Here is a 1,149,002-nt window from a genome sequence, read left to right as displayed (position 1 = left end):
TGCCCTAGGTACAAATAAGTACCTATATAAGCCACATTGAGCCTGCCATGACTGGGAAAGCACAGGGTACAAATGTAACTTAAAATAATGCATGCATTTGTAAAAGTTGCATAATTAATTTAGAATCATTTGTGTCCTTGCCTGCAACTGGATGCAATGTTATATCTTCTCTTGTTATATCATGCACAAACGCAGTCTGTGATAAGTTTGGCAAAGAAGGAATTGAAAATTCAACACAATTCTACAGCTCTTCCATCCTCTCCCCTCCTTTTCAGCAAGTGAACCTGCCCTGCTGCTTCCTGTGTCACTAACATCACCGGCAAGTTAATCAGCTTCCTGATGATTCCAGTGGCGTAGCCAAGGGTGGGCTTGGGTGGGCACAGGCCCACCCACTTTGAGCTCAGGCCCACCAGTAGCAGCACACCTATGATGTGGCCGGCAGAGATTCCCAAGCTAAAAACTCCCAACAACTGTCCCTCTTGCATACCTTATAAATAGCAGATCTTCACCTGCAGGAAGCAGCGACTGATACATACTGCTTACACCGGCCCCACAGCCTTCCCTCTGACGTATTCCCGCCTATACGGAAACAGGAAGCTGCATAAGTGGGAAGGATGTGGGGCCTACATGAGTAGTGTGTATTACTTGCTCCTCACTGAAAATCTGAAATTTAAAAGGTGTGCAGGAGAGGAGGGATATTTGAGAGACCATATGGCATGCAGGCGAGAGGAGAGACCAAATCACCTATGGGATGGGGTGGGGTTCTTCTGCCCACCCATATTGGACCCAGGCCCACCCAAAATTGGGTGTCTGGCTACGCCCCTGGATGATTCTCTCAGTTCCACTGAACAACCTCGTGGTGGAAGGGCCAAGGTTCAGGTCAATCAGGGGTTGGATCCAGTCACTGGGAAGGTAAAGGAGACAGGAGCACTGGGAGGCAGATCTAGTCACAGGATGAACCTGGGAACTTCCTGTATTGTGCAAGTGAGGCTTCTACATAAGGTGGGGGAGCTGGGCTCTCTGCAAGGGGCACCAAGCTGACCTTGGAGACAGGGTCGTCGAGAGACACAGCTGGGCACAGGACATGACCACCCCCTACCTGGGCCACCAATATGCCGTGCCCCACCTCCACACTCAGGCTTTCCCCCTCACCTATGCCCTACCCCTTATCTTCCTGTGTCTGCTCCTCCCTCAGTCTGTCATCTCCTGGTCCTGCATGCTTGGACCTGGGTTATCGCATTAAGGCAATCATCTGGGTCCTGGCACACAGGAGCAGGAGAAAGACAGACCTGGAAGCAGGCAGGCAGGAAGAAGCTTCTGTTCCCCCAAACCCTTGCCGGTGCCAGGCCCCTCCCCCTTGGAGGCTGGACCCAGGGAATCTTGCCTCCCCTGCCCCCCTCCCAGCGGCCCTGCTTGGAAAGAGTTATGGAGTATCCTGGAAATGGGGTAGAAATGGAAGAGGGATGGAGGGGAAATATGGAGGCTGCTGCAGGCTGAGCTGGTTGGAGGAAGAGGGGCAGGCGGCAGCAGCAAAACACCAGAAATGTGTACCTGAAAAGGGAGAGTGTGAGACTGTTCGTCTGTGTCTTTCTCTGCTGAGGACGGTGTCATATAATTTGTCTTTCAAAATTTGGGATATCATGCAGAAGTGCAGAATTTTTAGACCAAGGAAAGGCTGTGCATGAATGGAAAGGAGGGGGGCAAATGTACATAAATGGAAGGGCGAGGGGGAAATGTACATGGATGGAAGGGAGAGGGGGAAAGGCTGCATGTGAATGGAATGGGAGGGGGAAATGCTGCACTTAGATAGGAGGGCAGGGAGAGGGGGACATGCACACGGATGGAATGGATGGAATGGAAGGGAGGGGGAGGATGAAAGGCTGCACATGAAGGGAAGGGAAGAGGGAAAGCTAGATAGATTTGAGAAAGAGGCAGAAAAATTGAAGAAAGCTGAAAGTGAAAGAGGCAGGAAGTGAAGAAGAAAGGAGGTGAGAAAAAAAATAACAAATGAAATGAAAAGGAAGCCCTGGAGACAGAGTTAAGAGCCAGACAGAGGAAAAACAGAAACAGAGAATGGGAACAAGATAATTAGAATAATAAGATCACCAGACAAAGGTAGGAAAAATGATTTTATTTTCAGTTTAGTGATTGAATTATGTTGGGTTGAGAGTTTACATCTGTCAGCTTTATTTTGCACTGTACAGTAGGACATGTATTTCTTTCTATTTCTCTTGTGTTGCACGACATGCAGTCTGCATGTTTTTTGTGGTTCCCTATTTTGTATCAGGTGAGAGTCATATTCTGCATCTGCAACTGAGGTGAAGGATTCTGCTGGCATGTGGTGTCTGTCTGTGTAGGATTATGTAACAGTCCATCCTGTCCCAGTTTCCCAGTAGCAGGTTGTTTTGGTAGACTTGGGAATGACACCTCTCACTACTGATTAGTGCAAAGCGGGTTGCAGACCTGAGGAACTAAGTTTGATTCCCGCTGCTGCCAGATGGTCAGCAGTGGGTTGAAATCCTGGGGAACCAGGTTCAATTCCCCCTGCAGCTCTGTGTGACCCTGGGCAAGTCACTTAACCCTCTGTTGTCCCAGGTACAACAGTAGTACAAAGTACTACTTCGATTGTGAGCCCACTAGGGACAGACCCAATACCTGTAAAATGATACTGTAAACAGCTTAGGTCTAAGCGATATATAAATACTCCTGATTAGAATCTGAGAACTGCTATGATTCTGTTTATTATGTTAATATATAACTGTGTTTTTTCAGAGCAAGAAAGATCACTTTAGAAGTACAGTGATACCTCGGTTTTTGTCGCTAATCCGTCCGAAAACAATCGGCAAAATCTGAAACCGACGAAAACCGAGGCAATTATTTCCATACGAATAAAAACACTGGAAAGCAATGGAATTGTTTGGCTAGACGCGCGGGGTGATGCTCACACAATGAGAAACAACGCCACACTGAGCAGGAGAACGCGTTTTCGCAAAATTAGCAAAAATCGACAAAAACCGAAACCGACGATAACCGAAGTCAACGAAAACCGAGGTATTACTGTATAGTTTTGTTGTTTCGGTTGTTTTAAAATGTTTTATGGAAAGGAAGGCTCACCATCGATCTTAAATTAAAAGTAATTTTTAAAAATTTGTGTAATTGCGGTGGGACTAGGTAGGGGCACAGGGTCCTGCATTTGCCAAGACCGGCCCTGTATGTTAATAACATTGTACATTTTATGTTAAACTGGACCTGCTGTACATCGCTTTGGCTGAATCTGTTCATAAAGGTGGTTATAACTAAATAAATAAAAATAAAGTATGAATGTTGGGCAGACTGGATGGACTATGCAAGTCTCAATCTGCCGTCATTTACCTTATGTTACTATATGGGGTGATGACCAGATAATCTGCCACAAGCGGAGGACTCGAACGCCCCACGAGATAATACAGGTATGAGAGAAACTGTTTTAAGAATCCATTGCTCCAGTCTTCGATTTTCCATGGTCAAACATCCCACTTTCTCTCATAACTATATGGGGTGAACCACTTGCCAAGAAGAGACTATTTTTTTTTCCATTCAGATAACATGGCTCTAGTAAACAGTGAAATGTACTGACTAGATGAGACTAATAAGGGAGGTAGGCCCAGCAGGCAAGGCAATTACATTTAAAAATAAGAGTGAAACATGTCCCAGAAATTCATGAATTAGTTGGTGTTTTATCTTATTTTAAGAGGTCAATATTCTGGGCAGAAGAATAATATGGACCAGTACACCACCTCGGGGGCAAAGTGTTGAAAGCTGGATGAAGAAAGCTTTGGTGCCAAGTACATAGAGACCCTATTAATGAGGATTATTGCTGTTTTTGTCCTTTCAGAGCAAGGAGGGACAGCACAAGGACAAGTTAAATCAAGAGGACCATTTTGTGTGAGCTTCCTAAGGCATGCCCATTAAATCAGGTTGACTGTCATTATGGCAAGGCAGAAAGTTAAGGCCTACAGCAGACCCAATGGCATCATTCCTTTTGAAAAAGCTACCACAAGTCTGAGCTAGGAAAGGCCGAGAAAATAAGCGTGATAACTGGCATAGGCTAATCATGCATCACACCTTAGAAAGGACTTTGTAGGTAATAGCTCAACTGGCTTAAAGGTATCCAATGCCCCCCCCCACCCCCACCCCCGGGCACCTCAAGTCCCTTCCCTTCCTCATAGTCCAGCATCTCACTTTCCTTTTCCTAGCCCCCACTCAGTTTTCCAGCATTTCATCTCCCCTTTGGCAAGATGTCCAGAATTTCATCTCCCCTTCCCTACCCCCATGTCCTGCATCTGTTTCTCCCTTCTCCCTGCCACTGTGGCTGCCACCACCACCACCCTACCTCCACCTGAGCCAGAAGCCAGAGCACAGGCCAATTCTCAAATGCTGCTGCTTTTTGTCCCTCTATTGCAAACTTTCTGTTGGAGGGGACAGCACCTGGCAGGGCTTGAGCATGGCCAGTCCTGAAGGAGCCCATGCCACACTAAAAGCAGCTTTAACATACTGCTCTTCTGCTGCAGGGGTGCCGTGGCATTGATGCCCAAACTCTTTCACCCTAGGTGGTAGGACCAGCCCTGGGCAAAAGCCAATGTATGTTTGTCAATGTACAAAACCATGTTGTCTAAATGGCATGTTTGCAGGCTTTAGTGTTGGTGAGTTGGTGCCTTCCTCATAGTAGCATGCTAGTTCCAATTGCAAAATGGCTGCCAGGACCTCCTGCAGCAGTCTTGCAAGGCTGATATGAGAATTCCCTGTAGCAATTTTGGCTGAGGAACCGGTCGGGGCAAGAGTGACTGGGAATCACTCTGGCCCGGAGGAGGCTACTGGACCACCAGGGCATTTAAAGGTAGGTATGGGGAGGGCCTTTCAGGTGGTAGGGTTGTAGTCAGGGGGGCATGTGTTTAACCAGCCCAGAAGGACCCACCCTCTTCCAGGGGGGTGGCTGGCGTCATAGTAGCCCGTGAGGCCTCTGCTCTCTGTCAGGGAGGGTGGGTGTCAGGCCGGGAGAACCCACTCTCTGCCAAGAGGGTGGTGGCATGGGAACACACGCTCTGTGCTGGGGGGTGGAGAAGCACCATTTTTGTTTCATTTTTGATTTTGTCCAAATCCGAATGGCAAATATTGGCTGCTGATCAATTTTGATCAAACCGAGAACCTCTGCCACTAACCAGATAGTGCTACAATAGTCACATCAGATTTCTGCATGACAGGCTGTATGCACTATAAACTTTATGGTAGATGTAAGTTTAATTCATAAATTGTCTGGATTATTTGGAGGAGTCCCAGCATTATCCTTCAGATCTTTGGGTTTCCAACAATGAGGGGTATAGCACCATGAGCCTTTATTTACAACTGTTTTATAACCTATATCACCACCACTGTAGCAACTTTCCTCAGCCAGGGTCCACAAACTAAAGCTCCTTCTGGAACCCAGTATCCCTCAGATTCTATATAAGTTGCCCAAAGTTGGGCATGCAGGGCACATGTACATGCAAATTAATAAGTTAACGAGGTGTAAACAATAAATAATTGGAGTTAATTGGCATCAATTTAGATGTGCACGCTCATCTAGTCTAGATGCTATTCTATAACATCTGCACCAAAATTTTATAATGCACAACTCAAAAGGGGGTGTGGCCATGGGAGGGGCATGGGTGGGTCAGAAGTGTTCCCAGAAATTAGGCATAATGTTATAGAATACTTGGATTTGCATATCCAACTACTAGCAGTTGAGTGTGAGGATTTACACCAGGTTTCATTCAGCAGGCGTAATCCCCCGTGCACAAAGTTGAGTGTGGGAATCTGCTCTAAGCGCTATTCTATAAAGATCACTTAGCACTTTATAGAACTGGCATTTAGCACAGATCTTAATGGCACCTACCTTTGAGCACCATTTACTGAATTCGGCCTATGTGTTCACTCAAAGTGATCATAATTGTTAGTGATGTGCATTCATTTGAAACAACATTGAAATGTGCACTATTGCTCAATAAGACAGATTATTGGAGAAGAGTGTGCACTATTAAGTCATAGCATTATTGAGGACATTGGCCCTGAAATGACAAAAACGGTTTTTAAAAACCCCAAATAAAATGAAAAATCCTGTAAATGGCATGAGAAATTAAACAAAACAGAAATGTTTGGCTTGTACACCTAATAATTGTGCAACAGCTGAGACTCCCTTCCTTAGGGGCTGTGAATTTCCGTCTTTGCAGCATCAAAAGCTATGGCAGTGCTTAGTATGATCAGTAAGCCAGAATGGGGGGGGGGGGGGAGTCCTTTTTGAATAATACCTACAGAGATCACTTTAATACGACCTCTTCTCTCTCTCTCTAAGTAAACTCAGGAGGGTTAAAACTAACAATCTGAATAAATCTCGGTATAGTTTGGGGTTTGGTTTGCTTCAGAGATGATTAGCTTTTCTTTTTTTAATGATTTGTTTCCTGGTTTGTTGTCTGGTGCACAAGATAACTTGAAAAGTGAATTATAAATGCTGGGGTATGAACTTTGCTTTCGAAAGCCCCAGACACTTATCCTCAATTTTATGACTTTCTCCATATCATTCTCATCCTGTGCAACGCGGCAAACAAACCCTGGAAATCAGATAAACCAAAGATGATCATATGCAGAGCAATTCTATAAATTGGCATATCAGTCTAGGCACCTCAATGCCATGCACTTGGCACCAATTCTAATGGCATCTCGGTGCCAAGATTCCATTATTTATTTATTTGCTGCATTTGTATCCCACATTTTCCCACCTATTTGCAGGCTCAATGTGGCTTACAATGTTCTGTCAAGGCAGTTACCATTCCAGAGTGAGATATAATTGGTATTACATAAGAACATGGATGATATAATAGAATTAAGTAACTGGTATAGAGGGAAAAAACATTCAGAATAATTAGGTAAGTGGAGATGCATTACAGGTCCTATGAAGGATCGTTGTGGTATGCTTTATTGAAGAGAAAAGTCTTCAATGATTTACGAAAGTTAATAATGTCGCACATTATTTTCAGATCAAGTGGCAATGCACTCCACATCTGCGTGCTTAAGTAGGAAAAGCTAGACGCATGTGTTAATCTGTATTTTAGTCCTTTACAGCTGGGGAAGAGAAGATTCAGGAATGTGCGTACAAATCAGCATTGGCGCACCCATAGGCGTAGACTGGGGGGGCGAGGGGGGGCAATGCCCCCCCAAACGACGCGAAGCGCCGCCGCGCCATTAGTTTTAAAAAAAAAACACATGCAGGCACGCGCTCCTCTCCATCCGCTTGGCTTCCCTGCCCTCTCTATCTGCGTCCCGCCTTCCTCTGACATCATTTCCTTTCGGGCGGGACGCAGACAGAGAGGGCAGGGAAGCCAAGCGGACGGAGAGGAGCGTGTCCGTCTACCCCTCTCTCTTCCTCCCTCCCTCCGGCGCAGGCAGCAGTCTTTTCCAGCGTTCCTGGTAGCGGTAGCGTTGTACACGCTGCCTTTGGCTCTGCCCCGAAGCCTTCTCTTCAAGTTCCTGTTCCCGCATAGGTGGGAACAGGAACTTGAAGAGAAGGCTTCCGGGGCAGACCGAAGGCAGCATGTACATCGCTACCGCTGCCAGGAACGCTGGAAAAGACTGCTGCCTGCGCCGGAGGGAGGGAGGAAGAGAGGGGGTAAACGGAGTCACCATCTTGGACCTCACGGGGGGGTGGGGAGCAGAGGGAAGATGGATGGGACGGAGGGATGGTGAGCAGAGGGAAGGAACAGAAGATGGATGGGACTGGGAGGGGTGGGGAGCAGAGGGAAGGAGCAAGAGATGGATGGGACTGCGAGGGGTGGGGAGCAGAGGGATGGACCAGGAGATGGATGGGATTGGGAGAGGTCAGGCACAGCAGAGGGAAGGAGCAGAAGATGGATGGGACGGAGGGATGGTGAGCAGAGGGAAGGAACAGAAGATGGATGGGACTGGGAGGGGTGGGGAGCAGAGGGAAGGAGCAAGAGATGGATGGGACTGGGAGGGTGGGGAGCAGAGGGAAGCCTACTGGAAAGAAGACACTGCATAAAACAGAAGACACTGGGATCAAAGCGAATAGAAAAACTAAATGATCAGACAACAAAGGTAAATAAAAGTATTTTATTCATAATTTATTAATTGAAATGTGTCAGCTTTTTGAAATGTGCATCTGTGATATTTTGCCTGTAAATTTCATTTCCTTCCTCCATATTAGCATATTCATTTGCATATGTATATATGCAAATGATATGCTAATATGCTCCGCCCATTCTTTGCCCCCCCAAATGAAACAGTCAAACTACGCCTATGGGCGCACCTTATGGCAGGTGTAGGTTGGCACTTCTAGGTTCACCACATGATGCATGTAATTAAACTATGAATGTAACTGGGAGACACGCCTATGGCCTGTCCATGTGTACACACCCCTTGCAGTTAGGCACTATCAGGCTTATTTTCTAAAGTGATCGCCGGCGATCTTCCGACATAAATTGGGAGATGGCCGGCGATCTCTCAAAAGCGGCAAAATCGGTATAATCGAAAGCAGCTTTTTTGACACCATCGCCGCACTAGCAAAAGTTCAGGGGAGCACGTCGGCGGCGTAGCGAATGCGGGACATAGGCGGGCATGGGCGTAGCTACCAGATGGCCGGCTTTTGCGGATAATGGGAAAAAACAGCGGCGTTAAGCAGTATTTCGCTGGGTTTTCTTAGTCCTTTTATTTTCATGACCAAGCCTCAAAAAGGTGCCCCAACTGAACAGATGACCACCAGAGGGAATGGGGGATGACCTCCCCGTAGTCCCCCCCAGTGGTCACCAACCCCTCCCACACTAAAACAATAAAAATAAAGACCTTTTTTACCAGCCTGTATGCCAGCCTCAAATGTCATACATACCCAGCTCCCTGACAGCAGTATGCAAGCCCCTGGAGCAGTTTTTAATGGGTGCAGTGCACTTCAGGCAGTCAGACCCAGGTTCATCCCCCCCTACCTGTTACACTTGTGATGCTAAGTGTTGAGCCCTCCAAACCCCCCCAAAACCCACTGTACCCACATGTAGGTGCCCCCCTTCACCCATAAGGACTATGGTAGTGGTGTAAAGTTGTGGGGAGTGGGTTTGGGGGGATTTTGGGGGCTCAGCACCCAAGGTAAGGGAGCTATGCACCTGGGACGTATTTGTATATTTTTTAAACATTTTTAGAAGTGCCCCCTAGGGTGCCCGGTTGCTGTCCTGGCATGTCAGGGGGACCAGTGCACTACAAATGCTGGCTCCTCCCACAACCAAGTGCCTTGGATTTCGTCGGGTTTGAGATTGCCGGCATTTTTTCCATTATCACTGAAAAACAAAATGGCCATTTCAAACCTGGCGAAATCTGGCATTTGGCCGGGCTAAACCGTATTATTGAAAAAAAAGATGGCCGGCCATCTTTTTCAAAAATACGGTTCCGGCCAGCTGTTACGCTGCCGCCAAAATAGATCGCCGGCGACGTTGGATTATGCCTCTCCACGGCACTTATGCAGTACTTACAGAATAGTGTCTAGTGTACACAGGCATCTATCAATTAATGGCGCCTTTAATGCACTTAAGTGGCTCGTACCTCTAGGCAGCAGCTTATAGAATTGCTCCGTAGTTCTTTGTCTTAGACAGTGAAGTGGAATGAATTGTATGAATGTGTTGCTAGTTTCTCAACAGGGGAGAGCCTATTGTATAGTACAGCAATTAATTGTGCATAGCCCCCCCCCCCCCAAAAAAAAAAGTTAGGCCCATGTTCTTATTTTTCACATTTTTATGTGGTTTTCATGTTTTTTCACATGTTCATTGTATGCACATTAACTCCCTAATTCTATAAAATTTGCCCAAAATTGTGCATGTAATTTGAGTAATGAGCTAATTAGCATCAATAATTGGCTTTTTAACAAGCAATTACTGGCACCAATTAGATTTCATTGGAATAACTGTCTTATGCGGGCCCTAGCTGAATATTGGCTGGGACCTACATAAAGTCCAGCGGCCAACCCCATCAGATTTAGCCCCCAATATTCAGTGCCAGTGCTCGGACATGGCCCGCATTGAATATCTGGGGCTAATCTAGGTGCCAATGGTAAGCATTTTTTTAAATGCTGACCGCCGCTGCCTGGTTATCTGCCGAATGGTTTTCTCACACTCGAACTGTTAAGACTACTCAAAACTATCATATATAATGGTTTTTTATTGAGTAAACCTTGTTTACTGTATGTTGTTTTATCTAAGTAATTTGTATCTGTTTCTACCTAGTAATAAGTGCCAAGTTATTGAATAAGGGGGTAAATCTTTTTTAAGCATTCACATCAATTTTATGTACGTTAACTTGTAGCTTTATGTGAGCATAAGCAATTTGCATGCACAACAATGAACTGAATGTGCATTAATGAATATGCAGACCCCAAGTAGCCAAGCTTTGAGAAACCCAATAGTACAGTAAGGTAGTAAGGCTTATACCGCCCATTGGAATGACCCTCTGAGTGGTCTACAATTAAATATATAAAATCAAGAAAGGAGCACCATAATTAAAATAGGAAAGAACAGTGAATCATAAATATAGAAAAAGAACACAAACACACTACATACAGCACATTTCACATTCACTAAAAATCATATCCAGGTCGATAAATCCAGTCCAACTCATCAAGTCAACAAGTAGTAAATGAGTACATTATTCCCCAAATGCATCTCGGAACAGGTGAGATTTTAATGACCTGAGGGGTCCTTTTACTAAGCCATGGTAAAAAGTGGGCTGCGGTAGTGCAAGCGCGGTTTTTGTGGACGCGCCGGGCCATTTTTTACCGTTTTTAGGAAAAAGGGCCTTTTTTAAGGGGCTGGAAAATGGACGTGCACTAAAATTGAAACCAGCTTATGTCCGTTTTTGGCCTGAGACCTTACTGCCACCCATTGACCTAGCGGTAAGTTCTCACACGCTGCCCACATGGTAAGCATGCAGCGCGCGCCACCTGTTGTCTACCATCGGGTAAGCGGCCCGAGGTAGAAAATAGAAAATTATTTTCTACTGTGAGATTTGGCGCATGCCAAATTCAGAATTACCGCCCGGCTCACATGCCAACCAGGTGGAAGTGCCGATTTGGCATGCGCTGTATGCGCATAGGCCCTCCCACGCCTTCGTAAAATGGCCCCTATGTTTGGTAATGATCACTGTACTGTACTTTTTAGCTAAGCAATGGAAAACCTATCAAAGCACACTGTATATTATTTGAGCTTTGGAAAGACAAGCGCCTATTGCAAAAGTCAGCATAAGCCTCAGAAAAGCCAGCAGTGAATATTACAGGGTATTGTGAGGTACCTAAACCAGGATGAGCGGAGCTCGGCAGACAGTGTATAATCTTTGGAAAGGATAATAGACCCCCGTGTCGCAATGGTAAACAAGATGGCAGGTTCCAATAATTCAAGGATTCCTTGCCAATTATAATACAAATTCGTTCCCCAGCAAGAAATAAAAATAACTCTGGAAACACATGATTCACTAATGCATTTCATCATTTCTAAATATAAACGAGTCAAACTGAATCAAAGCGACAGTGAGAACAAATGATTGTGACCAGTTTGCAAGAACAGACTTTTTATAGGCTGGGAAAGGCAGCTGGCCAGTTACTTGTGTTTTTTTTTATTATTATTATTATTTTTGTTTTGCTGAGAGAGGATGAGGTTTCATATCTGAAGAAAAAAAAAAACAAGCATGTGTTAAATACATGGTAACATTCAGAAAAAAAAAGTTGGAATATTGGAAAACTGAAACTAGCAAGCGGTTACAGAGATCATCAAGGTTTCAACTTTGCTTCCCATGACAGGTGTCGCTGCTCACATGTTTCAGACTTGTGCTTGACCTCTTGTCTATATGCCAACAACACAAAGATGGTGATTTTATCCTGAAATGAGTTAAACTACACACACAACATAGATTCAGTCACCGTGAGTAATTTCAAACCTGAAATGCATCAAAATTAGTCATCATTTCAAAATTCACATAGGCAAAATAAGTCAGGTGGTTGTTGGTTTTTAAACAATGTCCATCACTTATTTGACATTTTAAAGTGCAACATGTAATTTAACTTATAAAAATAACTATAATGAGTATTTAATGTTTACATGAACAGAAATAACAAAAGCAGCTGTATACTATGATTATGTTATAATATACCATAACCTAATAAAATTGCCCACGTTTAATATCTCTGTCTTTGCGGATGCGTATAAAATGATTGTTCCTGCTATTGGCTTGTTTTATGCATGAAAACATGATTTGCCTTTCTAGGTACAGTAAAGTAAGGTGAAGAGTTAATGTATTTGTCCTTAAAAAATGCTATTTTTACAACTAAGGTTTTCCACTTTCTGATTCACTCTAACACTTTTTAACTACATATTCCCTATCATTAGCTGGCAACTTGCATGCAGTGATAACATTTTTCTGAATGCTATGCTGCCACCAAATGCTAGAAAAGTAATTAAAAATGCATTTTGAAAGGACAAAGATCAGAATATATTAGCAGTATATTATGTGTCTCATGATACCCTGCTTCTTAGCATTCTAGAAAAAAAAAACCTATTATAATCTCAGAAAAAAAAAAAAAAAACGAGGGAAAATGGAGAAAATAGAGCCATAATCACCTTCGGGGTCTATGTATTAAACATGTGCTAGGAAATGGGTCTTTCTGAAAATAATATTGATATACTAAAGCTATAATATTCTGACTGTGTCTGCTCTGCATATCATTTTAGTGCATCCAAGACCATCACAAGGGATGGGCAAGAAGGGTAACAACCCTGGATGCCCTTTGGAGTTCGTTGGCAACAGCACTGGTGCAAAAGTTAAGGGGAGATGAAATCAACCTTTGCCCAAGTGATGTTTTGTCCATGAGTAACCCTGAGCACATCTTCTTCAGGGCTCTTAATAGCAGTGGAAGTAACCTGTTCCGGGGCAGGGGGAGCACGGAACGAGCGGAGCCGACAGGCGCGCGGCACCCCCCCAGCGGCATGCACCCGGGCGGACCGCCCCCCTTGGTACGCCACTGCTTAATAGACTACTATCATGCAAAATCAGCAGGGTAGCAGCTTACAAATATAGTGTCACTTCCAGAAAGGGTGACGACCATGGGGAGATTAAAAGGTTGACCCTCCCCAAATAACTCCAGTGAAGTGCTGGTCACTCTGTGCGCCTTTCAATAACCTGGATGTTCCCAGAAGCAGATCTAAATGCCAACATCCATCCTTATGAATATAGACGTTTGGCACAACATATCTTTAAAGATGTTTTTTGAGGGTAGGAGGGGGTTAGTGACCACTGGGGGAGTAAGGGGAGGTCATCCCGATTCTCTACGGTGGTCATCTGGTCAGTTCAGGCACCTTTTTGTGCCTTAGCCATAAGAATAACAGGGCCAGGTGAAAACGTCCAAGTGTTCGTCAGGGAAGTCCTTGTTTTTTTTCGATTATGGGTCAAAGACATCCAAGTGTTAGGCACGCCCAAGTCCCGCCTTCGTTACGCCTCCGACATGCCCCCTTGAACTTTGGACATCCTTGCGATGGACTGCAGTTGAAGACATCCTAAATCGAGCTTCGATTATACCGATTTAGACGTCTCTGGGAGAAGGACGTCCATCTTCTGATTTATGTCGAAAGATGGATTCCCTTCTCTTTCGAAAATGAGCACCTACTGCCATACTTTGTATTGTTATCTGAAAATTTTTAGTGCTGTAATTGTCTATTGCTTATGTTTATCTATTCTTACTGTACGCCGCCTTGAGTGAATTCCTTCAAAAAGGCGGTAAATAAATCTTAATAGATAAAATAAACTATGGTCTTCATCATAAAGGGGGAATTCTATAAGTGACACTCAAATATCAGCATCAAAGATTGGAGCTAAGCGCTATTCTATATAAGAGCATGTGTCTTTTATAAAATAGCATTTAGCACCAATTCCCATGCCCAACTCTACTGAAACCTGGTGTAAATTCTGGCGCATGAGTTGGGCATGAAGACCCATTATTCTACAACACTATACCCAACTTTTCAGAATGCCTCTCTCATGGCCATGCCCCCTTTTGGGTCGCACGCTATGAGATTTAGGTACCAGCATTAGAGAATAACATGCAGCCAGATGCATGCACAATTCCTAACAGGTGCCAATTAATGGGAATAATTGGTTGTTAGCATCCAATTAAGTTCCATGCACATCTCAGGAGTGCACCAAAATTCGGATTCCATATATAGAATCTGGGGGAAAGCATATGGGAACAGACTTAAAGATATCAATGTGTATACTTTGAAGGAAAGGCAGGAGAGGGGAGATATGCTAGAGATATTTAAAAATCTCTGTGGCACAAATGTCCTCTTTGAATTGAAAGGAAGCTCTGAAATGATGGGACGTAGGATGAAGGTGAAAAGGGATAGACTCAGGAGTAATCAAAGGAAAGGATGTGGATGCATGGAATGCCCCCCTCCCCCAGTGGAGATGGTGAAGATGAGGATTGTATTGAATTCAAGAAAGAATGGGACAGAACAGAAGATCCCTAAGGGAGAGGAAATGATTGTAGAGCTTTATAAGTAGGCCTGGATGGGCAGACTGGATAGGTGGTCTTTATCCACCATCATTTTTTATGTTTCTATGTGTATATATCTGCAATTGCATATTAGTCATTATTAATCTGGGTTACCACTTGGTATTCCTAACTACCTTGATCGTTACTCACTCTGCTGCTCCCCAGTATCTCTCCACACTCATCTTTCCCTACACCCCTTCCCGTGCACTCCGCTCCATGGATAAATCCTTCTTATCTGTTCCCTTCTCCACTACTGCCAACTCCAGACTTCGCGCCTTCTGTCTCGCTGCACCCTACGCCTGGAATAAACTTCCTGAGCCCCTACGTCTTGCCCCATCCTTGGCCACCTTTAAATCTAGACTGAAAGGCCACCTCTTTAACATTGCTTTTGACTCGTAACCACTTGTAAACACTCGCCTCCACCTACCCTCCTCTCTTCCTTCCCATTCACATTAATTGATTTGATTACTTTATTTATTTTTTTTGTCTATTAGATTGTAAGCTCTTTGAGCAGGGACTGTCTTTCTTCTATGTTTGTGCAGGGCTGCGTACGCCTTGTAGCGCTATAGAAATGCTAAATAGTAATAGTAGTAGTAGTAGCATACAGTAAATGCCACATTAAAAAGCTAACATTGATCAAGCCATATTACTGGTCATGCCATTAACTTGCAGTATCAATGTTTTTTTCCCTATATTAACTGCACCACAGCCTTCCCATAAATGCTGGGAACATCTCCAACAATTAACACACAAGTTTTCAGTTACTGTATGTTAATTTTGATTATTGCCACAACAAAACTTTAGCTTCCTTTAGTCAACAGGGGTTTATAGGAACACAGTGATACACTGCATGCAGTGGAATGTATGAAACTTATGCATGCAGGCGATAACAGCATTTATAATTCGCTTGATCGTAAAGCAAACTGTTTTTGTTGTTAAGTTCATACATTTTTATTCAATTTTGCTTTTTAATTTGTCATGGAATTCTGGAAAAGACATCAGAGCTCTCTTCAGAGTGATGTTTTATTAAATAATCTGTGATGTCCAGCAGCTAATTAATGTAATACATACTGTACCATCTACAGTATATTTCTCCCAGTAGCACATTACGACAGAAGGCAAGCTGCAGAAAAGCAGCTGCAGGTGTAACACAGTTCAAGAAAACCCATTTCAAATGACCAAGAGACTGCCTGAAACAGTTTTCAACCAGTGTGTTCTGAGGCGTGTTTCTAGATAACTGGGTTCCTGGGTCCCTGCTGCTAAACATGTTATTAATTGGTATTCCAGAGCTGCTGCTTTAAGTGATTATTACATGACTAGTGCTGGCTTTTTCCTCTAAACCATTTTTGTAAGGCATCAAGTACTCTGTCTTTGTTTTCTAGAATACTTCGGCAGTTTGTTTTCCAAAGCATTTTCAAAAGCAACTAAGTAGGGTTGCTAAGTGGCTCCAGATTCACCTGACAGGTTGACCCAGTTGAGGTTTTTCCCCATTGCATGCAGGGACATAATTTTTCTTTTCTTAGGGAACCCAGTTTGGAAATTAGAACTGCAAGTCCCTGCATGCAGTGGAGTAAAACCTGGAGCCAGTTGGCAACCATACAACTAAGGGACCATATTGAAACATCAGCCAGAGGAATGGGTTTAAGCTTGGGTTTCAGCTTTTGCTGCTCTTGGGTGCTGTTAGTGTTATGCTGCCCTTCCCTCACCCCTGTCCTTCCTGGTATCACACGCACACACACCTACCTATACACACAGACACCCCTACGTACTTACACATGCATACACCTACCTACACACCTTAGTCCCCACATTCACTATCTGAGACCTAAGTGGAATAAGAGCATAAGTGTTGTCATACCAGGACAGACTGAAGGTCCATCAAGCCCATTATTCTGTTTCAACAATGGGCAATCCAGGTTACAAGTACCCGGAAAGATCCCAATACAGTAAAATAGATTTTATGCTGCTTATCCTACAAATAAGAAGTGGATTTTACCCGTCCATCTTAATAATGGCTTATGGACTTTTCTTTTAGGAAGGTATCCAAACCTTTTTTATACCCTGCTAAGCTAACTGCTTTTACCACATTCTCTGTCAATGAATTCCAGATTTTAATTACACGTTGAGTGAAGAAATATGTTCTCCGATTTGTTTTAAATTTACAACTTAATAGCTTCATTGCATGCCTCCTAGTCCTAGTATTTATGGAAAGAGTAAACAAGCGATTCACGGCCACCCATTTCATTCCATTCATTATTTTATAGACCTCTATCATATCTCCTCTCAGCCATCTCTTCTCCAAGCTGAAGAACTCTAGCTGCTTTAGCCTTTCTTCATGGGGAAGTCGTCCCAACCCTTTTATCATTTTTGTTGCCCTTCTCTGTACCTTTACAAATTCCACTGTATCTATCTTTTTTTGAGATACGGTGACCAGAATTGCAAACAGTATTCGAGGTGCAGTCACACCATGGAGCAATACAAAGGCATTATAAAACATTCTCATTTTTGCTTTCCATTTCTTTCCTAATAATACTTAACATTCTATTTGCCTTCGTAGCCACCACTGCACACTGAGAAGAGGGGTTCAAAGTATCATCGACGATGACACCTAGATCCTTTTCATGGTCGGCGACTCCTAATGAGGAACCTTGCATCACGTAGCTATAGTTTGAGTTCCCCCAAGGTATTCACAAAAGAACAGCAAGAAAGAAACTCAGCAAAATCACTGGTACAGTACAAAGAAAGTGGATTCAAAAGAAAGTACTTTGGGTTAAATATTGTTACCTTTCTCTGCAACAGTGCTTCTCAGGCCTCTACTGGAAGCTCACCTAGCCAGTCAGGTTTTAAGGATTACGACACTGAATATGCATGAAATAGATTTGTATGCAGAAGCAATCCAGTATAGCAAGATACCAAACTGTACTTTCCTCATTGCCAAAGGATGTGGTAGCAGCAGTTAGCGTATCTGGGTTTAAAAAAGGTTTGGGGAGGGAAATTTCAATAGTCTGCTATTGAGACAGACATGGGGAAGCCACTACTTGCCCTGGGATTGGTAGCACGGAATGTTGCTACTATTTGGGTTTCTGCCAGGTACTTGTGACATAGATTGGCCACTGTTGGAAACAGGATACTGGGCTAGATGGACCGTTGGTCTGATCATTGCACATAACAGTTCCCGTTATGTGAATATTTTCTTTCAACAGCTTTTGTGCCAAGCAATGACCAGTATATAGGTGGTATCCATGACTAGTGTCCACTGCATCAGTTCCTTACATAGACGAAATACAACGTGAGCTGTAAAGGTAAGTCTGGCCTTGGTAGGCTGTGCATACAGACAGCCAGTCATACAGTCACAAGTAGGAACACATGAAGTCCCCATTTGTGTGGGCTTCTGAGGGTTATACATTTTAAATTTGTGTTCTTCCCTTGAAGCTGATTGTACTTTTGTCTATAACTATATTCCTAAATGGAATAAACAGCTTCAAGCATCTTTTCTTCATGTGCTCAGTCATATTTTTCAATTTTACTGCCTCTTAGTTTGTCGACCGGCATCACCGTTGCTGGGTGGTTGAAATTTTAACATCCAACTGATTTGTTGAAATCTTTCACGAGAAAACACGTCACCAAAAAAAAGGCAAGTATATCCACTGGCATGAAAAAAAAATGTCCTGTATTATCCCTTATTTTTGCATTGCCATCCGGAAAATTACACCATGGTATGCCTTCATTTCTGTTACAGTCAGAACAGTACAACTGTGCTATATATATCACAGTTCCAGCTCATGGTTCCAGTCGATCTCATTGACAATTTCTTGCCACACATCTGGTGTGAAAAAGAGTTTTAAAATAACCCCCCAACAGTATCTGGGATATCTGCACCACTAATTTGCACCCCAGCATTTTTTGTTTTTACAGCAAAGGGTAACTGATTCAGTGTAACATTACTGGAATGCCAATATTTCACTCATTGTCTGGAATCAGTTTCAGTTTCGTCACTGTTCTCCTCTTCATTGTCACTGCTACTGTTGTCTCCATTTGACAACATCTGATCATTTTATTTTATTCAACACATCGCTGTCATCTGCAGAATCACCAGTATCATAACCACTTCCTAAGCTTTCTTCCGTCACTAATTTTGCTGCTCGGGCAGTTGGAAAAATGTTTTTTGGGGGGGTTTTTGTTCACCATTATTAAGGACTATGGCCACTTTATTTATAATTTATAACTACTTCCAACTTCTTACTTCTGGTTTGTGGGTATATTTGTTTATTATATCTGATTGATCTGATGATGAAATGGCCAACAGAGCAGGACTTATGACCCTAACACTTGCATAGTGTTTGTAACTTCCGCAAACTACTGAAAACCCATCTCTTTAACAAGGCATACCACAAAGATCAACAAATGTAAACTCCACATAGATAACCAGAATTGTCTTATAACATTTGCTTGTTACACTACTATCATGTTTTATCATCATCATGTTACCCAAGATCCTTCTATAATACTAAATGTCTATTTTCTTATATATTTACACCATTCATAATGTATTGTAAGCCACATTGAGCCTGCAAAGAGGTGGGAAAATGTAGGATACAAATGCAATAAATAAATAAATAAAATAAATGTATAAGTCTCATGGCATGGGACATACGAATAGAACAGAAAAATAAAAATATCCCCCTCTGCGGGACAGTTGAGTGGATTAGGCATGTGACACACACATCTGGCCCCGTTCTCCAACTCACACAAAAAGGCCTCCTCCTCTCATGCATTTTATCAGTGGCAGAGGGAGCTAAGATGTAAAAGAAGGGTGGGACCTTTCAGCATAGGTTGCACTGGAGGCCTGCCATATCCCCACCCACTCTGTATCAGGAAGTCTGTACCAGAGTGGAAAGGTCACAGCAGGCCTCCAGTGTGACTTAGACTGAGAGATCCCTTGCTTCTTTTTCATGAATTATGCTACTGATTACAGTGGCAAGGTAGGGGAACTGCTGGTGAAGGGAAAAGGGGAGATACTAGACTGGGGTATAGAGAGGAGAGCACAGGGAAATTCTAGACTGTAGTAGCAATGGGGAAGGGGAAGGGAAGGAGAAGAATATACAGATAGTATGGAGAGTTTCTGGGCTATTTGGGGGAAGAGGGATAGGGAAATGTTAGCCTGCAAGGGGGAAGAAGATGAGATGGATAGATGCTGGATCACTGGGGAGGATAGGATGGTGCTGGGCAGGGCCGTGCTAACCCAGTAAGCGAGGTAAGCATGGCAGGGGGGCGCTTCCCTCTGGGGGGCGCCGCCGCACCATGCTCACCTCGCTCGCCCTCCCCCAACATCCCTTTTCTTTTTTTTTCTTTTTAAATTTACCTCCGTGGTGGCGGTTCCGGCAGCGCAGCGTCAGGAAAGGAGGCGGCGCTCCCGACGTCTCTAGCCTTCTCTTCGCTGTGTTCCGCCTTCTTCTGACGTCAAGGATGACGTCAGAAGAAGGCGGAACACAGCGAAGGGAAGGCTAGACGTCGGGAGCGCCGCCTCTTTCCCTGACGCTGCGCTGCCGGAACCGCCGCCACGGAGGTAAATTTAAAAAGAAAATAAAAAAGAAAAGGGATGTTGGGGGAAGAGAAGAGGGTGGGCAGTTGAACAATGGGAGCGGGAGGGCAGGGAGAAACGACAGCAAGGATGCGAAGGGGGGGGCATGGATGCGAAGGGGGGGGAGAAGAGGGCGGGCCACGCTGGGACATGGGAGAGAGAGGAGCATGGATGCGAGGGGGGGTCATGGAAGGGAGAGAGGGGAATTGCTGGAAAAGGATGAATGGAGAGGGCAGGGGACAGAGGAGCATGGATGGGAATGGATTGGGAGGGCAGGGCTCAGGGAGAGAGGGGAATTGCTGGAAAGGGATGAATGGAGGGGGCAGGGGACAGAGGAGCATGGATGGGCATGGATTGGGAAGGCAGGGCTCAGGGAGAGAGGGGAATTGCTGGAAAGGGATGAATGGAGGGGGCAGGGGACAGAGGAGCATGGATGAGCATAAATTGGGAGGGCAGGGAGAGGGGAATTGCTGGATAGGGATGAATGGAGGGGACAGATGGGCATGGATGGATATGGATTGCAGGGCAGGGCTCAGGGAGAGAGGGGAATTGCTGGATAGGGATGAATGGAGGGGGCAGGTGACAGAGGAGCATGGATGGGCATGGATTGGGAGGGCAGGGCTCAGGGAGAGAGGGGAATTGCTGGATAGGGATGAATGGAGGGGACAGATGGGCATGGATGGATATGGATTGCAGGGCAGGGCTCAGGGAGAGAGGGGAATTGCTGGATAGGGATGAATGGAGGGGCAGGTGACAGAGGAGCATGGATGGGCATGGATTGAGAGGGCAGGGCTCAGGGAGAGAGGGGAATTGCTGGAAAAGGATGAATGGAGAGGGCAGGGGACAGAGGAGCATGGATGGGCATGGATTGGGAGGGCAGGGCTCAGGGAGAGAGGGGAATTGCTAGAAAAGGATGAATGAAGGGGGCAGGGGACAGAGGAGCATGGATGGGCATGGATTGGGAGGGCAGGGCTCAGGGAGAGAGGAGAAATTGCTGGACATAGAGAGGAGGGAAGAGAGATGAAGGAGATGAAATGAGGGAAAAGGAAGAGAGGAGAAAAACTGCACATGGATGAAGAAAATAGGCAGAAGCTGAGGACCAGAAATGAAGAAGAAAGGAGGAAAGGAAAGAAATAAATGGAAAGGAAGCCCTGGAAACGGAGTTAAGAGGACAGATAGCAGCAGAATCAGATACTGGGCCAGCATGATCAGAAAAAGAAAGTCACCAGACAACAAAGGTAGAAAAAAAATCATTTTGTTTTCATTTTAGTGTTTGGAATATGTCCACTTTGAGAATTTACATCTGCTATCTTATTTTGCAATGTATAGCAATTTGTTTCTAAGAATATTGCTGACAATTCCTGTCAGTGTGGCAAGTGGTAAGCGATCATTTTCATGGGGGGGGGGGCGCTGCCACCGCTGCCGCCGCCAACTAATAGTCTGCAGGGGGGCGCCAACTGATAGGCTGCAGGGGGGCGCCAGAGACCCTAGGCACGGCCCTGGTGCTGGGCTACATGAGGGGAGGTATTCTGGACTGCAGGGGGAGTAAAAAGAGTGAGAGAACGTTCATGGACTGGAATGGAGGACTGAGGGAAGTAGAGAGAGAGCAAGGAGATGCTGGACCATGAACATATAGGGAAGAGGGGATGGGGAAATACTAGACTAAGAGGTGGAAGAGAGAGAGAAGAGATGATAGATTGGGAGAGGGAAAATAAGATGAAAGATCCCTGCCCTTGAGAATGAAAAGCAAGAGGAAGATGCTAGACTGGAGAGGGGGTGGGATGGAAGAGAGAGGGTGGGGGGGAGATGCTGGCAAAGAAGTACAACAGGCAAATCTTTTCAAACTTATACACCAAATGCACTGCAAGAAAATCCTCACTCATTGGTCTTCAGTCTCACTCATTGAAGCAGTATCTCACTCTTTGGGATGGACTATCCTTAGCATCTCTCTGTATGTCTGTGACCTTGAAGTGAGAGGGAAGGGATGTTTTAACAGAGCAGTTCCCAAACATTCCTTTGGTTTGGAAAGAACAATAAAATGAAACCAAGTGTGATAAGATATTTAACCATTATCATATTAAGAGATTTCAATGGAAGGATTTTACAATTTAACCACAGGATATTTCTGTCCCACAGTAACTGGTAGTGCTGTGCTTTTTCTACAACTGGTTAGCAGTTCATAGCAACCAGTAGCAAACTAATCAGTTGTCACAGTACATAGCAACCATGATTTGTTCACCACATTTCCTATACCTTAAAGCGCAGAAAGCAAAAACACTTAAGAAAATATTTGCAGCCTTTCCAGTTTTCTTTGCTACTTTGAATGTTGTAGAGTCAGCTCACAGCAAAAACCTACACATCATATGATTTGGTGAGATATGTGGCTAGGAAAAGGCATGTGCATGGAAGAATCTAGTCCAAGAATTCCTGGTACAATATCTCTATATATAAAAGGCACCTCCAACGTTCTAATTGAAGCCTCCAGCCGGAAACCTGAGGTGGCATAGATATCCGGTTTAGCAAGTACACAAAGGAAAACAGAGTAGTAAATCAAGCACACAGAAATAGCTGAGGGAGATAATTGTTTTCTCAGGCACCTGGAGTGGTTGCCCTGGGTGATTAACAAGGTCAGCTGGGGTGCACAGCTCCTTGCAACTGAAACAATTAACTCCTCCCAGAGTCTTAGGAGCTTGCCTTTACTCACCCACACTGCCCTCATTGCCATACACTCTAAACCAAACAAACCTAGCAGCTGCTGCTCCACATTGTCGTTTTTAAATTGTTGCTCCATCACAAACAAGTCTACAGCTGTTTCAACTGGGAGGGAAGGTGGCCCTGGAACTGGGAGGGTGGGGACTCTGAAACTCTGAGGGACGGAGGGTGGGGGGACCCTGAAACTCAGACAGACCCTGGGACTGGGAGGGAGGGAGACCCTGGAACTGGGAGGGAGGAGGGAGTGATGGACCCCTGGCACACACTCTGATTCTCATTCCCTCTCTCTCACACAGTCAATCTCACACACACTCTCTCAAACATACACACTCTGAGGAAAACCTTGCTAGCGCCCGTTTCATTTGTCAGAAACGGGCCTTTTTTACTAGTTTTGAATAAATGTCATATACAGATGTTGCACTGCATAGTGGTAGCAAAAGAAATAAGGCAGAAATAACAGCATGCAGGTCAATGAGGAGGCCACTAGACCACAGGGAAGTTAAAGGTAGGCCTTGGAGGGGGGATAAGGGGAAGGTTTGGTTCTCTCTCTTTCTGATTGTTAGGTTGAGGACTATAAGAGTCCAAGTTTCTAACCTATGATATGGTGGGTGTTTTTCTTGGGTGGATGGGTTGGGGGGAGGGGTTGTGTTGTTTCTTAATCTTTGTATTATTGCCGTTGCTCATTGCTCTTCATTTAATTCATGTTTATGTACTACTGTTCTGTTCAATTTACTTATTATTGACTAAAAACAGATTTTGAAATAAAGGTAGGCCTGGGGAGGGAATGGGGGGTGGGGCAGGGTAGGTGGCTGGCCCAGCCTGTCTGGGCCACGTTTCTGTGGGGGGGGGGGAGGGGGCAGTGGTTAGTGTCAGGGTTTGGGGGCCATTGGACTCACTCTGGTAGGGGAGGAGGGAAAATTTCAGTTTCAGCCAAAAATGCACATGCATTTTCGGCAGAAACCCAAACTTGGATTTGGGGCCCGTTTCGGTTCCAAAACTGAACCCGAAATTCAGTTAGCCTCTAGGGAGGATGGATTTGTATAAACATTCTGTTATAAAACTTCCCCCACAGAGAGTAGGCAATCCTAACATTGTGTTATATCTCTGGTATTTGAATTCCAGTGCTGTTAAATGTGTATATTTTTAATACTGTTTCACGGTAGTTCTATTATTAGGTTTCAAAGTTTACCTCATTTATTGTATTTATTTTTATTATTGGTGATTTTACTATTGTTATGCGGTTAACAAAATTGTAAGGTTTATGTTAAACTGTACCTACTGTAAACTGCTTTGGGTGAATCTCTTCATAAAGGCAGTTAATTAATCCAATAAATAAATACATGTTTATTATAGCAGAACTGAAGGATCAGAGCACACAGTTCTCTAGCAAAGAAGCACTGTAAATTTCTGCCTAATCATAATCAGTTTACCTTATAAAATCCTTTTCTTACTCGTTTGTGATGTATGATCTTATCTTATTTCAGTCCTCTAATTCCCATTTGTTTTACCACTTACAGTATATTTTCACAATCCTACTTGTATCCTTTTTCTACTTGCTGTACTTTCACACTGCCCCTGTTGATTCTGTAAAGAATTACTTTACTTGAGTTTCTTGCTACACAGACATATCAGCATAGAGGGAAACTGTGCTCTGAGAATCTGCAGTGTGTGGGGTGTGGGTAGCGCCCAGGGGTCTTTTGCATATGCAGCTAACTATCATACAAGATCATTGGATGTAATACATAGAAATAACACAAAAACAAAACATAACATAAGTACATAAGTAATGCCACGCTGGGAAAAGACCAAGGGTCCATCGAGCCCAGCATCCTGTCCACGACAGCAGCCAATCCAGGTCAAGGGCACCTGGCAAGCTTCCCAAACGTACAAACATTCTATACATGTTATTCCTGGAATTGTGGATTTTTCCCAAGTCCATTTAGTAGCGGTTTATGGACTTGTCCTTTAGGAAACCGTCTAACCCCCTTTTAAACTCTGCCAAGCTAACCGCCTTCACCACGTTCTCCGGCAACGAATTCCAGAGTTTAATTACGCGTTGGGTGAAGAAACTTTTTCTCCTATTTGTTTTAAATTTACTACACTGTAGTTTCATCGCATGCCCCCCATAGCAGCATAGTAGATGATAGCAGAAAAAGACTGTCTGCCCAACAAGATACTATATGCAATGGGTTTATGATGTGACACTTCATATGTATACCTGACCTTGATTTGTCCTTGCTATTTTCAGGGCATAGACCATAGAAGTCTGCCCGGCACTGCCCTTGTTCTAAATTTCTGAAGTTGTCGAAGTCCCCAGCCCATCCAAATCTATTCAGCCACAAAAGAACATAAGAACAATAGCCATACTGAGTCAGACCAATGGTCCATCTAGCCCAGTATCCTGCTTCCAGCAGTGGCCAATCCAGGTCACAAGTACCTGACAGAAACCCAATTAATAGCACCATTCCAGAATCCCAGAGAGCAGCAAGATTCTGGAACCCCAAAGAGTAGCAAAATTCCATGCTACCAATCCCAGGGTAAGCAGTGACTTCCCCTATGTCCATCTCAGTAACAGACTCTGGACGTTTCCTCCAGGAACTTATTCAAACCTTTTTTAAACCCAGATACACTAACCACCATGATACATTTTTTAACAAGCTTTCTAAGGCAGAACCTTCTTCTTCAGGTAGGATATGAGCAAAAGATGACAATATCAAAATGTATACAGTATGTGAGACAACATTCCAGTGACAGTCTCAAGGGGGAAAGTGGGTAGCGTGAGGAGTGAGAAACAGAGAGAGAGGTGGATTAGTAATCAGAAAGTGACAACGCAGTATAATTTTATGGTTTATAATGTAATAAGAAACCCCATATCTTTGATAAGTCCCTGCCGGGTGGGTGTCAAAATATTTCATCATCTTAATTTCAAAGGTCTTACATTCCTGGATTGTTTTAAAGTTACCTCTTAGTATTCTGACAATAAGGTCATCGATGCAGTGTCCAGATCCTGAAAAAAGGTTGTTAAAAATGTATTAAGTTAGTCTAGTAAAAAGGTATTATCATATTTTCCTTTCTTTGTTTTGTTTTATTTCTATAAAGTTGACTATTATGGAAACCTCATTATTTTATCCAAGTAATGAAGATCTTGGGATCTTTCCAGGTACTTGTGACCTACTTGTGACCTGGATTGTCCATAGTTGGAAACAGGATACTAAGCTTAATGGACTTCAAGTCTGTCCCGGTGTAGTGATGCTTATGTACTTATGAGTACTGCAAATATGATAAAATCATATTCATAAGAAACTAGCAAATAAGAAAAACATTATTTTCTGTTCTGTAACCCCAATGATAGGGGAAAGGGGCTCAAGTCAACCAGTGATCAATTTTTGGCGTCAGTGTGGAGACTCTTTATAGCATCTCAAGCTCTGGCAATGTGTTTCTCAACACTGTCTGTCTTATCTGGGATGTAGGTACAACATCTATATCTTTAATCACAGCACATACGCCTCCTTGTACGGCTAGAGCATAATCTAGAGCCAAATGGTTCTTTCTCGCCATTTTATGCGTTGCTTTTACCCCAAAGGTAAACACATCAAGAGGATCTAGAGGTTCATTGAAAGCTTTTTCTATAATCTGAGATAGTTCTTATTCTTTTAAAGTAGCACTTGTTAGTCTTTAGGATTACTCATCTCTCTATATAAAAGGCAACCCCAAAGTTCTGAAGCCTCCACGGAAGTTGAGGCGCCCGAGATATCCGGTGTGCCTTGGAGTGTCTGCACCGCCCTCGCGTCAAAACGTCATGACGTTGAGGGCGAAGCTATAACACTCGAGGGCCGAAACGCGAGGCGAACGTGAACCCCGAACAAGTAACGCAAGTAGCTCCGAGGGACGGAAGGAGGGGGCACCTTGCTAGCGCCCGTTTCATTGCACTCAGAAACGGGCATTTTTTCCTACTCTATCATAATTCACAACCCCAACGTTCTAAATGAAGCCACCACTGGAAGTTGAAGCTTCGAGATCAGCCTTCCCCACCGGAAGTTGAGGCGTCGAGAGAGCCACTTTCCCCATCAGTGTGTGCCCCGCCCTCGCATCACGAGGGCGGAGCACTGACACTGGACGAAACGGAGCGCCAGCACCAATGAAGACATAACCGCTCACTTACACTGCAGCACCAACAACACGAACAGCACTGACAGAAGAAATCCATTTTGATGGCCATGCTCCTGCTCTGCGTATGTGAGTCACCCCCCCCCCCCCCAAAAAAAAAAAACAAGCTAGCGCCCGTTTCATTGCTCTGAGAAACGGGCTTTCTTTACTAGTTTTCAAGATATTATCATTCCAAATGTCTGCCCAGTCATTAAAAACTTAGTGGCCCTTTTACCAAACTGTGGTACAAGGGTCCCTAGGGTGACGATGTATGTGGATTTGCCATGCACCAAGGCCCCTTTTTCAGCAGCAGTTTTTTTTGAAGGAAATGGTTGTGCGGTAAGTACAAGCTTGTCACGCGGCCATTTCCTGGGGGAGCCCTTACAGCCTCCTCTTTAGGAGGGGGTAAGGGCCCCTGTGCTAACCCAGCGGTAAAAATTAAAAATATTTCCAGTCACACCAGAAATGGCACGAGGTGGGGGCAGCACTACTGCCGGCTCCTGCTGTGGCCGCCGGTAGTGCCAAACTGGCGCGAGCCAACGCCATGGTAGTCTACTACAGCATTTGTAAGAGGTCCTGTATGTGCTCTCATTGTGCACACATGACCCACTGAGCATGTACACACTACAGGGAGAAGAGTGCACCCATTTCCCAAATAGCGTGCACACTCTTGAAAGAGCATGAACTCAACTGCATTGCTCCCTTAATGAAAGAAAAAAATGGCCAGTGGAAACAATTGAAACAAACATTCCCAGAAATGACAGGAAAAGAGATGAAACAAACATTTTCTGGCTGCTCATCCCTATTCCAGATACCCCCTACATACTTTCACATCCCCCCCATCCCCCATACACGTTCCTGTTTCAGGCACCCATCTACACTCCCTCTCCCCCACAACCCAGATATTTCCCAAATCCCACATACTCCTCCAGTATCTTTGTTGGGGAAGGGGCATTTCATCCCTCACCTCAGGCAACAGATTGTGTGATGAGGTAGTGGTGCAGAAGGAAGCTTCAGAAAGTGGAACCGTGTTGAGGAATGGTGTTTGGGAGGGCAATGTCTAGACAGAGGTTAGGGGAAAGGGCTCCCCTACTGTGAATGACACCAAAGCCGCTGGCTAAGATACTAGTTATCTGTTCACATGCAATACAATGGAGTCACAGAGTACTTTACGCTCGGAAAGAAATCTAAATCCTGTCTCTTTACGCACTATACCATATTAGGAATTTAATGCAACTAACGCAATTTCCCTGCTACAGAATGTAAATGAATCACTATGTGAAAACAACATTTGCAGTTAATCCTTTGTAGCTCTTTCCTACTGATTGCGTTAGCACAGTTTGCCTTTGCTATGTTTTATTGTAAGAGTCCGTGATCATGCGGTTCATAAATGATGGTGTTTCGCACAAGGATGCAAACTGTAATGTGAAATAGCAGGGAGAAGCCATGGATAAAGATGATGAGAGCAAATACTGAGTGGGAACAGAGATGTTCTGTGACTATTATTGTTATTTATTAGTTTTATTATTATTATTATTATAATTCAGGTTTAGCTCAGGCCTTTTTCATTGGTAGCTCAAGGCAAGATACATGCGAGTACTCTGACTACGTTCTATTTAATCTAGTACTATCTTATGTTAACAGCACCATTGGGAAAGGGACTTCTGCATGTACAGATATTACCACGGATATAAATACCCACACTGCAAGAAACAACTTGGAGGTATGTTCTGAAGTTTGGGGTTTTATTTCTCTTTAAGATTAGAGATACTGAGACAGAGAAAGAGAAATATAGATATAGTTATGCAAAAAAATTTTTTAATGTCCTTTAATAATTCTCTTTCAAAGTAAGACTACAAATAGGAATGATTTAAATGTTCATCTCTCTTCCTTTTACTGTTGCAACTTAACCCTGTATAATCAGGATCTGCCTTAATAGTTGGCAAGTGAAGCAATAACTCCAACCCATGTACTCACACCTGTTAATCTCTAAGGGGGTCTTTTACTAAGCCGCGGTAGCATTTTTAGCACGCGGTAGAAATCAGATGTTGGTTCACGCTGAGAAACTCATGTCTCTGTGTTTACCGCCAGCTGATTTCTACCGTGTGCTAAAAATGTTACCACGGCTTACTAAAAGACCCCCCCCCCCCCCAAGAGGATAATTCTATAAAGGGGTGTCTCTGTTTAGGCACCAAAAATGCACCTACCTGGAGCCTATTCTTTACTGAAAAGTAAGTGCCTAATAGCGTAATAAGTCAAAAACACGCTCCCCCCAATATTCAGCCGGCAGTGGACAGAGTTTTTTTTGTCTGCCTCTGGCACTAAAACTAAAAATTTCATACTGGGCCCTGTGTGGGTTTCAGCATTGAATATCCGTTTTAAAATGTATTTATTTAAAATATTTATAGACGGCACAATCCAAAATTGATCGGTGTTTCACAAAGAAATACATTCATAACAACAATAAAAACAAGCTTTTAAATGCCAGCTAGCGCATACCCAGTTGTCAATATTCAGACTTAACCGGCCATGGGGGCTATCGCATAAAGATAGGCAGCTATTTATGCGGACCTATTTATGCTCTAAATCTGACCAGTTAGGTCTGACTATAGGGATCTAACTGGACTCCACCCCCCACGAAACACCCCCAGAATGCCCCTGACATAGCTGGCTTGCAGTTCAGCGCTAACGGTCATTTTCAGCAAAAAGAACCGGTTAAATACTTCTGAAAATGACCAGTTAGCTGCCAGCAAGTGAGTTAACCAGTCAGTGACCGTTCCTGGCTGGTTAACTCACTCTGAATATCAGTCGGACTGTATTTTAGGCACAAGCACTTATACCAACCACAGAGCTGGTGTAAGTGCTCACACCTAGATTATTAAAGAATGTGCATAACTTACATATTCTATAATTTACACATGTAATTGTGTACCTCAATCATGCTGCACCAAAACTCCACCCATGTGAATGCCTACCTGCAAAGTACACGCCACCCAAAGATTGGCGTGTGCCAAACTATAGCCATTTACAAATGATGCGTCCCCATATTCATGTAGATGAGCTAAGTGGCTCCTTATTGAACTACCCCCTAATTGTCTTCTTCCTGTCTAGCAAATCAGTAAGGTTGTCTCAAGGGGTTGTGGCACCAAAGCCAACCTTTGATTTACAGCCCCATTTTGGGGCCAAACAGGCAGTATGAACTATGCAGACGTCAAGGCTCATAATATGAGAGTAACCCAACACTGAAAGATACCTGTGTTGTCTGATTATTTGTCAGGTTGGGTTGGTCCTGGTTTTGTTGGTTTTGTAATATCATTTTCCAGAATTATGCTTACAGTATCTATTTCTGTATTCTCCTTGCCTTCTTCACTTCCTCCCCTTTATCTGTCTCTGCCTTGATTGTTTAGTTTCATCTTTTTTCTCCATTTTCATCTACCTATAGCTAGATTTCATTCCTCTTCATCCCCACTTGTGTTCAGCCTCCCCTTTTTTTCAGCTTTTACCTACTTACCAGTTTTCCATTGCCTACTCTTACTTCCCTAGTCTTCCCATTGCCCACCTCCGTCTCTCATTCCTTCCCTAACCTCCTATCCCCTTCATCTTTTAGGGCTGACCTGGGTGAAATGGCAATCCTTTTCCAATACAATACAACCCTTTGTCTAGAGTTTATAGGAGAACTCCAGTCCAAACCTTGGTTCAACATGCATTTTTAAAGCTCTTGAGTTTTCTGCAGATGTATAGATAAGGAGGGTGTAAGTAAAATGCGGATCCTGAACGAGGTAGACCCCAGTTGAAGAGCAGCTGTGATCAGTTTTGACCTAACAGTGGATATTTTATACTTTCAGCAAGTTCCAAAGGGGAATGTGTATAAGGCACTTTCTCTTTGAAACATTGTGCAGATTTGGGTACAAAATACTTATGGTCATTGTCCCAAACTGGAGAGTTTGAAAATTGCCCCTAAAAAAGACCAAGGTCAATAAACCAAAACACAAACACTTTTTTTTTTTTTTTTACAGTAGAAAGATTAGCTCCTTAAATTCTACTTATCACCTCTCACTGGTCTTCCTCTCAGCTATCTCTCTCCTCTCCAGCATGACTTATTTTCTGCCAAAATCGTTATACCCACTCTAGCCCACTCCTCAAGTCACTTCACTGGCTCCCTGTCCACTTCCGCATACAATTCAAACTTCTCTTACTGACCTTTAAATGCATCCATTCTGTAGCTCCCCATTACCACTCCACTCTCATCTCTCCCTACATTCCTCCCTGTGAACTCCGCTCACTGGACAAATCTCTCTTGTCGTCCCCTTTCTCCTCCACCGCTAACTCCAGGTTTCGTCCCTTTTCCCTCACGGCACCTTATGCCTGGAATAGACTTCCTGAGCCTGTACATCTAGCTCCATCTCTACCTGTTTTCAAATCCATGCTAAAAACCCACCTTTTCACCACTGCTTTTGGCTCCTAGCTACTACTCAATTACCTCCCCTTGTTCCTTCTCACCCAGTACTTCCCTCGCCCTTAATTGTCTTGTCTGTCTGTATTATTTTTAGATTGTAAGCTCTATTGAGCAGGAACTGTCTCTCTATGTCAGGTGTTCAGCGCTGCGTGCGTCTGGTAGTGCTATACAAATGTTAATAATAATAATAATAATTCTAAGATGATATGCAGTTTTTTTTTTACAGAGGAAAGATTAGCTGCTTAAATTCTACTTATCACCTCTCATTGAACTTTTGAAGAGTCTCGCTCATGTTCAGAATTCACACTAGGTTCCTCAGGGAGGAGAGTGTTCTAATGGTAAGAGCACTGGATTCCAGAGGTGGTTTAGGTCACGAGTTCAGCAATTCCCTCCATCTTTTGTGATACTGAGCAGATCAATTCATTTTCCTGTAACTCTAGGACCAGTAATAAACAGAACTTTTGTGATAAACTATCTTTCCCATTAACACATTCTTTTTTTTTAATCTATATACCACTGTACTGTATGACCTTCCATAGATGATCAGAACAGGATTTTCCATTTGTGGAGAGTATCAAAGGTATTAATGTTGGAAGACCTGTTAAAAGAGTATTTATACGATAGTGTATTAGTACTGCTTTTAAACCTATCCCTCATGAATAGTATCTATGGATTTGGGGACTGAAAAACAGTCTATTAAGGAAGGATGTGCATTGGCTTATTTCAATTTATTTCATTTAGTGTGTCCATCTGAGCTCTCAATCCTCTTTTCCTCTATAACTCCTGTGTTCAGGACCACTGCTATAAATCTTGGTTTCTTTTGAACATAGTCCCATCTCATTCTCCTTCCTTCAACACAGCAGCTCCTCTTCAACCTGAAAAATACTTGGAGGTACTTTTCACTTTCTCCCTTGTCCTCTCTATGGTTCCCAGATCCCACAGACATTACAGTGTGTCAATCACCCTCAACTTCCAGCATAAGGCAGTGCTGGAGAAAGTGTGACATAAATAGACAAGTTGTTGTGGCGAAACAGGGAATTTTCCTGCTTGTAAATTAGATAGCTACTAGGAGAAAATGCCCGTTTCTGAGCGCAATGAAACGGGCGCTAGCAAGGGGCCCCCTCCCTCCGTCCCTCCGAGCTACTTGCCTTGTTCGCTGTGGCGTTTCCGTTTCGGCCCTCATCGAGTGTCATAGCTCCGCCCTCGACGTCATGACGTTTTGACGCGAGGGCGGTGCAGACACTCCAGTGCACACCGGATATCTCGGGCGCCTCAACTGCCGTGGAGGCTTCAGAACGTTGGGGTTGCCTTTTATATAGAGAGATTGTTTATGATGTGCATTTCCTTTGTTTGGTGGTGACTGTCATTTGTTTGTAAAGTTGTTACAGAACTGTCTGTTTTTTCTTCCCGCCAAAAGCTGTTAGCTTAAGCTATGAAGTAATTTTTTTATTTTTTTAGTTGCAGATAAGGGAGTGGAAAGAGAAGGGTTTTTTTTCCTGAGACCCTGTGAACAGTTAGACTTCATAACCTGTGAGCAGCTATATCTTGGTCCTGAACTCCCCAGATACTATTTAGGTAGTAGATAAATGTTTACATAGTGACAATAAACCTTCTTTAGTTTATTTCCTCTGCTTGTCTGTACTAAGAATCCTGGTGGTTTGTGGTTTTGAGTCTGTGGGTGCTTTCTGGGAACTGTGGGATCACTGGGAGTGTGGACCCAGTGGCCTAGAAATCACCGGGGAATACCTGGAGAGTGGGAGTCTCACCCAGAGACAGTTGGGATCCAGTCAGTGGGAGGAGGGTGCTAGTGTAGAGCACATGCCCAGTTGCAGGTGGACCTGAACTGTGCTGGGGACAGACCCTCCAGGTGGCTGCAGAGTTAGCACCAGGCAAGTGGCTAGGCGTTTCATCACAGTTGTCTTCTCTGTCTTTGAAGGGAAGATCCACATTACATAATTGACTGTGAGAAGAGCATTTCTTCTTTTTTTTTCACTGACCATTGGAAACTTGAATATTAATGTTTGCCCCTGATAGAGGCATAAGCCAAAATGTGACTGCATTGGGCTTCTTTTACATCAAGTGAATATGCTACATTCTTGTGACTGATGTCCAACTCTACATTCTGTCTGATCCTTTTCTAAAATACATGCAGGAGTGCAAGAATATTTGCCAACATATAAGGTGAGAGAAGCCAGTTTACAAATAACCATGCTGGAAAAATGAACGGCACAGACCGAGCAGGTTCCACATAGATATGTGGCACTTCCAGATGGAAGTGACAAAGTTTACAACTTCCAAGATGGAAGTGACAAATTCACAGCTTTCACATGGAAGTTCACAGTTTCCAGTGCTGACACTTCAAGGTGTAGTTCCCCATTTTGAAAACCCTACATGTGTAAATGTTGCAAAGTAAGTAACAAGGGTACAATTTTAATATAGTTTCATTTCACAAGTGGGCAAGAACTACACGGGATTAAGGAATTTGGCTCCTTTAATTCCTAATATAAAGCCCTGGCTAAAAGATGCACTTTTTTAACCCAACACGTGCCATTGATCAGGTGTAAAAGGCAACATGGAACTTTCTCCTCATATACTTGTATTTCCTTTGTGAAAGGGGAATATGTTCTTAGAAAATTACTACATAGTATGGAATTCATATGTAAATAGTGGCTCTAAATCAGTATTTACATATGTATACAATGCATATGCATCACTGCTGGTATTCCCACATAGAAATCATTAATAGGGCTTCTAAAATAATCCCTTCAGTATATTAGACAGGATGTCTGTTTTGTTTAAGGAAATTGCTAATACTATTAATCACCCTGATGTGTTCTGTCTGGAAAGGGTGGTATATAAATAAATAGCGACAAGCAATCATTGACATGTCAAATGACACGTTCCCATATCTTTTCATATAATTTTAAATCTGAAATGACTGGGGAAAAAAACTGAGGGCCCAATTGTCACAAAAAATGCTGAGCTCCAGATAAGTTAGCCTCCTAAGGGGTCCTTTTAGCAAGTTGTTGTGAAAGGGCCCTGCAGTAGCATGGGCGCACAGGTTTGCTGCGTGCCAAAGCTCCCATTTACTGCAGTGGATAAAAGGCCTTTGAAAAAAAGGAAACAGCTGTGCAGTAAGTCAACCACTTGTCGCACGGCCATTTCCCAGGGAAGCCCTGCGCAAACTCAGCGGTAACCAGGCAGTGCATGGCACTGCCCGATTACTGCCGGGTAAGCCCCCAGTGATAACCCCGTAAATAGCGCACGGTAGTGCCGGATTGCTATACAGTGGGTTTGCCGTGCTTTAGTAAAAAGACCCCTAAATTTGTCCCCTATTTTCAGCCAAACTTAAGATCATAACTTTTCAGCTGAAAATTCATCTTAATTAAGGAGCTTAAAAGTTATGATCATAAATTTGCCCAGATTTATGAGCCTAATTTATGCACCTAATTCTGAAAATCTGTACTAAACTCCTAAACTTTTTCTACGATCTAAATCCTCCCCTATTGCCACCTACTTTTTATGCTCCTAAATTTAAGAGTTTAGGGAGATTTTCAGTAAAAATGTAAGCACTCTGCCCTAGTAAATTTTCAAAGAGGCCAATTTAAGAGCAGAACTCTCAAAGCAAAGAGAATAAATCCTTTGAATATCGGGCCCTGAAATTTTGAGTTCTCTGTGTCATCAGTGCACACTATTTTGCAATAGTGAGCTCTATTCCAAAATAATGTTCACTATTGCAAACTAGGGGCCCTGTTTACTAAGGCATGCTAGCATTTTTAGCACATACACAAAATTAGTGTGCGCTAACTGTGTAGGAATATTGTGAGCACCTAGACAGTTAGCATGTGTGCACTAAAAATGCTAACGTACTTCTAGGGTGGCTTATTGGCTCATTTTTGAAAGAGAAGGACGCCCATCTTTCGACATAAATCGGAAGATGGACGTCCTTCTCCTAGGGTCGTCCAAATCGGTATAATCGAAAGCCGATTTTGGACGTCCCCAACTGCTTTCCGTCGCAGGGACGGCCAAAGTTCAAGGGGGCGTATCGGAGGTGTAACGAAGGTGGGACTTGAGCGTGCATAACACTTGGACGTCCTCAACCCATAATCAAAAGAAACAAGGGTGTCCCTCACAAACAGACGACTTTACCTGGTCGTGTTTTTCTTACGACCAAGGCAAAAAAAGGTGCCCGAAATGGCCAAATGACCACTGGAGAGAATCGGGGATGACCTCCCCTTACTGCCCCAGTGGTCACTAAACCCCTCCCACCTTCAAAAAATATCTTTAAAAATATTGATTGCCAGCCTCAGATGTCATACTCAGCTCCATCACAGCAGTATGCAGGTCCCTGGAGCAGTTTTAGTGGGTGCAGTGCACTTCAGACAGGCGGACCCAGGCCCATACCCCCCCCCCCCCACCTGTTACGTTTGTGGAGGAAACAGCGAGCCCTCCAAAACCCACCACAAACCCACTGTACCCACATCTAGGTGCCCCCCTTCACCCATAAGGGCTATGGTAGTGGTGTACAGTTGTGGGTAGTGGGTTTTGGGGGCTCAGCACACAAGGTAAGGGAGCTATGTACCTCGGAGCAATTTATTAAGTCCACTGCAGTGCCCCCTAGGGTGCCTGGTTGATGTCATGACATGTCAGGGGGACCAGTGCACTACAAATGCTGGCTCCTCCCATGACCAAATGGCTTGCATTTGGTCGTTTCTGAGATGGACGTCCTTGGTTTCCATTATCGCCGAAAATCAGAAATTACCAAGTCTAAGGACGACCAAATCTAGGGATGACCAAATTTCAGGATTTGGACGTTCCTGACCGTATTATCGAAACGAAAGATGGACGTCCATCTTGTTTTGAAAATACGGGTTTCCCCGACCCTGGATCGGGACGTTTTGCGAGGACGTCCTCATCAAAACTTGGGCGTCCCTTTCGAAAATGCCCCTCCACATATACAGGGCCCTAGGGCTCAGCACTTTGAAATAGTGCTATTTCACTACAGTGCTCAGTAATGTGAAACTGATGATACTGGCCCAAAACAAAAATAAAAAATCCCTTAAATGACAAATACAAATGAAAATTTTGCCCTGCACACCCCTAGAAAAATAGCAGTAAATAAGCACAAATGAATAAGATGGGTGAGTCTATGGTACTTGTGGAGGAGTAGCCTAGTGGTTAGTGAAGTGGATTTTGAGCCTGGGGAGTTGGGTTCAATACAGTGGCGTAGCCAGAAAACCAATTTTGGGTGGGCCTGAGCCCAAAGTGGGTGGCACAAAAGTTTCTCTGCCTCGCCCTACCTTCACCTCAAAATATAAATACTTTAGCTAATGAGGAACCTCAAACTCTGTCAGCTGAAGACTTCCTCTGAAAGTGGCCAGAACTTCCCTTTACCAAGCTTGGCAGGCAGCAGCAACATCCCTAAGCGACCAAAGCTGGCACCCCTTGCATCCTCAGTTGTCAGTAACTCAAAGATGTTGTCGCCAACTGCAGAGCTTGGTAGAAGGGAGCTCTGACTGCCTTTGGAAGATGGATGCTTGGGGAGCCCCACCAGCTATAAAGCAAGGGTAAGGGCCAGTGTTAGACAATAAAGTAGGGCACTCTCTCCAATCCCCTCTCTTCCCTGCCTCCCTTCTGATTTCTGTACCTGCCATTACTATCACACTGACAGACCCTCACCAAAAACAGAACAAGGGATCACAAGTTAGAAATAAAAATATTTACACAAAAATTGAATTGAGAACCCCAAGAAGTTAAACTTAACATGTACTACAACCCTGAAGAAATAAAAACAAAAATGCATTTCCTTTGTACTGAACACAATGCAAAGACATTTGCTATGCACTTTTCACAAAGCTAGCATATTCCATTTAAACATTCAAAATAAAATGCTTTTTTCTACCTTTGATGTCTGGACATTTTATTTTTCCATTATGTTGCTTCTAATTTCCTGGCGTCTACTAATTCTCCTTCAAGTGACTGCTGTGCATTTGTCTTTTCTCCTCTCTACTGTCTATTCCCTCACTACATCTACCTCTGACATACTGATCATTCCTTTTTAGCTGCTTCCTCTTTTTTTTTATTTTCTGCCTGTCAACTCAAATTTTAGTCTCTTTCTCGCCTTTCTCCTTCTTTTTACTTTACAGCTGCCTATCAGATCGTCATCTTCTTCTCTCACCCACTACCTCTCCCATTACCCAACTCACTCCTTCTCCAGCCATTCCCTTTCATCTTTAATCTACTCTCCATTACTATATTTCTATCTTCTGTAATCACTATCCTCTCATCCATTTTCTTGCCACCCTCATCCTCCTCCCCCCTCCAGCATCTCCCACATAGTTCCACCATTCCCAGCATCTTCCTCCATCCACCCTTCTAGCTCCCTGTCCCTTATCTTCTCTCCACCCCTGTCCCTTCTCTTCTCTCCTCCCCATGGTCCAGCATTTCTCCCTCTCTCTTCCCTCACTCCCATTGTCTGGCACCTCTCCATCATTCTCATTTGCTCCTGGATCCAATATCTCCCTCTCTCCCCTCTCCTAAGAATCTCCCCTGCCTCTCATCCAACCCCATGTCCTACATCTCCCCCTCTCTCCCATTGTCCACATCCTTCTTTCCCCCTCCCTTGTACCCCAGATCCAATATCTGTCTTCCCCCTCCTTCCCATGCAGCATTCTCTTCCTTCCTCCACCATGTCCAACATTTCTGTCTCTCTCCCACTGTCTACCATCTCTGTCTCCCCCTCCCTTGTGCCCCAGGTCCAATATCTCTTTCTCCTCCTCCCATACAGCATCTCTCCCTTCTTCCCATCCACTGTCATGCCCAACATTTCTCCCTCTCTTCTCCGTGCACCATCTCTCCCTCCCCTCCACCCCCATATACAAGATTTCTCCCTTTCTTGCCCCCCTCTACCCCTTTGTCTCTCTCTCTTCCTTCCCTCCACCCTCATGCACCATCTCTCCCTCCTCTTCACCTGTGTCCAACATTTCTCCCTGTGTTCTCCCTCCCCCTCCATGCAACATTTCTCCTTCTCCATCTACCCCATATCTCTTGTCCCTATCCCCCTCTCCCTCCAGGCAGCATTTCTCCCTCTCCTCCCACTATACAAGATTTCTCCCTCTGCTCCGCTGCCTGCCCGGTACCTTGGCTGAGATCCAAATGTAGCTATGCGCACCTCTCCCCAGGCTCCGCTTTGCCGCATGATCATCACTCCCTGCACTCTTCCTCTCGCCCGCCACGCTGCACGCAGCGCCGCCATTCACACAGGCAGCTGCTCTCCCCCCGCCGCGTCCATCCGGTCCTCTGATGCACTTCCTGTTAAGACCGGATAGACGCGGCAGGGGAGAGTGCAGCCGCCTGCATGAATGGCAGCACCACGCGACAGGCGAGAAGAAGAATGCAGAGCGATGCAGCAAAGCGGAGCCTGGGGAGAAGCAGCGAGCGAAGAAGGATGTGAATGGGTGCCTGGGCGGGTCTGGAGGGAAAGTGGGTGGGCCTGGGCCCATCCAGGCCCACCCATGGCTACGCCTCTGGTTCAATTCCCACTACAACTCCTTGTAACTCTGGGCAAGTCACTTAACCCTCTATTGCCCCAGGTACAAATAAGGACCTGTACATACTATATAAACCACTTTGAATCCAGTTGCAAAAAACCACAGAAAGGCAGTATATCAAGTCCTATCCCCTTTCCCTTATCTGGAAACATCTTTCATCTTTCTACATTACATGGCTATTTTAATTCCTCTACATATCTAAAAGGATGTGAAGGAACTGAAAAAATCTTGGTGAACTTGGAAGATGTACTGAGCAAAACTGACAAGTTAAAGAGTGATAATCACCTGGACCAGATGGTATACATCCCAGGGTATTGAAAAAACTCAGATATGAAATTACTGATGTGCTGCTAGTGATCTGTAATCTGTCATTAAAATTGTCCATAGTACCTGAAGACTGGAGGGTGGCCAATGTGACACCGATTTTTAAAAAGGGTTTCAGGGGAGATACAGGAAATTACAGACTGGTAAGCTTGACTTCAGTGCCGGGGAAAACAGTGGAAACTATTATAAAGAAGACAATTATTGAACACGTGGAGGGGCATAATCGAACGAAAACGTCTATCTCCATGGGCGTTTATCTCCGAGAACGGGTCCGTGAAGGGGCAGACCAAACCATATTTTCGAAAAAAATAGATGTCCATGTTTTATTCGACAATTTGTGAGCTGGGCGTTTTTGCTTTTCAGCGATAATGGAAAATGAAAGCGCCCGGCTCAAAAACAAATAAATCCAAGGCATTTGTTCGTGGGAGGGGCCAGGATTCGTAGTGCACTGGTCCCCCTCACATGCCAGGACACCAACCGGGCACCCTAGGGGGCACTTTTACAAAAACAAAAAAAAAGGTAAAAGAGCTCCCAGGTGCATAGCACCCTTCCCTTGTGTGTTGAGCCCCCCAAATCCCCCTCAAAACCCACTGCCCACAAGTCTACACCATTACTATAGCCCTAAGGGGTGAAGGGGGGCACCTACATGTGGGTACAGTGGGTTTGGGGGGGTTGGACGACTAAGCATTAAGCAGCACAATTGTAACAGGTAGGGGGGATGGGCCTGGGTCCACCTGCCTGAAGTCCACTGCACCCCCTAACAACTGCTCCAGGGACCTGCATACTGCTGCCAGGGAGGTGGGTATGACATTTGAGGGTGAAAATAAAAAGTTGTGAAACATCATTTTTTGTGGTGGGAGGGGGTTAGTGACCACTGGGGGAGTCAGGGGAGGTCATCCCCGATTCCCTCTGGTGGTAATCTGGTCATTTAGGGCACTTTTTGGGGCCTTATTCGTGAAAAAACAGGGTCCAGTAAAAGTGCCCTAAATTCTAGCTACAAACGCATACTTTTTTTCCATTATCGGCGAAAGGCGCCCATCTCTGTTCGGGTGATAACCATGCCCCAGTCACCACGCCTCCGACACGCCCCCGTCAACTTTGTACGCTTCCGCGATGGAGTGCAGTTGAAAACGTCCAAGTTCGGCTTTCGATTAAACCGTGTTATTCGTTTTTGTGAGATAAATGTCCATCTCCCGATTTAGGTCGGAACTTGGGCGTTTTTCTCGTTCGATTATAAGCAGGATAGACAAGCATGGTTTAACGGGACAGAGTCAGCATGGGTTCAGCCAACGGAAGTCTCACCTCACCAATTTGCTTCTTGCTATGTCTTGCAAGGTTCCGCGTTAGGAGTTACGGATCAAGAAAGGGATCTGGGTGTCGTCGTCGATGATACGCTGAAACCTTCTGCTCAGTGTGCTGCTGCGGCTAGGAAAGCGAACAGAATGTTGGGTGTTATTAGGAAGGGTATGGAGTCCAGGTGTGCGGATGTTATAATGCCGTTGTATCGCTCCATGGTGCGACCGCACCTGGAGTATTGTGTTCAGTACTGGTCTCCGTATCTCAAAAAAGATATAGTAGAATTGGAAAAGGTACAGCGAAGGGCGACGAAAATGATAGTGGGGATGGGACGACTTTCCTATGAAGAGAGGCTGAGAAGGCTAGGGCTTTTCAGCTTGGAGAAGAGACGGCTGAGGGGAGATATGATAGAAGTGTATAAAATAATGAGTGGAATGGATCGGGTGGATGTGAAGCGACTGTTCACGCTATCCAAAAATACTAGGACTAGAGGGCATGAGTTGAAGCTACAGTGTGGTAAATTTAAAACGAATCGGAGAAAATTTTTCTTCACCCAACGTGTAATTAGACTCTGGAATTCGTTGCCGGAGAACGTGGTACGGGCGGAGTTTAAAAAGGGGTTAGATAGATTCCTAAAGGACAAGTCCATAGACCGCTATTAAATGGACTTGGAAAAATTCCGCATTTTTAGGTATAACTTGTCTGGAATGTTTTTACGTTTGGGGAGCGTGCCAGGTGCCCTTGACCTGGATTGGCCACTGTCGGTGACAGGATGCTGGGCTAGATGGACCTTTGGTCTTTCCCAGTATGGCACTACTTATGTACTTATGAAGGCATAAATAAACATGTGGATAAAGGTGAGCTCGTTGAAGTACTGTATCTGAATTTTCAGAGAGCTTTTGAAAAAGTTCCTCATGAGAGAGTCTTGAGAAAAGAAAAAAGTCATGGGCTAGGAGGTAATGTCCTTCTATTGATTAGGAATTGATTATTGGACAGAAAACAGAGGGTAGGACTAAATGGCCATTTTTCTGAATGGAGGAGGGTGAATAGTGGAGTACCGCAGGGATCTGTACTGGGATTGGTGCTATTTAACATATTTATAAATGATCTGGAAATTGGAATGATGAGTGAGGTGATTAAATTTGCAGATGACACAAAACTATTCAAAGTTGTCAAAACGCATACGGATTGTGAAAAATTGCAGGAAGACCTAAGGACACTGGACCACTGGGCATTCAAATGGCAGATGAAATTTAATGTAGACAAATGCAAAGTGATGCTCATTGGGAAGAATAATCCAAATCATAGTTATCTGATGCAAGGGTCCACTTTAGAAGTCAGCACTCAAGAAAAAGATCTAGGTGTCGTTGTAGACAATACACTGAAAGCTTCCACCCAGTGTGCGGCGGTGTCCAAAAAAGCAAACAGGATGCTAGGAATTATTAGGAGAGGGATGCAAAATAAGACCAAAAATATTATAATGCTTCTATATCACTCCAAGGTGTGAACTTACCTTGAGTTCAATTCTGGTTGCCTCATCTCAAAAAAGATATAGCGGAATTAGAAAAGGTTAGCAGAAGAGCAACCAAAATGATAGAGGGGATGGAAAGGCTAAAGAGGTTAGGGCTCTTCAGCTTGGAAAAGAGACAGCTAAGGGGAGATATGAATGAGGTCTAAAAAATCCTGAGTGGTGTGGAGCAGGTGGAGGTGAATCAATTTTTCACTCATTCAAAAAGTACAAAGACAAGGGGACACTCAATGAAACTTCATGGAAATACTTTTAAAACAAATAGGAGGAAATATTTCTTCACGGAAAGAATAGTTAAGCACTGGAATTCGTTGCCAGAGGATGAGGTAATGGCAGTTCGCGTATCTGGGTTAAAAAAACATTTGGACAAGTTCCTGGAAGAAAAGCCCATAGTCCATTGAAATGGAAATGAAGGAAGCCACTGCTAGCCCCCAGAATTCGTAGCATGGAATGGTGCTACTAATTGGGTTTCTGCCACATGACCTGGATGGGACACTGCTGGAAGCAGGATACTGGGCTAGATGGACCATTGGTCTGACCCAGTAGGGCTATTCTTATGTTCATATGTAACACCATCCAGTAGGTTTGACATGAGTGGTAAGATAGCTGAAATGTTTCATTTTTGAATTTTGTTTAGGGAAACAGTTAAGAAACGTGGAAATCAATGAACGGAATCATATGATACACTCCTCATTTAACACTGCTGAAAAAATCTATTCCATTTACGTTTCAAGCTCATTACTCAAATATATTTGAAGCTCAACTGGAATGCATTTCACAGCTATCTGAGTGAGTAAAATAAGGGCTGTACTGTAGGGAATAATGTACGGCATCTGGTTCCATAAAACTTATTGTTCTATGCTAGGTAGCTTGATTAAGTTGAAAATAGGGCAAATGGATAGCATTCTTCTCTTTGTTAATGTATTAGGGGAAGCCGATAACATTAATTGCATTTTTCAAGACACAAGTGGTTTAAAGGTCCTTACAGAATGAAATTTTGCTATTTCAAAGGAAAATTAAATGTGACATCTCTTTCTTCTAGAAACATGCGTAAAACCTAAAACTGGTTAGCGTTACAGCATTTTGAGAGTAGCACAAAAAGAAGAATGTGACAGCCATTTTACAGAAGTTCGCAAACGTGTGATAGGTTCTTTAGAGTCGTGCAATAGATTCTTAAAGTTTCTTTGCCACAATTCAAACCTTTAGATTCACTAAGGGGCCCTTTTACTAAGCCAAGTAAGCATCTATGCGCACCCAACGCACGCCAAAATGGAGTTACCACACGGCTATCATGTGGCTCTTGCGGTAATTTTATTTTTGCCTTGCGTCCGCTATGCACGGCTGAAAAATAATTTTCTGCTGCGCATATCGGATGCGCGCCATGTTGCATTTGGTGCGCATAGGTCCTTACTGCCCGGTTACCATGTGAGACTTTACCACTAGGTCAATGGCTGGCAGTAAGGTCTCAGACCCAAAATGGACGTGCGGCAATTTTCATTTTACCACACATCCATTTTCAGCAAAAAATTTTAAAAGGTCTTTTTTACAGGTGCACTGAAACCTGTGCCTACACTACCGCAGGCCATTTTTCAGTGCACCTTAGTAAAAGGACCCCTAAGTGCCCCTTTTACTAAGCCTGGATAAAAGGAGCACTGCGGTAGCGTCGGCGCGTGGATTTGCAGTGCGCCGAGGCCTCCCTTTTACCGCAGCAAGTGAAAGGCTTTTTTTTTTAAAGGAAATGGCCGTTCGGTAAGTAAACCACTTGCCATGAAACCATTTCCCAGGGGAGCCCTTATCATCACTGATTACAGCTGGGTAAGCCCAGCACTTGAAATGGTGCACATTGTGGGCAGGCATTAATGCCAGGCTCCTGCAGTAGCCCAGCAGTAGTGCCGGATTGGCACGTGGAAAAGCAGCGGTACAGATACTACCACTTTGTAAAAGGAGCACTAAGTATTTGTTGCATAGAGATTTTGCATGCAAGATGAAATGCATTACTATATTTTATCAGATCCAGAGAATGTACTATTTATTTATATTCCATCTAAGATTTTAGGTGGATTACCATTATACACACATAATCAGCAGGTGAAATTATAAGGCGTGAAGGGGCAATTTCAAAAGAGACGTCCAAGTTGCGATTTGGACGTCCTTGCAAAATGGCAAATCCAGGGGCGGGGAAACCTGTATTTTCGAAACAAGATGGACGTCCGTCTTTTGTTTCGAAAATACCGTCAGACATCCAAATCCTTAAATTTGGACGTCCCTGGATTTGATCGTCCCTAGAAATGGATGTTTCTGACTTTCGGCGATTTTCAAAACCAAAGACGTCCATGTCAAAAACGGCCAAATGCAAGCCCTTTGGTCGTGGGAGGAGCCAGCATTTGTAGTGCACTGGTCCCCCTCACATGCCAGGACACCAACCGGGCACCCTAGGGAGCACTGCAGTGGACTTCATAAATTGCTCCCAGGAACATAGCTCCCTTACCTTGTGTGCTGAGCCCCCCAACCCCCCCCCCCCAAAAAAAAAAACCACTACCCACAACTGTACACCACTACCATAGCCCTTACGGGTGAAGGGGGCACCTAGACATGGGTACAGTGGGTTTGTGGTGGGTTTTGGAGAGCTCGCTGTTCCCTCCAGAAATGTAACAGTAGAGGTGGTATGGGCCTGGGTCCGCCTGCCTGAAGTGCACTGCACCCACTAAAATTACTCCAGGGACCTGCATACTGCTGTCAGGGAGCTGGGTATGATATTTGAGGCTGGCATAGAGGCTGGCAAAAAAATTTAAAAACAATTTTTTTGAGGGCGGGAGGGGATTAGTGACCACTGGTGGAGTAAGGGGAGATCATCCCTGATTCCCTCCGGTGGTCATCTGGTCATTTAGGGCACATTTTTGTGGCTTGGTCGTAAGAAAAAAAGGACCAGGTAAAGTTGTCCAAGTGTTCGTCAGGGACGCCCTTCTTTTTTCCATTATCGGTGGAGGACGCCCATGTGTTAGGCACGTCCCAGTCCCGCCTTCGCTACACCTCCGACACACCCCCGTGAACTTTGGTCATCCCCGCGACAGAAAGCAGTTGAGGACGCCCAAAATCGGCTTTCGATTATGCCGATTTGGGCGACCCTGTGAGAAGGACGCACATCTTGCGATTTGTGTCGAAAGAAGGGTGTCCTTCTCTTTAGAAAATAAGCCTGATACTGAGTCAAATTGACTCAAAAATGAAATTGCTGATCTGCTATTAGTGATCTGTAACCTGTCATTAAATCGTCCATAGTACCTGAGGATTGAAAGATGGCTGATGTAATGCCAATTTTTCAAAAGGGTTCCAGGAGTGATTGGTAAAAGCAGTTAGCATATCTGGGTTTTAAAAATGTTCCTGGAGGAAAGTCAATAATTCACTATTAAAATTGACACAGGGAAAGCCACTACTTATCCCTGGGGATCTTACTACTCTTTGGTATTCTGCCAGGTATTTGTAACCTGGATTGGCCATTGTTGGAAACAGGATACTGGGCTAGATGGACCATGGGTCTGACCCAGTGTGTGTTATTCTTCTGTTCTTCTATCAAATTTGAGATAAGTATATATTTCTATTGTTCTAGATGTAAGTTTTAGTAGTATATTGTTATGTTCAATTATTTATGTATTTTATAATGTATTTAATTGTTCATTTATTGCTTATTGTTTATTAGGGGGCCCTGTTGACTAAGCTGTGCTAGAGGTGCGCCAGCATTTTTAGCATATTCCTATGGGCGTCTACATGGTTAGCGCACGCTATTTTTTAGCACATGCTAAAAATGCTAGTGCACCTTAGTAAACAGGGCCCTAGATCTTTCTTGATACTAACACATATTTATCTATTTGTTTATATGGTCTATTTGCCTCTGATGCAGCCCATTATTGGGCAAAACATGGCCATGCCAAGCACTGTCTATTCACTCTCCCCTCTCCAATCGGTTCAAAACTCTGCTGCCCATCTCATCTTCCGCCAGGGTCGCTTTACTCATACTACCCCTCTCCTCAAGTTCCTTCACTGGCTCCCTATCCGTTTTCGCATCCTGTTCAAACTTCTTCTACTAACCTATAAATGTACTCACTCTGCTGCTCCCCAGTATCTCTCCACACTCGTCCTTCCCTACACCCCTTCCCATGCACTCCGTTCCCTGGATAAATCCTTCTTATCTGTTCCCTTCTCCACTACTGCCAACTCCAGACTTCGCGCCTTCTGTCTCGCTGCACCCTACACCTGGAATAAACTTCCTGAGCCCCTATGTCTTGCCCCATCCTTGGCCACCTTTAAATCTAGACTGAAAGCCCACCTCTTTAAGATTGCTTTTGACTCGTAACCACTTGTAACCACTCGCCTCCACCTACCCTCCTCTCCTCCTTCCTGTACACATTAATTGATTTGATTTGCTTACTTTATTTTTGTCTAATAGATTGTAAGCTCTTTGAGCAGGGACTGTCTTTCTTCTATGTTTGTGCAGCACTGCACAATGTAGCGCTATAAAAATGCTAAATAGTAGTAGTAGTAGCAGTAGTATAGTAGCATTTAATGAACATCAGTTTTATTTCTCGTCCAATCTGCTATCCTATTTTCACCATGTCTATTTCGACTCCATTTGTATCTTTGCTTCTCCTGATATGGTTGTTTGTCAGCCTCTTTCTGTGATCTCTTGTAATTTATGAACATAACCTCTTTTTCCTTACTTTTCAGCTATTTCTTTTGAAAATCATAGTAGTTTATTTTCCCTCTTACTTTTATTTACTTTCTCCTAACAAAAAGGTTTGCTGCGATTGTGCCCTTGGCAACGAACAACCATGTATCTCTATATGATTCATAACAATGGAAAAGAAAACAACAATTCAATTAAATAAAAGAGCAAGAAAGTGCCAAACTAATAAAATCTCAAACAATACAGAGCAAATACAACAGTAGATCAACTGGTGTGAGAGCCTGAAACCCATTGTAGTATTTTAATCAATACTGAACATAATTCAAGCTTTCTTGCCCTCCCCACTACCCTACTTTCCCTCAACTACCCCTGCCCTAAATAATGAAGACCATTGCACCATCGTGTCCTCACTACTTTGGACAAGAAATAGTGACAGGAGCAAACACAGAGAGAGAGAAAAGAAGCTGGCAAATATTTACCAAGATCTCTGCATGTCATCCTCTCTCAGAAGAGGTAGGTGTTGAGAACACTCCCGATCAAGATGGCGGCGCTAACGGTCGTGTGAGCGCTGAGCTCCTGAGCCTAAAGAGAGTTGCGGTGCCAACAGAAGCTCTTACTCCGTCTCTTTTCAATCGAGATGGGGAAGAGAAAGGGGAAAACTCAGGTTCCTACCTCCAAGGCCTTGATGTCAACCCCAGTCTCGCGGCAGGCACCTCTTGAGAGCTTTGGAATCAGCACTCTGGGCGCTCGGATTCCTACTTCGACTGGCTCGACCCCGCAGGGGCTTGAGCGCAGCGCTGAGGGAGCGACGTTGAGCCCTCCTGATTTCACCCCTCCTCCACAGCCCGGAAGTAAGCTGGCGCTGGCGATTCCGCAGCAGCTCGAGTGTGTGTCTCCTGGGGATGGAGGATCTCTCAGCGCTACTATCCCGGTGAACGGAGCAACTATGCAGGGTCAGTTTCAGGCCGCTGCACCTATTCCCCGAGGACTACCTCCTGGAGAGAGTGGAGATTTGACAAGACCAATCCGGGTGACAATGGAAGTACTATGGGACGCAATCCAACAGGTGAACAAAACGTTACTACAGATGAATGTTTCTATGACTGGCGAAATTAAGGAATTAAAACAGACTTCTCAAAATTTGTCCATAGAAGTTCAGGAACATAAGCAAAAACTTGGGGGTATTGAGGAAGAAGTTAAACAATTGAAGGACTTAACAGTGTCTATGATAAAAGATAAAGAAATTCAAGAGAGAAAGATAGAATACTTGGAGAATAACGGAAGGAGGAATAATCTCAGGTTTTTGAGGTTTCCTAAATCTCCCTTGATTTCAGCTACTGATATTCTTAAGAAATATTTTAATGAGATATTGGGGATACCTATGGAGGCTTGTCCTCCTATTACGAGGACTCAATACATTTCAGGAACTGAAAAAGGGGAAAATCAACCACAGAATCCTCCTGATTTAAATCTTACTGAGTTTCTGGAAACCTCTCTGGAGATAGTCACAGAGAGAACTACGCTGATTGTCTCCTTCGCTCTTGAACTGGATAGAAATAACATTTTAAGACTTTACTTTCGTCATTTAAATGATATATTTTTGGGGGGGAAAATTCAAATTTTTCCAGATTTGGCAAGAAGCACTCAAAGAAGGAGGAAGGAATTTCTATCCTATAAAACCAGAGTGATTAATTTGGGTGCAACTTTCCTGTTAAAGTTTCCATGTAAATGCTTCATAACGTATGAAGCTAACAATTACATATTCTTTTCCCCTTTAAAATTATTACAATTCATATCATCTAAGGAAACAGTTAGATCACCTGTTGCCTTGCCTCCCTAATTTAAGCGCTGTTAAAGTTGGCTGTAGATATTCGAGCTGCCCCCTCCGTTAATTATTAATTTTTTCTTTGTTGATTGAAATATTTCCTAGTATCTTGATCCTATTATTGGGGACAAATGTAAATTAGTGTGTTATACTTTAACCATCTGGTTGTAAGTACTGGTTTTTCTTTTTTTGCCTTAAAGTCAATTCTGTTATTTCTAAGTCTATGTATATGGATGTACACTTTATTATTAATAATAAAAAAAAAAAAAAAAAAAGAGGTAGGTGTTTAGGATTCATATCCCCATGAATATTGCTCATATTAGCCCTCTCCTCTAGTCACTTTATTGGCTCCCTATCCGTTTCCACATACAGTTCAAACTCCTCTTATTGACTTACAAGTGCATTCAATCTGCAGCTCCTCAGTACCTCTCCACTCTTATCTCTCCCTACACTCTTCCCAGGGGACTCTTCATTGGGTAAATCTCGCTTAAGTGTACCCTTCTCTTCCACTGCCAACTCCAGACTCCGTTCTTTTTATCTTGCTGCACCATAGACCTGGAATAGACTTCCTGAATCAGTACATCAAGTTCCAGCTCTGGCCGACTTCAAATCTAAGCTAAAAGTCCACCTTTTTTGAGGCTGCTTTTAACTCCTATTCACTTGTTCACTATCCATTTCTGTTTTGTGATTCCCACCTTAAGTAATTCCCTTATCCCTTATTCGTCCTGTTTGTCTGTCCTGATTAAGATTGCAAATTCGTCAAGCAGGGACTGCCTCTTACATATTCAAGTGTACAGTGCTGCTTATGTCTAGTGGTGCTATAGAAATGATAAGTAGTAGTAGTATATTCTAAGGGCCAGCATCCTACTGCTGAGTAATACCAAACAGTCATCCATATTTAGCTAACACAGAATCAACAACAGCTGGAGTCTGGCAGGCAACAGCAACACCTATTGGAAGAGACTGGAAGTAATGGTGGCAGAAGAAGAAAAATAGTGATGATCAGATTCTGAGTCAGGAAGGTTCACAAAGGAGGCCAAAGTAGCCATGACAGTGAAGAGGTGGCAGGAGACCATAGGGGAAGCTTTGTGGTTGGAGTAGGTGGAAGCAGTGGCCACTAGGTGTGAGCAGATCGTTTAGGGCACCAAAGCACAATACTGTACAGCCAGAAAATATTTCTTTTGACCAACAGAAACAATCTGTCTGAGTGTATGACAAGGGCAAAACCATAGGGGAGCCTCAGGGATCTGGGTCCCCCCCCCCCCTCACGCACCCATACACACACACACACACACACACACACACAATTTGAGCTCAGGTCCCCTTCAAAACTGTGGCATCAGATGCATGGCTGGCACGAATGCTCAAGCCCTACCAACCAATGAGATTCACCGCCTGTGCCCCTGCATATGCTGCCTGAGCAACAAGAAGTCAGTGGGGTGCTCCAGCCACTGATGTCAGCACTTCCACACATGCTCAGTTCATACATTGACCCTAAGCATGCGCAGAAGTGCTGGTATCAAAGGCTGGTGCTCATGCAAGCACAGGCGGGGGCTCCAGCAGAGAATCTTGAGCATCTCCGCCAGCAAAGGTACAATTTGGTGGGGGAAGGGAAAAGAGCTGAGAGGAAATGCTTCCCCCCCCCCCCCTCAAAATTGAATTCAGGCTATTCCCTTGATGGACGACATTCTATTTAGCTGCCATGGGCAATCTACTGCTCTGAGCAGTTGTCTTTGTTTTATGTACTGTAACATCAGCCTTAATTGAACATCTGTAGTGTAGCTAGGATCAACTATAAACTGTAAGTCTTAACAAAAATACAGCAGTTAGGAGCCCTTTTACTAAGCTGCACTAAAAAAGTGGCCTGCAGTATCAGTAGCGCAGGGCTTTCCCACATGCTGAGGCCACTTTTAGCGCAGCTGTAAAATGGCTGCATTTCCTATTTCCCTATTAATGGCCACATACTAATTTCGTAGATATAAACTAAACTATAAATCGGGGTCGAGATACCCAGAACTGCTAATAGTCACAACCAATTAATGGGGTTCTCTTAGACAATGAATACACACTCTGTGTTAGTAGAGGAAAAGCCTTGAGAGGCTCCCAGACATTTATGCTGTCTTACGGGAGAGGGACTCACTCATCATCGGCAAAAACCTCTAGGGAATAACTAAGCTGCTCTCACTAGGCATAGATTTAGTTAAAGTAGAAAAACTTAGCTTAGTTTAACTGGTCTCCATGTTCTTCCCAAGGCCCCAACTGTGATCGACGATGGCCAGCGTTTCGCTTCTGCTTCAGGATCACAGGCCAGCAGGGATCTATAACAGGAACACAGGAGTATTAATCACAGTGCTTCTCCATCCTTCTTTATTTACATCCTTGCCGCGCATCAGAAGTGTGCTTACACCCGTTCAGTAAAGCCGACGGAAGCATAGGAGACACCCATCCCGGAAACAGGGCTATTCTTATAAAGAAGATGTGACATCATCCGCTGTCAGCGTCTCGACCAATCCCTGTTCTTCAGGGGAAAAGGCCATATATTTCCTAAGAGCAAGGGGCCATAAATCTTCTAAGAAAACGGCAAACAATTACCGTCATTTCACTCTCTCTCTATCTCACTTACAAAAAATGGATCCACTCGACCTTAGAGTTAAGTCCAGCATTCAATCGAAATATCCATCTTTCTTCGTTCTCCAGTAAGATTCAACATCTGTCTACTCCTCTCTGCCCAGACGTTGTGATCTGCTGTAAAACCAGGCAGCGAAGAGAACCAAAATCATGTTCAAGATCATTACAGTGAAGAGCCAAAGGAGAGGTGCTCTTCATCAATCTTATCACACTCTTATGTTCAATTAGTCTAATGTAAAGACTTTGTGACTTTTTTCCTACATATATTTTCTTGCAAGGACAAATAATGCAGTAAATAACATAATCAGATCTACATGTCGTGTTAATCTTTAATTTAAATTCTCTTCCCGTGGTCGGGTGTTTAAAAATTGTTGTTTTCCACCATTATATCACACATCACGCACTGATCGCACCTCTTATGTCCTTCATAGACTGGTATTATTGGGTGTTCTTGAGGAAGGACCAATGGGCATAATATTTCTTTTAGATTGTTCCCTCTACTGTACGCAAACAGAATTCTTGATTGTGAGAACATGGGGAGCGTCTGAACTACCTTCCAATGATCTTTTAAAATCTGAGCTACTTTCCCAGATTGTTGAGTGTATTTCAAAACACACATATGCCTTGAACTCAGCCTTGAACTAGGTTGTAAAAATAGTTCTCTGTTATTATATTTCGCTCTCCTATAAGCTGTCCTGATCACATTCTCTGGGTAACCTCTGTCCAGTAGGCATTTATTCAATGTTTTGCTTGGATCTGAAAGTCCCTCTCCTCTGAACATATTCTCTTATACCTTAAGAGTTGAGAAAACGGGAATGACGATATTGAGGCCCTACTAGGATTAGTGAGGTACCTCAATGGTTGCCATTCGAAGATCAAGTTCACAGCCCAATATGATTTTAAGATGACCACTTTCCTGGATATAATGATTGAGAAAGATAATTCAGGAATGGGTCACTTCAAAACTAAGGTGCATAGGAAACCCATACAAGCAAGCTGACAGAAGAAGCAACCAGGAACTAGCAGAGTCTTTGGGCAGGCAGCAGACAATAGAATAAACCAGGAGCTAACAGAGTCTTTGGGCAGGCAGCAGACAATAGAATAAACCAGGAGCAAACAGAGTCTTTGGGCAGGCAGCAGGCAGAGGAATAAACCAGGAGCAAACAGAGTCTTTGGGCAGGCAGCAGGCAGAGGAATAAACCAGGTATAACAGAGTCAGGGCTGAAACTTCAGCAGCTCCAAACGCAGAGCAAGGCAAAGGAAGGACTAGCGGTCCACAGACACAAAACAGAAGGGCAAAAGCCCACACGGAAGGACCAGCAGTCCACAGACACAAAGCAGAAGGGCAGCGCCCACACAGAAGGACTGGCAGTCCACAAACACAGATAGCAGATGGGCAAGAGCCCCAGAGAAAGGCTAAGTAGCAGCGCAACAGTGCTGTCACTAACCTCACGGTCTTTTGGCATAACACACTTGCCATGAGTGGGAAAGCGCGGGGTACAAATGTAACAAATGTAACACTTACTTACTATGCAAAGGCCCTGAATGCAAGCACAGCACTTCCTTATGAAGGCTGTCACTGATGATGTCACCCACTGCAGGACAGAAGCAGGGAACACACTCACACCAATGAAAGGCTTGGAACACATAGGAAAAACAGGCAGGAGCCATCTTGGAAGCTGGCACAAAACAAGCGGGAGCCATCTTAGATGCTGGCTCCTCAGAGAGGCATAGCCCATACAGGTGAGGTCTAGTGAAGCAATCAGCACACAGAGACAGAGACAAGACTAACACAGAAACAGACAGAAGCCAGCATAGATGCTGAGCCCCAGAAATAAAGTAAGTCTGAGGGTGGTCACAACCACAGACGTGACAGGTCGGCGGCGTGGGGGTGTCGAAAGTGGCGGGGGGCAGCTAAAATGTGACCCCTCACCTCGGGCTCTGGATCCCCCTGCCGCCGAGATCTGGCTACGCCCCTGACCTGCAGTACACTCATTTTCAAAGCACCCAGACTTATAAAGTTACATAGGTTATTATGGAACTTTGTAAGTCTATGTGCTTTGAAAAAGAGTCCCACAGTGTTCTTGTTTAGCAGGGCAGCATAGGAGGAAACTTCACTCTGCTCTTGCTCTGATCTGTAAGAATCTATATGAATTTTCAGCAGCACTATCTATATAGTGCCTTAGAAAATTCAGAAGTAGGGCATTTATTTGCATTGGAGGAGATTCTATATATGGCACCTAAAAAATCAGAGCTGATCAGTCCCAACTAAGCGTATTCTGTAATCAGCACCTAGATTTAGGTGCCAATTATAGAATATGTTTAGTTGATATTTCAGTGCTGATATTTGCTCGCATTCATTTACGCCACCGAAAGCCTAGTGTAAACCTCAGCACATAAATTTAGGCGCACTGGGCCATATTCTATAGCTAGGTGCCTAAATTTTGGAACACCCATTCCTCCGCCCATAACCACGCCCCTTTTTGCCACCGCACATTAGAAGTTCAGCACACATCGTTACAGAATACACTTAGCGAGTCCACGGGAGACGTATGTGTTAGGCGGGGAGAGTCTGATAGGTACGGGCGGAGAAAGGGATCTTGGGGTGATAGTATCTGAGGATTTGAAGGTGACGAAACAGTGTGACAAGGAGGTGGCCGTAGCTAGAAGGTTGTTAGGCTGTATAGAGAGAGGTGTGACCAGCAGAAGAAAGGGGGTGTTGATGCCCCTGTATAAGTCGTTGGTGAGGCCCCACCTGGAGTATTGTGTTCAGTTTTGGAGGCCGTATCTTGTTAAGGATGTAAAAAGAATTGAAGCGGTGCAAAGAAAAGCTACGAGAATGGTATGGGATTTGCGTTACAAGACGTATGAGGAGAGACTTGCTGAACTAAACATGTATACTCTGGAGGAAAGGAGAAACAGGGGTGATATGATACAGACGTTCAAATATTTGAAAGGTATTAATCCGCAAACGAACCTTTTCCGGAGATGGGAAGGTGGTAGAACGAGAGGACATGAAATGAGATTGAAGGGGGGCAGACTCAAGAAAAATGTCAGGAAGTATTTTTTCACGGAGAGAGTAGTGGATGCTTGGAATGCCCTCCCGCGGGAGGTGGTGGAAATGAAAACGGTAATGGAATTCAAACATGCGTGGGATAAGCATAAAGGAATCCTGTGCCGAAGGAATGGATCCTCAGGAGCTCAGTCAAGATCGGGAGGCGGGGCTGGTGGTTGGGAGGCAGGGATAGTGCTGGACAGACTTGTACGGCCTGTGCCAGAGCCGGTGGTTGGGAGGCAGGGCTGATGGTTGGGAGGTGAGGATAGTGCTGGGCAGACTTATACGGTCTGTGCCAGAGCCGGTGGTTGGGAGGAGGGGCAGGTGGTTGGGAGGCGGGGATAGTGCTGGGCAGACTTATACGGTCTGTGCCCTGAAGAGCACAGGTACAAATCAAAGTAGGGTATACACAAAAAGCAGCAAATATGAGTTATCTTGTTGGGCAGACTGGATGGACCGTGCAGGTCTTTTTCTGCCGTCATCTACTATGTTACTATGTGTGCCTAAATTCTAATCATTACCAATTAGTGTTCATTATTGCTTGTTAAGTGCTGATATCAGCGCTCATTACTACTACTACTACTTATCATTTCTATAGTGCTGCAAGGCATACGCAGCGCTGTACACCATACATGAAAAGACAGTCCCTGCTCAAAGAGCTCACAATCTAAATAGGACAGACAAACAGACAGAACAACTAAGAGGTAAGGGAAATAAAGCAGTGGGGATAAAAGGATACAGGGCAAGTGAGTAGTGGTTAGGAGTCAAAAGCAGCGTTAAAGAAGTGGGCTTTTAGCTTGGATTTGAAAATGGCCAAAGACGGGGCTAGACGTACAGACTCGGGAAGTCTATTCCAGGCGTGAGGTGCAGCAAGATAAAAGGAACGGAGTCTGGAATTAGCAGTAGAGGAGAAGGGGACAGACAAGAGAGATTTATCCACAGAACGGAGTACCCGAGGGGGGGCGTAGGGAGAGACAAGAGTGGAGAGGTACTGGGGAGCGGTGAATGCACTTATAGGTCAGTAAGAGAAGTTTGAATTGAATGCAGAAACAGATAGGGAGCCAGTGAAGTGACTTAAGGAGAGGGCTAATGTGAGCATAGTAACTCTGGTGGAAAATGAGTCACACAGCAGAGTTTTGGACTGATTGAAGAGGAGAGAGATGGCTATGTGGGAGGCCAGTGAGAAGGTTGCAATAATCTAGGCGAGAGGTGATAAGAGTGTGGATAAGGGTTCTGACAAAGTGCTCAGAGAGGAAGGGACGGATTTTGCTGATGTTATAGAGAAAGAAACGACAGGTTTTGGCAATCATTAGCTTGTTAAGCCAATTAAATTACGTATGGTGTTATAGAATCCGCACCGATTTTGGTGCCTAAATCTAAGTGCACTATATAGAATCCGGGGGATTATGGCTGGCACGTGCATGGCTAAGTGCTTTTCACTATGGGAACTTTTGTTTCCCAAATTGAGTCCTCTCCAATCATATATAAAGTAGGCTGCAGATGGAGCAAGACAGTTCTACCAGTTTATCACTTTCATAGTAAAATATTGTACACTGGTAAAACCTCAGCTAAATTTTCTGTTATTCAAATATAAACCAATACTTGGCTTTTGCAAGAACAATACTACAAAATGAATGAGAAAAATGCTAATCTGTATACTTAATTATAAAAGATGTAAGTTTATGATCCTATGTTGTAATTTTTCACTAAGGGTTGAAATTATGGAAGCAAAGTAAATTGGTGAGAATATATGTTTAAATCACTCATATTGCTTCAACTTTATAGTCCTGTGCTTCGCACAGATCCAATGAATATATTATAGACTTTCAGGAACAAATGGTGTCTGCCCACACTGACTGAGTCAGATAAAAATCAGAACGTGAATTCTTAAATCTAGAAATAATCGATGCCATTCCTTTTCTCCCTAGCAACAGGGACCTGAGTTCTGATCGACTGATTCCAAGGGATATCTACAAAACATTTCGTTCATAGATCCTTAGCTTCAGAAGGCAAGGGTATGATGTAGAGGGGCATTTCTGATATGACATCTAAGTCAGACTTTGGATGTTTTGCACTAAACGTCCAAAATCTGAACAGGACAGGTAACCATTGTCGAAAAAGCAAACCTGGGGATTCTACGTGCGCCTAGAGATCTGTGCTGAAATCCAAACAGATTGTATAACAACGCTAGTAACTTAACAAGCTAATGAGCACTAATAAAAGCACTTAACAACAGTGGTGCAGCTACGTGGGGCTAGGGGGGCCTGGGCCCCCATAGATTTGGACCTGGACCCCCCTGCCGACGACCCGCCCAACCCCCCCTCACACCGCCAACCCGCTGTTGTCATCACCTGCCTTTGCTGGCGGGAGACCCCAACCCCCGCCAGCCGAGATCCTCTTCTTCTCGCAAAAGGCTTCCTTCTGTTTCTGACGTCCTGCGGACGTCAGAAACAGAAGGAAGCCTTTTGCGAGAAGAAGAGGACCTTGGCTGGTGGGGGTTGGGCTCTCCCACCAGCAAAGGAAGGCAACGGTGGGTTGGCGGCAGGAGGGGGGTCGAGAGGGTCGGCGGCAGGGGAGAACAAAGTCGGCAATGGCGGGGGGGTCGGTGGCACCGGGGGAGGCTAAAATATGCCCCCTCACCTCGGGCTCTGGACCCCCCTCCTGCCGAAGTCTGGCTACGTGTGGCCATGTGTGCTGGGGGCTTTTTTACCCGCATCTGGCTGCACATTATTCTATAAGGCATGGCGCTTAACTCTACTAGCACATAACGTATAAGAGGGCATGGCCATGGGAATGTCAGGAATGTTCTGAAAAATCGCATATGCAGTTACAGAATATTGCCACAGCATACCTAACTTGGACTCCAGCATTTACACCAGGTTTCAACAGGTGTAAGTCTGGCACCCAAAGTTAGGTGTGGGAATTGGGCACTAAGCACAATTTTATAAAGGGTGCCAAATGTTGAGTACCATTTATAGAATTCTCCCAAGAGTGTACTGTTATTTATTATGTGTGCAATATTTGCAATTAAGTCTATGCCATGTCACTCCAGTGACTGCACAGTATAGATGATGGGATACAGAGGAGTTGCCATCAACAATGACAAGAACCCAGCGCTGAGTCCTCAAACTTTGTTAGGCATGCATATAAAAATTACGTTATTTTAAAACGAACCTCAGTAACAACTTTTTTCACATGGGGTTTTTTCAATCTGGAGGTTGATTGGTCTGCATTAATATGAAACCATATGGTTGATTGGCCATGGCTGGCCATGTGATTATTTTAAAAGGATGGCGTTAAGATAGGTCCACCATCTTGGACTGAAGTAACAAAGTGAAGAAGCTGTGGCATATTGCCAGGTAAAGTGTAACTTTGTAGGCACATTATTTTATGTATGGAGATTTAGGTTAAAGATTTCTTTTAAAAAATTTTATGATTTTTTTGGACCATGCCCTGATGTAGCATAGGCGAAACATGGCCCATGTGAGCTAGGGCCCTGATGAAGAAAGTTAAATTGAGAAGTTATTTAACATCTTTTTATAAATATATGAACAAACTGAGTCATAATTAGGTTAACAAATGAAGAAATATGAAGTGCAGTAAAGTTAGGATGGACCAATGAAAATTTCAGCGAGTCATGAGTCTGAGTAAGTACTTCATGTGAAAAAAGTTGCTACTGAGGTCCATTTTTTTAAAAAACATCATTTTTATATGGGTGCTAATGAAGAATGTTTGAGGAGCGCTGGGTCTTTGAAGTGATTGTATTTTAATACCCACACTGATTCTAACATTAGAACCAATAAGCATCGAGTCAGCAATGACAAGGAAATTGGGGCATGTTTTTTTCACTGGCTGGCCCTGGAAATAAGGGGGAACTAGAAGATTCATCTTGGAAGCTGAGTGTGGCAGTGGGATTCTGGAGACAGGGAGAGAGGTTCCACCATTATTTTGAGGGGTTCATCAAGGGAGAGGAGGGCTTATTTAGGGTAGGCTGGGGGGGGAGCTAGGTTTACCCTGTCATTTCATGACAGACTTTCCTAATAGTTAGTATATGTTTGAGTCCCTAGAGAATTAAAACTTACTGTGTTATATTCGGAGTGGCCAAGTTACCTAGTTCCAAGAGGGAGCATTTAAGTGAACCCTGAATTTCTAACTACCCTGTACTGTTGGATTATGGGATCTGTGCCTTCTTTTCAATAGCTATAATCAAGGGCTACAAATACTGCACTGCTTTAGGATGTAAGTTCAAAACCAGTACTGGACAAAACACCATCCTTCTGGAACAGGATATCTTGGCAGCTCTGTATATTGGAACAGACAGCTTGTAATGACCTGGAACCATCTTGTAAGCTCTTAATTAAAATCACAGTGCTGCAATGTTGTCAGTAAGTATAAGGTTTAAAACCAGAGAGAAATTTAGGGATATCATAAAACATTAATATTATTGACAGAAACTTCTCTAAAGAAATTAAATTGCACATCTGTTGTTTTGGTCTGGAATCTGGAAATGAAAATCCTGGAACTGTTACATGTGAATCGTATGACATTACACGCTGCTGCAATATTAGGTATGTTAGAGACACTGCCAAAAGAATATTTACACAAATAAGAGCGATGTTATTTTGGCACACACCAAGGAGTCTGACGTAAATATATTAAGGAGAACTACTATACATATTTGTTATTAAAGTCTTGCAGGAGTACATCAGATGAGTTCAAGAAATCCCGGGAATCTATTTTGGAATTTATTTTATGAATTTCTTTTAGCTATTTTCCTGTGAATGTCTAGCATGTTATTTAGGTTTTTTTTTTTCAGCTGTTCACACAAGTATAAGGGAAAGTTATACCTCAGCTGCCTTAGGGGCCCTTTAACTAAGCTGTACTAAAAAGTGGCCTTTGCTATGATTAGAGCATGGGTTTCCCTGTGCGCTATTTGTTAAGTAAAAAATATTTCCTCCTATTTAATTCTGCACCAACTTTTTGGAACACCCCTGACATGCCCATGACCACGCCCCCTTTTGAGTTGAACACTCAGTTAGGGACCATGCCTTATAGAAAAGCGTGTAGCCAGTTGCGTGCACAAATTTTAATGAGTGCCAATTAACATCAATAATTGTTAGCATCTAATTATTGATGTTAATTGCCTCTCTAGTCAATTAATTTGTGCACACATCTTGGGTGACCACAAAAATGTGGGCATGCAATTCTGGATGCATTGTGTAGAATCTAGAGGTTAGTGTTAAGCGGGGTATAAATTTTAAATAAATAAAATCTTCCTACATTCCTCTTAGCTGCTTTCTCTTCCTCTTCTGTTTTAGCAGATAGCAAGAGAGATCATAATCAAACCTTGTGCTTATCCGTTTTCCTTCAAGAAACAATCTTGGCTGAGTTCTGGTTAAAGGGCTTCTCTGGAACTGAGATTGTGGAATCATGATACAGGAACCCACTCCTTGTCTGCTTTCATGAATATTTAATTACACAAGTGACACATGCCTAATCAAACATACAAAGAGCTATCCTCCTCTTTCAGCTCCCATTGCTCAGGCCAGAATATCTCATCTCTTTTGTTCCAACTGGTCTGCAAGCAGATGGGATATTTTTCTTCCAGTTGCAACTTCTAGATACAAATCCACCTCAGGGAAGACCTGGCACATTGAACCTGGGGTACATTTACAGTCACAGCTCTTTCCTGGGTTACAAAGCAGGAGGAGCCTAGCTGCAATGTGACCTACTCTCCCTTGAAAATTCTGCAGCTCTCTGCCTAAAGCGGCAGTAGGCACACAAACTGATATAATACAGCCCCCACTTTAACTTGCAATGGGGAAAACTCTGTTTTTGTGGTACGATTTCTCTTTGCCCTGATTCTTACTTTTTTTTTCTTTGCATGAAAACAAAAGAACACCTTTCATAATTATGTTCTAATTAGAACTAATGAAATAGTCCTGAGTGTCTACGGTCAGGAGAGAATGATTCAAGAAGACAGGATGTTTGAAGGTGAAGTTACTTGATGGAAGAGGAATGCAGGAGCAAATCAAACTCACTATGACAGTGCAAGGTATAGGGAGTTTCTTTGTAGTTTGTATGTTTGCACACACAGTAACACAGTAGATGATGACAGATGAAGACCTGAACAGTCCATCCAGCCTGCCCAACATTCACACTCATTATCAATTCATGGTTAAACCATCAATGAATGTGGTATAAAATACCTGATCTTTCTTTGCCATTTCTGGGACATAAACCATAGAAGTCCACTTGGCACTGTCCTTAGATTCCAATTACTAATTGCCATCACAACACACTTGCTAGCCATGCTTAGCTGTTACAGTACTTATTTTTCTCAGTATCTCATATCATTATTTATTTGCATTTTGCTCACACCTTTTTCAGTAGTAGCTCAAGGTGAGTTACATTCAGGTACTCTGGATATTTCTCTGTCCCAGGAGGGCTCACAATCTAAGTTTGTACCTGAGGCAATGGAGAGTTAGGCAACTTGCCCAAGATCACAAGGAGCAGCAGTGGGATTTGAACTGGCCACCTCTGGATTACAAGAGCGGTGCTCTAACCACTAGGCCACTCCTCCACTAGCAACATTCTATGTAGAAGCTTGCCCTTGCAGATCAGCAATGCAGCTGCGCAGGCTTGTGTTTCTGTGAGTCTGACGTCCTGCACGTATGTGCAGGACGTCAGACTCACAGAAATAGAAGCCTGTGCGGCCGCGTTGCTGATCTGCATGGGCAGGCTTCTACATGGAATGTTGCTAGTGGAATAGCAACATTAACATTCCATGTAGAATCTCAAATAGTAGCAACATTCCATGTTCCACTGCACTAACCACTAGGCTACTCTTCCACTAGCAACATTCCATGTAGATTCTCACATATTTATTTATTTAGATTTTGCTCACACCTTTTTCAGTAGTAGCTCAAGGTGAGTTACATTCAGGTACACTGGATATTTCTCTGTCCCAGGAGGGCTCACAATCTAAGTTTGTACCTGAGGCAATGGAGAGTTAGGCCACTTGCCCAAGATCAAAAGGAGCAGCAGTGGGATTTGAACTGGCCACCTCTGGATTGCAAGAGCGGTGCTCTAACCACTAGGCCACTCCTCCACTCCAGTGTAGAGCAGTGATTTTCTACCCAGGTTATTATGATTTAGTCTTCACTGGCCCAAACTATGGGCCCACTAGCATTTTTAGCGCACACTAATGATTAGTACACTCTAAACGCTAAAGTCACCTATAGAAACATATGGGCGACTCTAGCATTTAGTACTTGCTAATTTTAGCCTTACTGTGGCTTAGTAAAAGGGTCCCTAACTTATACGGCAAGAATCGCTTCACCCTTGCAGGCAGGGACATGTCACAATTGGTGTACTCTACTATGTTTGCATCACTTATTTTCTCACACATTATTTATTTTCATACAGCTTGTTTATTGTATGAAACGCTAGAGTTGCCCATATGTTGTTGTTTTTTTAATTTGATTGAGATTCTGCAATAAAGACCACTTTGGACTACTTACTGATCTGCTTTGTTTATTTCCACATTGGAGCTTGCCGATCGTTTGCCTTGTTGCTCAATGGAAGAAGTGCGTGCTAACACATATTATGAATATTCATTGCGGATATCCTGAAAGCCCGACGGGCCAGGCTGTCCCTGAGGACTGAGTTGAAAATCACTGGTCTAGAGCATGGCCAGGGTTATGCACAGGCTGAAAAAAATATGTGGCAAAATTTTTAGCGAAGCGGGTTTTTGTGATTTCTGTAGTTTTCTTTTGTAGTTTACAGTTCAAATAATAAAGGGATAAGAAAACCTCGACAAGAAATCCCATAGACATCAATACAAACAAGTACCTTCATAGAAGTAAAAAATTTATAACCATTAGCAGTGGCACATCAACTTGATTAAAATCAAACCGCTATTACTGTTAAAAATTACTAGATTGTTGTTACAACAGTGTAGTGTTTTAAAAATGTTTACATGTTGCAATTACATACTAAAAGGAACTTGGATAAGTATCACAGAAACAGATTTGTTTCCTCAATTATATTTTTATTAGGATTAATAGTAATAATAATATAAATTGGATGTGCAAACCTTCATCATCCCAAAACATGTTACAATATGATACTTCACAATGTGCCAGAGACACCAGTGGTACAGAAAGTTTAGTAATTAAGCGGTTAATTAAGCTGAACTAAACATGTATACTCTGGAGGAAAGGAGAAACAGGGGTGATATGATACAGACGTTCAAATATTTGAAAGGTATTAATCCGCAAACGAACCTTTTCCGGAGATGGGAAGGTGGTAGAACGAGAGGACATGAAATGAGATTGAAGGGGGGCAGACTCAAGAAAAATGTCAGGAAGTATTTTTTCACGGAGAGAGTAGTGGATGCTTGGAATGCCCTCCCGCGGGAGGTGGTGGAAATGAAAACGGTAACAGAATTCAAACATGCGTGGGATAAGCATAAAGGAATCCTGTGCTGAAGGAATGGATCCTCAGGAGCTTAGTCAAGATCAGGAGGCGGGGCTGGTGGTTGGGAGGCGGGGATAGGGCTGGGCAGACTTATACGGTCTGTGCCAGAGCCGGTGGTGGGAAGCAGGACTGGTGGTTGGGAGGCGGGGGATAGTGCTGGACAGACTTGTACGGTCTGTGCCAGAGCCGGTGGTTGGGAGGCAGGGCTCGTGGTGGGGAGGTGAGGATAGAGCTGAGCAGACTTATACGGTCTGTGCCTGTGCCAGAGCCGGTGGTTGGGAGGTGGGGCTGGTGGTTGGGAGGCGGGGATAGTGCGGGGCAGACTTATACGGTCTGTGCCCTGAAGAGCACAGGTACAAATCAAAGTAGGGTATACACAAAAAGCAGCAAATATGAGTTATCTTGTTGGGCAGACTGGATGGACCGTGCAGGTCTTTTTCTGCCGTCATCTACTATGTTACTATGTTACTATGGTTAATGTTCAACCGGTGACACAGCGTTTTTTAAAATGCTGACCACCACTGGCATCTCTCCCCTTTTCTTCTTCTCTGCCTCCCAGTCCGGTCTCTCTTTCCCCCAGTGCACCAATCTCCTCACAGGTCCAACATCTGTCCTTCTCCTCTCTCCCCCTTCCCCACGGTTCTGTAAACCTTGTGTGAGTTGCCTTGCCGGCAGCAGCCTGAACACAATCTGCTTTAGGCCAGGCCCTGGGTCTTCCCTAAGCCATGTCCCACCCACAGTCAATTGTATCTGAGGAGGTGGGGCGGCAGCGGGAATTCCCAGGACCTGGTTAATTGCAGCCCGTTTCCAGGCTGCTGCCGGCAACTGGTATAAAATTTACAGGACTGCAGGAAGGAAGGGGAGGGGAGGGACAGGGAGAGAGAAGAAGGAGCAATGCCAGATCTGCAGGGGTGGAGGGGGCAAAGAGAGACCAGGCCAGGGGTGGAAGAAAAGAGGAGAGATGATGGACTCATGGGGAGGAAGGAGAAGAGAGAAGGCTTTAAACTTTAGACCAGATGAGGTCAAAGGCTAAGGATTTTGGCACCCTTTATGACCAATTCCTTGAGCCAGTGCCTCACCTGGTCCAATGGTTAAGCCGGCCCTGACTCCAGCACTAAGCAACTGCCGCAGAAAAGCAGATATTCAGCAGCACTGTCCACTTAAGTGCCACTTAATATTTCCTCCTGACCGGCTCAACATGAATTAACCGGGCAGGAGCCTCTCCTGCCCAGTTAAATTGTTTTAAATATCAGGCCCTAAAACCTGAACTATGTGACAAATTTCAAAGGGGCTAAAATACAGAGCAATATTTTACTACCCAATTAAAGTGAGATATGCTAGAGCACAGCGAGATAAAATGACTTCCAAAAGAAAAAGAGGCTGATGTAATAAGCTGTGCATTCACGTTCAGTGGATAAGTTCTTAATGCTTGTGTAAACACAATTTTTTTTACACACAATGCAGTAAACAAGCAGTATGAAAATAAATGTGTGAGAAACTAAGCGATGCAAACATAGTAGAGTACACCGATTGCGATTCCTGCCAGAAAACAACCTTTTAGGGTGGATAGTGTTCACAATGAGCTCCTTTTGTTATCGACCAGATAGAAGAGATTGAATTTTCAGCTTTTTTTATTTATTTATTTATTTATAATTATATTTATATAGTTACAAGTTAAATCACTTGACAGAAAAATAATGCAAATACAAACAATATCTCTTAGGAAATTTAACACATATAAGTTGAAATTCCTTATTAGCATCATATCAGTCCACAATTTAGGAGTCCAAAAATACAACTATGGAGATCAAAAGGAAAAAGAAAATACAAACTATTCATTAGATCAAGACGTAAGCGTTTGCAAGCTAGTTATATTATATCCTTAAGAGGCTTTTTTCTTATTATGAGATGTTATAAATAGGGACAGTTGCGAAGGGTCAAAATATACATACTTTACAGATTGATATGACACCAAACATTTGCAGGGATATTTTAAATAAAAAGTTGCCCCAAGTTGAAGTGTTTCTTGTTTCATTTGTAGGAATTTCTGTCTACGCTTTTGTGTTTCTCGTGCCAGGTCTGGAAATACTCGAACTAATAATCCTTTAAACAATTTTTCTCTAACTTGAAAAAATTTTTTTTGTATCCAGATCTTATCTGTAAGTAATACAAAAGTCACTATTAGGGTAGATGGTGTTACTTGTTCTGAATCAGATGTTTCTAAAAACGCCGAAACATCTAGGGGCTGATTATTTCCTTGTTCCTGTAAGTTCTTTTCAGTCTTTATAGGGATATAGAAAGCCTGTGTCATTGGAGGAATAAGATCTTCATTTATATTTAGAATTTCTTTACAATAGAGTTTCAGCATTTCCCTGGGTGAAATCAGCGCATGAAAAGGAAAATTTGTAAAACGTAAGTTATTGCCTCGAGAGGCATTTTCAAGAAACTCTGACTTCCTCCTCAGGTTTGCCAAATCTTTAATCATCGTTGTTTGTATTAGGTGTGTCTGTTGAGTTTCTTTCTCGACCTTATTTAACAATGTTTTAGATTCAATTTCGATTTCTCTCACTTTCCCAGCTATTACAACTATTTCTTCTTTCATTTGTTTCATTTGGGGGCACAAAGCCTTACCAAGATCCGCTATCAACATCCAAAGACTTTCTAAAGTTACTTCCACAGGTTTTTTTTGAAAACTTGAAATCAAAATATCCACTGGCTCACCAATTAGTTGCTTTGTCTCCGTCGCAGCTACTCCCCTTTTATCCTCCATTGTTCTTGAAACGGCATATGCAGTTAAAGTTGGAGTTATAATACTCCCGCTTTCATCCAATATTTGTGGACTTGCCTCCCGTCCTGAAGGCCCCTCTAACACTTCGGTATTCGGGTCCTCTGGGGCCGATATCGGAGAACTGGTAAACGCCGGTTGAGGAGGTGGCTCTCTTCCGTCGGGGCTCAAAGTAGCTTCTAGCCCATTGCTCTGCCCGCTATCTCCATTCGCGGGTTGAGCCTGCAGACCGCTCACCGATGGCGTTACGGAGCTTGCGGCCCTCTGCAAGTACTGCGTTATCAAACCCGATGAGGCAGACGTTCGCTGCTGGGAGGCAGCAGCGGCAGCTCGTCCTCTCCTCTTCGGCATATTTAGTAGGAAAAAAGAAAATCAGGGGAAATGCAGAGGAGCACTTAAACACGTCCGTCTAGATCGGCGGCCCTGAATTTTCAGCTTTGTCGCAGTGTAAGTCATCACAAGAACAAAATATAAGAAAACCAGTGGATTGCATTAGGGGCTTATAGCCCTTTTTTTTTTTTTTTTTTTTGTTACATTTGTACCCCGTGCTTTCCCACTCATGGCTGGCTCAATGCGGCTTACATATTGTATACAGGTACTTATTTGTACCTGGGGCAATGGAGGGTTAAGTGACTTGCCCAGAGTCACAAGGAGCTGCCTGTGCCTGAAGTGGGAATTGAACTCAGTTCCTCAGTTCCCCAGGACCAAGGTCCACCACCCTAACCACCAGGCCACTCCTCCACTTATGATTAAACAAAAGAGATCTGCATGAAACAAAATATTTATTTTTGACTTATGAAACCACTTGTCCCTGAAACATACCTAAGAACAATCCATTTGTGTATCTAAAATTTAAACTTCTACAAAACAGATGATGATTCCATGTGCCCCAAAGAAAGGAGAGTTTAATTTTACTTCCATTTAATTTCAGTATATTCCATCTCTATAATTCCAGGCTTCCCAAGGCAGATTACAAGTGAATATGAACCCATCAAGAAACAGGATATCCTCACTGAAATCTCGCCATCTGTATTATATAGAACAGTGTAGAAAAATGAGCACAAAATACAGAGGCTACAACTGCTGTTTGTACAAGCTATAACAATTTTTAAGTTGTTTTACTGATATTCAATTGTTTATTTCATGATATTTAAACTTCTACAAAACAGATGCAGATATGATTCCATGTGCCCCAAAGAAAGGCAAGTTTAATTTTACTTCCATTTAATTTCAGTATATTCCATCTTTATAATTCCAGGCTTCCCAAGGCAGATGAACCCATCAAGAAACAGGATATCCTCACTGAAATCTCGCCATCTGTATTATACAGAACAGTGTAGAAAAATGAGCACAAAAAACAGAGGCTGTAACTGCTGTTTGTACAAGCTATAATAATTTTTAAGCTGTTTTACTGATAATTGTTTATTTCATGATATTTGTATCTAGATATGATGAGAAGCTTTCGAATAAATTAAAAGATCTCAAATAAGTTTTAAAAAAATCTTTTGTCCTCCACCTTTTCAGGCACTCCCTATCCAACTGGAACGGCTTTACACTTTGTACAGGTGGATCACGCGTTTATGTTTAACAATCTTATGCTATTGGTTTTGGGTGAACTAAAACGGCGTCAAGCTCCGCCTACCGGTTTCAGTCCGTATAATGGGCTAGATAGGACGGAACACCCCGTCTCCAGTTTCCTTCAGCCTCCTCGGCTGGTACATCTGTTTGGTTACGTCATGACGAAAGTCCCAATTCCCTCCCGTCCCAGGCCACGTGGGCGGATGACGGAAAATGTCGGCGTCTGGCATGCCTGTGCTCCTAGTAGACAGCACTAGTCGCAGGTGGAAACCGTGGCGGTTAGGGAAGGACGGGGACGGGGTTGATGATTCCCTGGATGGCAGGGTGGAGTCGCATATCCGGTGTTCGGTGGTTCTGGTTCCGCACATCTTTGTCCCACAATGGCCGAAGGGCAGGAGGTTTTCCTGAGATCTTGCAACAGAACGTTTACCGCCTTCAGTGCAGGTAGTACGCGCGCCTTCCCGCCTCCTCCTGCTCCTTCTGGAGCCTGATTCCGTGGAAGCAAGGAAGAGCGGCTTAGAGCGCCCTTGTACCATCACTCTTCTCTGAGGCCAAAGTACAGGTCAAGTTACGTAGGCCCCAAGGATGTCACCTAAATCTCTGGCGACAGGGCAAAGCAGCAGCAATACGTAGACCGGGAACCATAGTTTGCTTCCACCTGCAAAACATAAAGTTCCGATTAATCCAATTATGCCTCGCCCACTGAGCGTTAAGAACCTGTTTTACCCCCAAATGAGTCTTCACACGTGCTCGAAGGTGTTTGGGAATTGATTTAGTTACCTTGTGTGTGAAATTAAGCATTTGTGCTGAAGTACATATTTATGTGAATTAAATAGGAAAATTCGTAGTGGAAGTCAAGTAGGAAAGACAACTGCATGGGAGTTGCTACATCTGGATGTAACTTTCTGAGAATATTGAGAGATCATTGTACTCTTCTACATACGGGGCTGGTACAAGGGTGCTAGGTAGGCAGCCTTAGTAAACTTTCAGCTTAGTGCCTTCTTAACTTCTAGGCACATAGATTCTCCCACTGAAATTTTGATCCTCGGCACCATCCACACACAAGTATAATTTTAAATCTTAATCTGTGCTTTGCATACATCAATAAAATAGGCAATTTTACCCATGTAAATAGTTAACCTATCTTCCCTGTAGGAAAAAGTATATCTTGATGTTTGTTTGCCTGGCTGTCAATGCTTTTTTGTGCTTTGAATGTAGCTGCTGCCTAGTGTACCTAATGGTTAAGCTGGCAAGATGAAGGCCCATTGAGAGGTTAATTCTATAAAGTATCTGCTAAATTACTTACTGTTTATAAGTGTAACTAAGTTACATAATCTCAGGGATTCTCTAACAATGTACATAATTTAATTGTTTAGCTAATCAGCACTGTTAGATGGTAACAAGCAATTAGCACAAAGCATTAAGATTTACATGTACAACTCGCTAAGCATATTCTGTAAAGTGATGTGCGTAAATTCTAAGTTGCATAATTGAAAAGGGCGTGGCCATGGGCATTTCTAAATATGCACATTGTTACAGAATACACCCACTCCGCCTAATGTAGGTGTCGGGATATACACTAAGTAAAATATTGCGTAAATGGCTGTGACTAGACCTGGTCAGGTGGAGGGGCCCTCAGCTTAATCCTATATACCGTGTGGAAATTTAAGCCTATTCTACACCAATGTAACACGCCAGAGAAGCGATCTGCTAAACCACAGTTATATTTATCCATTCTTGTATCCCACTATTATCCAAAAACAAGTTTTGGTTCAAAGTGGCTTGCAGTTAATTAGGTGAGATTGTAGTGATGCATTTCAGGTACAGTATAATGTGAGACATAAGTGGTGCGTATAATAATTTCCTGAAAAGATAGGTCTTTAGTTCTTTTCCGAACTGTAGATAGTTTGTAATGTGTAGTTCACAAAGGAGGATGTATCACGCCAAAAAAGTGATCTGCTAAACCGCAGCTCATAAAAGAGGATGTATCACACCAAAGAAACAATCTGCTAAACCACTTCTTTGTGAACTGCGGTTTAGCAGATCGCTTCTTTGGCTTGTTACATTGGTGTTTCTTTTTTCATAAGTTGTGTCAGTTGGTAACGCTACCTCCTTAGATGGTGATTAATGCAATTTTTGCTTCATCAAGACTACTACAAATAATTGATTATACTAATTCATCCCAAAGACTCCTGAAGCAAGCACCTTTAGCGCCAAAACACAGGACTGCGTTGAGTGATATTTAGAGTTTTCTTTATATATTGTTCAATAAATATCCCAGAGTTGGAACCTCGGTGGTGACTCCCCTTTTTCTGTTTTTTTTTTGTTGTCTTTCCAAAAGGAGTCTCTTCTGCTCTTGTTTTTTCACTTATTTGATATACTGCAAATCGGTCAGAAACATCATAAATTTTATTGATTTCCTGTAAACTGCTCAAGTAAAACAAAACCATGGGAAAGGAAGAGGAGCAGGGAATGGGGTGGGGAGCAGGGCCTGCAAAAAATGACGTTGAATGGTATTTAAAACACATTATTTGCACTGAAATAACAAATGAAAATCTTTGTGAATTAGAAATGCTGTTTTGTTTTGTTTTTTTAATAAAGTATGTGCCTATTTTCCTTTTTAGAGTTAGCTCAACAATTAGGCACTCCTTTATAGAATTACCCTCTTGACTTTTCGAAATTGGAGTAATTGGGAAGTTAGTTTAGTGCTAGGCAAACTGATACAGTCTGTGTCCCAATTATGGCTGGTGAGATCTGAATGGACTTAAGTGGGGCTTTGGCAGCAACTCTAGTAGTTGGGGAATAAGGCCAGTGTTGGGCAGACTTCTACAGTCTGTTCTCCAATTATGGCAAGGACAGATCAAGCTCAAGTATGCATATGCCAGTGGTTCCCAGTCCTGGTCCTGGAGGTGCCCCAGCCAGTCAGGGTTCCAGAATATCCACAATTAATCTCCATGAAAGAGATTTGCATGCACTCTCTTCATCCAAATCTCTCTCTTGAATTTTCATTGTGGATATCGTGAAAACCTGACCGGCTGGGGTGTAGGGTTGGGAACCAGTGCCATGTGCTATGAGTTTATCTTGTTGGGCAGACTTGAAGGGCCACGCAGGCCTTTATCTGCTATCTACTATATTACTATGTTAATCACTGTAATACTGCTGCAGGATGTGCTGTACTACTACTATTTAGCATTTCTATAGCGCTACAAGGCATACGCAGCGCTGCACAAACATAGAAGAAAGACAGTCCCTGCTCAAAGAGCTTACAATCTAATAGACAAAAAATAAATAAAGTAAGCAAATCAAATCAATTAATGTGAACGGGAAGGAAGAGAGGAGGGTAGGTGGAGGCGAGTGGTTACAAGTGGTTACGAGTCAAAAGCAATGTTAAAGAGGTGGGCTTTCAGTCTAGATTTAAAGGTGGCCAAGGATGGGGCAAGACGTAGGGGCTCAGGAAGTTTATTCCAGGCGTAGGGTGCAGCGAGACAGAAGGCGCGAAGTCTGGAGTTGGCAGTAGTGGAGAAGGGAACAGATAAGAAGGATTTATCCATGGAGCGGAGTGCACGGGAAGGGGTGTAGGGAAGGACGAGTGTGGAGAGATACTGGGGAGCAGCAGAGTGAGTACATTTATAGGTTAGTAGAAGAAGTTTGAACAGGATGCGAAAACGGATAGGGAGCCAGTGAAGGGTCTTGAGGAGAGGGGTAGTATGAGTAAAGCGACCCTGGCGGAAGACGAGACGGGCAGCAGAGTTTTGAACCGACTGGAGAGGGGAGAGGTGACTAAGTGGGAGGCCAGCAAGAAGCAGATTGCAGTAGTCTAAACGAGAGGTGACAAGGGTGTGGATGAGGGTTTTGGTAGAGTGCTCGGAAAGAAAGGGGCGGATTTTACGGATGTTGTAAAGAAAGAAATGACAGGTCTTGGCAATCTGCTGGATATGAGCAGAGAAGGAGAGAGAAGAGTCAAAGATGACCCCAAGGTTTCGAGCTGAGGAGACAGGGAGAATGAGAGAGCCATCAACAGAAATAGAAAGCGGGGGGAGCGGGGAAGTGTAGAGGCCCAGTGTGCAGAGCTTACCAGCAAAACTGTATTGAAATTGCCCAGGTGCATTAGACGGAATCACTTTGCTGAACTGAATTGGCACTAGAAAGAGAAGAGGACTAGAAAAGACTAATTAGCACTTTTGGCCACTTCCTAACTCATAAATAGTGTGCATTTTGGAATCTGAAGAACTAGCCGTTGAGCCTGTAAAAACGGGCTAGTAAAGGAAGGGGGGGGTTGAAAGCCCCCCCCCCCCCGGGGTCGCCGCCCCCCCCCCCCCCCCCCTGGAGTCCCCTCCGCCACCCCTCCATCCGGGCTGGGTACCTGGCTTCACTATTCAAACCGCCGAAACGCAGCACACAGCTCATGTGAGCTGCCGTCGGCCTTCTTTCTCTGCGTGTGTTCCGCCCTCGTGTGACGTAACGTCGGTGAGGGCGGGACACAGGCAGGTAAGGAAGGCCAACGGCAGCTCAGATGAGCTGTGTGCTGCATTCCGGCGGTTTGAATAGTGAAGCCAGGTACCCGGGCCGGGTGGAGGGTGGGTGGCGGCGGCGACGACTCCGGGTGGGTGGGGGGAGCGGTAGCGGCAACCCTGGGGGGGGGGAGCGATGGCGACGGCGGTGCCCTCATTCACAGGTGTGCAGGTGTGCCGGTTCCCTCTCTGTCACGCCCCCGTCATCACGTATTGACGCGGGGGGCGGGACAGAGAGAGTCTCTACTGCGCATTTTGCGAGTGAATACGCCTCTTGCCATTTATATGTTTGGTATGGTTTGCCTCTTTTTTTTTTTTTTCTTCCAGCCAGAATAGAGCTTATCTACTGGAAAAGGTAGGGGTTGCAATAGGATGAACCCTTTTAGAGAAATTAAAATAGGAGTGATGAAGTGCATTGGAAATGAATAAAAACAAAAAAAAATGACAAGATGACCAGGTTTAGGATTTTGGAAAATGTTTCGTTCTTTTGTTTAGCTGCAATAGCAGTGAGAGATAAAACCATGATCATTTGTCACGTTTTCTGCGGTGAAATTCTGTTTCCTTACCAAGTTAGAAGTGCTGGAGTTGATTTAACGCAGAGCATGAACCCAGTTCCCAGGTGTGCAGTGTGACTTGTATAGTATTGGAGTGGCACAACAATGAGCACTAATTGGCTGATACGCATAAAAAAATGGATATAACATTGGATGCTGCATATGAGAAAAATGGATTTGTTTTTAAGTGATTGTTAAGCAGACCAGGTGGTAGTTTGTTTAGCAAGGTAAAACTGGAGAATTGGAGAAGATGCTATAGAAAGTAATAATACTAATAAACAATAATGCTTTCAACACTTTAGTGCATTTAATAATATTCTGATTGTCAATAAATTATATCAGAGATGCCACAGGCTCAGAATATGTTGGCTTCACAAGTTTAAGTATTTAATGTGTTGAATGTGTATTAAGGATACTTGCAATTGAAACTATATTTTTAGGAACAATAATTCCAAGATCAAATTCATACTGCTTCCTACAGGTAATATAAAATGAGATGTTATTAATTTTAGACTGCGTATTAGTAAGCAGGTCACTGGACTTTCTTGTGTATTGCCTACAGTGACACATCTGGCTTTTCTTGTTTCTCTTCTGCAATGCATAATTTTTTTTTTTAATTTTTTATTTATGAATTTTATACTTTTACATTTATGTAATCTCTATATATAAAAGGCAGCCCCAACGTTCTAATGAAGCCTCCAGCTGGAAGTGTGAAGGGGGAGAGATATCCGGTTTCCCCATGAGTGTCTGCCCCGCCCTCGCTCTCTCTGTAACACAGTGAAGGAAAACACAGCACAGCACGAAATCGCTCTCTTTGTAACAGTGAAGGACTGGAGGAGGGAGGGGAGAGAGGGCAGACACCTTCACTCTCTCTGTAACACAAACAAACTCAGCACAGCAGGAAACTTAACACTGAAGGACTGGGGGGGGGGGGGACGGAGAGCAGAGGGGAAGGGAGAAAGGGCAGAAGGCAGGGACACACACACTCCCACATGCACACTCTGAAGAAAACCTTGCTAGCCCCCGTTTCATTTGCATCAGAAACGGGGCTTTTTTACTAGTATAACATAAATTCCAAAATCAGAAAACATATCAAAAAAGAAATTCAAACAAGCAGAAAATAATTCCAATTATTTAGTCCACTAATAATGGATCCAAGATCTAGGAAATAAAAGAAAATTATTGTATCTAATCAACAGAGAAAAAAATGCAATGCATAATTCTAATATCACACGAGCAAAAACAAACCCTCACACTAAAGAAGCTTAAAATCTACGAAATTCATGCCTTGCAGTGTCACTCTGATAATACCCTAATGACAAAGTTAAACAGACCTCAGAGGTAAAGCTTGCACGGTAGGCTAAAAAAGCTAAAGCTCAGAGTGACACTGCATAGCATGAATATTGTAGGTTTTGAGCATCTTCGTACATGCCCAGCTGTGGCAATGAATGAGAAATTTAAAAACATAAATGTTTCCTTTTATGTGGTAGTGCTTAGTACTATATTTAAAGGGGAAGTTGATTGGTTTGGGGTGAGTTAGGGAGGTCCCCGTGTCTGCGTTAAGAGAGTTGTACCGGTACAGAAATCTAACCTGTTCTCACTCATCCCTGCCCCCACATTGGTGATCTGCAAGGGCCGACTTCTAGTGGAATAGCAACATTCCATGTAGAATCTCAAATAGTAGCAATGGTGGAGGAGTGGCCTAGTGGTTAGGGTGGTGGACTTTGGTCCTGGGGAACTGAGGAACTGAGTTCAATTCCCACTTCAGGCACAGGCAGCTCCTTGTGACTCTGGGCAAGTCACTTAACCCTCCATTGCCCCATGTAAGCCGCATTGAGCCTGCCATGAGTGGGAAAGCACAGGGTACAAATGTAACAAAAATAAAAAATATTAATGGCTAAACCAAGTGAAGTAACACTGTCCAGTTTATGGACATTAATTGTAGTGCTTTTCCCAGCTCTATCTCCACAGGTTAAAAAACCGACTCAAGATTTATCTGTACTAGAGCAAAGGACAAAAGATATTGAGCCAAAAATGGATATAATAGGAAATAAGGAAAATGAACTTAGACACAATCACTCCAAGAATGTATGACCAGAGATTTAATATTCCTTAGAAGAAAAACTGGATCCTTGGAAAATGCTATAAGAAATAATAATCTTCGCTTTCTGAATTTCCCCAAACAATTTATGACTTCTCCAAGGGATATGCTAAGGAAATGTATAAGAGATATATTGGGAGTGGCCGAGGAGGCCATTCCCCCATTTTCTCAAATCTACTATTTGCCAACAAAAATGAGGGAGAGTCAGATTCAAGAACTCAATGTCTCAGAAATTCTAGAAGCTTCTGACAATGAACTTTACTTGCAACTGTGGCATTAATGCCAGATAAAAATTGGTTAATGAATCTAGACTGCCCCTATTTGACTGACTGTACATTTGTCCTTTAGATTGTAAGCTCCTTTGAGCAGGGACTGGCCTATGTTAAATTGTACAGCGCTGCGTAACCCTAGTAGTGCTTTAGAAATGTCAAGTAGACAACAATTTCTAATGATGAAGCCTAGGGTTCTTCACTTGGGGGTGACATTTTTTTAAAGATATCCATGTAAGTGCGTTGTTAAATATCAGACAAATAATTATGTTTTCTTTGATCTTCCGCAACTCACCACTTTCTTAACATCTAAGGAATTTATTGGGAGGGGTGAGAATAGTTCAGTGTAAAATAAACTGGAATCTTTTTGGGAATCAGATTCTGCAAATTCCTCTTTTGTCTTTCTAGTTATTTGAACTAAATATCCATATATGTAACATTTTGAATCTCCAAATTGTGGACTTGAGGATTATGTGGTGAAATGTTTTCCTTAAATGTAAAACTTTGAATTTTTTTCTTTTACATAATGTATAATCGAATCTAGGTAACCTTTCTGTACAAGTATAATGCTTGAATGTTAATTAAAATTTATAAATAAAATAATTAAGAAATTACCACAAGAGCCACGCAGTAGTTGGGCAGTAACTCCATTTTGGCGCTCGTTGGGCACGCATAGATGCTTATGCAGCTTAGTAAAAGGAGCCTATATTTTTTGTTTTGCATCAGTTATCCATTGAGAGTCATTTGTTTTTTGTTTTTTTAAGTAGCCAGTTTGGCATACGGGTCTCTGTATTGAGATGTTCCAAGTTTTCTGACACCTTGTTAATTCTGGTATGAACCTCAAAGGGAGTTGCACTCCTCCCAGTCATACCTTCATTATTGGAAGTTACAATGTCTTTTACTCAGGAGACAGCTTTTAGTTACATGACTCCCAAAATGTGGATTGATCTCCCATCAGATATACATTTTCTATCTTCTTTTTTGTTTTTTAGGAAGCAGCTGAAGGCCTGGCTTTTTCTCCAGGCCTATCCTTCAGTTTAACTTAAAGGTATTCAATTGTAAATTTTTCTAATGTATATTTTATGTTTTGTCATTTGTATTTGTGCGTTTAATGTGCAGCTGTGAATTTTTCTAATATATTTTGTTTTGTCATGATTTGTATGTGTGTTTAATGTGCAGTTGTGAATTTTTGTAATGTATATTTTATGTTTTGTCATGATTTGTGTGTTTTATGATTTTGTATTTTATTGTGATCTCTTCTGTGGCCTTTGGGTGTAGGGCAGATAATTACATTTTATTAAACCTAAACATTCCATAAAGCCACTTTACAAAAAAAAAAAAAGGGAGGGGGCAGAACATCATCATTTTGGGCATTTTCTTTTTTTTTTGGGGTGGGGGGGTTCACACAAAGTGGCTTCACACTTTATTATGATGGTTTTCTATTAGTCCTCTTAACATATAGACTGTTAACCAAATCTTGCTATATGCAGAAGAAAGGAAATCCACAACTCAAGTCCAAGAGGGTTGATTTCCCAGGATAACCAAGCTGTGTCAGTTGTTTTAAACTAGGGGTTTTTCAAACCCATCCTGTTGAATCTGTTGTCAGGTTTCAAGGTATCCACTGTGAATGTGCATGAAATATATTTGCACATGCTGGTTCTCAGATAGAAAGAAAAAAGAGCAGAAGTGTTCCTCTAGTAACGGTCCAAAACACAGAAACAAACACAAAAAAGGGGGCAGACCAATATTGTTCCCAATTATTGAAGGATTACAACTAAAATGTCTCAGACTTGACACAGTTCTGCATTTTGGTTCCAATTGCTCCTGCTTCAGGAGGCAAACAATTTGTTCTGTAAGAGCAAAATAACAAAATACAAAACAGGAAAAACCTCTACGAGAAGAAAGCACAACAGGCAAAAGTAGAGGCTGACAAAGGACGAATTACCACTGGAGATATAAATCCAACAGTATTTAAAATGAAAAAGAAGGACCCGACACGGGCTGTGTTTCGACGCACGCAAGCATCTGCATCAGGGGTCAAACTGTACATTCCAGGGCGGTGCTCAGGACCACAGTCCTGCTGTAGTACAAAACTGTAGATCGTATACAAATATTGCTGCGATCGAAGCCAGCTAACTAGCGTCTTGAATATGCTGTGAAAGCTGAATCGCATATTCAAGACACTAGTTAGCTGGCTTCGATCGCAGCAATATTTGTATACGATCTACAGTTTTGTACTACAGCAGGACTGTGGTCCTGAGCACTGCCTTGGAATTTACAGTTTGACCCCTGATGCAGACGCGTGTATGCGTCGAAACACGGCCCGTGTCGGGTCCTTCTTTTTCATTTTAAATAAAGACTGTTGGATTTACATCTCCGGTGGTGATTCGTCCTTTGTCAGCCTCTACTTTCGCCTGTAGAGCAAAATAACGTATATTCATATGATAAAATATATAAAACATCAAAAAGAAAAACAAAATGGGCTGTGCAGGTGAAAAACATAATACAAATACATAAAAAGTGTGACTAAAATTATTGCACACATTAAATCAAGAGAGCATATATAAATATAAAAATAAAACTATTATAAAAAAGCAAAATATTAATGAAAACATGAAAATGTAAATATGCAAAGCACATGTAAATTACTAAATATAAAACAGATAAAAATAGCAAATAATATTGGTCTGCCCCTTTTTTGATTTTGTTTCTGTGTTTTGTGCTCTCAAGTATATACGAATTTATCACATGCATTGAGAAAGCATATTTTCGGAATGCAAACAAAAGAAAAATTGAAGTTGGTTATTCAGCAAATTTTCTTTTGCATTGCTAAAAGTGTTTTTAATTCTTTTTTCTAAGATGATGAATCTCAGTGGAAAGGCCCTTTCTACTTCATCCTGGGAGCAGATCCTCAGTTTGGTCTTATGAAGGCCTGGTCTGTTGGCGACCCTGATAATGGAGGAGATGAATGGGAGCAAGAGATCAGATTGACAGAGGAAGCTGTGCAAGCTATTAACAAGCTAAATCCCAAACCCAAGTTCTTTGTATTGTGTGGTGACCTCGTGCATGCTATGCCAGGTAAGACTGTTAGAATACGCAAGACCTATGGATTTCTCTTTTCTCTAACTAATAATATATAAATGTTACTGTATACGTTTGGTGGGAGAGGCAATACATAAATGAAATGAGCATTAATATAATAATATACTAACATTATAAATGACAGCAGAAAACTTGTATGGTCCATCCGGTCTCCCAAAAAGGTGGCCATAGTTAACTCTGTTTAAAGTGTGAAAGTCATTTAATTTTGTTTTAATTCCGTGCTCTTTCCACATAGGTATCTTCTATGTTTATTCCATGCATGCATTTATCCCATGTATAAAGGTAATTATAACTTAAATAAAAAGAAGATTTTGAGTTATGATTTTTGTTGTAGTTGTGCCTCAGGGCGCTGCATCACTGTGGTGTGGCACGTATGTCAGGATTTGCTCTCTAGATGATAATGAGGGGCATAATCGAACGAAAAAATCTATCTCCATGGGCGTTTATCTCCGAGAACGGGTCAGTGAAGGGGTGGACCGAACCGTATTTTCGAAAAAAATAGACGTCCATGTTTTATTCGACAATTTGTGAGCTGGGCGTTTTGTTTTTCAGCGATAATGGAAAATGAAAGCGCCCGGCTCAAAAATGAATAAATCCAAGGCATTTGTTCGTGGGAGGGGCCAGGATTCGTAGTGCACTGGTCCCCCTCACATGCCAGGACACCAACCGGGCACCCTAGGGGGCACTTTTACAAAAACAAAAAAAAAAGGTAAAAGAACTCCCAGGTGCATAGCACCCTTCCCTTGTGTGTTGAGCCCCCCAAATCCCCCTCAAAACCCACTGCCCACAAGTCTACACCATTACTATAGCCCTATGGGGTGAAGGGGGGCACCTACATGTGGGTACAGTGGGTTTGGGGGGGTTGGACGACTAAGCATTAAGCAGCACTATTGTAACAGGTAGGGGGAATGGGCCTGGGTCCACCTGCCTGAAGTCCACTGCACCCCCTAACAACTGCTCCAGGGACCTACATATTGCTGCCAGGGAGGTGGGTATGACATTTGAGGGTGAAAATAAAAAGTTGTGAAACATCATTTTTTGTGGTGGGAGGGGGTTAGTGGCGACTGGGGGAGTCAGGGGAGGTCATCCTTGATTCCCTCTGGTGGTAATCTGGTCATTTAAGGCACTTTTTGGGGCCTTATTCGGAAAAAACAGGGTCCAGGAAAAGTGCCCTAAATTCTAGCTACAAACGCATACTTTTTTTCCATTATCGGCGAAAGGCGTCCATCTCTGTTCGGGTGATAACCTTGCCCCAGTCCCGCCTTCACTACGCCTCCGACACGCCCCGTCAACTTTGTACGCTTCCACGATGGAGTGCAGTTGAAAACGTCCAAGTTCGGCTTTCGATTATACCGCGTTATTCGTTTTTGTGAGATAAACGTCCATCTCCCGATTTAGGTCGGAACTTTCGTTTTTCTCGTTCGATTATAAGCAGGAATGTCTCCTCACACCAGGGCATGGGTATCAACAACATAGGAAGATGCTGGAAGGAGGTTCTGGAGGCCACATTTAGAGTTTTAGGTATAAAGTGGAAGTCATTGCCTCTAGGGTAACATTCTTAGAAATGCTCCCAATTCCATGCTTAGGATCCATGAGTCAGGTAGCACTCCAGAGTCTCAATGTGTGAATGAGACAATGGTGCCAAAAAGATGGCTCGAGATTTGTTAGGATCTGGGCAGTTTTGGTGAAGGGAGAGCCTGTTCCCAAAGGATGAGCTTAACCTTTTTATTTATTTATGCGCTTTCAAGATGGCAGATGGAAAACTGCATTAGGCCTAGATTGTACATCCATTACATTAAAAAATAAAAAAGCAATATTTAGAGGAAAAAATGGAAAAGATTCCTGTAAACCCACAATATTGGGATGGGGGGGAATCATTAGGAAATTAGGCTGTTTATAAAATGCAATCAAATAAGGACATTTTGCATCTAAGCTTAAACAAGACTCACTGGTGTCGCAAAATTCAATTTGTGACTATCAAACATATAAATGGCGAGTGTCGTACTCACTCACAAATGCGCAGTAGAGACCCTCTCTGCCCCGCCCCCACGTCAATACGTTATGATGGGGGCAGAACAGAGAGGGTCTCTACTGCGCATTTGCGAGGGACGAAACCGCCGTTGCTAACGCTTCCTCCACCCGGCCAGGCCCTCGCTCCACTATTGAAACAGCGAGGGAACGCAGCACACAGCTCTGCTGTGAGCTGCCATCCTTCCTCCTTCTTCTCTGCCCTCGACGATGTTACATCACACGAGGGCGGGGACACAGGCAGAGAAGAAGAAGGAAGGCCGACGGCAGCTCAGCAGAGCTGTGTGCTGCGTTCCCTCGCTGTTTCAGTAGCGGAGCGAGGGCCCAGGCCGGATGGAGGGGTGGCGGCGACTCGGGGGGGGGGGCGAGCTTGGTGGCGGAGGGGGGCCTTGCAGCGGCGACGGGAAGGGGCTTTCAACCCTCCCCCCCCCTTCCTGTACTAGCCCGTTTTTACGGGCTCAACGGCTAGTCTTATACATAGTTGATTACAACACACCATTAATCCCCCATGACTACCTCTGTTGACAATATTGTTTGGTCCCTATTACCAACAAAAGTCTTTAGTTGATTGGGATTACAAAATATGCAGTGATCATTATCAAGCTGCATTAAACATCTACATGGAAATCATAAAGAAGAAATCAGCACAAAATGCCCACGTTTTCTGACACGTAGAAAGGAACTGGCTTCATTTTTTTCTCTGTAATAATGCAATTATTGGAATATCCCACACTTTTTCTCCCCAAAACAGCTTCTGATGACTCCTAAAATAGTCTCAAAACCCATTCTTTATCAGGTTCCAAGACAGACGATAGTAGCGAAGTTGATCTCCCAACCATCACCATTACTAGTACTATCAATGGTTCTTCTCCTTCATGACAGATCATAGACAGTTGTTATATCATCTTCTTCCTCTTCTCCTTTTCGGCTTGCCTATGGGGTCCCATAGGGATCAGTGTTGTCCCCTCTTCTGTTTAATGTTTTCCTGCATCCTCTTATTACGTCGATTCGGACTAAATAAATTGTTTGCATCAGTATTTACTGAGTAGAGTATTGGGGAGTATCTGTGCTGGAAGCATTCTTTGAAGGTGACAAGTCGACCTGAAGCAAATCACTACCAACCAGGAAAATGTAATAGAGCAAACTGACAATCTTAAAGGTAACATCACTAGAACCAAATGATATCCACCCCAGATTACTGAAAGACCTCAAAAAATGAAATTGCAGTAGCGTATAACTTCTCATTCAAATTGGCTACACTAACTTAAGATTGGAGCGTGAGCAATATAATGCCTTTTTTTTTTTTTTAAAGGGCTTCAGAGGTGTTCTAAGGAACTCTCAACCTGTGATCATGACATTGGTGTCGGGCAAATGGGTAGAAGCTATTCTTAAGAACAAAATTACTATCTAGATGATGGGACAAAGCCAACGCAGAATTAGGAAAGGGAAGTCTTGCCTTATAAATCTCTTAAGGCCTGATGTGCAAAGAATTTATGTTCTCAACTTTGAGAGTTAACTTCTGAATTGGCCTCCTTGAAATTTACTGTGGCTGAGTGTCTAAATTTACACTCAGAATTTCACTAAACTTCTAAATTTAGGAGCACAAAAAGTGAGTGGCAACAAGAATGTATTGCGAGCAGGGAGCACTAATTTTCAGCTCTAGCCTCATTAATCTATGAAAAAATGAATGGCATGCCTAACAAGATGAATTTTCAACTGAAAAGTTGGGCTCGTATGTTTGACTGAAAATAGGTCACAAATTTTGGAGCCTAACTTTGAAGCATAAATTTAGGAGCTCAGCTTTTCTTGCGCATCTATTTTTTTTTTTGAAGGGGGATATTGTTTATTTCTTATTAGTAGGGCCCTGGCATCTGCTGCCCATATAGAGAAGGCAGATCTAAGAAATAAACAATATTAAACACTGCGGACAGTATCATGACACATCTGTATTAATTGTGAGACTGTACCTTGTGTATTTTATGCAGTTCTGGTCACCGCATTTTAAAAACACGTGAAGGCGTGTTTTCAAAGCAGTTTGATTTACAAAGTTAAGGGGTAGCCTATGGAACTTTCTAAGTCTAAGTGCTTTGAAAATGAGCTCCATAGTGACACTGGAAAGGTAGAGAGAATTGCAACCAAAAATGATAAAGGTGGTGGAATGGCTCGCTCCCCTTTGAGAAAGGTCTGAACAGATTAGGACTTTTTAGCCTGTATTATTTTCTTCTTTGCTAAGTCTGGTTTCTGTAGAAAGAGAGTGGTTTTGTTATGGTTGATTATCTGACGATGAATTCGTATTGACTTGAGGTGTATTTTTTATATTTTATTTATTTATATGCATTCTTGTATCCCACTATTATCCAAAACAAGTTTTGGTTCAAAGTGGCTTACAATTTACATTTTGGTGGAGTTACTGTAGTGTTGTGCAGTGTGGAGAGGGCATCTATAGTTTGTGTGGTTATTCATAGAGTGTTTGAAGAGGTAGATCTGAAGAGTTGTAGAGTTTTGGTGGTATTTATTCATATATTTTTTGAAGAAGTAGATTTGAAAGGAAGGCGACAATATCTTTGTGATTAGCTGTAGTATTTTTGAAGAGATAGATTTTAATTTCTTTTCTGAATTGGAGGAGATTTGTGATTGCTCTTATGGTTTTTGGTATTGAGTTCCACCATTTGGAACCCAGGTAGCTATATCCTGCTGTCTAGATAGTTTTGTAGATGGTGTTTTTGCAGTTGGGCAGATGTAGGAGTAGGTAGTTTCTGTTTTCTGGGCTGGCATTTCTTGAGGATAGTTCAGTCATGTTAAGCATATATTCGAGTACCATTCTGAATAGTGTCTTGAAGGTTAGGGTGCTCGCTTTGAAAAATATTTTTGCCTTGACTGGTAGCCAATCTAGTGTTTCAAGCAGTGTGGTTGCTCTTTCATATATCGATTTCTTGAAAATCAGTTTTGCTGCCGCATTTTGGACTGTTTGCAGCGATTTTAGTGTATTTTCCTTGCACCCTACGTATGCTGCATTGCAGCAGTCTAGTTGCGATACTATCGTTGATTGAACCATTATCCAGAAAGATTGTCTAGGGAAATGGTCTCTTATTCTTAGTTTCCATAGTGTTCTAAAACATTTTGATGTTACTGCTGATATTTGATTGTCCAGTATTAGATGTTTGTCAAGAATGATTCCTAGTACATAAGTATTGCCATACTGGGACAGACCAAAGGTCCATCAAGCCCAGCATCCTGTTTCCAACAGTGGCCAATCCAGGTCACAAATACCTGGCAACAGCCCAAAAAAGTACAAAACATTTTATACTGCTTATCCCAGAAACAGTGGATTTTCCCCAAGTCCAATTTAATAGTGGTCTATGGACTTTTCCTTTAGAAGCCATCCAAACCTTTTTTAAACTCTGCTAAGCTAACTGCCTTTACCGCATTCTCTGGCAACGAATTCCAGAGTTTAATTACATGTTGAGTAAAGAAAAATTGTCTCCAATTTGTTTTAAATTTACTACTTTGTAGCTTCATCGCATGCCCCCTAGTCCTAGTATTTTTGTAAAGCGTAAATAGATGCTTCACGTCTACCTGTTCAACGCCACTCTTTATTTTATAGACCTCTATTATATCTCCCCTCAGTCGCCTTTTCTCCTAGCTGAAGAGCCCTAGCTGCTTTAGCCTTTCCTCATAGGGAAGTCATCCCATCCCCTTTATCATTTTTGTCTTCTCTGCACCTTTTCTAATTCCGCTATGTTTCTTGAGATGCGGCGACCAGAATTGAACACAGTATTCGAGGTGCGATCGCACCATGGAGTGATACAAAGTATTTTAAGTTGTGTTTCAATGTGGTATGTTTGTTGGTTGAGTATGAATTTTTGGTAGGATGTGGGGTTGTGTGGGCTGGATAGTACTAGGAATTTGGTTTTGTCTCTGTTCAGTTTGAGTTTGAAAGTTGTTGCCCATTCTTCAAAGAAGATCCAATCCTTTTTTTATATGTTTGTGATATTGTTTTGAAAAGGTATGAAGATGGTGATGTCGTCTGCATATATAAATGGGTTCAAACCCATTAATTCCAGTTTTTTTTTCCGAGTGGCATCATCATTACATTGAACAGTATTGGTGATATTGGCGATGTGGTACCCCGCACTTAGAGATCCTTGAGGTTGATGTTTGGTTGGACATCTTTACAATGTAGGATCAGATCTTTAGAAAGCCATTGAACCATGTTGCCACTGCACCGCTAATTCCTATGTTGTCGAGCAGTATCATTAGTTGGTGTTGTCCACTGGGTCAAACACACTTTACATGTCCAATTGTAGTAGTAATACATTTTGTCCTTGGCATATTATGCTTCTGAATTTCGTAATCGGAGTGGTTATGACCATTTCAGTGCTGTGTTGTGGTCTGAAATCTGATTGGGATTTATGAAGAATTGAGAAGTTCAAGTATTCTGTTGCTGTGTTACTAGACCTTCCATCATTTTGGTCAATAATGGTATTGAGGCTACTGGTCTGTAATTTGTGATATTGTTACTGGTAGTGTTTTTGGGAATAGGTGTGAGTACTGTGTCGCATAATACCGTTTTAAAATTTTTGCTGAAAATGGACGTGCAGCAAAATGAAAATTGCTGCGCGTCCATTTTGGGTCTGAGACCTTATCGCCAGCCATTGACCTAGCGGTAAGGTCTCACACGGTAACCGGGTGGTAATGGTCTATGCACATAAAATACCGATTACTGCCTTTGCGCCAGGAAATAAAAATATTTTCCGGGACACTTAACTGACATGCGTCAAAACAAATTACCGCAAGGGCCACGCGGTAACTGGGTGGTAACTCAAAATTTACACACATTAGGTGTGCATAGGCGCCTACACGGCTTAGTTAAAGGGCCCCTAAGTTATTAGTTCAAAAAGGAGGTTTTATAAATTTTTGCTGTCTGAGTGTGAAAAATATTTTTATATTAAAAATGCAAAAGTTGTACAGTCTCTTCTGTCACTGAGCTAGTTCTCCTAGATGGACAATATAAGGATTTCCTTGCAGCATGGTGTCATGAAATAGGAAAAAGTGTAAAAAAAAAAAAAACTTACAGTACCATCTGTAGTGTCGAGTGAACAGCCTAGTTTCATCTACCTATATAAAGTAAAAGACAACAATAAAGTGTCCGTGGTAAATCTCAAGAGTCAAAAAGGAGAGCTCAACAGAGCCAGAATTTTGTTTGAAGAGTATGAGGGAGCCTCTTTTAAAACAGAGAAGTCAGCAGTGATCCACTGCATTTTCAAGTGATGGCAATCTGTCTACTGTTTCTCTGAATTGCTTTCTGATACCAGGAGAGTATATCTACAACAAGCATGATAAAACTGGTGTTCAGCAGCCAATCCAGAAAAGGCTACGTTTAGGCGTGGCCATGTACGCCAATGGAAACATGAAATGCTTGTGTCTAAATTAGACACAGATCCCACCTTATTCTATAATTAGGTGCTTAACCAAATGGGACACCCCCGATGTGCCCCCTTTTTTTGACCCAAGCATAAAATTTAGACGTGGATCCTACACCTAAATTTACATATGTACATTTTAATTCTAATTAGTGCCAATTGCTTGTTAAGCAAATTATTAGCACTAATTAGCTCATTAAGCTAAATTGCACATGCAATTTTTTTTGCATTTTTATAGAATTAGACTGTATATGACAGGGCTGTCAAAATTGCAGCTTACAGGCCAAGTTCATATGTATAGAAAAAATGTGCTTGTCTGACCTTCAAACAAATAGGCCATCAAGACGGTTACAAAAAAAATTTTAAAGCACTAAAATAATAAATATTACAACAAGGATATAAAAGAAATTCAAAATTGAAACAAACAAGCAACCACAAGATTAAACAACGAGATTACCAGCATTCATCTCCTCCTCAGTCAGCCATTCCAAAGGTCACCTGAAAAAAAAAAAAGTTTTTTCATACCCCTTTTGAATTCTGAAAGATGGAGAGCATCGGTGTATAGATAGTTTCTCTACTACTACTACTTAACATTTCTAGAGTGCTTAGGTGCCAAAGGTGACATTGAAGAGGTGGGCTTTGAGCAATGATTTGAAGATGGGCAGGGAGGGGACCTGGCATATGGGCTCAGGGAGTCCATTCCACGCATGGGGTGAGGCGAGGCAGAAAGGGCGGAGCCTGGAGTTGGCGGTGATGGAGAAGGGTACTGAAAGGAGGGATTTATCCTGAGAGCGGAGGTTACGGGTAGGAACGTAAGGGGAGATGAGGGTTGAGAGGTAAGGAGGGGCTGCAGATTGAGTGCATTTGTAGGTTAGAAGCAGAAGCTTGAACTGAATGCGGTACCTGATCGGAAGCCAATGAAGTGACTTGAGGAGAGGGGTGATATGAGTGTACCGGTCCAGGCGGAAGATAAGGCGTGCAGCAGAGTTCTGAACGGACTGAAGGGGGGATAGATGGCTAAGTGGGAGACCAGTGAGGAGTAGGTTGCAGTAGTCAAGGCGAGAGGTAATGAGAGAGTGGATGAGAGTTCGGGTGGTGTGCTCAGAGAGGAAAGGGCGAATTTTGCTAATGTTTTAGAGGAAGAAGTGACAGGTCTTGGCTATCTGCTGGATATGCGCAGAGAAGGAGAGGGAGGAGTCGAAGTTGACACCGAGGTTGCGGGCAGATGAGACGGGAACAGTGAGGGTGTTATCAATTGAGATAGAGAGTGGAGGGAGAGGAGAAGTGGGTTTGGGTGGGAAGACAAGAAGTTCGGTCTTGGCCATGTTCATTTTCAGGTGGCGGTTGGACATCCAGGCAGCAATGTCGGATAAGCAGGCCGATACTGTGGCCTGGGTTTCCGCAGTGATGTCTGGTGTGGAGAGATAAAGCTGGGTGTCGTCAGCATAAAGATGATAGTGGAAGCCATGAGATGAGTTCAGGGAGCCCAGGGAAGAGGTGTAGATTGAGAAAAGAAGGGGTCCAAGGACAGATCCCTGAGGGACGCCAACAGAGAGCGGGATAGGGGTGGAGGAAGAACCATGAGAGTGTACTCTGAAGGTACGATGGGAGAGATAAGAGGAGAACCAGGAGAGGACAGAGTCCTGGAACCCAAAAGAGGACAATGTGTCGAGAAGTAAGTTGTGATTGACAGTGTCAAAAGCGGCAGATAGGTCGAGGAGGATGAGGAAGGAGTAATGACCTTTGGATTTGGCGAGGAACAGGTCATTGCAGACTTTAGATAGTGCCGTTTCTGTCGAGTGTAGTGGGCGAAAGCCAGATTGAAGCGGATCGAGGATGACATGAGAGGAGAGAAAGTCAAGGCAACACTACTGCTGTTGGCACACTGTGAATTCATGAAAATATTAAAGTAGTATGATATGAGGGCCATCACAGTGTTATATACTTTAACCAGCGTTAATACCTAACAAGCCCATTATAGTTTTATTTGTGCACATATTTTGAATAATGATGGCCAACCCTGTCTTGGATCTCACCTGGCTTTCTTGCTCTATAATTAATGTGGCTATCCAGAAAATCAGACTAGTGTACTAAGAACATAAGAGTAGCCATACTGGGTCAGACCAATGGTCCGTTTAGCCCAGTATCCTGTTTTCCAAACAGTGGCCAAGCCGGGTCACAAGTACTTAGCAGAAACCCAATTAGCAGAAACATTCCATTCTACTAAACCTGGGGTAAGCAGTTGCGTCCCCATGTTTGTCTCAATAGCAGACTATGGACTTTTCCTCCAGGAATTTGTCCAAACCTTTCTTAAACCCAGATACGCTAACTGCTGTTACTGCATCTTCCGGCAAAGAGTTCCAGAGCTTAATTATTGTTTGAGTAAAAAAATATTTCCTCCTATTTGTTTTAAAAGTATTTCCATGTAACTTCCTGGAGTGGCCCCTAGTCTTTGTACTTTTGGAACGAGTAAAAAAAAATTGATTTACTTCTTCTCGTTCTACACCACTCAGGTTTTTGTAGACCTTCTTTTTCATGATGCCTCCCCCACATAAAATTATTATTACTCCAGTAGTCCTATCTTGCTCAGGACACAGCACGGCCACAGACCGGTTGGGAATCTGGAGACCTCAGCAGATTAGTCTCGTACCTATCTTGTAACTTTTCTGTAACCAGTGGAGTTACTTTCTTCTTTTTTAAATTTAATTTTATTTGATATTATAGCAATTGTACACAGTTCAGAAGGCACCCAATGGGGCAGTATATCAAAAATAAACTTGAAACTTGAATAGACAGGGATGGAGATAAATGATTCAGTGGGAGAGTTATGATAAGCAGGTTGCCGCACTCATAAGTGGGCAGTGATTAGAGAGCAGATAAGAGTTTGTTAATGTGTTCAGAAAGGAAATGATGGATTTAGGTGGTGATACAGAGAAAGAGGTGTCATGGTTTAGCAGTATTTTGGATGTATACAGGCAGAGAGGTGGGAGCTGAAGATATGATCCCAGTATTGCAGGCTGTGGAGAATGGAGTAGTTTTTTGATCAGTTATTATTTCATTAACTATTTTTCTATCATTTTTATTCAATAAGCTTCTATTGCACTTATTCCATAAAGAGTGTTTGAGGTGAATTACATTCATCATATAAAATAATGGTTAAAACAAAACATACTTAACAAATCTGTGTATATATATATTTTTTTTCTAAAGTTTGCTTGAGGTTTAAATTTCACTCCCTGTAAAATCCACAAACAGTAATATAATTCAGCGAGAGAGAACACATTAGATAATGGTAAAATGCCAACGAACACCTAAACTTTTATGTTGGGGCGCTCTAATCTGAGATCATCATTAGGCTCAGAGGTAGATCCATCAGAGCCAACAGGCCCTTGGACTACCGTAGCACTTAAAAATAAAGCTAATTGCTCCGGATCAAAAAATATATGTTTAAGCATATTTTAATTACACATTTGAAAGGAAGTTTAATCAAATATAATGCCCAATTTGCAAAACTTTAGGGAGCAGAAGGAGTAGGGCTGCACTTTAATCGCAGTTAACTCTGTGATTAATGCATTAAGGGACCCTTTTACTAAGGCGCACCTAAAAGTGGACTGCGCTGGTGTAGGCGCATGTTTTGGATGTGAGCTGGTCCATTTCCTCAGCGCACCTAGGAAAAGGGCTTTTTTTTTTGTACTGGAAATTAGATGTACGGGAAAATTAAAACCAGCGCGTGTCCATTTTTGGCCTGAGACCTTACCTCCACTCATTGACTTAGCGGTAAGGTCTCGTGCTAGCTGTGCATTAAATGTTCAACATGCCGGCTAAGTGCCACACGGTAGAAAATAGAAAATATTTTCCACTGTGTGTGTTATTTTGGGCGCACAGCAAAAATGGAATTACCTCAATTTGACGCGCATAGGTGCCTATGCGCCTTAGTAAAAGGACCCCTAGATCATTAATCGTCATTAAAAAAAAAAACCTAATTATATTGCAGCGTCTCTTGTCTCCTCCAAACATCTCTTCTGTCTTCCACTTCCAGCCTCAGTCCTCGGTGCAATCCAACATTTTTCCCCCGTCCATGTTTCGCCAAAGCTGTCTCAAGGCACCCCAAAAGAATAATACTTTTTTAGTTAAGGAATGCGTCCCTCACACTTAGAGCTACATGACTTAAACAAGACCATGCCGAAACCCTATCTGTTGCTTCTGTTTTGGCAACTTAAGTTCACATTAATTTTTTTTCACAATTTAAGTTTGGCTCTTTGGGCTATTGGTTGAAGAGTCGTGCTATGATAATTAGCCCAGACATAGAAAAAGACTGTTGCGTTTGTGGTTGTCCGTTGTATATATGAGCACATCTTCTAAAAAGTATAGTGTGTTTTGAATAAGCTTACAATTTTTGCAACTTTATGGATGAAGGTTGGGAATAGTTTTGTGCAAAGGATAAATCAAGAACAGGTATACATACCATATGTAATGAGTTTATCTTATTGGGCAGACTGGATGGACCGTACAGGTCTTTATCTGCTGACATCTACTATGTAAGCCTATGGTTTGTGCTTTGAAAATGAGCCTTACAATCCACTACATAATGTTATTTTACTAGTTGTGGTAGAGGATTTGTATTTAGGGAGATGTATGCCTATATTTATCTGTTGCAACAATAAAAATGTGCTTATCCCTAGATATAAGGATAATTTTATAAGTACATAAAATAGCATTTTATGTTCATAAATTGTCACTTATTTTTATGCAGTAAACACATTGGTGTTCCTTAGGAGTCTGAAGTTGGGCAAAGTGGCATTTGTGTTACAAAATATGTGCATATCCATGCAAACCTAGGTTGAGCAAGTGTAATTTATGTGGGAGCTTTCACAATCAAGACACTCATTTTATTCTGGGTTTGTGAAAACTTGAGGATGGCCCCAGTTGGTTCAAGAGCATGGAATGTCAAAAAGAATCCAGTTCATGAGTTGAGTTTGAAAGAAAATAAGTTAGTGATTTTAATTGCATGCATAATGCATAATGGGAGCTCATCCCTTTCCACAATTACCAGCTTCTCTGTCCTTTTCTTAAAATGTTCCCTGTTGTGTTAGGTCAAAAAGGCATAATAACTCTACATGTAATGCCACATGAAAATTAAGAAAATATTCAGAATATGCATATACCAGATACAATTTATTGCTTGAATTGTTCAAGCCACCAAGGTGCTCAATTTGCAATGAAGTAAAAACTTTTGCATTTGAGAATTAAAATAAAAAGTCAGCTGTGATGAAGTAACAGTCTCTGCGTGTGGAGATAACGAGTCAAAGCACCAGGCATAATTATAGAAAATCCATGAGCATTAGACATCAAAAGGCCATATGGAAGCACTGAGAATTTAAAAAGCGAAATTTGAGAGCACTATAGATTATAATTTAATGAAAGCAAATGAGGATGTAATTTGCTCCTCAGCTAAGTGTACTTTCAGCACAGAAAACTCCACTTCTGAGAAAACAAAGTCTTACAGGATGATAACTTTGATATTTTAGACTTAAGACTTTATAAGATGGCTTCTAGAAAACTTTAAAATATAGCTTAGCATGACAACGTTGGGGGGGGGGGGGGTTTGTTTGTTTTTTGATTTGGATTACGAAAAGGAGGTATATCAGAAAACGAAACCAGATTTTCTACTTCTGTCATCAAAGCATACCTACTGCAAAATGTTCCCAGAACAACTACTAACTTTTCTTTTTTATGATGGGTGGCGGTAAAAGCTCCCCACCACATGGCCACACGGTAAGAGTTTATTTATTTATTTGTTATATTTGTATCCCACATTTTCCCACATATTTGTAAACTCAATGTGGCTTACATAGTACCGGAGAGGCGTTTGCAGACTCCGGTGAGAACAAATACGTAGTGATAAAGTTCGTGTGGCACAGCCACAATTAGGGAATCGTACAAAGGAAGAGTTGTTTTGTCCATTACGTACTTTAGTTTTGTTGTGTCGCAGAGATCAGGCATTTAGGTTGGTTCAGTAGGGTATGCCTTTTTAAACAGGTTAGTTTTTAGTGATTTCCGGAAGTTTAGGAGGTCATTCGTTGTTTTCAAGGCTTTTGGTAACGTGTGCGTATGTATTATTTTTATTTTTGTTACATTTGTACCCCGCGCTTTCCCACTCATGGCAGGCTCAATGTGGCTTACATGGGGCAATGGAGGGTTAAGTGGCTTGCCCAGAGTCACAAGGAGCTGCCTGTGCCTGAAGTGGGAATCGAACTCAGTTCCCCAGGACCAAAGTCCACCACCCTAACTACTAGGCCACTCCTCCACTCCATGTAGGAAAAGCTGGATGCGTAAGTTGATTTGTATTTGAGGCTTTTGCAGCTTGGGCAATGCAGATTTAGATATGTTCGTGTTGATTCTGATGTGTTTCTAGTTGGTAAGTTGATCAAGTCTGTCATGTATCTTGGGGCTTCACCGTGGATAATTTTGTGAACCAGGGTGCAGATTTTGAAGGCAATGCGTTCTTTGATTGGGAGCCAGTGTAGTTTTTTACGGAGGGGTTTTGCGCTTTTCAAATCGCGTTTTCCAAATATGAGCCTAGCTGCCGTGTTTGAGCGGTCTGAAGTTTCTTTAAGGTCTGTTCTTTGCATCCCGCATAAATTCCATTGCAGTAGTCTACGTGGCTTAGTAGCATTGATTGTACCAGGTTGTGAAATGTTTCCTTCGGGAAGAATTGTTTCAAGCGTTTGAGTTTCCACATTGAGTGGAACATTTTCTTTGTTGTGGATGCCACTTGGCTCTCTAGTGTTAAATTACGGTCTATTGTAACGCCAAGGATTTCAGGCTGTCTGAGATAGGAAGGGTGTAGTCTGGGGTGTTGATAGTTTTGGGTTGTTCGTGCTGTGTTGGATGAGAGGATGAGGCAATGTGATTTTTCTTTATTGAGTTCTAGTTGAAATGCATTTGCCCATGAGTCCCATGATGTTTAAGCTGAGCTGATTTCGTTGGTGACTTCTGTCAGTTTGGATTTGTATGGAATGTATATTATAGCATTGTCTGCATATATGGAAGGGTTAAGACCTTGGGTGGATAAGGACTTGGCTAGTGGGGTCATCATTAGGTTGAAGAGAATCGGTGATAGCGGTGATCCTTGTGGTACTCCACAGTCTGCTTTCCACGGTGATGATATGCTAGAGTTTGATTTTACTTGATAGGCTCTTGTGGTTAGGAAGCCTTTGATCCAGCTAAGTATGTTTCCACCAATCCCAAACTTATCTAGTAATCTTATTAATATTAATACACTGCTAGGGGTGTAGAAGGCCTCCTTCAGACTTTGTCAGCAGTGGGAGTTATCTTACCATGTGGCCATTTTTTGGAGGGCATTTTACTGGCTGCGGTAAAAAGAGCTCTGGCATGTGGGAAAAACGGCCGCTATTAGTAGTAGTAGTAGTAGTACTGCAGGACCTTTTTTCCCCCGCAGCTTAGTAAAAGGACCCCTTAGACTTACAAAGTTCCATAGTTTGTCTTAGTGCTTTGAAAATACACCTCAATGTGTACTACTGTTTGAAAATGTATATATATATATATATATATATAAGAGTTTAATTATTTTGAAGCATCCACTATGTTGGCCATTCAGTGTCACAGTATTACTTTTACAAGAAGATCATTAAAATTGTTTATAATAAAAAGACAAACGAGTAGATTCTTGATTATAACTAAATCAAAGAGCCCAATAAATATTTTGCTAAACCGGGGTTTAGTAACTTGAAAGAAGAGGGTACTATAAGCCTTAAGAACACAGGAGACAAACGTGATGAACAGAATTATGATAGACTAAGTTAGGAAGCCTTCAGGCAGAATACCTGGAATTATTTACCACTTCAAATCCTTCATATATGCCATTGAAGTAGCTAACTAATCAGTGACTGTATTCAAGCCTGTAGATGCTGATTAGAAGTGGTTGGAGCTAATTCGACTAATATTCCTAATTAAGAAATTCAGAGTACGATTTCAAGAAATTGTCTTGATTGGGATAATGTGTTCATAAACACTGTTTCTAAAAATATTCATAATCTCTGATTTGGTACCTAATTAAATATTGTAAAACTTGTAATTTCGGATATACATTGCTATTCATATCTGCATCAATATCTGAAAGATTATATCATTAACTGCTGAGCAAGAACATTAACCAAATCATAAACTCAAGGAACAAATATTCTTTCTTCCACAGGATACATTTTGCAGAACCCACAGCAGTGCATATCATTGGTGCATTGATATAAATGTGCTGTAGCTGATGGTAGTTTTCTTATAGTTTGGTATTATGGATCAAAAATTTTAAAACTAATTATTCTTTCCAAATATTTCCCCCCTCAAATATTTATGTTTCTCATCATAATATGGGTGAAAGGTTTTGTTTGTATCTTGGAAGGAAGGTCACTAAACTTATTAAGGTGGACCTGGGGAAAGCCACAACTTATCCTTGGGGTAAGTACAGTACAAGTCCAAAAAATCTGTATTGCTTGGGGACTGAGTCAATCCAGATTTTCTGGAATCCAAGGCAGTACTTTTTAAAATTCAAATCCAGCATCTCTCTTTTCCCATCCAGTGTCTCTCTTCCCCAAAGGAGGGGGCACAGTCCCCCTCCTCCCATGGCAATGCCTACCCTCCCAGCCCTGCCCTTGGTGCGCTCTCACTCCCCTGGTGTACAGTACCTTTTGAGAAGTCTTCCGTGCTGTAACACCAACGGCAACCTTACAGGCTGCCTCTGGCCTGCACTGGACCTTTTACCTCTGACCCGTCTTACCCTTCCAGACACAGGAAGTTGCATCAGAATGGGCTGGGATGGGTAAGAGGGAAAGGCCTTTTGTTATCGCTCATCAAAATCTGAGGCGATGAAAGATGAAATGGTGTGCCCAAGGTGATAAGGAGCATCACCTGGAGAAGCAGGATTTGAAACCTGGTTTCTCTGGTTAAAGCAATTAGCTTAGCAGGGTTTTAAAAAAGGTTTGGCCAAGTTTCCATAAGCCAGTATTAAAATGGACTTGGGGAAACCACTGCTTATTCCTGGGATAAGCAGTATAAAATCTGCTTTACTCTTTTGGATCTTGCAGGAACTTGTGATCTGAATTGACTACTGTTAGAAACAGGATACTGGGCTTGACTAACCTTTGGTCTGTCCCAGTAATGTGATGCTTATATTCGCAGCCTGCTCCCCTAGGCTCTAAGCCACTCTTCGGCCAGTATGTACTAACTGGAGAAGAGCGGTATCAGATAATCTATCAGGACAAGGATATAAGAAATTTTCTTCATAAAAAAACCAGCTTGAGCAGCTCAAAATAGCATATCCTGCGTGACGCCAGCTCAAGCTGGTTTTTTTATGAAGAAAATTTCTTATATCCTTGTCCTGATAGATTATCTGATACCGCTCTTACTCAAGAAAGATATAGACTAGCCCCTGACGCAGCCCTATTGTTGGGCGAAATACGGCCTGTGTCGGGCATTTGTCTTATACACTGTATCTTCAATAAAGTTTTCTGGATATTATACTGATCTGCTAGTTTGTTTTCCACGTTGGATTTTGCAGATCGGTTGCCTTGTTGTTTTTCTGGGTCATTCAAGGTGCAATACATGCCAAAAACTCTGAGGCCCTTTTACTAATGTTAGCTAAGCAGGTTAGCATGTTAATTAGCAAGTGGCAATGGGGACAAGCTAAACTAAAATCTTCCAATTTGTAAAAAAGAAAAAAATTGGGCAATCCTTACAGGGCCAAAACACTTTGCTCTGATACATATGATTTCTGTTGGTGTGTATTGAAAAAAACAATCTTTAATTAAATGCAGGATATTACTTTGCAGACCCCAGCAACGTCTGTTGTGTGTTGTTTACTTTAGTACTTTTTGGGATCTATTTATTAAGCTGCAAGAGCTGTTAATGTGGCAGTTAACCAACTCTTTGAGAAGATTGTACCAAAACCAGATTGCACTGGGAGCAGGGGTGTGCTGGTAAATTTTTAACAACAGGCTCTTTCTCCGGACGTAGCCAACTCTGCAGTTGGAAGGGCCAGGGGTGGCCGGGGGCGGGGAGGAGCAACACTTGCCTCTCTCTCCTCCCTCCCTTCCTTCGTGCGGGCTTGCTAGGCATACCTTTGCTGGCAGCCAATAAATGGACTGCCACCACTCCCAACATCTTGCTCTGAGCAGCATGCTGGAACTTCTTTCACATGCTCGAGAAGTCCCAGCCTGCTGTCCAGAGCTGGAAACAAGGAGCGGGGAGCAGCAGTAGTCTATTTACTTGGCTGGCAGGGCTCAGCATCCCCACCAGCAAAGTAAAAGATAATTCAGCAGGGGGCCCAAGCCCACATTTTGGGAGCCAGTTGTTAAAGTAGCCATGGAGGGCCCTACTTTAACAACTGGCTCCCAAAATTCTTAAAAACTTAACAACCGGCTCTTGCAAGCCTGTGAGAGCCTGCTCCAGCACACCACTGACTGGGAGGCTGAAGTCCATCATCAACAACACAGGATCCTCTATAATCCACATTCCCAGAAAGCGTCACATCTGTGGAAGAGCCCCCCACCCCCCCAAATGAATGAAAATGGATGTTAGTAGTTTTCTGAGTGACTTTTATGGAACACAAAACTTGCACAGGGGATTCTGTGCATTCCTGCTACCAGCAATCTTCTGCGAGAACATTTTGTATTGCGGGAAGGACTGTAGAAGACAGGAGAGCTAGACTGAATCCTGAGATTGTTGATGACTTATTATTCATCCATAGATTTAAAAAATCATAGCAGTGCTTCATAGGACATATTTCTCCCCCTCTAGAGCATATAGGGTGGGTGTATTTTGTCCCCCTGGACATTTTAACAGGGCGGATTAGGATTCCGTGGGGTAGTAAAAGGCAGATTATTGTTGGGGTTGGAAGGGTAGAGGGTGGCGGGGAGGTGTTATTTCAGTTGCTGGTTGTTATTGTGATTTATAAACAACAGTTATACAGAATATTGTTTGTTTTTATAGTTTAATAAAAAGATTTAAATATAAAATCATAAGTGTTTGAGGCTTGTGCAGATGGGGACAGAGCCTGCAGGCACGGGGACAAACTTTGTCCCCATGTCATTCTGTACTCAATAGTTAACACAAAAAGATCCATTAAAGTATTTCACTTACCATATGTTAGAAGCAAAAATGAGTATGTGATAATTGCAAAGCCTATGCGATAACTGTTAGGGTATTCTCAGCATACATATTCCCATACGTTTACGATAGAGAAAAAAAGCTTTACCATGTGGTAAATGTATTTTGTCACCAGAGCAGATACCACGGATGCACTTGCCACCTTCTAAAGAGGAGGCGGTAAATGCATTAATGCTATTAGTAACCCGTAGCTTCATAAACTGAGTTACAGATGGCACTGATGTATTTACTGCTTCCTACTTAGAAGTGCACCTCAGCTATCTGTATCGGTAACAGCATGCCGTAAGTTACCATTAACTTAACTGCAAAGTGTAGTCAATGCCCATTCCCTGCCCCTTAACAGGGTATGCAGTGAGCACATGAATAAGAAGAAACTAACACAGCCATTCCCACTTGCTAATTAACGTGCTAACTGCTTAGCTAACATTAGTAAAAGGGCCTCCGAGTTTTTGGCATGTACTGCAGCTTAAGTAAATATGGCCCTTTATTTAAAACATAAAACATCTATCGTTGTTGCTTTTGATATATTTACAGTCTTTATACTGGTTCATAACTCTTGACAAAGTAGATAGATAAAATACCCCAATCTATCCACCCTATCAGACTAACTGTTCACTCGTCCTCTAGATTGCTCACTTGTCTTTAGATTGTTTCTGTCTTTTAGATTGTAAGCTCTTTGAGCAGGGACTGTCCTTCTATGTTTAAATTGTACAGCGCTGCGTAACCCTAGTAGCGCTTTAGAAATGCTAGTTAGTAGTAGTAGTAGATCGAAGAATGTGTTATAGTAGTCAAGTCAGACGCACTTCAGTTTAGAACAATGATTCCCAAACTGAGTTCTACAAACTCGCTTCAGGAGTTCCTCGAGAAATTAGATTGTAGAATCTGTCTGTATATATGTTTACATAAATTAAGGGTTCCTCAGTATATGAAAAAATATTTTAGGGGTTCCGCCTTAGTAAAAAGTTTGGGAATCACTGGTTTAGGATATTGCATACCTTCCCAAAACCTCACAACACTGCCAAGATTTATATCTGCCCACTGCTAAGTAGTCCAGTGAGGATATTAGCAGCTACATTGTGCACATACTCTATGAATTTCGTGGCAAATTACAGAGATAAAATAAACTATTATTATTAGCATTTGTATAGTGCTACCAGACGCCCACAGCGCTGAACACCTGATACAAAGAGACAGTCCCTGCTCAAAAGAGCTTACAATCTAAATAATACTGACAGACAAGACAGTTACGGGTGAGGGAAGTAATGGGTGAGAAGGAAGGAAGAGACAAGGGGAGGGCAATTGAGTAGTGGCTAGGAGCTAAAAGCAGCAGTGAAAAGGTGGGTTTTCAGCATAGATTTGAAAACAGGTAGAGATGGAGCTAGACATATAGGTCCAGGAAAGTCGAATCCAGACTAAGTGCTGCGAGAGAAAAGGAGCGAAGCCTGGAGTTAGCAGTGGCGGAGAAGGGGGATGACAAAGAGAGATTTGTCCAATGAGTGGAGGTCACGGGGAGGAATGTAGGGAGAGATGAGAGTGGAGAGGCAATGGGGGGCTGCAGAGTGGATGCATTTAAAGGTCAGTACGAGAAGTTTAAACTGAATATGGAAGCGGACAGGGAGCCATTGAAGTGATTTGAGAGTGGGCTATTGTGTGGTATAACGATTCTGATGGAAAATAAGTCGTTCTGCAGAATTTGGTGCATTCCAATGAAACTAATTTCAATCAATAAGTTTGCAAGGACGAATCTCTCTTAAGATACAGAGACTTCAATTCTCTGCTTGATACGGAGGAAAGAGTTCAGATTCACTGCTTTCGCCCTGATTCTGTTCCCGGATATAGCAGACTGCTGCCTACCCAATAAGACCATAATTTGTTGTAATGGGAAATGGTGCAGAATCGTCATCAGTCAGAAACCTCCAGCTAAGATCTGATGTGCGGATTAGACACCAATATTCACTTAGCTTAATTCTACCTTATCCTTGAGAATTCACTTATCTGGGCAGTAGCGTAATCCGATCGGGACACGCTCAACAGAGGAGCCCCTGTTTCTCCCCGTGCTCCTCAGGAGCTGTGCCCTCGGCTATATTCATTCCCTACAGACAACATGAACACCTCAAATTTTAGAGAAAGGACACAAGGAAATACAGTATGAAGTGTAACACTGCAGGGAGCCTACCTTGGGAAGATCCTGTGCGTTCTGACGTGCAGGATTCTTCTGCCAGTCAGGGATTTAAACCCCTAAACGCTCCTGTCCCTCCAATCAGGAGAGACCAAGAACAAATTTTTTTTAAAGGACAACCCATCTTCAAAAACCCAGGAGACAGCCCCTGTGCTCGTCATGTTAGAAGCTTATAACGTGGGCGACCAAAAGTTTAATATTACCCACCAGAGCAGAGACGCTCCTTAACTGGCTCATTGTATTAGACAAGCAGCACACCTTCATGACTTTAAATTGCACTGCTCCTGATCATGTGTCAGATCTCTAGGGGAGGTCATCAGGATCAGGCATTGGTACAAATTGAACAACGTTGGATCTTCAGGTTAAATTCTTCAGCTCCCAGAGGCTTGAATAACATTTTATAGGTTTCCAGCATCTGGAATATGTTCTTTATAAGCTTCTAACGTGACTAGCACAGGGGCTGTCTCCTGGGTTTTTCGGTCTAAGGAAGAGATTGATTGTGGTTAATAGTTCTATGAGATTAATTTCTATTGGTTTTTGTTTGTATACATTCTCTCTCTCTATTTCCTTTTGCAAGTGAATCTTGTAAAAAAGATAACTGATAAAATAAAATTTAAAAAAAAGAAGGTTTTTTTACTCATGATAGACCACCTTTCTATAGTACAGCCAAAGCAGTCTACCTGTTACATACAGGTACTTTCTGGTTGTCCACTGAAAATTGAGGGACCCACTGAACTCCTTATGTTACTCAATACATAACCTTCTTTCGAACTTGTATTTTCGGGTGCATTTAAAAAAGAGTTCATTTTAGACATTGACCATTCATGTATCTTTCTGTTTAAACTAATATTAAGGCATCAGGTGAAATTTTGAGGCAATCAATGAAAAAATATCTGCCTTACTACATAGGGGTCCTTTTACTAAGCATGATAAAAAGTGGCCTTTGTAGAGTGGGTAAGCGCTGGACCATTTTTTTTTACCGTTGGCTGGGGGAAAAAGGGCTTTTTTACTGGTGCCGGGAAACGGGCATGCGCTGAAATAAAAACTAGTGCGTGCCTGTTTACGACCTGAGCCATACTGCCACCCATTGACCTAGCGGTAAGAGCTCACACGATAACCATGCAGTGTTTACCAACTTCTGATTAACGCCGGGAATGGCCCCCGTGGTAGAAAATAGAAATTATTTTCTACCGTGGGATTCGGCGCGCACCAAACTTAGAATTACCGCTGGGGCACATGTGCTAGTCTGGCAGTAGTGCCGATTTGGTGCTCGCTACTCGCGTTTATCCCTCCCGTACCTTAGTAAAATGGCCCCATAGTAATTAAACATAATTAACATTAATACTGAAAAGTTAAGAAATCAAAATATACCATTGGAAAAGTGAAGTTCTCCATGCAGTTATAGAATATTCAGTAAGCAATTTAAGTATGAACTTGAAAATCTCTAGAAGTCTCTTTGTGCAGTAGCAAATGCAAATTTGTATTGTGATGAGGTCCTTATGTACTCTTGCTTAAACTGTTCCCTTGCTACTAGCAGTAATTGCTTAAGATAATGAATGTTGTAAACAAATGCAGCAACAAAAATTATTAGAGTAATTTAAGTCCTCCAGTTTTTCTACCAATATGTAATACAGAATTTGCTGTAGAAATATTTTCACATTGCAAAAAAAAAAAAACCCGCATGTTTTACATTAAGTGGAAAAAAAACAACCTGAAAGTTGCCTCAGAATTACGAGGTTTCTTCTTTAGATATTATCACAAGCAATTTAGACACAACGGGTAGGGCCAATCCATGATCCTTTTAATAAGCTGTAAATATTTGACTTCTTAGAGCTGAAAGTGTGACGGTAATGTATTTAAATGTGTCTCGAGCTATGCTGAATAGCATATTTTGCTATTCGGCCTGAATACGAATAATGGGCATTGAGCTTTAACATAATGAATAATAAAAGAAGCATCAGGAAATCAGAGATCAAGTGTGTATTTCGGTAGGATTTAGCACAGTTTGAGCCCCAGATTATTCATATAAAAATTAAAATTGCTATTTGGCCGAATACGAATAATGTATTTTGGGGCACTATGCGGGGCTGAATCAAATACAAATATCGGTATAGGCCCTACTAAATATGTAGATCAGGAGTTCCCAAGCCAGTCGGGTTTTCAGGATATCGGCAATGGGTATGCATGAGATAGATATTGCATACCAAGGAGTTAGTGAATATTCATACCATCTCACAACTTCATCATGACCCCAGAGGGGCAGGACATGCCCCTTGGGCATTCGTCTTTGGCTGCATGCCACAGAGTCAGCCACCCCTTTCACGGGGTTCCAGTGCTGTTTTGGAGATTGATGGTCTATCTCCCAGCCTCACAGGACTTCCCAGCAGGTACTGAAAAGCTGCTTCCCTATTTTTTCAGTTTTTAAGATGTGTATTTAACATGAATACTGAAGTGTTAATATTGAATGAATGTGGGTAGATCCAAGACAGTCTGCTTCTAGTAAGGATTTGGCATTTAAATATAATAGTCTAGAAAACGTATTTGTTTGCATATATACTTTGTTGGTCCATGAACTATCTAGTGAAATAAACCCAGAATTTTATGTAGTACCCATGGGGCTCATTTTCAAAAGAGAAAAATGTCCTAAAAGTGTCATAAAGCACCATTTGGACGTTTTTCTTCTCAAAACATCCAAATTGATATTTTCGAAACCTATTTTGCAGATGTTTATTTATGCAATTTGTCTTCAGTGCGTCCAAATCACAAGGGAGCATGTTGGGAACGTTTCAAAAGCGGTATTAGGGTGCGTCTATCACTTAGACGTTTTACAGCCATAATGGGACAAAACAAAATGTCCAGGACTAAAACCAAGATGTTTTGGTCTAGACCTGTTTTCAGAACAAATAAGACACAAAAGATGCCCTACATGACCAGATGACCACTGGAGGGAATCAGGAGTGCCCCCACCCCCAAAAATGTGAATAAAAATATGACTTCCCAATCTCTATGACAGCCTCAGGTGTTATAGCCAGGTCTATCAGAGCAGAATGCAGGTCCCTGGAGTAGTGTAGTGGTGGGTGCAGTACACTATGAAGTGGGGGACTCTGGTCCTTATCTCCTTCTACCTGTCACAATTGTGGTGTAAACTGTGAGCCCATCAGAACTCACCAGAAACCCACTCTGCCCACATATAGGTGCCCCCTTTATTTTATTTGGATTTTGCTCACAGTTTTTCAGTAGTAGCTCAAGGTGAGTTACACTCAGGTACATTGGGTATTTCCCTGTCCCTGAAGGGCTCATAATCTAAGAGCCTCGCTACCGATCCTGGTGCGCCAAATGAGAGGAAGCCCATTCAGTTCCTCATTTATTGCTCGGGAATCGCTAGTGCGGTTTTGTAAAAGAAGCCCTAAGTTTGTACCTGAGGCAATGGAGGATTAAGTGACTTGCCCAAGATCACATGGAGCAGCTGAGGGATTTGAACCGGGTACCTCTGGATGTCAAGACCAGTGCTGTAACCTCTAGGCCACTCCGCCACTCTGTTTTCACATAAGGGCTATTATAGTGGTGCGGGTGGGTTTTGCAGGACTCGGTAGACGAGTCCACTTCAGTGCCCCCTAGGGGGTCCTGTAGCTCTCCTGGGATGTCTGGGGGAACCAGTCTTCTAAAACTGCTGGGCCCCCTCCTACATCTCAATGGCTTGAATTTGTGTGTTTTTAACTTGTGCATTTTATTTTTCAAAAACAGCCTAAAAAGATAAACACACAAAGCACAAAACCTTGTTCGAAATGGTATTTTAAAAAAAAAATACGTTTTTGCTTTTTTCGAAAATGGGTGTATTTTCTATTCAGATTTTGAATGTTTAGCGCAAAGTGTCCAATGTCCGACTTAGACACACTATCAAAAACGCCCCTCTGTATCATAAATATCTTTTATTTTCTTATTTGCATTTCTTCAACCCTAAAAAGATGTGGATGTGTCATAATTTGCATTAGCAAAGTACTGTTACTTTCTCTGTTATTCTTTGTCTAAATTTTTGAACCAGTAGCTTACTACCATATAGGTTCCTTCCTAAAAGTACAGTACTGTTAGGAATCATTTTAGTTTTGCTCAGTTGATTGCATTTATTTGGGTGACAGAACAAGTGTTACAGTAAGTGCACAGCTGTGACCTGCAAACGTCTGTTAGCTCCTGCTGTAATAAGATGGAGCAGTTGCAGGCCAAATTAATTGAGGCTTGTCTAATAATGTGTGTAATCGAAAAATCAGTAGAACCTGATTAAGCTCAATCTGTTAGTAATGTGATAACGAATCAGTGAGCAAGTAATGTTTATACCACCTCAGTTTTAGTTCAATGAACTTGTATTCATATGTTAATTGAAAAACAATAAAATGCACCCAAATCTAAAAACTTTTTTGACATTTTAGATTCAGGGCAAATAAAAGTGCTAAATATATGTGCTGTATTGGAGTAAAATCAAAGTTGAGTCCCTTCTCATTACATAACACACAGCAAAAATAATTACAATCCCTGAGCAGTCTAGGTAGATGTGGAGGGGCATAATCGAACGTGAACGCCTATCTCCATGGTCGTCTATGTCCGAAAACGGGTACGTGAAGAGGCGACACAGACCGTATTTTCGAAAAAATGGACGTTTTTCAGCTGGGCGTTTGTTGTTTTTAGCAATAATGGAAACTAAAAACGCCCAGCTCAAAAACGTCCTAATCCGAGCCATTTGGTCGTGGGAGGGGCCACGATTCGTAGTACACTTGTCCCCCTGACATGCCAGGACACCAACTGGGCACCCTAGAGGTCAGTGCGGTGGACTTCAGACAACGCTCCCACATGCATAGCTCCCTTACCACGGGTGCTGAGCACCCAACCCCCCTCCCCCAAAACTCACTACCCACAAATGTACAACACTACCATAGCTCTTAGGGGTGAAGGGGGCACCTACATGTGGGTACAGTGGGTTTTGGAGGCCTCCCATTTACCAGCACAAGTGTTACAGGTAGGGGGGATGGGCCTGGGTCCACCTGGCTGAAGTGCACTGCGGTAACCCACTAAAAGTGCTCCAGGGACCTGCATACACGCAGGCCTCTAGGACTTGTTGCTGCTATATAACATTGGCACACCAGTTTGACACCTGAAGACTAATCTCTCCGAAAACGTCCTTTATTGGAATAAGCATGCTTACTCACAGTTAACGGCAGATCAGAGGTTGTGCCCACACTTGGCAACAAGTCTCCCTGGTACTGAGCAGTAGGTCAGAGCTGTCAGAATGCTGTACAATGCCCTCTTCAGCCACATTCAAGGTAAGAACTAAGTTCTGTAACGTGGCTAACAATGAAAGGGATCTAAAACTGACTTACCAAAATGGCCACTACCTCATGGACTACCAGAAGCAAAACAGGGCACACTCTGGCCCAGTAAGCAGGGGGAAAAGCACCATGGGAGTAGAGCCTACCAACTACCAACATCGTGAGCATTTAACACAAGCTAGTGGAATCACGGAGCCCAATACCCTACACCCACCACAATGCATTTCTGATGTGACTCTGCAGTGTGCATAACAGAAAAGGTGTCACACTCACCCGAGAGCCACATCAGAACCAGGGAAAGGCTGTCACAGGATAGAACACATTCTGCTGTCATGGAGGTGGGTACGGCATTTGAGGCTGGCATAGAGGCTGGGAAAAAAGTTTTTAAAGTGGGGTTTTTTTGGTGGGAGGGGGTTAGTGAACACTGGGGAAGTCCAGGGAGGTCATCCCCGATTCCCTCCAGTGGTCATCTGGTCAGTTGGGGCACTTTTTTGGGACTTCGTGAAAAAAAAAAGGGTCCACAAATAGTGACCCAAAATCGCGGTAAAAACGCCTTTTTTTCGATTATCAGCTAAGGATGCCCATCTCTCCTCTGCCGATAACCACGCCCCAGTTACGCCTCCGACACACCCCCGTCAACTTTACCCGTTTCCGCGACGGATTGCAGTTGGAAACGCCCAAAATCGGCTTTCGATTATACTGATTTGGGCACCCATGGGAGAAAGACGCCCATCTCCCGATTTGGGTCGCAATATAGGCGTTTTTCTCTTTCGATTATAAGCAGGCTAGTAGAACTTCAGTTCCCTATCAACCTATTTAAATATCTTCTATGGCTATTTGTTAGGCATCATTTGCCAGTAAAGTCAGTAACAGATGTGAACTTTTCTTAAGAATAAAATTCTGACATGCAGCCATATATATGCTTGACCTGAGCATCATGGACCCTATTTTCAAAAAGATTTATCAAATTGGGTATGTGGTACAGCTTCTAGTGGAGGTGATAGAGACAAAAGTGATATCTGAATGCAAGAAGCCAATGGACAAGCACAGAGGATCTTTGAGGGCAAGGAAGAAATTGTAGAACTTAGTAGGTGATATTTATTTATTTGTTGCATTTGTATCCCACATTTTCCCACCAATTTGCAGGCTCAATGTGGCTAACATTGTTCTGTCATGGCAGTCACCATTACAGAGTAAAAGATACAATTAGTATTACATAAAGAACATGGGTGACATAATAGAATTAAGCAATTAGTATGCAGAGGTCGTATGTGGAATAATAGATAAAGCGTAAATGCGAAACAGTTCTTATGATGGATCGTTGGAGTATTCTTTGTTGAAGAGATAAGTCTTCAGTGATTTCCAAAAGATGATTGGATCGCGTATTGTTTTCACATCAAATGGTAGTGCATTCCACAACTTCGAACTCATTTAGGAGAAACTGGATGCATGCATTCATTTGTACTTTAGGTCCTTTGCAGCTGGGAAGTGGAGATTCAGGAATGTGCATGCTGATCTTTTAGTATTCCTGGGTGGTAGGTCTATGAGGTCTGACATATAGGCCGGGGCATCTCCGTAAATGATTTTATGAACCAGGGTGCAGACCTTGAACGTAATATGTTCCTTGAGTGGAAGCCAATGCAGTTTTTCTCTTAGGGGTTCATATGAATAGGCTGTATGCGTATTCTTATGGTAAAAAAAAATCTTCAGGAAAACGAGAGGTACTGTACATATCTATATATATAAAAGGCAACCCCAACGTTCTGAAGCCTCCACGGAAGTTGAGGCGCCCGAGATATCCGGTGTGCCTTGGAGTGTGTGCACCGCCCTCGTGTCAAAACGTCATGACGTCGAGGGCGGAGCTATTGACACTCGCGGGCCGAAACGGCCCACAGCGAACAAGGCAAGTAGCTTCGAGGGACGGAGGGAGGGGCCCCTTGCTAGCGCCCGTTTCATTCCGCTCAGAAATGGGCATTTTTTCCTAGTTTATGTATAAGTCAAGGGCAGTTTAGGGACTAAAATGGTCAAAAATGCTGTCACCCATGTATGTCAAGTCTGGGTCCCACATTGCTCCCTCACCTCCAGGTCCAGCATTGGTCCCTCTCTCTCCCTCCCGAGCAGCGTTTCCCCTTCCTTTCCCAAACCCACCCCCTCTGTCCACAGCTTCACAGATTTCAGCAGGGTCAGAACAGACTTAGCCAGAAAAAAACAGCTAAATCATCAGATTTCAGTATATGAGAATATTTGTCCCTTACTGATAAGTCTCTCACTCTAAGTTTGGCAAGTGCACTAAGCAAAATATGTTTTCACAAATCACTCACCCTTCCTATCCAAGGAGAATGTTTTATTCAGGAGTCGGTATTTTTCAGCACCCAGATACACTCCTGTTTTTCTTTTACTCCAGCCTAGTCATTCTTGTGGCATGGTATCGACCTCACAGGCTGTGGTATGCTGATCTAATCAAACTGTTAGTGGGGCCTCCCCTGACACTTCCTCATGATCTGCATCTTCTTCAGCAAGGAACCCTCTTCATGGAGGTATTGGATCCCTTCTGGCTGGCCCTTGAAAGAGTAGGTTAGTGTGGAAAGGTTAAAGGCGGTAAATAGATCCTATTAAATACATAAATACATGTTCAGCAGCTATGGTTGCTGCTGTCCTGAAGGCTCAGGGGTCACTTGCTGGCTGTATCCATGCCTGGTCTTTGTTTCAGTTGGTGTTCAAATCATGAATTGTTGCCATAAGGAATATCCCTTCCATTTTGGCCTTTTTGCTGGTAGGGCTGGACAGTGGTTTGACATTCAGCTCTCTAAGGGTGCAGGTGGCAATGTTAGGCTGCTGTAAAGGTTTAGGGGAATTTTAACGACAGCGTATTCTCATTTTTCTGAAAAGAGTTGAACAAATCCATCTCCAATATCATCCCGTGGTTCCCCAATGGGATATTAATTTGGTTTTAAATGCCTTAGTAGCCCCCCCCCCCCTCCCGTAGTGATCTGTTCTGCTAGATGCATTTCAGAGCTTCATACTGTATCGTATAGGGATTCTTACCTCGCTTTTTGCCACAGACTTTGTATCTGACACACCAGTTCCATCATTTTTGCCAAAGGTTCTCTCACTGTTCCATCTAACTTTAGTTGGTCAGACTTCCAGGGTAGAACAAGATGTTCGGAGGATTTTACTCTATTTCAAAGTAGCAAACTTCTTCCAGAAATTGTATTCTCTCACTGCTTTGTTCAGTGAGCAGTGGAATGGCGATTTTGGCTCCTAAGTCTTCATTTTCCATTGGATTACACAGTAAACGACAGCAGAATAAAGACCTGAATGGTCCATCTAGTATGCCCAATGAGATGGCCAGAGTTTTACCTGCCATTTGTGCTTGTTACAGTTCTTCTACTACTACTACTACTACTTAGCATTTCTATAGCGCTGCCAGGGTTACGCAGCGCTATACAAGTTTAACATGGGGAAGGACAGTCCCTGCTCAAGAGAGCTTACAGTCTAAAGGTTATAAACTATGTAGTCAGTGTAGGTATCATGAATGGGGAAGGTGGTTAGGCGCCAAAAGCAAGGGAGAAGAGATGGGCTTTGAGTAGGACTTGAAAATGGGCAGGGAGGGTGCATGGCGTATGGGCTCGGGAAGTCTGTTCCAGGCATATGGTGATGCGAGGCAGAAGGGGCGGAGTCTGGAGTTAGCAGTGGTGGATAAGGGTACAGATAGGAGTGATTTGTCCTGAGAGCGGAGGTTACGGGTGGGAACATACGGGGAGAGGAGGGTAGAGAGGTAATGGGGGGCTGCAGTTTGAGTGCATTTGAAGGTTAATAGGAGAAGCTTGAACTGTATACGGTAGCGGATCGGGAGCCAGTGAAGTGACTTGAGGAGAGGGGTGATATGAGAGTATCGGTTCACGCCGTAGATAAGATGTGCGGCAGAATTTTGGACAGATTGAAGGGGGGATAGATGGTTAAGCGGTGAGGCCAGTGAGAAGAAGGTTGCAATAGTCAAGACGAGAGGTAACGAGCGAGTGGACGAGGGTTCAGGTTGTCTGTTCAGAGAGGAATGGGCGAATTTTGCTAATATTATAGAGGAAGAAGCGACAGGTCTTAGCTGTCTGCTGGATATGGCAGAGAAGGAGAGGGAGGAGTCGAAGATGACTCCGAGATTGCGGGCTGAAGAGACGGGGAGGATGAGGGCGTTGTCAACAGAGACGGAAAGTGGGGGAAGAGGAGAAGAGGGTTTGGGTGGAAAGACAAGGAGCTCAGTCTTTGCCATGTTCAGTTTCAGATGCCGGTTGGACATCCAGGCAGCGATGTCTGAAAGGCAGGCCGAAACTTTGGCCTGGGTTTCAACCGTGATGTCGGGAGTGGAGAGATAAGCTGGGTGTCATCAGCATAGAGATGGTACTGGAAACCATGTGATGAGATCAGCGAGCCCAGGGAAGAGGTGTAGACGAGAAAAGAAGCGGTCCAAGGACAGATCCTTGAGGAACCCCAACAGAGAGCGGGATGGGGGTGGAAGAAGAGCAATTAGAATATACTCCCAAGGTGCGTTGGGAAAGATACGAAGAGAACCAGGAGAGGACGGAGCCCTGGAACCCGAATGAGGACAGTGTGTCAGGAAGTAAAGTATGATTGACGGTGTCAAAGGCGGCAGATAGGTCGAGGAGGATGAGGATGGAATAGTGACCTTTGGATTTGGCAAGGAACAAGTCATTGCAGACTTTAGAGATGCTGTTTCTGTTGAGTGTAGTGGGCGAAAGCCGGATTGAAGCGGATCGAGGACGGCCTGAGAGGAGAGAAAATCAAGGGCAGCGGCTGTGGACAGCGCGTTCAAGTAATTTGGAGAGGAAGGGTAGAAGAGAGATGGGGCGGTAGTTGGAGGGACAGGTGGGGTCTAGTGATGGTTTTTTGAGAAGTGGTGTGACTTCATGATTAAACACTGGTTTCACAAACAGGCAATTGGCAATATGATAAATCCAACAATATTGCTAGCAACATTTTCTTGCTAGTTTATACCTTATGATGTCTTCCCTTCCCCCATTGAGATACACAGCACCCGCACTCATAGCGTGTGGTATGAATGTGATATAGCATATGCATACTTGATCTGCCTTTGCCATTTTCAGGACACAGTCTATACCGCTATACCCAGCACCATCACAGCAGTATGCAGGTCCCTGGAGCAGTTTTTAGTGGGTACAGTGCACTTCAGGCAGGTGGACCCAGGCCCATCCCCCCCTACCTGTTACACTTGTGGTGGTAAATGTGAGCCCTTCAAAACCCACCACAAACCCACTGTACCCACATGTAGGTGCTCCCCTTCATCCCTAAGGGCTATGTAGTGGGTTTTTGGGGGGGGGGGGGGGGGCTCAGCACACAAGGTAAGGGAGTTATGTACCTGCACTGCAGTGCCCCCTAGGGTGCCCGGTTGGTATCCTGGCATGTCAGGGGGGCCAGTGCACTATGAATGCTGGCTCCTCCCACGACCAAATGACTTGGATTTGGTCGTTTTTGAGATGGGCGTCCATTATCGCCGAAAACTGGGAACGACCATCTCTAAGGTCGGCGATCTCAACATTTAGGTCGACCATCTCTAAGGTTGACCAAAATGTTGAGACTTGGGCGGCTCCGACCATATTATCGAAACGAAAGATGGACGCCCATCTTGTTTCGATAATACGGGTTTTCCCGCCCCTTCACTGTGCCGTCCTTACAGATGGGCGCCCTTACATATGGTCGCCCCTGTTGAAAATGCCCCTCAAAGTGGACTACCCCCCTGAAGAATCTCCAGTGGATAGAATATGGACAGCCTTCCCTCAGCTCTTGAAAGAGTAGCACAGGCAGTGAGAAAATTCTCCTCTGCCTACTGTATGCTAGACACATGCCCCAATTCTATTTATGAAAGCTCCCCCCAGACTGATTCATCGACCAACTCGCCACTCACGTCAACTTAATGTTTCGAGAAGGATGATTCCCAGTGAATAAAGGCAACATATTGCTCAAGCCTATTCCACAGGATGCAAGAAAAACATCAAAGATATCTATAACTACAGACCAGTAGCATCTAGACCTCTAAAGTAATGGAAGGTATAGTGGCAAACTAGCTAGTTGACTACATAAATAAATTCTCCATCTTACACGATTCCCAATCAGGTTTTAGGGTTCGCTTCAGCACAGAAACAGTGCTGATTACATTACTAACGAAATTCAAAAAGGCAATCACAATAGGGAAAACAATTGGGAGTGGAGGAGTGGCATAGTGGTTAGGGTGATGGATTTTGGTCCTGGGGAACTGAGGAACTGAGTTCAATTCCCACTTCAGGCACAGGCAGCTCTTTGTGACTCTGGGCAAGTCACTTAACCCTCCATTGCCCCATGTAAGCCGCATTGAGCCTGCCATGAGTGGGAAAGCGCGGGGTACAAATATAACAAAAAAAAAAAAAAAATTAAAATCCTCCTATTACAGTTCAATATATCCAGCGCATTCACCAAATCTACAAAGAATAAACAAAATAGTAATCGGAGGGAAGATACTGGGATGGTTCAATGGTTTTTTGACCACTGTAGAAATATGCAGGTCTTATCAAGTAAAGATGAATTCCACAACCTCCTCCCCATTGAAAGCAGATTGCGGGGTCTCCCAGGACTCACCACTCTCCCCGATACTATTCAATCTAATGATGTCACCCCTTGCCCGATCACTGTTCAAACAAGGCTCCAACCCCTTCATATACGCCAATGATGTGACAATATTCATCCCTTTCAAGAAGAAACTATCTGAAATCACTACCAAGATCTCAGGGGCTGTTCAGCTTGGAGAAGAGACGGCTGAGGGTAGATATGATAGAGCTCTATAAAATAATGAGTGGAGTGGAATGGGTAGATGTGAATCCTTTGTTTACTCTTTCCAAAAATATTAGGACTAGGGGGCACCTATTGTGCATATAAGTTATAGAATACTAGCACTTATATGCTTAAGTGCCAACTGCACACAGCAGTATTCTATAATTTTGGTGCACAACATACTTAGGAGTAGATTCTATATATCATGCCTTAAAAAATAGGCACCAAAATTAAAATACACCTAGGCATAGCACAATTATAGAATATGCCAAGCTCCCATCCACGCAACTAAATTTAGTTGCAGGCAGTTACGCCAATTAAAACTTGGTGTAAATGCCGATGCCTAAATTATGCGCAGACTGGGTGTATTCTATAACAATGCGCATAGATTTTAGAAATGCCAATGACACGACTAGGCAGGTGAGAAGTTTACAAAGTAGAGCAATATAAATATTAAAAAGTAATGATGAAAGTGTGGAACCCTGTGGCACCCCAGAACAAATATCCAGCCACAGAGATGTCTTTGAACCTAATTTAACCTGGAACTGTCACTCATCTAGGAAAGACTCAAAGACAACGTTGGAAATACCTAAAGCTTTCAATCATATGAGTAACAGTTAATGGTTTACAGTGTCAAAGGCTTCCAAGATATCTAGAGTCAACGACAAGAGCTCAGTGCCTCAATCTAAACCATGATGAATGCAATCCAGAGTGGAAATAAGAGTTCGTGTTATGTTTGTACCTGAATCCAAACTAAAATAGATCTAAAAGCCTGTGACTACCGAAGTTTTTTTTACTTGTTCGAGTACAAGCTTCTCAAATACGTTTCCTTAAAAAAGGAGAAAAAATCGGTCTATCATTTTCTGGATTAACTGGATCTGAAGATTGGCGGTTTAACCACAGCTTGTTTAAGGGGCCTGTAGTTTTTTGGCGTTTTTTTAAATCAAATATGCTATGGTGCACTCGGATTTTGTACCAGATAGAAAACATGCATTAGAAGGAGGGGCAAGGAAACTTTTTTTTTTTTGGTTGGAGGGAGAAAACAAACGAATCTTCAGGCCCACACCTAAGCTCTCTAGTTGCTGATGCAGAGTTTTGAGTAAAATATTGTTAGGGCCTGGCCGCAGTGGTCATCCCTTATTGCTGCCTGTGATTAGAATTATTGGAGAATTTGGCATCTTTTTTTCTGTATAATCTAATATCATATTTATTGATTGAAAGATAAAAACCCATGTAACCCATTCTCTCTGCTCAATTACTCATGTACACTGCTAAGGGTATATCCCAGCCACAGATCAGATTTTATACTTTTTCCTTTTCTCGTATTCCACCCTTAGAGGAAGGTATACATCCACAAGATCCATTTAGTCTGCCTGGTTCTTAGCCTTGTTTCGTAAGTTTCATCCTGACTAAACGGTAACCAAGTTGTAAAATAGGGAGACCAATTGAAAATCACGAGCCTAAGTTATTTTTAAGACTACATATAAGGAAGGGACCTGTTTGGTCTTGAAAGCATAGATTACAACTTCTCTCTTGTCCAATAAAAGTTATCACAGTCTACAAAGTTAGAAAATAATACTGTTGGTCTGATGCAGGCAAACTTTTATGTTTACAGATACCATTTTGTCTGTTAGAGTAGATTTGTAAAGCATGAGTTATATGGCTCCCTTATATGGATTTTACAATGCTTCTTGAGAGATCACATTCACCCAGCAACAAGCGAGCTGTCACAAACAGAAGATGGTGATAGATTTATCTGAGCAGCATGAACAAATGCACTAGAAAAGGCAAGTATTGTTATATATAAACATGAGGAAGGAGAAATGGCCAAGAATTTATAATCTGGGAGCTGAATTTGACAGTGATAAAACATTTTACTTTTAGGTGCTGGAAGTTTTGTCATTGGGGATGCAGTATTTCTGAAACAATCTGTCAGTTGAAAACATTTGCACAACATAACAGTTGCTCAGGCATGCATGATCTAGAGTGAGATATCTTTGAAGGATACCATCAAACTAGGAAGTTAGGGCATCCCAATAGCGAGGTTTCACAAAGGCAAAAGTAAACCTGGTGTCCTTAAAGGTAGAGCAGACAGAATAAAGGTTGTAAATTATCCCTGTCGACTGTTAAGCGAGTTGTAGATACAAGCATAAGGAAACACATTTTGAGTGCTATACATTTATTCTCCCATCTTATACTTAGGCTTCTTGCAAGTCAATGAGAGATAGATATAATAACCATCTTGGAAATCTGATGGAAAGAAGATAACCAGTGGGACACTGTGATACCAGAGTACAAATTATATTGCAATGATAGGGTTGATTAGATGCAGGTGAATGGTGCTATATGTTAAAGAGGGGCTTGATACAAACAGAATAAAAATTCAGCAGGAAGCTGATTCCAACAAGAAATCCATATGAAGAGGAGAAGGCAGCAGTGGTGGGACCATGCCACCATCGCCTGAAAAGAATGAACAGGCACATGCTGAAATGTTAATGGAGATTAGGGAAGCTAACAATTTTGCAAGACTATTGAATAGTGATTTCAATTACCCCAGTATGATCAGGAAATGCTAGAGGGATACAATTTCTAGATGAAATAAATGACTTCTTGATGGGGTACCTGGTTCAGGAACCAACAAGATGGGGGGGGGGGGGGAGCTATTTTAGATCTAGTCCTTGGTTGAATGCAGGGCTTGTGCAAGAAGTAAGTGTTGGGACCTCTTGGCACTAGTGATCATAACATGATCAAATTTGAGATAACTGGAATGAAAACATTAAGGAAATCTGCTGTCGGTATTTAACTTTCGAAAGGGTAACTGATAAAATGAAGAAAATGGTTTAAAAAAAGAACAGCTGCAAAGGTTGTGAGTTTAAATCAGGCATGGATGTTGTTTAAAAATAGTATCCACTAAATGTAATTAAATTAGGATGTGGAACAACACACAATCGCTAGATATAAACAGACAATGCCATCCATGTGATGAAAATGTATTTAACTGCAATAATGTCTAACCACTTATGATGAAGGAAAAATGGCCTCACAGGAGCTCTGTGAGGCCATTTGTTCCTTCATCATAAGTGGTTAGACATTATTGCATTTAAATACATTTTCATCACGTGGATGGCATTGTCTGTTGTTTAAAAATACCATCCTGGAAGACCAGACCAAACCAGATGCATCTCACTATTTAAAAAAAAAAAAAAGTGGAAAGAAGACCAACTGAATGTTGGCATGGTTCAAAGGTGTGGTTAAAGAGGCTATTAGAGCCAAAAGAACATCTTTCAAAAAATGGAAAAAGGATCTCAATGATAAAAAAGAGAAACGGCAAAAAATACTTGCAAGTTAGATGCACAGCACTGATATGGAAAGCTAAAAGAAAACTTGAAAAGAAGCATTCAAATGGGCTGTGTAGGCATTACCACACTGCTTTGTAAAAGAGGAGGTAAATTAATTCTTTGCTTTGGTCTTTACTGGGAAGGATGTAAGTGGAACACCCATACCAGAAATGGTATTTAAAAGTGATGGTTCAAAGGAACTGAAACAAATCTCGGTGAACATGGAATCTACTATAATAAAACTCACCCTCAACGTTCTGAAGACAACGTTCTGAAGTCACTCCCTGAAGGGTTCATGGATTCATGGTGGTGAAGCCACAACACTGACCATGTCTCTCTGCCCCGCCCTCGCATGACGGACCAATCAGAAAAAACACCCTCAACATTCTGAAACACAAAGGACCATCACAACACCGTTCCCAGGCAACACTAGGCAACGTAAGACGGACCAATCAGAGGAAAGTACATGACAATAAGGGAGGGGCATTCCCCAGCAGAATGGCTCATTATCTGTGCAGCACGGAGAGCACAGAACCACCGTTGGAAAAAACAAAACAAAAAAAGACGCACATCAACAACCTGCACACACACCACACACTCACACACACACACACAAAATAACTCTGTGACAAGTACACACACACAAAAAAAGCCACATGCTAGCGCCTGTTTCATTGGTTTCGGAAACGGGCCTTTTTTACTAGTATTTAATAAGACAAATCAACAAGCTTGAAAAGCAGTAAATCATTTGGATCAGATGGTATATACCCCAGTAGAATTTAGAAATGAAATTGCAGGTCTAGTTTTATTAATGATTAAAATCATGTAAGGTACCTGAAGATTGGAAAGTGATTAGGAAACTAAAGACAGGTGACACTCATATCAGTGCTGGGCAAAATGATGGAAAATATTAAACAAAGTTATTAAACACTTAGACAAACGTGGTTTGGTGGGACAGAGTCAACATGGATCCAGCCATGGAAAGTCTTTCCTCAGTTTACTACATGTTTTGGAAGGCATGAATAAATGTGGGTAAGTTAACCAGTTGATGTTGAGGCTCATTTTCAAAGCACATAGACTTACAAAGTTGCATAGGTAACTTTGTAAGTCTGTGTGCTTTGAAAATGAGCACCATAGTGTATCTAGATTTTCATGAGAGACTGCTGAAGAAATTAGAAAGCCATGAGATAGACAATGCTCTGTTATGGATTTGGGAACTGGTTAAAAGATAATAAAGCAGAATAGAATTAAATGGACAATTCTCTCAATGTAGGTGGATGAATAGTGAAGTGGTATAGAGTTCTGTACTGGGACTGGTGCTTTTCAACATATTTATAAGTGATCTGGGAATGGGACCAGTGAGTGAGGTGATCAGATTTGCAGAGGACACAAATCTATTCAGTGTTATTAAATTGCATGCATACTTCGAAAACTTTCAGGAGGAGCTTATGAGACTGGAAGAGTGGGTATCCAAATGCTAACTGAAATTGAATATAGACAAGTGCAACACGATGTACATTGGAAAGCAATAACCCAAATTATAGCTACATGATGCTAGGTTCTACATTAGGAGTCGCCACCCAGAGAAAGATGTAGGAGGGTGTTTTGATGAATAGTATGTTGAAATTTGCTGCTCAGTGTGTGTCAGCAGCCAAAAGAGCAAACAGAGTGTTAGGAATTATTAGGAAGGAATAGAAAGTAAAATAAAGAATATCATCATGCCTTGGTATTGTTCCATGGTGCGACCACACCTTGAATATTATGTGCAATTCTGGTCGCCACATCTCAAAAAAAAAAAAAGTAGCAGAATTAGAAAGGTACAAAGGGCAACCAAAGTGAAAAGGGGGATGTGGAACGACTTATATGAGGACAGACTAAAGAGGTTAGGGCTTTTCAGTTGGATAAGAGCCAAGAGGGGATATAATAGAGTTTCTACAAAATCCTGCTGCATGGAGTGCAATGGGTAAACATGAATCCATTGATTACTCTTTCAGAAAGTACAAAAACTAGGGGACACACCATGATGTTAGATAATAATACTTTTAAGACAAATAGAAAAACTAGTTTTTTCTCTCAATGAAAAGTTTAAGCTCTGGAACTCATTGCTAGAAGATGTAGTAAAAGCAGTTAACATAGCCGGGTTTAAAAGAAGGTTAGAACTAATTCTTGGAGACAAAGTCCATAAACCATTACGATAGTCCCAGGAAAAACCACTGCTTATCCCTGACGATAAGTAGCATGAAATTTTGCTACATTTTTGGAGACTGCTAGATATTTGAGATCTGCCTTGGCCATTGTTAGAAGCAGCATACTGGGCTAGGTGAATCTTTCATCTCACCGAGGGCAGTTTCTCCAAATGAGTTAATATTGTGCATACCATGACCATTCTTCCCAAGATCCGCCTTCCGAAGCCTAGTGCAATCACTCGTGCTAAGCCATCTGGACTACTGCAACTCACTGTACGCAGGTTGCAAAGAGCAAGTACTGAGGAAACTTCAAACAGCCCAGAACACAGCAGCCAGACTCATCTTCGGGAAACCAAAATATGAAAGTGCAAAACCCTTACGAGAGAAGCTACACTGGCTCCCACTCAAGGAACGCATCACTTTTAAAGTATGCACACTAGTCCACAAAATCATTCATGGTGAAGCCCCAGCCTACATGTCTGACTTAATAGACCTACCACCCAGAAACGCTAAAAGATCATCCCGAACTTACCTCAACCTCCACTTCCCTAACTGCAAAGGCCTAAAATACAAAGTGCTGCACGCGTCAACCTTTTCTTATATGAGCACACAATTCTGGAACAAACTACCACGAAACCTGAAAACGATCTACGAACTAACCAACTTCCGCAAACTACTAAAGACCCATCTTTTTGAAAAAATCTATCGAAAGGATCAAAACACATGAAATCCACACACACTGTTAGCAATGCATGTACGCTTATCCCCCACAATTTGAACACATCTAACCCAATCTACAGGTAAAGACAGAAAATATTACACCTGAACGATCTCTTGCTATTGCTCTGATGCCCTATTATTATCCGCTACTATTCTATTGTTCAGTTGTTCTTTTCCATTGTTTTGTTCTAGTTTCCTTAACGATACTTGGACTTTGTTTTAACTTAACTCCTCACAATGTAACCATAATTATGTTGTACCAGATTGTACTTCCGTTACTACAACGTATTGTAAGCCACATTGAACCCGCAAATAGGTGGGAAAATGTGGGATACAATTGAAATAAAATAAATAAATAATAAACCAAGCCAGTCTAGGAAATTTACTGCTACCTTTGCCATAGTACTTGCATTGTGCTAAAGAGAGCTTCCTTGAGTTCATAAGATGTATCATGGATAGGCAATTTATCCAAGTTCTCTTACAAACATAAGTGTATTCTTTTTTTTGGGGGGGGGGGGGGGGGCGGGGGCAACCTCTTGGCCAGTGTTCTGAATGAGAGGACCTTCCCTCCCTGTTCCCTAACCAGAGCTTTGAGGGGCCCCCTCTTTCGGGTCCCTTATGGGGGGAGGTCCCATGTTATCCCTTGTTCAGGCAGTAGATTGTCTTGAGCCACCTGGGGTGTCGGATACGCTTTGGCCAGCTCTGGGAGTTGCTAAGGTATTCATCATTTCATCCTGTTTAGGATTTAGGCTACCATTGAAGTACTAGAAAGTGTGCATGTATGATTAACTCTGTGATTTTTCTTATTTTTTTTTCATTTACTCCTCCATGCAGCAAAGCATTTTTGAGTGAAATTGTTTTCATGCAGAGACTATTTTGCTTAATCGCATGCACAATGTGGTTTAATTTGCTTATTGTTTAATGTAGTAATCAGTCTTGCATATAACGTAGCTGTGGAATCTTTCAGGAATATTTTAACGAAAAAAAATTACTTAAAGTAAAAGCTACAGCCTGCTTAGTACACTGAAAATCTGTACGAGAGCTAATATTGTCTGATACATAAACATTTGTTAGTTGATGGTGTTTTAAAATATGTTCTGGGGAAATATAATTTTCAAAGCAAATATTTGCCTCATTCTGTAGTTTCTCATTCTTTCTTACCTCCTTCGCCAGGGCTTACAAAACCTGTCTTGACCCCATAGTCAGTTGGGTTTTCAAGGTGTCCTCATTGAATACGTATAACTTCCAATAAAGTAATCATTGAATACGTATGAGATAAATTTGCAATCATTGGAGATCTACCATAAGCATATTCATTTTGGATATCCTGAAAATACAACTAGCTGTGAGGTCTCCAAGCCAAGTTTAGGAAGCCCTTTACTCTCCTCATTATCTCCATTTGTCAATTTGTCTTTGTACCCTGTTGTTGTACAAAAACATAAATGTCCCTCTCTTTGTCTCCTCCCCGTCCTTGAATTCCTCCACAGATTTCCTTCTCTTCTGTCTTGCTTCTAAAAATGATGTGTAATTGTTTGTTTTCATTTGGGTTGACTGGTGTGATTGTGAAAAGTTAAAGTTTTGCCAGATGTAGCAAAGGCTTTTCTGACTTATTGCAAATTTTTTATGCATATGGAAATAAGCAGATGATGACTTTAATAACGCATATGTGGTCATCCCAGGATTTCATACCTACACTTATTCATCTTTTACAGGAGAAAAGTGGCGGAAAGAACAAGAGCAAGATTTAAAGAATATTCTTAAGAAGGTTGACCAAGGAATCCCATTGGTGTTTGTCAGTGGGAATCACGACATTGGCAACACCCCAACACCTGAAACAATAGAAGCTTATTGTAGGAGTTGGGGTGATGACTACTTCAGCTTTTGGGTTGGAGGTGTTCTTTTTCTTGTGCTGAATTCCCAGTTGTATTTTGATTCTTCAAAATGCCCAGAGTTAAAGGAGGCTCATGACAAGTGGCTGAGTGAGCAACTAGCAATAGCGGAACAAAAACGGTGTAAACATGCTATAATATTCCAACACATTCCGTTATTCCTTAAAAATGTGAAGGAAGATCATGACTACTTCAACATAGAAGGATCACTTCGGCAAGAGTTACTGGCAAGGTTTCATAAAGCAGGTATAGTATATTTATTTATATTCATAAGTAGTAATCCAGCAGCATCTTCCCCCAGTCATTGATGGTTTGATCTTGCATAGGGATGCTCAAGAAATAAACATGTTTTTCATTCCTTAGTAATACTTTGTTAAAGTTTTAAGGAACGGTAGGAAAACTAGAAAAGATACAGAGAAGAGAAAAAAGGGCAGTGAAGCTTACCTGTTAAGCCTGTGAGCCAGCGAGCAGATAGCTAGTCAAGGGCGTACTGAAGCTGAAGGATGTGAAAGTTGACTGGGTTGCTGGAGCAATAACATTGTCCCTTTTAGTGACATCATGCAAGAAAGTTGGTTTTACTGTGGCTTGCGGCTGCAGGCACATAAGTAAAGGGATGCACACCTTTGGTGGCAGAAAGGCAAAGGTAAAAAGCAGGCACTGTGTATGGCATCCTTCTCTTCCCCAGTGTCTATAGAAATCACTTCTTTATCTCTGCATGCAAGGTTCTTTTTTGTATGTCTAGAGACTAGTGTTGATAGAGTGCAAATAAGCAGTTATCACGGCCGAACGGAAACACCGATGAGTAGTAACACCAGTCATTTTTCATTTTTATGCTGTACCCAGGAATAATCAGTTTCAGCACACCCTTGGTTATGAAATTGTTTTTCTCCCCTTAGGTCACCTGACACACACTTAGTGACAGACTTTAGATAGAGCAATCCCAGTCTACATAGTACATGTTTTTTGGTATTTTTTTTTGTTTTGTTTTGTTTGAAGGGGCAAGTTTCTATACATTTAGGACTAGAGTTACTAAAAAGGCACTATCGTGTTACCATGTACATATATGTATTAGCACACCTTATTTATCACAGGCCATGTATTAAATGGAACCTATTTCTTTATCCAGTAGCGTAGGAAGGGGGGGGGGGCGGTGGGGCGGTCCGCCCCGGGTGCACACGCTGGGGGAGTGTCGGCTCGCTGGTTCCTTGCTCTTTCTGCTCCGGAACAGGTTACTTCCTGTTCTGGGGCAGAGAAAGCAGGGAAGCAGCAGAGCTGACGCAGCTCCCAGTGACGTGCACTGGGGGCGGATCGGCCCTCCCGCCTGCCCCCCCCCCCTCCCACTGAAAGGTAGGGTGCGTTTCGGGGGGGGGGCTCTCCGGAGGGGGAGCGCCGTGCCCTGCACCCGGGGGGGCGGTGCGCAGCGGCGACCCGCCCCGGGTGTCAGGCACCCTCGCTACGGCACTGTCTTTATCATAGTAACACCCTTTAATGGTGTTAGCTCTTTCTAACGCAATAGCACACTTTAGTAAATTTAGCCCTTAGGAACCTGTTTGCTAAAGTGCATTAAGGGGCCCTTTTACGAAACTGAGGTAAAAAGTGGCCTGCACTAGTGTGAACACGTAAAATTGGCACGTTCTGGGTCATTTTTGACCGTGGTGGGTAAAAAGACCTTTTTAAAAATGGGGCAGTAAATGGCCGTGTGCTAATATTAAAAGTAGAAAAGGGCCTCAAGAACAATGGTACAATCTTTAATAGGAAAGAACCCGACACGGGCCATGTTTCGGTGCCCAAACGCGCCTGCCTCAGGGGTCTGATAAGAAATTAAAATACAAAATGAACATAACATATATATAAAATCATTTTATACACAAGTAACATGTATATTCAAATCATACAAAGTATAATAAAATATATTCTGATTACAGACATATTTTTTTAACTGTTAAAAGAAATCTTTGTGTGAACTATTTTTTGGATGTCATAATGACGTATATGAGGGTATTATGCAAAACACAAACTACAGGTAAAAACAGAGACAAGTTTCCATGCACTCCAAAAAATAAATAAATAAAAAAATGGCATAAAGAAATTTAAAATCAGATCAGTTATATATATATATATAGAGAGAGAGAGAGAGAGAGAGATTATGTTTTTTTAGTGTAGTCTGTACATCCAAAGTGATGGTGGACATCCATTTTGTTACAATAATGCATTCATTAAAAAGTTAAGAAGTGATAAAAACAAATTTTGACACCTTACCAAACTGCAGTCAGTCTTCACAAGCTACAAACAATATAACAAAGAGATGTGGTGATGGGATATCGTGTACGCGTATTAACACCATGTAACTCAACAGAGTGTGCATACATATTGTTTCTGACTCTTTTTCAGCCATTTTAAGTTGGTTACAACGATTTCAATCTCAGACCACATTGTACTTTGATTTAAGGAGTTAGCCACTAGCATCACTGAAGACTAATATGTTGTGTACTTCAATAATTGTAAAGTTTAAGCTAATATCAAAGATAAGGTTACAAAATATATAAGTAAATATATATATATAAAACGTTGAGAATGCCCTGTCCGCTCCGATGTCTTATCAAATGCTTCTTTTAATGTTATTTCTTCCTGATATTTGCTTTAGCATTATCTATTTCCTAATGAATGAGGTGCATTTGTGGCGCAGGAAAAAAGCATCTTATATAATATCGCTTTCTTTCTGTATATGGGAAACGGGGTACTGCGAGTGAGAGGCTCAATCACGTACAAACAATTATAACATTTGGATTGCATGGTAATACTGTTTTCTAAGAAGTTCAACAGGTGGTACCTTCCAAATATAAAAGTGTATATCTATATATTGACGATCTACTGTAAATTGACTACAGATATTAGTGTGATATGCGCTGTTAAAACAGTGTCTATTTTTCGAATAACACCTTTTTTTTTTTATGGGAAAACAGTACTGCGACTAGGAATTAAACAAATCAAACATGTTGAATGCATAGTGATACTATTTTTTTAAACTAAATTGACAATTTGTACCTTTCCAATAAATATATATGTTGACGGTCTAAATTTGTGCGCGCTGTAAAAAGCGTTTACTTATTTTTTAAGCTGACTGTACCAGAATCCGTACAATGTTCTTTTGAAAGAACCGCCAAAAAAGAGAGTGGCATGTGCAATGCTTAGCTTAAAATACGTCATGACAATTAGGGTAATTAGATAAATGTATATTCCAAAAAAAGGGGGATAAAATATGTATTTATCATTTTAAAAGTAGAGAAACAGTCCATTTAGATGATCCGATAATGTTAAGATGTGAGTTTGCGTGTTGTAAAAAATATGTAGGGGAAATCTTAATAGATTAAAATCACCTGTAGTTAAAAATGATTCATAAAAGGAGGGTATATAAATCCTGTCAACCCATATAAAAACTATACATATATATTGATCAGTTAGATTTTGTTATCTGATGGTGTGCTTAAAAACCGTGTCTATAAAGGATATAAAAATACATCAGCATCACAGCCTAAGCAGATGTATAAAATACTAGTAAAAAAGGCCCGTTTCCGAAACCAATGAAACGGGCGCTAGCATGTGTTTTTTTGTGTGTGTGTGTATGTGTCACAGAGTTATTTTGTGTGTGTGTGTGTGAGTGTGTGAGGGTGCGGTGTGTTTGCAGGTTGTTGATGTGTTTTTTTGTTTTGTTTTGTTTTTTGGTTGGGGGATGTGCTGTGCTGTGCTGGCAAAGTGGGTTGGATTGGTGTGTGGCTTTGAGGGTGTGTTTCTGTTGTATTGTGTGTGTGTGGTTTTGTCTGTCAAGGAGGTTTGTGGAGGGGGGTCTTTCTGTTGGTGAAATGTAAATGTGAAATGTAAATGTAAATTTTTGCACATACCCACAGCAGGAATATTCTTCTCTCGTTCCAGCGGTGGTTCTGTGCTCTCCGTGCTGCACAGATAATGAACCATTCTGCTGGGGAATGCTCCTCCCTTATTGTCACGTAGTTTCCTCTGATTGGTCCGTCTTACGTTGCCTAGTGTTGCCTGGGAACGGTGTTGTGATGGTCCTTTGTGTTTCAGAATGTTGAGGGTGTTTTTTCTGATTGGTCCGTCATGTGAAGGCGGGGCAGAGAGACATGGTCAGTGTTGAGGCTTCACCACCATGAATCCATGAACCCTTCAGTGACTGACTGAGTGACTTCAGAACGTTGTCTTCAGAACGTTGAGGGTGAGTTTTATTATAGTAGATGAATTGGTCCACCAATCAATTCCAAAAAAAAGGTGATAATAAATCTAACCAAAAAAAAACAAGAGTTTTGTTGTGTCCCGAATTACAAATATCAGTCTTTATATCTAAATAAATTCTGATGTAATCAATTCTTATCAGAACTTTTAAACAGCAGCTACTATATATACAGAGAAATGGATTTAAGAATGTTTAACATTATTAGTATATGAACATGGAAAAATAAACAGTGCAATATTTTTATTTTTTTATATATATTTTTAAACATTTTCTTTGATTCTCTGTGTGGCTTAGACTATTGGGTACTAGTCTAAGCCACATATCAGATAAGTGCCTTTTTGTATCTCTAATAAAAGTATTAGATAATAGAATCAAAGAAAATCTTTTCAAAAAATATTTTAAAAAAATAAAAATTTAATGAGGCACACATGAAGAGGTTTTTTTTGACTCATGACGACGCTCACCAGTAGTTTACATCCAAAAAAACTAATTTTCTAAAGTAAACTCTGAGCAGCGAGGTATCCACAATAAGAGAGGCGATGGTGGTTACCGAGCATCTGAAGTCTTTCCCTCCCCATTTAATTAACGGTTTAGAGAGTGAAATACTTCCAAATTAACATATGAAATTGTAAAACCTCTTTGTTAACTGTTGGGGGCGTTCACAACATTTTCCCAGGGAAAATGTCTTCACCATGCAATAACAGCATTGCAGATAATACCATACAGTAGGCCACAGATATTCAGGTAGCACTAACGTTGCCATGTTATCTGCTGTGGTAACAGTTAACCTGCTATAACTTACTGTGCATTAACTATAAGGTGCAGTAGCTGTTCATTTGCCTTCCTTTCCCTGCCCCATTCCGCTTTAGGAATTTAACATAGGAATTATTCTTGCTGTCAAGTCACTGCACAGTTAGCCTGTGCTAGCTCCCTCCTTGTTAACTACTGAGCACAACTTAGTAAAAAGGTCCCTTAATATTTATACCCATTTACCTAACTCTGTTGAATACCTGGAAAAAAATATTTGGGCTTTTCGCTAAAAGTGTTATGTATTTTGTGTGCTGATGCTTATACTGTACCTTAATTTAATTATTGAAATGTGCTTAAACTACTAAAGATGTGCTTGCAGCCACCCCATGCAAAATTCCTCAGTCTCAATCTTTTCTTAAAAAAAAAAAAGATTAAAACTAATGATAAAAAGGTCAGAAGATTTAAAGGTAAAATACATTATGCTCTCTGATGCTAATATGAGCATAAGACAGATGAATGGTTGAAGGTGAAGTAGTTCTTCATTTGCCTTGTCAAGGAAATTAGAGAAAATGAGTATATACATATTAAACATATCCTTACTTTCAACTAATACAAGCTCACTCCAGGACTTCTATGGTTTATTCATGTTTGCCATACCACCTTTCCTGGATACATAATAAGGCAGTTTGCAAACTATACAAAGTTGAGAAAAGAAGCACCATAAATTTGACAGGAAAGATGAGGAAAAGAAAATCAACTATTAATCAAAACCTAACAAAACATAACCGAGCTAAAAAAAAAAAAAACGTTTATCTATGCAATTCATCTAAATCACATGGGGGCGTGTCAGAGAAAGGCTTAGGGCGTTCCTAACGTTTCGGTCTAGACCTGTTTTTAGAATGAATAAGGCACAAAAAGATGCCCTAAATGACCAGATGATCACCAGTGGGAGTCAGGGATGACTCGCCCTTACTCCCCCAGTGGTCACTTAACCCCTCTGAGACAAAGATGTGATTAAAAATATTACCAGCCTCTATGATAGCTTCAGATGTTATAGCCAAGTCTATTAGAGCAGCAAGCAGGTCCCTGGAGCAGTATAGTGGTCAGTGAAGTGCATTACAGAGAGAAGGACACAAGCCCATATCCCACACTACCTGTTACACTTGTGGTGGAAAGTGTGAGCCCTCCAACAGTCCCCCAAAACCTATTGTACCCGCATATACAGTGGGGGAAATAAGTATTTGATCCCTTGCTGATTTTGTAAGTTTGCCCACTGACAAAGACATGAGCAGCCCATAATTGAAGGGTAGGTTATTGGTAACAGTGAGAGATAGCACATCACAAATTAAATCCGGAAAATCACATTGTGGAAAGTATATGAATTTATTTGCATTCTGCAGAGGGAAATAAGTATTTGATCCCCCACCAACCAGTAAGAGATCTGGCCCCTACAGACCAGGTAGATGCTCCAAATCAACTCGTTACCTGCATGACAGACAGCTGTCGGCAATGGTCACCTGTATGAAAGACACCTGTCCACAGACTCAGTGAATCAGTCAGACTCTAACCTCTACAAAATGGCCAAGAGCAAGGAGCTGTCTAAGGATGTCAGGGACAAGATCATACACCTGCACAAGGCTGGAATGGGCTACAAAACCATCAGTAAGACGCTGGGCGAGAAGGAGACAACTGTTGGTGCCATAGTAAGAAAATGGAAGAAGTACAAAATGACTGTCAATCGACAAAGATCTGGGGCTCCACGCAAAATCTCACCTCGTGGGGTATCCTTGATCATGAGGAAGGTTAGAAATCAGCCTACAACTACAAGGGGGGAACTTGTCAATGATCTCAAGGCAGCTGGGACCACTGTCACCACGAAAACCATTGGTAACACATTACGACATAACGGATTGCAATCCTGCAGTGCCCGCAAGGTCCCCCTGCTCCGGAAGGCACATGTGACGGCCCGTCTGAAGTTTGCCAGTGAACACCTGGATGATGCTGAGAGTGATTGGGAGAAGGTGCTGTGGTCAGATGAGACAAAAATTGAGCTCTTTGGCATGAACTCAACTCGCCGTGTTTGGAGGAAGAGAAATGCTGCCTATGACCCAAAGAACACCGTCCCCACTGTCAAGCATGGAGGTGGAAATGTTATGTTTTGGGGGTGTTTCTCTGCTAAGGGCACAGGACTACTTCACCGCATCAATGGGAGAATGGATGGGGCCATGTACCGTACAATTCTGAGTGACAACCTCCTTCCCTCCGCCAGGGCCTTAAAAATGGGTCGTGGCTGGGTCTTCCAGCACGACAATGACCCAAAACATACAGCCAAGGCAACAAAGGAGTGGCTCAGGAAGAAGCACATTAGGGTCATGGAGTGGCCTAGCCAGTCACCAGACCTTAATCCCATTGAAAACTTATGGAGGGAGCTGAAGCTGCGAGTTGCCAAGCGACAGCCCAGAACTCTTAATGATTTAGAGATGATCTGCAAAGAGGAGTGGACCAAAATTCCTCCTGACGTGTGCAAACCTCATCATCAACTACAGAAGACGTCTGACCGCTGTGCTTGCCAACAAGGGTTTTGCCACCAAGTATTAGGTCTTGTTTGCCAGAGGGATTAAATACTTATTTCCCTCTGCAGAATGCAAATAAATTCATATACTTTCCACAATGTGATTTTCCGGATTTAATTTGTGATGTGCTATCTCTCACTGTTACCAATAACCTACCCTTCAATTATGGGCTGCTCATGTCTTTGTCAGTGGGCAAACTTACAAAATCAGCAAGGGATCAAATACTTATTTCCACCACTGTATGTACTAGTAATACTACTACAATTTATCATTTCTGTAGTTCTAATGAATGTACACAGCACTAAACACAAACACACAAGAGACAATCTATTCAAGACAAATAAACAGGACAAATATTGATTTAGGGAGTTTCATTTATTATGAGAATGATTAAAATAGCATGGGTTTTGAAAAGATGAATAAAGGGGTTAAGAGTACAAAGCAGCCTCAAATAGGGCTTCTAACCTGGATTTGAATAGGGCCAGAGGCGGAACATAATGTACCAACTCATGAAGTCTATTCCAGGCATATGGCACGGCAAGATGGAAGAAATGGAGACCCAGCTGCACAAAGGTTCCGGTAAAGAATTGCTGTGTATCTTTTAAAGCAGCTTTAAAGTTAGGTAAAGAAAATTCACCTCTTACCTTCTGTGTTAGCGAATTCCACAAACGAGGTTAAAAAAAATGTAGTTTGTCATGTGGAGCAGTGGCATAGCCAGAAGGCAAATTTTTGGTGGGCCAGTGGGTAGGTTGGGTGGGCATGCATGTCCTCTTCCCTTACCACCACCCCTCCCAACTTTAAAAATTAAATACCTTAGCTAGCAACGATACCCAGCCCTGCCAGCTGAAGACATTCACAACCCACCAAGCAGTGTTTAGACAAGTGCAGCAGTTAAAGGCAGTGATCTGAGCCACTGACACCAGCACCCTGAGGTATGCTTAGTTCTCACACATAAACTGAACAGACATGAGAATTGAGTATGTTTGTGGTGCTGGTGACTGTAAACTAATAGAAATATATAGATAAAAATCCAGCTGAAACCTCAAGAAACCAGACTGTAGCAGGTAGTACAATATGATATATATATATATATTTCCCCTTGTACTGTAAAAAAATATAAAGCTAGCAAGATGTCAGGGGCCAGCACTTGGGGGGAGGGGGAAAGTAGTTGCAATCAGGGCAACTACTCTGGGCCCCAAGCCTGCCTGAAGCTAAAGAAGGCACATCCAGGTAACAAGCTTTGGGGTCCCTTCCCAAATTTGTACCTTGGACCCTAGTGATGTCTAACACCAGCTCTATACATTACAAAACCAGACATATTCCAATCACTAAATAGAAAATAAAATAATTCTTTCTGCCTTTGTTGTCTGGCCATTTTATTTTTCTGATTACGTGGCCCCAGTCTCTGGTTTCTATATTCCTCTATCTTCTCAAATCTTTTTCCATATCTCCTGTCCATTTGACATTTCTTCTCTCTCCATGTCCATCATCCATCTTCCTTCTGTGTTCTTGTAATATCCTCCCCTGTGTCCAGCATCTGTTTCCTTGCTTTTACCCTTCCACAGGTCCAGCATCTCACCATTATGACCCTGCCGTTATCCTTCTCCATGTCCAAATCTCCCCCATTCTTTCCCTCATGCCCAGGATCCCCTATGGCCTGTGTCTGGAATCTCCACCCATTTCTTTTCTCATCCAGAATCTCTCACCCATCCTTCTTTTGTGTCCAACAAACCCTCTCTGTGTCCTATCCCTCCCTGTGTCCAGAATCTCCTCCATTCCTTCCCTCAGGCTCAGCACCCCTCTCTGTGTCCTGTCCCTCCGTGCAGCCAAAATGTCTTGCATATTTATTTCCATGACTGGCATTCCATTTCCTTCTCTGTATCCTCTCCTCCCCCCCCCCCCCCCCCAATCTAGCATCTCTTTATTTTTTTATTTTTTTTTGTTACATTTGTACCCTGCACTTTCCCACTCATGGCAGGCTCAATGCGGCTTACATGGGGCAATGGAGGGTTAAGTGACTTGCCCAGAGCTGCCTGTGCCTGAAGTGGGAATTGAACTCAGTTCTTCAGTTCCCCAGGACCAAAGTCCACCACCTTAACCACTAGGCCACTCCCCCTCCTAAACTGCTTACATCTTTAGGTCATATTTCCAGGCTGGACACCCCCCCCCCCCCCCCCCCCCCGTCACATTACATCCCCTCCCCTCCCTCACTCCCTCAGCTCTCCTCCAGATCTTTCTGTCCCCTGCAACCCCGCCAGCCCTTCAGCAGTAGCTGCCACTGGATCACCCAAAGACCTGCAGGCAGCCGCGATGTCATCCTCAAAAGCAGAACGACACTTCCCAGCTGCATATGCGCTAACAGCTCTGCAGGATCCCGACCTTATGGAAACAGGAAGTTTGTGTTCTAAGGGGTGGGACACTGCAGATTCATCAGCGTACATGTAGCTAGGAGGTCTCGCGCTACCTTCAGAGGATGAAATCGCAGTGCCTGCAGGTCTTCACATGATCCGGTGCAAATAGGGACACCAGCAGAGGAGGGAGTGAAACTGGCAGTCGGCAGAAAACCAGCACTTAAATGGCTGGATTTCTGTTGTGCTGGCTTCTCATAAACCGTCCAGATCTGGAGGTCCCATTCTCAAGGCTCAAGCAGACTGCACGCTCCACTTCAGGCAAGAAAAATTAGACAGATTGGATGACAGAGGGCTGCTGTTATTCGCTGCCGCTGTGCCAACGCTGATTGGAGGGTCAGAAAGAATGGATGGGCCTGGGCCCACCTGTAGCTACACCCCTGATGTGGAGTCCAGATTAGCATGCAATGGGGGGTGATAGTGTAAGTAATAAATCATTAGAGAACCATAAATCCTGACACAAATTGTACATACAGAGAAGTGAAAAGAGATTAGATGCTGATCACGTTTCAGTTATGGAGCCGAAACTGTCCCAGAATCATTTCTCTGCTTGGTGTTGCCCCTCCTCCCTCTCCCCCACCCCCCGACCTATCTTACAATCCCTGGTGGTCTAGGGGTAAAGTAGGGGGGCAAGAGTTATTCCCAGTGTCAGTTCCGGCTCAACTCTCAAAATGGCTGCAGTGACTGGGGCATTTCTCCCATCCTGACTGGACCACCAGGGATTGTATGGTAGTTGGGGGGGGGGGGGGGGGCGGAGGGCTACTCTGTATTTTTATTCTTTTTTTTTTGTACTGCGATTGCAAGTAATGCAGTTGTGATCTCGCACAATAATTTATATGCGAAATAGAGTGCTCCAAGTAAATGCTTTTGGTACAAACTTTTAGCAGGAATTTAATTCTGTAAATTTGGGCTGATAAGCTCCTTAGGAATTAGCCTCTCTGTGGAGTTATGATGTCAGCTGTCACTCCCAAGTGTGGCATAGCATCAGCCATTATTAAAGCACCCTGGCTTTTAGTTTGTTTTCCTTAGCTGCGTTCCATGTGTGTGAAGGCCAAATAGTCTTGCGTTATTTAAATTATTATATTCTGGCTTGGATACTATGGGTTTAGCAGAGGGATGCAGACGGCAAGCTCTGAAAATCCCCAGCGACCCTCGCTGATTCATATTCACACAATCAAACTTGAGTTTTCAGTTGAAACCAGGTGATGTTTCAGCTGCAGTTTTGGATTCAGCCAAAACTGAAAACGCTTTTGGTCAGCCTCAAAAAGAGATATTTTGCTTTACTGGTATGAAGTGCCTTATGAGTAAGCAGAAGTATTTTAAACTTATAGTGATGTTATAGAGGAAGCAGGTGGCTCTGAAAAAGTAACGGGGAGACATGATCTGCATGATCCTGAAGGAAAAGTCCGTTGAACATTATTAATTAAAATTTTTGTTTTGGGGTTTTTGTCGGGTTCTTGAGGCCTGGATTGGCCACTGTCGGAGACAGGATGCTGGGCTTGATGGACCCTTGGTCTTTTCCCAGTATGGCGGTGCTTATGTTCTTATGCACGACAGAGAATTCTAATAACTGTGTTTTGAACTGTCGGTAGACATCTATTAGTATGTTGTGGTAAACCAGCTAAAACTATGTTAGAATAACCAAATCTGGAGATTACCAATGTTGATAATGTGAACTGGGCCAATTTGTCAAAACTACAAATTGCTCTTAATTGGCGCAAAGCATAAAAGTCAGCGTTTTACAAGCAAATATTTTTAAACATATTTCTGTGAGTACAGTGCTATTTTGCTTAAAATCTTTAGCACAGCACACATGACTTACTAGAGTTTCAAAAAGCCAATTTTAGTAGTATTTTTGGATTATTACTTTTTAAAATCCTGGATGAAAAGACCAACAGCAGAAGCTACATCTGGTGTGCAGTAATGAAACACATTTCTCACATGAGAGGTATCCCTAACAGTTAGGCTAATTAAAGATGAAATCATGTCTTACAATAAATATTTATAAGTTAAAAATCTGGCAGTGAGTAATGTGTACTATGACTTTTGAAATTAAAAATAGTGTGTATATGTATTTATATATGTGTGTGTGTATATATATATATAGAGAGAGAGAATAAATACTAAGAAAGGAAATGACTTTTAGGTCCAAGTTCCCCTTTTTTCTCTTCTTTTTCATCATAGTAAAGTGACTTGATGGAGAATCACTTTAGATATACTCAATTGCATAGAATTAGAAAGGCCATCTTATTGGTTTTTGGTTTAACAGCAACTGTCTCTTGTGCTAAATTAAGGGGGTCTCTTTCTAAAATGCAGTAAATGTTTGCACATACAAATTGGAATAAATACAGAGGAACACTATATAGAAAAAAGGATGGAATCCAGTTAAAACAAAGCTTAAATGACCTCATAACTGGAGTGAGTTTTGACAGCAGCTTCAGAGTCTGGGAATTAAGACCAAAAGCAGGCAGACTTCTGTAGTCTGGGTCCCGTAAATGGCAAAAAAAAAAAACAGATCACGATCAAGGCTGGCATGGACTTTGATGGCAACTCCAGAAGTTGGGAAGTAGGACTGGTGCCAGGCAGACTTCTATGGTCTGTGCCTCAAAATTGGCGAGGAAGGATGGAGAATAAGAGGGGCATTTTCAATATGACTTCTACGTCGGACTTTTTTTTTCCCCAAAAAATGACCATGTGCAAGATGTTTTCATGCTCGGTGCGTGTATCTTTTTGGGCCATTTTTGGGGGGAAAAAAGCCCAAGTGAAAAACTTAGAAAATCAAGCCATTGGAATGTAGGAGGAGCCAGCATTCTTAGTAGACTGGCCATACAGACATCCCAGGAGAACAGTGGGACACCCTAGGGGGCAATATAAGAGCTCCCAGGTAGACATATCACCGTTACTCCCTTATACTGTATGTTGAGCCCCCAAAAACCTAGTGTACCGAACTGTAAGCCACTGCAATAGCCCTTATGGGTGAAAGGGACATATACAGTGGGGGAAATAAGTATTTGATCCCTTGCTGATTTTGTAAGTTTGCCCACTGACAAAGACATGAGCAGCCCATAATTGAAGGGTAGGTTATTGGTAACAGTGAGAGATAGCACATCACAAATTAAATCCGGAAAATCACATTGTGGAAAGTATATGAATTTATTTGCATTCTGCAGAGGGAAATAAGTATTTAATCCCTCTGGCAAACAAGACCTAATACTTGGTGGCAAAACCCTTGTTGGCAAGCACAGCGGTCAGACGTCTTCTGTAGTTGATGATGAGGTTTGCACACATGTCAGGAGGAATTTTGGTCCACTCCTCTTTGCAGATCATCTCTAAATCATTAAGAGTTCTGGGCTGTCGCTTGGCAACTCGCAGCTTCAGCTCCCTCCATAAGTTTTCAATGGGATTAAGGTCTGGTGACTGGCTAGGCCACTCCATGACCCTAATGTGCTTCTTCCTGAGCCACTCCTTTGTTGCCTTGGCTGTATGTTTTGGGTCATTGTCGTGCTGGAAGACCCAGCCACGACCCATTTTTAAGGCCCTGGCGGAGGGAAGGAGGTTGTCACTCAGAATTGTACGGTACATGGCCCCATCCATTCTCCCATTGATGCGGTGAAGTAGTCCTGTGCCCTTAGCAGAGAAACACCCCCAAAACATAACATTTCCACCTCCATGCTTGACAGTGGGGACGGTGTTCTTTGGGTCATAGGCAGCATTTCTCTTCCTCCAAACACGGCGAGTTGAGTTCATGCCAAAGAGCTCAATTTTTGTCTCATCTGACCACAGCACCTTCTCCCAATCACTCTCGGCATCATCCAGGTGTTCACTGGCAAACTTCAGACGGGCCGTCACATGTGCCTTCCGGAGCAGGGGGACTTTGCGGGCACTGCAGGATTGCAATCCGTTATGTCGTAATGTGTTACCAATGGTTTTCGTGGTGACAGTGGTCCCAGCTGCCTTGAGATCATTGACAAGTTCCCCCCTTGTAGTTGTAGGCTGATTTCTAACCTTCCTCATGATCAAGGATACCCCACGAGGTGAGATTTTGCGTGGAGCCCCAGATCTTTGTCGATTGACAGTCATTTTGTACTTCTTCCATTTTCTTACTATGGCACCAACAGTTGTCTCCTTCTCGCCCAGCGTCTTACTGATGGTTTTGTAGCCCATTCCAGCCTTGTGCAGGTGTATGATCTTGTCCCTGACATCCTTAGACAGCTCCTTGCTCTTGGCCATTTTGTAGAGGTTAGAGTCTGACTGATTCACTGAGTCTGTGGACAGGTGTCTTTCATACAGGTGACCATTGCCGACAGCTGTCTGTCATGCAGGTAACGAGTTGATTTGGAGCATCTACCTGGTCTGTAGGGGCCAGATCTCTTACTGGTTGGTGGGGGATCAAATACTTATTTCCCTCTGCAGAATGCAAATAAATTCATATACTTTCCACAATGTGATTTTCCGGATTTAATTTGTGATGTGCTATCTCTCACTGTTACCAATAACCTACCCTTCAATTATGGGCTGCTCATGTCTTTGTCAGTGGGCAAACTTACAAAATCAGCAAGGGATCAAATACTTATTTCCCCACTGTATATGCGGGTACAATAGGTTTTGGGGGACTGTTGGAGGGCTCACACTTTCCACCACAAGTGTAACAGGTAGTGTGGGATATGGGCTTGTGTCCTTCTCTCTGTAATGCACTTCACTGACCACTATACTGCTCCAGGGACCTGCTTGCTGCTCTAATAGACTTGGCTATAACATCTGAAGCTATCATAGAGGCTGGTAATATTTTTAATCACATCTTTGTCTCAGAGGGGTTAAGTGACCACTGGGGGAGTAAGGGCGAGTCATCCCTGACTCCCACTGGTGATCATCTGGTCATTTAGGGCATCTTTTTGTGCCTTATTCATTCTAAAAACAGGTCTAGACCGAAACGTTAGGAACGCCCTAAGCCTTTCTCTGACACGCCCCCATGTGATTTAGATGAATTGCATAGATAAACGTTTGCAAAATAGATTTTGAAAATACTGATTAGGACGTTTTGAGAAGAAATTCATCCAAATGCCGCTTAATGACACTTTTTGGATGTTTTTCTCTTTTGAAAATGAGCCCCAAGGTATACTGGCATTTAATCTTGAAGAAGTAGAACCTGTGAGGAGGGCCAGATTCAACTCTAGCCCCCTTGTCGGGCAGATTGGATGGACTGTGCAGGTCTTTACGTGCTGACATTTACTATGGGGCCCTTTTACAAGCCACGGGAGGGCTAACGCTCGGGTAGCGTGTGCAAAATCGGCACTACTGCTAGGGTAGCGCGTGTGCCTGATGGTAATTCCATGTTTGGCGGACGCTGAATCCCGTGGTAGAAAATTTTCTTATTTTCTACCACAGGGGCATTCCTGGCATGTTCGGTAGCTCGGCCTGCGTGGCTACTTCACCGGTAGCACATGAGCCCTTACCGCTAAATCAATGGCTGGTGGTAAGGGCTCAGGCTGTAAATAGGCGTGCGCTAGTTTTCATTTCTGTGCACGCCCATGAAAATAATGGTCTTTTTACCATCCACAGTAAAGAGTGGCTCAAAACGCACCCAAAAGACGTTCCCACACTACCACAGGCCACTTTTTACTGTGTCCTTTGCAAAAGGACCCCTGAGTTACTATGTTAAGAGCAAAACTTAACAGTTGTGCAGTGCGTTAATTGCTGGGAGTATGCCCAGTGTGTTCTCTGCAGTGAGGGGGCCCTTTTACAAAGCTGCGGGAAGACTAACGCACGGGTAGCACGTGCCAAATCGGCACTACCGCCAGGGTATTGGTGTGCGCCAAATCCTGCGGTGAAAAATATTTTTCTATTTTCTACTGCGGGGTGTTCCCAGCGGTAATTAGCAGAGTGGGCCACGTTGGCACAAGCTGCATGGTTACCGCTAAGTCAGTGGATGGTGGGCTGTAAATAGGTGCACACTGGTTTTAATTTTTGCGCATGCCCATTAATAAATGGCCTTTTCCCAGTCACAGTAAAAAGTGACCGCAGGATGCCGTTTTAAGTGTGCGTGAGGGGCCCCTAAATGAACAATTTATAAATACCTAAGAACAGAAGCTTGTCCATATTTTAACACAAGATGACGGTAGGCTATTATTAACCCAATAGTGCCCAACGAGCTTATAGTGCCCAATGAGCTTATTATGGGAACATTGGGCACTAAAGGGTTAAAGTATTGGTTATCCAGTTCTGCTTTGAACTGTGGTCTTGCAGGGATGGCCGTTCCTTGTTTCTCATTCTCTAAGGGAGTCTTTTACAAATGCATGCTAAGTTGTAGCACGCATTAAACACTAGAGAGACCCATATATTCCTATGGGTGTCTCTAGTGTTTAGCTTGTGCTTAGTTTTAGCATGCACTAAAAACGCTAGTGCACCTTTGTAAAAGTACCCCTAAATTTATTTATGATGTAAGTGCAAGTTGTATGTAAACCACATTGAACCCATGCTTGCTTGGGATAATTTGGGATATAAATGTCAATCAGTCAGTTAATGAATAAATACATTTGCCGGGAAGATGTCATATCAGGTAACCTACCCAATTATGAAAGTCTGCTTTCCATACTTACCCGCCTCACACTTTTCCTCTTTCCTCTCCCTTTCTTAATCTTTGTACATCACTAATTGTATCTGATATCCTGGAATGACAGTGACATAACAGGACTCTGTAAGCCACATTACATAACATAGTAGATGACGACAGAAAAAGACCTGCACGGTCCATCCAGTCTGCCCAACAAGATAACTCATATGTGCTAGTTTTTGTGCATACCCTACTTTGATTTGTACCTGTGCTCTTCAGGGCACAGACCGTATAAGTCTGCCCAGCACTATCCCCGCCTCCCAACCACCGGCTCTGGCACAGACCATATAAGTCTGCCCAGCACTATCCCCGCCCTTCAACCACCAGCCCCGCCTAGGTGGGAAAATGTGGGATACAAATGCAATAAATAATAATAATAAATAATAAAACTTGATTATAAGAGGAAGTGGTTTCCTTGATTATACTGTCAGATATCTTACATGTAGGGAAAGCACAGTTACTAAAGTCCAAGTGACACAGATACTTGAGGAAAGTTGTAATATGTAACCGTAGCATGAAGTGTCATTCGGTAATTCTATATCATTGGTTAAGTGTAATTTTTATTCCAAAATGAATGATTTTCCAGAAGTGGTATCACTTACTTATTTTACACCACGGGTGTACCATTACAAAGTAGATTCAACAGTCACATGGGGCTTTCATTCACTTCCATAATTCTGCTCAGAAGGAATGGATCCTAAGGAGCTTAGACGAGATTGGGTGGCAAAGCCGGTGGCGGGAGACGGAGATGGTGCTGGGCAGACTTATACGGTCTGTGCCAGAGCCGATGGTGGGAGGCGGGACTGGTGGTTTGGAGGCGGGGATAGTGCTGGGCAGACTTATACGGTCTGTGCCAGAACCGGTGGTGGGAGGCGGGGCTGGTGGTTGGGAGGCGGGGATAGTGCTGGGCAGACTTATACGATCTGTGCCCGGAAAAGGACAGGTACAAATCAAGGTAAGGTATACACAAAAAGTAGCACATGTGAGTTTATCTTGTTGGGCAGACTGGATGGACCGCGCAGGTCTTTTTCTGCCGTCATCTACTATGTTACTATGTATAATACATCATACAGTATTATTTGTAGATCTGTCAGGATTGGTGTTTCACCACTTTCATTTCTTTCACCCAGGGTTTTCTTTTCTGTTCCCATGGCTGTGTTACATAATCGCTAGATTGTACTGGCTGAGGATCAACATGTAGAGAAATGGGCAGTATACTGTGCAGATGCTCCTGAAAATAATGTTTTAGGATTGTTAATAAAGCTAATTGTTAATGTTTTACAAACAAAATTCTACAGTAAAACCGTACAATTTATATGTAGATTTACCAGGGAAAGCACTGTGAGCATGCTGTAATGTTGTTTTCCCACCCAGGATAACGAAAACAAAAAATCCCAAATATCTCTAAGGGTACTCTTCCTAAAAAATCTTTAAAAATCTCAAAAAAATATTTAAAAAATAAAAAGTATTTGGGATAACTTGTATAGGTAAATATGAAGAATTAGTAGCATTTGTCCTGGTTTTTGTTTGCAGTTGTTTTGCCATCTGGTACAAGAGGGTTTAAGGCAGAATAAGATAGGCTAGGATTAGACACAGCCCAGAGAGCTTGTAATAAAAAGCCTAGAGTAGAAAGCGTGTACATTTGATTTGTATTCCGAATTATATTTGGAAAATGATGCCTTTCTGCTTAATTCTCATTTGTAAGTCACAGTTTTCTGAAGTGATTTGCACTCATTTGGAAACCTATTCACATTAGCAATAATTAAATATATATGGTGATTTCTGTTTAAATAACAGTATTTTTAGTCATCCACAGTGGCTATTCATGTGGGTTGCCCTACTTTGCTATTTAAATTGGTAGTGTTAAATATTTATGCAGTACTTAAGCTGAAGTTTATATTAAGCTATGTTGTTCAAATGTGCTTATATTGCTTCTATCAAACAACATGGCATAATTCTCTTGAATTTCTTCCTTCCCAGGCAAGCAGAGAGTGAATAGACTTAAGCACTTCTTTTCATTCATTGTTTTCATTCACTAGTATGTACATAACATTTTATTTTTTTCTAAATTAAACTGAATATGCAACGTTTTCAAGCCTTTCAAGAAAGTTAAACAATCATTTAGGAATTAAAGAAGCAATCTATTTTACGTGAAATCTGTTTCGCTGGCAGTTGCAGTGCGTCAAAATTTGTACGGAGCTGCTGGGTACCACTGCAGTTGTTAGCAACAAAATTTATTTATTTATTTATTTGCTGCATTTGTATCCCATATTTTCCCTCCTATTTGCAGGCTCAATGTGGCTTACATTATATAGCAATGGCATCACCATTAACAGAGTAAGAGGTTCAGCATATTGTTACAATTAATGTACAAGAATAACAGGTAGGTAGGCAGTGGCGTTCTTAGGGGGGGGGGGGGCGGTGGGTGCGGTCCGCCCCGGGTGCACGCCGCTGGGGGAGTGCCGCGCGCACCTCTCCTTCGTTCGTTCCATGCTCCCTCTGTCCTGGAAAAAGGTTACTTCCTGTTCCGGGGCAGAGGGAGCATGGAACGAATGAAGGACAGGCGTGTGCGCGGCACCCCCCCCAGCGGCGTGCACCTGGGGGGGGTTCTTTCGCGGAGGTGTGCTTTCGCCGGGAGGGGGGGGTCATGCTGCATCCGGGGGGAACGCCACTGTAGGTAGGGTAAATAAAATGAAAATACATAACATACAAGTGAGAGTAGGAAAAAATGTTCATGTTCAATAATGATAATATGTTAAAATAATCAAATCAGAAGGGATCAATATTGGTTGGTTCTGGTATAGATTAGGAAACAAGTCATTAAGAAGGATTCAAAATTGTTGTTCAGATATTATTTTTACTCCTTATCCTCTGCTTATCACCCTCCAACCCTTTTTCTGGGGTCATTCATGAACAGCTCCAAATCCAAGTGCGTGCCAATCGGGCTGTGTCATGGTACGATCAGAGAATAAGCCTTCTAACAGAGAAATTAGACTGCACCTATGTATTATTTATTATGTATTGTGATTTATTTACCGCCTTTATGAAGAGAGTCACAAAAGGCGGTGCACAGCAGGTTCAGGTTACCAAAAAAAAAAACCGTACAATTTTGTTAACAGCATAACAATAGTAAAATAACCAAGAATGAACATAAATACAATAAATGAGGTAAACTTGAAAACAGTAAATTGAAACCTAATAATAGAACTACCGTGAAACAGTATCAAAAATATACACGTTTAACAGCACTGGAATTCAGATATAATACAATGCTAGCATAATACTAATGATACACCTAATGATGTATTAATACAAGTGAAAACTAGTAACAGAATGTTGTTTTATAATTAGTGCTAGCAAAAATGGAAGCCGAAGTTTCACACAGGCTGAGCAATCATTACATACAAAAACTTTGTCAAAAACTCAAGACTTCATGGCTTAATGAGATCAATTTATGTAATGTAAGTGCTGTTCAGTTTTTAAAACAGAAAACATGAACATGATTATCCTAAAGTGCTGCACCGCAAACCACTGACCAATTTTATTTAGTGCTAGAACAGGGAAAATACTGTATTTTAAGGCACAAACTCAAAACTGTAACCTGAATAGAAAACTTCACAAATATTGATCTGTTTAGAGACGCATCATTTTCATGATAGAGAAGTACACTCCCTTTTACTAAGCCACGTAGGCGCCTATGCGCATCAATTTGACTGGCAAAAAGTTTTTAGTTTTTTTTAGGGTTGGAGGGGGTTAGTGACCACTGGGGGAGTAAGGGGAGGTCATCCCCGATTCCCTCCGGTGCTCATCTGGTCAGTTCGGGCACCTTTTTGAGGCTTGGTCGCAAGAAAAAATGGACCAAGTAAAGTCGGCCAAGTACTCATCAAGGACGCCCTTCTTTTTTCCATTATCAGCCGAGGATGCCCATGTGTTAAGCACACCCCAGTCCCGCCTTTGCTATGTTTCCGACACGCTCCCGGGAACTTTGGTCGTCCCCGCAACGGAAAGCAGTTGAGGATGCCCAAAATCGGCTTTCGATTATGCTGATTTGGGTGACCCTGGGAGAAGGATGCCCATGTCCCGATTTGTGTCAAAAGATGGGCGCCCTTCTCTTTTGAAAATAAGCCTGATAGCAATATATAATGTGATGTAGCCTGGATTTCCTGATTACCAGCACTTTCTCGTGCTGTTCCACTTCCTGGCACTACACTTTACTGCTAGCCCAGTTAAAGGCAGTATGTTGACATTTTATTGTTGTATGACTACTTGATCTGTAGTATTGGAGGTAAGAACCTTGTGTCTAATTGTCTAATTTGACAGTTATTGTATGGTAGCTGAACCAAATATAAATACAGAAGCTGTCCACGGTACACATTGAAGTACACAAACACAGTTATAAATCAGTGGTTCTCAACCCAGACCCTGCAACACACCCAGTCAGTCAAGATTTGTACCCCACGCTTTCCCACTCATGGCAGGCTCTATGTGGCAGGCAATGGAGGGTTAAGCGACTTGTCCAGAGTCACAAGGAGCTGCCTGTGCCGGGAATTGAACTCAGTTCCTCAGTTCCCCAGGACCAAAGTCCACCACCCTAACCACTAGGCCACTCCTCCACTCCACATATTATGAAGTCGATTTCGCTACTATTTGGGTTTCTGCCAGGTGCTTGTGACCTTAATAGACCACTGTTGGAAATGGGATACTGGGCTAGATGGACCATTGGTCTGACCCAGTATATCTATTCTTATGTTTTGCATACAGTGGAGGCATATGTATATTAATTTATTAGATTGTTATAGAATACATTCGCTCCATGCCTAATTTAAGCATTACCAGGTTTTAGTTGACGTAATTGACCGCGACTACATTTAGTTACGCGGAGCAGCATTCGCCTTATTCTATAATGTACACCTAAATTAAAGCATATGTTATAGAATCCGCTTTGATTTCCATGCAGAAATTGAGGCGCGATATATAGAATCTAGTTCATGATGAAACATAAGCATCATGAAGGTAGCGATATACTTAAACGTGTAAAAATATTTCAATATCATTAGATAAGTACATAAGTACATAAGTAGTGCCATACTGGGAAAGACCAAAGGTCCATCTAGCCCAGCATCCTGTCACCGACAGTGGCCAATCCAGGTCAAGGGCACCTGGCACGCTCCCCAAACGTAAAAACATTCCAGACAAGTTATACCTAAAAATGAGGAATTTTTCCAGTCCATTTAATAGCGGTCTATGGACTTGTCCTTTAGGAATCTATCTAACCCCTTTTTAAACTCCGTCAAGCTAACCGCCCGTACCACGTTCTCCGGCAATGAATTCCAGAGTCTAATTACACGTTGGGTGAAGAAAAATTTTCTCCGATTCGTTTTAAATTTACCACACTGTAGCTTCAACTCATGCCCTCTAGTCCTAGTATTTTTGGATAGCGTGAACAGTCGCTTCACATCCACCCGATCCATTCCACTCATTATTTTATACACTTCTATCATATCTCCCCTCAGCCGTCTCTTCTCCAAGCTGAAAAGCCCTAGCCTTCTCAGCCTCTCTTCATAGGAAAGTCGTCCCATCCCCACTATCATTTTCGTCGCCCTTCGCTGTACCTTTTCCAATTCTACTATATCTTTTTTGAGATACGGAGACCAGTACTGAACACAATACTCCAGGTGCGGTCGCACCATGGAGCGATACAACGGCATTATAACATCCGCACACCTGGACTCCATACCCTTCCTAATAACACCCAACATTCTATTCGCTTTCCTAGCCGCAGCAGCACACTGAGCAGAAGGAGGAAGGAGGAGCAGATTAGGAGGAAGCACTTTACTTTGGGACTTCAGCTTGTATTGTGGAGAACTATTTCAAGAAATATCATCTTTAGACGTACTCCTCAACATTCAAAATGGTTTAACCGGCCAGGAACGGGTCCTTGCCAGTTAAATAGGGTTTAAGCACCTAACCGCAGATATTCAATGGGAGATAGCTGGTTAGACGCAGATATTCAGTGTCTAGCCGAATATGTTGAGTGGTCAAAAAAGGCCGCTTAAATAGCAGGGCCTATCTTTTTGACTTCTAAAATGTTAACCGGTTAGCGCTGAATATCGGCATAACCGATTTAACTTTTTAGTGGCCAAAATAAACTTGGATATTCAATGCCGATCACCGGATACAGCCCGGCATTGAATGTCCGGATTTAACGCCAGTAGCTACATGTGCAGTGGAATCAGTTCCAGGGGAAATTATGAACATAAGAACATAAGTGTTGCCATACTGGGACAGACCGAAGGTCCATCAGGCCCAGTATCCTAAGTAATGCCACACTGGGAAAAGACCAAGGGTCAATCGAGCCCAGCATCCTGTCCACGACAGCGGCCAATCCAGGCCAAGGGCACCTGGCGAGCTTCCCAAACGTACAAACATTCTATACATGTTATTCCTGGAATTGTGGATTTTTCCCAAGTCCATTTAGTAGCGGTTTATGGACTTGTCCTTTAGGAAACCGTCTAACCCCCTTTTAAACTCTGCCAAGCTAACCGCCTTCACCGGCAACGAATTCCAGAGTTTCTAACAGTGGCCAATCCAGGTCTCAAGTACCTGGCAAGATCCCAGAATAGTAAAATAGATCTTATGCAGTTAAATGTGGGTAGGATCACATAAGCGGTGTGTAGCATTTTGAGTTTAAAGTAAGCATTGTAGTTGCCGTGATAATTTACGTGGATTTATAGAACACAACCACAATAATTTGCTCACGATTGTTGACCACTGGTGAAAACTACTAATGAATATCTTCGGGAAGAACTTTTCCTTTAGAGCATTGTTACCTTCTAATAGGTTTAGATCTCTGTAATTGTGACAATTTTTTTTTTAATAACAGGTATTAAAGCTGTGTTCTCGGGACACTACCACCAGAATGCTGGTGGGACACACAATGGCCTCGATATGGTGGTTTCATCAGCAATAGGATGTCAGCTTGGAGAAGATACACATGGCCTCCGAGTTGTGATCGTTACCGCTGACAAGATTATTCATAAATACTACAGTTTGACTGAACTGAACAATCAAGGAATAGAAAAAAAGCTGATGGATTTGATTAAACAAAAGTAAATGTGGCAACTTTTGACAAGATTCTCCAAACTCTCAACTGTTCTGGTTCTTGGCTATTATGCTTTGTGCTTGGCTTCTGGCCTTTCTTCTTTCCTCTTCTTTGTTGTATGTTCATGTATCTATCTGAAGTAAAAACAAAAAAAAAATGATATTCATCCCATTGTCTTTTTCTTTTTGAACTAGTTGGTGCCATTTTTCTATTTTGGGATAAGTTTCAAGCTGCCCACCTAGGTGGAAAGGAAAATACCCATAGAACTTGTACCTAATTTTCCAAGGTACCTATTTATTTGCAGGCCAGATTTCTGAAAATAATGATGGTTGTAAATTTGAAAATACAATCGGTGTGTGTTGTTTTCCAGTCGCACCTAAAACACATTCCCAGAAATGCCTCGTCTCAATCTGGTATGAAGTGCATGGGTTATGGAACCCTGTGTGTTTTTGAGGCCAGATTGAGTGAGGACAGTTTTTAGACAGCTATCTAACCCAGGTGTAAATCGCTACTTACCCAGAAATGTAGCTTTGAAAATTGCCCTGCACGTGTATATCAATGTGGAGGAGTGGCCTAGTGGTTAGGGTGGTGGACTTTGGTCCTGGGGAGCTGAGGAACTGAGTTCGATTCCCACTTCAGGCACAGGCAGCTCCTTGTGACTCTGGGCAAGTCACTTAACCCTCCATTGCCCCGCGTTGAGCCTGCCATGAGTGGGAAAGCGCCGGGTACAAATGTAATAAAAAAAATATCAATGTGATGGCTATTCTGATCAGAATCTATACTGCAACATCCTGGATGTATTTAATTCACTCATAGGAGGAAGTTTTTAAACTCCAGCCACAGCTTCCTTTTTTAATTTAATGATCTACTTATTTCCTGATTTGATATCATTTTATTTGTTTTAACTGCAACCAAATGATCTAAATTGAATCAAGTACTGTTTTTTCTGGCATGGTTAATATCCTCAGTTATGTAGTTTGATGTGGATGAAGGAGGCTTTATCAAACCTACAGTACGCTTAGGCTTATTTCTGGATTCATCTCCTTTCTCAACTTTTTTACTATTCATCTGTTCCCTATGATTGTTCCCACTTCGGTTAAACGTGAGGGCACCCAGCAGGGTCTGCCGAACCTTTGTTTTGCATTCCTAGAGGCAGCAAATTGTTCTTATGAAATGCCAGGCAGCTTTGTAGATAAAAACATACCCCCAAAATATCGGAACCAACCAAGAAATGTCACCCAAAAATATATAATAGCACTGCCATAAATTAACCTTGAAGTGACATATATAGATATCATTGTGGAATATGCCATCAGCCTAACCTTGACTGTAACGATTTTATGGTCTGCTGCCAACTAAAGCCCACAAGCAATCTTTAATCATTTACCTCACTCTGGGGGGCCTTTGCTAGCTTGACACGCGCTGAGGCTCCCTTTTACTCTAGCAGGTAAAAGGCTGACTCTTCCTTTAAAAAAAAAATGGCCGTGCGGTAACCACTTACCGTGCAGCCTTTTCAAGGGGGATGCACTGCCACCCAGTGAGGTGGCGATAAGCGCCACTGCGGTAACCGGGTAAACACCGGAGCTACAAAAATAGAAAAAGGTTTTATGGCGCAAGAAATGGCACACGCCGGACTCCGGTAGCCCGGCAGTAGTTCCGGGTTGGCATGCGCCAAACCTTTAGTAAAGGGCTCCTCTATTAGGTATTCATTGATGTTAGAGATTTTTAGAACTTGCTTATTTTAATCACGTATAGACAAAATTGTTATTAACATCTTGCTGTTGCACAAATATGAAAATTGCCTTTAATATCCAGAGTTAAGCAGTCTTATGTGCACATAAAAAAAGTTTTTTAAGCTCATCACTGTTACGAAGATCAGTTTTTTACTTAACTTGTTGCTGGACATTCTTTTGACAAACCTGACACCAAATCCAGGTGTCAGAAGGTGTTAGGCAATGATTCCCTGCCTAGGGAGCAATTCCAACCTCATAGCTACATCTTTGATATCCTTGAAAACATTACCTCGTGTGACAGAAACACAGGGTAAACTTTCAGCAGAACGTTTCAAATTATTCCTATAATCAGTGGCACTAAGGAGCCCTTTCACTAAAATGCGCTGTAATGGATTCTCCCATGCACTAATCCCAGGTTTAATGTGGCGCTTTTCAGAGCATTTGTTTTGTTGTGGTAGGTTGTGCTCTAACGCTTCTATTAACACAGAACCTGCAAAATATTATTGTCAGTGCACTTATGCCTCCTATTTAAGAGGCTGTTATCCAGTTAGCGTGCGCTAATCATAACATGGGAACACCCATGCCACACCCCCCTCAGAGGAAAATTCTTTAAAAATAATCATTACTGCAGGGTTTAGGGTTTAATGAGGACAATATCGCAAAATGCTTTTAATGCATTTGTGCAGTGCCATGTTTTTGTGCGTTGCATACGCATTAAGTGTTTAACGCCTGCAGTAAAAGGTCCCTTAAGTTCGATCACTAAACAGAGAGTGTCTGGGCCATTCCATTCAGTATTCAGTGGCACTAATCACTGAATTGTGCTGGGTGGCCAGCTCTGTGGGGTTTAACTGGGAATGAGCTTTTGAATATTTGGTCCTAAAGGTTCTGTGTGGAGTTTGCTCAGTGCATGTCACGGTATGTCCCCTTTTGATTGCTCAATTCTTCCTATGCATATAATTTTATTTCCAGTAAGTGAAACATCTGTGCTTTGTTTCTTCCTGGTTTCTCCTCTTAGGAGCTAAACATGTTAACTTTAGCTTGGTGTTTCTTTATCTTGTGGATCACGGTTTGTATTGGGATTTCGTTATCAAAAATGTATTCTTGTATAACTACTTCAAATTCATAAATAATCATTTAAAAATAATTCAGCAATCCCCATCTGCCTTGGACATGTGTAACAGTTAATGAGTATTGCATTTGTCTCCCATTTAAACCTATGGTCGTACTCCATTCATCAGCTCATTATGTATCCCCAGCTTCTGAAGAGAATCTTAACCTGGAAGCACTTTTCCCATAGCAACCTGACAACTAGCCACTCTTCCATGCAAAAGGATTTTCATGTTTTACCAGTCTACCAAATGCAGAGCTGCTTCTTTTTTCTTTTTTAACTCGAAATGAGAACAGAAATGAAAACATACTGGCCGAAGCAACCTGGAGGCACTCCCTCTAGAATTCTTAGTGATGGAGCAATACTTGGTCAAAATTTTAAGAGCTTTGTTGGGAAAGAATGAAAAGCTGGCCTGTTGAACACCCCTGCAGCTAATTTCTACCTGACTGCGTTACTGCTGATGCAAGCTCTGTAGACCCAGATGCGCTTGCTGATTATCTCCTTGCCAGCAGAAAATCTTGAGCTTACATGATCAATGACACTAAGGCAATCCCCATTGTCACAGCTGTATTGTTAATAATGCTATTGCAGCCTTGTTTACAAGAAAGCATCTCTTTTTTTTTTTCATTTTTATCCACTTGATTTTAAAAGTTGTTATGCAGCCAACACTAAATGTACAGCTTCTCTGCTGAGGTGAGGGGGTTCTTGTAAATGTACGTGTTTATTTTCCAACAAATTTTAGGTTTTTTTGAGCCTATATAAAATAGGGGTGTGCAGCCCAAAAGGTTTGGTGCCATTTCCCATGTTGTATCCAGGGATTTTCATTTTGTTTGGGGTTTTCTCCTTTTGTTATGGGAGCTGTATAATTAAGAATGCATGCACTGTTCACATATCAAGTAAGTCCCAATAAGCTTTGAAACATGACCTGACTCAAAGCCAGCACTAATTGTATGCTTAGACTGTTCATATAATTTTCTTTTTTTTTTTACTTTTATTTATAGTAATTTTCAAATTACATCCAAGACAACACTCGGGTACAGAAATAAAGCAATACCATAAGGATTACAGAAAGGCAACTATATTAAAGGAAATAACATCCTAAGGGGACCTTTTACTAAGCTATGGTAAAAAGTGGCCTGCGGTAGTGTGGGTGTGTACTTTTGGCACGGGCTGGGCCATTTTTTTTACCGTAGCTTGAAAAAAAGACTTTTTTTTTCAATGGGAGCAATAAATGGCCATGTGCTAGAATTGAAAGTAGCATGTGGCTATTTACTGCCTGAGCCCTTACTGCCACCCACTGACCTAGCGATAAGGACTGACGTGCTACATGTGTGGTACTCATGCTGCTTGGGTCAAGGTGGCCACACTGCCAATTACCGCCAGGAATGCCTCCGCTGTAGAAAATAGAAAAATATTTTCTACTGCGGGAAACAGCACACACCAGCTTCGACATTACAGCTGGGTGGGCGCGCTACCCGGGCAGTAGGGTCGATTTGGCACGCACTGTAGCCCTACTGCTTTGTAAAAGGGCCCCTAAAATATATAGTCCATGACATTGTGGGGGAGGGAAAAACCCAGAAATACTGTGAGGAAAAATATCAAAGAAGATAACTATCTTACAATTAAGCACCAAAAAGCTTAGAAACGCCAACTACTAATCACATTAACAGACTTCAAACTGCAGCTCTATTCTGAGAACTAGATATGACAATATGACTCTTCTGCTATTGATGAAAGAAGTTAATTGAGATGGATCAAAAAAAACGGATTGAAATTTAATTATACATTTACATGGGTACTTAAGGAAAAAAGAGTGTTCCAATTTGGAGGACTCCAGGTTTCTCTTTTTCTGTGTCTCTTTACACAGGTCAGGAAAAGTCCTGACCCGTGAACCCACGAAGTAACCATTCTTGATCAAAGGCCAAAGCTTAAGTTAATATCAAGGTGGCCAAGGATACGGATTCAGTTCCAGAAATCTCCAGTATTTCAGAAATATTTAATGCATTCACTTCAGGGACTTGCTCCCCTTGTACTGCAAGTTATTGGGGACATAGGCTCCTCTAGCACCTGTAAAATCTCTCTCCTGTACCTTTTAAACATGTCCCTTAGTGACATTAAGGGTAATTTAGGAAAATTTATTACCCAAAGATTATGTAGGCTAGTATGTTTTTCTAAACTCTAAATCTTCCTCCTCATGGTGCTATTCTTGTTCATAATAGAAGCATTAATCGCCTGAAACAATTTAATCCGACTAGCATGGTCAATACCCATTTGCTTATCACAGGATACTTGCAACTGTAAAGTGTTAGCGAGGAAGCATTAGTCTGAATTTTAGCATTAACTGCCACAGTCTGTGCTGAGAGGGCCTTACCCATCTCTGCTACTACAGTCCAGATTGTCTCCATAGAAAAATTGGGGGCCTCTGGAGTGAGATCTCAGCAAGCTTCACCACTATTGGCACACTTTCTCCAGGAGCAGAAGCCCCATCTGTGTACGACACCACTCCTAACAACAGTTGACCCTAAGAAAACACTTCATCCTGTGATACTCCATGGGCTGAAGATGCCAAAGTCTTGCATTAAGCTCCAGTCTTGGAGGCCAGTGATACGTCAAGGAGCGGTTGTGGTGGGGGAGTCAGAGAGATGTCAGACCCAAAGTCTGGCAGCATACCCCCTAGTCGTGGTGTCAGCTCAGCTGTGACCTCACTGACAAGAGATGGAGTTTGGCTCGAACAGAGGTAACAGTCCATCAGACCCACAATCGGAGAAGAAACTTGGGGATGAGGTTCAGAGGGATAAACCCTCTGCTTTCCTTTCTCCTTCACCATGATAGAAAGCAAAGCACCAACTTAGCTGCAGGTGCCATCTTGACCCTTCTCCCATAATTTTCATATGTGGAAATACATTCTATAGCCATAAAAGAACCTCGATAGCGACTTGTTTCACACAAGGTACACAGCCTTGTTCACTCATCATCGGCTCCATTTATATGGCTTCATTGCATACAAAACTTGCTATTAAGGGGCCTTTTACTAGGCCATTGTAGGCTCTATGTGCATGAAGTGTGCACCAAAATGAGACTACCACCTGGCCAGCATGCCCTCCTGACGATAATTTCAGATTTGCTGAGGGCCCGTAACGCCTGGATAAGTACATAAGTAATGCCATACTGGGAAAAGACCAAGGGTCCATCGAGCCCAGCATCCTGTCCACGACAGCGGCCAATCCAGGCCAAGGGCACCTGGCAAGCTTCCCAAACGTACAAACATTCTATACATGTTATTCCTGGAATTTTGGATTTTTCCAAGTCCGTTTAGTAGCGGTTTATGGACTTGTCCTTTAGGAATCCGTCCAACCCCTTTTTAAACTCTGCTAAGCTAACCGCCTTCACCACTTTCTCCGGCAACGAATTCCAGAGTTTAATTACACGTTGGGTGAAGAAAAATTTTCTCCGATTTGTTTTAAATTTACTATACTGTAGTTTCATCGCATGCCCCCTACTCCTAGTATTTTTGGAAAGCGTGAACAGACGCTTCACATCCACCTGTTCCACTCCACTCATTATTTTATATACCTCTATCATGTCTCCCCTCAGCCGTCTCTTCTCCAAGCTGTATAGCCCTAGCCTCCTTAGTCTTTCTTCATAGGGAAGTCGTCCCATCCCCGCTATCATTTTAGTCGCCCTTCGCTGCACCTTTTCCAATTCTACTATATCTTTCTTGAGATGCGGCGACCAGAATTGAACACAATACTCAAGGTGCGGTCGCACCATGGAGCGATACAACGGCATTATAACATCCTCACACCTGTTTTCCATACCTTTCCTAATAATACCCAACATTCTATTCGCTTTCTTAGCCGCAGCAGCACACTGAGCAGAAGGTTTCAGTGTGTTATCGACGACGACACCCAGATCCCTTTCTTGGTCCGTAACTCCTAACGTGGAACCTCGGGTTCTTTTTTCCCACATGCATCACCTTGCACTTGCTCACATTAAACACATTTATTTTCTCCACGCACCAGTTCCGGCAGTAATCTACAGTTGACATGCACCAACGTGTCCCCTTGTGTAGCGTGTGAGCCTTTGCCGCTAGATCAATGGTGTTAAGGGCTGAGGCCGGTTTTTGGGCGCACGATGGTTTCATTTTTACCGCAGGCCCTTTTCCCATCCCGTTAAAAAAAGAACATTTTTTGTAGATGTGGTAAAACCTGGCTTGGCACATGCCCAATACATGCGCCTACACTACCGCTGGCCACCTTTTACCACAGCTTAGTAAAAGGACCCCTTAATTCTTTTAAATTTCAAACCTTTTATGTGAAAAGTTGAGATGCAGATCCTGAGAGGTGAAAAAGTGGTTTAGTGTGTTTTCTATAGTGTCAAAGTAATTGCTTTTTGTATATTTCGCGAAGCATGGTCATGTTGGCGGAGGTCCTGTGTCTGATGACATATTGAGCATTTTAAGATAAGTTTCATGAGATTTCTCACACAAAAGAAGAATATAATACCAAATTTTGTATGCAATGAAGCCATATAAATGGAGCCAATGAGCTGAATGAACCACAAGGCTGTATAACTTGCGTGAAAGAAGTCACTACTGAGATTCTTATGGCAATAGAATATAATTCCACATATGAAAATTATGTGTACATTCTAAGCATATGATTAGCACTGGGTTTTGAGTCAGTTCATGCACTATTCACATGTGCATATTGTTTGTGCATGCATGCACTATCAGGAACGAGGGCACACTATTTCAGAAAGAGTGTGTCCTCTCCGCAGATAGTGCACATTTAATGGCATAGGAAAATGCTGAAGTTTGGGAGGGGAGAGCAACATGAAACAAACGAGAGAATGTTTTCAAACGAATGTACATCCCTAATATAAAGTCATTGTTTATCAGGGATTTTGCACTACAGGCACCTACTGCTGGGTACTGTTTTCAGGTGAGTCAATACTTCTGCAGCTGACCAGTCATCAATGTGGGGAAGCAGAAAAACAGAGCGGAGGAACCAAGGCAGGGAGGGACAGAGGTGAAAGAATGGGAAGGCAGCCAATGTTTTTCTGGTGTTATTAAATGAAACACCTTTTTTTTTTTTGCAGCAGAAGGGATGTTTTATTTACATTTATTGATTAACCCCCAAAGTCAGAAAACATAATTATATGACAGATTGGAAGATACCAGGTTATGTTCAGCCAGTAGCTCTAGAGTTAATGTTCATGAGCAATTCCCCTTCAGAAACTTCCCATGAGACTCAGATCATCATTATACAACATAAACCTGTCAATATGCCTGTATGTTTTCATTACTTTGCTTCAAAACCTGTTCTGGGGGAGCCTCAGACAGTCAGGTTTTTAGGATATTCACAGTGAATATGCATGAGATATATTTGCATACCAAGGAGGCAGTGTATACAGATTGATCTCCTGGATATTCATTGTGAATATCCTGACAATCTGAGTGGCTGAGGTTTCCACGAGACAGGTTTTGCAATCGCTGGCTTATACAGTAGTACAGAAGGGGAAAAGACTTGTAATTACTCCAGGAAATTAATTTCTAAAGTAAACTACTGTTTTAACATGTACTAACATTATTAATAAGCATGATCAATAAATAGTTGTCATTGCATATTATCAGGCTTATTTTCGAAAGTGATCGCCGGCAATCTTCTGACATAAATCGGGAGATGGCCGGCGATCTCTCAAAAGCGGCGAAATTGGTATGATCAAAAGCAGCTTTTTTGACACCACCGCTTTCCCATCGCTGCGCCGGCGAAAGTTCAAGGGAGCGTGTCAGCAGCATAGCGAAGGCGGGCATGGGCGTGGCTACCAGATGGCCAGCTTTTGCAGATAATGGAGAAAAAAAGTGGAGTTAAGCAGTATTTTGCCAGGTTTACTTGGTCCTTTTATTTTCACGACCAAGCCTCAAAAAGGTGCCCCAACTAACCAGATGACCTCCCCGTAGTCCTCCAGTGGTCACCAACCCCCTCCCACACTAAAAAAATAAAAATAAAAACCTTTTTTTACCAGCCTATATGCCAGCCTCAAATGTCATACCCAGCTCCCTGACAGCAGTATGCAAGTCCCTGGAGCAGTTTTTAATGGGTGCAGTGCACTTCAGGCAGGCAGACCCAGGTCCACCCCCCCCTACCTGTTACACTTGTGGTGCTAAGTGTTGAGCCCTTCACCCCCCCAAAAAAATCCACTGTACCCACATGTAGGTGCCCCCTTCACCCATAAGGGCTATGGTAATGGAGTAGAGTTGTGGGGAGTGGGCTTGGGGGGGATTTAGGGAACTACGCACCTGGGAGCTATTTGTGTATTTTTTTTAAAAAATTTTGAAGTGCCCCCTAGGGTGCCCAGTTGGTGTCCTGGCATGTCAGGGGGACCAGTGCACTACAAATGCTGGCTCCTCCCATGACCAAATGCCTTGGATTTCACCGGGTTTGAGATGGCCAGCATTTTTTTCCATTATCGCTGAAAAACAAAACCGGCGATCTCAAACCCGGCGCACTCTGGCATTTGGCCGGGCTAAACCGTATTATCAAAAAAAAAGGTGGCCGGCCATCTTTTTCGATAATACGGTTCCGGCCGGCTGTTGCACCGCCACCAAAATAGATCGCTGGTGATCTATTTCGCTGGCGACGTTCGATTATGCCCCTCAACGAGAACTATGGTAAATAATGTGTGTTTGCCTGCATGTTAGTAAATCTAGCCCTAAACCTGATAGGCTTAGTTAGGTTTTTCTTGAAAGTGAATCCCTACTAGGCCTCCAAAAATGGATGTACTGAGCGCTAAAATGGGCAGTCTGTATGTAGGTCAATTTTTGTAGCCTGATGTATTTGTTGTGAGACTCCATCTGTGATTAATAGTCTTGGGCTTGATGGTAAACAAACCACCTTTCCAAACTATCAGACCTGGTTTGCTATAAATTTGCACAGCTGACATCCTAAATCAAAACTTAGGCAATACAGAATATGATCTTTCTCTCCCACCCCCCCCCCCCCCCCACCCCGTTGGATACTTGTCTTCTCCAAATAGTCTGATGAAGGGCTCAAATGTTAATTGTGTGACTTATGCAAGAAAATAACTCAAATTCTGCTTTTATTACAGTAGGTCCACATTTAAATCAGGTACCAGCTGTGTACTCTGACAAACGCATTCGTTTTTTTAAATACAAGGTAATAAGGATTCCATTAAATTCATTAACTTTGTAACAGATTTGCTCTGAAGGCAAAAATGCAGAACACAGAATTAGTTATAAATCTGTAAATTTGCAAGATACAAGAACATAAAATCATCTATGATATACTGTGCTGCCTATTTTTGTGTCAATTTGTTGCATATTGAGTGATGCTTTTAAAAATGCTTTTTTTTTTTTTTTAGAAGAACATATATGTAGTACTTCTCCTATGGGGTCCTTTTCAAAACCTTACAGTAAAACATGGCTTTAGTGTGCCCTTCATTGGTCTTTCCTTCACTAAGGCTATTTTTACCACATCTTGAAACCAGGCAATTTTCCATTTTCCCAAGTAATGACCATGTGCTAATTTTCTATCATTATGTACTGTGGATAGGGTATCTTTGCTTAACGCTGCTCACAAAGATATAAGTATGGAGGAAAAAGGCCGCAAAGGTCTGTCATGCTCAACGATCAATGTCAAAGAAACTTTAGCGCTGCCACAGACATATCCTTCATCACTGGCCTGAAAAGACTTCCATAATAAATTTACTTTTTTCTTTTCAGCTATTATTTTTATTCTATTTTTTGCCAATTACCATAAAATAAACATTCTTCGTCACAGCAAGATGTAGGTACAAGCTTTAAATGCTCAAATAGCACAGCACGGGGTCCTGTTTCACATTCTGCTTTATCAAGGGAAGGCCTTTAAATGTGCCATCTTTATTTTAACGTCTTTAATTTCTTTCATGCCGGAACATTGTGTTAAGCAAAGACACCCTTTCCATAGTACATATTGATAGAATGCTCTTGATAATCTGTAGATTAGTCTGTGAATGTACATATGCTAATGTTTCCATTAGCAACACTTTGTTTAGAGTGTGGCTCCTCCCTATTTATACTATTTCAAATATATCTGATACCGTTATGTTGGTGGACCAGCTTTAATCTACACAATGAGGAACTGACACTTTTGCTTGCTTTAAGTCTGAATGAAATACAATGGGACCACTTCATGTTTTGTTCAAAGATAACATAGGAGCCTTTTTACTAAGATATGCTAAGAAATCAGCTTAGCACGTTTTAATGTAGGACTTTCATGTGAGGTAAGCCCATTTCTAACGTGTCCCTAAAATAAGACTTTTCATTTTTCCATTAGCGCATAAGATCCGCAAAAATATTAGCGCAGGAGCATTTGCTGCTTACTACTGTTCAGCAGGTGCTAACACGGAGGCTGTAAGTGTTTCTGCGTTGTCTGTGTTATCTAGTTAGCATGTACTAATGTGAACATGCTATCTGGGTCATGCTGCCACACCCATTCCCTGCTGTGACACACCCCCCTCCTTAAAAACATTACAAAAAAAATAGCACACTCTGACAGGCAAATTACCGCAAAACACTTTAGTGCTTTTTGCAGGCAGACGTTTCTCACAAACTGATGGTCCCTTTTACCAAGCTGCGGCAAAAGGGGGTCTGCACTGGCATCAGCATGTGGTTTTTCATGTGTGCCGAGGTCCCCTTGTACCGCAGCGGCTAAAAGGGAAGTCTCTCTTTCCTGCAGGAAACGGCCGTGCGGCCATTTCAGGGGGGGCACTTACTGCAACCAATTGAGGTGGCGGTAACCAGGCAGCGCGCGGCACTGCATGATTACCGCTGGGTACACTCCGGTGCTACAAAAAATTTTGTAGCGCCAGATACGGTGGCACGCTAAGGGTGGGAAGGGTTGCTGTAGTAGCCCAGTGGTACTTCCTGTTTAGTAAAAGGGGCCTTAAGTCCATGTTAGGGCTTTCCAAACTTTAGTAAAAAAAAGCCCCATAATCTTACGTTAATCACATTTTAACAAACAGAAATATAACTGCCTTTAGAATCGACAGATCCAGCTGGTGTGCAATCAAAGTGTTGAGTTTTGTATCTTACAGCGCTCAATGTGACTTGCAAATTTACTGAATTGTTATGAACTAGTTGGTTTTACTCATTTCTTTTCATTCTCAATTTATTTTATACTTTTTTTTTTGTTACATTTGTACCCCGCGCTTTCCCACTCATGGCAGGCTCAATGCGGCTTACATATTATATACAGGTACTTATTTGTACCTGGGGCAATGGAGAATTAAGTGACTTGCTCAGAATCACAAGGAGCTGCCTGTGCCAGGAATTGAACTCAGTTCCTCAGGACCAAAGTCCACCACCCTAACCACTAGGCCACTCCTCCACTGTTGCTACTATTTGAGATTGAAGTTGGCCCTTGCAGATCACCAATGTGGCCGCGCAGGCTTCTACATGGAATGTTGCTAGTGGAATAGCAACATTCCATGTAGAATCTCCACTAGTAGCAACATTCCACCTAGAATCTCCAATAATAGCAACATTCCATGTAGAATCTCCAATAGTATCTATTTTATTTTTGTTACATTTGTACCCTGCGCTTTCCCACTCATGGCAGGCTCAATGCGGCTTACATATTATATACAGGTACTTATTTGTACCTGGGGCAATGGAGGGTTAAGTGACTTGCCTAGAGTCACAACGAGCTGGTGGTTTTACTTTATTTTGTTTTTATTATAGAAATGATACTGTGTGATTGTGTAATCTAGATTATTTTATTAGGGTTGGATTGGTTGTTGTATATTTTTGCTATTTCAAATTATTTGACTGGAACACTTTTGGGCTAAACAGTACCAGTATGATAACATTCAGCAGTTTTCTATATATGTTAGGTTTGTCTTTGATATGTTAAGCCAGACTGTTATTGGAGTGTATTTCAGTAGTAGACGTGAGTATATCCAGCTGTGGAAGCCTCTACTGAAATGAACAGGTCTGAATATACTACTAAGCCTGTTCATTGTCCTAGATTTGAATACATTTTACCTTTCAACTTGTCACTGCTCGGCAAAATTCAGTGGCATTCCCTGCCATCTGCTACAATGAAGTCCCATCTGTGTTTCTATATCTCTCTGTTATGCAAAGTTTTTGATAAAGAATGTGTTTGTGCCATGATAGGGTGCAAACAAGCCTTTATGTCCAGGCCAATTTTTGAGATTTATATACATCTTCAGGGAATGTCACTGCAGTGAGGAGATTTTTGCTGTTTCAAAATGGGGCCTGTTTGACAAAAAAAAAAAAAAGCGAAGCCTATCAGCAGACAAAGTGACAGACACCCGGTAAACCGCCATCATCCTGTCCCACCCCCCACCTCCTTCAAGCTGGCTCTCCCTCCTTGCTTTCTCCAGTGTATTGTGTGTGGTGCTAATCTGTTTTCTTCCAGCACCACATAGCTTGTGGTAAATTTGAACTGCATGGTACTCTCTGTCTTCTGAAAACAGAGTAGGATTTGGGGCAGCATTTAGCTCAAGCTCACTGACAGCTGTATGGTGCAGATATTAAACAGAATAACTGGGATGGACGGATTCCAGCAACAAGCCTGAGGAAGAGGTGAGAGGAGATTGTGTGCTGGGGAAAGAGTGAAGGAGTCACGCTTATCAACGGAGCTGCCACTGATCCCCCGGTCTTACATTGAAGAACACTGCTATGGTGCATATACTTTTTATTTAATGAATTATATAAGAGATTATAAGCTGAAGCAGTATCATGTGTATGTGGCTTTAGGGTTCTGGAGTTTCCAGTTTTGTGATCTAGAAAAATGGCTTCTTTATTGGAAAACAATGAAGATTTAGTAAAATAGTTCTTAAAGTAAAGAAGTTTCTATTTAAGACAAATAACCATATATCAACAGAACTGTTAGAATATAATGTTATATGCTGTAAGAATCTTTTTACTGAATACCTCCAAAGTTTCTTCTTTATGCAAGTTGTATTCAAGTTGTTCAATTAATTATCCCTTCAGAGGCCCTCAACTGTATGTCCCAGCTGGTTTGAGTACATGTGTAATATTTTGTAATATACAACTTCTATATGTTTTGATATTTATATACCCCAATTATGTGGTTGTTGCCACCAGTAACCAGGTCATTCGTTCAGCATCGTTCCCTCTATGCAGAGTGGGTGCAGTAGGGCATGGTGCTAGAATATTGTATTTTCAATTGCTAGGCAAAGGCAAGTTCCCTGGAGTACTGCAGAACTTGCCTAACCCTCAGTATTGAACATGTGATGGTGAAACAGCAGCCTCCACTGGCAAGACTGTAGGTGGAGGATTCTCGCTCAGCTTAGAGGGAACAATGCCATGCAGGCATCAGGCCTACCTTCAGCTGATGGGGTAGAATTGGCTCTGACGATGGGTAACTCACGAGCCCTTTTACAAAGCCGCGTAGGCACCTACGTACACCCAACATAGGCCAATTCGGAACTATCGCCTGGCTACCACACGGCCCGGGCTGTAATTTCATTTTTACGCATGTCTAGTACACGCACAGCGGAAAAATTTATTTTATTTTCCAGCGTGCAGTGCTAACTGGGTGGTAATCGGCATTGTACACGCGCTGACGATTACCACCGGGTTAACGCGTGAGACCTTACCGCTAAGTCAGTGGATGGATGGCAGTAAGGTCTCAGGCCCAAAATGGACGTGCACCAATTTTTATTTTGCCACACATCCATTTTCAGCCAGAAAAAGGCCTTTTTGCAGGCGCGCTGAAAAATGGACCTGCGCACGTCCAATACACATGTCTACAACAGCGCAGGCCATTTTTTGGCACACCTTAGTAAAAGGACCCCTCAGTCACACTTCATGAACATCCCCTGTGGCAAGGTGCAGCAGGTGATATCAGCTGGTAAAGCCGGTGGAATAGTCGAAGCAGTTTTTCTTTAAAGCTCTGTTGATTCCTACAGGGAAAAAGAAATAGAATATTGCCTGTGTGGTATTAGAGATACTATGGTGCTTATCTTAAGTAGTACCATTTGCATTTTAAATGTATAAACATCTAACTTCCAGTTTACCCACAAGATAAATGTTTAGTTTCTGATTTTACAAAACTGAAATGTATATAGTAAATAGGGCTTGGTCCTCCTTCTTTCCACCTACTTTAGAAACACTCAAATGCTTCCTTCATAGGCATGCTTCTTGCCATTGATCCTTAGATACATGCCCGACCTACATCCTTAAGACAGCGCCAGACCAATTTATGAAATGTTTACATTCATACCTTCTTATATATTCTCACGCAGCTTATTCCTGAGAATGATGGTAACATAATTGTCACCCCTATCCCAAAGAATCTTCAGACCAGTAGGAGCGAAGTTTCTAATTATAGACCAGTTGCCTCCATTACGATTCTAATCAAGGTTATGGAAGGCCTAGTATCCCATCAACTTATGGAATATCTTCAAGCATTTTCTATTCTTCGCTGTTCACAATCTGGTTTCAGACCCTCTTACAGCACAGAGACAGTACTAACTACTCTGCTAGCCAATTTCAGATCTGAACTAAGCATGGGCAAAAAGTTTATAATTCTCCAATTTGATATGTCTAGTGCGTATGACACAGTCAACCAGAACATTCTGTTAAACCTATTAGACTACTGGGTTTATTATTATTTATTGCACTTGTATCCCACATTTTCCCACCTATTTGCAGGCTCAATGTGGCTTGGAAAGATCTGTTATGGCAGCGCCATAGCAGGGAAGAAATACAATTGGTGTTGTAAAGAGATAAAAGAAACGAGAGGATCTGGTTATGTAGCTATACCGTGAGATATTCTGAATGAAGGGAGTGTAAGGGTTGTGTTCAAGTAGTTATGGGTTAGTGGAGAAGTCCTGCAGTTGTTTCGAAGGCTTTTTGAAATTCAGATCCCTATCTGTTTCCTTATCCTCTCTGTGGATTCCTAGCTGTGGAGTCCCACCAATATTTATCACCAATATTGTTCAGCATTATGGTGGCTTCTCTAGGACATCTACTTGAATTTCATGGTTATAGCTCCTTTATGCAGATGTTACAGTTTATATCTCTTTTAATAGCAACAGTCAAGAAATCCTATCGAAGATTAAAAATGCTCTAATCCCAATGGAACCCTGGGCCTCTGATTTCAAGTTGAAAAGTAACAGGAACCAAACAAAATTTCTAGTACTAACCAGCTCTTATCACCCCCACACCTCACAAAAACTTCACCATTGTCAAGTCATGCTCCCTTGACCAAACAATGAAAATGTTGGGCATTATCATTGTTCAGTACCTGTCGTTTGAACCCCACATTTCCAAGGTGGTATCATCTTCCACACACTGTGGAAATTGAATTGATTGAGACCTCTCTTGTCCAGCTCACTCTTTCACCCTACCACCCAATCCCTAGTACTTTCCAAGCTTGATTATTGCAATGCATTTTATACAGAATCAAGGCCACCCTCCTCAGAAAGCTGCAAAGAGCTCAAAATACCACAGCTCGCATTGTTTGTAGAGCTTCTCACCATGACAGTGCTTCTCATCTGTTATTGAAATTACATTGGCTTCTTATGAATGAAAGGGTCACCATCAAGGTTTGCGTATTTGTGTACCAGATTCTATGTGGCTTCTCGCCTTCATAATTGAACTGCCTTACGTAATGCATTACCCTAGCTGCAAAAAGATACAATGCAAATCAATCCACAATGCTGGCCTTCTTATTCCAAAGTGCCAAGCGCTGGAATTCACTACCAAAACAATTGAGATCTGTAGGCAATTACTTATGATTCCACAAATTACTGAAAGCAGTCCTGTTAAACTCATCTTTCATCAAAGAATCTGACTCTAGTTTCTTGGCACAACTTAATTAAATCCCTTCATTTAATTACATCTAATTCTGTTCAGTGCAACAGTGCATTCTGTCTGTACTAATGAGTACTAAATGTCCCAAATCCAAATAGGAAGCATAGCCATTTTTGAAACAGCAATAAAATGTATCTTTTTTTTTTTTTTTTTTTTAATGACCACATGCTAGATTGTTTTGTGCTCTGTGCATTTAGCTTTTGGTCCACTTTCTAAAATAAAAATAAAAAAGTCCAAGTGCAAAATGCACAAAATCAAATCATTAGGATGAAGGAAGAGCCAGCATTCTCAGTAAACTGGTCACACAGACATCCCAGGAGACTGTGTGACCAGGGACACTGCAGTGGACTTCATATGAAAGATCCCAGGCATACATTTTTTTTTGTTACATTTGTACCCTGTGCTTTCCCACTCATGGCAGGCTCAATGCGGCTTACATGGGGCAATGGAGGGTTAGGTGACTTGCCCAGAGTCACAAGGAGCTGCCTGTGCCTGAAGTGGGAATTGAACTCAGTTCGTCAGTTCCCCAGGACCAAAGTCCACCACCCTAACCACTAGGCCACTCCTCCACTCCATAAAAAAAAGCATGTATCTCACCATTACCCCCATATACTGTATGCTGAGCCCTCCAAAACCAACCAAATAAAATGAGTGTACCCAACTGTACACCACAATAGCTCTTATGAGTGAAGGGGGTCACCTACATGTGGGTACAGTAGGCTTTGGGGGAATGTGGGAGGGCTCACACTTTCCACCACAAGTGAAACAGGTAGAGTTGAATATGGGCCTGGGTCCTCTTCTCTACAGTGCAATTCACTGACTATTATAGTACTCCAGGGACCTGCCTGCTGCTCTAATAGACCCGGCTATAACATCTGAAGCCGTCATAGAGGCTGGTAAGTAATATTTGTAATCACATCTTTGGGGGTGGGAGGGGTTAGTGACCAATGGGAGGTTATCCCTGGTTCCCTTCAGTGGTCATCTGGCCATTTAAGGCAGCTTTTTGTGCCTTATTCATTCTAAAAGCAGGTCTAAACCAAAATGTTGAAGTTTCAGTCCTAGATGGGTTTTTGTTTTGTTCCGTTATGGCTGTAAAACATCCAAGTCTTAGGAATGTTCTAAACCCACCCCCAACACACCCCCTTGTGATCTGGATGCACTTCAGACGAATTGCGTAGATAAATGTCTGCAAAATAGGTTTTGGAAAATTACTGCTTTGGACGGTTTGAGAAGAAATTCATCCAAATGCTCCTTTTGGGACATTTTTCTCTTTCAAAAATGAGCCCCAGTGTATATTTAATTACTCAGCTTGTGTCTGTGCCACTAATACAACACTACAACTGACATATTTATATGAAGCGTTTGTAGTGCCTGCATATTCCACATATTATTTTCCATAAACAACTGGTGACAGCAGAGATGCAGGATCTACAGAAAAGAGAGGAGATGAAGCTCCCCAGTACATAAGTTGTATCACAGGACTGAATCACTCATCACTACTTCATCAAAGTCCTGTCAGATACATGTTAAGTTGTATAGATTGCTTTTCTGTCTTTAGCTAGTTTGGGTGTGTGTATATGGCAGAGGTACATAAAGGAAAAGCAGGATTTATTGCTGCAGTTAGATCTGAGCTCAGCTTTTCTTCTGGAGGACCATGAAATATTAACGTCACACCTTAATGACACTGGATGATCTGGTAACGTATTGAGATGGGTTTCAGCTTAAAAAAAACACACACACACGCACAATACAGACTTTAAAAGAATGATCAGTTCTCGGAGTACTGGTTCCAAGGTTGTAGTGTTCCCCAGAGGTCGCCTTAAACCCCTTTTTTGTTTAATATAACTTTATATTTGTGTCTGCTGGGTAAAAATGTTGCATTTTATTTACACAGATGATGCTTAAATTATGTTTCCCATTCAATACTCTTTGGAAAAATCATATAAAATTTTGAAAATTTGTTTAGATAAGGATGAAAAAATGGGGGGAAAGACCTCAGAAAAACGTGACACACAGCAAGAATGCTGGAACGTTTCCTAACTTGGACGTCACAGTACAATTTCAGAAAAAATCCCAATCCAACCTATGTGTGAATTGTCAACATTACTAATTTTATTTGTTTTTAAATTTGCTTAAGTGTGCATAAATAACTTAGTTGCAAGCTCAAAACACTACGCTAAATTGCTGTATTAGAAAAAAATGAAAAAATCAACTTAGCTGACTGGGCAAAACTGCATGCAGCGTCTTAGGCAGGCGTCCACACCCGACGGACCTGTTTCGCCGTGGGGCTTCTTCAAGGGATAAGAACGCCAAAGTCCTAGCTGAAGATCGCTGCTCCAGCAGAGCTTTGAGCTTTCAGAGAGGTTCTTCTATAGAACTACTGGAGTAGTGATCTTCAGCTAGGACTTTGGCGTTCTTATCCCTTGAAGAAGCCCCACGGCGAAACAGGTCCGTCGGGTGTGGATGCCTGCCTAAGACGCTGCATGCAGTTTTGCCCAGTCAGCTAAGTTGCTTTTTTCATTTTTTTCTAATACAGCAATTTAGCGTAGTGTTTTGAGCTTGCAACTACGTTATTTATGCACACTTAAGCAAATTTAAAAACAAATAAAATTAGTAATGCTGACAAGTCACACATAGGTTGGATCGGGAGTTTTTCTGACCAATGATTAAAGAAATTATACTGTGACGTCCAAGTTTGGAAAAGTTCCAGCATTCTTGCCATGTATCACGTTTTTCTGAGGTCTTTTCCCCTGTTTTTCCATTTTTTTTCTTGCTGAACCTATATTGTTAATAGGCTCGTTTCTTGACAATTGTTGTGTTACACAGGCTTGAAGTGAGCCCCCTTTAATTTTTGTTATTTAGTTAAGATGGCAAATTGATAGGTCCTTTTACTAAGCTGCAGGGAAAAGGGCCCTTTTACCTGCAATGGGTAAAATGCCCCCCCCCCCCCCCCCCCCCCCCAAAAATGGCCAGGTGGTAAGATAACCCTTACTGTATGACCATGCAGCGGGGAGTTCTTACCACCATCCGTTAAGGTCTCCCACAGTAGCCCGGCAGTAACTGGTCAACACACGGTGATGCCCGATTACTGCCATGTTAGCACAGTGCTACAGAAAAAAAATTTCCGGAGCACCAGAAATGGTGTGTACTCCAGCCAGAACTACCACCGGTGGCCATGTTGGGCCAGTGGTAATTCCAGATTAGTGAGTAGTAAGACCACGTTGGGTTTACCACCATGTTGTAATAGACTCCTTGAGTGAGAACACGTTTTCTTCAATTGAATGCAGATTAGACCTTGATTTTTTGTGGAGGGTGTGAAGTACATTCTATCTCCAAAACAGGCCCTGCTATTGGAGGTACAGAAATACCTTTGCAATCAGTAATCTGAAGTTTAGGAATTTAGATTAACTCATCTCTGGAGTTTGAGCCACAGATTAGTCAGATTATCAAAGCCTACAACAAATTCATTGATTGTTCAGGCCTTAATGTTCTTTTCAATTTGACTATTGTAATAGTCTTTTTCTTGGGCTTGTAAAAAAAGCACTTTGAGTCCAACTAGTTCAGTCCAACTAGTTCAGAATACTGCCGCCAAAATTTTGTTACACAAGAATAAACATGACACCTTTACTTATTTTTATTTTTTAATTTTTTAACTTTTATTTATAACTTTCAACAAATACAATAAACAAGTATGCAGTTCTTTATGAAAAACAGTTTACAAAATTGTAAAATATGAAGACTCTAAGAAAATGATTAGGAATAAACAATGAAAATACAAGATCAATTATATAATGTGAATCATCAAGGTATAACAATATTCAAAAGGAAAACAAAATAAGCTTTCTTAGACCCCAATAAAGGGGGAAGTGGACAGAAAATTTAAATAGAGGCCATTGAAGGAAAAAGAAAAAGGTAAAGGCTGCATCTACTTCATTGTCCAACTTGAACCTGAATCTTCAGACCTGGAACTCGCTTCCCATCCAAAAAGGACCACAATCGTTCTGGCCTAAAAAATACATAATGAATCTCACCATATGTAATTAAACACTTGCATGGATAAGATAACAAAAACGATGCTCCAGTATCTTTAGTCTCTTGCCTCATGGCAAGAAAAGCCTTCCTTCTATCTTGAGTAGATTAAGGGAGTCTTTTACTAAGCCATTGTAGAGTTCTTAGTTTGCGGTAGAAATCAGCTGGCGGTAAACACCGAGATGCCCATAGGAATATAATGGGTGTCTCGGTGTTTACCACCAGCTGATTACTAAAAACCCTACTGTGGTTTAGTAAAACATCCCCTTGGTGATGTCAGCATGACCACAAAACTAATTCCTAGCATTCCAAAAATAGAATTTCATCACATTATTAGGATCTTGTTCAAATGCAAAAGATATAACCAAAGTAGCTCTCTGCTATGTCTGATATTAATTCCTCTAATGTAGCTGACAAATTATTCAAGTCTAAACCACCTTCTTTAACTTGAACAGCCTCCGGTTCACCATTCCCTGGTTCTTTAGAGGTAGTTGGAATGAAGAAAATCCACGGAGGTATAGTTTCAGGCGTAAACTGAAGAACTTCAATTAAATATTTCCTAACTACATCCCCAGGAAGCACACCAGTCAGCTTAGGGAAATTCAGAAGACTGAGATTTAACCTCCTATTATAATTTTCAAGCTGCTCTGTCTTCCTATGAAGAAGTCATTTATCCTTTGCTATTGTTGTTTTAAAACCTTGTAAATCTTTTACTTCTTTTAATTGTTGAAACTGATTTGCACAATCCAGCTTAATAATATCCATAGCAGATGCCAAATCTTGGGGCCCTTTTTTGCCCAAAAATGGCCTGCATTGGTGTAGGCGCGTGTTTTGGATGCGTGCAGGTCCATTTTTCAATGTGCCTGCAAAAAAGGCCTTCGGGGGGGGGGGGGGGGGAATTGAAAGTGGACGTATGGCAAAATTAAAACCTGCGTGCGTCCATTTTCAGCCTGAGACCTTACTGCCACCTACTGAGTTACCGGTAAGGTCTCACACGTTAACCGGGCAGTAATCAGTGCGTGCACGCTGCCGATTACTGCCGAGTTAGTACCACGCGGTAGAAAATTTCTACTGCGTTTTGGATGCACGTCAAAAATGGAATTCTCACCCAGGGTACGCGGTAACCGGGCAGTAGTTCCAATTTGATGCATGTTGGATGCACATAGACACCCCTTAGTACAAGGGCTCCATTGTATTTTAGTAGATAAAGATTTTACCTCCTTGGTTGATTCAGCCACAACATTGCTTAAAAATTGAAGGCCTTTCCAGATATGCTGCACAGTTACCCCTATGGAGGGCAGTGAAAAACCACCAATGGATCTCACAACCGACTTCCTCTCCAAACCAGCTCCCTCTTTGTTAAAGCTCAGGGAAGCGCCTTCCATCTCCTGAGCCCCCGCAGACTCTGCAGGAGCAGTTGGTGGACACGGGGGGGGGGGGGGGGAAGGTTGGCATCAGGAGGGGAGAGAGAAATCGCCAGCCCCAGAACAGAGCAGATAAGAGAGATTTACCCAATGAACGGAGTTCCCGGGGAGGAGGGAACTGATTAGCATGTGGTTGGCAAGGAGCCCTTACTACCTAGAAAATAGGTGTCCGTATGGGCTGCTGCGCTAATGATCATGCACCAACTGGGAAATTGGCAGAGCTGGTGGTGGGAGGCGGGGCTAGTGCTGGGCAGACTTCTAGTCTGTGCCCTGAAAATGGCAGATGCAAATCAAGGGAAGGTATACATAAAAAGTAGCACATATGAAATTATCTTGTTGGGCAGACTGGATGGACCGTGCAGGTCTTTTTCTGCTGTCATCTACTATGTTACTATTAGGGCATGGCCATTAATTTTACAGCCGTAATAAAAGTGGCCTCATCGCACGGGAAACCCACGCACTAGTCATAGTGCAGCCTGGTAAAAGAGTCCCTGAATGAGGGCACCATGTGGTTTTCAGAGATACAGAGGTCCTTTTTACTAAGGTGTGCTAGACATCTATATATTCTTATGGGTGTCTCTAGTGTTTAGTGGATGCTAATCATTACCGTGCACTAAAAACGCTACGGCGCCTTTGTAAAGGACCCCCACAAAGAGCATCCAAGCCACTTTTTAAAGAAAAGATATGAAGACTTTTCTTGTTCAAAGTTGACAAATATTTTTCTGATGGAATTTTTTTTTTCTAAGTCTTGAATTTGGTTGAATCGAGCCCTACAGCTTTAAAGCAAAAAAACATTGTCCTGTTTGATAAATATATTAATAGCTGTGGCTGGAGTGGAGCTGCTTTATGTAATGGTGTTTGTATCTGTACATCGTGAGGCTCTCTGTTCTTTATGTTGCCAGAGGCTCTGACAAGCCAGCAACATACTTCACAAGATCTCTCCTTCTCCCTACTTACTAATAAAGCAGCAAAAATAAATAATGTATAGCAAGCAATCAGTAAATTGTTTTCCCCTCTTTAAAAACCCAACAGGAATTTTGCATTTTTTAATTCATGTATTCTCAAGAATAATAATTTTAAAAGAAAAGGCAGAAGAAGAAAAGAAACATATTTCTGGAGCCAGTCCCAGAATGGAAGAGGGAAGAGGGGAGGCATGTCAGAAAATTACATTTCTTAGTAATATTATTGCTTTAGAGTTATCAAAAAGATAATTTTCAAATCCACAAAAAATAGAAAGAATCTCACATATAAAATTTGAGGTAGTAAATCTATACTTTTTACCCAGAATGTTTTTACCCAATGTTATGTAAAATATGATACAGAGACACAAGGATTATAATAGTTGAGCTCAATATCATTACCTTACTAATCCAGTAGACAATGTCCCTCGGATTTTATAAAGGTCATCCAATGTTGGGTGCGGATCCCAGAACAATGTCCAAAATGATTAGTTGATGGGCTCCAACAAACTCTTAATTGGCACAAATTATTATTTGGGTGCCCATCTGGTTACACACTATTTTGTAACAATGGGCACCTAAATTGGATCGTGCGCAACTCAGAAGAGAGTATGGCCCAGGGGCGTAGCTACGTGGGGCCAAGGGGGCCTGGGCTCCTGTAGATTTGGCCCTGGACCCCCCCTCCTGCCACCAACCCACCATCGCCGTATGCTACCTTTGCTGGCAGGGGACCCCAACCCCCACCAGCCGAGGTCCTCTTCTTCCTTCATTCTGTTTCTGAGTCTGACGTCCTGCCCCATCCTTGACCATCTTTAAATCTAGATTGAAAGCCCACCTCTTTAACATTGCTTTTGACTCGTAACCACTTGTATCCACTCGCCTCCACCTACCCTCCTCTCCTCTTTCCTCTACACATTAATTGATTTGTTTGCTTTATTTTTTGTCTACTAGATTGTAAGCTCTTTGAGCAGAGACTGTCTTTCTTCTATGTTTGTGCAGCGCTGCGTACGCTTTGTAGCGCTATAGAAATGCTAAATAGTAGTAGTAGGGTCAAGAGGGTCGTCGGCAGGGGAGGGTCAAAGTTGTTGGTGGTGGTGGCAGCGGCGGCGGCAGGGGGGGGTCTAAACTGTGCCCCCTCACCTAAAGTCGCATGTTTTGTATAGATATTGATAAAAATGTTGCCGCTTTATAGGATGTTTAAATAATTCCTCATTCTCCCTTTGGTGAAAGTAAGGACCAGGTTAGAGCGGAAGAGAATAAAACTTTCTGATTCCAGTTTTCCAAAAATGTCGCCATGCTTGTTGCAGAATTGAGTTTATGAAGTGTTTGGTTTCTTCACTATGTTGAAAACAAGATAAGTACACATTTTTTTTTTTAGATTTGCTATAAGCAGCATATATGGACTATTAAGCAATGATATTAGGAGCTATATTACCTACAGGATTAATAAGGCAATGATATTCAGCTCAGCTCTTGTCCTCCCTTTATATACATACTAATTTGCAATATATTGGTTTAATAGGTGTTGTTCTGTTTACGAAGTAGCGGACATTCTACAAAAAATGCTATATTTGAGAATAGTACTACTTTTTTCACGCTTCAGATAATGAATAAGAGATCAGCAAGTAGGGGAGAAAATCTTATTAGACCACATAATGGAAGGAGGCAAGAAAACAAAAATAGAAAGAAAAGATTTCACAATACTCACATGCACTTGACTCCATAGACCATTCAAAATATACAATACTCAATTTTAAAAAAAAGGCTAACAATGAAGAGTAGAAAATCCTAATACAGTGACTGTGGAGGAGTGGCCTAGTGGTTAGGGTGGTGGACTTTGGTCCTGGGGAACTGAGGAACTGAGTTCGATTCCCACTTCAGGCACAGGCAGCTCCTTGTGACTCTGGGCAAGTCACTTAACCCTCCATTGCCCTGTGTAAGCCGCATTGAGCCTGCCATGAGTGGGAAAGTGCAGCGTATAAATGTAACAAAAATAAAATAGATACTATTGGAGATTCTACATGGAATGTTGCTATTCCACTAGCAACATTCCATGTAGAAGGCTGCGCAGGCTTCTGTTTCTGTGAGTCTGACGTCCTGACGTCAGACTCACAGAAGCAGAACCCTGCGCGGCCACATTGGTGGAATAGCAACATTCCATGTAGAATCTCAAATAGTAGCAACAGTGGAGGAGTGGCCTAGTGGTTAGGGTGGTGGACTTTGGTCCTGAGGAACTGAGTTCAATTCCCACTTCAGGCACAGCAGCTCCTTGTGACTCTGGGCAAGTCACTTAACCCTCCATTGCCCAAGTACAAATAAGTACCTGTATACAATATGTAAGCCGCATTGAGCCTGCCATGAGTGGGAAAGCGCGGGGTACAAATGTAACAAAAATAAACCCATAACACAGGCAGGTTACTCAGACAATTTACCAACAAAAAAAATCTTCAAATGATCTGCTTCCCAAAAAATATAACAGTTCCCTTGGAACTTAAAAAGACATTTATGAGGGAATTGAAGAAAAAATTGAGCCTCTGACAATCTAATGGACACAACAGCTAGAAAGCCCAGCAGTTACTCTGAGTCGAGAAATACAGGTGGTTTCAACCTAAGAAGAAATAATCCTCTTTTATGAAAGGTTTTCAAAACTAAATCTCTATTGATGACTAGTATAAAAGTCACCAAAAGCATAGATAGGACATTATCCAAATCTAAAGGAGTCTGAAGTAACCGAGAGACATCCAGACTGTCCATCAATACTTTTTCTAGAGGTTGACCCCCCTCCCTCCAGTACTTTCCTTAGATGGAATATAACACATTTTTTTTCCACCAGCACCAATGCATCAGGGTAGAACTCCAGCAATTCAAGCAAATATTTTTTAAACATTGAAAGACCCTTATACCAAAGCGTTAGTGTGTGGCAACAGGCTTGCCGCGTGCCAATCCAGAACCACCATCAGGCTACTGCAGGAGTCTGGCAGTAGTTCCCACCTCCAATGCATGTCATTTCCCATGCTACAGTAAATTTTTAGATTTTTGTGGTGCTGGAAATAAACCGGCCGTAATCGCTGCCTGGTTACCGCCATGTTAACGCAGGAGCCCTTATTGCCATCTCAATGGGCTCCCCACCGAAAATGGCCACTGCAGTAAAAAGGAGGGGGGGGGCCCTCAGTGCACATCAGAAACACATGCTGATGCTAACATAGGCCTCCTTTACCACAGCTTAGTAAAAGGACCCCTGGATGAGCCGAGGCCAAAGAATTACAGAAAATTAAGAATTCTTAAATTAACTTCCTCTGAGAGTTTTCCAGATCTTCCATTTTGGACCACATTAGAAGATTTTCCTCAGGTCAGAAACCCCTCACTCCAGTGTCAGTCTTGCCCACATGCTCCAAATGTATGCTATCACAAACTGTAGACTTAGCATAAAATTCCTTGGAAACTATTCTTAGCTGATTAAGGGCCTCTTTTATCAAGCCATGCTAGTGGCCCAGGTGCAGTAATGCCAACAAAGTCCATTCACTTTGAACGGGAACCGCTAGTGTGGCTTGATAAAATAGGCCCTACATATTTTGTTGGAACTGAAAGTCAAGGACCCAATCACAGTCCATATTACTTCCAAAGTCACAATTTTAGGTTTGGATAAAATAAATTGGTCTGAATTAAAACAAGGCTGATCCTCCAAAACTCAAGGTTTAGCTATTCCAGCTGCAGCCTCCCCAGAAACTTTACCCAGTAATTGAAAATCATCTCTGGGGCAGTCCACACTGAGCTGCAGAACCTTCAAGACACATAAAATCTTCAGCCAATAATAATTGGAGTCCAGCTAGTTCTACACCTGGTCAGGTTGCTGTCTTCAGTGTCTCTCCGCTAGAGAAAAGCTGTGCACCATCTGGCATGTTGCCTACAGTGGGAACACCACCTCCCTCTGCACTGGGTCACATTGGAGATTGTAACTGTTCCGGGTCGAGCATGGTCTCTAAGGGCCTCTTTTATCAAGCTACACTAACAGTTCCCATCCGGCAATGCCAACAGAGCCCAATCAAGATGAATGGGCTTTGTCAGCATTACTGCACTGGGGGGGGGGGGGGGGGGGTCCTTTTACAAAGGCATGCTGAAAAATGGCCTGCGGTAGTGTAGGCACGGGTTTTGGGTGCGCGCAGAATCATTTTTCAGTGCACCTGTAAAAAAGGCCTCTTTTTTTGCCGAAAATGGACGTGCAGCAAAATCAAAACTGCGCTCGTCCATTTTGGGTCTGAGATCTTACCGCCAGCGTTAGACCTAGCGATAAAGAATTTGGGCGGTAAGGACCTAGGCATGTCAGATGCCATTTGGCGTATGTCTGCTATGCGCGCCAGAAAATAAAACATTTTCCAGATGCGCGTAGTGGACACGTGCCAAAATTGAAATTACCACAAGAGCCACGCAGTAACAGGGCGGTAACTCCAATTTGACACATGTTGGGCGCACATTGGCGCCTACGCGGCTTAGTAAAAGGGGCTCTGGGAGCTGCTAGCGCAGCTTTGGAAAAGAATCCCTAAATTCATACCACCGGTACTCATGGTGTACAGCAAAAAATTGCTCAGTTCTGTTCTTCAGACTAAAGGGCGCACTGATAAATGTTCCAGTGGAAAAACCCTTACTTTCACCTTCCTCTTGAACCTCACAGTAAGTCTTTAGGTTGAAAGTAAGAATGTCAATGCACCTGTCCTTATTCTTCGTGCCATCTTGCCAATGGTTAGAGAAGTTCACTCTTTGGGTTCAGAATAGTTTTATATTTTTTCTTGCAAAAGTGAAATCAAATTTTAGAAGGCTGAAAGAGAACCTGAAGAGTTATACATGGAACAGCCCACAGATTTTCATGGAATGCCTATAGTTATCCATATTAATCTGTTCTATGCGTTCAGATCTGCTATTAAATCTGTTTGTGTGTAAAATCTGTTGACCTTCAGGACTAATATTGTCTACATTTTGGAACAATGTAAGTCAGTTAATTAACAGTATAACAATTTTAAGATACTGCAAATTTTTTTAGACTACAATACCCACCCAAAGAAGTGAGAAAGTAGATTAACAGAACCAAATACTTAGGAACAATCTTTTACAGGACCATCCCAAGAAAGAAAATTACACTACCTCTCATAGAGATGTATTTTCAAAATACTTAGACTTACAGTTACGTGGAGGGGCATTTTCGATATGGAGTCTAAGTCGGACTTTGAATGTTTTGCACTAAATGTACCAAATCTGAACAGGAAACATACCCATTTTCGAAAAAAAGAGAAACGTCTTTTTTCTTAAATACCGTTTCAAACAAGATTTTGTGCTTTGTGCGTTTATCTTTTTAGGCCATTTTTTAAAAAACGCACAAGTTAAAAATGCACAAAATCAAACCATTGAGATGTAGGAGGGGACAGCATTTTTAGCAGACTGGTCTCCCAGACATATCAGGAGAGTAATGGGGCACCCTTGAGGGCACTGCAGTGGACTTCAAATAAATGCTCTCAGGTACACTGTTGCTCCCTTGTTTGCTGAGGCCTCCCAAAACCCACTACCCCCAACTGTACACCACTACAATAGCCCTTATGGGTGAAGAGAGCACCTATATGTAGGTACAGTGGGTTTCTGGTGAGTCTTGGAGGGATCACAGTTTCCACTACAAGTGTAACAGGTAGGAGGAGGTATGGGTCCTCGGTCCACTTGTCTACAGTGTGGTCACCCAGAACTGAACTGGGCACTGACCAATATTCAGACTGGTGCCCAGTTCGCTTGGTGGATAAAGTTAGGGACAGCCTTTATGTGTGCAAAGTTCTGCATACAAATTCTACAATAAGGTCAGTTGTGGGAGCAACTCAGTTTAATAATTTGCTGTGAATTGGAGTTAACAGTCAATGTTTGGCTATAATCAGCCTTAATTGGTACTAAATGGCACCAATTAGCAGTTATGTGCTTAATAGTCCTTAGCGTCTTTTCTGTAAAGTTGCATGCTCAATTCCAGAGCACGCAACTTCAAAGAGGGCATGGACATGGGAAAGGCACAGGTGTGTCAGGGGCGTGTCAGGCCTACACCAGCCTCTGAGATGGCATAAGTGCTCACCCCTAATATTAGGTGCCCTAGATGTGGACTTACGCTAATATTCTGTCAACAAGCTACCTGTTGTACCCGTGGTTTCTTTGCATCCTTCAGAGTTGTTTAGATTTGGCAATCTCCTCCATTTTTTTTCTCCTTGACCATTGCTAGACCCCTGACGCAGGTGGCTTTGCCGAAACACGGATCTAGCCAATCAGTTTTGAGTTGATGCTCCCATTCCTGAAGGTTCCTTGTGCTTTTGTTTCTGCTCCTGTGCAAGTGTATTTTGATTTCCCTCTCCTGTGTTACCCATAATAGAATTCACGCTCAGAGCACCTTATCCCAGCTCCTAAATGTCTGCGCCATTTCTTAAGTAGAGAGGTGTGGTAGCCGTGTTAGTCCACTCTTAAGGTTATCAATAGAAATCAAACAAAATCTTGAATTTACCCCTTACTGTACAAGTATATGCCAGCTTGTATTGTGTGAATTTGTAGGCATGACCAACAGACAGTCTTGACCCCTTACCTATAATTCTTTCCATCTGCTGTTGGGTCGGAAAGAATAAAAAAGTTATCACGTAAGTGTTGATAGTCAGGTTTTCTTTTAAGGAAAATAGAAAAATATCTGATGTACATAAAATTTTTAATATCCCATTTACATGTGTAGAACGCTGTTTACATGCAAATGTGGTTTATAAAAGCACCCCCACAATGGCTGGTTACATCTATTTGATCTGAATTTGAGCTGATACAATGTGAATCTGATAACCATCATCATGTTTGTTATGAGAATGGTATTCATCCAGTGCCCATCTACTGCCCCAGAGAACTGTTGTCTCTGGACTAGGCACCTGTTCAATCAAAGAATCATCCCAAGCTGCACTTCCAAGTTAACTGTTCTTAATGTGGTAGATTTTTGTGTGAAAGCACTCGTACTCCAGGTAAAATGATTAATTTGGTTCTTTTGTCATTATAATTTATAACTACTCTGAGTCCAGAAAAGTACTTTGCAAAGAACTGAAATCATTTTGAAGAATCTTCTGTACTCTTTCTAAACTATTATAATGCTAAACCACATCATTTGCATAATAGCGCATAGTGAAAACAGAAATGAATTGTGAGGCATCATTTACTATAATTATTAGCTTAGTTTGGTAGGACTGGTCCACTAATAAGGTGATTTCTGATGTTCAGCGATACCAATCTTTTCATTGCTAACTAGTAAATGTAAAAGAAGGGTGAACAGATACCATAGAGCTATTGTGCTATATAATATAAAGATTTAGTTTAATTTATTTCACTTGATATACCGCCATAGGGGGAACTCAGTGGTTTACAATACATAATAATCAATAAATAAAATACACATAATATACATTAATTACAGGTGTAGCCGAGTGCAGCGCCAGGGGAGCCACTGCTTCCCAAAATGGACTTCTGACGGCACCGGCACCTACACAGTGTGCGCATGTGCCTACATAGTCCATGTTCTGCTTTCCCTGGCATCACAACCTGGTTACGCTTCTGTCCGGCATATAGGTCTTCACCTTTAGAGACGTTTGGATCCCTGATGCAGGCCTTTGGGCAGAAACACGGTCCGTGTTGGATCCTGGATTAATAAAATTGATGAAATAAAGGACTTTTATGTGACTGCACACCACTGTGCAAGGGTTTTTCTTTCTCCACTGCCCAACCTTGCTTGGACTTTCTTGTTGAGTTTTTTTTTTTTGTCTTCCTGTTTTTGCTTGTTATTTCTCTGGTGCCCCAAGTCTGCTCTAGCCAATTTTCAAACTCAATGTGTCTTTTCACTGACCTTCCATCTATACTAAAGTCGCCCCCTTTCTGTTAAACTTCAGTTTATTTTACCCCAGAAAGCCAACAGACAGTCTTGACCCCTTGTCTATAATTCTTTCCATCTGCTGTTGGGTCGGAAAGAATAAAAAAGTTATCACGTAAGTGTTGATCATCAGGTTTTCTTTTAAGGAAAATAGAAAAATATCTGATGTACATAAAATCCTTACAAGAATCATAACAAGATGAGACAAGACCATTTATGAATACTTTCAATGACAGAAAACAGATTTACATCTGGTTACTTAGGCAAAATTATGTAGTTAAGATAGCATGAATTCTGAAGCTTTGTCTAATCGGATCTGGCAGAGGTTCATGTGGTCACAGTTCCTCATTGTGTTTATTTATGTAGAACAAAAGAGTCCATACGAAGCTGACTTATGAAATATTCCACCTATAGAGAAAAGTTAATTTTCACCTAACAAAACAAGCTTTTGATGGTACGTTGACATTTTTTTATTATATCCAGTGGAGCTGATAATTTTAGGTTTCAGAAACTGCATGATTGCCTTTTACAAATCTGGAATTATTAAAAACTTGACTGCAATTAAACTGATCAAATCAACGTTTAAGAAGAATATAAGTCTGTGAAATTAACTTTCTTTGAAGAGATCCCTCCCACTCTTCATGTCTCAGCTCCAGAGTTTGTAATAACCTAGACAGGTACTACAAGTATAAGAGGCTGTTTCTCTAATATTCGCCCTCCGATGACCCCATGAACTTACTAAATAGTGCTTGGCCATCAGCAACCTTTAGGCATCTGCCCATAAACACTGGTTATTCCGCCAGCTCTCATGCTTCAGAATACACACTAGGCAGCCGCCCGGGGTGACCCCCAAAGGCCAGGGCTTACACTGGAATAATTTCTGTGACAGCGGTCAGCATTTTTAAAAAATTGCTGTCGCTTGAATATTAATCCCTGTGTGTTTAGAAGTGCTTACAAATGAACTAATTCAATTACTCCCGAGGCAGATTTTTGCTTTGGGAAAGCAGCTACTGGAAGAGTGTGTGTGTGCAGGAGGAGTCAGAAGAGCCACCTTTACCCGTAGAAGTCTGGGCCTTGTCCTCCACTTGGAAGGAGAAGCCCGTGAACCGAGCTCTCACCTGCTGCTTTCTCTTTTGCTGGCTTTCTTCTCTAATCAGAACCTCATGGGGGGCCTGTTTGTGGGTGTTTTTAAATGGATTTATATTATAGGGAAGACCATAGTGTGTTTGCATTGCCTAGTGCTTACCAAAGGGTTAATCCTACCCTGATGATCCCTTGTCCTTGAATTTCCTTTTCCTGTCAAATATATGAATGTTTCTTTCCAACAGCAAAAAGTAGAGGTGGCCAAGGGGATAATGACGTTACTGGAGCCTACATTGAGGTTATTATTTTTATTGTTGACCCGACATGGCCATGTTTCGGTGAGTGCCTGAATCAGGGGTCCTTGTTTTTCAAAGTGAGTAAACTCAATATATGTTCACAAACTTCAGCCTCTCATGTAATTGATTGATCCAACCAAGAAATTGATACCCCATTCAAAATGGTATTGAAACTGAAAGTCTTCACAAGCTCGCACGTTCCTGATCACTGATTAAACAAAAACTAGGGATGCCAACACATGCGATCAAGCACTCGCTGACACAATTTCGGGTCAACAATAAAATTAATGACCCGAGTGTGGCTCTGGTGACATTATTATCCCCCTGGATGTTTCAACCTTTTGCAGTTTCTGTTTTCTTCTCCTGTTTCCTTTCCTTTAGCTACATTTTGAGGAGCCAATGTAAGGAGCCAAGTGTGGGATGTTTAGTGTACAGCTTAGCACGGGTTCTGTGCAAGACTTTCTATGCCATTATGGCCACCCTCTGCACAAAAGGAACTTAAGCATACAAGAAAACTGTGTGCAAAGAACTGCATGCATACCAGTGCACTGATCATCTTGCCCTCCTGCAATTAAAGCACACTTAAATGACATCCTAACTGGAGTATTTTGATGGCACCTTCAGAGGTTGGAAATAATGACCAATGCCGGGCAGACTTCTATGGTCTGTGCCCCAAAATTAGCAGGGAGAGACAGAGATTGAGTATATTAAAGGCCCTTTTACCAAGCTGTGGGGAAAAAGGGCCCTGTGGCGGCAGTGGGGGCCCTTTTTACCGCAGTGGGTGAAAAAGCCCCCAACACACATGGCCATGTAGTCTTACTGCATGTCCGTGCGATGGGGAGCCCTTACTGCCACCCATTGAGGTGGCGATGGCTCCTGCGCTAACCCAATGGTAGCCAGGCAGTATGCAACGATACCCAACTACCGCCATGCAAGCCATTTCTAGGGGTTTTCTTCTTCCCAGAAATGGCGCGTGCTTGGGGCAAGACTACCACTGGTGGCTGCGTTGGGCCGGCGGCAGTCCCGAAAGAACGAGTGGTAAGCCCACGTTGGACTTACTGCTGCTCTGTAAAAGGACTCCTTAGTGTTTAATCATTTGACAGATTCAACTCTGGCCACATTGATGGACAGACTCGATGACCAGGCAGGTCTGTATCTGCTGACATTTACTATGTTAATATGTTACTTAAGTCCAGTGGTATTAAAGTCAGGTGCAAAGAGGTGCACACATGACTCAAAGGCTTGCCTAGGTTTTTATTGCTGAGGATTTAGCATATGGCTCAGGGGCGTAGCCACGGGTAGGCCTGGACGGGCCCAGGCCCAGCCACTTTTGCTCCAGGCCTGCCCAGCTTTTTCTGCCCGCTCTCCCCGTCCGCGTGGGTCTGCTCACTTTTACTGCCCTGAAGCGCCGTTCTCCCTCCAGCACCGGTGATTCCCATAGCCAGCCTTCTGCCAGCGCGCGTCGTCAGGGCCTCTTCTCAGGCACGTCCCGCCTACTCTGCAACTTCCTGTGTCCCACCTTTGCGGAAAACAGGAAGTTGGAGAGTAGGCGGGACGCGCCTGAGAAGAGGCTCCGACGACGCATGCTGGCAGAAGGCTGGCTATGGGAATCGCTAGTGCTGGAGGAAGAACGGTGCTTCAGATCAGTAAAAATGACCAGAACTGACCATGTGCAGGGGTTGTCGCGGGGGGGGGGGTAGCGGGTGGAGAGAAAATGCGGCGGCAGGCGGGCAGGCAGGCGGGGGAGGTGGTAGCGGGTGGAGAGGAAATGCGAGGCCTGTGCCCACCCAGTCCACCTCCAGGCCCATCTAAAAATTAAACTATGGCTACGCTACTGATGTGGCTTGAGGAGAAGTAAAAAGTTAGCTCATTTTTCTGTGGCTAGCATTAGTGAGTTCACTTCTCTAACCATCAGTCTACTCCTCCGCTCTGCATGAATGTTTATGTGGCCAGTTTACACCATAGATATCCACATGATGCCCGGTTCATAATTTGGTCGTTTGAGTTTGTAAAATGGATGTTCATGTATTTTAGAACAGGCAGTACTCGGCAGATCCTATTCGAAAATACAAGCAACTTTATTGACCTGAACGTCCTTTATTCTGAATTGTGCAATACAGCATGTGACTAGCAGAGCTACGGAACTGATAAATAGTAGATAGTAGTAGATGTGTTGACAATATATATTTTTTTAACAATGCTGTATGTTATATAGCAGCAGTGCATTTATTTAGCCTAGTGGTTAGTGCAGTGGACTTTGATCCTTGGGAACTGAGTTTAATTCCCACTGCAGCTCCTTGTGACTCTTAACCCTCCATTGCCCCTGGAATGAAAAAAGTACCTGAATATATGTAAACCGCTTTGAATGTAGTTGCAAAAACCTCAGAAAGGCGGTATATCAAATCCTATTTCCCTATTTGAGATTCTACATGGAATGTTGCTACTATTGGAGATTCTAGATGGAATGTTGCTACTATTTGAGATTCTACATGGAATGTTGCTATTCCACTAGCAACATTCCATGTAGAAGCCTGCCCTTGCAGATCAGGAATGCGGCCGCGCAGGCTTCTGTTTCTGTGAGTCTGACGTCCTGCATGTACGTGCAGGGCATCAGACTCACAGAAACAGAAGCCTGCGCGGCCGCATTCCTGATCTGCAAGGGCAGGCTTCTACATGGAATGTTGCTAGTGGAGGAGTAGGCTAGTGGTTAGTGCAGTGGACTTTGATCCTGGGGGACTGAGTTTGATTCCCACTGCAGCTCCTTGTGACTCTGGGCAAGTCACTTAACCCTCCATTGCCCCTGGTACAAAAATAAGTACCTGAATATATGTAAACCATTTTGAATGTAGTTGCAAAAAAGCTCAGAAAGGCGGTATATCAAGTCCCATTTCCCCCTTCCCTACCCTCTGATCAGGATCATGTATCTGGGTTGATTTGCAGTATTTTCTTAATAGTTAGCAATTGGTTATTGTTAGATGTAATTGTTGCCATTTGTGCTATTGAAATATGGTACAGTTATAAAAAGAATATTATTTCTTTCATTTGGTAATCTATACTTCCTGGATTAAATTAAAAAAGCATGGATTCAGGTTGTGATAAAATGTACTATATATTTTTTTAAGCCATAACTAACAGGAATGTAAGGTTTGCAATTAGTTCTCATTTCCAGCTCACTGAGAGTAGAAAAGGCCAATTCGTTAGACGAGAGTGTAGGCGAAAGGAAAGAAGAAACCAAGTTTTAAATTCAAGTTCAATGGAGGTCAACGTTGTAATGTCTCAATTAGTAGAGTGTTAGGTAGGTCTCAGATGAGGTTTTTTTTTTCTCCCCTTCTTCTTTCCTAATAAGTAGCTGAAAGGTATCGACTCCATTCTAAGGAGCCATTTGGCTCTCAGTAGGGGAAGTTCAAGCTGGTTACCTGTGATTTTGAGTACATTAAAGTAATGAGCATGTGATGAAGGCAGTGAACTGATTCCAGCATTCCCACTTGAGGAACATAAGCACCCCCCCCCCCCCCCCCCCCCAGGTTAGAGTTCTTCAAATTTACAGCTTCTGCATTAAAATGACTGTCTATGCACTGCTTTTCTAGTTCATCATGTATCTGTTTACCAAACTGGTGCTTTTATTTATTAGAAAGTGGCTATATTTGGGGGCAAGGGGGATCCCCAAGAAGGCCATATGACCTGCTGTATTGAGCCTTCTTTCTGCTGTTCCTGAGGACTTACTCTCCTTTTTACATTATATGTTACCAACTGGTACAGTCATGAAGAAAAGGAAAGCGGAAGGTAGTGTAACCTGTGGTTAAAAATATTTATTTTAGCCTTGGAGGGGGGGTCCTGGAGGATGGTGGTAGGCATCCAGAGTGCCCATGGATGGGACCCATGTGATTCACAGGCCTGCCGTGGGTGCTCCCATTTTGGGCAAGGAGAACCCATTTCCCAGGCGTCAGGGGCTTGTTTAGTGCTGGGGAGGCAAGGCAGAAAAGGCCCTGTGTAGGGAGCCTGCCGTGCATGTGCATGGTGGCATCACATATGTGCAGCGGTGACGTCACAGGCTCGCACATGTGCGGAGGCCCCATTTTCATCCCGGAGGTGGGGGAATAAAAATAAATAATTGGGGGGGGGGGTGTCTGGAGACCATATTTAAAATTAAATAAAGTAAGGCACGATTCCCGGGCCTAAGCGTTATTCTATAATCCATGCCTAACTTTAAGTGCAGGATATAAAATAGTGCTTTTTTGTGTCAATTTTTTCGGCACCATATAAAGAATTCACCCTAAGGGCCTGAGCCCTGATTCCTTTAAGCACCTGTAATGCATCTGCTCACTGCCCCACTTCTCCTTTCTAGGAGAGGACGGTAGGGTCAGTGGCATGGCAGGCTAGGCACATCTCTCACTCACTCTTCCTGTCACCAGCTTCTCTTCTGGCACAGATTAGATACAGAGACCTGCTTACTGTATCTAAACTGTAATTTGCCTTTAAGCACAGGGTTGGAAAATGTGATCCATTTAAAAGGCAGAAATTTGTGACAATATGACACAGTAATTCATGAAATGATTCACCCAAAACATTTTGACCAGCAAACAGCAATTGTGATAAAAGCAGATATTTAGGAGACCATCATCCAAAAAGAAAGATATTAGTCATAGCCTGAAATAAGATATTTGTAACGTGCAAGGGGAGGGGCACCACAGATACTCCGTTAATCCCTTCCACTCCCCCCACGAACAGCTAGTGAAGCAAAAATACAAGTTGCGAAATTACCAACATAAACTGAGACTAGACCAATGTCATACAGCTCCTAATATTTTCCCAGAGACCAATTCCGGTAATTTTCAGTACAGCACCTAACTAGCCTTTTTAACCCATGCTGATCCAACCAGTACTCAGACACTAGTACCCAGGTATTTCATGTTTGCACATTGTGAAGTAAATTCTATAAAAGGCACCAAAAAAATCAGCACTGGAAAAACCCCACTTCATCAATATTCAATGAGCCATGTCTACAGTTCGGCACAGTTTATAGAACAATGCGTAAGCGGAGAGATCGTGCACAAATTTAGGTGACATTTTCACCAACGAAAATGTGGTGCAAATTCCCATGCCTACATTTATGCATGGAGCATCCATATTCTATAATTGCATATATAATTCAAAATCACACCCCTGATCCACCCCAAAACATCCATGACCCTTCCGTTTCCATGCCCCCTTTTTCAGGCCGTGTGTGCCTAAAGTTTTGCACATTAAATGTAATTAGTGCCAATAATTGCTTGTTAAAAAGCCTGTTGGAACTAATTGGCTCATTCACACCCTTGTCACCTCTCGTTTAGACTACTGCAATCTGATTCTTGCTGGCCTCCCACTTAGTCACCTCTCCCCTCTCCATCGGTTCAAAACCCTGCTGCCGTCTCGTCTTCCGCCAGGGTCGCTTTACTCATACTACCCCTCTCCTCAAGTCACTTCACTGGCTCCCTATCCGTTTTCGCATCCTGTTCAAACTTCTTCTACTAACCTATAAATGTACTCACTCTGCTGCTCCCCAGTATCTCTCCACACTCGTCCTTCCCTACACCCCTTCCCGTGCACTCTGCTCCATGAATAAATCCTTCTTATCTGTTCCCTTCTCCACTACTGCCAACTCCAGACTTTGCGCCTTCTGTCTCGCTGCACCCTACGCCTGGAATAAACTTCCTGAGCCCCTACGTCTTGCCCCATACTTGGCCAACTTTAAATCTAGACTGAAAGCCCACCTCTTTAACATTGCTTTTGACTCGTAACCACTTGTAACCACTCGCCTCCACCTACCCTCCTCTCCTCCTTCCTGTACACATTAATTGATTTGATTACTTTATTTTTTGTCTATTAGATTGTAAGCTCTTTGAGCAGGGACTGTCTTTCTTCTATGTTTGTGCAGCGCTGCGTACGCCTTGTAGCGCTATTGTAGAAAAGATCCTGCTGGTCCTCAGCTCAGAGCCCTTTTCCTCTGTTGTCCTACTTCCTTAGGGATCTTTCAACTCGAAACCCGGCTCCCTGGGGAGACAGGCTGTTTCCAGCACCTTTCAATTTACAGCAAGGCTTTTACACCCAGTTCCAATTGCAGCAAGGCCTTTCCAAACACAGCCCTAAATGTAACCTGGCTTTTCAAACACAGTCTCATAAAGTAGCAAGGCCTTTAAACACAGTTCCACTTGCAGCAGGGCTTTTCCAAACACAGCCCTAAATGTAGCCAGGCTTTTCAAACACAGTATCACAAAGTAGCAAGGCTTTTAAACACAGTTCCACTTGCAGCAGGGCCTTTCCAAACACAGCCCTGAATGTAGCCTGGCTCTCCAAACCCAGTCTCATAAAGTAGCAAGGCCTTTAAACACAGTTCCACTTGCAGCAGGGCTTTTCCAAACACAGCCCTAAATGTAGCCAGGCTTTTCAAACACAGTATCACAAAGTAGCAAGGCTTTTAAACACAGTTCCACTTGCAGCAGGGCCTTTCCAAACACAGCCCTAAATGTAGCCTGGCTTTTCAAACACAGTCTCAAAAGGTAGCAAGGCCTTTAAACACAGTTCCACTTGCAGCAGGGCCTTTCCAAACACAGCCCTAAATGTAGCCAGGCTTTTCAAACACAGTCTCAAAAAGTAGCAAGGCCTTTAAACACAGTTCCACTTGCAACAGGGCCTTTCCAAACACAGCCCTAAATGTAGCCAGGCTTTTCAAACACAGTATCACAAAGTAGCAAGGCTTTTAAACACAGTTCCACTTGCAGCAGGGCTTTTCCAAACACAGCCCTAAATGTAGCCTGGCTTTCCAAACACCAGTCTCAAAAAGTAGCAAGGCTTTGCGCGGGCTCAAAGCCTCCGGGTCCCACCCTCTTGGTCAGCCTTTTCTCCTGACCTCCTCCCGCTTGACCCGGACAGCCCCTTACCTCCTGCTCTGACTGAGTCAGAGCCAACAGCTCCATCGGTTCCTCAGGGACCTCCTCTGGCTCTCCTTGTTCCATTGCCTCTGGCTCCTCTCCTCCTCTCTCCTCTGGAGCCCAGTCCATTTTCTCCTCTCCCCTCCCCCCTCCAGCTGATTCCCTTTTCCCTCATTAACCGGGTTCTGGGGTGTTTCTTTCTCCGCCCCTTTTTTCCCACCACCACCTTTTCCACCAGGGTAGAGCTTCAGCTTTCTCCCTTTTTGGTTGGCCCCCTTTTTGGAGCCTCTGGGAGGTGCAGCCTATTGTCTCCCCCTACCAGGTGCTCTCCTGGGCTTTCTGGGACTGTAGTGTTCTACTCTTATGTCCCTTTTGGGCAGGATCGGAACCCCCACCGTGTCTTCTTTCCCTTTTTGGTAGCTGGGGTTCCTCCCCACCCCCTTTCTTTCTCCAGACTCCTTACCATACTCCTTACACTATAGAAATGCTAAATAGTAGTAGTAGTACTAAATTGTGTGTGCAAATCGGGGGGCGCATCTAAATTTGTTCACGCAATTTTCAGCAACTTTTATAGAATCAGGGGGTGTATGTTATGAAGCTAAAATCATCCACAACTAAAGTATATCCATACATTTTAGGTTTAAACAATGTTTATTGATGATTCAACATTATTAACAAAACCAATAACGTAACCTTGGAAAAATACAATGCATTTGGGTATACGCATCCATATCTTTTATCATCAATGATTTTATCATTTCCCCCCCCCCCCCCCCCTTACAACCAGATCCCCATAGCCAGCACTGTTTTGCCACATGAATATCCACTATAACATTGATATCTCCCGAATACGCTGCTCATACATTTTGTGCTTGCCTTATCATAATCCCCGCTCTCCCCCCCTCCCCCAATAACTACTGCGAATGCAAAGAAACTTTCATGAACTCTACACCTCATTAAGCATAAGCAATACATGCCACTAGACAGAAATAAACCAGTGTTCTGAGACCTATACATTTGAGGAGACTTTCCCCCCTCTCCTTTCTGTAGATCATTGTCATCAAAACCTGGACTTTGGCCACCTCCGAGAAGTAGACAATACCCTATTGCATGAATTGCTGTGAACTGCCAGAATCAGTATCTTTATAATGCGAACATTCCACTTAACTGTCCCATCAAAACTGCCCGCCCCACACAAAAATTAAACAGCCCCTACTACCCTCTACCACACCCTACCCGAACATACCAGACTTCTCTCCCTGCCCCCTACTCTCTTACCGATCCCACCTTCCGCCCCCCCCCCAAAGAGAAAAAAAAAAAAAACCACTACCTGCTCTTCTCCTTCTTTCCTTCCTTACATACCATTTAATACTAAACTTCGTGCCCTAGCCGACAATGATTGTATATACCCCGCCAGATTTCTCATAAATCTCTCTCTTGCCTTTGGGGAGGGTCCCATTGCCCGATGCTCATGCAGCAAAAGATCATGGAGTTGATTTCTCCAATACCAAAAATCTGGAGGATCAACGCTAAGCCACCTATTCAAGATCAACTTTTTACCTAGGATACAGGCTTTACGTATAAAAAGCCGGGTACCCCTTCGTTGATATCCAAATAATTCAAATTTGTCTAATAATATCCCTGAAGGGGACATGGGAATCCTAGCTTGCAATAGTCCCTCCAGATATTTAAAGATCTGCCTCCAATAGTTCTGCACTAGGGGACAGCCCCAGAGGTAATGATAGAATGTGCCCTCTGTCTGTTGGCACTTAGAGCATAGGGGGTCTGGCACCCCCCCCCCCCCCCCCCCCATCTTGAATACTTGGGCCTTGGACATATATGCTCTATACAAAATTCTATAATGGCATTCTCTGAGAGCTGCATTGATCGATATGGCCGGGACACGGGCCACCAACTTTTTATAGTCTAGGTGGATATATCCATACATTTTAAAACTTACATATACACGTAGGAGGCCGGTTTACTAAAGTGTAGCCAATTTTTGCACTTACCACATGTTAAATGCAAAAATGAATGCACAGTAAGGGGTGAATTCTATATATGGTGCAGAAAAATCAGTGCCAAAAAAACTGCTATTCTATAAGCCACGCTTAAAGTTAGGTGCAGTGTATAGATTGGCGCTTACACCCAGGAATCGTGTCTATCTTTAGGCATGGCCATTTGCAGAAACTGAAACATGGTGCAAATGTACATGCCGACATTAGGCGTGAATCCCCGTTATTCTATAACAACACGCGTTAATTTTAAGAGAATCCCTGTTATGTCCATGACCCTCCCATTTCTTCAACCCCTTTTTCAGATCGCACATAAATGTTAGGCGTGAATCCCACACCTAAATTCATGCATGTAACACCAAGAAATTAATTAGCTGGTTATTGATATTCAACAAAACAAAATATGATAGTGCTACACCTCTTCGACTGAAACTGCACTGGCTCCCTATCATGGCCCGCATTACCTTCAAACTTTGTACTCTGGTCCACAAGATAATCTACAGAGCAGTCCCTGGTTATATGATTGCCCTGATTGATCTTCCAGCCAGAAATAGTATCAGATCATCTCATACCTATATGAATCTTCATTATCCTAATTGCATTGGTCTTAAATATAAATTGTCCTACACGTCCAATTTCACCTACTTAAGTACTCAAATATGGAATTCATTACCAAAAAGAGTGAAAACGATACATGACCATCTAGAATTCCAGCGAACTTTAAAGACCTATTTGTTTTGTAAGGCCTACCCTTCTGAATCTGTCTAGCTGCCTCAACCCTGCACTGATTTAAAAGACTATTATTTCTTATTTCCTTTGTCATTTATTGTTCCCATCTACCTCTACCTTCCCTTACCCTAATTCTGATTGTATTTGTTTAACATCAACCCAATACGGTGTCTTGTAAGCCACATTGAGCCTGCTAGTGTGTGGGGACATGGGGGATACAAATACTGCAAATAATTAATTAATTAATTAAATTGTATGCCCCCACATTTGTGCATGCAATTTTGGGTAACTTTTATAGAATTAGGGTATAAGTGTAAAGACTGCACATTAACTGCTTGGGGCATGCCCAGCATGTCCAAATGAAGTTCTCATACAGAAATGTTTTTATAATCATGCCTTAAATGTATTTGGCCCAGATGCACTTAATGCCTCCCCTTGCCCCAATTAGCATGTCAATTAGCCTATGCTGTCATGCCAACACTGATAATTACCACGCTCTTACACTAACAGGAGATATAATCAAATCAGGTAGAGGTATATTTTGGAATGGGCCTGCCACTCTGCTCACAGGATTTCTTTTCTGGATCTTTGCTATGGTGGCGTCATAGTGCACTTGAAGTGAAGCAGCATTGAATGGGATGGGTGAAGTTGGAGCAGGTGAGGTACTGGTGTGAGGAATTGGGAACCCTTTAGAGAAACCCGAGATGAGGCTTGTGCCCTATCTGGGTATTGTGCAACCAAGGGAGCATAGCTTCCAGCTTAACTGGGGATGACGCTATAGGACTGCTGCTGCGCTGGGGGACACCTATCTTTTTGTGATCCATACTGGGTGAGGAACTCCGCAATGGGAGCAGGTATGACAAAACCTAGAGGGGTTCCATGTGCATTGGGAGGTATTGTATTGCCTGCAAATCCTTTTGCTATAGGGGGTGGGAATTCTCTGGCTCGCTGACAAGGAAGTGTTGACAGAGGATGGAAATCTATCCAGGCTGAATGGCCCGGATAATGTCATCTCATCCAGCCATAATCAACGACCTTATGTCGCCAAGAGTTAGATGCGTCCTCCGCCATGCTCTTCCTGACTCAATATTTTTGTAGTGCCTGATATGACATGTGCTGGGGGTGGGAGCCCAGCAGTACTTCCCCCATAACCACGATGGTGCAGACCGCATTCCATATGTATTCAGCAGCACTGAATATACATAATCATTTATGTGTTGGAGCAAATATTTTTTGATTAGCTTTCAAAGGCTGAATGTTTTCAGTTAGTCCAATTAAAAAAACGTATCATCTTATTTTCTTTTCTATGTTTTCATTTTATTTCTATTTATTACCTATGAAAGAGACCTGCATATAATGGAGGCAGTGTATGCAAATCAAGTTCATGCCTATTCATTGTGGATATCCTGAAAACCTGACTGACAAGAGGTACTCCAGGACTGGACTTGGGGAAGCACTCTATGCTTCAGACAGCCCAGAACACAGCAGCTAGACTCATATTCGGTAAAACAAAATATGGAAGTGCTAAACCCCTAGGAGAAAAGCTGCACTGGCTCCCTCTTAAAGAATGCATCACATTCAAAATATGTACCCTAGTTCATAAAATCATCACGGAGATGCCCCAGCTACATGTCAGACCTGATAGACTTACCACCCAGGAATGCTAAAAAATCATCCCGCACATTCCTCAATCTTCATTTCCCCAACTACAAAGGTCTAAAATACAAACTAATGCATGCGTCAACCTTCTCCTACTTGAGCACACAATTCTGGAACGCACTACCGCACAACTTAAAAACGATCCAGAACTACTAACTTCCGCAAACTACTGAAGACACATCTCTTTAACAAGGCATACCACAAAGAGTAACAAATGTGAACCCCTCCACAGAAATGTCTCATAACATTTGCTTGCTATACTAATATCATGCTTTTTCACAATCATGTTACCCAAAATCCTCTGTAATACTAATGTTTATTTCTTATACTTCTCCACCATTCATGATGTATGTAAGCCACATTGAGCCTGCAAAGAGGTGGGAAAATGTGGGATACAAATGCAATAATAAACAATAAATAAATTAGAGAATGCAGGGGCAATCAGAAGTACAAGTCCCTGCATGCAACAAGGATCCAGTTGGCAGAAATACTGTAGAGTGCACACCCCCTTATAAAATCACCTGATTCATTTATCGTTTGTTGAATTTAATATACTGCATTTTTTGAAGGACAAGTCAGACCGGTATACAATAAAAAAGAAGAAAAATATAAAATATAAAAGCAGAACTCCACAACATAACAGGAAAGGAACAATCATCCAAGATGTACATAAAATATTCATCCATTCAAAAACTGTGACCTCACCATTGTGCTTATGTTGCCATAATAAACTTGGCTTAAAATAGGTGCCTTTTAAAACTTGTCACTTAGACATGCTGTTATTCAAATGAGGCCAATCATATAGGATATTATACATCAGGATAAATCATTTTTTAAAAATAAAAAAAATGCCAAAAATCACCGTTTCTAAGACAACGCTGACAAAAATATAGCCCAATGGATGAATAATAATTTGTGCATTTTAATCATTTGTTTGGCTGCCTGGCACATGTTTTTCCTACGATTCAAACTGGAACTGCTGCATTTTTACAGATTTCTTATTTGACTAGAATTGGACCTCTCTACACATACTATTTTTCCAACTTTTACTCCCTTGGAAATGCAGAATTCATTTGAGAAGCTGGGCAATACAAGGGAAACTGTGAGAGCCGATGTTTTAGGATAAGTCCTATACAAGACAATATACTATATTTATTTATTATTACATTTGTGTCCCGCGCTTTCCCACTCAAAGCAGGTTCAATGCGGCTTACGTAGTAATAGGGAATACAGAATATTGGTAGAGAAAGTAGAAGTTAAGTATAACAGAATAATAAAAGAGATAAGTAGGTAGAGATAGGCAGTGGAGAAGGGAGTAAAGTGGGAGAAATAGTCTGGGTCAATGTCATTGTCTCCTGGGTATGTGTTGGGTAGATAGGTTCATGAGATTAGTCTGGGTTATTTGGATAGGCTTGCTTGAATAGATGGGTTTTTAGTACTTTCCTGAAGGGTAGATAGTCACAGATTGATCGGATAGGTCTGGGGAGGGCATTCCACAGTCGGCTGCCTAAGAAGGAGAAGTTGGATCCATAATAGGTTTGTATATTCATTTTCCCAGTGATATATCAAACAATGTATTTCTAATCTTGAAGAATAGAGGTGTGTTAGCCGTGTTAGTCCACTCTTAAAGGTAATCAATAGAAATCAAACAAAATTAAAACATGGAAAAGAAAATAAGATGATACCTTTTTTATTGGACATAACTTAATACATTTCTTGATTAGCTTTCGAAGGTTGCCCTTCTTCATCAGATCATTTGCTTCTTCATCAGAACATTTGCTTATTTCTGATCTGACGAAGAAGGGCAACCTTCGAAAGCTAATCAAGAAATGTATTAAGTTATGTCCAATAAAAAAGGTATCATCCAGTGGCATAGGAAGGGGGGGCGGGGGGGGGTCCGCCCCGGGTGCACTCTGCTAGGGGGTGTCGGCTCCGCGCTGGTGCACTGCCCTCTCTGCCCCGGAACAGGTTACTTCCTGTTCCGGGACAGAGAGAGCAGTGAACCAGCGCGGAGCCGACACACCCCAGCAACGTGCAGTCGGGGCGGATTGGCCCTCCCGCCCGTCCCTCGCCGCAGGTATGCGCTCCAGGGGGAGGGGGAGGTATGCGCTCTGGGGGGGGTGCGCTCCAGCAGGAGGAGGGTGCACCTTGCTGCACCCGAGGGGGGGTGCACAGCGGCGACCCGCCCCGGGTGTCAGCTCCCCTCGCTACGGCTCTGGTATCATCTTATTTTCTTTTCCATGTTTTAATTTTGCTTGATTTCTATTGATAATCTTGAATAAAAAGTACAGTTCTATAGAAGAGAGATCTCTTTAGAAGTGAAATGCATATGGAAGACAAGGTGAATAAATAGGAGCCATTAGGGAGAAAGAATTTTCTAGGTGTTAAAATACCTGTCTAGAATTCAGGAGAACTCTTATGAGAGCCATTTCCCTTTCCCCTCCTCCTCCTCCTCACACCTTCTCCATAACCATGCTTCCTTGGACAAGTCAATATTTTCCTGAGCTTCAAGGACCTACTGAAAATCAGATGTTTTGTTAGTTGGCTTTTTTAATCTGCAAATTTATATATATATATTTATACACACACATATATATTTATCCCACTTCAATGTCCAAATATCAAAGCTAAACGCTTCTATGAATGCAGATGTTCAACGCGGCTTGATGTATTCTTGCTGATATTCTTAAATTTTGAATATATCAGCAACAGCACATCAAGTCTTGTTGAACATCTGCATTAGTAGAAGTGTTTAGCTTTGAGTTTTAGGCATTTACATAGGATGAGTTGTCATAATGTAAAATGCTGATGTACCAGATTTTCATTTGTCAGAAATACTACTTTCTCCTCACTCACACACACACACACACACACACACACACACACACACACACACACACACACACACACACACACTAACCAAGCCTGTTCTATGTAATGGAAAGTATCAGGACTAATACCCAAAGTTGCCAGTTTTCAAAGGCACTTGGTGGGGGGGGGGGGAATTATCAACATGGGCTACCATTAAGATGTGTTGGTTCAGTGTTAACCCCACTTGGCATAAATGGGACCTATGCTAAAATAGCCCATGTTGACAGCTTCCCCCCTTACTCTGGCACAGGGGTTCTCAACTCAGTCCTCGGGACCTAGCCAGTCAGGTTTTCAGGATATCCACAATGGATATGCATGAGATAGATCTACATACCAAGGAGGCAATGCATGCAAATCTATTTCATGCATAGTCCTATTAGGGAGGAATGTTAGGGGTTAGTGATAGTGTTCTAATATCACCTTCAGGTATGGAATATTATTATATGATTTAGATAAAGCATCAGCGTTCTCCATCCCTTTTGGCATATATAGGGTAATCACGTAACATTGTACCTAAACATAGCTGCTGAGAGGGGGGCAGGGGGGACAAAATTCCCCGGGCTCGGGCCTCCAAGGGGGGCCCGGCACCACAGTCCCACCCGCTCTCCGTCGTTGAGCGTCTGCCACCAGGCCGAGCCCCCTGCATTGAAATCACAGCACCTCTCACCTCCGTGTGAAAGTGCTGCAAGCAGCAGGGCAGCAGATCGCCTCCTTTCGGCCCTCCTTCCTTCTCTGTGTCCCGCCCTCGTCTGATGTAACTTCCGTGAGAGCGGGACACAAGGAGGGAAGGAGGACCGAAGGGAGGTGATCTGCTGCCTGCAGTGCTTTCACACGGAGGTGAGAGGCGCTGTGATTTCAATGCAGGGGGCCCGGCCGGTGGCGGACTGAGGGGGGGAGCGGCGGCAAACTTGGGGGTGGAAGGGGGAGCGGTGGCAGTGACCTCAGTGGGTGGGGGGGGGAGCGGCGACCTTGGGGGTTGCGGGGACGGCCTTGCCCCAGGCCCGGCCCAGTCTCTCGGCGGCCCTGCACCTAAATTTAGGGGCCCTTTTACTAAGCCACACTAAAAAGTGGCCAGCGCTGTTGTCAGCATATGGGTTTCCCACATGCTGCAGCCACTTTTAGCATGGTAATAAAATGGCCACATTTCCACATTTTTCTTTAACGGCCACACACTAATTTCCAATTAGCGCATGGCCATTACCATGGGAGCCCTTATAGACACTTATTTTGTAGGTGCTGTAGATGCTGAGGGCTCCCACGCTAACCCCAGTAATCAGACAGCTTGCGATGCCCATAGTCATGCCCCCCATGCTGAAAAATTTTAAAATATTTTTTGAGCACACTACCACAGGATGCCTCAGTGCATCCTGCAGCAGTGCTTTTTGCCATGTGGTAGGCATGCACTAGTGCATACTGCCACTTCCTTAGACCCTTAGAGGGTGCGATGTTAGGATTCTATTCCATAAAGACACATAGGTATTTACTTTCCTTCCTAGAACACTAGCATATCCTGATGTACACATGCTTAGGCACACGCACTTCTGCCAGCCATAGAGCTGATGTAAATTTAACATAGTAAATGATGGCAGATAAAGACTTGTACGGTCCATCTAGTCTGCCCAACAAGATACTTTATATGTATACCTGAGTTTGATTTGTCCTTGCCATTCTCGGGGCACAGACCGTAGAAGTTTGCCCAGCACTGTTCTTGCACTAAAAGTTCTGAAGATTCTGGAATCCTAAAGAGTTACAAGATTCTGGAATCCCAATTTGTAGCAACATTCCATGTAGAACCCCAAAGAGTAACATAGTAACATAGAAAAATGACGGCAGATAAAGGCCTCCACTCATTATTTTATGATAGAGGTCTATAAAATAATGAGTGGAGTTGAACGGGTAGATGTGAAGCGTCTGTTCATGCTTTCCAAAAATACTAGGACTAGGGGGCATGCAATGAAGCTACAATGTAGTAAATTTAAAACGAGTCGGAGAAAATGTTTCTTCACTCAACGTATAATTAAACTCTGGAATTCGTTGCCAGAGAATGTGGTAAAGGTGGTTAGCTTAGTGGAGTTTAAAAAAGGTTTGGACAGCTTCCTAAAGGAAAAGTCCATAGACCGTTATTAAATGGACTTGGGGAAAATTCACTATTTCTGGGATAAGCAGTATAAAATGTTTTGTACATTTTTGAGATCTTGCCGGGTATTTGTGACCTGGATTGGCCACTGTTGGAAACCGGATGCTGGGCTCGATGGACCTTTGGTCTTTCCCAGTATGGCAATACTTATGTACTTATGACCTGTACGGTCCATCCAGTCTGCCCAACAAGATAAACTCATTTTACATACATGGTATGTGATACTTTATATGTACACCTGAGTTTGATTTGTCCTTGCCTTTCTCCGGGCACAGACCGTAGAAGTCTGCCCAGTATTGTTCTTGTACTAAGTTCGGAAGCTAACGTCGAAGGCCCTTAAAATTTACACTCCAGCCCATCCCTATCTATTCAGTCACGATCAGGGCGTAGACCATAGAAGTCTGCCCAGCTCCCATTTTGTTTCCCAGTTACCAGCGTCACCACCCAATCTCCGCTAAGATTCCGCGGAACCAAATTTGTATGCCTACATAGCAGAGATAACTCATAGTATTCCATATGTTATGCATTGAACTTTTTACCCCACCCTCACTCTGCTTACTACACGCTATCAGAGATATGCACATAGGGGCCCTTTTACTAAGCCACGCAGGTGCGTACACACATCCTATGCAGGTCAGTTTTGAACTACCACCCAGCTACCGCATGGCCTGGGCGGTACGCCCCCCGGAAAATTTCTGTTATGTGGCACCAGCTGGGCAGTAATCAGCATTGTACGTGCGCTGACAATTATCGCCTAGTTAACACGTGAGACTTTACCGCTAGGTCAATGGGTGGCGGTAAGGTCTCAGGCCCAAAATGGATGCGTGCCAATTTTTATTTTGCCACACATCCATTTTTGGCTATAAAAAAAGGACCTTTTTTGCAGGTGCGCTGAAAAATGGACCTACACCAGCACAGGCCACTTTTCAGCGCACTTTAGTAAAAGGACCCCATAGTTATAGAAGAGTGCTTAAGCAGAATGCTATCATTTATGCACACATATGCACGTAAATGTGTGCATATCTGGCACCCAGGGGCATAGCTGCTATGGGGCCACGGGGGCCTGGGCACCTGTAGATTTGGGCCTCGACCCCCCTGCCGGCGACCCTCTCAACCCCCCCCTCCCACCACCAACCCGCCGCCTGCTACCTTTGCTGGACGTCAGCAACGTGCAGGACGTCAGACTCAGTCAGAAACCAAAGGAAGAAGACTTCGGCTGGCGGGGGTTGGGGTCCCCCCGCCAGCAAAGGTAGGCAACAGCAGGCGGGGTGGGTCAAGAGGGTCATCGGCGAGGGGGGGTCAAGGTTGTTGAAGGTGTCAGCAATGGGGGGGTCGGCGGCGCCGGGGGGGGGGCTAAAATGTGCCCCCTCACCTCGGCTCTGGACCCCCCTACCGCTGAAGTCTGGCTACACCCCTGCTGGCACCTAAATGCAGGTTCCTTCATTCTAGAATTGCCACTGAGTGCTTAGAAACAAAATATCTAGCAATGTTTCTACCATGAATATCGTTATCTTGGGAGTCATTATTAACTCGTCGTTTTCTTTTAAACCTCATGTTAGCAATATCATTCAGAAGACAAGTTCTAATTAATTAGACAATCTGCAGTCCACAAGTTGAGGAAGATGCGCTAGATTTACCCTCTTTGAATTCTCTATAGTGAACTTGACACTTTCAGCTGATTTGTTGTTCTAGAGAGGCTATCCAGTTACTGTTTTTACTATTCTGTATCAGTTTTGTTATAACATATACTGCTCGCTAATAAAGAGATTTTTGTTTTAAAAAGGACCTTTTGTCATTTAACAATTTTTGATCTGTATGTATTAAAAGCCTTGATATTATCAATTTCAGAAATACATTGCAAGTTTTACAGAAAGCCCAAAATGCAGTAGCAAGGATGTCTACTGGACTGCCACATTCAAGTCATACTACTTCAGTCTTTAAAAGATTGGAATTGGCTTCCAATATATTCCAATATATTCTCAAGTCCAGTTTAATGTGTTTTCATTAATTTTACAAGGCTCTGAATAATGAGGTGCCTTTAGCATATCAGCCAAATCGTAATCTGAGATCTTCTGATAAATTGCTTTTGGGTGTTCTGACTTTTAGACAGATAAGACTTGATATTTATAGTTCGATAATTGTCCAGGTAGAAGGTGCTCAACTTTGAAATACATTACCATATGAGTTACAGAGTATTAGTTTAATACTACAGTTTAGAAAGCAACTGAAAGCTTATCTCTTTTCTCAAGCTTATTGTACTTAAGAACAGCACTTTATCTATCCATTTGCTGGTTGTTCAACTCAGAAAGTAACACAGCTGACTATTCTGCTTATAATCGAAAGAGAAAAACGCCTATATTCCGACCTAAATCGGGACATGGACGTCTTTCTCACGCGGGTGCCCATATCGGTATAATCGAAAGCCGATTTTGGGCTTTTCCAACTGCACTCCGTTGCGGGAACGAATAAAGTTGATGGAGGCGTGTCGGAGGCGTGGTGAAGGCGGGACTGAGGCGTGGTTATCGGCTGAGCAGAGATGTGTGTGCTCGGCCGATAATGGAAAAAAGAAAGGCGTTTTTAGAGAGAATTTAGGTCACTTTTGTTGGACCTGTTTTTTTCACGAACAGGTCCCAAAAAAGTGCCCTAAATGACCAGATGACCACCGGAGGGAACCAGGGATGACCTCCTCTGACTCCCCCAGTGGTCACTAACCCCCTCCCACCAAAAAAAAAACGAACGTTAAACACTTTTTTTCCAACTTGTAAGCCAGCCTCAAGTGTCATCCCCAGCTCCCTGACAGCAGTATGCAGGTCCCCGAAGTAATTTTAGTTTAGTTGGTGCTGCGCGGGACCCATGCAGAGAGGAAAAATCAGAAGAAAAAACAAGCAAGTGCAGTCAGGGACATCTAAATTACCAGGATAGTAAAAGGGGGAATCAAACCAGTAACCTTCTGATTACACTCAGTGCTCTAGCCACTGCACCACATTACTCAACTGCTTAGATGTCCTTCCCTTTCCATTAAGTCCCTCCAGGTTTCTGGCAGCCAATCACAGCTGTTTAGCTGACACAGATGTCAACTAAACCAGCTGTGATTGGCTGACAGAAACTTGGAGGGACTTAATGGAAAGGGAAGGATGTCTAAGCAAATAAATAACCTGGTGCAGTGGCTAGAGCACTGAGCATGTAATCAGAAGGTTGCTGGTTCAATTCCCCCTTTTACTATCCTGATAATTTAGACGTCCCTGACTGCACTTGCTTGGTTTTTTTTTTCCTTCAGATTTTTCCTCTCTGCTTGGGTCCCGCGCAGCACCAACTAAAGTAAAATTGCTCTGGGGACCTGCATGCTACTGTCATGGAGCTAGGTATGATATTTGAGGCTGGCATAGAGGCATCTCAGGGGGACCAGTGCACTACAAATGCTGGCCCCTCCCACGACCAAATGCCTTGTATTTTCGAAAAAAAAGATGGACATCCATTTTTTTCGAAAATACAGTTCGGCCCGCCCCTTCACAGGCCCGTTCTCAGAGATAGACGTTCTTACACATAGGCGTTCGCGTTTGATTATGCCCCTCTAAGTATTGTATGGCCTATGATGATTTTGTCTCGCATTTTTAGGTTTTATGTATGTTTTATATTGTACACTGCCTAGAATTGTGGACAGTGTGGTTTATAAATATTTTACTTTATTTAAAGTGTGAAACTGAGATTTTCATATTTCTGAAATTATATTTTACTTATGGAATGTAGTAAGCATTTAGTATATTGTTCCTGATGTGCTGTTATTTAGAAAACTGTTGGCAAAATCAATATCCTATACAATACTTTGCACCTCCAATGTTCCATGGCTGGCTGGCTGGCTGGGTTTGTAACATCTCCTGTCATCAGCCAGCCTCCAGTGTTCCATTCTCCCTCACTGTCCCGCCCTCGCGTCAAGATGTAATGATGTCAGAGGGCGGAACAGTGAGAGGGAAGGGAAAGCTGGAGGCAAGCTGACGTCAGAAGGGATGTTACGAATGGAACGGAAACCAGTGCCAGCCAGCCAGAGAACGTTCAGGTACAAATTGAGGGGAGGAGAGAATCGCAGGACATCGAGGGGAGAGGAGGGGAGGGCAGGGCAGGGCGGAGGAGAATTGATGGACAGGATGGGAGGACAGTAAAGGAGAGAATCTTGGGACACGGATGGGAGGGCAGGGAAGAGGAGAATCGCTGGACATGGAGGGGAGGGGAGGGGAGGGAAGGGAAGAATCGCTGGACATGGAGAGGAGGGCAGGGCAGGGGAGAGAGAAAAAAAAAAGCTTACATCACAGCCTTCCTAGGGCCCGTTTCATTGTTGAGGAAATGGGCATGGTTCCACTAGTGTATTCATATTTTAAAAACAAAGCATAGCAAGCATGAAATACTGGATGAAACTACAAAGGGGTAAATTTGATATAGGGAGATAAAAATTAGACACCAACTGGGTGCTTATGCCCAGGAATCGTGCCTAACTTAGGTGCGGCCATTTGCATCAACTGACATGTGTTGCAAATGTACATGCTTAAATTAGGCATGCATCCCCCTTCATTCTATAACAATGCACATAAATGCTAGGAATGCCCCCATTCTGCCCATGAGCCTCCCATTTCCACACACCCCCTTTTTTTATTCATACCTAAATTTACGCATGTAAATTCCAACTGAATCTAATTAGTGCTAATAATTGCATGTAAAAAAAGCCAAGTATTGGTGCTAATTAGCTTGTTATTCAAGTAAATTGAATGCCCAAATTTGCACATGCAATTTTTGGTGACCTTTTATAGAATTAGGGGATAAAACGTATAAAATCTAGCACAAGTCTGTAGTTATGCACCAAACTTTAGGCATGATCACTTATGATGTGTTTATGGCTGGTGTAAATGGTAAGGGAAAGGGAAATGGGACTTGATATACCGCCTTTCTGAGATTCTTGCAACTACATTCAAAGCGGTTTACATATATTCAGGTACTTATTTTGTACCAGGGGCAATGGAGGGTTAAGTGACTTGCCCAGAGTCACAAGGAGCTGCAGTGGGAATTTAACTCAGTTCCCCAGGATCAAAGTCCACTGCACTAACCACTAGGCTACTCCTCCACCCAGTGGCGTAGGAAGGGGGGGGCGGTGGGGCGGTCCGCCCCGGGTGCACGCCGCTGGGGGGTGTCAGCGCCTCGCTGGTTCCTTGCTCTCTCTGCCCCAGAACAGGTTACTTCCTGTTCCGGGGCAGAGAGAGCAAGGAACCAGCGAGGCGCTGACACCCCCCAGCAGCGTACACTCAGCGGATTGGCCCTCCCGCCCGCCCCTCACCGCCTTCCAGGTATGTTCTCGTGGGCGGGGGGGGGGTGCGCAGCGGAGACCCGCCCCGGGTGTCAGCTGCCCTCGCGACGCCACTGCCTCCACCTAAATGTGGCAGTTGGGTGCATGAAGGCATCTATTTTATAAAGTGTGCACAAGAATAGTCAGAATGCCCTTGGCACACCCATGCCCCTCCCACATTAATGCCCCCTTAGCATTTGGGCACAAGAGAAGTTAGGCACACGTTTTATAGAATGGGGCATAAGTTACTTGTGCAATGGCAAATTACTGCCAATTATGGGGAGATTTTATATATAGTGCCTAAAGAATCCACATGGAAAACATTTCCGACTATGTGTATTCTATAAGTGGCGCCCAGATTTAGGTGCAGTATATAGAATATGCTTAGCTGATGTTCCAGCACCTAAAACCACATGCCTCCATTTACACCAACGAAAACGTTATGTAAATCCCTGCATGTAGATTTAGCACAGAGGGCCATATTCTATAACTACACATGTAAATTTCAGAACACTCATGAAACGCCCATTTCTCCACTCATAACCATGCCCCTTTTTGCCTGCACACGTTAGAAGTTAGGTGCACTACTTTACAGAATACACTTAGTGAGTTGTGTGCGTAAATTCTCAGTGGCAATCCAAGGGTGGGGAAGTGGGGGCAGTCTGCCCCGAGTGCACCCTGCAGGAGGGGTGCTGGGAGCAGCCGTGTGGCTGTCGGCTCTGCTGGTTCCCTGCTCCCTCTGCCCTGGAACAGGAAGTAACAACAGAGGGAGCAGGGAACCGGCAGAGCCAACAGCACCCCAGCAGGCAAGAAGAATGCACCCGGGGGGGGGGGGGGGGGGCTTGAAGGTGATGTGCCTGGGGGGGTGTCGTGCTGCACCCGGGGGGGGACGAATAATGCTGCACCCGGGGGGGTGCGCAGCAGTGACCGCCCCGGGTGGCAGCCAACCATGGAACGCCACTACTAATTATTGCCAATTAGTGCTCATTATTACTTAAGTGCTGTTATCAACACTTAATAGCTTAAGCCAATTAAGTTACGCACATTGTTATAGAATACGCCTGGATTTCTGCGTGATCTCTAGGCACATTATATAGAATCTGGGGGTTAGTGCTTAACACCAATTATTGCTGTTTATCACCATGTATTTGCCAATTTAGTGCCAATTAGTTAATTATCAGGCTTAATTATTAAAGTGATCGCCGGGCATCTTCCGACATAAATCTGGAGATGGCCGGCCATCTCTCAAAAGCGGCGAAATCCGTATAATCGAAAGCTGTTTTGACAGAATCGCCGCTTTCCTGTCGCTGAGCCGGCGAAAGGTCAAGGGGGCGTGTCAGCGGTGTAGCGAAGGCGGGACATGGGCGGGCATGGGCATGGCTACCAGATGGCTGGCTTTCGCGGAAAAAAAGCGGCATTAAGCAGTATTTCGCCGGGTTTACTTGGTCCTTTTATTTTCACGACCAAGCCTCAAAAAGGTGCCCCAACTAACCAGATGACCACCGGAGGGAATGGGGGATGACCTCCCCGTAGTCCTCCAGTGGTCACCAACCCCCTCCCACACTAAAAAAATAAAAATAAAAACCTTTTTTTACCAGCCTATATGCCAGCCTCAAATGTCATACCCAGCTCCCTGACAGCAGTATGCAAGTCCCTGGAGCAGTTTTTAATGGGTGCAGTGCACTTCAGGCAGGCAGACCCAGGTCCATCCCCCCCCCCTACCTGTTACACTTGTGGTGGTAAGTGTTGAGCCCTCCAAACCGCACCAAAACCCACTGTACCCACATGTAGGTGCCCCCTTCACCCATAAGGACTATGGTAGTGGTGTAAAGTTGTGGGGAGTGGGCTTTGGGGGGATTTGGGGGGTCAGCACCCAAGGTAAGGGAGCTATGCACCTGGGAGGTATTTGTATATTTTTTTAAAAAATTGTAGAAGTGCCCCCTAGGGTGCCCGGTTGCTGTCCTGGCATGTCAGGGGGACCAGTGCACTACAAATGCTGGCTCCTCCCATGACCAAATGCCTTGGATTTCGCCGGGTTTGAGATTGCCGGCATTTTTTTCCAAATATCGCTGAAAAACCAAAAAAAGCCATCTCAAACCCGGCGAACTCTGGCATTTGGCCGGGCTAAACCGTATTATCGAAAAAAGATGGCCGGCCATCTTTTTTGATAATACGGTTCCGGCCAGTTGTTGCGCCGCCACCAAAATAGATCACCGGCGATCTATTTCGCCGGCGACGTTCGATTATGCCCCTCCACGTTACACGAGTAACTGGCCCTATTCTATAACTGCGCATACAATTATGTGCCTACCTTTAGAGGACATTTATAGAATTGGGGGGGGGGGGGGGGGGAAGGAGGCTAATGTAAAGACCTCATACTTTAACTGATCCTGGCACTAAATTACATATTAACATTAATACAACATAGTATCATGCTTCCCCTAAGATGATCCTTGGATTTGGTGACAAATATTCATGCTTTACTCTTGGAGGATACAGTTACTGTCTTCTTTCTTTATCTGCATATGATGATTTGCAAGTACTTGAAGGTTTTTCATCATCACTCTCTGCTTGAATTTCATTTATGGGATTGAGGTTATTTGATTTTCTAGGTCTCTAATATTTGGGTAGCTCTGGAAGGAACAAATGATCTTGGCATTCACATCCCAGGTAGTACATCAGAAAGAAAAATCTCCCTTGGCAGTTATAAATTAGCTGGCTCACAGTAGTATACCTAATTAAAAGCCTTTACATGTGTACGTCTATTTAAACAATGACTTGATAGCTGGCTATTATCCACTTTTAGAGAATTGGCAAATAATTGATCCTTTCCTTTCAGTAAACAGGATATGTTGATTTGACCTAAAAAATGTCTGTATGTAGGGCAAATTTAAGAAAGAATGCTGTGTATCCCTCTTATGAGGACAGACATAGCATATTCTGTGTTCCTGCCAAAGGCATACAAATGGAAAATGAAAAGAATGCTTATGTGTATATGGCTATGTTTGGTCAGTAGATGCAGAACACTATATATATATATATATAGCCATGCAACTTAAAAACGATTTATGAACTTACTAACTTCCGCAAACTACTGAAAACATCTCTTTGACAAGGTATACCACAGAGATCAACAAATGTGAACTCCTTCACATACATCTAGATTTGTCTTATAATATCTGCTTGTTATACTATTTTCATGTTTTTCTATTATCATGTTACCCAAGATCCTTCTGTAATATTACATGTTAATTCTCTTATATATTTCCACTATTCATGATGCATTGTAAGCCACATTGAGCCTGCAAAGAGGTGGGAAAATGTGGGATACAAATGCAATAAATAAATATATGCACAAGAGAAAGTTAGGAGGTCAGTAGTAAGACAAGATCTCCAACAGAAATATCCTCAAAAGATACCAGATTACTAGTGTGGAAGGAACAGTAGTAAAAACTGAGCTTTGGCAAGTAGCATCTCACTGGAGGACACCAGAATTCCCAAATCTGTGCTTCATGGACTAAAAAATGGGCATAGATCATAGGGAAGACCAGCCAGCTTATTTTCGAAAGAGAAAAGTGCCCTTATTTCAACCTAAATTGGGAGATGGGCGTTTTTCTCACAAAAGCGCCCAAATCGGTATAATCGAAAGCCGATTTTGGGCGTCTTCAACTGCACTCCGTCGTGGGAATGAATAAAGTTGATGGGGGCGTGTCGGAGGCGTGGTGAAGGCGGGACTGGGGCGTGGGTATCGGCTGAGGAGAGATGGGCGCGCTCAGCCGATAATGGAAAAAAGGCGTTTTTAGCGAGAATTTAGGTCACTTTTTCTGGACCCTGTTTTATCACGAACAGGTCCCAAAAAAGTGTCCTAAATGACCAGATGACCACCGGAGGGAATCGGGAATGATCTCCCCTGTCTCCCCCAGTGGTCACTAACCCCCTCCCACCCTAAAAAACAAAATGTTTAAATATTTTTTCCAGCCTCTAAGCCAGCCTCAAATATCATACCTAGCTCCATGACAGCAGTATGCAGGTTCCTGGAGCAATTTTAGTTTAGTTGGTGCTGCACGGGACCCATGCAGAGAGCAAAAATCGGAAGAAAAAAAACATGCAAGTGCAGTCAGGGAGGAGGGATGTCCAAATTAAAGCAATAGTAATAGAGGGATTTGAACCAACCACCTTCTGATTACCAGACCTGTGCTCTAACCACTACACCACTTATTCAGCTGTTTAACTGCCCTTCCCTTTCCATTAAGTCCCTCCAAGTTTCTGTCAGCCAATCACAGCTGTTTAGCTGACACCGATGTCAGCTAAATGAGCTGTGATTGGCTGACAGAAACTTGGAGGGACTTAACGGAAAGGGAAGGGCACCTAAACAGCTGAGTGAGTGGTGCAGTGGTTAGAGCACGGGTCTTGTAATCAGAAGGTGGCTGGTTCAAATCCCTCTATTACTATTGCTTTAATTTGGACATCCCTCCTCCCTGACTGCACTTGCATGTTTTTTTTCTTCCGATTTTTGCTCTCTGCATGGGTCCCGTGCAGCACCAACTAAACTAAAATTGCTCCAGGAACCTGCATACTGCTGTCATGGAGCTAGGTATGATATTTGAGGCTGGCATAGAGGCATCTCAGGGGGACCAATGCACTACTAATGCTGGCCCCTCCCACGACCAAATGCCTTGGATTTGGTCCATTTTTGAGATGGTCAGCAGTGGTTTCGGTTATCGCTGAAAAACGAAAACACCCAGCTCAAAAAACGCCCACATCCAATGCATTTGGCCGGCACAAACCATATTTTCGAAACTAAAGATAAACGTCCATCTTTTTCGAAAATACGGTTCGGCCCACCCCTTCACAGACCCGTTCTCGGTGATGGACGTTTTTACACATGGGCGTTTGCATTCGATTATGCCCCTCCAGGTCTCAGTTTCAAGGACATCTTCAAGTACAACCATGTTTTGTTTGTGTTAATGTTTGTGCTTTATGTTTTGATAGTGTTTGAAGTGATGTGATCTACCGAGAACTTCAGATCGAGCAGAATAGAAATTTTGTAAATCAATCAATAAATAAAAGTGTGCAAGGCAGACCTCAACAGAATGAGGAACACAGCCACGAACAGGATCAGATGTAAGCAGCCTTGTCATTTAGCTGCCCAAATCCAGAAAATTAAATCATGTCAAGTACAAAATGAAAAGAATGAGAGAAGAAAGGTCAACTCCATGAGTTCATCAACTGCAAGTTCTATCTGCATCACCCACAGTTTCACTTGTGGTTCAAAGATTGTTCTTTTATCATGGCAACAGACTCATAAATAAACTTAAGAGTTGCTGAAAATCATACAGTGGCATTGACAGGAAGCTCTATCATCACACAAAGAGAAATCTAATTTTCTTTTTCTTCTATGAGACAGATAGATGAGACGAGGGTGGTGCATCACACTGGAAAATTTCTGGTGCGCGGCACTAACCAGGCGGTAATCAGTATTGTATGCGCGCTGATTACTGCCTGGTTAACGCATAAGATCTTACTGCTATGTCAATTAGTGACGGTATGGTTTCAAGCCCAAATTGGACGCGTACCAATTTTCATTTAGTTGCACGTCCATTTTCAGCCAAAAAAGGCCTTTTTTGCAGGTGCACTGAAAAATGAACCTGACCGCGTCCAATAAGCGCAACTACACCAGTGCAGGCCCATAGATCTTTGTAGCACTTTAGAGCACTGTGTGGTGTGTTGGCGTTGCCTTCACTGTGTATGAGATTGGTGTCCTTCAAGACTTGCAGAGGTTTATTCTTCTCTCTTTTTGTCTGATCCTCGTGTAGAAAAATGTTATATATATATATGTATATATATATATATACTAGCCGTTAAGCCCGTTAAAATGGGTGAGTATTGGTCTGTTCTATTTTCACATCTAATTCTCTCCCTCCCAGCCCCAAGGCCCCATTCCCTCCCTCCCTCCCTCCTCCAAGGCCCCCCTCCTTCCGAGGCCTCCCTCCCTCCGAGGCCCCCTCCGAGCTCCAGTCCACCGCCCTCCAAATTTTAAAAGTCATCATACCTCGTCGGGTTACAGCAGCAGTGAAAAGCTTGTGAGCTGTGAGCTTCAGGAGCCTTCTTCTCCCCATTGGTTAGCCTCGCCCAGCTCGCCGCAGCAGCTCCGCCCAGGAACATCACACTTCTCTCCGTTGTTTAGCCTCGCCCAGCTCTCCGCAGTGGCTCTGCCCAGTAACATTGGGCATGATGTGGCGCGCACTCGCGCCACCACCTTTGACCCCCCCCCCAGCATCGATCCCCCCCTCTTTCTGCCTTTGCTGTGTTACCTCCCGTGAGTCCTGTCGGCAGTTCGCCTCCATCGCTCCGTCCGTTTCCCTCTCAGTTCCACCCCCTCCTCCTCCGATTTCCACGCCCATGTACTGCTGGTGGAGGCGGGGCTTGGACTCAACGTTCGGTCTCTACTGCGCATTTGAAGGTAAGCCGATCACGTCTCATTTACATAGATTGATATATATATATATATATATATATATATATATATATGCAGCATTTCTCTGGGAAGAAGAATTGATGAAAGCTTCAGCTACATGATGAAGTTACAGTTTGTCATACTATATAAATGAGGTCTTCCAATACTACCCAAATGCAGCTTTACAAAACACTGGCGTCATCAGTCAAGGACCCTCAGAAGATCAATATGAAATGCATGAGTCATTGTTTCTCAATTACATTTTTTTGAAGAAATTTATAAAGGCTTTTGTTCATTAATAATAACAACTTTAAAAAAGTGTTCACCTATTATGGATTATTCTTGAAGTATAATTCATTCTAATCTAAGAAATTTCTGAGATCTTTTCCATCAATTATAGGAAAAGTGGAAATCTGGTTTATAGTTGTGACATTATTCTAAGCCAAGACTCAATCCATCCTCAATCAGGTGCAAATATATATTTCTCTCTCAGCCCATCTGAAAGCAAATAAATTTTGGTGAATAAATATTGGCAGATATAAACAGAGCACCTATAGGTATGTCTGCTCCACTGCACTAAAATGTTTGCTTTTACTGAGGTAAATATCTCATGAATCTCTCTCTTTGTGATAGTTGCTATTTAGAAGACATATTCCAGAAACTGATAGGAGCACAGACCCTAACCAGTCAATTTGAAGATAAAGCTTATTTTTGGAAGAAAGCTACTATTCTACAGAAAGAAACGTGCCTTCAGCACTCCTTGTATTTTATATCTTGGGCCAACTTACCCTTCACTATTGTTAGAAAGAAGGAAATAGTTGGGAGCTTCCCTTTCAGTTGGCCCAAATAACTAATACATGTCATACGGTGAATTAGCTTTGGGAAGCATCTTCTTAGTGGCAGTGAGGGTGTGTACACCAGAACTGGAATCATTACTGTTTCTTGAAGCTGGTGCCCCATCACTTGCTCTTAGTATGGAGAGAGAGCACTGTCTTGGCTCTCCCCAGAAGGGAATGGTCATTATTGGTGCCACTAGTTTCAACAGATGAAGGAGGGTCATCTTTTCACACCAAAGAGCTCCAAGAGTCAGTCCAGACTTTTGAGTGAGGATTTTCTCCATCAGGAACAGGCAGCTCCGTCAATAGGACCTGATTTAAAACCAAAGCCAACCTTGCAGTGGTTTGGAGAGGCTGCAGGTGAGTGCATGATAGAGTCCAGCCCAGATATACAGACAAGCGATTGTTTAGAGACCTTGTGTACTGTATGAAAGAAGATGGAATGAGTGATCCAGTAAGAACAAAGGTGACATCCTTACACTCTATCTGGATTCCCATTAGGGTTTTAAAGATCTAAACCTTTTGAAGAAAAGACTATCTTCTAACACATTGCTAGAATTTGAATAGTGCTTGAACAGCAAGTTATGGAAGTTTCCAAATTGAATTAATGTTTGTTTGAAGAAAATATGTTATGGAAGTTTCCAAATTGAATTAATGTTTGTTTGAAGAAAATATGTTCTTAAACTTAAAAACTTAAAGTTTTCACAAAGGAGGTATAATTTGAGAGCATTAAATTTTCAAAAAATAAAAATGTTGTCGGCTCAAGAAATGTTCATAAATATTTATTGAAATCTTTAGATTATTCACCTGAAACATTACTTCACATTGAAAAAAATGATATGTTGCAGAGGAAAATTAGAGAAAACCTGAAGGAAGCACAGCCAGCCACCCAATTACATTTGGATAGTCTGGAGCTGTCTCAACTGTGATAAACATCCTTGGAAGTTGAAAACGTTTCAGCAACACTTCGAGCCTCTTTTGTGCTGGAAATGAACAGATACTTTTTCGTTTGAGAACTTTCTTCTGTTGTAGAGTAGAGGGAAGGTATCCTTGAGGGACCTAGTCCTTCTATTTTTCCAGATGTTTCCAAGCATACAAAAGTTTCTCTCAATGTGTTCTCAAGTTCTATCTAACAGAGCACAATAGTTTCTTAGGTTTCCTTATGTGTGCCTGATTAAAATTCAAGGTGCGAGATATATTTTTATCATTAAGATAATTCTGTCAAAATATGATTTTGGTCTTGGTATCTACCGTGGCTCCCTGAAATGTTTGAGTCTTCTATATTGTTTATTAAAGTTGTTCTCTCTCTTCTTTTCAAACTTTTTTGTCTGATCTGCAGTATATATTGCAAATTCTTTTATTTTCAATTTTCTTTTTAATCTTGTTCACCCCAGGATGTGAGCAACAATACCTGTTGCATGCGGCTTTATTTCTTTTTTTATTTCTTCTGCGTGTACAATTCTTATTTCTGTTTGTAAGAAGTGTTTCTATAGATCTAGGCTTCATGTTTGAAAATGCATTGTGAAATGTTAACAATTATCAAGTTAAAAATAAAAGCTTTTCTCTTTTTGTTGTGAGCTACTTACCTAGATTGATATCAATATATAGATCGTGATATATTGATAGGGATAGAGATAGAGGTGCTGACTCCTTTAAAAATCAGGAGTGAATGTTAACCCAGTTTTTTAAGGTAAATCTGCACTGATTTGATGATGCCATGAATTTTTAAGATCACGTAGGACCTTTCTTCAGCTGTGACTAATGTCCCTAGTAATACAGATCATGACATCATTTAGGGAAGGAAGAGATTATTGGGGAGATCAGGGCTTTGGGGAAAGAGGGCAGCAGCAACTTTTGAAAGAGGATAGGGACATAGCAGACTGTGCAGGTCCTGAAGGGAGGAAGGGAGAGAGGAAAGGAAAAAGGAGAATTTGGAGGGAGACAAGATAAAGAAAGATGGAAGAAAAGGTAACACGGAGGGAAAGAAAATGAAAGAGAAGGGGGAAATGTGATGAGAGAAAGGGAAGACAGGGGGGAAACCTGGGAGAGGAAAAAAGTATTCACTATTTCTTTCTTCTAAATTTCCCTACCGAAGCAGGGGCTTAGTCTCTGACCCTCATTCCTCTTCCTAAGGCTAAAAACCCATCATTTCATGAAGACTTTTGGGGTGTTGCTGGAAGACTGCAAAGATCACTAGGTAAGTATTTATGCCTCACAACATTGCAGCATTTTTGGATTTTATATATATATATATACAGTGGTGGAAATAAGTATTTGATCCCTTGCTGATTTTGTAAGTTTGCCCACTGACAAAGATATGAGCAGCCCATAATTGAAGGGTAGGTTATTGGTAACAGTGAGAGATAGCACATCACAAATTAAATCCGGAAAATCACATTGTGGAAAGTATATGAATTTATTTGCATTCTGCAGAGGGAAATAAGTATTTAATCCCTCTGGCAAACAAGACCTAATACTTGGTGGCAAAACCCTTGTTGGCAAGCACAGCGGTCAGACGTCTTCTGTAGTTGATGATGAGGTTTGCACACATGTCAGGAGGAATTTTGGTCCACTCCTCTTTGCAGATCATCTCTAAATCATTAAGAGTTCTGGGCTGTCGCTTGGCAACTCGCAGCTTCAGCTCCCTCCATAAGTTTTCAATGGGATTAAGGTCTGGTGACTGGCTAGGCCACTCCATGACCCTAATGTGCTTCTTCCTGAGCCACTCCTTTGTTGCCTTGGCTGTATGTTTTGGGTCATTGTCGTGCTGGAAGACCCAGCCACGACCCATTTTTAAGGCCCTGGCGGAGGGAAGGAGGTTGTCACTCAGAATTGTACGGTACATGGCCCCATCCATTCTCCCATTGATGCGGTGAAGTAGTCCTGTGCCCTTAGCAGAGAAACACCCCCAAAACATAACATTTCCACCTCCATGCTTGACAGTGGGGACGGTGTTCTTTGGGTCATAGGCAGCATTTCTCTTCCTCCAAACACGGCGAGTTGAGTTCATGCCAAAGAGCTCAATTTTTGTCTCATCTGACCACAGCACCTTCTCCCAATCACTCTCGGCATCATCCAGGTGTTCACTGGCAAACTTCAGACGGGCCGTCACATGTGCCTTCCGGAGCAGGGGGACCTTGCGGGCACTGCAGGATTGCAATCCGTTATGTCGTAATGTGTTACCAATGGTTTTCGTGGTGACAGTGGTCCCAGCTGCCTTGAGATCATTGACAAGTTCCCCCCTTGTAGTTGTAGGCTGATTTCTAACCTTCCTCATGATCAAGGATACCCCACGAGGTGAGATTTTGCGTGGAGCCCCAGATCTTTGTCGATTGACAGTCATTTTGTACTTCTTCCATTTTCTTACTATGGCACCAACAGTTGTCTCCTTCTCGCCCAGCGTCTTACTGATGGTTTTGTAGCCCATTCCAGCCTTGTGCAGGTGTATGATCTTGTCCCTGACATCCTTAGACAGCTCCTTGCTCTTGGCCATTTTGTAGAGGTTAGAGTCTGACTGATTCACTGAGTCTGTGGACAGGTGTCTTTCATACAGGTGACCATTGCCGACAGCTGTCTGTCATGCAGGTAACGAGTTGATTTGGAGCATCTACCTGGTCTGTAGGGGCCAGATCTCTTACTGGTTGGTGGGGGATCAAATACTTATTTCCCTCTGCAGAATGCAAATAAATTCATATACTTTCCACAATGTGATTTTCCGGATTTAATTTGTGATGTGCTATCTCTCACTGTTACCAATAACCTACCCTTCAATTATGGGCTGCTCATGTCTTTGTCAGTGGGCAAACTTACAAAATCAGCAAGGGATCAAATACTTATTTCCACCACTGTATATATATATATATATATATATATATATATATATATATATATATATATATATATATATATATTTTTTTTAGCTCGGTTATGTTTTGTTAGGTTTTGATTAATAGTTGATTTTCTTTTCCTCATCTTTCCTGTCAAATTTATGGTGCTTCTTTTCTCAACTTTGTATAGTTTGCAAACTGCCTTATTATGTATCCAGGAAAGGTGGTATGGCAAACATGAATAAACCATAGAAGTCCTGGAGTGAGCTTGTATTAGTTGAAAGTAAGGATATGTTTAATATGTATATACTCATCTCCTCAAAGTGGTAATGAACAAGGACAGACTGTCATGTTCTAAGAAGTCATGTATTTGATAGATTTGGCATTAAACTGTCCATATCGCTGCTAAAGAAACACAAATTGCAGCAATGGGGAAGTGGTGGAACAAGAGGACATGAATTGAGGTTACAGGGTGTCAATTTAGGAGTAAGATCAGGAAATACTTTTTCACGGAGAGGGTAGTGGATGCCTGGAATGGCCTCCCAAGGAAGATGGTGTAGACAAAAACAGTCACTGAATTTTAAAATGCATGGGATAAACCCAAAGGATCCCTATATGGAAAGAGGATGGAATAAAAAAAAATACTTAGTGCTCAGACAGTAACTACAGTAGTTGGGAAGAAAGGCCAGCGCTGGGCAGATGTCTACGGTCTATGTTCCAAATATGGCAAAACAGGATAGACTTCTATAGTCCATGTACCTCTTATGGAAAAGGCAAGGCAGATCTGAATGGGCTGGTGTGGGGTTTGATGGCAACTCTAATAGTTAGGAATTAAGATCAGTACCCAGCAGACTTCTACGATCTGTGTCCCCAAAATGGGAAGGACAAATCAAGATCAGGTATGTGTATTTTGTTATGATTCTGCTAGACAGGCAGGGGAATGACTGGGACTCGCTTCTGATTGGCCTGTTAGGGATTGAGCTGATGTCTGAGGCAGCAGATGTCAGAAGCCAGATCTATTTAAACCTACCTTTCTCTATTGATCCCTGCCAGCTGAAGCCTGTTACCCTCTCTCTGTCTGTGCTAGTAGCATACCGTGCTTTCGTGGGAGTTTGTTTACTCCTCTCTTTGCTCTGTCTCCGTGTGCTGGTTGTTCCCAGCGTATGCTTGTTTGTTTCCCTGATTACCTTACTTCCCTGCACCTGTGGGTGCTGTTGCTCTGTCTCTGTGTGCTGACTGAGTTCTGTTTTTGTTAGCTTTTATCATTTAACTGCAGTGTAAGCCTGCTTCTCCCTGACTTGTGTTTAGCAGCCCTTCTCTTTAGCATGCTTGTATGCTTTGTTTGCTGTGCTTGTTTCCTGATTCTTATGAATATTGCCCTTATCTGTTTGGTGTATGTAAAGGCAGCCTTTCCTGTTTGTTTGCTTGCTTTCCCTTTGCCTCTAGTATCTGGTATCTGACTCTGTGGCACAGCCTTGCATACTCTTCTTGTGTGTGGATTCCCTTGACCCTGAGTGCTGAGTCGCACAGTCCTGTGTATTCCTTTAGTAGTTTCCCTTCTCCTTGAGTGCTGTGTAGCATAGCTTTGTGTATTCTTTTAGGTGACTTCCCTTTTCCTTTGGGTGCTGTGCGGCACAGCCTAGTGTATTTGTGTGCTGTATGGTACAGCCTACTGTGTTCCTGTGGAGCTTCGCTCTTATAGAGTGTGTGTCCCATTCTGTCCTTGACTTTCTCTTCCCCTGGTCTTAGCTTGTACCTGCCAGCTCCTTGTCTGTTACCCTTCCCTGATGTCACTAGCTAGCGCTGTGTGCGTTGCATGTGTGCCAGCCCCTTTTGGGACCCCTCATTGTTCTTGTTCCCTTTCCCAGTGTGTGACTTGGTTTCAGTTCGGCCGTGAGGCCTGCACGCTTGGACTCTGTATGAGTGGGTTCCCGTTCGGCCATGAGGCCCGCCTGAGTGGTCTATCTCCCTTTTCTGGTGTTGCTAGTTGTTTGTCCTGAGTGTGTGGGGCTTTGTGGCCGGGGTTTTGCTTAGCGCCTGTTTGGTCCAAGGTCCTTCCTAGTCTCAGCCTGGGCACAAGGGCTCACGAACAGTTTAACATATTTTACATTATATTAATATCATATGCTATGAGTATCTCAGAGGGGGAAGGGAAGACACCTTAAGGTTGATAGCAAGTAAAATGTGGTCAGTTTGCAACATTGTTGGATTATTGGCTTAATCAAATATTGACAATGAATGTGACTATGCTGCTATCAAAATTATAAAACCACTCTCTCATGATTGTGTCAAATATAACTGCATTAGGGCAAATTGTGATGCCAGTATTTGATCATGGAGTGTAACCCATACAGAGTGGCAAGTGGGATCAGTGGCCTAGTTACAACTGGGCCTGGGTGGGCTAAGGCCCATCCAGCTGTGGTGCCTCACTTCTCTCACTTCCTCTTCTCCTCCAGTGGCCCGGCATCTGCCCTGTCTCTAAATTCCCCCATCCTTCCCCAATGTACCTCAGAGGTGGCCCAGCAGCCACAGCATTTCATCTTTGCTGCCTGTGCAAGATCCTGCAGGCTTTCCTCTGCTGCATCCCACCAGTGAAGAAACAGGGAGTGATGTCAGCGAGGAAAGGATGTGGCATAGGAAAGCCTGCGGGGACCAGTGCAGGCAGCAAAGATGAATTGCTGCAGCCACCAGGAGGCCTCTGAGGTACACAGGGGGATTTAGAGAGGGAGCAAATGCCAGTCTTTGGGGGTGGGGGTTTGGGAATGACACAGGAAATGCTAAGCTAAGGGGGAGGGTTGTAAGGGCCCACCGAAATAGTAGGTCTGGTTACACCACTGGGTGGGACTCTGGCTGCCTTGTTGGGCAGATTGGATGGCCTGTGCAGGTCTTTTCTGCCATCATTTACTATGCTACTTTGATATATTTAAGATTATATAGTAGTGAAAACAAGGTGACAGAGATGTAAACACACATTATTTAAATGCAATACTTTATTTTACAATTTAATTTTCATTAGGCTGATAAATATGAAATAAAATCATGAAGGACAAGACTTTGGAAGATGGAAAATTAGGTTGACTGTGACTCTTTAAATACAGTATTTATTCTCTGCTCAAGTGGGTGCTTTTGAATTTTCTTCCATAAGAGAGTAGCTGTCTACCAGGAAATGGCAAGCAATGATACTGATATCAGTTGGGCACCATCTTCCCTTATTATATTTGCATCTCAATGAAGAACATTACTGTCAGCCAATAATGCAGAGATGCAGTAATTTCCATCTATTTATAATGCTTGACTTGAAGAAGTCAACTGCATAAACCACGCTGAAGAAGCAGTATTTAAAGGGTAAAAGGCAAAGGGTTGTGGATTTGATATACCGCCTTTCTGTGGTAGAACCAATGCAGTTTACATATATTATATGCAGGTACGATCTAAGGGCCTCCTTCTACAAATCAGCGCAACTAATTAGCAGTGCACCGAGGGGTCCTTTTACTAAGGTGCGCTGAAAAATGGCCTGCGGTAGTTTAGGCGCGGGTTTTGGGTGCACGCAGATCCATTTTTCAGTGCACCTGTAAAAAATGCCTTTTTAAAATTTGTTGCCGAGAATGGACGTGCAGCAAAATGAAAATTGCCACACATCCATTTTGGGTCTGAGATCTTAGTGCCAGCCATGGACCTAGTGGTAAAGTCTCATGTGGTAACCAGGCGGTAATGACCTACGCGTATCACATGCTACTTGGCACGTGGCCAAAAATAAAAATTATTTTTCGGACACGTGTATCGGATGTGTGCCAAAAATGAAATTACCGCAAAAGCCACACGGTATCTGGGCGGTAAGTCCATTTTGGCGCACGTTGGGCGAGCATAGACGCTTACACTGCTTAGTAAAAGGGCCCCTGAATGTGAAGAAGCCCATTTAGTTCCCATTGGCTTCTTTGCAATTTGGTGCATGCTAAGCTATGTAAAACGAGCCCTAAGTTTTTGTACCTGGGGCAATGGAGGGTTAAGTGTCTAGCCCAGGATCACAGTTTTTAAAATGTAACTCACTCTAAGGTAAAGTCTTAGTTTACCTTTCTGATGCTCTGCCATACAAAGTACATTTTGTGTTGAATCCTCAGTTATTTTTAACCTTCTACATGCAATTATCTATTTTCAGCACAAGCGGTATATTATTAATATTCTACCACCTGCATCCCCAAGACAGCTTCATTACACAGAGATTTATATTGCTCCTTCAATACATCACAGGAATTCTGTAGACCAGCATTTAGAAAGAGCAGATTACCCACCAGAGACGGTCCATTTCTACAGCATTTTACCTGCCGTTATCAATGGTACTATACTGAATGACAGTTTTAAAAGGGTAATTTAACACCAACTATTTATAAAAATTCAGTCAATAATCCAGGGCACCAGGATTACGGATCATATTTAGGGACCCTTATACTAAGCTGTGTTAGGTGCTGATGCACGTCTAACCGAACTTAAAATGGCATACCACGGGACCAGGGGAGTAGGCAGACACCCAATTTTGGGTGGGCCTGGGCCCAAGATGGGTGGGCAGAACCCCGCCCCCCAGGTGATTTTGTCTCTCCTCTCACCTGCATGCCATATGGTCTCTCAAACATCCCCCCTCTCCCGCATACCTTTTAAATAGCAGATTTTCACCAGCAGCAAGCAGCAACTAATACACACTGCTCATGTTGGCCTCACAGCCTACCCACTGAAGCAACTTCCTGTTTCTGCATAGGTGGGAATAGGTCAGAGGGAAGGCTGTGGGACTGGTGCAAGTAACGTGTATTAGTCGCTGCTTGCACAGGCGAAGATTTGCTATTTACAAGGTATGCAGGAGGGACAGTTGTTGGGAGTTTTCAGCTGGTGGGGCTTGGGAATCCCTGCCAGCCACATCATAGGTATGCTGCTACTGGGTGGGCCTGGGCCCACCCAGGCCCACCCTTGGCTACGCCACTGCACGGGACGCGCTCAGGCATCCTGCGGTAACAGCCGAATTCGCACTAAGGGGCCCTTTTACAAAGTGGCGGTAAGTACGCCAATATGGAGCTACTGCTGGCCCAACATGGCTGCCGGTGGTACTTCCAGCCCTAGTGTGCGCCATTTCCCACACTGTTTTCTAGTGTGGCAGTTACCCAGCGGTAATTGGGCAGCACCAGTACGAAAAATCTTACCGTATGGCCATGGCTATTTTCCGCATTTTTTACCTGCTGCTGTAAAAAGGGCCATATGGTGTGCAGCAAAAACTGTAAAGGACTAAAATACAAAACAACTTACGCATCTAGCTTCTCCTACATAAGCGCGCAACTATGGAATGGACTCCCAAAAGCTGTGAAAACAATCCACGACCACCTAAACTTCAGGAAATCACTAAAAACTCACCTCTTTAAAAAGGCCAATCCCACCGATCCAACGTAAATCTCCACACCCAGCAACACAGCATAACCAATGATCGTACTGAACAATTTACAATCTTCATTCCCTTCGACCCCATGACGCCTGATTCACACCTACCTCATCTGACCACAACATAACCTTGTATTTGTTATCAACCGAATTGGCAAATGCCTTTACGGTTCTATGTAAGCCACATTGAGCCTGCAAATAAGCGGGAAAATGTGGGGTACAACTGTAACAAATAAATCAAACATATAAACAGCAAGTGACCGACTCACCTGCAAATGCGCAGTAGAGTCACTCAGAACGCTAAGAGTGTAGAAGTCCAAGTCCCGCCTCCACCAGCAGTTCAGCCCAATAGGGAGGAAGGCTTGGACATGGGCTTGGAAATCGGAGGAGGAGGGAGCAGGGAGGGAAGGAGGGGGCGGAACTGAGGGAAACACGCCAGGGGGAGGACAGGGGAGAGAGCAGGGTTGGTGGTCCCGGGGGGGGGGGGGCATAGGAAAACAAAAAAGTAGCCTGTTGTTACGGGCTTAACAGCTAGTAAATGAATAAACCGGCCCCTGCCACTAGCGCAGGGTCCTTTTTATCACAGCTTAGTAAAAGGGTCCCTAACTGCGTGGTAAAATTTCTTTTTTGAGGGGGAAGTATCAGTGGGCATTCCTGCACTAATCATTTATCATGCGGTAATGAAGCTACTCTATGTGATTAGCACAGCAATACAGCGCAAGCCTTCACTGCCTACAAAATGAATGGTGGTAAATGCTCACGCAGTAAAACCTTTTCATGGCCACGTATAATGCCAATGTTAGCACACGCTGGGTATGAACTAAATCAAAACAAAAGGGGGAGATCGCTGCAAAATAGTCAATCTATCCAAATATATACAAAAGGGATACTCATTCAAGGGTCTGACTTAACAAAATTATTTACGAGCGATAGGAGGAAAAAGCCTCAAAAAGCTCACGGCGTTATTAAGCAGCGGGAGCAGGACTGCTTCATCATCGGCTCAAAAAACCTCCTGTTATCTCTATATCGCCCCTTAATGTATGGCCAAAAGGTTTGTAATGTTTGAGCTTACTGCCAAACACATAGAATTAATGAGCTCTGCTTCCTTTTCCACAAGTAGGGACCGTGACCTACGGTAGCCAGCGTTTCGTCAGCCTGCGTCAGGGTCTGTTGGTAAAAGAGTTAGCATGGAACCTCTGCACGTATCTTCGCAGAGGAGGACGGCCATTAATACAAAACATACAAAAAGGCCATTTTTACAGGTGCAGTAAAAATTGCCTTAGCACATGGGAAAAACCAACATAAGGGGGTGGTAAGGCCACTTTTTACCACAGTTTGGTAAAAGGGCCCCTTAGTTTGCAGCTTGCAGATGGTGGGTGGGTTTGTGCATCTTCGCAAATCTCCTTTCTCCCCCCTCTGATCCCTGATCCAGTTTTTCTTTCCCTCTCCCCACAAGTCTGGCACTGCTCCCTCACCTCTCTCATTCCCACATGGATAGGCTGCCTTCACATCCTACCTTTTTCTGATGCAACTTCCTGTGCATGGGACACAGCAGAGGGAAGACCCAAGGGCTGGCTGAAGACATCCTGTCATGCTGCTGTTGCTGCCGCCGCCACCGGTGACTGATAAACTTTATAGGTCGCGGAGGGAGTGACAGACATGGAGCAGTGCTGGACCTGCAAGGGGTGGAGCTGGACCTAAGCGGGGCGGGGCTTAACCTGCAGACCAGGTGAGGTCAGAAGTTGGGTATTTTAGTACCCTTAATCGCTGGCACCCTGGGCCAGAGCCTCACCTGGCCCAATGGTTAAGCTGGCCCTGGGATTTAGTAGTGATAAACTGAAAGGCCCCTTCAGTAATAGTGAAACAACATGAGATCCCAGGATGCGCTTTTAGAAAAATTTGCTCTGCATTCCAAAATAGGAAAGCAATTATACATTAAAAATAATTAGGATTAATTAATGTCAGTTCTCCACTCACATGTGTAGTCCTTTGTTCTCAAACAAGGCATCACGACATGTTTTAGCGCTGACTGAACACTTGACACCAAAAAATACACACACACTTGAGACAGAGACCTAATAGCAGAGCAAAATAATTGAGTTAAGCTGAATTTCTAACCTTCCACTTAATGATCATTGAACATACAGCATAACTTAAACAGCCACACTCCTTTTATACCACAGCAATTATCATCAGTTGATTAAGTAATTAGGGCAGTATAAAAATTACAACAGAAAATTATTTAACAGTACACATTACACACACACATATATATATATATACACACACACACACACACATATGCATATACACATGGGCACTGATATTCAGTGGGATGAACCAGGCAGGAGTGGCTACTACCTACAGAAGTCCCACTTACTGGGTCATACCTGAACTCTTAGCAGCACTTATCTGCATAATACCACTGAAAATCCAGTTAGACCACCTCAGCACTATACAGGCAATTCAAAGATGGATCCAGGAGTGGAGTCTAGGCACAGCTGTGCGTTGGCACACCAAAAAGGCTGTTCTACTTTTGCCTGGATGGTTATCAGAATACTAGTCTGAATATTATCATTACCTGGATGAGTGCTGGTAGCCACATTATACTTGGTTATTCAGTGCCAGTGTCTGGGCACAGTATGGTATAAAAAGCCCACTGCAGCTGGCATGATCTTTTATTTTTAACTTATTTATGAGGGTGCATTTGAATGTAAATTCTTTGTGTATCCTCATGACCAGAATTTTATAGTGCATGCAAACCTGATCAGTGGGTGGTAGGCACCACATGGCTAGACGCTTGTCACGATTGACACATCTCCACAGGACTTTGTTGCTATTTTCCTTTAGTGTGTCACAATTAGAGAAGCTTCAAACTTGCTTAATGACAGTCATAGTCACACTTCACCGCTATGCTTCTGTGAATGAAAGAGCTCTCTGTGCTAATTGCAGAGGTTTACATTACCATTGGAATCCGGGTTCTAGCACAAACAGCAGAATGCCCGCTCAATATTTATTTCTATTTTAAGATCTGAAAAAAGTGCAAATGTACAATGATAATGCCTCAACATGATATAAAACAGAAGCATATTGATCTAAACCGTATTTATAAAAATGTCACGGTACTGCTTTGGGGTAATGTGTCGGAAAGCATACTCTTGTCCATGGTTTCTCAACCCAGGGCACACCAAGCCCCATTGGATTTTCAGATTATCCACAATGAATATGCATGAGATAGTACATGCCAATCTTTCTCTTTAGTATGCAAACCTATCTCATGCATCTTCATTATGGCTATCCTAATGAAGATGCAGCGGAGGAGTACCCTTGCGGTAAGTGCAGTGGACTTTGATCCTGGGGAACTGAGTTCAATTCCCACTGCAGCTTATTGTGACTCTGGGCAAGTCACTTAACCCTCCATTGCTCTTGGTACAAAATAAGTACCTGAATATATGCAAACCGCTTTGAATGTAGTTGCAAAAACCTCAGAAAGGCGGTATATCAAGTCCCATTTCCCTTTCCCTATTTGAGATTCTAGATGGAATGTTGCTACTATTGGAGATTCTAGATGGAATGTTGCTACCATTGGAGATTCTAGATGGAATGTTGCTATTCCACTAGCAACATTCCATGTAGAAGCCTGCCCTTGCAGATCAGCAACGCGGCTGCGCAGGCTTCTGTTTCTGTGAGTCTGACGTCCTGCATTCCTTGGCGAGAATGCTGACAGCATACTTAGATGAAATTCAGTTCAGTATGATTTGCATATGTATTTTTTATTAAGTTAAAATGTATGGTTGTTTTCATTTATTATATATGTGCTGTTGTAATCCACTCAAAATTGTAGATGGGATATAAATAGTTTTAAATAAATAAATAAAATCCCTGTGGTAATGTGGGCTTGACTGCTTTGGTGTCCAAGGAGGGCATCTGTAAGTTTGTCAGAAGGTAGTGGAGGCGTAGTCTAGTGGTTAGTACAACAGACTGGGTTCAATTCCCACTGCAGTTCCTTGTGATGGGCAAGTCACTTAACCCTCTATTGCCCCAGGTACAAATACCTGTATATACTAAGTAAACCACTTTGAATGTAGTTACAAAAATCACAGAAAGGTGGTATATCAAGTCCATTTCCCTTTTCCTTCTCCCAGGTGAGTGACCTGGAGGGAGTTCCAATAAGGGTAATCCAATGAGTAACCACAGGCACTGACAGTTATAAATCCTGACTACTCAAATCAAGGCAAACGCGTGTATCAATAGGATATGTATATTAAAGAGTGCTAGTATATGGACTTAACATGTGCTAATGCAGGACTTTCCCATGCACTAAGATCATTTCTAGTGCACCCAGGAAATATGGAAATTTCCTGCATTTCTCTTTCAGGTTGTATGCTCATGATCGCATTAGCACGCAGAACTTGGCCAAAATTTGACGGGGAGTATTTACCACTTCCTATTTAGGAGGAGCTAAGAACTCTCATATTATGGATTTGCTAATCAGTTAGGGCTTCTTTTACAAAGCCATGCTAGTGATTCCAGTGTGGCAAATGTGACAAAGCCCATTCAATTCCTATGGGCTTCATCACATTTGCAGTACCAGAAACACTGGTATGGTTTTGTAAAAGGAGCCCTTAGTGCGCAGTATTCAGAATGCGCTAGCTGGATAGTGTGTCCACACCCATTCTCTGTCCCAATACGGCCCTTCCAGAAAAGTAATACAAAAAATGAATACTGCGCACTTAGAACGTGCAAACAGCTTACTTACCACAAAATGCTTTGAATGAGCGTCGTCAGCATTGCTGTACAGGAATCATTAATGCGGTTTGGTAAAGAGGCCTTTTGTGCGTACGAAGCAGGGACTGTCCTTCCCCATGTTTAAACTTGTACAGCGCTGCGTAACCCTAGCAGCGCTATAGAAATGCTAAGTAGTAGTAGTAGTAGTAACATGTTTTAGTAGATATACCCCATGTTGTTCTTGTCACATTACAGTTTTATTGGTAAAGGCTTACTAATTATTTGCAGACAAATCTTTACTGTACGTTTATCATGGATGCATCCCGTTAACCTCATAAAAATATATGCCAATTTGTTACTCCTGCCATTAACTGTTGAACTATTATAATTCTTGACTGTGGAGACAAATGAATTTCTGTGTTCAGAGAAATTTAACCTATGCATTTGTTGATCATAAAGCATTTTAATGTATTATCACCAGTCATGATTATTGCACATAACATTGTCAATACCATTTTGAACAAAGTATTTCCACAATATGACAAGCCATTAACATAAGTTTTTCATTGTTTGCAATATAGCATTTTTGTTAATAAAGCCTGAACAGTTTAATCATGTTGTAACAAAGTAGTAGAAATAAAAAGGAATGAATAAATGGTATTTTATAAAAAGAGGTTAGTGTAAACATTCCATTGATTTTTTACTACACATTTCTAGTAAATACTTAAGGCAAGAACTAAATCAGTTCTGAAAAGGTTTGGAGACGCAGAAACAAAGTAATAACAAAAAAAAATGATTTCCAATTAGCTGTTGTCATTTACTTTAATTTACTGAACTTTTGGCTTCCGAGGGCACTGTCTATTTCTCTTATAAGCAAGTCTTACAAGGCAGCACACAATTCATCAAAATAAAAACAATGAAACCCAATAACTCTAAATCTAGGAGAGAAACACTCGACTTCTCTTTGTCAGCTCCTCCTGGAACACAATCTACACTGATGTAAAGACAGATTTTACAGAGGACTCACACATCTTAGAAATTAAATCATGATGTATTGGTACAAGCTCAGTTTATAAAGCCTTGAAAGTTGCTGTAAATAAATAAAAAAAAAAGATACAACATCAAATAATGCAGTATCTTTGCAAAAAGAAACTCGTTCTTTGGCATTTTCTGTCATTTTTCTCAGAGACAAGAAAGCTGTAATAGCCCTAGGTGTGTATCAATGTTCCAAAGCAGTAACAGTTGATCAAAGTAACTAACACAGCCAGTAAAGTCTTACAGCTACATGCTTTAATTTAAAATCCTTCTGAACTATTGGAATACGGTCATCATGAATTGCTACAGGTCAACATAAACAGATGTCACTGTTAAATACAAGAATAATCTGCAATATCTCTCTATATAAAAGGCAACACCAACGTTCTATGAAGCCTCCAGCCGGAAGTGTGAAGGGGGTGAGATATCCGGTTTCCCTATGAGTGTCTGCCCCGCCCTCTCTGTAACACAGTCAGTGAAGGAAAACAGCAGAGCACGAAATCAAATCGCTGGCTCTGTAACAGTGAAGGACTCAGAGGGGGGAGGGGAGAGAGGCCAGAGGGCAGGGACACACACACTCCTACATGCACACAGAAGAAAACATTGCTAGCCCCCGTTTCATTTGCATCAGAAACGGGGCTTTTTTTTACTAGTGCTTTAAGAATATGCAATTTTGAGAACACACAGGTAAGGGACTGTCTCTCAAATTCTATATATGGCACCTTAAGTTGTGCGTGCTAATTTGGCATCATGGCACACAACTTAATTAACAAGTCAATCAGCACCAATAATTGGTACTAAACCAATTAGCAGCACTAATTAGCTTTAATTAGAATTTATGCGTACAACTTTCTAGGCATATTCTACAATACGTAGTGTAAATAAATTCTAATGTGCAGTCAAAAAGGGGGCATGGCCATGGGCATAGAATAGGCAGATTGTTGGCATTTCAAAAATCTATGCACACTATTATAGAACAGACCCGATCTGCGCCTAACTTAGGTGCAGGTATTTAGACCTGGTTTTAGGTGACCTAAATGGGTGCGTCTACATTTTAGTTCCAAGGAAGACGCTTGAAGTTATTCTATAAACTGCATGTAACTTTAGGTATAGTTTATAGAATCACATTAATCGTCTGGTTTTACGGCACCATATATAGAATCCCCCCCTATGTGGCCCCAAAAGCTCATGTACAGCAGCATTCATATATTGGTCCAATAAAGATATGGCAGTGAGAAAGCAGCCAGAAGAACCAACTAGTAGCAAACAAACAGGGAAAATTTATTTAGAAGCAATCTTCAGTGTCAAGGTGTGTAATGTACTGTCCTATCACACAGATGTTTCAGTCATTGCTAAATTTTGAAGCTGTCCATACTAGCCTTGATGAGCCCAGTGTAGGCAAACTTTATATATTGAATACCTGTTTTAAGGATTGAATGTGTCCCTGATGTAAGCAGTCCTGCTGCCAAAACATGTTGGGTGATGACAAACATCTTTGTGTGATAGGACAGTACATAACTGTTTGCCACTAGATGGTTCTTCTGGCTGCGTTTTTATTGACATTTGGACTTCTGTTGTGACTTTTTTGTGCCTCTGTGTTTTCCAATAAAGATATCACAACCTACAAAGAATTCAGTTTTATCTGGGAACAAATATGTCTACTAGAGCTCTGCACATTGTATAAGAAAAAAACGACTTCCACTTAATAAAAGCTGACATGTCAGAGAAGACTGTCAAGCTCATTTTCAAAGCACTTAGCCTCCCAAAGTTCCATAGAAACCTATGGAACTTAGCCTCCCAAAGTGCTTTGAAAATATGCCTCATCGTGTCATATTTTGTGTGTTCTCTGAGTAGCAATGTCTCTTCTGAAGAATTGTACATTCTTTGATGGTCTAACGAGCAATTGCTTATGTAATATTTTTAATGAGGCAGATAGAGTGCAGATGATGACTGAGCTAAGAAGGCATCCAAAACCTACTGGTGTGGTTAGGACATTCTGGTATGGACTGTGGGAAAAATATAGGAGGTACTGTACATAGAGGTGAGGTCAATACAGTCAACATTTTGGCCAGTCACAGTACAATATATTGATTTTTCACATGTTACTGTAGCTAAATCTCAGCATCCTTTTTTAAGTAGTTTGGTAAAACCAGTTATACCTAAGAGAATATGAATCCTATATATAAAGTAAAATAAGATATAGGAAACATTATTGTCATTTAAATGGTCCCATATACCCTGCATGTCCTTGCTTAGTTTTAAATATTTCCTTCCAGTCAATGATAGGCCAAGTTATTTCATTACTAAAAAGAACATGAACTATCATAGGTATAACAAGTTATTCTATAAACACTTCTGTATTTCAGTGATGTGGCATTTATAATGCAAAAAATACTTATGCAATTACAATGGGGTCCTTTTAATAAGCTGTGGTAAAATGTGGCCTTAGCACACCTTTACGCAGGTTTTCCCCACAAGCTAAGGCCATTTTTACCGCAGCAGTAAAACGGCTGATTTTCCAATTTTTGTATTAATGGTCATGCGCTAATGTTGCCATTAGCAAGTGACCATTTAAAAAAATTAGCATATGTGCACTTACTGATACCTATTTTGTAGGTGATAAAGGTTCACCGTGGTAAGCCATTTTAAGTTGCGGTAAGTATGTACTAGCGCTTACTGCAGCTTAGTAAAAAGGCCCTAATGAATTTGAAACCAGAAATAAGGCAGTCTTTAATGGCTGGATTTCTAACACTGGAACTTTAGTAAGTGTTATAAATATATACAATAATAAATACTATAACAATCTACATAGAAATTAAAAGTGCTGTGTTTTAGACTAAGGAGATTCAAAATATGGTTAATTTTATAACTGAGTGCATGCATAAATAGTATTTGTATACATTTTGCTGGGTAGGTACTGGCAAATTATGTGCATAAAAGCAAATCCTATCCGCTTCATTCAAGCATAGTTATAAGCGTAAAGCTGTCCACGTGCAATTTTGTGTGTCTATCATATGCACAATTTTAGCGGCTTCTGTGAATAAAATGTCCTTCTAAAATTGAACTCAGTTTTAAAAAAGAAACAGATAGTTTTTACTTAGTCAACTTTAGCCAAATGCTCAGCTGAACCTAACAGACCCAAAATTCACCTGAACCTAGCCAGACCACATTTTTCCAACTAGATTTAGTTCAGCTATTTGAACCACCAGTGTGGTCCATAAAACTTAAGCAATTAGAAATGAAAACCTGCCCTGACAAGCTGAATTGAAATCCCACCCTGGAATTACCCAGATGGACCTCCTTGCTGACCAGCAGCCTGTGAATATGGGAAGACGGACAGCTTAAAACAGACATGCATGTGATTTTATATATAACAGAAAGCCGTGTGTTTACTTCAATGAATCATTTTCAGTTTTTAATATATTTTTGTCCTCATTTTTATGCTTATTTTGCATTTTTTCTATTTTATTTTGTGTTGCACCAGTTCCACTCTCTACGTTTCTTTCTTTATAAAATAGGCTTGTACGATGGCTCCCTGTAGTACACAACTATCTCAGGCAGATTTGCACCTGCTGTCCAGGGGCAATCTGTTCATACACTCAAGGAACTGTGTGCCTATATATAGGTGCCAAAGAGAGTCTGATTGGTGCATCAAACATATAAACGGCGAGTGACCGTACTCACTCGCAAATGTGCAGTAGAGACTTCCCTCTCTGTCCCGCCCCCGCGTCAATACGTGATGACGGGGGCGGGACAGAGAGGGAAACTGCGCGAAGGGGAGGGAACCGCCACTGGTAGCCCCCCCCCGGAGTCGCCGCTGCCGCCACCCCTCCACCCAGCCCATCTCTTTGCTATTCAACTTACATCTCCGCAGCAGGCAGATCAGCTGAGCTGCCGTTGGCCTTCCTTCCCTGCCTGTGTCCCGCCCTCGCCGACGTTATGTCACACGAGGGCGTGACACAGGCAGAGAAGGAAGGCCAACAGGAGCTCAGCTGATCTGCCTGCTGCAGAGATGTAAGTTGAATAGCGAAGAGACGGGCCGGGTGGCGGTGGCTCGGGGGGGGAGGGGCCAGCGGCGACCTCAGGGGGAGGGGCCAGCGGCGACCCACTAGCCCGTTTTAACGGGCTCAACGGCTAGTATTCTATAAAGGAAAGAAGGTGCCTACTTTCCTTTAGAGAATACTAGCATAACTGGGTATATACATGCATATGTGCAAGCCAGGTACGTAGCCAGACCTCAATTTTTGTTTTTTTGGGGGGGTGTCAAATTTTCCCCACCTTCTCACTGCTCTCCACCCCCGCCGCAACCCCACATACCAAGGCCGGGGGGGGGGGGGGAGGTCCCCTAATACCCCCAGCAGAAGCCTTCCTCCAGCGCTGTTTGTTGCCATGCCGCCTGCTCTGCTTCCCCCTGCAACATGCATGCTCGATTTTAATGAAATAATTTCACTAAAACCAAGAATGCATGGGGGGGGGGGGGGGTGGGGAGAAAAGCAGGATAGGTAGAGTGGTAGCAAATGGCACTGGAGGAAAGCTTCTGCTGGCAAGGCTTAGGGACCCCCCATCAGCCAAACCAGCAGCCCATGGGGAGCCTGAATCCAATTTGGGGGGACCCAGGCCCCACATGGCTATGCCATAGAGCTGGTGTAAATGTGTGCATTTTTGTTCCAGAGATATGCATGTAACTTCTAGAATTCTATATGTTATATATAAGACTCGCCCATGTGTATGCCCACCTGCAAATTACACATATTTAGAGAATAGTGCTTAGGCAGATTTTTGGCATGTACATGTGTTTATGTTAGTGTTCTACATATATATGCGCAGGTAACTAGTAGTATCTAGTTTACAGAAGTACCCTCTTATGTGTGTGCATGCATATTTTATAAAATGTATGTAGACTGCAAATCTCATCCAAGCTCTTCGCTAACTATACGATCAGGAATACAGATCATGTAAAAGTAAGCACTATCTTGTGTGCATCTACTTTTTATGCATGTATACTTATGCATAACAACAGCAGCCTTTTAAAACATGAAAAATATGCTTTTAAAAAAAATGTATTGTATTTTATCTTTTTTATAACATGTATTGTTTAAGTTTATGGATCACTTGTATTTAAAGTTGGTGGTGATCAGCCTTAGTCAAGTTTTCTCTTGCAAAGAGCAGAATATAAAAATTAAACTTACGTTAAATTAATAATGTTGTACATTAATGTAAGAGGGAAAAATGATTTGGGTCATGGCACTGGATTTTAAATTCTGTAAATGATTCTTATTGTAATATATAGGGACCATTAAACAAGAAGGTTCCACCCAGATCCAAAGAACCTGTTTTCTAGGACACGTGGCTCACAAATATACTTGTATTTGAAAAATAAATTCCACCCGTGTCAGAGTTTTCATGTCCTTCCTCCACCTCCCTCCCCCCCCCCCCCCCCCTTAAACAAATCTAGAAAAATTTTGTGTTGATAGGACACCAAATAAAAATATTATTTGGGACATACACACTGACACAGAAATTCCAAAAAGTTGTCTTTTCCTTTGGAAAGACCAAAGGAAGTACCTGAATATACTATGTAAACCACTTTGAATGTAGTTGTAAAAACCACAGAAAGCACATCATACAAAAGGCCTTGTATTATATATCTAGGGCTCCTGATTTTAGGTTTTAACTAATTAAACTCTGATAAAATGCCCCCAGTGCATCTTGGAGACATCTATATCTGATATTGAACAACGTAGAACCCTTTTAATATCGTTTGTCTTTGAGCAAGATTTGAATGCTGTATTGAAGTTATATTTCAAAAATGCTTTGACAATCTGTTGTGGTCAAAGAGTGTGGATATACCCGGATGTCTGTAAAACAACTCAAGACAGGAGAAAGAAATTTTTATTGTATAGAGAAGAGACCCGAGCCTTGGGGGCAACATATCTATTGGCTTACCCATGTAAATGTCTGGTTAAATATTTGGGTGTAAAATATACCTTTTTTTGAACCGGAACATCTTAAAGCATTCTTGGAGATGAAAAAACTAGCTAATAAACCTGTAGAGTAACTGATATCATTTAAGTATTAAAGTAATGGGGGTAGATAGGCCAGGCCATATATGCATTTTCTTTTCCTTTCTTGTTTAAGATCTCCTATTATCTAAATCACTCCCCCCTCAGGGTAGAGCTGTGGTCTAATTAATTGTATAACTTCCTCTTTTCTTTTATTGAAAGTATTGTAAGTTTAATGTCGTAATTATTTTTGTTTTTCATCAAGTTGTACAATGTATTTCATATTGCATGTTCCGCATGTAAAAAAATTTAAATGATAAAAAAAAAAAATGCCCCCAGTGCTTAAAAATGGCTTACATTAGATAAACTAACATCAAATCTAAGAGCCACAGAGGATAACACTACTTCTATAGCAAATCAATCAACAATATCCTCATGATTTTTTAAGTTCCTAAACGTGATCTTACTGCCGCCTATCACCTCTTCTAGATTAATGTAGGAAAAGCCTCAACAGACTCCTTGTTGTATGGCTCACTGGCCTTCAACTATCTGAAGCACTAGCTGTCATCATCGGCACAAAAACCTCCATAAGTCTGTTTAATGTTATAAACTATTTTAACACTTATTTTAGTATAAATGTTGCAGAATACAATGATAAACACCAGAAAAACACCCCTTCCCCTAATATTCTTTCATCTGCCTGCCTTGGATCCTCATTTTCATTTTTGTGTTTTTTCACACTGACGACTCTCAGATGCACAAAAGTTACAATCTGATTCAGCCCGAAAAGGTACCAAGCAATGGTATAAGCAAGGTACCCAGTTGTAGTGTCTTTATTGCAAAGACATCAACAAACACAGGAGCCGATATTTAAAGGCACTTATACGGTTAGCAGATAACTTCCGGCGAGAGGAATATTTAGTGGATTTTATTTATTTATTTGTAGCATTTGTATCCCACATTTTCCCACCAATTTGTAGGCTCAATGTGGCTTACATTTGCCGTAATGGCGATTGCCATTTCCGGATAACAGAATTACAAATGGTCTTGCGATTAAGGTGCATGCCCTCTGAACAACTTGGCAAAATTGAGACAGGGGCAGGGCAGTCTGTGGGAGGAGATTGAGCAGAGTTAGAGGTTATTCAGCTAGCAGTCATATTCAGACCGCTAACTGGATAACAAACCAAATAAAGTTTTATTTATTCATTTTATGTGGTAGTTTATATACCACACTATCTTATATTCTAGGTGATTCGCAGTATGTCATATCCATAATATAAACACAAACCATCTGACATCATACAAACAAAACCATACATATTGTTTAAAAAAAAATCCCAATCCCTTCACCTCCCCCCTCAAAAATCAGAAATCACAAGCTCCTTCATCACTGGACCAGGTCTCTACATACCTTCATAATTCAATTCAAAGGCACTACTAAATAAAAAGGCCTTTAAATATTTCCGGAACTGTAAATAATGTTTCAAATTGTGAATTTTCTCTGGAAGTTGATTCCACAATTTAGCACCCTGTACCTGAAACACACGTAACCGATTATCATTTAAGCAAATTTGCTTCATTGACGGATCTTCAACAACAAGTTAGGACAGATACAAATGTTTTAACTTTATCTGGTTCAATATCCTCTTCGCAATCTGATTATGGTCATTAACTGGATAGCACTTCCTGGTCGACACTATGAGATGGTATTATTTTTCCTGCCTAAAAGCATTGGGTTGTGATGCTCCCAGATGTCTTCTTAAAGAGGATGGCGCAGTAGGAACAGTAGCATGGTCCCCCTTCCCCTAGCAAAGAATCCCCCCTCTCCACGCAAAGACATTCAGAATATTTAGGCCCAACTCCTGTACCTAACAGAGGGTTTCCTGGCAGTGGTGTAGCCACAGGTGGGCCGGGGCCCACCCACTTAGGGCTCAGGCCCATCCAACAGTAGCACATGCTAATGAAAATGCTGCTCTCCACAATACTGGCACCTTCGCATGCTCAGTTTTCAGCGCATGCCTGCTGCAGACTACCAAGCTGGAGACTGGAGAGAAGCATTTTCCCACCAGCTGAGATATTTTTTTGGTGTGGGGGTGGGGGAGGGAACATTTGGTGCCCACCCACTTCTTGCCTAGGCCCACCCAAAATCTGCTGTCTGGCTAGGCCCTTGTTTCCTGGTGTCTAGAACACCTGTTCTCTCTGGCAGTTGATATGACAATAAAAGCATTGAAAAGTAACAACGCTGTGGGACCAGACCACATCAGATTCTGGAAGAACCAAAGAAACATGGAGGGGCATAATCGAACACGAACGCCCATCTCCATGGGCGTCTATGTCCGAAAAAGGGTATGTGAAGAAGCGGGACAGACCGTATTATCGAAAAAGATGGGCGTCCATCTTTCATTTCGAAAATACGGTTTGGACGGACCAAATGCCATGGATTTGGTCCCTTCTGAGATGGGCGTTTTTTTTTTTTTAGCGATAATGGAAACTAAAAACGCCCAGCTCAGAAACATCCCAATCCAAGCCATTTGGTCGTGGGAGGGACAAAGGTACAACACTACAACGCTACCATAGCTCTTAGGGGTGAAGAGGGCAACTACATGTGGGTACAGTGGGTTTTAGAGGCCTCCCATTTACCACCACAAGTGTTATAGGTGGGGGGGGGGGGGGGGAATGGGCCTGGGTCTGCCTGCCTGAAGTGCACTGCAGTACCCACTAAAGGTGCTCCAGGGACAGGACTTGTTGCTGGTGTATAACCTTCGCACAGCAGTTGACACCTGAAGACTAATATCGCTGAAAATGTCCTTTATTTGAATAAGCACGTTTACTCACAGTTAACTGCAGATCAGAGGTTGTGCCCCACTGGCAACGAGTATCGCTGGTACTGAGATGAGCAGTAGGTCCGAGCTGGCAGAATGGTGTACAATGGCCTCTTTCAGCAACATCCAAGGTAAGAACTAAGTGCTGTAACGTGGCTAACACATGAAAGGGATCTAAAACTGTCTTATACAAATGGCCACTACCTCATGGACTACTGGAAACAAAACAGGGCACACTCTGACCCAGTAAGCAGAGGGAAAAGCACCATGGGAGTAGAGCCTACCAACTACCAAAATCGTGAGCATTTAACACAAGCTAGTGGAATCATGGAGCCCAATACCCTACACCCACCACAATGCATTGCTGATGTGACTCTGCAGTGCCCTTAACAGAAAAGGTGCCACACTCACCCGAGACCCACATCAGAACCAGGGAAAGGCTGTCAGAGGATAGAACACATTCTGTTGTCATGGAGGCGGGTACGGCATTTGAGGCTGGCATACAGGCTGGGGAAAAAAGTTTGTTAAGTGGGTTTTTTTTGGTGGGAGGGGGTTAGTGACCACTGGGGGAGTCAGGGGAGGTGATCCCCGATTCCCTCCGGTGGTCATCTGTTCAGTTGGGGCACTTTTTTGGGACTTGGACCTGAAAAAAAGGGTGCAAATAAAGCGGACCAAATTCTCATCAAAAACGCCCTTCTTGTTTCGATTATCAGCTAAAGACGCCCATCTCTCCTCGGCCGATAACCACGCCCCACTCCCGCCTTTGCCACGCCTCCGAAACGCCCCCATGATCTTTGTTCATCTCCGTGACGGACTGCAGTTGAGAATGCCAAAAATCAGGTTTCGATTATACCGATTTGGACGCCCATCTCCCGATTTGGGTCGAAATATGGGCGTCTTTCTCTTTCGAAAATAAGCTGGATAGTTGTATTAGAATAGTAAAAGAACTAACAAGACTACTGAGCTTAGGTTGGATTGCAGAATGTGTCCAAGAAGAAGGGAGGTAAGGCGGGATTGCCAAGTTACTTGGAGGGTCTTTACTACTGTGCTGCCTAAGGGGTTGCAGCATGCTGTGATGTCATCCTGCAAGATGAGAAAGCAGGTTTTTACAGTAGGCGATCATGCACCGAGCAAAGTTTTAAACTGTGGATCATCACTGAACAAAGCCTCGAGTTTCAAAAGCTACTGTTAATAAATTTTATTGACTTCAAAGAGGCATTTGATAGAATGCACAAGGAATCAATCTAGAGCATTACAAGAATATGTGGTATCCTTCAACAGTACATTTTTTAAAAATTTTATTTGGGATTTTTTGCTCATAACTTTTTCAATAGTAGCTCAAGGAGATTTACATGCAGGTATACTAGGTAATCAACATATTTAAGAACATTGACCTTAATTTGAGTTTCTATGTAAACACAGACATCTGAGTTCCAAAAAAGTATGCATGTTCTGTTCAGCATGTGTACTTTTATGCATGGAGTAGTATCTTAAGTGGCATTACTGGCATATACATGTGAAAATGCTTTCATAAAATTATCCTTTATCATTTTTTGGCGTGTATATGCCAGAATATGAACGTATAGGGCTAAATTCTATATATGGCACCTTAAAAATCATCGCCGAAAAATAAAATACACCTAGGCACAGTCTATAAACTATGTCGAAATGTAGGTGTGGTTTATAGACTATGCCTAGCGCCTGTCCATGCGACTAAATTTAGTTGCAGGCAGTTATGCCAAGTAAACCTTGGTGTAAATGTCTCAACCTAAATTCAGCATGGACCGGGTGTATTCTATAACAAGGTGCACAGTTTTTAGAAACTCCCACGACCCGCTCATTCCATGCCCCTTTTTACTAAGCCGCGCTGTAGGTGTGCAAACCTTTTAGCGCACACTAATGCTAGAGACACCCATAGGAATATAATGGGCGTCTCTACCATTAGTGCACACTAATTTTTAGTGCGCACTAAAAAGTTAGCTCACCTACAGAACCTTAGTAAACAGGGCCCTATGTGCCTTAGAAATAACATGCATTACTTTACACAATACACTTAAGACAGCTGTGCGTGTAAATCCTAATTAATGCCAATTTCTGTTAATAGTAGCTTGTTAATTGGTAATTATTGGCACTGATTGATTTGCTAATTAAGTTGCATGCGCAATACAGAATATCACCTCATTTGCGCAAACAATTCTAGTTGCACTAAATAGAATCTGGGGGAATAATGCCATTTATAAAATTATGTCCTGCGTTAAAAGTATGCACAGTGACAAAAATGCACATACTTTTACTCAACTTGGGTGTGAGCGTATTTGGGGCTGGATTTTGGGAGTTGTGCAGGCAGAGGCATGATTTTTCACACGCACATTATAAAATCGCATACGTTGTATGTAAACATTTACACTTGCTCCTGAGAAGGTGTGAATATCTACAACTTCGTTTTAACCACAATTTCAGCTACTTTTGTGGGACAAATTTATAAAGACGCACAAGTGTCTTTATAAAAATAAACCAAAAACAGGTGCCTAGTTGCCCTCCCAAGCTAAGCAACTTAAAATTACCCTCTATAACCCATCAGAAATTAAATTTAAAAAAAACCAGCTTGAAACTCTGAATTCAAGGTGATTTATATTCTAGGTACACAAGCTATTTCTCTGCTCAAGTAAGCCCACAATCTAAGTTTTACCTGACACAATTGGGGGAGGGGGGTGAAGTGACTTGCCCAAGACACAAAGGGCCCTGTTTACTAAGACGCACTAGCATTGTTAGCGCACACTAATTTTTAGCTTACAGCGCGGCTTAGTAAACAGGGCCCAAAGAGTGTTAGTGGGTTTCTTTTTTTCAGGTCTCCATAAAGTGGACTTGTATGCAATGATTTTTTGCTTCCTTTTAAATGTGCTTATACTGACATGGTTTATTATATGCATATTTGTTTTATTAGGTAATTGTACATAAATCAAAACGTTTAATTAAAACAAAAACGTGTTAGTGGGAGAACCAGGATCTGAACCTTGGTTTCCTTGATTCATAAAGTGCTTGTCTAACCAGCGGGCCACTAATTTCAACTGCCAACAGAATAATCTACATTTGTTTTTCTTCTGCCTAATACTGATGGTTAAAGGTCAAAATATTGTTGCAATTAATTTTCTCTGAATAATTAAAGTAACTAAAAAAAGAACAGTTTTTCTCCCCTTATTTTGCAAAGATCCTGCACATGCTTATCTTTTTATATCCCAGGTCTATCCTTGCCAAAGCTGTTCCCCACCAGCTGCAGCTTTTCAAAGAAAGAAAGAAAGAATTTTTTTTTAAGTGCCATGGATGGTGGGCTGCTGTTTCTGAAGATATATCTAGCTGCTTGTTGAAAACAAGTGAATATACATCCAAGAGTTCCACAAAAGACTCTATGCAACATGATACTTTCAGTTCATTGTCACTGTATTTTGATGCTAATAAGCAGTACTGGGCGCACAAAACTACAGATTACAATCTTTTCACTCATCTTCAAGCACCTACATCTCATTTTTAAGATGTGAAAGTGTGATCTCATTGTGCATTTTCCACGAACTACCTTCAGAGATATCAGCTTAGAAAAAGTCGGTAGGCATTCACTCATGCAGCTACACATCTGATTCATTTATCTATAGATTATACACATTAGGAAAATATGCCGCAGTATTCATATCCACTAACAATGCAGTGGATCATCTTTACGTTCTTCCAAATATCTAACCCCCTGGACTTTACACAAATGCTCTAATGCTGATATGTGGGACACACTGTAATGGCAGAAACCTGTCCTAATTTAGAAGTATTACCTTTCTTTCTTTGCACAGATCTGGTTTTGGCTAGGTTGTTACATGTTCTCTAGAAAACACTTATCATCCATTCGTCCATTTATTATTCTTTGTAATCTATATTCTTTCTTTTATCCCAATTAAGATTTTCTGTCACAATCAAATTTCTTGATCTATGCTTGTACAAAAAGACATTAATCGCATATTTTATTTTTATGGATACTTTTCTCACTATTGATCTAGACTACAATATGGCAAAATGATAGTGCTTTAGCAAAATATCACTTACTCATATATTATGTAAGAACAACCTTATGAGATGATTTGTACTTTTATTTTATATATCTATATATAGATATATAGTATTTTTAAAGAAAATGTGAGTAAGTGCAGATTACAACATATATGTAAAGATAACTGAGGTGTATTTTTAAATCCTGAAGAAATACAGTTATTGTGAACTCTCATCCCACATATGTAGCATTAATTCTGCAGGTTTCTTTAGTTATCTTAACCCTTCACATATGGCACAAAACATGCATTTTCCATAAGGATTTCTGAATGTTAATTAGGCACTTTTACATTAGAAAGGTCCTTAGTTACATAATTGTTTGTGATGTAGTAGGAATGAGATATCCACAACATTTATGTATTCTAGTGCTGAAATGGTACCTTTAGCAAAGAAAAGATGCAGTGAAAAATCAGACTAGCAGAATGAAAAATACCTTTGCGTTTCAACAAATGTTCCAATACTTCCATTTCTTCCTGAAAAAGAAGTTATAAAATAAAAAAATATATATAAAACCAAAGGAAAGAACAACATAAGCTAAGAGCCCTGATTACTAAGCTACACTGTAGGCGTGCTAACCTTTTAGCGTGCACTAAAAATTAGTGTGCACTTTAATGATAGAGACACCCATTATATTCCTACGTGTGTCTCTAGCATTAGCGCATGCTAAAACGTTTGCGAGCTTACAGCACGGCTTAGTAAACAGGCCCTTAATTTGATAGAATCGCCCTGTGTGTAAGTTTAGCCACCATGGGCTAAACCGATTTTTAAAAACCCGTTGTACTGCAAATATAAATTGCTCTTCAAAAGTGGTTAAAAATTACTGCAAGAAGCGAGAATTATGTTTAGAGAATTTAACAATAATTTGATTTCTGAAAGGAATGTATGATTTATATATTTATGTGTATTATAATGATGGCTAATACTGTGTTACGATAAACCAGGAATGAGTTTGTAAAGATAACAGTAAAAGAGAAGATATTTTTTTAAAACATACCCTTGATTCTGGCTGTTTGTGCATAATCTAACACCACATTGCAATATAAATTCTAGCTGAAAACAGTATGCTGAAAAAAAAATAAGGTGGTTAGGTGAAAGTTAGTAGTGAAGCAATTTTGAAATTGCAAAAGAAACAGCATATGCAGTGGTTTACAAAATAAAAGTGTGTAGTGATTTGCTGTAAAAAGGTTTCAATTCCTGTGAGAAAACGAATGCTGCTCTGGAAGTGACCCGGTTAATCAGAACGCCGAACTTGAGAACTCAGAGTCTTCTTTCAGAAATTAAACCTAGTGCAGGTGGATTCTCCTCTGGAAAGAGTATAACCACATGTAAATTAAAAGTCAGAAATCACAGGGCAGCCTGAAGGATGCAATGCTGGGGTTCACAGTCAAAAAAAAGGGTCAGAGGTCACCACTCTGAGGTTCCAAGTTTCGTGGTTCTCGTTGATGGCTCCGAGATAGTTTTGGGAAACGTGAAGTTACTTTTGCTTGGCTACTTTTGCTGGCTCTCTCTCCAGAAGGTTGCATGTCTCTGGGAAAAAAATAAAAAAAAAGTAAATTGATGACATATAAAAACTACCTTGTAAATAGAAACATATAGGTTGCATTAGTCTGGTATATGAATGTTGCATATCCTACTGACAGCAATGGTGCAAAGCATTCAACAATGTCACATTACAGCACCAAGAGTTTAGCACCAAACTAAATTGTAACAAAGTTGATGGAAAGTGTATACCAGAATATCTGTCTATTTATAATTCTAAGAATTTATCAGTTACCTGACTAAAACATGCTCCAGGTAACGTAAGGGAACGGGAAACTTACAAAAAATATGAAAAAAAAAATAGAATAATGAAAAACAAAGTCAGAATAAAACATAAAATGCTTCAAACAAATAAGAAACACAATAATAATCTATCATCATAAAAAATGTGATTGTATCGTACAAATCCTTCAGATTACCAAATATAATGTAAGATTATGTTAACAACCACAAGATTTGCCTTGGGGGCTAATATTTTCATTAGAACAAATCTTTAAAGGGGAAGAATTTCAGTATACAGAGACCAGTTTTCTGCTAACAGCAGGACTGAGTCAATGATGTCATCTGAACTGCTCTCCCACAGCTTCGAACTTAAGTGTGTCCCTTTCCGCACAGCTGAACAGGTTCAAAATGAAGCTCTCCCTGATAAACTAAAAAGTGTGTATTATATGTCTGTTTATGGACAACTAAAAACAATGCAATTTAAAAACAAAACAATGCTACTTAAGAACAAAAACTGTGCTGCTCATAAACAAAGATTATACTCCCAAACGGATGTGACATCCTTTAAAAAATCTGTCTAATACAGCTGACAGAACAAGAAAGAAGTAAAATGCTAGGCGTGCAAGAGAAACATTTTACTATGGAGGCCTTTTACTAAAGGGTTGCCGTGCGGCAATCCGGAACTACTGCTGGCCCACCAAGGCCTCTGGAGGTAGTTCTGCCCCCAGCGCACAGCATTTCTGGCGTTGCTGGAATTTTCCAAAAATTATCACCACTGGGGGATACTCAGCGGTAATCTGCCCGGTTACCACTGGGTTAGCATGGGAGACCTTACCGCCACCTCAATGGGTGGAAGTGGTCCTCCTGAAATGGCCGCATGGCAAGTGCAAACGTACTGCATGGCCATTTCTTTTTTCCACTTTTATCCGCTGTGGTAAAAGGGGACTCTGAGCGTGGCAAAAACTCGTGCCTGCTGCCAGCACAGGGCCCCTTTTACCACAGCTTAGTAAAAGGAGCCCTATATTCTTATTCTGTTGGCTGTATTAGACGTTTTTTTAAAGTATGCATTGTTTTAGATAGCACCGGTTGTCCATAAATGGACATTCAGCATAATACACTTTTTAGTTTATTAGTGCTTCTGCCATTTGATTTACATTATTTTGGCTTTGATAGTCAGGTAGTGATGAGATACATAACACATTTTTAAAATCCTTTTTAGGCTCTCACCATGTTTATTAGGATTTATTTACTGCCTTGTTTTAAGGAATTCACTCAAGACGGTGTACAGTAAGAATAGATCAAACATAAGCAATATGTAATCACATTTCTCTTTGCTGTAAAGTGATATGGTTTCACGAACACTGATGCAATAGGACTCCTGTAAGGTCTGACTTACCTGTAACTGTCTTGTCTGTCTGTATTATTTAGATTGTAAGCTCTTTTGAGCAGGGACTGTCTCTTTGTATCAGGTGTTCAGCGCTGCTTGCGTCTGGTAGCGCTATACAAATAATAATAATTTTTTTATTTCATTACAAGGGATTGCATTAAAAGTTACTCATTAAGACATTATTTATAAAGGTTCCCTTTACAGCATAGGTTCTTTTCTTATTTTATTTATATGGGAATGAATTCACATACTTCTCTTTGGTTTAACAAATTTTTTTTTTTTTTTTTTGGGGGGGGGGGGGTCTAAGGTGTGCCACCTGATTTTTAGCATGAGCTATAAACACTAGTGCACTTTAATAAAAGACCTCCCATTGTTTTATTACATGTTAATGTTAGGCTTTATGTGTTTTTATCTGCCTATCATCTGTTTGAAATGTTTATTTTGCATTATTTTTATTAGAATATTTTAGGCCCGATTTCTTCTGATTTGCCTTTATTTTATATATATATATATATATATATATATATATATATATATACACACACACACACATGCGTGTAATATTATGCTTGTTTCATTTAGGTTAATTTTATGTATATGTTCTTTTATTGTGTATTGCAAATATGAGATTGAGGTTTTTTTCTTTATATTAATTTTATTTATATGTTTATATGTAGATTGCTTGACTCCTGATGCAGATGCTGTGCGTTATTGTTCTGATGCATGTGGTGTCCAGACACAGTTGTTGCTATCAATAAAAGTTTATATATCATCTACTTTCAAGTGCATCCTCTGGACTTTAATGCGAGATCATTCGTCCATCCCTCCTTTTTCTTTTTGTTAACATCTCAGATTCACCAGCCACCTTTATCATGGACTCAACCTCCTTCAGGTCATCTCAGTCTCCTATAAAAAGTCTACCTTCTCCTCCAGGCCAAAGTCATATACCTTGTTCCACCAAAGAAGAGAAATTGAGATTTCTACTCAAGGTGCTTTCTCATCCTTCCACCCCCGCAACCCCTTATACTCTATCAGTGGTTCCCACACCTGGTCCTGGAGGCACCCCAATCAGTCAGGTTTTCTGGATATCTACAATGAATATTAATGAGAGAGATTTGCATGCAGTGGATACAGTGCATGCAAATCTCTTTTAACAATATTCATTGTGGGTATCTTGAAAACTTAACTGGCTGGAGTGCCTCCAGGACCAGAGATGCAGGCCCATTTTTTCTTTTGCTCAACAAAGCAGATTGGATATGCACTCTGCATCTCAAGAATGTATATGCACATTCCAAATCCATCCTCATTACAAGGAGCACCTCAGGTTTACCCTTCAACCCAACCTTTTCTAGTACAAAGTCTCCAGTCTCTCATCAGCCCCCAGGGTGTTTTTCAAGTGCCTGGTCGTGGTGGCTGCCCACCTGCACAAAGAAGGCCATTCAGTATTCCCATATCTGTATGACTAGTTTCTAGTGGCTTAGTTAGAGTCACATGCCTTATCTATCCTGAAGAAAACAATTGCTTTTCTTTAGTTTCTGGGATCTCCAATCAACTTTCAAAAATCCACCCTATAGTTAACTAATATCATTTCCTTTATAGGAATAGTCTTGGACAACATCCAATCCAACGTTTTTCTTCCAGAGGATAGGATCCAGATGCTGATAATTCACATTCATGCCAGTCAGTGGCCAGGGTGACAGCCAGGGTGGTATCGGAGATACCAGGACACATGGCCATAGCTGTTCATGCCATTCCCTTAGCCCGTTAAAAAATGCAGCATCCAGAGGGATCTCAAATTCCAATGGGATTAAGTGTTCCCAACCGCTTTCCTTGGTACTTCACTCACAAACCCATCCTAGCAGTTGGCATACCTTTTGCACCACGGCAGCATCATTTAATCTTGATAAAGATGCCTTGAATTTAAGGCGGGGAGCTCTAGGATTGTGGGCAAAAAGAGAGACAACTCTTCATATCAATCACTTAGAACTCAAAGCAATTTTCTATGCCCTATATGATTTTCTTCTCTGCATTCATGATTCTACTGCATGTATTCAAAACAATCAAATGGCAATATTTTATGTGAACTAACAAGAGGACACAGGCTTTCTGTGCCTTTGTCGAGAAGCAGTCAGAATCTAGGACTCTGCTAGAGCCAACTACATCCAGATACAGATTACCTACATCCCTGGTCCAAAGAATCAGATAACGAACAAACTCAGCAGAACTTTTTGACCTCACAAATAGCCCTGAGATGCACCTATTCTCTCTTTCAGGATCCTGAACACATGCATTTACATGCAGAGGGATTTGAAAGAATTCCATGAGTCATGCAATGCATGCTTTCTCTATTTGTTATACTGGCAACTGCAAAACTAAAGCAATGTAAATTAAATTCATTGTATGGGCTATTTAGTAACGTGTGGTAAAAACACACAGTGAACGCCAACAATTAACATGTGATAACTGCAAAATCTCTATGATAACTGTTGTGGTGTTTCCAGCATCTTCCCATACTGTTAACAGAGGAAATGTCTGTAACAGTAGATAACATGATGCGGTCAGCTACAGTGGGGGAAATAAGTATTTGATCCCTTGCTGATTTTGTAAGTTTGCCCACTGACAAAGACATGAGCAGCCCATAATTGAAGGGTAGGTTATTGGTAACAGTGAGAGATAGCACATCACAAATTAAATCCGGAAAATCACATTGTGGAAAGTATATGAATTTATTTGCATTCTGCAGAGGGAAATAAGTATTTAATCCCTCTGGCAAACAAGACCTAATACTTGGTGGCAAAACCCTTGTTGGCAAGCACAGCGGTCAGACGTCTTCTGTAGTTGATGATGAGGTTTGCACACATGTCAGGAGGAATTTTGGTCCACTCCTCTTTGCAGATCATCTCTAAATCATTAAGAGTTCTGGGCTGTCGCTTGGCAACTCGCAGCTTCAGCTCCCTCCATAAGTTTTCAATGGGATTAAGGTCTGGTGACTGGCTAGGCCACTCCATGACCCTAATGTGCTTCTTCCTGAGCCACTCCTTTGTTGCCTTGGCTGTATGTTTTGGGTCATTGTCGTGCTGGAAGACCCAGCCACGACCCATTTTTAAGGCCCTGGCGGAGGGAAGGAGGTTGTCACTCAGAATTGTACGGTACATGGCCCCATCCATTCTCCCATTGATGCGGTGAAGTAGTCCTGTGCCCTTAGCAGAGAAACACCCCCAAAACATAACATTTCCACCTCCATGCTTGACAGTGGGGACGGTGTTCTTTGGGTCATAGGCAGCATTTCTCTTCCTCCAAACACGGCGAGTTGAGTTCATGCCAAAGAGCTCAATTTTTGTCTCATCTGACCACAGCACCTTCTCCCAATCACTCTCGGCATCATCCAGGTGTTCACTGGCAAACTTCAGACGGGCCGTCACATGTGCCTTCCGGAGCAGGGGGACCTTGCGGGCACTGCAGGATTGCAATCCGTTATGTCGTAATGTGTTACCAATGGTTTTCGTGGTGACAGTGGTCCCAGCTGCCTTGAGATCATTGACAAGTTCCCCCCTTGTAGTTGTAGGCTGATTTCTAACCTTCCTCATGATCAAGGATACCCCACGAGGTGAGATTTTGCGTGGAGCCCCAGATCTTTGTCGATTGACAGTCATTTTGTACTTCTTCCATTTTCTTACTATGGCACCAACAGTTGTCTCCTTCTCGCCCAGCGTCTTACTGATGGTTTTGTAGCCCATTCCAGCCTTGTGCAGGTGTATGATCTTGTCCCTGACATCCTTAGACAGCTCCTTGCTCTTGGCCATTTTGTAGAGGTTAGAGTCTGACTGATTCACTGAGTCTGTGGACAGGTGTCTTTCATACAGGTGACCATTGCCGACAGCTGTCTGTCATGCAGGTAACGAGTTGATTTGGAGCATCTACCTGGTCTGTAGGGGCCAGATCTCTTACTGGTTGGTGGGGGATCAAATACTTATTTCCCTCTGCAGAATGCAAATAAATTCATATACTTTCCACAATGTGATTTTCCGGATTTAATTTGTGATGTGCTATCTCTCACTGTTACCAATAACCTACCCTTCAATTATGGGCTGCTCATGTCTTTGTCAGTGGGCAAACTTACAAAATCAGCAAGGGATCAAATACTTATTTCCACCACTGTATACTTATTCAGGAGGCATTAACTGCATTATATTATCTGTTGTTGTAATGCACCAAGAAAACAAGAAGGCAGATGATCCGCAAAATCCAACGTGGAAGCAAACAAAAGAGCAGATCACTAGGTGGTATTAATAAGACTTTATTGGAGAAATAATCGCCCGACACAGACTGTGTTTCGCCCACAAGGGCTGCATCAGGGGCTCTAAAATAACAAACAGTAATAAAATAAATGAATCAACAACATATATAACACCACTCATAATATATATAGAAAAATAAATAAAGAACTTAAGAAAGAAAGTTAAGAAAAAAATAATTAAGAAAAAAGAAAGAAGTACATACGATACCACGACATGTGCAATAACAAAATCTCAAATGCATCTAAATATTCACTACAAAAATACATAATCATAATTAACAAATAATAAATACAAATTATATAACCAAAGGAAGACTACTCAATATTAAAACAATAATCCTCCTAGTAAAATGATCACATATTCAAATTGTATATCCATAAATATAAAAGACAGCATAATGACCATATACAAGCGATCATATACTACAGCATAGCGCAATAAAAATATCAAAATTACAACATATAATAAAAGATATTGGACATTCTTCTAAACTAGTATAGAAGACAGTAACGTTATCCATAAATATAAAGGACAGCCTAATAAACATATCCAAACGATCATATACTACAGCATAATGCAATAAAAGTATTACAATTTAAACAAATTTATATTTATGGATATACAATTTGAATATGTGATCATTTTACTAGGAGGATTATTGTAAATTTAAGCACAGCCAACTGCACCAAGAAAAACATGGTGCAAATGCCCGCACCTAAATTTATGCGTGGCACACCTATAATTACATGTGTAACTCAAACCAATGCCCCAGCTCTGCTCCAAAATGCCTATGCCTCTCCCATTTCCATGCTCCCTTTTTTAGGCTGCAGATAAATTTTAGGCGTGAATCTCGCACCTAACTTTACATGCATTGATCCCAATTAAATCTAATTAGTGCCAATAATTGCTTGTTAAAAAGCCAATTATTGGCACTAATTGGCTTGTTATTCAAACATTGTGCGCATAAATGGGGAGCGTGCCTAAATTTGAATGCACAATATTTGGCAACTGTTTTTTAGAATCAAGGGGTTAGAGTGCATCATCCTGGCACCTAAATTTTGGCAGTCTTTCTTGAATCTACCCCATGGTGATTAAGTTATGTATACAGGAAGTGTTAATGTGATGTGTGTTATCAAACTCAGTAAACATATATATACATGAATATTTAGTTATACATGTGTACTAAACCTAGATTTAAAAAAAAGAATTGCTTCTCTGTTCACACATACACATTTCACACTTGGTGGCACTGCATTTCAAAAATACATATATTAATGCAGTGCACATCATTCTGCCTAGGAGAAATGTTGTGGTAGTTGAGTTTTATCTTTCACTTTGCCAGTGATAACCATTCCTACAACCTTGATAAACACAGCACTAATATCTTCCACTATCTTTCCCCAATATAATAAAAACAGCAAAATATAACCTGAAGGATTCAAAAGTCATTGGCTTCCCGAACGAGCATCTGGTCAGCCAACAAAAATGTTTTATTAGTGACAGCACAGTGGTTTGTAGCCCTAAAGAGCTTTCAGAAGAGCAGTTTCAAGCAGCCTCATTTAAAAAGACAGCCTGAAGTTCGAGGTATTGATTTTACCAAATGCTGGCTACTACTCCTAATACAGTACTTATACTTCCTATATGGCTCGCCTGACCTTTACATGGGAAAATGTCTTACTATCCCCATCAATCACAATTCATTAGCAACAGTTTACCACCAGTGCTTTCCATGCACAATTTAAGAACTATGGAAAGTCTGTCATGCCTTTAAACAGTGATTCTGAACCTGAGCGCACCTGATCAGTTTGGTTTTCAGGATATCCCCAAGGAATATGCATTATCTTCCAATTAAGTAACCACTATAAAAACATTTTATGCAAAACCTATGTTTAATATATATCACATTAATTTTTATTAAATTTTAGCATATCCTACTTTCCCTTACCACACATCATTCATACCATTCATACCATACTGCCTCATACTTTTTTTCATTTATGTTCACAGAACTTCAAGACCATAAATCTCACATCAGGATGCAGTTGTATCTATACATTATTTCACTGTTATCTAGTGGTTTGTTAAATCACATATGAACTTTGTGTCTGAATTCCTCAGTACACGTTCTTAACTTCAGTCTTTCAGTTCCACCAGTAATGATGCTAAAAATTAATAAAAAATAATGTGATATATATTTATATAGAAAATAAACATAGATTTTGCATAATTTTTTTTTAGTGGTTACTTAATTGGAAGATATTAGATTATATAGGGTAACCCCTAAAAGTAATGTGAGCTCAGGTATTGGGGATTACATACAAGGAATATGCATGAGATGGATTTGCATTCAGTGGGGACAGTGCATGCAAACCTCTCCCAAGCATATTAACCGTGGATATCCTGAAAACCAGACTAGCTGACTGCATTCTCAAAACTGGGCTCAGAAGCAGTGCCTTAAAATATAGATAGATTCTTTCCAGGAGTGTGCTGGTAAATTTTTAACAACAGGCTCTTTCTTAGGACGTAGCCAGCTCTGCAGTTGGAAGGGCCAGGGGTGGCCGGGGGGGGGGGGGGGGGGGCAACACTTGCCTCTCTCTCCTCCCTCCCTCCCTTCATGCGGGCACACTAGGCATACCTTTGCTGGCAGCCAATAAATGGACTACCACCACTCCCAACGTCTTGCTCTGAGCACCATGCTGAAACTTCTCACACATGCTCGAGAAATCCCAGCCTGCTGCTCAGAGCTGGAAACAAGGAGCGGGGAGCAGCAGCAGTCTATTTACTTGGCTGGCAGGGCTCAGCATCCCCACCAGCAAAGTAAAAGAGAATTCAGCAGGGGGCCCAAGCCCACATTTTGGGAGCCAGTTGTTAAAGTAGCCATGGAGGGCCCTACTTTAACAACCGGCTCCCAAAATTCTTAAAAACTTAACAACCGGCTCTTGCGAGCCTGTGAGAGCCTGCTCCAGCACACCACTGATTCTTTCCTTTTTGCAAACTACAAGGGTTTTTGTTCTTTTTAAATTTGCACAGAGACCTTACCCCCCAAGCTCCCTAGTTGATGATTCTGTATAGGGCAAAAAGCTGGATGGATCATGGTTCCAGTAGTCCTCTACATTCTACTATCTAAAAATTAACATTTTAAAGCATAATGATGAAAAAAAAATAAGTTCTGATTCAAAGAAGAAGCCCCTCCAACTGTATGCTAGGAGAACAGTATGTATGACATAGCAGGTTGGAAGTTGCACATAAAAAAGAATAACCAAAGACTGCAGGTAAAGCTATATTGCCAGTTATGGCAAAAATATAGCGACAGGTTCCCCAAAAAGAACATACCTAAGGGAAAAATGCAGACAGGGGTGTGCTGGTAAATTGTTAACAGGGGGCTCTCTCTCGCCAGCAAAGTAAAAGAGAATTCAGGAGGGGCCCAAGCCCACATTTTGGGATCCATTTGTTAAAGTAGCCATGGAGAACCGGCTCCCAAAATTATTAAAAACTTAACAAACAGCTCTCGAGAGCCTGTGAGAGCCTGCTCCAGCACACCACTGAATGCAGAGCACGGTGGGATGGGCTGAGGGGGGGGGGGGGGGGGGGGGTAGAGGGTACTGCCTGGACTTAACAGTGTGCAGAAGTATGGAACAGTTTCATAAGAACTTGAAAACACATTTGTTTGTAAAGGTATGGGGTTGATTCCTTTGTCATGGACTTCAGAGTAGTTTCTGTCTGTTTGTGATTTTATTATGTCTGTACTCTGTGATCCGTTTAGCTGTAGGCAGAATAGAAATTTTTAAATACATAAAGAAAAGAAAGAAAGGGGGGGGGGTTGCCGGACAAAATGAGAGGAGATAAAAAATACAAAAAAAAAAAAAGGAAAATGGATAAGGAGGGCAATTTATTTTTGTTATATGACTTGTTGGATTTCTGGACTTTGTTTATAGTCTGGTTATGTGGACAATACAATATATATTGTGCAATGTGCATCTCTCCTGTTCATTAAAAAAGATATTTACAAAATAAAGTGATCCTCCCATATTATTAGATCCACTAACCACGTATCAATTAAATAAAAAAAAGGAAACTGTCAAACACAAAGGCGATCTAGGAGCAGTCATCTCAGAAGATATCAAAGTAGCTGAACAAGTCAATATAAAAAGATCAAATGGGAAAGTGATGATGGATAGCAAGGCTTATCGAGGGACTCATTTATTCATTGGGCCTCTTCTGGGCCTCATAAGCAAATCAGAGGGGAATAAACAACACAAAATGTTAGGAGAAAGAAGCATATCAGGCCATAGAAGAAACCATATGACAGACTCAGAGGTCGAAAGGAAGCAATATTTATTCAAAACATGACACGGCTCATGATTCAGCTATCGCCTGCATCAGGAGTCAGTCTGAAGTAAAACCAATCAAAGTTTAAAGAAATCTTTTTGGATTGTACATTTTAGTCAATCAGTCAAAGAGAGAGTAGAATCAACCCACACACTTAGGTATTTCAAACTATAGACAATAGGAATCTCCAAATCACCTAACACAAAAATCTTAGGTACTAATGAAGGAGAGAGAGACTTTACCAGAAAGAAACAGAATTTGAGATTTTGACAAGTTCAGTTTAAATCTATTGGTTGTAAGCCACACCCTTACAGATTGAAGACAAACACTCAGAAATTGAAGGGCATTATCCACAGTGGTAGTGATTGGAAAAAAGAATGGCATGTCATCTGCGTATAGGTGGAATTGGACATCTCAGCAATACAAAAGACAATTAATTGGACTGATATAAAGGGGGACACCAGAAAAAAACTTTAACCCAATCAGAACAATCATCAGTTTGAACTCTAAATTTTCTACTTTTCATTGTTGATAATACATTGAAATCCTCTGCTCAGTGCGCAGAAGTAGCTAAGAAAGCAAATTATTAAGAAAGGAATGGAAAATAAAACTGAGAGTATTATAATGCCTTTGTGTCACTCCATGGTGAGACTGCATCTTGAATATTGTGCAATTCTGGTCAATGCATCTCATAAAAGAAATAGTGGAATTAAATGTACAGAGAAGGGCGACCAAAATGATAAAGCGGATGAGATGACTTCTCTATGAGGAAAGGCTACAGAAGTTAAGGTTCTTCAGCTTGGAGAAAAGACAGTTGAGGGGAGATATGATATAGGCTATAAAACCCTAAGTGGAGTGGAATGGGTAGACATGAATCACTTGCTTACTCTTTCCAAAGTGCAAGGACTAGGAGGCATGCAGTGAAGCTAAGTAGTAAACATAAAACAAACTAGAGAAAATAGTTCTTCACTCAATGAGTAATTAAGCTCTGGAATGCACTGCCAGAGAATGTGGTAAAAGTGGTTAGAATAGCAGGGTTTAAAAAATGTTTGAACAAGTTCTCAAAAGAAAATGCCAAAAACCATTATTGAGGTGGCTTTGGAAAAATCCACTGCCTATTCCTGGGATAAGTAGTATAAAATCTGTTTTACTCTTTTTGGGATCTTGCCAGGTACTTGTGACTGGATACTAGGCTCGATGTACCTTCAGTCTCTAATGCATGGTATGGTGATACTTATATACTTTTACTATATTTATGATATGTTTTACAGTCCTTGAAGCCTAGATATGGTACTAATTTTATTAATCAAAAATGGAATTTATTACAAGACTAGTAAAAAAAGGCCCGTTTCTTACAGAAATGAAACGGGCGCTAGAATAATGATGATGTACTTGCAATTATTGTTTTAACAGAACCATTACCCAAAATCAGGGTGTACAATGAGTAATGTTTTTTTGTATATAAATGTGTGTGTATATTATTGTGTTTGTGCACAACAATTTTAGAGCCTGATGAATTCTAAACTGTATTTTATTTTTAATGCAGAAAAGCAGCGCTACCCTACTTTTCTGAATGAATCAATCAACTGTGACTATTTATTGCAGCTTTAGTTTTCCTAAATGCATGAGGCATTGCATGCCTTAAAGCTTCATTGCTTGGGAGTGATTATGAAGTTGCACTGTTGTCAATTAGAGCAGAAATGGCAGCCAAATTTCACCTTGAAGATGCCTACAATAATCTGCCTCTCTATCTCTTTTTCTCAGGCCAAGCACCAGTTCTACAAACAATTTTCTACACTGTTATGGTCGCCTTCTGCATAGAGAAATTTAGCGCACAAGAAAAATGCACAAAGAAATGCGTAGACATCAGCATACTGTTTACTTAAATTTTGTGATAATGTGGGCTGGGGGCCAAGATGGCGTATGAGCAGGACGTGTCGGTGAGGGCTCCTGCTTCTCTGGCTTTTATTATTACTTTATCGATTTTACCTAGTCTTCTTCGATGCGCAAGAGAAGGGGGACACAGCGGGTTTTCCCTCCAGCCATTCCTGTTACCTTGTCTCCCTGTCAGACGGTAATTACTTCTCATACCATCTCTACAATTTCTGGTATTTCCGCTGCCGGGCTGGAGGAAGAGCCCTGCTTAGATGGTGAAGTTTCGCTCCCGCTGTTCAACTGTCAGTGAAGTGGCCCTGAAGCGGCTCCTGCTCTTCTTTTTTTCCGGTGCCGTTCTGTGAGCAACGTCTCTGCCCGCTCTTCTTTTTGCCAGTCGCACGCTTCCCGCGTCTCTCACTGGGATCGTAACCACCTCCTGACATCAAGCAAGCAGGTTTCTAGTACTGGCCAGTGACGTCAGTGAGACACATTCGAACGTTCAAGGAGCAAATTATTATATTAGATACTAGCCATTGAGCCTGTAAAAATGGGCTAGTATAGGACGGGGGGGGGGGGGGGGGGGGTTGAAAGGCCCCCCGCCCCCGCCGCCGAGCTCGCCGCTGCCCCTCCGAGGTCACCGCTACGCCCCCCCCCCACCTGGGCTGGGCCCTCGCTCCGCTATAGAAACAGCGCGGGAACGCAGCAAACAGCTCAGATGAGCTGCCGTCCTTCTTCTCTGCCTGTGTCGAGGGCGGGACACAGGCAGGGAAGGAAGGCCGATGGCAGGTCAGCTGAGCTGTGTGCTGCGTTCCCGCGCTGTTTCTATAGCGGAGTGAGGGCCTGGCCCAGGTGGAGGGTGGGTGGCGGTGGCGACCTTTGGGGGGGGGGAAGCGGTAGTGACGGCGGTTTCGTCCCTCCCCCTACACAGTAGAGACCCTCTCTGTCCCGCCCTCGTCATCACGTATTGACGCGGGGGCAGGACAGAGAGAGTCTTTACTGTGCATTTGCGAGTGAGTTCGGTCCCTCGCCGTTTATATGTTTGATATCACTAGGGGGGTCTTTTACAAAGGCATACTAGAGATTTTAATGTGTGCTAAAAATTCATGTGCGCTAAATGCTAAGATGCCCATAGGAATATAAAGGGCATCTTAGCATTTAGCGCATGCTAATTTTTAGCGCGCACTAAAAATGCTAGTGTGCATTTGTAAAAGGGGCTCTATACACTAGACAGCCATAAAGGGTCAGATTCTATATATGGTGCCTGAAAATTCTGCACAGAACAAATTTCCATCTAAGCGTATTCTATAAGCAGTGAATAGTGAATATCCCAGAGCCTAGAACTACATGTATCAATTTACTTGTTAAGTGTAGCTAACGCTGATTAGCTTGTTTAGCCAATTAAGTTAAACGCATTGTTACAGTATACGGTTGGATTTTGGTGTGGAACACTAAGCTCAATATATAGAATCTGGGGGCTAGTGTGGTTGGGAGCCCAATATACCATGATAAAAAAAAGTAAAAACTTTCAAATTTGGGCTACCTTTTTAGAATATTTGTTCTATTTTTGTTTTATATCATTTGCCCAGTTTTGGATTTCAGTTTTAAGTTTGATTTTTATTGTTGATGTTGGGTTGTTACTAATTTAGAAATTGTTTAAGATAGGCAAATTATAAATATAATAATAAAAGTAATCTATACAGGAACATAAGCCATATAATTTAAACCAAAACTATTACTGACTGTATACAGTCAAAGAGAAATAAAAGTAATATTTATGCAAACAATATAATGTAAATAATAATGGATAAAGTATTATGTTACAAAAAAGACATTATGCAAAAGGAAGAACATTTTGGCCCTTAGTTCTAAAACATTTATCACTTCAGAAGAAATAAAAGTTTGATTCCATAAAAGATATCATTTATAGACATTTGAATAATATTTAAATGAAGCTTGCTTACTTATCAAAGGTCAACTAATCTGTATTTGCAAAATGTACATTTTATACACATTTATTTTTAATGCTCTTTTACTATTTTCCTTAATCTTGATTTAACAATTTTGAGGATTTATGGCTTCCTGTGCCCTTTTGTTCTTGTGTAATCTATGAACAGATGTTAAGGTTTTTGTTTCCCGTTGTTTCCTTTCCAATGTTCCAATGATCTTTTCCATTGTTATATTCCTTAATGATACTTGACTTTGTCTCGCATAACTCCTCACAATGTAATCCATAACCGAGTTGTAACAAACTGTATTTCCATCTTTCATAACGTATTATAAGCCACACTGAACCCGCAAAAAGGTGGGAAAATGTGGGATACAAATGCAATAAGTAAATAAATAAAATGTAGCAGTGGTTTTCAAATGTACACATGGAATGTATGGCGGTGCAAGTATATACCATGAAAAGTTAAATACTATCAAAGGCAATCTGCTAGTGCTTGTAAGCAACTCCATTACATTACATGGTGCTGCACAGAGAGCCTTTTAGTTCTTTAATGGTAAACAATGTAAGATACTAATGGAATTCTGACCGGAAAGCGTCTGTACCACTATTAAGCTTTGAATTTTGCATTCTGATACTATTTAGTCTTGTTTTTCATAACTTTTGTACTTTTGTATATGGAGTTTAGGCTATTTTTATAATATTTCTGTATTTCTACAGCTATGATTCATTGTATAATGATCTAGCATAGGTGTAGCATATGATCTATAGTGCTCAATGGATATGCAAATGATATATAGGGCTCTGTTTACTAAGGTGTGCTAGCGTTTTTAGCGCGTGCACAAAATTAGGACGCGCAAACTGTGCAGGCACCCATAGGAATATTGTAGGTGCCTACACAGCGCGCTAATGGTTAGTGCGCACTAAAAACACTAACGTGCCTCTAGCGCGGCTTAGTAAACAGGGCCCATAATTTGCTATTCATCCTGATACTTTTTCATTGTTGAAGTTTGTTAATCCTATTCTAGTAGATGGAATGAGCTAGTTCAAACAGAAAATTCAATTAATTTTTGTATTAAGCACCTATACATAGTATTTTGAATAAAATGTTATTGAATACTTGTGTACATGTTTATCAGCTACAGGATTACACAGGTCAATCACATACAGTTTTACAAATCATAAAGTAAAAATATCTACACAATAATGAGAAAATAATCATCTTTGAATATAAAAGTAGAATACTAAATAGCCTCTCTCAGGGAATAAAAAGTACTTTAAATTATGGCTTGCTTAGAGAAAATTGGTTTATCTAGATTCTAGAACATTAGTTTTGCTGTCTTCCTCCTGAGCTATAATTTTAGCTAAAAGCTGCCCCGTGGATGGTCCAGAAACTGAATGGTTTACACAGCTGCTGGATATAAAATGATTTCAATTTCTTTCTTCAAAATAATTTTTTTTAGTGGCACTTTTCTGGTTAGATACTAATTTTCACAACTGCCTGTCTACAATACACATTTAAAAAGAAATCAATTTGAGCGAATACAATCTAAAATGTGCCATTATTCATGTAAATAACAAAGAATAAATTCTCCAAAAAAACAACTTTTTTACATAAACATTAGGCAGAGGTAATAAAAAGTATATCACAACTGACATGCCCTGAAAGTTCCGTTCATTTAAATACAGGCTTATGGATGAGGGATTTTTCTAATTTCATGGGCTGCTAAAAAAATAAATATAAGGACCTAAAGTCACTTTTTCTTCAAAACAAGAGTCAAAACAATGCATGTACAATGAGTTTTATAGTATTTTTCAACTTTGCACTACACCGATACTGCTGAATTTCAATAGGGTAAAGTTCAAGAATCACAGCTGGCCGCCACATGAGCTGACTGGTTAATTTTAACTAAAGTTATTGATCCTCCAGATAGACAGACACTGAGAGCCCTGTTTACTAAGCCGCGCTAGCATTTTTAGCGCTAATGCTAGAGATCCATATACAAAAGTATAAAAGTTATGAAAAACAAGACTAAACAGCATCAGAATGCAAACACTTGAAAGGTTCAGATGCAAAATTCAAAGCTTAATAGTGGTACAGATGCCACCCGGTCAGAATTCCATTAGTATCTTACATTGCTTACCATTAAAGAATTAAAAAGGTCTCTAGGCAGCATTAGCGCTAATGGAGGAGACCCATAGGAATATATGGATTTCTTTAGCTTTAGAACGCTAAAAACATTAGTGCACCATAGTAAACAGGGCCCTGAGACAGGTGTAACTGCATCTTTGTAGCAGTAAGAATCATACATTTATAAGCATTTTACAAAGTACACATGTTGGACCCAATATTCAAAAGAGTTTAACCAGGCAGGAGAGTAATAGCAATTGAAAATGAACAAGAACTCATTTCTGAAAAATTTATTTTACTGAGGGCCCCTTTTACCAAGCTGCGGCAAACGGGGGCATGTGCTGGCATTGGCGCATGTTTTTGATGAGCGCTGAGGCCCCTTTTTACTGCAGTGGGTAAAAGGTAGGTCTTTTTTTTAAAGGAATGGCCGTGTGGCAAGTGAAGCACTTGGTGTGTGTCCATTTTAGGGGAGGAGCCCTTACCGCCACCCACTGAGGTGGCGGTAAGGGCTCCCGAGTTAAGAAGGCAGCACACTGCATTACCCGATTAGCTTCGGGTGCACACTGGATATGGCGGCGCACTGGTGCAATAGCCTGGTGGTACTTCCTTTTTAGTGAGCGGTAAGCCCACGTTGGGCTTACCGCCACTTTGTAAAAGGGGCCCTTACTAATGGTATGGATCAATGCTGCATGCCTTCAGATCTCAATGATCTGCGTAGCCTATAGATTTTCCAAATTATTGACAAATAGTGTGAGGCATCATTCTGCTGGGCCCTATGTATCAAACTAAAATTCTGTTACGAATTCGAAATTTTATAAGCAACCATTACGAAAAAAAGGAGAGGCTAGGAATGACCAATGCAATAAGTCAGGCTAAAAATATGAATCCTTTATTCATATATACATCAGCGTTTTGCTTGAAGACAGCACATTAGAAAAGAACAATAGGCCTGAGAATGGTCTCAACAAGGCCTGTGTTTCGGCCTATGCCTTCTTCAGGAGTCATTATGAGCATAACAAACATATGAAAAAGGAGAAAAACGTGACTGAGAACATATATAATTTCAAAATATCTATAATGTATCAAAACAACTATTTCTAAGCAAAACGTTTCTAAAAAAAAGGGTAACCAATACAACATTTTTAAATGAGAAATGTGATGATCCCATGGTGTACCTGTCAGTACAATACTTGCATATTTAGCTGAGAAAGCCCCAGTTACAGTACTCAAGTTTTGAAAAATTTACACTTTGAAAAATATTTCTAAAACTGTCGCTAGACAGCATGAGCTTAAGGGCTTCTTTTACAAAGCCTCACTACCAATTCTCGATGCGGCAAACGAAAAAAAGTCCATTCAATTCCTATGGGATTCCTCTCATTTGCCGCACGGTAATCGCTAGCGTGGCTTTGTAAAAGAAGCCCTAAGTTTGTTCAAAAGCCATAATCTAAAGAACACTAACTAAACAACTGCCTTAATTTGTGCTCTCATTAAGAATGTGGAATACAGAATGGCCCAAAAACTGCAAATCTGTAGCAATAGTGAGTTCACTATCCATATAATTAATTGCTAAAGTTAGGACCGCTTTTCAGTCATCTTTGTCTTTATCCAGATAGTTATCTGGTTAGCAGACTGAATATTACAGCTAACCAGATCATTTCTGGCTCTGCTTTCACTCCTCTCTCCCCAATACAGATATTGCTAGGGTCTTCAGTAATATTTTTCCGCAGCACTATTTGGATAGGCATAAACTAAATGGACAACTCCAGCCACTGATTATAGCTTCCTCAGTGGCGTACCAAGGGGGGCGGGCGGTGGGGGCTGTCTGCCCCTGGTGCACGCCGCTGGGGGGGGGGGGGGGGGGTGCCGCGCACCTGCCGGCTCTTCGTTTTCATGCTCCCTCTGCCCCGGAACAGGTTACTTCCTGTTTCGGGGCAGAGGGAGCATGGAAACTAAGAGCCAACAGGCGCGCGGCCCCCCCCCCCAGTGGCGTCCACCCGGGGGGGGGGGGGTCTTTTGCCGGGGGTCGTGCTGTACCCGGGGGTTATTTCACCGGGGGGGGGGGGTCGCTGCACCCGGGGGGTGGGGCGCATCGGCAATCCGCCCCGGGTGTCACTGCCCCTAGAAACGCCACTGACCTACCTATTTTTAGCAATCAATAGAAAACTCAGGGGATTTGGATTCATTTTGGATTTTACAACTAGCAGGATGCACTCTTCTAGAGTGAATAGTCTGAGTAATTTATAGGACTTGTTAACCTGGGAAAGGCCGTAGCTTAGAAGTCCCTTTGGTCATGGTTTTACTTGATTTTTCTACTGGCAGCATTAATATGATGGAATCATTTTCTTGCTTTCCTGTTGAACTCTCTTGCAAGTCTACTTTTGAGTTCTTGAAATATTTTAATTGTTCTATTTTCAGTCATAACAACATAGTAACATAGTAAATGATTGGAGATAAAAATTAACGTGGCCAAACTAGTCTTTCCAGTAAGGTGGGTAGGGTTGTACCTGCTGATGCGTGCATTTTACCTCCCCTCCCCTCTCCCCACCCAACGCCTCTTTTGCAGTGTGAAAGTCATTTAAGTTTTGCTTTTAGTGGAAATGGTCTACTACTTTGGTATCAGTACAGTATATTTTGCCTAAACAAGTGCTGTTGAACCCCACCAGCACTGGGCAAACTCCTTCAATTTGCCCAGCAAAGAGCAATTTGTGCTGAGCTGGACATAATCATTCTGTTAAAAATGACTCATATGGTCTAACAATTCATTCTGTAATGTTGGACTGATATAAATTTCCAGTTCCTTTCTTAGAAGATGGCTATTTTCCTTTTCTGGAGTATTATTAGTTGGTTTCTGTATGCTTATTTATTATACTTAATATTTTCTTTTGCTGTAGCTTCATGTCCTGCCATGGAAATCTGATGATTTTTTTCGTTTTAATTAGCACAGTTCCCCATGGTTACTGCAAAACTTCTATGATCTTTTCCAGTCTATTCCTATGTGAAACACTATTCCAATTCAAGACATACTATCACAGATTTATTTCTCAGGGGCAAAATAAAACAAGAGATATTAAATTCCTAAATTATATTGACATTCATTTAAAAATGCATGTGATAGATAATCAATGCCCATAGGCCAATAAAATATGTGATTTATTTACATGCACTGTATGCTGTTTATTCTTTGACAATTTGAAAAATACTGCTTACATTGGCTTTATGACCTGCTACTATGTTTTTGCTAGTTGTCTTCAAAAAGGGGCTTGTTTAGAGTTAGGCGCTGGCATGCTGCACGCTAAGCACAAATTCTATAATGGAAATTGCACGTGCAATTGCCGTTACAGAATACGAGTTTAAGTCCGCACATACATGCCTAACTTTACATGCAAACACATATGCTTGCTCGATGGCTGGTGCAAATGCTTGCATGCAACTGTTAGTATTTTATAACCTGTGTGCACAACCCATACACCCCTCCTACATCCACACCCCCTTGCAGTTGTGCACTGTGGATTTTCCACAGGATTCTATATAGCACGCCTAGAGATCCATGCCGAACTCCAAGCGTATTCTATAACAACATTCGTAACTTAATCGGCTTTACAAGCTAATCAGCGTTGATAACATCTAACAAGAAATAATGAGCACTAATTGACAATAATTACAATTTACGTGCACAAATTGCTAAGTGTATTCTATAACACAGTGTGCCTAACTTCTAACACACACAGGCAAAAGGAGGTATGGTTATAGGCGGGGACGTGGAATTCCAAAATTTGCATGCATAGTTATATAATATGGCCCAGTGCACCTAAATCTATGCGTCGGGATTTACACCATGTTTTCATTGGCATAAAAGGATGCGCGTAGTTTTAGGCACTGGAATATCATAGTAACATAGTAGGCGACGGCAGAAAAAGACCTGTACGGTCCATCCAGTCTGCCCAACAAGATAAACTCATATGCGCTACTTTATATGAATGCCTGACCTTGATTTGTATCTACCATTTTCAGGACACAGACCGTAGAAGTCTGCCCAATACTAGCCCCGCCTCCCAACCACTAGCCCCACCTCCCAACCACCGGTGCTGCCACCCAATCTCCGCTAAGCTTCTGAGTTTCCATTCCTTCTGAACAGGATTCCTTTATCTTTATCCCACGCTTTTTTGAATTCCGTTACCGTTTTCATCTCCACCACCTCCCTCGGGAGGACATTCCAAGTATCCACCACTCTCTCCATGAAAAAATACTTCCTGACATTTTTCTTCAGTCTGCCCCCCTTCAACCTCATTTCATGTCCTCTAGTTCTACTTGCGTCCCGTCTCCGGAACAGGTTCATTTGCGGATTAATACCTTTTAAATATTTGAACGTTTGTATCATATCACCCCTGTCTCTCCTCATATGTTTTGTAACGCAAATCATACCATTTTTGTAGCTTTTCTTTGCACCGCTTCAATTTTTTTTACATCTTTAGCAAGACACGGCCTCCAAAACTGAACACAACACTCCAGGTGGGGCCTCACCAATGACTTGCACAGGGGCATCAGCACCTCCTTTTTTCTGCTGGTCACACCTCTATCTATACAGCCTAGCAACTTTCTGGCTACGCCTTGTCACACTGTTTCGTCACCTTCAGATCCTATCACCCCAAGATCCCTCTCCCCGTCTGTACATATCAGACTCTCACCGCCTAACAGATAAGTCTCCCTTGGATTTCTACTCCCTAAGTGCATCACTTTGCATTTCTTTGCATTGAATTTTAATTGCCAAACATTAGACCATTCTTCTAGCTTCTGCAGATCTTTTTTCATGACAATATTCTATATACCGTGCCTAAATCTAGGTGCCGCTTATAGAATATGCTTAGGTGGAAATGTTTTCTGTGAAGGTATTTTAGACGCCATATACAGAATCCCCCCCCCCCCCCTTTGCGTGTTAACTGGTAATTAATGCCTATTAACACCAACTATAGCCAAGAATTGGTTGTTGACACTAATTAGCAGCTATATTAGGTTACACGTGACTCTATTCTATAACGTGTGCATTCAACTTTGCATGCTAAGTGTCAAATCGTGCACATAAGTTTATAGAATTAGGGGGTAAGTTCTTAAAGTGCAATTAATGCGTGGAAACAGGCTATGGCATGACTGCATTAAGGGATTTTGTGGAAGTTTGTATGTTTCCACATGTTAAACCACATATTCCTGCATTTTTCAGATTATTTTCAAGAGGGGGTGTGGCATGGACAGATAGTGGCCATGGAAATATTAGCCAGCTAGCAGATTACAATTACCATGCACTAACTGCCTAAAGCAGAGTTAACACAGGACCACTAAATAGTGGTCCCATATTGACTCTCAGCAGGTTCTGTGCACTAATGGGGGCATTAATGTCTGACCTGCAATAAAAGTAGTGGGAATGAACCTAAAAGGTACCACATAAAATTTGGGACTACTGAACAGCATAATCGTAGGCTGTGGTAACTGCAAATTTTCGCACATTTTAGTAAAAAAAGCCCCAAAATAAGTGACCCAAAAATAGGTGAGCACCTGGCCAGAGGAAATATACACTGAACGGGCTAACGGGTAAAAATATACTATAATCTTGATTAAAAATATCTGTTAGTAAAGGTGTGTTTTCCATCATTACACTTTCTCCATTTCAGATAACTAATTAAAGGATCCCCTTTTACATAGCTGAGGTAAAAAGTGGCCTTACAGGGCCATTTCCATGGGTTTTTCCTGTGCATTAAGCCATTTTTACCACAGTCATAAAATGTCCGTCTTTCTATTTTCTTGTATTAATGGCCATGCACTATTACCATTAGTGTGTGGCCATTAAAAAAAAAAATAGCAAATGAGCCCTTACCACCAACCATTTTGTGAGTAGTAAGGACTCATGTGGTAATCCTATCACTAATGTGAATGTGCCGTTTAACACAGAAATGCCCACACTCTCTGCCCTGTAACATGCCCCCCCCCCCCCCCCATTTTGTTTTGTTTTAGTGTCTGGATTAGCGTGCGCTAATTTGGCAGTTACCACAGGATACTTGACTACATCCCACAATTGCCGCTTTAAGATGCGTTAATTAGCACCTAATGCAGATAAGTAAGAAAGCAGAGCATTAGCACCTAATGCAGATAAGTAAGAAAGCAGAGCAGCGGAATTTATTGGTAAGTGAAAAAGGGCAAGGATGATCTTTCTTTAATCAACAATAGATTAGGAAAGTCTTTACCATCCCTTAGGGAACACAAAACAAGGATATTTTAAAAGATGTATTTTACCACCATCTATTAAATATGTTGTATTCCTGAATGGCTGATGCATTTCAGCATTTAAGGGAACATTATCAATGTGGACTACCATTAAGACAGGTTATTTTATTTTAGATTATTACTTCATTAGGTAATTTGGGGGTGTGTCCTTTCAATTTTGAATTACTTCGTTGATAGTTTAGGGAATCTGGTTTGATCTAGTAGTCCCCTAATTGTTTTCTTTTTAGTTTTTTGTTTTTCACTTTGCAGTACACGTCTCTCTTGACGTGGGCTAAGATATCCTTTTCTGTTTGGATGAAGTAGATGTGGTCATGCTTTTGCAATGGATATATTTGCTTTACATATTGTTTGAAATTTCAAATAAAAAGTGATTAAATAAAACATCTATAGGAATCATTTTAAGTTAATTTTTTAAAAACTTTATTTATGCAAGTGAATTCGGTTTCAAGAACAGCAAAGAGTCAACCATCTTATCATTTATCATTTTGTCATACCACCCATATTACACTTACTTAACCCCAAAGACTAGGATAAACCTACCCACATCGAACCCTCCCCCCCAAATTCCCTCTCCCGCTCCCCATTCCACCTACTCCCTCCCCTGGAGGACATCAACCATTCAAAATTCTGCTATAGGCAGTTGGTGTTAAGGTGTCCCAGAAGGGGGACCAACACTGGAAAAGATGGTCCCCTCGCTGTGAGGCTAAATCCCGAACATCCTTACGCTCCATCACGCTCAGGGAGATCATAAGGAACAGCCACTATTGAATCGTAGGGCGGTCGGTGAGCAGCCAAACATTTAATATAGTTTTTTTCCTCATCATTACCGCCCGCCTTAAGAAGGCTATCATCTCAAAGTTAACCCCGGTTGGATGTTTTAAATGGGCCTTATTGGCTTGTTGGTAACGGCATTCCAACAGGAGGATCCCCTGGGTGATTCTCCTGTTTCGCGCACTCACATAGCTAATGATCTCCCCCCGCATAACTGCCTTTGATGTTTCCCAAAACAAATCCGGGGCTTCCCTATGACCAGCATTAGTTTCCGCAAAGAGTTCCCATTTTTGAATTAAAAACTCCCGAAAATCAGTGTCATCCGAAAGATAAGATGAGAATCTCCAAGTGCTCTTTGTCCCTACATCTAGGCCTAGAGATAAATCCACCCAGATAGGCGTATGATCTGAAATCACCAAAAGGCCCAGGTCCGCTGACACAACCCGCGAGAAGATCGAGGTAGCTAGTAGGATATAGTCAATACGAGACCAAGTCTGGTGGGCCCGACACAGATGTGTATGATCACGCTGCGTTGGGTATAATAATCGCCACGGGTCCACCAGGTCCAGGAGCCTGCAGAGATAGGGCAAACCCCTGCCCTTGGTTAACACACTCCATGCCCCAGGAGAGGAGCGGCCTAAAGATGGGTCCAGGACCTGATTAAGCCGCATTCAGCCTGCCATGTGTGGGAAAGCGCGGGGTACAAATGTAATAAATTAAAAAAATAATAATTAAATTCACCCACAACAATCCACGGGGCCGCGTCATATCTAAGTCCCAAATTGACAAGTGTGTGAAAAAAACTACCTTCATATACGTTAGGCCTATACACTGCGCATAGATAATACTCTTGACCCATACAGTTTAAATGTATTAAGACATATCTGCCCTCAGAGTCTCTTTCCACTAATCATGACACACAAGGCAGACCCTGTTTTAACAAGATCGCCACTCCTCCCCGCCGGCCAGCCGAGAAGTGACATTCCCCCAACCCACTGCTGGCGCAGCTTCTGATGTTCTGCGTCTGAGAGTTTTGTTTCCTGTAAGCATGCTATGGAGGCTCCATGGCATTTAAGGGTCGATAAAATTTTGGTATGCTTAATAGGAGATGTAATCCCTGCTACATTCCAAGAGACTATTCGCACTGGTGGGGTCCTAGGTATACCAATCATTCAGATCCCATTTTGCAAATGATTTCAGGTCTCTATCAGGCCCCCAGTTGCCCAGCCTCAACCAGGGAATATCCAAGCAATCTGAAAGGGTGTACGACGCCCTCTGCATGACACTGACATCCATATGCCCACCATACACATCTACCATTACCCATTACTGCAACCCAACAGTCACACCATCCTCCAGTCAGCTCCCTTCCCCATAACTCAAACCAGCCCCCTCCCTTCCCCCCACCTTCCTTTCCCCCTCCCCCCCAAACATAACAAACCTCAGATTCTTACCCTACTCCTAGGTAACTATAACCACCCCTTCTTATAAAAGGGCAGTCAAGAAAGGTCTAGAACACTGTGGGGTCCCCATCCCCAGTCTTTTAACATAAAATTAAGAACAAAATGCATGGCTCTCAGAGGAATAACAGAGTCAATGTCTGAATACATATTAACCAGGAACGTTCACTCTTCATGAAGCAGCAACTCACTACACAGAGGACCAAGCTTGTTGATCACCCACATCCTGGCCTCTCCTGCATACGGGTCTACCAGCCACGCTCGAGCCTATCAGATGGACTTTGCGATCATCCAGTGTCCTTAGTTCAACATTCATACTGTAATCCAATTTCGAACTCAAATAGTGGAGTCCCAATTCCGAACTCATCAAACTGATCCATGGCCAACTTGGCAACCAACGGAAATGTTCTCTCAAGCACAAAGCGACATTTGGTCCCAGGCATTAACCAAATCACTACTCAAGTATCCGGTTGGTTAAGCCACTCTGACACTTCTTCAGGCGTGACAAAGGATTTCCAGGTGCTATTAATCAGAACTTTCAAGGAGGCCGGGTACTGCAGAATGAAACGGAGTTGTTTTTCCACCAGTTTAGCACAGGCTACAGAAAATGCGCGACGTTTGACCGTCAGGGCCGGAGATAGTCCTGAAAGATTCTTATCAATTCGCCATCGAATTTTGTGTCCTCTCTACAATTCTTGTAAAATCGCAACAGAGTAGCTTTCTGAGAATAGCAGTGAAATTTGGCAATCACCACCCGAGGCCATAGATCTCTCGTAGGCTTTTTGGCCTCCGTTCAAGGCGGATCGCCCTTCCCTCTCCCGCATCCGGGAAAGTGGCCAGGAGCCAGGTTTCCAGTGTCTGATTGAGTTTCGTTTCAGCATTGGATTCCGGAAACCCGACAAACCTCAGATTATCACGACGGGAGCAATTCTCCAGATCTTCAAGCTTCTGGTGGTATTCTTGTGTCAAGTGTTCCAACTTTTCTAACTCCCCTGCATGGGGTTGTTGCACATCCTCCACCTCAGACACTCGCGCCTCCAACTCCCCAGTTCTGCGAGTGAGTTCCAAGGTTAAAGCTGTGAGTCCTGTAAGTTGATCTGATAGTTGTGTAAATCTAGGATCCAGGGCACGCACCACTGAGTTGGTAAGTTCTAGAATAAGATTGTCAGGAGGTGAGTGGGGCAGCGAGGACGCTGGAGAGGCAGCCACCATTTTGGGATCCAAATGCTTCTGTCACTCCTCTTTTCGTTTCGAATATTTAGGAGCCTGTGCCATCGCAGCTTAGGTTAGATATTTGTCCATATGTTGTTAGCTACTCATGAGTCGAAAAATCTAGTTTCTAAGTTCCAGGAGACATGTGAAAAAGTCAAACTGCGGATGGGGCCCCGAGCAGCTGAAGTGACTCGCGTCTTCCACCGCTCAAAGCATCACGTGACCCCCCATTTTAAGTTAATTTTAAACATTTAAACAATTTATCATCTATATCAACTGTACTTTTGGCCATAATCATAATGAGGATAAATTTCATTCCAGATTTACACACTCTGGAATGCTATCATTAGACAAAGAAATATATATAAGAATTATTGCAAATTATTCTGTATACAAGACAAAAATTTGTTGCACTGCTTATTATAAAACAATAGCACTTCAGAAGGTTTCCGCATATTTCAATAAAAGTGAGCATGTCACTGCTCAACTTGGCATACTGAAATTTGACAACTTGCAGGACGATATTGCAGCATTAATATGAACTGTCATGTTAGATCAACTGGAGTATTTGGAAAACTTCAAATTAACACAAACCTTTCCAACTCGACAGAACGTGTCAAATGTGTATCTTCTGTAAAATGTCAGTGTGCTTATGTCAATTCATATAGGGGGATTACGATACTTTATGTAGTTGAAGCATAGCAGTTTAGAAACACTATAATAGCACCATAGCTGCCCATTTTCCTTTTCTGGTGTACTGTCTCACAATCCACCTGACCCTAGGGCTTTATGTTTGCTTACATGATGCTAAGCACCCTCCATGCTTAACCCATGTGTCCTGGAATTCTGATCATTTGTACATTCTTTTTGCCCCCTTTCATATCATCCCTTTGAAAATTCACCTTCTCTGGCAACACTAATAAAATTCATGAGAAACCTGCTGCCCCCCAGGAATGACGAAATGTCCAAAGCACTCAATCTGAAACAAAAGTGTATGTGCCCCTGTTACTATGGAAACAACAGCAGTCATGTAATGACCTAAAACTTTAGCCAGCTGTTGCATATTCTATTTTGAGATGACACAGTTAACCTTTTCCTAGGTTAATGGACAACAAGAGATATCATAAAACTGACTTCCAGTGTCTAAGAAAATCATACCCAAACAGGGACTTGGGAATAACTGCATCTGTTAACTGAGGAATGAGCAAAGGAAAAGAAAGATAGGAGAGAACTGGAAAGCAGATATGTGGCAAGAACTGCAACTGTTTCTCCTGATGTATGCATCAGGCAATAAATAAACATATAATACTATATAAAACTCTTTTTTTCCTTAATTAAGTAGTGGTGAAATTATATTCGAAAGCATTTCTGCAGTTGGTGGCAAGTACTAAATGCACTGGTACTTTAACAAAAATTCCCTGTAATTTATATGGATTAATTTTGGTCATATCTAATATAATAATTTGCACCTCCAACGTTATGAAGCTGACTCCGTGGCAGCGTGGCAGTGAAGCCGTGTAGTGTTCGTAATTGCACTCCCGATCACTGCCCCGCCCTTGAGGGAACTCTGTGTAGTTGCCAGGGAAAGAAACGCGACTTCAGAAGGTGAAGGGACCAACCACAGGCAATCGCACTCGCTCTCACTGCCCCACCCTCGGAGGGAAGGGAAGGGAAGGCTGCATAGTAATGCCACGGCCAGAGAACAGAGAACCACGGTGGCGGGAAGCAGACAAACCACCTGACAGGACTCTCACTTTCAAGAAAGTTGAACTCTGAGGTACGGACAGTGCACTACAAATGCTGGCCCCTACCACGACCAAATGCCTTGGATTTGGCCAGGTTTGAGATGGCCGGCATCGGTTTCCATTATTGGCGAAAACCGATGCCGGCAATCTCAAACCCGGCCATCTCTGACATTTGGCTGGCCCCAACCGTATTCCCACGACCAAATGCCTTGGATTTGGCTGGGTTTGAGATGGCCGGCATCGGTTTCCATTATCGGCAAAAACCGATGCCGGCCATCTCTGACATTTGGCCGGCCCCAACCGTATTATAGAAACAAAAGATGGCCGGCCATCTTTTTCGAAAATACGGTTCGGGACTGCTCTTTGCTGTGCGGCGCCGTTCGATTATGCCCCTCCACGTGAATCTCTCTCTTCCACTCTCTGAAAATGAACTCCAAGGTACAGACATCAAAGGAGGAGGCAAGTGGAGAGAACGGAAGGGGAGAAGAATCTTCCCTTAAAAACATTAATGGCAGAAGGTCATTACCTTGCTAGCGCCCATTTCATTTCAATAAGAAACGGGCTTTATTTAATAGTAGATTATTAAAGAGGAAATTCTATAACTGGGCATTAAAATTATATGCCAAAAGTAAGCAGGTAGTACACCTATACTAAACAGTAATTACACATGTAATTTCCATTATAGAATACTAACCTAAATTGACATAAATATGCCTAAACTGAGGCAAACCAAACTTACACCAGATCTACGGTTGATGTAAATGTTAGTGCTTACATGCAGCTTTTTAAGGCATAACTTACAGTATTCCACCTATGCTTCTTACCAGCTAAGGATCCCATTGCATTTAAGCTCTAAGGAGTCGTTTTAGTAAGGTACACTAACGGATTTATTAGTGTGAATGGGCTGTGTCGGCATTAACGCATGACAGCCGCTAGCATAGCTTAGTAAACAGGGGGGGTTTAGAAATTAACGCACACTAGTTCATTAGCGCATGCTAAATCTGTTAGTGCATCTTAGTAAAAGGACCCCTAAGACATAGTATCATAGAATACCACTGAGCATACAGTTTTCACATATGTGCCTAAGGGGCCCTTTTACTAAGCTGTGGTAAGGCTAACGTGTGGGTAGCATGTACCAAATCAGCCCTATCACCACGATAGCTCAGGAGCCCGGCGATAGTTCCAAAGTTGGTGTGCGCAATTTCCCACGCTAGAAAATAATACCACTAGGTCTCAGAAAAGCCTATTACATCCATTTTTTCATTTAGTACATTTTATTTCTTAGGCTTCTGGCATTTGTACATAGACATTTCAAACTATGTTTGTTGTTCCTATTTAGATTTTGTTCAGCAGCTGACAATGATAATGTGCAATCTTGAAAATATGTCTGCTTTTTATTTAAAGACTCCTGGTCTACTATGCTCTCTATTGCAAGCTTGCTATCAGGATGCCCTACCTTCCTTGTTTCGGTGATATCTTTGAAAGATACCTTATTCTGAACCATGCACTTTTGAGCGACTGTTGGCCTTCCCCCAGTTTCTAGTTTAAAAGCTGCTCTATCTCCTTTTTAAATGCCGATGCCAGCAGCCTGGTCCCACCCTGGTTAAGGTGGAGCCCATCCTTTCGGAATAGGCTCCCTGCTCCCCAGAATGTTGACCAGTTCCTAACAAATCTAAATCCCTCCTTCTGGCACCATCATCTCATCCACGTATACAGACTCCGGAGCTCTGCCTGTCTCTTGGACCCTGAACGTGGAATGGGGAGCATTTCTGAAAATGCTACCCTGGAGGATCTGGATTTCAGCTTTCTACATAGGAGCCTAAATTTGGCGTCCAGAACCTCCCTCCCACATTTTCCTATGTCACTGGTACCTACAAGTACCAAGACAGCCAGTTCCTCCCCATCACAATCTAAAATCCTATCTAGATGACACATGAGCTCCGTCACTTTCGCTCTAGGCAGGCAAGTCACCAGATGATCCTCACATCCACCAACCACTCAGTAATCTACATGCCTAATAATTGAATCACCAACTATAACAGCTGTCCTAACCCTTTCCTCCTGAGCAGAAGCTTGGAGACACATCCTCTGTATGAGAGGATATTACATCCACTGGTGGGCTGGTTCTGGCTACAGGATTATTTCCAACTTCACCAGGGTGATGCTCTCCTTTTAGGAGGCCTCCCTCCTCCAAGGCAGCACAGAGGCTGCTAGATTAGAGGTTCTTACAGGTTGATCTTGTTACTCAATATGGATGTGAAGTTGCTAGTGCATATACTTGATGATCAACTGTCTGAGTATTTGCTTGCGGTGTTGGGAAGTGATCAGACGGGTTTTGTGTCTGGCCGAGAATCAGTCCATAATATCTGCAAGGCATTCTTCGCCCTAGCCTACTGTAAACATCGTAAAGTGTCCACACTTTCAATCAGCTTAGATGCTGCCAAGGCCTTTGATTGCGTGAGTTGGTCCTTTTTGTTTCAAGTACTGAACCATGTACGAATTGCTGGTTAGTTCCTGAAGGCAGGGCAGGCTCTGTATGCACACCCTCAGGCCTCCCTGTTGGTCAATGGAGTTCATATTCCGGCCTTTTCTCTTAAGCAGGGCACGAGATAGGGCTGCCCGCTTTCCCCCTTCCCTTTTATTTTATCCTTGGAACCTTTACTATGTACTTTATGGGCGGCTGAAGTACGGAGTTTGGAAGCGGGGAAGTCTACTTTGAAGACTTTGGCATTTGCAGATGACCTGCTCCTTATCCTTACTTCCCCACAACAGTCATTGCTGGTGGTATTAGAGCTAATGGAAACATATGGCTTTTTTATCCAACTTTCAGTTAAATTTAGGTTATGCCTTGCCGGCTCTTCCCTCAGTTCCAGCATATTGAACAGGGTCCTTTCCACTGCAGTGGGCGCAGAGTAGTCTTAAGTACTTAAGAGTGTTTGTTCCTGGCAAATTATTCCACTTATACTCCCTTAATGTGGGTCCCTTGTTGGCAGACACCAAGTCCAAGTTGCAGACCTATCCCCTTTCCTTCCTGGGGTAGGTTAGTCTCTTTAACATCTATCTATCTACTTATCATTTCTATAGCGCTGTATGTTCTTGGCACCCTGCTGGTTGTATGGGTTTCAAAAGTTGCCCTTATATTTGAAAGCTAAAGATTAAAAGCAATTGAATACCCTGCTGCAACGCTATTTGTGGCAGGGGCGGTGTCCCAGGCTTCCTCTCAGGGTGGCAGTTTTGCGACAGGACAGAGGGGGTCTGGGTCTGCTAAATATTCGATTCCCTACTATAAGTTATGGTATGCAACACCTCAATGACTGGTTCCAAAACATAGACTATTTTACTTGCACTCTCCTTGGAGTTGGAATTGCGTGGGCACCTTCATTTTAGTTATTATTTACATGCACCTCCATAGGCTATTCTGGTTATACCACAGGATTATGTGCATTTCAGGCCACTCTGAGCTACCTGGTGCTGATTGTTTAAATTTCATTAGCTAGAGCCAAGGTCACCCCTCTGTTACCAATCCACAACAATAGGGCATTTTTGCCTGGCATGGACTCAAAATTCTTGGCCATCTGGATCTCAAAAGAAGTACACTACATTCATCAAGTGCTCTACGATGATGGCACTCCCATGACATTTGACCTTCTGAGAATTGAATTTCACCTGTCTTGTAAGGAGACATTTTCCTATCTGCAGTTACGGCATTATTTAGCCACCCTGGATTGGACCAAACTCACCAGAGAGGTATGTGAGACTTTGCACACTGCTTTGATGTTGGAATCCCAATGGAAGATCCCCCCTCACATTTCACCATCGCCACTTGAAAAACAATGCAGCACCACCTGACTTTGAACATTTGGAACAGGCCTAGGCAGCCGACTTGGGTGTTCCTGTGCCAGCAGGCTGTCTCCTGGCTGGGATTAAATGATGCATACTTTTATGGATCATGTGTTTTACCAGGAGCTCCAATATAAAGTAAATCTGCACTTGTATTACTCTCCCAAATGTGCTTATTTGATGAAGATTTGCACTACAACGGCTTGCCCCAGATGTGGCCTTGTGAAGGACTCTTTGGCAATATGTTGTGGACATGCCCCCAGTCAGCTGTGACTGCTTACTTTTACTTCCTGTATTTTACATGCATCAGTGCTAGCATCACCATGTCTGCTTTTTGGACAAATACCCCAGCTTACATCCCACAGATGGGACATGGCTAGGTACCTGCAATGGACAACTTTGGTGGATCTAAAGGCGATCATGCAATCCTGGCTATCCACGAAACCCCCACTGAAAAACACTGGCACTTTTTAATGATTCAAGTTCTTTCCTTAGAACAGTGCTGTGTACTGTCTCTCATCTCCCCAGCAGAGCAACTTCAGGACACCTGGAACCTTTTTGGACTACTCTCACCCATGCTGCAAGTAGTAGAATTCTGAATTGCTGAAGACTCCCCTTTTCTGTCCCGATTTGCATGTTGGCTTACTGGGAGTTTGATATTATTGGCCTATCTCCTGGGGAGGGTGGGAAGAGAGGGGATGGGGGAGGGTCAAGGGGTGTGGTTGTTATCAAAAATTTTGAGTGTGCTTCTTGCATCTCTGGATTCTTGTTCTTTTTTTTTTTTTTTGTTACATTTGTACCCCGTGCTTTCCCACTCATGGCAGGCTCAATGCGGCTTGCATGGGGCAATGGAGGGTTAAGTGACTTGCCCAGAGTCACAAGGAGCTGCCTGTGCCTGAAGCAGGAATCAAACTCAGTTCCTCAGGACCAAAGTCCACCACCCTAACCACTAGGCCACTCCTCCACTTGTTTGCTCTGGCCATTTGTTGGCCTAGTGATATTTATATGTTCTTGTTGGTTAGCACGCAATAAAAATGATTTAAATATAAGACCTTTGCAACTATCAGCCTGCAAAGTAAATAAGCCTATTTGTTATTTGAGGGGAAAGCCAGTATAACTAATGAGTTTTGAGAGCTGTTTTAAATTTCTAAAAGAAGTTTTTTCACTGGATCTCAAAAGGAATTGTGTTCCAAACTATAGGCAACACCACACTGAAGTAAGATTTTCTCATGGAATGTAACTGATTATGTAGATGGGAAAGGATGACCAGTTAAGCAGGTCCGCTTTTGAGTTCTTCAGATTTGGATAAATAACAGCAATTTTCCCTGCTGAGGTTAATATCCTAGTGCTGAGACTAGTTTAAATTATAGAGTAGAGGTATGGAAGTACTAGATAGTGAAATCACATCAGACAATAAGCTGGAAGTGGATCCATTGGTGAAGTGCAACAACCCACTCCAGGTAACACCTTAGAAAGTTCGAATTGACTACGCATGTTAAAGGTAGTAAAGCCACCCTGGATTTGGGAAGAGAACTGAATTATTGGTGGTAGGTTAAAGCTGTAGACAGCAGAAAGGCTTGAACAGACACTGTCTTTTTCTAACAGCAGCAGCAAAATCATCAACTCTCTGGGGCAGAGTTATCTAGCTGTATTAGGGAAGGGCTTGTCACCTAGTGCAGAACCTTTAAAAGCCGTGAAGGAATTGTGCCCTTTTTGAATAGACAAAGAAAATCTTTCCTAGCCTGGGTAACACACGCTCTATAATGTAATGTCATGTCTTTATAAGCCACCAGATGAAATAGATAGAGCCTTGCACCACTTACGCTCAATATGATGAAGCTGTTTCTTCTAAAAGTGGAGACCATGGTGATTCACAAAGCTCCCCCTGCCCAGCATGAATAAACATTCTATCTGCATTACTCTCAGATTCTGCATATTTTTGTTATACTGTGTTCCTACAGCATCCGAGTGCCTTAGTTGTCCTAGATAGCTTGTGGTCTATAAAAATAGGTCAAGGATGTTCTAGTGGTTAACTCCACTTTCCTGGCACAAGATGTAATCTTGCCCAATTGATCACCCTGGAAGCAGGACATCTTGGGGAAGCTGTTGCTCCAAGCACTAATCCTCTATTGCAGACAAGGTTATCCTTGCAGAAAACAACATGCTTGAACCCCAGGAGTGTATCCCCTTTTCACACTGAATTCCAATCAAACCTCATCACAGCTGCGTAGACTTTGCCTTTGGGATAGCTAACTTTAATTATATCCTAGTATACAGTAAGTTCTTGCTTCTTCAGTTATTCTCTAGATAAAATTGTTTGAAGTTAAGAAATAGGTCTTTGGATCTCTGAAGTGGAACTGAAGTACCTGTTAGCTATTTGCCGTAACTGCACAGCAGCATTGTGCAGCAATTGCAGAAATAAATAAAATATTTTCAAAATAAAACAATCAATCCTACAGTACTTACAGAACCATACAAACTTAGAACCTAGCCAGAGACAAATACCATTGCTACATGGCCTTCCTTATGGGTATACTAGTCCCAGAACAGCAAACCCAAATGACTAGTTTGCTACTTCTCACAAAACACCACAAGCAACTGGATATCTATTATTAGAGGAGAACCCAATTGTTCAGAGACAATTTAGACTTTAAAAGACAATGTTTTCTCTGACATTTTATATTTTGGTTATTTCCTTTCCATTGAGATACCCAAGCAATGTGCCATAATGGCCAATGTAGCCACAGAATGCAACAGAACAAATCATCATGAAAATGAATACAGCTATATTATTTAAAAAGAAAACATCTTAGAGCTGACCCAGTGGCAAGTGCTGTGCAATGTGAAAGACCTGGATTTCATTCCTTAGCCGGGCTTCTGTTCTGAGGCTGGATACGCTACAGAGGTAATGACCACAACATTACAAAGGGGGTCTGTCATTACTCAATGGCAATAGCTAGTGGTTAGACTTTGGATCCACATTAACCCAGTTCTGAAGGAAGCCCAAGTTTGTAGCCCTTGACTGTCATTATTTGCTCAATTTAAGACTGTGATATTATTATAGTTCTTACCTTACTGCGGCTTTTAACATAGTAGATCATAACATTCTATTATATAAATTAAGTCTCTCAGGCCTTGCAGGCAATGTCTTAACTTGAATAAAGTTTTTTATTCACAGGCGTTATCAAGAAAAAATGAAAAGTACATTCTTCTCCTACTGGCAACCACCTTGTGGAGTCCCTCAAGGATCCCCACTCTCTCCAACATTATTTAATATTTATATAACTTCATTTTGACCTGGTTTTCTTACATTTGGTACAAAATGTTTTTCTTACGATATGTTCCTGTTATTTTCTAGTGAGAAAGAGAGTCTCTCTACCCTATGTAATATTATATCATGTATACAGAGAATTGAGAAATTAAGTGCTGCTCACAGCTTCAAACTTAAAGATAAGACAAAATTATTATGGTTAAGTCACGTCAATATACTTCCTGTTTCTAAAATAGTACTGGATAACGGACTGTCTCTTGATACTGAAAAAGTTTCAAAGGTAATGGGAGTCAATTTAGATACTACTTTACTGTTAGTTGTACAAATCAATCCAGTAGCAAAATCAATTTTCTTGGAACTCCATCTACTAAGATCCATTCGGTCTAATTTATTGGTAAAACATTTTGCAGTGATGGTTCAATCATTAATTTTGTCCCATTTAGACTATTGCAACAGTTTATACTGTTTCGTTTCATCTACTCTGTTCTCCTGGTTACAGGTATTACAAAATACCGCAACTAAATTAAATGTAAGGTATTAGTCACCATTAGAATTTTCTTTTCCTTACCAGGCAGTAAAGTCCTGGTGCTTTTTGTCTATTCCTCTCAGAATTTTACCAACATACTTAGGTTTTTGTATAAACTTGAAGACTTACTTATTTCAGAAATTTTATGGTTAATTTTTTTCTTCCATATTTTTTGTCTTATTTTTTCTAACCCGCTTTGAACCACTAGTTGGCAGTCTATAAGAATCATGTCACATCACATCACTTTGACAGCAGGGCTAAGCCCCGAAGGGGATAAAAAAAATATACTGGGAAAACAATTGAGCAGCTCAATATAGGGTAGTTTAAATTGAGCTTAAGTCCAAAATGGAGCAAACTACTGGACACAAGAAAAACACAAGAAAAAGTGCCATAATGAATCTATTCTATTGATTTTTTTTTCTTTTTAATTTGAAAGCATTGCTTCATTCAAGAATTTGAAATATTGGCATGCAGTGGTGGCAGATTTTTACCCTTGTGTTTCCTCCCCTTGATTTGCCCGACAGGATTGCCATGGGTGACTAGAGTCCCTTTTTGATGAAATGCTAGGAAAGAATATCTGCCAAATGTTACCTTTCAGTGCCCTTTCTTGCCAGTAGGTGTCGCTCCAGCTACAACCAATCACTGTGCCTTTTTTTTCTTCTGTGCCTGAGTATATCAAAGCCCATAATGTACCCAACAATTCTGAACTTTAAATGACAATTTTAAGATGCTGACATTTGAAAAAAATCAATATAGTGTACATCGCAACCCACAGATATCAAGAGTGGCACTTTTCATCTCATACTGTTATATAGCTTTTAGCATTTTTAATCTAGTTGTTTATCAAACTTGGCCCCAGCAGAGGATCACTGGCATCATTTATAAGGCAAATTACAAATATGGGCAATAATGCTATTTTACTATCCTCTGCAGTTCTATGTTCAATTGTGGCGAGAGGGATTAAAAAAAAAAACCAAACAAACCGAAACACATCCTAAATCCAGAATAAAATCAGTCAGCTCAAAAAGGGATAGATAATACAATGGAGACCTATACCAACATGAATCAGCAGAGAATAACATACTGAGGACAAGCATCACTGGAACAGAGTAGAAGAGAACTTAAAAGACACTGATCAAAAGGAGTGGAGGAGTGGCCTAGTGGTTAGGGTGGTGGACTTTGCTCCTGAGTTCGATTCCTGGCACAGGCAGCTCCTTGTGTCTCTGGGCAAGTCACTTAACCCTCCACTGCCTGCCGCATTGAGCCTGCCATGAGTGGGAAAGCACGGGGTACAAATGTAATAATAATTAAAAAAAAAGATAGCTCTGTGCTCAGCCAGAGCTATTATTGAGATAGAATAAAACAATACATCCAATTGAAATGATGCTGATATGAGCCTAATATATGATTACTTCCCTAACAGACGTGTCATGAATGTTGTGGTTGAACTACACATATTTGAAGAAAACCTACTAAGGTTTCCAAGAACCCTGAGTAAAGGAACTCACAGCAGGTATCTTCCTGTCACTAGAGGACTCACAATTAAAAAAAAAATTTACAAAAAGCCACAGTACTACTTGAACTGGCAACCTCAGATCTCTGCTCTGGTTGTCAACTGGTTGCTCTAACCATTAAGCTACTCAACCACATGTCCCTTGTTTTGTCACGCTTGTAGTTTTTCAGACGTTTCAGTTTGCAAAATGGATGTTCATGCTGGAAGTCCATTTCTCATGTATTTTAGAACATGTTGGGGGCCCTTTTACTAAGCTTCAGCAAAAAGTGTCCTGTGGCAGAGCGAGCACAACTTTTGGGCGTGCACAAGGCCAGTTTTTACCGTGTCCTGGAAAAAGGGCCTTTATTTAAGGGGCCAGAAAATGGACATGGGGCAAAATAAACCAGCACGCATCCACTCAGACCTTACTGCCATGCACTGACTTAGCGGTAAGGTCTCACTCTCTACCTAGGCAGTAGAAATGCAGCGCATGCCCACTGCTATTACTGCCGGGTAAGTGCCATGAAGTAGAAAATAGAAAATATTTTCTACCGTGTGTTTTCTGTGCACGCCAAATTCAGAATTACCACCTGGGGCACGCAGTAGCCGGGCAGTAATGAGACTTGGATAGCCATATTCTGATTTGGATGCTCTTTCTAAAATTCCACTCACAATGTATAGCATCAAGCAATAATATCCCTTGTAAGTCCCTGTATAGATACAGCTTACTTTACAAATATTTCTTTTTAAGTATAAAGGCTGCTATCTCACTACATTATATAGAAATACTATATGGCAAGATACAATTGATCTGAACACATGCTACACATACTAGAGTGGTTTGTTATTTCATAAATACCTCACAGTAAAAGCAGGTTGTTAAGCGTTTTCACTTTTATTCATCTAATTTCCTGCAGTAATACTGGCTTGATATTGCTGTAAAGTATCTGTGAGGTGGTTTTTATGTAGAAAGGAATTACAAAGGTTAAGTAATGCCTCCACCTCCATAATTCATCAACAGATGGCAGCACTGACATACTACATATGTTCACTTGTTTGAAATCTCTTCCTTCACCTCAGCTGGAAGGAAGTGTCTATGTAAGGCACCAGCCTCTTGAAGCTGTGGGGAAGACATTGATTACATCAGAGGGTTGATCTCAACAGTGCTCGATGGCTGGAGACACTGGAATGCCACTTCACCCACAGCTGGTAAGCGAGATGGGGATTCCACACACGCACCAACACTACAGGCTTCTTCTGACCACCCCACCAAAGCTGCCAGCCTCTTGAAGCTCTGGGAAGACATGGATGACGTCAGAGGGCTGTCCTCAACAGTGCTCGATGGATGGAGCATCAGAACACCATTGAAGGCTCACACTCCACCCACAGCTGGTAAGTGGGAGAGGGACTCCCTACACATACGCCAACACTGCAGGCCTCTCCCCCCATTATAGGTCTTTATACAATGCTGCATCAGGTATGACTATCATTATCATAACAGTGATGAATACCGGTATGTCAAATGACTAAATAGATAAAGTAGTACAATATTGTATGGAAATATGTTAGAAACCAAAGATCTCAATTTACTTACAAATCTAAGGTCTGAAATTAGGACCTGATAATTAATGAAAACATTGTGCTAAGGATGTATGGGAAGCAGATTAACATTGCCCCGGGCAATGAATGCACAAGCGATATATGGGTCATAAAGGAAATGTGATCTGTGGCGATACTGAAGACTTGTAAAACCTCAAGTGGGATTCACACAGAAACTTTAGGAAATACAGCAGGGGTTCTCAACCCAGTCCTCAGGACAAACCTAGCCAGTCAAGGATACCCCAATGAATATGCACAAGATAAATTTGTAGCACAAAAGAGTGGCAGACCAGCGTGATGAAATAAAACAGGATTTATTCAACACAGATAAATATAAAAGCCACAAACAACTTTCTTTAATCGCCCAACATGGCCATGTTTTGCCCTCTTAAGGGCTGCGTCTGGGGCTTAACATGAATTGTAAAACAAACAAATAAATAAAAGGCCATCAGAAAAGTTATTATTACCAAAAGCAGCTTAAAACATAATGAACCTCAAAATAGTAAAAGCCAATTGCATAATGATCTATAAAAAAAAAATCAGAACAGCTCTAAAACAACACATCAGCAATTTAAGTCAAAATGAACAGTATTACATACCCAGCAGGAGCTATTCGATGGCTTCCCTATCTGGTTTAAACAAAAATAAAACTTCTATAAAACCCAAATCAATCACCAGAATCAGATAAATAAATAGAGTATCATTACTCACCAAAGCAACATTCAAGTTAAAACTCAAAAGCATATTGGCATGCTCCACTTTTGTGGTGTTCTGGATCTTGTAGACAATCTGCCTGTGTGCTTTTTGAGATAAATTTGCATACATTCCCTCCTTGGTATGCAAGTCTACCTTATGCATATTCCTTGTGGGTATCCTAAAGACCTGACTGGCTAGGTGTTTCCCAAGGACTGGGTTGAGAACTCCTGAGCTAGAGGGGCATCTTCAATGTGGGGTAAAGCTGTGCCAGATTCTTCTTACCTCCACCCCCTCCCCCTCGAAGATCTGAAGAGCCTGAAGACTTCTATTTCTACTTATTCCTCAGATACAACTAATTTAGTAAGGTCTTTTCAACAACTCTCACACTGTTATCCTTGGAGCATGAAGAGAAAATCCAAGTGATGGAAAGGGCTATGGTCATAATTAAGACCTTTAATTTGGCTGCTTTATGGAACGAGTTAGAAATGCAGAGTAAATCAGAGCAGCTGGATAACTTTTACTACACATCTCAACTTGTCGTTTCTGAATTTCCCAACGTTGTGTCCATATTTCCTTCAGAGACTTTTAAAACCTGTTTTAAAGGGAATATTGAAAATTCTATCAGCTATATTACCATTTGTAAGCAAAGCATAGTTTCTTTGAGTGAGGAAAACGGCTGGAATCCAGGGTTAGTAAGGCTTCCTTCTGGAGATTCTTTGTTCAAGGGCAGTTTAGATATATCTGGCTTCATAGAAATGGCTATGAAGGAAATGACCAACAAAGCAACTCTTCCTGTAACGTTTGTTTATAAGCAAGACTTAAATATTGTAATGTATTTGTGCTTTAGAACAAACATATGTTATTTATTGGTCAAAAGATCTGAGTTTTTCCAGATCTCTCTAATGCCAACACAGGCAAGAGGAGTTTTTCTTACAATGTGCCAAGAAGTTAGAACTCCTGGCAGACAGTAAATGTGTTGAGATTTCTAATGTGAAATAAACATGCCTTGACCCTGGCCACGTAAAATATCTCTTAGATGCCAAAAGAGTGGGAAAGACAGAGTTGAATCAGGCAGGACGTGACTCTCTGTTTCCCAGATTATATAACTAGATATTCTTTGTATAGTTTTCTTGTTCTTATTTCTCTGATAACTGCAGGACTCAACTCAAGTTGCACTAACAACTGCACATAAGTATCTTCATGTAGAGTCCAAAATATCACAATAACTTTAGCTTTCATTCACTATATAATAGGCAGCAAATGTAGATGACTTTAAGGTGGTACTTGTATACAGTAACCATAGCTGGTCACCACACGGCACAGCATTTTAATTTTGTAATACAGATACCAAGCCCCGGGGGGGCAGTAGTTACTAGCCTATGTTAACGTAATAATGCATAATATTTGCCTCTTAATGTATGTTAAACAGCACAATTGTGCATTATTTTATTGTAACATTAATTTAGATCACAAAAGACTGTATAATGAGATGCAACATATGCAAATGCATTAAAATCCCTTCATTATTAGGCAAATCAAACATAGCTTCCACTGAACTGCAGGCACCATCCTTAAGTGACTAGAATATTAATAAAATTCAGCTTGAGCCCCCATCTCCCTCTCCTGCAGCAAAAGCTCCCCCCCCCCCCCCAACAGAGACCATCTCCAAACCCCCAGTCCAAGTTACCCTCATCTGTAGGGTCGCTCAAGCCTCTTTTTAATTTGTACTTAGAACCTTTAGCAAAACTATTGGATAGCTGGGAGACTGACTTTCATCTGTTTGCTGATGACATCTAGCTTATTGTTTTCATAGACGTGCTATCAGGAGGTAGTTACTTGAGTTCAATGAAAAACTTCAGATTCTAACAGACCGGATATATGACCATGATTTAATTTTAAATGCAGAAAAATTATCAGCAATGTGGCTACATGTTTTCCAAGAAGTGTGTGGTAAATCTCTTCCACTTCTGCAGGATATAATTACACTAGGTTTTCGTTGTGACAATTCATTGAAATGTAATCTGCAGATAGGCCCTATGGTAGTAAAGTCTTGCCTTTTTCATCTTTGAATGTTGCATCAATTAAAGCCTGCATTGACTGAAAGTTAACTTGATAAAATTGGTACATCTAATCTAATCTACACAAATCCCAGCTAGAGGTTTGAGGTGGCTTACAGAATAAGGATCTGTACAGAGCAAGACGAGCAGAAGCATGAATTTAGGATAAGGTCATTGTAGTGACTTCAGTTTATGAATGACTGCACGTAGTTCAGACTAACAGGAGAGACTAGCAGTGGTTAAGGTTTGTCGAATAATAGGGTCTTCAGTTTCTTGCGCAGCTGCAAGTAGTTCAATTCTGAATGGATTGTAGCTGGTAGAGAGTTCCACTCAGCAATGGCATGAAAGGAGAACATAGAGTTGATCTGCCGTTTGTCACAAGTAGACTTGATTATGTTAACTCTTTTGTCTGCACTGAGCAAATCCAGTCTTCAACGGTTGCAACTGGTGCAAAATACAGCTGCACATTTAAGAAATTGGACCACGTCACACCAGTGCTTCATCATTTACCGGCAGTATTTTAGGGAATCATTTCACCTCAAATAATACTTGATTACATGATGAAGAATTTTGAATATAAGGAACAGATATTATTGTGTTTACTCTGTAGGAAGTAAATTTATACAGGTTTTTGCACCTAAATCCTGCTTTACAAGCTCCTGCAAAAAGGACAGGTTTATTCTGACCCCTAAATCCCATACTTCTCAAATTGGCTGGCTTAGGTACTGGGACTGAAGAACCAAGCTCCTGCAAAAAGGACAGGTTTATTCTGACCCCTAAATCCCATACTTCTCAAATTGGCTGGCTTAGGTACTGGGACTGAAGAACCAAGCTCCTGCAAAAAGGACAGGTTTATTCTGACCCCTAAATCCCATACTTCTCAAATTGGCTGGCTTAGGTACTGGGACTGAAGAACCAAGCTCCTGCAAAAAGGACAGGTTTATTCTGACCCCTAAATCCCATACTTCTCAAATTGGCTGGCTTAGGTACTGGGACTGAAGAACCAAGCTCCTGCAAAAAGGACAGGTTTATTCTGACCCCTAAATCCCATACTTCTCAAATTGGCTGGCTTAGGTACTGGGACTGAAGAACCAAGCTCCTGCAAAAAGGACAGGTTTATTCTGACCCCTAAATCCCATACTTCTCAAATTGGCTGGCTTAGGTACTGGGACTGAAGAACCAAGCTCCTGCAAAAAGGACAGGTTTATTCTGACCCCTAAATCCCATACTTCTCAAATTGGCTGGCTTAGGTACTGGGACTGAAGAACCAAGCTCCTGCAAAAAGGACAGGTTTATTCTGACCCCTAAATCCCATACTTCTCAAATTGGCTGGCTTAGGTGAGAAACTACCTGATATTTTGTCCTAAATTTTTAAGGCTTGTTGCTTAATCAATTTAATTAGCACTGGGAAACCTCTTTCTGTCTTTCTTGCTTTCTTTCTGTTCCTGCCAAGCTCTGATAAAGGGGAGGGGCATTTTTACATAGCTGAAACTGCTAGAATTATTGGCAATATCTAGATTTATTCAAAAAGAAAGTTATTAATATCTAGGGTAGTTTTAAAAGTTTAATAAACTGTAAGGTCCTTGATCAGACACTACCATTTGGGTCCATTAAGCTACAGAATTCCCTTGATAGCAGCACTTAAGCTGACCCATTGGGACTTAAGCACCCCCACAGCTGGGGGCAAGCAGGGTTGGACTCAAACTAAAGGACATACCAATTTTACTTCTAACTTCCAGGTACTGGGACTGAAGAACCAAGCTCCTGCAAAAAGGACAGGTTTATTCTGACCCCTAAATCCCATACTTCTCAAATTGGCTGGCTTAGGTGAGAAACTACCTGATATTTTGTCCTAAATTTTTAAGGCTTGTTGCTTAGTCAATTTAATTAGCACTGGGAAACCTCTTTCTGTCTGTCTTGCTTTCTTTCTGTTCCTGCCAAGCTCTGATAAAGGGGAGGGGCATTTTTACATAGCTGAAACTGCTAGAATTATTGGCAATATCTAGATTTATTCAAAAAGAAAGTTATTAATATCTAGGGTAGTTTTAAAAGTTTAATAAACTGTAAGGTCCTTGATCAGACACTACCATTTGGGTCCATTAAGCTACAGAATTCCCTTGATAGCAGCACTTAAGCTGACCCATTGGGACTTAAGCACCCCCACAGCTGGGGGCAAGCAGGGTTGGACTCAAACTAAAGGACATACCAATTTTACTTCTAACTTCCAGGTACTGGGACTGAAGAACCAAGCTCCTGCAAAAAGGACAGGTTTATTCTGACCCCTAAATCCCATACTTCTCAAATTGGCTGGCTTAGGTGAGAAACTACCTGATATTTTGTCCTAAATTTTTAAGGCTTGTTGCTTAATCAATTTAATTAGCACTGGGAAACCTCTTTCTGTCTTTCTTGCTTTCTTTCTGTTCCTGCCAAGCTCTGATAAAGGGGAGGGGCATTTTTACATAGCTGAAACTGCTAGAATTATTGGCAATATCTAGATTTATTCAAAAAGAAAGTTATTAATATCTAGGGTAGTTTTAAAAGTTTAATAAACTGTAAGGTCCTTGATCAGACACTACCATTTGGGTCCATTAAGCTACAGAATTCCCTTGATAGCAGCACTTAAGCTGACCCATTGGGACTTATAATCCCACCCACCCTCCCTACAACCCACCCACCCCAGGGTTTTCTACACCTTTATAGACAAACCAAATCCTCATTAACTTTACTCCTCAGTCATACACAGGCAGTCTTGCAGGCTATTACTCCAACATAGTACACCTGTTCATACCCATTTCAACCAATCAGGATGACTTTTATTCTCTGCAATAATTGTGCTGCTTTAGTTTCAAGGCAAATCATCTGGAAACTTAAAGCTTGTCCTATCTGTCTTCAGATATCTACTTTAAAACAAGAGCTCTATAAAGTAATGCAAGAATTAGATACAATTAAACCAACTTATAGGACTTTGCAGAATCATAACTTCTCACCACTGCCTCAGAGAATAAAACCACAAAGGAACAGATGGCTCACAGTAGGCTCAGGCAGAATTAGTCATGTGACACAGAAGCATCCACCCGCACAAGTGTTGCCACTACAAAATTCTTTTGCTCCACTACAGCACTGTGATGTTCCTGAAACTAAAATTGAAGCAGAAAAAGCAAGGAAGAGGCAACAAAAAGAAGAGAAGGTACCCAAAGAGAAAAGACACTCACAATTCACTAAACCCAAAACACATACTAGGAAATGTAGTTGGAAAGCAATGACCACAAATGCTCACAGTCTAAGCAATAAAATTCATGACCTTCAAGCCCTGATGTTGGAGACTGACTTGGACATAGTTGCAGTCACAGAGACATGGCTCCATGGTTCCCATGAATGGGATGTAAACATACCAGGCTATAACCTTTTTAGGAAGGATAGGGAGGGACGTAAAGGTGGAGGAGTAGCTCTGTATGTGAGAGATGATATCGCAGCAACTGAAATGACAGGGAAGTGGGGAAAGGAAGAAGCGATATGGATCACCTTAGAAAGAGAGGATAGAACCTTGGTCCACGTGGGTGTTGTCTATAGACCCCCGACACATTTGGAAGAACTAGATAAAGATCTGATCGCTGATATTCAAAAGTTGGGGAAGAAAAGAGAGGTGCTGTTGTTGGGAGATTTTAATCTGCCGGATGTAGATTGGAAGGTTCCGTCTGCAAAATCAGAAAGAAGTAGAGAGATTGTGGATGCTTTCCAAAGTGCTCAGCTCAGACAAATGGTGAACGAACCCACGAGGGAGGGAGCCACGTTGGATCTGGTGCTCACGAATGGGGATAGTGTGTCAAATGTCCGAGTGGCTGCACACCTGGGAAACAGTGACCATCAAACGGTTTGTTTTGATATAACGGCTCATGTGGATGGCAGCCACTCTAAACTCAAAGTCCTGGATTTCAAGCGAGCTGACTTTAACAAAATGGAAGAATACCTAAGGAAGGAGCTGAGGGGCTGGGAGGACATACGAGAAGTGGAAGGACAGTGGTCCAGGCTAAAAGAAGTAATAAACAGGGCCACAGACCTTTATGTAAGGAGGGTAAATAAAAGCAAGAGAAAAAGGAAACCAATATGGTTTTCAAAGCAAGTGGCTGAGAAAATAAAGGCTAAAGAGTTAGCGTTCCAGAAATACAAAAAATCTCAAGTAGAGGAACACGGGGAGGAATACCGGATGAAACTGAAAGAAGCCAAGAGAGAGGTACGTCTGGCGAAGGCGCAAGCGGAAGAACAAATGGCTAGAAATGTACGGAGGGGAGACAAAAACTTCTTCAGGTATATTAGTGAAAGGAGAAAGACTAAAAAGGGGATTGTAAGACTAAAAGATACAGCAAAACGCTATGTAGAAAATGATGAAGAAAAAGCCAATTTGCTAAATAGATACTTTTGTTCTGTTTTTACTGAAGAAAATCCTGGGGAAGGACCGAGAGGGACTGGCAAAAGTACACCTGAAAATGAACTGGATAAAGCACCGTTCACGGAAGAGAGTGTATATGAACAACTTGGAAAGCTAAATGTGGACAAAGCCATGGGGCCGGACAGGATCCACCCCAGAATACTGAGGGAACTCAGAGAGGTTCTGGCGGGTCCTCTTAAAGATTTGTTTAATAAATCCTTGGAGACGGGAGAGGTTCCGAGGGATTGGAGAACGGCGGAGGTGGTCCCTCTTCACAAAAGTGGGGATAGGGAAGAAGCTGGAAACTACAGGCCGGTAAGCCTCACTTCGGTTATTGGAAAAGTAATGGAAGCCATGCTGAAGGAAAGGATAGTGAATTTCCTGGAAGCCAATAAGTTGCAAGATCCAAGACAACATGGTTTCACCAAAGGGAAGTCGTGCCAAACGAATCTCATTGAATTCTTTGACTGGGTGACAGGAGAATTAAATCAAGGACGGGCTATGGACGTCATCTACTTAGATTTCAGCAAGGCTTTTGACACGGTTCCCCACAGGAGGCTCTTGAATAAACTAGAAGGGCTGAAGATAGGACCCGAAGTGGTAAACTGGATTAGGAACTGGTTGACGGGCAGACGCCAGAGGGTGGTGGTAAATGGAGTTCGCTCGGAGGAGGGAAAGGTGAGTAGTGGCGTGCCTCAGGGATCGGTGCTGGGGCCCATTCTGTTCAATATATTTGTGAGTGACATTGCCGAAGAGTTACAAGGTAAAGTTTGCCTTTTTGCGGATGACACCAAGATTTGCAACAGAGTGGACACCCCAGAGGGAGTGGAAAACATGAAAAAAGATCTGAAGAAGCTGGAAAAATGGTCTAACGTTTGGCAATTAAAATTCAATGCGAAGAAATGCAAAGTGATGCACTTAGGGAGTAGAAATCCAAGGGAGGCGTATGTGTTAGGTGGGGAGAGCCTGATAGACACGGACGGGGAGAGGGATCTTGGGGTGATAGTATCTGAGGACCTGAAGGCGATGAAACAGTGCGACAAGGCGGTGGCCGTAGCGAGAAGGTTGCTAGGCTGTATAGAGAGAGGTGTGACCAGCAGAAAAAAGGAGGTTTTAATGCCCCTGTATAAGACGTTGGTGAGGCCCCACCTGGAGTATTGTGTTCAGTTTTGGAGGCCATACCTTGCGAAGGATGTTAAAAAAATGGAAGCGGTGCAAAGAAAAGCTACGAGGATGGTATGGGAGTTGCGTTCCAAGACGTATGAAGAGAGGCTTGCTGACCTGAACATGTATACTCTGGAGGAAAGGAGGAACAGGGGTGATATGATACAGACGTTCAAATATTTGAAAGGTATTAATCCGCAAACGAATCTTTTCCGGAGATGGGAAGGCGGTAGAACGAGAGGACATGAAATGAGATTGAAGGGGGGCAGACTCAGGAAAGATGTCAGGAAGTATTTCTTCACGGAGAGGGTGGTGAACGCTTGGAATGCCCTCCCGCGGGAGGTGGTGGAGATGAAAACGGTAACGGAATTCAAGCATGCGTGGGACAGGCATAAAGGAATCCTGTGCAGAAGGAATGGATCCACAGAAGCTTAACTGAAATTGGGAGGCAGGGGGAAGAGGGGTTGGTGGTTGAGAGGCTAGGATGGGGGAGGGCAGACTTTATACGGGGTCTGTGCCGGAGCCGGTGATGGGAGGAGGGACTGGTGGTTGGGAGATGGGAAATACTGCTGCACAGATTTATACGGCTGTGCCCTGGAAAAGACAGGTACAAATCAAGGTAAGGTATACACATATGAGTTATCGTGGGCAGACTAGATGGACCGTGCAGGTCTTTTTCTGCCGTCATCTACTATGTTACTATGTTACTATAGGAAAGGTTTTTTTTAAAAAAATATATAAAATTGTATAGCAGTATATGTACATATACTGGGAAATTCTATATATGGTACCTAAAGTTAGGTGCTAATTCCACGCCCAAATTTTGACACAAAAACATATTCCAATGGGTGTGAGGCACTGAAATGGGGCTGAAACAGCAGATCAGTGTAGAAATACATTTATGTGCCCAGTTACAATTATAGTGCCTAAGTGTATCCATGTATAACTGCAAAGGGGGCATTCCCAAGGGAAAGGGCATGGGTGAGTCAAGGGTGTTCCGGAAAATTGCATGCAGTATCATAGAATACTGCGGATATGCACCTAACTCGTGCACCAGATATACACCTGATTACAGTTTATGTAAGTCTTTGTGCCCAACACTATTCTACACTCGTTAGGTATTACTATTACCCCTGTTCGAAGTTTCTGTTATCTCTGTGTTATTCTGGATTCCCAGCTCTCATTTGCTCCGCATGTCTCTTCTGTTTGTAAATCTAGCTTTTTTATTCTGCAACAATTAAAATCCATTCGTTCCCTCTTTTATCATGAGACATTTCATTCATTCATTTTATCTCAGATTATCACAAGGACTGACTATTGTAATATCGTCTACATGGGAGCCACTAAATCAGTTCTTAAAAATATTAAGAAACAGAACTATTTGTCTCCTCTGTAACTTACATAAGACAGACCATGTTACCTCTGTTTTGAAGCAACATCATTGGCTCCCTGTCGAATATAGAGTAAACTTGAAGGTTCTATTATTAGCCTTTAAGGTCTTTCAAATGGATGTTCTTTCCTACTTATCCTGCTTCACCATTCTGTATACACCAACCCGTGTTTTTAAAACCATCAATGACCATCGTATAGTCCTACCTGGACTTTGAATGGCCCAGCTAGAGAATACTAGGCATTCTGTATTTTACTATATGGCTCCTGCCATATGGAATGCCCTACCTCTTGTGATCCAAGGAGAGCTATCCCTAAAATGCTTTAAGCTGGCAGTTAAATCCTGGCTTTTCCACCAGGCCTATAGCATGTGACACCAGGTTGTTTTTTTGGTTAATCTGGTCATGTTCCCTGAAACTAGTTTGTCCTCTTATGTTGGTATGTTTGGGCGCGTTTTACTATTTTTTTCAATTTTCTCAATTTCTTTTTATGTGTTTTTAGCTTGTAAACCGCTTTGTCCTGCTTAGTCACTTTAAACAGTATAGTAAGTCAACCATAAACAATAAAGAGTGCTCATCCCAGTGCGCCCCTTATAGAATAGCACTGGAAGCCATATATTGAATCTAGGCTATGGTATGTAAGATGGCATGTACTTATACATTTACAACTTGTAGGTATTCCCGGGGTGTAATTCGAGCAGAGAATGGATCGAGTTGCCATGTACACTCATGTGAATACAAGCATAGAGCTCATGCATACAGTTACACCAACAGCCCATCCAACTTTGGCTGCTTCTGGTACACATTTATACTATCTTGGCTACTTATTTATAAAGGCATGTAGACCTCTATGTTGCTTTTATAAAACACCAATATAGATAGCCCAAAACTTAGTTGTATGGAAAACTGGACCATCAGACAGTGACTCTAGTATGTATATATCTATCTATATCTATATATATCCTATATAATAAAACGCACCTCCAACATTCTGAAGCTGACTGCATGGCTGAGGCATTCCTGCTCTCTGTATCCATCTCCTGAATTGACATCACGTACTTCCGGATTCGTCAGAAGCAGAAGTGACCAACCACACGAGGTTTCTCGGCTTCAGAATGTTGGAGGTGCATTCTATTAAATAGGATTGGTCAGTTCCTTGAAGCACAGCCAGAGCTCAGTGTCCTGCACAGTAACGCTCAGACATCAGAGAGAGAGGGGGGGCCTGGCACCAGAGAGAGGGAGGGAGGGAGGGGGGCATCTCTGTCACACACACACTCTCTCTCACACAGTCAATGTCTTTCTACTACTTCTACTACTACTACTTATCTCTCTCTCACACACTCGATGTCTCACACTGTATCACATTCACTCTCTATGTGTCACACAGTCACTCACACACTCTCTTGATCTCATACACTCAGTCTCACAGAGAATCTGTGTCTCATACACACTCTCTCTCTCTCGCACACACTGTTATCTGTGTGAAACACACTCTCTCTCTCTGTGTCTCACATACGCACTTGCACACACTCTCATTCTCACACACACACTCTCTCTCTCTCACAGACACACTCGCACCCAGACTCACTCTCTCTCACACACAGTCACTTTCACATACACTCTCTCAAACATACACACTCCGAGGAAAACCTTGCTAGCGCCCGTTTCATTTGTGTCAGAAACGGGCCTTTTTTACTAATATATATATATATATATATATATATATATATATATATTAATAACAAGCATACACAAAAGTTCTCATAGGTCTTTCAGTTGCAAACATTAATCTTCAACCTTTTCAACTCCAATCTGTGAAACAATGATTTCACTAAACAGCACTTAGCTTAGAAAATGAGTTCTCGTTCTGAGAATGGCATACTTAGACTGTGAGCCCACTAGGGACAGACCCATTACCTGTAAAATAAAACTGTAAACCACGTAGATGTAAGCGGTATATACACCGCCTTGAGTGAATTATTTCAAAAATGCAGTAAATAAATACTAATAAATAAATAATATGTAGGGTCCCATCAATATTGGTATTTTGGAAGACCTTGTCTTCCCAGCAAGGAAATTTTTTGACACCACTATTTCTAGCAGTGTGCTTTTATAAAACATGCCTAACATATGTGCCTTTTTGGACTTCTCATGCAGAAGTCTTGTTTTGCATACTGAAACATAAGTCTTTTGAAGATCGATTAGCATAGATAAGACATAATCTATGGTAGTAAAGACAAATATACTGACATATTCAATTGCAAATGATCTTGGACAAATAAGGAGTTCTAGAGAAATTTTTGGTGAATTATAAAAAAACCAATATTCTATAGGGTTCTTTGTTAAAAAACCGGAGTCGGTTATTATATGTATCTCCACTAAAGACTCCAGAACTTATAAACAATCTTTTATTTTATTAACAATAAATATATCAGTCACTCATACACAATTACATATATTCACCATTACATATATTGTATAACATGGTTTCACTTGAATAGCCTTACGTTACTGCCATCCATATATTTATACACAACAATGTGTGGTTATCAGTGATTCTCTCAAGACCAATACATCAAGTCATGAAAACAAATTTAATCTGATGCCAAGTACTCAATCGTTACTTCCATAATATATGTGGGTTCTAAACGAAACCCGCGTGATCTATTGTTCATTGTTCCATTAAAGCATCGATCAAAACAAATGTATGTAGGGTTGGACTGTGCTGCCAACCACAGTGATGTTATTTGTTGAGAGTAAATATCGCTGAAAATGTCCAAAACCCACACAAAATGGAGGCTAGGAGCGTGTATCCAAGTTTGAAAACATCTCTCTATGCCAGTTCCTCGATGCTGATCGGCATTTCGTCTCCTTCGTCAGGAGGAACCACAACTGCAAGAACATTAATACCATTTGTCTTCTATATGTCCCTGTATATTTAAACCTAACTTACATATTAAATATCTTTCAAATCAATTTAATTGCACTTACTAATAATGTTATCTCAGGCTGCACACCGCGTGGGAATCGGCCGGACTTCCGCCCCAGGACCGCATCACCGGAAACTGTTCAAACATGAACAGGGAAGCCAGCGTTAAATACCCAAATAAGAGCAAACGTAACGTCATATCGTCACACCCATTCGACCTCCAAATTGAGGCCATTCGGTGCTACTGTACCCCATGTGTAGATGTATCGCTGTTCCACCTGCAGTAGACGAGCGCTAATGTCCCCACTTCTGTTATTAGGTACAATCTGCGTCAATACAGCGCACTGAAGTTGTTCTATCGTATGATTGTATCGCTGCCAATGAGCTACTAGCGGACTTTCTTTTTTCTTTAATCTTAAATTACTAACATGTTCCGCCAGACGATTCTTCAATTGTCTTTTTGTATGGCCTATGTAAAAAAGTGCACACGGGCACCATATACAATAGACTACACTTTCACTAGTGCATGTGGTATTTTGTCGCAGAAAAAATTTTTTATCACTATGTGGGATGTTAGTAATACTAATATCTGCTGAATAGCAACAATATACACATCTACCACAGGGGGAGTGTCTACCCAAGCTATTTTGACGTGTGTGACGTTTAAGTAGTTCCCCTATATTGGCCTGTCTTGTATAGGCCACTTTAGGACGTTCCCTAAATTCTGAATGAACAGACAATACATGCCAATACCTATGAATAATTGAGGAAATGCCCACCGCTCTATGTGAAAATGGAATAATGCATGCCATAGCGTTATTAAAAGACCCTTGTGCTGTGTGAAACAACCAAGGACGGTGGGCATATAAAGCCCTCTTGTATGCATTTCGTATAACTTGCTTAGGGTAACCACGCTCTATGAATCTATCTCTCATGACTGCAGCTTGACTTTTAAATTCATTAACAGATGAACATATACGGCGTAGCCTCAAAAATTGACCCACCGGAACACCCTTTCTCAGAGCTTTATGATGAAAGCTCTGATAATGTAAAAGGGTGTTCCTATCGGTGGGTTTACGGTAAATTGTAGTAGCAAATCTACCATCCAATGTTCTAATAATTTTGATATCCAAAAAGTCAAGTTCATGAGTATTCCATCTAAAGGTAAATTTAATATTGGAATCAGCATTGTTAAGGCCGTCAATAAATGCATTAAGGGTGTTAAGAGGACCACGCCAAAATAGAATGACGTCGTCAATATACCTTTTCCACATGACAACGTGGTGATACCACCGTGATGTATAAACATGCATGTTTTCAAATTGTGTCATGTATAAACAGGCGAGGGATGGGGCAACTGTAGCACCCATCGCCACTCCCCGGGTCTGTACATAAAATTGTTCATTGAATTGAAAATAATTGTGCCCTATCACTAGAGTCAACAATGTTTTTAACACTTCAATTTTAGAAAAAGGTAATTGTAGATCAATAAAATGATCACAAGCTAATTGAATGGCTTGTGTTTGTGGAATGTTCGTATATAGAGCAACCACATCAAGCCCCACCATATAAAACTCCTCGCCCTTGCACTCTTCTATATGATCTAATATCTGAATAAAGTGCATGGAATCACGTACAAAAGATGTAGCTTGTTTGACTATAGGGTTAAGTAATTTGTCAACATATTTAGATATAGGTTCTAATACCGAATCACGAGTGGATACTATGGGGCGACCTGGCGGGTCCACGGGAGATTTATGGACCTTAGGGACAAAATAAATATATGGTACTTTTGGACTAGGATGACATAAATATTTTTGATCAGTACGAGTAAGGACCCCATTCTGTACTGCCCTTGCTACACAGTTATATATTTGATCCTGCAACCACTTGGTGGGATCATGATCAATGGGGGTGTAATATTGTGTCTGATTTAATTGGCTCAAGCCCTCAGCCATATATTTGTCCCTGTCCATAATTACCGTGGACCCGCCTTTGTCTGCCCGTTGTATTATGATGTTAGTATTATTAGCCAAATCTTTGATGCTTTGGCGTTGTTTATGCGACAAATTGCTTGCTTGCAAACAGTCATAAGTTTCTAAATTGTCTACTGCCGCTAAAACCAGTTTTTGGTAGGCGGCAATAGAAGGATCAATGGCTCCAGGAGGCATCCATCGGGATTTAGTTCCTGGTTTAACAAGAGGTCTATTACCATCTGTCTATTACCAATTGTGGAGTTTGCTCTTATTTGGGTATTTAACGCTGGCTTCCCTGTTCATGTTTGAACAGTTTCCGGTGATGCGGTCCTGGGGCGGAAGTCCGGCCGATTCCCACGCGGTGTGCAGCCTGAGATAACATTATTAGTAAGTGCAATTAAATTGATTTGAAAGATATTTAATATGTAAGTTAGGTTTAAATATACAGGGACATATAGAAGATAAATGGTATTAATGTTCTTGCAGTTGTGGTTCCTCCTGACGAAGGAGACGAAATGCCGATCAGCATCGAGGAACTGGCATAGAGAGATGTTTTCAAACTTGGATACACGCTCCTAGCCTCCATTTTGTGTGGGTTTTGGACATTTTCAGCGATATTTACTCTCAACAAATAACATCACTGTGGTTGGCAGCACAGTCCAACCCTACATACATTTGTTTTGATCGATGCTTTAATGGAACAATGAACAATAGATCACGCGGGTTTCGTTTAGAACCCACATATATTATGGAAGTAACGATTGAGTACTTGGCATCAGATTAAATTTGTTTTCATGACTTGATGTATTGGTCTTGAGAGAATCACTGATAACCACACATTGTTGTGTATAAATATATGGATGGCAGTAACGTAAGGCTATTCAAGTGAAACCATGTTATACAATATATGTAATGGTGAATATATGTAATTGTGTATGAGTGACTGATATATTTACTGTTAATAAAATAAAAGATTGTTTATAAGTTCTGGAGTCTTTAGTGGAATTATAAAAAAAACCATGCCTTACATGTATAATTAGATTAATTATAACAGAGAAAAATTTGAAAGAGAAGTTATTGCTATTGTAAAACATAAAAAAATATATTGTGACAAGAATTATTCAGATTCCTTAACAATTAATATTGTTATTACAATTCAGACAGTCGATTTGCTCATATTATTATTCTGGGATTTTTAAGGTTTACAACAGTTAATGTTGAGTAATTCTGAGTTACAATCTTATTTCTGTTTTGACACTTAGGAGCCTTTTTACTAAACTGTGGTAAGCAGTTACCATGTGAATCAGAATGTGAACAGCTGCAACATTTACCATACACTAGTTCACACACTAATTGCTTGCTGTACGGGGGAGGGGGAGGAAATGAATGGAAAATGGGCAGGTTATGCGAATGGACAGCAACTAACAGCTTACAGTTACTTGTAATGCACCTACTGCAGGCCAACGTTCCTTAAATAACCCTCCCATCTTCTGACAGGCATTACTGTATCCTCACACTCCTCCATCCCCTCCAGCTCTTTCATAGAAGATTCAACCACCATAGATTGTTATGGTAACTGCGCTTTAACTTAACAGCCTCCTAGACAGTGCACATAGTGTTCACCTTCTTTTCCTTTTCTATATATCCTGGAGAAGTTGGTGGACAAGCACTGTCATCAGCTATTTAAGGATGGTCCCAAATAACAAAAGGCAGTTAGCAAATGCCAGACTAATTTGCTCTCTTCTCGCTAATCAGCTATTTAGGGACATAAACTGAAAAGGGTACCTCATATCACTTGCCACCTCCAACTTGCCTATAGAGGACAGAGATCTAATGTGAGGTCAGGAAATTGCTCCTGATCAAAATCAGGATCCCAGGAATAGTAAGTCAGAATCCAGGCGTTTTCAGACTCAGATTCTGAAATTGCAAGAGGAGAAGATGTCAGGGGAGGCACCAACCCTACAGTATTACCCTCTGAGGGTATATGAGTGGACGATTTTAGTCTTGAAACTAATCAATGCTAAACATTTAGACAAGCTTCCTACTCAGAAGCTCTTCAAGTATGACATATTGTGGATGGCAACAAAGAAAGCATGGTCTTGAGGTCTCCAGGATTACTTCCATAGGCATCACAATCAATATATTCACTTGTTCAAAATGCTAAGAGACCATCTCAAGGATTCTCTTACCAAGCTTCTGCTTAAAAGTTTCTGAAGCCAAAACTCGGGGAAGTAGGTGAGGATACATCCTCCTGAGTAACAATGGGATCTATACCAACATAAGTATTGCCATACTGGGACAGATCAAAGGTCTGGCAAGCCCAGCATCCTGTTTTCAACAATGGCCAATCCAGGTCACAAATACCTGGCAAGATCCCAAAAAAGTAGAAAATTTTTTATGCTGCTTATCCCAGAAATAAGCAGTGGATTTTCCCCCGGTCCATTTTAATAGTGGTCTATGGACTTTTCCTTTAGGAAGTTGTCCAAACCTTTTTTTAAAACCCCGCTAAGCTAACCGCCTTTTTCACATTCTCTGGCAACAAATTCCAGAGTTTAATTACATATTGGGTAAAGAAAACTTTTCTCCGATTCGTTTTAAATTTACTACTTTACAGCTTCATTACATGCCCCCTAGTCCTAGGATTTTTGGAAAGAGTAAACAGACGCTTCATGTCTACCTGTTCCACTCCACTCATTATTTTATAGACCTCTATTATATCTCCCCTCAGTCATCTTTTCTCCAAGCTGAAGAGCCCTAGCTGCTTTAATCTTTCCTCATAGGGAAGTCGTCCCATCCCAGTTATCATTTTCGTCGCCCTTCTCTGCACCTTTTCTAATTCCACTATATCTTTTTTGAGATGCAGTACCAAAATTGAACACAATATTCGAGGTGCGGTTGCACCATGGAGCAATACAAAGGCATCATAGAGGGGTATAATCGAATGGCGCCGGCCATCTATATGGCCGGCGCCGCAAAGGGCGGTCCCCAACCGTATTATCGAAAAAGATGGCTGGCGATATTTCGTTTCGATAATACAGTTGGGGCCGGCCAAATGTCAGAGATGGCCGGGTTTGAGATGGCTGGCATCGGTTTTCGCCGATAATGGAAACCGATGCCAGCCATTTGGTCATGGGAGGGGCCAGCATTTGTAGTGCACTGGTCCCCCTGACATGCCAGGACACCAACCGGGCACCCTAGGGGGCACTGCAGTGGACTTCACAAATTGCTCCGAGGTGCATACCTCCCTTACCTTGTGTGCTGAGCCCCCCAAATCCCCCCGCAAACCCACTCCCCACAACTGTACACCACTACCATAGCCCTTATGGGTGAAGGGGGGCACCTACATGTGGGTACAGTGGGTTTGGGGGGCTCCCATTTACCACCACAAATGTAACAGGTAGGGGGGATGGGCCTGGGTCCACCTGCCTGAAGTGCCCTGCACCCACTAAAAACTGCTCCAGGGACCTGCATACTGCTGTCATGGAGCTGGGTATGACATTTCAGGCTGGCAAAAAAATGTTTTTGTTTTTTTGGGTGGGAGGGGTTGGTGACCACTGGAGGAGTAAGGGGAGGTCATCCCCGATTCCCTCCGATGGTCATCTGGTCAGTTGAGGCACTTTTTTGAGGCTTGGTCCAAGTGAAGCCGACGAAATGCTCGTCAAAGCCGGCCTTCTTTTTTCCATTATCGGCCGAAGCCAGCCATCTCGTAGCCACGCCCCCATCCCGCCTTCCATACCCTGCCAAAACGCCCCCCTAAACTTTGGCCGGCCCTGTGATGGAAAGCAGTTGAAGCCGGAAAAAAATCGGCTTTCAATTATACCGATTTCGCTGGCTTCAGGAGATGGCCGGCCATCTCCCGATTTGTGTCGGAAGATGGCAGGCCTTCTCATTCGAAAATAAGCAGGATAACGTTCTCATTTTTGTTTTCCAGAGGTACTATTTATCTACAAACATCAAACACATTGATACATACTAGACTTACCACGTAATTCATTCTTTATAAAATAGCACTGCTTCTGCAGTTCTGGAATATGGGAATCTTGTATTGCTAGCTTTAAGCAAATACCCTGATCCCATATGACAGCAGTTCCCAAAGGGAAAGAGAGCTGATAGTTTCCTGCAATTTTGCTGCTGTGGCAACAACCAGAGATTGTGCCTTCAGGCACTACTAAAATCATAATGTCTGCCTGTCCCCACCTCCTCAGTACCTTTTGAATAGTTCATTCAGATGTCTGACACAAATAGTAGAATATCCTATGAACTGTAGCTCAAGGTTATTGAGTGCCCTTAATGCCCATACAATATCTGTTTTCCTTTCTTTCTTATAGAGAAACAAGCCAGTTTGGTTATAACTGAAATCTCACAGAAATCAAGTATTTCAAAAGCTGTCTTGTCACTGACTGATTGAGCTGTTTGGAATATATCCTGTCATTGGTTAGTGGATACAACCATAAGCAAATGTCTACCAAAGGGGAAACTAAGCACAATGTGGTTATGCAAATTCTTGTTTATTTTTGGCTCAGCAGTTACCTCTTGTTCACTTGGACTTTTAGCTCAATAGGATCTGGTTTCTACTGCGGACATGGTGCCACAAGATTTCATTCACAACTATCCACTCCTACCTAGCCTAGCCATCACAGCCGCAATCCTCAGGTTAGAGACCACAGACTGTGGATCCATCCAGAACCCATTATAAACACTCCTAGACTGTGGCCATCAATTATAGTTGTTGTATGACAGCTGAATATTCTCCCGTCCCCACCAATCTTAGATAATGTAAATGCTGTCTCTCCGGCATCCTCAGCTCCAGTCAACACAGAAGTTGGAGTTGGCAATAGTGCCCGAGTCTCCTCTATGGTAAAGAACAATACTGCTATTGAGCCATCAGGAAGCATCCAACAATTATTTTTGTAAGTATTGTTTGCAATGAGAACTTCCTATAGACAAAAGCCTTATGTTTCCTATCTAACAGGAATGCCATTTCTATTTAGGCAGTCAGCTTTATAACAGCTTCTTGACATGCATTTACCCATAGGGACAATAAATGCTGGGGAATTATGTTGGCTAATATTGCACATTTTGGAATGACAACTTATCTGGGGAACAAAGCTGTCCCTAAAGCTTTCTATTTTGGCCAAGTTTGGCTTAGTCTTGACTATTGCAACCTTCTTCTCGCTGGCCTCCCGCTTAGCCATCTATCCCCCCATCAATCTGTCCAAAATTCCGCCGCACGTCTTATCTACCGCGTGAACCGATACTCTCATATCACCCCTCTCCTCAAGTCGCTTCACTGGCTCCCGATCCGCTACCGTATACAGTTCAAGCTTCTCCTATTGACCTTCAAGTGCACTCAATCTGCAGCCCCCCATTACCTCTCTACCCTCCTCTCCCCGTATGTTCCCACCCGTAACCTCCGCTCCCAGGACAAATCACTCCTATCTGTACCCTTCTCCACCACCGCTAACTCCAGACTCCGCCCCTTCTGCCTCACATCACCTTATGCCTGGAACAGACTTCCCGAGCCCATACGCCATGCGCCCTCCCTGCCCATTTTCAAGTCCTTACTCAAAGCCCATCTCTTCTCCCTTGCTTTTGGCGCCTAACCACCTTCCCCATTCATGATACCTACACTGACTACATAGTTTGTAACCTTTAGATTGTAAGCTCTCTTGAGCAGGGACTGTCCTTCCCCATGTTTAAACTTGTACAGCGCTGCGTAACCCTGGTAGCGCTATAGAAATGCTAAGTAGTAGTAGTAGTAGTAGTTAGTCTCTGAATGCACTGATCTTAAATTTTCTATTGTTTATCATTCATTTGATGAGGTCCTTTCTTGCTTAAATTCTCATCCCAATCTCAGTATGGCCATGCAAAAAAATGGAATACTTATAACTTAAAGTTACAAAATACTGTATCACATATGAACATTTTTTTAAAATTTATGTGAAAAATTTGCTAACTTATATTTAAAGGGATAGCACAACACTCTGAAATGCCAAAGAGTGGTGATATGTGGGAGTGTGGGGTTGCGAGAACTACAAAGTGATGTTAAGCTGTCAAACAAGTCAAAAAGATAAGTAAAGAAAGGTTTATTTCACCACAAATGTTGCATTAAAAACCATTAAGTTCTACATCTAGGCAGAAAGGTAGAGAAGGCTATCGATGGGAGAGAAAAATAAAGGTCTGCTATTTATATCCTTTTAAAAATAGGGTTTTCGTTGTCTAACCTCTGAATATAGAATAATGATTTTCAACCTAATCCTGAAAACACACCCAACCAGCTAGCTTCCAGGAGATCCATAATGAATATACACAAGGTAGATTTGCATTCAAGGGAGGCAGTATATGTAAATCTATCTCATGCATATTAGTTATTGATATCTTGAAAAGCAGAATTGACTTGATGTGTCCCAAGCACTGAGTTGAGAATCACTGATATATAGGATCAAACACAGAAAAAAGTTTTACACTTTTCAGAATGAAGAAATTAAATCAGTGAGACATTTTAATGGTCCTCCGGTTTCAATCTGTTAATTAGGGTTTCAAGGTAAATCAGAACTGTCTTCTGTTCCATTACAGTGTACCGTACCTTTTTACCTGCAACTACCCAATGTTTCTTCCTTACTTAATTACCCCTTTTCTCCCATCTAGTTTAGCTATTGCAGTGATTGAGCTTGGCCAGACAGCAGAAACATGGTATGTATACACTATAAGTCTGATCATTAGGTTATTACCACTGTGAAGTAGAGCTGTATTGAATAGCATATTTTACTATTCAGCTGAATACGAATAATAAAAAATATTATTCAGCCGAATAGGAATAATGGGCATTGAGCTTTGTTCTGTCTGTTTGCCTGTCCTATTTAGATTGTGAGCTCTTTGAGCAGGGACTGTCTTTTCATATATGGTGTACAGCGCTGCTTATGCCTTGTAGCGCTATAGAAGTGATAAGTAGTAGTAGTAGTAACATAAATAATAAAAGAAGCAATGAGAAATCAGAGATGATGAGTTTATTTCAGTAGGATTTAGCACAGTAGAGCCCCGGATTATTCTATTCGAACTTAAAACACTATTCAGCCGAGTACGAATGATGTATTTGGGGACGAATCAAATCTGAATATTCGGTACAGATTTTCTGTGAAGTGGTGGAGATTCTCTCCAGCCAGGGGCTATGAATGCTGTCTCTATAGTATCTCCAGACAAGGCCTGATGGAGGAAGCAAAATCCAGTTCAGAAAATCCAACAAGTTGACTTCATCTTGATTTATGATAATAGACATGACCACATACTGTAAGGCTCATGGGCTAGCAAGATGAACTAAAGATCAAATCTTTGGTAAAATCAATAATGATTTAGGGTAAGAATGTGCTACGAAGCAAAAGCTTAATGTAGTAAACAAAATAGTTCATAGCTTAAATGGGCTTTATTTAATAAACACTGCTGTTTCATCAAAGGCATGAAAGCCAGCATTGAATCTAGCAATGAACTGGAAAGAAAAAAGTTAGACACTTTCATTTGAGTAAGAACATTTGGCACTTACATAAAGAAGGGCATCAGGTGAATAAGGGTCTCTTTTTGGGGGTTAGATGTGAACTCTGGCACAGTCTGAAAGATTTTGTTCATAACATTTCTTAAGTAATTCTGCAGTTGTTTCCGTCTTTCTTCTACAAATTTAGCATCCTGAAAAGAGAAAGGAAAAGAAGCCCAGATAAACATTTACAATCTAAGATAATGAATTAAATATCAGAGCAACAATCCCAGCTACTGTTATCTCCTGTCTTTCTTACTAATGTAGATCTTTAGCTACTGTGTAAAATCAATATCTCATACTAAAGCCTTCTTGTACTCCATATAACCAGCCATCTCCAGCAATATTTTCTTCCTCTACAGACAATGAATTATCATTGGTTAGTGGAAAAATGAGTTTGCATGCAGTACTATAGGTTTCACAACAGTACATGAATAACTTTCACTGATACAACTTCATATTTTGCAAAATAGCTACGACTTATCTTGTACATTAGTACAGACTGAAGAGAATAGTAAAACTCCACAATCTTGAATGAAAAGGAAACAGTGAGCAAGTTACTAGGCCAAAATTATTTTCAACACCCACAAGACAACACTTGACAATATAGGGGCTCGGCAGGGATTAGTAGTCATTATCCTCCAGATTCTATAAATGGCAACTAAAGTTCCATGTGCATATCAGCACATATAGCCGATTTGCACGCAGAACTTAATTGGTTAACAAACTGGGTTCAATTCCCACTGCAGGCAGAGGCAGCTCCTTGTGACTTTGCGCAAGTCACTTAGCCCTCCATTGCCCCAGGTACAAATAAGTACCTGTATATAATATGTAAGCCGCATTGAACCTGCTATGAGTGGGAAAGTGCGGGATACAAATGTAACAAAAATTAAAAAAATAAAAAATAAAATCAGCACCAATAATTGCATGTTATCACGCAATTATCGGTACTAATAGGGATTAATTAGGATTTATGAGTATAACTCGCTAAGTGTATTCTATAAAGTGATGCATGTAAATTGGACCACACAGATCTCTAAAGGGGCATGGCCATGGGCATTCTGAAAATTTACATGCACTGTTACAGAATATGCCTGATCCATGCCTAAATATGTGGGCATCTACACCAGGCTTTAGTTGTTATAAATGCCTGCACCTAAATTTTAGTCACGGGACAGCTGCTATGCATATTCTATAAACCATGCCTAACGTTAGGCGAGATTTCTAGAATAGAGCTAACTCGTTTTTTTCAATCACTGAATACAATGATATGGTTATATATTTGGGATAGATGTCATTGCTGTGTTGTGGGTTGGACTTCTATATTCATATTGGGTGTGTGATGGCAGTCTTTTGGAAGTTAGTATGTTTTAAATATTTAGTAGTGTTTGGGCACTGGTGGGTAGCAGGTACCACTCACTAATGGTAACATTAACGCATGACCTGCGTTAGTGTTGGGTTTGCTGCATGTTAAAATCCTGTGTTAAAGCATGTTAAGCCCAAAACTATTAGTAAAAGAGTTCCAAAGGGATCTACCAATAAGATTAAAAGTAAAACAACAAACAGATATTTAAAGGCATTTAGATGGTACAGCATTAAAGTTGATACAGATGCAGCAAAAGCATAGCTCAAGTTTCATTCTGGAACAAATCTAGGTGCGCCTGGGGTGCTGGCATGTTACCTGTACTGTTTACTGAAAATTAAAAGCAATTTCCTTTCTTTCCATAAATGAACTGGGAATCTAAAAAGAAGACAATAGCTAATTCATGCATAAAGGACCAGAATACTGGCATATACATGTGTGTGTGTGTGTGTGTGTGCACATACGCATGTAAATACCAGAAATCCAACTACATGCTATTTTACCAATATATCGTCCATAGCACATATTTTTATGTGAGCTTTCACATGGGCAGGATTCACACACGCATAAATTTATAGAATACTACATTACTACTACTAATACTCCTGAATCTAGGGGTTTAAGCATTTGCACCTAACTGCATATGTGCATATATAGTCCTGTTAAGTTAGCATTCTATAAAGGAAAGTAGGCACCTAGAATTGCCCTGCACATGCAATAGATAAAACGGGGGGGGGGGGGGGGGGGGGGGGGGGGGGGAGGGGGAGGGTATCAATATGAAATGCTACATTTTGGCTTTTCTCTTGTTAGAACAATTATTTTTTTCTTTTACGTATGCACATCTACCAGCAATTAATTTTATCAATTTAATCATAGGGCAGTCTGGTATTACCAACTTTATATTTATTGTAAGAAACATTATCTATGTCCTCTTTGAAAAAAAGGTAGTCAAGGTGCCTTTACTTTTTTCATCTACACAAATTTACTTCCTGGAATAAAATCACAGTATAACATGAGATTATTCATCATTATAGAGTGAGTGGCTACTTGGCAGCCAATCCAGTAAACAATAAAGGGACCTTTGGTTCCTTATATTCTGGTGCCAGCAGTGAACAGAGCTGTGTCATGTTTAGTACGTAATTGCATTTTTGTTTCTGCTTTATTTGAACGTTTGTGAAAAAAAGTGGTACTCTACATAAGCAGTAGCTAAATACCAATTTCACAGGAATCAGAAAGAAGAGTGACCATCTCACTTTCACATGAAATGTACAAAAAGTAATGTTTTTAGTAGGCCGAACTAAAACTGTACTATTCAAATGTTATTAACTATAAAATTTCATTTACATATTATTTTAATCAATTTAAGTTCTGTTTACAGTAACTTCAATTGTAGAACTAAGGGACCCACTTACTAAGCTGTGTTAAACAGTGAATGAGTGAATTAGCACAAGCAAATGGTTAACACAGTGGCTTGACAATTGGGTATTTTCAAAAGGATCTCCAGGTCAGAATAGCGACATCCAGGACATAACATCCAAAACAGACGTGCATCTCACAGGTATTTTCAAACAAGAAATACATCCAGATTTCCTGTTTTAAAATACGTAATATGAAGAACCGGTATGCTGGATCTCCAGCATGAACATCCATTTCACAAACTGAAATGTCCAAATTATGAATGGTGAGAAACAAGGGACACGGAAATCAGTATGACAGCATTCTTTGCAAATGACCACATAGACATCCATCCTGAGCAGAGGGGCACCCTATTGGTTAGCAATGTAGACTGTGAAGGGACAGAGGGAGGGATACAGCAACTACTGGGGGATTAAGGAGGTGTCATGCCTTAATCCCTCTAGTGGTCAGCTGCTCAATCAAAGCAATGTTTTGTAACCTGGCTGTAATTAAAACAGATCTAACTTAAGACATCCTTCTTTTCAGACTTGGATGTTTTTTCCCATTTGGTAATCGCTGTTGGATGTCTTGATTATGATCCCCCCTCCTAGTCTCACCCACAACATGCCCCCTTCCTATCTGGACTACTGCAGTGTTGGACATCACTTTTCTGTCTTTGCAAAATTGGGATTTTGATGTTTCAAGCATATAGATGTCCATTTTGGAGCATTTTGGGACATCCATATGCTTCGAAAATAAGCATCTTACAGTGCACTAATTCCTACAAACTGACGAGAATGGGGTGGAGAATGGGCAGGGAAAGGGTAGTAATTATGCACATTACTACTGAAGCAGAACATAATGCGTCCTTTAATGCCACCTGAACAGGTGGTGCTAATTCATCTGCATTATCTGCAGTGCAATTAACATGCAACTACAGTGTATTATCTTTGCATTAACTCTTTAGGGAAATGTAAGGAGTGCCCCAACAGTTAATGGTGGGTTATACTACATACAGTAATATTTCATAAAGAAAAGTAGGTGTCTACTTTTCTTCATAAAAATGGTATCTACTTTCAAGTTTAAAGTAGGCACATCCATATAATATTACTACCCCCCTTATAATGCATTGTTAAAATAACCTTATTGCCTTTGGAGAAAACATTATTTTTTGCTGTTTAGTACAGCTTTTATTGACCAAACATGGAAGTTAGTCAGTGGTGCTGTACATGAGTTTTCAAAAGTGCAGAGATCCCTTCTAAATAGTGTTGAAGGATTAAGCACATATCTGGAGGTCTTATGTTGCCCTAATAAAATAAATCAGAATACAAAAAAATCTAGGCTATGCCTTAAACTTACATTCATACATTTCTCTTTCTAACGATAAATACAGAATCTGACCAGGGTATAAACTATAAACGAGCAAGAGTACAAGAATATTATATACTCAAAATAGTCATACTTCTCACAATTAGTGCATGTCTTCATGTTTGCATGCTCAGTTCATTGGTATTGCACTGTATTACTGGTGTAACTTTTAACAGTGGCAGCCAGAATATTTACTTAAATGCCAACCATGGCCACCGGACACACTTCTGGAAGCTGGTTTTCCCATTATTAGTGTTGTGGGGTTCATTCCTCTTGCAATGGATCAGCAAATCCTTGGATTTTGGAAAAATATCTGAAATCTCTAATTAAAGTTGCATCCAGTTCAGTTTAAGGGTAGTCAAATTCCCGGTATGGATACCGTCACTCTAAATGTCCTTTTCTCTCTTAGCACAGAACTCAGACTTGGAACCATTCAGTATGCCTCCAAGCTACTTCAATAACTGCAGTACAAAAATGTCCTTCTACACCAATTTTTAAGGGTCACACGAAATTATTAGCATTTTAGTTGACAACAATTTGCCTTCTTTATTTCCACTTTGTTTTTTGTCTAACTTTAGTGCGTAACAGCAAAGAAAACTACAATTCTACTGCTGGTTAAGAAAAACAGAACAGCAAATCTTTTATTCTGTCTGCATAAGTCCCCTCTTTTCAGCTTCAGCTCAGCCAGTGGCGTTCCTAGGGGGGCTGACACCCGGGGCGGATCACCGATGCGCCCTGCCCCCTGGTGCAGCGCAACCCTCCCCCTGGCGAAAGGACACCCCCCCCCCCCCGGTGAAGGACCCCCCCCCCCGGGTGCACGCCGCTGGGGAGGGGTGCCGCGCGCCTGTCCGCTTCATTCGTTTCCATGCTCCCTCTGCCCCAGGGAGCACAGAACGAACGTAGCGGACAGGCGCGCCGCACCCCCTCAGCGGCTTGCACCCGGGGCGGACCGCACCCACCGCCCCCCCTAGGAACGCCACTGAGCTCAGCACCAAGGAACTATGTTTAAGTAGCACACCACCCTTCGTAGCAATTACACATTACTATGTTAAAAGCCACTCACTATGCTGCACAGGCACAACCACAATAAAACTCAATTCTATTTCCTCAATGTTCATGTCAGCAAGACTGAGAGTCTATATCACCCTTCATGTGTTGCTGATCTTTCTCTGGCTCCATTTGTTCTTAAAGCATAGGCTTGTCTGGAGGATACACTTTCACTGCGGGACTCCAAGGAGTAATTTATATAGTGCCAGCAGTGGCGTAGCCAAGGGTGGGCCTGGATGGGCCCAGGCCCACCCATTTTGAGCTGAGGCCCACCCAGTAGCAGCACACCTATGATGTGGCTGGCAGGGATCCCCCAGCCCCAGCAGCCGAAAACTCCCAACAACTGTCCCTCCTGCATACCTTGTAAATAGACTGACACATACTGTTTATACCAGCCCCACAGCCTTCTCTTTGATGTATTCCTGCCTATGTGGAAACAGGAAGTTGCATCAGAGAAAAGGCTGTGGAGCCAACATGAGCAGTGCGTATTAGTTGCTGTTCGCTGCGGTGAAAATCTGCTATTTAAAAGGTATGCAGGGAAGGGGGGATGTTTGAGAGACCATATCGCATGCAGGCGAGAGAGGGAGAGACCAAATCACTGGTGGGACAGGGTGGAGTTCTGCCCACCTATCTTGGACCCAGGCCCACCCAAAATTGGGTGTCTGGCTACGCCCCTGAGTGCCAGGGAGACTGTTGTTTGTCCTCCAAATCAGGACAGTCAGATGTTTGCTATGTCATGCCTACATTGCTCTTTTATTTATTTAGATTTTGCTCACACCTTTTTCGGTAGTAGCTCAAGGTGAGTTACATTCAGGTACACTGGATATTTTACCCCACTTCTGCTGATTTCTTGGGCTTGGCCATCCTCCTTTCTTGAATGGTTCTTCTACTGGTGAGGCTTGAGATATTCTCACATTTACCTAGGGCTTTACTCTTCTGATGAAGCTATCTTCTAATTATTTGCTGGTTTATTGCTGTTCCTTTCATTACCACGATATATCTGAATCTTGTAAACCAATGAAAGTACACACTTATTCATAGTTCAAGTTTCTCATAAGAGGTACACCAAAGACATTCATATTTCCTTCTACGAAACCACTCAGTAAAGGGCAACATTTTACTGCATGAGTACACATGCAATAAACTGGGAGTAACTTATTATAAGCTCTTATGGTAAAGCTCTGAGTGTCCCCAATCAAACACAATGCTAACAGTAACAGATCTGGATAGAAGCCCAGAGCAGAAAAAAAATGCCAGAATACTCCAGTAAACACTTAATGATATCCAACAGCTTGCGATTCCACTGATATTCTGCCACTGCAGGCCACTGTAATACAGTTCACATTTCAGTATTCAGCTACTGACAGAGAACACTATGTGCCAAAGAGAACATTTCAGATTTAATGCTACTGTATTGTTGCTCTAGGTATAGCCATTTATGTTTAGCTTTTAAATGAATAACAGTTTAGGTTACAAGAAGTATTTAGGCTGCTATAGATAAGTATTAAGGCCTAAGTCCCAAGATGTTTTCAGTTATAACATGGGGGAGGGACAAAATCCAAAATCAGTGTTTCTAGTTAATATATATATATATATATATATATATATATATATATATGTCAAATTTATGAGCTGGTTGATGAATATCACGTCAAAAAACACACTAAAATTCCTTTAACTGCTGCATCACATGGGTAGTAACACAGCAGTCTTTTAAATTACAGAAGGTTCACATAACCATTTACATATCTCCATACTGACTTTGATCAAACATTTACTTAGGTTGTATGAAATTTGTAAAACAGGACAGAGTGATATGAATCAATACTCTCTTAAAATTACATTCAATCAGATCCATGTCACCAAACAGTTTATTGAAAGAGTAAAATTAGTCTACATTTAAACCCCGTAGTACAGCTAGAAGTAACAGCAATGTGTGCTGTACTCACTCCCTTCTAAACTTTACAAACATTATATATGCCCCATGGGAAGGGAGAAGAAGCTAGGAATATTCTATGAACCTCCATGACATCCCTTAACAACTCCCTGCAGACTTGAGAAATCTCCCCTCCACTGCAGGCCTACCTTAGGGCACCTCTCTCCACTGCATCCCTATGCCTGCAGACCCATATATCCCCTCCACACCCTTCCTGCAAACCTCGGACACCTCCTGTCCACTGCACCTACCACACACCTTCTGTGGAGACCCAACTCAGACACCTCCCCCTGACTGTACCACCACTCATGCAGAACCTCTCTCAGACCAGACACGCTGCATATGCCTTGTAGCGCTATAGAAGTGATAAGTAGTATTAGTAGTATAAAATAACCCCTCATTTTATAACTTGGCACCTACATTTACATGCCAAGTACACATGTAAGGTATACAATACTAGCACTTATACTCATGACTGTAATCGTTACATGCATAAGTGCTAGTTGGTGCTAAGTGGTATTCTATAATTTTAGTGCACAATTTGCTTAGTGCATATATGCAAGGTGGTGTCCACAGGGGAGAAGCATGGGTGAGCCCAATATTTATACACATCACTTACACAATACTATAAGTTTTACACTAAAGTGCACACCCAGTTACATCTGCTATTATCACAGTGTAAGTGGGTGTGCCTAAATGTAGGACACAGATGCTGACTTACGCTATTATCGTACAACAGAATCTGGCTGCCCAGATGCCCTTATAGAATTAGTACTCAATGTGTTGCATTTTGCTGCCAGATTTGTGGTACACAGTGGTAGAATTGCTCCCTAATGGGGGTCTTTTACTAAAGATTAGCTCAAGTTATCTGCAGCAGGGCCCATTTTATTCCTATGTGCCCTACTGCAGATACCTCAAGCTAATCTTTAGTAAAAGACCCCCTAAGTGTCTAAAGAACAGCTGGCAAAGCAGCTACTAAATAATAATGAATATATTTTTTTCTTTTAGGTAAGGATATACATGCACCAGCTTCACATGGAGATTTTACATCTTTTTTCATACAGAGAACTAAAACAAACTCTTCTTTGTTCCACTTCCTAAAGCAAGAGTACAACAGAGCTTTCAGTTATTTGTAAAAATATTCTATGACTCGTCTAACACATTTTCTCTGTGTGATATTCCTCATTAATAACTACTTTGATATGTAAATAACCCAGTACTGTCAACATCAGAGGGTAATTTTATAAGCCATTTTTCTGTGTAAATGAGCTCCTACAAAATTAGATCGCACCAAAAAGTATAGTAGGCATGCTCAGGGGTGGAGCTGGCCACAGCAAAGGAGGGGGTGCAATTGCCGTGCATATTTTATAAAATATATGTATAAAGTATATGCAGTATTACTCACTCTCTAGAGTTGCAATTATAATGCAAATATCCAACTTTATTATATCATAATTTAAATACAATACATGCCTTAACCCCACTCATTCAACGTTATTCATACTCCCTACTTAATCATATGTCATTTCACTTAATTTTACTTATCACACCTTGTGCTTCATGGGACCATTCTTGCAGAATTTCAATAATTTCAATTCTCATTCCCATAGTCAACATAAAGTGATTTCAACCATTGTTCTTTTAATCACGATGTTCTCAAAGTTCACTAGCTCATCAGCTCCTTGAACTCAAAAAATCTTTCAAAACAGCATGTGAAAACTGCCCTTTATGTGCTATTTAAACACTGCAATGATCTCTTGCTGACATATATCCATATCTCCGGTAACCATTCATCACTATAAAACCAATGATGAAAACACTCCGCTTTCAACTGATGATCACACAATTCTTGTCCTCACGAAAACCACAAGACTAAATATCCACTCCCGAGAAAAGTAATTTTATTCTGTCATCTCAGCAATCCTCTTCCGCATGTTGTTCCAAAACCTTAAATAGCTTTATTTGCTCCCCAATACGGAACCATAGTTCAATTTCTTCATCAGGAGGAACAACATATCCTTCAACAAATCAAGGCATGTATTAAGCAATATTTTAACATATTTTTACAAATATAATTTCAAACTCTTCATAATTATCATCTTAAAACTTGGGCTGCTAACCGGGGGAAACTGTGTCCAAATCCTGCCTCCTAAACTCCGGTACAATGACTGGTTCACTCCCATCAGCTTTCATTAGGAATTTTTTTATCTAGAAATAAGGTGGGTGCTAACCCCACGGTGTGTGTCATACCCTATTTTATTCAGGCTACAGCGATTACTAAAACAATTCACAAACATTGGGAAGTTCTAGGAACATCCAAGGGTTGCATATAAGCTTGGTGCAAACTTGGGGGAGATTTTGAAGCGGACTTATGGTGATCAGCATAATGGGAATCATTCCCCCTGTGGTAATTGTGTGTACTCCGCTTATTCACTTACGAACTATGTATTGGTCCCTGGTACAACAAAAACATTCTTTTTCAAACAGATCACCACCACGTGACACATGGGGGGGGGGGGGTGTATTGTATAATATGTCCGTGCCAATTATATTACATCGGGCAAACCGGTAGAAAGCTGAAACAGCGTGTTGCTGAGCATTTAGCATTTAAGCTGTATACAAAAGGGGCATGTAGAAGCCCCACTAGTGGCCCACTGGCAAGAAGCAAAACATTCAATAGAGGAACTGCAATTTACAGCCTTGGTACATTTGATTTTGAGGCAAGGTGGTGACATTAGTGAAGCGTTGAGAATACAAGAACAAAGGCTAATTTTTTCATGGCGCACAGTGGTTCCCCATGGATTAAATTTGGAGGTGGAGTGGTAATTGCAAAAGGCTGGCGGTCAATAGATCCTAATTAGGGGGTGGTGACTCTGCCTATAAAATTCCCATCAAAGCTGATGGGAGTGAACCGGCCATTGTACCGGAGTTTAGGGGGCAGGATTTGGACACAGTTTCTCTCGGTAAGCAGTACAAGTTTTAATATGTTAGTTATGAAGAGTTTGAAATTATATTTGTAAAAATATGTTAAAATATTGCTTAATTCATGTCTTGATTTGTTGAAGGATATGTTGTTCCTCCTGATTAAGAAATTGAATCACGGTTCTGTATTGGGGAGCAAATAAAGCTATTTAAGGCTTTGAAACAATATACGGAAGAGGATTGCTGAGATGACAGACTAAAATTACTTTTCTCGGGAGTGGATATTTACTCTTGTGGTTTTCGTGAGGACAAGAATTGTGTGATCATCAGTTGAAAGCGGAATGTTTTCATCATCAGTTTTATAGTGATGAATGGTTACCGGAGATATGGATATATGTCAGCAAGAGATCATTGCAGTGTTTAAATAGCACATAAAGGGCAGTTTTCAGGTGCTGTTTTGAAAGATTTTTTGAGTTCAAGGAGCTGATGAGCTAGTGAACTTTGAGAACATCGTGATTAAAAGAACAATGGTTGAAATCACTTTATGTTGACTATGGGAATGAGAATTGAAATTATTGAAATTCTGCAAGAATGGTCCCATGAAGCACAAGGTGTGATAAGTAAAATTAAGTGAAATGACATATGATTAAGTAGGGAGTATGAATGATGTTGAATGAGTGGAGTTAAGGCATGTATTGTATTTAAATTATGGCATAATAAAGTTGGATATTTGGCATAATTACAATTGAAACTCTAGAGAGTGATTAATTCAGTTTAATAGAACATTCTCTGGTGTTAATAAGTGTCCCCTTACTAAGGGCATTATTAGATATAAAGTATATGCTGACATTTATACCTGCTCTTGAGTACGTGTAGTGTCCACACTCAATTTCTGCTGGACTTGTGCTAGTATTTTATGAAGAATCATGACGGGCAGGTGTATAACTGCTCATGTAAATGTGGCAAAAAGGGCCAACTCTGCTTGCTATGTAGTAAGGATATACGTAAATGGCATAGTACATAACTGTACAATTTTTATTAACAATTAGTTTAGATTTTGCACAGCAGGGCATAAAGGACTTAAGTAATCAAGACTTAATATTTCTATAATTGCTCTTTCATGTTGAAAGTGTAGGATATGTTGCATAGATCAGTGAAACCAATTCCTACTTTAATTAATTTTAAATTGTATTTAATAGGCAGCAGAATGTGACAAATGTTCAAGGATGTGAAGACTTTTACAATGCAATGTATTTTATGAAGGCAATATCCCCCAGATTCTATAAATGGTGTGCAAATTTCCATGCACAAAACTGCATGCTATCCTGAGATGCATGTGCAACTAACGAGCCAATTAGCCAATAACTGGGCACTAACAATTAGTGGTGTTAACTGGCAATAATTTGGATTTGCGCATGCATCTTGCTAGGTGCTTTTCTATAAAGATCCGCATGCAAGTCTTATAGCATGCAATGAGAGGGGAGGGTCAGGGGCGTTCACTAAAGATGCATGCAGTATTCTGAGGATCCGCACCTAAATTACATGCCAGGATTTACACCAGGTTTCAGCTGATGTAAATCCTTGTGCTCAAAACTTGGCACAGATATAGGCTCCAAGCACTATTCTATAATCAGCGTGCAACTTGAAGCACCGTTTATAGAATAGTGCTCTGTGAAGATTTTTTTTTTGTGCTGTTTTTTTTTAGTACCATTTACTGAATCTAGTCCTATATGTGTCTTTAGGAAATAGGCTCCTACAGTAATCCCCAGTTCCTGTTCTCAGGTATATGCAATTATATGTTTGTATATGTACATGCATACACAAAATATAGCTCTTGGTGAGCATGCAGAATTTTATTGTTAATATTCATCACAGTTTTTTTTTAATTATTTATTGAATTTTAATTTTTACAAACAGATAAAAGTTTGCATCACAGTTTTTTTAACAAATTAATTCCTGAAAAGAAAAGCATAAAACTAAGCAATAAAATTCATTAGAACGTGGACAACTGGGCCAACTAGGTGAGTCAGAAGTCCACTGTGCAAAAGGCTTTAGCTAACATAGTGCCAGGTACAGGAGCAGCAGGGCTGGCGGTTTGGAGAGGAGAAGGGAAAGAAGCAAATATTAATAACTATAGGAAAGACACTCCTCCTTCCACACCCCACCCCTATTTTTTGCACCAGTCTACCTCTGCTGGTTACCCATAGTTAGATGCCCCAACTAAAGGAAGGAATTCTATTGTCTCTTAGTGCTGTTAAATCTGGATGCAGATTGGCTGGTGCTGCTGTAATAATGGTTCTACAATGATATTATTAGCATTTATATTAGAGTCTGTACAAAATATTTGTCAAACACAGTGGCAATGTTAAAAGTCTCCTAACTGGTTGTTAGTATCACAGTTGCAAGTAATACACCATCAGGAAACAAAAGACAAATGTATTTACTTAATTTGTGCCTCTGAACCACCGGCAATAAACCCTGTGGTGTCAATAAAAGAAATGCATGTTATGGTCTGAAATGCCTCAGATCTGTTTAGATGCAAATTGTACTTGCAATTTATTTGTTTTTTGTAGCACCAAACTCACTTTATCATAACCAGGATAATGTTATCAAAATGTTACATTTGTCATTCTTAATTTCATATTATGACAAATATCATAGCAACATAAAACTCCATAAAGTAAAAATAACTACACAATAACAGCTCAACTAACAATAAACGTAGTTACACATTAATAGCGAAAGAACCATCATATTTAGTTAGTACATAAGTAATGCCATACTGGGAAAAGACCAAGGGTCCATCGAGCCCAGCATCTTGTCCACGACAGCGGCCAATCCAGGCCAAGGGCACCTGGCAAGCTTCCCAAACGTACAAACATTCTATACATGTTATTCCTGGGATTTTGGATTTTTTTCCAAGTCCGTTTAGTAATTGAGGAACAGAAGGCAGAAAAGAGGGTGATCAAAAATGGTGGTTTTGGTTTCAATCAAAACCAAATCTGTGGCTGAAATTTCCTGCTCGTTTTGGCTGGAACTGAAGCCAAAACAGTCACACCAATCCCGACTGCCCCTGCCCCCCTTCCCAGCAGAAGACGGGTTCTTCTGGGCTGCTGCTGCCCTCCTGACAGAGAACTGCCCCCCACCAACCACCTGTAGGCCTTCCCCACCCTTTCCAGGCCTATCTTAAGAAGCCCTGGCCTCCTTCAGGGGCAGGAACGACGCCCACTCATTCCTGCCCTATGCCACTGCTCAGTCAAAATGGCTGCCAAGAGTGCCGTGGGAGGTCCCAGCAGCCATTTTGAGATTGGAACCGGCATAAGAAGGAGTGACTAGAGATTGGAATGGACAACAACAGGAGCAATCTGAAAATGGCTGCCAGACCTCTAGTGGCAGTCTCACAAGGCTGCTGCGGGAAGTCTCAGCAGCCATTTGAACTGAGCAGCGGTATAGGGCAGAAACAAATGAGCTTTGTTCCTGCCTTTGAAGAGGCCACCAGACCATCATGACTTCTTAAGGTAGGCCTGGGTAGAACCAATGAGTGGTCAGGCGGCCTAAGGGGGGGAAGAGTTTTGGTTTCAGCTGAACATTCATTTGCACTTTTGGCCAAAACCCAAACATTGGGCCGGTTTCAGTGCCAAATCTGAAACCAAAATTCGGTCAGCTTCTAAGGCAGTATAGACAGATGCACAAAGACTCAACTTACCTCACAGCCATTTACTTTTTTTTTTTTTTTTTTGCCTTTCACCTGCTGTAGTAAAGGGGCCTTGGCACACAGTAAATCCATGTGCCAACGCTACCGCAGGGCCCCATTTATAGCAGCTTGGTAAAAGGGGCCCATAATAAGTAAACCACTTGTACCACAGAAAAGCAGTATATCAAATGCATGACTCACACCCATACCCATTTGAAAAATCTCACTCTCTGGTCTTCAGACTAACTCTTTGGAATGGCTCACCTTTGATATCTCTGCTATATATTTTCTAACTGAAAAAAATACTTACAATCATTTTTATTGAAAAACATGTTTTCTAATTGCAGTTAGGCACTCCAGGGAACTACAATGAGATCTTGAAACTTTTCAGTTGGTTGCCTAAATAAGACACACACATACAGCCTTCAGTCTAATTGCTAAAATAAATCTCACTGTCTAATGTGACCTGATGAAAACGTCACAAGAACTATCATTATCAGTTGACATTATAAATTTGCATGAGAAAGAAACTAACAAGCTCCTGATACACTCAATCATTATTAGACACATGCTGATTGACAAACTAAGACAGGTTCACAGTTTTCCAAAAATAAGATGGGATTAGAATACAAGTTACTCATTGATTTCTGCAACATATAGCATGACTTGCTTTCAAGATAAAGTAATCTGGTAATGGGAAAGAGGTGATGGAAAGATTGATCAATATGAAGAATAAATGAACGTTCACATTGTACAAATGAAAAATGTATGATGCTGTATTTAAAGAGAAAAAATATATATGCCAATGCTTAGCAATGAAATAAAATATGAGAATATGGAGCATCTCCAAGTGTTATTTCAGGAAAGAAATTTCTGCAGGGATGTCACAAAAGCCAAGTTTTAACTAGCATGATTGTGTGTTAAACATATTTTAAAGGAGGTCTAATACAGAAATTTTTTGTAAAGAATATTACTCCAAGTGAATTCTGTTGATGTGTACAGCACTTATTTTAAAAAAATCCCTTTAAAAAATATATTTCATCAACATTGACATAGTTACAGCATTTCTTAAGGAAAACTATGGTAAAGATCAGAATGCAATTTCATTAAAAAAAATCTGATATTCAGATATAATATCACATCACAGTATCACAATGACATTTTACTCAGGTGAAGTTACCGTACTGGCATTATTGCCAAATATCAATTGCTGGAACAGGAACTTTTACTCTTGTAGGATTTCCTAAAGCAATTTCCTAACTTTTCAATATTACATAAAAGAGTAACATGCTACGTTTGCTGACCTACTTTCCAACTTCAGCCTGTAACTTACTGAGTAGGTTACAGAAGCTGCTGAGTCTGAAACTGCCCTTTGACTTAGAACTGAAATTTTCTAAATTACAAGTTGTGCAATTGCATTCCTTTGGAAATCTGATTTACCAGTTGAAGTTCCTCTATTACTTCTTTAGGAACTAGTCAGGGTTCCCCCCCCCCTTCTTTTCTTTCCATTCTAACATTGTTGGAAAGAAATTATACTTAAGGGGGTTCAGGATGTCTGTCTGGGGATGAAATAACTCTCCAAAAATGTAGTGCAGTGACATTAACGCCCAGTCCTCAGGGCTGCCAACAGGCCAGGTGTTCAAGATATCTATAATGAAACAGTAGAGGTAGCAGGAATGTAAATCTCTCTCATACATATTCATTATATAGTTTCCACTATCTGAGCTCTCCTTATTTTTAGGGGTTACCCTTATATTCTCATATCTACCATCTACGTAACCACTATAAAAAGATTTTTACAAAAACTTCATTTATTTTTATATATCCAATAAATTCATATAAATTTGTAGCATATCCTACTTTCCACATCATACCTCATTCATACATACCACACATACCATACTCCTGTTTCTACATTACCATAAAACTTCAAGACCGTAGTTCTCACAATCAGATACAGTTATATCTGATACAAATCCTTATTATCTCTTTATACATTGATTATAAACTTAGTGTCTGAATTCTTCAGTGCACACTCTTAACCCAGTCTTCCAGTTCCTTCGTTAATGATGTTTAAATCTGGATATCCTGTTATGATCCTTTCACTGTATCCAACAATGTGAATTCCTTGTACTCCACACTGATGTTCTATTCCCAGCTCCAGTCTTGAAATATATAAATGTTCACGTGAGCTATATCCTTATAGACTCACTATGCTACTATTGTAGCTTAAATATATATCTGACTTGTTTCCAAGTTACTCCTTTCCAAATCGCTGCTGTTGCACCCTACGCAATCGATGCGTTTCACCTCTCTGGCATCATCAGGGGTTCAACTTTTGGAGTTCAACTCTTCAAATTTATCGGCACATTTCACAGGTTTAGTACTCCACAGAAGTCTGCACAAAAATGGCGCCGTTCATCCCTATCCCTACATATTCATTAGGGATATCCTGTAAATCTGACCAGTTGGCAGCCCTTGAAGACTAGGAGTGAATAACAAGGATGCAATGGAAACAGAACCAAATTTGGTGTGGGGGAAAAGGACTGAAAAGATAGAGTTTGAATTGGACCAGGGACCCAGAGAAATTGAGTTCCATAAAAATGGCCTGCACACACACACTTATAAACCCTTATGAATACTTATAAAAACAAAACATAGGCACAGACATACACACAGAACACAGGTACATATAAGTAGGTGAACTAGAAATACTTCCATGAGGCTTGCTCTGCATGCTTTCCCCACTTATATCTCTCGTGAGCTGGTTTTTAGTGATTTAGATGTGCATTTAATTTTCTTTGTTGTACACTTTACTGTGAAGACTAGAAAACTGTATGGCTTTCTTCATAGTTGCCATGTACAAGTGAAACCTAACAAGTACATACATAAGTGCATAAGATCCATCGAGCCCAGCATCCTGTTTCCAACAGTGGCCAATCCAGGTCACAAATACCTGGCAAGATCCTGAAAAAGTTAAATACATTTTATACTGCTTATCCCAGAAATAGCACTGGATTTTCCCCAAGTCAATTTAATAATGGTCTATGAACTTTTCCTTTAGGAATCTGTCCAGACCTTTACCACATTCTCTGGCAAAGAATTCCAGAGTTTAATTACACGTTGAGTGAAGAAACATTTTCTCCAATTCGTATTAAATTTACTGTTTTGTAGCTTCATCGAATGCCCGCTAGTCCTAGTATTCCACTCCACTCATTATTTTATAGACCTCTATCATATCTCCCCCTCAGCCGTCTTTTCTCCAAGCTGAAGAGCCCTAGGCGCTTCAGCCTTGCCTCATAGTAAAGTTGTCCCATCCCCTTTATCATATTCGTTGCCCTTCTCTGTACCTTTTCTAATTCCACTATATCTTTTTTGAGATGCGGCGACCAGAATTGAACACAGTATTCGAGATGCGGTCAAACCACGGACCGATACAAAGGCATTCTAACATCCTCACTTTTGTTTTCCATTCCTTTCCTAATAATACCTAACATTCTATTTGCTTTCTTAAACCGCCGCAGCACACTGAGCAGAGGTTTCAATATATCATCAACAACGACGCCAAGATCCCTTTCTTGGCCAGTAACTTCTAATGTGGAACCTTGCATTACATAGCTATAGTTCGAGTTCCTCTTTCCCACATGCATCACTTTGCACTTGTTCACATTAAACGTCATCTGACTGAATGTGTAGTTTGTTACTGTTTACAACATTCTTGTGGTAGAGAAGCATAGCAATACTTGGAGAGTAGCATCTGGTGGTTAAAAAAAAATCATCCTTTGAAACATATTGATAATGTCTAAGCATTAGGTATCATATAAATCACAGGAAAATACTTTCATGAATCATACCATTGGATTATCATATGCAATTATTTATTTCTAAACAAATCTTATTTACTCTTCTTTTCAAAACCCTTTTCTATACAAAAACACAACAAAGCTATCATGACCATCTAGAACATATTCCCACATTCATTCATTCATTACCCACATCTATAGCAAATTTAAAAACCTCATCCAGGGTTTAGGAATCAGTCCGTGATGAAAGTTTTTCTTCTTAATGAATCACCAGTCCTCCAGGTGAACCCACATCCGGTTCTACCCATCACACAGTCCCAGTTTTTTTAACCAAGGATATCTTCCCAAACTTCTCGATTATCAACTAGTCTAGAGTCAAACATCCTTTCCTTCCAGAAGATTGTCCAGCCCGACACAAAATTTGGTTTGAAGCAACTTTTGTGTTTAAATCTAGATATGTTGCTAACATTCCCATATGGAGACGCTTTATTGATGATAATTTTTTTTGTGTGGTCGGGGGATGAGAGTGGTTTAAAAGCTTTTATTGGTTATCTGAATCAATGTGATGAAAATATCAAGTTTGAGGAAACTATAGCTGCTGATTGTATTAACTTTTTTGGATATTTCGATTACTTTAAGTGGTGGCAAATTTAGCACCACACTGTTTAGAAAGGAGACAGATCGTAATTCCCTTCTTCATTATCGAAGCTTTCACCCTAAAAATTTAAGAGATGGGATCCCGATGGGCCACTGTTAAAAGCAGTGGCGTAGCCAAGGGTGGGCCCGGATGGGCCCAGGCCCACCCACTATGGGCTCAGACCCACCCAGTAGCACCATACCTAACAACTGTCCCTCCTGCATACCTTGTAAATAGCAGATCTTCGCCTGTAGCGAACAACTGATACAAACTGCTTTCACCAGCCCCACAGCTTTCCCTCTAATGTATTCCTGCCTGTGCAGAAACAGGGATTTGCATCAGAGGGAAGGCTGTGGGGCCAACATGAGAGTGTGTATTAGGTGCTGCTCGTTGGTGAAAATCTACTATTTAAAAGGTATGTGGGAGAGTGGGGATGCTTTAAAGACCATATGGCACGCAGGCAAGACAGGGAGAGACCAAATCACTTGTGGGACAGGGTGGGGTTCTTCTTCCTACCCATCTTGGGCCCAGGCCCACACAAAATTGGGTGTCTGGCTACGTCCCTGGTTAAAAGGATGTGTTCAGATGAAGAGGATTATAATCGGCAAGCATCTGTAGTATTAGACTATGTATTTTCATGTTAGAAATTAGTCAATAGTTTTCATCTTAATTTACAAAAAAAAGCCTTTAACAGAAAATGGATTTCTGTCACAATTATGATTATAAAGTTACCTGAAAATAAAGAGCAGCAAAATGACAAGTAAATTAATCTGTATGTAACCTTCTTGAAGGGCTACCTGGATTATGAAACTCTTGCTATCTCAATTCTGTGCTTGTGGGATGAGTAAGGAGGTGGCCCACACCAATGAGTGTGGTTGAGTCAATAAAGTTACTGGGGGGTTTTTTCACTTTAGCTGGCTGCAGCAATAGCACAAATGTCAGGACCTCTGCTTGTATACTTTTCAGATGGTGATGCCATTTTCTCACCAGCAAATTTTCCAGGCACTGTATTGACTGACTTGCAGCAAGCATTCTATATACCTGGCTGTAAAGTACCAGCATCTGAATTTCCTCAGCCTAACACTACTCTGCTTTCCCTCCCCTAGTTGACTAAGCTAAACCAGCCACTCTCATCCCAATTCCACTGTCACATAACATTGCCTGCATCTCTCTATGCCTCCTGCCTCATTGTTGCTTTGTTCCTGGATCCTAGTAAGCTAGCTAAGTAAAATCCAGTGTGTGGCTCTGGTTGCTATATACTATTGAGACATTACATATCCTCTCTGTGTTGTACATGCACAATCTTTTTAATGCTAAAAAAAACAACTGATTAATCTATAAAACAGACCTGCAAGAGTTTCTCTTCCTTATACTGGCGTAAGCTGAAACATGGCCATGCTGGGTTTTATTCTGGATTAAATTTTTAATACAGGCTATTAAATGTTGTTTATGGGATTTATATTAAACTGAAATTAATATTATTGTTAAGCTCTGGGGTATGGTTTTATTTTGTTTTATCCTCTTCCCTTTTCCCACCCACAATTGTGCTTAGTTGGCTTAACATAGAGCTTCCCAAACAGGGTCACATTATTCTGCACATCAGATGTGTGAATTTAAACAAACAACACAATTGTGATGCTACTGTGAAGAAGGATAACCAACAGTATGCAAATTAATTAGATCTTCAATCTGATGTGTTTTAGACAGTTTTTGCTACCTAGGTAGATTATGCAGATGGTATTTTCTGTAATTGACTTTTATCTTACATGTGGACAACTATGGGAGGGAGATTTTCATTTCCTTTGAACACAGATCGCCTTGGTTAAGAGCCTACTTCATCAAAGTCTAGAAAAATACTCCTTAAGATCTGCCCAGCTTTGTAGTAGGACAGAACATTTCTAAGATATAGACAAAAAGTCCCTCCCTATAGAGGTTTTAATACTGAATACACTGGACAACACCTCCCCTGATACTCTTAGAAGGTGAAGAAATGGTAGCACGGTTATGGATTAAGGGATGTTGTTTAAAGGAGAAGGCCGACCAAACTAACAGACATCACTGTAGCTAGAATGGTATGTGAATAGGAGTTCAGGGACCAGAACATGAGATAATAGAAATGTAGCAGGGAGTTTATGGCTGTACAACATAAGAGAGAAAGATGATGAGTGAAAAGAATGAAGTAATGTTTCATGAAAAGGCTTTGTGTAGAATCAGTATTGAAGTAGCAGCGTGATTAGTAAATGTTTGAGACAGTCTCAGCCAATACTTTTGTATAAGCAGAACTGTATTCCTATGAGAAAAATTATTTTAATTCTGTATGCTCTATTGGTAAGTTAATAAATTGCTTTTCTTATACATGTGACCTGGTCTTTTATCATTCCAATCTTTTATACGTATGGTTATTGGGATGGTGGTAAAAAGACCTAAATCTCTTAATTACATTGGTGTCCCTGACGTGGATAGGAGGGATCGTCCGTTACGAGTTGCACACGGACCCTCCGATTGACACAGATTTTGGGTCAGGGCACAGTGACAAAAAATTAAACAAAAAAAAGAGGAAAAACAAAATAATACAGATCATAAAAAGTACAAAACAAGTTCTCTATATAAAACGCACCTCCAACGTTCTAATGAAGCCAGAAGCCGGAAGTACCGTGTAGTTGTGTAGATCGCTGTTTGCCCATGAGTGTCTGCCTCGCCCTTGTGTCTAAATGTGATGACGTTGAGGGCGGGCCCCGCCCTCGCGTCAAAACGTCATGACATCAAAGGAGGGTAACACAACGTTACCAACACAAAACCTTCAAAGAAACCACGGAGTCAGCTTCAGCACATGGGAGCTGCTTAAAGTTTGGAACGCTGGGTGGCTGCACGGGGGGGGGGGGGGGGGGGGGGGGGCAGGGGAGAGACCAGAATCGCTGGGTGGCTGCAGGGGGGGCAGGGTAGCACAGCAGAATCACTGGATGGCTGCAGGGGGGCAGGAGAGAGAGCACAATCGCTGGGTGGCTGCAGGGGGGGCAGGGGAGCAGAGCATAATCGCTGGGTGGCTGCAGGGGGGCAGGGGAGCCAGCAGAATCGCTGGGTGGCTGCAGGGGGGCAGGGGAGCAGAGCAGAATCGCTGGGTGGCTGCAGGGGGGACAGGGAAGAGAGCAGATTCGCTGGGTGGATGCAGGGGGGGCAGGGGAGACAGCTGAATCGCTGGGTCACTGAAGGGGGGGCAGGGGAGAGAGCGGAATCGCCGGGTGACTGGAGGGCGGGCCAAGGGAATAGCTAGGTTGATGGAGGGGGAGCAGGGGAGATGACAATCACTGGCTGGCTGGAGGGGGGGGCCAGGGGAGAGAAGAGAATCGCTGGGTGACTGGAGGGAGGCAGGGGAGAGAGGACAATCACACACACTCTCTTCTCTCTCACACATACTCGCACACAATCTCACACTCTGTCACACACACACACTCGCACGGTGCTGCCAACCACGCAGAGGGGGGGAGAGGCAGGGAGTCCTGAGACCGCGGGGGGGGGGGGGGAGGAGGTCCTGACACCACACAGGGAGGGGGGAGGTATCTCTGTCACACACACACTCTCTCACGGTCAGTGTCTTACAATCTCTCACACTATGACTCTCATTGTATCACATACACTCTATATGTGTCACACAGTCGGTATCACACACACACTCTCGGTCTCACACACTCGCTCTACTACACTCTCAGACTCACAGAGAGTCTGTGTATTGCACACATACTCTCTCACACTCTGTCTCACACACACTGTATCTGTGTAAAACACACTCTCTCTCACAGTCACTGTCTCACATACACACTCGCACACATTCTCTATCTCACATACACACACTCGCACCCTCACTCTCTCTCTGTCACACACACACACTCGCACATTCACTCTCTCTCTCACACAGTCACTCTCACACACACTCTCTCTCAAACACACACACTCCCAGGAAAACCTTGCTAGCACCCGTTTCATTTGTGTCAGAAACGGGCCTTATTTACTAGTAGTAAAAAGAAAATAAAAAGTGGATCATTTTCAGTGTTATTACTGCTAGGTCCTAGGTCTGACTTTTGCACGCAGACTAGGGGTTTTAAGCAAGTGAAACAAGTGAAATACCGGGAGCACTCCAGAAGGAGTCATCGACTCAGGGACGCCTGAACCGACTCGGCAAGACGAAAAGTGACTGAATCCAGGGAGTACTGGATAGGCCGGCCGGCGATCGTTTCCACAGGAGTGGTCACGCGCTTCCACATTAGCACGTCAATATAGAGGATCGGCTACACCACTAATTCCAGCAGTGGACGAGATGCCCAGGTGCGTGTGGCAAGGACAGTGGTAAGTAGAACCTTTATTTTTCACAGCATTAAGTGTAAAATGGTCATATGTCTTGTGAGTTAGTAATTAAATGCTTTCCATTAGAAAATACAGATTTTACTAAGACTCGTACTAAATTGCATAAATGGAACCAAACACAAACTTATTTTTGTTGGCCAGTGCACAGATCTTTGGATCCGCCCACTTTAAAAGCATTAATTGATTCTAATGAATAACACAAGCAAGGCACATCTCGTGTCTAGTACACTTTAGTTTTGGCCAATGCTCCTATGAAATCACTAAAAAGAATTAAAGTTATCCCATGAACATGTTACCAAAATGGGTTTGTTAAAATTCATTTCTCTGGATAAGAATTCCGTAAATTTACTAGGCAGAGACTTATTGACACAATTTAACTTTTTAATTCATTTTGACATCCAGAGCCAACTCAGAATAACTGTTTGATATTTGCTATAATAACTCTTATTAAATATATCTTTAGGTTTTGTTCCTAACTATGCTTTGCTCTGACTGCTTGGAGTACTAAAATTGCAGTGCTCAATAGTAAACGAGAAAACACAAGGGCACAGGATTGCTACAGAGAATCCCTTCTATGTGGTCACGGAAGGCTTTCTTTGTCATCCTTGGGGTTTTTTTTCCATGTTTGATTTTATGGCTCTACAGCACTGTAACTAGGAACAGAGTTTTTTTTCCTTTTCAACACCCCTTTTTTTTTTCTTTCTTTTCTGAGAGCATAGCTGCTGTGTAAGGTCATGATATAGCTAGACCACTGGCGGAACGTAAAGAAATACTTTCTTGTTTTTTTTTTTACTTATTTCTATGCACCTTCAGATTACTGATAATACCTCCCCTGATACTCTTAGAAGGGGGACATATTTTACATAAGAAATCCTTCTCTCCATTCAAAGCAAGCGGGAGGTAGGGCTGCCTCAAAATCATAAAATTCCCTATGCCAGCAAAGATTGAATTAATTTCTGAGGCTTATAATTAGTAGGAGCATTCTTCACTCCTTCTACACATCTTAAAGCGTCAACAGAAAGAAAATCTTAAAGAAACCATTTCAAATACAAACTGGAACAGTTTTATTGCCAGCCATCAAAAAAGTCACACAGAGGCCAAAGCAAAGCTTATTCATTAAAACATAAAATTCAATTTAAGGTACTGCACAGATGGTACTGGACTTCACAAAAATGATTGAAAGTGGGCCTCAGTATGATGTTTTACTTTTTCTATCTTCTGTTGAACAGATTCGCCCTGCAGCAGTTCATTTGATTACTCAGTCTTAAGGCTATAAGATCAACTGGTCTATGTCGGAGTTAATGCCAACTGAATGAACGTTGCACTCACACTGACATATTTGCTTTTGATTTTAAATGGGCTAATAGTGGCATCAATATCTTGGAGTGGAACTACTTGAGTGATCTTGGGGATATGAAACAAAGAGCAATGGCACATAGAATCTATAATTTCTCAAGCCATCAATACCTCGCTTATGAAACATTATTTTTGGTAGGGTCATCGGGATTCCATCAAGATGGCATTGGTCCTGCAAATAAATGATATTCTGTGTATGTCACCTTTCCTATTCTTACTGGTCTTTTATAAGACTTGTGAACAAACCATAGCTCTCTCCTTATGGAGAAGTAAACCGGCTAGGATTGTTTTACATAAGTTTTAAAGGGCGAGTCTCCCAGAAGGTGCGAATTTTCCTGACTTCTAAATGTACCATAACACCTTCTTACTATACTATGGACTGTGTTGGCTTGATCATGCTGACACCGCTAGTGCCCTCCTACTGGGCTTCAACTGGAACTTGTTGCATCTAAAGACGTACCTTTGGAGCTCTTCTGAGTCTCGGCTAAACTTTACACCAGCACACGTCAGGCTCTGAACCTTGCTGATAAAATTACAAACAGTTCCCTGGTATAAAAGTTCCTCCGTGTATGGGGTGCAAATGGGGGCTCATGAAGTGAAGGTTTTAGCTTTTGTTGATGATCTGCTGTTGGTATTGCCCCATCCCTGGGACTCTTTGCAGGGCCTACTTGGCTCAATGGAGTTTTCTTACTATTTGAGGTTTAAATTCAATCTGCACAAGTCCACAGTTCTACCTCTGCAGCCAGAGGTGCAGGCCAGGTGGGAGGGTGACTTTCCCTTACAATGGGCTGATGGGGATGCTGCTACCTTGCAACCTTTCTACATTGTATGCTATTAATTTTCAGCCCTTGTTTGACCTTACAAAAACCACACTCAACACTTGGCGAACTTTCCCCCTTTCACTTTTAGGAAAAGTGGCTTTATATAACAAGGTGTTGCTACTCTGTTGATTGTATTTTTCTCAAATGTTACCAATACTTATTACAAAACTTCAGGACAAGGCGCTTGCCAGACTCAATTCTTATTTATGGAATGGAAAACAAGTCCATATGCCTCTGTCTCAAGCATATTTGCCCAGGGAGAGGGGGGCCTTGGATTATTATCAATTAGGCTTTTTTTTAATCTAATATGTAGCACATTAATACCGTACGGTCTCACACTTTTCTTATACTCCTGTTGAGACCTGGCTGACCCGCCCTTTCCATTTTAATTACATGCTTCAAGTTGGGTCTCCACAGTTGGGAGCAGTGGGATGCACTTACTTAATTTTTATATCTGCCATAGCCACATGGAGGTGGCTGTGTTGCACTCCGCAACAGCACCATACAGTCACTCGGCAGCCATTTTTAAAAAGCAATGCGGCAGCAAGAGGGTCAGCGGCAGCAGGCAGGAAAGACTGGGGATCTTTCCTGCTCCAAAGAATCTACTAGACCACCAGGGTGGCTTGAGGTATGTGTCGGGAGGGCACCCTGTGGCTCGGGAGAGGAGAGGCAAAGCTTAGATCGCCGTGCATTCCCCCCACTCCCATGCAGCTTTCTAAACAGGAGAGGAGACGGCAATAGCAGGGAGCAGGAGGTAGATGCTAAGGCTTCAACGGGGCCCCTGGGAGCGCAAACCCATGTGCGACTGCCCCTAAGACCGGCCCTGTTCCTGCCAGTGGGGGTGCTATTTCAGTATCACATTTTCAATCGTGAGGGACAGGCAAGTCTTGCAGGACTCCAGAGGACCTGCCTGTCCCTGGTGATTGAAAACACAATATTGAAGCACCACACCCCCCCCCCCCCCCCCCCCCCACTGGCAACAATACAGTTAGAGGACTCCCACACAGCTTAGAGGGAACACTGCAATGAATATATCTGAAAAACGTTATCTAGGTAACTTTAGGAGTCCAGCTTACCTTCCTGAGAAGATTTACATGCATAATTTTAGCTAAACAGTGCTGAATGTTACTAACCAGATAATGCCTCCAAATCATGCCTCTGGGCAGGCAAAGCAGCGAGTGTAGCTCTGGCCACCTTGTTGGGCAGACTGGATAGACCATGCAGGTCTTTATCTGCTGTCATTTAGTGTTCTATGTGGGTAAAATGTGTGCAGGCAACACTTTGTCCAACAAGCTTTACTGTGGAATAAGGGGTAATTTAAATCCTGAAGATTTGTCAAGCTAACACCCAAAATAAGCCAGACAATCTTCAGAATACTAGCCTCACTGCACTCTGTTTGCAGACATTTCAAAATAGTCAGTAGTAATTTTTGTCAGCTACAATATTAAGTGTTTTCATTCATATTCATGAACCAGAATATTTTTGTGTGGGCTTATAAGACTTCACATGCTATTTTATATTGATTAATGTTTACAAAATTCTAAGTCTCCTTTCTTGATACCTATGGTACATAATCTGAATCGCTTTTGGTACCTTGTTTCCAATGGCTTTTTTTGGTGGGAAGTTGAATGTCCTCACTTGAGGAAATTTGCTTAGTAACTTCTGATGTAAACATCGGAACTCTGTATATCTCCGATAGACGTTCCATTCATCATCTTTAATCCTGACGTACACCTATCATACAACAGATAGGAAAAGAAATGAGTTAAGCTGCCACTATAAAGTAATTTTATTTATTCTTTTCTGTTACAGATATATAAATAGAACATCATTCATGATGCTACAGACACTGGCTTTTGTATGTTAAGTAGTTAAGTTCACAATCAATTAAAATAAAATAAAGCTTTCAACCATTAAACAAAAATCATATAAATACAAACATTACTCAAAAGATAATAAAAGATTCAAATAATACTATAATTGTTTAGGAATTACCATATATTTGGCTGCAAGTATCACAAAGGGTTACAATATCCTAAATTACATGACCTCATCAAATCAGGTATTGCCAGAACCAGATTTGAAAACTAAAAGTCACTACATGTACTACTTACCAACAGGTTATTTTGTGACATATTACAATCCAGCTCTTTGATCATGGTCTGTGATCTACCTTTTAACGTCCAGCATTTGTATGCCCAACTGGTTTTAAGACATTATTTTATTTTAGTAAAATAAGTTTGAAAGTATATTAGAGGAGATTCTATATATGCTGCCCAAAAAAAATCCATGTGGAATTAAGCATATTCTACAAAATTCAGGCACAGTATATAGAATATGTTTAGTTGACACCATAGTGCTTAAATCTATATTGCCTCAAATGACCATTTTATTCCTTATTTTACACAAGTACCCCTCCCTTACCTGACCCTATTTCTTATTGACTTGTAAGCCACATTGAGCCTGCTTGTGTGTGGGAAAATGTGGGATACAAATGCTGCAAATAAATAAATAAATAAATAACCACATGTATGGACGATTAAAAGTATATGTTCATAATTTATTTATTACATTTGTACCCCACATTTTCCCACCTATTTGCAGGCTCAATGTGGCTTACATAGTACCATCAAAGGCGTTCGCCAAGTCGGTTGATAACAAATACAAGGTTATATAGTGATTGAATGAGGTAGTTGTAAGGGTCGATAGAATGAAGATTGTATATTGTCCAGTACAATCATTGGTCATGCTGGATGAAGGGGTTTCTGTTGGATCACTGGGGTAGGCCTTTTTGAAAAGTTTGGTTTTTAGTGATTTCCTGAAGTTCAGGTGGTCATGGATTGTAGGAGAAGCCGGATGCGTAGGTTGTTTTGTATATAAGTCCTTTGCAATTTGGGTAATGTAGGTTTAGGTAGGATCGTGATGATCCGATACTGTTTCTTCATGGTAGATCTATAAGCTCTATCATGTATCCTGGGACTACGCCATATATAATTTTGTGGACCAGAGTACAGATTTTGAAGATGATCCGTTCTTTGATTGGGAGCCAATGCAACTTTTCTCGGAGGGGTTTGGCCCTTTTGAATCGGGTTTTACTATATATCAGCCTGGCTGCTGTGTTTTGGGCAGTCTGGAGTTTCTTTATGAGTTGTTCTTTGCACCCCGCATAGATTCCGTTGCAATAGTCTGTACTTAAGTCTTGGGAGATACACCCCCGTATTTTTATTGTATAAGGGATCATTTGTGCTTTACGGTCATTACATTAAAGTATGCTAGACATGTTCCATTATGTTGGTAACGTGCGCTTATTTGTATTACAATGTATTCTTAATATTGGAGACATAGCATCAAGGAAAAATGTCATTTTTAAACTTAAAACAATGGCACTGGAAACATAGGATCATTAGTATCACAACAGGAACAAAGCAACAGTGTTGCTATACCCATGTGAACTCACGTCTAGAATTATGTTTCAATTTCTATCCTCTGGTTTCATTCTAACCATCGAATAATGCACAATGTTACTACTGATGTTTCTTTTAGTACTACTTATGATTATGTCGTCTCTGCCATCATTTCTTCATTTTTTCCTAAGCCACTGAATATTTTTTCAACTCTCCATGGGTTTTTGAGTTGTTTATCTTTCTGCCTTTCTATAGGTATTACAAATCAAACCTGACATCTGCTCCCACGGAGCTCCCCACCCTGACTCCATACTTGGGTAAGACTGTTTTACACCAGCACTCGTTTGTCATTATTTTTATCATTTCTCCCTATTATCATTTAAAATAGTGTGCTGGATCTATTTATCACGAATTACTTTAGGCTATGTTTAAAAGTGTGAACGTTCTAATTAAACTCTTACTACACATGATTATCTTTTGTATGTGGAAATATTTAATACAAATTTTTTTTATATATGTGATTGAAATTTTTAGTTATATTTGTGATTGCATTAACCTGACGCTGTATGTCTTTTTTATAATTGACATCGTTCACTTGAGTCACCGTGTGCCCCCATATTAAGATCGTTTTATTGGACGCTGTCTATATTTATATATGTGTATATAGATAACCATATTATTTCAAATTTGCATGTATATACACCCTCAGCCCTTATTAATTTGGTCATTTATGTGTTTGTTTATGAATACTGTCCATGGTTATATTGCTCATTTTTATAAATGATCTTCTTTATATGAAAAAATTAATCTGAAGCTGTATGTCTTTCTTTATGCTTGACGTTCCTATTGATCTGGGTTATCATTCATTTGTGTTGCTGTGTGCCCCCCATATTAAGATCATTTTACTGGACGCTGTTTATATTCATATATGTATATATGCGTATATTATTTAGCCCTCATTAATTTGGTGATTCATTTCTTTATGAATATTGCCCATAATTATGTTGCCCACTTTTATATACGATATATTTTCAATATAATTTTAATATATATTTTTTTATATTTTATTAGCTTTTCATTGTTATCTGTGGGAGAGGGGTGATTGGTGAGCTGGACCTTGGCATTGGAAGCTGAGCATTAAAGAAGGCATTTGTGCATACCAGGGGCATACATAAATGCTGACATCTATATTTTTCCCCCTTCTATGATGGTACATCTATGTCAATATGGTAGGCCAGCCCTGGCTATTCCCATTCCTCTACCAAGCTTCCTGGCAATATAAACGTGGTGAGCATCACAATGTGTAAATAGCACTTTTTCTAAAATGGCTTTTACATGTATATGCCAATCTATGCTATGTATAAATGGGGATACTTCTAGAATAAGGGCCATAGCCTTATTCCTCCACTTCTAAGCAATATATAGCGATGTTAAAGATCATTTGATGATTCACAGAACAAGGACCTTCTCAAAAACAGTTTACAATCTAAACTCAAGCCCAGGAGCACAAAAATAACTTGATCAAATCAGAGTGAAGGGCAGGATAACACTTGACCTTGGGCCTATTTTGATTTAGTACAACTCCATATTGTGGAACATTAAAAATAACAAGCAAAACTTAATTTGTGTCTTCTCATGACATTATCAATCTGCTATTGTGACTGTTAACTTTAGTGTGACATCACAAGAAAAAAAAACTGCTGTTCAATTTTCACAAACTTGTATGACTGAAAATAAGTACTGACTTGTGTACTGTATGACTGGTTTAGTACACTAGGAAAATGTAAGCTAGAATACATTCAAATCAGTAGTATCACATTTAAGACTTACTGCCATTAGGCCTTTTACAAATAATATTCTACAATAGTGGTTCTCAAATCTGTCAAGGGGGACCACCAACCAGTCAGGTTTTCAGGATATCCCTAATGAATATACATGAGAGAGTCTGGCTTGACTACTGTTTCTATTATATGCACATCTCTCTCATGTATATTGATTAGGGATATCCTGAAAACCTGAATGGCTGGTGATCCCCCAGGACAGATTTGAGAACCACTGATCTAAAACAATTTAAATAAAGGACAATGCGTACCTCGAACTGGATGTTAACAGAGTTTAAAGCTGACCCTAAATGGAATACTGAAGGCTCTTGATTTTTCATTAAAAATCTCTTGACCTACACTTTTTTAAACTTGCCATGTACTCACACTACTAGGAGTATATAATTCAAGATGAATTACATGAAATCTACTTTTCATTTTACTGTAGTTTATTTTACAAGCTCTTACTTGGTTCAGTTGATTGAGCAATCCTGTTAACTAGTGAAGTCAATGGAACATACTGCAGAATCATCAGCTGAAAATGTGTGGATATGTGCAGCAAAGCCATGACAGCTTCTATTAATTTCAGTTTTACCATGCCTGTCCGCTTCTTTACAGTGAAAACTGAATAATGAACTACACTACTTATATTGAAACATATCAGTCATTATCACCAGCTGCTTAAAGTGAACATCACATCTAGTAAATTACCTGAACTTTTAGTATTTTAACTTGCAATAGCTCTGATGCATTCCAACTATCATTTACCTGCACTACTTGTATCATTTAATAACATAAGAGCCAAGCTTTGTTAAGCCAAGGTCCACTGAGCCCAGCATCTAGTCTCTGACAGTAGCCAGTTCAGATCACATGTACCCACCCAGTCACTCCTGTCCTTGCTAGTGCCATCATCCAGAATGTCACTACTGACCCAGAATGGTAGACTTGCGGTACTATAACTACGGGTCCCTTTTCATACAAGGGTTTATATGGAAACATGATCCTTAATGGTAGCCCCGCATGACTACAGCTAGAGGTCGTAGGAGCCAGTTTGGATGACATAAGTAAGGGAAGGAGTGACTAGGGATTGCTCCTGCCCAGACCAGTATTTACCAGAGACTTTACAAAGATAAGCCAAGGGGCCTTGGATGGGGTCTTATACTGGGGAAAGAAAAACTTCTGCATGAGGGGGATATTTACTGCTAGAGGGAGGCTTTTCTGGTTGTGGGGTGTACTATGGAGGGTGGTCTTGATTTGGGGGGCACAAGAGGGAGTTTCAGCTTAGGGGTGCACTCTGGCTACCACTACATTTGTTCAGTTATCGGCCACTTTAATACGTGGCCCAGGAGCCCACAGTCAAAATCATGAATGCCAGGAAAAGATGAGGGCATCCTCTTACCTCTGGCCTATGTTTGTGAAAATAAAAATTTTAAACTTAAAAAAAAGTTGTTGCATATTCCCCATATGGAAAAGGATTCAATGCTAAAAAAATATTAAATGTAAGTACTAGAACAACCCAAACCAGCCTTTTCTGGTATGCAAGCTCTCTTGTACAGGATAGAGGTACCACCTCTGAAGATTTGAATCCAGTCATTTTATTTGACTGTGGAAGAACTCAGTTGCTAAGAAAGAACTGTTCATTATAGTCTGAAGGAAACTGACCACTTTTTACAGGATATCCAATTCACACTTGTTGAAGTTGTTCTTCAAGATAGCAGAACAAAAATATACGCTTCAGCACACATCAAATAACATTCTACCTTCATGACATTTTGTCAACTAATAATTAAAAAAAATACTAAATTCTTCTACTTTCATTATACTATCAATCAGATGAAAATAGATATATTGCCATTTTTGACCACAAAAGTGCTAAATATATGAAAGGTGATCATTAATATTAACTGCTCTTTAAATACAAGAATACATATGTCAAGAACACTAGCACTTAATTCAAATATGATGTTTAAAAGGCAATGCAATCGTGCATTTTTCAGGTTAACATAATCAAACTATCCCAAATCTGATCACTTCTAACCCAAGACCTGGTGTATGGAACAGCATTTGCACACAATGAACACACATCACTATTCTTTCTCTGCTGTCAGTGCTGGGCAAAATGGTAGACACTATTATAAAGCAGAAAATGATGGAACATATACATAAGCATGGATTAATCAAAGCCAACATGGATTTAGTCAAGGGAAATCTTGCCTCAGCAATCTACTATATTTCTTTGGAGTCAATATTGTGAATCTGGATTTTCAAAAGTAACTCATAAAAAATTCATGAGGAAATTGGAGAGTCATTGGATAGTAGGTAGTTTTCTATTCTGGATTAAAAACTGGTTAAAAGATAGAAAACAGAGAGTAGGGTTAAATGGTCAGTATTCTCAATGAAAAAGGGTAGTTAGTGGGGTTCCCGAGGGGTCTGTGCTGGGGGGACTGCTGCTTTTTAACATATTCATAAATGATCTAGAGATGGGAGTAACTAGTGAGGTAATTAAATTTGCTGATGACACAAAGTTATTCAAAGTTGTTAAATCGCAAGACGACTGTGAAAAATTACAAGAGGACCTTACAAGACTGGGATTCCAAATGGCAGAAGACGTTTAATGTGAGTATGTGCAAAGTGATACATGTGGGAAAGAGGAACCCGAACTATAGCTACATAATGCAAGGTTCCATACTAGGAGTCACCGCCCAGAAAAAAGATGATACATTGAACCCCTCAGCTCAGTGTGCCATCCCAAAAAGAGATATAGCAGAAATAGAAAAGGTACAGAGAAGGGAGACGAAAATGATAAAGGGGATGGGATGCCTCCCTATGAGGAAAGGCTAAAGTGGCTAGGGCTCTTCAGCTTGGAGAAGAGACAGCTGAGGGGAGATATATTAGAGGTCTATAAAATACTGAGTGGAGTAGGTAGATGTGAATCGCCTATTTATTCTTACCAAAAATACTAGGACTAGGGGGCACGCAATGAAACTACTAAGTAGTAAATTTAAAACAAAAATATTTCTCCACTCAAAGCGTAATTAAGCTCTGGAATTCGTTACCAGAGAATGTTGTAAAAGCAGTTAGCTTAGCAGGGTTTAAGAAAGGTTTGGATACTTTCCTAAAAGAAAAGTTCATAAGCCACTATCAAGGTGGACCTTGGAAAATCCACTGATTATTTCTAGAATAAGCAGCATAAAATCTGTTTTACTGTTCTGGGATCTTGCCGGTTACTTGTGAGCTGGATTGACCACTGTTGGAAACAGGATACTGGGCGTGAAGGACTTTAGGTTTGTCCCAGTATGACAACGCTTATGTAATTTTTTTTTAAGTTAAAGTCCCATGTGAGCTCAGATTCAAAGACACTCTGAAAATTATATAAACAAATTGTTTATATAGTTATATCATATTTAAAAAACTCAGAAGGCTTTGTAAACAGGAGTGCTCAGAACCAAGAGAACTCACACAATTCCAAGGTTGAGAAATTGAGTCGGCTTAGCATATGGCTTACACTGCTGTCTCACTATATTATCACTGTATACGCTGTAAAAAAATGTCCACTTGAAAAACCTTTCTGAATTCAACAGCTTCATTTCTTTGACTCATTAAAAAAACATACACACACACACACACACATATATATATATATATATATATATATATATATATATATATATATATATATACAGTGGGGGAAATAAGTATTTGATCCCTTGCTGATTTTGTAAGTTTGCCCACTGACAAAGACATGAGCAGCCCATAATTGAAGGGTAGGTTATTGGTAACAGTGAGAGATAGCACATCACAAATTAAATCCGGAAAATCACATTGTGGAAAGTATATGAATTTATTTGCATTCTGCAGAGGGAAATAAGTATTTGATCCCCCACCAACCAGTAAGAGATCTGGCCCCTACAGACCAGGTAGATGCTCCAAATCAACTCGTTACCTGCATGACAGACAGCTGTCGGCAATGGTCACCTGTATGAAAGACACCTGTCCACAGACTCAGTGAATCAGTCAGACTCTAACCTCTACAAAATGGCCAAGAGCAAGGAGCTGTCTAAGGATGTCAGGGACAAGATCATACACCTGCACAAGGCTGGAATGGGCTACAAAACCATCAGTAAGACGCTGGGCGAGAAGGAGACAACTGTTGGTGCCATAGTAAGAAAATGGAAGAAGTACAAAATGACTGTCAATCGACAAAGATCTGGGGCTCCACGCAAAATCTCACCTCGTGGGGTATCCTTGATCATGAGGAAGGTTAGAAATCAGCCTACAACTACAAGGGGGGAACTTGTCAATGATCTCAAGGCAGCTGGGACCACTGTCACCACAAAAACCATTGGTAACACATTACGACATAACGGATTGCAATCCTGCAGTGCCCGCAAGGTCCCCCTGCTCCGGAAGGCACATGTGACGGCCCGTCTGAAGTTTGCCAGTGAACACCTGGATGATGCCGAGAGTGATTGGGAGAAGGTGCTGTGGTCAGATGAGACAAAAATTGAGCTCTTTGGCATGAACTCAACTCGCCGTGTTTGGAGGAAGAGAAATGCTGCCTATGACCCAAAGAACACCGTCCCCACTGTCAAGCATGGAGGTGGAAATGTTATGTTTTGGGGGTGTTTCTCTGCTAAGGGCACAGGACTACTTCACCGCATCAATGGGAGAATGGATGGGGCCATGTACCGTACAATTCTGAGTGACAACCTCCTTCCCTCCGCCAGGGCCTTAAAAATGGGTCGTGGCTGGGTCTTCCAGCACGACAATGACCCAAAACATACAGCCAAGGCAACAAAGGAGTGGCTCAGGAAGAAGCACATTAGGGTCATGGAGTGGCCTAGCCAGTCACCAGACCTTAATCCCATTGAAAACTTATGGAGGGAGCTGAAGCTGCGAGTTGCCAAGCGACAGCCCAGAACTCTTAATGATTTAGAGATGATCTGCAAAGAGGAGTGGACCAAAATTCCTCCTGACATGTGTGCAAACCTCATCATCAACTACAGAAGACGTCTGACCGCTGTGCTTGCCAACAAGGGTTTTGCCACCAAGTATTAGGTCTTGTTTGCCAGAGGGATTAAATACTTATTTCCCTCTGCAGAATGCAAATAAATTCATATACTTTCCACAATGTGATTTTCCGGATTTAATTTGTGATGTGCTATCTCTCACTGTTACCAATAACCTACCCTTCAATTATGGGCTGCTCATGTCTTTGTCAGTGGGCAAACTTACAAAATCAGCAAGGGATCAAATACTTATTTCCCCCACTGTATATATATATAAACAAGTTTGAGATTCGCCAAAATTAATTTCTGCCTCTGTAGGCCATGGTGAACAATATCTGTAAATTTTTCCCCGTTTACCTCAAACAAAAACAAATTTACAGAACCACTTGAACTTGTGCTTTGTGTTTCATACACAGCTTTATAATAAATGTGTTAATATTTCCACTTTTATTACTTATCCCAAGGTACTATCAACAAATCATCTCCTATACTTCTACTGCAGTGAACTGTTCAGTATACTGTAAACAAATGTGCCAAAACTTTCAAAACAAAATTTAGAAAACGAAATACTATACATTAGATGTGTCAAACTGTAATTAAAATAATTACATAATTAATGCTTAATTGTATCCATAATTTAGACATACATATCTATAATTATCTCTCACATCTCCTCAAACATGAGCTTCTACTCTACAAAATGTCTGAGTCATGTAAATGGTCACATACTTGAAAATATCTATTAAACTTTTGGACCAGGAAAAGTTAGATTAAGAAAATGTCTGGTATTCAAATGAATACCAAAAGGCAACATGAAAGCAATATACTTCAAGTAAAATATTAGATTAACAGTGGAAGTGTCCATCAAAAATGGCAGGCAGGGGATCATTCCTGCCTGAACCCACTAGTCCCCAGAAATTGTGCACAGTAGGCTTGGGAGGGCCTATAGGAGAAAGGGGACATCTTCAGGGAAGTAAAACTTAATTGGGGGGATGCTGGCAGGAAGGTGGAACTTCTTTTCGGCTTGGCTGAACTCTTTAAGAATGTTACAGCCTAGTTATCCAGGCCCATTCAGACCAGTATACAGACATGTTAATGAGAACAAGTGGACTATACTACAGAAGAAGGAGTTTAGAATGAGATCTTCTATTCTAACACAGCAAACGCTTGGTGGGGTAAAGCAAAGGATGAAGCTTGAATAGGCTTGTGGTAGACTGGCCCCAGGAATGCATGCTAATGGTAAAGGCATTACCACATTCTGTTCTATTAAGAGCCAAGGAGCTTTTTTTTTTTTTTGAGGCTTCCGATCACATGCTGCTCTGTTTTAGAATGAAGGCTTAGTGATAGATACAAAAGTCTTGGAAGTTAGCCCTTCCATTATCTTTAGAGAGCTTAAGCTTCTGTAAAAGCAGGTAGCACCTTACAGACTAACCAATTTATTGGGACACAAGATTTTGAGGACTAGAATCCATTTTGTCAGACTAACACAGCTACCCTTTTGAACGTTTTTAAGCTTCTGTAGAGTTAATATGAGGACATTTATCCTGCTATAGAAAGTAGAGCTGAATGCGAATACTGAATACAATGGAGTGGAGGAGTGGCCTAGTAGTTAGAGCACTGGTCTTGACATCCAGAGGTGGCCGGTTCAAATCCCACTGCTGCTCCTTGTGATCTTCGGCAAGTCACTTAACCCTCCATTGCCTCAGGTACAAAATTAGATTGTGAGCCCTCTGGGGACAGGGAAACACCCAGTGTACCTATATATAACTCACTTTGAGTTACTACTGAAAAAGGTATGAGCAAAATCCAACAAAATAAAAAAATAAATAATGGGCACTGAGCTTTAACATAACAAATAATAAAAGAAGAAACATGAGATCAAGTGTTATTTCAGTAGGATATAACACAGTACAGCCCCGGCTTATTCAAATTTAAAATCACTATTCATCTGAATATGAATAAAGTATTTGGGGCATTATTTGAGGACAAATCAAATACAGATATTTGGTACAACCCTAACAGAAACTTAGGATAGCATTCACATACTAACACAGTAGATCATAGTAACATACTAAATGATGGCAGATAAAGACCTGAACGGTTCATCCAGTCTGCTCAACAAGATAAACTCATTTTACATGGTATGTGATACTTTAAATGTATACCCGAGTTTGATTTATCCCTGCCTTTCTCAGGGCACTGTTTAATTCTGAAAGTGAGGTGAGAAGCTGTGGCTCTGCTCCCATATTTTTTGCCTTTCAGGAGCTGCCGTTTGCACTTTTGGATGTGCAATTACTAGCTAGGGGAGGATTTGCTTTACCCCTTTGTTAGTGTTTAGTAAACCCCTGATGCAGCATATTTGGTAAAACGTGGCCACGTCGGGTCTATTCTAATAAAGATTCTATTGAACTCCTGGTCTACTCTGGTTTGTTTAGATTATTCTAAACTGTCTCAGATTATTTAAAAATTATATCAATCAAGTCTGAATTATTTACAGCCTTTTTAACCTAGCAATTTTCCAGTAATCTTCTGAGAGAAGCTACACTGGCTCCCACTTAAAGAACGCATTACCTTTAAAGTATGCACATTAGTCCATAACATCATTCACGGTGAAGCCCCAGCCTACATGTCGGATTTAATAGACTTACCACCAAGAAACGCCAAAAGATCATCCCGAACTTTCCTCAACCTCCACTTTCCTAATTGCAAGGGCTTGAAATACAAAACACTGCACGCGTCAACCTTTTCCTACATGAGCACGCAGTACTGGAATTCATTGCCACGCAACCTGAAAACGATCCACGAGCAAAAAACCTTCCGCAAACTACTAAAGACCCACCTCTTTGAGGAAATTTACGGAAAGAACCAAAACACATAAAACTGCACTCACTGTTCAACAATGCATCACTACAGCCACTCTGAATTCCCATCCCCTACCTCACCTTCTCATCTCCCGCAAACTTACCTCACTCATACCTTACTCACAGAAAATGTATACCGAATGCTTGCCTGTTATTATATACCGCCCCTCCTGCTTCCCGGGGGTCCCCTCCAATGTATCGCCCCTTTTAGTTTCCCGTTCTTTCCTTGCAATGTCTCAATGATCTTTTCCATTATTATATTCCTTGTTACAAAACTTGTCTCTCAAAACGCTTCATAATGTAATCCATAACTGAGCTGTAACAAAATGTACTTCCAGTTTTCATAACGTATTGTAAGCCACACTGAACCCGCAAAAAGGTGGGAAAATGTGGGGTACAAATGCAATAAATAATAATAATAATAAGATATCAATTTTACTCTTCTTCTAGAGTTTGATAAGTATGCCCAAATCAAATGTTGAAGGTCAAAACTGTAAACATCAGTAGTAGCATGATTAAGAGAATCTAGTCCACTTTGAGTGGGTGTGCACTACAGTTTTGGTCTTTGATTCACTGTTTGATTTGGGTGGCCACAAATACATTCTAAATTGTCTTTGTATTTCCACTTGAATACACCTAGTACTTACATTCCTGTTACAATTACATATGTATGTGTTAGTATTCTATAACTTACACGTATCATTGGCACTTAAGTTTAGGCAACCTGTTACAGAGTGAGGGGGTAATTTATTTTATTAGGGTGGAAGTGATTAACGTGGGCTACTGTTAAGTTGGGTTATTTTAGCACAGGTTCTCACTGCATAAAATGGGATCCTGTGCTAAAATAGCCCAACTTGTAGTAAAATAACCTGACATAATAGCCCACGTTGGTAACTTCCCCCCTTACTGAATGTGTATATCACCTTTCTCCACAGGCTCCAAAATGGTTCACAGCAAATTAAAATCATCAGAACAATATCATCATCATAAAACATACAGTAGTAGCAATTTAATCAAAATGCAATGCAAAAAAAAATAAAAAAACAAGCCTCACAATTTTTAATAAATAAATATTGGTAGCTCAGTCGCAATGTTCAGGTCCAATTGCTCCGAGTTCCACAAAATAGGTTCTCTACAGGAAAAAGCTTTTTGTTGCATAATTACAAGCAAAATATATGTTGTTCATGCTACCTAGAATTTGTTTAGTGTATGTCATATATACCACAGAAATGGAAAATTCATCACTCCAATTAAAGTGACATCAGATTCTTTCTAAATTATGACAGATCTCAGAATACCACCCAGAACAGTTATTTTTTTTTTTAATGAGCTCCACTTACATCATGTTGCAATTCCAGCACATTTCAGTTTCACAAGACACAAAAGAAAGAGCTCAAAAGCTAAATGGAGGATTATAAGGCTGAAGCATCATCTGCCAACATAATGTGACAGGAAAAGTTAGATTGACAATAAAGAATGGGACAAGGTGCCAAATTCTTAGTATACACTCCAGCAGGCACAAAGCACGCCTTGCACACTAGAATGGCAGACAGAATGCTCATTTAAAGCTCTTATCAGAATATGGTACTTTACTATATCATTTTGTTTAGAAAAAAAGATAAAAGTACTGCCTCAGTGAAAGAAATTACACTGAGGCAGTACTGTCATCTTTTTTTCTAAACAAAATAGTAAAGTGGAAGAGGAGGGATCCGGCATTATTACTGCTGCTCATTTCAGCAACCCCCCCCCCCCCCCCAAGCCACCCTAATTACTTAAGATTTACTTTCTTTAATTTTAACATTTTTCTCTGCTTCTCAGACTGGCTGCTTTTATTTGTAAGAAAAATTGTGCCGAAGGATTATTAGGACTATCACTGAACAATTATAGAGACATATATATACAGTGCTAATCTCTTCTTATATAAATTATTAAGTTCACAATACATATTTATCAACTTGTTTTTCGTCACTTAAGAAAACTGCATTAAATATACTATGATGGAGCTGATTATGACCTTACTAAGCATTAGATGCAGCTGCACTAAGGAGCCCCTTTTACTAAGCCACAGCAAAAAGTGGCCTGCAGCAGTGCGAGCGCATCTTTTGGGCACACGCTGGGCCAGTTTTTGCCGTGTTCTGGGAAAAGGGCCTTTTTTAAGGGACAGAAAATGGAAATAAGGCAAAATAAAAAAAACAGCACGCGTCCATTTGCGGCCTGAGACCTTACTGCCACCCACTGACATAGGGTAAGGTCTCACATGCTACCTGGGCAGTAGGCATGCAGTGCGTATCCACTGACATTTACCACCGAGTAAGCGCCATGCGGTAGAAAATATTTTGAACATAATTACTGTGTTTTTGGCATGCGCCAAATTCACAATTACCACCTGGGGTACACGATAGCCGGGCAGTAATGGTGATTTAGTGCACGTTGGACGCACGTAGGCCCTTACATGCTTTTGTAAAAGGGCCCCTAAATCAGAAGCTATTTGCCACCAGTAGCTCCACAGAGCAGTGAGTCACAGGTTTTTCATTGGCTGAACACTAAAGGGAGCTGAAGAGCAAGTAGGAGAGCTCTGAAGGAAAGTGAGATCACATAGAAAAGCAGCTTGGGAACTGCATAAAACCAACAGTGGCTCACAGCAGGGCCACCGAGAGACAAAGCCAGGTCTGGGGAAGGCCTACCCCCCCCCAGACCACCCCCCTTGCGCCCCCAAGTCTACAATTGACAAAACAAAATCAATTGCAGTTGGTCTCTCCTTTGCTCCTGTGTGACAGGACCTGGGTTATTGTGTTAACGCAGCTCTGCCGCCATAGGTCCTTCTTCCTTACTCTTGAAGCAGGCATTGAATTGCCAATACATGGTTCCATGCCGAGTCTGATTGTATCTAATTGACCTTGGGTAATAAAATTGGATTTCATCTATACTGACCTTTGGGTTTGGTTCCTTTATAGTAGACCATTGGTCCTTCCCTGCTGCCTGAGGGTCTGTCATTTTGTCCTTCCGACACAAAATTCAGTACTGCTTTGTCACCCCCTTATCACTTATCCATCTCTCTCTGTTTCTCTTCCCCCCCCCCCCCCCCCTTTCCCCATGAGGCTGTCATTTGAATGCTTTTATGTTTCACATATATGTCGTCATTTGCTTAGTTCTGATCTGAAGGTGGCATTGCTTTCAAAAGCTAATAAAAATGTTATTAAGTTATTCCAATAAAAATAGGTATTATCTTGTTTTCTTTTCTTTGCTTTGTTTTATGTCTATTTATTACCTTCAAATTTACCCAAACTGAAAGCAACTGAGAAGAACCTTCTGAGCTTGTGATGTTTTTCATATAAAGCCTCAGAATTTCTGATAACACCTTGGAATAAGTGGTGAAAGCAGAAACATCCATTGCATCTTTTAATATTTCTTATACTTGTACTGCATATGTTGCCATGAAAATTCCTAACTAGAAACCAGTGGTAAAGCATACACTTAGATCTATAAACAAAGCATATTGGGCAAGTCACTTAACCCTCCATTTACTCAGGTACAAAATTAAGATTGTAAGCCCTCCTGGGACAGAGAAATATCCAGTGTACCTGAATGTAACTCACCTTGAGCTACTACTGAAAAAGGTGTGAGCAAAATCTAAATAAACAAACAAACATCCGTGGAAAAGAAAATCATTGCTGGCTTCCTATACCAGAGTGCTAACCTAGAAAGTTTGACACGTGACAGTTAAAGGCAGGGCCAGATTTACATATAAGCTAGTCAAGCTACTGCTTAGGGACTCACATTCCAAAGGGCCTAAGGTCTCACTGTCATGGAAATCTATTAAACCTAAAATGTACTTAAATCAAGAGACTTAAGAGACCTCTCTTGATGTAAGTAGGAAATACATTTTAGGTTTAATAGATTTCCACACCAGTGAGACGTGAGGCCCTTTGGAATGTGAGTCCCTAAGCAGTAGCATGACTAGCTTATATGTAAATCTGGCCCTGCATTATTACAGCTTAGGGGTCACAATATGCATAAAATCAGCCCTGGTTAAAGATTTAATGAAAAGTCATGATCTGGGTAGATGTCCGATAGAGATTAAGTTCAGACCTAGATTTTTATGCAATGTTAACATTTCAACATTTTTATGTCTTACTCTGCAGTTTACAAAAGACACGGAATGCTACTATGTTTTTGAACCTCACTGTTCAGGTAAAGAGCCATAACTAGCTTAAGACTTAAAATCCCAAAACTCAAATGCAGAGAAAGGGTCATGGATCCAATAAATAACTTAATTTTCTCAATATAAGTTCATAATTTTGAAATGTCTTTAGCATAATAATTGCCAACAATGTAAAACATGGAAGTCATGGTTTAATTTTTATTTGACTGCAAGATTTAATTAGCACAACTGGACAATCTTTTGGAAGATCAGTGAAATGGGAAATATTACTACATTAAATTCATTGCTGCTTTCTTTATGAGTTTCAATCTTAATTTAAAATGAAAGCATTTTCTCAACAGGATATTATTAACAAATTGAGCAGCATTTATTAATTGTATAAATCAACGGGATTACTTAGAAAGTTGCACATAATGCCAAGAATTTTGCAGCTCAACTTTATATTTGCCAAAGGATTTTATCCTTGCACCTTTATTTATTAAAGCCTTTGATGTTCAGATGATTAAAACAATTTCTTGCTCCTAGAGTACATTCAGGTGTTTTCAGAAATAATTTACAGCTAAAGGGTAATGTTCCCTCTAGATTTTGTTTCAGAAGCAGTGACGGTGTACCCACACGGCTTTTCGGTGAAATCAATACAGGCATAGGCATAGTTTGATTCCTTTGTTTGGTGAGGGGCAAGGGATAACGAGGTCATATGGTAGCGGGGAAGTCCCTCCCACCACCTATTGGCAGAAATTTGCTTTTTCTCTCCCAATCTTCTTGTAGACACACTCTCTCATTCAGAGTCACTCTCTGTCATCCCATCCTCTTCACATTCATCTCAACCTTACTACCTGTTCAGCTGTAGCTGCAGCAGGATCACAAATTATGCTCAAACCTTTGTATTTCTTAACCTATTGTCTTCCTTTATGTTTATATTTTATTTTTATTTAGCTTTATTCTCATTTCTCTAGCCTTTCCTTTATCCACAATTCCTTTGTCATCTAATTTTTGTTTTCTTTTTTATCCATTTTATTATCTTACCATTTCCTCTTCATTTTTGTGATGTGATAATGTGATATGACATATGTCTTATATCTCTCTATCTCCTACTACCCAGTGGGTCAATTGTTATCTTCCTTTTGCTTATGCCATTCCTAGATTTCATTTCTTTTGTTTTTTCTTTTTCTTGTGCTTTTCTTTTTACTATTATCCTCTTCCCCCTTTCTGCCCTCACATATCCCTTGCTCCCCCCCCCCCTTACACACACATTACTCCTCTCCTCTCACTCTCCCTTCACCAACTCTCTCATCATTTCCTTATCCTTTACCTCTCCCTCATCTATTCCTCTACCCCTCCTTTCTGCTCTTCTTCCCCTATCCTTTCTCCTTCCTGTTGCCTTCTCCTATTTCTTTCCTCTGTCTTCTTTATTTCCTCCCTGCCTACCTCCCTCTTATTCTAACCTATATTTCACCATTCTCCTCCAGAGCACACACTCTACCCCCACCCTCCTAATACATTCTCTCCCCACTCCCATTCCTCCTAACGCATTCTTTCTCTTCCCCACCTCTCCCCCAAGTCTCTCTTTTTACCTCCCCTTCTCCCCCCCTATCTAGGCACTCTCTCCATATTTTCCCTCCTCTCCTGGCACACTCTACCACCCTCCTCCAGGCACATTCTCTCCCCCCCCCCCCCCCCCCACCACCAATGCCTCTCTCCTTCTCCTTCCTGCCTCTCTCCAGGCACTCCTGTTTCTTCTCACTTCCCCAGAATTAGCTTCTTCTCCTATCCCCACCCCTACTCCAAGAAGCTTTGTCAGCCCCCTTCTCCCAGCCTTAGCATCTGTCAGCATCAGCACCCTTCTCCCAGCTCCAGCATTTGCCAGCATCAGCCCCTAGCCCCCTTCTCCCAGCCCCAGTATTAACTAACATCCCCCCTCCCACCCCCAGGCATTAGTATCTGTCAATGTCAGCCTCAGCCCACTTCTTCCAGCCCCTGCCTCTATGTTAGCCCACAGCCCATTTCTTCCAATTCCAGTCCCCATACAAGCCCCTAACCACATCTTTGAGCTCCAGTTCCCACATCAGCCACAAGCACCCTTCTTGCAGTCCCAGCATCACACCTTTCTCTCAGACCCTAGTCCTAGCATAATCCCTCTTCTCCCACCTGCCCCCAACATCATCCCCCTTTTTTCATCACCTTCTCCCATCCATATCTCAAGCATCAGCAACCCCCCCCCCCCCCCCCCCAGCATTTTTCAGCATCATCTTCCTTTAATCTACCTTCAGTTGGTAATTCTTTTCAGCAGTGGAAATTTCCTCCTTTGTTGACCGTCACTGTGTCAGGGTCAGCTGGGTTGCCTCATTGTTGAGCACATTTCCAAATTCAAGGGCAGGTATTTCCAGAATCTCCCAAGAAACAGTAAAGTTCCTACCCTTGCGTTTGGAAATGTGCTTGTGAACAAGGCAGCCCAGCCGAAACTGACATAGCAGCTGCTGAAAGGAGGTCAGAACTTTGGTCAGATCAGGACCTATGTGACCTGCCCTGTCCTGCCTCAGCACACCTTTTCTACTGATGCTGCAGCTCTTCAGCTGACACAACAAAAATAGAACCAATAAGGGCATGACTCACCAGGATTTGGGAGGGCATTGCCCCCTTGTCCCCTCATCTCCCCTCCAAACTATGGAGGGCCCTTCACGAAACTGCTTTAAGCACTAATGCGCACTTTAGGCCCCTTTTACAAAGGTACGCTAGCGTTTTTAGCACATGCTAAAATAAGCGTGCATGAATCATTAAGAGATGCCAATATAGTCCTATGTCTAATTTATAAGACAGTAGATTTATTGTACAGTGCTGCGTAACCCTAGTAGCGCTCTAGAAATGTTAAATAGTAGTAGTAGTATTGTGTGGGGACTCAATGCAATGTAATTCAAGTTTAATGTCCCAAACACTCATCAGTAGAATACTCTTTGTTGAAAAATAACTTATCCACAATCAACGTTTATCATATCCAAAGCTCCATTGCAATATTAATTCACATTTGTATGAATTTTTCTAAAGGGGATCATCAGAGTATCCTGCAGCACACACCATGTGGGAACTACGTCCCTTTGTGATAATGGTGTGGTGCAAATCGTCATAGATCCGCTAATATATTTTGTTGTTGTTATTATCTTAAAGAGAAATTTTTTAAAATCTTAGTTATATCTTTAGCATTCATGCTCTAAATTCAATAGTGGAAATGAGATGAAAAGGGTATGCACATATTATAGCACAGCACTCCTGCATAAGAAAGAAAATGGCAACCATTTTCTTTCCCATGCAGGAGTGCTGTGCATTATGTACTTTTTTTTTTGTTACATTTGTACCCCGCGCTTTCCCACTCATGACAGGCTCAATGCAGCTTACATGGGGCAATGGAGGGTTAAGTGACTTGCCCAGAGTCACAAGGAGCTGCCTGTGCCTGAAGTGGGAATCAAACTCAGTTCCTCAGTTCCCCAGGACCAAAGTCCACCACCCTAACCACTAGGCCTGAAGAAGGAATCTGAAACCTGGTCATGTTGGTGGAGGTTCTCCATTGGTGAAAAATCGCTACCAGTTAAGTGCTATAATATGTGCATACCCCTTTTCATCTCAATTCCACTATTGACTTTAGAGCACGAATGCTAAAGTTATTTTTCAACAAACAGTATTCTACTGATGAGTGTTTGGGACATTAAACTTGAATTACAATATATTCCTATGGGCATCTTTAGCGTTTAGCATACACTAATCATTAGTGTGACCTAAAAATGCTACAGCACCTTAGTAAAAGAACCCCTTAATGCGGTAAAAATGGCCAAATGCAGGACACGGTAATGTGTTTTGCGCTGAATACCGCATATGGCAAAACTATTTTAAAAATATTTTTAGAGGAGGTATGTCAGGGTGGAGAACGGACATGGAAGCACTATTCAGCTGCTGCATTAACATTAGTGTATGCTAACTTAACGCAGGAGCCCTCAGCACCTCGGAAATAGGAGGCGATAAGTGCTCCTGTGTTAATTTTTTCAGTGGGCATACCCTAATGCTAACTTTAGCACATGGCCAGAAAAAGCAATAATTTAAAAAGGCTGAATTTACAGCCACACTAGAAACAGGCTTAGAGGGTTGGAAAGTCTTGTGCAATAAGCCCATTTACTAGCATAGCTTACAAAAAAGACCCCTGTATCTCAGGATCAAGAGGCCCAAATCACTAAACAAGTAACTGTTGATAAGTCTTGATGCCTCTCAGATTTTCCAGACTTCATTAGAATTTTATATTGTTTCCTGTACATTAGCTGGTTTTACTTTTACCATGGATATAGACTATGCTTTAAAAACCTTTTTTTATGTGGGTCTTCTCCGAAGACAAGCAGGGGAGATGCAGGCATACTGTATAGTAATATATTCATAATGAACCCAGTGTGGGGTGCTCTCCTCTGGCTCAGATATTCCTAGGGTAGGCAGACTTCCTTCTCCCACTTCAGTCTATAACAAAGCAGGTTTTGATTATATTCTCAAAGAGGGAAGGAAGGAGGGGAAATGTTGCTGCATTCCCCTGCTGTCTATGGAGAATCTCCCTTATAGATAATGAACTCTGCTTTCTAGGATATAAGTCTTCAGGATTTTATCATGTATCTTGGTCCACCTAGTCAAGCGAATGGCATTTCTTGCCCTTAGGCCACTTGCCCAACAGACTGGAGCTCAGTTGTTTCTCTGCTTTCAAATAAATGATTATTTAAATTTCAGAGGATTAAAATATATCTTTTGGGATTCTTAACATCTAAAGCAGTTTTTGTATGATAAAGTGTCAACAGGAATTTGAGTTTTGGCCTCTAGGCTTGACTTCGATTACAGTTAGGCGGCAGCATTAGGTTATACATTACCTCTATGTGAGAGATTTTTCCTTTTTATTTTGACAGTGAGCGATCTTTACTTTTCAATTTTCTGTACTCTCTCCTCCAACTAAAAGGACTTTTCACAAAAAATATAGTTTTCTGTTTGATATTTTTGGCAGCTATTTCTGTTGATGGGATGTTATTCTCAATGTAATTTACAATGTAATACATGGAAAATTCAACAAATAAAAAAAATGTGAAACAAAAGGCAAACTGAGGCCATGTATAGAGCCTTCAACATAACATCTACACTATCAAATACAGGATCTCCTATGTAACATTGTTTTTATCACTTTAGACTTACTGGAAAACTTCCTTAGCAGATGAACATTTTGCAGTTAGCATAATAAAAAATTTTAATAAAACACAAATAAGAGTTTAATTGTAAAGCAGGCATACTTAATAATGGTAATGATTTTTTTAAAAATCAGTTGAAATGCTGCAACTGGCTTTTACTGGCCAAATTTTTATTAAAACAATATTTGGCAACAGAAAAATGGATGATACTATATTATAATGAAACTAATACACTGATTAAGATCACTTCTTCAGCCATTCAAGTTTAGGACTGTCCTAAAAGCTTTAGTATTACTAGCTGTGGACCACTGTAAAACACTATAGCTTTGTGTTGCTCAAACATTACTTTCATGCTCCAAGTAATCTAAAAAGGTGCAACCTTACTACAGGCTGTGGCTGTACAGACCACATTACACCAGTGCTTTACAATCTTCACTGGCAGCCTGCTGCTGAAGAATAAACTTTAAAAATTTTGATCGTAATCACAGGCTGCGAACCAGGGAAGCCAGTGTAAAATTCCCACTTCTATAGTGGCGTACCGAGGGCGGGGCGGTGGGGACAGTCTGCCCCGTGTGCACTCTGCAGGGAAGGTGCAAGGAGCAGCCGTGCGGCATTTGGCTCCACCAGTTCCCTGCTCTACTACTACTACTACTATTTAGCATTTCTATAGCGCTACAAGACATATGCAGCGCTGCACAAACATAGAAGAAAGACAGTCCAAGCTCAAAGAGCTTACAATCTAATAGACAAAAAATAAAGTAAGCAAATCAAATCAATTAATGTGTACAAGAAGGAGGAGAGGAGGGTAGGTGGAGGCGAATGGTTACAAGTGGTTACGAGTCAAAAGCAATGTTAAAGAGGTGGACTTTCAGTCTAGATTTAAAGGTGGCCAAGGATGGGGCAAGACGTAGGGGCTCAGGATGTTTATTCCAGGCGTAGGGTGCAGCGAGACAGAAGGCGCGAAGTCTGGAGTTGGCAGTAGTGGAGAAGGGAACAGATAAGAAGGATTTATCCATGGAGCGGAGTGCACGGGAAGGGATGTAGGGAAGGACGAGTGTGGAGAGATAATGGGGAGCAGCGGAGTGAGTACATTTATAGGTTAGTAGAAGAAGTTTGAACAGAATGCGAAAACGGATAGGGAGCCAGTGAAGCGACTTGAGGAGAGGGGTAGTATGATTAAAGGGACCCTGGAGGAAGACGAGACGGGCAGCAGAGTTTTAAACCGATTGGAGAGGGGAGAGGTGACTAAGTGGGAGGCCAGCAAGAAGCAGATTGCAGTAGTCTAAACAAGAGGTGACAAGGGTGTGGATGAGGGTTTTGGTAGAGTGCTCGGAAAGAAAGGGGCAGATTTTACGGATGTTGTAAAGAAAGAAACGACAGGTCTTGGCGATCTGCTGGATATGAGCAGAGAAGGAGAGAGAAGAGTCAAAGATGACCCCAAGGTTTCGAGCTGAGGAGACAGGAAGAATGAGAGAGCCATCAACAGAAATAAAAAACGGGGGGAGTGGGGAGCTGGGTTTGGGGGGAAAAATGAGAAGCTCGGTTTTGGTCATGTTTAATTTCAGGTGGCATTGAGACATCCAGACAGCAATGTTAGACAAGCACGCTGAAACTTTGGTTTGGATGCAAGGTGAGATATCGAGGGTAGAAAGGTAGATTTGGGAGTCATCAGCATAGAGATAGTAGGAAAAGCCATGGGATGAGATTAATGAACCAAGGGAAGAAGTGTAGATAGAAAAGAGGAGGGGACCAAGAACAGAACCCTGAGGTACGCCGACAGGCAGAGGGATAGAAGTAGAAGAGGATCCACCAGAGTGAACACTGAAGGTGCGGAGGGAGAGTAGGAAGAGAACCAGGACAGGACAGAGCCCTGGAATCCAAGTGAGGACAGGGTATCGAGGAGTATGCTGTGATCGACAGTGTCAAAAGCAGCGGAAAGATCAAGAAGAATGAGGATGGAATAGAGACCTCTGGATTTAGCCAGTAATAGGTCATTGGAGACTTTAGTAAGCGCAGTTTCGGTTGAGTGGAGAGGGTGAAAACCAGATTGTAGTGGGTCAAGAATAGCTCTCTCTGATGTTACTTCCTGTTCTGGGGCAGAAGGAGCAGAGAACCGGCAGAGCCGACAGCGGCAACTCCCAGCACCCCAGGAGGTAACAGACAATGCACGTGGGGGGAGGGGTGTGTGTCTTCAGATGATGCGCCAGGGGGAAGACGACGCTGCACCTGGGGGGGGGATGGCACTGCATCAGAGGGAGGGAGGTGCACAGCAGCGATCTGCCCCGGGTGCAAGACGACCAAGGAACACCACTGCACTCTTTTTAATGTTGGGACAACAATTCCCCAATTCCCCCCCCCCCCCCCCCGCCAATTCTAAAGAAGCACTGAAAAGCTCGGACAGTGAGGATGCCACAACTTCCCTAAGTTCTTTCAGTATTCTTGGGTATATGTCATCTGGCCCCATGGCTTTGTCTACCTTTAGTTTAGCTAACTCCTTATGAACACAGTCTTCTGAAAATAATTCAAGGTCTACCTCACTTCCATTCCTATTTGTGTTTGACTTCTCCAATATCACAAACTAACAAGATTCCAGTTAAAGATAAGAAGCCACTGAAATTTTGTGTTTCTAGGAGTCGTATGCATGATTCAAAACTATCCATGCCAAAACTAAAACATGGAGTAGGAAGGTTGTCAATTTTGGCAAAAGCTTATCTAGTTAAGTCATGCTTATTACTGGCAAGTTATTCCTTTCACAGGAAGTTTTATAATGACTGGAAAACAGAATCAGGAAAATAGGTCAGAGAGGCTAATGATTGTAGACAGCTTGAAAAACTGATTATGTGAAACCACTTGGCCAAATGATTTAACATATTTGTGTTTGCAAAATATGCAGAAGGCTAACCATATGTGATTCTGGCGTTGGCCTTTGTTATGGCTATTCAGCAATAATATACATATTTCCCCTTCTAAGAACTGCTAGCAATATTATATTTCTGCTATGATAGTCATTCAATTAAGATTAGCTGTGTTTTGATACTTCTGCTATTAGCAGCAGCCAGAAATTAAACCTATAGTCCACAACATGATTTTTCTAGTCTTAAAAAATTTACATGATTTCCCTACGTTTGTAAATACTCAGTGTAAGAACACACTGCCATCTCCAGCATTTTGTACTGTATCAATCTAATAGTGTTATACAAAAATTAAGTATTAACATTTTAAGCTTACATGAACACAAAAAGAGACTGCATTTACTGATATTGTACATTTTTATTAACCCGCTCCTCTTTTAGATTTCCTTGCTTTCTGACATATTTTCCCCACCAGAATGTATTGTCACAAATATATTTTCAGTATTTGCTAACTGGCTCTGCAAAAGACAGTATTATTTAAAAATAACTTTTTCTTAATCTATGCCTCTCTAAACATTTTTAATTGAAGGAAGATGTATTAATTGCCTTGATGAACAAACTCTGCCAACAGGGTTGTCCAACAGCATCATCTTAGTTTAGTTTATTCCAATATTTGTTATACCATCCTTTGCCAAATTGACATCATTTATAATCTTGTCCTCAAACTTTTCTTTGCATGAAAAAGGCTACCTACCAGTACTTTATTGAAGCCTGCTTGATATTTGACTGTTTGCATCATATTTCTACTTTCCCTTCTTTTTTTCCACGACAGTACACCTTCAGCATCTTTAGTGTTTTATACTGCAGGCTAAGCAACTTTTAGGTACCCTAACTTTGAACTGTCTTCACCATTATTAGTGCATAGCAGAGTGGCTCATGTCATGCAAGACACTTCCAACTGTTATAATCATTACTTGGGCACAATTCTGCATTTCTTTCCATCGTCCCATTCAAAGGAAGGCAACAAGAAAATCAAACTTTCCAACGGATTGTCTTAACTTCAGTAAAGACTGAATATTTCACTGTAGATTGACAGCGAGCAACCTATTATGCACACCTACTGCTCAGAAGTTAGAAAGCATTTGAAAAGCGCTGTTTATCAGACTTTTGCAAATGTTCATGCTTTCTTCATCACCCATTACAAGGCTTAGTTTGATGACCATTATGTTGAAGCACGCGTTTACTGGATGTAATGCGCATATGTCATCCACCTGGCTTTGATTATGATAAGCAGCCTTTTATGGAAAGTCAAATTTATCTCAGCTTTAAACAGCCACAAGCACAATTTCAGGATAAGAAAGAGATGGTGAGCCAATAAAGCAACAGAGTTCTAAAAAGCAGGAGACAGACATGCCATAAAGAGATTTTATGATAAGAAAATTAAGTGATTATTATTATTATATTTGCTTTTATAACCGACTTTTTCCCCAAAAAAGGGTTCAAAGTGAGGTAACAAGAAATGCAGATCAATCAAAATTTTAGAAGATGTACACCAAAAAGATTATTAGTTATACGAGATGTTTAGAAAACAAGTAGTTCTGGAAAAGTTTACAAAATTGAAAGAAAGAATTACAAGATTGTATTTCATAAGGAAGAGCATTCCAGACCTTAGCGGACTGATTAAAAAAGAGCCTTCGTGGAACATTTTAAACTCATACCTTTAACTGAAGGAAAACTGAAAAGATGATAATCGATGATTCACTGTAGAGAACTCAAGTGTAGTAAACACATAGAAAAAGATAAATTCTCAGTAGAATGACCTTCCAGAAGCTTAAAAACCAAACAGATCTTAAATAAAATATGACCTTTTAAGGTAAACAGTGAAGTTGCACCAGCAAAGGGGAAACACGATCAAACCTATTTTCTTAAATATCAATCATGCTGCAGTGTTCTGAATCAACTGAATCCTAGTTAGTAACTTCACTGAGTCCCCAGTGTAAAGAGAATTATCCAATTAAGAAAGAACCAGCAACTGGACCAGCACAGCAAAATGATTAACAGAGAAGAATAAATGAACTAGATGGAACTGTTTAACTTTAAAGAAAGTTTTCTTAACAAAGGGGGTCTTTTACTAAAGATTAGCTTGAGTCATCTGCAGCAGAGCCGATAGGAATAAAATGGGACCTGCTACAGATAACTTGAGCTAACCTTTAGTAAAAGACCCCCTAAATTAACAACTTGAGGTTTCATACTTAAAGCAGAATCCAATACATTTCCGAAAACTCTCAGGGGCCCTTCACCAAGCCGCATAGAGGCATACGTGTGCCCAACGCATGTCAATTCGGAGTTACTGCCCGGCTACCCCATGGCCTGGGTGATAATTTAGTTTTTTACTTGTGTCCACTATGCGCACTGGAAAATCATTTTTATTTTCTAGCACGCTGCAGAAACTGGGCGGTAATCATCATTCTACATGCATAGATGATTACCACATAGCGCGTGAGACCTTACCGCTAAGTCAATGGGTGGCGATAAGGTCTCAGACCCGAAATGGATGCGTGACAATTTTCATTTTGCTGCACGTCCATTTTTGGGCAAAAAATTAAAAAAAGCCTTTTTTGCAGGTGTGCTGAAAAATGGACCTGCGCACGTCCAATAAACGCATCTACAATAGGGCAGGCCATCTTTCGGCCATTTTTCAGATGTAGAGTTCCATCACTATTCAAAATAGAGTTTGGAATGTCTTTAATATTAGAACTAAACCAGTTTTATCAGTACTGAGCTTCAAAAAACATGAAGACCAATCTTTCATTTTCTTTATTCAATGTTCTATACTAAAAGAAAAATTATCCAGATTAGAACTTACAGGAAGTAACACAAAAATATCATCTATTCTGCATATGAATACATGGTTTATTCTGCTTCCAAATCCATAAATCCTAGTGAAGGTTCATGTGTGATAAACGAGACTTGATTCAAAATTTTAACATGTTACCTTATGGCTACTGATTATATCCGTTCTCTTTGCAGATGTTTTACTTAACTTTTTAAACACTGTATGCTTCCTAGATGAATATTGTTGGGGGCAAAAGCAATCCCTGCATAAAAAGCATTTTATTCTGCCATTAATTTTCATCACTATTTCTTTTACTGGTGGTGTACTCAACTTTTTAAAAATGTGTCTGTTTCCTAGGTAAACACTGCTAAAAGAAAATAAAAGTTTGCTTATCAGCAACTTTTTTCCCCAGCTCTGAAAAGCAGGGAGGAACAGCCCTTAGTGTTCACACTAGTTCTGGGGGCTTGCGGTTTAAAAAAAAAAAACAGCTCTGTTACAATCTCTTGAAAAAGCAGAAAGGAAAGGTACATCTGCCTTATGGCTACTGATTATGCCAACACTTTTTGGAAGGGATAGAGCTGGGATTCCCGGTAAGTTTGCTGATGGCTAGGGAAAAGGGGAGGGGGGTCGTGGTAGAAGCTGCATTCCTATTGATCTCACAGAGACCGAGAACAGCATACTTACTGAAAAACTGAGAGGGGGAGGAGAGATTGAAACCACCTTTTTTAAAACAGCCAGATTTGCAAATAGCACAGCATTATACAAAAGGGATAGGGTTTGGAGTGGGGATATGCAAATAGGGCAGGTTAGGGGCAGAGTTATACAAAAGAGGTATGGCTTGGACAGGGCTGTGTGTGATGTCATATCTCGTGACATCATCAAGAGGGCAGGGTATGGGCAGTGACAAAGGGGGCAGGTAATGGGTAGAGTATGGGCAGGGCTTAGGCGTGTCCTTGCTTCCAATTGGCTGAGAACTCGGAAGTGGCCATGCCACTTATCAAAATCAATTAGTCTGACAAATGCAGATGAGATATACTGCTTTCATATGATGGCTCAATTGATCCAAAAATAATTCTTTGCAAATTTTACCCCTCGTAGAAAACGTCTTCTTTTGTGAAGGATAGAGTTAAATTAAAATTCAAAGTAAAATTACAAAGATAATGGTCAGATCAAGGAACTGGAAGCCAAGCCAAATGAAACAAGAGCAACTGAGAGGCAGTAATAGCAACTAAGTCTAGGGTATGTACTTTTTATTCAAAAAAGCTAGAAAATGTAGTACATTTTTGTCAGTTTGAAACTCCATGTGTAAGTTAGAATCCTCTAAAATTAATACTTGAGAATATTTTATAGAGCCTTGAAAAATTTCTTCATACAGATGAGAAGACACATGAGACCAAGGGTCACAAGGCCTATATACTAATAAGATACTTAAAGAATCATCAGAACTATCTCTAATTAATTAACATAATTGTTTCATGCACTCTGGGGCTCTGATCATGGGGCAGTAACAAACGTAGGTGCTAGTATGGCACTAATAGCCTCTAGCGCCTGCGTTTATGTCTGATCATCAACCCCATTAATGACTAGCTTTTGAGAGCTATGTTGCCTTCATCCAGTCCAAACTACTGTCTTGTTCCTGTCTGGTTTGCAAGTCTATGTGAGCCCTTGGGTCCTTCCGGTGAGCAAAGGTGACTAGAACCGCAGTCCTCCAGAGGACAGCCGACCAACCCCCTATCTTCACCCGTGGTGACCGCCGTTCACTGGGAGTTGAGCTCCCAGCTGCAGGCGGCCGACGGGACTTCTGGAACTGCGGGGGTGATGGATTGACCAAGGGTAGAGAGGACAGGGACCAGGCAGTGGACCTGAGAGTAGCAGCCGAGGCTGATCAGGAACTAGCAGAGGACGAGGCTGGCAGCAAGCAGGGATCGTCAGAAACTAGCAGAGGTCGAGGCTGGCAGCAAGCAGGGATCGTCAGAAACTAGCAGAGGTCGAGTCACGTCAGGGTCAATAGCAGACTGTCTGGAAACAGCATACGGGAGCTAAGTCCTCAGAGACGAGAAGCCGAAGCAAAGACCATGAAAAGGGCGGCTCCTTAAATAGCCCTCCCCATCAGGGAAGAGAGAAACAGCTGGAGACCATAGAAGACGTCAACCGAGGAGCCTCCAGGAACGGTGCAACGTCAGACCCTAGGCGAAGCTTAGCCTCCCGCAGCCAACTAGAGGATCCCAAGGCGAGGTCTCGCTTCCCGGGCTCCGCAGCCGGAAGAGAAGCTGGCTAACAAATGCCGGCGCCATGATCGAGGACTCAGATACCGGAAGCCCAATGGCCGGCCCTCGGAAGCAGCGTAGCCGAGATGGCCAGCAATCGGGAGCGGAAGCCAGACAAGCTGGCCAACGACATGGGGAGAGGCGGCCATTCCCGGAGCGCGTCCCGCACAGACGCGGCACTGCCCAGGTGAGAAGCGCGACAGGCGAGGGACGTGACAACTTCTTATCTTGCTTTCTAATGATGGCTCTTCAAGTAGTGTCAAACTTTTCTGTTGCCCTTTATTTCTGGTAATTATACTATTTTCTATAATAAAACTTAAGACTAGATAAACTAAAAAGTGTGTCAGTGTGTATTTCCATGCTGGGACACTTTAGTAAATCTAGCCCTTACTGATACAACAAATATTGTAAAATATTAGGTGGCCACAAAAATCAGCCATAATAAAAACAAGTAGAAGCAAAAGCTTCACGGGTAAGTGCAACAAAAAGGAGTGAGGTCCAAGAAAAAGTCCAAGATATAACAGTCACATCAATTTATTAATAATCATACTATCACACAGCTGTGTTTTGGCACAATGGCATACATCAGGAGTCCACCATCACAACTATTGATGCTATCAGTCTGATATATATACATAATCAGGAATAAAGATCAAACATTTTTTCAAAATGAGAGGAGGGTCTGTGTGCCTATTTAAAGTTAATAGTGTTTCTTCCACAGCATAACAGCATGAGTCAAATTCCTGATGCAGGCTTCTGTGCTGAAACACAGCTGATGTGACTTTTACATCTTGGACCTCACTCCTTTTTGTTGCCACAAAAATCAACAATTTCAGATAATAAACTTTTTTATGAATGTTCCATCAGGGGTGCTTGTTGTTAGAAGCATGAATCCATAAAAATAAGCCTAATAGTTGAAAAAAATTCTTTTCATTAAAACATTATAATCCCTCTAAAGGGTATATATTTATTTATTTATTTTTACTAGCATTACATTTCTGCACAGATGCGTTTGTAGTTAAGCAACTATAATTTGAATATTGCAGGTTGAAATGCTGCTTTAAGAGAATAATTTTCAAATGCAGTATCACATTTTTCAAAAATACCACGAGAGCATTGAATTTAGTCACAAAACTGAGAAACAGAAATCATAAAAGGGAAATATGAAGTCCTTCAATCAATATTATACAGTTTTTCATTTTATTTCTTTTAACATAGAACCCACACACAATACTAGTAAGGATTAACAGTTCACCTTAAGTGAATCGATGATAGATAGTAACGCCTGAGTTGCTTTTTTTCATTCATAAATTGAGATTCTTGCATTTATATTTCAATATAAAAGATTTTAAAGAAGAATGATTAAGTACCTGGCAAAATCCCAAGTAAAACAGATTTTATGCTGCTCATCCTAGAAATAACCAGTGGATTTTCTCAAGTCCATCTTAATACAAAATTGTCCAAACCATTTTTAAACCTTGCTAAGCTAGCTGCTTTTACTACATTCTCTGGCAAAGAAATTCCAGAGTTTAATTACACATGGAGAGCCTCTTCTACTAAGCCTTGCTAGCGATTCCTGGCATGGCAATTGAGAGGAAGCCCATTCAAATTCCTATGGGTTTCCTCTCATTTGCCACAAGTGAATTGTTAGTAAAATAAGCCCAGAGTGAAGAAATATATTTTTCAGATTTGTTTTAACTTTACTACTCATCAGCTGAATCATAAAAACAAAATTATGTGGCAATATGGTTCAATTATTCAAAAATAATGTATCAGTATTTCAGATGAAAAGTTACTAGATTGTCCCAGTTATTACTACAGTTTATTACACCTATCTTTTTGAGAAAACCTCTCCTATGGTAATATACAACATATGAAATGGAAGTGAATTAACAGAGGGCAAAGAAAGTGTTAAATGGCAGAATATCCAAAAGGTAATTAAAGTCAACAATGTATCTAACGTAGCCAGCTTTAGAAGGGAACCCTACAATAAGGAGTTTACCTTAAGAGACACAGGACAACTACAACAACAATATAAAAAGTTCTTGCCAGATTACCCTGTTAAGATGTTGCATGCAAATCATTACATTATCTGAAACAAAAAAGTGGTTCAACCGTTACTTGCAAGGAATCAGAAAACAGGTGGGAACAGGGGCAGTGTGTCTGCATAACTTGACTTCTGCCTTTGGACTACCTCTCCCCTTTTCCAGGGTGACTGACTATACCCCATTCTGCACCTGGACTAGCTTGCTACACACGCTGTCACTTAGATCAGTTCCTTATAGTTTGTTTAACTGTACAAAGAACGTGCCTTGACTTTAGCCACCCATCAATATATCCCAACTGACACTGTATCACCCATCTTGTCCCCATCTATATATCTGCACTTGGACCCTCAGCTACATGGTAAGCTTATTAGGTGTTTCATTGGTATTATACTGACATTGTATTATATCTATTTGAATTTCACTGTTGTTAAATGTGTATATTTTTGAAACTGTTTTATGGTAGTCCTATTATTAGGTTTCAATTTGCTGATTTCAAGTTTACCTCATTTATTGTATTTATGTTTATATTTGACCATTTTACTATTGCTATGCTGTTAACAAAACTGTGCGTTTTACGTTAAACTGTACCTGCCATACACAGCCTTGGATGAATCTCTTCATAAAGGTGATTAATAAATCCCAATAAATAAATAAAATATCAGCAACCCATGGATGCAAGGAGGGGCAGAACTCAGAAGGTAAGAGGAGATAGCATGGGGAGTAAAGTTAGGCTACAGCAAAGTGACAGATTAGTAGCAAAATCAGATGAAGGAAAAGCAGGCTCTTTATTGCTGTTCTTAGGGGCGACTCAAGGCAATTTGCTGCCTGAGGTGGATCAGCTTCCCCCCCTCCCAGTCCTACAACAGCAAAAGGCGAAACGATAAACATGAGGCCTATGAGACCCATGTGTGCCTTCAAGGCCCTGCCAGTCATGCTCCCCTGTTATATAAAAGTATGCATACATAGAAGTTTAATGCATTTATGGACACCAGTATAATATTACAAAACAAGTTGGAAAGTGCACATGTAGTGTGATAAGATGGCATGTTCCCCCTTCCTTCATTTGCAAACTCAATCACGCATGTGGGAGAACTACAGACACATGGTAAGTGTTAAGGCACATGGTAAAGTGTGTCTTACTGGGTAACAGGGACTGTGTAGCTTCTCTGCAAATGGTTTTCTGTATAAATCTTTCTCTATTATCATTGTGTATATGGGAGTGTGGGGGGTCAGGGGGTGTTGAGGGGGGCATGTGGGGATGGGGAGAAAGGTTAGGGTCCCTGTTGGCATGCTCCTTCACTGGTGCTGCCTTGCTTTCTACTGCCACGTTGGCAGCTTCAACACTGGCAATGCAGGACTCCTTAGTGCCTCCTAACTATAGATGCCCTCTCAACATTGTACAACACTATTGTAACTCCACCAAAATGTAAATTGTAAGCCACTTTGAATCAAAACTTGTTTTTGGATAATAGTAGGATATAAGAATGCATAAATAAATAAACCTTTTGGGGTGGGGGGGGGGAGAAATCAATTTGCAGAGCGATTGGGGGGGCATATTGTCAACCTTGACATTTGAGGGAGGATCGAGATCCTTTAGGATGCTGATCTACAGAGAAATGCTAGATGAGGGTGGGGGGAGGGGTTCTTTTCTCCACTGTGATAAATATTCAGTCTTTCAAGCAGCTATATTACCTTAGATAATGTATAGATATGAAAATACAATATATGTGATTTATTTTTAACCCATCCAATGAAACACACTCATGGAAATGCCTCCAAATAGCTTGCAGACAGTAGCTGAAAAATAGCCTAATCTGTGTAAAACTAGTCAGATACCTGAGCTGCTCAGGAGTTCTTTAGGAATTTATCCAACTGCAATAAAATATATTTGGCATGATGCTTACCACTTATTAAACCCTACAATTATGCTTTTAATGTTAAATCTGATACACAAACAGCTGTAAAGGACATATGGTAATACTAAGGAAAACATTTTAAATTCTTATCTACTAACATGACAGTCAAGCTAGAAAGTATAGTCGCCAATTTTAACTTTTGACCTAAAATAATAATAATTCTTGTCATAGAATAGCTGGGTGTTATATATTTAGAGAGCAAGTTCAAACATATGTTCAATATTAGTGATGGTTTAAAAAACTGACTTAATGGCAAATACAGTCGTCTGTGCTCTAAGCTGCTTCTTTTTTTTTTTAAGTATGTAAAGGGTGTGTTCTAATGTAATGATCCCCGACTGTCTTTAGTCCAGATGAAGCTTCTGAACTAGATGCTTGTTGGATACATGATCACACTCCCTTTAAAGATTTCTATCATGCTCGACTGAAGTTTCTGGATGGGTGAGTTTAAATGTGGACACTAATTATACCCAGTGGGATACAGATCAGAAGACGATTCAATATAATTTCTGCTGGATAAGATTAGAAGCAATACTGGACCAAAAAAGTGAGGCAAAAAGAGATATCAATGTCCTAATACGTATAATTAGTGAACATTTTTAAAACTACTACTAATCTTTGATGGAATAACGTGAGGCCACATTTACAATGAGTATGAAGCTTTTGAATATCAATTTAGAAACTTCAGAGCTATATCAATAAAGTATAAATACTCTGTCTCTACACAGGGCAATTTTCAAAGCCATTTATAAGGGTAGAGAGTATTTAACAACATATATAGAGATGTCTGAAAATTGCCTCAATCTATCTAAAAGTCCATAGGTGGTTTCAAAATATACAAACATGTAGCCACATTTGGGAGAGACATTCCTGTTTAGGAAAGGACTTGAATACAGTGCACATAGATTGCATTTTTAAATCTATACGTAATATTTTCTATGGAAAATCTACTCACATAAAAAAGCAAGAAGAAAGGTTCAAGTTTACTTTTGGGCTCATTTTTGAATGATAAGGACGTTCATCTTTCAACATAAGTCGGAAGATGGACGTCCTTCTCCCAGGGACGTCCAAATCGGTATAATCGAAACCCGATTTAGGACGTTTCCAACTGCATCGCAAGGACGGCCAAGGTTCAAGGGGGCGTGTCAGAGGCGTGGCGAAGGAGGGACTCTGGCGTGCCTAACACTTGGACGTCCTTGACCCATAATCAAAAAAAACAAGGATGTCCCTGACGAACACTTGGACGTTTTCACCCGGACCTGATTTTCTTACGACTAAGGCACAAAAAGGTTCCCGAAATGACCAGATGATCACCGGAAAGTATCAGGGATGACCTCCCATTACTCCCCCAGTGGTCACTAACCCCCTCCCACCCTCAAAAAATATGTTGTGCCAGCCTCTATGCCAGCTTCAGATGTCATACTCAGGGGTCCATGACAGCGCATGCAGGTCCCTTGAGCAGTTTTAGTGGGTACTGCAGTGCACTTCAGACAGGCGGACCCAGGCTCATACCCCCCCTATACCTGTTACATTTGTGGAGGAAACAGTGAGCCTTCCAAAACACACCACAAACCCACTGTACCCACATCTAGGTGCCCCCCTTCCCCCGTAAGGCTATGGTAGTGGTGTACAATTGTGGGTAGTGGGTTGTGGGTAGTGGGTTTTGGGGGGCTCAGCACACAAGGTAAGGGAGCATGTACCTGGGAGCAATTTATGAAGTCCACTGCAGTGCCCCCTAGGGTGCCTGGTTGGTGTCCTGGCATGTCAGGGGGACCAGTGCACTACAAATACTGGCTCCTCCCACGACCAAATGGCTTGCATTTGGCTGTTTTTGACATGGACGTCTTTGGTTTCAAAAATTGCCGAAAGTCGGAAACATCCATGTCTAGGGACGTCTCTGACGGTATTTTCGAAACGAAAGATGGACGTCCATCTTATTTTGAAAATACGGGTTTTCCTGCCCCTGCATTACGCCGTTTTGCAAGGACATCCAAATCATAACTTGGACGTCCCTTTCGAAAATGCCCCTCCACGTATCCAAAGCAATTTTCAAAAAGAATGTTAATACCTACTTTCTCTTTGAAATTTGATACGAAAGCCACAGATAAAAAGTACTTGGAAGACTTTGCAGTTTGAAAATTGCTTGCTCATGTACGTTGGGAATTTGTTTGCTGACCATCAGCAGTCTTACTCATTTGATGTGCTTAAAATAAAGAAAATAATTTTTTTTGTTACATTTGTATCCCGCGCTTTCCCACTCATGGCAGCCTCAATGCGGCTTACATGGGGCAATGGAGGGTTAAGTGACTTGCCCAGAGTCACAAGGAGCTGCCTGTGCCTGAAGTGGGAATTGAACTCAGTTCCTCAGTTCCCCAGGACCAAAGTCCACCACCCTAACCACTAGGCCACTCCTCCACTGTTGCTACTATTTGAGATTGAAGTCGGCCCTTGCAGATCACCAATGTGGCCGCGCAGGCTTCTGCTTCTGTGAGTCTGACGTCCTGCACGTATGTGCAAGACATCAGACTCACAGAAACAGAAGCCTGCGCAGCCTTCTACATGGAATGTTGCTAGTGGAATAGCAACATTCCATGTAGAATCTCCAATAGTAGCAACATTCCATGTAGAATGTCCAATAGTATCTATTTTATTTTTGTTACATTTGTACCCCGCGTTTTCCCACTCATGGCAGGCTCAATGTGGCTTACATGGGCAATGGAGGGTTAAGTGACTTGCCCAGAGTCACAAGGAGCTGCCTGTGCCTGAAGTGTGACTTGAACTCAGTTCCTCAGTTCCCCAGGACCAAAGTCCACCACCCTAACCACTAGGCCACTCCTCCACTGTTGCTACTATTTGAGATTGAAGTCGGCCCTTGCAGATCACCAATGTGGCCGCGCAGGCTTCTGCTTCTGTGAGTCTAACGTCCTGCACGTACGTGCAGGACGTCAGACTCACAGAAACAGAAGCCTGCGCAGCCTTCTACATGGAATGTTGCTAGTGGAATAGCAACATTCCATGTAGAATCTCCAATAGTATCTATTTTATTTTTGTTACATTTGTACCCCGCGCTTTCCCACTCACGGCAGGCTCAATGTGGCTTACATGGGGCAATGGAGGGTTAAGTGACTTGCCCAGAGTCACAAGGAGCTGCCTGTGCCTGAAGTGGGAATTGAACTCAGTTCCTCAGGACCAAAGTCCACCACCCTAACCACTAGGCCACTCCTCCACTGTTGCTACTAGTTGAGATTGAAGTCAGCCCTTGCAGATCACCAATGTGGCCGCGCAGGCTTCTGCTTCTGTGAGTCTGACGTCCTGCACGTACGTGCAGGACGTCAGACTCACAGAAACAGAAGCCTGCGCAGCCTTCTACATGGAATGTTGCTAGTGGAATAGCAACATTCCATGTAGAATCTCCAATAGTAGCAACATTCCATGTAGAATCTCCAATAGTATCTATTTTATTTTTGTTACATTTGTACACCGCGCTTTCCCACTCATGGCAGGCTCAATGCGGCTTACATGGGGCAATGGAGGGTTAAGTGACTTGCCCAGAGTCACAAGGAGCTGCCTGTGCCTGAGGTGGGAATCGAACTCAGTTCCTCAGTTCCCCAGGACCAAAGTCCACCACCCTAACCACTAGGCCACTCCTCCACTGTTGCTACTATTTGAGATTGAAGTCGACCCTTGCAGATCACCAATGTGGCCGCGCAGGCTTCTGCTTCTGTGAGTCTGACGTCCTGCACGTACGTGCAGGACGTCAGACTCACAGAAACAGAAGCCTGCGCAGCCTTCTACATGGAATGTTGCTAGTGGAATAGCAACATTCCATGTAGAATCTTCAATAGTAGCAACATTCCATGTAGAATCTCTAATAGTAGCAACATTCCATGTAGAATCTCCAATAGTATCTACTTTATTTTTGTTACATTTGTACCCCGCGCTTTCCCACTCACGGCAGGCTCAATGCGGCTTACATGGGGCAATGGAGGGTTAAGTGACTTGCCCAGAGTCACAAGGAGCTGCCTGTGCCTGAAGTGGGAATCGAACTCAGTTCCTCGGTTCCCCAGGACCAAAGTCCACCACCCTAACCACTAGGCCACTCCTCTGATGAGTAACACTGCTGATGAGTAGTAATTTGAAAATGAAATAAGAAACAAGACATAAAACAAAGTGTTCATTAGTTTTTTTTCAGTTTTTTGAGACTACTTTTATAACAAGAATGAAAACTTGCTACTTGTTGTACTACTGAAGAACAAAAAAATGAAGTCATATATAAAATTCATAACAGGAACGTAGATCAGGTAAAGACTTAAACTCAACATATCCAATGGCAGTTATTTCAGATGGCTAATTCTTAAGTATTATAACTAAAGAACCTGCAGATAATGTCTGACAGACAGCTGGATGTTCTCACCTGATAAACATGAAAGGCATTTCCAGCTTTGCCACGAAGAAAAACAGATGGAATCCAAACATTTACGAGGGCACGATACGATCTACCAAAAGAATATGGAAAAAATAAATATGCATACTGTATACTCACAGTGCCACATACAGAATAAAATGAAAGCAAAATAAGATTGTCTAATAAACAGTGAAACTAAAAAATTAACAATACTTTAATCCTGGACTAATGATATTTCGTACTAGCTTTCCAGAGCTATGTCCCTTCATGAAGTCACTGCCCATTTCAGAGGAAGCATTTGTTATGAAATGCTTAACTAGTTATAAAGTAAATGAATGGTTGTGGGGATTCTTGGAGATGAGTTAGAAAAGCAGCAGAATTTACAGCTACTGGTTGACTATTGGGAGTAATTTCAGACTTATAAAGTTCCATAGTAACCTAAGGAAATTTGTAAGTCTAAGTGCTTTGAAAATGAGTCTCTATGTCTGGTAATAGGTAAGGAAACCAGTATTCTTGTTAAGTCCATTTCTGTTTGTTTGAAAAACATGATCATTTTAATTTTGAATTTTACCTTTTTGGGGTAGATTTGAATTTTCCTTTTAGTTATCCTTATTATGACATCATTGATGAGGTAGGCTGACAAGGAAAAATCCACCACCTTCCAAGAATGTCACACCTTGGTCTTTCTCTGTTATCTTGTGCTTGGGAAGGCTTACTGTTTTTACCTCATATCCCATTTCACTAACATACTAATACAATATGCCTATTCCCATTTTCTCCATTGGATAATACATACTAATACATTAATAAACCACAGCATAAATGTGAAAACCTTAGGCTGAATGTCAGGTCATTTGAAATGTGCATCTTACAGGGTTTTGTGTCATTTTCTACGTTTCAATTTGTTTGAAGCTCATGGCTTCCTAGCTCATCCTCCACATTAGGTGAATGCCGGAAACAATGAACTAAGGGGACAGGGAATATTTCTTTCGGCAATTTATTCTCCAGTAGTAAGATGTAGGCCTTTCAAATTTTCTTATTTTTTCTTGTACTGGGTTTTATGTTACAACAAAAGTTAGATGCTCCATCCATGGCTGCTCTCTTTATATTGTACTAGATTTCCTTCTGAGTGTTTAAGTGAAAATATAATTTTCTTGAAGTAGATTTTGGGGTTATAGACTACTTGAAGGATTTATTAAGGATCCAAGCTTTTTAAAACACATGCCCCCAGACAACCATTGTAATACAACCTGTAATATACTTTTATATTCTTGAATCATTATACAGACCCCATTCTGCAATGATGAAGGGAGTATCTCCCTAAAGCTAGTCACAGATGACCTTAGGGACCCCTTTTATTAAAAGGCGTTAAGCCCTAATGCATGCTTAGCATGTGTGATAATGCTTACCACAAGAGTGTTAAAGCATTTTACAGTAATTTTGCATTTTCCATGCATGCATTAATGAACTTTTAAAAATATTGTTTTGTATGGGAGCATGCAATGAGCAGGGAATGGTGTGTTGAACGGGAGCATGCACTAACTGGTTAACGCCGAGTTAACGTGAGAGCATTTAATGCCTCTTGAAGGAAGGAGTGTGTGCTCCCGCATTAAGTTTGGGTCTTGTGCATGAATGGAAAATTTAGTACAGAACCTGCAAAAAAGAAAACAAAAGTCTTATTTTGTGGCAGTGTTAAAAATGGGCTTAGCAATCCGGAAGGTCCCACATTAAAACACGCTAAGCCCATTTTCTAATGCATTTCAGTAGAAGGGCCCCTTTGTTTATAAAAAGATATTGTCTTCAGCTTATTCATTGGCCTTTATTTCTATGTATCCAAGTCGATTAGTAGAGTACAACTTTATTCACTGATAAACAATGAATTGGGTTTAGGAACAAAAGAACGCGCAGGTCATTGTATAATAAAAATGGCAAATGAGGAAACTAAACATTCATTTGCAGCAAAACTAAATCATACCAAACATGTAGAAAGCAGAATTCCTTACAAGATGCTGTGACTAAGATCATAAAAAGGGGCATAATCGAAAGGGGTGCCCAAGCTTTCCTGGAGAAGGGGTGGGGAAACCCGTATTATCGAAACAAGATGAGTGTCCATCTTTCATTTCTATATACGGCCGGGGACGCCCAAATCTTGACATTTAGGTCGTCCCTAGAGATGGTCGTCCTTAGACTTGGTAGTTTCTGATTTTCGGCGATAATGGAATCTAAGGACGCCCATCTCAGAAACGGCAAATACAAGCCCTTTGGTCATGGGAGGAACCAGTATTCGTAGGGCACTGGTTCCCCTGACATGCCAGGACACTAACCGGGCACCCTAGGGGCCACTGCAGCGGACTTCAGAAATTGTTCCCAGGTACATGCTCCCTTACCTTGTGTGTAAAGCATGCCAACCCCCCCCCCCCCCAAAACCCACTACCCATCACTGTACACCACTACCCTTACAGATGAAGGGGGGCACCTAGATGTGAGTACAGTGGGTTTCTGGTGGGTTTTGGAGGGCTCACATTTACCACCACAAGTGTAACAGGTGGGAGGGGTGGGGCCTAGGTCCGCCTGCCTGAAATGCACTGCACCCACTAAAACTGCTCCAGGGACCTGCATACTGCTGTCATGGAGCTGGGTATGATATTTGAGGCTGGCATAGAGGTTGGCAAAAAATATTTTAAAAAACTTTTTTCAGGGTGGGAGGGGGTTAATGACCACTGGGGGAGTAAGGGGAGGTCATCTGGTCAGTTCGGGCACCTTTTCGTGGCTTGGTCATAAGAAAAAAGGACCAAATAAAGACATCCAAGTGCTCGTCAGGGACGCCCTTTTTTTCCATTATGGGTCGAGGACGCCCATGTGTTAGGCACGTCCAAGACCCGCCTTCGCTACGCCTCCAAAATGTCCCTGGGAACTTTGGATGTCCCCACAATGGAAAGCAGTTGGGGATGTCCAAAATCAGCTTTCGATTATGCCGATTTGGGCGACCCTGGGAGCATGACGCCCATCTCTCGATTTGTGTCGAAAGATGGGCTTCCTTCTCTTTCGAAAATAAGCCTGAAAGTGTCCTTTTCAATTTTAACATTCTGTAGTTAAAAAGTAAAATTCAAAATGTGTTAAAGTAGGAGTTTATTTCATTATCTACATAACATATTCTACCCTTTCAATATGAAAACAATAACAGAAATATTCATAAAGTAATTAAGAAGCCAAAATATTGATTGCCTAAGTCTTTACACCTCTTGACACAGAACTTCATGGTACCTCCTTCTGCAGCAATAACAGCCATGGTCAATTAGGGTAAAGGGCTAGATTCAGTAAATATTGTCTCAAATGTAAGCGCATTAGAATAATGCACGTAGCGCTATTCTATAAACTGTGTCTTCAGTAAGACACAGTTTATAGAATAGCGTACATTTAGGGGTGGCCATTTATGCCACAGCAAACCTGGAGTAAATACCTGCGCATAAATGTACATGCATTCCTCCGAATTCTATAACAAGGCACATCAATTTGACATCCCTGACACGCCTACATTCCTCCCATGACTGAACCTCCTTTTCAGCTACACGTTGGAATTTACACACGCCTCTTTTTAGAATATGCCTAAAAAGAAGCACGCATAAATTCCAATTATTGCTAATTAATGATAACTGGGTATCGGCCAATTATCATCACTAATTTGCTCATCATTCAATTGAGTAGCACATATAAATTGGTTGCGTGCATAACTACATGCACGCTACTCTCCGCACCTTATATAGAATCCAGCCAAAAAAAGTCTAACAACTTGCAGAGCAGGATATTGCAGTTTTTGCAAAGTCTCAAGCTCTTTCATCTGTGGACTGCAGCATTCAAGCCTTGCCACAGGTTTCCCATTGGATTCAGGTCTGGATTTTGACCAGGACACTCAAGGATATTCACTTTTTTCTTGAAGAACCACTCCATTGTGGTTTTGCTTTTTTCTGAGGATCACTGTCCTACTGAAAGATCAATCTTACCTAGTCCCAGGTCTATGACAAACTGCAACAAGTTTTGCTCCAGGATCTGTCTCTATTTTGTATCATCTATCTTCACAGGCCAACTTGTCCCCACTGCTGCAAAGCATCTCCACAGCATAATGCTGACACCATTATGCTTTACTGTAGGAATAATGTCAGTGCATTTTGTGTAGCAAAAAAGGTGCCGGTACTCAAATGCCAGGCCACCCTTCAGGGGTGGCGTGATCATTGAGGGACTCACCCTACAATAGCCAGGACCCCTGCAACCAGTCATAGAATCTAAGACAAGGCAAAATTTGTATGTAAAACCTGAGCACTTTCATTAAAATACGAGAACCATGGGTCAAGTTTAGCAGTGGAAAAGGTGCCGGTACTCAGTACCCCCAAGTAACCCCTCAAAAAAAGCCCTGAATAATGTTAACAGGTAATATGCTGCGTTTGTTTTACACCATGCATATTCCTTACGATCAAGACCAAAAGATTCCTCTTTGCTCTCATCAGACTGCTAAACCATCTACTCAATGTGTGTAGTGTTCCCTAGGTTTTTCTTTACAAACTAGTTGACACATCATATGGCTGTTTATCAGCAGTGGCTTCCTTCTGTCACCTTCCCAGCAGGCCATGTGATTGAAGCAATCTTGAAACTGATGAAAGTCAACATTTTCCCTACTGTCAGGTCAAACAGTAACCTTCCTCAGCAGTTCTAATAACACATAGCTACTGACCTTGTAGGAATAGCCTGATTAATGCAGTGTTTTGGTGGTGCCAATCAATTTTCACTTTATAATGATGGTCCTAAGGCATACTGAAAAATACTGAAATTTTCTTAAAAGTTTTTTTACACTCTATACCTTTGAATAACTTTACCAGCTCTTTATTTGGCATGTTTAGATCTTTCCTTCAAATACAGTTCATACAACAGAAACAACTTGACTCTTCATTAAGGAGTATTCACACCACCTCAAATACTGTGACTGGACATAGGTTCTGTCTAACTTATTAAGGGTCTTCTTAAGCCAACTTTTGGAAAAGGAACTAATTTGGATTTGCTTTGACAACAGGTGTGAAGATTTGAGGCTTATTTGAATTACTTTATGACTATTTCTATAATTGTTCGTTCATGTTGAACATGTAGAGCATCTTGTGTAGATCAGTGAAATAAACTCCAATTTCAATGCATTCTGAATTAGGAGTGTGAAAATTTTGCAAGGTGTGAAAACTTTGGCAAGACTATATATACCCTTCTAGAACACATATGAAGAAAATGCCAATGCAGCCAAAGCTCATAGTCAACAAATTTCATTGATTCAACAAAAGATGCCATAATATACATAGAAAGGAAAAATAATAGAAAACAAAGCTCCTCTACTAGTGTTATTTACTTTATCCACAATAATATATAACTTTCTGAGAATTTTGTAAAGATAACATTATAATTAGAAGGTTTTGTTGTCTAAATTTTAAATAAGCACTACTATAACAGTCCATGTATACAAAATAACAATGTTTTTAGTGCTACAGGAAGTATGAATTAACAAAACAGGTTCTTATATCAACAGTATAAATTTTAATAATTCAAAACAGAATATGTAATGTGACTCGGGAAAATCTGAAATAAAGTGGGACAAATTGTAATATTAACATTATGGAATTCACTAGACCCTGGTTAGCCTTTTCAAGTCTCAGCATTGTTATTATTTATTTTTACAGTGTAAGAATCACAGCTTGCCTCAGAATTAGTTGTGTTACATGGACCATACACTTTTTCTTATTAATTAAACTAAAGGTCATATTTAAAAACAAAATTTCTCTGCATTATGGATAAAGCAAACTGCTTTTCAAGCAAAGAAAAAGGAAAAAGAAAACTGCCCAATTAGTGTCAAGATAGCTTTTTCATCAATTTGTTAGCTCAATAAAATTAACCTCTGTTTCCTGCATTAGGAGATCAGGAGTCTAAAGAGTTAAAACACCGCAAGTCCCAGATACTGCAGGAAAGTGAAAATCAGATGCAGAGAAGTATGTATGATTATTCATACTGCCCAACAAGACAGTTATATAGTCTGAACAGTCACCTGGGATGAATTATGAGAAATGACTGGATTCAGAACTCATTGGCACTCACATGCACTATCTCTCTAATGAAAGATTAAAATTATATCTGAGTTAAGAGAGAGAGAGAAAGAGCGAGCAGAAGATGTGCTGGCTTCTAGGAAACCAAAGAGTTTGCTTCAGTTAAAGAAGAGAACACTGCTGACTGCTCAAGTTTCCTGTGAAGCTAAAATACTCTTCCTATCTGAGTTTTGTTTCAGTGTTTTCTGAACTTGGAAAATAACAATAGCACTACAGAGAAGCAGTACAACATGTCAGTACCACATGCGTGGGATAAACATAAAGGAATCCTGTGCAGAAGGAAGGGATCCTCAGGAGCTTAGCCTAGAATGGGTGGCAGAGCTGGTGGTTGGGCGGTGGGGATAGTGCTGGGCAGACTTATACAGTCTGTGCCAGAGCTGGTGGTGGGAGGCGGGACTGGTAGTTGGGAGGCGGGGATAGTGCTGGGCAGACTTATAGGGTCTGTGCCAGAGCTGGTAGTTGGGAGGCGGGGTTGGTTGTTGGGAGGCGGGGATAGGGCTGGCCAGACTTATACGGTCTGTGCACTGAAGAGGACAGTACAAATAAAAAAAGTAGCACATATGAATTTATCTTCTTGGGCAGATTGGATGGACCGTGCAGGTCTTTTTCTGCCGTCATCTACTATGTTTACTATGTTTAAGAAGACCACAAGTTAGCTGCTAGAGGACTTTAATAATTTGAACTTTCAGTTCCACTTCTTTTGCCTCAGACAGGAGGCTAGAATTATTTATAGGGCCAGAGTCTTAAATTGGTGTTGTAACATTAATAAAGCGTAATAAAAAGCTATTACACAAAGTTCAATATGAAGCCCATCTCTAGCATTGTTTCCTTACCTTCTAGTCACCCTTGTACAGTAACATTTCTTGTGCATAGCAAACAATACTTTTTAAACCACTCAGCTATAATTCTAGACATTGGTGTTTTTTTACATTTTAGAAGTGTTTCCAATTATGCACACCTTGGATTTTATGTAGATTAAAAGTAAATGACAACTTTTTTAACTTTATTGTTTTGTTTTTCTTCCAATAAGTACATCCTTTCCATGTTGTCTTCTCGAACCGGTATTTGAATTTCTGCTTATTACTCTACAGAACTGTTAGTTATGGAAGGAAGAAACTGTGAAATATAATTCTAAAAAGGTTTCAGTCAACAGCTGGGAGCATAATTGTATTTCACTGCATTTCTGTTTAGTACAAGATGACAATTTTAAATTTAAGATCCTCTGCTAAATGTAGTTATAAAATAAAATGTATTCCAAAATCTGATACCTGCAGTATATTGATTAAAGACATTCCATTTAAGTTTAAAAAAAAAAGACAATCTCTCTCAGGGAATTCTATCCTAGAAAACAATATGAGCTCTATCACCAAATATTTACCTGCAGTTTGGCAAAAATAATATTTTAATTAATGCTATCTTACAGGTTATATTTCAATACAAAACTACATATTAGGTTCTATGTTTCAACAGTTTTTATTTGACGACAAAGCAGAAGATACAAATTCACCTTAGCACATTAATAGCACTTAGGACAAAAACACAGCAGATACCCAGCTTAGTTTATAGTCAGACACAATGTTAAAGCTTAGATGAGGGCATGGTCTAGTGGTTAGAATAATGGGCTGGGATTCAGGAGACTAGCATTTAAGTTCTGCTTTTTCTGTTGATGTTAGATGTGACCTTGGGCAAAGTCACTTTACCTTCTGCTACCTCAGGTTTAAGATTGATTGTATTAGTTTTACTGTACACTGTGAAGAGCATTATTTATAATCTGCAGTATAGACGAACAACTATAAATAAAAAAAATATTCTCCAAGAAAGGGACTCATTACACTTACATAGTGCTATGATTTAGGTATCATACAAAACAATAAAAAGTCACTGACACTGGATGTGTGAAACAAGGCACACACCATATTAAAATTCAGTGAGGCAGATATTCAAAACAATTTAACCGGGCAGGAAAGGCTCCTGCCCAGTTAAATTGCAAGGGCTGGCTCTGCCACTGATACTCAGAAACACAAACTTAGGGGTCTTTTTATTAAGATGAACTAATAAATGGGCTTAGTGCATCCTTATGCAGGCCTTTCCCATGCACTAAGCCCATTACCCAATTTGTTTAGGGCAAAGAGTGAGTACAGAAGACATTTGACACATAGAGCCTCTTTTACTCAGCTGCGGCAAAAGGAGGCCTGCATTTGGCATTGGCGCGCATTTTTCACATGCGCCAAAGCCCCCTTTTACCGCAATGGGTGAAAGGGAGTCTTTCTTTCCTGCAGAAAATGGCCATGCGGCAAGTAAAGCACTTGCCACTCGGTCATTTGGGGGGGGGGCCTTACTGCCACCCATTAAGATGGCAGTAAGGGCTCCCACACTAACCCAGTGGTAACCGTGCAGCACACAGCACTGCCCAATCACCTACATAAATATATTTTTGTAGTGCCGGATATGAGGGCGCGCTAGGGGTGGAAAGTACCATTGGGCTGCTGCAGAAGCCCAGCAGTACTTTCTGTTTAGCAAGCAGTAAGCCCGCATTGGGCTTACCACCGCTTAAAGGGGCCCTTAATGCCTGCAGTTTCCATGAACTAACTGCCTAACACAGAGATAAAATGGGACCACTTACCACCTCCTAAATAGGAGGCCTTACGTAGCATGTACTAATCCAAACACATGATCTGCAATAAAAAAAATACTGGGAACACTCCATCTTGATACATTAGTTTTGGGCTTACTGCACCTTAAAAGCCTGCGTTATAGCATGTTAAGCCCAAAACTTAACACACTTGGTAAAAGGGCCCTTAACTGGACGGTGCTGCTGAATACCAGCTGTGATCACCACGGCTTTATCTGGTAAGTGCCAGAGCAATCCAGTGGTGCAGTCAGGCACCAGCAAAAACCCTACCCCATTAATGACAATTTTCAGTTTGCAATCTGGGTAAATGCCCGGATAAAGTCAGAACAGCAAAAACATTATCCACTTAGTTATCCAGGCACTGGTCTGAACATTGGCAGCACCCAGAAAACTGCCAGCAGCTATACATGATCCAAATATTCAATTTAGGTGTCCAAATTAGGCCCAGTATTGAACATCCATGTCTAATTCAGCAGTGGCTGTCAGCGGCTTTAAAACTGCTGACTGCAATGGCTGAATCTCCGGGGGCATGTTTAATGGGAACTTCCAGTTCAAAATCTCACTCAAATTTCATTCCATTTAATGAGAGTGATCAATAATGGTATTAAATATTAACAATGTAATTGTGGACTTTAGCAGTAATTATCATTTAATAGATTTTCTTTATAAAATATTTTCTTGTATGGTATGATAATACTCCTTTTCTGTACAAGTGTATCTTGTAAAATTCATTAAAATTACAAAAAAAAAAAAAAAAAATATTAACAATGTTTTATTCCTTATTCAATGAGCATTTACAAACGCAGTTTACAACTTTACCAGATCTGCTAACAAGTCCTGTTCTCAGCCTTGTAGTAAAAGAATTACACAGAGTCAAAAAGCAACCCGACATTCCTAAATCTCTTAGCATATAAATCACTCCATAGCCACAGATTATTGGAATAAAATAAAATGAGTCCCACCTTCATACCTGAGCAGCACACACTCAATATAATACAAAAAAATGTTTTGAGTCTACTGTAAACTTACATTTCAAAATCTGACAAACTCTGGTCTTCAGATGTCTGACTCAAATCTCCTGGGACCTGCCAAAAGATGATCATCTATCATTTTTTATGATTCATTAGATAATTGAGATGAAGTTCATAAGTAAAATGGCTAAGAGTTTAGATTTTAGCAAACACCTCAGAGGCTGTTTTTGTAGAACAAAAGGTAACAAAGAAAAAAAAAAAAAGATTGTCAAATCATAGCAGCAAGCCTACAGTGAGAAATCTCAATTAACTTCAACCAAAAAGCTTTTGATCTTATTTCAGATAATCACAAGCATGCAAAAGTATGTAATTTTCAGGAAATAAAAAAGTAATAACCTCAGAAAAGTTATTAGACTTTTAGAGGGAATGGCAATCTACAATTCATACAGGCAGCTGTCTCACTAGACTTGATAGCTGTCTAAAATTATTATAAAGGTTGATTGTAATAAATGGGTAGTGCAAGGGCTGGGTTCTGGATTAAGTATGGGAACATGCATACTCATCTGCCCATTACTGGTTAAGTGGTCTAAACATTTATATCTGTGCAACCTGGATAGGTCAATTGGTCATTATTTGCCATTATCTAATATGTTACTGCATTTTAGATTAAATAAAGACAAAGGGAGGGTAATTTCATAACAGATCACATAACTTGTGTGGCAGGTTCAGTTACACCAATTTTCCAACAGAAACTAAAGGTATAATTTACCTTTCAAATTTTGCACAATTTTAATCTTCTTATATTTTGTCTAGCAATAATAACAACTGATGTGTTTTGGTAAACAAATGCGCATACATATCTGAAGGGGAAATATAGCGAAGATACTTACCTGTAGCAGGTATTCTCCGAGGACAGCAGGCTGATTGTTCTCACATGTGGGTCGATGTCGGCCCAGGAATCGGCATTTTACAAGCAAATATAAAAAAAAAGTTTTGCCAGAGTCTTCTGGTGTGCGCACCGCGCATGCGCGGACCGATTTCCCGCCCGTTGCATGAGCGCGTTCCCTCGGTTAAATCAAAAAGCATAAAAAGAAGCAAATAACAACTCCAAAGGGGAGGTGGGCAGGTTTGGGAGAACAATCAGACTGCTGTCCTCGGAGAATACCTGCTACAGGTAAGTATCTTCACTTTCTCCGAGGACAAGCAGGCTGCTTGTACTCACATGTGGGTAACCCTAGCAACAAGGCTCACTCAAAACAATGAACACTGGTCAATTGGGCCTCGCAGTGGCGAGGACATAACTTAGATTGACCTGAAACCATAAACAATTAACTGAGAGTGCAGCCTGGAACAGAACAAAAATGGGTCTAGGGGGGTGGAGTTGGATTCTAAACACCGAACAGATTCTGCAGCACTGACTGCCCAAACCGACTGTCGCGTTGGTATCCTGATGGAGGCAGTAGTGAGATGTGAATGCGTGGACTGATGACCATGTTGCAGCCTTGCAAATCTCTTCAATGGAGGTTGACTTTAAGTGAGCCACTGACGCAGCCATGGCTCTAGCATTATGAGCCGTGACATGGCCCTCTAGGGTCAGCCCAGCTTGGGCATAAGTGAAGGAAATGCAATCTGCTAGCCAATTTGAGATTGTGTGTTTTCCGATGGTGACTTCCCTCCTGTTGGGATCGAAAGAAACAAACAACTGGGCGGACTGTCTGAAGGGCTTTGTCTGCTCCACATAAAAGGCCAATGCTCTCTTGCAGTCCAAGGTATGCAAACTGCTTTCGCCAGGGTGGGTATGAGGATGGGGAAAGAATGCTGGCAAGACAATTGACTGGTTCAAATGGAACTCCGACACCACCTTTGGCAGGAACTTAGGGTGTGTACGGAGGACTACTCTGTTGTGATGAAATTTGATATAAGGTGCTTGTACTACCAAGGCCTGAAGCTCACTGACCCTACGAGCTGAAGTAACAGCCACCAAGAAAATGACCTTCCAGGTCAAGTACTTCAGATGGCAAGTATTCAGTGGCTCAAAAGGAGCTTTTATCAGCTGAGTGAGAACGACGTAGAGATTCCATAACACTGGTGGAGGTTTGAAAGGGGGCTTTGACAAAAGCAAACCTCTCATGAAGCTAATAACTAGAGGCTGTCCAGAGATATGCTTACCCTCTACACAGCGATGATAAGCACCAATCGCACTAAGACGAACTCTTACGGAGTTGGTCTTGAGACCAGACTCTGACAAGTGTAGAAGGTATTCAAGCAGGGTCTGGGTAGGACAAGAAAGAGGATCTATGGCCTTGCTGTCACACCAGATGGCAAACTTCCTCCATTTGAAAGAGTAACACCTCTTCGTGGAATCTTTTCTGGAAGCAAGCAAGACTCGGGAGACACCCTCTGAAAGACCCAAGGAGGCGAATTCTTAGCTCTCAACATCCAGGCCATGAGAGCCAGAGACTGGAGGTTGGGATGTAGAAGCGACCCCTCGTTCTGAGTGATGAGGGTTGGAAAACACTCCAATCTCCACGGTTCTTCAGAGGACAACTCCAGAAGAAGAGGGAACCAAATCTGATATGGCCAGAAGGGTGCAATCAGGATCATTGTTCCACGGTCTTGCTTGAGTTTCAGTAAAGTCTTCCCTACTAGAGGTATGGGAAGAGTTTACAAAAGGCCTGCCCCCCAATGTAGGAGAAAGGCATCTGACGCTAGTCTGTCGTGGGCCTGAAGCCTGGAACAGAGCAGCTCAATAATAAGAAAATGTATAAGAACAAGCCTGTATTCACGAAGTATCTTTTTTTTTCACTACCCAGAAACTTTTCACATGGCTGCAGTATATGTTTAAAGGAGCTGCTGGCCCAATTTCAGAAGCCAGCTTCCCCTTTAAGTGGTCCAGAGGAAGGCAACAAAAATGGTATAGGGCTTGCAACAAAAGACATATGAGAAGAGACTGGAAGACCTGAATATGTATACCCTAGAGGAAAGAAGAGACAATGGAGATGTAATGGAGACATTTAAATATTTGAAAGGCATTAATATAAAAACAAATCTTTTCCAGAGAAGAGGAAACAGTAAAACTAGAGGACATGAATTGAGGTTATAGGGTAATAAGGCTTAGGAGTGACATCAGGAAATTTATTTTGCATGGAGAGGGTGGCTGATGCCTGGAATTCCCTCCCGAGAGAGATAGTAGAGACAAAAACAGTGATGGAAGGAGTGAGACAAACACAGAGATCTCTAATTAGAAAATGGATGGTATAAAAAAAAAAACTTAAATGGCTGCACGTATGTGGATGTGTCAAGTGGCGTTAGATGGTAACTCCAGCTGTGAAGAACTAAAGCAGACGGATTACATACTGATTTGCTTTTCCAATGGCATTTAGTTTTGGCAGGGTATTATGTCATCAAAGTAAACCTATACCTAATGAAGTTTGTTGTTTTTCCACAGCTATGTTTGAAAAAGCCTGGGTTGAAGACACACAGAAGAATCCCCTAAGGCAGTGATAGAGAAAAACAGTGCCCTGCTGGGATTTTTGTACTAGCACTATATTTCATGAATGAAGATAAATATTAAACTATAAAAAGTACTCATTTGATAACAGTTTTTTTCATTAGCTTGATACATTAAATAAAGTTGTGAAAAAATTGAAAGCTGCCTGATTTTGATATATATGAGTTCTCCTGTTTTGTAAGTGAAGGTTTTTTGACCTATGATTAAATACTTCCAAACAAATAGTTATATGCACAGAGGGTTGAGAAATTTTCACAGAGGTCTTTCTTCTCTACTTGATAAATTCTACTTGAACTTGTTTATTTTATTTAGCAATTTTTTGAGCACTAGAATTTACATGGTGTGTACCAGAGTACACTTAATTGATTTACTTTGACCACCATACTTCAGATTTTCAAGTTTTGGCTCATATTCTCCTTTAGATTTGGTTGAATAGTTCCTGCCCCATTCTGAATATGGCCCTTTGGGAGCAAGTCAGGAAGAGTCTCAAGATATCCAAGGCTCAATGTTTTTTTTTAAAAAGAAATAGTAGGCTTTGGTATGAGGGGATGGGGTTTATTGGGAGAGATCCCATTATTTTTGCACACTGAGCCCCAGAGCAGAGCTGAGTAACAGGGTTGGAGAGAGCCACTGTCCTACCAATGACTTGAAGTCCCCTATGGCTGGGGCCATAGGGGCCACTGACATGGAACTAAACAGCCTCCTTTAAATGTTTAGTCTCATAATGCAAAGACAGCAGATTTATTTCAATTTTTTGTGTGTTGCTACAGATGAGAGCATATGGAGTTCCTAGTTGTGACAACTTGAGAGGCTCATTTGTATCCACTGCAAAATGTTAGGAAAAAAAATCAGCCACTAGCCCACAAAGGTTTCTTTACTTATTATGTCAAGCCCTTTATGTTTACTACCAACTGTCTAGGTTTTAATGAAAATCTATATATGTAACACACTTACAAGAAGTAGTATCTGTCAGTAACTGATACAGTGCAAATGTGCAAACTACCATCCACAGAGCCAGCCCAACCATTAGGCTAGACCAGACAGTCACTTAGGGCAGCAGCTGCAGACAAGGCAAAAGAACAGGTTCTGGCAATCTCACAAACACAGAAAAAGAATAGTAGGTACTTTTATCAACAAGAAGGGTGGGCAGTTTTAAAATAGGCCACTTAATCAGATTATTTTGGGAAGAGTGGTGATGGGATGATCAGGATTGTTGGAGGGGGTGTCATGGAGCCTAAATTAATCGGAAGGGGCACAAAGCTGAAAGTTTGCCTAGGCTAAATAACCCCCTGTTTACTAAGCTGCGCTAGTGGCTGCTGTGTGAAATGCGGACAATTGCCGCATGGCTTAGCAAACAGAGGGGTAATACACTTAGACCGGCCTTAACCAAGCAAGCATACTCTTCCAAAGAATAGACAATGTTATTCAGGCACCCACCAAACATATTAAACAGACCTTGCACTATCCCTTCCCTTCCCTGGCACTAGCAAAACTCTCCTCTTCCTCCTCTACTCTCATGCTCCTACAGCTGCCTCTTCCAGCCAGTTTAGGTCAGTGGATCCCAAAGACAGATGATTCCTCGCAGAGGTTGGAGGAGATATACTGTAAGTACTAGCACAATAACAGCTAGAGAAAGGGGACAGCTGCACAGTTCTATCAGGCAGGGGGTGGGGGCAAGCGCTAAGGCCACTGCAAGTGCTCCGAGGAGCAATATAAAAATTACTATCAGATACCTGCAGGGAACAACCTACAATGTTTCACTGAACTCAACCATATCTCTTAGAGACTAATTTCGTTCCCTACTTCAGCATTACAATTTATAACCATTTTATTTCTGCAGCTAAAAATTGCTTCTGTATGCTCATAATAATCCTCTTTAATTTACTTCAGTCTTTATATCAAATGACTCACTATCCACTTAGATACATTTCTTTATTTATTTCATTTGTATCCCACATTATCCCAATAGATCAGGTTCAATGTGGCTAACAACGTACTGTAATTAACAGTACAAAAAGTAATGTGGGATATTATACATTTAGTAATAACAAAGTAAATGAGGATTGAGTATTACATTACGTAACATGGAAAAGAATGCTAAATGCAAAAAGGTAACAATTTATGTACATTAAATATCATCAAGCAAAATTTTCCATGCTTAAAATTAAATTTTAAAAGGGCATTAGCAGGATTGTTAAAATGGGAATTTGAAAACTGTTTAAATTTGTTTAAAACCATGCAGAATGCAACAAGGATATGCAAAGTTAAGAGGACTGGACTATGTCACTGAGGATAAGCAAAGCTCAGGAGAGAAACCTTGGAGTGATGGTGTCTGAGGATCTTAAGGTGACGAAAAAATGCAACAAGGCGGTGGCCACAGCCAGAAGGATGCTAGGCTGCATAGAGAGGGGTATAACCAGTAGAAGAAAGGAAGTATTGATGCCCCTGTATAAATCACTGATGGGGCCCCACTTTTGAGTATTGTGTTCAGCTTTGGAATCCATATCTTGCTAAGGATATAAAAAGACTTGAAGCGGTTCAGAGAAAAGTGATTAAAATGGTATGGGTTTTGCATCACAAGAAGTATGAGGAGAGATTTGAACAACTGAACATGTATACCCTGGAGGAAAGATGCACTCTGCTAATTTACCTCTTACCATCTAGCCCCCTCCTCCCCGAGCATTCGTAAGAAACCCCAACTTTTCCTCTATGTGCCGCCCTACCCCCCTTTTTTCTATCCTATCAATAATGGAGTTCTACCCCCTCTTCGCCGCTGTTTCCCTGTTTTCTGTTAACTATAGGATTGTAAGTCACCTAGATGGTTTTCCTTTTGACGGGATAGTAAATACTAATCAATTTGGAAACATGATATGATATAGATATTCAAATATTTGAAAGGTTTTAATCTACAAACAAACCTTTTCCAGAGACAGGAAGGTGGTAGAACTAGAGAACATGAATGGAACATGAATGGAACATGTATGGAACATGGCTGTCACTGCTCCAAATCAATCTCTTTTCTACTGGGAAGGCCAGGCCTCCCCACTAGCTCCTTCACCCCATTCCTTGGTGTTCAAGGGGGGGCGGTGGGGGCAGTCCACCTGGGTATCAGTGGGGGGGGGGGGGGCTCTGGCGCTGGCGGCGCTGCAGTCAGCAGCACTCATCTCCTGCAAGAAAAAGCAAGCAGCGTGGCAGGCAGTGCCTTGTGTCTGCCCAGCTTGTAAACGAACGAAGTAAATCTCCTCATCGTCGACTTGGCGGGCCTTCCCTCACTGAGGGCGGGACCCAGTGATGGAAGGCCCGACGAGTCGACGACGAGATTTACTTCGTTCGTTTACAAGCAGGGCACTGGGCAGACGTGAGTCGTGGCCGCGGGACAACTGTGAGGGAAGGGCCTGAAGGTGATGACAAGAAGAGAACGGTGTGGGGGGACCTTCTGAGAAGCGCCGTCGTCGGGGCTCTGAGGCAGCTGCTAGGCGCGCGCGCTGTGCGGATTGGCTCCCTTGGTTTCAGATGAGAGAGGGAAGGAGTTTCAGATGGGAGAGGGGGTTCAGTGGAGCTGAAACTGGGGGCTAAAAAGGGGGGGCAGGTGGGAGATGTGGGCTGGGGCTAGAACTAGGGGCAGGTGGGATAAGGGGCTGGAACTGGGGACTGAAAATAGGGGCAGAGAGAGAGAGAGGGGCCAGATCCTGGATGGATGGATGGATGGGGGGGGGGGGGAGGGCAGACCCTGGATGGATGGATAGGGGGGAGAGGGAGGGCAAATGGTGGATGGATGGGGGGGAGAGGGAGGGCAAATGATGATTGAAGCGGGGGAGAGGGAGGACAGACTGTGGATGGATGGATGGATTGGGGGGGAGAGGGAGGGCAAATGGTGGATTGAAGGGGCAGAGAGAAAGGGCAGACAGTGGATGGAAGGGATAGAAAGGGCAGACGGTGAATGGAAGGGGAAGAGAGGGCAGATGGTGGATTGAAGGGGCAGAGAGAAAGGGCAGACAGTGGAAGGAAGGGATAGAAAGGGCAGACATGAATGGAAGGAGGAGAGAGAGAGGTTACACAGGAGCAGATGATGGATGGAAAGGGCAGGGGCAGAGGGCAGATGTGCATGGAAGAGGCAGGGAGACAGGGCAGACATTGGATGGAGGGGACAGCAGAGAGGGCAGACACTGGATGGCAGAGAGAGACCGAAGACAGATGCTGAATAGAAGGAAGACAGTAAAAAGAAGATGAGGAAAGCAGAAGCCAGAGACAACAAACTGTAAACAAAATATATATTTTTACTTTTTTTTTTTGCTTTAGGATAAAGTAGTATTGTAGCTGTGTTAATAAATGTTTATAATAGAACATGTAAATAAGGTAATCTTTTATTGGACTAATTTTAATAAATTTTGACTAACTTTCGGAGAGCAAAACCCCCTTCTCAGGTCAGGATAGGACACTGCGAGACTGGGAGAATGGGCGTGCAAGTGGCAGATGAAGTTCAATGTTGACAAGTGCAAAGTGATGCATGTGGGTAAGAGGAACCCGAATTATAGCTACGTCTTGCAAGGTTCCGCGTTAGGAGTTACGGATCAAGAAAGGATCTGGGTGTCGTCGTCGATGATACGCTGAAACCTTCTGCTCAGTGTGCTGCTGCGGCTAGGAAAGCGAATAGAAGTTGGGTGTTATTAGGAAGGGTATGGAGTCCAGGTGTGCGGATGTTATAATGCCGTTTGTATCGCTCCATGGTGCGACCGCACCTGGAGTATTGTGTTCAGTACTGGTCTCCGTATCTCAAAAAAGATATAGTAGAATTGGAAAAGGTACAGCGAAGGGCGACGAAAATGATAGTGGGGATGGGACGACTTTCCTATGAAGAGAGGCTGAGAAGGCTAGGGCTTTTCAGCTTGGAGAAGAGACGGCTGAGGGGAGATATGATAGAAGTGTATAAAATAATGAGTGGAATGGATTGGGGTGGATGTGAAGCGACTGTTCACGCTATCCAAAAATACTAGGACTAGAGGGCATGAGTTGAAGCTACAGTGTGGTAAATTTAAAACGAATCGGAGAAAATTTTTCTTCACCCAACGTGTAATTAGACTCTGGAATTCGTTGCCGGAGAACGTGGTACGGGCGGTTAGCTTGACGGAGTTTAAAAAGGGGTTAGATAGATTCCTAAAGGACAAGTCCATAGACCGCTATTAAATGGACTTGGAAAAATTCCGCATTTTTAGGTATAACTTGTCTGGAATGTTTTTACGTTTGGGGAGCGTGCCAGGTGCCCTTGACCTGGATTGGCCACTGTCGGTGACAGGATGCTGGGCTAGATGGACCTTTGGTCTTTCCCAGTATGGCACTACTTATGTACTTATGTACTTATGTACTGTAACAGCACTATACTGTATTGACCTGAGGACGAAGGTTTTGGCCTCTGACAGCTAAATGTATTAGTCCAATAAAATGGTATTTTATTTTCTATATTGTTTTATTTCTATTTGTTAATTTGTAAAGTGGTGATTGGTATTTGTTAGTTTTTTTTCAAATTTACATCTGCTGTCTTTATATTTTGCACAGTACTAGGGGACATTTTCTGTTTCTGTGGTGTTGCATTGCATGCAGAGTTGGGCATCTTGGGGGCTCAGTTTAATTTTTGTCTAAATAGAAAGTTTATGATTACTTATTCTATAGCGGATTAGGGTGTATCTGTGTTTGTGAAAAAGACATGGCTTTCAGTTGGCATTGACTGTGCAGGATCGACGATCTGTACTATTCTGTCTGGTTTCGTTTTACAGTAGGTTGATGTTCTGGTGCTCACTGTAGTGTTTAAGATGCTTTCCTTTTCCTTGTGTGACTCGTAGAAATGACTGCTTATGGTATGGTAGAATTGCTCTATAGGTCCTGAGTGTTTTGTATTCTCGGTATGCCTAGTACTGGATTTTGGAGGGGGGTGTTAAAAAATGACCGGCCCCGGGTGTCAACTACCTTAGGTATGCCACTGGTTGTTGCATGGTTCAGTTCCTACAACAGTACTTTGTATGTTCATATACATTTTCCTAACAGTGTGGCGCCAGATTGTTTTGGTAAAAGTATACACACTGTTGATCCCCATATACACTTTTACTTGGGTAAATGGCTTTTGAAAATTCTTCTTCTTTAGCCTAAGAGGAATGTGTATAATATACAGATGATGCCCCAACCAAAAATAAGAAGCAGCTTACTGAACACATTTAAACTACCACATAAAACTGAAGTCAATTTCTCAAATATCCAGGTTTAGAGGTTAGAAAATATTTACTGCATCAACCATCATTTCATGAAATAAAAAATATATGCATATTTGAAATCAAAATGATTTGACTTCCAAAAGGCAAGAGAAATAGCAGTAGTTGTGAAATGACATTGATTACATCAAGCCTCCATCATGCCTTGCCAAAAGGAGACGAGTAAACTGCACTACTCTTTTCCCCCATGTTTATTACTATGCCCAAATTTCAACTAATGCTGTGTGCTGGCAAGGACAGTGTTGCATTTCATTCTCAGTTTTGGCTCCTGTTCTTTGGACTGCACAATTTTGGGAGGACTGAACCAGCACATCAAAACTTGTCTGTTCTCCAGCTGCTGATTTTTTTTTCAAAACAATCTTTTTGGGGACATTGCTACCATCCAGTTTTGCTGTTATCAAATTTACTACTACTACTTGACATTTCTAAAGTGCTACCAGGGTTACGCAGTGCTGTACAATTTAACATAGAAGGACAGTCCCTGCTCAAAGGAGCTTACAATCTAAAGGACAAATTTAACCCATACTGTGCATGTTAATTGACTGTGAGCTCATGTAGCATGGTGATATCAGCTAGTACTGGCACTGCTATGGTACGTCACCACAGATGCACCACCAAAGTGAGTTTATCAAAGGGCATGCCCATTGATGCCCCTCATTGTATGACTGGCATGCAACCTGGACATTTTAAGATTCAATTGCTGGATTTCCTTGCTGGGGTGCCTTATCTACTATAATAAAAAGCACCTCCAACGTTCTGAAGCTGACTCCGTGGCTTCAGTGAAGGGTTCGTAACGTTCGTAAGTCTGCCACGCCCTCGCATCAAAACGTGATGACTTAGCGGGCGGACCCTGCCCTGGCGTCAAAACGTTATGATATCGAGGGCAGGTAATCAGAAGGCAGCACTGAGGGAATGAACTCACCTCCAACATTCTGAAGCTGAATCCGTGGACGGCCATGGCTTTCAATAACGCCGCCATTTCGACAGAGCTAATCTGGGGACACAGTACAATCGCTGGGTGGCTGGAAGGGGGTGGCAGGGGACAGAGGAGAATCACAAGGGTAGCTGGAGGGGGCAGGGGACACAGGACAATCACTGGGTAGACTGGAGGGGGGGGCAGGGGAGAGATCAGAATCACTGTGTGGCTGAAGGTGAGCAGGGAGAGAGCAGAATCACTGGGTGGCTGGAGGGGGGGCAGGGAGAGAGCAAAATCGCTGGGTGGCTGGGAGGGGGGGGCAGGGGAGAGAGCAAATTGGCTGGGTGGCTGGAGGGAGGGCAGGGGAGACAGCAGAATTGATGCATGGCTCAAGGGGGGCAGGGGATACAGGAGAATCGCAGGGGGCTGGAGGGGGGGCAGGGGAGACAGCAGAATTGATGCATGGTTCAAGGGGGGCAGGGGATACGGGAGAATCGCAGGGTGGCTGTAGGGGGCAGGGGACACAGGGCAATTGCTGGGTGGCTGCAGGGGGGGCAGGGGACACAGGACAATCGCTGGGTGCTGAAGGGGGACCAGGGGAGAGCAAAATCGCTGGGTGGCTGGAGGGGGGGCAGGGGAGAGAGGAGAATCGCTGCATGGCTCGAGGGGGAGCAGGGGATACAGGAGAATCGCTGGGTGGCTCGAGGGGGGCAGGGGAGACGAGAATTGCTGGGTGGCTGCAGGGGGGGGGGGGCCAGGGGAGAGAGGAGAATCGCTGGGTGACTGGAGGGGGGTCAGGGGAGAGAGGACAATCACACATACTCTCTCTCTCTCACAGACACACTCGAACCCAGTCTCCTCTCTCTCTGTCACACACACACTCGCACGCTGCTGCCAACCACGCAGAGGCAGGGGGTCCTCAGACCTGAGAGGGGTCCTCAGACCTGAGAGGGGGGAGGGATACTGAGACCGTGGGGGGGGTTCTGAGACCACAGAGGGAGGGGGGAGGTATCTCTGTCTCACAACACACTCTCTCACAGTGTCTTTCTCTCTCTCACTCACACAGTCTCTCACATTATGTGTCACAACTGTATTACATTCACTCTCTATGTGTCACACAGTCACTCTCACACACTCTCCGGTCTCACAGACAGTCCTGTGTATCGCACATATACTCTCTCACATACAGTGTATCTGTGTGAAACACACTCTCTCTCAGTCACTGTCTCTCACATACGCACTCGCACACACTCTCATTCAAACACACTCGCACCCAGACTCCTCTCTCTCTGTCACACACACACACTCGCGCATTCACTCTCTCTCTCTCACACAGTCATCCTCACACACACACTCTCAAACATACACACTCCGAGGAAAACCTTGCTAGCGCCAGTTTCACCTTGTGTCAGAAACGGGCCTTATTTACTAGTTTAACATAAAACACAGAAATCAGAATTGACATGTTGAAGCTGGGATGTGCTCAGTTCTATAATACCTGCAGCACTGCATGTGAATTGCCACCGCATGCAGCAGGAAAAAACATTTTACAAACATGCACATTGAAAAAATGAATAGCACAAACCCAACATGTTCCATGTGGAGATGTGAACCACTGGTCAACAGCTAATATTATTTTTGTATTTCCAAGATATATGCAAACAGAACCACTCAGACAAATCAGATAGAACACTCAACTTTACTGCATATTGCAGTAGTTCCCAACTGTTTCAGTTTGTGGCACCCCTTTGTGTACAATCTTACCCCCCCCCCCCCCCCCCCCCCCCCCCAGCCACAGAGGTCTTCATCTTTTCTCTGCACAAATATAACAGTGCTAGGTGTCCCTATAACCAGCCCTTCCAAATGACACACTGATTACGATTATAAGAAATGACTACTCTACCTATGAAAGTTGTTCCGTTATTATACTTCCACTTTTCACATCTGTATGCTGCACAAGCCAGCATGTTTAAAAATATAAGTGTTATTAAATAAAAAATGCTACCAACAATAAATAATGACAACTTGAATGCAGCAGCTCATAGGTTTGCTTGCTTTGTTTAGAATGGGAAGGGACCTATTGGCTTCAACTTTTTGACTTCATCCCATCTCCAGTTTCATTCAACCTCCTTGGCAGTCGCCTTTGTAAGTCCCGAAGGCCGTCTGCTTTGTGTCCCCAGTGGCCGCAACAACAAAAAAAAGCAGACGTGGGGCCGCAGCAGCCTTCAGGCATGGGCTATTGACTCTGCTGGTCCTCTGCCCCCGCTGACAGTCAACTTCCAGTTCCGGAGGCAGAGGACCGGCAGAACCGACAGCACATGCTTGAAGGCTGCTGTAGCCCTGCGCTTGCTTTTTTCCTTCTGCTGATGTGGGTCTGCAGTAGTGGATTCAGGCAGGAGAGAGGTTGGGATTTGCCACGGCACCCCAGAGAGTTTGCTGTGGCGCACCAGGATACCATGACGCACAGTTTGGGAAAATACTGGCATACTGGATATAGGGCAGGTGAAGCATATAACGGCAATCAGGTACAGCTATCAATGATCAGATACACAGTCACAGCTAGCCTAAATCAAAGTCCTGCACAGCTTCAGATGCTAGAAACAGGGCAGCTGAAGAGAAAGGACACTTGTTGCTGAGGTCATGAAATCCTCTTTTGCATATGAGCAGGTGTCTCACCAAATAGCAAAAACACAGTAAATATTGTACTCTCTGTGGTTTAGAAGGCAATGGTGGCATGAGACAATGGAAAAGCATATATTATGAAAAAAAAACATGTTTGCTATTAGGTTGCTGCTAACAGCTGCATGAGCTCGGAGAAAGATGGATGAGTGCTTCCTAGTCCTATGTGTGATGATGCCTAGCTGTGAAAGCCCTGTTTTTCTGTGATAGCCTAAGAGCTTCCTAGGCCAGAGTAAAAATATGTAGCTTAAACAGATATTGTGATGGAACAGTGGGTATTTTAAGTCTGTAAACTGCCTTAATTATTTCCTGAAGTGTATTTTTTCCAGTGGCCAACAGGTGGTGCATGTTTTATGTTAAAGCAAATGCTCCCTCTTTAGTTTCACTCAGTGAAGAAGTGATCTACAGTACTGTGAGCAGTATACTTTTAAAACTTGTGTTATGGGCTCTGATTGGCTCAGGAGCTCAATTTCATTTGGATTGTACTGACTTTTGCCCCAGTCTTAGCCAGGGAGCAAAGAGAGACAGATCTCCTTGCAGAGGCTCGGTGAACAGTTATATACCCTGATCTTCCCAGGTACTTTTAGACAGTAAACAGATGTTTAGATAGTCTTACAATTGATCCATATTTCAGTTACCTGTTATTGTTTGTTTATTGCACTTTTTTTGTTCATTGTTCAATATTTTTAAGACAATAAACACTATTCAGTTTATTGCCTCTGCTGTCTGGACTGATAAAGAATCCCGGTGGTTTGTGTGTTGGGTCTGTGAGTGCTTTCTGGGAACTGTGGACCACTGGGAGTGTGGCCCAGGTAACCTAGAAATCACTGGAGATAATTTGAGAGTGGGAGACTCGCCCAATCAATGGGAGGAGGGTGCTAGTGTAGAGCACAAGTGGCAGGTGCAGGCAGACCTGAGCTGTGATGAGGACATACCCTCTAAGTAGCTGCAGGGTAACCCCAGGCGGGTGGCTAAGCGTTTCGTGACAGGCAGTAACCTAGTAATATATGCTAACTTTACCTAGGCCTAATCTTTCATGTATTGTTTCAGTTCACATCTCATGGGCACTGCTTTAATGTACTGGCAGAGAGCGTTGGAGCACCTGCACTGCCGAAGTATATAAGACAGTAATAACCCAAAATGGAAAAAAAAGAGCCACCACAGTGGAGCAACGCCCAATGTGCCTCTTTTAAGGTCCCAATCTGATCCCACACACACATATAACCCCCAATCAACCCCCTCCCCCCCCAAAGGCAGGTAGTAGACATGGTGGGAGCACCACAAAGCATACCAGGGCAAGTTCTCTGCTTACCACCCCCCCCTAACACTGGCCAATACTGACCTCCCCCTCCTCCATCCGCTGAATCCCCTGGACTTACTCAGCTGTCTCCCTTGGTAGTTTCAAGTTTAATATATTAGATATACCAGCCTTAGAAACATAGTAGGAAAACAAATACACCATAAGTATATGAAAAGAAGGGGAGGAGGATTGGTAAAGTGAGACAGAGGAGATGCTGCACAGATATACAAGGACTCAAGAGAGAATGGATGGAGGACATGGAGAGAGAACAAATGTCAAATGGACAGGAGACCCTGGAAAGAGCAGAAGATGGATGAAACTGGGAGGGGGGAGAAGGGATATGGGTTGGAGAAAGGATCAAACATTGGGCCTAGGAGCTGACAGGTGGTAGGCATGGGTTGAAGGTTGGGATGGAGGGGGCTGGAGGATGAGGACAGATACTGGGGGGGTGGGAGGTGAGAGAAGCATGGGCATAGCGCAGGAAAAGGTTAAGGTAGAAGAGCAGAGGGGCAGGGATGGAATTGGGACGGAGATTGCACCCCATCCTCAAACAAGAAGGCATACTACTGTCCCTGTTTCCCAAGTTATTTTGCAATATGAAGAACAATATATCTTCAGATGGGACATTCTCCTTCAGGACTGTCTTGTCTTTGATGTAGTCAACACTATTTACTTTAAGTCTACAATCCTGTCTTTTTATTTTCTGTGCTATTTCTACATTAAAAAAATTATTTGGTTATTTTACTTTATGTTATAAACTGCTTAGTTATTTTTAACATGGTATATAAATAAATGTGAAACTTGAATAGCAGGGATTTTTATAAACATACTGTTAAAATGACATGCAGCAGTTAAAAACTTTTTTGTGTGTGTGCGCTTACCAAAATGGTAAGTAGGCGGTAAGGGCTCACTCGCTAATCCTGCACTAATCGCACACAGAATACGCATGAGATCTATTCGCACACAATGGAAACAGTACATGCAAATCAAATCAATCTCGTGCATATTTATTCTGGAAACCATGAAAACCTGACTGTGTTTGTGGTGACCCCACCTCTGATCTTTTGCACCAGGGCCAGGTTCCGCTTCTTACAACAGTACTTTATCTATGCCAAGCACCAGTTGTTCAGTCTAACAGAGGCCATAGTAGTTTATTGTGGCAGAAAGCCTCAGGCCACTGCTGGTAGCAGCAGCACTCCTTCCTTGTACTACAAGTTTTTCAGACGACTTTCAGCAAGTCACAATCTTTTTCTCCTCTCCTCAGGGTTTAAAGATGACTAGCAGGCAGCTGACAACATGAAATTGGTGTGGGACTACATATGGTTCATGGACTGTCATTCAGCTATTCTAGGTATACATCATAAGTATTTGAAATATAGAAATAACAATATAGAGAGACATTAGGTTTTGCCTATAGCCCATTAACAACAGTAAGAGGATCATTTTAATGGCACAAGTTAGACTTTGCAGATACCACAATTAACGAGCAGTAAATCTAACACGGCAAGTATTGGGAGCATAACCAGCATTTTCTTTTGCAGGTCAAATGTTAACAGTTGCATTAGCACTGGTAACCAGATTATAGTTAGCACAGAGACACTTATCCCCCGCACGTGGGTTGTCACATATCTTAATTAGTTAACAAGTTAATCTGTGCCAATAATTGACCACTAACAAACAATCAATGGGACACTGTGTTATCAGATTACAAATTATATCACAATGAGAGGATCAAATTCCATGTGTGAAGGTTATCAATAGAAATCAAACAAAATAAAACATGGAAAAGAAAATAAGATGATACCTTTTTTATTGGATATAACTTAATACATTTCTTGATTAGCTTTCGAAGGTTGCCCTTCTTCGTCAGATCGGACGATCTGACGAAGAAGGGCAACCTTCGAAAGCTAATCAAGAAATGTATTAAGTTATTGTCCAATAAAAAAGGTATCATCTTGGATTCAGATCCAAGATGGCGCCTGAGACGGATTGTGCGAGCGGACACCTCCTGAACGCCAAGCGATTCCCTTGAGCATTGGACCTTTCTAACACCCATTATGGGAAAAAGAAAGGGGAAAACCCTTGTGCTCACCTCCTCGAGACAGGGAGAATCTTCCACCAAGCGGCAGGGACATTGTACGCAATGGTGGTGCGCACGCCGGGATCCTCGTTGAGCGCTTCGACGGCTCCGACGCTTTTGCCGGAGCACAGCTTGGAGGGAGTCCTCTCTGAGGTCCTCCCCCTTTCACAGCCCCTCCGAGACCTACAGTGAAAAAGCGGCGTCGGAGGAACAGCCTCATGAGGGATCCGGAGAGTCGGTTAGCCCCTGGGGCTGTAGTAGGAGGCCCCGTCGCAATTTCTTCTCCCGCGGAGACATCAGGGCAGTCAGGACTTCGGTCCGGGAGTCTGCTGTTGCAGGAGTCGCCTGCAGGAATTATCGGGAGACCGAAACAGAACGGCTGTGGTCACCCTAGAGATGGTATGGGAAGCCATTCAAGGCATGAACGCTACTCTAGAAAGAATTTCCAAGACCAACACAAGTGGAACTGTTGGAGATTAAAACGGAGCAGGAGAATTTCAAGATCAAACTTGAAGCCAGGACACTAAAATGGAGGCTTTGGACAGTGAGGTACAAACTTTTAAACATTTACTGCTTTAGTTTCCAAAGAAAAAAATATTCAAAACAGGAAATTTGAACATTTAGAGAACCAGCTTCGTAAGAATAATTTGCGGATACTGAACTTCCCAAAATCTCCATTAATTGCCCATTGGAGATGTTTAAGAAGTACTTGAAAGAGATTTTACATATCCCGGAGGAAAATATACCACCAATGACCAAAATTCAATATATAATGGGAAGTCGTTCGGCTGCGGGGTAAAACCCCACAATGAACTTAACAGAATTTCTCCAGGATTCACTTGAAGTAATAACTGAGAGAACTACTTGTTAGTGTCCTTCACATTCGAGCTAGACCGTAATAATGTCTTTAGTTTTACTTTCGTAACAGAAATGAAGAATGCCTTAGGGCGCAAAAATTCTAATGTTTCCTGACCTGTCCAGGGATACTCAAAAAAAGGAGGAAGGCGTTTCTAACTTTGAAGCCTAGGCTGATTAGTATTGAGGCTCGCTTCCTCCTTAAATACCCTGTAGAGTGTGTAGGTAGTCAGATTTAATTCTCAGAATTATGTTTCTTTGAGCCTGAGAAGCTTCAGGAATTTATTAGTGGTAAAGAGTAGAGTTCATGCCTGGAATTAAAGAGCTGAGATCGGCTGCGCTCAAAAAGAATTCTTCCTTCTTTGTTTATAGTTAAATAATTCTTCAAATATTTCTTTGAACTTGGATCCAGTGTTGTGTCTAATAATTTAGGAAAAGAGAAGGAGTAAATACTTTCCTTTTTCAATTTCCTGAGTGATGTAAATATTGAATTCTCTCCTCTTTTCTGTATTTCTGATTTTATGTATGTGCATAAATTGATAATGTAAAAATGATAAAAATTAAAAATAAAAAAAAAGGTATCATCTTATTTCTTTCCATGTTTTATTTGTTTGATTTCTATTGATAACCTTAGAGTGGACTAACACGGCTACCTCACTCCTCTACATGTGTGAAGGGAAAGAGTATACTGGTAGGGTTGTACTATTCCGTCCAACGGGACAGAATGATACACAAATGAACAAATGTTTACAAAAAATTAGGAAAGCTGGCAAATTGGGCAACATTATATAATGGTGATTTCAATTACTCAAATATTGACTGGATAATACTACATCAGGGGAGTGCTAAGGAGGTAAAATTCTTAGATGTAATTAATGACTGCTTCTTGAAGCAACTGATCCAGAACCAACGAGAGAGGAGCTATTTTAGATCTAGTCCTTAGTGGAATGCAGGGCATGGAACGAGAGGGTAACGCGTGTTGGATTCGCTGGGAAACCATGATTGTAACATCATCCAATTTGATCTGATACCTGGAGCAAAGTCACTAAAGAATCTAATGTAGCAGCGCATTTAATTTTGAAAGGGTGAGTACAAAAAAATTAGGAAAATGGTTAAAAAGAAGCTGAAAGGGTCGCCACAAAAGTTTAGGACTTTACATCAGGGCAGAGACTTGTTTAAAAAAATACCATCGTGGAAGCCCAGAGCAGATTGTATTGCACATATCAACAAAGGGTGGAAAGAAGAAAAACGACAGCCAGTATGGTTAACAGGTTGAAGTGAAAGAAGCTATTAGAGCCAAAAGAGCTATCCCTCAAAGAATGGAAAAAGGATTAATTAAATACAGAAAATAAGAATCAACATAAGCAGTGTCAAGCTAGATGCAAAACATTGATAAGGCTAAGACAGAATACGAAGCAAATCTTGAAGTGGAGACGAAAAACTCATAGTAACACCTTTTTCAGGTACATCAGAAGCAGAGAGTCTGTGAGAGAATCCATGGGACCATCACATCATGAAGGAACAAAAGGGGCACTCAGGGAGGACAAGGCAATAGCAGAGAGGTTGTATGAATTCTTTGTTTCAGTCTTTACGGAAGATGTAAGTGATCTACTTGTACCGGAAATGGATTTCAAGAGTGAAGATGTGGAGGAACAGAAAGAAATCTTGGTGCGCCTGGAAATGAACTGAACCAGGCATACACCCCAGGGTCCTGAAAAAAAAATCAACACAAAATTGCTGATCTGTTGTTAGTGATCTGAAACCTGTTGTTAAAATCATCCGTGGTACCTGAAGATTGGAAGGTGGCCACTGTAAAACTGATTTTTAAAAAGGGTTCCAGGGTTGATCTAGGAAATTACAGACCGGTAAGCCTCTCTTCAGTGCTGGGGAAAATAGTGGAACTATTATAAAGAATAAATATAAACACATAGACAAACATGGTTAAATGGGACAGAGTCAGCATGGGTTCAGCCAAAGGAAGTATTGCATCACCAATTGCTTCATTTCTTTGAAGGCATAAATAACATGTGGATAAAGGTGAGCCAGTTGATGTAAGTGTATCTAGATTTTCAAGAAAGCTTTTGACAATGTTCCTCATGAGAGACTCGCTGAGAAAGTTACAAAAATAATGGGATAGGTGGCATTGTCCTTCTTGTGGATTAGGAATTGGCTATTGAGTTAATGGCCATTTGGTGAATAGTGAAGTGCCACAGGGATCTGTACTGGGATCAGCTGCTATTTAACATATTTATAAATGATCTGAAAAATAGAACGACGAATGAGGAGATTAAATTTGCAGATGACACAAACTATTCAAAGTTGTCAAACCACATGCGGATTGTGAAAAATTGCAGAAAGACCTAGGAAACTGGTAGACTGGGCATCCAAATGGCAGATGAAATTTAATGTGAAACAAATGCAAAGTGATGTACATTGGGAAGAATAATCCAAATCATGTTTACCTGATGCTAGGATCCACCTTAGGAGTCGGGACTCAAGAAAAAGATATAGGTGTCATTGTAGACAATACGCTGAAATCTTCTGCCCAGTGTGAGACAATGGCCAAAAAAGCAAACATGATGCTAGGAATATTAGGAGAGGGATGCAAATAAGACCAAGAATAGTATGTCTCTGTATTGTTCCATGGTGCAACCTCACCTTGAGAACTGCATTCAATCTACTTGCTTTATCTCAAAAAAGATATAGTGGAATTAGAAGAGGTTCAAAGAAGAGCAATCAAATGATAAAGGGAATGGAATCCTCCCATATGAGCAAAAGGCTGAAGAGGTTATGGCTTTCAATTTGGAAAGAGATGGCTGAGGGGGAAACTGATTGAGGTCTATAAAATCTTGAAGTAGTGTAGAACGGGTAGAAGTGAATCGATTTTTCACTCTTTCAAAGAGTGAAAAAGACCAGGGGACACTTAATGAAATACATGGAAATACTTTTAAAAACAAATTGAAGGATATTTTTTTCCACTCAAAGAATAGTTAAGCTCTGTACTCATTGCCAGAGGATGTGGTAATAGCGGTTAGCGTATCTGGGTTTTACAAAAAGGTTTGGACAAGTTCCTGGAGGAAAAGTCCATAATCTGTTATTGAGATGGAAATGGAGGAAGCCACTGCTCGCTCCAGGACTGTAGCATGGAATAGCTACTAATTGGGTTTCTGCCAGGTACTTGTAACCTAGATTGGCCACTGTTGGAAACAGGATACTGGGCTAGATGGAGCACCTGGTCTGACCCAGTATGGCTAGTCTTATGATCTCAACACTAATTGGCACTAATGAGGAATTACGTGCATCTCTCTCTACACGTGTATTCTATAAAGTTGCTGGCGCGCAGTTTGTGAGTCGATCAAATGAAAAGGAGATGTGATCAGGGGGCATGCCTACTAGTTTATGCAGCCTATTATCGAATCAGGCTTGACTGTGCGCTAAAATGGCTGCTAAATCATAGGCCTGCTCTTAATAGGCCTAGCCTAACTGCTGGCACATACATATTTGGCATGGTTTGGTGCTAAGTGTGATGCTGTACAACGCGGTTTTCAGCAGAATGTTCTTGTCAATGGGGTTTAGATCAGCATGAATTATGTTGAGGAACCTTGTCATAAGAACATTCTTAGCTGTGCTGAAGGGTTTAGGGTCATAGTTTAAACATGTGCTGGAACTTGGTCAAATATCTTGGATATCTACTCTATGCAGTGCTATGGGTCCCTGTTGTCCAGTGGCCTAGAGGTAACTGCTCGGGATTGAGAGTCAGGCGAACAGGGTTTGAATTCCACCTCATCTACAGTTGACCTACTCACCCAACTATGTACTAGTGTTTTGGGACTGACCGCCTCTGGGAAAAGATGTTTTAAGCTGAACATTGGTAATCTGCAAAATGGGCGTGTGGCCATCGGAAGGGTTCCTTAAGTAGTATTGCCAAAGTGCATCCATGGAAACCTCTCCTTGCCACATAGAAGGATGTGTTTTGGACTCTTGTATAACAGGTTGGTTGGTCCTCCAGACTTCAGAGAACCTCAGTGTTTGTGCCTGCAGACTGTAGTCACCCTTCTCCACAGATATATGCACTTTTACACTCAGAGATGTACATTGTCTCTTCTAGACCTATCACTACAGATGTCTGTGTAGTTACAGCTAGGTAGTAGATGAGGTAAACTAGTAGTTAAAACAGTTGATCCTATCATTCATGAGTGGTGGGTTCAAATCCCTCGGAAGTCAGGTGTGTCAGTGAAACATCTACATGGAACATGTGGCTCCAAAGAGGCAGAAACGAATGCACAGTGTCTTTTTTTCAGTGCAGAACTGGGCAACCACGTGCATGCTGTGCATACTTTTTCGAAAATTTTTACCTAAAATGTGGCAAGGTTCAAAACTGCTTAATTAACTTCCTACTATCTCTGATCCAAACTTCCTTTCAAAAGTAAGTGAACAGCAGACTCTTTGAAAATCACTTTCATACGTTGTTCCAATCAGACCCATGAATGATTAACCAGAGATGGACCTAAACTAACAGATAGTGCATTAAAGACAAGAAAATTCACTGTGAGCATGCAAAACCTGCTAACTAAACAGACACACTACAGATTCATAAGAAATGGTTACTCATCACGTTGTTAGCCACCAACTTCTGATGCAGAATAAATTGACACTATCATCCGTTTGGAAACTGTGCAACAAAAGTTACTTCCACTATACTATAAAAGGCACTGAGATGCCTGAGCCTATAGATAATTGTAGAGAACCGAGAGGTTGTAATCACCTGGGACATTCCTATTCTGATAGAAAGCTTGAGCTGAAAACCGTGATAAGGGGAGAAAAAAACATGAGAATGACTGATAATAGAAGTGTCAGTGCCAAGTGATTATTCTGTACATCATGTGTCGAGACACATGCTCCTCAAAAGCACAAAGAGAGTACAGAGAACAAGAAAATGTGTTGAAAGCACACAATATGTTCCATTTTGCTGGTGCTACAGGTCATTAAAATCAATTTCTAAGCATATCTTGATAGTTGCCTATGCCATCAAAGGGGAGCAATGATGAGGAGCCTGTTCTATTCATAAGATTCCTGGTGATCTCTAGCAGAGTGTCTGCTCTCTCATTCAGGAGAAAGACCTTCCTATTAAGTATATTAGGGCTCCAATGTAGTGAAGTCTCTGAGACGATGATAAAGCTATATCTGGCTAATTTACAATTAAATGCAGGAGCAAGGATAGAGGTACAAAACACAAAAGGTCAACCAGTAAAACAAATTAAATCCTTGCTCTCATCAAAGGTGGAAAAAAAGACCCAAAGTGAAGTGGAATGTTATATAGTATATATATATAGCATATGCTCCTAAATGCACAGAAAGACAGCATTAAATGCACTCTTCTATAAGATAGAATGAAAGTGCTATGGCGAGTAATTGCAAAGTGGTATACACATGGGTGAAGCCACGTCTCTAACTTTCAGCACATTTAATAGAATACTGTAAGGTATGCACAATGCAAGACGCCTTACGTACGCCTCTCACTGACATGGCTGGTCTAATTTAGGTGTGCCACTGCAGGTTTACGCTAGTATTCTATAACGTCAGCTTGATGCACAGATTTTGTAATAGAATAGGTGCTCCCATGCTGCACTTCAGCACCTAAAAGAGACACCTTATCACATAATTGCCCTTTAGGTGTCCAGAACAAAATGACAATGGAAAAATACTTCCCAACACTTATGCAATCATTACAGCACCAATGTAAACAAAAAGGTAAAGAACAGAATAAAAAACAGAAGTTAAAATCATTCAACAATCAAAACGTAGTTATCTACAATAATTATACATGTAAAACAATTTAAAAAATTTCTTACTATACTATATAAGATAGTTAAAGAATCTTTATATAAGTAACTTGAAGAGGAATTATTATTTCTAGAGAAATATTTTATGTAAAACATATGTAATAAGACTGATTATCCCAATCTTCTAAGGTCTACTTGTAATTCAAATTTGAGGTTATATGGTTTTTTGCCCTATGAGGGCCATACAAATGTCCCCTGAATCTTTGCCTTAATAAACATCACAGCAGAATAAACATTAGAACATTGAAGCTCCTTAAAATGGAAAACTTATTAGAGACTGGTGGATCATATACAGGGTTGACTGGCAACACAGGTGATCATGATCACCAGTTAAATTAGAGAGAGCAATTTTGGATTTTTGAAAAATGAAATCAATATATCTTGCTAGATTAAATGTGGATAATGAATGGCTCTCTCTTGGATGATTATGACATCTGCCATTGTGGATTAGTCATTTTAATTCTGACTTTCTGATTGGACTAAATTTGTTTTAGATGCTTGGCATATAAGAATACCGTCATCTTGTCTTCAAGTTCGGAAAAATCAGACCAGAAGATTTGTGAGTAGCGTTTCCCTGAAACTAGAGAGACTAAGTGGTGCTTACACCAAACTGCGGTAGAAAAATAGCCTAGTGCGCGTTCCTACTACAAACTACTACTACAAATCATTCTATAGCGCTACCAGACGTACACAGCGCTTTACAATTGAACATAAAGAAAGACAGTCCCTGCTCAAAAGAGCTTACAATCTAAATCAGGACAGACAGACAGGACAAATAGGGGGAAGAGGGTAGGACAGACAGATAGGACACATAGGGAAAAGGGAACTATTGAAGAGAGGAAGAACAAGATAAGGGTTAAGAGTAGGTGACAAGGTTAGGAATCAAAAGCAGCATCAAACAGGTGGGCCTTTAGCCCGATTTGAAGGCGGCAATGTTAATGTTAAGGCCATTTTTACTGCAGCATAAAATAAATAACCTATTTCTAATCTTTCCTTTAATTGCCATGTGCTAATATCACCCATAGAGCATGCCATTTAAAAAAGATTGCTGCAGTAGCACTTACCTACACCTATTTGTAAGCAGTAAGAGTTCCTGTGGTAATGCTGTGTTAACTGATTAGTGCAGAAAATGCCCAGTCTCTGCCTCCCCCAGACACATCCCTCCACGTAAAAATAAAAAAAAATATTTTTAGCAATGGTTAGTTCTCATCAATTGGGAACTTACCGAGGGATGCCTGAGCATGGTCCCGCTGTAAGCCCTTTTAAGCTGTAATAAGTGCACACTGGCGCTTACCGCAGCTTAGTAAAAGGCCTCTAAAGCTGGAAACAAATTCATATTGGGATGTGGTTTACATTGCTGAAAGCATTCTGACAGAATGGACACTTAAAAATGCTTTTGCTCCAGTTCTTTATGAATTAAGGCTCTCAGTTTGTGGTGAAATTCTATGACATATTAGATAAAATACATTTTCTAACTATTTATGACTTTTAAAAATGTATTATTGTTCGGAATGATGATTATGCACTCTGCTGAAGAATCTCTGTAGGCTGTTGCCAAAAGGTGATATTCTACGTTTGAAGGTCCTCTTTTACTCTGAACTGATATTAATTGGGAGTTCTTTTTTATATATTTTGCCTACATTATTTAACTCCAGGATATGAGGCTTTTCTAATAGTTTAGGGGCCCTTTTACAAAGCTGCCTCATGAGGAAAGGCTAAAGCGGCTAGGGCTCTTCAGCTTGGAGAAAAGGCGGCTGAGGGGAGATATGATAGAAGTCTATAAAATGATGAGTGGAGTGGAATGGGTAGATGTGAGAAGTCTGTTTACGCTTTCCAAAATACTAGGACTAGGAGGCAATGCGATGAAGCTACAATGTAGTAAATTTAACACGAATGGAGAGAAAATATTTCTTCACTCAACATGTAATTAAACTCTGGAATTCATTGCCAGAGAATGTGGTAAAGGCAGTTTAGCTTAGCGGAGGTTAAAAAAGGTTTGGACGGCTTTCCTAAAGAAAAAGTCCATACACTATTATTAAATGGACTTGGGGGAAATCCACTATTTCTGGGATAAGCAGTATAGAATTGTTTTGTACTTTTTTGGGATCTTGCCAGGTATTTGTGACCTGGAATGGCCACTGTTGTAAATAGGATGCTGGGTCTGTGATGACCTTTGGTCTTTTCCCAGTATGGCAATACTTATGTACTTATGTAAAAAAAATGTTGTTACCAAGAGACGCGCCAAGGCATCCTGCAGTAATTTTGGATGTGCCTTGAGTTTTTGGCACAGGGGGCATGTGTTTCTGCACTAATTGGTTAGCACAGCTACATTGCCGCTGCTATCCGATAAGTGTGTGCTTCGCGCGTGAGCCCTACCACCTACATATGGGTGGCAGTAATTCTTAATGGCCACGTGCTAATGACAAAGTTACACGAGGCCATTAATATAAAAATAGGAAATTCAGCCCTTCTACCCAGGAGTAAAAATGGCCTTAGCGCGTGGGAAAGGAATGTGTAAAGTGACCAAAGGCCACTTTTTACCGCTGTTGGTAAAATAGCCCCACAGTATTTTATAAATGCACTATGTTCCCATGTGCTTTTAAAAAGTAGAGTGGAGTAGTGGCCTAGTGGTTAGGGTGGTGGAGTTTGGTCCTGGGGAACTGAGTTCGATTCCCACTTCAGGCACAGGCAGCTCCTTGTGACTCTGGGCAAGTCACTTAACCCTCCATTGCCCCATGTAAGCCGCATTGAGCCTGCCATGAGTGGGAAGCGAAGGGTACAAATGTAACAAAAATAAAATAGATACTATTGGAGATTCTACATGGAATGTTGCTACTATTGGAGATTCTACATGGAATGTTGCTATTCCACTAGCAACATTCCATGTATGAAGGCTGCGCAGGCTTCTGTTCTCTGTGAGTCTGACGTCCTGCACGTACGTGCAGGACGTCAGACTCACAGAAGCAGAAGCCTGCGGCTGGCCACATTGGTGATCTGCAAGGGCCGACTTCAATCTCAAATAGTAGCAACAGTGGAGGAGTGGCCCTAGTGTTAGGGTGGTGGACTTTGGGCCTGAGGAACTGAGTTCGATTCCCACTTCAGGCACAGGCTGCTCCTTGTGACTCTGGGCAAGTCACTTAATCCTCCATTGCCCATGTAAGCCGCATTGAGCCTGCCATGAGTGGGAAAGCGCGGGGTACAAATGTAACAAAAAAAAGAAACAAACCCCAACAACGTGTAAATACCCACACACAAATTTAAGTGTGTACTATACCAGCATATTTGACACCTACATCGCAAACTCTTGTCTTCAATCCACCTAAACTATGCCCCCAGGAACACCTCCATGCAAACTGAATAAAAGTAGGCACTCATTCCATGTGCCTACTTTTTATGCACGTATGCAGTCATGCAATTTTATAAAAGCCTTTTTCTGCACGTAAATAAGTTTTACATGTGAAAAAGCTTTATAAGACTCCTGTAGATGCAGATTTTTTTTTGTCTGTATGTTTTTATTTAGCAAACTGGGGGGAGAAAGGGATTGTACTTGGCATCAGATACCACTTCTATGACACTATGCAGAGAAATGTTCTAAATGGTACTGTTAAGATTTAATAAGAAAGCACATTCACAACCTAAAAATACTCACTGGACCCCTTAGATCAATGAGTTCCTGTCTCATGTGAGATACAAGAGCCTCCTTGGCTATCAGAGCACGGTGTAGGCGTTCATTGAATTCAATAAGCTTCTCCATGCATTTCTGCCACCTGAAAAACCATACAGACAAAACAAAATTACATGTAACACGCAATCAGCTTGAGACTCAATCCACTGAAAAGATTAGAAAGCTAATAAATACTTTAAGCCTGTCACTGAATAAATATGTTCAACCAATTTAGACATAATACTTTTTTTAGAAGCTAAAGTATAACTATTTACCTGTTCAGGTAGGTTAACTGAACTCAGAGTAAAAGCTAGAATTCTATACACAGTAAACATTATTACATATTCTCTAATTTAATCATATAAACTCCTTATAAGTAGTTACCGAAAAAGCAGGAAATTGTTAATATAAAGCTAGGGTTTTTCAAAAGATTATAGTCAACTTGGATTAGTGATTAGCATAACAAACTTAGAGCCTCTTTTACAAAGGCCGCACTAGTGATTCCTGAGTGGCAAATGAGAAGACAACCAATCAGTTCCTATGGCCTTCCTCTCATTTGGTGCATGGGAATTGCTAGGGCGGTTTAGTAAAAGAAGCCCTTATTATATCATACAGCTTTTTTTTTTTTAAGTAGCAGTTTCCTCACACTCAAGAACCAACTCCTAAACCTTATCAGTATGCTGACTGATAAGACTTCTTTGCCCTGGAAGGAATGAACCATATCCTCACTGCATCGCGATCCAGACTGTCTTGAGGAGCAGAAGCCATGCTCAGGAATCTACCTCTGGTTACTTGCATGTTCATGTGCAGCAGTGCTTCTGGGCCAGTTCAATAAAATAATTTCAAAAGGCAATGTGAGCAGGCACACTGTGACCCAGAAGTCATCCCTTAGTTATATATGTATGAAGTAATAAAATAACATTTATACAGATCACTACATATTTATACAAGGAAATGAGTACCAAGTTACATGTACCTATATTGCTTTATTTTTTTTTAATTTACTGGATGTTCGATATAATCTATAAAATGTGCATTGTGTATATATGTAAGTACAATCAATTTCAGACACATATAGGGGGAAATTCTATATATGGCATTGAATGTTTGGCGCTATTTCTATACCAAACTTTCAGTGTGGAAAAGCATGCTAACAGATGAAAGCCATCAAAATGGTGCAGAAACAGCAGATCCGTGTGAAAACACACTTGTTCATCATAGAATAGTGCATAAGTGTTTCTGCAAGGATCTGCAAAGAGGCTTTGGCCATGGGAGGGGAATGGGCAAGTCAGGAGCATTCCCTTAAAATGCGTGCAGCATTATAGAATTTGGGAGATCCGTGCCCTAACTTGCTCGCCGGGATTTATACCTGGTTTCAGTTGGTGTAACTCCTCGCACCCAAAGTTGAGGGAGATGCTGGTAATGCATTATTCAGTAAAGGACACCGATCCTGGAATGTCAGTTATAGAATACCGTTCAGTGCTGATATTTTTGGCCCCTTAATTTTAGTGCCATTTCCCCTACTGTATATCCTATATATAATTCTCACCTCCAACGTTCTATTGGTCTTGCTTGCCTGTGTTCGTGACTTGGGCTTCGAGTTGTGTCTTTCTAGGTACTCCGTAGCACAGGTTGACGTCACACGCAGCACTGACCAACTGCACGAGGCTCCACCCCTGCCACCCTCGCCGCCACGCCCCCCCAAGAGTTGCCGCCGCTCCCCCCTCACCCCCCCCTGAGGTCGCCCCTCCACTCCCCCCCAGGGTCACCACATTCCCCCTCCACCCCCCCTCCCGAGGTCACCACAGCCACACCCCCCACCACCCCCCCGAGGTCACCGCCACCTCCCCTCTGGCCGCCACCCGGCCGGGCCCCCTGCATTGAAATCGCAGGTCTCACCTCCGTGAAAGCAGCGCTGCAGGCAGCAGAACGCTGCCTTCGGCCTCCTTCCCTCCTTGCGTCCCACCCTCGCGGAAGTTGCGTCAGATGAGGGCGGGACACAGGAAGGGAAGGAGGCCCAAAGAGAGGCGTTATGCTGCCTGCACCGCTGCTTTCACAGAGGTGAGACTGCGATTTCAATGCAGAGGGCAGACGGTTGACGACGGAGGGCGAGAGGGGGTCCTGAGACCAGAGTGGGGGGGTAGGAGGGGGTCCACAGCAGAGAGGGGGGAGGGGAAGGGGGTCCTGAGACCAGAGAGGGGGAGGGAGTCCTGAGACCAGAGAGAGGGAGGTGGAGGGGGTCCGGAGGGGGAAGAGGGAGGGGGTCCTGAGACCAGAGAAGGAGGGGGGTATCTCTGCCACACACACACACTGTCTCTCTCACACACTCTCTCCTCACAGTCAGTGTCTTTCTTTCTCTCTCTGTCTTACACACTCTATGTCTCACACTGTATCACATTCACTCTCTATGTGTCACACAGTCCCTCTCACACACTCTCTCGGTCTCATACACTCTGTTGGTCTCACAGAGAGTCTGTGTATCGCACACATACTCTCTCACACTCTCTCTGTCTCACACACACTCTCTCTCTCACACATACTGTATCTGTGTAAAACACACTTTCTCTCTCTCACACTCACTGTCTCAGATATGCAGTTGCACACACTCTCATTCTCACACACACACTCTCTCTCACAGACACACTCGCACCTAGTCTCACTCTCTCTGTCACACACACACACTCGCACATTCACTCTCTCTCACACACACAGTCACTCATACACACACTCCGAGAAAAACCTTGCTAGCGCCCGTTTCATTTGTGGTCAGAAACGGGCCTTTTTACTAGTTATTTATAGTTTATTAATTGCGCCACCAAAAATATTTAAAGCTATTTACAAACATATGGCAATCATGAATGTAACCACAAAAGCCCACATAATCAGTTACCATCATTATCACTTAAAATATAAGCAGGGAAAGCAAGCGAAGCGTGGCTTACAAGTTCTTTCCAATGCCTGTGCATGTGTGTACCTGTGGTCCTTGGTTGTGTTTTGATCTAGAGGGAAGGGATAGTTTGAATGGAGATGCTCCAAACATTTCATAGGTTTGAAAGAATAATAAAATTAAACCAAAGGTTAAAATGTAATGAACCATTAGATGCCACTTTCACAGATGCATTTTATGTTTAAACCACAGGATGTCACTGTATCAAAGGAATAGGTATACTATGCTTCTCCATCACTAGGAGGCTGTACAAATAGCAACCAGTAGCAACTAATCTGTTCAATTACTAGGCATCACTGTAAATGGCAACCATTAAGAATGTTATACAGTTCAATCACTGTGATTCACAGCAGAATTTACAGAAAGAAAAAAAAACACACACACACCAGAATGATTATGAGCCAGGGCTAGGGTGTCATTGGCTTCAAACTTTACACATGTAAATTAAAATTCTGAAAAATGTCCAGCCTATTTAATATTCTCTTCCCCTACATGCCATCCCAAGCACTGCACTCTTAGGAAGACAGGTTACTCTCCTGTTTTCCTCAACCTGTGATTCAGGAGACAGTGGTGTGTCACAACAGCTGGAGGTATGTCACCAAAAATTTGACAAACAGTATCCTTGTACTTTTCTTAATGTGTGTAGATGGGTTGGGGAGATTTGAGAACCAGGAAGTCAAATACTTAATCTCCACAACTTGTCCCTACTCCTGTCATCAGTCCCAACTGGAAATGCTGCAGGCCTATAACACACCCCTCTCCTCTACCCCAGCAGTCACCACTATTGTATCTGTATTTCTCTTGCATCATTGTCAGCAGCAGTGAAATAATATATATATTTATATATATATAGGTTTTTTTTCTTTGTTTACTTCTAATTGTAGTTTTTAGTGTGTCATGCACTGTGAAAATTACCAAAAAAAGAGGACACATGCCCCGCCCCCTTTCACACCACAACCCGCCCCCCTTTCACAGCCTCGCACCGCGCCCTGTCACATACCACGTCACCCCCCTTCCCTTACCTTACTCTACTGCCCTGGTGGTCTAGTGACCTCTTCGGGGCAGGAAGAGCCCCCTCTTTGCTGCCCTGCATCCTGTTGCTGATCTCGGCGCTGATTCAAAATAGCCGCCGAGAGTTGAAGTCTCACGAGGTCGCTTCAACTCTCTGCGGCCATTTTTAATCAGTGCCGAGATCAGCAACAGGATGCAGGGCAGCGCCCGGGCAGGAAAGAGGGGGCTCTTTCCTGCCCGACTTTCACCCACTGCACAGCAACCACCCGCTAAGAAGAGGAGCTTCAGATCCTCAGCCTCCCCAGCCACTGTCCAGCAGCCACCACACCAGCTTCTCTTCTGGGTCCGGGTCCTGTGCCTAGGTTTCAGGGCAAGCACAGAGCGCAAGGTGGACGGACTTCCACAGGGCAGCCGAGGCAGCAGGCTGCCTTGTAGACAAAGAGGAGGAGAGTGGGAGCTCATCAGCGGACTCTCAACAAAGTTCCCCTGCAGCACTGCTGCAAAGGAACACGGTGGGAGGGGACGGGAAAAGTGATGGGACATGCTGGGGGAGTGGGGGGTGAGGGTTGGAGGGAGGGAGGGAAATATGCACAGAGCAGGTGATGGTGGTGTTGGGGGGAGTGGTGGTGGTATGTAAATACTATGTCATAGAAATAAATGTCAACTTACTCTCACACAAAACTTCTCTCGATCAGTCTTTGCCTGGCTCTGACCCCCAGCTGGTGTGCACTCTGCTCTGCTCTGTGGGCGGGAAGTGGAGGGGGGTTCCTCATCCTGTTCATCTGGGGCCTGCTGCTGTGGCTCTTCTGGGAGGGCCTGTCTTCTGTGCATTGCCAAATTATGTAGCATGCAGCAGGCCAGCAATATCTTTGCCACTTTTTGGGGGCTATACAGGAGCTCCCCTCCAGAACAGTCCAGACATCAGAACCTATTCTTAACTTGTCCGAAGGTGTGCTCGATGATGCCACGGGTGGTCCGATGTCTACTGTTGTAGTTCTCCACTGACCCTGTTTGTGGATGCACTATGGGGGTCATGAGCCAACTCCACTGTGGGTAGCCTCTGTCACCTTTGGGGAGAAGCAGGATGAGAAGATGAGTTGTATTGTTTTGGAGCGGTACCTTGTGGAGGGGGGGGGGGGGGGGGGGGGGGGGGGGAGAATAGTGGGTTGTGGAGGGTTGCCCAGTGGAGGAGGTATAGTTTGGGCAGATCAATGCTGCACTTACCTAGGAGCCATCCGCCGGTGATCTCCCCTCGCTCAAACCTGCGGAAGATTCCTGAGTGCTGCAATATATAGGCGTCATGGGTGGAACCTGGGTATGGGGCACACACATCTAGAATCTCCCCCTGGGTCGTCACACACAACTTGCATATTCAAGGAGTGGAATGTTTTCCTGTTCCTATAAGTGGCCTCTCGTGCCCGGGGGGTTCTGAGTGCGATATGTGTGCGCCTATGACTGAGGGGAAGCGAGCTACAGCATAGAAGTCAGCCATGTTGTTCTGCAGGGCCTGGGGGGGGTGGGGAAGATGATGTACTAGAGGTGTGGATAAGGAAGGCATCAAGGAACTGGGTGAGGCAATTAGAAATAGAAGCCTGGGTGAGACCCGTGTTCACAGATAGGACAGACTGGAAACTCCCAGTGGCCAGAAAGATAGAGAAGCAGTGATCTTTAGGTGCACAGGGATGGGGTTGTTCCTACGGGTCCTGGGCTGCAGGAGGGGTTGAGCTGATCACAAAGGTGCTGAATGGCAGCCCTATCAAAGCGGTACCTAGAGAGACACTGCAGGTCAGTGAGGTCTAGGAAACTGCTACGGGGCCTGAAAACTCTGGGGCATGATTACCTTCTACGGTGCCTCCCCTCTTCCTCCAACATGTAAGCTATCTGTGGCATTTAGTGCCTCCATTTCCCCACACTACAGGTGCAATGCAGTGCCACACAGTGCTCACCTCCCTATCAACTTGGGTGAAACACAGCAGCAACAAAGAGAAGCTGACACTCACTCTCCCACCACCGACAAACAATAAGGTCACACACAGCAGAGCCACACTGCAAGCACTCTCTGACCCAGTACAAACTCTCCTGCCACACCCTCTAGCCACTCACTCTCCAAGCAGCAAACAACAGTCTTCACAAACATGCTGCAGCAGTACACAGGACAGACAAACAGAGACTACAAACAGGTAAGGGAATGAATTATGAACTTGGAGACAGTGAATCGAGAGGGATAGGGAGAGGGGAGAGGGGATGGGGGAGATAGAGGAAGGAGTAGTGGTGTCTGGGTTTGGGGGCTAGAAGTGGTAGGGAAAGCTGAAAATGTAAAACACAAATGAGGCAGGTGAGGGTGAAAACATTCCGACTACGGCACACAGAACAAAGGTAACAGGTACTCAACAAACTCTCAGCTTTCTCTCCCAACAACGCTCTCACCACTCTCCAACTGCACAAAATCGCTAATGGGTCTAAAGACGACTTCCCCTTACCCTGGTCGCTTTATTTCAGGTCTAACTAAGGACGCCATGTTCCGACCCATGCAAAACCATTTCGCAAGCTGTTATATGCTGGGGGCACCCATCTCTTAACGCCGTCCATAACACGCCCCCAACACACCCCCTATGGGGACGACCATAGATGGGCATCCTCGCGCTGAGGACGCCCTTACGGCCGGTTTCGACTATTGGATTTGGGCGACCTTCTTTCACAGGGACACCCATGTGCCTTTTGTGTTGCTTTTTGGACGCCCTTTTCTTTCGAAAATGAGACTGATTGTGTCCTTTTGCCAGAATCCAAACAAAGGGGTTTTTTTTTTTCTTGTTTTTATGTTGAACAGTTTTTTTTTTAAGTTTCTTAACAAAGGCTGCTTAATTGTGCAGTACTGTATCCAATTCACAATACTTAATAGCCGCTAAATAATATAATTGCCAGTTGTGGCCTTCAATTATAAGCAGAGAAAACGTAGCAGACAGTTGGAAGCCAAAGAACTTCCAAAACTTCAGTAAAATGTGAAATGATGAATCACAATAGCAGCTTTTCAATAAGCCTCTTGTTCACTACTTTATATTGCAACACTCAATTATTCACTTTTGTAATGAACTGTTTTTATAAAGTCATTTTATAGATTATTTTCAGCAATTGTTGTATAACCTAAAATTGCAATATTTTAAAATAAAGCAAGAGTCACTTTCGGTTGCTAAGAGATACCTGATACTCTTCTAGCAGGGTTTGAAGCAGAGAAAGACATAATAGAAAAAACTAAAACGTTCAGAAGTTATTACTTCTAGTCAAGTGTATGCGTTGATGTCATGTGTTCATTTCATAGGTCAATTTTCAAAACTGTGAGGGCAAATGCAAGGGTTTGCGGGTACTTTTAATCATGAATTTAGAATCAATTTTTTAATGGAAAACTGACAAAAAGAATAAATAGTCACAAAGATCTGCACCTGTTTTTTCTACAGCAATTTTACCCAATGAAAATAATACACACAGTTTTGAAAATGCAAAACTACATGTATTGTTGCCTCCAGTGGCTTAACCCCACTTTTGTAACATCTCTGAAAAAAATGTGGGTAAATGTACATGCATTGTGCCAACAATGCTATAAATGCTGATTTTTCAAACATAGAATGATATACAGTAGAACACCGATTATCCAAATGCCGATCATCGGATGTCCCAATTATCCAGACCATATCCACCCGATAGTAATGTACCTTCCCAGACCAATCTTCGCAGTCCGCTCAGTATGCTGCAGGAAAATGTGAACAGGAGCAGGGACGCAGAAAGTGAAAAGCCCTGACCCTTTCCTGACTCATACGCAGCAGAAAAAAGCCCTTTCAGCCTTGACACGGCAGAGAAAATAGCCTTGTTCGTTCAGCATGTGGAGATATTGCACAAGAAACTGCTTTGTTCATTCAGCATGCAGAGATGTGGCAGAAGAAACAGCTTTGCTCTTTCAGCTTGCGGGGACGCGGCAGAGGAAACAGCCTTGCTCTTCAGCTTGCTGGGACGCAGCAGAAGAAAGACTTGCCCTTTCCTAACTCATATGCAAGAAATACTGCACTGCACTGTGCTTTACTTTTAAATACAGTACTGTACAGTATTTCCTTTTTTTGATTATAAATACAGTGCAATTACAACTGTATGTTGTATTTTTTCTGTCAACTAATTGATGAAAATAAAGCTAATATTCAATATGTCATGCTCTCAAACTAATGTTCAATATGTCATGCTCTGATTGTGTTTTCCTTAGAAAAATTTGGTATGTCCAATTATCCAGATATATGATTATCCGGACCACCCTCTGCAGAAGATAGTCCAGATAATCGGTGTTCTACTGCATCCAGTACGTTGTTTGTTCACAAAGGCTCAAGAATCTTTAACCACTCACTCATAATACTACTATTGTTATAATCTCATACATGGTTCTCGAGTTACTGATATCAGAGGTTGTTAATAACCGGATCAAGGAAACATGATCATGTGACTCCCCTCCTGTGAGAGGAGAACTGGTACCAGTATCTCATAGTATCTCCTTCAACATCTTACCCACTAGTATATAAGATACACTACTTGGGTCCCCCCTGTGGCTCTCCTGCTTACTGATTCCCTGCTCTCCACCCAGAACTCTTAGATCTTCACAATAAAATCGTCTCACCAGTCCCACTTAGAGAAATCTGTCAACCCAGAATTTTCAATTAGGTTTCACATTATGTAGCAGTGTCCCCGCCCATCCTATATGGAAAGGTCATTTGAGAAACTCTAAACCAGACTAGAAACATTTCTCTTTTTAGATGCATTTGCCCACTGAGTTCTCTGTCCTCACATTGTTGGAACTTGACTATGAGGATCTCAGAAAAGGTGATCGATGAGTTTGGCTCTATAGTAAGACTTCTCTCTTACTATATTGTATTGTATAAGACCTTCACAGATACGGAGGTTGGTGCCACTGCGAGTGCATCAGGCGGGATGGCTCCAGCAGCTGCAGCCCCCAGATTTTCCAGGTCTCCGGGTAGTCCATGCAAATGAGAAGAACTTGACTGGTGGTGCGTTACCTCTGGGACCTGAGGAAAATACTTTTAAAAGGTCAAGATCAAGGATGTCAGCCTTAGTGAGGTCTGGGAGGCCACAGGTGAATTGGAACTGGCTCTGGTGGGTCGTACTGAAAAAATTATAGCAGTTTCTGGATATGCCTCTGTCTCAGATGAAGCAACAATAAGAACAACTAAACACTTAACAGGAGACTACAGAAACTTCAAAAAGCCTGGGACAAATTCAGTCTTTCAAGTTGCACTTATTAAGGACAAAGGCTTAGTTTATGAAAGATTAGAGATGTTTGATAACTTTAACTTTAACAGTTGTTTAAATTTACGTCTAGTTAATTTCTCTAAAAGGCCCACAACATCGGCTATGGACATGGCTAGAGATATTTTCAAGAGGTGCTTCAGAGGCCTAAAGAATCTCTTCCTCCTCTTACAAGAGCATACTATAGAGATCTTAAAGGAAGATTAATGAAGAGCAGAAAAGAGAAAATCAAGTTGAAACATCAGGACATACATTTTTTTTAATCTAACTGGCTTTTTGGGAAACTCCAGGCTGAATTATGGTTAAATTTACATTGTCATCTTTGCTTAGAGCTCGATAGAACTGGATTGTAAGATTATATTTTCACTATAAGTCAAAAGCCAGCTACTTTTTATGGTTTAAATGTGATGATTTTTTTCTAATTTATCCAGGGAGACACAAGCGAGCTGGAAGGCCTTTCTGACCAAATGTCAGCTGGTTTTGCCCTTGGGGCATCAGTTTTCTTTTTTTTTTTTTTTTAAGTTCCCTATAAATGTTTTGTGAAGCTTCATAGAAATTAGGGCTGTACAAAAAAGAATATTTTACTATTCAGCCAAATACGAATAATGAGAAATATTATTTGGCCAAATACTGAATATGAATAATGGGCATCGAGTTTTAACACAACAAATAATAAAAGAAGCAATGTGAAATCAGAAATCAAGTATTTATTTCAGTAGGATTTAGCTCAGTAGATCCCCAGATTATTCGTATTTGAATTTAAATGACTATTTGGCAGAATATGAATAATGTATTTGGGGCCGAACAGCCTTAAACGAAATAATTATGTATTTTCTGATCCATCACATTTGCAGAATTTTCTAGATGCTATGTCCAATTCCCATTGCTATATCCTCCCCCATAGCTATGGACAATGATCTTGATTAATATGAAACCAAAGTACTCCCTTTTTCATTAGTTTTCCTTTTTTCCGAGGGAAATCCTTAGTAGTCTCTCTTATTTTTCTCCTCCTCTCTCATTGTGGTGTTATTGATGTATTTGCTTATTTGCCTTTTTAAATGCATTAATAAACAAGTATAGTTTCCTCTCATTCATTCAATTGTCTGACTTTAGTGATTAACCGGAGGGAAAAACTTCAGATGCTCAGCTTTCACTAATTTGAATTATTCAATATGAATACTGGGCGAACATCCTCATTAGTCAGAAAAACCTCCAGATATTCAATAACTATTTTATTAATTAATTAATTTTTATTTTTTTTTTATCTACATTAGTAAAACTTTTTCTTTAAATGTGTTTTTTAATAATAGGCACATCTTGAAGACAAACCAGTAGCCCTTCAGTGTCTTGCCCTTCTTGCTGTATCAGTACTTTCTTCTTCAGGTTTGTCTCCTGAAGAAATTAAAACTGAAATGGAGACTCTCTGTAGAGGAAACCATGTTATATTAGCCACGTTCAAGGTAAGTGCCCATTCAGTATTAAAAAACACATACTGAATAAATCAAATCAGTGAAAGCCACGCATCTGAAGTCTTTTCCTCCAGTTAATCACTAAAGTCAGAGAATTGAATGAACGAGAGGAAACTATACTTGCTTATTAAGGTATTTGAAATATATTAATTTGCAAGTACAATAACAAAGTGGAGCTAAAAAAAAATAAAACTATAGCAGTAGTTAGCAGATACAAAAATACAGTGCATGCAAGGTGATTAACATATTAGAAAATAAGCCTTTTCTTTATTCCTTTTCCTATGGGAATCAGGGACGAGCTATGGACGTAATCTACTTAGATTTCAGCAAAGTTTTTGACACGGTTCTCCACAGGAGGCTCTTAAATAAACTGGATGGGCTGAAGATAGGACCCGAAGTGGTGAACTGGATTAGGAACTGGTTGACGGACAGACGCCAGAGGGTGGTGGTGAATGGAATTCACTCGGAGGGAAAGGTGAGTAGTAGTGTGCCTCAGGGATCGGTGCTGGGACCGATTCTGTTCAATATATTTGTGAGTGACATTGCCTAAGGGTTAGAAGGTAAAGTTTGCCTATTTGCGGATGATACTAAGATCTGTAACAGAGTGGACACCCGGGAGGGAGTGGAAAACATGAAAAAGGATCTGAGGAAGCTAGAAGAATGGTCTAAGGTTTAGCAATTAAAATTCAATGCGAAGAAATGCAAAGTGATGCACTTAGGGAATAGAAATCCTCGAGAGATGTATGTGTTAGGCGGGGAGAACCTGATAGGTACGGACGGGGAGAGGGATCTTGGGGTGATAGTATCTGAGGATCTGAAGGCGATGAAACAGTGTGACAAGGCGGGTTGTTAGGCTGTATAGAGAGAGGTGTGACCAGCAGAAGAAAGGAGATGTTGATGCCCCTGTATAAGTCGTTGGTGAGGCCCCACCTAGAGTATTGTGTTCAGTTTTGGAGGCCGTACCTTGCGAAGGATGTAAAAAGAATTGAAGCGGTGCAAAGAAAAGCTACGAGAATGGTAAGGGATTTGCGTTACAAGACGTATGAGGGAGAGACTTGATGACCTGAACATGTATACTCTGGAAGAAAGGAGAAACAGGGGTGATATGATACAGACGTTCAAATATTTGAAAAGTATTAATCCGCAAACGAACCTTTTCTGGAGGTGCGAAGGCAGTAGAACGAGAGGACATGAAATGAGATTGAAGGGGGGCAGACTCAAGAAAAATGTCAGGAAGTATTTTTTCATGGAGAGAGTAGTGGATGCTTGGAATGCCCTCCCGCGGGAGGTGGTGGAAATGAAAACGGTAACAGAATTCAAACATGCGTGGGATAAACATAAAGGAATCCTGTTCAGAAGCAATGTATCCTAAGGAGCTTAGCCGAGATTGGGTGGCAGAGCCGGTGGCGGGAGGCGGGGATAGTGCTGGGCAGACTTACACGGTCTGTGCCAGAGCCGGTGGTGGGAGGCGGGGCCGGTGGTTGGAAGGCGGGGATAGTGCTGGGCAGACTTATACGGTCTGTGCCCTGAAGAGGACAGGTAAAAAATCAAAGTAGGGTATACACAAAAAGTAGCACATATGAGTTTATCTTGTTGGGCAGACTGGATGGACCATGCAGGTCCTTTTCTGCCGTCATTTACTATGTTACTTCTTGTTGACTTAACAGGATTTTCACAAAGACAAAAGACACAATAAAATTTTGCAATGGCTAATATGATGACTTGACATGTTTTTCAGTAAAAATAAGTAGGTAGATAACGTACAGCCCTATGAAAGAATATGCCAGTTTCAAAATTTCAATCTGTCCATAAAGCGGACTTATCAGGTTCTTCTACAACACCCTGCAAGTGCTAAGGCCCAATTCAGTCTGGACATTTTACTTTAGAAAACTACATTAACAGTACATCAGTGAATAACACATGAGAATCGTATTTTTTTTTAAGAATTTTCTTAAAACAAAATAAAGAAAAGGTCAACCTTACCAGGGTAGTTTTATAAAGGAGTTTTCCTGAATAAAGTCTTTCTTTTTTTAAAGCACATGAAAAAGCTTTCATAAAAGTACCCTGGGGTTGTACACATAAAAATACATATGGTGACTTTTACAAAACTGATATACGCACACTCAGGGGAGGAGTTTGAGCAGAAACGTGGGTGAGTCACAATTTACGCACATTAACTGGATTCTGATCTGAAGAAGGGTTAACTTAAAAGCTAATCAAAAAATGTATTGTTAGTCTAATAAAAAAGGTTCTATGTTTCATTTTATTTCCAGTTATTACCTTTAAAAGTGGACTAACATGGCCTACCACATCACTTTACCCTGGATTCTATCAAGGGTGCCAACATTTTAGCGCAGATCCCAGATCGGTGCCCAAAATAATTAGTTAATGGACACCAATGATTTAAGTATTGGCAATAACAAGCACTTAATTGGTGCTAATAATGATTTGGGTGCCAATCTAGCTGCGCACTATTCTGTAAGAATGGATGCTAAAATTGGATCATGTGCAACTTAAAAGGGGGCATGGGCAAGTCAGGAGCATTCATGGCGTAAATCCTCACACCCAAAGTTGAGACTGGAAATCAGCTCTCAACTCGAAATGCCCTTTATAGAATAACATTCAGCACCAATTTCTTTTTTTAATCGGCACCTAAATTTCAGGACAATTCATAAAATTATCCCCATTGTTTATAAAATGTTCACTAACATTTATAGTTACTTGCTAACAGGTATAAATATCCACTGCTTTAACTAGGCACAAATTCTGCTATATTCACCCTCCTATTTTATAAAGGCAGATAGATACATATGTATCTTTATAAAATAGGCTAGAAATTGGCACCTTCTAAGATCTCACCTTAGGTAACCTGTGATAAAATTACCCTCTATAAGAGGAATCCTACTAGTCTGATTCAAAATACTGAATATTTACTTTTTTTGTCCAGGTTTTTCTTCATAGGTAATACCGTGAGTTGATATTAGATTAAGTAAAAGTGTCTTAAAATATTTCTTTGTTTTCTTTTATTTATGGATCCATTTACCAAGCTGCGGTAACAAGGGCCCTGTGGTGGCGTCAATGCATGATTTGCTGTGCACCGAGGCCCCCTTTTACCGCAGTGGGTAAAAAAAACGTTTTATTTTTAAAAAAGGGGAAATAGCCGTGTGGTAAGTTAAACACTTGCCACATGCCCATTTCCTGGGAAGCCCTTACCACCACCTATTTAGAAGGCTGGAAGGGCTCCCTCACTAACCTGGCGGTAAAAATATAAAAATATTTTTCATGTGCCATTGGGGGCAAGAACTACCACCACACTGTGGTAGCCCAGTGGTAGTGCCAATTTGGCATGTAGCAAGCCTATGGTAGGCTTGCTGCACCTTTGTAAAAGAGCCCCTTGATGTTTTAACTGGAGAATCATGGGTGCTCATTTGTATTTTTATTCTATGTATGCTTTATGATGTAAACAGCTTAGGTTTAAGCACATTAGAAATGTTTAAAATAAATAAATACATGTAAGCAGATGATACACTGCCATGTGTTCCAATCTTATTCAACAGGGAAAAAAAATGACGTTAAGAAAATATAAAAATAAAACACAATATCTACGGTAAACAGAGGCCAAATTTCTATACACACATACAGGGTCTGTTTACTAAGCGGCACTAGTGGCTTCCGCACGGCATTGCCGACACAGCCCTTTCAAAGTAAATGGGCTGTGTCGGGCACTAGAGCACAGCCAGCCGAGCTAGCGGCTTAGTAAACCCCAGCACTAATGTTTTGGAGGTTTGTTTCAATTAATGTGCCATACTAGAAAGTGCAAATCCTCTTACTTCTTAAGGAGCAGAAGGCTACTTTTTACAAGCCTCTTAGAAATCTTTCATGCTAATAGTTACAGCTTGCTTCTCAGACACAGACTTACAAGATGGAAAAGAAAAGCCTTCCCATACATCACCGAAGCACTTCGCAGAGTGTAGTAAGTGTATGTAATACCTCAAAGGCATTCACGACCTAATTTGTTCTCATAACTGTTGCTGCCAGGAAATTTCTCTCAAACACAGGAAAACAACTCTAAAATAAGCTCTCTCTACAGCTCACTTTTACTGAGCTGACTCGGCATACACAACATGAGCATGTAAGGTCTAAAATTTTCACCAATAATCAAATACTTAAGTTGGTTAAATGAGAAATAGATATAAAGCTCTATAATATTAAAATTATCTTAGATTATTGTACATAATGGTAAACTAATGCAATAATTATATTCAGTTATTATTAGGGGAATTCTGAATCACTGCGCATTTCAGAATTGGCACAACATTTACTACTTTCACTGCAAACTTTGAACTAAATCACTCCCAGACAGTGGAAAAGGGAGTTGTCACTTCACAGTCTTTGACAGACTAGAAAAACAGTATATAAGCCCGAAATTGAAATTCTTTCCCTAAACTTGATCATTCCTATTCACCTTTCTGCAACCAAAGACTAAGGGGCCCTTTCACTAAGCTGCGTCTAAAAGTGGCCTGCACTGGTGTAGGTGCATGTTTTGGATGACTGCTGGTCCATTTCCTCAGCACGCCTGGAAAAAAAGGCATTTTTTGTGCCGGAAAATGGACATAGGGCAAAATTAAAACCAACGCGCATCCATTTTTGGTCTGAGACCTTACCGTCACCCACTGACTTAGGGGTAAGGTCTCCCGCACTAACCATGTGGTAAGCATTCAATGCGTGTCAACTGCCAAAGGCAGGTCTGTCAAAATACAGCCGTGTCGAGTCTTCGGACAATTGGCTTACATTACTTTTGAAGCAATAAATACCTGGTTCGTTGGACCTGCTTTTGCTTCCTCACCCGACTGTTGTGGTAAAATAACCTATCTCAACCGTAGCCCATGTTGATAACTTCCCCCCTCAATACTTTAAACTGCTCCTAACATACTGGATCATAAGAGGCCTGCTTAGTCTTCATGCAGCTTCTCCTGAACATGTATACCCTGGAGGAAAGGAGAAACAGGGGTGATATGATACAGACGTTCAAATATCTGAAAGGTATTAATCTGCAAACAAACCTTTTCCGGAGATGGGAAGGCGGTAGAACTAGAAGGCATGATATGAGATTGAAGGGGGGCAGACTCAGGAAAAATATCAGGAAGTATTTTTTCACGGAGAGAGTGGTGGATGCTTGGAATGCTCTCCCACGGGAGGTGGTGAGAGGAAAACAGTAACGGAATTCAAACATGCATGGGATAAACAAAGGAATCCTGTTCGAATGGATCCTCAGAAGCTTAGCTGAGATTGGGTGGCAGAGCCGGTGGTGGGAGGCGGGACTGGTGGTTGGGAGGCGGGGATAGTGCTCGGCAGACTTATATGGTCTGTGCCCTGAAAATGAGAGATACAAATCAAGGTAAGGTATACCCAAAAAGTACCACATATGAGTTTATCTTGTTGGGCAGACTGGATGGACCGTGCAGGTCTTTTTCTGCCGTCATCTACTATGTTACTATGTTTTTCCTAAAAAATTACAATATACTTGATATTGATAAAATCAGAATTGTGCAGGTATATTTACTTGAAATATTCTCTTCTTCTAAAGACACATTACTTCTCTTCTCAATTTTCTGTTGCATCTGCTGTATAAATGCACTTCATTGTGGCCTTGCTTTCATTAACAACATTGTACTTCTACAATGTTCTATAAAGAAAAAAAATCATATTACATTAATGGAAAAGATGTGTAACAAAATAATGTTCCATCAATCTACTCAGCTTTCAAAACTATCGGTATTGTTCCCAACTCTGAATTTGGGATCTTGTAGTTGGGTCTGCTGCAAATAAGTATATGAATTATCTTCTATCAGTGAAGATTTAATAAGTAGAAAAGAAATGTGATTGTCTTTGCTATTAGGATTATATAATTTCTGGAACAGCATCTGCTTTATACCTACTGAAAAGTGAATCATGAGAGAGGAATATCAAGTATTAAATAAACGTGGAGGTGGATTTTAGAAAGGACCTACAAATCGGAATTAAGGCATCCAGGTTGGGACATCTCAGTTTATTCATAAGTCTCCTAAGAGGAACTTAGCAATACTGGGTCAGACCAATAGTTCAGCTAGCTCAGTATCCTGCTTCCAACAAGTGGCCAATCTAGGTCACAAGTACCTGGCAGAAACCCAATTAGTAGCAAGATTGCATGCTACCAATTGTGGGGCAAGCAGTGGCTACCCCCATGTCCATCACAATAACAGACTATTGACATTTCCTCCAGGAACTTGTCCAAACCTTTTTAAAATCCAGATACGCTAACCGCTGTTAGGGGTTAGAGAGACGCCGTGGCCATCTTTGCAAGGGGAAGATCCTTTAACTGTAGAGCAGAGCTAGCGCTAAATGGCAAAGGGTGAGTGAGAGGTTTTAGAACGGTGGGGTGATGTGAGCAGTTAAATATATGTCTCTGTCACCATATCGTTGAAGTTAATTTTTGTGTATGATTTTTTTGTAGGGGGCAGTCCTTGAAGCAGCCCTGTTAAGGGCGAAACATGCATGTCGGGCAGTAACATCAACCCCTGAGCTTGATGTATTTTTCAAAGATGAGTATTGATAATTAAGAAATATAAAAGTGAAGAATAGTGCTAAATAAGTTTTAAAAAAGGGTGGATAAAGTGTACCGATGAAGAAAGGTGTGCAGGAACCATTGCCATTCAGTAATCTTGGTAATGTGCGCAACTGAGGACACTAAGAGATAAAAATTATTGAAATGAAGGGTTGGATTTGAGAATTTAAGAACTGATGGACCTGAGTATGACATCTGAGGCTGGCAAAAAATATTGTTAAAGATGTTCTTTGAGGGTGGGAGGGGGTTAGTGACCACTGGGGGAGTAAGGGGAGGTCATCCCCGATTCTCTCCAGTGGTCATCTGGTCATTTAAGCCACCTTTTTGTGCCTTGGTCGTAAGAAAAACAGGACCAGGTAAAGTCGTCCAAGTGCTCGTCAGGGACGCCCTTTTTTTCCCATTATGGGTGGAGGACATCCATGTGTTAGGCACGTCCAAGTCCCGCTTCCGATACGCCCTCTTGAACTTTGGCCGTCCCTGCGACGGAAAGCAGTTGGGGACGTCCAAAATCGGCTTTCGATTATACCGATTTGGACGACCCTGTGAGAAGACACTCATCTTCCGATTTGTGTTGAAAGATGGACGTCCTTCTCTTTCGAAAATGAGCCTGTAAGTAATTTTGTGTCATCTGCAAATTTAATTACCTCACTCAGGGGTCCTTTTACAGAGGCATGCTGAAAAATGGCTTGCGGTAGTGTAGGCATGGGTTTTGGGTACGCACTGATCCATTTTTTAGCGCCTGTAAAAAAGGCCTCTATTTTTTTTGCCGAAAATGGATGTGCAGCAAAATCAAAATTGCTGCGCGTCCATTTTGGGTCTGAGACCTAGCAGTAAGGAATCCGGGCAGTAATGACCTATCCGCATCAAATGCCACTTGGCAAGCGTCCGTTAAGCACATCCGAAAATAAAAACTATTTTTTGGACGTGCGCCAAAAATAAAATTACAAGAGCCATGCAGTAGTCAGGTAGTAGCTCCATTTAGGTATGTGCTGGGCATGCGTAAACACTTACGCGGCTAAGTAAAAGGACCCCTCAGTATCAAAAGCTTTCTAAAACTAAGTACACCACATATTCAATGCATGCCCTCAATCTAATCCTATGGTCACCAATCCAAAGAAACCAGATTTCTTTGGCATGATCTTCCTCTGGTAAAATTATGTTGCCTCAGATCATGCAACCCACAGAAAGTTCTCTACTCTTTAGGGGCTCTAGAGCCTCTTAATTCTCCTGACAGCTTGGACCTTTCACAACTTTTGCAGTCCTCTCAAACAAGCTACACTGATAGTTGTATAACAATCAGCGATGTTAAAGTTGGAAATTTTGAAAGCATATTTTCCTAAAAAAGTAATTCCATTTTTGTGGACAAATTATTTATATGTTTCCAGATGTTGCTAGGTCAACTCAGTTAAAGAGGGCAGCCCTTTTTACAGTTGAAAATTAAAGTCCTAGCTATAGATGCAAGTTTCTTAAGTTTCTATTTAAATGTTTAGTCACTCATCAGAATAAGCACTATGGAGCTCATTGTCAAAGCACTCAAACTTACAAAGTTACATACAGGCATATTTTCAAAGCACTTAGACTTACAAAGTCTAAGTGCTTTGAAAAGGAGCCCCATAGTAACCTATGGAGCTTTGTAAATCTAAGTGCTTTGAAAATACACCTCTAGGGGGGGCTGACCAAGATGGCATCGAGATCGAACGTGCTAAGCTGAGCTCCGGAGAGATTTGCCTAAGTTCTTTTTTTTTTTTACTTGTTTCACTATGCCTAAGAGGAAGGGAAAAGTAAGAGGAGGTATCTCCTTACCCTCTGCTGACCCTACTCAACGGCAGTTACCGATAACAGCCTATGCGACGCCGATTACATCGAGGGACATTCCGTTGCCCGGATTTGAGAGTAGTCCCAGCCTGGAAAGTGAAGTTTCACTTAGTCCCCGCAGTCCAAATCGTCAGGTTCCCGAGGCAGAAAGCAGACTGGGTGGAAGTCCCATCCAACTGTCAGAAGTCGCGGCGGTGAGACGAGACAAGGAGAAATTCCCCCAGGATATGGCGACGCCTCATGCGGGAGAAACCCGTAAAAATCCGAACCTAACGTCTACCCCTAAAGGGAATTGGAAGCGAGGAGAACGTTTTGGAGGAAAGATCTGCCGCTCAGCTGGTAACAGAAACACGGCCTAACCCAGAAGCGCTACTATTACCTTTAGAGAAACCAACAAAGAGGGGAATAATCGAACGGCGCTGGCGAAATACATGGCCGGCGATGTATTTTGGCGGTGCCGCAAACAGCTGGCCAGACCCGTATTTTCAAAAAAGATGGCCGGCCATCTTTTGTTTCGATAATACGATTCCGGCCAGCCAAATGCCTTGGATTTGGCCAGGTTTGAGATGGCCAGCGTCGTTTTTTAGCGATAATGGAAAGTTATGTCGGTCATCTCAAACCCCGGCCAAATCCAAGGCATTTGGCCGTGGGAGGAGCCAGCATTTTTAGGGCACTGGCCCCCCTGACATGGCAGGACACCAACCGGGCTCCCTAGGGGTCACTGCGGTGGACTTCAGAAAAGCTCCCACGTGCATAGCTCCCTTACTTTGGGAGCTGAGCCCCCCAAACCCCCCCCCCAAAACCCACTACCCACAAATGTATTACACCCACTAAAACTGCTCCAGGGACCTGCATACAGCCTCTAGGACTTATTGCTGCTGTATAACTTTAGCACACCAGTTCACACCTGAAGACTAATCTCATTGAAAAAGTCCTTTATTTGAATAAGCACGTTTACTCACAGTTAACTGCAGATCAGAGGTTGTGCCCCACTGGCAAAGAGTCCCCTGATAAGCAGTAGGTCAGAGCTGGCACAATGGTGTACAATGCCCTCTTTCAGCACCATTCAAGGTAAGAACTTTCTCTAACGTGGGTAACACAGGAAAGGGAACTAAAACTGGCTTACAAAAATGGCCACTACCGCATGGACTACAACAGGAAACAAAACAGGGCACACTCTGACCCAGTAAGCAGGGGGAAAGCACCAGGGGAGTAGAGCCTACCAACTACCAATACCTACAGCCACCACAATGCATTGCTGATGTGACTCTGCAGTGCAAATAACAGAAAAGGTGTCACACTCACCCCAGAGCCACATCACAAGCAGGAAAAGGCTGTCGGAGGACAAAACACATTCTGCTGTCATGGAGGTGGATACGGCATTTGAGGCTGGCATACAGGCTGGAAAAAAAGTGTTTAAAGTGGGGTTTTTTGGGTGGGAGGGGGTTAGTGACCACTGGGGGAGTACGGGGAGGTCATCTCTGCTTCCTTCCGGTGGTCATATGGTCAGTTTGGGCACCTTCTTGAGGCTTGGTCATGAAAATAAAAGGACCAAGTAAACCCGGCGAAATACTGCTTAACGTTGTATTTTTTTTCCATTATCGGCGAAAGCTGGCTATCTGGTAGCCACGCCCATACCCACCCATGTCCCGCCTTCACTTCACCACCGACACGCTCCTTTGAACTTTCGCTGACAAGGTGACAGGAAAGCGGCGATGCTGTCAAAAAAAGCAGCTTTCGATTATACCGATTTTGCCGCTTTTCCGAGATCATCGGCCATCTCCCGATTTGTGTCGGGAAATGGCCGGCGATCACTTTCGATTATGAGCTGGATAGGTAACTTTAGATTCCCTCTGGGGTGCAATGGAGTCTTTGCATAAGGTATGACTTACTTTTGTTACTAATACAAATTCTAACTCTTCTAAGATTGATTCTCTTCAAGCCCAAATTGCTTCTCAAGAATCTAATTTAAAGCAATATGAATTATCTTTAACTCAAGTTAAAGAACTGGAGAGTAAAATTACTTCAGAGCCCAGACTTGGTACATCGCAAATTAGGGAATCTGGAAAATGGGGCTAGATCTTTGAATTTGAGACTTTTAAATTTTTCTTCTACTAAATATACCCCAGTAAGAAAACTATTTCAAAGATTTTTAAAAGAGGCTCTTCAATATCCAGAAAATGGTTTTCCTCCGGTGCAAAAGCTTTATTATTTGCCTGTTCGAGATCCCAAAACAAGGGAAAAATTGCCTTTATCTACTCTTTCTGAAAGTTTGGATATATCAGCGCTTCATGAACAATCACAAGAAGAAATAGATTTTAGATCTACCTTGTTGGTTTCATTTGTTTTTCTTCCGGACAAAGAGGCATTAATAAGACTTTATTTAAGACAGACTTCTCCAGTTTGTTTATGGGAGGAAAAATCCAAATATTCCTGGATGTTTCTAGAATCACTCAGGAGAGAAGGAAGAGATTTCTATCTATGAGACAAGAGACTCTGAATTTGGGAGCTAAATTTCAATTAAGATTTCCTTGCAAATGTGTAATTTATTTTGAGAATAAGACTTACCATTTCTTTGAACCATTACAACTTTGTTCATTTCTTAATGCAAGAACTCCTAATCAACCATAGGGACCCTACTGTTTTTGGACTTTTTGTTATAAGATGTAATTATACTCAACGTTATCCTTCTTTATGATAGTATTTCTTGTTAGTTTATCCTTATCCTCTTTTTAAGGATTAATGAATCAGCCCCCCACTACCATTATTTTGTGGACTACAGCATACATGATACTAGTTTAAGGGAACATTCCCATAATATGTTTATTTCTCTTGAAGATTTTGCATATTTCTTGTCAAGGTTCGCTTTGGAATTGTAGAAAGAAAGAAAGAAAGAAAGAAAGAAAGAAAGAAAGAAAGAAAGAAAGAAAGAAAGAAAGAAAGAAAGAAAGAAAGAAAGAAAGAAAGAAAGAAGAAAGAAAGAAGAAAGAAAGAAAGAAAGAAAGAAAGAAAGAAAGAAAGAAAGAAAGAAAGAAAGAAAGAAAGAAAGAAAGAAAGAACACCTCTATGAGCTTTTTGATGCAATGCAATTGGAGGTTTTCTTACGAGATAATGCAACAGTGGAATAAATTAGGTTTTTCTCTATGTATATGTAGGGAAGATTTAGCAATTTGGGTTCTATGCATTTGATTACGTGTCCTTAGCCAATTTTTTGTTTTTCTTTCTTTAAATGTATATCCCTTGTTGTTCCCCTATAATGTGGGCTTTATACCTATTTTCTTATGGAGATTAGTTTTTTCCTTGTGGTATTTTCTTGTATTATTATTATTGTAATACAAAAGATTTATAATTACAATTTTAAAAATACATCTTTTCGGGACATAACAAAACCTCTCAAAAGTTCTCTCAGTATCCTAGGATACCTTTCTCTCATTAGGCCCCATGGCTTTGTCTAATTTTAGTTTTGCAAGTCGTTCATAAACAATTTCTTCCATGAATGGTGTGCTATCCACTTCATATTCATGTGTGCTTTGTCAACATTACTTTGAGTTTTCCTGCAGTTAGTTAATGAGGAATGACATATAAAAGCTGACAGTGTATGCGCTGGTGTTTTTGTAAGCTGTCTCGATTGTAGTTGGGTTCCATCACTGGTTAGCCAACAAGTGAGTTTATAATGATTTGCTGAAACAAGTACAATTTAAAAGCACAGTTTGATGGAGCAGTAGATTTGGAGTGAATCTCATTGAAATTGCACTTTGTTTCGCTTTTTGATTCATGTCATACACAGATAAGTTCTCCTGAGGACGCCAATTTATGGCAAAACATGGACCATGTTGGGAACACAAGAAATGAGATTTGTGGATTATACGAGATGAGATCATAAGTATTCTATAGTCACAGAGATACGAGTCACAATGGAGAGTTACGACGGAACGAGGGAACTTCAAGTATCAAAAAGCGTTACACTTAATTCATCATTGACCAGGATCAGTATATCACCACACCAGGAATCACTTCAAGATAAGTGGAACTGTTTACAAAATTCAACTACCTGATATTGAAATAGTTCATTAGTTTGTGAATGAAAAGATATGAGAAACAATCAGTACAGGTAGGCACAAAAGGACAATGATGCTATGATGATGGATTGGTGACATTATAAATGAGACGACGCTGGTCAGTGTAATGCACCAAAAACGGAGCACTCATAACAATATTATATTACACTTTACTGGTTTAAAAATTGCTAATTTAAGTAAAATATTAATGAGGTTTCTGAATTTTGGTTATAGTTTAATTTCAACTGCCAGACCCTTGACTGTTCTTCTGGCATTTGGAGATCCATTCTCATTTTTTCTACGCCCTCCAGGGTATCCACTCTATTGATTGTCTTCATGTCATTTGCAAAAAAGGCAAACATTTCCTTCAGCAATGTCTCGCACAAATATAGTAAACAGAATAGGCCACAGCACCAACCCCTGAGGCACTCCACTACTCACCTTCCTTTCCTTCAAGCGTATTACCACCCTCTGCCGCCTGTTGGTCAACCAATTTCTAATCCAGTTCATCACTTTGGGTCCTATGTTCAACCCTTTCAGCTTACTCACGAGTCTTTTATGAGGGACCGTATCAAAGGCTTTGCTGAAATCCAAGTAGATTACATCTAGCTCACCTCCTTCATCCAGATCTTTGGTCACCCAGTCAATCAGACATAGCCTTTGGTAAAGCCATGTTGCCTTGGATCTTGTAACCCATTTGCTTCTAGAAAATCAACTATCCTTTCCTTCAGCAGCGATTCCATTATTTTCCTACCACTGACCTGAGGCTTACCAGCAAGTAGTTTCTCACTTCTTCCCTGTCTCTGCTTTGTGAACAAGGACCACATCATCTCATCTTGGAACCTAACCCATCTCTAAAGAACTATTAAATAAATCCTTAAGAGGTCCTGCCAAGATTTCTCTGAGCTCTCTCAGTATCCTGGGGTGTATCCTATCCGACCCCATAGCTGTGTCCATTTTCAAATTTTCAAGCTGTTTATAAACCCTTTCTTCCGTGAATGGCAAAATATTTAAAATTTTTATGTACTGTCTTCCTGGGTATTTGTCATCCAGAGCAACTAACGAGTCAATACAAAAGTACGGGAATTAATGTACATTTTAAAAATACTGCCCATTGAAATGTATGCCTGCTATAAGACATGCATGTCAACTACCAATTGTTTGGACTTGGAGTCTCTATCAGTGATTGAGGGAGCACCACCTCCCTCAGGGGACTGAGGGAGCATCACCTCAGAAAGTTCTTAATTGGCTTCTTTTCTAAATCTCTACAAGAATGCGGTACCATCACACTCACCATGAAAACAGCTCTACAGCACTTCAGGAGTGTTCTCTTCCAAACACTTTTAGTTGCTCAAATTTTCCCATCATAGGCTTATTGCCTTTAAAACTATTTGTCCTGGGGTGAGGCAAGGAAGATTAACAGAAAGCAAAGCGCTATGACCCTCAATTAGTGTGCAATACAGTATGTAATTCCTCCCAATGTCTGTTAAATCTGCTTCCAAGGGACAGCAGTCTTCAAAACTACTATTACAAGACCTATGCTTGACATTTTAAGTATTGAGCAAGGAAAGTATTAAGAAAATCTCTTGGATGATGCATGGACTCTACTTGCAGTGCCCAACAGCAAAAAATGAAGCAGTAACAAAGGCAATAAAAAGCTTTCAGCATAATTCTACGTAAACAAACAGGGGTTGATTTTCAACATGTAACTTTCCTATCCATCGACATTCAGACTCTATACAAATAACACTGAGCTGAAAGTATATCTAGCCACCCTGACATTATCTGTATGGTGAAGGGGCAGCACCAAGAAATTATGGGTTGGATATTCAAAAATACTTCTCCATTTAGCAGAAGCCACTATTCAGATTAGTCCTCCATCTGTGAATTTTCAATAGTACTATATGGATAGTGCCACTGAAAATTCTCTGATGCCCTGTCACTGTCTATAAAGTAAACACACAAAAAGAGGAATATCCTAGACAGAAACCCAAAAGCCACACCAAGTGAGGATGCCAACATTAGAGTATTAGAAACAATAAAAAAGGGTTATTAAAAACAAGCCTTTATTGTAAAAAGCCCTACATAGATGAATTTTCATTGTAAATTGGAACCCAACAAGGCCATGTTTTTGGCTAGTACTATATAGTACCAGGACACAGTGATGGCATTTCATGCTGCTAGATGTGGTGATAGTCAGCCACTATTTGTATAACTGAGTAAAAGAGCTTTCCTAAAAGTGCTCATTTATATCGATAGTGGTTGTATATCACCAGCAGTCATCATCATCTACATACAACCAATGTTGCCACCGCCACCACCTACCTGGATAGCAACACTTAATATGCATGATTTATTTAAACACTGCAGACAGTGTTTGAAGCAAATGTTCACCACAGGACTAAATGTCGATCTGTATCAGTACGGTGGAAGCATTCCACCATTATTCCCTCATTCTATAGTAGGGCACTTAAATTTATATGCCAATTGAGCACACACATTTATAGACTTTTGTGTGTATACATGGCAGTATTGTGTGAAAATGCTATCCTAACTGTCAGAGGGCATTCACATAGATGGTCCATAGGCAGGGCACCCACTTTCACATTTAACTTACAGAATACTGTAAGTTATACATGTAACTGTTGAATTTAGGCCCTAACATTCAGGCCAGCCATAGACCTGGCATAAATATTCACATCTACATTTAGGCACGCCACTGTCAACTTATGATAGTATTCTATAAGAACACCTACACATATAAGTGTTTTATAGAATGAGAGCACTGCCTGTAGAAATATGGCACCTAAATTGTGCCAATTTATAGAATTGCCCCCTTTATGGATTGCTTATATGTCTGTCCAATTTAGGCCTACTTAATAGTAGGCTTAAACAGATAGCGGTGGAACCACTCAAACTGCCACCTTATTTTAACTGAATAAATTTTGTTTCACCAATCAATTGGCAAGATCTATATATATAGCAGCACTAAACACATGTAACTATTTGAACTCCGCAGCCAGCATTTAAATGGTTATGGTCACCCACCACTGAAAACCTGGCACTCAAGTTATATTCTTTAGTACTGTATAGATTATGGCTGCACTAAAAGCTTTAGTATTCTTTATTCTTGAAAGCTGCATTTCTATATGTATTCTTTTAATATAAACTGATCACATTCGTGGCTATACTATTCATTCCTTTTGCTGCCCTCAGGCCTCTTTCCCTTCATGCCTAATATTTTATTCTTTACCAGTTTATATGTAACGGAAATAAATTAAATAGTATTGATCACCTGTTTGAATATTAAATTTTCATTTTATTACAGTCAATCCCATTTATTAAAAAAACAACAACAAAACATACTTCTTGGTGCTATTGTTCAACTGACAGCAACAAGGGCTGAAGTAGAATAGAAAAATTTTAGCTTCCCAAATCAATAAAGAAAACATATATTAACATATAGGCGAGGTTGCAGTTTTAATGCCTACATTTCTTTGCTCTAGCTGCCTTAGTGATAGCCTCCAAAAGACAACACAATCCACTTGGGATGCCACCAGCTGACCAGGTCCCTGCACTCCACTTTAAGTAACATTGTATGGAAGATATGCAATGGATTTAAGCTGTGAAGCATTTTAAGATATGCTACAAATGAGTATGAATATGGTGATAAATATTTTTTAAGAATAAATTTTCAAGTTGGTTGGAATACAAAAGAAGTTGGAATCAAGTGATGTCATAAAATTAATTGAAGTGACTAACAGCTGGGTGGATGATTGTTTACATATAGAGATACCTTTGCAGATTTCTCAGACCAATTAAGGAGATTCACCAGCTGACCAGGTGGCATGTCCTATAGTATTACTTAAGGCTTGTAGATTTTACAAATCTTTATCTCCAAGGACTCTGCTACATCCTTTCTTCTCAATTCTAATGTTTCAAACATCATATCAACTGTGCCCCATTTTTCACATTTTTTAGCATTCACATATTTGTCCATAGGACCTTGAGGCCCTCCAGATACCATCAGAGACTTTCCCTTATTCTTCCTTTTGACCATAATAGCTTAAAAATAAACAGTACCTGCAGAAACAACCAACAAACCAAAACACTCCAATGAACCTGTGATTAAAATCCCTATATCCTCCACTTAGGCTCTTTTAAATGACAGGTGAAAGATTACTAGAACAGGTTATAAAGTTCATGTTTGAGCTCATTCAGAAGTGTGGAGTGAATACCCCAGGACCTTGGTAATCTGTTACTCTTCAGTCTTCTATTATCCTCTATTACATCTTCTAGATTTACAACCGTTTGTTTTAGTTGCTCTGAATAATAACCATCAAAGGAAGCTTCCAGTGTGGGTATGACCCCTATTTTGTGTATGCAAGCTAAATCTTACAAGGCAAATCTGTATAAGGCGAACCTGCACTTAGGTATGTTGAATGTGCATAAATGCAGCCTCGATGATACTTATGCATTTATTTGCACGAAGCACTATTCCGTAAAGCTTACATATAAGTGGCATAGCACGCAACTGAAAAGGGGGCATACATATGGAAGGAATATGGGCGGAACATAGGAGTGTCACCTATCGACCTGCACATCTTATAGAATACTGTTAGAAGCAGGGGCGTAGCCAGACAGCAGATGTTGGGTGGGCCTAGGCAAGAAGTGGGTGGGCACCAAGTGTTCTTCCCCCCCCCCCCCCCCCCCCAACACAAAAACAATATCTCAGCTGGTGGAAAAATGTTTCTCTGCACCTTGGCAGCCTGCAGCAAGCATGCACTGAAAACTATTGTGGAGAGCAGTGCTTTTGTTACCATCAGGGGGAAGTCTGGCCAAGCTGTTGGGTGGGCCTGAACCCTAACTGGGTGGGCCCAGGCCCACCTGTGGCTACGCCACTGGTTAGAAGTGCACATTGATTGGCAAATCTAGGCTTGCCTTCCCACATCCTGGTAAGGGATTACATGCTAATCTCCTGCACTAATCAGTTAGAGCACAGTAATGTAGCTGCAGTAACTGATCAGCATAGAAACGCCCACTCTCCACCTGTTGACACACACTCTCTGTGGAAAAAATAAAGTTTTAGCACACAGTTTGCATGCTCAAATCTCAAACTTACTGCAGGACGCCTGAGTGCATCCCATGGTAAAGCCATTTTAAGCTGTGTTAAACACACACTAGCGCTTACTGAAGCTTAATAAAAGAACCTCATTCTGTAAACCAACCACTGGTGGGACCACAATAAGCATATGTTTACAAAACTATTATTTTTTTTTTTATTTCTCATGTTAGAAACTTTCTATGTCATCTTGATCTTTTCCTTCCCAAGTCTAATGGGAGCTATAAAGCGCAGAAAGATGATTTGTTTAATTAGCAAAGAGGAATCACAATTAAAACAAAAATGACTACATATAATACACAGAAATGCATCAATACAGAACTGGAAGCGCTGAAAAATACTAATTGGTTTGCTATATGAAAAAAATGTCATCAATTTATATAGAACTTTAGATGTTTCTGGCCATCTAGTGTTTTCTTTTTAAAACTTCACTGCAGGTATAAATGCTGTTGATGATTAAGTTCAGTAAAACGCCAGGGGCTGACATGACCTTACCTGTGCCATCAACATTTTATTTGGAGTCCTACAAGTAGAGAAAATAAATTTCCACACACCAAACTTATTGTTCCTGGACAGTTAGAAGCCACCTACAGCTTTGATGTATTATAGCATTTGAAAAGCAGCATGCCTGTGCTGTGGTTTCCCATGGTAACTAAAAGGAAACCCACAGAACTGATGGACCATGTGATCACTTTAAGACTCAAGAATCAGAGTGCATTTTATACTTGGAGCCAAGCCCTGTTAAACACTGCAAATGCGACTTTTCGGCACATCAATGTTCACCCCAGAAATTTTTGCCAGCTAGATGGCATGAAGGAGTAGGTGAGTGGAGGAAGGGGGGCACTGCACAGTATTATAACAATTTCTGTTAAAGAGGTGGTCAGTAAAGTCAAGCAGGTGGTGTGCCCAATCAAAAAAGAATACAGGACATGATCTTTTGTTATCATATTCTATACACTTAGTATGATTTCTAAAAACGTTTCCAAAAAAAGTATCTACCATAAAAAATGTAAACCTTTTCATTGCTCAACAAACAAAGTATATTAATGTATGTTCCAATGTTAGTTTATAAAGATAGGAATACATATTTTGGGGTAACCCTTTTCTCGTATTGTGTTTTTGCTCAAATTTTTACATATTGGGTTTAACCAACTAGATTATTGTAATACATTTTGACCTTATTGTTGATGAGTGTCAGTCTATGGACAATATACCAAGGGCAAAACAACAGCTGGTGAAATTCCTCAGGCAGCAAGTAAGCAAACTCCAAGAGGAGATGACCAGGTTAAGAAGAATCTGAGAAAGGAAAGGTTTTATTTGTAGATCTTACATAGAAACCTCAGTGTCTCTCATGAACAGCCAGCTACAATGACAGCTGAGGAAGTGGAAAGGAAAGAGGCTATTCAATTCTCATGTAAATGGGATGCACCAACAGTCACTTACAACATTAGAGGGTACACCACCTCTGAGCCTCCTTTAGTTCAGTCACAGGACAAAGAAAGTAGAGCCCTCCAGAGGCTACAATAAAGATGGGACATCCTGTTGTTGGTGACCCTGTTCTAAGCAGTACAGAGAGATCCAGCTGTAGACCAGATATGCTTCTGCTAGACATTCAAATCCAAGACATTATACAATTAGGTTGCCAAAACTCATCAGGCCCTGATTACTAACCCCATTGGGTTAGTAATGAAATTACATGGACTACATGGCACCCAAAGCATAGATAAAAAGCAGGGAAGCCAAGTGATCTCTAACCTATCCTTTCAAGGAAGAATAAAGATACAGCTAAGAATGAACTCATCCTGGAGATGAATATATGAATACATGGATATAAAAAAACGACTTTGGTTTCTTGCATCATAGTCTGTTATTTAATGAAGGAAATCTGTTGAAAAAGATGAGACATTCTTTCTTGAGAAATGTATTTTTGTTCACAGTTGTCAACTTGATGACAAAAGCCTGAAGTTAGGGTCATCAGAGGATAGTAACATAAACCCAAAGACATATAGGACAAGTACAAATCAAAGTGAAATAGTGGAAACAGGTTGGTATATACAGAGTCCTGTCTTAACAGGTGGATACTCTGAAGCTATGGTAAACCAGAAGTCATCTAAAACAGCAGATATAAACTGGAAGACTGAACTGGGGAAGGCAGGAGGTCAACTAAATCTGGAAGAACTTATATAATTTCTAGAAAAGAACAGACAAACAAGATAAACAGAAATTGGGTGGGTATTTTGGTGTGGGAAGCACAAGAAACGCCTGAGGCTACAAGACCAGCTCCTCTCTTGTATTCCTCATGCACTGCCTCTCCTCAGCCCCCAATCACCAATTGTGCCCATGTTTCCCTGTCCTAGCCAATGGAAGAAATGCCCTTTTCAGATATGGCTTAATCATGGGACCATAATCATAGTCTGACAGAAGTCATCCAGGGGCTCATTTTCAAAGCACTTAGACTTACAAAGTTCCATTCATTACCATGTAACTTGGAAGTCTAAGAGCTTTGAAAATACGCCTCACAGTCTACCAGAAGGGGGTGAATCTGAAAGTGCCAAGCCTGCAGTATAGATTTCCACCTCGCATTATTTGCTGCAGGGCAGACAGGTACACAGCCAGATGTTGCACATCACATTCATGCACAGGGCATGACACCTGTTATGATTCTGCTGGTTTGGCTGAGGGGGAGGGGGGGACGTCTCTTCTGATTGGCTGCCAGGGGTTGTGCTGACGTCAGGGGATAGTACTTTAGCCTGCAGCTGAAGAGTTTCTCTGCTTTTGCGTTACTTACTTGGTGGTAACAGGCAAGCCTAATAGCTTTCTCTCAGAACGTGCTCTAGGTTCTGACAGGGATCTGTGTTGTATTACAGTATTCTTTTCCTTCCCTCTGGGTTAGCTGCTGCTGTGTGTGTGTGTGCGTAGCTCTGTAATCAGGGTCAGCTGCTCGTTTGTTTAGTGGGGGCTGGGCATTGCTCAGCCACCGGGGCTCTGGGCTGAGTGAGAGCGTTCTCCTTTGTTTGTTTGTTTTAAGGATTTCTCTTCCCAGTGTCCCGGCCTTTGTGTACTGTGTGTATTGTATTCCTGCCTCTGCCAGTGTGTTTGTTGGATGGGCCCCGCTCCCTCTCGGGAGGGGAAGCATTCTCTCTGATTGTTTGTTGATTTATGGCACTCTCTCTCTGCTGGCTCTACAAGCTTAACCCTTTGTGTTCTGTGTGCCTCTGTCTACAGTGGGTTTGAGGCAAAGGCTTTCTGCCTTCCTTTTTTGTCTGGTTCCTCTGGCTTCTGCCTGGGGCTCCTACCCTGGTGGGGGGGGGGGGTTGCTGTGTTAGTTCCCCTGTCCTGCGCTAGTCCCCTGGGTGGGCGTGGCCCGCTCTGGTCCTTTGTTTCCCCCTCTGCCCTATTGCTGGTGTTCAGCGCGTGTCTGGCATCTTGGGGCCCTCTGGGTTCTTTCACCCCTCCCTGTGTGTGATTGGGTTCCAGTTCAGCCTTGAGGCTCGCACGAGTGGCTCTGTGTGCGTGGGTTCCGGTTCGGCCGCGAGGCCCGCCTGTATGCCTATTTCCCTTCTTCCTGAGGGACTGTGGGGAGGGGTAGCTTAAGGGGTATTGTGTAGCTGGGGTGTGCGGTGGTGGGTCGGTCTCCCCTTGGCCTGGGTCGGCGCCCTGCTGGCCTCAGCCAGGGCCCAAGGGCTCACGACCAACCCAACGGATTACAACTCCATTCTTTCAACAGTATATCAGTAAGCATCTCTTACACTACCATAACATTTGATTACCATATTAAGTTTTGCCATTGGTGTGTCCTTAGCTGTCACATGAAACATTGTTCTTTTTTTTGGAGGGGGGGATTAAGAATCTCCTAGCTGTCAGACAAATAAAATAAAAAAAACATTTGTGTTATCCCTAAAAGCCACAGTACCCTGTAGTTGTTATATCATCATTTTAGAACATCAAATCATCATCATTAAGGGCTCTGTTTACTAAGCCGTGCTAGAGGAGTGTTAGCATTTTTAGTGTGCGCTAACCATTACCATGTGATAACTGTGTAGGTGCCCAATATTTTTACTGCTGTAATTGCCTATTGCTCATGTTTGATCTATTCTTTCTGTACACCGCCTTGAGTGAATTCCTTCAAAAAGGCGGTAAATAAATCCTAATAAATAAATAAAATAAATATTCTTATGGGTGCCTACACAGTTAGCGGGCGCTAATTACGTGAATGCACTAAAAACGCTAGCACACCTTCTTAAACAGGGCCCTCAATGTTTTAAAAAAACAGCCTTCAGCTAAAGTCACTTTAAAACAATTTATTACTTTTCCATAAACTGTAAATGAAGTCACTCAGATTTCTAAGCCAGTATTTGAGTGAAGTAATGTGGATACTGTACTAATCCACTTGAATATCTGGATATAAAGATCAACATGCTACGAATCATACTCTTATGCTGGACTAACTCAATGCAACTCTAATTAGGTTTTCAAGAGCTAGGTTTACCTCCACAGATTAGTGAAGGGATTAGTCAAGTTATACTAGATACACTTCAGAAAATTACATGATTATGTGAATGTATAAATTCTTCTATAATCAGGGAGGTCACATAATTTCACATAATTATCCTGGAAAACCATCAAACTTCCCACTGAAGCCTCCAGTTTTCCCAACCTCTTTCACCCCTCCTGGACTTCCCAACAACCCTCTAACTCTAAAAGCACACACAATGTCACTGACAGCCACTATGCTCTGCCCTGTCACACCTATGCACCACCCATTTAAGTGTTAAACAGCTAGACAGCATTGCACTGCACTGGCTGTTTTAACATGTTAAACATCAGCACAGATGTACACTAATGTTTACCAAATGGTAAAATCCATGCTAACTGCTTAAAGCAACTTAGGAAATATGCTCCTATATGCTCTGCCAAGCAAAAGAAAAAAATTATGGCAACCATTTACCAGTTCTACAATGTATCCATGGGAAGCAGATCTCTCCAGGAACAAAGAATGATAAGATCAAAAATACTAGATAGGACTGGTTATGGATACAGATATAGCATCTGGATTACGATTATGTAGAATTACTTGCTAGGTATACATATTAGCAAGAATTTATATTCAATATAATTTGGAACTGGTCTTAAGTCAGCAGATCTTTGTATTAGTGACAGTTCTTGTGTCACAGTTGTAAGTCACCTTGATAACCTTTGGAGAACAGAAACAGGGCACATATGACGGAGCTCATTTTCAAAGCACTTAGACTTTGAAAATACGCCTCTTAAATCAACTAGACTAAACTTTGTTCCATATGGAGTAACTTTATAAGCAAACTGAGCATACAGAACAGTGTTTTGTATGTATGGTCAAGTAGGTGCATATAAAATTGCCTGGCATATATACACATAAAAGTAGGCATTATAAATACATAGTGCTTACTATTATACACTTGTAGGTATTAAGCTGAATTTTATGACATGCATCCATAAGAAATTATTCTTATTGACACATCACAAAATACCTGCCTCAGAAAAGGCATAAATGTGTGTGACAACTTTCCAGGGGGACTATTCTGTAAAGTCAGATAGGCACATATGTTGGCTTTATAAAACAGATGCATCTTATTCACCTATAAACCTTTTCTTCCTAGGTGCCCTGTTACAAAATTACCTTCACTATGCAAGACCTCATCCAGTATAGAGAGCAACATTGTATCTAACACTCATCCAGCCCCTATGTCTTCTCTATAGATATCTCATTAAAAATTACCTCCTCTAAATTTTGTCAAAAATGGCAAATTGATGATTCGCCAACAATATGTATTGAGGTGCAGCAAACTCAGCTTTTGGTAACAAATTGTTACAGCAATTAATATTTTCAAAACAAATCTGGCAATCTAGCCCCTTCCAAAAATACATTAATAACTACATAACACCGTTTGTATAGTGAATGAATTCTTTCTTTAAACTTGTTTTAAATCTGCTACCAGTTGGTTTCATGGAATGTCCCCTAGTCCAAAAAGCAAACATAACTATTTCTTATTAATGACTTTATAAATCTCTAATATTACCCCCCCCCCCCCCCCCACACACACACACACACCCATCTCTTCTCCAAGATGAAAAGACCCAGAGCCCTGTTTACTAAGGTGTGCTAGTGTTTTTAGCATGCATTAAATGCTAGAGATGCACATATATTCCTATGGGCATCTCTAGTATTACCACTTGCTAAAAACACTAGCGCGCCTATAGCGCATCTTATAAACAGGGCCCCTAATTTGTTAACACTCCCTCACAGTGTCAGAACCACCTTAAAACTCGTACTCTTGCCCGGGGGAAAGTGATACATGAGGGGTAAATCTAGGAGGCCGTGGCACAGGAAGTATAAATGCAAAGGTCACTGCTAGGTTGAGAAGGCCCAGAAGGAAGCAGCGACACTCCATGGCAAATGCCTCCACCACCTATGTGTGAACTGCAATTGCTTCAGTCAGGTAGGCCAAGTTCAATTTGAAATCTTGCAGATTTGGATTTCTCACCAGATTAACTGCTACAGACTACATTCGAAACTCTGGAAAACCAGGCCAGAGACAAGTAAAATGTGCTGCCGTGCTGTGAGACAGTAATGTACACAGTGGCCTTGCAGGAGCAGACCACTGGAGAAAACTTTTAAGACTATAGAATGCACTTAGATAAATTTCATTTTGGCACTGAATTTTTAAGTGTGATACATAGAATCTAAAGTACAATATAGAATAAGCCTAAATTTCCATGCAATTTATAGAATACACTGAGCACCCGTATGTGCTACTACATTTAGTCAAAGACAGTTACGCCAAGTAAAACCTGGTGTAATTACGCCTAAATTAGATGCAGACCAGGTGTATTCTACAACAACACGCATAGATTTTAGAAACGCCCATGACCTGCCCATTCCTTGCCCATAGCCATGTCTCCTTATCAACTATGCGACTTTGAATTTATGCACAGCATGTTATAGAATACACCTAGATGGTTCTAAGTGTAAATCCTAATTAATGCCAATTAGTGACAATTGATTGTTAATTGGAAATTAACAGAGCTGCTTGGCTTGTTCAACAATTAGGTTATGCATATTGTTATGCAATATGCTTTGATTTCTGAGCAGAAATTTCAGTGTGATATATAGATTCTGGGGTTTATGTCTAAGTAACATTTTTGTGTTTATTTCCTCCCCCACCTGTGAACTGAACAGGACCCCAATACCCAACACTTTTAATACGTTGATTTCATCCCCCTTAGCCTTGCTGTGTGCTCCGTTTGATCCGGTGCTCTGGCTTCACCCTCACTCACTTTACCACAGGAAGCAATTCCATCCTCTATCACGTTGGTACCTTTTCTTTGTAACTTTTCTTGTTTTCAAATACCTTCTCTGCATTGGAAGTAAATGTATTGGAAGTGAGAAGATAAATTATGCATATCCCCTTTTGTCTACTAATAATCAAAGGCCTGCAGGGAAATAGTTCTCAGTAGCTTACAAGGAAAGCATGAAAATCATGCAGTACTACGTCTCAGCATCAAATATAATGCAAATCAACTGCGCCACACTCACATGCAGGTTATTCATTCTCTCTGAAGAATCAATCATCTCAATAGGAGAACACAACTATTTTCCCCATTGTCAGATATATGCAATTCTGATTGAAAAACACAACTATTTCTATACAAGCCTTTATGTATTTTCTGATCCTACTGAAACTCAGGACAGTAGTAAAGAACTGCTATTGAAAAGGACTTAGTAAAGGATGTAACATGTAAAATTAAAGGAAGACTCCAGCACCAGAAGTGTTGAATGTTGATCTTAGATTTGATTACTTTCCTTTCAAATCTAACCTCAAAGAAGTAAAACTAATACTAATGACATAAGAATTGCCATATTGGGTTACACCAAAGTTCCATCAAGCCCAGTATCTTGTTTTCTAACTGGCCAATCCAGGTCACAAGTACCTGGCAGAATTCCAAAAAATAGCAAGATTCCATGATACTTAGCCCTAGGGATAAGTATTGCTTTTTTTCCCCCCAGATCTACCTCAATAATGGCATATAAACCTTAGCTCCACGAAGAGCACTAACTTTTTTAGCCTTTCCTCATCTAAATCTAATTTAAATAAGCTCTGAATTATTGCCTGGCTTGGGCACTGTTTGCCCAGTGATCATGGGTGCATAGGTAAATGCAGGCATTAGTTCAGCACTAGTAGCCTCTAGCACCTGCATTTACCTTTGATCATCAGGCTGCAGGAGAGGCTACTGACCTTTTAAGTTGCTTGGTTGGGGTTAAGCAGGGATATTCAGTAGCACTTAATATCCCCACTAATCAGCTATCCCCTATCATCAAGGTTAGGAGCTAGTCGGGGATAGAGTCTGGGTAGAGAAGTGACCTAGCCTAACCAGCTAGGTAACAGTTAGACAGAAAAAAGGCTATCCTAACTTTATGCAGTGAGGTTAACCAGGAACTGGTCTGAATATCAGCCAGTGTTTGGTTAAGCTCCAGGTGGCAGCCAATTAGATCTGGAGGGTCCTTCCTTTCAATCCCCCCTACCACCCACGGAACTTAAGATCCCTCCTCCCAGCCACCCTCTGAAGAAATTGTAAGCCAGTGCCAGGCCCCATCCCACCCATCCCTATAAGTCCACTCGGGCCTACCTTTGTGGATCCTTAGTGGTCTAATGGGAAATGGGCAAGAGTGATGCCCACTTGTTTCTGCCCAATGAGACCTGCATTTCAAAATGGCTGTTGTGACCTCTAGCAGCAACCTTGTGGTAGTTCCAGTTGCATATTGCTTCCTGTTTTCTTCATTTTGATCCTTTTTTCATTTTTTGAAAGATGTTCTTTTGGCTCTAATAACCTCTTTCACATCACCTTTTAACCATGGTGCCGATCATTTGGCCTTCCTTCCACATTATTATTTTTTTAAATATGTGGAATACATCTGGTCTATGTTCCAACATAACGCTTTTAAGTAATATCAATGCCTGAGTTAAACTCTTAACCTTTGCAGTAGTGCTGTCCAATTTAGCCAAAAAATTATTGATTCTATTTGATTCGCTCATACAAATTGATTTTTCAATTCGATTCAATTCAGTTCTTTAAGGCTACTATCAATGAATAGAAAATAAAATTTATTTTTCTACCTTTGTTGTCTGGTCTTTTAAATTTTTGTACATGTGATTGTATATTTTTAGACTTTCGTAGTTTGATCCTTACACCCTCTTTTATCCTATATAATAATTCTCACCACCAACGTTCTAATGTGTCTGCCTGTGTCCGTGGCTCCTTCGGAGTTGCTGAGCTAGGCTCCATAGCCAGGCTGACATCACTCACAGCTGATTCCCAGGCAGGGGGAGGAGTAGGGAAACACGCGGAGCAAGTGGCAAGAAGTGGCGCATCAAACAACGACCCTCCTCTCCCCTGCTCCCCCTCCAGCCACCCATGTCCTGCGACCCTCCGCTCCCCCTGCCCCCCCTGCAGCCACCCATTTCCAGCGACCCTACTCTCCACTGCCCCCCCTCCAGCCACCCATGTCCAGCGACCCTGCTCTCTCACCTGCTCCTCCTTCATCCACCGACATTGTGTAACCAATTCTTCAGGGCAGGCAGGAAAGATCCCCGGTCCTGCCTGCCCCCTGCTGGCACTGGTGCTGACACTCCCCTGCTGCCGGATCGCTGTTCAAAATGGCCACCGATACTTACAAGGGCGGCCTCCAAGACTTCAGCAGAAGTCTTGCGAGTCCGCCATTGGAAGTCTCGGCAGCCATTTTGAACAGTGATCCGGCAGCGGGGGAGCGTCAGCGCCAGCAGCGGTCCACTACAAGCTGAATCGCTTTGAACAGATATCAACGCAGACCACAGGACCCTGAGGCAGGTGACTAAACGTTGGACACCATTGGCCATGGTCATGAGTAGCGTTGAAAAAGTTCCGTTATAAAGAGGACCAGATTCTAAAAAGCTAAGTAGCTCTTAAATGTTTAAGGGTAAAAACTCTTTGGCACAGTCTTGGAAAACCTATATATAAAATAGAAAGTAAATTACAGTTTTGAAAAAAAGAAAAAAAACATAGTTCAGAGGTTTGAGCCAATGATGAAGCAGCCCAGCCCCCGTGAGCTATAGATATACTTAGTAGGGGGCTTCTTGAGGCCTTTCCTCTATACACTAATAGTGTGTTTTGGAATACACGTCAATTGAGCACATATTATTTTGATCTCCTTACTGCTCTAGATTGTAGGATATGTTCAGGTACAACATGCCCCTGACCCTAGCAGTTAAGTGAATACTGGAGGCAATGGGAGTGGAGGAGTAGCCTAGTGGTTAGGGTGGTGGACTTTGGTCCTGGGGAACTGAGGAACTGAGTTCAATTCCCACTTCAGGCACAGGCAGCTCCTTGTGACTCTGGGCAAGTCACTTAACCCTCCATTGCCCCAGGTACAAATAAGTACCTGTATACAATATGTAAGCCGCATTGAGCCTGCCATGAGTGGGAAAGCGCGGGGTACAAATGTAACAAAAATAAAAAAAAATAAAATAAAATGACTCTCCCAAGGTCTTAAGTACTGTCAGTGGCAGAAGCAGCATTTCAACTCTGATTTCCCTGGTTCACAGCCTATTCTTCTAACCACTATGCCACTCCCTTCCACTAAAGTGAATTATATAAAAGGTACAGTAGGTATTTCCCTGCCCAAGAGGACTTACAACCACAGTTTTATTGATTTTATTCATGCCGTTTTAGCTCTGTTCTGGGGCATAGCCAAGGATGGGCCGGACGGGCTATAGCCACACCATTCTGAAGCCAGGCCCACCCAGCCAGCAGCAGTCACACAGGCTAGTGATAGGAAAACTAGAGGCGACCAATATCTATACTGCCTAGTGTCCACCCAAATAAAATCAGTCCTGGCTACACCATTTCACTGTTCAAAGTCTTTCTAAATTCATACCATATATTTTAACAAAATAATATACCAATGACCCACTTCTATAGACTTAGTCTAACTGAAGTATTACAAAGACTGATATACAAAATTATTTCTGTCCTTTTTAAAACAGAAAGATTTTTTTTCATTAAATATAAAAGCTTTTAAGATCAAGGACAGAGGTATTTATCTAAAAGACTAAAAGGTAATATTCCAGCATGAAAATTCAGTTTCCTCCACAGGAAACTCATTTCAAAAAAATTGCATAGTTTGATCTACACTGTCAAAGCAAAATCTGCTTCCCTTTGGAGATTAAAAAAAAAAATAAAACAACCAACCAATTCTGAAGGAAAAAAAAAACCATTTTTCCGTGTCACTAAGCACTTTAACAGTGAGGATAGCAATAGTCTTTCATTTGAAGAAAATGGTTAATTTTAGAAAGCTGCTTAACATATTCATGAAGCAGCCAATATCATTTTAAGAACTACATCTCAGAGTAAGATCTATAACAAATCAGCATAACAGACCACTAAACAGATGCAGCAGAGCAGGGTAATGATCCAATTTAGGCACTGGATACATGAAAAGAGAAGTACATTATGGGACAAATATAACGTTTTTAAAAATACCTAAATTAGGATATAGCATGCCAATTACACCAATTACATAGTGTGTAAAGTCAATATCCATAGTCATTTTTCATCATGTGTGTTATGAATAATGTACAAATAGTTAAAACACATTAAAAGAATTAGAATGTATTTAATTTATTGTACTCTCATATCATCAAGCTTCTTGTGCATTAATGCGGTACCTCTAAAGATGGAAACTGATTTACTACATAATTATTCTAAAATAAAATGGTGGTATGAGTATAGCAGCTTTCTAATTATCTCATATCTGCAAAGCAATAATTAGTATTGTTAATATAGTAAAATGATTCTAAAATTATTAAAAAGATTTAGATATAAATACTAGGGTGAAACTACTAGTTGAAAAAAATCCTCATAAGTACAAGCAGGGCTTAATTTCTGCCAGAACAGGGTGGAATGGTGCTCTGGCTCTTCTTGTGGCTCAAGAAGTCATGGTCCTGGATGCCCCCAGGTTCTCCCTGCCCGGCTAACTCCCCCTCCCCCTAAAGACCAGCTTCTCTCCCTCTGTTATCCAGTCCCTACTCCCCCCACACAGTCTGGCATCACTCCTTATCTCTCAACCCACCCTCTTACTCCTTCCCTCCCTTCTCGGTGTACCTTTTATAAACTTGCCTTCTCTTCTCGTCTTCCGCCAGGGTCGCTTTACTCATACTACCCCTTCTCCTCAAGACCCTTCACTGGCTCCCTATCCATTTTCGCATCCTGTTCAAACTTCTTCTACTAACCTATAAATGTACTCACTCTGCTGCTCCCCAGTATCTCTCCACACTCATCCTTCCCTACACCCCTTCCCGTGCACTCTGCTCCATGGATAAATCCTTCTTATCTGTTCCCTTCTCCACTACTGCCAACTCCAGACTTCGCGCCTTCTGTCTCGCTGCACCCTATGCCTGGAATAAATTTCCTGAGCCCCTACGTCTTGCCCCATCCTTGGCCACCTTTAAATCTAGACTGAAAGCCCACCTCTAACATTGCTTTTGACTCGTAACCACTCGCCTCCACCTACCCTCCTCTCTTCCTTCCCGTTCACATTAATTGATTTGATTTGCTTACTTTATTTATTTTTTGTCTATTAGATTGTAAGCTCTTTGAGCAGGGACTGTCTTTCTTCTATGTTTGTGCAGCGCTGCGTATGCCTTGTAGCGCTATAGAAGTGATAAATAGTAATAGTAGTAGTCTCTTGTAACCAGAGCTAATATTGTGATGTCATAATGCCTCAGGCCACCAATAAGAGCCAACCTCATCAGTGATGTCACAATGGCTTGATTGTCCTATACTTGGCTTACTTTTATTACATAGCTCTTTGAGCAGGGACTGTCTTTCTTCTATGTTTGTGCAGCGCTGCGTACGCCTTGTAGCGCTATAGAAATGCTAAATAGTAGTAGTAGTAGTCTTCTAAAAGTCATCAGCATTGAGCAGCCATTCCAACATGCTGTTCATACCCCTACCCCGGAACACTGCTTTGGGGCTGGCTACAAGCAGCATGTATGAATTGCTGCTCTTTTCTCTATAGGAGAAAACAAATTTTAAAGGCACACTGGGAGGGAGGGTGGGTTGAGAGTCAAAGGAAAATTCCAGATTACCAGCTGGGGAGGGGACAAGAGGAGAAATGATCCACTACACCTATGGATTAAGAAAAATTGAAATTTTTTAAGTAAAATAAATAAAATGATGGACCAAGGGGGCAGGGGAGGGAAGGACAGCAGGGAAGAGAGGGAAATATGTTGGACCTTGGGTGGGGATGAGAGACAGAAAAGCAGAACCTGGGGGGGGGGGGGGTGGAGAGAGAATGAAGACAAGGGAACGAAAGATAAGGATTCTGGCAATGAAATGGGAAAGAGTGGAGAGATTTTGACTACAGTGGGGAAGAAGGAGGGAGAAATGCTAGCTGCGGGGGAAGGAGAAGGAGTAGAGAGAGAAGGAGATGAGGAAAGGAGAAGAAATGGATAGAGAAAAGAAAGAAGCTACAATGTTGGGGGAAGAGAAGGAGAGAGAGGGAAGAAGTTGGGCTACAAGAGTGGGGGTGGAGAAGAGAAGAGAAAGATATACAGAGCATTGGAGAGAAGAAGAGACTGAGAAGAGATGTGCTACAAATGTGGAGAGAGAGGGGGGAGATGCTGAACATGATGGAATCACATGGGAGCTGACATGAGGGATTGTACAGGAGATGAATAAGAGGAGGACAGTGAGTACAGAGGGTTAAAATGTGGTACTAAAGGGTGGGTGACAAAAGGAGTCTGGGGAAGGAATAAGAGTGGAAATTGAAAAGCTAGGGGCTGAGAAAAGTAGGTGGGAAGTTGATAGGTAGGTGAAAACTAAAAAGGTGAAATTTGAGGTGAGCAGAAAGTTAGAAAAGAAAGAAAGGGAGGAAAAAGCTAAAAGGGAAAGGTCAATGTGTCAGAAATAGATGTGAGAGAATGGAAGAAGAAAGGAGAAGGGAGCAGAAAGGATAAATAGACAGCATCCACTGGAACGAGTTAGCAGAAGACAGACAGGAAAGCAGTAGAGAGATACTCACTGGGACCAACATGATTGTTGTCTGGGCATTTTATTTTTCCAAAGATATAAGAAAGTGTTTTTATTTTGAAAGTATTAACAGAAATATGTTAGTTTAGAGAAACGTGCATTATGGATGTTATTGTATCATGTCAAGTATAAGAGGAAATGTATTTCTGTTGTTATTATTTCAGTGTTGCGGGACATGCCAAGTTTGACTTCTTGAAGTTCCAAGTTCAATTTTTGTTTTCATATTTCTATTCCTAATTTGTGATCTGTATTTGGATAGGGTCTATCTGTGCATAGACACCAACATTTCAAAATGATTTGGGGTGCCAGACACAAACAAATTACCCCTCCCAGGACCAGTGTTGTTCAAAGTATTAGGTCAAAGTACTTAAGTAAAAATAAATGTATATTTTAATACTTATGTAAAAGTAAAAAGTACAGTGAAGAACACACAAAAAAATTTACTTAAGTAAAAAAATTATTGCCTAATATAATAGTTTTTGAGTAAAAAGTAAAAGTACCACAACTATAATGAATACAACTATTGTTAACGTTTTTTTATCCCAACAACGTTATTGCTCTACAATTCAATCCACTTTGCTTTCAGTAAAACTAAACTTTTCAAAATGACTGTCACTGATGCAAGTGTGCTTGTGAGTCATTAATCCAGCATAGTTAAAAAGGTTCAAAAGCTGCAGTAGCAAAAAGAACATTGTTCAGTCTGATAAAAAGTTCCTTCAAATTAGGCTAGTTTGCAATATTACTGATGTCTTCTGACTGGGTCAGCTTCAAAGATTGTTTATACATTTTGATTTTGCTGAAATTTTGCCTAAACATTTGTTTGAGTAAAGTCAGGAGTGCGAAAAATGACAGCAAGAGTGTGGCAGTCAGGCTTTAGCTTTGCTATTGATGCAACCACTGAATTACTGAACTGGAAAACTGAATTTGATAGTGGGATTGTCAACAAGGAAAGTTCTGATTGGAAGTGCATTTTCAATATGACGTCTAAGTACGACTTTGGACATTTTGCAAAAAACGTCTACTACTACTACTACTACTATTTAACATTTCTAGAGCGCTACAAAGTGTACGCAGCGCTGTACAAACACAGAAGAAAGACAGTCCCTGCTCAAAGAGCTTACAATCTAATAGACAAAAAGTAAAGCATTTAAATTTAAAATATTTAAGCAGTCAAGCACAAGAGAACAGTCACAGAAGGACAGAAGATGTTGAAGGGTGGTCAGTGTGATTAGGTGTAACTCTGGTTGGAGTAGTGGGAGAAGGTGATAGAAGAATAGAAATGGGTGAGGTAAAGTAATGAGTGGGTTGATAGGGAGGTTATATAAGACATGTCACTCTAGGGGTGGGTGGGTAGAGGGGTAGGGTGGGTAGGATTAAGTCTAAAGCAGGAGAAGGTATTCTCTGCAGCCTATCTGTGAGATGGAAAATGCTCTCTGAAGCTGCTGCTTCAGTCTAAAATCTGAATAGGAAAGAAGGTCATTCTCAAAAAAAGAAAATACTATTTTGAACAAGGTTTTGTGATTTGGACGTTTTCTTTTTTGGTCCACTTCAAAAAAAAAAAAAAACGTTCAAATGCAAAATGCACAAAAGCAAGCCATTGGGATGTAGGAGGAGCCAGAAGTTTTTGAAGACTGGTCCCCTAGACATCCCAGGAGAGCAACAGGGCACCCTAGGGAGCAGTGCAGTGGACTTCATAACATGCTCCCAGGTACATATCTCACCATTGCTCCCTTATCTTGTCCACTGAGCCCCCCCAAAACCCCACTACCCCCAATTGTACACCACTACCATAGCCCTTACAGGTGAAGGGGACACCTACAGTGGGGGAAATAAGTATTTGATCCCTTGCTGATTTTGTAAGTTTGCCCACTGACAAAGACATGAGCAGCCCATAATTGAAGGGTAGGTTATTGGTAACAGTGAGAGATAGCACATCACAAATTAAATCCGGAAAATCACATTGTGGAAAGTATATGAATTTATTTGCATTCTGCAGAGGGAAATAAGTATTTGATCCCCCACCAACCAGTAAGAGATCTGGCCCCTACAGACCAGGTAGATGCTCCAAATCAACTCGTTACCTGCATGACAGACAGCTGTCGGCAATGGTCACCTGTATGAAAGACACCTGTCCACAGACTCAGTGAATCAGTCAGACTCTAACCTCTACAAAATGGCCAAGAGCAAGGAGCTGTCTAAGGATGTCAGGGACAAGATCATACACCTGCACAAGGCTGGAATGGGCTACAAAACCATCAGTAAGACGCTGGGCGAGAAGGAGACAACTGTTGGTGCCATAGTAAGAAAATGGAAGAAGTACAAAATGACTGTCAATCGACAAAGATCTGGGGCTCCACGCAAAATCTCACCTCGTGGGGTATCCTTGATCATGAGGAAGGTTAGAAATCAGCCTACAACTACAAGGGGGGAACTTGTCAATGATCTCAAGGCAGCTGGGACCACTGTCACCACCAAAACCATTGGTAACACATTACGACATAACGGATTGCAATCCTGCAGTGCCCGCAAGGTCCCCCTGCTCCAGAAGGCACATGTGACGGCCCGTCTGAAGTTTGCCAGTGAACACCTGGATGATGCCGAGAGTGATTGGGAGAAGGTGCTGTGGTCAGATGAGACAAAAATTGAGCTCTTTGGCATGAACTCAACTCGCCGTGTTTGGAGGAAGAGAAATGCTGCCTATGACCCAAAGAACACCGTCCCCACTGTCAAGCATGGAGGTGGAAATGTTATGTTTTGGGGGTGTTTCTCTGCTAAGGGCACAGGACTACTTCACCGCATCAATGGGAGAATGGATGGGGCCATGTACCGTACAATTCTGAGTGACAACCTCCTTCCCTCCGCCAGGGCCTTAAAAATGGGTCGTGGCTGGGTCTTCCAGCACGACAATGACCCAAAACATACAGCCAAGGCAACAAAGGAGTGGCTCAGGAAGAAGCACATTAGGGTCATGGAGTGGCCTAGCCAGTCACCAGACCTTAATCCCATTGAAAACTTATGGAGGGAGCTGAAGCTGCGAGTTGCCAAGCGACAGCCCAGAACTCTTAATGATTTAGAGATGATCTGCAAAGAGGAGTGGACCAAAATTCCTCCTGACATGTGTGCAAACCTCATCATCAACTACAGAAGACGTCTGACCGCTGTGCTTGCCAACAAGGGTTTTGCCACCAAGTATTAGGTCTTGTTTGCCAGAGGGATCAAATACTTATTTCCCTCTGCAGAATGCAAATAAATTCATATACTTTCCACAATGTGATTTTCCGTATTTAATTTGTGATGTGCTATCTCTCACTGTTACCAATAACCTACCCTTCAATTATGGGCTGCTCATGTCTTTGTCAGTGGGCAAACTTACAAAATCAGCAAGGGATCAAATACTTATTTCCCCCACTGTATATGTGGGTACAGTGGGTTTCTGGTGAGTTTTGGAGGGCTCACAGTTTGCTCGACAAGTGTAACAGATAGGAGGAGGTATGGGCCTGAGGCCATCTGTCTGCCGTGCACTGCACCCACCACTAGACTACTGCAGGGATCTGTATGCTGTTCTAATGGACCCGAGTATAACATCTGAGGCTGGCAAATATTGTTTTAAATCACATTTTTGGGGGTGGGAGGGGGTTAATGATTGCTGGAGGAGTAAGGAGAGGTCATCCCTGATTCCCTCCAGTGGTCATCATCTGGCCATTTAGGGCAACATTTTGTGCCTTATTCATTATAAAAACAGGTCTAGCTCAAAATGTCTTAGTTTTAGTCCTGGATGGTTTTGTTTTGTTCCATTATGGCTGAAAAACGTTGAAGTGTTTGGAACACCCAGATCCCACCTTTAACATGCCCCTGACACGCCCCATTGTGATTTGAATGCACTTGTGATGAACTTCATAGAAAAATGTCTAAAAATTGGTTTTGAAAATACCAATTTGGACTTTTTGCGAGAAAAACATCCAAATGCAGATTTATGCCACATTTTGGACGTTTTTCTTTTTTGAAAATGACCTCCATTATCTACTAAATTTAAAGAGTATGTCAAACTCGATTTGAACTGTACTGCATTGATTGAATATTGCAAATTATAACATATTCCACATGGTATAAGGATATATAAAGCTCCACTTCTCCTTCGATACTAAGTTAATACGGGACACAATAAAGTGTTCCGTGTTAGTTTTGTGGTCTGCAAACGCCAAGCACACAGTATTTAATTTTTTTATTGTTTTTTGGGGGGTGGGGTGGGGGAGGGAGGAGGCATGTCAGGGGCACATAATGTCCAAAAATGTGCTAATCAGCTAGCACACTGATTTACCACCACAGTAACTGGTTAGTTTGCCCATAGCACAAGAGCAACAATCAAGTTCCTTGGGGGAGGGGCAACATTTTTTTTAATTGGTCTGAAGGGGAGGAGAGAGGGACTAAGGCCCACTCACCCCTCTGGCAGAGGCACCATGGAATCCTCACCAACTAGCCTCACAAGCTTAGTTTAAGATTCAAGTTTATTAATTACTTGCTATCCTGCCTATCAGCAATGCCAGCTAGGCAGCTTACAGATGATACAGTAATAGAGACAGAGATTAAAAAAAAAAAAAAGCAGGGAAAAAAGACAGACAGCTTAGATGGGTAAGGGGGTGAACTACAATAATCATGATAGGAAAGAGGGGGACAAAGAGCACAGACTAGGTAGATGAACAAATTCAGAGCCCTGTGGCACCTGTGTCAGACATCAGCAAAACGCGTCTACCTGAAACCGGTCAAGGGATCAATGAGATCTTAGATGATCTGGGAGCTGGTTCCAGAGCTTGGGGCCTTGTATTGAGAAGATACAATGCCTTTTATTTTGGCATGGGCGACTTCTCTGATTGTGGGAACAATCAGATGTTGCTGTGTCAACGAGTGGAGGGGATGAGTAGGGATGTAGGGGAACAGCAAGCAGGCAAGAAAGGCAGGATCTCCAGTGAGTCAAATTTTACATACCAGGAGTATAATTTTATAAATAATATACTGAGGAAGTGGCAACCAATGTGAGGACTTAAGAAGCTTAGCTTTTGGGCTGGAGCTTGGTGCCATGGAGAGTCAGACCCTATCAAGCTCAACCAGAAAAAGTTCCATGGACCTATCCCTAGGAGCAAAGCCCCAGCAAAGACTTGACATTAAGGGCCCCATTTACTAAGCCGCGCTAGAGGCACGTTAGTGCTTTTAGCTCGCGCTAACTGTGTAGGCGCCCACAATATTCCTATAGATGCCTACACAATTATCGCACTCTAATTTTGTGCACGCGCTAAAAATGCTAGCACACCTTAGTAAACAGGGCCCTAAGGATTGCAGTCCATGGACCACACCCTTGGAGAGACAGGTCTCTGCACCAATCCAACATGCACCATCTGCTGGAGGTAGAGAAATACTGACAAGTTCCAGGGTGCACCACTCCCTATGTTAGTAATGCTATTAAATTGCTCAGATTCTCTGCCTTCCATCTGCTAGTAGGGTGACAAAGACCAATCAGGACTGATGGTTAACAGGATGAAAAGGGAACTTGAATTTTCTCTGAATGTTCTTGATTACACTTGATTTTAAAGGTTTGACATGCCGTACCAGCAACTGAACCCCTGGATATTAGTACATAATATAAAAAAAAAAACCCATCTACCATGAAAATTGCTTATATGAATTATTTATATCTACTAGCATCTCATCATTGTTAAACAGCAGCAGCCTTGACTATATATCAATAGTTTCTATATTTATTGTGCAAAATAAATTTGCTAAAAATTGGACATGTTTGGTAAGACATTCATTAACCTGTGGGTCGCTTAAGAAATGCTAAAGCAAAAAATCACCAAACTGAAAAAAAAATAATAAAATAAGTTTTTCCTTAGATGCCACAGATATTTAGGTCTCATGTGCAACTTTTGTTTTCAATATACAATGTTTCAGACGAACTTAGGTTTCTAATTTGATCTTCTAGATTTATGCCAAACCACACTGAATGCTGATTTAGTGATGTGTAATCTACCCCACAATACATACTAAAAATGTGTGTGTCTACTAACATGAGGGCAGAATCAAGAATGGTATGCAACAGAGTGGCAATGCAAAATATAGAAGCTGAGTATTTAATTAAAAAAATAGTGACAACATATTTCTTTATGTACCATGCATATCTGGTTTTTTTTATCTACTACATCCTATACTCAAATGACTAGATTCTATGAAAATTCAGAGAAATAAATATTACAATTCTACCTGTGGATTAACCAGCGTTCCAACCTTTGAAAATGTGCAACCTTCACAGCCTTGTAAATAAAACCAACACCAGTAATCCAAATTAAGAGGACCTGACCATCCAAAAAACAGCAAAGTGTTTCTTTTCTCTAAAATTATTTTTAATAATGCAAATATTGAAAAAATGGAAAAGCAGGGGAAGAAGGAGGGCAATTACAAATGAGAACATCATCTCCCACAGACTACTGCAACCTACTCCTCAAAGGTCTCCTTTTGAAATATCTATTTCCATTTTACTCTAGTCATAATTCAGTCACACTTCTGCCATACAGCTATCAAGCTCCTCCATGGTAAGAAAACATAGGATCATGTCACCCCTGTTTTTCGAACAGAACACTGGCTTCAGTATCTTATCGCATACCATCTAAGATCTTTCTCCTTTGTTGTCAGATTAAATCTTCAGGGATCCCCATTTTCCTTGTTAGTCACAGCCCTTAGAGAACACTTCAACCTTCTTACCAACATCGTCTCCTTGTCCATTCCCATCATCAGGTCCATTGGGAAGCAAGTCGCCAATCTTGTTTTAGTGCCTCAGCCCCTGCACTCTGGAACAGCTTACTTCTACAGCTTAAACTGAAGTCTTCTTGCGCCGCCTTTAAATCTCACTTAAGGCACTATTTCTCTTCAGCATACCCATCTCCATCTGATTAATTTACCCTACTCTAGCTGGTTGGGAACCGCTACACTGAGAAAAGTGTATTAGTATCCACACCTGATTATAAACCCTACAAGATGATTTGCATGTTGGCATGATGAGGTGTAAGTCACCTTAAAGTGAATACCATGCTACTGTAAACAGCACTAAACAGTGCATAACTGTTTCATAAATCTGCACTGTCTTTATATCCCACACTACCGCTAGTTACTCTCATCACATGCAAAAAAAAAAAAAAAACATGTTCACACACTGCATTAAAATTTTTGAGCCAACCATTGTATACTATAATCTCTTATGCGCATTTCTGTAAAACCATTTGGGTATAATTTTGCAATTTAGCATGCCAAGAACAAATTTAAATGATGGTGGGCTTCAGTATAAGTGCAATACTTCTGTTCCAAGCTAGGTTTGAACCAATACTACAATGAAAATTAAGCAGGAAGAAACAAATGTGAAGTTAACAGCTATAATATGAAAGTAATTAGATGCAACAAAACACATATATGCACAAAACAAAATACACTAGAGGGTTTGTTGCCAAGTATACATTAACACGAAAGTATGGAGACCTACAAAATGAGGGGGAAAAAATGGAACATTGCTACCCACAAAAATTTCTTACTGGTGTTGACTTCCAGTGGAACATGATTTATGAAGTGTGTCTATGTTTTAGTTGGTTTGTCTATAACAATTAATGTTTCACAATTACAGGAATGCTAAACAAGATGTCATATAGAAAACATATTTTCTGTCAAGGAGTAGACGTAAACCTTACAATCTTATTTTAAACCAAAATATATATATTTACATCTGTCTAAACAGTTCTCACAAATTCCTGTTGTTGGTCTTAACAGCCTGTCAAGCACTAACTAGGGCAAACGTCAACAACAACATGTAACAAAAAATTAAAATAGCAAAGCTTTACCTCTATCAGCTTCCTTTCATAGGAGCTTGCTAGTTCCTCATTGTCTACTACTGGTTTTAATTCAGGAATCATAACTTCCCCATCAATGTTCCAAAGATTGGGTATAATCACTATAAAAAGATGCAAAAAGTTATTTTTTTAAAAATAGCAAGTACAGAATAGCTAGTATAACTGCGAAAACATGACCTCAAAATTTTGAATTACCAATGTGATAAACAAATTTCCTTAAATTGTTTGAGAGTTACACATCCATAATTACTACTACTACTTAACATTTCTAAAGCGCTACTAGGGTTACGCAGCGCTGTACAGTTTAACATAGAAGGACAGTCCCTGCTCAAGGAGCTTACAATCTAAAGGACAAATGTACATAATGCAGATTTCAAAAGGCAATCATCAAACATATAAATGGCAAGTGACCGACTCACCTGCAAATGCGCAGTAGAGTCGGAACGCTGAGAGTGTAGAAGTCCAAGCCCCGCCTCCACCAGCAGTACAGCCCAATAGGGAGGAGGGCTTGGACATGGGCGTGGAAACCGGAGGAGGAGGGAGCAGGGAGGGAAGGAGGGGGCGGAACTGAGGGAAACAGACGCTGGGGGAGGGTAGGGAAGAGAGCAGGGTTGGTGGACGGGGGGAGTGGGGGGGCAAAAAACTAGCCCGTTGTTACGGGCTTAACTGCTAGTTACCCTATAATATACCCTGGGAGAAATTCTATAACTGGGTACCACAATGTAGTTGCTTTAATGCCTGCGCACTAAGTGCTAATTCTTTAACTGTATCTGGGCACCAAGATATCATTACAGATACTAGCCTACGTTGGGCAATGGTGTTCCTACATTTTAGCACACCACTTAAATCATGTCAGTAACAGACATAAATGGGCACATCCAAGAACGGAAAGCCATGAGCGTAATTTATGGTATACTATAAGTTACACATGTAAAGTGGAGACACACTCTTGCCCCACCCATGCTCTGTCCACATCCACCCCCCTTGCAGTTAGTGCTAAGGCAACTGTGCACTCCATTACAGAATAGCAAAGCATTTATAATTGCAAACACCTAGTCATAGAACTGCCCTGTTTATGAATTAGATATATTCAATCTATCATTAAAGTATTTCATTTCAAATCTCCCCCATCATCCCCAATTATGCTTTATAGATTACCATGATGCTTAATAGGTCCAATTAATTTTACGTAGCAGGGGTAATTATTAACCAAAACTCTAAACCCAGTGCTAATACGCTCTTACAATGTTAGATGTAAAAATAATAGTAAGAATAGTAGATAAGGACCTCGGTAGCGACTTCTTTCATGTGGGGATCATAGCCTCTCAGCTCACATATTTCATCATTGGTCCATAATCACTGCCAAAATTCAAAATTAAATAATTTAAATAAACAACTGAATCACAACTTATTTGCTATAAAATCTGTATCAATTACTCCCCTAAAACTCAAATCTTTTGACTTGCTCAAATTTCACTTATCTTAATCACACTGAATTATCATCAGGACCTCAAACCAACATGGCCATGCTTCGCATTGCTGCTTCAGGACATGATCCTGGCAAATGCCGCAGCTCCTTTTCAGTTTCTCATCCAGCTGGGGTCCTGATGATAATACAGGGTGATTAAGATAAATGTAATTTGAGCAATTCAAAGATTTGAGTATGTGGGGAGTAATTGATGCAGATTTTATAGCAAATAAGTTGCAATTAAATAATTTAAATGAACAAATGAATTTAGAATTCTGGCAGCGATTAGGGACTGATGATACGTATGAGCCACGAGTGTGATCCCCATGTGAAACAAGTCGCTACCAAGGTCCTAGCTACCATTCTTAATATTATTTTACACCTATCATAAGACCATATTAGCACTGGGTTTGGAGTTTTGGTTATAGGTTACTGCAGATACTTGATCGGATTACGTTTAAAGATAATATGTTTTGAAAATGAAAGGTCATATCCTTCTTTCAAATACATTTTATTTATATGTTGTAGAAATCAGTATCCTGGTAAACAGTCATATGAAAAACAAATCAAAAATACCAGTTACACCACCTATTGTAAGATTCCAAGTATTTGGCTTTTCGACAAAGTTAGATAATATAAGAAAAACAAAGAGGTTATCCCGTGCCAAAAAAGAAACTATACTATGAAGATACCCAATAACCAGCTCTATAAGCTCAGAGAAAATATCAAGCTTTTAATGGTTTCTTTTAATAAATGTTATGATTTTTTCTGACCTTTTTATAAGGTTGTTTATTGGGCACCTTTGCAGTAAGGTACATAGCAGCTGTAGTGCATTTTAATAAAATTAAATGAAAAGCTGAATGTGCTAACATTGTTCCCATAGACAAAAAATCTGCACTAAATGTGAATCAACCCAAAACATAAAAATTATAATTATTTGCCCTAAATGTGCTAAAGTTAATTAAAAATGTCTGAGTAAGCAAAGTTCCTTACTTCTAACAGGTGTACTCTGAGGACAGTGGGACATTAGTCCTCACACATGCAGTGGCATTATAAACAACCTGGGATGGAGAAAGATATATAATAAAGCTCTCAAAGCTTAGAGCTCTTCGGAGTGTTGAACAATGGAAAGGGTAGTTCCATATCTGCATCATCACACAAGGCCACTTCATTTCGGTACTACGCTTTAAATTAGAAGAAGCCAATTCTTAGAGGACTAATATCCTGCAGTCCTCAGAGAACATCTGTTACAGGTAAGTAACTTTGGGCCCAGATTACTAAGCCATGCTATAGGTACGCTAGCGTTTTTTCTGCGTGCTAATACTAGACACACCCATATAAACGGAGCCCTTTGCTTTCTCCAAGAACAAGCAGAATATATAGTTCTTACACATGGGAATCTCTAGTTACAAATTGCATTTATCAAAATGGGGAGAAAAGTAGAGACAAGAATGCCAACAGAAACAAAACAATACATATGTTTGGCAGCCAACCATTTTTTCCTTTCTTTTTTATTTTTAACAATGGCTACCCGGAAATAAGAAAAAAGGCTTTGAATTCTAAACATAAAAAGAGGCTCCTTGAGACAGACTTACTAAATCTACTGTCCTATTAGGAATGCTTTTGAAGAGAGACTGTTTCAAGATGGCGTCTGGTTAGGACGCTGAAGTTGGAGCTGGAGAGTCTTTTTTCCCTTGAATTGTTTTTCTTTCTTATTGCTATGCCTAAACGGAAAGGGAAAGTGCGAGAAGGAATCTCCCTACCCTCCACTGACCTGACCCGTAGGCAACCTCCAATTACAGCCTTCACTGTTCCAGTATCATCATCGGGCGTTCCGCTGCCCGAGACCGAGAGGAGTCCGGGCTTGGATAGCGAACTTTCGCTAAGCCCTCGTAGTCCGTCGCAGATTCGAGTGGCAGGAAGCATTCCGGGAGGAAGTCCCGCCCTTCGGCCTGAGAAAGCGGCTGCGGAGTTGGGGAGGGAGAACTCCTCTAGTGAAATGGCGCTGCCAATAGCGGGGATTCCCCGCGAAAGATCAAATCTGGAAAGTACTCCCAAGGAAAGCAGAATTACAGACAACTCCATGGAGCAAATTTCTGCGGTTCAGCAAAGCTTTGCTGACCAGCCTATCCCACCCGTGACTCTGCAATCTTTGGAGAAACCACCGAATGTTACATTAGAATCTCTATGGTGTGCTATAGAATCTCTGCATAAGGTATGCTTGAATTTTGTAACTAATTCGAATACTAACTCTCTGAAAATTGAAAATCTTCAAACAGAATTGTCTACCCAAAAGAAGAACTTACAGCAATGTGATCTTTCGATAACTCAGATAAAAGATCAAGAGATTAAAATATTTCAAAATGTGGACTTGATGCAAAGAAAGATTGAGAATCTAGAAAATCGAAGTAGGTGTTCAAACCTTAGATTGTTAAACTTTCCCTCTCTTAAATATACCTCACCAAGAGATCTGTTTCATAAGTTTCTAATAGAAGTATTTAAATATTCAGAAAACAACCTTCCTCCTGTGCAAAAGATTTATTTCCTTCCTGTGAAAACTATACCGCAGAGGGTTCAACCTTCTGTGAGTCTTGATGTATCAGCTTTATTAGAGCAATCACAGGAGGAGGCTGAATTTAGATCTACGCTTTTGGTATCATTTGTGTTTCTTGTTGATAAAGAATCCTTGTTAAGGTTATATTTGAGGCAAACTTCAATGATCACCTTTATCGGTGAAAGGATTCAAATCTTTCCGGATGTGTCGAGGGCCACACAAGAAAGACGAAAGAAATTCTTGATAATGAGACAAGAGACTGTTCAATTGGGAGCGAAATTCCAGTTACGCTTTCCTTGCAAATGTGTAATCTTTTTTGACTCAGAGACATACCATTTTTTTGACCCGGTTCAGCTTCGATCATTCTTAAATGCAAGGAATCCTAAACCATCATGAGAGTTTCTATCACGGACTTATATTATTTGATGTTAAATACCTAGACGCCTTCTTTTTCTTTTTTTTTTTTTAACTTGTTGCCTATATAATACCTAACCTCTTATTAGGTTTATATGTACAGTCTCCTCCTATATTGAGGACTATGTAATTATAGAAATTTATTTCCTGGGAGTATTCCCATTATTTGATTTTCCTGTTAATAACTGAAGCTTTTTGACAAAGCTTTGCTTTGGATGTATAAAAAAAAAATTGCATAAATAAATAAATAAAAAAAAAAGGAATGCTTTTGAAAACAATCCTGCGATGTGCACATGTGAACACAAGTCCACAATGCACTTTTGGAAACCTTCCATGCAGGCTAACCTCAAGAGAACCACAGACATTGCCATGGATCTGGCATTCTGAGCCTCGACATGCCCTTCCAGAATCAAGCCAACCTGGGCATAAGTTAAAGGAGGTGCAATCTGTTACCCAATTAGAAAAGTTCCAGGTTTATTGGAGTCAAATGAAACTAAAACATGGGTGTACATTCTAAGGGCTTTACTCTGTTCCAAGTAAAAGGCTAAGGTACACGAACAATCCAAAGTGTGCAAGGCACTTTCACCACTGAAGACATGTGACTTGTGGAAGAATGACTGACAAGCTAAGGTGGATGTCTGACACTATCTTAGGCAGGTGCTTTGGATGCATGTCCCCTTTTATTAAACAACTTTGTAGAGGGGAGATAAGTCACTAACGATCTGGAGCTAAATAAACCTGTATGCCAAAGCAATCACCATCAAAAATAAAGGTGGTCATTTTATAAGTGCCATTCGCACTTTAAACATCCCTATCCCAGCACAATATAAGTATAAGCAGCCAAAATGTATAAGGCGGTATATTACAAAACAGCAGGACAAAATATTAAGCCACTAAAATATTTAGGAACAGAGGAGGCATATCGGGGGCAGTAAGAGTAGGGGCAGGCCACACTATGTCAGCGATGTCTATTCCTGATTCCAGATAGCACAACAATGTACATCAAATGCCAGATGAATGTCAGACCCCTTTTAAGTCACAAATAAGTGCCACCTCATATCCCTGTAACTGTTTGTGTTGCTGCTGACTGCAAGACAGCTGAGAGTCAGTTTCTGTACGCCTAGGTACCTTTCTGTCTCCACACCTGCCATCTGCCTCACCTTCTAATACCATGCCAAATACCTCTTACCCTTCACCTGTCCCTTCCCTTTCCCCTCCCCCTCCTCCTCTGGGGTGTAACAGGAACCTTTTGTAATCCTGTCTGGGTCTCTGAGTGTTCATTATTATGCCCACATCCCTTGTGCTGTCTGAGGCACTGGAACAGTCCTCAATCACTATACCCCCATGCCTTTTCAAAAAGATGTTTGCAGTGTCTCAGCACTTCCCCACACACAAACTTATCCACCTCCTCTGAGGTGATATTTCCCTTGCAGGACAGAACTGCTGCTTTGGAGCCAATACAAACCTTCATATGCAGCCTTTGCCAGAGATTGTAAAATAAATCAATGGAAACAGGGGAAAAGAAACTAAACACCCTCCCACTTAAATAACCGAAATCAAAATATAGGGGAAAATGTGGAATGCGGTAGATCCTAATACAAAAACTAATTTTTTGAACCAACTTCTATTAAATAAAGTTGAGGATGCAGCAGCAGATGTCAATAAGAAAAAAAAATCTATAAGATCTCTTATAGGGCATAGACATGTCAGATCAAAGGTTACGATGGCAGCAATCATTTGCCAGACTGTCCTTTCTTAACTAAATTTGATTAATCACACAATAAATTGAAAAAACAAAGAAAGCGACCACTTATCTTAAATATGCCCCACGTACAATTGCTAGCAATCTGATAAGAAGATCACCTGACACCCACGCTATCAAACCGATGGCATTTTAGTCAGAGATTTATGTCCAGGGTTAGCAAGAATAGTCGCATATATATTCAAAACTGCTAACAAGCAACATGCCGGCGAAAAGACGCTCTCTCCACGGATTCAAGGCCTTGAATCCGTGGAGGGAGTGTCTTTTCGCTTGTTAGCAATTTTGAATATACGCACAACTATTCTTGATAAACCCAGACGCAAGTCTCTGACCGAAACACCATCGGTTTGATAGTGTGGGCATCAGGTGATCTTTTTATCAGATTGCTAGAAATTGTACATGGGGCACAACTTTGCGACCACTTATCTTTTCTTTGTTTTTCTATATATTATGTGATTAATAAAATTAAGTTAGAAAGAGACACTTTGGCAAATGATTGATGTTGCATTGTAAGCTTTGATCTGAAATAGCTGTGTTCTATATGAGATCTTATTGACATCTGATGCCACTGTGTCCTCAACTTTACTTTATTTAATAGAAGTTGGTTCAAAAAAATGTGTTTTTGTATTAGGATCTGCCACATTACATAATTCTCCCTATATTTTAGTTTCAGAGATTGTAAAATGGCAAGTATGACGTTTAGATATGCCTTACAAAAACATCTAGGTGGGAGGACTGTAAACACTGCTATTTGGTGCATCCAAGTTTCTGAGATTGCTGGCAGCTATAAATGTTTAGGGTTGCAAAACATCTATGCCTGCCGTTTTAGAAAGCCAGCAGCTTCTGTGGCTCTGTATTGAAATGAGAGCCAGTGCTGTTTATAGAAGATTTGCGTAGTACAACATTCTTTTTATTTCAATTGCTTTTTGTGATTTGATGCCAGTTATATTGTATTTGCTAATGGTCTACCTTGTTCTGTTTCTGTGCAGTGCTGATTTAAAAAGGTTTTAAAAGAAAAGGCCTGCTGCTAAATGCTTGTCACTGGTCTAAGAGGGATTTGAACTGGGCACATCTGGATGTCAAGCCTGGTGCTCTAACTACTAAGCTATTCCTCTGACTCTGCAGAGTAACTTAGGGGCCCTTTTACTAAGTTGCTGCAAAAAGTGGCCTGGGGTAGTGCAAGTGTGTCTTTTGGGCACGCGCCAAGCCAGTTTTTACCGTGTCCGGGAAAGAGGCCCTTTTTTAAGGAGGCTGGAAAATGGACGTGCAGCAAAATAAAAACCAGCATGCATACATCTTCGGCCTGAGACCTTACAGTCACCCACTGACTTAGCAGTAAGGTCTCACATGCTACCGGGCGGTAGGCATGCAGCGTGCACCCCATCTGTTTACTGCCGGGTAAGTGCCACGCAGTGGAAAATAGAAAATATTTTCATGTGTTTTTTGCACATGTCATATTCATAATTACCACCCGGAGCATGCAGTAGCCAGGCGATAATGCCGATTTGGCACGTGCTGGAGATATGTAGGCCCTTACATGCCTTTGTAAAAGAGCCCCTTAGTAAATAAAATGAAAACAGATGTTTCCGTGGGAGACCTGCGAGGAGTAGGTTGCAGTAGTCTGTGGGATATGATGTTTTCATTTGTAATTGCCCTACCTCTTCCCCGCACTTTCTATATTTCTTTTCTCTAAATTTTGTTATTAATAATGTAAAAGTTTTGCTTTAAGTTGGTGAAAGGTGGCATATCAAATCTGTATAGTAACTAAGTGAAGTAAGACTTTTTCCTGTGGAAGAAGGGGTCTTGGGGAAACTGTTCACTCCTCATATACAAAGTAGTGCTCAGAACTGTAAGAACACCCCCCAGGATTGCTCAAACTCTGATTCAGAAATGTGTCCTATAGGAGAATCTGAGTATATACCTGGCTAGCAGACAAGGTCTTTGTGAGTGTTCCTTTTGTATGGGCCTAAAAACTGAGGCAGACCAGTCTGTCAGTAGAGCTCCCTCCTCAGTGCACTAGAGGTAGACACTGGAGTGGCTAGTATTAATGGTGATGCCATGCCACTGGATATCAGCATGGAGTCTAGAACTGGTTACATCTCCTTTAGCATTAGTATAAACACAGAAAATGCCAATGCAGCAATACTTGCCAGATGGTTCTAGGGCATCTCTTGGGCCTTCCTGTCCAGCAATACACTGAAGACAGCTGACACAATGATACCCATACTGACGAAGAGTTGACATCTTTTTGGATCAATTGATGTATCAATAGCTGAAACCCACATCCTCAATAACTGATACAATCCCCATGAGCTGCTCAAGGTTGAGCCGTCTTCTCTGTGGAGATGCTTAGGTGGTGGTAAAGTAAAATCTCTCTGAACCCATCATCAAGCACTGATGAGGACTGATGCTTTCTCACCTTTGTGCAACACTGAGCACTGGAGTCCTTCCATGCTGGTACAGATGCAGTACAATCTTTTGCATGTACTGTATTTAATTTATTCATTTATGTATTTGAAGTTACTTTTACTACTACATCTTATACTCGAATGACTAGATTCTATGAAAAAGGTAGGAAGAAATATTCCAGTTCTACTTATGGAATAATCAGCGTTCCATTTGAAAAACTGCTAGCAAATAGCTTCTCCTTACATTTTTGATGTCCATGAAAAGCTCTAGGTGACATCTTTTGAGAGGTGGCACAATTAGGGATATCATTTTTGTGTCTCAAACACAACAGTCACAAGTTACAGGTATTGGCCTCTGACATTGTACTGCTGCATCAACCACACTTCTTAAAGCCTCTGGGGGTCTTCTGCTTCTTAGACTTTGGAAGAAAAATAGCTGATACTAAATCAAATGGCTTAATGTTAAAAAAAAAACCAAAGAAACAAAACCTGCCCAATGTCAACTAATGCACCAATACAGGTTGTGGCTACATCAAGAAATAATGGAACTTAGAAACATTTGTAAACCCGAACTAAAGCATCACTAAGAGGAGGAAAAGAAACTAGGCAACACAGCATTAAAAAAAAAAAAAATGAAACCTAGCATGCCACTCATGGAAGGAGATGGCTCTGTGAAATGGTTCTGATGTGTGAAGTCTTGTAAATGTTTATTGCATCACTCTAAACAACTCTGAAAGATTAATTTACATATACCCAGCCTACTGTAGGAGCACCCACTTGTAAGGATTATATATCAGGGGCGTAGCCAGACACCCAATTTTGGGTGGGCCTTGGCCCAAGAATGGGTGGGCAGAAGAACTCCGCCCTGCCCCACAAGTGATTTGGTCTCTCCCTCTTGCCTGCATGCCATATGGTCTCTCATACATCTCCCCTCCCCCGCATACTTTTTAAATAGCAGATTTTTACCGGCAGCAAGCAGCAACTAATACACATTGCTAATCCTGTGGGAATACATCAGAGAGAAGGCTGTGGGGCTGGTGCAAGCAGTATGTATCAGTCGCTTGTCACTGCAGGCGAAGATCTGCTTTTTACAAGGTTTGTAGGAGGAGGGACAGTTGTTTGGGAGCTTTCGGCTGGTGGGGCTTGGGGATCCCTGCCTGCCACATCATAGGTGTCCTGCTACTGGGTAGGCCTGAGCCCAAAGTGGGTGGGCCTGGGCCCACCTGGGCCCACCCTTGGCTACGCTACTGTTATATATCCTGCTTGTTCTTGGAAAGGTATTTCAGTTATTTGCTCTATTATCCACAAAATTTAGTCAGTTATTTCACTTAAATATTTTTTTAACATTATTTTCATTACTGGGATGTACTCTATAATTATTTTTAAAAACCTGACTTGTATTCTGCATAATTATCAAAATGCACTATTATTATTTTATTTTCCTCTCCTTTTACCTCAATTGCCTCACATAATTCACATCATGTATTCCCTCCTTCTATTCTACTCAACTAGACAACCATAAGAACTCTCTAAAATGAAAAAAAGCAGAGTAAAGCAGCATACTTATGTACTTAAAATACCAATTTTCAAAGCTATTTCCATGAATAAAATAGCAATTTACTGGCAGAATGAGGCATTTAAAAGTTGACCACTCAGTATGTGGAAGATTCCTAGTGGTGGAGTTAAGTCAGGAGAGGCAACAAACTACTGCTACTTATCATTTCAATAGCGCTACTAGACGTACGCAGCGCTGTACACTTGAACATGAAGAGACAGTCCATGCTCGACAGAGCTTACAATCTAATTAGGACAGACAAACAGGATATACATTTAAAGTTTTGCCCAGAAAGAAAATACCCAAAGATAAAACAGAAACAAATCTCTGCGGGTGCTTTGTTTTGCAGCAATAATCAAAGCCAAAACTATACCCAATTCTGCTTTGATATTAGTGCAAACTCCATACCGAAAAACTATGCATGGTTTTTGCACCAATGTGGGCAGCTTAATTATTGCTCCTTTTTTTTTTTTTTAACTGAGAACATAACTATTAGTTCATCAAATTTTTCTTTAGTGGTGATAGAGGAAAGAAAACAACCAACAGACTTTCAGCTATATGTCAAAGGCAAATCGATGTACTGATGCAGATTTCTGAGAAGAAGGTAGTTAAAATAAATCCTTAAGCCATCACCTATAAATTAGAATCCTAAGAAATCATAATATTCTTTAATTACCTTTCATGTCTAATAATTCATTCTTGATGAAAGATGAATAAAAGTGGACAAGACGGGAAGTAAGACAGGGCTAACAGACACTATAGTCCAGGGTACAAACTACATTTTGGTGCCGTCAGAGCCAGACACCATGAAGATCTGCCTTAATGACATCACTCTGCTTTGCCAAGGAAATACTGAAATACTGAATAAATGCAGGAAGCAGCTGTATTTAAACTATAGAGTCCAAAAGTACCTGGGCATAAGAAACGTTGCTAACTATGGAAGCTACAGGGACACAGATTAAAATGTGATGGAAAAAGGGTGAGTCATAACTGCCAATTACAACGATGGCGTTTTTTATGGTCCATTGGCCAGGCTGCAAATACAGACTTTAAATACCAGAAAAACGTGTAAAGTCCAGTGGAAGATTTTGGAATCTTTAGTTTACTAGGTAGCCTCTAAACATTTTATTTAGTCACAAGTAATAAACACATTCAAAAATGTTTACATAAAAGCTTTTTATACCATATCATATAGTTTTTTAATTAGACATATTAACCTAATTCCCTAACATTTAAATAAACTAATGCTTTTATAATATTAAAAAATAGATGTCCCATGCTTTCAAATAAGAACTATAGGAGGAAATATTCCATTTTGAAAAATAATTATTATGAGCATCAATGTTACATTCTCTAGTTTAATAAAAACAGACATCACTCTAATTTCAAATGACAGGTATTACCTTTGTGCAGATCATCAACTTCAGGTCTTTTTTTTATTTGCAGATAGACTGCCTAAAATGATCCACTCATAAAAAATAAGGCATAAAATTGCTTTTGACTGTCATATTTATTTTACAGCAATTCTCTGTTTATTCGAAGGACATTTTGAAGATTGACATTGTTAATGTTAATTATGCAATATTTCATAGCAGATTAATGGCTGCTGTTATCATAGCCATCACTAGCTCAAATGCATTAACAGCTTACAATATGAGGAATTTCCATTTGGGACTAATGAAAATATTTTCATGTTAATATAAAGACAATTATCAGGGTTCTTGTAGCACAGTGTGACTAACTTCTCCCAGCACCGAACAGAAAAATGCCGAGTAAAATGACCAATTTCAATAAAAATCATATATTAAAAATGATGTACACTGCTTCTCAAATGTTCTAGTTTAGTTGTAAATTTTATACTTAACCGTCAGCGCGCGAAAGAACCCCCCGGGTGCACACCGCTGGGGGGTTGCCGCGAGCGCCTGTCCTTCGTTCGTTCCATGCTCCCTCTGCCCTGGAACAGGAAGTAACCTGTTCCGGGGCAGAGGGAGCATGGAACAAACGAAGGACAGGCAGGCGCGCGTGGCACCTTCCAAGCGGCGTACACCCAGGGCGGACCGCACCCACCGCCCCCCCTAACCGAAACCTGTCCAACCGCCACCTGAAACTGAACATGTCCAAGACTGAGCTCATCGTCTTTCCACCAAAACCCACTTCTCCTCTTCTTCCACTTTCCATCTCAGTTGATAACACCCTCATCCTCCCCGTCTCATCTGCCCGCAACCTCGGAGTTATCTTCGACTCCTCCCTCTCCTTCTCCACGCATATCCAGCAGATAGCCAAGACCTGTCGTTTCTTCCTCTTCAACATCAGCAAAATTCGCACTTTCCTCTCTGAACACACCACCCGAACCCTCATCCACGCTCTCATTACCTCGCGCCTTGACTACTCCAACCTACTCCTCACTGGCCTCCCACTTAGCCATCTATCCCCCCTTCAATCTGTCCAGAACTCTGCTGCACGTCTTATATTCCGCCAGATCTACCTCTCCTCAGGTCACTTCACTGGCTTCCAATCAGATACCGCATTCAGTTCAAGCTTCTCCTCCTTACCTACAAATGCACTCAGTCTGCTGCCCCTCACTACCTCTCTACCCTTATCTCCCCTTACGTTCCAGCCTGAAACCTCCGTTCACAGGACAAATCCCTCCTCTCGGTACCCTTCTCCAACACCGCCAACTCCAGGCTCCGCTCATTCTGCCTCGCCTCACCCTATGCCTGGAACAACCTTCCTGAGCCCCTACGCCAAGCCCCCTCACTGTCCATCTTCAAGTCTTTGCTCAAAGCCCACCTCTTCATTGCTGCCTTCGGCACCTAACTCTCACCTCTCAGGAAATCCAGACTGCCCCAATTTGACTACCCCTATCGGACTGACTGTTCACTTGTCCTTTAGATTGTAAGCTCTTTGAGAGCAGGGACTGTCCTTTATGTTAAATTGTACAGCGCTGTGTAACCCTAGTAGCGCTTTAGAAATGTTAAATAGTAGTAGTAGTAGTAGGAACGCCACTGCTGCCCAGCACTCTTCTTGTACTAAAAGTTCTGAAGCTAATGTTGAAGCCTCTTAAAATTTACACTCTAGCCCATCCATATCTATTCAGTCACGGTCAGGGCACAGACCATAGAAGTCTGCCCAGCACTGATTTTGCTTCCCAATTATCAGTGTTGCCACCCAATCTCCGCTAAGATTGCATGGATCCATTCCTACTAAACAGGATTCCTTTGTGTTTACCCGACACGTTTGAATTCCATTACCATTTTCATCTCCACCACCTCCCACGGTAGGGCATTCCATGTATCCACCACCCTTTCCATAAAAAAATACTTACTAACGTTACTCCTGAGTCTGCCTCCCTTCAACCTCAATTCATTTCCTCTAGTTCTACTATCTTCCCATCTCCAGAAAAGGCTTGTTTGCGGATTAGTACCTTTCAAATAGTTTAACGTCTGTATTATGTCACCCGTGTTTCGCCTTTCTTCCAAGGTATACATGTTCAGGTCGGCAAGTCTCTCCTCATACAGTTTGCAATGCAAATCGCACACCATTTTTGTAGCTTTTCTTTGCACGCTTCCAATCTTTTTACATCTTTAGCAAGATAAAAACTGAACACAATACTCCAAGTGGGGTCTCACCAATGACTTGTAGAGGAGCATTAACACCTTCTTTCTTCTGCTGGTTATATATACCCCTATGTAGCCTAGCATCCTTTTGGCCATGGTCGTCGCCTTGACCTAGTGGTTAGAGTGGTGGACCTTGGTCCTGGGGAACTGGGTTCGATTCCCACTGCAGGCACAGGCAGCTCCTTGTGACTCTGGGCAAGTCACTTAACCCTCCATTGCCCCAGGTACAAATAAGTACCTATATATAATATGTAAGCCGCATTGAGCCTGCTATGAGTGGGAAAGCGCGGAGTACAAATGTAATAAGAATAAAAAAATAAAATGTTTATATGATTTGGCTTTCCCCTTCATGCCTCCTTCCACACCATTAATGCCAATTGATGGTCCAACTCAGCCAGCTTGCATACAATGCTTAACATTCCCAAAGGGGCCATACCCAGCAGAAAAGCTTGCTCCTGTGGGCTAGATGCACTGATGGGGGACACTTTGGTCCATCTCAGGATGCCCTGACTGAAGCATTCAGTGTACCCAGTGTCATGGAGCACTGAAATCAGCATCTTTCTCTCTCTGTGACAGGCCTTTTCATCAGGTAGTGTCTGTGCTGTTGACCGTTCCCCATACAGGTTTAGGCTATGAAAGCCCCCAACCCTGGCGCTTCTTCTCTGATATACATAACATCACTCATTAGGATCTCTCAATCCCTCAGAAGGCAACAGGGAAAAGTATTGCATGCATTAGCAGCCATACTTGACCCAGTTGGATTGTCAGGTGTGAACCTGCCTGTTCATGTTTTTCACATTTCATTTCACATTTCACATTTATTTAATATACCACAAATAAAAATTAGCTAGGTAGTTTACAATATAAATTAAGGTAAATTGAAAGGAAAAAAAGGGAAAACAAACAAAATGTAAAGGGTAAACATAATATAAAATTATACTATGACATAAAAGGAAGGGGGAAGTGAAAAGAAGTAGACAAGACTATGGTGAAGGTCTGCTATGCCAAGGGCTGCAAAAATACATAGCCAATTTATAACCATAAAATGTCAGGTCTAAACTGGGAAAGCCCTAGAAAACTAGTTAAGTCTTCAGGGCTGCCTTAAATCTCACAAAAGAAGATTCCAACCACAATTTTCATAGGTATAGAATTCAATATAGACGGGGCAAAAACAGAAAGATGTGTGCACAAAATGTGAACAAATTTGAAGATGGGAAGGAACCAGCAAAAGATTTTGCTGAGCAGAACATAGTGAGCAAGAAAGTATATATAAGAGACCTGAAGAAAGAAGGGTAGACGACTGAGAAATCTGGAAGATCAGGAAGATGGAAACAAAACATGGCTGTTGAGGTATTATGCTGGAGAAGAGTAGATGGGAGCTAAGGCCAGTGCTAAACAGATTTCTATGGACTGTGCCCGCACATGGCAAAAGATAGATGCAAGATCAAGTGTGCGTATTGTATATCACTTTATTATCATATGTTATGAGTGAGGGTGCTGTGCATCTCAAGGGGGAGGGGAAAACATCTTAATGTTGATATTATCAATTTAAATACTGCTAGCAATATTTTAATTATAAAATAATGTCCCAAGACTGCATCATATTTAACTACCTATATGTAGTTGGCATGATGGCAAATTGCCAACCAGTGTTTAAAAACGAATGACTTTAGCCTGCACAGAGTGGCAGGTGTAACATCACCTTTGTTGAGCAGACTGGATAGACTGTGTAGGTGTTTATCTGCCATCATTTATTGTGTTACTGTGTACCCAAATAAGAACTTTGAAGTTCATCCTGTGGTACACAGGAAGTCAGTGTTCAGAATGAAGTAATGGGGTCATACTATCAAATGTTTTGGCTCCATAAATTAATTTTACTGTCATGTGCTGTACTAGTTGTGAATGCCTACGTTGATATTGAGGAATACCACCATATGAGGGAGTTACAATAATCTAAACAAGAAATAATCAGTGAGTATATACAAACTAAGCAGATGTACCACAAAACAAAGAATAATTTCTGAACTACAGAAGAAATATGACTGGAAAAAGTCAGGTACTGTTAATCAGGACTACTAAAATCCAAACAGAGTCTTTGAATGGAATGTGTACACCATGAATAGTAGGCAAAACTATTAATACAGCACCTATTAAAAGGGAAAAGCAAAGATTTTGGGCAGTCTGGATGGACCACACAGGTCTTTATCTGCCATCATCTACTACATTACTATGAGGGATTTAATCTTACTGGATTGCATTAAATAGTGTAAAATTAAATCCCTCAAAGTAACGTAGTAGATCGATTGTGGATGAGGCACAGATATCGAGGGGAAACAATAACTGGATTTCATCTGCATAGATGCAAAATGTAATCCCCGGTGTCTGGAGTAAAAGAGTGAGTGGTGAAAGAAAGACATTGCATTATTTCACTCCAATCATGCTTGGACACTATTTCTCACCAACTCACTATTCGTGGCATGATCCTTAACCCCAGTAAGAAAGTGTCATTCTGGATCACTGGTAAACATAACTGCACATCTTCAGATCTTCTTCTTTTCGGTATAGCCATCACACCCATCCATTCTTTCCATTGTTTAGGGGTTCTAATTGATTCACAGCTATCTTTTTCACCTCACATTTCTTCTTTAGTTAAGTCTTGTTTCTTCACTCTCAGACAACTACACTCTGTGTGTAGGTTCTTTACTCATGATGCTTTTCACAGCCTCATTCTCCTGCTCGTCATATTCAAAATCAATTACTATAATATTGTCTTTGTTGAGGTTACTGAAGTCGTTATCAAAAAGCTACAATTCATGCAGAACACAGCCATACAAATTCTCTGCCATGCTAGCAAATATAATTGAGTCTCTCCTCTTCTCAAAGAACATCAATGGTTGCCTGTCATTTTTCAGGTTCAATACAAGGTACTTCTGCTAGCCTTCAAGGCCTTTCGTGTCAGCACTCCTTCCTATCCAGCTTCACTCACTATTCCCATGCTCTGGTTTGTGTTCCCACAGTGAACATTGCATGGTCCTGCCTGGCCCTCATCTCGCAAGCTTGAAAGAACCAAAACAGTGTCTTCTACTTTATGACTCCAATGTTATGGAACAGTCTCCTTAGTGATGTCTCCCTAGTGATGTCCATGCCAAGCTATCCTTGTTCAGATTTAAAACAGCCATCAAGACTTGGCTTTTTCCTCGAGCCTTTCAGTGACTAGTTAGCCCGACCAAGGAGTTCTGTCCGTTACTTTCTACTCCCTTTCTCTCCTCTATCTCTCCTACTCGTGTTTTTTGACCTTCCCCTCATACACCCATTATATGGTCAAGACTTGTGCTATGTTGCTTCTCACTTTCATATTTAATATTGCAGTTCCTTTCTGACTTTTATTATTTAGTCTGTAAACCACTTAGGTCTGTGTTCAGCAAGTTCCTTTTTGTTTATATGTAATATAACAGTTGAAAATGGCGGTGATGGTGTCCATCTTTCAAGGAAGGGATGAAGTGCCTTCTGCAACAGAATGGCTAAAGTACTTTAAGAGGGCTTTAAACTAAATCTGCTGGGCATGGGTTAGAAAAGCTCCAAAGTAATTAATAACCCCCAGGGAGGTAAGACATCAAATACCATTATTTTTTTTATTTGTACCCCGCGATTTCCGACTCATGGCAGGCTCAATGCGGCTTAGGTACTTATTTGTACCTGGGGCAATGGAGGGTTAAGTGACTTGCCCAGAGTCACAAGGAGCTGCCTGTGCCTGCATTGGAATTTGAACCCAATTCCCCAGGACCAAAGTCCACCACTCTAACCACTAGGCCACTCCTCATAGAAAAGGGGGAAAAAAATTAACCTCTGGAAAGCCTTGTATACCAATGCTCGTAGTATGGAAAACAAATTTCTAGATCTAAAAGCTGCAATGATAGAAGTCAACTTGGATTTAGTAACGGTAACGGAGACACAGTTCACGGAGAGTCACATCTAGGGTGTAGTTATACCTGGCTATAATCTATTCAGGAAGGACAGGGTGGGGAAAAAGGGTGGAGTGGTATTATATGTTAAGAATAGTATTAAAGTGACAGAACTGCAGGACGTATGGGGTAAGGAAGAAGCACTGAAGGTTAAACTGGAAAGTAAGAAGAAGATTGGGAATTACAGATCTGTCAGTCTGACCACAGTGGTGAGTAAATAACGAAAACGCTTCTAAAGCAAAGGATCGTAAGGTTTCTTGAATCAAATGGACTGAAGGACCCGAGGCAAAATGGCTTCACTAGAGGCAGGTTGTGTCAGACAAATCTGATTGATTTCTTTGACTGGGTGACCAAACAGTTGGACATGGGAGGAGCACTAGATGTGATATATTTGGATTTTAGCAAAGGCTTTGACATGGTCCCACACTCAAGCAACAGATAAATAAACTGATTGCCCTCAATATGGGAACTATCGTGACCGACTGAGTTAAAAACTGGTTAAATGGAAGGAGACAGAGGGAAGTGGCAAATGGAGCTTGCTCTGAGGAAAGGGCTGTATCAGTGGTGTACCACTGTTTGGTCCTAGGGCCGGCTCTTTTTAACATCTTCGTGAGTGATGTTGTGGAAGGACTGTCTGGTAAGGTTTGTCTATTTGCGGATGATACCAAACGCTGTAATAGGGTGCAGATGGTATGAAGAAGGATCTAGCGAAGCTTGAAGAATGGTCCGATAATTGGCAACTAAGATTTAATGCTAAGAAATGCAGGATCATGAACTTGGGGTACAAGAATCGAAGGGAACGGTACATTATAGGGGGTGAAGTGCTTCTGTGTATGAAAGAACAGGGAGACTTGGGGGTGATTATGTCTGATGACCTTAAGGCGGCCAAACAGGTAGAAAAGGTGACGGTCAAAACTAGAAAGATGCTTGGGTGCATAAGGAGAGGGATGACCAGCAGGAAAAAAAAAGGTGATAGTGCCCTTGTATAAGTGTCTGGTGAGGCCCCATTTATAGTACTGCATGCAATTCTGGAGACCGCACTGACAGAATGGAGTCGGTCCAGAGGGTGGCTACAAAATTAGTAAATGGTCTCTGATATAAAACATATAGGGACAGGCTTAGGAAACCTCAATATGTATACATTAGAAGGCAGGCGAGAGAGAGGGGATGTGATAGACGTTTAAATACCTCAGTGGCATCAATATCCAGGATGCAAGCCTTTTTCAAATGAAAGAAAACTCTGGAATGAGGGGGCAAACGATGAAGTTAAAAGGAAATAGACTTAGGAGGAATCTAAGAAAATACTCTTTCACCGAAAGAGTGGTGGAGCGTAGAATGGCCTCCCAGTGCAAACCATGATGAGGCCTGTATCAGAATTTAAGAAAGCATGGGGATCCCTTAGGAAAGGAAGAGTTAGTAGTTACTGAGGTTGGGCAGACTGGATGGGCCATTTGGCCCTTATCTGCAGTCATGTTTCTATGTTTCTAAGACAGCAAGTCTCCTCATAAAGATGGTGACCTGGTTTAACCTGCTCTTTAATACAGCTGATACATATTATGAAGACAGTACAGAAAAAACATTCTATGTGGGTGAGGCAAAAAGTGGATTATATAGGAGTCGATGGAAAGGCACTTCCTTGAAAGGAAACACTCACCTTTAAAAGCAATACAGACACAGTGAGAGGCTTTCACGAAAGCAGTAGCACCCTGGTCAAAAAAACTCAGTAAAGAGTTAATCCCGAAAATCCAAGCAACGTTCAGGAGGTGCTTCTATCATCTGTAACAACCACGCTGTCTCTCTCCATACACTGAGAAGGAAAGTCTTGCCATAGAGGCTCACACCGTTATAATGTCAAGACTGGATTACTGTAAAGCACTCTATACAAATGGTTTGCACCAGCTCCAACTGATCAAGAATTATGCAGCAAGACTGATAGAAAGTTCAAAGTAATGTAACTGGATCACACCATTTCTACAAAAACATCACTGGTTACCAGTACAATAGAGGGCTAAATTTAATACTTTGTGACTGATCTTAGTCCCTTAAAGGAAATAGGCAAGAGTACTAGTAAAACAGGATCTCCCCTCTGACACCACCAAGGTCACTAAGGTCCTCCCAAGAAATATCCCTAACCACACCCTCTCCAAAGGATATCATACAATGTGGCACCAGCAAACAAGTCTTCTCCAAAGTATTAACGTATTCTGGTATTAACGTTATTCTGGTAATAGACACAAAGATCAACACAGATATACACACTTGATGCAGATAAGATGGAAATAGTTCCTTGAGACATGACCCACATGGTTACTGATTCCAGAAGGTATGCTACAATTATTTCAACATGCAATTCCCAAGTAAATGAGAAAAAAAAATTACCTCATTGTTAAAAGCAAAGCTTATCTGTTTTTATATAAATTTTGCTGCTATGCAGGCATACCGAACAAACTATATAGACAGTTAAGGCAAGTACCCTATTAGCATCCATAGCTACCCGTTTCATCACTCAGCTTAAAGTCAACTCAGACCCTGGATTTAAAAAGGGGGGCGAGGAATGGAGCAAAGAGAGACCTCCCATTCAGCTTGTAAAAAAAAAATCTGAAGCGTTTAAATCCATGTATCACTGGAGGTGACATATCCTAGGAGTTCGTTCTCCCATCTAAAGCTTGATCCTGATCCTTGGAAACTGCCTGCAGCTGAAGTGTTCCCTTGATCTTAGTGCTCTTAATCACATTTGCCTTTGATCTCACTGAAAGCAGTATAAAGCACCAAACAGAAGCAAATCAAGAACTAATTATACATTATACTATTTCTTGTCTGCTTATTCAATTTATTTAGAGGGCATTTTCAGGCAATTTTAAGTTAATTTGAAGTTGTTGGGGGGGTTTTATTTTGATGCTTCTGATTTTTTTTCTATGTACTGTTGTTCTATATTCTACACTTTATAATACGATTTTGATTACTGAACTGTTAAAGGTATTAACGTTAATTCATACTTTATTTTATTTCACTTGTAGCTTTGACTTAGGCTACTTTGAACAAGAGCTTTTTGTGCCAAATAATTTGTTCAAAAATGTTGGGCAATATAAGAGATTTGGTACCTATTCACATTTATAACATACATATATAAAGATATATACACTGTTGAACATATATACATACAAACACACACAAAGCAGAGCTAATTGCTTGGGGTGACCTGCTGTGGATTCACATGACACTGGATTTAGAAAAATCTCTGAGTGGTCTTCATTGGGGTGTACTTAGTGCAGGAAGCTGTTTCCATTTTGCATTTGTTGACAGCACACAAACTAGCATTCAGTATTGCACTTACTTGTGACCAATGTTGCTGTGTCAGAGATGGCGACAGCACAGTCAGAAAGATAGAACATGGCCAATCCAGCAAGCCCTCTCTGTGGGTCCTTTTAAGGCAGTGGCTGCTGAAAGGGAAGATGAAGCTGCTCAAGATTTCGATCAACCTGGTGGGTCTTGCACAGGGACAACAGAAGCTGAAGTCTTGAGTGGAAGAGAGCTCTCTATGCTGATGAGTCAAGAAATGGCAATGGATGGTAGCACATAGGCATCGGAATGAGGGACTACACAGCCCCTGGCCCCACCAAATTTTCCCAGCTGACCTCGTCTCTTAACTGCAGAATATTGGCCTAGCATGGGGGAGAAGCAAGAGGGAGGCGTGATGGGGAAATACTAGACCATGGGGGGGGGGGGGGGGGGGAATGGTGATTGGGTCTTTTGCAGGGATTGGTGGAAGGAGGCTTGGGCTTGGAGATGGGTCCGATGTAGGGGCTGAGGCTGGAAGAAGTAGGCTGAGGGATGATACAAATCTCGGAGTGGCAAAAGTTGGCTTATGCTGGCAGACAGTGGGGGTGACAGGAAGATTCTAGAGCTGGAAGAAGGGTTTGTTGTTGGGGTAGCTCAAAAATAAAAAGGAACAGGGGTTGGAGAAGGAATCTAATTCTGGGATTGGGAGAAGGGGAAAGGAAGGTGGTTGGAATTTGGGCCCCCCAAATAAAAAAGGCATTCCACTTCCCCTACATAACTTACAAATTACTTTAAGTTACACGCACCCCTGCTGCACTTAAGTGTCTGCATTTTCACTTATGAAGGTCTGATGGCAGAAAACTAAAATAAGAGGAATCTCCTAACCTAGTTTGTGTTATAAATTAAAATGGAACTGCACATGTGTTGGAAATATCTTGAAACTATACATCCACTTGTTTCATTTCAATATATTCCTTTGTAAAATAGTTTGACTATGAATATTACTCTAGCACCTAAAAGTATAGTTACTGTGCAAAAACTGGAAAGTTTATGTGAAAGCTCTTGCAAATTGTTTTCAGGGGTGAAACAGTTCTTAAAACTAAAAATGATGGATTAAAGAAACCAAAACAACATTTAAAACTCAACAACTCAGTGTTGGTCACTCAAGGGGGAAGTACTAATATTACTGGAAGAAACATTGCTGTATAGCAAAAGAACTACAAAGAAAAATCATGAGAGACCTGCACATAAAAAGTGGAAATGCTTCTGAATCACAAGCAAGCAAAAATCTGATTTCCAGGCATAATGAGTTTCAGCAACTAGATCATGTTGCATTCCCGGGAACTATTCCAAAGCTGCCCAGATGACTGCCTGTGCTGCCAGAATGCCAGATGCTCTGGCACCTCCAAGCTAGTAACTACTAACTTATAAATGTAAGAGAGGGAGAAGCACAATGTGATGAGGTAAATTCCAACAAGTAGTAAGGGCAACAAAAATTGTGATTAAATTTACCTGAGTTTATCATTGTTATAGATGTACTGGGCCTGGAGAAAACTGGAGCTTTGTAAAACACAATTGGTTTTAAATGATACTAATATTACCTTACCCAACCAACTTAGATCTTCAAATATTTCTTCCCTAGATTCCCCTGCAGATAGGGTTTGGTCCTCCTTCTCTCTACCAACTCTTGATTCAGTTAAATTCTCTCTCTCCAAATACTCATCTTCGCATTGCTTGTTAGATACGTGCCCTACATATTTATTGAAGTCAGCACCTGACCTGTTCGTTAGATGTCTTACTTCTAACCTTTCTTTTAGTGTTGTCTCAAGGTTTATTCCCTAAGGCAAAATAATTCTCTCACCCATTCATAAGAACCCCAAGTCTAGCATGAGTGAAGTATCCAATTACAAACCGGTGGCCTCCATACCACTCTTAGTAAAGGTGATGGAAGGTCTGGTGTCAACTCTTGAAATACCTTCTGACTCATAATATCTTACATAGTTCTCAATCGGGGTTTAGACCTGTGTATAGTACAGAGATAATCCTTACCACCTTGATAACCAATTTCAAGATGGACAAAAGTTGGGGCAAGAAAATTTTGATTTTATAGTTTGATTATGTCCAGCGCTTTTGACATGGTTGACCATAATATGTTACTGAGTCTGATGGACCAGTTTGGCATTTGAGATGAAGTCCTGCAATGGTTCAATGGTTTCTTAATGTCAAGACAATATCAAGTAAAGTTATCTAGTAGCATTTCTTCACCCTGGCTCTGTGTGTGGGTCTCTCCCCCCCCCCCCCCCCATTTCACCCATTCTGTTTAATATAATGATGGTCCCACCAGGTAGATTATTAGAATCAAATGGCTTTAATACCTTTATTGACATACCATTTAAAGAAAACTTAGATGAAATCTTGCCTAGAATTAAGTCTGGCTTGGATCAGATAGAATCTTGGGCTGCAAATTTTAAATTAAAACTGAATAAGAATAAAACCAAGTTCCTAATCCTAACCAATTCTGCCCACCCAATGACTAATAAAAACTTCACTATTGATAAAGTGTCCTACCCTTTTTCTACCACCATGAAAATCTTGAGAATAACTATTGACCAATACCTATCATTTGAATCTCAGGTTTTTGTGGTGATTTCTAGTGTCTTTAATTCTGTGGAGATAGAAAAGAAAGGCCTCAGTCTTTTCAAACTCACTTTTTCGCTCTTCAGTTCAATCTTTAGTGCTATCCAAATTTTATTACTGTAATGCTGTTTACTCAGGCCTAAATGTCTCTATTATCGAAAAACTTCACACAGCTCAGAATACTGCAGCTCGTCTCATATATAAAACCCCTCGATTCACCAAGACAGCTCATCTTTTAATCAAACTACATTGGATTCCAATAAATAAAAGAGTTAACTTTAAACTGTACTTGTTTTTCAAATTTTATTTGGTCTTTTACTTGACTATGAGGGGCATTTTCAAAAGAAACATCTAAATCAGAATCTGGACGTTTTACAAAGACATCCAAATTCTGAACAGGAAAGAAGGTCATTTTCGAAAAAGATGGCCATCTATCTTTTGTGTTCGAAATACTATGGACGTCCTGTGATTTGGATGTCCTTTTTTTTTGGTCCATTTTCGAACAAAAGACGTCCAAATGCAAGATGTCCAAAACAGAGGAGGAGTGGCTTAATGGTTAGTGCAGTGGGCTTTCATCCTGGCAACATGGGTTCAATTGCCACTGCTGCTTCTTTTGACTTTGGGCAAGTCAAATGCACAAGGGGCACTTTTGGATATGACATCTAAGTCTGAATTTGGATGTTTTTTGTAAAACTTCCAAAATCAGAACAGGAAAGGTCATTTTCTACAAAAAAAAAGTCTATCTTTTCCTTTTGAAAATGCTGTTTGGAAAAATGTTTTGTGATTTGGATGTTTTATTTTTTGGTCCATTTTGCGGAAACAGGAAATGTGGGTGGGACCAGAGGCAGAGCTGAGTCAGAAGGGAAGGCAGGCTAAAGCGCTGTGCCTGCTCGCCTTTTACTGCTGCCGGTGGACCCTGAGGTAAGAACTTTTAAATTTAGGCCAGCACGCAGGAAGGCGAGGGGCAGGCGGAGAACTGGAAGAAGAGGGCGGGCAACGCAGGTCGGGCTGCCACTCAGAGGGGAGAGAGAGGGAGGGAGGCGCGCGGGTCTGGAACTCGGAGAAGAGAGGGGGGCATGGAACTCGGAGGGAGAGAGGAGAGGGAGGGAAGGGGGCCTGGAACTCGGAGGGGAGAGAGAGGGAGCGAGGCGCGGGGGGTCTGGAACTTGGAGGAGAGGGGGGCATGGAACTCGGAGGGGAGGGGAGGGAGTGGGGCAAGGAACTCGGAGGGGAGGAGGGAAGGAGGGGCCAAGCTGGAACTCGGAGGATAACCTTGCTAGCGCCCATTTCATTTGTGTCCGAAACGGGCATGTTTTACTAGTTTTATATCAACACATAGTTATCTACGGGCCCTGTTTACTAAGCTGTGCTAGAGGCGCGCTAGCAATTTTAGCATGCGCTAATGCTAGAGATGTCCATAGGAATATATGGGTGTGTCTAGCATTTAGTGCGTGCTAAAAACACTAGCGCACTTAGTAAACAGGGCCCTGTGTGTCTTCATAGTTTGTAGGGAGGACACTATAAAGCTTGAGATTGACAGCTTGAACTGGGAGGCACAGTAATTCATTCACTCAGCACTTTCCTTTCTCTCCAAAGGCAGTTCAGGCCAGAACTTTAGTCCTGAACCAAAATGGTTTACTTTTAACTTGCATTCTTCAGGCAAAACTAGGAATAATTGTCAACATCACCTACATAAAGGCAGAAGCAGAAAAATTGGTTTTAACATTTACAGTCTTGGTTAGGTTTCTTTATGGACTCTCTCTCTTGGCAGAAGTCGTTGGCTAAAGTATTTTCATACATTTACTCTCGATAGGCCCCTCCTCCACAGGGAAGCTGCTCTATAAGTCTCTTTCATTTAGAAAGCCATCTCTGAGCCTTTCGATACAAAGTCCTTAATAGATGGTCCCTTCCTCAATGGGAACTCAACTACTGGGTTTCTTTATCCTTGCAATCATCTAGGACTCTACTGGTCCCCTCTTGGTTGTACAGGCTTCTTCTTCAGCACTTCATTCTCTCTTTGGAAGGATATGATAGTGGGCTGGATTCACGTTCCAGCTATCACCTGTGACCAGTGCAGCAGCTTTACAGGCTCTATTACTGATCTCTCAAACTGTAGTGGCTGTGTTAGTCCAAGACCCTGTTCCCTTAGTGGTAATGGTGCAGTAGCCAGGGAAGCAAAAACCAAAGACAAAAAATTAGAAACTGGACTAGGTATTTATACTAGCACTGTTTTCCTCCAAGAGGTAACTCCTCTTACAACTGTCAATCACAGGTATAATAGGCAGCATCTTGTTCCAGATGCTGTGAGCGTATGTATAAGTCAATGTATAAAAAATATGGTGGAACCTCAAGTCTCTGCTGTTCCTTGAGGGGAAAAAAAAAGCTTGGGGTCTCTTCAACTGTATAACAAAATACCAAAATTATACACATAGAACTGGACTAAAATCAGATATTTACATGTTGGCATACAATTCAGTAAATGAGTTGGATGACTAAGACAAACTGCACCAAAGAAGAGCCTTATTTAATCTTCCCTTGCAAAATACTCACTTCAGTGCAATAAAAATGGTGTCCATAGGCACTGCTGCTAACACAGTGAGGTTATTATTTTTTCATCAAATTGGATATTTGCATTATAGTAGCTTCTATGAGTTTACAGAGAACTGCTGCATTCCATAACAAATTAAAAAAAGGGTGGTGGTGCACACCAGAGGCACTTGTGATAAGGACCTAGGAGTCAATCTTTACTAGGCCCAACTAATAATGCAAATATAATTTTATGAATGTCATCGTTTATACAGTCTGTTAGCACTGCTCTTCGAATATGCACAAATACAAAAACAATGCAGGGTACACACAGTAACAAACCAACAGAAAACTGTTTCTTTGGATTTAGCCCACACCTTTTCACTCGTAGCTCTAGGCAAGTTGCAATAGGGATTTGCCAGTATATTTGCCATTAACTCACAGGCTTGCAAATGAGGTCCCAAAGGATAGCAGAATGCCAGAAGCAGTAAAACTGATGGCAAATTAAGTGAAAATGTCAAATCACACAAAAATTCTATATCATTCTACTACGTTAATCAGCTTCACTACACAGACCTTCTTATACTTATTTTTCTCAATCTTACCTTCTTCCTATGAAAGAAAGAATTATGCTAAACTCCTTCCTGATTGGGTATGTAATATACCGTTTATTTAAAATAATTAATATACTGCTTTACCAGTAATAGCCATCCTCAGAAGCTTAGCCAAAATTGGGTGGCGGAGCATGTGGGGGGAAGAGGGGTTGGTGGTCGGGAGGCGGGAAATACTGCTGGGCAGACTTGTACGGTCTGTGCCCTGAAAAAGGCAGGTACAAATCAAGGTAAGGTATACACATATGAGTTTATCTTGTTGGGCAGACTGGATGGATCATGCAGGTCTTTTTCTGCCGTCATCTACTATGTTACTATGTTATGTTACTATGTATCCAAAGTGGCGAACAAAATTGCAGAATGCACTACACAATAACCACCATCTAAGAGTACATTAAAGTAGGAGAAAACATGCACAGGCTTACAAAGAATTTGCCCTTATTTGTATCTGCTGTATCCACTAGGTTCTCAGATGAGTGGAGGAGTGGCCTAGTGGTTAGGGTGGTGGACTTTGGTCCTGGGGAACTGAGGAACTGAGTTTGATTCCCGGCACAGGCAGCTCCTTGTGACTCTGGGCAAGTCACTTAACCCTCCATTGCCTACCGCATTGAGCCTGCCATGAGTGGGAAAGCGCGGGGTACAAATGTAACAAAAATAAAATAAATAAATGTTGCTATAATAAACAGCAGATAACCAACAGAATACTGCTAATAGCTCCACATTTCTAATTCAATATTTCATTATTAAGTCCTTAATGGTAATTTTTAGAAAACAGTACCATGGATTTTGTAATATAAGAGGTAAAACAGAAAAATGAATGTTTTAAGCAGTAAGCATAGTTTGAATGTTCTGAGATCACAATGGACAGGATACTGGAGCACCTTCTCTTTGGAAAGGGAAATAAATTAATCTATTGAACACAAATTCTTCTTGCAGCTGCAACCTAGAAGGAGATTCATTGTATATCAGGCTCCACAACTGAAAATGCCACATGCTTGACAGAGTACAACTTGTAATGCAATATCTACAGGACATAGATGAATCTCAGGATAATGCTTTAATATGCCAAATGAAATCAACCACACCAAAATTACCTTCAGTAAACACATCCATTTAGAACCTATACTGTAAATACCATGGTTAATTAAGTTCATAAACAATGCAAAAGTACCTTACACACTATGAAATAAAATGATACCGTCATACACTTCCATCCTTTAAATTATTATAAGGTAAGCATGTTTGTAAAGAGTTTGTTAGGATATTAAGCCATAGCAGTTTTTGTATGTGTCAAAAAAATTTGCTTCCCCTGTTGTATATAAAACACAATGAAGCAAAAATAAAAAATACGGTAAGATAGGAGATTCAATAAAAAGAGTGCCAAAATGCAGAATGCTGACTGTGAATTCCATAGCAGCATTTGGGCACCCAGATTCCATTACAGAATACTAGCTTAAGTCAGTATTTACGCGCCAACATTTATGTCATTTCTAAAGCAGGCATAAATGTCTATGCATGCCTAAATGTGACACTTTCGCATGTAAACGACAGTATTCTATAACATAATTGTCTGACAGGCTAATGCCTCACCCCCTGTGTACCCCCCCCCCCTTGCAATTAATGAGCTATTCCCCTAATTCTATAAAAATTGCCAAAAATTATGTATGCAAATTTGGGCATGCACCCAATTTGCGCACACAATTTAATTAAATAACAAGCTAATTAGAATATACATACCTAAATTTTACACATGAGATTAAAAAGGGGGCTTGAAAATGGAAGGGTCATGGGCAGAATGGGGACATTATTAGAATTTATGCGCGTTACAGAATAAGGGGGAATACGTGCGTAATTTAGGCCTGTATATTTGCACCATGTTTCAGTTGGTGCAAACGGCTGCACCTAAAGTTAGGCATGATTCCCAGGCATAAGCACTATTCTATAAAGTGCACCTAACTTTAAGCACAGCTTATTGAATAGCGATATTTTCAGCACCATATACAGAATTCACCCCATGTGATTTGCACACTCACATTACAGAATACCACAGCAAATACTGGGTGAATGTGTCATTCATGCACGTAAGTGCTAGTACTCTATAATCTTAGCATGGAAATTGAGCTTATATAGGCACAAAAGTTAAAGAATTAGGGAGATTGTAAATGATAATAGGAAGACACCAAACTGGCCCATCCAATCTGCCCATTTTGGGCATGTGTACATACAAATTTCCATAATCAAACACCAGCAACACCAACATGTATAGAATGTTTGTACGTTTGGGAAGCTCGCCAGGTGCCCTTAGCCTGGATTGGCCGCTGTCGTGGACAGGATGCTGGGTTCGATGGACCCTTGGTCTTTTCCCAGTGTGGCATTACTTATGTAGCTCACCACCTTCCCCCTCCCCTCCCCCCATGTCTTTTAACTGAGCTTCTGAACCCTTTCCTACTACCACTCTCCATTTCTGTCCCAAGTATTCCTAGGCTATATTAAAGTACTAGCCTCTACTATCTCCACTGGTATGCTACTCAGGTATTGTCATCTTCCTCTATGAGTCTTATAAGACCAACATTAAAACCAACAGGCAGGTCCCCTTCAATATCCAATTTCCAAGTTTTCTATTAATTCCATACAGCTACAAAAACTAGCAGACCACCCATGTCACACAACCATAAAGAAGCTTAGAAAAATGAAGTCAGATAAAGACCAGTGGCCTCCGTCTGGGCTGTCTATAATTAAAAGCTTTATCTCCTCTTCGTACCTTCCTCTCAGGAGGTTCCAGAGGTTCATAGCTTTGTGCAAGAAATCAGAATCTGCAAAAAACCGCTATGCCCCAGCATGAAAAAGGCAATGGTAAATCCCGCATGGTTGACTCTGGTGCTTCTAAGATGGTGCCAGCAGACACTGATGTAAAGGGGAAGTCAGGATCGGACTCAGATGAAGTGGCAGGAGTGGTAAGAGGCCATGATATTAAGAAATGGGTGTTGGACTTGAAAGCGTACTTTAAATTAGTGCAGCAGGATCTAAAAGAGACTCGAGGGTATAAAGAAAGAAACTGGAACTGGAACCTTATCAACCAAGGAGGAGGAATTGGAGGAAAAAGTGGCAGTGTAAAGAACAGATGGAGGACATACAGGCCCTATCACGGTTCTCAAAGCGCTGATACAAAAGCACTATGGGATCGTGTAGAGGACCTCAAAAATAGGTCACAGAGGCACAATCTCCGGTTTAGGGGCATACCTTAAGAGTCTATGTTTGCAGATTGCACTGCAGTGGTGCATGAAATTGTGCGCCATTTTCTTAGAGCCACTGAACCTGAGACCCGGGAGACCCCAGAAATTAAAATTGGTAGAGCACACAGATCATTGGGCACCAAACACGATATATCAGTATGCTTTTCTGAGTTTCAGGTCAAAGAAACAATTTTGAAACTGAGCAGGTCATACAGCCCGATTCAATGGAAGGTCCTGTAAGTTGACATTTTTCAAGCTATTTCTGCTATAACACTGAGGAAACTAAGAGACTTTTCAGGGGTGATAAAATTCCTGCGAGGCCAATAACATAAGCGAGGCTTTCCATTAAGCCTGAGTTTTACAGTTAATGGAATTACTAAATGAGTTCAAATCCCAGAGGACACGTGGTGGGTGTTACAGCAGCTACATGTGGAAAAGTTGCCTGCTGAAGAAAAGGAAGACCACTCACAGATCTACTAGATGGCATAGGGTATCCAAGGCCAAACAGCATGCCAGATCCAGCGATGCCACAAACACAGCCTCACAGAAACAGGCCTCCTCGCAACCTAAATGAAAATGTGGAAGACTACCTGGGTTTTTCAACATTTTGTGGCCTGGTTTGTTATAATTGGTGACAGTGATCTTTTTGAGCATTCTGTATTCTATTCACCTACTACTTGAATTGCTGGGCTGCCCCATAGCGATGAGGTGCTCTTGCTATAATTGGAACAGTGCACAAGTGCTATGTTATGGTGATTCATAGCAAGGGGAGGGGGAGGGGAGAATTGGTTGGTTACCATAGAGGGAGTCAATGCTAATTTGCTTGCTCCTCTGAGGAAGCCAAGAGTACCCATGATTGATAACTGTGCCTGAGCTGATGGGTACTACCTCACTATATGTTTTGACCCATGTTTGATCATTCTGTGGGCAAGGGGTACGGGAGTAGGGAGGGTGTTTGTGGCTGTTCCCTACTGGATATTGATGTGGGGAAAGTGGGATGGTTATATGAGTTATGTGCATTTCATGTACTAACTCTGGGAGAGAGCCATGGCTAAAGCTAAGGTACTTATAGGCACCATTAATGGGCCTGATGTTTAAAGAATGCAAATGGTTAAGCTTCGGTATTGTGCTTTTACAGGAGACACACCTAAAGTGTAGTGGGAAAAAACTACTTGTGCACAGGGACTACCCTCACATGTTCTTTAGCTCATCCAAGGATAGAACTATAAAGAGAGGAGTTGCATCACCTCCTAGCTTTTCAGGTTGACAATTTGCACAGGGATGAAGAGGGTGGGTTCTTGTTAATTAACAGAACTTTGTAGGAGGAAGGTATAACTTTAATATCTATGGTCCCAATGATAATCACAATGGGGGGGCTAGGTAAAAACGGGAAAAACAGGCTACAGAGCAAGCCTTACACCAGCAATTGGCTTCCTTAGAATGGATACACCTTAATACTCCTTTACACTCTCTTAGGAGAGATATAGACAGGGTGAGGGGAGAACTGCAATTACAGAAGATAGAGTTCCAGCTCAGACGGTTGAAACAAACTTATTATGAACATGGCAATAAAACTGAGAGATTACTGGCCTGAAGGCTTAAACAGAAACAACTGGATGTAACACAAAAATCAGGGATGCCAGGGGATTTGCTTATTAAAGAAAAGGAGATTCACGACAGAATCCTTGAATTCTACACCAAGTTGTATGCTGCAAATGTGTCTACAACCTCACAGGGAATCACACTGTATTTATAAGGGGTTTCATTTCCCACTTTATGTATTTATTTATTTATTTATTTTATTTATTTAGATTTTGCTCACACCTTTTTCAGTAGTAGCTCAAGGTGAGTTACATTCAGGTACTCTGGATATTTCTCTGTCCCAGGAGGGCTCACAATCTAAATTTGTACCTGACGCAATGGAGGGTTAAGTGACTTGCCCAAGATTACAAGGAGCAGCAGTGGGATTTGAACCGGCCACCTCTGGATTGCAAGACCGGTGCTCTAACCACTAGGCCACTCCTCCACTGTTGCTACTATTTGAGATTCTACATGGAATGTTGCTATTCCACTAGCAACATTCCATGTAGAAGTCGGCCCTTGCAGATCACCAATGTGGCCGCACAGGCTTCTGCTTCTGTGAGTCTGATGTCCTGTACGTGCAGGACGTCAGACTCACAGAAACAGAAGCCTGCGCAGCCTTCTACATGGAATGTTGCTAGTGGAATAGCAACATTCCATGTAGAATCTCCAATAGTAGCAACATTCCATGTAGAATCTCCAATAGTAGCAACATTCCATGCGCTTTCCCACTCATGGCAGGTTCAATGCGGCTTACATGGGGCAATGGAGGGTTTAGTGACTTGCCCAGAGTCACAAGGAGCTGCCTGTGCCTGAAGTGGGAATTGAACTCAGTTCCTCAGTTCTCCAGGACCAAAGTCCACCACCCTAACCACTAGGCCACTCCTCCACCTCCTTCTTTAAAACCAAAAAAACAATTAGTAGCACTCCCTGATCTCAGAACAATTCAACTAGTAGCATTTCATGCTGTCAGGTTTCCCAGTGGATTCTTTACTCCCAACTGGAACACAGAAACCACATAGAACACCACTCTATTTGATCAAGCAAAAGATTTACATTAAAATAAATTGTATAATACTCCAAGATCTAGCATATTTTTTCACCGTATCCCTTTTGAATACCATTAGAACATAAGAGCAAAATTAATAATTGCTCTTATGATTATGGGGGAGCAGGAAAGCAAATGAAATGATTTGTATGCAACAAATTTCACCTCTCGTGAATCCTACTCTTGCAGTGGTCCTGGGAATTTGATGCCTGGGAAGAATTCCAAATTGATAAAAATACAAAACTCTTGTTGTTCCCTATGTCTCTAACTAGGTTAGTTAAAAGGCAAAATAGTAACCTTATTAACCCCAATTTGTAAATGAATAAATATTGCTTTTCAGCTGAAATGAGTTTAAAGCATATTTCTTAAATTAAAATCTCATTCTCCATAGAACTATAATCAAATTATAGTACAAAGCCTTGACTCATTCTTACTCCCATGATTAACATTATTGAAGTACTTGCTCACAAAAGAACATGTTATCCTTAATGCAAGGTTAAATGGCAGTGAAGCTATATTAGTTTCAACTACCATTATTCAGATCTCAGCAGGGCTGCTTCTAATAAGTGCATTGACATACAGATACTCCCGCTAGAGCTGTGAGGGTATAACTAGTTAAAGATATTCATCTCACACCGAGATATAAATCAGTTTGTGTATTCTCGGGGCCCACAAAAACTGCTAAGTAGCCTCAATGAGAATTTAAAATCCCGGATTTCAGCAGCATTATCCGGATAATGATGCTGGAAATACTCACTGACCACCCCAGTACTATCCAGTTAGTAACAGGTCAGTCCAGGGGTGCAGCCAGAAGTTATCAAGGTACGAATGCTAAATATCAGTGGTGTCCAGCTAATTTCTATTGGTAGCCTTATACCCATATATTCAGTGTCAGCTTACTAACGTCTCCAATGACCTATTACTGGCTAATCCAGAGGTCAATATTCCATCCTCATTCTTCTTGATCTTTCCGCTGCTTTTGACACTGTCGATCACAGCATACTTCTTGATACCCTGTCCTCACTTGGATTCCAGGGCTCTGTCCTTTCCTGGTTCTCTTCCTACCTCTCCCTCCGCACCTTTAGTGTTCACTCTGGTGGATCCTCTTCTACTTCTATCCCTCTGCCTGTCGGCGTACCTCAGGGTTCTGTTCTTGGTCCCCTCCTCTTTTCTATCTACACTTCTTCCCTTGGTTCATTAATCTCATCCCATGGCTTTTCCTACCATCTCTATGCTGATGACTCCCAAATCTACCTTTCTACCCCTGATATCTCACCTTGCATCCAAACCAAAGTTTCAGCGTGCTTGTCTGACATTGCTGCCTGGATGTCTCAACGCCACCTGAAATTAAATATGACCAAAACTGAGCTTCTCATTTTCCCCCCCCAAACCCACCTCCCCGCTCCCCCCGTTTTCTATTTCTGTTGATGGCTCTCTCATTCTCCCTGTCTTCTCAGCTCGAAACCTTGGGGTCATCTTTGACTGTTCTCTCTCCTTCTCTGCTCATATCCAGCAGATTGCCAAGACCTGTCGTTTCTTTCTTTACAACATCCGTAAAATCCGCAACTTTCTTTCCGAGCACTCTACCAAAACCCTCATCCACACCCTTGTCACCTCTCGTTTAGACTACTGCAATCTGCTTCTTGCTGGCCTCCCACTTAGTCACCTCTCCCCTCTCCAGTCGGTTCAAAACTCTGCTGCCCGTCTCGTCTTCCGCCAGGGTCGCTTACTCATACTACCCCTCTCCTCAAGACCCTTCACTGGCTCCCTATCCGTTTTCGCATCCTGTTCAAACTTCTTCTACTAACCTATAAATGTACTCACTCTGCTGCTCCCCAGTATCTCTCCACACTCGTCCTTCCCTACACCCCTTCCCGTGCACTCCGCTCCATGGATAAATCCTTCTTATCTGTTCCCTTCTCCACTACTGCCAACTCCAGACTTCGCGCCTTCTGTCTCGCTGCACCCTACGCCTGGAATAAACTTCCTGAGCCCCTATGTCTTGCCCCATCCTTGGCCACCTTTAAATCTAGACTGAAAGCCCACCTCTTTAACATTGCTTTTGACTCGTAACCACTTGTAACCACTCGCCTCCACCTACCCTCCTCTCTTCCTTCCCGTTCACATTAATTGATTTGATTTGCTTATTTTATTTATTTATTTATTTTTTGTCTATTAGATTGTAAGCTCTTTGAGCAGGGACTGTCTTTCTTCTATGTTTGTGCAGCGCTACGTATGCCTTGTAGCACTAAAGAAATGCTAAACAGTAGTAGTAGTAGTTTCTGGGTACAACTCAGTGCTTAATATCTGAATAAAACTCTACAAGCTGTGGTCACCATTTTAAAAGAACACTGATAGAATTTAAATATTGGGGGGAGAGGTTTTCCCCAGAAACTACATCTATCATGAAAAAAAATAATTTATATATTATATTATTAGCACTACTTCAAATAAGGAAGGACTGCACCTTGGGATATTACTCTCAGAGTAAGAAGGGAACAGGAAAAGGACTTAGCACTTTATCCACACTGGTAAATAAACCTTTTAAAAGGCTCTATTTTTGAATCTTGCTGCACTTATTCAAATCCAGCTTAAAATTTCACCTTTGTGAGGCTGCTATTTAGTAGGCCTAAATTAAACAAGGAGAGCAACATTAATCAATGGCACCCCAAGTAAAGAACAGGCCTCAAGTCATTTTACATATTTAAAAAACTCAAATGTATTTTAGAAATTAAATCTTAGCATCTTTTCTGACCTTTTCATTATCCGCAGACAAGCACCATCTGAAAGAAATCCATCACAACAGTAATAATTCCTGCATAACTCTTGTGGAGCATCCCGCTTTGGATCCCCCTGGGCACGTCCTACTCCACCCTCTAAGTACAGGTCCGGCTCATCACGGAGGCAGTTTGCAGTTTATTTAGGCACAAAACATATAAGATAATCCTCCAGGTAACAGACAGTATGGTAATCCACTGAGTAAATAAGGTACTGACTCTGCTGTCTAAGCGGCTTGGCCCCCAATGTCCAAAATCCCACATTCCAAAAAGGAATGATTCCCAAAATACAGTACTTAGCCCAAAGAAAAATAGCACCCCAGCAGTTCATATAAAGCAGTTTATGCCAAGCAATTCCCAAAACACAGCAGTTCAAAGGGTTCAAAGAAGAAATCCCAGCAGTTCATGCCAAGCAATTCCCAAAACACAGCAGTTCAAAGGGTTCAAAGAAAAAAAAACCCAGCAGTTCATATAAAGCAGTTCAAGCAGAGCACTACCTTTCCCCTCTCCCTCCTCTCTTAATCACCACAGGGAGAGTAAAAGGACCCCACCCAACTTGGCCAGCACTACCTCCTGACCACCACCCCAATACCCAACAGTTGTAAACATGCTCTCTTAACTCCCTTCTGGGCTAGCCACCTTTTTCTACCAAGCCTTTATACCATGTAGCCAACTGCTGTTTCACCTGGGGCCTCCCAGTTTAGCCAGAGCAGAAGTATCCATCTCATCGGCTCCTCTTGTCTTTCCTCCTCCCCCTTTTCTTCCCCTTGTCAGTCCATGGGCTCTTCACCACACCCACCGCTCAGCTGCTCCTCATCTCCCTGATTGGGTAGGCTCAGAACCTCTTCCCTTAGCCTAGTTCTCTGTGACAGGTTTTGCCAATTCCCCCCTCTTGTCCTTCTCCTAGCAACCTCTGGGGGCTGTTGAGAATGGAAGTCCCTGTTTCTATGGTATGTCCTACTCAGGGGCTGTTGGGAGTTGTAGTTTTCCCCTTTCCTCCATTCTTCAGGGGAAAAAGAACCCTCTCGTTCTCTCTCCAGCCCCCTCTTTCCCCCTTGCGCTTTCATTGTCCCTCTCCTCCTCATATTCCTTATACTCTTTATCTACAATTTGTTGCTGAAAGATGTAGTAAAAGCATAGGAAATATAGTATATGGCGGCAGATAAAGGCCTGTACAGTCCATATAAACTCATTACATACAGTATAAAGTGTTACATCATATGTACACCTGTTCTTGATTTATCCTTGCCATTTTTAAGGCATAGACCATAGAATTCTGACCAGCATTGGCCTTATAAAATTTCTGAACTTGTTGTCAAAGTACCCAGAAAGCTTTGTATTTTCGTAATGTTAAGGCTCAATTTTGTGGTTCTAAGGTCTGGATTTTTCCAGACGTAACTAAACAAACACAACAAAAAGAAAAGCTTTTCTTATTTTGAAACAGAGAACAATTGATATTGGTGGTTCTTTTTTCTTGGCATATCCAGCAAAATGTGTGGTTAAGTTAGGTCAGACTAAATATACTTTCTTTTCACCGGAACAACTGAAATCATTCCTAGATGTGAAACAGTTGAAGTGATATATAACCTGGAGTAATAGCAGCTTTTACTTGATAACAAATGTTGATTTCTTTTGAAACTTCTCTGATTCTATAACTCCCCCCCTCAATTTTTGAGGTCTAAGGAAGGCTAAACTATTTTTCTTTTAAATGTATAATTTTCTTTCCCATTGTAACATTTATTTTTTTGAAGTTTTTCCTGTTTATATTACTGGTAAAACACTGGATGGAATGCTATGGTGTACATCATTTACCTGTGTTTCTAGCAAGGATTACCTTGTTAAATGTATAACAAAATTATAAATAAATAAATAAATAAAGTACCCAGAAAGCTTCACTCCGGCCCGTCCAAATCTACTCAGCCTCCATCAGAGCACAGACTATAGAAGTCAGCCCAACACTGGTTTTCCTACCTAATCTCCCCTAAGCTTTTTTTGGATTTTATCTTTCTAAACAGGATTCGTTTGTTTGTGTCCCACGCATTTTTGAATTCTATTACTGTTTTCATCTCCACCACCTCCTGCGGGAGGGCATTCCAGGTATCTACCACCCTCTCAGTGAAAAAATACTTACTGACATTATTCCTGAGTCTGCCCCCTTTCAATTTCAATTCATGCCCTCTAATTCTGTCACCTCCCTTTCTCTGGAAAAGGTTTGTTTGCAAATTAATACCTTTCAAATATTTGAACATCTGTATCATATCACCCCTGTTTCTTCTTTCCTCCAGTGTATACATGTCTAGGTCAGCAAGTCACTCCATGTACGTCTTGCTGCCTAAACCCCTACCATTTCCATTGCTTTTCTTTGAACCGCTTCAAGTCTTTTTACAAACTTAGCAAAATAAGGCCTCAAAAATTGAACACAATTCTCTGTGAGGGTCCACCAATGACTTGTACAGGGGCATCAGCACTTCTTATCTTCTGTTGGTTGCAGGGGCTGTTGAAGAAGTTGAGCTTTGCCTGGAGTTTTAGGAGACAACCAATATCACTTGGATGCAGTCTTCTTGAGCTGCAAATATATCCTCCTGAAAATTGGACCATGTTGAGTATAAAGAATGCTGCCAATGTGAATTGTGAGCAAAATCTCTGGGACTAAGCTTTTGTGGATTTGAGATTTACTATGCTGGCTAATTAGACTCACCGCATCAGAAGAAGCATTACGCACTCTGGACTGTTCGTGAGAACTACACCTCCCGGATGTGCATTATCATAGCACCCTAAGATGTGTTACTTTTTTTGCGTTTTCTGAATCTTTTTGCTTTGCAAAGTAACAATACAAACATTTTTAGATGTTATATGGACAGAAAAGGTTGGAGTATGGTGCTATGATGTGGGCAAGGGTGTTATTACAGTAGTTTAAGGACGCCGGTCTGTGTACTGTGCTATAAAAACTGAGCAACCATCACATTTCTATATATTTATAAGATTTAATGTTTTTATACCTATAGAAACCGGTTAATGATTTAACCCAGTATTTCGCTATTAAATTTTAACTGCTTCAATGTCAAAGAAACCCTTGCAAACTATAACAAGTGATTCACAAGTGAAACTTTTACAATTTTTAAATATGTGAATAATGCTCAGTGCATTACGTTTGACCACAGTCAATATGCAAGTAATGACACCATCCAGACATCATAGCACTAAAGTCCACCAGCCTATCGCTAATAATGTTCAAATCAGACTGTATATTCACCGATATGAGTAAACACAAAAAAAGCACTTAGCTTATTAAGATTGGCAGGCTGGTTCCAATAGGAACAGAGGTTAAAACAGTTGCCATGTAAAACCTCCGGCCCTATTGGAACCAGCCTGCCAATCTTAATATGCTAAGTGCTTTTTTTGTATTTACTCATATCGGTGAGGCTCTGGAATGAGGGTTCCTAGGATAGAATGAAAGGGGTTGATTCAGAAATAATCTAAGCAAATATTTCTTGGCAAACAGGTAGTGATGTGTGGAACAGCTTCCTAGTGGAAGAGGTAAAACCTAGGACAGTATCAGAATTCAAGAAAGCATGGTGTGAAGCACAAAAGATCTCTGAGGGTGAAAAAGTGACTACAGAAACTGAACTGTTGGTTTGAATGGGCATACTGGATGGGTCAAATGATCTTTTTTGGCTGTCATGTTCTATGTACAAAAGTGAAAGGGAAATAGTGAAAACTGAAATTGTTTAGAAAAACTAAGCTTTTGAACAAGAAGTTTATAATATTTCTCACTTACTTTAGTCGATGTAATTTAGAAGTAATATTTTTCTTCTTTCATCGTAGCCATACTATACAAGTTAGGATGCAGTAGACCATGTACATTTAGAATGTTGAAAAATTGATTATATTATTTTAAAAAATTCTCTCACACATCTCATAAACTGTAAGAAGAGGTACATACAAATCTAGGAGTCCAACAACTCTTGATACAATAATGTCTTGGCATGTTAATTTAGATTCATACCACCACAGTTGACAATAGCAGTCTGATGGTGCACCAATATACACCAATATTTCTAGAAATACAAAATATTTTCAATTTAACAATATTTCTAACACAACACTGATCAACTTAATAAAGACAACAGCCATGATGTAATAAACAACCTGAAAAGACAAACTGAATATTTTCTCCTCTATATGTCGTCCAAAATTTGAAACTATCTAATTCCACAACAGTCATGTTAATCACTAATATGTAATGAAAAAAAAAAAGAGAAAGTCTAATTTTATTTGCCTAGGTTGCCTAAGAATTAGTTAACTAGAATAAAAGTGTAATCTGACCCGAGTTAGTATGGTAAGAACCTATTTTTGTCATGCCATGCCTTCACCTAGTATATAAATGCATATAATTAAACCTAGATATTCTGAAACAACTGAAAACTTATAAGTCAACATTCAGCTGCTGTGGTCAGCATTTCTTTTAAATGCTGGCCACAGGGATAAAAATCTATATATTCAGTACCAGTATCCTGAATAACCCTATAGAGCAGATGGACAAGCACTGCTATGCTAACAGCGGTAATATTGAAACTCGTATTTGGATACTCATGTACTTTAATGCATTACCCTCTGTATTTCTCATACCGGAATTGGCGTTCGCCATCACGGTACTGTGTAAGCCACACTGAGCCTGCAAACAGGTGGGAAAATGTGGGATACAAATGCAACAAATAATAATAATAATAGCTAACTGGATAAAATTAGGACAGCATGTTTGCTGTCCTAACTTTATCCAGATAGTTATTCAGAAGACTGAATATTGTTGCTAACTGGATAACTTCCAGCTCTGCCCTGTACCATGCAGTGTTATCCTGATACTGCAACTGAAAATCATAACAACACTGACACTATCTGGAGAGTGCTACTGAAAATTGAGGGAAGTGTCCAGTCAGTGGTATTTATCGTAATAGCAGATACTACTATTATTATTTATTTATTACATTTGTACCCCTGAACTTTCCCACTAAAGCAGGTTCAATGCGGCTTACATACTACTACTACTTATCATTTCTACAGCGCTACTAGACGTACGCAGCGCTGTACACTTACATAGTAACATACATAGTAGATGACGGCAGAAAAAGACCTGCACGGTCCATCTAGTCTGCCCACGATAAACTCATGTGTATACCTTACCTTGATTTGTACCTGTCTTTTTCAGGGCACAGACCATATAAGTCTGTGCAGCAGTATTTCCCGCCTCCCAACCACCAGTCCCGCCTCCCATCACCGGCTCCGGCACAGACCCGTATAAGTCTGCCCTCCCCCATCCTAGCCTCTCAACCACCAACCCCTCTTCCCCCCGCCACCGAATTTCAGCTAAGCTTCTGTGGATCCATTCCTTCTGCACAGGATTCCTTTATGCCTGTCCCACGCATGCTTGAATTCCGTTACCGTTTTCATCTCCACCACCTCCCGCGGGAGGGCATTCCAAGCGTTCACCACCCTCTCCGTGAAGAAATACTTCCTGACATCTTTCCTGAGTCTGCCCCCCTTCAATCTCATTTCATGTCCTCTCGTTCTACCGCCTTCCCCTCTCCGGAAAAGATTCGTTTGCGGATTAATACCTTTTAAATATTTGAACGTCTGTATCATATCACCCCTGTTCCTCCTTTCCTCCAGAGTATACATGTTCAGGTCAGCAAGTCTCTCTTCATACGTCTTGGAACGCAACTCCCATACCATCCTCGTAGCTTTCTTTGTACCGCTTCCATTTTTTTAACATCCTTCGCAAGGTACGGCCTCCAAACTGAACACAATACTCCAGGTGGGGCCTCACCAACGTCTTATACAGGGGCATTAAAACCTCCTTTTTTCTGCTGGTCACACCTCTCTCTATACAGCCTAGCAACCTTCTCGCTACGGCCACCGCCTTGTCGCACTGTTTCATAGCCTTTAGGTCCTCAGATACTATCACCCCAAGATCCCTCTCCCCGTCCGTGACTATCAGGCTCTCCCCACCTAACACATACGCCTCCCTTGGATTTCTACTCCCTAAGTGCATCACTTTGCATTTCTTCGCATTGAATTTTAATTGCCAAACGTTAGACCATTTTTCCAGCTTCTTCAGATCTTTTTTCATGTTTTCCACTCCCTTCGGGGTGTCCACTCTGTTGCAAATCTTGGTGTCATCCGCAAAAAGGCAAACTTTACCTTGTAACCCTTCGGCAATGTCACTCACAAATATATTGAACAGAATGGGCCCCAGCACCGATCCCTGAGGCACTCCACTACTCACCTTTCCCTCCTCCGAGCGAACTCCATTTACTACCACCCTCTGGCGTCTGCCCGTCAACCAGTTCCTAATCCAGTTCACCACTTCGGGTCCTATCTTCAGCCCTTCTAGTTTATTCAAGAGCCTCCTGTGGGGAACCGTGTCAAAAGCCTTGCTGAAATCTAAGTAGATGACGTCCATAGCACGTCCTTGATTTAATTCTCCCGTCACCCAGTCAAAGAATTCAATGAGATTCGTTTGGCACGACTTCCCTTTGGTGAAACCATGTTGTCTCGGATCTTGCAACTTATTGGCTTCCAGGAAATTCACTATCCTTTCCTTCAGCATGGCTTCCATTACTTTTCCAATAACCGAAGTGAGGCTTACCGGCCTGTAGTTTCCAGCTTCTTCCCTATCCCCACTTTTGTGAAGAGGGACCACCTCCACCATTCTCCAATCCCTCGGAACCTCTCCTGTCTCCAAGGATTTATTAAACAAATCTTTAAGAGGACCCGCCAGAACCTCTCTGAGCTCCCTCAGTATTCTGGGGTGGATCCCGTCCGGCCCCATGGCTTTGTCCACCTTTAGCTTTCCAAGTTGTTCATATACACTCTCTTCCGTGAACGGTGCTCTATCCACTTCGTTTTCAGGTGTACTTTTGCCAGTCCCTCTCGGTCCTTCCCCAGGATTTTCTTCAGTAAAAACAGAACAAAAGTATCTATTTAGCAAATGGCTTTTTCTTCATCATTTTCTACATAGCGTTTTGCTGTATCTTTTAGTCTCACAATCCCCTTTTTAGTCTTTCTCCTTTCACTAATATACCTGAAGAAGTTTTTGTCTCCCCTCCGTACATTTCTAGCCATTTGTTCTTCCGCTTGCGCCTTCGCCAGACGTACCTCTCTCTTGGCTTCTTTCAGTTTCATCCGGTATTCCTCCCCGTGTTCCTCTACTTGAGATTTTTTGTATTTCTGGAACGCTAACTCTTTAGCCTTTATTTTCTCAGCCACTTGCTTTGAAAACCATATCGGTTTCCTTTTTCTCTTGCTTTTATTTACCCTCCTTACATAAAGGTCTGTGGCCCTGTTTATTACTTCTTTTAGCCTGGACCACTGTCCTTCCACTTCTCGTATGTCCTCCCAGCCCATCAGCTCCTTCCTCAGGTATTCTTCCATTTTGTTAAAGTCAGCTCGCTTGAAATCCAGGACTTTGAGTTTGGAGTGGCCGCCATCCACTTGAGCTGTTACATCAAAACAAACCGTTTGATGGTCACTGTTTCCCAGGTGTGCAGCCACTCGGACATTTGACACACTATCCCCATTCGTGAGCACCAGATCCAACGTGGCTCCCTCCCTCGTGGGTTCGTTCACCATTTGTCTGAGCAGAGCACTTTGGAAAGCATCCACAATCTCTCTACTTCTTTCCAATTTTGCAGACGGAACCTTCCAATCTACATCCGGCAGATTAAAATCTCCCAACAGCAGCACCTCTCTTTTCTTCCCCAACTTTTGAATATCAGCGATCAGATCTTTATCTAGTTCTTCCAATTGTGTCGGGGGTCTATAGACAACACCCACGTGGACCAAGGTTCTATCCTCTCTTTTTAAGGTGATCCATATTGCTTCTTCCTTTCCCCACTTCCCTGTCATTTCAGTTGCTGCGATATCATCTCTCACATACAGAGCTACTCCTCCACCTTTACGTCCCTCTCTATCCTTCCTAAAAAGATTATAGCCTGGTATGTTACATCCCATTCATGGGAACCATGGAGCCATGTCTCTGTGACTGCAACTATGTCCAAGTCAGTCTCCAACATCAGGGCTTGAAGGTCATGAATTTTATTGCTTAGACTGTGAGCATTTGTGGTCATTGCTTTCCAACTACATTCCTAGTATGTGTTTTGGGTTTAGTGATTTGTGAGTGTCTTTTGTCTTTGGGTACCTTCTCCTCTTTTTGTTCCCTCTTCTTTGCTTTTTCTTTTTTTTCTGCTTCAATTTTAGTTTCAGGAACATCACAGTGCTGTAGTGGAGCAAAAGAATTTTGTAGTGGCAACACTTGTGCGGGTGGATGCTTCTGTGTCACATGACGAATTCTGCCTGAGCCTACTGTGAGCCATCTGTTCCTTTGTGGTTTTATTCTCTGAGGCAGTGGTGAGAAGTTATGATTCTGCACAGTCCTATAAGTTGCTTTAATTGCATCTAATTCTTGCATTACTTTATATAGCTCTTGTTTTAAAGTAGATAGCTGAAGGCAGATAGGACAAGCTTTAAGTTTCCAGATGATTGGCCTTGAAACCAAAGCAGCACAATTATTGCAGAGAATAAAAGTCATCCTGATTGGTTGAAATGGGTATGAACAGGTGTACTATGTTGGAGTATCCGCCTGCAAGACTGCCTGTGTATGACTGTGGAGTAAAGTTAATAAGGTTTGGTTTGTCTATAAATGAGTGGACAACCCTGGGGTGGGTGGGTTGTGGGGAGGGTGGGTGGGATTATAAGTCCCAATGGGTCAGCTTAAGTGCTGCTATCAAGGGAATTCTCTAGTTGAATGGACCAAAATGGTAGTGTCTGATCCAGCACTTTACAATTTATTATACTTTGTAAAACTGCCCTAAGATATTAATAACTTTCCTTTTAAATAAATCTAGATATTGCCAATAATTATAGCAGTGTCAGCTATGTAAAAATGCCCCTCCCCTCTATCAGAGTTTGGCAGGAACAGAAAGAAAGAAAGTAAGACAGAAAGAGAGGTTTCCCAGTGCTAATTAAATTGATTAAGCAACAAGCCTTAAAAAGTTTAGACAATATCAGGTAGGTTACACTTGAACATGAAGAGACAGTCCCTGCTCGACAGAGCTTACAATCTAATTAGGACAGACAAATGGGACAAATAAGGGACAAGGACACTGAGTAGCAAGATTCCGGAATCCCAAAGACTACTACTACTAATCATCATTTCTATAGCGCTACTAGAAGTACGCAGCGCTGTACACTTGAACATGAAGAGACAGTCCCTGCTCGACAGAGCTTACAATCTAATTAGGACAGACAAATGGGACAAATAAGGGACAAGGACACTGAGTAGCAAGATTCCGGAATCCCAAAGAGTAGCAAGATTCCGGAATCCCAAAGACTACTACTACTACTTATCATTTCTATAGCGCTACTAGACGTACGCAGCGCTGTACACTTGAACATGAAGAGAAAGTCCCTTCTCAACAGAGCTTACAATCTAATTACCATTTCCAATACAAAGTGTTGCTATCCTGCCCATAGTAATATAATGGGCGTCTTGGCGTTTTCCGCCAGCTGATTTCTATCGCAAGCTAAAAATGCTTCCGCAGCTTAGTAAAAGACCCCCTTAGAAAACAAAGGTACCAAAGAGCTAAACTACTGTGCACATATTTACCGTATGTTGCTGAGGAAGTGACACAGCAAAACAAATTAATGCAATGCTAAACAGCACTGCTACTGCCTCCACTCAGAAAATAAGATTTGCAGAGGCTTGACAAGGAACCTATTGGATTTTATGGAGGGGAGAGAAAGAGTTAGAGAAATAAAAGTTTAACAGGAGAGGAGCATATGAAAGATACATATGTGGGGAGAGATTGAGATAACAGGTGACAGAAAAGAACACCAAATAGGATGATAATAAAAGAACATATCAAAATGGGGAGTTCCTTATGATAAAGGCTAGAATAACTGACTCCACTTGGCCAGTAGTCTATAGAATCTGATCTAACAGAGAAGCTAACTACCAAGCTTTATGCACAGTACTATTTTGAAACCATATGTTGAGTGTGGTTTCATGAAAAAAAACCCTCCTTTCATAAGATTTTCAGCATAAGCATTACTTGCAGACAATGAATCATTTAAAATTAACACTCTCAACAATTCTGGTTGTAAATGCAATAAAGCTTAGAATAGTCTGATGGGGAAAAAAAAATCTACAAGAAGCAGAGCACACATTTCCTTTTTCGAACATTTTGCTACAATTCCACCCTTCCTGTTCTATAAATCTGACCCTCCTACTCAGTTTCTATTCTTATCATTCCTTAATTTGTGTAGTTTTAGCACTGTAGAATATAGCAAGAAGAAGAATATTTTTTTATAATTACACTCATCACAGAAAACTGTCAGCATCTAATGAAGGATAATTTCTGCTATTATAAGAAGCTTAAAAGATCATTTTCATGAATAATTCTACCATATGAATCATTAGTTTCAAACTATATAAAAAATATTTTTTAATGTGTTTAGAAACAACATTCCTCTTAAGGTATAGTATAATCCCATCATCATCATCAAACATACCTAGTTCATATTTCCCTGAGACCAAAAGTGTCAAACATCTCTGCTCCTCAAGTATCAGACACAACCTGGGGTTTAATGATATCTAAAATAAGCATCATCACAGTACAAAAGAACTAACCAGCATTTATCTGATTAAATCATAGTTATTCTGTCATCCAGTCAGATTATACATGGAAGTGAATTTTATAAAAGCATAAGCAAATAAAGGGTCTTGAGAATGGGTCCAATAATCCAGAGTCCATATCTGAAGAAAGTTTGCACATTTATTATACACTGCCTTCTATTGAAGTCTGAAACTTCGCAAACTTACTTAGACCTACATTACCCCAATTGCAAAGGACTCAAGTACAAAACCTATCATGGATCCAACTTCTCCTTCTTAGGCAGCCAACTCTGGAATGCCCTCCCCAGACCTATCCGTTCAATCAGTGAATATCTCCCCTTCCGGAAATCACTAAAAACCCACCTGTTCAAGCAAGCCTACCCAAATACTAACCCTATGAACTCATCTCCCTAACACATATCCAGGAGACAAAAACAATGAACCAGACTACACCTCCCACCAAAATTCCCTATGTTTATCCCGTATCCCATCTCCCTTCTCTCTCATTATTCTAATATACTTCACGTATATTTTCTTTAGCAACACTCTGTAACCCTTATTACTATGTAAGCTGCATTGAGCCTGCTTTGAGTGGGAAAGCGTGGGGTACAAATATAATATAATATATATATATATATATATAACTCTGAAAATAAAAAGACATAGTTCCTGTGTACCCTGGCAATGTCCTCGAAGCAAGTTATTAGAGATTTATGCACAAAAGCAGACAAATAATGATCTTAAACTTGGTTTCACTTCAGAGCATAAGCTGAAAAGCCAAGCTTTTTTTCACATACCCTGTTTCCCCGAAAGTAAACATCCCCCGAAAATAAGACCTAGTAGAGGTTTTCCTGAATTGGTAGATATAAGGCCTCCCCCGAAAGTAAGACCTAGCAAATTTTTGTTTGAAAGCAGGGCCGCCGAGAGCCGGACAAGGCCGCCCCCCCCCCCCCCCACCCGAGGTCGCCGGGCCCCCCCTCGTTACGTCAGGCGAGGGCGGGACACGGAAGGAAGGAGTGGCCTGCCTTGCTGCTGCTTGCTGCGAAGGTGAAAGGAGGCATTTAAGGTTAGTTCCGGGAGCGACAGAGGGCGGACGGGCCAACCCCGATCCAACCCTATGTTTCCCCGAAAAATAAGACAGCCCCTGAAAATAAGACCTAGCGCATTTTGGGGGGCAAAAATTAATATAAGACAGTGTCTTATTTTCAGGGAAACACGGTAGTTAAGCTCATTTTTCAATGTTAAATTTATTTTTTTTTTGTTTTTTTTTAATTTATCATTTTACTTAATTACATTCACATTTATCACATAAATGTAAGGAAATACAGAAATTAATATAAAAAGGAAAACATTTTCTCTCAACAATATATATTTACATAATTGTCCACAATTGGAAGATCCAAGATCAGGAAAAGAATCTTAAAGAAAATAAGAAAAACTCAAAATGGTTAATCTTACACTTCACATTTTCTGAGGGAGGAAGGTTAATCGGTTATTGCAGCCAGTACAGTGGTAACTGAAGGAAGTTGATGCAGAGGATTCTTCATCTGTTTCCACAAACTCTTATAACTTCTTAGGTTCAAACAAATAAGTAATAAGGAAATAAAACGCTTACAAGGGAATCACGCTAGGAAGGTCCCACCTAGGGCAATGATTCCTGGCTTAAAAGCCAAGACTTCACACCTCCCAGTCTGCGATTCCCTTGATGTGTCAGGAAATATATGCATCTTTGAACCCAATACATGGTTGATATTTTTTTGGGTTCAAAGATGCATATAATGTTAAATTTAATAAATCAGGTTTAAATAGCTTACTAGTCAACAAAAAAAAATATTTATGTCAATATTCAGACATGGCAGCAATGCTTTTTAAACACCAGCTGTGGCATTTAAACTAACACCTATATTCAGAGCCACTATATAGAGAGGCAGCTATGATGAATATACATAGATAGTGCTCGCTGCTGGCAGCTACACATATACAGCCCCCATTTTTAGAAGGACGTAGAAGTCAGAACTGAGTCGACCAGGTCAGGATGCCTCAAGTTTTGCTAGTATTTTAGCATATAATCTGCTGACATAGAGACTATTCTGAAATACAGGAGAAATGTACATACATGTTTATATTTATTTATTTAGCACATTAGCACTTTTGATATACCGCTGAGGCCTTCACATAGGCATACAGCAGTTAACAAGGACAATTTTCTATACAGGTACTAGTAACTGTGCTCAGTGCATATGAAATAAACATCTTTTTAAAAAAAACCTTGATTTTCAAAAGGTTGAAAACCAGCACATAAATGTGTATATGCCAGCACGTATACCGTTATATTGTAGAACAGAAACATAAAGGTGTATGCACCAGCACATACATGTTTTTCTTAGCCAATTTACAAACAACCATGTATTTTCCTGCTGTTGTCACAGAGACAGGTATCCTTTGTCATTCTCTGATTTTAGGGGGACAAAAATCACTAATCCTTCTAGTGGAGTGTTGCCCAATCAAAGCAATGTGCTAAAGACTAAGGGCCCTGTTTACTAAAGGTGTGCTAACATTTTTAGCGCATGCACAACATTAGAGCACGCTAACTGTGTAGGCGTCCATAGGAATATTGTGGGTGCCTACACAGTTAGCATGCGCTAATGGTTAGTGCACGCTAAAAGCACTAACGCGCCTCTAGCATGGCTTAGTAAATGGGGCCCTAAATGTGCTAGGTAGCAGGTGTAAAACTTGGTGCTAGACTGCTAGGACATCAATGTTTATTCCTCTTCTGAAATGGGAAATAAACATGTTATCTTCTAGGCACGTCCTAGTCCCGCTCAAAACATGCCCAGACCATGCCCTCCTTCCTATTTGCATGCAATTGGGTTTTTGAGTGCAAAATACAGCAGCCAGATTGATATTCAGCAAAATACAGCAGCCAGATTAATATTCAGCAAAACGTCTCGAAAGTGCCAAACCCCTTCGAGAAAAGCTGCATTGGCTCCCAATCAAAGAACGGATCACCTTCAAAATCTGCACTCTAGTCCACAAAATTATATACAGCACAGTCCCAGGATACATGATAGACCTTATAGATCTACCAGTAAGAAACAGAGTCGGATCGTCAAGATCATACCTAAACCTTCACTACCCAAATTGCAAAGGACTGAAATACAAAACAATTCACACGTCCTACATAAGCGCACAACTATGGAATGGGCTCCCAAAAGCTGTGAAAACAATCCACGACCACTTGAACTTCAGGAAATCACTAAAAAACAACCTCTTCAAAAAGGCCTACCCCAACGACCCAACGTAAACCTCTTCACCCAGGAACATAACATTACTAATGATGGTACTGGACATCATGCAATTTTCATCCCTTCCAATCCTCCACTTTTACCTCATTCGATCACTATACAACCTTGTATTTGTTATCAACCGACTGGGCAAGCGCCTTTGACGGTACTATGTAAACCACATTGAGCCTGCAAATAGGTGGGAAAATGTGGGGTACAAATGCAACAAATAAAAAAAAATATATATCCTGGCTTTGTAAAATGAGAACTTAGATGTTTATGAATGAATTCAAACATTAAACTCATGATCTGTTATTAGTAATCTACTGAAAAAATTCAAATATAAAAGTGCTGATCTGCTGTTAGTAATCTGTAACCTGTCATTACAATAGTCCGTAGCACCTGAAGACTGGAGGGTGGCTAATGTAACGCCAATTTTTAAAAAGGGTTCCAGGGCTGATCAGGGAAATTACACACTGGTAAGCCTGACTTCAGTGATGGGTAAAATAGTGGAAACTATTATAAAGAATAAAATCACAGAACACATAGATAAACACGGTTTAATGGGACAGAGTCAGCCAAAGGAAGTCTTGCTTTATCAATTTGCTTCTTTTCTTTGAAGGCGTGAATAAATATGTCAATAAAGGTGAGCCAGTTGTTGTAGTGTATTTAGATTTTCAGAAAGCTTTTGACAAAGTTCCTCATGAAAGACTCCTGAGAAAATTAAAAAGTCATGGGATAGGAAGCAATTTTCTGTTGTGGATTAGGAATTGGTTATTTGACAGAAAACAGAGGGTAGGGTTAAATGGTCATTTCTCTCAATGGAGGAGGGTGAAAAAAGTGGAAAGCCACAGGGATTTGTACTGGAACCGGTGCTATTTAACATATTTATAAATGATCTGGAAATCAGAAGTGAAGGATTAAATTTGCAGATGACACAAAACTATTCAAAGTTGTTAAAACACATACGAGCTGTGAAAATTACAGGAAGACCTTGGAAGGCTGGGAATCCAAACGGCACATGAAATTTAATGTGGACAAATGCAAAGTGATGCACATTGGGAAGAACAATCGAAATCATAGTTACCTGATACTAGGGTCCATCTTGGGGGTCAGCAACCAAGAAAAAGATCTAGGTGTCGTAGATAATACACTGAAATCTTGTGCCCAGTGTGTGGCAGCAGTCAAAAAAGTAAACAGAATGCTAGAAATTATTAGGAAAAGGATGGTAAGTATATATTATTATAATGCCTCTGCATTGCTCCATGGTGCGACCTCACCTAGAGTACTGCATTCAGTTCTGGCCACCGTATTAAAAAAAAGATATAGCTGAATTAGAAAAGCTTCAAAGAAGAGTGACCAAAATGATAAAGGGGATGGAATTCTCATATGACGAAAGGCTAAAGAGGTTAGGGCTCCTCAGCTTGGAAGAGATAGTAAAGGGGACGATATGACTGAGGTTTACAAAATCCTGAGTGGTGTAGAATGAGTAGACGTGAATCGATTTTTTACTCTTTCAAAAAGTACAAAGATTAGAGGACACTCAATGAAGTTACATGGAAATACTTTTAAAACAAATAGGAGGAAATATTTTTTCACTCAATAAATAGCTAAGCTCTGGAATTCTTTGCCAGAAGATGTAGTAACAGAAGTTAGCGTATCTGGGTTTAAAAAAAGGTTTGGACAAGTTCCTAGAGGAAGAGTCCAAAGTCTGCTACTTAGACAGAGATTTATTTATTTACTAGTAAAAAAAGGCCCGTTTCCGAAACCAATGAAACGGGCGCTAGCATGTGGTTTTTTGTGTGTGTATGTGTCACAGAGTTATTTTGTGTGTGTGTGTGTGTGTGTGTGAGGGTGCGGTGTGTGTGCAGGTTGTTGATGATGGAGGTGGTGCGTCGGTGTGCGGTTGTTTTGTTAGTTTGGCAGCTAGTCTCCAGCGATTCCTAGGCAGGGAAGGAGTACTCCTCCCCCTTCTTTGGTCGCTGTTTGCTGCTGGCTGGGTCGCGGGTAATCCTTCCAGCTGGGCCGCAACTTGTCCTGTTCGCCCACGTCCCAGATGGTGACGGGCACGTTGTTTTCCGGCTCCTCTGACTCCATGTCAAGTGATCCCAAATATAGTCTGTGCTATAGGCCCTCTGGCACTCTTCAGTACTGGCATTAGGCATTTAAAAATTTCTCCCCCCCCTCCCCCGGTCTATTTTTGCACATACCCACAGCAGGAATATTCTTCTCTCGTTCCAGCGGTGGTTCTGTGCTCTTCGTGCTGCACAGATAATGAGCCATTCTGCTGGGGAATGCTCCTCCCTTATTGTCACGTAGTTTCCTCTGATTGGTCCGTCTTATGTTGCCTAGTGTTGCCTGGGAACGGTGTTGTGATGGTCCTTTGTGTTTCAGAATGTTGAGGGTGTTTTTACTGATTGGTCCGTCATGCGAGGACGGGGCAGAGTTGTGGCTTCACCACCATGAATCCATGAACCCTTCAGTGAGTGACTGAGTGACTTCAGAACGTTGTCTTCAGAACGTTGAGGGTGAGTTTTATTATAGTAGATTATCTCATTTATACCCCGCATTTTCCCAACTGCATCAGGCTCAATGTGGCTTACAGCGCACCGCAGAGGCAGATGCCAATGCAGTAAAATTAAGCTAATACAACATAAAACCTACATAAGAAATAATGGGGAGGATGGGGAAGGGATGGAAGGAACAGGGAAACCAGGGGAGAGGAGGGAAGGGTGGATGGAGAAGCCACTGCTTGCCCTGGGATTGGTAGCACTGAATGTTGCTACTATTTGGGTTTCTGACAGGTACTTGTGACCTGGATTGGCCACTGTTGGAAATAGGATACTGGGCTAGATGTACCATTGGTCTGACCCAGTATGGCTATTCTTATGTTCTTATATTATTAAGTTCCAATTAATGCACATCTCAAATGTGAATAGCCCTTCAAAAATGACCACCATAGTGACAATATTAAGCCAATGTACATATAGATGAGCACTTATTTTAGTATCCAATACTGGAGCCAAAAAGGATCAAAATTATTATTATTATTACTACATTTGTACCCCGCACTTTCCCACACAATGCAGGCTCAATGCAGCTTACATAGTAATTTGAAATACAAAGTTAATAGAATTTTAATAAAACAGTAGTAAAACAATGTAAAGTTGGGCTTAGTAGTGTATGATAAGTTGATCTAGATAATATATGACTAGGATAAAAGAGGGTAGACAGGATAGGATAGTGTAATTTGGGAGAAAGGGTAAGGAGGGATAAAATTAAGGAGAGATGGAAAGAGAAGGATGTGAGGTTGGTATTTAAGTCAGAACAGAATTCGGGGTGGAAGTTGGCGAGATTAGGTTGGGGCATTTGGGTAGGCTTGCTTAAAGAGATGAGCTTTCAGCATTTTTCTAAAGCCTAATGGTGCTCAATTACTATCACAGTAGAAATAGAGGAAAAGCCTCAAGAGACCTTGGATAACTCCGTTGTTAACAGCTCAGTACTAGACAGAAGAAGAGTCTGCAGGAGTGAAACAGTCGCGCAGAGAATGGACTCTGAAGCAGGACCCAAAACCTTGGCCATTGTAGGCCGTGGGAAGTTAAAGAGACTGTGCAACTGCAAAGATAAATCCTTGTTTATTTGGAAAAATGTGAAAAAATATATAAATAAAAAGTACTTGTCAAGAATAAAGAGATCATACGAATATTTGGAGGTTTTTATGCCGATGATGATAGTGAGTGCTCCATAAGGTTGAAAGCCATTGAGCTGTTAACAAAGGAGTTATCCAAGGTCTCTTGACACTTTCATCTTAGACCAGTATTTTGCTGGCTTAAATTAGACCAAGGTTCAATTTATTTGATATACCACAAATTTTCAGAAAGAAATCTAATTGGTTTACAGTCTCAAAAGTTATAAGGGGCAGGGAAAAATACATAGGACACATATGGATAATAAGGAGAGGAAAGATTACAATATAAAACAAGGGTTAAAAGAGGAGGAAATATAAACAGGAAGCTTGGTTAACTGTCTCATTTATGTGCCAAAGATCAGAAAGCATTAGGTGAGAAAGCCAGAGAGAAATAATAGGTTTTTAGCTGTGATTCAAAGTTACTAAATGATCCCTCTAGACACAACTAAAAGGGAAGGGAATTCCACACAGTTGAAGCAAGAGCTTCTGGAAGCATCCAGAAAAAGCTGACAGATGGAAAGAACTATATCCCCACTATAGAGCTGAGTGGAATACCCTCACTCCATAATGAGAGTAATTATATAACAGTGCACTAAAAGGTGAAATACACACCTACAGTAAGAAGAATAATTAAGGGGCCCTTTTACTAAGGTGCACTGAAAAATGGCCTGTGCTGCTATAAGCGCGTCTTTTAGACGTGCGCAGGTCCATTTTTCAACGCGCCTGCAAAAAAGGCCTTTTGGGGGGGGAGGGCTGAAAATGGATGTGTGGCAAAATTAAAACCAGTGCGCGTTCATTTTCGGCATGAGACCTTACTGCCACCCATTGACTTAGCAGTAAGGTCTCACTCGTTAACTGGGCGGTAATCATCAGCGCGCATACACTGCCAATTACTGCCAGGTAAGTGCTACATGGTAGAAAAGTTTTACCACGTGGTTCGGACATGTGTAAAAAATTGAATTATCACCCAGGGAACGTGGTAGCTGGGCGGTAGTTTGAATTTGATGTGCATTGTACATGCGTAGGCGCCTATGCACCTTAGTAAAATGGCCCTTTGGCCAGCTGGAGATACAAATATAACAGAGTATTCTATAAGTTATGTACATAAGTGTAAGTTCCACCCAGACTTCATCTATGCATATACATGCATATGTAAAATACACACAGTGCAAGATATGCTTATATTTACAGAATAGCAGGTGGAATTTTTGAAATTTTTTGTATGTATGTGCACATACACGTATATACTTTTACTCTAACATATATCAGGGCATTTAGAGGGATTTTCAGCAACTCTATTTATACAGCACCTCTGAAAATCCACAGATGGGACATATATATGTTTAGTAGCAGCTTCTAAATATCCAAGACCCATTAAAAATTGGGCCAATTTTGTCTATGGATTTATGTCAACTGCATAAAATTATTGGAGTATTATGGGTCTGATTCACTATTTTCTCCTATTCTAAGAAAAATGAAAGTTAATAAATCAAGTTCTATATCCTATCCTATAAAAACAGAATACGTACTTGATTATATTAATGCTTTTTTAACATTCATTAGATAACAAGTCTATCACAGTCCATTCTTCCATCTTACCATCACTTGTTTGTCCCTCTCTTTTCAACATCTGCACAGCACCAACATACTTCTTTAGCTGAACTTTGAGAACTTCATTTTCTCTAATCACAAAACAAAACAGATATTAAATGAGTCAGAAAAAGCAAGCCAATTGAACAGAATATGTGCATGATGTCTTTGTTTATATTTAAGGACCATCACCAATCTCAATTCACTCCAAAATAAATTATCTCATAAATAAACCATAACCCGAATCATAAATCTGTCATGATACAAACATTTAAACATTTGAAAAGTATTAATATCAAAATAAATCTTTTACAAAGACAGGGAAGTGGTAGAACTAGAATTGAAATTGCAGAGGGATCAACTTATGAGTAACTTGAGGAACAAATTTCTTTTATGGAGAAAGTGGTGGATGCCTGGAATGCCCTCCTGCGGGAAGTGGTGAAGACAAAAACAGTAATAAAATTCAAGAATATGAAGGAGAAACCACAAAGGATTACTATATGGAAAAATAATGAACATATAAAAAAATCCTGTTCCTTCCTGAAAGGATTTGTCTTCAAAACAAGGTTTTGGTACACAGTGAAAAAGAAGGGTGATGCCTGCTTTAGGATTATGTGGTTAAATATCATTGGTCTAGATGTAGATGTAACTCCATGCTCAAGCTGCATCATCTTTCAAGCACACTAAATTGGAGGGTCATGGGATAGGAGGACAATGTCCTATTGTGGATTAAAAACAGGTTAAAAAATAGGAAACAGAGAGTGGGGTTAAATGGGCAGTATTCACAATGGAGAAGGGTAATTAGTGGGGTTCATCAGGGGTATGTGCTAGGACCGCTGCTTTTTAATATATTTATAAATGATTTAGAGATGGGAGTAACTAGCAAGGTACTACTACTATTACTACTACTACTATTTAGCATTTCTATAGCGCTACAAGGCGTACGCAGCGTTGCACAAACATAGAAGAAAGACAGTCCCTGCTCAAAGAGCTTACAATCTAATAGACAAAAAAATAAATAAATAAAGTAAGCAAATCAAATCAATTAATGTGAACGGAAAGGAAGAGAGGAGGGTAGGTGGAGGCGAGTAGTTACAAGTGGTTACGAGTCAAAAGCAATGTTAAAGAGGTGGGCTTTCAGTCTAGATTTAAAGGTGGCCAAGGATGGGGCAAGATGTAGGGGCTCAGGAAGTTTATTCCAGGCGTAGGGTGCAGCAAGACAGAAGGCGCGAAGTCTGGAGTTGGCAGTAGTGGAGAAGGGAACAGATAAGAAGGATTTATCCATGGAGCGGAGTGCACGGGAAGGGGTGTAGGGAAGGACGAGTGTGGAGAGATACTGGGGAGCAGCAGAGTGAGTACATTTATAGGTAAGTAGAAGAAGTTTGAACAGGATGCGAAAATGGATAGGGAGCCAGTGAAGGTTCTTGAGGAGAGGGGTAGTATGAGTAAAGCGACCCTGGCGGAAGACAAGACGGGCAGCAGAGTTTTGAACCAACTGGAGAGGGGAGAGGTGACTAAGTGGGAGGCCAGCAAGAAGCAGATTGCAGTAGTCTAAATGAGAGGTGACAAGGGTGTGGATGAGGGTTTTGGTAGAGTGCTCGGAAAGAAAGGGGCGGATTTTACGGATGTTGTAAAGAAAGAAACGACAGGTCTTGGCAATCTGCTGGAAATGAGCAGAGAAGGAGAGAGAAGAGTCAAAGATGACCCCAAGGTTTCGAGCTGAGGAGACAGGGAGAATGAGAGAGCCATCAACAGAAATAGAAAACGGGGGGAGCGGGGAGGTGGGTTTGGGGGGGGCAAATGAGAAGCTCGGTTTTGGTCATATTTAATTTCAGGTGGCGTTGAGACATCCAGACAGCAATGTCAGACAAGCACGCTGAAACTTTGGTTTGGATGCAAGGTGAGATATCAGGAGTAGAAAGGTTTGGGAGTCATCAGCATAGAGATGGTAGGAAAAGCCATGGGATGAGATTAATGAACCAAGGGAAGAAGTGTAGATAGAAAAGAGGAGGGGACCAAGAACAGAACCCTGATGACACAAAGTTATTCAAAGGTGTTAACTCGCGACAGCATTGTGAAAAATTACAGAAGGACCTTACGAGACTGGGAGACTGGGCAGCTAAATGGCAGATGACTTTTAATGTGAGCAAGTGCAAGGTGATGCATGTGGTAAAAAAGAACCCGAATTATAGCTACATCATGCAAGGTTCCACGTTAGGAGTTACGGACCAAGAAAGGGATCTGGGTGTCGTCGTCGATAATACACTGAAACCTTTTGCTCAGTGTGCTGCTGCGGCTAGAAAAGCGAATAGAATGTTGGGTATTATTAGGAAAGGTATGGAAAACAGGTGTGAGGATGTTATAATGCCGTTGTATCGCTCCATGGTGCGACCGCACCTTGAGTATTGTGTTCAATTCTGGTCGCCGCATCTCAAGAAAGATATAGAGGAATTTGAAAAGGTGCAGCGAAGGGCGACTAAAATGATAGCGGGGATGGGACGACTTCCCTATGAAGAAAGACTAAGGAGGCTAGGGCTTTTCAGCTTGGAGAAGAGACGGCTGAGGGGAGACATGATAGAGGTATATAAAATAATGAGTGGAGTGGAACAGGTGGATGTGAAGCGTCTGTTTACGCTTTCCAAAATACTAGGACTAGGGGGCATGCAGTGAAACTACAGTGTAGTAAATTTAAAACAAATCGGAGAAAATGTTTCTTCACCCAACGCATAATTAAACTCTGGAATTCGTTGCCGGAGAACGTGGTGAAGGAGGTTAGCTTAGCAGAGTTTAAAAAGGGGTTAGACGGTTTCCTAAAGAAAAAGTCCATAAACCACTACTAAATGGACTTGGGAAAAATCCACAATTCCATGAGTAACATGTATAGAATGTTTGTACGTTTGGGAAGCTCGCCAGGTGCCCTTGGCCTGGATTGGCCGCTGTCGTGGACAGGATGCTGGGCTCGATGGACCCTTGGTCTTTTTCCAGTGTGGCATTACTTATGTTCTTATAAACTTCCTGCTCATAATTCCATCTAAGGATCCAGGGACTTCCTATTTCTTCCATGATGCTTTTTTTTCCTCTCTTTATACAGCAGTGGAGTGGAGGAGTGGCCTAGTGGTTAGGGTGGTGGACTTTGGTCCTGGGGAACTGAGGAACTGAGTTCAATTCCCGGCACAGGCAGTTCCTTGTGACTCTGGGCAAGTCACTTAACCCTCCATTGCCCCATGTAAGCCGCATTGAGCCTGCCATGAGTGGGAAAGTGCGGGGTACAAATGTAACAACAACAACTACCCTAACTGTAAGAAGATTATATATAAATCAGTCTTTTCAGCTGACTTTTCCTATCAATGCACCAGGTGGTGAAATTTAGTACAAAAAAACATCAAAGATATCCCAGATTATACTAGCTTCCAGAAATCATTAAAAACCTTTCTTTTTAAAATGTTCTTACAACAAAAAGATTAATTCTAATCCAATCTAATATGGTCTTTGAATATTTCTGTATAACTCTCTTAACACTAAAGTGAAATTTAATCATTCTATAACATTGTGAAACAATTCACATGTTTTTCTGTTTTGACTTATAAGATTTATTGTAAAATGCATTATACTTAATTGCAGTCAACTGCACTATGCAGTATGTACGTAAGCCACATTGAACCCAAACATTGTTTGGGAAAATGCAGGATATACACATATATAAAGGCACATAGGTACTAATGTTGCTACATTGTTTGGGAAAATGCTGGAGATATATACATACATATATATACACAGTGCACTCCATTTAAGTGCACGTCGGATAAGCGCATGCTCTGTTTAACTGCATGTCGTACTTCGGTCCCGTTTCTGGCGCCATCAATTTCTATGGGGACAAACTTCGGTTTAGCGCACCACTGAAAAGTGCAAGATTCGCTTACATGCATGGTTTAAGACTGCTCCTCTGCAGGGAAGACTCTGCATAAGCGCGCACACGGAATATGGAAGCCGATTGGCGCGTGACAACCAACGAGATTTCAAATTTACCGCCCCTTTACCTGACACAGGCAGAATAAGCAAAAGAATGTTGTTAGAGTGTACACTGGGGTCGTCGTCGTTGCGGCGGAACTGTAAGACTTTAACACTGGCTGAACAAATAGAAGTTCTTAAAAAATTAGGAAACAAACAAAGTCAAGCATCTATTGCTAAAGAATATGGTGTCAATCCCAGTCAAATTTCACGTGTCTTGAAGCAGAAAGATCAGCTTCTGGAAGACTGGCAAAACAATACAAATCCACAACGGAAATGAAAACAGGTGGGAAAAACTGAGGAGGTAGAAGATGCTCTTCTTCGGTGCTTTTCTCGAGTCAGGAGCAAACAGTTTCCTGTCAGTGGTCCACTGCTTATGGAGAAAGCTAACCAGCTAGCTGAAAGTCTTGGACTAACTGAATTCAAAGCCACTGTTGGATGGTTGGAAAGAAGGAAGGAGAGGAACAACATAAAATTCAAGAAACAGCAGGGTGAAAAACAAGACGCTGATGACTTTGGTGCTGAGAATTGGGTTATTTCAGTTCTTTCTACCAACTTGAACAAGTTTGCACCTCGTGACATTTTCAATGCTGATGAAAACAGTCTCTACTGGTGAGCAATTCCTGATGGAACACTTGCATTCAAACATGCCAAAACCACTGGAGGTAAAACATTGAAGGACTGACTGACGATCCTCCTTTGATGCAATATGGATTGGAGTGAGAAGTTGGAAACACTTTCGTCACTGGAAAGAGCAAACAGCCCCGTTGCTTCAAGAAACTTAAGCAACTTCCTGTGTCATACGAGGCTAACGAAAAATTCATGGATGACTGGGGAAATTTGGAAGCAGTGGCTAAAGAAGTTAGACACTAGAATGTGGGCACAAAAGCATCAGATTTTGTTGCTTTGGCTATTATGCCCTGATCCATAGGTTGGATCAGAGAGGTAGTGTTTGGTGGCAGGAAGACCACCTTGACGTTAGACAGCCTGACATTATCCCTGTGTGCAGCACAATTATCACAATGTCAAACAACATTATCAGGCTCTTGTGCTACGCGTTACGGATGACCAGATTGACAAGGCTAAACGTGCTGTTGAACTGGCTCGTAATCTATCACTGTTGGATTCCCTACATATGCAGAAAGATGCCTGGAATCATGTTACACAGGCAACCATTGTGAACTGCTACAAGTGGGCAAGCTTTGTTAAGGATGTGGAGAGGGACGAAACAGATGCAGCTGTTGCAAACAAGTCAGATCAACAGGTTATTGACATCCCAGCCGGTGTTACTGAAGAGGAATTCCATCGCTATATCACTGTTGATTACGATCTACAAACAGCTGAAGACAGCACTGATGTCGAGATATGCGCCTACACACAGGCAACAACGGCTGATGATGGAACACTAGTCCATTCCCCTCTCTCTCCTTCCCCTCATTCCCTTTCCTCCTTTCCTGAAGTTACTATTGAGGAAACTACACTTCTCCTTTCTTCCTCAAAATGTACCACCTGTTCCTTTGATCCCATTCCCACCTACCTTCTTAATGCCATCTCTCCTGCTCTTATTCCTTTTATCTGTCACATTCTCAACCTCTCACCGCAGTGGTTTCCACTGCGACTGTCCCTGCTGCCTTTAAATATGCTGTGGTCACACCTCTCCTTAAGAAGCCTTCACTCGACCCTACTTGTCCCTCTAATTACCGACCCATCTCCCTCCTTCCTTTTCTCTCCAAATTACTTGAGCGTGCTGTTCACAGCTGCTGCCTTGATTTCCTCTCCTCACATGCTATTCTTGACCCACTACAATCTGGTTTTCGCCCTCTCCACTCAACCGAAACTGCACTTACTAAAGTCTCCAATGACCTATTACTGGCTAAATCCAGAGATCAATATTCCATCCTCATTCTTCTTGATCTTTCCGCTGCTTTTGACACTGTCGATCACAGCATACTTCTCGATACCCTGTCCTCACTTGGATTCCAGGGCTCTGTCCTTTCCTGGTTCTCTTCCTACCACTCCCTCCGCACCTTTAGTGTTCACTCTGGTAGATCCTCTTCTACTTCTATCCCTCTGCTTGTCGGCGTACCTCAGGGTTCTGTTCTTGGTCCCCTCCTCTTTTCTATCTACACTTCTTCCCTTGGTTCATTAATCTCATCCCATGGCTTTTCCTACCATCTCTATGCTGATGACTCCCAAATCTACCTTTCTACCCCTGATATCTCACCTTGCATCCAAACCAAAGTTTCAGCGTGCTTGTCTGACATTGCTGTCTGGATGTCTCAACGCCACCTGAAATTAAATATGACCAAAACCGAGCTTCTCATTTTCCCCCCCAAACCCACCTCCCCGCTCCCCCCGTTTTCTATTTCTGTTGATGGCTCTCTCATTCTCCCTGTCTTCTCAGCTCGAAACCTTGGGGTCATCTTTGACTCATCTCTCTCCTTCTCTGCTCATATCCAGCAGATTGCCAAGACCTGTCGTTTCTTTCTTTACACCATCCGTAAAATCCGCCCCTTTCTTTCCGAGCACTCTACCAAAACCCTCATCCACACCCTTGTCACCTCTCGTTTAGACTACTGCAATCTGCTTCTTGCTGGCCTCCCACTTAGTCACCTCTCCCCTCTCCAGTCGGTTCAAAACTCTGCTGCCCGTCTCATCTTCCGCCAGGGTCGCTTTACTCATACTACCCCTCTCCTCAAGACCCTTCACTGGCTCCCTATCCGTTTTCGCATCCTGTTCAAACTTCTTCTACTAACCTATAAATGTACTCACTCTGCTGCTCCCCAGTATCTCTCCACACTCGTCCTTCCCTACACCCCTTCCCGTGCACTCCGCTCCATGGATAAATCCTTCTTATCTGTTCCCTTCTCCACTACTGCCAACTCCAGACTTCGCGCCTTCTGTCTCGCTGCACCCTACGCCTGGAATAAACTTCCTGAGCCCCTACGTCTTGCCCCACCCTTAGCCACCTTTAAATCTAGACTGAAAGCCCACCTCTTAACATTGCTTTTGACTCGTAACCACTTGTAACCACTCGCCTCCACCTACCCTCCTCCCTTCCTTCCCGTTCACATTAATTGATTTGATTTGCTTACTTTATTTATTTTTTGTCTATTAGATTGTAAGCTCTTTGAGCAGGGACTGTCTTTCTTCTATGTTTGTGCAGCGCTGAGTATGCCTTGTAGCGCTATAGAAATGCTAAATAGTAGTAGTAGTAGTAGTAGAAATGAGCAGCGAGGCACATGCTAACGAAATTCAACAACCTCCTCCTGTCACTTTTGCAAGAGTGTTGGAGAGTCTCAACACCATGTGGGCCTATCTGGAGGCCACTGGATGTCAGTGGTATGACAGTTTATACCGTCCTGCAGATGTAGTCTATGGAACTCACAGACCCAATAGTGTACAGAGGACTATAACTGGTTACTTCAAGTAAGCCTAACGTCACTTAACGGAGACTGTATACTGTATGTATAATAATAAACAGTACTGTGCATATGTTTATCAGATGTCAAGCTTCTTTGGGTCACAACGGTTAAGTGCACGCACCGGTTAACTGCATGCATTTCTTTGGTCCCAGACCCTTGCACTTAAGCAGATTGCACTGTATATATATACACACCGCATTTTCCCAAACAACGTAGCAGCATTAGTACCTATTGCCTCTCATGGCTTCCCTCAACCATATCCCTCCCTATCAATACTCCCACTCTACCCAGGCTCATGACTCTCGTGTGTCCCTCCCCCCTTCCAAATCACACTTCTCCTTCTCTGCTCCCTGACTTCTTCTCCTTCAAGTTTATCAAGACAGGGGAAATGTCAATAAATTCCATTCTCCAAATCTTTTTTTTTTTATTATTATTTTCTTGGGACATCTTGAAACGATATAATGAGCCCACATATCACTGGGAGGGCGGACCTCCAGTCATTTCAGTGGCTTGACTGAATGTAAATCCCTCATCATATCCATTCTCATTTTATGTTTCTTCAGTGCCCATAGCTGGCCCATGCTACCCTCTAAAAAGAAAATTTCCTCTAGAAAGCCCTTAATGTGTTCTGAACTATACTTACCTGAGCTTCTCTTCATCACTGTTATTTGAAGGGGTGAAGCCTGAATCTGACATCATGTGATGCAGTGTCCATCCAACTTCCCAGATTCAAAGGAGGGGTGTAGGGGTTTTTCCTTCTCTCTCACCTTTGCTGGTGTGAGGCCTGCTTCGGCCTGCACTATCTTTACTGAACCAATATGGACTCTGCAGCCTGAGGCCTGAATACAACATCAACCAGCTTTTCCACAAAGAAAACTACTACTTGGCACAGCTGTGCTAATGATTTCATCCAAGGACATGATGTCTACTTGCACTAGCTTTCCAGTTTATCTCCTGGGAAGGTGTGCAGGAGCGTATTTCACAGAGAGTGTGTCTCTGGTAACAACTATGAACCATGGAGAGGAGTTCGATACTGCAAGCCTACTACTGATAAGCTGTTCTTGATAGTTGCCCACAAGGCCCCTCTTTGTCATGACCTGGACAGATGGACAGACGGTTTGTGATAGGTCCATAATTGTCATCTGTGGACCCGGAGGGCAGTGCCAATCTTGGGCATGAGAGAAACAGAAAGAAGAACAAAAGAAAAGATCTGATGGTGTATGCATCTCTCTCGGAGGAAAGATACTGATTTGCCCAAACAACTGTAAACTGTAATTCCTTGTGCTAAGTGCAGCCCAAGGCCAAGTTCTGAAGCAGTTCTGTGGCTTTCTACATACAGAGTAACCAGCTGCACAAAGCAGGGACCTCAGACTAAATCCTGATCAGAAGTGGCTTGCAGAAGGGAATTCTGTTATACCATGAAGAAAGAGGACCTGATTCATCACCCCATCTGGAATCCGAAGCTATGGACCCAAAGGGTGAGAGAGAAGGAATTTTTCCTCTTATGATTCAGGTTTTAGCTAGTTTGTGGGTTTTGCCTGTGAAGGACAGGATTGCTCAGGTACATGGTCATTAACCTGCTTTGGCTGCTAAGTTGGTGTTCTCTTCTCAGGATATATTATAGTTGTGTAATTACTTTCATTTTGGCTTTATTCATTCATTGGTGGACAGCCTAGCAAGAACCTAAGGCTAATTTAGGCACTGGTCATAACTCTAGACATACAAGTCCAGAGTAATTGCTATCTAAGTGACTTTCTGACATACTATCAGTGCCTACAGTGAATACATTTCTCAAATGGACAGCCACAAATGTGGAGGATGCATTCTGGGTTGTGAGCTACAGCATGATTGCTATAGTGGTCTACCTTTTTTTTTTTTTTGGCTCCTGTGTGACTGCCATAATTTCGCTCTGCAGGCACTGGCAATGCCAGTTGGTCCTGGGCTATTTAATTCAATTCTAGTATACTGCTAATATCCCCTTTCCAGGATTGAGGCTATTTAATATTTAATAAAAACTTGCTGTACTGCTTTTTCTGACAGGCAAAGGCAGTTTATAATCAATACATATAAAGCAAAAGGGGCAGAGAAACTACCTGCTTATAATATAAGTAAACTTCTTTGGTTGTACAACAGAACAGTGGTGTATCAAATCCATGACCCCTTTAATTCCATTTAAAAAAAAGAAAAAACCACAGGATAGTTGCACAGCCAACAAGAGCACTCAAATTTAAAAAAGTGTCACAGTCCCTACACAAACTCAGAGTCCCAGGAAACAAAGCACAAAAAGCTAAACTAAAAAATAAGCGTTCAATGAAGATTTAAAACTTCTTTAAATACAATTCCTTATGTAAAGGTACCAGAAGAGAATTTCACAAGCAAGGAGCAAGAAAGAAAAATGATGAGCTCTGGGTAGATTCCAGAGGAGCCAGGGCATGTGATAGAAGGATTAAACATTGTTCATGTAAAGATCTAAGCACAATCTGGTGCATGAGGTATGGTTAGTGCCAAAAAATCAAGTATAAGATATTTGAGGTCCCACCGATTCCCGTCAGCTTAGTCATATAATAGTGTTTGGGAGGTTAGGAGCTGCTGCCCATTTCTTTCACGATCACTTTGATTGTACCTATCGGATTCTCTGCATTTGTTGCTTTGGAAGAATCTCCAGTGGGTTTTTGGGATAGCATGACCATAAAACCTCGGAAACTCATAAAGGCACTCACCAGGGTCCTAATGGTGGCCAAGAACTGCTAATGTTAAACAACAGCTAATGTGTGGGGTGGGGTGGGGGGATGAATACAGAAGCATTATCAAAAAAAAATCTCATCACACCTGTCTGCTCCTAGACTGCTGTTCTGGAATCAGGGCAGAGATGATAAAAGGCAGTCTTTTAGGGAGAAAGGTAGAAAGTTTCAAAGTGCAAAAAGCCTACAAAGTCAGTTTATTCTCACAATGTTGAGCTAAACAGTGTATCTGATGCTCAGTGTTTTACTAACTTCCAATTTCTGAAAAGAAAGAATTCCACAGGGGAAAAAAAACCTGTTCAAACAACTTTATACAACAGTGCCATGAGATTTATGACCAATCCTCAGATTTATCCCTTGTGGAAAAGTCACATAACACTAAGCGTGATTAGGAACACAGGAATTTATTTCCTGCATGAATATAACCGATGACTGCCTACCTGCTCTTAATAAAAACTTAACTGATTCAACCATGAGATCAAGAGAATCATAATTTTTTCTGGCATGGTTACTGCTTGTACTATATTGTGAAAAAATATGTATAATATGAACAGTGTTGTATAAAGCATTTATAGCTTAGGATTCAGATGTACCAACTCTGGTAACAGCTAAGAGCAAGAGATGGATATAAGCACTAACATAAGGAAGCTTTCTAGATCCTTCTAAATGGCTTGTATACCAAAACACAGGTTCGCTACACAACCAAATACTTCACAGTAAAAATTAGTTCACATTAGTATTAGTTCACATTAGTATGACAGTTAAGGAACAGGGGAGCTTAGGCAGCTGTCAGTGACACATTTCAGCATCAGGAAAATATATTTTGTTGCCTCTGGCACTGTTAAGATATCACTGAAATAAGTAGGAAGATGAGTGACATAGGAAGTCAAGTTTAATGTGTTATTGATACATTGCCTCAAAGGACCAATTCCTGGGCCAGGTATTCCACTCTCTGGATTAACCAACCAGGGTATGCTTCCAAGGCTGGAGGGAAGGGTCAGTCACTAAGCGGAAGGCAGTGTAGCAAATAACTAAACAAGATTTTGGAAAAAGTGCTGGTACACGATCCCCAGCTGAATTGTCACTGCAATAACCAGGCTAAGTGAATGGGGAAGGGATTAAAAAAATAAAGGAAATTGAAAAAGAAGGCGGTCCTCCTGGGCGGATATGCGATCCTCAGCCTGCTGCATGCGCACCGAGTGACCCGCCACCGAGTCCTTCAGTTCCTCCAGGGAGGTATGCAGTTTGGCCAACTTCTCGTCCAGCAAATATATGCCTTACAGAAATGCTAATATTGTCTTCAGGGGCATGGGATGCCGGGGACTCTTGTTGTTGCGCCGCCGTCTTGCACGCTCCACTCACCACTTGCTCTTTCCCCGCTTTCGCCGACCACATTGGCATACCAAGGCACTCCAGGCTCACAAAACCCCCTTAGAGTTGATCACTGTTCCTTCAATTATGCATTTATTGCCTCAATTTATCGAAATCATTCCGTGATTTGTAATGGAGAGGGATATTTCCCACAACGGGAGCGGAGCCGAGCTTGTAGGCGTCCATTCAAGTCTCTGCCATCACGTGACCCCATCTTTTAACCATTTTTTAATCCACAATAGAACACTACCTCTTATCCCATGACTCTCCAATTTCCTCTGGAGTCTTTCATGAGGTACTTTGTCAAACACCTTCTGAAAATCCAAATACACAATATCAACCGGCTCATCTTTATCCACATGTTTGTTCATCCCTTCAAAGAAATGTGGTAGATTGGTGAGGCAAGATTTCCCTTCACTAAATCCATGTTGACTTTGTCTCATTAATCCATGCTTTTGAATATGCTCTGTAATTTTGTTCTTTATAACAGTCTCTACCGTTTTGCCCAGCACCAACGTCAGACTCATCGGTCTATAATTTCCCGAATCTCCTCTGGAACCTTTTAAAAAAATTGGCGCTACATTGACCACCCTCCAATCGTCCGGTACCACGCTCTACTTGAAGGATAAATTACATATTACTAATAGCTCCGCAATTTCATTTTTCGGTTCTATCAGTACTCTGGGATGAATACCATCTGGTCCAGGAAATTTGCTACTCCTCAATTTGTAGAATTCCCCATTACATCTTCCAGGTTCATAGAGAATTCATTCAGTTTCTCCAACTCATCAGCTTCAAATACCATTTCTGGTATCTCACCCAAATCTTCCTCGGTGAAGACTGAAGCAAAGAATTCATTTAATCTCTCCGCTATTCCTTTGTCTTCCCTGATCGCCCCTTTTACTCCTCGGTCATCTAGCGGTCCGACCGATTCTTTTGCCAGCTTCCTGCTTTTAAGGGGTGAACAAACATGTGGATGAAGGTGAGCCGGTTGATATTGTGTATCTGGATTTTCAGAAGGCGTTTGACAAAGTACCTCATGAAAGACTCCAGAGGAAATTGGAGAGTCATGGGATAGAAGGTAGTGTTCTATTGTGGATTAAAAACTGGTTAAAAGATAGAAAACACAGAGTAGGGTTAAATGGTCAGTATTCTCAATGGAGAAGGGTAGTTAGTGGGGTTCCCCAGGGGTCTGTGCTGGGACCGCTGCTTTTTAACATATTTATAAATGACCTAGAGATGGGAGTAACTAGTGAGGTAAATAAATTTGCTGATGACACAAAGTTATTCAAAGTCGTTAAATCGCGGGAGGATTGTGAAAAATTACAAGAGGACCTAACAAGACTGGGAGACTGGGCATCTAAATGGCAGATGACGTTTAATGTGAGCAAGTGCAAAGTGATGCATGTGGGAAAGAGGCACTCGAATTATAGCTACGTCATGCAAGGTTCTACATTAGGAGTCACCGACCAAGAAAGGGATCTGGGTGTCGTCGCTGATGATATGTTGAAGCCTTCTGCTCAGTGTGCTGCTGCGGCTAAGAAAGCAAATAGAATGTAAGTATTATTAGGAAAGGAATGAAAAACAAAAATGAGGATGTTATAAAGCCTTTGTATCGTTCCATGGTGCGACCGCACCTTGAATATTGTGTTCAATTCTGGTCGCCGCATCTCAAAAAAGATATAGTGGAATTGGAAAAGGTGCACAGAAGGACAACAAAAATGATAAAGGCGATGGGACGACTTCCCTATGAGGAAAGGCTAAAGCGGCTAAGGCTCTTCAGCTTGGAGAAAAGGCGGCTGAGGGGAGATATGATAGAGGTCTATAAAATAATGAGTGGAGTTGAACAGGTAGATGTGAAGCGTCTGTTTACGCTTTCCAAAAATACTAGGACTAGGGGGCATGCGATGAAGCTACAATGTAGTAAATTTTAAATGAATCAGAGAAAATTTTTCTTCACTTAACGTGTAATTAAACTCTGGAATTCGTTGCCAGAGAATGAGGTAAAGGCAGTTAGCTTAGCAGAGTTTTAAAAAGTTTTGGATGGCTTCCTAAAGGAAAAGTCCATAGACCGTTATTAAATGGACTTGGGGAAAATCCACTATTTCTGGGATAAGCAGTATAATGTTGTAAGCCACACAGAGCCTGCCCTAGTGAGATATAAATGTTCACAATAAATAAATAAATAAATAAATAAATAAAATAAAATGTTTTGTACTTTTTTGGGATCTTGCCAGGCATTTGTGACCTGGATTGGCCACTGTTGGAAACAGGATGCTGGGCTTGATGGACCATTGGTCTTTCCCAGTATGGCAATACTTATGTACTTATGTAATGTAATATACGTAAAACAATTTTTACTTTGTGTTTTTGTCTCCAACGCAATCTTTTTTTCAAAGACCCTCTTAGCCTTCCTTATCAGCGCTTTGCATTTGTCTTGACATTCCTTATGCTGTTTCCTATTATTTTCAGTCAGTTCCCACTCCTTTGTCTCTTGCTGTTTCTCCATAGGATTTTTTTTGTGGTGTTCAGCCTTCACTTGGCCCAACAGAAATGTAAGAGTTCAAAAGGAATGACTCCCCCCATGATGCATTCAATATGACACCATATAGACTCCCAAACTGTTGAATTTTAATGTAATCCCACCATAGATGAAAAAAGGATCCCTTTGGCCTAACATCCCCTTTGACAGAGCCCAGCTCTCCCCTGACTATATGTTATTATCTGTGGAGTAATAAAAGCTATGTAGATGATCTTGTATGCACTTGCTTATACAATACCACTATCGGACAACAGGCTCCATAATCATAAAATCCCCTCTTCTACAGGAAATTTCAATCATACATTCCAAGTCCCTATGTGTAGAGGATTAGTTATCTGCTTCAGCAGATACAGGACTCTATAAAGTTTGGACAATATATCCTTATTCCCACTCCCCAAACACATGATCCCCTCCACTTCTGGGATGGACCCTCCTACAGGGTTCACACCACATAAAATTCCTAACTGAAAGGACTGAAAAAAAAAAAAAAGAAATATGAACAGCGCCCTTCTCCTCCAACTGCACTGGGGACACTAATACCCCATCCTGGAGTACAACTGCAAATGTCACAATTCCCTTACCTGCCTACACCCTACACAGACCCTGATACTCCAGCAAAGAAAAGGAGTAAAAATATCTGGCCTGGGCTAAGGCCATTATCCCTTCTTTGATCCCCTCCTTTCTGCGACAACCTTTACAAATTCAGAAAAGGTGATTAAAAAAACAACAAACCGGTGACCCATATTCCCTTCCACACCCCATCCCTCTCTATGCTAGTTACTAGCTGTAAGACTTATTCAAACACAGTCAGCGGCAATAAAACCTTTTTCCTTCTCCACCCAATAAGATCCCCCCCTCCCCTAGCTTTTGATAATGAAATCTAATAGCTTTAATATTATTCCATTTTGGGACACTCCAGCCCTTCCTCCTCCGGCACTTGCACCAGCAGTTACCAATTAATCCTGGCCCTCTTAGTTCCCCATGGCCAGTGATGAAGAGAAATGGTAACCAAAGAGATTGACTTTTGACCCATTAGATTGTAAGCCCATTGGCAAAAGGGAACCTACATCACTTGAAAGTAAACTCGCCTTGAAATGCTACAGAACAAGCAACATCCTCACTGAAATAATAATACAGTTTTAATTTAAAGAGCAAATGGGAATCAGCATTATATTAAAAGGGTTTGAACCTGATTCAGAAAAGTTAGATTTCAAAGCTCTGGGATATACTTACTAAGCTGCAGTCAATCTGGTGTCCCACAAGCTACTGCTTTCTTGTTTAAGTGTTGTTGGGGCTGCAAGTGCTGTTTTGAGCTACTTTCTAGGATTATTAAAGAACTGAATAACTTAGTTGGCACGGGAGTCTTAGCTCTTTTTGGTCAATGCCCCAAGGAGTTCCCCACAGTTCACCTTTATCTCTTACCCTGTTTCACCTCTACACGTGTTCATTGGGACTTTTTTGTTAATCATTTAGGATCCTTTACTATTCATATGCCAATGATATTCTTTTAGGGGCCCTTTTACTAAGCCACTTAAGCGTCTACGCATGTCCAACATGCACCAAAATGGAGTTACCGCCCAACTATCACATGGCTGTTGCGGTAATTTCATTTTTGGCGAATGTCCGATACAGGTGTCTGAAAAATATTTTTTACTTTCAGGTGCACGTAACGCACGCGCCAAGTGGCATTTGACACACTGTCAGTAAGATCTCAGACCCAAAATGGGCACGCAGCAATTTTATTTATTTATTATTAGGATTTATTTACCGCCTTTTTGAAGGAGTTCACTCAAGGCGGTGTACAGTAAGAATAGATCAAACATGAGCAATAGGCAATTATAGCAGTAAAAATATTCGAAAACAATACAAAGTATGGCATGGTTTACTAGCAATGTCAACACAATACGTAATAGAACATTATAATTGGTAGTAAAGGGTAAGGCAAAGTTGTAACATATAGATAGGTAAGAAAGTAGGAAGAATTAGAAAGGTGACTGATTTGAAGAAAGTTGCACATGAAGGAGTGGATAAACAGTCCTGCTGCAGTATGTGCAGCCCGAGTCACTCCTTGTGTGAGTGAGACTAACAAGTTAACTTCTTCCATTAAAGGCTTGGTTGAAGAGCCAAGCTTTCACCTGCTTCTTGAAGTACAGATAGTCTTTCAGGCAATGCATTCCAGAGTGTGGGGGCTACTCCGGAGAAGGCTCGCTTGCGGGTATCACATCATGTAATGTCTTTTGGAGAGGGTGTAGGTAGTGAAAGTCCTTGGGAGGACCTTAGTGTCCTTGGCGGTGTGTGGAGGATCATCCTATTCTTTAGATACTCAGGGCCATTTACTTTCAGGGCCTTGAAGATCAGACATAGAATTTTAAATTTAGCCCTGTATTGTACTGGCAGCCAATGAAGTTTTTGCAAAAATGGTGTGATGTGGTCACATCGTTTGCAACCTTCTATGAGTCTTGCTGCTACATTATGAATCAACTGGAGCTGGTGCAGGCCCTTTGTAGTCAGACCATTGTATAGTGCATTGCAGTAATCCAGTCTTGATGTTACCATGGGATGCACAACTGGGATAAGATTTACCTTCTCGATGTAAGGAGAGAGGCTGCGTAGCTGTCACAAATAGTAGACGCTGCTCTTGAAAATTGCTTTGATTTGGGGAATCAGAGTAAGTATTGAATCTAACTGTATTCCAAGGTTTCTGACTTGTGATTTGAGGGGGAGTTCATACTTCCCAAAAGGGAATTTGATGTCAGGTATGTATCCACTTGTGTTAGGGACCCAGAGAAGCTCAGTTTTACTTGGGTTCAGGCAAAGTTTGTTGAGTTTAGCCCATTCTTGAACTGATGTTAGACAGGTAATCAGTTTATTCAAGGCTGTAGGTAAGTCAGGTTCAATGGGTATGAGTAGCTGCACATCATCCGCATAGATGTAGAACTGAGTGTCCATTGACCGGATCAGCTCAGCTAGTGGCTTGAGGTAGATATTGAACAGAATAGGTGACAGTATTGATCCTTGTGGTACCCCGCAGGTCAGTGTCCATGGTGGTGATGAATTGTTGCCAAACACTATGGATTGTTGCCTGTCTGATAGGATCTGAACCAGGCAAGTACTGTTCCATTGATACCTGTTTCTGTCAGTCATGCTAGCAAGATATCATGATCCACAGTGCCAAAAGCTGCTGATAAATCTAGCAGTACTAACATCGAGGCGAATCGGTTTCTGTGAAGATCATCTAGCAGGGATACGAGGACCGTTTCTGTTCCATAACCGGGTCTGAATCCAGATTGACATGGATCCAGCCAGTTACTCTTTTCTAGCCATTTATTAAGTTGAACATAGACTGTTTGTTCTATGAGTTCCCCTAGAAATTTTGATTTTGCTGCATGTCCATTTTCTGGGGGGGAAAAAAAGGCCTTTTTTTACAGGCGCTCTAAAAAAATGGATTGGCACGCGCCCAAAACCCACACCTACACTACCGCAAGCCATTTTTCAGCATGCCTTTGTGAAACGACCTCTTAATTTTTTTACTTCAAGTCTACTCAACAAAATATATGTGATCTTATGTATAGATCATTTGAATGCATACAGGGTTGGATGCAAGAGAATTTAATGAAATAAAATCCTGAGAAAATGGAACTAACGAATAGGAGATTGAAATGCTAAGCAATCTCGTACTAACCCAAGTTCATCAAGTTTTAATATACCTTTATGTAGCACATCAAAGATTTTAGGAAAGATTTTGAATTTTAAATTAAGTATGGAACCTCATAGGAATGTTGGTCAAGAAAAATCTTCTATAAACTGAAATTAGTGTATAAATATGGCCAGGGGAGGATCTACAGGAGGGGGGGGTTTTGAAAGAGAAGCCCTTCCTGGGGGAGGGAGGGTTTGTGATCAGGAGTGTTATTCATGTACCACGCAGTCACTACCTCTGATAATGAGCTACTGCAGTTCATGACTCCCATGTGAATTAAGTTTCAGTTAAAGTCCAATTTTTACCACACATTAATAACTATCCCCCTAAGTATACAGGAAAAAATATTATTGAAATAACCTTACAGCTCTGATAGGATCTTAATTCAGATGCAAAGGGACACAAAAGGACACTTTATATTGCAAAGAGAATTCAGCTACTTTCAATGTTGAAAAATGATTTGTTCATTTAATTAAAATATCAATTAAGGTCTAGCAAGTTGAAAGAGTTTAGGTGGATGAAATATTACACAGCGTTTAATATTCTAGAAGGGAGGGGGACACAAAGTGCACTCACAACCTTGAGAAGTAAAAGTTGTTTTTTTTAATAAGCAAGATTTGAGCATCTAGGATTTATCAAAGAAAAGAGAATGTATGTATATATTAGCGATTTATCTCAACAACTGGTTGATATTAAAAAAAAAACAGCTCCACTATCACCACAATATTTCTAAAGTAGTAAAATATCCATTTAAATAAATCCTGTCATACTTTTAAAGAAGAAAAAGCTCTTTTGTTCGGTGGTGACAAAACTCAGGGTTTTCAGTATATAGCAAGACCTACTCAGCTTAGTAGGAAATCTTTTCTGGATTTGAAGAATCAGGTGCTGACTTTGGGAGTGCCTTATTACCTATAATAGCTGCTACATTTTTCTATAGCTGCAACATTTGGAGAAATGTCTTGTTAAAAAAATCTGAGTGAATGATTGGGAGGTTATGAGGGTTAATTTGGTTGGCAGATGGTTTATTGGCAATTGTCCATGGATTTCCTTTGTTGGTTACTCTTTATGGGTTTTATTTACTCTCTCCATGATGTGGGCTATAGCATTTAAGATACTTCCTATTTAGGATTTACACATACTTCCTAGTCTTTTTTTTTTATAATAAATGTTTACTACAATAAGACATTTTAAAACTAAATTGACCTAGGGTCAGAGGGCCTATTTCCTCTAGATGTTCAGTTTTGGTAGTGACCAAAAGTCATTACTGTCTCAAGTCACTTAGAGGGTGATTCTATAAGAAGTTGCCTAGTTTTTGGCTGCAGAGCGCACATAAATGGTAATAATCTCATTTGTCAGTAAGTAGTCAATTGCATGCATAACTGACCTCTTACAGAATGACAATCAGTGGAAAAGTATGAACCATTTTTGACAGCATGAACTTTGCTGGAGGGCATGCATATGGGTGCAGTATTCAAATACATATGTAAATTACAGAATACTATAATTAACACATGTTCTATCTTCAATCTAGGTGCAGGTATTTACATCAGCTATAGAACTGCTATAAGTAATTGTCCCTTTAAACATAAGTGCATATTCTACCACGTGCACTAGTATTCTGTAAAGAAAAGTAGGTCCCTACTTTTCTTTAAAGGATAAGCTTAAAACAAGCACTTGCTTACCTTCTTATCTTAAGTGCCATTTTTTTTTAGAATTACTCTTAGTTGTCCCATTCCATTTCACAGTAAACACATACAACTTGATTCTATTTAGCACCAACAGTCTCAGCAGAAAACGTAAAGAGTGCTCAGACAATGGAGACTGAATCATTGCCTCATGGTTAGAGATTGTCACTCCAGAGCAGGGCGGAGACATACTGGCAGGTTAGCTGCCAATACTGCATTCAGTACAGTTAATTTTTTCAAATGCATTAAATAATCTAGAAAAATAAAATAAATAAAAAAATTTTTGTTAAGCACGTTCTAATATTCTGAGAACTGCCGTGTTTGAACATTAACAAGGTAACTAATATGGAATGTATCATGTCCCCTACCTCAACGTAAGTGGCATCCTCGGGCTGCGCAGGGTCCCATCGACATGCACACTTGACTGGCACTGCCTGAGCCATGTGTGTGTAGTCCTCTCTGGGTTTGATCAGAGAGCGGTGGTTGCAGGCTCCTTAACTGCTTTGCTTCCATGCACCTGTTTCTGCTCTCTCTCTCTCTCTCTCTGCCTGGCTTCCACGCTCCTTGATTGCTTTGCTTCCACCCACCTGGGTCTGCTCTTCATCTGCCTGGCTTCCCTTGCTTCTCTCCTATTGGTCTTCTGGTTTCTCCTTCCCCTGCTCTTGTCCTATGGCTGTGCCTCTTCTCCCTGCTGATATCAGACGCCAGCACTTTATCAGCTGAGCTCTCCATGGACTCCATGCTTCGGCTTCTACTTTGGTAGGTGTTTCTAACTCTGTAGTCTACTTCTTATCTACTGGTCCCTCATTGCTGACTTTGCCTGTACCTGGATTACCCTTCTGCCTGCCACCTGCCTACTGACTACTGATTTTTGCCTGTACCTGGATTACTCTCTTGCCTGCTGCCTGCCTACTGACTTTCGCTTGTACCTGGATTACTCTCTTGACCTGCTGCCTGCCTGGCCGATACATTCATCGCCCCGCTTCCAGGTCCATCCTGTAAGTCCTGCAGGCCGCCCGCACCTAGGGGCTCAACCTCTGGGGAATGGTGGTCAGCGCAGGTGAAACCAGGGGTTGCCCAGCTGCCAAGCAGAACCTGGTCCGAGTACCGGGCTCAGCAGCGCTCTACTTGGTACAAGAACTCACAAGTCTGACAGAATGATATCTGACTGGATGATGGCATGTATCATGCATATAATTTATTTGCAGAAGAATGCATCTCTCTCTCATCTGCAGCCTCTTTGCCTTCTGCGCATTTTCAGTTCCTGCTCTTTAATCCTCTTCATTCTCTCACATTGTCCTAGGTTCCTATTTTGTACCTCTCTTCATTCTAGTTCCATCTCTTAGAACAGCAACAGTGTGCACTTTGTGGCAGAGGTGTGTACCAAGTGTAGGCAGAATATGCCACGTGTGCATTTTTGTCAGCATTCTGCATCTGTGTGTTCTGGCATATATAATATATATAATAGTTTTGAGTGTGTTCCCTATGCTGTACTGGGTATCAAATTGCAATTCTAGAGGGCTGTAAACCAGTACAGTTTTCAGGCTGTCACTAATTAATATGAATGAAAGAAATTTATATATACTGCTTGCAGATCTCTCTCATGCATACCCATCCGCCTTAAAAAAACAGACTAGTTTGCAGTTCTTCCAAATATAAAATATTATGAATATATTATTCCAATGCAAAACTAAGGTTAGAGTTTACCCCTCAAAGTATATAATACTGCTAATAGTAATGTATCCTTCTCTCCCACTGACAATATCACAACTCATCCTTTGTCAGGGGATGCATCACTAATGCTATACTGTACTTGCAGGAAAAGCATATCTGTAGAGGCTTTGATGGCTGGAAGGACCAGGACTGGAATGGAACAGGAACAATGAAGCAGGAGTGTTAAGTCAAGCATAGCGTAGGAATCAAGGAGCCAAAGAAAAGCCAGAAGAACAGAATGTTTGGTGGGCATATCCTATAAGTATGGTGTACCAGCAAAGGTACATCTCACTAGTTCCCCTTAAATTCTTACTCGAATCAGGGAATGCACAGCAGTAAACCAATGGGAACTTCTGAGAGTGTATCTATGTCCCTACTAACCAAAGGGCAAATATTTCTTTGTCTTTTCTCAGGTTCCTCATGAGGTCTCAAGGCCTAGTTTGTGATGTTCCCTGACAAAATTGTCTGAATTTGTGGAAATGTTCTGAACTGGCTCCCAACAGTGGTCTTCCAATCAATAAGATAATGTAGTTGTCCTCTGACATACCTTAAACTGAAAATCTGATCAAACAAGGGAAGTGGCTATTGACTTGGGAAAGGATTCGCCTTATAAGGTTTTAACATGGCCACATGGAAGGCTTGCTACCAGTTGCACCCTGAAGGTCACTGGATTTCTCTCTTTTAGATGACAAAGGCCCCATTGCTTTCTAATCAACTTTGGTAGCTGGTCTTTTCATCCATTCGTATCTCATCAATACTCGCTCTTTGCGTCTCATTAAAAAATGGGGGGGGGGGGGTTCTATTGCTGTCTGCATGTTTCTTCTGACATTCTTTATTTCCTTGGTCTTCACTACCAGTACTCAAGGGCCATCAATGGATCAGGTTTTCAGAATATCCCTAATGAATATGCACATTATATAAAAACAACTATGCTCATACTGAAAAACTTTATTAAACATTCAAAACACTCAAGTTAAAAAATAATCATGGGATTCTAATTCCAGAATTACTATAAAACCTTTTAACACTCTCATGTATCCAGTACAACACTTTTTGCTTAACTCAAAACTATTATACCAACACCTAAACTGTTAGTGTAAATAATGTCCAAATCCAGTCTTATTCAACTTAATGTACTTCTCAACATTTGAGCACCATTTCTTCTCACAGTAACTCTAGCAAACTGATCCAGCTCTGTATTATATCCATTGATAAGTTCATCCAGCATATGTTGTATAAATTTTCCAGGGTCAGACATCAAACCATAAACTTAAACATCCATCAGGTGCTCCATATACATGTCAGGCTTTGTTGCACTTTAATACTTCAAATCATTTAGACACCAGAAATCAAAACTGGAATTGATGGAATCCTTCTGCTGCCGAACCCAACATGGTCTGTGTTTCGCTACCATTAGCATCATCAGGGGTCAGATTCAAACTGTATCTTAAACTACTTCATGGACTAACGGATGGTCAGATGCTCCAACTCATGCTCTCTAATCCGCAACCGGGTCTGCCAAAAGATGCCGACGAATGCATGAATATGCATGAGAGTGCTTTACATACAATGGAGGTAGTAGCCATGAAAATCTCTCTTATGTAATGGCACAATTTGACAAATTGAAGAGTAGCAAATCACCTAGACAGGATGGTATTCATCCCAGAGTATTGATAGAATTGAAAAATGAAATTGCGCAACTATTGTTAGTAATATGTAATTTATCTTTAAAATCAAGCATAGAACTGGAAGATTGGAGGGTGGCCAATGTAACACCGATTTTTAAAAAAGGTTCCAGAGGTGATCCGGGAAATTATAAACAAGTGAGTCTGGCACTGGTGCCGTGCAAAATGGTAAAGACTATTATAAAGAACAAAATACAGAGCATATTCAAAAGCACATATTGAGACAAAGCCAACATAGATTTAATGAAGGGAAATCTTGCCTCACCAATCTACTATATTTCTTTAAAGGAGTGAACAAACATGTGGATAAAGTTGAGACGTTTGACATTGTGTGGCTGGATTTTCAAAAGGCATTTTACAAAGTACCTCATGAAAGACTCCATAGGAAAATGGAGAGTCATGGAATAGGAGGTAGTGTTCTACTGAGGATTAAACTGGTTAAAAGATAGAAAACAGAGTAGAGTTAAATGGTCAGTATTCTCAATGGAGGACTTGGGAAAAATCCATTGCTTATTTCTAGGATAAGCAGCATAAAATGTTTTGTACTGTTTGGGATCTTGCCAGGTACTTGTAACCTGGATTGGCCACTATTGAAAACAGGATGCTGGGCTTGATCGATCTTTGGTCTGTCCCAGTATGGAAACACTTATGTAATTATATTCATTAGGGATAGTGTGAAAGCTTAATCCATTTTGGCTCTCAAAAGCTGTGATAAAGAGCAAAGCTTTAGCTATTTCCAAAGCGTGTGTCTTTTTAGACAGTCAAGAACTCAAGATACCCATGATCTGCCAGATTCTCTGAAAGTAAGAGAATATAAACAACATTGACTATTATATATTGCTCCAAAATATTTTATAACAACAGTTCACTCGGTTTTGAAATGTAGCTGTGCATTTCTTAATCCAACTGGTATAACTAGGTACTCAAAATGTTCAGATCAAGTACAGAATGCTGTTTTCCATTCATTCCTCTTCTGAGCATAAACTAGATTGTAGACTCCCCTAAGGTCTAATTTACTGAAGATCTGAGCAGACCAGACACATTGTAGAAGCTCGTTAAAGAGAAGAAAAATAAACCTATTATGAAAAGGATTGCATTGAAGGCCCGATTATCCATAAAGGGTCAGAATTAAGCCATCTGTCTTTGGTCAGAAAGATCACAACTCCTGCTGGGAAAAATAAAATCCTGAAGATCCCCTTCTTCAGATTTTCTTGCTTTTAGGTCTGGTCCAGGTAATGAGTAAATGTTTTCCAAATGGGACTTCTGCCTCTGGTTGCAAGTCTATGGGGCAAATGTAAGGATTATGCAGGCACTTTAATACATCAGTTGATTGTGCCACCTCCACACTGGCTACTAAATAACCCCTGAATACTCTATTTTGGCTTGCTGTCTTCCTGTTCTGAATTTTGATAGCAGAATTTGGAAGTGAAGGTAAGCTGGTGCATCTCCCATTGCTAAAATGAAATCAGTTAATTCTAGAGTCGAGTTCAAAGCACTAATACGAAACGGAAGCTAGGATTAAACCGTGGTGAGGCAGGTTAATTTTACCCTACTGAAGACATGGCCAACCAAAAGGGAGTCAGGTTCTGATCCCTAAATCTGGAGTGGTGGAGTCAGGTGCTGCAAGGTGTCCAGTGCGATAATGCCCCGAGGATTGTTATTTTCTTTGTGAAGGGCAGCAGGACACTCTAGAATAGGGTCACTGCATGAGATTAGACCAGAGTTTGTGAAAGACAAGTTAAATTATTATGTCCCCCATTGGTCACTTCATTCTCAAGAGCATCATTTATATAAGTTATTTACAATTAGGTTCATGACATTTGTTAAATATTCTCAAACAATTCTTATTGGCTGCTCCAGTTCTCTGGAACTAACTGCTCCTGGGCATCAGGTCTCTGCTTTGATGAGATCGTGTCAAACACTAAAGATCTGGATTGAAGAGGGAGATCATTATATACAGAACTTCAAAAGATGACTCAGCAGTATTATTTGTAATTAAAGGAATAACACTAGCATTTATCCTGTATACTCTAAAGTATTCTACAATAAACAACAGGCAACAGTCCAATTTCTTTTAAATAATTGCTTTCTCCCACCTAGTGGCACTGAAAGAACATTCATACTAAAGAAACTGAATAAGAAAACAGTTGCCAAAATCAATGCAAGAGACTCAAAGCATTTTACATCATGCAGTGTAGATAAACAAACTGTTACCTGTTTCAGCGGATGAGTGAAATTTTTAACAAAGCATGAAAAAAAACCTCCAATATTATTCAAAACTATCAAGCCAGTCTGCTTTCCAGATTACATAGTTTAAATATTTTATGTTTCTTTTCAACAAAGGTAATAATTTAGGCCTACAGAGAAACAAAAAAAAAACAAACTCAACTGCAGGCCAAAATATAGAAATGTCCAGCTGATATCATACAAAGACTCAAACAACAAGTTAGTAAACTAGTTTCTTCTGCTATTTTAAAGTGGCTACTCTAAGAGAAATAAGAGATTGAGAAAAATATGAATTCAAACAGACATCCAGTCCCTGTGTAAGGCACTTAGCCTTCCAAAGTTTCATAGAAACCTATGGAACTTTGGAAGGCTAAGTGCTTTGAAAATAAGCCTCATTATCCCCCATTACTGGCCACAGTCAAAGCTGACCTGGCTAAAAAGAGGTTTTTATTACCATCTTTGTCAAGAATGTAATAAAAATGAATATACTACTTTGATTAATGTATTTTTTCATGAAGATTCCCTGTGAGATCCCTAATAGTTATTTTTGTGAGCTGCATAGAGTCCATGTCAGTTTATTTGGAATGACAAGCATTTGAGAGTTAAATTATGCTCACTGATATTGCGTAAGACAGATAAAGGTTTGTCTCTTCCCAATTCTAACTAAACTCACACAGATCCACGTTATCATTGTTCGGGGAAAAAGAGACCTCAGAAGTCACAAGATGTCAACCACCAACTATTTTTAAGTTCAAGTTTATTTCAAACTTTTACCCTGCTCTACAGCAATGCCATCTAATGTAATGTTGATGATACCGCATATCTTTAGTGAGAATTAATTCAACTATTGGTTCAAAAAAAAAATTTTAATTCAAACTTTGCAATGATCCAAAATTTCTTCAGAAAACATGAAAAGTTACTTCATATTTTTAATTTGTTCATTTTTCTCTATCATTTCAAAAAAAACAGTTCACATATAGCATGACACTTATCTCAAAAGAAAGATCCTGACAGGCACCCATTTCACCAATTTCTTCAGAGGATCTTCTTTATTAATTCAACAAAAACTCAGACCACTGCTCAAACATTGGATCCAGTGATTGAACTGTTGCTAAAAATATTCTGTCATCAACATAAAAAAAATTAGTGGTTGATATTTCGTGACGTTCTCTGTGAGTTTAATTTTGTACTGCTTTACTGAGAGGACTGATATAAGTCATTGTTTGTGTAAAGCATATTATTAGTGGAAGAGCTGTTCATAACAGTATTGGGGCAAGAGGGTGACTGAATAAATCAAAAACTATGGACTCTACACTAAGTGTGTGGCAAACAACTGTTGCAAAGTTAGGCTTGAAGTAAATGACTATACTCTCCTGAACCTGGCCTCACAGAACATTTCAAGTTTGAGATCAATGTGGCTTACAATAAACAGTACAGGATACATAACAAAGAATAATGCATAAGAAACTAATTTGTTGTAAGAATCTAATTTTACAATACAATATCATAAACATACTGGGATAGCTATGGATATTTAACATTTAGAAAATCTATTATGAATAAAAAATTTTACATGATAATAATAGATAATAACAAGACTAGGATAATTGACTCTGTATCTCATAACTGGTTCCTGACAAGACATCAAATAGGGAGACAAATGCTCAGTGAAACCATATTTCTTTCTCTCTATTCCAATTTAAACACAATCTCCACTCTAGAAAGCAATATTTCTTGAATCCATTGTATCCTGTTGAGGAACCTTCCCTAAAGTTATCAAGATAAGCCAGACTAAAAGCGTAGTAACATAGTAGGTGACAGCAGAAAAAGACCTGTACAGTCCATCCAGTCTTCCCAACAAGATAAACTCGTATGCGCTACTTTATATGTATACCTGACCTTGATTTGTATCTACCATTTTCAGGGCACAGACCGTAGAAGTCTGCCCAATACTAGCCCCGCCTCCCAACCACCGGTGCTGCCACCCAATCTCCGCTAAGATTCCATGAAATCATTCCTTCTGAACAGGATTCCTTTATGTTTATCCCACGCTTTTTTGAATTCCGTTAGCGTTTTCATCTCCATCACCTCCCACGGGAGGGCATTCCAAGTATCCGCTACTCTCTCCATGAAAAAAATACTTTCTGACATTTTTCTTGAGTCTGCCCCCCTTCAACCTCATTTCATGTCCTCTAGTTCTACCACCTTCCCGTCTAGTGTTCAAGTTGCTTATAAAAGGTAACAAAGCTCTTCTTTTTTTATCAGAGGGCCAGCAGAGGGACGGGGGGGGGGGGATAATAGATAGAGATAGAATTGTGGGCTAACACCCAAAACATGTCTTTAAATCAGAACCATCAGGACACACAGTACAGAACTGTAGTTTGAACATGTCACACCCAGTCACCTTAATCATATTAATAAAATGGTTTCTGATTGCTACTGGAAGGGTTATGGAGAAAGGAGAATGCTGTTACACATGCTTTAGAAATGCCCTGAGATTTGGCCTGTTTAGATGGCTCACTAACTTATTGCAAAAAGCACTGATTCACTATTAATGAAAAATCTGTGTGTGAGTGGCTGGAGATGAATGAATGGCTTTGTGTGTCCATGTTTACTGATTTGTACTAAATAAAAAAATATTTGATATGATTATCTAGAGTTTAATTAATAGGTTTCATATAAGTGACTCGTTTAATTTAAATAACCTCAAATTTTTTATTAATTAAATTTTAACTACCAGACCCTTGACTATTCTTCTAACGTTTGGAGATCCCTTCTCATGGTTTCTACTCCCTCTAGGGTATCCAATCTATTAGCTATCTTCGTGTCATCCGCAAAAAGGCAGACTTTTCCTTCCAATTCTTCAGGAACGTCTCTCACAAATCTATTAAACAGAATCAGTCCCAGCTCCGACCCCTAAGGCACTCCACTACTCACCCTCCTTTTCTTCGAGCAGACTTCATTTAGCACCACCTTCTGCCACCTGTCGGTCAATCAGTTTCCTATCCAGTTCACCACTTTGGTCCTAAGTTCAGCCCTCTCAGCTTATTCACGAGTCTTCTGTGAGGGACCATATCAAAGTCTGAGAAACCTGCTGCCACTCATCTCCATAGGAGTATGACAGCTAATTACTTTGTGATAGCAAAAGAATATGTATCACAATGACGCTGAAGGACTCTGCACCCCCAGCTATGTTGGAGTGGAGGATCAAACATTCAAACATTGGAAATGGAACTGGGGGTTGCACAAAGAGCTGGCTCACTGCATAGTTCTCAGAAGGTCTGGAAACCAATATGGAAGAAGTATCTGTAGAAGTGATGTGGTATGCACCAACAGAGGTAAGAACTTTAGTGATCAACTGTAACCCAATAAGTTGGACCTACCCACAATAATATACAAAAGATGTTATTTTTGTTATATGAGCTGGTTGGCACTTCTACCTCAGGACCTGACAAATGCTTTGTGTTGCTTGCTATCTTAGTATTAGTTATAGCTAGAGATAGCTGGAAGCCGCTACTGGACTCAATGGAACTATAAGGTGAGCTTCAGAGTAGAGAGTTGCATAGGGACAGAAATTTCACCATTTCCCAATGGAATCTAACCCATATCTACCTGTACCAGCTAAAATCCATTCCATCCCCACTCATACCTACAGACGTCAATGCTATTTACTTGCTCACAGCCCTCTGTTTCCTCCCAACTCCAATAGCCTACCGTGGTTTATTTGATGGTATTCACTATTCAACCAATGAGAGTTCCAAGACTCAGTCTGGTGTTCCAGCTGCCTCTCTGGACATTCCGAGCCTCATTCTGGAGTTCCAACTGACTCTCTCCAAACATTCTAAGCTTCATTCTGGTGCTCCATTTGCCTTTCTTGATGCATTCCAAGCCTCATTCTGGAGCCACCAGAAATTTTGACTACACTCCCATGGGAATCCCGAAGCAACTTCTTCCATCTCCATAAGAATCTTACTGTAACTTCTTCCACACCTGCAAGAATCAAGTAAGTTCCACGGGATTCCCGCAATCTCCATTCCCATGCATCTCTCTACTCTGGAGGGAGGGTGCAGAGTCTGCACATGCATAGACAGAGGCAGAACATGGCAGCAACATCAAAAGCTGAGGAAGTGCTTGTTTATAGAGGGAGTGGAGCTGTGTGATTGAAATTTGTTTAATACTTAAGTCCAAAATGGAGTAAACAATGGTATCTAAGCTACAATAATGGATTCCCTCTGATGTAGGGCCATTCTTGCAATATGTATCTCAACATCTGTAAGGGTAAGACCCCTGCTTATGGCTGATTAGAGTTAGTTATTACACCTCTTGCAAACCACAATTCAGATACTGCCTTAATTCAGCATGAACTTTGTCAGGATTTGCCAAGGTCTGCAATGTCAGCAAGAAAATCATCTGTGTAATTCTTACCACAAGACCAGCCCCAAGATATGGATGCAATAGCAAATGCTGGCTCAGGACGCCACAACTCCTTGAGCTAGCCTTGCTGATCTGTTTATTAGGTCTACTCATATTACACAATACTACTTAAGCTAGATGAAGGAGAAGGCAAAGAGTAAAATATATAATACACTAATTTTTAAACACTTTTTATTAGTCCCAAGCATTAAAGCAACATGATGCTAGCAATCAGCTGTCACTTGCCTTTCAAAGCATTTCAAACATTCCTGACTCAACAAAAACATACCCCTAGGGGTCTACTAAAACCCGCTTATATCGATTCTATGATTTTTGGTTACCTGTAGTTTTAGATTTGTATTATATAAAACATAACAATCAATCTTGCTTTCAAGAAGTTCACCATGCAAAAATGCAATGAAGCTTCTATAGTACACTATATTAAAACTAATTTGGGGGCTCATAGTTTGTCCTTGTGAGTCAAGCACAAATTCTATGGTATTACAATGCCCTGTACCAGTTAGGCTCATAAGTATATTTATAACATGCTGAGCTATAATCACTTTTACAGAGGCTTTTGTATAAGGCACCGATATGAAAATGGATGGATATCTTACAAAAATCACACATTTTTATTTTTTGTTTTTGGAGGAAAGACAAGAGTTTTCAGGACAGCATAAATAGAGTGACAATATCAGAAATCAAATCCTGGGGCCAAAAAGACTCCATAGATTAGTGGCCTCATCTGTTTTAATCCTATCACCAGTGAAACTTTTAAAAGGACAGGACAAACCTATATAAAACAGATTCCATTTAAATATTTGTTCTAACATAGTAGATGACGGCAGAAAAAGACCTGTACGGTCCATCCGGTCTGCCCAACAAGACAACTCATATGTGCTACTTTTTGTGTATACCATACTTTGATTTGTACCTGTGCCCTTCAGGGCACAAACCGTATAAGTCTGCCCAGCACTATCCCCGCCTCCCAACCACCAGCCCTGCCTCCCACCACCAGCTCTTGCACAGACCGTATAAGTCTGCCCAGCACTATCCCTGCCTCCCACCACCGGCTCTGGCACAGACCGTATAAGTCTGCCCAGCACTATCCCCGCCTCCCAACCACCAGCCCCACCTCCCACCACTGGCTCTGGCACAGACTGTATAATTCTGCCCAGCACTATCCCTGCCTCCCAACCACCAGTCCCGCCTCCCACCACCGGCTCTGACACAGACCGTATAAGTCTGCCCAGCACTATCCCCGCCTCTCGATCTCGACTAAGCTCCTGAGGATCCATTTCTTCTGCACAGGATTCCTTTATGCTTATCCCACGCATATTTGAATTCCGTTACCGTTTTCATTTCCACCACCTCCCACGGGAGGGCATTCCAAGCATCCACTGCTCTCTCCGTGAAAAAATACTTCCTGACATTTTTCTTGAGTCTGCCCCCCTTCAATCTCATTTCATGTCCTCTCGTTCTACCTCCCGCATCTCCGGAAAAAGGTTCGTTTGCGGATTAATACCTTTCAAATATTTGAACGTCTGTATCATATCACCCCCGTTTCTCCTTTCCTCCAGAGTATACATGTTTAGTTCAGCAAGTCTCTCCTCATACGTCTTGTAACGCAAATCCCATACCATTCTCATAGCTTTTCTTTGCACCGCTTCAATTCTTTTTACATCCTTAGCAAGATACAGCCTCCAAAACTGAACACAATACGCCAGGTGGGGCCTCACCAACGACTTAAACAGGGGCATCAACAGCCCCTTTCTTCTACTGGTCAAACTTCTCTCTATACAGCCTAACAACCTTCTAGCTACGGCCACCACCTTGTCACACTGTTTCGTCGCCTTCAAATCCTCAGATACTATCACCCCAAGATCCCTCTCCCCGTCTGTACCTATCAGACTCTCCCCACCTAACACATACGTTCTGTAATCAGATTCTGTTTAATATGAACTTAAAAACTCCTAAACCCACCTGCTCAATAATGAAACAAAAGTGTAACTCACAAAGAAGCATATTTTCAAAGCACTTAGACTTACAAAGTTACCTGGTAACCTATGGAACTTTTTAAGTCTAAATGCTTTGAAAATGAGCCCCATAAAGATCAATATTCTGGTCGATGTAATACATCTTGAGTTATATTTTCAGCAGCACTTTTATGTATAAATGCAATATTGAAAATGCATATATAATTCTAAAGGGCTAAGTCTATAAGGAGCTGCCTAATTCCATGCAGTAAGAAGTTGCACAAATGACAGCATTCTAGACACAAATACTTCCCTGTTTGTATTGCAGAGACATGAATAAAGATCATTTATACATAAATTGCAGAGACATGAATAAAGATCATTTATACATAAATGACCTCATATAGAATATCAACTAATGGAAAAGTATGCATCATGACTTGAAGGTGCTTTGCCTTTGGGCAAGAACGTGGTCAGACTGTGTTCTGGATAACATTAAGGCATGGGCATTTACAGCAGCTAAAGGGCTAGTGTAAGTGATTTGGCCTTAATTTAAGGAGTGCTTTCTGCCACTTGTGCAAGTATTCTATAAAGAAAAGTAAGAGCTTACTTTTCATTACAGAATAGGATTAAAATAAGTTTCTGCTTACCCTCTTATCCTAGGCATCTTGATGCCAGGATTTGCGCAACGTTTTCAATGGTGTAAATGGATGCGCGTATTTTAGGTGTTGAGATATCAACTAAGCGTATCAACTAAATCTAGGCGCTGATTATAGAATACACTTAGCTCTGATTTCAGCGCCAATTTTTTAGGTGCCATATATAGAATCTCCCCCTAAGTGCCCACTTAAATGCAAAAATAATTAAAATAGCAGTATTTATACATGTTCTAACCACCTAAAACTAGGCAGCTCCTATATCCTGTTAGTGTGTGAATGCACAGGATTTTTGCCTGTTTTCACATCCCTCCAAAATATTCCCTTTTTCCACAATCTCAACATATAACTTTGGCCAATTAGGTCCACAAGTGAACTTAACCTCTAGCCTACTTAATTTCCACGTGCACTGATCAGTGCTGTATACTTTTTTTTAATAGTAGTATGGGATGTGTCTTTAAGGTTTAACTGTTTTTATTCAGGATCAAGAAAACTTAACAACATACAGCTGAACAACAAATCTAAGCAAGCAGTTACATAGCAACGAGCAAGCATGACAGAATAATAAACAAGAACATATGCCAGCAATAACCCAGTAACACATGATCCTTTTTTATGTATACAATGACCCTCCCTTGACCTCTCACCCCACCTCCTTATTTGCCATTCAATTGTATCAAATATTCAAAGTCAACCCCCTCCCTCCTTCCCTATCGAAACCTTTGCCCTATCATAATTTTAAGATGGTCGGCGTTTGGACTCTCATAAACTCCAGGGCATCTTAAGAAAATTAACATCCATTATTCCAAATCCTCCCTCCCCCTATCCAATCTAAGAACCCCAAAACAATCCTTTAGATAAAAATACCTACTCATGAAACACTCTGAAACCTATTCAGCACAGCAATGGGACGTGTTTAAAGAATAGTATTATCAGCAATAACATTGAATGGTTATAAAATATTGAGATACACAATGGATTAGGTCTTCTTACCTTTACTTTTCTACTGACTGATATGTTAGCATCAATTTTCTCATGAAGGATTTGAATTTTAAAATGTCATATCCCTACCATATTCGCTGGCAACTGGCAAGAAGCACTTTCACTTTTGTTTTAGTTATTTATTCACTACCCTCCCCCCTACTCCCTTTTGTGTCTTAACTGTACTTGTTTTTATTTTTAACTAAAGATTTTTTGCAACCTAGGCACCCTCATTTCCTACCTCGTCCTCTCTTATTTGATTTTAGCTCATTTATTGTACACTGGCTAGTCAAATTTATTTTATAGGCAGTATATCAAGTTAATAAACCACTCAAGGCAAGTTATGTTCAGGTACACAAGTTACCTTCCTGCAGTAGGAGGATTACTAAGTAGGTTGCACTTGTGGCAATGGAGGTGAAGTGATTTGCCCCAGGTCTCTGCTCCTCTACTTTAGGACAGTAAATACTTCATTTAACACTTACAACTCGTCAATCTGCACATAATAACTTTTAGCCTGGTCTTTTCTCTGTTAACTAAAACTAGTATGAGGAACAACAGAGAGGAGCTCATGCAAAAAGGTTCCTGTGATGAAACTCTCAGAACCTTTGACTAAAGGTCCTAGTAGAACGGGAATTATCAGAGGAGTCTTTCTCTCTCATCAGGAGTAGGTGGGGTACTTCTCCACCCTCCACCATGGACTTGATGACTACAAGGAAGAATGCACGTGTGTTTTTTCTTCAGTCAGTGGAAGGAATGAGAACTGGTGGGCTCTGATTCCCAACTTCAGGTCTGGCCCCAGTCAGGGGTTCCCTACGTATTTCCTCCCTGGCCACTTCTGGGTCAAGTGTTATAGAAAATAGCTTGTCCAAAGAACAGAAGCAGCAAATTGAACCAACCATTGGCTGTAAGTGTACACAGCTTTATTAGAAGAGCAATCGTTGATAATGGTGTGTATCAATACCGTCCTATCCTTTAAAAGTTACTTTCAATACTCATCATGCTTCACCAATTAAATGACTTAAAACAGAGCACTCATTATTTCAAAGGTTGCCTATACTAAGCTCTCAGAGCCCAGTATATAAGCTAAATAAATACTTTTCAGTGATGTTTGAAGCAGGAAGGCTCATACAAGCTCAGAACTCTATGCTAAGTTCAGAGCTCTAGGAGAGCAGTTGCTTCCCAGCGATATCACTTATGTATGCCTTAACAATCCTACTGTCTATGGATACGCTGGTTACAGGTGAGCAATACCGTTCCTTCTGTTTTGCAGTTTAAATTAATTTCTACTCAAAGACACTGATTTTATAATTGTGAAAAATATAATATGTAGAGTTTTGCAAAACACTAAAAATAGAATTGGTGCAGAATTCCCTCAAGAGAGAAAGGGGAAAGGGAAATGGGACTTGATATACCGTCTTTCTGAGGGTTGGTTTTTTTTTTTTTGCAACTACATTCAAAGCAGTTTACATATATTCAGGTACTTATTTTGTACCAGGGGTAATGGAGGGTTAAGTGACTTGCCCAGAGTCACAGGGAGCTGCAGTGGGAATTGAACCCAGTTCCCCAGAATCAAAGTCCACTAAGAGTAATGTCCTAGTCAGCATTTGATGATTCAATCTGCTGGGCAATCTCCCAGTAGAAGCCATTTCAAGCTATAATCTAGTTAGCTTTCTGCCAACTTATCTCTGCCAGTACAAGGAATACAGACCCTCTAACAGATCTGAAAATTTATTGTGGAGACTACAATATAGTAATAGTTCAAATTTTATGATCATGCATCTAAAGTGATAATAAAATTGCACTTTATGATTAATCCAATGTATAACTATTGACCCTGTTAGAGACGTTAATGTATACCAATGTCACCTAGCGGCTCTTTGTTATATCGGTTTTCCTACTTTCTGGTTGTTGTCACCTTTAGCCTATAGTTGTAATGGGACATGGTTTCTGTGCACCAGCTGTGTTTAGTATGTCTTAATTTCTAACTCTGAAACAGTTCTTTGCATGTTTCTTGACATTACAAGCTAAATAGGTAGCACCGCTGCTTCAATACATATTTGTTAATGCTCAGTAACAAAATATTATATAATCTTTTCTCCTTAAAATTTACAAAGGTCTTATTTTCTGGTGTCTTTCATTTTCATTCAAGTTGCCTTTAACAATTGTGTTAAAAAATAAGTTATGATGGATAACAGCTCACAAAAACATCAGGATAGGAATAAAAACATTTTCACTCACATATTCTAGGACAAGAACAAATTTATATTTATAGGGGGTGAAGTACCTCTATGTAAGAAAGAAGGACTTGGGGATGATTTATCTGATGATCTTAAGGTGGACAAACAAGTAGAAAACATAACAGACAAAGCCAGAAAGATGCTCAAGTGCACAGGGAAAGGAATGACCCAGGGCTGCCGAGAGACAGAGCCGGGCCCGGGACAAGGCCGCTGCCCCGCCCCCCCCTAAGGCCACCGCCACTTACGCCACATCTTTGGCATGCATAAATTTACACACCTATACGTAACAGTAGAGTGCAAAAATGATAGTAATCTAAAACCTACACATTGTCACGGATTTTGGGATGGTGAGCCCTTGGACTGCAGCCAGGGCTGCAGCAGACAAGTCCTCTGGAATGGCCTAGGGTACACTGAACAAAACAGAGGCAGGATATAAGCTGGATCCAGACAAAAGCAAGGAAGCGAAACAAAGGGTAAGAACTGAACCCAGACAGGAACTCTGCAGGGCACAGGACAAGACTACAACTGGGTTCAGACACAGCAAGACAAGGCACAAAACACAGCAAACAAAGCAGTGTGAACTAAATACAAGGCAGGAACGGAGATTGGCTGTAGCAGGAACCAGGAACTGAGCTTGGTTGTAACAGGAATCAGAAACAGAGCTTGACTGCAGCAGGAACCAGGAACAAAAAGAAGAACACTCGAACGGGCCACAAGGCCGAACTGGAACCCACACGTAACAGAGTCCAAGTACACAGGCCGCAAGGCCAAACTGGAACCCAACCAAACAAAAAGAAAGGGGAAAGGAACAGAACAAGATCCCCTACGAAAATACTAACCAAGCAGTGCATGCTGCGCAAAACACAGCCACAAACAAAAGATCCAAAGACCCTACACACAGGCTCAAACAGACTGAAGGGTAAAAGACAACTCCACGCAAAGAAATAGCTCACACTGTGCCTGAAAGCAGTCAGACGAAACAGCAACCCAAACAGACTCACATAGTAGAATCAACAAGTAAAAGGTTAAAGGGAAACCACACAGAGAGGTAGCTCAGAGCTGTGCTGGAAACCACAGCTATAAGCAAGAACAACCCACTCAGACTCAAACAGAAACCACACAGAAAGACTACTCAGGACTGTGCTAGGAAACACAGCTAAATGAAAGAGCAGCTCACTAAGACTCAAACAGAAACCACACAGAGAGACAGCTCAAGGCTGTGCTAGGAACCACAGCTAAATGGAAGAGCAGTTCACTCAGACTCAGCACTTCAAGGGTAAAAGGGAAACCACACAGAGTATTCAAAAAGAAACCACACAGAAAGACAGCACAGCTAAACAGAAGAGCAGCCCACTCAGACTTAGCAAGTTATGGGGGAACCACACAGAGAGGACTCAAAACAGGACCCACACAGACAGCTCAGGGCTGTGCTACAAGCCACAGCTAAACGGAGGAGCAGCCCACTCATGCCATACAGAGAGGCAGCTCAGGGTTATGCTAGAAGGCACAGCTAAATGGAAGAGCAGCCCACTCAGACTCAAACAGAAACCACAATGAGAGACAGCTCAGGGCTGTGCTAGGCAGTACAGTTAAATGGAAAAGCAGTCCACTCAAACTCAAACAGAAACCAAACAGAGAGGAAGCTCAGGGCTGTGCTAGTAGCCACAGCTAAACGGAAAAGCAATCCACTTATGCCACACAGAGAGGCAGCTCAGAGCTGTGCTAGAAGCCACAGCTAAATAGAAAAGCAGTCCACTCAAACTCAAACAGAAACCAAACAGAGAGGAAGCTCAGGGCTGCGCTAGTAGCCAGAGCTAAATAGAAGAGCAGTCCACTCAAACTCAAACAGAAACCAAACAGAGAGGAAGCTCAGGGCTGCGTTAGTAGCCAGAGCTAAATGGAACATCAGACCACTCAGACCCACACAGAGAGTCAGCTCAGGGCTATGCTAGAACCCACAGCTAAAAAGATGAGCAGCCCACTCATACTCAGACAACAGCCTCAGACAGTAAAGGGATAAAGGGAACCCACACAGGGGAATAGCTCACAGCCGAGCTAACAAGTACAGCTAAACAGAGAAACAAGTTCTCACAGACACTAACAGCAACTACAGAAAGAAAAGAGTTAAAAGCTAACCACACAGAGGAACAGCTCACAGCTGAGCTAAAAAGCCCAGCTAAATGGAGGAGTAAGTTCTCACAGACTCAAACAGCAGATTCAAAAGGTAAAGGGAAAAAGGAAACCTCCACACAAAATAAAGCTTCAGGTACAAGGTTTAGAAGCAAGCCTTACAGGTACATGGCTTCATAGGCAAGCCACACAGGAACAAAGCTAAACAGCAATCAAGACATGCAGGTATAAAGCCAAGCAGGAAATGGATCCAGACAGAGAACTCAAAGACAAGGTTAAAAGACCTGTTGCAAAGGCAATATATGAAAGTTCCAAGGTGCTTCATAAAGGACTTTACTGATGATGTCACAACTAGGAATAAGGCTTGGCTGCAGGAACACCGGAGCAAGGCTGGGATCCCAGGGAAACGTGCAGCAGAAGCAGCCATGCAGGAAAAAGGCAGTCCGGAGACATCACAGAGCCAGATTACTGGGGAAAAAATGAATCTGGATGCGGGGCACGGCCACAGCCATGATACACATATAAAAGTCTGACGTGCTCATGCCCCTCCCCTGTGAACTCCCTCTTCTAGTTGGTTGCTATGTGACATAGAGGGGCATAATCGAACGTCGCCGGCCAAACAGATCGCCGGCGGCGCTACAGCTGGCCGGAACCGTATTATCGAAAAAGATGGCCGGCCATCTTTTTTGTCGATAATATGGTTTAGCCCGGCCAAATGCCGTGGAGTTCGCCAGGTTTGAGATGGCCGGGTTTGTTTTTCAGCGATAATGGAAAGTTATGTCAGCCATCTCAAACCCCGGCCAAATTCAAGGCATTTGGCCGTGGGAGGAGCCAGCATTTTTAGTGCACTGGCCCCCCTGACATGCCAGGACACCAACCAGCGACCCTAGGGGTCACAGCGGTGGACTTCAGAAAAGCTCCCACGTGCACAGCTGCCTTACTTTGGGAGCTGAGCCCCCCAAAGACACTACCAACAAATGTACTGCACCCACTAAAATTGCTCCAGGGACCTGCATACAGCCTCTAGGACTTATTGCTGCTGCATAACTTTGGCACACCAGTTCACAACTGAAGACTAATCTCTCTGAAAAAGTCCTTTCTTGAAATAACCACGTTTACTCACAGTTAACTGCAGATCAGAGGTTGTGCCCCACTGGCAAAGAGCCCCTGGTACTAAGATTAGCAGTAGGTCAGAGCTGGCACAATGGTGTACAATGCCCTCTTTCAGTACCATTCAAGGTAAGAACTACGTTCTCTAACGTGGGTAACACAGGAAAGGGAACTAAAACTGGCTTACAAAAATGGCCACTACCGCATGGACTACAACAGGAAACAAAACAGGGCACACTCTGACCCAGTTAGAAGGGGGGAAAAGCACCATGGGAGTAGAGCCCAGTACCCTACACCCACCACAATGCATTGCTAATGTGACTCTGCAGGGCACCTAACAGAAAAGGTGTCACACTCACCTGAGAGCCACATCGCAACCAGGGAAAGGCTGTTGGAGGATACAACACATTCTGCTGTCATGGAGGTGGGTACGGCATTTGAGGCTGGCATACAGGCTGGCAAAAAAGGTTTTTAGTTTTATTTTTTTAGTATGGAAGGGGGTTGGTGACCACTGGGGGAGTATGGGGAGGTCATCCCTCATTCCCTCCAGTGGTCATCTGGTCAGTTGGGGCACCTTTTTGAGGCTTGGTCGTGAAAATAAAAGGACCAAGTAAACCCAGCGAAATACTGCTTAACGCCGCTTTTTTTCCCATTATTGGCGAAAGCCGGTTATCTGGTAACCACGCCTATGCCCGCCCATGTCCCGCCTTCGCTAATCTACCGACACGCCCCCTTGAACTTTCACCGGCGAAGCAACGGGAAAGCGGCGATGCTATCGAAAATGCTGCTTTCGATTATACCGATTTCGCCGCTTTTAAGAAATCGCTAGCCATCTCCCGATTTGTGTCGGAAGATGGCCGGCGATCACTTTCGATTATAAGCTGGATGCTCACTCAAATTACTGAATGCTGCTGAGCATACACATAATACTTACATCTGTGAATGTAACAGTCAGACATATGTACTAACACTGTATAATTTTAGTGTGCAAATAGCACATTTAGGTGCTAAAATTACAGAATTAAGGAAAATGTTCTCAAGATGAGGTACAGCAAGCTACTTATTACAGTTGCAGTCAAAACTTATGTTTTGAATAGATTTTCGTGAACAGTGGCAGTCGATGGGGCAAACTGTGTGGCACAGACTACAGCAGCCTAAATGGAAGGGTTGGAAGGGGATAAAAGTCTGAGCACATCACCAAAAAAGGAAGAGATGAATGTTAGTGCCAACCACCTACCCACCCCAGCAACTACAACCTCTGTGATGATGGATAGATATTTAGGCTGTGGTTGCTGGGGTGGGAGGGCAGTAGGGAGGGGCTAATGCTATTACTGCTGTAGGCAAGTTGGCAATAAGAAGAGGCTAAAGCTGCAGTTGTGGTTTGCTGGGAGCAGGTGGGGGCTGCACCCCCAGCTGCTCCCAGCAACCACAACTTCAGCCTTTCTGCATTGTCCAACCACCTGTCCCAAGCAGCATCAGCTGCAACCTGTCTGGCAACAGAGCAAGGCTTTATGCTGTGGATGCTGGAGCAATGGGGAGAGAGACTAAAGCTGCAGGCAAATTGGAGCTGCACCCATTCACCTTCTGCCAGAAGCTGAAGGTTCAGCTTCTCTCCAATGACCGCTCACCCTCATCAGTTGCAGTTTTAACCCCTCCCTATTACCCACCCACTCCAAGCAGCTGCAGCCTAAAGTCTCTCTTCATATCCCACCCACCTCTGCAGCAGCAACCTCTCTGAGTATCTCCTCCACCTCCAAGCAGTAGCCTCCCTCAATCTCTCGCTTCTGCTCCCTCCCACCAGCAGTGTTGCTGGAGAATCTCCTGTTTAACAATAAGGTTACCATACTTGCGGAGACAAAAAAGAGGGGCCAAAAAAATGCTGCCTTGCCCCCAGAACGCTCCCTGCCACATTGCCACCTTGACACCCCCTCCCCACCCAAGAAAGCCAGATTCCATAAGCGGTGAAAATACTGGTAAAAGTAACAGAAATGCATTTTCTTCTGTACTCTGCTAAATACAAAATTAGAAAATATGTACATTTCCAAAAAGCATCTGTTAGCAGCATGTCCCTTTTTTCTTTCCTTTCCATCCATGAGCAGCAAGACCCCCTCTCCTCGCCATCCTCTTCTATGTGCTGCATTTCCTCCTTTTCCCTTCCCCTCTCCCTTTCCTCCACATACAGCATGCCCCCTCTCCTTTCCCTTCCATGTGCATCTTGTCCCTTTCTCTCCCTCCCATCCATGTTTAGCTTGCCACATTCTCTCCCTCCCATCCATGAGCAGCTTGTCCCCTTCTCTCCCTTCCATCCATGAGCAGCTTGTCCCTTCTCTCCCTCCCATCCATGAGCAGCTTGTCCCCCTTCTCTCTCTCCCATCCATGTGCATTCAGTAATGTGAGCGAGCATATCACATAGCGCACAACTACAAGAGGGAGTTCACAGAGGAGGGGCATTAGCATGTCAGAATTTACATGTGTAGGTTATAGATTACGCTCATTTATGCACTCAACCGTTACATATAGGTGTGCAAATTTATGCCTGCCAAAGACATGGCGTAAGTGATCGTGCCTAAATGTAGGTACACAAATGCCAATTTAACCTAATATTCTATAACAGAATTTGGGTGCCCAAATGCTGTTATTGAATTTGCGCTCAGCACACTCCATTTAGATATGTAACATTTGTCAATCTTTATAGAATCACCCCCCTTATGACTGGATGGCTAAATACACATAAACAAAATGCCAATCATTCCAAATCTGGCTCCTACATTTTTGGGCTGGCTCCTAGTTCCTAAGAAAATTTGTTGAGGCCTGCCCTACGACATAAAGGAGTATGAACTGCACGAAATGGCAAGTACAACCCTAAACAAAGACATGAAGGGTAAAACCTGCACAGTTCAGCAGGTACAACTCTAGCCACCTTATAAGGCAAACTAGATGCTGGTCTTTAACTGTCATCATTTACTATGATACTATATTAATGGGACAGGGTTGACTAAACGAGTTAAGGAAAATACAAAATCATTGTACTTGAAAACTCTGCTATTGTGGTAATAAATCTTTAAAGATAAACTGGTTTTGTTATGATTGTCTAACAATGCAGTAATGTAATCTTTGTCTCCATATAATAAAATCTCTAGAACTATAAATCAAAGAATTCAAGTGACAGAGAAGAAACACAAACTGATTTTCTAATGCTGATAAAATAAAATAAAAAAGAAAACCAAAAAGGTTGACAGTGCACCTGCAGTGCAAGTTTCATATGAAACACATTGGGAGATCAGAAAAACCCTGCTGAGATATATCCCAAAGTTTACAATTGCTTTGAGGTTGCCTAATGCTACACAGTAAAGCACATTGCTATTGGATTTATAATGGCACAAAATCTCATGAGAGGGGGTGCAAAATGTAAAGACAGCAAATATAAATTACAAAAACTGATATTCTAATAACTAATTATTTTTTAAAATCTCTGTTGTATAGCCATTTTAACTTTTATAATTTCACTTCCAGTCTTTGGTTTCTGTTTTCCTTTTGTCTGTTTTTGCTTAACTCTGTTTCAGAGTCTCCTGTTCGTTTGCCATTTCTTTTCTGTTCTTCTATTTCACCCTGCCTTCTCACCACTTGGTCCCCAATTTCCTTCTTTTTTTTTTTTTTTTTCATTACTGCATTCACCTAAAGCTTTCTATTTCCCTCATCCCATCCCTTCTGCGCTCAATATTTCTCCGCTTCCCCAAGCACTCTTCCCCTCTTTCTCAACCCCTGCCTTGTGATTGGCATAAGTACATAAGTATTGCCATACTGGGAAAGACCAAAGGTCCATCAAGCCCAGCATCCTGTTTCCAACAATGGCCAATCCAGGTCACAATATCCAGGCATCTCTCCTTCCCATCCCCATATCTCCCTGTAGTTCAAAATCCCCCCCTTCCCTTCTCATGTACAGCATCTTCCCTCATTGCCCCTTTCTCTGCTGCCTCTTTTCATCAGTCATCACTGCTGAGGGTATCTACATCTACCCAGGCCTGAAACAGCACTAAGACAGTGTCAGTGCAGGGCCTCTGAGCAGATGTTTGTGCCCAAGATCTGTACGTCCTGCCCTCCCCCCCCCCCCCCCCCCCCCACTACAAATTTCCTATTTTAGAGGGGACAGGACAGGGATGTGGGAGGCCTTGAGTGCATGCATGGGCTCAGGGGTCCAGTCCTGTCATTTTTAGTGTCAGTTCAGGATCTCCCATCCTCCAGTGCCACACCTCCCTAAGCAGATGCTTAGTCTACTTGGTGCTAGGGACAGCCCTAATGGTTTGACAAAGTCTAGTTTAGCAAAGTCATAGCTAGACTTATTGATCAAATTATATATTATATTAATTAAGAGTGCCATCTAGTAGTCAGATTTGGGGCCCATAATTGAAGGGTTCTAGAAGGAGTCCCGATATGTGGCCCCTGGCCCAGAACAATTGCTACAATAATCTTCGGCTGATGGGACTTGGGCATTGCTGCCAGCAAAGGTAGGACTCAACACTTTTTTGGGGGGGGGGGGGGGGGACCTGAGAGGAAATGTGTAGCCTAGAGCCGCCATGACCCGAGAAAGTTTGGGAACCACTGGATTAGACATACTGGTGGAAGCATGGAACATAAAAACAGCAGAAAACTCTCCAGGTAATTGTGTATGAATGCCTTACAGTGCCAGATCTCAACCCTTGTTCCAACTCAGCTGGAAGTACAAACAGACCGGAGAAAACTACTTGGTCAAAAACAATATTTGGATTCAATTAATAACCTCAGTCCATTTTTATATTAATAAATATCCTTCAGAAACAGTATTTAAAAGTCAGACAGCATGCAAACTTGCCATTAATAATCCATATTGTATACACAGGTCCTGCCTGTGTTTTTCTAGAAATGCTGTTAAAAACACACATTACTACAAAGTTTTCTTAAGCTAATTAACCAGTTAGTGGACTGAATATCATCACTATCAAGTAACTTGAAAACTCTACTCAGGCTCTATACCAGATTGCCCTGGCACTACTCAGATAGTGTCAGGGCAGTCAGAAAATCCAGGTATTGCTCCCCAGTGAGTGGGACTTATCCAGGAAGGAGTCATTTACCTGGATAAGTCCTGCTGAATATTGGCCTACTACATTCCAGATTTAACTGTGAATTTTTGTAGTTCTTTTTTTAAACATCATACTGTAAAAATTAGAGCTGCAAAAAGAGCAGTCTTCTCAATTCTGGTTTCATAGACTGCAGAGTCATACGCATCTAGATTTCTTCAAACTGCTTTGAAACCAACAAATTGTTTTCTGTTATTTTGTCTAATCTTACTGAAACACCTCACCACCTGAGCCTCAAGAAGTACACAGCTGGTGTTGGTGTTCAGTAACTGAATATCCTATTGCAGCTTTATAAATCACTTAGAGAACTTTATTAGCAAGAGACAGCCATGCACATAAATCTCAAACAACAATAACATTACAAGACAGACTTAGGAGTCTTTTTACTAAGGTGAACTGAAAAATGGCTTGCGGTAGTGTAGGTGTGGGTTTTGGGGGCGCGCCAATCCATTTTTCAGCGTGCCTAAAAAAAAGGCCTTTTTTAAAAATGTTTCACGAAAATACATGTGCAGCTCCGATCCAAAGCTCCCTCCACCGACATCGAAGTCAAGTCGACCTGGGTGGCAGCCGATGCCGCAGACAGCACCTCAGTCGGAGACCTCACCATGGGAGCAGGGCCAGACACCTCTACAGCAGATGGCACAGAAGACACAAGCACCCCCGACACCGAAGCTGATTGATGCAGTAAGCCTTCCAGAAGTTCTGAAAACGAGGCCCGGATATGCTCGTTGCGACCCCCCATCAGAGAAGGCTGCGGGGCCAGTGGAACAGGCAGTGTCAGAATCCGTGGAGGCTCAGGAGCAGGTACTGGGCTGCCAAGAGACCGATGCATCGGCACCTCCTGTACCGAGGAGCAGCGGTCCTCTCGGCACCAACACTTCTCGGGTGCCGACTCTCTCGACACCGCGGAGCTCCCGGTACCATGCATCGAAGGAGAACGATGATGATGCTTCTTAGCCTTCGCTCAACGCCCATCATCGAGATTCCTCGGTACCGATGAGAAGGACATGGAATCCTCATGTCTCCTTGGGGCCGGGTCCAACAAAGGTCGGTCCCGGGGGGGCCTGCATAACAGGAGGCCTCGAGACAGGTGGAGACCCACTCGACGCCTCACTGCTCCCAGCGTGAGTTGGTCTCTCAGCAGCCATTACCTCTCTCCTTGATGTCAATGCTCCTGTCGATGTCGACATCGACAACCTCGGTACCAATGTCGAAGGACCAGACTGAGCCCCAAAAAGCTTCTCTCGTTGGGCCTCTCGAGACGCTTGGGTCTGTTTCTTCATACGAAGACACAGACTACAAGCGGCTGGGCTATGGTCGGGCCCAAGGCACTGGATACCAGGCATGGGTATCTGTACCTGAGATGGTCCAGTTGCCCGTTTGAAGCCGCTGGATGTCTTCGATGACATGGAAGAAAAAATGGCCTTGGCGAAATCAAACGACACAATTGTGCTAAGAAAGAAAAAGCAAAAAAAGGAAAAAACCCGACCGCGTGGCCAAAAGGCCGGCCGCGTCGAAAAAGAAAGGAAACTTTAACAGAGAAAAAAGGAAAAGAAAATACAGGAAACTAACCTATAAATATTTTTTTTTTCGTTTTTCAACAAATCAAAAAAAGAAAAAAGGAAAGCCGAACTCGAAATAGAAAAGTTCTTCATGGGCCTGAGAGGAGCGATCAGGTAAAACAAACTGCACCTCACCGTGGAGAAAAAAGAACTAAAGAGGCACGCTCGCGCAGTGGCCGGAAAGTTGTTCACACTGCCCGACAACGGAACTTACCCGAAAGACTTTGGTTTTATTTTGCTGGCAAAATTTGTTTGTCAATTCCTGGGCCGCCACGGACATTGACCTATATGTGAGAACAAGCAGCCTGCTTGTCCTCGGACAAACATATGTACAGTACTGTTTATTATACGTACAGTATACAGTCTCCATTAACTGACGTTAGGCTTACTTGAAGTAATCAGTCATAGTCCTCTGTACACTCTTGTGTCGGTGAGTTCCATAGACTATGTCTGCCAGACAGTAAAAACTGTCATAGCACTGACATCCAGTGGCCTCCAGATAGGCCCGCATGGTGTTGAGACTCTCCAGCGCTCTTGCAAAAGTGACAGGAGGTTGTTGAATTTCGTCAGCATGTGTCTCGCTGCTCATTTCATCATCTGTTTCATCATCAGCCGTTGCCTGCGTGTATGTGCATATCTCGACATCAGTGCTGTCATCAGGTGTTTGTAGATTGTAGTCAAAGCCGAAACAAAAGAGGAGGTAAAAACCCTCACGGAACCGTGAGATATAAAACAAAAAGTGAGGAGAGTGAATAAGGATACCAAAAAATATTTATTCACATGAAAAATAAAAAATGATGTAAACAGTATTAAAAATGACCCGACACGGCCGTGTTTCGGCCCAAAGGCCTGCCTCAGGGGTCTTTATAACCTCCTCTCTTCAAACAGTGTTAAAAAACAAAACAACTTGTGATACTCCTCTCCGAAGAGATGTGTACAAATATGTGATATATTTCAATATATCACATATTTGTACACATGTGAATAAATATTTTTTGGTATCCTTATTCACTCTCCTCACTTTTTGTTTTATATCTGTAGATTGTAGTCAACAGCTACATAGTGATGAAACTCCTCTTCAGTAACACCGGCTGGGATGTCAATAGCCTGTTCATCTGACACGTTTGCAACAGCTGCATCTGTTTCGTCCCTCTCCACATCCTTAACAAAGCTTGCCCGCTTGTAGCAGTTTACAATGGTTGCCTGTGTAACATGATTCCAGGCTTCTTTCTGCATATGTAGGGAATCCAACAGTGATAGATTATGAGCTAGTTCAACAGCACGTTTATCCTTGCCAGTCTGGTCATCCATAACGCTCATCAGACAACGTAACACAAGAGCCCGATAATGTTGTTTGAAATTGGATATTATGCCCTGATCCATAGGTTGGATCAGAGAGGTAGTGTTTGGTGGCAGGAAGACCACCTTGACATTAGACAGCCTGTCTTCATCACTGTGTGCAGCACAATTATCACAAAGCAACAAAATCTGGCGCTTTTGTGCCCACATTCTAGTGTCTAACTTCTTTAGCCATTGCTTCCAACTTTCCCCAGTTATCCATGAATTTGCATTAGCCTCGTATGACACAGGAAGTCGCTTAACATTCTTGAAGAAACAGAGCTGTTTGCTGTTTCCAATGACGAGTGGTTCCAACTTCTCACTCCCATCCATATTGCAGCAAAGGAGGATCATCAGTCGATCCTTTGACGTTTTACTTCCATCAGGAATCGCTCGCCAGTAGAGACCGTTTTCATCAGCACTGAAAATGTCATGAGGTGCAAACTCGTTCAAGATGGTAGGAAGAACTGAAACAACCCAATTTTCAGCACCAAAGTCATCAGCATCTTGTTTTTCACCATGCTGGCTTCGAATTCAGTTAGTCCAAGACTTTCAGCTAGCTGATTAGCTTTCTCCATAAGCATTGGACCACTGACAGGAAACTGTCTGCTCCTGACTTGAGAAAACCACCGAAGAAGAGCATCTTCTACATCCTCAGCTTTTCCCGCCCGTTTTCGTTTCCTGTGTAGATTTGTATTGTTTTACCAGTCTTCCAGAAGCTGATCTTTCTGCTTCAAGATACGTGAAATTTGACAGGGATTGACGCCATATTCTTTAGCAATAGGTGCTTGACTTTGTTTGTTTTCTAATTTTTTAAGAACTTCCATTCGTTCAGCCAGTGTTAAAGTCTTACAGCTGCGCGACGACGATAACGACTCCAGTGTACACTCTAATAACATTCTTTCGCTTATTCTGCCTGTGGCACTTAACCAACGAGATTTCAAATTTACCGCCCTTTTGTCACATGCCAATCGGCTTCCATATTCCATGCGTGCGCTTATGCAGAGTCTTTCCTGCAGAGGAGCGGTCTTATACCATGCATATAAGCGAATCTTACACTTATCAGTGGTGCGCTAAACCGAAGTTTGTCCCCATAGAAATTGATGGTGCTAAAAATGGGACCGAAATACGGCATGCAGTTAAACAGAGCATGCGCTTGTCCAACATGCACTTAAATGGAGTGCACTGTATCTTGTACAGTGTTAGAGATTTAGATTCAAAACTTGATATTTCTCTCACTAGACACTAAAATTCATTTGATGAGACTGAGTGGCCCAATTCGTTTGGTAACTTGTTTGGTATACTGTCCAAGCTATAGTAATGGACTGGTTTGCTAAAAACGAAGAGATTTTAGATTTAGCTCAAGCCTTTTTTCAGCTGCAGCTCAAGACAAGTTACACTCAGGTACAGCAGGCATTCTCCTGTCCCCAGAGGGCTTACAATCTAATTCTGTACCCAAACTAATGGAGGATTAAGTGACTTTCCCAAGATCACAAGGCTTCCCTGGTTTACAACCAAGTGCTCTAACCTTTAGGCTACATCATTCTTGATAGCAGTACCCATTTTTTCTTTTATTATCCACATGTATATGAGGTTGACATTTAAAGCTGCATAATAATCAGCAGAAGACAAATGTGCTTTATCAGTTTATCTTCATATTTTGATTTATAAAATTTATATATTCGTACCTTTGACTCATTTCTCCTACAGCTTTGGAATATTTTACATTGATATCAGATGGGTGATTCAGACATTTGTCATGCTTGTATTCTTTTTAGGAATATGTAATGAGAATTTGTGTCAAGAGTTCTATGAAGGTATTAATTTGGATTAAATTAAAAAATATATTGTTTATATCAATCATTTAAATTACTTTACAAATGCTGTTCATATCAGAATATGTGTTTATATGCTAAATATTGTATGGCACGGTCTTAATTTAAGAACAGGCAAAGTTGAGGACCCTATGTTTTTCCAATTTATATCCAATTCAAACATAATTGGACCATAAGAGATTTGCTTAACACTATATGAAGATGGAAATGAAGGACTGTTACTTGAAATAATCGAGTTTGTCTCTCCTTAAGGGACCAGACAGCCTCTACTTTCCTCGAAAGCACTTGGTATTCAACATCATTTGGTGTAACTGCTAAAGTGCTTAGATGGTTTGAAGGATTTTTGTCATTGCATTCTTACAGGGTTAAACCTAGCTGCTTAAAAAGGCATACCCCACCGATCCACCTTAAGTGCCTATACTCCACAACTCAACGAAACCAAAGCTTGTAACAGACCATATATAATTCTTTCTCTTGTAATTCCTCAATATGTCTATAACACATGAACCTTATCCGACCACATTAACTCCTTGCATCTGTTTCTATGCTGGAGATGGCGAATACCTCTACGGTACAATGTAAGCCACATTGAGCCTGCAAAAAGGTGGGAAAATGTGGGATACAAATGTATCAAATAGATAAAAAGTGAAAGGTTGCTTGTTGAATGTGTGGCAAAATCTGTGTGGGGTGCCCCAGGGTTCCCCACTCACCCTGTTGTTGTTTAATGTGTTTTTACATTCACTGGGCTTTGAACATGAGAAGCAGGGATTTTTGATGTATAGTTATGCAGATATTTCTATTCTGATTCTTTGTCATTCTCGTTCAAATTTAGTAGTATCACATATTCATGAGGGCATGAGGTTAGTAGAAAAGTGGATGGCGGAACACAAATTAAAATTTAATTCTGTAAAAAGCAAGGGGGTCCTTTTACTAAGGAGCACTAATGGATTTAGCATGTGCTAATGATTAACTGTGCTAAACGAAGGACGCCCATTCCTACATGCATCTTATTTAGCGCACGCTAATCATTAACTGGCACTAAATCTGCTAGCATACCTTAGTAAAAGAACTCCAAAGTTTGTCTTTTTTGACAGGCAACCAGATCCTTCTTTATCAATTATTATGGTAAATCAAACTGAGTATAAGCTATCCTCAGCTATAAAGATCTTAGGTGTGTGTTTGAATCAGAAACTTTCTTTAGAATCCCATGTTCAATTATCCAATCAAAAAAACTTTTCTATAATGAGAAAACTTTGTCAGATTCATAAATTGTTTGAGGTAGATCAAGTTCAACTACTTGTGCTGCTCAGTCAGTTGAATTACTCTAACTATATTTTGGGGTTGTACAAAACAACATTTAATGAAGTGTCAAACTATACAGAACACTTCTTTGTGATTAATTTTCTCTTTGATGAAACATGAGCAAACATCGCAGTTTTACTTGAACATCCACTGGCTTCCTGTCAAGGCCAAGGTGTTGTTCAAATTCTCATGTTTTCTTTAGATGGAATTACATGGTTTAGCACCAAGTTACTTATATAATCATTTGCTTTTTTACAATTCTTCTAAAACTGTTGGAAAATGAAATTTTTTGTACTCTATTTGCAAAGGGCAAGAAAAGATTAAGATTAATGGATAGCCTATTTGTTTGTCAAGCTGCCAGGTTAGGTAAGGAGATTTCACATATTCTGGCATCATCTCCAATTTAATGTATATGGAAAACTTTTCTAAAATTCACAGCTCAAACATACAATGTTTAAGCAAAAGCAATTTGTAAAGCCACAAAGTATGATCAATGCTGAAATGCAAGCAGTGCAATCAAACTGAAGCGGACTTGACACATCTTGAAACAGGCAATGGGCAAAACTTTGGCTGCAGTTGGACTCCACAGCTAAGCACGATTGAATGAAAGTACGTTTAACTGAAAGCTAAGTGTTTTCTACACGAGTCACTTTTTTAAGGTTCACCAGTACAACAGCAGAGCACAGAGTTTTAATGATTCTAGATAGAGGTTTTTTATGCCAGTGATTACCCCATGAAACACTTTGAAAATTCAAATTAAGTGAGGATGAGTTTCTGAGGCTTTTTCTTCCATTACTGATCTCTCCCGTTTTACTATCTCCTAATCTCCTGCAAGGGTCCTCCTTTCCTTAAATGACCACTGCCTTGTTCTACCAAATCCCAAATTTGCCCAGCTAGCAATGACCAAACACCGTGCTTTCTTCTTCCTTTCCCCCCACATCTGGAACTCTCTGTCCCTTTCCTTGCGTAGTGATCCGTCTCTTAAAAGCTTTAAGGCAAACCTGAAAGCTTGGTTTTTCAGACAAGCCTTTGGGGATTAGGGCTGCCCAGGGTCTGCAGTCAGTCAGTCAGTCAGGTCAGGTCAAGTCACCCCTACCTTTATGTGTTTTAACGCTTTCTGCACCTATCTCCTTTTTTTGTGTGTTTACTTTTCTGTCCTATCATTATTTGTAGTTCCTTTCCTTTTCTATATGTTTTTAGTTTTGTACACCGCTCTGCTTTGTCTGGGCAGCTAGGGCGGTTAAGCAAATTCAATAAACTATAACTTAGATCTGCAAGGTGAGACCATAAGTTCTGAATTATTTATTATCTATTCAGTCTTATCTTCCAGTCCTGTTTTCCTCTGCCTTTTGTTTTCCTTCTAACATCTGTCTTTCTGTTATATGGCTTCATCTCCTTGCCTTCCCCACATCAATGGATTGCCACTCTGATTCTCTCATCCATCTATGCTCAATCCTGCTCTGTCTCCCTTATCCTATCTGTCCCACATCTAATTCTCTCATCTTTTGTATGCTGTGTGACTCAGCTTGCGTAGTTTGAACTTTGTAGCGTTGGCAGTTATTCTGCTCTAATTGTGTAAAGGTGCTATGAAAATTGTTATCTTTACATGTCAAACCCAATAAGTGAACCAAGGTTGGGCACAGAGAGTAGAGAAACTAATTTCTACCGCAAGCTAAAAACGCTACCATGGCTTAGTAAAAGACCTCCTTATTTATGACGTTTATATCCCACATTATCCCAAACAAAATGTGGCTTACAATGAGTAATTTAAGTCAAGAGTATAAAGTAGTTCATAGTGATTGCCTAAGACCCCATCTGGGCAGGTTATACCCGGCTCTTTACTTCAATCTCTAGGAGGCCAAAGGAAAGAAATCCACACACACACCACCAATAAAATAAATATATATTAAAACCAGGGAAAGACCCCCAGCTATGTAGCTCGTACAGGCCAATCTCACTCCTCAATGTGGATTATAAGATCTTTACTAAAATTTTGGCATGTAGGCTGCAAGACCGGCTGCCGGGTGTGGTGCATGAGGATCAGGCGGGTTTTATAGCTGGGCGCCAAACATTTGATAATATTCGCTCCTTGATACATATTATCCAGCAAGCAAGAGAGGAACAGATACTGGCAGGCTGCTTTCGATAGATGCAGAGAAAGCATTTGACCGTGTTGATTGGTCATTTTTATTCGCAGTGCTACGGCGGGTAGGGATTGAGGGACGGTATCTGGCGTGGTTCCAGTTGTTATATAAGTCCCCTCTGGCCACAATAAAAATTAATGGGTCATATACTAGAACGTTTAAACTCTGTCGTGGGACTAGGCAGAGATATGCAGTCTCTCCGCTCCTCTTTGCCCTGTCACTGGAACCACTGGCGTGTCAGCTTAGGAAGGATATGGGGGTAAAGGGGGTAGTGAGGGGGCGGAGGGAACATAAACTCATGTTATTTGCGGATAATATCTTGCTGACCCTAGCGCAACCCGAGTTGTCAGTAAAGCGGGTAATAGAGCAGTTGAAGCAATATGGAAAGTTATCAGGGTTTAAACCTAATCTAACTAAATCAGTTTTTCTCAATCGTATGGTACAGCCTAGTGAATTGCCAGGACTTCGGGCAGCATTTCCCTTTGTGTGGGCGAATAAATCCATCAGGTACCTGGGAATACAGATAACGGCAAAGCTGGAGGGTCTCTTTAAAGCTAACTTTCCACAAAATACAAAGGAACTATTTAAAGAACTTGATAGATGGGAAGGGCTTAACATATCTTGGAAAGGGCATATTCATGCTAATAAAATGATGCTGCTCCCCAAACTGCTCTATCTTTTTATGGCACTGCCTATTCCAATTCCCCCTAGCTTTTTTGCAAAACTCAACCGTAACGTATTTGCATATATATTGAGGAAGCGCCCACCACTGGTGCGACGGGCTATGATGTACCAACACTATAAACGGGGAGGTATGGGAGTCCCCAATTTCTATTTGTATTATCAAGCAGCGCAACTAAGAGTTCTAGCAGAGTGGGTCCCAGGGGCGTCTAAGAAATGGCTACATTGGGAGCGGGCATGGTTGGGTAGGCGCGAGATAGAGAATATCCTATGGGTGTCAGGGGGTGAGTTAATGCCTATAATTAAGAAGCTGCCAGTAGGGTTGAAACACCCACTTTCGACATGGTATCAAATTAGGAGGCGTATGTTTCCTGAGAGGAGGTTCTACCGGCAAACAGCAATAAGGTGGGCAGAGGGCTTCCCACTGGGGGGGGGGGGGGGGGGGGGTTGGAACGGGCTTTTGATATCTGGGCTCAGGCAGGTCTGCGTACACTAGGTCAAGTTTGCAATAATGGGGAGATGGTGAACTTTACAGATCTTCAGGAAGAGTATGGTCTGAGGGAGAGAGATTTAGTGTATTATTGTTGTCTTCGCAGCTTCCTTAAGAAGAAAGCGCAAGATGAGCTGGAGCTAGCTGAAACAGCCTTGGAAGTAGCGATGCGTAGAGGGGGAGGTAGGGGAAGTATATCCCGTATCTACCTGGCTCTGCTGGGATGCACAGATCCTCAGATACTATACCAGGTGAAATGGGAGGGGGTATTACAATCTACATATCCCAAAGCAGTGTGGATGGGGAATTATAAATATCTGCTTAAGCCTTCGTTACCACAATCTGTTAATGAAAATGGTTTTAAAATGTTGTATTGGTGGTACTACACTCCCGATCGGTTACAAGAAATATACCCTGGAGTGTCGGGACAGTGCTGGTGGGAATGTGGTCACAGGGGCACGTTCTTACACATCTGGTGGGAATGTGCGAAAGCAAAAACTTATTGGGCTAAGGTGGTGGAGTTGGTCAATAAAGTGACCCAGCAAGTATACCCATTTAGGGTGGAGCACTGCCTTCTCCATTTCAGACCTACATCAATCCCCAGTTGGCAACACAGACTGGCGATACAATACTTTGTAGCGGCAAAAATAGCCTTGGCCCGAGCTTGCAGGCAAGTGGAAACGCCGGCTATACATGTGATAACCCAGAAGGTGGACTTCCTTTATCAGATGTCAAAGTTATCGGCCCTGCAGAGAGGCTCCCTGTTGGCTTTCACCAAAATACGGTCACTATATGAACAGTCTCAGGATCAGGATACTTCACCACCGGACTAAGTGGGGGAAGGGAGGGGGGGGGAAAAGTTGGGGAAACTGAGTACTACGTATGAAGTTATATATGTAAGCGTGAGTTGGGTTGTACTTGGATTTGTCACTATTGAAAATTTCAAATAAATAAGAAAAAATAACTTTCAAACAAAATAAAATAAATATATATACACATACACACACACACATCAAAGGCCTTTGGGAGAGAGTGTGGTCCCCACTTAATGACCCAGAACTGTCTCAAAATCCCTTAGGTCCTCTGCGCTTTTATTAAGAATTAATTGTCATAAATTAACTGGCTACATCACAAATCATGGAACACAAACTTTGAAAAATCATTGGCTAGATCATATTCTGCTTACATCTGCAAGTTTAGGGGCTTCAGGATACTTACCAAAATTGCTAGTGGTTCCAGTAAAAATCTAACATTTATAGGAATGCGGAACTATCATACAGTATTCCAAACATCATCTGTATGCTCTGACATCTGCATACATCGCATTCACTTCCCTGTTCTCTTCCAAACATGTTTATGTCTATTAACAGTTTCATGCATCTGGTAAAGACAGCATTTAGTCATTTTCCATCTTATTTACTATACTAACATTTAACCTCTAATATTCCTCTCTACGAATGGGGGGGGCCCATTACTTTCAAAAGATAACCTTAATATCATCAACAGCACATTATTATTTAGTATAAGAAATACAGAGTAGTATCAAAAATAAATAAGTAAAGAAACAGATACAACGGAATGTATGCTTGACCATTTTAATAGTTTATACCTGTGTCACGACTGTGGTTGTGGCTCCACTTATCTGTCTCACCTTTTCTTCTGGTGGTCAGCTTCAGAGGTGACTCCAGTCTGTTTTTCTCTTTGCATTGTTTCCTCTGCTACCACTTCCTGTGTGTTCCAAGCCTCACTTTGGTATTCAGTGTGTTTCAAGTCTCTTTCCTGTAGTCACATCATCAGTGAAGGCCCTCATAAGGAAGGTGAGGACATTCATTCAGGGACTTTTAAAAGTCAAATGTCTCCAGGTTTTTCAGTGTGCTTGTAACATACATAGTAACATAGTAGGTGACAGCAGAAAAAGACCTGTACGGTCCATCCAGTCTGCCCAACAAGATAATCTCATATGTGCTACTTTATATGTATACCTCACCTTGATTTGTATCTACCATTTTCAGGGCACAGACCGTAGAAGTCTGCCCATTACTTGCCCCACCTCCCAAACACCAGTGCTGCCACCCAATCTCCGCTAAGCTTCTGAGGATCCATTCCTTCTGAACAGGATTCCTTTATGTTTATCCCACGCTTTTTTGAATTCCATTACCGTTTTCATCTCCACCACCTCCCACGGGAGGGCATTCCAAGTATCCACCACTCTCTCCTTGAAAAAATACTTCCTGACATTTTTCTTGAGTCTGCCCTCCTTCAACCTCATTTCATGTCCTCTAGTTCTACTGCCTTCCCATCTCCGGAACAGGTTCGTTTGCGAATTAATACCTTTCAAATATTTGAACGTCTGTATCATATCACCCCTGTTTCTCCTTTCCTCCAGGGTATACATGTTCAGGTCAGCAAGTCTGTCCTCATATGTTTTGTAACACAAATCCCATACCATTTTTGTAGCTTTTCTTTGCACCGCTTCAATTTTTTTTACATCCTTAGAAAGATATGGCCTCCAAAACTGAACACAATACCCAAGGTGGGGCCTCACCAACGATTTGTACAGGGGCATCAACACCTCCTTTCTTCTGCTGGTCACACCTCTGTCTATACAACCTAGCAACCTTCTGGCTAGGACCACCGACTTGTCACACTGTTTCGTCGCCTTCAGATCCTCAGATACTATCACCCCAAGATCCCTCTCCCTGTCTGTACATATCAGACTCTCACCGCCTAACACATACATCTCCCATGGATTTCTACTCCTTAAGTGCATTTATTTGCATTGCATTTTAATTGCCAAACATTAGACCATTCTTCTAGCTTCTGCAGATCTTTTTTCATGTTTTCCACTAGTGCTTTGTGTAGCACTTCTGCCCTGTGTCCTAGTCGGTGTGCTTGTGTAGCACTTCTGTCTTGTTTCCTAGATAGTGTGCTTGTGTAGCACTTCTGCTTTAGTTTTTCAGTTTGCCTGTGTGCTAGGCTTAGCACTTCTGTCTTGGTTATTGCCCATTTGTTCTGTTTGTTTGTGTGGCTGTGTGCCCAGCCTTGAACTCTGCCTAGTCTGCCTCACCTAGCGCTCTGCCAAGTCTCTTTTGCTTTCTGCTGTTGTGTTTGGGTTCCAGTTTGATCTTGCGGCCCGTATGAGAGGTCTCTATGTGCATGGGTTCCAGGTCGGCCTTGCGACCTGCTAGAGTGTTTTCTCTTCTGGCTTTACTTGGTTCTGTCCCTGTGTTCCCTGCCTAGTCCAGTCCTAGTTTGTTTCTTAGTACTGTCTGTGTGCTCTGTGCACTTCTGGTCTGTCTCTGTGCTTATTGCACTTCTAGTCTGCTCCAGTCCTACTTGTTCAGTCCAGTCCTGGTTGGAGGGTCTGCCTGCGGCTACCGTTCATCGACAGCAGCCCAAGAGCTCATGTCCCTGAATCCATGACAGTTTGCTAAGAGCCTGAGATCGTGACAACCTGGAACTATCATCCATTGATAGGATTTTTTTTTTTTTAAGAGGAATGATTTCAGTAATTTACAAGATTTTAGATAGTTGGGTTGATTTGATTTCTAACTGTATTAGGAAGGAAAATCCACCATTTAGTAAAGGATACAAAAGTTGGAATTGAGACGTCAAAGTCAGGACATCTCAAGTTTCACTAGTATTTTAAAACACAATCTGCTTATGCAGAGACTGTTCTAAAATACGGAAGAAATGGACATTTATACACCAAGTACAGACAGCATAAACATCCATTTTAGGAAAGAAAAAGGTCAAACATTCTCTATGGGTTGAAAACCAGCACAAACATGTCTGTACCAGACATACATGTTTATGTTGTACAACAGCAACATGTATGTGCTGGTACACACATGCTTATCTTTGCCATTTAAAAAAAAATAAACGTGTATTTTCCTAGTACTGTCACAGAGACCAGTTTCCCTAATTCCTACAGTAGAGTGCTGTTCAATACAGCTGTTTATCAATTCTTTTAGGACACATACATTTAGTCCCCTTATGAAATGAGAAATATATATTTATACCTTGTATAATGTTCTGCCCAAAACACACCCACACCGAACCGCCTTGCCATTTGCACACACTTGGGTTTGAGAAGTACATATCCTGGCTTTGTAAAATGGAACTTAAATATTTATCTTGCATAAAAGTCTAAGTGCTAGTTTGTGCGCATATCAAACACAAATAGGGCTTGTAGAATGGGGGCCAAGGTATTTTAAAAATGTGTATTTTTAAAAAGTCTCTGCATTTGTGTTTCAACCTGAACTTCCATTTTCAAACCTACTAGATGCCCTGTTAAAAAATATTTTCATTTTAGCCATGCAATTTTAAAAAACCCTATTTCTCGATGTAAAACTTGGTTTTATATACAGGAAACACTTTCGAAAATTAACTCTGCAGTGGGTATTTTTTACAACAGGGTGCCTATTTTAAAAAAAGTTTAACACACATGCCTATTTTATACCTATTTTCTAAAGGCTATGAATGAAGAAAAAAAAAAGTCACCACTCCAGGATTGAAATTAAATTAAAAATAAACAAAAACATTGGTGTGATATTTTTTTAAATAATTTTTCTCTTTAATGGATCTTACATATAACATTAAAAATAGGAATCTCAGACGGAAGAGGTCACTGGCCACACACAGGCTACTCCATTCAATTGCTGATTCCATTTTTTGTGTGCATAAAATCTTTAAGGGGGGTCTTTTACTAAACCACAGTAATGTTTTTAACTCGCAGTAGAAACCAGCTGGTGGTAAATGCTGAGATGCCTATTATATTCCTATGGGCATCTTGACATTTACCGCCAGCTGATTTCTACCGAGAGCTAAAAACGCTACCGCAGCTTAGTAAAAGACTCCCTAAATGTCTCTCATCAAATATTTTTTAGGAAATGTTTTATGCATATAAAATCATAATGTGACTGGTTGTAACTGGTCGTCTTCCACTGTCAAGGCCCAATCCTCTAAAACTCCAGCCCTGGCTTGAAAACTCGTGCAGTCTTTAGAGTTCTGTTAACTGAGCCTGCACACACTCCAACTTAGAAACAATCGGGCTGAGCCTCCTTACAAGAAACTCCTCCAATGCCGAGGTCATCTCCGCATGACCTCTGCTACCGATTGTACCAGTGGGCGTCGCCCTTTTGTCTTCCTCCCGCTCTGCTGCGAGTCACTCTTTTGCAAGAAATTTCCCCATCATATTACAGTCCTGGACCAAGGTTAATGATCAAGGATGTTCTGCCACTGCTACTGCTTTCCACTCGTTGAGCAAGGGGATCAACATTATCCCAAAAATTGAGGTTTATAAGAAGGGAAGAAGGAGGAGCGTTCTTCAGCAGCCTCCCGCAGTCATGGCATTACGTGATCTCATGTACTCTAATTTTATAAAGCTTTTTTTCCCGCATATAAAGCCTGCTTTACACCTAGAAAATGGCATATTTAAAATTGTGCAACTGACTATACACATACAAGTATTGGCCTGCAAAATGCACCTACTTTAATATTATCTGAATGCAGGCATTCTTGGGGGCATAGCATGAGCAGGGCAGAGGCAGAGCTGCAATATATATGAATATTTTACAAAAACTTTCACCTTCTTTAAAGTGGATATAAATTCTTGCGCTATTGGGAATCTGGAAGCCTACTACTACTACTACTACTATTTAGCATTTCTATAGCACTACAAGGCGTACGCAGTGCTGCACAAACATAGAAGAAAGACAGTCCCTGCTCAAAGAGCTTACAATCTAATAGACAAAAAATAAATAAAGTAAGCAAATCAAATCAATTAATGTGAACGGGAAGGAAGAGAGGAGGGTAGGTGGAGGCGAGTGGCATAGGTACCTATGTTACCTATATAAAATAGTAGCTCAAGATGAGTTGCGTTCAGGTGCAATATATATTCCTCTGTCCTTGGAGGGCTTACAATCTAAGACTGCACCTAAGGCAATGCAGCATCAAGTCAAGGAACAGCAGTGGGATCTAAACCAGGCTTCCCTGATTCTCAGCTCGCTGCTCTAACCATTAGGCAACTTCTCTACTCCAAACAGAGGCTGTTTTGCACTTCTCACACATGTGTTCTATTATTAAAAAATAAAATTATCCCTTATGTAAGTTGACAAGAATTTTATACAGTACGTGTATACTAAGGGCTTAATCTGTACACAAAAAGGAAGTGGAACTGTGAAGTTGAGGGAGGAGCGGGTAGACAGGTGAGCCAGGGGCAGGAGTAACAAAAGAAAAGGGACTGGACTAGGGAGTACAGCAGTTGCTTTCTACTCTGATCTAGACTCACCCCTTCCTCTCCTCTTCCATTCAGTCTGCCTGATAGGGAGGAGCCAGAGCAAAACACCCTGAAGTCTGAAAAGAAGTGGTGGAAATGCACTCCAGGCCGTTCCTCCAAAAAATTAAAACCTGTATATTCCTCACAACCCAAACGCTGAGCTTAGGAATACATACACATGCACTGATTTTGTTGTACATTAACTTCTATGTGCATATACACCCATGCAATTTTAAAATTGACTTTGCAGAACATTCAAAAATTGACATCTGCAATTCATAAAGGTGTTGAGTTTGCCCATGCTGGCCACTTCGCACACTCCACAAGCTTGGCCTCTAGGCACACGCCACATGCTATGTAAACATCTATGCTATTTACCTCCAAGGGTCCTCTCCTTGAACATAGCTGAGCTGAAGAGTTGATAGAAGAGCTGATCTTCCACAGAGTGCCTCAAGAAGTTCCATAAATTCAAACCTAGACCTCTGGAAACAAGCAGTGAGTTTTCCTCCAGGTGCAGCCAACTTCACTCCACTATCCCCCATCCTAATCGCCATGTGTTGCATGAGAATGGTGTTGATGTTCTTTATCCATTAATAGGTACCTGTGGTCAGTTTCTCCTCGATTCCATGACTGAATGCTCAAAGCCCAATGCAGACTGGAAGAATGAGATCTGTCTTGATCTTTGGACTTATTTTTGGGCTTCAGCACTGAAGGAGTTGATGCTTCCTTTGGCAAACCCTTCCCTCCAGTGGATGTTGTAGCCCGATGGTCCTTACCCTTTCTATGCTGCCTTTGGTGCTGGTTCACCTTTACCAGATTTTTTTTTTCAATTTCTTTTAGAAGAAACAGTTGTATCATATTACATATCCTAGCAGCTCTCGGCAACATTCTAGAGTAGATTCTTGTAGAAAACATGTTATGATCCTCATCATGCAGCAGGTCCAAGGATGTTCCAGAAAGCTCAGGAAATTGTGTCCATGTCACTGCCATCATAAACCCTCACCCCACCCCAATGGTGTACAGCTTATCTTCAGAAAATACTCACACTGCCAGTACTCTGCTCCACTATACCCTCCACCTCTTGATCGTCAGTTTCTTCCCTGGCTTATCTATGCTGTTTGCCATACCACCATTTCTTGAAACACCGCTACCAGAACCACAACTTCTTAAGTGAAATTCATTTCAAAATATATATCAGCGCTTTCTTCCCCTGGAATTATGAGATGAGCAACCATGAGACTGTCCTAGCAAGGCAGCATACAAAGCTAGACAACCTTTAAATCTGCTACAAGTGCCCCTGATCTTTTACAGCTCTCTACCTCGTTAATGCTTGGATCTTCACTGCATGTCGCTCGTCCTGTTCTGTCACTTGTTTTTTCAGGTTGTCTGTTTCTTGCCTGAGTGCCGCAGAGTGTTCCATCTCTCCATCAAGCAGGTTTCGGAGTGACCTGGAAGAAAGCACCATCTGTTAAAGGTTTTGAGTGCAACAGATATAGATCTAACAGATTACATTCTGAGTGACAAAAATAAGAAGGCATACATTCAGACACTTCTACTGTCACTAAGTACATAAGCATTGCCACTGGGACACACTGAAGGACTAAGCAATGGATTTTCCCCAAGGCCACCTTAAATAACTGTTTATGGATGTTTCTTCCACAAACTTGTCCGAACCTTTTTTTAAACCCTGCAACGCTAGCGGATTTTACCATATTCTCTTGCAACGAGTTCCAGGGCTTAATTCTACATTGAGTGAAGAAATATTTTCTCTGATTTATTTTAAATGTAGTATTTAGTCCTTGTATTTTTGTAAAGAGTAAACAACAACAATTCACATCCACATGTTCCACTTCATTCATTATTTTATAGATCTCTAATATATATTCCTCAGTCGACTTTTCTCCAAGCTAAAGAGGCATAGCTTCTTTAGCCTTTCCTTACCTTTATCATTTTGGACGCAGCTCTCTGTACCTTTTCTAAATCAGCTATATCTTTTTTTGAGATGTGGTGACCAGAAATATACATAATATTCGAAGTGCGGTCATACCATGAAGTGATATAGAGGCAGTATATTCTCCATTTTATTCTCCATTCATTTTCTAATAATTCCTAACATTATATTTCCTCTTAGCCATATAAGGGCAAATCCCAAATACGGCAGCTTAACCCCTAGTGGAAGTACCACAAGAACAGCGCTTGGGCTCACTGGGCATCAAAAGAGGCAGGACTGACTGGCGGTCACTCCTGCAGCAAACCCCAATACACTCTTCCAGGGTTTGCCAGGTAGGCCTAGAGGGTGGGGGGAGTTGGGAGGATCCTGACTTTCAGCACATAATAATTGTCACGGTTGTGCCCGTGTTTCGTGCTCTGCTTCCTCTCGCCACCTGGTGGCCAGACCTGGTGGCTGCAATGGACTGTCTGGTTATTGTCACCCGTTCCAGATTTCAGCCGAGTCCGGTCCGGATCTTCCAGGCTGCCAGACTTGCTTGCTTGGATTGAACCTACACAGCACCCGTAGTTGCCGCTCCTCGGCAGTGGCCCAAGGGCTCACAAACCTAGTTCCAGCTTTGAAAACGTGACAATAATTATCCCCTTAATCAATAAAAACAAGCACAAACACAAATGATTTTATAGTCCACTAATACCATAGATGGTTCTATGCAGATCAAATAGTGACAGAGAGACTGCTTATCACTGGTTATCATTTGGAGCTAACAAAAAATTATATAAGTAACAATGACAATATTAAATTACATTAATAAGTCAATTTGATAGGAAAGGTCCTGGGTCAGACCAATGGTCCATCTAGCCCAGTATCCTGCTTCCAACAGTGGTCAATCCAGGTCACAAATACCTGGCAAAAACTCAATTAGTAGCAACATTCCATGCTACCAACCCCAGGGCAAACACTGGCTTCCCCCATGTCCATTTTAATAACAGACTATGGACTTTTCCTCCAGGAACATATCCAAACCTTTTTTAAATCCAGATATGCTAACCACGGTTACCATATCCTCCAGCAGCGAGTTCCAGAGCTTAACTATTCTTCGAGTGAAAACATATTTCCTCCTATTTGTTCTAAAAGTATTTCCATGTAATTTCATTTAGTGTCCCCTGGTCTTTGTATTTTTCGAAAGAGTGCAAAATGGATTCACTTCTGCCCATTCCACACCACTCAGGATTTTATAGACCTTAAACGTATCCCCTCAGCCGTCTCTTTTCCAAGCTGAAGAGCCACAATCTTGTTAGTCTTTCCTCATATGGGAGGGAGTTCTATCCCTTTTATCGTTTTGGTCGCTCTTCTTTGAACCTTTTCTAATTCCATCTTTTTTGAGATACGGCAATCAGAATTGAACGTAATACTCAAGTTGAGATCACACCACGAAGCAATACAGAGGAATAATAATATTCTTGGTCTTATTTTGAATCCCTTTCCTAATAATTCCTAGCATCCTGTTGGCTTTTTTGGCTGCTGCTAAACACTGGGCAGAAGATTTCAGCGTATTTTCTACAATGACACTTCGATTTATTTCTTGAGTGCTGACTCCTAGCATCAGGTATTATGACTCCAGATATTTCTGTAATAAAAAACACATATAATTGCTTGTCTTTCTAACATTGCGAGGAACAGCACACACACATGAACCTTATTCTACCACAACATTACTGTATTTGTTCATACCGGAATTGGCAAACGCCTTTACGGTACTATGTAAGCTACATTGAGCCTGCAAATAGGTGGGAAAATGTGGGATACAAATGTAACAAATAAAATAAATAAAGTAGCTACCTGATAAGAGACTGTAGAGATATACCCCTGGATTCTATACATAGCGCTGAGTTTTCCTTGACGTAAATGGATGTGCCTAGAGTTAGGCACTGGCATGGCCGCTAGGCGTATTCTATAAATCTGCTTATGTGTATTCTATAAACCACACCTAAATCTAGGCACAGTTTACAGATTATGTCTAAGCGGAAATTGTTTTGGTACCAGTTTTTCAGACACTATAAATAGAATTGGTCCATAACCTACCTTAGAATGATATTGCTTAGGTTCTGGACAACAGAGGGACATAATGTCATGAAGTATTCTAAATTTAACTGTAGAAGGAACACAAATCATACCTAAGCCCTTTCAAAAAAGTTTTAAAAAACCATAATTCAGACTTCAAATATATATGTACTTCAATTGGAAGCCAATGAAGAGATTTTAACATAGTTCTTCTACCTGAAAAAAAAATCAAACATGCAGCCGAATTTTGAAATTATCTGTAATTTTCTAAGATATTTCTGACAACCTACAAAAATGATATTACAGTAATCAAGTTTTGATAGAAGGCTTTGTACTACTATACTGAAAAATGATTTAATTAAGGCATTTATTTGTAACTCGGGTGTCATGGTGTTCTTAAAGATAACACCCAGAATTTTCAGACATCTCTCAAATTTAAAACTAATATCTCCTAGCCTTAACAAGTTGTCATTCTAAATATCATCTGGATGCACAAGGAGAACTAGAGATTATTAAGTTTGTTTGTAGTTTTACAATCCAGATGGTATACTATAAACACAAAAACTTTCTTTTGTTTCGGTTTCTTGCACATACGCCTCCTGTTTGAGATTGTACGATTCTACTGTATTTATTTATTTATTTAGTTGTTGCATTTGTATCCCACATTTTCCCACCTATCTGCAGGCTCAATGCGGCTTACATAGCACCATGATAGAGATCGCCAATTCCGGTATGACAGATACAGAATGGTAGTGTGTTAAAGTTCACGAGTGAGAAGACATTAGGTAATCAAGGAAGAAGAATTAAGTTTTGTCCAGGTCTAATATTAGTTTCATTGTGCATCAGGGTTCAGGCGTTTAAGTTGGATCATTAGGATATGCCTTCTTGAACAGGTTGGTTTTTAATGATTTCCGGAAGTTTGTTAGGTCGTGCAATGTTTTCAAGACATTTGGTAGTGCTATATATATATAATTGCTTGTAATTCTTGAATGACTATCTCAGTTATCTATTGAAACTTTGGAAACCACTTTCAACTTGTCAGTATAAGCGGACTAGAAATCTGAATAAAGTAAAGTAATTATAAAACTTGAAAATATTTTTCATTTAATTTACGTACATGCTTTCTTGCTGAACACACACAGTATGAAAATAGTTTTTTGCGGCAAAGTAAATGGTTATTTGATCTTGTTAATTACCTTAAAACTTCCAAAACAAAAACATTATTTATAAAGTCATTTACTAGTAGCATGCAATAACACTGTTAACATCAGTTATTTACTGCAAGGCCCATGATGAATACTCCACTATACTACAGCATGCAAAACTAAGGTGTATACAGCTTAAAATAGTGGAGTACATTAAAAAGAAAAAGAGAAGCTTGGCAAGAATAAGGCACACCGAGACCAAGTGTGTAACAGACCAAGTGTGCAAAAGACAAGTCTTTTTGTCAAATAGCAGCTTGTGGCTAACAGGGTAAGTATCTGTGTGAAGGCAACAGTGGGATAGAGAGAGCGAGAGAGAGAGAATTAGTCTGTGAGAAGGACATGCACACCAGGATTTTCTTTTTCCCATTTTGTTTCTGTTCAGGAGATTTTATGGGCTTTTCATTTTATTTATTTTTTCATGAGGTTTGTTCTGTTTTTCGTTTGTTTTTTTTTTCTAGTATGGGCTATTTGCAAATTGCATTTACTACAAGCAAACCAAAAATGAAAATTAAATATTAATGTACATTTTACTTTTTGTTTCAACACAAATGCACAGCTCTTGTCTGTGAGAGAGAGAGCATGGCAGTATGGGCAAATGAACATCTCTAACACATAGAAACAGAAATATGAAGGCAGATAAAGACTGTGTGGCCTATCCAGTCTGCTCATTCAAACCATCTGCTTTCCTGTCTTTCTGCTCACTTTTTCAGGTGGTTGTCGTCCATTTTTCCTTTTTCCTCTCTTCTTCCACTCTCTCACATCTGCTCTTTTATAATTCGCTTCAAACCAACAAGGGATTCAGTGAAATAATTATGCAGATTTATTATTAAACTTTCCCTTTTAGTTCTTTCCTCCCTTTGTCCTCTGAAATTTCACCCTCTAGTTCTCTACCTCTTTTACTTTTCACTTACCTATCAATTGTCCACCTCCTTCTCTCAATCCTAGCTCTCCTGGTTCCTGTCTCACTCCTTCCCCAGCCTCCTACTCCATTCTGTCATCTACTCCCCTTTCCCACATTTCTACCCTCTGTAATTCATCATTCTCCTTTCACTCATCTCCTTGGCAATCTCCATAGACTCTCTCAAATGGTTCCATCATGTCCAGCATATCCCCTCCCTCTATCCAGATAGGCCAGCATCTCCTCTCTCTCCTCACATAGTTAGCATCTCCCCAGTTATCAACTCCTCCTCTCTACATTCCTTCTCCGTCCTCTCTTCCCATCTTTTCCTTCTCACCCATAGTCAGAATCTCCCCACTTGGTCCAACTTCATGTCTAGAATCTCCCAGGCTCTTCCACTCCCCCCCTCCATGATCTTTATCTCTCCCTCCCATCCCTACCAGTCCTTCCCCCACCCATGATCTAACTTCAGTCCCTCTCTCTTCCCTGTGTTCTCCCCCCTTCAGTTCAACATTACTCTTCTACTGTCCAGTATTCTCTCTCCCTGCCTTCCATTCCCAGGTCACTGTATCCCTCCTTCCCTCCCACCCCTCTTGCTCACAATCCCTCTCTTCCACTTCCACCTCTCCTACCTGTGAACTGACATCTCGCACACCTCTCAAACCTGTCTTATCTCCCATCTCTTCTCTGGAATATCTTTAAAACTTCTTCATCCCTGGAGTTTTCTGACAGCAAGCAGCAATTCAAACATTCGCCAGCAGGTGGTGCATGTTTATGTTTAAAGCTGTTACAGAGAAATGACTGTTCCTTCTTTAGTTTAACACAGAGAAGAAGTTAACCTGCAGTGGATGTGGCCAGCTATTTTTAAAATTTGCTGTTCTGGGCTCTCATTGGCCCAGGAGCTCAAATTCAGCCAGGATGTACTGACTTTTTCTCCTGTCTCAGATTGGGAGGGAAATATCTCGTTGCTGAGGCCCTGTGAACAGTTATGTTTGATAAACTGTGAGCAGTTATATGTCCTGAACTCCTCAGGTACTAGTTAGATAGTAAACAAATGTTTAGACTGTGTTACAATTTATCCATGTTTCAGTTACCTGTTATTGTTTGCTGATTGCACTTTTTCTGTTAATTGTTCTAATTTTTCATGACAATAAACATTTTTAGTTTATTGCCTCTGCTTGTCTGGACTGACTAAGAATCCTGATGGTTAGTGTGTTGGGTCTGTGGGTGCTTTCTAGGAACTGTAGGACCACTGGGAGTGTGACCCCAGTAACCTAGGAATCACTGGAGATAATTTGAGAGCGGGAGACTCGCCCAGAGGCGGTTGGGACCCAGTCAGTGGGAGGAGGGTGCTAGTGTAGATCACAAGTGGCAGGTGTAGGCAGTCCTCAGCTGTGCTGGAGACAGACCCTCTAACTGACCATGGAGTAGCCCCAGGCGGGTGGCTAGGCATTTCGTGACAAGAAGCTGTGCAGCGTATTTGAATGGCTGCTTGCTGCCAGCGACCTTCAGAAAAAGATAGCTTTAAAGATACACAGAGGAGAGAACGGGGGACAGTAGAGAGTTGAGAAGGGAGAGATACCGGTTCATGGGCAGGAAGGGTGGAAGCCAGTCATTAAAATCAGTTGTGGGGGGTACTGCGGCACCTGTGGCTCTCCCCATTCCAACACTTATGGCCGCCACACTGACAGCTAGACTATGCACTTTCCCTGCTATTTCTGGAGAGATGAAATGTAAGGGGGGGAGGCTATGAATAAAAACATTGGAAAGAAGAGTAGGAAAAAAAAATCAATGGCTTGCGGGGGGAGGGGCACAAATGTAAGTTGTCTAAGGCCTAATATAGTTAATGCAAACTGCTCTTATGTTTTAGCCTCCCCTACCAGCCACCAAGTGGCTATACATGCCAAGTGACAATTTGACAAGTCTTGCATCTCACTATACCAACCCCATTTTTACATTATCTACTGCACGCATTATGCACCCATTTACTTTAGTTTTCCCAACTTATTAAAGATGGCCATCGTTGAGTCACTTTGTGATCCCGTCTTTGCTACCTATCATGTGCACAGTTGCAGCCACTGCGCATAGCTCCCTTACCCCGCATTCCAGGGAGCAGTGCATCATGACGTAATCTGTGTCCTTAGCTCATGCAATGGTGACAATTGGGCGGTTGTTGTTGGGTCGCATAGTTGTGCAGAAATGTCTAGTGCCCAGCTGCAAGTGAAGCACCTGACATTACAGGGGAACAGATCGAGGTAAATAAAGTAGAGCTTGTAGCTGGGTGGCTTCTTACAATTTTATTGTTTGCATTTATAGCCATGTTTCCCGGTCTAATGCATTGTTTCCCTGTGTGCAAAATAGCTATGCTAAGCTTTCCGGTTTTCTTTTTCCTGACTGACTGCTTACTGATCCTAACTGTAGAGGCCAAATGAATTTCAGTTATGGTATCAAAACCAGCCCAAAATCCTTTCAGCCTAAAGGGTATTTTATCTGTCAGCCATGTTTTGGTTTGGCCGAAAATGGCCATACGTTTTCAGTAGAAGGGGAAAATGTGTGCTTTGCCCCATTTGTCTCCCTCTCCCCTCCCTTTGAACAGGAGTTGCCTCTCCTCCTGGATCCCCACCCTCACCCCTTTGTCCCCCTAGGCTTATCTTACAATCTCTGCTGATCTAGGAATGTAGTTGGGGCAGGATCAATCCCCAGATACTTCTGCCCATTCCGATTCTGCTCTCAAAATGGTGGCCATGACTGGAACAACACTCCTGCCCTGATTACACCACTAGACTACCAGGAATTGTAAGGTTGTTGGGGGAGGGGCAGCTACTCTGTGTATTTTTTTTATTTTGGTATTGCAAGTAATGCAGTTATTTTGCACAATAGTTTATATGGTAAATAGAGTGCTTCAAATGAATGCTTGTGATACAAAATTTTAGCAGGAATTTATACCTTTAAATTTGGGATGATAAGCTCCTTAGGAATTAGCTTCACTGTAGAATTATGACATCAGCTGTTGCTCTGTGTGGCCCAAAGCCAGCCACTGTAAAAGCACTGTGGCTTTTACTACTACTACTAATCATTTCTATAGCGATACTAGACGTACGCAGCGCTGTACACTTGAACATGATGAGACAGTCCCTGCTCAACAGAGCTTACACTCTAATTAGGACAAACAGGACAAACGAGAGATAAGGGAATATTAAAGTGAGGATGATAAAATAAGGGTTCTGAACAAGTGAATAAGGGTTAGGAGTTAAAAGCAGCATCAAAAAGGTGGGCTTTTAGCTTAGATTTGAAGACGGCCAGAGATGGAACTTGACGTACTTTTCATTACCTGCAGTCTGTGGGTGTTGAGGCTATTTTGCTTGGAAGTAAAATGCAGTCTTTCATTATTTAAACTATTATATTCTGGCTATTATTAAAAACAAAATTACAGAGCACATCCGAGGACAAGGATTACTGAGACCGAGTCAGCACGGCTTTTGTGTGGGGAAATCTTGTCTGACCAATTTACTTCAATTCTTTGAAGGAGTAAATAAACATGTGGACAAAGGGGAGCCGGTTGATATTGTGTATCTGGATTTTCAAAAGGCATTTGACAAGGTACCTCATGAAAGGCTACAGAGGAAATTGGAGGGTCATGGGATAGGAGGAAAAGTCCTATTGTGGATTAAAAACTGGTTGAAAGATAGGAAACAGAGAGTGGGGTTAAATGGGCAGTATTCACAATGGAGAAGGGTAGTTAGTGGGGTTCCTCAGGGGTCTGTGCTAGGACCACTGCTTTATAATATATTTATAAATGATTTAGAGATGGGAGTAACTAGCGAGGTAATTAAATTTGCTGATGACACAAAGTTATTCAAAGTTGTTAACTCGCGACAGCATTGTGAAAAATTACAGAAGGACCTTACGAGACTGGGAGACTGGGCGGCTAAATGGCAGATGACGTTTAATGTGAGCAAGTGCAAGGTGATGCATGTGGGAAAAAAGAACCCGAATTGTAGCTACGTCATGCAAGGTTCCACACCAAGAAAGGGATCTGGGTGTCGTCGTCGATAATACACTGAAACCTTCTGCTCAGTGTGCTGCTGCGGCTCGGAAAGCGAATAGATTGTTGGGCATTAATAGGAAAGGTATGGAAAACAGGTGTGAGGATGTTATAATGCCGTTATATCGCTCCATGGTGCGACCGCACCTTGAGTATTGTGTTCAATTCTGGTTGCCGCATCTCAAGAAAGATATAGTGGAATTGGAAAAGGTGCAGCGAAGGGCAACGAAAATGATAGCGGGGATGGGACGACTTCCCTATGAAGAAAGACTAAGGATGCTAGGGCTTTTCAGCTTAGAGAAGAGATGGCTGAGGGGAGACATGATAGAGGTATATAAAATAATGAGTGGAGTGGAACAGGTGGATGTGAAGCGTCTGTTCACGCTTTCCAAAAATACTAGGACTAGGGGGCATGCAATGAAACTACAGTGTAGTAAGTTTAAAACAAAATCAGAGAAAAGTTTTCTTCACCCAACGCGTAATTAAACTCTGGAATTCGTTGCCGGAGAACGTGGTGAAGGCGGTTAGCTTGGCAGAGTTTAAAAAGGAGTTAGACGGTTTCCTAAAGGACAAGTCCGTAAACTGCTACTAAATGGACTTGGGGAAAATCCACAATTCCGGAAATAACATGTATAGAATGTTTGTACGTTTGGGAAGCTTGCCGGGTGCCCTTGGCCTGGATTGGCTGCTGTCGTGGACAGGATGCTGGGGCTCGATGGATCCTTGGTCTTTTCCCAGTGTGGCATTACTTATGTATCTTTTTTTCTGTTAACATCCATATACAGTAGGTTTAAATAAACATATAAATACAAAATGAAGCAAACTCCATCCACAATCAGTACATTCAACTTTAGATTTTGAATTCTTTGATGATACAAGAAGCCCTTTACACATGAAAAAAAATACTACAAATTCTTACATATTTTGCTCTTCCAGTTCATCTTTTCTGTTCATCATAGCCACAATGGCTTGTCGTAGTTCATCTGAAAAGAAATACAGAATAATAACTAGCTAACAGCATCTCTTGAATCATTTCAGAGCAAGCATCAACACAATCTAGAAATTGCCCCATCTTAATTTCTTTTTTTGAATTCCACAACACATTAGGTTCTCTATAATTTTAGTGGCACTCTTATGGACTAAATAAATGCCATCAAAATTCAAAAACAGATCAAATACCTTTCTTAAAAATATTAATAAACATAAGTTAACTGCATTCAACATGCTATTTTAATAACTTAAGGTATCAAACATGCATGTCTACAATTTTACAGTACAACCTTCGAAAGCTAATCAAGAAATGTATTAAGTTATGTCCAATAAAAAAGGTATCATCTTATTTTCTTTTCCATGTTTTATTTTGTTTGATTTCTATTGATAACAGTACAATTTAAAAGAGAAACAAATCTTTTACTGGTATAGAACTACTCTACCAATTAACATGCATAGTAACATAGTAACATAGTAGATGACAGCAGAAAAAGACCTGCATGGTCCATCCAGTCTGCCCAACAAGATAAACTCATATGTGCTACTTTTTGTGTATACCTTACCTTGATTTGTACCTGTCCTTTTCAGGGCACAGACCGTGTAAGTCTGCCCAGCACTATCCCCGCCTCCCAACCACCAGCCCCGCCTCCCACCACAGGCTCCGGCACTGACCGTATAAGTCTGCCCAGCACTATCCCCGCCTCTCGCCACCGGCTGTGCCACCCAATCTCGGCTAAGCTCCTTAGGATCTATTCCTTCTGAACAGGATTCCTTTATGTTTATCCCACGCGTGCTTGAATTCCGTTACCATTTTCATTTCCACCACCTCCCGCGGGAGGGCGTTCCAAGCATCCACTACTCTCTCCGTGAAAAAATACTTCCTGACATTTTTCTTGAGTCTGCCCCCCTTCAATCTCATTTCATGTCCTCTCGTTCTACCTCCTTCGCATCTCCGGAAAAGGTTCGTTTGCGGATTAATACATTTCAAATATTTGAACGTCTGTAGTATCCCCCACCCCCTCCAAAAAAATACATTTATTAATCTTCCAAGTAAAGGTTGTGGTTAGAGACGTATCATAGACAGTTCTAGGAGGAAGAGTAATATCTGAGCCATGTCTATAGCAACATCTTCAACTGGTCTAAATCAAAACTGCACAGAATGTTCTGGTTTGAAGATTACAAATAGTCCCCAAGCATAGAAATGCTGGACTATCTCTGGCTGCTAAGGAAGGAAACATTATTGATGAAAATCTAAATTAGAGCCATTTAGTGTTAGGACTGAAGCAAACTGAAGTAACTTCAATGATCATTTATGTGAACACAGTAAGGATCTTTAATACTCAATTTGTAAAATAGAAATGGAATTTAAACCTTGTTCTTCACTGCAGAAAACTTATGCACATACCCGATGAAAGGAAAGCCACCAATATTTTTTTTCAAAACATGTTAAATACGTCTAAAGCAGGACTTTGGCATGCTAATTTCCATTTTTTTTGTTCCATGAATAGATACTCTACAGGTGCAATTTTCAAACACCCTGTTTTGGAATCTTGCCAGGTACTTGTAACCTGGATTGGACAAGGTTGGAAACAGGATGCTGGGCTTGATGGACCTTTGGTCTGCCCCAGTATGGCAAAGTTTATGTTCTTATGTGCAAAGTTAGCTGGCACTTTGTACCCACAGATTATGTACTTAATTTTCTAAGGAAAACCACATCTGTAGCTTCACTTTTAAAACTGACCAAAAGTGGACTTTGCACCTGCTTTCTTTGTAGACAGACTTTAGTGAAATTTACTCAACATGTAGTTTTCCAAATCTACCAAACATGCCCCCCACCCCCACCCCACCTAGATGGCATACTATGGAACCCACTACATACTTTTAACCAGATTAAGGATCATTTTCACATGGCTTATCTACCCATTTAAATGGCTTTAAAAAATGCCCTCCAAATGAAAAGCAGAGCAGCATGTAATGTGCAAATCTCTTTCAGGGTGAAAAACTACTGGTGGCAATTCTATAAACTGGAACCTCATCTTAGGTGGAAAAAAGGAGTGCGCTTAGCACTAATTCTACAATAGTTTAAGGGCAAGCCTAAGCCACAATAGAATGCTAGCACAAAGCCACATCAGGATGTCAAAATGTAGCAATGCCCACTTATGACAGGTCAATGGCTGGCGTAAGCGGGCACGCTTAAGTGCACCATGCAATGATCTCAACTATCTGTAAGTTGTACATATTGTTTGACAACATGCCCATGCTCTGCTCATATGTACCCCGCACCCCCCCCCCCCCCCCCCCCCCCCCGACAGTTGCACACTAAGGAGTCCTTTTACTAAGGCAGGCTAACGGATTTAGTACGTGCTAATGATTAGTGTGTGCTAAATGACATTCAACCCACAGGAATATAATGGGCTGCATGGCATTTAGCGCACACTAAATCTATTAGCACACCTTAGTAAAAGGACTGCCAAGTGATTTAAGCCCGTTTTTAACAGAATAGCACCTAGGACTTGTATACATAACTGCCAATCATCTGCTCCCATCACACGCATAAGTGCTACTATTCTATATGCTTACTGGTGCCTAAATTTAAGAGGCAATAGTGTGCCCAGATTATAAAATTGCCTTTACTGCTTTTAAGGGGATCCTGCACATTGCAATTCAAAATAACAGGACTAAATAAATTGGAAGGGTGGAAAAAAAACCTTCAGATAGATGTGAATGAAGGCTCATGACTAGAGCCCAGCTATGGTTCCCATGGAACTGGAAGTCCCATGAAACAGAAGGAAACGACCAAGCCAAATAAAAAGTTTTGGGAAAAAAGTACAACCAAAAATTACTTCTAGTCACCTAAGCTACAGAGAAAAATGATATCCCTTTATTAAAAACTAGTCACCTTGTATATAAATGGTTGTTTTTATCCTGCAGATCTTTTTATGAGCAATAACACAGTTGGAAATCCAAGTATACTAAATCAAGTATATTTTACAATACAAATTTATGCATGCATAACATTCTGTTCATAATTCTCATATCTGTTCTTCATTTAAATAGTGCCTTCTTTCTATGTTAAAAATGTTTTTTTTCATGCATATAAAAAACAAAATTAAAGAGGAATGAAAGAAAAAAAAAAGATCCCACAATCTTACTAATTTGATTTGTTACAATTGCAAATGGTAAAACATTGCTATCTAAACAGCAATAAATGTTACCATGCAAACCAAACTTGTTTATAACAACATTTCTAGTAATTAAAGTAATTTATCAGCTCTAGTAGGAAATCCTCAAAGCACAATTTCTCAAGTCAAGGTACCATGTATAGCTGGGTCACATTCTCTCACACAACACAAAAGTAAGGGTCAAAATGCAAGCTTCCTTCTATTTCTAAAAGCAATCAAAACTGGTAGATTTTGCAGAATCATGAGATAAGCATGGGTATCATGGAAACCCCTCTCTTCCAAACACCCTAACATCTTCTTGGACCTGGCGTTATTTTTTACAGCGGTAAGGCAACTATGTTTCGGGTGCTCTTTTCTGATCATTGGGAAGGAATACAAAATGACCTCATTTAAATGAGATTGACTACACTCGCATGCTATCTGTGCTAAGGCCTGGCATGCTCATTTGCTGCGCTAGACTCTTCTGATCATTCTGCGCTGGTAAATGCGGGCGCTAGTACAGCACTAATGGCCTCTAGTGCCCATGTTTACTTCTTATCATCAGCACCCTAATGCATTATAGAATACTAGTGCAAGTCAGCAATTAGGCACCTACATTCCAGCAACACCCCTTTATTCCTGTTCTATGGCAGGTATAAATTTGAGCACCTAAATATAGCAGTTTGGTGCCCTGATATTCAATAAAACACACATTGAAACAGTCAAAACACCCATGCCCCGCCCATGCTCTTTTGCAGTTAAAGGCTAGCCCCCTCCCCCCCACCCCCTTTACAAAGCCACGTGGCATTTCTGGCACAGCCCATTCAAAGTACCGTACCATCAGTGTGGCTTTGTAAACAGGGGCCTAGAATATTTAGGCCACCAAACAGCAGCAGCGATCCAAAGAAGAACAAACACAACAATAGTAACATAGTAACATAGTAGATGACGGCAGAAAAAGACCTGCACGGTCCATCTAGTCTGCGCAAGATAAACTCATATGTGTATACCTTACCTTGATTTGTACCTGTCTTTTCAGGACACAGACCATATAAGTCTGTCCAGCAGTATTTCCCGCCTCCCAACCACCAGTCCCGCCTCCCATCACCGGCTCTGGCACAGACCCTGTATAAGTCTGCCCTCCCCTATCCTAGCCTCTCAACCACCAACCCCTCTTCCCCCCGCCACCCAATTTCAGCTAAGCTTCTGTGGATCCATTTCTTCTGCACAGGATTCCTTTATGCCTATCCCACGCATGTTTGAATTCCGTTACCGTTTTCATGTCCACCACCTCCCGCGGGAGGGCATTCAAAGCGTTCACCACCCTCTCTGTGAAGAAATACTTCCTGACATCTTTCCTGAGTCTGCCCCCCTTCAATCTCATTTCATGTCCTCTCGTTCTACCGCCTTCCCATCTCCGGAAAAGATTCGTTTGCAGATTAATACCTTTCAAATATTTGAATGTCTGTATCATATCACCCCTGTTCCTCCTTTCCTCCAGAGTATACATGTTCAGGTCAGCAAGTCTCTCTTCATACGTCTTGGAACGCAACTCCCATACCATCCTCGTAGCTTTTTTTTGTACCGCTTCCATTTTTTTTAACATCCTTTGCAAGGTACGGCCTCCAAAACTGAACACAATACTCCAGGTGGGGCCTCACCAACGTCTTATACAGGGGCATTAAAACCTCCTTTCTTCTGTGGTCATACCTCTCTCTATACAGCCTAGCAACCTTCTCGCTATGGCCACCGCCTTGTCGCACTGTTTCATCGCCTTCAGGTCCTCAGATACTATCACCCCAAGATCCCTCTCCCCGTCCGTGTCTATCAGGCTCTCCCCACCTAACACATACGCCTCCCTTGGATTTCTACTCCCTAAGTGCATCACTTTGCATTTCTTTGCATTGAATTTTAATTGCCAAATGTTAGACCATTCTTCCAGCTTCTTCAGATCTTTTTTCATATTTTCCACTCCCTCCGGGGTGTCCACTCTGTTGCAAATCTTGGTGTCATCCGCAAAAAGGCAAACTTTACCTTGTAACCCTTCGGCAATGTCACTCACAAATATACTGAACAGAATCGGCCCCAGCACCGATCCCTGAGGCACTCCACTACTCACCTTTCCCTCCTCCGAGCGAACTCCATTTACCACCACCCTCTGGCGTCTGCCCGTCAACCAGTTCCTAATCCAGTTCACCACTTCGGGTCCTATCTTCAGCCCTTCTAGTTTATTCAAGAGCCTCCTGTGGGGAACCGTGTCAAAAGCCTTGCTGAAATCTAAGTAGATGACGTCCATAGCACGTCCTTGATTTAATTCTCCTGTCACCCAGTCAAAGAATTCAATGAGATTCATTTGGCACGATTTCCCTTTGGTGAAACCATGTTGTCTCGGATCTTGCAACTTATTGGCTTCCAGGAAATTCACTATCCTTTCCTTCAGCATGGCTTCCATTACTTTTCCAATAACCGAAGTGAGGCTTACCGGCCTGTAGTTTCCAGCTTCTTCCCTATCACCACTTTTGTGAAGAGGGATCACCTCCGCCATTCTCCAATCCCTCGGAACCTCTCCCGTCTCCAAGGATTTATTAAACAAATCTTTAAGAGGACCCGCCAGAACCTCTCTGACCTCCCTCAGTATTCTGGGGTGGATCCCGTCCGGCCCCATGGCTTTGTCCACCTTTAGCTTTCCAAGTTGTTCATATACACTCTCTTCCGTGAACGGTGCTCTATCCACTTCATTCTCAGGTGTACTTTTTCCAGTCCCTCTCGGTCCTTCCCCAGGATTTTCTTCAGTGAAAACAGAACAAAAGTATCTATTTAGCAAATTGGCTTTTTCTTCATCATTTTCTACATAGCGTTTTGCTGTATCTTTTAGTCTCACAATCCCCTTTTTAGTCTTTCTCCTTTCACTAATATACCTGAAGAAGTTTTTGTCTCCCCTCCGTACATTTCTAGCCATTTGTTCTTCCGCTTGCGCCTTCGCCAGATGTACCTCTCTCTTGGCTTCTTTCAGTTTCATCCGGTATTCCTCCCAGTGTTCCTCTACTTGAGATTTTTTGTATTTCTGGAATGCTAACTCTTTAGCCTTTATTTTCTCAGCCACTTGCTTTGAAAACCATATCAGTTTCCTTTTTCTCTTGCTTTTATTTACTCTCCTTACATAAAGGTCTGTGGCCCTGTTTATTACTTCTTTCAGCTTGGACCACTGTCCTTCCACATGTTGTGCGTTCTCGCAGCCCATCAGCTCCTTCCTCAGGTATTCCCCCATTTTGTTAAAGTCAGTTCGCTTGAAGTCCAGGACTTTGAGTTTAGAGTGGCCGCTAACCACATGAGCCATTATAACAAAACAAACCGTTTGATGGTCACTGCTTCCCAGGTGCGCAGCCACTCAGACATTTGACACACTATCTCCATTCGTGAGCACCAGATCCAGCGTCGCTCCCTCCCTTGTGGGTTCCGTCACCATTTGTCCGAGCAGAGCACTTTGGAAAGCATCCACAATCTCTCTACTTCTTTCCGATTTCGCAGAAGGAACCTTCCAATCTACATCCGGCAGATTAAAATCTCCCAACAACAGCACCTCTCTTTTCTTCCCCAACTTTTGAATATCAGCGATCAGATCTTTATCCAGTTCCTCCAATTGAGTCGGGGGTCTGTAGACAACACCCACGTGGACCAAGGTTCTATCCTCTCTTGTTAAGGTGATCCATATCGCTTCTTCCTTTCCCCACTTCCCTGTCATTTCAGTTGCTGCGATATAATTTCTCACATACAGAGCTACTCCTCCACCTTTATGTCCCTCTCTATCCTTCCTAAAAAGATTATAGCCTGGTATGTTTACATCCCATTCATGGGAACCATTGAGCCATGTCTCTGTGACTGCAACTATGTCCAAGTCAGTCTCCAACATCAGGGCTTTGAAGGTCATTAATTTTATTGCTTAGACTGTGAGCATTTGTGGTCACTGCTTTCCAACTACATTTCCTAGTATGTGTTTTGGGTTTAGTGATTTGTGAGTGTCTTATCCAAATGTCAACTTTAATGGAAACAGGATCCAACCTGGCCAAGTTTCAGAAAAACCTTCATCAGGGGTCTACAAACAATAAATGTAATAAAACCAATACAATGTATAAGACAGATCATCATTAAAATAGATTATATAAAAATGAAAATAATAAGAATGCAAACATTACCACATAGGTTTCCACAATACATTCACAGATTCAAAGCATGTACTGCAATACCCTATCAACATATAAAAAAATCACAAATATCACTATTACTGCCTATAACGCTTAGTTTCAAATTAGATAAACCATATAAATATATGCTGTCAAGGGGGTGGGATATGGGATTGGGTCGGGTGGGGTGAAAAGTGTTAAAACTGTTGATGACGGGCTCTTTAATTGGCTCTTATTAAGATGGATGATTGGCTTGTTGGTTGCATTTTCCATTGTGTCATCAATAAAAACTGTTGAAACAAACATATGCTGTCATTTCTTGATTTTATTATATTTATTGTTTGCAGATCCCTGACGAAGGTTTTTCTGAAACTTGGCCAGGTTGGGTACTGTTTCCTTTAAATTTGACATTTGGATAAACTCATGCTCTGTTTGTCCTTCCTTGGATCACTGCTGCTGTTTGGTTGCCTGTTCTGCTTCTGCAGTAGACTGTCTCCTGTTTGTTTCTACTAGAATACTTAGGCACCAATTTATAAAATAGCACCTAAGTGCACTTAGGTGCCTAACTGCTGTTTCATCCCCATTTGGCACTCAACTTCTGTTAAATGCTATTTGAGCTCCAAAGGTTTGGCACCTAACAGAAATCTAACTTTTGGCACACTACCCCGTTTGTGCACAGGCATCATGTTATATGCACTGATAGACAGTAGATAGTGTAGGTGCACCTGCACTATCTGCTAATGAACATAATGAAAAAGTAAAACAAGAAAAAGGATCTTCCACACTGGCACAACCTGACCCTGACAGCAACATCCATGGCCCTCTCTCCCCCGATCAGAACACTCACAACATTGACCCCCCCCCCCCCCCCCCGAAGCAAGAACCCCTTTGCCAAGCCCCTCCCTCATAGGAAAGCCAAGTACCTGCAGGCAATAATCCTTCCCCCACAATCATTTGCCTACACATTCCCAGATAGTCCAGTATTGAGAGGTAGGAGCTGTCCTAATGGTACTACTGCTAGACTTTACTCTGCCATATAAGGATTATTATGGACTTCTTGAAATGGCATTAAGCACAACCACACTATCAGCAGTCGTGACAGATAGCACATGGCACCCAACCATGCAATGTCTCAGCCAGCCATGCCCCATCTCTGCCTATTGCATGCCCACTTTAAGCAGCTAGCTTGAGGATTTTTAACACCATGCTGGCTGGTTTTAATGCACAATAGCTGTTAGCACAGGTCCAGGCTAACAACTATTGTGTGGTAAAACTGTGATAGCTGCTTAATGCAGCTTAGTAAAAAAAAGTATCAACATATGTTAAAATGTAAAAAAATGCTTGTTATTCTTAAATTTGCTAAATATGCCTTTTCTGAGTACTGCTATGTTATTAAATATGTATTTTAGTTTATTTGGTATCCACTATTTCACTCCACCTAGTTTGAAAAGTAGAGTAAAAAAGAAACTTTTTCTTCACTCAACATGTAATTAAACTCTGGAATTCCTTGCCAGAGAATGTGGTAAAGGCGGTTAGCTTAGCGGAGTTTTAAAAAGGTTTGGACGGCTTCCTAAAGGAAAAGTCCATAGACCGTTATTAAATGGACTTGGGGAAAATCCACTATTTCTGGGATAAGCAGTATAAAATGTTTCGTACTTTTTTTGGATCTTGCCAGGTATTTGTGATCTGGATTGGCCACTGTTGGAAACAGGATGCTGGGCTTGATGGACCTTTGGTCTTTTCCAGTATGGCAATACTTATGTACTTATGACACTTTTTGAAAGAGAATTACATAGCAGAGAAGAGGAAAACAGTGCCCAACAAATGATTTGTGGACACCCTTATATGTAAAACATTCTGCTATCAGTTTTATAAAAATAGACCCGACCCTTTCAGGCTTATTTTCGAAAGAGAAGGACACCCATCTTTCGACACAAATCGCCCAAATCAGTATAATGGAAAGCCGATTTTGGACGTCCCAAACTGCTTTCCATCGCGGGGACAACCAAAGTTCACGGGGGCGTGTTGGAAGCGTATCAAAGGCGGGACTTGGGCATGCCTAACACATGGGCGTCCACGACCCATAATGGAAAAAAAAGGGCATCCCTGATGAACACTTGGACGACTTTACCTGGTCCTTTTTTCTTACGACCAAGCCACAAAAAGGTGCCCAAACTGAGCAGATGACCACCGGAGGGAATCGGGGATGATCTCTCCTTACTCCCCCCAGTGGTCACTAACCCCCTCCCATCCTCAAAAAAAATTTTTTTTAATATTTTTTGCCAGTCTCAAATATCATACTCAGCTCCATGACAGCAGTATGCAGGGTCCCTGGAGCAGTTTTAGTGGGTGCAGTGCACTTCAGGCAGGCGGACCCAGGCCCATTCCCCCCCCTACCTGTTACACTTGTTGTGGTAAATGTGAGCCCTTCAAAACCCACCCGAAACCCCTGTACCCACATCTAAGTGCCCCCTTCACTCGTAAGGGCTATGGTAGTGGTGTACAGTTGTGGGAAGTGGGTTTTTTTTTTTTGGGGGGGGGGGGGTTGGGAGGCTCAGCGCACAAGGTAAGGGAGCTATGTACCTGGGAGCAATTTCTGAAGTCTACTGCAGTGCCCCCTAGGGTGCCCGGTTGGTGTCCTGGCATGTCAGGGGGACCAGTGCACTATGAATGCTGGCTCCTCCCACAACGAAAGGGCTTGCATTTGGTCGTTTCTGAGATGGGCGTCCTTAAGTTTCCATTATCGCCAAAAATCAGAAACAACCAAGTCTAAGGACGACCATCTCTAGGGATGACCGTATTTTGGGCGTCCTCAACCGTATTATCGAAACGAAAGATGAACACCCATCTTGTTTCGATAATACGGGTTTCCCCGCCCCTTCGCCGGGACGTCCTGTGAGGACGTCCTCAGGAAATCTTGGGCACCCCTTTCGATTATGCCCCTCCATGTGTCTTGTTTAGTAATGGTTATGCCTACTGCAGTCATTGCAAATCTTGTCTACACTGAGTACCACTGTGAATTAACTTTTACCCACAATTTTAAAATTCATTTTCTATATTACACCAAATCTTAGTTTCTACAAATAGATCTCATAACTTCAGAGTCTCACAATACATTTCAATAAAGGATTGTGAATAAAAGTGAATTCATTATTCCATGCAAACACACTGGGTTATACACACCTAGCTCTGAAACGTTCTAGAAGCTACATTGGTTAGACTTAGAAATCAATTTTAACACACTCTTGGTGATAAATGATCCTTCTAATAACACATGTGAAACTGAACAAAGTGGAATTCCAAAGATCTTGTCAAGCTCAAAGGATGTTTGAAGCTGAGAAACTTAATTTATCCTGTTAACTGATTGAAAGAAAGCCAAACCTGCCTCAACTACAGTGGCATGCATAACAGAAGTAAAATCTATAAATCTTGTTAAATCGCCTAGGCTTTGCACCTTAAAGTACATTTTTAAATGGTCTGGATTCTTTGAATGTTCTGATACATTTTAGAATAGATACCGCAAATGAGCTTGAAAGGGGATAGGATTTTATATAGCGCCTTTCTGGGGTTACAGTCAAAGTGGTTTACATATTACAGGTACTTATTTTGTACCTAGGACAATGAGGGTTAAGTGACTTGCCCAGAGTCACAAGAAGCTGCAATGAGAACCGAACCAGGTTCCCCAGGTTCTCATGCTGCTGTACCTCATCTCTGTATAATTTTTATATTGTTAAAATACAACCTGTAAAGAATTCAGTGTGTTCATAAATACAGCTATCAACACTCTAAACTTTATATGCCCTTTAAGGAGGGTATTTATCAAGTTATGTTAGGGCACTAACTGCATTATTTGCCCTTAACATATGTTAAAGAGCTCTAACTGGTTTTGGTGCCCTCAACGCAATGTTTTTTAGGTTGTTTTGTTTATTGTTGAGTTGATTTTACGTAATCTATGTAATCTGCATAGTTTTTGTGTGGAATTTAAATAAATAAACAAACTAAACTAAATGAATTGAAAAACATACAAATGATGCAATGCAGCTCATTATTATGTGAATTCTATAAAAGCTAGGGTTATTTTACTGTTCCTAGAGCACCAAGCTGCTAAGCCGCAGCCAAATGTTCTCAGGCCACACAAAAGAGGCAGAAGATCTGCAACATAAATACAGCAGAACAAACAGAAGACCAACAAATACAGACGTTCAAAGCAAGGAATTTAATGCCTGACGTGGCCACATTTTGCCAGAATGCTGCATCAGAGGCACAACTAGAGAGGTAAAAACAGAATGCACACTTCTCTCTAGAGTAACAATGAAACTCTGGAAGAAATGTTGCAAGGCTAATTCATCTTCATTGTTTGAACTTCTATAATTTTTTGATCTGCTGTTTGTTGTTCACATTTTAAAAGTGGTCACACACAGCACTCTCCCCTCATTGGAAGCCACCACCACCCAGGGTGCACTGTAACAAATCCCTGGTCCCTACTAGATTTGGGCAAGTGCGATCTGCTGTCGCTCTTACTCTTGCTGGACCAAAATGGCCCCAATGACTCCTAGTGGCAATCTCATAGTACTGCTACTACGGGTTATATTTCCATATAAGGCCTAGCACAACTCTGCCACTAAAGGTCACCAGTGCCATTTTGAATCAGGCACCAGCAAGGGCAAGAGCAACAGAGGATCGCTCCTACCCAAACTATTAGAGACTATGGATTTGTTACGGTAGGCCCAGGGGGACCTTTTATTGGGGTGCACTTATTTAAGAGAAAAGAGAGCATGTGCTTCGGGGGGGGGGGGGGGGGATGAAAGAGGCACATCATGGGTCAAGTGCTAAGTGTGGCCCCATTAAGATATGGCCAAATGCTCCCAGATCTGTGGGATAGCACTGCTTGCAAGGATAAACACAATCAGCAACATACGTATACCGCAAAAGTCAGGAACCTGCAATATTGTGATACAGAAAGTTGGCAACTCCCATGGTAAATCAAAATGCAGTAAAAGCCAGATTTTTACAACACATAACTCCCCTCCCCCCCCCCCCCTAAAAAAAAAGGAGGACTATCAGAGATGCCTGGACTAGGTATGTAAACAAGAAATGGGTTTCTCTGTTCTAAAGGTCGCATGGAAATAAGGCAAATGTATCTTTCCACCTTAAAGGAAATTCCTGCATATGAAAGTAAAATTTATAAAGGCTATAGTATATCTAAGTCCTAAGTCTGAGGCCTACTAAAAAAAAAACAACAAAAAAAACTTCCTATTGCCTGCAGGTACCAAACTCAAACAATCTACTGTGGTCAAACTTATCCATGGTGCGCATCATTTTGATCACATTATCCCTCTACTCCGTCTCAAACATTGCACCCCATCGCTTCCCAAATTCGCCACAAAATTCTGTTGCTAGTCTTCAAATGTCGCTCCCCATCTGCCCCAGCTTTCCTTAAACTTCTATCCCCTATTCTCCCCTGCCCGCGCTCTTCCTATGGCAATCTCCTTTGAGTTCTCTGCCCCCCACTCCCCAGTCCTTACACTCTCAATTTCTTGTGAGACTGCATTCAGTTACCTATGTCCCTCCCTAAGGCATGCCCTTCTTCCCCACCTTAGACTTGCCTCCTCTATTCAGACCTTCAAAGCCCTTCTAAAGACATTTTTATTTGCTTTTTCTTTTGGGTCGTCTTCTTCTTACTCATGCTCCTTTATCAGTACAAAGTACTAATGTTTAGTGGGTTGTTAACCACTTAGTAGCCAGTGATTGGATTGTTTGAGGTATATCAATGTCAGAAATAAATAAAAATAATTATATTACTAGACAATAACAAACTTTTGTTCAGTCCAGAATTTTAGGCCAAGACGACATGAAACAATATTCGTAAATTAAGAAAGGCAAAAATAATAGAATGTCAATCTTTATCTATTCTTTTGATGATGATAGCAGAATCCTCCCCCAGACTGGAGACAAAGGACAACCAACTCTTTCTATGACAGGCTGCCAACTTCAAGCCTTTAAGATTTTTTGTAACTTGATAGCAAGCTGTGCATGAGTGAAGGCTTGCAGTTCTTCTGGTCTGTAACAAACTTGCAAGCAGTGGATAATAAAGAATGGATCAATACTACTACTGTTTCAAGATTTTTAAATACTCTATATTCATCAGGATTAAAAGGCAGTCACTCTTTTCAAAGAGCTGCTTACCCTAGTAGACAGCTGTATCTCGCACACATGTATCCCCCTTCTTTCTTCTAATGTACTGTAGCTATCAGACCACTAGCAGGGAAATTGCCTACAAGGCTGAAACCTGCAGTCTCTACCCCCCTCTCTGAAGCTTAAACATGCTAGATAAATAGCAAATTGTTATTTATTTATTTATTTATTTATATTTATTTACCATTACAATTTACCACGATATTGAAGAAATTCACCCAGAGTAACGTACAGCACAAATACGCTGAGCATAGGCGGACAATTACAGCAGTAAAGATATTCAAATAACAATATACATTATGGCATTGTCTGCTAGGTAAATGTCAACATAATACACATTAAAACATTTTAACAGACACCACAGAGTAAAAGTAGAAGTAGCCAAAAGACAGAGTAACATGAGTTAGATAGAAACAAGGGTGACTAACAAGGAAAAATTGCACATGAAGTCAGAAAAGGTGCAGGAAAATGATTTCAGTTAGAGCACGAGTAGATAAGCAAGTCCTGCTACTGTATGTGCAGCTGCTGTTAGTTTTTGTGTGCCTGCAAGCTGCGCTATTCCAAGAAAATCTCAAAGCTGCCATTATTGTTCCAACCTAGGAGAACTGGACAACTAACACTAAGCCCAATGCTCCCAGAAATCCTCTTAAAGGAGCGGAGCAAACTTTATTTCCCACCTCTAAGACAACTCCCCGAGACACACCTCCTCCAAACACAATTCCTTCCCAAAGAGCCCCCTTCCTTCCACAGACTGGCCCATTCCGTCCAAAGACCTCCCGAGCATACCTCTCCAAATTCACTGTGTCTAGGGGATTCTGAGGCATGAATGAACCCTAGTCTTTCCTGCCCTTGCTCTCAACCCCTAACAGTCATGTTGTGGTACTACCACAATGGGTCAGCTGCCATATAAGAGCAAAAAGCCCTTATAGGGCAGGTCGAACTCAGTGGCAGTATCACAAAGACTACCACTACGAGTCACCAGGACCATTTGGAACCTGACAGCAGCAGGGGCAGAACAACTGAGGATCACTCCTGCCCAGAACCCCCTAGACACCAGGAATTTGGAGAGGTAGGCCAGGGGGGAGGGGAAGGATCTATGGCACGTTGACAGTCTGGGGGGAGGGGGACAAGTACTGTCTACTTGGCCCCTTTAAAATACTGCCTGGGTGTAACTGGGCCACAGGTTAGCGACCCTATCCTCCCAGAAGGTATGAATAATGCAGTTTGCAAGGTTGATAGCAAGCTGTGTTATATACCACAGGAGTCACTAAAACTAAAAACTACAGTGCAGAGACACAACATGCTAGTGACTCCTACAATGAAAAGTCAACTTTTACCACATCTCAAGTACCCATCTAAATCTCTCGGATCAATTTTTTTCAATTCAGTATTAATCATATTTTTAAGCCACACTTTAAGCAAAATAAATAAATAAATAATAATCACATGCCAGAAAATGGACGTGATCATTTATGTAACATTTGGAAACAGTATACTGTTCAGTCAAGGCTCTAATTTCCTGCAACTTCTTGAAGGGAAAAATGCATATGAAAAACAAACTGCAAGAACACGAAGAATAATTGTATAAAGCTGTTTCACATAAATGGCCACTTACAAAATACCAAACTAGTGTAAAAGTATGTGTGATGACATGATAACAAGCACTTAACTGGTATATACAGGGATGGAGTTTGGGCAGAATATAAGCAGAGTTCACAAGTACATGCACAGACTATAAAATATACTAATTTATGTCTTGAATATTTTAGGTGCAGATATTTATACCTGCTGGGAAATATAAACACAGATGCCTGATAGGTAGCAACAGTTTCGGCTGCTTACACTACTATTTTTTAAAAACACATAGAGGGGCATAATCGAACGGGGCCGGCCATCTATAAGGGCGGCCATCTTTAATGACGACCCTGTTAAGCGGCGTACCCGACTGTATTATCGAAACAAGATGGCCGGCCATCTTTCGTTTCGATAATACGGTCGGGGCCGGCCAAATCTCAACATTTGGGCCACCCTTAGAGATCGCCGGCATTAGAGATGGCCGCCATTGGTTTTCGCAGATAATGGAAACTAATGGCGGTCATCTACCCGGCCAAATCCAAGCTATTTGGTTGTGGGAGGAGCCAGCATTTGTAGTGCACTGGTCCCCCCTCACATGCCAGGACACCACCCGGGCACCCTAGGGGGCACTGCAGTGGACTTCACAAAATCCCAGGTGCATAGCTCCCTTACCTTGGGTGCTGAGCCCCCCAACCCCCCCCCCCCAAAACCCACTCCCCACAACTGCACAACACTACCATAGCCCTTAGGGATGAAGGGGGGCACCTAGATGTGGGTACAGTGGGTTTCGGGTGGGTTTTGGAGGGCTCCCATTTACCACTACAAGTGTAACAGGGTAGGGGGAGGGTGGGCCTGGGTCCGCCTGCCTGAAGTGCACTGCAGTACCCACTAAAAACTGCTCCAGGGACCTGCATAGTGCTGTGATGGAGCTGAGTATGACATTTGAGGCTGGCATAGAGGCTGGCAAAAAAAATGTGTTTTAATTTTTTGAGGGGTAGGAGGGGGTTGGTGACCACTGGGGGAGTAAGGGGAGGTGATCCCCGATTCCCTCTGGTGATCATCTGGTCAGTTTGGGCACCTTTTCAAGGCTTGGTCGTGAACAAAAAGGGACCAAGTAAAGCTGGCCAAATGCTCGTCAGGGCCGGCCTTCTTTTTTTCCATTATCGGCCGAGGCCGGCCATCTCTTAACCACGCCCCCGTCCCACCTTCAGTACACTGCTGACACGCCCCCTTGAACTCTGGTCGGCCCTGCGACAGAAAGCAGTTGAAGCCGGCCAAAATCGGCTTTCGATTATACTGTGAAGCAACAGGCCTGAGAGTACATGACAACAAATACTAGTAATAGGTTTACCCTCGCTACAGGCCCAGGAATTTCTGTTCTTGTGAATAAATACTTATTTTTGCATTCTACCTCTTTGTCCAGCTGTATTATTTCCTTCGGCAATGCCCAACCCTCACTCAGGGTCTCACACCCACATTATCCCAATAGATCAGGTTCAATGTGGCTAACAACCTATTGTTATTAACAGGACAAAAAGTGATGCAGAATAGTATACATTAAGTAGTAAGTAAATTAGGATTGAGTATTACAGTGTATAATATGGAAACTTAAATGCAACTCACCTTGACCCACCAAAGAAAAGGCATGAGCCAAAATGCAAACCCCAATTTCTCCACTGCAAAAACTAAACTTCTCCGTATTTGGTTTCCTTTTTGGGGGGGACTTTTTGCTCTGATTTTAGGAAACATATTTAAGAGACTAAAAAATCATGACCCAGAGTTAATTTTCCAGAGGATATGAAAGATGTACAAACAATTATAAATTAAACTTTTTCATCAATACTATCGCTAATCAAAATAACATACAGTTCACCTGCCTGCTACTTTTAAACAAACAGCAGCAAACCAGTAAAAATTATTTTTTATTCCTTTTATGTTCCTCAATGTGCATCAACATCATTTGAAATCAAACAATTTCAATTATTTAAAAATAATGTGAATCAAGTTTCCAAAACTAGTCTATTTGTTTTATCATCAACTGAAAGCTTTTAGAGACATACAAACCTCACCTGTATGCTGTCACTTTTGATGGGAAGACTGTTCTGATAGAATGTGAAATTGTGAATTTTTTTTGTGCTAATTATAATCATCATTCCTAATAACCTGTGTAATTTCATGACATTCTTTTCTTCATTTGACTTTTCCTTTGTTCATTTCACTGAAAAGTTTGAAATGATCATCTAGAACATCACTTATTTTTTGGACCACTGCCACGATTCTGTCTTTGCCTTACGAAATAGCTATGCCAACTAAATCACTCTCTCTTTTGCACTCCCTTTCCTTATCTGGTATAAAATTTGCTGCACACCCATCAGTTATAATCATGGCTCTTTTCTATTCAGCCAAATTGTGTTGTTGTTTTTATGTTTGTTTTTTGCACAAAGGACAATTAACATTTCTATGGCAAACACCCATTTCTGAGAGGTTTACAAGCACTACACTAAAATGGAACAAAACTTTAATATAGGAACTATTGCAAGGAAAAGGTAAAATTATGTATAATCATACCTGATAATTTTCTTTCCATTAATCATAGCTGATCAATCCATAGACTGGTGGGTTGTGTCCATCTACCAGCAGGTGGAGATAGAGAGCAAACTTTTGCCTCCCTATATGTGGTCATGTGCTGCCGGAAACTCCTCAGTATGTCGATATCAAAGCTCCATCCGCAGGACTCAGCACTTAGAGAATTACACCCACGAAGGGACACTCTGCCCAGCTCACCACCGCCGAAACGGGGGAGGGGAATTAACCCAGCTCATCCCCACACAAGTGGGGGAGGGGAATCCGTCCAGCTCATCCCCGCGGAGCGGGGGAGGGACACCACACCCGCCGATGCGGGGGGATCTGGCTTATCCTGCAACCGCAACCGCGGGAGGAGCTGACTGACCCTAACACCGCCGAAGCGGGAGGGGTACAAAGCTGCCCTACAGCCGCACAAAGCGGGAGGGAGAGCCGGCAGAATTTATGTCTCAATCCAGCCCCGTAAAACGGAGGGGAGAGGAATGCAGCAGCTCACTGTAACACAAACTCGTCTCAACTCTTGAAGAATCCAAGTGAAAGAAGAACTTGAACACGAAGTCCTCCTGAAGTAACTGAAGGCTAAACTTGAACCTAAAATTCAACCAGAATATAAACAGTACAGATATCTGGGAGGGGCTATGGATTGATCAGCTATGATTAATGGAAAGAAAATTATCAGGTATGATTATACATAATTTTACCTTCCATATCATCAAGCTGATCAATCCATAGACTGGTGGAATGTACCGAAGCAGTACTCACCCAGGGCGGGACATAGAAATCCCTGACCTCAACACTGAAGCTCCCAACCGGGCCTCCGCCCGTGCAGCCACAGTCAAACGGTAATGCTTGGAGAATGTATGAGCCGAAGCCCACGTTGCCGCCTTGCATATCTCTTCCAAGGAGACGGATCTGGCCTCTGCCAACGAGGCCGCCTGAGCTCTCGTGGAGTGAGCCTTCAGCTGGATAGGCGGCACCTTCCCCGCGGCCACATAAGCCGCTGCAATGGCTTCCTTGACCCATCTTGCCACTGTAGGCTTAGCAGCCTGCAGACCCTTACGAGGACCTGCAAACAGGACAAACAGATGATCCGATTTCCGGAAATCATTGGTCACTTCCAAGTATCTGATGATGACTCGTCTCACATCCAGATATTCAAGAGCGGAGTACTCCTCTGGGTAGTCCTCCCTACGAAAGGAAGGGAGACAGAGCTGCTGATTCACATGGAAGCGAGAACCAATCTTGGGCAGGAAGGAAGGCACTGTGCGAATAGTCACTCCTGCCTCAGTGAACTGCAGAAAAGGCTCTCGACATGAGAGCGCCTGGAGCTCGGAAACTCTTCTGGCTGAAGTGATAGCCACCAAAAAGACTGCTTTCAACGTCAGGCCTTTCAGAGATGCCCTCGACAAGGGTTCCAAAGGCGGCTTCTGCAATGCTCTTAGCACCAGGTTGAGATTCCACGCAGGCACCACTGAGTGCAGAGGAGGGCGCAGGTGATTAACTCCCTTGAGAAAGCGCACCACATCTGGCTGCGAAGCCAGGGAAGCACCCTTCAGGCGGCCCCTGAAGCAAGCCAGAGCCGCTACCTGGACTTTAAGGGAACTGAGCGACAGGCCTTTCACCAGACCTTCTTGCAGGAACGCCAACACTGAAGAAATTGGAGCAGTGAAGGGAGAAAGTGAGCCTGCTTCACACCATGCTGCAAAGATACGCCAAACCCTGGCGTAAGCAGTAGAAGCACAGCGCTTCCTCGCTCTCAGCATAGTGGCGATGACCTTGTCTGAGAAGCCCTTCTTCCTCAGACGCTGCCGCTCAATAGCCAGGCCGTAAGACCAAAGGGAGAGGGATCCTCCATCACCACGGGACCCTGATGTAACAGGCCCTGCTCCACTGACAGCCGCAGAGGATCGTCGACTGAGAGCCTGAACAAGTCCGCATACCAGGGACGTCTGGGCCAATCCGGACCCACCAGGATTACCCTGCCGGGATGCTTTGCCACCCGGTCTAGCACCCTGTCCAACATGGGCCAGGGCGGGAACACATAGAGGAGCTCTTGTGTCGGCCACTGTTGGAGAAGAGCATCTACTCCCAGGGATCGAGGGTCCCGTCCTCTGCTGAAAAAGCGCGGCACTTGGCAATTGGCCGATGACGCCATCAGATCTAGGCTCGGCTGGCCCCAGCGCTTCGTGATGTCCAAGAACGCCTGAGCAGATAGTTGCCACTCTCCGGGCTCCAAGGTATGGCGACTGAGAAAGTCCGCCTTGACATTCATGACTCCGGCAATGTGGGCCGCTGAAAGCTGCTCCAGGTTCGCTTCCGCCCACTGGCAAAGACTCATAGCCTCCTTGGCTAGAGGGGCGCTCTTGGTACCTCCCTGGCGGTTGATATAGGCCACAGCCGTGGCATTGTCCGACAGGACCCGTACAGGCTTCAACATCAGTACCGGGATGAACTCCAATAACACCAACCGAATGGCTCTGAGTTCCAGGAGGTTGATAGACCACTTGCCTCTGCAGGAGACTAGAGCCCCTGCGCTGTCCTTCCCAAGCAGTGGGCTCCCCAGCCCATCAAAGAGGCGTCTGTCGTGACGACAATCCACTCCGGGGTCACCAGAGGCAATCCTGCAGACAACTTGTCTGTCTGCGTCCACCAGCTCAGCGCCTTGCGCACTGCTGGGTCCACGGGAAGGCGCACAGCATAATCCTCCGACATCGGAGCCCAGCGCAGCAGCAGAGATAGCTGTAGTGGTCTCATATGAGCCCTGGCCCAGGGCACTACTTCCATCGTGGCCGTCATAGAGCCCAACAGCTGCACGTAGTCCCAAGCCCGAATAGGAGAGGCTACTAGGAACTAGTCCACCTGAGCCTGAAGCTTGACAATCCGATTGTCTGGCAGGAACACTCTGCCCACTTGGGTGTCGAATCGAACTCCCAGATACTCCAGGGACTGAGTCGGGCGCAGCTGGCTCTTCTTCCAGTTGATGATCCATCCCAGGGAGCTCAAAAGAGCAACTACCCGGTCCATAGCTTTGCCGCACTCTGCATAAGAGGGGGCTCGGATCAACCAGTCGTCCAGATAAGGATGGACTTGTACTCCTTCCTTTAGCAGGAAGGCCGCTATGACCCCCATTACTTTGGAAAAGGTCCGCGGAGCAGTAGCCAACCCGAAAGGGAGGGCTCTGAACTGGAAGTGTCGTCTCAGGACTGTAAAACGCAGAAAGCGTTGGAGAGGAGGCCAGATGGGAATATGCAGGTACGCTTCCTTGATGTCCAAGGAAGCCAAGAACTCTCCTGCCTTCACTGCCGCTATAACAGAGCGGAGAGTCTCCATGCGAAAGTGCCTCACTTTCCAGGCCCGATTGACCCCTTTGAGGTCGAGGATAGGCCGGACAGAACCTCCTTTCTTTGGAACCACAAAGTAAATGGAGTAACGTCCCTTGCCAATCTGATTTTTTTGGCACCGGAACGACCGCACCCAGGCGGATCAGGTTGTCCAAGGTCTGCTGCACTACCACAGCTTGACCGGAGACTTGCAGGGAGAGAGTACAAACCCGTCTCTTAAGGGTTGGCAGAACTCTAGCTTGTAGCCGTCTCTGATGACTTCCAGCACCCACGCGTCTGAAGTTATAGTGGTCTACTCGCCCAGAAACGAGGACAGCCGTCCTCCAATCTGCACTGGGGCGTGGACCAAGGCCCCGTCATTGGGTACGAGACCCTGGGGGAGGACTGGAGGGAGCACCTCCGGGACGGCGGTCTCTGCGAAAGGAATGCTGCTTGGGGGAGAAATTCCTCTTGAAGGAAGAGGGGGCAGAGGAACCCGACTTGCCCCGGCGGTACCGACGGGCTTCCTGCAACCGTCCTCTGGAGGTACTGGGACGAGTACTAACCCGAGCCCTGACCTCTGGTAATTTCTTGCCCTTAGACGTGCCGAGATCGGTCACGATTTTGTCCAGCTCGACCCCAAAGAGCAGCTTGCCTTTAAAAGGCAATCTAGCCAGGCGGGATTTAGAGGCGTGGTCAGCAGACCAATGTTTCAGCCAAAGCCACCGCCGCGCAGAGACTGTCTGAGCCATGCCTTTAGCTGAGGCTCTCCAGACATCATACAGCAAGTCTGCCAAATAGGCTAAGCCCGATTCCAGGGCCGGCCAATCAGCCCTCAAGGAATGATCCGAGGGGGAAGCCCGCTGCACCATAGTCCGGCACGCCCTGGCCACATAGGAGCCGCAAACTGAGGCCTGCAAACTTAAAGCAGCTGCCTCAAAGGACGACCTTAAGGCCGCCTCCAATCTTCTGTCTTGGGCGTCCTTTAGGGCCGTGCCACCTTCCACCGGCAACGCCGTTTTCTTAGTCACCGCAGTGATTAAAGAATCCACGGTAGGCCACAGATAGGCCTCACGTTCACTCACAGCCAAAGGATAGAGGCGGGACATAGCCCTAGCCACTTTAAGGCTCGTTTCCGGGACATCCCATTGAGCCGCAATTAAGGTGTGCATGGCATCATGCACATGGAAGGTTCTAGGCGGGCGCTTCGTCCCCAGCATAATGGCAGAGCCAACAGGGGCTGAGGGAGAGACGTCCTCCGGAGAGGAAATCTTCAAAGTGTCCATGGCCTGTAACAACAGGTTGGGCAAATCCTCTGGGCTAAAAAGCCGCGCTGCAGAGGGGTCATCCGCTCCATCCGAGCGGGGATCTATCTCCTCCAAGGAATCCGCAAAGGATCGTTGGGAGACCTCAGACACGCTGCCCTCATCTACATCGGAGGAGACAAAAGTCCTCCAAGGCCTGGAAATCAACCCGAGGGCGTTTACCTCTGGGAACCTCAACCTCTTTATCAGAAGAGGGAGCAGGGGCAGCGTTTTGCATGAGGAAAGCCTGATGCAGCAGCAAAACAAACTCGGGGGAGAAACCCCCCAGACTGTGCACTTCCGCAGCCTGGGCAACAGCCCTAGACGCACTCTCAACCGGCGCTCGCAATAGCGGGGGAGAGACATGCTGCGCATCCAAAATGGCGTCCGGCGCGAAACTCCGTGAAGGAGCCGCGCGGGAAGAACGGCGCTTAACTTTAGCCGCTTTTGTGCCGTCGCCCAAATTAAGGGCGTTCATGGCATTAATGTCTCCAACCTCAAGGGCGGCCCACGAAGAAGCCGTCCGAGCCGCGTGGCCGGCCAAGATGGCGGAGGCGAGGAGCGGGGGATGGGCGTTTATGGCGGGAAAAAACCGCCACGCCGGAGGAACGACCGGGACATTCATCGGTCACTAAACTATCACCCATCAAGGGCGAATCAGGTTGTAAAACCCCCGCATCCCCTCTAGAAGCGCTCCAGCGATCCGGGGAGCGACCCTTTGCGCCCTCGCCCTCCGACGCCATTGCCACGAGGAGAAGAATCGGGGAACCCCCTGCCCGCTATAAAAAGGTAAAATTACCTGCTTGCCGCTCCGAGCTGTAACGAACTGGTGTCCCAGTGAGTAGCTGCAATGAACGTTTAAAGAAACGTCGAATTAAACGCCTTTAAAGACGTTTAAAATTTTTTTTTTTTTTTTTTTTTTTTTTAAACGGAGCCAGCGGGAGGGGGGAGAAAAGGAGGGACCTGGCACCACCAGGTTTGCACTTGCTCAAAAGAGCCCTCAACCCCAGGCCTCAACAAAACCTAAGGATTAGGCTTGGAGGCCTAGCCAGAGCTGCTGCTGTGTGTGACCACCACCTGCTGAGATAGAGAACATACTGAGGAGTTTCCGGCAGCACATGACCACATATAGGGAGGCAAAAGTTTGCTCTCTATCTCCACCTGCTGGTAGATGGACACAACCCACCAGTCTATGGATTGATCAGCTTGATGATATGGAAATTTGATTGCAGGCCCAGTGTAAACTACACCATCTCCCTCCTACCCTTCCTCTCCAAGATACTTGAACGCACCGTTCACAGCCGCTGCCTTGATTTTCTCTCCTCTCATGCCATCCTCGATCCGCTTCAATCTGGTTTTCGCCCTCTACACTCGACAGAAACAACACTCACTAAAGTCTGTAATGACCTGTTCCTTGCCAAATCCAAAGGTCACTACTCCATCCTCATCCTCCTCGACCTATCCGCCACTTTTGACACTGTCAATCATAATTTACTTCTTGCTGCACTATCCTCATTTGGGTTCCAGGGCACTGTCCTCTCCTGGTTCTCCTCTTTATCTCTCCCACTATACCTTCAGAGTACATTCTCATGGATCTTCCTCCACCCCCATCCCACTCTCTGTTGGAGTTCCTCAGGGATCTGTCCTCGGACCCCTTCTTTTTTCAATCTACACCTCTTCCCTGGGCTCACTGATCTCATCTCATGGTTTCCAATATCATCTTTATGCTGACGACACCCAGCTTTATCTCTCCACACCAGACATCATTGCAAAAACCCAGGCCAAAGTATCGGCCTGCATATCCGACATTGCTGCCTGGATGTCCAACCGCCACCTGAAACTGAACATGGCCAAGACTGAGCTCATTGTCTTGCCACCCAAACCCACTTCTCCTCTCCCTCCACTCTCTGCTTCAGTCGACAACACCCTCATCCTCCCCGTCTCATCTGCCCGCAACCTCGGAGTCTTCGACTCCTCCCTCTCCTTCTCTGCCCATATCCAGCAGACAGCCAAGACATGTCGTTTCTTTCTCTTTAACATCAGCAAAATTCGCCCCTTCCTCTCCGAGCACACCACCCGAACTCTTATCCACTCTCTCATCACCTCTCGCTTTGACTACTGCAACCTACTCCTCACTGGCCTCCCACTTAACCATCTACCCCCCCTTCAATTCATTCAGAACTCTGCTGCCCATCTTATCTTCCGCCTAGACCGTTATGCTCATATCACCCCTCTCCTAAAGTCATTTCACTGGCTTCCGATCAGGTACTGCATACAGTTCAAGCTTCTCCTACTAACCTAAAAATGCACTCAATCTGCAGCCCCTCATTACCTCTCTACCCTCATCTCCCCTTATGCTCCTACCCGTAACCTCCGATCACAGGACAAATCCCTCCTCTCAGTACCCTTCTCCACCACCGCCAACTACAGGCTCCGCCCTTTCTGCCTCACCTCACCCTACAGTTGGAATAAACTCCCTGAGCTCATAAGCCAAGCCCCCTCCCTGCCCATCTTCAAATCCCTGCTCAAAGCCCACCTCTTCATGGTGCTTTCGGCACCTAACCATTGTACCTCTATCCAGGAAATCTAGACTGCCCCCAATTTGATTGACTGCACTTTTTGTCCTTTAGATTGTAAGCTCCTTTGAGCAGGGACTGTCCTTCTTTGTTAAATTGTACAGCGCTCCGTAACCCTGTTAGCGCTTTAGAAATGTTAAATAGTAGTAGTAGTACTACTGTGTGAAAATGATAAATGCACAGGGAATTTCACACATACATAATTTTAACAGCTCTAGGCTTAGCATCAGGAAAATAGCGGTACCGGGATAAGATGCATTCTTTCAAAATCCAAAAACAAATAGTTTAATACAATATTTTATTTCTGAACACTCAAACGTATAGTAACATAGTAAATGATGGCAGATAAAGACCGTGTACAGTCCATCCAGTCTGCCCAACTGTACGTACACATATGTTTCTATTAGGCATTTACAAGCTACTTTTTGTTATGAATCAGAAAACTGACCAAATTGGCACACACCTTCAACTTGTGTACTTAACACTATTGCCACTGTTTTAGATCTGTGCCTTTGAGATCTGGTTTCTCACCTGTTCTTAGCTTGCTACATTCAGTCAACAAATCTAGGCAAGCACTGAAAGAACTGGAATGCAAAATGTAGGTAGCAGATAGTTTGAACTATCTTATAGCATCATAGAGGGCAGTGTAATAAAGTTTACAGCATTTTTTTATAATTTGAACTTCACTAACGATTCAACAAGGATTTAACATAAAAATGTATGCTAAAACAGAAATAAAAATGTACACTAAAATTAGCCCACCTCCATGCAAATCCCAACTAAATGAAGGATAGATTTTTGGTTTTACTGCATTTGTACCCCACATTTTCTATCCTAATGGTACATTCAATGTGGCTTACAATTTACAAAGGGAATACAGGTTACATGTTAGAAGCCATGTTTTGCAGGTGTGCCAGGTTCAGTTCAGTCCAAATTCAGATCAAGTTCAAGTTTGTGATTAATGGGGTGCTGACCTATATCTGTATGACTATTGAGATTTGTCATTAAGGAAAGATATTTTGAAGAAGTGGGCTTTCAGGTGTTTTCTGAACTGTAGATAGTTGTCCTTGTATTTTAGGTCTTTCGGTAGGGAGTTCCAGATTTTGGTGCAAACATAACAGAAACTTGTTGTGTATGTGGTTTTGTATTTCAGTCCTTGGCATCTGGGGAAGTGGAGTGTAAGGTAGGATCTTACGCTCTTCATTGCATTGCATTGTGGTAGTATTATTAGGTCTGTCATGTAAGCCGGAGAGAGGCCAAATATTATTCTATAGGCCAGTGTACATATCTTGAAGGATATGCGAGTTTTGATAGGCAGCCAGTGTAGGTTTTAGAGTACAGGTCATGCACTTTCGAATCAGTTTTTGCTATAAATGAGTCTTGCTGCTGTTTTTTGGCAGTTTGTAGTTTCTTTAATGTTGTTCTTTATATCCTGCATAAATTCCATTGCAGTAGTCTGCATGGGTGAGGACCATGGTTTGGACAAGAATGTGAAAAACATCCCGTGGGAAATAATTTTTTTATACGTTTGAGTTTCCACATTGTGTGGAACATTTTCTTCGTGTTTAGCTACCTATTTGTCTAAGGATAACTCTTGATCTATGGTGATTCCTAGAATCTTCAGGTCATCTGCTATAGGAAGACTTGTTCCCATAGCATTGACGGATGTAAAATGTTTGGTATTGTTTGGTGATGTGAGTATCAAGCATTGTGTTTTTTCCTTATTCAGTTTGAAAGCTGATGCCTAGTCTTCCAGTGTGTTTATGCTATCCGTGATTTTGGTGGTAATTTCGGATATATCTTTTTTGAAAGGGATGAAGACAGATACATCGTCGGCATATTTGAAGGGGTTGAAACTTTTTTTTTAGAGAAATCATGTGAGGAGGACCATCATTAGGTTGAATAATATTGGTGAAAGTGAAGAACTCTGGGGGACTCCGCTTTCCATGGGGTGGAAATCAAAGAGTGTGATTTCACTTGGTAGGACCTGATGGTCAGAAATCCCCTGAACCATTCAAGCACCTTACCTCCTAATCCTGTTTTGTTGAGGATTCTTTGAAGAATAGTGAGATCAACCATGTTGAATACACTAGACATGTCGAACTGCCTCCCGAGACACTTGGGTCCGTTTCTTCATTAAAGGACACAGCTCACAAGCAGCTGGAAGATGATTGGGCCCAAGGCACTGGAGACACCACGAGTGGGGGTCAGTACCCGAGATGGTCCGGTTGCAGCGAGTACAACGCTTGAAGCCGCTGGGTGTCCTCGATGACATGGACGGAAATACAGCAGCTGCGAAATTAAAAGACTCGATGATGCCAATAAAAAGGCACAAAAAGGGAGCAAAAACCGGCCGCGATGAAAACTTAAACAGTAGTGTGAAAAAACTAAAGAAAAGAAAATAAAGGGAAACTATAAATTCTACTTTTTTTTTTTTTTTTTAGTTTTATGAAAAGAAAAAGAAGAAGAATGAAGCGGGTACGCAAAAAGTCTCCTGGGCCTAAAAGGAACACAGTACGACACTGTCACCTCAGATGCGAATAGAAAGAAACTGAAGAGGGCACGCTCGCGTCGCGGGCGGGAAGCCATTCGCGCATGCGCAGTGTGTTCAGCCTGCGCGATGGAGCATTCTCGAGAATTCTTTGTTTACTATGCAAGTTTTTGCCAGTCTCCTGGGCCGTCGCGGACAACGACCCAATCGTGAGAACAATCAGCCTGCTTGTCCTCGGAGAACGTGTTTTATAAATGGAAGTTTGCTATTTTATTTAGCTGGCCCAGAATAAAACAGAGGGCACAAACTGGCAGAACATTAGCACAACCAAACACCATCACATGAATTCCTGCCATTCCTGTACATAAAGGGACAAACAAAAGGTCCATCAAGCCCAAAATCCAGGTCCAGGTCACAAGTACCTGGTAAGATACCAAAAGGAGTAAAACAGATCTTATGCTGCTTAGCCTACAGGGAAAATAAAATGGTAAATTTTCCCAAGTCCATCTTCATAATGGCTTATAGGCTTTTCTTTTAGGAAATTGTCCAAAACCGTTTTTACACTCTGATACGAAACTGCTTTTAACACATTTTCTGGCAATGAATTCCAGAGTTTAATTACGTGTTGAGTGAAGAAATATTTTCTCTGATTTATTCTAAATGTATTAATTAGTAGATTCATTGTGTGTCCCCTAGTCCTTGTATTTTTGGAAAGCATAAACAAACGATTCAAGTCTACCATTTCTTCTCCACTTAATATCTTATAGACTTCTATCATATCTCAACTATCTCTTCTCCAAGCTGAAGAACCCTAGCCTCTTTAGCCTTTCCTCGTAGAGAAGTTGTCCCATACCCTATCATTTTGTCACTCTTCTCTGTACCTTTTCTAAGGGCGGTGACCAAAACTGCACACAATATTCAAGGTGCGGTCAAACCATGGAGAGATACAAAGGCATTATAATATTCTCAGATTTGTTTTCTATTCCGTTCCTAATCATTTCTAGCATTCCATTTGCTTTCTTAGCCACCACTACACTCTGAGCAGAGGGTTTCAACGTATCATCAATGACACACCTAGATCCTTTTCCTGGGCGGTGACTCTGAATGTGAAACCTTGTATCATGTAGCTATATTTTGGGTTCCTCTTTCCTACATGCGTCACTTTGCACTTGCTCACGTTAAATGTCATCTGCCATTTGGATGCCCAATCCAGTCTCGGAAGGGCCTCTTGCAATTTTTCCCAATCCTCTTGTGATTTAACAACTTTTAATAAATTTGCTGATGACACAAAGTTAATTACCTCACTAGTTATTCACATCTGTAGATCATTTATAAATATGTTAAAAAGAAGAGGTCTAGATATGTAGACTTCTGCTTTTTGTTTATTTAGGGATAGATAGTGAGGTTCCCAGCATAGACCCCTGGGAACCCCACTATCTATCCCTCTCCATTGAGAAAACCACACAAAATAAATGGATTTCAAACATCTGCTGAAAGCTACGAAGCCCCCAACTTCAATCCCTGAACCATTTTCTTGCACTATATATCTTGCATGCAAGTAATTTAGTTTCTCAGTTATCCACACAGGAGTTATTCTAATAATTTGCAATGTCTGTCTAAAACACTACCTGAACAATGTAGACATATTAAATTATTCCTTTAAAAATATCTGCAGAACTGTGAGAAGATCTATTTGTTTATAAGGAACCTTTTCTCTCTCTTGTCATGTTTGTGTGCACCAAAGCAACTGTCTGAATACATTGCAGTTCTTCTTGAAATTATGTGCTCTTTCACTCTTTTCTAATCACTTCTATTTTTCCAGCTCGCTGCACAATAATTATTTATATTCTAAAGATGTCTGGGTCTGTGACTTTGTTTAATTGTGCTTTTGGTTTAATTTTATTTTGTAAACTACATTGAATAAACTATAGTTCATATTATGACATATAAGAATTTTATAAATAATTCATTCAATAATATGTATTATGTGTTTTCTTCTAGCACTAATTGACTGCTTTCTGACTAATTGACTAGTTGATTGCCTTTCACATCATTTACATTTGAATCGCCTGGCGGTTATGACATCACAGCTCAGTTTTCATTAGTAAGGCTCCTCTGAGGCGTTGTTGCTCCAGCGCTAAAGTCACTTTGTGCGGTGCTTAATTGCCTGCTCTAAGGACTGCAGTGAGCACTGTGTTTTCTCCACTAGCTCTACAGACAACTATAGGCAGTGCTTTTACATCTGGTGCTGAGGTCAGCAACAAGAAGTGGGATTTAAATCTAGCACTAAGGACAGCAACCAGCAGTGTGTTTTCTCCAAGCACTAACTGGTTGCCTTTCACATCATTTACATTTGAACCGCTCAGCACTTCAGCATTTCTGGTCTGTTTCTACGTTGGCTTGCAGATCATCTCCTCTTTTTCTGGTTGCTCTTTCTCTTCTACCACCCACCTGGTAATTGGCGAGCTTCTGAAGGGGACTTCTTGGAGTTTTGCTTCTAGCATTTGCCTAGGGTTTGTGAATGTGTTGCTAGTAGGTGACATCAACCTTCATTTGGAGGATTTCAGGGTCTTCATGACCTCTTGGCTTCATGACAAGAAGTCGCCTGCTCCTTCATTGCACCCTGGGGGGGGGGGGGTCATCTGCTGGATCTTTTAGGCTACAGATTCTCTGGTTCGGGGAATTTTTCTGTTGATAATGCTCTGTGGATTCCTATCCCCTGGTCTGATCACAGTAAGCTTGAATTCACCCTTTACTGGAGAGAATTTACTAGAAATGCAAAAAGCCAGGCTGCCCTCCAGTCTTACTATACAAGGGGCAAGACTGATATGACAAAGTTCTGGTTTGATATCTTCTCTAGTCAGCAGCTACCCTTCATTGATTTGGAGGATTTCATGACCAACTGGGATGATTTCAACAGGTCTATCCTGGATGGCATGACCCCATTCACTACAAAGGCTAGACCAGTGCATAAGCTGTCACCATGGTTCAAACAGGATCTGCTTCTTATGAAGCGGAAGTGTAGGCAGCTGGAGAGGCCATGGTCTAAAGCTCATACTAATGAGAACAAGTTATTGTGGAGAAGAGCACTTAGGGACTATAAAAATGCTATACAGGCTGAGAAATTACACTTTATAACAAACTTGTGGGATTAAAACCTTGAATACCAGAAAGCTCTACAATCTAGTGGGTTCTCTCCTCAACACCAAGGATTTTTCATTCATATATGAAGAGACTCCTTCGGTGGTACAACTACTACTTACTTTGAACAGAAAATCCTGAAGATCAGAAGCAGTGTATCGTCTCCTAGAGGCAACCCAAAAGACTTTCTCAGAGAGCCAGTCTCCCTAGGTGGAGGTGTAATGACTAATCAACTTTGGTCATCTTTCCAGTTTCCTACCTCTGACAGTGTCCAAACTGTGCTATTAAAGTATTCTTCGTAATGCTCTTTGGATGCTTGACCAAATTACTTATTACAAGCCACCCTTGACCTTTTTATTGACCTTACAACTCACTTATCTTTCATGTTGTCACACGGGCTGTTCCCTGAAAAGAAAGTTTCTATTATGCTTACTCCAATTCCTAAAAAAAACCATGCTACCAGAACAGATGTAACTAACCATAGGCCAGTGGCTTCTAGCTCCATTTTGGTAAAGGTAACAGAGGGTTTAGTTGGATGTCAGTTCATGGAGCCTCTTCTCCTTCTCCCTTTTGCATAGCTCGAAATTGGGGTTCAGACCATGCTACAGCACAGATATGGTGTTAACTACTCACATGACGAATTTTAGGGCTCAGATTAGCTTGGGTAGAAGAGTTCTTGTGTTGCAATTTGATATGTCAAGTGCATTTGACATGGTTGATCATGATATACTATTTCATTTGCTAGCCCACTTTGGAATTTGTGGTGATGTTCTGAAGTGGTTCACTGGTTTCCTAAAGGCCGGATCCTACCAGGTGAAATTAGCTGGTTCCATGTCTTTTCCCTTGGTCTTCTGATTGTGGGGTGCCTCAGGGCTCTCCCTGTCCCCCATTTTGTTTAATGTTATGATGGCACCTTTGCATGATCTTTTAGAGGACCAAGGGTTTCATTATCTATGCAGATGATATCACAATTTATATCCCTTTTGCATTTGACTTTCAAGATATTCTGCTATTGGTTAAGTCTGGCTTAGATCCGATGAAAACTTGGGCATCTGCTTTCAAATTAAAATTAAATAAATAAAGACAAAACCAAATTCTTGGTTCTCACTAATCCTTTTGATCACACCCCTTTAGAGAGTTTACTACTGACCAGATATTTTACCCTTTGAAGTCAACATTGAGACTGCAGGTAGTGGTGGTAGATCAGCACCTATCTTTTGAGCCCTAGGTCTCCTCTGTTGTGGCCAAGTCCTTTAAAACCCTTTGGCAGTTAAGGAAGTTATGATCCTCCTTCTCTGCTGCAACCTTCAGACTCCTGGCTAGACGCTTGTTTTGTCTCAGTTTGACTACTGCAATGCAATCTATGCTGGGTGTAGGGAACAGTTGCTGAAGAAACTCCAAACTGTCCAAAACAATGCAGCTAGGCTTGTCTGTAAAGTTTCTCGTTTTGACAGGACATCACCGTTATCTAAGCTGCACTGGCTCCCAATTAAAGCTAGGGTCACTTTCAAACTTTTTGTTCTTATCTACTAGATATTGTTTGGCATGTCCCTGACTATATGCGACCTCTTGTTGACCTTCCACCATATAATGCTGTTCTAGGGGCTAGGAATTATTTACATTTACAATACCCGAGCAGTAAGAAAAGTGCATATAAAAGTCAGTTGTTGAAGAGGGATCTGCTTATCAGGTTGCTAAATGTTGGAACTCCTACCTAAATCTGTCCGTGGTCAATGTGATTACATGACAATTCAAAAAAATGCTCAAGACCTTCCTCTTTCGCCAATTTCAGGAAGTGGTCCCTATCTTCCTGTTTAGGCTGATCTGATTGCTCTTACCTTTCTGTCTCCTGTCTGATCCAGGCATTGTAGTGTTTTTTCATTCTCTGTAATATTGTATAATGTAGATGTATTCACTTTGTTTTATGTACTTTAGCCTTGACTAACTGTATTGTTAGCCACATTGAACGGAGGTTGCTGGGATAATGCAGGGTATAAATGTCATAAATAAATAAATATATTCTGTGTAGTTGCTAAAAAAATGGTTCTGTATAAAGATAATCAAACTTGCAGTCAAATGTGTGTTTCTACAGGTTTCCTTCCTAATTTTCTCATAACCCAAACATAGCTTCATTTTAAAAATCATTGCCATCTACATCAGATTTTACTATCCTTTCCTCCACCTCCAGATCTGGGCTACCCATGCACACATCTAACAGCATTTCTAAAATCTATCAGATCTATCAGCTCAAAACATCTTCTGTTCCTTTCCTTTCAGCTTGTTTGCATAGAAATGCTTTCATATTATCCCAGATGCATACCTTAAAGCTTTGCTCTCAGTCTGGTTTGTCAGTGTCATTCGATTGTTTGGAAGTAACGCAGTTGCCATGTTAGTTCATTAAATGCAAAGAAAGAACAATTAACAAGTAAGTTGCAAAGTGCCTACTTATAGCATGACTGTTCAAAGACTGGGTATATAGAATCTTGGCAAAGTGTATCTCAATAGGGTGATAGGAGCAATATAAGATATGTATGTCTGTCTTTGTGTCTATGTGTAGAAATAGACAGACAAGCAGCCAGATGGAGGCTCTCCAATATGCACTAACCACAAAAATAAAAAGGTCATTCCTTTCATTAGGCTTAGTACATTTCTTGGCTAGCTTTCAAATCCAGATATCACAATACAAACTCTTACTAACCTGCACATATATTGGGCTCCTTTTACTAATGTGCGCTAACAGATTTAGCGCATGCCAATGATTAGTGTGAGCTAAGTGCTAAGAAGCCCATTTTATTCCTTTGGGCGTCTTAGCATTTAGCTCTCAATAAGTTTTTGTGCATGCTAAATCCATTAGTGTACCTTTATAAAAGGAGCTCATAATCAGCTTGCTCCTGTTCAGCTATCCTCACTTGGCCTTGCATTTCACATTCAATCTAAACTCATCAGTCCAGTACTAGGCCACAAAAAATATTTAACCATAATTTCTAAAATAGTGCCATACTAACTGATGTCAGATAAAGCCAAATGAGACCAACCATTTTGCCTAGTTGTTTTCTCTGCTGTTTCTGCAGGAGCACTGTTGCTGTTGGGATTGCTACAATTACAGCTGTCTTTCAACCCGGGCATTTGCACCACTGCGGGAGTTCAGTGCCAGCACAGAGGACTGCCAGGTTAGGAAGGGTGTGATATCAGCAGAGATTATTTGGCCCAAGGATAGGTGGCAGAAAGATTAATAACGTGTCAGTGCCAGCAGTCCAGTCTTCAGCAGCTCTACTGCAATCAGCTACCTGCAAATAAAATGGTATGCTGCTGGCCCACAACACACCTCACTGTGCTTCGCGACACATAGGTTTAGAATCATTAGATTAGACTGACTGCTAGTGATAACACTGTGAAGATGCTAAATAGCATACTTAATTGATCCAAGAGAATCAAAAGCTCAATAAGGAGGTAATATTCACAAATCTTCTAGTTCTTCTTGAAAATAACTTGAAGAGTTGACTCTAGGATGAGCATGCACCTCTGTTATTTGTAGGTATGGGGCTAAGCATGAAAAAAGTAGTTTTAAATATTTATCATTTGTCTTCCTAGTGCAAAACAGAACAAAAGCCACATGAAAATTCACTTTGGGACTCTTTTATTGAAGTGTGGTAGGGTTTTGCATTTACCACTCATTAATAGCAAAAATTAACATGCCTGTGCAATAAATACAGGAAGTATGCCCTGAATCTGCTTTGCATTTACCACATGGGAGTCACCTGTTCCAAAATCCTCTATCCCTCCCCAAGCTTTTCCCACCTGTCCCCAACTCAACCTTCCCCCAATGCCCGGGCTTACCCGGAGATAAATGTCTGGTGGTCCAATGGAAAGGGCCAAGAGTGATCCCCCTCTGCTTCTATATTATTCAGCTCTGGCTTCAAAATGGTGTTGCTGATCCTTAACAGTAGTCTTAAGGTACTACCACTAAGCATCAGTGGTACCATTTTGAACCTGGAGCAAGATGTAGTGAGATCAGAGGGGGACCACTTCCACCACTTGCCACTGAACTACCAGGGCTTAGCTCTGGGAAAGTCCCAGGGTTGGGAGAAGGGTGGGGGTGGGGGTAAGGAGTGGAGGAATTGAAAAAGGGAGTGATCATAAATTCAGAAGGGTGATCAGATTGAGGGACGATCAAGAGGGAGAGCTGACTGAGGTTAGGGCTGTGGGCACGCTGCCAAATTGCCAGTAGCACAGCTGTACTTACTGGCCACATGCTAGCTGTCACTGCCACCATGCCTCTGATCAGCTCATGTCATGCCTGGCTCCCTGCCCCTACCCATATTAAGCAGCTAGCACAGTTTTTATACCATACTGTTGATTTTAATGAGCAGTAGACATTAATATGTGTCCATGCTCATATCTACCACATAGTAAAACCCGTACTAGGTGCTTAATGCAGCTTAGTAAAATAATCCCTTTGTCTCAATTTAATACATTTGTTGGCATCATTTTTTTTAAGCTGAAGTGCTGCTCTTTCCTTGACTTCATATTATTGCACAATTCCATTCCATTCCATTTTTCAAGCCTTCTATGTGTTTAGAACTAGGTTGCTATGCAACAAGCTAGAAGCCTTGCTGTTATTTAGGAACCATCTTTTCACTAGTAACTGGCAAAAGCCATCCACCACAGAAGATTTCACTAACAGCATTTTCAGGAAAATGGATCTGAATAGTTAATAAACTTTCCAAGACCCAAGCAGGCAATCCCATAGAAAACAAAAGACTTGGAACATATTCAAAGAAACCTTGAAGAAAATGCTTGGCATCAACATTTTCATGAATATTCATCATTAATCAGTGATACCTTATGAAAAATGTTGACAACTAAGAGCCATTTATTAATCAGCCCTGAATATCTTCACAGATTTCACATGCCACCTATGTCTCCTCTAATGAAAAATCATTAGCAATCTGACGTTAACATCAATGCTTAAACATACTGTTTTTATCCTTACTAAGTACAGGCAAGTAAAATATTACCTACTGAAATGCAGAACCCTGGCTATCTACATTAAAGACAAAAGTTTTTTTTTAAATAAATTAACACATACCTGACTGCACAAGCAAAGAATGTTAAGAAAGGAACAAAATAAAAGACCAACCACTCCCCCTAATGGCTGATGATCTTTCAGAGCTCAACTCTTGACAAATACCACAGAAATCCAGCAAAAAGGCAATCCTATGTCATTCAAAATGCATACAAAGCACCAGGTTAAAGCTAGCTAAGAAGGCTGTAGTAAATAAAGGGAGCAGATATTCAGCAGCAATAAATAAATAAGTGCCACTACTGTAGACTCATGTACAAATTTTAAATGGATAAAATATCCATTTAACGTTACATCATACGGTACACCACCTTAAGTGAATTCCTTCAAAAAGGTGGTAAATAAATCCTAATAAATAGATAAATCTGTTATTTGGTTATTGCAACTTAGATGGAGAGCAACTGGAACTTTTCTGCTCTTAGTATTGATATTCATGCTCCTTCTAGCCTTCTCCAAATCCCATCTATTTGGAAACACAAATTCTGTCTGTTCAACAACTAGAAATGTGGTTACATTTTGGCAACCCTAATCAAGAAAGTGAAGATAAGGTAGTATTACCCCCTGCGGGTAGAAAATCGAAGTGGGTTCCTCCAGGGGCTGTAGATCCGTCAATTTTAGCCTATCAGAAGTTGGTACTTGCTGACTTAGATAGACTGGAAACACAACAGTACAGGGGGGGTAGCAACATGTCCAACATTCAGAGGCATAGTATAGTTGAATTAGCCAATAATGAACATATTATAATTCAAAGAGCGGACAAGGGGGGATCCACGGTGATTATGGACCGGACAAAGTATGTACAAGAAGGTTTGAGGCAACTTCAACAGAGTCAATATTACAGGCAAATGCTGGCGACCCTACAGAATCATTGCAGCGTAAGATACGTGCTTGGGTTGATAAGGCTGTGTTAGATGGGATTTTTACCAAGCAGGAACAGCGTTTTTTGTGTCATCCTCACCCAAAGGTACCTTACATTTACTTTGTCCCGAAGGTACATAAATCTCTAGTGGACCCCCCTGGGCGCCCAATAGTATCCACTCGGGATACAGTATTGGAACCTTTGTCTAAGTATATGGACATGATGTTAAACCCCCTGGTTAAGAAAGCAGAGTCTTATGTTCGGGATTCTATAGATTTTATACAATCCCTGGAACATATGGAACCGTTAGCAGGTCAGGATGTTTATATGGTGGGTCTGGATGTCACCGCTCTCTATACAAATATCCCTCAGGACAGAGCCATTCAGTTAGCTTGTCAACATTTTGGTGATATCAAGGTTCCTGACACTAAAATTGAGGTCCTGAAACAGCTGATGACGTTAGTCATCAGTCATAATTATTTTGAATTTCAGGATCAATTCTATGTGCAGGTTCAAGGAGTAGCCATGGGGGCGACTGTCGCGCCCTCACTGGCATGCTTATACATGACCCAGTTTGAGAAGGATCATGTATATAGCTCATTATTATATGATCACGTGGTCATGTGGAAAAGATACATTGACGACGTGATCATGTTTTGGCGAGGTCCATTGAGGTTATTAAAGGAATTTTTGGATGCCCTCAATGTGGCTGATCCCCATATCAAGTTAGTGTCGAGAATTGATCAAGTGGAGATGGAGTTTTTGGATATTAAAATCAGTCGTATGGTAGATGGCAGGTTTACCACTACTATTTTTCGCAAGCCTACTGACAGGAACACCCTACTGCATTATCAAAGTTTTCATCATGGGCAGTTAAAGAGGGGTGTTCATGTCAGTCAATTTTTGCGCCTGCGACGGCTATGTTCCTCCACTGATGAATTCAAGAGACAAGCTAGGGCTATGACACAGCGGTTCATAGCCAGGGGGTAACCTTTGAAAATTGTTAAAACTGCATTTAAAAGAGCTTTATATGCTCACCGCCCATGGTTATTTTCTTCCCAGCAACAGTCTTCTTGTAGTACCATGGCTTGTGTTATTCCATTTTCCCCTAGGGCAACGGGAATTTGTTCTATCATTCACAAATACTGGCATGTTCTGGGGGTCCACCCAGAGTTCAGGGAGCACCCGAAGGTAGCCTATACACGGCAATCCAACATTGGAGAATTATTGAAACGTCCTAAGCAAGGAGTGAGTTCCGGCAGGCATTCCCCGTGTGGTCAGTGTGTATATTGTCGATATTCATGTGATACCGATGGGGTCCCCGTGCCCCGCAGTGAGAAGTGGTTTGCGTTGAGACAAGTCACTACGTGTACAAGTGAGCGCGTTGTTTATTGTATTATGTGTCCATGTGGCTTGTACTACATAGGACACACTAAAAGACAATTTAAAGTGAGACTTGCAGAACACATCACCAATCTGCGTTTGAATAAGGTTGATAAGCCTTTGATTGCTTACTGGAATGAATTTAATCATTCCATTGAGCAACTGCGGTGTGTCATACTAGTGCAGATTCCTCCCTTGAAAAGAGGAGGTGCATCAGTGCTCGCTTGTTGAATATCGAACAACGATATATATTCATGTGGGGGACGGTGACCCCGCACGGTCTCAATGAAGAGGTTGAGTGGATATAAGATAGGGTCCCTTTAAATTATGTAGGGCGGGGACGACTGCCGGATATTTATAGCAGGAAGTGTGAGGATATGCCGTGTAACTCGGTGGTGTGGTGTTCAACACCTGCTTTGTGTCAGTGTTCGTCGGGCAGGCTGCCAATTATGGGAGTAACAGTAAGTGTATTAAATTGATATAATATGAGGTTCATTGGTATGTCAATAAGTGGTTTAAGATAATGATAAGAGATTGTAACGTTACAGATGAAGAGTGGTTCCTCCTGAAGAAGACAATCGAAATGCGGTCCAGCATTGGGGAACCGGGGAACCGGTAATAGGAGCAGCATATCTGTCCTGAAGGTGTTTTTTTGATTACCCATTCATTCTCACCCACACTGGAATACAAAGGAATTAATCCGCTGATGTATGTTTGACAGCGGTAACTGTTTCCGGGTCAAGCGCCTATGTGAACTCAGCACAGAGTTGCTGCACGGCGTTAAAAAACAAGAGGAACTCGGAACAGACCTTATTATTTGCAAGTTGTGGAACAGTTAAATTTTATAACTGCTAAGTGTATAAATACGTATGATAGATCATTGGGATCATCAGTTTGTGTTCCAGTGACATACTATTGCATGACTTTGTAAATATATATGATGGTGGATTTGAAGGAGTGGGTGATTGAGTGAATGGGGTAGGAGGTATGAATGAGTTGAAGGGTAGATTTTGTTATATATTGGGATTGTTTTCTGTATGAATTCATACGGGAACAATAAAAGATATAGTGGTATCTAGATTTATGACTGGAGTTTTTTGTAACAACAACTAGAAATGCCAAAATGTATGCATTTTGCAGGGAACGAAGGAAGAAATATCACTTATGCCCTCAATATTCCTTCCCAGTTTTTAAGGGCCTCTGTGCATACAGATCTCTCACATGTATATTCATGAGGGATATCCTGAAAATCTGAATCACTGGTGGTCCATAAACCTGGACTGCATACCAGAAACATATGTAGTCGGCACCTCCTGCTGGCCAGGTACATGCTTTCAATATTTATCTAAATATATTTTATAACAGATAAATAAAATTTAAAAGCTGACGGGTATGCACGAAACGTGCCAAAAAAATGAGAAAGCAAGCAAGCAGAATTTTAACAAAAATATATATCCAGGGGTACAGAAAGACATGCTAATCATTTTTTGCCTGTGTCTCTCCTCCACAGCTGCCTGTAATTCTTCTCCACCTTTCTCTAAATATAGAGCATTTTTCATGCTGAAGATGCATTAACATAGTAAATGACGGCAGATAAAGACCTGTATGGTCCATCCAGTCTGCCCAAGAAGACTTCCTCTCCTTCTCTGCGCATATCCAGCAGATAGCCAAGACCTGTCGCTTCTTTCTCTTTAACATCAGCAAAATTTGCCCTTTCCTCTCTGAGCACACCACCCGTACTCTCGTCCACGCTCTCATTACCTCTCGCCTTGACTACTGCAACCCACTCCTTACTGGCCTCCCACTTAGCCATCTATCCCCCCCTCAATCTGTTCAGAACTCTGCTGCACATCTTATATTCCGCCTGAACCGATATACTCATATCACCCCTCTTCTCAGGTCACTTCACTGGCTTCCAATCAGATACCGCATACAGTTCAAGCTTCTCCTTCTTACCTACAAATGCACTCAGTCTGCAGCCCCTCATTACCTCTCTACCCTCATTTCCCCTTACGTTCCCGCCCGTAACCTCCGCTCACAGGACAAATCCCTCCTCTCAGTACCCTTCTCCACCACCGCCAACTCCAGGCTCCGCTCATTCTGCCTCTCCTCACCCTATGCTTGGAATAAACTTCCTGAGCCCTTACGCCAAGCCCCCTCCCTACCCATCTTCAAATCCTTGCTCAAAGCCCACCTCTTCAATGTTGCTTTCGGCATCTAACCTTTATACCTTTCAGGAAATCTAGACTGCCCCTATTTGACTGACTGTACATTTGTCCTTTAAGCTCCTTTGAGCAGGGACTGTCCTTCTATGTTGAAATTGTACAGCGCTGCATAACCCTAGTAGCGCTTTAGAAATGTCAAGTAGTAGTAGTAGTAAGATAAACTAATTTTACAAGGTATGTGATACTTTATACACGAGTTTGATTTGTCCTTGCCATTCTCAGGGCACAGACTGTAGAAGCCTGCCCAGCACTGCTCTTGTACTAAGTTCTGAAGCTAACGTCGAAACCCCTTAAAATTTACACTCCAGCCCATCTACACTGCTGTAGACCTAGCCCAACTACAGAGAAGGTTTAATGTGGCCAACTCAAATTAAGAAATAGAAGCCCCTTTTACTAAGCGGCAGTAAGCCCAATGCGGGCTTACCGCTCGCTAAACAGGAAGTACCGCCGGGCTACCGCAGCAGCCCGGTGGTACTTCCTACCCATTGTGCCGTCATATCTGGCGCTACAAAAATATATTTACTTTTGTAGCGCCAGGTTAGAGCGGGAGCCCTTACTTCCACCTCAATGGGTGGTGGTGGTGGTGGTGGTGGTAAGGGCTCCCCCCCCCCCCCCTGAAATGGCAGAGCGGCAAGTGCTTTACACTTACTGCACAGCCATTTCCTGCAGGACAGACTTCCCTTTTAACCACCGCGATAAAAGGGTCCTCAGCACGTGTGAAACAGTGGCGTAGCTATGGGTGGGCACAGGCCCACCCATTCTTGCCTCAGGTCCACCCAGTCTAGTACCCCTCAAAACACCTCATTGGCAGTACCTCATCCTCTCTCTTTCTCTGCCCCTTCCCCCCCCCCCCCCCCCCCCACACACACTCAGCATCTGTCTCTCTCTCTCTCTCTCTCTCTCTCTGAACAGCCCCCCAGCACAGGGCCCCTTTTGCCGCAGATTGGTAAAAGGGGCCCTAAGTTACTAAACAGATAACTATACCACCATCATAAAACCCAAAATTAAGATGAATAAATAAAATGCTCACTAGTTTATTAAGGGGTTTTATTACTAACCTACGGTAAAAATAGGCCTTAGCACACTTTACGAGGGTCTCTCCCACACTCTAAGATCTTTTTTACTGTGGTCATAAAAAACCCCATATTCTATTTTACCTATCAGAAAGTGAAGAGACAATTGGTTCATCTGGATTCACCCACAATAATCAAATATAAGAAGCCACACAAATAATCTATATAGTCTGCTGAGTTCAATTACGCATGCAAAATAATATACAGTACATTATGGGAAAAGGACCTCAGTAACCACAGAAAGCTATTTGCTTTTCTATTTCGTTCCCAGATCATTCAATGGTGCTAGGAAAAACCCCAATTTTTTGTTATGTGAAAAGTACTCTATATGTAAGTCTGTGCAAAAGAAATCAGCTATGTAAGTCAATATTGTTTCTCTTGCACTATTTTTCAAATTCAGCATACAACTTCTTGATATATTTTTATGATGTTATAAGGTTATGTGGATCACTATGCAGATGTATAAAGCAACTCCTGAGGAAGCCTAACATGGAGGTGAAACAGGCCCCTTTGGGATTTATGCCAGCACATGAGTGTTTGGTTTTGAAAATAACAAATTTACCCCCCCCCCCCCTTTTATAAAGCCGTGCTAGAGGCTGCCACGCAGCAATGCCAACATAGCCCATTCATTTTGATTGGGTTGTGTCGGCATTACCGCACCAGCAGCCACTAGCGCGGCTTTGTAAAAGGGGTGGGTAATTTATTTGACTGAAACCAAATTTCTGGACATATGCATAGCTGAATTCTTTTGCACAAATTTACACATTGAGCACTTTTCATATAAAAAAAAATATGAGTTGTTCTAGGACCGATGAATGATACGGGAACCAAATAGAAAATGTACAATATATTATTTCGTATTTGCAATTGAATACAGTAGACAATATAGATTATTTGTGTGACTTCTTATATTTGATTAACATGCATGCCCTGGAGGTCACGTGATGCTGAAGGAGCAGTAGCCACGTTTTTGCACTGCTCCGCGATCCCTGCCCGATTCCCGCCCGATATTGCCTGCAAATAGCCCCGAAACCGACTGACCTGGTTCATTACGGCTGGCTGGGAGTGCATTGGCCAATATTTAGTGTCCATGTCGCCGGGAACAACAAGAAAGAGCGCAAAGCCAGAGAAAGACAAAATGGCTGGCACTAGCGGCGAATCCAAGATGGCGCCCGGAATGCCGAGAAGCGAAGCGGAGTTTTCAACCCGCCAATTGTCGCAGCTGGTAGCGGCGGTGGAAACGGCGCTGGAACCCAGGTTTACATCGCTGAATGACCGCCTGGGAAAGGTGGATGGGCTGATGGCAACGCTAGTGAGCCGCGCAACGGAGGTGGAAACGAGGGTGTCCGCACTGGAGGACGCATGGCAGCAGTGTGACCCGGAGATGAAGAGCCTTAAAGACAAGCTACACCAGCAGGCGGAGAAACTGGATGAGTTAGAAAATCGGGCTAGACGGAGTAATCTCCGGTTAGTGGGATTGCCAGAAACTATCCCGGAGAAAAACTTGAGCACAGTTCTGGAGGAATGGCTCATGAAAGAATTTGCCTTGTCGGACAGTCGTGGGCCGCTTTGTTTAGAGAGAGCGCACAGGATCGGGAGACAACATCAGAATAATCAGCGCCCCAGAGTTGTCATCATAAAAGTACTGAACTATATTCATAAAGAAGAGATTCTTAGGGGCTATCGCTTGAAAAGGGAATCCCTGACATATGCTGGAGCACAAATAAGAATCTTTCAGGATTATTCAACTAGCTTACAAGAGAGGAGACGGAAGTTTCATTCAGTCTGCACCTCACTAGTGGAAAGAAATCAGCGCTTCATGTTGCTGTATCCAGCTACTCTAAAGATCCAACATGAGGGGAAATGGATCCCTTTTGTATCAGACCAAGCAGCCATGCAGTTTATTAATAGAGAACTGAACCCAACTGGGACATCTACTTGAAAGAGAACACTGGTCTGGTGGGTCAGTCGGACATGTAAGCTATTATGTAATTGCAGAATGCAGGGGCAAGTATGCAATGTTTTGCAAGTTTGTGTTCAAGAAATTTCACTTGGTTAAAAAGTGCGGTTGAAGGGTGGGGGTGGGGTGGGGATCACAGCATGTTGTGACTCAGGTGTCATGGGAGTTCTACAGTTGTGGGTTAATGAAGGGGGAGAGAAAGTAGGGGGGAGGGAGGGTGGGTCGATAAAGAGGGGTCTCTTTGGGGAACAAGGATGATGGGAATGTCGCACAGGAATTTGAACTTGGGTGAAGGGAAAACTACGCACTATGTGGAATGGATAGGAGGGGAAGGTTCCGGGGTGGGGGCTGGGCACCCAGGGGCCTTAAAAACATTACTGCATTTAAAAAGAGCAGAGAGGGAGTCCTGGGATCCGGGTTAGATGCATTCTGCTAGATTAATATCGTGGAATGTGGCTGGGATTGGATCGCCAATAAAAAGAACAAAAATTTTAAATGCCTTGCAACGTCACAAAGCTTCCATAGCATGTTTACAGGAGACAAAATTGTCAAAAGCTCAAGCAAAGGTGGGTGGGGGAATGTTTTTTCTCACCAGCAAAAGGCTGAAGAGGGGGCGTGGCAATCCTGATCCACAAATCCCTACAATGCAAGGCCCGAGTTGTAGCCCGGGATGCACAGGGGAGGTATATCCTTATACACTTGAACATAATGGGACAAGAAGTATTCTTGCTTAATATTTATGGCCCAAATGTACACGATCCTACATTTTTTCAGCACATAATTCACTTGGGTCTTCAATACACAACTGCCCCCTGGCTCTTAGCGGGTGATTTCAACCAGGTGATGGACGGGCAATTAGATCGGTCAGCGCCTTCAGCGGGGATAGCATTGGGTAGAGGTAGGGGCATACAGTGGCATTCCCAGTGCAGAGCTCGATTAGAGAGACATGGGAGGGAGAATTTCCCCTTACCTGGTCTAAGGGGCCCTTAAAATATCTGGGAGTACTAATCCCTGCGGATTTATCTGATTTGTATAATGTGAATGTTGAACCGCTTCGGCATAGCACACGGCACACACTGCAGGGCTGGCACTCGCTTCCGTTGTCCCTCATGGGTAGAATTGCACTATATAACATGATATTGGTGCCTAAGTGGACCTACGTGCTACAAATGGTGCCGTTGTGTCTGTCGCAAAAGGATGACCAGTGGGTAACACGGTTGGTAGCGAAGTTTATATGGCAGGTTAAGAAATCACGTATGCGAGCGGCTCAGCTCTTTTTACCAAGAACAGGGGGGGGGGGGGAGCTGGGGCTGCTGAGTATCAGACTCTTTTCAATTGCCAGTAACATGCGCCATCTCACGGATTGGTTCCTGGGATCATCCTACTTTTCATGTACTGGGGCTGAGACGAAGCTGTTTGCCCCGGAGCACTTTAGTGCCTGGTTGCATGCGGCGCCGGGGAGACTTCGGACACCGCCGGCTTTTGCACCAATACTTATGCCTCTGAGGAAAGCTTGGAGGTGGGTCTGTAGGTTTTACGGTTTGTCCGCAGAGTCCTCTCCGCTACTGCCAATCCAGGGTAACAGAGACTTCATGCCGGGTACCAGTTCAGAGGAGTTTGCCAGGTGGGGCACTAAAAATTTACAATATCTATATCAGTTATATAATGCGGAGGGCACTCTGAAATCTTCTGAGGAACTGCAGTTGGAGTATGGGGTTAAGGGACTCAATTTCTTTTCTATGTTCCAGCTACGTCACTATCCGAGATCCTTGCCGGCTTCCACTATGACAACGCAGGTGTGGGAACAATTAGTTACCATATTGGGGTTAGATGCACAATTAAGGGTCCCACTCAAATACTATCATGCTTCATTGCGGGAACATTTGGGAGAGGTGGAATATGGTAAATTGACCAATTGCTGGAATAAGGAGCTAGCGATGAACCTCCAGATGGAAACGGTAAAGGTTTGTCTTTTGGGAACCCAAAGGCTGATGGAGAATGTGACGTTGCAAGAAACACATTATAAATTTGTGATGAGGATGTATATTTCACCCCATAGAGCATATAGGGCAACAATGGGGACGGAGGATAGATGCAAGAAGTGCGCTCAATCCCCAGCTGACCTAGGACATATGTTTTGGAGGTGTCCGAGGATCCTTGGGTTTTGGCGCCAAGTTAGTCAGCATGTGTCTGGGCTCTGGGGGGTAGTTTGGAAACCAACTCCATCTCAACTATTTGAGGTGTTCAGAGTGTCACCATTTGCTCCTCGGGGCCTTAAATGCTTCTTGAAAAAAACAGTCTTGGTTGGAAAGAAATCGATTCTTCAACAGTGGATAACCGGTGACCCGCCTACACTGCAACACTGGCGATCTAATATGATACACCTCTGCGCACTGGAGCGTAGGGGAATAGAAGACCTATCCTCGCCACAAGGAGATAGACTTTGCCAAGTTTGGTCCCCTTTCTGGGACTCATTGACTGCAGTAGCGCGTAGTAGAATTTTGAATTCTTAAGTGTGACATAGAGTGGAGGAGTCTGGGGGGGGGGGGGAAATTAAAATGTATTTGCACTGTATTGTATTCGATCATCATGAAAAGACTTTAGTGGTGTATGGAGTATCCCTCCAAGGGCAGTATTGTGTTTGTTTCTCATTGCACCAATAAATATATTTAAACATAACATGCATGCCCTAATGTTCCCGTTATCGCATGGTCAATTTTTTAAATTACCACAGGAGCACTTACCAACACCTATTTTGTAAGCAATAAGGGTTCCTGCGGTGTATGTGCACTAACCAGTTAGCACGTTGTAATGTAAATGTGCTAAATGGTTAGCAGGGGAATGCCCACTTTCTGCCCCTGACACGCCCCCTTAAACAAAAGTACAAAAAAATTATTTAATGTGAAGTTAATAGCAAATCGTCTGGACCAGATGGTAATTATCCCAGAGTACTGATAGAATTAAAAAATGAACTTGCAGAAATACTTAATATGTAATTAAATCTTTAAAATCAAGCATGGTACCGCAAGATTGGAGGAGGGGGGGCAATGTAATGCCTATTTTTCTAAAAGGTTTCAGAGGTGATCCAGGAAACTATAGACCAGTGAGCATGAGGTCTATGCCGGGCAAAACGGTACAGACTATTATAAAGAACAAAATTACAGAGCATATTCAAAAACATGGATTAATGAGACAAAGCCAACGTGGATTTAGTGAAGGGAAATCTTGCTTCAGCAATCTATTACATTTCTCTGAAGGGGTGATCAAACATGTGGATAAAGGTGAGCCAATCAATATTGTGTATCTGAATTTTCAAAAGGCATTTGACAAAGTACCTCATGAAAGACTCCAGCAGAAATTGGAGAATCATGGGATAAGAAGTATTGTTCTATTGTGAATTAAAAACTGGTTAAAAGATAGAAAACAGAGTTAAATGGTCAGTATTCTCAAAGGAGCAGGGTAGATAGTGGGGTCTGTGCTGGGACCGCTGTTTTTTAACATATTTATAAATGATCTACAGATGGGAATAACTAGTGAGGTAATTAAATTTGCTGACGATACAAAGTTATTCAAAGTTGTTAAATCGCAAGAAGATTATGAAAAATTCCAAGACTGGGAGAATAGGAATCCAAATGGCACATTACATTTAATGTGAGCAAGTGAAAAGTGATGCATATGGGAAAGAAAAACCCCAATTATAGCTACGTAATATAAGGTTATACATTAAGAGTCACCGACCAGGAAAGGGATCTAGGCATCATTGTTGATGATACGTTGAAACCCTCGACTCAGTGTGCAGTAGCAGCTAAGAAAGCAAATAGAATGTTATGAATTATTAGGAAGGAAAGGAAAACAAAAATGAGGATATTATAATGCCTTTGTATCACTCCATGGTACAACTGGACCTCGAATACTGTGGGCAATTCTGGTCACCGCATCTCAAAAAAGATATAGTGGAATTAGAAAAGGTACATAGAAAGGTGACAAAAATGATAAAGGGGATGGGATGACTTCCCTATGAGGAAAAGCTAAAGCAGCTAGGGCTCTTCAGCTTGGAGAAAAAACGGCTGAGGAGAGATATGATAGAGGTCTATAAAATAATGAGTGGAGTGGAACGGGTACACATAAATCGCTTGTTTACTCTTTCCAAAAATACTAGGACTAGGGGGCATGCAATGAAGCTACAAAGTAGTAAACTTCAAAATGAATTGGAGAAAATATTTCTTCACTCAGCATGTAATTAAACTCTGGAATTTGTTGCCAGAGAATGTAGTAAAAGCAGTTAGCTTAGCGGGCTTTAAAAAAAAGGTTTGGCCAGCTTCCTAAAAGTCCATAAGACATTATTAAAATGGACTTGGGAAAAATCCAGTGCTTACTTCTAGGATAAGCAGCATAAAATGTACTGTACTGTTTTGGGATCTTGCCAGGTACTTGTAACCTGGATTGGCCAGTGCTAGAAACAGGATGCTGGGCTTGATGGACCTTCGGTCTGTCTCAGTAGGGCAACACTTATGTACTTTCAAAACTACCACGTGACACTATAGTGCATCCCACAGTAGTCCAATTTTTGCTGCATTAGGCAAACATTAGCTCCTAACATAGCTTACTAAAATAGCCCCTAAATTAAAATGCACAAGTATACACATCATAAGTATAAGCATACTATCCAGTCATTGAGTGAAACAAAGTGAAAGCCTAAAATGGCCGTGTTTTGTCAAAATGATTGCATCAGGAAGATCATGTGATAGACACTGACAGGGGAAGATGAGCTGAGCTCTCACTACAACACTGAGCCTAATTACTAAAGACCTCCCAATCACTACATAATCAGCCACGATGACTATTGCAGGAAGTTATGCTGCCTTAAATTGACTCTAAAAAACAAAGACACACCCCCATCTCACTTTCTAAATTAGTGAAATCAGGTAGGCAGCAGACAATGGCTCAATGCCTTGGGATCCGATTCTTGGGCATCAACCCACATCTTCTCCCCAACAAACCCATTTCTCAACAAATATTTGAACTAAACGTAGTTCTCAATATTAGAAAAGATTATAACATTAATCTTAGTGCACAGCTTGTAAAGTCCAGGTGGACTTAGCTGATGCATGAGCAAAGTTGCACAAGGTTGTGGACTCAGCTGGTGCATGAGCAAAGTTGCATAAGGTTATGGAAAAACTACATAGCGGACAAAGAGCAGGTAATGACCATAAAATAAAACGATCAAGAAGCACCTTTAAAAGCATGGAATGCAAATGTTATCTAGTGAGATTAAGAGTAAATTGAAAGGGAGAGACTATCATAATTTCAGAGGTTAAAAAAGCTGAACAATTCTTAGTGCTGCACTTTCCCAACGACCCACCTTTTTCTCAAAACACAGAAAAACCAAAACTAGGGGCACCCAGACAGCAGACTTACAACAGGAAAATGAAGAGGACAAAGGGTGATGGATTTGATATACCATCTTTCTGTGGTACAATCAAGTGGTTTACATATATGGTACAGAAGATCATCGACTGTTATGCACACAACAACAGTGAGGAAAAAGGTACATGATAAATCTCAGTAGACTGTTGCATTTCTCAGTGAAAACTTCATGAAGCAGCTTTACTGTCAACTTAGAACTGTAGAATCTTATTACACAGTCCAAACTTACCGATTAAAACTTTTGGCCAGATGCTTAATTTTTCTTCTTATCCTTTATAAACTTTGAGGATAAGTCCATCATATGATTTGTCTCTGAGCTATGCCCCGTCCTAAAGTGGGCAGCCTACTCAAGAGGATAATCATGAGCTGACACTGTGACCATTTGACTGAGGAAGCCTGAAGCTGTCAAAGTTAGCTTTGTTAAGATCAGCAGGGCTTCTTGAAGGCTGAATCATCATATGCAGTTTTGGAGCCACAATCTTATCAACTAGAACCATTCGCCATCAACGATCAGAAATGACTGATGGCTAATCAGCAACACTTCTTCCTGAACTGTTTCCTTAAGGTTTAAATTCCTTTTGAGAAGTTGCTCAATGTTGAATGGCTATGAACTTGCCCTTGGGGACAGTGAATGGACTTCAGACTTAAGGGGTTGAGTAAAAGTGTGAGAAGGGAACTACTGTTTATAGGAAAAGACGATGCACAAATCTAAATTTATCAAAGGGAAAAATGTACAATCATGTCCTCACTCAACTTGGTTCCATTCACTGAGGGCATGATTACCAAACAAATTTTATACTATGTGGCAATCCAGTTGTGAAATACTTAAACCCCTGGAAGCAGACATTCTATATTGCTGAAACACAATTTTGAATGTGGGCTTCGGGTGTTTGACTATATGACCTGTTCTAGCGCTGCAAATCAACTAGATACGTGATTGCTACTTTTATATATTTACTTTGGATTCAAGTTTTGTGACACTTTTGGTATGAAATATCAGGTGAAGGGTTTTCAACCTATTTACACAGGGGACAAAATGATTATATATCAAAAGTGGGGTTCTGAAATAGGCTTTTTCCTATAAGAGGCCTTGTGACCTTGCTAGCATTGTGCTGATGTCCTCTAAAGATTTTTTTAAAAAATTTAAAATTACTAATTTGTAAATGTAAGTACAAAGTTATTGTCTTTATATCACAGATTTTTCTTCCAATTAGATTTTGTTGTTATCTTTCCAGTTTGGGAGAGATTCTTTTGCCCTAGGTTCTATTTTGAAAAAAAAAATAACAGATATCATTAGGCAAATTACAAGATTTATAGTAGCCAGAAGTAATTTCTTGATGCTACTGAACTGTGATATTAAAATAAAAACATACTGATTCTCAATATGAAGGACCTAGGTGGTCACATGTTAGAGGCGAGACTGTCCATAGCAGTTCACTGGAAAAACACTGATCCTCCCAAACTTCCAGAGTGGGGAATAAAAACAATGTGAATGATTATGGAAGGGGAGCAATTTGGCACCCTATTACAGAGTAACAAACAGAAATGGAGAGTTAGACCCGTTTATTAGATACTTTCAGATAAAAGGAAATGGAGAAAAGGAAACTGCTCAACAGAAGGGAGTTAACAAAAGCACTCTGTCAGATTGTAGGAGATTTAGCACATCGACACCTGCAGTAAATTATCCGATTGCACATTTTCAACACAACCAACTATAGAACTACATCAATGATTTTCAACCTTTTTCATCTCGTAGCACATTTACAAGGCACAAAAATTGTCAAGGCACACCACAGCAGTGGTCACAGCTAATATTCAGCGGTACCGTCTGTCTAAGTGGTGCTTAATTGACTCCTGGCTCACTCATCATTGTTTAAATGTGCAGGAGCCTCTCCTACCCACAGAAATCACACTGAATATGGGCCCCTCATTATTCAGAGCAGGATTTTGCCAAGTTTTCCAGGTCTTAACAGATTTTTAATTCTCCATGATTTCTGCTGTTTTTTAAAGCATCGAGGATCAGATTTTCAAGAACCAGGGAGAAATATTGGCAAAGGTATTAGATCAGAATGAAATCCAGATTTGGAGTATGAGAATATGGGGAATTACAGTAAAGGGAGTGTAAAATGAAGAAATGATGCATTAGTTCCACATGGTGGCATCCTGGCATTGCATTTGTTAAGAAGAAAATGCATTAAAAGTGATAAAAAGTAGCTTGAAAAGGTTTTTTGGCGAATGATAGAAAATTGCCTGTAGGGTGCTATATGAAGTTTTGCATACCAGACTTCTGAGGCCTTTTCCTCTGTTTTTTATAAGATGTTTTCACTTAGTATCTGGTTGTCTACCATTTTTGGTTGGGTATTTATTTTAAAAATGTATAGTTCACACCATCTAAAATCCTAAGTGGATTACAATAAAACTTACGTTAAAGAAAACAAAAGTAAACACACAAAATAAAATATTTTTTTGCCTACAGCAAAAAGAAGGTGCAAGGTCCACAGCTCTTTTGCACCTGTGGATAATTTATATAGTTCCCAGGAACAAAAGTACCTACAGATATTGCACCTAGGGAGATGATGTGAAAATCAACCCCTATATATTATCATGATTTTACTGGGATTTTGTTATTCAGAAGTTGAGATATGAGGGGAAATGAAAAGAAAAGGGCCACGTAATAAACTTAAACAAATTTATGCAACTTAAGTGCATCTGTGAGTACTTACTAATCGTCATTGAGTCTGGTACAGTGGCTGAAGGCAACAGCATACTTAAAGGATTCCTTTGGACTGAACTGTCTTTCATACTGTGTAAAAAAAAAGGCATAAGTGTATCAGAATTTAAAGTAAATGGAAAGTAAATAATGTGGACTAAATCACTGACCACTGCAGAGCAGGAAAATAAGTGTTAACACAACAGCCTATTTATGCACACAGAACCACTGAGTGTACTCTACTTTGTGAGGCAGCTTGAACTCTTATTTGAAAGAGAAAAATGACCGCACATACACCTTCTAGCTAAAAAAAAGGAAAAATCAAAGCAAACTAAATTGGCAGTAAACTTCTTGTTCTGCCTTAGAGAGGTCATTCCTCTTACTTGCTACAAGTACACTGGATTTTAACAAGTTAATGAAAAACAGCTGTTTTTCTAAAGTCATTTCACAGAAAATAAATCATGCCAGGTTTCCTCTCTCCCTCTTTCCTCTGAACTTCCATCTAGTCATGGCTCCAGTGAAGACTATGACCAATTAAGACACAGTGAAACATACAAAAAAACCTCACTTCCATTGTGCGCAAACCAGGGGCGTATCTGCGTGTGGCCACAGGGGCCTGGGCCCCCGCAGATTTCGCCCTGGCCCCCCTCCCCGCCGACAACCCTCCCCCGCTGCTTACTTTTGCTGGCGGGGGGCCCCAACCCCCGCCAGCCGAGGTCCGACCCGCAATCTCCATATTTCGTCTTCCTCCGTGGCCATGTGCTTCAAGGAAGTAACGCTGCAGTGCTGATTCGTTGAATCCAGTTCGGCGTCTGACGTCGCAGCACGTGGCCACGGAGGAAGACGAAATATGGAGATTGCGGGTCGGACCTCGGCTGGCGGGGGTTGGGGCCCCCCGCCAGCAAAAGTAAGCAGCGGGGGAGGGTTGACGGCGGGGAGGGGGTGGAGAGAGGCAGAGGCGGCGGCGGGGAGGGGGTGGAGGCAAAAATGTGCCCCCCCTCTCTGGCTCTGGCCCCCCCTACCGCCGGATTCCAGATACGCCCCTGGCGCAAACCTCCTTAGTCAACCGAACATCAACAGTATGTACAGACCATGAAGCAAAATATGATACTTTTACAAAAAAAAGGGCACAATGTATTTTGCAAATAAACATTGCTCGTATTTACAAAACAAATATCATTCTATCAATAGAAATTTATTAAAACACTGCCAACATCAAGAAAAATACAGATGTTCAAAATGTACTCCACAACCACCTTACACTTTGCACCATGAAGTAGACCAATAACTCCGCAGCCAGATGAGGCAAATATCTACGAACCCCATCTCTGAATTCTAAAAAACAAACTATACAAATAAGGAAAAAGATAGAGGAATAACACCTAACAAAACGTGCACCTGATGTCCACAATATAACAGCAAGGATATCATCAGCAGGCAACTACTTCTCACTACAGTTAGAAGCTTTGTAGCTACTGCTGTTTAACCCACTCTAACTCACCACTTCCCCAGAATGGAGAAACAGCCTTCACATGGTAGAGTGTTTGCTAAGTAAGCTATCCCTCCCAAACTTATTTTCCTCCTGCTTGCAACTTCTTCAAAAGTGGAGTGGAGGAGTGACCTAGTGGTTAGGGTGGTAGACTTTGGTCCTGGGGAACTGAGGAACTGAGTTCGATTCCCACTTCAGGCACAGGCAGCTCCTTGTGACTCTGGGCAAGTCACTTAACCCTCCATTGCCCCATGTAAGCCGCATTGAGCCTGCCATGAGTGGGAAAGCGCGGGGTACAAATGTAACAAAAATAAAATAGATACTATTGGAGATTCTACATGGAATGTTGCTACTATTGGAGATTCTGTTGCTACTATTGGAGATTCTACATGGAATGTTGGTACTATTGGAGATTCTACATGGAATGTTGCTATTCCACTAGCAACATTCCACGAAGAAGGCTGCGCAGGCTTCTGTTTCTGTGAGTCTGACGTCCTGCACGTACGTGCAGGACGTCAGACTCACAGAAGCAGAAGCCTGCGCGGCCACATTGGTGATCTGCAAGGGCCGACTGCGAATAGTAGCAACAGTGGAGGAGTGGCCTAGTGGTTAGGGTGGTGGACTTTGGTCCTGGGGAACTGAGGAACTGAGTTCGATTCCCACTTCAGGCACAGGCAGCTCCTTGTGACTCTGGGCAAGTCACTTAACCCTCCATTGCCCCATGTAAGCCGCATTGAGCCTGCCATGAGTGGGAAAGCGCAGGGTACAAATGTAACAAAAATAAAATAGATACTATTGGAGATTCTACATGGAATGTTGCTACTATTGGAGATTCTGTTGCTACTATTGGAGATTCTACATGGAATGTTGGTACTATTGGAGATTCTACATGGAATGTTGCTATTCCACTAGCAACATTCCACGAAGAAGGCTGCGCAGGCTTCTGTTTCTGTGAGTCTGACGTCCTGCACGTCAGACTCACAGAAGCAGAAGCCTGCGCGGCCACATTGGTGATCTGCAAGGGCCGACTGCGAATAGTAGCAACAGTGGAGGAGTGGCCTAGTGGTTAGGGTGGTGGACTTTGGTCCTGGGGAACTGAGGAACTGAGTTCGATTCCCACTTCAGGCACAGGCAGCTCCTTGTGACTCTGGGCAAGTCACGTAACCCTCCATTGCCCCATGTAAGCCGCATTGAGCCTGCCATGAGTGGGAAAGCGCGGGGTACAAATGTAACAAAAAAAAAAAACATGAAAACATACAGCATGAGGCAATCTATCATAAAGACATCTACAGCAACGTACACATCAAAGTAAGAGGTAATTTGATTCCTTTAAATTTCCACCACTGCCTTCTTAACCAACTTCCAAATATATCCCACTGATCCAAACTCTTCACATTTCCAAAATAATAATCTACCATATACCCAACAGCCTGCTTGGTGAAGTACAACTCACATAAAGTTTTATAATTGTCTCCCTTAATCTGGCTACAAGGGAAAGATAATAAAGTTGTTGCGTAGTTTAGAAAAATAACCAAATGACTAAAAATTTCACGTAAGAGATGTGAAATGAGTTGCTACATGTTAAGAAAATTGTTGGTATTACAAATCTCATATAGCACAGTACAGAACTAGGGAAGAAGATTTGTTTGAAAAATCGGAAAATTTCAATGGCATTTCCCAAATCCCTCTACCATGTCATTTCTAGCCTGAAAACTGTGCACTATTAACAACATCGCCCCCTCCGCCCCCCCCCCCAAAAAAAAAAAATTAAAAAAAAAGAAATCCTACAAACCATGTGGGAAACTTAACAAAAAGGGTCTGCACTACACACACCTAAAAACAACTGACAATAACTTTTTGTTTTAATATATATTTTTTATTGAGACCAAAATAACCAAAACAGCTTTGCATCAACAACAAACAGGTGGTCAACAACTCTCAACATCCCCCCCCCCAATCGCATCTTATATCTGCAGCCGGTAAGCAACAACTATTTTAAACTGAATTGAAATAAGTTCCAGCAGTTACTTATAGTTTGTGCTCAATGGTTTGTTTTTGTTTACTAAGCCACACTAGTGGCTGCCACGCGGCAATGCATACACAGCCCATTCATTTTGAAATAAAAGTAATCTGGTAGCAACACATGTATATATTTTAGAGTACTAACAACTTTATGTAGAGCAAAAAGACAGCTTTATGTTTTGAACAATAGCCCAGTGGAGGAGTAGCCTAGTGGTTAGTGCAGTGGACTTTGATCCTGGGGAACTGAGTTCGATTCCCACTGCAGCTCCTTGTGACTCTGGGCAAGTCACTTAACCCTTCATTGTCCCTGGTGCAAAATAAGTACCTGCATATATGTAAACCACTTTGAATGTAGTTGCAAAAACCTCAGAAAGGTGGTATATCAAGTCCCATTTCCCTTTCCCTATTGGAGATTCTACATGGAATGTTGCTACTATTGGAGATTCTAGGTGGAATGTTGCTACTATTGGAGATTCTAGATGGAATGTTGCTACTCTTTGAGATTCTGCTGCTACTATATGAGATTCTACATGGAAGGTTAATGTTGCTATTCCACTAGCAACATTCCATGTAGAAGCCTGCCCTTGCAGATCAGCAACGCGGCCCTGCAGGCTTCTGTTTCTGTGCAGGACGTCAGACTCAGAAAGGCGGTATATCAAGTCCCATTTCCCTATTATATCCAGAGCCTGTTTCAATCTCATTATTTTCTATTTTATAAGAAATGTTATCAATTAAGACTGCATTTCCAGAAAAGTATAAACATAGTGAAAGCAATCCAGAAATGGGGCAAAATCTGCACCACATACTGCACTTTATGAGATGAGAATCAAGGACCCGAACACCTATATACTGGAACAGAAAAGGCAAAGGGGGAATCTGGTACAAGCATTTAAATAACTCAAAATAATAAATAATACACAAGTGACAAAAAGTTATTCCTGTGAAAAGGAAGTCTCAAAACAATAAATAATACACAAGTGACAAAAAGTTATTCCTGTGAAAAGGAAGTCTCAAAACAACGGACCGCAATATTTGGTTGGAAGATGGGAGGAAAGGTGGAAGATACACAAGAAAATACCACCAATAAAAAAACAAAAATATATCACAAGGCAGGGATGGAAAGTGAGTAAGGTAGTAAAACTAATTTGAAAAAAAATCTGCGGTATAATACAAAATGCAAAGCCACAATATTACATTACTGAAATACTGAAATGCTAATAGGGACTTCATATATAAATCACGAGGACTTCGATCATGTGATGTGAATTTTCTTGTTAAACACCCACCAATACAAAAATCACATCTCTCAATCTGTTAAATTTGCAAGAGGTTCAACAAACACATGCACACAGTGCAAAATAAATAGATGTTCAAAGAGCAACAGTAGCAAACATGTTTGACTAAATCATGCAAAAACAGCAGAGCAATAATACATGCCTTTAGGGACGGCCTTCCCAACTGCAGAGCTTTGTGTGGACCAGTTTGAGGAGCCCCCTGGCCATCCAGTAAGTCCCCCCTGTCCATGACCTCTCCCCCCACCTTAACATAGAGAGCCACAAGTACGTGATCCACATAGGCTGTCTGTCACCAAGCCCGGAGAGCCTGCTCTCTGCTGTATCCGGCCAGGGCCGTGCCTAGGGTCTCCGGCGCCCCCCTGCAGTTGGCCCGCCGGCGCCCCCCCCCCCCCCCCCCGAAAACGATCGCTACACTACCCGCCCTCTTCTCCCCAGATCCTTTTTTTTTTTGTTTAAATTTACCTCTCCGGCGCGTGGCAGCGTAGCATTAGTGAGGAGGCGGCGCTCCCCCGCCCCGACGTGTCTTCTTCCCTTCGCTCAGTGTCCCGCAGAACCGAGCGAAGGGAAGAGACTGACACGTCGGGGCGGGGGAGTGCCGCCTCCTCACTAACGCTACGCTGCCACGCGCCAGAGAGGTAAATTTAAACAAAAAAAAAAGGACAAGGATCTGGGGAGAAGAGGGCGAGGTAAGCATGGTGCGGTGTTACCTCGCTTACCGTGTCGGCACGGCCCTGTATCCGGCCCCCTTCTGACTTAACTTCCTGTTTCCCCAAGGGTGGAACACAGCAGACAGCATGCTCCAGGCTTAGAAGCAGCCTATACAAATCACTGCCCTGCCCTGAACCCTCTATGAAGTAATGCTGTTTTAAGGTAGGGGAGGGGTTTGGAGGCAGGAAGACATGCAGAGGAAGGGCCCCTAGGAGTACAGCTCCTGTCACACCTGCTTAAGGCCAGTCCTGCATGCTTATTTTAGTGAGGCCATATTTATTTGCATTTATTAATGATATTACTTCCCTAAGGAGCTCTAGGCAACATAGAAAATGAAAACTTGATCTGATAGAAAAGCTCTTTTACAAAGCCTTGGAAGAGACAAAACAAAGACTATTTCCTCCCAAACAATCTCAATGTCTACTCTTTAGCCTGTACTTTATAATACTGAATGTCTGAACACAAGAGAGCTTGGCAGAGTTTAAAAAGGGGTTGGACGGTTTTCTAAAAGACAAGTCCATAGACCGCTACTAAATGGACGGGAAAAATCCACAATTTTGGGAATAACTTGTATAAAATGTTTGTACGTTTGGGTAGCTTGCCAGGTGCCCTTGACCTGGATTGGCCACTGCCGGGGACAGGATGCTGGGCTCGATGGACCTTTGGTCTTTTCCCAGTATGGCATTTACTTATGTACCTTATTGGTTAAGTGCTGCTTGAAAGAATTTACATGACTGCTTGGAAATGTACTACAGCTTCACGAAGATTTTCAATATATTTATTTATTTTACAGTGCTTATATCCCACAATTTCCCACCCCTGGCATGCTCAATTTCCCACCCCTGGCTTACAACATTGGAACACAAAATAGACAAGGTACATTAAATGGAAAGGGGGTAAGCAGGGCAGAGAGGTAAGGATAAATGAATGGGTCAGTCCATAATAGCAGTGTCAGTCCATACTGGCGGCGTCCTGAGGTTAATGAGGGTGGACAGGATCTTTGGGGTAGGCTTGCTCAAATAAGCTGGTCTTAAGCAACTTCCTAAAAGTGAGGTGATCCTGAGCCATTTTCATTGATTTCGGTAGGGCAATATAATCCCTAGTAGCACACTGTAGGGGTTGTAACATCAAGGAATAAGTGATTTCTGCTCCTTTACTGGTGGAGAAGGAAGGGAGAAGTTGCTTAATGTAGCAAAGGCAAGAGGAATCGCTGGTTACACTGAACTGTGATGTCATCTGATGGCACCAACATGTGGTTAACAAATGGGCTGAGAACCAGAGATCTCAGTTCAAATCCTACTGGGTCTCCTAGTGACCTTGGATGAGTCATTTAATCCTCCATTGCCTCAGGTACAAACATATTGTAATCCCTCCAGGGACAGGAAATACTGTACCTGAATGTAACTCGCCTTGAGTTACAACTGAAAGAAAGCATGAGCTAAACCCAAAATCCTTTCCCTTCCCCGTAGAAAGTTTTCTATAAAAAATTTGAAGGACTTCTGCACGGCAGTTTCCATATCAACAAAACAAGCTTTAAGTTTGTCATTTTCTGTCAAACATAATGGATGTGTTCTCCTCTAAATACTATAATCCTTACTGCATTTCCTTCAAACCATTTCTCCTATTTTTAGGCAAAAGGATGCCTTGTGAGTTTGTTTCTCTCCCTCTTAGAGTGGTTTCCCAACAACTTCAGCCACAAATTTTATTTCACTGTCCCTTGTCAATAGAGTGTATTTTTACTGCAGTCTTTGACAGGCCTTCCCAGGAAAGAACCCCCTTTTTTCCTATTCATCTATCTTCAAATTTTCTATAATAGACTTTCATCAGACCTGGTACAAATGTTTGGACAAGGATCATGTGCTGCACTGTAGCACCTGTTCTAGGATGTCACCGAAAGTCATCAAGATCTGCAAGCTGACATACTTGCAACATTGAAAAATTAAGATACATTATTATATAATTGGTGGTTGCTGAACAAGATAGTTCATATGAATTAAGCATCCATGATCTATATACGAGGTCCCTAAAAACAGATGGCTTTCCTGGAAGGGGTAGGGATAAAACGCTCACAGAATTCAAGAATGTGTGGGAATACTGATGGGTGGGAATCCAGGATTAAGCCAAAAGATTTGTGGTATTGCAACAGACAAAGATAATGACAGACTAAGCGCTAGATTTATTATAAAGGCTCTACTGCACGCTAACATGCGTTAACATACATTACTCACCGTGGATCCCATTTTAAGCAATGGGATCTACTCATTAAAAATGTGTATTAAGGGCGTTAGCCTACCCTAATACAGTAGTACACTTCTGTAAAGTCTAGTACTAAGTGGCTTTGCAGTCTTCATCTGATATTACATTTTACGTTGTTACACTACAATGGCCTATTACCTACCTGTCCTGAAGTTCAGACCCCTTCTGAGCCAGTTGAACTGCAAGGGCACCACTTTCATGCTCATTTTCATACTCTAAATTATCCAAAGTGGCATCTGAAGAATAAAATCAATGGACAGTTGAAAACTAGGCACTACACTTAATTTCTTGCTCATCTGAGTTATAAACAGAGCAATAGATATTATGTCAAAAGCACATGAGATCAGAAAGACCAAAAGGTAAATATAGATATTTAAATCATTTTACATAAAGTAGTATGATAGCCATTTTAGTCCAGCTGGATACATACAAATTAAAGATCAACAGAGTACGTTGTACCTTTTTTCTTAAACTAGTTTAATACACTTGTGATTAGTTTTCAAGAACTATACTCAAGCTTGCCTGGGAGAGAAGCCAGTTCTCACCTAGCTACTATCTAGAATCGGACCACCTTCCTCAGGTGCTTAAGCCATAGCATGCTTGCAGCCAGCTCCCTGATGTATTCTCTTGTTGTGCTCACAGACATCAGTAGGTGAGCTGGATACATACAAATTAAAGCTGGATACATACAAATTAAAGATCAACAGAGTACGTTGTACCTTTTTTCTTAGACTAGTTTAATACACTTGTGATTAGTTTTCAAGAACTATACTCAAGCTTGCCTGGGAGAGAAGCCAGTTCTCACCTAGCTACTATCTAGAATCGGACCACCTTCCTCAGGTGCTTAAGCCATAGCATGCTTGCAGCCAGCTTCCTGATGTATTCTCTTGTTGTGCTCACAGACATCAGTAGGTGAGCAAAATCAAGAGCTGGCTAACAGATAGAGACATCATAACAATGGAGCATGAAAAAGGGATATGCCGTTTGTGTGTCTCTGCGCTACATGAGCGTGCTCAAAAAAAGTATCAGTCTTCTTCATAGTCCATTGATCACTTGCCAGGTCCAGAGGGAGCAATGTCTCTAAATGGGTTGTTTGATGTCATGAAGAAGTGGGCTATGTTTTTTCTTTAAAGTTACTAGCCTGTTACTACATTTGATGGGTTCAAGTGGAGTATACAGTATGTAATTTTATTGGGGGGGGGGGGGGGGGGGGGGGTGGGGTGCATACTATGTTCTGTATTAATTTTGGACCAACCATTCACAAACATCCACCAAGCAACTAGAGACTAGTAAAACAACATTTGATGGATCACCTGCATAAAACTAGAAACCTATGCCCTTAGAGCAAAAAAATAAATGTACATGTGTACAATACACTTGATCACGAGTATTTTAAGAAGTATATGTAAAATCACGTCTGCCCACACTCCACCCAAACTCTGTTCCAGAACACCTTGTCTATGCCAAGGGAAGAAATTCTATACCTGGATGCCCACAGTTAAGCGCCAATTGTGGGTGTGAATGTACAGAATGCCAGCACTTTTGCAGATAAGTGTACACTTAAGTGTCAGCAAAGTGGCTAAGCAATATTCCATAAGGGTATGCTTAAGTAGCATAGCATGTAAATGCAAGGGGGTGTTCACATGGGCACAGCATGGGAGGGGCATTGGCAGTGCTGCCATTTACAGAATACTGTTAAGTATTTGGGCAACTGCAGTTACATCAGGCCTATGGCTGGTGTAACTACAGGTACCTAGGTTTCAAGCACCCCATACTCCTGCCAGAATTCTGCACCAAAAAAGTAAAATTCTGCACACAAAATGTTCCAATTTTTTTTGCAAACCCTCCCTCCCATCCATAGCATTTTTTTCTTTAACACAGACCCCTTCTGATCCACAGCATCCCTTTTTTTTCCTACAGCCGCTCCCTCCCTCCAGACACCCCCACACTCACATGAGGTAGGAGGAGTAGGAGCTACAGTGGGAGTTCTCTTTGGGGCAGAAAAGAACCCCACTCTTTCATACCCCACTGTCGCTGTGCTTTTTCAAATGGCCACCGAGACTTCAAGCGGTAGTCTCATGAGATTACCACGTGAAGTCTCAGTGGTCATTTTGAAAAAGCATGGCACAAGGAAGACAGCGGTGGCAGCCGGGCAGGAAAGAGTGGAGTTCTTTCCTGCCCCTGAAGAGGCCACTCGACCACCAGGGAATGCACAGGTAGGCCAGGCGGCAGTGGGCAGAGAGTTGGGCGAGTGGGTGAGGGAGGGATCAGCTGAGCGGCAGGGTGTCTGTCCTTTCACGGATTCTGCGCGGAAATGTTGAATTCTGCACAACTGGGGAATTCTGTGCAAATTCTGTGCTCCGCAGTCACACAGAATTCTGGCAGGAGTAATCCCAGTACAATTTGAACCAGTATTCTGTAAGGGAATCTGGGTGCCCAGAATAGGCATCAAAATAATACCTCAAAAGAAGCACCTACCTATAGAATTACACACACCCCACCACCAAACATACATGTGGGGCACTTTTTATAAGAGGCATTATACATGCATGGAGGAGTTAACCTAATGGTTAGAGCAGAGGGCTTACAAACAAGGATGCCAAGTTCAAATATCAATGTCGTTACTTAATCTTGGACAAATCATTTAAACTTCCAATTCCTCAAACACAAACTTAGATTATAAGCCAAAGTCATCAGTATTTGAATGTAACTCACCCTAAACTACTGAGAAAGGTGTGAGCTAAATCCAAATCCTTTACATGCTTGAGGTGGTTTAAAAAAACATGCATTGGCATATAAGCACGCAAATGACTTTATAAAATTACTCCTCTAGAGAGTAATTTTCAAAGTCATTACCATGGGTAACAGTGTTTTACATACAAACATTAACTTTTTCTAGATATGCGGATAAAATTAAGTAAATACAGCATGTACCTGTATAATATTACTCCCTATGACCAGGGAGAGAGTTTTCACTTACAAACATACTTTTGAAAATTTGAGCATCTACATTTCGATTTTATCCAAACATTATGACACAAATAACAGGACATGTATTGATTTTCATATTATGTAGGATTACAAAACTGGTTTATTTCTTTGATTAGGTGACTTGAAAAGTAGATCAAGGACACAAACGAGATGTGATTTACTCAGATGTCATTAGATCCTTTAATACTATTCCCCACAAAAAGATCATCAATAAAACTGAGCAGCCTGGGGTGTCTTGCAATATAGAGAACGGGATTAAAAATAAGTTGACCAACAGATAACAGAGGGCAGTAATTTATTTTCATTTATTTTTATTTATTTGGATTTATTGACCACCTTTTTGAAGGAATTCACTCAAGATGCCCAGAGTACAGAAAAGTGAGTAGCTGGGTCTCTCGGAGAGGGTATCTCAGGGACTGGTCCTGGGATGGATTCCTTTCAATATCTTTATAAGCAGTACTAACAAATAGCTAGAACAATGGCATGGCGAAAGAGGGATTTTTCCTGCTTATAAATTGTATAGCAATTTTTTATGATGTGCATTTCCTTCATTTGGCCAGCAGGTGGTGACTGTCATTTGTTTGTAAAGTTGTTACAGAACTGTTAATTTCTTCTTCGAAAGCTACTACTACTACTACTACTACTTAACATTTCTAAAGCACTACTAGGGTTACGCAGCGCTGTACAATTTTCCATGTTTTATTTTGTTTGATTTCTATTGATAACCTTTAAGAATGGACTAACACGGCTACCACACCTCTCTTCTTCCCACCAAAAGCTGTTATCTTAAGCTGTGAAGTAATTTTTTTTAGTTATAAACAAGGGAATGGAAAAAGAAGGTATTCTTTTCCTGAGACTCTGTGAACAGTTAGACTTCATAACCTGTGAGCAGCTATATCTTGTTCCTGAACTCCCCAGGTAATATTTAGGTATTAGATAAATATCTAGATAGTTTTATTTATGATCCATATTCAGTTATTTGTTATTGCCTTTTCTTTTCCACCTGTTTATATGGTTCACTGCTCTGACAATAAACCTGATTAGTTTATTGACTACTGTCCTAGACTGACTAAGATTCCTGGTGGTTTGTGTTTTGGGCTGTGGGTGCTTTCTGAGAACTGTGGGACGCCTGAGAATATGGCCCCAGTAACCTAGAAATCACCGGGGAATGACCTGCGAGTGGGAGACTCCCCAGAGACAAGCTCTTAGATGTGGCCTAGTAATCTCAATAGATGCTGAGCTAAGACCCAGTCGGTGGGAGGAGGTGCTAGTGTAGAGCACACGCAGCAGGCGGACCTCGGCTGTGCTGGGGACAGGCCCTCCAGGTGGCCCCCAAGCAGGTGGCTAGGCTTTTCATCACAAATGGTTCTCAACCCAATCCTTGGGACACACCATGGAGGTACTGCATGCAAATGTAACTCATACATACTCATTCTGAATATTCTAAAAACCTGGCTGGCTGGATGTGTCCCAAGGACTGGGATGAGAATCCCTGAGCTAGAAAGAAGTTTGTCTTTTTGTGCTCGACACGAAGATCTGCAACAGAGTGAAAACCCTGGAGGGAAAAGACTACATGAGACGTGATCTATAAAAATTGGAAGAGTGCTTGAATAGTTGACAGTTGTTTTAATGAAATAAATGCAGAATGATGCATTTAGGGTACAGAAATCCAAAGAAGCTGTACGTGATTACAGTGGGAAAAGAAGGGACAGAGGCTAGTGAGCAGACAAGGAGAAAGACCTTGGGGTGATACGTGTCTAATGATCTCAATATAATGAAAGAACATGATAAGTGCTGTCCAAAGCCAAAAACACCACCTCATAGGAATTCATACCTTCTTGGTAATCAGGAGACATAGGATCAAACAAACCAAATTATATCACAGGCCGGTGCTGAGAAAGACACACACGAGCATATATTCAGACCCACGCCCCATCATACCTGCAGACTTTCTCTCTCAGAAAGCCAGTTCACACACATCCCCTTCTTCATCCCCAAAAGAGACAGATACTCATTCACAGACATACACAGAATCAGAGTGACAGGCAGACCCTGAGACACAGAGAAACAGAGCTGTAATATCTTCCTGCCCTGCTATAAGCCTATTTCTATATAAAAATACATTTTTTCCAAGCCACATCTGTGTGTTCTATTATTGTGCTACAAAACCCACTGCCCCTGGGAAGTGGACCCGGGACCAGAGAAAGGAACCCAGAACCAAACAAATCAAAAGTCAAAGCTGACATCTGACATCTGGGGACCATAACGGGCAGTGATGTTTAGAGATTCTAATCTACAAAGCAAGGCTAAATGGCAAAATATGGAGTGGTTGTCTCTGGACCAAACTGGACTGAATTAGCCACCAGCGTAGTGAATGCTTGAGTTGTGGTGTGACCTGATGACATTGTCCAGATTCCCAGTGGCCTGATGCCACCGAGAAGCTAGGGTCCATTGGGCTCTCCTGAAGACATGCCAAGGAGGTGACGTGCACTGTAAGCCATGTGGCCTAGTAATCTCAATAGATGCTGAGCTGAAACCTAATGGCTGCTGTGAACTTGGTTGGTGATTGACATTAGAGCAGTCACTCGATCCTCAGGAAGGAAGGCCAGAGCTCGCACTGTATTTAGCAGGGCCCCTATATACTCCAATTGTTGAACGGGTTGGAGATAAGACTTTGGGTAGCTGATTACAAATCCTAGCAACTTCAACACCCAGACAGTCCTCTGCATCGATTCTTAAGAACCCTCCTGTGACATGCTATTGACCAGCCAATTGTCCAAGTAGGGAAAACACATGCACTTCCAGTCTGCATAGCAATAGTGCAACTTCTGCAAGACATTTAGTGAAGACCCTGGGCGTGAACACAAGACCAAAGAATGCAGTACTGAAAGTGGTGCTTCCCTACTATAAATCTGAGGTACATCCGGTGACTAGAAAGTATTTGGATGTGGTATATGCATCTTTTAAGTCCAGAGAGCATAGCCAATCATTTTTCTGAATCCTGGGGAGAAGGGTACCCAGGGAAACCATCCTGTACTACTTTGACCATATATTTGTTCAGGGATATTAGGTCTAGGTTGGGATAAAATCCTCCCGTTTTCTTGGTGATAAGGAAGTACCTGGAACAGAATCCCTGCCCTAGTGGAACGAACTTGATCATGTGGGCCTGGAGGAGAGCAGAGTTTTCCTCTGCAAGTACCTGTTTGTGTCGAGAAGTGAAAAGAGACACTTATGGTGGATAATTTGGTGGTGTTTGATGCCAACTGAGAGTGTATCCCATTTGGACTATTTTGAGTCCCCACCAGTCGGAAATTATAATGGGACACCTTTCTTGGTAAAATTTCAGCCTCCCCCCTACTGGTAGGTCTTCCAGAACAGTTACTTTGACTGCAGCTATGCTCATCTAGAACCAGTCAAAAGCTCACCTCCTACATTTGGCTGGGGAGCAGACTGTGACTTCTATGAATGAGGCTGGCGGGCCTGAGGGCATTGGGTCTGGGGCTGCTGCAGGGGACAAGCTGAAGAAATAAACCTTTGCCTTTGAGAGTAATAGGTACTTCTCTGATGAGAGTAATAGGTACTTCTCTGAAGCCCATCAGAAAACATCCTAGTAGAAGAGGACACAGAAGGATTGTCTCTCCAGGAAAGTATGTCCATTAGCTTCTCCTGAACCACAAGGTCAGAGACACGCAGTCAAGTGAGTCTGCATATCCCCACACCTAAAGCGGATAGTCTGGACACAATGTTAAAAGTATCATATGTGCCCCTGGCCATTTTCGACACAATTCTGCTTCTTGGCCTGCTGGCGAAGCTCAGCAGCCTGCTCCTGTGGGAGAGCGTCTGCAAAGTCTACTACACTACAAACCAAAGACAAAGTAAATGCTCGTGTAGAGCTGGTAGTTCAGGATGAGGGAGACTAGCATCAAGACCTGATAAACTTTCCTCCCAAAGGAATCTAGAGTCCAAGCCCTGGAACTCCTAGTTCTTTTGAGAGCAGATTCGACCAAGAAATAGTGTACCAACCGGGCCTTCTAGAATTCAGGAGCCTTCTGGATCTAATACATGGAATCCACCTTCAGAGACAGGTCTCCCAGTTCTTCATCTGTGCATCCCCAAGAATCTTGTGCAGCAGAACTGTCACAGCATCTCTGGACAGAGAACCAAATTCTAGAACCTGAAATAACTCAGTCCTAAGTTTGTCTTCCATTTCCAAATTAAAAGAAATAGCCTCCACCATTTCCTTAATAAAACAGGTAAGGGAGATGGGCTCAGGTGGAGACTTACTCCTCTTATCAGGTGGAGAGGAATCTGAGGATATGCTATAAAACCCCTTCTCTGAGAGGTAGTCTAGCTCTTCCTCAGATTCCTATGACCAGTCTGTGTCAGACTCAGCAAAAAAGTCTTGCTGAGACTGCCCGTCTTTGCTGGCTGTAGGTGTGCCCAGGCCTCGGGGTCAGGCATCAAGGAACCTCGAAGGAGCTTCCTCCCCCAATGTCGATCAGTGCCATGAAGGAACACACACCGATGCCCCTCGAGGCACAGAGGTCAAAGACCACTCCACAAAGATGTCATGGACCTCAAGGTTGGAGTGACCGAGTGTTGTGGCTGGCACAAGCTCCTTCGATGCCTGAGCACTTGAGAGTGTAGCAATCCTGCCAACTCTCTCTCAGCATGGCCTCGAACCAGTCATCAGGGACAGAAATTGGTAAGATTGGGGCGTGCCGGTTGTGGAGACAGCCTGCTGAGTTGTCGGTACCATATCAGAAGTGGTGTCCCAGCTGCACGAGCACTGCAGTGACAGCAATAGAATTACAGAGGGGGAGCAGTCCTCTCAGCACAGACACTGCCAATGCTGTGGAGCTCCTGGCACAGTGCGTCAAAGGGGACCAATGCTGATGCTTCTTAGCCTTGCCTAACACTTGGCATCGGTGTCCCTCGGTGCCAACGAGGACCTCGTCGAATCCACTTGTGACCTCAGTGTCAGGTCCGATGGAGATCGGTCCCAGGGCTACAGGTGCCCGATGTCAAGTGAGGTGGAGACCTCTTCAATGCTGGTGTACCCCCAATGTCGATGCTTCCGATGCCAATGGACCGGACTTGGAGGATCCAAAAAGTTCCCTCTGTTGGGCCTGACATGCCTTCTATGTTCTTTTCTGCATTTATAAGCAAAGAACACAGATGGGTCATAGTCAGGCCCCAAGCACTCCACTCACCCACTGTGTGGATCAGTGCAAGATATCACCCGATTGCATCTCTTCAAGCCACTAGGGGTCAAAAAGCATCACAGCCAGACCAAAAAGGTAAAATTATGTATAATCATACCTGATAATTTTCTTTCCATTAATCATAGCTGATCAATCCATAGACTGGTGGGTTGTGTCCATCTACCAGCAGGTGGAGATAGAGAGCAAACTTTTGCCTCCCTATATGTGGTAATGTGCTGCCGGAAACTCCTCAGTATGTCGATATCAAAGCTCCATCCGCAGGACTCAGCACTTAGAGAATTACACCCACGAAGGGACACTCTGCCCAGCTCACCACCGCCGAAACGGGGGAGGGGAATTAACCCAGCTCATCCCCACACAAGTGGGGGAGGGGAATCCGTCCAGCTCATCCCCGCGGAGCGGGGGAGGGACACCACACCCGCCGATGCGGGGGGATCTGGCTTATCCTGCAACCGCAACCGCGGGAGGAGCTGACTGACCCTAACACCGCCGAAGCGGGAGGGGTACAAAGCTGCCCTACAGCCGCACGAAGCGGGAGGGAGTGCCGGCAGAATTTATGTCTCAATCCAGCCCCGTAAAACGGAGGGGAGAGGAATGCAGCAGCTCACTGTAACACAAAGTCGTCTCAACTCTTGAAGAATCCAAGTGAAAGAAGAACTTGAACACGAAGTCCTCCTGAAGTAACTGAAGGCTAAACTTGAACCTAAAATTCAACCAGAATATAAACAGTACAGATATCTGGGAGGGGCTATGGATTGATCAGCTATGATTAATGGAAAGAAAATTATCAGGTATGATTATACATAATTTTACCTTCCATATCATCAAGCTGATCAATCCATAGACTGGTGGGATGTACCGAAGCAGTACTCACCCAGGGCGGGACATAGAAATCCCTGACCTCAACACTGAAGCTCCAAACCGGGCCTCCGCCCGTGCAGCCACAGTCAAACGGTAATGCTTGGAGAATGTATGAGCCGAAGCCCACGTTGCCGCCTTGCATATCTCTTCCAAGGAGACGGATCCGGCCTCTGCCATCGAGGCCGCCTGAGCTCTTGTGGAGTGAGCCTTCAGCTGGATAGGCGGCACCTTCCCCGCGGCCACATAAGCCGCTGCAATGGCTTCCTTGACCCATCTTGCCACTGTAGGCTTAGCAGCCTGCAGACCCTTACGAGGACCTGCAAACAGGACAAACAGATGATCCGATTTCCGGAAATCATTGGTCACTTCCAAGTATCTGATGATGACTCGTCTCACATCCAGATATTTAAGAGCAGAGTACTCCTCTGGGTAGTCCTCCCTACGAAAGGAAGGGAGACAGAGCTGCTGATTCACATGGAAGCGAGAAACAATCTTGGGCAGGAAGGAAGGCACTGTGCGAATAGTCACTCCTGCCTCAGTGAACTGCAGAAAAGGCTCTCGACATGAGAGCGCCTGGAGCTCGGAAACTCTTCTGTCTGAAGTGATAGCCACCAAAAAGACTGCTTTCAACGTCAGGTCTTTCAGAGATGCCCTCGACAAGGGTTCCAAAGGCGGCTTCTGCAATGCTCTTAGCACCAGGTTGAGATTCCACGCAGGCACCACTGAGTGCAGAGGAGGGCGCAGGTGATTAACTCCCTTGAGAAAGCGCACCACATCTGGCTGCGAAGCCAGGGAAGCACCCTTCAGGCGGCCCCTGAAGCAAGCCAGAGCCGCTACCTGGACTTTAAGGGAACTGAGCGACAGGCCTTTCTCCAGACCTTCTTGCAGGAACGCCAACACTGAAGAAATTGGAGCAGTGAAGGGAGAAAGTGAGCCTGCTTCACACCATGCTGCAAAGATACGCCAAACCCTGGCGTAAGCAGTAGAAGTAGAGCGCTTCCTCGCTCTCAGCATAGTGGCGATGACCTTGTCTGAGAAGCCCTTCTTCCTCAGACGCTGCCGCTCAATAGCCAGGCCGTAAGACCAAAGGGAGAGGGATCCTCCATCACCACGGGACCCTGATGTAACAGGCCCTGCTCCACTGACAGCCGCAGAGGATCGTCGACTGAGAGCCTGAACAAGTCCGCATACCAGGGACGTCTGGGCCAATCCGGACCCACCAGGATTACCCTGCCGGGATGCTTTGCCACCCGGTCTAGCACCCTGCCCAACATGGGCCAGGGCGGGAACACATAGAGGAGCTCTTGTGTCGACCACTGTTGGAGAAGAGCATCTACTCCCAGGGATCGAGGGTCCCGTCCTCTGCTGAAAAAGCGCGGCACTTGGCCATTGGCCGATGACGCCATCAGATCTAGGCTCGGCTGGCCCCAGCGCTTCGTGATGTCCAAGAACGCCTGAGCAGATAGTTGCCACTCTCCGGGCTCCAAGGTATGGCGACTGAGAAGTCCGCCTTGACATTCATGACTCCGGCAATGTGGGCCGCTGAAAGCTGTTCCAGGTTCGCTTCCGCCCACTGGCAAAGACTCATAGCCTCCTTGGCTAGAGGGGCGCTCTGGTACCTCCCTGGCGGTTGATATAGGCCACAGCCGTGGCATTGTCCGACAGGACCCGTACAGGCTTCAACACCAGTACCGGGATGAACGCCAATAACACCAACCGAATGGCTCTGAGTTCCAGGAGGTTGATAGACCACTTGCCTCTGCAGGAGACTAGAGCCCCTGCGCTGTCCTTCCCAAGCAGTGGGCTCCCCAGCCCATCAAAGAGGCGTCTGTCGTGACGACAATCCACTCTGGGGTCACCAGAGGCAATCCTGCAGACAACTTGTCTGTCTGCGTCCACCAGCTCAGCGCCTTGCGCACTGCTGGGTCCACGGGAAGGCGCACCGCATAATCCTCTGACATCGGAGTCCAGCGCAGCAGCAGAGATAGCTGTAGTGGTCTCATATGAGCCCTGGCCCAGGGCACTACTTCCATCGTGGCCTTCATAGAGCCCAACAGCTGCACGTAGTCCCAAGCCCGAATAGGAGAGGCTACTAGGAACTAGTCCACCTGAGCCTGAAGCTTGACAATCCGATTGTCTGGCAGGAACACTCTGCCCACTTGGGTGTCGAATCGAACTCCCAGATACACCAGGGACTGAGTCGGGCGCAGCTGGCTCTTCTTCCAGTTGATGATCCATCCCAGGGAGCTCAAAAGAGCAACTACCCGGTCCATAGCTTTGCCGCACTCTGCATAAGAGGGGGCTCGGATCAACCAGTCGTCCAGATAAGGATGGACTTGTACTCCTTCCTTTAGCAGGAAGGCCGCTATGACCCCCATTACTTTGGAAAAGGTCCGCGGAGCAGTAGCCAACCCGAAAGGGAGGGCTCTGAACTGGAAGTGTCGTCTCAGGACTGTAAAACGCAGAAAGCGTTGGAGAGGAGGCCAGATGGGAATATGCAGGTACGCTTCCTTGATGTCCAAGGAAGCCAAGAACTCTCCTGCCTTCACTGCCGCTATAACAGAGCGGAGAGTCTCCATGCGAAAGTGCCTCACTTTCCAGGCCCGATTGACCCCTTTGAGGTCGAGGATAGGCCGGACAGAACCTCCTTTCTTTGGAACCACAAAGTAAATGGAGTAACGTCCCTTGCCAATCTGATTTTTTGGCACCGGAACGACCGCACCCAGGCGGATCAGGTTGTCCAAGGTCTGCTGCACTATCACAGCTTGACCGGAGACTTGCAGGGAGAGAGTACAAACCCGTCTCTTAAGGGTTGGCAGACCTCTAGCTTGTAGCCGTCTCTGATGACTTCCAGCACCCACGCGTCTGAAGTTATAGTGGTCCACTCGCCCAGAAACGAGGACAGCCGTCCTCCAATCTGCACTGGGGCGTGGACCAAGGCCCCGTCATTGGGTACGAGACCCTGGGGGAGGACCGGAGGGAGCACCTCCGGGACGGCGGTCTCTGCGAAAGGAATGCTGCTTGGGGGAGAAATTCCTCTTGAAGGAAGAGGGGGCAGAGGAACCCGACTTGCCCGGGCGGTATGGAGGTATCGGGACGAGTACTAACCCGAGCCCTGACCTCTGGTAATTTCTTGCCCTTAGACGTGCCGAGATCGGTCACGATTTTGTCCAGCTCGACCCCAAAGAGCAGCTTGCCTTTAAAAGGCAATCTAGCCAGGCGGGATTTAGAGGCGTGGTCAGCAGACCAATGTTTCAGCCAAAGCCACCGCCGCACAGAGACTGTCTGAGCCATGCCTTTAGCTGAGGCTCTCCAGACATCATACAGCAAGTCTGCCAAATAGGCTAAGCCCGATTCCAGAGCCGGCCAATCAGCCCTCAAGGAATGATCCGAGGGGGAAGCCCGCTGCACCATAGTCCGGCACGCCCTGGCCACATAGGAGCCGCAAACTGAGGCCTGCAAACTTAAAGCAGCTGCCTCCAAGGACGACCTTAAGGCCGCCTCCAATCTTCTGTCTTGGGCGTCCTTTAGGGCCGTGCCACCTTCCACCGGCAACGCCGTTTTCTTAGTCACCGCAGTGATTAAAGAATCCACGGTAGGCCACAGATAGGCCTCACGTTCACTCACAGCCAAAGGATAGAGGCGGGACATAGCCCTAGCCACTTTAAGGCTCGTTTCCGGGACATCCCATTGAGCCGCAATTAAGGTGTGCATGGCATCATGCATGTGGAAGGTTCTAGGCGGGCGCTTCGTCCCCAGCATAATGGCAGAGCCAACAGGGGCTGAGGGAGAGACGTCCTCCGGAGAGGAAATCTTCAAAGTGTCCATGGCCTGTAACAACAGGTTGGGCAAATCCTCTGGGCTAAAAAGCCGCGCTGCAGAGGGGTCATCCGCTCCATCCGAGCGGGGATCTATCTCCTCCAAGGAATCCGCAAAGGATCGTTGGGAGACCTCAGACACGCTGCCCTCATCTACATCGGAGGAGACAAAAGTCCTCCAAGGCCTGGAAATCAACCCGAGGGCGTTTACCTCTGGGAACCTCAACCTCTTTATCAGAAGAGGGAGCAGGGGCAGCGTTTTGCATGAGGAAAGCCTGATGCAGCAGCAAAACAAACTCGGGGGAGAAACCCCCCAGACTGTGCACTTCCGCAGCCTGGGCAACAGCCCTAGACGCACTCTCAACCGGCGCTCGCAATAGCGGGGGAGAGACATGCTGCGCATCCAAAATGGCGTCCGGCGCGAAACTCCGTGAAGGAGCCGCGCGGGAAGAACGGCGCTTAACTTTAGCCGCTTTTGTGCCGTCGCCCAAATTAAGGGCGTTCATGGCATTAATGTCTCCAACCTCAAGGGCGGCCCCGAAGAAGCCGTCCGAGCCACGTGGCCGGCCAAGATGGCGGAGGCGAGGAGCGGGGGATGGGCGTTTATGGCGGGAAAAAACCGCCACGCCGGAGGAACGACCGGGACATTCATCGGTCACTAAACTATCACCCATCAAGGGCGAATCAGGTTGTAAAACCCCCGCATCCCCTCTAGAAGCGCTCCAGCGATCTGGGGAGCGACCCTTTGCGCCCTCGCCCTCCGACGCCATTGCCACGAGGAGAAGAATCGGGGAACCCCCTGCCCGCTATAAAAAGGTAAAATTACCTGCTTGCCGCTTAGAGCTGTAACGAACTGGTGTCCCAGTGAGTAGCTGCAATGAACGTTTAAAGAAACGTCGAATTAAACGCCTTTAAAGACGTTTTAAAATATTTTTTTTTTTTTTTTTTTTAAACGGAGCCAGCGGGAGGGGGGAGAAAAGGAGGGACCTGGCACCACCAGGTTTGCACTTGCTCAAAAGAGCCCTCAACCCCAGGCCTCAACAAAACCTAAGGATTAGGCTTGGAGGCCTAGCCAGAGCTGCTGCTGTGTGTGACCACCACCTGCTGAGATAGAGAACATACTGAGGAGTTTCCGGCAGCACATGACCACATATAGGGAGGCAAAAGTTTGCTCTCTATCTCCACCTGCTGGTAGATGGACACAACCCACCAGTCTATGGATTGATCAGCTTGATGATATGGAATGGACTTACTTCAAGTTGAGCTCAGTGCTCCAGCCTAAGAGGGTCTCTGGAACCGCAAAAAAATAAAGAAAAATAAGTAAATTAGCCTAAAGAACCCTGCTCGGGAAGTAACAAAAAACGGATGGAGAAGTGCTGAGGAGAGTCAAAACACAAAGAGAAGCTCTGAGGAAAGACAAAACACAAGGAGAAGCTCTGAGGAGAGACAAAACACAAGGAGAAGCTCTGAGGAGAGACCGCTGAGGAGAGACAAAACGCGTCTTCCTAGTAGGGACCGTCCTTTATGTTTAATTGTACAGCGCTGCGTAACCCTAGTAGCGCTTTAGAAATGTTAAATAGTAGTAGTAGTAGCTCTGCGGATAAGAAACAACAGAGTTTGAATGTTGGGTGGGAAGACACTTGCGCATGCGAAGTGGGGCCACTACCAAAAGCCTCTTAAAGTTACAGAGCGCTAGGTAGTGTCCCACACCAGGCTCTGTCGGATGGCCTCACCCAGATGTCCTGCTTGTCCTCGGAGAAAAAAAAATGTATGCACTCAGCCCTAGTAAATTTTCAAAGAGGCCAATTAAAAGCCAAAAGAAACTGGTGGTTTGGTTCTGGTCGAAACAGAATCTGCTGCCAATATTCGCCATTCAGTTTCAGTCAGTTCCAGAACTGAAACAAAGTGTTCCTCCTGGGCCAGCCACCGCCACACCCCCAGAAGAGGGCTCACACCAACCTCCCACCAACCGAAGGTCCTCCTCAGGCCTACTTTTGCTTTAAATGGCCTGATGGTCTAGTCACTCTAGTGGCTTCTACTGAGCACAAACAATCCCCAGACACTCTTGATCCCTCAGGTTCCTCAGCCTGGGCAAAATGACTACTGAAACTACAAGAGGTCCCGGCAGCCATTTTGGGTCAGGGAATGCTAAACTAATCTCCATGTGTAATCACAAAGTTTGGGACTGGAAGCAGCATAAGCACGAGTGACTGACCATCAGGCCATTTAAAGGCAGGCCTGGGGAGGGCCTTTGGATGGTGAGTGTGTGGAAGGGTAGGGGGTCGGATGGTGAACCTGCCCACTTCAGAGAGGCGGGCAGCAGAAAGTTTCTGTTTCAGCCAAAAATGCAGAAGCAGTTTTGGCCAAAACCCAAATCCAGATTTCAGGTCAGTTTTGGTGCTGAAACTGAAACTGAAACTGTCGGCCTCTACGGTCAATTTATGAGCATAACTCTCAAGTTAGGAGCATAAATACTTTTAATATTGTACCGAAAGATACTGATTAAGATAGAGAGCTTTGCAACATTAACATCTGAAGTGAATTACCTACCAGACTGGGAGTAAGTGCTGGCCATACAGACGGGGAACAGAACATCTGAATTGTCATTCAGAACTTGTAGTGAAGACCAACTCTCTGTATTACACATGGTCTCTTCAAATGGCCTGAATCAAGACAAAAACATTCATGAATGTACCTGCATGTTTTTAGTATTTGGTTAGCTAAGAATCACCACAAACGTTTGTCCTGCTACAGAAAATTAAGGATACCTCAGAGAATTCTTTACAAATTGTGTACAGTATTCACTTTGGTCCAATGAAGAATATTACAACCAGCAAAGATCTAAGGACACTACTAAGAAAGAAGAAAGCCAAGAATGCAAAATGCCTCTTTTCACATTAAGCACAGCTAAACCTTGGTAGGGTTCAATTTACTGTATGTAGGCAGCTCTATGCAATATAAATAAATGGACTAGTCATGAGAGAAACTTCATATACCAAAAAGTAGGAGTATATCAATAGCAATCCAATAAAGAGAGAAATTCAGGCAGGCAGTGACAATCTCAATATTTATTGAAGACAAATAGAAAACCAAGAGCCAACATGAAGCTCTATTTCGGTGAACAATCGCCTACTTCAGGAGTCATGTAGTCTATTATTGCTTCAAAGGGTTTTCCCGCGCAGACTCGGCTAGACCCCATTACTCCGCTCTGCCATCATGCTTACAGATTTGGCAAGACATGTCATGTTCAGTTCTTGTGTTTTTGACTTTGCTGGTCAACTGAACCTACAGTGTCCTGTAATACTATCATAATAATTTATTTGCTGATACATTATAAATTAGACGACTCCTGAAGCAGGTGATTGTTTGCTAAAACACGGCTCCATGTCAGGTCTTGGTTTTCTATTTGTCTTCAATAAATATTGAGATTGTCACTGCCTGCCTGGACTTCCCTCTTTTTTGGATTGCCATTGTTATACCCCTACTTTTTAGTTTTGACTTGGTTTCTTATAGGGGTTCACTTTGCCTTTTTTGGTTAAGAAACTTCATATACCACATACTTCTGAATCTGTTGATCCAGCTAACCAAGTCAAAGCTTGTCGAACTTAACTTTTAACACAGTGGATACTGAAGCATGGAAGAAGGAAGAAGAAGAAAAAAAAAAAAGCAAACAAATGAACCCATCAAGGGATCCCTTACAGACAGTGATATTACTACAAGTCCTCCCTCAGACCACCTAAGCACATCCTTGATTATGGAATTCATTGCTAATAGGCATACATGCAGAGCAAAATTTCTTGGTATTTAAAAAAAAAAATGTGAAAGCATATTTGATTAGTTTAGCGTTCCCTGATTGTTGTAACTGTATAGTTATGTCTTTGATTATGTATACTCTGTGTTATCTGCTCTAAAATTAAAAAGATATACAATTATAGAAATTAATTTAAGACAGACACTGTACAGTGCGACAAGGCGGTAGCCGTAGCGAGAAGGTTGCTAGGCTGTATAGAGAGAGGTGTGACCAGCAGAAGAAAGGAGGTTTTAATGCCCCTGTCTGTATAAGACATTGGTGAGGTCCCACCTGGAGTATTGTGTTCAGTTTTGGAGGCCGTACCTTGCGAAGGATGTTAAAAAAATGGAAGCGGTGCAAAGAAAAGCTACGAGGATGGTATGGGAGTTGCGTTCCAAGACGTATGAAGAGAGACTTACTGACCTGAACATGTATACTCTGGAGGAAAGGAGGAACAGGGGTGATATGATACAGACGTTCAAATATTTGAAAGGTATTAATCCGCAAACGAATCTTTTCCGGAGATGGGAAGGCGGTAGAACGAGAGGACATGAAATGAGATTGAAGGGGGGCAAACTCAGGAAAGATGTCAGGAAGTATTTCTTCACGGAGAGGGTGGTGAACGCTTGGAATGCCCTCCCGCGGGAGGTGGTGGACATGAAAACGGTAACGGAATTCAAACATGCATGGGATAGGCATAAAGGAATCCTGTGCAGAAGGAATGGATCCACAGAAGCTTAGCTGAAATTGGGTGGCGGGGGGAAGAGGGGTTGGTGGTTGAGAGGCTAGGATAGGGGAGGGCAGACCTATACGGGGTCTGTGCCAGAGCCGGTGATGGGAGGCGGGACTGGTGGTTGGGAGGCAGGAAATACTGCTGGACAGACTTATACGATCTGTGCCCTGAAAAAAACAGGTACAAATCAAGGTAAGGTATACACATATGAGTTTATCGTGGGCAGACTAGATGGACCGTGCAGGTCTTTTTCTGCCGTCATCTACTATGTTACTATGTTACTATGTAAAATAATGATTCAATGTACAGTGGCACAGTACAAAAGACAGGAAAAATGATTTGCCCCAAATGACTTACTGTTCTGAAGTTTCTCTGAGGACTCTGACATCTTTGCTTCCCACCGTCTTTCTATACGTATCATCCTCGTCTATATCTTCATCATCAATACTTTTTACATCTAATATTCGGTAACCAAAGTCTCCATTAAGACATAAAGAATCACTCTTATATAGATTGAGGTTGCTCTCACTCTCATATGAGTTCCATGCAGTAGAGATCTCAGATGTAGGGAAAGCAGCTGATATCTTATCAGAATTCTCTTCTGAGCTCTCCCCAGTCACAGCCACCTTCAAAATTTCCACCGAATCATGATCATCTACTTCCTCATTATCATCAAATGAGATAATGTTTGACACCTTTTTCTTTTTCCGATCCTTTCTACATTTTAAATCTGCAAACCAAACCCCCCCCCCCCAAAAAAAAAAGGAAACAGAATGCACACATTGAGAACATAAAAATGAATGAACTTCAAAAATAGGAGAATTTTTAAATAAATTTAAATAGGAGAAATTTTAAATAAACTTATCAGGGTTTAGATTTCTGGAATTCACAAACCATTTCATACAGTATAAAATGATCTACATGTAACAAACACCAACCAGAACTAAGATATGCATCTACCATTTGATTATAACATCTGCACTAATAACAAGTACTAAGACTCAGCAAGAAAACCAATTAAATTATGAAAATAAAAAAGCTTTTGCAAGATTTGAATGGATCATTGCTACTGGCAGCTAAGCATCACATGTTCAGAAAAATGTGGAAAGTACAGTGTAATATATATAGCATATTTGTATATAAGTACATGCATATGAAAGTGGTAAAGGCAAAAACCATAACAAGAATTCAAGTAAGAATAAGTTAATTTGCAGAAGACCCTTAATTGTGAAGTGAATGGAAACATCAGGAGGTCACTTTGCAGCACTAGGAGCAACTTGAAGATCTTGCCACTGGGAGTAGCAGAGATATTAGGGTGACTGTGCATTTTCTTACAAGGGTGTAGGAAGCGGGGCCACCAGTTCTATATCACCTCTGTGCTCTATACTCCCAACATGGAAAAATGTGGATAATTAACTAGACCTCAAATCTGAATTAAGGTGAGTGACCAACCATGCAACTCATCTTTCACACTTTTCATTGGTAGCTCAAAGTGAGCTACATTCAGGCACAGCAGGAATTTCCCTTTTCTCACAGGGCTCACAAATCCAAGTTTGATCTTGAAGCAACAGAGGATAGTGGCCCAAGGTCATAGGAAGTATCGATGGGGGAAGGGGGATTTAAACTTTGTCTTCCTGGCTATCAGCCTGTTATTCCAACCACTAAGCTTCTTCTATACTTTTTTGTCTGCTAATTGGTTGAGGACTTCCCTTGCACAGGACAGAATCTTACCGAGGCTAACTGAGGAACACTGAAATGTGCTGAGTGGAAAGACATACAGTTTTGGTGAATGAACATGAAAATATGATAACAAGTAAACTTACCAGAGTTTGCATTCTTAGATACGACTGGGAGAGGGTCAGAGTCTTGGTCAGGTTTGATCAAGATGGAGACTGCAGAAGAAGCAGTTATTTCTCTGAGAAGGCTACTAACACTCTGGGTAGATTCCTTCAACAAGGAGGTTACATTTTGTGTTGATTCCTTTAAAAGGTCAGAAACTGTAGGCGTACATTTAGCCTGTCCATTTAAATCCTTGTTGTCAATGTTGATTGCAAAAAGGATTGAATTCAAACCTTTATTTAAAAAAAAGGCAAAAAGAAAGTGAATAAAATATCAATAGAACTTCTGAGAGAACATACATAATTTAACATACGTTCTACCTTAAAAAAAAAAAAGAATCAACTGAGTTCTATACTTCTATATTTGATCACAGCACTGTTTTAGTACAATAATTTTTATTTTATACTTTCATATCGTCTTAGAAGTTAACACAATACTTTAATCTTACTCTTAACAAATTCAAATCCTAACTCATTAAGTACTAAAAGTTGATACTAACCCCGAACATTTGTACAGTGGCCCCAAATTAACATACAGTCCATTGGGTGGTAAAACAGAAGAGAAGGGTATCCTTACCACCCAAGACAAAGAATAATCATAGGGCCAGTAATCTTATACAAAGAACATCTAGGCAAATAAGGCTTATAAGTGCATTTGTTATGTGTGTTCTATAATAGCAACATAGACACCTATATACCTTTACAAAATAGTTTCTCCTGCCTTGGAGCAGGTATAACTTTGGAAGCATTTGGGTTGGATGAGTGTGTATGTGCCAGTAAAATTCCACACTGGTGTATGCATTTTGTAAGACATACAAATTAGTGCTGATCCCACATCTACTCTGTCCATACTCCACCCCTGGAAATGGCTACATACATGTGTGTATGTGCAAGTCATAAGAATTGCCATACTGTGTCAGATCAAGATACCCATCATCTTGTGGCCAAGCCAGGTCACAAATACCTGTACGAATCCCAAAAAGTAGATAGATTCCAGAATGCCTACCACCTGGGATAAGCAATGGCTTTCCCAAGTCTACCTCAACAACAGTTTAAGAGACATCTTTTTTTCTTTTTTAAGGAATTGCCGCGGGATTCTTAATGATCACATTTAAATGCAGTCTGCTTAGAAACCATTAGAGAATTTGATTCACAATCATTGCACTCTAACGCCCTTTTAGCACCAGCATTAGCTTTGCGTATCAGCCCCTAAGTATGGTGCGGAGTGGGGGTACAGAGTTTACAGTGAGAAAGCCGCTGATCAAGACCGAGGCATAGTAGGCTCCAGTTGCGAGTATCAGTCACAGAGATGGTTCTACCGCACCTCGTACACTTTTTAAACCCGCTGGAAAATTTCTAGGACATAAACGGAAAAACAGCCAAAGCAAAATCAAAGGTTCAATGATTGAAAATGTAGATATTTTTTTTCTTGCAATCGGTGCTCAGGCTTAAGTAGGCCATGAGCCGTGGAAAAAAAAAAGAAAAATTAAAAAGCATCGCAAAACCCTAGGAAAACTAAAGGGAACAGAAGAAAGTTTTAAAAAAAAAAAAAAAAAAAAGACAGGTCCCATGCTATTCACACAATAAAACAAGAGGGAAGGAAGGCCAGGGGAAAAAAAAACGCAACAGGGATGAGTGAGGCATCTGAAGAGCTCTGCAGAGAAAATGAAACCAAGGGTCCCGCATGAATTGGGCAGGCAGGAAGACACACGCACATGCGTGGTCAGGCCTACCAAAGGCTTCCAGAAGCTGGAGGAACACAGTACAGCGTCTGCACCAGGCTAACATTGGTAACACCACTGGTAACATCACCCATATGAAAGAACTATAGTCTTGCCTGTCCTCAGAGAAAAAAAAAAGATTTACACACGATGATTTGTCTGTGTTACCATAATTACCAAATTAACAACATCTTATCTTGCCTTTCAAAAATACAGTTAAGTAAAATTTTTATATTCAAAATAATGTATACAGCAATGAGTGCTTAATATTATTTTTGCATGGGTTTTCCAAAACAAAAATGGCTTACCAGCTGCCATTGTAGGAAGCATACTAGACCGCTCCTCATCCATCACAAAAGACCAGTCTTCATAGAAGACACTGAAATGGTAAATTTAAGTATTGTAATATAATTTACTTAGACAATAACTAGAATACCGTTTGAAGAATATGTGCATTTATTTGTCTAAAATGGATCAGAGAGGATTTCAGGGTACCAAACGTCAACTCCACTGAAATGCCCTGAGACAACTTAACCCTTTCCCAAACCTGAGAGGGAGGGGTAGTTGCCAACTGAAGGAATAACTACTGTTAACAAAGAGAAAAAAATAAAGGGAATCACTCGAACCATCCAATGTCAGCAAAATGATTTGATGCGAGGTAATTAACTTAATATTCTACTGTTCACATGCATCATCATAGATTGTGTTTAAAAATAAATTATGCATTGCAGAAATGAACCACCCCAAGGTAATTCTTCTAAAAAGAAAAAGAAAGCGTCAAAATAAAAAAAAACGATTTACCTAAGTCGATTTTTATCTCCAAGCAGCATATGTACATATCTCTCTAAGGAATGTTCATTTAAAGCACATCGCAGCCAGGCACGTCCCCTGCCAACATCTGTAGTGATATTCTTCAAGGAGTAGAAGCGCTGCAGTTCATGTTTATTCAAAATTTCTTTCACGTAATACCAAAACACTGGTTCTATAAACCAAAAAGACAGGTTTTAGGTTTTCACCATCTTATTATAGGTCACTAACACCCCCACAACAGCAGGTATTTTTATATACCGTCACAACCAAATAGTTCAGGATAGTTTACAATTCAGAACAATTTATTTAGATTGCCTGTAGAAAGTATTACAAAAATTAATCGTGATCTAAAATAATTCTGCTCCATTTGAATTTCAGTTGATCAAAGAATTTCATAAGATTGGTACTGCAGAGATTACATTTCTCATCTCTTGGATCAAACTACTGGCAAAACAAAGTATTTTTCCAGTTGGTTTTTGAGCGGGAAGAAAAGTTGTAATTACAGTTACCTACTTTACAAGTGGATAAAACTGAGAACCAGGATGATAAAATGGTGCGAGTAGGATTTGAACTCCAAAGTTTGGCATTCTCCTGTATTGGAGTTTATTATTCTAACCACCAGTTCATAGCACTTCCATCACAAAAGAAGCCTTGTAACAAAAAGCATGTTAAACTTAACACACCTACTTACTGCTGTTAGTGCACATTGCCATTAATGCACTAGGTGCAAAGCATCATTTATCACATATGCACACACTTTCAATTTTTAACATATATGCATGTTAAAAATACAGTATTCTAATGACCTTAATAAGACAGTGTTTATGTACTAAGGCCCCCTGAACAGAAACTAAATTGAACAAAGTTTCAGCATATAAATTTTCCTCCTGTCAGGAAGATGTAATGAATTGCTGCTGTGCCATCTGAGCACACTAACATTTTAATAAATGGAGAGAGTAGGGCCAGCTCTAGACTAACCTGTACCTTGCTCAAAAACTGATACCACAGCATCCCTTCTCTGTATCTGTATCCCACCCTTTGCCTGGATTGCTCCTCCCTCATCCCTTTTCCCAGTAGCATCCCATTCTCCCAAGCCAAGCCCCAAAAGGCTACCAGAAGGGGCTGAAGGAACAGGTGGCTGGGCTACGGCACCAAGCTGGTAGGGATGAACACTGCCATGACAGAGCTTCTCCACAGTAGTGACTACTATGTTTACTATTCATCCACATTACCAGGAGCAGTAATCTTCTGACCATCACATCAGAGGGTTGACATGCCAGCCAGAAGCAATCCTTTAGCCCCACAACGGTTCTGTCTTTCCCTCCTGGCCAGCAGTATTAGAACATAAGAATAGCCATACTGGGAGGGAGGGTGACGTCATGGACTGGGATGGCAGCTTGAACGCGGAGCTCCATTGGGGTGCTATCAAAAGTGAGCAAATCCCGCAGATTTGAGCAGCATCTCGAAGCTTGGATGGCAGGGGAGAGGTCCCAAAGCTATGCTGCCGAAGGGGCTTGAGCGATTCCGTTTCACAGTGGAACTAAGCAAAAAAACGCCGGCAGTCTCGGCAGGGCTAGAGCAGAGCGAGTCCAAGATGGCGATGATTCCAGCTGCAGCTGAGGAAGTACTGGAGGACTCTGGCAAGATTACTAAATCGGATGTGGTGGGTTGGTTTCAGGACTTGAAGGCCGATCTGGTGGGGGTCCAAAAGGATGTCCAAAATGGCCTGAGAGAAATTAGGGCTGAAATTCGCGACCTGGGCACACGTGTCGGTGAGGTGGAGGAGGGGATGGAGACTCAAGCAGGACATGGGAAAACTCCATAAAGTAGTACATGCTGACACGGTGGAAGTGCAACAACTAAAGGAGCATCTGGAAAATCTAGAGAATAGGTTGCACCGAAATATTTTGAGATTTAAAGGAATCCCAGATTTGGATATGTTCAGCAACTGCGAAGCAGTGATTCGAGAGCTGTTTGGGTGCATATTGAATCCCGAGGAAGGGGGGGTCAATTACCGGACCTCCACATCCAGAGAGTGCACAGAGTGGCTGGCCCACAGCAAAATTCCAACCCAAGGGACATTGTAGTATGCTTTGCTGATTTTCCCATGAAGGAGCAGATATTGTCTAAAGCGAGGCAGCAAAAAGAGATTCTTTGGAAGAACTGCAAGATGGTAAAATTATGTATAATCATACCTGATAATTTTCTTTCCATTAATCATAGCTGATCAATCCATAGACTGGTGGGTTGTGTCCATCTACCAGCAGGTGGAGATAGAGAGCAAACTTTTGCCTCCCTATATGTGGCCATGTGCTGCCGGAAACTCCTCAGTATGTCGATATCAAAGCTCCATCCGCAGGACTCAGCACTTAGAGAATTACACCCACGAAGGGACACTCTGCCCAGCTCACCACCGCCGAAACGGGGGAGGGGAATTAACCCAGCTCATCCCCACACAAGTGGGGGAGGGGAATCCGTCCAGCTCATCCCCGCGGAGCGGGGGAGGGACACCACACCCGCCGATGCGGGGGGATCTGGCTTATCCTGCAACCGCAACCGCGGGAGGAGCTGACTGACCCTAACACCGCCGAAGCGGGAAGGGTACAAAGCTGCCCTACAGCCGCACGAAGCGGGAGGGAGTGCCGGCAGAATTTTAAGTCTCAATCCAGCCCCGAAAAACGGAGGGGAGAGGAATGCAGCAGCTCACTGTAACACAAACTCGTCTTAACTCTTGAAGAATCCAAGTGAAAAAACTTGAACACGAAGTCTTTCTGAAGTAACTGAAGACTAAACTTGAACCTGAAATGCAACCAGAATAAAAACAGTACAGATATCTGGGAGGGGCTAGGGATTGATCAGCTATGATTAATGGAAAGAAAATTATCAGGTATGATTATACATAATTTTACCTTCCATATCATCAAGCTGATCAATCCATAGACTGGTGGGATGTACCGAAGCAGTACTCACCCAGGGCGGGACATTGAAATCCCTGACCTCAACACTGAGGCTCCAAACCGGGCCTCCGCCCGTGCAGCCACAGTCAAACGGTAATGCTTGGAGAATGTATGAGCCGAAGCCCAAGTTGCCGCCTTGCATATCTCTTCCAAGGAGACGGATCCGGCCTCTGCCATCGAGGCCGCCTGAGCTCTTGTGGAGTGAGCCTTTAGCTGGATAGGCGGCACCTTCCCCGCGGCCACATAAGCCGCTGCAATGGCTTCCTTGACCCATCTTGCCACTGTAGGCTTAGCAGCCTGCAGACCCTTACGAGGACCTGCACACAGGACAAACAGATGATCTGACTTCCGGAAATCATTGGTCACTTCCAAGTATTTGATGATGACTCGTCTCACATCCAGATATTTAAGAGCAGAGTACTCCTCTGGGTAGTCCTCCCTACGAAAGGAAGGGAGACAGAGCTGCTGATTCACATGGAATCGAGAAACAATCTTGGGCAGGAAGGAAGGCACTGTGCGAATAGTCACTCCTGCCTCAGTGAACTGCAGAAAAGGCTCTCGACAAGAGAGCGCCTGGAGCTCGGAAACTCTTCTGGCTGAAGTGATAGCCACCAAAAAGACTGCTTTCAACGTCAGGTCTTTCAGAGATGCCCTCGACAAGGGTTCAAAAGGCGGCTTCTGCAATGCTCTTAGCACCAGGTTGAGATTCCACGCAGGCACCACTGAGTGCAGAGGAGGGCGCAGGTGATTAACTCCCTTGAGAAAGCGCACCACATCTGGCTGCGAAGCCAGGGAAACACCCTTCAGGCGGCCCCTGAAGCAAGCCAGAGCCGCTACCTGGACTTTAAGGGAACTGAGCGACAGGCCTTTCTCTAGACCTTCTTGCAGAAACGCCAACACTGAAGAAATTGGAGCAGTGAAGGGAGAAAGTGAGCCTGCTTCACACCACGCTGCAAAGATACGCCAAACCCTGGCGTAAGCAGTAGAAGTAGAGCGCTTCCTCGCTCTCAGCATAGTGGCGATGACCTTGTCTGAGAAGCCCTTCTTCCTCAGACGCTGCCGCTCAATAGCCAGGCCGTAAGACCAAAGGGGGAGGGATCCTCCATCACCACGGGACCCTGATGTAACAGGCCCTGCTCCACTGGCAGTCGCAGAGGATCGTCGACTGAGAGCCTGATCAAGTCCGCATACCAGGGACGTCTGGGCCAATCCGGACCCACCAGGATTACCCTGCCGGGATGCTTTGCCACCCGGTCTAGCACCCTGCCCAACATGGGCCAGGGCGGGAACACATAGAGAAGCTCTTGTGTCGGCCACTGTTGGAGAAGAGCATCTACTCCCAGGGATCGAGGGTCCCGTCCTCTGCTGAAGAAGCGCGGCACTTGGCAATTGGCCGATGACGCCATCAGATCTAGGCTCGGCTGGCCCCAGCGCTTCGTGATGTCCAAGAACGCCTGAGCAGATAGCTGCCACTCTCCGGACTCCAAGGTATGGCGACTGAGAAAGTCCGCCTTGACATTCATGACTCCGGCAATGTGGGCCGCTGAAAGCTGCTCCAGGTTCGCTTCCGCCCACTGGCATAGATTCATAGCCTCCTTGGCTAGAGGGGCGCTCTTGGTACCTCCCTGGCGGTTGACATAGGCCACAGCCGTGGCATTGTCCGACAGGACCCGTACAGGCTTCCACACCAGTACCGGGATGAACTCCAAAAGCGCCAACCGAATGGCTCTGAGTTCCAGGAGGTTGATAGACCACTTTGCCTCTGCAGGAGACCAGAGCCCCTGCGCTGTCCTTCCCAAGCAGTGGGCTCCCCAGCCCGACAAAGAGGCGTCCGTCGTGACGACAATCCACTCTGGGGTCACCAGAGGCATTCCCGCAGACAATTTGTCTGTCTGCATCCACCAGCTCAGCGCCTTGCGCACTGCTGGGTCCAAGGGAAGTCGCACAGCATAATCCTCCGACATCGGAGTCCAGCGCTGCAGCAGAGAGTGTTGAAGTGGTCTCATATGAGCCCTGGCCCAGGGCACTACTTCCATCGTGGCCTTCATAGAGCCCAACAGCTGCACATAGTCCCAAGCCCGAAGAGGAGAGGCTACTAGGAACTGGTTCACCTGAGCCTGAAGCTTGACAATCCGATTGTCTGGCAGGAACACTCTGCCCACTTGGGTGTCGAATCGAACTCCCAGATACTCCAGGGACTGAGTGGGGCGCAGCTGGCTTTTCTCCCAGTTGATGATCCATCCCAGGGAGCTCAAAAGAGCAACCACCCGGTTCACAGCTTTGCCGCACTCTGCATAAGAGGGGGCTCGGATCAACCAGTCGTCCAGATAAGGATGGACTTGTACTCCTTCCTTCCTCAGGAAGGCCGCAATGACCACCATTACTTTGGAGAAGGTCTGCGGAGCAGTAGCCAACCCGAACGGGAGGGCTCTGAACTGGAAGTGTCGGCCCAGTACTGCAAAACGCAGGAAGCGTTGATGAGGAGGCCAGATGGGAATATGCAAGTACGCTTCCTTGATGTCCAAGGATGCCAGGTACTCCCCTGCCTTCACTGCCGCTATAACAGAGCGGAGAGTCTCCATGCGAAAGTGCCGAACTTTCAAGGCCCGATTGACCCCCTTGAGGTCGAGGATAGGCTGGACAGAACCTCCTTTCTTTGGTACCACAAAGTAAATGGAGTAACATCCCTTGCCAAGCTGATTTTCTGGCACCGGAACGACCGCCCCCAGGCGGATGAGATTGTCCAAGGTCTGCTGCACTGCCACAGCTTTGACCGGAGACTTGCAGGGAGAGAGTACAAACCCGTCTCTTAAGGGTCGGCAGAACTCTAGCTTGTAGCCGTCTCTGATGACTTCCAGCACCCAAGCGTCTGAAGTTATTGTGGTCCACTCGCCCAGAAACGAGGACAGCCGTCCTCCAATCTGCACTGGGGCGTGGACCAAGACCCCGTCATTGGGTACGAGACCCTGGGGGAGGACCGGAGGGAGCACCTCCGGGACGGCGGTCTCTGCGAAAGGAACGCTGCTTGGGGGAGAAGGTCCTCTTAAAGGAAGAGGAGGCAGAAGAGCCCGACCTGCCCGGGCGGTACCGACGGGCTTCCTGAAACCGTCCTCTGGAGGTACCGGGGCGAGCACTAGCTCGAGCCCTGACCTCTGGTAACTTCTTGCCGAGATCGGTCACGATTTTGTCCAGCTCGACCCCAAAGAGCAGCTTGCCTTTAAAAGGCAATCTAGCCAGGCGGGATTTAGAGGCGTGGTCAGCAGACCAATGCTTCAGCCAAAGCCACCGCCGCGCAGAGATTGTCTGAGCCATGCCTTTAGCTGAGGCTCTCAAGACATCATACAGCAAGTCTGCCAAATAGGCCAAGCCCGATTCCAGGGCCGGCCAATCATCCCTCAAGGAAGAATCCGAGGGGGAAGCCCGCCGCACCATAGTCAGGCACGCCCTGGCCACATAGGAACCGCAAACTGAGGCCTGCAAATTTAAAGCAGTAGCCTCGTAGGACGACCTTAAGGCCGCCTCCAATCTTCTGTCTTGGGCGTCCTTTAGGGCCGTGCCACCTTCCACCGGCAACGCCGTTTTCTTAGTCACCGCAGTGATTAAAGAATCCACGGTAGGCCACAGATAGGCCTCACGTTCACTCACAGCCAAAGGATAGAGGCGGGACATAGCCCTAGCCACTTTAAGGCTCGCTTCTGGGACATCCCATTGAGCCGAAATTAAGGTGTGCATAGCATCATGCACGTGGAAGGTTCTAGGCGGGCGCTTCGTCCCCAGCATAATGGCAGAGCCAACAGGGGCTGAGGGAGAGACGTCCTCCGGAGAGGAAATCTTCAAAGTGTCCATGGCCTGTAGCAACAGGTTGGGCAAATCCTCTGGGCTAAAAAGCCGCGCTGCAGAGGGGTCATCCGCTCCAACCGAGCGGGGATCCGTCTCCTCCAAGGAATCCGCAAAGGACCGTTGGGAGACCTCAGACACGCTGCCCTCATCTACATCGGAGGAGACAAATTCCTCCAAGGCCTGGGAATCAACCCGAGGGCGTTTGCCTCTGGGAACCTCAACCTCTTTACCAGACGAGGGAGCAGGGGCAGCGTTGTGCATGAGGAAGGCCTGATGCAGCAGCAAAACAAACTCGGGGGAGAAACCCCCCAGACTGTGCACTTCCGCAGCCTGGGCAACAGCCCTAGACGCACCCTCAACCGGCGCTCGCAAGAGCGGGGGAGAGACATGCTGCGCATCCAAGATGGCGTCCGGCGCGACACTCCGCGAAGGAGCCGCGCGGGAAGAACGGCTCTTAACTTTAGCCGCTTTTGTGCCGTCGCCCAAATTAAGGGCGTTCATGGCATTAATGTCTCCAACCTCAAGGGCGGCCCAAGAAGAAGCCGGCCGAGCCGCGTGGCCGGCCAAGATGGCGGAGGCGAGGAGCGGGGGATGGGCGTTTATGGCGGGAAAAACCGCCACGCCGGAGGAAGGACCGGGACATACATCGGTCACGAAACTGTCACCCAACAAGGGCGAATCAGGCTTGAAGACCCCCGCATCCCCTCTAGACGCGCTCCAGCGATCCGGGGAGCGACCCTTTGCGCCCTCGCCCTCCGACGCCATATGCCACGAGGAGAAGAATTGGGGAACCCCCTGCCCGCTATAAAAAGGTAAAAATTACCTGCTGTCCGCTCCGAGCTGTAACGACCTGGTGTCCCAGTGAGTAGCTGCAATAGACGCTTAAATAAACGTCGAAATAAACGCCTTTAAGGACGTTCAAAATTTTTTTTTTTTTTTTTTTTTTTTAACGGAGCCAGCGGGAGGGGGGAGAAAAGGAGGGACCTGGCACCACCAGGTTTGCACTTGCTCAAAAGAGCCCTCAACCCCAGGCACTCAACAAAACCTAAAAATTAGGCTTGGAGGCCTAGCCAGAGCTGCTGCTGTGTGTGACCACCACCTGCTGAGATAGAGAACATACTGAGGAGTTTCCGGCAGCACATGACCACATATAGGGAGGCAAAAGTTTGCTCTCTATCTCCACCTGCTGGTAGATGGACACAACCCACCAGTCTATGGATTGATCAGCTTGATGATATGGAACGGAGTGTTTCAAGATCTGGCATGGACTACTTTACAAAAGCGTCGATCCTTTAGAGAAGTCACGATATTCATGAGGTCAAGGGGGATCCACTACAGGTCGATATTCCCCTTTGCGATGTGGCTAACGGTGGATGGGAAGTCCCGCAAAGAAAAGACCCCGGGTGACGCCTGGTCAACATTGCGATCTTTGGGGTGTAGAGGTGTTCCAGTACAGACGGAATTACTGGAGACCAGCGTGGCAGATGGTGGTGGATCGGGGAAAGAAATCTGATAAGCAGGCTTCCTGAAGGAAAACAGACTTAAGTGGACTGGCGGCAGATTGATTAATTAGCTGAGGACATTATGCAGATAAGCAACCATTTCAGGGGGTGCGGGTGGGGAGAGGGGAGGGCAAGCATGGTACCCTGGTGAGAGTGGGGAGCATGTGAGCATGTTGGAACATTGTGAGGGGTGAGCTGGGAGATTGAATTGGAGGGACTTTGGGTGTGGGAAATATAATTGTGTGGGTCTGGGGCTGGAAGGGTGGAGGGATATTAGCCGAGGACATTATGCAGATAAGCAACCATTTCAGGGGGTGCTATGCTATGCATAGGGGGTCGGGTGGGGAGAGGGGAGGGCAGGCATGGTACCCTGGTGAGAGTGGGGAGCATGTGAGCATGTTTGAACATTGTGAGGGGTGAGCTGGGAGATTGAATTGGAAAGACTTTGGGTGTGGGAAATATAATTGTGCGGGTCTGGGGCTGGAAGGGTGGAGGGATGTTAGATAGGAGGGTAACAGTTAAGTGAATGTAGCGGATGTGGGTGAGTGTGGGGTAACGGGAGGACAGGGGATGGACTGTTGCGAGGCCAAAGCCCAGGAGAGTGCGTTTATTCCTGATGGGATGGCTGATCTACTGACAGAGAGATCGGCTAAAGGGAGGGAGAAGGTTGGGGAGGGACTGTGGATATGTTAAAGCAGGGGAGAGTGGGTTTGGAGCAGGAGGAGGGATGGGGATTGGCCAGGGGGAGGGGAAGGGGACAAGGGGAAGAGGGTGGGGAGGGGAGAGGCCTTACTGTGGGTACATGGAATATGAACGGGCTCAATAATCAGGGGAAGCGCAGTAGAGTATTTAAGGAGTTGAGCAGGCTGAAGTGGGACATAACGTTTTTACAAGAAACACACTTAAGACCAAGAGATACTCACATGCTGCGTCATAGGCCTTTTCGGGAAGTGCTGGTATATCAGAGAGACGGACCAAAAAGGATGGGGAGAGTGGCCATTTTGATAAGACAAAATTGTGGGATTGTGATTAAAAAGGTGTTTTGAGATACTAGTGGGTATTGTGTGGCCCTTAGAGGGTGGTTGCAGAGCAAGGAGCTGACATTGATCAATATTTATGCACCAAATGTGGGGCAGAAAAAATTATTTCAAACATTAAAAGAAGAGATTCTGGGATTTGTGGGAGGGAAGGTAGTGGTAGGGGGGATTTTAATCTTGCCCCAGATGCAAGGTTAGACCATTCAACAGGAGGAGGGCAGCAGAGTGGTCCTGGGCGGAAAGCATTGTTGCAATTTATGAAGGGGTTGGAAGTGGTGGATTGTTGGAGGTTGCTACATGGGGTGCAGCAGAATTACACCTTTTACTCGCATGCAGCACAGACCTATTCCCGAATAGATGGGTTGTGGGTGCATCGCAATGGATGGCATATGGTGGAGGCGGCTGAGATAGAGACAATTTGTGTTTCTGATCATGCGCCAATGTGGATTAAACTAGCTCGGTTGGGTCATTGCAGGTGACAGGGAGTCTGGAGACTTAATGAGTCACTGCTGGGTGATAAGAAAGTGAAGGAAGACATTAAGCTTAATATTCAAGAGTTCCGTCGCTTTAATGATAATGGGGAAGTAACTGACGGGGTATTATGGGATGCGTTGAAGGTAGTGGTGAGGGGGGCCTTAAGTGGGGATCGCGCAAGAAAAGGGAAAAAGGACAATACTCGCTAATTTTGCATATGAGGTTATTGCACTTAGAAAAGCTGCACGAACGAAACCCTACACCACAGATATGGGAAGACCTTAAACAAGTGAGAGGGGAAATAGCATAATTGCAGATGGCAGACGTTGATTTCATGAGAACTAAGCTAAAGCAGCAATATTTTGAGTTTGCCAATAAATCAAGTGCAATGTTGACCCATTATTTACGGGTGAGGAGAGGGAACTCCCTTATCCAAAAGTTGAAAGATGGTGGGGGAGGTTGGCACTATGCTGATTCAGATATTGGAAAATACTTTGTGCAATATTACCAAGATTTATATAGTGCCTCTGAGGGTGCATCGGCTGCAGATATAGCTCGTTATTTGGATCAGGTTCCATTACAACGATTAGATGAGTCTCAAAGGGCTCAGCTTGGGGAACCTGTTTCCAACATTGGCCAATCCAGGTCACAAGTACCTAGGAGAAACCATGATATCAATCAATAGGCAAGCAGTAGATTCCCATGTCCATCTCAATAGCAGACTATGGACTTCTCCTCCAGGAAACTTGTCCATACCTTTTTTTAACCCAGATACGCTAACAGCTGGTACTACATCCTCCAGCAAAGAGTTCCAGAGCTTAACTCTCAATGGAGAAAAAATATTTCCTCTATTTGTTTTTAAAGTATTTCCATGTAACTTCCTTGCGTGTCCCCTAGTCTTTGTACTTTTGAAATGAGTAAGAAATTGATTCACCTCTACTCGTTCTACACTAACCTCTTTAGCCTTTCCTTATATGAGAGGAGTTCCATCCTCTTTATCATTTTGGTCGCTCTTCTTTGAACCTGTTTACTTTCGGTCCTATTGGATTATGTTGTTCCTTTCCTTTTCCCAGATCTCAGGTCACTTTTTTTTTTTTTTTATAATTTTTGTAAACCACTTTGATGTGCACTATGAAAGATCATATAAAAAGTACCATAAACAATAAATCACATACATATTTATGTTGCTGTGTTATGCCCATTGATATTTTAGACATTTACCCCCGGATTCTAAAAAGATCATCAAAAACTGGGGGCATATCCCACATCAGTGCCTAAAGTAATTAGTTAACGGGCTCTAATGATTTATTTACTGGCGTCAACAAGCACATAATTGGAACTAATTATGATTTGGGCACTGACCTGGCTGCCTGCTATTCTGTAATAGTGAGCGCCTAAATTGGATTGCATGCAACTCAAGAGGGGGAGGGCGTGGGCAGGTCAGAGATGGTCACATAAGATGCATGCAGTGTCACAGAATAGAAGGGATCCACACCAGGTTTCAGCTGGCATAAGTCCTCGCGCCCAAAGCTGAGTGTGGAATTCAGTGTTCAATGCTATTCTATAAAGAGCACTCATCCTGGAGCGCCCTTTATAAAATAGCACAGAGTGTCAAATTTTATTGGCAACTAATTTTTGGCACCATTTATAGAATTTCCCCCTTAAGAATCTATAATGGATGCTCCTGCCACACATAACGAGTGCATAAACATCTATTCTTTGATGTACTTTAGAATAGGCTCTATGTTGGCAGATACTGTTCTAAAATACTAGCAGAACTTGAGACATATCAACCTGGACATCTCAACTCCGATTTGTACATCATTTCTAAATGTCGCCCCATATCTATTTTTTCATGCACTAAAATTTTCAAGGCACATTAACGAACTTCTTGATACACATCCCTAGTGCTATGGTCATTGCTTGAGGGTAATATCTAGTGGCTAGATTTAGGGCCCATGGACTTCAGAGCTCCCAAAAGAGCATTGATGCATGGCCCCCAGACTAGATGTGTTGGGAAAGAGAATATAAAGTTTCCGCATACAGTTCAAACGCTTCTTATTGACTTACAAGTGCATTCACTCTGCGGCTCCTCAGTAACTCTCCACTCTTATCTCTCCCTACACTCCTCCCCAGGAACTCTGTTCATTAGGTAAATCTCTCTTATCTGTACACTTCTCTTCCACTGCCAACTCCAGACTCTGTTCCTTTTATCTTGCTGCACCATATGCCTGGAATAGACTTCCCACTCAGCAGTATTCCCATTTGCCTTCTTGCAGGCAGTGAACAAGAAAGGCCGCAATAGCCATAATGATCTTCCTCTTTTCAGCTGATCCACAAAGGAGTTCCCTTAAGCTAACTGGTCCTATCCTATGCATTCATTATTCAATTGATTGTATAAGTTGTTTACAATAAATGTTAAAAAAAAACACTTATTACCAAAACGTCATCCCCACTAAGCCATGTTGTGATGGGGTAAATCTTACCAGTACACCTTCAGTAAACCAGATGCTTGAAGAACACAAAACTACAAACTGAACTGTACAAAGCTGCATGGTACAAAATTGTAAATTAAAATCCAAAAGACAACCTATAACTTGCATACAACTGAAAAATGAAACCAACATTTCCTGTTTATATAGGGTCTCAACAAATCAATTCATCCATCATTTTGCATGAGAAGTTCTCAACCCAGTCCTCAGGACACACCAAGCCAGTCTAGTTTGCAAGATATCCACAAAGAATATACACAAGATAGATTTGCACAGAGTGGAGGTTGTGCATGCAAATTTCTCTCATGCATATTCATTGTGCATATCCTGAAAACATGACTGACAGGCACCTAACCTGATACCTCTCAAGGAACCTAGACTGCCCCAATTTGACTGCCACTACTTGATTGTCTGTACATTTGTCCATTAGATTGTAAGCTCTCAGAGCAGGGACTGTCCTTCTATGTTATATTGTACAGCGCTGCGTAACTCTAGTAGCGCTTTAGAAATGTCAAATACTACTACTACTACTACTACTATTTAGCATTTCTATAGCGCTACAAGGCATACGCAGCGCTGCACAAACATAGAAGAAAGACAGTCCCTGCTCAAAGAGCTTACAATCTAGTAGACAAAAAATAAATAAAGTAAGCAAATCAAATCAATTAATGTGAATGGGAAGGAAGAGAGGAGGGTAGGTGGAGGCGAGTGGTTACGAGTCAAAAGCAATGTTAAAGAGGTGGGCTTTCAGTCTAGATTTAAAGGTGGCCAAGGATGGGGCAAGACGTAGGGGCTCAGGAAGTTTATTCCAGGCGTAGGGTGCAGCGAGACAGAAGGCGCGAAGTCTGGAGTTGGCAGTAGTGGAGAAGGGAACAGATAAGAAGGATTTATCCATGGAGCGGAGTGCACGGGAAGGGGTGTAGGGAAGGACGAGTGTGGAGAGATACTGGGGAGCAGCAGAGTGAGTACATTTATAGGTTAGTAGAAGAAGTTTGAACAGGATGCGAAAACGGATAGGGAGCCAGTGAAGGGTCTTGAGGAGAGGGGTAGTATGAGTAAAGCGACCCTGGCGGAAGATGAGACGGGCAGCAGAGTTTTGAACCGACTGGAGAGGGGAGAGGTGACTAAGTGGGAGGCCAGCAAGAAGCAGATTGCAGTAGTCTAAACGAGAAGTGACAAGGGTGTGGATGAGGGTTTTGGTAGAGTGCTCGGAAAGAAAGGGGCGGATTTTACGGATGTTGTAAAGAAAGAAATGACAGGTCTTGGTGGTCTGCTGGATATGAGCAGAGAAGGAGAGAGAAGAGTCAAAGATGACCCCAAGCTTTTGAGCTGAGGAGACAGGGAGAATGAGAGAGCCATCAACAGAAATAGAAAACGGGGGGAGCGGGGAGGTGGGTTTGGGGGGGAAAATGAGAAGCTCGGTTTTGGTCATATTTAATTTCAGGTGGCGTTGAGACATCCAGACAGCAATGTCAGACAAGCACGCTGAAACTTTGGTTTGGATGCAAGGTGAGATATCAGGGGTAGAAAGGTAGATTTGGGAGTCATCAGCATAGAGATGGTAGGAAAAGCCATGGGATGAGATTAATGAACCAAGGGAAGAAGTGTAGATAGAAAAGAGGAGGGGACCAAGAACAGAACCCTGAGGTACGCCGACAGGCAGAGGGATAGAAGTAGAAGAGGATCCACCAGAGTGAACACTAAAGGTGCGGAGGGAGAGGTAGGAAGAGAACCAGGAAAGGACAGAGCCCTGGAATCCAAGTGAGGACAGGGTATCGAGAAGTATGCTGTGATTGACAGTGTCAAAAGCAGCGGAAAGATCAAGAAGAATGAGGATGGAATATTGACCTCTGGATTTAGCCAGTAATAGGTCATTGGAGACTTTAGTAAGCGCAGTTTCGGTTGAGTGGAGAGGGCGAAAACCAGATTGTAATGGGTCAAGAATAGCATGTGAGGAGAGAAAATCAAGGCAGCGGCGGTGAACAGCACGCTCAAGTAATTTGGAGAGAAAAGGAAGGAGGGAGATGGGTCGGTAATTAGAGGAACAAGTAGGGTCAAGTGAAGGCTTCTTAAGGAGAGGTGTGACCTTTCCTGAAGTTACTATTGAGGAAACTACACTTCTCCTTTCTTCCTCAAAATGTACCACCTGTTCCTCTGATCCCATTCCCACCCACCTTCTTAATGCCATCTCTCCTACTCTTATTCCTTTTATCTGGCACATTCTCAACCTCTCACTTTCCACTGCGACTGTCCCTGCTGCCTTTAAACATGCTGTGGTCACACCTCTCCTTAAGAAGAAATGTCAAATAGTAGTAGTAGTGTCCCGAGGACTGGGTTGAGAACCCCTGGTTTACATGGAATTCTAAAATAAGCTTCATGTTTCAAAGGGCTTAAAAACAAGAACCCCCTTTAGTACTTGTTCGAAAGTTTACACTGAATTCCTGCAACCAATGATGTAAATATCAATTAACAAGCAAAATATTGATTTCAAACCAAGTTAAATATTAATATCAGCAAGCCAATTTACAATCTGGTTTAGAATCCATTTTCACTGAGAAAGTGTCAAAATATAATTAAGAAGATTAGTAGTAACTGTAGTTACCTGTTTCTGTTTTACTTGAGAATCCTGCTGCCTGCTTGATTGCTGCTGCTGTTAATGCTAAGCCTTTGCTTCTTTTTAAGCCATGCTGCAGTACAGCTTCAAACTGAGCACACAAGCAAATAACTCTGCAAAACAATAAATACTTAAACAACCATGTGACAACCATGTGACAAAATAAATAAATATAATCTCCTGAATAATGCAGAGATGAAATAAGAGCAGACTCTTCATGCATCCCAGCACTGACACTCTTGGATCCTGGTCAAATGAACCTATGCTTGTAGTTTCATTGTGCCATTTAATGACAAGTCACTGCAATTAATGTTAATTTTGTCTCATCAACTCTTGGAAGCCATACAGCCTTCCGACTCAACACAAATTTATTAAGACATAATATACCATTTAGACAAGCGGCATAATACAATTACCACGAAAAAAAATGAGTTGATTCAAGAAAGAAAAAAAAATGCAGGCATAAGATTAACTATGATTCACTAAACTAAAGCAAGAATTTCAGTTCTTTATTCAGACTACTTGTCCAAGCCTTGCAATTTTTTTTTACTTTGTAAACGTATAATATGTTTTTATGTTATATATTATACCGCAAAACAATGTGTTGATTAATGTGTTATGACAGCAACTTAAAAACACTTTCATTGTTACTGTTCACTGTTATCTACATTGTAATGGAAGTAGTTTCCTTCAACTTTGAACAGGAAAGACAAACACAGGAAAGATGAAAAAAGCAACTTTTAAAGTGCATGTTGATCCACACAATACAACTACCTTGTTTCCCCGAAAATAAGGCATCCCCTGAAAATAAGACCTAGTAGAGGTTTTGCTGAATTGCTAAATATAAGGCCTCTCCCGAAAGTAAGACCTAGCTCCAAATTGTATCTTCCGCCCCCCGGCTGAGCCCGCCCTCAACTCCCCGACATATTACCTTCCATTCTGTTCCGGACACGCCGCCCTGCGTTTAAAGCTCAGCTGTTATTTTAAGTCACTGCGGCAGCTCGAGTCCAGTCTCTCCCGTCAGTGTCCCGCCTTCCTCTGATGAGGTATTTCCTTTTTCCGCGAGGGCGGGACATTGAAGGGAAAGGCTGAAGTCGAGCCACCGCTGACCTTCCCCACAGACGTTCGGCAGCCTCCTGACATCTTTAAAACTGGGTGAGTGTCCCAACAGAAGGTACATGGGGGGAAGGGGGAGAAGGGGGTATTAGGAACCCTAAGGACTAAGCTTACTTAGAATGCTGTACTTATCTTACGGTAGATAAATGGAAATTCTGTGCACTGTATTGCTCAGTCTCCTTTTTTGTTGTAGGGGGATTGTTGTGCCGACTCATGTTTCACCAAGCTGTATCAAGGCTTCCCCTTAATTTACTTAATGCTGACTTCTTGTCCTGCTGCTGTGAAATTAAAAAGGCTGCTGAAATTCTAGGAAGCTACTGCTAAAAGTTGCAGTGGCCATTTTCTCTAAGAAGCTGCAATTTTACTGTAGTAGGGTATTTTGAACAGCTTGTAGCCTCTGCAGTTGATATTGAGGTAAGCCTTGGAGTAAAGAACTGCAATAATCCAATCATGTTACCATGTTTCCCTGAAAATAAGACATCCCCTGAAAATAAGACCTAGCGTATCTTTGGGAGCAAAAATTAATATAAGACACTGTCTTATTTTCGGGGAAACAGGGTATTTCGCCATTTACTAACATTTGATTCTTACATGTTATTTACCTTAGAACACAATGCAATAAATTGGGTCCTGCAGCAAAGGTGGCACTTTTAACACACTTGAATGTATAATTCACATCAAATACTTCCTTCTCAATCCATTCCAAACAAACTGAATTTATTAAGCCTTCTGAGTAACAAGACTAAAACCCATCTGCAGTCTTTCCATTGGATAAATCATTTCACCTGTTCTAGAAGGTGAGACACCTTTTATTGAGGTTTATCCAAGGATGATGTACAGGGGCTTTTGAGACCACAGAGTTCCCTTCTTGAAATTTACATAAATATTTCTGGATAATTCTTAATGTCCATTAAGAGCTATTTCAACCTACAACCAATCCAGTGCCCCCCCCCCCCCCCCCAACACACACACCCCTTAAAGATCAATACAGCATATTTCTCTATCAGAGCAATCATTCAGGACACACTTTTTAACAGTCTTGTAATTAAAACTGTGGATTACCAAAAGCCTTGAAAACGACGTACGACCACCTAAACTTCCGGAAATCACTAAAAACTAACCTATTCAAAAAGGCATATCCTGCCGATCCAACCTAAATGCCTGATCTCTGCGACACAACAAACTAAAGTACGTAATGGGCATAAAAACTCTTCTGTTGTACGATTCCATAATTCTGACTGTGCCACATGAACTTTATCCTACCACAACATCACTTTGTATTTGTTCTCACCGGAGCACGCAAACGCCGTCCGGTACTTTGTAAGCCACATTGAGCCTACAAATATGTGGGAAAATGTGGGATACAAATGTAAGAAAATCTCTCTATATAAAACGCACCTCCAACGTTCTAATGAAGCCTCACTTACCCAACATTCTAAAAGTGAAGGGGGTGAGATCGCTTTGTGTCTGCCCCGCCCACGCGTCAAACGTGATGACGTCGAGGGCGGAGCAATGACACTCAACCAATCGCATTGCTCCGCCCTCAACATCATGCTCCTCCAACGTTCGAATAACACAACTCCTGACGTCACTGTCCAGCAGGGAGGCGACTACCAGGGAGGCAGGAAGCGCGCGACCACAATAACAAAGACTTCAAGCCAGCCAGCCGTCTCTGCCCCGCCCTCGCGTCAAATGTCATGACGTCGAGGGCGGAAAAAAAAAAAAAAATCCGGCAGCAAAGCGTCAGGGAAGGAGGCGGCGCTCCCGACGTCTAGCCTTCCCTTCCCTGTGTCCCACCTTCTTCTGACGTCAAGGATGACGTCAAAAGAAGGCGGAACACAGCGAAGGGAAACCTAGACGTCGGGAGCACCGCCTCCTTCCCTGACGCTTCGCTGCCGGAACCGCCACGGAGGTAAATTTAAAAAGAAGAAAAAAAAACAAAAAGGGATGTTGGGGGAGAGAAGAGGGTGGCCAGTAAAGTAGAACAATGGGAGCGGGAGGGCAGGGGAGAAACGACAGCATGGATGCGAAGCGGGGGGGCATGGATGCGAAGGGGGGGGAGAAGAAGCCGGGCCAGGCTGGGACATGGGAGAGAGAGGAGCATGGATGCGAGGGGGGGTCATGGAAGGGAGAGAGGGGACTTGCTGGAAAAGGATGAATGGAGGCGGCAGGGGACAGAGGAGCATGGATGGGCATGGATTGGGAGGGCAGGGCTCAGGGAGAGAGGGGAATTGCTGGAAAGGGATGAATGGAGGGGGCAGGGGACAGAGAAGCATGGATGGGCATGGATTGGGAGGGCAGGACTCAGGGAGAGAGGGGAATTGCTGGATAGGGATGAATGGAGGGGACAGATGGGCATGGATGGATATGGATTGCAGGGCAGGGCTCAGGGAGAGAGGGGAATTGCTGGATAGGGATGAATGGAGGGGCCAGGTGACAGAGGAACATGGATGGGCATGGATTGGGAGGGCAGGGCTCAGGGAGAGAGGGGAATTGCTGGAAAGGGATGAATGGAGGGGGCAGGGGACAGAGGAGCATGGATGGGCATGGATTGGGAGGGCAGGGCTCAGGGAGAGAGGGGAATTGCTGGATAGGGATGAATGGAGGGGACACATGGGCATGGATGGATATGGATTGCAGGGCAGGCCTCAGGGAGAGAGGGGAATTGCTGGATAGGGATGAATGCAGGGGACAGGTGACAGAGGAGCATGGATGGGCATGGATTGGGAGGGCAGGGCTCAGGGAGAGAGGAGAATTGCTGAAAAAGGATGAATGGAGGGGGCAGGGGACAGATGGGCATGGATTGGGAGGGCAGGGCTCACACTCTCTCTCTCATATACAATGTCTTTCTGACTCTCACACACTCTGTCTCACACTCACGCTCTATGTGCCACACAGTCACTCACACACTCGCTTGGTCTCATACACTCACTCTCACAGAGAATCTGTGTCTCGCACACACTCTCTCTCTCGCCCACACACACACACTCTCTCTCACACTGTGTCTCACATACACACTTGCACACACTCTCATTCTCACACACACACTCTCTCACAAACACACTCACACCCAGACTCACTCTCTCTCACACACTCACACTTTCACTCTGACTCTCAAATAGTCACTCTCACATACACTCTCCCAAACATACACACTCCGAGGAAAACCTTGCTAGCGCCCGTTTCATTTGTGTCAGAAACGGGCCTTTTTTACTAGTAAATAAATAAACTAAATATATATTCATCAACCTGCATCTATTTGGTCCCTCTTTACTGCTGGTAAGTAGAAAGTGGATTTTGTACCATAAGGAAAACCTAAGAGGGTAATTCTATAAATTGGCACCTCATTTTGGACACCACAAAAGGACATACCTAGTACCAATTCTTTTACAGCTTAAGCATGTGCCTGAGCCATTATAAAATACTAGCACAAAGCCGCATCAGCATACAAAACGGTAGGCACAGCCACTTAGGATAGACATACCCATTTAATGCCAGCCATTGATCTACGAGTGCCATGCAGCACATGCAACCAACAGTATTGTTAAAACAACATAACTGAATATCAACCTTCACATCAAGATTAGATGCACTTCTGATACTGAAAGCAGCACGAACAGTCCTCATTGCAAGGATCTGAAGGACCTCATACCAAGCACTCAGATGATATGGAAGATGCCATTATAGTATTAACAATTTTTCTACCAACTTGAGCTATCAGAAGTCACTTTGGGGCTCATTTTCAAAGCACTTAGACTTACAAAGTTACATATTAATCTGTGGAACTTTGTAAGTCTCTAAGTGCTTTGAAAATGAGCCCCTATGTAGCTTTGTGTTTTGAAACCAAAGAGTGGCACGAATAATGGGTATTGAGCTTTAACATAACAAATAAAAGAAGCAACGTGAAATCAGAGAGCAAGTGTTTATTTCAGTAGGTTTAAGCACAGTAGAGCCCTGGATTATTTGTATTTGAATTTAAATCACTATTCGGCCGAACACGAATAGTGTACTGGGGGCATTATTCAGGGCCAAACTGAATCAAATACAAATACTCAGTACAGCCCTTATATATTAATGTGCATGTAATGATTAAGAACAAAGAAATATTGTTCTATTGTAGTGCTTCTAAGTTTGCACATGCACCATTTATTAATAATTTTCCTCATATATATTTCTTATATGCAACCTCATTAGCTCATTTATAATAGAAAAGGTTTGCCTGACAGGGACTCTTGATTGATTTGTTTAGCATATGCTGTTTACTAATGTGAAGTTCAATGCACTTTCAGGTACATCAGCCTCTATCATGCTAAATAGCATCAGAAAAAGACCAACTGACTCATCCAGTGTGCCCAGTTATTCCCATGCATACTGCAAGGATATTTCCCAGATGTCAGATATAAAAGCTTGGCTGCTATTAAGAGATTGCTCATTCTCCTGTCAGTTTTTCTTTTACTCACTGGTTCACTAACCATCACAGGCAAATTAGCATACAAGACACCACATTTTATCCAACACCCTGCCTGCCCTCCCTCTAGATTTTAGCAGCTAGATGTGCACCTAACTTTTTTTCTCCTCATCCCATATCTGCCCCTTTTGCCACTCACATGCTGGACTTCTAAAGAACCTAGTGAAACTAGGAGCATAAACCAAAGTTATTCACCTGTACCAGGTATTCACTGAGGACAGCAGGCCAATTATTCGCACGTGGGTAATGTCATCAGAGAAGGGAAAAGTAACATAAATGCTACCCAACATACCGTGTCTTTAAAAGCTTCAAAAAACACCCCCCACCACTCATGAGCCTTTCTGCACAACTCGCAAACACAGGGCCATCAGTACAGTGATATAGCTTAAAGAACTCAACTACAAGGGAGGTGGGAAGGTATGTGAGAACAAATGGCCTGCTGTCCTCGGAGAACACCCGATACAGATGAGTAACTTCACTTTCTCCGAGGATAAACAGGCCAGAATATTCTCACATGTGGGCATCCCTAGCTACCAGGCTCACGGAAAATCGTCAGGATAATAGAGACTCGCAATGGCGAGGTCAAAAAGAACTAATCAACCTTAAACTATATACTTACTGATTGTGACGGTGCAGCCTGGAACAAAATAAAACAGGCCTAGGATGGTAGAGTTGGATTCTAAGCACCAAACAAAAGAAACTTAAAAAGGGGGGAAATTCATCTAAGGCTCTATAAGGGCAAAAAAGAAGAATATGAAGCACTTAAAGCAGAAAACAACCTGTGAGGGAAGGCACCAGAACTAGAAAAAACAAATGCGCTGAAGAGAGACCCGCAGAAACACATCCTCTCTTCTCTGTGGATGAAAGAAGACTGAGGGTCCCGTGCTCGCAGGTTGGGCAGGAAGGCACTCACGCATGCGCAGTGGGGGCGCTGCCTGAAGTTTTATTTTAAAAAGGCAGCACGCTGGGTAGCGTTTCCACACCAGACATAATGGTTAAAAACAAGAACATCTTCGAACTTTATGCTCCTCACAGAACCACCTGTTGCAGCTTGCATCCTTGAAAACATTGAGACTGACATCCACAAGAAATAGGACTTTTTGCTACATGGGGCCATCTTTATGGAACTCATTGCCTGATGCTCTTAGTGGGCTATTTAGTTACCTTGGATTTTGCAAGACTTAAAAAAAAACTGGATTTTCAAAAAAATACTTTTGATAATTTGAGATTCATATTTTGCTTTAATTATAATTTATATATTGTATTTTTTATGTTATTGTAAACCGCTTTAAAATGTGTATGTGTTAAATGATATACCAAATCAATAAATCCAATCCAATCCTCATGGACAAGCAGCTTACCAAATGGCAAACACTGAAATCCAGAAACTCCCACCCATAAAAAGGTAGTAGATCACTCGCCTCTCCCCCAGCTCACCCATCCTTCAACAGCACCCTCTGCCTCCCCTCCCAAACACTTCATCTCTTCAACACTCTCCCCTCAGCTCATCCTCAGTGCACATATGCCCTTTTAGCCCTTCTAATCTGAACCACACACATACATATGCCCCCCTACTCCCTGTGTTCCCTAATAAGTTCCTTCTCTTGTCTTTTCTCAACTCCATCTCTCTAATGCCCTCCCACAAACAAACAAAAAAAACCTACAGGACCCTCTTCCAGCAGTTTTCTTCTTACGCTGCATAGCTCTCTCAAAACAGAAGCCATACATTGCCCAAAATCCTATGCTGTTCTCAGTCCCATGAGAAAGCATAAAACTGACACCATATGGACAACAATCTGAAAAGGTCACAGTGCAGAAAGATAACGGAACCAGCACCTCTTCAACCATGAACATCTGCACTGGCTCCACCTCCTGCCTGCTGGAAATAAGTTATGAGCAATTTCTACATTTCATACAATTCCCCTAGAGTACCCTATGCAAAAACAAGGAAGAAAGCCAAGCCATTTAAACAGATATACATGGATGCCTCACCTATGACTCAATCATTATTTCAACTCATTAAAAAAAAAAAAAAAGCTCAGGTAATTTTTTTCAAAGTTTTAATTATGGTTAATATATGGTGAAAGAACCTAGAAACTTACTTAAAGACAATGCTTTCAAACATTACCATAAGGATTTTCCCCAAAAGCACAAATCTAGAAAAAAAATGTTACTATATTTAAGAGTATCTAGTCATAAAAGGAGCCCTTTTGCTAATGCTTAGCTCCCGCTAACAGAATTAGTGCGTGCTAAATTCTAACAAGTATATAGGACTATAATGGGCTTCTTAACACACACTAATGTTCATTAGTGCATGCTAACCTTGCACTAAGCATTACTGCCCTCTGCAAAAGGATGACAGTGACTGCCCTCCAATGGCGAAGAAAGTGAAATTTTGATCGAAATTGGGTTAATGGCACATCTGACTTTGGGGAAGTGCTATACATTCGTATAATCCTGCTTCAACTAAATGTTGTAGAGGGTCCTTTTTGTGAGTTTACCTAGCAGCATGAACTAATTACTGCAGTTCAAAATATGTTTTCCCTGGTTTTCTCAAAACATGAGTTTTGCCACTTGCTTAATTTTGCCATTGGAAGGCAGTTTAATAAAAGGGCCCCAAAGGCTTCCGTATAAGTTCCTGAAAATATAGTATACATATTGCAAAATCAAGTAGTAACTGTTTCCTTTCATGCAGGTAAGCAAGGGTTTCTGCCAGGTACTTGTGACCTGGATTGGCCACTGTTGGAAACAGGATACTGGGCTAGATGGACCATTGGGTCTGACCCACTACAGCTAGTCTTATGTTCTTAAGGGACTGATTTACAAAACTACTCTACACTGTAACCAAGCAGAAGTGTGTTGCCCATATACCAAAGCTGTAATATTCTTACTTGAACTTAAAAAGGATGATAGAAAATTTCAAAATGCTTCATTAAAAAACAAACAAAAAAAAAAGTTTCACCAACAAATCTGTTGAAACACATAATTTAAGGACAAAGGGTCTATCACAGACTATGGACCTTCCAGAGAAGAAACCTACAATCAGAGCTTCTATTCTTAGGCGACTGTAAATTTAGGTACCGGTATTTATTTTCCAGCTATGATCCGTGTATTCATGTTTTTGTGTACTATTGCTGGGCACCTTTTCCAGTAGAATCAAATTTATATGTTGTTAGAAACCATCATTGCAGAAAAGGCAAAAAAAACTAATGGAGGATACAAGAGAAACTGGAGAGGGTTGAAAGATTACTAGAAGTGGTTTTAATCCAATAGTAACACCTATTGTAATTTTTTTTTTCTTCTGCAAGTATGAGAGGGAGCTTTATCAGTGTTCAGTTAAAACCTGACATCAGAAACCTTATCCGGTGGTGGGAGGCAGGGCTGGTGGTTGGGAGGTGGGGATAGTGCTGAGCAGACTTATACGGTCTGAGCCAGAGCTGGTGGTGGGAGGCGGGGCTGGTGGTTGGGAGGCGGGGATAGTGCTGGGCAGACATACAGTCTGTGCCCTGAAAAAATCAGGTACAAATCAAGGTAAGGTATACACAAAAAATGGCACATGTGAGTTTATCTTGTAGGGCAGACTGGGTGGACCGTGCAGGTCTTTTTCTGCCATCATCTACTATGTTACTATGTTATCTATAAACAGAACATCTGTATAGGAAAACTTACACATAAATAATGCTACAGGTTATGCTAGCCTGGCACTTTCTCTACTGGATGTTTAAAAACAAAACAAAGAAGTGTGACATTTATAAATTAATTTAAACTCATGGCATTGGAGACTACATGTGTTCACAGAAATAAATCTAACTGGAAACCTGCAGAATTGTCCAGAGTTCTTAGGGTCCTATTTACTGCGTCACACTGTAGGCACGCTAGCATTTTTAGCTCACACTAATGCTAGAGACACCCATAGGACTATATGGGTGTCTCTTATCAGCATGCACTAAATTTTAGTGCATGCTACAAATGTTAGCACATCATAGTAAACAGGGCCCTTAAAAACGTATTTCTTAAGAAGTGTCTTCCTCCTCCTCCCCCTCGCCACTATAAAAAAAATGTGAAATTTTCTACATAAAAAATTTTAGAAAAATAAAAAAAAAAACACTTCACTATAACCAACTGAAGAAAGTCACCCAGTTTATAAACCTACCTGCAGGTGCACAGTACTAAAAACAGGAAAATAGTGTGTTGAAAGAGAATATGTTCTCGATTATTAACGAAGTTTCAACCACCTGCACAGTAGCATACCCCCATAAGGATTTTAAGAAAGCCAAGAGTACAACACCCAGTTGAAAATCTCAATGAATAGTTGAGCTCTGAAACTCATTGTTGGAGAATGTGGTAACAGCGTATTTGGATTTAAAAAAGGTTTGGACAAGTTCCTGGAGGAAAAGTCCATACGCCGCTATTGAGACAGACATGAGGAAGCTACTGCTTACCCATGTATTGGTAGCATGGACTGTGCTATATGTGTTTCTGCCAGGTACTTATGACCTGGATTGGCCACTGTTGGAAACAGGATACTGGGATAGATGGACCCAGTATGGTTATTCTTACGTTCTAATGTAATTAAGTATAGTGGGAATGATTAAAACAGACATAGATACTGAACAAGTGAATAGGAGTTAGGAGTTAAAAGCAGCAAAATCTTCAGTATCCCTACCAATACAAAGTTTCAATAAAGCATCAGAGTCAATACCTAAGCACAACATATAATTATATGAGAAAGTTTTTGCTCCCTCCCAATTTTCCTTATTATTGCACGTGTCACACTGAATGGTTTCTGATCATTAAACAAAATGTAATATATCAGATAAAGGGAACCTGAGTAAACACGTAACACCATTTTTATATTATTACATCGTTTTGCTGGATTTCTCTGCTGTGTGGTTGTTTCTTGGGTTTGGTGGGTACAGGGTTCGTATACGTACTAAGTTTGTTGATGTTTTTGTTTATAATTTAATAAAAAGATCTTAATAATATCACTATATGTCATTTATCCAACATCCATATCACCAATATGAAAAGTAACTGACCCCTTAGTTACTCAACCAATTGACCAATTTTAATTGACAAGGCTTGACTGCAGTCGCCCCTACTGAATCTAAACTTCACTATATATTAAACCTTACCATGGGAGTGAAGTAGTCACAGTTTCTACAAGAATGCTATGCCACAAAGGAAATTTCAGAAAAGATGAAAAAAAAAAGTTTTTAAATCTATAAGTCTAGAAAGGGTTACAAAGCCACTGATAAAGCTATAGAACTCAACCAAAAAGTGAGAGCCATTATCTCTAAATGGAGAAGACTTGGAAAAGTGGAGAATTTTCCCAGGAGTGGCTGGCCTGCCAAACTTGCTCCAAGAGTGCAGCAACAACTCACCGGGGAAGTCACATAACATCCGAGAAGAACATGCAAAGAAGTGAAGGCCTTTCCAGTGTCTCAGTTAAGGTCAGTGTTCAAGACTTCACAATAAGAAAGAGACTAAGCAAAAGTGGACTCATGGAAGAGTAGCAAGACAGAAACCATTGCTAACCAACAGTATCATCAATGCTCACCTCACATTTGCAAAAATACACTTGGATGATCCCTAAGCCTTTTGGGATAGCATTTTATGGACAATCAAAAGTGGAACTGTTTGGACAATATAGGTCCCATTATGTCTGGTATAAAGCAAATACAGAATTGCACAGTAAGATCATACCAACAGTACAACATGATGGTGATAGTTTGAGATGTGGGGATGTTTTGCTGCCTCAGGACCTGGAAAACTTGCCATTATTGAAGAAATCATGAACTGCACTGCATCAGAAACTCTTAAGGAGAATGTCCAGTTTATCTGGCAAATGAGCGGGAGCTGAAGTGTAATTGGTTTATGCAGTAAGACAACGATTCAAAACACAAAAGCAAGTTTACATCTGAATGGCCAAGGAGCAATAACATTAAAGTTTTAGATTGGCCTAGTCAATGTCCTGATTTGAACCCAATAAAGATGCTGGGGAAGGCCTGAAACAAACAGTTCATACATGAAAACCTGCAAATGTGTCTGAATTAAAGCAGTTCTGCAAAGAAGCGATTCCTCAACAGCAACGTAAAAGACCAATACCAAATTTCACGAAGCGTTTGGTTCCAATTATTGCATTACATTACAAAAATTCTTATATTCCGCGAGCATCCAATATTAGGTTCTATGCAGATCACAATATGTATGAACTTGGACATTACCAAGATAATACAGTGTAAATAAAAATCATACTGAATTAAAAATAGAGTATAATATCCAAATCTATCTCATGAAAATTCATTGTGGATATCCTGAAAACCTGACTGGTTGGGGTGCCTCCAGGACAAGGTTTGGGAACTAATGTCTTAAACAATAAACTAAAAAGGAGACTTAGGTAAGCAGGGGCAGGGTTAAAGGACGAAACCTCCTATCTACCCCGGTTTTACTTTTCCAACAAAGCAACAAACTTTGGGATAGCATTGTTATCAGGTCCTGCATTACCAATATAAGAACTTCCTCTACCTCATTCCTATTACTTCTAAAGGAAATGGAATGGTGTCAGCCATTTCCTTTACAAAAGATGGAAATGAAAGGCTCTCCGGGGAAGACTTTCTCCTTTCAAGTGCAGGGGAGAGTATCCCATAGGACTTGTCTGAGGAAAAGTACCTGGGATCTTCCTCTGACTCCCATGAGCACTCCTCATCAGTGTCAGACAAAACCTCTCTATGGGAAGGTCAAGACACAGTCTGCCTCGATGCAGAGGAGCCATGTCCTTGAGAATGGCGCTGAGGAGTCAGACTTAAGATCCAGTTCCCATCTCGACTCTGGCGAAGCTTCCTCCATCGACATTGAGGGGGTCCTGATTTGGGTCGCAGTCAACACCAGGGCCGCATTCATTGCCAGTGTTGGAGACCACACCACAGGCTGAGTGCCAGACGAGGCCGCAATGGGAGGCAGGGTAGGCGCAAGCACCCCTGGTGCCGTTGCACACCGTTGCATAAGGCCATCAAGCAGCTCAGGAACCAAGGCCCGGATGTGCTCAATGAGGGCCAATATTGGGAAAAGCTGGGGCTCCAGTTGAGAAACAGGTTGCAGAACTGTCGGGGTCGATACCAGAGTCGGCTGATGGTAGAAGAGCATATCGGTACCTCTTGTAAGGAGGGAGAGCAGTTCTCCCGGCACGGATGTTTCTCAAGTGCTGAATGCATCGAGGGGGATCAATGATGATGCTTCTTGGTTTTAAGCCCGAAGCTTGTCACTGAGCGCCTCAGTGCCGATAAGGACAACGTTGAATCCTTACATCGCCTCGTGGTCGGGTCCAACGACTGATGGTCCCATGGGCTCTGCACAGCAGTAGGCCTCGTGACAGGTGGAGACCCACTCGATGCACCACTGCTCCCAGTGTCTGCAGGTCTAGCAGCAGCCATGCTTACCAATGCTCCCCAAACCTGTGCTATGCTCAACGTCGATGCCAAAGTCGACACCGAGGAACTGGACATGGCTCCAAAAAGTTTCTCGCGTTCAGCCTCTCTGGAAAGTTGGGTACTTTCTTCCTACAAAGACAAAAGGGTGCAGTTTGCAGGGCTACGGTCGGACCCTAAGCACTGGAGACACCAAGAATGGGTGTCTGTTCCAGAGATCATCCAAATGCACCAGGTACAGCATTTGAAGCCACTGGAAACTTTAGTAGACATGGACAAAAAAAACTTTGTCAGCTAAATTAAAGGAAGCGATGTAGCCTGAAAAAGGGGCGAGGTACCCGAAAAATAAATAGGGATTAAACCCAAGGCCCGAAAGCAGCCTTGCGACAACGAAAAAAAATAAGAAAACTTAAAATTTGGCAAAAAACTAAGAAAATAAAGGGAAAGGAAAAGAAAGTTCAGTGAAGAAAAAAACATGCCGGAAGGCACAAAAGAAGCTCTTGGACCAAGGAGTGTGTGGAGACGGTGAAAAAAATACATCCTCGAGGAAGTGACGTCACGTCAGCGAATGGCTGAGTAAAAACGGAGCTCCCGAGAGCCAGCCGATCAAAAGCAATAATTAGCTGTAAATAACTTAAAAATTCGATACCCGAAACGGGGATCGGAAGGCATAGCGAGTGACCTACCGGATTATGGCAGCGAATCGGACAAAAGAGCCAAATCTGTCGGCGTTTTCTTATCAGCAGCGCCAGAGAACGACAGAGATGCAGGGGGAAGAAAATGGCGCCCGAACGATAGTAGCGCACCAAAATCTCAACGACCCCACTCAGAGGGAATTAATGGAAGGTGAGCGCGCGGCCACTCCAGAGATTTGGGATAAACTGTGCGGCTGGATAGAAGAAATTAAAACTGGCATTAAAGAAATGCGCCAGGACTTTGCACAGCTAGGATCAGAACTCAGGGCGGAAATAGCCGAATTAGGAGCACGTGTAGCAGAAACGGAGGTGGGAATGGAGGAATGTGCTGAATCTGTTTCTATATTGGAGCAGCAAATGAAAGATCAAAAAGCAGAGTCAAGATACTTAATGGATAAAGTGGAAGATCTTGAGAATAGGAGTCGGCGTGCAAATATTAGAATCAGAGGAGTGCCAGAGTTACCTGAGTATATTGATTGCGGGGTGACCACGCAGGCGATAGCGGCTCAAATACTCTCTACCCCAGATGAATCCTGTTTACCAGTATCCATACGCTTGGAAAGAGCGCACAGGGCGCTGGGGATGAGAAAAACAAATCAGCCAAGGGACATAGTTGCCTGCTTCTCAGAATTTCAACAAAAAGAGGCGGTAATGAAGAAAGCCAGAGAGGTCGCCCCGATAATATGGGAGACATTCCCCATTGAAATTTATCAGGACATATCCCCAGCAACGTTGAAGAGAAGAAGCGAGCTGAGGCCACTAACAGCTAAGCTGAGAGAGGAAGGGGTGTCATACAAGTGGCAGTACCCCTTCGCCCTTACATTTGTACAAGAAGGCAAACAGCGTCGAGTGACCTCGATAGCAGAAGCGCAAGAATATTTGAATCAACAGGGTGAAGAGGAGATACCCCACCAGAAGGAGAATTCAACCAGATCGCTGCCCAACAAGACGAAATGGCAGAGAGTGTCGCAGGGGAGAGGCCGCTTGAGAAGGCAGCAATCGGGGAAACAACTGGAGGAGAGAAATGGAAAATGAGGAAAGCGGCCACACCCCGCATTGGATTTACAAATAAAAAGAGAACAGAACATTGAATATAATGGGACACTTGATAACATAAGAGATGAAACAGAAGAAAAGGCTGAGGGAGAGATGGAGACGACACTTCCTCTGCAAGAGACATGCCTCATGGTGGTAATGGGGCTTGTCGGTATAGGAGCAGGGATAAGGGGGGAGGGGGGATAAGGTTGCAGGGGAGAGGGAAACAAGCGTGGTGTGGGCTGGCCAAACTGAAGCGAAATAATGAGATGTTGTATAAATGTTTAAATGTGTTACGTTAAATGTTAAGGGATTAAATACCCCTGTAAAGCGTAAGAAAATGTTTAAAGAGATGATAAGGTTGAAAGCAGACATAATTATGATCCAGGAGACTCATTTGAGAAAAGAACATGAAAAATTAGTTAATCACAGGAGATACCCTATACAATTTCATGCGGCTAGCATTAACTCACAGAAAAAGAGGGGGGTTTTAATGGCTTTTTCTGATATGACTCCGTGGAAAATAATGAAAAGTATAGCTGACAAGAATGGTCGTTACCTACTGGTTGTGGCATCCCTATATAATAAGCTATACACCTTTATCACTATATATGCCCCAAATGAGGGACAGGAGAACTTTATAATTGAACTAGAAGGAGTGTTACAGAAACATGTACAAGGGATAGTGGTCATTGGGGGGGATTTCAACCTCACAGTGAATCCTGCATTAGATAACTCAGCGGGAGGAGCGGGATATGCAAAGAATGATAGGCAAGCATTAGTAAAATTCATGGCTAGATGGGGGCTGGTGGACCTATGGCGAGAAACACATGCCAGAGAAAAAGATTATACCTATTACTCGTCTCCACATAAATCATACTCTAGGATAGATATGTTCCTGGGGGATGGGATAGTAGCAGGGGCAATGCGCAACATTAATATAGAACCCCGTACATGGTCAGACCATGCTCCAGTTGTAATGGAAATAGGGATTGATAGACATCCCTCTGGGTTTAAATACTGGCGTATGGACGAAACCATCCTATTAGAGCCACAAAACGCGCAAGAAGTTGAAAGATATATTAAGGAATATATAGAATTCAACGATGTAGAGGAAGTATACCCGGTAAACTTATGGGAGGGACTAAAAGTGGTACTACGTGGCCAATTGATAGCATTGAGGGCGCATTTGAGAAAGAAACAGAGGGAGCAGGAGGAAACAATAAGAGAGCGCATACAACAATTGGAAAAGTCCCATAAAGCCAATCCCTCTGATTCAGAGGTGGGGGAACAACTTCACAAATGTAAATTAAGTCTTAATGAATTACAATTGGCTGAAATAGCAAGTCAGTTAGAGCAAACGAAGCAAGAACATTACGAGTTTGGAGATAAAGCAAGTAGACTTCTAGCAAATAAACTTAAACAGCAGAGAAGTCGAACCTATATAGGAAGCCTTAAAAATCAGGAAGGTCAAAATGTTAGTCAGAATGACCAAATTCAGGACCAATTCTATAACTACTATTCTAAACTGTATGATTCAGAACAGAAAGCAACAGAGCTGGAAATAGAGGATCATATTAAGAGAACAGATCTACCCCATTTGACACAGTCCGAGCAGGAGATGTTATCAGAACCTATTACAATAGAAGAGGTTGAGCTTGCTATTAAGGAACTCCCCCATGGGAAAGCACCGGGCCCGGATGGGTTTCCAGCTCGACTTTATAAGCAATATAGAGCATATTTGGCTCCACTGTTATGGAGATTTTTTAAAGCACTAGAGCAAGAGCAGAAACTCCCCCATTCGTGGAGGCTAGCAGCAGTAACCCTGATTCTGAAACCGGGAAAAGATCCGCAGGAATGTGGTTCTTACAGACCGATATCACTACTCAATGTTGACTATAAAATATTTACTAAAATACTAGCTACTCGCCTGCAAAGAGTATTGCCTAAGCTCATCCATAGCGATCAAACGGGATTTATTGCAGGGCGACAAGCATTTGATAATATAAGAACATTGCTACATCTAATTCAACAGGTGAGGGAGGACGATCAACCGGCCCTACTTCTATCGATAGACGCAGAGAAAGCGTTTGATCGCGTGGAGTGGGATTTTCTATTTGCAGTGCTGCGAGAAGTGGGGATAGGGGGAAACTATATGAGATGGGTTAGATTACTCTATCAAACGCCATTAGCCACACTAAAAATTAATGGGACATATACTAAGCCTATTGAATTGCATAGAGGAACAAGACAGGGATGTGCGGTATCGCCTTTGCTGTTTGCTCTGTTTATGGAGCCCCTGGCATGCGCAGTGAGGGGAGATTCCAATATTCGGGGGGTGACGAAAGGGTTGAGAGAACATAAGCTAATGCTATTTGCTGATGATGTGCTTCTCACCCTGACGAGACCCGCAATTTCAATAAGGAGGGTAATTGAGGTAATGGAATTCTTTGGGAAACTGTCAGGTTTTAAAATTAATACTACTAAATCCGAAATACTGAATCTGACGGTTTCACCACAGGAATCAGCAAGGATGAAGGTGGATTTCCCCTTCATATGGGCATTGAAATCCATTAGATACTTAGGGGTGCAGGTGACACCAAGGGTGGAAGATCTGTACCAGGTAAATTTTCCTAAGAAGGTGGCTGAACTGCTAGCGGAGCTAGAAAGATGGGAAGGATTAAATGTTTCCTGGATGGGAAGAATACAAGCAATAAAAATGATGTTGCTCCCCAAAATGTTATATTTATTTATGGCTTTGCCCATCCCAATACCACGTAGCTTTTTTGAACGACTCCATCGCAAACTGTTTCAATATATTTGGAGGAAACGTCCTCCGAGGGTGCGAAGGGCAACCATGTTCCAGCCGCAGAGCAGGGGGGGCATGGGAGTCCCAAATTTTTTGCTATATTATAAGGCAGCACAATTAAGGATTTTAGCAGATTGGAATCCGTATGCGAGCAGGAAATGGTTGCACTGGGAAAGGGCATGGATGGGGACACAAGCACTAGGAGATACGCTGTGGCTTCCTGGTAGAGAGCTCTTGACAGTGATACGAAGCCAACCAATAGGGATCAGGCATATATTGACCACGTGGTACCAAATTAGGAAACAATGGTTCCCAGAGAGAAAATATTACCTCCAGACTTCTATATCTAAGGCGCCGGGGTTTGAATTGGGAGGCACTGAAAAAGTATATTGGGAATGGTCAAGGGCGGGGCTACATACTCTGGGCCAACTATGGGAGAAGGGAGAAATGGTTAGCTTTGACAGGCTCCAGGAGGAGTATGGGCTTCCCCCTAGAGATCAAGTCTATTATTGTAGCGTCAGACATTATATAATGACGTGTGCTAGGGAAGAGCTTGAATTAGAAGAAACAAAGCTAGAAGGTGCAATAAGAAAAGGAGGGGGTAGAGGTAGTGTGACACGGATTTATCAGGCACTAATTCAGAGGGGGAATCCACAGAGAATCTATACTAGCAGGTGGGAGGAGTCATTGCAAATCACATACACACAACAGCAATGGGAGAAATGTTATAGACTATTATTTAAACCATCATTAGCGCAATCCACGAGGGAGAATGGATTTAAGATATATTACTGGTGGTATTACACACCGGATAGGCTGCAACGTATCTATAGGGAAGTGTCAGCCGCCTGCTGGAGGGAATGTGGGGCAAAGGGAACATTCATACATATATTTTGGGAATGTCCTAAGGTACAGAAATTTTGGAGAGGTGTGATGGCGCAGGTCAACACGATACTACAAGGGATATTTCCATGTAAGATAGAGCATTGCCTGCTGCATTTTCCTCCCACAGGAATTAAAACAATTCATCATAAGTTGGCGATACAATATATGGTGGCGGCAAAGATAGCAATAGCGAGAGCATGGAAACAATCGACTCTACCAGCTACAGAAATGGTATTTCGCAAAGTGGGACACTTGTATCAAATGTCAAAACTTACGGCAATGAGAAGGGGTAAAATGGACTATTTTCTGAAAATGTGGCAACCATATGAACAATATATAAATGGAGGTCAGCCTAGCCAAGAAGGAGAAGGGGTGGGAGGGGGGAGGTAGTGATAGTGATATAATGTACTAGAATAGATAATTTAGGTAGTTGAGAGTTCAGCAGCAATCAAGAATATGCAACGCTACATGAAACAAAGAAACACAGTTAGCAATTCTTGTATGTAACCTGAGATTGTTTATTCATATAATAAAAATGTTTATAAAAAAAAAAAAAAAGAAAAAATACATCCTCTCCTCACCGCGGTAAAAAAGAACTGAGATGACCATGTTTGTTTGGCTGGCAGGAGCATGTCTTGCTGCATAAAGCTCTTGTGCTTGTCTTAACATCCAGACTGGGCAACGCAGCCTGCATTACCCACTTGTGAGAATAGATAGGCCTTCTTGTCCTCCGAGAACACTTTCGATCAACCATTATCCTCTAAAGATAGAACTTTTATTTTACTTATGGAAGAATTAGGACTCTAAAAACTTACCAATGGACCCACCCATTGTGGAAGGCACACACTTGACATTATTTTTTCTTATGCATTTGTTTTGCCTCTCTCTAGACATCAATAAATGAAATTGTATGGACAGATTATTCTCTATTCCCTTGTTCTGATAAATTTACACAAACTAAAGTTTTGAGAAATTAAGGATTTGGATCTAAATCAATTTACTTCTATGTCACTTTTCACAATTTTTTCATTCCTTGAGCATGGAGTTTCAAGCTACATTATATTTGTATCAAATAACGTATTACTTTTAAAATCTGCACCTTGGTCCACAATAGTATCTATGGAGATGCCCCTGGATATATGTCTGATCTCATAGACCTACCAACTAGAAACTCAACCAGATCGCCACGTACTTACTTAAATCTTCGCCACCCTAGTTGCAAAGGACTCAAGTACAAATCAATTTATGGATCCAGCTTCTCATATATAAGCACACAACTCTGGAATGCACTCCCAAAAGCCATAAAAACTACATACGACCACTTCAACTTCCGGAAATCACTAAAGTCCAACCTGTTCGAAAAGGCATATCCCACTGACTCAACTTAAGTACCTGAACCCAGAAACACAAAGACACAAACTTGAAATGAACACCATCAACTTTATATAACTTCCCTCGTTATGATTCCCTAATGTTTGTACATATCTATTTCATTGACAATAACATCACTCTGTATTTGTTTCTTCACCGTAGATGGCTATCACTTCACAGTACTATGTACCTACAAATAGATAGGAAAATGTGGGGTACAAATGTAACAAATAAATAAATAAATATTTTACATTGACTAAGGCTCTGGATCAGTCAGCTCCTTCAAGGTCATGCAAAGTTCCTAATCAACAGGGTATGCCCTGGTATAATCAAGGTCTCTGACTACTGAAGAAGCAAACTAGATGCGTGGAGCGTTTATAACATAAGCACAAATCAGCCTTCCATCTGGAAGCTCATAAAGGCCTCTCTCTCATCATTATCACCTAAAATCTGATAGAAGACCTATTATTGAAAAAGAATTGCTGATAGTTCTGTTCAACTAAAAAACTTTTCATGATCCTTTGGAAACTCTCCAGTGGATATCATGCTGCCCCTAAATCAGACCTCCTACCTTCAGAAGATCTATGTGCCTCATTCATCTTTTCTAAAATTGCAAATATCCATCATTAATCTATGGTATCCACAACCCACAGGCAGCAGAAGCAACTTGTCCCTACCCTTAGTTCTAACCAGGTCAAAGATTCTTCACATGGTTCTCTCTGAGAATTTACTACACTTCCTTCCACCTCACTTGGAAAATTGTTTTCAGATATTTCTACAGCTACTTCCTCTATTCCTTCTAGACTTTTAAAAAAATCCTAAAGAACTCTATATCCCTATCGTCCATCTATAATTAACACAAGTTTGACCACCAGCATATTTCCAAATGTTTGTGACGCAACCAGTTATTACATTTAGGGGATAGTTACTCTTTCACATGGGTAAAATAGGGTGCTGGATAACTTTGTTCCTTAAATAAATGGCATAATAATTTTAAAACTGTGTTACGTGTTATTCAGGTTCCCTTTGTTTAACCATTCAGTGTCACACATATGCAACAATTGGGGAAATCAGGAGGGGTAGGGGTAAAACATTTTTACATCACTGTAGCACATAGGGTTGTAATTCTAGTGACTCTCAGATAGCCAAAGGATGCCCATACCACCTTTGAAATATGCCCCTAAATCAATCCATAACCCCAAATTTTGCTGCACAGCTCTAATAGTTATACACTCACCTCCAACTTGCAGCCCAAAACAAATTGTTCTCTAACTCCCCCATTAATAATGTCTCTCGCTTGGTCAAATTTAATCTGAGCCACTGGAACTCAGCTACCAAAAACATGACATTATGCTCATATCCATCCAGTCGACCCCTAAGAAATCTGGCACAAAATCTGATCATCAGCATACAACCTCCGTCCTGCCTCATATATCCGCCTAGAGGGAGGAACTATATAGATATTAAGCAGGTGTGGGGACAGAACTGAATCCTGTCATATTTTATATCCTCAGTACAAGAATGAGAGCAAGAGCTTCCTATTCTAACTTGCGGAGACCTCCTCCCAAAAAAGGATGACAACCACTGCCATACTTCTTTAGCTAACACAGTATGGTTCACAGTATCCAATGCTGCTGACACATCCAAAAAGATCACCAAAACATTCTGGCCTTGAACCAATAACTTATAGAAATCATCCAGAATTGAAACCAATACAGGCCTCAGTATTCTAATGTTTCACAAAACCTGCCAGGAGAATATTTGCAGAGGACACAAAATTATTCAAAGTCATTAGAGCAGCAGAGGAATTGCCTCCGTATAGGTCTATGGTGCTACATTAAGTAGCAACTATCATGCATTATTCCTTTAACACACATTAGTAACCACTCCCCTAAATAGGATACAGTAATTCAACATTACAAACACTAAAGTAAAAGGAAACTCAATGAAACTAACAACCAGCAGACTGCAAACCAATCAGTGTACCATTAAACTGTGGAATCTGTTGCCAGAACATATAGTCAAGGTAACTAACACAGTGGGGTTCAAAGGTACATACAAAATAGAGGAAAATGGAAAAAAAACAATATATACAAGGACAGAAACAGCATCGTATAAAAGCAGTGCAATGGAAAGAAAAAAAAAAACAGGGAAGATATTATTCAGTACAAGCACAGCCTTCTATATTTCCCCACACTTTACCACTAAAAAACATTAATAGTTTCTGGGCATAAAAGGGACCCTATTCTCTAAGTAAAAGAAATTGTCTCAAACGTAAGTGGTGCAAGGAGAAGATGCAGTGCCTTATTGCAAGAAACATAATAAAAACTGCTTATTGGGAGAAAATGAAATGGATGAAGATGTGGATGTGTCTCCAACACGATACTGATCAACTGGTTAATAAATTAAAGAATTCATTTTGCAGTGCATCATTCTTAAAGGTTCTCTCTGTGCCTTTATTAAATCATTGCTACTGATAAGTAAAATTCCAAGCCATCTGCTATGATGCTAGAAAAAAAAAACAAGTTTAAATTTAGTTGACCAATTATCTAATTCTTATGACTGTTAAGTTTATAATCTCTCACCACACCAGGTAACTCTCCAGGTTTACAGACCCAACTTTAGGTCTTTGGGACAGACTTCAGAATCTCCAGACCCTGCATCTATTTCCTCCAATGCTGGCAGTTGCTAGGTCTGTTGCACAAGAAGGAACTGGGTGGAGGATGCAGCAAAACAGCTGCAGGTACTGGAGCATACCATCAGGCAGCACTGGTCAAGAAAGTATATGTTCTAAAATACTGCCGAGATGTGTGTGTTTGTGATATTTGCATCATTTTTTTAAAATAAATATCTGAAATATTATCACTGGGAAATCCGATGTAAGTCATGGTTTCCTTTGTACTTATATCAATCTAACCTACCTGAAAGTACCAGCACTTGAAACTAAAGGGGCCAGTGTACTAAAGCACAGTAATGCTATCACATGCATTCAGAGGGCAATTCTATAAGTGGCATCTCAGAACACCCTCCATTTGGGGGTTCTGAAGTGCTACAGTAAAAGCATATTCTATAACAGTATCTAGGTACCCAGAATATATTACAGACTATTAGTGGGTTATCAAATTCCACTTTTCTCATAGGATGTCCCTTATGACCTACAGAATGTCAGTCATTTTGCAGGTACCAACAGACTTTAAACCAGGCTTGTCCAAGTTCAGTCCTCAAGGGCTGCAAACAGGCAAGGTTTTCAGGATATCCCTAATGAATATGCATGAGAAACATTTGCATGCCCACTATTTCTATTGAATATACCAGTGGTTCCCAAACCTGGTCCTGGAGGTACCCCAGCCAGTCAGGTTTTCAGGCCATTTTTCTCTGTCTTTTGTACTTTGGTTCAATCCCTTGTCCTCATCAAATTCAACTATTGCAATTCCATCTATGCTGGTTTTCTCAAAAAATTACAAACAGCTCAAAATACTGCTGCTCATCTTATCTCCTCACTTCGCCAAAGTCATTCCTCTTTTATATGAGCTACATCCTTTTTTGGGAGGAGATCTCAGCAAGTTAGAATGGGAAGCTCTTGCTCTCATTCTTGGACCAAGGATATATAGAATATCTTTCAAATTATGCATTTTCATTCACTAAATCCTGTTTGGTCAAGCCTCATCATATATGAATAATCTTATTGAATTACCCCCTCATAATGTTGTTTCTTCACCTACAGAATATCTTATCTTACATTTCCCTATCTATAAGAATGTGATATATAAAACAATTCACTCTGCTAATTTCTCCTATCAAGGCACCAAAATTTGGAATTCTTTTCCTAAATCAATCAAGTGTACAGATGATTACCTAACTTTCAGAAGCCTTCTAAAATCACATTTCTTCAGTCTGGCCTTTCTGAATACAAATTTATTTATTTAGATTTTGCTCACACCTTTTTCAGTAGTAGCTCAAGTGAGTTACATTCAGGAACTCTGGATATTTCTCTGTCCCAAGAGGGCTAACAATCCAAGTTTGTACCTGATGCAATGGCGAGTTAAGTGACTTTCCCAAGATCACCAGGAGCAGCAGTGGGATTTGAACCAGCCACAACTGGATTGCAAGACCAGTGCTCTAACCACTAGGCCACTCCTCCATTCTATTTGAATTTTACCCACACTGTTTTCTTAATCTTGTTTCCCATCTAGTCCTGCCTAATTATGCTCTCATCTATCCACCCTTACTTATTTGTTTGTCCTTGACATAGTCTAAATCCCTGGTTACTTACTGCACATGTATTAATTTGCATCTTGAAGTTATTGTAATTTGTATTATATTCTGTACATTATTATGTTTTATTCACTTATTGTTTGTAAGCCACAATGAACTTAAGTCTATTTTGGGCTAATGTGGTGTATAAATGTTATGAATAAATAAATAAATAATAAATCACTGGAGTATACTGAGCAATATCCTGAAAACCTGGTCTGCTTGCAGCCCCCAAGGTGCTTAACTGGGACAAGCCTACTGTAAACCCTTTCTGGGGCAAATAACACATGCCTCATTTGTATTTCACTAAGATTGGCTGTTAATACATTTAACAGCCCATGTTAACGCATTTTAGAATGTTTAGCCTTGAGAAGATTCTAATCTATGTATAATGCACATATAACGTCCTCAAATATATTGGTAACCTAAGATTTAAACTTTGAATGAACACTCTTAATATTCCTCATACCTCTACATATAGGTTTATTCTTACCTGCTGTCTGAATCTGAAGCAATCTCTTTTCTTCCTCCAAATCGGATCTGGCACTAGACATAAGAGTTAAACATCAACATATAATGGAGCATTATTAAAACAGAGTACAGTAAAACTGGACTATAGTAACAGCGTGTTGCTGTTTTCAACACGGAAAATGAAGTTAATCCTTTAATAACTCGACAGAAGACTGTAGAGAAACTGGAACATTATTTTTTTCTAGGAGAGAAAAGTGACCCAGTAGTTAGAGCAATGAGACAAGAAGCAGGTATGCCAAGGTCCAAGTCCTGCTTCTCCCACTAATGCTCCTTGTAACATCGGGCAAGTCATCCCAACTGCCTCAGTACCCACCTAGACTGTAAGCTCTTTTGCGAAGGGGCATATTGGAGAGTACTGAGTATGTCTAGTAGTGCTATTAAATAAGTATTATTAATATTAATAAGAAAAACAGCTTTCACTTTTAAACTTTTATCTAAAGAGCTTTCTAACAATTTTTATATTCCATCAACTAATTAGGCTGATAAATAAATAAACTACCAAAATTACAATTAGGTTTATATTCCAAAGCATCTATGAAGGAAATACTACCAAAATTACAATTAGGTTTATATTCCAAAGCATCTATGAAGGAAATACATTTTCAGGCATGGAAAACAGGAAGATCTAAGTGTTTCTTTCACTAAAATGGGAAAAAATATAGAAAAGGTTGCTAAACTGCTAAAATTGAGAAAACAATTTATTCATAACAATTGCCATGAAATTTTACAAAACCATTTCCCTAGGACAAAATGCAACATCACAATGATTCAGACATCCTACTTTAAATGGCAATGTATTTCAGAAGGGGAGTGAAGCCAACCGTCTAGATTCCCAAAGAGAACACAGCACAAGATTACAGTAAGAACATGTTTAAAAACCAATCAGTTACACTCACTCAAATTTTGCAACTGCAGCTACATGTTTAAAGATTAAATGTTACACTTTTTATCCACCACTACAGAATATTTTAAATGAATTGTTATAATATTTTTAATTAATTTCCATAAAAACTTATTCATAGATAGTATATCAAATACAAGTAAATCAAGACTATGAGGCTCATTTTCAAAGCACACAGACTTACAAAGTTACATGGGTTACTATGGGCTCATTTTCAAAGCAATTAGGGTACTATGGAACTTTGTAAGTCTATGTGCTTTGAAATTAAGCACCTATATCAAGCAATATATACCCATACATGATAAAATGTGATTCAGGGGCTTAGGGGTCCTTTCACTAAGATGTGCTAATGGATTTAGCACTTGTTAATGATTAGCATGTGCTAAATGATAAGACACCCATTATATTCCTATGGGCATCTTATTTAGTACGTGCTAATTTAGTGCATCTCAGTAAAAAGACCCCTTAGTTATCAACATGGGCTACCATTAAGATGTGTTATTTTACTATTAACCCCAGTTATTAGTAATTAGGTCTCATAAAATGGGACCTGTGCTAAAATAGCATGAATTAGTGGCAAAAGAACACATTTTAACAGCAGCCCACGTTGATAACTAAAGACCTTAGTCTATTACAATAATTAATAGAATTTTTCTCAGATTACCTGTTTAACTGCATCCAAAAGACGTTCCAGTAGATACTGTCTCTTACAATCATATTGTTGCCCTAGAATACAAATATATTCTATTATCATCATCCAATAACAAAGGCTGATGCTATAAACCTGAGGTGAATGCCAGTATCTCTGAGCTCTAGAGGTGACTTAAGTGAGAAAACAGGAGGATGGTTTGATCTTTTATAGAAATGTATCAAAACAAGCAAACAGTCTGAAAAGAGACAGCAGTTTGTTGCCCTACTAGAAAAACAAATGGATAAATATTGGATACCATAGTAGCATGCACACAGAGGGAATAAATTTGCACTGGTATGAAACTTGCAAACTAGAATATCAAGTCTCAAAGCCTAGCTACTGCCTATTAATACATCTCTAGACTACTAGGCATTCAGAATTCATTTGTATTTTAAACAAGATGTTTTTTAACTGCTCTGTCCTTTTAGCAAAAATAAACCATTAGCTCATTCACCTCATAACTAAGTCAAACAGAAGAGAAGGATACTGGCTCTGAGCTCCATGAGGGCTTACAACCAAAGTGCCCAGATCTTCTTAGTTAGTATAATTCAAATGTATGCAAATTCATTCCTTATCCCCAACAAGGAATGTTTATTCCCCTTAAGGGGATAACAGAGCATTAACATGTACTGAAAATAAGTGACCCTGGAAGCCTAGCAATCTTCCTGCTGCACTGCTCCTGACCGCCATCTGACGGAGAGAGACTACATTGGCAACTTCCGGTGCTGCATCTTTCCTTATACTACTGATATCATCACAGGGAAAAGTGTGCATCTCTCTCCATGTGCTTACAGTGCAATAAACTGACATGTGTAGAATGGTGTGACAGAATGAGAAAGAAATCCAAATTACTGCTATTTAAAGATGTTTTCCCTCACTATGCAATTCCATCCACCTACAGTTCCACTCTTCCCTCCCCGTCACAACTTCCACTTGCAGTCTCTTGCCTCCACAAACATTCTCTCTCTCTCTCTCTACCCTTTCCATAAGGCACAGGAGCCCCTCTCATCCTGGTCTGTAAGAAACACATGAAAAACTGCCAACCTAATACAGTGAAACCTCAGTTTTCGTTGACTTCAGATTTCATTGGTTTCGGTTATCGTCGATTTTTTTTCGCGAAAATTTCATCTCAGTTTTCATCCATCGCCTCGGATTTCGTCGGCATGCCCACGCAGCTAATCTTGCGTTCTCACGTGTCATTCTTCTGGGGCGTTGTTTCCGGTTGTGGGATCACACTGCTGCTGTTTTCGGACCCAAATTTCGTCGTTTTGCCGCAATACTGCTGCTACTGATTGAGTGCCTGTATCAAAGTCCCTGCAGGTATTAGGACCCAAATTTCGCCGTTTTGCCACAATACTGCTGCTACTGATTGAGTGCCTGTATCAAAGTCCCTGCAGGTATTAGGAGAAAAATCACCCACACAAAGCTGTTGCAAGCCATGTCTGCAACTTGTTCAATGATAATGTGTTGCCCCATTTTAGGCAAATCTTAAAGAGGCGACAGAAACAAACCTCTTTGGACACGTTTCTTGTGCGGCATGGGTCCACAGACTCTGAAGCTGGTCCTAGTGGCAAAAGAACAAGAAGGGAAGTGACCCCCCCCCCCCCCAGAAGCTGGTCCTAGTGGCAAAAGAACAAAAAGGGAAGTTACCCCCCCCCAGAAGCTGGTCCTAGTGGCAAAAGAACAAGAAGAGGGGCAGTGACCCCCCCCCCCCAGAAGCTGGTCCTAGTGGCAAAAGAACAAGAAGGGAAGTGACCCCCCCCCAGATAGTGTCCTTATGGAGGGGGATCCCCTTCCAAACAATAATCTCTGCTCCTCTCTCTCCATCTTCCATACACCAAGAAGAGTCTTCAGAAAGGTAAATGCCATGTTAAATGTTTATTTATTCTATACACTAGTCTTCTTTATTCATTTAAAAGAAAAAATTGCTTGTTGCCTCGGTTTTCGGACGAATTATCGACGAAAACCGAGGTTTCACTGTAAAGTTGTTTGAACCTGCATTCAAATAACTTACTGCTGTAACAATTTGTACATGCACCTTCTGGGTTTGTCATGGTTTCTCTTTGGATCCAAATATTATCACTCATACCTGCCAACAACCCAACTTTTGTTGCTATTGTTAATTTCTTTAATAAGGCTAGCAAGGGGCTGCAGTTCTTGCAGCAATGAGAAATGCTGAAATCTCCAGGTACCTTAAAGGAACTGCATAATTAATGTGCATGCTCCTTAACTATGTGCAAAATTCTGCAATGTGCAATGGAGGGTGAAATGCTCCTTGTTAGGGTTACCTTACCCAGATGTCCTCTTTTTGAGGACACGGCTGAGCAACTGGGTGAGTTTTGACAGCCTGCCTGTTTTTCCAGATTTACGGGCGAACAGGTAGGCTGGCAAGTGGATGGGTAGGCGGGCCTCAGGGTGTCCTATCCTCCCCTCCTTTACTTTAGTGTGGTGCCCTGGTGGTCTAGTAACCTCTTTGGGACATGAAAGAGCCTCCCCTTTCCTGCCCGGTGTGTCTGCAGACTGTCTTTCTCTTGGCGCCTATTCAAAATGGCTGCCGAGAGTTCAAGCGGCAGCCTCGCAAGACTTCAGCAGAAGTCCTGCAAGGTCACTGCTTGACCTCTCGGAAGACATTTTGAATCAACACCGGGAGCAAGACAATCTAAAGATGCGCCAGGCAGGAAAGAGGGGGCTCTTTCCTACCCCAAAGAGGTCAGTAGACTACCAGGACACCATACTAAAGGAGGGGAGGGGAGTGGTAGTCATGTGGGCGGAGGGAGGCTGAAAAATTGGGGAGGGGATCTGGCTTTCTTTGGGGGAGAGTCAAAGTGACAGGAGGTGGGGCAGGGTGTGATTGGGTGGAGTGCAACAGGGGGCGGAGCATGTGTCCTCTTTTTCTTAGGACAAATATGGTAACCCTACTCCATATGACCTTCACCACTAGGCTACTTCTCCACTGCATCAACAGTCAATATCCTCCAATCTTGATTGCTGGCATAAAACAACACAAAAATGAAAAAAAAAGAGGGGCCCACTTGTACACAATATGGGAATAAGTTATGCTAAGTATATACGATTTCAGGAACCTTTTCAAAGTTTCTTCCTTTCCCCATTTCAACTGGATAGAAAAATGGAGGCTGTTTCTGGCCTTAACCTGGTTCCTTTTTTCCTTTTATAACACAAAATTATCACTGGCTACATTAATATTATATATATAATATCCAATTATAAATACAATATATAAGGAGGCCAGCAGGGAAGAGTTGTTTAACTGAGGGTAGATATGGACTATGGAATCACGTTTTTGTTGTTTTCTGACTGGAGGGCTGTAAGAGCCCAGGCCCTTCAGATTTTGGGTGTTGGTTGGTTCACAGGAAAGGTTGGGGGGTGAGGAGGAAGGGAAGGATTGAACTGTTGATAAAATTGAACTACACATGTATAAGACTGTTATATATTTTTTATTTGTTTAATTAAAAAAACTTTAAAGTTAAATAAAAATACATAAAATAATAAGTCACAACTGGTCTTCTGGTAGAAACCATGTCACAAAAAACTCTATAACTACTACTACTACTACTATAAATCATTTCTATAGCGCTACCAGTCGTACACAGCGCTTCACAATTGAACATAAAGAAAAGACAGTCCCTGCTCAAAAGAGCTTACAATCTAAATCAGGACAGACAGGACCAACAAGGGATAAGGGTAGGACAGACAGAAGGACACATAGGGAAAGGGACTATTGAAGTGAGGAAGACAACTACAGCAAGAAATAGTCTTTCTAGTGCACTTATTATTCCTTCACTTCCCAGCAAGGCATTTATAGGAACCTGCACCAAAATCTTAAACACCAGCAAAAAAAATTAAAAACCCTCTAAAACACTATTTTAATAGATAAGTAGCTCTTAGTTCAGAAACTTCCTTATATACCCAAACAAATTCAGAAACTAGTTGGGGATTTCCAACTCCCAGCTCTTCCCATTTTGAAAGATGAGAACCTCTACATAATAAAGGATTTAAAACAAAAATAAAAAAAAAGATTCATCCTTCCTCTGGTATAAAACAACAGTTTAGGTGTTGTCCTGATAAGTCATAAGAAGGGGGTAAGAACAGATGCCAGTTCTGTAGATGCAGATGAAGACGGAATACCATCATTATTGACCAAACTCTTTCATTGCCTCCAGAAAGGCATAGGAGGGGAGCCAACTTTCACAATGATTGGGAGAGCTGAACAAATCACAAATTATCCATATTTGGACAAAATGAAGGTATTTGCTCGATATTGGGGGTGCTTAAGCAGACTCCTATGGCATAATTCCTGTTAAGATTGACATTCCCGATCGCTATATTGGGTATCCGCTTTAGAAAGAACCGTCAGGGGAGAGTTATTCAGCAAAGCAAAGTCTTTAAACCAGAAACAGGAGCTAGAAAAGCGACAGCTATGGCCACTGTCAACAGCACAGGAGGGCGGCAGACTAGGCGATGGATATATGTGGGGGAAAGCTTAAAACAGAAAGAAGCTGCTGCCCTACTACTACAATCCTACAGCGGTGCACTAGAGAGGGAGTGCGACCGTTAGGAAAGAGACATTAAAGAAAACGGCAACCACTCGTACCTAAAACGTTACCTTGCGGATCCTTCAGTACTCACCGCTCATGATATGTCAGAGGCACTCTCACCAAGGGGCCAAAAAAAAAAAAAAAAAATCAAAACAAAGTACAACCCGCGCCCCGTCACCCCGGAAGGGAAACCCTCTAGCGAAGGTCTGCTCCGGAATGAAAATACGCATTAGGCCAGACTACTGAGACTAGTATCATCGTGCCGCGTGTGCGTCAGTACTAGGGGCGCGTGGCAGCCGCACGGTTAGAAGGTTAATTGATAAAAGCTGGAAATTCCAATGAAAGAGCAGCGTTTTCCCTGCCGGCTTCGAGCTTACACTAAAGGGAAGAGCACAGGTTAGCTGCTAGTGCTTGATCTTCCCCAGCTTCTGAGAAGGCAGAATTGTATATTTTCCATAGACACAAGAAGGAGAGAACCCCTCCGTAAATCAGCCTCGAGTCACTTTATTCAATAATTATATTTCTCATTGTCACTAAATTGATAACTAAAAGGCAAGCATGTAGCCGGGCATTCATAGCGATCCGAGGGTGAAGCTGGCCATGTCGTGATGCCAATCTCTGGCCTCAAACCCAGTATATGAAGGTTTATGGCTATGTGGAGGGAATGGGGGTTGAGAATCCTCTGAGATGCCAAGGGTGGCCCATCCCAAAGCTGGAGATTTACCAACACTATACTAGAAATTTTAATCTGGGCTCCAGTTATATCTAAAACCAGTTCTGGCAGTTGCTGTCAAAGAATTGACATGCTCTAAAATGCTTTTTATTTTTCTATTTCTTTTAGGCTCAGTTTCTGATTTCCTGTGTCTTCTCTTAATACTCTTTCAGGGTCTCTGCCCGTTTTGTATTTCTTCGCTCTAAGTGACCACCATCCATCTTCCCTAATTGTTGCTATCACCCTGTGTCCCTATTCTTACCATATCTAGCATTATAGTTTATTAAAACTTGCTGTCATGGCAGAGGAGGGCAGTGTGCAATCTAAAGGTTTAGAAAAGAAAAGAATTCCCAGATTCTTTCAATAAAAATATTTATTCAAAAAAAAATTCCATTAATGACAGGAAAGGTGCACATTCATTCTAATAAAGAGAAAGGATAGAACAGCAAAACATTAAAATAGAGATAAAATGTAGTGGTCACAACTATCACAGGTCCATATCCCTCTGTGTCCAGCATTGTCCCTCTGTGTCTCTATTGCCCACCCCCCACATGTTCAGCATTGCACCCTGTATCTCCCCCTCCACCCCATGTATTCAGGATGGGCCCTCTATATATCTACTCCCCCCCACACACACACACATGTTCAGCATGGCCCCTGTATATCCCTCCACATGAACAGCATTGCCTCTCTGTATCTCTGTCCCAGGGGCGTAGCCAGACACCCAATTTTGGGTGGGCCTGGGCCCAAGATGGGTGGGCAGAAGAACTCTGCCCTATCCCACAAGTGATTTGGTCCCTCCCTCTCTCGCCTACATGCCATATGGTCTCTCAAACATCCCCCTCCCCCATACCTTTTAAATAGCAGATTTTCACCTGCAACGAGCAGCAACTAATACACACTGCTCATGTTGGCATCACAGCCTTCCCTCTGATGCAACTTCCTGTTTCCGCATAGGCGGGAATACATTAGAGGGAAGGTTGGTAGGCAGAAAGGACAGTTGTTGGAAATTTTCGGCTGGTGGGGCTTGGGGATCCCTGCCAGACACTTCATAGGTGTGCTGCTACTGGGTGGGCCTGGGCCCACCCTTGGCTACGCCACTGCTCTGTCCTCCCCATGTGTCCAGCATTGCCCTTTTCTATCACCCATTTCCTTGTCGTCTATACCAGACCAGTCCAAACTAATGGGTTGTGTCCATCTACCAGTGGAAGGAGACAGAGAAAATACTGAACATTCCAGGCTGCACGATACCCTTAAAGGGCGGTTTACTTGGAACTATTTTCTCTGTGTCCTAGCGGATGGTGGACAAATTGTGCAGCTGCTCTGGATTGCTGTCTTGTAGCTCCTTTCCCAGATTCTTCTGGTGACAGTGGAGCCAGGGGTGTGCTGGTAGCTGTGTCTGGGCTAGTTTTAGATGATACTCTGTGGTTCTGAGTTCCTCATCTGCCAGCTAGGGTGATATCCAGTGACCCTGGTTCCCTCCCCTACCTCCCCTGGCTGTCTTTCTAGCAGGGTGATTGTGGCATGGAGTAACTTGTCTCCACTGTGGGGTTCTTCTCTTCTGTGGTGGTAGGCATATCTGAATTTCTGCCTCTGAGGTAAGCCTTTATTTATTCCTGTCACTAGTGAAGAAGGTTGTTTATTTAAAAAAAAAAAAAAAGGGGAAACTGTTTTTCCCCTCCTTTTCTGCCTCTGAGATAAACCTTTATTAATTTCTGTCACTGGTGAAGAAGGTTGTTTAAAAAAAAAAAAAGGAAACTTTGTTTTTCCTTCTTTCTCTTGCTTATTACCTGATTTATTTTCCCACCTTTGGCAATGTATTTTAGGAGGCCGCTTGCGAAGTTTCTTTGAATTTCGCTGGCTGGCGTCTGATTCTGATCTTGGACCCTTCTGAGTTGATACCAGTTGCTTTGATTTTTTTTGTGGGGCACAGCTCGTGTCTGGATCACGAAACTCAGTTGTTTTTCTCCTCTTCACGGTCCTAGATGGCAGCTGGTTCAGAGGCGGCCCCGTTGCTGGAATTTGTACCTTTGTGGTTCGGAGGTCTTAGGCTGCCATTTCCAAAGTGGGGGAAGTCTCTCACTGGCTCTGTTTGGCTGCGGGCTTGGTCTTTTTAGTCCAGGGCTATTTTTTCATTCTGTCAGCCTTACACGGCTGTTGGTCAGTTCTTTTTCAGACCGTCCGGTCTCTGCTGCTTCTGGCATCTTGCTTGGGAAGCCCCTGCTATTTGATTCTTGTTTTGGCAGCAGTTTTTCCTCCCTTTCTTAGGGAGGTTCTGGTTCACTCGTTCCCTTGGATCCCTCCTGTCTGCTCTGGTTTGTCTGCAGGGTACTTTACTTCTGGTGAGGGTCTGAGTTGCCCTTGGTGTGCAACTGCTAGCTCAAATCCCTCTTCTGAGTGCCCTCGAGAGTGCCATTCTTACCAGTTTTTTGCTTGGACTCAGTTCGGTGTCTCTTTACGGGAATGTGCCTTTTTAGGACTAGTTTGCCACAGTTCTTCCTTGCTTCCCTTGTTTCGGGTGGGAGTTTTAGCCTGGCACAGGCGGATTTTGCCTTTTCTAGTTTCAGGCGCCTCTCTCCTGCATTTGAGCGCGGCTCCATCACTGCACATTGAGCGCAGTTCCATCACTGCATTTGAGCACAGCTCCATCGCTGCATGTTGAACACAGTTCCATCGCTGCATTTGAGCGCAGCTCCATCGCTGCATGTTGAGCACAGCTTCATTATTCCATGCAGTTCCACCATTCCATGTTGGGCACGGCTCCATCGCTGCATGCTGGGCACAGTTCCAAGAGTTTGCCTGTTTGGTATTAACTGTGTTTTCTTCTAGACTTCAGAGCACCATTGCTTGGCTATTTGAAATACTGAACATTCCAGGCTGCACGATACCCTTAAGGGGCAGTTTACTTGGAACTATTTTCTCTGTCTCCTTCTGCTGGTAGATGGACACAACCCATTAGTCTGGACTGGTCTGGTATGATGGTAAGAACATAATTTTTCTGTATTTAACATTGCCCCTCTCTATCTCTGTCCCCCAACATGTCCAACATCTTCCCTTCCTCCTTCCTGGGAATTCAACAAGTCTCTCCCCCCCCCCCCCCCCCCCCAGCTCTGTGTCACGTTCCCAGGCTTTGAACAACGAGGCATGAACTCTGGAACAATGTGAGCCCTTGGCCTGCTGTCGTCGAGCGGCAGCAGGAGGCAACCCCCCCCCCCCCCCCCCCCCAGCAAGACTGGGCAGGATTCAGGATGCACTTGGCTTGGCTAGAGTCAGATACTGGAACAAGATTGGCTTGACTGGGCTGGAACCAAATACTGGAACGGACTTGACTGGACTGGAACCGGATACTGGAACAAGCTTGGCTTGATTGGACTGGAACCAAAAGCTGGAACGGACTTGGCTTGGCTGAACTGGAACCGGATACTGGAACAAGCTTGGCTTGGCTGAACTGGAACCGGATACTGGAACAAGTTTGGCTGGACTGGAACCGGATTCAGGAACAAGCTTGGCTTGACTGGACTGGAACAGGATTCAGGAACAAGCTTGGCTACAAGCAGGGAGGGGACTGGAGCTAAAGACTATCGGGGTAAAGACAGACAAGCAGGGACAGAACCAAAGCTGAAGGCTTGCAAGGCAGAGACAAGCAGGATGCAAAGCTGACCCACACAGACAAACAACAGAACTAAGGCTGAAGCTAAGGAAGAAGGGACTAGAACAAGCAAGGCAGACTAGGCAGGACACAAAGCAAACCAACAGACAAACAACAGAACTAAGGCTAAAGGCAGAAGTGCACACAGGCACCAAAATTAAGAAGACAAGACACAGAAGTGCCCACAGACACACAGACTAGAACAAGGCAGAAGTGCAACAGCACACCGACTAACCTGGGTACCTTTGGCTAGGGTTACCATTTGTCCGGATTTCCCCGGACATGTCCTCTTTTTGAGGACACTGTGGGGAGTCCGGGCGGATTTCTCAATTTGCTGGGTTTGTCCGGGTTTCTTCTCTGAGTCCTGACTCCTCCCCTCCGTCCTCCTGCCCTATGGTATAAACAGACGCACGAGAACGTGCAGCGTCTGTGGCCAGCCCCAGTCAGCTGATTGCTGATTGATGAGATCCTCCGTCCTTCCTCCTGCAGGCAGGCCCCTTACTTCTGTGATAAATGTAAACTTTCCAGTCCCTCAGCCTTCCAGGGACAGTTAAATAGCAGCATTAACTAGTTGGCCTCTGAATGAATGAGCTAGCAGGCAGCTGCTAATTTCTGACCAGAATAAACAAAACGCCAAAGCTGTATTCACTGACGCGAGAGAGAGAGAGAGAGAGAGAGAGAGAGAGAGAGCCTTCTGCACTGCTGATGTCATGAAGCAGGGTTGAGTTTTGCTTTTCTAATTTTTTGTTTAATTCTGGAATTAAAAAATAATAATAAATAAATCCCAAGACAGTAGTCAATGGCTTCCTCTCTTATGCTGCTGTCTTCCTACTTCTGACTTCCCTAAGCAATGGAAAGGAAAGGAAAAGAAACTTGTCTTCTCTGAAAGGCTTAAGCTGGTCTCCTTCTTTGGGAGCCTCTGGACTAGTGCAGGAAAACCCCGCCAAAAGGTAAAAGGTTTGGGTGCCTTTCAGTACATTTGTATCCTGGGGAGGGGGAGGGAATTACAATTAATGAGAGGAAAACATTTCTGCCCATAAATTCCCTCGGGCAAACTTGATGCATTTCTTAAATACATGTAAGACGTAAATGTCGACCTTCATTTCCATTCATATGGAAACCTACCAGCCAGGTTACTTTGTCTTTTTTTTTTTTGGGGGGGGGGGGGGGGGAGATAACTGAGGAGGTGAAATAGTTGAACCCTGTCTGTGTTTCTCAAGGATTGCATTCCAGGATCTAATGTTTTGAAGCCAGGGAAAGGAAAGTTCTGTGTCAAACCTGAGTTCAGGAAAAAAAAAATAGTATACATCTATATGATAAAACATTTCTGCAGCTGAGCTTTCTGAAAGCTGTTAAACCATTAGTTCAATTTTTGAGAAGTTTTGTGAGTGGTTTGGTCTGAGCGCTGTATAACAACCTTATAGAAGAGGGAAGGGAGCTTTTAAGGTTAAATAAATATTGCCAGAGTGAATGAGAGCTTGTTTCAGGTCATTGAAAATACTTGCCTGCACCAGCTCTCCTAACTGCCATTGGACCCCCTTGCTACTCCTGGGCTTACCCTATTGCATGCAAGAGACTTCTGGTTCTGATTTCCCCACTGGATTCCCTAAGAAATGTCCCCATTGGATTACCTAAGAAAAGCAAGGCTACAAGTCCTTCCTTGCATGTGTAACCCAGTCCTACTATCCTGGGTTAGAAGGAGCTCTAGAAGTACTGCATGTTTTTTTTCACTTACTTACTCACTCTAGTCCCATCAGCTTATCCACACAGGAATAGGGTTACCATACGTCCGGATTTACCCGGACATGTCCTCTTTTTGAGGGCATGTCCAGGCAACCGGGTGGGTTTTGCCAATCTGCCCGTTTGTCCGGACAAATGGGCAAATTGCTAGCCTCCCCTCCCCTTACTTACTAGTGTCCTGGTGGTCTAGTGACCTCTTCCGCCTTCGGGGCAGGAAAGAGCCCCCTCTTTCCTGCCCAGAGCGCTGCCCTGCATGCATCCTTCCTGTTAGTGATCCTCGGCACCGATTCAAAATGGCCACCAGGAGTTGAAGTCACTCGCAAGGTCACTTCAACTCTCGGTGTCCATTTTGAATTGGCGCTGAGGATCACCAACAGGAAGGATGCATGCAGGGCAGACCTCCGGGCAGGAAAGAGGGGGCTCTTTCCTGTCCTGAAGAGGTCACTAGACCACCAGGGCAGTAATAAGGTGAGGGGGGGGGGGTGACAGGGTATGTGATGGGGGTGGGGAAAATGTGACAGGGGGCGGGGCGAGGGTGTGACAGGGGGCGGGGCGAGGGTGTGACGGGGCGGGGCAAGTGTCCTCCTTTTTGGGGGACAAAAAATGGTAACCCTACCTTTGGCATTGCAAAGGCCCTGAATGAAAGTGCACCACTTCCATATAACAGGACAGAGACAGGAAATACACAGAACCCAAAGTGAGGCTAGGAACACACAGGAAGTAGAAACCGTACACTCTGAACACCGAAGTGAGGCTTGGAACACATAGGACAAACACAACAATGCAGACAGTAGCCAGCACATGAGCTGACCAGCACAAAAGGTGAGTCAAAAGAGGGGTCGTGACCACAATCGTGACACTCTGCATGGGACCTGTAAGTGTATTATATTACTTTTCACAGTAACTTAACTTGTTACTTTTATTAAACAAGCAACTAGTAAGTGTAATATATTACTTTACAAAATAACTTGGGTGACACTGGAGGTAATAGTAGGAGGAAACCCCTTTCTCAAGGAAACTGGGACTGGTATAAAACTGGGGATTAATTTCTTGGAGAACAGCATGGAACATAGTTCCACCACTTCTTTTCAGACTCTACAACAGCAGGGGTGTTCTGCTGTAGCCCCTCCATTCCAAACAGCCTGCAGATAAGTGAGCATGAAGCAAAGCAGAAAACAGTCACACTGCATTTTAATCCTGCCTCTTTTCTTCTGTTCCTCCTTCCCCTTCCTCTGCTCTACAGTTCAATTTTCTTCTTGTATACAAATTAAGCGGTGTATAAAGCTCAAGCTGAGAGGTAGCAGGGGTTTGCCAGGTCTCTGCACTTATTTGACAATGTGCCCTGACTAATTTCCCAACACACTACTGTTCTTATGGTGGAAAGAAGAAAGAAAATCTTTCTGGAGTACAAGAGAGCAGTGGGAAGCCACTGATTCAGGAAAGAGAAGATTTTACAGAAATTTCCACTGGGCCTGGGCAAGGAGGGCCAGACAGCCAGACAAAACTTCATCTGTAACCAGTGGCGTTCCTAGGGGGGGCTGATACCCGGGGTGGATCGTCGATGCACCCCGCCCCCCGGGTGCAGCGCCCCCCCACGGTGCAGCGCGACCCCCCCACCCCGGCGAAAGAACCCCCTCCCCCGGGTGCACGCCGCTGGGGGGGTGCCGCACGCCGGTCAGCTTCATTCGTTTCCATGCTCCCTCTGCCCCGGAACAGCTTACTTTCTGTTCCGGGGCAGAGGGAGCATGAAAACAAACGAAGCTGACCGGCGTGCGGCACCCCCCCCCCCCCCCCCAGCGGCATGCACCCGGGGCAGACCACCCCCACCGCCCCCCCCCCCCCCCCTTGGTACGCCACTGTCTGTAACCACATCAGAATTCAGTCCAAACTCTATCAGCTACTGGAGAGAAAGGAAGAGAGAATATCAAATGGGGGGGCAGGAGTAACTTAAAGTACTATAATTGATATTTTATACTCTGCCAGTATTTAAATGTGTGTCTATAATCCCTTAAGATTAGTAAAACTTTTGGTCAGGACAAACCCTGGCCTGGACTGATTTATTGGAAGCTAAGGGGTGGAATGTGTGGATTTTGGAGCAAAAAGCCTCCCAGTTTTTCTGTCCCAACCTGGACCGCTAACTTCCCAGAGAGTTAAATTCACGTAAACCAGTTATCGCCCTGAAGTAGTGCCACGTCACACAGCAAACAATAGCAGCTTTGAGGGTCCCCAAACTGGCAGGGGTTACATAAAGACACATCCAGCAAATCCTAATTTAACCATAAAGGTAAACCATGTTAAAATACAAATAGTAAACATTATAGCACAAATAGAAACATGCTAAATCTAACTTTGCCTTTTAACGGGCATTCCAAGGGTGAAGTCGGGTTAACTGCTGATAGCCCCTCATTTCATAAATAAACTACTTAAATTGTGCCACATAAATAGCGGTCTTGTTTTTAAGCAGTTTAGCTTATATGGTGAGGGGCTGAATATTGACGTAGCCGGCTAAAAGAACAAAAATGGGTATTCAATGCCCAGACAGGGCCCAGAATTAAATATCCAACAATAACACCAGTGGTGCCAGCTGAATATCAGCTGGACAGACCTTCCTGGGGCTGGAGAATAGGCAGAGCAAGAACAGGACTGTCGGTTACACACAGACTTTACAAGAATTAGCATGTGTGCCTAGGCTTATTGGTTCATAGGCTCATACAATGCACTTAGTCCAGAGCAGGTGTAATGTGTGTGCCTACTTTCCCTATGGTAATTTTATAAAGGTATACGTGCCTTTGTGTCTTTCCTGCCTACATGCCCTGTTATAAAAATACAGTGCACTCCATTTAAGTGCACGTCGGATAAGAGCATGCTCTGTTTAACTGCATGCCGTAGTTCGGTCCCGTTTTTGGCACCATCAATTTCTATGGGGACAAACATCATTTTAGTGCACCACTGATAAGTGCAAGATTTGCTTATATGCATGGTTCAAGACCACTCCTCTGCAGGAAAGATTCCGCATAAGTGCACGCATGTAATATGGAAGCTGATTGGTGCGTGACAACCAACGAGATTTAAATTTACTGCCACAGGCAGAATAAGCAAAAGAATGTTGTTAGGGCATACACCGGAGTTGTCGTCGCAGTGGAACTGTAAGACTTTAACACTGGCTGAATGAATAGAAGTTCTTAAAAAATTAGAAAACAAAGTCAAGCATCTATTGCTAAAGAATTTGGTGTCAATCCCAGTCAAATTTCACGTGTCTTGAAGCAGAAAGACCAGCTTCTGGAAGACTGGCAAAACAACACAAATCCACAACGGAAATGAAAGCGGGCTGGAAAAGCTGAGGAGGTAGAAGATGCTGTTCGGTGGTTTTCTCGAGTCAGGAGCAGACAGTTTCCTGTCAGTGGTCCACTGTTTATGGAGAAAGCTAACCAGGTAGCAGAAAGTCTTGGACTAACTGAATTCAAAGCCACTGTTGGATGGTTGGAAAGATGGAAGGAAAGGAACAGCATACAATTCAAAAAGCAGCATGGTGAGAAACAAGACGCTGATGACTTTGGTGCTGAAAATTGGGTTGTTTCAGTTCTTCCTACCATCTTGAACGAGTTTGCACCTCGTGACATTTTCAGTGCTGATGAAAATGGTCTCTACTGGCGAGCGATTCCTGATGGAACACTTGCATTCAAACATGCCAAAATTACTGGAGGTAAAACATCAAAGGACCAACTGACAATCCTCCTTTGCTGCAATATGGATGGGAGTGAGAAGTTGGAACCCCTCGTCATTGGAAAGAGCAAACAGTCCCGTTGCTTCTAGAAAGTTAAGTGACTTCCTGTGTCATACGAGGCTAACGCAAATTCATGGATGACTGGGAAAATTTGGAAGCAGTGGCTAAAGAAGTTAGACACTAGAATGCGGGCACAAAAGCGTCAGATTGTGCTGCACACAGGGATGATATCAGGCTGTCTAACATCAAGGTGGTCTTCCTGCCACCAAACACTACCTCTCTGATCCAACCTATGGATCAGGGCATAATAGCCAATTTCAAACAGCATTATCGGGCTCTTGTATTACATTGTCTGATGAGCGTTATGGAAGACCAGACTACCAAGGATAAACGTGCTGAACTGACTCGTAATCTATCACTGTTGGATTCCCTACATATGCAGAAAGAAGCCTGGAATCATGTTACACAGGCAACCATTGTGAACTCCTACAAGTAGGCAAGCTTTGTTAAGGATGTGGAGAGGGACGAAACAGATGCAGCTGTTGCAAACGCATCAGATGAAGAGGTTATTGACATCCCAGCCGGTGTTACTGAAGAGGAGTTCCATTGCTATGTATCTGTTGATTACAATCTACAAACAGCTGAAGACAGCACTGATGTCGAGATATGCGCCTACACGCAGGCAACAACGGCTGATAATGGAACAGATGAAGAAATGAGCAGCGAGGCACATGCTGACGAAATTCAACAACCTCCTCCGGTCACTTTTGCAAGAGCGCTGGAGAGTCTCAACACTTTGCGGGCCTATCTGGAGGCCACTGTGCTATGACAGTTTTTACCCAAGAGTGTACAGAGGACTATAACTGATTACGTCAAGCCAGCCTAATGTCAGTTAACTGACACTGTATACTGTACGTATAATAATAAACAATACTGTACATATGTTTATCAGATGTCAAGCTTCTTTGGGTCACAACGGTTAAGTGCACGCGCTGGTTAACTGCATGCGTTTCTTTGGTCCCAGACCCTTACACTTAAGCGGATTGCATGATTTCTGCATAACATTATATACTCAACAGTAAGTTTATAAAGTTACCCCAGTAAAATCCTGTACAATATTTCTGCATAAGTGGTTTACTGGTAAAACAACAGCTTGCTGAAATGCCTGAGCACTAAAGCAGCCTTGCACAAGTGAAACTTTGGCCAGAGTCAGCAGTTGTGTTTTTTTAGAGAAGTGAATGGAGTATTGACAGCATTATTTTATCTTTAAGATAAGTGGACAATAAAGTGTTGCTTTATGATTCACATAAGATTTTGAGTTGCACAGTGTATACATTTGTAATGGCATTTTGATATACTTCATTGGGCCTAAAATTTTGCAGTTTTTCTCTGGCCAGTGATGGTTCTATGTTCCACAGTTAAGCCTACGAATCATACATTGACTGTGTGGAAGTACTGAGGTCTCTTTCTCTGTTCACTCTGAAGAGTTGATATACATGTTCAGGAAGTGGTTTCTTGTATGGCTACATGCACAAGTCCCTTAAAAAGTTGCCCCCTACACGACCTCTATAGTCAAGCCTTTCTGTTTTATTCTTGGTGATAATTTATATTGATCATTGTTTCAGTTTTATATTTCACCCCTTCAGAGATGCTCTCTTTACTCATGTTTTGCTGTGTGTTACTGTTGCCATTCTCTCTGCATTCAGTTGGTATCTAGGCTATGCATCATCTTGGCTCTTGTTTGTTACTTTATCAGCCCAACCCAATGGAATGTGGGGAAAAATGTTTTTACACAAGGGGTTGAGAATTTTCGTCTGTCTATGTAGGATCAAAATAATTCATATTTAACAAAGTGCAAACTAATTTCACAAACATGAAAAACCTGTGAATAGACATTGGGTTAAAAAAATAGACCAGATTGGACTAGGTGTTGTAGAGAAATAAACTCCTACCACAACAGCTTAATACATTTCTATGGAAGAGGTAGCAGCATAGAAACATTAAACGTTATTACACTGAAACATAGGGGTTAGCAAATTGCTTTTTTCAAACTGCCTGTCTCTCAGTCACAGACAGACACACACACGCAGATACAAATACAGATAGGCACACAGACAAAGGGTTTGTAAATATTTCCATAACGTATGCTCTGCTTGCTTTCTCCACCAAACATCATTCGCCCTGCTGGGCTGGCTCTTAGTGATTCAGATGTGTATTTAATTTATTTGTTGAAAATTGTACTGTAAAAACTGGTGAATAAACCACATAGCTTTCCCTATGGTTGCTATATTTGGTGGCACCTAGAAGTCCTTTTACTGCAGCTAAAAATGCCTTGCACTACCCACGCACTAAAATATATATATACTAGTAAAAAAGGCCCGTTTCTGGAACGAATGAAACGGGTGCTAGCAAGGTTTTCCTGGGAGTGTGTATGTTTGAGAGAGAGCCAGAGTGAATGTGCGGGTGTGTGACAGAGTGAGACTGTCTGTGTGACAGTGTGTGTGTGAGAATGAGAGTGTGTGACAGGGCCCCCTCCCCTGTTCCTAATGCCCCTCACCCCGTTCCCTGCCCTCCTTTTCCTCCTCCTTCCCACACTTTGGGTTCCTTAAGGCTTTCAAAAGTCTATGTACCCCCGTGGCCCTAACGCCCAGTATCCGGATACCCCACTGCTTTCCTCCTCACCCCTCCCCCAAGATGTAATACTTTCACGTCCTTCATTTTTTTTTTAAAGTGTCCTATCTACCCTGTGTACAAATGCCCGGCATTCAGATTGTGTTCCTCTCGTAAATTTTCATTTCTTTCATTCATTCAGAACTTCCCCCCCCCCCCCCCCCCCCCCGAACACTTTTGGTTCCTTCAGTCTTTTAAAACTGTCCTATGTACCCTGTGTGCTAATGGCCAGCATTGAGATTGTTTTCCTGTCCCAAATTTGCATGTCTTTCAGTCATTCACAACTCCCCCCCCCCCTTCTCCAGTTTAACACTTTCGTTTCCTTCAGTCTTTTAAAACTCTCCTATCAACCCTGTGCCCTAATGGCCAGCATTCAGATTGTTTTGCTTTCCCAAATGTTCATGTCTTTCAGTCGTTCAGAACTCCCCCCTCCCCCCATTTAACACTTTGGGTTCCTTCAGTCTTTTAAAACTCTCCTATCAACCCTGTGTCCTAATGGCCAGCACTCAGATTGTTTTGCTTTGCCAACTTGTCTGTCACTGATGTCACTGAGGTCAGTGCGTGCCTGCCTAGCAGACCACTTCCAGCAGGCACGGTCCCAAGCACATCCTGTTGGAGGTGAGAATTATTATATAGGATATTGTAGCACTCGGGGCAGAGAGTTGCGTTCTCTGCACTAATCGGTAGTGCAGCTACATTGTCATGTGCTATCCAATTAACATGTGGTTAGCATATGAACCATTATTGCCTACAGAATAAATGATGGAAGGAACTCACACGCTAATAACCATGCACTAATGGTAAAATTAGTGCTTAGCCATTAATACAGAAAATAGAAAAATCAACCATTTTACCCCTACAGTAAAAATGGCCTTAGCACAGGATTGACCCACATAAGGATGCGCTAAGACCACTTTTTAACCGCATTTTGGGTTCCCTAATGATTGAACCATGTAGTTTGCTACTGGTTGATACATGTACTGAGATCAAGTGGTGAAGAAGCGTGGTAATACCCATTGCCTTCGGACAGTGGCGCACCCTATGGTTAAACTGTGAAATCTCTCTTTTGAAATCTGTTGACAGCGTCTTCTAATGGTTAGATATATTATCACATTTGGTTTCATTTTATTATTGTTTTCAACGCAACATAATATTTGGGAACAACTTCAAACCACCTCATTCCTCTCCCGTGAAAGTCAAAAGCACAGACATACACACACACTTGGAAAAACAAAATTCCATGAGCCATATTCCAGATGCCGTCCCCACTTGTTCTAGAAATGTAGGGGCCCTTTTACTAAAGTGCAATAAGTTTTGCAGTTACTGCACATTTACAGCAAGAATTAAAATGAGATAACTGCAAAACCTTTGTGATCAATGCAGGGAGTGTGTTCAGCATCTGCCCTGCATTGAGACAGCTGAGAGCAATTAGATCCTCATTAACACAAAATAATTTTAGATCAATAGTTCAGGCAGTGCTACTTCTACATCTGGACTATTGCAATTCTCTTTATTGTGGTATCTCATCCAAATTACTGAGACGTTTGCAGTTTTTGCTAGACTTATTTATGGATTGAATAAATTTGATAGAATCTCTCCAGTCTTACATGATCTGCATTGGTTGATGGTTAAACAGCATATACAGTTTAAGATTATTAACATGATTTACAAAACTGTGTATGGGTTAAATTCTGAGGGGGTAGTTGATTTATTAGCTGACATTGCAAGGCCAGCGGGCTATGTTTTTCAAGGACATTATGTTTGGGATTTTCACACACCAAGAACATACGTTATAAAACTATACTTGATAAGTTATTTTCAGTCCAAGGAACTAGATTCTGGAATTTATTACCAATAAGTCTGAAAAAAGTTCAGTCAGCTTTACAGTTTTGGACATTTTTGAAAACTTTGCTTTTAGAGTCTTCTTAGGTTTTTCAGTTGTAAAGGTTCTTAAGAAATGTTATTTTATTGTTTTGTTGATACAAATTTGTTTTGTTCTCTCGTGATGAGAAGAGCTTTTCTTACTGTGACCTGCCTGGAAGTTCTTTTTTGGATAATTTGTGCGGTATACAAAATAGAATTGAGGCAGCATGGGCAGAGAAATTATATTTGTTAATTCTAACTTTGGTTCAGTTCTGAAAGTTGAAGAATGCCATCTGGTTTTAATTGCTCAGGAGTCTAGCTTTTGCTAGGCTAGAGGTTAGAAAGGTCAGAGAGAAATGAAACTCTCTCTGTCCCTTTTTGAGTTAATGTTAGGTCAAAGGTATTATTTACCACAGCTGGATACCATTCAATCTCGAGGGGATCAGCAAGCAGGGCATACTACAGTTTAAAAAGATTAGTTTAAAGTGCTTAGAAGAAAATAGTTAGATTTTAGAAATTCTTGATATTTAGATTTTGTCTTATTAGGAATTCTGATTTCTGCTTATTTTAGAATATGTTTTATTCTGTGTAATTAATAATTCTATGTAGAATATCTTTTCAATTCAGTGTTACATCTTTGCCTGACTTTTCAAGTAAGATTGCAGTTGAAAAGGTCATTATCTGGTTTGAATTATCCACAGTCCTAGCTAGGTGAAACAGGTCAGGAAAAGTCAACTTACTTCCTTGATGGATTATAGCAAAATGTAGGACTGTATGCCATTAAGCAAGACTGGCCCCTTAGCCCCTAAATGAACCCAGTTTAAGCTATGACTGGGATTATGTGAATAATAATAAAATGCAAGAGATAGGTGCCACATTGTCTAGTGTGAGAGGCCCCAGGTCATAGGTTAGTTTAGGAAATATCAAACCTATGTAACTGATATTTTGGAATAAATGTATAGAGATGATTGGTTCAGACAGGGTAATCAATCTATTCTTTACCATCTGGTGAGAAAGGGGGGCTAGAGGGGTTTAAAACTGTATATAACTGAGAGCAGAAGCAGTTTACGTCAGAAGAGAGCTGAAGAGGACAGACAGAAGACACAGAGAGCTGAGAAAGAGAAGAAGAGAGCTAGAGCTGATGTCCTACTTTGTTTGCTGGCAAATAAAGAAGATTTCTCTCTCATTCTGGTGTGTGGTGTTTGACTTCTGAAGTACCACAGATTCTGCTAACAATAGTGGTAATTCCTGCAACAGAATAGCATAGCATTTAAAACACAGGGCAGATGCTTATCGCGCTGCAGTTGCAGATACTATGAAGCAACCACACTACCTATCAGTGCATGTAATACAGTGCAGGGCCCACCATAAATAAATAAAAAGGTCTGGCAAGGTGGTACACTCGCCTCCTTTCCACATCCTTCCACCAATCTTCATAGTCACACTCCTGAATCCTCATGACAGCAACTATCCTAAGGCTTCTGCTAGTGGTTGCAGGAGCTGCAATGGACAGGAGCAATTGGGTTTGCTCCTGCCCTGATAACCCTCACCCTAGATGACCAGAGAGACCAATGTAGGCTTGAGGGGCCTACCAGTGGGTAGGTGGGTGACCTCAGGGGGAGAGACTCCTAGGTGGGGGGTCCAAGAGGGTAGCAACTCTTGGGAGGGCCAAAGGGGGATGGGTACTGGCAGAAGGCACTGCTATCAGGGAAGGATTAGATAGAGTCCATGGCTAAAAGGAAGTTAGAAAGCAAGGGACTTGTAAGAGTCGGTGGCCAGCACGTGTCCAGATAACCCCAGATATTCAGGCCTAAGTCTTCCAGCAATGGTTAGCAATTTAAAAATCGCTAACCACCGCCAGCTGAGTATTCACCAGAATGTGTCTTTTCACTGGTTTCTGCTCACATGAAATTTGGGTCCCATTGCATTATGTTTTCTGACAGTTTGTTTGCCCCCAGACAGACAGACAGACATTCTCAGCTCCTTATGTAATTTCTTTACAGCGTTCTATTGGATTGGAAAGAATAAAATCTTCACTAGCAGAGATCACCAAGACAGAATATAATAGGGATTTATAAAATCATGAGTGTTGTGGACTAAATGAATAACAGTTATTTACTCTTTAATACTAGGGTTAGGCGTGAGTCAATGAAACTAAAGCAGAGGAGTGGCCTAATAGAGCAGTAAGCTGGAAACTGGAAGGCTCAGGTTCAAATCCCACAGCTGCTCCTTGTGGCCTTGGGCAAGTCGCTTAACTCTCCATTGCCTTGGGCCCAATGCTGGGCAGATTCCGGCAGCAATGTCAGTCCAGGTCATGCTCCTCTATGGTGGACAGGAGCAATATAGTGGTGCCTCCTACTGCACAGGAGAAAGCAATGGCACAATCACTCATCTATAATACCAAGAAATTCAAAAGGGGGTGGGCCCTTATTCTTTGGCCACAAGGAGTCAGTTCATTTCTGAATCTCAGCCCTGAAAATAAATGGTAGGTTTAAACCAAATTTAAGAAAACATAGTTTTTCAGTGAACACACAAACTCTGAAATTTGCTGCCAAAGAATATGGCCAAGGCCTCTCCTTTGAGATACATACTGAGGATATACTGAGCATATACAAAAACATGGACTGATGAGACAAAGTCAGCACGGATTTAGTGAAGGGAAGTCTTGCCTCACCAATCTAATGCATTTTTTTGAGGGGGTAAGCAAACATGTGGACAATGGGGAGCCGGTTGATATTGTATATCTGGATTTTCAGAAGGCGTTTGACAAAGTGCCGCACGAAAGACTCCTGAAGAAATTGCAGAGTCATGGAATCGGAGGTAGGGTATTATTATGGATTAAGAACTGGTTGAAAGATAGGAAGCAGAGAGTAGGATTGCGTGGCCAGTATTCTCAGTGGAGGAGGGTAGTTAGTGGGGTCCCGCAGGGGTCTGTGCTGGGTCCGTTGCTTTTTAATGTATTTATAAATGACCTAGAGATGGGAATAACTAGTGAGGTAATTAAATTCGCCGATGACACAAAATTATTCAGGGTCGTCAAGTCGCAGGAGGAATGTGAACGATTACAGGAGGACCTTGCGAGACTGGGAGAATGGGCGTGCAAGTGGCAGATGAAGTTCAATGTTGACAAGTGCAAAGTGATGCATGTGGGTAAGAGGAACCCGAATTATAGCTACGTCTTGCAAGGTTCCGCGTTAGGAGTTACGGATCAAGAAAGGGATCTGGGTGTCGTCGTCGATGATACGCTGAAACCTTCTGCTCAGTGTGCTGCTGCGGCTAGGAAAGCGAATAGAATGTTGGGTGTTATTAGGAAGGGTATGGAGTCCAGGTGTGCGGATGTTATAATGCCGTTGTATCGCTCTATGGTGCGACCGCACCTGGAGTATTGTGTTCAGTACTGGTCTCCGTATCTCAAAAAAGATATAGTAGAATTGGAAAAGGTACAGCGAAGGGCGACGAAAATGATAGTGGGGATGGGACGACTTTCCTATGAAGAGAGGCTGAGAAGGCTAGGGCTTTTCAGCTTGGAGAAGAGACGGCTGAGGGGAGATATGATAGAAGTGTATAAAATAATGAGTGGAATGGATCGGGTGGATGTGAAGCGACTGTTCACGCTATCCAAAAATACTAGGACTAGAGGGCATGAGTTGAAGCTACAGTGTGGTAAATTTAAAACGAATCGGAGAAAATTTTTCTTCACCCAACGTGTAATTAGACTCTGGAATTCGTTGCCGGAGAACGTGGTACGGGCGGTTAGCTTGACGGAGTTTAAAAAGGGGTTAGATAGATTCCTAAAGGACAAGTCCATAGACCGCTATTAAATGGACTTGGAAAAATTCCGCATTTTTAGGTATAACTTGTCTGGAATGTTGTTACGTTTGGGGAGCGTGCCAGGTGCCCTTGACCTGGATTGGCCACTGTCGGTGACAGGATGCTGGGCTAGATGGACCTTTGGTCTTTCCCAGTATGGCACTACTTATGTACTTATGTACTTAAAAGTCAACTCTTTTATCTGATATAAATGTCAAGGTGAATTTAAACCCAGTAGGAAAGTGATTTCTATGAAACTAATCCATCAGGAAGTGTACTGTGGTATAGGTGGGTTTCAAAAAATGTGGACAAGTTCCTGGTTCACAAGTCCTTAAGCCAATGATTGCCAAACCTGGTCCTGGAGGAACCCCAGCCACTGCATTCAAATCTCATGAATATTCATTGTGTATATCCTGAAAACCTGACTAGCTGGGATGCCTTCAGGATCAGGTTTGGCAACCATTGCCTTAAGCAGTCATTATCTTGGTAGGCTTGGATCTCCCCCTTTAGGATTAGTGGGTTTATTCTAAGCAACCCAGATGGGTCACTGTCAGAATAGAGGATGCCTGACTTATTAGGCCATTGGCTTGATCCAGCATGGCATTTCATGATGTTATCAATGATTTTGAAATGTAAATAGAATTATGTTAAATGTTTCTTGAATTGCTGCTATAATATATGAAACCTGAACAAAACATTAATTCATGAAGCAGTTGCCAATCAATTGGTGACTGGAAGCCTGTGCTTATCCATGACTCATTTTTATATGATTAAAATTCTAATAAAAGTATACCTAATAATTAGTTCCTCTAATTTCAAAACCCAAATCTTTTAATAATCATTTTACAACAGACAAATTCAAAATAAATTAGGAATTCCTTTCAGTAGATGGTAAGAACTTAGAACTTAATACATTTAAAGTTTGTACATGGCATCAAAAAATGCTAGCATTACAAATTATGATCAAGTATGTATATGTAGTATCACATCATAACTTATGCTATTAGTTTATCTTGTTGGGCAGACTGGATGGACCATACAGGTTTTTATCTGCCATCATCTACTATGTTATGTTACTATGGTGGGTATAATAAACAAAAAAAGAGATCATTCCTGCTGCACAGTAATAGATGATAATCAGTAAAAAAAAATGCTTCTATCGTAATTGCAACTGAAAAAATCATTTTAATTAGAGCGAACTGTGTGCATCATTAAGAGACTAGTAAAAGAGGCCCGTTTCAGAGCAAATAAAACGGGCGCTTGCAAAGTTTTCGTCGCCAACACCCCCCCTCCCTCCCTCCCTGGCCAACCCCTTTGTTGTTCTGCCATTGCTCCGCCCCCAACGTCATGACGTTTGATGCGAGGGCGGGGCCCGGAGCGATTTCCCCCCCCCCCCCCGCCTCCCTGCCTCCCTCCCTGCCAACCCCTTCGTTGTTCTGCCATTGCTGTGTCCTCGAGGGCGGGGCCCAGAGCGATTTTGGTGGCTTCACCACCACGAACCTTTTTGAAGGAAGTCACGGCTTGGCTTCACTGACGTCAGTGTCCTCAGAACGTTGATGGTGAGTTTTATTATAGTAGATAATGCCACTTGAGCAAACCTTTGCTGGAGAAGAGCTCTCCTTTGAGATACATACTGAGGAAAAAGTCAGCTCTTTTATCTGAAATAAATGTCAAGGTGAATTTAAACCCAGTAGGAATGTGATTTCTTTGAAATTAATGCAAATGAAGATACAGAGAAGAACACTCCTCCACACTGAATTAAGGATACCAGAAAATAGTAAAGGCGACGAACAAAACTTAGACAGGATCAAGGTGTAGCGTAAAGAATTTTTATTGATTGGCCAGTTGAGATTCAACAGGAATCGCGTTTTGGCCGCAAGGCCTTCATCAGGAGTCTGAACCAGACCAATTGACTGTAAATAATGCTGCTCAGTTTAGTAAAATGAAACACACTAAAGTGAAGCTACACTTCTGCAAGAAACAAATGGTACGTGAGTGTCAGCTGCTCGCGTGCTCCACAGCAAACAATGGGAAGAAACTATCACAGCTTCTGGACACATCCAGATCTAGGGAAGCATGATTCGTGTTGAGTCTCAATTGCCACTAGCATGTGGCCAATAAAGCATCGCTATTTTCCAAAACCCATTTTAAAGACACTTTTCTATGCAGTTTGTCTGCAGTGCATCCAAATCACATGGGGGCATGCCAGGGCGTGTTGAAGGCAGGATTTGGGCATTCCTAAAAAATGGGAAATCAACTAAACCAAAAAAGTAGGGTAGGACCCTCAGTAGTCTGTGTATATACAGTCAATATATATAAATCAATCTTAAGAGTTCTCTTATGGTCTAACATCTGCCAGTCTTCGCTACAGGAGGAAAAAGCCTCACGAAGCTCAAGAGTTGCTAAAAGCAACAAGAGCAGGGCTGCTTCATCATTGGCTTATAAAAAAGGCATAAAAAACCTCCTGATAAACTCAAACTAATTTTCTCTACGTTGTGGGAGAGTGATAAACTGTACAACTGCAAAAATATATATATTCCTCAAAAATATATTTCACAGTAGTAGTAGTATGAAGAGTTACTTAGCTTCAAAAACAATCTTCCTTGCTCTCCTCTTATTCAAACTATCGGACAGTGACCTACGGTGGCCAGCATTTCATCGCCTGCTTCAGGGTTCAATGGTCAATTTAGAGTATAGAGAAAACATCTTCCTGGCCATCGTAGGTGGTACTGTCCTACATCCCAATGGCTTGATTTTGTGTGTTTTTCATTTGGATGGTTTCTTTTTCTGAAAATTGTCGAAAAAGATAGATGCACTGAGCACAACAATATTTAGCAAATGGCCATTTAAAAACAAATTGACATTTTTCTGGTTTGAAAATGACCATGTTCACTACTGGATTTTTGAACATTTTCCACAAAGCATCCAAAGTCAGATTTAGAAGTCATATAGAAAATGCCCCTCCAGTTTTCCCTCATTTCAAGGCAGAAAAACAAAAGGGAGAAATTCAATGTAATAAAGGACTTTCCCAGAAGAGGGCACTGGGATGCATGTAAGCTGAGGGAGGATGTAGATTACCAGAGGAGGAGGGGAGATATAGTGAAGACCAGCTGGGGCCGGTTCAAAGGGAAGAGGTCTCCAAAGGAAGAGCTAAATGATATAACACCTCCCAGTGAGTTAGACTTGGAGGATCCCATGGAGGTGGAAGAGTATCCCTGAACTGAGGAAACCAGAACCTATGATGAAGAGGTGTCCATCCCTAGAGATACTGGGGAAGAGATGGAGGTTCAGTACCTTTAACAACTGGTGAAAGGTAGCAGTCAACAGTGTCTCTAAACAGGAAGCAAATTATTAACCTATGAAGAAATAGGTTACCTTTCTTTTTCCTTTCTTATGTGAAGTCCCTGTTAATGGCAGACATGGGATGGGTCACATTGCAGTCTAAGTCTTCTGCAGTGTGGGAAAAGTGTTGGGTCCGTCTCCCAGATGTTGAGCCCTACACTCACTACGATGGCTCAACTCTAAGAGAGGGAGGGAAGGCATATTGTTAAAGTGTTTTGGTTCCCTGAAATGCATGGCTGTGTTGAAGATAAACCATAAGAGTTTTCTTTGATGAACTGCTGAAGGACTTTGCTAATAATTCTTGGAACTAGCTGTCATAAATTGGGACTGAGCCGGGTAAGGAGGGACAAGGAAGGGTTAGAAGAAATTGATTCATTTGTAACTAATTTCCATATAGCTTTACTTTGTTCTTGCATGAACGTTAAGACGGTTGTTCTTCCTTTTCCAAGAATAAAAAGGAAAGAAACAATTAACAAAGTGACTGTCCTTTTATCCCTGTTGAAGAAAGGAATTCAAAGGATTAACTGAGATGTGTTCACCCTAAAGGAAAGGGGGACTGCTAAGCTAGACTATGTGAATGTAAAGAAGGGTTTTTAGGTTCCTTTTTTGTGGAATTAAGTTCTAATTCCCCAGCATACTCTATTGGAAGGAAAAGAGTAGAACAGCTTACATTTGTTGAAGGAGAAGGTGCTTTCAGGATGGTGGGTTTTTTCTTTCTAGTTAGTAGAGAAAACACCCCACCTCTGTTAAAGGAGAAGGACCTTTTAGGGTGTTTGTTTGTTTGTTTATTTTGTAATTCTTAGTGCTTTACCTAGCTGGTAGGGAACACACCACATTACACATTTTTCACGAATACCTAGTCAATAAAATAGAGGACATATCAGAAAAATCAGAAGAAAAATTGTACATCAAATCTGAAGATGCAAGGAAAAAGGTTTGTGGGAGAGGAGAAAATAAACAGAAAAGTATAAGACATTTTGCCCAGCAAAGTGTTAAATTAATTCATCCACCCTGAATCTCCTGAGGGTGAAGCAGATTCTACAAAAGAATACATGTGCTTCAGCCTTTTTCCCAGGTTTCATTGCCTCCAGTTTCTCTAAACTGCTCCTTAACATTGAGTAGAGTGAAGACTACAGTAGCCTAATAATTAGAACAGCAGGCTGAGAACTAGGGAAGCCAGGTCAGATCCCACTACCACTCCTTGTAATTTTGGCCAAGTTGCCTCAGGTTTAAACCTAGGGGCCCTCCTACAGAGCTTCTAAGGAGAAATCTAGAAGGCATCCAAGTTGTACCAAATTTCTATCTGATGTGAATTGTATTTAATCACCCAGTAAAGAATTTACTTTTTATTCATCCATATCCTGACTGAAGAACGATATTCATTGAGTGAGTGACACAGAAGAGGGAGAGAAGAAATTCATGGATAATAGGGTCTTGGAGTGGAGAGAAATCCATCCCCCATTTCCCTCACAATCCAAGAGGTAAGGGAGTGTATGGAACCCCTTACTCACATTGTACACTGGGTTCTGCAGTAAAAGAGGTACCCAGACATCACAATTACTTTTAAGAGACTGTGATATTTAAGCCTGAGATGCCATTGAATTTTATGGAGGTGAATAGCATGTTTAGGAGGGTGACTTTCAGCTGAAATGTATGGAGAAGAATTTGTTCCTCCAATAACTGCCCTGCCTAGCCAGTTTAATAGCCAGCTTAATCTTAACTTCATATTCATCAGCACACTGTCAGCTAGAATTACTAAGGTGCACTATCACATTAGTGAGTGTTATTAGTAATTAGGTTTTATTGCATAAAATGGGACTTGTGGTAAAATAGCATGTATTAATGGCATTAGGGCGCACTAATATGGTAGCATACCTTAGTAACTCTAGCTGTATGTGAGCAAATGAAAATTTCGCCATTTTTTCAAAGAGACATTTTGCATAGCAGTGATTTCTTTATTGAATACTAGCCGTTGAGCCCGTAAAAACGGGCTGGTATTGAGGTTTTCCTCCCCCCGCGGTCACCACCGCTCCCCCCCCCCCCCCCCCCCGCGAAGTCGCCACCGCTTCCCCCCCTGGCCCGGGCCCTCTCTTTACTTTTGAACTTACACAACCATTCGTCGAACGCAGCAACGCACATCAGCTGAGCTGCCCCTTCCTTCTCTGCCTGTGTGTGTCCCGCCCTCGCTGACGTTACGTCACAGGAGGGCGGGGCCACAGGCAAAGAAGGAAGGACTCACTGCAGCTCAGCTGATGTGCGTTGCTGCGTTCGGCGAACGGATGTGTAAGTTCAGAAGGGAAGAGAGGGCCCGGGCCGGGTGGAGGGGTGGCGGCAGCAACCTCGGCGGCGCAGTTTCCCTCTCTGTCCCGCCCCCCGTCATCACGTATTGACGCGGGGGCGGGACAGAGAGGGAAGTCTCTACTGCGCATTTGCGAGTGAGTCGGTCACTCGCCATTTATATTGAATACTAGCCGTTGAGCCCGTAAAAACGGGCTGGTATTGAGGTTTTCCTCCCCCCGTGGTCACCACCGCTCCCCTCCCCCCCCCCCCGCGAAGTCGCCACCGCTCCCCCCCCCTCGAAGTCGCCGCCGCCACCCCTCCACCTGGCCCGGGCCCTCTCTTTACTTTTGAACTTACACATCCATTCGCCGAACGCAGCAACGCACATCAGCTGAGCTGCCCCTTCCTTCTCTGCCTGTGTGTGTCCCGCCCTCGCTGACGTTACGTCACAGGAGGGCGGGGCCACAGGCAAAGAAGGAAGGGCTCACTGCAGCTCAGCTGATGTGCGTTGCTGCGTTCGGCGAATGGATATGTAAGTTCAGAAGGGAAGAGAGGGCCCGGGCCGGGTGGAGGGGTGGCGGCAGCAACCTCGGCGGCGCAGTTTCGCTCTCTGTCCCGCCCCCCCCCCATCATCACGTATTGACGCGGGGGCGGGACAGAGAGGGAAGTCTCTACTGCGCATTTGCGAGTGAGTCGGTCACTCGCCATTTATATGTTTGATGAGCCTATGTCTCATTTTTCCATAAATTCATAGGTTTACGTTTGTATTGCTTTGCCACCCTGTGATGCATATTCAAAGGGCACAACAGTGGAAATAATGAAAGGCAAAACTGCTTTAACAATGAGCTTATTTTGAAATGAGACATAACATATGTCACTAATAACATCACTATCCTATCCAATTGACTCACTCCCAGTTAGCTGAACTGAATCTTGAAAATGAAAAATAAATCTAGTTGGATTGCACAGTAATGATTTCTGTTATCCTTTTACTTCATATGATTGCAGTCCTCTTTGACCCTAGCTATTCTTTAAAGATCTTACATTTATCTGGCTCCGGAATACCTTCATCCCCCTCATCTCCCACCATAATATACCTACACAGAACCATCGTGAGATATTTTGGCACCTGCAACTCAATGTGATATAATTTTTATTCTTTATATCTTAGAGGAAGGCTCCCATATCTGGACCCCTGTGGCAGCAACTATTAACAAGGAAGTGTGTAAAGTTGTGATCGCTAGTTTCCTTCTTTGACCAATGGCAAACATAAATAGAAATACTTACATTCCATCACAACCTCAAAAGTTATGGGGGGATTACAAAAGATACAATAATTAGGCACACCTAGTATGAACATAAGCATTAATATATTACCCTACTGTTTGGACTGCTTCCTGCTTAATTATTGTCTCAAAAACTTACTAAATAGAAATGTCTTCAATTGTATTTTAAGCAATGCATAATTTGTAACTTCAATTCTAAAGGCAGCACATTCGAAAGTAATGCTGACTGATAAGAAAAAGGTAAAAGGTGAATAGACACATTGAATGCTATTAGCATTAGGGAAATATAACATCAAACATTCCTTTATACAAACCCATATATTTTGAAGCAGACCAAAACTAAACATCCCAAGCTAAGTAAGGCTTGTGCCTCTACTAGCAACCAATGCAATCTCTGTACAAGAGGTAAAGCAGCATTGCAGTAGGGTTTTGAGGTTTTAGAACAACCTACATAAAGTATATTATTATAATCAAATAAAGAAAGAACACAAGCCTGTATTAAGAAATTGAATTGATCAAACAAAACGTTTAATGACAACCATAAGCAATACAAATGTTAAAATGTTGCATGAGATGGCAATGTTTTACCCTCCCTGAAATTTGAACTAATTGGACTGAATTAGCCAGTCTATCTACAGGAAATACAAATAATGGATTCTCAGTGTCAGGGTGTTAAGGAGATCCAGAACCCACTGGTTATTCTATTCTCTGGGGCAGATATGTGAATACAATTGGAGAAATGGCCCAAAAGGTACTGGAGGGACATGATCGTGTATAATAGAAACAGAGAAAATGATGGCAAATAAGGAGCCCACATCCTAAGTACTCAGCCCTTCCCTACCTGTCTCTGAGTCTACCCTTACTTCTTGCTAATGACTCAAATGCTTTCTTGACTTATTGGATCACTTTGGCCTCTTCTAAAGAGTCATAGATTTGATATATTGATTTTCTGTAGTACAACCAGTGGTCTGGCCCAGTACGGCTACTCTTTTATGTTCTTATGTAATTTACATATAACATATAGATACTTTCACTGTCCCTGCTGGGCTCACAATCTAATTTTTGTAGTGGGGGCAATGGAGGGTTAAGTAACTTGCCCAGAGTCACAAGGAGCTGCAGTGGAAATCAAATCAAGTTCCCCAGGTTCTTAACCCACTGAACTAACCACTGGGCTACTTGTCTTGTAGAAGACTATTTTCTCTATCCACTACTCATCAATTAAGACGGATTGCATAAGTTACTTTTCAGTCTCTTCACTTCAAGCCTCATATCATGGTTCCTTCTAGAACAGTGGTTCTTAAACCTGCCTTCGGGGACCCCCAGCCAGTTGGGTTTTCAGGATATCCACAATGAATATGCATGAGATAAATTTGCATACAGTATAGGTGGTGCATGCAAATTCATCTCATTACTTATCCAGCCAAATATTCAAAAAGACTGACACATGCTGCAAAGAAGGTAATTCTGTAACTGTGCACCCAAAGGGCACCTGATTGACACATTCTATAAAGGAAAGTAAGCACCTACTTTTCTCTATAGAATACTAACAGCAGGATATATACAGTATCCACCAGATGTGGCGCCCAAATTTTCACACAGAAATTTGGGTGCACTGCTGAGATGTACACACAAATTAATTGGCTAATGAGCTCATAACCATCAATAATTGGGTGCTAACCACCAATTATTGATGTTAATTGGCACTCATTAAAATTTGCATGCACATCTGGCTGCATGCTATTCTGTAATTCAGGATGCCCAACTCCCATAGTGCACACCTCAAAAGGGGGCATGGGCATGTCAGGGGCATTCTGATAAGTTACGCTTATAGTTACAGAGTACCAGGCAAGCATGCCTAATTTGGGCATCAGTCTGGCACTTAAAGTTAGGCCTGGGAATCAGCACTCAGTGTGATTCTATAAAGGACATGCATAGAATTACACCCTAAGGGGGGTAATTCTCTATAGGTCACCTAAACTTAGGCACCAGGATGATGCACACTAGGGACCAGATTCTATATAAGGTACGGCAAATAGTGCACGTTAAATTGTGCACACGGCCAATTTACATGCACTACTCAATTAAGTAATGAGACAATTAGTGATGATTGGCCAAATACAACCAAGTATCACTAATTGGTAATAATTGTACTTTATGTGTGCTTCTTTTTAGGTGTATTCTAAAAAGGGGTTCTCGTAAATTCCAATGCGCTTAACTGAAAAGGAAGCGCAGCCTTGAGAGGAGTGTAGTCGTGTTAGGGGTGTCAATCAAATTTACTTGCGTTGTTATAGAATTCATGGGAGCGCGCATACATTTAGGCATGGGTATTTCACCAGGTTTTCAATGGTGTCAACGGCCGCACCTGAATTTACGTGCATTCTCTGGCCTATGTGCTATTCTGTAAACCACATCTTACTGTAGGTGTTCTTTATAGAATAGTGCTACATGCATTATTCTGACACGCCTATATTTTAGATGCCTTATATAGAATCTGGCCCTAAATGCAAGTTCTATTTTGGCAATCACATGTGTAATTGCCACTTACAGAATACTAGTGTAAGTCTGCACCTAATTTTACGCAAGAGCAGTAGCATACCAATGGTGGGGCGGTGGGGGTGGTCTACCCCGGGTGCTTGCAGCAAGGGGGTGCATAGAGCAGTCGCGCAGCTGTCGGCTCCACCAGTCCCCTGCCCCCTCTGATGTTACTTCCTGTTCCAGAGCAGGGGACCAGTAGTAGAGCCAACAGCCACATGACTGCTCCGTGCACCCCCTTTCTAGGAGAAAGTGTGGGTGGGTCTGATGCGCCTCAGAGAGGTTGGGGTAGGGTGCGGGTGTGTGTTTCAGGGGAGTGGGGTGGGGTAGAGTGGGGGTGATGTGCCCCTGGGGGGGGGCGTAGTGGCAACCCATCCTAGGTGGCAAGCAAGCTAAGTATGCCACAGGGCAAGAGCACTTGTGCTAGCTCAATGGCTAGTGTAAATGCTCGTGCCTAAGACTGGAGGGTAGCCAATGTTACTCCGATTTTTAAGAAGGGTTCCAGAGGAGATCCGGGAAATTATAGACCGGTGAGTCTGACGTCGGTGCCGGGCAAGATGGTGGAGGCTATTATTAAGAATAAAATTGCAGAGCATATACAAAAACATGGACTGATGAGACAAAGTCAGCACGGATTTAGTGAAGGGAAGTCTTGCCTCACCAATCTAATGCATTTTTTTGAGGGGGTAAGCAAACATGTGGACAATGGGGAGCTGGTTGATATTGTATATCTGGATTTTCAGAAGGCGTTTGACAAAGTGCCGCACGAAAGACTCCTGAAGAAATTGCAGAGTCATGGAATCGGAGGTAGGGTATTATTATGGATTAAGAACTGGTTGAAAGATAGGAAGCAGAGAGTAGGATTGCGTGGCCAGTATTCTCAGTGGAGGAGGGTAGTTAGTGGGGTCCCGCAGGGGTCTGTGCTGGGTCCGTTGCTTTTTAATGTATTTATAAATGACCTAGAGATGGGAATAACTAGTGAGGTAATTAAATTCGCCGATGACACAAAATTATTCAGGGTCGTCAAGTCGCAGGAGGAATGTGAACGATTACAGGAGGACCTTGCGAGACTGGAAGAATGGGCGTGCAAGTGGCAGATGAAGTTCAATGTTGACAAGTGCAAAGTGATGCATGTGGGTAAGAGGAACCCGAATTATAGCTACGTCTTGCAAGGTTCCGCGTTAGGAGTTACGGATCAAGAAAGGGATCTGGGTGTCGTCATCGATGATACGCTGAAACCTTCTGCTCAGTGTGCTGCTGCGGCTAGGAAAGCGAATAGAATGTTGGGTGTTATTAGGAAGGGTATGGAGTCCAGGTGTGCGGATGTTATAATGCCGTTGTATCGCTCCATGGTGCGACCGCACCTGGAGTATTGTGTTCAGTACTGGTCTCCGTATCTCAAAAAAGATATAGTAGAATTGGAAAAGGTACAGCGAAGGGCGACGAAAATGATAGTGGGGATGGGACGACTTTCCTATGAAGAGAGGCTGAGAAGGCTAGGGCTTTTCAGCTTGGAGAAGAGACGGCTGAGGGGAGATATGATAGAAGTGTATAAAATAATGAGTGGAATGGATCGGGTGGATGTGAAGCGACTGTTCACGCTATCCAAAAATACTAGGACTAGAGGGCATGAGTTGAAGCTACAGTGTGGTAAATTTAAAACGAATCGGAGAAAATTTTTCTTCACCCAACGTGTAATTAGACTCTGGAATTTGTTGCCGGAGAACGTGGTACGGGCGGTTAGCTTGACGGAGTTTAAAAAGGGGTTAGATAGATTCCTAAAGGACAAGTCCATAGACCGCTATTAAATGGACTTGGAAAAATTCCGCATTTTTAGGTATAACTTGTCTGGAATGTTTTTACGTTTGGGGAGCGTGCCAGGTGCCCTTGACCTGGATTGGCCACTGTCGGTGACAGGATGCTGGGCTAGATGGACCTTTGGTCTTTCCCAGTATGGCACTACTTATGTACTTATGTACTAACTGCTGTCAGTTAGGCGTGTAACTGATAGTATTCTATAACCCGCGTGCATAAGTGCTAGGCACACCCCTGTTTGCCCATGTCCCTCCCAGGTCCACACCCCTTGTAGTTATGCGCTGTGGATTGTGCATGCTGAATTTGTAGAATACCGGTGATGACGGTTATGTGCGCACCTGCAAATCAGTGCTAATTAACACCAATTATAGCCAACGATTGGTTGTTAATGCCAATTAGCAGCTAATTTAACTATTAACTTACGCAGGCAACTGGCACTATTCTATAAATTGCCCACACAACCTTGTGTGTGAAAGTTTATAGAATTAGGGGATAAATGCATAAGTCCCATATCCTTGCGTGGCACTATGTGGAAATTTCCTCTGAACTGCTCAGGTGCTATTCGTGCAGTGCTGAGGCACAGTGAACATGGAGCAATATTTAGCCAATATCCATGTTGTTAAGCAGTTTACATTAGGCCAGAAAAATGACCCAACTTAAACAAAACAGCTGTATGTATAGGGCCAGATTCAGTAAATGGCACCAAAAATTATCTAAATAAAATTAGTGTAGAATGGTATTGCATAAAGGGTATTTCAGGATGGATGCTCTTTATAGGATAGTGCATTGTGCCGGGATCCATGCTCAACTTTATGCGCAAGGATTTACACCAACTGAAACTAGGTGTAAATCCCAATGTACAAGTTGGGCACAGATCCCCACTATTCTATAACACTGCACACATCTTAAAGGAATGCCCCTGACCTACCCATGCCCCTCCCATCATTATCACACTCAGCTCAATTATTAAACACTCTTTTATAACGTTCAGAAAGTTGAGGATTTTTACAAAATACTTTAGCCTAGTGGCTTTCAGAATTTTGGTTCAATCTTTAATTCTCTCTAGACTAAATTATTGTAGTTTAACGTTAGCTGTTTTTTTTTCTAAATCATTGATTCATCGATTACAGCTGGTACAAAATTCTGCTGTTAGACTGATTTTTGGATTATCTCAATTTGAGTCACTTCGATTTTATTTTTCTAAGCTCCATTGGTTACCAGTTAATGAGAGAATACAGTTCAAATTAGGTATTACTACTTTTAAAATTCTTACTGCGGAAATTCCTCATTGTTACAAGGATTTTCTTTTTGATATAACACTCAGAATCTGTTCAACTTACATTTCCAATGTATAAGAATTTAAAATCTATCAAACATCCACTTTATCTATTCAATATCAGTTAGCTAACCTCTCGAATCAACTCCCAATGTCTTTGAGGTCTTGTACCCGTTATCTCCAATTCAGAAAGTACCTAAAAGCTTTCCTGTTTTGTAAGGCAGGTTTATGGTTAGTTAAAGTGTGATTTGTAAAGTTTAATATTACTTTGTTGTAATTACTGATTGTCCAGCTCTTGTCTATTGTGATCCGTCCTTGAACAGAATAGGTATAGCCGGAATACAAGAACTGATATAACATCACATTGTTATGCCCTCTTTGGAGATCTATGAGGAAACACTTAGGTACTATTTTATAAATGGGCATATAAGTGTGTTTTTGTGCAAATCTGCCATTTCTGCCTCATTTCCACACTGAAAACTCAGCAGGGAAGTAGCATCTAACATTAGGCTCCATAACAGCTGAGCATGTTCTCAGTCTAAGCTGAGCAGGAGTCCTCTACCTTCAATCCTGCCAGTGGGTGGTGCTGTTTCACTGCCATATTTTCAAAGTGAGGGACAGGCAAGCTCTGCAGAACTCTAGGGAACCTGACTCTCCCTAGCAAAAAAACCCCCATAAAACACCACCCCCCACTGGCAGCAGCGCAGTTGAAGGATCCCACTCAGCTTAGAGGGAACAGTGCAGCTGATTATCACCGGTATAAAATACAGCTACTGGCTATGAGCACTGTCTGCATCGATTCAGCACCGCCAACTATCCATATAGCAGCACTGAATATATGTATTTCTTTTAAATACTGCTCCTGGCATTTAAAAGAAATGCTCACTATTGCCACTGAATATTGACACAATCATGTGTATCATGAAAATCCAACTGATTGGGGGTCTCCCAGGAATATTCCTGGGAACCACTGTTCTAGAATTTCCCCTCTACTGGAAAAAAAAAACTTGATCCTTGTGTATCAATTTATGTCTAGGAGGTATTTAAATATTTATATCATGCATACACGTTTAAATCCTTAAGCCATTCTCTCCTGTGCTTTGCTCTGCATTTGGGTAATTATACACCGTCTGTAGTAAAACTCAATTCAAAAAACGGTGATGTAGTCACAAATGGTGACGTAGATAATTTCACTTCCCTACTGGGATTCACAGAGCTAGTCACATATGAGAAACTACTTTGACTTTCTCTAATAATGAAAGAGCATCTGGAGGCGTTAAATCCTAATAAAAGAAAATGAAAATAAAGGTTAATTACTTTATGAACTGTCAGAATCCGTTCCTGCTTGGAACTTATAGTAAGGAACTCCATTCACTCATCTTTAGCAGATGGGCTGCTTTATGAAGTGCTACAAAATGATTTCCATATCTCCACGAAAGTATCACCCAGGACACCTGGTCTGTAGTTACAATAATCAGATGTTTTTGTGGTGACCAGTACGGTTGCTCCTTCCTCTGTGGCTGGTAGAGGAAACTGAGTGTCAGGGCTGGGTTGGAGTTTCGGTGAGCTGCAGATTTCATGATTGTTCTCTTCCATGTCTGCTTCACACATCACTGCTGTTTTTCCTATGTGTTCTGTTGCTGGGAGTAGATGATCGTCCACATCATTATTCACAGTGTTTTTAGTATCAGCCTTACAAACATTTGGAGCCAACCCAGTTTCTGAAAAACATTAAGCTGATTTTTATTGCCTTTTTTCTCCCTCTGCCTTTGACTTCCCAGCCCCACGCTACCCAATTGAGTGGCCCTAAGGGAAGGGGAAGGGATTTTGGATTTAACCTACCCTTTTTTTTCAAGTGAAACTCAAGGTGAGTTACATTAGATATATTCATGTCCCCAGAGGGCTTATAATCTAAGGGGCCCTTTGACTAAAGCTTAGTGTGTGCTACATGCTAAGAAGCCCATAGATATAAAATTCCTAAGGGGGTCTTTTACTAAGGCACGCTTACGTTTTTAGTGCACGCTAAAAATAGGCACACACTAAACATTAGAGACGCCAATGTTTTCCTATGGGCATCTCTAACATTTAGCGCGTGCTAAAGATGTAAGCGTGCCTTAGTAAAAGACCTCCTAGTTTGTACCGGAGGCAAAGAAAGGTTAAGTAACTTGCCCAGTATCACAGGGACTGCAGTGGGATTTCAACCAGGCTTCCCTCATTCTTTGTCCATTGCTCTAACCATTAGGAGCCCATGAGGCCTGTCTTCTGAGATAAACCTTCCTACTTAAGCCACCACTGTCTTTCCTCACTCCCTGGACCTCAGTGCACCAGTTTAATAGTGTGCCCAGGCTTGGTTGACCCCACTGCACAGGAGTTCCAAGGCCAGACTTACTGTCACAGAACTCTAACTTTTTAGTCGGAAGTGCAGATATGTAAATAAAATATTAACCTTCAGAAAGGAGGCAGCAGTTGCAACAAATATATACAATTTAAATATTTTTGAATTGGTAATATGACTTACACCATATTTTTACTAACTTTTCCTAGCAAAATAAGTTTCTCTATCAAACCCAAAGCTTTGCTTAAGTACACTTGATAATGCTGAGTGTCTGCTTCTTATATCTTAATGAAGTTTCTACAAATTTTACAAGTTTGGGGCCCAGGACAGCAATTTTGGAGAAAACCCCAAAGCACACTAGTAAGTTGTGCCTTCTTCAGCTTCAGGCAGGCTTGGGGGTCCTCTCTAGTCTGAGACCCAGGGCAGTTGCCCTGGTTGTACCCCATTAATGCCAGCCCTGGTTGAATATGAACAATTATCTGGTCTAAATTAGACACACTGTACATGAACCCCCTCCCCCCGTGAGATGGGTTTTGATGAGAGTAAGAGGACAGAGAAAAGCTGGTTAAAGTGCATTTAAAAATACAAACGGGTTTATTATTTCTGAGTTCATAACCATCAGTTTGCTTGCCTTAGTAGTGGACTGAACATGGTTACATTTTGAAAGGGGGGAACGGATTGCACAGCTCTAGCTGCATGCAAATGAGGAGAGATAGGATGATGAGAGCTTTTTCAGGGGATTAATTTACTAAAATTAATAATGCTTGTGGGACATACTACGCACTGTATGGAGTGAGCTGAATCAAACTGAGAGGAAAGGAAAATTTACTCCCTGCAAGTTTAGTGGGGAGGGCAACTGATGGCACGCAAGACAATTTTGGTGCTCAACTTTATAGAATAGCGCACAAGCAGAAGTGCATGCAAATCCAAATAATTGCCAATTAACCCCAATAATTGGAGTCAATTGGCCCATTAAACAGTTACTTTGCATGTGCATCTCAGGACCACACCCAAAATTTGGCACTCATACTTCAGCTACCTTTATAGAATCCAGGGGTATATCCACACATGTATGTTATCTTGTATGCATGGTTTCAAAGTGGGTGTTAACATGGGTGCAGCTTCGGCAAATGCATGTATGGTATAAAATACAATGAGATACATGCATATCTGATGCATTTAGGCAGAGGCGGCCCAAGGCAATCTACCACCTGAGGCAGAGATGAGATGCTGCCCCTACCGCCGCCCTCCCAGTCTGGCATCTCCCTCCTCAACCCTCTTCCCAGCATTTGCCTTATTTTATTCTTTTCCAAAAGGCAGCCGCAGCAGCGGCAGCAGTTCCCATAGGCTGCCCTGCCACAGTGCTGCCGGCAGTGGCCTCTTCACTCTACTGCATCCTGCCTCTGAGGAAACAGGAAGTTACATCAAGAGGTAGGCCACAGTAGGGAGAAGAGGCCGGTGCTGGCGGCAGGGCAGCCTACGGGAAACGCTGCCACTGCCACATTTTGGAAAAGAAAAAAATAAGATGAGTGTGGGGAAGAGGGTTGAGGAGGGAAGGGGAGAGTGCCACCTCCTCAGTTGGCCTAATGGTAGGGCCACCACTCCATTAAGCATGAGCATTTGTAAGTGGTTGTGCACATGCATTTATACTGTTACACTAGTCCTACTATATAAATGAAGAGTGACCGACGTGCCGCACATGCACAGAACAGCGTAGCTGTTTTGCGCATGCGCGGTACGTCACAGATCTCTTCCGAGCTGACGTTGTTAGAGGAGGCAGGAACAGAGCTGCGAGTGACCGGCGAGCACCGGGCAGGGATCGTCCGACAGCAGCTCCGAGATGCACTCCGACACGTCCGATAAGCTGCTGCCGCTGCTGCTGTGACCCGGACGCTTTCCTCTGCCACCATCCCCCGGGGCGGCTTTCCTGGGCAGTGCCTCGGCGGGGCTCCGACCACTTTCTTGCCGGTTTTAATGGGCTCAACGGCTTGTATTCTATAAAGAAAGTAGGCACCTACTTTCCTTTATAGAATAGGGTACCAGGCACCTTCTAGGCACCTAAATATGGGTGTCAATTTATAGAATTGACCCCCCCCCCCCCCACCCACAAGCTACACAGAAATTTCCTTTAAAACCGGTGCTAAGCAGAGCTAGCAAATTTACCTGTACAAATCAACAGGCAAAAAATATTCTCAAATTCTGGTGTGACCTCAGAAAAGGCAGCACAAACTCTCTTCACTGCCAGCCACTTTGAGAGAAATTTTATGACAGATCCACCTAGCTTGTATGGCAGATATGTGCATAACTTGCACCAGTTTTCTGACAGAAAGTATATGAATACTTTCCATTTTGAAAATTACTCCATAGAAAGCGCTTGCACACATTTACACACAGATTTGAGGGCTTATTTTACATATATTTTTTTTAATTAAGTCTAAACCCTTCCACCAGGAATTCCTTCATTCAGGTCAGATAAAGTAATGCAAATATAAGCTGTATGCATAGACATTTACATACAAATAGCCTGAGCAATTTCATAAAAGGCTATTTCTGCACATATACCACTGGTCCACTGGCAGAAATGGCTTAAAGTTTCCCTCTTTGTGAAGTAACACAAAACACTGCAAAAAAAAAAAAAAGGCACCAAGAACCTGTGAAGCAAACATGCCATAGCACAACATAGTTAATTCTGAGGATCCAGGCTGCTATAAGCCTACCTATGAAAAGGCAACACCGCAAATAATACACCAGACCCTAGAACATGGATACAACATTGGCACAGTCAGACAGAAAACAGGGATAAAAATAGTTTACCTGAAATTGGGGTGGCAAGCTATTTTGGGGGGGGGGGGGGGGTGGCACCCCATAGTGATGTCTATGCTTATTTAATAAGCTGTGCTAAGGTATACAGTTAAGTTCCAAAATTAATGTGCAAACCCGCTGTATTAACCGTTGCTGGAAATGCCTCCATTTTGCTGTGCAGTTAACACAGAGAAGAAAATCACCACTGCTTGTTAACTGCACATCAGATAATGTGCAATGCATTTAGCTACACCTCTGTATTATCTACTGTATTAACAATTCATGGTAACAACGTCTGCATTAACTTTGCATCCTCCTTCTGTTGTGATCGCTGTTTAACATGGAAATTACTGTTAAAGTTCTGTGTTAACTATTAGTGAGGGTCCATGCTGATAGTGTCTGGCCATTTGGATGTCAAACAGCTAATCAGCTTAGTACATTATCTTATTTTAAGGCACAGAAATCTTTAGAGAGCTATTCAGAGTTCCTTATGGTCTTGGGCAAGTCACTTAAATCTACTGCCTCAGGTACAAACTTATATTGTAAGCTCTTCACTGACAGGAAAATACCCAGTGTACCCGAATGTAATTTGCATTGAGCTGCAAGTTAAAAAAAAAAAAAAAAAGCGTGAACTAAATCCAAAATCTCTTCCCTTCCTTTTCCCTTCAAAAATGCAAATATTTAATGAAAATATCTTCAACTGGACGTGTTAATGCTCAAACTGAAGTTATAAGTAAAAAAACAAGATGTTAATCTGTCAGGTCGGAGGAGTATTTTCTGGTTTATGACATGAATGATACAATACCATAGATGTATGGTACAGACCAGAGATGATAGGCCTGATACCAGTTCATGGGCAGGGCCGTGCCAACACGGTAAGCGAGGTAAGCACGGCAGGAGGGTGCCGTCCTCTGGGGGGGGCGCCCCGCCACGCCATGCTTACCTCGCCCTCCCGCGTCCCAACTGCCCGCCCTCTTCTCCCCCCCAAGATCCCTTTTAAATTTACCTCCGTCCGGCAGCGAAGGCACGCCACAGCATCAGTGAAGGAGGCGGCGCTCCCGACGTCTCTACTAGTCTTTCCCCTTCGCTCAGAGTTCCGCCTTCTTCTGACGTCAGGGAAATGACGTCAGAAGAAGGCTGGACATTGAGCGAAGGGGAAAGACTAGTAGAGACGTCGGGAGCGCCGCCTCCTTCACTGACGCTGTGGCGCGCCTTCGCTGCCGGACGGAGGTAAATTTAAAAGGGATCTTGGGGGGGAAGAAGAGGGCGGGCAGTTGGGACATGGGAGCAGGAGGGCAGCGATCATTTTCACGGAGGGGAGGGGGCGCCAACTGTTCATCTGCGGGGGGGTGCCAACTGATCTCCTGCAGGGGGGCGCCACAGACCCTTAGCACGGCCCTGTTCATGGGGACTCATTTTCAAAGCATTTAGACTTACAAAGTTCCATAGGTTACAATGGGGCTCATTTTCAAAAGAGAAAAACATCCAAAAAGTGGCATAAATCTGCATTTGGGCGTTTTTCTCACAAAAACGTCCAAATCGGTATTTTTAATACCAATTTTTAGACGTTTTTCTATGAAGTTTGTCAGAAGTCTGTTCAAATCACAAGGGGGCATGTCAGGGATGTGTTAAGGGCAGAATCTGGGCATTCCTAGCACTTGGATGTTTTTCTGCCATAATGGAACAAAACTAAAACATCCAGGGCTATAAGTTGGACGTTTTGGTCTAGACCTATTTTATTAACAAATAAGCCACAAAAAAGTTCCCTAACTGACCAGATGACCATTGAACAGAATCAGGGATGGCCTCCCCTCACATCCCCAGTGGTCAATAACTCCCTTCCACACTCCAAAAATGTGATAAAAAACATTACTTACCAGCCTCTATGCCAGCCTCAGACTCAGATCCATTACAGCAGCATACAGGTCCCTGGAGTAGTCTAGAGGTGTGTGCAGTGCACTGCAGACAGGTGGGCTCAGGCTTATACCTCCCCCTGTTACAATTGTGGTGGAAACTGTGAGACCTCCAAAGTCACCAGAAACCCACTGCACCCACATATTGGTGCTCCCTTCACCCATAAGGGCTATTGGGAGTAGTTGGTTTTGGGCGAGTTTGGGGAGGCTCAGCAGACAAGATAAGGAAGCAATGGTGAGATGTGTACCTGGGAGCATCTATCTGAAGTCCACTGCAGTGTCCCCTAGGGTTCCCCATTGCTCTCCTGGGATGTCTGTGTGGCCTGTCTACTAAGAATAGTGGCTTCTCCTACATCCCAATGGCTTGATTTTGTGTGTTTTTCCCTTTAACTTTTTTTTTTTAAATGGACCAAAAAGATAAATGCACAGAGCACAAAATCATCTAGCAAATAGCCATTTTCAAAACCAAAAGATAGACGTTTTTCTATTTTGAAAATGCCTATATTCCCCACTTAAATTTTGGACGTTTTTACCAAACATGCCCCTCTATGTAATTTTGTAAGTCTAAGAGGCCCTTTTACAAAGGCACGCTGAAAAATGGCCTGCTGTAGTTTAGACATGTGTTTTGGGTGTGTGCAGAACCATATTTCAGCGCACCTGTAAAGGCCTTTTTAACATTTTTGCCGAAAATGGACGTGCGACAAAATTAAAATTGCCATGCATTCATTTTGGGTCCGAGACCTTACTGCCAGCCACTGACCTAGCGGTAAGGTCTCGCGCAGTAACTGGGCGGTAATGGTCTACACACGTAGTATGACAATTACCGCCTGATTACTGCCCCTGCACCAGAAAATAAGAATACTTTCCCGCGTGCCTAGTGGACGCGCATCAAAAATAAAATTACCGCAAGGGCCACGCAGTAGCTGGGCGGTAACTCAAAATTGGCACGCATTGGGCACATGTAGGCACCTACGCAGCTTAGTAAAAGGGCCCCTAAGCAGTGGTGTAGCCAGGGGAGTGCCAGGGGAGCGGCTGCTCCCCCAAATGGAGTTCTGCCAGCTCCGGTGCCTATTTTTTTCTCAATGTGTTGCAGTGAAAATGTGCGCCAGCACCGGCAGAAGTCCACTCTCGCTCCCCCCGTGTCATCAACCTGGCTCCGCTTCTGCCCTTAAGTGCTTTGAAAATACACCTGATTATGCAATTTTCCACCGTACCTGTTTGCCAGAACTCATCCTTTGACGTCCTTGGGTGCAGCTTTTTCAGTAAAACTGTTAGTATGAAAACCGTGACTGTTAAAAATAATACTGTGCCCAGGCAGATCCACAGAACTCCATCTTTGTCCTTTTCTGTGACCTTCACTGGATTAACAACATCTTTTGAAATTAAAATAAAGACACAGAACATCATTTGAATTTGTATTATATTGAGTTCTTTCAATCATATTTTTTCACAAAAAAAAAGAACTTACAAATCAAATACTTCAAAGCATTTAGGACTCAAATTCTGTAATCGTGCCCAAATTTGGGTGCCGAAAAAATGTGCGCTATGCGCTATTCTATAAACAATGCTCCAGGTTGTTTATAGAATGGCTTAGTTCTGGGATCTGTGCCCAGTTTTGAGTGTGAGGATTTACACCAAGCGAACCCTGGTATAAATCCCAGCCCCTAAATTAGATGTGAATCCCTCGAATTCTGTAACAGTGCATACAAAACCTAGAAATGCCCCTGATCCGCCCATGGCCACACCTCCTTTTTGGATCCACATTGGAAAACTTTATATGCGTATCTTTATAGAATAGTGACTATAAAGATGTGCACACAAATTCAATTTATTGCCAATTAGCACTTATAATTGATCGTTAGCACCCAATTGTTTGTGCTAATTGGTTCATTAAATAATTGAATGCACAAATTGGGCACGTGTCCAAATTTGCGCTCACAATTTTGAGTGCTAGATATAGAATTAAGGGGTTAATGCTTTTGATAAACCTATTCATTACTTAAATATTTTTTGGTTTGAACAATTAAACCTCCACCATTCATTGTTTCTCATACATTGTACAATGTGAATGTTTGATAGCAGATATTATGCCACAGAATCTGAGTTCTCATATTTATTTAAAGCCATTCATAATCTGCCTATCATATTCTAAGCGAAAACACTTGCTATAACAAAGTAATACACTGAAAATTAACATAAAGAGAATCAAACTTTTAAAATTTGTGTAATGTATGTACTTAGCAACTCCTCTTTACAACTACACGATATTACTGTACGTTAGTAAAAAAAAAAGCTGTATCAACCATAGATGTTTGTTGACCTTTATTTCTGTGTATCTCAGTGGATGAACACAGCAAAACTACTGCTTTATTCATGCTATTGCTTCAATGACAGTAACATGAGATTTGGCATTTTAGAATTCCGTTTTGGACTGCTATTTTCTTAACAGCTTTGAGCCTGAGTTTCCATGACATCTAGATGGTAAATGAATACATGTTGCATTTTGCATTGCATAAGATAATACAACAATAAAAAGTACAGTGTATTAGTTAAACCATAAGTACTGAAAAAATCTAAGATCCTAATCTACTGAAAAATTATCATACAAAGTAAAAATATAGATAGATAGATAGATAGATAGATAGATAGATAGATAGATAGATAGATAGGTTTTACCATATGTTAGAGTGATCAAAACAACAAAGTAGCATGATGGGAAAGTATTTGGAGGGGCGAGAGAGAATTAATATTACATGATCATTTTTAATAATGTTTCCTATCTTTTTTTTTTGTCTTTCATGCTTGTTGGTGTTTTATATGATTGAATTAATCAGTTGGGTGAATGTGTAGAACACCTTACTTGATCTATTTTATTTATTTAATGCATTTGATATACCACTCAAGCCTACCTATAGGCACAGAGCAGTTCACACACAAATATCTGTACAGGTATTTTCTGTCCCAAATGGGCTAACAATCTAAGTATTATTTGTACCTGGGACAATGGAGGGTTAAGTGACTTGCCCAGGGTTACAAGGAGCTTTGGCTATAGCGTATTAATTCATTTTATTATATTTTAGTAACATTCAAATATTGGCTTGTATAGAAGGTTTTATTTTTTTTTTTTGATACTTAAACAAAATAAAAGAATAGCTTTAAGTAAAATGCAGCATGTCATTAAAAAAAACAGTAAGAAGGAAGAGTTGTACTTACTGTTATTGCAGTAGTTGTGGCATAGACGAGGTGGGGACCTGGGACATCTAACATGACAAGACTGACAAATTTGTAATAACATGTCAAAATACTCATTTACAGGACACTGCCTAGACATTTTTAATAATACTGGGTCTATGTTTAAAAAATGATGAGGAGTCAGTCTTTGCGGGCTCTAAGAAGACTGTTCCCTTGAACACTTAGCCTGTTAATAGTGGCAGAAATCATATGCTGAACTACCTCAATGTAATGCTTGGGTAGGACAGCCCAGTAGGGTAACTGGGATTTCCCCTCATCCCACCAGTCCCAGCCCCCCAGGTCCCAAAGGGCTTTATTTGAATAAAAGCTGCTGATTCAATTTTCTGCAGGCATGGGGGAGTCATTTCTTGAAATAGACTATTTCAGTAGGGTCTCTTATGCAGATGGTCTCATAATGCAGATTTTGAAGACTAAATCTGAGAAAATGTAATGTCATATTGAAATAAGTAAGTGGAGGAGTCACCTAATGGTTAGAGCACCAGCCAGACAACCAGGGAAGCCCAGTTCAAATCATATTGCTGCTTCTTATGATCTTGGGCACGCCTCTTAACCCTTCATTGCCTCAGATACAAACTTAGGGGCCCTTTTACTAACGTGAACTGAAATCTGGGTTTAACACATTCTAATGCAGGATTTTCCTTTGTGCTAAGGCCAGATTTAACGTATACAGTCACAAAAGAGAGGGAATACAGTATACAAGAACAACCAAACAACCAAACAAAGCAAACACTGGGCCTTCAGGATTGAGAAAAATGTAGTTCTTTATTTATAATGGAGACCAGATTTAAAGCAGCACTTTTTAGGGCATTTCCCATTTTTTAAATGTTCACATTAGCACATGGTACCTGTAAAAAGTTAAGACAGAAGCCCTATTTAGGAGACGGTCAGTGCTCCCGCATTAACTCTGTATTAGGCAGTTAGCATGTGCTAATGCCAATGGGCTAGCTGGTTAACAATTCCATGTCCATTCTCCTCCCATGGCACACCCCCTTAAAAAAATATTTTGAAAAAATGTGTGAGTTAGCACATGCAAACAGCCAAAAATTAATGCATTCTGCGGAGGCCTGTTTTTCCCACATTAACCCCCAGATTCTATAAACGGTGACTAACGTTGCACATGCAAATCTGCACGCATAGCCTATTTGTGTGCACAATTTAATCGTTTAACAAGCTAATCAGTGCCAATAATTGGCTGCTAATAAGCAATTAGCAGCACTAATTTGGATTAATTAGAAGTTATGTACTCAACTTTCTGTAAAGTGGTGTGCATAAATACTAATGCATGGATCACCAAAGGGAGTGTGGCCATTGGAGGGGCATAGGCAGGTAATGGGCATTCCTAAAATTTACATGCACAGTTACAGAATATGGAAAACAAAAATGAGGATGTTATAATGCCTTTGTATCGCTCCATGGTGCTACCGCACCTCGAATATTGTGTTCAATTCTGGTCGCCGCATCTCAAAAAAGATATAATGGAATTAGAAAAGGTGCAGAGAAGGGCGACGAAAATGATAAAGGGGATGGGACGACTTCCATATGAGGAAAGGCTAAAGCGGCTAGGGCTCTTCAGCTTGGAGAAAAGGCGGCTGAGGGGAGATATGATAGAGGTCTATAAAATAATGAGTGGAGTTGAACGGGTAGATGTGAAGCGTCTGTTAACGCTTTCCAAAAATACTAGAACTAGGGGGCATGCGATGAAGCTACAATGTAGTAAATTTAAAACGAATTGGAGAAAATGTTTCTTCACTCAACGTGTAATTAAACTCTGGAATTCGTTGCCAGAGAATGTGGTAAAGGCGGTTAGCTTAGCGGAGTTTTAAAAAGGTTTGGATGGTTTCCTAAAGGAAAAGTCCATAGACCATTATTAAATGGACTTGGGGAAAATCCAGTATTTCTGGATAAGCAGCATAAAATGTTTTGTACTTTTTGGGGATCTTGCCAGGTATTTGTGACCTGGATTGGCCACTGTTGGAAACAGGATGCTGGGCTTGATGGACCTTTGGTCTTTCCCAGTATGGCAATACTTATGAACTTATGTAATATGCTCAATTCATGCCTAAATAAGATATGGGCATTTACACCAGGTTTTATTTGGAGTAAATGGCTGTGCCTAACTTTAGGTGAGGCTTATAGAATAGCACTAACTGCATTTTTCTTCGGCTCCAATTTTTTTGGTGCCATATATAGAATCTGGCCCTAAGTGTGCATTAGGAGTTAACACCCTTTAGTATAAGGGCCTCTTAGATTGTAAACCCTCCTTGGACAGGGAAATATCTAGTGTACCTCATAAATGTAACTCAGCTTGAGCTATTGCTAAAACATTATGACCCAAATCCATTAAAATATGAAGCATAAAATATTTCATCCATATGAACTCTTGTATTTAGTTTGTTGTTAGTCAGGAAAGGATGTACAAAACGTTGCGACACAGGCTGTGAAAACTTTTTCAAATTGTGAACAAATTGATGTTTATGTTGTTCTCACCGCTTTTTGTGACACAACATCAAAAGCTAAAGGCCTACCTGTTTGATGCTGCTTTCGACTCCTGACTTGTAACTTTTATCTTATCCTTATGTGTCCTTCCCTTCTCCTTTTTGGTCCTGTCTGTTTGTCCTGATTTAGATTATAAGCTCTTTTGAGCAGGGACTGTCTTCTTCATGTTCAATTGTAAAGCGCTGCGTACGACTGGTAGCGCTACAGAAGTGATTTATAGTAGTAGTAGTAAAATGGTTTGCAAGATTCTAAACAAGGAATTAGGAAACGAATACAATCAAAATGATTTTGTTCTTCTCAAGAAAACAGGTCATAAAACAGGAAACTGTGTGATTCACATTTCGATATGTTGTGATAAGCAGTAATCTCTTACAGTGCCTTCTCAGAAGAGCTGTGAGAAGTTCTCTGATTTTTTTTACTATCAACATTTCTATATTGTGTGGAGTTGTTAGTATGGAAGGCCATTTTGCTCTTGATAACAGGGCACCTACCAGGCTTATTTTCGAAAGGGATCGCCGGCGATCTTCCGACACAAATTGGGAGATCGCCAGTGATCTCTCAATCCCGGCCAAATCGGTACTATCGAAAGCCGATTTTGGCCGGCCCCAATTGCTTTTTCGTTGCGGCGCCGGCCAACCTTCAAGGGGGCATGTTGGTAGGGTAGCGAAGGCGGGAAGAGGGCGGGGCGGGGTTACGAGATGGCCGGCTTCACCTTATTATGAAAAAAAAAGGTCGGCTTGAACGAGCATTTCGCCGGCCGGACTTGGTCCATGTATTTTTAGGACCAAGTTCCAAAAAAGAGCCCCAACTGACCAGATGACCACCGGAGGGAAGCGGGGATCACCACCCCTTACTCCCCCAGTGGTCACCAACCCCCTCCCACACAAAAAAAAAATAAACATTTTTTGCCAGCCTGTATGCCAGCCTCAAATGTCATACCCAGCTCCCTGACAGCAGTATGCAGGTCCCTGGAGCAGTTTTTAGTGGGTGCACTGCACTTCAGGCAGGTGGATCCAGGCCCATCCCCCCCTACCTGTTACACTTGTGGTGGTTAATGTTGAGCCCTCCAAACCCCCCCAAAACCCACTGTACCCACATGTAGGTGCCCCCCTTCACCCCTTAGGGCTATGGTAATGGTGTAGACTTGTGGGCAGTGGGTTTTGGGGGGGATTTGAAGGGCTCAGCACACAAGGGAAGGGTGCTATGCACCTGGATGCTAATTTTGGGTTTTTTTTTAAAGATTTTTTAAGTGCTCCCTAGGGTGCCCGGTTGGTGTCCTGGCATGTCAGGGGGGGCCACTGCACTACAAATGCTGGCTCTTTCCACGGCCAAATGCCTTGCATTTGGCCGGGTTTGAGATGTCCAGGTCCGGTTTCCATTATGGCTGAAAATTGGAGCCGGCCATCTCATCTAAACCCGGCAATCCTGTTCCAAACCCGGCGAGCGATTTGGCCGGTGCCAAGCGTATTTTGAAAATATGCTTGGCTCCGCCCGCTCGCGGAGCCGGCCCTGAAGACGGCCGGCCATCGATTTGGCTGGTGCCATTCGATTATGCCCCTCCACGTGAAATGTCAAAAAAGGTGCCCATTCTAAGCCAGTTTTATAAAAACAACTTAAATGCCTATGTGCCTTCGAACAATTGTCACCTTGAGCCATCTCCATAGCACACACATCCTCTCATGCAAATTTACAGCTTTTTCCAAAGAGATCATTTAATAACAGTTAGGATAGGGATGGTGGGAGGCCTATTTCAAATTCACAATGGCACCTTTAAAAGATAGTGAGCCCAAGGTGAGGCCTTTTTGTTTTTTGCATTACTGTAGCTCTTTAGTTCCTGATACCACTGATACTGAATGGACTTATGAATTTTGAGATCACTTTTTTTGAGGTGGAGCCCATAGGGCTCCTTTTACAAAGTGGCACTACCGATTAGCGAGCACTGAATGCGAAGAAGATCATGGGAACTGAATGGGCTTCTTTGCATTCAGTGCTCCATTAAGCGGTAGAGCCGCTTTGTAAAAGGATCCCATAATGATTTATGTGGATTTCACTTTGAAGACTGAGCTGTGATGTTACTGGATATATCACGTGGGTTGAAGATGGTGTTCTTTCTAAAGATAGCATGGTTACACTTTGGGTTGTATGAAACAAACTAGTATGGGAGGAATTCAGTAAACCTCACCCAAAGTTAGGCACCAGGCTGATGCATGCTAAGCATGAACTCTACAACTCATACTAAATAATAATAACAATAATAATAAAGGCAGCTCTGTATGGAACTGTCTTTATAGAATACTAGCTTAGCACGCAATTAGGTGTCTAACTTTCGGCATGAGCACTTAACGCCAACCAAAGGTGGGTGTAAATGTAGGGTTACCATATTTTGTCCTCTGAAAAAGAGGACACATGTCACGCCCCCTCTGCCCTGCCCACACCATGCCCCTTTCGCATCCTCGCCCCTTCTCGCTCTCACCCCGCCCCTTCTCACATATTCCCCTCCCCCGTCACCTCCTCTCCCCCGGGTCACATATTCCCCTCCCATCCACTTACTTACTATCTACTGCCCTGGTGGTCTAGTGACCTCTTTGGGGCAGGAAAGAGCTCCCTCTTTTCTGCCCGGAGTGCTGCCCTTGCCCTGCATCCTGTTGCTGTGACGGTCTCAGGATTCAAAATGGCCACCAAGAGTTGAAGTCTCGCAAGGCCGCTTCAACTCTCGGCAGCCATTTTGAATCCCGAGACCGTCACACAGCAACAGGATGCAGGCAAGGGCAGCACTCCGGGCAGAAAAGAGGAGGCTCTTTCCTTTCCCGATTAAGAGGTCACTAGACCACCAGGGCAGTAGATAGTATTTATTTATTTTACATTTGTACCCCGCGCTTTCCCACTCATAGCAGGTTCAATGCGGCTTACATATTATATACAGGTACTTATTTGTACCTGGGGCAATGGAGGGTTAAGTGACTTGCCCAGAGTCACAAGGAGCTGCCTCTGCCTGCAGTGGGAATCGAACCCAGTTCCCCAGGACCAAAGTCCACCACTCTAACCACTAGGCCACTCCTCCACTTAGTAAGTAAGAGAAGGGGAGGGGAGGCTAGGGTTGGTCTGCCACCCGCCCACCCATTTGTCCAGAAATCCGGACAAACGGGCGGACTGGCAAAACCCGCCCGGACGCCCAGACATGTCCTCAAAAAGAGGTCCGGGTAAATCTGGACGTATGGTAACCCTATGTAAATGCTCGCACTCAACTATTGTCAATTGGCAGGCAAATGCAAGTATTCTATAACTGTGTGCCTAAATCCTGGGAACGCCCATGCCCTTCCCCCTGGCCACGTCTACTTTGGAGTTCTGCATGAGATACTTGGGTGCAAAGGTTATAGAATAGGAACGTAGAACAGATCTGTGCATAACTACTAATAACTGCCAATCATCGCTTGTTAAACGCCAATAATTGTTATCACCTATTTAGCCAATTAGTTTATGCGTGGATCTGTGCCGAAAACTGCATGCCCAAATTTGAGCAACCTATACAGAATCTGCCAGTATGTGTATTACAATTGATTTATTTGTGTGATGTGTTAGAATGAAGGCCCCGAGGCAGACTGAGGCCAAAACATTATAAGTGTTAAAGGCTGTTGCTAAAATTTATCTCCATTTGTTCTGCATCTTCCTAAGTCAAGTTAAAGCAGTTGATGAATAAGCTTTTAGATAAGTATATTATCTAGTGAACTATTCAAAATAAAATAGCTTTTGGAAAACATATGTTTCAATATAAATGCATTTAGGATTTGGGGAAATAATGAAAACGTAGCCCTGCTGGTCACAAAAGGGATTTTGTATTTGCTAGCTATAATGCTATCTATGCCAATTTCTTATCACCAATTTATTAATTTATGAATGTGTCTTTTATGATTAGTTTCACATCCACTTTGTCTGTACTGATGATTTTCACCTTTATGCAGCTGTCACTTTTCTAGTCTCAATTCTTTCAAAATTTAAAAAACAAATGGCTGTCTTAGATTTTTTTACCATCCAAAGTACTATTCCAGTGGCTGATCCCCATTCTGCCCAACTCTCTCTGCCATATTCCAACATAGGTGTAGTATTCATAATGTAAGGCTGTGCAAAGGAAATTTTGCACAGCAGTAACCAGAGACTTACAGCTCTCTTATTTAGAGTTTAAGAAAAAACACTAAAGGCTTTCCTGTTCAAGGACGCCTTTGATAATTGATCTGATGGACCAGAGGATGAGGTTCGGGGAGGTGGTTTAGTAGCACTCTGGAATACACAGTACTTTCCTTTACTCTCTTCTGTACTAATTAAGATTATAATTTTCCTTTTCTCTTTTGCTTTTATTTCTTGATATATTTTTTGCTGTAAACCATTGTGTCAGAATTGTGTAACAGTGGTATATTAAGTTCAATAAGCTACACTAAAGTCAAGCTATTTAAGGTGCTTTAAATCCCTGGTGGAAGAGTAGGCCCTCTGAATCCCCTCCTCTAAACTCATGATGTGCCCAGGTTTCTCCCAGCATGAGGCTTTGCTCCATTAAAGCCCAGTACCCTGCCAGAAAAAGGAGGGTCAAAGGCCAAGATGGGACCCCTGCCCCCTCATTGTTTTCTTTATAGTCTTTAATATGCCGGGGGGGGGGGGGGGAGCTCTGAAGCAACTGGTGGCCTATGTTGAAGACTATGGGATAGACTTTGGGGGGAAGATAGAAAGAAAGGAGTATTCTGTATCAGCCTTTGTTCCTTCTTCTTTGAGAGGGATCAAAGCCCCACAGAATCAGGTTTGGAAAAACTTGGGGCTGTTACTGGGAGTGAGTTGTTAACAGAGCCCACTCATACACTGGAAATGTAACCCCCCCCCCCCCCCCCAATCGCCATGGAGAAAGCAGAAAATCTTTGATGTAGGCCAAGGAGGTTTAATAGACAGGAGGTGAAGTGACATCACAACACTGAAACCAATTAGGTCAGTCTAAGTTTCCCCTTCCCAGTGCAGCTGTCATCCCTGTTCACTCAAAACAAAGCAAGCAAACCTTTGAGCTGCTGCATCCACCTTGTCGTTTGTTATTGTTTGTAGCATTTTTATTTAACCCATTAGTGCCCAATGTTCCCATATTTGTTCCCACATATGGGAACATTGGCCACTAATGGGTTAATCTCACTTATATTTTCAAACATGCCAGCTTGTGCAGCATACGGATGTACACAGAGGAAGTATAATAACGGAATAACTTTTCATAGGTAGAGTAGTAATTTGTTATAAATCTTAATCAGTAGTCAGTTGGAGGGGCTGGTTACAGGGACACCCTAGCACGTGTTATATTTGTGCAGAGCTTTTTTTCTCCTGGTAATGGGACACTAAAACAGACATCATTGTATGAGAATCAGGTGCTCAACATTCAGAGATTCTATCTAATTATTTATTTATTTATTTATGACATTCATATCCCACATGCCTAGTGGTTAGTGCAGTGGACTTTGACCCTGGGGAACTGAGTTTGATTCCCATTGCAGCTCCTTGTGACTCTGGGCAAGTCACTTAACCCTCCATTGCCCCTGGTAACTTGGAGGGGCATAATCAAACGGCACCAGCGAAATTGATCGCTGGCGATCTATTTTGGCAGCGCCGCAACAGCTGGCCGGAGGGGGTTGGTGACCACTGGAGGAGTATGGGGAGGTCATCCCCGATTCCTTCTGGTGGTCATCTGGTCAGTTTGGGCATCTTTTTGAGACTTGGTCGTGAAAATAAATAGACCAAGTAAAACCGGCCAAATGCTCGTCATCGCCGGTTTTCTTTTTTCCATTATCAGCTGAAGCCGGCCATCTCGTAAGCACGCCCACATCCCGCCTTCACTACCCTGCCGACACGCCCCCTTGAAGTTTAGCCACCTCCGCGATGGAATGCCGGCAAGTGTGTCCAAAAATCGGCTTTCGATTATACCGATTTGGCCGGTTTTAGGAGATGGCCGGCCATCTCCCGATTTGTGTCGGAAGATGGCCGGCTATCACTTTCGAAAATAAGCTGGATAGTAACATATAGGGGATAGTGCTGGGCAGACTTATACGGTCTGTGCCAGAGCTGGTGGTGGGAGGCGGGACTGGTAGTTGGGAGGTGGGGATAGTGCTGGGCAGACTTATACGGTCTGTGCCAGAGCCAGTGGTGGGAGGCGGGGCTGGTGGTTGGGAGGCGGAGATAGTGCTGGGCAGACTTATACGGTCTGTGCCAGAGCTGGTGGTGGGAGGTGGGACTAGTAGTTGGGAGGCGGGGATAGTGCTGGGCAGACTTATACGGTCTGTGCCAGAGCTGGTGGTGGGAGGCGGGGCTGGTGGTTGGGAGGCGGGGATAGTGCTAGCCAGACTTATACGGTCTGTGCCCTGAAGAGGACAGGTACAAATAAAAAGTAGCACATATGAATTTATCTTGTTGGGCAGACTGGATGGACCGTGCAGGTCTTTTTCTGCCATCATCTACTATGTTACTATGTTGTGAATCTGGGCAAGTCACTTAACCCTCCATTGCCCCTGGTACAAAAATAAGTACCTGAATATATGTACACCGCTTTGAATGTAGTTGCAAAAACCTCAGAAAGGCGGTAGGTATATCAAGTCCCATTTCCCTTCCCTCACATTTAACATGTATTAGGTTGAAATCAGGGAACTTTTGTTTTTCCTGTGCCTAGATCAAAATAGAAAGATGGTTTGTGGGATCCTGCTCCTTCTGTTTTGAAAAATGCAGTGATATGTTATAAAATTGCACTTAATATTGTTTATTACTATTATTTACTACTGGTTGATATACAACAGAAGTTAACCAAGTCAATTTCATGTTTTGTAATATAGGGGTATGTTTACTAAGGTGTGTTAGCATTTCTAACATGCCTGTAAAATTAAGGCACATTAAATGCTTACGCGCCTATACATTTCTATGAGTGCATTAGCATTTAACACACGTAAACGGTTTACACGTGTTAAAACCGCTAAACCACTCATAGCGCCCCTTAGTAAACATAGGCGATAATATTTAATAGCATTTTCTCAGTTATTACCCAAATACAAATAAAATTATAATGTTAATTATACAACCATGTCTGCCTCTTATGGTAGTTAGGATAACCTGGTCATGGAGTTACCCAAGGCAGTCAGGTTTGTCAGGATATTGACAATGAATATTCATGAGAGAGATTTGCATACAGTAGAGGCAGTGCTTGTTATGAAATGCTTTGAGTCCTACTGGTCTGTACATCAGTTGTGTTATTTTGGCGAGTGGGTCAGGTGGACTTATAGGGAGGGAGGGGAGTATGGGAGGGGAAGGGTTCTTGGGGTATGTTCTCTGTAAAACTTTTTATTGTGCCATGTTGGATAGTTTACTGTTTTGTTTTTTTCTTGTTCTGTATGAAGCTTATCAACCAACATGTTTTGCTTTTAATAAAGACATTAAAACATAAAAAAATAAGTTTTGAATGTTACTGAATTCTATTACTCTGTTTCACTGTATTTCCAGTTTTGGCACAGTATAAGCCATCACAAGAACAACATATAAGAAAACCAATGGACTGCATTAGGGGCTTATAGCTCATTTAGTTATGTTTCAACAAATGAGAGATCTGTTTGACAGAAAATATTTTTATTATTTTGACTTATAAACCACTTGTCCCTGAAACATGCTCAAACAGAATAATCCATTTGTGTATCTACAAGGTAAACTTCTACAAAACAGATGAAGATGTGATTCCATGTGCCCCAATGAAAGGAGAGTTTAATTCTACTTCTATTTAATTTCAATATATTCCATCATCTTTATAACACCAGGCTTCCCAAGGCAGATTACAGCAACATTTAAGATGAACCTATCAGGAAACAGGATATCCTCACTGAAATTTGGCCATCTGTATTGTATACAGTGTATTTATTTAGTTTTTAGTGTAGAAAAATGAGCACAACATACAGAGTTTAAAATTGCTGTTTCTACCAGCTATAATAAATTTTAAGCTATTTTAGTGATATTCAATTGTTATTTAATGATATTTATATCTACATATGGGAAGCTTTCAAATAAATTAAAAAGCTGTCCAATAAGTAAAAAAATACAAAACTGTTGTCCTCCACCTTTCAAGGCACTGCCTATCCAACTAAAACAGCTTTACACTTGTTACAGATGGACCAACAATAAAAACAAAATGACAATGTGGATGCAGCAGCTCATAGGTTTGCTTGCTTTCTTTTGAGTGAATGGGGATGATGGCTATGCTGGGAAGGGGAAACTTAAGACAGTCCTAATTGGCTTCCTTGCTTACAATGGACTAGATAGGTTTAATAAACAGGAGTGGAAGTTGAGCCTATTTGATGTAGGCCAGGTGGCCCCTTTAGAAAACTGGCTGTGACTGCATTTATTTTACTTGAATTCATACAGCTCAGAACGCACAACAAACTCAGCTGTGGCAAGGTAGAATGCAGGTGATCCAGGAATGTGCAGTGTCAGCACTAGCACATGGACAGCTGCTAGTGCTGCTTAGTAAACCAGAGCATTAGGGTTATATTTACTAACCTGTGTTAAAGTGCAATGATACATGTTAATGCATTAACATGCATTATTACTGTTTAACAAGTACTAATTAAGGCTATTATTAAAAACAAAATTTCAGAGCACATCCAAGGACATGGATTACTGAGACCGAGTCAGCACGGCTTTTGTGGGGGGAAATCTTGCCTGACCAATTTACTTCAATTCTTTGAAGGAGTAAACAAACATGTGGACAAAGGGGAGCCGGTTGACATTGTGTATCTGGATTTACAAAAGGCGTTTGACAAGGTACCTCATGAAAGGCTACAGAGGAAATTGGAGGGGTCATGGGATAGGAGGAAAAGTCCTATTGTGGATTAAAAACTAGTTGAAGGATAGGAAACAGAGAGTGGGGTTAAATGGGCAGTATTCACAATGGAGAAGGGTGGTTAGTGGGGTTCCTCAGGGGTCTGTGCTAGGACTGCTGCTTTTTAATATATTTATAAATGATTTAGAGATGGGAGTAACTAGCGAGGTAATTACATTTGCTGATGACACAAAGTTATTCAAAGTCGTTAACTCACGACAGGATTGTGAAAAATTAAAGAAGGACCTTAAGAGACTGGGCGGCTAAATGGCAGATGACGTTTAATGTGAGCAAGTGCAAGCTGATGCATGTGGGGAAAAATAACCCGAATTAAAGCTATGTCATGCAAGGTTCCACGTTAGTAGCTACGGACCAAGAAAGGGATCTGGGTGTCGTCGTCGATAATACACTGAAACCTTCTGCTCAGTGTGCTGCTGTGGCTCGGAAAGCGAATAGAATGTTGGGTATTCTTAGGAAAGGTATGGAAAACAGGTGTGAGGATGTTATAATGCCGTTATATCGCTCCATGGTGCGACCGCACCTTGAGTATTGTGTTCAATTCTGGTCGCCGCATCTCAAGAAAGATACAGTGGAATTGGAAAAGGTGCAGCGAAGGGCGACTAAAATGATAGCGGGGATGGGACGACTTCCCTATGAAGAAAGACTAAGGAGGCTAGGGCTTTTCAGCTTGGAGAAGAGATGGCTGAGGGGAGACATGATAGAGGTATATAAAATAATGAGTGGAGTGGAACAGGTGGATGTGAAGCGTCTGTTCACGCTTTCCAAAAATACTAGGACGAGGGGGCATGCGATGAAACTACAGTGTAGTAAATTTAAAACAAATCAGAGAAAAACTTTTCTTCACCCAACGCGTAATTAAACTCTGGAATTCGTTGCCGGAGAACGTGGTGAAGGCGGTTAGCTTGGCAGAGTTTAAAAAGGGGTTAGACAGTTTCCTAAAGGACAAGTCCATAAACCGCTGCTAGATGGACTTGGGAAAAATCCACAATTCCAGGAATAACATGTATAGAATGTTTGTACGTTTGGGAAGCTTGCCAGGTGCCCTTGACCTGGATTGGCCGCTGTCGTGGACAGGATGCTGGGCTTGATGGACCCTTGGTCTTTTCCCAGTGTGGCATTACTTATGTACTTATGTAAGGCATGCCCCATTATTATCAATCCAACCTATTTACTAATACTGTGCCTTAAAGAGCAACAGTGGGCATTAAAGTGCATATAGTGCAATAACATGCATGAATGCAAGTTGGTAAATTTAGCCCTCAGATTGTAAGTCCTGTGGGAAACACATCTACCTCCTGTACCTACCATGATCGACTGTAAGTCGCCTTGAGTTTGGGTTAGAAAAGCAAGTAATTAAATCTAAATTTAATCTGAAACACAGCTTCAGTTGTGTTGCGTCATCATGTCCACTTCCAGTACCGCCTATTTCATAGACTTACATCCCTCAGTATTTTAAAACTATGAGAAGGGTCAGTGTGGCTGCCAGTGCTTAGTTCAAATAATTAGAATATATTCACACTTTGGAGTGTTAGAACAGCAAAATCTGTCAATTGGGACCTTCAAACCTAGCTTTTGTTAAAACAAACAAACAAAAAAAAAAGCCACCTGCACCTGTTTACTGGGCATGAGATATTTACCACACTGAACTAGTTTCAATACCTAGGACAGGAAACAGAAACAATGACTGAAATTGGAGTGCTTCTGTACAAATCGAGCAAACTCAAATAAAAAGAAGATGGTAAGATTAATATGAATGTAATATCCTATATACAATGCTAGTACATTAATACAAATCTGGCTAGTCACAAAAGAGAAAACTGTTCAACCAAGCTAAATAGAAAAAAAAGGAAATTAAGTATAAAGAGGATCTGCTTTCAATGAATTTAACCAGCTCTATACAAACTCACCTAGAAGACAGTTCTGCAAACCCTAACAAAAAGTAAACACTTTGGGACTATTTACTAAGCTATGGGGTCCTTTTACTAAGCTGTGACAAAACGTGGCCTTAGCACATGGGTATACAGGGTGTTTCCCGCGCAGTAAGGCCTTTTGGTTTTTTTTATCATAACAGTTAAACTACTGATTTTCTATTTTTTGTATTCATGACCATGCACTAATGTTGCCATTACCATGTGAGCACTTACACCTACAAATTGAGTGGCAGTATTCAGTGCAGCATACCAAGGGGTGGGAGGAGGCCATGGCCCCAGGGCACCAGCCTGGTGCTAGAGGAGGAGGAGGAGCTGGAACTGAAGGGGGTGTGTCAGGGTAAGAGAGTGGTATCTCTATGATAACCAGTTAGTGCGTCATAATGTAGATGTTCTAACTGGTTACGGCAGGAATGCCCATTCTCTTTTCCTGACACATCCCCCTCAAAAAAAAAAAAAAGAAGGGAAATTATTATGCGCACATTTTGAAGTTACCACAGATATGCCTGAGCTCGTCTCGCAGTACTCCATAGTAAACATAGGGGTCCTAGTAAAAGGACCCCTATGTTAGCTGTTAACATGTTGATTAATGCAGTAGAATTTCATGTGTATCCAGCACCCAGGAGCCAATGTTTATAACTGCCCCCAGCACTTACCACATCACAAAGGCCTCATGCTTCTAATGTTGTTTGAGCTTCCAGTTCCAGCTCATCCTCCAGTGCCCCCTCAGGCTGGTGCCCTGGCCTCCTCCTACCCCAACCCTTGGTATGCCACACTGAATGAATGCATGCTAACAGTTACCATGGGCAACACACTAACAGTTAATGCAGCACCTTAGCAGTCAAAGTTATGTCTGTGTTAACCAGTGCGTTTTTTCTAGCAAAACAGGTGCTGGTATTCAAATGCCAGGCTATCCTTCAGGGGTGAGTGATCACTGATGATGGACCTATCCCACTCTGCAATCAGCCTGTAAACCTCACGGCCACGGGGCCGCGTGATACGATCACCACAGCCTGGGCCCCACCCTGCTCAATCTCTGTTCTTTCACAGTCTGGAAGTTTTCTATCTTTTACCCTCAGAGTTCAGTAGCTCGGAATTTCACAAGGTCCTTTGTAATCCATCAGCCCACGGAACGGGCTATATTGTAATCCACAGCCAGGGTAATCTCGCTCAGCCTCTTAGCATTTACAGTCTGGAGGGTTATTCCTCTTAGCTGTCCCACAATTTGGGACTACAGCTCCTCGGCAGATGTGGTCCCTCAGTGTTTCCTGGATTCCACCACCCCTCAGCCTCAAACTCCCTCTGAAACAATCCCTCCCTTTCTCTTTTCCTTTCCCCCTCGAAAGGGGAGGGGAGTAGTGGGGCTCTCCCGTCCCCCCCTTCTCTCACACTTCCTCAGTTTTCCTGATGAGGAAGAAAGTCCCGTTACAAACCCCCAATTCAAACAGTTCACTTTTATAACAGCACAAACCCTAAGAATCTCTCTTCCGCTTCAACCTTCTCTTCCCCTACCCACCTACTAACAGGCCAGGGAAATGTAAGGGTCTCACCCTTTCACTGTCAGCACCAACTCCTGACAACCACCCACATGACCCAGGTTGAAACATTCATTCCTCAATCCCTCCTCTGATGCAGCCACCTTTTCCCTCCCTGCATTAAGCCAGAGAACCAGGCTGCCATCTGCCCTCTTAATTCTCTTATCTTTAGCAAGAGCAGAGATATCCATGGGCTTCTCTCTCTCTCTCTCTCTCTCTCTCTCTCTCTCGGACTGGTAGTGTGAACCACTCTTACCTGCTCTACCCTGTGTCTCCCCCAGGGGCTGCCAGGAATTGTAGTCCCTTGCTCCACTTTGTGTCTCCCTCAGGGGCTGCTGGGAATTGTAGTCTTTGGCTTTCCCTACTGCATCTGGGGAAGGTGACCAGCTGCTTTCCCTAGCATGCTGGATCCTTGGGGACCGGAATCTATGGCACTCACCCCTGCAGGAGGACTCCAGCCACCCCAAAGGAGCCTTTCTCTCTCTTTCCCTAGCAATTACCCCCTCCATGTCCTCGTACTCTTCACAAGCCACATAATCTATGCACAGGCAGCATTGGTGTACAAAGCCTGTGCTCTTTTATTAATACTTGAGGACCATGGGTCAATTTTAGCAGGCAAAAGAAAAGGTACCGGTACTCAGTACCCCTGAGTACCCCCTGAAAAAAAGCCCAGGTGTTAACAACTACTACAAAATAAGAGTAGACTGGGATTGCACTTTATAGTTAACTGTGTGGTAAATATTCATGTGGAGAGGGGCAGGGCTCAGAGACTGAGCCAGGCCTGGGGCAGGGCCGCTGCAGCCTGCCCCCCCCCCCCCTTGCCCACCCCGGATCATCGCCACTCCCGCCCCTCTCCCCCCAGGATCGCTGCTGCCACAACTGAAGTACCTTGGGGCTGGTGGGGATCCTGAGGCCCCACCAGCAGAAGAATCCAGCACTGCTCTTCACTCCATGCCTGCCCTGTGGCTGCTTTTTTCTCAAGCATGCACCTGAGGGGGAAAAGCAGCTGCTCGGCACGGCGGTAGAAGTGAGCAAAAAGCAGCGCTGGAGGGGGGCCTAGCACCAGAGTTATCTCTCTCCCGTCATCAGGAGCAGGAGAGAGAGAGACCCCGGCGCCGGGCCCCCCTTGGAGGCCGGGCCTAGGGAATTTTGCCCCCATCTCTCGGCAGCCCTGGCGAGGGGTGTCAGGGAGCAACTGCCTGAACGAATAGTTTGTTCTGGAAGGGGAAACAGTTGCTGGTGGATGAGAATATGGGAAGGTCTCCTGTATAACCCATGTCTTCAGCCATGTGGAGGGTGCAGAGACTGTTTCTGGGCAGTCCTAGCTTACAGTTGTGATCAGGTTGGAGAAAACATCAGGTTCACTAGGAGTGCAACTCTAGGCTATGTCCTAGAAACACTGGTTCATAAGTTTCTCACAGGTTTGAACTGTCATGGACTGCAAATTTGGTTCTGGAAGAAAAGTTAAACCCTTCCTGTGCTGTTTTGCATGAATCCTTTTGGCAAAGCGGAGGGAAAGCAGTGAGTGAAGTGCTTAGTAATTAACTTGCTGTGGGAACCTTTTTGGTTTGTTTTTCCTTTTGAGTCCTGAGCCACATTTTATAAGGAGTTGTACTGTGTTTTGAGACTTAATTCTGCTTACTGAATTTCTTTCTGCTAATAAAAGCCTTCATGTTTTGGAACCTGGTTGCTTTGTGAATGCCTCAGCTGGAGAATTAGAAATCCTGGACCAGAGTTAGATCTGGATTTTTCCTGGTTTCCTCGAAGGAAAGTGTAAGAATGCACAGAACTGGTGATGTGGACCGCACCATACCCTGGCCCGACACTACAAGGCTCACAAGCTAATGGCCATGTGCTAATGGGAAAATTAACACTTGGCTATTAATTTTTTAAAATAGTAAAAGCGCCCATTTTACCCATGTGATAAAAATGGCCTTAGCATGCAGGAATGACCTGTGTAAGGATACGCTAAGGCCACTTTTTAGTACAAAAGAATACATAACCATAATACAAAAACTGTATGAATCCCCGGCAGAGAGACAGTTAAAAAAATGTTTATATACATTTCTCTATTACTCAGAGATATTCAATATGCTTATGTCAGTAACAGCCAGAAATAAAGTTGTAGATCATTCATTATTCATAGTCTGTGTGATTTTCTTAGTGAACTGTCACTAATAACAACATCCAGTGGCCTGTGTACTAGCTGGATAACACATTTGTACCCAATACATGCTCCCCCCCCCCCCAAACAATTACTTTTCAAACCTCTCCTTTTTGGTTTCCTTTGATGTTCATTCAGCCTTGGTTATGCCTTTGTTTGGGGCATTCTTTAAGAGGTTAGCCATTAACCTGCTTTTGAAATTTCATAGATTCTGCTTCACTCTGACAATGCAATTAGATTCTCTATCTGGTTGATACTTAAAACAATTTAACGGGACAGAAATGGCCAGTGACCGGTTAAATCACTATCTGCTAATTTTCAGAGGCACTTATCTGTTTTTTTGCTGCTGAAAATTAGTGGTTAGAACCTCGGTGATAGACGGCTATTTTGAGAGCGTTCCAGGGGTGAAGTCGGCACTTGGCCGGTTAAGTGCTGATATTACTACTACTATTACTATTATTACTATTTAGCATTTCTATAGCGCTACAATACATATTAGCACTTAACTGGCCAGAGTAACCACATAAATTAGACCATATAAAACACAGTCCTATCTTTATATGGCAACCCATAGCCTCATAAGTTCTATCGACTTAAACCGCCATATGTTATCCAGTGCCACCTAAATCGGATATTCATCGCTGAAACCTGGACATGGCTGCTTACCACCACCTGAATCTTGACCCCTTTGTGCCCCATGAATTTGTGTGCTATTCTTTTCAGTAGTCCTGTTTGCCTGGGTAGCTCTGAGCTGCCTTAACCTGATAGATTAAATTCTAGTTCTATTTAATCAAAGCAGCAAAATGAAAACAGAAATCAAGGAAAGAAGTACAGCTATTTAGCTAACCAAATTTCCTACTGCCAGTGAAACGGGCCAACCCCGACCAACACACAAGCTAGGAGTGACACCTAGTGATAAGCTAACACAGCTGTGAAAAAAGCATTGCAGACTAAGAGTGCATTTATTCTTTTAAATTTTGTGCTTAAACCCTCCTGTTTACAAAGTCGCGCTGGTGGCCTGCTGGTGTGCTAATGCCGATACAGCCCATTCACTTTGAATGGGCTATGTTGGCATTGCTGCGCGGCAGCTGCTAGCGCGGCTTTGTATACAGGGGGGGAAATGCGTAAAAACACAATAAGGGTGTGGAATCTCCGACAGCCAATATCTAACAAAAATATAAATATTCCACAAAAGAAACTTTCTCTTACTGGATACTTCAAATGGAAGGAAAAGCCTCAAAGAGCTCTAGATCACAAGATTTTAAGAACTATACATCGATCTCAAGGATTGCATCTTCATCACTGGCAAAATCCTTCCATGAAAAACTATCCTGTCTGACTTGAAGTCTTAATATAGCAATCAAATTTTCTTAGAGGACAATGCACTTATCTTATCAAGCGGTTTCAAGAGCCGCTTCACTCATGATCCCCCTAGGACCAACAGTGGCCAGGGTTTCGTGAAACTCTGGCTACCGTTGGTCCTAGGGGAATTGTGTCTGAAGCAGCTCTTGACACTGCTTGATAAGATAAGTGCATTGTCCTCTAAGAAAATTTGATTGCTATATTGAGACTTGAAGTCAGACAGGATAGTTTTTCATGGAAGGATTTTGCCAGTGATGAAGGCACGATCCTTGAGATTAATGTACAGTTGTTAAAATCTTGTGATTTGGAGCTCATTCAGGCTTTTCATTCCAGTTAAAGAATCCAGTAAGAGAGTTTCTTTTGTGGAATATTTATATTTTTCTCTTACAAAATTAGGTCATACCTAGAATTATGCATGGTGGAAGAGTGCTCAGGGAATGAGTTTAGACAGAGCATAGGCCGAATCACAACATATGCACATATTTTATAAAATATGTACCAATCCTACATGTGGACTATATTTAATTATGGTGTTCATTTTGGGAAAGTCAGAATTTGGATATTTTGCACTGCAGGGGGCTCTACTGTTCTGTACCTTTAGGGGGCAATTCTATATCTGGGTGCTTCCATGTAGGTTTGGGTAGTAGGAGCATATTTAGAACAATCTAGGTGTCTAATGTAACCTGATATCGGTGTGCCTAACATTCAAGTGCCCACACTGAACATCAGCCCTAAATCTAGCATAAATGTAGACATCTAAAAGCAGAAGGGAGACATGTAACCTATAGCATTCTGTAAGTTACACCTGTATGTGGGAGTCCCATCTATATCTCACCCATACTCAACACTATGTATACCCCCATGCAAAATCCACGCTATGCAAGATAGTCATTTATTTACAAAAATTTCGTTTAGGTGATATGCTGGCATACACATGCCTATATGCACACATTCATATGTATAAACTAGTATTCTAAACATGTAAACACACAATGGGCATGTAAATATTAGTGCCTAGTTTATAGAATTGCCCTTCACTTGTAAATGACTTCAGGTACTGGCTGCTTTCTTTCCTAAATACCAAGGGGGGTATTTGGTATATTTTTTTTATGAAAGATCCAAGGTAATCCAGAGATTGAAGGTTCTAGAGTGGAGAAGTAGCCTAGTGGTTAGTACAGCAGACTTTGATTCTGGGGAACTGGGTTCAATTCCCACTTCAGCGCCTTGTGACTCTAGGCAAGTTACCCCAGATACAAATAACTACCTGTATATACTATGAAAACTGCTTTGAATGTACTTGCAAAAACAACAGAAAGGTGGTATACCAAGTCCTATTCCCCTCCCCTTTCTGTTAACAATATGTAGAAGAATAGGGAGGAACACAGGCACTATGGCCCTAATGCTCTTTGGTCCCACACATCACCAACAGCCAAGAAGATGGGAAGTTCTGGCAACCCTTATTTTTAACTCTTACTGCCTACAAAATAAGGATCGTGTGCTAATTTTTGTTAATGGTCGCATCCTAATGACAACATTAAAGTACGGCCATTAAGTTGGAAAATTGGTCCTTTTTCTGTCATGGCAAAATGTGGCCTTAGCGCGTGGGAAAGGCCTGCATAAGGGCGCTGTGAGGGAGTGAGTGGTATAGTGAAGAGCACTCCTTCACTGATATTGCAATTAAGCCACCTTACAGCTGCTCACTGATGCTAAGAGTAAGCCACCTTATGGTAGGTGGGACAACCCTGTTGAGTCACGGGGTGTGGGTTCAGACAGGGAGTAGTTTAAATGCCCTGAGGCTGAATAGATCGAGTAGGCCCTAAGTGCAGAGGACTCCAAGGGTGTGGCAAGCAGGGCTGCAGTACCTATGAAGAGCCTGGGGAACAAAAGTGGCCTTAGCAGAAAGTGCTACCCCGTAAGTGACGGCACAGAAGTGACTTTGAGGAAGGACAATTTTGTCTTATAACCTGGTAAACAATGAGACTTGGGAAGTCAGGGCCAAGTATCGCCCAATGTGGCCATTGAAGCTGGAATGGTGGGAATTCCAGTAAGATACAAGGTGGTTGGGTTGCCTGGTGGAGGAGTAACAAAGTGTGTGCCATAGGCCTACAGAAGCAGGCCACAGGAGAGAGAGATTATAAGTGACTTTGTATTTTTAGTATCCCTGACCTGTGGAGAGTACAGGTTACACATTTCTCTGCATGTAAATAAATACTTTCCTTTCACCTTTAACCCCTGTGTGGCTGTGTTTATTAATGGCCCAGGCCTGTCTGGGTAGTCAAGCTACCACAGGTGCACTAAGGCCACATTTTGCTGCAGCTTTGTAAAACAGCCTCATATGAGCCCTTTTAACTACCTATAGTTAACCTCTCTGCTGCCCTCTGCTGGCTTTTATATGGTAAGTCCCTAGGTATCAATGGTCCGATGACAGTTTTCTGTGGGACTTGGCTGAATCCCTGGAGACAGGGCAATTCCCCAATCTATAACTGTCTTGCAGTGTTGACTCTTCTGCCTAAAAGGGGAGGAGACCTGTGGGAAGTAAAGAATTGGCAACCTGTTTCTCTGCTCTGTATTGACTATAAGGTCCTAACCAAAGTGCCATCATAATGACTAATTAACATACTGGCAGTAGTGATCCACCCTGGCCAGTCCTACATGGTTCCAAGAAAGTCTATTTTTGATAATATTGTTGTTGGTCCTAGAGCTTATCTGTAGGACTTATCTGTCAGTGACTTTTTAAACTCTGCATCAGAAAAATACCTTTGACAGCATAGATAATGTGTATCTCATGGTTAACTTGCAGGCATTTTGATTTGGCTCCCTCTGAGTACCTATTTATAGGAGCCCAGTTATAACCCTGACCAGATGCTTTGGGGGCAATTCTAACTGGTTCTTGGTGGTGCCACCAGCCTTCAGTAGTAAGTATTTCAGGCAACTGTACACACTGGCCATTAAGCTGCTCTGGTGCCTCTTGAACAGGTGGCTCACTGGACTGGTACTGCAGGACCATGGCAAATGGATCACCCTATTAGCCTACACCAATGTTGTGCTTCAAGACCCAGGAGATCTAGAGAGGATGTGGGCTTCTCATTGGGTCTATTCATCTTCTTTCTCTGCCAGGATCAACAGAGACAAATGCTCAGACCTTTTGTTAGGGCCACAGCGGGTGGATGAATTCCTTAGCCATCTTGAGAATTTTTCAAGGGGCAGGAAGACCCTAAAGTATTTAAGGATCCATCTTTTCATTGTGGAAACCAAGGCCTCTGCAAACGGCAAAAGCTAATAGAAAGGATGGAGCATTGTGTCAAGATGGGACATTTTTCTCTGATATAGTATCATTATGGGACTATTATTGCATATGTAACATGTGTCGCGTTCTTGAGGGCCTTGGCATTCTGTCAGGTCCTCGAGGCAGGACTGGAGTTCATGAGCCCTTGGGCCACTGCCGAGGAGCGGCAGCAGCAGGCAAGACCACCTAGGAACTGGATACACAGAAGAGCAGTACTGGAACTCTGGACTGGAGTAATACAAGGCAGGCAACTAGAACAGATGAAACAGGAACAGCTTCACCTGCACCTAGCCACCGTTCCTCCAGAGTTGAGCTCCGACGTGCAGGTGGCCGGCAGGACTTGCAGGACAGAGCAGGAACTGAGGACACACGAGGAAGGCTTGGCTAAGAGCTCACTAGGACTGACAGCTGCACGCAGCCCCTGAGCCGGAAACGCAAGACAGACTAAGCAGACAGAGCACACACAAAGGCTAGGCGGAAACAGGGGCTAGGGAATACATACAAGCTTGTTAGAAGCAGGGTTCAGGATAGACAGGTTCAGGATATACCTACAAGCTTGGCAGAAGCGGGGTTCAGGACAATTCACAGCTGAAAGAGTAAACCTGAATACAAGCAGAGTTTTAGGGCAGGCTGCAAACAACAGAATAAACTCGGATACAAGCAGAGTCTTAGGTAGAGCTAGAGTAGCTCCAAACATAGGAAACTAACCAATGACTAAGCTACAAATACAGACAGGGAACTAAACCAGGGCTGGCCTGCAGTGGCTAAAAACACAAAGGGAGAAACAACAAGGGTTGAGCTTCAGGCTCCAAACACAGAGTAAGGCAGAAGGGCTAGCAGCCTGTGAAACACAAAAAGAGAAAATAAACAAGGCTGAGCTTCAGGCTCCAAACACAGAGTAAGGCAAAAGGGCTAGCAGCCCACAGGCACAAATAGCAGAAGGGCACCGGCCCACGCAGAAGGACTAGCAGTCCACGGGTATGGGTAACAGAAGAGCAAGAAGCCCACACAGAAGACAGGCTTAGAAGCAGCAGAGTAACACACTGACTAACCTGACGGCCTACAGGCATAGCACACACACCATGCAAAGGCCCCGCATGCCAGCACAGCACTTCCTTATGAAGGCTCTCACTGATTATGTCACCACTAGGGACAGGGAACACAGTGATACCAAAGAGAGGCTTGGAATACATAGGAAGTGAGCACACAGGAAAGGCAGAGAGGGGCCATCTTGGAAACTGGCACAGAGCCAGTGGCAGCCATCTTAGATGCTGGCTCCCTAGAGAGGCATAGCCCACACAGGTGAGGTCTAGTGAAGCAATCAGCACACCCGGACAGAGACAAGACTAACACAAAGACAGACAGAAGCCAGCAGAGCTGCTGACCCCCAGAAAGAAGGTAAGGTTGAGGGTGGTCACGGCCACAGATGTGGCAACATGGCTGGAAAGGGGGTGATCATGAACGCTTTGGCCCTGTTAGAACAGAAGTTCATAGTGTGTCTCTGAACAATTTAAGTTTAAATGATTTGGATGAAGCATATCCAACAACAAAATATCAAGTCTAGACAAGATCTTCAATCAAACATTGCAGAACAATAATCAAAAGCAACAAAGAGCTGAATAACATTTGATCCCATTTTTGTTTTATGAAAATGTGCCCCTCCCTCTCTCCCCTCATTACCTTAGTCCTTGATCAAAGAAACAATGTGTGTTCAAAATTACCCCTCCCCCCTCTCTCTGAACAATTTAAAATTGATTAGGCCTACTGTGATTTTTTTTCCTTGATATTAGCTATTGAAACTGTGCTCTTTACTGGTTCAATCTGTGTTATTTAATGGAGTAACCATTTAAATTCAAACATTTACAACTTCTTAATGATGTATACTATAATGACTGGAAAGCAAAACCATTGTAAATCTGTATATTTTGTGGCATAAAAAGAATCTGACTCAAAACAGCTATATTTCAGCAGAAATGCCTGTGTCAGGATGTCACTTGCACAGTATCTGTTAATAAGACAATTCAGGTCTGTAAATGCATATGCTACCAGAAGCGTGTTGAAGCAATGCACATCAGCAAGGTTAAAATTGGGTTACCTTCAAAAGCTAATCAAAAAATGTATTAAGTTAGTCCAATAAAAAAGGTATAATCTTATTTTCTATTATGTTTTGTTTTAGTTCTATTTATTACCGTCTTCAGATCAGAAAGAGCAAATGTTGACAAATATCAGAATATATAAGTGAAACACAAAAGCATTCCAATGACGGTTTCACAGGAACAGTTTGGGTGGGTCAGGTGAGAAAGCATTAGGCCTTCAATACACTCTAATAAACATATGTTTGCTGTGTACATCTCCCAATCTCTGTTTTTCTCTCAATGTAGTAACTAGTCCTTAGTGGTGCTCATGATCTAGTGCAGGGGGTAACGATACGAGGGCCGCTTGATAACAGTGATCATAATATGATCGGTTTTGATATTGGCATTGAAGGAAGTGAAACTAGGAAATCAAGTACGCTAGCGTTTAACTATAGAAAAGGTGATTACGACAAAATGAGAAAAATGGTGAAAAAAAGACTGAAAGGAGCAGCTCGCAGAGTAAAAAACTTGCATCAGGCGTGGATGCTGTTTAAAAACACCATCCTGGAGGTTCAGGACAAATATATTCCACGTATTAGAAAAAAGGGAAAAAAGACTAAACGTCAGCCGGCGTGGCTAAACAGTAAGATAAAGGAAATCATTAGAGCCAAAAAACAATCCTTCAGAAAGTGGAGAAGAGAACCAACTGAAAGTAACAGGATAGATCATAAGGAATGCCAAGCCAAATGCAAAGCGGAGATAAGGAGGGCAAAAAAGGACTTTGAGAAGAAATTAGCGTTGGAAGCAAAAATACATAGTAAAAATTTTTTTAGATACATTAAAAGCAGGAAACCGGCCAAAGAGTCGGTTGGGCCGCTGGACGAAAATGGTGTTAAAGGGGCGATCAAGGAGGACAAAGCCGTAGCGGAGAAATTAAATGAATTCTTTGCTTCGGTCTTCACCGAGGAGGATTTGGGGGGGACACCGGTGCCGGAAAGAATATTTGAAGCGGGGGAGTCGGAGAAACTAAACAAATTCTCTGTAACCTTGGAGGATGTAATGGGTCAGTTCAGCAAGCTGAAGAGTAGTAAATCACCGGGACCTGATGGTATTCATCCCAGAGTATTAATAGAACTAAAAAATGAACTTGCGGAGCTACTGTTAGAAATATGCAATCTGTCCCTAAAATCGAGTGTAGTATCGGAAGACTGGAGGGTAGCCAATGTTACTCCGATTTTTAAGAAGGGTTCCAGAGGAGATCAGGGAAATTATAGACCGGTGAGTCTGACGTCGGTGCCGGGCAAGATGGTGGAGGCTATTATTAAGAATAAAATTGCAGAGCATATACAAAAACATGGACTGATGAGACAAAGTCAGCACGGATTTAGTGAAGGGAAGTCTTGCCTCACCAATCTAATGCATTTTTTTGAGGGGGTAAGCAAACATGTGGACAATGGGGAGCTGGTTGACATTGTATATCTGGATTTTCAGAAGGCGTTTGACAAAGTGCCGCACGAAAGACTCCTGAAGAAATTGCAGAGTCATGGAATCGGAGGTAGGGTATTATTATGGATTAAGAACTGGTTGAAAGATAGGAAGCAGAGAGTAGGATTGCGTGGCCAGTATTCTCAGTGGAGGAGGGTAGTTAGTGGGGTCCCGCAGGGGTCTGTGCTGGGTCCGTTGCTTTTTAATGTATTTATAAATGACCTAGAGATGGGAATAACTAGTGAGGTAATTAAATTCGCCGATGACACAAAATTATTCAGGGTCGTCAAGTCGCAGGAGGAATGTGAACGATTACAGGAGGACCTTGCGAGACTGGGAGAATGGGCGTGCAAGTGGCAGATGAAGTTCAATGTTGACAAGTGCAAAGTGATGCATGTGGGTAAGAGGAACCCGAATTATAGCTACGTCTTGCAAGGTTCCGCGTTAGGAGTTACGGATCAAGAAAGGGATCTGGGTGTCGTCGTCGATGATACGCTGAAACCTTCTGCTCAGTGTGCTGCTGCGGCTAGGAAAGCGAATAGAATGTTGGGTGTTATTAGGAAGGGTATGGAGTCCAGGTGTGCGGATGTTATAATGCCGTTGTATCGCTCCATGGTGCGACCGCACCTGGAGTATTGTGTTCAGTACTGGTCTCCGTATCTCAAAAAAGATATAGTAGAATTGGAAAAGGTACAGCGAAGGGCGACGAAAATGATAGTGGGGATGGGACGACTTTCCTATGAAGAGAGGCTGAGAAGGCTAGGGCTTTTCAGCTTGGAGAAGAGACGGCTGAGGGGAGATATGATAGAAGTGTATAAAATAATGAGTGGAATGGATCGGGTGGATGTGAAGCGACTGTTCACGCTATCCAAAAATACTAGGACTAGAGGGCATGAGTTGAAGCTACAGTGTGGTAAATTTAAAACGAATCGGAGAAAATTTTTCTTCACCCAACGTGTAATTAGACTCTGGAATTCGTTGCCGGAGAACGTGGTACGGGCGGTTAGCTTGACGGAGTTTAAAAAGGGGTTAGATAGATTCCTAAAGGACAAGTCCATAGACCGCTATTAAATGGACTTGGAAAAATTCCGCATTTTTAGGTATAACTTGTCTGGAATGTTGTTACGTTTGGGGAGCGTGCCAGGTGCCCTTGACCTGGATTGGCCACTGTCGGTGACAGGATGCTGGGCTAGATGGACCTTTGGTCTTTCCCAGTATGGCACTACTTATGTAACTAGCTGTATGTCATCAGCAAAGCCTCCTAAACTGTGGGTCAGGACCCCAAATGAGGGGTCACAAAATCTGTTTTTGAGGTCATGACCTAGTTGGGCTCTCCATACGTGGCTCATTATGTTGGATTATTTGTAGTAAATAATTAGCAGATTTTAGTACACACAGCTTCAGCTTTAGAAATGTTAATTTCTTTCTTCATCTCTCTCTCATTCACCCCTGAATAATTCACTGCTGAGTCACTTTAAAGTTGAAGTAACAAAACATCTGTTTACTCACAGTTTGTAGTTAGATTATAATCAGACAGGCTTATATTTACATATTACTATACATTTGTATTATCAGCTCCTTCCATGTGCTTAGATGGTAATGGATGCTCACACCACCATAGATCCTCTCAGGTTAGGAGAGATCATGAGCTCCATGTGCTCCATGTGCTGCATGTGCTGCATCTGCTGTGTCTGACCCCCACAGGAAGTTGCATAGCAGTGTGACCTCTCTAAGTAATTCACATCAGAGGTCACAGAGTAATCACAGAGAAATAATAGGTGACAGGCAATGCATGTAAAATACAATTACATTCCAACAAACCCCTTCTCATGCATAACTGTCATGCAATTATTTATTCATACAAAGTCCAAGCTTTATACGCAGATTCACAAAATGTTCTCTGGGTAACGGTTTGGTCATGATGTCAGCTGTCATCTCACTGGTGTGACAATAGTGTAGACTGATGACCCCTTCTTTTGCCAACTCTCGCACGTTGTGGTATTTCGTTGCGATGTGCTTGGTGCATGACTGAACCTTGTCATTCTGTGACAGTCGGATGCAGCTCTGATTATCTTCCATTATCTGGATTGGTCTCTGTTCAGCTATTCCGAAATCCAGCAAAAGTTTTTCAATCCACATCAGTTCTCTGCACGCTTCCGATACGGCCACGTATTCAGCTTCTGTAGAAGACAAACTCACAATACTTTGTTTATGACTGGCCCATGAAATTTGTACATTTCCATACATAAACACATATCCACTTGTGGATTTATAATTAGAATGATCCCCTGCCCAATCTGAATCACAGTAACATATGAGTTTTGGATTACTATTGGCTGAAATCTTTAATTTACAATCAATGGTACCCTTTAAATACCTTACCATCCTTTTAACTGCAGTCCAATCTGATTTGGTAGGTGAGCTGACCCTTCTGCTCAAAATTCCTACTGCATTTGCTATATCAGCCCTGTATGTGGTAGCTAGATATAAAAGCTTACCTATGGCTGATCTATATTGGATGTTATCTGGTAAAGGTTCTCTTACTGTTTCATCCTTCAGAAAATCAGTGATCATGGGAGTGCTTACAACTTGGGCATCTTGCATACCTAAACTTTCAATAAGCTCATTTATTTCTGCTTCTGGCTTAGAAGATAAGAACCATCATTTTGTTTCTCAATTTCTATACCAAGATAGTATGACACATTACCAAGTTCTTTTATCTCAACATTCTGGTTTAAACACTTTACAATGTCCTTGTACTCTTGCTCACTTTTGCTTGCAATGAGCAGATCATCAACAAAAGCTAAAATGTATGCATATTGTCCATTTGTGCACCTAGTGTACAAACATTTATCTGCTTCACCTTGCTTAAATCCTAAATTTGTCAATATTTCATGCAATTTATCATTCCAACATTTTGCACTTTGCTTTAATCCATAAAGACCTTTGTTTAATTTACACACTAGCTGTCTTTGTTTTGTATTTATGAAACCTGTTGGTTGTTCCATGTACAAGTCTTCAGTTATATCTCCGTGAAGAAACGCTGTTTTCACATCAATGTGGTTTACTTGCATGCCTTTTGAGACTGCAATGCTCAGAAGTGTTCTTATTGTCGTGTGTTTCACTACAGGTGCAAACACTTCATCAAAATCTTCTCCATATTTTTGAAGATATCCCTTTGCCACTAATCTGGCTTTATACCTTTCCACTTTTCCTTGTGCATTCCTTTTTAACTTGAATACCCATTTGCATCCTATAGCTTTCTTGCCAGGAGGTAATTTTGTAAGAATCCAAGTATTATTTTTATCCAATGCATCAATTTCTTCTTGTGCAGCTTTATGCCATTCAGCAGCTTCTTCTGCTGGCATTTTCTCAATCTCATCCCATGTTAAGGGCTCTTGAGCTTCTGCTGACTTTGTTAGGTAAGACAGTCTTGGGGGTGGAACACCTTTGTTTTCCCTGGATGAGCGTCTGACAACAGGTTGGTCTGACCTTTCCGCATCCTCTAAATCTGAGAGTTCTTCTCCAATTGATTCCCCTTCTCCAACTGTACTGTCTTCTTCAATGATCCTTTCTGTGTCTGCTTCCTCTGCCTGTTCCTCGTTAGATACAGGTGAGTTGCTTTCAGACATCTGCCTTGGTATGGCATTTATATACACTGGCATGTCTATTATGGTTCTAGTTTCATATTCTGGATGATAAGGCTCATCTGGGATAATCCAGCCTTTATCAACCCTTTTGTTTTCATCAAAATATGTAACATGTCTTATGCCAACAATGCCAGTTTTCAGATTCAAAATTCTATATCCTTTGTGTCCTGGAGCATAGCCAACTAAAATGCCCCTTTCTGTTGTGGAATCCAGCTTATGCCTTCTTTGCTTTGGTTCATGAGCATATGCTGTACTTCCAAATGTTCTTATGTGTGACAGGTTTGGCTTCCTACCATGCCATGTCTCATGTGGTGTGCGCTCAGCGCCTTTAGTTGGCATTCTGTTTTGTAGGTACACTGCTGTGAGAATGGCTTCCCCCCATAGTCTTTTAGGGAGATTGCTATCTGACAGCATACATCTGGTCATTTCCACAAGTGACCTAAATTTTCTCTCTGCAACAGAATTTTGTTCTGGTGTATAAGCTACTGTTGTGATATGCTGAATGCCTTCTTGTTCTAGAAATGTGCGCATGCTTTGTGAAGTGAACTCACCACCATTGTCGGTCTGAAGAACCTTTGGTTTTCTTTCAAATTTATTTCTCACCATGGCTACGTATTTCTTCAGCATGTCTGTGACTTGACTTTTCTCTTTCAGCAAATAGGCCACACAATATCTAGAGAAATCATCCAAGAATATTAGCACAAATCTGTTATTTCCCAATGATGGGATATTAAACGGTCCACATAAGTCACTGTGTATTAAGTCCAGCACTTTATTACTCCTATTTCCTGTGTATGCAGGAAATGAGGGTCTTACACCTTTTTGAGTAACACAGTCTATGCATTTCTCCATTTTACCAGCATCTGCACTTATCTGAATGCCGGTGGCCAGTTGCTTACTGTAAAGATCCTGGATCACCTTAGAATCACGATGTCCCAGGCGGCGATGCCAGATTTCCAGACTACATTTACCATCATTCTTCCTTACTTGCGCCATATGTGAGGCTTCACCTGAAATGCTCAGTTTATAAACATCATTATGCATAAAAGCTTCAGCATACACTTCATCATTTTTAGAGATTGTGCACTTACTGTTTTCAAAATGAATCACAAATCCCTTCTTATCTAATGTAGATACACTAAGCATATTACAAACTGCTTGGGGAATATACAAGACATCACTTACAGGAATTTCTTTAACTTCATTAGACACTTTGCATTTTAAGAATCCAATACCTTTTGCTTGGATCTTAGCAGTCCCTGCGTTTGCAGTTTTAAGAATACCTTCCTCTGGACACATTTCCTGAAAGAAATCCTTACAATTGGTTAAATGGCATGTGCTCCCCGAATCCAAAATCCAAGTACTTTCATTTGAATTATTATTTACCATAGTCAAAGATTTTTCTGCCATTAGAAAGCCCTTGTGTTTATCTTTGTCCTTCATACATTTCCTGGTTTGAAAATTCTTTAGTTCCATTGGCTTAGGTGAGCTAGAGGGAGTGTTTTGTGTTTCCTTACACCATTTAGATACATGTCCCTCCTTTCCACATGAGTAGCAAATCAGCTTGCCCTTGGGTGGAGTTTTCCCATAGCTCCGCCTTCCTCTGTTCTTTGCCAAGAAATTTGTTTCATTTCTCTCTGACTGACTTTGAGAACACATCTCCTCAGAATCATTTATTATGCATTCCTGCCTTAGTTTTGATGTTGCCTGTTCAAAAGATTGCCCTTCAATGGCCTCATTTACAGACCTAAAAACATCAAACTTCTTTGATAGTGAGGTAAAAAGAAATGCTCTTTTCAATGCATCACACATGGGAATTCCAGAAAGTTCTAGCTTTTGAAATGAAGACATAAGATGCATAATGTGATCATTACATTTACTTTTATCCCTTAATTTGGTTTCATTCAATTCTGCCAACCAAATTGGTTGCTGCTTTGCATATGTAGTTGCATACATAGTTCTCAGTTTATATAAAATGTCCTTTGGTGTATCTTTTCCCTCCACTAATATGGCTTGTTTCTCTGAGAGAGCTTCCAAAAGCATGCACTTCACATAATAGTTTGCATTGTCCCATTCAGCCATATTTTCAGCTGTTCTGTCTTGGTCTAAGCATATATTTAATCTTTTTGCTCGAAGGAGACATATGAATCTTAGTTCCCACTGCCGGTAATTAAACTCAGTTAATTTAGGCACCTTGAGAGAATAGAAAAATGGTGAATTTCTTCCCTCAGCCATTTTCTTAGCCTTCTGTCTGCTGTGTGGGGGGAGAGAGAGACAGACTGAATCTTTCCTTTAAGACTTAAGAGAAAAATGTGGCCTTTTTTTCTGCCTGGTAATATTTCTCTTCTTTTTCAATTCCTGAGCCCTGGGCCCATAACCCTTTTGTTGGATTATTTGTAGTAAATAATTAGCAGATTTTAGTACACACAGCTTCAGCTTTAGAAATGTTAATTTCTTTCTTCATCTCTCTCTCATTCACCCCTGAATAATTCACTGCTGAGTCACTTTAAAGTTGAAGTAACAAAACATCTGTTTACTCACAGTTTGTAGTTAGATTATAATCAGACAGGCTTATATTTACATATTACTATACATTTGTATTATCAGCTCCTTCCATGTGCTTAGATGGTAATGGATGCTCACACCACCATAGATCCTCTCAGGTTAGGAGAGATCATGAGCTCCATGTGCTCCATGTGCTGCATGTGCTGCATCTGCTGTGTCTGACCCCCACAGGAAGTTGCATAGCAGTGTGACCTCTCTAAGTAATTCACATCAGAGGTCACAGAGTAATCACAGAGAAATAATAGGTGACAGGCAATGCATGTAAAATACAATTACATTCCAACACATTATTCTTCTCCTCTGGGAGGGTTACAACATTTTATTTGGCCACAATCATAGGGTCACAGGCACAAAAAGACTGGGAAGCACTGTTTTAATCCATACCATCTAATAATCCTGCCTACAGGTTGAAGGAAGATGTTGAACAAGAGGGAAGATGATGATCACCAAGCTTCTGTGGTTGAATGTCCTATTGTTCACTTCCATTGATTGAACTACTGAAGAACAGTGCCTCTTTTAAGAAAACAAAAAAAATCCTATAGGGCCCTATTATTAAACCATGTTAAGTGCTTAATGCATGGTTTACTGTGTGGTACTGCTAGTTCAGAGCTGTGTTAAGAGGCTTTGCAGTAATTTAGCAATTACTGAGCAGTAAACCATGCATTAAGTGTGGAAGGCATTTGGCAGTTAACGTGTTGCATCTGCCATGCGCTAATGTGACATTAATGTGGGACCACTTACCATCTCCTAAACAGGAGGAGCTAAGTGTTAACCGAGAACATGTACCGTGCATTAATGTGAATGTTAATGCACAACCTGCAATCCAAAATACTGAGCAAGCCCCCCCTCCCCCCAATAGTTTTCATGTTGCATTTTCAGCTACTATGGGGTGAAGTCCTGCGTTAAACTGTAGTAACTGTACATTTTACTGGGCTTAGTAAAAGGGCCCCTTTATTTATTGACCAACAATTGATGTTCCTACATCCTACAAGGTCAAAAGCTGAATACAGATCTAACAAGACCAATATAGTATCTGTCATTAAAACTAAGACCAACTCTGTACTGTCTGAAACCTTTCTAAAAACCAGACTGATATGAGTCTAAACAATCACAAGAAGGTAACAATTATTCCAATGAAAATAAATACTTAAGAACACCTCAATAATTTTTCAGGCATAAGAATAAAAGGAAAGACTTTCAGAGACATAAAAGGTGTAAACTGTTATGCAGTAGTGCAATCAGGTGCATAATCTTTTGCGGATGCAGACTTTCTACTGACACCAGTAGATGTAAAGCAAAGAAGTCTCTTACAGTTTGATCTCCCTTTTTACATATTGTGTACGTGTGAAGTCCTGGGCATGTTCTTCTGGGGCAAGCTGTTCAGCAGTTGGATGGTGCCCCCTGTGTGTGTAAAAGGTTTGCAGTTGAAATCAGCACATCCTACATGGCTTGTATAGTGGTGCAGTTGGCTCTTGGGAGGTAGGGATAGGGACAGCTGAGGGCAGTTGTTATTCTCCAAAGACAAGCAGGCCAATATTCTCACTGATGGGTGACGTCACGTCGGCCCGGAGGACTTTCCAGCAAAGTCCATGACAAAGTCTAAAATGTCCCCCGTCGCGCGGGCGGATGCAGTGCGCATGCGCGCGTCCACTTTCCCGCCCGCCGCGCGGGCACATTCCTCAGTTTTTTCTTCTCCGCGTCTGAGGTGACACGGAGCTCGACGATCTCGTCTTCGTGTTCCTCCTGTGCCCGGAGGTGAAGAAAGAAGAAAAAAGCGAAGTATCCTTTTTTTGTTATCTTAGATTGTTTTCGTTTATTAAGTTTCCTTTATTTTAGTCTGCGATTTTATTTAAATCGCTCGGTCGGGTATTTTTTCCCGTCTTTTTCTTTTGTTTTTCTGTGTCATTATTTTTCTAGACACAATCGCGTCTTTTGATTTGGCAGGGACAATTTTTCCCGAGATGTCAACGAAGACGCCCAGCGGCTTCAAGCCTTGTGCCCGCTGCCATCGGGCCATCTCTGGCACTGATACACACTCGTGGTGTATTCAGTGCCTTGGGCCGGACCACCGCTCGGAGAGTTGTAAATTGTGTCTCGCCATGAAGAAGCGGACACTGCTCTCTCGAGACGCCCAGAGAGAGAAGATTTTTGGGCCCGGTGCTTCGGCATCGGCGCCGTCGACGTCGGCGCCATCGACGTCGTCTAAGTCGGCGCCCTCCAAACCGGCGCCGGGCAAGTCGGTGCCGGTGAAGTCGGTGCCGTCGAGGATGATGTCTTCGAGGCCGACGTCGTCGAAGTCGACGTCGAAGGAGGCGTCGGCACCGGGAGACAGGGGACAGGCTGCCTTTAGACCCATGCACGCTGGGAGCAGTGATGCATCGAGTGGGTCTCCACCCGCCTCGGCGCCTCCTGCTGTGCAGGCCCCCCGGGACCGTCCTGCGTCGGACCCGGCCCCGAGGAGACGTGTGGATTCCACGTCCTCCTCTCCGGTGCCGAGGAGTCTCGATGACATGCGTCGGGCGAAGGCCAAGAAGCATCGTCGTCGATCTCCTTCGAAACACGGCACCGGGAGCTCCAGGTCATCGATGCACTCGATACCCGAGAAGCGTCGGTGCCGAGAGGATCGCTCTCCCTCTATTACTGAGGTTCCGACGCGTGGGGTCGCTGGCAGCCGAGTCCCCACTCCCCAACCTCAGCAGACTTTGCCTCTGGCACCTCAACCGACCCCGCAGCCTTTTCCGACTCCAGCTCTGGATGAGAGTATGCAGGCCATGTTCCCTTTTTTCTTGAACATGATGCAGCAGTGGCAGTCGGCATCGAGGTTGTCGGTGCCGACGGCGTCGACGGGGCCGGTGTCGATGCTTTCAGAGGCACCGGTGCCGACGGCGTCGAAGGTGTCGACATTGCCGATGCCGGATGTTCCTGCATCAGGCCTTCAGCCTGTGGTGAGGTCTGTCTCACCGGTGCCGTCTCCGGTGCCGGTGCCTTTGACCTCCCAAGTTGACTCTCCCGAGGCATCGGAGCAGGAAGCTTCCCCGGAGCCTCAGGGACCATCAACTTCTCGGCACCATCATAGAGGCCATCAAGCCTCTTTGTCGAGACGGGCTCAGATTCGGGCGGCTCTGTCTGAGCTTTTAGCCCCATCTGATGGTACCTCATCCGAGGATGATGAAGGAATGCATGGGGAGTTCTCTGGCGAGGATTCTCAAGGCATTCCATCTGACTCCACTCCCTCGCCACAAAGGCAGCTGTCTCCTCCCGAGAGCTTGTCTTTTTCATCTTTTGTTCGGGAGATGTCTGAGGCCATCCCCTTCCCCGTGGAAATTGTGGACGAGCCCAGAGCCAAAATGCTTGAGGTTCTGGACTATCCATCTCCACCTTCATCTTCTGCCACAGTTCCTTTTCATGAGACTCTTAAGGAACTTATGCTAAGGAACTGGGAGAACCCTTTTTCAAGTCCAACCGTCCCTAAGAAAGCTGAGTCCCAATATAGGATCCACGGGGAACCCAGTCTCATGCAGACCCAATTGCCTCATGATTCAGCGGTGGTGGATTCTGCCCTCAGAAGAGCCAAGAGTTCCAGAAATTTCTCCTCGGCGCCCCCGGGGCGAGAATATGCAACTCTGGACTCTTTTGGGAGGAAGGCGTATCAGGCTGGTCTGCTCGCTTCCAAAATCCAGTCTTACCAACTCTTCACGAGTGTGCATTTACGGAACTCTGTGAGGCAACTTGAGAGTTTAGTGGATACACTCCCTGAGGAGAAAGCTGAACCCTTTCGCCAAGTGATCAGGCAGCAGAAGGCGTGTCGCAAGTTCCTGTCCAGGGGCATTTTTGACACTTGCGATGTGACATCTCGCTTTTTCCGCTCAGGTATAGCGATGCGCAGGCTCTCATGGCTGCGTGCCTCTAACCTGGAGGAAAGAACTCAGCGGAAAATAGCAGATATCCCATGCCGGGGGGATCACCTTTTTGGAGAGAAGGTTGAAGAGATGATTAATCATCTCTACCAGCGTGACAACGCTATGGATTCTCTCTCCCGCCGGGCGCCTTCTGCAACCACTTCCACTGCTAGGAAGTTTTTTAAGGGAAAGAGAAGTGCTCCCTACGCTTCTAGAAATCGTAGGTACACTCCTTATTCCCGTCAGCCGGTTCAGGCTCGACCCCAGCCCGCTCGCTCTCGTCAGCAGCGGGCACCGAAGCAGCCCCCTGCAGCTCCCCAGCAAAAACCAGGGACGGGTTTTTGACTGGCTCCAGCAGAGCATAGCCGAAGTCAAAGTACCTGTGCCGAACGACCTGCCGGTCGGGGGGAGGTTAAAATTTTTTCACCAAAGGTGGCCTCTCGTAACCTCCGACCAGTGGGTTCTTCAAATAGTCCGATGCGGGTACACCCTCAATTTGATTTCCAAACCCCCAAATTGCCCACCAGGAGCTCAGTCTTTCAGCTCCTACCACAAGCAGATACTTGCAGAGGAACTCTCCGCCCTTCTCAGCGCCAATGCGGTCGAGCCCGTACCACCAGGGCAAGAAGGGCTGGGATTCTATTCCAGGTATTTCCTTGTGGAAAAGAAAACAGGGGGGATGCGTCCCATCCTAGACCTAAGGGCCCTGAACAAATATCTGGTCAAGGAAAAGTTCAGGATGCTTTCCCTGGGCACTCTTCTTCCCATGATTCAGAAAAACGATTGGCTATGCTCTCTGGACTTGAAGGATGCTTACACTCACATACCGATACTTCCAGCCCACAGGAAGTATCTTCGGTTTCGGCTGGGAACACAGCATTTTCAGTACTGTGTTTTGCCTTTTGGCTTGGCGTCTGCATCCAGGGTTTTTACAAAGTGCCTGGCAGTTGTGGCAGCGTCGCTACGCAGACTGGGAGTGCATGTGTTCCCTTATCTGGACGATTGGCTGGTGAAGAACACCTCCCCGCAAGAAACTTTACAGTCTATGCGGATGACTATTCAGGTGCTAGAGATGCTGGGCTTTGTCATCAATTACCCCAAGTCCCATCTCGTCCCTGTGCAAAAATTGGAATTCATAGGAGCTCTGTTGTGCACACAGACAGCTTGTGCTTATCTCCCAGGACCCAGGGCAGACAGACTTCTGTCTCTGGTTTCCAAAGTGCAAGCATCTCAGCAGATCACAGCTCGGCAGATGTTGAGATTGCTTGGCCACATGGCCTCCACAGTTCATGTGACACCCATGGCACGTCTACACATGAGATCGGCTCAATGGACCCTAGCTTCTCAGTGGTTTCAAGCCACAGGGAATCTAGAGGATGTTGTCCGGCTGTCCACCAATTTTCGAAATTCCCTCAGTTGGTGGACCATTCGATCCAATCTGGTCTTGGACGCCCATTCCAAATTCCTCAGCCTCAAAAAGTGCTGACGACGGATGCATCCCTCCTCGGGTGGGGAGCGCATGTAGATGGGCTTCACACTCAAGGAGCTTGGTCTCTTCAGGAGAAGCATCTCCAGATCAACCTCCTGGAATTGCGAGCGATCTGGAACGCTCTGAAGGCATTCAGAGATCGGCTAGCCAACAAAATTGTTCTCATTCAGACAGACAATCAAGTGGCAATGTATTACACCAACAAGCAAGGGGGTACCGGATCCCGTCCTCTGTGCCAGGAGGCCGTGCAGATGTGGCTATGGGCCTATCAAAACGGAATGTTTCTCCAAGCCACTTATCTAGCCGGTGTAAACAATGGTCTGGCCGACAGGCTGAGCAGAGTTATGCGGCCTCACGAGTGGTCCTTGAACATGACTATTGCCAAAAAGATCTTTCGAGTTTGGGGAACTCCATCGATAGATCTTTTTGCTTCCCAAGACACTCACAAGGTTCCTCAATTCTGTTCCAGACTCCAGGCCCACGGCAGACTAGCGTCGGATGCCTTCCTCCTTTTTTGGGGGACAGGACTCCTGTACGCTTATCCTCCCATCCCTTTAGTGGGGAAGACTCTCCTGAAACTCAAGCAGGACCAGGGAACCATGATTCTGATAGCGCCTTTTTGGCCCCGCCAGATATGGTTTCCACTTCTTCTGGAACTTTCGTCAGAAGAGCCATGGAGATTGGATTGTTTTCCGACCCTCATTACTCAGAACGAGGGGGCGCTTCTACATCCCAACCTCCGGTCTCTAGCTCTCACGGCCTGGATGTTGCGAGCTTAGAGGTTGCCTCCTTTGGTCTCTCTGAGGGTGTCTCCAGAGTTCTGTTTGCTTCCAGGAAAGATTCCACACATAAGTGTTACTCTTTTAAATGGAGGAGGTTTGCCGTCTGGTGTGACAGTAACGGTTTAGATCCTTTCTCTTGTCCTGCACAGACCTTGCTTGAGTACCTGCTGCATTTATCCGAGTCTGGTCTTAAGACTAACTCGGTCAAGGTTCACCTTAGCGCTATCAGTGCTTATCATTCACATGTTGATGGCTTGCCGATTTCTGGACAGCCTTTAGTCATGCGTTTCATGAGAGGTTTGTTTTTGTCAAAGCCCCCTATCAAACCTCCTCCAGTGCCATGGGATCTCAATGTCGTTCTCACCCAGCTGATGACGACTCCTTTCGAGCCACTAGATTCCTGCCATCTGAAGTACTTGACCTTGAAGGTCATTTTCTTGGTGGCTGTTACTTCAGCTCGTAGGGTCAGTGAGCTTCAAGCCCTGGTAGTTCATGCACCATTCCTTGTCTTTCATCATGACAGAGTAGTCCTCCGCAACCACCCAAAGTTTCTACCGAAGGTGGTGTCGGAGTTCCATCTGAACCAGTCAATTGTCTTGCCAACATTCTTTCCCCCTCCTCACTTGAGCCCGGGCGAAAGCAAGTTGCACACTTTGGACTGTAAAAGAGCACTGGCCTGTTACGTGGAGCGGACGCGCCCCTTCAGAAAGTCCGCCCATCTGTTTGTTTCTTTTAATCCCAACAAGAGGGGAGTTGCTGTCGGAAAACGCACCATGTCTAATTGGCTAGCAGATTGCATTTCCTTCTCTTACGCCCAAGCCGGGCTGACTTTGGACGGTCATGTCACGGCTCATAATGTTAGAGCCATGGCTGCGTCGGTGGCTCATCTAAAGTCAGCCACCATAGAAGAGATTTGCAAAGCTGCGACGTGGGCTTCGATCCACACATTCACATCACATTACTGCCTTCAGCAGCATAGCCGACGCGACAGTCGGTTTGGGCAGTCGGTGCTGCAGAGTCTGTTTGGGGTTTAGAATCCAACTCCACCCCCCTAGGCCCATGTTTATTCTGTTCCAGGCTGCACTCTCAATAGTTGAATTTGGTTTCAGGTCAATTTTGTTTTTTGTCCTCGCCGTTGCGGGACCCAATTGACCATTCTTTGTTGTGTTGAGTGAGCCTGGGGGCTAGGGATACCCCATCAGTGAGAATATTGGCCTGCTTGTCTTTGGAGAAAGAGTAGTTACTCACCTGTAACAGGTGTTCTCCGAAGACAGCAGGCAATATATTCTCACAACCCTCCCACCTCCCCTTTGGAGTTGTATTCCTCTAATTCTTGTAATTAACTGAGGAATGTGCCCGCGCGGCGGGCGGGAAAGTGGACGCGCGCATGCGCACTGCATCCGCCCGCGCGACGGGGGACATTTTAGACTTTGTCATGGACTTTGCTGGAAAGTCCTCCGGGCCGACGTGACGTCACCCATCAGTGAGAATATATTGCCTGCTGTCTTCGGAGAACACCTGTTACAGGTGAGTAACTACTCTTTACCTGGGGGACATGTCTGAGGTGTAGCACCAATGAGACAACATAGCAGGGAACTACGGAGGCAATGATATCAGAGGTGTTTGACCCTGAGAGGGTGGTCTGGCTATAGGCATGCAGGATGGGTTCTGGGCAAGCAGGCACTAGCTGGGAGGTAGTATGGCACTGCACTTTTACACAGATGGGGCCATTGTTGCTGTTTTTGTCAGGGATGTGGGTGTGTGTGAATCCTCATGTTTATGTGTGTCCTACAATTGGGTGGGAGATGGCAGATGACCCTACCAGAGCTGATCCTTCTGACCTGCTCTGCTAAGACCCTCAGGAGAAAGACAGTTTCCAGATATCTTGGTGGGAAACCTAGGTTTGGGGCATCTATCTGTGGGGAACTGATGCTAGCTGTCTTAGGGCCCTCTCTGATGGCGGTAGCTACACATCAATAGCCAAAACCACAGAAAAGATTATTAAAAATATGAAAGATGACAGAGAGGTGCTCCCCACTTTACCTATCTTGCTGGGCAGGGCCAGCCTAACTAGTAGGCAAGACAAGGCAGCAGTGGCATAGCCACAGGTAGGCCTGAGACTGAGCGGGCACAGGTCCACTCAGCAGCGGCACACTTGGGATGTGGTTGGTGGGGATCCCCAAGCCCTGCCAGTTGAAGACTCCTAGCATCTGTCTCTCCCCTCCCCTGCAGGCAATCCAGTGTCTCTCAAACCCCCCCCCCCCCCCCCCCCCCCCCCACCATTTACCTTTAAATACTTCAGTTCTTTACCTTGAGTAGTGGTTCATCATACATCCAGCTGCACTGGCCCCAAAGCCTTCAACTTCCTGTTTACGCATAGTGGGGCCATGTCAGAAAGAAGACTCTGGGGCCAGTGCAGCAGCATGAAATTGGGGGGGGGGGGGGGTCGAGAGACACCAGGACCTCCCAAAGTTCAGTGTCTGGCTATGCCACTGCTCTGGAGCGATGGAGTTGTCAACTAGTTCCTTATTCAGAGATGCCAAGTTACCCGCTTCCAGGCTGGAGATTTTGGGACAGATTTTGGAGATCTGACTACCTGGGACTTGCAGTACTGATTTCAATGGGCTGGATCAGGCACTACAAATCCCACTGCTTTAGGATGTAAGTTCAAAACCAGGAAGTCTCCAGCCAGGAACTGGGTAACTTAACAGCTCTGCTTATTTACCCAACAAGACAGGTTGCGCCAGTCCCGGGTTGACTCCATTGAATGCATGGATTGGATTTCTAGTCCTTTCTGAGGGAATACAACGGGGGAATCAGAACTAAAAGTCTCTGAACCCAATAAAGTAAACTCAAGACTTGATTAACCTGGCTCGAATGACGGGTAAATTCAGAACTGCCACAAGGGCGACCAAAGAAAAGGGGGTAGAGTAGACCCGTTCTTAAATATTTCCAGAGTACGCTGATGGGACTTGTAGTTTTCTGGGGTTGATGGTGACGGCTAAGTCTCCATTTTTCACCTCCAGAGTACCTGCCAGCTGACGAACGAAGCAATTGTGGACTCTATTTCCCAGCTCAGTTTGGGGCAAAACAGCCTTGGACTGGCGGCCGGAACCGCTTAGTTTCGCGCTGCTTTCTGGGAGTTGTAGTGTCTTGGTGCCCGGGCGTCTTCCCGCATGCAATTGTTGGACGGAGAGGAAAAAACTACCAAGGCCGCGGCTACAGCGCGAAGGAGGAGAGGAAGTGGGGTGTTGCTTGAAGCGGTCAGAGCCGAAGTGCGCAGGGAGCGTTGATTACGTTGCGGCAACACACGAGGAGTCGTTGAGCGAGTGCTGAGTCGGGTTTGTAGTAGCTACCGCTTGTGGGCTCCTGGGCGCCTTCGCCGGCTCCTTTGTCGCCCCGGCCGCGCGCTGGCCCTCTCCCCCTCGCGCCTCCGTTTCCGAACTTTAGTTTTTAAAATAGCCACCTTGGAACTTTTATTATTCCTCTTCCCTCTCCCGAGAGCGAGGTTAAAATAAAAAAAAAACACCCGGAAATGGACCCAAGTGACTCGGCGCCGGATTCGTGGGAACAGGCAGACATTGACGCCCCAGAGGCCCAGCTCAACTCTGCTTTCACCAAGCTCAACGTCAACGCCAAGCCGTTCGTTCCTAATGTCCACGCCGCGGAGTTCGTCCCTGCCTTCCTGAGGCCCTCGGCCGCCTCTGACGACTTGCAAGATGGTAAACGTCGGGCAATGGGGGCCAGTAACATGAAGGGGTGGAGGCCCTGTATTGCGCAGGATGGAACCGGGTTGGGGCTAGTGAACTGTTGGGGCGCTGGGTGTTGGACGGTGCTAGCCTTATCTCTAGCTGGGACACATCTCTCTTTATTTATTTATTTTTAATCATTATGCTATATATTATTTTTATGTGTGCTCATAAAACACTATAATTTCTTTCAGTCACGTTGGTAGGTGGTGACTGTGGCCTTCACTGAAGCATTGGGCAGGCTGTATGTAGAGCCACACAGGGGTCTGATGGGTTTTTTTTTTGTCATTCAGGCAGGTGTGTTTTGTACTGTGAAATATATCACGATGATTCAGTGGTGTTTGTCCAGAGTGAAAGATTTAAAATAGCCATTCTTTAGAAGACTCTCAGGAAAGACTGTCAGTTGAATAGTGTGTTTTCCCACCCCTTTGTTTTTTAATCTTAGATTTGTTATAGTATGCTTTTAATACAGGCAAGAAGAGTAGTGATGTTTATTTTGAGGTGAACAAGCAAGGTTGCAGCTTTTGCTCGTCATAACTAAACGGTGATGAAGAAGAGGTTTGGACTTCTTTGGGTTTTAGGCCAGGTAGTGTGAACTTACATAACCAGAGAATGAAGTAGGACGACCTTGATCAGATAAAGGGGGCAGAAGCTGGCATTAATTTAATGATGTTACAGTAATAGGTTTTGGAGTTTAAATAGGTGTGAACTCGTGCTCTTTTAGCCTGATGATCAGAAGCCTTGTGCTGTTCCAAACAGCGCTCTAAAAATACCGTCCCTATGATCAGAGTTAATGGCATGCAAATATAGGCAAGCAATTAGCTCTGATCATAGGGGGAAAGTGCTGGACGATTTTGTCAAAGCATGTGTTCAGGCACAATCGCCCCACATTGGTTTGACAGGTTGCCACCCCAAGCCTCCCCCAGACAGCGATATGGAGGCTGGAGGTCTGGTGGATTTCCAGCCCCTCACCCCCCAAGTAGGCTGTCACATCAACTCTCATCCTCCTTAGTGGTCTAGCGATGACCTCCCCTCCTCCCCATTACTCCGCCTTCAAAATAGCGGTACCCTGCCCAGCACATCCCAGGATCCACTGGCAGGGCACCGCCATTTTGAAGATGGCACTGATAAGGAGGGAGTGTGCTACTCCCTCTTCCATTGGAGAGGTACAGGGGTGGGGGTGGAGGGCTCTGATAAACCAACAGGGAGGATGGGGTTGGGATGGCAGCCCACTTGGGCCACTAGGGATTCTTTTTTTGGGTGTTGGAGTGTTAAGGAGGCTGGAGATCCACTGGACCTCAAGCCCCCAGGGCCCTCTTGTTGGGGGGTGTCAGGGAGGGGGTTCCTGCCCCCCCCCCCCCCCCGTGTTGCTGTCTCTAGAGGGTGTTGGGGCTTGGGGGGACCTAGGCTACCAGGCTTTGATTGCTTTTGCTCCCCAATTCTCCGCAGATCCTAATGCCAGCTCTGAACTTGCGTAGGGTTTGCTGCGGTAGCAGCGCCACTATTTGGCGCGCTGCCTGCTGAGCATTGGGGAGGAATAGGTAATGCCCTGTTTATTATGCATTTGCATGTTCATTGCGTTCAGATTGGCGAGCACGTTTAGATGCGCTTGCTGGCTCTTATCCTTGGGCGGGAGAAAATACGGGCATTAGTATGGCGCTGTTGGCCACCAGCACCCATGTTTGTTTCTGATAATCGGGGCATCTGTGCTGTCTTGAAAATTACTTTTGCTATAATTTAGTTTGAGATGAATAGAGTCCCCCCCCACACACATATCCAAGTTTAAGGTTCCCAGATAAAGTTTGAGGGGAAACTAAGGTGTTTATTGGGGGGAAAAAACTATCTCTAATATTTTATGGTCATCCTAAAATGCATAATCTTAAGCCTGATTTTCAGGCTGTTAATATGCGTTCATTACATGCATTTGGTCTGAGAACCAGGTCTGCCAGCAAAAAAAAGTTTGGGCATTTTCTTTATAACAAGTTGAAAGTAAAGAATGCAGAGCTGCTATGTTAACTGCTCTAGGAGGAAGGCTTTTTGGCTGGTCCTGGATTTCTGCCAACATCACTCTGGTGCATTATGGGACCTGCAGCACTGATTTCGATAGATAGAATCACGGACTACAAATACTACACTGTTTTGGGATGTAAGTTTAAAACCAGAACCGGCCAAAAAGTCTTCCCCCTTGAATGGGTAACTTGGCATATCTGAGAATGTGTTGTATGGCCTACTGGTTAACATATTTCACTTCTAGCTGGGCAGTAAGCAGTGCAGCATGGTAGCTGTCAAATGGTTGGGCCTATCAGAAGGATCATAACATATAGAATGGCTAACTATAACAAGCTGCAGCATGCTTCAAGCACTGTTTATGTAACTTTAATGAACTGGTCCAGCAACCTATTTTGCTAATTGTTGTCAAAGTCCTTAATTTCCAGTTTAACGTGATTTGCTTTTGTGAAAAATAAAATATACATGAAAGATCAGATTCTAGGAATAATATTTTGTTTGAATTTAGGAACAGTCCCTAAACATAGGGCCTGATTAGGGCGGAGTACATAACTTTATAGTAAAAAAATGTAATTAAATTATTCAATTTAGGAGCATAAAAAGTGTGTGGCAATAGGCAAGGAGAACAGTTAGGAGTTTAGCACTGATTTTCAGTACTAGGCTTATAAATCTAGAGAAATGAATGGCAGGCCTATATTTTATAAGTATTTTATAAGCTCTTAAAGAATTTTCAGCTGAAAATAGGGCATAAATAAAGATAAATAACTTAGCATAAGTTTAGGAGCTCTTTTTTTTTTTTTTAATACTGTACTGTCAGCAGCATGCCGATGACCCCTGCGCTTGCCCTTTCTCCCTTTCTCCCTCACTTTGCTTTCACTCACTATCTTTCCCCCAGCAGTCCCAACCTTTTACCTCTAATAAATTAAAAGCCCCCATCCCTCCACCGCCCAGGCATTCACTAAACCAATCAACCTGCACCCCCACCTCCCAGACAACTGTCAGCCGGTCACGCTACATCCCCCTGCCACCTCCCAGGTATTCCTTCAGCTAGTCATCCTGCATCCCATTCATCTTCAGAGCACTCTGTCATCTTGCAACCTCTTACCCTGTCACGTGGTACACCTCCTAGACACCCTGTCAGTCAGTCATTCTTTATCCCCTTCCCACCTCCCATAAAGTCCTTCTTACCTGGCATCCTGCATGTCTTTTCTCTCTCCCAGGCAGTTACTCAGCCAGCAGCTGCCAAAGAAAGATGGGTTGCTTGTACTTTGCATCCATGGCAGCTCTAATTAACCTAAAGCCATGCAGTGGGTACGATTTGCAGTGGATGTTTCTGCACTGTGCAGCTTAAAGCTAATTAGAATCACGCAAAGTACATGCATCCTTTTGGCAGTACCAGCAGCATGAAATCTCAGCTGGTAGGATTCTATTTTTTAGGTACCAATAGTGGCCTAGTACCTGGGATTTGCTGTGAGCTCTGTCTTAAAGAGATTTTGAGCAGGCTTTGTTAGATTCTTAAACACGATTTTTTTTTGACCCAGAAGTTTTCTCCACACCTACTTCTGTTTGCATTTAATATCCTTCCTTTGTTGTAGATTGCCAACAGTGGCTCATAGCAACTTAAGTATTAATAAAAATTCAAAAGCAATTCATACTTAAGTGTTGTTGGAATCAAAATTGGGATCTGATGCCATGAGCTTTCATTTGCAGTTGCCTAGGGATTGTCTTTCCCTGCTGTATACGCTCTCCTTAACACACTATTCTAGTCATGAATCCTAAGCTAGAGACCATTCAGCAAGACTCCTTCCAGGGCCATGAATCTGACTACTTAGTTTATTCCTAAACAATGATCAGAACTTTCATTTATTATGTTTATACCCGCTTGTTAAAAACATTTCTTGATGCTCCACAAAAAAAAAAATATATCAGTACATCAAAATGCATTACAATAACAATAAAATATAAAGCAGCTTTTTTATGGCATCTGAATAACAGTTATAATATTGACTTATGAAAAGAAAAAAATTCTGTTCGTTCCTCAGATCTAAAGGTAGCTTATTTGATAACTTTAGTCTAAAAACAGAAATAATTCTTCTCCTAGTTGATACCTTTGAAACTACCTTGATAGTAGGAATTTCTAAAAGGCTTTGCTGAGATTATAATGATCATCATGGGTAGTAGTCATTAAACACCTTTTAATTGAGAACTCACTTGTCCATTAACAGTTTTGTACTTGTTTATTTTATTTAAATTTCTTGTATACTACCTGCATGCCCGAAAACTATCAAAGCAGCATACATGGGCATTTAAAAATTACTTGGTACTTAATGGGCAACCAGTGAAGTGCTTTCAGATAATGTTACAGTAGTGAAAATATAGTATGATTAGTAATTGGGCTACCATACCAAAAACGGGTACAAGAAAATCGTGCAAACGGTGAATGAACCATAGGCTAAAAATGCTGCATACTGCCTTAAATGTCAGCGGTCAAGATGACAACTGATGATCCAGAACAATTCCCAAATATTGTGCTTCAACAAGCATCAGAATAGGATCTATATGTTTAACAAGAACCACAGAAATTGGTGCATTTAACTTAACCTCATGGTTCACAATCATTTTATTTTTGTTACATTTGTACCCCGCGCTTTCCCACTCATGGCAGGCTCAATGCGGCTTACATGGGGCAATGGAGGGTTAAGTGACTTGCCCAGTGTCACAAGGAGCTGCCTGTGCCTGAAGTGGGAATCGAACTCAGTTCCTCAGGACCAAAGTCCACCACCCTAACCACTAGGCCACTCCTCCACCCATCATGACCTCCAGTGTTTTGTTTGTTTTTTAATGTTAATTGGTTCACTTTTACCTGTTCACCCTACTATCTCCCCTGAGCCATAACCTTTCAAACTTTTCCTTCTACTTTTCTCCTGTGAGTGTTCTTCCATTTCCCTAATCACTTTGGTCACCTTTCTGTACGTTTTCTAATTCCGCTGTATCTGTTTTGAGATTTCACAACCAGAATTGCATATAATACTCAATGTGCGGTCACACCATGGAGCGATAAGCATTATTATAATCTTTGTTTTATTCTCTCTCCCTTTCCTAATTATTCCTAATGTTTGCTTCCTTGGCCTCTGCCACACACTAAGCAAAGTATTGCCCATGATGACACCTAGATCCTTTTCCTTAGTGGTGACTCTTAATGTGGAACTTAGCATTGTTTTGTTAATATTTGTGTTATTCGCTATATACATCACTTTGCACTTGTCCATATTAAATTTCATCTGCCATTTGGATGCCCATTCTTGTAGTCTCCCAAATGGTTCTTCACTTTCTAGTAAACTGCATGTAACAATAACTTTGAACAATTATGTTTCATCTGTAAATTTGACCACTTCACTTTATTCCAATTTCCAGATCATTTATAAATAGGTTAAAAAGCACCAGTCCTAGTACAGATCCCTGTGGTACTCCACTATTCACATTGCTCCTTTTGAGAGAATTGGCCGTTTGACTGTACTGTTTTCTCTATCTTAACCAGTTCCCAGTCAACAGCAGGACATTGCCTCCTATCCCATGGCTTTTAATTTTCTTAGGAGTCATTCATGATGGACTTTATCAAAACCTTTCTGACAATCTAGATACACTGTATCCACTGCCTCGCCTTTATCTACCTGTTGCATTATTCATGCTTTTAAAAATATTGGTGAGGCAAGACTTCTCTTGGCTAAATCCATGTTGACTGTTCATTAAACCTTGTCTGTCTCTTTAGTGATGTTGCTATTTATAATAATTTCTGCCATTTTGCCTGGCACTGATGTCAGTCTGTAGTTTCCTGGATCATCCTGGAACTTGTTTTAAAAATTGGCATTATGTTGGCTGCCCTGCCGTCATCAATTTTAATAATAGGTTTCAGATATCTAGTAGTATGTATGCAGTTTGATTGTTGAGTTCTTTCAGTACTATAGGGTGTATACCATCCAGTCCCAGGTGACTTCCTGCTCTTCAAATTGTCAATGTGTCCTTTCCATTCTATAGGGAAATGAAAACTGAGCTGAGGTGTATCTGTCTTGGCGTCCTGTCCAGCTTCTCAATAGTTTTTATTTCCAGCAGGTTGATGGACACACTTTTCAGCCTCTGGTTCTGAGTTTTTTGCTGTTGGTCCAGTTGGTCAACTGGTCCCTAGTTGAACTTTGCAGGTAGTTTGAGTCTGCAGAGTCATATCTGAAGGTCTTCAGATCCAGTCTCTGGTTCCCTGTGAATTTACTTCTTCCCTTCCTTCTCCTCTCCACAGTTCCCTGTGGAACTCTCCTTATCAAGCACAATAAGCTTAAAAAAAAGGAAAGAGGTTTGCTGGAGAGCATGGTTCGCCTCTACCCATTAGTTCCGGAGGAAAAAGATAAATTGCAGTTTCCCAGGGTGGGCTCCCTGGTTACAGCAGTGATTAAGTTGACCACCTTGCCGGTGGAAGGGAACATTGCCCCAAAAGACCTACAGAATAAGAAGCTAGAAGGCTTGCTGAAAGAAGCCTTTGAAGTGACCTTTTTTTGGCCTTGAAGTGACAGTGTGTAACTCATTTGTGGCAAGAGCATGCCTGAAACGGCATCAGCAGTCGGCAACAGAAGATGGGTGACATAGCGCCCAGCTGGAAGAGGGGTTGGCCTACTTGGCGAATGCTATTTATGAAATGGGTTACTGCCCGTATTATGTCTGTGGCTGTCACAGCAAGTTGGCGTTGGGAAGCAGATGCAGTGTCAAAGTCACATCTAGCTAAATGTCCTTTTGGGACAGTTGACAGTTTGGAGAAGATTTCAGGAACTTGGGGAAACTAAGCCACAGCAGTTTCCAGAGGATAAGCTGAAGGCCTCTGGTTGTCCATCTTCAGGGGACTCTCAATCTCGATTTTGAGACCGCAGATGATACCAGCCTGGTGGTCATCAGTGTTAGCCTTTTGTGTGAACAGGAAGTCCTCTTAGCTAGAGTGCCCAATTGTACCAGGGCTTTGCAATGATGCAAGGCTGGTCCGCTCTTCCTCCGGTGGGAGGGCATCTTAAGGAGTTTTGGAGACGTGTACCAAAATCACATCAGACCAGTGGGTTGTGGATATTCTTACAGATTGGAGCTTCTCTTTTCTTGTAGCCTTTTTGTCGAAAGGGAACCAAGGCAGTCGAGGCTCAGGCCACTGTAGATTCTTTGCTGGCACTCCGGGACATTGTTCCAGTTCCCCAGACCAAACAGGTGTAAGGAAGATACTCCGTCTACTTCATTGCCCCAAAAGGTCTAAACCGGTGCCTTAGTGTATCCCACTTTTGCTTGGAGACACTAAGAGCAGTCATAGCCTTGGTGCAAGTGGGAGAATGTCTCACCACTCTCGATCTCAAGGAGGCTTTGCCTTTCAGTCTTGCCATGGCTCCAAGAACGTTTTCCAGGGTTATGGTGGGGGTAGTGTCATTCCTTTGGTGCCAGGGAATCAGAGTTTGCCCGTATCTTGACTACCGGCTCATTCGGGCATCATCTTGGACAGCGTGGCGATGACAGACAAAGTTGTCCATCTTCTGCACTCTGATTGGGTGATTAAATTTCAAGAGAGCAGACTAACTTCATCACAGATGCTGGAGTATCTGGGCATTCTGTTTGATATAGCATGGGAGAGGATCTTCAGGAAGCGCAGTAGGTCAAAGCTGGTTCAACAAACTTGTCTTCTCCTCAGTCAAGGCAGGCCCAGGATCTGGGTCTATGTCCAAGTTCTGGGGTCAGTGATGGGAGCAATGGGAGTGGTGCCATGGGCAAGGGTTCATATGCAGCTATTAAAGGAATTTCTTCTCAGCCGCTGCTCTCTGGTGTTGCAGAAGTACGATCTTTATCTTTCTTGGATGTTGGTTGCCAGGCAGAGTATGCAGTGATGGTTGTCACCATTGGAGCTCTCTTTCTGATAATAATGGGAGGTGGTGATAGTGGATGCCATCAGGTCGGGTTGGGGAGCTCCATTACAAGGTCCATCTGGCACAGGGCACCTTGGCGGAACAGGAGTTTCAGTGGTTGATAAATTGCTTGGCGCTTAGGTCAGTGCAGAATGCCTTACGTGACTTTGCTCCCTTTCTGGCGGGGTCGTGGTCTGAGTTTTGATGCCCTACTGCAGCCCTGACCAGAGACACGTCTTCTATATGTCTTCCCTCCTTAGCCCATGGTAGGCCGCATGTTGAAGAGGATTGCATTGCACCAGGGTCGAATAATTCTCATCCCAGTTTGACCACAGATCCTGTGGTTTGCAGACCTGGTTTGATTACTGGACGGGGACTGAAGCAAGGTCCAGTGCTCATGGAAATTCTGTGGTTTTACGGCTTGGCCATTGAAAGGGCTCAGATAGAGGTTATTCTGGTTCAGTCATTGCTACTTTGCTTCAGGCTTGGAAACGCTCTACATGATGTATGCGAGGGTGGGAGGGCATTTGAGGACTGGTGTTTACTGGACGGGGACTGAAAGAAGGTCTGGTGCTCGTGAAGGATCTGTCCCCCTTTGGTCTTATGGCTTGGCCATTGAAAGGGCTCGGTTGAGATACAGGTTATTCTGGTTCAGTCATTGCTACCTTGCTTCAGGCTTGGAAACACGCTACATCCATGATGTATGTAAGGGTGGGAGGGCGTTTGAGGGCTGGTGTTCTGAGCGTGGACATTCTCCCTTCTCTGCTAGTATTTCTTCAATCAGATCTTCAGAAAGGATTGGTGTTGGGTTCTCTAAAAGTTCAGGTTGCGGCTTTGGCTTATTTTAGGGGCCAACTACAGAAGACGTCCCTTACTGCTCACCTGGATATCATTTGATTCTTTCGGGAAGCGGATTGCTTGTGACCTCCCTTTTGAATGCTGTCTCCAGAGTGGAATCTTAATTTAGTTCTTCGCACTCTTCAGAAGCCTTCTTTTGAGCCACTCCGGAAGGCCTCCTTGAAAGATCTTACACTGAAGACAGTGTTCTTGGTGGGTGTTGCACCAACAGATAGGGTTTCAGAGCTTCAGGCTCTCTCTTAGGATCCCTTTCTCCGCATTTCAGAGGGGGGTTTCCCTGCACACGGCTCCTTCCTAACATCTGTGCCGGAGAAAATGGTAGAAACTATTATAAAGAACAAAATTATTGAACGTCTAAACATAGAAACAGAGAAAATGACGGCAGATAAAGGCCATATATGGTTTAGTGGGACAGAATCAACATGGATTGAGCCAAGAGAAATCTTGCCTCACCAATTTGCTACATTTGTTTGAAGGCTTGAATAAATGTGTGGATTAAGGTGAGGCAGTTGATTTTGTGTTTTATAGATTTTCAGAAATCTTTTGACAAAGGCCCTTGTGAGACTCTTGAGAAAATTAAAAAGCCCTTGGATAGAATGCAGTGTTTGTTGTGGGTTGGGAACTAGTTAAAAGCTAGAAAACAAAGTACGATTAAATGGCCAGTTTTCTAAATGGAGGAAGGTGAATTAGCAGCTAATTTAACAATTAAGTTATATGAGCAATTCAAACTGTTATAACTCGCTGCACAACTTTGTGCAGTAAGCATTAAACGGAGTAAGCATGTTTATAGAATTAAGGGGAGAATGGGAAAACAGTCTTAGTAAATCAAGCCCTAGAAGAGCTGTAGCAGATCTTGAAGGAGATCTTCCTCCAGCACCATGCTCTTCAGCTTTGGTGGAGGCAGCACGAGGTGGGGAAGGGGTGAAGGGTCTCAGCCATTGACTTCTGAATCCACAAAGAAAATTTAAGGCCTGGTTTAATATGTAGTGAACAAAAGATTTTAACACTGACTGGATGTGGACAAGTTAAGTTTGTTCTAGCGAATTCTCATATATAGATACAGTGGTGGAAATAAGTATTTGATCCCTTGCTGATTTTGTAAGTTTGCCCACTGACAAAGACATGAGCAGCCCATAATTGAAGGGTAGGTTATTGGTAACAGTGAGAGATAACACATCACAAATTAAATCCGGAAAATCACATTGTGGAAAGTATATGAATTTATTTGCATTCTGCAGAGGGAAATAAGTATTTGATCCCCCACCAACCAGTAAGAGATCTGGCCCCTACAGACCAGGTAGATGCTCCAAATCAACTCGTTACCTGCATGACAGACAGCTGTCGGCAATGGTCACCTGTATGAAAGACACCTGTCCACAGACTCAGTGAATCAGTCAGACTCTAACCTCTACAAAATGGCCAAGAGCAAGGAGCTGTCTAAGGATGTCAGGGACAAGATCATACACCTGCACAAGGCTGGAATGGGCTACAAAACCATCAGTAAGACGCTGGGCGAGAAGGAGACAACTGTTGGTGCCATAGTAAGAAAATGGAAGAAGTACAAAATGACTGTCAAATCGACAAAGATCTGGGGCTCCACGCAAAATCTCACCTCGTGGGGTATCCTTGATCATGAGGAAGGTTAGAAATCAGCCTACAACTACAAGGGGGGAACTTGTCAATGATCTCAAGGCAGCTGGGACCACTGTCACCACGAAAACCATTGGTAACACATTACGACATAACGGATTGCAATCCTGCAGTGCCCGCAAGGTCCCCCTGCTCCGGAAGGCACATGTGACGGCCCGTCTGAAGTTTGCCAGTGAACACCTGGATGATGCCGAGAGTGATTGGGAGAAGGTGCTGTGGTCAGATGAGACAAAAATTGAGCTCTTTGGCATGAACTCAACTCGCCGTGTTTGGAGGAAGAGAAATGCTGCCTATGACCCAAAGAACACCGTCCCCACTGTCAAGCATGGAGGTGGAAATGTTATGTTTTGGGGGTGTTTCTCTGCTAAGGGCACAGGACTACTTCACCGCATCAATGGGAGAATGGATGGGGCCATGTACCGTACAATTCTGAGTGACAACCTCCTTCCCTCCGCCAGGGCCTTAAAAATGGGTCGTGGCTGGGTCTTCCAGCACGACAATGACCCAAAACATACAGCCAAGGCAACAAAGGAGTGGCTCAGGAAGAAGCACATTAGGGTCATGGAGTGGCCTAGCCAGTCACCCGACCTTAATCCCATTGAAAACTTATGGAGGGAGCTGAAGCTGCGAGTTGCCAAGCGACAGCCCAGAACTCTTAATGATTTAGAGATGATCTGCAAAGAGGAGTGGACCAAAATTCCTCCTGACGTGTGCAAACCTCATCATCAACTACAGAAGACGTCTGACCGCTGTGCTTGCCAACAAGGGTTTTGCCACCAAGTATTAGGTCTTGTTTGCCAGAGGGATTAAATACTTATTTCCCTCTGCAGAATGCAAATAAATTCATATACTTTCCACAATGTGATTTTCCGGATTTAATTTGTGATGTGCTATCTCTCACTGTTACCAATAACCTACCCTTCAATTATGGGCTGCTCATGTCTTTGTCAGTGGGCAAACTTACAAAATCAGCAAGGGATCAAATACTTATTTCCACCACTGTATATATAGTATGTTATAGTAGGCATTTGAACTAAAACTCAATACAAAAAAAAAACACACTGCCTCATTCTCTCATCCCAACACAATACGAACAAACCCACAAATATGAACACCCCAGACTACACCCTCCCTATCTCAGACAGCCTGAAAATCCTCGGCATTACTATCGACCGTAACCTTACACTTGAGAGCCAAGTTAAATCTACAACTAAGAAAATGTTCCACTCAATGTGGAAACTCAAACATGTGAAACCATGCTTCCCGAGGGAAACATTTCGCAACCTGATACAATCAATGGTACTAAGCCATGCAGACTACCGCAATGGAATCTATGCGGGATGCAAAGAACAACTCATAAAGAAACTTCAGGCCACTCAAAACACAGCAGCCAGGCTTATATTTGGAAAAACGCGATTTGAAAGCGTCAAACCCCTCCGAGAAAAACTACACTGGTGACCAATCAAAGAACGTATTGCTTTCAAAATCTGCACCCTGGTCAATAAAATTATCTACGGCGAAGCCCCGGGATACATGACAAACCTCATAGACTTACCAACAAGAAACACAATTAAATCAACATGAACATACCTAAATCTCCACTACCCAAGCTGCAAAGGACTCAAATATAAATCAACATGCATCCAGCTTCTCTTACATAAGTACACAACTGTGGAACGCAGTACCAAAAGCCGTGAAAATAACATACGACCATATAAACTTCCGGAAATCACTAAAAACCAACCTGTTCAAAAAGGCATACCCTATCGGCCCAACCTAAGTGCCTAAACCCTGCAACATAACGAAACCAAAGCTTGTAAAAGACACTGCATAATTCTTCCTCTCTACGATTCCCCAATCTATGTATATAAAAGGCACCTCCAACGTTCCAATGAAGCCTCAAGCCAGAAACTACAGATATCCGGTTTGGCCTGCAGTCAGTGTAGCTCCACCCTCGCGTCAAAACGCCTCCTCCCTGCCCATCTTCAAAGCCCTGCTCAAAGCCCACCTCTTCAATGTCGCCTTCGGCACCTAACCACCATACCTCTATTCAGAAATCTAGACTGCCCCCACTTGACACTTGACATTTCGCAATTTAGATTGTAAGCTCTTTTGAGCAGGGACTGTCCTTTGTTAAACTGTACAGCGCTGCGTAACCCTAGTAGCGCTCTAGAAATGTTAAGTAGTAGCTCCGCCCTCGCGTCAAAACGCAATGACGTAGAGGGCGGGGTGGGCCTGCAGTCACTGTACCTCCACCCTCGCGTTAAAACGCAATGACGTAGAGGGCGGGGCGGGGAAGGCACAACGCACGAGTTCCACGGATTCTGTGACAGCAGCGGCGAGTCCCACACATTCAGTGACAGCAGCGGGGAGAGCTCTGCGAACTTTAATCACAAACTCGCAACCAAGTGACTGAGGGAGGGAGAGGGGGGTGTGGAAATCGGAAGGGAGGGGTGGAGGGGGGGTCTGGAACTCGGGAGGGAGGGAGGATGGTGGGGGGGATTACCTTGCTAGCGCCCGTTTCATTTTTATCTGAAACAGGCATTTCTCACTAGTGTGTCTATAACACATGAACCTTATCCGACCATAACATCTCTTTGTATTTGTTTTCTCTACCGGAAATGGCGAACGCCTTACGGTACTATGTAAGCCACATTGAGCCTGCAAATCGGTGGGGAAATGTGGTATACAAATGTAACAAATAAAATAAAAATAAAGTTATGCACGTTTTTGAACTGCCGTCATATCAATGGTAACGTGTAAAGGCAAACATATTTTTAGTATGTTAAATTAAGTAGCTCTAATGTGGTTTTTAAAATTAATTTGGAAAATATTCTTCTGTTGCTATACAATGGGTTCTTAACTGTTCCATTTATAATGCCTCCACTTCCATAATTCTTCAGGAGATGGCAGCACTGACATGCTACACATGTTTACTTGTTCTTTGAAATCTCTTCCTTCAGCGAGAAGTGTTTGTACATTATATTACAGTATTGTGATCTTATATCCAGTAACTACCTACGAGTTCAGTACATGTAACAGTAAGAATCTGAAGAATTCTTCAGAAAGTATGCAATACTGTATCTAACGAGGACCATAATAAGTCAAAGAGTCTGAAACAAAAATCAGTTAAGGACCTGTAACAATTTTTTTTAAAAAGGAAAGTCTTCAGGGTCGGTGTGAAGAAGCTGTTTTGCTATTGTTTGTGAAATGGAAGCATGCAGTGAGTACTTGGTGCGATTTAAGCAATGTGCCATGATAGAATTTCTGACCGTTGAAGGAGTCCCTCCAATTGAAATTCACCTCTGCGCGCAGGTTGTTGTTACATTGTTGATGTGAGTACTGTGCATTGCTGGGCCAAAAAATGCAAAGATTGTGAATTGGGAAGGGTTGATTTGTGTGATCAAAAATGAAATGCATGACTGTGACAGCAACAAATGAGTCTCACATGAATCCGGCCTAATATGTCTATCTAACCACAAGCTTGATCGTGCTTTGTTTTAATGAGAGAAACTGTGACTGCAAGGAACTGCAGTGGGGGGGGGGGGGGGGGGGGGGAAATAACATGCCATTAATCACAATTGCAAAGTTTAATAGAAATGCAGCACAAAAAAATTAAAGAATGAAAAGTAATACAAATATAAGAAATACAAATTGAAAAATTACAAATTAAAGAATCTAAAATAGCATTTAGAATACTATAAACAGCCTTAGGGCCTCTTTTTATCAAACTGTGTTGGAGGTCTCCAGTGCGGCAATGCTGACAAAGCACCATTCACTTTGAATGGGCTCCATTGGTATTGCTGCGCAAGAGCCGCTAGCATGACTTGAAAAAAGAAGCCCTTAGTTTTCACTGCCTACTTCACAAAAGAAAGCCTATTAAAAATGCATTAAGGATCTCTGATTCTAAGAGACCAGGCCACTCTGGGCACCTTTTATATAGGGGCACCCTCAGACTAGAAGGTCCCCAAACAACTGCCCTCACAAAGTTTCCTGGAAGAGGTTATTTAAAAGAGGATGTAGAGACAGTCACCATTTTGAAGCCCGCATTGAGATAGATCTAAAGGCCATGCTCCGTTCTCGAAGGCTCTTGGTGCTTTTTTTTTTTTTTTTTTTTTTTTTGATTGTTTGATTTGTAGTTTGTAGCCTCTCTGTTTGGCTTTGCCTTAAGGCTAGAGGATCTACTGATTTGCAGTGGGACTCCTATCCTATAGAACTGTATCAGGATTTGGTAATGACTACTTTAAAAAGGCGCTCTGAACTCAGACTCTTTACCGAGCACCTTCAAGAGAAGGGAGTTAAATACCGTTAGCAACATCCTTTTGCACTGACTTTTTATCTTGAGGGAAAACTTCAGCAAGTTCACATGTTGGGGGAGGCACATTCACTTGTTGAAATGGATCCACCATCAGCCTCCTTTATGGGAGGAGCTTCCAGTGCTAAAGACCTGCTTAATTGGCCCTCTTATCCTTGGTGGCAGAGGGCTACCTGTGGCAAGGGCTGTCTTAGCATTCGGGAGCTCAACTACCTGAATTGGATGCTACCTGACTTTTTATATTTTTGCTTGGCTGGTGTTCATTTGAGGATCTAGATGGGCTACCTTTATCACTTTTGGGGGGGGGGGGGGAAGGCAAAGGAGTAGTGTATGCAATAAGACACTTCTATGCTCTGTGAAGAATGATGATGTATACAAAAAGGTGGTCTTTATTCTGTAAGTGGAAGACTTGATATGGCACCTTGTTTCTGCAAGATGGCTGCCTCAGGAGTCTTGGTAACATCAAATATGTGGACCCATATAACGTATGCTGAGAATGCAGTAGTCTTTAAAAAGACTGAGTGCACTCCTAAAACATAAGTCTGGTACAGCAACATACAGAAGTGTCTTGTTGCATACACTACTCCTTTGTCTTCCTTTTATGTTCGTATTGTTCCTGTTCTCCCATCTCAGTGGTTTTCTTTGGGGGTTATCATTTTTTTTGGCCCTATGACTGGGAGCTCTGTTGTATTTTCTTTTTCTGCAGTCTTAATAGCTATTGACTGCTGGGATTCACTTTTGCATTTTCTTAATATAAGTGTTGTGAGGCATGTACCTTGACAGCCACTCTGCCCTTTAGCGGGGCATCTATGGTGTGCTTTTTCGCCTTTGTTGGTCTTGGGGAGGGTTGGGTGGGTAATGGGGTCCAGTCCTTGCTCTGTTTGTTCTGTGGGGGCTATGTATTGCTATTCTTAATTAAGATTTTGCTAGTTTGCTTCAATTTTGATTTTTTTTAATGCATGTCTTTAAATGTTAGAGATCTTAACACACCATGAAGCGCAAATTGCTCCTCAAAGAAGCAAAGTGGTTGGAGTACGGTATCCTGTTTCTACAGGAAACTTATCTACTTTCCAGGCATGAGTATTTGCTCACTAATAGGTTATATTTGGAAATTGTCTTGGCCTCTAACCAAGTTTGCCCAAAAATGGAGGGGGTGGGCATCCTATGGAAGGATTGATACCCTTAGAAGACTTGTCGGAATGTCTTGGATAGATAGGGTCGATTATGTCTTATTGATAGTTGAATTAATGGTGAATTAATGGTTTTCACTTGATTAAATCTCTATACACCCAATCAAGTGCAGAGAGATTTCTTTGAGTGAATTACCATTCTGTTGACTAAATGTATTGAAGGAGACCTGATAATAAGAAAGGATTTAAACCTGACCCTTGACCCTGAGGTTGATAACACTTCCATTACCATTACTTGTGCAGTACCTGAATAGAGTACAATTGCATAAATAGATCACACAGTGGGGGTTAATGGATATCTGGAAAGTCCTACATGGACCAGAGCGTGATTACACTCATTACTGTGCTCTACATGGTGCATATTCTCATCGATCTGTGGCTGGGGGATGCTACTATTTTTCCTCTCGTTAGTGAAGTAAAGATTAATTTTTCGTACCTGGTCTGACCATGCCCCTATAGGGGTGGCAGGAGAAATTGTCTTGTGGTATTTGGAGGTTTCCTGATTCATTATTATGTTCAATAATTTTTTATTAAAGAAGTTGCAATTTAACATTGTAATTGAGTCTTATGTACAATCTTCTTTATCATATTTCTTGTTAACTTTAACCAATTCTAACACCAACAACTATGCACTTTTATTATTATTATTTCCTGATTCATTATTAAATGACCCACTAATTCACAACAGCTTGAAAAAGATATGAAAAGGTTTTTTCATTTCAATGATACCCCTGAGATCTCTCCTTGGGTATTATGGGAAAGCCTAAAGTTGGTCATGTAAGGTAGTCATCTTTCTGCAAGCTCATCCCCATAAAACTACTAAATAGAAGGAACACAATCTTAGGTAGATTATTGAACACTTGGGGGGACTTTGTAAGGGGAGTCAGGCAACCCCCTACTCAAGCTGCAGCCCTCATAAGGCCCACCTTGAGCCTCATACTCTGGAAATCACTATTATTCAAGAACAGCTGCAGTGTACACAGCAAGAATATTATGAATATAATAGCGGGTTAGTTGAGTACTGGCCTATAAATTAAAGCATTTGACCTAGTGGAATCATATTGCATCTTTATTAACACAGGTTGGGCAGACTTGCTGTCAAGTGAGAGAGATTCATCGGGAATTTTTACATTTTTATCTGCTCTATACACCAGAGCAGGTTCCCTTGGATGAGGACATTTGTCAGTTTTTGACGAGGGTAGAGTACTTATGTACCAGTTTTGGCCCCTTCTGAGTAGGACATATCTGCTACCATCACTACTGATGATGTCCTCTGGGCGATTAAGAGTTTTCCTTCAAGCAAAAACACCCGGTCTTGATGGCTTTAGTAGTGCTTTTATAAATGCTTTAAATGGTTATTGGCTCCAGGGTTTGCCAAAGTTTATAACTGTATAGATGGTACTTCCATCTATACAGTACTTCCGCATTCTTGGTGGTTAGCGGCTCTGACACTGTTGCTTAAGCCGAATAAAGATCCCCAATATTGTGGTTCCTACTGACCTATTTCCCTGCTGGGGACTGAAGAAAGACTAAGGAGGCTAGGGCTTTTCAGCTTGGAGAAGAGACGGCTGAGGGGAGACATGATAGAGGTATATAAAATAATGAGTGGAGTGGAACAGGTGGATGTGAAGCGTCTGTTCACGCTTTCCTAAAATACTAGGACTAGGGGGCATGCGATGAAACTACAGTGTAATAATCGGAGAAAATATTTCTTCACCCAATGCGTAATTAAACTCTGGAATTCGTTTCAGAACGTGGTGAAGGCGGTTAGCTTAGCAGAGTTTAAAAAGGGGTTAGACGGTTTCCTAAAGGACAAGTCCATAAACCACTACTAAATGGACTTGGGAAAAGTCCACAATTCCAGGAATAACATGTATAGAATGTTTGTACATTTGGGAAGCTCGCCAGGTGCCCTTGGCCTGGAATGGCCGCTGTCATGGACAGGATGCTGGGCTCGATGGACCCTTGGTCTTTTCCCAGTGTGGCATTACTTATGTACTTATGTAAAGTATTGATGAAGATACTAGCTACATTCTTTAAAACTGTACTTCCCCGTTTAATTCATGCTGATCAAGCTGGATTTATCTGCAATAGGCAAACTTTTGACAATATCCTCGGATGCAGAGAAGGAGTTTGATAGGTTCTTTTGGCTCTATTTTGTTTGAGGTCTCGCGAAAGATAGGCTTGTTGGGGCCTTTTCCACATTGCATTCAGGCTCTTTACAGACTACCTCTGGCTCACCTATAAATAAATGGGTCTTATACAGCATCCTTTGAGCTGTTTTGGGGTACTCGCTAGGGTTGTGCTTTGTCGCCCTTTTTGCTCTTTCTGTGGAGCCTTTGGCTGATACAGTTTGCGATTCCCCGTAGCTTCGTGGGAGCCAGTGTGGGGGCCGGGGATATAAGATTATGCCATTCGCAGATGACATTCTCCTTACTCTCACCAGCCCTCAGTCCTCGCTTTTCGCACTTATGGATATCTTAGACGCATATGGTCAGGTTTCAAAATCAAACCCTCAGTCCTCGCTTTTTGCTCTTATGGATATCTTAGATTCATATGGTCAGGTTTCAAAGTCAATCATCAGAAATCTGAGATTCTTAATATCAATTTATCGCCAGTGATGATTGCTCCCTTGCAGTAAATGTTCCTTTTTCATGGGCCAAGGGGTCTATTCATTATTTAGGAATTAATTTTGCTTCCAATTTAGCTGCAGTCTATCAGTTAAATTTTCCACCTAAATTATGGGAATTACTAACAGAGTTAGACAGATATGATGCTTTGCAGCTTTCCTGGGTAGGTAGAATTGCAGCTCTCAAGATGACACTGTTGCCCAAATTTCTTTATCTGTGGCCATTCCCCTCCCTATCCCCAAATCCTTTTTTTATACTCTTAATAAGAAAGCTTTTGCTTTCATTTGGGAAAAAAAGGCCCCCTAGAGTGGGTTGGAGGATTCTCTATCAACTACAAAGAGATGGGAGGGATGGGGTTCCTCACTTTGAGCTTTATCATATTGTAGCCCTTCTCCAAACCATAGCAATAAGGCAGCGGGGGGGGGGGGGGGGGGGGGGGGGCGGAGACTCTAAGCCATGGTTACTCATTGAGCAACACCTGGTGGGGGATGCTGCACTTTGGGCCCTTGCGTGGCTTCTGTTGACCCTACTACTCTGGATAGTGGCCAATATGGGTGGCTTGATTTGCACTCCCTTGGAGGCCTGGATTAGGTGTAGAGCTCAAATATTCCCTGATTGACAGTACCGTTTGCGCACACCTATTTTATATGCTTCTGGTTTTGTTATAGGGTGGGGGGAGTGATTCTACTTATCAGCATTGGGCTGCTTTGTCACTTCGTACATTGGCACACCTATAGGAGGAAGGGGAATTCTTTTCTGATTTAGACTTACAAGTTGAATTTGGGTTGCCTGACCGGGATGCTTTTCATTATGCCCAGTTGAAGGATTTTCTCTCTTGTAGAGCCAAAAGTGAACGGAGTCTTGCTGAAACAGAATTGTAATGTGCACTGTGCTCAGGTACCTGAAGGGGTGGGGTTTCTAGGCTTTATAAAGCGCTTTTGCATAGGGATCAACCATTACCCTCATATAAAATGCGGTAAATAAATCCTAATAAATATATAAGTGGGAATCTGTTATAAACTGTCATTATGATCCTCGGAAATGGAGTAAAATGTTTCAGTATGTTTAAAGTGTGTGTGTCAACCCCACTGGTGAAAAATGGGTACTAGATGTTTTACCAGTGCTGAGGATCTGGATCTCCTGAAGCAGTGGCTGATCCTCATGGATAGTCATATCCTTTCTAGTTTAAGGTTTGGCCCTTCAGTGGTCTGATTGAGGCCCAAGGGCTACTAAATGTCATTAGTCACTCTTCTGAAGACCTGCAGAAACCCCGTCATTATTGGTCTGGAGTGTGTTTGAGCGCTGGTATGCAGAGCATGGGCTTTCACATTAGCAGGTGGATTTGCCTTCATGTTTGGCTTTCCTGCAGGGAGTGCTTGACCGGTTTATTTTGCATCCTTACTTTGTTTCAGAGAAAAGATGCTTCTTTGACTAAGCAGGTGAATATTGCTTTGCTTTTGCATGTCCCTTGATGTGTCCACTGGTACCATAATAGCATCATAATCTTGTCCTGAAGGCTTTAGTGGGTCTTTCCTTTGAACCCTTATGGCAAGTGTTGCTGAAGGATCTCGCATGGAAGGCAGTGGTTCTGGTGGCTGGCTCTTAGGCCAGTTGAGTCTGAGTTGTAAGCCACCTTGTGCAGGGAACCTAATCTTTTTCTGCTGGCTCAGTTTCTATCTAGATGGTACCTTCCTTCTTGTCTAAGGTGTTTCTCTCTTCCACATGAATCAAACTTTCTCTTTTCCACCATTTTCCAAAGGAAAAGAAGGGGACTTGTCCAATTTGTGAAGAACCTTTGCTATTTCATACGGTTCTGATTTGCTATCGGGAGGTCATAAATCCTGTCCAGTTGGCTTTTTAGGCTTTAGTGGGCTGTGCAAAAGGGATATGTGTCGGTCCTCCTTGGCACAATCGATTAAGGCTGCAATTGAGGCAGTGTACATTTTTAACCACAAGGTGGTGATGTAGGGTCTCAGGCAACCTCATGGGTGGAGGCCAGACTGGAGCTGTGGCACTGGAGGGTATTTGTAGAGTGACATTGTGGTTCTTCTACTCATTTGTTAAGCACTACAAAATTGAGATCAGGGCCTTTTTGGTAGGGTGATTCTGGAAGGTCCTTGTCTTCTACACCTCAAGGTGAGAGGACTTTAGTACCTCCTTGGATGTCTGGATGGATGTAACAGGATGAAAAGGAAGCTAACATTTGCAGGCATATTGTTCTTTGTCTCTGGTTATCTCGGTGCCACCTCAGCCTTGTTAAGTACATATCAATGTAAACTATCTTGATATCCTTTCCATTATTTTTCCATTAACAACATGGAAGGTAAAATTTGTTCTTACTTGCCAGTTTTCTTTCCTTGATTCCTTCTGGATCAGTCCAGTTGCCACCCAAGAAGACTGCAGCGAATTTCAGGGGGTCTCTTGTAGTATCTGCCTTATACTCGGTTACCTCTATAAGAATTTTACCTCTGTTAAAGAGAGTTCCTTTTGTGTGGTTCTGTGTATGTGTCTTTTCATGCATATCAGCATTAGCATAAGCATATTGACAAGTTCCAAGCTACACCATTCCTTATGGTGCGGGTGATGCTTTAAAGTTCAGCCCTGTGCCTCCATCTGCTGGTAGGATTGGTCTAGCAAGAATCAAAAAAAGGAAAATAGCAGGCAAAAACAAATTTTACCTTCCGTGTTGTTAATGTAAAAATAATGGAAAGGAAATTGAGAGTTTAAATTGATCTGTATTTAGTAAGGCTGAGGTAACATGGAGACATCCAGAGACAATAAAGAACAATAAGACTGCAAGAAAAATGTTTTTTTTTTTTCCTAGAATGGAGTGGGCAACCTGTGGCCCATCATTGAATTTTATGCGACCCACGAGTCCATGAGAAGTATATACAGAAAATGTCATTAACCAAAGTTTTGTCTATTTTAAATACTGTAGTTTGTAAATGTTTTCAGAATAGCCATTCTAGCTGCAGAGGAGGAGTAAGAGGGATCTGGACCTCCTGGCAATAAGGGGTCGTGCCCCCCCCTCCCCCCATCCGACAGAAATTAGTGGTTCTGTATCTGTCATATTTCTAAAACTCACTCTAAACAAAAACATAAACAGTCATTAAATCATGCTAGTGCTGCATCTCCATCTGGGCTATAAATGTGGAAAGATCTGCATATTTTCTTTTCAGTTGGGAGACACCTGTTGGATGATGATCACATATGTGACAAACTGCATACATGACCCTCACAAATGTTTGACCTGACATAGTATAACAGTTCTTATAAATTAAATGTAAACAAGCTCTGCATCCCCCAAAATTCAACCTCTCCCAACAGATGCAGATCAGAACTAGTCACCATACACAAAATATTCTGTTCTCATGTCATTTGAGCAATAGTAGCATAACTCTCCAATAGCAATAAAAAATGTAACTCACATACATGTAGGAAACATATCATACAACAGTAGCACTAATCCTATTATTCAAACAGTGAGAACACTACCTATGAATAGACAGCCCTACAAATACACACTGGACCCTAAAACACCAACACATTTACTACATGTAAAACAGAACAAGTGGGACTGGTACAGAGTTCTACACAGAAACTAAATACAAACAGAATACCAGACCTCAGTTACATGCAAAACACAGGCAGACCCTCAACCAATTTAGAACAAGGGATCACAAATAGAATATGAAGAAAAAAACTGAGAAGTCAAACTTAGCATGTATTGCAACACTGAAGAAATAAAAACAAAAATGCATTTCCTCTTGTATACAACACATTACAAAGATATCTGAGATGCGTATTTTCCAAAGCTAACATATTCAGTTAATAAACCTAAATTAAAACACTCTTTTCTACCTTTTTTTTTTTTTTGTCTGGAGATTTTTAATTTTCCACCATGCTAGTCCCAGTGTCTCTTTTCTTCCTTCCTGTCTGTCTTCTACTCTTTTTTTTCTATTGGCTGTTGCTCATTTGTTATTTCTCCTCTCTTCCTGTATTGTTCCTTTCCCTTTTTGCTCTTTCCTCCCTCTTTTTTTATTTTCTTCATCCTCTTTCTCACCCTCCAGCTTTCCGTCTCCTGTCACCCCTTAGCTTTCCCATTTCTGGTCTCACACCTCTCTTTCTCTTGTCTGCTTCTGGGTCACATTCCCTTCCCTCCACCCCTGAGTAAGCATCCCTCCTCTCTTTCTTTCTTTCCTTCCTTCCTCCCTCCTCTCTAGCTACTGTCCAACTTCTCACTTCCTTCCTTCCTTTCCTGTCAAGTATCTCTGTACAGGTCACCAGCAGCAGCAGCGATTCACATAGGCTATCTGCCAGCGAGCCCTGAGCCTGCTCTCTGCCTTGTTCTGCCCTTGCGGAACCAGGAAGTTAGGTCAGAAGTAGGTGGGATGCAGCACAGAGCAGGCTCTGGGCTCGATGGCAGACAGCCATTAGCCTGTGTGAATTGCTGCTGGTGACCTATATAGAGAAATGCTTTAATTTAGACCTCTGGGGGGGTGGGGTTGGATATAGAGGGAGTACTGGACCCAGGGCCAGAGGAGGGTGCTGAGGGAGGGGAAAGTGCCAAACCTGGGAGGGAAGGGGGAGAGAGCCCTGTGCTGCTCCCCCCACGTGTCCAACATTTGTTGTGAGCCCTCACCCACTGCCCATTTTCTCAAGTAGCTAGTCTGCCCCTATCTAGCAGTTTGTTTCCATCTTTGTTAGTTAAATTTTTGCTTATTTACCATAGGTGGTCTATTTAACTCTGTCCATTTCTGGTTCTGACGTTATGTAATTTTGCCCACTAAGGATAATACTGACATTCATTTGGCTCTCTGTTTATAAAGGTTGTTCACCCCTGTTGTAGAACTTCAAAATATTAGGAGCACTACTGTACATGACATGCAGTGTTCATTATTTGCTGTCTCTTCCTGCTGTGGAAACAATAGAAATGTATAAGGTCACAGATGAACAACAAAGCGGAGCCAAGTTTCAGAAGGAGCAATTTTATTCAGAGACCCAACACTGCCCGTGTTTCAGCAAATGCCTGTGTCGGGTCAAGTAGAATCACAGCACAGTATGTCTTCATGTGAAAATCCTCACTCCACAACAGATGAAGATAAGAGAACAAAGCTCCCCTTATCAAGAGCGAAACAGAGCTTCCTATATCGTGAACCTTGGAACTTGGTTCTCTTATCTTCATCTGTTGTTGTAGAGTGTGGATTCTTGTGTGAAGACATACTGTTCTGTAACTCTGCTTGACCCCTGATGCAGGCATTTGCCGAAACATGGGCCGTGTCGGGTCTTTGAATAAAATCACTCCCTCTGAAACTTGACTTTGCCTTGTTGTTTCCATCTGTGGTCTTATACACTTCTATAGCTTTGTGTTCTATTGTGTTGCTGCTTCCCTCTGATCTGCCTGTCTTCCTGCTGTGGACCAGGAAGTTTTCATCCCACATACTTGTCTATTCATAACATGCTGGGAAAAGCAGGTGGGAGTAGAAATGGGGATTTCAAGATGAAGTCCGCCATTGTACTTCTGGTCCAGCCCCATCCACAGAGTGCCCAGTGAACTTTTTTTTCTTTGTTTTCCATCTTATATTTATTAACACTGCAATAAAAAATACAACTTAGCAGTCTAAGGAAAATGACAAAATCACTTTTTGAAAACAATGGCAAGATTCATAACACAGAAACGCATCATCTTATCAAACATTGATAAAGCCCTTCTTATCCTAGCAATCCCCATCCCCCTAAACCTATCCCAGCTCTCTCTTTTAGGAATTCAGGATTTTACTACGAGCCGTTGGGGTCAGTGAATATCAAAATGGGGCCCAGGTCCTGCAAAACAAATCTCCATTCTTAGATGACTGGTCCAATATTCCTCGACGTTCCAAATAGCACATGTGAATCATGGATGAGTTCCAGTGCGCAGTCGTCGGGTGCTCTGAGCATAACCACAGTTGCAGGATTATTTTTTTCGCCATAAGAATAGAGCGCTTTAAAAAGGCCTTCATGCCTGCTGGAGCTTGTCCTTGAATACCAAAACAATTAAATAAGGGTCATGTATGCAGTTTGTCACATATGTGAGCATCATCCAACAGGTGTCTCCCAACTGACAAGAAAACATGCAGATCTTTCCACATTTATAGCCCAGATGGAGATGTAGCACTAGCATGATTTAATGACTGTTTACATTATGTTATAAATCAAGAAAAACACTTGTACAGCAAAGCCAAATGAGAAATTAAGGAGACATAAAAATCCCTTCTTCCAACAGGAAAATTATTTAAATCAGAAGAAATTACATAGTTATAGCTATAGTTCACTATGTGCAGGGTAACTTTAAAAGGAAATGTCTTCATATTTGTTAACACCTATTTACCAGTGGAAATCTCTTTGGAAATTACCAGTCAGTACTTAGAAAGCAAGTTCCCTAAGTTGAGGGCAATGTAGTGAACAACAAAGAGAATAGCCATCCATTTTAATATGTATCTTGTGTTTTCAGATGCACTTGATTCTTCACGAGAAGATAAACCAGTGTCTTGCGAAGGTAATTTTTTTGTATGTGAATTTTTTTCTTCATATTGAAATTCTCTAAACCTTAATGGCTTACACTGGTAATGAATGAAAATTTTTTATATATTAATAAAATATGAAATATTAACTTAATATGTTGTATTACAGGCTTTAACAGCCAATATGCTCTTCTCATCCAGGTTTAAATGAGACTGTAAGCATGGATGTTTCAGAACCTGTTGGTAAGAGTTTCTCTTAGTTATGTTCTTCCCCTCTATATGTACAACTCTGGTTCATGGTTTCTGATTTTTTTTATTTTTTGCAAATTTCCATGTAGCATTGGGGAAAACACCATAAATCTACACTTCTATGCCAAAATCTTTCCATACTTGTTTTGCTCATTGTGAAGATAGCATGTACCTTCTTTACTAACTGTCTGTGGGTTGTTTACCTGCCACGTACCCAAAAGTGCTTCTAGAATCCCACAGTCATGGGCCCTGACTTCAGTCACTTGGTATTGCTGTGGTGGTATGACTGAGACATCCCCAGGCCCAGCTGATACCAGGAATGGTAGACCTGACTCAGGAATCTAACACTAGTTGTCTGCATGGCATTGCCACTAGCTCATTAATAGTGACGACATTAAATCTGTGATGACCTTTTCACTTATTATGCTGAGCATTCTTGCCTATGTTTTTGTCCTGTATAAACTGTTTCAATAGAAGTTTATTAATCCTTATGAGTCAGTTTGGTGATAGCAGCAGCAACCAGGATTCCTTGCAAATTTCTATCCATATTAGAAACTGAGCTGAGGTACAATCATTTGCCTTCTTCCTGATTTCTCCTATTCTCCGAAGACAAGCAGGCCAGATGTAATTTCACATGTCGGTGACGTCATCCAATGGAGCCTGGTGTGGACTCTGCCTAGCAAGTATTGCTTTAGAAAGTTGCAGCAGTGTCCCACCGCACATGCGCAAGCTTGGGTCTGTCAGTCTCTTCCGCGGAGTTAGGAGGATACTTCTTTGCAGTCTCCCCTCACTGTGTTTTTCCTCGAGTTTTCAGGTGCCTTCCCATGTGGTTTTCATCTTTGCTTATTTTTCTTAACATTTTCTATTCAATATCTTTCCCTGTTAAATCTCAGTTATTTTCGTCCCTTCGTTTGCTTTCTTTTTCTCACAGCTCTTTAAGGCCGCTTAGGTCCAAGTTTTGGCCTCAATTTGAGTCTAGCCCTTTTTTACTCCCAAAATTGAAAAGTTTAATTTGGCTGCTTTGAGTGCTGGGGGGTGGGGGATAGGTTTTAAGCTTGCTGATAAGGCAAGTCTCCAAACAGAGATCAGAGGCATAGAGTTCCAGAGTGCCAAAGCCAAATGAGTAAATATTAAATGATGAGTTAAGTCTAAGCAAATACATAAATGGGGACAACACTAAGAAGATGAGCTTGGGAGGAATGCAGAGCTCTAGAAGGATCATATGGGATAGATTTATCTTCTAAATAGGTTAGTTGGTGTACAGCACATGCTGAGCTAAGAATAAGATTTAAAATTTTGTAAATTAGTTATTTGTAAGCTATTGAAGATTGATAAGTAGAGGGGGTAGGTAACATGATCATTTTTTTTAAATCACCGTGATATAACTTAGCAGTGTTTTGAATTAACTGTAATCTACTGTTTCAGCGCCTAAACCAAATAGTATGTATGCCATCAAATGATCCCATTATTAAGACAGGTTTGGGGTCTATTATGTACTGAATTTGTAGGTACCAGAGCTAGAGGACAGTGAGAGCTGCCCAACTGGCAATCGAGACAGAACTACATTAGGGCTGCTTTGATTAAGATCTTTAATCATGATTAATCACATGATTAGAGGACCAGTATCTCCCTTTCTTGCCCTCCAGTTCCAGCATCTCTTCCTCGGGTCCCTTTTCTCTCCTGTTTCCCTCCCATCTGCTCCCTCCACCCCACCCCCCAGGGCCCGGTCTTTCTCACTCTCTCAACCCTCAAACCGCATACCTGGCTGCCATGGAGATGCCAGGCCCCTTAGACTTCATTGTATTCAGAGCATTCCGGGCACAGCTAAGCCCACTTGTGCCTCTGGAGCTCTCTCAGAGCATCCCCTGCCACCTGAAGCTGATGGTAGAAGTTTGTGCACTGGCCAGCAAGTACACCTCAAAGCACTTTCCCAAAGAGCAATTCAAACTGAGCATTTGGTGCCTGAGCGCCAGCTGCACAGCCCTGTTGGCTTGTGTGCACTAGCTCAAGGCGAGCCCTGGGAAGCTGAACCGCAGCCGCAGTGATACTCTCTCGCTGCCTCCAGCCTGTTTGCTGTGAAGCTTTCCCTCTGATCTGCCCACACCTGAGGAAATAGGAAGTTGTATCAGAAAGGGTGGGAAGGTCGGAGGAAAAGCTTTGGAGCAGGCTGCAGGCAACGAAGTATCGCTGCTGCTGAGACAAAGAAAAACTGATTCGAGGTACCCTGGGAGAAGAGAGTGGGAGATGCTGGGTGTAGACTCTGCAGCCAAGTGAAATTTATTAGTCGTGATTAATTTTTTAAAATGTGACTAATAATGCGTTTTGATTAACATGCAGTCTTCATTAAAATGCCACTCCCACACCTACATACACCCAGTTACATTTGGATTTGTATAGAATCTTTCACGCAAACGTTTTGCCCTGTGCTTTTATCTTGCACAAAACAAGCCTTGTCTGCTATGAGTTGGGTTATCATGTTTTGGTGCTTGGATTGCATGAAAGTTTCTACTGAGGGAAAGAGAAAAAGAGCATTGCTGTAAACAGAAGTAGAGATTTGTGCTGTGTTTTGCATTTATTTATCTTGAATATCTGTCAAAGTGGTTTACAGGTTCAGTCATTTCCATTGCTTGCTCAGTCATCCTTCTGAGATAAGTAAATCAGTGCCCCATTTATAATTTCTTGCTGTGTTTGTTACCTAGCATGATTGTTTTTCTTTCCTGATTATGACATACTATCACTGTGTTATGTTGCTGTATAGTGGTAAGGGAGAGACAATCTTGCATCTCAGAATTTCTCCTGACTTTCTGGTAACTGCTGCTAATTCACTCTTCCCTTTCTAATAAATGCTTATGAAAGAACTTTGTCTAGGTATTTCTTTGATTCTGACCTATATTTGCTCTACGGTTTAATTTGTACTTGAATGTAGCTTACCATTAACTAAATCTACATTTGTATCTGCTTGTTAACTTGTAGTAGAAAATGGAGAGACAGAAATGTCTCCTGAAGAATCTTGGGAACACAAAGAAGAACCAAGCGACGCAGAACCAGGAGGTGGCTCATTGGGTGATAGAGGGCCCAGTGAAGAAGCTCACGAAATGATGGAGGAGGAGGAAGAAATGCCAAAACCTAAAACTGTAGTAGCCCCTCCAGGTGCTCCCAAAAAAGAACATGTAAATGTTGTATTCATCGGACACGTAGGTGAGTTGTAAATGAAACTGGTATTAATAAGAAATGTTGGCATTTTCCGTAGTCCAGTATGGTGAGCTTTGCATCCCTTAATGAAAGAATAGCGCGTCTCTCTTGCTCTGAATTTTAGCAACCTAGAATATTGTATAATGTAATTAGAAATGTTACGTTATAGTGGAGGAATAGCCTAGTGGTTAGTGCAGCAGGCTTTGAGCGTGATGAACTGGGTTTGATCCCACCTCAGCTCCTTGTAACTCCAGGCAAGTCACTTAACCTTCCATTGCCTCAGGTACAAAATAAGTACCTGTATATAATATATAAACCGCTTTGATTGTAAGCACAGAGAGGCGGTATATCAAGTCCCGTCCTCCCTACCTGTAATGCTGATAGAAAGAATTCAGTTTGTGCTTGTGAACAATGGGTGAAATAATTGTGTTGTCAAGCCTCATTTAACATGCAGAAATAAAATAAGAGGCGTTTTAAAATTTTTCAACTGTCATCAGAATTTTTCTTTGAAGTTATTTGGATTCCTGATGTTGAATGTGATACATGGTTTTTAGGCAGGCCTTTTTCCATTTCCTCTTAGAGGATTTTAATGTTGTAACTTCTTCTATCTCAGTTTCACACATGCTGTTTCCAGCTGTAGTTGATACCTTTTGGAGTCTGAGGTTTTTAAGGCTTCTTCCCCTTCCCCCTCGCCCCCTAAAGTTTTGAAGCAGATGGACATGCTTTTCTTGCTACTAGGGAAAGAAACAGATTTTAGTTTCTTTTTATAGGGCACCTTTCCAAAGATGCCTTTTTAACAAAAATGCATAGAAAAGGGTATATAAAATGAACTAAAAGGTTGAAAGGTTTTAAGTATTGGGTAAGTTGTTGTTGTTTTTTTTTTTTTTAAAGATCATATTTTGGGTGGGATGGGGGTAGACTGGAAGGGAATAAAAATGGAGAGTGTTAAGTCAGAAGAGAGTTTATCCCAGTAATAGAGGAGAGCATGAAAAGGAAGGCCATCTTAGTACACATGATACACAGAAGAATTATGAAACTGCTAGGAGAGAGAAGTGGAGCTTGATCATGGTTATATATAAAAGTAAAAACCAGAAGTTAGCAGAACATAGGAGACAGTGGAGAGAAGCTAGCTGAGCGTTGTAGTGCTGGTCGGGGTAGCTGTTAGAGAAGACTGATGAGTTCTGAAAGATTTGCAATGAGTGAAGTGTAGAAGAGTCTTTCACAAAGCTGGTTCAAATGACTTTTTTGAGTTGGAAATTAGAAGGTGCCCCTAAGGAAACCTCAGAGTGCACTTGTTCAGAAATGGCTGAAAAAAAGGCTTACAGCCCCTCCCCCCTCTCCATTTGGCAGCAGGTATGGGAAATAAACACTTACTGCTAAGGAGGAAGCCTGAATTCCCGGCTGAACATAATATAGAATACTTGCATCCCCATCGTTTTTAGTTTTGTTTGATTTTTCTGTAGCAGTATGGGGAGAAGATTCCAATTGGTGCAAAGTTATGAAAAGCTGCTTTGCAGGGAACCTACTTTTGAGTCATCTGGATATTAGGTGTTCAGCTGCTTCACGTTTTTAAATGTTTGCCTTGCTTATTTTAGTGTTTATGCATTTGTTCATCTTGCTGCTTCAAGGATGCCTGGCTGCTTTGGTTTGTACTAAGAAATTAGAGTAAATAGGACTTAAACCAATTACAAACTGGATCAAATTATATAGTTGTGATACACTCTGAGGCCTATTAAAAGCTTGATTGAATTGTCTTTTAATAAGATATGCAATTTATAAACTACCAAAATAAATCTAATGCTTGACAGCTAAAGAAAAATCCATGGCAATTGTACTCAGAGTTGCTTGTATTTGTGGAGACATTTATAGACTTTAATTGTGCATTAGTGGTGGGGATAATTGAACACTTTTTTTTCCAAATCTCACTATTTTTTGTCAGTTTTGACCTATGTGATTAATTTCAAGGCAAGATAATTTAATGTAGCTTATTTAGTTTTGGCACAGGAATAAGCTACAGTAAATTAATCTTTCTTTGATGAACAAAATTAATCGCACAGCTCAGAACTGACAAAAAATGGACTGGTGAGTTTTGGAAAAGTTCTGTTCAGTTCTGACAAAAGAAGGTGGTATTTTTTATGAATGAAGCCTGATGTTGCAACTTATCCTTTTCTCTAAGAGTGAAAAGTAATTTGTGGAATGACAGTTTCTGTCACCATGATAAAGGCTTTCCGGAGTGGGGAATGAAAACTTTGTAGGTCCTGATTTGTCTTTACCAATGTTGAAACTAGCACTGGAAAATATCCCATATGGGTAAAATGAGTTGGGTACGGCACATTCATGATAAATCAGATGCTCTCTGCCAGTAAACTATTGAAAACTTAAACATGAGGTAAAATAAAGATCACATATTGCTGATATTTGAGCTAACTAAATTTCATTGTTCTAGATGCTGGCAAATCTACCATCGGAGGACAAATAATGTAAGTAACAAATGTTAAATATCTCTTATAAAAGTCTTTTCAGGACTAAGTATTCATGCAGTAACTAGATTGTCTAGTAGTCTTAAGGCTTGCACCATCCCCCCCCAACTCAGTGTTTGTAAAGCTCTGTGGACAAATTTTTCTAGTCCAAGCATAACATGTCCTAATAAATCTCTTAGCTGGAACGTTTAAGTGCTTCTTCTTTTCCCAAGAAAACCAGAATACAATTTTAATGTTAGGAGGAACAGGTGCTGGAGATAGTGACTATAGTTGTAAAAACACCATAGTTTGTTTAAAATTTGAATCACTAAGGGGTCCTTGTACTAAGGTGCGCTGACAGATTCTGCGCGCACTAAATGTTGAGGTATCCGTAGGAATATAATGGGCATCTTAACATTTAGTGCATGCTAAATCCATTAGCTCACCTTAGTAAAAGGACACCTAAATCTTGTCTCTGTTTTCAAAATGTGTAAAAATTTAATATTTTATATTTTTCTGTTTATTTTTATAGTAGTGGGGGTAGAGATTTAAAGTTTTTTTGTTGTTGTTGTTGTTGTTTCTGCTTTTAAAGTCAGTAGGTCATTGCTAAAAAGATGGACCCTCCATTTTATTATGCAGTTTTTTAGAATGCATAATAAATGGTAATACTCTTCCTGACTTGGTTAAAAATGTTAGTTGAACTCACTTCCTCACATTCTCTGAGATTTCTGGGAGTTGACTTTTTTAAATGCTGTCACAAATGACCTCAGGAAGAATGGGATATAATTAGTTTTTTTTTTCTGAGGACAAGCAGAATAGTATATCATTATCATGTGGACAAAGAAGAGCTCTACCCTAGTCTTTATAAAAGGAAATATTGTTTTTTGCCTCACTACGTAAAAGTGCAATTTCCTGCACTGCATCATTCCACAGGGCTGCCTCAGTTAATTCCTTTCCATGGAACAGACCAGATGTCTGTCCTCTCAGGTGTTCAGTTCTTCACAGATTTTTTTTTCTAATTCTACACCTTTTCCAGTTTCTGCACAAGTGCCCCCCCCCCCCCCCCCCCCACACACACTTAGGTGTTTTTATTTTTTTTTTTTTCTTGAATGTAGGAGATCTTTTTGAGACCATTTCTTCACTATGGTTTCCTAGTGCCTTTGGTGGTTCTGTTGGACTTGTTGACAAAACTGAGTAATTTGATTTTTGCGCTGGCTATTTTTACAGCAGTATTGCCCAGAAGAAAATACCCCAGTGCTTTCAAAAGCACAGACAGTATAGCAAGACTATATCTAGAGTGGATACCCACAACTGATGATAATGTGAGTGTCCTTCGTGCCCTCTGGACCATGAAGAGCAGAAAGGTTTGTTCACATTATAATCCATGTTAATTAGCACTGGAGATATTGAATCCAAAAGACCTTGAGCTGCCTGGGATTCTGGGGAAGCATAAATATCAAGGAGACCTCCATGCCAAGTCCCCTCGAGATCAAATGTCAACTTATTTATCCAAAGATGACAAAGGCTTCTGTCTCTTTAGCACTGACTTCAAGGGTTTTCAGTGTTGAGCTGCAAGTGGAGCCAAAGAAGTGTTGACATCAGATCCCACTGAAGTACAATGCCCAAGGCATTCAAATACTGGCATTAGCAATGCCTGCAAAGCACCCCCAGATGGAAGAATGTTCAACCTCTTTGGTAAAAAATGAGGTGCAACAGGTTCCCAAAAGTTTACGACCAGGAAGATTAGTCCTTACCTGCTGAGTTCCCCTCAGTCTTGCTCTCTGCAGCCTTCAAGGAGGAGATGGACAGAATAATCAAGGTGTATCATGCCTTGCTATCTGGCTGAAATCATAGTAATATAGTAGATGATGGCAGATAAAGATCCTTATGGTCTATCCATTCTGCCCAACAAGATAAATTCATAGCATAAGGTATGATGTGATACTACGTAATAATGCTTGCTTTTGATTTGTCATTTTCGGGGCACAGATTGTAGAAGTCTGCCCAGCACTGGCGTTGTTCTTCAGCTTCTGAAGTTGTCATAGAAGCTACACTCCAGCCCATCCAAATCTGTCCACAATTGGGGCACAGACCGTGCAAGTCTGCCCAGCACTGGCTTTGCTTCCCAATTACTAGTGTTGCCACCTAATCACTGCAAAGCTTGTTTGGTTCCAAGTCTTTTATACACAGTTCCTTTGTGTTTAAGCATATCAATGGTCTGTTACTAACTACAATGAGAGAGGATAGGTAATCCACCAGGGTGGATGAACACAAAATGCCACGGATATCAGAATACAAGTAAAGAAGTGGGACGTGGACCAATAACTTCAGGAAGCTGTGATGTATGTTGAACAAGCTTTAATGCAGACTCGACACAGTACTGTGTTTTGGCCACAGGCCTACCTCAGGAGTCTTTGATGGTGCAGTTGTGGATTGATGATCTTAATATAAATTGGTCTTGAAAAAGACCTTTGTGGTGTAAGTAAAAGAACGCAGAACGTCTCCACTAATATCTTCAGCATAAAAAGATGAGGCAGGTGAAAGTTGTGTTGTTTCTTGAGGCTCACAATAAAGAGTTTATCATTGACGCCAGAACCCCAGAGGGCATAAGTCGATTGTCTGCCACCCTAATATCCAAGCACAGTTGGGGAGGAGGCTTTTCTGAGGCATCAGTTGATGTCAAGATCTGAACCACCTCCACTGTGAGCTGTTCTACACATCCACCACCCTTTCTATAAAAAAAGTATTTTCTTAAATTATTCCTGAATCTATCCCCCTTTCATCTTCATCCTATGCCCTCTCATTCCAGAGCAAGTCACTTAACCCTCCATTGCCCCAGGTACAAAATAAGAACCTGTATATATACACTACTTTGATTGTAGCTGCAGAAAGACGGTATATCAAATCCCATCCCGTCCCCTTTTAATAGTCCAGAGACTTGCCTTCCTATAACACTCAAGGACTAACCTCCTGGAAGCTTTGATTGCTAAACAGGCCTAGACTTGGACTTCTCCAATTGAGTATTTTTCTGAGTCTGAATCTGAGAAATGCTTGTGGTCAACAAAAATAGTTTTGTCAGCTCATTGGCAATTTAGTTTTTCATTTTTTTTCTCCTATAAAGGCAGCCTGTAATTAGGAAGTCCCACATATAATACCAATACAGCTGTTGTTACCTGCTATATCCCTAATAAGGGTTCAGTGTGGCGTACAAGTTCAGTAAATTAACATTATAAAAGTTACTTCATCCAAGATATCGACACAAAAATGGTAGTAAGTATAACTTGTAAGCAAATAGCAAAAAGTACTGCAGAAATAAAATGTAAATGTTCTCAAACAGAAATGTTTTTAACTTTTTGCAAAAATTCAAATAAGTCATTTAACTCTTAAAATGCATGGCATAGAATTCCAGAATGATACTGCAGCTAAAGAAACTAGAGAAGTAAACTGCCTGGTGTAATGGACCCCTTTAAAAGAAGGGGGCTGGAGCATCATCAAGTTGTGTAAAGAAATAGAAACAAATTCAATCAGCATTGTAGGCCCAATTTACATATATAATTTGAAAAGTCAAACAGGGTTTGCTATCCCTCTTGTCCTCTGAGAAAAAAATTACTTAGCTGCACAATGTTTCATGGACAGCAGAATAGAAGTTCTAATAAAACCCACCCACCCACCCCACCTCCCCCTGGAATTTTGTTTTATTAAAGCTACAAATAGAACTCAGGCTGCCCTGCATGATTAAGCAGCACAGGAGCATGCAGGGAAGCAACAGATTTGCCCATAAGAAAGACAAGAGGAGAGTTTTCCCACATTTGGGCTTTTGTCAATCTTGTCACCCACATAGGAGCTCATGTCCTGCTATCTATAGGGACCATTTCCTACGGGTAGGTAACTTAGTTATGTGGAGTAATTTCTTCTGCTGTTGCAAGTAGGTGTGAACAGAATCCATTCAATGCAAGGCAATGGATCTTGAGATATGACTACCTGTAGAAGTTCATCTGTTATCGAGATAGACATGGGGGGAAGCCACTACTTGCCCTGGATTGGTAGTATGGAATATTGCTATTAATTGAGTTTCTGCCAAGCACTTGTGACCTGGATTGACCACTGTTGGAAGCATGGTGCTGGGCTAGATGGACCTTTGGTCTGACCCAGTATGGCTATTCTATGCTGAGGTAAGCTTAGACAATCCAAAATCCATCTAGCCCACCATCTTGTCCCTGAGAGTGACCAGTCCATATCAAAGGTAATTCATATCCCAAAATATTATAGAAGAGCTAGTCTATGAACAATCATTTACACTCATCCTCATTCTCAAAATATTGCTTATTGTCACCTAATCATATGAATTGAGTTATAAGCCAACCAAAAGTACCTATTCAAACCACTAGCTCTGTACTGGAGGTTGCAGTACTGTACTTGGACGTGTCATTTCTGACTTTTATAGAATTCGTTGCTACTCCATGCTTGGGTCTCTCCTGCTCAGAGGCAAACCCATTAAGGAATGATTGTGAAATATATATGTGTGTGTGACCATTTGTTAGTGTCAGTGACTTAACTCTTGCTTCCTTTATGCAGTTCTGCTTCAGATATATACTTGACTGTTGCTTTAAGACTGTTTAAGATTATTTAAAGACTTTTTTTTTTAATTTCACACACGGGATACAAAACACAACTTATATTGCTAAAACTTGAGCAAATGATTGAAAAGAATTTGAAGGTCTAAATATGCTAAGGGAGATTTTCCTTTGAAAATGTTCTTTGACCTAAACATTTAAAATTTAGAAGTGCAAAAATAATCAAAATTTATTGTACTTCTTAGAAAAAGCATGTTTCTGTAATTGTTTTGCTTATTCTTCCCATTTTTGGGAGTATATTCAAATGTATACGAGTACCATTAGACAGACCTGATGTTATCGGTTTCTCCTCTGTTTCATGCCTATGGGATAAATCTTTGTCTAGCTCAGTGTGTCTGGAAAGAGACTCCTACTGAAACCATACTCTGCCTTCTCTGTGCTTTTTTGGCTTGTATTCATATATACTTTGTCAGCTGTTATATACACCTTTGGTTTTCAATCAATTTCATTTTCATTCAATGTATTTTCAGGTATTTAACGGGAATGGTTGACAAAAGAACACTTGAAAAATATGAGCGAGAAGCTAAGGAGAAGAACAGAGAAACTTGGTATGATTTTAGAACACAATTTTCATATAGCTCGTGTTTTGTAGTAAATATAACATTTTAATACTTGGATAATAAAAATGTAGAGACATATTTAACTGCAAGTATAAGTACCTAATGATTTCAAATAAGTTCTAGTTTGCTGTATTTTAGCTTGTCTCTGTGGTAAAATAGGGACATGTCTGTGATTTATTATGTAGCTGTATGATGCATTTTTCACCCAGTGCATTTCTCTTGTTTGGCCAGCAGGTGGTGTCTGTCCTCTGCTTTAACGCTGTTGCAGAGGTGACTGTTTTCCTTTCAGCTTAAGCCCTGAGGGAAAGTAATCTGCCCTGCTGTTGGCCAAATACCCTTTCAGTGTTAATGTTCTGGGCTCTGATTGGCCCTAAAGTTCAAAGTCCAGCCAGTATGTGCTGGAAATCCCCAATCTCGGAAAGGGAGTGTGGAGGTTAAAGATCTCTTCATTGAGACCCTGTTCAAAAACCTGTGAGCAATTATTTCCTTGAACTGCCCAGGTACTACTCAAGTAGTAAGAAAACATCTAGTTAGCTTTAATGTTGCTACCAGTTATTTTACCTGTTTTTATTTTTTTTTTCACTGTTCCACTTTTCTGATAATAAATCTATTAGTTTATTAGCTCTGTTGTCCTGGACTGACTAAAAATCTTGGTGGTTTCTGTTCTTGGTCTGTAGGTGTTTTCTGGGAACTGTGGGACCCCTGGGATTGTGGCCCCAGTGTCCTTAGAAACCACCTGAAATTAGGCAGGTGGGAGACTCGCCCAGAGGCAAGAGAAACCCAGTGCAGTAGGGTGGAGGGTATGCCAGTGTAGAGCATGTGCACAAGTGCAGGTGCTGAGACAGACCCTTTAGGTGGCTGCAGGGTTAACCCCAAGTGGGTGCTAGGTGTTTTGTGACAGTCTTCTAACCTTGATCTCAGTGAGGTAATAGCTAGTGGCATCAGTATCACGGTACCTATAGTGCTTGGCCTGCAAGTTTGTATTTTTTGGGTTATAGTTTGCTTTTAACTGATGCAGGGGGGCATTTTTGATATATCTAAATCCGATTTTGGACATTTTGCTGAAAACTTCCAAGAATCAGGTGGCTAACATAGATGTTTTTCTGTTTCGAAAATGGCCATTTGCTAGATGTTTTTGTACTCAGTGCATCTTTTTGGACCATTTTTGGATAAAAAGAAAAAATCCCTGTCCAAGGGAAAAATGCACAAAAACAAGCCATTGGAATGTATAGGGGCCGCCAGCATTCTTAGTAGACTGTCCACACAGACGTCCCAGCAAAGCAGTGTGTGCACCATAGGGGGCGCTGCAGTGGACTTAACATAAACTCTCCCAGGTACCCATCTCACCGTTATCCCCTAGTATTGTATGGTGAGCCCTCCAAAACCCACCAGAAACCTACTGTAAACCATTATAATAGCAGTTATGCCTGTAGGTGTTACCTATATGTGGGTACAACAGGGTTTTGTAGGGCTCACACTTTCCACCACAAGTGTAATAGAGTGGGATATGGTCCTGGGTTTCTTTCTTTACAGTGCACTGCACTGACCACTAGACTACTTTAGGGATCTGCTTGCTACTCTAATAGGCCTGGCCATAACATCTGAAGCTGTCATAGAGGCTGGTATGTCACATCTTTGGAGGGTGAGAGGGGGGTCAGTGACCACAGTAAGGGGGGGTCATGCCTTAATCCTTCCCGTGGTTATCTGGTCATTTAGGGCACCTTTTTGTGACTTAGTCGTGATTGAAACAGGTCTAGACCAAAATGTCAGACTTTTAGCCCTGCACGTTTTTGCTTTGTTCCATTATGGTAGAAACATGTCCACATTTTGGGAACGCCCAGATCCCTCCCCAACACACCCCCTTGTGATTTGGATGCACTGCATACAAACGGCACAGAAAAATGCCTTAAAAGTGGGTTTAGAAAATAGCAGTTTGGATGTTTTCGTTAAAAAAAAAAAAGGCCATCTGCCACTTTGTGCCGCTTTTTGGACGTTTTTCTGTTTCAAAAATGAGCCCCAATGTGTGTAAAATATCTTGCATGCTATAGTATGTTAATGATAATGTATTTTGACACTTTCCTATAGGTACTTATCTTGGGCTTTAGATACAAACCAGGAAGAAAGAGACAAAGGTAAAACAGTAGAAGTGGGCCGTGCGTATTTTGAAACAGAGAAGAAACACTTCACTATTCTAGATGCCCCAGGGCACAAGAGCTTTGTCCCAAATATGATTGGTGGTGCTTCTCAAGCTGATTTGGCTGTTCTGGTAAGAAAAGCCTTTATGCGACCTGGATTTAAAACTTGTTTTGGTAACTATTAAATCTTAATATCACTTTTCAGAATTCTGTCAGTACTGCAGATAATCCCAGCGGAAAGTGCTCACAGAAACAGTGACATAACTGGATTTTGGATAAGTTTTAACAACCATTAACTTAAATAATGGTTTCCTCAGCATCCATACTAGGCCAGTCTTGAATGTGTAGGTTATGTTGGTCAACCAGCGGATGGAGACAGAGAATCAGAGTAGTCTTGTGTGATTTGCCTCCTAAGGGTACCGTGTAGACTCATAATGCTTAGTATTTCTCTGTCTCCAGTGGAAGATGGACAGATTGTGGAACTCCTAGACTGTTCTTCTGAGGCAGCAACTGACCCAGTTTGTCAGCTATGTGTCAGTAGAGCAGGGGGGATACCTCCTTGGAGATTTATGAGCCTTTAAGGAATACACAGAGATTTTGCTTGTTGATGGGATCATACTTGGTAGTACCAAGTCCTTCTCCTGCCTCCCCTCCCCCCACCTTACTCGTATGATGGATTGAGGTCTACTCCTGGTCCAGTTATTCAACTGGTTTCTGGTTGAGCTGTGTGTGTGTGGGGTGGGGGGGTTGTTAAGACCAATGTGCAGCTAGAGTCTTTGGCAGTACTACTACTACTACTACTACTACTTAGCATTTCTATAGCGCTGCCAGGGTTACGCAGCGCTGTACAAGTTTAAACATGGGGAAGGATGGTCCCTGCTCAAGAGAGCTTACAATCTAAAGGTAACAAGCTATGTAGTCAGTGTAGAGTGGCTAGGCGCCAAAAGCAAGGGAGAAGAGATGGGCTTTGAGTATACCTAATGTTCTGGATCCCTCCCCTAAGCTCTGGAACTTCTCCCCTGAAAAGGAGCTTAACAAATGGGAAAGGTAAAGTTGCCAACAATGAAAGTTGAATATCTTCTTCTGTTAGCTGTTTATCTCGAGGGGAGATACTACTTTTTCATTTTTCTGGACTCTACTGGTTTTGCACTGAATGGGTTCACTGTGGTAGCAGTTCCATCCAAAAGCGATTCAGTTAATCGCCCAAAAGGAATGCAACTGCGAAGACAGTTTAGCCAAAGGACACTTTAATCCTGTAGGTTCTTCAGCCCCGAAGCCACCTCAACCACGTAGGTACTTCAGGCAGGAAAGCTCTTTGGTTCTCTAGGCCATATCTGCCACAAAGGTACTTTACTTATAAGGGCACTTCAACTCTGAAGCCATATCAGTTGTGAAGGCACCTCAGCCACAAAAGCTTTTCAGCCCCATGCCCATCTCAGCTATGAAGGCCCTGCCACTGTAAAAGATTAACTTATTTGGCACGCACCTCTTTAAGCTGTCCTGGTAGAGCAGCATATTTCAACCAGTGTGCTGCAGCACATTGATGTGCCAAGGCTGCTTCCCAAGTATGTCGCAGGCAGGGGAAAACTTTCCAGGGGGCCCAGTGCCTCCCCCTTCGTAAACCAGCATTTCTCCCATTCTCCTCCCTCTCCCTGCCCGATCTATCTACCTTAAATCATGTTTTCCAAGGAGATTCCCTGGCAGCAGCAGTAATTCACAGCCATTGCTTGCAGCATGTTTGGAGCCTCTCTTCTACCATGATCCGCCTCCCTCTGATGCAACTTCCTGTTTATGCAGGGGCAGACCGGGACAGAAGAGAGGCTCCGAGCAGACTTCAAGCAGCCTGCTGGGTAACCTCCTTGCAGACATGATTTAAGGTAGATAGGAGGAAGGATGTTAGAGAGGGGTGGAGGGAAAATGGAAGAAAGAGAAATGCTGGACCTGTGGGAAAGGGAGGGAAGAAAGAGAAAAATACTGGACCTGGGGAGTGGAGGGCAGGTAGAGAAGAAAGAGAGAAAATCCATGGGGTGGGAGTGATGGACCTGAGTGGACAGAGAAAGGAAATAGAAGTGATAGACTCAAGGGGGGGGGGGGGAGTGGAAAGAAATGATGGACCCAAGGCGTAGAGGGGAATAAAGAGTGAAATGATGGACCTGAAGGTAGAGGGGAGGGAGAACGATGTTGCACCACAAGGAGAGGGAAGGGAGAGGAAGAGATGTTGGTCCAGTGGAGCAGGAAGGGAAGATAAATGATACAGGGAGATGCTTGGGGGGGGCAGTATTTTATAATCTCTAATAGTGACTTGTTGAACAGTTGTTGTTTTCTCTTTATTTTCATTTTGAGTGGTGCTGTTTCATTTAGTGTGTTTCCACTTAGTTCGTCCCAGTTTCTCATGAAGTGAATGTTAGTGGGTATTAATATTTGGTCATTTATCACTGTTAACCAGAAGGTATGGTTGTCCACTTTTCCTCTGGTTAGGGCAGTATGTGGTGTCCTCAGTTCTCTGTTTTTGCCGTTATTTCCATTGAAGTGTGAAGGTGAGTTTGTTATGGTCTGACCATGGCATCACTGTCCAGTTATCATTCTCTAATTATATGGTTGTTATTGGCTAAGAACCTGTATGCTAATAATGTCTAATTGATGACCTTTTACATGAGATGAGGTGGCTGATGCCATTTTGAAGTTCAGTTGGTTCAGGAACTTTGTTAGAAGCCTGGTGTTGGCGTCATGTAGGTTGATATCACCTAGTAGGAGGACATTTGAGAAGTTTGTGCGAATGTTTGATATGAAGTCCATGAAGTCGTCTTGGGCGTTGGACAATATTCCAGGCAGGCGGTAGAAAAGTATACCACATACTTAATCAGTTAATGTTGAGTCTGTGGTTTTGCATGCTATGACTTCATTCGCTGGGGATATATGTTCAGCTATGGTTGCTACTGTAAAGAAGGATTTATATATTAAGGTGACCCCTTTCTTTTTAGTTCTGTTGATGTGTGTTATTTTATATCCCACTGGGCATGTCAAACAGTACTGGGTTGTCTCTCATTTGCAGCCATGTTTCTCTTATGAATAGTATACCTAATTGGTCGGTTTCAATCCAGTCTCTAATTATGGTTAACTGCTGATCTCGCATTTATGTAACCTATAGGAATGGGTACATTTATATCAATGTTGGTGTTCTTAACAGTCTGTAAATGTCTCTGTTTTCTATCTTTTTTGATGATGTGGCCATTGTGATTGTTGTTTGTGCTTACCTTTTTGGTATTGGTTAGAGCAGGGGTTCCCAAACCTGATCCTGGAGGCACCCTAGCCACCCAGATTTTCAGGATATCCACAATGAATATTCATGAGAAAGATTTGCATAGAGTGGAGGCACTGGCCAGTTCAGCATAGTAGGCAGACTACCAGAACATGGACTAGTATTCAGTATAGGAAGAACAAAAGGGTGTAAAGAACAAAGTGAAGTCTTCAGAAGAAAGTGGTGTTATGGGATCAATTTTACAAGTAGTAGGCCATGATAAGAAAAAAATAGGTTTTTTATAAACTATGGCAGTTACCACGTGTAAAAGATGACTAAGAGGAGGAAGAAACTAGTGAAGTGGAAATGGAATGCAAACCACCCTCTATGGGGAAACTAGTTGAAATAAGATCTGGAAGGTCACCCAGAGGGTCCACATAATTAAAGGGGACAGTGGTGCAACAATGTTCAAGTTAAAGGAATGATATAGATTCAAAACTTTCTAAGAGGAAAAAAGTAGCCATTGCATTCACAGTAAGAAGTAGTAAGGGTTCCAAACAAGGTTTATCAATCGCAGGCAATGCATGGACCACATGAAATAATTATTTTGCAGTATATAAGAAGCTATTAATACATTGAAAAAAATAGTTTTATCTGACTTTATCATAGTGTGATATTCTGGAAGTCTATCCTGAAATCTCTAAAGGGAATTAGCTGTTTTAGTTCCCCAGCTAAATCCTTTCAGCTTTTCTCAGTTGTGTCTTCTGCATTGGAGACCAGCATGGTACCATGGATTTTGCTTCTTAATGGAGGTAGGAAAAGAACTAAAAGGGAGGGACAACCACATCTAGAGCCGTTGCAAGAATACAGTTCGAAATTAGGACTGACCTTCAACTAACAGAAGGAAATTTGTCAGAAGAAGACCAAGTTGAGGAGATAAAAGAGCAGTATCTGTTTGCTTTGGGTTTTTTTATTTTTTTATTTTTTATTTTCAAAATTTCTGTGGTAAATACAATGTGTCAACAGGTTTAGTCAATACTGGAAGAGTTAAGGAGGCACTGATCAAAAAATGATCAGACCAAGGGAATTCCTTACCTGAAATGCTATCATAGTATTGAATGTATTTTCTCTTTTCATTATTACTTCATAAAGAATATTTTGATGTGAGTACTGTATGAAAACTTGATGTAATATATATTTTTTGAAATAGGTTATCTCTGCAAGGAAAGGAGAATTTGAAACTGGATTTGAAAAAGGAGGGCAAACCAGAGAGCATGCCATGCTGGCAAAAACAGCAGGTGTAAAACATTTAATAGTTCTTATTAATAAAATGGATGATCCAACTGTAAACTGGAGTAACGACAGGTAAGGTTAATAAGAATTCATATGAAGGGTCCAATTCAAGTATACCAGACGACTTTATACCTCAGGAACTTCCAATTGGCCATTAATGTCTTTTCAATTCAGAGTTTCTGGTCACATAAAGCATCCTGTACAGCCATAGATTTGTTCTGGAACTACCTTATAGGGTTTCCTTTTTTTTTTTTTTTTTTTGCTATAGCTTTAGCAACATGTACATATTTGATCATGACTGACAATATATCAACCCAGCACAGTTCTAATAGGTATACAAACAGGAATCTAATAATCTGTGATATGAGATCTCAGCAGTGACTTGTTTCATGCCAGGAACACTGCCCGGCAACTTGCTTGTCTCGTCATCGTTCCCCAACTTTATCACGGACAACTTGTTTTATTATCCAAATATCGAAACTTTTTTTCTTCATATACAAAATTTAAAAATCATAATTTCCTCAGCGACCCTCCAGACCGGTCAAGACGCGTGGGTTATGTCCTCCTACCAGCAGAGGGAGACTGAGAAAACACTAAGCTTTTGAAGCCTGTATATATAACCTGTGCAGAACCTCCACTAGCCAGTATTTTCTCAGTCTCAGCAGAGGTAGCAGTTGACAGCCTGTGCAGTCTCCAATAATCTGGTGAGGTAGTTTGTCATTGGGTCGTAGGATTTTTTTCCTTCCAAACTTTATTCTGTTGCAGTACCCTGTACGTGTGTGTAAAAAAAAAAAAAAAAAAAAAAGTGCTTTGGGGCCCTGGGTCTGGTGGGGCCCAGTTTTTCCCCCTGGGGTGTTACACCTATGTTTGGGTCCCTCCCCCTGTGCTGCTCTCTATTTCTGTTGGCTTGGCAGCTTTGTGCCTCGGCTGCTTTCTCAGTATTGTAGCCTTGAGTGCCTTACAATTTCCAGATGCCAGAATTAGAGTACTGTGCCTTTAAGGTCAGTTATTCTATTTCGTTTTGCTTGGCAGCTTGGTGCCTCGGCTGCTTTCTCAGTATTGTAGCCTTGAGTGCCTTACAATTTCCAGATGCCAGAATTAGAGTACTGTGCCTTTAAGGTCAGTTATTCTATTTCGTTTTGCTTGGCAGCTTGGTGCCTCGGCTGCTTTCTCAGTATTGTAGCCTTGAGTGCCTTACAATTTCCAGCTGCCAGAGTTGGAGTACTGTGCCTTTAAGGGCATTTATTTCTTTATTTTCAGCGGACCGAACGGGGGTTTTGATTCCTTGCTGGAACGAGAGAGCAGCGCTTTCTCCAGTGCTTTTGCAGTGTGAGTGAGTTTTTGGTTTGGCGCGTTTGCGGAACAGCTTTTCCCTTCCCTCGTGGTTTATGGCGGCCCAGCTCCTCCGATGTTGCGCGTGCTCGTGGCGAGGGGTAGAGGCGCCGGGCGCTCAGTGTAGCTTTGCGGTGCACCTATAAAGGTGGCTGCGGCACCCCCCGACTTGACCGCGGAGGGATCGATGGTGTCGGGAGTCTCCGGGTCAGCGGGAGCGTAGGCAGGGCCGCTGTCAGCGGGAACAGTTTCGGCGGGAACAGCCGCCATCTTGAGTCTGACGCGGCCCATGGAGCCGGCTGGTTTTGGGCCTGCGGCCTCCGTTTTTGGCACAAAAGGGCCTAATGACGGTCCAGGAATGGTGGGCTTTCCTCCAGATTTTGTCTGGACGCGGTATCAGGCCTGGAGATCGGGACCCCCTCTCCCCCCCCCAATTGGAAGAGGGGGCTATTTCCGTCTTGGCTGAGAGACCACGGTTAGAGTGGTCAGAGGACAGGCAATGTTTTTCTCCTGTAGCTGCAGAAGCTGCGCTTAGTGATCTGGGGGAGTCAGATGGAATTGACGGCTCTCAGGAGCAGGATTGTTGGATTCCTGGAGAGGATCCTTCAGTAGTGCGGATTTTCCATAGAGATGAGCTGTCAGAACTCATAGATCAGGTGTCGTCCACCCTTCAGTTTGGTCCTGAGGTGGCGTTGGGGGAAACTGTCCAGGATCCGTTGGTGAAGGGCATTCAGCGTCAGGCGTGATCCTTCCCTATGAAGAAGGATCTCCGGGAGATGATTTGTCAGGAATGGGATTTGCCGTGTAAGGTGGCAAAGGCAATGGCGAGGCTTTATCCCCTCCCTCAGGACGATAGGGATTCCTTTAAGGCTCCCACGGTAGATGCAGTAGTGACGGCAGTAATTATAGCTATGGCTATCCCGGTTGATGATGGAACGGCTCTCCGTGATCCTCAGGATAGGAAGTTGGGATCTTTTCTCAAGCGTAGTTTTGTTTTGTCGGCTCTAGCCCTGCAGGCCTCGGTTTGTGGGGGTCTGGTAGCTCGGGCATGTTTTCGTTGGGCCGAGAAGCTCCTGGATGATTCGGTAGATGTTGGTTCTTCTGGGGGTCAGGAGTTAGCCGACTTGGACATGGGTTCATCCTTTTTGTCTGAGGCTTTTATGATTTGTTGCCTACTTCAGACAAAAAATATGGCTATGGTTGTGGGTCTCTGCCACTTAAGGGAGCTATGCTCTTTGGAGAAGATTTGGACAAGTTAGTGTGAGGTCTTAGTGATACCAAGGTTCTATGGCTTCCAGATTTTCGGTTCAAGGCAGGGGCCAGAACTAGTTCCTCTCGGGGACGGTTTAGGGAGGCTCAGCGGTATAGGCCGGGCAGATCGAGTGGGACCTACCCCTAGCTGTCTGTTTGTCCAATTTAGATTGTAAGCTCTGTTGAGCAGGGACTGTCTTTTCATGTTAATTTGTACAGCGCTGCATAAGTCTAGTAGTGCTATAGAAATGTTTAATAGTAGTAGGACCTCTAGGGGTCGGTTTTTCCAGCGCACACAGTTCTTTCGTGAGAGTCGTCGCGGAGGGCGTGGCTTTTCCGCGGGAGGTTAGTATTCAGGCCACAATTCCCAATGAAGGTGTGCGGGCTCAGGCTCTGGTGCATGTTGGGGCTCGGCTGAGTCTGTTTTACCAGAGTTGGGCCCAAATCAGGTTAGATCAGTGGGTTCTCAAGGTGTTTCGAGGCGGATGTGCGCTGGAATTCGAAAGCTGTTCTCCCGAAGTGTTTCTGGAATCCCTCTGTCGGTCTTGGAGCAAGAGGGCAGCAGTGAGGGACACTCTGCGGTGGCTGCTCGCGTTGGGAGCCGTGGTTCCTGTTCCTTCAGATCAGCAACGCTCAGGGTGCTATTTGATCTATTTTGTGGTCCACAAGAAAGAGGACACTTTTCGTCACATTTTAGATCTCAAAAGGGTCAATGCGGCACTCAAGGTGCCCTCTTTCCGGATGGAGACGTTGCGGTCGGTCACTGGTGCGGTCAGGAAAGGAGAGTTTCTCACTTCCCTGGATTTGACGGAAGCTTATCTTCACTTTCCTTTGTGCAGCCTTTTGGTTCCAAGTTACAGGGTCCGATTCGTCGGTTCCTTGCAGAGAAGGCGCCGACGGCCCGTACTTATCGTCAGGTCCTGGGCCTGATGGCGGCGACCATAGAGGTAGTTCCGTGGGCCAGGGCGCACATGCGTCAGGTACAGTCAGCTCTGCTCAGTCGTTGGTCCCCTCTGTCGCAGGACTTGGAAATGTGTTGTCCGCTGTCGGTGGCCCCTCGTCTCAGTCTCCGCTGGTGGCTCAGTCCGCGCAATTTGGGAAAGGAATGCCGTTGGAGTCCCCACAGGGGCTGGTAATGGTCACGGATGCCAGTCTGCAAGGTTGGGGGGCACATTGTCTCAGTCAGGTAGCTCAAGGCCGGTGGTCTCGGGCAGAAGCAGAGTGGTCCATCAACCGGCTGGAAACTCGGGCCATTCGGGTGGCGCTCCAGGCCTTGACGTCGGTGGTTCGCCACAAGGCAGTCCGAGTGCTCTGTGACAATGCCATGGCAGTAGCATATGTCAACCGTCAAGGGGGGAACAAAGAGCCTTGGCGGCGCAGTTGAACTCATCTTCAGGCTCTCTTGGCAGCGCATGTGGCCGGGGTAGGTCACATAGATGCAGATTATCTCAGCAGGCACACTCTAGATCCCAGAGAGTGGTCTTTTCTTCGGTCAGTGTTCCAGTGAGTTGTGTCGGTCTGGGGACTTTTGGTGATCTTAGGGCAACGGCTCGCTATGCGCAAGTTCAGAGATTTTTTTTTTTCAGTCGCTGAAGAGACCCTTGAGCGGAGGAAATCGACACTCTTCTGTTGCCTTGGCTTCGGGAGTGACTGTATGTGTTTCCTCTGTGGCTGTTAGTCGGTCGAGTAATATAGCGCATCGAACATCACTCCGGTCGGGTGATTCTGGTAGCTTCGGATTGGCAGCGTCGACCATGGTATGGAGACCTGGTGCGGTTGGCAGGGGCAGCGGCCCTGCCTTTGTTGGGATCAGTTCTGTGTCAAGGCCCGATAATCATGCCGGATCCGGCTCGGTTTTCGCTTATGGCTTGGCTCTTGAGCGGCACAAGTTGAAGAAGAAGGGGCTTTCGTCCAGTGGCTTTGCTACGATGTTGAGTTGCCGTAGACGATCCACTTCCTTGGCGTATGTCCGGGTTTGGAGAATCTTTGAGCACTGGTGTGAAGACCATCGAGTTCGGCCGTTTCACTCTTCGGTGGCGGAAGTTTTGGAATTTTTGCACGATGGTGTTGATAGAGGTCTGGCCTTGTCTACACTGAAGGTTCAGGTGGCAGCTTTGTCATGTTTTCGTGGGAAGCTTCAGTGAAAGTCCTTCGCGTCTGTGCCTGAGGTAGTGCGTTTTTTGAAGGGTGTTAAGTTGCTGCGTCCGCCTCAGTGACGGATGGTGCCTTCGTGGGATTTGAAGCTAGTTTTGGATGCTTTGATCAGGCCTCCGTTTGTGCCTCTGGTATCGGCATCTTGTAAGGATTTATCTTTAAAGGCGGTCTTGTTGGTGGCGATTACTTCAGCACGGAGTGTTTCAGAGCTTCAGGCTTTGTCTTTTAGGGAACCATTTTTGTCCTTTCTGAGGGAAAGGTTTCGTTGCGGACGGTGCTTTCCTTTTTTGCCCAAGGTGGTTTCCGAGTTCCATGTTAATCAGGTCATCTCTCTGCCAGTGTTGGGTGATATGGCTGGAGATTCGGAGCAGCGTGGTATTGCCAAGCTGGATGTCAGGAGAGTTTTGAGTTGTTATCTCTCTGGAACTCAGGACTTCAGAGCCTCTGACCGTTTGTTCGTTCTTCATGGTGGCCCAAAGAAGGGTGCAGCGGCTCCTAAGGTGACCATAGCACGGTGGTTGAAGGAGGCGGTTGCATCTGCTTACTTGGTGAAGGGTCCTGTGGTGCCTAGGGGCTGGTCTGCTCATTCCACTAGGGGAATGGCAGCCTCGTGGGCGGAGAATAGTATGATTTCTCTGTTAGATATTTGTCGGGCTGCGGTTTGGTTTTCGTTGCATTCCTTTGTGAAGCATTATAGGATTCCTGTGCATGCAAAGGACGAGGTGCGCTTTGGGGCAGCAATTTTGACCTCTGGCCTTAGTAGGTCCCTCCCATAAGTTAGTTACTGCTCTGGTACGTCCCACGCGTCTTGACCGGTCTGGAGGGTCGCTGAGGAAGGTGAAATTAGATCTTACCTGCTAATTTTCTTTCCTCTAGACCCTCCAGACCGGTCAAGAGCCCGCCCTGTCTGTATTGGAGGCCAGGAGGTGTGTTTGTTGGATAATTCTTGGCTGCTGTAAATTGTTGTTTCTCTAATTGCAGACTGTTTATTTCTGTTTTGTGATAGGAGTCCGGGACAGGTGGGGCTCTTCTTTGATAGTCCACCTGTAGAAGCCCAACTGTTTTATCAAAGGCAAAGGAACATGTTTCCGTAAGAGCAAGCGGAAGATGTTTCTTGTTTTTGCAGTTTACTGTGACCACGTACAGGGTTGCTAGTTGTTGTTAGTGTTTTTTGTTTCTCTGCTTTGTCAGGGGTATACTGGCTAGTGGAGGTTCTGCACAGGTTATATATACAGGCTTCAAAAGCTTAGTGTTTTCTCAGTCTCCCTCTGCTGGTAGGAGGACATAACCCACGCGTCTTGACCGGTCTGGAGGGTCTAGAGGAAAGAAAATTAGCAGGTAAGATCTAATTTCACCTTAAAGTTCTTGAATGAGATGTTTTAGACCTGTGCCAACATACCATGTTTCACTAAGCTGCATCAGGGCCTGGTTCTAAATCCATGCCATCATTCTCCTGGCGTGATGTGGATCATTTCATGCAGTGTTCCCGGCATGAAATCGGTCTCTGCCAAGGTCTTTTTATCATAGATTATTAGACTCCTGCTTGTATACCTATTAGAACTGTGCTAGGTTGATATATTGTCAGCTATGATCAAATTTGTCAGCTGTTTGGATTTCCCCCACAGAAAAGCATTGTTTATTGGGACAGATCAATCTTTGATTTATTATATTTGATCATAGGCATAGGGGTTGTGTACTGCTAGGGTCCATGGTCCAAACAACTTTGTTTCACATGGCATCAGCAAACAGGGCAATGTTGGGGATCAGTGATGGATGTTAGTTTGTTTGCTGCACCCATTCCCCCTCCCCCAATCATTCTGCTCTGCCTGGTTTGGATAATTGGCAAGTGTTTCATGTGGTTGACTGCATAGCTCAGATTATCCTATGGAATGCGACCTGAGGTCTTATGTACTAAGGTTTTTTCCTATTCTTTGTCTATAGAGAATATAAACTTAGTGTATGAGGCCCTTAATTGGACTGCAAACTGCATCATGACAGAACTGCTATATATGACAGTCTTCATTATCCCTCCAGATGAGTCCAGATGCTTGGGTAGTGTATATGCTCCTTCAAGCAGGTGGAGACAGAAAACTAATCTACATGTAGCCTGGAGTGGAGGAGTGGCCTAGTGGTTAGGGTGGTGGACTCTGGTCCTGAGGAACTGAGTTCGATTCCCACTTCAGGCACAGGCAGCTCCTTGTAACTCTTGGCGAGTCACTTAACCCTCCTTTGCCCCAGGTACAAATAAGTACCTGTATATAATATGTAAGCCGCATTGAGCCTGCCATGAGTGGGAAAGCGCAGGGTACAAATGTAATAAAAATAAACCTTGGGAGGCCCTCCTTCCTTCATCTTGATAAAATATCGTATTCTTCCAGATTCTCAGGATTTAGAAAATTTTTAGTACTGAAACCGTTACAACTTCTTTATTGGCCTATGCTTGAAGTGAAATAAGCAGGGGTAATAGAGTATTGATAATGCAGTTTAGTATGTCCGCTGCTTTTGATCTGGTGGATCATAATGCTTAGTTATTATTGGATTTTTTATGGCATAGGAGATATTGTGCTTAGGTGGATGGAGGGGTTTCTTAAATTTCGATCCTATCAGGTAAAGAGAATAAATGATTTGTCTCCTTATTGCACTGTGGATTGTGTAGTGCCTCATGGTTCTTTGCTCTACGCTATTCTTTTTAATGTTTTGATATCTCAGCTGTCTTATTTGAGCAGGGCTTTAGAATTTTAAATGAATGAATGAACCCCTGTGTATCGTTTAAATAATGAAAAAACTAAATTTATAGTTTTAGGTACTCAAAAACCATTTGAAGAATCAATTCTTAAGGCCAATAATATTACGTTTCAGCTGGAAAAAGAAATACAAATTTGGGGGGTAATATTTGACACATGCTTATCTTTTGAAACTCATGTGAATCAAATTTTAAAGAGAGGATTTTGTAATATGAAAAGATTGAGGAAATGAGGTCTAGTTTGGATTTTAATGCTTTTCGAGCGTTGGTACAGTCTTTAATTTTGCTGTAATGTAATTCTAATAGGCTTATCGGAAGGCCTATGGAAGAAACTCCAGAATACAGCAGCTAGATTGATCTGTAGCTCATCTCGTTATGAATCAGTTGCTCCACTTCTATGAAAACTGCATTGGTTGCCTGTGAAAGCACGAGCTGTGTTTAAATTATGTACGATTACATTTTCTATTCTAAATGGTTTTGCTCCTACATATTTATCAGATCTTGTAACTTTGTCACAACTTTATGGCGCTGCAGCAGCAAATAGATTGGCTTTTCTATCGCAGTACCCTAACCCTAAGGGTATTATTTATAGGTCTGTCTTTGGATTATTTTCTTTTTAGTCTGTGAAATGGTGAAATTCTTTACGAGTGAATATTAGAATATTAGGTCAGATTAATTGGTTTAAGAAAGCTCTCAAAATATAACCTTTTAAATTGTTTGATAAGTAATGCATTTTTAGATGTGTAGCTCACAAGGAATGCCTTGTATATTTATCTTATTATAAACTGCAGAGAGCTCTCATTTGGGGATTTTGCAGGGTACAAGTACCTATGTAGTACAATGTAATGTAATTTGGGGGGGGGGGGCTGTGTTGTGCCTTGGTCATTTTCTTTCAGATAGGGAAGTGTCCTGGAGTGCCCATACTAAGAAAACTACAAGTGACAACTTAATTTTCTCTTCAGTTTCAGCCTCCTCAAGCACACAGGTCTGCCCAGGGTTATTACCTGTCAGGATATGATGCCCCAAAGAGAGAAGCTTATGCACTGGGCTGTATGTGGTGCGTGCCATTCAGTCTCAGTAGTGTCCAGGCATTGTTGCTCCTGTGAATAAAGTCTTTACTAACTAATCCAGTCAAAGGGAGTGCTGACATTTTGTTGGGAACTGCCACCTTTTTTAATACCGCTCAGCAGTTCTGAGGTGTTGGGGGAGGGTCCCCTCTGTTGGCCCCACTTCTCCCCATGGAGGTCGAATCCATGGACTGGTTTCAGAGCTGCCCTGGTTTTCATAGGTCCCAAATGCTTCCTTGCACCAAGGAGCTCTAGGAACTATGCTTTGGCGGCCCCAGATGGGGACATCAGAACCCTGAATTCATTTGGGTGGAAAATGTACCAGAATTCACTGCTGTTCTCCCGTATTGAGTCCTACCAGCTTTCCACGAGTGTATTCTTACAGGACCAGGTGTGTGGCACACTAGCTTTAGCAGCCTCTCTCCCACTGGAGTGGGTCGAGCCGTTTTGCTGGTCAGCAGACGGCGTGTTACAAGTTCTTGACCAGGTGACACTTTTTTTGTTGTGGCTTCCAGGATCTGTATGCCTCTGTCTTGAACTTGTGCGTTCAGCGGACACAGTGGATGCCACTTGCCAGGGGGATAACCCTTTTGGGAGAGAAGTTGGAGGGTGTCACTGACCTCATCAAGAAATACACAGATCTCATTGCACTCTCTCCTCCAGGGCGACTTCTGCACCTCCCTCCTCACCTAGGAGGTTTTTTGGCAAGTCAAGGAGTAGTCCCTCCTACTTGTGGAGTGTGGGTATGCCATCTCTTCTTGCTAGCCTGTACATGCTCAACACCAGCTCATTTGTTCTCATCTACAGCATGCCCCTCAGCCCTGGACAGCTCGCTAGTCACAGCAAGGGGTGAGCTTTTCACTGACTACAGGGGAGCATAGCTGCAGTGCCAGTAACTGTCCTGGATGACTTATTGGTTAGAGGAAGGTTGCTGTTCTTTGGGACAGACTACAGGCTGAAGAATGCCCGCTGAGAGCAGCTCACATCATAGTGTGATATTCTGTAAGTCTATCCTGAAATCTCTAAAGGGAATTAGCTGTTTTGATTCCCCAGCTTAAATCCTTTCAGCTTTTCTCAGTTGTGTCTTCTGCAGTGGAGACCAGCATGATACCATGGATTTTGCTTCTTAATGGAGGTAGGAAAAGAACTAAAAGATCCCAAAAATGTACAAAACATTTTATACTGCTTATCCCAGAAATAGTGGATTTTCCCCAGTCCATTTAATAACGGTCTATGGACTTTTCCTTCAGGAAGCCGTCCAAACCTTTTTTAAACTCCGCTAAGCTAACCGCCTTTACCACATTCTCTGGCAACGAATTCCAGAGTTTAATTACTCATTGAGTGAAGAAACATTTTCTCAGATTCGTTTTAAATTTACTACATTGTAGCTTCATCGCATGCCCCCGAGTCCTAGTATTTTTGGAAAGCGTGAACAGACACTTCACATCCACCCGATCAGCTCCACTCATTATCTTATAGACCTCTATCATATCTCCCCTCAGCCGCCTTTTCTCCAAGCTGAAGAGCCCTAACCGCTTTAGCCTTTCCTTTATCATTTTTGTCACCCTTCTCTGCACCTTTTCTAATTCCTCTATATCTTTTTTGAGATGTGGCGACCAGAATTGAATACAATATTCGAGGTGTGGTTGCACCATGGAACGATACACAGGCATTACAACATCCTCATTTTTGTTTTCCATTCCTTTCCTAATAATACCTAACATTCTATTTGCTTTCTTAGCCACAGCAGCACACTGAGCAGAAGGTTTCAACGTATCATCAACGACGACACCTAGATCCCTTTCTTGGTCCGTGACTCCTAATGTGGAATCTTGCATGACGTAGCTATAATTCGGGTTCCTCTTTCCCACAAGCATCACTTTGCACTTGCTCACATTAAACGTCATCTGCCATTTAGACGCCCAGTCTCGTAAGGTCCTCTTGTAACTTTTCACAATCCTCCCGCGATTTAAGGACTTTGAATAACTTTGTGTCGTCAGCAAATTTAATTACCTCACTAGTTACTCCCATCTCTAGGTCATTTATAAATATGTTTAAAAGCAGTGGTCCCAGCACAGACCCCTGGGGAACCCCACTAACTACCCTTCTCCATTGAGAATACTGACCATTTAACCCTACTCTCTGTTTTCTATCTTTTAACCAGTTTTTAATCCACAATTGTTAATCGATAATAAATAATACTTATCTGAATTGCTATGCATACCTATTTATTGTAACCCTTAGCCAGAGAGTTACCATCTGTGTAGCTGAAGGGATCCTAGCATCCATGGAGAAAACAGAGTTGCATACTTCTAATGGATGATCTCCGTGGACAGTGGGATTGTACAGCCCCACATGCCCATCGAACCCAACCCAAGCTAGAACATGCTTAAGAAATAGACTGAATCCTAACAGATATGCTAACTAGGTCAAGAGCAGTGGCATGTGCTCACCATGTTTTAGAACTGTCAGGTTTTGGTAATGTGCGCAGTCCTGAAGTGATCACCCTCTGTGTAGCTGTAGGATCCTCCTGTCTATGGCAGACACCAGCTGTAAGTATGCAACTCTCTGAATGGTTTATCTTTTGACAGACATAGATTTTAGGTCTGGCTTACACCTGTTGAGATGGGCTGTGTACAGCCTCCGTCTACTTGATTTTTGTCCACTAGGAAGTCACAGTTAAAACCAACCAATGTAAACATTCCCAATTTCACATCATTACAGAAAGACATTTCATTGTATAGCATTCATTTGCTAATACCGTGTTTCCCCGAAAATAAGACACTGTCTTATATTAATTTTTGCCCCCCAAAATGCGCTAGGTCTTATTTTCAGGGGCTGTCTTATTTTTCGGGGAAATATCGGGGTTGGATCAGGGCTGGCCTACCCGCCCTCCGTTGCTCCCGGAACTAACCTTAAACGCCTCCTTTCACCTTCACAGCAAGCAGCAGTAGGGCAGGCCACTCCTTCCTTCCGTGTCCCGCCCTCGCCTGACGTAACGTCCGCGAGGGCGGGGCACGGAAGGAAGGAGAGGTCTGCCCTGCTGCTGCTTGCTGCGAAGGTGAAAGGAGGCGTTTAAGGTTAGCTCTGGGAGCGACGGAGGGTGGGTGGAGGGGGGGCCCGGCGACCTTGGGTGGGGGGGGCGGCCTTGTCCAGCTCTCGGCGGCCCTGCTTTCAAACAAAAATTTGCTGGGTCTTACTTTCGGGGGAGGCCCTATATTTACCAATTGCAGCAAAACCTCTACTAGGTCTTATTTTGGGGGGATGTCTTACTTTCGGGGAAACAGGGTAAGAGCCAAAAACCTAGAAACAGTTATGCTGCAGCAGATCTCTTCCATTCAGCGGAAAACATTTTGGTGATAAATTGAACTAAACATTTTCGCACTTGGGAGGACATACATCAGCTAAAAGTCGTAGTTCTTTACCTTGTGCGCATGTCAGCTGTACTTTAAAAGTTATTAGGGCAAATGTGTGAGCTTGCTTTTCTCTTAGAATATGAACAGAATCCATTTATAGTCCTGCTGTTTACATTTGTCAGTGATAACATAGTATCATGTTTTCAAGGATTTGTTCAAATAGTTCTTTAACTTTCTTGTTTCTTAAAGTAACCAATACTGAATTTTGCAAATGTAACAGTCAGGTTAATTTTATTCTTTCTTATTTACACAGATACGAAGAATGCAAAGAAAAATTGGTGCCATTCTTAAAGAAGGTTGGCTTTAATCCCAAAAAAGATATTCACTTCATGCCTTGCTCAGGCCTAACTGGGGCAAATCTTAAAGAGCCAGTGGAATTCTGCACTTGGTACAGGTCTGTATTTGAAAATATCAGTGGGAGATCTTCTGAAAGTAAGCTGTGAACAATATTACTTGTTTCTTTTTGAGAATTGCATATATTTAAAATGAGAGAGGTCATCAGTTATCTTACAAGATTTCAGACCACTAAATAGCTTATCAATTCACTCAGAAAACGGGATGATATGATTTATAATGCCGGGAGATCTCGCGATGCAGTGAGCAAGAAGGCAGCCTAGAGTTGCAGCTCAGAGACCCACGCCCCTCACCAAGCCACTTTTAGCATTTTCTTGAAGATTACTGCTCACCTCATACTATCAGCAGAGTGGCAGCTGAATGGGCAGAGTTTTAGATAAATCTCCAACGACAATGACACAAAAAGTAGCGAAAAAGGAGAGGAACAAACTGGAGAGCGGAGACTCCAAGATGGCGGAGGGCGCGCCAGTAGCAAGTACAACATTTTCAGATTCGCAGCTTTTGCAACTAACATCGGCAGTGGAGAAAGCATTAGAACCATGCTGGGAATCTCCCCAAAATTTGACAGTTTTCAGACTGTGCTAGATGGTTTAACCATTAGAACTAGCGATTTGGAAACACAAATGTCGGCGTTAGAAGATGTCTCGTGAGAACAGGCCCCAGACCTTGCTCGCCTTAATAAAGAAGTGTTGGATCTTTCTTACAAATTAGAAGATCTAGAAAATCGCTGGAGACGGAATAATGTAAGAATTGTGGGCCTCTCAGAATGGGTGCGAGACTTAAACTTGTCCACATGGCTTGAAAATTGGTTAGCAAACAAATTGGCGCTGACTGACTCGGCGGGCCTCTTGGTGGTGGAGAGGGCACATCGGGTGGGGCAGAAGATGGAGAATCGTGGGCAGCCAAGAATTGTTATAGCAAAAATTCTCAACTATAAACATAAAATAGAAATTCTTCATTGATTTTGTCTGAAAAGAGAGAATTTATGATATGAGGATCAACAAATTCTGATTTTCTAAGATTTTTCACCAACAGTACAAGAGCAACGTCACCAGTTCCACCCTTTGTGTACAACTCTCGTAAAGAAAGGCATTAAATTTATACTATCATACCCTGCACAACTGAGGATCTTACTGCAGGATCGGTGGCACAGGTTCAAACTAGTATCTGAAGCGAGAGCCTTCCTAGCTGAGAGAGGCTAATTAGACGTTGCCTGATTTAGGTATAAACAGATTTCAGTTGGGAGCTTTTGCAAGTCTAAATGTTTGTTTTAATGAAAATGTTAATGGAGTGAGTAAGAACATGTTGTATGGTGATGGTTGGGGAGCGGGAGTCTCTTGTATCTATAAAGATCTCTTCTGTCCCAGGTAGCTAATCTGGGTGAATGGATTGGGGGATTTTGGGGTGTTGTAGAGGGCAGGGAATGGTTGGGTGAGAGGGGGGGAACAGGGAAGTTGTAATACATCCGTGCCAACAAAGAGATATATTTGGAATACCTGGGGGTAAAAGTAGAGATGCTTTGTTGAAAAAGCAGTGGAGTGAAGCATGGAAAGGATCACTTGGGGAACAGAGGGAATCTAACCAGTTAAGGAACGCAGGGCAAATTGAGTTCAAGCAGGGAGGATACCAGAATTTGTTATGTAGTAGGTTGTGGATAAGGATGGTTGGAGGCGAAGCCCAGACCATACAAGCCGTGGAAAGTTTATTGAATATTTACTCTGATAAATCCCAAAAATGCCTATTCGCTTAGCATCACGGAATGTGTGTGTGTGGGGAGGGGGGGGGATAACGTCACCAGTAAAGTGTTCAAAAATGTTCTCTGCCCTCAACAGACACAAGATTGATATAGCCTGTTTACAAGAGACCTGTCTCACAGATGTAGAACATATTGAAGTTACAGCGATCCTGGGTAGGAGAGGTATATACGCATCCTCGCCAGAGGGTAGAAAAGGGGGGGGGGGGGGGTAGCTGTTTTATATTGGAAAGGCACTCCATGCAAAGCATCCCTGATTGAGAAGGGAGCATGAGGCAATTACATACTACTTCGCCTGTGGCTTCGTCTTGCTGCAACCCCACATACCTGGGCTTGCGGGGATCCTTGAGCCTTGCCAGCAGAAGCCTTCCTGTGGCGATACTCTGCGCCACCCTGCTTTCCTGTCCTGGCATACGTACTCAATTTCATTAAAACTAAGCATGCGTGTGAGGGAGGGTTAAGCAGGGCAGGTAGCGTGCCGGCGAATATCACCACAGGAAAGCTTCTGCTGGTAGGGCTTGGGGACCCCCACCTGCCAAACCAGGACAGACAAATTGAGGGGCCCAGGCCTCCTTCTGTGGCTATGCCACTGCACCCCAATCTGAAATCACTGACACTGCTTGGTTATTGAAAGGTACATAATCTGTAAACTTCCTGTTCCTCTAGAGGTTCAGGACATTCTTTTAGCTTCTAGAAAACCTTTCATTATAAAATTATTTCTAATCGAAATGGACCTGATTTGTGACTTCAGTCGTCATAACTCTATGTCCAGATCATAAAATCTTTGCAAATTCAGGATTATGGACTAACTCTGTATCGATACGCTTGTCAACCATTTAAGCTTATTGTGAACAAATAAATGGAAAGCCTGTGTCCATCCATCCTGTACTTTCCAAGTTCATACAAGGTCTCAAACAAAACCACCAATTAAAAAAACAGTTCCATCATGGGACCTCAACATTGTATTAACTAAACTACTTTGTGCCTCCTTTGAAACACTGGAACAGGCACCTCTGAAGTACTTAACTTGAAAGGCAGTATTTCTGGGCAAACAGAGGAAGTGAACTTCAAGTTCTTGTATATTATCCTCCCTAACCAAGTGGTGATCTGTACCCATCCAAAATTCCTGGTGAAAGTTATTTTGGAGTTCGTTCTATCTTAATCAAAACATTCCACTGGTGTATTTCTTATAAAGGAGAAGAAACCTCATATACTAAACTGTGGATGTGTCTTGCGGCACATGCAAAGTACAAATATCATAGATAATTTGATTGGTTAGTTGTCAAGTCGCTTCACTGGCTCCCTATCCGCTTCCGCATACGGTTCAAACTTCTCCTTTTGACCTACAAGTGCATCTACTCTGCAGCTCCTCAGTATCTTTCCGCTCTCATCTGTCCCTACACTCCTCCCCGTGAACTCCGTTCGCTGGGTAAATGTCTCCTGTCGTCCCCCTTCTCCCCCACTGCTAACTCCCGGCTCCGTTCCTTCTATCTCGCTGCTCCCTATGCCTGGAATAGACTCCCTGAGCCTGTACGTCAGTCTCTGGCCGTCTTCAAGTCTAGGCTTAAAGCCCACCTCTTTGCTACTGCTTTCGACTCCTAACCATGACTCTCTTACTCAACACCCTCACTTATCACCCCTACCACTGCAATTTCCCCACCCCTAGCTGTCTGTTCGTCTGTCCAATTTAGATTGTAAGCTCTGTTGAGCAGGGACTGTCTTTTCATGTTAATTTGTACAGCGCTGCGTAAGTCTAGTAGCGCTATAGAAATGTTTAATAGTAGTAGTAGTCATTTAGCTGAAACAATCCTGGTTCGCTTGTCAACACACACCTCTCCAACTGGATTTCAGATTGCATAAACTTTTTGTTTTAAGGCTGCAGTCTGCTGTTCTAGGTCAGATCAAACTACATCAACTCAAAAGGAGAGAGCTGAAGGAGGGGGGTGGGGGAGGGACTAGTTCAGCAATGTTCAGAGCCTAAAGATTAATTGCTTTATTGTACTGATATTGTGGAAAGCTGTGTCCACTCCAAGGCCACTCTGCTTGCATCTTTATTTCAGAGTATATGCAGAGCACAGATATGGTCCTCATTTTACACTTTCACAGAACACTACTGTCTGGATACTTCATCAAAGTAAGATAGTGCATTCAGACAAACAGTCTTCCAAACCTCTTTAATTAAATTTCCATTACATCCCCTCTTCCCTTAATTTTCACAGTGACCTGTTTCGCATTCTCTGCAGTTTATGGCCGTATTTCCCTCTGCTGTCCCTGGAAAAAAACAAAGATAATAAATCTGTAATGGGGGTTCTCTGTAAACAGAAGGAAAATAGTTGTACTTTTCCTCCTCCTAGTCTCTCTGACTTAAAGTTATGATATGGACTGGAATGGGGCTGCTGGTGCTGAGAGAGGAAGAAGGGGGGAAATGTTTTCAAAGTAAGCAAGCTGTCCCAGGTCCATACAGCTGCCATCATTGGGTGGTGTCACTAGTTTATGGCTGCATTTTCCTGCTGTCTATGGAGAACCCGCATTACAGGTAAGAAGCTTTGCTTTTTGTGGGACCACTAGAGTTGTTTTTTTGCTCTCTCCAGGACATTTATTCAGTAGCCTCCTTGAAGCTGTCACTTCAAGCACCCATCCCCATCAGCTCATGTCACTTCTACATCTTATTGGAATGCATTGTATTTTTTGTTGAGTTCTACATTGTTGTACAATATAAAAATATGCAAATGAAATGTTAAAGTATGAGAAAATCATTCAGCTTAGCTGATCTAAACTGTATCACAAGTTTTGTTTTTGTTTTTTTAAATAAAGAAAACTTAAATGCCAAATACAGGTTGGTATGAAATTTATTTTCTTTTTTTCTTAGTGGATTACCTTTCATCCCATATCTGGATAATTTGCCAAACTTCAGTAGATCAGCTGATGGACCAGTGAGACTGCCAATTGTGGATAAATACAAGGTATAAACAAATCCTAGAATAAAGGCTTGGTTTGTGTGTTCCATGATAAGTTATAGTTGTAAGCAGAAATAATTTTAATATAACCTGTTAAATAGAAATACATTACAGAAAATACCAAATACCTATTATCAGCATGCTGTACTTCGTCATAGAGTAGAATATGGACTATAGGGCCTCCCATAGGGAGTTCTACCCCCACTTTAGTTGTAATCCTGTGTTCATATGGAAGAATTTTGGATTATATCTGATGGTGAATTTAGTCTTTCAGAACTTGACAAAGATAAATGACTTGTTTTAATGTCTGCTGTGTACAGCTGTTTTGAGAGACTTGCTTTTGATTTTTTGAATTTAGTTTTTAGAAGTCCATATTTTTGGTTCAGTGAGTAGTGATCTGGCTAGCATTTTCAATAATTATAATAGGCCAGGTTGGATTTTTTTGGGGTGGTATTTTTTTTCTCTCCTTTGTGAGTTGTTTTCTACCACTTCTTTTTTCCAACTAGAGCTAAAACCTTTAATTATGTTTGTCACATTTGATATACCACCTTTCTGTAAATACAGTCAAAGCAGTTTACGTATACTTTTTTTATTTTTTAGATTCTATTTTAGATGTGCTACCTCTGAAATGGACAAGGATTGAAATTTTGTCTTTTGTACATCTTCCACCATGCTGTAATTTCTTTGGTTTCTGTTCTTGTACAGGATATGGGCACAGTGGTGCTGGGAAAGCTGGAATCTGGTTCGATTTGCAAAGGACAGCAGCTTGTGATGATGCCAAACAAGGTATGACAAGTGTTTTCTGTGCTGGGAATCTTATTCATGGTACCTGTTGAGAGAATTAACAACTTCATAATGTTATCCCAGAACAGGTGGTAGAGACTTAAAATAGTAGCAAATTTCATAAAGGCATAGGGAACGCACAGAGGGTACTTAATTGCAAAGACATAGAGTAGAAATGCAATCTAGCAGTTCTTATTTAAAGGGCTGTATTTCAATGATTGAAGAACAACCATTAAGATTGCCAGAATGAATGGTAAACCAAGTAATATGAAATACTAGCAGTCCTAGTGGAAGTACAGACAGTTATGCAACCAGGTCAGCCTTGCAGGTTGTGGTGACCAATTCATTAATAACTATAATTCCTAGTGAAAAACAGGCAACAGTGCAGCTGGGTCTGTTTGGTGGGCTGCAATGGTAGACAACTCCATTTGCTAATTATGACAAACTTCAAGTACAGTAATAGCTAGAAGTCCTATCAGAAACACATGTAGCTGGATCTGTCTGGCAGGGATATAAGATCAAAATCCAAAAATTAGAGCTGAAGAGCAAAAAATCTAGAAACTATGTAAAGAATGCTCTTATTGCTAAGTTATAGACAGAGGACTTCAACTTAATAGTAAATTAATACAATTTAAACAATGGAAACCTCAAGAGCCTACAGAGATGGTCTACCCCTTAACAGACTCATCGTCATCGGTTTCAGTATAACCTCCAAAACCAACCACAGTGTAAAAAACTCCCTACTGGAGAAAAGACACTTCTAAGGACTGGTAGACATAGAGGCATATTTTCAAAGCACTTTGGAAGGCTAAGTGCTTTGAAAATGAGCCCCATAATGCACTAACTCCTCCTAAGGGGAATTGTGTGATTATAGCCTAAGTTTATGATTTGAAACCAACGCTCTCCTGGGTCGGCTGAAAGAAGAAAGTAATTAATCTCCTATCCAGTGGAAGAAGTCAAGTGACTGGGTTTTTTAAATATAGTTTGGCAGTGCACACGCTCATTATCATCATTGTACTACTTCAGTTTTTCAAAGTGAAGTGTTATTGACTTTGGACTTCATTATTGAAATAGAACGGGAGTTTTTTACACTGTGGTCGGTTTCAGAGGTTATGTTGAAACCGATGATTATGAGTCTGTTAAGGGGTAGACCATCTCTGTAGGCACCCTAAGCTTGAGGTTTCTGTTATTTAAATTGTATTAATTGACTATTAAGTTGAAGTCCTCTGTCTATAAGTATTGCCATACTGGGAAAGACCAAAGGTCCATCAAGCCCAGCATCTTGTTTCCAACAGTGGCCAATCCAGGTCACAAATACCTGACAACATCCCAAAAAAGTACAAAACATTTTATACTGCTTATCCCAGAAATAGTGGATTTTCCCCAAGTCCATTTAATAATGGTCTATGGACTTTTCCTTTAGGAAGCCGTCCAAACCTTTTTTTAAACTCCGCTAAGTTAACCGCCTTTACCACATTCTCCGGCAATGAATTCCAGAGTTTAATTACACGTTGAGAGAAAAATTTTCTCTGGTTCATTTTAAATTTACTACGTTGTAGCTTCATCGCATGCCTCCGCTTCACATCTACCCGTTCAACTCCACTCATTATTTTATAGACCTCTATCATATTTCCCCTCAGCCGCCTTTTCTCCAAGCTGAAGAGCCCTAGCCGCTTTAGCCTTTCCTCATTGGGAAGTCGTCCCATCCCCTTTATCATTTTTGTCGCCCTTCTCTGTACCTTTTCTAATTCCACAATATCTTTTTTTGAGATGCAGCAACCAGAATTGAACACAATATTTGAGGTGCGGCCACCCATGGAGCGATACAAAGGCATTATAACATCCTCATTTTTGTTTTCCGTTCCTTTCCTAATAATACCTAACATTCTATTTGCTTTCTTAGCCGCAGCAGCACACGTAGCAGAAGGTTTCAACATATCGTCAACGACGACACCTAGATCCTAACATGTAAACTTGCATGACGTAGCTATAATTTGGGGGGTTCTTTTCCACATGCATCACTTTGCACTTGCTCACATTAAACGTCATCTGCCATTTGATGCCCAGTCTCCCAGTCTCGTAAGGTCCTCTTGTAATTTTTCACAGAGGAAGAGGTACTTCTCCATTAACAACTCTGTATATCGGAGTCAATATCTTAAAATGTACCCACCACTTTACAGGAAGCCAATGTAGTTTTTGCAATACAGGAGTATTGTGTTCAAGCTTGGAAATACCCGATATAATCCGGATTGCATCATTTTGGGCCATTTGTAAAGGTTAAAGCATATAGGTTACCTGGAAGAAGGCATAACTCCTTTTGCATGTTAGGAAACAGTTTGCTGCATAAGCTTATAGGACAGTGTGGAAGATGATCAGTAGATAGTATGTTATACTTCTTTTAAGGGTCTTTACAAGGTATGTTTTAGTGGCTGTCTAGCTATCTCCTTGGCTGTCCTTAGGGTTTTGTTTTTTTCCATCTGTTGAAGGAGTTCACTGGTTGTCTTCTCTGCCTCAGCCAAACTACCCTGAGTGGAGTCTTAGTCTGGTACTTAAATCTCTTCAAAAGGAACCTTAAGTTCCTCATCTTAAACTGATGTTTTGTGACCATTGCTTCTCCTAGAAAATTTCAGGTCTTACAGGCTCGGAATCGATCTTTTTCCTCTATCTCTTCACAGGGAGGATCCTAAATTGCATTTTGGAACGTTTACCATGTAAATTCAATTTGCTGTATGTTTTATTTTAATATAGCAATTTTTGTATAGTTTGAGCACAGAAATAATTTTATTGTTTTGTCTATTATATAGATATACCGGGTTATAAATAAAGTTTTATTATTATTATTGGATGCGAGAATGCCCTTTGTGAAATATTAGGCTGTTAACCAAATTTGGTAAATCATAGATGTTTTTTACATTTTGGTTATACAAAGAAAGGTGTACCCACTTCTTTTACTATCGCTGCTTGATTGAATGAAATCATTTTTTCTGCTGAAAGCTACAATAGTGTCAGCTTCTGGGATGGAATTTACTGTTGTTTGTTTGTTAGTGATTGTAGGCTAGTATCATGATACTCTTATAAATATCAGATTGCAAAAAAATTAATGAATCTGCTTAGAGCAATAAGAATGAGAAACTAAAACAACAACTTGCTCTAATAGGCTATTAGAATTATCTGTGTTGTTTTCAAAAAAATATATCGTAATTGATTTAAATAAAGGGCCTCAGTAGCCAACGGTACCAACTCAGTGGACACACCTGTAAAGGCTTCAATCATGGGCCAGCCATCACCTCCGAAAAACCTACAGAGTGAAATAACTAAACCAATCTGTAGTAAAAAAACGGAGTAGGGCTAATTGAAAATTAATCAGCTTCAAACGTATAATGTAATATGTCGGAAGAGTGAAAAATACAATTCACTAGGGAAGATAGAATGTAGAAAAAACATATGGCTAGAAAAAGTACTTAGCTTCAAACTTGGGAAAGAGAAAAATCCACATCCGAGGGGCGCCTCCGTCAGATGTCTAGCACAATGGTGTACATATAAAGTCTTTTAAATCCCTATGAATCTTTCCTTCCAATCTCTCTCTCGACAGTCACAGAATTCTCACTGTTTCGTTACTTCTTCAGGAGAGGATATGCAAAAATCGCGAACATCTTCCACATTGCATACGTTTGTGCAACAAAAATGGCAACTGTTTTAAAACAATCAAGGAGGAAGTAGATCTCCTTCAATGTGACGTAACTTCCTGATGATGTCATTGATAAAGATAAATCAGAAACTATTAAGTGACTGATTAGTAAGAATTACAAAAAAAAAAAAAAAAACCTGCATCGTGTCAATCAATAAAAAGCTTCCCATTCCATCGGCCCATTAAGGCCATGGGGAGTTATCGTATTGAGATGGCATATCCATCTCTGTTCTTTCTAATGTAAAGATCTAGAGATGTTGCCACGTCTACCATTATCTGTTATTTGCTCGATAACAGTGCATTGTAATTGAAATTGATCAAACATATGTTTCTTATAAACATAGTGCTTAACCAAGGGCATATGTAATTTCTCATTTTGAATACATGATTTATGCTCAATGAGCTGTGTTTTTAACATACGTTTGGTCTGTCCTATGTATCCTAGCCCACAGGCGCATGTAATTAGATATATTACTCCTTTGGAAGTGCAGTTGGTAGTGCATCTCAGTTGAATAAATCTATTGTTGTTGATATCCCAAATATGATCTTTCATGTATAATATTGCACATAATGCATTTACCGCATTTATTATGTCCCAAATTTTCAAAATTTTTTCTTGTCCATACATCAGAACAGCATAGCAGATCTGACAAATTAGCACCTCTAGAATATGATACCATGCATTTTCGTTTAGAGAAAACAAAATGAGTTGATAAAATCATCCAATGTTTATATATAATTTTAGCAATCTGTGGAGATAACGATGTATGTTGCATAATGCATGGAATATTCATATTATTGATTTTATGTTTAGGTTCTAACAGAAATTCTCGATGGTTGAAAAGTGTTCTGTATGCATGTTTAATAATCTTCTTAGGATATCCCCTGTTGTGCAGTTTTTCTTTCAATGATTGAAGCCTTTACAGGTGTGTCCACTGAGTTGGTACCCTTGGCTACTGAGGCCCTTTATTTAAATCTATTACGATATATTTTTTTGAAAATAACACAGATAAGCCTATTAGAGCAAGTAGTTGTTTTTGTTTCTCACTCTTATAAATATTACATGCTTCATGCCACAGTTAGTGTTTAAGCCACTAAGTCCATATCTTAGAGGTTTTGGCAGAAGCTGGTATTTCCCTCCCTTCTTGAGCGCTGCTTTATTACATTCCACAAGTCCTAGACTGATTTGGTGGAGATGCTAAAGAAGGAGAAATTAGGTCTTAACTTCTAATTTTCTTTCCTTTAGTCCACCAGGTCAGTCCAGATTCCCACCCTGGTTCTTACATTGGCAGTAATTCTCCAGTGATTACTTGTCTGCACTCAATTTGCATATGTTTCTTCTTGGAAAAGTTTTGCATTTCTAGACCTAATTATTGTATAGGTTATCAGCATAAGGCAAGAAGAATGTGTAAGGCTTTATGCCCATAGAAGTGTTCCACTGCTTTGTTATATAAATACTGAACAGCTGTACCTGCACAGGACTTGACACAATTATGTATTCTCTGTCTTCACCTGCTAGTCAATGGACGCAACACCCACAAATCCTGGACTGATCTGTTGGGACTAAAAGAAAAAAATTAGCAGGTAATACCCTAATTTCACTTTTTCATGCTTGTTTTTGTTCTTGAAGCACAATGTAGAAGTCCTTGGGCTCTTGTCAGATGAAGTAGAAACTGAAGCTGTATCCCCCGGTGAAAATCTCAAAATCAGGCTGAAAGGAATAGAAGAGGAAGAGATTCTGCCTGGATTTATACTTTGTGATCCAAACAACTTGTGTCACTCTGGACGTACATTTGATGCCCAGGTAAATGCACTAGCAGGTAGCAGACATTTCACATATAATTTGAATATGCTGTATGTATGTTTGCTGTTAGAAGGCAGTTTGTGGCATGCAGATCAGCTCTATGAGGTTAAAAATATCTTTAAAAAAAAAATTTTGTGACCATGCATAGGAATTACTACCCACTACGAGGCCTTTTCAAATAATGGTCAACTTCTAAAAACGCACCCATGAAATATGACGATCTACTGACTCGCTTGTTCACTCATGCTGTGATATGGACTTCTGTGGAGTGGCCACTGACAGCACAGACGCACTAGTACATTAGTATATGCAAAAGGAAAAGGTGTTTCAACGTAAACTAATTGGCCATCCACACAGATATCATTGATTAACATCAGCACATTTCATAGCTGCCTTTCCCTATTGTCTACATAAGAGCAGATGCTCTCCTTAGTAGTATACATTTTTGATGACGGGAAGTTGATTCCTTAACTATTAGATTGAAAAAACTTATGGAGTAGCATCTGCACAGGAATTCATATTCAACAAAATCTTTGTAGATTCAATTAAATTAGAGAATGAATACAAGTCTGCACCAATGGATGACATCACCTGCTTATATGCCTGATTTACCCTACTGTCTGCAGAGGATGCTAGTTACAGATGAGCAACTATACTTTACCCAGCACTCTATATTGTGGCACAGTATAGACAGTGCTTTTTTTGTGCCGGTACAGCTTACTGGCACCTTTTTTGTGAGGTCCGGCTCACGTTACCCGGAAGTTCGTGCACCCATGCTCCCCCCTGCCACCCCTCAGCTCCCCGCCCTCCCTCAGCTCCCCGACTTTCCTTGAAATCTTTAATTTACCCAAAGTCGCGACGAACCGGCAGTAAAAACAGCTGGCAGGCTTGCCTCCTCGTCACTTCCCTTCCCTCTCAGCGTGCACCACCCTCGCGGAAAGGAAGTTCCATCAGAGGAAGGCGGGACGTGCTGAGAGGGAAGGGAAGTGACGAGGAGGCAAGCCTGCCTGCCTGCCAGCTGTTTTTACTGCCGATTCGCCGCGACTTCGGGTAAATTAAAGATTTCAAGGAAAGTCAGGTAACTGAGGGAGGGCGGGGGGGGGGGCTGGGGTTTGAACGAAGCGGTGGACATGGAGGGGACGGAGGACAGGGGAGAGATGAGAATTGCTGGACATGGAGGGGACGGAGGACAGGGGAGAGAGGAGAATTGCTGGACATGGAGGGGAGGGCAGGGGAGAAAAGAGAATCGCTGGACATGGATTTGAGGGGAAGGCAGGGAAGAGAATTGCTGGTCATGGATAGGAGGGGAGGGTAGAGGAGAGAGGAGACATGCTGGACATGGAGGGGAGAGAAGAGAGAATTGCTGGACATGGAGAGCAGGGGAGAGAAGAGAATTGCTGGACATGGAGGGGAGGGGAGAATCGCTGGACATGGATGGCAGGGGAGGACGGGGCAGAGGAGAATTGCTGGACATGGATAGGAGGAGAGGGCAGAGGAGAGAGGAGACATGTTGGACATGGAGGGGAGGGAAGAGAGAATTGCTGGACATGCAGGGGAGAGGGGAGAATCGCTGGACATGGATGAGAGGGGAGGGCAGGGGGGAGAGGAGATATACTGGACATGGAGGGGAGGGCAGGGAAGAGAGAATTGCTGGACATGGATGGGAGGGGAGAGGAGAATCGCTGGACATGGATGCAGGGGAGAGAGGAGAATCGCTGAACATGGATGGCGGGAGATCAGCGAAGAGAGATTCGTTGGACATGGATGGCAGGGGAGATCAGCAAAGAGAGATTCGCTGGACATGGAGGGCAGGGGAGAGAGGAGAATCGTTGGACATGGATGAGAGGGGAGGGAATGGGAGAATCGCTGGACATGAATGGCAGGGGAGGACAGGATAGAGGATACATGCTGGACATGGATGGAGGGGAGGGAAGACAGGAAGGAGATGCACATGGATGAGAGGGGAGGGCAGGGGAGAGAGGAGAAATGCTGGAAATGGATGGAGAAGAGAGCAGGAGATAGAGGAGAATTGCTGTACATGGATGGATGGAGGAGTTGGCGTGGAGAGGAGAAATGCTGGACTTGGATGGAGGAGAGGGGAGAGAATTATTGCTTTATATGGATACAGGGAGGGAAGAGAGAGGAGAAGTGCTGGACATGGATGGAGGGGAGAAAAGAAAAAAGAAGATGCACGTGGATGGAGATGAGGGAAAGGGAAAAGAGGAGAAAAACTGCACATGGATGGCGAAAATAGGCAAAAGCTGGATCCACGTTATACCTCCTCCAGTCAGTTCCACGGAGGAGGACCTAGCTTTTACTTATGGATGTAGGGCAAGAAATGAAGAGGAAAGGAGGAAAGTAAAGAAATATATGGAAAGGAAGCCCTGGAAACGGAGTTAAGAGAACAGATAGAGAGCAGCAGAATCAGAGACTGGGACCAATATGTCATCAGACACCAGACAACAAAAGTAGAAAAAATTATTTTATTTTCATTTTAGTATTTGGAATATGTCCAATTTGAGAATTTACATCTGCTGTCTTATTTTGCACTGGGTATACTGGAGCTGTAACAGCTTACGGTTATTTATAATGAAAAAAAATCACGTTATTTTTTTCTTCTATACTAGTGTAATATTTTCAATGATGTCTTTTTATATGCGCCATGGCTGGTATAAGGGTGTGGCTATAATAGGGGTGGAGTCATGTGGTGACCCCGTCCATAATGAGTACCGGCACCTTTTTTTCTACAAAAAAAGCACTGAGTATAGATATTTCTGTCCATGAATTCCAAAACATATCAAAGAAAGTAGAACTTTGAGAAAGAGAAGTATATGTAATGAAAAACAATTGAAGAGCAGCATGTATCAACTTCTTTTAATCCACTTGATATTAGGAACCAAAAATCAGAAAAGAGAGGAACATGCAAATGAAGAAATTCTTTAAAAAAAAAAGGAAGGGAGGGGTCACTATCTGGTGCCAAATATTTGCATTCGTTATTTACCTAAGCTGTGTCTCAGTCACTTACAGTCAGTAGCTCAGGACAGTTTATCAGTGTCTCTTGCTCTCTGGAGGTAGGCAAACTAGTTATCAAATCCCTTAATGGGTGGGTTCATAGTCATGACTGAATCACACAAAAGAAATATCTATTTGTTTACCACACAGGATCAGTGGTTTAATTTTTTTTTTCTTGTATTGCTATGTATTTTATTATGGTTGCATTGACCTATTTTGTTTATATAAAGTGTCAGCTGAAAAGTGGTCTGTAACCATCAACTGGTGCCAGTTGTAAAGCAACAAAAAAAATAAGATTATTTTGCTATGAACAAGAAATAAGCATTATGCTAGAGAGAACAAGATAACTTTCTTTAAAGCAGTCTTGTGTCAAGAAAATCAATATCAATATATTATATAAAGACGGTTCAAATTCAGCTGAGAATGGAAGATAATTAGCAGATGTTATGCCACCTTTCTTGAAGTATGCCCTTGATTACCCAGTTGCAGATTTATGTGTGATAACTGAAAAAGGAAGAGCAAGAACTACATGTTGGGATTTTCCACTTAATAAAGCTGGACTGTGTTCAGTTTATTTTTGTTTTAAAAAGCTTCACTAACATTTTTCCTGCAGTAATATCTGTCAGCCTGTTAGTGGCAAAGCTACTTGTACTATAAGTAGAAAGTACTGCTGTGATAGGGGAATTTAAGACCTTGAGACTTACCTCTGTGTCTGATTTGGGTCTTGAACTGCCAGATGAGGTACTTTTAAAATAAATAATAAATTCACCATCCGAGTCCTTTAGAAGAAAGGTAGGCAGATGCTAACAAGTAGAAGCTGTGCTACTGACTCAGAATAGTCCTGCAGTAACTTGCATCCTACAGTTTGTGAAGGGGAGGGAGGTATACAGTTTGTCTTGCAGAACTGGGCATTCCTAATTCTAATTGTCCTCTGTTATAATTACTTGAGTATATCCCTTGCTATCCTTAATATCTCTGTAACACCAATTGTATTTCTGTACTCTGTAATGGCAATGCCATAACAGCTCTTTGTAAGCCACATTGAGCCTGCAAATAGGTGGGAAAATATGGGATACAAATGCAACAAATAAAAAAATAAAAATAATAATCTAGCACCCCTAAAGCATGCTTTTCTTACCTTGTAGATAGTGATTATAGAGCACAAATCCATCATCTGTCCAGGATATAATGCAGTGCTGCACATTCACACCTGCATTGAAGAAGTTGAGATAACTGTAAGTTGAAATTTTTTTTTTTTTTTTTTTGTTATTTAAAACACTTTCTCTTTTATGGCAACAAAGTTGGAAATAGCACACGGTGAGGCACATTTTCAAAGCTATGGAACTTTGGAAGGCTAAGTGCTTTGAAAGTGAGCCCCATTAATGTGACACAATGGCTAGTCCCTCTTCCTCAACTTTTAGACGGGGGATATCTATGTAAAAGACTCAGTGGGCGGACAAAAAGTAAAGTATACTATATCTTAGAGTGGTAGGTGCTGTGTACCTGGTGGGTAACAAGGGCAGTATTGGGGGGGGGGGGGGGGGGGGTAAATATTGTACCTGTGTGGAGAGTGTAGGTGTGCATCTTTGTAGATGAGAGAGTGGTGTGGTTGGAGTGGCTGTGGTTGTGTGTTTGTGGTTGTAGGCATACAGGTATTCTCTCCCCAGTCCTGCTCTGCATTCACTTCAACCTTCACCCCCATCTGTACTGTTTGCCTTGCATCCTCCCCCTCCCTCTTGCACACACTCCCAATCTTGCATTTTCCACATGTCCTGGCTGTTCCCCCATTTTCCCCTTCCCCCATCACTTTATTAGGCTGCAGCTCCACTGCAGCTAGCAGAGATTGAGTTCCCATTGATGGTGGTGGTTGCTTATTATTTTAACACCACTTTTTTATGCCGAGGGGGTTAGTAGCCTCATGATACCACCTTTGTCACTGGTTCCTCATTTTAGGGAAATGAGGCTTGATTTTTGCCTTAATTGGTGCACATAAATGTATGCATACAATAGAATGGACCCTCCCCAACAGGTGCTACTGCTTGAGTGAAACGCAGCTAAAAATCAGATTTACAATCCTAAAGGTTTTCACAGAGCAGGCCATCAGGATTTGAGCTGGACCAGTAAAAGTTGATGTTCCTTAGGTTCAGGTTCAGTTGGTCAATGCTCTGTGCAAATCTCAACATGCAAGAACCTTGTGGTTAGGAACCATGCAGCAACTGAGGAAGGGAACACTAGTACAGTGTTGGTTGAATCTTTTGTTACAGTTTGTTCCAGTATTGTTCATTATTCTAAAATAGTTTTTCTATTTTGCTGCCTGTTCTATGAATAAGTAATAGTGTATTCCTTAGCATTCCTCCAGACCGGCCTAGTCGGATGGATTATGCACTCCGACTAGCAGGTGGTTGGAGAATGAGAACTACAGAATTCTAGTGGAGCCTTTAAGTTAGCTGTGCAGTCCCTCCCAGAATCAGTATTTCTCAGTCTCCCAGCAGGTGGTAGAGGTGCGAGCCTGTGCAGTCTTGACTCGTGTGGTAGTCCCAGGGATTCCTAGACCTAAGGGGGGGGGGAGTTACTGGTCAGCAGAGTTTGAAATTCATTCTGGCTCCTAATTTCTCTACTTTTCTCCCAGGGCTCCCTGGCTGGTGGTTGGAGCTGTAGCCTGAGAGTGTCAAATCTGGGTGGCCAGATCCCTCCCCCTTCCCTCCCTATAGCCCCTAGTTCCTTGGCCCTGAGGGGTTCCTTTTTGTTTCTGGAAGACCTTTTTGTGCCTAGGCCCCTGGTGTATCTTGGGGGCCTTGAGTGCCTGAGAGGTGAGCCTCATCTTTGCTCTGTGTGTTTAAAAAGAAAAAAAAAGAGCAACAGTTTCTGGTTTGGCAGTGCTACGCAGTTTTTCTTGGTTGTGTGCTCAGTTTGGCAGCTCCCAGGCTTTGCCTTGTTGGCAGATGGGTTTTGGCGGTGTTGACCTTCCCCCACCTCCTTCCTTCCTCAGCCCCTGACTTTGTTTCTAACTAGTTTTCAGTTGAGCTATAGTTCCTTCTATAGAGGCTTTCTCTTCTGAGCTCCTTTTGCCTTGGAGGGGCTTTTTTGTACGTTTTTTTTTTTTTTTTTTCTGAACCAGTATTTCTGCTGTGTTTGTCCAGTCGGGGGTGCCTTTGGGATTATTTTCCTGATCTAGTTTATATTAGTGTTTCAGTTTAGTTTGGGGGTGCCTTGTTGGGCTCTAGCTCCTATTAAAATACAATTTAAAAAAAAAGAGAAGTGAAGCAGAGGTGTATTTCAGAGGCCTCTGAGTTCCCTGTCTCACCCCCCCCCCCCCCCCCCCTCCAACACCCACACACCAGCCCAGATCATTGACGCTTCCTTTAGAAGACAGCATGGTCACTTGGTACTATATTATTTTCTTGCATTTTTTGGTTTTTTTTGTGGCAGACTTGGTTATTGACTGGATAGTTCAAAACCTCCCAAAGCTCCCTCTCCTTTGGCTGTGGTAAGGTGTATTTCACCACTGCTTTCTTAAACTGTGCAGAAGTGAAAACCGTATTTCATCACTGCTTTATTCAGCTTGGCAGTGATGTTTGGCACCTGTGAGTGAGTGCATGGTGGTCTAGAATTTTCAGATTTCAATGGTAACTGTTAGCAGTCAGGGGCCGACGCACAAAGCTTACTGTGATTGCAGTTGCTTTAGACCTGTTGTAGCCGGTGTAAAGCCAATATTATGTAGCGTCTAATACACAAAGGGGTTTTTGCATGGCTTTAACCGTGTGCCAATACAGCTACCAAGAATCCTATGGAAATGTATTACAATGAGCTCACTAGTATTATAATGAGCATTCCGTGCGATGCACAGAAAGGAGCCGCCTCTGTAATAGCTCTGTTTAAGCTTTATTCTGGTGATTTCCAAATTTTGAGTCCAGTTTCTCGGTCAGGTTCCCTCAAGTAGGGAAGTGGCCTGGAGAGCTAGTTTTCTGCCTTCGTCAAGGTAGTCAGTTTGTTAGATGGCGGCGTTTCAGGCTAGCATAGCATATTGGATTAAGGAGACCATTGTTTTGGCTTACTACCTTGATGGCAAGGTAGTCCCAGATGCCCTTAAAACACATTCTGCCAGAAGGCAGGTGGCTTTGTGGGTGGAGAGTGCTTTGGTACTGCTGCAGGAGATTTGTAGAGCGGTGGGCTGGTTTATTTGCATTCCTTTGCTAGACAGTACTGCGTAGATGTTATTCTCCGAGGACAAGCAGGCTGCTTGTTCTCACTAATGGGTGATGTCCACGGCAGCCCCCTCCAATCAGAAACTTCACTAGCAAAGGCCTTTGTTAGTCCTCGCGCGCCGATGCGCACCGCGCATGCGCGGCCGTCTTCCCGCCCGAACCGACTCGTGTTCGTCAGTCTTCTTTAGTCCGCGCTCGGGATGGTCGTGTTTTGCCGCCGTTTCGTGCCCCTCAGATTGACCTCGCGCGTCTTCGCGATTTTCGTGTTACCAGCTTTGTCCCTGCTTTCGGGACCGGCCTTTTTGGCCTCGGTACGGGTTTTCTCTCCCTTCTTTTTGGTGCCTTTCGTCATTATCGCGAATTTTGATTTCGCCGGCGTGATTTTTCCGCCCATGTCATCGAAGTCTTCCAGCGGCTTCAAGAAGTGCACCCAGTGCGCCCGGGTAATCTCGCTCACTGATAGGCACGCTTCGTGTCTTCAGTGTCTGGGGGCTGGGCACCACCCGCAGGCCTGCAGTCTTTGTGCTCTTCTGAAAAAGAGGACTCGGGTAGCGAGATTGGCCCAGTGGAACACGTTGTTCTCGGGCTCTTTGACGACAACAGCACGGGCATCGAGTGCATCGACGTCGACAGCATCGAAGTCTTCGGCATCGGCATCGACTGCATCGAGGCCTCTACCTCCTGCATCGTCGGTACCGAGGTATCAAAAGGCTGTGTTGACGTCGGTGGTACCAGGACCTCCGCTATTGCTGATGTCGTCGGACGGTGGTGCTTCGTCTGGAGTGCAGGTGAGGGCTGTCCATTCCTCTGCTGGTGGCGGTGAGCCTTCGGGTGGGTCTCCCCCTGCCCTGAGGGCTCCTGCGGTACAGCCCCCCCCCCCCCCCCCCCCCCCCCCCCCCGAGATCGACCTGCCTCGGCCCCGAGAAATCGACGGTTGGATTCTACGTCGTCCTCGTCGGTACCGGGAAGCTCCGGTGACATGCTTCGCTTGAAGAAGTCAAAGAAGCATTGTCACCAGTCTCCTTCCCGTCTCGGTACCGAAAGCTCGGGGTCGCCGAGGCAGTCGGCACCCAGTAGGCATCGGCACCGGGAGGACCGCTCACCCTCTGTTCAGGAGGTGTCGATGCGCTCCCCCTTGGACAGCCCGGAACCGCCTCCACGCCCGGAACAGACTCTGACATCGACGCCTGCATCGGCTTCTCAGCCTTTTCCACAGCTGCTCTGTAAGAGAGTCTCCAGGCCGTTCTTCCAGAGATTCTGGGAGAGCTGTTGCGCCCTTCTCCTCTGGTACCGTCGAGTGAGGCGCCGGCTGGCCCTATGCCCGAGGTGAGGTCTCCGGTATCTACGGCCGCCTCCCAGGCAGACTCCCCGTTGGCAGAGGGAGCTTCGCCGATGCTGGCAAGGGAGTCCACCTCTCAATGCTCCTACCGTGGCCGTGTTTCCACGGAGTCAAGTCGGGCACGGCTTCAGACGCAGGTTCGTGAACTTGTGTCTGATATCGATGGTGAGGCCTCATGGGAGGAGGAGGAGGACCTCAGATATTTCTCTGACGAGGAGTCTGATGGCCTTCCTTCTGATCCCACTCCCTCCCCTGAAAGGCAGCTTTCTCCTCCCGAGAGTCTGTCTTTTGCGGCCTTTGTCCGGGAGATGTCTACGGCCATCCCCTTCCCGGTGGTTGTGGAGGATGAGCCAGGGCTGAAATGTTTGAGCTCTTTGACTATCCTTCTCCACCTAAGGAAGCATCCACAGTACCCATGCATCATGTCCTAAAAAAGACATTGCTGGCGAACTGGACCAAGCCACTATCTAATCCCCACATTCCCAAGAAGATCGAATCCCAGTATCGGATCCATGGGGACCCAGAGCTGATGCGCACTCAGTTGCCTCACGACTCTGGTGTGGTGGATCTGGCCCTGAAGAAGGCTAAGAGTTCTAGAGAGCATGCTTCGGTGCCCCCGGGCAAAGACCAGAACCTTAGACTCCTTTGGGAGGAAGGCCTATCATTCCTATATGCTCGTGGCCACGATTCAGTCCTACCAGCTCTACACGAGCATCCATATGCGGAACAATGTGTGACAGTTGGCGGGCTTGGTGGAGAAGCTCCCTCCTGAGCAAGCCAAGCCGTTTCAGGAGATGGTCAGGCAGCTGAAGGCGTGCAGAAAATTCCTGGCCAGAGGGGTATATGATACCTTTGATGTTGCGTCTAGGGCCGCTGCTCAAGGTGTGGTGATGCGCAGACTCTCATGGCTGCGTGCCTCCGACCTGGAGAATAGGATTCAGCAGCGGATTGCGGACTCCCCTTGCCGAGCGGACAACATTTTTGGAGAAAAAGTCGAACAGGTGGTAGAACAGCTCCACCAGCGGGATAACGCTTTCGACAAGTTCTCCCGCCGGCAGCCTTCAGCATCTACCTCCTCAGGTAGACGTTTTTATGGGGGAAGGAAGACTGTTCCCTAGTGTTCTGGTAAGTGTAGGTACAATCCTCCCTCTCGCCAGCCTGCGGCCCAGGCTAAGCCCCAGCACGCTCGCTCTCGTCAGCAGCATGCGCCTCAGCAAGGCCCCATGGCTCCCCAGCAAAAGCAGGGGATGAGCTTTTGACTGGCTCCAGCCGACATCAAAGTATTCGTGCCGGGCGATCTACCGGTCGGGGGGAGGTTGAAAGTTTTTCACCAAAGGTGGCCTCTTATAACCTCCGACCGTTGGGTTCTTCAAATAGTCCGGCAAGGATACACCCTCAATTTGGCCTCGAAGCCTCCAAATTGCACACCGGGAGCTCAGTCTTACAGCTTCCAACACAAGCAGGTACTTGCAGAGGAACTCTCCGCCCTTCTCAGCGCCAATGCGGTCGAATCCGGGCAAGAAGGGCTGGGATTCTATTCCAGGTACTTCCTTGTGGAAAAGAAAACAGGGGGGATGTGTCCCATCCAAGACCTAAGGGCCCTGAACAAATATCTGGTCAAGGAAAAGTTCAGGATGCTTTCCCTGGGCACCCTTCTTCCCATGATTCAAGAAAACGATTGGCTATGCTCTCTGGACTTGAAGGACGCCTACACACACATCCCGATATTGCCAGCTCACAGGCAGTATCTGCGATGTCAGCTGGGCACACGTCACTTTCAGTACTGTGTGCTACCCTTTGGACTCGCCTCTGCGCCCAGGGTGTTCACGAAGTGCCTGGCTGTAGTAGCAGCGGCGCTTCGCAGGCTGGGAGTGCACGTGTTCCCCTATCTCGACAATTGGCTGGTGAAGAACACATCCGAGGCAGGAGCTCTACAGTCCATGCAGATGACTATTCGCCTCCTGGAGCTACTGGGGTTTGTTATAAATTATCCAAAGTCCCACCTTCTCCCAGTGCAAAGACTCGAATTCATAGGAGCTCTGCTGGATTCTCGGACGGCTCGTGCCTATCTCCCAGAGACGAGAGCCAACAACTTGTTGTCCTTCGTCTCGCGGGTGCGAGCGTCCCAGCAGATCACAGCTCGGCAGATGTTGAGAGTGCTGGGCCACATGGCCTCCACAGTTCATGTGACTCCCATGGCCCGCCTTCACATGCGATCTGCTCAATGGACCCTAGCTTCCCAGTGGTTTCAGGCTGCTGGGGATCTAGAGGACGTGATCCACCTGTCCACGAGTTTTCTCAAATCCCTGCATTGGTGGACGATTTGGTCCAATTTGACTCTGGGACGCCCTTTCCAAATTCCTCAGCCACAAAAGGTGCTGACTACTGATGCGTCTCTCCTGGGGTGGGGAGCTCATGTCACTGGGCTTCACACCCAGGGAAGCTGGTCCCTCCAGGAACGCGATCTGCAGATCAATCTCCTGGAGTTACGAGCGGTCTGGTACACTCTGAAGGCTTTCAGAGATCGGCTGTCCCACCAAATTATCCAAATTCAGACAGACAACCAGGTTGCCATGTATTACATCAACAAGCAGGGGGGCACCGGATCTCGCCCCCTGTGTCAGGAAGCCGTCAGCATGTGGCTGTGGGCTCACCGTTACGGAATGTTGCTCCAAGCCACATATCTGGCAGGAGTAAACAACAGTCTGGCCGACAGGTTGAGCAGGATCGTGCAACCTCACGAGTGGTCGCTCAACTCCAGAGTAGTGCGCCGGATCTTCCAGGTGTGGGGCACCCCCTTGGTAGATCTCTTTGCATCTCGAGCTAACCACAAGGTCCCTCAGTTCTGTTCCAGACTTCAGGCCCACAGCAGACTGGCATCGAATGCCTTCCTCCTGGACTGGGGGAACGGCCTGCTGTATACTTATCCTCCCATACCTCTGGTGGGGAAGACTTTGTTGAAACTCAAGCAAGACCGAGGCACCATGATTCTGATTGCTCCTTTTTGGCCGCGTCAGATCTGGTTCCCTCTCCTTCTGGAGTTGTCCTCCGAAGAACCGTGGAGATTGGAGTGTTTTCCGACCCTCATCACACAGGACGAAGGGGCGCTTCTGCATCCCAACCTCCAGTCTCTGGCTCTCACGGCCTGGATGTTGAGAGCGTAGACTTTGCCTCTTTGGGTCTGAAGGAGGGTGTCTCGCGTGTCTTGCTTGCTTCCAGAAAAGATTCCACTAAGAGGAGTTACTTCTTTTTATGGAGGAGGTTTGCCGTCTGGTGTGACAGCAAGGCCTTAGATCCTCGCTCCTGTCCTACACAGACCCTGCTTGAATACCTTCTGCACTTGTCTGGTCTCAAAACCAACTCTGTAAGGGTCCACCTTAGCGCAATCAGTGCATACCATTACCGTGTGGAAGGTAAGCCGATCTCAGGACAGCCTTTAGTTGTTCGCTTCATGAGAGGTTTGCTTTTGTCAAAGCCCCCCCCCCCCCCCCCCCCCCCCCCCCGTCAAACCTCCTACAGTGTCATGGGATCTCAATGTCGTTCTCACCCAGCTGATGAAACCTCCTTTTGAGCCACTGAATTCCTGCCATCTGAAGTACTTGACCTGGAAGGTCATTTTCTTGGTGGCAGTTACTTCAGCTCGTAGAGTCAGTGAGCTTCAGGCCCTGGTAGCCCAGGCCCCTTACACCAAATTTCATCATAATAGAGTAGTCCTCCGCACTCACCCTAAGTTTTTGCCAAAGGTGGTGTCGGAGTTCCATCTGAACCAGTCAATTGTCTTGCCAACATTCTTTCCTCGTCCTCATTCCTGCCCTGCTGAACGTCAGCTGCACACATTGGACTGCAAAAGAGCATTGGCCTTCTTTCTGGAGCAGACACAGCCCAACAGACAGTCCGCCCAATTGTTTGTTTCTTTTGATCCCAACAGGAGGGGAGTGGCTGTGGGGAAACGCACCATATCCAATTGGCTAGCAGATTGCATTTCCTTCACTTACGCCCAGGCTGGGCTGGCTCTCGAGGGTCATGTCACGGCTCACAATGTTAGAGCCATGGCAGCGTCAGTGGCCCACTTGAAGTCAGCCACTATTGAAGAGATTTGCAAAGCTGCGACGTGGCCATCTGTCCACACATTCACATCTCATTACTGCCTGCAGCAGGATACCCGACGCGACAGTCAGTTCGGGCAGTCAGTGCTTCAGAATCTGTTCGGGGTTTAGAATCCAACTCCACCCCCCTAGGCTCATGTTTATTCTGTTCCAGGCTACACTCTCTGTTAGTTGGATAAGTTGTTAGGTCAAACTCAGTTATGTCCTCGCCGTTGCGAGGCCCAATTGACCATGTTTGTTGTTTTGAGTGAGCCTGGGGGCTAGGGATACCCCATCAGTGAGAACAAGCAGCCTGCTTGTCCTCGGAGAAAGCGAATGCTACATACCCTGTAGAAGGTATTCTCCGAGGACAGCAGGCTGATTGTTCTCACAAACCCGCCCGCCTCCCCTTTGGAGTTGTGTCTTCCCTTGTCTTTGTCTTGCTACATATGGGACTGACGAACACGAGCCGGTTCGGGCGGGAAGACTGCCATGCATGCGCGGTGCGCATGGGCGCGCGAGGACTAGCAAAGGCCTTTGCTAGTGAAGTTTCCGTTTGGAGGGGGCTGCCATGGACGTCACCCATCAGTGAGAACAATCAGCCTGCTGTCCTCGGAGAATACCTTCTACAGGTATGTAGCATTCGCTTCAGTCGTCAGGATGTGGCTTTTGGGGCTTGTATATTTGTGGGGGTTCCACTCTTGATGCTCACTACTTTGGTACTTTCCATCCGTCTAGGCCAGTCTGGAGGGACACTAACCTGTTAATTTGCTTTACTTTAGTCCCTCCAGACTGGCCTACAACCTGCCTGTACTGTTATGATCTGGCTGCCTGTGATTTCAGTTGTCATCTCTGCGGGGGTTTGTTTCAGTGTACTTCTTGAGGGGGAGATGCTGCCTTTTGGATGGAAGTGTTTCTCTTTGTTACAAAAAAAAAAAAAAGCAAAAACTTTATCTAAATGATAGAGCTCTCTTCGTGTGGCATAGACTAGGAACCAGCTCATTTTCGGTAGCGGATTCTCTGTGACCACCCTTGCTGTTTGAGACAGCTACTTCCTTTGCAGCACGGTGTTCTTGCACATCGTGTGGGATTTTGTAGCCATGAGAGAGAAGGTTTGAGGAGATTTGGTGGTTCTTATTCTATTTGTTGCGTTCATACTGACTCTGGGAGAGGACTGCACAGCTAACTTATAGGTTCCACCAGAATTCTGTAGATCTCAGTCTCCTACCTGCTGGTAGGAGTGCATAGCCCATCCATCTATGCCAGTCTGGAGGGACTAAAGGAAAGCAAATTAGCAGATAAGATCTAATTTCTCCATTTTGCCTATGTCCTTTTTAGTATGGTGAATGTTTTCTTTGGATATTCATTCAGGAGCTTTCATTCACTAATGTAGTGAATAGTTTGTTATATGTTGTCTTTGAATTTTATTTTTAAAAAATGTATTTTACTGTCTTCCCCCCTTAATTACTACTCTCTTTATTGGTAGGCCTTAATCTGCCTGGTAGACAAAAAGACAGGAGACAAAAGTAAGACAAGACCACGCTTTGTGAAACAAGATCAAGTATGCATTGCTCGTTTAAGGACAGCAGGAACCATCTGCCTTGAGACATTCAAAGATTTTCCTCAGATGGGTCGCTTTACCTTACGAGATGAAGGTAAGAAGGCCTCAGCAACATATACTTCTAGTCTAGATCTATAATTTTGGCTTTATTAAAAAAAAAAAAACAATTCTAAGCTAATATATGGATGGGATGTTTGATCAGGTGTTGGCTTTTTATGAGTTAAAGACGATACTGATGCTTGAAATGGCCTACTGGTGAGAGTGATGGAGAGCAGTACTTAACAGATTCTGGGTATGCATGGGACTGATATGGAGGATAGAGGTAGAAAAAAGGTTGAAGGATTCAATAGGGTTGATTGTTATTTTTTTTTTGGGGGGGGGGGGGGAACTGATGTTGGATTGTGTATGGATGTTGTATACTTATCTATCCAAAATGGAACACACTGTACTGGGCAGGCTGGATGGGCTAATTTGGTCATTCTGTTGTCATTTCCTTTATTGCTGGGATAATGTGTAAATTCAAATGTAAATATGATATTGAGAAACCTTATATCAGATTGTATTATAGCACTAAGCGGCAATGCTGTAGCTGAAATCCCATTCATTGGCAAGAATTATTTCTGTCCACATGATTGCTAAAGCTGATCCAGTTATCAGAATACTTGTGGTAAAATTTGTGAATAATTGCATAAAATATCAGGTTTTTTTAAACAAGCTAATTTTCACATCTGGATATCTTGAAACCAAATCAGATTATGGCCCTTAATGTATGTTGTGCTTTCAATAAGGTTTTTTACCAAAGCAATTGGCCTTACCTGCCATTTCCTTTCATAGAAATCCTTTTCTGAATTGGTTGATGTGAAAAATTTATGTCGAGTTAAATTATATGTTGCCAGGTCCTCAGGATAGTTTCTTCAGCGAGTTTGAGGAAACATGCTGTTAACATCTCCCTAGTTTAAAACTATATATGATGTAATTAATACTGTCTCTGCATCATTTTAGGGCCACTTTTACAAAGCCGTGCTACTGATTCTCGGTGCGGCAAACGAGAGGAAGCCCTTTTTAATTCCTATGGACTTACTCTCATTTGCCATGTGGGAATCGTTAGCATGCCTTTGTAAAAGAAGCCCTTAGTCTACCTGTAGTAGGCCTATGGAACTTATTAGTTGTTTTGTTCTTTGTTATTATTTTCCCTTCTTTAATGTGAATTGGCATCTAACTTGAATTCTTCTCCATGTAGGTAAGACCATTGCAATCGGAAAGGTCCTAAAACTGGTCCCAGAGAAGGATTAAGTATTCTCCTTGATCCTGCACAATACTGTGAGGAAAATTGACTGCAGAAGTCCACTTCACACCGCCTTCTTTTACTTTCTACCCATTGATAAACTCTTCCCTGTATTTTGCAAAGACAGATTTCACAGCAAAAGTCCACATTATGTCAGCTTTCTCATATTGAGAGCTCTACTATGCCACTGTTGAATTTCCCCGAAACAGTATTTTTTTTCTTCTTAAATTCTGCTTCCTTGGAAAGAGTCGGCAAGAGCTTTGTAAGTGATGTGGACATAAATGCCTTCAATAATGAAAATCTAAAAGGATTTTTTTATGTGTAATATTCTCCCTGTTGCATATTAAGACGTCTTATTTCAAGGCAGACCAATTCACAGTGTGCAAGTGTGTGTGTGCGTACGTGCACATGTTACAAGAGAACTACCATGTTAATAAAATATTAAATTTGAAACCATTTTCTGTATTGGAATTACTTTTGAATAATGTGTTTTCTTTAGATGTAACATTGTGCATTATTTTTTTTTAATTTCCAAGTAATTTATTACAGTGAATATTACTTGGAGTTTTTTGAAACTTTCTCTCCTTCACTACACACATGCACACACACATTCTTTGGTTATAAATTTTTAAAAAATATAGAAAAAGCCATTTGGATTTGGAGAAATTGTTGCCTTCCCGTTTGTTGGTAGTACGTTCTTAAAATTAAGGAAATAAATAGGAAGGTGACAACACTGTTGGCTTTCTATCTTCTAACTGAAAGCAAATTTGATTTAGAATTATTTTAATACAGGTACATAAGTACAATAGGTGATTCAAGTAATGTTTTGTATTTTGTTAAATTTAGTGTTTTTGTACCTAGTGAATGCCAACTCAAAACCAGAAATCAGGGATATTTGCAAAACTTTAGGGTATGTCTGCCGCTTCTTCGGTTCTCACTGGTTTATGAAAACTAGGGCATCAAAGAACCTTTTATTTTCACAAGTTACCTAGTTAAGTTTTATGGGTAAATTTTGAAGGCTGGTTTATTTTTCCCACTGCATAATCTGTCCAGAACGGAGCTAAGTACTTTCATATTTACAATTATAAGAACCTGTACATCTTGATATCTTTTGGGACAGCTAGAATTGAGCACTCTATCAGCTTTCTGTTTGGAATATTATAAACCTATAAACCCTTAATTTTCTAGGGATATCTTTCTTCAGGGAGCTAAAACAAAGTAAATTGCTTAAGAGAGTAAGTGTTTAGACATAAGTTAAAGACTGACAGACTACCATCACTACAGTCCTATGCGCCCTCTTCAGTCACTGTCTTTTAAATCTGAGGTGTCTTAAAACTAAGAGGTGTAAGTCAAAAGCATGAGATGCAATACTTTCCCCTTTCGCTATAAGCATATTATGATGTTTCGTTTCAAAACTTCTATAGAATGGTTTTTAATCCAAAATTAAATGTTTGGAAAATGTGTATTTAAATAGTGGTGTTAAGCCCTAAATTAATCCTGCAGCCTATTGACTCTCTGCAGTTTATAAATATAAAACCAGTTAAGGCCATTCTTCTCGTCCTCCCTCCCTTTTCTGTTTTTGTAACTGTGGGACTCCTATTCATTTCACTGGAAAGACAGCATTGTATGGACAGAGCAAACCTACTGTTCTTTGGTTTCATATGATTACACTTGTAGCTTCCATAATGCATGAAATTTAATAAATTTTATTATGTCTGCAAATCTGTGGGCTTGTAATTTTCTGGTAACTGTAATTAAATTTGAGAGTCCAAATTGCCTCTGTAGCAGACAAAGGCAAAACACGTTTCTTGGGATTAAAAGTATGAGTTCAACATAGCTGAAAAGTAACTGAGTGGGGGAATTTTTTTAATAGTGAAGCCTATAAAAGTTTTGGTCCAACTTGGAAAGAATACTGTGTCCTTTCCATGGTTGTTATACCATACTTACATCTAATAGAGCAGTAGTGTACACCAGTAAGAAATAAATATGGTCTGACAAGGGGTATAAGAATGATGGTGGGGAGAGGGGGGGTCAATGAGAGAGGTCCCCAGCACTGCTTAAAGGAGCAGTGCAGCCTATAGTAGTTCCATGGAAAGTCACAGCAGTTTATAGACCAAAACTTTCCTTAGGATGTACACCAAGTCAGCCCAAACCTGTGGTTTATGCTGTCCAGCCAGCAGACAAGTGCTATGAGCTCTACCCTATAAAGCCACCGTGCAGCCTTAGCTCAGTATTTCTCTGTCTCCGGCAGATAGTGATGGACTGTTCATACAGTTTGACAAATGCTCCTGGGTTAGCTGGAGAACTTATCCCCAGTTGAGCAGAGTTTTTTTAACTGGACTTGAAGATTAATCCAAGTAAAACAAATATTCTGTGGGTAGGGGGAAAAGATGATGTAATTCCTTGTATAACTGTTAAGCTGTCAGGTTGTTGATATCTCCATTCAGTCCAGTATTAAAATTCTTGGGTTTACTATAGATTTTTACTTGAGTATGGAATTGCACATAAGCAAAGTTGTTCAGAAAACTTTCTTTAAATTAAAGCTTCTTCGTAGAATAAAACTTTTTTTTAACTATCTCATTTGAGAACAATTTTGCAGGTTATTATTATTAGTCAATTAGACTATAGTAATATAGTCCTGTTTGGCCTGCCTAATTCTCTAATTTGCTGCCTGCAACACATTCAAAATGCAGCCGCTTATTCTAGGTGGTAGATCTACTGACTATGCAACACCGAATTTAACCAAATTGCACTGGCTGCCTGAGTAAACCAGAATTCATTTTAAATTGTTGCTCTTTGTATTTACAATCTTATGTGGTCTGGCAGATTATCTTTCTGATGCAGTTTTATTATACTGAGCTCCTCGAATTCTCCGTTCTCTACAGGAGATTAGATTGTGCAATCTGTGTCAAAGTGTCGCAGGATGATTACAAGAAATAGGTCTATCATCGGTCGAGGCCCAGAGCTTTGGAATAAGCTGTCTAAGGAAATCAGAAAGATCACCTATTTATACTATTAAAAAGCGATCAAAACTGCCTTGTTTAATCAATATCTGATGGATCTGTTCAGCTGGAAGTTAGGTTGATTTTATTTACTTGTAATTCTGTGGGATCCGTCCACATATTTTTTTTTTTGTCTTTGGGATCCGCCTTGAGTCTTTCCAGGTTAAAAGGAATAGAAATGACCAGATTAGATTAGACATAGGCTCTATTTAAAAAAAAAAAAAAGAGAGAGAGACTTTCAATTCCAACTGAGAAGATAATTTGGCTCCTCCTGCCCCTCTCCCCTCCTGCACTGGCAGCTCATTTTTATAGAGCCAGGATTAAAAAGGATTAAAGACGAGCTTTTACAACTCCGCTGTATTCAGCATTGCAGTACCAGGTGAGATTATACACCTGCAAAGTGAGTGGTAGGTGCACCTTTTGATATGGCAGGTCCCAAGGGAGCTTGGGCTTAAACTGCAAACCTTGCCGGAGAGGGCAACATCCTGACAAGCATTTAGGCAGGAACACCAGGCTTACAAATTAGTCCAGCCTGCATGCCAGAGGTAATCTTTGAGGTGCATTTCAGAGGAAAGTCCCAGTGGACCATGCCAAGTATTATCAGTGTCTGTCTTGTTCATGGCAGTCCTTATTTATTTATTTATTTTATTGCATTTGTATCCCACATTTTCCCACCTATTTGCAGGCTCAATGAGTCCTGTTATGGTATTGTCATTCCAGGATGTCAAATACAATTAGTGATGTAGAAAGAATAAGTAGGGAAAATGAGATGGACTGTCGTATTGGGGTGGGTTGGAGAAGTGGTTTAGTAAGGTTATGGGTTCTTTTTGTAGGCCTTGTTGAAGAGATAAGTCTTCAGAGGTTTACGGAAGTTGGTAATTTCGTCAATAGTTTTCAAGTCAGTAGGTAGTGCATTCCACAACTGCGTGCTCATGTAAGAGAAGGTAGTTGCATGTGTCAGCTTGTATTTTAATCCTTTACAGCTGGGGAAATGTAGGTTGAGAAATTTGCGGGATGATCTTTTGGCGTTTCTGGGAGGCAGGTCCACGAAGTTTAACATGTAGGTTGGGGCGTCTGCGTGGATGATTTTGTGTACAATCGTGCAGATCTTGAACACAATGCGCTCCTTGAGTGGGAACCAGTGAAGTTTCTCTCTTAGGGGTTTTGCACTTTCATATTTAGTTTTTCCAAATATGAGTCTGGCGGCTGTATTATTTGAGTGCTGACCAGGAAGAAGCTATGGCTGACCAGTTATTTTGGGACAAGATTGAGACATCTAATAAGGCCCTGGTGTTGCCCAGCTGCTAGTTTTTCACTGTTCATATAAGAAAACCCTGCCACCTTTGGAGATTCCTCAGGAAATTTTAGTGGCCTTGGGCAAAGCTGTGGAATCCCTGGGAGCAGGAATTTCATTTTCCTTGGAGTTTGGGATACTTTCTTACAAGTTCTTATGTATGCATGCTGAGGGAGCTCAGCAGAAGTGCTCCCTTTCTAGTTTGTCTGTTTATCGGGTTGGGTAGCAGGCAGAGGTGTTTAACTGCACTGGGTGATTGACCTTTTCAATCAGTTTTTCAGTCGCACTTAGATATGGATCCCTACAAGAGCAGCTGGAGGACCATGAGCACCCTGTGAGTGAAGGGAATGGTCCTTCACTAGTTCATCTATTCTGGAGAGAAGAGCCTCCTTTGTTAATTCCTAAGCCCTAAAATCCTTAGGTATTGCAATTTCTCTGACCTGGGTCCCTATCTCAGTGAGTGATTCTATCACAAAGGGAATCAGAGCCCATAGAGGCCTTCCATATTTATCAATCTATTCAGGCTATCATTTAGATGCAGTAGACTACTCTGCAAACAGGCTTGCCCTCTTGGTACCTGTGTAAAAAGAGAACAACTAAAATGTCTGAGGTGGATGCCTGAGTAACAATAGTTAGCAAGAGTCCACCATTCTATTGGATACAAGTATTGCTTGCTGGAATCCTTACCAAAGCAGACTTGAGGTTTCAGCCCTGGCCCTTAAGTGGTAATGTACAATACCCATATTTATACAGCTTGTCAGTACTGGATCCAGCAGGGTCCAAACATGGTGCCCTTGGATAATTTGAAGAATCTGTAGACTGAGCATCTGGAATTGGCAGACCACTTCTAATCTCACTGGGCCCTTTTCAAAATGTTGACTATTAGCAGTCTCAACCACTCGCTTGCCTCTTTTAGCTTTAATATTTGGGACTGCAGTTTATACTGAATTAAATCTCTATAAACCTAAAGGATGTAATGGGGCAATTTGACAAGTTGAAGAGTAGCAAATCTTCTGGACTGGATGGTATTCATCACAGAGTACTGATAGAATTGAAAAATGAACTGGCGGAACTATTGTTAGTAATATGTAATTTATCTTTAAAATCGAGCATGGTACCGGAAGATTGGAGGGTAGCCCATGCAACGCCAATGTTTAAAAACGGTTCCAGAGGGGATCCAGGAAATTATAGACCGGTGAGCCTGACGTTTGTGCCGGGCAAAATGGTAGACACTATTATAAAGAACAAAATTACAGAGCATATTCAAAAGCATGGATTAATAAGACAGAGCCAAAATGGATTTATTGAAGGAAAATCTTACCTCACCAATCTATTACATTTCTTTGAAGGGGTGAACAAATGTGGATAAAGGCGATTTGGTTGATATTGTGTATCTGGATTTTCAAAAGGCATTTGACAAAGTACCTCATGAAAGGCTCCAGAAGAAATTGGAGAGTCATGGGATAGGAGGTAGTGTCCTATTGTGGATTAAAAACTGGTTAAAGGATAGAAAATAGAGAGTAGGGTTAAATGGTCAGTATTCTCAATGGAGAAGGGTAGATAGTGGGGTTCCTCAGGGCTCTGTGCTGGGACCGCTGCTTTTTAACATTTATAAATGATCTAGAGGTGAGGTAATTAAATTTCTCCGAGGACAAGCAGGCTGCTTGTTCTCACTGATGGGTGACGTCCACGGCAGCCCCCTCCAATCGGAAACTTCACTAGCAAAGGCCTTGCGCGGCCGTCTTCCCGCCCGAACCGGCTCCTGTTCGTCAGTCTTCTTTTGTCCGCGCTCGGGACGGTCGTGTTTTGCCACCGTTTCGCGCCCCTCAAGTTGACCCTCGCGCGTCTTCGCAATTTCGCTAAAAAAAAAACAAGAAAAGAAAGACCTCGGTCTTTGTCCCTTCCCGTGTGTCTAGTTTGTTTCCCCGACGTAAGTTTCCTTTCGTTTTTGAGGTAGGCCTTTTTTGTGGCCTCGGTACGGGTTTTTTCTCTCTCCCTTATTTTTGGTGCCCTTTGTCACCATCGCGAATTTTGATTTCGCCGGCGTGATTTTTCCGCCCATGTCATCGAAGTCTCCCAGCGGCTTCAAGAAGTGCACCCAGTGCGCCCGGGTAATCTCGCTCACTGATAGACACGCGTTGTGTCTTCAGTGTCTGGGGGCTGGGCACCGCCGAAGGCCTGCAGTCTTTGTGCTCTTTTACAGAAGAGGACTCAGGTAGCGAGATTGGCCCAGTGGAACGTGTTGTTCTCGGGCTCTTCATCGACAACAGCACCGGAGGCATCGAGTGCATCGACGTCGACAGCATCAAGACCTTCGACCTCGGCATCAACGGCATCGAGGTATCGACCCTCTGCATCGTTGGTACCGAGACATCGGAAGGCTGCTTCGGTGGTACCGGGACCTCTGCTGTTGCTGATGTCGTCGGACGGTGGTGCTTCGACTGGAGTGCAGGTGAGGGCTGTCCATTCCCCTGCTGGTGGCGGTGAGCCTTCGGGTGGGTCTCCTCCTACCCTGAGGGCTCCTGCGGTACAGCCTCCCCGAGACCGACCTCCTTCGGCCTCGGCCCCGAGGAAGAGACGGCTGGATTCTACGTCCTCCTTGTCGGTACCGAGAAGCTCCGGTGACATGCTTCGTTTGAAAAAATCAAAGAAGCATCGACACCGGTCACCTTCCCGCATCGGTACCGAGAGCTCTGGGTCGCCGAGGGAGTCGGCACCCAGTAGGCATCGGCACCGGGAGGACTGCTCACCCTCTGTTCAGGAGGTGTCGATGCGCTCCACCTTGGACAGCCCGGAACAGCCTCCACGCCCAGAACAGACTTTGACCTCGACGCCTGCATCGGCTTCCCAGTCTTTCTTCACAGCCGCTCTGCACGAGAGTCTCTAGGCCGTTCTCCCAGAGATCCTGGGAGAGCTGTTGCGCCCTTCCCCTCCGGTACCGGGGGTGCTTGCGCCACCGGTACCGTCGAGTGAGGCGCCGGCTTGCCCCTTGCCCGGGGTGAGGTCTCCGACATCTGCGGCCGCCTCCCAGGAAGGCTCCCTGATGACGTCGGCAGAGGGAGCTTCGCCGGTGCTGGCGAGGGAGTCTACCTCTCGACGCTCCCACCGTGGCTGTGTTTCCACGGAGTCGAGTCGGGCACGGCTTCAGACACAGGTTCATGAACTTGTGTCTGATACCGATGGTGAGGCCTCGTGGGAGGAGGAGGAGGACATCAGATATTTCTCTGATGAGGAGTCTGATGGCCTTCCTTCTGATCCCACTCCCTCCCCTGAAAGGCAGCTTTCTCCTCCCGAGAGTCTGTCTTTTGCGGCCTTTGTCCGGGAGATGTCTACGGCCATCCCCTTCCCGGTGGTTGTGGAGGATGAGCCCAGAGCTGAAATGTTTGAGCTCTTGGACTATCCTCCACCTAAGGAAGCGTCCACAGTACCCATGCATCATGTCGTAAAAAAGACATTGCTGGCGAACTGGACCAAGCCTTTAACTAATCCCCACATTCCCAAGAAGATCGAGTCCCAGTACCGGATCCATGGGGACCCAGAGCTGATGCGCACTCAGTTGCCTCACGACTCTGGTGTGGTGGATCTGGCCCTAAAGAAGGCTAAGAGTTCTAGGGAGCATGCTTCGGCGCCCCCGGGCAAGGACCAGAACCTTAGACTCCTTTGGGAGGAAGGCCTACCATTCTTCTATGCTCGTGGCCAAGATTCAGTCCTACCAGCTCTACACGAGCATCCATATGCGGAACAATGTGCGGCAGTTGGCGGGCTTGGTGGACAAGCTCCCTCCTGAGCAAGCCAAGCCATTTCAGGAGGTGGTCAGGCAGCTGAAGGCTTGCCGAAAATTCCTGGCCAGAGGGGTATATGATACCTTTGATGTTGCGTCCAGGGCCGCTGCTCAAGGTGTGGTGATGCGCAGACTCTCATGGCTGCGTGCCTCCGACCTGGAGAATAGGATCCAGCAGCGGATTGCGGACTCCCCTTGCCGAGCGGACAACATTTTTGGAGAGAAAGTCGAACATGTGGTAGAGCAGCTCCACCAGCGGGATACCGCTTTCGACAAGTTCTCCCGCCGGCAGCCTTCAGCATCTACCTCCTCAGGTAGACGTTTTTATGGGGGAAGGAAGACTGTTCCCTACTCTTCTGGTAAGCGTAGGTACAATCCTCCTTCTCGACAGCCTGCGGCCCAGGCTAAACCCCAGCGCGCGCGCTCTCGTCAGCAGCGTGTGCCTCAGCAAGGCCCCACGGCTCCCCAGCAAAAGCAGGGGGCGAGCTTTTGACTGGCTCCAGCAGAGCATAGCCGACATCAACGTGTCAGTGCCGGGCGATCTGCCGGTCGGGGGCAGGTTGAAAGCTTTTCACCAAAGGTGTGGCCTCTTGTAACCTCCGACCGTTGGGTTCTTCAAATAGTCCGGCAAGGATACACCCTCAATTTGGCCTCTAAACCTCCAAATTGCACACCGGGAGCTCAATCCTACAGCTTCCAGCACAAGCAGGTACTTGCAGAGGAACTCTCCGCCCTTCTCAGCGCCAATGCGGTCGAATCCGGGCAAGAAGGGCTGGGATTCTATTCCAGGTACTTCCTTGTGGAAAAGAAAACAGGGGGGATGTGTCCCATCCAAGACCTAAGGGCCCTGAACAAATATCTGGTCAAGGAAAAGTTCAGGATGCTTTCCCTGGGCACCCTTCTTCCCATGATTCAAGAAAACGATTGGCTATGCTCTCTGGACTTGAAGGACGCCTACACACACATCCCGATATTGCCAGCTCACAGGCAGTATCTACGATGTCAGCTGGGCACACGTCACTTTCAGTACTGTGTGCTACCCTTTGGACTCGCCTCTGCGCTCAGGGTGTTCACGAAGTGCCTGGCTGTAGTAGCAGCGGCGCTTCGCAGGCTGGGAGTGCACGTGTTCCCCTATCTCGACAATTGGCTGGTGAAGAACACATCCGAGGCAGGAGCTCTACAGTCCAAGCAGATGACTATTCGCTTCCTGGAGCTACTGGGGTTTGTGATAAATTATCCAAAGTCCCACCTTCTCCCAGTGCAAAGACTCGAATTCATAGGAGCTCTGCTGGATTCTCGGACGGCTCGTGCCTATCTCCCAGAGACAAGAGCCAACAACTTGTTGTCCCTCGTCTCTCGGGTGCGAGCGTCCCAGCAGATCACAGCTCGGCAGATGTTGAGAGTGCTGGGCCACATGGCCTCCACAGTTCATGTGACTCCCATGGCCCGCCTTCACATGCGATCTGCTCAATGGACCCTAGCTTCCCAGTGGTTTCAGGCTGCTGGGGATCTAGAGGACGTGATCCACCTGTCCACGAGTTTTCTCAAATCCCTGCATTGGTGGACGATTTGGTACAATTTGACTCTGGGACGCCCTTTCCAAATTCCTCAGCCACAAAAAGTGCTGACTACGGATGCGTCCCTCCTGGGTTGGGGAGCTCATGTCGATGGGCTTCACACCCAGGGAAGCTGGTCCCTCCAGGAACGCGATCTGCAGATCAATCTCCTGGAGTTACGAGCGATCTGGAACGCTCTGAAGGCTTTCAGAGATCGGCTGTCCCATCAAATTGTCCAAATTCAGACAGACAACCAGGTTGCCATGTATTACATCAACAAGCAGGGGGGCACCGGATCTCGCCCCCTGTGTCAGGAAGCCGTCAGTATGTGGCTCTGGGCTTGCCGTCGCGGCATGTGGCTCCAAGCCACATATCTGGCAGGAGTAAACAACAGTCTGGCCGACAGGTTGAGCAGGATTATGCAACCTCACGAGTGGTCGCTCAACTCCAGAGTAGTGCGCCAGATCTTCCAGGTGTGGGGCACCCCCATGGTAGATCTCTTTGCATCTCGAGCCAACCACAAGGTCCCTCAGTTCTGTTCCAGACTTCAGGCCCACGGCAGACTGGCATCGGATGCCTTCCTCCTGGATTGGGGGGAAAGCCTGCTGTATGCTTATCCTCCCATACCTCTGGTCGGGAAGACTTTGTTGAAACTCAAGCAAGACCGAGGCACCATGATTCTGATTGCTCCCTTTTGGCCGCATCAGATCTGGTTCCCTCTTCTTCTGGAGTTGTCCTCCGAAGAACCGTGGAGATTGGAGTGTTTTCCGACCCTCATCACACAGGACGAAGGGGCGCTTCTGCATCCCAACCTCCAGTCTCTGGCTCTCACGGCCTGGATGTTGAGAGCGTAGACTTTGCCTCTTTGGGTCTGTCAGAGGGTGTCTCCCGTATCTTGCTTGCTTCCAGGAAAGATTCCACTAAGAGGAGTTACTTCTTTTTATGGAGGAGGTTTGCCGTCTGGTGTGACAGCAAGGCCTTAGATCCTCGCTCTTGTCCTACACAGTCCCTGCTTGAATACCTTCTGCACTTGTCTGAGTCTGGTCTCAAGACCAACTCTGTAAGGGTTCACCTTAGCGCAATCAGTGCATACCATTACCGTGTGGAAGGTAAGCCGATCTCAGGACAGCCTTTAGTTGTTCGCTTCATGAGAGGTTTGCTTTTGTCAAAGCCCCCCGTCAAACCTCCTACAGTGTCATGGGATCTCAATGTCATTCTCACCCAGCTGATGAAACCTCCTTTTGAGCCACTGAACTCCTGCCATCTGAAGTACTTGACCTGGAAGGTCATTTTCTTGGTGGCAGTTACTTCAGCTCGTAGAGTCAGTGAGCTTCAGGCCCTGGTAGCCCAGGCCCCTTACACCAAATTTCATCATAACAGAGTAGTCCTCCGCACTCACCCTAAGTTCTTGCCAAAGGTAGTGTCGGAGTTCCATCTGAACCAGTCAATTGTCTTGCCAACATTTTTTCCCCGTCCTCATTCCTGCCCTGCTGAACGTCAGCTGCACACATTGGACTGCAAAAGAGCATTGGCCTTCTATCTGGAGCGGACACAGCCCAACAGACAGTCCGCCCAATTGTTTGTTTCTTTTGATCCCAACAGGAGGGGAGTGGCTGTGGGGAAACGCACCATATCCAATTGGCTAGCAGATTGCATTTCCTTCACTTACGCCCAGGCTGGGCTGGCTCTTGAGGGTCATGTTACGGCTCACAATGTCAGAGCCATGGCTGCGTCAGTGGCCCACTTGAAGTCCGCTACTATTGAAGAGATCCGCAAAGCTGCGACGTGGTCATCTGTCCACACATTCACATCTCATTACTGCCTGCAGCAGGATACCCGACGCGACAGTCGGTTCGGGCAGTCAGTGCTTCAGAATCTGTTCGGGGTTTAGAATCCAACTCCACCCCCCTAGGCCCATGTTTTATTCTGTTCCAAGCTACACTCTCTGTTCGTTGGATAAGTTGTTAGGTCAATCTCAGTTATGTCCTCGCAATTGACCATGTTTGTTGTTTTGAGTGAGCCTGGGGGCTAGGGATACCCCATCAGTGAGAACAAGCAGCCTGCTTGTCCTCGGAGAAAGCGAATGCTACATACCTGTAGAAGGTATTCTCCGAGGACAGCAGGCTGATTGTTCTCACAAACCCGCCTGCCTCCCCTTTTGGAGTTGTGTCTTCCCTTGTCTTTGTCTTGCTATATACGGGACTGACGAACACGAGCCGGTTCGGGCGGGAAGACGGCCGCGCATGTGCGGTGCGCATGGGCGCGCGAGGACTAGCAAAGGCCTTTGCTAGTGAAGTTTCCGATTGGAGGGGGCTGCCGTGGACATCACCCATCAGTGAGAACAATCAGCCTGCTGTCCTCGGAGAATACCTTCTACAGGTATGTAGCATTCGCTTTGCTGACGACACAAAGTTATTCAAAGTGGTTAATTCGCGAGAGGATTGTGAAAAATTGCAAGAGGACCTTACGAGACTGGGAGACTGGGTATCTAAATGGCAGATGACGTTTCATGTGAGCAAGTGCAAAATGATGCATGTGGGAAAGTTGAATCTGAACTATAGCTACGTTATGTAAGGTTCCACGTTAGGAATCACTGACCAAGAAAGGGATCTCAGCGTCATTGATGACACATTGAAATCCTCTGCTTAGTGTGCTGCGGCAGCTAAGAAAGCAAATAGAATGTTAGGTATTAGGAAAGGAATGGAAACAAAAGTGAGGACGTTATAATGCCTTTGTATCGGTCCATGGTGAGACTGCACCTCGAATATTGTGTTCAATTCTGATCGCTGCATCTCAAAAAAAGATATAGTGGAATTAGAAAAGGTACAGAGAAGGGCAACGAAAATGATAAAGAGGATGGGACAACTTCCCTATGAGGAAAGGCTGAACCGTCTAGGGCTTTTCAGCTTAGAGAAGAGACGGCTGAGGGGAGATATGCTTGAGGTCTATAAAATAATGAGTGAGTGGAACGGGTAGACGTGAATCTCACTTGTTCACTCTTTCCAAAAATACTAGGACTAGGGGGCATGCGATGAAGCTACAAAGTAAATTTAATATGAATCGTAGAAAGCTTTTCTTCACTCAACGTGTAATTAAACTCTGGAATTCGTTGCCAGAGAATGTGGTAAAGGCAGTTAGTTTAGTGAGGTTTAAAAAGGGTCTGGACTGCTTCCTAAAGGAAAAGTCCATTGACCATTATTAATGGGGAAAATCCACTGCTTATTTCTGGGATAAGCAGCATAAAATGTATTGAGCTTTTCTGGGATCTTACCAGGTATTTGTGACCTGGATTGGCCACTGTTGGAAACAGGATACTGGGCTTGATGGACCTTTGTCTGTTCCAGTGTGGCAGTACTTATGTACTTATGAATCTGGGGGCAACTGTGTCTGCATTATCCTGTGGACATGGAGAAAGTGAAGTTGCTTACTATCATCAGGTTTTTGCCTTGAACATCAGTATAATACAGGTGTACTTTTCTATTCCTACCTGTCATTCCCTCAAAAAGAAAAATGCATGAACCAATTCAGAAACAAATCTCAGGATACTCTTTGTGACTTCCATCAGAGTCCAAAACTTTTCTATATCTCCATTTTTAATCCTTAAACTTGCAAACTATTCACAGAACTGAGGGGAACACTGACATCAAGTCAAGAACCATGATTATGCACAGAACTAGTTCATAAATTTGGATAAGCAAGCTAGAGAGGGCAATTTCAAGCAGTCGGGCCTGCAGGACAGGATTACCAAGTGTGTCTGCATTATCCTACTATCCATGGTAAACACTTGTTTCAGGTAAGCAACTTTGCTGCCTTTCCTCAGTTGCTATACCATACGTATGTACTATTACCTGCGAATATATATCAGTTGAAAGAGAATCTTTACCTCTGAGTATGTTGCTTTCCAATCTGAGAACCTACAACAGTATCTGGTTCCTAATTTGGCTGTCAAAGACCCAAAGATGTCCCTTTTTCTCTCTCCTTTCCTATAATAAATTGAGTTCTCCTCCACCCCCCCCCCTTTTTTTTTTTTTTTTGGAAATACTAGTATTTGTACACCACTCAGAAAGTATTCAGTGGGCATTATAGTTAAAAACTTAATTAACTTGAAACTTGTAAACCTTTCCTAAGAGATACTACTGAAGCCCTTTGTAGTTTGCCTAGTGTTACTGGGCAATAGAAATGTAAGGTTACTTTAAGCAAGTATGGTGATTTTTCAGATACTATTGTTGCCCACCCCAATTTTAAGGTATGCTGATGGAGGAGTAACCTAGTGGTCTGAGCAGTCTAGAAACCAGGGAAGCTAAACTTCAAATCATATTTCTCCCACTGATACTCTTTACACCCTTACATAATTTACTTCACTTTCTATTGTCTAAGGTACAACTTTTATTACAAGACCACATGGGTAAGAAAATAACTTATGTACTTGACTGTAACTTGTATGGAGCTTGAATGTGGAAAAATTGTCTTTAAATTCATAATCCTGTCAAAATATGCACTCTTACCATTTGTTTTTTTTTTTTTATTTGCATGAAGTCTTTATTGAACAGGACAACAATACAATTTTGCCTCATACATTTCAAACAAAGTAAACTACCAATATTTTTTTTTTAAACATACAAATGTAACATTCCTTTTTGCATTCCAGTACGTCATCCAGTATCATCATATTTAAACCTCTGTAAACTTCAATGTTTTAAGATACATTTTCGATAATTATATTTATCAATAAGGCCTCCTTCCCCCCAACTACCCCCCCTCCCCTACCACCCACATCCTCCCAGTCATTACCATATCTTATTTTATACAGTTAACAGGTTAGAACATTATTCTTAATCTTTGGTTAACGGTTCCCAAACGGAATGCCATCTATTTAACTGGTGTTTTCTTTCAGCAAGCAATCGTTCCATCTCACAGATATATTTTAACTTATGAAGCCATTTTTTGATTGAAGGAACCCCTGTCTGCTTCCAATGCGATGCTATGACTATCTTTGCAGCCCCTAATGCCTGCCGCACCAAGATCCGCTGATGCATTTTTAAGCCCTCCAATCTTGCAGTAAACAAGAAAAACTCAGGGGACCATGGAACTACACATCCCACCCAGTTCTGCAACCTGGTCTGAACTGATTTCCAGTAAGCTCGTACTTTGATACAGCTCCACCACACATGACCCATAGTCCCCTGCTGCCCACATCCTCTCCAGCACAGGCCCGATGTACCAGGGAAAATGCGCCGAATACGGTCCGGAGTAAGATACCACCGAAATAGCACCTTCACCGCATTCTCCTTGAGGGGCACATGTATAGACACACCTATCGCCCCTCTTTCTATTCTCTCCCACTCGGTCCCCTCCAGGGCCACAGCACTCTTACCATTTTAAGCTAGAAGAAATTAGTACAGCAGCAGTCTATCCCTATCAACAGCTGTGGCAAACAAGTAGAAAATTATAATTGCCATGTTGGATATTAGAAACAAGGGTCAACACTGAATTGTAAACATAGTCTCTTATGAAAGTTATGCCTATAACTTGATTGTGGACCTTTATTAATCTGAAATAAAATAATGGAAAGGATACCAGTAACACCAATCCAAGTCTTTATTGGATCACACAATTGGAGAGACACCATGAGCAAAGTCTCAGAGGCGGTCTCTAAATAGTTTCTAGAGCTGCTATTGTTGTATGTGGGGGGGGGGGGGGGGGGGGTTAATATTTGAAACAGACACACTGATTTCTCATTAATTGCAAACATTCTGTGAGATGTGGTCTCGTCTGTTTTGTTGGGGTCTGACTGTTCACATGGTCTGCCTTCCTAGTATAAGCCTATTGACCTTGAGTGCAGCATGCACAACTATTTTCAAATTAAATGATCAAACTTACAACCTGCTCAAACCTTGCAGTTCTGAGTGGCTCACACTGTAAGAGACTGGTCAAATCCAGTAATTACATGCATTCATAATATCCAACGTGCTACTTCATTTCTTTTTATTCTGTACAATATTTTAACTCTTAATATTTTACCTTTTTTCTTAATCTAAAAATTAATAATGGCTATATGCTTGCCAGAATGATAAAATCGTAAAAATAATTATCAAAGAGTCAACTACCAATCATTATAGTTAAACATGGGGAAGAAAAGACTTCAGAAGCTCAGCATTCTCAAAATAATATAGATTTCTATCTGATAACTGAGCTGCTTCCTCATAAGTCAGAAAAACCTCCTTAATGAAATGTTTATGATATTACTTCAAAACTGGACGGGGAAGAGGAGTTCCTCAATTTGCCAATTCGCACAAACAATATAGGAGCTCAAAATCAAGGACACACTTCAGGTGAGAAGGAGGAAAAAAGCCTCGAGAAGCTCCTAGGTTTTTTTTAAATAAATAACCTTAAAGGAGCGAGATTTCCTTATCATAGGCAAAAACCTCCATTATGTAGTGTGTTAACTGTAAACTTAATAAACAAGCTCGCTTAATGAACTGCTCAAAACACTGAAAACTTTATCAGATGGTCTCTGCAAGACGTTACAGGATCTTGACCGTGATCAACGATGGCCAGCGTTTGGAATCACTCTTTTCCATTCAGTACAGCCGACGGTCTTTGCAGCTACCGTCGGCTGTACTGAACAGAAAAGAGTGATTCCAAACGCTGGCCATCGTTGATCACGGTCAAGATCCTGTAACATCTTGCAGAGACCATCTGATAAAGTTACGTTTTCAGTGTTTTGAGCAGTTCATTAAGCGAGCTGTTTATTACGTTTACAGTTAACACACAACATAATGGAGGTTTCTGCCTATGATGAGGAAATCTCGCTCCTTTAAGGTTATTTATTAAAAACCCTATGAGCTTCTCGAGGCTTTTTTCCTCCTCACCTGAAGTGTGTCCTTGAGTTTGAGCTCCTATATTATTTGTATGATATTACTTCAACTTTACTCAATGATTCAATATTTTTTCAGATTATATACATTATTTTTAAAGGCAATTGGAAAATACTGTTTGTATGAAAGGTAACTTAAGAGTGTCTCCATTTCTCAAATTGCTTCCTTAGGAGTTTTCATCACTTGTTACCAATTATATTACCCTACAACATAAATATATTTAGTTAGACTTGAGTTTAGAATACCCAACCAATTTCCACATTTAAATTCACAATAGTTTGAGTAGGAGCATTATCTTATACTTGCCATTCATATATCTACATGCTGATAGGTAAAAACAAAATGGCACTGGCTATTTATCAATAACACCATCTATATTGCGCCAATGATATAGCACCTTGTAGGGGTGCATAAGATGTTAATAGCTATAATAAATCTCTCACCTAGTACTTCAATTCAGTTGGGTACTATGCAGGTAAAAGATCTTTAACAGTCTGATAAACTAAGCAAGATTACAAAAATGATCCCATTGCAGAACTATAAGCAATAAAAGGAAGACCGTTCAATCTATACTGATGTCCAGAACCCCTGGGCAATATTTTTAAAGTATTTAGACTTACAAAGTTTCATAGTAACTTATGGAACCTTGTAAGTCTAAGTGCTTTGAAAATGAGCCCCATAGACTAATTAAAAAATCCAGCGCTGCTCAAGTTGTATTAATTTTTTTACACTGATCCCCACCCCTTATGTTATCCTAAACATGGTCAATCACAATACATCTCATCAAACTTATGATTCAGCGCAACACACTGATTTATCATAGGAGCCTCCAACTTCTACAGTACAACACAGTTTATTCAAAATTGTTTAACCACCCTTAAGTTTTGCCTTTGAATTTAACAAGCAATACTATGTGCATGTAAGGTCTGGATAAAACAATCAAAATTTAAAGCAAATGCCCATAATGTGTAATACCTGGTAGCAATAATTAAACAGTGATGGACTATTCACATAGCAGGTAGCCAACAGATTTATTTTCCACTGAACATAATTAATGTATGAACTTGGCAGCTAATTGTGTGCTGCTGGCTACTGTATTTTGGTGATGTATTGTTTGCCTTCATAATAAAATCACACTCAGCTATATACAAACATGCTGCTGGCTACTGTATTTTGGTGATGCATTGTTTGCCCTCAAAATGGACAAAAGAAATGGATTAAGGCCGTGCGCTAGATGTAATCTACTTGGATTTCAGCAAAGCCTTTGATACGGTCCCCCACAGAATACTTGTGAATAAGCTGAAAGGGCTGAACTTAGGACTGAAAGTGGTGAACTGGATAGAAAACTGGTTGACCGACAAGAATGGATCTATGGAATCTTAGCGGAGATTGAGTGGCGACGCCGGTATTTGGAGAGTAAAACCAGTGCAGGGCGGACTGCTACGATCTATGTCCTGATCGTGATTGAATAGAGATGGGCTGGAGTGTAAATTTTAAGTGGTGACGTTAGCTTCAGAACTTTTAGTGCTGGGCAGACTTTTACGGTCTGTACCCTGAGAAAGGCAGGGACAAATCAAACTAGGGTAAACATATAAAGTATTACATACCATATAAAATGAGTTTTTCTTGGGCAGACTGGATGGACCGTTCAGGTCTTTTATCTGCCGTCATTTACTAAGTTAATATAATAAAATCACACTCTGCTATATACAAACATGCAGCTGGGAGACAAAGATTTTTTATGCCTTTTTTACAAGCACACAGACTAGAAGAATAAATATATACAACAGAATTGGACAATGTTATCCTATTTAAACTGACTCTGGACAGAACTTCTGCATGAAGGAATCTCTTCCTCATTATTTAATACCTGTCTTTGAAATACTAGTATTAAAAAAAAGTGCATTTTTATAATATATCACTGCATTCCACAAAACAAAAGGAGCAAGCTCTACATATCATCTTTTTCTTTTGATGTATGCACAGGAAAAATAAAAAGATGTTAAGTGTGCCCAGGTTTTATATATCGCTGCATTCCACAAAACAAAAGCAGCAAGCTCCCACATACCATCTTTTTCTTTTGATGTACGCACAGAGCACTCTGGGTTAGAATTATACCAACCTACGCTTCAAATCAGCCCAAAACCCTACCCGTTTAATCTGACAGCAGGTCACCAGTGTGAACTGACTAAGGAGTGAAACCAGATTATGACTGAAGACGGGACTAACTGATCCTAGCTTGTGAAGAGACTCCGCTTTGAGTCTTCCTTCTGATATGGTTCTTCAGACAGTGAGCGCGCCAAGGAGGTTGAAGAAAACAGGAGAAAGGGGTGTTCCTATCTAGTCCATTATACGAGCTGAAGCCAGTAGGCAGAGGTGGTGCTTGATGCTATTTTAGTTCACCCAAAACAATAGCAAACGATATTGAAAACAATAGCCAAAGATTATTAGAAGTCAACAGCTGTTCCAGTTGGATAGGCAGTACCTTTAAAAAGTGGAGGACAAAAGATTTTTTTTTTTTTTTTACTTATTTGACAGCTTTTTAAATTTATTTGAAAGCTTCCCATATCTATATGTAAATATGAAATAAAAATGGAATATTACTAAAACAGCTCAAACATTGTAGCTGGCAGAAACAGCACTTGTGACTCTGGGCAAGTCACTTAACCCTCCATTGCCCCTGGTACAAAATAAGTACCTGAATATATGTAAACTGCTTTGAATGTAACATAGTAACATAGTAGATGACAGCAAAAAAAAGACCTTTACGGTCAGAAAGGTGGAAGGCGGTATATCAAGTCCCATTTCCCTTTCCCCCCTATAAACTCTGTATTTTATGCTCATTTTTTCTACACTTCTATACAATACGGATGGCCAAATTTCAGTGAGGTTATCCTGATTGTTTCATCTTAACTGTTGTAATCTGCCTTGGGAAGCCTGGAGGGGCATAATCGAAAGGGATGCCCAAGTTTTATTGAGGACGTCCTCGCAAAACATCCCGATGGAGGGGCGGGGAAACCCGTATTATCGAAACAAGATGGATGTCCATCTTTTGTTTTGATAATATGGTTGGGGACGCCCGAATCTTGAAATTTTGGTCGTCCTTAGAGATGGTCATCCCTAGACTTGGTCATTTCTGATTTTCGGCGATAATGGAAACCAAGCACACCCATCTCAGAAACGACCAAATGCAAGCCCGTGGGAGGAGCCAGCATTTGTAGTGCACTGGTCCCCCTGACATGCCAGGACACCAACCAGGCACCCTAGGGGGCACTGCAGTGGACTTCATATAATGCTCCCAGGAACATAGCTCCCTTACCTCGTCTGCTGAGCCCCCCAACCCCCCCCTAAAAACCACAACTGTACACCACTACCATAGCCCTTACAGGTGAAGGGGGGCACCTAGATGTGGGTACAGTGGGTTTCTGGTGGCTTTTGAAGGGCTCGCTGTTTCCTCCACAAATGTAACAGGTAGGGAGGGGGGATGGGCCTAGGTCCGCCTGCCTGAAGTGCACTGCACCCACTAAAACTGCTCCAGGTACCTGCATACTGCTGTGATGGACCTGAGTACGACATCTGAGGCTGGCAAAAAATATTTTTAAAGATGTTTTTTGAGGGTGGGAGGGGGTTAGTGACCACTGGGGGAGTAAGGAGAGGTCATCTGGTCATTTCGTGGTCGTAAGAAAAACAGGACCAGGTAAAGTCGTCCAAGTGCTCGTCAGGGATGCCCTTTTTTTCCATTATGGGTTGAGGACGTCCATGTGCTATGCCTCCAATATGCCCCCTTGAACTTTGGTCGTCCCTGCGACGGAAAGCAGTTAGGGACGTCCAAAATCTATTTTCGGTTATACCGACTTGGACGACCCTGGGAGAAGGATGCCCATCTTTCGATTTGTGTCGAAAGATGGGTGTCCTTTTGAAAATGAGCCTGCTGGTGTTATAAAGATGGAATAGACTGAAATTAAATGGAAGTAAACATGGAATCACATCTTCACCTAATCTCTTTTGTAGAAATGTTCATTTTAGAAACACAAATGGATGGTTCTGTTGTTTGAGCATGTGTTCAGGGACAAGTGGTTTTATAACTCAAAATTAATAAAAATAAATACTTTGTTTCATACCTATCTCTCATTTGTTGAAACATAACCAAGTGGGCTGTAAGTCCCTAATGAAGTCCATTGGTTTTCTTATATTTTGTTTTTGTGCTGGCTTATAGTGTGCCAAAACTGGAATACAGTGAGACAGAAGAATAGAATTCAGTAACATCCAAAAGTTATTTTTATGTTTTTAATTATGTTTATTAAAAGCAAAACATGTTGGTTGATAAGCTTCATACAGAACAAGAAAAACAATTAAACCACCCAACATGGCTCAATACATACCCCAAGAACCCTTCTCCTCCCTCCCTATAAGCCCACCTGATTGTTTCCACCTGCCAAAATAACACAACAGTTTTACAAATCAGTAGAACCAAAAGCAGTACAAAACAAGTAAAGTCATAACACAGTTTATACTAAATTGTTTAACCACCCTTAGGTTTTGCCTTTGAGTTTAACAAGCAATACCATGTGCATGTAAGGTCTATATCAACAAATTTAAACAATCTATGTCTAAGGCATGTGCCCTAAATATGTAATATGTGGTAGCAATAATTAAATAGTGATGGAATATTCACATAGCAGGCATCCAACAGATTTATTTTCCACTAAAAATAATTACCTGTATGAACTTGGCAGCTAATACTGTGCTGTTTGCTATTTTGCAATTTGGCGGTGTATTGTTTGCCTGCATAACAAAATCAGGACTTGCAAATATTTTTCTGCCACAGCTTTAATTAACAAAAGCACATGATTTCCTACTGAATCATACATGTGACCTGACATGTATGATCCTGTGCCAGTGGTGGGAGGCGGGGATAGTGCTGGGCAGACTTATACGGTCTGTGCCGGGGTTGGTGGTTGGGAGGTGGGGATAGTGCTAGGCAGACTTATATGGTCTGTGCCAGAGCCGGTGGTGGAAGGCGGGGATAGTGCTGGGCAGACTTATACAGTCTGTGCCCTGAACAGCACAGGTACAAATCAAGGTAGGGTATACACAAAAAGTAGCACATATGAGTTTATCTTGTTGGGCAGACTGGATGGACCGTGCAGGTCTTTTTCTGCCGTCATCTACTATGTTACTATGTAAAACTGGGAAGATAGTTCTGTTTGAGAAGCTTGTTAACACAGACTGCACTATTTCAAAACAAGAAACTCCGAGAAAGGAAAACTGCTGGGCTAGCTGGATTGGAGACATAGCATCTAAAAAAAATTTCACACTTCATACAATTTTCAATAACATCTTTTGAATAATAAATAAGGCCACCCTTACTATTTTGTGTTATCAATGAACACAGTTCACTGCCACTATCATCACTCAAAGCATTTAGAGATGTTTGCAACTTAAAAACAACAAATCCAGCAATATATAAAACAATATTTCTGAACAGATGGTCAGGCTTGGGATGTAATCATGGTCAGGTATCCGGACAAACAGGCAGGCAAAACCCGCCGGACACCCCGAACATGACTTAAAAAAGAGGCCATGTCTGGGGAAATCCGGACGAATGGTAACCCCTAGCATCAGCAAACTGTCAATGCTGCTTTCCCCTGCTACTACTACTTAGCCATCATTATTCCCAGGATGCATCTATATACATTTTTTTTTATATTTCGCTTATAAATAGTAGTAATAAACAATAGCAAGTGCATTGGTATAGTATACCATTGCATTCCACAAAACAAAAAGGAACAAGTTGCCACAAGCCATCTTTCTCTTTTGATCTAGTCAGAGGGAAAAAAAAGATTTTAAATGCTCCCAGATTTCAACCTAATTCATGTTTAATATGTGAGATATGTCATTAATAAGTAAATAGATAAAAACTAAAAATGTTAAGCACCTGCGTCTTATATCATGATGTCTGTTTTAATGACCCTTTACCAGAAGAAAAAAAAATGTCTGCAAAAAATACACGTACTAGGGAGTCCCTATAACTAGTCTCTCCAAATGACACACTGATTACGATTTATAACAAAGTACTACCTCTACCTATGAAAAGTAATTCCGTTATTATACTTTCTCTGTGTACATCCGTATGCTGCACAAGCCGGCATTTTTGAAAATATAAGTGACAGTAAATAATAATGCTACGAATGACAAGGATGCAGCAGCTCATAGGTTTGCTTTCTTGTTTTGTTTTTAGTGTACTAGATGACGACTGCGCGCGGTGAATGAGAAACAGCGACCCGGCAAATTGGCTTCAACTTTTGACGTCATCCCAGGGGTCTTTTACTAAAAGTTAGTTTGTTATCTGAAGCAGGACCCATAGGAATAAAATGGGCCCTGCAGCACATTACTGGAGCTCAGCTTTAGCAAAAGACCGCCCCCTCTCCCCAACTTCCACGAGTCGGCGCACCAATCCCGGCATAAACCGGAAGTATTCCCTGCCTCTTCCGTTTGTAAGGCCAAAGCTAGTAGTTTGTCCTTCTATTTCTCAGCAGCACGCGGGCAATCAAAATTTTTTTAAGCTGTGCCTGTGCTGGCAAGTTGTGCAGTTCCTTCAGTGGAGAAGGACGTGAGGTGGAGAATATGGCCACATCTGTGGCAGAGCCGCTGTTGGATCGGGGACAGGTAGAGTAATTTTCTGAACTGGCTGTTTTCTCTGTATCTTACAAATATCTCTTTAAGCATGGAACCCTTTGTAAAAAAAAAAAAAAAATATATATATATATATATATATGCAAGCGTGTATTGGCTACTCATAAAATACTGGATTCCATTTAAGGTACTTTGTCTTGCTCATAAAGCCTTTCACACAGGGATTCCTTTCCATCTGTCAGCCCTTACTGGCCCTTATACTCTTGTCTGCAATCTACATTCCCTGGATTCTATGACTTATTCTTCCTGGACCCAAAAATTGTTTTCATGAATCTACACGTCAATCTGCTTTCCCATATTTGGCTTCAGTGCTTTGGAATGACCTTCCCCCTTCCATGTGTGGAGTAAATAGTACTTGCCTTTTCTAAATTTAAGTCTTTATTGAAAACATTTTTTTTTTTGCCAGCAGGCCTGGTAAACAACTTTTAATTAAGGAGTGGTCTTTTATTTTATTTGGGACCTACCACCTAGAACCATGTTGTTGTTCGGTTTATTCTCTCTGGTTATGTCTTTATCTTTCTATTGGATGTGTGTTCCTGTCCTGTTCATTAATGGAGTTCTTTTCTCTTTCAATATTTGTTTTATTATAAATTGAATTGTACACTGCCTAGATCCATTGTGTATGGCTGACCCGGTATAGTAAATGGAATAAACATATTTGCCAACACCTTTTTCAAATATACATGTGGGTAAAGTGAGTGGTATGAATGCAGTAATACTGGCACTTGTAGAAGCTAACACATAAAAGTGGCAGCGCTTTGACTTATAGTTGGCTTATTTTATAAAGTTTATACTTATAAATGCTGTCAACTAAGTAGCAAGGCCATGGCTTTTTTTTATGGGAGGTGGAAATAAACGGGGCAGTGAGGAGAATTACTCCCTTAACCCCTTGTCAAGCTATGGCTGAACTAAGCATTTTTATAAAACCTTTACATGCCCTTCATCTGTTGCAGAACATGACCAATAACTTTCTATACTGCTCTAGCTGACGGGCAGAACAGAGCAGTGTACAGGTTAAAAAGTAGGAAACAAGAAAAGAACTCCAGGAGTGGAAGAGTAGTCTCGTGACTCTGGCCAAGTCACTTAACCCTTTAAACTGTACAGCGCTGCGTAACCCTAGTAGCGCTCTAGAAATGTTAAGTAGTAGTAGTATTGCCCAAGGTACAAATAAGTACTTGTATATACTATGTAAACTGCTTTAAATATAGTTGCAAAAAAAAACAAAAAAACAGAAAGGCAGTATATCAAGTCCTATTCATGTATAGGAAAGCAGGGTGTTAATTTTAGAGACATAAGCATTGCAAAAAGAGGGTAAAGCAAACACACAAAAGAAGGACAGGGTGAAGGGTAACGCTGGTAATTTCAGCAAACTGTTTCACCAAAGCTAAGCAGAAAAAAATAGGTTTTCAGCTCAATTTTAAAATCCTTTAAAGAGGATTTGCTACGGAAAGAAAGGGGGAGATTGTTCCAGGTATGAGGAGCCAGGAAGATGAATGCGTGGTGACGGGTTGATTCCAAATGGGCATGTTTTGGAGAAGGCAGAACTAAGTGGTGATCGCTTAATGAACGAAGGGTTCTGGAGGGGCAATAAGGAATAGTTAAACAGGAGAGATAGTTGGGAATACAAAGTCTAAAGGCTTTGAAAGTGAGGGTGGTAATTTTATAAGTGATCCTTTGCTCAAAGGGGAGCTGTTGATATTTGAGCAGAGCTGACGTATGATCATAGTGATGGGCATGACAGAGTAGTCTGATGTGGCTGTGTTCTGGAGCGATTGAAGTTTCTTTAGTGTGTGACAAGTAGACCAGCATAAACAACATTACAATAATCAAGACAGGTGGTTAAAAAAAAAAAAAAGGAAGAGGATTAGTGCATGGAATTGTGAAGTATTAAAGAGGTGACAAATTGTACATACATAAGTATCATCACACTGGGACAGACCAAAGGTCTGTCAAGCCCAGTATCCTGTTTCCAACAGTGGCCAATCCAGGTCACGAATACCTGGCAAGATCCCAGAAAAGCTCAATACATTTTATGCTGCTTATCCCAGAAATAAGCAGTGGATTTTCCCTAACCCCGCTAAGCTAACTGCCTTTACCACATTCTCTGGCAATGAATTCACGTTGAGTGAAGAAAAACTTTCTCCGATTCATATTAAATTTACTACTTTGTAGCTTCATCGCATGCCACCTAGTCCTAGTATTTTTGGAAAGAGTAAACAAATGGTTCATGTCTACCCGTTCCACTCCACTCATTATTTTATAGACTTCTATTATATCTCCCCTCAGCTGTCTCTTCTCCAAGTTGAAGAGCCCTAGATGCTTCAGCTTTTCCTCATAGGGAAATCCTTCCCATCCCCTTTATCATTTTCGTCTGCCTTCTCTGTATCTTTTCTGGAGGAAAACTAGAAAACTAGTTTTAGTCAAGTGGGAGTTCTGTGGCAAAAAAGAAAGTGAGGAATCGAGAATAATACCTAAATAACAAAAGGCAGGTACTGGTGTATTAGATGTGCCAAATAGAGTGATGGGGGACAGAGGAAGGGGAGTTGAACCAGCGGGTAGATTTACCACTAATTCATTATTGCTAAGCCAGCTAGCAGATGAGTCAAGACAGATCTATAAAGGAGTAAGGGAAGGGGAGGAAGAGGTGATAGGAAAGAGTAGCAAAATGTCATCAGCATAAAGATAAGTGGAGATACGGAAGTATTGTATGAGAGCAGCAAGGGGACTCAAGAAGATAGACCCTTGGGATACACTCAGATGTTGTGTCAGAGAGAATGACCAGAAATGTGCGATGAGATCGAAAGGAAGCGAACCAAGAAAAAAAGATACCAGTGATGCCTAAGGAAGATAAATGTGAGAGTAAGAGGGAATGGACAACCAGATTAAAAGCAGCAGAAAAGCCTATTGAGACTGCCAATACATTTCTATTTTGGTCCAAGTGGAAATGAAGTTCACTGATAAGCGCTGCCATGATGATTTCTGTACTGTGGTAAGACCTGAAGCCAGATTGATGGGGATGTTTAACCAACGTTTTCTCAGAAAAGGATGCGAGTTGGGTTAACAAAAAATTTTTTCTAGCATTTTTGACATATCAAACATATAAATGGTGAGTGACCATACTCACTCGCAAATGCGCAGTAGAGACTTCCCTCTCTGTCCCGCCCCTGCGTCAATACGTGATGACGGGGGTGGGACAGAGAGGGAAACTGCGCAAAGCCGCCGACGTCGCTACCGTCCCCCCCCCCCCCCCCCGAGGTCGCCGCCATCCCCCCCTCCACCCTGCTTGAGCACTCTCTTCGGTATTGAACTCACATCGGCGAAACGCAGAACAGCTGAGCTCCCGGCGCCCTTTCTTCCCTGCCTGTGTCCCGCCCTCGCCGACGTTATGTCACACGAGGGCGGGACACAGGCAGAGAAGGAAGGCCGACGGGAGCTCAGCTGATCTGCGTGCTGCCTGCGTTTCGCCGATGTAAGTTCAATACCGAAGAGAGGGCCGGGTGCAGGGGTGGCGGCGACCTCAGGGGGGAGTGGCAGCGGCGAGGGGAGGGGGCCTTGCCAAAACCCCATACTAGCCCGTTTTAATGGGCTCAACGGCTAGTAACAAAGATTTGAAACTGGGCGATAATGACACTAGGAATAGTAGGATCAAGCAAAGGCTTTTTTAACAAGGGGACGGGCTGCTGCTTGCTTTCAGAGAACAGGGACTTGGCCTGAAGAGAAACTCAGATTAATCAAGGACAGTAGGTGCAAGCAGCTTTCTGAAAATTGCAATTTAGAAGTATCGCTACATATAAAATTGCATAGACATGTAAAGTCCTTTGTATACTTTTATTTATTTATTTATTTTCGTCAATTTATATACCGTATCTTATTGCAGCTGCAAGACAGAACGGTTTACAATTTGTAAGATAAAAAGAGCACTACAACATTGTTTAAACAATTTAGACCAACAATGGAACTCCAATCGTTACAGGAAAGCACAGCAAAACCACAATTAGCTACATAAGGTAAAAAAACAGTGTCGATCATAATTTAGTATACAGGAAAGCACCGCAAATACAGAATTAAGTACATAGTATAAACTACACAGACAAACAGTACAAATTATGATTTAATATACATTGTAGTTTCCTTTTATAACCTAGTTTCCCTTAGTTTAAATTCTGTTCTACATAGTTGATGAAGTAAAAGGTTTTCAAAAGTTTCCAAAAATGACAGTAGGATTTCTCAAGTCTGATCTCTTTTGGAAAACCGTTCCAAAGAGAAGGGGACAAATAGAAAAAAGCCAATCTCCGTGTAGATTCCCATCTGGCCCTAGTGAGAGGAGGACTAACTAACCTGTTGTCTGTTAGGGATCTGAGGGTTCATGTGGCAGTATAAGGAATTGCTAGATTCGACAGATAGTCAGGATTTAGTGTGTGAAAAGCCTTATGATTCAAGACTAAGGCTTTAAACTTAACTCTTGCTTCAACCGGCAGCCAATGCAGTTGATGTAATTATGGTGTTACTCTATCATCCCTTCGGGCCCTACAAATCATAAGTGCCGCTGTATTCTTTGTAGTGACTAGTAGTGTAACTATTTCCAGTGCAGAAAAGTGCAATGAAATTTTAGTTCAACTGTTGACTATATGATCATATCTCAGAATACCTGAAAAGTGGCACATCCCATCTGAGATCACATTGAAATAAAAATTTTTTAGATACCCTGACCCTGCATGTCAGGAACTAGTCAAACATTTGGTCATTCGTATGGAACTCTATAATATAATTGAAGACTGGGATGCTAAGTGTATAGCATCGCTTTGAAAACCAAGACAGACCACTTTGGGGATTTTCTTAGTCTGCAAGTGGTACCATAAAAACAAAGGTATGGGAGGAAGGAGAGATTTAAAAATGGCAGGAAACTTGGAGTCTGAGATCCTGGGTCCTGTGTACTTTAGTTAGTACCTCCATGTGCCCTTGACTGCCTTGCCAAATGTGTCAAAGGTTTGTCCACCACAGGTGAGGGCTGTGTGGCAATGGCTTTGTTGCTTTCATCATACAGATCCTACTGTGACTCCAGTATAACAAAGCTTTTTTTCCTCCTGACACTAACTCTCTAAATTTTTTTGCTGTTTGGTACACACAAGGCATACAATTTTACATCAGGCACTGCAAGATGATGGCACGCTTAAGGAATTTGAATCCTTGTGCGTGGAGTTTCACCAGCCCTGCTGTGCAGCCTTCTCTTACCTGCAATTTCAACAATACCTTGCAACGTTACATAAGTACATAAGTAATGCCATACTGGGAAAAGACGAAGGGTCCATCGAGCCCAGCATTCTGTCCACGACAGCGGCCAATCCAGGCCAAGGGCACCTGGCTAGCTTCCCAACGTACAAACATTCTATACATGTTATTCCCGGAATTGTGGATTTTTCCCCAAGTCCATTTAGTAGCGGTTTATGGACTTGTCCTTTAGGAAACCGTCCAACCCCTTTTTAAACTCTGCTAAGCTAACCGCCTTCTCAACTTTCTCCGGCAATGAATTCCAGAGTTTAATTATACGTTGGGTGAAGAAAAATTGTAGTTTCATCGCATGCCCCCTAGTCCTAGTATTTTTGGAAAGCGTGAACAGACGCTTCACATCCACCTATTCCACTCCACTCATTATTTTATATACCTCTATCATGTCTCCCCTCAGCCGTCTCTTCTCCAAGCTGAATAGACCTAACCTCCTTAATCTTTCTTCATAGGGAAGTCGTCCCATCCCCGCTATCATTTTAGTCGCCCTTCGCTGCACCTTTTCCAATTCTACTATATCTTTCTTGAGATACGGCGACCAGAATTGAACACAATACTCAAGGTGCGGTCGCACCATGGAGCGATACAACGGCATTATAACATCCTCACACCTGTTTTCCATACCTTTCCTAATAATACCCAACATTCTATTCGCTTTCCTAGCCGCAGCAGCACACTGAGCAGAAGGTTTAAGTGTATTATCGACGACGACACCCAGATCCCTTTCTTGGTCCGTAATTCCTAACGTGGAACCTTGCATGACGTAGCTATAATTCGGGTTCTTTTTTCCCACATGCATCACCTTGCACTTGCTCACATTAAACGTCATCTGCCATTTAGCCGCCCAGTCTCCCAGTCTCGTAAGGTCCTCTTGTAATTTTTCACAATCCTGTCGCGATTTAACAACTTTGAATAACTTTGTGTCATCAGTAAATTTAATTACCTCGCTAGTTACTCCTATCTCCAAATCATTTATAAATATATTAAAAAGCAGCGGTCCTTGCACAGACCCCTGAGGAACCCCACTAACTACCCTTCTCCATTGTGAATACTGCCCATTTAACCCCACTCTCCGTTTCCTATCCTTCAACCAGTTTTTAATCCACAATAGGACATTTCCTCCTATCCCATGACCCTCCAATTTCCTCTGTAGCCTTTCATGAGGTACCTTGTCAAACGCCTTTTGAAAATTCAGATACACAATATCAACAGGTTCCCCTTTGTCCACATGTTTGTTTACTCCTTCAAAGAATTGAAGTAAATTGGTCAGGCAAGATTTCCACACACAAAAGCCGTGCTGACTTGGTCTCAGTAATTCTTGTCCTCGGATGTGCTCTGTAATTTTGTTTTTAATAATAGCCTCTACCATTTTCCCTGGCACTGACGTCAGACTCACCGGTCTATAATTTCCTGGATCTCCCCTGGAGCCTTTTTTAAAAATCGGCTTTACATTGGCCACCCTCCAATCTTCCGGTACCACGCTCGATTTTAAGGTAAGTTGCATATCACTAGCAGTAGCTCCACAGGCTCATTTTTCAGTTCTATCAGTACTCTAGGATGAATACCATCCGGTCCAGGAGATTTGCTACTCTTCAGTTTGCTGAACTACCCCATTACGGCCTCCAGGTTTACCGTGAAGTCAGTAAGTTTCTCTGACTCGTCCGCTTGAAGTACCATTTCCGACACCGGTATCCCACCCAAATCTTCCTCGGTGAAGACCGAAGCAAAGAATTCATTCAGTCTCTCCGCTACGTCTTTGTCTTCCTTGATCGCCCCTTTTACCCCTCGGTCATCCAGCGGCCCAACAGATTCTTTTGCCAGCTTCCTGCTTTTAATATACCGAAAAAAATTTTTACTATGTTTTTTTGCCTCTAATACTATCTTTTTTTCGTAATCCCTCTTGGCCTTCTTTATCTGCGCCTTGCATTTGCTTTGACACTCCTTATGCTGCTGCTTGTTATTTTCAGACGGTTCCTTCTTCCATTTTCTGAAGGCTTTTCTTTTAGCCCAAATAGCTTCCTTCACCTCACTTTTCAACCAGGCCGGCTGTCTTTTGGACTTCCCTCTTTCTTTTCTAATTCGCGGAATATGTATGGCCTGGGCCTCCAGGATGGTATTTTTGAACAGTGTCCACGCCTGTTGTACAGTTTTTACTCTCTCAGTTGCCCCCCTAAGTTTTTTTTTTTTTTTTTTTTTTTACTGTTCTTCTCATTTTATCATAGTCTCCTTTTTTAAAGTTAAACGCTAATGTATTTGACTTTCTGTGTACAGTTACTTCAAGGTCGATATCAAAACTGATCATATTATGATCACTGTTATCAAGCGGCCCCAGTACCATAACGTCCCTCACCAGATCATGCGCTCCACTAAGGACCAAGTCTAGAATTTTTCCTTCTCTCGTTGGCTCCTGCACCAGCTGCTCCATAAAGCCGTCCTTGATTTCATCAAGGAATTGTACCTCTCTAGCATGTCCCGATGTTACATTTACCCAAGTCACCCATTATTATCACATTGCCCATTTTGTTCGCGTCTCTGATTTCTTTTTTTTTAATTTCTTTATTTATAAATTTTTTTTACATCTACATCTATAAAAACATAAATGTTACAGAAATTTGGAAATTAAATATTATTAGGTAATACATATTACCGAAAAATCATTAAAGGAAAATATTTTATAACTTTGTCCACAAATCTTTGAGTCAAGATCTAAGAAATTTAACATAGGTAACATAATTTAATATTAAACAGCGGGAGGGTGAAACGTATTACCACAGCCAAATATTAACAGCATTCTCTTAGTTACGGGTTCGCCTCCAGAGGCGAAACACTCCTTTCTTTTGATTCAATAAAATCTAACAACTTCATAGAGTTAAAGAAGAGGTAATTAGCCGAATTAAAGGTAATACAACACCTACAAGGAAATTTCAAAATAAAGGTTCCCCCTAACTTTAAAACTCTAGGTTTATAAATCAAAAATTCTTTTCTTTTCTTCTGAGTGGCACGAGCCATATCAGGGAAAACTTGTATCTTATGTCCCAGAAATAAATCATTTATATGTCTAAAATATGATCGCAGAATATTATTGCGATCAGGTTCAAGCACGAATGTTACCAATAATGTTGTTCTTTCAGAGATGAATTCAAGTGAGGTTTCCAGGAACTCAGTTAAATTCAATTCAGCAGGAGGAGCAGCTTGAGATTTATCTTTAGGTAATCCAGGTCTTCCCGTGATGTACTGGGTTCTCGTTATAGAAATCTCAAATTGTTCCTTCGTCCACAGTTTTCAAGGTATTCAAGCTTTCTGTCCTGGATATCTCTTTCCTTAATTAAGGCTTCTGTGAGATTTTGCAACTTCTGAATTTCTCCTTGATTTGTTAAAATCTTAGCATTCTGTGCTTGAATTTGCTCAGAAAATATCTGGTTAGATTTTTTTAAATCAGTTATTTCATTATTGACTGAAGTATTCATTTGAATCAGAGTGCTATTCACTCCCTGGATAGCGTCCCATAACATACTCATAGTAACTACCGCTGGTTTTTTTATTCCTCCGGTACTCACGGTCCCGATCTCCTGGGCAGTTGAGGCTGATTCACAAATGGAATCCTGCGACGCTGTTTCTCTGCCTGGGGTAGAAGTCCTCATGGGTCCTCCTTCAGACGCTGGGGGTCCAGGAATTTCCGTGGCCTCCAAGCGATATGACCCCATGAGTAACAAATCATCTCCGGGTCGCGGAGGTGCGGTATGAGAGGGAGGACTCAACGTAACTCCCTCTATGCTGCACTCGGTCCTCTGAAGGGCCGGGTCATTCGAGGTGGATGTACGCTCACCAGGAACCAAAACTCTGAAACTATCCAAAGTCGTCTGGCGTGAGGCAGGAGTTAACTGCGGGACCATGGAGGTAGGGACCGCTGCTTTCCCCTTTCTCTTTCCCATCGCTAGGTCGGAGAAAGTTGCCCTTCGGCAAGGCGTTTGAGACAAGTTCGAGAGCTTCAAGTCCCGACTTCCGCTCTTGTCGCCATCTTAACCCAACCGCCTCTTCCACACCCGCGTCTCTGATTTCTTTTATCATTTCTGCGTCTACCTGCTCATCCTGGCAAGGCGGACGGTAGTACACTCCTATCACCGTTTTTTTCCCTTTTATACATGGAATTTCAACCCACAATGATTCAAAGGTGTGATTTGTGTCCTGCTGAATTTGTAATCTATCTGAGTCAAGGCTCTCGTTAATATACAATGCTACCCCTCCACCAGTCCGGTCCACCCTATCACTACGATATACTTTGTACCCCGGTATGACAGTGTCCCACTGGTTATCCTCCTTCCACCAGGTCTCAGTAATGCCTATTATATCCAATTTTTCATTTAGTGCAATATATTCCAACTCTCCCATCTTATTTCTTAGACTCCTAGCATTTGCATATAGACATTTCAGAGTATGTTTGTTGTTCCTATTTGCATGATGCTTAGTACCTGACACTATTGATTTGCCATCTTTTGTCTGATCTTTGAACAAAGCTAGCCTCACAGAGACGTTTATGAGACTTTGGACATGGCTTTAACTCTGTAATCTCAACGTAAGGTGCCCCTGACATTTCATCATCATCTTTTAAAGGACTCTATGATGCCACCTTGTTGTGTCCAGCTAGAACAGGCTGGGCAGAAGACCTGAGATCCCTATTCTGTTTGGAGCCTTATGGACCATGTCTCTTATTGGGAATTACAATACAAAATCATCTTTAGACCTATTACTCTCTTAAGCATGCTTGCTTAATGAAAATTTGCTCATCTGCTTGCCTGAAACGTGGTCTACTGAATGCATCACTGGGTCATGTGCTATAGAAGTGCCCATCTTTACAGTCTTTTGGCAGCAAGTTGTGACTTTCATCTCACAAATCTGGTCCCTGACCCCTACATAATTGGAATTGTTCCTGCTCCATGCCAGCGGAGCTCCACTCTTAGGGTGGGGGGGTATTGGGGGTGAGGGAGGGTGGTGGGTTCTTTAATAAGAACATGGGAGGCTATAAGAATTAAGGCTTCTTCCTTTATCTTGTGTATGCCTTGCTTGGAGGTGGGGGAAGAATTGATAACGTAAGTGGTGTATCGAGTGCAAATGTGTTATTAGTTTTGTTTACAAATATTGATTTTTGTTTAAATTGTATTCTATTTGCAATAAACAGGTTTAAATAAAAGTGGTGGGAAAAAGGAAAGAGCTATTTTATTGACCACAGGCTCATTTTGCATTGGAACATTTGATATTTGCAAATGTTAGTTTTCTGTGATATGTAACTAGTTGCTATCTGTCCTTCAGATTAAAAAAGCAGTTCAGGCTCTTTTGGCCTACAACAAAACCAAAGCAAATGCAAATGCCTTACTACTGAATGAAAGTGAGAAGATCTCCTTGTTGGTTACCGTCTGGAAAATTCCAGGACAAGATAAAGTTATCAAAATGTAAGTAGTGTTCTCTTAATGGATGCAAGTCTCCATATGAGCTTTCAGAAATGCTCTTCCATATCTGTTTCAGACACTTCCAGCTAGGTTAGCAAACTTTTTATCCATGATCTCATTACTGGGGGTGATGCCTCATTCGTGATAGGGGGGAAGTAGCTTATGCAGCGTCTGGTGTGTGCACGTGACCTGTCGGTTTTGAAAGTTAATCTCTCTCTTTTTTTTTTTTTCTTTTTTTTTTATTTGCATGAAGTCTTTATTTGACAGTACAAGTTTCAAAAGTATAAAACAAGGTGGACTGTACATAACACGGAAAGTTAATCTCTTAACATGGTGGCTTGGTTCTAAGAACCCCAAAACTGAACAGGGATGAACAGCCAGTGGCAATGCTTCTTCCAGTCTGTGGATGAAGTTGCTCTATAGAAACACTAGTAAGAAAGGCCCGTTTCTGAGGCCAATGAAACGGGCGCTAGCAAGGCGCTTTCCTTACCATCCCCCTCCCCTTGTTGCTGGACTTACCCTCCGTGTTGATCGCGGCGGATCAGCTGTTCGGACGGCACTCCGTGGGGGGGGGGGGGGGTGGAGGATCTGCGTAGGTCACTGTTTTTCTGTGTGCGTCGGGAGGGAGGGTGGAGCGTCGGAGGGTGGTGGAACTGGGGATTAGTTGAGTGTCATTGCCCCGCCCCAAACATCACGTTGTGACGCGAGGGCGGGGCAAGCACTCATGGTGGAAAACTGATCTGGACCATGACAACTTAACTTGGAATGCTGGGTAAGTTTGCCTCATAGAACGTTGGCGGTGCGTTTTATATAGAGAGATAAGGAGACTGGTAACTTAGTCCCTAATGCTTGGTATTAATAATGCTAAAAGCATATTTTCTGTTTTGATTAGATGGTCCCAAAATGAACTTTTCCTTAGCAGCCATTCGAGACTGATGAAGACGCTCGGGTTACGCATGCCTATCAGCCGGTAAAGACTGAGAACACGAACACTATTTGTCCTTTGCCTCTACCTCATTGTTAACAAGATGTTGGTCCATGGGGGCCACTTATTCCTTTGGGGGTACTACACCCATAGGGCTGGGTCCTGCTCAGCTGGTCACTCTTTCAGGTGACCTTATGTGCCTCAGTCCTAGTGCTGCTCAGTTCCTCGACTGCTGTAAGCTGTTGGCTTTCATTCTGCAAACAAGCAAAACAAAGCAAAAAGACCAAAAGCGCAAACGAGAGTGAAGTGGCAGCATTTGGCAGTACTTGTGAGTATTATACAGCTGGGGATGTTTTCTCTGTCAGGCTTGCTTGCTTGCTTTTTTGTTTGGGGCACTCCCTCTTACCTGCCTGCCTTTTTTTGTTTGTTTGTTTTTTGTTTTTGTGGCAGCTGTCCCTCCATCTTTGGACTGTCTTGGTGGCAAGCATGCAGAAAAGTAGTGCCTTGCCAGTTGTGTGGTAAAAAGGGTGTTCTGGTTCCCAGTGCTCCTTGCAGGCTCTGCAGGGAACTGATGTTGGCGTTTTTGGCGTCAAGAGAATCACAGCACTCAGGAAGCGGCAAGTAGTGAGACCTAGCAGCCAGGCCCTTTGGCAGTGGGCTCAACTTTGGGGGAAACACCACTTTCTTGCTTTCTCAGCAGACAGTTTCCTCCCTGGTTGGCCCTGGAGTTGCTCCCTCTTGATTCCTTCTACTCTGTGACAAATCTGTGCTAGAATTCATTTGGACATTATTCATGACCTGGAAATCCGAGAGTGGTATGTATTTTCCAGAGAGAGGAGTAGACAGGTCCTGGGCTCGGTGGCTGCGCCATTGGAAGTGGTTCCATGTGCCCAGGCTCATATGAGGCTCCTAAAGCTGACCTTTCTGGCAAAGTGATCTTCTCAGAAAGATATCCTGGAGACTCAAGTTTGTCTCGGGGATGAGGCGCGGCATAGCCTGCAATGGTGATTACAGACAACTACCTGGACAAGAGCATGAGTGGAGACACTAATTGGATGGTGGTCACGATGGATGCCAAATTGGCAGGCTGGGGAGCCCACTGTCTTGGTCAGGTAGCCCAGGGCCATTGGTCGCTGGAGGAAGGCAGAAGGTTAATCAACAGACTGGATGCTGGGGAGATCTGTCTCGTTCTGTTTACCTTTTGGCAAATGCTGGAAGGAAAGGCGGTTGCTGTCTGACAAATGTCATGGCTGTAGCGTCTGTCAATTGGCAGGGCGGCACAAGAAGTCATCAGGTTGCAGAGGAGGTTTCCGCCATTCTTTGGTGGGCAGAGGCTCAGCTGTCCACGGTCCGTTTGGTGGGCACAGAAAATGTGTAGATGGATTTTCTCAGCAGACATATGTTGGATCCCGGAGAGTGGTCCCTGTTGCGGGAGGCCTTTGAGCAGATGATGCATTGTTGGGACCTTCTGGTGCTGGATTTAAGGGCAACGGGACACAATGCTTGGAGGGAGTTGATGTTGATTCTTCTGTGGCCGGAAGAGGTTCTGTTGTATGTTTCCTCCATGGCTGCTGGTAGGTCAGATTATTCAGCGGATACTGTTGCATCCTGGTCTCGTGTTTCTCATTGTGCCAGACTGACCTCGGCATCCTTGATACAGGATCCTGATGAATCTGTCAGTGGACATCCCGCTGCTGCGACAGGGTCCAGTGGTGCACCCTGACCCATCTCCATTCATGCTTACGGATTTCTGTCTGCAAGTGATTTCTACCATTCTCCAGGTGAAAGTGTCTAGTTAGTTTTTATGTTGGTACCTGTTAATTTGCCTGTTATTGTTTGCTGGTTACCCCCCCCCCCCCCCCTTTTTTTTTTTTCACCGTTCATTGTCCCACTTTTCTGATAATAAACCTATTAGTTTATTAGCTCTGTTGCTTGGTCTGACTGAGAATCCTGGTGGTTTGTGTTCTTGGTTTGTGCGTATTTTTTAGGGACTGTGTGAACCCCTGGGATTGTGGCCCCAGTGCCCTTTAGAAACCACCAGGAATTAGCTTGCAGGTGAGAGACTGACTCAGAGACAAATGAAACCCAATGCAGTGGATTGGAGGGTATGCTAGTGTAGAGCACAAGTGCAGGCGGGCCTGAGCAGTGCTGGGACAGACCCTTTAGGTGGCCACAGGGTTAGCCCCAGGTGGGTGCTGGCTTATGTGCTCATGTGGCGTGTGTTTGAGGCCTGGTGCCAGGAGGTGATCCTTGTGGCCTTTTAGGGTGTGTGGTGGTGGAGATTTTGGATTTTCTACGGGACGGTGTAGATAAGGGGTTGGCGTGGTCCTCCCTTAAGGTCTAATTGGCAGCCTTGGCTTGGTTTTATGGTACTATTGATGGCAAGTTCTTGGTGTTCTGGATGTGATTCATTTTTCTGTGTGGAGTTAAGCTTTCTAGGCCACTTGGTTCCCCCATGGGATCTCAGTTTGGTTTTGGAAGTGCTGGTTTCTTCACCTTTTGAGCTGTTAGCAACTGCCACACTAAAGAGTTTGACTTTGCCACCAAGGAAACGACCTTCAGTCTCTTCAGTGAGATGTATTTCGGAATTTCAGGCTTTGTCCTGTAGATCGCCATTTTTGGTGTTTTGGGCTGAGAAAGTCACCTTGAGAGCAGTGCCCTCCTTTGTGCCCAGTGTTGTGTCTGCCTTTCTTGTGAATAGGTCCATTTTGCTCCCGGTGTTGGGCGATGCGTCTGGAGACAAGGAACAATGCACTTTGGCTCACCTGGACATTCGGTGAGTATTTCTTGAGTATTTGCATCTGTTGGGGGACAGACCCCCAAACAGCATAAACAAACGAAGGCATAACTATGTCTTAAGGCCTCCGTTGCCAGATGGACAAAGAAGCTATAGCCTCTACCTATATTCTTAAGGGTCGTCCAGTCACTGCCGTCCTTGAGGCCCATTCAACTAGAGGCCTAGTGGCTTCATGGGTGGAAAGCAGTTTGATTCCTCCTGTGGACATTTGTGATGCAGCAGTGTGGTCTTCTCGTCACTCCTTCATGAAACACTACCACACTGACGTGCAGGCATCTCAGGATGCAGTGCTAGGGATCAGGGTTTTGGCGTCTGGTCTCTGTGGGCCCCGCCCTTGAGTTTACTGCTTTGGCACTTTCTAAGCCTCCTGAGCAGTCTGGAGGGTCTGCTAACGAAGAAGAAATTAGGTCTTGCCTGCTAACGTTCTTTACTGTAAGCCTTCCAGACCAATAAGAGCACATCCTGAATTTAGAAGTTTTTTTTGGTTGTGTGCTTTTTTTTTTTGAGGGGGAGGGAGGGGGGTCCTCAATTTCTCTCTTGCTGTTCTTCCATAATAAGAAAAAAAAACCCAAAAAGAAACAAGTCAGAAAACATTTTCTTTAAAGATGCAGGACCACTTTATGGTGATCTGGCTGTAGTAGTTGATTGGCGATCATGAGGCAAAGGAATTTGTTTGATCTGGTGCTGTGTTGGGGCAAAGGGCAGGTGCTTTAGTCCATTCATCTGTTTTTACTAGTGACATGCTGGCTGGCAACTGCATAGGGTTTTGAACAGTGTTCAGGGTCTGTGTTCTCAGTCTCCACCTGCTGGTAGGTATAACCCAAGCATCTTGACCAGCCTAGAAGGCCTAAAGGAAAGAAAATTAACAGGTAAGAGCTAATTTTCTCTGTGGTGGGGAAAGAGGGGCCTGCTCACTATAAAATGGTTCAGTTTTCAGCTTTTTGGTGATTTTAGATACTGGAAAAAAGTATAATCCTTTCTTTTTAAGATCCTAACAGCTTTCTTTTTAACCTGTTAAAGCTACCTGCCTCATGGTATCCGCCCGGAGACGACCGAGGTGTGCATCTTTACCAAAGATGAACCCAACATGAGCCCTGAGCAGACAGAGAAATTCTATAAGGCACTCCTTGGCAAACATGGCATCAAAAATATTGGCCAGGTACTGCACAAGAGAGTGGGGGAGTGGCTGGTTGCTGTATTAATCATGTTGTAAGAAACCAAATCCTTAATGTGACTGGATGAGCTAATTAGTTTACTTGCATTCTTCATCTGTTAATATACTAACTTCAGAGGAAATGTGAAGTACCTTGCTCTGAAGGGAGGGGGGTTAGTGTGATGGAGGGCCACACTATAACAAGGGGTTTAAGTGTGCTTGGCATAGATATAGAGGGAAGTGGTAGATGCATATTTTAGAGGCTGGGTGTGGCAAAACGGGATTTTTATTCCTGTGATCGTATTACTATTTTTATGACATGTATTTCTCTTGTTTGGCCAACAGTTGGTATCTGTCCTCTGCTTTGTAGAGGTAACTGTTTTCCTTTCAGCTTAAGCCCTGAGGGAAAGTAACCTGCACTGATATTGGCCAAATACCCCTCAGTGCTAATGCTCTGGGCTCTGATTGGCCCTGAAGTACATAATCCCCCAGTCTCAGAAAGGGAGTGTGGAGAGTAAAGATCTCTGCACCGAGCCCCTGTTCAAAACCTGTGAGCAGTTATTTGCCTTAATTTCTCAGGTAGTGAGAAAGTGTCTTGTTAATTTTAACGTTGATACTTGTTAATTTACCTGTTATTGTTTGCTGTTTACACCTTTTTTTTTTTTCACTGTTCCACTTTCCTGATAATAAACCTATTAGTTTATTAGCTCTGTTGTTCTGGACTAAGAATCCTGGTAGTTTGTGTTCTCAGCCTGTGAATGTTATCTAGGGACTGTGGGACCTCTGGGATTGTGGCCCCAGTGTCCTTAGAAACCACCGGGAAATTAACTTGTGGGTGGGAGACTTGCCCAGAGGCAAGTGAAACCTAGTGTGGTGGGGTTGGAGGTATGCCAGTGTAGAGCATGTGCACAGGTGTAGACAGGCCTGAGCAGTGCTGGGACAGACCCTTTAGGTGACTGCAGGGTTAGCCCCAGGAGGATGCTAGGCATTTTGTGACAATGGGTGAAAGACATGGGAAGGGATAGAATTTAAGCCTGAGGGATTTATATGCTTATCTACCCAAATTGGTAAAGAGCTATAACAGAAGGCTGGATGGGCCATTAAATCCTTAACAGATGATAGGTATCTCACTGTAGCACAAAATGCACCCTAAATAGAGAGAATGTAATAAGATTTCATCCTTTATTTGTGCATTTACTTTGAAAACAGATAACGGCTGAAATATCTCTTGTTAAATATTAGCTGCTAAGCCATGAGCAGCTGCAGTAGTTGTGGAAATCCAAGACTGAGTTTTATTTATCACTTAAATCTTGGAACAGTGTAACTGTGTGCAGAAATTCATGGTTTAGTTTATGCTTTTTCAGGAGTACGTGAAAGTGAGTTACATTCAGGTACAGCAGGCATTTTCCTTTCTCCAAAAGGCTTACTTTACGTTTGTATCTGAGGCAATGGAGGGTTAAGTGACTTGCTCAGGATAACGAGGAGTGGTAATTGGATTTGAACAGGGCTTCCTTGTTTCTTAGCCCACTGTTCTACCACTCCAGTGGTGGAGTGATGTTGGTGATAAAGCTGTGGGTCATTCTGAATTTTTTTTAAGTTGTGCTTCATTTTGCAGATTATACCCTACAAAACTTTAAAAAAAGAGTACAAACCATATGAAGCCAAGCGTCGCCTGTTGGCCTCGTATGACCTTTTTCTGGCTGATGATAGAATTAGGAGGCTGTTACCCTCCCACATTGGCAAGCATTTCTACAAGGCAAAAAGGTGAGTGATTTAGCCATTCTGTAGAACACTAGTGCGATGTCCAACCTTGGCCACTGTGTGTCTAATTGCATGGGAAGCAAAACTATAAGTGGGCGCCCTAAAGCTGCATAGAGAGGACCTATTCTGTGACAGCATCTGGGTGCCCAGATGTCATTGTAGAATACTTGCATCAATAGCAATACTCAAGAATATTGGATTATTAGTGGACCATCAGAATGTGTGTATGTGAACAGTCTTCAACATTGAAAAAATGTTTTCCAACCAACACCTGTGCTCCTCGTAGGTTCTTTTTTCAATTTTTTCTTTGTTTTACAATTATGTTTTGCCCCCTGCTTACAACCCTCTTATCAACCATCCGTCTCTTCTTGTCTCTCATCCATCCATCATGTTTCTCATTTAACCCACCTCACCCTCTTCCTGTGAGACTGTTATTGAAATACGTTTGTGCTTCACTTATATATTCTGATGTTTGTCAACATTTGCTTTGTTTCTGATCTGAAGAAGAAGGGTTACCTTCGAAAACTAATCAAAAAGGTTAATCCAGTAAAAAAGGTATTGTTTTATTTCTATTTATCAATTGTTACAAATCACTGTTTGCTTCTACAGTGTAATCTTCCACATTTTCATGAGACTTCTTATTATCAAACATATAAACGGCAAGTGACCGACTCACCTGCAAATGCGCAGTAGAGTCGGAACGCTGAGAGTGTAGAAGTCCAAGCCTCGCCTCCACCAGCAGTACAGCCCAATAGGGAGGAGGGCTTGGACATGGGCGTGGAAATTGGAGGAAGAGGGAGCAGGGAGGGAAGGAGGGGGCGGAACTGAGGGAAACAGACGCTGGGGGGAGGGCAGGGGAGAGAGCAGGGTTGGTGGACGGGGGTGGGGCCATAGGAAAACAAAAGACTAGCCTGTTGTTACGGGCTTAACGGCTAGTAAATATATATTTCACACTTATGAGCACGCAGTTGTGGAATGCACTTCCAAAACACCTAAAAACAGTCAATGAAATAACCAACTTCCGCAAATCGTGTACCCAGGAGCTCCTACTTATAGAATTGCTTTTGTGGCATAGACTGAAAGAGGAGCGGTCCATGGAGTCCAACCCTCCTTGACTGGATGTTTAATAAGAAGTATTTGGCTAAAAAAAAAAACCCCGTTGTGGTATAATAATTCAGCAGAAACTGGTTTAAAACCTTTTTTTTTCAATAGCCCTTTCTGAAGCACAGTGAAAGGGGATGGATTCTTCTTGGCCTCGGATATGAATAGAAAACCATGTGTTTTCATTAATGTTTTTCCTTCATAGAACTGTGGTGTAATTCCAATGATCGCTTTTTTTCCCTCCAGAAAGTTATACTTTATTTAGTGTTAATAGGGCTGTTGGGTGGGAGGGTTTAGTTTTGTGTTTGCTTAGTGATAGGGTAAATAAAAAGCTATGGATGAAATCGTTGATGAATTGGATGCTGTATTCAGATCCAAGACACAAGATGGGGAATTGCATCTGACTGAATTCAGCATGAAGATATTTTAGCAGAAATTGTGCACAAGGTTATGAACAAGAAGCATCTTTACTTCTTTACTGTAGTTGTCACTGTAATAGTACCCCTATACTGTATTCACACCGGAGTCTGTAACCACCTCTCTGGAACTATATAAGCCACTTTGAGCCTACTAATAAGTGAGAACAGGTGAGATACAAATGTAACAAATCTTTTTTTTTTTCTTTTTTAATGTTTTTATTAACTTTTCTTTAACTTTACATAACATCATTTTAACCAACACAATATTCTAGTCATAAACCCATTATACAACTTCAAGTTTCCCCACACCCTCCCCCTCCCCTCTCAGAGCATCTCAGGTATATATCAGTCTCTTCGTGTACTGGAAGTCCCCCAGTGATCAGATCACAGGTTTAGTCCTCGCCATTCCAGATATGGTGTCCATGTTTTTAAGAATCTCACCATTCCTCCGCGCCGCAAAGCTGTGAGCTTATCCATCAGGCAGCAATAATCCACCTTAGCCAGCACTTGGTCCACCGAGGGTGCCACTAATTGTTTCCAATGCCTTGCAATTAATATCCTGGCCGCAGTAACAGTATATGTGAGCAAACCGTGATGTAAACCACGGCTGTCCCGCATCTGTACATTCAATAAGCATAAGCCAGCAGTTAGTGTGACCTCAGACCCCAGGCCACTCTGCAGTCTCACCTGCAAGTCCTTCCAAAACTGCTGTATCACCGGACAGTCCCACCACACATGCCAAAAAGTGTATGACTTGCAGATAGCTTTCCTTGTGTGTGTGTTTTTGTTTTTTTTTTGGGGGGGGGGGTTGGTTTTTTGTGTTGTTTTGTTTTTTAATCTGGGATTTCTTTCTGGTTTAGAGCACCTCTGTCTGTGAATCTGAAAGCAAAGGATTTAGCTGCGGAACTAAACAGATTTATCCAAGGAACAATTCTTCCAGTTCACAACAAGGGCTGCTGCTAGTAAGTGATTTGTGATGTTGTGTCCCTGGTTATTGTGTTGTGTTAAGTCTTTGGAGTATATGTGTTGGCACTTGCCACAGAAGCAGCCATTTTACAACTGTAGATGTAGAAATGGCAACGTAAGTGCTTACACCTGTATGTTAGCCATTTGAGAAACCTACACATGTGGCTGCTGCTTAATAGCAAGAATCCACAATACGGTTTTGTTCCTTTTTTGGAGGGGGGCATAAACAATATGGCATTAAGGAGGATAGCAACCTTAATTCCTCTTAATGGACTGGCTGAAATGAACACTTTTTAAAACCGTATGCTTGCTTTTGAGCTGGTTTAAATTTTGACATGACAATTTTCCAACCGTTGTGAAATAGAGAATAACCTGTACATTTCAATCCTGTTAAAAGTCACATCCAAACTGTGCCCCTTTGAAATCTATGTATTTCTATAGTGCTACTAGATGAGCCCAGCAACGTATACACTTGAACATGAAGAGACAGTTGAGGTTAATTTATGTCATACATTTTGTGTATGTTTGTTTATTGTGATTTATTAACCGCCTTTATGAACAGATTCACCCAAGATGGTATACAACAGATCCAGTTTAACATAATTATAATTAGGGTAATCCAAAAGTCCTTGTGAGAGTGACAAAAGTACTTAAGTCCCATGTCTCTGAAGAGAGAGAACCTTTCCAAAAGACATATGCAGCCATCCTGGGGTGGACCGCCAGATTGCAAGAAGTCTTCTAGAGGGAGGGAGGGAGGGAAAAAAGAGATAGAAAAGCAGATTTCTTTTAGCAACAGATAAACAGAGGAAAGGAAAAATGCTTCGACTTGTAGATCACACAGAGGTCAGTGTTGGCATATCTGGATTTCTCCGGATCCTTTAATTTAATCCTTTGACTTCCTTCTTCCACCTCCCCTTCACTTTATCACTGGATGGAAGAGGGATCAGCTTCTAAACACTAAGAATTGGCTGCAGTCTATTATCAAAACTTTTGTTTATGCTGAGATTTGCTTCATGTTTGTTTTTGTGTTTGGTCCCACTTCCACGGAGTCTTGGGCTTCTTAATATCCCAGAGAAAGGTTATTAGAAAAAAAATGTAATGTTGCAACAAAGTATCTGTTGATACTGATAATTACGTCACCTCATGGCAACCTGCTGCAAATTGGATTTCAAGCCAAAGCACAGGGTGCTAGTTTGCAGCCTTTTTGATTGCCCGACCTTGTAAAACCTTGCCTTTTTTTTTTTTTTTTTTTTTTTAATTTCAGCGCAGCGCGTGTTGGTCATACTGGAATGAAAGCAGAAGATCTGGTGGAGAATGTCATCTCTTCTGTTGAGGTGATAGCAGAGAAGCTGCCAGATGTATGTATCAAGGAAACGTGTAACCCACTATGAGCATGCTGAGCACATGGTATTCGTCTCGCCTGTTTTGTTTTTTATATCTGATTTTTCTTGTTACAGAAATGGAAGAATGTCAAGATTCTCCATCTTAAAACACAGACATCTGTTGCTCTGCCCATTTTCACTTCATGCATCTATAATGCAGAGGAAGAGGAACTACTGGCTACTGATGAAAAGGAGAAACAACAAGTAAGAGATTTTTCTTCCACTCTCATTGGAGCTACTAGGCTGCCATATAGTTCCCAAATCTGTTCTTGGGTACCTCTAGCTTGTCATATTTTGAGCTATATCCACATTGTATACACGTGCAGATATGTCTTGGATGCGGTCATTGAGAATATTCTGTAATTTCAACCAGCATGAGGCTGCCTCGGACCAATTTTTTCAAACCACTGATGTAGAAGTTTTTATAATTTAAGAACAGTTTGCTTCCATCTTGTGGAGGTCTACAAACGTTCCTAGTTCCGGATGACCACAAGGAATGCTCATATCTTTTGTATTCACTTGATTCAAGTACCAGGTTAATTTAGCAGTTTTGATTACAAAAATTAGTCCTGTGTTTCTGTAAGAACAGCAGTTGAGGATTTGTGTCCCTTCCCTCTCTAGGCATGATAGTGTGGTCGTCTCAAGTGACTTTCTAGTCTGTTGTACACTGGCTTCTTGTATTAAGAGGGTCTTAAAACACATTCTTAGCACTGTAGATACACTTCTGACCTTGTTACAATCTGTTTGTAAGGCTGATTTCTTTGGAAAGAGGTTGCTTGTCTAAAGTTTTCAGCTTTACAAAAGGGGGTAACTTGCTGTACTTTCCTGGTATGTGGTAGCTTAAAGGGTCACTGTATTTTATAAAAAGTTACTCATCGAGTGATGACAGATGTTTGGTAACGTCATCGTTCACAGTATGCCCAAGGGAAACAGGATGTGCTACAGTAACACTAGGTAGAGTAAAATTACACAGAAAAACAGAAAATAAATAAATGTGTGCGTCTGGTAGCATTATACAAATGTTAATAATAATAAATGGAAGATTGTTGCTACAGGTCACCACTTTCACACTTGTGCTAATCCATCACTTTTGTAAGTACAGTTAGTAAACATTAGCTGGGAAAGAGCAGGTTGCACATCCTCATTCGGATCCTCTCACACCTTTTATACAGAATCTTCTTGGTTTCAGATCGGGTGGATTGTTATTCCATAACTTTAGTTTTTCTGAAGTCCCTCCCAGTACACCCCCCTAACCAGTTGATCTGTTTTATATGATAAATGAGGTTGAGAGATTTCTATACACTCTATCCACTGCATGCAAATCTGTCTCATGCATATTTATTGTGGCTACTCTGAAAACCTGATTGGTTACAGGACTCCCCAGCATTGGGTTCAGAAACGGCTTCATCGCCTTGTGATGTGGAATTGAACTAGGCTAATACTACAAGAGGGATATCAGTTGCCAGTTTGAGGCAGACAGTGCCCCTTGGCTCATTGCATCGGCTTCTGCAGAGGACACCCCTTCTGGCAGTTTTGTTCGCAAGTCTTATGCCGTGCTTTGTTTTGGCATACATCAGTACAGAGCATGTCTTGGACAGGGAAACAATGACTGGAGTCTGGTGGATCAGGAGCTGGTGAAAATAGAGACTGGCTCTTCTTTCCTTCCTTCCTGAAGCTATGTATGACTTGCTTCATTCTTTGGCCAAGTCCCATGGTGCTCAGCGTAGTGGCCAGAAGTTCCTTATGGCTTTGAGGGTGGTCTGTCAATGTGGCGTCCAAAGCAAAGCTCAGTAGGTTTCTCTTTCGGAGACTGTGGTCAGTTGGTTTTCCAGTTCTTCAACACCCTCTTCTCCAGTTCATCTTTCTGGAACTATCACCCCAATACTTTTCGCTACTTAGGAGTTATCCTCAATTCTTCCTTATCTAGACTTACCACCCAGAAACGCTAAAAGATCATCACGAATGTTCCTCAACCTCCACTTCCCTAATTGCAAGGGCTTGAAATACAAGGCGCTGCACGCGTCAACCTTTTCTTACATGAGCACGCAGTTCTGGAACACACTACCACGCAACCTGAAAGCGATCTACGAACAAACCACCTTCCGCAAATTATTGAAGACCCATCTTTTTGAGAAAATTTACGGAAAGAACCAAAACACATAAAGCCCACACTCATTGTTCAGTTATGCATCATTACAGCCACTCCTGTATTCTCATCCCCCGAAATCATACCACACTCATACCTTTACTCACAGAAAATGTATACCAAGTGTGTTCCTGTTATTATATATTGCCCCTTTTTGTCTCCCTTGCTTCCTTCCAATGTTTCAGTGCTTTTTCCATGATTATACTCCTTATCGATACTTTAACTTTGACTCAAACGACTCACCACAATGTAATCCATAACCAAGTTGTAACAAATTGTATTTCCATGATTCATAATGTATTGTAAGCCACACTGAGCCCGCAAAAAGGTGGGAAAATGTGGGATACAAATGCAATAAATAAATAAAATAAATATCTTGCCAGTTGGCGTTCTGATCTTTTGGCAATTATGGGAAGTTCGTCACCTCTTTGACTCTAAATCGATTATTCTCTTTTTTTCACATCTCGCCTAGACTACTGAAACATTATTTATGCATGTTTACCTTATATGACATTAAATAACTTACAAACTCTTCAAAACGCTGCCATCAGTTTACTTTGTTGCACCCATCGTTATGATCACACTACACCTCTGTTAAAGCAGTATCACTGGTTACCAGTCCAACAACGTATCCTTTACAAAGTAGCAACACTGACTCTCAAGGCTTTCCCAGTAGGTTTACCTATCTTTCCTGTCTCACAGCTCCTTATTCTCCAGCAAGAGTTTTCTATTCCATTAATCATCGTCTAATCCTTCCGAGTCCCAAATTTGCATATTTCGAATCAACTAGGCATTGCACATTTTTCTTCAATCTTCCCTTTTCCAAACTTTAAATTTGAACTTAAGACTTGGGCTTTTTTTTATACAGGCTTTCAGAGTACCAGACAGAGTTCACCAGCCACTCCGCTTTCCTTTTGCTCCCCATCCTACTATGTGAAGTTTTTATTTCCTCTCCCTCGGTTCCTTTTCTCCACCTGTCTTCCCTGTGTCCTTCTCAGTGTGATTGAATTTACTTATTGAAAATGAAGATCCTTTTCTTTTTCTTAAAATTTTGTATGTACACCGCTCTTCCCTGCCTAGTCAGTCACAGTGATATAGTAAGCACTATTAAACTATCCTTGTTTGGTGAGGAGCTGGATAAATTGGTGAAAATTCTTGGTGAAATCAAAGTTCCCAGACTTCCGGCGGATAAGCCTAAGTCTTGTCAGGTAAGGTGGTAAAACCCTTGATACTTTATGTAATAGAGAGACACTTAGGTCTTTCTCGTTAGACAGATAACGGGATTTCTTTGGAACATAATCATCGGTCTTCACATTAACATTTTTCCTTGCAGGAATAATGCAGTCATAAAAAGACACCGTAGAAGTAGTTTGAAAACATCTGATTTATATATATTTTTGTTTCTCTTAAGAAACCAAAAGCAAATAAAGATAAAAAGAAATTGAAGAATTTACAAGAAACATCTACCACCAAGACAACAAAAAACCTAAATAGTACTTCTGTTCCTGTTGAGCATGTAAAGATAAAGAAGGGAAGAGCTGTTGTCTCAGCAGCCCATGAGGTCGTGCCTACTGAGCAAGATGAAGACATGCCCCAACTTGTTCCTATCCAAAATGAAAGCTTGGTAATTCTCCACTCTAAAATTGTTACATTATTCTGACGCATCTCAAGAAGGGGATAAAACTTGAGCTCTTTGTAATGTCTGAATATCTTCTATGTTTTCTGCAAACTTTTTTATATTTGTGTGTGTCTATGTGTTCATTTCCAGTATTTCTTGAACATAGTGTACTATAATTGGTCCTAGAGGAAATTGGATTTGTTACAGGCTGTGATACCCCATTAATTTAAGCAAAATAAATGCAAACCAAAGTTTGAGGTTGTATATGAACTTCTGAGATGAGTCGGTCTTTTCAGATGTCATGGTCTCAAAAACTCATGTACCCTTTTACCTTTGGTTAAGGTTTATGTTGGTTCAGAATAAAGCATAAGGCTCTAAAGTCTACTAAGAAATTTGCTTATATGTAAACCTTTTAGTATAGAGGTGGCAAATTACAGACCAGTGTAGTTTTCAAAATATCCCTAATGAACATGAATGAGAGTTGCAAGCATTTGCCTCCATTGTATGTATGGCTTGCTGCTTTCAGGTTTTGCAGTTTAAGAACATAGGCATATTACCATACTGAGACAGACTGAAGTTCTGTCAAGCCCAGTATCCTGTTTCCAACAGTGGCCAGTCCAGGTCACAAGTACCTGGCAAGATGCCAGCAGAGTAAAACAGATTTTATGCTGCTTATCCTAGAAATAAGCAGTGGATTTTTTCAACTCCATCTTAATAATGGCTTATGGACTTTTCCTTTAGGAAATGAGCCAAACCTTTTTTTTAAACCCTGCTAAGCTTTTTGCCACCCTTGCGATAGACGATCATGCTGAAAGGGGGAAGTTAAGGTGTGCTGCAGCTGCTTTGTAAAGTGCATTTGAAAGAGTTTCCTCTTCCTTTGTGTACAAATTGATGACTTGTTTCTTTCTCCCCTCCTGCCCCCTAAGCTACAAAACAACACTGACTTGAGTGAAACCCTGGAGAAGAAAGTTACATTGAAATCGGATACCAAGTCTCCTGGCAAGAAGACAAATGTTTTGGTCCAGGAGACGCCAAAGCAGAAACGTAAAGTCAGTGAGGAAGAGTTGGCACAGCATCAGACACCAAGCAAGCAGAAAAAGGTTGGAAGCCATAAAAAGCTAAAGCCGGAAGGGAAGGCAAGTGGACCTTCACCAGCAAAAAACACCCCAGAAAAGACTTCCGAAACTCAAGCAACAAAGATAGCAGGAGTAGTCAAAGGCAAGAAACTTGTCAAATCAGCTAAAAAGGCTCCCAAGACCCCGAAACCAAACCAACCCAAAAGAAAAGGAGTTCCTCAGTCTGCTTGAACAATGTCCTGTTCTAATTTCATCGTATAAAATGGTCCATTCAGAGAGTCCTGCTTGTTTTATATCTATCGAAACTCTTACATATGTTTGTTTTTAAGGGTATTAGATTGGGTATTAGATTGTGAATTTTATCATTCTTCAAAAAAAAACAACTCAAGGATAAGTGTGCAACCCAGAGTATTTGTTCTGTGTTTCATTTCATATTGAAGCTATATTTGTATGAGATAAATGCAAACATTTCTTTTAATACATACCCTATCTTTTTTAATACTGGAGTCCTAATGTTTTTTTTTCTTCTACACTGAGACCCCGATGCACAAAAGCAGCTGTAAAATACATCAGCCTCGGTAAAAATTAGCGACTCGCAAATAGCAAGGGGATGCACAAAGGGGATCTCGTGCAAATGCATTTGAGAGCTCTGATGCACCAGATCCCGCACCCCCCCCCCCCCCCCCGACAGCTTTCTTGTCGGAACAATCACACCCACAACACACCTGCTTCTTGACCCTCCCCGATCCTTTTTTTTTTTTTAATTGTGATCCAGTGGACCCTGAAACCTCCTCTCCTCCTTCCCCCCCACCCCCCGGTAACCCTTCCTGTACCAAGAGGTGGAGGCGGGAGCAACAGCTCCTGCCTGGAACAAAATCCCAGTGTCCTGCCCAGTGCATTCTGGGATGCAGTGGGTGGGGCTAAACAACATAAGGAGTTTGTTTTCTTATAAGTTGCTTAGCCCAGCCCAGTGCATCACCATTTTGTTCCAGTGGGCCCAAGGCAGGAGGGGAGGAGCTTTTGCTTCTGCCCTCCTGTCTCCACCTCTTGTAAAGGTACAGGGAGGGGTGCAGTGGAATCAAGAGGGGGGTGTGTGGGGTAGGGGTCCGGTTCACTGGACCACCATGGAAAATTTGTCGGGGTCCATTGGCCCACCAGGGAAATTAAAAATAGATAAGATTGTGGGGGGGAACGCTGGGAGGTTAAAGGTAGAAAGCATAAGCAGGCAGCTTTTGCAGCTGCCTGCTTGTGTTTCCCTCCTCTCTGACAGCGCCAGAGCAGCAGTAAAATTTGTTTGTTAAATTATGGCTGCTCTGGAGCTGTGCATCCCGCGGAATAAACAGCTCATTAGAATAGTAATGAGCTCATTGTAATACATTTACAAGGGGTTGTTGGTGGCTGCTAATGACACACGTTAGAGCCATGGAAAACCCCTTGTGCATTACTAGCTACATAAACATTTGCTTTAGACTAGGTAGAACCAGTCTAAAGCGAATGTTAATAGCACGGTAAGCTTTGTGTATCTGACAATGATTCTTAAAAATAATATAGCTAGTATCATGTGTGTGAACTTAACCTTTCAGCAAAGTGAATCAATGTTTCCTCTAAGGAGTGGCCTGGTGGGCCAATTTTTTTCATGTGAGCAACAAGTTTTAAAGCCCAGCAATTTCTGAGCACCAGTATTACCAATGCATTTTTGTACATAGCAAAAAAAAAAAAAAAAAAAAATTGTGAGCAACCCTGTGAAATCTGTGAGCAATGCTCCAAAAGTATATGATCAGTCGCTCATGTGCTCATTTCAGAGTTGTGTGGGTGCAGGATGGACCTTGCGTTGCTCCCTTTTATGATTTATCTGGTATGCTGTTTTTTTGCACTACTCTTTGAAAATATATGCCTCCACACCTTCTAGACATTTTAAACAGCGATATTAATCTTCCTCGACAGTAAAAGAATATAATATAGCCCCTGACGCAGCCCTGCTGGGTGAAACACGGCCTGTGTCGGGCTGATTCTGAATATTTTTGTTATTTAATAAATTGATATTTCCCTCTTATCGATCTGCTCTTTTGTGTTTCCATTTTGGAGTTTGCAGACCGGTTGCCCTGTTGTTTTCCTAGAATGTCTTAAGTCAGCATGGTCAAGATTTCACACAATAATCATATAGAGTAAAAATGCAAGACAAGGTGTCCGATTCTTGGGAAGCCAGTAGCGGAGTACCTCAGGGTTCTCTGCTCTCACCATCCTTGTTTAAAATACTAATGCAATCTTTAGCGTACTGTTTGGAGAAACTTCAAGTTACAGTTTTATATATATATATATATATATATATATATATATATATACATACACAGACGACATCTTTGTTATCTTATTTACGCCAGGAAATTTGCTTCATGAGCAGAAATTTCACAGCTGTTTAACAACAGTAGAAATGTGTGTTCAAACTTTTAAGGTAAAGCTGAATAAGGATAAAACAATTTTTATGGGTTGGTCCACCAGACCTGATAAGATCTAATCCTGCATTTGTACTGGGAAATTATATTAATTTAGTTACTATCTCCAGGATCTTAGGTATGGAAATGGATTGCCAATTTTCCTTAAGCTTCCAGGTCAATAAAGTAGTGAAGAATTGTTTTGATTTTCTTAGAAAATTGAGGACTATTTGTAAAAAATTTTTTTGGTCGGGAGATATTTCATTTGTTAGCACAATCTCTAATACCCTCCCAATTAGATTATTGTAACTAATGTAACTTCTCCCCCACATTCTGGAATGCACTCCTTAAAAGGCTTTGCTTAGTACAAGCCTATCTGTATTTCAGGAAGCAGGTGAAAGCTTGGTTCTTCAACCAGTTCTTTAATGGAAGAAGTAAATACTCCTACCCTAGCTCATGTTTTATTTTTTATTTTTTTTATAATTTTCCAATACACTCACAAACTTGCATAAGTTACATGAGAACAATATCAATTAAGTCATAACTATGAAAAATAAAGGCAATTAAATTTCTCATCTTAGACCACTAAATAATAGGGGAGAATCCAGAAGTTGAGAAGAACACATTATCATAATATTTCAAAAAGAAAAAGGCCTGTACGTAAACCACGGTATCTTATACATTTCTCTCAAAACTTTCGCCTGGGGATCACTGGGCAATTTTCTTTAAATCAACAAAACTCTTAAGCTGTTCCGGGTCATAAAAGGTATACTTAATACCTTTATATTTTATCAAACATTTACTAGGATAGGATAATAGGAAACTAGCACCTAGTAACTTAGTCTCTTCCCTCAATGCAAGAAATTTCCTACGCTTATCTTGAGTCATTCTTGTTACATCTGGATATATCCACACACGGGCTCCCAGAAATTCTTTTAAGGCATTTCTAAAATACAGTTTGAAAATAGAATTAACATCTCGTTCAAAGACGAAGGATACCAACAAAGTGGAGCGAGATTGGACTTCCGTCAAAGTCTGTTCCAAGAATAAAGTCAAATCTTGTATTCCAGTACATTGTACAACTTGATTCTCTGATTTTCTCTTTTGCTCCTCTGCGGTATTGGGAGATAGTATAGCTTATTAATCGGAGGAATCATTTCAGAGGAGAAATTGAGAATTTCAATCAAATATTTTTTAAAGAGTTCAAGAGCACTCAATTCTTGCATCTTTGGAAAATTTATTACTCTCAATTAAGTCGCCTGTTGAAGTTTTCTAACTGATCTAATTTGTTATGCAAAATAATTTTGTCCTTAATCAAGCTCTCCGTTGTATTTTTTAAGGTATTAATTTCTCGTTGAAAGTAATTTCTTTGAGAGCTTAACTCTTGCCGTATTTTCTCTATTGATTCATTGAGAGAGTCGACTTTAGCTACCAGGGAAGTGGTTTCTGAAGCAGTTTTAAGAGTAGTTCTGTTCAACTGCTGTAACATTACCCAGATACTTCCCAGGGTCACCTCCGCTGGAGTCGAAGACTCGTGATGTAATTCTTCTGCAGCCATTCCGGGAGAGGCGCCATCCACCGAGTAAATCTCGGCGCCAACTTCAGACGTCGTTGAAAACTCCACCTCGTCCCTAGTCTCTGCAGGACACAGAGGAGGATTGAGATCGGGCGAGGAAAGGGTGGTATCATGCCCCAAGGGAATCGTCGCTCCTCCGATCGTTCCCATAGCAGGGCTCCTCTGCTCCTTTTCCCGCGGCATACTTGTAGTGAAGCCTTCGAGAGTCATCTGGACTAATCGGGCAGGCTCCACTGTGGACGGCAAGCGTTTAACCACCCCCATCCGTTTGGTATGTGGCATTTTTAGAGGTAAGTCATAAAGAAGAAATCTTTAAATATATCAAACAGGAGGAAATCCAGAGTCTCGAGGAGCACTATCAAGCCACGTCCGCCATCTTGGATTCTCCTAGCTCATGTTTTAACCTTTCTGACCTCATTTGCAACTTTCTTTAAATTAATCCCCTTATTTTCTTATTCCTGTTACTCAATCTTATCAATCTGTATGTTCCATCTTTGCTTATAAATCCGCACACAAACATTTTCCAGAGTTGGGTAGATGATAGAATTAGAGGACATGAATTGAGGTTGAAAGGGGACCGACTTAGGAATAATGTTGAAGTATTTTTTTCGCTGAGGGGGGTGGTAGGTACCTTCCACAGGAGGTGATGGAGATGCAAATGGTACCAGAATTCAAAAATGCATGGGATAAACACAATGGAATCCTGTTTGGAAGGAATGGATCCAAAGAAGCTTAGCGGAAATTAGGTAGCAGCACTGCTAATTTAGTTTCCTTAGCATCCCTCCGGACCGGCCCAGGATTGGACTGATGGGTTGTGCACGTCTACCAGCAGGTGGAGACTGAGAAAAAAACTTTGACTCTAGCTAGCCAATAAGAGCCCTGGTCATGTGACCCTAGCCTCAGTATTTTCTCAGTCTCCCAGCAGGTAGGAAGTGAGCCCATTAGTCTCTCTCTCTAAATTTCTAGTTCTTTTATTATTATATCTTTCTCTGTGCCACAGGAATTCTTTGAGGCTGGTTAGGTTTGGTCAGCTTATTAGCTAAGCCTCAGGGGTGTATACTCGGGTGCCCCGGGGAGTGCCTTTACCAAACTGAGAAGATCAAAGTGGTTTACACAAAAATTAAAATCGAAGAAAGGGTAAAAAAAAAAAAAAAACTACAGGAAACAGGCACAGAGAGGAACGTTGGTTGGCAGGGATAGATGTTGTAGGCAGCCTTGGTGAGAGAAAGTCTGTTATATTTCCGCCATGATCTTATTAGGCAGGGTGATTCAAAGAGCAGGAAGCCACCTAGGGCCATTTTGGGTAATATGAACTTTGTTGCATTCCAGAAAAAGGTCAAATTCTTCATCATATGTCACAGTGTGGCGAATATTTGAACTTTGTCGGCAGGAACATCGTATTAATCCATTTTGACCTTTGCTGTTGGATATTTTAGATATTTTCCAAGAGAGCCTGGACAGCGGCCATTGTGTGTTACATAGAGCTAGAGTAGGGTCATCCCTTAGTATTAAGGTCCTGAAACATCTACAGTGCCCCCATGAGATCTAAACCTTTGTTTTTGGTGTTGTTGAAAACATCTTTTCAGTCTCTTTGGGAGGAATCCATTAACATCATACTCAAGACCATGTTCTGCAGGGTGATATGTTTGGCAAGATACAGCTCCTTCCTTTCTGCCTAATGTGGTGTCCCTGTTTCACATTAATAAGTTAATCTCATTTCTGGTGTTTCAGAAGGATGAAGACTGGAAAGACACAAGACATTCCAATGACTGGACGTGTGGCAGACCTTGCATTATTACTTGAAAAGAACTAAAGTATTTTGGTAGTTGGATCATCTGTTTGTTTTGTTCAAAGGACCATGAAAGGGTGAGGTAGCGTTGAACGCAACGGTGGCCCACTGGATTAAGGAGGCCTTTGCTTCAGGGTACATTTTTCAAAGACTGGCTGTGTCTACAGTTCTGAAAATATACTTAATTGGGGTGCAGACTTCCTCGTGGGTAGAGCATGGTTTAGTTTCACCATAGAAAACTGTGGGGCAACTACTTGGTCATCTTTGCATTCCTTTGTGTGCTACTAGAATAGATGTGCAGGCTTGGCAGGATGCAGTTTTTAGGGCAAGTGTATTGGAGACAGGTGTATCAAGGACCCTCTCTTGTTAAATGTAAGTGTTGTCATACTGGGACAGACTGAAGGTCCATCAAGCCCAGTATCCTGTTTCCAACAGTGGCCAATCCAGGTCACAAGTACCTGGCAAGATCCCAAAACAGTGCAAGACATTTTATGCTGATTATCCTAGAAATAAGCAGTGGGTTTTCCCAAGTCCATTTTAATAATGGCTTATTAACTTTTTGCTTTCAGGAAGCTATCTAAACCTTTTTTAAACCCTGCTAAGCTAACCGCTTTTACCACATTCTCTGGCAACTAATTCCAGAGTTTAATTACACATTGAGTGAAGAAATATTTTCTCCAATTTGTTTTAAATTTACTATTTTGTAGATTAATTGCATGACCCCCTAGTCCTAGTATTTTTGGAAAGAGTATTCAAGCAATTCACATCTACTTGTTCCACTCCAGTCATTATTTGATAGACCTCTATCATATCTCCCCCCACCCTTTTATCTCCAAGCTGAAGATCCCAAGCTGTTTCAGCCTTTCCTCATTGGGATGTCATCCCATCCCTTTTATCATGTTTGTTGTGCTTCTCTATTCCTTTTCTAATTCCACTATATCATTTTTGAGATACTGCTTTGGTACATCTCGTGCATCCGAACTAGTCTGGAGGGATGAAGGATAAATTGGCTCTTACCTGTTAAATATTATTTCCTTGAGTCCCTCCAGACCAGTCAAGTGTCAGCCTTTGGACTGAGTATTTTGCAGTGATTGTGAGCTGTTTGGGTTGGGTTAGAGGATGTGGTTCCTGCTAGGCTCAAGAATTAGCTGAATTGATGTTCAGGTTTCTTGAGGAACTGAATTATGGCTTAGTTATCAGTTAGTTCTTTGCCCTCTTGTTTTGGTGAGAAGATATGTTGCTATGTTGTTTTAGTACAGTAATACTGGCTGGCTGTAGACTGCACAGAGATCATCAAAACAATTGTTCTCAGACCTCGTTTGCTGATAGAATGCAAATCCTTTTGGCTGGACTGGTCTGCAGGGACTCAGGGAAAGAAAATTAGCAGGTAATTTCTCCTTTACATCTGATTTTACAGGTTGGTATTATTTAGCTTTCTGCTGTACAATAATCACTTATGAAAAGGGTTTAAACTACTCCATATAAAGGAATGGAATTATAAATAAAGTGTTCCATTTAAGTTAAATGCTCTTTAAAACTTAGAAATCACAAGTACAAATTTTGTATCTTTTCCCCACTTTTCTAAATTGAGAGATGACATACCTGTCTCTGCATTTATATCTAAGGGTTTCCAAGACTGCATACCTATGGGCAGCTGCTGGATTCACAAACTATTTATATTTCGGATCCTCAAATTGTTACCTTTAAATATTATTTTACTTAGAGGTGAGTCCCCAGAGCTACAGGCATTAGCAGCTTTATTCTTCATGAGCTTATCATATTATGCTATATGTTAATTCCATTATACTAAAAATAGGTCCTGTCCTCGATTTGTACAGCAATGTTTTCTGTCTGGAGAAGACAGTCATGCCCCAGTGGTAACAAGTTTATTTAAGTATAAGTGAGCCCTGATTGTTTGTTTGAAGCCAAGCAGCGATCAAGAAAATTAATCTGCAATGCTGCCCATCTATCAGACCCCTGTTTGAAAGTGGCAAGACAGCATAAAAGATTCTTTACCATATGTGTATTAGATTTGGCTGTTGCATGCTGGTATTCAGCCCATACCTAAGAAGACATTTGTTTAGGCAGAATGACAAGTGAGGTATAAACTCTGGTCAGCTGGAGGTATGGGACATGTTCAGCTGGTGAGCTAAGGAAAACAGGCCAGGCCCTGTGTAACCAGAATGCTTTTTAGTACTTGTATGGACGTGAGCCAGGACCAGTAAATACAAGTTTAACTGATAAAGCGTGCTACACAGACTAATAAGTTAGAAAGGCTGTAGACTTAAAGGAATAGTCTGTACTAGTCCTAGATACTTCCAACCCAAAACCTCATTAACCAATGGATTGGAAAACACTGTCCAACCACTGTGGTTTTTGCTTTTAGCAAAATTTTGTAATATAAAATTTGAAAAATCCCAGCTCTGAGTGGAGAAGTAGCCTAATCATTAGAGCAGTAGGATGAGAATCAGGGAAGCCAAAGGGTTAAAATACTATTTGTGAACTTAACCCTCCATTGCCTTGGGTATAAACTTAGGGGCACTTTATAAAACCCAAGAAGACCATTTTATACCTATGGGCTTCAGCACATTCTAAATCCATTAGCACGTGCTAAGCTTTGGTAAAGGGCCCCTTGGATTGTAAGCACTGTTTGGGAGTCCTCCAACTGTATTGCTACCAGTAGGGGGTAGGCTTCAATATTGTGTTTTCAGTCGCTAGGTACAGGCAGGTTCTCTGCCCAATATGATAAACTCATTGTATGTGCTACTTTATATGTATACCTGACCTTGATTTAGATAGCAGCGTGGAATCCTTGTGGATAGAAATTCCATGTGTGAAGGGAAAGAGTATACTGGTAGGGCTGTACTACCGTCCACCAGGACAGAATGAACAGATTAACAAATGTTTACATAAATTAGGAAAGCTGGCAAATTGGGCAACATAATAATGGGTGATTTCAATTACCCCAATATTGAGTGGATAGATGTTACATCAGGGAGCATTAGGGAGATAAAATTCTTAGATGTAACAAATGACTGCTTCTTGGAACAACTGGTCTAAGAACTGACAAGGGGAACTATTTTATATCTAGTCTTTATAGTCTTTAGTGGAAATCAGGGCATGGTACAAGAGGTAAAGGCAGTGGCGTACTAAGGGGGGGGCGGTGGGGGTGGTCCGCCCCGGGTGCACGCTGCTAGGGGGTGCCACGCATCTGTCGGTAACGCTCGTTCTCTGCTCCCTCTGGCCCCAGAACGGGTTATTTCCTGTAATGGGGCAGAGGGAGCAGGGAACGAGCGTTGCTGACAGACGCGTGCCACCCCCCCCCCCCCAGCAGGTAAAGATGCACCGGGGGGTGGTGTTTCGCTGGGGGGAGCTGCCCCTTTCACGTCCCCCATCCCGCCCCTTCCATGCCCTCACCTCCCCCCTGTCATCTCTCTCCTCCCCCCCTCCCCTCCCCTTACTCTGCTATCCCTGGTGGTCTAGAGGTACCTCTTCAGGGCAGGAAAGAGTCCCCTCTTTCCTGCCCGGAGCTGCTAGCTGCCCTGCATCCTGTCCTGTGGTGAGTCCAGCTCTCGGCATTTCAAAATGGCCCCCGAGAGTTTAAGTCTCGCGAGGCTGCTTCAACTCTCAGCTGCCATTTTGAAACGCCGAGAGCCAGACTCACCACAGGACAGGATGCAGGGCAGCTAGCAGCAGCGCTCTGGGCAGGAAAGGGGGCTATTTCCTGCCCCGAAGACGAAGAGGTACCTCTAGACCACCAGGGATAGCAGAGTAAGGGAGGGGGATAGTCGCGTTTCGCTGGGGGAGGTCGCGCTGCACCTGGGGGAGGGCGCATCGGCGATCCGCCCCGGGTGTCAGCCCCCCCTAGGAACGCCACTGGGTAAAGGTATTGGATTCTCTGGGAAACAGTGATTATAACATGATCAAATTTGAGCTGATACCTGGAGTGAAGTCACTAAAGCAATCTAATGTAGCAGCATTAAATTTTCAAAAGGGTGACTAACAAAATTAGGAAAATGGTTAAAAAGAAGCTGGAAGGGTTGGCCACAAAGGTTAAGACTTTAAATCAAGCATGGATGTTGTTTAAAAATACAACACAGACTCCAGAAACAAGGAGAACAAACTTGATGCCTAAAAATGTTTGTTGATCAAACAATCAACATGGTGCAGTGTTTTGGCCTGAGTCTTAAGATATTATGTTGATTATGAATTTCCAATATTGTGCCTTATCGATTTTGTAATATAGCAGATGGGTCTTGAAAAAGACCTTTATAGTAATGATGAAAGAGAAGATTGAGTCTTCTAATCGTACAACTTTGATCAATAAACATTTTTAGGCATCAAGTTCTCATTTCTGGAGTCTGTGGTCCATTTCCCACTTTTGTTCATGTCTTTACCCTGTGGGATTACAGACTTATCCACCTGGGTGGAATTCTACTGGAATGTTGTTTGAAAATACCATCGTGGAAGCCTAGACCCAGATGTATTCCATGTATTGGCAAAGGTGGAAAGAAGAGCAAATGACAGCCAGTATAGTTAAAAGGTGAAGTGAAAGAGGTTATTAGTGCCAAAAGAGCATCCTTCAAAGAATGGAAAAAGGATCCAAATAAAGAAAATAAGTAACATTAGCAGTGTCAACCTAGATGCAAAGCACAGATAAAGAAGGCTAAAAGCCTGTGAGGGAGTCCATGGGACCATTAGATCATGAACGAGCAAAAGGGACACGCAGGGAGGACAAGGCCATAGTGGAGAGATTGAATGAATTCTTTGCTTCAGTCTTTGTGGAAGAAGATGTAAGAGACTACCTGTACCGGAAATGGTTTTCAAGGGTCACACGTTCTTGGCAATAACCCAAATAGTAGCAAAATTCTATTTTACCTGTAATGAAACAGGGGATATGTGTGCGATTTATTATGTGGCTGTATGACATATTTTTCCCCAGTGCATTTCTCTTGTTTGACCAGCTGGTGGTGTCTGTCCTCTACTTTAATACTGTTGCAGAGGTGACTGTTTTCTTTTCAGCTTAACCCTGAGGGAAAGTAATCTGCACTGCTATTTGGCAAATACCCAGTGGCGTTCCTAGGGGGGCGGACACCCGGGGTGGTGCCCCGCCCCCCGGGTGCAGCACCCCCCCCCCGAGGCAGCGCAGCCGCCCCCCCCCCGCCAAAGCACCCCCCCGGCGAAAGAAACCCCCCCCCGGGTGCACGCCGCTGTGGGGGGTGCCGCAGCGTGCGCCTGCTCAGCATTGGCTGAGTTGGTGCGTTCGCTGCAGCCTGCAGCTCCCTCTGACCCGGAACAGGAAGTAACCTGTTCCGGGGCAGAGAGGGAGCTGCAGGCTGCAGCGAACGCGCAAACTCAGCCAACGTTGAGCAGGCACGCGCCGTGGCACCCCCCCAGCGGTGTGCACCTGGGGCGGACCGCCCCCCAGCGGTGTGCACCCGGGGCGGACCGCCCCCACCGCCCCCCCCCTTGGTACGCCACTGCAAATACCCCTCAGTGTTAATGCTCTGGGCTGTGATTGGCCCTGAAGTTCAAAATCCAGCCAGTATGCGCTGGAAATTCCCAGTCTCAGAGAGGGAGTGTGGAGAGTAAAGATCTATGCACTGAGACTGTTCAAAAATCTGTGAGCATTTATTTTCCTGAACTCCCCAGGTACTATTCAGGTAGTAAGAACATGTCTAGTTAGTTTTACTGTTGATACCTGTAAGTTACCTGTTATGGTTTGCTGTTTTCATCTTTTTTTTTTTCACTGTTCCACTTTTCTGATAATAAACCAGTTAGTTTATTAGCTCTGTTGTCCTGGACTAAGAATCCTGGTGGTTTGTATTTTTGGTCTGTGGGTGTTTTCTAGGAACTATGGGACCTTTGGGATTGTGGCCCCAGTGTCCTCAGAAACCACTGGGGAATTAACTTGCAGGTGGGAAACTCACTCAAAGGCAATAGAAACCCAGTGTGGTGTGATGGAGAGAATGCCAGTGTAGAGCACGTGCCTAGGGCCTGAGCAGTACTGGGACAGACCCTTTAGGTGGCTGCAGAGTTAACCCCAGGTGAGTGTTAGGTGTTTCATGACACACCAATCCCAGGACAAGCATTGGCTTCTCCCATGTCTATCTCAATAGTAGACTATGGACTTTTCCTCCAGGAGCTTGTCCAAACCTTTTTTAAATGCAGATATGCCTACCGCTATTACCACATCCTCTGGCAACGTGTTCCAGATCTTAACTATTTTTTGAGTGAAAAAATATTTCCTCCTATTAAAATCTTTGTACTTTTTGAAAGGGTATCAAATCATTTCACTTCTACTCTGTTCTACACCACTCAGGATTTTGTAAACCTCAATCATATTTCTCCACAGCCATATCTTTTCCAAGCTGAAGAGCCCTAACCTCTTTAGCCTGTTACTGGTCCACGTTGCGCTCTAGCAGAGTTTATTCCAAATTGTTTTTCAAAGATAAACATAGGCAGCCAGGGAGAAAAAAAACAAAAACAAATGAAACATCCCCTCTGAGAAAGGTAAATTATCACTTGGACCTGTGATCCATCAAGGGTGTTCTCTCTGTACATTTGTGAAAATTACTTGCAGTCCTCAGGCCTCTGCAGCTGATGGGTGACTGTGCAAGCAATTAAAGTCTCTTGGCTTTGGCTGGATATTTACCACAATAGCCTAGAGGCTTATGTTTTCCCCCTCTTAACATTTTATTACCCTTCTTTTTCTACATGTTGCAATCCTAACTCTTCCCTGCTGTGTCATCTTCCTCTTGCAGATGTCTTTGTGTTAGTGTCATTACATCTATTGTGTATTGTCTACTTTTCAAGACTCTCCCCGCCCCCATATTTGCATAAGACTTTGTAAACCACTTAGACTGCATATCAGTGGCATATCAAATAAAGTGAACTTTAATTTGAAATAACACATGTTAACAGTAGCCCACGTTAATAACTTCCCCGTAAGACTGAAAATCCAAGATACCTCTGTATGATATTTATAGCACTGGTTCGGAAAGAAATAACCTTGAATTGGCTAAGCCCAGACCCTCTTACTTTAAATCTCTCTAGCTAATGTTAATATGACACCAAGGAAAATGAAAAGGTCTCTTTGTGGCCTATCCTGCCTGTGACCATCTATTGGTGTCATGCATACAGTGAGAATTATAACGTGGCCGTGCTGCACTCGCAGAATTAGCATAGCTCGTGTACCCTCTGAAAGTCCTGTCAGGAAAGAAGACAATGCCTTTCCATGCAACACCTATGGACTTTGTCACTTTGTTGTAATTGTCTCTATCTGCATCTGCAGAAACTGAAACTAACAGGTCAATATTCAGTTGCTGTGGTCAGTGTTATATTTTTAAACACTAGCAGCGGCAGCTGAATAAAACACAGATATTTGGCATCAATATCTGTGCAGTCAGGTACTGGTGCTGTCCGTATAGTGGCGACAGTGAGCTCTCTATTCGGATAGCTAGCCAAATAAAGTTTATTCAGATAGTGGTATGAATATTTCTGCTGTCCGGATAACTATCAGTTCCTTATTGTGCCCATGCACCACCCTAGCACTATCCAGATAGAGTTGAGAATAACTCTAAGGCAGGGGTTCTTCGGACACACCTACCTAGCCAGTCAGGTTTTCAGGAAATCTATAATGAATATGCATGAGAGAAATGTGCATGCATTATCTCAATTCTATGCAAATTTATCTCGTGCATACTTAGGAAAATCAGATTGGCTAGATGTGTCCCAAGGCCTGGGTTGAGAACCCCTGCTCTAAGGATATACAGCGGCACTATCCAGATGGTACCACTAAATATCCATGACCAGCGCCAGCTAAGGAAACTATTTGGATAACTGCTGCAGTTATTCCAATATTTCCCTTTGAATTTTGACCTCTAACCTTTCTGATTGAAGGGCCTAATGTACAAAAGGGTTGAATTAATTTGGGGTTAAATTGTCCCCTAGGTTCTGCCTGATACTGCAGCTCAGCTGTCTAGTACCAGAGAGAACCTCAAGAAGGCTGATTGCATGTATATCTGACTCCATCACCGTGTAAATCTATCTGTACCCTATTAATCATAGGAGGGGTGGGGGGGTTATCAGCAGAGTGCAATAAAGAGAAGGAGAGATAGTTTAGTACTAAAAATTATATATTTATTTACTTACCAAAGCTTATTACAGAATATTTCCACATGAAATCACTTTTACTTCTGAGACACCAAATAATTATACAGGGTTTTTCTTATTTTGTATCATAAGTACATGTGTTACTATACTGGGACAGACCGAAGGTCCATTAAGCCCAAATTCCTGTTTCCAACAGTGGTCAATCCAGGTCACAAGTACCTGGCAAGATCCCACAACAGTACAATACATTTTATGCTGCTTATCCTATAAATGCGATTTATACAGATGAAGTACTGTTGCTAGATTGATGCCCTTGACAAAGCATGAGACCGCGAAACAGGGTCCTGTCGGGCTAATCACAGTACCGGAGTTGCCAGTGAGGTTTCACTATAGTTTTGTTGAAACCAGATGAGCTCCAGCTATGGAAGATAATACATCAATTCTGGAGCTTTTAAGCTAAGTTATATTTTTTGTGCATTATTTGCTTACACTTTGCAATAATGTTGATTTTTTGAACGGTAGGATGCTTAAAGCTATACGTAGCTGAGAAATAGAGATATATTAACAATACAAGACACTACCGGTTGGCTGGAGGTGTTCGATGATTACAAATGTGCATTGACCTAGGAGCCATTTTATAGGTTGGCATGCAAAGATCTGCAATGATATGAGATTACCTCTACAGCCTTTATAGCCATATTCGATATAAATTGCAATATTACAGTTTTGTCCAGTTATTGTTGTGTATGTTTACAAAGTGTTAGGACAAAACTAAGCCATTAATTTAACATTTGTATATCCTATAAATAAGCAGTGAATTTTCCCCAAGTTCATCTTAATAGTGGCTTACAAAGTTTTCTTTTAGGAAGCTATCCAAACCTTTTTTTAAACCCTGTTAAGCTAACTGCTTTTACCACATTCTCTGGCAATGAATTCCAAAGTTTAATTACACGTTGAGTGAAGAAATGTTTTCTCTGATTTGTTTTAAATTTACTACTTTGTAGCTTCATTGCATGCCCCCTAGTCTTAGTATTGTCTTCTACCTGCTCACTAGAGTGTAACTCTTTCTGAAAAGAAAACATTCCCTGCTCTTCTAGTTCTGGCTCTCTGGCAGCCACCTAATCTGAAACAAGACCTAATAAGAACTATGTTTCAAACAGAAACTCAGAAAGGAGAAAAAGCGCAGAAGCCTGAAAGACACCACAATGATTATGCCAGCATATTTCTTAAGTCCTCACATGGGAAAGACTGAAACATTCTCCATTATATTGGATGCTACAGGGCTTGATTAAAAGCATAGCCAGCTCTGTGGGTGTTTGAGCACCACCAATATTGAGAAAACTCTTTGACTGTGACCAGGGGAAGGGTAATTGCTGTTGGGTTTAGCACTTCCAAATATTTTGAAAACTTGGCTCCTATGTTTAAAAGAAATTTCCAAGTTCAGCTTTTGTAGGTGATCTATACATATTACATCTTATGAACTCCAGAGGGAAACTCTCTTTGGTACAATGCAAGTACTTTGGTGAGTGTTAGACTGAGCTCACCCATACCCTGGCTTAGGAGTTAAGGGGGTCTTTTACTAAGCGGCGGTAATCCCAACATGGGCTTACCACTTGCCAGTGGCATAGCTATGGGGGGGCGCCAGGGGAGCGGCTGCTCCCCCAAATGGACTTCCGCTGGCGGAAGTCCGCTCTTGCTCCCCCTGCACCTTCAACCTGGCTCCGCTTCTGCTGCTCACTAAACCGGAATTACCGCTGGGCTGCCACAGCAGCCCAGCGGTACTTCCCACCTCCAGTGTGTGCCATTTCCTGGTGATTACCTGGCAGTAATTGGGCAGTGCCGTGCGCTGCCTGGTCACTACCAGGTTAGAGTGGGAGCCCTTACTGCCACCTCAATGGGTGACTGTAAGTGCTCCCCTCCCAAAATGGCAGTGCGGCAAATGCTTCACTTGCCCCTTGGCCATTTTTTAGAAAAATACCAGTCTTTTACCTGTTGCGATAAAAGGGGCCTCGGCATGCATCAAAAGCATGCACTGAGGCCAGCGCAGGCCCCCTTTTGCCACAGCTTAGTAAAAGGACCCCTAAATTCATTACTGTGCAGGTATGCACTAAATTAACCCACACTGTGAAAGACATTCCACATTATTTCATGTTCATGTTCCTCGATGAATGTAATCCAGTGGAAACAAATGTAAAGAGGATGTTACATCAGTGAAACAAGTAAAAAGTTAAGCACAAGAATAAACTTTAGAACAGTGTTTCCCAAGTCGGTCCTGGAGTACCCCTTTGCCAGTCAGGTTTTCAGGATATCCACAATAAATATGCATGAGATTGATTTGCATACACTGCCTCCATTGTCAGCTAAACGCACTGTGATTGGTGGGCAGGCAGTCACTTCAAGGCAGGCAGGCAAGTGCTGTAGATGGCTATTATACACGCAGTTTGTCTACGTATTTGAAGCCATCTGTGACATACGCAGAGCAACCACGCTTAACCCTTGGCTGCTCTGAGCATGCTCAGCTAACCAACTGTCTGGAAGGAGATCACATGCAAATGTGCTAGCAGCGAGCAGCTCATTTGCATGCGATTTCCTTCATGCATTCCCGTTGTTTACAACATCGGTAAGTAGCAACTGGGGATGGCTAAGGGAAGGGCTTTTAGCGTGGACTTAGTTCTTCTGGGTCTGAGTGGTGATTGTAATGCAACTACGGCTTCCCAACAGATGCAGACAACCTCAGGCTGATGTAACTGCACTGTATCTTCATTAACTTTATGAAGTGGAGCTCTTATTTATTTAAAATTGTATCTTACTTTTTCCAGTTTGCTCAAGGCAGCATACAAACAGAATATTTTAAAACATCATAAATATTACAAAAAAATTAAAATAGCACAGCTTTTTAAAACCAGACCAAGCTGTATCGAGTTATGTAAAAGATAGTCCCTCTAACTTTTTTGTTGGTTAATTTTACATGTGTCTATGGCAGTGGTATAATTCACTGGTGTTGCTTGAGGGTTGCAAATAGATTGGGTTTTCAGTAGATCCTAATAGAAGTCTTCCCTAACCTGTCCTGGGCTCTCTACAGTGAGTCGAGTTTTCAGGCTCTCCACAATGAATATGCATGGGAAAGATTTGCATGCACTGTCTCCGTTGTGCGCAGCCGCCATCTTGATGACAGCGAAGACTTTTGTCAGCATTTATGGCAGGCAGTTAACTTGGTAAGAAATACACAGGGGGTATGTCCTTGAAAGAGCCACTAGTTGGTGAAACATGCTACATGGCGGATAGAATAACCCTCCACAGCCGACTTCATTATAAAGCCAAGTTGACTATTATAAAGCAACTGCTATTATTTAAATATAGTAAAGAATTGAAAGACAAAAGCATTTTCCAAATAAGAACACCATGATAAATAGTATGAAATTATGAAAAAATCAATATATATGGACCAGTGATGATTCTGGGTGTTCAAATACGGCATTACAATTTATTAGCCATTTGATCCCTACACTGAGATCCACAGAAAAACTACAAACTTAATTTTGGTGTGCTATATTTACAAGCTCAGACTTTTCATTGCAACTATCTCCATTGTGTGCAGATCGACCTCTTCCATATTTATGAATATCCTGAACATTTGACTGGCTAGATGTGCCCGGAGGACAGGTCGAGAACCACTGCCCCAAAGGTATATGCACAAGATTGTATGCAAATTGTTTTCATGCATATCCATTAGATTGTAAACCATTGGATTCCAAGAAATTCACTATCCTTTCCTTCAGAAATGCTTCCATTACTTTTCCAATAACCAAAGTGAGGCTTAGTGGCCTGTAGTTTCCAGATTGTTCTCTTCTCCATCACCACATTCGCTCTCCTTCAATCCCGTGGAAAATGTTTTCAGGATATCTGTAATGACTATTCTAGAGGTTCATCTTCATCCACTACCTCCATTGTCTGCAAATTTATCTCATGTATATTCATTGTGGATATCCTGAAAATCTGACAGGCTGTGGGGTCCCCACAATAAGTTTGAGAAACTTTGGTCTATGGGAAAAATTCTTAATATATATAGGCCTTTTAAAAGTTCTTCTTGCTGGGTTTCAGGTTTGTTTTAGGATTCCTTGTGCCCTTCAACCTTGTCTCTGGCACCAGTCAGTGAGAAGCTGCAGGATTGCTCCACTGGGGCTTGGAACCAATGTAGTCAGCTCCAAGAGGATCCCTGTTATTTTGGGAAGCATACAGGGACCCTCTTGGAGCACTCAGAGAACAAAACAACCCTTCCATTTAAAAAATGATTTTTCTCTCCTGGGTGTGTAATTCTACCGAAAGCATTTCAGCCAGCTTGACTGGCACTCTCTTTTAAAGAACTTAAATAAACTATGAACTGCCTTCAAAACTCTTGGGTTCTTCAGTTTATAGTGTTGGCTTAGGGAACTAGAGAGAAATGCAGTGCCTGACAATTGTGAAACACTCTGCTTATTTAACTGGGCTTTCTTTTGTCAAAGATATTAGAAAGATTAATTTATGGTGCTAGAAGGCAACGAGGAGGGTCTTTAACTCCTTGCCTGTGTTGTGTTGTGTGTGTTTGCCACTCCTCCAGGGCTGGACCATCCTAGCTCGAATACTTCCCTACAGGCTCAGCTTCTTGTTTAAACCCTCAGCGCTCCTGCTTCCATGCCTGCTTCTGAATGGAAACCTTAACAGATCACTGAATCTGCCAGGTATGTGAGATGCATAAATACACTTTAAATATTAAATGGATGTTAATGATGTTTGTATGAAGTATTTCAGGAACATGTTAAACTTTCATTTCTGCTGCATGCTTTCATCAATTCTGTCACAGTCCTCGTCGCCACAACCTCCATTGGGAAGCCATTCCACGCATCTACCACCCTTTCTGTGAAAGAGTATTTTCTTAGATTCCTCCTAAGCCTATTTGCTCTTAACTTCATCATATGCCCTCTCATTCCAGAGTTGTCCTTCATTTGAGGTGAACTTTTTTCAAATGAAGGAAAACTTTGGAATGAGAGGGCATAGGATGAAGTTAAGTGGAAATAGGCTTAGGAGGAATCTAAGGAAATACTCTTTCACAGAAAGGGTGGTGGATGCGTGGAATGGCCTCCCGGTGGATGTATGAAAGCGTGGGACAGGTATGTGGGATCCTTTAGGAAAGGAAGAGTTATTGGTTACTGAGGATGGGCAGACTGGATGGGCCACTTGGCTCTTATCTGCTGTCATGTTTCTAATTATTTATTGTATACTATTGGTTCATTTTGAATATTTATATTTTCTTATTTTTTTCTAGTCCTGCAACTATTTTATCACACATACACATTGAAGAGCATTGATTTATTTCTAAAAGTAGAATAGTATTTCATTTTGTAACTCATTCTTTGTGATGGTATAGCCCTTAAGCCCATAGTCATGGGTTCACATTGCCTTCATTTAAGGACCAAACAGCACTCTTGGGGTGCCTTTCTTTGCCCCTCTGTCCAGAGCAATTATCAAAAAATGTGGTTTATGCAGGAGTATTGTGATTTCTATCACCTTTCAACATGAGGTCTTCTTTTTGTAATTTTGTTAGATTTCCTTACTGTAGGAAAGAGTTTTCTCCTGAGACTCACAGACTATCTCTAGGTCACAGAGTTATACTAGGAATCTCATTAAACTTGGAATCCCCCCTTGTTGGTCGTTGTGCATGACTGAATGACAACGCCTGTACTCATTGTTCTGTGTACATATTCTTCCTATCCTATGTATGAATAAGAGCTCTAAGGGGTCCTGTGTATCTTGTCTTTGCTAGACAGCATCCTATCCAATGTCACCCAACCTAAGGCCACCTCCTGTATCAGGAGACACGATTCAAAAAAGGATAACAAGAAAGTACTGGGAAACAGCTGGAGATTATTGCTTATACCATATATACTACAGATTGGTCTGTTCTCTAGGAGGCACCACCATTTTGGCCAAAAAGTTCACCATTTCCCACCTGCCGCCTTCTTTTTCTAATTTTCTAAACCATATAAGACTGTAAATGCAGAGACGCCAAGGGTGACCCATTCTAAAGCTGAAGATTTAACACTCCTATGCTAGATGCAAGCCAATGAATGAGATTTCTCTTGTGGGCCCCTGTCATGTCATAAACAAGTTCTAGCATATGTACATTCCAAAAATTGATATATTCTGGTCATTTTACTTTTCTAATTGTATTGATCAGTGTTTCTGGTTTCTGCTTTTCTCTGTCTTTTCTTGACTCTCTTACCAGGGTCTCCTTGTCCATTTGGCATTTTTTCTCGCCCTTAAATCCATTATTCATCTTCTCTCTACATCCTATCCACCCTGTCCAGTATCACTTGTCTGTATCCCTGCCCCTATCGTCCTGCTATGTTGAACATCTCCCTTTTCCAAGTCCTTATTCTTTCCCTGTTCAACATCTTTCCTCTGTGCCCATTTCCCTCCCCATGTCAAGCTTCTCTCTTCACTCCTCGCTTTTTCCTACAATCCTCACCCCCCAGGGCCAGCATCTCTCCATCTCTCTTCCTTCCCTCTTGCCCCCCTCTATGGTGACTATCCTCTATCTTTTTCTTCCCTCCCTCCCTCCCTGGGAGCCAAAATCTCTCTTCTATCCCTTTTGTCTCCCCCTCCAGTCCAGCATCTCTCTTTCTTCCTACTTCCTCCCCACTAAGGGCCAGCATCTCTCTTCTTTCCCTCCTGCCCCCCCCCCCCCACTACCACTCCCAACAAGTGCCAGCAGCTCTCCTCTTCCTCCTTCCCCAAAGTCCTGGTATCTCTTCCTCTTCTCTCTCCCCACCCCTGGGGTCCAGCAGGTGTCCCTCACTCTGACCCCCCCCCCCCACTCCCTGCCACATGTCCAGAAAGCCATGCCTCCTACTCCTAAAGGCCCCAAATCTCTTCCTCCCCTCCTGCAACTGGCATTTCTCACTCTCCACCCCCTGCCTGTCCCGGCCTGGCATGGCATCTGTCCCTCTCCCTTCTCCTCCCAGACTGCAAACCTCAAACCTTCCATGTAGAGCCACTAGCATCCCAACCACGCTGCCTTCAGCTGGTGCATTTACCCTTCCCTCTACCACATCCCTCATTCTCTGATGCAACAGGAAATTGTGTCAGAGGAAGTGGCACGTGGCAAGGAAGGTCCAGGGAGGAGGCAGAGTAAGAGATGACAGGGGGAAGAAGTGAAGGGAGAGAGATAGTCCACAGAGGTGGATATCGAGGTGGATATCATCTGGCTGTCAATGTGTGTGAAAAGGGACTTTACTGTATGTATGTGAGCTAGAAAAGGAACCCAAACACATGTGTCACACTCCAAACGTGTATGACTTGGCATGTCTGTAAATGCTTTATGTTATTTTTGCTCTCTGCCTTACTGTTGTGATGTTGTCCCTTTTGCTTAAACACTATTTTTTTTTTTAAGTAAATCTTTCAGTTCAGACCCCCTAATTCCAGCCTGGACTGAATTATTGAGTACCAGTGGCCAATGGCCCCCAATATACTGGTCCCAACCTGAGCCTGAAATTCAATATCCAGTGAGAATAGCCCTGCAAGTCAGTTACGTCCCACCCAACATCAGCAGATCCATCATTCCCTGTAGGGGGCGCCATCCTTCTCCTATATTGCAGCTCTCAAAACATTCATTGAGTAAGCAACCTCCCCATGGCTCTGCTACACTGCCAGCCACTCTGCCAGCCACTCTGCCAGCAAATTGCTGCACCCACCAGGCCAGCAGTATGACTACAACAATTCAAGGATTTCACTTTTCATTTTCAATACAGAAACAGTGAAAAGCAGTCGGCATATTAAAGCAAAGTGTTTATTGACTTTTATTAGCACATTAACCATATTAAAGGCCAGAATCAGTACTTGTTATGCTGTGAGGCTGCCATCTTTTGGAGAAATTTGCTTTGGCCAAGGTGGTAGGTGAATTTTGTATACCACTTGGTTTTACCTAGCCCCTGACGCAGCTCTTGCTTGGGCAAAACATGGCTAGTGATGGGCTTATTTAGTTTTATTTAGGACTTTACAGAGAATAAAGATTTTTATGAAAATATTCCTGATTCTGATTTGCTCCTTTCTATCACCACATAGGTATGGGTGGGTTTGGATGGGCATAGGCCCACTCATTCTTGGCTGAGGTCCACCCAGCTGCGGTGCTTCACTCCCCTCTCTTTCTTTCCTCCTCCAGCGGCTCGGTATCTGCCCCCTCTATGATTCCCCCCATCCCTTTCCGGTGTACCTCAGAGATGTCCTAGAGGCTGCAGTGATTAATCTTCACTGCCTGCACCAGCCCCCTGCAGGCTTCCTTCTGCTGCTTCCTGCCAGTGAAGAAACAGGAGATGACATCAGTGAGGGCAGGATGCAGCAGAGGAAAGCCTGCGGTGGGGGGGGGGGGGGGGGGGGGCAGCACAGGCAGCTACCGGGATGCCTCTGAATACACTAAGGAGGGACAGGGGATTCTGGGGGGGGGGGGGCAGATGCTGGTCTTTGAGAGTGGGGGGGGGGGAGGGTTGGGAAGGACAGAGGAAATGTTGAGCAAAAGGGGGGAAAGGAGGGAAAGGCCCACCCAAAAATACTAGGTCTGGCTACGCCACTGGTTTTAGGTACTAGACATACACATAAATGGTGGTATTTTAGTCATTTATAAGGCCAATTCTACAAACTAGACATCTGTATTTACAAGCCCCTAGCAAGTGTATATGTATATAATACTAGCACTTATGCATGTTAAATGTACATTTACCCGCAAAAATGCCAGTAGGGTGCCCAACTGCTATTCTACAATGGGCGGAGTGTGGGTGGGGATCCCACTTATGCACATAAGTTATAGAACACTGTATGTTACGTGCATTCTTGCTGCACTTATGTAGCCACAGATGTGCCGGGTCTATGGCTGATGTAACTGTTGGCACATAAATGTAAGGCAAGTTACGCATGCATTCTATAGTAGAATCTGGCTGCCCAGATGCTGTGATAGAACAGGCTCCCACCGCACATCCTTGGGGCACTTGGATGGAGGCACCCAGTTGTAGAATTGCCCCCTATCCCTCAAATTCTATCAAAGTAGCTAAAAATTGCATGCACAAATTTGGGTGTGCATCCAATTTTGCATGTGCAATTTAATTGAATAACGAGCTATTTAGTACCTATAATTGACTTGTTAACAAGCAATTATTGGCACTAATTGCATTTGATTAAAATATACACATGTAAATTTAGGCACAAGATCCGTGCCTAAATTTTACTCGCAAGTTAAAAAAGAGGGTATGGAAAGGGTAGGGTAATGGGCGGTAATTATAGAATAATGGGGATGTGCACCTAATTGAGGCATGAAGATTTGTACTACATTTCACTTGGTGAAAATGGTTGTGCCCAGTGGCGTAGCCAAGGGTGGGCCCGGGTGGGCCCAGGACCATCCACTTTGGGCTCAGGCCCACCTAGTAGCACCACACGTATGATGTGGCTGGCAGGGATTCCCAAGCACCACCAGCCCAAAGCTTCCAACAACTATCCCTCCTGCATACATAGCAGATCTGCACCAGCCCCACAACCTTCCCTCTGATGTATTTCCGCCTATGCAGAAACAGGAAGTTGCATCAGTGGGAAGGCTGTGGGGCCAACATGAGCAGTGTGTATTAGTTGCTGCTTGCTGCCTGTGAAAATCTGCTATTTAAAAGGTATGCAGGTGGGGGGGGGGGGGATGTTTGAGAGACTATATGGCATGCAGGCAAGAGGAGAGACCAAATCACCTGTGGGATGGGGTGGGGTTCTTCTGTCCACCCATCTTGGGCCCAGGCCCACCCAAAATTGGGCATCTGGCTATGCCCCTGGTTGTGCCTAAAATTAAGCACGATTCCCGGGCATAAGCATTATTCTGTAAAACCACACCTAACTTTAAGCATGGTTTATGGAATAGCGTTTTTTTCCAGCATCAATTTATTTTGGGCATTATTATTATTATTATTAGCATTTGTATAGCGCTACCAGACGCACACAGCGCTGAACACCTGATACAAAGAGACAGTCCCTGCTCAAAAGGGCATCATATATAGAATCCCCCCTATATGTGTTTGTAGTCACATATGTATGCAAATTGACATTTTCCCACTGGACTCTTTTATAAGTGCATACCTAGATTCGATTGCGCGTACTTTGTCAGAAGGTTTGTACATGGTGAAGTTCAGTTGAAGCATGGACGGAGAATTTAATTATGCATGTAGATGATAAAATCTTACAATTCACACACGTTCTTTTGAAGTTTAGGCGTGGGCATTTACACCTGCTCTGAGACTAGGGCTGATGTAAATGTCTGTGTCTTAATTTCTACTGATGCTTTATGAAGAAAAGTAGGCACCTCCTTATAAACTTGCCCTCCACATGCAAACTGGTTTTTTTTTCAGTCTTGTGTATTACTTGTTCTGTTCCCAGAACAAGACCCCATTGTAAGATGTCATTTGTGAAGGCAGCACCATCCCAAGAAGAGGCTACAGCTGTCAACGAGAATGCAGAAGCACTGAGACGTGCATTAAGGGGAGAACCTCATCTACTCATCCAAGAGAAAAGCACATGGTCCTACTATAGCAAACCCGTCACTCTCATTGTCATTGGAGGTCTGGTCTTTCTCACTGGAGCCATTCACGTTGTATTATCCTTCACAAAGTACATAGATGTCCCGTATGTCCTTGGTCCAGTATTTCTTTCCATAGGAATGATGTTTCTAGTCACTGGATTGGTCTGGATGCCCATTGTTAAAGAGACCATCAGGCATAAAGGCATTCTGAGAAGGATATATGCAAGGAGATCTGCACCTGCATGAAGTTTCAACACACTTGAGGAAATGGATTACATCCTAGCTAAAACTGTGTTTTGTACTGAATTTGCAGACCTTTCTTTGTAGGGCCCGAAAGTATGGTCAAGCATCTCCGTTACTTCAGCATTTATACTGGCTACCTGTAACCTGTCAGATTAAGTTTAAAATTTTGATGCTTGGTTACAAAACATTACATACCGGACTCCCAGGTTATTTAGCCTCGCATATTTTCTCCTACAGTCCAACACATTTATTACGCTCCATCAATGACCATAGATTGGTCCTTCTAGTACCAAACATTGACATTTTTCTTGTAGCTCCTTCCCTTTGGAATACTTTACCTATTACACTCCATTCTGAACATAGTTTAATCCACTCTAAGGCTGCCCTGAAAACTCAATTTTGTCAATTAGCCTACGGGGACATCATCGGGCCCATGACAGATCACAGGTGATGAATGTGTTTGATGTAATGATATAGTATATTTGTTTTGTGAGTCTTTTCATGTGTCAGTGTGATTGACCATGTTGTGTATGTGTCTTTCCTATTTTTATTGGTGTTCTGTTCTACTTTTATTATTATGTGTGCTATTTTTAATATTTTTTGTAAACCGCCTAGACTTGTGTGCATATTAGCGGTACATAAAATCTCACAATAAACATAAACATTCTTTCTCATTACTTCAGTCTTTCCTTTCTACCCTTGTGCCATGAGAACTTTTTTATGTGTATTCATGAAGATAAGTCTGGGGTGGTAGTTTTCAGTCCAATGCAAAGATCACACCCAGCCAGTCAGGTTTTCAGGACATCTACAATTAATACGCACAGTGGCGATCCTTGGTCGGCTGCCACCTGCGGCGGATTGCCACTGCGCACCCCCCCCCCCCCCCCCCACCGGGTGCATTCTTACCTGCTGGGAGCAGCTGTGTGGCTGTGGGTTCCGCTGGTTCCCTGCTCCCTCTGCCCTGGAACAGGAAGTAACCTGTTCCAGGGCAAAGGGAGCAGGGAACCAGCGGAGCCGACAGCCGCGCGGCTGCTTTCTGCACCCCTCCAGCAGCGTGCACTTGGGATAGACCGTCCCCACCGCCCCGTCCTTCGTACGCCCCTATCTCCCTCTTCCTACCTAATGTTTCCCAATGTATCCATCGTATATGAACCATACTCTACCACAATCACACCTTGTACTTGTGCACACTATGTATTTGTTCAGACCGGAACCGGCGAACGCCGCTACGGTACTATATAAGCCACATTGAGCCTGCAAATAGGTGGGAAAATGTGGAATACAAATGTAACAAATAAAATATGCATGGGAGATTTGCATGCACTTCCTTCATTGTATGTAGATGTATCTTACACTTATCCATTGTGGATATCTTAAAAACCAGACTGGCTAGGTGTGGCCTAAAGGGCTGGATACTGGTTGTACATCTGCCTCTGATACTTCAGCAAGACACCACAGTATCACATTGTTAAAGGATGACAGTGTCACCTAAATATGTGATGGAGAAGAGGTGGCTTAATTGGTAGAACAGTGCTTCTCCACCCAGTCCTCAGGGCACACCCAGCCAGTTAGGTTTTCAGGATATCATGAGATAGATTTGCATGCACTGCCTCCTTGGTTTGCAGATCTACTTTTTCTTTTTGTTACATTTGTACCCCGCGCTTTCCCACTGATGCAGGCTTAATGTGGCTTACATGGGGCAATGGAGGGTTAAGTGACTTGCCCAGAGTCACAAGGAGCTGCCTGTGCCTGAAGTGGGAATCAAACTCAGTTCCTTAGTTCCCCAGGACCAAAGTCCACCCCCCACCACTAGGCCACTCCTCCACTGTTGCTACTATTTGAGATTCTTCATGGAATGTTGCTATTCCACTAGCAACATTCCATGTAGAAGTCGACCCTTGCAGATCACCAATGTGGCCACGCAGGCTTCTGCTTCTGTGAGTCTGACGTCCTGCACGTACAGCTACAGCTCAAAAGATCCAAGATATGTCAGTCACCAACACACAACCTGAAGTATATAGGTAGGAATCTAGATGCCATCACACCCCACTTTCCCCTCCTCAAGCTCTGGCCTGGCCTGTGGCAGCGAAGGAAAGAAATTAGTACAAGGCCTGTCAGCTATTCACAACAGGGGCGTAGCTGCTATGGGGCCACGGGGGCCTGGGCCCCCGTGAATTTGGCCCTGGACCCCCCCTACTGATGCCCTTCTCAAACCCCCCCCCCCCCCGCCAACCCGTCGTTTGTACCTTTGCTGGCGGGGGACCCCCAACCCCCCCGCCAGCCGAAGTCTTCTTCCTGCGTTTGTTTTTTTCTGAGTCTGACGTCCTGATGCACGTACAACATGCAGGACGTCAGACTCACAGAAACAGAATGAAGCCTTGCAATCTGCAGGGCTTTGTTCTGTTTCTGTGAGTCTGATGTCCTGCACGTTGTACGTGCAGCAGGATGTCAGACTCAGAAGAAACCAAACGCAGGAAGAAGACTTTGGCTGGCGGGGGGTTGGGTCCCCCGCCAGCAAAGGTACAGACGGCAATGGATGGCGGGCGAGCAGGCGGGTCGAGGGGGGAGGGGGGACAAACTTATTGGAGGTGGTGCTGGCGGCGGCAGGGGGTGTTGGCAATGGCGGGGGGGTGTTGGCAATGGCGCCGGGGGGGGGCTAAAATATGCCCCCTCACCTCGGCTCTGGCCCCCCTACCGCTGAAGTCCAGATACGCCCCTGATTCACAAGCCCTGCAACAGCCTCGTCCCCTTGCAGGCGTCTGTAATAACAGGAAATCCTTGTGAGAAAAGGGGCAGAGATACTGAGGGCCCACACTTTCTCACAAGCCTTGTATTAACTTCCTTTCATTGCTGCCACAAGCCTGATAGAGGAAAGCTGGTGAGCACAGCTGCAACTGGTTCTAGATTTAGCTAACGTTGTTGATCCGGTCTTGCATTTACCCTATTCCCTCCTGCAGACGTCTTTAAGTTATTTTTTTTTTTCAGTTCAAACATTTTATTGAGAAATGTTCATCATTATTAGAAAAAAAAAAGAGAGAGAGAAAATTGGTAAACAACAATATAATTAAAAAAACAAATACTTAACTTTAAGCAAAAAAGAGAGGAGGATGCCACATGTATCAGTTTGGTTACAATGTTGTACACAAAAAAAGCACAAAAGGGCCCCAGAACTGGAAACAATGATGTAATATTTAATGGACTGGACCTGACACGGGTCATGTTTCGGCACACAACAGCTCCTGCCTCAGGGGTTTACCAGAGATAAAACATAAAAAATAAAACATAATATAAAAATGAACATACATAGTTTGCATATTGATTAATATATACATTAAAAAACATATACAACCATGTACATAGATATTATGATCAGCCATGATTATCTTTGTGTGTTCATGCAAAACGGGTAACAAATGTGATAATAACAATAGTACTTTATGGTATCTAATAGACATTATGTGAGAACAGTGAGTAATATAATGGGAATGAGCTTTGTTTGTGTGTATGTGTAGTGGACTATTGAATAATAAATACTAGCATGCTAACAGATGAATAGACAAAAAAATTATAAAAAAATGTTTCATTGCGAATATATATTTATTTAAGAAAACATACAATAACAATTCATCCTAAATGCAAATTAATAAAACGTATCTATTCAACATGTATTCTTTATATCTTAGCTGTTTTTTTGCTAAATTATCTTGATTTGTAGTTTAATGTTCCTAATTGTTCTAGTTAATTTTTGTCATGAAAGAAGTTTAACCTATTACCTTCAGCTCTTATCTTAAGACGAACTTTCCTCCTTTAACCTAACCCACTCTGTCCCTCTACCTCAACTATGTATTTCTCCTATCCGGAAGTGGTAATCACCACTTACGGAACTATGTAAGCCACATTGAGCCTGCAAATAGGTGGGAAAATGTGGGATACAAATGTTATAAATAAATAAATAAATATGTGAGAGTGATGTGCACTGGAACAAAAAATGTAAACACAAAATACACATTTCTTAAGTGTATTAAAGGAGAACGGAGTATCGTGCATAAACTGTAAAAAAAAAAATGCATCGCTCTTAAAACCATGTTGAGAATGGTCCACCTCTGAGCCCCCCCCCCCCCCACCCCAAATTGCAGGGCTGGGGAGAGAGCCTGTTGTTAAAAATTTACCAGCACACCGCTGGACGTGACTTCCTGTTTTGTGAAGGGTGGGACGGTTGAGAGAGAAAGTCCCGGTGCAGGCACATGCAGCCTATGAGTGCTGCTGCCACTGCTCAGAGGAAGAGTGGAGTAGAGCTGATTTGAAGATACTGGTGGGGGGAGGGGGAATGCACCCCCTGTGAAAAATTCCTGGGTACATTGCCGGTGCCTTATAAAACTGTAAAATTTGTTTCAAGTTGGTTCCAAACAATATAAACCTTGATATATCAAAACCAAAATCTTGCACTGACTCCGATATGTTACAGGCAACCAATGTAACTGTGGAGCCGACTGATGATCCAGAGCTAAGGTGAGGGGCAAAGAGGTCCAGGACTATGTGTGCAGGAAGGGGAAGACCTGGGCAGGTGCATCCTTCAACTCTTCAGTGCTTGGGGCCTCCTTACCCACTGATAGTGCGTATGTGTACTTAGGTCCCAAATCCAGCACTGTATTAACAGAAGAGATGGTAGAGGGCGAGCAGCACGAATGTAAATCTGCTACAAAGTGTTCTCCTTGAGGGTTGACTCACTGCTTTTCTGTAAATGACCAAACAGCCAAACAGAATTTTCAAGTTTAATGCCTCATGAAATGGATTTTTTTTTCATGTTTGGTTTTGAAAGAAGTATGCCCTTAGTTGGGCCCATGGTAGGTATCATCCTAAAAAAGTTAGAACAAGCTTTTGTTTGAACCCAATATGAAGATTTTTCTTTTCGAAACAGATTTTTAGGATCTGTTGACTAACAGCAGTTATGGTTGTAGTATCTTGATTCCACATGCAGTATTTATGAGCTATGAGCAAGACAAAAGTTGAGGGCTGATAAACACATAGCTGTTTTTTTTTTTTTTAGAGTATTGTACACTGCAGTTAGAAGAGTTAGACATGGCTTCTGAGGCACTGTAACTTTAAAGAATCAAATGTGGCTTCTGAGGCACTGTAGCTTTAAGAGTTAGATGTGGCTTCTGTGGCAATGTTCTGACAGTGACAGTTGGGACATTCTGAGTGCTAGAAGCAGGTAAGCTTGACCAGAGTGTTGAAACTTTATGACAATATAATTTGAAGATGCCTGATGTAACGGCATATGCTTTGAAGAATTCTTGATCTGTCCTTTTGATGCTAGGAGAGGTGGTCACAGCTATTGTTTTCCAGTATTTAGTCTGTTGCTTGTTGTTTGGCTGGGTAAATCTGGATAATGCAAACCTAGAAATGACCTACCCCCGATGGCTCTTGGGTAGGTCATTTCTAGGGTCTCATGGGAAGACTAGGAAGACCTATTAACTTCAATCTTGCCAAGGCTGGGAGAAAAGAGAGAAGAGAGATGAAAACTCCTGGAAAGCCGCACCCCATTCCTGCTGTCTACCACTGAGTCAAGACAGAAAGGGCTGGTGCCGGCTCAGCTGCAATCCATTGCTGGTTTTCTGCACCAGTTGTTCTCCCTACTGATCTGATGATCTGCCTAGAAATCAAATATACAGTAAGCAGGGCCAAGCCCTAGGTTATCAGGCGCCCTCAAAGATTTTCATCCCAGGGCAACTCAAGGCCCTACCTATAGTTCAGCATGTCTCCTTCCCTCCCCTCCCCCCCCTTCCACGTTGGCCAGCATCTCATTTCCCCTTCTCTGTTCCCACCCTGTGTCCAGCATCTCCTCCCCCTTCCCTCCTTGCTTTCTGGCTGCTGCCAACACTGCCTGCTACCTCCTCCCAGGCTGGCCCAGTCCAAACTTAAAGAAGATTGAGCACTCTGTGGGCCCTGTAAGTACATTCCTGTGCTTAAGCACTGCCCAAAGTCTGCCTTAGAGAGCAACAGGCAAGGCAGTGCTTGTGTGACCCTGTGCTTACAGGACCTGCACAGCACCCAATCTTCTTTCAACTTTGGTCCAGTATGGGAGAAGGTGGAGTCAGCAATGACAGGTCTAGTGGCAGGGCTGGCCCTGAATGTAGGCAAATTAAATTGTCTCTGTTTTTATTCATTTAAGGGGCAGTTCTATAATTGGGTGTGACAATAGGTGCCTCTATACCGAGCGCTAATTCTAGAATAGCATCTTTGCATCCTTAGTAAATAGGCCCGTTGAGTGTTTGCATCATTTAGCATGCATTAAATTATGTTAGATGCATGTTAGTGAATGAGCTGCTTAGATTGTTAGCTTTTTGGGGACTGGGGAATACCTACTATGTAAGCTAACTAATTGCAAATTTGTAAGATTCTAAGCGGAAATCTAATTAATTAATTAATTAATTTGATTTATTAGGATTTATTTACCACCTTTTTGAAGGAATTCACTCAAGGTAGTGTACAGTAAGAACAAATCAAACATGAGCACTAGACAATTACAGCAGTAAAAATATTTGTCTACCTTTAAGATATTATTCCCCCAAACCTTTCTGTTTTTCTTTTTTTCTAGTTGATACATTAAAAGCTTAACTTGCCACTGGGTGACAAATTTATTTTGGACTCAAGGGGGCCACTGAGAATAGCCTTTCCATGCTTATTGCAATGTTGAGACAACACAACATCAGCTCGGCGGAGATAACAGGTCATCCAGGTACTCTGTAGACGTTTCTGTTCCCTGAAGATGTTTTAGCCCGTCTTTTAGATGCCTGTCCTGTTATGTCACAGATTTCTGCAGCCTTGGGCCATTGTGCTTGTGCTTTTTGGGTTGCCGTCACGTTTGACATATTAGGGATGGTTATTCTGGGAGTTGGTGTCTTTTCCAACGTGTATTTTTATGATTTTCTCATCTACCTTGGAGGATTCACAGTATTCCTCAGTCTATTTTGGTGGCTTTTCTGGTTTGTGGGCAACATTGATCTTCCACCTGAAGATCTTCAGGAGGAGCCAGAGATCAAGGAAAAGAGGAAAGTCCAAATCATTGAGCTCTTCCGGCGGATTTCCTGCAGATTTTCCAGTGTTTTCCCAAGTGGTGCCTTGAGAACGACCAAAGAGCAGGCAGAGGACCAACCATATCCATCAGGTCCAGAACCATATTTTGTAACTTCAAAGACGACTATATCATGGGGAGGGACTATCATAAAAAGCATCTCTCCTGTAGGGAGCAACCAAAGCATTCTAAGTGAGGTTTCTTCCCAGAGGTCTCTCACTTTATCAGGATATTCAGTCAATGGCACCACATAAAGGTAAGAAGCATGGCCTTGTTTTACCTAAGGTGAAGCAGACATAGAGTCTGTGGGATATTTTCTTTGATCTCTGTAACTGAAACAGAGCATCATCTAATATTCAGGAGAGTCACTTTATCAGAAAAAATTAGCTTCTTTAGGTTACTAACTGCTGGTGGCCTCACTAAAATTGATAGCTTTAAAATCATTAGAAAGCTTTGTAATTAGACCTGGGAGAGGAGGGTTTTCCTGAAATGAATTAAGTGCCTGATTTGTTTGCTCATTTCATAGATGAGGGAGAGGAGGGGTTCTGGGAATAAACTAGAAGCATGATTTGTTACTCATTACATAGATGTGGGAGAGGAGGCATGCTGGGAATGAACTAGATGTGTGAAATTTGTTTCCTCATTATTTAGGTGTAGGAGAGGAGAGGTGCTGGGAATGAACTAGGTACATGATTTGTTTACTTATTTTATACATGTGGGAGAAGAGGGATGCTGGGCATGAAAGAGGCCCTTTCACTAAGCCGTGTAAGCGTCTATGCGTGCTGAACGTGTGCCAAAATGGAGTTACCGCCTGGTTACCACGTGGCTGTTGCAGTAATTTCATTTTTGACACGTCCAATAAGCGCGGCTGAAAAAGATTTTTCGGATATGTGCCAAATGATCAATGGCTGACGGTAAGGTCGCAGACCCAAAATGGATGCACAGCAATTTGATTTTGCCACACATCCATTGTCAGCAAAATTTTAAAAATGACTTTTTTACAGGAGCGCTGAAAAATGGATCGTCATGTGCCCAAAACCCATGCTTACAGTACCACAAGCCATTTTTCAGCGCACCTTAGTAAAAGGACCCCTATAGTTAGGTGTGGGAGAGGAGGGGTGCTGGGTATTTAGGTACATGATTTGTTTACTTATTTCATAGATGTGGGAAAGGAGGGATGCAGAGAATTAATTAGGTGTGCAATTTTTTTTACTCATCACCTAGTTAGATGTGGGAGAGGAGGGGTGCTGGGAATGAACTAGGAGCGATGCTGGACCCTGGGGGAGGGGGGTTGTCAGGTGCATGCATTAGCTTCAGGCGGCCTCAACCATTGGGCAACCCCGGACGTTTTGTCGAGCTCGCTCAGTGGTAGCTATGCCCCCGCTCACTCATTTGGAGTGTGACACACTCATTTGAGGCTCTCACACTCTTTGAACCCCTTTCCTCACTCATTAGAGCCTCAGTGGCAGCGATTCTGATCATTGCTTTCACAAGAAGCAAAATGACCTAACTAAAAGGAAGAAATGTGAGCACATATTTCTGTGTACTTTGCTTCCTCTAACCATATCCCTTTCCCCTGTGCTTACAAGTATATGTGCAATTAAACCATTATCTACGAAGAATCCCCAGCCTACATGTACAATCTGATTGACCTTCCTACCAAGAATCGCTCTAGATCTTCTCAAACTTATCTAAACTTACATCTTCACAACTGTAAAGGAATCAAGTACAAAACATATTATGCATCCAATTTCTCCGTTATAGGTAGCAAGCTCTGGAACGCCTTACCAAGATCGATTAGAATAGTCAATAACCATTTACCCTTCCAGAAGCTGCTGAAAATTCACCTTTTCAAGCAAGCCTACACATATGACTTGACTTAAATTAGAAATCCATCTGCGATACCTGGATCTGATTACTTGACAGAACTTAAAATATGCTTTTATCCTTTTTGAATTCATCCCTCTTCGAACCATTATTATACATTCTTCCTTATTTACAACACATTACCCACTTTACACCCTCTTCCCGCTCCCTACCTCTACCACCTTCCTCCCTTATCCTTTTTATTGTCCACCTCTTTATCCTATATAATAATTTGCACCATGAACGTTCCATGAAGCTGCCTGGGCCCGTGCCTCCATTCTGATTGGCTGTGCCTGGGACTGAAGCCTTGGATGATGTCATCCAGAGAGCCCAAGCAACAGCAGTGCAGGCCCGGCCCCAGGGAGCTTCATTGAACGTTCATCTTGCACTCCCAACGTTCCAATATCTCTGGCTACGTTCGTAACATTGCAACGTTGGAGGAGCAGTTTCAGCCCTTTGCCACGCCCCCCTGAGGTCGCTGCTCCTCACCCCTCCACCTCGCCCAGGGTGCCACCACTCCCCCCCTTCACCCCCTCCCCCCCCGAGGTTGCCACAGCCACTGCTCCACCCTTCCCCCCCTCCATCCGACGTCAGCTGCCATTTCCAGCCACTGCTGCTTCTCCTGTTGAGTAGCAGCGGCCGGTACAAAAACAAAAAAAGCAACTTAAACCTGAAAAAATGCTTTTAAAAAGGAAGCGGGGCACTGCAGGCAGCCATCAGGCATTGGCTGTCAGCTCTGCAGCCGCTCTTCCTCTCACCTCTCACGTCGCTGCACTCCTCCGGGGTTCTACTCCAGAGGCAATAACGTGAGAGGTGAGAGGAGGAGCGGATGCAGAGCTGACAGCCGATGGCTGCCTACGGTGCCCCGCTTCCTTTTTAAAAGCATTTTTGCAGGTTTAATTTGTTTTTTTTTTTGTTTTTGTACCAGCCGCTGCTGCTCGACAGGAGAAGCAGCAGTGGCTGGAAATGGCGGCAGCTGAGCTGACGTCGGACGGAGGGGGGGAGTGGCGGTGACCTCGGGGGGGGGGTGGAGGGGGGAGCAGTGGCTGTGGTGACCTTGGGGGGGGCGGGGTGTTGAGGGGAGGAGCGGTGGCACCCTGGGGGGGGGGTGGAGGGGTGAGCGGCTGCGACCTTGGGGGGGGGCATGGCAGCAAGGGCGGGGACTGAGACCACAGAGGGGGAGGTGGTCCTGAGACCAGAGGGGAGGGGGGTCCTGAGGCCAGAGGGGAGGGGGTTCAGAGACCTGAGAGGGGGGAGAGGGTCCTGAGACCACAGAGAGGGAGGGGGGAGGTATCTCTGTCACACACACACTCTCTCTCTCACAGTCAGTGTCTCTCTCACTCTCATACACTGTCTACCACACACTCTGGCTCACACTGTATCACATTCACTCTCTATGTGTCACACAGTCACTCTCAAACACTCTCTCGATCTCATACACTCTCGCTCTCACAGTCTGTCTCACATACACACTTTCTCTCACACACACTGTATCTGTGTGAAACACACTCTCTCACACTCACTGTGGCTCACATACGCACTCGCACACACTCTCATTCTCATGCACACACACTGTCTCGCAGACACACTCGCACCCACACTCACTCTCTCTGTCACACACACACACACACACTCTCTCTCTGTCACACACACACTCACTCACTCTCTCTCTCTCTCTCACACAGTCACTCTCACACACACTCTCTCAAACATACACACTCCGAGGAAAACCTTGCTAGTGCCCGTTTCATTTGTGTCAGTAACGGGCCTTTTTTATTAGTATACTAGTAAAAAAAGGCCCATTTCTTAAAAATGAAACGGGTGCTAGCAAGGAAATAGAGAGAGTGAGTGTATATGTATGTGTGTCTGTGTGGGTGTGACACAGAGAAAGTGTGTGTGTGTGTGTGTCTCTGTGTGAAAGAGAGTGTGCACAGGTAGGGTGAAAATGAAGAGACAGCAGTGAAATTTTACATAGGACAGCTGAACCATTTGAGGCGTGTTTGTGTGTCTATGTGAGAGAGTTTGTATATGTGTGTGGGCACGTGTGTGTGTGAGATAGAGACAGTGTAAGTGTGTGTGTGTGCGTGCGTCTGTGTGAAAGAGAGTGTGAAAGGGTAGGGTCAAAATGAAGAGACAGCATTATAATTGTACATAGCAAAGCACAAACATTTGAGGCAGTTATTGCCTTATCTCCCCTGCCGCCCCCTCCATACCCAACGATTCGTTCCTTGTCTTCCATCCCCTCTGTGTCCCGTGTGTATGTGTGTGTGAGAGAGAGAGAGAGAGGTGCTAGCAGTCCCTGTGATAGTGGCAGGTCAGTTGCTCATTATAGCCAGTTAAGAGTGAGAGTGTGTGTGTATGTGCTGGTTTTTTTCCTTCCCTCATATGCCCTCCGTGTCTGTTGTTTGTGTGGAAAGCAGAGATCTATATGGTCCTTTTAGCGTTGCTGTTGACGTCGCGTAGCAACTGTGTGCTGCTGGTTTTCATTGTTCCGCGATGTGTCTTATGTCACGTTCCGTTGCTTAGTAACGGGTTCGCGATGCGATTGGTTGAGTGTCATTGGTCCGCCCTCGACGTCATGACGTTTTACGTGGGGGCGGGGCCAACACTCATGGGCGAATTCCTGGTTTCACCACCATGCATTTAGAACGTTGGGACTTGTGGAGGCTTCAGAACGTTGGAGGTGCGTTTTATATAGAGAGATTATATTTAGATGTTTTATCCATTTTATGTTATCTTATAAATCTGTTATATTATGTAAGCCGCATTGAGCCTGCTAACAAGTGGGAAAGCGCGGGTTATAAATGTTACAATACTACAATACAATGAGGCATATTTTCAAAGCACTTTGGGAGGCTAAGTTCCATAGGTTTCTATGGAACTTTGGGAGGCTAAGTGCTTTGAAAATATGCCTCAATGTGTACACTTTTAGCTGCTAAGCGGAGGCCACTTTTCAGTCCAAAAAATTTGTGTAGGCTACATGGGGCAAAACTCTTTTTAAATTGTCCCATGTTGCTTCCATTCTATTTATATCCTTTCAGAGGTACCAAAGAACAGCAGGTATAATTGTATGCTGCATTTTTTTTTAAATTTGCAAAATATGACACTGGAATCTTTCTAGATTTATACTCCTGTACACACCCTTTGGCCGTTAGTCTGAAATGTTGGCCTTCAATCTCACCTTTTGGAGTGGTCTACCCTTGGCATTGCTGCAGATGCAGGAACATGGGCCTGGGACTGAGCCAGGGCCCACTCCTCTGTTCCAAGGCTTCATCTCCCATTTGGAGATGGCAGGTCCACATGGTCTGGGAGCACAGCACAGCCTGGTTCAGTACCCAACCCATATTCCATTGGCCTTACTGTACTGTCTTGGACTGGCTGCTATATAAGTCAGGAGGGAAGGAGAAAGGAAAGTAGCATTTGTGAAAGCTTTTATCTTTTTTTTGTTGTTGTTACATTTGTACCCCACACTTTCCCACTCATGGCAGGCTCAATGCGGCTTACATGGGGCAATGGAGGGTTAAGTGACTTGCCCAGAGTCACAAGGAGTTGCCTGTGCCTGAAGTGGGAATTGAACTCAGGTCCTCAGTTCCCCAGGACCAAAGCCCCTAGGCCACTCCTCCACTGTTGCTACTATTTGAGATTCTACATTGAATGTTGCTATTCCACTAGCAACATTCCATGTAGAAGTCGGCCCTTGCAGATCATCAATGTGGCCGCGCAGGCTTCTGCTTCTGTGAGTCTGACGTCCTGCACTCAGAGAAACAGAAGCCTGCGCAGCCTTCTACATGGAATGTTGCTAGTGGAATAGCAACATTCCATGTAGAATCTCCAATAGTATCTATTTTATTTTTGTTACGTTTGTACCCCGCGCTTTCCCACTCATGGCAGGCTCAATGCGGCTTACATATTGTATACAGGTACTTATTTGTACCTGGGGCAATGGAGGGTTATGTGACTTGCCCAGAGTCACAAGGAGCTGCCTGTGCCTGAAGTGGGAATCAAACTCAGTTCCTCAGTTCCCCAGGACCAAAGTCCAACACCCTAACCACTAGGCCACTCCTCCACTCTTGTCAGTTTAAGGTCCTGCTTACCACCATCCTGTCTTCTTTAAAACTGACCACAATGGCCAAATGCCAGCCAGTTTGCAACTGTAAGAGCAAAATGTATCCAGAAGTAAAGAATGATCTATGCATTACCCCCTCCCCCAAGAAAAAAAATAATCCTTTTAGGCTCCTCTGTCCATCCTGGTATAACCTGAAAATTTGGTGTGGATAGGACATCAAACATAGAAGCAAAAACAGCCTCTTTGGGTTGCATTTATTCAGTGGCTAATGAGTATGTTTGAAATAATATCTCAATGGCGGATTCAGCTTGGCTTAACGTGATTCATATTCAACACCTCTTTTCCCACAATGGTTTGAACATTCTACAGCATTTCAACGGTTCTCATTCCCAGCAGGCATATAAAGTGAGAGGCACACTCTGCCCTTATCATATCCTATATAATAATTTGCACCTCCAACGTTCCATCGCTGTCTGGCTGCCTGGGTTCATAACATCTCATGACGTCAGTCAGCCTCCAGCGTTCCATTCCCCCTCACTGCCCGCCCTTGCGTCAAAATGTAATGACGTCAGAGGGCGGAACAGTGAGAGGGAAGGGAACGCTGGAGGCGAGCTGACGTCAGGATGTTACCAACGGAAGGGAAGCCAACCAGAAAACGATGAGGTACAAAGGAAGAGAGAATCGCGGCACATCGAGGGGAGGGGAGGGAAGGGCAGAACAGAGCAGAATCGATGGACATGGATGGGAGGAGAGTACAGGAGAGAAGAGAATCGCGGGACACAGATGGGAGGGCAGGGAAGAGGAGAATCGCTGGACATAGAGGGGAGGGCAGGGGAGAGACAAAAAAATCGCTTACAAGAGAGCCTTCCTAGGGCCCGTTTCATTGTTGAGGAAACAGGCTGGGTTCCACTAGTTTCTAAATGATTGGTTGAATAAATGACAGGGGGTAGATAAAATGCTTTACTTCAGCCCTAGAGATGACAAACAACCTACAGTAAGTGTTCTGAGATTGATAACTGATTGTTCCACCATCACAGACTCCACCCAGCCAGTCTGATCTCCAAGTTCCTCTTGAGATTTATTTCCACTTTACTGCCTTTCAGTTGAGCAACTTATATTGCCTAACGTTATTGAGCAAAAGCATTTGCCTATTTGGAGCAGTTGCCCCCTTGAGCAAAAGCTCTGCCTTTTCTCGTTGGGATCTATTAATTCCTCTGGTTCTCAATCTTCCTGAATGCATTCACCAGCTGAAACTCTGCTTTATCGCCCTGGTCATTTTAGTACATCTTAAAAATATTCCAGACTTTATTTTAGCGGTTCAGATTCCATTAAGTTGTTCCTCTCTCCCCTCCCCCTCTAGAAAAACTAGAGCTTTGAGTGCGAGCCGCGCTCCAGCAAGCATGAGCGAGTGCCTTCCTGCCTGCGTCAGTTTTGCTTTTTCTGTGTGAGGAACACCCTGCTTTTTGTGGTGTCTCCTCACACGACCGGTTAGAGCTTTTTTTTTTCGAGTGCATTTTACTCCTCGGTCATCTAGCAGTCCAACGGATTGTTTTGCTGACATCTTGCTTTTAATATACCAAAAAAAAATTTACTATGTGTTTTTGCCTCCAATATTAGGGTAATTGAAATCATCCATTATTATAGCGTTGCCCAATTTGCCAGCTTTCCTAATCTCTGTAAAAATTTCTTCATCTTTGTTCGTTCTGTCCCGGTGGTATTATATGAACTCGCATTGGTTGCCGGTTGGTGTGAGAATTCTACTTTTGTTGTGCTTTCTTTATAAGGTTTTATATGGATTGGTTTTGGCTTATTTTTATGATCACTTCAAGTTGGCAATAAGTACTAGGGAGGCCAGGAGAGGGTGTGATCATTTTTTCCTTTTTCCATCGCCTAGGAAGGTTTGAAAAGTTTTGAGTTATTTGCTGTCTTTTCAAGCAGCGAGATTAGGAAAAGATATTTAACTATAAACCAGTTCTTCTGATTCTTATACTGAATTCTGTTGTAATATTAAAGCATTTCTATTTAAATTCACCATAAGCTAAGGGGTCAATGTACATTACAAAATATTGTTTGTACTATTTGTTTTTATTGTACTTCCTGGTTATAACCAGTTTTTATTATTATTATTATTTATTACATTTGTACCCCGAGCTTTCCCACACATGGCAGGCTTAATGCGGCTTACATAGTAACAATATAAAGAATGACAAAGTCGTAAAAAAGAATATACAATTTGTAGTAAACACAAAATTAATGGGGTTAATGGATAAGTAAATTGAACATAGGAGAACTGGATGCAGAAGGAAAAGAGCATAAGGAGGTAGGCATAGGAAGATGGAGAGGAATGGATATGGGATAGCAATAAGGATAATGGGAAACATGGTCAATGTATAACAATAGTCGGTAAGAATCATGTGGTCAGGTTATTCTGTTAACCACTCTGAACTGGAAGGCTAGAGCGGGTAATAGGTTCTGTTATATTATTGTTGATTTCAATCATTACATTAATTTCTCATTGGTCTCATCTATTCTATATGAGAGTGGGCACCTCTCTATTGATATCTGATTCACAATCATCTCCCCTCTTATAGGCTCTTAGAAAAAGGGAGGCAGATTGGTTAAAGTATCCTTCCTCACTGCCCGAGTTGGATCTCTCTAATGAATTAAAAAAAAAACCCCAAAGTGACTCTTATTTTTTGTCCTATGATTCCTTTCACAGCCAAAGGTAAATGTCACCACATTGATAGTTCTGCTGGTATTGCTTAGATTTTCTGATTTTATTCTCTTGAATAGATTCCTTAAACTGGATCAACCACTGTGAAGTTCTTTGTATTAAGAAACAAACTCCAGAGGTGACAAATGTTGTTACATTTGTTCCTAAGGAACTGTTTATTTGGTTCAATGCATTTGATTGCAGTGATTAAGGTTTTTGCAAAATTAGACCTATATTTTGAAATATTTTCTTACTGGAATTCTCAGCTATGTTGGTCCATCCACAGTTTGGGGTGAATTCTACATATGGTGCTAAAAATAAATTGGTACCGATAAAAGCTCTAATTTATAAACAGTACTTAAAAGATGCAGCTTATAGAGTTAGTGCTTATGTCCGGGAATCGTAGCTTATCTTTAGGAGCGGCCATTTGCGCCAACCAAAATATGGTGCACATGTATGTGACTGTATTAGGTGCGCATCCCCCTCAATCTATAATGTGTGTAAATGTTAGGATCGTCCCTGTTCTGCCCATGACCCTCCAATTTCTGTACTCCTTATGTGAACTCATGCGTAAAATTTAGGCGCATATCCTGCACCTAAATTTATGCACACATATTTCAAATAAAGATTTCCAATGAAATCAACCAAAGCCTACACATCATGCACTCCTGGGCAGATGCATTCCAGCTGAAACTTAATGAAAAAAACCCCCAATGTCTAGTACTCACCTCGCAATACAACACGAACAAATTTACCACCATCAACACACCAAAACTAAATTTACCAATTTCGGATACCTTAAAAGTTCTTGGAGTCACCATTGATTGGCACCTAACACTTGAGAGTCATGCGAAAAACACAACCAAAAAGACGTTTCACTCAATGTGGAAATTAAAAAGAGTAAGAACATTTTTTCCAAGGACCGTCTTCCGCAACCTGGTACAGTCATTGGTACTCAGTCATCTGGACTATTGCAACTCACTCTACGCTGGCTGCAAAGAACAAATACTCAAAAAACTCCAAACAGCCCAGAAGACGTCAGCCAGACTAATATTCGGAAAACCAAAATATGAAAGTGTGAAACCCCTACGAGAGAAACTACACTGGCTCCCACTCAAAGAACGAATCATGTTCAAAGTATGTACCCTAGTTCACAAAATCATCCATGGTGCTGCTCCAGCCTACATGTCAGACCTAATAGACCTGCCACCCAGGAATGCAAAAGAATCTTCTCGTACATTCCTTAATCTTCATTTTCCCAACTGCAAAGGTCTGAAATACAAACTAATGCATGCATCTACCTTCTCCTATATGAGCACATAACTCTGGAACGCGTTACCACGCAACCTGAAAGCGACCTACGAACTGATCAACTTCCGTAAACTACTGAACTCATCTCTTTGACACGATATACCACAAAGATCAACATATGTAACTATACCCAGAACGTCTTATAGGGCCTAATGTCTTAGAATGTCCTCTACCACTATCTTGTATTTCTAATGTCTTAATATGTCTTCTGTTATACCACTATCTTGTATGTCACTACCATGTAACCCAAAATCCTTCTGTAAAAACAAATGTAGATTCTCTTCTTATTTCCTGTATTCATAATGTATTGTAAGCCACATTGAGCCTGCAAAGAGGTGGAAAAACGTGGGATACAAATGCAATAAAATAAATTTAACAAACTAATTATCAGCACTACCTTGTTATTCAATTAAATTGCATCTGACCAAATTTGCATATGGAATTTTTAGCAACTGTTATAGAATTCAGAGGGTTATGGCAATAATTGACAAAAATTGAACACTTATTATGATGTAAACTATTTGGTGAAACGAGTGTGTATAGTTGTGTTTTTTAATATGTTCTTGCAGCTATTAGAATTGATAATGAAATTAGTTTTGAAGCAGTTCTTGTACATAGATGATGTGCAACTGAGCTTTCTCCTGGAGAAAGATTCAGCAACAGCCCTTTTTAGGTTTTGTCTCTGATTTGTCCATATAAAGAAATTCCGTTAAGAGGTGAGAGGCTGATTTAGGCTTGGCTATGGGGTTTTATTTGGATCAAAGATGGACAGGGAAATTGAAGAACATGTCAATGCTATACCTTCTTTTGGCGCCTGATTTTTTTTATTTTGCTTAGTGGAACAAACATCTATACTTTCAGTTTTGGATTACTGTAATGAGGGTTACTGCTTTCAGGTAGCTCAGAATGTGGCTTATATCAACCAAAATGGGTCACTGACTGCCAATATGGTCAAGGATTTGTTTTAAGCTATTTATTGTGTCTGGATGCCTAGCAGGTACATTAAGAATTGGTATGTTCCTGGCAGGTGGCTGAAATTGAATCAGGGTGCTTACCTGACAACGCTGCCACTTAGAAAGTGAGTGGGGCTATGAGTGCAGACTTTTTCAAGCATAGTTCCAGTTCTGTGGAATTATTTAGCTGGGAAGTTGAGACAGGAAGTGAATTATGGGGTGTGCTGCAAGAAATTAAAGGCCTTCCTCGCTCATGAATACTAAGCAGTTATTACAGGGGAAGTGGACTCAGGTCTCTGCTGCCATTGAGGTCAGTTGGAGAGGTAGGGAGCAGTGAGGCAGTAGTTATATAAGTTTTTGCATGATGGTTTTAGGATGGGGGGGGTGCCCTACTTTACAATTTCTTATGAAGATACATAGGCAATATATCAAATTTACATTAAAATGATTTTATATGGTTTAATAAAATAGATCCTGCACATGTGTATTCAGAGGGAAACCTCATGCAATTTCCTTTTCAAAATTTGGGCAGCATAAAATGCAGGTACCTGATCTCATACGTTTCTAAAGATCGTGGCAGAAAGTAAAGTAAATGGAAGTCTTCAGGCCAGTAAAAGTACACATGCTGTGAAATGGTGCACATACATTTACCATTGGAGCCGACTCTGTGGGTGCTTGAGCACCCCCAATATTGAGAAAATTCCTTGTATGTGTCCAGGGAGGGGTCATTTCCATTGGGCTTAGCACCCCCAATAATTTTGAAAAGGTGACTCCTATGACATTTACCCACATAGGGAGTGGAGGACAGTTTTCAAAATGCATTTTAAATGGGTAAATAGGCATTTATCCCTGCAAAAATTACTGAACATTACATTCAACACTTTAAATTTGTCACGATGGTTGGTTGGCTCAGATCTTATTTACATATGAAATAATGTGAATGCCTCATTAGTGACTACCAGACATAGCTCTTGCAGTACCAGCACCAAGGAGAAATTAGATCTTACCTGCTAATTTGCTTTCCTTTAGTCCCTCCGGACCAGGATTGGACTGATGGGTTGTGCTCGCCTACCAGCAGGTGGAGACTGAGAAAAAACTCTGACTCTAGAGAGCCAATAGGAGCCCTGGCCATGTGACCTTAGCCTCAGTATTTGAATAACAAAGCAGGAAAGAAAGAAAGACCTTCTGTGCCGTATGGAATCCTAGCAGCCACAAATTCCTCGGCAAAGCCGAGTACTAGAGCTCACCAGCAACTCTCACCAGAGAAGTGGTATGGCCCCTTATGCATTAGAGCTCACCAGCAACTCTCACCAGAGAAGTGGTATGGCCCCTTATGTATTAGAGCTCACCCGCAACTCTCTGCAGAGAAGTGGTATGGCTCATTTGTATTATAGCTCACCAGCAACTCTCACCAGAGAAGTGGTATGGCTCACTCGTATTATAGCCGACCAGCAATTCTCACCAGAGAAGAAGTATGGCTCACTTGTATCATAGCTCACCAGCAACTCTCACCAGAGAAGTGGTATGGCTCACTCGTATTATAGCCGACCAGCAATTCTCACCAGAGAAGAAGTATGGCTCACTTGTATCATAGCTCACCAGCAACTCCCACCAGAAGAGAGGTATGGCTCACTCGTATTATAGCTGACCAGCAATGCTCACCAGAGAAGAGGTATGGCTCACTTGTATCATAGCTCCCCAGCAACTCCCACCAGAAGAGAGGTATGGCTCACTTGTATTATAGATCACCAGCAATTCCCACCAGAGAAGTGGTATGGCCCTTTAAAGCTGTACAGATATCTACCACGATACATATAAACATATACATATACCAGGAACGGAGCCCACCAGCAACTTCGACCAGAGACGTGACATGGCTCACTTAAAATTCTATCTATACAAGCTTCTGGCTTAATTGCTTGTTTGTGGTGGTTGTTATTTTTTATTTATTTATTTTAATATTCCGTTGAAAAGATGACGAAAATGGGAGGGGCCTGGTCCGGAGGGACTAAAGGAAAGCAAATTAGCAGGTAAGATCTAATTTCTCCTTCCTTAGCGTCCCTCCGGACCGGACCAGGATTGGACTGATGGGAAGTACCAAAGCAGTAATCTTACGGGAGGGACAGACATTGAGAATGCGGTAGAGTCCCTTAAAACACCCAAACTAGGATGAATAACGAGCCGAAAGCTTGACGATCCAAGAGCCACCAACAAACTAAATAGGATGACTACAAAGCAAGAAAACTGAAAAGTCCAAGCGACGCTGAACATGCCCCCTACCAAGGGCCGCTATATATTGTTCCCTACCGCACTATTAGTACAGCGCAAAGGACAGAGAGTCGAGAAAAAACGACTGAACGAAAGATGGCAAAGGTAGAGACGGAGCCGCCTCGAAACAAACAAACAAAAAATCTGCAATGAATCTACCATTCCTGCAGATATCCTAGACCCTTGCCAACCTAGCAACAGATTGGAAGTATGTAAAGGCTGTCAGTGAGAAAGTACCTGATCACTTGAAGCTAAAGAGGTAAAAATAAGAGTGCAGTTAAATAAATCAGCCTAGAATAAAATACTATGCAGGAGAAGAAGGTACCTAAATTCCTGCTGCAAACTAGACTGAAGGTCCCAATCAACTGCCAGCCGCTGCAGTTAGACAATATGAAGAAAACATATCTCAGAGCGCAATTCAAATGAGAGAGAAAGAATCGTCTGTAGCTGTTGCCTCTGCAAGCAGATCACCTGAGACTCTTGTCGTAGACCCCAATTAGTGGAAACGGGAATAAAACAACAGTAGACACTTGTCAGTACCTTTTATCTGTTAGATACATATAGGAGTCCATAAACCACTACACAGTTCCAGGAATAACATGCAGAGAATGTTTGTACGTTTAGGAATCTAGCCAGGTGCTCATGGCCTGGGTTGACCGTGGACAGAAAGCTGGGCTCGATGAAACCTTTGACCTTTTCCCAGTGTGGTATTACATATGTACTTATGTAGTAGACTATATATATACATATATATTTTCCTCGATGTAGCCACCAAAAACTGTCCACTGTGTATATTCTCCAGGCATACCTGCAGGAAGGATGCTCAATCTCAACCACCAGACCCGTGTTGCACTATTGAGAATACAGAGGCCAACTGAGCTGAGGGAATACCATCCAAGATAAATATCCGGGTGCGAGAGGGCATGTATCCGTGCCACTGACAAATCTTTCCAGCAAGAGACTAAGCGAGGAATATGGGAGGTCAGAGCGAAACCAAAAGGTTCTAGAACTGGGACGTCCCATTAAGGTACCCTCCGCTGACAACGCCCAGAAGGAGAGAGTCTAGCACGGTGAAATCAAGGAGGAAAAACCCACACAAAAAAATACACATAAGGTTCTCTTATTTATTTATTTCAATTATTCCAATGCCCCTGAAATTGACGGAGTGAAAAATTGCCAAAGGAGACTACCGAGACTCCAAAGAGAATGCAGATGAAATTCCTTCTTGGGAGCTAGAAAGAAAAATTGTACTCTGCAAAATAGAGGCAGGAAATGGCCAAAGGCCCAAGATCATCAAGAAAAAAACATAAAGTGGGATGCTTGAACTTGACTAAACAAAGAGAGAAAAAACAGAGATATGAAATGAAATCTAATGAGATCACATGAAAGCTCAAAAGAGAGATCAAATGAGAGACCTGGCTACATTCACCACGTAACCTAGAGTCTGTCCGAAATGCACCACCCGTTGCTTGACGTGACAACTCTGCCAATAAGATTGTCTCTAATGAACCGGTCGTCTAGGAAAGGATGAAACGAGAAGCCTTGCTTCATGAGCGCCACTGCTACTACGACCATAACTTAAGTGAAAGTGCGCGGAGCCGCCGCTAGACCGAAGAGCAGGGCAAGAAAACTGGTAATGAGGACCTTCTCAACATCCTTGTATCATGGTCATCTCTCCTCCCATACTGAGATGTACTGAGATGTACCGAGATGAATGTGGTATTTGCCACCTGTATGGACCCCAACTGAGAACAGGATGGTGGGCTTGATGGAATCTTAGTCTTTTCCCCGTATGACAAAACTCATGTACCGATAGCAAAAATGCACAGGAAGTGAAAAAAAAAAAATCACTTCCAATTGAAAGGAAGCTGTGGAGTGAAGGCGCATAGAAAGAAAATGAAAAGGAAAAATATGTGAAACGGACAAAAGTGGTGAAATTTTGTGCCACAGCCTTTCTGGTGAAGGCAATGGAAACAAGACTGTATGTGACTTCACTAAAGTTTGAGACAAGAACATAAGATCTCTAAGGAAGAGATAGTGGATGCTATGAACGAGCATACCGGACAAAAACCAGAATGTTTACAAACTGTTAAAGCGGTATTGATAGAAAAAACTATAAATGACCTCATATGTTCCGTAATTACCAGAAAACAGCCAAGATGAAAAAATGAGAGGTTCACGCCAGTTGGAAAAGTAGGGAAAATATGAATAAAGCATGCCCTCAAAGGCAGCTACAAAATTGGGCGCTTAGTAGCCCAGACTGTCCCTCAGGGAATACGAAAGAGCTATAGATCCCCATGGCCTCTGAACAATGCACCCTATGTCATAGAAAAAATTTATTAAGTTTTTAAAACCTTATCCGCCATCATCTACTATGTTACCATTCCGAGGTAAATCCTGCTAACAGAAAAGGTGGTGGATTAGCACAACAGCCTGTTGGCGAAGGTGGAGGAGACAATACTGTGTCTAAATTCAAGAAAGCTGGAGACAAGAATATAAGATCTCTAAGGAAGAGGAAGGGATAGTAGATGGTATGTATAGGCATACTGGACCAAACCATAAAGTTTACCATCTGCCAATGCTGAACTGATAGCGAAGATAAAAAACCCCATTAGATGGTTTGAGAACCTTCCACTATCCTTAAGGGGGAAATATGCAAAATGAAAAAGTGACCTCATTGTCTAAGTGGTCATCTGTCCTGTAACTACCAGAAGAAAGCCAAAATTAAATATGAGAGGGTTCAAGACAGTTGGAAAAGAGGGAGGACATGAACCAAGCATTCCTGCAGCTGAGTGATTGGGAGCTTGATAGACAGGGCAGTCCCCCAGAGAATATGAGAGAGCTTATATATATTTTTGGCATCGAAAAACAATCTACTCTATGCCTATAGATAAAAATTCTTAAATTCTGAAAAAAAACACTGTATAACACTACAGCCAATGTGAGAAATGCTTAAAAGGAACAAACTCTGTGTATACAAAAATTAAAATCATAACCTTGTCAAAACTGACATTACAACCTTGCAGAATTTCCATAGACTCAAGGCAGAAAAAGAATAAGAAATATGGTAACCGCAACACTGGGAAACCAGAGAGAAAAATAATCCTGGAATATAGAGCAAGCAGCCTCAAACCATTTGTGCTAATGGAGTGCATAAATGCGTTCTTCTGTTCTCATTCGTATAATTCGTTGTAGATTTAAATTACGGAGTGCCACACATAACACCGAGCCCTGCGTGGAGCACTACACATAACACAGAGCACTGCGATCTGAAGGAGCAGGCTGCAATACAGAAAACAACTCTGGCGCTGACAAAAAACATGCTGCAGCCTCTCCTGCATAATGGAGCTCTCTACATCCAAATAAAAACACTTCGCGTCGTGGGAAACAAACAAAATGGGCACCGCACTCGCAGAATTCGCGGGAGCGGCATCCGGAGGTGCACCTGACCCGTCCCGAACTGCTACAGCAGACCGCGACGGCGAGGGTCTCTGGGCTGACAACTGAAGCCCCGAAGACGGCGAAAGAGAAGGTCCCGACGCACCCCCCAGCAGGGTACAATATTTACAGGAGCTGGAAGAGGAGATCCCCCGACGCTGGCATACAGCGTAGCATCTCAGCTTCTCGGACATGACGGTAATGCGCATGCACGCGCGTACCCGATTCGCGCCAAAATCTTTTTTTTTTTTTTTTTTTTTGAAGCCCTGTTCCGCCGAACAAACCGCTAAAATTAAAAATGACCAAAAAAAACAGAAGGAAGAGCAATAACCAGCCAAGAAAACTCCTCCAAAATACTGCTGCCCCTTTTTTTTTTTTTTTTTTTAAACAGCTAGATAATATAGACACCCAAAACAGCAACCAGAGCTGCCTGCTCGTTAAAGTAATGGGGAAAAACACAGAGCTGCCTGCTCGTGATTTAGCTTTAACTTTCTATAGTGGCTGCCTCTCCCAAAGACATACACCTTTCTAAACAAAGGGTAGTCCTTCCCAGCCACATATGGGAGATGGGGAGGAAGGGGGGAGGGACTCGGGGACACCCGAGTTTAACACCCCCAGAGGCTGTAAAGAAAGGAAACAAGAAAGGAAAAGAAATTCCTGCCTGACCAGCGTCTAACAGAGAATTCCTAGGCACAGAAGAAGAGGTAGCCTTATTAACCACTAAAAGATAAAGAGAGTGACTAATGGGCTCGTTCCTACCTGCTGGGAGACTGAGAAAATACTGGGGCTAAGGTCACATGCCGGGTTGCCAGGTGGAAAATTTTTTTCCAGCCCAATCCAGCCCAAAAAACAGCCCAAAACCCGCCCAAACACAAACCCCGCCCCTGACACCCCCACCCCTGCGTCATCACCCCCGCCGCCATCGGCCCCGCCTCCCACGTCACCGGCCCCGCCTCCCCGTCATCGGCCCCGCCTCCCACATCATCGGCCCCGCCTCCCACGTCATCGGCCCCGCCTCCCCGTCATCGGCCCCGCCTCCTATGTCATCGGCCCTGCCTCCCACGTCACTAACCCCGCCCAAAACGTCACTAACCCTGCCCAGAAACGTCACTAACCCCGCCCCCCCGCGGCCGAAAAAACCGCCCTGAAGCCCAAAAACAACCCAAAAAACCGCAACCCGCCGCGGGCAAAAATTTCCCGTGGCGGGTCGCGGAAAACCGCCCAATTGGGCGGTAAAACCGCCCACCTGGCAACACTGGTCACATGGCCAGGGCTCCTATTGGCTTTCTAGAGTCAGAGTTTTTTCTCAGTCTCCACCTGCTGGTAGGCGAGCACAACCCATCAGTCCAATCCTGGTCCGGTCCGGAGGGACGCTAAGGAAGCTAGATTGTTAGCCTTCCAGTTTTATCCCATCTTTTGGAATTTCTCCTACGTCTCATTTGCATTTTATTGTTTTAATATATTCCAATTTCTTTTTATGTATGTACACTTTTTGATAACCACGTTGTATATATGTATCACTATGACAATGGTAAGAGATTCCAGTCAGAATAAGGACTCATTTACGAGTACCTAAGCAGAACAAGCTATTACTACAATTGTCTCAGGAACAAAAGGTATGTACTGGAGGAAATGATACTGCTTGTAGTACTTAAAAGACTTTGCATCATATGCTGTAATACAAACAATGACCCTAGTAATTTCAACAAACAAAAGGATTTTTTAATAGTAAAACTGAGAAAAAAAAATAAGTATTTTGAAATTTTTAAGTAAAATATTGCACTATTCACACATGACAAAAATAAAAAGATTCACACAAAAAGGTTTCACGACATGTAAAAACTGGTCACACAGACTATGCCTTCATGTCTTAGTGCCCTCTGTAGCAACCAAATCACTTAGGGCCATGTTCACTAAGGCGTGCTGTAGGCATGCTATCGTTTTTAGCACGTGCGCTAACGCTAGAGACATCCATAGGAATATATGGGTGTCTCTCGCATTAGCGCATGCTAATTTTTAGTGTGCGTTAAAACCGCTAGTGCACTTTAGTAAACATGGCCCTCCGTTTCCCAAGACACTGGCTGGAGTGACTGTCTTTCACAGGAAGAGAGCATAAACGTAGGGGATATTCCTGAACTTAAACGGCTATCAGGAGAGGTACTATTACTTCTTCTAGGGCCATATGCCATACAAAGTCCAAACCAAAAACAGAAAATCCCTCGGCCACTGGTACACACACATATCAAAATACTACCAAACCAAGGCAAAATAGTGTCACTAAAAATGTATTTGAAGTGCTCTTAAAAAAATGTATATTACTTTTTTTATACAGTATGTGTATAAAATTAATTTAAAAAATCAATTAAAAATATATACACATTTTTTAAAGAACATTTCAAATAATTTTTACAGTGACACTATTTTGCCTTGGTTTCGTAGTATTGACACAAAGTCTAAAAGCAGAAATTGTTGTATCTCACAAGAATATCAAAGCTCTTCTCACGTAAGCCTAATAAAAACCGGTGCATTATCTTCAGTGGACTCTCAGATCGGAGCTCTGACCTCAGGAAGGATAAGAGCTGAGTTGTCTGACCAGATAAGAAGTGAGGCACCTGCATATGGAACTGTATAGGAATGTTTCAAATGGTGCCCAAATTTGTATGTCATTTACTGAATCCAGGCCTTAGTGAGTAATGCGAGGGGGCATAAAAAAAAAATACCGTCCAAACCCTGTCCATGTTTAAGTTGAGGAAATTATGTTCAGTATGTTCTTATTTTTTTTTCCCAGATCATTTTAGAATTTTAGTTCAGTTGACAATTTCGGCACAGGTTGATTATTGCAATTCTCTTTATCTTGGTAGTGCTGAATAGGATTAGGAAGCAATTGATTGTAATTCCAAATGTGAATTCTTGGAACATAGTTCAGTTTTATACAATTTTATGTCCGTAATTATCTGAAACTCCTCCTCTTCTGGCAGCATGTGACCATACTCCACTTCTGTCCCCCCCCCCCCCCCCCTCAGAGATGCCGATGCAAGAATGTTACTGGTGGTGATCCCACACTACTTGTTGGGCTGAGGAGATGCGAGTCGAAGGAGCCTGGAGTGATTCCCACTGTGCCGTCACTTTGCAGTGTCTCATCTTTCAGAAAATCATCTTCATCCGTCACAGCTCCAGCCTACAGACAGAACAGAAATACGTATACGACGCATGAATCCCTCTCCATCAACTTTCCACCCAAATAAAAAGGGTTTAACAAACAAAGGGGTCCTTTTACAAAGGCGTGCTGAAAAATGGCTTGCGGTAGTGTAGGTGCAGGTTTTGGGCTCGCGCCAATCCATTTTTCAGCGCGGCTCTGAAAAAGGCCTTTTTAAAAATTTTGGCTGACAATGGACATGCGGCAAAATGAAAATTGCTGCGCGTCCATTTTGGGTCTGAGACCTTACTGCCAGCCACTGACCTAGCGGTAAATGGGTGGTAATGACCTACGCGCACCAAATGCCACTTGGCCCGTGTACGTTATGTGCGCCCGAAAATAAAATATATTTTTCAGATGCGCGTACCGCACGCACGCCAAAAATGAAATTACCGCAACAGTCACGTGATAATCGGGTGGTAACTCCATTTTGGTGAACGTTGGCCGCGCGTAGACGCTTACACGGCTTAGTAAAAGGAGCCCAAAATAAGTAGTTCCTTGTTCTTTTCAGCTCTCCAGTAAAGTTTCACATGTTCTGTGAAGGAGTAGATTTAATCCTTGAATCCAATGAAGACATTGTTACCTTTTTGGTGGGCTTCTGAAAACTTTCAACACTGGACTCTTCTTCCCAAACCTGATATACAGGATCAATAGCCTTCTTTGATCTGGCGATACAAGGAGTTTAAAAGGACTGCATGATTACCATAGAATATTATTACAAACATATGTCTCTATACAGAGAGATTTTCTGCACTAACACAGCTGCTCATTTTTCAAGGTTTTGTATCTGAAAGCAAAGTGTGTGCATGGATCAGAAACCCTTTCACACAGAAGAACACAAAGTAAAGCACCTCAGGAGCCACTACGTAGAAACTCAGTCCAGAGGACTCATGATACATGTGGATCCCAAGTATTTTTACAGATAAACCCCTGTCCACTACACACCATTAAAATGCAAATGATCATTGTAACCAGTGACGTAGCCACAGGTGGGCTTGGGTGGGCCAGGGCCCACCCATTTATGGCTCAGGCCCACCCAACAGTAGCACAGGTTTAGTGGTTACTGGTGGGAATCCCAAGCTCCTGCCAGCTGAAGATTTCCCCCTGATGGTAACAAAAACGCTACTCTCCACGACACCAGCACCTGCGCATGCTCAGTTTTCAGTGCATTCCTGCTGCCAAGGTGGAAAGAAGCGTTTTCCCATTTTTTTTTTGGAGAACACTTGGTGCCCACCCAATTCTTGCCTAGGCCCACCCAAAATCTGTTGTCTGGCTACGCCCCTGTATGTAACTGGAATTGCCTGTAAAGATTTTCATTAATAAGTTTTTAGAAAAAGAAAACTAGTGTACAGCATGTATATTTCAGCACATAGTGGTTACTGTCTATAGTTTACTCTAGTTTTATTGTACTTCCTAAGCATTACTCTGTTAGATAGTTTTAATGTGGGCTTTTTTTGGGAGTTATAAAAATATTTCAACTTGTTAGATACTTGAAACATCATGTTATTTTAAATCTGTACATTTAGGTTCAAACTTGTGATTCCCATTCTTGTCTGATATTGCCTAAAATGGGTGACTATTCTAATTTATTTTCTTTCTAAAGAATAATATAATACAGTTTCAGGAGAAACATACAGCGTCTTTGCTGCCCATTTTATGTTCTGCATCTCCCACCTTTTCAAAATGCAGGGGTCAAATGGGAAAAAGCTGTCCAGAGGATTAACACACGTCTGCACAGAGTCTCCACCCGAGCTGCTTCTGATGACTGGAATTGACTGACGGTTGTTTTTCTCAATAATGGTGTAGCAGAAAACCAGCTGGTACTTCCTTAAAGGGGAAAAAACAATGCATGTAATAAACTCTGAATGCCTGGGCATACATTTATACAATGCCATTTCAGTTTCATATATATTTGCAGCCTTCCAATCCAAAATTGAGCCTGCAAGTAGGTGGGAAAATGTGGGGTACAAATGTAATAAATAAATAAATAAATAAATAAATAAAATCTTCCAAAAAACACACATAATCATTGTAACACAAGACATACAAGAGAATAAATACAATACAGAGTAAAAATAACAGCAACCTGAATTAATCACACTCATGAAACCAGCGCTGAGCATTAGGGAGCTATTTAGAGTTCTGCAGGAGAATTGTACCTGGGCACGCACTCAAGGGCTGTGTATTACACATAGTTCTTGAGTGCATGCCCAGGTAGAATTCAGAGAAAAGCCCTAACCTGTCAAACCTTGTGGTCCAGTGGACCCCAGACCCCCCACTCCCCCAAAGATACGAGGGTCTGGTGGTGGTGGTCCGGTTGACTCAGACCCCCCCCCCAAACATGTCCCTCTATGTTAAATTGTACAGCGCTGCGTAACCCTAGTAGCGCTCTAGAAATGTTAAGTAGTAGTAGTAGTAGTAAGGGTCTGGTGGACCCCTGACCCCAACCCCCCCCCCCCCCCCGAAAGTAAAACCCTGGTGGTCCAGGAGGATCCCTGGCAAGGACCCCCCTTCCCCAAAGACTAGCCTTGCCCTGGTGGTTAGCGGTTACCCCCCATACCTTGGAGGAGAAGGGACAAGGACTCCTTACCTCCTCCTGCTGGGCGGTCCTCAAAATGGTGGTGCCGTGCCCTGTGAATCCTGGGATGCACTAGGCGGGGCGTAACTACCATAAAAGGAGAAACTGGGATACACAGCGAAGGGAGCTACCATCTTGAGGACTGCCCCAGCAGGAAGAGCGAAGAAGTCCTAAGTCCCTCCTCCTTCAAGGTATGTGAGGGTTGGGGGGGCCAACCGTTAGGCCACCAGGGCAAGGCTAGTCTTCTTGGGGGAGGGCTTGCCAGGGGTCCCACTGGACCACCAGGGCTTTATTTAATTTTAGTGGGGAGGTCTGGGATCCACCGGACCTTAAGCACACGGCATTAAATTTTCTGTGTTTTGGAGGGGGTGTGCCGAGAATGAGTGTAGATGCGCTAATCAGCTTGTGTGTTGACTTTACTGATAATGCAGAAGCTCTTAGCGCCTCCTAACTAGCTTTTTAAAATGGCCATGCACTAATGCTAACATTAGCACACAGTCAAAAGACAAATAACAGAAACAGGTCAGACGTATGGTGCGTTACAAAATGTACTTAGCATGTGGTAAAGACTCACATAGGAATGCAATAAGCCCATTTCTTAGCACAGCTTAGTGAAAGGGCCCCTTAATTATTTGCCTTTCCAAACCCATTTCAATACAACTTACATTATGGTACTGTAGTTGAAGCAATGAACTCTGCACTTAAGTATGAAGTGATGCACTCAAGGCCACAAAGAGCATCAGCGGAAGAAGCAGGATTTGAACTCTGACTGTCTTGGCCAGGGGCGTATCTGGACTCTGGCAGTAGGGGGGGCCAGGGCCAGAGGGAGGGGGCACATTTTAGCCCCCCCCCCCTGGCACCACCGACCCCCCCCGCCATTGCCAGAGCCCCCCCCCCTTCCACCAATGACTCTCTCCACCTCCTCTCCCGCCGCCAACCCTCCCCCGCTGACGTTGTTTACCTTTGCTGGCGGGGGACCCCAACCACCGCCAGCCGAGGTCTGCTTCCGCCTGCTTTTAAAAATAATTCTTCAGCTGGCGGGGGACCCCAACCCCGCCAGCCGCCGAGGTCTTCAAAGTTCTTGTTCGTCGTCCTCCTCCGTCCGTGGCCATGCTATGCTGTACGCTGTTGATTCGGAGTCTGACGTTGCACTACGTTGTCCCCCGCCAGCTGAAGAATTATTTTTAAAAGCAGGCGGAAGCGGACCTCGGCTGGCGGGTTGTTGGGTTCCCCCGCCAGCAAAGGTAAACGTCGTCAGCTGGGGAGGGTTGGCAGCGGGAGGGGGGCCAGGGCGAAATCTGCGGGGGCCCAGGCCCCTGTGGCCCCACGCAGATATGCCCCTGGTCTTGGCCCCGAAACCACTGCTCTAACCATTACGCTTGTCCTTCACATAAACTGTCTTGTGAGGGCAACTGACTCTACTCTGGTGCCTTAATATGCCATCAACTCCCTCACCCTGTAGTTGCTGCTCCCCTTTTAACGATCTATGAAAAGGATCGTTTCAGAATAGATATGCACAAGAGGTGCTGAACCACTAACCTGAACAATGTCCCAAACTTTAGAAGGCACACCACAAAAATACTTATCACCAGAAATGAAGGGTTTCAACGTGCCTAGTGATGGCAGCAAATAGGTTCATCACTGAGGGCAAGCAGATCTTCAGGGGATTCAACTGGCACATGATAATACGCTCGAAATTCAAACTCTGCAGGTATGTCAATCCTTTGGGAATACAAAAGGTTCAAACATGTTGTTGAAAAAGGCAGGGTGAAAAATGTATATTGTGATTGTCGGACAAAAGACAAAATACACTATTTTGTAATGAAAAGCAGAGAGCTTAACCGCTTAAAAAAAAAAAGTGGCAACCATTTTTAAATTAGACACAGTTTACATACCAGAGTTTTTTTTTCCTTCTCTACTATTACCTGTAGAAATAAAAAGGCCAGGGAAGGAGTGAGAAAGGACAAACAGGACAGCTGGGAGGTGATAGGTAGTTCAAAAGTAAAATACTCAGACAACAGAAGTAATGTTCAGTACAAGAGGAAATGCATTTCTGTTTAAATTTCTGCAGTGTTGTGGTACAAGCCAAATTTGGCTTCTTGGGGTTTCCAGTTCAATTTTTTTCTCTTCATATTTATTTCAAATTTGTGATCCTTTGTTCTGTATTCAGTCACACAAATCCCCTAATTAAAAACAAAATTCACCAAAAATTGCACGCCTAATTTGCGTATGCAATTTAATTGAACAAGCCACTTAGTGCCAATAACTGGCTTTTAAACAAGCAATTATTGGCACCAATTGAAATCAATTAATATGTAAGTGCGTAAATTTAGGCATGTCCCGGAAAAGGGGGAACGGAAATGGAAAGGTCATGGGTGGAAAGTGGATTTGAGTTATGCGCAATTATAGAATAGAGGGATTCCAAGTGTAAATTTAGGTTAGGGGCATTTGCACCACATTTTCATTGGTGTAAACGGATGCGCCTAAATTTATGCATGACCCCTGCGCCTAAGTGCGGCTTATGGAATAGCGATTAAGCAGGTTTTTTTTTCCGTGCCAATTTTTTTAGGCATGATATACAGAATTTACCCCAAAACACAGACTCTCACCAGGGTGCAGTACTCTGCATGTAGTTTCTGTGTACAATTGTGTAGCAGTTCTAGGGCACAGTAATATTTGTAGTGCTACGTATTCATAGGTTTGTGGTTTTTGAATTATAAGAATTATTGCATCTGTTGTGTGGTAGTTTGCTATATGTATGCTGAGTTAAAAGATTTTTTTCAGGTTTTATATTATTTCACAATGTGCCTGGTAGCAGAGAGATTTATGTTGCTATTACTCAGATGACATGAGAATGAGAACCTCATTTTCTATGCAATTTTTTTAGTTCTGATCTGCCTCCATTGTTATAGGAGACTGTTTTTTTTTTTTTTTTTTGTGGATGCTGAGCATGTTTACATTTAGTTCTTAAGACATGCTATACTGTGTCAGACCAAAGGTCCATGAGCGTCACATATGTGAGCATTGTCCATCAGGTGTGCCTTGTCTGAAAGAGGTAGAGAACCATTGTATTAAAGTATGTTACTTGCAGCAGCATTTCTGGTATCAAAACAAAAGTAAAGAACAAGACATTCAAACATGTGATCCCTCAAGATCCAAAATTTTTCCATAGCTGCGGACAAATTTCTTTGCTGATGCTATTCACAGTTCCTGTGATTTCTTTTTTTGTTCTTGAACTGGATGTAGGTTGTAATTTTATAAAGATTTTTCTGCATGTGAAGCTCATTTTATAGGCCTTTTATAAACTTGCAGTTCTATGCATGCATAAAAGTACGTTTGCTGACTGGAAATACTTTTATGCAGACTGTGCACAGGTGTTTACTTCTAGTTTGAACAAAGCAGAGTATGTGGATAAGTGCATAAGGTACATGCACACATGCACTTCAACTTTGGAGCTGGTATAAAATTTGTGCATGTTAATTTGCATGTTGTCAAGGCTGGTTCAGGGTGCCCATGTTACCTTTATAAAATAGGGATAAAACAGGCATCTTCTTAGACTTTCAACATAGGTGTCTAGTTATTAAATTACCCCATTGAGGGCAATTTTCCTACTGCCTAGATAGATGCTAAGTGTTTACTTGCACACTAGTTTCAAAGTAAAAGTACATGCATAGCTTTACTTTGAGAACTGGCTACAAAAACGTGTCCACACATGCTTGCACCTCCTTTTTGTGAAGGTGCCTTTTTCAACTAAAACACACTGCCATGTGCTTTTTGAAAATCCAAAAACAAACGTTTCACTCCCCTCCCTAACCCTATCCCCAAATGCAGGTCGAAGAACTACCTGTGTATTTTTACCCTTGTATGAGGAAGGCATTATTTTTCAAGTAGACTATTTTTGCAGGTAAAATACTGTTTTTTTTCCTCACAGGAACAGTCTGAAAAAAGCCCTTGCTCTCTTCGATGAATGTTCATAAAAACCAACCACATGGTTTCAGATGGTAAAGTTGCTTCTGTACTAAATGGGGTCCTCCGTGGTCAACATAGCCACACAGCAGGTAATGTCATCCAGTGGAGCTACGTTGCTCTCTCTCAAAGTTCAGTAAATGAACAACTTACTAAGCTCCTGTACAAAAGCTGATCCTGTGCTTAACAGTCTATTTTTGTCTACCTGTGAACTGCAAATTTTTTGCTCCCTCTCCCTTTTATTTAAAAAATAAATAAATCCAGATCAATTGCTTCACAGCTGATGCTTTGAGGGTTCATAAGATTCTCTTTGAACAATCCTCAAAAAGAAAGAAATAAAGTCCTTCAAAGCAACGTTCCTGGATCTTCTAGCTTCAGGGCTCACGGAACAACATTTCGGACAGTCTAGGCGCATCTCATAATGATCCCCAACAGGATGTAGCTTCATATGGGTATTCCAGAATAACATTTTTTTTTTTAACACTGGGGACTTAAAAAAATGTTTTTTTTCAGGCATTGTAAAGATGTCTTCTGAAAGACAACTCGATTTTTAGTTGTTGCACTCACAAAGTCACTGATCTACTTTGCTAATCTGTTAGTACCTTTTTTTTTTTTTTTAAAGAAAAAAGGTGAGGCAGCAAAACCCCTGAGTGGTTTACACGTCGTGGATAAACATCGATTGGTAAGCAGGGAGCATTAACTGTCAAGTGGGAACTATTACACATACTGAGTTTTTCAGTGACAGAGTTTTGAGACACAGAAGCCCAACACCTGATGCTGCAGGTGACAGAAACGGAGAGCAAGGCCACCAGAACACTGACCCAAAGTGACCCTACCATCAAAATGCTCACTGAGGAAATCCAGAACTGCACTGGTTGTAGGTATTATCTTGCTGGAAAAATGTTTCCTCGCGATCAATTGCCTTGTTTTGAAAGAAATGGAATAACTTAGTCTTTAAGAACTTCGAGATAATAATCAGCATTCTTTTGTATTGTCATACAGGCTGGCCCTGTGGGGTATCTCCGGGATCCCCTTTATCACCCATTTTGTTTAATACTGTGAGGTCATTTTTGGGGAAGGAGCAGGAAGTATGTAGTAAAAACTTTTATTTATGCAGATATTACACTGATGGTATCAATAGAAGATCTGCTGGTTATTAGTTCTAAGGCTGAATTCTAAATTAATACAGCAGAGAAGTGGGTAGTTGCACATAAGTGTAAATTGGATGTAGAGAAAACCAAACTCTTCTTGTCATTTAATTCATAACAGATAGCTTGATTTTGATAATTAATGGTTCTTGCATTCCCTGTGGAGGCAGACACAAAAAATTGAAAGTAGTGTTAGATAGCAATCTTTCTTTTGAGAAACATGTTTCTCTGCTTACAAAGAAAGTTTTTCTTTATTTGAGTCGAGTAAGAAGAATTAGGCATTGTTTTGAGTGTGCTCAATTTAAACTGATTGTGCAAGTCTTGATACTAAGTCAATTGGATTATTGTAATGTTATTTGAGGGATGTACAATCACACTTTAAAAGAAGTTGCAAACACTGCAAAATACAGCGGTTAGGTTGGTCTACTCTGCTGGTAAATTTGTCAGAGTAACACCATTGTTGACTAAGGCCCACTGGCTGCCTCTTCAGGCTAGAATTTATTTCAAAGCTTCCATTCTTTTTAAATTAGCCAGTTTAGGTTTTAAGAAGTTTGATGGAATTAGTCCAGAGTATCTTACTGGGTTACTCTCGTTTCCTTCCAACAGTTAAATTTCTAAGTCTAGGGACTCATATCTTCGTTTTATCCTTATTTCTCAGGAGTAAGGTTGAAGACTCATTCTGCTATCATGAAGTTCATATTTGGCTTTCTTTACCTTTACACTTACGAGCCTCTCCCTCCTATTAGAGTTTTGGTTTGACTAATTGAATGTAATTCTTATTTTTATATGTATCTTTTTGTTACCCGCTCTGAACGTCTATTTTAGTGGGAGTTAGCGGGATACAAGAGCCATATTACATTACATGGTTTGGCTCCTCAATATATGCTTTCATTGATAAGTTATTCCAATTCACGATAGTTTTATAAGGTTGAGAGATTTTCTGGATTTGCACTTACTGTTATTTAAAGGAACCAGGTTCAAAAAGATTCTTCAGTCTTCCTTTCTTTTGGCAGCAACAAAAATGTGGACTGATTTACCGTTGGACTTTAGATATTTTAATAGCTATCTGTTGTTTCGGAGAGTTTTAAACACTTGGAGGCACATTTTCAAAGCACTTTGACTTACAAAGTTCCTTAGTAACCTAGGGAACATTGTAAGTCTAAGTGCTTTGAAAATGAGCCCCTTGGTTATTTGCTTCAGTGAATGATACGTTATACTGAAATATTTTTAAGATCTTGCATATAATGGAAAGGTCATATGTGTATTTTTCCAGGCATAACGGGTATCTTTTTATGTGGTATCCGTGGAATAGATTAGATTAGAAATAGTACACCATACTGTGCATTTCTGTAGATGTAAAACTGTCTCTACAATTTCATAGAATGTTCCGAATCCCAGATACAAGCTCTGCTCATTCACATACCCATTAGTCAACCAAATGCTTCAAACAGCTCTAAAACTATCTGCCAGAAACTGCCCTAGTAGGCCGCAGAATTTGAGTCACTGGTTTTTATCAATTTTTTTTGTAAGGAAATATTGGACATTATTCAGAATCATTTTGTAAGCTAATATTTCTTTTATATTAAGTTACTGAGAGAGTCATCTTACAGATCTCAGGACTATGAACGAAAGCTTCTCGAACACATGCAGTGTTTTCTAGAGTTCTCAACATCGTCGTGCTGACAACACTGCTAATTCGTTAACAGCAGTAGACTTTTCTACATTTTATTTTGCTTATCTGTTTATAGCAGATCTGCTTAGAGGATTCCATGCATGCAAATTTTGGCTTGGAACTCACATTACACTTGAATATTTGATATTCTGTCTTTTCCAAAGAGACAGCACAAAGCACATTACATAACAGGTGTGATGCAACGAACAGTACTAGTCTGATAAAGGGGGGGGGGGGGGGGGGTTCTTTTTTTAAATTTCTGTGCACCACTTTGTTCTCCACTTCTGTATGGCTCAATGAAGCTACAACTTGGGGGCAACACAAAGGCAATAACTGTATAGACATCCTGTTGTAAAATTCTCAAAAAATGCATATTTTAACAAGTTCCTAGAATAAACAAGTAGTGGCCAAATTTTCATACAAATGTATACCTGTTCCAAGGTAGAACACATGTATTTTATGAAGTATGCATGTACACCACACATCTGTCTCTGCCCCACCCACACTACACTTCTGGGAACATTTAAACAGATTACTGACAAGTAGGCACTATTTTTCTCTGTGCAAACTTTTTACATGTGTATACAATTTTAAAAGCGACATTTTCTGTGTGTAAATCATACATACTTCACAAAATGACCCCTGATGATGGGCAAGCTTCAGTGCCTTATGTATTCACTGACACCAGAAGCAAGAACTATTGCTAGAATGGTGTATAGAAATTAAACAGAATTAAAAAAACTATATACATAGAGACAATTAAAACTGGAGTGTCTTTTTGTGATCATTCTGTGTATAATTCCTTTCATGGATCACAGAAACCTGTCTTTAGTTTCTGTTCAGGCACAAACATTAGGGAAGCCTGGCAAGGAGGGCTGCATCTCTGGAAAGACGGCAAGCAGCTGTTACCATGTTACTTCTTCCATCCTCCATATAGCAGGACACAAATAATCACAGAGAGAATTTAGAACTCAGGCTAAAATTCAAAAGACCACTAAAATTGGAGGGGGGAGCAAAGAAAACTAATTCAAACATCCACAACTGGCCTGCTGCCCTAGCCTGATGGGTTTGTCGGGGTCAGCTGTGAAGATGAGGATATTAGTCTCATACTTGTGTTGGCTGTAGGCCCAATCACTCTTACCTTTCCGTAAGTTTCCTTCCAAAATCTGCTTGTAACGAAATACAAAAGTGTAAAAGACAGCCTGGCAAGCAGAGTAAAATGGCCCATGGTAAGTTACATCACAAAATGCCCGGCTGCCAGCATCCTGGTTATCAATGTACATGTGCAGCCAGTTAACCATCAAGTCCAGACAGGCTCTCACTGTCCTAGGAGACCAGAAGGCAAAAAAAAAGAAAAAAAAAAGTCTCATGCACAAGTTGGAATAGGTTACTGGCATCAACCACATTTTGATCTCCAGCAAACGCCTTCATTTTTTTAAATTACACCATGCAATACGTATTATTATAGGACTTCTGTCTTCTTGTGGCAGAGGTGGCTGCATTTAATACCGATTTTATTTACATGGATGCACACAGAAATTGTTCAAGGGAAACAAAAAAAAGGATATTTATAACAAAGATAAATAAAAAATAATATGAAACAACCCCCCCTCTTTTTAGCTTTGAATATTTTGGGGGTAAATTTCAAAGGGATTATCCCTGAAAAAAAGCCCCTAAAAACTGCTGTGTGGGAAAAAGGGGTCAGTGTGGGTATTTCTTGCAAACTAAGCACAGGGAGTTAATTTTTTTTTAACGTAACATAAGCGTTGCCATACTGGGACAGACCAAAGGTCCATCAAGCCCAGCATCCTGTTTGTACCCTGGTATGACAGTGTACCACTGGTTATCCTCCTTCTACCAGGTGATGCCTATGCCTATTATATCTAATTTTTAATTCAATGCAATGTATTCTAACTCTTGCATCTTATTTCTTCAGCATACAGACATTTCAAACAATGTTTTTTGTTCCAGCAACTGACGGTGATAACTTGCAATCTTGAAAATCTCTCTACTTTAAAAATATACCTGGTCTGGGTCTAAGTCAGCCCTCAGTGGCCAGCATTAAAAAAAAAAAAAAAAAGCACACTGATTGCTGTGGGCTGAATATTGACCAGTGTGTTTTCTAAGGGCTTGATATTCAGCTGGCAATGATCAGCATTTTGCTGACCGCCACAGGCTGGTTAAATGCTGAAAATCGGCACTTAACTGGCCAAGTGCCAACTCTGCTCCAAAAAGCAAAGCTACTCGTCTGTAGCAGGTTTTCTTGCAGAGGATAGCAGACTAAGCACTCTTACAGATGGGTGACACCATCTGTCCGAGCCCGGTGTGGACGCTAACTAGTGAAATTATTGGAGAAATTTCTAGTAGCACCCCACTGCACATGCACTGGTGCCTTCCCACCAGACACATGAGTGTGGGTCCCTCAGTCTTGTAAGATAGCTAAAGAATACAACTCCAAGGGGAGGTGGGAGGGTATGTGAGAGTACTTGGCCTGCTCTCCTCGTAGAACATCTGATACAGGTGAGTAACTTTGCTTTCCCTGAGGACAAGCAAGCTGTCATATTCTCACAGATGGACTCCCTAGCTACGAACCTCAGTGAAAACAATGCTAGGACAATAGGGACTCGAAACATCGAGGACTGAAAGTCAATTAACCTGAAATTATTTACATTCTAGTTGTGAAAGTGCAGCCTGGAATTAAAGAAAACTGGGCTTCTAGACACCAAACAAATTTTTCAGGACTGCCTGCTCAAACTGGCTGTCACATCGAGTGTCCTGCTCAAGGCAGTAATGAGATGTGAATGTGTGTACAGATGACATCACAGTTTTGCAAATCTTCTCTGACCTGAAGTGGGCCACCAAAGTAGCCATGGCTCTGACATTATGAACCTCGACACTACCCTCCAGTCTGCCCAGCCTGGGCATAAGTAAAGGAGATGCAATCTGCTAGCCAAGTAGAAAGTGTATGATTGCTGATGGCTACCCCCATCCTGTTTGGGTCAAAAGAAACAAAACACTGGACAAACTGTCTATGGGCTTTAGTCCACTCCAAATAGAAGGCTAAGGTATGCAGTACACTCTTGCCAGGATGGCAGTCTCCACCTGCTGGTAGGCGAGCACAACCCATCAGTCCAATCCTGGTCCGCTCCGGAGGGACGCTAAGGAAAAGGAGCTTTAATCAGCTGGGTGAAGACAACATTGAGATCCCATGACACAGCTGGAGGTTTGACAGGGAGATTTGTCAATAGTAAACCTCTCATGAAGCAAACAACTAGAGGATGTACAGTGATGGGCTTACTTCCCACATGGTGATAAGCACTAACTGCACTTAGATGAATCCTTACAGAATTGGTTTTCAAACCAGACTCAGAAAGGTACAGGAGGTATTCAAGTAGTATTTGTGTAGGGCAGGTGAGGGGATCTAAGGCCTTGCCCCTACACCAGACAGCAAACCTCCTCCACTTAAATGAGTAACACCTCTTACTGAAGTCTTTCCTGAAAGCCAGAAAAATGCAGGAGACTCCCTGACTTTGAGAGCGGTACTGTATGTCGATGTCAACACCAAGGAGCTGGGGTCGAGGAGCCTCAGGAAGAATCTGGGGCTGATCCACAGCTGTTGAAAGTGCCCTTGTTGCCCGAGTAGTTTGCAGCTGCAGCATCTGTGCCAGCTCCTCTCTGAGCATGGCTCGGAACCGCTCATCAAAGGAAGGCATAGCCAAAGACGGGGTAGCCGGAAGACAGGCAACATAAGTGCAGAACCTGTAGCGGGGATCTGGCTGCCCGGAGCCTTGTGCGTTGGCACCTCTTCCAAAGAGGGGGTTCGCTCCTCCCAGTGCCGGCGCTTCTTGGGTACCAGCAAAACTGATGCCACGGTGCTCCCAGCACCATGTGTCAATGAGGACAGATGCTTATGCTTCTTGGGCTTCCCCCGATACTCAGCATTGCAGTCCTTCAATGCCAACGATGACAACTTCGGACCCATACGTGCCCTCAGTGTTGGGTTCAATGCTGACTGGTTGCGGGGTCTACTCTCAGCACCTGATGTCAAGAGAGGTGGAGACCTTCTTGATGTCGGTGCACTCCCAGTGGATGTTGAAGTCTTGGCAGCCATGAAGTTCGACGCTTCCAGTGCCAAAGACAATGTACTGGCCTTGAGGAGCCAAAAAGTCTCTCCTGTTGGACCTGCCGTGCCATCTGTGTCCTCAACTGCATTTTTAAACAGAGTGAACAAAAGTTAGACTCATGATCAGGCCCAAGCACCCAATGCACCAAGAGTGTACATCCATCACCCGATCACATTGAGCGCACCTCTTGAAGCCATTGGGTGGGACATCGAGAAAAGAACTGAAGCTAAATTAAACTCCTCAATTGAGAGCTGAACTAAATGCTTGCAAAACAAAACTAGCTAAAATAAATGGGAATTAGAAAACAAAAGGAAGAACAACCAATAATAGCAAATGAGACGAAAGGCACGGAAAGGCGCTGTAAAAAAGAAATATACGCACTAAAATAAAATGAGAATGAGAAACCCGCATGTTGGGCAGGAAGGCATCAGTGCATGTGCAGTGGGATGCTGCTATAAAGTTCTCCAATAATCTCGCTAGTCAGCATCCGTACCGGGCTCTGTTGGATGATATCACCCATCTGTGAGAATATGACGGCCTGCTTGTCCTCTGAGAATAGTCAGTTTTCAGCTCAGCACTAACTGGCTAAGTGCCACTGAAAATTAGCGGTTAGCCCTGAATAGGTAATTTAACTAGCCAGGAGCCATTTCTGGCCCATTAAATTGCTTTGACTATTGACCCTTGAGTGTCTAACTTTATGAATCCAGACTGCCCCAATTTGACTGCCCCTATCGGACCGACCGTTCACTTGTCTATTAGATTGTAAGCTCTTTGAGCAGGGACTGTCTCTCTTTGTTAAATTGTACAGCGCTGCGTAACCCTAGTAGCGCTCTAGAAATGTTAAGTAGTAGTAGTAGTAGTAGTATGATTGTACACCTCAGGCCAACTCTATAAGCCCCTAATTTAGCATTCTGCACATTCAAGTCATTTATAAAATTACCCACTACATGTTCATATGGTTCCCGAACATCTGCAATCAAAGCATCATTATTGCAAAATTCAATAAATCCCAGCAACCCTTACCTCGCTATCAATTACAATTTGTTTAGTCAAAAGCCTGACAGCACAGTCACACTTTGGCTTTCTTGCAAAAGGTGAGATAATTTGTTTTATGTTGTAAGACTTACAGCACCAAATTCCAAAACACAGGAATATAAGCAGCTTACTTACACAACGGGAAGAAACCTGGCCCGGGCTAAGAAACTGCCAATATAGTTGCAAGCAGCTTGCCTAATAACTGCTGGATTATTTGGATTTTGAATTTTTTTCCATAGATGTTCAAGAAAAGCTTCAGCAAGCCCCTGCAACAGAACATAAAACCGTAATAGCACAGCACTTTGTATACTGGAGCTGCTCCAGGTGTAGCTGAAATTCTATCATATAACCTATCGTATAACCTGAAAAAGTTCCCACCACCTTAATTTTGACTTCTCTGCTCAAGGAGTCCTCATTGGTACCAAGGATCCCTCAACGTCACTCTCCCTCACTATCAGGTAGTGTCACACTTGTTGCAACCTTCTTTCTCCAGGATTGAGTGCATCTTCTTCAGAGTATGCCCACCAGACTTAAACTTTAGTCCACTGTGCCTGAGAGCCAAGTTTCAAATTTAATCAAGACTTTCTATCCTGCCCATCAAGCAAACTTCTGAGAGGCTTACAGACTAAATCATAAAGGGGAAAGAAAATAGGAGAACTCACAATTGGACAAAGGGGGGAGAAATACAATATTCAAAGAAAGCAGGGGAAGAAAGTGAGGTAGGGGAATTGTACGATCCAGGCCTGTCACCAGTTAGCCTCAACTATTCCTGTAGGCATCGAGAAAAACTGAGAAAAGTTTAAAAATCAGTCTTAAACTTTTGGTAGGAGGTCTGGCATTGTTCTAATGGTAAATGATTCCAGAGCTTTGGACCCTGCACTGAGAAGACAAAGTGCCTTGTGGCTTCACGTATGACATCCTTAAAAGAGAACTAAACAATGTTGTTCTGAAGACCAAAGGTCTGGGCAAATCTGCAACGAGTCTATACCAGAACCCAACATATGCAGTAGTAAGAACTGCTGAAACCTGGTTCCAGGAACCTTACACTTCAGAAAATGTTTGCTTAGTGTTCCACTGGGTTTAATGCCCATTGTGGGCTGATTTCATTAGCCTTCATTCCAGGAGTCATTATTCACACTGATTTAAAGAGCCATGGGATAGGAGGCAAGGTTCTGGTGTGGATTAGGAATTGGTTATGGGACAGAAAACAGAGGGTAGGGTTAAATGGTAATTTTGCAGGAAGACCTTAGTATCGCACCAAGGTGCGTCTGCACCTTGAGTATTGCGTTCAGTTCTGGTCACCATATCTCAAAAAAGATATAGTGGAAAAGGTTCAAAGAAGAGCGACTAAAATGATAAAGGGGATGGAACTCCTCTCGTATGAGGAAAGGCTAAAAAGGTTAGGGCTCTTCAGCTTGGAAAAGAGACGGATGACGGGAGATATGATTGAGGTCTACAAAATCCTGAGTGGTGTAGAACGAGTAGAAGTAAATCGACTTTTTACTCGTTCCAAAAGTACAAAGACTAGGAGACACTCGAAGAAGTTACATGCAGTGCCTGCTCCCACGGTCTGTCCTGCTCCTGTCTGAACCCGGATGATTGCATTAATGTGATATTGAGCTAATGTAATCATCTGAGTCCTGGGCAGCACGCAGGAGTGGGGAAGGACAGACCCGGAAGCAGGCAGAAGTTTGCCGGTGCCGGGCCCCCCTTGGAGGCCAGGCCCGGGGAATTTTGCCCCCGCCCTCCCTTCTTGTGGCCCTGTAACTACATTACCTGTCAAGTAACAAACTAACTTATTTTCTCATTGTTCAAGTTACTACATTAAAGAAGATTTGCTTAAGAATTGAGACTGCTTCTGGGTTATGTTGTATGCTTACAGTACTGGGTTTAAACCGCATGCTAATCATTCTGGGAGTGAAGTAGCAGAACAGTCATACAGGCTTACCTAAGACTTTTTTTATTTGAAGAATGTTTTTTTCGGTTTTCTACCACATTCCAAAAACATATAATGCAAACATCAATACTGTTCAACTAATACGTTATCTAACCATATTCATTTTAAATAACAAACATAACTTTATGGTATGCTTCTTCAATTACCCTACCCCCCCTCCCTAGCAACCCCCATGATGTCTTTTATGCACCCCACCTATCACTCAATATCTGTTGCCAGTATACAGTCCAAGGCTAGCCACTCCTCCGCCTAAGACTTTATACCAGGGACCTGTTTGCTGTCCTAACAGGACTGGTCATAATGTCTGAAGCTGTCAGAGGCTGGTATGTACTGTTTCTTTCATATCTTTGGGGGGGTGTGGGGGAAGGGGGTCAGTGACCACTGGGGAAATAAGGGAGGGGTCATGCCTTAGTCCCTCCAGTGGTCATTTAGGGCACTTTTTTGTTACTTAGCTGTGATTGAAACCATCTAACTTTTTAGCCCCAGACGTTTTTGCTTTGATCCATTATGGCAGAAAAACATCCCAAGTTTTGTGAATGCCCAAATCCTGCCCGCAACACACCCCCTTGCAATTTGGACACATTGCATACAAACTGCATAGAAAACAGTCTTAAAAATGAGTTTTGAAAATAGCGATTGGGACATTTTGGCAACCCCCCCCCCCCCTTCCATCTGCCGCTTTTTGGATGTTTTTCTGTTTTGTAAATGAGCCACTAAATGGGATAACTTGGTGAGCTAATTCATGGAATAATGTGGATTCACCCAAAAAAAGTTAACCCTCATATGATCGTCACAGATTTCCTCGTATCCCCAAAAATGTGTAGATTGAGAGCAAACCAAAAAGTCATCCGGTCTTATTCATGTAATACATGGATTAAAAAATTAAAAAAAAACCCTATCAGAATCCTCATGATCTCCTGAAAAACTGGTGCTGATATGGAACTGACATGGGACTAGGGGACACTCAATGAAGTTACATGATAATACTTTTAAAATGAATAGAAATGAAATATTTTTTAACTCAACGAATAGTTAAGCTCTGGATATAAGCATATCTGGGTTAAAAAAAAATGTGGACAATTTCCAGGAAGAAAAGTCCATAGTCTGCTATTAAGACAGACAAGGGGAAAGTCACTGCTCTCCCTGAGGATCAGTAGCATAGAATGTTGCTACTATTTGGGACTCTGCCAGGTACTTGTGACCTGGAATGGTCACTGTTGGGAAGCAGGATACTGGGCTAGATGGACCATTGTCTGACCCAGCATGGCTATTCTTTTGTTAGTTTGTGACATGGGATCACATAAGCCTGCCTCCTTTCAAAAGCAGCCAAAAACAGAACCAGTTAATGAGGACTGGTTGGTTTCAGAAGAACAAAGGTTTTCAAGACCTTTATAAAACAAAAGAAGGTGTTAACCCTTTGGTGTTTTGAGGACAATTTTACTATTGTTATGTTTGTAAGTTTTATGTTAAACTGCTGTACACCACCTTGGGTGAATCTCTTCATAAAGGCGGTTAATAAATACCAATAAATAAATATCAGCCAGTTGCTAACTTCAAGGAATTACAAGAGCATGCACACAGCCCTCTTATTCCTCACTGTATGGACCACATCTACTAGGGGCCAGTGCCATAAAAACCAGACAGAAGGGAAATTCATGTTTAACAAGCTGCTGTGGCAAACCTAAGCTCTTAGCCCAAGTGACAGAAAGAATGAATGATCAAACCAATTTCCTCCATATCTTACTCACCAGTTTGAAGCTACAGATATAAAACATGCAGAACTGCATAGAACAGCAGGCATGGGTCGGTAGGATCAGCTTGTCGAACACAGCTAACAGATCTCGGTACAGGTCTTTGGCTTTGCTGAGATCAATCTCACCTACAAGCAACATAAGTAATTAAAAAAAATTATTTCCCTTAATTTAAGCACATATATTCTTGCTCTTTCAAACACTGATTCATACAAGACAGATTCCATTTACTAAAATATCATACAAAAAGATCAAAAAGCCATATATCTGAAATCATAACACCCCAATCATAAAAGAACAAATTAAAGAAAAGTACAACAGAAAACAACTTATGTAAGTGCCTAACAAAAACTGTCCTAACAACTCTTAACACTCTCAGGTCACAGAATCCTTACCTTATTGCTGTCATTTCCTTCAATAAACTTAATAAAGGATATCAAGGCCCATGCACTTGTTTTTCACCTGAAAACATGGCAGACTAGTGTGTCAAATTAAGCTAAAATCAGAGAACAACTATTGGGTCAATAGTCAAAGCAACTTAAGAACACACTGACTGCTGCTGGCTGAATATAGGCCAGCATGTTTTGAAATGACAGCAAAATGGGACACAATTCTGATTCCCCTTTAGCTCCAACTTGAGCAGGTTCCAAAACTTGGGACACTGCTATTAAAAACGCCCTGATTCTAGTTTTTAAATAAATCACAGCCAAATTCATGACTAATATCTGGCGATTATTTCCCTATGACAAATAAGTCCTAGACTATGAACAGTACAAGAAATATTATGCTTAGTTTTCTAACAACTTTCTTTATTGTATTTTTAACATATAGAAAATAATTCACATATAGAAAACTCACATCTGAGAGCCAGTGTTGTTTATGTGGAAAGTTAAGGGAAGCTAAGATCACATTACAGCATCTAATCCCATAGTTTGATAACACACTTGACTTTTGAATTCCATACACAGACCTTCAAGTGCATCACTTAAATTAAGTGTCACTTAAAAAAAAAAAAACTTCTCACTTAGGTGCAAAGCTCACATAAGTATGCAAATACTTTCCCTTTGAAAACTACCATGGGTACAGAGTACCTGGGGTCTTTGCACCTGATTCTTGAGTAGGTAAAACTTAAAAACAAAAAAATATATATATATAGTGTATTTCTGTCCCTTAGCCCCCACAGGGAGAGAAAACACTACAGCCCCAACAGCTTGAAAAATAAGAAAGAGAACTTAAACTACGTTAGGCGCAGCCAGTAAATTACCTTTATTAGCATCTCACAGAGCCAAAAATACAAACAATAGTTCTCTTCCCTGGAGCAGGTTGTCAGTTAGCAATGCGCATCCTGAAAGACAAGGGACTGCTCTGCTAACACCTCCCGGACATCACATATATACTGTTGCAAATTACATTTCTCATAAATCATGTGATTTCCCCTAAGCTGAAATCAGAAAGTAGCCTATACCATATATGGGTATATCAGTCTCTCCTGACATTGTAGGCACATGCACCCTTAGTGGCCATTGGCTAATCGGTTATCTGTTCTTCGTGCACAGCCAGAACAATACCCTTGTGTCCTCTCTCTGTCTAGCTGCCCAAATGAAACATTCTGGACATGTTCGACTCACACACTAATTTTCAATCGTGCCAAAAGAACGCCCCAGGGAATGCCCCTTCTTATCTGAATTCAGCTAAATGTACTTTTCAACAGCCAATTTAACCAGGTAAATGGCTAGTTACCTGTGTAAAAGGCTTTGAAAACTGCCCTCCGAGGGCTGCAGGTGGTATTCTTTTCCTTTAAAAAGCACATAGAATGATACACTGTGCTGTGCAGCATTCAATTAGCATGGCCAACCACACTTTCAGCTTATTTTTGTATTGGTGCTGGTTCAATTTAACTCAGAAGGAAAAGAACAAATTTACCAGCAAATCATATGTAAACAGCAGTCAAGAAAGATGCAGAATATGAAATATTAGCAGACAGGAAAACACCTCTACGACAGCTCCAAGATTCTCTTGTTAGCAGTCAACATTTACAGATATTTATAGTGCTTTTCATCCAAAATGGCTCTTTCACTTATTTACAGTCACAGCATTTCAGAAACATATGTAGCCACCTCCAGTGTGGATGATTAAGCACAGTATCTGATAGCCCCTTCAACGGAGAATGAACAATCCACCATAACCCATACTAAGGCAAGAGAAATACACTGACCTTTTCAAAGATCACACACAGAAACACTGTTAGAGTCCATATCAGAAGTTGTGGCCAAAAGGTACCAAGGATTTTTCCTACAGAATATACCAGGAGCAGCTGTTTAGCACATCTGGTCCTAGGACATGCCCTCTGACCCCTCTCTTTTTTGAACAGTTAAATAAAGCATTAAGTTTTAGCTGAACCTGCATGAGCCCCAGCCACTTAAATACTTTTCCCTTGATAAAATGAAAAAGAAATAAAACAATGCTGCTAATTAGAATCTTTCTTAGCACGGATAACAGGTTATGCCCCAACCCCATTTTGCTAGAAATAAACTGAAGTCTGGTACGGATGACTCATTACCATTTACGTAACAAATGTCTTTGATGTAGGAGAAGAGAATAGAGAGCCCAATGTCCAAACGTTCTGCTGTGGGGTGGGCCATCATTTCATTCGCTGGGGATCCCAATCTGTTCACAAGTGATTCTTCATCTTCATCCTGTCAATTACAACACGGTTACAGCTTCTATGATTAGTTCAGTGATCTTTCAATAACAGCAGTGATTTCCCAAATTTGGTTTTCGAGAAGCCTTCCAAAACAGGGATGCCTAGCACCAGTCTTGAAGGATGCAAACTGATTCTCAGAATATCCTTAATGAATATCCAGGAGATATATTTATACACTGCATCAACTATGTGCAAGTATATCTTGTGCAAATTCACATTAAACCAAATCAGACAAGTCTGTGGCCCTGGAAGATCGAAGCTTGACATCCCTGCTGGAAAAGGTCTAGTTTCCAATAGCCAACACATGCAAAGTAACCAAATTGTACAATTACAATTGTGTGTAAATCTACCTCTGGAATATTCACTACTATACCCCGTTGGATCAAAGCAGACTTGTCAAGGGGATTCTTGGACTAAATCTGGGAAACCGAACTACAGGAACATGCTGATCAATTCACAGAGTTCACATGAAGAAAGAGCAGCAGTTAAGAGTCAATCCAGTTTTTCCTTGAAAGTAGCTTCTGCTCCCCTGGGAACCAGGACAGCAGAAGCTGCCAAGCTGATATGCCCACCAAGTGCACCATGTATTAACAGGCAATCTGAAAAAGAAACTGTACCCACTGTGAACTCAGCAGTATGCATATGTGCCCTCCAGCAATTAGCTTTTTAACTTTTTGAGCCCCATATTAAAAAATCCGTTGAGCAGGTAAGTTATTTGGATAACATAATGCAAATATTCAGCAGAACTTATCTGAATAAAAATCTGCCTCTGAATATATCTGGATAAAGTTATCCTGTTTTCCCTGACCAGACTTAACTGTCCTTCCTAATTTATGAGCTAAGTTTTCTGTAGGCAATGTTTTGCCTGGACAATATTTACCTGCTCAACAATGAGGGCAGATGGGATGGAATTTAAACTCTGAAGATTTGTCTGGTTAACTCTCAAACTTAGCCACCTAAATCTTTTAAATGTCAACCTCCTTCAAGGTATTTGGCTATTCCAAAATTGTTAAGTTTCTGTGTGTGTAAAAGCATGCACACCATAGCACATGTACAGGTCAGCAAATTGAGTGCAGGTATGGAGGTTTGAATTCAAATCTCTGTGCATACCCAACCTGCAGGTATGGAGGTTTGAATTCAAATCTCTGTGCATACCCAACCTGCAGAAATGGTTGGTACAAAGCTATTGCTTGTAATATTATAACTGGTGAATTCACACACAATGAAACAATCTCAGAAACGGAGCAACTGTCAAAGTTTTTTTTTTTTTTTGCCTAGGTAAACACTCGTTTACCTGTGTGCAAGGGAAAAAGACAGCAGTAGCTATCCTGGCACAAATCTCCAGTGGGCCTGCAAGCTACCTTGCTGAAAACCGTCTCCAAAGTGAGTACACATGTATGTATGTTTTTGACATCTGAGCCTATAGGAACCAATCAGATTACAGTGGATATTGCTACTCCTAGTGGTGCACAGGAAGCACAAAGCTTGACTGTTTGTTAACCCTTGTTCTGCCTTTTTGCTCAACACATGCTGATTTATTGACAATATTTGCCTAAACACGTCAGAAACGGACCTTTTGACTCCTGATGTAGGAAACAGTATTGGCTAGACCTTTTGACTCCTGATGTAGGTGTTTTTTCACCGAAACACAGATCTGTGTTGAGTCTGACAACATTTTCATGTGTATTGCAAATTTTTTTCGTATGTAACTGAATCAATCTGTTTTTGCATTTTATTGTTTTTAGCAAATTTACTGGTTTTTTTTGGTCTGTTAATAACTACTACTTTATGTATCACTTCCGTGTTCATCGGAATTTAATTGGTCCTATCCTACTCCTTTCCCTGAGACAAAAGATTTCAAAACCAGCCCTCAAAAGTGAAAACTAAAAGTGACAGAGGACAAATTCTATCAATTTCCATGTATTCTTTTGAACCACTGAGTAGAACACAGTTTGTAACTTTCTCATCAACATCTGTCAAAAAATAAAATAGCCAACCATGTTGAAAAGTCCTTCCTCCATGGTGCCTTCTGTTTCATCATGCCGGAGAGCAGCTTCTTCAGCCTCCTCAATATCCTGGCGAGAAGCACTCACCTGTAGATTATAGAGCAGATGAGTCTATTCTAACCTTTGGTAGTTTTCAACTTTTGTTGCAGACCACCTCTTCTAAATTTTACAGAGTTGGATAAAATGAGAAGCAGAAAAATGTAAAAAAAAACCAGAAAAAGCATATTTAATATTTTCCATCCATCTCCTCTACCTTGTGAGGCCAGAGGACACACACATGGAATGGATTTTATTTACATGTGCAGTCAGGTTTTCAAGATATCCACAATGAATATTCATGAGAGATCTGCATGTACTGCCTCCATTGCATGCAAATCTCTCTCATGAATATGCATGGAATCTAATGACTTTTGACCTAAGCGAGAATTATTTGGATATTGACAGCATTTTAACCGAACAGCTGGAAGGGACATGGACTGATCTCCTAATTATATGAATTTAAGTACTCTATGAATTTTGATGTGTAGGTACACTTTATGTGTGATAGTGTTTGGTGTGAGTGAGAAAAGATTTTAGATATCTGACAAGCATAGTGAGTGAAATTTTAATAAATATAATAAAAGGTGAAATTAGATCTTACCTGCTAATTTTCTTTCCTCTAGACACTCCAGACCTGGTAGGAGGACATAACCCATGCGTCTTGACCGGTCTGGAGGGTCGCTGAGGAAGTAGGAAATAATTTAATAAAGATTGATGATGTGAAATGTACAATAGTTGTTTGAGAATTAATGAATATTCATTGTGGATATCCTGAAACCTGACTGGCTGGGTTGCCTCCGGAACCAGGCTTGGGAACCACTGTCCTAGCTGTTAGAGCAATGGGATGAGAATGAGGGAAGCCAGGCTCCAAATCCTGCTTCTGCCATAGACACTTTCTGTGACCTTGACCAAATCCCTTTATCTCCCAGTGCCACAGATAGCAAAGACACTTACCTGTAGCAGGTATTCTCCGAGGACAGCAGGCTGATTGTTCTCACACGTAGGTCGACGTCTGTGTCGGCCCAGGAAATGAAACAAACTTTGAAGCAAAAATAAAAAGTTTTTTTGCCTAGAGTCTTCTGGCGCGTGAATCACGCACACCGCACATGCGCGGACAACTTCCCGTCCGTTGCGCAAGCGTGCCCCTTAGATAAAACAAAAAGCATAGAACAAACTAGTAACAACTCCAAAGGGGAGGAGGGCAGCCTGCTGTCCTCGGAGAATACCTGCTACAGGTAAGTATCTTCGCTTTCTCCGAGGACAAGCAGGCTGCTTGTTCTCACATGTGGGGTATCCCTGGCAACCAGGTTCACTCAAAACAATGAACATTGGTCAATTGGGCCTCACAACGGCGAGGACATAACATAGATTGACCTGAAAACATAAAGAACTGAGAGTGCAGCCTGGAACAGAACAAAAATGGGTCTAGGGGGGTGGAGTTGGATTCTAAACTCCAAACAGATTCTGCAGCACTCGCGCCAGGTATCCTGCTGAAGGCAGTAGTGAGATGTGAATGTGTGGACTGATGACCACGTTGCAACCTTGCAAATCTCTTCAATAGAAGCTGACTAAGTGAGCCACTGACACAGCCATGGCTCTAACATTATAAGCCGTGACATGGCCCTCTATACAGACAGCCCAGCTTGGGCATAAGTGAAGGAAATGCAATCTGCTAGCCAATTGGAGATTGTGCGTTTTCCGATGGCGACTCCCCTCCTGTTGGGATCAAAAGAAACAAACAACTGGGTGGACTGTCTGAAGGGCTTTGTCCGCTCCACGTAAAAGGCCAATGCTCTCTTGCAGTCCAAGGTATGCAAACTGCTTTCGCCAGGGCGGGTTTGAGGACAGGGAAAGAATGTGCGTGCGGAGGACTACTCTGTCATGCTGAAACTTGATATAAGATGCATGCATTACCAAGGCCTGAAGCTCACTGACTCTACGAGCTGAAGTAACAGCCACCAAGAAAACGACCTTCCAGGTCAAGTACTTCAGATGGAAGGAATTCAGTGGCTCAAAAGGAGCTTTCATCAGCTGGATGAGAACGACGCTGAGATCCCATGACACCGGTGGAGGTTTGACCGGGGGCTTCGACAAAAGCAAACCTCTCATGAAGCGAACAACTAAAGGCTGTCCAGAGATAGGCTTACCCTCTACACAGCGATAAGAAGCACTAAGGTGAACTCTTACAGAGTTGGGCTTCTCGAGACGCTTGGGTCCGTTTCTTCATACGAAGACACAGACTACAAGCGGCTGGCCTATGGTCAGGCCCAAGGCACTGGATACACCAAGCGTGGGTATCGGTACTTGAGATGGTCTGGTTGCACCAAGTACAACATTTGAAGCCACTGGGTATCTTTGATGACATGGAAGGGAAAACGGCTTCGGCGAAATCAAAAGACGCGACTGTGCCTGATAAAAAAGAATAAAGGGCACAAAAATAAGGGAATAACCCAACCGTGGGGTCTAAAAACTGGCCGCGATGAAAAATAAAGGAAACTTGAAAGGGGAGAAAAACTAAAAGTACACTACAGGAACTTCTTTTTTTTTTTTTTTAACGACAAAAATAATAAAACAAGAAAAATTAGGAGAAAAACCAAAAACTCGAAGACTCTTTCCTGGGCCTGAGAGGAGCGCAGAAAAAAACTACCACACCTCAACACGGAGAAAAGAAAACTAAGGGACACGCTTGCGTGACGGGCGGGAAGTTGTCCGCGCATGCGCGCTACGCGTGATTCACGCACCAGAAGACTCTAGGCAAAAAACTTTTTATTTTTGCCTCAAAATTTGTTCTGTTTCATGGGCCGACGCAGATGACCCACATGTGAGAACAAGCAGCCTGCTTGTCCTCGGAGAAACCCACTTACACTGTAGGCGCTTCAAGGCAGGACCATATACTGTACTTATGTAAGACCACTGTACAGTATTGTATATGTCCAACAGTGCATCAAAACTAAGTATTATTATGTACAGAAATCAGTGCCTAGATATAAATGTGCATATGCAGTAATGAAGATACCACTCAAAAAATTCTGACTTCAAAATCCCATCAGTAAATCAGGGTCATCTTATGTATGGGTTATTCTCACCAGTATCACAGCACTCTTACTATTGCTAACTTCATGCAAGTACAGTGAACAGGCTCTGGCTGTATTGAAGCTATTTGAGAATATACAACCAGTGCTATATATATGTCCCTATTGTGGTAAGAACTCAATTCAGGGTGAGCTAAAACAGTGTTAAATTTAAAGAGAAGACGGGTGGAGAGAGATGTGCAAGTAAGACTGGGGAGTTATATAGTGATTGTTTAAAATCTGTAAATGTTCTGGCTGGTTGAAAGTATGATCTGAGCATGTACACTGAGAGGAGGGCATGCCTGCAGAAAAGTATGCATAATTATCAGGTGACCTGGAGACAGCTACAGCTAAAAGCCATTTAATTGGCTGATAGCGCAAGCAGAAGGTTCAAAGAGGAAGTTTAGTTGAGACAGTGTTGAAAGAGCTGGCGAGTGAAATTCAGATTCCTGTTTTTCTTTTAGCAAAATAAAAAAAAAATAAAACCCCAGTGTGTGTACTGATTCCTGAATAAAACAAACATTCTCCTTAGGTAGCAAGAGTTTGTCAATTGTGAAAATATTTGCTTTAGTGAAATTGCCAAAATATGAGTGAGAGACTTATCAGTAAGGATCCATATATAATCCTCACACACTAAAATCTGGTGATTTAGCTGTTTCCTTCTGGCTTTAAGTCTGTTTTGACCCTGTTGAAATCTGTGAAGCTGTGGGTTATGGGAAGGAGAAAGGTGGATTTGGGAAAGGCAGAGGAGATACTGGAGAGGAGGGAGCAATGTTGGACCTGGAGGTGGAGGGCAGGGGAGGGAGCAATGTGGGCCCAACCTCAATTTATACCCAGGTTATAGCATTTTTGGCCCTAAAACTGCCCTTGACTTATACATGATTGACTTATAGATGCTATTTACCATTCCATATATATGTACTTATTAGACAAGTTCTCCAATACTTACATCCATCTTTAACAGCTTTTCAGTGACAAGATGCAGAATTTCAAGTCTCAGTACTGGGAAGTAAATGGTCGTTCGAAGCAGGTTATGTATATAGCATTCCTGCCACAGAAGAAAACCCAAGTAAGAAGACAGACAATAAAAGGACATGAGGCAGCTTATACTGCCCATTGCATCCACCAATAACAACCTGCTCCAATATCCTGCAATTGTTTTAAGGCAGCAGGAGGTCCTCACAAACACATCTTCATGGTGGGATCAGGTGTGGGCCATCAATGTCCTCGAGGGCCACAACCCAGTCAGGTTTTCCACAACAAATATGTATAAGATTGATTTGCATGTACTGCTTCCATTGTATAAAAAAAATTGATCTCATGCATATTCTTGGGAAACACTGCTTTAAGTCAGCTACATTTCAGCTCATAGAGATATGGTTGCCCTCATCTATCTGCAATCCATGTGCTATTTTATAAATCCTCTGATAGCATTCTTAACTTCACAATAAACTGCCTATCAGAAAACGTGTGTATTTACACATCAAGCAAAAACTGCACAACAAAGTACTGTATTTAAAGAAGATTACAAAGCGCCTATACATTTGGTGAGCTGGAAATTTACAGCTATGGCTGCTAAGAGGAAAACAGTGAGACTCGTTAGTCTAGGCCACAGCTTGTGAAACTCACACACAAAAGGAGGAGAGAAAAGCACTAATGAACCAGCTCCTGAATGGGATATTAAAGTAAGGAGATCAGAGAGCTCCATATCATAAGAGATAGTCTACGTCAGCATCTCTGAACTTATACTACTGCTATTCTTAGAAAAAACGAATTACAAATCCACAGAAAATGTGGTAAAACCAAAACTGGTTCTGTTACTATTATACGACACAAAGGAATTTGGCCACCTTGGAATCAATTTTCAAACTGCCCATATTCCTGCAAAGTCTGAGAATGTGTTATTACCTAATACCTGCACCATAAAAAATACGTGTAGATTTGAAAAGGTAATCTATGTGCATTATTTTCCTCCACTGACCTAACTCCCTCCTGAACACCTTCTCCTAATGCAGCTAAAAGTACATTTTGGGTCTGATTTTAACACAAGATGGCCAGGTGAGGCGGATAGACTGGCCATTATTTTTTATAGATACCTATGTGCATTTATTAAAACAACACCTAGTATTGTTGTACAAGTTGAAAGTAGTGTAAATCTGTCATTATTGATGATTGTACTTTTACAATTTCGTTCTCAATAAAAATTGTTAAATATAAAATCTATTAAAAAAAACCAAACAACACCACCACCTAGTAACAGCCCCAATAACACACAAATGTCATCTCACACACTTATACCTGTTCCAAGGCAGGTGTGAATATGTGCACATATTTGTATATTTTTTTAAAAATACGCACATACAGTGCAACTCTGACTCAGCGCCAGCCAATCTATGCCTACATGTATAGATATAGGGGCTCATTTTCTGTGTGTGTATTTCCTATGCATGTGTGCAGTCATGCAACTTGGCTTTATACCTAAAAATCTTCGTAAAATAAATCTATACTCTGGAGCCTTACATGTGCTTCTGCTGGCTTAGGAATATAACAATTTTTTTTTTTTTTATATCAATTTTTATTGATAACACTTGAACACAATACATCAAATAATTCAATCAATACATAGGAGATGTCATCAAGCTTATAATTTTTCTCCCTCTTCCCCCAACTCCCCCCCCCCCCTCTCTATCCCCACCCTCAACTCTTTCCCACTACCGGTTCTGTTAACAGTTCAATATCTTGCTTCTCGCTACGGGTGTCAGAGTGTCCCAAAACGGGAGCCAGACTTTACAGAACTGGTCTCCTTTTTTTGAGGCTAAGTCTCCCACTTTTTTCTTTTCTAGCATGCAGCATTGCATCATGGCTCCTCGCCATTGTGGTGTTCCAGGTGGGTCTGGTTGCAGCCACAATTGTAGTATGGTGCGTTTGCCCATCAAGACTACTCTTTTCAAGAACTCTTTAAGTCCCTCTGGTGACTTGCCACGAATCCTATAGACATCAAATAGCTGTCCTGGCGTTGGTTGCCATTGAATGTTCCACATTTGCGATACTTGTTGTCCCAGTTTTATCCAGAAGGGGGTCACTTTTGAGCAATACCAAAACATATGTCCTAGAGATGCTCCCACAGTTCCACATTTTGGGCAGTCGTCTGTTGTTCTCAGGGTTGCCTTATAAGCCCTGTGTGGTGATATGTACAGTCTCATGAGAAATTTGTAGTGCATTTCCTGCCAAGTCACATTCTCTGTCACCCGATACACACCCATTAAGCACAGTTTGATCTGTTCTGGGTCCGGTTTCCACCGCAGCTCCTGATGCCATTGTTGTGACACTTGCGTGTAGTCAAGTGTCTCCTGTAAATCTCTTAGATGATGGTGGAAATACTTAAGCGGTACTTTTAACTGTGCTTCCAGGCCCAGCATCTCACTCATGGATTCCCATACTTGCTGAGTAAGAGCCAATGTAGGCAATGTTCGTATGTAATGTTTGAGCTGCATATATTGGAAATAGTCTTTTTGTCCGAGTCCGAATTCTGTGCACAGGGCCTGGAATGTTTTAATGGTCCCTGTCTCAGACACCACCTGAAATAAGTATTTAATACCACAAATCTCCCATTTCTTGAACAAAGCAGAGTTCCCCCCCTCTGGGAATGCTAGGTTACCTTTAATGGGTAGAAGCGGAGACACTACACTGTTCCATTTGTTTTTCTTACTCAACCATTTCCATGTTTTCCGCAAAGGGTTCAATAGAAATCTATATGGGCCCAGGTTTGGGAGTTCTTCTGATGGGGCATGTAGCCAGTAAGCAAATCCCATTGGGGCCATCAGCAAGGCTTCCACTTTCGTGCAGGAGAAAAACTCCCTTGAGCGAAACCAGTCTGATAAGTGCCTCAGATTACAGGCGATTGATATAAGTTTTAAGTCAAGTAGTCCCAGTCCCCCTTTTAGACAAGGCCTCATAAGTTTATGTAAACCAATGCGTGCACGTTTTCCCTGCCACAAGAATGTTGTAAGGGTTTTACGTAGCCACCTCTCCTCTTTATATCCCAATATAGCGGGAATCATCTGGAAGATGTATGTCCATTTGGGAAAAATAAACATGTTATACATGGTGATTCTTCCCCTCAAAGACAGAGGTAGGCCCTGCCATCCTTGCAGAGCTTCTTTTGTATGCCTCTTCAAGGGGTCCATATTCTCTTTGTACAGATTTGTTAAATCCCTCGGTACATTAACCCCTAGGTACTTGAGTGTGCCCACGGCCCATTGAAAGGGGAAGGGGCCCTCCCATTCCTTTTGCACGGTTTCCTGTACTGAAAGGGCCAATGATTTTTGCAAATTTAATTGTAACCCTGAGTAAAACCCAAATTCATCTATGACTTCTAGTAGGCGTTGGACTGAGGTCTTCGGATGAGTAAGTGTAAGGAGCATATCATCAGCGAAGGCCAGTGTTTTTATTAATGTCCCGTGTAGTGTGACTCCCTGTATGTCCGGGTCTAGTAGCATTGTGCGCAAGAGTGGCTCTAAGTATAAGAGGAACAATAGAGGGGACAATGGGCATCCCTGCCTGGTGCCGCGCTCCACTTTAAAGGGTTTAGATCTGGTGCCATTTATTAATATTTGGGCTGTGGTATTTTTGTATAGTGTTTTCGTGGCATCTAAAAACCAGCCATCCAAGCCCGTGTGCTCAAGTACCTGGAACATGTAATCCCAGTTAACTTTATCAAACGCTTTGGCTGCATCTAGGCTAACCAATAGGAGAGGGTCTCCTGTAGCCTGCCCATACGCCACTGCTAAGAGGGCTTTCCGTACCTGTTGAACCGCCTGACGGCCCTTAACAAACCCTACCTGGTGTTCTCCGATCAACATTGGTATGTGATACATCAGTCTATTTGCCAGTATTCGGGACAGGATCTTGACATCAACATTAATAAGGGAGATGGGTCTATAAGATTCTACTTGATCTTTGGGTTTACCCGGCTTAGAAATTAAGGTAATTAACGCTTCGTTCTCTCTGGGCGAAAAGGATCCCCTAGCAACCACTGCATCTAAATAGTCCGCCAACGCCCCACACAGTTGTGGTGTCAGCATTTTATAATATTCATTGGAGAAGCCGTCCAATCCTGGTGCTGATCCTATTTGTAGGGCTTTTATTACTTTAAATACTTCTTGTGTTTGTAGGGGCGCAGATAATATTTGACGGGCTTCCTCTGGCAATCGTGGCATTTTTGCATCTTCTAAATAATCTTTAGTCAGGGGGCCTTGGACCCTATTTTTGGGAGTATACATCTGCGTAAAGTGTTCATAGAATGTATTTACTATATCTTGTAATTGGTTAAGTTTGTCTCCCTTAGAATTTTCAATCACGGGGATAAATCGCTGTGCAGTGGTTGCCTTTGCCACCCTTGCCAATAGTTTCCCAGATTTATTCCCAAATCGCTGAAAATTTAGGCGTCGCGCTGTTAATTGTTTCTTTGCTTGCTCATGTATCAGGGAATTTAATGCTACTAGGGCAGCTGACATGGAGTCTCTATTGGCTATTGTTGGGTTACTCAAGTATTTCCTCTTGGCCTTCATATATACTGTTTCTGAATGTAGTAGCCCAGCCGCCAGGCGCTTTTTCCTAGCACACTGAAATGCTATTACTTCTCCCCTCATAACCGCCTTAGAAGCTTCCCAATATGTTATAGGTGAGTCACATGATATCAGGTTTGTATCTTCGTATAATTGCCATTTTTCTTGCAGGTGAGCTAGCAGTTGTTTATCCTGATACAAATATGCAGGGAATCTCCATTTGTTACCCTCTCCACCACCCCCACCTACGTTAATTTCCACCCAGATCATGTTATGGTCCGATATTTCCATAGGGCCGATAGTGGCTTTCTGGACTTTAAAGAACCAGGATTGTGATATTAGTATGTAATCAATTCTAGACCAGGAAGAATGTACTTTAGACTGATGTGTATAGTCCTTTGTGGTAGGGTGGAGGGCACGCCATGGGTCAACTAATTGGAGATGTTTACAGAGCGCTGGTATCCCTTTCCCTGACCCTGGGATAGCCGTGGGTGAGGATCTATCCAGACTCGGGTCTAGTACTTGATTGAAGTCTCCCGCCCATATCCAGGGGGCATCAGTATGTTGCAGTCCTAATGCTATAAGGGTCTGGAAAAAATTTGGGCTATAAGCATTTGGAGCATATATTGCACAGATGTAAAACTTTTGCCCTTGGTAGTTTATCTGTAAAAGTACAATTCGTCCCTCAGTGTCTCTGTAGATTAATTTGGTTGTGCAAGGTAATCCCTTACGGATGAGTATTACCACCCCGCTCTTCCTATTACCCGAAGAGGAGAAGTGGCTTTCACCCACCCATTGTTGACAAAGTTTTTCGTGTTCTGTGTCAGACAGCTTTGTTTCCTGTAAGCAGGCAATATCTATACTTTGCCGCTTTATCTGGGTCAGGATTTTATATCGTTTTACAGGTGATGTGATACCTGAAACATTCCATGATAATATTTTAAGTCCAGATCGACTAATCTTTTCTTTGTTTCGTTGGAACTATTATAAATATCATCAAGGTAGTCCTCCGGGAGCCCAGCCTCCCCCGGAGGGTGTATGATTTAATGTGTAGTTTAATGTTCAGGAGAACTTGCGTTATCCCTAACACTCCATATCTAAGAACAGACGTTATTAAGAACCTCCCCTCTATTTTGCTACGTGTCCCCACTCCTATCACTTCCCTCCCATCCTCTCCCACCCCCCTCCCTCCCTCCCTCCCTATACCTAACCCCCTTTCCTCCCCCCCTTGTTCCCAAAGTTGCCTCGAGAGGGATAACCCCATCCAGGCAGAGTCACAGCATGCCGGTTCCCCGCTCACCCCCAGGCCCCTCAATGTTACAATTAAACTTATAAAGTTATAACCTCTATGTATAAAGTCTTTACATTATTTTTTTTTATCCCGTCAGGATAGTTCAATCAATCACAAGTTATGCTCACCACCACATGTCCAAAACCGGATCAAGCCGGTGCTTCCTGACTTTTCAGTTCTTGGTTAATATATTGCAGTGCTGAGTGTTCTGATGTAAAAGATATCCATTTCCCGTTGTTCATGATTTTTAGTGTAGCAGGGTAAAGTAGCATAAATCTGGTGTTTTGTTCAATCAAAGCTGTGCACACCGGGTGGAATTTTCTTTCTTTCTTGTATGCTGGCTGAGTAATCTTGAAATATGCGGATCTGGGCACCCGCGTAGGTTAGGGAATCTCTTTTCTGACGGAATCCCTGTAGGATTTCTTCTTTATGGATATAGTTGTGAACTTTCATAATTACTACTCTGGGTTTTGATCCATGTTGGCGTGGTTTCCCCAGCCTGTGTGCTCTTTCAATGCATAGTGGGCCTCTGCTGTCTGAGATAGCAAATTCTTTAGAAAGCCAGCTTTCAAGCAATGTACCCAGATTTTTATCAGGAATTGTTTCGGGCAGGCCCACCAGCCTAAGATTACATCGTCTGGCTCTGTTCTCCAGTTCATCCAGCTTCTCCTCTTGGGCAGCCAGGCGTTTCTTAAGGTTGGAAAGTTCTGGCTCATGTTGTTGCCAAGTCTCTTCAATTTCCACCTCCGTGATCTCCTTCTGCTAGCGATCTCACCCATCCGGCCATCTAATTTCTCCAGCTTCCCCTCTAATGTAAGGAATCGGGGTTCCAGCGCTGTACTCACCGCCGCTACTAATTGCGCAAGCTGTCTGGCGGTAAATTCAGCTTCGCCTCGCGGCGATGCAGCCGCCATCTTGGATTCGCCGCTCGCTACCGGGAGCTTTTCTTTTTCGTTCTTCGAGCTCTTCCTCGTGCTTCCAAGCGGCATGGGAACGAGGAATGGGTCCATACACCTTCCGCAACACTTTGACGGGACTAGGATGATGTTTTTGAGGTCAGTTTAGTTCGTAGGGCGCCAGGAGCGGGCAGGGTCCGCGGAGCAGCACAAAAGCGTTGCTACTGCTCCAACTGCATCACGTGACCTCCGGAATATAACAATTTTAAAAAGCTGTTTTAATCAGGAAAATGACTTTTGAAAATTGTCCTCTTTATGTCAAGCTGCTTCAATGGGCTCTGTCATTATCCTAAATATGAGGATCATACATTTAGCTGTGAGCAGCTTAGCGACTCATAACAGAGCAGGAAATTATAAGTGGTTCTCTCTTTAGAGTTGGACTGGTATATGGTCATATTTCCTGGTCTTTAAGAGGTGACCCTTTCACACATACGTAAACACTGGTAAATAACTTGGTGTGCCCAGCAGCACGGCTCAGCAGTATGGTAGTTATACTGGATGAATATCTAGAAGTGGAGAAGCTCTATTGGTTTACTATGTAAAAGTGGAGAAACTTTATTAGGCAGTTGGTACCAAAGTTTTCAATGTGCAATTCTGAACACCTCAGGGTAAAATTTAATTCCACTGAATCCTGCAACTTGTAAGCTCAAAAATGTCCTCAGAAGCAAAAAGGGAAAAGAAATCTGCTGTAAGCTCACTCAGATATTCCCTCAAATACACATCTGACACTTACCAAAGTTCTTGCTGGTTTACTGATGAAGGGAAACATATGAACCAGTATTGGCATCAGAAACCGGGGGGTTCTGTCAGAAAAAGATCACAGAAAATCTGGCTTACATACAGCACAATATTAAAAAGGAAGCGCAGGAAATAGCTTCATCCTGAAGAGAGGACAGAAATTATGGGAAAACGACAACATGCACAGTTCAAGCACGACTAACTGCTCTCTTGCACTGTTGTGCAGATACTACGAAACAAGGCAAGCTAGCCTGGAGGATTCAGATTGTCTACATACCCTGGAGTACTTTACTATTCCTATTTGTGTCTAATTTACATGAAGGACAATATCTGATCAACCCTTTGCACCTATGAACTTGCAAGCTCCTTTTCAAAAGAAAAGTGCCAGAAAAGTTTCCTTTTAAAAATGTCTTGCCTGGCAAGGACTGCAGGTAAGCATCAGCAATATTCGCATGTGCAAGCTCCCTGAGAAAGCACGAGCAGAGAGCTTATTACTTCCTGTGTGTACTTGCCAGGATGTCCCCAACCCCACCCCTTTTGCCTCAAACTGGGTAGGATGTGGCAATTTTGAAAGAGGCCTTCTTTGTGGGTAAACACCTTTTTACCCATTGATGATCCCTTTAAAAAGCGTCTCCCATTTTTTAACCTTGTTGACTGCCATTGAATTTCAATAAAAACTACAGTACGTATGAATGGTTCATGGCCCAGGAATCACAATATATCCTTTTTGTAATATATTATTCTACCATGAAGTGGCTCAGATATAAACAAATGTTTATGTTTATTCCTCACTTGAAATACTGCCTTTATATATGCTACTTTTTTGTCCCTAATGGGCTCACAATCTAAGGTTTTGTACCTGAGGCAATGGAGGATTAAGTGACTTGCTCAAGGTTACAAGGAGCTGCAAATGGGAATTGAACCCAGTTCCCCAGGATCACAACTCACTACACTAACCATTAGGTTACTCTTCCACTCCAAACTGCTTCTCTTCTACCTGTGGTGGACTATACCACCAAACAATGGTACTTAGAAGTAAATCATACTCTTTTTTCACATTTTAATGCACTTGAAAGAAAAAAAATCTAACCAAACCTAAATCCCACACCATATCCCAGGTAAACCAGCTTCCTCTCTCATACCACATCTGTAACATGTACAAAAAGTTTCTAAGTTTTCAAAAAAACTGAAAGTTTTCTTTTTCCTCTATTAAGTCAATTCAGACACTACATGAGCTATTTGAAAAACAGTCGCCTGAACAATATAACCAGTCACAGAGAAAAGGAATATATGGGCATTTCCCAAAAGGGTGAAATATATCTTCACTGCCTTTTAGCTCAAGGCAAGTTTACATTTAAAAATACTAGGTATTTTCCTGTCCCTGAAGGGCTTATAAGCTAAGTTTGTACCTGAGGCAATGAAGGGTAAAGTGATTTGCCTAAGATCACAAGCAGCCACAGCAGGATAAGAACCAAGCTTCCCTGGTTCTCAGCCTACTGCTTTATGGGGAAGGAGAGCTTTTAGCCAGGTGGCTATGAGGGAATGGAACAAACTGCCACAAGAACTGAAGCATATGTCATCCCTTTATGGTTTTAGAAAATAAATAACATTTCAGAGCTCTTCTAATATGGTAGAAGAAGCCATGAAAAGTTTAATATTAGGTTACACCTCCAGAACAGAGAAACAGGAAGTGTCGATGGTGTTCCACTGTCTACCAAACCATATGGTATCCTCAGTTCAGGGGACAGAGGGAAAGTGACAAACACAGGATCCTGCAGAAGGTAGATTTCCTGACTGGAGGGGAAATCTCCAAGACCCTCCAAGAGCAGTAACTCTACCAGTAGGAACTGCACCCAAGTCACCTTTCCACTGTTCAATATTTTTAAGAGAATAAACATAATTGTTTGTTCGCCCTGTTTGCCTAGACTGATAAAGAATCCTGGTGGTTTGTGTTGGGTCTGTGAGCACTTTCTGGGAACTGTGGGACCACTGGGAGCGTGGCCCCTGCAACCTAGAAATCACTGGGGATAAACTGGAGAGCAGAAGACTCACCCAGAAGCGGTTATGAACCAGTTGGTGAGAGGAGGGTGCTAGTGTAGAGCACAAGCGGCAGGTGCAGGCAGACCTCAGCTGTGCTGGGAATAGATCCTCTAAGTGGCAGTGGAGTAACCTCAGGCGGGTGGCTAGACGTTTTGGGACACAACCCAAAGGCAAGTCTCCTGTGTCAGAGCACACAGTGTTACATCCAAGCCATAAAGCCAGCCTCAAGGAACACCAACATGAAATAAAAATATATACACTTTGTCTGGCCCCACTTCCTTCTGTCATCTCTTAATTGAAGTGGAAGAAAGAAAAAGCATATGAAGGCCGAAAGCTTCAATACATTGAAACATAGAAAAATGTAGGCAGGTAAAGACCATATCAACTATCCAGTCCGCTCACACATGCCATCTACTCTCCCTATCACTCCCTTAGAGATCCTATGTACTTGTCCCAAGATACTGTTTTCGTCTCCACCACTTCCACCGGGAGGCCATTCCATGAACTCATCGCCCTTTCCCTTTCAGTTCTGAAAAACTATAAACCCGACAGCAAAAGCTTTATGGAGGAATACTTACGAAGGCACGTATCTTGCCACTATTTGCAATGCTGTGTGACAGGTATCAAAATTTTCAGGCAGATCTGTAATAAAGTGATCAGGATAATACTTATAGTAAGAGAATGAAAAGAATAACAAGAACTGGCCAAGGCAGCTCTTTCCACAACAACTTGACATAGACTTTCAGAACTGGGAAGACTGTACTCAGCCTAAGGCCAGAGAAGCTAAGAAGTAAAAATGCTTTCAGCCGGACATTCTCTGCTGTCATCACGTTCTGTTTCTCACAAATATGCTGTTTATGCTGAAGAACCTATAATTAAAACCCTGTGGAAAGGAGCATCTTCTCCTGCTTCTAGCCATAAGGTGCAGCAAGGTGTGTCCAATCAGAAAATAGCTATTTATGAAGGCAACTAATAACAAAGCTGCCTAGAAGATACCTGCCCTCCAACAGCTGTTTCACTACAATGAACAGATCAAAAAGCCACTCTTTCTATATCATACATACAATCATTTAAGTCAAATAATTTATGTCAGCATATGGCCCAGAAATCCATTTGTTAATACTGTTCACACCTAGTTGTCAGAATCACATTTGGTTATTGGGGGGGGGAGGGAAGTTGACAAATTGTTTGGAGGGTTGCTTCACAAACACTCTCAGGTCTGTTTGTCATGCTAACATTTTTTTAATTCATATCATTTGCACGCTCCTCCACTGCAAACATTCCGATTAATCACTTGACACATATTACACATTAACACCTACTTTCATCCTCATCTTCAGAATCTGAAATATCCACATCACCTTCCCTTATGATTACTCGAGCTGTTAGGAAAAAATAAAACATGAAACAACATTAGCTCTGTTTACTCACAAGCATATCCTTTCAAAGCAGACTATCAAAAATCACTACAGACTTAATCAAGGTATAGGAAAGACATTCCAAAACTAAAGCAATTCCATGACACTCCTGACCCAGCTTCTAATATCTTAGCATTTTTAGCAGAGTTACTTAAAATGATCGCATTCAGCAATAGCAACATGTTCTCAATGTAACACCAATTTGTAATCTTTCACTCTGGAATGGTGACTGCCATAACGGAACATTGTAAGCCACATTGAGCCTGCAAACAGGTGGGAAAATGTGGGATACAAATGCAACAAATAAATAAATAAATAGCATTCATGGTTCACTTAATCATCTTTAACTCTACATAACTTCAAGAAACCAAAGAGAAAAAACAAAAAATAAATTGATGTTAATTTCTGATTGCATATATTGTAATGGGCTAACCGGAAGGAATAACTAGGGCTAAATTTAAGTATGATGGCTTTGTTTATTTATTAGGATTTATTTACCGCCTTTTTGAAGGAATTCACTCAAGTCGGCGTACAGTAAGAATAGATCAAACATGAGCAACAGACAATTACAGCAGTAAAAATATTCAAAAACAACACAAAGTATGGCATGGTATACTACGTACAATGTCAACAGAATACGTAATAGAACATTATAATTGATAGTGAAGGGTAAATCAAAGATGTAACATATAGATAGGTAAGAAAGTAGGAAGAGTTAGAAAGTAAGGTGACTTTTTGTTATAAAAATAACTTACTTTGTTATAAACAGTTTTTGTTTTTCATCAGCAAAATGTTTGTACAAAGACTTATGTACATTTGGCAATGTAATTTATAATTGTACAAGGTCATTATCTTGAGCACAATAAAAATGATTTAAACAAACTGTTAAAACTTTTTTTTTTGTTTCTGTGTGTATATTTTCCTATGTGAAATCACTCTCCTCTTCCAAGTCACTCATTAAGTAGTAGAGTATTAAAGGTCTTACCTGCTAATTTGCTTTCCTTGAGTATCTCTAGACCATTCATGACTACTGTGGAACTTAACAGAAGAGTAAAATAAACAAAACAATACAGATGGTGAGAGATCCACTGTAATAGACAGGAAAGAACACTAAGGGGTCTGGGCCTGTTTGGTTCCTGTACCCCTGGAATCTCTCATCGTCTGTTTTGTTTTTTTAAATTTTGTTTTATTCTTCTGTTAAGTTCCATGATAGTTGGGAACGGTCTGGAGCAGACGATAAAGAAATGTTATTCCTGCAAGTACTTTGTACAAGTGACCAAGCTGAGCGTATAATACACAAGCATAAAATATACATAAAATTGTGCAATATATATTATTGAATTAGTTATAGATTTTTAGTAGCTGTATTAATCCTGGAGAAAAATGGATTCTTATAATCCTTTATTGAGACTTCAAATAAAGTCTTGAAAGTACCTTATGATATTATGCTCATATGATAGTCCAATTAAAGTCATCACAGCCTACAAACAATTCTGACACTTAAAACCATAAAAATAAAATGCTAAATACATCAAGCACATACAAGCTAACATTTTTGCAGCCAATATTCTACATTATAGCAAGAATTTAAAGTCCAAAACATCTGGTTTAATTATCATTTGAACACAGAATTCCAGCATTGGAGAAGTAGGAAAAAAAAAAAACTTACGAGGTGTAAAATTTGAGACAATCATACTGAGACAGGGTCGAAGATAGATCGTCTGTGCAGATACCAGATTCCCTAGAAAAGACAAGTATTCCTCCACAACAGCTTTGCTTCTCCTTAGCCAAGGCATCTTCTGAAATATAATAATCAACAAGTAGCGTCAGGGTCTTGTCCATCAAACAGGAATCAGGCAATTCCCAAGAAAATAAAATGTGATTGCCGAGTTGCATTTCTTTAGACAGTGTTTTAATCCCTTTTCCCAAAAAACATCTACATCTTAGGATCATACCATACTAGCTGATAGTTGATTAAAACTGTGATACAGTAGTAAAGATATAGAAATACAAGCAACAGATTCACTTAGCAGCAACTTATCAGGAACCTGTCTAGTGGTATTGCTAGAAGGCTAGGGCTATTCAGCTTGGAGAAGAGACGGCTGAGGGGAGACATGATAGAGGTATATAAAATAATGAGTGGAGTGGAACAGGTGGATGTGAAGCGTCTGTTTACGCTTTCCAAAAATACTAGGACTAGGGGGCATGCGATGAAACTACAGTGTAGTAAATTTAAAACAAATCGGAGAAAACTTTTCTTCACCCAACGTATAATTAACTCTGGAATTTGTTGCTGGAGAAAGTGGTGAAGGCGGTTAGCTTAGCAGAGTTTAAAAAGGGGTTGGCCGGTTTCCTAAAGGACAAGTCCATAAACCGCTACTAAACGGACTTGGGAAAAATCCACAATTCCAGGAATAACATGTACAGAATGTTTGTACATTTGGGAAGCTTGCCAGGTGCCCTTGGCCTGGATTGGCCGCTGTCGTGGACAGGATGCTGGGCTCGATGGACCCTTGGTCTTTTCCCAGTATGGCATTACTTATGTACTTATGTATCTGTCTGCTGCTAGTACAAAGGAAATGGCATTTCAATTCTTTAAAATGTGATCAGGCACCAGATGGGGAGGGCCAGGAAAGAGGAGCAGTAGCCCATCAGAACCAGAAAGAGGAAAGTTGGCAGTTGGGGTAAGGGGGTTTTTGGGGCTGAACTGAGGTATAATGGCTGCCAGGGTAGGAGAAGTAATGACTGGGGTTGGGAGAAAAAGCAACTGCTGGTGGGGCCACAGTGAGGAGTGGTCATTGGGTTGCAAAAGAAAGGAGGAAGGCTGAAGGGGGAGGGGGAGAAAGCACAAAAAATATATTGTATATATCCCAAAGAAAAATATGCATAACAAGAAAAATAAACCCATGAGATTAAAACAAACAAACAAAAGCTATAAAGAAGTCTCCTCCTGGTGCCTAAGAATTTTGGTTGATGCCTATGTTTTTTTGAAAAAGTGATTCAACCCTGATTTGAACTGCAAAGATATTTAAAGAACTGTATGAGTGGGCTTATATACTTACAAGGACAATGTTGACTAATTGCTCAAAGTCTTTCGTCAGGTACATAACCGAAACACGGAATTCATGCAACCAGTTTATTATCTGGGCGTCCTTAAAGAAAGCATGTAAGATACAAACAGTTGAAACAAAAGTGTTAACAACATTATCCAAAGTTTTTAAGCACATTTCACGCTTTTTAGCACCTCCAAGTGCTCTTCTACATATCATTCCACTTATTCAAGGATGAGCTCTTGCCTAGATATGCCTGTGGATTTCTCCCACCTGATGTTGAATACATCTGACCTTATATTTCTGCTCCCTGAAAATGTTAAAATAATCTGGGTCACAAGCAAGACATTCTCTCTTCTGATGCCAATTTAGGTTAGCAGATCTCAAATTCTTTGGGCCATGACACACCAGGTATTGGCTCCACTTTGTTGTGGCACATCACCCTCCCACTTCCTCCCTCCACCATTGCTACTCCTCCTTGAATCATCATTTTTCCTTCCCCTGACATCAGCACCCTCTCTTCCTTTCTCGCCTGGCATCACCACCTTTGTTTCAGTCTTCTGGAAAGCATACCGCCAGCAGGGGGAGTTAACAAGCAGTTCTCTTTGCCTCCACATCCTATGCCAGCTTTCTTTCTGAAACTGAAATCACATGACAACTCAGTTTTGTGAGATCTAATCTGAGAAAATGGCACCAAGCAAAAGAGCACTGTTTACTGATTCTCCCTGCTGGTGGAAAGCCATAACATGGTGGAAGGTGGGGAGGAGCGGAAAGAAGCCGTCTATCGGCAGCGGCTGTGACCTGTTCCCATATTCCCTGTGCAGGCAGTCGCATTTTTTGTACCACATCAGTTGAGAACCTCTGGTTTAAGGAAGGAAACCACCTTCCTCTGTCTCCGGTCTCGAATGGACAAAAATTTGAAATATTTTTTGCCAGTGAATTAATCAAACTGAAGTTGGCATGCATGTGGAGGGTACGAGGGGCAGTACCTGACAATTCAGTGAAGGGCTCGGGGGTGAGGGCACTCCAATTTCAAGAAAATACAAGCAACAAGAGCTAATAAAATGTGATGCATATTTCTGCACCACGTCAGTTGAAAAGTCAGTCAGGCTGAAATGCTCCAACACAAATGCACTTAAAAGAAGAAAAAATTCCCATTGAAAGCCATTTTCTCCAGAATCTGGGGCTGTTTCCTGTATATTAACCTCCTGCAAAGCCTGGGAACCAATCATTTCTGAAGAGGCTCGTAGAACACTGCCTAGAGGGAATAGGGATTTTCTTAGTGCATGCCTGGCCCCTAATCTCAGTCCTACTGTCCAATGTTTTCTGACCTTACCAGTCAAGTTTTCAGGATACCCATAACAAATATGCCTGCTAATGCCTTGTTCTCCGTTCTTTTTGAACTTGGCCTGCCCTAAGACATAGTACAGAACTTCCTTGTAAATGTTAATAAGCTTTGCCATTAAGAGTGGACTTTGGGACATTTGGAGTTGCCATTATATTCAATGCAGGTCTCAAAGTGAAATGTAACTTGAGTCAGGACTCATTTTAGTGCCCCGAGTCCAGAGCAGGATTATGACGACTGGATAGGTACACTTTAAACTGCATTGTTAAAAATAATAATTAGTACACTGCATTAATGACTTTGGGACAGATGATTATCTTGATGAGCTATTTATCAACAGTTCACCGAAGCGGTAGTAGTGTGGCTTGATAGATGAAGTCCTTTTAATAACAGCTATTGAGTGATGCAGGATTAATGCTCATGCTACAACATATTGGGACATGAGGATGGGTTTTTGGTTGTTGATATGATTTGTTTGTGGAGCAAAATAGTCACATTCATTGAAACCCAAGTATCTCTCAAACATGTTCCTGGTGGCTGTCCTGAAAATTCAACTGGTTAGGTATTACCTCTAGGACAGAGGAATACTGTCTGAAAAGTGTATAATGTGAAACACCCTCAGATAGCATTCCAGCCTTACCGACTACCCCAAAACCATGTAGATGGCACAGGCATCAGACTTGACACAGCTGCGTTTCAGCAGTAAACTCTGCATCAGGAGTCAAAAGATCCAAAAAATATAACCTCCACACATGTAAACAGCCATTTATACATCTTCACAAGCAGCAACCAATGAAGCAGCACTTAGGCGTTTGTGCTTCCAGCTCTGAGTCAAAGGTTATAATTTTCGGATCTTTTGACTCCTGACGCAGACTTTACTGCCAAAACAAAACACAGCTGTGTCGAGTCTGATCCCTGTGCCATCTGTGTACTTTATCGTAGACTTTGTTTAATAAAGGATCTCCCTAGAGTATAATGCTCTTGTGTCCCTTGTCTCTTTTGGTGTATCTCCTCTCTGCTCTAGTTTCCAGAAGAATCCATGAGGGGTTTCTCCTCCTTTCTGCGCTTTCCTTTGCACTGCAGAAAACGCCACATTTATGTTAATTTTCAAACAGCAACCAAGAAAATAATATGTGCGTGATACATTTCACATCAAATACAGTTTGGATTTTTTTTTTTACCTTTATGTCTGGATCTAACAACTGATGTTTCAATAACTCATAGTCATTGATATCACCCTTCAAAATTAAGAAAAAAAGAAAGGTTAGAATTAATGAAAGCCCCCAAAGAAATCTCTCACTTCATCCATAACACCGTATTTGTGCCATAAAAATACAAAGTTTACATGAAAAAAAAAAAAGTCCCTTTTTTCCCCAGATTCCTGCTTCACAACCATGGATTCATACTGGTTACTAGCCAGCGTGTGCTCTACTGTGGTTTATTTCTACTCTGTGAAATAACTTTGGTGAAAAACTGGTTTTGACCACAACAGACGTCATGAGGATAAATACATCTACAATAGGCTGACTGAGTGCAGGTATAAAAAATTACTTACAAGAGTGAAGCTGGATTTCATTTAAAACAATCATGCTTTTTCTTGCCTTCTCAGCTCCCTGCAGTTTGCTCATGTATTCATACAGGATGTAATTTTATGTGTGAAGGTGATGTTATTTTTAGCCTATTTTATAACATCTTTATAAAATCAAACATATAAATGGCAAGTGACCGACTCACCTGCAAATGCGCAGTAGAGACTTCCCTCTCTGTCCCGCCTTCGCGTCAAGATGTGATGACGTCAGAGGGCGGAACAGAGAGGGAAACGGAGTCGGAGTGTCGGACACAGCCGCTGGAGCCTGGAAATGAACTTCGCGCTCACCAACCTCCACTGTCCCTCCCCCCCAATCCCCGCCCCCCTCCGTATTGGGCCCCCTGCACTGACCTGACAGCGCCTCTCACCTCCGTGTGGAAGCACTGCAGGCAGCAGCACAGTGATCTGCTGCTGCCTGCAGCGCTTTCACATGGAGGTGAGAGGCGCTGTCAGGTCAGTGCAGGGGGCCCGGCGGCGAGGAGGGTAGCTGGAAATCTCGCCCGTTTTAACGGGCTTAACGGCTAGTACTAAGAATAAACTGGCAGAGATTGTGAATAGATTGAAGCTGCTGACAATTATGCATACTCCAGGCTTAAACGTTTGCCTGGATGTGTGCACAAATTGCAACTCCGCCTGTGCTCTGCCCCAGAACATGGTTACATTATACATGGGTCAAGCAAAAGCATGTTAAGAAACACAAGTAATTGCACTTACTTTTATACATGTAACACTGGGGCAATTTGGTTAAAAAAAAGTCCTTATATGTGCATAAACAAAGATTACAAAAGAATGACACCTGCACAAACTAGAACACATGGAGGCGTATTTTCAAAGCACTTAGACTTACCAAGTTACATTGAAATCTATGGAACTTTGTAAGGCTAAGTGCTTTGAAAATGAGCCCCATGGCCTACAGCTCAATAAGTATGAGTTCACATCCTAGTCAGAATTCCAAAACAATGTGAAATAAAGAAGTTGGAAATATGAACAGTCTCAGACTGTGGCAAATAACGGCAATGCGCTAGATCTCAGTCTAGAATTCCTGAACGGGCATGATTGTGACTTTCTCTGGCCCAAGATGGCAAAGGTAGAGATTCTAGATTGGTGGGAGATGGGTTGGGAAGATAGCTGCCAGCTGACAAACTGTGTGGAGGGTACATCTTGAAACTGATGCCTCTAAGGGCCTCAGACTGATAAGGGGACCCAGATTGCCTTAGTAGGCTCTCTTGGGAACAACATGGGAAGGAAACAAAACAAAGGAGGATGTAAAGGGATAAAAATATGAAGAAAGTATACAAAGTTACAGAGCATATGAATTCAAGAGCACTGCTGACAATACAAATTCCACCCCATCCATTCCATAAGACAATAAAGCCAGCAAAACACTAGTTTAATTAATTTAATTTTTAAAAACCTAAACTGTTGGGCTGACAGACGGGGCTGGTGGTTGGGAGGCAGGGATAGTGCTGGACAGACTTGTACGGTCTGTGCCAGAGCCAGTGGTGGGCAGCGGGACTGGTGGTTGGGAGGTGGGGATAGTGCTGGACAGACTTGTACGGTCTGTGCCAGAGCCGGTGGTTGGGAGGCAGGGCTGATGGTTGGGAGGTGAGGATAGTGCTGGGCAGACTTATACGGTCTGTGCCAGAGCCGGTGGTTGGGAGGAGGGGCAGGTGGTTGGGAGGCGGGGATAGTGCTGGGCAGACTTATACGGTCTGTGCCCTGAAGAGCACAGGTACAAATCAAAGTAAGGTATACACAAAAAGCAGCAAATATGAGCTATCTTGTTGGGCAGACTGGATGGACCGTGCAGGTCTTTTTCTGCCGTCATCTACTATGTTACTATGTTATGCAAAAGGGTGCTATATTCATCAGTTATCCATATATCTTTATGTGAATATTCAGTCATCTTATTCATATTAGCTGCACAACTGAAGACCTAATTTTATATATATAATTTGTGAGGTTCACTTGAACACACAAATTTATCTGTGTAGAGGCTGAATATTACTGAAGTGTGGGTAATTCTATAAATAAGGAGCTAACATTTACGTGGTGAATGAATAGGATTAGATTCATTATATGGCACCTAAATTTCCATGCAGATTATAGAATACACCAAGCGCTCGTCTGCACGACTAAATTTAATCATGAGCAGTTACGCCAAGTAAAACTTGGTGTAAATCCTGATGCCTAAATTAGACGCAGACCGGGTATATTCTATAACAATGCCCACAGATTTGAGAATCGCCCACAACCTGCCCATTCCTCACCCCCTTTTCAACTACGCAACTTAGAATTTACACACATCACTTTGCAGAATACGCTTAGACAGTTGAGCCCGTAAATTCTAATGCCAATTAAGTGTCAATAATTGCTTAAGTTCAATTATCAGTGTCAACTGGCTTAAGCTAATTAAGTTGCACGCACAAATCTGGAATACAACTGGATTTGCGCGTGCAACTTAAGTCGCGCTATATAGAACCAAGGGATGATGACTAGAATGCCAGCATATGTGCGTGTATGTTCTAATCGGTAAATACATGCTTATCTTACCTAGCACATATTTTACAGTACACATAGGCAGAGTGTGGGTGGGACTTCCATTTATATGTGTTAATTTATAGAATACTATCGTGCACATATCGCAAGCATCTAGGCATGAAACTTTACACCAGCTCTATGGCTGGCATAAGTGCTTGTGTCTAACCACATATGCAAGCGTACCCAGTTATCCCAGTATTCTATAAAGGAAAACAGGTGCCTACTGTCCTTTATAGAACAGGTTTCTAAAGTGGTGGCTTTTTATATAATTGCCCTCTATAAGGGCAGTTCTGTAACTGAGTGCCTTAACGTGTTTACATTTACAGAATACTGGAACTTTTACAGGTAAGCGTACATTTAATCCCCCAGATTCTATATATGGTGCTTTCAGTTGTGTGTGCAAATTTGGATGCACGTCCAATTTGTGCACTCAACTTAACGAGCCAACTAGTGCTGATAATTGGGCAATAATGAGCAATAATCAGCAATAATTTAAAATAATTAGAATTTGTGTGCGTATCTTTTTAGGCATATTCTATGAAGATGTGCACATAAATTCTAGTGCGCAGATCCAAAAAGGGGGCACGGCCATGAAAGGGGCATGAGTGGGTCAGGAGTGTTCCTAAAATTTATGTGTCGTCATAGAATTAGTGGGATCCGCGCCTAATTCAGACATGAGGATTTATACCAAGTTTTCACTGGTGTAAATGGTTGCGCCTAAATGTCACAGTTCCCAGCGCTAAGCGCTAGTTTATAAACCGCACCGAACTCTAAGTGTGGTTTACAGAATACTGCTAAGAACTATTTTTTTTCGGCACTGATTTTTTAGGTGCCGTTTATAAAATCTAGTTTTGTCTCAGCCTTAATTATTCTGTATTTTAATTAAATGGTTATACATGCACAATGCCCTTTATCTGCTGCTAGCTTTTGCTCTCTCACCTGTTTGTATTTCACCAACACATCTGCTACTGTCCCACCAAACCGCACCGTTTTCCTGGGCGGTGATACAATAAAGTCTTTCTCCGGTGCCAACATTTTGAACCTTCTTCTGTATTTAAGAAAAAACAAAGAAAGAGATGGCTTAACCTTAAGCTAACAGTCTTATCACTTAAGCTATTAGCAAAAGTGTGGCTCTGCAAACCACACGGTCTTCCACAAACTGGGAGTCTGACTCATCATGTAATGTAGCTTAAGTCCAATCAGGGAACGGTACTGGCCAGTCCAGGTTCACAGTGGATACTGACTGGAAGCAGAAACCTACTTAATTATGTTGCTCAGGGAGCAGTTAAAAAAAACCCCACTGAAATTATTAAAAATAGAAACATGCAACTTTTATTCCGCAAATGATCAAATCAGTTTTGATTGGAATCACAACATAGTTGGCTAGCTATTTCTCGCAAATACAATTCAACCCATTTCAGTTCAGCTATAGTGATAAATACAATTCAAATGCTTAAACAGCAAAAAGATAAGAAATTGATATAAACAAAAAGACATATAGTCAGACTGAGATCTTATAACAATTGGTAAGTCATTCCAAACTGGAGCTGCTTGATAAATTGCCTCATCGGCAAAGAAATATTACAGACTTACTTTTAAGAAACACCTAAAAACTTAACTTGTTTACTCAGGCATTTTTTCCCTGATGTTTTCATTGTGCTGTACTTTGATGACAGTATGCAGCCAAGTTTGCACTGTTTAGTGATTTTTATATATTTTATTGTAACCTGTCTAGGAACAGGAAAGCTAGAAATGTTTTAAATAAATAATGCTAGCACAATCCTGTTCTCCGAGGACCGAGGACCATGTATTCTCACAACTGACCCGAAGTTTCTAACGCACCATTAAATTTAAGGTACGTTAAATGCTAACGCACTTAAACATTTCTATGGGTGCATTAGCGTTTAATGCACATAAACCATTTACGCGCATAAAAAACACTAACGCGCCCATAGCGCACCTTAGTAAACATAGGCGTAAAGCTGCTCCAGAGAGGGACAGGAGGTATGGCAGCAGCTAGGTGGGTGGCGGTATCAAATGCTGGGTTGGGGAAGTTGGTTTGCATATTTTCAAAGCACTTAGCCTTCCAAAGTTCCATAGAAATCTATGGAACTTTGGAAGGCTAAGTGCTTTGAAAATATGCCTCATAGCTCCTCATTGTCCCAGGCTGGCTCCTCTTCACTGGGAGTGTCTGAGCTGTACAGAAGCTGCCTAGGAAGAAAAATGACACTAGGACAGTGGTTCCCAAGCCTGGTCCTGGAGGCACCCCAACCAGTCAAGTTTTCAAGATATCCACAATGAATATTCATGAGAGAGATTTGCATGTACTGGAGGAAGTACATGCAAATCTCTCTCATGAATATTCATTGTGGATATCCTGAAAACCTGACTGGCTGGGGTGCCTCCAGTATTAGTATACCATACAATATTTATTTAAAATACTTATGCTCCTAGCAGATTACAATAACATACATAATCAAAACAACCAACTACTTAACAGATAATAAAAAAATACAAAATAAACAAATTTACAAATCATACAAAACAAACTCCACATCATGTCACAATTCAACTGTATACTGGCGGGGTTGGTACTAGTAGAATGTAACTTCTCAGAGATTGCCCAGTTGGTGGTGGTATTAAAGAGTACCAATCAGAAAAGTCACAAGGTCCGAGGAGGCTGGATGTTTGGGAACAGCAGCCACTATAGTAAGAGCTGCAATTTAAAGCACTGTATTATAAAGTCTATAGTTTAGACATGAGAAGGCAGTAGGCATGATAGCTGTGAACTGAACAGGCCATCTTGCATTCTAATCTACACATAAGAGCGTTGAACACTAAGGAAAGAGGACAAAATGTGCTCTGGAAAAGCTGTGAATATTATTGGGGGGGGGAGACCACACGCTGTGGCCGGCAGTTGGATATATTCTTAGCAATATGGATAGACATAACTATTAGATTGGAAGAGTCCTATGTCCAGTTTCGTAAACTTTTGAAAACATATCTGTTTCAAAATACTTTCGATAATAATCTGGGATTAAAAAAAGGGGACAAATAGGCAGAATAAATGCGCAGTAAAAATAATATGTTTGCTTATATAGTATGTTGTGAATGGTTGTCCAATGTCTATTGGTATTTTCTATCAAATCAATGGATTTCTATTTTACGACGTAAACCGTTCTGTTTTGTTAATGCAATTAGAAACGGTACAGTAAATAAACGAACGAACTGCATATACTGGATGGGCCAATTGGTCATCGTCTGTTGTCACCTACTAAAAGAATTAAAATGGTGGTAGTGGGCATAATAACCTCCCAAGCTGTTAGTGGTGGAGCTAAAATTCAGTACTTGCCATCCTGCCTTCTCACCCCACTCCTCTGCCAGATGACAGCTAGAGATCTTCCTCAGGCCAGTGAACCCCGAAGGAAGGCCCAGAATGGCGAGAAACCTACCTGCTGTCAAGCGGTCCGGTTCACACGGGGAGAACAGCGGCGGAGCGGCAATTGCGCCAGGGCACGTGAAGCGAAAGTGCAGCCATACTGAGAGAAACAGAAAGGAAGGGTGAATGCAGAGACCCGGAACTAAACCCCCCGCGCTCAGGCCCTGTTTTCAGTAGCAACAATGGCAGGTAGGAGAAGAAAGAAACTTAAAGCAGAGCAGCCAACAGCCTCCTCCCTGACACAAACTTCCACGCGACCCTTACTGTCCCACAGTCACAGTGCCGCCAGGCGCCCGCGAGGCTCTAGACTACATTTCCCAGAATGTCGCGGGAGCCACCTACGCGAGACTTCGGATTACATTTCCCAAAGTACCGCGGTGCGTCGCGTCTGGCCGGCGGCGACGACGAGTCTTTGGACTACATTCCCCAGAGTGCTGGAGAGAGCAGCGAGGCTTTGGACTATATTTCCCAGAGTGCTGTGGGGTCGCCGGCGGCGAGCAAGTTCCGCGATTGTGCTTGTCAAGGAGGTTTGGTGCTGGCTTGTGTTGTACTTCTGCTTAGTTATGCCTCTGTTCATCGGTGATCAGCGTATTGACTTATCGCTTTCTGCAGGGCAGCTAGTGCAGAGACACTCGCATCTGGAGGTAAGGGGCGATAGTTGGGAGATCGGGCCCGTGGTGAAATGTGCAAGTGTCAAAGACAAGCTTCTCCAACCGGAGCCCGGGGACGGTGCCTAGGGTGCGGTTTCCAGGAAGCATGGTGATTATTCATTCTCCGACACGGATCATCTCTGTGCACTGCCAGGATTGCCTTTACAGCCTGCACGCCTGTTGATAGTACATTTTTTCCCCTCTACAAAACAACGGGGTTTTATTTAGTTCATACGTTGAGCATTTTACATGAGCTGTATTTTGTCACACGATAGATTATAGGTAGTTGGTAGAAACTGAACCCTTTGCTCCCCTTTCTCTTTTAATTGAGTTTGGAGTTCAGTTCCCCACAGACATTTTAACGTGCTTTCGCTCTCCTAAATATTTTCATATCTGATTTTGTTATTATTATTTATCAGGAAAGAGCAAAAGCTTTGACATCTCAGCCTGCTCGGACAGTGGAGCCCAAAGGTTTTTTATATGTTCGACAAAGGGAGTTTGCTGTGACAACTCCTAATGATAGTAGGTACCTTACTCATCAATTTTCTTTTTATGAAACTTTATCCACTAGGATTGCATTATGAAAGGCAGCGTCTCATTTCCTTGGGGGACCCCAGTGGACAGCTGATTCATACTCATCAATAACAATAAATTACTCTTTCTTATGTAAGCAGCACGGTGTCTGTTAATATTATGTGTGCTTGTGTGTCAGGAGATGTGGCTCATTCAGATGCTAGGTAATAAGTAAAAGTTAATAAACACTTTTATTGGACTAACATAATATATTTTTTGAAGGTCAGGACAATATGAGCTAAAGGTGACAATATTGGAATACTAGTGCAACCATGCCCGTTTCGTCAAAACTGAAACGGGCTGTAGGAAGGCTCTTGTCTAAGAGATTTCTCCTCTCTCCCCTGCCCTCTCCTCCATGTCCCGCGATTCTGACCTCCCCTCCATGTGCAGCGATTCACCTCTGCCCTGCCGTCCCCTCCGTGTGCCGCGATTCTCCCCTTGCCTCCCATCCCCTCCATGTCCAGCGAGTCTCCTCTGCCCTGCCCTCCCCTCCGTATCCCAGGATTCTGGCCTCCCCTCCATGTCCAGAGATTGTCCTCTGTCCTGGCCTCCCCTCCGTTGGGCTTGCGTCCCCTCCAGTATTCCGTTACCTTCACTTGCTTGTGTTCGTAACATCCTGACGTCAGCTTGCCTCCAGCTTTCCCTTCTTTCTCACTGTTCCGCCCTCCTCTGACATCATTTCATCTTTACGCGAGTGCGGGACAGTGAGAGGGCAGGGAATGCTGGAGGCTTGTTGACATCAGGTTGTTATGAAGCCAGCCAGCCATTATTATATTAGATATAAGTAAAACATAAAAACATTCCAGTGATGGTCTCAACAGGAAAGGTAAAGATGGGGTGGAATGGGGATGAAGATGAGGATGGGTAATCAGAATGTGACAAAAGCAGTATAATTTCATGGTTTATCATGAAAGGAAACCCAGATCTCTATTAAGCCCTGTCATATTAATGTCAAAATATTTTATCATCTTATTTTATCATTTGTGGAGTAGTCCATTTTGAATCTTATGAAAGGGTGGGATATTGTCACCCCACGGCCACTTAGAGGGTCTATCCCCAGCACAGCTCACGACAGCTCTACCTGCCAGTTGTGCTCTACACTAGCACTCTCCTCCCACCGACTGGGTCACAACCGCCTCTGGGTGAGTCTCCCGCTCTCAAATTATCCCCCAGTGATTTCTAGGTTACTGAGGCCACACTCACAGTGGTCCCACAGTTCCGAGAAAGCACTCGCAGACCCAACACACAAAACATCAGGATTCTTTATCAGTCCAGACAATCAGGGCGAACAATTATGTTTGTTCTCTTAAAATGGAACAAAATAGTGCAAATAGCAAACAATAACAGGTAACAAATATGGATCAATTATGATGCTAACTAAACATCTGTATACTGTCTAAACAGTACCTGGGAAGGTCAGGACGTATAATTCACTGAGCCTTAGCAAAGAGCTCTGTCTCTCTTTTCTCCCGGGCTAAGACTGAACTGAAAACCAGTAAAGTCCAAATGAGATGAGCTCCTGGGCCAATCGGAGCCCAGTCAACAATATTTCAAATATATACTGCTTCTTGCTTCCTGTTTGTGTCAAACTAAAGAAAAAAACACTCAGGGGTCCTTTTACTAAGCTGCATAAGCGTCTATGCGCACCCAACACATGCCAAAATGGAGTTACCGCTTGACTATCATGTGGCTCTTGCGGTTATTTTATTTTGGTTCGTGTCTGAAAAATATTTTTTATTTTCAGGTGCATGTAACGGATGCGGGCCAAGTGACATTTGGCGCACATAGGTCATTACCGCCCGGTTATCGCAAGAGTCTTTACCGCTAGGTCAATGGCTGGCGGTAAGGTCTCAGACCCAAAATGGACATGCAGCAATTTTCATTTTGCCGCACGTCCATTTTCAGCAAAAATTTTAAAAAGGCCTTTTTTTACAGGTGCACTAAAAAATGGAGCAGCGCGCCTAAAACCTGTGCCTTCACTACCACAAAGCATGTAGTTAATGTCCCAAACATCTATATAGAAAGCAGGATTTTTCAACACACCCTCTGGTGCATGGGGATAATCAGATTAACTGCCTCTCACAATCATATGAACAATATTGTTCTACAGGCGAAATGGTGTGGTGCAAATCCTCATACAATCCCCTTTCTTCTATTTTATTTATTTTTACATCTTTTGTGTTCCAGAACTGTGCAAATTCGCAAAAGTATATAAATATATTACTTCTTAACATTAACTTATCTTTAAAAGGCAGCAGTTTAAGGATAACAGGGAACCCCCGCCGACATGGCCAAGTTTCGCATAATGAATTATCAAGGAAGAGGCTCTCTGCAACATAAACCATACAAAACTTAATATCCATACTTTCAAATATCAAACACTAACTTACTAATATTACAATAACATTGTTACCATTTCATCCTGCATACGCTCCTGCATATCAAAAATGGCTGCGGCGTTTCTGCGCGAGCCTTTCATTTAAACGAGCTACAACTGATCATAAACAAGCAATCTGAATGGATACTCAGTCAGAACCGGACAGCCAATGAAACTACAGCAAATAAGACTACAACATCGACCACCAATCTATAACTGCTGCCTTTTAAAGATAAGTTAATGTTAAGAAGTAATATATTTATATACTTTTGCGAATTTGCACAGTTCTGGAAAACAAAAGATGTAAAAATAAATAAAATACAAGAAAGGGGATTGTATGAGGATTTGCACCACACCATTTCGCCTGTAGCGATAGAACAATATTGTTCATATGGTTGTGAGAGGCAGTTAATCTGATTATCCCCATGCACCAGAGAGTGTGTTGAAAAATCCTGCTTTCTATATAGATGTTTGGGACATTAACTGCATGCTTTGATTATTAGTCCCCACATCGTGCTGCGTTGGTGGTAGTTAATAAAGAGTATCTTTGGTTCACTACCACAAGCCATTTTGCAGCGCACCTTTGTAAAAGGACCCATCAGTTCTCTATAACAGCTTTACAGCAAAGAAACCCCACCTGCTGGCCAAATAGGAGAAATACACTTCAGAGCATAATCAATGCAGGAAAACATCCAATACATTTTACAGGCTTAAAACACACTGTTTCTTCACAAATGTATTAAAAGAATTATAAAATATTTTAGAGAAGAATCTCTTTTCCCTTAGGCCAAATCATTAAAATGTTGTTGATTATACTGGTATATTGAAGGATTTAGCGCATGCTAAATACAAGGCATCCTATTTTATATGTATGGGCCACATGGCACTTAGCTCATACTAAGTTTTAATAAAAGAACCCAGCAGTCTGATATGTATATAAAAATGTCTTTTCCAGTTCCACTGTGAAAAGGTTGTCATATTGTGGTGCCATCCTGGCCCATAGAAGTGCTTTTATGAATAAACCCCTCCCCCCCCCCCCCCCCCACACACACACACCACACACGCTTTCCCTTTGAGACTGTCATTGGAATGCTTTTATTTTTCACTTTGTAGCAGCGTGGGCGAGAGTGGACCCAGAACCTTGACAAACCACACCCAGACAGTGGTTTTACAGGTGAAAACAAAACAGTTTATTAATTTTTACAGGGAAATAGGTAACCTGTTTCTTTCACAGGTGGGGAGAAATAAAACACAAAACCAATTCTTGGCTCAAGAATTCTTTCCTGCAGGGCCATGGCATGCAGTAGACTGTCCCTCAAAAGGCAGCACAAACAGCTTATCTCTGGTCTGGGTGTCCTAGAGTTAAAGTTCAGTCTTTCAATGTTCAGCACAGTCAGGCAGACTGGGCCCTAGTTTCCAATGTTAGTTTCAACAAGGTTCCAGGATGAACTTGGCCTACTTGAGTGGAGCTTCTGAGCTTATGTGTACATGGTGGAGGTGTATGCTGGAGAGCTTCTCTTCTCTGACTGGACTGGGCTGAGGATTTTTATCCTGCCTAGACCACCTCTCCCTGCTTTGCTATTGCAGGCGCATCCCTTCCCTGCTGTGTAGTCTGTGTAGTCTTTGTGTGAAGAAGTACGTAGGAAGCTACCTTTCCTACGTACTTCTTCACACACTTCTACATTCTAATATTGTCATCATTTGCTTACATTGTCCTGACCAGAGGAAGCAGGTTCTGGCCTTCAAAAACTAGTAAAAAAAATGTATTGTTAGTCCAATAAAAAAAGGTATCATTTTCTGTGTGTTTTTGTTGTTGTTGTTTTTAAATTTCTATTTGTTAACTTTAAAATGAACTAACATATCGATTATACTGCTTTATCTAAGATGCGCTTTAGTACAGATTTATAAATCTAGGTAGTAATTGGAGAGTCCGAGGCTCTCTTAAGAAATCTGTACCCCTTGTGCTAGATATGAAATCTTAATGCATGAAAGGTTTTTTGAGTTCATGTATGGGAATGTAATGGAGTCATCAATTATTACAGACCAAGTAGCACATTTTAAATTGTAATAACCGTATCTAACTTTTGTCATTTGTTTTAAAGTGTCTTTTTTGGTCTTTTAAACAGGCTCTGTCTATATACTTGGTTCTGATGATGCAACCACTTGTCACTTGGTAGTGCTAAGGGACACAGGTACTGTCAAAACATCAGGGCAAAATAAAGACTCTAGATGCATGTTATTACAGGCTACAACATTGGTTGCAAGTTTATGAATTTCTTAGCACTATTGCTTTAAAACAGCAGAACTCACTAGATTCCTTACTGTCAGCGTGTTTGTTTTTTCATTCTTTTTTTTTTTTCTGTTACCAGGTTGTCTTTCTAGATCGCCTTTCTTTTTGTGTTCATACATTTATGAATTGAATTTTTCATTGTTTTGTAATAAAGGGTGTTTTTATTGTTCCTTTAAAACTCTTCTTCGACTGTTCATACTTCAACATATATCAGTGGGAAAGCAGCCAGGGGTTTTGAGGAAGTTCAGTACCCAGCGTCCTAATGAGAGGCGGGATGACCTTTGTCTAGGGCAGGGGTAGGGAAGGGAAATGGGACTTGATATACCGCCTGTAGAGTTTCAGCTTGATCGTCCAGTCGCTCTTCTGCCTCTGCTACGCAGTTACCAAGTGCTCCTCTCAGGTCCACCCCCAGCGTTGCGAGATCTGTGTGCACTGCTTTAATGTCCGATTTTATTTCCATCAACCATGAACGAATTTCATATAGCAGTGTCTCCTCCTGCTTCAGGCCATCCTCCAACTCAAACAGGGATGGGGAACGCTGGGAGGGTCGCATTGGCTGTGGGTCAGGCGGCCGGTCCTCCGGGGCGTCGGTGTGCGTGCACATGGCTGGGCCCGAGTAAGCAAACGCCGCCAGATCGATCGCAGAGGCTCTGGAACTCATTCAAAGTTGGTTTGCTGACGACGCTGTTTAATTTGCTTCTAGTGGATAGCCCTGTTTACGCTAAGTTAACACGGTAGGCTCACTGATTTCTCGGGGCTGGTCGGAGCACTCAGCTGAAGCCGCCATCTCAGTTGGTGACGTCACTTCCTCCATTTTACCTATCTATATGTTAACCATCTCTCTGACCTTATATGCAACTTTCTTTAAATTAGTCACCCTGTTTTCTAACTCCTCTTACCTCTCTATATGTTCCACTTTTGCTTATACCCGACACTGTCAGTTAAAATGTTCTATTACATATTGTGTTAATGTTGTAAGTGGAGGAGTGGCCTAGTGGTTAGAATGGTGGACTTTGGTCCTGGGGAACTGAAGGAACTGAGTTTGATTCCCACTTCAGGCCCAGGCAGCTCCTTGTGACTCTGGGCAAGTCACTTAACCCTCCATTGCCCCATGTAAGCCGCATTGAGCCTGCCATGAGTGGGAAAGCGCAGGGTACAAATGTAGCAAAAATAAAATAGATACTATTGGAGATTCTACATGGAATGTTGCTACTATTGGAGATTCTACATGGAATGTTGCTATTCCACAACATTCTACATGGAATGTTGCTACTATTGGAGATTCTAGGTGGAATGTTGCTACTATTGGAGATTCTACATGGAATGTTGCTATTCCACTAGCAACATTCCATGTAGAAGGCTGCGCAGGCTTCTGTTTCTGTGAGTCTGACGTCCTGCACGTACGTGCAGGACGTCAGACTCACAGAAGCAGAAGCCTGCGCGGCCACATTGGTGATCTGCAAGGGCCGACTTCTACATGGAATGTTGCTAGTGGAATAGCAACATTCCATGTAGAATCTCAAATAGTAGCAACAGTGGAGGAGTGGCCTAGTGGTTAGGGTGGTGGACTCTGGTCCCACTTCAGGCACAGGCAGCTCCTTGTGACTCTGGGCAAGTCACTTAACCCTCCATTGCCCCATGTAAGCCGCATTGAGCCTGCCATGAGTGGGAAAGCGCGGGGTACAAATGTAATAAAAAAAAAAAAAGTAGCATACTATGCCATACTTTATATTGTTATTTGAATACTTTTACTGCTGTAATTGTCTGTGCTCATGTTTAATTTATTCTTACTATACACATCTAGAGTGAATTAATTCAAAAAGGTGATAAGTAAGTCCTAATAAATAAATAAATAAAATAAAAACACGATGTATTGGAGATGTAGCTTAAAGGGTCCTGAAAGTTAATTGGGTGGGTGGGGGGGGAGGGGTAATGCTGAAGGTTTGCCCAGGGCGTCCGGGTCCTTTGCACTGGCCCTGACTGTAGGACTCATAGAAAGCTTCCTCTGTAGCCTTTGGATAATCAGGGGACTCGGACTGCTCAAGGTGGTTTCTCAGAAAAGGGAGGGAACTCAAAGAAATATACATTGACTAGACTGAACATACTGTGAGCAAGTGGAATGAGCCAGATGTTTGTGATTCATGCCTCTGTTTCAGGTTGTGGGGCCACCTGTTTAGCACACTGTGATGGATCTGATACCGATGCCGAAGTGTCTATGATCATCAGTTCTGTCAAATCCTTCTCCAGCAACATTGAAGGTGGAAGGTGAGTTCTGCAGCCTGGCAGGTGAGTTTTGGCAGCATAAATGGTTGCAGGTTAAAACCAACAATTAATTGATGTTTATAAACCACGGGTTGCTGCTTTCATTGGATGTTTAACCTGTCTTTACAAACAGCTCTAGAAATGTTCATAAAAGAATACATATCAATCATTTAAGACAAGTAAAATAATGAAAGAACAGTATTAGCAGCAGTGACATTAGCATTCCCACAGTACTCTGGCCACCATGGTGAGCAGACTGGATGGACCATCAAGTCTTCATTTGCTTCAACAAAATTTTAAACCTCAATTTTAAACATAAAGCATGCGAGCTTATCACCTCAACAGTGACTCTCTTTTCACACTGAGTCACAGCCCAGTGATTCACTGATATCGTCATAGGTCAATTAGCTTTCTAATGAAACTTTTAATCTTTCTTATTAAAAAAAAAGCATTATATACATACATTTTTATAAGAAAGTTTCACTGATGGAGCTCATCTCAGTTATTTAATGAGTTTTCTGTTTTTGTTTTCTGGATATTTTTGTTTTGTTTTCTGGATATCAGACTAACTTGTATCCCACAATTATCCAAAAGTTAATTTCAGTTCAATGTGGCTTACATTTGTTAGAGATTACATTGATTCACTTACATTTACAAGTTGTATGATGCTGTGTTTTACAGTGGCTGGCAAGATAACTATTAATGTGTATGGAATAGTCATTTGGTTTCTTGAGAAGATATGTCTTGGTTCATTTCTTAAACGAAAAGATGCGTTACAGTTAAAGGTTGCCCTTTCCAAATTAAAAGCTCCCAAATCTAGTTGTGGTGTCAATTTTCCTGATCTCAGAGTATATTATCAAACTTTCTTATTGAGACACGGGGCTTGCTGGTTTTCTGATAATCTTTCTGTAGAGGAACCATGGTAGCTTCAGTTAGAATGAGCTTTGGTGAATTCTCTTTCCTTGTGGAGATTGGTAACTATGATATTACCATTTCGAGTAAGGTCTAACCCTATTTTTTCACTACTTTTATAAGTCTCTTGTGGGGCTGGATAAAAGTTTGTGTATACCCTGGGATTGTACTACTAAACTCTCTTTATGAAATCCAAATATCTTGATCAATGATTGTCACCCGCCTGGGGCTAACCCTGTGGCCGCCTGGAGGGTTTGTCCCCAGCACAGCTCAGGTCCATCTGCACCAGCCGTTTGTGCTGTACACTAGCACCCTCCTTTCACATCCACCTCTGGGCGAGTCTCTCCCTTTCAAATTATCCCCAGTGATTTCTAGGTTACTGGAGGCCACACTTCCAGGGGTCCCACAGTTTCCAGAAAGCACCCACAGACCCAAACTACAAATGACCAGGATTCTTAGTCCAGAGAAGCAGAGCGAACAAACAGTTACTTTTATTTTCATAAAATATTGAACAGTGAACTATAAAACAGATGGAGAAAACAGCACACAATAAAAGGTAATTGAAATAGGATTAATTTAAACTATCTAAACATTTTATCACTACCTGGATAGTGCATGGAAAGTACAGGAAATATAGCTGCTCACCAGTTACAGAATATAACTGATCACAGGTTCTCAGCAGAGAGGTCTTTCTCTTTCTACTTCCAAACTGAGATTGACTAGTTACCTCACAGTTAGGTGGGAAAAAAGAAAAATCTCACTTCTGGTACAGCTTTAAAAAAATGCCATCTACTGGCCAACCAGGAGAAAAACATGTCATCAGCAAAACAATACATAGGCACAGAAACCTACTGTTTCACCACAGCCATACTTTAGTTTGGTGGCCTCCCACTTAGCCATCTATCCCCCTTTCAGTCCGTTCAGAACTCTGCTGCACGTCTTATCTTCTGCCTGGACCGATATACTCATATCACCCCTCTCCTCAAGTCACTTCACTGGCTTCCGATTAGGTACCGCATACAGTTCAAACTTCTCCTACTAACCTACAAATGCACTCGATCTGCAGCCCCTCCCTACCTCTCTACCCTCATCTCCCCTTACATTCCTACCCGTAACCTCCGTTCTCAAGACAAATCCCTACTGTCAGTACCCTTCTCCACCACCGCCAACTCCAGGCTCCGCCCTTTCTGTCTCGCCTCACGCCAGGCCCCTTCCCTGCCCATCTTCAAATCCTTGCTCAAAGCCCACCTCTTCAATGTTGCCTTCAGCACCTAACCACCATACCTCTGTTCAGGAAATCTAGACTGCCCCAACTTGACATTTCGTCCTTTAGATTGTAAGCTCCTTCGAGCAGGGACTGTCCTTCTTTGTTAAACTGTACATCGCTGTGTAACCCTAGTAGCGCTCTAGAAATGTCAAGTAGTAGTAGTAGTGGCCTGTATGGCAAACGTCATGGTATGTGGAATTTGTCAGATATTTTAATAGATTCTTGGTTAGCCACTTTCTCAGAGTTGATCCAGAAATATCAACTACCAAGATAGTTTTATTGCTGGCTGAGATTATCTCAACTAAATATAAATGAACGTCAGCTAGGATCCTAATTGTCAACTTAGCAAATAGTGTGTATTGAAATGGAGGAAAAGCCTCAACAGACTCCTACTTTCTGGCTATGCAGCTCTTTTAGTTAAAGGAGTTCTCACTGTCATCATAGGCACAAAAACCTCCGTTGTTATCAATTCTTTAATCCAAAAAGTCTTAAATAATCAACACTTACCTTTGTGTTCGAACCGTCTTCAAACTGTCATCGCTGAGTCTCCTTCCCATGGCCAACATTGGCCAAGGTTTCGGTACTTCTCTCCCGACCTGCTTCAGGGTCCGTGGTAATGACAATTCTCAATGGGCGATTTTCACTGCAGTCTGGTCTACTGCTACTACTACTACTATTAAACATTTCTATAGCGCTACTAGACTTACGCAGCGCTGTACAAATTAACATGAACAGACAGTCCCTGCTCAACAGAGCTTACAATCTAAATTGGACAGACGAACAGACAGCTAGGGGTGGGGAAATTGCAGTGGTAGGGGTGATAAGTGAGGGTGTTGAGTAAGAGAGTCATGGTTAGGAGTCGAAAGCAGTAGTAAAGAGGTTGGCTTTAAGCCTAGACTTGAAGACAGCCAGAGACTGAGCCTGACGTAGCCTGAGTCTATTCCAGGCATAGGGAGCAGTGAGATAGAAGGAACAGAGGCGGGAGTTAGCAGTGGGGGAGAAGGGGGACGACAGGAGACATTTACCCAGCGAACAGAGTTCACGGGGAGGAGTGTAGGGAGAGATGAGAGTGGAAAGGTACTGAGGAGCTGCGGAGTGGATGCACTTGTAGGTCAAAAGGAGAAGTTTGAACTGTATGCGGAAGCGGATAGGGAGCCAGTGAAGCGACTCGAGGAGAGGGCTAACGTGAGTATAGCGACTCTGGCGGAATATAAGACGCGCAGCAGAGTTTTGGACAGATTGATGAGGAGATAGATGGCTGAGCTGGAGACCAGCGAGAAGCAAATTGCAGTAGTCTAGGCAAGAGGTGATAAGGGTGTGGGTAAGGGTTTTGGTAGCGTCTTCGGAGAGGAAAGGGTGAATTTTGTTAATATTATAGAGAAAGAAACGACAGGTTTTGGCAATCTGCTGAATGTGAGCAGAGAAGGAGAGAGCGGAATCAAAGATGAATCCAAGGTTGCGCGCAGACGGGACAGGGAGGATGAGAGTGTTATCTACCGAAATAGAGAACGGGGGGGGGGGGGGGGGGGGGGGGGGGGAGAGGAGAGGCAGTCTGGTCTCCACTCAGGAGACAGTTAGGATTTAAAGAAGATAGTACTTGAGATTATCTCAAGCCATTAAGGATCAAAATTTGTGTTTTCCTAATATGCCTTTTACTCCAATGCTTGAGATGCTTTGTATTAAATACAAGTAGCATATCATAAAGCTTCTAATTTTTATAAGTTTCTGAAGGCAAGGAAAAGAATTTCTGAAGTTACTGAATTCAAAAAAATCTGGAACCAAGAAAGAGCTTTCTTCTTCAGCATGGAAGTTTTTCTGGACCCATTTGCTCAAATTCCTCTCGCTCTGCTTCTAATTTTGGTTGGTCCTGTCAGTCGGATATTGGCAATTTTAGTCATATGCTTTTCTTTTGTTCTTGTTTGTGTCCATACCGGAAACAGTATACAGAAGATTTTACATGTTTCCAGTCCCCTTTTTGTTATAATATTGTGATTCTAAAATCTATTGATCTTGAAGAAGATGATGATAATGGAAGTATACGTCTGGATATTTTGCTTACTTTAGCATTGAAGGTTATTTTTGCCTCCTGGAAGGAATTTCAGAAAGTTATCTTAATTAGTAGAATAATGTTTGTATGACTTTTCGTTTTGAACTTTATCTTGCTAAAAAAAAAGTCAGCTTACTAAGGGGCCCTTTTACAAAGGTGTGGCAAGCCTATTGCAGGCTTGCTGCGCACCAACTTAGCACTACCGCCAGGCTACCGCCGACGTCTACCGTGCACCATCTCCAGCACTTGAAAGATATTTTTATATTTTTAGTGCTGAGGGCTTATCTGGCAGTAATCAGTGTGTGTCGCATGGTGAGTTTCTCTGCCTGTCTGTTAACTGTTCATGTCTGTCCGGGCCAATTTGTTGGGGGCAGGCTGATTGGGCTCTTTTGATAGGGGATTAATTTGTTGATGGCTTTATTGTGGGCAGGCCATTTTGACAGTGGCTGTTATGTTGGGGGCTCTTTTGTTTGGTTTTTTTTTTTGTCACCACTGTTTTATATCAGGGCTATTTTGACCCAGTACCAAGGGCTATAAATATTTTAAATGTATAAATAAAAAATAAAAGATGCTGACACGTAGTAGGACTCAAAATACTTTAACAGAGGCAGTGGACACTACATTAGAGGGTAGCAGTCAACCGTTTGGTGGCCAAAAAATCAGAGATGTGAAGGTTCAAGGACTTCACCAGTTGAAACTTTACAATACATTTACGTGAAAACTTTAGTAAGAAAGAAAAACCTGGTTGTAGCTCACCCATATGTAATAAAGGAAACTGTTTATGCCTCTTCTATGTTTCCCTTGATAAGTCAAGGAGAACTCAATTAAGAAACAACTTTGGGTGATTTTAAAGTAAAGGTGAAGAAGCCTGCTGCTTGTAAGAGCTCAGTGCTAAAGTAACTGGCAAGTCAGACTTGGAGCATTTCAGAATAGCAGAAACACCCAAAATATCCATTTCTTGAGTAATTTTCCCCCTGCACCAAAGAATCTCTCCTTTGCAAGGGATAAGCTGCATAAAATGTATTGTACTGTTTTGCCGGGTACTTGTGACCTGGATTGGCTACTGCTGGAAACAGGATGCTGGCCTGGGCTTGATGGACCTTCGGTCTGTCCCAGTATGGCAGTACTTATGGTAGACTGTCCAAAGGCACCGTCAGCACCTCAACAAGGTATCTCCTCAGTACGTCCTGTGGAGAGACTTTAGGCACTGGTTCATGGTTTTCTATAGAAAACTGTATTCGGTTCATGTTACAACAAGGTGAAAATACTGGACACTATGGCCCAGTAAGTGCTTTGATTATTATTGTCCCCCATAAACCTTAATTTCCCCCCATTTATTAAACTCTCTCCCCACAGTCTCTTCCAACCGTTGTAGAAACATTCTCTTTTGGAAGGGGTGAGGCGTTCCCTATATAAAACAGCTTCTTTCACAGCTTTGTATGTGTGAACCCTGAGCCTGGTCACTAAGGGGTCCTTTTACGAAGCTGCGGCAAAAGGGGGCCTGCGTTGGCGTCGACGCGTGTGGAAGTGCGCTGAGGCTTCCTTTTACCGCATCAGGTAAAAGGCAGGTTTCCCTTTTCTTAAAGAAATGGCTGTGCGGCAAGTGAACCAGCGGTACTTCTCTTTTAGCGAGCGGTAAGCATGCATTGGGCTTACCGCCACTTTGAAAACGGGCCCCTAAGTGTCACTGTCGTGTGATGTCCGAGACTCCCCAGCCTCGCCTGGTCCATGAGCAAACCCAGGTCTCCTGTACAGCAGTGCACAGCACTGTTGTCAGCTGCCCCTATCTCTTTGTTTTCTTAATTGCTGGTTTGGTACCGAGCTGCTGCCTCTTCAGCCAAATGGGTGTAACCAATTCTGAGTCAGAACTTCTGCTCCTTGTTTGCAGAGCAGATGCTAGTGTGTATAATACACAACTTTTTCGGTTTGTACAGCAGTATTACCACATAACATTGTTTTCTCTCTCTCTCTGTCTGATAGGCTGGAATTGCACCTGATTGGAGGTTTCATTGATGATAAGGGATTATCACAGGATCTTACGAGCCATCTTCTTAGTAAGTTTCCACTTTTGATTTTACTTTCAAAGTTAGACATTTAAGTTCTGTCTGGATTTGAACAGAAGTCTTTGAGAATTATTTTTTGTGGGGGTGACTGCTGTAAACCTGCATTCAGGTGCCTGTTTTAAGGCAATTTTCTAAAGACAACTAGGCGCCTACTTGTCTTAAAAAAATATTAGCATAAGTGATAAAAAATTGCACCTATATTGCAGGCACAAATATTCACATCTGCCAAAATGTCTGCGCCTATAATTTTTAGTACATGCATAGATTAGCCTATTTTATCATCTGTGTACTGGCAGCCATCATATCATCATGCACAGAATTTTATAATGGGCCATTTATGTTTATTAAAACTCTTGATTCCCTGCTGTTACTGTGTACAGGCCACAGCTGCACATGACTGACCACATACACCCAACAATGATTTTATAAAATTTATCCCAACATTAACCACGTACTTGGTGTATTACTCCCCCCCCCCCCCAAGTGCTTTTTAGGCCACTATCAAATAATCCGACTAAGCTGGTTTGTGGTGTTGGTTTAGGTTGTAGTGGGGGGGGGGGGTTAATGTATTGTAGTGTAATAATGAGGTGTTCAGTCATGTCTCGGGTTCTCTAGTATATCTAAGTCTGTCATGCAGTCCCCGCACAGGGTCGTCCGTGTCCTTCTCGCTTGATTCTCCTGAGATTCTGTTTTCTCTTGTATTCATTGCTACCAATCTTCTTTTGTGGTCTCCTCGAGTCCCAAACCTTCAGTCTGAGTTCATTCAGTGTGCTGAATTCCACTTCCTTGTTGCCCATCCTGAAAAGCAGGGACCCTGTCATTCTAGTTCTTACTGAACTTAGTCCTCTGCCAGTCAGAACTTCCTCTCACCCCGAGTCATTCACATCTGCACAGTGCTCCATCGGTCCACATCTGTCTGCTCCTCTTCTTTATCTTTCTGTTGATCACTTACCAGATTGGATAAATTCAACATTTTGACTTTAAATGTTGCTGGAAGCAGTGGCTGGTTGTGAACGTGGAGTGCTGTGAATTGGCTTGACGGTTGATTTCATGGTAGGTAATGTTTTTGTGGCAAAAAACGTTCACACATCTTCACAATATTTCTTTCTCTATCCCATCATGCAAAAATATTGCATTAATGGCAGAATGCTATGGCAGAACTGAATAAAACGCAGCAGTGTTTACACATTGAATGTTGTCTTTATTGTACTGAAATTTTTTTTTATATCATAGGGGCTTTTGACACACAGCAAGATGAAGTCCATTTAGTAACTCTCTGTGTGACAGGTAATAAATATTCTTTTATTTGTGACACTATATTTGGGAACATTAGAAGATTTGAACAGTTAAAGGGGATTTGAACAATTTTCCAACTGTTTGCTCAAGTAATTTTTGCTCATTTCAGGTCAGCTCCCAGTCCCTTAAGTTAAGCAATATAAAATAAAAAATAAAACCAAAAATCATTTCTGAACATGCTACTCATTTTTAAGACTTTCAACTCCTGGCATGAAAAATCAATATTTTACTAAGAAAAATTTAGACAGAGGAAATAGTTTCTCAGTGCGGGATCTCAGCCATAACGTGTGGTGAGAGTGTACTGAGATTACCTGCGTACCACTGTTACTCAGGAGCCTATATACAGAGCATTTTCCCTACAGACAGTCATTTTATGACAGGACGCATATAGGAGGTATGTATATTGCGCTCATTTTATGAAAAAAATGTGCACTTATAAAATAACCTACCTGAAAGCGCCTGCACAAAGTCACACCTGCCAAATAAGGAGTCATACCTTGAAGTATTTTAAATCTTAAATTCTATATGAGCAGAAATAGACCATACAAGCCAGTTACAGCCTTTAATTCCATACATTGTCTTTTTTTTTTTTACTGGTGATTGCTTATAAAGACTAAATAATTGCCAAAAGTAAAAAAATAAGTATTTGCGAGGCCTTGTAGCATGATTGGATGTATTTGACATGTTGGTACTTTTCACTTTCTTTCCCCCCCCCCCCCCCAACAGAATTAAATGACATGGTAAAAAATGGCATTCACATTCCAATAATTTATGGAATTGGTAAGTATTATTTCTTTAAATGATGTTTACAGTTCAGACATCAGCACTTTTCCATCCTCTAGGAGAAAATGCAATCAAATTTGTTAAAATAATGCTCCTCACTCACTAGTCCCTCCTTTGCTTCAGAAGTTTGTTAAAAAAAAAATCAATGTGGTGTTCTTGTAAGTGTATCATTGCGGAAGGAAACTAAGGAGCTCTTTTTACGTAAGTGTATCATTGCGGAAGGAAACTAAGGAGCTCTTTTTACTTAAGTGTGTTAACTTTTGTTCTTAACGTGTTTTAACACAGTATAGGCTCCAACTCTTGCAGAACACTGCGGCTATGTTGATATATAGAAGTAAGAAGTTTGATTGAGCCTCTCCTTTGTGGAGAGATCTACATTGGTTGCCAGTCGGGGCCTGGGTGGAATTTAAGGGGGTCTTTTACTAAAGCTTAGCTTAAGTTATCTGCAGCAGGGCCCATTTTATACCTATGGGCCCTGCTGCAGATAACTCGAGCTAAGCTTTAGTAAAAGACCCCTTAAGATAGCTTGTTGGGTGCACAAAATTATCCCTTGATGTTGCCCACAATCTCTTGTTGAGCTACTGTCTTTTCCTTCATCAAGGTTGACATGTTGCTCTAGCACCATATTTAAGTTGGGTTTTCCATTGGTCAAAAATATTCAGTTAAAGCGTTTTCATGATAGCTCTTTTGTCATTTATTTAGTAAGATTTGGAATTTGCTGCCTTCTCAAATACGACTTTTACCCCAATTATCTTCAATTTCGTAAAGTTTTGAAAACATTTCTTTGTAGTAAATATTATGATTCTAAATTGCAAGATAATTTGTTGAATTTGTATTTTGGCTACTTTAGTTTAAGCTAATGCTTTTAGGAACTTAGTCATTAATGCTGGAATAGTATAGTATTTTGGTGCTTGGCAAGCCCAAGACCAAAGAAGGGGATTCCCGGTATTTTTTATTGTAGGTCGTGCGTTAATGTTCCATGCCACACTCCCTAACAAAAATAATTCTGCAATGTGTGGTTTAACATGTGGTAACTCAAGCATAAAATTGCTTATCTGCTGTTAGTAAGATGTAACCCGTCGTTTAGATCATCCATAGTACCTGAAGATTGGAGGGTGGTCAACGTGACGCAGATTTTTTAAAAAAGGGTTCTAGGGGTGATCCAGGCAATTATAGATCGGTAAGCCTGCCGTCAGTGCTGGGCAAAGTAGTGGAAACTATTATAAAGAATAAAATTACGCAACACATAGACAAACGTGGTTTAATGGGACAGAGTCAGCATGGGTTCAGCCAAGGGAAATCTTGCTTCACCAATTTGCTTCATTTCTTTGAAGTAAATAAACATGTGGATAAAGGTGAGCCGGTTGATGTAGTGCATCTAGATTTTCAGAAAGCTTTTGATAACTTTCCTCATGAAAGACTCCTGAGAAAATTAAAGAGTCATGTGATAGGAGGCAAGGTTCTAGTGTGGATTAGGAATTGGTTATTGCGCAGAAACAGAGGGTAGGATTAAATGGTCATTTCTGTCAATGGAGGAGCGTGAACAGTGGTGTGCCGCAGGGATCTGTACTGGGACCTATGCTATTTAACTTATTTATAAATGATAAATTGGAACGAGTGAGGTGATTAAATTTGCAGATGATACAAAACTATTCAAGGTTGTTAAAACATATGCGCTCTGCAGGAAGATCTTAGGAAACTGGAAGACTGAGCATCCAAATGGCATATGAAATTTAATGTGGACAAATGCAAGGTGATGCACATTGGAAAGAACAATCTGACTCTTTTTATTTTATATATTTATTTATTAAGGTTTTTTGAACAATTACATATTGACAACATCCTCATAACAATCATATGTCACATACAGAATGTGTAAACTTCAAAAACTGAAAGCGGTATATCCCCCTTTCCTCCCCTCCCCCCTGTCCCTTGCCACAATCCCCCCTCCCCCCTTGTTACCAGTGGAATATCATAATATGAGGGTTGTGTCATTGCAGTCATAATCTTGGTATAATCAATTTAGGTGCATCCAAATCTATCCCATTTTGTGATCGCCAGCCTCGATATTGTTCCCATTGCAAGTTAAATTTTGTTATTTGTCCCAATCGTATAGCTGTCATTTTGGACATTTGGTAGAGGTAGTCCATCTTGTGTGTCACCTTTATCGCTGGTGGAGCCAGCTGGCTTTTCCACGCCGATGCCAGTGTGATTTTCCCAGCTACCAGCCAAACTGTTGTGAGTCTGTGAACCGACAGCCGAACTCCTGGGGGTCTTATATGCAGCAGACAAATCTCCGGCTTAGTTGGGTATCTTACCCCAGTCACTATAGCAAATATGTCCAAGAGTTCTGTCCAGTATGTTTGGATCTTAGGACAGGACCACCAGATATGTAGCATATCCCCCACCATTGAACAGTTTCTCCAGCACTGTGCAGATCCCTGGCCATACATTTTTACCAGCCTCTGTGGTGTATAGTACCACTGATACAGTATTTTATAGCCATTTTCAATCATTGAACTAGATATGGAAACCCGCAGCAAGTGTCCCAATGCCTTTTCCCATTGTGTGTAATCTATGGTAACCTGCAAATTTCGTTCCCATCGTTGTAGATAATATAGTATGGGTCCCTTGTCGTTAAGCAATGTAGCATACAGTGGTGGAAATAAGTATTTGATCCCTTGCTGATTTTGTAAGTTTGCCCACTGACAAAGATATGAGCAGCCCATAATTGAAGGGTAGGTTATTGGTAACAGTGAGAGATAGCACATCACAAATTAAATCCGGAAAATCACATTGTGGAAAGTATATGAATTTATTTGCATTCTGCAGAGGGAAATAAGTATTTAATCCCTCTGGCAAACAAGACCTAATACTTGGTGGCAAAACCCTTGTTGGCAAGCACAGCGGTCAGACGTCTTCTGTAGTTGATGATGAGGTTTGCACACATGTCAGGAGGAATTTTGGTCCACTCCTCTTTGCAGATCATCTCTAAATCATTAAGAGTTCTGGGCTGTCGCTTGGCAACTCGCAGCTTCAGCTCCCTCCATAAGTTTTCAATGGGATTAAGGTCTGGTGACTGGCTAGGCCACTCCATGACCCTAATGTGCTTCTTCCTGAGCCACTCCTTTGTTGCCTTGGCTGTATGTTTTGGGTCATTGTCGTGCTGGAAGACCCAGCCACGACCCATTTTTAAGGCCCTGGCGGAGGGAAGGAGGTTGTCACTCAGAATTGTACGGTACATGGCCCCATCCATTCTCCCATTGATGCGGTGAAGTAGTCCTGTGCCCTTAGCAGAGAAACACCCCCAAAACATAACATTTCCACCTCCATGCTTGACAGTGGGGACGGTGTTCTTTGGGTCATAGGCAGCATTTCTCTTCCTCCAAACACGGCGAGTTGAGTTCATGCCAAAGAGCTCAATTTTTGTCTCATCTGACCACAGCACCTTCTCCCAATCACTCTCGGCATCATCCAGGTGTTCACTGGCAAACTTCAGACGGGCCGTCACATGTGCCTTCCGGAGCAGGGGGACCTTGCGGGCACTGCAGGATTGCAATCCGTTATGTCGTAATGTGTTACCAATGGTTTTCGTGGTGACAGTGGTCCCAGCTGCCTTGAGATCATTGACAAGTTCCCCCCTTGTAGTTGTAGGCTGATTTCTAACCTTCCTCATGATCAAGGATACCCCACGAGGTGAGATTTTGCGTGGAGCCCCAGATCTTTGTCGATTGACAGTCATTTTGTACTTCTTCCATTTTCTTACTATGGCACCAACAGTTGTCTCCTTCTCGCCCAGCGTCTTACTGATGGTTTTGTAGCCCATTCCAGCCTTGTGCAGGTGTATGATCTTGTCCCTGACATCCTTAGACAGCTCCTTGCTCTTGGCCATTTTGTAGAGGTTAGAGTCTGATTGATTCACTGAGTCTGTGGACAGGTGTCTTTCATACAGGTGACCATTGCCGACAGCTGTCTGTCATGCAGGTAACGAGTTGATTTGGAGCATCTACCTGGTCTGTAGGGGCCAGATCTCTTACTGGTTGGTGGGGGATCAAATACTTATTTCCCTCTGCAGAATGCAAATAAATTCATATACTTTCCACAATGTGATTTTCCGGATTTAATCTGTGATGTGCTATCTCTCACTGTTACCAATAACCTACCCTTCAATTATGGGCTGCTCATGTCTTTGTCAGTGGGCAAACTTACAAAATCAGCAAGGGATCAAATACTTATTTCCACCACTGTATATGCGAGAGATACACCCCCTATGGCTTCCCACTCTCAGTGCTCTTTCTAGGGTCGTCTCTTCTATAAGTAATTCTGCTTTGGCTCTCTTGTTTATATAGTCTCTAATGCGAGTGTAGTGGAACAAATGTGATAGTGGTAACCCATAATCTTCCTGTAGTTCTTCGAATGAGAATATCTGACCCTCATCCCATAGCTGGCCTAATGTGTTCAAACCTCTCTTCTCCCATTGTTTATATATTAAGTTATCCATCCCCAGCGGACACCCTGGGGCTGTTTTTATTGCCATTTGGTGGAAACAACGGCGATTAGGAAGATACTTCCCCCTTATGGCCAACCATGTCTGTAAAGGGTATTGCACCGCTAAGGGGGCTCTCTTGATATATGTCCGTAGTTGGCCCTTTGGTATCCATAGTAGAGAGCCCAGATTGTTTAGTCCCATCCAGTGTTGCTCTATTTGGAACCATGCTTTTACACTACCAGCGCTCCATCCCGCCAGCACACGCAACTGCGCCGCCTGATGGTATAAAGTAAAATTTGGTACCCCCATACCTCCCATCTTTTTGGACTGATACATTATAGTTGCCTTCACTCTGGGTGGTTTATGTTGCCATATGTATGCGAAGACCTTCCGTTTGAGTTGCCTAAAGAACCCCTTCGGCATTGGTAGGGGCAGCGCAAGAAACAAATATAACAATTTGGGTAGGATCATCATTTTTATCGCTGCCACTCGTCCCAGCCAAGATAATTCTAAGCCCTCCCATCTATCCAAATCTTCAAACAGTTCCCTGAGCATCACGGGAAAGTTAGCTTGGTATAAATCTGTCAATTTGGGTGTTAAGTGCACGCCCAAATATTTGAGGGATCTCGTGACCCATTTGACCGGGAATTGTCGTATTGAAGTTTCCTCTCCCACTGTTAACCCCAGCCCTAAGGCTTCTGATTTGTCCATATTCACTCGGAACCCAGAGAATTTACCATATCGATTTAGTTCCTGTATTATCTGAGACATGGAGTTGCTCGGGTCGACTAAGGTTAATAGGATATCATCGGCGAATAGCATGATTTTATGTGTTACACCCCCTATAGTGATACCATGTATATGTGGGTCCTGCCGAATATGCTGAGCTAGTGGCTCCATTGTCAGAGCGAACAACAGCGGTGATAGAGCACAACCCTGACGTGTCCCACGTTCTAATGTTATCGGGTCTGAACTGTTCCCATTGATCCTCAGGGCAGCCATTGGTCTGTTGTAAATTAATTGAAGCCATGTTATAAAACGACCTGTGAATCCCATATGTTCTAGAACCTTGAACATGAAACCCCAGCTGACCCGATCGAACGCCTTTTCTGCATCCAAGGAGAGAAGCAACATGGATTGTCGGGTATTGCCTGCCTCGTGGATCAAGTGGAGTGCCCTCCTAATGTTATCAGTTGCTTGTCTGCCTGTGATACATCCCGTCTGGTCCTCCTGTACTAATTTCGGCATTAACTTTTGTAATCTCTTGGCTAGTATTTTGGTAAAGATTTTGTAGTCAGAGCCAAGGAGGGATATTGGGCGATAGGAGCTGCAATATTGTGGATCTTTCCCTGGTTTGCGAAGGACCACTAGATCTGCCAATCTCCAAGAGTGGGGCAGTTCCCCCTGGAATTCTAACTCATTGAATGCCCGAACTAGTAGAGGGATTAGCAATTTGTTATAGCGTTTGTAAAATTTATTTGTGAACCCGTCTGGTCCCGGTGCTTTCCCATTAGGTAGATCTTTAATTGCCCATGCCACTTCGTCATATGTAATGGGGGCTGAGAGCATCTCCTCCTCTAGTGGTGCTAATTTTGTGAGCTTGGCTTGAGCCAGGTACCTCCCGGAGTCCTGTGGATCCGGGTCTCCCTCGGCCTGATAAAGCCTTGTGTAGAAATTTGTGAAGGCTGCCCGAATATCCTCCCGTGTGGTGCACAGTTTCCCCTCTTTGCCGTGTATAGCTGTGATATGTGTGTCGGCCGACCATTTTTTTCAGCTTGAATGCCAATAGCCGGGAGGTCTTGTTCCCATATTCATAATACGCCTGTCTCACCCGTTGAAGTTGTTCTGCTATCTCTGCCATTTGGATTTCTCTAAGTTCCATCCTTAATGTATGTATGCGATGTTGTACCGTTTCCTTGTCTTGCTGACGAGTTTCCTGTGCACTGAGGCTTGTCAGCTCTGTGTGTATTTGTTGTGTCCTTGCTCGTGTCTGGCGTGCAAGATGTACCTGTAGCGCTATTACTGTCCCTCTTATCACTGCCTTGCAGCCCTCCCATAATATTCCTGATGTCACCTCTCCATTATCATTAAGGATGATGTAATCTTTAATGGCCTCTTCTAGATTGGTAGCGATAGCCAAATTTGCTAGTAATTTGTCATTGAAGCGCCATTGTGGCACCCCAGGGTTCGATATCCTCAGTTTCACCTCTAGCACCACTGGTGCATGATCCGACCATGTTCTCGGATGTATCTGAATATCTATGATATCTGTCATTAGGGTTGGTGGGCCCATCCAGAAATCTATGCGAGAGTATGAGTTATGTGCTGCCGAGTAGAATGTGAATCCTCTGATTTGGGGATTTTTATGCCGCCAGATGTCTACTAAATGCCATTGCCTCATAAATTTGTGCAACTGGGATCGAGCGGATTGTGAGTAGCGAGCCCCCTGCGTGGTGTTATCTAGTGTTGGGTGCAGCGTCAAGTTGAAATCCCCACCTATTAATAAGGTGCCTACTATGTGTTGGGGGAGGAGCGCTGACAGTTCCAAATAGAATGCACCCTGCTGGTCATTAGGCGCATATATGTTTAGGAGTGTAAGTGTTTCCCCCTCTATTTGTACTATCATTAAGAGATGTCTACCCTTTTTGTCCCTGATCACTTTCTGGACCCGCCATGCGTATTTTTGGGATAGCATGATCAGGACACCATTCTTTTTCTTTTCTAGCTGGTTAGATGCACAGAACACCTGTTGCAGTCTTGTACTTTGGCAATACCGCTCAGCTGACTGGAGCAAATGGGTCTCTTGAATAAATGTTATATCTGCTTTTAGGCGCTGCACTTCTTTGAACATGAGTTGGCGTTTGCCTGGTGAGTTAAGGCCCTTTACATTTAGGGTCATGCATTTAACAGCACTCATCTAATCTGTGAGAATGCCCCCCTTAGCTTCAATCTCTGTTTGGTCCTCCAGTTTATCCTCTGTGTTTTTCCCCCCTTTATGTGGTGTTTAAACATATCCAGTCTTTTCCCACTAGCAGCCCCTTTACCCTCCCTCCCCATTTGAAGACATCCTCGTGCCGTGTGCATAAGGGTGTCAAGAAGGATAGTGACCCACCCCCCTGATTATCCCCTTTAAGTTACTGGTCCCCACATCATTAACCGGTACATTGCTTGTTACATATCATATTTGTATCCCCTTTCAACATTGGGTAACGCATTCTTAACAACATCAACTCTACAAAATTCAATTATATAGTCACCAAATTGCAATCTACATCTGGATTCCGATGCCAAGGATACAGGCTCTGATTATTTCTTTACCCTGGCGCCTGTTTTTGTTAATTGCGTGTCCGATTGCTGGCGTTGTAGTCTGCCTTTTCCTGCGATGACTCTTTGCCAACGTGGTTTTTCGCCAATCGTGGGCGATTGTTTCTTTAATGCAGTAGTTTCTCCCTGTGGTCCTTCTTCTGGGAATATTTCAGCCGCGTCAGCTATGCTTCGCACTTGATACTGCTTCCCTTCTTTATAGAATCGTAGCACAAATGGGTGGCCCCATCGATACTTGATGCCCTTGTCTGCCAGAAATTTAGTGAAGGGCTTGAGCTCTGCTCTTCTTTTCAGTGTGACTGCAGCTAAATCCTGGTAGCATTCAATATGGTAAGAATCCCACTGGAATCCGGGTGTTGATCGTGAGGCCCTCATTATTTGTTCCTTTAATTTAAAGTCACTGAAACAGGCAATAATATCTTTTGGACGGTTAGTTATGGTATTTCCTAAGGCTCTATGTGCCCGTACAAGTTGGATTGTTGTTGGTTCTTTAGATATCTGCACTTCCTTTAGTAGAGCGCTTGCAATGCTCTGCACTGTTGCTTCACAATCCGTGTACAGTGGCGTGTCTGGAAGGCCACGGAACCTCACATTGCACCGTCTACTCCGATTCTCGAGATCTTCTACCTTGTCCCAAATTTGCAGTGTTTCCTGTTTGGTCTCCCTTATCTGGGTATCCATAGCCTGTATTATTTCCGTTTGTTCGTCGATGCGATCTTCTGTTTCTGCGACTCTGATGCCCAGCGCGCCTATTTCTCCTCGGAGCTCCGCCCCCATTGCCACGAGGTCCGCTCGCACTGCGGCGATAATTTCAGTTTTTATTTCTTGCAACCACCCGTGGATCTCGTGCATGCGAGTTTCCTCCGGGTTGTGTCCTTCTCCCGTTATAAAAAGTGGCGGGGAGAGCAGCGGGGGACTGCCTTCACGCGGGCTGGCCGGGCCTTGCTCAGGGGACGGCGTGCTCATATTCGCGGCTGGGCCTGTGTATGCAAAAGCTTGTAAGTCGATCGAATTAGTTTTTGAGTTCGACATAGATCGCTTACCCTTGGCTTCCGATGTTGCTTTCATGTAGTTAATGAATATTTTTATGCACTCGCGTCTCCGTGGGTGTTTTTATAGCGAGGGGCTGATCGGAGCTCGTGGCTCAGGCAGCCATTTCAAGGGATGACGTCACTTCCTCCCGAACAATCTGACTCTTAGTTACCTGATGGTAGGGTTCACCTTGGGGTCAGCGCTCAAGAAAAAGATCTAGGTGGTGGTGTAGATAATACGCTGAAATCTTCTGCTCAGTGTGTGGCGGTGGCCAAAAAAGCAAACAGGATGCTAGGAATTATTAGGAAAGGGATGCTGAATAAGACCAAAAATACTATAATGCCTCTGTATCGCTCCATGGTGCGACCACACCTTGAGTATTGCGTTCAGTTCTGGTCACCGTATCTCAAAAAAGATATAACTGAATTAGAAAAGGTTCAATGAAGAGCAACCAAAATGATAAAGGGGACGGAACTCCTCTCATATGAGGAAAGGGTAAAGGTGCTAGGGCTCTTCAGCTTGGGAAAGAGACGGATGTTGGGAAATATGATTGAGGTCTACAGAATCCTGAGTGGTGTAGAATGAGTAGAAGTAAATCAATTTTTTTTTTACTCGTTCCAAAAGTACAAAGATTAGGGGACACTCAAGGAAGTTACATGTAAATACTTTTAAAACAAATAGGAGGAAATATTTTTTCACTTGACGAATGGTTAAGTTCTGGAACTCTTTGCTGGAGGATGTGGTAACTGCAGTTAGTGTATCTGGATTTAAACAAGGTTTGGACAAATTCTTGAAGGAAAAGTCCATAGTCTGCTATTCAGACAGACATGGGAAACAACTTCTTGCCTTGGGTTTTGTAGTATGGAATGTTGCCATGATTTGGGTTTCTACAAGGTTCTTGTGACCTGACTTGGCCACTGTTTGGAAAACAGGATACTGGGGTAGATGGACCGTTGGTCTGACCAAGTATGGCTACTCTTATGTTCTTATGAAAATCACGGCCATGACAAAATGACGGCGACTGCAGATCAACTGGTACTAATCACGTTGGAGGAAGTAGTGAACACCTTACACATTGTGTTGCCGCTCTTTTGGAGGATAAGTTGGCACACTTAAACTCTACCGTGAAGAAACTAAAAGATACAATGGTGACACATGAGAATCGACAAAGGATACAAGCGCAAGAATTTACTGTTGGACAACTGGCCAATCAAATTGCGCAGTTGAAAAAGGATAATGCACAGTTGTCGGAAAGAGTTGATGACAAGACAACCACAGTCGGCAGAATAATATTCGGCTTATTGGGTTATCAGAGAATATATTGGATGCAGATCTTTTGGATATTTGCACGAAAGAACTACCAGGTGCTTTGGGCCTGACAGAGAAGCTGGCATGATTGCGTATTGAGCGGATTCATCATGTCAGCCCCCAGCCTTTATCCTCGATTTGACTGTAGGGTATGTTGGAACTTGGAAGATAGATGAATGTATGGTCTGTGCGCATGTAGGTGTGTGGGAGGGGGGTGTCTTGTACAAGCTGTATGGGTGGGCTTTGCAGTTTTTCTGACAGTTGTGTTACAGTGCATGAGTTTTGCTCGTTTGGCTGAATGCTGCCGGGGTATGGATGGGACTCGGGTAGTTTATTCTCCGCTATTTCAGGATTTGCTACTTAGGTATTATGTGCCACTGTTAATTTATCAGTAGATAATGGTGTTTCAAGTTGCATCTTTAAATGTGGATGGGCCTTCATTCTCCCATTAAACGTGACCATTCACTTGCTTACCTCAAAGAAACAAAAGCTAGACGTAGCCCTAATACAGGAAACTCACCTGAACACCTGAAGCTCAAGAGGGGCTGGGTTGGGGAGGTGGTGGCGGCGGCAGCAGCAGCAGCAGCAGCTTATAATGGCTGACAGAGGGGTTTGGACTGGATTACTCACAAGGTGGAGACTGACCCACATGGGCGATACGTGTATACGGTAGTGCTTGGTGCATTACGTGGTAGATACCTATTGTTTAGCAGCATATGTGCATCTAATATTTATGAGCACTGCTTTTTCACAGATCTGATCACTCAGGTTAGTCAGTTTGGGGGTTATACTCCTATTTTAGGAGGTGGTTTTAAGATCGCATCTAACCTGGGGATGGATTGTAATCCATCTAAGCCCCATTCCCAAAGGCCATGAGGGGAAAAGTGTGAATTTTCTAATGCAACAATTGGGACTAGTGACTACCCGGTGGGTTTTTGCATCTGCTGGAATTAGATTACACATACTACTGTCATGTTCATGTGGTCCGTACCCGACTGGGCTATGTATTATTAGTTCAATCTTTGTTCACACCGTTAGGGGATGCACTGAGAACCACGGGTAGTATCTGGTCCTGCGCTGGTGATCATAGAACTGCGAGTGGACGAGATTCCCAGGGACTTTGGAGACTGAATCCTGTCTTGTGCCAAATCCCACAGTTTCAAGATTTGTTAAGGAAGATATGGCAGGATTATTTGGAACATAATGATGATAGCCACATGGAGGCCATTTCATTGTGGGAAGCATCTAAGGTAGTCTTGAGAGGTCAAATAAATAGTTATGTTAGTGGCCAAAGGATAAAGCGGGATGAGGAGCTTTTAAATCTGGTAGAGAAACTCAGATACCCACAACATAGACATGTGAGGGAGATGTCAGACGTTCAGCGACATGAGTTTTTTTTTGTATCAAGGCCCAACTTAATGATGTCCAATTTTGCTCTGGAGTCTAAAAAGTCATCTTGTGTAAGTACAAGTTACATAAACGGTCGTTTATTGGTTAATTTGTTACGGCCCCAGAAGGGGAACTAAATGTATTAATAAACTTAAAACATCAGGGGGGTTATGGCTCAAGATGGGGATATCATTCAGGCCTTTACCTCCTACTATAAACAGCTTTACGCTAGACAGGAGGGGAATTTGGATCAGAGAGAATTTTTTTCGGGACTTCTGCTTCCCTACACTCACACAAGACCAGGTTCAAGGGTTGGATGCACCCATCAGTGTCCATGAGATTCAAATGGCCATAAAGTTAAAAACAGCTAAGGCTCCAGGCCCTGATGGCTTTAGCGGTGAATTTTATAAGGTCATGGCCAGAGGTGCATAATGTACATAAGTACATAAGTACATACAGTGGGGGAAATAAGTATTTGATCCCTTGCTGATTTTGTAAGTTTGCCCACTGACAAAGACATGAGCAGCCCATAATTGAAGGGTAGGTTATTGGTAACAGTGAGAGATAGCACATCACAAATTAAATCCGGAAAATCACATTGTGGAAAGTATATGAATTTATTTGCATTCTGCAGAGGGAAATAAGTATTTGATCCCCCACCAACCAGTAAGAGATCTGGCCCCTACAGACCAGGTAGATGCTCCAAATCAACTCGTTACCTGCATGACAGACAGCTGTCGGCAATGGTCACCTGTATGAAAGACACCTGTCCACAGACTCAGTGAATCAGTCAGACTCTAACCTCTACAAAATGGCCAAGAGCAAGGAGCTGTCTAAGGATGTCAGGGACAAGATCATACACCTGCACAAGGCTGGAATGGGCTACAAAACCATCAGTAAGACGCTGGGCGAGAAGGAGACAACTGTTGGTGCCATAGTAAGAAAATGGAAGAAGTACAAAATGACTGTCAATCGACAAAGATCTGGGGCTCCACGCAAAATCTCACCTCGTGGGGTATCCTTGATCATGAGGAAGGTTAGAAATCAGCCTACAACTACAAGGGGGGAACTTGTCAATGATCTCAAGGCAGCTGGGACCACTGTCACCACGAAAACCATTGGTAACACATTACGACATAACGGATTGCAATCCTGCAGTGCCCGCAAGGTCCCCCTGCTCCGGAAGGCACATGTGATGGCCCGTCTGAAGTTTGCCAGTGAACACCTGGATGATGCCGAGAGTGATTGGGAGAAGGTGCTGTGGTCAGATGAGACAAAAATTGAGCTCTTTGGCATGAACTCAACTCGCCGTGTTTGGAGGAAGAGAAATGCTGCCTATGACCCAAAGAACACCGTCCCCACTGTCAAGCATGGAGGTGGAAATGTTATGTTTTGGGGGTGTTTCTCTGCTAAGGGCACAGGACTACTTCACCGCATCAATGGGAGAATGGATGGGGCCATGTACCGTACAATTCTGAGTGACAACCTCCTTCCCTCCGCCAGGGCCTTAAAAATGGGTCGTGGCTGGGTCTTCCAGCACGACAATGACCCAAAACATACAGCCAAGGCAACAAAGGAGTGGCTCAGGAAGAAGCACATTAGGGTCATGGAGTGGCCTAGCCAGTCACCAGACCTTAATCCCATTGAAAACTTATGGAGGGAGCTGAAGCTGCGAGTGCCAAGCGACAGCCCAGAACTCTTAATGATTTAGAGATGATCTGCAAAGAGGAGTGGACCAAAATTCCTCCTGACATGTGTGCAAACCTCATCATCAACTACAGAAGACGTCTGACCGCTGTGCTTGCCAACAAGGGTTTTGCCACCAAGTATTAGGTCTTGTTTGCCAGAGGGATTAAATACTTATTTCCCTCTGCAGAATGCAAATAAATTCATATACTTTCCACAATGTGATTTTCCGGATTTAATTTGTGATGTGCTATCTCTCACTGTTACCAATAACCTACCCTTCAATTATGGGCTGCTCATGTCTTTGTCAGTGGGCAAACTTACAAAATCAGCAAGGGATCAAATACTTATTTCCCCCACTGTAAGTAGTGCCATACTGGGAAAGACCAAAGGTCCATCTAGCCCAGCATCCTGTCACCGACAGTGGCCAATCCAGGTCAAGGGCACCTGGCACGCTCCCCAAACGTAAAAACATTCCAGACAAGTTATACCTAAAAATGCGGAATTTTTCCAAGTCCATTTAATAGCGGTCTATGAACTTGTCCTTTAGGAATCTATCTAACCCCTTTTTAAACTCCGTCAAGCTAACCGCCCGTACCACGTTCTCCGGCAACGAATTCCAGAGTCTAATTACACGTTGGGTGAAGAAAAATTTTCTCCGATTCGTTTTAAATTTACCACACTGTAGCTTCAACTCATGCCCTCTAGTCCTAGTATTTTTGGATAGCGTGAACAGTCGCTTCACATCCACCCGATCCATTCCACTCATTATTTTATACACTTCTATCATATCTCCCCTCAGCCGTCTCTTCTCCAAGCTGAAAAGCCCTAGCCTTCTCAGCCTCTCTTCATAGGAAAGTCGTCCCATCCCCACTATCATTTTCGTCGCCCTTCGCTGTACCTTTTCCAATTCTACTATATCTTTTTTGAGATACGGATGTATATAATGAAAGCAGAAAGCTCTGTATGGCGAACTCTGCCATTGCTCAGCAGTTTGTACAGTTTTATTTCAAATTGTATACATCTGAGTGGTCTGAGGTTGCTGGTCAACAAGATTCTTTCCCCCAGCACATAGCGTATCCTATGCTACAAGCAACATAGAGGAGTAAATTAGAAGCCCATATCACATCACAAGAGATTGATGCAGGAATTAAGAATCTTCTGGATAGGAAAATACCTGGGCAGATAGCCTTCTGGTTGAATTCTATTGCAGATACTCTAAGTATCTGCTTCTTAATTTCAGCACCTGAGCTTGCCTTTATCAATTGTGCGTCAGTTCAGTGAGGGGGCCTGTATCGCTGCTTGATGTCAATTACAAGATTTTCTTGAAGGTAATTGCATACAGACTTGCATCAGTCCTGGGGACACTTATTCACCCAGATCAGGTTGGATTTGTCAAGAACCACTGTATCACTGATGATGTGAGATTCTTTCTTAATCTTCTCTTGGCAGCACAGCAGCAGAAATCTCCAACTTCAGCCTTATCAATCGATGCTGAAAAAACATTCAGCTGCGTTGAATGGTCATTCCTGACTGCTGTTCTTCAATGGTTTGGATTTGGAGATGTTTTCTCGAACTATGTCTCTACTGTATAATGCCCCTACTTGGCATATTCTGGTCAATGAGACGCTGTCTGAAACTTCTGTTCTATGACTAGGTACAAGATAGGGGTGCCCTTTGTCCCCACTACTCTTTTATCTTTTGGTTTTTGGAACCCCTGATCTTGGCAATTCATCAAGATCCAGCTGTTGAAGTCATTGGTACCGCTGGAGAGGTGAGCAAATTAGCTGCCTATTCCGCCAATGTTTTACTCTTCCTTATGCGACCTTAGCAATCCATACCAGCAGTCATTCAAATCTTTTCCAAGTACTCAATTTTCTCTGGCTAAAAGATCATCTGGAGTAAATCAGAACTAACGCTGATGAATGACCTTCGTTTGAAACTAACTTTGACTTCAGATGGGCAGGAATGGGCAATTAAATACCTGGGAATGGAACTGTCTAGAGATGTTGCAGAAAATATAAAATGTGGTATGTCCAAAATATAGGCAATAATGGTCTGCTAAACATCTGACTCAATGGGGGCATTTGGACGATTAAAATTATGCTGGCCCCACATATTAATTACAGCTCCCCTTCGAGCATTTTAGAAGTGCTGCAAATCAACCTTGCTTCAATTCTGCTGGACCAACAAACCTCTGAGAATTGGTAACTGCAAATTGAAAAGACCATGGTAATTTGGAGGCCTTAACTTTCCCAATTTTCACTATACCACGTCTTTTATATGATGCTGTATGGTCTGCATTGGCTGGAAGATGAAGCAGATACAGATGTGACATCCATGTGGCCGCAACTTGAAATGGCTTACACACAGCCCATTATATGGCTATGGTCATTCTGAAATCTCTTAAATACCATTATGTAATCCATGATGTGTGTGGTGCTGTGATTTGTAGATGCAGTACAAACTATCCCTTTGACCAAAGGACCAGCAGCACCTATCTGGAAGAACCCACTTTTGAAAACAGATAAACGGCTATTCTATTGGAAAGCCTGGACACATAGAGGAATCTGGATGATTGGCCAACTTTTTGACAGCCCAGTGCTGAAAATCTCTGCACCGGATATTGATTGGGATCGCTTATGGACTTCCTTAAATAGACTGACCCTGTTGGAAAATTTAATGCAGCCTTCATTCTTCCTCATACACAGAATATCATGGATGCATCAAAATGCATAGGGCGGATCTGCTACCAGCTCTTGTTGGCATTGTAGTCTGGCAACTGGCACCCTGGCCTATATGTTATTCAAGTGTACGGAAATCCATACTTTTTGGCTGGGAGTCTGTAAAAATAATAGGCAAATTCATCCCCAATAACCCTGTTTCTACACTACCTCTTCTCATCTTTTGTTCATCCTTGAAAACTCTTCATTATACACCTTCAGCCAATAAGCTCCTGGACATCTTAATCGCCCTGGCTTTTCAGCATAGCCTGGGCAATTGGAAGAATTCGAGATCTAATAATATTGTTTATTGGTGTAATTCTGTCTCGTGTTAAAGGTATGAGCAGGCTACTGCTTACAAGCTAAATCAGCGAGCCCAGATAGAGAAGACTTGGGAACCAATAGCAAATATGTTAACTGCTGATCAATTAGTGTTTCCACTTAATGGTATTCTTGGAACCTTGCAGTGCCAAATTGTATTTGCTTTAGTAATGTTTTCACAGTCTTACGTCTGCAAATTATTATTATTATTATTTGTTGCATTTGTATCCCACATTTTCCAACCAATTTGCAGGCTCAATGTGGCTAACATTGTTCTGTCATGGCAGTCACCGTTACAGAGTAAAAGATACAATTAGTATTACATAAAGAACATGGGTGACATAATAGAATTAAGCAATTAGTATGCAGAGGTCGTATGTGGAATAATAGATAAAGCGTAAATGCGAAACAGTTCTTATGATGGATCGTTGGAGTATTCTTTGTTGAAGAGATAAGTCTTCAGTGATTTCCAAAAGATGATTGGATCGCGTATTGTTTTCACATCAAATGGTAGTGCATTCCACAACTGCGAACTCATTTAGGAGAAACTGGACGCATGCATTCATTTGTACTTTAGTCCTTTGCAGCTGGGGAAGTGGAGATTCAGGAATGTGCATGCTGATCTTTTAGTATTCCTGGGTGGTAGGTCTATGAGGTCTGACATGTAGGCCGGGGCATCTCCGTAAATGATTTTATGAACCAGGGTGCAGACCTTGAACGTAATACATTCTTGAGTGGAAGCCAATGCAGTTTTTCTCTTAGGGGTTTGGCACTTTCGTATTTTGTTTTACCAAATATGAGTCTGGCTGCAGTGTTTTGGGCTGTTTGAAGTTTTTTTTTTGATGATTTGTTCTTTACAACCAGCAAAGCACTTGTACTTTGGACCCCCCGTTGTTTTGTTTTGTTTTTATGACTTTTGAGGGTTGTTCTTGGTTATGTTTATTGTTTTCTCTCTGTATGGAAATTCAATAAAAAGATTAAACTTAAAAAAAAAAAAAACCCCAATATAGTCTCTCTCTCTTGCACACAAAGACACCAAGGTCCTCGCTCCCAGACAGTGGCTGCCAAAACCACATCGTGGGAGTTGTGTGTTTGTCATGTTGAGCACGATTGCTGCAGACATGGAATCTCTTCAAAAAGGCAGTTTAATAAATCCCAATAAATAAATACATTGCTGTGAGGTGGTGTGTGTTTTAGGGCCCTGTTTACAAAGGCGTGATAGAGTTTTTAACATGCCTACTATTAGCTCACATGCTAACTGTGTAGGCGCTTATAGGGATATTGTAGGTGCTTACACGGTTAATGCATGTTAAAGACACTAACGCGCCGATAACGCGGCTTAGTAAACAGGGCCCTTAGTGTCTTTATTACTGGGCCACCGATTCCTGATTTTGATTATTTTTTTCTTATGTCTATGATGTGTATTTGATGGTATGATTATCCTGCCTCCCTATTTTTCCCCCGTTATGCTTTAAGGATCTCCTCTGGGGGTCTCAGCAGTTGCTTGCTTTGAAATGGGCATAAGTGTAAGTTTGCATGATTTTTAGATGGGTCTGGCAGGAGCCATCTGCCTGTACAGACTGGCCACCGCTGATGTTGTTCCTTTCATTGCTTGTAATTTTGTTTCCGCTGATCATCAATGGTATTGCCAGCAAATTAACTGGAAAAATGATGGCCATTATATAATTACTTTAGAAGGTAGCAGGCAGGGCCGCCGAGAGACTAGGCCGGGCCCGGGGCAAGGCCGCCCCGCCCCCTATTGCTCCCCCTGCCGCCCCCTGTCGCTCCCCCCGCCACTGCAGTCCCCGGTCTCACCTGCCTGCCTCCACGGCTCCGGGCCCCCTGCATTCAAAGCGGCAGTCACAGATCGCCTCTCTTCTGGCCTTCCCTCCCTGTGTCCCGCCTTCGTCTGATGTAACTTCCGGTTTCCGCAAAGGCGGGACACAGGGAGGGAAGGCCTGAAGGGAGGCAATCTGTGCTGCTTCTAATGCAGGGGGCCTGGAGCCGAGGAGGCAGGCAGGTGAGACCGGGAACTGCAGCGCTGGCGGCCTGAACCCGGCGCCGGGCCCCCCTTGGAGGCCCGGGCCTGGGGAATTTTGCCCCCCCCCTCAGCGGCCCTGGTAGCAGGTAGGTTGTTTCACTTTTTTGTATCTTACTGGCAAGGATATGCCAGAGCCTGGTGGCACACCACTCCTTCTGTTTTTGCTTATTTTACTTTTTAAAAGACCTGTTTTCCTGTCAGTGTGAGAGAGATGTAGTTTGCTTGCCTCTCGCTGAGGTGACACAGTAGAGGGACTGAGAACAGTAACTTGATGCATTCTCACTGTGCTGTTTTACCCAATTATTTTCTTTTATTCTTTCTTCACACTTAAACAGCTGTGAATGTTAAGACAGCAGAGATTTTTAGTGCAACATTTCAAGATCAGGGACCGGATGAAGATATTCGTTCAGCTCGAAGTTTAACAGGAGGAGCAGTGAGTTTAAAACAGTGGTTTGGGGGGGGGGGGGGGGTATCTGTTATAGAAATTCTGTGTGTATAAAGTCATTCTACCAAGAGTGGCTTAACTGTTAGGCAGTTGTCTAGGGTGTCAGTTTCTGGCCGGGGAGGGGGCAGCAACAAGCAGCTGCAGTCACAGCAAAGCAGTAAGTCTTGACAGTTGCACAGACTCAAAGAGACATCAGTGCATACTCTTAATTGCAGAAGGGGTGGACAGTATGCCCAGATAAATATATTTAGAAAATTGTCCTCATTTGGGGTTAAGCACATAAGTCTTGCCATACTGGGACAGACCAAAGGTTCATCAAGCCCAGTATCCTGTTTCCAACAGTGGCCAATCCAGGTTACAAGTACCAAGCAAGATCCCAGAACAGTAAAGCGGATTTTATGCTGCTTATCTTAGAATATGCAGTGGATTTTCCCAAGTCCATCTTAATAATGGCTTAAGGACTTTTCTTTTAGGAAATTATCCAAATTGTTTTAAAAACCCCGCTAAGCTAACTGCTTTTACCACATCTAGCAACGAATTCCAGAGTTTAATTACACATTGAGTGAAGAAATATTTTCTCCGATTTGTTTTAAATTTACTACTTTGTAGCTTCATTGTGTGCCCTCTAGTCCTAGTATTTAAGCGATTCACATCTACCTGTTCCACTCCGCTCAGTATTTTATAGACCTATATTATATCTCCCCTCAGCCATCTTTTCTCCAAGCTGAAGAGCCCTAGCCAATTTAGCTGATGAAAGGAGACTGTCCCTTTCCCATCACATCACATCACTAAATGGCTGTATTAGCCCCTTGTGTTCTCATAGCCCAAATACATCTTCCTCTATACCTGGATAAAAATGTCTACTATCTCTGCGTCTGGAGCAAAAAGGTCCTATCTATCCCTGTTTGTCTTTGGAAGGTCTCCCGTGTATGTAACTCACATTTAGTGAAGTGGTTCTTCAGTGCCCTCCAACTTCCTTGATTAAATACCTGGGGCAGGTGATACAAAGGAGTGGATCCTTGAGGGTTAAGTGAGTTATAAAAAATATAAAAAACCAACAGAGAAAAGATCTGTATAGTTTTGCTCCACCCCTAGCCAACATTAGACCTGAAGGTTCCCCTTCCACTTTAATAACGTCTTCAAAACAGGCCTGAAAGAATTGCCTGAAATTAGGAATGCTGAGGCCACCCCACTGCTTCCCCTTGTATAATACATTTTGCACTTCTCAGGATATTTTTGTATTCATTACACCCACCTCAATAGAAAGTGCTACCTCAGTGTCTCTTCTGTTTGGTTATTCAAAGCCTCTGTCTTGTCCATGTTGACTTTGAAACCTGCCAATCTGCTATACAGTATCTCTGTTTTTTTCACTATAGGATGTAATGAAATCCTTGGCTTTAAGAGTTAACAGAATAATAACTGCACAAATTATGGCTTTTTTTTTTTTAGTCCTTGTATGAATAATTGTTATGTCCATAATATCTGGGTTTAATCTAATCCTTTCAGCTAGAGGTTTCAAAGTTAACACAAATAGCAGAGGAGATAAAGGACAGCCCTGTCCTGTAACCTTCCTAACTGAAATCGATTACCATAACTGCCATTCGCTTTCACACAAGCTTCAGGTTTACAATACAGTAAATGATCCCCAACCCCATATTTCTACAGGGACTGTATCAGAAAGCTCTGTCAAAGGCCTTCTCAGCATTGATAACCAACAGCATAGCAGGAACCTTCTTTATGCTCCCCAGATTGAGTTATGTTTGTGTGGGGGGGGGGGGGGGGGGGGTTGGAAGAGTAGAGAACAGGCAGTTTCACCAATTGGTTCAGTGTATATAGGTTTCTGTGGGTCAGAAGCTGGAACTCCTTCTCACATAAAAATGCATTGGACCATTTTTGGAGGGCTTATATCTCTGAAAACAGTCCAAGTCGGTCTGTTTTCAAACTTGTGTCTTTTTATTGGTTTTCCCTACATGCCAAGTTTTATCCCATTTCTGTTAACATTTTAGAGAGTTATTGTGACCCCTTTTGTATAACTCTTTCCAACTTCCATTGGGTTGGAGAGAATAATGTTGAGGTAGTATGTGATCTCTTGAATCCACTCATCTTATGTCACCTTGTATTTTCCTTCTGAAGATGATCAGCATTTACGATGTAAAAACAGAACAGCTGTGCATTGGACCTTACTACTGGATGCCTTTTCCATTTCTGGACTTCTGGTTGGAGCAAGATGATGAGCAGATATTGAAGGTAATTGGAAACAGAGTTACTTTAATATTCATTTTGTTTTCTAATGTCATAAGAACATAAGTGTTGCCATACTGGGACAGACCGAAGATCCATCAAGCCCAGCATCCTGTTTCCAACAATGGCCAATCCAAGTTACAAGTATCTGGCTAGATCCCCAAACGGTACAGTACATTTTATGTTGCTTATTCTAGAAATAAGCAGTGAATTTTCTCCAAGTCATCTTAATAATGGCTTATGGACTTTTCTTTTAGGAAGCTATTCAAACTTTTTTAAACCCTGCTAAGCAGTTTCTCTGGCAACAAATTCCAGAGTTTAATTACACATTGAGTGAAGAAATACTTTCCACAATTTGTTTTAATTTTACAACTTTGTAGCTTCATTGCGTGCCCCTTAGTTCTAATATTTTTGCAAAGAGTAAACAAGTGATTCATGTCTACCCGTTCCACTCCTCTCATTATTTTATAGACATCTGTAAAGGAAACATTTTAGTTTTGCATGACATAAATTTGAATATAGTTGATCTACACTATATACAGATCTATCTCATTCATATTAATTGTGATAATCGTGAAAACCTGACTGGCTATGTGTGCCTTCAAGAGAAGGTTGAGAAATACTGGTCTAGAGTGATGAATTTTCTGTTTGTACCAGCACTGCTCCTTCTGGAAGTCAAAATTTAAATTTATCACCCACAGGAATTGGGCACTGATATCAATGAAGATACTTGGGGGGTGGGAAGGGGGAAGGATGTAAGCTGATCCCTTCAGTTAACATTTGTTTTGAAGGTCTCGTATAAAGTATATGTCACAAGGTAAAAAGGGTTCCAGATGAAGCTCTGGAATACAGATTACTGCCTTAAATGTGCAAGGCCTATCTTTTTGTCGGTGTGGTTTGACGGAGACATTTTGGTGTGTGCAAGTTCAACTTTCCCTGGAAGCAGGTCGTGAGACCGAAACACTGTGCTCCATATATGTTTTAGCATCGGGCAGTGGAGAATTCGTTTGATCAGTGCTTTGGTCACCCAAAGAAGTCAATAAGATTCCTTTGTCAGGATTTTCCTTTGGTAAAGCCATGTTGCCTCGGGTCCTGTAACCCATTGACTTCTAGAAAGTTAACTATCCTTTCTTTCAGCAGCGACTCCATTATTTTTCCTAACACCGACGTGAGACTTACAGGTCTGTTGTTTCCCACTTCTTCCCTGTCTCCACTTTTGTGAAGAGGGACCACATCTGCTCGTCTCCAATCCTGTGGAACCTCTCCTGTCTCTAAAGATCTATTAAATAAATCTTTAAAAGGTCCTGCCAAGACCTCTCTGAGCTCCTTCAGTATCCTGGGATGTATTCCATCTGGCCTCATAGCTTTGCCCACCTTCAGATTCTCAAGTTGTTGATAAACTCTTTCTTCCGTAAACGGTGCAGTATCCACTCCATTTCCAGATGTTCCCTCGGCAGCCGACCGCGGTCCTTGTTCAGGATTTTCCTCCATGAACACTGAAGAGAAGTAATTGTTTTATCACGTTCGCTTTATCTTCATCACTCGCCACATAGCCATTTTCATTTTCTTTCAGTCTCGCAATTCCATTCCTATCTTTTCTCCTTTCTCCAATATATCTGAAAAAGGTCTTGTCACCTCTCTTTACATCTTTAGCCATTTTTTTCTTCTGTTCGCGCTTTCGCTAGCTGTATTTCTCTCTTTGCTTCTTTGAGTTTAATCCGATAATCTTTTCCATGATCCTCTCGTTGCGTTCTTTTGTATTTATTGAACAAAGCCTCTTTTGCTCTTATTTTTTCAGCTACTTGTTTGGAGAACCATATAGGCTTCCTGCTTCTCTGGTTTTTATTTACTTTCCTTGCATAAAGACCAGTTGCCATATTTATAGTAGCCTTTAGCTTTGACCACTGATTTTCCACATCTCCTACGCCTTCCCACGCTAACAGCTCTTTCTTCAGGTATTCCCCCATTTTATCAAAGTCAGTACGTCTGAAATCCAGTACTTTGAGTTTTGTGTGTCCGCACTGTGCCTTTGCCCTTATATCAGACCATATGTTGTGATGATCACTATTACATAGAGGGGTACCCACCCGGATATGTTAAAAGAACTACTGAATAGCGATAATTTTGTTTTTTCCTTATTGAGCTTCAGCTTAAAAAAGCTGAAGCCCAAGGTTCTAAAATATTCAGCCCCAACTTTGTTTGGAATTATATAAAGGTGGGGCTAGATATTTTAGAAACTTAGGGGCCCTTTTACTAAGACGCATAAGCATCTATGCGCGCCCAACGCGCGTTAAAATGGAGTTACTGCCCGACTACTGCGTGGCTCTTGCGGTAATTTCATTTTTGGTGCGCGTCCAATAAGCATTTCTGGAAAATATATTTTTTTTTTGGGTGCTCATAACAGATGCGCCAAGTGGCATTTGGCACGTGGTCATTACATAAGTACATAAGTACTGCCATACTGGGAAAAGACCAAGGGTCCATCAAGCCCAGCATCCTGTCTCCGACAGCGGCCAATCCAGGCTTCAAGAACCCGGCAACCCCCCCCCCCCCCCCCCCCCCAATTTTTTTTTAATAATGTTCAATGGACTTTTCCCTCAGGAATCTGTCCAAACCCCCTTTAAATTCCGTAAGGCCAGCTGCTGTCACTACATTCTCCGGCAATGAGTTCCAGAGTCTTAACTACACGCTGAGTAAAGAAAATCTTTCTCCTATTTGTTTTAAATCTACCATATTCTAGCTTCATCTTGTGTCCCCTGGTTTTGTTGTTGTTGTGAAGCGTTTGTTTACACTTTCAATCTGTCCGCTCTAATCCGCTCATTATCTTGTAGACTTTTATCATATCACCCCTCACCGCCCGGTTGTTGCGTCTTTACCGCTAGGTTGATGACTGGCGGTAAGGTCTCAGACCCAAAATGGATGCGCGGCAATTTTCATTTTGCTGCATGTCCATTTTCGGCCAATCCTCTCTTCCCCCCCCCCCCCCCCCCCCGCGCCTACACTACCGTAAGCCATTTTTCAGCTCACCTTAGTAAAAGGACCCTTTAATTTGTGGTGATCATTTATTCAGGCGGGAGGATTTCTGAGCCTGCAGGCTCTTTACTACTTTTTTTTAGTGTGCTTGAGCCTTAACCTTGACAATTCACACATTTTCTTCCAAAGGTGGTTTTGGCATTTCACCTTTAATCAGTCAGTTTTCATCCCTTCTTAACAGCAGGAAGAGAATGGAGAGGTATAAAGACCTCACCTGCTGGACATGTGGCGAATATTGCTTAGGTACCCCAAGGTGATGAATCTGTTCAGCATATGGATCACTTATTTGTTCTGTTCACAGGCCACAGGGTGAGGCAGTATTGAAGGCCTGGCTACTGAGGTAAAGTGGGCACAAGTTCCCATTGGGCTTAGGGCTTACGCGACTAAGCTAAATATACTTTGGTGTTAGATTAAAAGACTGGTAAATATCCAGTAGAAAAAAACAAGGAGTTCAGGTTTTTTTTTGTTTATTTTTTAAAGATTGATGATTGATTCAGCTGAGTTCCTAGCACTGAAGAATTATGTGCAAATTACTCCAAGGGACTGAAATCCTTTCACCTTTCTTTCTGCCTACTACTACTACTACTATTTAACATTTCTAAAGCACTACTAGGGTTACGCAGCACTGTACAATTTAACATAGAAGGACAGTCCCTGCTCAAAGAGCTTACAATCTAAAGGACAAATGTACAGTCAGTCAAATTGGGGCAGTCAAGATTTCCTGAGAGGTAAAATGGTTAGGTGCTGAAAGCAACATTGAAGAGGTGGGCTTTGAGCGAGGCTTTGAAGATGGGTAGGGAGGGGGCTTGGCATAAGGGCTCAGGAAGTTTATTCCAAGCATAGGGTGAGGCGAGGCAGAATGGACGGAGCCTGGAGTTAGCGGTGGTGGAGAAGGGTACTGAGAGGAGGGATTTGTCCTGTGAGCGGAGGTTTCGGGCGGGAACGTAAGGGGAGATGAGGGTAGAAAGATAGTGAGGGGCAGCAGACTGAGTGCATTTGTAGGTAAGGAGGAGAAGCTTGAATTGAATGCGGTATCTGATTGGAAGCCATTGAAGTGACCTGAGGAGAGGGGTGACATCAGTATATCGGTTCAGGCGGAATATAAGACGTGCAGCAGAGTTCTGAACGGATTGAAGGGGGGATAGATGGTTAAGTGGGAAGCCAGTGAGGAGTAGGTTGCAGTAGTCAAGGCGAGAGGTAATGAGAGCATGGATGAGAGTTCGGGTGGTGTGCTCAGAGAGGAAAGGGCGAATTTTGCTGATGTTAAAGAGGAAGAAGCGACAGGTCTTGGCTGTCTGCTGGATATGCGCAGAGAAGGAGAGGGAGGAGTCGAAGATGACTCCGAGGTTGCGGATGGATGAGACGGGGAGGATAAGGGTGTTATCAACTGAAATCGAGAGTGGAGGAAGAGGAGAAGTGGGTTTAGGTGGAAAGACGAGGAGCTCGGTTTTGGACATGTTCAGCTTCTTCCTGCCCCCGAAACTATGGATCAACCTTCCCCCTCCTCTTAGGTCCGAACTCTCTCTCTCTAGATTCAAGCTCACTTCTTCTGGCTATCATTTGGCACCTCTCTGGATTAGCTTTGCCGGTGGTTGGTTCTGTGATGATTCAGGTTGTTGTTGTTTTTATGTATGCTTGTATTTTAATTACCTTTAATATTTTAGTGTGTTTGCCTCTTTTCTTTCAATTGTATGGGGAAGTGGGTTTTGGTGGAAAGACGATAAGCTCGGTCTTGGCCGTGTTCAGTTTCAGGTGTATTGTGTGTTTGTTTACATTCTACTCCACCTGATTTCCTTTCCTTGAGTTATGCCAGACCAGTCCAGGGCGGTTCTTAACCTGCCTGTGATGTCCTTGTGATTCATTTATTTGCTATTTTGATTGCGGCTTCCAGTTCTTTCTCTCATTCAGGTTTTGCAGATTTAAGTGGCCCAGTCCCTGGTTCCATGGGTAGTGCCAAAGGGACTAAAGAGGCTGCTGGGCTTGGGGATTGGTAGCTGCTAGGGCTTCCTGGAAGGGAAGATGTCAGCACTGTGTTCCTTGCGTTTATCTGCAATGAACACAAGGGAGCAAAACCCACACATCTGGACTAGCCTGGCTAGACTTAAGGAAATGAATTTAACAGGTAGGTAATTACTCCGGACTGCTTTTTACCATGCACCATTAGTAAAATGACCCTGCTACTGATTTGTATACATTCTTTTTTTTCCCTTTGCCAGAAACTTTCAACCTCACCTTTGGCTGAGCCACCTCATTTCGTTGCGCACATTCGATCAACCCTGATGTTTTTGAAAGAACATCCATTTCCAGAGAATACTCTGTTCTTGAATAAAAAATCTCGACTCTACAAAAAAAATGAAGGAGGATTGTGGGAAAGAGTCCTGACAGACAAGATGTGAAGAAAGCAGTGCGGTAATCCTAATATGGACCTACTGTGTAAGAAGTTCTGGTCTGTGCCACTGCCAACAGGTCATTTTGATTTAAAGCTTCAGTACAAGCTACATTTTAAAAAGTACACCATGTGCCTTTTTGAAAAATCATTTCTTGCTGTTGCTTTCAGTGCTTTTTTTGCATTTTTGGACAATAAGTTTATTTTTATATATTTTTTTTTTCATAAAAAAAACTAAGACCACCTGTTAAAGGCAACTGACTCTTTCCCTTGTTGGAACCCGCACAGCAATTGTTCCTGCCATATCATTACTTTAGGAATATGAAAGGGGTCCCTTTTGTGTTAAATTGTTCCCATTGAAAATTTATTCTGTACTTCATTTGCCATCTTTTAAATTACGTTTACTATCTCAAGTTTGAGTGTAGATGGAAATCAGGAGGCCATGACTTACAGCTGTGGTCCTCTTTTGCTGCTGGTGTACTGGTACCAGGGGTAAATGGGAAGTGCATACAGGAGACTAGGAGACAGTATCAGTTGAAATACTGACTGGCAGTACCCAGGTTCTCTAGCTGTCATAGCATTTTTCCAGCATAAATTCCTTGTGGTGGTGAATGGTTCACGATCAGTATGCAGCAACACTGCAGTGGTTATGTGTTGCTAATCAGATCCTTGAGTCTAGCCATCTGTGATATGGGAGTAATTAAAGGAAAAAAACGTACAAATTCTGTCACATTAGATGTGTAAGAGTAACAGGTATGGCATCAAGGTTGCTTTTGGAAAGCAAAATTAAAAAAAAAAAAAATGAAATGTATGATATTAGAAAGCATCATTCTGGTTTTAAAATAAAAGATGCATTTGGTATCAGTCTTGCTCAGGCTGCTTTATTTCTTGCTGGAATTCTCTGCATACCTCAAAGACCACAGGTCAGACCTTTGATAGTCCCATATAATTTTTTCAGGCAGATTTGACATTTGAAAGATAACCGATGTGGAGATTTAGCAGGGGCAGAAATGTTTCATAAGGAAATTATTGCAATTCAAGTTTAGTATATTTAATTACACCAACTTTTATAGCCATCTTTATCTACATGGCTTAGTGCCATCTGGGAGAGCCAACTTCAGTACTTAAGGTCAGCTCCTGCTTCTCATTTCATGGGCCTAACATTAATAGTAGCAAGGGCATCCTAGCTTTTGTCTAACACCTATGAGCTGGGGTGTATATACACAGAATGTTCTGGAGGGCAGAGCTGGCCTTAAGCAGACTGGCCCTTTGCTGTGATGGCATCTTTTGCCAGCAAAAGTACAATTTTCAGTGACTGTTCATAAAATTTCCCAAAGCAGGGCTGGAGACTGAAATGCTATCTATCCAGTGTAGGCGTTGGGTGTTTGGCTTCAACTGTTACTACTACTACTTAACATTTCTAGAGCGCTACTAGGGTTACGCAGCGCTGTACAAATTAACAATTAAGGACTGTCCCTGCTCAGAAGAGCTTACAATCTAAAGGACGAAATGTCAAGTTGGGGTAGTTAAGATTTCCAGAGAAGAGGTGTAGTGATTAGGTGCCGAAGGCGACATTGAAGAGGTAGGCTTTGTTACAGTGTTGAATCTACATGTTTTGATAAGCTAAGTAGTCACTGTGTTTTTCTTATTTTTCCTAACGTTGACTGTGACGTTTGAAAGCTGTTGCTTTAGCAGTTTATCTCCTTAAAGGTTTGAACATATAAGATTGATAAAGGGAATAGGTTATTGAGGCAAATGATTTATGACAGCTTTGTAAAGAGCTTGAACTTGAAATAGCAGTGCACTATGAGGTCCAATAACTTGTCCCAAGTGGTTATCTGATGCTTCTCTGTAAATTTTAAATGGTTAATAAATAAAAAAGAAATAAACATTGGAGGTTTCTTGTGAGAAGCATTGAATATTATTGCCACGTTGGAATTGCTCCCATGTGCTTTTGATGTTACTTTTGTGGAGTAGTCCTTTTTCCCCCCTGTATTTGGGGTTTCTGCTAGGTACTTGTGAGCTGGATTGGCCACTGTTGGGCTAGATGGACCATTGGTCTGACCCAGTATGCCTATTCTTAAATTCAGGAATAGGCATACTGTGACACAGTCACTCTCACCTTCCTGGCCAGGCTCTAGCCAAATCTCAGTCACAGTCATATCAGTAGAGCAGAGGTGACTGAAAGGTGCCCAGTCAGAGGGGCCCACAGTTGCTAAGGCAAGCCCTGCTGGAGGGAGCCATAGCCAAGGGTTGGCACAACCTGGATCGGGTCAAGATAAACATTAAGATAAAACAGCAGGCAGATGTGGATGAAGACTTACAGCACCTTAGCCTTACTTAGGGGTCAGAAATCAAAGAAGCATGAAGAATATCTTTCTCCTCTCTTCTTTTATGACAAATCACAGAAAAGATCAGATGTATCAAACATGGTCACAACCACCACTTCCCTTTGTTTTCTATAAATTTTACATATAAAGTTACTCAGTTGTGCTAAAACAGCAAACCATGCATTATATTTTACTTGCAATCATTTGCATGTACTGTTTGCCATTTTTAGCAGACCTTGTTTACTTAAGAGATCACTGGTGGAAAATCTATGCAAAAATAAAGAAGTTGCTTAATTATGATAACTGAGTGGAGCAGCAGCAGGCTGAGAACCAGGGAAGACAGGGCTCAAATCCCTTGTGATGTTGGGTAAGTCACATAACCCTCTTAACTCAGGTACCAACATTACAGTGTAAGCTCTCCAGCAACAGGGAAATATCTCCTGAACCTGAATGTAACTTGCCTTCAACAATCTACTGAAAGGCATAAGCTGAGTATGTATGAAAACAAAGCAAAACTGCACATTAAAAAGACACAGATGTAACTACAGCTCTGTTATTGTGAGAAATTTAACTGGATTTTATTTTTTAAAATTATATTTTGCAATGACATTGCACAGGAATTAATGTGAAATTTATTTCAATGTGATTTGCTTGCCATATCATGGACGATATTTGAACAGCTACTGCAATATTAAATGTAATTGATTTCAGTGAACACTCTTTGGAAGGGCAGGCCAAAAATCAACATGTCAATTTTTATTCATTTTAATTTTTGGCCTTTCTAAATAATGCTGTAAATCACCTTGAATGCTAACATGTAATTACAATAGTCCCCTGCCCAATAGAGTTTACCATTTTAAAGTAAGTACATAAGGCAATGGGGAACAAAATGAGTTGCCCAACATCACAAGGCATGCCATTAGGAAATATGGGATTTGAATGATGGGTTTCCTGGGTCTCAGTCAACTGCTCTAAGCACTATGCCAGTGCTTCCTACAGGCAATCCTGCAACACCGGTTTGGTTTTCAGGATATCCACAATGATAATGCATAAGATGATTTGCATATGTCATTATATGCCGATCTAAAATACACATTCACTGCGGATATTTTGAAAACCAGATTGGCTAGGGATGCTTCAGAATCAGCCAGAAAAACACTTTTATGCAACTTTCCAGAAAATTTAACCAACTTAGGGGTCTATTTAGTAAAAGGCAATAGTGTGTTAACCTTGGTAGGCTACAGTGAGATTAATGGAGTCGAAATGCGTATTATGTTAGCACCTTTTACTAAATATATCCTTAACTTCCCATAAGGTTTTACTCACTGTGTACTCCTTTTACAAAGGAAGCGCTGAATGGAGGAGTGGCGTAGTGGTTAGGGTGGTGGACTTTGGTCCTGCGGAACTGAGTTCAATTCCCGGCACAGGCAGCTCCTTGTGACTCTGGGCAAGTCACTTAACCCTCCATTGCCCCATGTAAGCCGCATTGAGCCTGCCATGAGTGGGAAAGCGCGGGGTACAAATGTAACAAAAATAAAAATGCAAAGAAACCCAAGGGCTTCACACATTCAGAGAGTGTTAATTAGTAGTGCTTCTTTGTAAAAGGAGCCCTTATATTTATAATATGATAGTGTCGTAAAACTTTCCAAGACAAGAAAGAATAATGAAACCTCAATGGCAGGCATAAAACAAACCTCAAACAAAATAAAAGTACTCCAGGCAGGATATAGTAACCTAAAACGTCACTAGTACAAAAACAGAAAATATAAAATAATAGTATAAAAAAGAAACTGGAATTCACCTGAATATTGCACTAAGCTACTATAGTCCTTGCTGCACCACAAAAATATGTTCTCTGATAACACAACATTAAAAAAAAAAAGTGTGTATAATTTTTTTAACCAGGTAGCCTGAACAACTTTTACGAAATTATCAAATTATTCTTTGTTCTAATAAACCAGGTTCTCAAAGGTGTGGAACAATTTTATTAAAACATCTAAGCATATGCAGTCCTATTCCAACAGCAAAGAAAATGTCAAATTTCACAATTCCAGATATAAAAACAGTAAAAATTAGTCAGTCATATTTATAAGGATAAATTTTAACACCCTCCCCACAAAGCTAACTAAAATAATGTACTTCATTGCACCAACAAATGATATAACAAACAGAGGGAAGACTAACTGCCTTCTTGCACTTTCAGCAGAGCACCTGGTTCCTATAACTTGGTATTAGAATGCGAATATCTGAACATCCTATTCTCTAATAATTATAGAAAGTTAATCATTTAGGGCTAGGTTTACTAAGTGGCACTATGGGCGTGTTAGCATTTTTTAACACACGTAAATGGTGTATGCTCGTTAAACACTATCATGCCCATAGAAATGTATAGGTTTAAAAACGCTAACACACCTTAGTAAACATACCCCTTACTGTCCAGTTCACCAGCCACCACTGTCTCAAAGTTCCATTTTCTTGTGCTCCAATGGCAAAAGGAGTCGTGGGAGAGAACTGGAGGTGATGATTGATGAAACAAGTAAGGATTACTTGTAAATAACCAACAATGTTTCTTCCAGATTATAAATACTAATCTATGTTACAGGATCCTGGTGTTCTTTGAAAAGAAAAAAATATATATATTTTTTTAAAGTGTGTATTAGAAGTGCTTAAAAGGTCAGAAACAACATGTTACAAAATCACTAGAGTTATTACCATGGGCTGTACAGTAAAAAGTGGATTCCCCCAGCATCACTGTCAACAAGCCTAGTGTAAAGATTAATTTAACCATGCAGCGAACCAACAGCCTTTCCGAGCTTACTTCCCTCCCTGTTGTTTCCCAGCATCCACTGTCCCTACATAAATGCATTTACCAATAGGCATTTTGTCGCTGTTAAGTGAGACTAAGAAGGTAGTTAAAAACATGACACTTAAAAGCTGCAATTTAGTTCTAACGTAAAAATGAAAAATGACTATGGAGGGGCTTCCCCCCCCCCCCCCCCCCCCCCAACTATAGCTTAGAATATTGATCAACCAGCTTTTATAGAGACCACCAATCTCAAGTGCCTCTGAATTCAAAAACAATCTGGAAGCAAGAAAGTGTGTGGGATAAATATATGAGTATTGTTTGCACAAGAATCAGAACATGGTGCAGCCAGTGGCAGGGATGACTGCAGAGAACTGTATTTACACTACACCCGAAAAGCCTAAGTCTGGCTCTTCCAGGAAAATAATGTATTGAAGAGCCCTCTGCATTAGGTGATAACACAAGCCTAACGCAGCAAAAATGGACTACCGCGGGATGCACTACAGTGTCGCATGGTAATTTGAGAATGTATGCGTTAGATCATTCTTTATATTTCCTTTTGAGGGGGCATGTCAGGGGTGGAGAGTGGGCAGTCCTGCACTAACCAGTTAGCACTACATTATTGTATGCTAACTGGTTAGTGCATGGACAACGCAGGAGCCTTTACCACCTAGAAAACAGGTGTTGGTAAGTGCTCCTGCAGTAATTTTTAAAAATGGCCATAAATGCAAAAAAAAAAAAAACCAGGCAGGGGGTTACAACTGCATGGCCTTAGCATGTGGGAAAGACATACATAAGGGCACGCTAAAGCCTATTTTTACCACAACTTAATAAAAGGACCCCTTTCGGTGTATATGTGTAATTTTTTTCAGCCTGAAAGTCACCATTGCTTTAATTTTTAATGCAACTCACAATAATCCCCTCTCAATATGTGTACGTCACTTCCTTAATTGATTCAACTTTGAGTAATTTTATCAATTTTATTAACTTAGGGCCCTGTTTACTAAGGTGCGTTAGCATTTTTAACGCGCCTACAATTAGCAAGCTCACTAAGCATATAGACGCCTATAGGAATATTGTAGGCGTCTACACGGTTAACGCGCGTTAAAAAAAGCTAACGCGCCTATAATGCGGCTTAGTAAACAAAGCCCTTAGTTTTTCAATTTTTCTAAAAAAATGGGAGGAAAAGCTTCAACGCCATATGTTTCTGGGAGTTCATGCAGTCATCACTAGCTCAAAAACCTCCCCAAAACTGTTTGTTTATATAGATGTAAGCAAGATTTTAAATCAGCTTTCACTTAGCTTTTAAAGATGCATCAACTCTTCACGACCATGGAAAAGAGTGATATAAAGAGTTGATGCATCTTTAAAAGCTAAGTGAAAGCTGCTTTAAAATCTTGCTTACATCTATATAAATAAAAAGTTTTGGGGAGGTTTTTGAGCTAATGATGACTGCATGAACTCCCAGAAGCATATGGCTTTGTATAAGGAGTCAGTTGAAGCTTTTCCTCCCATTTTTTAGAAATATTGATAAAATTACTCAAAAGTTGATTAAGGAAGTGACGTACACACATTCAGAGGGGATTATTATGAGTTGTATTTGATTGGAGTTATCCTTGGGAGTCCCCATTTATATATTTGTAGAGGCTTTAATTTTTAAACAATAGATCTGCATCACCAAACTACATCCCTTTAAACACCGAATTGTTTCATACTGATGACTTCATGCACAGCAAAACCAGGAAGCCCAGCAATGATTGCATTAGCAATGGGACAGTTTGATATGTCACATACATACTGGTTCCCTTGCTATAGAACTTGATGCAAGTCCCCCAAAGCAGATTTATATATGTGTAATTTTATTGTACACTGCTCTGATTTTTCATGGAAGGGCAGTATATTGAGTACCAACTAATCTACTTATAAGATACAATAATTTTTCTTTGTGCATTCTCCAAGAAGAGAATAACTAAATTCAAATTCATGCAAGCAGATACTGCTTTCAAATCAGAATGTTGGAGGAAAACAGCACTGACTCATCCATGATGGATTTCTTAATCAGATGGGCAGTTTCTTCTTTTCCCGTTCTCTGAAGCTATTTATTTAGAATTCTGCTACTGGAGATTTAAAAAAAAAAAAAAAAAAGGAAAAAGTGCATATGCTGGATACATTATGCAGTTTTTGTTTTGTTTTCTTTTTAATATCATGTTTCGGATACTGACATAATGTCATCCTTGGTGCTGGGTTATGTTTAGAATCAGTATCGGGGAAAGAAACAAGTCAGGAATGGTGACCCAGTTGCTTGATGGTAGCTACTGTGGCCATGTGACTGATTAAAAAAGTTTAACCAATCAGAAAGGGTTGTGAGCTATTTGCAAAGCACTCGTAGAGCTTAGTAACAACACCACTGACACTAAAATGAACTACTTTAAGAGAAGCAGCTGCACACAAAAAAAAAACTGATCTTAACATACAGCAGAACAAGTTGACCGTTTGATGGGAAAAGCCTTTTCTCAGATCACATGTGCAAACTCTTGGTTAATCATAAATTACAGTAGTCATTACTGTACAACCTCATGGCACTGTTCACATTTTAAATTAATATCTTTTATAATCCCTGCATGTCAGGGAATTTTTTTTTTCTTTTTAAATAAAGTCTTAATTCTCCAAGTCTTTGTTCTATCTTAGATTATCCTGCTCCTCCTCTTTGGTGCCGCTGCAGTCGGAGAGCTGGGACTCCCCGTTTTGGGTCTCGGCAGTAAAAGTTGGTGTCTGGAAGGCTGGATCCTGGTCTTGCTGCTTAGGCCCTTCTTGCCACAGTGTGTCAGGAACTGCTTGCTCTGCCTCTTCATTGTGACTCACTGAACTGGTCTCACTTAAGGCATCTGAGCTTCTCAAAGATCTCCTAAAAGCCTTTTGACCTGTGAAGACATATAGTTCATAATACATCAAGACAATTAGCACATTGCAGGAAGTGTCAATTATATTATATTACCAGAGATTTCTATTATGCTCACACCAAACATTAATTAGGGGCAGATTATATTCTAAATAGAAACCAGTCCAGCAAACTGGGAGCTTACAAAAAACAAATCAGAATACAATAACAACTTAACAGACAGGTACAATTAATCTGAAATTACCGTATTTTTCGGACTATAAGACGCACCGGACCATAAGACGCACCTAGGTTTTAGAGGAGGGAAATAGGAAAAAAAATTTTTCCTTTTTCCCTCCTCTAAAACCTAGGTGCTCCGGTGCGTCTTGTCTGAGTTTTGGACCGCCGTCCCGTACTTACACGATTCCATGTTCCCTGGTGGTCTAGTGACGTCGGGGCAGGAAAGAGCCCCCTCTTTCCTGCCCATCGCGCTGCTCTCCGTGCTCCTCACTGCTTTCTGACGGTCTCGGCGATATTCAAAGCGGCCATTTTGAATCTCGCCGAGACCGTCAGAAAAGCAGTGAGGAGCACGGAGAGCAGCGCGATGGGCAGGAAAGAGGGGGCTCTTTCCTGCCCCGACGTCACTAGACCACCAGGGAACATGGAATCGTGTAAGTACGGGACGGCGGTCCAAAAATGCTACCTTCGGACTATAAGACGCACCCCCCATTTTCCTCCCAAATTTTGGGGGAAAAAAGTGCGTCTTATAGTCCGAAAAATACGGTAACCTGAAAGTATATGCTGTCTAAATAAGATTGCCTTAAGCAGTTTACGAAAAGGCACATATTGAGAAAGAGAGATCACAGAAGCCAGCAAGGAATTCCAAATTTTGGCTCCCTAATAAGAAAATAGGCTAGAAAAATTTTTTTTTTAAAATGCAATCCCCTTTATAAGAAGGAATTGATAATTGTAGATGATTTTGAGTGTTATATTTTGAAAACAGTATTGTGTAATCATTGAGCGCAAATACACTATTGAAGTGCCCTGAATAATTTTAAAAACAAAGCAGCATAATTTAAAAAGTATTCGGACCTCTACCGGCAACCAATGAAACTGAACATAATATGGGGAAATTATCAAACTTTTTCAGGCCACAAATAAGTCGAATAGCTATATTCTGGGTAGTTCACAGTCTTTTGATTAAATGTTTTGCACATCCCAAATATAGGGTATGATACATACCTGTAGCAGTTGTTCTCCGAGGACAGCAGGCTGATTGTTCTCACGACTGGGTGACGTCCGCGGCAGCCCCCACCAACCGGAAATAAGCTTCGCGGGACGGTCAGCACGCAGGGCACGCCCACCGCGCATGCGCGGCCGTCTTCCCGCCCGTGCGCGACCGCTCCCGCCAGTTGAATGACTAGCAAAAAATATGAAACACACAACTCCAAAGGGGAGGAGGGAGGGAAGGTGAGAACAATCAGCCTGCTGTCCTCGGAGAACAACTGCTACAGGTATGTATCATACCCTTTCTCCGAGGACAAGCAGGCTGCTTGTTCTCACGACTGGGGTATCCCTAGCTCTCAGGCTCACTCAAAACAAGAACCCAGGTCAATTGAACCTCGCAACGGCGAGGGTATAACAGAAATTGACCTACGAAGAACAACTAACTGAGAGTGCAGCCTGACCAGAATAAATTCGGGTCCTGGAGGGTGGAGTTGGATTTACACCCCAAACAGATTCTGCAGCACCGACTGCCCGAACCGACTGTCGCGTCGGGTATCCTGCTGGAGGCAGTAATGAGACGTGAATGTGTGGACAGATGACCACGTCGCAGCCTTGCAGATCTCTTCAATAGTGGCTGACTTCAAGTGGGCCACTGACGCTGCCATGGCTCTGACACTATGAGCCGTGACATGACCCTCAAGAGTCAGCCCAGCCTGGGCGTAAGTGAAGGAAATGCAATCTGCTAGCCAATTAGAGATGGTGCGTTTCCCGACAGCGACCCCTAGCCTGTTAGGGTCGAAAGAAACAAACAATTGGGCGGACTGTCTGTTGGGCTGTGTCCGCTCCAAGTAGAAGGCCAATGCTCTCTTGCAGTCCAATGTGTGCAACTGACGTTCAGCAGGGCGGGTATGCGGCCTGGGGAAGAATGTTGGCAAGACAATTGACTGGTTAAGATGGAACTCCGACACCACCTTCGGCAGGAACTTTGGGTGGGTGCGGAGCACTACTCTGTTGTGATGAAATTTGGTATATGGAGCATGAGCTACTAGGGCTTGAAGCTCACTGACCCTACGAGCTGAAGTAACTGCCACCAAGAAAATGACCTTCCAGGTCAAGTACTTCAGATGGCAGGTATTCAGTGGCTCAAAAGGAGGTTTCATCAGCTGGGTGAGGACGACGTTGAGATCCCATGACACAGCAGGAGGCTTGATAGGGGGCTTTGACAAAAGCAAGCCTCTCATGAATCGAACGACTAAAGGCTCTCCAGAGATGGCTTTTCCTTCCACACGATAATGGTAAGCACTAATCGCACTAAGGTGATTCCTTACTGAGTTGGTCTTGAGGCCAGACTCTGATAAGTGCAGAAGGTATTCAAGCAGGTTCTGTGCAGGGCAAGAACGAGGTTCTAGGGCCATGCTCTCACACCACACGACAAACCTCCTCCACTTGAAAAAGTAACTCTTTTTAGTGGAATCCTTCCTAGAGGCAAGCAAGACCCGGGAGACACCCTCAGACAGACCCAACGCAGTGAAGTCTACGCCCTCAACATCCAGGCCGTGAGAGCCAGAGACTGAAGGTTGGGGTGCAGCAACGCTCCGTCGTTCTGCGAAATGAGAGTCGGAAAACACTCCAATCTCCACGGTTCTTCGGAGGACAACTCCAGAAGAAGAGGGAACCAGATCTGACGGGGCCAAAAGGGCGCGATCAGAATCATGGTGCCGCGGTCTTGCTTGAGCTTCAGTAAGGTCTTCCCCACCAAAGGTATGGGAGGATAAGCATACAGGAGGCCGGTCCCCCAATGGAGGAGAAAGGCATCCGACGCTAGCCTGCCGTGTGCCTGAAGTCTGGAACAGAACAGAGGCAGCTTGTGGTTGGTCTGAGAGGCGAAAAGGTCCACCGAGGGGGTGCCCCACGCTCGGAAGATCTTGCGTACCACTCTGGCATGGAGCGACCACTCGTGCGGTTGCATGACTCTGCTCAGTCTGTCGGCCAGACTGTTGTTTACGCCTGCCAGGTACGTGGCTTGGAGGAGCATGCCGAACCGACACGCCCAACGCCACATCCCGACGGCCTCCTGGCACAGGGGGCGAGATCCGGTGCCCCCCTGCTTGTTGACGTAATACATTGCAACCTGATTGTCTGTCCGAATTTGGATAATTTGACAGGACAGCCGATCTCTGAAAGCCTTCAGTGCGTTCCAGATCGCTCGGAGCTCCAGGAGGTTGATCTGCAGATCCTTTTCCTGGAGGGACCACAGACCCTGAGTGTGGAGCCCATCGACATGGGCTCCCCACCCCAGGCGAGATGCATCCGTCGTCAGCACTTTCGTGGGCTGCGGAATTTGGAATGGGCGTCCCAGGGTCAAATTGGTCCGGATGGTCCACCAGAGCAGTGAAGTGCAGCAACTGGTGGAGAGGCGGATGACATCTTCTAGATTCCCGGTGGCCTGGAACCACTGGGAAGCTAGGGTCCATTGAGCAGATCTCATGTGAAGACGAGCCATGGGAGTCACATGAACTGTGGAGGCCATATGACCCAGAAGTCTCAACATCTGCCGAGCTGTGATCTGCTGAGACGCTCTGGTCTGCGAAGCCAGGGTCAAGAGATTGGTGGCCCTCGCTTCGGGAAGGTAGGCCTGAGCTGTCTGGGAATTCAGCAGCGCTCCTATGAATTCCAGAGACTGAGTTGGCTGGAGATGGGACTTTGGGTAATTTATCACAAACCCCAGCAGCTCCAGAAGTTGGATAGTGCACTGCATGGACCGGAGGGCTCCTGCCTCCGAGGTGTTCTTGACCAGCCAATCGTCGAGATATGGGAACACGTGCACTCCCAGCTTGCGTAGATAGGCCGCTACCACCACGAGGCACTTGGTAAACACTCGTGGGGCAGAGGCGAGCCCAAAGGGCAGCACACAATACTGAAAGTGCCGTGCGCCCAGTCGGAATCTGAGATACTGCCTGTGAGCTGGCAGTATCGGGATGTGAGTGTATGCGTCCTTTAAATCCAGGGAACATAGCCAATCGTTTTTCTGAATCATTGGCAGAAGGGTGCCCAAGGAAAGCATCCTGAACTTTTCTTTGACCAGGAATTTGTTCAGGCCTCTCAGGTCTAGGATGGGACGCATCCCCCCTGTTTTCTTTTCCACAAGGAAGTACCTGGAATAGAATCCCTGCCCTTCCTGCCCGGGTGGTACGGGCTCGACCGCATTGGCGCTGAGAAGGGCGGAGAGTTCCTCTGCAAGTACCTGCTTGTGATGGGAGCTGAAAGACTGAGCTCCCGGAGGACAATTTGGAGGCAGGGAGGCCAAATTCAGGGCGTATCCGCACCGCACTATTTGGAGAACCCACTGGTCGGAGGTTATGAGAGGCCACCTTTGGTGAAAAAATTTTAACCTCCCTCCGACCGGCAGATCGTCCGGTACGGACACTTGTAGGGCGGCTATGTTCCCGTGGATCCAGTCAAAAGCCCGTCCCCGGCTTTTGCTGTGGAGGCGCAGGGGGCTGCTTAGGCGCACGCTGTTGACGAGAACGAGCGCGCTGGGGCTGTCCCTGTGCCTGACGAGGCCTTCGGGCCGGCTGGTTGTACCTACGCTTTGCAAAAGAATAGGGTGCAGCCTGCCGTGCCCGGGAAAAACGCCCACCCGTGGGGGCGGGTGCTGAAGGCGCCCGGTGGGAGAGCTTGTCGAGAGCGGTCTCCCGCTGATGCAGTTGGTCCACCATCTGCTCGACCTTCTCACCGAAAATGTTATCCCCCCGGCAAGGGACGTCAGCCAGTCTCTGCTGGGTGCGGTTGTCCAGGTCAGAGGCACGCAGCCATGAGAGCCTGCGCATCACTATACCTTGGGCCGCAGCACGAGATGCCACGTCACAGGTGTCAAAAATCCCCCTGGACAGGAACTTTCTGCACGCCTTCAGCTGCCTGACCACCTCCTGATAAGGCCTGGACTGCTCCGGCGGGAGCTTATCGACCAGGTCCGCCAGCTGTTGCACATTGGTCCGCATGTGGATGCTCATATAGAGCAGGTAAGATTGGATGCGGGTCACGAGCATGGAGGATTGGTAGGCCTTCCTCCCAAATGAGTCCAGAGTGCGAGACTCCCGCCCCGGGGGCGCCGAGGCGGTATCCCTCGAACTCCGTGCCCTCTTGAGAGCAGAATCCACGACCGCTGAGTCATGGGGCAACTGGGGCCGCATGAGCTCTGGGTCAGAGTGGATCCTGTACTGGGACTCTGCTTTCTTGGGAATGGTGGGATTAGTTAGTGGTCGCACCCAGTTCCGGAGCAGCGTCTCCTTCAGGACATTGTGCAGCGGTACCGTGGAGGACTCTCTAGGTGGTGATGGATAGTCGAGGACCTCGAGCATCTCGGCCCTCGGCTCTTCCACAGAGACCATGGGAAAGGGAATGCTTATAGACATATCCCGCACAAAGGAGGCAAAGGAGAGACTCTCAGGAGGTGAGAGCTTCCTCTCCGGTGACGGCGTGGGGTCCGAGGGAAGGCCTGTAGACTCCTCGGAGGAGAAATATCTCGGGTCCTCCTCTTCCCCCCACGAGTCCTCGTCCTCGGTATCGGACATTAGCTCATGTAGCTGAGTCCGGTACCGGGCCCGGCTCGACGTCGAGGCACCGAGGTCTCGGTGTCGTCGAGCGGTGGACTCCCGCGCCGGCGGGGACGGAGCTCCCTCCATCGACGTCGACGGGGACTCCACCTGCGTGGCTGTCGAGACCGGCACCGCAAGCGGCGGCGGTGTCGACTGCCCCGGCGCCGGGCTAGAGCTCGCCGGCGCCACAGTCATCGGCGCCGAGGGCGCAAGCACCCCCGGCGCCGGCACAGCCTGGCGCATCAGCCCTTCCAGGATCCCCGGAAGGATGGCTCTGAGGCACTCGTCCAGGCCCGCTGCCGGGAAAGGCGGTGGGGCCGGTAAGGGTGTCGGTGCCGGAAGCTGCTGGGGGCCAGGAGACGGCACCGAGGTGCCGGAACCCCGACGCGTCGGTACCTCCACCACCGACGGAGATCTCTCCTCTCTGCGATGACGCTTCGGCATCGACTCCTCTTCAGCGAAGTCAAAGTCGGCAATGGTGGCTAAAATCACACCACGAAAATTGTAACCGACCGAGCGGCCACTAGGCCGCAACGAGGCGTCCCCGCTAGAAAGCGAGGGAAAAGAAGGAGCGCGTGCTCCACACGCGCAAAATTCTTTTTTTTTTTTTTTTTTTTTTTTTTAATAAAAGAGAAAGAAGAAGAAGAAGAGGCCGAACAGGCCAAAAGCGACGATCCGCGTAAACGCGGTCGAAAAAATCCGGCGGCTGAAACGAGAGAGAGGGGAAAACACAACTCTCTCAGTCGCGGAAAAAAAGTAACTGGCGGGAGCGGTCGCGCACGGGCGGGAAGACGGCCGCGCATGCGCGGTGGGCGTGCCCTGCGTGCTGACCGTCCCGCGAAGCTTATTTCCGGTTGGTGGGGGCTGCCGCGGACGTCACCCAGTCGTGAGAACAAGCAGCCTGCTTGTCCTCGGAGAAATAATATTACAATAATCATTTTTTTGTCAGAATTAGGGATCTTACCGATAGCCTAAATTTCTCTTGAGTAAAATATTTCCGCACTTTTACCTTGTTGTGACAGCATGCTGCGACATCACAAAACAGTCGCTTCAGTCAATCAAATGACACTGAAGATTCTACTATTACAGAGGCCCTTTAACAAAGATGCAATAAAATCTGGACATACTGCATGCTAACGCAGAATTTCCTGCATGCTAAGCCCAGATTTATTGCAGCAGTTTTTAGGGCTTTTTATATATTTTTTTGCAGGTCCCATGCTGATGCTTCCATTAGTATGTGATTAACATGGAAGCACTAGCCACCTCCTATTTAGGAGGTGCTAAATGTTCCCTCGTTAACCCTGCATTAACTAGTTTAGTGAACGCGCTAGCCTGTTCATGTTAATACATCCAATCTCCACCCATGCCATACCCTTTCAGAAAAATATTAAAAAAGAAATAAATTAATACGTGCTTAGTACACGGAAACAGGAGAATTACCACAAAACACATATTTTGCGGTAAACATTTTCTCGTGTGCTAATTGTGCATTAGGGCTTAGCAACCTTTAGGAAAAAGGGCCCCACTGTGTGCTTTAAAGAATGCAGCATACAGCACAGAAAAATGCTGTGATGAGCCAAAAGAAATTAAGTGAAAAAGAAGAACCATGTCCCAATATATACAACCTAAAAATGATAGATGAATCAACTTTGAAAAGTGATTTTGTTTTTAAATCGTCATCGATCCAGGACTGCAGTCCAACAGTGTCTGCTTTGCTGACATGCTGCTTTAAAAACAACGCTCTGTTTTGGAGGAGGAGGGGAGCAAGGTCGAGTAGGGGAAAGAAAATGTTAAAAATGTGTGACAGGTTGCTTTGTTGATCTATGCTTTTTATATTATCAATAAAATAAAAGTTTGAACATAAAAGCAAAAGCTCTTGTTTCTATTAGGAGATAAACCTCTTGCTTCGGACAGGAAATTCACAAGTGTTTCTCTTTTAAAATTAGCAGAATGCTGAAGACAATGGGAGGAGGTAGGGGGTAGCGAGCAAGTCTCACCTAGATGTCCTTGTTTAATGCGACTAGATGTAGGCGTTGGAGGTGGAGTTGTTCCAGTACTTTGAGTTTTCGATACATAAGTCATTTCTGTGGACTCCAGAGACCCTGATCACAGAAGAGAGGAAAGAGAGACAGGCTCAAAACTATATGATTTCACATCAGTACAAGGTATTCATGTTATTATTTCAAAGTGACTCAGCGTTTGCTGTGTGTCTAACAACCCCCCCCCCCCCCCCCCGTTTACTAAGCCGCACTAGTGGCTGCTGCGTGGCAATTCCAACACAGCCCATTCAAAGTGAACGGGCTGTGTAGGCATTAGCGCACAGCTTAGTAAACGGGGGGGGGGGGGGGGGGAAATTTTAACACGTTAAATAACCACAGAGGAAGATTTCTTTTTTCTTACTGTACTGAAATCATCAGAATAAGGGACTTTCCAGTTCAGCCAGGTCAAATTAAAAAAAAAAATTGCTTTGAAAGCATTATTTCCTTTTTATCCAAATACTCACTCAAGCTCTGCCAATTTAGAACATACCTACAGTAGGTAAATATATTCCTTACCTGCAGACAGGTTAAAGGTTCTACCCTTTGGTGACGTTTGGATGGGAGAAAACCAGTTTAGTACAGACCCAAATAAAGGCAGCTGGCGCAGCACCCCCTGGAGAAAGAGGAGACAATAGCGTTAGATCCACATGGCAAGAAACCTGGCCATGTTGCCATTAACTGCTGGCACTTCCACCATGGCTGGTCTCACCTCTTCCAGAAGCCTTTCTTCATTTGCCTTCTGCAACTGGACCTGAGCTTCGAGGATTCCTTTCCGAACAACTTCTGTCATGTTTTCCAACAGCTAAACAAAAGAGGGCAGAATGGGTGCTATTTGCTTGTGTTCCCATTTCTGTTGAGAGCTTACTGAAAAGGGACTCTATCCCACTCCTCAATGCCTCAATTAGAATTCTTCCTCCTCCAGTCTCCCTTTTGCTCTCCTGTAATACTTTCTTTTTAGAACTGTGTGGAAGCGATATCATTGATTGACCTAAGACTTGTGCATACTCAGGCCCAGCATGAAACTGTGGCGGCCTTCACCTACGGGGGAGCCAATATTCACTCAGGTAAAAGCACAACTAGAGCTACTGGAGTCATTTCTGAAAGTAAACTGCAAAGTCCTGATCTGCTTTCCATTTAATCCCAGACATTACTGGAGGGTTAAAAGGAAAGAACTGTGGGAGAGGAGACCTGAGAGAAGTTATTACAGGTTTTGAGTAAGACCTTTTGGGTCATTTTCTATTTCTAAGGCTTAAAACAACTCTGCTTACCAGCCACACTTGTCACAGCGGCCTCGTGAAGCACAATGTGGCTCTTGAATGAGGGAAGATTGAGCTAAACCAAGAAAGTTCCTAGTTGGCAAGATTGGTCTTAAACAAGGAAAACATTGAACAGTGTTTTATACCTTTGAGTTCTCTTCGATTTCTCTGCCTGTTGCTGCAATGGTTTGTACTAGCTCTGAAACATCAAGGTCCTCGTCTGCCATACCAATGTAAATGCAGTTCTTCTCTGCTCCAAACTCTGGGCCTGGAGGCAAAGAGTAAATTTTACGTTTAAGAGAATAAGAATCCGCTAACAGTCATTAAGCAGGGAGCAAGTTCTAGAAATGGAAACGGAGTGGAGGAGTGGCCTAGTGGTTAGGGTGGTGGACTTTGGTCCTGGGGAACTGAGGAACTGAGTTCTATTCCCACTTCAGGCCCAGGCAGCTCCTTGTGACTCTGGGCAAGTCACTTAACCCTCCATTGCCCCATGTAAGCCGCATTGAGCCTGCCATGAGTGGGAAAGTGCAGGGTACAAATGTAACAAAAATAAAATAGATACTATTGGAGATTCTACATGGAATGTTGCTACTATTGGAGATTCTAGGTGGAATGTTGCTACTATTGGGAGATTCTACATGGAATGTTGCTATTCCACTAGCAACATTCCATGTAGAAGGCTGCGCAGGCTTCTGTTTCTGTGAGTCTGACGTCCTGCACGTATGTGCAGGACGTCAGACTCACAGAAGCAGAAGCCTGCGCAGCCACATTGGTGATCTGCAAGGGCCAACTTCTACATGGAATGTTGCTAGTGGAATAGCAACATTCCATGTAGAATCTCAAATAGTAGCAACAGTGGAGGAGTGGCCTAGTGGTTAGGGTGGTGGACTTTGGTCCTGGGGAACTGAGTTCGATTCCCACTTCAGGCACAGGCAGCTCCTTGTGACTCTGGGCAAGTCACTTAACCCTCCATTGCCCCATGTAAGCCGCATTGAGCCTGCCATGAGTGGGAAAGCGCAGGGTACAAATGTAACAAAAATAAAATAGATACTATTGGAGATTCTACATGGAATGTTGCTACTATTGGAGATTCTACATGGAAGTGGAAGGCTGCGCAGGCTTCTGTTTCTGTGAGTCTGACGTCCTGCATGTACGTGCAGGACGTCAGACTCACAGAAGCAGAAGCCTGTGCGGCCAGAGGAACTGAGTTCGATTCCCACTTCAGGCACAGGCAGCTCCTTGTGACTCTGGGCAAGTCACTTAACCCTCCATTGCCCCCTGTAAGCCGCATTGAGCCTGCCATGAGTGGGAAAGTGCGGGGTACAAATGTAACAAAAAAAAAATGGATCTGAATTCCAGAAGCATCAATAAATGAGGTAATATTTGCTGAGCGGCTACACAGAATCCTTGTACAGCTAACATTTCAAGAACGCATGTCAGTGCTTTAAGCCACATGCATTTTCCCCTCAGCACAGAAAACAAACAGCTGCATTTTATTTAAGTGTGCTGTGTTCCTGTGGTGTCTAAACAGAGGGTACAGATGTAAAATTACAAGCTTCACTTTTCATAGTACAATACACAGCTAACAGTGGGGGCTGCTCAAATAGCAAAACAGTATTTTACAGCAAGTCAGAATGACAAATGACAAAGTACATTCTCTTCAAATCCTGTCATTTCTGGCTTTTTCTGTAGAGTACTGAATACTCACATTTCATCTACAGCAAGATGGACCCCCTGTGATTTTAGTTTAAATTAGGACGTATTATAGGAAGATACAACAAACGGACCGGACCCCACTGAACTGTGCCCTTCAACGTAATCTCTTTTTAAAGGCGTTTGTGCTCCTTTTTATTATTTTTGTCACAGCAGTTTCCTCCTGCTCTTTCAGACTTCACCACTCACATTTATCTGGAGATTTTTCCCTTGTTTTCATATCCCCTCTCAATGCAGTGATAGCTCTTAAATGAAAGACGTGCACTAGGGCTCCTTACAGCACCCTGCAGTCATGGTCCCTAAATCTGGACACCCCAAATACTACCGTTGTGCAATGTTTGACTGCCTTCTCTCTTCCCCCTCCCCTGTGGCTGTGAAAGCTGCCTCTGCACCATCCCCATCCCCACTTAACGTGGGACTAAAATCCCAGTCGGTATGCTCTTGAGAATGGCCCCGCATCTGTATGTTCCTTAAATAATTAAGAGCTGTTACCAGAGGAAAAGGAAAGATCAGATTCCATGTCGTTTAATTTCTTCAGAAGCATGGTATTAATCTTTTCCATCGCCACTTCTCGTTTGCTGGCATCCTGCTCATCTCCGTTGTGCTCATATCTGCAAACCCAACCCCCCACCCCCCAATAAAAAGGTTACCACAGTAAAATACCCTGACCTTGTACTTAGCTCCTGGTTATGTACACCAGTACAGTCCTCAATTAGAAAGTTTTACATACATGTTAGGACAATACAGATCTTGCTTTTGGATGTCAATTTCTCTCCCCCCCTCCCCCCAAGACCAAAGCAGCTGCTAGTGCTGTGTATCATGTGCATTACAACAGTATTTCTCAAGCCTGTCCTACCTCCTAGCCAGTCAGGTTTCTTAAATATCCAATAGATCTATCTGCATTACCTCCACTGGATGCACATCTATGTCATGCAGAGTCTCTATGGATATCCTGAAAACCCAACTGGCTGGATGGGCACTCCAGGACCCGGTTTGAGCAGTGGTATTCCTCTGTGACGACATCTACTCTTACAATTTAAAAACTTCCCCGGCACTAAGGGATATTATGTTTATGATAGTTGTATTATTTTTGCCAGTTTTATATGGATTTTATCCATGTCCTTGAGCTCAACACACAGAACGGATGGATGGTGCAGGCTACAAATATTTTAAATATATTATATATACATATATATTACACATAAATATATGAAAATCTTAAAGGAAGAAAGAGAAACTGTGTTTGAGAAGTATTCTAAACTGAATGAACCGTGACGCACAAGAAGTGCAAGGTGAGCAGAGAGGACAATGGCTTGCTCCTTTCTAAACAGCTGGGTTATCTGTAAAGTCACAAACCTAACTCATGTTTTCTAGAATACATCTGTTCATGTTTTGTCTGGATCAATAAGGCTCCTCTCAGAAGTTAGGAAGGAAAGAAAATCTTTCAAGAAAAGCTACTTTTTCCAAACAATGGATGTTTTGTATTTATGTAGTTTTCAAGTAAACCTTAAAATTATGATTCTAAACATCAAATTAAATTGACAATGGCAAGCCTTGAAGTTAATTGATGTGCACTCTGTTTGGCTTTGATAATTTTAATCTCTTTCTTAGAATCTATTAGAAACTTATTCATTGAGGAAAATTCTTGAATCTTGAAATTTCAAACCTCTGGCTCCTTGAAAACGCCAAGTTTTAAACACTGCTTAGACTAGAAGTCTTCCTATTGGCTGAATCCTACCACAGCCTGTGCACTGGAGGGGGGGGGGGGGGGCGGAAAATGGAGAGCTACAATGGGCTAAACTTTGAAAAATATCTACACACTTAACTATCCTTCTGGCTCTGAGACAGCTAATTTACACATTTTTAGAATCCTGAAAAAATCCAGGCACTTCCAATCCTAGCCTCCTGAATCCTGAGCACATCTGATGCCCCCCCCCCTAAATGAGGCCCAAGGCACATGCTTAGTTTGCTTATGCTTTAATGCAGCTCTGTGTGTGTTCAATAATTTTGGGGTACTTTTACTAAATTGCGGCAAAAAGTAGCCTCAGCAAGCTCTTTCGCAGGGAGATGAGTAAAAGAGCAGAGTAACAAGGCTGGTGGGAAGGGAAGAAATAGGAAAGAGATGTATGAGTAGATGTGGGGCAGAGAGAAAACTGCATCAGGGCAGAATATGGATTGAACAAAGAGAGAGTGTGTTTTAGGGGGAGGGGCAGGGTGGGAATGCAATCACAAGAGAATGCATTCATATACTCCTGTCACCCTCATCCTCAAACGAATTCAGGGAAAGGTAAGAAACATGAGCACACATCAAAAGTCATGCATATCCATATGCAGGCAAGAGCTGGTGGTAAAGAATGCCTTTGGAAGTCTCGGGCTGGAGATGGAGCTTGATGCCCCCCAGCTGGTGGTACCACCACTAGGAGTACTATGGACATTAAGAAACTCTTTCTGATAAAAGCATTAGGCATAGAGAACATAAGACCAGAACAACTGCACATGAGAGAAGAAAGCAGGGAGGATATACGAGGGGACTAGAGAGGGAGGAGGGGAGGGGGTGGGGGTACAAAGAGTATTTGTTAGAAGAGATATTGAGAAAGAAGTTAAATATGTGAAAAACTGATAATGTGTTGTATTATGCTATGAACCTAAGAATTTATAAATAAAGATATTAAAAAAAAAAAAAGAAAAGAATGCCTTTGGAATTTTTAGTCTAACTACGTGGAATGCGCATTTCATCACAGTGTGGACAACAAGCTATAACAGAGTCATCATTCTGCTGCCTTCAATACTACAGTTACCTCAGCACACCTAGCCCAGGCCAGCTCAGATCTTCAATGTATAACAGTCCTGCTGTCCTGGCCACTTCCTGCTTGAATTCTTCCTTCAGAAGCAATGTGCTGCTCAGAACTGGGATAATGCCTTTTAAGCAATCCACCAGCTCATCAACATCTTCTGGTTTGGTTCCCAAAACTGTGGGAAAAATGGCATTGTCAGGATGTAACATTTAGCAAGTGCAAAGTATTTTTGTCAAGACTTTCAAATACAGTACTGCAACTAACTCATGAATCTGCTTGCTTTGTGGAAACCTTGATGTAAAGAAAATCAACCAATGAACATGTGTTTCCTGGTTGCTTAAGAACACCAAATTTATATATAAGAGTAGCAGTCACAGACATTTTAGTTAACCTTTGACATGAATACAAGGAGGTTAAACAGCAACGCATAGGCGGTAGGGGAAACCTGAAGAAAACATGTACGGCAGGGGCTGCTCTATAACTGCCTTTTGCCCAAATGCTGCCTCAGCTTGTGGAATTTTATGCCTGTACTTACTGCTTATAGGCACTGTACTTCCGCTCTTCTGGCATTCTTACGTGTGTGATGATGGGCAAAGGTTTAAGCACATCTGCGCTCCTTCCAGGGCTCATGTAAGGACATTAGGCACTCTAGGTAACCTTTCAACCTTGCATTATCCCTCAGTTAAACTTTGCAAAGTCTGATAATTGCAATCAATCATGATCACCCCAACATCACCCATTCCAAAACAATCCTGCAAAAATGAATACTTTTCTGCTGTATCAGGCATAGTTAAATAAATAAAAAATTAAAAAACAAGTCAAATTAACTGAACTGACACTAATACTACAGCAGCACAGAGGTTTTTTGGCCAATGATGAAGAAGTCCAGCCCCTTGAGCTTGATCTGTTTGCCGGAGGCTTCTTGAGGCCTTTCCTCTGTATAGATACAGACCTAAGCATGCTTAAGTTTTGAGATCTCCCTATTGTCTAGATTTTCAAAATGAATACTTGGACATCATACTTTTAAATATTAAAAATAGGATAGTTATAAAAATATGAAAGTCTACAAGCATGTGTTTGTGTGTGTATATATATATATATATATATATATATATATATATATATATATACATATATATATATATATATATATACACACACACACACAAACATATACCCATGTATAGCCACACTAATTCCATTTTTCAAATAAACCCAATTTGCCTGGGCAAATAACTTTTTGGAAATTGCTTTAATATATCTCTATGTATAAATTTTGCTGCCTCCCAGATCCCTAGATGAGCACCTAGTCTGCTTAATGGGTAAGCTGGCCCTGGTTCTTCCACTGGTGAACACTGACCGTTTTTGTTACAGATGAAAAATAATGTCTGACCTTTGAGAAAAGGTGAATATATGGACTCAGATATTTAGGATTGTAATACGCTGGGATTTTAAGAGAAGACTACAAATTACAAGAAGGATCTTGTCAAGGGAAGGGTGTTGCTGAATGTACCCAATCACAGTTTTACATATCCTGGAAATCGTTTTCTTTTCTAACATCCTCCTTGGCATTCAATCATTTTCTACCTTCCACTGGAACTCAGCCTAAAAATGAGGCAAGGAGGAAAGTCTTTGAAAGGATAGGGTTGGATTTTCCTACGGCCACCTCCTGACTTGCACGGATGGCAAATACAGCCAATTTACAACTGTGTTCATGGCTTTATTTGATTATGAATTATTTTTTCCAACAGGATGCCCCAGATGCAATGATTGGTTGTTTGCGCCAACATCCTGCCCAAAAGCAGGCTCTCTGCTGACTTGTCAACGGCTTTCTGTTGGTCACAGTAAATGCATTGTTCAATGTTGCCATTTGTTTTTTGAATTTTTCAGTCACTGTGATTTTTCCCTTTATGTTGATTACTCCATGTCACAGTAACCCAGGACCTCTGAAGAATAGTTTCCAAGGCACCAGTAAGCCTCTAATCAGTACCTCTATAATGAAGTATTTTTATATTTATACAGGCTTAGTAGGAAGTTTAGAGTACTAAGGGATCCTTTTATCAAGCTGCAGTACAAGGGAGCCTGCGGTAGCATCAGCACGTGTTTTTCATACTGTCTTGTTTGCTGGGAAAGAAATGGCCATACAGTAAGTTAACTATTTCCCATGTGGCCATTTGGGGGGGGGGGGGGGGGGGGGGGGGAGGGAGGAGCACTTACCTCCACCAAGTGAGGTGGCGGTAAGGGCTCCTGTGCTAACCTGGCGGTAACCGGGCAGTGATTACCGCCAGAGAAGCACCGGCGTCGCAAAAATAGAAGTATTTTTGTAGCGCTGGAAATGGCGTGGGCTGGGAGAGAGAACTACCGCTGAGATACTGATTGGTGGTTGCTGCACACCAAACCCTTTAGTAAAATGGCCCCTAAAACACTATTCACTAGGCTTTGAATTGTCTTCCACTATTGCTCTGCAAAACATTTTTCTGTGTTTTGACATCATGTCACTTTTTATTGCGACTGTCCCCCATGTTAGACTAATCGTTACTCTTCAGTTACTTTACTTCTGCTTTAGCAAAGTATATGCAAATATTTCTGATTATCAGCAGTTTAAAAGCATCCTAAACTATGTCAATTCCAAATGGTGAAAGATGCAAAACAGAAGGAATTTAATCTCCCCTCCCCTCTCACCTCCAACCCCACCCCCACCCCACACACAGCACCTGCTTGCCTGAGAAATTAAATAGAATATAGTGAAATGAAAGCACAGGATTAGTTTGGGGGTGGGAGGGTAGGCATAGAGTGGCGGGGAGGGGGGGGGGGGGTCGGCTCCCTTCTAATGTTATGGATGTTAATGCTGAATTAGTCCCCCTCTGCCAATCAACAATACATAGAAACAGAGAAAAATGAAGGCAGATAAAAATCATACAGCCTATCCATGCCATCTACAATCCCTTCCCCTCCCTTAGAGATCCAACGTATAATACAACTTCTTTACCTCTCTGCCTCTCCCCCCCCCCCCTCAAAAAAAAAAAGCTGGGTTGTTGAGGTGTTTTTGCTTGCTGGATTAATTTAAAAATCAAGATCTGTAGGACTGGTCTGGAGACTCAGTGATGGTGCTGCGTCAGCGGCCATGTGGAACAGATCACCATTTGACTCCCAGACCTGGCTTCAGCTTCTTAGGTAAACTAGGGATGATAGACAGGTGGCATTCAAAGTCCGTACCCCCAGTGGCAACATCTACTGATCAGATCTGCGATGGCTGGGTCAGAAGGGAGAAGGAGAGGGGTTAAAATAGGGAAAATCTTAAAATAGCTGTAAATAAAGGCTCATGGTGCTGTAGCCTCGGTACAGGCTGGCTCCAATTGAGATGGAAGCTCAGTGAAGCAGGAAGAAAAATTGTGGTCTTGTTTGTTTTCACTGTAACCCAGTAGCACGTACCAGCTTACCTGCAGACACCATCAGCGGGCTGAAACGTACACATGTGCCTTCATCTTCAAGCTCTACTACATCCACTCCACTGGCTGGAACCTGCAGTGCCAGATGTTCTCCTAACTTGAAAGACACACGCAAAAAAATGCATTGTGTTTGTATTCCTGTACATCAGAGGTGGTATTAAATCATAGCACTGGTTTTCTGAGATAAGTATGGGCTTTGTAATTATAATAAACTCCAGCCATCTGAAACGGAGCAAGTCCTAAATTTTATGCAGTCACACCTTCATGCTTACACAAAAACAGTTAATGCTTAGAGAGATGGAACTTAAAAGCCAAAATACAAATCATTCCTTGCTGCAATTAAAAAAAAACCAAAACCAAAAACAAAAAAACCTCAAGAAGCTAAAAATGCAAAGCAAATACGTCCTACATCTTTCACATCATCATAAATTGTCAAGATACTTCCACCGTTGAGAATTCAGACTGATAATACTGCTTCACGGATTATAATGGTTTAAACAAATCATTTTTGTAGCAAATATCAGATCTTACCCATTGATTTAAGGCATCACAAATCTCTCTCTGCATGCTTCTGGTTGCGTCCTGGAAGACAGAAGCCTGCGCAGAATATTGCGTTTGATCTGTCGATAGAAACATGAATCACTCGGGATACAAGTTACAGTATTTTCTTTTACTGAAACAGAATGGGTAACTTTTGTACAAATATGTCATTACTGCTTAAAACATAATGCTTATGTAGCAACTATATATAAAAAAATCATAGAGTGTATCCCTGTCCATTCAATGCCACAATGTAATATCAGCTGCAAGAATCACTGGCTTGGAATCCATAGATGAGGATACTGGGCTAGAAGGACCACTGGTCTGACCCAGTATGGATAATTCAGTATGTTTTTATAGCCATACTGGGTCAGACCAATGGTCCATCTAGACCAGTATCCTGTTTCCAACAGTGGCCAATATTTCACTATGACCATTTCTCAGATGAGTATAAAATATCAGAGCTGCATTTTTAGATGCCTTATAGAATTCCTTGGTTCAAGAAACCTTTCCTAATGAAAGAATAAGAGGGGAAGTTATCAAGGTTGGTAAAGGGCAATCTTATCGCATGTTGAATTACCACAGGAGTCACCAACCTGTGGTATCACAATCTCACAGGTTGCTGACTGCAGTAATAAATGAATAATGATGCTTGTGAGCCACCTTGCAAGTAATGCTGTTCCAGCAGCCCAAGAACATTAGGACTCAGAGCCAGGGGCATAGCCACGGGCAGGCCCGGGTCAGGCCCGCCCAGCAGCAAAGTTCCTGACAGCGATTCCAGTCGCAGCGATTCCCACACGCTGCCTGCCAGTGCCGGCTGCCGCTCAATCTCCATGCGCTACTAAGCGCTAACCCGGAAGTCTCTCCTCTGCAGGAGAGACTTCCGGGTTAGCGCTTAGTAGCGTGAGGAGATTGTTGAGCGGCAGCCGGCAGGCAGCGTGTGGGAATTGCTGCGAGTGGAATCGCCGTCAGGAACTTTGCTGCTGGGCGGGCCTGCAAGGAGGGTGAGATGCTGCAGCTGCACGGGGGGGGGGGGGGGGGGGGGGGGGGGGGAAAGAAACAGCAGCTGCACAGGGGGAAGGGAAGATGGAAAGAAAGATGCTGCACAGGGGGGAGGGAAGATGGAAAGATGAGGCTTGGTTGGTGGGGGAGGGAGATGCAGCAAAGGGGTGGAGGGGTGAGGAAGGGAGAAGTCTTGGCTGTGTATGAGGTGGAGGGGCGGGACACATGCTGCATACAGAGGGGATAGGTGGGGAGGGGGAGAAATGGTAGGCATAGGGGTGGAGAGGAGGGAGAAATGGTGGGTATAGTGGTGGAGGGAGGGCGGAGCAGAGAAAAGTTTGTGCCCACCCACTTTGGGCTCAGGCCCACCCAAAACTGGCTGTCTGGCTACGCCACTGCTCAGAGCAACTGCTCATTGCTCTCAGGCAGATTCATCTAGGGGCCACAATGATGGCTGCCCCTCACCCCCCACAACTCCTATGGTCCTCCCTTTTTCCCTGGTGGTTTTCAATGGGTCCCAGAGTGATCACCAGTCACTCCTGCCCTTTTGGAGCAGTCACACATAATGGTGCCCCTAATGGTAGAACTACTGCTAGGGGTCATAATTCCTCAAGCCTACTGCTAGGGGTGCCATTTTGTGTGATGGCACTGGAAGGTCAGGAGCAACCGGGGATTGCTCCTGCCTGGGGACCCACTAAACCACCAGTAATGAGGTAGGACCATGCCCTGGAAGTAACAGCTGAAGTCTGTTGCTCTCAGGACAGTAAAATATCCTCAGCTTTTCACTTGGGTTATTTTACCATTATTCTAGGGCTATTCCGTAACTTACGGTGTTTACTGCAAGTTATGTTATGGAATTTACATAGTAATGAGCTGCTTTACGTGCTTTTGCATGTTTTGCATCTTACTACCATGTAAAGGAGGGGGAGGGAACTTATTTAGCACTGCTTTAGGGAAATAAACCCAACATTAGAGCCCTTTAAGTTGCGTTAAGGGGCTAATAATGCAGGTTATTGCCCCAGTGCAGCTAGAGTGGTATAGTAAGATATAATAAACCATTACTTCCTCACTAAATGTTACATTTATTTTAACTTTTGAAAGGCCATAGTCAGTGGCGGTCCTAGGGGGGCTGACACCCGGGGCAGATCGCCGATGCGCCCTGCCCCCCTGGTGCAGCGCACCCCGCCCCCTGGCGAAAGGACACCCCATGAAGGAACCCCCGCCCGGGTGCATGCCGCTGGGGGGTGCCGCGCGCACCTGTCCGTTGTTCGTTCCATGCTCCCTCTGCCCCGGAACAGACCTGTTCCGGGGCAGAGGGAGCATGGAAGGAACGAACAACGGACAGGCGCGCGGCACCCCCCCCCCCCCCCAACGGCATGCACCCGGTGCAGACTGCCCCCCCCCCCTACGAACGCTACTGGCCATAGTCGAGGGAATATACACAAAAATTTACAGGAAACCTAAAGATAATAACATTTGTTGCAGACAATATAAGGTCAGTACACACCTATTTTTATATTTTGTACGTAGTTTCCAAGATTTAGCTCATCCTTCAGTCTTTTACTTGAAAATAGAAAACATTTTGGACAACCAGTTTCTTTTCAAAATTACATACCAATTGTTGGAAATTCCTGGGAAAATTTAAACACCACCACTGGGGAACTAAATTCATCTTCAACCTTTGGAAAAGAAAAAAGCAAGTGTAAGCATTTGTCCATTTTCCTGAAGCTATAAAGAGCCCAAATTATTGAATTGTTTTTCCAGTTTCATACCTCTGGGAAAAAAAACATTGATAAATTAGGTCACAAATACTGCACCCATTCAGCAGGCTTGAAGCACAAAATAAAAAGACTTCTACACAGTTCGTATACACTCATGTATTAATTCTTGGAAAATAATCCGAGTAAGAGATTAAGGGCTATATCTACTAAAGTTTAGCATGCTAACGGACACTGCTATGTGATAAATGCCACATGACATTCAGGAATAAAATCATGTCCCTCGACGGCCCTGCTTCTGTGAACAGTAAAAGCAGTGCCAAAACCTTTTGTGCGTTAGGCGCACAATAACGTGGACCATACACTGGCTAAAACCAGTCTAAATGAAACGTTGCAAGCCCAGGTAGCTTTGAGCATTGGGGCTCTAGTCCTGATATAACAGCACAAGTCCTCAGCCAGGGGGCAGTGGATAAGGGTTTCTGTTAAATCCTGCAATCACAAGCACTAAATTCAGCCTCATGATGTTGCTCTTGAAAAATGACCAAGGTTCCTCTCTCCCCTCACTCCAATTTGTCATACCTGGCCACTGAGCCAACTGGCTCACGATTACTACTTTAATATTCCACCCACTGCACTATGCTATTAAAACTCTCTGCTCTTGGGAACAGTTACAGGTGGATTAATTTTCTAGAAAGCTTCACGTTTCCGTTCTTCAGTAGCAAGGGTAACATTTCCACCAGTAAGTGTTATCCTTTCACTCTGTCTGAAACAGTTTTATAAACTAATATACATTTTGCTTAAATGAAATAATACTATACCGAAGTTTTTATGAAATTCAGTTTCTTCAAATTTTCCAGTAGCCTTTGGCTCTGTAATAAAATAATGACAAACACATTAGTAATAAGGAGATGAAAATCAAGCCTTTAAACACCTTGGTTTTCTCATTATTTGCAAGGATTTCTTTTTACATTTCATGAGCATACAGAAGCAATAATTACGCAGCCCCTTCCAGGCTAGAACTAGGTAGTCACTATAACACAGTACACTACCAAAGTGTACACCTCTCTAATCTAGCAGTCTTATGTATCCTCTCCAAAAATAGTGATCTGCTATAGCAACCAATTTACAAAATCTATAATTAAAGTATCACGTTTACATGAAAGGCACACAACCATCCAAAACAATTCTTATTGGTGAAGTCTGAATCTCTTCATGAGGGTGGCTAGTACATCTCAATAAATATACACATACCTAAAATGTCCACACTGAAGCTCTTAGAAACCAGAGTCGGGGGTGGGGGGAAGACGACTGCCCTGGTCCATATTACTGGTAACATAAATCGCTTAGAATAGTGAAGGACAAAACTGAGGCAAGATGGATCCATATGCAAGAAAAGTTCACCTCAAGGATATATGACATGAATTAGTACTGTCTTTTTGAACCTTCTCTCCAGTACATCATGGTGGTGTTTCAGTTCATTCTTTTGCAATCAGCATTACAAGTACCACATACACTAGGAGAGAATGTCAAAAGGCTGAGATGGGCCCAATGTTTCTGGTCAGAAACTGGATTATGCCTCATACAGCGACTTGCCTAAATGACCTAGGTAAACGTAATCAACCACATTTATGTCTCACCAGCTGGGAAGCGTGCTTTATTCTTTCCACAATGCCATCATGTCCCAGGTACTGCAAGGACAACCAGAGTGGTAAGGCTCGAAGCTTCCCTGTGGCTTGGCTTGATGTAAGGCCTGCAGCTAATGACTGAAAAGACAGACAACATAATGGCATATTGGTACACAGGGAGAGACTTTCAAAACTGTCCAATATGTTTAATGTTCAATGTGCAAGCATGCATAGATTTTCAGCAGAAGTATGAATGTGATCTTGCTTTAAAACTTGCCAGAGGTAAAAAAAAACGTATCTTGTTCTTCACTGAAAATAACATGCATTGAGCTGAAAATGTTCCTCTTGACCAAGCCACAACCCTGGCTGGAAACACCTCCTCCCAGCGTGGACCAAAGAACACTCACTGTCCAGCAATGAGCCCTTCCTGAAGGCAAACAGCCAATTTAGGTAGGTAAAATACTTTATATTCAGGCAAATAGCTTTGAAAATTACCCTCAGAATATATGTCTGACAAAATTACTTACATTTCAAACCCATCTTATTCCAGCAAAACAAACAATTAAGTTTACTTCTTCCATCATTAACACTACACAAATATTTGCAATTCATGTTATTCTTTGAAGTGCTTCCAAGTGATTAAATCTCAGCTGCAATTCATCTGATTTGATCATTAGAATCCATAACAGAACATCCTTAGGATAAATGAGCTCCCTTACTGACCTAAAGTGTCATGCTTAAAATCAGAGGACCGGGGGGGGGGGGGGGGGGGAGTTATGTTTATGTTATCAAAGTGGGCTACCATTAAGATGGGTTATTTTACCACAACTCATGCTATTTTAGCACACATCCCACTTTATGCAGCGAGACCTAGTTAGTAATAACCCAGGACAACAGTAAAACAATCCATCTTTATATTAGTCCACTTTGATAACTTCCCTTCTATGGGATCTATATGCTAATTAATGTTAAAACCAACATGGTTATGTGAATGACCTGCGGTTTTTAACACCTATGTATCAACTGATCAATGCTAATGGAAACCACCACTTGTACATCAGGTTTCCCCCAAGCTAAATGTTGCCACTATTTGGGTTTCTGCCAGGCACTTGGGACCTAGCTTGACCACTGTTGGAAACAGGATACTGGGCTAGATGGACCATTGGTCTGACCCAGTATGGCTATTTCTTATGTGGCCCAAACTGAAACAGCCAATTAGCACAGAGAAACCTTTCTTTCTTCCCCAACCCTGAAAACAAGCGGGATCCCTACTACTCTTTCCAGATGTGACTGTGTACTGCTTCTTAACTTTGCAATCCCCCCCATAAGGTGACCTACCCCCTTTGAGTCCTAAATCCCACTTATAAGCTCATCCTGGCCCCTAGAACCTGAACTGATTTGCACTTTTCTGACCACTGATAAGTCAGTTATGGCCCATGAACTGCATAACTAAAGGCTCAAACTTAAAATGCCTGAAAGCTGCATCTTTACTTTCTGTTCAAAGCTGTAAATTCGAGGTCATACTGATTCAGCAAGGAGCACTCTTCCCCTCCCTGACAGAATTGGTGCCACTGACTTTATATCACAAGGATACTAAGAATGTACACAGTTTGAAGGCGAAGACGTGTTGAGGTTTTTAGTCAAAACAATTCATAAGACCCGAGTCTTGGAAAAATTCCTGTAACAAAATGATGGCTACAATCTCCTGTAAAAGAAAACTTGGACTTGCTGTGTTCCATAACATTCAGATAGTATGTTCCATTCTATGTAAACAATAAAGACAGACAGAAATTAGCTGAAGTTGCAAAGCTGTATGATTTGGGAGGGGAAACGATGCCCAATCCACTGTATATAAGGCACTGTTGTATTGTATTTAGACAGAGGCTGAGATGATTATCAGTGAGTAACTTTTTACAGCAGTGATCTCTCTCTCCCTCTCATAACAAATTTACTGCCTGATTGCTTCGTTATTATCTGGATTAGTAAGTAGTAAAAACTTTCTACTTGGAAGGAACATAGCTTCTGTCTTTTCTGTCACCCCATATCTTGGGGGTGGCTGGTCCACTGTATCTTGGGGTGGGTGTAAGGAGGCAGAAACTCTATTGGTATATTTCTTATGGTAAGTAGAAATATCAGAGAAAGAATTACCACCTATTATAGCCTTCTCTGGGACTAGGTGATTATCAGGGGGGGGACCATATAACTACAGACTCCACTATAAACAAACCTCGACAGAAGAATTCAAAAATTGCACCTCGTAGCCACCTAATCAGTATAATAAGGCACATATAAATAACAAGTGTTAATTCTAATGCTTTCTCATACATGGAAACAACAAAACAAGCGGAAGATATCCAGAAGGACCAGACTGAAGCCACAGATGTTGGAAACCAGAATAATTTATTACGACCCAACACGGTCGTGTTTCTCATACATGGCCCCTTACATATACACATCTTTCTTGTGAGCTTGTGTCCACTAGCTTACCAAAGAAGGATCCTCATGTCTGTAGAGGGTTACTGCAGGCACAGCAGGGAGACCCAGCCACGGTCCCAGAGTAAGAGTCATGCTGTCACATTTTGTTGCAGCCTAAGAATGCAAAAAGAAAAAGTAGCTTTCCGATATTCCCAATGGAGAAAGCACAAAACATCCTATTCTGGATCTTAGTGAGCGCACACAATGAAGTGAACAATATGTGGAAAATCTGAACAGAACAGCTTTTACAGGCATTATGACAAGAAATTCAAATCTATAGGACACTATGACATGTATTTAAAACAAATGTACTTCAACTCAGGCGATTTGGAAATAGATAAACTGACAGCAACTTGTCACAGAGTATTTCCAGGGTTAAGAAAATGAACATACCAGTACTGAAGAGGAGACGTAACCTAAAGTCAAGGTTGCCAAATTTACCCTGAAATTACAAAAATACTCCTGTTATGGTTCATTAAATATTTATAGTTTTCTAATTCTCCCATTAACTATTTTATGCAGTTGGTTGGAGGAGAGGCTATTTCTTCTGTGCAATAAATCAAACCTCCCTTACCTAAGGAAGAACAAACAATGAAGGAATGCATTTCAAGTGTTTACTTCATTAAAGTGTCAAATAGGTAATGATATGTAAGAAAGAGCAGTGCAGTGAAGCAGGAGAAAATCTAATGAAAACCAAAAAGACGCCAAACACTGCAAACAAGCAAGCCACAACAGCGGAGTGAAGTTGTGCAGCAGAAAAATATCTTTCCAAATACTTTTATTTCGGAATTTATATCCCACATTTTCCAATTAACATTGTTCAATGTGGCCTACAGTGATAATAAGTTAGTTTCATTTTGGTGACTGGTTACATGTTTGTGAAAAGAAGGGTTGACTGTTCAGAAATAATACGACCACACTCAGAGAAAGAAGCATTGCTTTTAACCTTGTTATCTGTTGGAGCAGATGTAGTGAAGTTTGTAATTTTCCACAAGCTGGTAACTTAGCCCCTGACGAAGCCGTTTCAAGGCGAAACATGGCCATGTCAGGCACAGGTGTGTAAATCTCTGGGAACCTTTGATTTTAAATAAAAGCTGTTTATCTTCTTATTACGTATACCTTTTGTTTTTATCCTCCACATTGGATCTGGTGGAACATTTGCCTTGTTTTCTCACCCCTGCGGTATTTTTACAGCACTGTTCGAAACAGAACAGAGAACTGAGCATCGGGGCATGAGTTCAGCACATTAACTGCCACATGCCTCACACACAGTCTCTGCCCATGCCACAAAAAGCGCTTAAGATTTTATATATGGTGCCTAAAAAAATCTGGCACTGAAATCAGTGCCGACTAAGCGTATTCTATAATCGGTGCCTAGATTTAGGCGCCGATTATAGAATATGCTTAATTCATACTTCAGTGTCTAAATGTATGTGCATCCATTTACGCCAACAAAAACATGGGGCAAGAAACTGAAGTACCTTGCAGCATCTCTGACCGTCCCTACTTCAGTAGATAGGTCTGGTATAAGGCCACTATAAAAACTTTAGAGAAAGCAAAGATCCCAGTGCAGTCAAATGCTCTGTCGGGTCCTGCGGCTGTAAAATGGCAACTGTGCTCCACAGGTGATCAGCCAGAAGCTGCTCCTCACTGTCCATTTCTGTGCTTTCCTACATCAAACTGTGCATCAGTCCTGCCAGAAAGTCTGAAGATCCTGGCATATTCGGATGCCGCACTGATTCCGAAGATGTGCTGACACCAACCGCTTCCTCTGTATTCTGCAGGACTCCGCACTGCAAAACCCCGATGCCAGCCGGCGGGTCCCACAGTGGGAACCGCCATTCACCCTGACTGTCACTATCGCAGCACAATGTGTCCCGAGCAGTGAGTCAGGATCCCTCCCCTGCACCAAGAAGATTTGCAGCCCTCCAAGCGATTCAGAGTCAAACTTTAATCGGACTTACCCGTCGGCCACTCCCCCCAAGCTTACAGTCTCCACATATCATACCGCAGATGAGAAAGGCTTAGGACTGATACCCTGTCACACTCTCTCCAGCAAACCTCTTTCCTTCTCCTCTCTTTTTTTTTTTTGACAAGGTTGTTGTGTTGGAAAAGGAAAGCTCCACAGGAAACAGGGGAAAGATGAAGGGAGCGAAGAAGTAAATTCAAGGGGCTCCATGGACAAGGATCTGAAGACTTCCAGATATGACTCTACAGATCCAAGCCACCCATAAGCTCAACTGGCGACCAACTGACCAACTGGACCAGTGGCTGAAAAGGGTGTCCATCCACCTGCTGGAGTTCTTTATCTCCACCTGCTGTTTGATGGACACAACTATCCCACAGGTTCTCAAATAGTAGGAAGCTAAGTAATGATAATATTAGTTTATGTTATGACTGATTATGATCTTGCTTGTTCTACAGATTTTATGTAAATTAGGTCCTGATGCAGGCTAAATGCTAAAACTTAACCAAGTCGGGCATTTTTGGATCTTATATATTGTTCTGCAAAGACTGTAGGTATTCAATATATTTGGAAAGATTCTTTTCTAGTACGCTGCTTTGCTCTACTAGAAGAAAATCTAAGCCACGTCCTTACCCTTCCACGTGCAGCCACATGTTGTACTGCTCACACAATTCTTTTAAGCGTCCTAGCTTGTCTGTATGCCCTGCTCCTGGTGTACCTGAATAGAAGGTAGAAAGGAATTAATGGAAAGTAAAAGGGACAAACACTCCTCCCATATCAATAAAAGAAGCCTTATGGTCCATGATTTGATCCCAGATCTGAGAGACCAGAGTACAGTCCTGCTTTGTTGTCATGCAGATGTTTGGAACTCTAGCAAAAAAAAAAAAAACAGGCTACATTTCTATTCCATTTGCAGACTTATACAAATGATAATGCAAAGCAGGGGCGTCGCTGCTATGGGGCCATGGGGGCCAGGGCCCCTGTAGATTTGGCCCTGGACCCCCCCCTGCCCACTCGCCGTCGCCTACCTGGGCTGGCGGGGACCCCATCCTCCGCCAGTCAGTCTTCTTCCTTTCAGGTTTCTGAGTCTGACGTCCTGCACGACTTCAGACTCAGAAACCTGAAAGGAAGGAAGAAGACTTCGGCTGGCGGGGGATGGGGTCCTCGCTAGCCCAGGTAGGTGACGGCGAGCAAGCGGAGGGGAGGGGTGTCTGCAATGATGATGGCGGTGGCGGGGTTAAAATGTGCCCCCTCACCTCGGCTCTGGCCCCCACTACTGCTGAAGGTCAGATACACCCCTGCTGCAAAGCTGTCTTGACTTTGAAAACTTAAGCATCCAGAATTGATGGAGCCCAGATTCCAGCCTTGGAGTGGGAACAAATAAATGAATGGTGTCTGTGACACAGACTCTAGTGACCCGGTTTACTCATCTGTAACTGAGTGATAACTAATGTCACTTTGACCTCTTTTGGAAGCAGACAAGCACTGTCCCAGAGCTGAAAGAAATCCAAACCTTTTCTCAGATATGGATGCAAACATATTTCTGAAGTGTTACAAAGAGGAACTGTGTTTGAGTGCCAGGGCCGCTGACAGCCAGAGCCGGGCCCAGGTCACCGCCCCCCTCAGGCTGCTGTCCCCATCCACAGGCCCCCCCACTTACCTTCCTGCATCTGCTCCTCCCTCGGTCTGTCACTCTCCTGCTCCTGTGTGCCAGGACCCGGATTATCGCGTTAACACAATCACCTGAGTCCCAACACACAGGAGCAGGAGAGAGACAGGGAGCAGAACCTTTTGGCGCTGAGAGGCTGGGCCTGGGGAATCTCGTCCCCTCTCTTTGCGGCCCTGTTGAGTGCAGCGTAGATGAAAGGTGGTATGTAAATTTTAAATCATCTTTACTATCTTGCTATCTTATTACTCCTGAAAATTGGATATTCTGTGAAGATACTGACATATGACAATTGTGGAAACTGCACTAGCCTCAAAGACCACATAAACAACCCAATACTAAAAACAAACAAACAAAAAAAACCCTAATATCTTTTATGTCTAAGTTACCATTTTTTTTAAATCACTTACCAGCATTTGCCACAAGCAGCAAAGGTAGTTTCCCAGATTCTGTATCATCTTTAATCAACCTTTCTAACAAAGCAACATCCTGCCATTGAAAAAATAAGGAAGAGTGTAAAGACCAGAGGCGAGTTGCAGTGGACGATGTTCACACAACCCAGGGTTACAGTTTTGTATTTTTTATTTTAGCAGTCATGCAGAAGTCTGATAATGATTATCAAGGACAGAGATATAATGAGGCTCATTTTCAAAGAACAGACTTAAAAAGTTACATAGGTTACTATGAGGGGCATAATCGAACGCAAACGCCTATCTCCATGGGCGTTTATCTCCGAGAACGGGTCCGTGAAGGGGTGGGCCGAACCGTATTTTTTGAAAAAATGGACGTTTTTGAGCTGGGCGTTTGTTTTTTTTAGCGATAATGGAAACTAAAAGCGCCCAGCTCAAAAACGTCCTAATCCGAGCCATTTGGTCGTGGGAGGGGCCAGGATTGGTAGTACACTGGCCTCCCTGATATGCCAGGACACCAACTGGGCACCCTAGGTCAGTGCGGTGGACTTCAGAAAATGCTCCCACATGCATAGCTCCCTTACCACGGGTGCTGAGCTCCCAACCCCCCTCCCCCAAAACCCACTACCCACAAATGTACAACACTACCATAGCTCTTAGGGGTGAAGGGGGCACCTACATGTAGGTACAGTGGGTTTTGGAGGCCTCCCATTTACCAGCACAAGTGTTACAGGTGGGGGGGGGGGGGGGGATGGGCCTGGGTCCACCTGCCTGAAGTGCACTGCGGTACCCACTAAAAGTGCTCCAGGGACCTGCATACACGCAGGCCTCTAGGACTTGTTGCTGCTGTATAACATTGGCACACCAGTTGACACCTGAAGACTAATCTCTCCGAAAACGTCCTTTATTGGAATAAGCACGTTTACTCACAGTTAACTGCATAGGTTGTGCCCCACTGGCAACGAGTCTCCCTGGTTCTGAGATTAGCAGTAGGTCAGAGCTGGCAGAATGCTGTACAATGCCCTCTTTCAGCCATATTCAAGGCAAGAACTAAGTTGTCTAATGTGGCTAACACAGGAAAGGGAACTAAAACTGGCTTACAAAAATGGCCACTACCGCATGGACTACAACAGGAAACACAACAGGGCACATTCTGACCCAGTAGGCAGGGGGAAAAGCACCATGGGAGAAGAGCCTACCAACTACCAACATCGTGAGACTGTAACACAAGCTAATGAAATCACGGAGCCCAATACCCTACACCCACCACAATGCAATGCTGATGTGACCCTGTAGTGCAACCGAGAGCCACATCTGACCCAGGGAAAGGCAGTGAGAGGATCGAACACATTCTGCTGTCATGGAGGTGGGTACGGCATTTGAGGCTGGCATACAGGCTGGGAAAAAGTTTTTAAAGTGGGGTTTTTTTTTGGTGGGAGGGGGTTAGTGACCACTGGGGGAGTCAGGGGACGTCATCCCCGATTCCCTCCAGTGGCTATCTGGACAGTTGGGGCACTTTTTTGGGTCTTGTTCGTGAAAAAAAAAGGTCCAAAAAAGTGACCCAAAATTGCGGTAAAAACGCCTTTTTTTTTATTTTCCGATTATCAGCTACAGACGCCCATCTCTCCTCGGCTGATAACCACGCCCCAGTCCTGCCTCCGACACGCCTCCGTCAACTTTATTCATTTCCGCGACGGAGTGCAGTTGGAAACGCCCAAAATCGGCTTTCGATTATACCATTTGGGCGCCTTTGCGAGAAAAACGCCCATCTCCCGATTTGGGTCGAAATATAGGCGTTTTTCTCTTTCGATTATAAGCTGGTATGTAACTTTTGTGTCTGTATGCTTTAAAAATGAGCACCAGTGTCAGAACTCGGTAGTAAAATAAGGAAAAATATAACCAAGTTTAGAACAACTGAGAACAGGAAAGAAGACTGAAGCTGTGTCTACCCCCAAACTAATGTACTGACTCAATTATGTGAGGGGTTTTTCTTTTTTTGGGGGGGGGGGGGGTGGGGGGGGGAGGAAGACGACAATTTACATGCCTGGAAACCCACGTTGGCTTATAATCCTGGTCAAAATGCCACCCTCCCATCAAATTAAATTGGCACTTGAGCCTCTCTGCTGAAACCTGTTTTTTTTTTTGTTACATTTGTACCCCACGCTTTCCCACTCATGGCAGGCTCAATGCGGCTTACATGGGGCAATGGAGGGTTAAGTGACTTGCCCAGAGTCACAAGGAGCTGCCTGTGCCTGAAGTGGGAGTCAAACTCAGTTCCTCAGTTCCCCAGGACCAAAGTCCACCACCCTAACCACTAGGCCACTCCTCCACTACCTATCCTCCTGAATGTCAACAAGCATGCCCCCAAGCTGCCCACCCTCCTCCCTAAGCCAACAAAACTGCTGCTTCAGGCAGGTCTTTTTTTCCCCTCCACCCTATCCCCATGTTTTGTTGAAATTTCTCTGCCGTTTCTGCTCCCCAGTCTCCTACTGAACACCAGCAAAAACCTGCTGACTGCCACGGTTCTAGTTGAAGGCACTGAAGAACCACTGAGCCTCCAACGAACATTGCTGCTCCAGCTGCATTATGGATTCCAGCACTGCTCCAGCACCAACAGAAGCTCCTCGTAGATAATTTATTTCTATGCCTGACAAAACTATTGGAAAAACAAAAAGCTCCACAAGTAGCTCTTGTTGGTCTTCGAGTGTTTCACAAAATGGTGACAGCACCTTCCTGTTGCCAAAGTTATGTCCAACTGTCAGCTGTCTGTCTCTCTGTCCATCCAGCAAGTCTAGGCCGCAATTTTATGCATATATATGACTGTCTCTGGGAAAACATGACTGAAGTTTGGTGACTTGAGTCATGCTTTCCCAGAAATGGTCATATATGGTGGCATGACAAACTGAAATGCATGCAAGGTTTTCGATCCCTGATGGGAGAATAGGATCACCTGACAGCAGCACAGGAAACAAAGCTGCAACATCAGGGACCTGAACAGCACAGCTATCACAAAAGCCAGGTCCTATTTGCCACAGCATAGGAAGAGGTTCCAGATGCTTTTCCAGTACGCTGCTTTGCTCCACTGGAACAAAAACTAAGCCACTCTTACCCTTCCACATGCAGCCAACATGTACTGCTCACAGGTAGGGTTTGGCGGTGGGGGGAAGAAAAGCAGATGTAAAAATAGTAAAAGGAGAGGGTTGAGGGAGGGAAACGTGTCAAGGAAGAGACAGGGAGGAAGAGGACCCATAGACCATTGAAAAAAGGGACAGGACAGGGAGGAAAGAATGGACCATGCACATTTTATGCACTCAGACACCTACACAGTAGCCATGCAGACTCACCCCCCCCCCTCCATCCGATCGCCTCACAAACATATGTTCTACTGATATGCATATCCACACCAACTATGTACTCGCTAGCACCCACGCAGAGGGCGGGTATCAATTCACTCACACTCTACCTACTCAGACACAAATACACACCATACACATTTGCACACCCACACAATACCCCAGCAGGTTACTCGCTGCTCACTTCATTGGAACTATGCCACCTACTACCATGGGCATGAACCACATATGCTGTCACTCTTTGCCAGATGGTTGGCTAAACATTCCTTTGACCAATGCTTCGAGCATTCATTTTTCAACTTATTAAAGCCCTTTGACTGAAGGACGGAAGAGACTTTCTGTTAATTCTCAGATCACGGGGTTATGTTACAACAGAGACCATCTTATAATTGGACCAATACAGTATTAAAGATAATAAAGCTCCTATTACATTATGCAAATCAACAATTAGTGTACATCACTTCTTTCAAGGGGGTTATACCAGGAACTCTTTCCACAGTAGATTTCTGGGCTCTAATATGTCCCATCAGATTATAGGCAATATAGGAACTTGGGAAATGCTACTGAATTAGATTTTTGGCTCAAAATGTCTTCAGTTCTAGACCAGTGAGGATCACTGGCAGGCAGTGTGCCTGGGGAGGTATGGGGGCAGCAGAAACCAATAGATTTAAACAAAAACCAAAACAACATTAAAAAAAAAGCCCTTATTAATAGTAGAAGGTTGGCTGTTTTGTACAATATTGCAAAATCCTTCAGATTAAGCATTTCATTTGAGTAAACCTTTGGTGAGTGGGGAACAATGACTTCAAATAGGTCAGTATTGCACATACCATGACAGTAAAGAACCTCAATCCTAAGCCAAGGTATATAGAGTACAAATGCTCATCTTTGGTGAGCTGTGTGAACATATTGAACACATGCTGGACCAGCGATTCTCAACCTTTCTTGGATTAAAAAACCTTTTTCCCTTCAAATATTCCATTTCCTCCTCACTTCTGGAGACGTAGACTAATGGTTAGTACAATGGGCTGAGGACCCGGGGAGCTGGGTTTGATTCTAACTGCAGAACTGCAGCTCCATGTGACCCTGAGCAAGCCACTTAACCCTCCATTGCCCCAGATACAAAAACTTAGATAGTGAGTTCACTAGGGACAGAGAAAGTACTTGCACATAATATTTGTAACTAGTAAAAAAAGCCCCGTTTCTGATGCAAATGAAACGGGGGCTAGCAAGGATTTCTTTAGAGTGTGCATGTGGGAATGTGTGTGTCCCTGCCCTCTCTCCCTTCCCCTGTGCTGTCTGTCCCCTCCCCCCTCGGAGTCGAGTCCTTCAGTGTTAAGTTTCCTGCTGTGCTGTGTTTGTGTTACAGAGATCTCCCCTCCCCCCTCTGAGTCCTTCACTGTTACAGAGAGAGCGATTTGATTTCGTGCTTTGCTGTGTTTTCCTTCACTGTTTGTGTTACAGAGAGAGAGAGGGCGGGGCAGACACTCATGGGGAAACCGGATATCTCTCCCCCTTCACACTTCCGGCTGGAGGCTTCATTTAGAACGTTGGTGGTGCCTTTTATATATAGAGAAGTGCTTTGGTTTTGTACCACAGAAAGACAGTATATCAAATCCATGACCCTTTACCCTTACCTTCTCCCAATGTATGCTGCTGGCACTGCTCAGAACAGCTATTCCCTTTTGGCATTGTGCAGCTCTCAGCAGGTCTAAGATGTAATGTGGTCAAAATCCTACACTGTTCTCAGTGGCTCTGGGTAGTGTTTGGCTCAAACTCACTATCACAACTGTTCAGGGGGCAAGACAAATGTTCACAAATGTCTTATTTTTATCACTATTAGCTGGTACTGCAAAGCTGGAAGAAGAAACAGCTTCAAACTAGGTTTATGCTAAAATGATCCCAAAATAACAGTTTCTCTAAATGTCATTACTTTCACAGCCTGAAAGTTGTACTTGCATTGCAATTTCTTTGCCATGTCTAATAGCTGGTTAAAATAGTCATAATTTGAGGTTATATATAGAAAGTGTTTTGTCTGAAAAGCTGGAGGAGGATAAGAAGTTTGCACTAGTTTCTTCTGTAGAAGGTCTTCATGCAAATGAGACATTATGGATAGGCACAGCCTCTCTCTGTTTTAGTAGCAATGAAAAGGTGTTATAACCCAACATTTTCATCTGTTCTGCAAGAGAACGTTCCTGGTGAATCATGACATTTTACAAAATGTATTGTGAGTGCTCTTAATTCTGTTTCAGATAACGATGACAGCTTACAGATCTAAGATGTACTGATACCAATTATGCTGCTAGCAGGCTAAAGAACATTTCTACACAAAGGTTTCCCATATATTCTCCCTGAAATTTCCACACAAGAAAGCCCTATAAAACTCACCATCTGATGCTGAGATCCAAACATAGTGTTACAGGGCACACGGCAGAGGCAAGAGAGGGGCAGGCCAAGCTGCAAGAGAAAAGACTCCAGTTTACCTCAATGCTATCCTTAATGACAGAAATCTACATTTATGATTACAGGATAAAGTGGTAGGGTAACCATTTTGGTCTACTTGTAAACAGAAATAAAAGAAAAGATGATGATACCGTTTTTTATTGGACTAACTTAATACATTCTTTGATGAGCTTTCAAAGGTAACCCTTCTTCAGATCAGAAATACAGACCTTTTCTCCCTAACAGAAAAGTCTCTAATTGAGAAGAATAAAAAACTACATAATTCTCATCTTCATAAGAAATTAGACATTTGCAAGGGAATCTCAAAAAGAACATTGCTCCCAAAGCCACCACATTCCTTTAAAAACAGAAACTGTCTGCGCATTTGCTGGGTAGTAGAGAATGACACGGGGACCTGTGGTAATCCATGGTTAAAAAAAATAAAATAAAAATTACTGCCGCATTTTTACCACTGGTGCTGGAGCAAAACCTTTTACTACCCTGCAGGAGCAGTAACAAGCCTTGTTCCCACAGTAAAAAACAAACAAACCAAGCAGTGTCCAGTGATCCAGTGTCTCCTTCCTCTCTCACTCCCTCCCCTCCCCATCGCAGCTTGTCTTTCTACCATTTTGAGCCGTGAAGAAGATCCCCTATAGACCTGCTCCAGGGCCTTCCCTCCTCTGCTGGCTCCTGCCTCTGATGTAACTTCCTGTTTCTGCCCAGGGGGCAGTTGTCCTAGTTGCACTCTCCTAACACCATCCCTTGGTATAAGAGGAAATGTATCGCCTTCTATTTCTTTGGTGTGGCTTCTTGGGGTTTTGGTTTAATATATGTTTATCATTTTTGGTCAGCTATTATGTATTTGGCATTTGTGTTGTGTGTGTGATCGAGGCTGTTAGCATGAATTTTCTATGTAGCATTCTGTAGTAATCAGTTTTCCCAATAATGGAGGGAATATTTGTGAAGAGGGAGGGGGAGATGGGGAATTTTTTTGATCCTTGTTCTGTACTGCTTGTGATTTATAAAACGACGGTTGTACAGAATATTGTTTATTTTTATACTTTTATAAAATGATTTAAATATAAAATCATAACTGAGGCTTCTGCGGATGGGATCAGACAGAGCTCATGGGGATGGGGACAAACTTTGTCCCCGCCTCGTTCTTCATTCTTTACTGGGTAGCTCTGGTCACAAAAGGAAAGACCCGGAAAATCTGTCCACAAAAATTAAGATCTTTCTTTGAGAAATAACCTTTAAGTATTCTGGTCTTATCCTGTTCAGAAGCAAACGCCACCAAAAGTGTAGCCCTAGAGGAAATATATCATCTTGGGAAGTATCTAAAAATTCAGTTAAATTTAATGACTCTACTACACCTGGAGCTGCATTCTTGGAATATATGTACACAGTTACAATTTAATATGGTAATTTTATCTCTTCAAATAGCAACGCCTCCTTTAAAGTATCTCCTCAGAAGAATCAGAGAAGCCAGTAATCTACAGTATGGCAAATTCAAAAAGCGCAAATTCTTTCCCTCATTGAATTAGTGCCACTGAATATTGCCTGTGACCACCCAGGCACCGCCTGGTTAGTGCCAGGGTGGCACCAGAACTTAACCAGTTATTAGCGACATTCAGTCCGCTAGCCAGCTAAGTAAATGGATACAGTTAGGACAGCAAAAAGGCTGTCCTAAATTTATCTGCCGAACAAACCAGGCACTGGACTAAATATCAGCCAGTGCACATCTAAATTCTGGGTGACCACACATACCTGGATAGTCAAAGCTCAGAGTCTGAGCACGGCCTAGAACTGAATATCCAAGGTTAATCAATTCTGTGGCTGTTCACCACAGGCTGAATATATACCCCAGTAAGTTTAAACAGGTGCCAATTCACTGAAACAAGGACTAGTATTACAGAGGTGGCCGAAAGACAAAGACTGATTTATAATTGATCTTCACAAACAGTTTTGGGGTATTTAAGCTTAGGTCTTACTTTAGGTTATCTGCTTACACAAACTGCTTTTTCTGAGGAGGCAAAGGAACTTGCACCTAAGTTGGCCTTTGTTCTTAGACTGTCTGAGGAAGAAGGCTGGCCAGATAAGAACAAAACATTAAAAGAAAACCAGTTTGGTCACATGCAAACAAGGGTTTTAAGTGGTCTAGAGAGTTCAGCTGTTATCACATCTTTGTTTTATTCTTATCTTGGTGCATTTAAAAGACTGGGCCAGCCTTAGGGGGTGCAGAGTAGTTCCTGGGTGCCCAAGCCTGTCTGAAACTGAAGGAGATATAACCTGCTGTTTGGGTTTGGGGCTCATTCCCAAATTTCAGCCCTGGGACCCAGCATGCTTAACACTAGCCCAGTTAAAAGTACCACAACCTGCAAAATGTCTAATTTTCAGATGCAAAGAGTTAACGGGGTTGGAAGGCCATAAACTTGCCTGAAGCTGAAGGAGAAATAGTCTGCAGATAGGTTTTGAGGCCTCCTCCCCCGTTTTTGTCCTTGGCCCCAGTATGGCTAGCACTGGCCCTACTCCTGGCCAAAGACTGTCACTGAAATAATTGGACTTAAGTTAAAAGGTGATACAAAATAAGGGGAAAAAATTCTTTGTTGCAGCGAGTGAAGGCTCATGGTACTAGATCACAGCCATGGTTCTAATTTGCCTAGAAGGCTACGGAGCTTTGTCCTAGCAACTTCCTGATTAGATTTGGAGAATGCCCTCCAAGTGCTTTAGTTGGCTGCTTTCTTAGGATGTAATTTAAATTTTCATATATTACATGCTTCAGCCTTTGGAAAGCAAGTCCTATTTCTCCCTACAGAATATGCAACATAAGTGATGCAGTCTATAAATATACATTACATGGCATGTGTTTATAATTTTATGGTTATACCACATTACCTGATTACAGAGATACTGTCCCAGTCCCGGTCTTGAAGCAGAACTAATATATATGACAGGCTGTTTCTTACATAAGGCATCAAATCCTTCTATAGTGTAGTCGTCATAGCGAGAATGAATAACAAGCCTACAGATTTTAAGAAGACCTTCTCGATCGTCTTCATGATAATAAGCAGAGCCATTTTCATACCTGAAATAGCAAGCCATTTGTTAACAGTGGTGACTGTAAATCATCTAGCTAATTTCATTAAGATGCTCTAGTGAGGAAAGCAATGCAGTCAAAACATGTCACAGTTTCCTTCTACTGTGCCTGGCAGTGTCTGTGAAACCCCAATGATACTGATGCTAGACAAAGTACAAAAGAATTACTATTTTCCACAGTAGAAAAGTGTTTCAAGATCTCAATGGATATGGGTACTCTAGGAAAGAACTCTTTTTAACACTTATCTTCTGACATATTTCTACTTACTCAGCCATACAGCTATAAAACTATATCCTAATTTTATCCAACGTAAACCCCCACACCCAGCAACACAACACAACTAATGATCGTACTGGACAATACACAATCTTCATTCCCTTCAACCTTCACGGTGCCTGACACACACCTACTTCATTCGACCACAATTCAACCTTGTATTTGTTATTCAACCGACTGGCGAATGCCTTTAAGGTACCACGTAAGCCACATTGAGCTTGCAAATAGGTGGGGAAATGTGGGGTACAAATGTAACAAATAAAATAACAAAATGAAAAATAAATTGAAAATCATTTGGAATCTCTTTCGTAAATAAAAAATAATTACATTGGTCATTGTTTGAATGTTAAAAGAATTCAAAGTTTGATATAATTTTCCACGGACCATTGGTCTCTTGTCATTGTTTGAAAGCTCAGCATAAATAGCTATGTTCTATGCACATACTGTATTTCACATGAACTACGGTACGTTTTGATTATCTGACCTTCACTAATCCGACCATCTGGCATATCTTTGCTAAAGCCCTGCAAAAAAACAGTTGCATTTAATAACTGGTGAACAGTTATATGTCCTGATCTCCCCAGGTACTTTTTAGGAAGTAAACAAATTGATCCATATTTCAGTTACCTGTGCTGATTGCACTTCTTTTGGTTCATTGTTCAATTTTTTTTAAGAGAATAAATATAATTGTTTGTTCGCCCCGCCTCTCTGCACTGATAAAGAATCATGGTGGTTTGTTTGATGGGTCTGTGAGTGCTTTCTGGGAACTGTGGGACCACTGGGAGTGTGGCTTCAGTAACCTAGAAATCATTTGAGAGCAGGAGACTCGCCCAGAGGCGGATGTGACCCAGTCGGTGGGAGAAGAGTGCTGGTGTAGAGGACAAGAGGCAGGTGCAGACTGACCTGAGCTGTGCTGGGAATAGACCCTCTAAGTGGCCGTGGGGTAACCTCAGGAGGGTGGCTAGGCATTTCATGATAGAACGGTATATCAAATACTAATAAATATAAACAACAAAAAAAAAAACTTTCTCCACACCAAGAAAACTCCTTTTCACTGTCTCTATTTTAACACCTCTAAAGGAATTACTATGGACTGGCCTGATGACTCAGCATCAGTGCTGTGTGAAACTACGTGGGAAGTTTGACCCCAAAGCTTTACTTCAGTTGGTCAGACTGGCTGGAGCACGACTGTTCATAAAATTATTTACGGCGAGGCACCGGGATACATGACAGACCTCATCGACCGGCCTACCAGAAACACCACAAAATCTGCACGATCATACCTAAACCTCCACTACACAAGCAGCAAAGGACTCAAATACAAATCTACCTATGCATCCAGCTTTTCCTACCTAAGCACACAACTATGGAATGCATTGCCAAAAGCAGTAAAAACTACGCTCGACCACCTAAATTTTGGGAAAGAACTAAAGACAGACCTGTTCAGAACAGCATACCCCACTGACCCAACATAAAAATACAAGGACACTTGCGACACAATGTAACCAAAGACCATAACGGACATTTACCTGACTCTTCTTCCCCCTTTCCCTCTCTAAGTTCCCCCCAATTGTACCTACCATACATGTACCTCATTCTACCACTATATCACTTTGTATTCATTCGTACCAGGTATTTGTTCAGACTGGAATCGGCTAACGCCGTTAATGGTTATATGTAAGCCACATTGAGCCTGCAAAAAGGTGGGAAAATGTGGGATACAAATGTAACAAATAATAATAATAATAATCCTGCATAGGCAGAATTCACAGTCCCTGTGGGTAGGGCTGGGACAGAAGTTTCAGCAATCACTCAACAGTGACACCTACTGGATAAATAAGAAACAAGTTTCACAGGCAATGGTAATCTGTGGCAAACAGATGTTCAAAATGGAAAAGAAAACCAAGTTGTTGCAAATGGAGACTCATGGCGCTGTTAGTCATTACAGACCAGTTCTAACTGAACTGAAATCCTGAAAAGAGGAAGGAGGAAACTGCCAAGCCCCTTTAAAAAAAAAACAAACAAGAATCATCACAGATTTCTTTTTGACAATGGCCATAGGACTTTTCCTCTGATGCTCTAATTTGGCACTGTCCAGATATCCACCAAATCTCTCTATATAAAAGGCAAACCCAACGTTCTGAAGCCTCCACGGAAGTTGAGGCGCCCGAGATATCTGGTGTGCCCTGGAGTGTCTGCACCGCCCTCGCGTCAAAACGTCATGATGTCGAGGGCGGAGCTATGACACTCGAGGGCCGAAACAGAAACGCCACCCACAGCGAACAAGGCAAGTAGCTCGGAGGGACGGAGGGAGGGGGCCCCTTGCTAGCGCCCGTTTCATTCCGCTCAGAAACGGGCATTTTTTCCTAGTATATTCATGAAACACAGCCAATAAGTCAGTATGGCTACAAATCTCTCAATGGATAAGTCAGGGGTGTACAGCCAAAATATCTTCATTTTGTTTTGGTTCCTGTGTCATTTAAGGGTATTTTTTTGTTTTTCTATTTTCTCTTCAGGGGCACTACTGTGAACAGAGTGCACTGTTTGAAAAGACTGCACACTCTTCGTGAATAGGGCACACTCGTTCTGAAAAATGTGCTGTATTGGAAAAGAGTGTGCATTCTTCACACATGGAAAAAAAAAATTCTAAATCTTGGGGGGGGAGGGGGGGGTGTCGTGTTTTTTTTTGGGCAAAAAGCAACATGAAAAGACCTTTTTTTCAAATGAAATTACATCCATAGCTGGTACTACTGCAGAAAATCTCTGGCACTGCTGCTTTATTACTTTTGTAGGCGGTCCCATAACACAGAAATTAATTACCAAACTGAGAACTACACACAGGTACATAAGCTAAACTGGTTAGGCCAACTGGATGATTCAGTGGTAATGCACAGAACACTCTGTACAACCCAACAGTTTCTTTGACTGCAGAATCCTCACATAAACATTCATTATCATCATCAAGGGACTAATATGGTCTCTGAAATTTATATTACAAGTTAATCACCAAGTACACCTGTACAGCACTGCTTGTGATGTCCTATGTATAATTATCTACAGATCTCTATATTTATATGGGATTTATGAGGAAAACATGAAATAATTTCCATTTCATTTCTACTTGTTTATTATCCATCGATTCCTACACAGACCAATGGTTTAAGTGCTATGAAGAAACTCGACAATTGAAGCAACGATCGACGTCACTTCCCATCATGTACCTTATCCACATGATGATTCCTGCCCCGACGATTATGATACCTTTTGACCATGTCTCACAATATCCTTATGCTCATTGCTCAATCTTTTCTTCTCCATCCTTCCTACGCCTTACCCCTCCCAATCTCGTCTTCTTTTGCTCATCCTATCTTTGTTTACCTCTCCATGCTCAATTTATATATCCTCAAAACCCTACTACTATGTTTACTACTACTTGTAACATTCTCCTCAAGACTTTGTAATTCTATTTACTATGTAAGCCGCATTGAACCTAAGTGTGGGACAGCACGGGGTACAAATGTAATAAATAAATAAATAAATCCAAGATGGCGGCAAGTAGTATGAAACACAAAGTGACCTGGGAAAAGTTATGATGTCACTTCCCGTGACATCACTAAATGGGGTTTGGGGCAGGGCTATGACATCGCATCAGTGACATCATCAAAAGGGGGGTGGGAGTGGGCATAGCTTAGGCAGATCCTCAACCCATAAGTGTGCGTGGCACCTATCAAAATCAATTAGTTTGAGAAATGGTATGTAAGTTATACCACTGCTGAATATCAGACCCTATATTACTAAGATGGTAATTTCAAAACTTTACATGATTAAAACAGAAAATCACTCGTGAAAATTTTGTCTGAAAATGGCTTCCTCTCAGGGCTGTAAAAATATTTGCACTGCACCGACAGGGTTTTGAAATATTTTCTGACAGTCTCCCCAGGCCAATATTTTCAAAGGAAAATTCTCCACAAGGAGTTTCCATTAAAAATCTGCAGGCAGAACCATAAATACATGTAAGCACTGTGTTTAGTTCTAAAATCTCTCTATATGCCACAAATGATAGTTTAATCATTTAAACAGTTGTTTTAACATCTTACCAGTAGTCTTAATTTCTTTCCTATAGGTCATTGTTTATTGTATAACATCCTTTTCAGACCAAAGTACAATATAGTGTTTTGGATCTCTAAATTTGTGAGAAACAACCTTTAAGAACTGCACAAAAAAAGCTCTTACTGGTAAAAAAAAATGTTCACTGGAGCTAACATTTTCTTATCTAGAACCAAAAGAACAAGTCATGCAGGGAAATGGTTCAAGTTCGTTCGGAGGAGGCCATCCTTCATGTCAAGAGTAGCTACATTATGGAATATGTTGAGCACAGATTTACTGAAATTCTAAAGTAGAAGGGCTGAGCTAGGGATTTGCCACAATTGGCTTTTTGACAAGGCAAGATTAGCTAGCCATGATATGTAAAAACTGAGCTTTGCAGGGCTCCTTCTTCTGGATCAGCATAAGCAAATTAATAATTTCTTCATACTACCCACATTTGAGCAAACTGAGAGATCTGCATATAGTGCAAGTATTAGGCATGCAAATCTGTCTCATGCATATTCATTACGGGATATCCTAAAAGTGTGGTCTGTTTGTGGCAGAGTGAATACCACAGATATGGTACACATACTTTTGGAAATTGTATGTATGTATTTATTTAAAATATTCCTATGCAGCTTACAATAAAACATACATCAATCAAAATAAAACAATAAAAAATCATTACAAACACCACAAATTTCTTCATTGGTGAAAGTCAGCTTTCTAAATTTTCAGAGATTAAGAACTATCTATCACTATTTCGACGTAAATCAGTTACATGCTCTTATTTTATTCTTTTTCACATCTCATAGGTTACTGCAATGTTATTTATGCCGTTCTACCTCAATTTACATTAAAGAAACTTCAGACATTACAAAACATAGCAATTTGCCTACTCTGTAATGCACACCGCTATGACTAACTCTTCTTTATTAAAGCAGTTTCATTCGTTACTAGTCCGACAGCATATCACATATAAGACTGCTCTTCGTTATGGCTCTCCAGACTATGTCTCTTCTCTTACGATTCCCTATCCCCCAGTATGAGTTCTCCATTCAGTTAATGGCCATCGTTTGATTTTCCCAAGTACAAAACATACGAAACAGGTATACTATGAATCCACTAGACAATCTGTGGTTTTTTTCAGGCATTCCAATCTGCCATTGTCCCTCTGTAGCTCTAATCATTAAAACAATTCAAATCCCAACTTAAGACCCATCTTTTCACCCAAGCCTTTGGAGCTCCAGACTGCTGAGGTTTGTCTACTTACTTTATTACTATCATTCACCCTTCTGTTTCTGTCCATTTTATATTTAAAATTTTCCCCTTCCTTTCTATTCCTTTACCTATTCCTTTCTCACTTCCTGTGTGAGTGAAATAATGGGAGTTCCTTTTCCTTTCTTCTTTGTATTTTAGTCTGTAAACCGCTTAGTCCTGCCTGGTCAGTCCAGCGGTATAGAAAGTACCAATAAACTATAAAGAATCAAAAATGCAGTAAAGTTAAAGGAATCAGGAGAAAAATGTCTGAATAAATAAATACATAAGTTTTCCTCCCCAACCTAAGCATGCCCACGGCATTTCTTTTTAACTCATCTAATAATATACAGCCTAAGTGGAAACTCATTTCAGCCAATTTATGATCAGCCAAGGTGGTGTGTGTAAAGCTAAAAAATTCACCATTCTAATGTCAGCATCTGCACCGGGCTCAGTCTTATGACATTACTCAGCTGTAAGAATACTTGGCCTGCTGTCCTTGAAGAATATCTAATATAATAAAACGCACCCTCAACGTTCTGAGGACAACGTTCTATGAAGCCTTGAAGCCTGAAGCCCTGAAGCCTTGAAGCCTGAAGCCTTGAAGCCATGAAGCCATCTGACGTCACTCCCAGGCTGAAGGGTTCGCGCCGGATTCGTGGTGTGAAGCCTTCAAGCCAGCCAGCCGTCTTTGCCCCGCCCTCGCCTCAAACCAAACAAATCCGGAAGCGAAGCGTCAGGGAAGGAGGCGGCGCTCCCAACGTCTAGCCTTCCCTTCGCTGTGTTCCGCCTTAAAAGAAGGCGGGAGACAGCGAAGGGAAAGCAAGACGTCGGGAGCGCCGCCTCCTTCCCTGACGTTTCGCTGCACGAACCGCCACGGAGGTAAAGTTAAAACGAAGAAGAAAAAAAAAAAGGGATGCATGGATGCGAAGGGGGGGGGGGGCATGGATGCGAAGGGGGGGGGGGATGCATGGATGCGAGGGGGGGGACATGGATGCGAAGGGGGGGGAGAAGAGGGCGGGCCAGGCTGGGACATGGGAGAGAGAGGAGCATGGATGCGAGGGGGGGGGGGGTCATGGAAGGGAGAGAGGGGACTTGCTGGAAAAGGATGAATGGAGGCGGCAGGGGACAGAGGAGCATGGATGGGCATGGATTGGGAGGGCAGGGCTCAGGGAGAGAGGGGAATTACTGGAAATGGATGAATGGAGGGGGCAGGGGACAGAGGAGCATGGATGGGCATGGATTGGGAGGGCAGGACTAAGGGAGAGAGGGAATTTGCTGGATAGGGATGAATAGAGGGGACAGATGGGCATGGATGGATATGGATTGCAGGACAAGCCTCAGGTAGAGAGGGCAATTGCTGGATAGGGAAAAATGGAGGGGCCAGGTGACAGATGAGCATGGATTGGAAGGGCAGGACTCAGGGAGAGGGAAATTGCTGGATAGGGATGAATGGAGGGGACAGATGGGCATGGATGGATATGGATTGCAGGGCAGGCCTCAGGCAGAGAGGGGAAATGCTGGATAGGGAAAAATGGAGGGGCCAGGTGACAGGAGCATGGATGGGCATGGATTGGAAGGGCAGGACTCAGGGAGAGGGGAATTGCTAGACAGGGATGAATGGAAGGGACAGATGGGCATGGATGGATATGGATTGCAGGGCAGGCCTCAGGCAGAGAGGGGAAATGCTGGATAGGGAAAAATGGAGGGGCCAGGTGACAGAGGAGCATGGATGGGCATGGATTGGAAGGGCAGGACTCAGGGAGAGGGGAATTGCTGGATAGGGATGAATAGAGGGGACAGATGGGCATGGATGGATATGGATTGCAGGGCAGGCCTCAGGTAGAGAGGGCAATTGCTGGATAGGGAAAAATGGAGGGGCCAGGTGACAGATGAGCATGGATTGGAAGGGCAGGACTCAGGGAGAGGGAAATTGCTGGATAGGGATGAATGGAGGGGACAGATGGGCATGGATGGATATGGATTGCAGGGCAGGCCTCAGGCAGAGAGGGGAAATGCTGGATAGGGAAAAATGGAGGGGCCAGGTGACAGGAGCATGGATGGGCATGGATTGGAAGGGCAGGACTCAGGGAGAGGGGAATTGCTAGACAGGGATGAATGGAAGGGACAGATGGGCATGGATGGATATGGATTGCAGGGCAGGCCTCAGGCAGAGAGGGGAAATGCTGGATAGGGAAAAATGGAGGGGCCAGGTGACAGAGGAGCATGGATGGGCATGGATTGGAAGGGCAGGACTCAGGGAGAGGGGAATTGCTGGATAGGGATGAATAGAGGGGACAGATGGGCATGGATGGATATGGATTGCAGGGCAGGCCTCAGGTAGAGAGGGCAATTGCTGGATAGGTAAAAATGGAGGGGCCAGGTGACAGATGAGCATGGATTGGAAGGGCAGGACTCAGGGAGAGGGAAATTGCTGGATAGGGATGAATGGAGGGGACAGATGGACATGGATGGATATGGATTGCAGGACAGGCCTCAGGCAGAGAGGGGAAATGCTGGATAGGGAAAAATGGAGGGGCCAGGTGACAGAGGTGCATGGATGGGCATGGATTGGAAGGGCAGGACTCAGGGAGAGGGGAATTGCTGGATAGGGATGAATGGAGGGAACAGATGGACATGGATGGATATGGATTGCAGGGCAGGCCTCAGGCAGAGAGGGGAAATGCTGGATAGGGAAAAATGGAGGGGCCAGGTGACAGATGGGCATGGATTGGAAGAGCAGGACTCAGGGAGAGGGGAATTGCTGGATAGGGATGAATGGAGGGGACAGATGGGCATGGATGTATATGGATTGCAGGGCAGGCCTCAGGCAGAGACGGGAAATGCTGGATAGGAATGAATGGAGGGAGCAGGTGACAGAGAAACATGGATGGCCATGGATTGGGAGGGCAGGGCTCAGGGAGAGAGGGGAATTGCTGGAAAAGGATGAATGGAGGGGGCAGGGGACAGATGGCCATGGATTGGGAGGGCACGGCTCACACTCTCTCTCTCATATACAATGTCTTTCTGACTCTCACTCTCACACACTCTGTCTCACACTGTATCACATTCACTCTCTATGTGCCACACAGTCACTCACACACTCGCTTGGTCTCATACACACACTCTCTCTCACACTGTGTCTCACATACACACTTGCACACACTCTCATTCTCACACACACACTCTCTCACAAACACACTCACACCCAGACTCACTCTCTCTCTCACACACTCACACTTTCACTCTGACTCTCAAACAGTCACTCTCACATACACTCTCCCAAACATACACACTCCAAGGAAAACCTTGCTAGCGCCCGTTTCATTTGTGTCAGAAACGGGCCTTTTTTACTAGTCCTATATAATAATTCTCACCACCAACGTTCTAAAGTAGCTGCCTGTGTCCGTGGCTCCTGGAGTTGAGCTCTTTGAGCAGGGACTGTCTTTCTTCTATGTTTGTGCAGCGCTACGTACGCCTTGTAGCGCTATAGAAATGCTAAATAGTAGTAGTAGTAGTAGTAGTAGCTAGGCTCCATAGCCAGGCTGACGTCACTCACAGCTGATTCCTAGGCAGCGTGAGTCAGCTGTCAGTGCGCCGCTCAAACACCCCCTCGGTGCACCACCCAAGCCCCCCCCCCCCCGGCACATCAAACCCCCCCCCCCCCCCCAGAAGCACATCAACCCCCTCGCCACCCGCAGCTGCCACTGGTAACGCTGTCCGGCCGCTGCTGCTTTTCCTGTTGAGCAGCAGCGGCCGAAACAAAAAGAAAAAAAGCCATAAATGTTTTTAAACATCAAGTGCGGCACCGCAGACAGTCATCAGGCATTGGCTGTCGGCTCTGCAGCCACTCCTCATCTCGCCTCCACGTCACTGCCCCTGGAGTAAGACCCCGGAGGAGTGCAGTGATGTGAGAGGAAGAGCGGCTGCAGAGCCACTCTCTCGTTACCTCTCGCCTTGACTACTGCAACCTACTCCTCACTGGTCTCCCACTTAGCCACCTATCCCCCCTTCAGTCCGTTCAGAACTCTGCTGCACGTCTTATCTTCCGCCTGAACCAATACACTCACATCACCCCTCTCCTCAAGTCACTTCATTGGCTTCCGATCAGGTACCGCATTCAATTCAAGCTTCTGCTACTAACCTACAAATGTACTCAATCTGCAGCCCCTCCTTACCTCTCAACCCTCATCTCCCCTTACGTTCCTAACCGTAACCTCCGCTCTCAAGACAAATCCCTCCTTTCAGTACCCTTCTCCACCACCGCCAACTCCAGGCTCCGCCCTTTCTGCCTCGCCTCACCCCACGTGTGGAACAAACTCCCCGAGCCCATACGTCAGGCCCCCTCCCTCCCCATCTTCAAATCTCTGCTTAAAGCCCACCTCTTCAATGTCGCCTTCGGCACCTAACCTCTACACCTCTACCCAGGAAATCTAGACTGCCCAACTTGACATTTCGTTCTTTAGATTGTAAGCTCATTTGAGCAGGGGCCGTCCTTCTTTGTTTATTTTGTACAGCGCTACGTAACCCTAGTAGCACTCTAGAAATGTTAAGTAGTAGTAGTAGTAGTAGTAGAGCCGACAGCCAATGCCTGATGGCTGTCTGCGGTGCCGCGCTTGATGTTTAAAAACATTTATTGCTTTTTTTCTTTTTGTAGCGGCCGCTGCTGCTCAACAGGAGAAGCAGCAGCGGCCGGACAGCGTTATCAGTGGCAGCTGCGGGTGGCGAGGGGGGTTTGATGCGCGGGGGTGGGGAGGGGAGGGTTGCTGGACATGGGTGGCTGGAGGGGGGGGCAGGGGGAGAGGAGGGTCACTGAACATGGATGGCTGGAGGGGGAGGCAGGGGAGAGGGCAGTGGGAGGGGGTCCAGAGACCAGAGAGGTGGGGAGGGGGGCACACACACACTGTCTCTTACATACACTCTCTCTGACACACTCTATCTCTGTCACACACACACAGACACTCTGTCTCTCACACAAACACACACTATCTCTCATTCTCTCTCTGACATACACACTCCATCTCTCACACACTCTCTCTCTCAAACATACACACTCCGAGGAAAACCTTGCTAGCGCCTGTTTCATTTCTGTCAGAAACGGGCCTTTTTTACTAGTAATATATATTAGTAAGCCAATATACAATAAACGTTAGTGGGAAAAAACCTTTTTTTATTGCATCAAAGCTGCCTGCACAAATCACCTTTTCTACTTTCAAAAACAGGCCAATAAAAAGGTGTGGCATATCCGTTTGAAAGCTTCCTTGTCTTTCCTATTGAAAGGGCAAGGTTCATATGATAAGCTGCTACCACCTGCAGAGATGTGCAACAAGATGTCACAGTTTCCACACATACTCAGTAAGCAGAAGAGAATATGCCACATGTTACCTGAAAAGTCTGCAAAGCCAGAGGGTGGTATCCGATAGGATCCTGGTGGTCAGTTTCCTCAACCTCTCTTTGTCCAGGACAGAAATATAAGCTGCCAGGCTGTGTCCTAATAAAGCCATATGACCCTGTTCTCCAACGCTATGGATTCTATGAATTACAAATAACAATGTCAGTGTTAAATACAAAAATCAGATAGAACCCCTGTCAAGCCATAATTATATTTGTCACCAATATACAGAATCCCAAATACATGTGCATAAACAATAGTAGATTGATAGAAGACGTCTTGCATCCACGTGTTAGCCCCATCTGTAATCTCTCAAATATCAGAGAGGAGCAAGCCCATATCTTAGAAACTGTCCACACTCTGCTCAAATTATTAGATAAGTGTTATTTACAGAACACCTACATTTACTTTATTTGTATGCACATAGAGCCAGATTCTCTATATGGTGCCTAAAAAATCCACTTAGTAAAGATTTCCACAAGTGTATTCTATAAGTGATGCCTAGATTTAGGTGCAGTATATAGAATACGCTTAAGCAGAAATCATAGCACCTAAAACAATGCGCGTCCATTTAGGCCAATGAAAACGTGGCCTAAATCCCTGCGCATAGATTTACGCACACTGGGCCATATTGTATAACTGCGTGCATAAATTTTGGAACACCCACAAAATGCCCATTTCCTCGCCCCTTTTCAACTGTGTGCATTAGAAATTAGGTGCAGTTCATTACAGAATATGCTTAGCGAGTTCTATGCATAAATTCTAATTATTGCCAATTAGTGCTCATTATTCCTTAAGTGCTGTTATCAACACTGATTAGCTTAAGCCAATTAAGTTACGTGCATTGTTATAGAATACGCCTAGATTTCATCCGGATCTCTAGGCGTACTATATAGAATCAGGGCGATAATGCACAAGTTATTCCTGTTTTTACAAACTACGCACACCTCCTACATGCTATATGCGTGGGCACATTGTACCAGTTTATTTTCACTAAGACGTGCTAATTGCACATTTGTTTTTATGACTTTTTCTTTCTAGGTTTTTGCAAGTTTTGTGCAGCAATAATACCTGCAACAACCTAAAAAGAGAAGCCCTTAAAAACAAATGTGTTAGTTTGGCAATTAAACACATCTTAGAAAAATAAACCTCAAGCGAGCCTTCTCTGGAGTAGCCCCAACACTCTGGAACACACTCCCTGAAAGGCTCCCCTTAACACAAGATAATCTCTACTTCAGGAAGCAGGTGAAAATTTGGCTCTTCAACCAGGAAGAAGTAACTAACCTGTTAGTCTCACTCACACACACAAGGAGTGGCACGGGCTGCACATAAGTACATAAGTACATAAGTAGTGCCATACTGGGAAAGACCAAAGGTCCATCTAGCCCAGCATCCTGTCACCGACAGTGGCCAATCCAGGTCAAGGGCACCTGGCACGCTCCCCAAACGTAAAAACATTCCAGACAAGTTATACCTAAAAATGCGGAATTTTTCCAAGTCCATTTAATAGCGGTCTATGGACTTGTCCTTTAGGAATCTATCTAACCCCTTTTTAAACTCCGTCAAGCTAACCGCCCGTACCACGTTCTCCGGCAACGAATTCCAGAGTCTAATTACACGTTGGGTGAAGAAAAATTTTCTCCGATTCGTTTTAAATTTACCACACTGTAGCTTCAACTCATGCCCTCTAGTCCTAGTATTTTTGGATAGCGTGAACAGTCGCTTCACATCCACCCGATCCATTCCACTCATTATTTTATACACTTCTATCATATCTCCCCTCAGCCGTCTCTTCTCCAAGCTGAAAAGCCCTAGCCTTCTCAGCCTCTCTTCATAGGAAAGTCGTCCCATCCCCACTATCATTTTCGTCGCCCTTCGCTGTACCTTTTCCAATTCTACTATATCTTTTTTGAGATACGGAGACCAGTACTGAACACAATACTCCAGGTGCGGTCGCACCATGGAGCGATACAACGGCATTATAACATCCGCACACCTGGACTCCATACCCTTCCTAATAACACCCAACATTCTATTCGCTTTCCTAGCCGCAGCAGCACACTGAGCAGAAGGTTTCAGCGTATCATCGACGACGACACCCAGATCCCTTTCTTGATCCGTAACTCCTAACGCGGAACATACTGCAGCAGGACATGTTTATCCACTCCTACCCTAGTTGAGATAATATTTAAAAATCTCTCTGACCTCATGTGCACCTTTCTTTAAATTAGTCATATATTTTCTAACTCCTCTTACTCTCTAACCTATCTATATGTTCCATCTTTGCTTATACCCTTCACTGTTAATTAAAATGTTCTATTACGTATTGTGTTGACATTGTTACGTAGTATATATTAAGCCATGCTTTGTATTGTTATTTGAATATTTTTACTGCTGTAATTGTCTATTGCTCATGTTTGATTTATTCTTAATGTACACCGCCTTGAGTGAATTCCTTCAAAAAGGCGGTAAATAAATCCTAATAAATGAACAGTGCATGTTATATGCATGAGCACGTTATACCAGTTTATTGTTACACAGACTTACAATTTGCATGTGTTATATGCGTAAAAATATGGTAATTAATGCATGTGTACACTATCTTAAAAGCTGCTCATGTTATAGATTAGTAGGCATGCTATATGCATAAAAAACAACTCAAAGTCTAAGGGCTGAATTTAAAAAAGATGCTCTTCTTTCTATTGTTAAAGTATAAGAATAGATCTCAGAGATACAAAATTTTTTTTTTGTTTTGTTACTAAAGCAAACAGTGTCTGAAGAACAAAGGAACCAAACACCATATTAGATATGAAGAGAACATTCCACTCCCATTTCATTCAAAAAGCTTTACTTACATCATTTTAGTCATTTACAAAAACAGATCACAGGTACTACCAACTAGACATTTAAAACATGTCTATCTGGTGCAAGTTCAGACTTTTTGTTCCTTGGGGCTGGCAGACTTAGAGAACACTAAATAACAGGCATAGGTGGGCAATTTAGTGTAATTTGGGTGGCATCAGTGGGAACCTACATACCAGTCACCTTCCACAAAGAAGATAGCAACTAGAAACAGCAGATCGAAAGAACAGAGGCTGAGACTCAGCTTCACATAGCACTCCACAGCAAAGTTATCTTAACGAGTAATATTGAGCCCAGCATGAGTTACCGATAAGACTGCACATCCTCCTCTTCGTCTCCACGTATGAGGTTCTGAACCAGCTGAAGAATGCTAACCATGTCCTGTCCACTGTCAGCGTGGGGAAGAAAGGACACGTGTATTAGCTTCTTTACTGCTAGCTCAGGAATATAACGTACAAATGATAAATTATATTTTAAGGACTCCTATACAGCAATTCAAAAACAAAATTGACCATATTATAAAGCATAAAAATTAAAATGAAACAACATGAAACATAACACCCTGATCCACATGTTGGACTGTGCATACCACCATCAATAAATAAAAATAAAAATGCCTACCTATCTACTGGGTAGAACACCATATAAGCAGAGTAGAAATATGCAGCACAATGGTACAGAGTCAAACCTTGGGTGTGTCACACTTTTCAAACAGGAATTGTTAAGATTATTACTTCCTTGTTGAAGTCTTCAAGTAATATAAAGGTCATGCCGGCTTACTGTTTTACAATCATCAAATATTTATAAAGCAGTCAATGGAAATGCCTCAAGAGCCATGGTATATTTTATTAGTATCTAAAATCTATTATTCATTCAAAGAAGTCTCACATCTTGCATCAATATGCATGCTTTTCAAGATTCTGATATGGCAAAAAGGCAGAAGAGCACTTCAGGACTAAATCTGGACCATGTACGGTGATTTATGTGCTCAAAGCATTATCATAGGCATTTACTATTTCACACAATTCTAAGAATGCAAAGCAGCCAGCATTACCTACCTGCCCTGCAGCGGTCCAGGAATATCTTTCCTGGTGTACTTCTGTTTTTCCTCGTCTTCTTCTCCTTTTCTAAATTTGGAAACAAGAATCAAGAGGAGAAATTAGGTCTCACCTGATAATTTTCTTTCCATTAGCCCTTCCCACTGTTCCAGAACTTGAGGGATAGTTATGTCCATCAACCAGCAGGTGGAAGTACAAAACTGAGCTGAGACATATCTGTCTTGGCAGCATCCAGTCCAGCTCCTCAGGTTGGGGGGGGGGGGGGGGGTGGGGTTGATTTGCAGCCCACTAGGCCATCAGGGCTTTTTTTGTGTGGGGAGGATGCTAGGGGGGGGTCACAGGGACAGGAGGTCCACCGGATCTCCAGCCCCTATGTCGTTGGCTGGGGGTCAGGGTTCCTGAGAGGGGAGGCTTTTACGGGGGTTTGTAGTGCGCGCTGATTAATGGTAAAAAAAAATTGGTGATAATATTTGATTCAGTAATGTCTTTTAAACCACAGGTTCAATATGTCGTACAGAAATCTTTTTAAGTTAAGATTGATTTCTCGGGTGGATTTTCAAAAGGTTTTGCAAAGTTTGATTCTATCTGGTTTACACTATTGTAGCACTGGATATGCTGGTTTGTCTGCAGAACGTATTCATTCTTTGCAGATGAACAAAATGCTACTATTCGATTGTTGTGTGGGTTTAAATTTGATCATGCCACTCCTTTTCTTAAGGAACTGCAGTGGTTGCCACTGTCAGAGAAGATAAGATATAAGCTGCTGGTACTGCACCATCAGTTTGTACCAGGAGTCATTTGCAATATCTAACTGGTTTGGTCTGAAGACTCCTGTTTACTGGAAGGGTCTGATTTTTATTTTTTTTTTCAACTTCAGTATACGAGGAGGGCTTTTTTCATCACTGGACCAATAGAATAGAATAAGCTACCAGCTGCTCTCAGAATGCAGAGGAATTTGGCAGCATTTTAAAAACTTTTGAAACAGCATTTGTTGATGCTGGTAGAATTATTTATTTATTTATTCCATTTGTACCCCACATTTTCCCACCTATTTGCAGGCTCAATGTGGCTTACATAGCACCATGAGGCGTAAGCCGCCTCCGGTGATGAAACAAATACAGAGTGATGTGGTAGAGAATGAGATGTACGTGTTACAGACACATAACAGAATCGAGAGAAGAAGAGTTATATAATGTTCGTTGCAGGTTATGGTTTCGTTGTGTTGCTGAGTCCAGGCACTTAAGTTGGATCAGTAAGGTACGTCTTCTCGAACAGGTCGGTCTTTAGTGATTTCCGGAAGTTGAGGTGGTCGTGTGTTGTCTTTATGGCTTTTGGTAATGCGTTCCATAGTTGCATACTTATATAGGAGAAGCTGGATCCGTGGATTGATTTATACTTGAGTCCCTTGCAGCTGGGGTGGTGAAGATTTAGGTATGATTGTGATGATCCAATTGTGTTTCATTTTGTTAGGTCTATAAGGTCAGACATGTAACCCGGTGCTTCATCATAGATAATCTTGTGGACCAGGGTGCAGATTTTGAAAGTAATACGTTCTTTGATTGGGAGCCAGTGCAGTTTTTCTCGTAGCGGTTTGGTGCTGTCGAATATGAGCCTGGCTGCTGTGTTTTGAGCAGTCTGTAGTTTCTTTATGAGTTGTTCTTTGCATCCCGCATAAAGTCCATTGCAATAGTCAGCAAGGCTTGGTACCATTGACTGAACCAGGTTGCGGAAAGTTGCCCAATGGCTTTACACGTTTAAGTTTCCACATTGAGTGGAACATTTTCTTGATTGTGGAGTTAACTTGGGCCTCAAGTGTAAGGTTTTGGTCGATTGTGACACCCAGGATTTTCAGGCTATTTGAGATGGGGAGGGCGCAATCTGGGGTCACTAAGTTTGTGGGTATATTCGTGTTGTATTGGGATGGGAGGATAAATCAGTGCGTTTTTTCTGTATTGAGTTTTAGTTGGAATGCGTTTGCCCATGAGTTCATGATATGGAGGTCGAGGTTGATTTCGTAGGTGATTTCTGTTAGATCGTGTTTGAAAGGGATGTGTATTGTGACATCATCTGCATAGATGAATGGGTTAAGGCCCTGAGTAGATAAGGACTTGGCTAGTGGGGTCATCATTAGGTTGAACAGGATCGGTGATAATGGTGATCCTTGAGGTACTCCGCAATCTGCCTTCCAAGGTGATGATATGTTGGAGTTTACTTTCACTTGATACGTTCTGGTAGTTAGGAAGCCCTTGATCCAATTGAGTATTGCTCCGCTGATCCCGAAGTAGTCTAGGAGTCTTAGTAATATGTTATGATTTACCATGTCGAATGAACTGGACATGTCGAATTGGAGGAGAAGTATGCTTTTGCCTGCTGCTATATCCTGTTTGAATTTGGCCAGGAGGGTGGTTAGCACTGTTTCGGTGCTGTGGCGGGAACGGAATCCTGATTGTGATTCGTGCAGTATTGAGAATTTGTGTATGTAATCGGTCAATTGTTTCGTTACCATACTTTCCATCAGCTTGACTGCTAGTGGGATAGATGCTACAGGGCGTTAATTGGTGAGATTGTTTGTTTTTTCTTATTGTCTTTTGGTAAGGGGGTGAGTAGAATGTTGCCGTTTTCCTTCGGGAAGAGGCCTTGTTGGAGCATGAAGTTTAGGTGGGATGTGATATCTGTTATGAAGCAATCGGGGGCGGATTTTAAAAGGTAGCTGGGGCAGGTGTCCAGTTTGCAGTGCTTGTCAGCGGCTCTGTTGATCGCATGGGCCATTGTCTCGGCAGTGAGATCAAATTTTGATCAGGTTCAGTCCGCTGGATATTCTCCTAAGGTTAAGTCTAATCTATTGATGAAATTTTCAATGTCGGCAGTGTTCCGGGGAAGACCGTTTTGTAATTTTACAATTTTTTCATTGAAGTATTTTGCAAGGTTGTCTGCCGATGGGATGTCTGATTTGGTTGTGGTGAATTATGTGGTAGTGACTAAGACTGATGATGAATCCAGTTGTATTGTTGTGCTTTTATAGTTTTGTGTTGTGTTACATGTTTTTATTACATATGTTTGCTTGTAATCTGCTCTGAATAACAGCAGAATTGAAACTGTAATAAATAAAATGAAAGCATTATAGTGTTATAGGTAGTAAGAGAATAACCACATTCCCAATCTCAAATTTAAAAAAAAAGGGGGGGGGAGGAGGTATGAAGTCAGCTATCCAGCTTATTTTCGAAGGAGAAGGGCAGCCATCTTCCGACACAAATCAGGAGATGGGCGCCCTTCTCGCAAGGCCAGTCAAATCGGTATAATCGAAAGCCGATTTTGGCCGGCTTCAACTGCTTTCCATCGCAGGGACGGCCAAAGTTCAAGGGGGCATGTCAGCAGTGTACCGAAGGGGGGACGGGGACGTGGTTAAGAGATGGCCGTCCTCGGCTGATAATGGAAAAAAAAAAAGCCGGCCTTGAAGAGCATTTGGCCGACTTTACTTGGTCCCTTTTTGTTCACGACCAAGCCTTGAAAAGGTCCCTGAACTGACCAGATAACCACCGGAGGGAATCGGGGATCACCTCCCCTTACTCCCCCAGTGGTCACCAACCCCCTCCCACCCAAAAAAAAATGTAAAAAACATTTTTTTTGCCAGCCTCTATTGCAGCCTCAAATGTCATACCCAGCTCCATCACAGCACTATGCAGGTCCCTGGAGCAGTTTTTAGTGGGTACTGCAGTGTACTTCAGGCAGGCGGACCAAAGCCCATCCCCCCCCCACCTGTTACACTTGTGGTGGTAAATGGGAGCCCACCAAAACCCACCTGAAACCCACTGTACCCACATCTAGGTGCCCCCCGTTACCCTTTAAGGGCTATGGTAGTGTTGTACAGTTGTGGGGAGTGGGGTTGGGGGGGCTCAGCACCCAAGGTAAGAGAGCTATGCACCTATGGAGCAATTTGTGAAGTCCACTGTAGTGCCCCCTAGGGTGCCCGGTTGGTGTCCTGGCATGTGAGGGGGACCAGTGCACCACAAATGCTGGCTCCTCCCACGGCCAAATGCCTTGGATTTGGCCAGTTTTGAGATGCCCACCCTTAGTTTCCATTATAGGCGAAAACCGAGGGCGGCCATCTCTAAGGGCGGCCCAAATGTTGAGATTTGGCCGTCCCCAACCGTATTATCGAAACGAAAGATGGCCGCCCATCTTGTTTCGATAATACAGTCGTGTACGCTTCTTTACGGGGCTGTCCCTAGAGATGGGCGCTCCCATTCTATTATGCCCCTCCATGGTAACTAAGGACTTAATATGTCAGAGAGACTGACGCTATATGGATAAAATATTGTATTGTTGTGTAGATTACAAACTTCAACAGAAAAAACCAATGAAGAAAAGCTAATTACAGGTTCTTCTTCCTCCACATGCCCATATAGGCTAGTTATTACATTTAGAGTTCGAGTTCTCGCTATTACAGATGGTTATAAGGATTAACAATCATGGTATGATAATTACGGGTTCTTCTTGCTCCATATATTCAGCTCAATTAGATGTTATATTTAGAGCTTGGGTCCTCATAATTCCAAGAGATTATCTTCTATATTTATTCTAGAGGATTTCAGAACAAGTATAGCCTGTTCAATTCTGAATTTGCTAAAATAAATAAAGATTCTGAACATACTAAGCATCAACCATCAATATACCTTAAGGAGTAACACGATTAAAAGGGGAGAGGGGGAAAGAAACATAAATAAAAATCAATCAAAAATAATATTAAAGTAATATTAGATTTTACCTGCTAAATTTGCATTCCATTAGTCCCTCTGGACCGGCTCAGAAAGATACTGATGTGTTGTGCACTCCTTCCAGCAGTTGAAGACTGAGAATTCTGACTCTCGTGAGAGCCAATCAGAGCCCTGGCTAGCTATAGTAAGATCCAGTATTAACATAACAAAGCCGGAAAGAAAGGAAGTAACTTATGTGCGACTGGTGAAGCATTACAGGCTTTGAAAATAGATATACATACGATCCTCGTAAAAACTGAAGGTAAGGCAAATAAGTGGGTCTCTTTTTTTTTTTTTTTTTAAATAACCGACGAAAAATGCTCAAAGCAGCTCAATACCCACAAAACTAATATACAATACTAAATTACATCGTTGTTAAAGCATCAGAAAGAAATTAATGGCCATGAAGTTACAGCACAGGGAGGGTTCTGGGCGGTCCGGCGGGACGAACGGAAAGCAAATTAGCAGGTAAGATCTAATTTCTCCTTCCTTAGCGTCCCTCTGGACTGGCCCAGAAAGATCCTGATGGGAAGTAACAAAGCAGTATAACTAAGGGAGCGACCTTAGTAATCCCACCATAAGGATCCTTGCTCCAAAAACTGCATCCTGATGACATTGTACATCCAATCTGTAATGCTTAGAAAAAGAATGCAAGGAAGACCATATTGCTGCCTTACATATGTACACAGGCAGCACCTAAGAAGTGCTCCACTCCCGATGCTGCTTGTCCTCTAGTAGAGTGAGCTTTTACCCCTTCTAGAATAGGTCTTCCGGACAGAAGGTAAGCGGAAGCAATCATTTCTTTTAGCCATCTTGAAATGGAAAGTTTAGACGCCGCTAAACCTTTGTGGGAACCTCCAATGCGCAGGAAAAGACGATCTGATTGTCTCAAATCCTCCGTAGTTTGCAAATAATGCTTAAGCACTCTCTTGACATCAAGTTTCCACAAACTCCACGGTTCTTCTGACCCTGAAAACGAACCTAGTACCGGTAAAACTACCGAAAGGTTCAAATGAAACCTGGACAAAACCTAGAGTCTCCTTGTCATTCTCATCTAAAGGCAGGAGTGGTCAGGGTCACTCTGTAAAGGCTTCTCTCTTTACAGAGGGTTTGTCCTGTTCTTCCTAAAGATGTAAGAACAGGTCGCTAATCCATTTATTTTGTAGTTCCAAAAAAGAGGGGTCCTTTTGACCAATTTTAGATCTCAAGGCAGTCAACCGTACGCTCAAGGTCACCAGTTTTCGTATGGAAACTGTATTCTGTCATTGTGGCTGTTCAACCAGGAGAGTTTCTGACGGCTCTAGATTTGAAAAAGACTTATCTGCATATCCCGATTCGTCCTCTGCACCAAAGGTTTCTTTGTTTTGCAGTTTTGGGCCAGCACTTTCAGTTTCAAGCTCTTCCTTTCAGTCTTGCTATGGCTCCTCATACCTTTATGAAGGTCATGGTGGTGGTGGTAGCAGTGGCTTTCAGAAAGGAGCAGTGGCATAGCCAGATCCAGTATTTTGGATGGACCCAGAGCTAACTTAGATGGGCCCTTCCACGGCACAGCATTCCACAGCCCCCACCCCAAGATATTAAAAAAAAATTATAGATTTTTTTTTCACCTACCCCACATCAACATTTCTCCTCCTCTGCGGCGTCCCGGCATCTGACCTTTGACCGCCCCCTCCCCCCGGTGTACCTTACAGGCATCCTCAGCGCCTGCAGTGATTCATTATTGCTGCCTGCACCGGCCCTGCAGGCTTCCATTGGCCGGGTCCTGCCCTCGCTTTCATCATTTCCTGTCTGGCCGCTCTCTAATTCTTAGGTATCAAGGCTGTTCTGAATGAAAATGGTTATCTGTAATCTAACAGGTTAGTAATTTCACGTTTGGCCTCTGGTGTGAATGCCATTCAGTCCTGCCATTTGTTGCTCTTGACTTTGTCAGTTTGATCTATTATATCTTCTAGACTAAGTTCCTATGTAGGTATGACCCCAACAACTTCCTCAGTAAAGACTAAGGTAAAGAAATAATTTAGAAAGGATCTTAGAAAGGAATGAACAAAGAGAAATAGGGTGCAAGAAATCAGGTAGGGATAAAGAAGAAGGCCACACTGTAGCAGCTTAAAAATGTTCAGCAATAAGGATCAATAAAAAAATATAAATTTTAAAACAGCTTTAAAACAGAAAGAGAAAGAACAAAAGGTGAAAGACAAAAAAGAAAACATCAGTGCTGGTTAGCAAGATAGATACTGAATGGGGTCAGCTGGTGAAAACAGTGGGATTGGAAATGTGATGCAGGACTGCGAGTTGTTGAGTATTTACTAGGTGGAATGCAGGATGAGAAGAGGGAGAAATCAGTGGAAAAGGAGGAGACAGAGAAGCTGATGCAAGAGCTGAATTGATCATGATCATTCTATCAGGAAAGAAACTTTAGACGGTAATACATGGAATGAAAGAAGCAAATTGAGAACATGAAAGAGGCAGTCAGGGTGATCAGAAGATGAGAAGATCAGAATGCTATACTAGTTAGATTTAGCTGCCCGGTGATACAGCAGTTCTGGAAGGACTTGCAGGTGAGATTGCAGAGTGGCCTGGGTTTCGAGGTTACACTAAATGCTGGCCTATGCTTGTTGAATGTACCGATGAGGGAGAGCCGTGGGTCGCATCACCGTCTTCTCACATATATTGTTACAGCAGCCAGGATATTAATTGCAAGACAATGGAAACAATTAGCGGCACCCTCGGTGGACCAAGTGCTGGCTAAGGTGGATTATTGTTGCCTGATGGATAAGCTCACAGCCTTGAGGCGAGGAGGAATGGTGAGATTCTTAAAAACATGGACACCATATCTGGAGTGGCGAGGACTAAACACTTGACACTTGAACAATGGGGGACCTCCAGCACACGAAGAGACTGATATATACCTGAGATGCTCTGAGGGGGGAGGGGGAGGGAGTGGGGAAACTTGAAGCTGTACAATGGGTTTATGGCTAGAATGTTGTGTTAGTTAGGATTGTTGTTATGTAAAGCTAAAGAAAAAGTTAATAAAAACATTTATTAAAAAAAAAAAAGAATGCTATACTAGTTAGATTTAGCTAAGCTACATGCATAAGAAAAGGCAGCAGAGATGGAAAGAAAAAGATCAGACGAATACCAGTGGTCTTTGATGCAGTAAAATTCCTTACAAAGAGCATGGGATAGGATAGTCAACCATGGTTGTACAAGAGATAAGAAGATAATGCTCCAGAGATGAAAGAAAGAGCAGAATTAAAGTGGCTAAAGTAATGAATGGATTAAGCAGAGAAAAAAAAAGCATATGGGAGAAACAAAGGAGATACAAGGGCAGATGAGAAAACTGAAGTATCAAGGTTCCAAGCAAGCTTTGGGATGAGTGAACAAAGTAATTCATTTAATTCCAGCATTTCTAATCTAACCTAACTGAAAAGTTCTATAGATGAAGGCTGGTGAAAAAACAGGGACAAAAAGAGAAAACAGAAAAAACAGAAATAGATGGAAGGAACTTGAACAGGAAATAAGAAGTTAAGGAAAAATGAATAAGTGGAGATAAAAGAGTATCAGGAACAAACAGAAAGAATAGTAAATGAAAATGAATTCTCCATATCCTATATAATAATTCTCACCTCCAACGTTCAATGCTTGGGACCGTGGGTCCCTGGCTGCAAGTGGTCTGCGAGGCAGACACGCAGGACGTCACTGACGTCAACACAGCTGATTGCAAGGCAAGGGGAAGGGAAGGTAGCACAACAACGGCGGCGACGGTGGCGGCAGTTTTCGGCGTTCCGGGGTGGGGAGGGGATCGACAGGTTCGCGGGAGGGGGTGGGTTCATGGGGGCCGTAGCACGGGGGGGTGGGGGGGATTGCCTGCCTAAGGCCCGTTTCCTTGCCTACAGAAACGGGCCTTTTTTACTAGTAAATATTAAAATCACCAAATTTGAAAGCAGATGAAGAATGATAGGAAAAGGTAAGATTCTAAGTCAAAATCACTATAAGAATAAAAATTTCCAAAGGACAGTATAGTCACTAACACTAAAGGGTAGAGAAAAATAAAACAGAGTTCAAAAAAAGAGAGGGAATGGTAGAGGGAAGAAAGCTGCAAGCAGAGGATGCCATGAGACAGATGTCCCTGAAGAGAGAATTTGTAAGAACAGCAGAGTCACTCAAGTTCTCTGTCCAATACAACTATTAAAAAAAGAACCCCCACAAAAAAATACAAAAAAAAAAAACCCAGTTAATTTAAGGATACATAAGGTATTTAACAATACTGGAACATACCTTTGGTTGTCTTCCAGCATCTTCATGGCCTCATTAAGATTCTTTCCCATTACTACCAACGTTGGGTCAACCATCTTGAAAATAAACAAGGTTTTCAGAAACATACAGATGCCTGAATTATGTAGTTATTTTCAATTCTTACCCATAGGGATCTGATAAATTTCAATAGGATACATTCTAGAAGCATAACTGGCCTTCACAAAAACTTTGAATCTGATTGGGTCACTGTAATCTAAATAATCATATCCCCAGAAAGACACACAAACACCACATACGAACTTTCCAGACTTGTTGAAAAACATCAAAGAGCAAGAAATATATGCAAAGATCTTTTCCATATTCCACAAGGCTTTCTGAGAAATACTGTAGCAAACAAGGCAACAAAAGAACATCATGGGTCAAACCAAAGCCCAGTATCCTGTTTCCAACAGTGGCCAACCTAAAGAACCCAGAAGGATCTCAAAAATTAGATACCATATTGTTTATCCCCAGAGCTTTCCACAAGTCCTCCAGAAACTTGACCAAATCTTTAACCTTGCTACATTAACTACTTTTATCACATCCTCTGGCAATGAATTCCAGAACTTAATTATGTGTTGACGGAAAATATATTTTCTCCTATTTTTATTGAATGTACTAGTTAATATCATGTCACTAAGGGGCCCTTTTATTAAACTGCGCTAAAAATTATACAGTGCTATCCCCAGCATGGGTCTTTCTCATATGCTGAAGCCTCTTTTAGTGCAGTGGTAAAATGGCCCCATTTTCCATTATTCCCATTAATGGACTTGTGCTAATTTCACCACTGGCATGTGAACACTTACAGACACCTATTTTCCAGGTGGTATGGTTCATGTGCTAACTGGTTAGCAAGCGGCGATGCAGCTGCGCTGATTAGTGCAGAACACACCTACTCTCTGCTTAAGCGCTAAAATATAAACTATTTTTTTAGCACGTGGGAAATGAGCGCTAATCCCAAAACTACTGAAGGACGTTTGAGAGTGCACCCCGCCATATGCTTTTTAACCTGCAGTATGCATGCATTAGTGCTTACCGCAACTTAGTAAAAGTAAGCAAGTAGCAATAAAAATATTAAAAAATTAAAATCCATAATATAATATCTAAAATAATAAAATGTACATTATAAAGTCAGTGAGTAGTATAAAACTCAGGAGATAATCATTGCAACAATTAAATCACAGGAAACATAACGAGAAGCTGCGCAGTCAAGCATGCCATAATAAAAGATCTTATTATAGAACAGTGGTGTTCTTCAACTCTGATTTGACAAATTGAAGGCACATCTAGTAAATGTTTATTTGCTGAGCAAAGTGATCTAGATGGCCGATAATTTGCAAAGAAGCTGCAATAGACAATGAAGTATTATAATGCTTTATAAATTAAATTAGTGTCAAAATTTTAAACTGAAGTATCATGTCACAGACAGCCAGTGCAACTTGATTACTGGGGAGATATGATTGTAATATAAAAACAGTAAACAACAGATTCGCTTTTAACTGTTCCATTCTACTCATGGAAGATCTGTAAAATCATCTCTCACCTCAGCTATCTATTCTCCAAGCTGATGAGCCCTAACCTTTTTAGCCTTTCCTCACTGGGGAGTCATTCCACATTCCCCTTTATCATTGTGGACAAAGGCACCACAGAGCCATGCAGAGGCATCCTAATGATGACACCCTTGGCCAAATTACTATCGAATCAGAACCTAAACCCATTTATATACGCTGACGATGTAACGATCTTCATCCCATTCCATGAAGATCTAAGGGAAATCTCCAATGAAATCAAGCAAAGCCTACATATTATGAATTCCTGGGCAGATGCATTTCAGCTGAAACTCAATGCTGAGAAAACCCAATGCCTGGTACTCACCTCGCAATACAATAAGAATAAATTTACCACCATCAACACACCTAAACTAAATCTACCAGTTTCGGACACCCTGAAAATCCTCGGAGTCACCATTGATCGACATCTAACACTTGAGAACCATGCAAATAACATAACCAAAAAGATGTCTCATTCAATGTGGAAACTAAAAAGAGTTAGACCATTTTTTCCAAGGATTGTCTTCCGCAATCTGGTACAATCACTGGTACTCAGTCATCTGGACTATTGTAACTCACTCGACGCTGGCTGTAAAGAGCAAATACTCAAAAAACTCCAGACAGCTCAGAATACGGCAGCCAGACTAATATTTGGCACACCAAAATACGAAAGCGCGAAACCCTTACGAGAAAAACTACACTGGCTCCCATTAAAAGAACGCATCACGTTCAAACTTTGCACTTTAGTCCATAAAATCATCCATGGTAACGCCCCAGCCTACATGTCAGATCTAATAGAACTACCACCCAGGAACGCAAAAAAATCTTCTCGTACACCCCTCATTCTTCATCCTCCCAAACGTAAGGGTTTGAAATACAAATCAATGCATGCATCTACCTTTTCCTTTACGAGCACGCAGCTCTGGAATGCGCTGCCACGCAACTTGAAAACGGTTTATGAACTGACCAATTTCCGCAAACTATTAAAAACATCTCTCTTCGACAAGATATATCACAAAGATCAACATGTGTAACTGTATAATCTTTTGAACTTCTAGCACTGTCTTATAATGTCTTTGCTTTAACACCATTATATAATTCACCACCATGTTACACAAACCTTCTGTAAACCTAATGTATAGGCACTCTTATTTCCAGTACCCATGATGTAAGCCACATTGAGCCTGCAAAGAGGTGGGATAATGTGGGATACAAATGCAATAAATAAATAAATAAATAAATAAATGATATTCTCCAGCACATAAATGCTTCTCATGGACATAGCTGCTATAACAAGAACATGCACAACAACAGAAATTTCTAAGTCGTAACTATCTGTCATTCCTCTGCCAATTCCTTAGACACCTAAACAATTCCCAAGGTTTACTTGCTGTTCTACCTGTTAACATTTCTTTTTCCAGCTGTAACGAACCAGTAGCAGTTTAACTTCTTCCTCTACTTCTTCCAGGCTTCCTCTTTTCCTGTTTTTCTCTAACACTGTTCCAAGTTTCTCAGTCCCCTCTTTTGTGTTTTTAACTCTTCAGTATACTATGTTCTCTGGGCATCTATAACAGTTCTGTGCTACCTCATCTAATGCCCTTATTTACAGCCGCAAACCAAACCTTCACAGATTCCTTAACCCTACTACTTCTCCCCTCCTTCTGCTCCAATAACAACAACACCTCCCCATCCCTCAATATTTACCTTACCTCTAACACATTTCTCCATCTTATGACGCCATTCCCCGATAGATCCTCCCTAACCTTTCCCTCAAAGAATAGAGAGTGGTCCGACTAAGGGACTGGCCTTACCTATCCCACTATGAGACACCTTTGTTGCTGTAATAAATCTGTCATAAAAATTAAATCTAATGCATAGTAACATAGTAGATGACGGCAGAAAAAGACCTGCATGGTCCATCCAGTCTGCCCAAGACAAAACTCATATGTGTATACCTTACCTTGAATTTGTACCTGTCCTTTTCAGGGCACAGACCATATAAGTCTGCCCAGCAGTATTTCCCGCCTCCCAACCACCAGTCCCACCTCCCATCACCGGCTCTGGTACAGATCATACAAGTCTGCCCTCCCCTATCCTCGCCTCCCAACCACTACCCCCTCTTCCCCCCAACTGCTCCACCACCCAATTTCAGCTAAGCTTCTGAGGATCCATTCCTTCTGCACAGGATTCCTCTATGCATATCCCACGCATGTTTGAACTCCATTACCGTTTTCATCTCCACCACCTCCCGCGGGAGGGCATTCCAAGCGTCCACCACCCTCTCCGTGAATGTTCCCCTTCTCCTAATGAGTTGGTGCAGAAACCACTTGAATAAGGCACCCTAACACTAAGCTGGGAATCAAACCTGCCACTTTATGATCTTCTATATTGTCCTGATGAATATTAATCTCCTAAAATAGGGTTGTTGGTTTTTTTTTGGGAGGGGGGGGGGGGTAGGCACAGGCATGACACAGACGAAGGAAACCAACAGTTTGCCATATAGTTTTTTTTCTGAATGAGTGTTCGGAACCAAAGAGATGGACAGCATTTGATGGAAAATGCACTGAAATGTATACACCGTATACAATCCATGCCCAGCATGTACAAGACATCTACATTACTCTCAACATATTTTGGCATTCAGCTGCTTGCATCGTGGGTTCAGTTAAACACGGCTGCTAGAATGCGTATCACACCTTGATTACTTCAAAAGTTGCTTTCACTGAGCTCCCAGAGCCCAGTATGAACTGCTTCAAAACTTGTTGTAAAACATTTGTTTTGCAAGAATTCTGGCTGAAACATGCGCTATTATCCAGCCTTCAGTACTTTAACAATTTCAAGGTTAAAAAGAGGAGTCTTTATATACTGTAAGAAAAGGGTGGCTTAGTCCTTCCAGGTTATAGTTCTTCACGCCCAGTCTGTCGTGCTTGGAAATGGAATGCAGGGAGGCCCACACTGCCGCCTTACAAATGTCCGTGGGCGGCACCAAGAACTGCTCCACCCACGAAGTTGCTTGCCCCCTAGTGGAGTGAGCCTTTACACCTTCCGGGACCAACCTAATGGCAAGAATGTAGGCAGAAGCTATCATCTCCTTCAGCCACCTAGAAATAGTGGGCTTAGAAGCTGCCAAGCCCTTACGCGAACCGCCCAGGAGCACAAACAGGCGGTTCATGCGCCAGAAATCGTCAGTAACCTTAAGATAGTGTAATTTCCTCTGAGCCTCCATGCCTGAGGAAGACCCTAGGACAGGCAGGAAGACAGATTGGGAAAGATGAAAACGTGAAACCACCTTAGGCAAGAATGAAGGCACCGGACGCAAAACCACACGCTCCTTGGAAAATTCTAAAAATGGAGACTGGCAGGAAAAATCTAAACCCTCATAAGTACCGCCATACTGGGAAAAGACCAAGGGTCCATCAAGCCCAGCATCCTGTCTCTGACAGCGGCCAATCCAGGCTTCAAGAACCTGGCAAAACCCCCAAAAAAACACAAACATTTTAATAATGTTCAATGGACTTTCCCCTCAGGAATCTGTCCAAACCCCCTTTAAATTTCGTAAGGCCAGCTGCTGTCACTACATTCTCCGGCAATGAGTTCCAGAGTCTAACTACACGCTGAGTAAAGAAAAACTTTCTCCTATTTGTTTTAAATCTACCATATTCTAGCTTCATCTTGTGTTCCCTGGTTTTGTTGCTGTTTGAAAGTGTAAACAAACGCTTCACATCTGTCCGCTCATTATCCTGTAGACTTCTATCATATCACCCCTCAGCCGCCTTTTCTCCAAGCTGAAGAGTCCTAACCTTCTCAGCCTTTCCTCATAGAGAAGTCATTTCATTCCCTTTATCATTTTCGTCGCCTTTCTCTGCACCTTCTCTAATTCCTTTACATCTTTTTTGAGATGCGGCGACCAGAATTGGACACAATACTCGAGGTGCGGTCGCACCATGGAGCGATACAACGGCATTATAACATCCTCGTGTTTGTTTTCCATCCCTTTTCTAATAACATTATGTGTGCTTTCTTAGCCGCTGCAGCACACTGAGCAGACGTTTTTAACGTCTTATCAACGATGACTCCCAGATTCCTTTTATAGGTCCGTGACTCCTAACGCGGAACTCTGCATGACATAGCTGTAATTCGGGTTCCTCTTACCCACCTGCATCACTTTGCACTTGCCAACATTGAACTTCATCTGCCACTTGCACGCCCAATCCCCCAGTCTCGTGAGGTCCTCCTGTAATCTTTCACACTCCTCCTGCAGCTTGACGACCCTGAATAACTTTGTGTCATCAGCGAATTTAATTACCTCACTAGTTACTCCCATCTCTAGGTCATTTATAAATATGCTAAAAAGCAGCGGTCCCAGCACAGACCCCTGCGGGACCCCACAAACTACCCTTCTATTAGATTGTAAGCTCTTTGAGCAGGAACTGTCTCTCTTTGTTAAATTGTACAGCGCTGTGTAACCCTAGTAGCGCTCTAGAAATGTTAAGTAGTAGTAGTAGTAGAATACTGACCATTCAACCCTACTCTTTGCTTCCTATCTTTCAATCAGTTCTTAACCCATAGTAATACCCTACCTCCGATCCCATGACTCTCCAGTTTTCTCAGGAGTCTTTCATGAGGCGCTTTGTCAACCGCCTTTTGAAAATCCAGATACACAATATCCACTGGCTCCCCATTGTCCACGTTTGTTCACCCGCTCAAAAAAATGCAGTAGATTGGTGAGGCAAGACTTCCCTTCACTAAATCCGTGCTGACCGTCTCATCAGCCCATGTTTTTGTATGTGCTCTGTAATTTTATTCTTAATAATAGCCTCTACCATTTTGCCCGGTAGGGACCGGTACGGACGTCAGACTCACCGGTCTATAATTTCCCGGATCTCCTCTGGAACATTTTTTAAAAATCGGCGTAACATTGGCTACCCTCCAGTCTTCCAGTACCACATATTACTAACAGTAGCTCTACAAGTTCATTTTTCAGTTCTATTAATACTCTGGGATGAATACCATCAGGTCCTGGTGATTTACTACTCTTCAGTTTCCAGAACTGACTCATTACATCCTCGCTCAAAATAATGCCTCCTTATTTGCCCTAAGTAGATGTGTGGGGACGGGGGACACAACAACAGCCCCAAATTTTAATGGCACTCCCTCTAATCCTGCCAGCAAATCTATTGTCATCTGATTTAATGGAATCATATCTTGAAATGCTGTTGCCACATCCCCTAGATAGCTCCTAATGCTGGGCAAGTGGAGATAAGTACAACCCTTTGGGCATACGAAACTTTTATTGATGACTCCCTGTTAACCATATTTCTGTCAATAGCAGATAGTTTAACTTCTCATCCTGCAATCCTCAGCTATACTGCTTGATTTAATGATACAATGGCTCCGTCAAAATCAGATCAGATCTCAGAGCTATCTGCTCTTAAAGTATATCAGTGGACCAGGTCTAAAAGAATGCAAAAGAACATGTTTTACCGGGCTAGGACAATGTGAACTGGGTGTACAGTAATGCGTTACTAAAACTACTAAGAAGAGCAGTATAAGTAACACTTGGGTGTGTGGATTATGCAACCGAAAAGAATTGAGATGTCTTTCTCAATAAAAACTATTTCAATTATGGTGTTAGCGGACACCTCTGGATATAAGCAAGATTTAAGATTAAACCTGAGCTGCTCTGCACCCTACAATTTTGTAAAGCCTGCTTATTTCATAATGAGCCAGGCAGGAATCAGAAAGTAGCTGGAGTAAAGTAAAATGCCCTCTTACAAAAGGGTCAGTCAGTAGTATCTAGCTTTACACAGCAAAAAGAGAGCCATGCGGTATTAATGGCACTTTCCATTATTAAAATGAAACTGAAAAATCTACCACCAAGGTCCCTGTTTTCTAATTTTTTTTCAATACTTGTTTGTTGTGAGTGACCCTAACACCACTCATTTGCTACCAGTCTGGGGAAATGGAGAATTTCTGTGGCGTGCAAAATAAATGAACACGGGGCCACCAAGGGAATTCAAGCTCTCTCAGATATCCTTCTGGAAGGCTGACAAATTAAGCCTTTTCACAATTTGTGTGAACTTGCTATATCAGTCAGGAACACTTATGCTTATCTCCAAATTAAACATCATCTGCTCTGGTTTGTCAAATAAGACATTGAAGGCATGTAACCTATGGAATTTTATAAGTCTAAGTGCTTTGAACACACGCCTCTATAGGGTCAGTAAAAAGTGACTATGCAATTTTTTCATAACTTTGATGTTTTTCATGTTCTACATCCTATTTTTGCTATTTTTCAAATGTATTAAAAAAAAAAAAAAAAAAAACGTTTTATTGATGAAGACGTGATAATACCTGAGGCTGAAATTTTGAAGGATCATGCAGTTGATACCTTTGTATCTTGTGGTATAAATAAGTCACATATACCACTTTTGGTACCTTTTCACTCAGTGGGTTGCATATATGTTAAGTGGGGAGAAGGGAGAAGAATTAAATATTAATGCAAGTCTAGAACAAATTACAGAAAGAAGAGCACACATACCCTCAGTCACTGAAGTTATACTGCTCTTCAAGAAACTCAGTATAAATTCTTTTGAAGATGTTACTGGTTTAAAGCTTTATGAGTAATATAACTGCGAGGGAGAATTTCTCTGTCATGCTTTTTGGAACTGCTGATTAATATAAAATTTTTGCAAGAAATTACTGGACTTTTTATATAAACCACCAGATATTGCCTGCTTAGATGATTTAAGTTCTCTTAAGGACTGTGATAGGCTTTCTGAAGAAAAAGCTTCTCAAATCTTTCTTATTGCTAAATAATGCATTTTAGTTCATTTGAAGTTAATGGATCTTTGAAGTATGACTCAATAATGTATTGCTATCCACAACTGATTTCTATTTGAAAAGATTTTTGTAACCTGGGGCACACCAAAAAGATGGAGAGCATTTTTGAAGATAAGGTATGAGGACAATATTTGGACTCTGAAGAGGGTGATTATAAGATATGTAGAGTGCGTCATGCACTGTTTCACCCTATTGAAATGAACTCTTGCGTTTACAAAGCCGGTTGTGTCGGCAGTACTGCATTGTTAGGTTGTAAGCAGGGGCCTAAATATTTTGTTACTCCCTTCACGTGCAAGACGGAGCGGACAGGCTACTTAACTGAAGGGGAGAAAACTTGGAAAAAATAATATTTGGATTTAATCTTATTAGCTCATTTTCTGTAAATTCACATTACCAAATTTGAAACAAGTGCTAACTGTATCCAATATTTGCAATCTCAAGTATCAGATATTTAAAAAAGGAAGAAGAATATTTGCTTAATGAATATTTACAATAAAATCTCTGTATTCCGTTATTGGAGAGGCACTACTGCTGTTTTTCAATGTTTTAAGTCGCAGGGACCACAGGAACGAGAGCTTGGCAGGTGTAAAGGTTTGCCTCTGCCAAACAAGAAAAGTATCGGGGCTGCCCCCTGCCATTACCTATTTATCACTCATTTTTTCAGTCTGGCCTTCAGAATCAGTAATGTTTGTCAAAGATTACCATGTAATTCTGGACATTTAGGGGATACAGATTATTTTTTTTTATGTTTTTTGTGTTTTATTTTTAATATTGTAGTATTTAGAGATAAGCAGGATATAAATCTAATACATAAAAATGAAATGAAATCAAGATAAACATGGCAAAGCCCAAGATGTGAGTGAATTGCCTTTCGAAGTTTATTTAAAATTTGATCAACTGCCCAATTAGCTGTTTACCCCCAGATTCTATATAGTGTGGCTAGAGTTGCACATACAAATCAGGTCATATTCTGATTTGCACACACAACTTAATTATCTTAAGCCAATCAGCGCCCATAACTGCCATGTCACAGGCAATTATTGACGCTAATTGGCATTAGAAATTACACACTGAACTTGCTAAGCATTATCTGTAACGTTCTGCACATAAAAATCTAAGATGCAGAACTGAAGGGGCTTGGCCATGGGCTGGTCATGGGCATGTCATGTAAGAAAATGGGGATATGTAGAGTTATACCATTGAACTGAATATATCTGATCAAAAATGTAAGAGATAAACCAATCCAGAACTGTGTCCGAGACACCTATCTCTTGTAAGTGATAGAGAAGGTCATGACTGTGTCAAGAGCTGCTGGTAAGTCTACAGATATAAGCACAACTGTCTTGCTCCTATCAAAGCGTTGCAACAAACTTAGTGATCCCAATGAGGGCAGTTTTGGTACTATGACCCCATCGGAACCCCGTCCGATTAGGATGTAAGAGAGAGATTTAATCCAGAAAGTCTTCAAGCTGATCAAGCACAACAGACTCAGTCAATTTGGCCAGGAATGGAAGATTTGATATAGGACAGAAATTAGAGACATCTGAGGAGCTGGCCCTAAGGTTCTTTTGCTCTGGGTGAACATGGGTGTTTTTCCACATGAAAGAAACGATACCTTGTTCTAGACTAATGGATACCATGGCATGAATGAAAGGCAAGAGCAAGTCGTGAGGAAGACATTCCAGAAAGGCTAGGCAATAAGGCAGACAAGCCAGTCAAGGACAACTGAATCATGGTGATCTTGTTAGAAAATCTTGCACTGTGGGAGGCAAATCAGGCACCCTAAAGGAGACCTGCAAGGGTTAGTCAAAAGACAGGATTTTATATAAAGCGGCCTTTCCCCATTGTTACAACTGTTTATGTGAAATCTTAACATTTGCTATTATATCTCTTTAAGAAAACATTAAACAAGCAAAATACACACAACCAATCAAAAAACCTACTATGCTGGCCACATGCTAGAGACTGAAACTATCTGTAGCATCCATAGTGATGTAAAGCTCTAATTAAATAAAGACTCAATTACTCTCTTGTGATTAAATGACAAGCTGCAACTTGCATATGCCCTGCTCCTCACACAGACAGCCTAGGAACACATACTGAAAAGCCTGTCCCCACATTTATATATCCAACAGCAAGTACCAGTGGAGTATTCTGAGCTGAGCCTATTTTAATTTGCTGTTATTGAGAGAACCATTGCATCATATCTATTGCTGTGATGACCAACAATACACTTTGCCAAGCATTGGACTTATTATATTTATTAGGATTTATTTACCGCCTTTTTGAAGGAATTCACTGAAGGGGGTGTACAGTAAATCAAACATGAGCAATAGACAATTACAGCAGTAAGAATATTCAAACAACACTACAAAGTATGGCATAGTATACCACTTACAATGTCAACACAATACGTAATAGAACATTTTAATTGACAGCGTAGGGTATAAGCAAACATGGAACATATAGATAGGTAACAGAGTAAGAGGAGTTAGAAAATAAGGTGACTAATTTAAAGAAAGTTACACACAAGGTCAGAGAGATAGTTAACATATAGATAGGTAAGAGTAAGAGGAGTTAGAGAATGAGGTGACTAATTTAAAGAAAGTTTGCCCATGAGGTCATAGAGATGGTTAAATATTATCTCAGCTAGGGTAGGAGTGGATAAACATGTCCTGCTACAGTATGTGCAGCCCATGTCATTGCTTGTGTGTGTAAGTGAGACTAACTAGTTACTTCTTCCAATAAAGAGCCAAGCTTTCACCTGCTTCCTGAAGTAGGGATAGCCTTGTGTTAAGCGAAGCCTTTCAGGGAGTGAATTCCAGAGTGTGGCTCGCTTGCGGGTATCACATCGTGTAATGTCTTTTGGAGAGGATGTAGTTAGTCCTTGAGAGGACCTTAGTGTCCTTGGAGGTGTGTAGAGGATCATCCTATTCTTCAGGTACTTGGGGCCATTTCCTTTAAGGGCCTTGAAGATCAGCTGTAGAGTTTTTAATTTAGTCCTGTATTATACTGGTAGCCAGTGAAGTTTTTGCAAAAATGGTGTGATGTGGTCACGTCGTTTGCAACCTTCTATTAGTCTTGCTGCAGTACTCTGAATCAACTGGAGCTGGTGCAGGCCCTTTGTAGTCAGACCTCTGTAGAGTGCATTACAGTAATCCAGTCTTGATATTATCATGGCATGCGCAATTGGGATAAGATTTACCTTCTCGATGTAAGGAGAGGGACAGTAGCTGTCGGAAATAGTAGAAGCAGCTCTTGAAGGTTGCTTGGATTTGGGGAATCAGAGTAAGTGCTGAATCTAACTGTATTCCACGGTTCCTGACTTGTGATTTGAGGGGGAGTTTGTACGTCCCAAAAGAGATTTTGATGTCAGGTATGTATCCCACTTGTGTTAGGGACCCAGAGAAGCTCGGTTTTACTTAGTTTCAGGCAAAGTTTGTTGTGTTTAGCCCATTCTTGAATTGATGTTAGACAGGTAATCAGTTTATTCAGGGCTGTTGGTAAGTCAGGTTCAATGGGTATGAATTGCTGCACATCATTCACATAGATGTAGAACTGAGTATCTATTGACCGAATCAGCTCAGCTAGTGAATTGAGGCAGATATTGAACAGAATAGGTGACAATATCGATCCTTGTGATACCCTACAGGTTAGTGCCCATGGTGGCGATGAGTTGCTTCCAAACATTATGGATTGTTGCCTGATAGCTAGGATCTAAACAACACAAGTACTGTTCCATTGATACCTGTTTCTGTCAGTCATGCTAGCATGATATCATGATCCAGTGTCAAAAGCTGCTGAGAAATCTCCCTCCCATCCATGTTCCCCTTTCTGTCTTGAGAGAGGCAGATTAGCAGGAAAAAAAAACCCAAAAACACAATGGGGGCCAGTACTGGCCCCCAGGCCCTGCATTGAAGAACACTGCCTTATACAGTGATGTTACAGCTTTAGTGTTTCTCAGTCTCCATCTGCTGGTAGGAGTGCACATACCCAATTGTCTGGACTGGCCTGGAAGATTGATGAAGAACTCATATATGCAAAAGTTCTAGCACATCTCTCCCCTCAGTTCCTCCTCTTTAATGAAGCCAGAAAAAGTTGCGGGTCCTGTATGTTTGCAGTAAAGAGACTGCAGAAGAACAAGCTTATTCTTTACGCCTTCTCAGACCTTGTATTAAAGCATCATCATTCTAAGTTTTTTGCTCTTCTATGCATCTGTGCTGAATAGCTACTATCATTACCATAAGATTTAAATGTGTTGTGTGCTATCTACCCAAGTAATAGGCAACCGTTGGCTCATGGGCAAAACTAATTTTCACATTGGGTGCCCACAAAATTGCCCTCTAAACTACTACTTAACATTTATAAAGTGCTACCAGGGTTACGCAGCGCTGTACAATTTAACACTGAGGACAGTCCCTGCTCGAAGGAGCTTACAATCTAAAGGACAAAAAAGTGCAGTCAATCAAATTGGGGCAGTCTAGATTTCCTGAATACCCACCCCCAAGGTAACCTGTGCAGAAAGCCTAGCACACTTTATTGCATCAGCCCCTTAGAGTACAATGGCAATACCTACAGCAGAATCAAAATGCAGCTGCTCTTGAAGGAATCATGATCTATGATAACATGAACGAGAACCGGCATGGTGATGGCTGGATTACAGTAGGGCAGTCTCTTAAGAAAAGGTTTTCCTCAACAAAACAAAATACAACTTTGCTGTCCACAGATTTCAGCAGCATATTTACAAACCTATTTTTTAAAAAGCACAGACATCACAAAAAATAACAAATGATGCCAATTTACTCAACCATAATCCTAGATCTCACTGAAGTGTGTTGCAATACTGTACACATAAACATCCTCTCCTCCTCATTACAAGTGTCACCCAAGGTACAAAAAGAAAGAGGTGTTATAAAAAAAATCCTCATACAGGATTCATATCCATATTAACCTTAACAATCCTTGTTCTATAACTCTGCTTTAATTCCTAATTTAAGGCACGCTCTTTTCAATGTATTAAAGAACTGCCCCGATCTTAGCTCTTGAGCAAACTAATGGAACATATTACAGAAATGGCAAAAATTGACCTCCAACTATTTGTATGATTTGAACAATACTCAGAACAATCGCTTGATATTAGTTAGAATTTGCTGATAATTTATCGAAATAAAACAAAATAAAACATGGAAAAGAAAATAAGATGATACCTTTTTATTGGACATAACTTAATACATTTCTTGATTAGCTTTCGAAGGTTGCCCTTCTTTGTCAGATCGGATATAAGCAAATGTTGGTAGATGACAGTATATATGAGCGAACCATCAAAGCATGGAGACAGGGGATGAGTGAAACATCAAAGCATTTCAGTGACAGTCTAACAGGAATGGGGGTGGGTAGGTGAGAGTCAGGGAGACAGGAGAGCACTACAATTTACAAAGCAATACAATTTTATGCTTTGTAATGGGCTAGAAAACAGAAAGGCTACAACCCCAAAATAATCTCCAAGAATATTGCCTCCTCCCTCAAAACGCCCAGGGAAAATCTGCTACAGTACAAAGAAAAAAAAGCCACAGACAGAATCCCCCTTATAGTGACATCCAACCCAGTGCTGGAAAAATTAAGAAAAATCATAAGAGATCTGCAGCCTCTACTCCAGGAGGATGAATTACTGAAAGAGATATTCCCATCCCCACCAGTGCTGGCTTTCCGACAGCCACCCAACTTAAAACACAAGGTAATTAGAAGTAAGCTCCCAACACAGACTCAAAAATAAAAGAATGGCACACATCCTTGCAATCCTCTGGAATGTGCTCCCAAAAACCATGAGGACTACATACGACCACCTCAACTTCCGGAAATTACTAAAGATCTACCTGTTCGGAACAGCATATCCCACTGACCCAACTTAACTACCTAAATCCAGCAACACAAAGATATCCAAACATAGTAACATAGTAGATGACGGCAGAAAAAGACCTGCACGGTGCATCCAGTCTGCCCAACAAGATAAACTCATATGTGCTACTTTTTGTGTATACCCTACTTTGATCTGTACCTGTCCTCTTCAGGACACAGACCATATACAGTGGGGGAAATAAGTATTTGATCCCTTGCTGATTTTGTAAGTTTGCCCACTGACAAAGACATGAGCAGCCCATAATTGAAGGGTAGGTTATTGGTAACAGTGAGAGATAGCACATCACAAATTAAATCCGGAAAATCACATTGTGGAAAGTATATGAATTTATTTGCATTCTGCAGAGGGAAATAAGTATTTGATCCCCCACCAACCAGTAAGAGATCTGGCCCCTACAGACCAGGTAGATGCTCCAAATCAACTCGTTACCTGCATGACAGACAGCTGTCGGCAATGGTCACCTGTATGAAAGACACCTGTCCACAGACTCAGTGAATCAGTCAGACTCTAACCTCTACAAAATGGCCAAGAGCAAGGAGCTGTCTAAGGATGTCAGGGACAAGATCATACACCTGCACAAGGCTGGAATGGGCTACAAAACCATCAGTAAGACGCTGGGCGAGAAGGAGACAACTGTTGGTGCCATAGTAAGAAAATGGAAGAAGTACAAAATGACTGTCAATCGACAAAGATCTGGGGCTCCACGCAAAATCTCACCTCGTGGGGTATCCTTGATCATGAGGAAGGTTAGAAATCAGCCTACAACTACAAGGGGGGAACTTGTCAATGATCTCAAGGCAGCTGGGACCACTGTCACCACGAAAACCATTGGTAACACATTACGACATAACGGATTGCAATCCTGCAGTGCCCGCAAGGTCCCCCTGCTCCGGAAGGCACATGTGACGGCCCGTCTGAAGTTTGCCAGTGAACACCTGGATGATGCCGAGAGTGATTGGGAGAAGGTGCTGTGGTCAGATGAGACAAAAATTGAGCTCTTTGGCATGAACTCAACTCGCCGTGTTTGGAGGAAGAGAAATGCTGCCTATGACCCAAAGAACACCGTCCCCACTGTCAAGCATGGAGGTGGAAATGTTATGTTTTGGGGGTGTTTCTCTGCTAAGGGCACAGGACTACTTCACCGCATCAATGGGAGAATGGATGGGGCCATGTACCGTACAATTCTGAGTGACAACCTCCTTCCCTCCGCCAGGGCCTTAAAAATGGGTCGTGGCTGGGTCTTCCAGCACGACAATGACCCAAAACATACAGCCAAGGCAACAAAGGAGTGGCTCAGGAAGAAGCACATTAGGGTCATGGAGTGGCCTAGCCAGTCACCAGACCTTAATCCCATTGAAAACTTATGGAGGGAGCTGAAGCTGCGAGTTGCCAAGCGACAGCCCAGAACTCTTAATGATTTAGAGATGATCTGCAAAGAGGAGTGGACCAAAATTCCTCCTGACATGTATGCAAACCTCATCATCAACTACAGAAGACGTCTGACCGCTGTGCTTGCCAACAAGGGTTTTGCCACCAAGTATTAGGTCTTGTTTGCCAGAGGGATTAAATACTTATTTCCCTCTGCAGAATGCAAATAAATTCATATACTTTCCACAATGTGATTTTCCGGATTTAATTTGTGATGTGATATCTCTCACTGTTACCAATAACCTACCCTTCAATTATGGGCTGCTCATGTCTTTGTCAGTGGGCAAACTTACAAAATCAGCAAGGGATCAAATACTTATTTCCCCCACTGTAAGTCTGCCCAGCACTATCCCCGCCTCCCAACCACCAGCCCTGCCTCCCACCACCGGCTCTGGCACAGACCGTATAAGTCTGCCCAGCACTATCCCCGCCTCCCACTACCAGCTCTGCCACCCAATCTTGGCTAAGCTCCTGAGGATCCATTCCTTCTGAACAGGATTCCTTTATGTTTATCCCACACATGTTTGAATTCCGTTACCGTTTTCATTTCCACCACCTCCCGCGGGAGGGCATTCCAAGCATCCACTACTCTCTCCGTGAAAAAATATTTCTTGACATTTTTCTTGAGTCTGCCCCCTTCAATCTCATTTCATGTCCTCTCGTTCTACTGCCTTCACATCTCTGGAAAAGGTTCGTTTGCGGATTAATACCTTTGAACGTCTGTATCATATCACCCCTGTTTCTCCTTTCCTCCAGCGTATACATGTTTAGGTCCGCAAGTCTCTCCTCATACATCTTGTAATGCAAATCCCATACCATTCTCGTAGCTTTTCTTTGCACTCCTTCAATTCTTTTTACATCCTTAGCAAGATATGGCCTCCAAAACTGAACACAATACTCCAGGTGGGGCATCAACACCCCCTTTCTTCTGCTGGTCACACCTCTCTCTATACAGTATTGAACTTTATGGATTGTTATATAACCACCTTCTCTATGATTCCCTGATGTGTCTGTTCATATATATTACATTGTAAATAACTTCACTCTATATTTGTTTCTTCACCGTAGGTGGCTATCGCCTCACGGCACTATGTAAGCCACATTGAGCCTGCAAATAGGTGGGAAAATCTGGAGTACAAATGTAACAATAAATAAATAAAATATATCCAGTTGCAAACTATGCCAAAATATCTCACAGGACCCCACGATCATTCACAAGGAAAAATATTCAACATTAAGGAATCTTTCACATGCTCATCTTCCAATGTGATATATATCATTCAGTGTAAAAAGTGCGATGAAGGCTGCTACAGTGGAGAAACAAGTCAGATACTAAAGAAGAGATTTAATTTACAAAGACATCATATGAAAAATGCCAGTACAAACAAAGATGTCACGCCTGTGGAACAGCACTTTACAAAACCAGAACACTGTACCAGTGATTTCATGGTAAGGATCCTGAAAGGGAACTTTAAAACAATACAGGAACGTAAGACCTTTGAAGTCAAAATGATTAAATATTTTGACACCCACCAGACAGGACTTAACAAAGATCTGGGTTTTCTAGCCCATTAAAAAGCATAAAATTGTATTGCTTTGTAAACTGTAGTGCTCTCCTGTTTCTCTGACTCTCACCTACCCACCCCCATCCTGTTAGACTGTCACTGAAATGCTTTGATGTTTCACTCATCCCCTGTCTCCATGCATATAGACTGTCACTGAAATGCTCTGATGTTTCGCTCATATATACTGTATTAAGTTATGTCCAATAAAAAAGGTATCATCTTATTTTCTTTTCCATGTTTTATTTCTATTGATAACCTTTAAAAGTGGAGTAACACAGCTACCACACCTCTCTACTGATAATTTATGTAATCTAGATTTAGACTAAGACAAAGCAGTCAATCTGTACTAAAATATTAGACTATGAAACCGACTGAAAATTAAATTTAGTCAAATTAGATCTTAATTAGTCAAGCCTACCTCAGGCAGAATGCTACTGTCCTGGAAATCAAAGCTACTGGCTGTTTCTGGATCCACTCTAACCTTTTGTCATAGCTATTTTTTTCTATTTCAGAAGACCAATTAAGACACATCTGTTATTTGTAGCAACTGTTGCTCATAGCTTCCAATAGAAAACATGAATGAAAAAGCTAGAGTCAGGTCAGGACGAAAGACATGAACCAGATCAAAGGATGAGGCACCCAGCTTATACTTCTCTTAATATACAGGAGCTTCTGCCCAGCATCAAATGTATTTCTTAGACCAAAATAATAGCAGTTTAAAACTGCATAATGACTTGTGGTAATTTGGATTTTACATTTTATAAATTGCTTTATTCATAGAGGGTAAGGAAATTATATGAATCTTAATCTGGAGAAAATACAAGGTAAACTGTGAGAAAATACTAGTTGCAGTTCTCGGGTTTCTTGCAATGTTTTATCTAGTCCTAAAAATCAGACAGTTTGTCTCCACAATTAATGAGGAAAAAAACTGTTTTCATTGTATGTGTGTCTTTGTTGTTGTTTTCTGGAAAGAGTCAAAATACTTTATGTATCCCCCTCTAAGCAAGACAGAAGGCCTTGAATCCCAAGTTAGTTAAACTGCTCCTATATGAAGTCGTGAAAATGTTGCACAAACTGTTTTACACTTACTTGGGATTCCAATAATGAACTATTCAGTCACATTCCCAAACTATCGCAGAACGGTATCTCTTAGAACACTATGGGGTTCATTTTCAAAGACTTGCAAAGTTCCACAGGTTACTATGGAGCTCATTTTCAAAAGAGAAAAACATCCAAAAAGTGGCATAAATCTGAATTTGGACATTTTATTTCTCATAAAAACGTCCAAATAGGTATTTTCAAAACCAATTTTTAGATGTTTTTCTATGAAGTCCACCAGAAGTGCGTTCAAATCACAAGGGGGCATGACGGGGTGTGCTAAAGGCGGGGATCTGGGCGTTCCTAACACCGAGACATTTTTCAGCCATAATGGAACAAAATAAAACCTTCCAGAACTAAAACTAAGATGTTTTGAGCTAGACCTGTTTTTATAAGTCACAAAAGGGTGCCCTAAATGACCAGATAACCACTGGAGGGAATCAGGGGTGAGGCCCCCCAATACCCCCCCCCCCCACACACACACAAATATGAATACAAATATAATTTAGCAGCCTCTATGACAACCTCAGATGTTATAGCCAGGTCTATTAGAGAAGCATACAAGTCTCTGGAGTAATTTAGTGGTCAGTACAGTGCACCATGGAGCGTGGGACTCTGGTCCCTATCTCCCTCTACCTGTCACATTTGTGGTGGAAACTATGAGCTCTCCAAAACTCACCAGAAGCCCACTATACCCACATATAGGTGCCCCCTTCACCCCTAAGGGCTATTGTGTACCGCTGTGGGCAGTGGGTTTTAGGTGGGTTTTGGGGGGGCTAAGCAGACAAGATAAGGGAGCAATGGTGAGATATGTACCTGGGAGCATGTTTTTGAAGTCCATTAGGGTGCCCCATTTATCTCCTGCGATGTCTGGGAGTGAAGGAGTAGCCTAGTGGTTAGGGTGGTGGACTTTGGTCCTGGGGAACTGAGTTCGACTCCCACTTCAGGCACAGGCAGCTCCTTGTGACTCTGGGCAAGTCACTTAACCATCCATTGCCCCAGGTATAAACAAGTACCTGTAAGCCGCATTGAGCCTGCCATGAGTAAGAAAGCGCGGGATACAAATGTAACAAAAATAAAGAAAGAAAGAAAAATGCTGGTCCTGCCTACATCTCAATGGCTTGATTTTCTACGTTTTTCACTTGGACGTTTTTGTTTTGAAAAATAGACCAAAAAACTAAATGTCCAAAGCACAAAACCTCATTAGAAACAGTATTTTCGAAAACAAAAGATAAATGTTTTTCTTTTTGGAAAATTAACTTTTTTCTTGTTCAGATTTTGAACGAATTTTGCACAACTTGTAAAAAACTTAGATGTCATATCGAAAATGCCCCTCTATGTAACTTTGTAAGTGTAAATGCTTTGAAAATATGCCTTATATTAACCTATGGAACTTTGTAAGTCTAAGTGCTTTGAAAATGAGCCCCATCGTAACTTTGCAAGTCTAGCCCCCTGATATTCAAAACCATTTAACTGGTCAGGAATGGTACTTAGCCAGCTAAGCACTAATATTCAGTGCGAGATAGCTGGCTATCTAGGCTGAACATAAGCGCTTAGAGGCTTGCCAGATGACTGGCTATGTCACATGACATAGCCGGTCAGCACCAATATTCAGCATCTGGATGGCTAAGTTTGGCAGCCAAATAAGGCCATGTCAATAGGTGGAACATCTTTGGCCGGTTCCAACTTAACCGACCAGCGCTGAATATTGGCTTGGCCAGTTAAGTTCAAACCGGCCAAAAATAAACCAGATATTCAATGTCGGTCACCAGAAACAGCCCAGCACTGAATATCTGGGCTCAGCGCCAACCCTGGAAAGCAGCCCAGTTACCTCCCATGGTCTGACTATCAGGCCCTAAATTCTTTGAAAATACATCTCTATGTAATTCGCAATGAGAAGCATTCTCTGTGGGGGCAGGGGCAAGAACAACTATTTCATTAAATAAAAGCTATATAGGCTGGCAGCACTTCTTGTTAGGAATGTTGGAATCCAAGCCATTAAAAATGCTTTGATATCAAAAAGTTTGATTAAACCATTGTAAGCCAACAGGGAGATAAAACGTCACCTCCTAAATCTAATCACTTATCCCCAACATATGTTTTAGCACATTCAGGAAGGGAAAGGTATATAAAGTATAACTGCCAGCACCAATCAGAGCTTTTTTTTTGTTTTGCTTGTTTTACCTATCAACAGGTTGGAAAAGAGGCCAACAAGCAATGAAGTAACAACAAAACAACTCCAAAAAGCTCAAAGCAATCACTTCCATTCCCTCCACTGTTTGATTTATTTAAATATAAACCGCTCTAACCAAATGGTACTAGGCTGTGCACAGGTTAAACATACACAATCTTATAAAACACGCCTGGATTAAAAGGAAAGTATGGGGGGGGGGGGGGGGACCCTAAGCGGGAGAAGGGATGTCAGGTATCTCATTCTCTCCTTGCTGCCAGATTCGGATTGACTTGTGCGGGAAGGTAGCCAAGCAGGGACATGACTCCCTTAGGATAGGAAACACAAACGAGGAAAGGACGCACCTTCTCATACGGTTTCTCCATAGCATCGGAAGGGTGACGGAGGCAGTTCTGGGTCCAGACACAGCGAGCGCAGCAGCAGTGGAGACAGACAGCGCAGATTCCCAAGAAGACTCCAGGAACCCGAAGAAGGATTTTCCTTCTCTCACACTTCCGCCTCTCTCTCTCTCTGTTTCCACGCTGGCAACACTGACGTTTACCAGGCGACACCAAGAGCGCTCGGAGACGCCTGGGTTTGGGCCTCCCGGCCCACCGTAGCCAACTGGTGTGACGTCATAGGCACCTGGCTAACAGACGCTTGTGCGCGCCTGCGCGATCCGGAGTCTTTTTTTTTTTTAGAGTAGCAATTAGTGTGTGAAAGTCTTTGTGGTGGGAGAGAGGAGTGAGGTGTGGTGGGTGTCCAACGGTTTGGTGTTAAAAGTTTTAGTATACTGTGTTTAATTTAAAACATGGTGACTGTAGTGCTTTATTTGAGGTGTGGTTTTTCATGACTTTCCAGTAAATTTAGTGGTGGTGAAGGATTGGGTGGGCAGCTGTGGGCAACCGAAATCTTGCCTTTTTGTGTAGAGTGGCATAGTAGGAGGAGCAGCAGATGTGCAGTGCACAATGTTTTTCGTAAGTCTCACAAATTTTCATGCAATTTGGTGATCATCAAGATGTCCTAATTAATGTGGCATTATTATTAATCATTATTTCTAATCTGACAAAGAAGGGCTACCTTCGAAAGCTAATCAATATGTATTAAGTTAGTCCAATAAAAAAGGTATCTTATCTTATTTTCTTTTCTATGTTTTATTTTATTCTGTTTCTATTGATTACCTTTAAAAGTGGACTAACACGGCTACCACATCTCTCTCTCGACAAGTAGGGCAAGCATGCGGATTATGGCGCATGAAATTCAAATAGTCAAGTCTTACTTTGGAACCAAGTGTGATAATGTTGCAGGAATGGAGGCATGAATTTGTGATACTTCAGGAGTCAGACAGCACACACCAGTATGAGAGAAAAATCTTCTTTATTTGCCAGCAAACAAAGCAAGACATCAGTTCTAGCTCTCTTCTCCTCTGTCTCAGCTCTCTGTGTCTTTGTCTCAGCTGCTTCTCTTCTTATGCTGTCTTCTCCTTCTTCTGTCTGTTCCTTCTGTCCTTCTCTTTCTTCTGAGCTCCTTCTGACGTAAACTGCTTCTGCTCCTACTTAAATAGGGTCCTAAGCCCTCCTCCTAGCCTAGCCCCCTTTACTCCCAATTGGTTAAGAAATTGATTGGCTACCTTGCCTCAACCAATCATTACTTTTGAAATATCAGTTACATAGGTTCCAGACATCCTAAACTGACCTCTGACCTGGGGCCCCTTAAGCCAGACATTTGGTCTCCAGTCTCTTACATGTTATTATGATTGATTTCTCATATTCCTAGTACTAACTGCTAACTAAACTCTGGCATTCATTAAAGGGGTCAAAAGCCAATCTTACTTAATAGCATACATATCAGGTTATTACTTCCAGGAGGCCAGTCCTACACTTAGCTATAATTAATCAAGGAGAAGAGAGCTGACTAGTTCTGACCTCTTCACCTATCAGCTTATACATTGAACCAGCCAGAACTATGGCTAAGTCAAACCACATGTTGATCTCCTCAATGCAGTCCTTGCTTGACCTCTTAAACAGCAGACAGAGTAATACAGAATTTAACAGATATTCTACACAGACACAAACCTTATTAATTTACACAGAATCAGTATTTCTTATAAGACATATTCTAAATATCAAAAACTTGTAAATACTAATCTATTGCCTCTCTCTCTCTAAATAGTATTTTCTATCTAAGCATTTTAAACTACAATTAATCATATGTCTGGCTCATTCCTTTATTCATTCATAATAGTTTACAGCTGTGCCAGCTAGCATTGGCAATTCACAAGGGACAGAGTTTCATTTCTCACTGACCTTTCCTAACCCTTTTGCTCGACAGCTAGAGTTCAATATAATCTGAACCATCTGGCATACCTTCACTTTAGTTGCAAAGTAAAAGTTGAAATTTGAAATAAGAATTCAATTCAAATACCAAGCTTTTAACAGAATTAACCCTTCATATGATTTCTTATATATGATTATGCCCATGGCTGCTTCATTCCCCCCTTTGAGACTAAAATCAGCTTATGCAGAGATAAGTCTCACAACTCAAACTCTGGAGATTATAGTGATCCTAACTAGGAATAGACTTGTGAATCACCATTACCCTACTTGTTAAGGTTCGACGGCATACTGCCGAAGCACATGAGGCCAGGAAACAAAACAACAACCCTGCTAAAACTAAGACTATTAGGGAAATGAACAAGGGACGTATCCAGGAGGTCAATGACCACCACCAGGAGGTAAGGTCTAATCCTCCTCGGTAATCCTCCACATTAAGGCTAGCCAACTGTAGGACTTTATCCATAGCATGCCTAACTACATGCGTCCTATTTATGACAATAGTACAGCACTCTGAAGAATTTAGCACTGTGCAGAGGCCACCCTGAGCTGCAAAGAGATAGTCAAGACCCATACGGTTATACCTAGAAACTATACTTAATTCATTAATTTGATCCTGCAATGCATTGACTACCACGTTCAGCTCATGAACTAAAACATGGAGTAGGGATTGAAGTCTCCGGGTAGCCATACCTAGTTCAGTAATACCCGCTACCGGGCCTCCAATTGGAATCCAGGCCGTGGCAGAAAGGGCTACAAGTCTCTTTTTAGTCAGAGGATAAGTAGAATTGATATACTGGAGGGCTAATTCAATCGCCTCATCCTCTGTGGCAACGGAGGAGGGTAAGGACAAAGCCTCTCGCTTAGAGCGGTGCGGGGATAGTGGCTTAAGAGGAATAACTTTAGGAAAATAATTCAAGGTTACCAATACACAAAAATTATATGTAGGGGGAAGAATCATGTGGAGGACATTATCACAGAGCCAGTAATGACCAAGGAGAGGGTGAGGAAAGTTCCCAATAAATGTTGGCTCAGGCTGGACAGGGTACTTAGGGTGCCCATAATGCGAGCCCCTATCCCAGGGGGAACGAAGACGAAATGGAGACTTTGCACACCATAGGCGCCAATCCCCAATTGTGACAGGCTGCTCATTTGTTAGTAACTCTTCATACCCCGGGGACTTATGAAAGTAGAAAATAAGCTTGGACACTATAGTCTTCTCAGTGGTACGCTTAGGAGCCAGATAATCACCTGGGTCATAATCTACAGGTATGGTAGCAGGGCACATAGGAGTACCTGGAGAAACTACCCACACAGATTCTCCTTTTTCTGGGAGAACATTAGTATAGTTACAGGGAATGGGAAGAACAGTTGAGATGCTTCTTGTTAAACAAAACACTCCAGAGGCTGGATAGGGAGACGTAAAAACTGGCCTTAGAGAAGATTCAGAGGGGGAAGTAGCATTATAAAAGGACCACCAAGTATAATCCTGGCTCCAAGGGCCTGAACTCGAAAAGTAGGGAGGTATAAGAGCTGGGAGTTGCACAGGGACAGGTACAGCTGGGACATCTGTGGTATAAGGAGAAAATCGGGAACACACAATACAAGGGGAAGTAATCTTTGCCTGGCTAATTAGTTCCTGGACAGAGTGTAACCAAAGGTTGGAGCGAGTTGGGGTATTAGGAACAAGGAGGCAAGGAGTAGAAAACAACAAAAGCATCCAAACTACTAACATTTTCTTTCTTCCTAATCTAAAACAAATACAGCAAACTAATTAAGCAATAATATTTCAACAGTCTGTGCTAATCACAGATTACTCTCATATAGTGTTCTCAGTCTTTGAGTTCTTATACCAGTTGGGATAGACCCTCAACTGATAAGGATCAAGCTTTCAAATTCCAAGAAAGCCAGAATCTGGACAGAAAGAGTCTCAGTATGAAGCCGAAGTTCAGCAGCTCCTGCAGTATGCAGTTGACCCTTCTTTTCAGCTAGTAGATTCTTTGGTTCGGGTCAGGCGCAACTTCAATGGCTCCGCTGGATCTCTTTCTGCTCTCCACTGTCTAGGCTCCGTCTGATCCGTGCTGGGCTCAGTCTGGTCAGCAGACTTAATTCGAGACCAATGGACCCATGGAGTAATCCCTGCGACCTTCACAGCTGCAGGGGTAGAAAGCAAAACAGTAAAAGGTCCTTTCCATCGGGGCCCCAAAGGCTGGAGCTTCCAGTCTTTCACCCAAACTCTATCCCCTGGCAGGAAGGAATGTACCTGAGCCTGGAAGGGGACAGGGTTTATTTCTCTCACATAAGACTGAAGCTCAGAAATTATCTTACCCAGGAGGGCTACCTGCTCCTGCACCTGGGCAGACCCTAAAATCCCTATGTCTCCCTTAATTCCCTGTAAAATGGCTGGGGGCTTCCCATACACAATTTCAAAGGGAGAGAGGGCTGTTCCTTTAGTTGGAGTGCATCGGAGGCGGAAGAGGGCTAGTGGCAATGCCTGTGGCCATTTCAATTGGGTTTCCTGACAAATCTTTGCTAGGCTATTTTTCAAGGTTCTGTTTGCCCGCTCAACCTGCCCTGAACTCTGGGGACGGTAGGCACAATGCAATTTCCAGGTAATGCGCAATGCGCGGGACAGGGCCTGAAGTGTAGCTTCAACAAAGGCGGGACCATTATCTGAACCTATGGCAAGGGGCAGTCCATACCTGGGGATGACATCCCTAAGGAGGGCTCGAGCTACTTCTGTGGCTTTCTCAGTGACTGT

At 42.5% G+C, this 1,149,002-nt stretch overlaps 8 protein-coding genes and 1 long non-coding RNA gene across 11 annotated transcripts; 4 read left to right on the top strand and 5 right to left on the bottom strand.

The window, feature by feature from the left end:
- Window positions 1–67,422: 67,422 nt before the first annotated feature.
- Window positions 67,423–142,706, top strand: CPPED1 (calcineurin like phosphoesterase domain containing 1). Of its 2 annotated transcripts, XM_030212820.1 has the most exons (5): window positions 67,423–67,666; window positions 75,650–75,705; window positions 77,517–77,735; window positions 118,682–119,104; window positions 142,332–142,706. In XM_030212820.1, the coding sequence occupies exons 3-5, from the start codon at window positions 77,582–77,584 to the stop codon at window positions 142,559–142,561; spliced, it is 807 nt and encodes a 268-aa protein (XP_030068680.1). In that variant the 5' UTR covers window positions 67,423–67,666; window positions 75,650–75,705; window positions 77,517–77,581; the 3' UTR covers window positions 142,562–142,706. The 2 variants fall into 2 exon arrangements, with proteins under 2 accessions (XP_030068680.1, XP_030068679.1); XM_030212819.1 differs by lacking the exon at window positions 75,650–75,705 and having other exon boundaries at window positions 67,424–67,666.
- Window positions 142,707–143,305: 599 nt separating this feature from the next.
- Window positions 143,306–157,475, bottom strand: LOC115476444. Its single transcript, XR_003943178.1, has 3 exons — window positions 157,465–157,475; window positions 145,631–145,634; window positions 143,306–143,625 (listed from the first exon to the last, which is right to left on the bottom strand). It is a non-coding gene; the product is annotated as an uncharacterized LOC115476444 (long non-coding RNA).
- A 74,986-nt stretch (window positions 157,476–232,461) lies between these two features.
- On the bottom strand, window positions 232,462–696,326 carry SNX29 (sorting nexin 29). Its single transcript, XM_030211952.1, is given in 22 exon segments — window positions 232,462–233,347; window positions 293,909–294,048; window positions 320,191–320,331; window positions 357,382–357,463; window positions 367,165–367,220; window positions 394,200–394,295; window positions 394,297–394,317; window positions 444,516–444,625; window positions 499,200–499,282; window positions 559,852–559,980; window positions 569,612–569,675; window positions 620,943–621,022; window positions 628,842–628,935; window positions 644,145–644,257; window positions 646,475–646,847; window positions 647,941–648,189; window positions 649,985–650,055; window positions 650,478–650,658; window positions 665,391–665,515; window positions 689,956–690,008; window positions 691,559–691,620; window positions 696,233–696,326. Coding segments are annotated over 22 exon segments (2,460 nt in total). The 5' UTR covers window positions 696,240–696,326; the 3' UTR covers window positions 232,462–233,217.
- Window positions 696,327–725,984: 29,658 nt separating this feature from the next.
- Window positions 725,985–737,268, bottom strand: TNFRSF17 (TNF receptor superfamily member 17). Its single transcript, XM_030212084.1, has 3 exons — window positions 737,104–737,268; window positions 735,105–735,263; window positions 725,985–728,561 (listed from the first exon to the last, which is right to left on the bottom strand). Exons 1-3 carry the CDS (start codon window positions 737,219–737,221, stop codon window positions 728,239–728,241), a joined length of 600 nt encoding a protein of 199 aa, XP_030067944.1. The 5' UTR covers window positions 737,222–737,268; the 3' UTR covers window positions 725,985–728,238.
- A 40,663-nt stretch (window positions 737,269–777,931) lies between these two features.
- Window positions 777,932–860,570, top strand: GSPT1 (G1 to S phase transition 1). Its single transcript, XM_030211476.1, has 15 exons — window positions 777,932–778,470; window positions 803,556–803,600; window positions 803,767–803,808; window positions 806,788–807,012; window positions 809,453–809,486; window positions 814,570–814,647; window positions 816,745–816,925; window positions 821,243–821,397; window positions 833,542–833,682; window positions 838,265–838,358; window positions 839,058–839,138; window positions 844,454–844,627; window positions 848,785–848,874; window positions 858,755–858,923; window positions 860,070–860,570. Exons 1-15 carry the CDS (start codon window positions 778,284–778,286, stop codon window positions 860,120–860,122), a joined length of 1,749 nt encoding a protein of 582 aa, XP_030067336.1. The 5' UTR covers window positions 777,932–778,283; the 3' UTR covers window positions 860,123–860,570.
- A 22,532-nt stretch (window positions 860,571–883,102) lies between these two features.
- RSL1D1 (ribosomal L1 domain containing 1) lies at window positions 883,103–909,891 on the top strand. The gene is made up of 9 exons (XM_030212440.1): window positions 883,103–883,294; window positions 893,912–894,051; window positions 898,791–898,929; window positions 900,539–900,687; window positions 903,065–903,166; window positions 904,435–904,528; window positions 904,628–904,756; window positions 908,110–908,322; window positions 909,243–909,891. Exons 1-9 carry the CDS (start codon window positions 883,253–883,255, stop codon window positions 909,621–909,623), a joined length of 1,389 nt encoding a protein of 462 aa, XP_030068300.1. The 5' UTR covers window positions 883,103–883,252; the 3' UTR covers window positions 909,624–909,891.
- A 50,710-nt stretch (window positions 909,892–960,601) lies between these two features.
- RRN3 (RRN3 homolog, RNA polymerase I transcription factor) lies at window positions 960,602–1,011,137 on the bottom strand. Its single transcript, XM_030211084.1, has 18 exons — window positions 1,011,050–1,011,137; window positions 1,008,537–1,008,645; window positions 1,004,650–1,004,706; window positions 1,002,136–1,002,225; window positions 1,000,743–1,000,872; window positions 998,978–999,037; window positions 998,234–998,297; window positions 995,611–995,680; window positions 988,013–988,111; window positions 983,945–984,040; window positions 981,804–981,939; window positions 979,241–979,371; window positions 975,671–975,801; window positions 971,518–971,702; window positions 965,204–965,312; window positions 962,687–962,839; window positions 961,596–961,677; window positions 960,602–960,994 (listed from the first exon to the last, which is right to left on the bottom strand). Exons 2-18 carry the CDS (start codon window positions 1,008,630–1,008,632, stop codon window positions 960,836–960,838), a joined length of 1,848 nt encoding a protein of 615 aa, XP_030066944.1. The 5' UTR covers window positions 1,008,633–1,008,645; window positions 1,011,050–1,011,137; the 3' UTR covers window positions 960,602–960,835.
- Window positions 1,011,138–1,011,192: 55 nt separating this feature from the next.
- On the top strand, window positions 1,011,193–1,055,390 carry NTAN1 (N-terminal asparagine amidase). Of its 2 annotated transcripts, XM_030211085.1 has the most exons (10): window positions 1,011,193–1,011,680; window positions 1,012,106–1,012,208; window positions 1,016,763–1,016,828; window positions 1,019,083–1,019,191; window positions 1,025,395–1,025,468; window positions 1,026,711–1,026,764; window positions 1,027,500–1,027,553; window positions 1,046,205–1,046,302; window positions 1,048,448–1,048,561; window positions 1,053,805–1,055,390. In XM_030211085.1, exons 1-10 carry the CDS (start codon window positions 1,011,219–1,011,221, stop codon window positions 1,053,982–1,053,984), a joined length of 1,314 nt encoding a protein of 437 aa, XP_030066945.1. In that variant the 5' UTR covers window positions 1,011,193–1,011,218; the 3' UTR covers window positions 1,053,985–1,055,390. The 2 variants fall into 2 exon arrangements, with proteins under 2 accessions (XP_030066945.1, XP_030066946.1); XM_030211086.1 differs by lacking the exon at window positions 1,012,106–1,012,208 and having other exon boundaries at window positions 1,011,422–1,011,680.
- Window positions 1,055,391–1,060,621: 5,231 nt separating this feature from the next.
- Window positions 1,060,622–1,144,456, bottom strand: PDXDC1 (pyridoxal dependent decarboxylase domain containing 1). The gene is made up of 23 exons (XM_030211715.1): window positions 1,144,274–1,144,456; window positions 1,123,320–1,123,393; window positions 1,114,288–1,114,356; window positions 1,113,537–1,113,617; window positions 1,110,361–1,110,507; window positions 1,099,155–1,099,344; window positions 1,096,206–1,096,274; window positions 1,090,465–1,090,543; window positions 1,089,022–1,089,106; window positions 1,086,816–1,086,864; window positions 1,086,435–1,086,536; window positions 1,083,960–1,084,085; window positions 1,083,141–1,083,191; window positions 1,082,220–1,082,283; window positions 1,079,594–1,079,682; window positions 1,079,054–1,079,159; window positions 1,075,617–1,075,788; window positions 1,073,311–1,073,429; window positions 1,071,252–1,071,373; window positions 1,070,559–1,070,651; window positions 1,070,366–1,070,462; window positions 1,069,808–1,069,912; window positions 1,060,622–1,062,028 (listed from the first exon to the last, which is right to left on the bottom strand). The coding sequence occupies exons 1-23, from the start codon at window positions 1,144,292–1,144,294 to the stop codon at window positions 1,061,787–1,061,789; spliced, it is 2,352 nt and encodes a 783-aa protein (XP_030067575.1). The 5' UTR covers window positions 1,144,295–1,144,456; the 3' UTR covers window positions 1,060,622–1,061,786.
- Window positions 1,144,457–1,149,002: the final 4,546 nt, after the last annotated feature.

Source organism: Microcaecilia unicolor, chromosome 8 (assembly GCF_901765095.1).
Source record: "Microcaecilia unicolor chromosome 8, aMicUni1.1, whole genome shotgun sequence".
Taxonomy (NCBI): Eukaryota; Metazoa; Chordata; class Amphibia; order Gymnophiona; family Siphonopidae; genus Microcaecilia; species Microcaecilia unicolor.
The sequence above is the reverse complement of the archived record's forward strand: the minus strand, read 5'-3'. Positions and strand labels throughout refer to the sequence as shown.

Coding starts and splice junctions, on each gene's coding strand:
- RSL1D1 (XM_030212440.1), top strand. CDS start 883,253: ATGGCCACATCTGTGGCAGAGCCGCTGTTGGATCGGGGACAG. Junction 894,052..898,790: donor CAAGATAAAGTTATCAAAAT/GTAAGTAGTGTT, acceptor AACCTGTTAAAG/CTACCTGCCTCATGGTATCC. Junction 900,688..903,064: donor CATTTCTACAAGGCAAAAAG/GTGAGTGATTTA, acceptor TTTCTGGTTTAG/AGCACCTCTGTCTGTGAATC.
- NTAN1 (XM_030211085.1), top strand. CDS start 1,011,219: ATGGCAGGTAGGAGAAGAAAGAAACTTAAAGCAGAGCAGCCAACAGCC. Junction 1,012,209..1,016,762: donor TGTGACAACTCCTAATGATA/GTAGGTACCTTA, acceptor TCTTTTAAACAG/GCTCTGTCTATATACTTGGT. Junction 1,048,562..1,053,804: donor ATGATGAGCAGATATTGAAG/GTAATTGGAAAC, acceptor TCCCTTTGCCAG/AAACTTTCAACCTCACCTTT.
- GSPT1 (XM_030211476.1), top strand. CDS start 778,284: ATGGACCCAAGTGACTCGGCGCCGGATTCGTGGGAACAGGCAGACATT. Junction 809,487..814,569: donor ACCATCGGAGGACAAATAAT/GTAAGTAACAAA, acceptor ATGTATTTTCAG/GTATTTAACGGGAATGGTTG. Junction 838,359..839,057: donor CAATTGTGGATAAATACAAG/GTATAAACAAAT, acceptor GTTCTTGTACAG/GATATGGGCACAGTGGTGCT.
- TNFRSF17 (XM_030212084.1), bottom strand. CDS start 737,221: ATGTCTAGGCAGTGTCCTGTAAATGAGTATTTTGACATGTTATTACAA. Junction 735,264..737,103: donor CCACAACTACTGCAATAACA/GTAAGTACAACT, acceptor TAATTTCAAAAG/ATGTTGTTAATCCAGTGAAG. Junction 728,562..735,104: donor GGATGAGTTCTGGCAAACAG/GTACGGTGGAAA, acceptor AATGTTTTTCAG/AAACTGGGTTGGCTCCAAAT.
- CPPED1 (XM_030212819.1), top strand. CDS start 67,603: ATGGCCGAAGGGCAGGAGGTTTTCCTGAGATCTTGCAACAGAACGTTT. Junction 67,667..77,516: donor GTTTACCGCCTTCAGTGCAG/GTAGTACGCGCG, acceptor CTTTTTTCTAAG/ATGATGAATCTCAGTGGAAA. Junction 77,736..118,681: donor CCTCGTGCATGCTATGCCAG/GTAAGACTGTTA, acceptor CATCTTTTACAG/GAGAAAAGTGGCGGAAAGAA.
- PDXDC1 (XM_030211715.1), bottom strand. CDS start 1,144,294: ATGGAGAAACCGTATGAGAAG. Junction 1,071,374..1,073,310: donor TGATCTTTCCTTTTCCTCTG/GTAACAGCTCTT, acceptor CTTTGCCTCCAG/GCCCAGAGTTTGGAGCAGAG. Junction 1,062,029..1,069,807: donor CATTAAACAAGGACATCTAG/GTGAGACTTGCT, acceptor ATGTCTTCACAG/GTCAAAAGGCTTTTAGGAGA.
- RRN3 (XM_030211084.1), bottom strand. CDS start 1,008,632: ATGTTGGCACCGGAGAAAGACTTTATTGTATCACCGCCCAGGAAAACG. Junction 998,298..998,977: donor TTCTGAAGATGAGGATGAAA/GTAGGTGTTAAT, acceptor ACTTTATTACAG/ATCTGCCTGAAAATTTTGAT. Junction 961,678..962,686: donor GACCCCTGCATTTTGAAAAG/GTGGGAGATGCA, acceptor TTGTATCGCCAG/ATCAAAGAAGGCTATTGATC.